This window comes from Schistocerca gregaria, chromosome 4 (assembly GCF_023897955.1).
Source record: "Schistocerca gregaria isolate iqSchGreg1 chromosome 4, iqSchGreg1.2, whole genome shotgun sequence".
Taxonomy (NCBI): domain Eukaryota; kingdom Metazoa; phylum Arthropoda; class Insecta; order Orthoptera; family Acrididae; genus Schistocerca; species Schistocerca gregaria.
The window spans coordinates 527,380,775-528,534,207 of NC_064923.1; the positions used below are offsets into that span (position 1 = coordinate 527,380,775).

At 41.5% G+C, this 1,153,433-nt stretch overlaps 2 protein-coding genes, 1 long non-coding RNA gene and 2 other non-coding genes across 5 annotated transcripts; 1 reads left to right on the plus strand and 4 right to left on the minus strand.

Moving 5' to 3' along the window:
- Positions 1-249,477: 249,477 nt before the first annotated feature.
- Positions 249,478-874,598, minus strand: LOC126267794 (dopamine receptor 2-like). Its single transcript, XM_049973098.1, has 4 exons — positions 874,446-874,598; positions 874,123-874,382; positions 282,699-282,783; positions 249,478-251,148 (listed from the first exon to the last, which is right to left on the minus strand). The coding sequence occupies exons 1-4, from the start codon at positions 874,596-874,598 to the stop codon at positions 251,059-251,061; spliced, it is 588 nt and encodes a 195-aa protein (XP_049829055.1). The 3' UTR covers positions 249,478-251,058.
- LOC126267974 (uncharacterized) lies at positions 543,403-543,963 on the minus strand. Its single transcript, XR_007549058.1, has 3 exons — positions 543,883-543,963; positions 543,629-543,725; positions 543,403-543,450 (listed from the first exon to the last, which is right to left on the minus strand). It is a non-coding gene; the product is annotated as an uncharacterized LOC126267974 (long non-coding RNA).
- On the plus strand, positions 810,517-810,591 carry Trnas-cga (transfer RNA serine (anticodon CGA)). The gene has a single exon. It is a non-coding gene; the product is annotated as a tRNA-Ser (tRNA).
- Positions 874,599-1,033,489: 158,891 nt separating the features above from the next.
- Positions 1,033,490-1,036,618, minus strand: LOC126267795 (dopamine receptor 2-like). Its single transcript, XM_049973099.1, has 2 exons — positions 1,036,169-1,036,618; positions 1,033,490-1,034,149 (listed from the first exon to the last, which is right to left on the minus strand). Exons 1-2 carry the CDS (start codon positions 1,036,616-1,036,618, stop codon positions 1,033,490-1,033,492), a joined length of 1,110 nt encoding a protein of 369 aa, XP_049829056.1.
- Positions 1,036,619-1,064,374: 27,756 nt separating this feature from the next.
- On the minus strand, positions 1,064,375-1,064,449 carry Trnas-cga (transfer RNA serine (anticodon CGA)). Its single transcript has one exon. It is a non-coding gene; the product is annotated as a tRNA-Ser (tRNA).
- Positions 1,064,450-1,153,433: the final 88,984 nt, after the last annotated feature.

The window sequence follows — 1,153,433 nt, forward strand, 5'->3', positions numbered from 1 at the left end:
AATCAAATAAGATTTAGGGATCATGCCCTCACCAGGACTTAAGGAAATATGTACAGTAATATGAATACTTCATGGGAAGACGGAATCAGGTCCATTTTATAGATTTTCAAGAAAGGAATTTTAAAGTTTGAAATGTTACTTTTGTAGTATTCATTGAAATATATTTTTTAAAATTATACAGTGCAGTGAATAACAGTTTCTTAGTGTTTCTTAAGAGTATTAAAATATGTTTTAAAACTGGGCCTGATATGTCTGTTTGTCTGAATGTGGGTCTTTCTGTTCCTTAGTCTAATCAGCAAATGAAATTATGGAATTCGGAATAGGATGTGATACTGAGGTCATATTTCATTTATAGCCTTCATGAAACTCCCATAAAAAATTTCTGTTTACCTGCGCATCTAGCCATCTATCATACAGTGTGCTCAGGAGTAACAGAGCTTTTTAGGAATGATAATGTTTACCAGTTTTCAATTTTTAGTTTCAGTTTACTTGATTAAACTATCATGACTAAGAAGTGAATGTGGTAGTTTACTGTCCCAACTTCTGTATCCTTATTATATCACCTTGTATATAATTTCTAATTATCATTAAATTTATGGTTTCAATAGGAACAGTAAAAATATAGTTAATGGATTATATGTTCAGATAATAAGAAAAAATCACAGGTTGAAGTAGTTGTAGAAGCAGTTACAGGTAGCTGATCTTGAACTGGACCTGTTGTAGATATCCCAAGTGAGCTTGTACAGGCAGAGGCTATACCTGACAACCGGAATACATTAATAGCTGGTGCCTATTACCCTTCTATAACCTTCTATCAAGTCCGACTTAGATGATACAGTTGCAGAAAGGTGAAAGAGAAATTCAGTCTCATTTCATACAGGTACCCCGTAAATACATTTATAGCTGGTGATGACTTCAATCTACCCTCGATATGTCGACGACACGTCATGTTCGAAGTCTGTGATGGGCATGAAACTCACCCGAAACCGTAATAAACGCTTTCTCTGAAGATTAATTTGAGCAGTTTGCTCAGGACACAACTGTCAGTATAAGTGGTTGCGTAAAGAAACTTCACTCATACCAATAAGTAATGTTGAGGAAATAGGGAGGATCATGACGGTGTCGAGGATAGTGACAACGAAGTTGCTATAGAGAGATTGAATACCGTAAAACCTGAATTGACCAAAAATAAAAGCGAAATGTATAAATGAAAAAGAAAAACAGATATAAAACCGCTTGATGCCTTCGTCACGGTTCCCACTCCTTCGGAACTAAATATGTAGGAATATACGTGTTGTGGCTTAAGTTAAAAAAATAGTAACGACGGCAACTGAGACACATATACCAAACAAATTAATAGGAGGTGGAAGTGAGCTTTTATGATGCACAAGGCAGGTTAGTATCCTGTTGCACAGGCAACCAAAAATCACGCCAAATTTAAAAGAACGGAAAAATCTCCAAGATTGGCGGTGTTTTATAGAGGCTCAAAACTTAATGCGGACTTCGGTGTGAGATGCTTCACATGACGAAATTCGATCTCCAATTCTGCCAGAAAATCGAAAGAGATTCTGGTCTTTCGAATGTACGCCAGCTACAAGACACAATCGGTATCTCCACTATGCGATAGTAATGGTATTGTTACTAATAGCAGTGTATAGCACTACTGCAGATTAATAATAATCAAAAATGGTTTAGGCCTGCACAGTATGGTGTTACCCTCTGGGAGGATTTTTTAATTTGACCGTGTGTTACCTAACAGAAAAAGTATTCTGAACGTGAAATTAATAAGGGTGGCAGTTGTTAGACAACAGAAAGGCTAAAATTTGGTAAGAAATTACAGTAGGAGATTTAATATAAATAAAATAATAAAACGGTTGCTATTCTAATTAGGCATAAGAATGTGAAAACATTATTTTCAATGGATTTGCATATACTTTTGCAAAAGTGACTTTCATATATTCTTTCTCAGAAAAATGCAATGAACACCTACAATAACCAGACGAAGCTACACAGTGGGTAGCAGTAGCACTCAATTGCAAATACAGGCCTCCACTGAAAAATAGAGACTTTATTCTTGCTGACTACAATAACTGGCCCAGTCTTTAAACAATTCAGCACAAAAGTTGTTCTCAAAGACTAAAACGAGACTAACTAGCATCTGACCAGCGCATACAAATCACAAATGAAATAAAATTCACAATACTCATATTTCATATGCATTTCACGTTGTCAATGTTTCAGGGTCATTCACAGGAACCTACTCTCAATCTGACTTAATCTGTTATTAAATATTATAGTGGAATCCTACAAAGTGACCACTCTTTTATCCACAAATAAACACACTTTATAGAAAATCCTCGCATCATAATAAATGCTGAACTATAACCCCACTTAAGATCATTTAGCCCTCAAAGCTTGAAAACAATATACACTAGCAATATTTTTATCTGGTTTGGTAAGTAATTTCAAATTAAAGCAAATATTCAAACAGTTTCAAACTTTTGTGTCTCCTTCATCACTTGTGAAGCAAGTGATTTTAACCAACCACATTTAGATTCATTAGTACTAACCATTTGGCACTTTAGTATTAAAATATTTCATATTAAATTAAAAACTTTTCATCTGATAAATATTAAATGCCCCTTATATTACTCGTGAAGCGAGTGGGTTTCACTGACGATCTTACTGTTCCTACACATTGAAGAATGACACTTGGAAAGTAGAAACTATTCAGTGTAACTTGAAGCTTTTCATAAATTTAACGGAAAATAAATGGATTAATAACAGTCTTTCACATGCAGGATACTCGGACTTAAGTACTTTGAGGAAAGAACCCTGCTTGGTTAATTGAAGAGGAAAATTTCATGGTTCAAATACAAGTTTTTGCGACACTTGTATTATTATTGCAAAATTGAAAACAGAAACATGCTGGTTCACACTGATATACAGTTGTAACCTTCTGAAGTTGTTGGAGCAGTGGCGCAATAGCAGTGGTGAGCACGTGGCAGCGAGCTGGTCTCTCATCTGGTGGATTTTTGCTCTATTTCATTTCTTCTTGATGACGTAAATATTAATTTTAGATCCATTCCCAGTCCGAGAGCACCCTTTTGTAGCAGTAACCCCATCCGAGGCCATTCTATCATAGACGAGGATACCGAACGCCACACTCAGCACCTGCGGTGTTGAGTCCGTAGCTGCTGGCCACTGACTCCTGTGCTCTCTTACTTCCCGCTCAGCTGAGCGCCAAATCCACCATTGCATTGTTGGCACACAAAGCGTCTATCGTCCTGTTAATCTTTTGTCACGTTCTGCACTGTCTGCACGGTATTGAGCAAATTGTTCATCAGGCTTTGCGTCACGTTCGCTGAGTAGTCAAAGAAAACAATGTAATTTATCTTCAACTAGAGCTGGGGATGTCACCTCGGGATTTGGGTGTTGCAACTCATATTGATGGGGAGGGTTGCTAAAAACAGTTTGAGAATTTTCAGATGAAACGATTTCTCTCTCTGTGAATGAATATTGCAAGAGAAATTTATTGTCAGAATTAACCAAATGGCTTTGTGAAGGCTGAATTAACATGAATGAGTCATGGGGAACTGTTTCTAATTGGCTTACTGCGTTCTGAGAATCCGAAGGCAGAAGAAGAATCCATGCAGAGTTTTGTGACTGTGGCGTCATTACTTACCGCAGCATTTTTGTCAAATTCCTGATCAGTTTGTGAAGTAGGAGGATTAGATGACAAAACTACAACATTGTCCGGTAGCTGCTGCTTACGCGATTTTGAGGAACTGCGTAATTGGACTTTTTCACCTTGTCGATTTGTTTTGGACATCTTGAGGGAGACAACATGGCGGACAAAAAATTCACAATTGTCGTAATTCACAAGACGATATTTTGTACACAAAAATAAAATTATTAGAATGGACACATAAAATCAGCATAGGCAGAAGCAGAGCTGAAATAAGTATTCACAACTGTAGGAGAAAACGCAATATTACGCAACTAGCAATGAAGTGCACAGCTGAAACAGTGGTGGCAAAAGGAATGCTCAAAAACAAAGTCCACAGTTACGGAAAATAAATCCAAGAACGTCACCACAGAGGATCTCACCAAGTGAAAGTATCATGACCAAACGTATCCTTAAAAGTGACAGCATCTAACCAATATTGTTTCCTTTTTAATTAGTAAAAGTATCAAATATAAAATTGTTCAAAAATAATCATTCAACAAACCTGCATCCGACAGTGTCTGTGAACTTATTTCATGCAGTCCTCCATTTTGCCATTAATGAATCATGTATTTGACTCAGCGATCAAGTTTAAGAGAATAATGCCGTTTTTGCAATGGCATTAAGATGGTACTGAAAAATTAACTTTTGGACCTGATGTTTACTTAGTGAAATTTTATCTTGACTTGAATAATGCCAGTTGTGCAATGGCATAAAATTAGTTATTTGAAATAACTTTGCTCTGATAACTTTAGTTATACCAACATCGATTTCAAACCATGATCTGCACATATATATTGCATAGAATCCTCATTTTCTTTACGTTCTTTCATTTGTTTGGTAACTTTACTTTATTACTCATTTTAATATTCAGTACAAGCAAAGGATGTGGGCTATGATTTAGGCTGTTAGATTTAAACACAATGTTGGTCTCATTATTTAAGTCATTTACAAAAACTACCATTTCGAACATTTTTGTAGCACGAATTACTTTTACAAAAAAATTTTACAAAACGCTTACTGCGTCAAAACTTGTACATACTTTGAACCTTATCTAACAAAAACCATTTTCAAATCATTTTATAGCGTCTCCCATTAACGTGCTGAAGTTTTCACAGTGTACAACCAGAAAATTGCGTAGCGTGATCCCTACCTTGAAGCTGTCACCACACGTTTGCTTCCTCCGGACACCTAGCTGCAACACCTGCGTGCGCCCGGCTCTCTTAACCATCGAAGATCCTCCTGCTCAAAGATATTTTACTCATTCCACCTTGCGATTGGCAACTATCCTTTTTTGGATCTACCCTGATCAGACCTTAGCACTTACCTTCCAGGAGTACATCGAAAAACTTCAAAGAAAGGCAGCACGTTTCGTATTAGCACAAAATATGGGAGAGAGTGTCACAGGAACGATACGCTATTTGGGCTGGACATCATTGAAAGATAGGCGTTTTTCGTTGCGACGGAATCTTCTCACGAAATTCCAATCACCAACTTTCTCCTCCGAATACTAAAATATTTCGTTGACACCCTCCTACATAGGGGGGAACGACCACAACGATAAAATAAGGGAAATCAGAGCTCGTACGGAAATATGTTGGTGTTTATTCTTTCCGCGCGCTAAACGAGACTGGAATAATAGTGAATTGTGAAGGTGGTTCGATGAACCCTGTGCCACGCAGTTAAATGTGATTGCAGAGTATCCATGTAGATGTAGATGTAGAAAATCATATTGGTTTCCGAAAGAAAAAAAAACCATTCTGACACAACGCTAATAATGGAAGGTAGATGAAATAAAGGAAAGGATCTCTGTCTAGCATTCGTCGATCTACCCTAACTTTCGACAGTGAAATACAGAGTAAAATGTATACAAGCCTTAAAAGATTGGAGCTTAAGTACACAGACTTCCAAATATTATACGTCTATAAATGTAGATGTTGAAGAAAGAAAAATTACCATTAGGAAGGGTGAAAAGTTGATAGTCAACAACCATGATTGTTCAGTTAGTACTTAGAAGAAGGAGCGAACGGTGTGGAACTAATTTCGGAAAATGAAGAAGAAAAGTACAAGAGGAGCAGTTACCGGTGTTAATGTTTATAGAACATACGATAATTTTGGCCACGTGCAATACTTGATGGATGATGAAATTGCTGTGAAACATAGCAAAGAATGTGGCTGAAGGATAGGCAAATGAAGGGCGAAGGCACTGAAGAGCGCAATCATAGTAATAAAACGGGGAACAACACAGGAATGGAAAAAAGGAAAGGAATATTAGGTTCTAGGAAGCAAGATTAAGCAGGAAAACCGAAGGAAGGAAAATGTCAGAAACGGATTGACAAAATGATGCAGACACATAATTCTCTCTTGTATAAAAGACTCTACTGCAATCAGATATTCAAATAGGAAGTGTACGAAGCAGGAATAATTTACTTAAAGAGTGGATCTCAAGTATAACATCTTTTGTTTGTGTATGTATGTATGTATGTACGTGTGTGTGTGTGTGTGTGTGTGAGCGCGAATTGTGAAGCGATAATGTATTTGAACGGTAGCGTCAACGAAAAATATAATCAATTAAGTAACCTTCTGGTAGGTTAAAACTGTGTGTCAGACGGAGACTCGAACTCGGAACTTTTCCCTTTTGCGAGCAAGTGCTCTACCAGATGAGCTACCCAAGCACGAGTCACGTCCCCTCCTCGCAGCTTCAAATCTGCCAGTACCTTGTCCCTTACTTCCCAAACTCCACAGAAGCTCTTCTGCGAATGTTGCAGAACTAGCACTCCCGGAAGAAAATATATTGCAGAGACATGGCTTAGCCACAGCCTGGGGAATGTTTCCAGAACGAGATTTTCACTCTGCAGCGTAGCTTGCGCTGATACGAAACTTACTGGTAGATTAAAACAGTGAACCGGACCGACATTCGAACCCGTGCGGTTTGCCTCGGTCTACCGGACATTCCGCTGCAGAGCGAAAATCTCCTTCTGGACTCAGTTAAAAAGATAGCTAAACTACGAAATGAGTAAGACCAGTAGCAGTCGAAGAGACATATTAAGGAGACAATTTTTACGTCACCAGCACTAGCTGAACTGACGCTGGACTTGAAAGCATAGAGGGGAAACCGAGGAGGCAGGCAAAGACTGAAGTATCTACAACAGGTTATAGCTGATGTTGAGTAGAGATGAAGAAATTGGATAAGGAAGTGAAAACACGTGACTTAAAAAGAAAGAAAGTCAATATTTATAGAGCGAACGACATTGCAATGGCATAACAGCCGTCATCATACGTACCCTACATCCCAAAGCTTCTGCCGTAGGTAGATGCGACGGAGTGGAGCTACTGGATGGTCTCCGCGTAGTACTGCATGCTAATTCTGACTTATAACCTTAAAAAACGTTTCATCTGTATTCATGAAATATTCTTGTGACGGTTACGCGAACTTTTCGGACTGTACGTACCTAAAAAAGGCGTACTTTTGTTATCGCTCACCGTCAACATTTCAGAACGAAGAAAGTGTTTCTGAAAGGCATTGATAAAGTGTTTACAAAATGGCTTTTGCAGTTCCGATCGTCTCATCGTAATACACAATCACATTCTTTTTAAGTAGGTATTGTTGATGGAACTAACAGCCTTGCCGTAGTTATAACACTTGTTCCCGTCAGATCACCGAACGGCTTTTCCAGCACTTGTATGGGTCATCTTCCGGCAATGCCAAAAACTGTACGAAGCGGATTGCCCTCAACCCTTATGACCTAATAGAGTACTTGATTTAGAGGTATCGGCTTCGGTCAGCAAAACTGACAACGGCCATGAAGTGGTGTGCTGGCCACATACCCCTCCATATCGCATCCAGAGACGCTCATTGGCCGAGAATGAAACGGAGGTTGGTCGGTTCCATTGGTCCTTTCGCAGCCTGTTCGGGCGGAGATTGACTGTTGAAGGATGCACAGCTTCTTCTAAGGGGCTTTATTTTACTGCCATGACTGGCTTCAGATTATAGTGGCCATCGTTGGATGGCTGTACTTGTATTATGGTGTTCTGTCTCGTTTTTGTTCTTATGCATTTATGGATAACTCTGCAGAGTGTTAAAGTGTAAATACGAGTAACACACACGTATCACGCAATCAGTTACGGCACACAAACATGTCTCAGTACCCTTCACGTCAGTTGCTGATTCAGAAAGATGTTTTACAAAACTGTAATCCTTAGCCCAACGACAAGCAGCATAGATGAAATTAAATCCTTAAAATTTTTCGTCTGTATTTGAGGAAAGTGGTATGGGGTATTGGCACACAAAATGTAACGACTCTCCTTTAATTTTGTCGATAGTCAAGATTTTAGCAGCGCAGGGTAGACGAGGTCTGAGGACCTTGTCACGGTCCGTGACCTCCCCGTCGGAGGTTCGAGTCCTCCCTCGGGCATGGGTGTGTGGTACTCAGCATTAAGTTAGTGTAAGTTAGATTAAGCAGTGTGTACGTTTAGGGACCAATGACCTCAGTAGTTTGGTCCCATAAGACCTTACCACAAATTTCCAATTTTTTCCAAGATCTTCCAGCTTATGATGGCAAATTTGCTACCAGTATATATAAGGTGCTATACAGATATCCTAGAATACATTTGAACGGTGCCGTTATGATGATTAGTTGCGAAGTCTGAAATTCGTTTCATTTAATCGAAGCTGTCAGTAATTTGTAAATGTGCTAAATGTGCTTTACTTTGAGAGACATAATGAAGAGATAAAATCAGAGAACAGATTTTAGATTTGAATGGCTTGTCACTGAGCTGCAGATCTTTTGAACGCGCTGTCGCTGCGAATGGGGCCCATCACGCCTCGGCAGCCAGTGTTTTTGGGGCTGAATTATGACGCGCCAGCCGCTCTCCGGCATGTAAATGGGTGCGTCATATGCGGGCGACATTTGCGCGGTTGTAGCCGGGATGCGGCGACTAATCCATCGCAGCGCGGCGTTAGCGGAATGAGCCATTAAGGTGCCCACTGGAGCGTCGCTAATGCGCCGGCTTTGTCGCGCCTCGGATCGCATCGCTGCCCTCTTAGCTGCATTTTCCCGTCGCATTTCCGCAGCCAAGTATTTGCTCTCATCTGTTAGGAGGCCGAGCTACTCAGTGGAAGTCATCGACGACTGTAGACTGCGTGCCGGTGCATGATCACGGAGAGCCTCCAACTTTCTGAAGAGTGGTTGATTAGTTACACTTTCTGGTTGTCGTTAGCGGTTATGTGGTCTAAACTAATGAATAGTCAATTTTTTTACGGTGCCTGAGAAAAAGTTATCACCGAGAAGACACGATCGGATGTCAATGTAAAGCAGACGTACACACCATCGGCAGGTTATATGAGTGATCAGAGCTATAATTTTCGTGACAGGTAGAGCAGCTACCAGTATCCACCAGTGTTGTTCGTGTTAGGTGTTGTAGCCTGGCCTGAAACGGAATAAAAAGGAGAAGAACTGCGTCCGATGTTGAGAGGCGACGCAGAAACACATGGAGATGGCACGTACCCATGTGGGATAGCATTATCAGCAACTGACTGCGTTGGAAAGACACCTACAATTGGCTGGCATGTCGAATCACACGATATCCATATTTGTGTGGGATTCGAATGTGACAGTGGCCCGACGATGGGCTGTTTGGGAATACGTAGACAGCCAAACTCATGAAGGTTCTGATCGACTGCCTCTGACCAACACAAGGGTGCTTGCATAAAGGTGTTGAAACTTCTTAAATGTAAAGCTGATTGAAAAGTACAATAGTCCACTGCATCTGTATCTGTTTGTATCAATTGAAGAAGTACATCCAATTTCACAACTTTTAAGCTACATTGTCTGGTGTGTATTACGCTATGTCAAATGGTATTGGAAGGTGCTACAGAATGACGCAGAATAATAGTTGGCGTGGCTAGACAAAGTTCTTGACCTTCTTCAGTCGGTAATAACGGTAATATACAGTAACGATGAATTCTCATCATCTAGCCGATTAAAATAGGTTACAGTGGATCTGTTTAATATAGGCTCACTAGAACGCATTTTAATCGGACAGGTGATGGCAGTTCATCGTGATTTTAACAGAGAGTAGACATTCACCATTGATGATCGTTTTCAGTGGTTGACCAAACTGAGAACCTTGCCTAGTCACACCAACTGTTACTCTGCGGCATTCTGTAATATTTTCCTATATTATATGACATAGCATTATGTACAGCAGAAGATACAGCTTAAAAACTGCGACACCGGTTGTGTGAGTCTGTAATAGAATTCAATAGATATAGCTATCGTGGACTATTAGACTTTTCATCCAGTATTATATTCTAGTAGTTTTAACAGCCGTATTTAAACATCTGTATCATACTGTATGAATGATCAATCACTTACATATGATTGATTTAGCTGTGGATGCCCTAGTTTTAAAATTATCTGTAACACAAAGGAGGATAGAATATTATGAATATAGTACATCAAGCACATCGTAGCCCCTTCACATTTGCGCTTGCTATCCGAGAGGAAATAAGAGCTCCCTGCACTACTCTGTATCACTGTACACTAGTGGTTGGAGAGTAGCAGCAGCCGATCCAGGCGACTGGTGTCCCACGCACGGTCTCCCGTTAACACAATACCTCAAACGGATGCATTTGAAATTGTGTCGTGGCCAGCCTGGACTACTGATGAATGTCGTCGGACTGTGTTGAGCGATGAACTGCCGTTCTGCACTAGTCCTGATGATCAACGTCGGCGAGTATTGCGGTGGCCAGGGCAGGCAAGATTCTTGCAGAGGCTTGGAGTAGCGTAGCGCGATTATTGCTAGGGCCAATGTGTGCGGAGCCGTAGGGTACGTCTTTAGGTCACGGCTTGTAGCGATTGCGGGGATTCTGATGACACATCGGTACGTCACGGACACTCTGAATCCTCATGAGGTGCCATTTTTCCATAGGACAATTCTTGTCCACAAGTTTAACAAGTCTCTGTAAATTGTCTGTATGATGATGAGTTACTCCGTGGCCAGTAAGATTGCCATACTTGCTCCCTGGGGAACACGTGTGGGTCCAATTCGGAAGTGTTTCCCTCCTGGTGCGGGTTACAAGACCAGTTACAAAAGTTGTTGACCATCTTTTCTCAGCAGAGGATACAGCAGTTTTACAACACCCTTCCTAACCGATCAGTACCTACATCAGACTAGAGGGTGTGCAACGTCACACTGATAAATGAACACACACTGCCAAGTTATTTGTAAACCTGACTCGATTTTATAATAACATCACAATCATCTCAAACCGTACAATTTTGTTTCGTCTGCTCCTCCATCTTTGAGTGCTTCAGCGTTTTCTGTCACGCAGTGTGGTTATCTATGCATTTATGCCTAGTAGGTTGGCAGCGTGCTTGAGATACAGACGCGTTTAGATGCGTGCGTTTGGAAATAATCGGTGTAAAATTTTATCCAGCTCGAGAATATATTCAGTCTATATCTTCACGCTCCGCTTCTGTTCTGTCTGACGATTTAGTGAGATTTAGTTACGAATTTTTGAAGAAGGGGCAATACGTACAATAAATAACACGCTTTGCCATCCACCATTAAACGTTATCAGTTAAATTATTTATAGTTCATTTCATTGTATGCTTTTTAAGGAATTATTGTGTTTGATGGAAATAGATATGGAGATGAGCAATGTGTCCTTATCACCAACATCTGCTTGGTGTGTTAAACTATCAACTGAAAAATCGCATTTCTTTGAGGTTTATTTTACGCTAATTTCACCGGTGTGTTTGTATGTACAAATATCTTGCAAACAGTAATAATCGAGTCAAGTAGGCGGTAGTTAGAAGGTACTAAAAAAATTATTAGCACACTTAGTGACTAATAAACCCAATATTTCAGTTGGTTGGTTGGTTGGTTTGGGGAAGGAGACCAGACAGCGTGGTCATCGGTCTCATCGGATTAGGGAAGGATGGAGAAGGAAGTCAGCCGTGCTCTTTCAAAGGAACCATCCCTGGAGCGATTTAGGGAAATCACGGAAAACCTAAATCAAGATGGCCTGACGTAGGATTGAACCGTCGTCCTCCCGAATGCGAGTCCAGTTTCTAACCATTGCGCCACCTCGCTCGGTGATATTTCAGTATTTTCTACATTTACATCTATATGTTTACTCTGCAATTCAGATTTAAGTGAGAAGTAGAAGGTTTACCGAACCACCTTAAAGCTGTTTCCCTACCTTTCTACTCTCGGACGACGCTCAAGAAAAACTTGCAAGTAAATCTTTCTGTCCGAGCTTTGATTTCTCTTACTTTGTGATGATGACCATTTCTGCCTATGCAGATGGGCGCCAACAGAAAATTTTCCACAATCCGAGAAGAAAGTTTGTGATCGAAATTTCGTGAGAAGATACTGCTGTGAAAAATAAAGTCTTTGGTTTAATGATTGCCATCCCAGTTCATGTAACATGCCCGTGGCACGATCTCCCCTATTTCTGGATAGTATGGAATGAGCTGCCCTTCTTTAAACTTTTTCCCGGTCCTCCATCAGTTCCATCTGATGCGGATTCCACACCATCCAGCAATAGTCCTGAAGAGGGCGGACAAGCGTAGTGCAAGCAGTCTCTTTAGTTGCGCTTTCTATCTGTTCTGCCAATAAATGGAAGTCTTTGGTTTGCTTGAACCCTATTATTTCTGTAATAGTTTCCAGTTGTTATTTTTAACTGTAATCCGTTAAATATTTAGTTGAATTTCCAGTCTTTAGATGCGTGTGATTTATCGTTTAATCGAAATTTAGCGGCTTTCTTTTAATACTCATGTGGAAGGTTTATCATTTTTCATTATTGAGAGTCAAATGGCACTTTGAATTACCTTCAATTTGTTTTGATCATCTGACGACTGTGTCATCTGCAAACAATCTAAGAGGGCTGGCCTATAACACTAAGTTGAGGAACGCCAGATGTTACTCCTGGTTTACTTGATGACCCTCCGCCGCTACAAACTTTGACCTGTATGACAAGAAATAACGAATCCAGCCACACAACTGAGGCAATACGCCATATTCACGTAATCTGATTAGGAAACGCTTATGAAGAACGGTGTTGAAAGCCTTCTGGAAGTCTAGAAATATGAAATCGATTTTACATCCCCCGTCGATAGAATTAATTACTTAGTGAAAATAAAGAACTAGATGTGTTTCACAAAAACGATATCAGTGCTGACTACTTGTCAATAAATCGTTTTATTTTTTTTTTCGAGGTGATTTGTAATTTTCGAACGCAGTATATGTTCCAAAATTCTGCTTCAAATCAACGTTATTGTTATGGGTCCATAATTCAGCGGATTAGTCCTATTCCCTTTCTTCGGTATTGGTATGACTTGTAAAATTTGACAGCATTTAGGAAAAAAACTTCCGAAGGGCAAGTGATGGTATATGATCGATAAGTATGGAGATATTGGATCAGCATACCCCGAAAGGAGCCTGACTCCTTATAGAATCTGGACCGGAGGCCTCGTCTTTATTGATTTAAGGTGTTTCGCAACACTGAGACTATGCACTTCTACATTACTCATGTTGGCAGTTCTTTTAGAATACAATTCTGGAGTACTTGCTTCGTCTTCTTTGATCAAGGAGTTCTGGTTAACCGTGTTTAGTACCTCAGTCATAGTTGCACTGTCTGTGACTTCACCATTGTTATCGTGCATGAAGGTGTTGACTGCGTCTTGCACATGGGGCACTTCTCATGCGACCACAATATTATCGGGTTTTCTGCCAGATTTGGAAAATGATTCTTTGTGAAAACTATTTTCTAATTGTAAGAATTTTTACTTTCATTTAAGCAAACACAAATCCTTACAAAAAATTAAGAAAATGGAAAAGAACATCTAGAAAGAGTGGATGACGAACGTATTCCGAAACAGCTGCTACACTGCATCCCTGAAGGGAGAAGAAACGTTGTTAGACTTACGCGAAGATGGGTGGATGAAGAAGTCGCTACGGAACTACTGACATAAAGCTTCAGGAAGACGAAGAGGAATAATATTAAGGAATTGTGCTCCGTTTCTCCACCATTTCCCTTTACATAAAACTGATGTAAGTTCCCGATCTCTTCTTTGTCGTCTTCTTCTTGCTGTTCTCGCGTCCTGTCTACGGAGAATAACACAGAATACCTTTTCGCAGATGAGCACTCGCCTTTAATTAAAGGCTTTCCTCTCCAATGAGGACTTTCATATATCGTAAAACGGAGGCCTGTCAGACTCATTCGCCTTTATGGCCTGCAAAACTTGGCCGCCCCTGACGCACAAGGTGACCTTTGCCGTGAGGGACAACTTCCGCCAAGTTGCCCGCGTGCCGCGGCTTCTGCCCGCCCACGCAGTTGATACCGCTAATGACGTTCGCCTCCGGCCGATCCCCAGGGCCTGGCCTGTAATAAGCGCGCGAGACACTGCGATCGCAAAGGGCCGACGCGCCGCACCACACTTTATTGCGGCAGCCAAGGAGCGCGGCCTAACTTTAATTCACCAGGGGGCTGGCCGACAGGCCCCTCCCACTAAGTCGCCCTGCCTCTGCCTGGCCGCGTCCAGTCCTCGCCGCCGTGTCGCGTCGGGTCCACCCACCACTCGTCCGACCGGCAAATCAACCGTTAACAGTGGGCGTAAACTTTCCTGCAGCGTCGACCGAAGAGACAGAGGCATGAATTACTTACATGTATATTCCCTCACCACCACTCGTCTAAGCCAACAAACACGTGGAAACATCCTACTTGCGCACTGTCATGTCAACTTACGAGTAAGTTCCGAAAATTAAAAGGCTTTTAACTTTCCAACACGAAGTCGCTTCTTCTACTGTCGGCTGATCAAATGCCGCTAGGTGGATCTGTTCTCATTCTACTCTCGTTTGTCGGACAGCACACGTCCTAGGTTTCTGCACGTGAAAGCGCCATGATAAAATAGTGCGCTTAATCTTCAGCTAAATACTTTCTCCTCTACACTGTAGCATTGTTTCTGAATAAGGTCCGTGATCAATCGAGCTATTCTACTTGGCAGTGAAGCATCATGCGAAAGTTACATCTTTACGTTCTGCACACCAGTTCCATAATCTGTCAATATACAGATTTCCAGCCTTCCTTTAACTCGCGAGAAACAGTTAAAAATTGTAAAAACTCCTTATCAATGCTGCCAGGTTCACCAACTGTCCAGTTTGAGACGTCAGGTCGTCTAAGCATCTGGGTATAGCGTTGCAAAGCCATATGAGGTGGAACGAGCATGTGAAAACTGTGGTAGGGAAGGCAAATGGTCGACTTCGAATTTTAGGAAAGAATGGTTCACTTATGAAGGAGGCTGCATATAGAAGGCTGGTGCGACCTATTCTTCAGTGCTGCTCGGGTGTTTGGGATCCGTAGAAGGTAACATTGGAGGAAGACGTCGAAGCAATTCAGTGGAGGGCTGCTAGATTTGTACCGGTAAGTTCGAATAAAACTTATGTGCCACAGAGATGCTTCGGGAACTAAAATGGGAAACACTACTGAGAAAATTTAGAGAACCGGCATTTGAAGATGACTGCCGAACGATTCTGATCCCACTAGCATACATGGGGCGCAAAAAACACGAAGATAAGATACGAGAAATTAGGGCTCATGTGGTGGCGTACAGAAAGTCGTTTTTCCCCTCGCTCAATTGGCGAGTGGAATAGGAGGGGAAATAACAAGTAGCGGTATATGGTATTCTCCGCCACGCACCTTATGGTGGCTTGGAGAGTATCTGTGTAGATGTAGACTGGGTTGGGAAAAGAACATTGCACCGTCACTGCACTGTCACCAACACATCTGCAGTCTCCACTATAAATTACATCGGGTTAATTCTAAACTCAAAAGGGGAAGGACGGACACAATAAGTACACACCTCTAACTTCCATTGGAGCAAAACCAATTAGCTCATTTATATAACTCTCAGCAAGTCCTTCTCATTCATTAAAACACGCCCCCAGCTAGCTAATGACTCCACACTCTGCTACGCTACCACTTCCTACAGAGTGACTGCGCGTCGCTAGATGGCAAAACTCACCTTAAAAACAAGCAGACTACTACGTCATTAACTATGCTAGCGCACAGAAATGTAACCACGAACAATAAGAGATTTTCCGCACCGGGAAGACACTTCGCTGATTCACCAATCACCAACTTCTAAAATACGTTCGGCAACACTAAATGCTCCACAGAGGACACGAAACCTAGCCTCGTGCACCCCCAAAAGGTTCAAGAATTTAGGCATTCTAGCCCGTCAGAATCAGGAATGGAGAGTAGACATTTTCATCGCTCACTTCTCGTCGCCGCTAATGGAGCTTGTGTAAGTTGTTGCTCTCTATCTTGACTTTTGCAATTTTCACTGCAACGAACCTTCGAAAATATTGGATATCGTGAGAAAGCGTTAACCTCAGAGTGAGGCGTTTAGCCTCAGGAGACAACTCATTTGGGAAGGTCAGAGAAAGACCAGCCCATTGCATACAGGCCTCGAATACCTCGTCGCCTCAGACACTGGCTCAAGTGGAGCCGTTTGGCGAGCGCCCAACCAGTTCAGTTAGGAAGAGATTCCACTAGTTCCTCCAATACCCCATATCCAGCTGAGTCCCCTCGCTGTTATATTCCTTTCACTGCTACGCTTCACCCACTGCTCTAAACAATTCTTACACTTTTCATGCATTTAAGATCGGATTATTTACGGAGCACTCTGTAGGGTGCCTGAATGTTCGTCGAACCAGGCACGTTTGTTTGAAACCTTGTGAACCCGGCTGTAGTCAAGACGGAAGCGTCCACAGCATACTTATCACTGAGGAACTCGTGGTGGACAGAAATATGGTAGCATGGAAATATAACATATTACCACAATTTGCATAATTCTATAGTGCCTAATACGGTGTAGAAAACCGTTCGGATTCAAAATAGCTTCCAGTCGTCTCGGAGTGGATAAATACTCCTGTACGGTTTTCAAGAGAATCTTATACCTTTCTCCCAGGAAAATAGTGACAAGTGCAGGTAGCGATCTCTCCAAAGTAGTCTCAATAGTATTAAGAAATTGTGACTATGGTTGCAGCCGAGATGGTGCTGATAAAACCAGTCCTGGGCGATGGGAGTTGTGTGGACAGGAGACCTTTCGTCTTGTAACAAAGCATCACCAGTCAAGAACAAATATTGTACCACGGTATGGAGCTGATCATCCACAATTCTTGGCATTAACGCGGCCTTGCAAAGTAACAATAGGTCCCAAGGAATACCACGACATCGCTGCTAAAATCATCATGGAATGCCCACCATGTGTCACTCATTTTGACGTGAACTTGATCAGAAGCTGGAAAGAGTGTGAACAAATAACTCTCTTCCATTGTTCTATAGTCTAGGTTTCACGCCTTTGGACCACGCCTTTCTGTTATGAGCATTTGTATCACGGATGAGTGGTTTTTGGAAATACAACTCGCAGTTCTCTGCTTATGGAGCTGCCTGCTGCCTTAGTGTTGGTTTGGTGCTAGCAGTGTTCGCGAGTGTGACATTCAGATCTGCAGTGATTTTTGCAGAAGACGTACTCTTATTTTTCGTCACACTCCTCTCCACTGACCATCTGCCAAGATAAGTCAACATACACTTCCAGTAGCTCAATGGCGGATGATGGGTTTTCGCTTTTGCCGTACGCCGTATAAATCTATGATACGGTGCCTTTGAGACAGCAAATACTTTGGCTCCATTCGTAATTGCCACTATACGAGCATTAACGAATTTCTCACCTTCTAATTCACTAGGTCCGACATTAATGTATTTTCAACTACACAGGACAATTTTTCAACTACGACTGACTCTTGAAACGTCTTGAGGGCATTCCACAGCTGTCGTTTGTGATCAAATACAACAGCGCAACATGCAGTTTTGGCTAGCACCTGCATTTATTATGTTTAGTCACGCATTTCTCGTGGTTCCCTACTTTTTTTGTCCAACCACTGTGCGTTAATGTTGAACAGAGATGTTGTGACGCAATGATGCCCGTCACGACATTCGCATATAACACAGCAAAGCGAGACATTATCGGCTTCAGACTGTTTTTGCTTTACCACTGTCATGAGCCCAGTATAGCAACGGAAACACTGGACAAAATTCAGGATGACTACGTGAAAAATTTTACCAGCAGAGCCAAAGAAGCGATTCAGCTGGCTTGCATATGACTTTTGTCGCCCATGAGAAGAACCAAGAGCGTTATAACACGCGGACACACAAAATGATGAAATAAACTTCCTGGTTCATCTTGACGTAACGTGAATGAATGGACCATTTCATACTATGAATAACAAAACATAATAGAATTACCCACTGTCCTCACACTTCAGGTTAAGTCACTGTTGCAGTCAGTGTTCACCACGTCTTACATGTATAATTCGAAAAGAGAGAAAATCGCGACTGATAGAGCCACACTACACCCCTCGAGTGAGTTACTAATTCCTGCATCGTTTAGACAGCTGAAAACGTGCAGCCTTACGTAATACTGTGATGTACCACATGCACCCAATGTCATCAGCCAGTTTTGTTCATATTTCAGCATTGGTCTTCCCATATAGTTTTTACCTTCTACAACTCCCTTTACCGCCATTGAAGTTGTTACCTGATATCTTAACTAACGTATGTCCAATAATCCTGGCCGATCTTCTTCTCAGAGTTTCTCTTGTGTTCCTTTATTAAGCGACTCTGCGGACAACTTCCTCATTGCTTATCATATAGTTTCACATAATTTTCTTCACCCTTCTGTAGCATCAAATCTCACACGCATCTGTTCTCCTTATTTCTAGTCTTTCCCCAGTCCATAATTCACCACCATACAATGCTATGCTCCAGATGTACATTCTTAGAAATTTCTTCCTAAGGTTAAGGCATATGTTTGATACTAGTAGATTGTTTTTGTCCATTAATGTCCTCTTTTCCTGTGATAGCCTTCTTTTTATGTCATCCTTGCTTCACATGTTGCGCATAATATTTTTTCCAAGTTAGAATTATTCCTTAGCTTAAGCGACTTCTTGATCACCAAATTTGATAAGTTTACCATCAATCTCATTTCTGCTACTCGTCATTACTCCTGTCTTTTCTCAGTTTACTCAAATCCATTACTAATGTTCATTCTGTTCAACAGGAAATTCGTCTTCGTTTTCACCGCGAATAGCAACTTCATAAGCGAATGTTATTGTTGGTATCCTGTCCACCCGAGTTTTAATCCAACTACTGATTCTTTGTTATATTGATGTCATTGTTTCATCGATGTATAGATAGAACAGTAGCGGTGAAATACCACATTCTTATCTTAGACCCCTGTATGACGTAGTATCCAACCAAAAGAATGTAGAAAGTAGTACTTTGGTTTACCGTTTCCCTGTTTTTGTATGTATGCTTCGACTGATTACAGTACTAGTTTCATCAGCAAAAAGAATTTAATCTGCTTCATTGTGTATTAAACGGAAGATCGTTTACATTTATGGGGAACAGTATTCGACCTAAGACTGAGCCTTGGGGAACACCATATGCTGTTACAGCCCAATCATAATTACATACCTAGACTATATTGTCTGAATTACTTTGACTGGCTTTCTGTTAATGGTTTCGCCCTCAATTTTAAAGACACAGCGTAATTAATCCTGCACATACAGTAGTACTATACCGATGGTAAATGTAACTCATTGTGAAGAAATAATAAACAGGATGGAAACTTCTACGTTCATAAATGTCCGCATTCATGGGAATTTAAACTGGAGATGTGTACGGTGTAGAACTCCTTAAACAACTTATTTCAGCCACATTTAGACTTAGAATGATTGAAAATCGTGGGGAGAGACAAATCAGTAAGTTTACGATTTGCATATTTTCACTCAATAACCACATACGAAATAATGTTCTGGGTAACTCATATTTATAGAAGAAAGTCTTCTTTGCTCAAAAGGTACTGTAAGAATATTCATCATCATCTTGCAGACAAATCAAAGGAGTTGGGCATTCTGACTCCTGCTTTACAATATTTTTATTCCCTCAAGAAGTTTATTGTAAATAATCCACTACAGTTAAAAAGGAAAAAGATGCACATAATTACAACGCAAAGAGAAAAAAATGGCATACATTACTCCACGTAAAGGTTGTATTTAGCACAAGAAGCGGTGTACAATGTTGCAACTAAACTTTTAGATAACTTAACGAGAGATATAAAAGGTCTGAGAATCAGCAAAATAAAATTTGAAAACAAACTGAAAAAGTTTCTCCCTGACAATTCCTGTAGCGTAGAAGAATTTCTATTATTCTAATTTGTAAGAGATGGTGGATAGGAATTTCTTAACTCATATCTGGGTATTAAAAAAAAACCTGTCATGTCTCCACGTAGACCGACATCACCGCGCTTATTTCGTACAGTCGACTGAGCCATGCACACTACTTCAATGTCATGGCTTACCTCAGCGGTCGAAGGCGGCACGGTCGTCTTGTGCCATTCTACACCATCTACAGCTACAGAGAGTGACCAGTGTGATCTTTAGAGTGCATGACTAATATTTTGTCTGGTGAGCTTTTATAAGTAACAGTACACAATTATGTTTCGGAGTGTTTGGTTCTATCGTATGGTGTTTTGGTTTTGCATTTGCACTTTCATGTGGTTTTCACACTGTAACTGTGTAGTAGGTACCTGGTCTTGCCACTAACATACTCAGCGCCAATATTCCACGTTTAGTTTACGATTTTTGGTGAGTCTTTATTGGAAACAACTCTCATTTGCTCAACGTTAGTTTAGAAACCACCATTAGAAATAAAATTCAAAAAGAAAATATCGGGTAATAAGTTAGGTTTCTTTGGAGTTGGGAGTTGTAAGTAATATTTTCAAACTGTTACCTGATGATAAAGTTAGTAGTTTACACAATGATGTAATGATCAACGTATTTAGGCTAAGTGGTCGGCCGCCCAGAATTGCTACGAGGTGATGTGTGTTTGACTTACGGTTGAACGCTAACCGACCCAGGGCACAGGGCGAGTCGCAGCCAACCTGGCTAGATGACCATTTCCGTCCCAGAAGAGTTCAGGCGTAGAGACAATAAGTGCGTCTCAGAAAACGTGTAAATCACGGATCTGGGAATTTGGATTGCTAATGTTCGCAAGAATATGTTCCAGGAAATGCCGGAGTGTCAGGCACAACTAAATATGGCAAAGTTATAGTTCTTTGAGATTCGACAATGAATCACATAAAATATTAATACAAATCTGAAGAATAAATTTGGGTTCTTAGAAAAATTAATTGCATCCAGTGACACAAGAACGTTTCAATATCTTTGGAACTGTATGGGTTAGTATTGCAGACTGAATAAACATTTTGACAAAGAACCTCTGAATTAACAACTGTTAATCGCTTCAAGCGAGTTCAACAAACGTCATCTCAGAACACAGCATTGCACAGTAGCTATCATTCCTGAAAGCTATGCATCTGCATCTATTTTAGTTCTTGATTAGTTATGTATTTTATATGGTTTTAATTACGGAAATGTTTGTCATAACATCGTATTCAAATGGCTCTGAGCAGTATGGGACTCAACTGCCTTGGTCATCAGTCCCCTAGGACTTAGAACTACTTAAACCTAACTTACCTAAGAACATCACGCACATCCATGCCCGAGGGAGGATTCGAACCTGCGACCGTAGCAGTCACACGGTTCCGGACTGCGCGCCTAGAACCGCGAGACCACCGCGGCCGGCCTAACATCGTATTCTCCACATTTACACAGCAAATGAACACAGCACAAATACCTCATATTTTTCATACTTGTGTATTTATTTAAAGAACTGTTTACCATTTTTCCAGTAACTTTACTTAATTTTTCAAAATGTTGCCACTTGCGTCGGCTGACGCGTCTGTTGTAAAGAGTGCCAAATGCTTCTGTCAAGCAGGCATAAATAATTGTTTACACAAGAGTTAACGATAATCTGCAGTTATGTAACGTGGGAGCACTTATGTAAGAACACTGGTTTATTGACTTATGAACCAATTATTACTTGTATTTATTGTATTTTTATCGTAAATGATCTGAGAGAAACCGAATGTTTGATGATTTAAATATTGTTATAATATATTGCTTTAGTCCGGGAAATGGTCAAGATGAGTCAAATCATGTCCGTAGCTCGTAAGAACTATGTATTTTTTGTGGCGACGGCCTTCAGGCCAGTGACAGTTGGACAGTGGTGAAACACTGCTGGACTGAAGTGGAGCGTAGGACTTCCAGATTTCCCGCATGAAGCGCTCAGGGGAGCAGTTCGGAACACTTTTACGTAAGTTCTGGAAGAAGGCAGGCCTGTGTAGAGTTACGTGCCCGATTCAGTAGTGATTGATTCTGCGTGGTGAACGGCCGCTACCGTACTTTAACTTCTGGACGGACTTTATATTTCGAGAGGTCTGAATGTGCTCCAAAGTAGAACTTTACCTTTTACAGCTTGATTTACGGAATTGAGATTAGAGTATCAGTTACTATTCTTTGTATCGCATGTGCTAAGTAGTGAGTCACCATGTTTAACCCTTAACTGTTTTGAACTGGAGAAGATTTCTTGTATTGAGATCACGAAATGGTCTTAGTTTTCGCGTCTATTTGATTACAGTTTAGATTTTGGATTTTACTACCATTCTCGCAACGCTCTCAATGTAACTTGTAACTTTACTGCAACTGGTGAGGGTATTGACTGTCTATATTTCAACTGAAAGTTGTAGGACCAGTTCCCGTTTATTTGATATGTCCTTTCTCTGTCGACTACATCGATTACGAATGCTAGAATAGAACCCCTGTTATAAAACTACTCATTTAACTTTAATTTTGTATCTCCGTATGTTTCATTAATTCGCATTTCTTGCCAGTACATATAATGCATAGACTATTTGACTAGAGATTCACAGCTATAGGTTATTTATTGCAGCGAATTAGCTGCAGGGCATGAAAGCAGACATGCGCGACTCGACCCTATGGCTACATCCAGCCATTCATTTTAAACAGAGCCACACCTAACCTAAGTATCTCAAGTACGAGTAACCGCATTTAAAGTGCAACTGGTTTGCTAGTATGGGATTCTGTTTAGGAAGAGCAACAGTCAGCATTAACCGTTAAGTACAGTCGCAATGACTAATTATTATTCATAATAATGACGAAACTATTTCTTATTTGGGTACATATGTACATGACAGGAAAGAGAAAAGTTCTGATCCTACAGTTATTCTTACTTTATGCTTTTGAAAACAGCCCCTGGTATTAGAAATGCTTGTTATTTGAATTAATTACGAATCACAGATTTAGGCTAGACCACATTCAGCTAGAATCTTTCGGTGTTGTGTGCAATCAAATCACTGGCCACTAATACAGCATTGCGGTCTGCTATATAAAGATGGCACAGCAGTGTAAACGTAGAGTGGTGTATGTTTTGTGCGGCCTTAGTAGAACGATAAACCACAACATCATGACCACGGCCCACCACGACACTGGATGTCCCTGGTGGCGCTGCGGGCACGCAACAAACGTACGTAACCGGAGCTGGCACGGTCGAGGGATCCCCACACCCCCTCCCCCTTCCCCACCCCTTCGTTTTTCCTCCCCTTCCCCCCTTTTTCTTTCCCATCTTCTGTCCAGGTTCCCCCTACCTGCCCTCGGCTGTGGTTTGTCATATTTGCCAACTTTTTTGTGCAGTGTTCAAGTGAATGTTCAGTGTTGTTCGTCTTTCCAAAGTGTCGCGAACAGAAATCATGCTGTCACTAGGTGTGGATTTTATGTCCCTTGCGAACAGAAACCAGACTGTAGCCATGTTTTTTTAATTCCCTATTATTTTACCTGTCTGCTTCATATGTATTTTATTAGCATCACCATCCCTTTGTTCTATGTTTTAAGCTCCACGATTTTTCCGCCATGTTACCATTTAAATCTACGATTTTATCACCTGTTTTCATTATTTATTATCTTCATCTTTAAAAAAAAATCTGTAGGCCAAAGAGCGGCGTACTAAGCTGCTGCCAGTTCTTCCACCTTTCGGGGGGAATCGAAACTCAATAAAGAAAAAAAAAAAGAAAGAAAAGGTCGGGGGATCATGCCAGCGAAGATACCAGCTACTAATGCGGAAATCTATTGTCATAAGCGCCGTCCACAAATGGCAGATTATTATTACTCGGAGCCTGTGAACGAGTATCTCGAAAACGGCAAAGTTGATCGAATATCCACGTGCTACTGTCGTGAGCATCTACGGAAAGAGGCACAAGAACAACAAACTAAAACCAGGCGCTAATTGGTTGAACGTACACTACTCTTCACAGAACACGGGTTTAGAAGGCTTCTCTGCTCCGTAAAGCAGGATAGACGATCATCTGTGGCAGTCGGAATTATAGTTGTAAATTGCTGTAGTTGCGCTGGAAAAGTCCCTGAGCTTCAAGCGCTAATAGAAAGCACCGAAGCTGATATCGATATAGGTACAGAAAGCTGACGAAAGCCTGAAATAAGTTCTGCAGAAATTTTTATGAAGTCTCAGACGGTGTTCAGGAAAGATAGATTAGGCAGAACTGGTGGTGGAGTGTTTGTGTCTGTCTGTAGTGGTTTATCTTGTAGTGAAGTCGAAGTAGATACTGCGTGCGAATTGGTATGGGTGGAGGTTATACTTAACAGCCGAATTAAGTTAATAATTGGCTCCTTCTACCGACCCCCAGACTCCGATGATACAGTTGCGGAACAGTTCAGAGAAAGTTTGAGTCTCGTAAAAAAATAAATACCCCACTCATACGGTTATAGTTGGTGGGGACTTCAACCTACCCTCGGTATGTTGGCAAAAATACTTGTTCAAATCCGGTGGTAGGCAGAAAACGTCTTCCGAGATTGTCCTAAATGCTTTCTCCGAAAATTATTTCGAGCAGTTAGTCCACGAACCCACGCGAATTGCAAATGGTTGCGAAAACACACTTGACCTCTTAGCCACAAACAATCCAGAGCTGATAGAAAGCATCATGACTGACACAGGGATTAGTGATCACAAGGTCGTTGTAGCTAGGCTCAATACCATTTCTTCCAAATCCATCAGAAACAAACGCAAAATAATTTTATTTAAAAAAGCGGATAAAGTGTCACCAGAAGCCTTCCTAAAAGACAATTTCCATTCCTTCCGAACTGACTATGCGAATGTAGACGAGATGTGGCTCAAATTCAAAGATATAGTAGCAACAGCAATTGAGATATTCATACCTCATAAATTGGTAAGAGATGGAACGGATCCCCAGTGGTACACAAAAAAGGTCCGAAGGCTGTTGCAGAGGCATTGGAAAAAGCATGCGAAGTTCAGAAGAACGCGAAATCCCGAAGATGGGCTAAAACTTACAGACGCGCGAAATTTGGCACGTACTTCGATGCGAGATGCCTTTAATAGGTTCCACAACGAAACATTGTCTCGAAATTTGGTAGAAAATCCGAAGAAATTCTGGTCGTATGTAAAGTACACAAGCGGCAAGACGCAGTCAATACCTTCGCTGCGCAGTGCCGATGGTACTGTTATCGACGACTGTGCCGCTAAAGCGGAGTTATTGAACGCAGATTTCCGAAATTCCTTCACCAGGGAAGACGAATGGAATATTCCAGAATTTGAAACACGAACATCTGCTAGCTTAAGTTTCTTAGAAGTAGATACCTTAGGGGTTGCGAAGCAACTCAAGTCGCTTGATACAGGCAAGTCTTCAGGTCCAGATTGTATACCGATTAGGTTCCTTTCAGATTACGCTGATACTATAGCTCCCTACTTAGCACTCATATACAACCGCTCGCTCACCGATAGATCTGTACCTACAGATTGGAAAATTGCGCAGGTCGCACCAGTGTTCAAGAAGGGTAGTAGGAGTAATCCATTTAACTACAGACCTATATCATTGACGTCGGTTTGCAGTAGGGTTTTGGAGCATATACTGTATTCAAACATTATGAATCACCTCGAAGGGAACGATCTATTGACACGTAATCAGCATGGCTTCATTAAACATCGCTCTTGTGCAACGCAGCTAGCTCTTTATTCGCACGAAGTAATGGCCGCTATCGACAGGGGATCTCAGGTTGATTCCGTATTTCTGGATTTCCGGAAAGCTTTTGACACCGTTCCTCACAAGCGACTTCTAATTAAGCTGCGGATCTATGGGGTATCGTCTCAGTTGTGCGACTGGATTCGTGATTTCCTATCAGGAAGGTCGCAGTTCGTAGTAATAGACGGCAAATCATCGAGTAAAACTGAAGTGATATCAGGTGTTCCCCAGGGAAGCGTCCTGGGACCTCTGCTGTTCCTGATCTATATAAATGACCTGGGTGACAATCTGAGCAGTTCTCTTAGGTTGTTCGCAGATGATGCTGTAATTTACCGTCTAGTAAAGTCATCCGAAGACCAGTATCAGCTGCAAAGCGATTTAGAAAAGATTGCTGTATGGTGTGTCAGGTGGCAGTTGACGCTATATAACGAAAAGTGTGAGATGATCCACATGAGTTCTAAAAGAAATCCGTTGGAATTCGATTACTCGATAAATAGTACAATTCTCAAGGCTGTCAATTTAACTAAGTACCTGGATGTTAAAATTACGAACAACTTCAGTTGGAAGGACCACATAGATAATATTGTCGGGAAGGCGAGCCAAAGGTTGCGTTTCACTGGCAGGACACTTAGAAGATGCGATAAGTCCACTAAAGAGACAGCTTACACTACACTCGTTCGTCCTCTGTTAGAATATTGCTGCGCGGTGTGGGATCCTTACCAGGTGGGATTGACGGAGAACATCGAAAGGGTGCAAAAAAGGGCAGCTCGTTTTGTATTATCACGTTATAGGGGAGAGAGTGTGGCAGATATGATACACGAGTTGGGATGGAAGTCATTACAGCATAGACGTTTTTCGTCGCGGCGAGACCTTTTTACGAAATTTCAGTCACCAACTTTCTCTTCCGAATGCGAAAATATTTTGTTGAGCCCAACCTACATAGGTAGGAAAGATCATCAAAGTAAAATAAGAGAAATCAGAGCTCGAACAGAAAGGTTTAGGTGTTCGTTTTTCCCGCTCGCTGTTCGGGAGTGGAATAGTAGAGAGATAGTATGATTGTGGTTCGATGAACCCTCTGCCAAGCGCTTAAATGTGAATTGAAGAGTAGTCATGTAGATGTAGATGTAGATGTAGATCTCTGCCAAAAGATCACAATTATGGAGCGCACACTGTAACACATACCCCACAAATCTACCAACAAACTGTTGGATCCCTGATACCCTGAATCAGCGATGTACTTCGTACCAAAGACAGACAAAAAAGCTATTACGCAGGTACTCGTTATGTTTTGGCTCATCAGTGTGTACGCATGGATTATAGGAGTATAGCAGCTCGTACACGGTGTTTCAAAAATGACCGGTATATTTGAAACGGCAATGAAAACTAAACGAGCAGCGATTGAAATACACCGTTTGTTGCAATATGCTTGGGACATCAGTCAGGCGGACAAACTTTCGAAATTACAGTAGTTACAATTTTCAACAACAGATGGCGCTGGAAGTGATGTGAAAGATATAGAAGACAACGCAGTCTGTGGGTGCGCCATTCTGTACGTCGTCTTTCTGCTGTCAGCGTGTGCTGTTCACAAAGTGCAAGTTTGCTGTGGACAACATGGTTTATTCCTCAGAACAGAGGATTTTTCTGGTGTTGGAATTCCACCACCTAGAACACAGTGTTGTTGCAACAAGACGAAGTTTTCAACGGAGGTTTAATGTAACCAAAGGACCGAAAAGCGATACAATAAAGGATCTGTTTGAAAAATTTCAACGGACTGGGAACGTGACGGATGAACGTGCTGGAAAGGTAGGGCGACCGTGTACGGCAACCACAGAGGGCAACGCGCAGCTAGTGCAGCAGGTGATCCAACAGCGGCCTCGTGTTTTCGTTCGCCGTGTTGCAGCTGCGGTCCAAATGACGCCGACGTCCACGTATCGTCTCATGCGCCAGAGTTTACACCTCTACCCATACAAAATTCAAATGCGGCAACTCCTCAGCGCCACTACCATTGCTGCACGAGAGACATTCGCTAACGATATAGTGCACAGGATTGATGACGGCGATATGCATGTGGGCAGCATTTGGTTTACTGACGAAGCTTATTTTTACCCGGACGGCTTCGTCAATAAACAGAACTGGCGCATATGGGGAACCGAAAGCCCCATGTTGCAGTCCCATCGTCCCTGCATCCTCAAAAAGTACTGGTCTGGGCCGCCATTTCTTCCAAAGGAATCATTGGCCCATTTTTCAGATCCGAAACGATTACTGCATCACGCTACCTGGACATTCTTCGTGAATTTGTGGCGGTACAAACTGCCTTAGACGACACTGCGAACACCTCGTGGTTTATGCAAGATGGTGCCCCGCCACATCGCACGGCCGACGTCTTTAATTTCCTTAATGAATATTTCGATGATCGTGTGATTGCTTTGGGCCATCCGAAACATACAGGAGGCGGTGTGGATTGGCCTCCCTATTCGCCAGACATGAACCCCTGTGACTTCTTTCTGTGGGGACACTTGAAAGACCAGGTGTACCACCAGAATCCAGAAACAATTGAACAGCTGAAGCAGTACATCTCATCTGCATGTGAAGCCATTCCGCCAGACACGTTGTCAAAGGTTTCGGATAATTTCATTCAGAGACTACGCCATATTATTGCTACGCATGGTGGATATGTGGAAAATATCGTACTATAGAGTTTCCCAGACCGCAGCGCCATCTATTGTTGACAATTGTAACGACTGTAATTTCGAAAGTTTGTCTGCCTGAAAATGTACTGTTGTCCCAAGCATATTGCAACAAACGGTGTATTTCTATCGCTGCTCGTTTAGTTTGTATTGCCGTTTCAAATATACCGGTCATTTTTGAAACACCCTGTATTAATTCCGGTATCATGAGTAGTTACAATGCAATGTCACCTTTTAGTTCTTTGATCGATTGAATTCTTTCGTGATTAATGAATCATGCCCATAATGGATTCATAAAAGAGGGTCTGCTTCCTTAAAAGACTTGCAGGAACGACAGTTACATTTTATGATATAAAATAGAGATGAAGAACGTATGTGTAGCGTTACGCACAATGAGCAGGTTTTGTGAGGCAGCGAAGTGATCAGCACTAGGATCGATCCGTACTCATGTTTAGTGACTGAAGTCCTTAAGATTGTCTCATAGGCGGTTTTCCACACTCATGAAAGCCCAGAGTGGGTGATTTCACAACAGTTATACAGAAATACAACATAAAACAATGAAGCATAAGTACAAACTGAAGAATATACAAGCAGGCGATTGGGATTTAATGTTCTACAGACAGGGAGGTCATTTGAGACCAAAATATAGCGCCGAGTACAGAAGGAGTTGGATGAAATGTGCTCATTTCATTTTGAAGCCAATCATTTCAACATCTTCCTTCAGCGATTTCTGAAAAATGGGGTAATACCAAATCTGTGTGTGCAGGCGTGTTTTTGAATACCGTTCCACTGAAACGCGTTTTTTCCGTACCTACTGCTCTATCTCATTAGATAAGAAGATGGAGAAACTTTATGTTCATATTGCTCCTGTTACGAAAGGAGAGAAGTTTTAACGACGCAAATTACTGGAGTTAAATATTCGCACGAGTATTTCAGTTGTGATAACTTGCCTCTCACAGCTCTCACATACGTGTGTACCTTCAAAAAATTCTTAGTTTTGTGTGTGGTTACTTTTTTATTTTATTAGATCACTATGTTGGCGATTCTGGCATTCAGATGAGAATTATGAGATGCCAAAATGGGTGTAGAAGATGGAGCTGTGTCAGCATGATGAGATGCTGGAGATGATTCCCAGTGACTGAGAGATATGTCGCAGAGCTAGAGCTGTACAGGTAATTTTTTACACTCTCACGCTGCTTGCAAACAACCAATATTAATAACAACATACTTGCAGCAGCAGAAAACAATGTCTAATGTGTTGTACTTAATATTTTTCATTATTCTTCTTCTTCTTCCTGGAGGTGTCTGATCACAATACATCATGGTGTAGTTAGATGGACTGACAAAGGAACCACCAACAAGAACTGGTCCTTGGTGGCATGCTCCACTGTGTCAGACACCTCCGTGTGGGAAGCTGCAGCAGCTGTAGCCATGGATGTAGCAACCTACACCACCGCTGTCCCTGCACCAGCTCTTTGGCAACTGGCTTGCGAATGTGGCAACAACAATCTCCACAGCTGCAGCCAGGCTGCTCACACTGTAGCACCATCTCCTCCCCATATTCTTGTTCAAACTGCAAAGTGTGTGCACCCCTCTGCTCCTCCTCACAGTCAGAAGCAGTAGCATCGTCGTCATCTACTTTTAGTTAAACTAAAAGTAGTAATCCTGCAGCTAGTGGTAGTTCCCTCCTCCATCCTTTTAATGAATGGCTTCAGATTAGAAACCCCGTACTGCATTTACAATACTCAGTGTTTGCTGATGCCTTTGATGAGCTAATTTCATCCATCAGGATCATGAATCCAGAGAGACCCTGCAAGTTTTCTGAAAGCGTGCCTTCCTGTTCTGGAAACGGAGATCGTCAAGATTGTTAATGATTCGCAGTGTCCCGCCATTAAATACACCGATTTGTTGGGCAGCACACATTCTGGTAGCACCCGTGACTTCAGATCAAGGTACTGTTACTTAATATCTCAGGGCACACAGACATTAATCTTAATCATAAAACCGCAGTGGGATCAACACTGCTAAAACCGGGAGCCTACGGATCTTCTTGCTCCCGTTCACTTGATACGTGACCGTGCACTACTACCGACCACACACGAATGTCTGTAGGGGCTACACACAACTTCAAAATTGTGGTGCAACACACGTAAGACCTCTATTACGCTTACCGTAACCATAAGTTACCTCTAACAGTACAGAATTCAACACTGAATAATCGCTCTACTAAAATACAACTGAGGACTGGATCATTCCTAACGGCTGATACACGCTGCAGGAAAAGACATCTAGAAGAACTCTCAACACGCTGCTTCACCGAGTTGAGCGTTTCAAGTAAACGGGCAAAAATGTTTTTACCACTTGCTATTACGCGGTGGCCCAACTTTGAAATGTAATACAGCATTGATCCAGCGTGGCTTGAATTCGACAAGCCTGTGGCAGTTTTTCTACGGTATGTTCCACCACATGTCTACGTTCAGGTCGGGTGGTACAATATTTTAAGGCTGGTAGTTTGTAGGCGCAAAGCCGACACCCGATAGTATCCGATGTTATCCATTCAGCTCAGGTGAGGGGAATTTGATGAGCAAGACATGAACATGGGATCAATATCGTGCTTCTAAAACCACTATAGCATGGGTGTGGCCTTCTGAATTGAACAGTTATCACCAAGCGATTTCAAGTAATCCACAGCTATCATCATGCCTTCCATTACTTTTTCACGTCTCACAGAATCCCAGTTGATGCCTAAATAGTATAACACTGTCTCAATAGATAAGTGTTTGTGCGCCAGTGCATGTTTGGAGCAGTATCTGGAATCTCCGGAAGTGATCAACGACCTGATGTATTAAAAAATGTGATTTCATTGTCCAGATGACACGTTTGCATTGATTCACGGTCCTTTCTCGATAACCGCGTGTCCATGGCAATCATTATTAACGGTATCAAAGGGTTACATGGGAACACACAGAGTCGCCTGCTTCTGGTCCTGCGGTTAAACAGTATACACTGGGCGGTGTGCTCAGAGGCACTTCTGCCTGACCGGCGTTGCACTCTGTCATTAGATCTGTCACAGATAGTCACCTATCTTGCATCACAGAGCGAGCGAGCCTCCAACTGCCCCATTCCGTGACAACGCTGGACGTCCATCATCTCTTAACTTGCTTGTAGTTTCCCTGTTTTTCAAGCTCACTATAGAATCACATAAACAACTGACCACCGTAGTCATTTCCCAGACGCAATGCCACAACAACGACTGATGTCAAATTCCCTTACGTTGTTAGATTTCTCTGCTTGTAACTCATACTGTCGCCAGGATGATTCCCATCCATACCCACTTGTATCAAAAAGTCAGTATAAATTTGAAAAATGAATAAATCAGGAAATAATGTATATAGAGAGGTACAAATTGAAACACATACTTAGAATGACATGGGGTTTTATTAGAACCAAAAAAATTCAAACGTTCAAAAAAAGTCCTACAGATAGTGCTTCATCTGATCAGAGTAGCAATAATTAGCATAACAAAGTACGACAAAGCAAATATGATGTTCTTTACAGGGAATGCTCAAAATGTCCACCACCATTCCTCAACAATAGCTGTAGTCGAGGAATAATGTTGTGAACAGCACTGTAATGCATGTCCGGAGTTACGATGAGGCATTGGCGTCGGATGTTGTCTTTCAGCATCCCTAGAGATGTTGGTCGATCACGATATACTTGCGACTTCAGGTAACCCCAAAGCCAATAATCGCACGGACTGAGGTCTGGGGGCTTGGGAGGCCAAGCATGACGAAAGTGGCGGCTGACCACACGATCATCCCCAAAGGAAGCGCGCAAGAGATATTTCACGCATCTAGCAATATGGGGGGTGGAGCGCCTGGTTCTAATAAAACCCCATGTCATTCCAAACATGTGTGTAAATTTTTACCTCTCTATATTATTCCGTGGTTTATTAAATTTTCAAATTTATACTGACTTTTTGATCACTCGGTAATTTCCGTTCAGGTTCATGCGCCTGCAACACCACCAGGCAGCCCTCAATTTCACGTTGGGTAGTGGCCCACCATTGTATATATAGCGTAATTATAATTAAACTTCCGCTACTTGAGAGGCCCTCTGTGAGACATGAGTTATCGTAGGACAATGAAATGTGGCGGCAAACGGTCCTACCGTCAGCAACGCAAAGTGTCTACATAGCAACATCTCATACGTCAGCACAGGCCAGGGTCAGCAGAGTGCGACCTTTTGGCCTCACCGAGCCGCGACGAAGCATTCTAAGAGATGGAATAGAGCCTTCTTCATTGGGAGCCATGTTTTCACGTCGCCATGAGCACTCAGCCCGCCGAGTGCAACTGCACTCTTCAGTACGAAGAATGACTGGTGATAAACTTCCGTAGCATCTCTGATTTCTTTGATTTTCTCATCGTGGCTATTTCATGAGTCACTAACAGAAGTTACAAGGAAAAACATAGGTACAAAGAAGGTAACTGTGAAGAAACCGTGGATAACAGAAGAAATTCTTCAGCTGCTCGATGAAAGAAGGAAGTACAAAAATCTTCACCGAAGATCAGAAATACGGAATAAATACAAAAAGAAACGATTGCTGGAAGGACTGACTCATTATAAAGAAAAATCAAAACAATCTTAGATGAAATAAAAAGCAAAGGTGGTAACATTAGGAGTGCGATGGGAATCCCACTATTAGACGCATAGGAGCGAGCGGACAGTTGGAAAGAGCACAGTGTAGGCCTTTATGAGGAGGAAGACTTGTCTCATGGCATGATAGAAAACGGAGTCGATTTAGAAAAGATGGGGGATCCAGTACAAGAATCACAACTTAGAAGATCTTCGGAAGACTGACGATCAAATAAGCCGGAAGGGAAAGTCCATCAGAATACCTAAAAAATTGCTGGAGCATGTGCAACTAAATGACTACTCACCTTAATGAGTCTGGAAATATATTATCTGACTTCCGGAATAATATCATGCACACAACTCCGAAGACTGCAATAGCTGATGAGTGAAATAATTATCGCAACAATCAGCTTAAAAACAAAGATGCTGACAAAAATAATATAAGGGTGAATGGAAAACTAAATTGGGGGTGTATTAGATGACGATCAGTTTGGCTTTAGGAAACCTAAAGACACCAGAGAGGCAGTTCTGACATTGCTTGTTGCTAAGGGAAGCAAAACTAAAGAATAATCGAGTCACGTTCATAGGATTTGACGACCTTGAAGAAGCGTTAAACGATGTTAGATTGTGTAACATGTTCGAAATTCTGAGAAAAATAGGGGTAAGCTCTAGGGAGAGACGGATAATTGTACGATATGTACAATATCCAAGAGCGAATAATAAGAGTGGTCGACCAAGAACGAAGCGCTCTGATTAAAAATAGTGGAAGACAGGAATGCAGTATTTCAGGACTACTTTTCAATCTCTACATCGAAGAAGCAATGATGAAAATAAAAGAAAGGTTCACGCATTGAATTATAATTGAAGGTGAAAGGATATCAATGATACGATTCGCTGATGACGTTGCTATCTTGGGTTAAAGTGAAGAAGAATTACTTGATCTGCCGAATGGAATGAAATGTCTAATGAGTACAGAATATGAATTGAGAATAAATCGAAGAAAGATGCAAATAATGAGAAGTAGCAGAAATGAGAACAACAGGAAACTCAACACTAGGATTGATGCTCACGAAGTAGATGAATTTAAGGAATTATGCAGCAAAATAACCTATGGCGGACGGAGCAAAGAGGACATCAAAAGCAGACTGGCAGCGGCAAAAACGTCATTCATGGCCAAGAGAACTCTACTAGTACCAAACACAACTCTTAACCTGAGAAAGTCGTTTGTGAGAACGTTCGCCTGGAGCACGGCATTGTGTGTTAGTGAAACATGTACTGTGGGAACACTGGAGCGAAAGAGAATCCAACCATTTGAGAAATGACGCTACAGACGAATGTTTAAAACTATATGGACTGATAAGTTAAGAAATGAGGAAGTTCTGCGTAGTACAGGAGAGGAAAGAAATGTTGAGATAACACCGACAAGAAGAAGGGATAGGATGATAGAACATCTATTAAGACGACAGGGAATGACCTCCAAGGTACTAGAGGGTAAAAACTGTAGAGAAAGACAGAGACTGAATACACCCAACAAATGATAGAGGATGTAGGTTGCAAGTCCTACTCTGAGCTCTGAAATGAAGAGAGTCACGCAGGAGATGAATGCATGACAGGCAGCATCAAATGCAAAGACTGATGACTCAAAAAGAGAATAGGCCAATTGGTCATTCAAATCTAAAATTTTTTTTCGTTAAATTTATTCTCCCAGAACGGCAGGTGATGAAAGTACATCTATACATATGATGGAATCCAAGGTATGAAAATCATTAAAAAATATCCTAACTACGACTGTCCTGCTATTTGGAGAAACGTCCACGCTCGGAACTCGCCTTCCAAGGTGAAAGCAACTTGGTATTATGCAGTCAATAGGAAAATACCAAGGAACTCAAAACTCCATGCAATACATCTCACGTGCGCGTCATGCAACCATCTAGACACCGAGGAACACGGACTTTTCTGTGAAGGAGAAAGAGACATTTGGAATATAGTCAAGCAGAAGTTAGTTCGGGAGTGGAATGGTAGAGATATAGTATGACTGTGGTTCGATGAACCCTCTGCCAAGCGCTTAAATGTAAATTGCAGAGTAATCATGTAGATGTAGATGTAAATGTAGTGGCCGTCAACAGCAGATCTACCAACATCTTCACCACTGCACATTTTCAGACACAGTGCCACATCCTAATACGATACGAAATGCTATTAAGTATCTAGAAGGGCACATGCTGCGTTATATCTTGACAGCAGAAAATAAAAGTCTAGCGGATTACTGGATGTAGCAAACGACTGAGCACCATCACCTCATACGCAAAAAAAAACCTCATTCTTCTCAAATAGTCATGGTATAAAATGTTTCGGGGCACTGTAATAGGAAAAAGATTGTTACGCACTTCATAGACGTTACCCTTCCACGATTACATATAAGGTTGACAAGAATTTCTTAGGTCCTTCCAAGAGACGCTGAAGAAAAGAAACCAAGTTCCTGGAAAGATGTACAGAAGTAAATCCTGATGAAGAATGTAGACAAAACTATTCCATTTGAATTTTTTTCTCACTTTATTTCACAAGAAGAGAAATTTTATGTTCTAAAACATTTTAACTTCAAGTGGAAGCAAACTTTTAGGTACTCCTAATGAAAATGAGTGTTCATGCAAAGTTTATTTTAACATATTTTCCATCTTTAAGAGAAAGATTAATTTTCTTTGAATATCATTAGGAAGAGGCATTTATTTCCTTGTGTTAGCAAGAATTAATCAAAATTTAACAAAATTCAAAAAAACCCAAAATCATAAAATACATCTGTGCAAAATTGAAATTCAAACACTACTGAAAAAAGTTGTCGAGCGCCCTGAATATAATCTTTGATTTCCTTAAATAAATAAGAAAGTGGTGATCGCGTCTGGCTGCCATGTGGCGGGCCTAGGTTCGTTGATTTTCTCCGCTCGCGGGTGCGGTGTTGTGTTGTCCTCCTCATCATTTCATCGTCATCGACACTCAAGTCCCCTGTTTTGCGTGAACTGAAAAGACTTGCATTCGGCGGCGGAGATTCCCCAGCTGGGGACTTCTGGCGATCAGTGCCATATGACCACTTCATTTCATTCCATGGCACTAAAGGACGAAAACTACAGGCGAGGGAAGAGACTGGAACATAGCCCAAAATTAATTGAAAACCGTGGGTTTAAGTGCTACTCTGAGATGGAGAGGCTGTCATTGCAAATATCATTTATAATTCGATGATTCCCTTTTTTAAAAATTTTGCTATACCTCAATTTTCACATTCTCATTTTACTGACATACTGTGCTAAAATGTGTTCTATTCAGTGCCTGATATAACTGTTATGTAATCCCAAGTGACAACTCTTTTGCCTGTGACTTCTGGTGAAAACGTACCTTTGTGGAAGTTAAAAAAGTCACAGACATTTAAGCTTAGCATCCCCCACTCACGAACCATACAAAGGGGCTATGTATAGGTTCAACATCAACAGAGCTGCATCTGCGGAGAAGCTAGAATAAACTACACAACCTGATGAGGGGCAGCAGTCTTTTCAGTAGTTGCAGAGGTCACAGTGTGAAAGATAGACCAGTATGGCTATAGTATTGGTGGCACTGAGAACTAATACTCGTGAAATCAAGGGAAAACTACAGCTCTTATTCCTCCCGGGAGCTTGCAGCTCTACTGTAAGGTTAGATGATGATCGTGGTGTGGAGCTACAGAGCCCTAATTGTGCATATTATATTATTTCACACGTCAGTTTTGCGCACACTTCCTGGCAATACATAATACACATCATTAAATTGGCGTTATAAGACCTAACACATAGATCGGTTACACTGGTTCCACAATGCATACAATTAATGGACGACAGCAGAGCAAACTCAGTGACAACCTTGTAGTATCAACGGTTAAAACAAACAAATGACGAGTGGAGGTAATGGCGTCCCGCAAGAGCAGGCTCAATTACAATTTTGCAAGATGAACAACTGAACCACACAAATGGGCAAGTAATCAAAGATAAGGTTACTCAGCTTCACGTGGATTTATCTAGTAGTCGTGTGTGAATGCAACCATGGAGTAGCGACAGGATAGTGACGGCTGTACACACCTCCAACCGTTGCTTTAACCTCCAATCTCATTAGGGCAACACCAGTATTGTGCATCCTAAGAGCTCGTGCATGCAGAAGCGGAGCTTATTTCCAAATTACAGCTTCCCAAGCGACTGCTCTCAACTACAACTAGGTCGCGCTATCTCTGCAGGTGCGGCCAAGACGTTTTCCAGCACTTGCATGGACTCCTCCCAGCACAGGGACCCCCTCGCCACCATCCTTGTGCCGCTGCCAGCTCAAGACTCCTGCCGGCCAGTGTGGCCGAGCGGTTCTAAGCCCTTCAGTCTGGAACCGCGCGAACACTACAGTCGCAGGTTCGAATCCTGCATCGGGCATGGATGTTTGTGATGTCCTTAGGTTAGTTAGGTTTAAGTAGTTCTAAGTTCTAGGGGCCTGATGACCTCAGATGTTAAGTCCATAGTGCTCAGAGCCATTTGAACCAAGACTCCTCCCTTGCCTGATACAGGCCACCTCGCAGATCACATTCATTACGCAAGCCTCTCTGGCAAAGAGATTCTGCAGAACCAGCGATTCCACCAGAGAGGCACAAAGTAGAAAAATATCTAAATCTGCGGAATGTTTCGATGTACGGCACAGATGGCATCCTCCAGGCGAAAACATTCCGAAGTAAAACAGTCTAGAATTTGGGTCTCCTGGCAGGAACAACTCGAGAGAATTTCGTCATCAGATAAAACAAAAATTAAAAAAAAAATGGTGTTCTATGGATCAGAGCATGGAATGTTAGATCCCTTAATGTGTTAGGCTAGAAGATTTAGAAATAGTAACACATAGGTAGAAATAGAGAGAATGAGTGAATTTCAGAGGCAGGAAGAAGACTTCACAGTTGAATACAGGGTTATGCATACGAAATCAATTACTGGAAATGTACAAATAAGTCTAATTAATGAATAAGAAAAAAGAAATCCGTGTAAGTTACTGTGAACAGCAAAATGAACGCATTATTGCAGCCAAGACAGATACAAATCTAACGCCACCACAATAGTACAATTTTGTATGCCAACTGGCTCTGCAGATAACGGAGTATTAGGAAGAATTTTCTGTGAGATAAAAGAATTGTTGAGATAGTTAGTGGAGACATAAATTTAACTGTGATCGGTGAACGATATTCGATAGTAAGAAAAGGAACAGAAGAAAGAATATAGAACGTGGACTGGGTAGAAAGGAATGAAAGAAGAAGACAACTTGTAGAATAGTACAATTTTGCACACAGCGTAATTTAATCATAGGTGGCATTCGGTTTAAAATTCATCTCAGAAGTCAGTATACATGGAAGAGACCTAAAGAAACTCATCAGTGTCAGGTTGGAAGAGTAACTGAACGAAATAAGGTGAACCCTTAAAAAAGTAATACAAGGATACTGGAATGTAGTTGAAGTAAATCAGGTGATTCTGGTAGGATTATATTAGGAAATGGGTACTAAAAGTAGTAGTTGAGTTCTGGTATTTGGGCAACAAAATAAGTAAGAATGGCTGAAGTAGGTACGATATAAAATCCACACTGGCAATAGCAAGAAAAGTATTTCCTAAAAAGAGACATATGTTAACAGCAAATATAAATTTCAATGGGTTTGGAGGTCTGTTCCGAAGGTATTTGCCCGAAGTAAACCTTGTACAGCAGTAAAACATGGACGATCGGGATTTCAGACAAGAAAAGTATTGAAGCTTTTGAAATGTTGTGCTACAGGAAAATGCTAAAGATTACATGGGTAGATCGTTTAGGTAATAAGGAGGTACAGAAGCAAATTAGGGAAAAGAGAAATTAGTGGCACAACTTGACGAAAACAATGAATCCGTCATAGAACATTTCCTGAGCCGTGAAGCAATCGTCAGTTTGGTGATGGAGGGAAGTGTGGCAAGTAATAATTGTAGATGGAGAGCATGGGATGTAAACATTGCTTAGGTTAAAATGGATGTAAATTAAGTAGTCTTCGCAGATGATGAGGCTTGGACAGGATGGACTTGGGCTGAGAGTTATATCAAACCTATCTTTGAACTGAGGAACACAACTACAACAAACTAGTTAGTGTGCTGTTCTTTAGGGCTTAGTGCAGAACTTTCCTGTAAAAAAGCTGCCTTGTGAGAAGCAACAGAATTTTCAGAGAACACCACGCTACAGCGCGCATGAGCAAGAGGCAACCCGTTCAACACCTGCCTGTCTTTGGTGGACATACGAATGGAGCCGGCCAGATAATAACCATACACGTGTTTTCACTATTAGGTGTAGAGAGAACGCTGTGCAAATGGTCAGAAAAAACTGGAAGGCATCTTTCTATAGCTCAACTGGTGTCTTTGAAACCAATGAGATTTCTTTCACTCCACGACAACGAATTACCTGGGCAGCAAACAGTAAATTTTTCAAATGATTGACTCGAACCTGTGTGTTACTACCGAGGAGGTCACGGGGAACACTAGTTTTGTAAACATACAGCCTCTACGTTACGGCATTTAGTCAATTTCACCAACCTTATATAGGAGTAAGCAGTAAAGAGAAGTGGAAAAATTGATAAACACGTATTCTAGGGGAACAGAAACTGTAAGAAATATGCTACGTGACAGAACTCAAATGATGAGAAAACGTAAGAGAATTGCGGGTATAAAAGCGCTTGTGAGTTAACGAGCACTTCGCTGTCATTTAAGTACATGGCTGAAAGAGACAGCCTTCCAGCAATTGTGAAACGAGTCCCGTCGTGCAGGACCGTGTGCCACAAAGAGAGCAGATTCGCCACGAGATGGGGAAATTTACAGGCATCTATCGTGCTGAATGAGGACAGGCTCAGCAGGCCTAAAGTGCTGTAGTGTGCGAGTGAGACAAACGAGAACCTACATCATAGGGAAACCCCGTGGGAGCCATTTGTGCCCAGGGAGGCGTAGCAGTGTTAAATATGGCGCACCTAAGATCGGCCATAAAGGGAAATATTTATGAAAACTATTTAATTCTGTAGTAATGCAGGGAATGAGGCCACAGTAATTTTGATCTACCATCTTTCTTAAATTTTCATGGTGATCCCAATAAAACTTGAATACTGATCATATCCATATTAGTTTAGGATTTACGATTAAAGTGACATTAACAAGATTTGTAACAATTGCCTGAATGCTAAAATCTGAACGTTTTCGTCGATCTTAACGATCGACATTTCATACAAAAGCGCATCATTAAAATGACAAAAGTTGTAAACATCAACTTTGTAACTATTAGTTTAAAAGATACAGTAAATTTAAATTATCAGTATTTTCAGTTAAGCATCAGATCATCATTTTCTCCACACAAAACACATTAGACGATGACAGCATGACACCTTATTGAATTATTAGGTAATAGAATACCTGTTGTTAAGTTTAGTGCACAATTGTTACATTTGTTCTTTGTTTATTTATCAGAAAGCACATTGGTGCAAGGTTACTGGCCGTCACACTCAAAATTAAATTTAACGTTTATTATGTAATGTATATTATTGTTACTTTTTTTAGAACGTGAAAGTGGCCAAGTTTTGATAATTTAAAAATGTTAAAATTTAAAATTATGTAGAATAAGCTGTAGCCAATCAGATGGACGGCTTCAGGGAAGCGAAGTGCATTAGTCAGTTCAGCGTTGATGTTCGGCACGCGGGAGACGCGACCAGAGACGGGCAGAGGGACAGTGCTGGTGGAGGCGAGAAAGCGGACGGTCGGTCTTTCAGGTAGCTAGGAAGTGAAACGATTTAGAAAATTTTGCGTTGTGTGGTATCGCGGGATTAGTCTCTCGGCGGTGAGCAGCTGGGCGCCTGGTGTGACGTCTAACTTTTCGCGTAGATAACGAGGTGGAGTATTGGACTTGTATTTCGGGATGAGATTGTGAATGATTGAAGTGTGTCAAATGGATATGCGCTCAAGTGTAACAGTAACTCTCAGTTCGATCACTTTCCCTATTAGTTTCCTTTGCGAATAAACATTATTCTAACCAAATCGCAACTGTGTGGACTACATCATTTTTTGGTCGTTAATTTAACTTCCGATATTATTAATACTGTTATTATATGTTATATTAACTTTGTATGTTTCATACAATTTCGCAAACTTGCCACCAGTCAGACAATTTAACCACAGGGTCACAAGGTCTAATGTAGGGCGTGTGATGCGACACGTGCCGTTCAACCCCTAGACGAGTTTCAGTGAAGACATTTCGACGAAGAGGAACGGCATCTGAGCCCGAACATCCTTGGGATGTTAGGTCGCACGCTGCCAAAAATTGCGGGAAGCCACGTGGTCACACAGTCTTCCTATCTGCTCTTTCCCTAAAAGTTTTGGCAAGGTCTGTGGACAAAATAGCGTACACGAAATGAAACAGTGAAATATGCTATAAACCCGAAATACACTCCTGGAAATTGAAATAAGAACACCGTGAATTCATTGTCCCAGGAAGGGGAAACTTTATTGACACATTCCTGGGGTCAGATACATCACAAGATCGCACTGACAGAACCACAGGCACATAGACACAGGCAACAGAGCATGCACAATTTCGGCACTACTACAGTGTATATCCACCTTTCGCAGCAATGCAGGATGCTATTCTCCCATGGAGACGATCGTAGAGATGCTGGATGTAGTCCTGTGGAACGGCTTGCCATGCCATTTCCACCTGGCGCCTCAGTTGGACCAGCGTTCGTGCTGGACGTAATGACCGCGTGAGACGACGCTTCATCCAGTCCCAAACATGCTCAATGGGGGGTAGTTGACTTACACCGGCTAGAGCACATTGGGTGGCACGGGATACATGCGGACGTGCATTGTCCTGTTGGAACAGCAAGTTCCCTTGCCGGTCTAGGAATGGTCGAACGATGGGTTCGATGACGGTTTGGATGTACCGTGCACTATTCAGTGTCCCCTCGACGATCACCAGAGGTGTACGGCCAGTGTAGGAGATCGCTCCCCACACCATGATGCCGGGTGTTGGCCCTGTGTGCCTCGGTCGCATGCAGTCCTGATTGTGGCGCTCACCTGCACGGCGCCAAATACGCATACGACCATCATTGGCACCAAGGCAGAAGCGGTTTTCGTCGCTGAAGACGACACGTCTCCATTCGTCCCTCCATTCACGCCTGTCGCGACACCACTGGAGGCGGGCTGCACGATGTTGGGGCGTGAGCGGAAGACGGCCTAACGGTGTGCGGGACCGTTGCCCAGCTTCATGGAGACGGTTGCGAATGGTCCTCGCCGATACCCCAGGAGCAACAGTGTTCCTAATTTGCTGGGAAGTGGCGGTGCGGTCCCCTACGGCACTGCGTAGGATCCTACGGTCTTGGCGTGCATCCGTGCGTCGCTGCGGTCCGGTCCCAGGTCGACGGGCACGTGTACCTTCCGCCGACCACTGGCGACAACATCGATGTACTGTGGAGACCTCACGCCCCACGTGTTGAGCAATTCGGCGGTATGTCCACCCGGCCTCCCGCATGCCCACTATACGCCCTCGCTCAAAGTCCGTCAACTGCACATACGGTTCACGTCCACGCTGTCGCGGCATGCTACCAGTGTTAAAGACTGCGATGGAGCTCCGTATGCCACGGCAAACTGGCTGACACTGACGGCGGCGGTGCACAAATGCTGCGCAGCTAGCGCCATTCGACGGCCAACACCGTGGTTTCTGGTGTGACCGCTGTGCCGTGCGTGTGATCATTGCTTGTAGAGCCCTCTCGCAGTGTCCGGAGCAAGTATGGTGGGTCTGACACACCGGTGTCAATGTGTTCTTTTTTCCATTTCCAGGAGTGTAGTACTCTCAATCAGGCACTCTGAGAAAGCGCTAGAAATAAAATAGCTGCAGATGCACACATAGAAGCAAATCTGTGTGAAGCTGTTGTCAGCCTAAGAACCATGTTAGGTACCTCAGCAGAGGTATCCCGTGGTCTGTGATAACTTTCAAAGTGCAAGTCTCATCATGTTCCTAGCAGAAAAGTCAGAATGATTCGTTTTCGTGCTAAGTTTTAGATCCGTTTCTCAGCTTGTAGGCAGTCTTACTTGTCAACCACTCTCCATGTCAAGTTGCAGCCCTTCTCTCCATGTTGCGCTGTACGTCTATGCCAATGAAGAGCACTCGTACTTAATATGCACCGAACCTCATTCTGAGGTAATCATCTGACAGAGGATGGAGCCTCGCATCATCCCACAGTGATTAATGCCAAAACATGTTTAGAGAGTTTCTGGAAGACACAGATAATACGAATGTTGAGTGCCTTAATCCAAGAATATATTGTGCGAAAGTGGTGTAGCTACCTACTCACAGGAACTTCGAGCAACCTTTAACCTGTGCAACATAACATGTACAGTTTTTTTGGTAAACTTGGCGTCAAACGTGCAGGTTGCCTGGTTGAATGGACAAGACAATGTTATCAAAATCCAAAATGGTTGTAACGGAAATTCGAAGAAGAAAAACTGTGGAGGTAGCCCAGTTGTGCTGGCAGAAATTTAAAAAAAGGAGAGATGCGAGATGGCGGAAACAGCCAGGTTATGCTTTCTAATCCCTCTGTCACCACAATCAAAGATGGCGCCAATTCAAAACTATCCGAACAACCTGAACTGTAAAAACGAAACAGCTAATCAGTTTTTAGCCATAATCAAAAGTTTCCCAACAGCCTAAATCGCATAAATTGGCATCATGTTCAAAAGCAATCGAATGATCTAAATTTTTTTATCAAAAATATATTTGTGAATTGAATACTATTTTAATAGGCAGCATTTGCACGTCTGCAATGTCTGTAATTATGCATCAGATATCTAAGCTAAGATAGCCATGCCCTGTCTCTCTCTCTCTCTCTCTCTCTCTCTCTCTCTCTCACGCACACACACACACACACACACACACACACAATATTTATGTCACTGTCACAATGTCAGTTTCGAGTCTAAAATATCTGTAAAAAGTTCGTAAAGGGAGTAACTTCCAGTATTTCTGTGTCTAAAATGTAAGACAAAATCTCTAAAAGGTGTAACTTACAATAATTCCATGTCCCAAATGCATGTCCAGAACACATAAGCTTCATCTGCAACCCAATGTTTAAGTCTGTGACATTTTCACAATTCTTTTTGTCACGTCTAAAATGTTTGTCAAATTATGTAAAGGGTATAACTTACAGTATTTCCATGTCTAAAATGTGCTTCAAGACTACATCGAAAACACACACAATGTTTACGTCATTTGTCAAAATGCGAATTACACGTCTAAAATGTCTCTCAGTAATATGTTAGACACTCCAGGTCATACATATACTTTTGAACATGGCAGAAATTTGTTATGTATCAGAGGGATTGCAAAGCATAACAGGACTGGTTTCCCCAGCTTGGATACTTTTTTAATGTTTCACTAGCACAACTCTGCTAGTTCCACCATCTACCAATTTTAAACTTCTGATAAGAGCCTTTTTAAATTTTGACATCTTGGAATTTGACGTAATTTCCCCGCTCGTGCATGTAGACCAACCGCACATATCATGTCGTGGGTAAAGTACTGATCCACACTTGTTATATCAAGAGGATTCAAATTTAGTAAAAGTGACCCAAAAATGTAGGTAGTTATTCCCCTTGTTTCTCTTGTGCCCTTGTCTCGCATCGACGCAAGGTCGTCATGGTTAGTAACGTATCTGGCATGGTTAATCTGAGGGACGACCAGATGCCCTTCCTTTCGTCACCCCGTTATTTCCCAGTACGGATTAACTGTTTGCGTGCAATGTAATTCATGTGAAAGTGAGTGAATGGCTTCTAAATGTTTTCTGATTGTGTAACTGAGTTGTCACTTGGGTAACAGCACGGGGTTCACCTAGCAGAATGTAGGAAACCACGTAAAACCAATATCCAGATTGACCAGCAAACCATCCCTCGTCATCCAGGCGTATTCAGTCCACGTCTGGCACTCCTCTCCATCCTGGAAACAGCGTTTTAGCACGCACGGCTATCTGGGAGTATCCGAGTAGTACATAGCCATACAATTTTCCAAAGAATACTTTAAAAATACTTAGTTTATTTTAATTTGCAGTCTCCATCCTGTTAAAGAGTGTAGTTTTTTTAATAAAATTATTATTATATTCAGTAAAATGTTTCTACATATATGTCAGATCCGTAACTCTCTGGTTTTCAGGAAGCAGCCTTCCTGGGTCAGGGAAGTTCTAATCTGGCTTTAATCTGTGCGACATAAATACTAATCAAAATAACATTAATAAATGTGTGAAAATATGAATATAAAAAATTAAAATATTACATAAACTAAATAAAATGAAAACAAAAACAGAATTTGGATTAGTGCCACTACTAATAGATAACCATTGCCCTCATCTTTCATTACAAACGAAAGAAAAATATCTATTCCAGCTCTTTTTACGAATTTGCCACTTACTCCGGAGATTGTGTCCGTCTCCGGTACAGGGAAAGTGGAATATGGGAGACAGGCATCCATATTCAGTTGGCCTAATGTCCTTTCCTACTACATATGCTGCAAGTGAACTCTTCTCTTGCTTCAGATTCTACATGTAGCAGTGCAAAATCGGTCCACGACCGTACCTACCTGGGCTGTTCAGGGCCTACGTGACTGTAGCTTTATGACGTTCAAATGAGGCCCACATTGCAGCCAGTCAGAAGTAGTATGTGTCCAGAACTCCCCGCGATGTGGTGTCTATGTGTTGGTGTTCCGCAGTAACTTCGGCGGTTGCTGTTTCATGTGCTGCTAAATATCTCCACTGTGAGCGGTTCCTGCTAAGAGTGTGTCTGAGTTTTAGCTGTGACTGATCCATCTTCTTTATTCATCTCGTACGTCTAATCCCTACAAGCGTTACTTCGTTAAATATGAGTCGCCGCCTTTTTTCTTTCAACATTGCTACTAGACAACAGAAATCAGTATCTTGGTATCAACTTAGTATATTGTCCGGTTTCGAATTATCACCCATCACTCGAGTAAAGCGGCGAAACATATTGAGTTAATGTCTACGTGTCGCTGCTCTACTCGAGGGATTTGAGGCTAACTTCAAAGCCGAGCGGTCTCCTCCGCAGATCCAAGTGGCCTGATTTCGATGAATTCCTATCATCATACTATCATCCTCGTGCACCACACGATGTGCCATTCCTTCGCAACTACCGGCCCACGCGCCGCTACACCTTTGGTTCATTTTTTTCCGATATTTCGAATATGTTCTGAGTCCTGCCAAGTAATAGATCATTAACCTTTAAAGCGCTGTGTATCTTAAACTGAGACGCACCACACAGTTAGGATGTTTATAACGTATCCAAATGAAAGACCGATTCGAAGAAGCCAAGACGACTGACATTGACTAGCAGTTATTTAATAAGGTATCACTACATCAGTAATGAAAAAAACAGCAGGAACTTGATTGCCTTCACACAATCTGAAGGGGGCCGGCCGCTGGTGGTCGAGCGGTTCTGGCGCTACAGTCTGCAACCGCGCGACCGCTACGGTTGCAGGTTCGAATCCTGCTTCGGGCATGGATGTGTGTGTTGTCCTTCGGTTAGTTAGGTTTAAGTAGTTCTAAGTTCTAGGGGACTTATGACCTCAGCAGTTGAGTCCCATAGTGCTCAGAGCCATTTGAACCATTTTTGAACCTGAAGGGGGAAGTAATTACGCTGTTATTGTTGGCGATGAATTTTGTCACGACGAAAAAATATTCCATAGATTGAGCGGTGGTATAATGGACCAACATAAGACAAAATCGTCCCGTGTACATTGTCCCTTTAAGGTATACCTTAAGAACTATGAGCACTTCTACATCTTCGCCACTGTGAAACGTATCTCTTCTACATCAAGCTCTTTGCTAATACGAATGACCTACAGAATGCAGTACACAGATGACTACACATTCCTCTATTCCTCTCCGTGGATACACCATGCACTGAACATCCGTTAGTGCTGTTACTGGAAACCTTGTTCGCCGTTCCGGGTAAATACGCGTGAATAAATTGATTCTAGTGGAAAAAGTTTGTATTTTGATAAATTTCAAGCTAGATGAGACTATCAGCTTACATACCCCACAAGTGATGCGAATATACACACAGCTAAGAAAGCAAGATTTCAACTCCGATTTTCATTCTTGTAGGGGGTGGAATCATGTGCTATAGACTTGTTTTACGTACCACCAAACGGTCTGACTGGTGCAAGACGTCGTCAGTTCCTATTGCCTGTCCTGCTAGAGGAGGTAACATCCGACAAGAAGTGGAGAAGTTGTTCATGCACGACGGAGTCCATTTACCACTACATGTCCGATAACACCTCTGGCAGACATCTAGCGGATTGGTTGGGGAGGTCCAGTACGTTCATCAGCTCCTTCGCCCAGTCTTAATCCCTTTATTGATTGCGGCCCACTTGAAATATTTGTGCCACGTTAATGATTTAAAAACCTACAGGAACCCGTCATCAGTGCCTGACAGCTCAGTCATGAGAAATGTGCAGTTTTTCAGAGAGACGTCGTTCAGAAGTATGTCTTACTGGCTTACTCTGAATGGACATCGTTTGGAGCACTACATTTAGCTATAGCTCACAAGTGAAGATCTTATGCAACAGAAAGCAGATTATTTGTCGCAGAACGGGAATAATGTTTTCTCATTTGTTTATTACAGTCTGTGGGTCGCTCGTAACAGCAAAGAGCATGCAGTAGAAGAGCTGCGATTCACGGTAGTGAAGAGGAACAAGTGCTCGTAGCCCTTAAGGTATGTATCTTACAGCCCTTTATTTCTCTATCTTTTTTTCTTGTTTTGGTCCATACCACCACCTTTCAAAATAGTGAGATTTTATCACATTATATTTAAAAATTATTAAATCTCGTACCTCATGTTTGAATGAAAGGTAAATGTCCTTGCGAAATCGGCGGGGGTATGATACGAATTAAGGCCCGCCTGTTATACAAACAGTTAGTTTTAACGTCCAAACATCATTTAGTTGTGGATGAAAAGATATTTATTAATATAAAGAAATTACCTTATAACCGAACATTATACAGAACGACGCGATGACTACAACAGAAGTAAAATGTTTAGACCTAATAATCGTTCCCAAATCACCTTGTATTTAAAAATTATTAAATCTCGTACCTAATGTTTGAATGAAAGCTAAATGTTGTTGCGAAATCGGTGGGGCTATGATACGAATTAAGGTCCACCAACTAAGCAAACAGTTAGTTTTAACGTCCAAACATGTTTCGAAATATTTGTGACACCCTAAACGAGTACTTTCATACAAGTCTGTAAAATGGACACCATGGTTTAAGTAATAATTATTGGAATTAAAAGTAGGCTTAAAAGTTTTCTATATATTGAAAATTATTACCTTATACAGTAGAATGCATGTTTGTGCAACAGAATTACGTCCGTATTTTAAAATATTTGTAGACTCGCCAATCACTCGCACAGAAACATCATTTCGTTGTGGATAACAAGATATTCGTTAATATAAAGAAATTACCATTCTACAGAATGAGGTGATGATGACGACAGAAGTAATATGTTTAGACCTAATAATCGTTCCGCCGGCCGGGATGGTTGAGCAGTTCTAGGCGGTACAGTCTGGAACCGCGCGACCGCTACGGTCGCAGGTTCGAATCCTGCCCCAGGCATGGATGTTTGTGATGTCCTTAGGTTAGTTAGGTTTAAGTAGTTCTGATGACCTCAGAATTTAAGTCCCTTAGTGCTCAGAGCCATTTGAACAATTTTTTTTAATAATCGTTCCCACAATCATTACTTACACCACGTTTCGCGTTTAATGAGCTGAGCAAAGGTGTCCACTGATGATGATAGCACGCATTTGCCTAAATGTGTTTTTTCATTGAAAAGCGTAGTTGTTTGCATAATAGGTCGACTTTTATTCACATAATTTATTTTATAAATACAGCTGCTGTTAAAGCTTCCAAATCAAACGAAAATTACGGGTATTTTCTTTATGCTAATAACAGTGGAAGCTTCGTTTATGAATCAGGATGAAAGAGAACACAGAAAGCCGTATCTGAGGGAGACACTACGGAGTCCGCGCGTGTTGGGTCGTAAACACTGCAGACGTCAGAGCACACAGCGCCACGGCATACCGCGCATCCCCGGCGGTGTCCGCGCTGGCGGCGGCCGTAAACAGGCCGGCAGGGGGCACAGGTGGAGAGGCAGGCTACACGCCGGCAACTGCCCGCCGCTATATCTGGCTGAGCGGCGGTCGATACCGCCGGATTAGGAGCCAACGGCCACCGGTCACCTGCTAATGCTGTTCCTTCCCGAGTCCGCAGCCCATCCGCATAAGCACTGTACGAGAAACGCCAGCCTTTCAGAAACACACTGCCGAAACTGACACGTGCTACAACGGAACCAACAACAAATACATTTCGTTAAGCAGCCACGTGTCGCAGACGCATACTGAATGTTCACTAAATATGCGTAAATAAGCCTGTGTTCAAGGACATAAACAGGAAGTACAGTCATACTCAAAAGTATCCGAACGACCTGAATTGCATTTCACCTGATTCGCCTGCAACCGACATAACGCTGCAGTCTAGCGGGTCCTCTAATCGCTCCTTAGTACAGTCGTTTGACTATTGAAAATGGTTGAAACATGTCGCCACTAGAAAACAATGCTCTGTATCGCAGTAACTCATGATGTAAAGTAATACCACGATGCTACAAATATCAGGGAATACCTTATCACAGATAAGTTTGCCCTTACGGCTTGTAAGCTCAGATTTATTACAATAAATGTCATACCTGAAATGTTACTACTCACATTATTACGTCAGATAGGTAATGCACGTGATAAGTTCGGCGTATTCATGATTTCCTCAGCAAAGTAACATACAGTACTTAATATTTAACACAAAATGATATTAAAAATTTAAGTAATCCACGAGCAGCTAGTTGAGAATATGTATGAACTTCAAATGACACTACGAACCGTCTCGTTCTGCTTATGGATTCAAACCCAGATCAGGTCGACTAAGCAAAGATTTCGTGACTGACGCAAACTAACAGTCATTCCTGATTAGGCATACAGAGAGTGATATACCTCGATTTTAGACAGTATCACTTAGCAAATATCAACTTTAAATTCCGTAACACAAACATTTTTAACAGACGCGAATTCCTCCCCAGCATCTCTTGTCCCTGTTAACGAACTACGAGAGATGTTAAATATTGCTTCCTCACAAGTAACTTATTTGAAATGCCGTGAGGTAAAGCTTTGTTTTGGACAGGGATTCGAGCCCAGAACCTAATCAGATTGATATCGAAACACAACCAACTGTGTCATGTCGGATTTCCTTGCGAGTAGCTAGAGGTTTTAACTGAAATGACGAGAAGAAACATTAATTTTATCCTTCCCAGGACTCCAACCCGGCACCTATCGCTGTTAGAGAAAACGAACGTTAAATATGGGTTTGTTGCACCAGCAGCGACATGTGAGCAGGTTTGAACTAGAAATAATATGACGAAGAGTTCAGAGCTCACTGGGAATGGAGCCCCACACATATCGTTGATGACTACACAAAAAGAGACGTCAGCTACCGAATGTTTCTCCACCAGCACAGTGATCTCGCAAATAGTTCTGTGTCCCACTGGGAGTCAAAAACGTCAGATAACGTTAGTGTTGACAACGAATAAAAATACATTAAAAATCAAAATTATTATCCACCAGCATATAGGTGTTCTCATGCTAGAGCTTGATAATACATAATGAAATCTTTAGTGCCGGGCCAGGATTCGAACCCATTCACACGTAACACGTGGAGATGTTGAGGGATCTGCAGTTTTGAACAAACAACAAATCGTAGCCGAGCTGTATTGCCGCGAAGGGATCAAATTCCGCGTTAAGGGCGGCCTGAGTTGCATTCTCAGTTCTGAACCAATTTTATCGACATACAGAAGCTCAGATTAAAGATGGAATAAGTGTCCAGTGACTCTACATAGCGTTTGTTTCGCCACGAGAAATAAATAACTAGCATAAGAAAGGTTACTGGTGATAGAGTTTCTACATGTCTCCACTCCAGACTTTATTGAGATTCAACCTAACGTCTACTTGGCAGAGAAGGAATATCATATTTAATGTGAATCTCAGACCACACTGCCATTATTTATTCTTCACTTGGTGTAATCAGAAGAGAGTGGAATCTTTCTCTCCCTATCTAAAATCATTGACATTGACAGAAGTGGGAATCTAACCCAGACCATAGTTATAAGAACGTACCATCAGTCCAACAGACCACCAAACCCTCTTTTCTGTGACTCATTTTTCTATCGCAACGCCGTTACGCCACACTGGATGAGAATTCCGACACACAGGCTCCCTGTAGTAAATTGCAGCATATTCAGTAAATTCATTTACTTGGTTGACCGAATCACCATGAACTAGCTGCCTCGGCTACCCAGTACATACATTCGACTCTATTTTGTAATCACTGAAATAAAATCACGTAACTGCCACCTACATAGAACTGCCAACAGTGTAGGATGCAGAAATTTAAATAGGAAGTGTTCCTTTCCATTTGAGCTATTCTATTGCGCTATCCGTTTGTAAAAAAACGTCGTGCAGCGCATAAGAAGAGCTGTAACTGTTTCTCTCATTGTCAGAAGTCTAGACCCGGCCATTTGCATTACCTCGCAGCACTGTGATATCTGAAGTTGTGGAGGAATTCTTGTTCAGCTCTGGAGCTGTTGTAGCTATGAGTCAGCTAGTAAGTCTCGCCGCGTCAGCCGTGCTGTGCGGACGTGTGCTCAGTTTCGTGGGCCGCGGTCTGCTGTGCTTCGGCGTGGTAAGTCGCAGTGCTTCTTGCATCGTTGCAGAAAGTCTACGCATATTGAAATTTGAAATATGAATTCGTGATGGCTCACTTGAACAGACAAGATACTTTGAAATTCTCGTTTGATCGTAATTACGCCCGACCTAAACTACACGAAATCGAAGACTGGTTGGTATACGAAGTGAAAATTGATTCAGAGGATGTCATTGGAATACATGTGTCGATAGTGAGCAGCGTTGTATTTGTGAAATTGAGGAATGCTAACTTATGTGACAAAATAGTTGAGTCTTGCTGAGGAATTATGAAGTTGAAACATTGCGATGGAAACGTTGGCGAAGTCACCGTAACTCACGCAGGGTTTGGAATACGAACTATCAGGATATTGGAACTACCATTCGAAGTACCGGCGGAACAAATAAACGCAGTGATAGAGCCGTACGGTAAAGTTCTCAGCAATGTTGCCGAACGGTGGTCCAACGCGCGCAAATTCCAAGTTCTCAACGGAGTGAGACGATTAGTGGTCGATTTGCACAAGCATGTACCGTCATACATCAGCGTCTGTGGATACCGAGGTATCGTTATATACGACGGCGAGCCGAGGACGTGCGCGGCGTGCAACTCTACCGGCCACGTCGGCGCGGAGTGTTAACAGCGGCGACTGGCGCAGCTGCCGGCTGGCGAGGCGCCGCGACCGCCGGCTATGACTGCGCTGCCAGCGACTTACGCTACGGCTGCCCGCGGCCAAGTCCTGACCCCAAGCCCTGATGTACACACGGAGAACCATCCACGCCGAGAAGAAGCCCAGATTGCCACCACTGACACAACAGAAGCTAGACCACCCGAACCTAGGGAAATCGTGACAGTTGTAACGGTTTCAACACAACAGACACCGAAAGATATTGGGAGCCACGGTAAATGCTCCGAATCCTCCGCCGTTGAAAATGACAAGCAAGGACCATCCCACAATGAGCAACCTCATAGTGAACCGATTTCTCTATTGACACCATCATCCACCAAAAGCACGGTCGACAATTTGGCTCGAGACACCACCCGCTTAGAAGATGTGAAGGTGCTGAGGAACACAACATCAGACAGCAGCCGGTGAAACCTAAACGGCAAACACGAAAACCGAGCCCTGAAGAGATTCAAGAACTGGAAAAAAATCTCTCCCGTACCAAAAAAATTCTTAAAACAGATCGAAGCGGAAAGCAAGGCGTGGCAGACATCGGAAAACCAGACATCCCCAACACGAATGAGGACGTACAGATGAACCTCGCCCCTCCAATTGAAGAACCAATGGACACTGTTGACCGCTGTGGACCTGATACGGGGCAGCATGGTCTGACGACACCGAATGCGCTTAGTTGGACTACCGAATGACGCAGGCGTATAAAATCGCTACGCTCAATGTAAACAGAATAGTTTCGGAAGTAAAGTTACAATCTGCGAAGGACTACTTATATGCTTCCGACATTGACATAGCGATGTTACAAGAGGTAGTTACGACAAAAATAGCGGATGTGTACCGATATGAGGCGATCTTAAACATAGGCAATGAACGTGGAACGGGAATGTTGTTCAAACACGGTATATCATGTACAGCAAAAGCAATACTTGAATCTGGACGAGGCATCACTGCACAAATATATGATCTGCTTCTTGTTAATATATATGCACCCTCTGGATCCAGCGGAGAACGAGCAAGGGGCAACCTGTTCCGGGACGAAATTGTCCCATTAATAACGGATCCTCGACTGCACATAATTTTGGGTGGAGATTTTAACAGCGTATTGCGTCCAGAAGATCGAGTCCCGAACTTCAACTTTTGTGAGGAGCTCTTGTTGTTAACTAACGGGCTAGACATGATAGATGCTTGGTGTCATCTTCGCCTCCACACCCGAGGATACACGTACGCATCCAGTTCTTCGGCAAGCAGACTAGACAGGCTGTATGTAAAGAAAAGTTATTTCCATGATGTAACTGATGCGAAATTTGCCCTCATAAGTTCTCGGATCACTGCGCATTTCATATAACCGCGCAGCACACTAAACAAAAAACATTCCTGGGAAGGGGCGTATGGCAGCTAAACGTGTCACTTTTGCAGGACGCAGTACTGAAACAGGAGCTCCATGATACATGGCATCCAACACGCATCATGTGGTGGCTACAGTCTGCGAAACCACAGATAAAAAAATGCGTCACACGATATGGTTGCATGAATGTGTACTGGCGAAAACGGACCTTGGAGTTTCACTTTCTTTCCCTCCGCGAACTATATGATGATCATATGGGATTAGTAGCAAACAGCTGTCGAATAAAACACACTAAAGCAAGAATAACGGCGTTGGTACGACAATCACTGGAGGGGAAAAGAGTTCGATCACGTCCTCCGATTGAACTGACGCAGGAGAATACGTCCGTTTATCATATGATACGGGAACCCAAGAGAGGTAAACAAAAGTTAATCCACACTCTCAGTGATGAACAGGGCAACGAATACGATCAAGAAGTCACAGTGAAAAACTACGTGGTGCAACATTATACAGACTTTTAGGCCGCGTCGGCGACTGATGCGACTGCAAGTGAGCCGCTTTTACCCAACATTCAGTCCACGGTCCATCCGACTGACAACGCCGACCTTGTAGACCACATAACAGAGGAAGAAGTATGTACCATAGTCAAAGATTCGCCTACAAAGAAATCTGGTGGTTTAGATGGCCTACCCATATAATTTTATGCTTGTTTTTGGAACATCATAGGACCGGAATTCCCCAAAACATGCAATCAATTATTGGGAGACCTGCAGATGCAATCTCAGTTTACCGAAGGACTGATTCCCAAAAAACCACATAGCACTACGCTGAAGGATTTTCGACCACTAACACTGCTCAATTCCGACTATAAAATCTTCACCCGGCTCACCAATTGTAGACTGAAGACGGTACTGCGGAAAGTACTTGGCCCTTATCAAATGAGTGCTGTCCCAGGGAGTTCAATGTCGAATGCATTATATAAGTATAGGGACGTAATATATTTGTCGTGGCTATGTAAATGCAATGTTGGTCTCATGTTTTTAGACTTCGATAAGGCTTTTGACCGCATCAGCTACCACTTTCTACTAACTGTACTGCAACGGATGGGATTCAGTGCTCATTTTATTCAGATCATACGCAAATGTATAGTCGGAACTTCCTCTCGAATCAAAATTAATGGTCAGTTAAGTTCACCAGTCCCGATCAAGCAATCAGTGAGACAAGGCTGCCCCTTTTCTATGGCACTATACGCAATCGCCGTAGAACCGTTCCTGTTAACCCTGCATCACAGGTTACAAGGTGTACAGGTGTTGGGTACAAAAACCGTGTGTGACGCTTATGCTGATGACATTTGTGTAGTAGTTAACACGCACACAGAAATGGAAGTCGTCCAACAAATAATCCACGCTTATGCCACTTCTTCCGGAGCCAAACTCAATGAACACAAATCGAACATTTTACCTGTCGGACCCCATACGGAGACAATTCAAAGAACATAGCTACAAAGGACAGAGAAGACGAACCACTTAGGTATGACTCTAATGGCAAACGCAAGAGAGATGAAAGTAGCCAACTGGGACCATAGACTAAATATATTCAGGGCTACTCTCCGTGAACACAAAACCAGAACGCTCAATCGGATACAGAGAGCTCTCTTGATTAACAGCTATGCACTAAGCAAAATATATCACATCGCAGCAGTGTTACCAATACCCCAGGATACAGCGCAAAAGCTTTTAGCTGCAGCGTATTGGTTCGTATGAAGCGGAAACATCTTTAAAGTCACCATGGCAACCACAGTGTTAACCCGCGCCGCTGGTGGTTTGGGCGTCAAAGACATCAAGAAACAATTCATTGCCATATATATGGACCGAACCCGCAAAATACTGCAGACACCCCATCCGACAATTAGGAAAACGTTATTCAACAGGTTAACCCCAACAAGCGTCACAGAACTTCACATCTTGCACTTTATCTTTAAATACATGCACTCTTTGTTACTACAGAATGGAGGTATATCAGACATCTTTCGTGGTTAGCTAACAGGGACGAAAGGGTCTTGATAGGGGTCCCGGTTTATTAGAAAAATGTCGTCTTTTATTTTCAAGATTAGATTTGGTTACTGGTATTATCAAACATTTCAGTAATTCATGATTCTTCATGGCTAGTCATCAATATGATGTGATTGGATTAGATTAGATTAATTCTTGTTCCATAGATCATGAATACGACATTTCGTAATGATGATATCATGATTCATTTTTTACGCGCACACACACACACACACACACACACACACACACACTCATTCTTTTTTATTTCTCTCTCTCTCTGAGAAAATCACACACGCACACACACACACACACACATTATTTTTTTTTATTTGTTTCTTGTGCTCGACTATCGGCGAAGCACGAAAACGCTGTGATTGAGTTTCTTAGTTTTGAGTACACTTGCGAAAGAAATATAAAACCAACTATGAGAGTTACTGATTTATGATGCTTAGTTTGCAGTCAATTCTGAGTATTTTTAGTAACTACGCTCTAGTCCCTAAACCTAGTTACAGAAATGCGAATCAGTCGCATTACGTATACCTGACCGTAGCAGCTGCGACTTGGAGACACCAGCTATGGTCACTTCCCAACCCGCTGTAGGATCACATCGGTTCCTCTTCTTCCTGCTGGTACTGTAACTGAGATTTGGCAACAAGGCAACGTATGTTTGGCAACTCTGTGATCGACGAGTTACTTCCTTGTGTGCACGGAATTAAGCCTCAAAGTTCACTTGATTATAACTCTCATTTCCATTGAATAATCTGAGTTATTATCGCTTGAGGTGTAACAAAAGATTGTAAACTTACAGTTTTCAGCCCAGAAAAATCGTTGCAGGTGGAAATCGCAACTACTCTCGTCCTTTAAATAGCGGTTTATGAGTTATAGCCACTATTGGCCTCGCCAGAGGAAGCTCACACACACACATACCTGTTCGCCAGCTGTGTGGTAACGTGCTGAGCAGAGAAAAAGCGTCTGTTACGGTTCGCAGTTGCAGTCTCACTGACTTCAACGTTTTTACCCCTGCTGAGAAAGAGCTACAAGCAGTCAGATCAATCATCTATAAGGAAATCGCAAGAAAATACTTTCGGTTCATAGTTCAATGGTGAAAAACTTACACTGCTGCATTACAGGTAACTCCTCTTTCCGCTGCTGACAAGCAAATTTTGGGTTTCTAGGAATACATAACTATATTTATGAAATGCCACATTTGCACAGCATACCAATTAAACACAGACCCAATCAAAATCTAAGTGAGTAGTATTTTACTACTTCGTGTCGATAGAGGCATACTTGTGTACAGATACACAGTTTTATTAAAACAGACTTTCGTCGTAAGGTTATCGTGGGTAGTTTTATTTCATTTCTTAGAATACATGCACAGTTTTCGAGTTTCCTTTAGTGCTGTTGAAACAATAGTAAACATGAGAGCGAAATTAATCATCAACGATATGTGCGAATTCTCTGATGTTATCTATAACGGTCTGACGCTGCACATGCAGTTTATTGATTACATGCATGTAGAAAACTTATTCCGAGTTAAAGCTGTCAAACAATGTTTGAAGAAGAATAAAATGCCACTACCACACGCCAGCTAATGTATAAAATACTTTCCTGAAGTATTTGGGCACGATGTGCTCTCCCCATATATAATACAAAAGCTTCGAGATGCATCTGCTGCCTGTCTGTCAATGAAACCTGAAAAGAACAAAATGTCACAGAAGTTAGCACTTTTCCCACGTGCGACTATTTTGTGTTGAGAAGTGAAGGCGATTATGTTCAAAGTTCCATTAGATTGGTAACTTCAGCAGTAAGCAGAATAGCGTTTTAAAAAAAAATTAGTGGTATATGAATTCGAACTCGCGACGTCTTATCAATGGTGCACGACACTTACCATTACGCTACAAGCTGACACATAGCTCCAACAGCTCCAGAGCTGAACAAGAATTCCTCCACAACTTTAGATACCACAGCGCTGCGAGATAGTGCAAATGGCCGGGTCTAGACTTCTGACAATGAGAGAAACAGTTACAGCTCTTCTTATGCGCTGCACGACGCCTTTTACAAACAGATAGCGCAATAGAATAGCTCAAGTGGAAAGGAACACTTCCTATTTAAATTTCTGCATCCTACACTGTTCGCAGTTCTATGTAGGTGGCAGTTGCGTGATTTTATTTCAGTGATTACAAAATAGAGTCGAATGTATGTACTGGGTAGCCGAGGCAGCTAGTTCATGGTGATTCGGTCAACCAAGTAAATGAATTTACTGAACATGCTGCGATTTACTACAGGGAGCCTGTGTGTCGGAATTCTCATCCAGTGTGGCGTAACGGCGCTGCGATAGAAAAATAAGTCACAGAAAAGAGGGTTTGGTGGTCTGTTGGGCTGATGGTACGTTCATATAACTATGATCTGTATTAGATTCCCACTTCTGTCAATGGTTTTACATAGGGAGAGAAAGATTCCACTCTCTTCTGATTACACTAAGTGAAGATGATATAATGGCAGTGTGGTCTGAGATTCACATTAAAGATGATATTCCTTCTCTGCCAAGTAGACGTTAGGTTGAATCTCAATAAAGTCTGGAGTGGCGACATGTAGAATCTCTATCACCAGTAATCTTTCTTATACTAGTAATTTATTTCTAGTGACGAAACTAACGCTATGTAGAGTCACCGGACACTTATTCCATCTTTAATCTGAGCTTCTGTATGTCGATAAAATTGGTTCAGAACTGAGAATGCAACTCAGACCGCCCTTAAAGCGGAATTTGATCCCTTCGTGGCAATACAGCTCGGCTACAATTTGTTGTTTGTTCAAAACTGCAGATTCCTCAACACCTCCACATATTAATTGAATGAATGGGTTCGAATCCTGGCCCGGCACTAAAGATTTCATTATGTATTATCAAGCTCTAGCATGAGAACACCTATCTGCTGGTGGATAATAATTTTGATTTTTAATGTATTTTTATTCGTTGTCAACACTAACGATATCTGACGTTTTTGACTCCCAGCGGGACACAGAACTGTTTGCGAGATCACTGTAAGTTCAAGTTGTTATTCCGAGCTGCTGGTGGAGAAAAATTCGGTAGCTGGCGTCTGTTTGTGTGTAGTCAACAATGATATGTGTGAGCACTGAACTGTTCGTCATATTATTTCTAGTTCAAACATGCTCACATGACGCTGCTGGTGCAACAAACCCATATTTAACAGCGATGGTGACGGGTTTTAGTCCTGGGAAGGAAAAAATTAATGTTTCGTCTCGTGATTTCAGTTAAAACGTCTAGACACTGTCGAAAAAAATCCTATATGTTACAGTTTGTTGTGTTTCGTTATCAATCCGATTAGGTTCTGGGTTCGAATCCCTGTCCAACACAAAGCTTTGCTTCACGGCATTTCAAGTAAAGTACTTGTGAAAAAGCAATATTTAACATCTCCCATAGTTCGTTAACAGGAACAAGAGATGCTGGGGAGTAATTCGCGTCCGTTAAGTATCTACATCTACATCTACATTTATACTCCGTAAGCCACGCAACGGTGTGTGGCGGAGGGCACTTTACGTGCCACCGTCATTACCTCCCTTTCCTGTTCCAGTCGCGTATGGTTCGCGGGAAGAACGACTGTCTGAAAGTCTCCTTGCGCTCTCTAATCTCTCTCATTTTTTAGCGTTATGTAATTTAAAGTTGATATTTTCTAAGTGATACTGTCTAAAATCGAGGTATATCACTCTCTGTATGCCTAATCAGGAATGACTGTTAGTTTGCGTTCGTCACGAAATCTTTGCTTAGTTTGCATGACCTACGTTTGAATCCATATGCAGAACAAGACGGTTCGTCGTGTCATTTGAAGTTCATACATATTCTCTACTAGCAGCTCGTGGATAACTTGGATTTTTAATGTGATTTTGTGTTAAATATTAAGTACTGTATGTTACTTTGCTGAGGAAATCATGAATACGCCGAACTTATCACGTGCATTACCTATCTGACGTAATAATGTGAGTAGTAACATTTCAGGTATGACATTTATTGTAATAAATCTGAGCTTACAAGCCTTAAGGACAGTCTTATCTATGATAAGGTGTTCCCTGATATTTGCAGTATCGTGGTATTACTTTACGTCATGAGTTATTGCGACACAGAGCAGTGATTTATACTGGTGACATGTTGCAACCATTTTCAATTGCCAAACGACTGTACCAAGGAGCGATTACAGGATCTGCTAGGCAGCCGCGTTATTCCGGTTGCATGCGAATGAGGTGAAATGCAATTCAGGTCGTTCGGATACTTTTGAGCATGACTGTACCTCTTCCATACATTTTTACATCAAATATGATTGGACGTTGAGACACCTTGACGTTCGCATTGAGCCAGCAAACAGCGTGTAGCGTGTACCTGCCTGGCGGTCGTAATACTACCCGACCATGATATTATTGCACTTGCCCTCCTGTGCGCTGATAATGAAAACATGCTCTGACGCTACAGGATGGATTTACAGTGGTAGCTAAGGAAACCGCATGGTACTGGGAATGATTTCAGGACTGTTGTGCATGAACTGTCAAGTGGTTCAGCGCGTCTGTGTGAAATGTCACGATAAAAACTCACGATAAACCGACCGAAGTGCCCTCATTCTCCAGTGCATTAATACTATGGTCAACTAATGCACAACATTGTGCGCTACACCTGCGTGTTACGATGTAACTGAAAGCAATAGTCGGAGAGCTGAGCGGACGTACTGAGAGTATTTCTCTACTCGAAGATGACCGCATTGTGGCACATTTGCTCCAATCCACTTTCCACTGTGCCATACACATTGATAGTCCCAATCCACGCACACCAGGGTGCGTAATCGTACCTTTCAGGAAGACTCCTTTTACGATTTGAGAACAGGCCCAAGTCACGGACAATACACTAGCACTTGCAACTGAAATCATTGTACACCATACTTTAATGTGATACACGTTGCCTGAAAATCTGCTTCTTCCTTTTAACCCTACCAGAATACAGGTTCTGTTACCAGTTGATTGTCGCCTTCTCTTGAGTTAGTACGCTGGTATCGGCAACAGGCTGACGGAAACCCACAATTTCTCGAAGATATTCTCTTTACACGGGAAGGCATGTACAGTTGTTACATAATCCGCATGTATGGAATGACGAGTACTTAGGTACGAGGGTTGTAGGAGTACCTCCTCCATTAGCATTACGAAAATACTCTTGCAAGACAGTTTACATCGAGGAGGCAACACTCAGGGCAGAAGAAAATAGTTTCCCATCATACAGTCCCCATGTATATTGTACATTTTCTCTAATTATCTCACATGACTGTTATGCGATATTTATTAAGAAATGGAATCCACAATGAAAATTGAATGAAGTTTTGTACTGATTTGTTGAGCAGAGTCTCTAGTACGCCCATCGATCTTGTCACGTCGCACTTTTCAGTACTGAGCGAAGAGTGAGAACGTAAAGACCCCTCGAATATAGTGTCTCCCACGAAATGGATGCCTAATGAGATATCACCTGATTTCATGAAACGTAACTGTCATGTATCTCCTTCTTCATGACAATTCTTGACCGCACACTGCAGGGGCAACATTTTGGCACAGACAGTGAGCTGCAGACCAGCTAGCGAATTGAAGGAAACTACAGGCCGCTGTCTTCTGTGTCGAGGGTAGTGGAAATTTGGTACAACACATGTCTAAGTCGATGCGGCGACTATGTGTAGCTACCTGATGTAAATAAAACATAGTTGATTTTCTCTGTAGTTACCATTTCGTGACAGATCGGACTTCACTTTCAGGATAACACTCGTAGAACAGTCATCTGAGGTCATGAGAGAAAATTTGCAGTAAACATGTAGACTGGTACGATGGGAGACTGCATTCTTCTTCACAGCACTTTGACTCCCGTTCTTCAAAGAACATCTCCTAGTGTTCATGGAGGAGGTACTCCTACATACCAGAGGGACGAATTTGTTCCAGCATGAGGCCTTGGCACACATTGCAGAATTTCTGCTAGATTACATGCAGATTGAAATGAAAACCCTTAGCTGCTTACAGGCGTTGACATACGTCAACGGGGACAGATGAAAATGTGTGCCCCGACCGGGATTCGAACCCGGGATCTCCTGCTTACATGGAAGACCCTCTATCCACCTGAGCCACCGAGGACACAGAGGACAGTGCGACTGCAAGGATTTATCTCTGGCACGCCCGCTGCCAAACCTACATTCGTAGTGCCCCCGCCCAATATACTCATTACTCTCGGCGCGTTGCCGATTCCCGTAAGAGTTCGGGCACTGTTTGTGCATTCGCACAGAAGAAGAAGATGGTCAAGTGGCCGGTGAGCCTTAACTATATATCTACTAAGATGGTATCTGTTCTTTCGGACATGTAAATATATACACTCCTGGAAATTGAAATAAGAACACCGTGAATTCATTGTCCCAGGAAGGGGAAACTTTATTGACACATTCCTGGGGTCAGATACATCACATGATCACACTGACAGAACCACAGGCACATAGACACAGGCAACAGAGCATGCACGCATGCACAATGTCGGCACTAGCACAGTGTATATCCACCTTTCACAGCAATGCAGGCTGCTATTCTCCCATGGAGACGATCGTAGAGATGCTGGATGTAGTCCTGTGGAACGGCTTGCCATGCCATTTCCACCTGGCGCCTCAGTTGGACCAGCGTTCGTGCTGGACGTGCAGACCGCGTGAGACGACGCTTCATCCAGTCCCAAACATGCTCAATGGGGGACAGATCCGGAGATGTTGCTGGCCAGGGTAGTTGACTTACACCTTCTAGTGCACGTTGGGTGGCACGGGATACATGCGGACGTGCATTGTCCTGTTGGAACAGCAAGTTCCCTTGCCGGTCTAGGAATGGTAGAACGATGGGTTCGATGGCGGTTTGGATGTACCGTGCACTATTCAGTGTCCCCTCGACGATCACCAGAGGTGTACGGCCAGAGTAGGAGATCGCTCCCCACACCATGATGCCGGGTGTTGGCCCTGTGTGCCTCGGTCGTATGCAGTGCTGATTGTGGCGCTCACCTGCACGGCGCCAAACACGCATACGACCATCATTGGCACCAAGGCAGAAGCGACTCTCATCGCTGAAGACGACACGTCTCCATTCGTCCCTCCATTCACGCCTGTCGCGACACCACAGGAGGCGGGCTGTACGATGTTGGGGCGTGAGCGGAAGACGGCCTAACGGTGTGCGGCACCGTAGCCCAGCTTCATGGAGACGGTTGCGAATGGTCCTCGCCAATACCCCAGGAGCAACAGTGTCCCTAATTTGCTGGGAAGTGGCGGTGCGGTCCCCTACGGCACTGCGTAGGATCCTACGGTCTTGGCGTGCATCCGTGCGTCGCTGCGGTCCGGTCCCTCGTCGACGGGCACGTGCACCTTCCGCCGACCACTGGCGACAACATCGATGTATTGTGGAGACCTCATGCCCCACGTGTTGAGCAATTCGGCGGTACGTCCACCCGGCCTCCCGCATGCCCACTATACGCCCTCGCTCAAAGTCCGTCAACTGCACATACGGTTCACGTCCACGCTGTCGCGGCATGCTACCAGTGTTAAAGACTGCGATGGAGCTCCGTATGCCACGGCAAACTGGCTGACACTGACGCCGGCGGTGCACAAATGCTGCGCAGCTAGCGCCATTCGACGGCCAACACCGCGGTTCCTGGTGTGTCCGCTGTGCCGTGCGTGTGATCATTGCTTGTACAGCCCTCTCGCATTGTCCGGAGCAAGTATGGTAGGTCTGACACACGGGTGTCAATGTGTTCTTTTTTCCATTTCCAGGAGTGTAGTTAAGGCTCATTCGCACAGAAGAAGAAGATGGTCATGTGGCCGGAGAGCCTTAACTGTATATATACTAAGATGGTATCTGTTCTTTCGGACAGGGCACACATATTTATCTGTCCCCGTTGACGTATGTCAACGTCTGTAAGCAGCTAAAGGTATTCATTTCATTGTAATTTAATTCTAACTGGCTGCTTGGTCACCGATGGTATCTGTTCTTTCAGACATGTCCGAAAGAGCAGATACCATCTTAGCACACATGCAGATATGTTTAAACATATTCGCCAGAGGCCTGGATGACATAATGCAAGTGATACTATTATCCGCCACCCTGATAAAAAGAAGGGATATGGAACTGAAGAAGTAACAGAAGTACTTGATGAGATTAGTATCCAGTTATTTCCCCATATGATGCTCCGATTGTAATTTTGATACGGCTCGTGGCAAAGGCAACGAGTAATTCTTTAATCAGTACTATTACACGGCTTTGTCATGGGGAGGCCCAGAAGGCATCAGAAAACATGACTGCCGTATCCGTAGCCCCTTCGTAAGTTGCTTGGAAGTCCTTTTATATCTCTTCAAAAAAGGCAGCTCTCTCAGTTTGCTGTTACAACGTCTGTGTGGGAGGACAGACACTATTAATGCGCCAGGTGGATTCCTGTGAGGTGCCATTGTGGCGTGCAGAACCCTGAGATACCGCTTTGTAATGTGCCATAGTTTGTTTTGCATTAATTCGGCATAACTGGTAGGTGCCACCTTATTATCAAAAACTGCTGTTATGAAAAAAGAAAACAGTGGTTTAATAGTTGCTTGGGAAATGTACATACATTTATTTTTGTAAAATGTTGTAGAGATTGTCGTCTGAAAATATCTGAGAAGCAGAATCCGGTCAAAGTTAGTTGGTTTACTGCTCGTGGACGACTGCAGAATTGCGGCAAAAATAACATCTACGGCTCAGCTGGCCACCGCAAGACTCAAACGACGCCGAAACGGAAAACCTACTATTGTTAAAAGGGAGAATTAACGGACAGTGTTTCATTGTAAATGGTTATTCGTTTGTACCATGAGAAATACAATCAGTCATTGTTGATCTGCAGCCGGACTCAGGTAAGTCCGAATCGGGGGTTAGACTAGGGCGTGTGTCAAAAGCTGCACTCGTTTTGGACAATTCCGTGTGGTTGTTATCGGCTTGTTTGAAAGGTATTTACTCCGACCTGTGATGATTTTGCTCTTACTTAGAGAGGAGAAAAACATGGAGTGAACGATTTGTGTTGTAACAGAATTTGGTGTGAAATAACATTAGTGGCTAATTTAAATGGTAGGTTAAGACTGTGAATTATTATTTTAAAGAAGAAAGCTTTCTCTGTTTCGTGTGGCGCTATTTAATGGTAACTGAAAAATACATTTGGATAAGAGGAACTTAATTGGAGAGCCGTTGGTTAAAAGAAGCAGCCAAATAAGAAAATAATAGGTTTATATTGTCACCCAGGAAAGATAAATTTATCACTAAGAAAGAGAAAATTAATAAGTGAAGATTTCGTCTAACCTGCTTTGATGCTGTGGAGGGGACTGGCCGCGCACGTCGTTTGTTGGCCATATGCCGATCATTAATATTATGCGTTGCGCACGGAAGTGATGCCCGAAAACTGCGTTTACACTTAGGCTTAACAAACTTGAGGGAAGCACGAGTGGTTGCTACAAATTCGAACATCAATGATGTTCGGCAGTGGCCAGCAAACGACATGTCGGCAGTCTCTCAATTCTCCTAGCTCAAACATAGAAAAGTTGACGCACGGTTAATATCGTTGAAATGAAACTTTGGTAAAAAAAAGACAATTATTCGTATATTGACGATACTTTTACATACATAAATACCGTACACACCTTGAAAATATCTTTCAAGTACAACTGCCTGTTACAAAATCACAGAGCAGTCATTAAAAAGAGAGCGAGCGAGACATCAATAGTGAGCGAGCCTTAGGAGAGAGAGAGAGAGAGAGAGAGAGAGAGAGAGAAATCGTGTTCATGTACAAGTAGACCACGGAAGGTAACTTTACTGTTATTTTTCCTCAGTCTGTTCCCTTTCTGGAAGCCCCTGATCGTATAAAATTTGATAGTTGACGCCGCTTGCGCTGCGTCAGATGCTTTATTTGCCGATTAAAAAATACAATTGCTCTCTTCCGCTAATCTGTATGCTCTCTCACTTTTCAGAATTAACTACAATTTTCCATTATAAGACAGTTTAAAGACAATTCTCGGCGTTAATACAAAAACACAGCGTTTCTTATGTAGGTTCAAATAAATTATTTTAGTTTTGCAGCTTAAATTTATTTATACATAAAAAGAAACGTTTATCTCGTGGTTGGTGATTCATGTACGTTATCTTCGTAATTAGGAGAAAGAACAGCCTATTTTTGAATGTGATAAAGGGAGAAACAGTGTAAGTTAGTAGGAGATTTGCATGTGCAATCTCCAATTTAGTAGCTTTTCATAAACGACAAAACAAGTACCATTGTCACTGAGGACACGGAAATTGTCTCTCCTATCGGCTGAGAGCTGTTTTTCTTCAATAGTACTGGGTCCACGGAAAATCAACACCTGAAGTGGAATTAATTTTGAGTTTATTTTAAAGTCCAACATTATAAAAGTGACGGTGACACCTAGACTTTTTGTTTGACTTTATCATTTTTCCTCTTGGAGGGGTTTGATTGATTGTCCTGCACTCGTAAAATCAAAGCTGACTTCTATCTTTATAGAAACAAACAGGCAATAAAGATAGAACAGTTTATGTTTTAAAGTCAGATTTGCTCAGTATTTAATATCAATAATATTCTGCAAGTAATTTTAGAGCAAACGGATAATTGGTTCAAGTGGCACTGAGCACTATGGGATTCATCTGCTGTGCTCATTAGTCCCCTAGAACTTAGAACTACTTAAACCTAACTAACCTAAGGACGTCACACACATCAATGCCCGAGGCAGGATTCGAACCTGCTACCGTAGCAGTCGCACGGTTCCGGAGTGCGCGCTTAGAACCGCGAGACCATAGCGGCCGGCAAAAACGAATAATTATCAAATCTCATAAAGTGATAAAAGGAAGTCAAACATTAGACAAAGAAAAGTCTGCAAGTTTATATAAAGCGAACATATTAATTCCCAAATTAATAGGAAGATTATTTAAGGTATGTTAATTTGCATATAGAGAAACTGTTTCATATTTCTAGAGTTCAAAAGAAGAGAAATTATCTCAAGGATTCTATTTAAAGCGAAGGAACGATAATTTATTTATTTCTGAGAGTGTGAGAATTATAAAACGAACAAATACTTTGGTATTCAAGTTATGCAACGATAGTGTTGTAACGTGGCTGCTACGCATAAAAGTAATGTCTGATTAATGACGTCAGTTAAACAAGAAAGTAAATTATATGTCTGAAAGTATGATGCTAATATATATTATTTAAAAGTGCAGAGAAGGAAACTGCAATTACCTGGTTCTATGTAATCTGGTTGCGGTTTTGAATTCGAAATATATTTAAACGATATTATCGAGTACGATATCTTCCATTTTTTAAATAAAATAGATGAACGTTTCCGTTGCGTCGTTGCTTAGCAAGGTGTGTTGTCGTGTAGTAGTGTTACAGACTGGAAGATTTTTTTTTTTTTTTTTTTTTGCTGTGAATGGTGAGTTCGAGAAGCAATTTTCATTGAAGCAGAGATCATCTTTGGTGGTAGTTATTAGTACGAACATTGTAGATCTTTTGATAGTCAGATGCGTTAGCGATATAATTATTAACGTATTCTTGGCTACCACTAATTCGTCAAATGGCAAGTAGTATCTTTTGCAATTCTGTAGTGCACAACATCTACGTAATGGTAAGTAGTGGGTTCGGTATTGAGAGAATCTCAACATCGAAGTAAAAGTGTCTACATTGTGATCTGGTCAGACGATATATCCAGTACAGAAGTTTACACGAGCTGGTTATCTTAGGCGTAATCTTACCTGTGAAGTTGACTGACGTACTTTCACGATAGTGGTAGCACATCAGATTCTTGTGTTGTGCTTCTTGAGTACAACTGAGCGAAAGGAAGGTGTCGATTTCTGCTGGGCTACGTTGCTCTTCTGTTTCGTGTCACTGTGCCTCTGTAGTGTGTAATCATTTTGTTATTTCTGAGAGGCTGTTTGTGTTTGTCGGGTGGCGTAGTACGCCTTCCTCTTGTGAGCAATCTCAGATACTAGTCGGTAAAAATATGTACATAGGCTCGTCCAATAAAGCAGTGTAGAAGTTGGTAGTTATTATTCCTCTCTTCTGTCTAGAGACACTGGCGCTGTTATAGATTGAGTAGTTTAGAGGGAGTGATAGAGCTCTTGTTTTTCCAAAGCCAATTTCTTATGGCAATAAGGAGACGTCCCCGTTGGCGCTACGAAGGCGGCCGCCATGCTCAGGGATGGAACACTCTCCTTTGTCAAAGTGAATAGACTATGTATTGTAAAAATGTTTAAATGCAGTCATGTCACCGAATGGACCTATGTTGTCCTATAAATTGGTCTCTCACTCTCTAATGGACCTATGTTGTCTTATAAATTGGTCTCTCTCTCTCTCTCTCTCTCTCTCTCTCTCTCTCTCTCTCTCTCTCTCTCTATATATATATATATATATATATATATATATATATATATATATATATATTGTTCGGAAACTCTCAGTGGAATATTTCCAACATTTTGTTAGGAGGTGGTTTCTAAGAGTTATCTAGTTAGCTATTTTGATTGGCTGAACATGTGGAGATGAGGCATTTTATCCTTTTTCCTTTTTCTTGCGAAACATTCATGAGAGTGGGAAGTGTAGTCTCTCGGCTTTCTGGACTCAGTCTCTGATTAGGACAGTCGGTGGTGTGAGATCTCAACGAGCATAAATGATCTAACGCAGGGTTGAGATTTCGACTAGGCCGAACGCTAACGGGATACTGGTATCAGACTACAAAGGACGGGGATGCTGTCTTCAGACCCTGATGTTGGTTAAGTGCTGCTTCTCTGGATAGGACGTAGGTATGTGTGGGTATTTGTAGTTCTGAAGCGATTTTGCGGAGACGCTTGATTCATTCTGTTAGTTTCTTTGTCCGATTTGTGTGTAGACGTCACCTTAGTGAATCCTGTCCATAATTTTTCTGCTAGAATGCTCATGATCACGAATGATTAAGACCCCAGTTGCTTTTATATCACTGGTTAATATAAATGCTACCGAGATCCACAGAGCTGTTAACTTTACCTATTCTCTTACCTGTTTACCTACAGTCTATCCGCAAGCATTTCATATATAACAATTTGTTCTCTCACATGTTCGTTAACGGTTATGTTTCCCCGTCATATGTGAATATCCTGTATATTTCTTGTGTGTGTGTGTGTGTGTGTGTGTGTGTGTGCCGTACTTATGAGAGAGCTTAAACTGAGTAAATCCGGAGGATTCATTTTATGTATTCCGTGTCTCGACAATCCCTATTCTCTTTCATTTAAATAATTAGTGCAAGACTGCTATCTATGCTTCATTTATGAGGGCTTGTCTGCGTTATCCAATGCGCGAGATTTCAATTTTATACATTGGTAAGGGGGCGGGGGCTACGCGCACTAATTCCAGATTGTCCAGATGGTATCACGCATTAAACTGACCAGTCAAGCAGCCTCCAACGTCAGCTTCTTGTAGTGAGTCCTGAAAAACGTCATAATGAAATGCCCTCTTCCATATTAGGTTTTAGACCCATAAAATGATTTCATAACGATGGCTGATTAGAACCTTGAAAGTTCTAATGTCCTTTTTTTAACCGAATGCGTATTCCAATAAATTTTGTCGTCTGAGTTATTGGCCGTTTTAGCTAACGATGCGCAGGGTGTCTTTTATCCACCATTGAAATATGGCGAAGGATATTTTATGTTTGGTGACGGACCTCTGCTGTCTCTACGGTGCATTTTATGGACCTTCCTTCAAGGGGGAGTCTTTATTTTTAGCTTTTTAACCTTCCGTCCATTAGGCTGAACGTATAGACACTTAATATCTTTTACTTATTGGCGTTTTAAGGTTACGACACTCGCTTTTGTGCCCTAAAGCAAAAAAAAAAAAAAAAAAAAAATAGGTGTTACATTTTTCCATGCTAATACTAGGGATATTGAATACTGAAAGGCAGGAGAAATTTGCCTTGGGCAACGAAAAAGTAGGGGGCGTGAATGAACACTGGAAGCAATCTGTAAACATATTAAATTGTATTATGTTCATACACTGATTTCAAGAACTTAAATGCATCCCACCTCGTAGGCACATTAGGTACAATAAGCACTCGTGCTTCAGTCAGTTAATCTAATATTCCCATTTTACAACTACGATTTCTAGAGACACACAGGAATCACGTCACACTCTCTGCATCTCCAAATGACGACGTACCTTCTGATATGAATAACATGCAAAAAAATAGGCAAAGCATGTTGCTGTTGCGATATTTTGGAAACGTATATACTGGTTATAACAGTAGCTCGCCAAGACTGGTTCCCCTGCTCAAGGCAAGAAGTCTGTAAAGTCTTGTGTCGTATCTCTATGTAGGCTATGTTGCAAAGTTCACATACTATCGTCATAACAACTGGATCTTTAAACAGCGGCTTAAAATTAAATTGAAAACCCCATAAACCTTTATTCGAATGATTATTGTTTCATCTAAAGCATAGTAACTCCTGTAATAAAGCATAAATTCGTCCATACGTCAATGTGGTGTAATAAATGACCAAAAAAAGGGAGACTGTACAGCTGAATTGAAGAAATCGGTATGAATTAGAAATTATTGGAAACCTTATACTAGACGAAGATGTGGTGAATTCAATATCCCTAATATTAGCATCGAATAATGTAAAACCTATTTCTCATCTGAGGTCATAAGCTCATGCGTTGTAACCTTAGAACACCGATAAGTAAAAGAAGTTAAAAGCGAGTAAACGTTAAGTCCAATGAAGATCTTATCCTTGAAGAAAAGTCTACAAAATGCGCCGTAGCGACAGCAGAGGTCCGTAACTAAAGATTAAATGTTCTTCATCATAGTGGATAAAAAACAGAACGTGATCGACAGCCCTCGTATCGTTCGCTAAAACAGCCGATAACTCAGACGGCAATATACACTGCAACACAAGTGGCTAAAAAAAGGGCTTGGGTCAGAAAATGGCGAACCGTTAAAGGTTGATGACAATGAGCAGAAGGGGTCAGCACTTAACAAATGGCGATGGCTAAAGAGACAGTGCCCAATACGTCTTGCGACGAGAGAGCCGAGAAGAGGTCGGCCAAGCCATTGAGAGAGGTTTAATTCCGTGGAGCTTGTTCCCGAGAAAAGAAGGCCAGTGGTGATGCCAAAGTGACACCATCTCCCGACAGATGGCTACACGGAGATCATTCGAAAGGAAAGACCGACGTGACCAGGAACCCACATGAACACCACGATGGGCCCCTCAACAGCGAGCAAGTGGAAGTTGGACCTGTTGCACTGTGGGGTGGACTGTATACAGCGCACAGAGGCTGTGAGAGGCACCGAGAGAATCGAGGCATATAACACAATTAAATAGCCTGTGTCGCCAGATGTAACAGATGGCCTGATAGAGGACGAAGAGCTCTGGTGTAAATACTGTTCTGAATGCCAATAGCGACAATGGTCTGTGCCAAAGACGAAGGCACACCCGACGTCGCCATCAGTCTTAGAGGCATCAGCGTACACGAAATGCTATCGATGAATTGAATGTGAAGGTCGAGAAAATTACATGGATAGATTGAATCCGGAGTAGTTTCCTTGGGAAGCGATTAAAGTCTTAGACGAACATAGACTGCCACCGAAGCCAAGGTGGTGAAGGGTCACACCCATCGGGAAAGTGGCAATTAGCGTGAAGTTAACTCGGGGAAGCAACAGGTAAGACGGGAAAACCAAGGAAGTTTTGTATCAAGCATGAGCCCCAGGAATTTCATAGTTTCAGCGCCCGGAAGAGTAAGAAGCCCAAAATGTAAGAGCGGTTGAAGAAACCTGTTGCACCGCCACACATTCATATCAACGGTTTTGTCAGTGGCAAAGCCAAAGCCATTTTCGATGCTCTACGAGACACGACTGACGACGCCGCTCAAGGAGACAAGTCCTTGGAGAACTGCAATAGATCGCAGAAATACCTGGCGGGAGACAGTCCATGATTGGATTAGTGGCTATAGCAAAGAGGACGACGCTCAGGGCACCCCGTTCTCCTGGATGAAGGTGTCCGACAAGGCCGAATCCACACGCACCTTGAAAACTAGGAAACGGGACAGCCGGCGTCGGAAGCCCCGATTTTATAGAGTGCGGAGGTTAGAAGTCCTCCAGCAAGTGTCTTAGGCTTTTTCAAAATCAAGACAATACAGCCGCAGTCTGGTATTTCCGCAGAAAATCGTTCATGACGTGGGTTGACAAAGTGACGAGATGGTCAACTGCACAACGGCGCGCACGAGATCCACATTGTGCAGTAGTTAGTAGATTGCGAGGCTGGAGCCATCGCACCAGCCGGCAATGAATCACACGTTCCCTCACCTTGCAAACACATCTGGTAAGAGAAACGGGGCGGTAGGCGGAAGGATGGTGTTTGTCCTTACGTGACTTAGGTATGGGTATGACAGTGGGTTCACGCCAGAGTCTGGGAAATTGGCCGTATGTCCAAATGCTATTGTACGTACAAAGGAGAAAGCACTTGCCCGCAAGAGAAAGGTGCCCGAACATCTAAATGTGAACGTCATCCGGCCCTGGCGCGGAAGATCAGTATGAGAACATGGTGAAGCTCCCTCATAGTAAAAGTGGCATTGCAGCACTCACACTTCTGAGATGAAAAGAATGCCAACCGATCCACCCCCACTGGTTTCCGAGGGATGCAGATGGGTTGATAGTGGATGGAGCTCGATAGTGGTAGAGATAGCAGTATGATCTATAATAATATCATCTGCTGCGGTCAGGCGGAGATCAGGGAACGAACCAGAGAACCAACGGAAGTTGCTTCACATGGCAAAAGAGGGTGCGAAACTGTTGGAGGAATCAGTAAAGCAAATCCCGCTAACTTCTTTGTTATCCTGAAGAATTAGACGACACTGCGCACGCAACGAATACAGTTCGCCATTGCAGAATTACGGTTAAAACCACTGAGAGCACGTCTCCTTGCCTAAATCGCTTTGTGGCACGTCTCAGTCCACCAGCGCAATAAAGAATAAGCTCGAGGTATGGAACAGTATGCGGAGGTAAGGATAACGTTCATAAGGCATTCTACATCGTCCTCACAACTGGGAAAACGTTGTTCTTCAAAAGTCACCAGGGAGGAGTGAAGCCTTCAGATGGGTTTACACACAAGTGAGGTAGGAGACAGCAAATAGACAGCACTCTAGTATTTGTCAGAGAGAACGGACCACTCGAAAGGATTGGCAAGCTGGGCAGTGTAGATCGAGAGGTCCAAACGGGAATAGGTGTGCATGGAGTCTGAGAGGAACCTGGGGTCAGCCAAGAGGGAACTTCTCGGACAGGAGATGGTGGCGTAACAGACGTCAAGCAACAATAAAGGGTGATGGATTCAAATGGTTCAAATGTCTCTGATCACTAAGCTACTTAACTTCTGAGGTCATCAGTCGCCTAGAACGTAGAACTAATTAAACCTAACTAACCTAAGGATATCACACACATTCATGCCCGAGGCAGGATTCGAACCTGCGACCGTAGCGGTCGCTTGGTTCCAGACTGTAGCGCCTAGAACAGCACGGCCACTCCGGCCGGCTGGGTGATGGAGCTGATCATTAAAAGCGGAGTAGGTCTGCCCTGGTGACAGCGAATGACTAAGGAATATAGACAATACAAAGAGAAAAGGTGAAATAAGTAAGGAAAATGCGGACGGCAACAGCTTGCAGCTGGGTGTTCAATGAGTTGTCTTGGCTATAGATATAATCTCGAACGAGCAGCATGACTCCCCCATGAGATGAAATGCCGTCCTCGACAAAGGGGAGAGGGGGGTCAAAGGCGAAACGGAAGGGTACGCTGGAGGTCAAAGTGGTTGTGAGGACGCAATGTCGTCTCCTGTAGGCAGAAAACAACCCGATGCTACACATCTAAGAGCAGCCACAATTCCTGCTTGATGTATCTAATTCCACGTAAGTTCCATTGCAGAAGACTCATAACGGGGAATGGAAGGAGATAATAATTGAAGGGCAGTCACCTCTGTGGCTGCCTAGTGCCAGTCTTCGAAGACTCAATGCTACAGGGCGCAGAGGCTGGGGAATTTTGTCTCATGAAACCTACGGAGGCATCAGCATTCTCTCCGGGTCGGTCTGAGAACTCCAGGGTAGAAAAACGGTAGGTGTTGACCACCTGCGAAATGGAGATCGGCCAAGTGAGGCGACATTTGGAAGACGATCTCCGAATAAGGGAAGGAGAATACGGTTTGCCTTTCTTCGATTTCTTAGAAGCTTTACAGTTGGCAGACTACAACTCAGAGGACTGTTGGCTAGAGGGACATAAAAGTCTTCAGGAGAGCTTTTTGCTCTTTCGAGCGTGCTGGTTGTGTAGCAGGTGATTTTGCCGCTGAGGCAAGGTTTGATGGCTTTTTGCGTAGCTGTTGGGGAAGGACACGGGATGCTACTGTGATACTGGGAGATTGCACAACTGTAATATTGAACTGGAGGTTGTAAGTCTGTGTGGCCATGTACGTCATAGAGAAAGGTGTAGCAAGAACGGTACTATAAGTGCCGAACGGTAAAACGCAGGGCTTTAGACTACTCAACAATTTGCGAGCGACGCGATAGTGTCCTTTTTCCTTCAATCGGATCACGTGGACGGTTCGTTTATCGAAATACACTGCAAACTCACAAGTTGAGGTGGTATGATTGCCTTTACAATGAATAAAGCGGGGAGAAGGAAACGTGCAGTTTCGCTGATGGACATATCTACCACAAGTAACGTATTTTGACCGAACTGTCGATCGTGGTTATGACGTTGACGCTGGTAGCAAAGCATACGGTCGGACCGTGATGACTCCATAGCCAACCCTAATCCTCGAGGGAAGCACTACTCGATCAAATATGAGAAAAAGAGTGTATGTAGGCACTGAGTTTGCATCAACCTTTTTTCATTAGCTAATGGACGCTAGTGACGCCCTCATGAGATAGATCATTTTGGGGTTCGCTGTCGATCAGTCCACCAAGCAACCGCGTGTAAGCAACACCAAGCGAAGAATTCAGCGTACAATGGTCCTTTCCACGAACAGGATAGCCACGGAGGAGCCAAGCTGTAAGGAGTCTAAGGCTTGAAAATCACAATTAGTCTCCTGAACCAAAGTCCCATTACTTAAGCGACAGCAGTATTTCACATGACCTGCAATTGCATAACATCTTTCTGAATAACAAACGGATTAACCGCTGCAAAAGGCTCAAGTTCTTCAGTATTTGACACCTCGAGGAAACGAGGTGTAGCTGGGAGATCAGTGAAACTGAAGCCTCAATCAATTTACGTTTATTAGATGTAAATTGACGTGAAGATCATTGTTGTCTGTCTCCGTGAGTGCAAGCGCATCCGATGGGCTCCTACCAACTATAGACCTACTCAGAGAGAGGCTGACCGGCCTTAAGTGACCGTCCACACTTCCCGAACCCCAAACAGAGGGGCCAACTGGCAGCTGGGAAGGTAACAGCTCAGGCAGTCACTCCTCCCTGAGTTTAGAGCTGGGAATTACGCGTTAACTACTCACCTGTTTTTCGTGAGACGCTCGTTACGATTTTCAGAAGCAGACAGGGAAGAAGAAGAAACAAATACCTCAAACGTGGAAGTGGAAGAAGGGGAGGAGACGGAGAACGATGTGAGAGGAAAAAAGGAGACAGGGACTGTTCTGATGCCAGGCTACCAAAACTTCAGACCGCATTCTTCGAAATACCCAAGAAACATCCTCAAAGGGAGGAGAAAAGGAATAACAGGAAAAAACATGCAGCACGGGAAGGAAAGATGTGTTGCAAAGTATGGCATTCGTGAACTCTCTAAAGATTGTTCAGCCCCTGGGAAGGAAACCCGTTCTGTATCATATCGAAAACTGACCACTTCAACAGACGACTAAAGTTAACCTTTAACAATGATAACTGCACATTAAAGACCTGTAAATAATGCGACGGCAAGCTGCGTGGGGCTACCCAGAATTCGACCAAACATTTTCAACACTTAGTCAGAGAATCAGCAACGCGAAACCATTTCAATATAATTAAATAAATTACTCAACCAAGGCAGCGCCTCTGCAGCTAGAATGCGCCAACGGAAAACGCAGACAAGAACAAAATAGGCTCAACTCGCACTGCGACAGTTCCCAGCAAAACATACAGACACGCTCGTCAATGCATTTCACTGGAGATATTCTTCCTAAGTTCGTCAAAGACTGCGATACCTGCAATGATCGACTGCCTGGTACAGAAGCGTCTTTGCAGTATCTCTGCAATTTTACACTACGCTGAAGAAGTAACAGTTCTGAACGTTGTCATTGTGACTGGCAACTTTCCACACCCAGCATTAAAGTCGTACTTCTTTCAATTAGTGCATCTGGTGTGATGGATCTCTATATTTCCCTGTGAGATGCCCAAACGACACCACATTACTTTTTCTGGGTTACTTGAAAACCAAAGTGTATTTTACCTCTATGGTCTCACAGGAGGAATTAATTTGCTAGAATTTTTGCAGCGACTACACGAGTACTGAATTCGCCACACATTATCTATTGAATACGGGACGCCCTGCTACGCTGGAAACGGCCCTACACTGAAGTTAATGTTGCTGAGAACAATACAGAGCTGAAACACATAGAATGTTTTATTCTCAGTCACATCCAGTAGCGTCCTGGAAACTCCGTACTCAATATGCATTACCGATATATGGTTACTTCCTCTCCATCATGGTACGCCTCATTTCGGGTATTAAATTTACGAATCTTGTATATAGAATCCTCAAAACACTTACTCCTCCCCGTCTTTCGCTGCGGGCGTGAAACAGAGCGAGATCGCGCAGTGGTACAGTTGTGAAACAAATTTTTTAGCTTGTTTTTAAAACAGTTCTCATAGCCTATCAGTACCATTAATTCCAAAGAGAGGTGATCAAATATTTTTATGGCTTTATCCGGCCAGGAATACGTTAAGTTGTGGGTAGTGAAGGCAACTTTTATTCCATTGGTATGTTTATGAATGTTACTGTTATTTTGAAACAGTGAGTAGTTCTGCACGTACGACAGTGAATATTCTGTAGGACTGCTGTTAGTATGCATAGTTTCTTCAACAAATAACTGCTTGAAGTTCGATAGTAAACACGGGATATTTAACTTACAATACATTTACTCACAAAAATACTTTGTAGCTATGTGCGGAATTAAACTTTAAGGTTAAACTTTAAGGTTATTCCATTTATCAATGAATGGAGATATGCAACTTTCTGATACATCAGTTATAAAAATCAGTCAATTACACCCGGAGCAAACATTAGTCAACTGAAGTGTTTGAGAAGATCTGTAGTATCCCATATCTAGTTCTGATTCTGATCAGTACGTATCTAGTAATTTTGAACAATCTCCTTATGCATTTCCTCTCTGTCATGCCCTATTGTTGTTGAAGATATCAGGCCAAGGTTTGTACCGAATTAAGAGTTTTGTTTGTTGCAGGTTTACAGATCATTACAGAGAATCACTCAATATCTTTTATTAATATTTTATTTATTGTTCCTTTGTTGTTGCAGATCAATGAGTTTGATTTCCTGGCACCATCAGCGTTTCTACTTTACCAGTGTAACAAGTAAGATTATTTGCCCATACCAGGAAAAAGAACGGTCTCAATATTTATTCAACCTGAACGTTGTGTGAGCCATCTAATATGACCTTTTGTTTATCACTTATATATATTAAGTGAACCACTAAGTCACTGTGCCTTCCAGGTCGCAGTCACGTTGATTATGAAAAATATATTGTGATTGGCACAGTCCATTACATTAGGTGTTTTACAAATGTTCTCGGTATGTGGAATAGTTTGATTGCAATTTTTTTTCCGCTTCGGTGAATGGAAGACACGGTGTTTGGAGAGGAAGCCGCTCTCTCGGCCTGACAGTCCTCGAGCGTAACAGCATTGCATCGCGTGTGGCCTACGCCACAACTTGCAGGAGTTGTATTGGCGAACATTGAAATTCAGAGCGGGGGCCTCGCCTGCCGGCTGCAGTGGTACCGCTACGAGAGGGCGCAGTTAGTACGGACTTACTTTCTCTCGCACGCAGCGTGAGTGGCTCGAAACTAGGACTCATCGTATACGGGAGCCTCAACAGTTTTTTGGGCCGGCGGCCGGACACAGCACGCCTGTTTTCCTCGGATGAGCGCTCTGAGCAGTTGCGCCGATTGCTGTCAGTCAGGACCTCTCGTGGAGTCATCCCGCGATCTGTCGTCCGAAGCCGGCCTACCTATCGGATACCTTCCCCTCCGTTGCGCCACAGCCGCTACGGGACACTTCCAAGTCCTTCTGAAAACGAAACTGTGACTGACTCAAATCTCATATTGACAGGTAAACTTAATAATTCTTAAATACCCTGCCTTTTCCAAAATTACTGAAAAAGTGTTAGTTATGAAATTCGATAATACGTATCAATATCTATTATTAATGAATTTCTGAAGAAATACTTAAAAAATAGTATGCTTTTGTCTGTCTGGAAAAATAGCCTGTGAATGTAATACATTACGTATAGCGACTAGATTTTTCTGTTCCACTTAAATATTATCAGTTCCATGAGAATGAAGCAAAGAAAGTTAATTATTTTCGTGTACGATTTTAGCACAGAATCAAAGTGATTGAATGATTTGGGTATTGATTCTCGTGTATGCAGCAATGGTTTTTGCTATCGATAACTTTGGCGAGACTGACTTAAGTGGCAGTCATATCTCTGACACTCTTTACTTACATTTAATACACGTATTCATACTTTTTATAACCATTAATAAAATGTAAACAAGAATTGTGTAACATTTGAGCGGATGAGAGTGATAGGAAATGGCTGGTTCTAATTTTCCCACATATCTTTGTTTAAGATAGATCTATTCTTGACTTGATATTGGAAGAATTTTTTAAAGATCGCCATTACTCTGCTTCTGTAGCCAAGGGGATGTGAAGTCATCTGTTTGAGAACAACCTGAAAATCTGGATCTATACGTTCATTTATTTTCCACCGCCGAAGTCAAGCTGGTTTTCACCGTTCGTGTTTCAGTCCCAGGTAATTTACAGTAGAACGAAAACTCACCCTTTGTACAGTTTCATTGTCTCGATATACGTGAGACGTATATCGGCGGGAGGAAGAGATTAGTTTCTTGGCATTCGATGGGGCGATGCCTCTCGGGATTTCTCGAGTATCTCTGCAGTGCACAGTGCCTTTCATGGAGAGGAATCCAGTGGAATTTCTGAACTAATTCTGTAGAGTTATCGTTCTGACTAAACCAGTACGTCAGAAGTGTGCGCATCTTTCTCCAGTATCCTGTCTCTTCTGTTGATAGAAGATGATAAATCCTAGCCCGATAAGATTACTTATAAATGATCTTGAAAGCGATCGCTGTCCTTACTGTCTATCGAAAAACTAAATAATAAAATCTGCATCTCAAGTGGATAAATGCATTGGATCACTCCACTTTGAATAGAAATATGCCTTGATTCTTGACATTTGAGACTGATTTTAGTGAATGATCACTGATCATGCAGTTAGGAAAAACAGCGCACTTTTGTCAGTTTGCTCTCATTTCCATATCAAGGGACTACCTGGGCTCTCTGTGTAATAGTATATGGTATTCTTGAATTTGCTGTCGGATTCTAAAATCAACTTACCATAACATTTCAACAGGCTACCTGGATGCCGTCTACATACAGAAAGCTGCTGCAAAAATTTCCCACCAGTGCTCACTTGACGATATAAACTAGATAGACCGCAGAAATGTTGATTGATATCTGGTTGCGCAGGACAGAGTGGATCAGGTTATGGAAAGGGGATAAGATTAGTTACTGTTAGTTTCACAAGGACACACAACTGTATTCCTAGAAAACTTTGCAAAGTTTTCTCTTTAAAACAACAAGGATCAATTCATAGCTGAGGGCCAGAGACTGCCTGACCGCCAGTTAAATACGTAACCTGAAAGAATTAACAAGCAAAACAATATTGTGCAACACTAACAGAAATAAAATTAGAACTAAAAGTAACTGAAATGGGAGTGTCATGAACGTAACCACGCTCTACTTCCAGTTGAAATCCTGTCGAGCAAGACAGAGCGTATCAGGTTGCGGAAAGGGGTTAAGATCAGTTACTGTTAGGTACACAAGAACACACAACTTTATTCCTCGAAAACCAATGCACAGTTTAAAACAACAAGTATGAAATCATAGCTGAGGCCCCAAGTAACTTCTCAATAATAAAGTTTAAATAATTCCTTTTAAAACACAAGGATTTAGAGAAACGGCCGAAGGCCTTACTTAAGTAAAATTAAAATATCTCCTCTGCTAAAGGGCCAAATAATATTTAAGATCAGCAAAGGAAATTCTTTAAAAGGCAAGCATTTACAAATTTCGGTTAAAAGCCACATTAAGGATAATCTAAATTAATTCATCGGCTGAAAGCCAAATAATATTTCAACATAATAAAAGGGAACCTTTAAAGAAAAGCATTTACACAGTACAACAGAAAACCATCATAAGAAAACTTCAAATATCTTGACACAGAAGGCCCAAACAATTAATGAAAATAATTAAAGACAATCCTTAAGATAAACATTTACACAGTATGGCCGAAGGCCATTTAAGGTATTCAGGATAATTAAAGAGAAAACGTACAGACACGATTTTACACATTACGGCTGATAGCCACAGATTTTAAAACAAACGCGACTGATGGTTTAAATACAGAGTAAACAAGAATAAAAAAATCCACCGCTGAAGGTCTAATCACAAAATACTTCACATAGGTTCGTCTGAAGGGCATATACTGAACACAGAACAGAAAAAATTAATACACGGCTGAAGGCCCGGCACAGTACTTGCGACAAAAGAAAATCAAAATCACAAACAGCAGGCCGGCGGCTGTGGCCGAGCGGTTCTAGGCGCTTCAATCCGGAACCACACGACTGCTACGGTCGCAGGTTCGAATCCTGCCTCAGGCATGGATGTGTGTGATGTCCTTAGGTCAGTTAGGTTTAAGTAGTTCTAGGTTCTACGGGACTGATGACCTCCGATGTTAAATCCCATAGTGCTCAGAGCCACTTGAACCAATTATTCGTTTGCTGAACTTTACTTGCAGAATATTATTGATATTAAATACTGATCAAATCTGACTTTAAAACATAAACTGTTCTATCTTTATTGCCTGTTTGTTTCTATGAAGATAGAAGTGAGCTTTGATTTTACGAGTGCTCGTGGTGCTCAGAAGTGTTCCAAGGGTCGGCCTGGGGAGGAAACAAACAACATTTTATGTGAGACAGGTAGCGGAGCGTAACACTAAATAATCGGGTGGCAGCACGACCTAGGGACGGCTGAAGAACTAACCAACAAACTAATCAATCCCTTCCACCCGACGACAACCAAAAATATCAGCGAGGACGAGGATCGCAGCATGAGTATGTCTTAATAACTGGCGTCTATACACAGTCAAGGCTCAATAACCACACAAAGAAAAAGGGATAACATCATCAAGCTGTCGAAGTACACGCCGTGCCGGACAGTATGAACACGGCGAGGAAAACACACTGCCGGGAAACTACACTAACGACCAGGGCAGGTAAAAATTCGTTTGAAGGGTTCAAAAGCAGTGAAAACATTAGTTAAATGCGAAACAGTAGTTGTAGGAGTCGCGTTACAGCTCGGAAGGAGCCAGGTAAATATAGGAAACGCATCGATAATAACCAAAACGTACCGATTACCTCTCTTAGTACGAGGTAAGGATCCTACATAATCGATATAGAGTTTGTGCATAAGACAGGATTCGCGCTCAGAACTCAACAGACCCTGTTGAAGAGCATTCTTAGGTTTGGCTACATTACACATGCGACACCGAGAAACCATCTCTCTCACGTCACGGTCCATGGAGGGCCAAGTCAGGTCCTCTAATTTTTTGCAATGTCCTATAAGTTCCTAAGTCGCCACCCACCAATGACTCATGAAAATAACGGAAAGCCGGGCGCAACACAGCTACTGGCAAACAGATCTTAAATTGCTTAGCATGCCCCACCCTTTTACAGAAAATGTCCTGCTTGATAGCATACTCATCCGACTGCTTACCAGTCAAGATACGTTGCTTAACGGGTGCTCAAGTAGGGTCCTGATCCTGATGCCGAGAAACCTCAAACAGAAGGGGAATTTCACCTAACACGCTACAATTAAGGCTGCCCGCCTTTGTCTTCCGGGTGACCTCACTAGGTGTAGCTTCAGGGAACTTGCGGCTGAGGAGATCCGCAAAGACACTTTCAGTGCCCTTCACTTGTTTAACTTCAAATTGAAATGCACGAAATGCGTACTGCCCATTTGGCAATACTATCAGTTTCACGTGGCCAGGCTAACACCCAGTTCAACGCCTGATTGTCGATTTCTACCTGAATAACCCGATGCTCAATATAGAAGCGGTACTTCTGCAATGCGAACAAAACGGCCAACGCCTCTCACTCATAGACGGAATTATTAAGTTCGGCACCAGTTAGCCGACTAGACGCACAGGCTAATGGCTTCTTCTGGCAATCGAAATCTTGGAGGAGCACATCCGAAACACCGGCATTAGATGCGTCATTTTGGACAATAAACTTTTTATTAAAGTTCCGTACTCCGAGAACGGGAGGGTTGGCTATAGCTGTCTCAATGTGCTCAAACGCGGCCTCTTGGGCATGTCCTCATTGAAAACGTAACCCTTTTCGGCATATTTCATTTAAAGGGGCCGTCAATGAGCAAAATTAGGGACAAAACACGGAAAGTAGTTGGCCATGCCTATGAACCTAGCAATTCCACGTTTATCATTGGACGGACGCAGAACTCGTAATGCTTTAGTTCACTCCTGGTCGATGCGAATACTCTGACCTGACAATAGGTGACCTATGAAGGATATCTGCTGTCTGGGTAACGTCAGTTTACTGGGTCTGACAGTTAACCCGCCTCCCTGTGATCTCAAAAAAAACTTGCTGGACATGCTACAAATGGTTCTGAAACGATCGGCTGTAAATATCTAAGTCGAAAATTGTTCAAATGGCTCTGAGCACAATAGGACTTAACCATCTGAGGTCATCAGTCCCCTAGACCTTAGAACTACTTAAACCTAACTAACCTAAGGACACCACACACATCCATGCCCGAGGCAGGTTTCGAACCTGCGACCGTAGCGGTCACGCGGTTCCAGACTGAAGCGCCTTTAACCGCTTGGCCACACCGGCCGGCAATAAATAAGTCGTCCAGATAAATACACACATATTAATTTCAAGTCCCCAAGGATATTAGCCAGCAATCGAGCAAGAACGGCTGCACCAGTTGTCAAACCTAAGGGAACCCTGTTAAATTCAAACAGATTCCAATCAGTACACAATGCTGTAACATGGCTAATGGAATCTGATAATAGGCTTGGTTCAAATGAAGAACAGTAAACCAATTAGCACCGGCAAGCCAAGTAAAGGAGTTATGAAGAGCAGGTAGAGGAACAGAGTCGAGAAGAACCTTAGCATTCGGTAGTCAACAACAGGCCTGAAATCCCACCATAAGGAATATGCTAGGATATGCAGATGTCCAAGACCCTTGCTCAAGCATTTTGGATATTTTAGCTCTCAGTATCTTCTTCTTAGGGGGTGAGAGGCGATATGGGGACTGCCTAACAGGAATATCGTCAGATAGTCGGATATGGTAATTAAAAACGTTAGTAGCCTCTAGCCTATCACGAAGAAGCTCCTGGGAACCTCTGTAGCAAATTCTGTAACTGAGAGGCTTGATGTGGGGAGAGACGGGAGGGATCGAACTCATTAGGCACAGCCTCAACCGCCAGGATGCCGGAATCTCGATGCACAGAATGTTTAGTACATTCACAAAACCAAACTGCTCCTCAGGAGCGAACGCAAAGAAGAAGGTGTGCCCAGAATAATGCAAGACTAACCCAATTTTATCGATGAAATCACACCCCAAAATTAAATCTACCGGAATATTCTTGACCAAGGCTGCTGATAAAGGCCAGGAAACATACCCAACCGATATATTGTCTCGGACCTAACCCTGCAGAGGCGGCATCTGGCCATTGGCCATCCGACATCTCTGCATCGGAGAACGGACCGACCGAAATTTCATAAGATGCCCAAATTCAAGAAACTATTCGAAGCTTAGTAGTGAAAGGGAGCTACCAGAATCCAAAAGCACACAAATGGGTTCCCCACCTACTCGAGAACAAATATAGGGCAAGAGTGGTAATGAGGGAGCGACAACACGGGTACACCAAGGTTTAAAGGCTCGATCACGAGGTCGCTGGCCAGCCCGGCGCCATTTATTGGCTCTAGGTGCGCGAGGTTGAAAGCAAGAGCGCACCAGATGAAACGTGCTACAGAATCTGAAGCAACGCCGGGGTTCCCTCTTAACGACCGCAGCCGATGTAGTCAGTTCAGAATCTCCCTTGACAGTGCCCATGGTCAGATCCTCAATTTCACGGCATACATTGTCCGAAAGCGGCAACACAGACATCGCCACAACAGCAGCACGAAGCTCTTCCCAGGTTGAAGGACGATTACGAAAAACAAAACACGACCTATCCGCCACCCGCAATCTGGCTCTGGCAAATTGATCAACAATGTCAAGCAGGAGGTCTAAACTCTGTCGATATACTGATGTAACTGCTCTTTATCCTGCTGCAGCTTCCACATATAAAGACAATCAAGCTGTTTTCAATCTCCGGTGGTCAATCTCTGCCTAATGACGAGCTCCTTCAATTGTTGTAAGGAGAACTCTTCCACCATTGCTCGGGACAGGAGGTTCCGCAACTCACCTCTAGCTAAAGCATACAACATTGACAAAACTAGTTGGTGCGGAACACGAAAGGCAGCAGCATGTTGATCAAGACGAACCAACAACCACAGTAAGTTTTCGACCTGCTCAAGTCGATCTACAACTAGTTCAGTAATATCTCGAAAGAAATACGCCAGAGGATTAGGTAATTTGGCAAACGCTGCATGTAACTCCACAGAGAATACAACACCACCATCCCCGGGCTGGCTCTCGGTTCCTCTTCGATACAACGAGTCCCGCTTTTCAGACCTCCTGCCATCCAATTCCAGACATGTAAGCTTAAATTGCAGTGCATTAACCAATGACCCTAACTCGACGGTATTTTTTATGATGATCTTTCAAACCCAACATGCCCAAATCCACTATTCGATTGTTGAAATGTACTACCGGCGCCAGCATCCTATCCAATTGATTGTCACTAGGTTGAGTGCCTTCCAAAACATCAAAGGTGTTCTCAAGACCCATAACCCCCTTAAACAAATACTCCAAGGCTACTTCTGTCTCACCCACCACCACCGACATAACGTCAACCGGCTGGAGGACAGTAGCATGCAAATAAGGTAGTCTTTCCTCAACAGGACGGTCCACGGAGATTGCCTGACCGCCATTTAAATACGTAACCTGAAGGAATTAACAAGCAAAACAATATTGTGCAACACTAACAGAAATAAAATTAGAACTAAAAGTAGCTGAAATGTGAGTGTCATGAACGTAACCACGCTCTGCTTCCAGTTGAAATCCGGTCGAGCAAGACAGAGCGGATCAGGTTGCGGAAAGGGGTCAAGTCAGTTACTGTTAGGTACACAAGAACACACAACTTTATTCCTCGAAAACCAATGCACAGTTTAAAACAACGAGTATCAAATCATAGCTGAGGCCCTAAGTAAGTTCGCAATAATAAAGTTTAAATAATTCCTGTTAAAACACAAGGATTTAGAGAAACGGCTCAAGGCCTTACTTAAGGAAAATTAAAATATTCTCAAATAATTCCTTTTAAGGCATAAGAATTCAGATAAACGGCTGAAGGCCTTACTTAAGTAAAATTAAAATATCTTCTTGACTAAAGGCCCAAATAATATTTCAGATCAGAAAACGAAATTCTTTAAAGGCAAGCATTTACAAATTTCTGATAAAAAGCCATATTAAGGAAAATTTAAATTAATTCCTCTGATAAAAGCCCACTACTATTTCAACATAATAAAAGGGAGCCTTTAAATGAATTATTTACACAGTACAACAGAAAAACATCTTAAGAAAACTTGGAATATCTTGATGCTTAAAGCCCAAACAATTGTTAAAAATAATGAAAGACAAACCTTAAGATAAGCATTTACACAGTATAGCTGAAGGCCTTTTTAAGAGTTCAAAATAATTAAAGAGGAACCTTAACATTATGGCTGAAAGCCACAGATTTTAAAACAAACGTTGCTGAAGGCCTAAATTCAGAGCAAACATCAATTAAAATAAAAATAATGGCTGAAGGCCTAATCTTGAAATACTTCACATAATGTTTGGCTGAATGCCATATACTGAACTTAGAACAGACAAAATTAATACACGGCTCAGGGCCTGGCACAGTACTTCCGACAAAAGAAAATTACAATCACGAACAACAGAACAGTGGTGCTCAGAAGTGTTCCAGTGGTCGGCCTGGGGAGGAAAATCTAACAACAGTTCAGGTGTAACAGGCAGCTGAACATAAGACTAAATAATAAGCGGCATTACGACCTAGGGACGGCTGAAGAACCAAACAACAACCTAATCTAAACTTCCTGGCAGATCAAAACTGTGTGCCGGACTGAGACTCGAACTCTGGACCTTTGCCTTTCGCGAGCAAGTGCTTTACCAACTGAGGTACCCAAGCACGACTCACGCCCCGTCCTCACAGATTTACTTCTGCCAGTACCTCGTCTCCTACCTTCCAAACTTTACAGAAGCTTTCCTGCGAACCTTGCAGAACTAGCACTCCTGAAAGAAAGGATATGCGGAGATATGGCTTAGCCACAGATTGGGGGATGTTTCCAGAATGAAGGTTGGAAGGTAGGAGACGAGGTACTGGCAGAAGTAAAGCTGTGAGGACGGGGCGTGAGTCGTGCTTGGGTAACTCAGCTGGTAGAGCACTTTCCCGCGAAAGGCAAAGGTCCAATGTTCGAATCTCGGTCCGACACACAGTTTTGATCTGCCAGGAAGTTTCACATCAGCGCACACTCCGCTGAAAGTGAAATTCTCAATCCAAGAACCTAATCAATTCCCTTCCACCCGACCAACGGGACGACAACCAGAAATATCAGTGAGGATGGGGATCACAGCAGGACTATGTCTTAATAATTGGCATCTAAACACAGTCAAGGTACAATAACCACTCAGAGACAAGGAATGAAATACACCAAAGCTGTCGAACTACATTCCGTGCCGGACAGCATACACAAGGCGAGGAAAACACACTGCTGGAAATCTATGCTAACGACCATGGCAGGTAACCGGAACGATAAAGGCCACAAGGCAGAAGATGCTGCTGGTCCACTTCGCTAATAAATTATAATCATTTCAAAAGTCAAACACCATACAAGAAGATGGCTGCAAAATTTTGCCGACTCGAGCACACTATCATATTGCTGTTTCCGGGGACAGTCCAGGAAGCAACAACCAGCCATTAACGAAGAAATGTCATAGCAGTTGAGGTTTCATAACAGGTTTACTGATTACTCAACTCCGGTATGCAGCTTCTATGGGCGACGAATTTCGCAACTCTCGCAACTAGTGCAACACAACTCCAACCGCGCGTGCTCGCCGCCAGCGGTCCCGGCCTGCTCTCAGGCCGTGTAGACTTCCGTCGCAACCGACCAACTCCTCACACACACCACGACACGGGAATATAGCGGCCACACCTAAGAAGCTACAGCGGTACTAGTATCAATAAACGCTGCTGCTACCATTGATGGAGGCAAGTGATCAACTCGTTCAGGTTGTAACAGAGGAAGCAATAAGACACCACTCTATCATGACAAAGGGCCAAAAACGGAAAACGGCATGAGCTCGAGCCGACTACTGGTCATTGGTTTTAGAAGTCACCAGTAACGTCCAAGGGAATGCCTCATCATATGTACGTTGGGAACCATCTGTTAGTCTTAGCTGATCCTGCAGTTTTGAACATAACTGTTACTCAGCAACCGTATATTAGTTTCGACATAGGATAAAACAGTCAACCACTTGCACATAATGAATAGGTATATTGATCTACGTTTTGACACCTGAAACGTTGCTAAATCGTAAAATTACATTGCTAAAAAGAATTAGTTAGAATATGAAGCAGTTATTCTCAGGGCAAATGCAGTAAGAAACCGTCTAGCCTCTTCCACACGTGCCCAGCAAAGACTACAACGTTTTATTTTACTTTTGACTTTAGCATAGCTACTCCAAATTCTAACTATTGATTTTTACTAATGTAATTTTATGATTTAACATTACATTCCAATGAACATCAGAATGATGTTGTTACCAATTAAGCACCCGTGACAGAGACTATAACGTTTAATTTTACCTTTGACTTTAGCACGGCTGCGTGAAATTCAGACTATTGCTTTTTAGCAACAAAACTTTACGATTTATCACCATTACACTCTAATGAACATCAGACTGATGTTGATGCCAGCCGGGCACACGTGGTAGAGGCTAGAATGTTGTATTGTACCTTTAACTTGAGCATAGCTGCTTCAGATTCTGACTATTGCTTTTTAGCAAACGTAATTATACAATTTAGCAATATTTCATTCTGATGAAGACACCCCTAGTATGTGTCAAAACATAGATCAATGTAGCTATCGTTTATGTGCAACCGGTTTGACAGTTTAATCCTACGTAGATCATAGCTGATCGTTTTATACACATTATAACGGCGAATGTATACTGGTCAAACGAGCTACAAGGATAATACTTAATTTTTAATTTGATATCTGATTCGTTAATTAGTATGTGTTTCGGGGTGTAGAATCAGAATATACAGGGTGTTACAAAAAGGTACACCTAAACTGTCAGGAAACATTCCTCACAAACAAATAAAGAAAACATGTGTCCGGAAACGCTTAATTTCCATGTTACAGCTCAGTTTAGTTTCGTCCACCTACGCTCAATGGAGCACGTTATCATGGTTTCTTACGGGATGCTCTACCTGTGCTGCTAGAACATGTGCCTTTACAAGTACGACACAACATGTGGTTCATGCACGATGGAGCTCCTGCACATTTCAGTCGAAGTGTTCGTGCGCTTCTCAACAACAGATTCGGTAAGCGATGGATTGGTAGAGGCGGACCAATTCCATGGCTAAAAAAAAATGGCTCTGAGCACTATGGGGCTCAACATCTTAGGTCATAAGTCACCTAGAACTTAGAACTACTTAAACCTAACTAACCTAAGGACATCACACACACCCATGCCCGGGGTAGGATTCGAACCTGCGACCGTAGCAGCCCCGCGGTTCCGGACTGCAGCGCCAGAACCGCACGGCCACCGCGGGCGGCAATTCCATGGCCTCCACGCTCTCCTGACCTCAACCGTATTGACTTGCATTTATGGGGCATCTCCCTTCTATTCAACCCCGGTACCAAATGTAGAGTCTCTTCGTGCTCGTATTGTGGACTGCTGTGATACAATACGCCATTCTCCAGGACTGCATCAGCGCATCAGGGATTCCATGCCACGGAGGGTGGATGCATGAATCCTCGCTAACGGAGGACATTTTGAACATTTCCTGTAACAAAGTGTTTGAAGTCACGCTGGTACGTTCTGTTGCTGTGTGTTTCCATTCCATGTTTAATGTGATTTGAAGAGAAGTAATAAAATGAGCTCTAACATGGAAAGTAAGCGTTTCCGGACACATGTCCACATAACATATTTTCCTTCTTTGTGTATGAGGAATGTTTCTTGAAAGTTTGGCCGTACATTTTTGTAACACCCTGTACATTTCAAAATGTTCTAGCCCATAATAATTGCATTTTTGAGGGTTTTTATTGTCTCTTGATTATTCTCCATATTTTACTGGTATTGATCTTTTGTTTTGATGTCTATCCACTGTTTTTATTTTTTGTTTGTGTTGCAGGAGTGCTTAGATGATATAAAAATCATCACTATAAGGCAATGTACCTGATGGCATGATAATCCAAAGTGTGAAAGAGACTTTATGATCTAGTACATGTTGAAAAATGTGTAGTACAGTTCTCATGACTCATACCTTGACCCAACAGTAAACAGCTACCTTTTGTTGCCTCAGTGAGCTTCAAATGGTTCAAATGGCTCTGAGCACTATGGGACTTAACATCTGTGGTCATCAGTCCCCTAGAACTTAGAACTACTTAAACCTAACTAACCTAAGGACATCACACACACCCATGCCGAGGCAGGATTCGAACCTGCGACCGTAGCGGTCGCGCGGTTCCGGACTGAGCGCCTGAACTGCTAGACCACTGTGGCCGGCGCCCTCAGTGAGCTTTTGTTGAGAGAGACACTGGAAAGATGTGGTGTTTAAAACTTATGCTTAGTGGCAACTGGTAAATGTTGTCGTTGCCTAATCGACCCCGATAAATATTGCTATGTGTATGAGAAATTCATCCCAAAATCGCAAAAAGAACCAATCACTCATTTAGTTACAAAGGCACTTAAACTGTACTTTTTGTCCTGTTGGTGATCAAGATAAAAATTTTGCGTATCACATTCCCTGCATAACCAGTTATACCATTTAATCTGTTAGATGAGCCATGGATTGTCATCCAATCAGAGTGAAATGAGACATCAGGACGTTAGTAGAGTTGTTTCACTAAGTTCTTTCTTTCAGCTCTTGGCCGTAGTACTTCAGGAAGAGCTTGATGGAGGTGTTCAGTTGCTTCTCAAGCAAAACAATAGATGACTGACATTGCTGACATCGCAAGAAGAGAGCTGAGCAAGGATCACTTGAATTTTTCATTGACGTCTCCATCTGCGACCCTGATGGCAGCCGCGACAGCGGTGTGCTCCCTCCAGCGAGGAAGCGGTTCTCTCTCCAGTGGCGGCTGCTTTTGTGACTCAGGGCAGGCCCTACCCCTTGGTGGAAGAGCAGACCACGTACTGCATTCCATGATGTTACTCTAGGTGTCAAAGACTCGTGGTATTTTGGTACACGAATGGCTGAGTACGTATACGCTTCATACTACGTTCATTTAGGTTTTAACGCATGGATTCTAAACATTGCCGCGATGCTACGTGATGAAAAGTTTTCATGTTTCTGCTAGTGTGTTGCAGCATTGGCTGTTGTTATACCATGGCCAGCTGTTTCTGCTTCGCAACGCCTGTGAGCTGTATTTTGCTTTGCAATACATAACAAATTTGTCTGCCTGCGCCTGAGTCTGCTGCAACCCACTTACTCTCTGCCGTACTTTTCGACCAAACTGGTCAATACACAATACGCCATGTTACCCTACTTTCTATCAAGAGCCTGTCCCTTTAGTCGACCAAATTAGATTACCCCTTTCACACTACGAATCCTGGCGACTGGCTCTTCTGCCCCTGTTTTGCCTTTTAAGAATTATTCATAACAGTTGCTTTCCTTATTCCTATCATTTAATCTTACACATTTGTACAAGGCCCCTTGCCCTGCTCCTTAACGCAAACACTACACAACATATTTCGATACTAGTTTTCTTGCACAACAATTTCTAACTCTCTATTCCAAGCTTACAAGCTAAAACGAATCACTTACCCTTAATACTGGCACGTTGCGCATTCATCTTCCGTTTATGCTCGTGGTATCGGATCCACTGGAATCTAAATATCTGGGTCTGAACTCAATCTTGTGCTTCGTCTTCTAAATACCAAAACAAGGACTGCGCTCAGCAGAACAAGTGTTGCTGCTGTACTTGGTATGACAGTAGTCAATCTTGTCTGTTTCCGGTACTGATTTTCCTATTATAAATTTACATGTTGCATTGAGGTTCCTCCCTCTGGTTAAGAAGCGTGGTTATGGACTGCATTAATTCTGGCCCTAGAGTTTGAATTAAGCCGTTTACATTTCTGGCAGGTAGCCCTCCAATGTGCTACTCTGGCCAGTAAAAACGAAGCTGTAAAGATTCAGGTCAGTTATCCCTGAAATCACAGTGGGCAGATACATGCTCTTCCATTTGAAAACAGCTCACTCCCGTTTAATTCTATCCCCACTGCTGACGTAAGCTTTCCATGCTTGAAACAAATAGCCACTAATACCATCTTGTCAAAGATAGAGTACAACTAACGCTCCTTGACATCCATGACCCGCTCATACACAGGTTGGTCCATTGAAAGTGACCAAGCCAAATACCTCACGACATAAGCATAAAAAAAAACCTACAAAGAACGCAACTCGTCTACCTTGAAGGGGGAAACCAGATGGCGCTATGGTTGGCTCGCTAGATGGTGCTGCCATAGGTCAAACGAATATCAAGTACGTTTTTCAAAATAGGAACCCCCATTTTTTATTACATATTCGTGTAGTAGTTAAAAAAGTTAATGTTTTAGTTGGACCACTTTTATCGCTTTGTGATAGATGGCGCTGTAATAGTCACAAACGTATAAGTACATGGTATCACGTAACACTCCGCCAGTGCGGACCGTTTTGCTTCTGATACATTACCCGTGTTAAAATGGACCGTTTACCAATTCCGGAAAAGGTCGATATCGTGTTGCTGTATGGATATTGTAATCAAAATGCCCAACGTGGGCGTGCTATGTATACTGCTGGGTATCCTGGACGACATGATCCAAGTGTCCGGACCGTTCGCCGGATAGTTACGTTATTTAAGGAAACAGAAAGTGTTCAGCCACGTGAGGAACGCCAACCACGACCTGTAACAAATGACGATGCCCAGGTAGGTGTTTTAGCTGCTGTCGAGGCTACTCCGCACATCGGTAGCAGACAAATTGCGCGAGAATCAGGAATCTAAAAAACGTCGGTGTTGAGAATGCTACATCAACATCGATGGCACCCCTACCATATTTCTATGCACCAGGAATTGCATGGTGACGACTCTGAACGTCGCGTACAGTTCTGCCACTGGGCACAAGTGAAATTACGGTACGCTGACAGATTTTTTGTACGCGTTCTATTTAGCGACGAAGCGTCATTCACCAACAGCGGTAACGTAAACCGGCATAATATGCACTATTGGGCAATGGAAAATCCACGATGGCTGCGACAAGTGAAACATCAGCGACCTTGGCGGGTTAATGTATGGTGCGGCATGATGGGAGGAAGGATAATTGGCCTCCATTTTATCGATGGCAATCTACATGGTGCAGTGTATGCTGATTTCCTACGTAATGTTCTACCGATGTTACTACAAGATGTTTCACAGCATGATAGAATGGCGATGTACTTCCAACATGATGGATGTCCGGCACATAGCTCGCATGCCGTTGAAGTGGTATTGAATAGCATATTTCATGGCAGGTGGATTGTCGTCGTTCACTGGATCTGACGTCCACGGATTTCTTTCTGTGCGGAATGTTGAAGGATATTTGCTATCGTGATCCACCGACAACGCCTGACAAAATGCGTCAGCGCATTTTCAATGTATGTGCGAACATTACGGATGGCGAACTACTTGCTGTTGAGAGGAATGTCGTTATACGTATTTCCAAATGCAATGAGGTTGACGGACATAATTTTGAGCGTTTGTTGCATTAACGTGGTATTTACAGGTAACCACGCTGTAACAGCTCTGAGCACTACAGCACTGAACTTCTGAGGTCATCAGTCCCCTAAAACTTAGAAATACTTAAACCTAACCAACCTAAGGACACCACACACATCCATGCCCGAGGCAGAATTCGAACCTGCGACCGTAACGGTCGCACGGTTCCAGACTGTAGCGTCTAGAACCTATCGGCCACTTCGGCCGCTGCATGCGTTCTCAGAAATCATAAGTTCACAAAAGTACATGTATCACATTGGAAGAAACGAAATAAAATGTTGAAACGTACCTACGTTCTGTACTTTAATTTAAAAAACCGACCTGATACCAACTGTTGGTCTACAATTGTGAACCATATGTTTGTGACTATTACAGCACCATCTATCACAAAACGAAAATAGTGGTCACACTAAAACATTCATATTTCTTTACATACTACACCACGAATATGTAATAAAAAACGCGGGTTCTTATTAAAAAAAAAACCGCAGTTGATATCCGTTTGACCTATGGCAGAGCCATCTGCCGGGCCAACCATAGCGCCATCTGGTTTCCCCCTTCAAGCTAGACAAGTTTAGTTATTTGTAGGTTTTCCGTTTGACGCTTATTTCGTGAGAGATTTGGCCCGGCCACGATCAAAGCACCACCCTTTATATTCATGATTTTTTGTAGCACAGTATTCCTTACCTTCACTGGTAATACTATCCACGGTCCCAGCTTGGTTTCTCTGTATAGCAAACTATACTGCGTACAAAACTGTGACTGCTGTGTGTGCTGTGCTATGATCCATTATTACCCTAAACATTTTACTGTACAGATATTATTTGAAATGTACTATTTCACAAACAAGATTTAACATCTCTACCTTCATTGTGAAATAATTTCTATATGCAGAATTTAGATACTTTGATGGATAACCTACCGGATGTTCTACGCCTTCTACCATTTGTGACAACACACAGCCAGGTGCATGGTTTGATGCAGCACGTGATAAATTCTCCACAAAAATTTGGAAATACCAATATCGGACACGATGCTAAAGCTTCTTTTAGCTCGTCAAAGCATGCAGCCCTCTTATGACCACACAAATTTAGTACCCTTTTGTAACAATTGCGTCAAAGATCTGGAAATATCCACAAATCCTTTTATGTATTGACGGTATAATTCGTGACTCACAAGAACAAAGGCAACTCCTTTACAGATTCTGGCACAGGAAATCCAAGTACTGCTCTAATAAATGTTGGCTCTGTCTTAACCCCATATTTCCTTACTATGTGACATAGGAAAGCTACCTATTCCACCACAAAATTGAACTTCCGGTACTCAGTGTTAACTTGGCTACTTTTAGCCTTAGGAATACTTCCATTAATCATTGTGTATGCTGTTCCCTATCACTCACATAGATGATTATGATATAGAGGTAAACTAAGGATTCCCATGATCGTTAAACCTCTCAGTACTCCGTCTACGAATTTCCGAAACGTTATAAGTGTACTTTTTATTCTGAGTAGCATTCTTCTGAAATGGTAACGTCCTCAGGGTGCCAAAAGCGCTGTTTCGTGTTGATCCTGAGGTGAAAACTTTATTTCATGGCAACCGTTCTTCAACTCCATTCTTTAAAAATATTTACTTTGTCCTGAGCGATCTAAAATTTCTGTGGTATTTGGCAAAGGGTAGAAGTCCCTGATGGTTTTCACATTTAGATTTCTCAACTTTCCGCTGTTGATCAATGAATTCGTCTAAAATTTCTTGCAAATCCGACCAATCACAGACAGTGGAATTATTGATAGTTGGGAGTTCCACGTTAGGCGCCTTATGGCCCCCCTTAGGGGCATGGCTGCCAAGAAGGGGAAGGAAGCCAATGTGCACTCCATGTGCGTAACGAGGGGAGTCAATCCATACGTGGAATGGGTCCTCCCGCATGCCAAGAGGAGCCCTGTGTGCAGCCAGCTGCAGGTGGTGGCTCACCAATTATGTCTGGCACTTTGGATCAGAGGAGAGTCTCTCTGTTTTCGAGCGGCTAACAGGAGTGGTAAAGGCTGCCTGTCTTGCTGGCGAGATGAAAGCAGAGCTGACTATCTGCAGCATAGTCGACAGGACAGATTCAGAGCCGAGTGGAGGGTCTAACATTTCTGCGACCGTGTAGGCTGCAGATGGTTGGGTTTCGGATTCCGCTGAATATGTCAGGAGACCACTATGAGCAGGAGGCGGCTATACGGGTAGCAGGGGCTGTGTGTCGTGGACTGGACGGCTATTTAGGTTAGAAGGTCTCGGGAAAACACAAAAAGGCCTTCAGCCACAAAGGGTGTTGGCTGAACACAGGAAGAACGTAGAAACAGGAATCATGGGTATACCTGTTGTAAATTGTCGTAGCTGTGTTGAGAAAGTACCAGAGCTCCAAGCGCTAATAGAAAGTACTGATGATCAAACTGTTATAGGCACTGAAAGCTGGCTAAAACCGGAGATAAGCTCTGACGAAATTTTTGCGAAGAACGTAACGATGTTTCGAAAAGATAGGCTAAACGCGGTTGGCTGTGGCGTGTTTCATGTTGTTATAAGTAGTTTATTTTGTCACAAAGTTGAAGTATATAGTTCCTGTGAGTTATTATGGGCAGAGGTCTTCTTTTAGAATACTGCTGCTCGGTGAGGGATCCTTAGAAGATAGGATTGGCGGAGTATATCCAAAATGTTCGAAGAAGAGCCGCACGTTTTGTATTATCGTGAAATAGGAGAGAGAAAGTGTCACTGAAATGGTTCAAATGGCTCTAAGCGCTATGGGACTTAACATCTGAGGTCATCAGTTCCCTAGACTTAGAACTAATTAAACCTAACGACATCACACACATCCATGCCCGAGGCAGGATTCGAACTTGCGGCCGTAATAGCAGCGCGGTTTCGAACTGAAGCGCTTACAACAGCTCGCCCACAACGGCCGGCGTCACTGAAATGATACAGGATTTGCGCTGGACATCTTTAAGACAAAGGCGTTTCTCGTTGCCGTGAAATCTTCTCGCGGAATTCCAATCACCAACTTTTCCCTTCGAATGCGAACATATTTGGTTGACAAAGACCTACGTAGGTAGAAACGATCAACATAATAAAATAAGGGAGAACAGAGCTCGTACGGAAAGATATAGGTGCTCGTTTCTTCCACGCGCTTTACGAGTTTGGAGTAATGGAGAATTGTGAAGGTGGTTCGATGAAGCTTCTGCAGGCACTTTAATGTGATTTGCAGAGTATGCATGTAGATATAGATGATAACTGGCTCCAAGTACCTAGGTATTCCGTATGGATTGCAGTAGACTGGTGATTCATTTGCCATCGGTTTCAGTGGTGTGTAATACGGGTAGCTGGTAATGGCCCTTATGGAAGAAAATAAATCCTTAAACTTCAAAAGTAATTTTTACATCCACTTCCTATTGATTTCCTCTAGCTGCTCCACTTTTCGCATGGATTATACCCCCCGTGTCCACAGGTCTTACCAAATTGGGCGAGTACGTTACTATGAGGATTATTCGCAATTATCTAACGTAATCGCTCGGTTTAGTATGACCTGTCCTTACCACTCACCACACACTGGCAGCTCTGACAACTTCAAAATGCCTGTGAACCCAGGCCCTACCATTTAAGCAGATCCCAGACATAGCGACGTTTAGACATCAGAATTATAGCTGTTATACATTACCTAAGGTATGTCAATCACGAAGGGGTGGTCTCTACTTTAGATCAAACAAACGAGTTATTACCTGTACTAAATATTTTTATTACAATAATCACAATACACAGTGGGTTCAGGTCGTGTAGTTGGTGATAGAGGAATATCCTATGCACTTAGGAGAATCACAAGAAAGTATTAATGAACCTAACTTCAAGTAAGATAAACACATAAAAATTTACCAAAACACTTCTTACACGAATGTAATCTCAGGAGAAAAGCAAATACTATCATAACTTCAAGCACAATGAACACAATAAAAATTACCGAAAGGATATGACACTGATGGTATGAAAATTGATTGTAAACTGACTGCCCTATTGTAGCCGGACAATAACGTCTATCTGCCGAACGCCTTCCTCGAATTTATACCCCAAGAATACAAGCTCAATACGTGGGCTGACATGGACATAAGGGAATGAGAAAATTACGCAGATCAACTCCAATTTAAAGTAGATCTGATGTGAACAAACTCCAGTGACTCCCACACTTGGCGCCTGAGCACCACGGTATTTACAGTGTGCAAACCGTGGCGAGAAGGGTGGCCGTGGTCGGCTGTGGCGTGTGTCGGCGGCGGGGGCGTCGCACCTCGCGAAACTGTTTACCTGACAGTTCAATTCTGGCCAGTCGTGAACTGCCCTAAGGTTTTGCGATGCAAAAAACTATGTTTTCCCCTGGCTTAATCAACTGGGTGTACCTATTCACCAAGACTGAACGATGGGGACACTGTTGCCTTCAGATATTCTGCAGAACTTAACAAGCACAACCAATCCGAAGATATTACGAGATTGGTAACCAAATTATGAGCAATATCTGTGCCTTGTTCACAACAAAATGTATCTTCTGGGCCATGACATAGTGGGATGCGCTCTGTCCAGCATTCAGTTCTTCTAGAAAGAGAGTGACCTTCCCGAATTACTCATTCATAATTGCCTATACTATTGCAGCCTTCCCAACTAATTTGTGCCTTCGCCACAACAAGAGTTAGCCAATGAGAGCTTTTGCTACAACTTCTTTCGTTTCTTTTCCCAATGAGGTTTAAGAAACGAACTGGGGAGAAAGCTACTTCACCATGTACAGTGAGCGTTCGCCATTCTTTCATTTAGTAATATGTTCCACCCGAAGAGAGGATGTCCACGTGAAGATCATGGATCATCCTCACGAGTATCACTTGATTTTCGAATGTTTACCGAATGCTGGTGACTCACACTGTTTTCCTCCTTTCTGTGCCATTCCTCAGTGCTTTCTTAAGTTAAAAGGCTTTTGCAGAGCAGGTGCGTGACACATGAATTTTGTTTATGTCAAGCTGATTACGCAGTTTCTGCGTTCTCACGTTTCCACCTAAATGGAAGGATTATTTTCTCCTTTAAGACCACCCAAATTAATCCCCTGCTGCGTTAAGATATTTACTTCAGCTTAGGTGTGAGTCGGAAAACTCGTCCAATGATGAATTATTGTTGTGCGGTTATCTCCACCAAAAAAGTCAGTCGCTGTCGGCAAATCCCGTGCCTAATCGATCTCCCGAAGGAAGGGTTCGCTGGTTTATGGCTTTCCTATGTTGATTTCGCTATTGGCGTGCGTAGGTCGGCTGGGAAGCCTAACTTACACTTCAGTTGTCAACACACAAATTGCGTAGATTTTGTTAGTATCTAGCTCTTGTGAGCCATGAATGACTTAATTACTTTCCGTACTATGCAAATAATTTGATTCCAACGAAATTATGGCTTGTGGGGATTGATGAATAGAATCGGTTTCCCGATATAGAAATCCTACCACCTTACAATCGCAATTTTGCAACACTCAGTAATTTCTCTGCCAGATTTCCAAGATCTCCAACGAAGGCATTCACATTCTCAGTTGCCTTACCAGTAAAAACAGCAATTAAGTCTGTGACTATCAAATCCACAACCCATTGTGACGACTGCTGTTCTACCAGGCCACGGAATTCTGTATTATCGCTGTTTATTGTGTTACATTTTCTAAAAATACGCGAACTGCTTCCGGCTCTGATGCACCTTCGTCTCTGTTTCTGTCAAAGCTTTGTCCTCAGCAACACTTATTTTGCCGGCCAGAGTGGCCGAGCGGTTCTAGGCGCTACAGTCTGGAACCGCGCGACCTCTACGTCGCTGGTTCGAATCCTGCCTCGGGCATGGATGTGTGTGATGTCCTTAGGTTAGTTAGGCTTAAGTACTAAGTTTTAGGGGACTGATGACCTCAGATGTTAAGTCCCATAGTGCTCAGAGCCATTTGAACCATTTTGAACACTTATTTTGAGAACTGATACTTACAAGACAAGAAAACAAAATACATAAACTTAAGTCTTCCTTCTAAACGTGAGCCATCTCGGCACCTGGAGCTGCCTAGCCCACTGCTCCCAACGATTACATATATAACATTGTATTGGAACTGATTCCATAAATGGCACTGAGTGGCTCTCGAGGTTACACTGTGCATATATAACAGACACGAACCAACCGTGACTTGTATTAACTCTAAAACTAGACAAATCCACCGGTTATCCACTTGCAATAAAATCTGCTTTACAAAATGCATGATCATTAAACATCAAACCTTTTCTCCATGACCAAAACAGGGTCAAAAATTTTGGACTCCCCATACCATAGACCTTATATTCAGACATTACTCTAAAAACGTGACATCAATGATCTGACACCAGTGTTAGGTGACCTGTGGGTTGTAACCCATGGATAGTGAAATGATACCTCACGACAGCGGTAGATTTGTTTAATTTGTTTAATGAACTTCTTTATCCTGGCCCTTCGTTGTAGTACATCAGGAACAGCTTGCTGTAGGCGTCCAGTTGCCTCTCATACTAAAGAATAGACATCGGAAATTGCTGACAGTGCGAAGATTGGCGCCGAGTGTGGATCACTCGCATGCTAATGTCAGTGATGTCGCTGGCTGCGACTGTGATGACAACGTGGCGATGCAGCTGGCAGTTCTGCAGGGGGCGGGCGTCACTTCCCTCCAGCGAACGGTCGACTCTCTACTTTGGCAGCAGCTGCTTTTCTGGCTTAGGGCAGGCTGCCCTCTCCTGCGATCGAAAAACATAACAGGATGTCGCTCCAGATGTCACAGACTCGTGATGTAGGCTGTGATATTGAGACGAGAATATTTTAGTACACAAATGCCTGAGTTTGTATCCTCGGCAGACTATGTTCATTTAGGGTACTCCCACGGTGGCAAGCGAGAAAAGGCTTCTGTTATTACCCTAGCGTACTGCAGCAAAAACTGTTTCTATATTGCACTCAGCTGAGTGCTTCGTAATGCCTGTCAGTCATATTTTGCTAGACAGTGCATAACACTCTTGTCTGCGTGTTGCTGTTTCTGTTGCAGTTCACTTCCACTCTGGTGTACTTTTTGACCAAGTATGGTCGACACTATACAAATCAAATGATTGAAAGGAAAATGCTTAGCCATGCCAGTCACTGTTACAGGGTTGCAGTATGAGCCTAAAGACCATTTTTCAGACATTTACCTCAGCCTCATAAATACTGCAGGGCATTGAAGGATAACTAGTATCTAAATGTGTCCTCAGTGCTTTTTCATGTGCTCCAAGACGAAGGGTCACCTGTTCCTGTCCCTGACTTCCAAGTCACTGCTCTGATATACCGCTGTTTTTTTTGTCTGTGGAACAGCCGTGAACCCAAGTGCACAACTGAGCCTAGGGATGGTCTACAATGAAATCATACGTATCTAGAAAGCGAAATGTGAAAAGTATTTGGTTGGTTGAGGCTGATAAGATCATTTTGCCTATTGTTTATCTCAGGCTGAGTCCTATGAAGGGCTTTGTAAAAGATGTCGATAAAGGAGAGCAGGCTTGCAGCCATTTCACAGAGACGATTCCTAAGTTCACTGAAGCAAAGATGAAAGAGTTTGTGTTTCTTGGACCACAGATAAGACATTTGATGAAAGATTGAACGTGTGATACAAACCCACATATATCGAATCGCCTGACTGGTCCTCTTTGAAAGCAGTAGTGAAGGAATTTCGGGCAGCAGAAGAGCTGATAACTACGTTTCCTGTTGAGTCCCATAGTGCTCAGAGCCAACTATGTTTCCATTGTGAAGATTCTGATAGACAAATAAAATACCATGGGGTACTGAATGTTGCTGAAAGTTAACTTTTACCTTCTCATCTTGTTTTATTTCGCAAGATTTTGAGAGCCGTAAGTGGCGAACAGGGTTCACCCTTTCACCAACACATCCGTGTGATGGAGCGCGCTATCAAGGTCACAGGAGCACTTAAAAACGGTGGGTAGTCCTGGCGTCTTGTTGGAGGTGTGACGAAATGGCAGACGAAGGATGAGCATCATTGTTATATATTTTTAGTATCGAAACAGGTTAAAATTGAACTGATGTTGCGAACTAATGTAGATCTTCTACTGGGTTCATGTCAATATACACATATTAATTTCATTGAGTTCAAAAATTTTGAATGTATTTCGTTTTTTTTCCTGTCAGTGTTCGCCAGTACTGTTTTGATCTGCTGGGTATCTAATAAATGTGACGTGATAAGTAAAAGAACTGATTTGAGCAGTGAATTCAGCTCTCCAAAATTAGATAAACCCACTCATTTTCAACCATTTGGTCACAAATGTAATCTGCTAGATTGCGTGTATTGTAGATAGTGATCTGTAAAACTCGAATCTCAATTCCTTCATGTGCGACGGACGTTTCTTTGTCTTCCGACGAACAAATTACGGAGTACTGATTGACAAAAAGTAAGTCTCGCATAAATTCCGAGATTTCGTAATCGCGTATTATGTCTACTAGGTGACTGTGCGGCAATGAAGGCTTTCCGTAAAACAACAAACAGAGTTTATCATCGGCTACACTATCTACGGCCTTGTCATTATAGTGAGTAAAGAGAAACATAATTAGTCCTCCTCCTACAGAGAAACACATCACATTCTTGTAGAATTTGGAGCGAAATTTCACTACATATCGAAACAAGAATGATCTTAAGTTTCAAAAGTCATGTCTTTACATTTAATTAATACAAAACGACTCTAAATTGGTCGTCGTGAAACATAAGAATAATTTTACTAGGTAAGGTTCGTATGTTTCTCACATCTTCTGACTTGACAGTAATACACGCAAACAGTACCTACTGTTCATATAGGATACACAATGATGGTATGTCTTAATTTCATTAAATTTATAAAATGAAATGTTTCATTTCTTCAGTTTCTAGCCACGCACACAGTAGAACAGTATGTATAGATGTTTTTCAGCACCGCGTGATAGCTAACTATGGAGATTACAAAACGTTTCTTCACAGATTTCTTCCTGTTTTGTGAAGACACTTTTGGAAAACTCTCTTTTAAAATTAACTGAGCGCCTTAATACGCAAAAAATAACATTGAAAACAGTTCATTGCCTGTGACACAGTATTCTGCTGAAAGTTCCGCTGTGGCCATGGTGGCTAACACACGTAATAGTAGGTGTCATTCTTTATAATTAGACGGTGTGGCATTTGCATCGGTGAACGGGGAAGCTATTGGCGATTGACGTTTCAGTATTATCTGAACACTGATCATGAAACGTGGGACTTAGAGAAAGCAGGAAAGGTGTGGAAGGACCCTAATCAGTAACCGTTGGTTGCACAGAAAACACATAAACTTTATTTTAAAAAAACTCTCAACAATAATTTTAAAATATTTTACTACACTAGCAACTGAAGGCCTTATTAAGAGGAAATTGAAAATAATTTGTCGGCTGAAGGCCACAAGCAGTGTTACAAAAAACGGCTGAAGGCCAGAATTACAAATGAGGAAGGCAATAACACGTTAAAGAATTAGGTTGAATTTTAAATAATTACGACAACTTGTCCAATGAAGACGGAGTGATCCACAGACAGTGTTCCCCTGATCGACCTGAGGAAAGTGACTGCAGCTGTGTAAAAGTTGAGACAGGCAGCCAAGAGTTGTACTCACGCAACATGTAGGTAACTCACACTAGGCGTAGCGTAAGTACCGACCGACCGACTAACCAATCCGCGTAACGTGCCGTCACCGGTACAATGTGGGAGACTTTTAGGCAAGAGCGAAGAGACGGATAGCACTACATCTTCATAAACACCCCCAAGGCGGAAGGAAACATTAGAATCAAGGTAGACTTCCAAAAAACATATGCACAAGAGGCTGTCGAACTACAAACCTTGTCTGACAGCATCAACAAATGTTCAAGTACGCTTAACCTCCAGGGCAGGTAACTGGGGCGTTAGCGGCCAGAAGGCATAAAATACCGCTGGTTGCGCTTCAATAAAAAGAATATTACTAAATCCAAGCTAACACCAAGGAGTAGAATGCAGCTAATAGCTTCCGCCAACCTGACAGACTCCACTTGTTGCGGTTGGTCTCACCGACCTTGGGAGTAGCAACACGTAAACAACAATGAGATCTCAAACAGTGGAGGTTTCAGTGCTGAATATGGTTCACTCAGCTTCAAACGTCCTGGGTTCGGTCGTCGGCTACAGCCCCTCGCTCCGACAGTGCCTGCACGCCGCCAGCAGACCCGGCCTGCCTGCGCGGTTCGGACCTCGTCGCTGCTCCATTCGCAACTCCCCACCAAATCAAGTACGCAGACAGCATTAAAATAACTGCTCATTCAAAACCACAAGACACAAGGATCTGGGAAAACAATTCTATCAACAACTCACAATACTAAAACCAGTCACTCAGAAGCAACACGGACGAATTATACTCGTATGTAGGCACAAAGACAGAGAAGCCAGAACCAGTCGAAAGACCAAATGGATGGCCCGCTGCGATGACAGACCGAACGACCAACCAACGGTCGTCCCTATTCAAGTCAGGCACGGGAAAGATCCCAGTATAAATCGTCGACTGATTTGTTGCCATGAGGTCACTTCGACGAGCGGCACACACTCACACACAGGTGAAAGTTGCAGTACTCGAGTATCACGGTCCATTCAACTAAAACTCTCTGAATCCGATCCTTGTAGGTGTGCACTCTCGCGACCACAGCGTCGGACAGTGCATGTGTGTCGCCAGCGGTCGGGCGAGTACTGGCTGTCCGGACCTCACTGCTGCTCCGTCACAACTGCTCTCCCTGGACACACAGTGACCCGGAAAAATTAGAGGCCGCTCCAAAGATGGTACCACAGTACGCGCCATCGATAAGCGCTGCTGCTGCCATTGACGGACAGATAAATCGAGCAAACATAGAGGCGCCAGTGAACACACTAAGAAAACGAGATGCAACAATCGCTGTTGCAAGATGCTAAGCAATGAACGGCATCAACGCGGGCGTACACTGTTCAGATCACTCTTAGTGTTATGCTGCCTGCAGAAAAAACTGACAGTGCCGATTGGTCCCTCACTACTACTCCCGAAAGTTGGTGAGCATTACAAACTGGATCCACCCATGGTCGACAAACACGTCTGCTTGTTTGTCCAAAGGAAGCAGATATTGGTACCCATCCTCTCTGGTCCTCGAAGTTCATCCCTTGGTAATCTTGTTGTACATGTAGAACATACTGTTAAAACGCGTTCTATTGTATACGACACCGGGTAAATGGAAAGAATTCGTCATGCACAGGTTACCCTAACTCAAGAAAGATTGGGTAATTTTCTTTGTGCCTTCACTTCAGCAGTCCTTGTTCAGGAGGGACCCTATCTCATGAAGTCTAAGGCGAAATCCATGCCCAGGTTTATAGGTGAAGAGCCCAGAAACATCTGCAGAGGAGGAGGTGGACCAACTACGATGGAGCGCATGGCAGAGGCAGACTTTTACTCAGGAATTAATGTGAGTCCAATTTGACTTACGGTGTAAGGACTTCCCATCACAAAGTGGAAAAGGCCTTCTAAGAGTGGGAAAGAGCGGGTATGGCATACAGTGTGTGATCTTTCCTCTTTCAAATACCATCAAACCTCAGTGACTGGAGCAAGAACAGACAGCACTTGTATCTAAACGCTGTCCTGAGAATAATCATTCCTGTGCCGTTTGATGCCCACAGCTCTACTACCTCTGTGCGTGCTTCTTTTTCTACAGTAGTGCGAAACAGTACTCCTAAGAGAGCCATTGTTTCAGAGGCAGAAGTATGTCTGCAGCCTCTGTCCCTCACGTAATTCACAGATGATCCCTTGTTATTTATATATCTACTGGTGTTCAAAACAACACAGTCAATTATCTTAGGGTCAAAATATTTGAGAAAACTTTCAATTTCAGTTTTAGTTCCTGTATGTTTTACACAGCAACACTAACAGATGATTTATCCATAAAATTTCCTGGTTCTTATCAATATAAAAATGGCACTCATTGCTTAGCAATTCATTCACCTCATTGCCGTCATCGTACGATTTTTCTTATTGACTGGAATAATTTGCAGCCTCGATTAATTCTGATTTATCATCACTGTCAAAGAAGTCAACGGAATCCTCTTCGTCAAATGATTCCCGAAGAAGGCGCTCAATTTCGTCTCGCGTCAATCTTTTTCTTTGTACAAACCTTCAAGACAATAGATAAAGTGTAGGTAAAGTGCAATACTAATCTTCAGTAACCAAGTAATCATTCATTCGAAGTGGTTGATTTTTTTGTAAAACATCACTTCTGATCTTTAAATATACAGCGGAGATTACCTCACTTTGTCGTATATCACAGAGCGCGTGTGGCACGCAGTGCCGCCTCAATGTAACTCTTCACTTCACAAATGAGTCACGACTATTAAGAAGGTTCTAGCAATGGGACAATAGTGAAACTTGTCGCCTGCCAATGTCATCGAAGCATGTTAGCGCCGTTGTTGTGTGCTTCACGTTAATTTAATTACGGAAAGAAAACTCAATTGGCGGTACTTATGGCACCACGCGCCCGCCTAGTGTCAATACTGTATATCAAATTTACCTTCTGTTTCAGGGAACATTGTCAATATTTTCTCCTTATATGTCGTCGCAAGTTTAATTCAATGAAAGATCGGTTCAAATTATATGCAGTTTATTATGATATTCTTTGATAGCACATAATTTTCTCAGTTAACAGATCAATCAGCATGAATTAATGACAAAATGTTACTGAGGTCGAATACGAAAATTGACAATCTCAAAAGTTGAACAAATACAAATTAGTAACTGAATGGCTTGGCAAAGGCCGAGAGGAATAGGTGAAATAATGACCGACATCTCTCAAGTTATCTATAAAAATAAAAAGTTGCGAAGGGTGTTCTCATCTAATCAGAGGAACGTATGACAACCACAAGCATCAGCATAGCTGTCCTCGGCATAAATGAGACCTAGATAACTTTAGCAAAATATAGACCACGCAGAGCCTATTTAACCCAGCAGCGCTGTAACAAATATGTTTGGAAAGACCGTGTGCGTAATCATGGTTTGGAGGGCTCGGTTCTTATTTAAGCTAGGAATACGGGGTTAAAAGTTTTTAGTTTATCCGGGATCAGCGGCCATTTGTACAGCCATTCGAACATCAGTCTTACTGTAGGTATGTAGCAGTATATTAAGCAATATTTGAACATTGCCGGTGTCCAGGCAAATTGCGCGAGTTTATTATTTCATTTTACAAAAGATTTTAATAAGGCTGAAACGAACGCATTGCTAATGGCGCCATCTGTATGTGCACAGTTCGTATCTTACGTAAAAAACAGCCATTCTCGTTCGGATTTAACGTGCAAAAATAGCCACCCTTAAGTAACTCTGCGCTGAGGCGAGACATATGGTTCAAATTTGCTCCACCGCTGTGTCAGATCTTGCTTTAAGGTGCGTTCTAATGTCCTGAAAACAAGATTTTGCTTCGTTTTTATTTTACGTGGTAAAAACATGTTTTTCTGGCAGGTTTTTTATACGCGCCACTGCTATAATTTAACTTTGAACGAATCGGTGCAAACTTTGCACGAAGGTAGATAAGTGGATAAAGTAAAAACGAAATTTTTATCGAATAATTTTTATCTGTTGCCGCGATACGATTGATTGAAGTCGAGCTAAATGTGGATGTAAAACTCGTTCTTACGTGAACTGAATGCACTAAAACAGTTTGAATTGAATCAAATAAGTACAAATATTCATTATTACGATTAGATTGAAAACCCCTTTCAAATATATGCTTTCATTGGGACTTTACGTGGAAACAAATTTACTTAGCTCTACACTTCCGTGTTATAAACTTGTGTGAAACGGTTAAAATTTTGTTAGAAAGTTGACTGTTTGATGCAATTAATGGTCGTTCTCTCGCTGTGTGAAAGTTTCGTCCGTTGCCAACATAGAGGGGTCTAAAGTCTTACATAAAAATATAAAACGCACGTAGAATTCGGTTTCACACGCATCGCACGTGCAAAGATAGTTTGAAGTGATACGTATGATAACATAAAAGGTATTCTTGCGGTAATTTCGAAAAGTGTTTTCAAAAATCGTTCATCGTTAGGGTTTTACATGCGAAAAAATAACGCGTTAACACCTGCGTTGCATTTTAAGCGCTGCTGTTCGATGTAATTAAGGAACACTTGTTATTAAAATTGATTATAGTTTCATTGTTTACACATTAAGGATTTTAACTCCAGAGGCTTAAAATCACCGAAAAATCCTTGAATGTGCAAATCAATGCGCGTATAAAACCAGAATTAGGCCCAGCCATGTACGAAATGGCATAGTGTTTGATCGAGCATTCGAAGCTTTATCGATGACCACGCAGAAAATGAAACTAACCGAAAAATTACTATCAAAATAACTGCCAGAAAAGTGGTCACCTTATTTGCAGTCAACTGAAAATTTTCTATGCTAACTTGTAGAAAATTTATTTTCTTAAAAAATATGTTTAAGATCATCAGTGTCAGCAGAGGACAATATTTTGTCATGCATGCATTATTTCGCAGGTCCTCTACTTAATTAAGCCAATCAAACTCATTCTTAATTCAGATTGATTGTTGGAACAATCCACACAAAAATTATTTACTTGAATTTTTCTAGCGTTGTCAATTTACTTTATTGCATGCTTTAATAAAAAATGGTAAGAATTTTAAGATAAGAGATAGTAAAAAAGATGTATGCTTTTCAATAAATCATTATTTGTAGCGCAATTGGCATAACTTACAATGTAGTAAGTTTACAGGCAAGTTTATATACATATCGTAAACTGTTTATATGCATTATTATAAGCTTTGCACAGTATTTAATATTTCATTCGATATAGTATTTATTCTAGTGGTATTTTATTTCCTCCTTAATTATTTTTGATTATTTTTCACATGTTCGCATATACGGTCTCGTGGATAAATAGATAAAATGCGTGTACACACAAGAAAATTAAAGAAAAAATAAAAAATTTCAGCTAAATTAAAAAATTTTTTAAACAAAATAATAGAATAATAAAAAATAAATAATATGAAAACTTAAAAAATAAAAAATAAAACAAAAACCTCCAGTGGGCCAGTTACTTTGACGTGGTGATGAGTCTTGTGTGCTCTGAGAACACAGTAAGCCGGCCAGAGTGGCCGAGCTTTTCTAGGCGCTTCAGACTGGAATCGCGCGACCGCTACGGTCGCAGGTTCGAATCTTGCCTCGGGCATGGACGTGTGTGATGTCCTTAGGTTAGTTAGGTTTGAGCGGTTCTAAGTTTTAGGGGACTGATGACCTCAGATTTTAAGTCCCACTGTGCTCAGAGCCATTTGAACCAGAACACAGTAAGCTATACCGGACCGGATAACTTGAAAAATACCAGGCAGGTAACGGGAGAGGAATTTATGGGTGAGGAATCAGACAAACTATGCCCAACTCATGCAACGTGGTTTGAAATACCATAAAGAACTTAGCAGATCATCGCCGCCCGAGTCATCAAAAATATACATCGGTTGTAAGGCTAAGGCTGTCTAATGTCCAAATTATGATAAAGTGAATTCGCTTCTTTACTTCTCTAACTCGACATAGGACGAACTCGTCTTTTTTGTCCTGGGACAGGAACATTTTTCTTCTGGTATAATATCCCGTGAGATCACCGAAGTTAAGCCCTGTTGGGCGTGGCCGGCACTTGGATGTGTGACTATCCAGCCGTCATGCGCTGTTGCCATTTTTCGGGGTGCACCAGCCTCGTGATGCCAATCTACTCGACCGAATAGTAGCGGCTTCGGTCAAGAATCCCATCATAACGACCGGGAGAGCGGTGTGTTGACACCACGCCCCTCCTATTCACATCCTCCCCAGAGCATGACACGGCAGTCGGATGGTCCCGGTAGGCCACTCGTGGCCTGACGACGGAGTGCTTTATAATATCTGTTTCAGTTGTTCGTCTATTTAACGGTATAACAGTCAGGTAAGTTACAGTGCAGAGAGCGCACGAAGTTCCAAATCCTCCATTGCGTGTCCACATGCGTTTTCATAGAGAGGCGCATTTTACTAATTTGGGGTCACGGCAGAAGAAAACTTTTGAAATTCTGATTACACCTTACTTTTTATTCCAGAGTGCCTGTGCACACCATCGTTTTCATAACAGAGTTTGATTTTCTGCCATACAAGACGCGAAATTCTTGTAAACATTTCTGGAGTGTTGGCAGTAACTGCACGTCGAATACCATCCTTAAGTTGGTGAACCGGTAAGTATGGCAGCAGCCGTCTATTTAATCGAACCCATAGCGCATTGTCGCAGGATAACACATCAGGGTGCCTGTTCTAGAGGTTCAGGCAAATGGTGAGAACGACATTCAATCCAAGTATCGGGAAGTACATAACTGATACATGCTCTAACATGAATAGCATCCTGTGTTGGTACTCCACCGTGCTGGAGCCATACACCAACTATCAGTCGTCAATCTTGCAGATGTGGAATCAACCAATCACAAAGCATGGCGCGACAGTCAGATTGAATGACAATAACTCAAATATGGACTTACCAAGTGGGTTGTAGATATAGCGACCCAGATCATGACATGTGATTCGTTATCTCGGAAGTAAATGTGTTTCGATTTTTCTCAGCGGTGTATTGCAAACTCATCCGAGAAAAACACTTTCGCCATTCAAAACAAGAGATGTAGAGGCATCGGACATTCGCCCACGTTTGAACCCAACGAATGAAATAATGTAGCAGACACCCTCGACTATGAGCAGGTAGGTCAGTCGGGTTTATGACACCTACTAAGTTTATTGTCATACAGATGAAATCTACCATGTAGTTTACAGTAATCTGTGGCCCAACGAGTAATGCAGTTTCTCATACCCACAATTTCTGTGCATTTAATGTAATTATCTTGCAGTCGTTTGTTGTCTGCAACTTTATACATAAGGAACAGAAGTCAGAAATATTGATTATTAGTCTTCTTTACCTACACAATTACATGAAATCAATGCAATAAAATATTCCGCCTAGTGCGGCCACCTTAACTCTAGACAAAAACAATCAGTCCTCGAAACATATATACATCTGTGGGTGTCAAAAGTGCGCTAGCGAGAGTCGTCTATATCGTGTGAAGATTGTGACAACTTCGCTGGTCATCAGGGCTCAATGAGTAACGGAACTCATCACAGAAGACAATTTTACTCCAGTTAATGAGTGTCCGGAGAAGCCTGGGACAGCAATTAGGTACCAACATCCAGGAGTGACAGTTTGGAGTGCCATTTCTCTTCACGGCAGGACTGCTTTGGCTGTCATCAGCGGCACTCTTACAGCTCAGCGGTATGTCGAAGATATTCTACGTCCACATCCTGACCCTTCGTAGCAAGCCATTCTGGACATATATTTCAGCAACAGAATGTCCGCCCGCACTCGGCGAGAGTTTGTACTCTTTGTTTTCGTGCTTACCAAACCCTATCATGGCCTGCAAGGTCGCTGGATCTCACCCCAACTGAGAACGTTTGAAGCAGCATCTAGGGGCCTTGACGACCTAGCGCGCCGACTGGATAGAATTTGGCACGATATCCCTCAGGAAGACATCCGTCAACTGTATCATTCAGTTCCAGGCCCATACTGCTAGTATAAGCGGCACAGGTGGACCAACGCGTTATTGACTTGCTCATTTTGTGAAACCATTTCTCTTTAATAACGTAGCCAACTTTTCCGAAATAGTAATCATTTGTTCGATTGTAGGCCTACATGTACATCGCATCCACCGATTTCCGTCCCATAGGGAAATTTCATCATGGTGCTTCATTTTCTGTTGCCTTAGTGTGTACCTTGATTGCACCAGGCTGAAAGGGAGTAGAAGGCCCAAAACGTTCGATTTTGGAAACTCCACTCTGTTAGTCTTCATTAGAGGGTACCAACCGTTCGGACTGAGCACCGCTTACTGCATATGTGGCGTCTATTTTATGCAGTAATTAGTTTGCATAGACAGCCTACGTTATATTTTGATATCGAGGTCGGATGACGGTATGCTTGTACAATATAACGAAATTTATTCAGTATATTGAAACATCAGACCTATCGAAAGACTATTCAACACGTAATCGAAATCCAGCAAACAGATTCAAAGTCTGACGATATGCCTCCCGAATGCAAAGTGAGAATAAACTTCTATAGAGAGTAAAAATGATCAAAGAATCCTCTCTTGCACAATGAACCCTTAACGAGCTTAGAATGAACTCAGAATGATTCTATGCGTCTATTTCACAGTTTTATTCTTCTTCCCTTACTCTTGTCCATCGGAGCGCTGAATCTCTCGACGTACCGTCTACACATGTCAGCCAATGAAGGTGTAAACACTAATTCTACCTACGTATATATGACATTGAAGAGCCAAAGAAACTGGTACACTTCCTAATATCGAGTAGAGCCCCAGAGAGCACGCAGAAGTGCCGCAAGAAGACGTGGCATTGACTCCACTAATGTCTGAAGTAGTGCTGGATGGAATTGACACCACGAATCCTGCAGGACTGTCAATAAATCTGTAAGAGTACTTGGGGGTGGATATCTCCTCTGAGCAGGGACGCAGCAAGGCATCACAGATATGCTCAGTATTGTTCATGTATGGAGAGTCATGTGGCCAGACAGGAAATGTTTGAACTCAGAAGAGTATTCCTGGAGCCAATCTGTAGCAAATTCTGGACGTTTGGGGTGTCGTATTGTCCTGCTGGAGTTGCCAAAGTCCATCGGAATGCACAATGAACATGAATGGATGCTTTTGATCAGACCAGACAGGATGCTGACGTACGTCTCATCTCTCAGAGTCGTATCTAGACATATTAGGGGTCCCATATCACTCCAATTGCACACGCCTCACACTAATACAGAGCCTCCACCAGCTTGAACATTTCCCTGCTGACATGCAGGTTTTCTCTGCCTCGTGATGACTGGGTGTTGTGTGCTGTCCTTAGGTTAGTTAGGTTTAAGTAGTTCTAAGATCTAGGCGACTGATGACCATAGATGTTAAGTCCCATAGTGCTCAGAGCCATTTGAACATGCAGGGTCCATGGATTCATGTGGGTTTCTCCATACCCGTACACGTCCATCCACTTGATACCATTTGAAACAGGGACAGGTCCAACAACGCAACATGTTTCCACTCAACAGTCCAATGTCGGTGTTGATGGTCCCAGGTGAGGCGCAAAGCTTTGCATCGTGCACTCATCAAGGATACAGGAATGGGCCTTCAGCCCCGAAAGTCCTTATCGATGAAGTTTCTTTGAATGGTGCGCCCTCTGACACTTGTTGATGGCCCAGCATTAAAATCTGCAGCAATTTGTGGAAGGGTTGCACTTCTGTCATGTTGAACTTTTCTCTTCAGTTATCGTTCTTGAAGGATCTTTTTCCAGCCGCAGCGATGTCGGAGATTTGATGTTTTATCGGATTCCTGATATTGACGGTATACTCGTGAAATGGTCGTACAGGAAATTCCCCACTTGATCACTACCTCGGAGATTCTATGTCCCATTGCTCGTGTGCCGACTCTAACACCACGTTGAAACTCATTTAAATCTTTATAGCATGCCACTGTATCAGCAGTAAGCGATCCAAAAACTGCTCCAGACACTTTTTATCTTATGCAGACGTTGCCGACGGCAGCGCCGTATTCTGTCTGTTTACGTATATCTGTATTTGAGTACGCATGCCTATAACAGTTTCTTTTCCGCTTCAGGGTATTTTTTCTCTTTTTTTTTCTCTTGCACTACAAAGACTGTACGTACACGCGCGTTTACATGTCCTTGGTGAATCTGTTGCCCGTTCACGTAACTGGTTACAAGACATAAAATAAATAAAGTAATGCTATCTTTTTATAAATTATCATATTCAGACTTTGCTTCATGTTCTGAAATGTTTTATAAATGAAGTTGGTTTGCTAGCAGACAGCATTACATAACATTGCATTACAAATAATACTTGTTCCGTAGATCGTGAATACATCACTTCGTAATGCTGCTTCATGTTCTGAAATGTTTTATAAATGAAGTTGGTTTGCTAGCAGCCAGCATTACACTACATTGCATTACAAATAATACTTGTTCCGTAGATCGTGAATACATCGCTTCGTAATGATGTGGAAACGCGTCACTTTAACTTAAGTTTCATTTACATGGTGTAAGTTTTTTTTAATGACCTCACATTTTTTGCCAGCATTGTTTCATAAGTGAATTTATGTTTCGCGAAGTGCCGTGAATATCTGGAGTTCCTTAAATAAATGCCAGTAAGGTAATCCTAGGTTAGCCCCAGCTATTAATCTGATCACACTCATTTGTCTAATGAATACGTTTTTGACGAATTGTCCGAAATTATGATGCCGATTGAAATCAGTGAATAAAATAGGTACAGTTGGCTACTTTACTGGTTTCTTTATCAAGAAAATTTTCAATAATCCTAACAGCATAAATAGCTGAACCTACGCGTTTCAGCAGATCATCAATGTGTTTCTTCTATTACAGTTTCTCTTCAATACTCACACCCAGAATTTTTGACTATACTGCCTTAGCAACATACTTCTGTTCAAAGTCTATATTTATCAACTGTGTTAAGCCATTTATTGCATATAACTGTATAAAATGTGTTTTCTCAAAAGTTAGTGATAGTACATTTGCAGGTAACAACTTAATAACTTTATGAAATACATTATTTATAATTCCATCACTTAATTACTGTTTGCTGGATGTGTAGCATTCTTAGAATCCTGGTGTGTTGCTCCATCGACGCAGCGCAGAAGTACTGTGGCTAACGAGGAGGACGAACGGACGTGTGCGACGCTTTGCAGATCCTCATGGTAAACGGTCAATACTAAGGGAATTATATTTGTCGATAGTACAACCATATCATCAGTCAACGAGATTCAGCGCGGTAAGTCAAATGTGGATTGTTTCATTGGCGAGCCAGGAGGCTCTAGCAACATCTGCAGCTACTGTAACGTGATGAAGAATTACTATTTCTCAGCTGCGCCGCACTTAAACTTATAAACTGACCACTTCATATGCGTTGTGATTGATACATCACTGGAATTGCTGGCTTAAAATTAAATACTGAAATATTCTGTATTGCAACTGACTACTTGTATATTGAAATTCAGATACGTTTTTGCGGCTACACTGCGCTTATGTAAACGGCATACTTCTAATTATTTACGCAGAATGTAGTGACTGTGACCATGGGTATGCAATGTACCTCTGCTGACACGAATGTAAAATTAAATGTGTTTTGCTCTCTTGGTTTTGCTGCTATGTTTAATGTGCTGTGATACGGCTGCTTTGTGAATAAATCGGCATTGTGGACCGGTGTTGTAAAACCTGTGCTCACTTAAATTACATTTTGTGAAAAGCGTTTTAAATATTTGTTATCTTTGTTGTTATATGTCTTTGTGTGATGTGTTTCGGAGGGGGTACTGGTTTTATGCTTCGTAGTACGATTATGGAGTAACGGAAGTCTGACCCACAGCAAGGCCAAATACTAACGCTACTGACTGCATTCAATAATCGATAGTTTGGATAAGAGTATCTACCAGTAAACCCCCGAGTCTGTAAGGAATCGACCTCCACGCACAAAACAGCTACAGACTCGTGATTATGTTGATACGTTAAATATTTGATGTTAAACACATAAACGAGGAAAAGTTTACGAAAAGTTTGACATTGTGTTTAAAGTTTGCTGGAAGTTTCTAATTTCTGTAACTATCAGTCACTGGCTGAGTATGACATGGATAATTTGCGCCTCGTTTTAAGCAAAAGCTAGTTTTCACTCAAAGTCAATGTATAAGACGTAACTTCTCCTATTGCTGTACAATGACATAATTTTGCAGGTCCGTTCAGTGGCTTACTTGGACAGTTTCTACAAAATGCGTTGCGAACGGAGTCGGTGGTCAAGAAGTAATATATTAAAATCTCGTGTCTAATGCTGCATTTTTACTGCCTGAACAGCGAAAATATAAACCGAGAAACTTCCTTTCATCATCCTGTTAGGAGTGTCAGCAAAAAAAGGTTTCGTAAACATTTGAAATGTGTTAAATTTGCTGTAAGTCACTAACTGCTCTCTCATTCCCAAATACCGAACGAATGAAACCTGAGTATTTGCGCACGATGAATTACTCTGGTTCAAGACATTTATTTAGTTTCTAACTGTAATAAATATTCAAAAAACAAAAAATTCAAAGACATATCTTCAAATTTGATTCTTACAATCCTTACATGCACCTAACTGCATAAATAAACAGGCTATATAAACCTTGACCATCTAATAAATCACCACACCACAATCAAGAGACTCATTGTGTTAAGACATTTAACTTAATACCTGTTAGTGAGAAGATTATGATAGCGTTAAAAAAATGGTTCAAATGGCTCTGAGCACTATGGGACTTAACATCTGAGGTCATCAGTCCCATAGAACTTAGAACTACTTAAACCTAACTAACCTAAGGACATCACACACATCCATGCCCGAGGCAGGATTCGAACCTTTGACCGTAGCGGTCGTGCGGTTCCAGACTGAAGCGCCTTTAACCACTTGGCCACATCGGTCGGCACAGCGTTTTTAAGTTTTAAATTTGCTCGATGATTATATGAAATATTGAAAAACAGATTTTTATTGCCCTTGAAAGCCGTCAGATAGGTAACATTCACCTTGGACTGTGCATCATGAAACATGGAGTGGGTTAGAGGTTTAGTGATACGTATACTCGAACGTGTGTCGTTGCACTGCAATAACAGTAATTTTCTACTCGCAAATAGTGGTATTACCTCACGATACTTAATTTTTAGGCCGATTAGCGCTACTTTAACGCTGTTAGTCTTTTATTACGCCAACTGTATGTTTCGGTAGAGATGTCAAAATTGTGTCGTGTAACATATTACGCATTATTTGGGAACAGTCCCGCTAAAAAAAGATATTGTAATATATTGAACAGTGGTGCCGAACGAAAAGCTAAGAAGGGTAGAGAGATGTTTCTGTTTGACAAGTGGTACGGAAAATAAAAGAAAAAGCACTACTGGTCGATTACGCCAATAATCACAAAATATCAGTGAGTAGTCGTCTGTGGTGTCTGAAACTGTAACGATAACATAAAATTAGTTAAGTGAAAAGCATGTGTGAGAATTTGTAAGAAAATTAAATTCTTCTGTGAGATACGTGGGGTATAAAACACTCTGTCTCATGCAGTACTCGTCAATCTAGAAAACTTAACAGGTTGGATTGACTCGAAGACTTAACTAAGATTCGACTATGATGTGCACGTTTCGTCACGGGATCACTTTCTAAGCAAAGGGGGCGTTACTGTGGTACACAACAAATTCCAGCTACAGGTGATACAACACTGGCTCTGCACATCACAACGAAGTTTGCTACAGAGATTTCGAGAGAGTGCGCAAGAAGAGTCGGTCTACAATTTCCTTTCACCCATAAAAGTTTCACGAAGTGACCACAACAAGAACTTCAAGGAAATTAGAGCATACATGTAGACATGACGACATAATTCTTGCGAAAGACCTTTTGCGAATAAAAGAGTCTACAAGAAGAAGTTCTTTTGAGTAACAAAATGTTTTGAAATATTTTTTAGGACCACATCAAGAACAATTGTAATTCAGAATTATACGAAGGGCTTCCACGATTTTCCCGCTTCGCACTCCCCACAATTCCTCTCCCCTCTGGGAGACGGGTTTCACACTTTGAGAACCTCTGTAATACTGTAAACATCCTAAATAACATGTTTTAGTTAATGAGTTTTTGTCTCTTCAGTTTTTCCTTTACACTTCCGCTTCCACTGTTATGTCACTTTTTCGTAGAAGACCTGAGAGGTGCTAAAGCATGCAGTATCGGCTGTTTTTTCTTCGAGGTACTCTTAGCCCATTATTTTTTCAGTTCTTACTTTATTGGTATACACAGGTACTCTTAGACCATTATTTTTTCAGTTCTTACTTTATTGGTATACACAGTTCTCAAAATTCTTCTGATTTACCACTTTTGAATTTATTGTATTTTATGTCATAAACAACAGAAAAAATTACAAGTAAGTGATTAAATAGGAAAACAGTTGATAATTTATGATTTTTCTTCATACAACACAGAAACTATATTCTGACAAATTTGTTGTTTTTAAGTATATTAACTTCAAATTAATTTGTCATGTTCCTGCTGAATGATCCTCACGAGATGTCAATGTTCGTGTGCATAATATTAACACGACGTTATCTCTATAGGAAGTAGATGAAAATACTTTCTGATTATACAGTTCATTATATCAAGCCTCGTTAGAAAAATTCTACGGGTTTCTTAATCTCACAGTAGGCTCATTGCTCTCTTAGCGGAGACACGCATTACAAGTTTTATTAATAAGGACCTTGAATTATAAAATACTCTGACTGTTAATTATGCCTAGAGATAGCCGCGAACGATCCGCCAAAGCTCCGTCGCTGCAGCCAAACACGCAACGACCGACGGCCTTTCAAAGTTTGGTCGCGTTCCCGCACGTCAACACGCCAGTGCCGAATAACTTTGCATGCATTAGCGCGCGGATCCAGTTGCTCTAATGAAAATGCAGGCTTTTGGGGACGTGACATTCAGCTTTAGGAACTAGTTCTCTTATCAGCCTCGAAACTTCAATAATACAGGTACATATCTAGACCATTTACAGCCCCAAGGTATCTTCTGCTTGAATACAATTCAGAAGCTACGATTTACATGTTATTTAATAAACTTGTATGCATCAGATTCAACACTTTTAAAGCTGATTTAAAGAAGGTAAATCGCTATATTTTTCTCGTACAAATGGTCGTCATTGCTTTTATGCAGGAAGAAGCCGCAGATTGGCCGAAAACCTCTGTGACGTGAGGTACTCACGGGACGAAGAAGCGCTCTCAAGCCAGGTTTGATTATTCTTGGAGTCATATTGCTTACAACGCCATGTTCTGATGGTGTAATTAACATTTTCTGAAGATAAACTGGCCTTTACGTCCCTATTTATATTCTTCTTTATATTTCCTTTGCCAACAACTTAAAATTGTAAAACAACTGACTAAATCACATTGATTTCCCAGTTCCATCTTTTATATACTTGTGATAAATTGTTTCAAAAATGTTACTACGTTGTTGGAGCTATGGTCATTCAGCGTACCGTCAAAATTAATCGTGTTGTCGGTGTACATTTACTTTCCGCATCATCTCCCACACTGTACCATCTTTTGAACACCTGTCCTTCTTTATGAGGATTTTCAGTATGCTCCTACATTTTGCTTCCCTTCTGTATTCAACGGAGGTCACCCATCGTACTTTGTTGGTTCCTGGTAAACTATATACACGTATCGTCAACCTCTTCTGTTAACCAGCTTGTCTAAGCAGTTATCAGCATACATATAATATAGGAAATTCCTAACATAAATGCAAAGTTTAACGCAATCTACTTAAATACCGATTTCACACCAGAACCATGTCCGCGATAAGCAAATATGTAATTATGAAACAAACATTACGTATCATACATTTTTCTAAATAGAAGGTACATGATTTTCATCAAGCATACTAGTTCTGAACACGATCCCTACGTGAAATGCTGGCAAATCAAGACATAAAACAGGCTCAAGAAGTCAACAACATTAACACCTATTGATCTTGAGCCAGTTTAATATTTTCATTTCTATTGATTAGGACCTGCATTTCAGATATTTACTACTTTCACAGTTGTTCTGCTTGACGTAAATTACGTATTCTGGATTTCGAAAAATATATTATTTGTGATGTTGGTTTTATAACAGCATATTTGACTATCGTGTACATGGCCCTGGACTCAAACCGGTCGGTTTAGGAGACCGATGCGCCTAGAAAAACAGAGAAGTTCTTAGCATCTCACTTAGACAGTGAATTGTTATCATTCAGTTCTAGTAAGATGTTCGTAGAGGAATTATGGGTATAGTTTAAGGCTCTGACAGTTACGAACCTAGTGAGCACATTAAGGACAGAAAACACCCACCACGGTTTAATAACGAAATTCGAAAAATGCAGAGACTGTTGCACTATAGGCTCAAAAGAGAACGAGCAAATGACGACAAGCAAAGTTCAGCAGAGATTCGTGAGTCTGTGAAAGGATATGTGCTCGAAGCATACAAATACTACCATCGTGATAACCGACATACCCTAGCAAAAGATCTGCCGGAGAACCTGAGAAACTTCTGTTCCCACGTAAAATCTCTAAGTACGTCTAACTCTTCCATCCAGTCCGGTGTGGCAGCTGAAGATAGCAAAAAGAAAGCCGAAATTTAAAATTTCATGTTCTAGAAATCGTTCGCACAGGAAAATCGTACAAACATACCGTCGTCTGACCATCGAACGGACACTCGTATGGACAACATAGTAAAAAGCATTCCTGGCGTAGAGAAACGGTTGGAAGATTTGAAAGGAAATAAATCACAAGGTACGGATGGAATCCCAGTTCGGTTTTTACAGAGTACTCTGCAGCCTTTACCCCTTGCCTAGCTTTCATTTATCGTGAATGTCTCTTCCAGAGGAAACACCCAAGCGACTGGAAAAATGCGTATAAGAAAAGCAAAAAAGGGACCTGCAGAGTTACAAACCGATATAACTAACATCGGTTTGCTGCAGAATCCTTGAACATATTCTCAGTCTTTATATCATAATTTTTGTGAGACCAAGAAGCTTATGTCCACTAATCAGCATGGTCTTAGAAAGCACAAATCGTGCGAAACTAAACTTGCCCTTTCCTAACATGTACTGCGAACGATGGATGAAGGACAACTGGCAGATACCATATTGCTAGATTTCCGGAAAGCACTTCACTCGGTGCCTCATTACAGGTTGTTAAAGAAGGTATGAGAACATGGAATAGGTTTACAGGCATGTGACTGGCTCGAACACATCTTTGTGGAACTCAGTATTCTGTCCTCGATAATATAACAGTTCTGCTACTAAATGTAACTGGGTTTTCTCTTTTGATGCTAGTCAGTTGTCAGGATTGGCATTACTGCAAAGGCCATTTCATTCTAAAGCATTATGTCAGGGTGAAAATACTAAATAAATTAATTCTTCTCTCTTTACAAGATGCGGGCAGGGTGGGTTCTTCCTTGGCTCGGTTATGAGGTAGAATGAAACAGCATTTTCACATAAGATAACTTTTATTGCAAGTTCCGTACAACTGTTTCCTTACTCGATGTTCTGCTGCGGCAGCGGCGTTGTGTATCTCGTGTCACCGTCTCGCCCAGTTGACTGGAGACGCGCCACTTGCGGTGGCCCCTTTAATTATTGCGAGCGAAGTCGTGCATCGGATGGTGATACCTCGGACGTGGCGTCCCAGTGTTTCTCTTCTCTTAGCGGCCGCGTGTGTCAGTGTAGTGCATCGGCCAGCGGAGCGGCGCGGCGGGGGAAGGCCAGTGTCCCAGACTCGAACAACGGACTCCCGCTCACCAGTCTTCCGCTGCCAGATCTTCATCCCCGCTCACAGGTGACTACTGATGTGAGGCCGTCTCCTTGTCTCCTTGTCGTCCTCACGAGTCATACGGGTACGTAAAAATCAGACTTCAAATACCTTTTAACTTCTGTCTTCTGGCGCCGAGGCTGCTGCTTGCTATTCCATTACAGCGGCGGACTTAGTGTGTCAGTGTATAATGTAGTCTCTTCTTGGATGACGGTCGTCAGCACCAAAACTGAACTGAAAACTCCTGCTACTCTGCTCTTCTTCCTTCGTCTGTCGGACCCACTGCGTCTCACGTATTTATTCACTTCAGTTTACTGGAGGTGAACGACTTCGCGGTCATTACCTCTTCCGTCACGTTGAAAAGCTTCTCGAAGAATCTTCTTAACGTCGGTCATTGGCTCTTGGAATGTAGGCGACGGCCTTTGCTCACATGTGACAACTGAGAAACACGTGAGCCTTTCGGGCGATGCCCTGACGGCTGAATCGACAGCGCCCGCTTATGTGGGGAGGGCGATGGCTTCTTCTGTCACGTGAAAAGCTTCTCGAGGAATCTTCTTGACGTGAGCCGGTCGGGCGATGCCCTGACGACTGAATCGACAGCTTCTCCTGAACGTGCTATGCTTACTTGCAAGCGCTAGCCGTTCCCACTGCTGCTTTGTCCGTTGTTTGCCAGTGTGTAATTCTTCTAAACTAAACTAAGTTTTTCATTTATTTTCTAATTTCTCTAATTTATTTATTTATCTTAAGTACCACTCAACATTCCTCCACACTTCGGAGAAATTCGCCCTCGAATTTACCAGTCAACATTCCTCCACTCTTCACACGGCAAAAGCACTAACACAAGCAATGAAAACTCTCGACTTAGAAGATTACACACGCTTCACATTAAGCACCCTGAAAAATACTTTATCAATTTACTAAAGCACTGTACGCTCATGAATCACATAGTTCACACATAAATCGTTTTAATAAGTGTAACATATCTTGATGACAATGAATAAACATAAATAGATTTTTCACTAGAATTTAATCTACCTTATACTATTGCAAGAATATCTATTCTACAGTATTGTTTATTTTAACATGAGACTGTTTAATAAAGACTGAAGTACAATAAACAAAATTAATACACTAATGCTCAAAAGTAACCACTGAAGTACACCAGTTAAGAGTATGGTATCCAGGTAACAGGGATTTGATGAAGTGGCTTAATATTATAAGCTTATATTTTCTTCTTAAATAAAAGAAAACTGTACAAAGCAGAAACACCAACTCAAAGGTTCCAGATATACCCATTCCCAGCGTTATAATTTTAGTTTTGTGTTTCCTTTTTAATTTTAAGACATGCTGCATCATAACATTGGCATCAATTTTGCCTTGCTTTGAGTTTATGCTTACGACTTATCTTAGAAGAAAGATTAAGAAAAGGCAAACCTACGTTTCTAGCATTTGTAGACTTAGAGAAAGCTTTTGACAATGTTGACTGGAATACTCTTTTTCAAATTCTAAAGGTGGCAGGGGTAAAATACAGGGAGCGAAAGGCTATTTACAATTTGTACAGAAACCAGATGGCAGTCATAAGAATCGAGGGGCATGAAAGGGAAGCAGTGGTTGGGAAAGGAGTGAGACAGGGTTGTAGCCTCTCCCCGATGTTATTCAATCTGTATATTGAGCAAGCAGTAAAGGAAACAAAAGAAAAATTTGGAGTAGGTATTAAAATTCATGGAGACGAAGTAAAAACTTTGAGGTTCGCCGATGACATTGTAATTCTGTCAGAGACGGCAAAGGACTTGGAAGAGCAGTTGAACGGAATGGACAGTGTCTTGAAAGGAGGATATAAGATGAACATCAACAAAAGCAAAACGAGGATAATGGAATGTAGTCCAATTAAATCGGGTGATGCTGAGGGAATTAGATTAGGAAATGAGACACTTAAAGTAGTAAAGGAGTTTTGCTATTTAGGAAGTAAAATAACTGATGATGGTCGAAGTAGAGAGGATATAAAATGTAGACTGGCAATGACAAGGAAAGCGTTTCTGAAGAAGAGAAATTTGTTAACATCGAATATAGATTTAAGTGTCAGGAAGTCATTTCTGAAAATATTTGTTTGGAGTGTAGCCATGTATGGAAGTGAAACATGGACGATAACTAGTTTGGACAAGAAGAGAATAGAAGCTTTCGAAATGTGGTGCTACAGAAGAATACTGAAGATAAGGTGGATAGATCACGTAACTAATGAGGAGGTATTGAATAGGATTGGGGAGAAGAGAAGTTTATGGCACAACTTGACTAGAAGAAGGGATCGGTTGGTAGGACATGTTTTGAGGCATGAAGGGATCACAAATTTAGCATTGGAGGGCAGTGTGGAGGGTAAAAATCGTAGAGGGAGACCGAGAGATGAGTACACTAAGCAGATTCAGAAGGATGTAGGTTGCAGTAGGTACTGGGAGATGAAGAAGCTTGCACAGGATAGAGTAGCATGGAGAGCTGCATCAAACCAGTCTCAGGACTGAAGACCACAACAACCACAACATTGAGTTTATGAACATATCTAATGATTTCAGAAGGGAATTGTCAAGGGAGCCATTGAGGTAGGATACGATAAGTTTTGTGTAGGAAATGTTTGCATGGCGTCTTCTGAAAAAAAAAAAAAAAAACAATGTGGTTATGGACCTATCAACCTAGTAAAAACAAAAACAATGAAAAGAACGAATACATTCTTAACTACAAGATCTGCAAGTTTCTACATTCAACTTAAAAAAACCATTATCATTTATTAATTATTTACATTTGTATATTATCCACAGTCTCTTAAGCTTCCACTAGGACATTCGCACCCTTGGTCGAAGATTGTATGGTGCCATGTCTGTATGTTGTGCTGGCGTGGCCACTCTTTTTCCTTTTCGGGAACTTCCTCCATCCTTCGGAAAAGCAGACACTATTGTTGAAGGAAGCCTTAAAAGGTTTTAAACGACTTGCATGGACAATAGTAGTTCGGGTGCGCAGTTGCAGTTTAACGTTGACTGGTGACGTGATCTCGATAATTTGATGAGGACCCCTGTAGTTTGTTACAAATTTCTTCGTTTTTCCTTTCGCAATGTATGGGGTTGACAGCATCACTCACTGACCGATTTTGTAATTTGGATATTTAGCTTGGGCATTACCTAATCTTTCCTGTCGTTCCAAAGCCTTTGTATTGGATTTTTGAACTTTTTTCCATACATCCTTCATCACTCGACAGAAATATTTTACTGTTTCCCTGACTTTTCCGTTTTTCTGCCTGATTACATAAAAAGGGGACGGCATTTTTCTCCCATAAACCACTTCATAAGGTGACATGCCAGTTGCTTCATTCGTTTTGGCGTTGTGTACCGACACGATTATTGGTAAATACGTATCCCAATTAGAATGTTGTTCGTTAATATAATAACTAAGCATCTTGACAATTGTCCGATGAACTCTTTCTGTGCGTCCGTTGCACTGAGGGTGTAACGTAGTTGTGCGTAATTTACGTATTTTTAGTAAGTGGCATAGCTGTTTCATTAATTCAGGCATAAAATTAGATCCCTGATCTGTGATAATAGCTTCAGGTACGCCAAATTTAAATATCCAGTTACTGTCTAAAGCTTGGGCAGCTGTATTTGCTTGCTGATCTGGGAGACTCACCATAGCTAGATAGCGTGCAAAGTGATCTATAATCGTAAGAACATACTTATTACCAGCAGGTGTTTTATGAAATGGCCTGTAGAGATCTAGTCCACAGATTTGAAATGGACATGAAGCCTCGGGGAGCGTCTGTAAGGATATTTTTAAACGAGAAAGTTCAGCTCGTGGTGCGCACACAATGCAATTACGAACGTACTGAACAACATCCTGCTTTCTGGTTTGCCACCAAAATCGCTGTGCTACGCGTCTTACGGTTGTCCCCTGTCCACCGTATCGTGCAAGGATATGATCGTGGGCCTCTGCCATTATTACTTGTCTAAGGTGTTGGGGAACAACAATTCGCTGTCCAAGTTTTGTTTTACGGCATAATAGACCATCTTCAATGCAAAATTGTTTTGGATTTTTTTGCATTCTGTATCCTCATCTTGTGCCTTTCTCCAGTCCTCAGTATCTCGGCCTGTTGTTTCCAAAAGTGCTATTTTCCTACTTAGGCAATCTGCATTCGTGTGTTTTTTGCCTGGTTGATGGATAACTTCGAAATCCATTTCGGAAAGCCATAGAGCCCAACGGGTAAGACGACTAGATGGATCCTTTAACTCAAGCAACCATTTTAAAGCTGCTTGGTCTGTAATAACCTTGAATTTCCTCCCATACAAGTAGCATTTAAAGTATTTGGTACCATAAATAATACTTAACAATTCTTTCTCCGTTGTGGAATAATTTCTTTCAGCTGTTGTTAGTTGTCTCGAGGCGTAGGCTATGGGGTGTACCGCGCCATTAATATTCTGACTCAAAACAACTCCTACTGAATGACCACTAGCGACACAGGATAAAATAAATTCTTTATTATATTCTGGGTAGGCTAATACTGGACTGTGTGTTAACTTATCTTTAAGGGTTTGAAATGATGATTCACAATCTTCAGCCCAATGAAATTTTGCAAACTTTTTTAATAATTGGGTTACGGTTCTGGCAATTTCAGCAAAATTTTGAACATATTTTCGGTAATACGATGCGAGACCAATGAAACTGTGTACTTCCTTAACGCGTTGTGGTGTTGGGAAGTCCTTAACTGCCGAAATTAATCGACGATCTGTTTTAATTACTTTTTCACTAATGACATGCCCTATGTATGTAACCTCTGTCAATGCAAAACTACATTTTTCCATATTTAATGTTAATTTAGCTTTTCTAAGTCTCTGAAAACATTACGCAGACTCACAGCATGTTCATTAATGTCTTTGGAGAATACAATAATATCGTCTAGATATACACAACATTGCTGAGTTTTGAGTCCTCGCAATACTCCATTGAGTAGTCTTTGAAAAGTTGCTGGTGCATTTTTCTAAAAATTCATCCAGTACAGGCTGTAAGTGATGCGGAACTCTATAAGGATTCCTATGTACTGGAGGGCTACTTCCTGTTGGAATCCTATGCTGTGTGATATCTGTTGCTGGCAGTGGACCTTCTGCATTAAATAAATCTTGGAACTCAACTAAAACTGCTTCTGTCGTGTCTCTATCATTTCCTTTCAAATGCTCAATCTTCTGGCGTAATGCGGTTTTATAGACATCTGGTTTCTGACCATAATCAATATCTGACCAAATGAAATCTTCTTCTGCAAAAGTACTGATTGTAACTACTAATATTCCCTTATGCAACTCTTTGTCCTCCACTCCGAAATTTTCAGTATGTACCGGTACTTCTCCCCCAACGTCTTGAACCCGTACAACACTTCTACGTACAAAACAATGTTATACATCTAATTCCTCGTTTTCCCCTAATGGCTCTATCAGACACACTGTATGTGTAGGTACCTCGGGGTCAACGGTCATCCAGAAAAGTTTTCCTGAGCCAAATGGTATCTTATCCCGCGAATCAACCTTCAAGGACATTGCACTCAGTGTAGTTGATTTCGCCTTCCGGTTAGGAAAATCTGGCGGCAGCTGGCCCTTTGCAGCGGTGTCACCTAGCTGAAACACTATTCCGCTAAGTTCTACAGTTTGCTGTCTGAGCTCGATTTTAGCGTGATGTTTATTCATGAAATCCAGTCCTAGGATAGCGTCGTACCCGTCAGTTACCTTTGTTACCACTTCTACATCTTCCTGAAATTGTACACCGTGAATACAGAAAATCAATGATGTACATCCTAATGACTTCACTGTACCTCCTCCTACCCCACTCAATCTATACCTTGGAGGGTCATATTTCTTTTCTCCAATGCATTCATTACTCACTATTGATACGTTTGCGCCTGTATCCGCCAGTATCCTTGCCTCTTTATGCTGTATGGTAGCAGATAACCAGCATTCCGCTTTCACATTCGCCTTAATGGCATGAAATTTTATTGGGCACCCCTGGCGGCGGCTCCGACTTTCCCGTTTGAGTTTAACTGATTTCTATTTCCAAAAACTTTCTTAGACCTGCATTCTTTGAATGTGTGACCTATTCTTTGACAATTAGTGCATTTAGGTTGTCTGTCGTACTCCTGCTGAAAATACATTTCGCTTCTCCTTGTATCTGGTGGCAATGTCTATTTCTTCGAAAGCCGTCGCCACAGATACAGCGTCCGCTAAATTTTTAGGGAACTCTGCCCTCACACGACGGGACGTTTCAGATGGTAACCCACTCCTGAACGTGCTATGCTGACTTGCAAGCGACGGCCGTTCCCACTGCTGCTTTGTCCGTTGTTTGCCAGTGTGTAATTGTTCTAAACGAAACTAAGTTTTTCATTTATTTTCTAATTTCTCTAATTTATTTACTTATCTTAAGTACCACTCAACAATAACAAACGTTTATCATAGGCACGCGTACCGTCACGAGCGTCCCAGGGAAGTTTGATACTCAGCTATTACGGTCTAGATACGTACATGATTTGGCAGATAGGATGGGCAGCTATCTGTTGTTTTGTGCTGACGATACTGTGGATACAGTAAGGTGACGAAGTTGAGTGATTGTAAGAGGATAAAAGGTAGACAAAATTTGTAGTTGGTCCGTTGAACGGCAGCGAACTCTAAATGTAGAAAAACCTAAGTTAATGCGTATGAGAAGGGAAAAAAAAGCAAACCATAACGCTGGTATAAGTCATTAATAATGTGTGCATCTCTGAATTAGGTCGTTTAAATATCTGGACGTGAAATGGAACGAGGATTTGAGGATCGTAGCAGGATAGGCGAATGATCAACTATAGCTTGTTGAGAGAATTATAGGAAAGTGTGGTTCATCTGTAAAAGAGAGAGCATATAGGATGGTTGTGCGAACTGTTTTGAGTACTGTTCGAGTGTTTGCCATCCGAACCTGGTCGGGGAGACATCGAAGCGATTCAGAGGCAGAGCGGTAGATTTGTTACTGGTAGGTTCGAACAACAAGGAATTGTTGCGGAGTTGCTTCGGTAACTCAAATTCGAATCCCTGGATGGAAGGCGACGTTATTTTCGAGGAACATTGGTGAGAAAATTTAGAGAACTGACTTCTGAAGCTCACTGCCGAGCTATTTCGTTGCCTCCAACATACACTGCGCGTAAGGACCACGAAGACAATGTAGGAGAATTTATGGCTCATACCGTGGCATGTAGACAGTCATTCTTTCCCTCGTTCTATTTGCCAGTGAAACAGGAAATGAACTGAGTGGTAGTCGTACGGGTTACCCTCCGCCAGGTGCGATAACGTGGATTGAGAAGTAGATGTAGATTTAAATAAATTATATTAAGGTCAGCATTTGTGTTATGTATTTCCTACATTTTTCTTGAAGTGAATTTTACCACAGTTTTTGTGTGATGTACGTCCTGTCATGAAACATTCTCATCACCTCTTATTAATAGTGAAATTCAGTTTGTTCACGATCGCCAATTCTCTTCCTTTACCACGATGATTTCCACTATTTATATTTATTTACGAAGGTCCTTTGTTACTACAGATTCATCACACCAGTTGTATTCTTGTTTTAGCTATCCGAAAATGAAATGCACTTTTGGAGGCTGAAATCTAGGAGGTGGCTAACACTTGCCACACTTGCTAGCTAGCACTTACGCCACGGCAGTGGCTCTGCACCTGCGAACCAGGCACTGGGTCAGTCATCGGTTTCTCGAGACGTTTAGGCGGCATATGTGAACTCAGGTGCAACAAGACCTGCCACGTCGTCTACAAAAGCTGAACGTCCAGCTAGCTATAGCTGGGATTTGAATCGGCGTCCGCTGCATGTTGGCTTCCATTGTGCGCCGGCAAATATTCTTTCACCATAACGATAGGACCTCCAGCCGGGGTCCAACCAAACCCTTGATTGTCTGAGGTTCGATCTAGGGATCTCTCCACTGCGAGCTGCTGGAGTGCGACAGTGCCAGCCACCGCTCCCACCGCCCCCATCCACCGACTCCGGACCTGATCCTGGGCTACTGCCGACTGCCGCCGTGCACCGTGCCCGCACACTGTTCGTTTCCGACCGCAGTTACGAGGGCAGGGGCGCCGCGGCCTGACGCAGCACTGAAGGCAGTGCGATGCACTGCTAGCAAGGTCGCTACCGAGCCGAACTGACGAAAGGCGCTGACTCCGCCGCAGTCTCGCCGGTTCAACTTGCAAGTCAATATTTTTTTGACGCCTCTCGCTACCTTCGTGTCTTGCACATAAGCTCCATCTCCACCAGACAACCACTCACCCACATCCCATCTACCCATTTGCGCTACATCTAATACTCTCCACTATATATGCCTATCTTTCCCTCAGTGCTGCAGCATGGCTCTCTGCCACTATTTAGATTATCATCTCTTTCTTGACAAACTAATATCTTTCTTTAAATTCGTCACGTATTACTTCGCGTTAGACAACGTCGTCTTGCGAAATTCAAGATTTGTGTAAGGCGACTACAGTTGACTTGATTCATATGCAAGCAGAACAATTGAAAAATTACGTTCCTTTTGGACGCGCTACACAAACACCCATTAATCTACTCATACCATACTCTCTACCAGGACTACAGTGGGTCTGCATTTTGATGACCTACCTACCAATATTATTCAAAACTTCGACTGACTCTGCGGTGGTTTGCTCTGTTGTGGCCCATTAACTGTCTGCATGTCGAGAGTCAGCACTGTCTTTCCGTTGGAAGGACAACACTACTTCTTCAAGACTGCATGGAAATCCACTACTTCCGTGTGCATTTTCTTTTACTACTCAGACTTTGAGAAAAAAAAAGCACCGCAATTTTACCGTGATGAATGATAAGGACTGTCTTTATGGACTGTGAGAAAATTTTAGCTTTTGACCAACATTGTATCAATAAGTATGTGCATTTGATATCTTTGTTATTGTGATTATGAAAAATTTTATCAAAGCATTATTGGCCACTGCCAAAAACAATTTGTAAAATTTTTTGTGGGGAGCATGGGGGCTATGTAAGTAGGCTGTTTGGGTTCTTTTATTGGTAAAGCCACGTAGCGTTTTGTATGAAAATCAGTGGCTGTGCTGTGTGTAGTCTGTGGCTAGTTTGCATTGTTGTCTGCCATTGCAGTGTTGGGCAGTTGGCTCTTAACAGCGCGTAGCGTTGCGCAGTTGGAGGTGAGCCACCAGCAGTGGTGGATGTGGGGAGAGTGATGGCAGAGTTTTGAAATTTGTAAGACTGGATGTCATGAACTGCTATATATATTATGACTTTTGAACATATTACGTTAAATACATTGTTTGTTCTCTATCAAAACCTTTTATTTGCTAACTATGCCTATCAGTAGTTAGTGCCTTCAGTAGTTTCAATCTTCTATTTAGCTGGCAGTAGTGGCGCTCGCTGTATTGCAGTAGTTCGAGGAACGAAGATTTTTGTAAGGTAAGTGATTTGTGAAAGGAATAGGTTAATGTTAGTCAGGGCCATTCTTTTGTAGGGATTTTTGAAAGTCAGATTGCGTTGCGCTAAAAAATATTGTGTGTCAGTTTAAGCACAGTCATGTATAATTTTTCTAAGGGACGTTTCAAAAAGCAAAAAATACTGCATAGCAATTCAAATTTTATTTTAATATTGCAATTCACATAGAATATCGCAGCTTATTCTACGATTTTTAGAACTTTAAAGTTACCCTCCCTGTGATTACGGAGGTATGTTCACCTACTCAGGTTTTCAAAACTAATAACTTTTTACGGTAGTACGTGTGCTATTAAGGCATTTTACCTTTTGCAAAGTACTGGTTTGAGTTCATTTTAAGCCTTCAACCCGTTAATCATTGATAATCTGTCACTTTTAGGGATAGTTTACTAGTGCCATTGGGAATCCTGTCCTAAGTTCCGTTGCTGACCAGGATAACAACCAAGGATTATAAACATATGTTTAAGAGGAGCTTATAAGTTTGGGTTAACCTTAAAAGTTTTACAGGTTCCAGAGAAGCAATTTTGATCCTTTACTAGTGAATCCTGGAACTGTCAGGGATTAGACGGAATTCTAACGTAATTTATTACAAAAATTACCTTTTCTGCCTAGACCTTGCATATTTTGTTCTTACTATTGGACCTACTGCTCAGTTGCCAATCACAGTACACGATGCAAGTTTTACTAATCCAACAGGTAGTTTTCCTTCTTTTTACTGTCATCTTGCGAGATTTTGACCTGAATATTCTTGAAGAATTGCCGTCTAGGCGAAAAAAGTTTTTTTTAAAATTATGTTTGATCCCCATTAAATATTAATCTTGATACTTTCATAGACACTGTGGATCTACAGAAATGCTGCGAGTATATTAGATGAAGGAAGACAAGAAAAGAAGTGGCAAAAAGTTGTTTTACATAAAGAAATATTTTTAGTTCGATCCCCCTTTAGACAGCAGTGGAGGTAAAAGTAAATACTAATCTTGACACATTTATAGACACTGTGGCTCTACAGAAGTGCAGCGAGTATATGAGATGAAGAAAGACAAGAAAATAAGTTGATTGGCATTTAAAATTACTTTGACGAGGGTATCGTTAGAGATGGAGCACACGTTCGTTGTGGACAAGCATAGGGTCGGAAACTGTTCTGGTCCTTTCAAATAAACCATCCCAGCAATTAATTTGGGGATTTAGTACACTACAGGAAACTGAAATACGGATTCCGAATACCAATCCACCACAACGCAAACCCAGTATCGATTACTATACGTCGTTGACAGGTAAAATGGGTTAAATGTTCGAAAACCTGAAAAGAGCGGAAGAAGAGGTTTGTCATATATTTGAGTAGTTTATCCAGCTGTCGTTTTACTTGTATCATGAGCAAGAAGTTGAAAGAAAAAGTACTAGTTCAACGAGAATCTAGGCGACGCTCTGATTTGACTTTGCCCGAGAGTGAGAAATAGTTACAAAGGAACAAGACTCAGATCAAAGAGTTAAAACCGAATAAAAATGTTTTCTGCGTATAGATGTATCTCTCCTGGCATCCATTAAGGTAATATATTGCTAAAACTCACAATTTTGTACAATCGACACTTTTAGGATAACCAACTTAGAGGCTACAGTCGCACATATCACTGCAGGAATAATGCCATGTGCCAAACAGTTATGATCGACAAATAGCCATATGTGAGATATTATTTGAAAGAGGAAGATGAACGTTTCCTCTAGACAGTATATATCAAAAGGTGCATTACTTCAGTATCATACTTTCCAATACATAAGTTGCTGTGTTGCCGTGTGTTCTTGCTTTAGTCGTCGTCTCACTGCGCGTGTAGAGCTTCAATCAAATGACTAGAACACAGCGGAATGGAACAGTATTTACAGTGGACAGGGGCAGCAGGTAGGCAGGCTGCATCGTTTTCTCCGTGACCACGCTGCAGTAGTCCAATATGGAAGTACTCATTGATAACGTTATCCAGGTCTTTGCCATAAGTTTGAAACCTTCCCGTCTAATATTGGATGAACGTTTGCTTGCTGACTGAACGCTGCGTCTCTTAAAATCTTTTAACTGCTGCTCTGTCAAGACTACCTGCTGATTATTACGACGAAACATAAAATGTGTTGTCGCCGTGGCCCTCAGTAGTTACCTGAAATTATTAAGACTGATTCTTACCTTTAATTATTTATACTGGATCGCCATCTGACTGCTACAGCAAACTGTGGAATGAATATACTTACTTCTCTTTAACATAATTATAAGCTGCTGGTGGAGTTTCATAATACTTTGTGACTGGAATTCTTTAAGTTGAAGTTAATTTAGATTTGATAAAAGCTGAAGCTCAGTTTAGACTTTTCCTTTAAGATAACAATAAATTCCATAAAGCATTTACGTGAATGATTTTGGGATAGAAAATTCTTAATGCATTTAATCTGGTAGAAGTTAACTATATTCTGAGAACGATCTTGACAAACAATTACAAGGGGTATAGTTCTTTACAAAAATTCTTAAAAAGTAGCGTTGCGCTTTTTTTTTATACCTAATTTTCCATCAAAATTACATAACTATATTCTGAGAACGATCTTGACAAACAATTACAAGGGGCATAGTTCTTTACAAAAATTCTTAAAACTAGCATTGCGCTATATATAGCGAGTGGCTGGCGAGCACACCGCTTCTTTCAAAGTGTTAATTCATACCTCGCTTACAGCGACCTCCTCTCATGTCTCGCTAGCTACGACTGCCTCGTCTCACATCTTACTCGCAACTGCTCGCTTCCAACGCTCAATGCTACAAAAGTGCGGTCTCGCCGCCAACAATGGTTTTTGGTGCAGTCAGTCCCTGCTACCATTACAGATGTATTACTGCGCGCTGTTTCCCGCTCTTTCTCAAAATGTATCTATGCGCGGTTTCCCGCTCTTTCTCAATAATACACAATGCAATTTAATGAATGTACCAGACACCAGATTTCATCCACCAGACACTGCTAATAATCAAAACGGCAGAACTGTACAGTTGATAGAACACATACCAAACTCCCAAGCTGAAAATCACATATCGGAAGAATTATGACTAGAGAAAACCTGCAATGAATCTCTTAATGTCGATACTATGAAATCACACAGAGAAAACATAACGACCGAAAATGCCATTACATTTGACGACGTGAGAGACACATTGTTACAGGAGAAACCAATCCTACAGAAAACAATATATCACCCAATAATAGAGATAAATTTACAGTCGCACAATATTTTAGCGATAATTGATTCAGGTTCACCTATGTGCGTAATTAACGAAGACACATTTAACAGATGCAATAGCAATAATGATTACCCAGTATTTCCTTTAAACAGAACGAAGGTCAAGGGAGCTTTTGCAGGAAAAGGCATTGAAGATAAAAGACAGACACAATTAACATTTGTTTTTGCAGGGGAAACGTTCCACAGTGATTGTTGGATAGTTCCGAATTTAACAACAGACATGATATTAGGAATAAATTTTCTTGTTCAGTACGATGCGAAGATTGACTTCAAATCGTCATACCTCACACTACAAAAGGAAAACAGGGAAGTGATCGTAAGATTTCAAAACACAGTATCCTCCGAAGAACAAAATATGCACAGGATCGAGATTATTACTGATTCTCAAGATAACGATTGTTATATCGCACTATACACGAACACACTTAATAATGACTTGGTAGAGGAACAGGAGTACAATATGTTCGAGACAATTACACGCAAGGTAGACAATAGTGTAGCAAAATGCGACGCAGAACGCACAGAACTTGAAAATATTCTGGTACAACACAAAGCAGTTTTAGCCAATGTTCCAGGAACAATGACAGGATTTATGTACGAATTTCAGGTGAAACCACACGAGTCTTTCAAAGCAAAGCATTATCCAATCCCACACATACACACAGAAGCAGTTAAGAAAGAATTACGAGCAATGATCGATCAAGGAATAATAGAACCAGCAGCCAGCCAATATATAAATCCACTACACATTGTTGAAAAGAAGGATGGATCACTACGTTTAGTTTTAGATTCACGTCAAGTTAATAAAATAATCATTACAGAAACCGACCGACCACAGACGTTAGAAGAGTTACTGCAAAAACTTCATGGCACCTCCATTTATACTACACTCGACCTCAAATCAGGGTTTTGGCAAATCCAACTACACCCAAATTGCCGAAAATATACGGCATTCCTTTGCTTTGGGGAATGCTATCAATTTTGTAAACTTCCGTTTGGACTAACGATTTCGTCTGCCGCCTTTATACGAGGCATGAATACTATTCTACCACAAGATCTGAAAAACAAAATTACTACATATGTCGATGACATTTTAATTGCAGCAGAAAACTGGGAACAACACAATCATACTCTTCAACAATTACTGAATACATTCGAGAAGAATGGTATAACTATAAACTTGCGTAAATCTGAATTTGGTAAAGCGTCAATAAAATTTCTAGGGCACATTATCTCACAAACAGGTATCGCACCAGACCCTGACAAATTGCAAGCACTGAAAGACATCGACGTGCCAACAAACAAAAAGGAACTTCGGAGCTTTTTAGGTCTTATCAATTATTTTAGAAAATTTATCCACTACAAAGCATTAGACACGCCCTTGCTATACCAGCTTACAAGTAAAAACACACTTTGGTCATGGAATGAAGACGTTGAAGCTGAATTCGAGAACTTGAAAGAAGCATTATTAAAAGCACCTTTGTTATCACACCCTGACCCAACACAAAACTTTTCCGTTGCAACAGATAGTTCAACCACAGCACTAGGAGTACATATTTTCCAAGAAATAAAGGAAGAAGATAAGACAGTCGTGAAACACATTGCTTTTGCAAGCAGGATACTTTCTCCAGCAGAGCGCAATTATTCTGTAACAGAATTAGAGACACTATGTGTAATTTACGCTTTTAAGCGATTCCGTCATTTTCTATATGGCCGACATACAACAATATATACCGATCACCGAGCAATCCAGTTTTTATTGTCAGCAAAACTTACGCACGATAGATTAAGCCGCTGGAAATTATACTTACAAGAGTTTGATTTTACCATTATACACATTCCAGGCACGCAGAATACTGTTGCCGACGCATTGTCGAGGTCCATTCACAATAAACGCATGGAGAAAGAAAATACCTTTTGCTACAACAACCATTGTATTATGTATATTAAACAAGTAGCTTTCGAAAACTTTATATCAGCAGCATTACAGGATATAGAGAGAGAACAGCAGAAAGATGAAACACTGAAAGAGATTGTAACGCTTTTGAAAGACAGAAGTAACGCTAAAGACAGACTTCATTACACTGTACATCAAAATATACTCTTTATTCGATCATACCGAGACGGTAATAATTGGCTTTTATGCATTCCGGAAGGGATAGTAAATAAACTGATATGGTATACACATCTAAGTTATGGACACTACGGAGCGAGGAAATGCTTTCTGATTCTGCGACAAAATTGCCACTTTAATAACATGGAAAAACACATAAGAAAAGTAATAGCATCATGCAAGATATGTCAAAAAGCTAAATCATCAACAGTGTCACACATTCCATCATTGTATCCCATCATACCGGTTAAGTTAAGACACATGGCAGCAGTGGATCTTTTCGGTCCAATCCCCAGAACAAATAATGGTTATAGTTATATTTTTGTAGCTGTAGAACTAACATCCAAATTTGTAACATTTTCTCCACTAAGGAAAGCAACAGCAAGAACAGTATCAAGAGCGTTTGTAAGAGATTTTCTATCAGTAGTAGGACGTGTACAGAAGGTTATTTCGGATAACGGTCCGCAGTTTAGGTCTGACGTATGGAAGAAAATGTTAGAAAGTAAGAACATAACACCTATTTACATATCAAGATATCACAGTTCTTCCAACCCATCAGAAAGAATAATGAAAGAGATCGGGAAGTTATGCAGAATTTATTGTCATAAAAGACATACAACATGGGATAAATATATTTTACAGTTTCAAGAAGTGATAAATGCAATACCCAATGAATCTACGATGCTATCACCAACCGTAATACTGACAAATAAAGACCCACCGAACAAAATTACCGAACTAATTACTTTTCCTAAGACGGGTAGGCTTCGACATTGTGAAATAATAGACACAGCATTAGCAAACACTAAAAGAGCTGCAGATCGGCGGAAGAAACAACAGAAGCAGGTAAGTCGACTACAGAAGTACGAGATTGGCGACAAAGTACTGATTCGCACTCATTTTCTTTCCAACAAAGGTAAGCACAGATGCCGTAAATTCGAACTTCTGTATGCAGGCCCTTACAGAGTTCGTAATATTCCACACGCTAATGTAGTGCATGTGGAAACGCTACGTAAGAAGAAATCATTAGGGAATCATCATGTATCCAACGTGAAACATTTCTTGACTTAAATTTTTGCATTTCAGCTGACGAAAGGACGGCGTGACACGTAAGTATGCAACAATGGTAGTTTCAGCGCGCTTCAGTAACAAACAAAGCCGCGACACGCAGCGGGCCGCTAATATTTCACCGTACCTTAAAGAACACAGCAGTACTTAATGATGCTACGCCAGCCAAGACAAATAAAAACACGAGAAACATTTCCTAACTTAAAGAGAACATGCAGACAACAACACGACGTATGAATTTGTGCACTGAGAGCTCATAAATGAAAGAAATTTTTTTTATAACGTGACATAATTACTTAAGAAAATGTCGATTTTTGCAATAGCTAAACTGATAATATAGATCGTTCATTAATCAATTATTTTAGTGGTAACATTAACATGTACTCTTTATTCCAGAATGCAGCATTGTTGTCACACGTAATCAAAATGAAACGTAGTTTTAGTTAGAATAAGGATGTGAATCTTTAGGTCACGCAGATAGCTGACGCTAATTGTCATTACAGAAATTTTATAGGTCATGCCGGGAGCTGACGTGATTTTGCAGCAGTTAATATTATGATAAAGTGTTTTATAGGTCATGCCAGGAGCGGACGAGAAGTACCAGAAGATGTTTATTGAAGTCATGCCGTGCACTGACGATAATTAATACTGAATGTTTTATAATAAGTCATGCCGTGCGCTGACGTTAATTAATGCTGAATGTTTATAACAGGTTATGCAGAGAGTTGACACAGATGCAGAAGAAGAATGTGTATGTTATGTTAGTATATAAGAAATGTATAATGTTAAGAAATAATTTTGCTTGCATGTGACACATTGCAACACTATGGATGGGGACCACACATTAGAATGTCTAACCAGAATAATGTTTACCTTAATTTTCAGCTGCAAAAGAATACTTTAAATAATTTTATGACAGTAATTTTATTGTATATTATGACCTGACATTTGACGACTCATAACTGACGACTACACCCCTGAATGGAAGATAAAATTTTAGGACAGTAAGTCAAGAAATGCATTGTCAACAAAATTTATAATTAATGATGTAAGAAACTAAGATATGTAAATACAGAATAAGTAATAATGTACTTGTCTATAACAAATCTGTATACTATCAAATACTGAATAAGTAGGAACTTTTATGTCTTTTATATATGGGAATAATTTTCTGGAAGAATTCTTAAATTAAAACTACATATTGTTACAAATTACGACACAACATATTTTGTCATAGGGAAAATTATTTGGTAGTCAAATTATGGTACCAACAATGTCCGTGAACCCATTGCCAAAACAATTTTACCCGTACCTTAATTCCTGTGCATCCCCATGGTTATTGAGCACAGAATCAGTGAATTGTGAAACACGTGACTTCAACCAATGATGTTCTCGACGAGGTGTTTGCATACCTAGATGCACACCACAGCCCGATGTATGTCAATTGGTGCCTGTATACCTAGATACACACCACAGTATGATGTACGACAATAGGTGTTTGCATACCAAGATGCACACCACCAACTTTAATGGACCATTGGAGATGGAACTTAATCCTGATGTGGCTGCGGCAACTCAGGCTATTCGAAGACGTACTTAGTGTTTGGGTACACTAAAACTATGGAGCAAGGCGATGATGGAACCACATGGCGAAACCTGGTGTTGTGCTATGTGAGGGAAAGGAACAGACTTTTGAGTGCATTCACAGACAGTTGCCAGGGCTTTGACCATGCTATCCAATTCCTTTTGTACCTTCCTTAATTGTGGTACTAAGAGATGCCAATTTGAATTAAATGTTTCATAATGTAAACTTTCAATTGCTTCATATGATCTGTATATTGATTTTCACATTTACTCTTATTCTTGTTGTTAAATTTAAGGGAACCAAATTTTACTTGATGTACAATTCCTACTAAAACCCTTTCTATTTACATATTCTCTTTATTAGAGATAGACAAATCATTTCGTATGACAGCATTTGTGTATACACTTTGTTCAAACTATTTTCTATAATCAAATTTTATACTTATGTTGAGTCCATATGACTCAACAACGTAGTAAAATTTTAAGAAAGCCGAGTAGCGGCATATGTAATTATGTAATAGGCGTATTTAAACTGTTTTAGCATGTAATTATCTGAACTGTTTCTTATTTAAATTGTTTTGTTAATTAAATTGCATTGTGTATTATTGAGAAAGAGCGGGAAACCGCGCATAGATACATTTTGAGAAAGAGCGGGAAACAGCGCGCAGTAATACATCTGTAATGATAGCAGGGATTGTCTGCACCAAAAACCATTGTTGGCGGCGAGACCGCACTTTTGTAGCATTGAGCGTTGGAAGCGAGCAGTTGCGAGTAAGATGTGAGACGAGGCAGTCGTAGCTAGCGAGACATGAGAGGAGGTCGCTGTAAGCGAGGTATGAATTAACACTTTGAAAGAAGCGGTGTGCTCGCCAGCCACTCGCTATATGTAGCGCAATGCTAGTTTTTAAGAATTTTTGTAAAGAACTATGCCCCTTGTAATTGTTTGTCAAGATCGTTCTCAGAATATAGTTATGTAATTTTGATGGAAAATTAGGTATAAAAAAAAAGCGCAACGCTACTTTTTAAGAATTTTTGTAAAGAACTATACCCCTTGTAATTGTTTGTCAAGATCGTTCTCAGAATATAGTTAACTTCTACCAGATTAAATGCATTAAGAATTTTCTATCCCAAAATCATTCACGTAAATGCTTTACGGAATTTATTGTTATCTTAAAAGAAAAGTCTAAACTGAGCTTCAGCTTTTATCAAATCTAAATTAACTTCAACTTAAAGAATTCCAGTCACAAAGTATTATGAAACTCCACCAGCAGCTTATAATTATGTTAAAGAGAAGTAAGTATATTCATTCCACAGTTTGCTGTAGCAGTCAGATGGCGATCCAGTATAAATAATTGAAGGTAAGAATCAGTCTTAATAATTTCAGGTAACGACTGAGGGCCACGGCGACAACACATTTTATGTTTCGTCGTAATAATCAGCAGGTAGTCTTGACAGAGCAGCAGTTAAAAGATTTTAAGAGACGCAGCGTTCAGTCAGCAAGCAAACGTTCATCCAATATTAGACGGGAAGGTTTCAAGTTGTACCAGTACACTGCGTTTTAAACTCTTTGTAAAACTCCGCATCTGTGGAAGAAAATTTAACTGAATCGGAGTTACTCATGTATGTGGCGAGACTTAGTGCTGAATTTAACGTATGGAACGGATTTACGAACGCTTTAGTTTATTTGGGGCCTAGCCATGAATCTGAAGGTGCCGAATTGACTTAATAATTGTCATCGAAGAAGATTGTAATAAACTCAAGATTTAAATGCATACAGTGATTTATTACAAAAGTCGTTTGGAACAGCAAAGCACTCAAAACAATTATGTGACTGAATGTTACAGTGCCATTTTCCGATGAGAACTGCAAAGCTAAAACTATGAGTTGTTTAAGAATATCGTAGCTGGCTCCGCGATGTATATTGTAACCTGTCTACATGACGAGCACAGTGATTGTCTGTCTGTACAACAATCTAACAATCTGAAAAATCTGAAGAAGCACTGACCAATACGTGACAGTGAAACCTGTGGTGTCACCGCCACACACCACACTTGCTAGGTGGTAACCTTTAAATCGGCCGCGGTCCGTTAGTATACGTCGGACCTGCGTGTCGCCACTATCAATGATTGCAGACCGAGCGCCGCCACACGGCAGGTCTAGTCTAGAGAGACTCCCTAGCACTCGCCCCAATTGTACAGCCGACTTTGCTAGCGATGGTTCACTGTCTACATACGCTCTCATTTGCAGAGACGACAGTTCACCACAGCCTTCAGCTTCGTCATTTTCTACGACCTAGCAAAGCGCCATGTTCAGTTACTATAATTACTATCTTCAAGAATGTATTCTGAACAAATAATATTGTGAATCATGTACAGTCAAGAGCGACATTCATCATTAATGGATTAAAGTTAAGATTCAAACTAATTACGTCCGCTTTCTGAATTCTCATTTCTTGCCATGTTACAGACCTCACGTCAGTATAGTTCTTCCGTCCTCACGCCAGCCTCCGTGAGCTAAAACGCCAGCATTTCGGCCTCCACTCGTAACACGGTATTGACTCTTCTGCTAACACAAAGAAACATATCTACAACCTCTAGTATGTCCTAATATTCTGGAGTCGTAAGTAGCCCTTACCAATGTCTTTTACATAATACATGCAAAGCGGAGACACCAAGCATCTCTGGTAGATCATGCAGCTGATGACTCAAGCACTGCACGCCAGCCGACATAGCCAGTCGAGAGTGCACCCTGCGGAACCCTAACCTGTTCACCTTTAAGCTCAATGAATTTCACACGTCAATGGCGTAACTGTTTCTTACACAAAATAAGCAACCTAGAAAAGGCGAAATATCAACAACCTAATAAATATGAATGTCCTTTCCTCTTCTCTAAAAGTTTCCCGAAGTGCTACATCCTGTTGGCATTAATTCTATCACACCATCAGTGCTCATTCAGCCACCAGACAGTTTCGCATCGCAGGATCTGTGAAATGTTAAAAAACTGTCCACTAGACTAGTTGATAACTCTATTGAAACTTAGAAACCTTAAGAATATCAGAGCTGTTTTGTCAGGTTTCTAGGAAAGATGGGAGAGTTTATCTCCTTAAGTATTTCTTTTAACGTGCTCTTAGGGCCTACCGTCTCTTGACATTTTCATCTTGTGGAACGGAAGCTTTTACCTCGGTTGTCCCACAGGCAATGCTATGAACCACACAAAGGCCTCGCCACCTACTCACTGTTAAGCAAAACGACCTTCACCCCCCAGCATGGTGAGGCAACTACACCTGCTCCTCTCCTTTCTACAGATCTGTGAATGCCTGTGGGCTCATGGCTCCCCACGGCTGTTTTCACTGTGCCTCACTACGAACTGCCTGTTTCGCATTCACAGCATTCCTCACTTCCAAAGCTCGCCCTTAAAGCATATTGATATTCCCAGTATCATGCCAGATTACAGAAGGTTAAGAGGTAGAAATGCAATCAGCTCATATAATCAATATGATATCATCACCCATTAAACTAATTCAACTCCACTACAATTCCATTAAGAAACATGAATAAATGAAAAGAGACGAGTTGAAGGGCGTGCCACCTGAGAACTTCACTGAAACTCCACACTTGCATTTCGTTAACGAATACATCTACATATACACTCCGCTAGCCACCACGCGGTGTGTGGCGGTGGGCACATTTCGCGCCGAAGTCATATTTCCCTCCCTCTGTTCCACTCGCGGATCGCGCGAGGGAGAAACGACTGTCTGAACGTCTCAGTACGAGCTCTAATTTCCCTTATCTTTGAATGCTGATCATTGTGTGATTTGAAAGTTGGTGGTAATAATATATGCTCTACATCCTCGGCGAAGATCGGATTTTGGAATTTAGTGAGTAGCCCCTTCCGTTTAGCGCGTCGTCTATCTGCAAGGTGTCCCACTTCAAACTTTCTATGAGATCTGTAACGCTCTAGCGATGGCTAAATGTACCAGCTACGAATCTTGTCGCTCTTCTTTGGTCCTTCTCAATCTCTTGAATCAGATCCAACTGGTAAGGGTCCCATACATACGAACAATACTCTAAGACTGGACGAATCAAAGTATTATAAGTAATTTCCTTTGTTGAAGGACTGCCTAACTTCAGGATTATACCAATAAACCGCAATCTAGAGATCACCTCAACTGTTACTTGTGTGTTCTGATCGTTTCATATGAGATCATATCGAATAGTCACACTCAGATACTTGACGGATGTTACCGCTTCAAAAGACTGAGCATTTATTTTGTACTCGTACGTTAAGGGTGATTTTCGCATTGTTATACGCAATGGCTTACACGTACTAAAATAGAGAGATAACTGCCAGTCAATAAACCACGCATTTATTTTCTGCAAATCCTCATTGATTTGTTCACAACTTTTGTATGATAATACTTTCCTCTAGACTACATCATCATCGGCAAACTGTCTAATGCCGCTGTCAATACCATCAACCAAATCATAAAAAGTAATGGACCTATTACACTGCCCATGATGTCAAGCTTGTTTTTGTTGAAGTCTCCCCATTCAGGACGACATACTGCTCTGTGTTAGAAAACTATCGGTCCAAACGATTATGTCATCGGATAGATCTTAAGCACCCACTTTTTGGAACAAGCAACAGTGCGGAACTGAGTCGAACGCCTTTCGAAAGTCGAGGAAAATGATGTCAACCTGGGAGCCAGTATCTAGAGCCTGTCGTATATCATGCACAAAGAGGGCCAGCTGTGTCTCATATGACCGCTGTTTCCTAAAACCTGGATGGTTTCTGCAGGTGAGCTTATCAGAGCCTAGAAAGGTCATTATGTCTAAACACAAAAAATGTTCCATGATTCTACAACAAATTTATGTCAGTGAAGTTGGCCGGTAATTATGTGCATCCGATTTTCTACCCTTTTTATAGATTGCTATGTCCTGGGCCTTTTTCCAGTCCCGTGGAATTTCCCGCTGCTCCAGTAATCTTTGATAGATGATGGATAAGAATGGTGCTATATTTGTAGCATAGTCAACATAAAATCTTACAGGGATACCGTCAGGGCCGGATGCCCTCCTGGCGTCTAAGGATCTTAGTTGTTTTACAATCCCAGATACACTAAACACTATGTCAGCCATCCTTGCGTTTGTTTGATAAATGAAAGGGAGAATGGTGCTGCAGTCCTCTAGCGTAAACTTAGGTTTAGAATTTCTGCCTTGTGTTTATCATCATCCGTTACATTACCCGTGGTGTCAGCAAGAGAAAGTATTGAATTATTTGTACCGTTCATAGATTTTACGTACGACCAAAACTTGTTTGCGGTTGTTTTAGAATCTGCAGATGAAATATTGCTTTCAAATTCTTCAAAAGAACCTCTCATTGACATTTTGACAGCTGCTGACATTTCGCATAATTTCTGTTTGTCAGCGTGGCAGTGACTACGTTTAAAACGAGAGTGCAAAATTCTCTGCTTTCTCAGCAACTTCCTAATATGTTTGTTGAAACAAGGTGGATCATTTCCCTCCCCTATATTTTTGTTAAGCACATAATTCTCTAGCACGTAGTGGACAATACCTTTAAATTCCAACCAAAGATGCTCAATATCTTTGTGTCCCGCGGTGAATGCTTGGATCTGACTATGAAGATATTCTTTAACGAAACTTTTATTTGATTTCCCAAACAAGAAAACTCTACGCAGTTGATTTTTTTTTTCAACTTACATTGACTTAGAAGCCACAACGACATTATGGTCACTAGTACCTTCTAGATTAACCTCCTCAAAAAGATCAGGTCTGTTTGTCGTCAAAATATTTAATATGTTCCCATCTCGAGTTGGTTTTCTAAGCATCTCCTCAAGTTTGTATGTTGAGAGCGCCTCTAGAATAATTCCACACGAGTCTTTTCTTCTGCCCCCTGTGATAAACGTGTAATTTTCACAGTCAATGGAAACCAGATTAAAGTCTCCACCTATAGGTAATGGATAATTTGGATAGTTATTTAGTATATACTCAAGACCTTCCCTGAAACGTTCTGGGACGTTTGTTGCGGATGCTGGTGATCTATAAAAAACATCCTAATACATTGGTCTCCTCTTGTCTGTGGACATCTTTATCCAGACTATTTCACAGTCCTACCCAGTAACGATTTTAACTGCGTTTAAACAGCTTTTAACTGAAATGAACACACCACCTCCCATAGCACCAGTCCTATCCTTCCTAAACATTGTCCCACCCGAGATCAAAATTTCACTGCTATTTTTGTCTAGTTTAAACCAGCTTTCGGAACCTAAAACAATATTAGTGTTACAACTGTTTATTTCGAAGAGTAGTTCGGGGATCTTGCTAAAGACACTTCGACACTTTACTAACATAGGGTTTAGCACATATAAAGCCTTTGGAATGACCTGTTTAGGTGAACTAACAATTTTTACGGTTGGCACACCCACATCAGTGTCATGAACTGGTAATTTTTGAGGCCAACGGTTTGTTTCCCGTGGAAAGGAACCAAATCTAAAAAAGAAACATGTGAACGCCACAAGTACCGTGTTACCCATGTAGCTGCTTCCTGTGTGTAGTGCACCCATGATCCACCGAGGGGCGTCCTACAACGTTCCACTCCATAGCACAGGTCGATGAATCTACAACCAATTTCGTCACAGAGTAGACGTAGCCACTGGTTTAGATTCTCTACTCGACTCCAAACAAGAGGACCCTGGTCCACCCTGGGTAAAGTGCTGCAAATCTTAAGCTTGTCTTCCACTTCTCGAGAGATGGACGCCGCCTTCGCCAATTTAGCCAACCATCGAAACGACCAAAGGATTCCCTCGGAACCCCGATGAGTGGCATCGTTGGTGCCGACATGTGCAACAATCTACAGCTGGCTGCACCTCGCACGCTCGATAGCCGCCGGAAGAGCCTCTTCCACATTCCGGACAAGGCCCACCGGCAAGCCCACCGATTAAATGCTGAACTTCTTCCCCGCCCTAGCTGCTAAGTTCCTGAGAGGCTCCATGACCCGTCTAAACATTGGAGCTAACAATAACTAACAAACCCCTATCCCCACCTGGCTGTCCTGACAGTTGCTGAAGAAGCGGCCACCATCCTGGCTCAGCTTCCCCCAGCATCAGATAGCACACTGAATCTATTAGCAAAGTGCATGGGATTTGGCAGGAGCCTGCGTCCCCCACGCAGCCCTCGCCTTGAGGCTCGAGACCTTGACACAGTCCGTCACCCACACTGAGGTGAGAGTGGACCGGCCGGTTCAGTTTCACCTGTGGTCGGCTCAGTGACAGAGAGCTGTGACATGCCTCCCTGCACATCTAGTACAGCAGAGGCTTCCCCACGCACTCCATCCCCACCGCACCTAAAGGTGCCACTCTGGAGCCTATTGACTGTGGCCAACAATGCTGCCATTAGATTGGGGCCAACTCCTCCATCATACACACGCAAGAGACACAGCCCCTATCCATCTAGCTAATATATTTACTACAAGAAACTTAAGGAAACCTAACGCCACACAAGGTTAACAGCTACTCTGGTTGTCATAAATGTAAAATGTATGATAACGCAGTGATAGTGATGCAGAATAATTAGGGCTGAAGAGCGGAAAGGCTGGTAGTGTTAGAGGTTAAACACCTCAACTCTGAGAGCCATGCCTCAGCGGCTGGGAGTAACAGCCTAACCATGCCTGAGACGGCTGCATTTGGATATATACAACAGCAGATTAACATCAAACAGCCCCATATCTCGTTGCAGAAGATAACACTCGGACGTGGATCCGTTTATGAACTGGTTCTGCAACTGTTGTGATAAGAGGAAAGTAGTAGTCTTGTCATAGTACTGTTGCTAACACACAAATTATTACACGTACTCATATAAACAGGTACTTGACGTTCATGACAGCTTATAATTGTGTAATCAGTACCAATGCATTTAAAATAAACTCTGAGGAAGATTAACACACTTTTACTGTGCACAAACGCAACTGCTCTTTTCAGCCATCTTCACCAGCCAAATCTTTTTGTAATGCAGTTTGATACAATTCCTTCCTAACAGCATCTTAACAAATCTTGACCTCACCACAGCTTAGCTACTAATTATCGTGATATGCGCCATTCCAAATATGAGACCGCTCCTGGCTACTGCCAGTACCATACTCCTCAAGTTTCTGCCTCGAACATCTCGACTAATTGTCGCTCAGGAAAATCGATGCTACCTTATAGGGTGAGCCAACGACAGGGGAAGACGTTGTCTCCTTGTGGACTGCGACGCCTTAGCTAATTCCAAGATGCCACAACCTCACAACATATCCGCACAGTAGTAGTTTCTAGCACGTTGCACAACACTACGATTTATTTGGTACCAAATTGCTAGAAATGTCACAAGGTGCAAATATCTGACACTAGGGAACAAGACTGTTACAAAAGCATAGCATAACTATAGCCACAATATCCTTATACTGAAGAAATGCTTCATATATTACAATACAACAGAAATAAAAAATAAAATAGAACAGTGCTCAAAACAAGAATTCATGCACACAAGTAATTTAAAAAAGTTTGCCACTTGCGGATAGTACTTACTCACTGAGGGTTCCGTACAATCTTAATTATGTATATACACTCCTGGAAATGGAAAAAAGAACACATTGACACCGGTATGTCAGACCCACCATACTTGCTCCGGACACTGCGAGAGGGTTGTACAAGCAATGATCACACGCACGGCACAGCGGACACACCAGGAACCGCGGTGTTGGCCGTCGAATGGCGCTAGCTGCACAGCATTTGTGCACCGCCGCCGTCAGTGTCAGCCAGTTTGCCGTGGCATACGGAGCTCCATTGCAGTCTTTATCACTGGTAGCATGCCGCGACAGCGTGGACGTGAACCGTATGTGCAGCTGACGGACTTTGAGCGAGGGCGTATAGTGGGCATGCGGGAGGCCGGGTGGACGTACCGCCGAATTGCTCAACACGTGGGGCGTGAGGTCTCCACAGTACATCGATGTTGTCGCCAGTGGTCGGCGGAAGGTGCACGTGCCCGTCGATCTGGGACCGGACCGCAGCGACGCACGAATGCACGCCAAGACCGTAGGATCCTACGCAGTGCCGTAGGGGACCGCACCGCCACTTCCCAGCAAATTAGGGACACTGTTGGTCCTGGGGTATCGGCTAGGACCATTCGCAACCGTCTCCATGAAGCTGGGCTACGGTCCCGCACACCGTTAGGCCGTCTTCCGCTCACGCCCCAACATCGTGCAGCCCGCCTCCAGTGGTGTCGCGACAGGCGTGAATGGAGGGACGAATGGAGACGTGTCGTCTTCAGCGATGAGAGTCGCTTCTGCCTTGGTGCCAATGATGGTCGTATGCGTGTTTGGCGCCGTGCAGGTGAGCGCCACAATCAGGACTGCATACGACCGAGGCACACAGCGCCAACACCAGGCATCATGGTGTGGGGAGAGATCTCCTACACTGGCCGTACACCTCTGTTGATCGTCGAGGGGACGCTGAATAGTGCACGGTACATCCAAACCGTCATCGAACCCATCGTTCTACCATTCCTAGACCGGCAAGGGAACTTGCTGTTCCAACAGGACAATGCACGTCCGCATGTATCCCGTGCCACCCAACGTGCTCTAGAAGGTGTAAGTCAACTACCCTGGCCAGCAAGATCTCCGGATCTGTCCCCCACTGAGCATGTTTGGGACTGGATGAAGCGTCGTCTCACGCGGTCTGCACGTCCAGCACGAACGCTGATCCAACTGAGGCGCCAGGTGGAAATGGCATGGCAAGCCGTTCCACAGGACTACATCCAGCATCTCTACGATCGTCTCCATGGGAGAATAGCACCCTGCATTGCTGCGAAAGGTGGATATACACTGTACTAGTGCCGACATTGTGCATGCTCTGTAGCCTGTGTCTATTTGCCTGTGGTTCTGTCAGGGTGATCATGTGATTTATATGACCCCAGGAATGTGTCAATAAAGTTTCCCCTTCCTGGGACAATGAATTCACGGTGTTCTTATTTCAATTTCCAGGAGTGTAGTTCATCCATTATGGAAATCGAGAACACGATCGTTTTTAGCTTTTCTTAAAATTTATACTGGCAACATATCGGTCATAGGGATTCCAAGATTTTTGAGAATGTTTTAACTTAAGTAATACAATTGTGACATCAAGCCATACAGGAGACAAGCGATCGTTATTCTAATAATCAGTAGGTCTCCATTCAAGCTGACTTGGTTAATCAGTAGGTCTCCAATCAAGCTGACTTGGTTGTAATGGTAAAAGACAAACATCAAGCACATGATGCACCACGGAATTTAACCATTAACAGACATCCAGGAGCGATTACTTCACGTACAAGAGGCGCTTGACATACGACTTAAAATGCTATAATTATATGCAGTAATTGCTCCTGGACCTGATGATGAATACATTGAAACACGTCACATGAGCAATAATATTATTCCTTGCCTGATTGTTTACTTTTGCCATGGCGACCAAGTCGCGCTGAATGCGCAACTCATGCGTGTTTTAATTTCAAGTTGACGTCGGATGACAAATGACAAAGGAGTTCTTTTTAGTGTGATGTAATTACATATTAGCAGTTTACGGAGTTTTTCCTTCACTTTTACTGTGAAACCTTGCCTGTTTCCAGATTTCATGATTGTAGTTCAGCGGGAAGTACGCTATAGATTTTGAGTGAATTTTTGAGTATCAAAATGTGTATCACTGATGGTGGCATCTTTTGACTTAGAAGTTTCATTGCTTTTACAGCGAAAGGGGACCCATAGACCACAGAATGTGATATAAATTTCAGCTTCATACGTCTACCCGTTCCTGTGAAGAAATGTTTTTAACAGTCAGAAGGCCAGACCGACAGGCAGACAGACGGACAACAAAGTGCTCCCGTAAGAGTTCCGTTATTACCGATTGAGGTACGGAACTCTAAAAACAGAGAGAATAGAAACAATATGAGACGCCAGTAACTTGAAAAAGATATGTTACCCACAATCATTACAAAATGAAGTAATAAACATACTGATTTAACATTTAACACTCTCCACCTCCATAGCTAACTAGCCAGCGCGACAGAAATGCCATTTGAGTGACCCGGGTTCGATTCCCGGCCGGTTCGGATATTTTCTCCGCTCGTGGTATCAGTGTTGTGTTTTCTCAGAGTCATTCCATGCTCGTCAACACGCAAGTAGGGGAAGTATCGTCGACTAAAAAGATTTGCAGTAGGCTCCCGTGTACCCCGCAGTTGCGACTTCCAGTAAGACATGCACATTATCATTATAACATATAACACGTTCGGACGCAAATTCAGCTAATTCAGTGCAACCAATAAGCAGAGAATTCTCAATAAAAAGGAAGAGTTTTTATTTGGGCTCCAGTCATAAGAATTCTGCAGGCATCATGAACAAAACCAATCAGACACTCCCACTACTTGCTCGTACTCAATACGTTTGTAAGTAGGCTCTTTACGTTTTTATGTTGGTAACGCCACGTAGCTCTCTAAATGAAAATCACTGATTTTGCTGTGTGCAATCTGCAGCTGGTTGGCGTTGTTGGAATATTTGATATTGTAGTGTTGGGCAGCTGGATGTGAACAGCGCATAACGTTGTGCAGTTGGAGGTGAGCCGCCAGCAGTGGTGAATGTGAGTAGAGAGATAGCAGAGTTTTGCGGGCGTACCATCTGGCCGTATTTAAGTCATAAAAAGGATATTTGTAAGACAGGATGTCATGAACTGACACTATTAAGGTAAATACATTGTTTGTTCTCCATCAAAATCTTTCATTTGCTAACTATGCCTATCAGTAGTTAGTGCCTTCAGTAGTTAGAATCTCTTATTTAGCTGGCAGTATTGGCGCACGCTGTATTTCAGTAGTTTGGGTAACGAAGGTTTTTGTGAGGTAAGTGAGTCATGTAAGGTATAGGGGTTATTTTTAATCTGGACCATTCTTTTGTAGGGATTATTGAAAGTCAGATTGCGTTGCGCAAGTAGGGGAAGTATCGTCGACTAAAAAGATATGTAAGAAAACTGCTGATCAGAATAAGTAAGGAGAGAAACGTCTGAATACGTTCAGTTTCGCTGAGCTGTTTGAAAATCAAATAACATAAGAGGTTTACCAGCACGGTCATTCTTAATTGTTCTAAGGGGATGTTTCACGCTGCCAGCCGCCAAGCGTCCTCCTCGTGCCATTATCCTCGTCTCACTGCTTAGGTGTCCAGCTGGTTTCGCTGCTCTCTGAAAGACGCCATTCGCACGCTCCGGCCGCCACCACGTTAAGACCGGTGGCGCTCATGAGCGCCTCCAGAGTCTTGGGTGCTCCCTAGTCCGGAGCGAGAAAGCTGCCCGCTGATTTTAAAGCCACTTGCTGAGTGAGCCGAGACTGTACATCACACAACAGCATTTACACACATAAAAAAATTATGCAGCACCTCGTTTCCGAGAGTTCCGTAACCTGTACAGAAAACTGGAATCGAGATCAACACAAACACCATTTCTGTCCTTTCTAGTGCTCATGAAAACCACACATTGCATGTTGTACGACAATACAGCGAGACCTTCAGTGGGGGTGGTCCAGATTGCTGTATACAACGGAGCTCCAATACCCAGTAGCGCGTCTTCTTGCGTTGATGCATGCCTGTATTGATCATGGCATACTATCCATAAGTTCATCAAGGCACTGTTGATCCAGACTGTCCCACTCCTCAGCGGCGATTCGGCGTAGATCCCTCAGAGTAGTTGGTGGGTGACGTCCATAAACAGCCCTTTTCAATCTATCCCAGGTATGTTCGATGGGATTCATGTCTGGAGAACATCGACTCTTGTAGAGCGACGTCTTTATCCTGAAGGAAGTCATTCACAAGATATGCACAATGAGGGCGCGAATTGTTGTCCATGAAGACGAATTCCTCGCCAATATGCTGCCGATATAGTTGCTTTATCAGTCGGAGAATGACAATCACGTGTAGTACAGCCGTTAAGGCGCTTTCCCTGACCATCAGCGGCGTACGTCAGCCCCACCATATATTGCCCCTCAAAACGGCAGGGATCCTTCACCTTGCTGCACTCGCTGGACAGCGTGTCTAAAGCTTTCAGCCCTACCGGACTGCCTCCAAACACGTGTCCGACGATTGTCTGGTTGAAGGCATATGCGACACTCATTGGTGAAGAGAACGTTATGTCAATCCTGAGCGGTCCATTCGGCATGTTGTTGGCCCATCGTACCGCGCTGCATGGTGTCGTGGTTGCAAAGATGGACCTCGCCATGGACGTCGAAAGTGAAGTTGCGCATCATGCAGCCTATTGCGCAGAATTCGATTTGTAACACGACGTGGAAAAGCATTATTGAACATGGTGGCGTTGCTGTCAGTGTTCCCTCCGAGCCATAATCCGTAGATAGCGGTCATCCACTGCAGTAGTAGCCCTTGAGCGGCCTATGCGATTCATGTAATCGACAGTTCCAGTCTCTCTGCATCTCCTCCATGTTCGAATAACATCGCGTAGGTTCACGCCAAGGCACCTGGAAACTTTACTTGTGGAGAGCCCTTCCTGCCACAGAGTAAGAATGTGGACGCGATCGAACCGGGGTATTGACCGTCTAGGCATGGTTGAACTACATACAACACGATCCGTGTACCTCCTCCGCGGTGGAATGACTGGAAATGATCGGCTGTCGTACCCCATCCGTCTAATAGGCGTTGCTCATGCATGGTTGTTTAAATTCTTAGGCGGCTTTAGTGACATCTCTGAACAGGCAAAGGGACCGTGTCAGTGACACAATATCCAGTCAACGTCTATCTTCAGAAATTCTGGGTACCGGGGTGATGCAAACCTTTTTTGTGATGTGTGTATTTTGGAAGTCTCTGAGTACTGCAACTGTTGATACAGAAAGGAGTGAAATACGCAGATATAAAAGTCTTTGGCCGTCTACCCATGGAAATAAAATGTCTGACAGTTAGCAGAAGGGGTTTCAAACGTAGATTAACGATGTTTCTGCTTGACAACTCCTTCTATACTTTAGAGGAATTCTAAAGGAGAGGTAGCAAATGGTTTGCATGTAGCCATATAAATATTATTTTTTTGTTATGTGTAAGTGGCCTAGTCTTTTGAGAATGTCCTGCTTGTAACTGTCCGCTCCACGTAGGATTCCTTCATCGACCTGTGCTTCTATGCGCTTTGTATTTGTTAGCTATTGGACATGGATTCTACATCCGAGTCAGAGCTCTGCAAATACATCTCCTTGATGAATGGTACAGTGGACATATCTCCTTGTTTTTATTTTTATTCAGTTTTATCTTTATGAGCTAGATTGTTTGCCTTCCCAGAAGAATTTTTGACTAGAATGGACGGTAACCACAAATAGCGTTACAGACTACAATATATAAAATATTCTGTTGAATAAACTGAGTAGATACGTAATTAAAAAGGTTATAGTCTTAGCAGTAGGAGAAACAATCTTTCAGTCGATAGTCAAGGATGCAAATAGATCACAGTAAGAAAACAGTGTGATTTTTGAAATGGAGTCTAAACATTGTTTTCTTAATGTGACGCTCTTACTGAGTAACGAACTGTATGCTCGCAATCATCCCAAATTGAACAAAAACCCTGTATAAAACGAGCAAATGCAAAGTGCTTTTCGAATCGACATATGGCAAAGCTACTTCATAATATTCAGTGCTTTATGATCCTCATCTGCAAATTAATCGATCTAAAACTCGAGTCAGAGTAATATTTTGCGGGAATAACCAACATAATCCTTAAACAGCGGAATATTAAAGAACCGAAACGTTTGTGAAGCTTGGAACACCACGAAAAATACTTGTAAATGATATGAGTTTCATATTACACAATAAGGGAAGGACAATATGCAAATAATTGTGGTTATACACCCGTTTCAGAGGACATGTTCCAGTGCGCTATGCATGTACGTGGTCCATTCTCGGGTTCATACCTCATCAACAGTGGCGGAAAGAGGACCATGACGTAAAGTTAGCTTCCCAAATGTATAGCATACATGCGCAATATGACACTAATGTGGGCAGGTTAGGTAATCAGTGCGTCCTGTACGTGTGGCCGATTATTAACTTTTAGTTATGGTTTTTGTTGTCCGAAGAAGTTACTGTTAAGGTTCTCTGCTGTTGTGTCTCCTGTTCAGTATGTACCAAAACGGGGAGAGTCCTCATCCAATAGCGCCCTAGACAAAATGCTTGCGCTGACGTACTATGGTTTCCATTGAGGCATTTACCATTTATGTACGACTGATAGATGTGAGATTCGTCCCAAATCTTTGTATTTTTCCACTCTACATCTACATCTACATTTATGCTCCGCAAGCCACCCAACGGTGTGTGGCGGAGGGCACTTTACGTGCCACTGTCATTACCTCCCTTTCCTCTTCGAGTCGCGTATGATTCGCGGGAAGAACGACTGTCTGAAAGCCTCCGTGCGCGCTCGAATGTCTCTAATTTTACATACGTGATCTCCACAGGAGGTATAGGTAGGGGGAAGCACGATATTCGATACCTCATCCAGAAACGCACCCTCTCGAAACCTGGACAGCAAGCTACACCGCGATGCAGAGCGCCTCTCTAGCAGAGTCCGCCACTTGAGTTTCCTAAATATCTCCGCAACGCTATCACGCTTACCAAATAACCTTGTGACGAAACACGCCTCTCTTCCTTGGATATTCTCTATCTCCTCTGTCTGCCCAACGTGGTACGGATGACACACTGATGAGGAATACTCAAATATAGGTCGGACGAGTGTTTTGTAAGCCACCTCCTTTGTTGATGGACTACATTTTCTAAGGACTCTCCCAATGAATCCCAACCTGGCACCTTCCTTAGGAACAATTAATTTTAAATGATCATTCCACTTCAAATCGTTCCGCACGCATACTCCCAGATATTTTACAGAAGTAACATCAGTCAAAATCCTTATGTTACAATTGCCATGTGAGGCGTTTATAATTTCGTACTCCAAAGGGATGCTGGAATAGCGTGCGTGGAACCAAGCCTGATCAAGTTGAACGTCGACGTACGAGAAGAAAGATCTATTACCACCTTCACACTCCACAGGTGAGTGTGTACGCTACGCTACGGCTATGCAGGTAAGACAACATCCATTCTGAGCTGTGGTCACATTACGTAGCTCAGAATTCATTCCACAGTGCGTTAGATCCTTCTAGCCACCACTCACTGTCGTAGCAACGTGCGAATGTACGATGTGAAATGGCTTAGTACGACAGACTAATTTACTGGTCTTTTTGCATCTCCGAACGCAGTCACTTGATGGTTATGCGCCTTTTTAAGTTGGTGAGATGTACTGGTACCTTCACATTTCATCTTGGCTTGACGGCTATTCACTGAATAACCGTCCTGGTTACGGAAGAAGGTGCTGTGCGGTGCTTCCGGGAATGATATCTCTTTGCCGCTTCTGTAGTCATTGCTGATGGACTGCTCTTTGCATCGCCCAAGTTTAGGTTCATTGGAGTCATTGTTCATGGTGTTACATATTTAAAACTGAATATATGACAGCATTAAAACAGTATTACGCAGTGGCAATGGAAGTTGAATACAATGCATGCTACTGGAAAAAGTAACTGGCGTTGCACCCACTCCATGGTACTGACTGAAGGTGAAAGTGATTAGTATCGTTGGGTCTACGACTATGCTACCGCCATTTTTTTTCTGTAAGTTCGACGTTTTATTGTGGAAAACTTACAAGAAATTTACGAGTCAGAGTAATGGACGTTGCTGGTTGCTACCTTCTCACATCTGTTGGGCAGTATACGAATCCCGCGGCGCAAGAACTGAGCGTCATTTGAGGAGATCCATGAATCAATCCAATTTTGCACTTATTCATAAGACCGGAAGTGCTGGTCAGCCAGGCCATGGGCAGTGGGAGCAATGTCTGTAGAATACGGCGGTAAGAGTGGAACTTACCGTTACAAATTATCCAAGTATGTGGAGTCGAGCATTCTTACGCTGCAAAATCACCTTTTCACGTCTGTTGTTGTGTTGTGGTCGTTTGTCTTTCAGTGATCGGCTCAGACGCATCAGCTGCTTTCAATAACGGTCTCCTGTGATTGTTTCCATCGGTTTCAGTACCTTCGAAATCTTCTCTCTTCCGCCGCTATATGGCCGTTGACGTCAAAATCACCGTTATTGGAGCATTGAACCATTCTCGCTATGTTCTTTCCCTAACAGATGTCTCGCCATTGAACTTAGCCAGCATCTTAGAAGCTTCAGCCGCAGACGTCTTCATGTTAAAGCAAAAAATTAAAACTTTCGGTAAATGAGGAGAATTGGCCTCGCAAGTTGACATATTCAATCGAAAATATTTCGATTCCGTTATGTTCATAAATTCCTAAGATTGTCTTACGAAACAACCGAGATCCTACATCCCCACTTGCCGCTACTGCCATCTATTGTAAAACGACGGAAGAAAAGTCGTAGATCTAATAACATCAGAGGATTATTAGAGTTGAGATAGAGCTTTAGACTGTTGTTGTTGCTCATAATTCTCTATTATTACACTGACGGGAAAAACACACCAGAAAGAAAGAGTTGTGCGACGTAAACTAAAGCTGACAAGGGTATTTCTGCATCTCGAAGATGATGTCTATTCTGACTTCACGCCAGTTGCGTGAGAGTGGCGCCAGTAGCGCCACTACGAGGTTGCAGATCATTTTTCCTTTAAACACACGCTATAACGGTCGTGAACAGTAGTTGACTTTGAGAGCGATTGTGGTCAGTGGATGGTAGTCAACAATGCCTTTAAAGTGACAAAGACGCCATTATCAGCACCTCACTGAATTTGAACGGGGTCGTGTCATTGGCAGGAATGTAGCCACTGAACATGTTTGCTGGCAGCAGTGGTCAAGAGAATACGCAGTCGCAAGAAGACCAGGCTCCGGACAGCTACGTTGCACTACGAAGAGCCCAGACCATCGTGTTCGGCACATGGCTCTGTGGCATCGTACTGCACCTGCAGCATCAATTTCAGCGGTAGTTAGCATCACAGAGATACAATGAATTGTTACAAATGGGCACGTCGAGGACAGCCACTTGATCCTGTAAGTAAGCTGTTTAGGTTTTTTTATTGGTAACGCCGCCGCCACGTAGCGCTCTGTATAAAAATCACTGGCTGTGCCGTGCGCAGTCTGTGTTTAGTCTGCATTGTTGTCTGCCATTGTAGTGTTGGGCAGCGGCAGCTGGATGCTAACAGCGCGTAGCGTTGCGCAGTTGGAGATGAGCCGCCAGCAGTGGTGGACGTGGGGAGAGAGATGGCGGAGTTTTGTAATTTGTAAGACTGGATGTCATGAACTACCATATATATTTTGACTATTAAGGTAAATACACTGTTTGTTCTCTATTAAAATCTTTCATTTGCTAACTACACCTATCAGTAGTTAGTGCCTTTCGTAGTTTGAATCTTTTATTTAGCTGGCAGTAGTGGCGCTCGCTGTGTTGCAGTAGTTCGAGTAACGAAGATTTTTGTGAGGTAAGTGATTTGTGAAAGGTATAGGTTAATGTTGGTCAGGGCCATTCTTTTGTAGGGATTTTTGAAAGTCAGATTGCGTTGCGCTAAAAAATTTTGTGTTTCAGTTTAAGCACAGTCTTGTATAATTGTTCAAAGGGGACGTTTCATATAGACCAGTCATGTAATAATTGTTTTAAGGGGACGTTTCATATGGCGACCCTGCCAGGATACCTCACTGGAATCTTATGATTTTTTCCTTGTAGCTTGTGTAATTAGTGTAGCTTTTGTTTATTGCTAGCGCGTAATCTTAGAGTGAATTTCCTTTGTAGTTGTAGTCTTTCAATGTTGTACAGTACAACAGTTGTGGCATGCATGTAGAGTTGCACCAAGTATTTCGCAGCTGCGCTTGCAATTAACTAGATATTATTTTCAGTGCTATGTGTTTCTGTGTTATCGTGTGAAATATTGTGACAATAATGGCGTGTGAAAAACGTAATACTAGGCTACAAAGTAAACTGAGAAATGACAGTGAAGATGGAAGCAATGTGTTAGCGCCACCATGTAATGAATTCACAAATGTTCAAAGTAGTAATTTGGTAATAGTGCATAGGGAAATGGAGCGGGCTGCAAATAATGGTGTAGGAAGTGAAACAGTTAGTGAACAGGGAAGCATTATCGATCGATTGGTCGGCAACAGCTCGCGTCAGGAATCCGATATGACAGGACACAATCTTGCAAATACTGTACATTCAGGTTTTGCGTCCTCACCGTTTTCTCAAATAAGCCGAGACACATTTTCTGCTTGTCAAACTGTGAATGTTGCCGGTGCAAATGCACTGCCGAAAAGCATAGATGATCAGATTCCAGACACTAATACATTATTATTGCAATTAATGCAACAAATGAAACAAAACCAGAGACAAACACAGCAACAGTTAGACACAATGGAACAAAATCTTCAAAAGTCAGACACAATGGAACAAAATCTTCAAAAGTTAGACACAACGCTTGAACAAAATCAGAAACAAATGGGACAGAATCTTCAAAAGTTAGACACAATGGAACATAATATTCAAAAGTTAGACGCAATGGAACAAAATCAGAGACAAACACAGCAAAAGCTTCAAAAGTTAGACACCACACTTGAACAAACACGTGAAGATTTAACTAATGAGTTACATAACATCGAATCGAAATGTCAAAAAGTCTGTAATGACGTAAAAACACTAATTTGTGAGCATTTCCAACCTATTTTTTCGCGGCATGAAAATGCATTACAGAATCACGAAGCAGCCATAAAAGAACTGCAAACTATTCTTCATGAAAATCATGAGACCTTGCAAGCTAAAATTGACTCAGTTGCATCTACCGATTCGGTTACGCAACTTGCAAAAACTCAAGCGAACTTAAAGGACACAGTAGATACTCTGAAAATTGGTTCAGAAAGACACACAGAGGAAATAATTTCACTGTCGGATAAAGTAGCCGAACTTTCAGATCAGTTCACTAACTTATCTACGAAGGTAGATGATGATCTGAATGACACAAAACCTGTAGCCTTCACTGACACTGAAGAGTATGAACAAATTAGGAAATTCAAACAGAATCAAAATCAAATCAACACACAGTACAAAAGAGAAATGCGGGAAGTACAAGATCAGTTGGCTCAAGTAATACAAGAATTACATATTTCAGAGGACACTCGCGCCCGAGTATGGGAAGAGGGACATAGCAATACAGAACAACCACAAAATAATAACACAGGGCATTTCGGAAATCATGAAAGTAATTGGCAAAGTACACCGAATTTTGAGATGGAACCGCCGAAACGACGTAACAATGCCCGATATGCGAAAAACATTTAAGAATTCTGGCAACGACATTCATCCAAAAGCGTGGCTCCATCAATTCTCTCATTGTTTTCCTCCCAACTGGTCACTAGAGCACAGATTAGAATTTATGTGTGGCTATTTAGAGAATGAACCAGCTGTAAGAATGCGATCGGTCATTCACGATTGCCACAGTGAAGGAGAATTTTACCATGCCTTCCTCTCAGCATATTGGTCCCAAGCCACACAAGACCGAGTAAAACATGGCATCATGATGATGAAACATTTCGAACAATCTGAATTTTCCAGTCTTGTGAAATATTTTGAAGACATGTTGCACAAGAATCAGTACCTGTCAAACCCATACAGCCCGTCAGAACTCATCCGCATTTGTTTAATCAAATTGCCTGAACATTTACGGCATATTATTTTGGCAGGCCGTTGCAAAGACGACATTGAAGCTTTTCAGGGACTATTACAAGAATTAGAAATTGACACTGACAATCGCGGAACGCGAAAACAGGAACACAACAATTACAGGTCACATCCGTCGAATTCCGCGATGAAAGAAATAATAACTGGACACGACAAGGCTATTCTCACAATACAAATCGTGACCAAAACAGACACCACCCGTATGACAACCGTTGGCAGAGTAGTAATAATTACAGGGAAAGGTCACCTCTCCGCGGTAATGACTATCACAGAGACAATCAGAGAAACAGACAATATGGGAACCAAAATAATTACTATCAAGGGAGGCAGAATAACTTTAGACGCAACGGTCCAGCGCGCAGTTACGATTCAGAGAGAAATTCTCCACCACGTGACCGACAAGAAAGAAACTATGGAATCTACCGACATGACGACGGACGATATGATCGTAACGACAGACCTGAATTGCAGCAGAACTGGCGGGAATCAAACAGAGCAGGGCCCTCTCGACAAGGTGAATTTGTAGAAGTTAGGTCTCCAAATCCCAATAACGACGCGCGCCAACAAAGACACAATAGGCAATGACTCATACCGCTGGCAGCTTCAAAACGTACTTATGAAACTGACGACGCAGCTGCCGTAGCTAGTAATTACGTTAAAATGGAAGACATTAGGGACATATTACTCCAGGAACACGACGTAAAACATAACAACATTGCATGTCCTGTGATTCACATTACTGTAAATGACGTAAAATTTACGGCAGTACTTGACTCAGGCAGTCCCATTTCAGTAATCAGTGAAACAGCTTTTAGCAAATGCAATAAATCGAACGATTGCCCCACACTTCCGTTACGCAAGATTAAATTGCAAGGTGCAGTCATTGGAAAAAGTGTAGATGTACGCCAACAAACCAACTTAGAATTCTTTTGTCAGAGCCACAGCTTCTCTATGAACTTTCTTATTGTTCCATTGTTGTCGACGGAAATTATACTGGGAGTAGACTTTTTGAATGAATACAAAGCAATCTTAAACTTTCACGATGCTGAAATAAGTTTAGAGAAAGAAGGTAAGTCAATAGCTTTGAAATTTGAAGATTGGCTCTCAAACCATGACGAGGAAATTAATCGGCTTTACCTTCTGTTAGACAACAGTTCGGAATTTTCTACGGAACTAGACACTAACAGTCGCTCTGCAAGTACTGACAGGGATGATATCGACGGCACATTTGAAACTAATGAGTTAGTTCAGAATAAAATTCAAACAATTGAGAATTGTAATGACACTGATAGGCAGGACCTTTTTCAGATTTTACAAGCACATTCCACAGTTTTTACTCACAAAACAGGAACAATCAAGGGATTTCAATACCAATTTCGTGTTCGTGAGCATACTAAATTTTGTGTTAGACCATACGTAATTCCAGCACATTATAGGGACCGTGTTAGAACAGAAATACAATCTATGCTTGACGACGGCATTATTGAGCCTGCAGTAAGCTCATACAACAATCCATTACATGTTGTTGAGAAGAAAAATGGATCGATCAGGCTTGTCTTAGATTCGAGACAAATCAATACTATCATTATTCCTGAAACAGACAGGCCGCAAACGTTGGAAGAACTTCTTCAAAATTTTAATGGTGTAAAAGTGTTGTCTTCCATTGATCTCAGATCCAGCTTTTATCAGATCGAACTTCATCCAGAATGTAGAAAATATACAGCTTTCCTTTGTTTCGGCGTTTGTTATCAGTTTCGGGAACTTCCTTTTGGTTTGAACATTTCCTCGGCAGCATTCATTCGCGGGCTAAATTCCATATTACCTGAGCTCTTAAAACGTCATATCACCCTATATGTGGACGATATTCTGATAGCAGAAGCCTCATGGGAACAACATAATCGCATCCTCAACAGCGTGTTACATATTTTTGCAGAATCTGGAATTACAGTTAACTTGGAAAAGTCTGAATTCGGTAGGACAAAAGTGAAGTTTTTGGGACATATTATTTCTTCTGAAGGCATCCAGCCGGATCCTGAAAAGTTAGAAGCAATCAGAGCCATTCCAGTTCCATCCACAAAAAAACAAGTCCGCAGTTTTCTAGGTCTCGTAAATTTTTACCGTCCTTTTCTGAATATGCAAATTCTAGTTACACCAAAACTTTGTTCTCTCACTGGAAAAAATACTATTTGGAACTGGGACGAACAAGCACAGTTGGAATTCAATTCTTTGAAAGAATCGCTACTTAACGCGCCAATACTAGCTCATCCAGATCTCTCACAAGATTTTTGCCTTAGCACGGATTCTTCTAAAGTCGGTCTTGGTGCCCATTTATTTCAAGAAGCCACAGGAAATGACATTACTGTTCAGAAAACCATTCCTTTTGCTAGCCGAGTGCTAACAAAATCTGAAAAAAATTATTCCGTTACTGAATTAGAAGCTTTAGCTATCGTTTGGGCATTTAACAAATTCCGTTTCTTTCTTTATGGTAAGCACGTAAAAGTATACAGTGACCATCGTGCATTACAATTTCTTATGTCTTCAAAATTAAATCATGACAGGTTAAAACGTTGGGCATTGTTTCTGCAAGAATTCCACTTCACAATAGTCTACATTCCCGGCAAGGAGAACATTGTTGCGGACGCACTGTCACGCGCACCGGCTGGGCTTGAGAAAAGTAACACAGAAAGCAACCTCGAGAGAAATTTCAGTATTCTTTACATCCAGAAAGTCGCCTTTGAAAACTTCATCACCACATCTTTAAAGGACATTGCTCATGAACAAGACAAAGATCCGATTTGGAAAGACATCAAAAGTAAATGGCATGAAAAGACACACACACACAGATTCGGCATTATTATCTGGTTAGAGACAACATACTGTTCAAACGATGCACTGTTGATGACAAGCTATGGGTACTTTGCATTCCAGACGATTTTGTTAATAAGCTCATTTGGTACATTCATTTCAGCTATGCACATTTTGGTCCACGAAAATGTTATCATATTCTTCGAACGACTTGTTATTTTAACAATATGGAAAAGAGAATTCGAAGAGTCTTGTCTATTTGTAAACTTTGTCAAAAGGCGAAACCATCTACTGTCACTCATCGTGCTCCATTATTTCCTATCATTCCTTCTAAATTAAAAGAATTTGCTGCTGTTGATCTCTTGGGACCGCTTGTCAGAACATCTAATGGATTTTCGTACGTTCTAGTCGCTGTTGAACTTACTTCAAAATTTGTTTCTTTCACTCCGTTACGTAAAGCCACTGGACGGTCTGTATCCAACGCCTTTGTTAGAAATTTCTTACGTGAAGTTGGACACGTTAGTAAAGTAATTTCAGATAACGGACCGCAATTCAGATCTGCTGTTTGGTCACGCATGCTTCGTAACCATAAAATCAAATCTGTTTTTATTTCATTGTACTCACCACATTGTAACCCGTCTGAACGGATTATGAAAGAAATCAATAAGCTTTGCAGACTTTATTGTCACAGAAAGCATCAGCATTGGGACAGATATTTACACTTATTTCAAAACGTGCTGAATGAAATGCCTCATGACTCCACTGCTTTACCACCTGTTCTTGTACTGAAGAATAAAGAACCACCAAACAGAATCAGAGAGCTTGTACCTTTTCCGAATACACGTAAACTTCGACACAAAGACATAATTGATTTGGCTATTAAAAATATAAATTCTGCTGCAGACAAAAGGAAAAAATTACACGGTAAAGCAAATGCAAAGAAATTATATATTGGTCAGAAAGTTCTCATTAAAGCTCATCCATTGTCACATAAGTAGAAACACTTGAGTCACAAATTCTTTCTAGTTTACAATGGACCTTACAGAATCCGACGTATACCACATGATAATTGCGTTGAAGTTGAAACTCTGCGTACTAGGAAGAATAAAGGTTTACACCACATTTCACATGTAAAACCGTTTATTGAAAGATAATCTGCTTTTTAACTTTGTCTTTGCCATAAAACATTTCACTTCACATTTCTAGTATGCTTTGTCACACTGAGAAACTGTTAACATGCAACAATGTTTGAAGTTTACTATCCAGTCTAGAACCTACGGAACATATTTAAACAGAAATTACGAATGCATTGTTATAGTGAACAGACGTCACAGTGTTATTGTGCGTGTACATTCTTGCTTGTTAGTTGCACGATTACGTAACGACCATAAGGTTCACATACTTAGAACATTTACCAGTATTGCTAATGGGATTTTAATGCAACAATTTGGTTTACTTGAAAATACATTCTGGATTTAAAGTACTTTCTGTGAGATACCAGATGATACAGTGGTTAGTTTATGTGACAGCTACACGATTTTATCACGACGCTACTAATGAGTGACAATTTACAACGTTGCTTTTGCAGTTTATCTGTTTTATATCTGCACAGTTTTTCTGAATTTTTCTGGAAAGTAAAACATGTTTTAGTAGTAACGTTTGTGGTATAGCTACAATGAGACAGCCTTTTCTGTAGCACAACAATACGTACAGTACAGTACTTACTTCATCACGGCAATAAGTGTAATAACTAAGATATCTATACGCAAAGCATTTCAATTTCGTTTATCATGAGGTAAGTACATTGACTTCTGCAGAACTTAGCTTTCGGAGGACAACAACTACGACACTTCCACAGAGATTGTCTTACAGCAAGACGCACATTTAGCGCTACAGGACACGCATTAAACTATTTATTTTTCAACATATTTGAATTACAAAGAAAGTTTTCCGTGATACAGTTGGATAACTTCACACTTATGAAATTGTATTTTGTTTGTACTTTGTGAACTGTTCAAACTTTTTCGGAACCATTGTGATACTATGAGAGCTTTGAATGATGTATTTGGTATGGGGTCATGATTTTTAAAGTACGTTTGAGCAGATGACACTTTTGACATGAGCAGAGAATTTTTTTTTAGGTTTTGAAATTATTGCTGAAAGCTATGACGTTTTTGAGATTTGACTGAGGTGTTATGATGTTATTATTACGACGACGATGTGAATTATGCTGCTGAGGTATGTTTAAGCTGATGCTATGTGAGGAATTTGATTGTGCTATGTATTTCTTATGATTAAATATTGAAGAAGTGTCGACAAATATGTATATGTGTGATAAAGCAAGTAATAATGAGTAGTGGTTAGGGACTCTGGTTTCTGAAAAAGGTTGTTGAAAACCAAGAATCGTACTTTAAGAGTTATGAAATGTATGTAAATGCTTGAATGTATTACAATGCCGACGAAAATGTTTTGCACACTGTTATATTTACAGGATTTTGTTTTTACAGATTTGAAACGCAAATTCTCGACCTGTGAAATTTTTATATGAGACTGCCACTGTAGCGGAAACTGGTGTCGTAAATATTTCGATAAGAAAGTTAAGTGACCACCTGCACGTAATGCGTCGTTGGCGCCCAGCTGGGCGACAGCCACCAGGAAACAAGCCATTAGTGTGTGCCTTTCAGAGGCACAAGAAAAATAAAGGGAGGCCATTGTCCTCGCTATTGACATTCCTTTGTAGAAAGCATCGCAAAAACGACACGCTCATTACTTGGAAAGATACTTTCTTACATCTGCACACCTGATAATGACAAGCTTCTTTCTACGAGAGTTTAGAGAATTTGTACTAACTTATGAAATGCCACATGACTATTGAATGATGTTTGAATGATGTTTTTATGCTTTGCCTTTCATAGTTGCTTGTTTCATTTGATATCTGTTTTGCAGCTGTGTTACAGCATTGGTTTTATAAAATAAAAGTAAATGCATTTGCTAATGTGAAAACTTTCTGTCAACAGATCTGTTAAATAATAATTTTATGATCCACATTCTTAAAAAAAAGGAGCACTTGGAAAGGAAAGAACAATAAGAAGGGACTAGTAACAGGAACTGCATACATAATTTTCTTTTCAAGTACTTGGTAATTTATTTAATAGAATAAGTTGTGGTGCACCACTTTAATTACATAGTCATTAAGATGTGATTATAACTTTCCCTTATCTGCATTGTTGTCTTTAGCATAATATTTTTTCTGCTTGAGCTTTGTCATGTTTAGGTATAATTTATAGCATTTGCTGCTGCTGCTATGTGCCAGGCATAGTGCTACTGAATGTCACTTTGTATTACTAGGTTAAGCCAATTTTATTACTGAATTATTTTTCTTGTTTGCTGCGCATTGCCTTATATTAGTTGTAATATTGCTGCCTTTTTTTGCCAATTTCCATTTTTTAACATTGCTGTTTGTGTAAATTGTTTTGTGCTGCTGAATTGCCTCATCCCTTAGTTAAGCATCTGAGCTCAGTAGATTTAAGTTAGCTTAAGAGGGGATAGCCTATATAAGAGAATGATTTGCGATGGATTGGAAGAAATGCATTGAGAAGTTATACGAAAAAAGTACAGAAATCAGGTATAGATAAGACTTCTTGGAAATAATGAAGAACGAAGGGAGATCTCCGAGAAGTAAAGAAAGTTTTGTTTGTAAAATACTGCAGTAAAACAAACCCTGTCCTTTCCTTGTGTTATCCCACTATTTGTTTGCGTACCCTTGTGTATTTGTTTTCTTCCTGTCTCTGTGTACTGTTTCACAGAATTTTTTCTCTTCTAATACTAAGCTACATTCACTATGATGAGAAATACTGTTATCCTCAAATATAATTTGCATTAATAACATGCTATTTACTTTGTAAAGATGTTTAAACATTATTTATTCTGTTTTGTTCTAATGCTCATGTGTGAAGTTGATGTTTCAAAAGTTATTCTAATCTTTTATGTATGTACTTATGTCATAATTTTTGTAACACTGACGTATTTGTTATTTCGATTCTTTTGTAAAGCCTGTATTACTGCAAATGTTATCTGTACTATTATGTTCTTTAATGATATATTTTGTACCTTTGTTATTGTATTCATATGTTATAAAATTGTAATTAACACCAGTTCATCAAACTAAGTAACTTGTAAATTAGATTTTACTGCACACGTTCCTGTTGGTCATAGTATATGGACAATATGTGAGAAGTAGGGACTGATAGTGTTTACATGTGTGTTAATAACTCAGTAAGGGACTGGATAACAGCATTGCTGGTTGTAAGGACATTTCAAAAACAATTTTTGTGAGTGCACAAGTGGTGGTTATGGACTTGCTATATTATCCGCAAGACTCTTCAATGGTGATTGTGCGCCGCACAGTCAAGCAGATGGCTGCTGGCCATCTCTACAAGGACTACAGTGGGTCTACACCTTTGACGACCCACTGGTACCATTATTTCTACAAGGACTGCAATGGGTCTGCACCTCTGGTGGCCCACCAATACCGTAATCTCTACCAGGACTACAAGGGGTCTACTCTGTGATGACCTACCTACCAATATTCTTCAAAACTTCGACTGACTCTGCTGTGGGTTTGCTCTGTTGTGGCCCATTACCTGTCTGCATGTCAAGAGTCAGCACTGTCTTTCGTTGCAAGGACAACACTACTTCTTCAAGACTGCATGGAAATCCACTACTCCCGTGTGCATTTTCTTTTATTGCTCAGTATTTGAGTAAAACACTGCTATTTTACTGTGATGAATGATCAGGACTGTCTTTATGGACTGTGAAAAAATTTTAGCTTTTGACCAACATTTTATCGATAAGTGTGTGCATTTCATTTATTTGTTATTGTAATTATGAAAAAATTTTTCAAATCTGTATTGGCCACTGCCCAAAACAATTTGTAAATTTTTTTGTGGGGAGCATGGGGGCTATGTAAGTAAGCTGTTTAGGTTTTTTTATTGGTAACGCCGCCGCCACGTAGCGCTCTGTATAAAAATCACTGGCTGTGCCGTGCGCAGTCTGTGTTTAGTCTGCATTGTTGTCTGCCATTGTAGTGTTGGGCAGCGGCAGCTGGATGCTAACAGCGCGTAGCGTTGCGCAGTTGGAGATGAGCCGCCAGCAGTGGTGGACGTGGGGAGAGAGATGGCGGAGTTTTGTAATTTGTAAGACTGGATGTCATGAACTACCATATATATTTTGACTATTAAGGTAAATACACTGTTTGTTCTCTATTAAAATCTTTCATTTGCTAACTATACCTATCAGTAGTTAGTGCCTTCCGTAGTTTGAATCTTTTATTTAGCTGGCAGTAGTGGCGCTCGCTGTGTTGCAGTAGTTCGAGTAACAAAGATTTTTGTGAGGTAAGTGATTTGTGAAAGGTATAGGTTAATGTTGGTCAGGGCCATTCTTTTGTAGGGATTTTTGAAAGTCAGATTGCGTTGCGCTAAAAAATTTTTTGTTTCAGTTTAAGCACAGTCTTGTATAATTGTTCAAAGGGAACGTTTCATATAGACCAGTCGTGTAATAATTGTTTTAAGGGGACGTTTCAATCCAGACGAACTGTTGTCAAGAGAGAGCTCATCGGAGGGCAGTGTGGACCTCTGTTGCGGTTTCTCATGAAAGCTGGTTCCGCGTCTGTGCAGTGCTGGCCATGTTTTCCTTAGAAGGAAGCCAGTTGAAGGCCTGTAACCGACCTATCTGTCTTCTAGACGCACTGGACCTACACCTGGAGCTATGATCTGGGGTGCGATTTCGTATTACTGCACGAGCACTCTCGTGTTACCCTCTGCACCATTACTGTACGTCAGTCTGGTGATTCCACCAGTTGTGCTGCCATTCCTGAACAGCATTCCAGGCGATGTTTCCCAACAGGATAACGCTCGCCCACATACCACTGTTGTAACCTAACATGCTCTACAGTTTGTCGACATGTTGCCGTGTAATGCTCGATCACCAGATCTTTCTCCAGTCGAGCACGTGTGGGACACCATCGGACAACAACTATAGCGCCAGCATTCACCGCTCCTGTGTAGACAAACCAAGTGCAGCAGCCACAGAGCTCCAACCCACAAATCGAGATTCTGCATCCCTTCAAGGCAACGCAAGCATCTTTGCTTGCTTACATTCAACATTTTGATGCGTACACAGGTTACGAATGTATCAGAACTTCACATTTGCAATGGCTTACCTCGCGCTTACATTAGCCTGTGACTTTGCAATGTTAGTCACTTACATATGTTATCTACACAAAAGTATTCCCGAACTTTTATTATTCCTCATCAATTCTTTTCGACAACTTTACTTCCGCCGTTTGTGTTGTAGTGAGTTTTCAGATTAGACCTTTTGAAAGGATGGGACATTATTTGGTAGGGACGCTGAGGAGAGGTTGTGGTATAAAGTTGGTCATTGCTAGACTCTGCACAAATGGCTTCTATTAAATTCCAGACGTTCGCAGTGTCGCGTAAAGTGAGGGAAGTGGCACAGTTGACGGTGAGCTGTTCTTCAGATAGGGACATTACACTCGGGAGTCACCACCGTGCTATTCGAGTTGGTTGTGGGCCGGAACCGAATGTCTGCTCTCCTCATAACCGTACGACAAAAACAAAACGCCACTCTACCCACGTTCACTGGAGTCACCGCCAGTAAGTACACTAGGTAGGTACACTAAAGACAAAACTCTTACACATTGCCACGAAAGTGTTCATTGTCCAGACGACCGGCGATTAGTGCAGGAACTGTCCGTTGACCAACAACTTTAATAGATAAAGTTGAGGCAAACGGATTTGGTTGGCGAATGGTACGGTGCTGAGTTAACAAAACTGTATATACACACCTGGAAATGGAAAAAAGAACACATTGACAATGGTGTGTCAGACCCACCACACTTGCTCCGGACACTGCGAGAGGGCTGTACAAGCAATGATCACACGCACGGCACAGCGGACACACCAGGAACCGCGGTGTTGGCCGTCGAATGGCGCTAGCTGCGCAGCATTTGTGCACCGCCGCCGTCAGTGTCAGCCAGTTTGCCGTGGCATACGGAGCTCCATCGCAGTCTTTAACACTGGTAGCATGACGCGACAGCGTGGACGTGAACCATATGTGCAGTTGACGGACTTTGAGCGAGGGCGTATAGTGGGCATGTGGGAGGCCGGGTGGACGTATCGCCGAATTGCTCAACACGTGGGGCGTGAGGTCTCCACAGTACATCGATGTTGTCGCCAGTGGTCGGTGGAAGGTGCACGTGCCCGTCGACCTGGGACCGGACCGCAGCGACGCACGGATGCACGCCAAGACCGTAGGATCCTACGCAGTGCCGTAGAGGACCGCACCGCCACTTCCCAGTAAATTAGGGACACTGTTGCTCCTAGGGTATCGGCGAGGACCATTCGCAACCGTCTCCATGAAGCTGGGCTACGGTCCCGCACACTGTTAGGCCGTCTTCCGCTCACGCCCCAACATCGTGCAGCCCGCCTCCAGTGGTGTCGCGACAGGTGTGAATGGAGGGACGAATGGAGACGTGTTGTCTTCAGCGATGAGAGTCGCTTCTGCCTTGGTGCCAATGATGATCGTATGTGTGTTTGGCGCCGTGCACGTGAGCGCCACAATCAGGACTGCATACGACCGAGGCACACAGGGCCAACACCCGGCATCATGGTGTGGAGAGTGATCGATGTACTGTGGAGACCTCACGACCTACGTGTTGAGCAATTCGGCGGTACGTCCACCCGGCCTCCCGCATGCCCACTATACGCCCTCGCTCAAAGTCCGTCAACTGCACATACAGTTCACGTCCACGCTGTCGCGGCATGCTACCAGTGTTAAAGACTGCGATGGAGCTCCGTATGCCACGGCAAACTGGCTGACACTGACGGCGGCGGTGCACAAATGCTGCGCAGCTAGCGCCATTCCACGGCCAACACCGCGGTTCCTGGTGTGTCTGCTGTGCTGTGCGTGTGATCATTGCTTGTACAGCCCTCTCGCAGTGTCCGGAGCAAGTATGGTGGGTCTGACACACCGGTGTCAATGTGTTCTTTTTTCCATTTCCAGGAGTGTATTTCTTTTCTTATCGAAGCTAATTTAAAGTAGTTAGCAATTGTAGCATGTATTATTAATAGTCTTACGGCGTTGCTCTTTAAGAGACAAGTCGAGAACTTTCACTGGTAAAATACGTAATTGCACTTAGCGAATGCACAAACAGCTTAGGCCTAATGATAGACACGTACCACGGCAGAGATCTTTCAATTAATTAAGTTTTACATACAAATTTCGTCAAAGAAGAAGATACCTCCCCCATATGGACCAACTTATGGCAACACTAATCAGTCTTAACAGAGAACAAATTTTCACTACTGAAAAAACTTTTAACAATTTAGAGTCAACGGCAGGTGTTCTGTCAGGATTATAAACACAGTGAGGCTTGCAGAGCAAACAGCCGATCAAAATAGCAGGTGCCAGGTATGAAGTTCGTGAGACCATCGCGGCTATTTGCCTAGAACAGATAAGGTTCCGCAGACGGCCGGACCACTCATATACCAAAAGCAGATTCTAGACGGTGTTGCTTAGATTTACTTAAGTGGAATTTGGAAGCTATCATTCGCTGTAGATCCTAAGGGAAAATTATAAATATAAAGATACCCAGGCCAATATCATATATATCAGAAGTATAGAACACAAAAGTAAGGCAAACACATAATCTCGGGGGGCAAACAGAAAGCAAACAACGTAAGTAGCCAATCAAATACACAGAAAGAAATAGCTGAGCCATCGGGCAGAAACGACTAACAAACAATTATAATATAATCTCTCCATTGGTGGCTACTTTCGCAAACAGCTAATGACAGGCAAGGTGGACTTACTAGAATCAGCTGACCAGCTGGCTTACAAAAATAGATACCATTTCCACAGGTGTATGAGAATTTTACATTATCAATAATAGTTCGGTGAAACTACAAGACCATCTAAAGTATACATTGTTCACTCTTTCTGGGTTCGCTCTTCAGTTCTATAAATAAGATAATAATCATATCCAATCTGCCCTGTAACACCCACACATTAGAAGAATTACACACAACTCTACTAAAAAACAAAACATCTAAAAATAAACGAGGCATGCAACCACTGAGTAGGTTATGTGGCAGACAGGTGGCTTACACAAAAGTTTTAACAGTAAGTGCAGGCTCGGCTAAACAATCAGTCAAGCCACGCTATCCATTAACGTGGTAAGCAGGAATCCAAATCCAAATTATAATCCATGTTAGCCACAAATCACGAATACGCTTAAGAAAATTGGCATAACCAAGCCTGATAGAAAAATACTAACAACTGCCTTAACTCACAACAAAATATTCATCTAATGACAAAAAATGCAAGCTAGTTTTGAAAGGAACCAGGATGCAATGGGGCTCATGGCAGTTAATAACATGATTACTGCCAGCTACAGAAAGGGTTCACCATAAAGTCCTCAATACAGGCACGTAAAGCTTACCTGAGCAGGTTCATTTCCTCCAGCAATCGATTAGCTGACAGTTAGTCCCCAACTATTGCGGTTGGGCCAGTAACGTTCCACAGGCTAAGCCGCCGCAATGTAGCTATGTTCACTCAATAGAGCACTAACGTGCTCTAAGTAAAAAGAGACCTTTCCACACCCGTCCCTACATCCCTATCCACCACAGTTCACACATGCTGTTGTGAGCCGGCGTCCCCTACTTTCCCACCAATGAGTCAGATACACACACGGTGCAGATAATATCGATAAATGAAAGTCAAGGTTATTGTGAATGCACGGCACAGTAGGATACTGAGTATAAACAGGCCAAGAAGTCCATTACTGCTCGATTAAGTTACGTGCGATAAATCACTGGAAACAGCCACAATTGTAGTATACCTAAAAGTATTCTACTGGAGAGACTTAAACATGAAACTAGTCATAACAATAGCAGATACCAAGCTATGAGTTACTACAAGAGCCTTAACATATATAATTCCTCTTGGCTAAAAGTCTCTTCCAGTACACACGTTTGAATAATTCTTCATTATTATTCATATGCGTGTGAACCATACCAAGTTTAATTAACAGAATAGGTAGAGAAGTTTCAATGAAAACTGACACAGTCCGTCACTGGAACGTTTAGTTAGTGTGAGAGTGTTTTAGAGACTCTCAATGGACTCCAGTGGCAGACGCTGAAAGAGAGGTGTTTTTGCATCATGAAGAGCTTTACTACTGACATGTCAAACATTCCAAAGGAGCCCAGGAACGTATTGCTTAATCCCACAAATGTTTCCGAAATAACCATGAAAATAAGAGAAAGTTTACTGAGAGTCGCTCATCCTACTCACTATTTACGATTGGCAGAAGGGAGGATGAAAAACATAGTGCTGCCAGAAGTACTCTCCTTCCCAGACCATCTCCTTCGGCATCTGCCAGCCAAGAACTCTACACGGCATGGTTCTTTCGGCAAATGTTAAGTAATAAATTGACAGATGAACTACGAAGTAAATATGACTGAAAGTGACATATAAGGGAAGAAGTCTATGGGAGATACATACCACAAAAAGTACAAGTAAGTACAAAACCCTATATGAATTCGAAGCTAGAAAATGTTATACATGTTCAATATATTTTCTTGTTCTGTTTTGAAGTGGGAGCATTTATTTTATTTGAACTACAGCTTTTTCAGAAACTAAAAATTAAACTGGAAATGTAACATTTTTACAAACGGGAAAAACTCTTCCAAGGTACAACTCGATCATGTAGCTCGGGTCAAATATTCTATTCAGATTTAGAAGTGTTGAAATCGACAATATCTTACCAGTACTATATGTAATAGACTATCTATTACATTACCCTATAGTGACTAAAGCCATGGGATAGCGATGTCACGTACACAAGGTATATAAGAGGAGTGAACTGACAGAACTGTCAGGTGATTCATGTGAAAAGGTTACTGAGGAGATTATTGTAACACAATGGTAATTAATAGACTTTGGACGTGGAAAGGCAATTAATGCGAGACGCAACATGTGACTTTCTGTTTCAGAAAACGTTAGGGAATTCAACATTCCGAGATCCACAGTGTCACGATTGTGTCCAGCAGCGACTTCATGGTGTTGTCAATGGTAACAAACAAGCAACACTGTTTGTAATAATCACAGAAATCACTATGGGAAGTACGACGAACGTATCCGTTAGTATACAATGGCGAAATCTGGCGTTATGGGGCTATGGCAGCTAACTACAGAAGCCAGTGCCTCTGCTAAGAGCACGATGTAGCCTGCAGCATCCCTCCAGGACTCGTGACAATATAGTTGGACTCTAGACGACTGGAAAACCTTGGCATCGTTAGATGAGTTCCAATTACAATTAGTAACAGCGGACCCTCCCAAGCCAAGGACACAAGTTGTGAACCACTGTCTAAACTAGTAGTTATTTCATAAAGGAGTGAGCTGTGTCTGCAAGGAATGGGCTGGGTCCGGATGAACCCATCATTGACTAGAAGTGGGTGCATTTGGCTACTTCGAGAACTCTTCAAGACATTCATGGATTCGTGTCCCAGACAACAGTGCCAAGTCATCAGGCCACACTTGTTCATAACTGGTTTGAAGAACATTCTGGACAATTCGACTGAATAGTTTGGCCACGCCGAAAGCCTGAGAAAATCACATCGGCTCTTCATGGAATATAACTGCACAAAAGCTTGCACCAGAAACACTTCCCCAATTAAGGAAAGCTATAGAGGCAGCATCACTCAGTGTTTCGCCAATCGACTTTAAGTGACTTGTTGAGTTCATAGCAAGCCGAGTTGCTCCATCACACAGAAATAAGAGGTCTGACATAATATTGGGTTGTATCCTATGACTTCTGTACCTCAGTTTCTTACACTACTACACATCAATAATCGGTAATTATATGAGTGAATTATGTCTGTTCCTTTGTGAGGGGGCGGATTGAAAGGTAAGGAACTAATGATATCAACTGCAGCAGGACCTTATGTCTGATCAGCGATGCCAGGATTGCAAACTGGACTCTCCTGCTTACTAGGCAGCTGATCTGAGTTAACCAGTGGGCCACCTGTTCACAGTTTTAATGCAGTTGTGCGGATTATCTTGGAAAACCTCCCTGACAATCTGCATTCCCACCCTGTGCCACCAATCTGCAGTCTCCATCCACATCCTCCTTGCTCGCTAAGTAGATGTAAAATGGAGGTTCGGGGCTCAGGAGCTTGGCCCTGCCTCACACCTGGATCGACCCCAGATACCCAGGACCTACATTTTATATCTACTGTAGTAGAAAATTCAAGGTCAAAACCATGTATTTTCATTTAAAGAAAGTTTTGTTTGTACTAGGCTTCTTATAAAAATCATAAAAGTCAATATTTTTTGTTATCACATTTAATTATTTTTTCTCACAACAGGTGAGTGTAAGAAAAGAAAATTAATATATTTTTATAAAAGCTGAAGGCAAGAAAATAAATTATGATGAATGTAAAAGAGTAAATAGTTGATTATCAAAAAATCTAAAATTTTCACACAGTGAATTCCAGACCATGAAATTCATTATTTTTATTTTTATGTTTCTTCACTCCTTTATATTTCAGTTTCGTCTGTTCATTTTCAGTTAATTGTAAATGACAATAAGTAATTAAATTATAACATCTTGTAAAATAAGCATAAATTCATTATTAACCTCCATACGAATTTTTTTCTCCATATCTAATATTTCATTATTCACAACCAGTAATATTGTACAGAACATTTATCTCCAATGCACTTAGTTTTTTAAACTCTTTTGTGGCATTTGCATTGAGGAGCTTCTACCTTAGAGTCTCCATTTAAAAAGGAAATTTTTTATTAGATAATTTTTATAATTTGTAAGGAAGATGTGGTAATGTATATATTTTATTTTGCAAAACACAGCTTTTGTCATCATGAGGACTCAACAGTTTCTTGTTTATTTCAATAGTGTGTATTTTGTGTTTTTCACTTTGAATCATACTAATTTTTATGTACTGCTCTCTCTTGTTGAGCAAACAATCTTTATAATCTTCTAAGCTTATTCTATTTTTAACAGCACATTTCTTAACTCCTTTAGATTTTTCTCCATTTTATCACCAACTATACAAGCATACATTTTTGCTCTCAAACCAAGAAATTCTTCCATTGTTTTTCCATTGCATTCTGCTTTAATTTTGTCTAAAGCTTTGTAGTTTACTTCTGAAATACCATAAATATTATTTTAAGGATGATCACTAGTATCAAATTTAGCAATTATCATTTTATATCAACATATAAATATTCAGTTTTTATGTTGTTGGTATAACTGTCTTTATCTTGATAACACAACTCAATACTTTCTCCATATTTCAGTTTCATTATTCCATAGAGAAAAATCATACATCAGTTCCTTAGATAAATCAAGTATACTCATATGAACATAGATGGTTTTATTAAACACAGTTTTCTGTATTCATATAGATAGCAATAAGATTTTGATTAAATATAGCTCTTCCCTTAAAGTTTGATTTAGCCATAAAAGTATCCTGTTAACCTTCATCTGATACTATTTTTATATCAACTCTACTTCTAACATTTTCCATTCTCTTAGCAAATACTAAATTATTCATCAATTTCTAAAAAATCTTTACCATATTATTTTTGACTTTAGTTCTCATTTGAATCTACATACTTCTTCAACCAATCCAAGTGTTAAAATTTAAAACTCTATGTATTTCTGTTAATTTCATTCCTAATGATAAATACTGGTAGAGATTTCTATATATGAACCACATATTTTTTCATCATTCATAGTAATTAACAACTTGCTTACATTAGTTCTGATACAATTTTAGTATCAGGAGCTATTGGCACATCTTTAGGTACATCTTGTAATTCTTTTAGATATTCTAAATCTATATATCCAATTTCAGCAATATCTAAAATTTCACTTATTTTTGTACAATCAAAACTATTTGGTTCATCCCACTCAGACACACCATACTCATAGCAAAACCATATGAACTATTCTCATCTAAATATCCTAGCAATTTTATAGCTTTAAAATATCAAAATCTTACATATATTTCTTGTTTGCTGTAACATATACTTCACAATACCATAATATTCCTCCCTTTTTCCCTTTCAACTATTAGAATCATGTCATAATCACATAATAAACCAAGTGGTTGTTCACCCATTATCAACATTGCATCCCAAGACAGATCAAATCATATGCTTATATAAAAGCTTTTCTAAAATATTCAAATATGTGAGACAATAACAACACATCAGTCTTAAAATTTTTAATATTAAATTTTTACAAACTGTTGTTGCATCTTTATATTCTTCATTTAATTATTTCGTAGCAATTTGGTTCATTATTGAATTCTTCTTTTGCTGGTAACTGTGACTCTTCCAGTTTTATCTGAAGATCAATGTAATTATATGGATACACACATTTTCTGAATGCAAAATTAAATATGTCTTCTGAAAAAATTTTGTAATTTTTTCATTTGATGAAAGTTAATTGAGTGAAGAAGCCATAAATTAACTGTGACACTAAATCACATTTTTAACTTTCTGTTTTCTTAAAACAACTAATAATCAATTTTTCTTTTTGTATTAAATCTATTTCTTTTTCATCATCAACAAGTATTTTCACAAACAGATACAAATCATATCATGATAAATTATGTACATTATGTAGAATTTTTGACTTCAAATTACAGTTACTACATAATGGATTTAAGTAGTTCCCATTAAAATGATCATGATTTCAGTTTTTTTATCTTTCTCTGTATAATAATATTTAAACTTTGTACAAACTTCACATTTTTTGTGTTGATTGTTCTTCTAGAGGCGATCTCTTTTCTTCAGTTCCAGAAGTGTTCCAGTTCTTTCAACCTCTTTTCTAAAACTTCCAATAAATTTCAAATGATCATTTGGTACTCTATAAACAACAGGATCTCTATAGTGTTCGTTTATATATCTAATATAATACAAGCAACTGTTTGTTTTATGTGTTTGATATTGCATTGTATACGAATTTTCTGTCTTCAGTTGACAGTTGTTCATCTTCAATTGCAAAAGGTTCAAAATTGCCTAAATAATAAATGGAAATTTTGTGTGTAGTGATAATATTTAAAACCAACATACGAAACTTGTACTGGTTCTACTTTTAATGGTTTGTTAATTGAACAACTTCTTTTGTGATTATCTTATTTTCCTTTACTATTGAAATGCAGTAATCATAACTCACAAATACACTTTACTTTTATATGTTTAGTAACTTCACACAAAACAAGTCTCAATAAATTTTTATGTAACAGTAGTGCAAATTACTGTCATCCTTGAAATAAGGAAGATTTTCGTCTCTTGCATTTCGTAATTGTAATGGACATGCTTGGTACGATCTAACAAATGAATAAACATTAACAGATACATTAATTTTTAATTTGGATGGTTATCAACCACTAAACAGAACCCCAAAATTTTCAAGTTTCTGATCAAGATCAAGACCAACCATTTTTGTATTGTAACTCCTTCTGAATTTTTATATACATGATATAATGCAGATTTCATAGCCTATAGAAACATTTTTGATCATTATTTTTTATATTACTAGATGGTTTTTTATTTTATCTGCTAATTCAATGTAAGATGATCCTCCCAGTGGAACATATCTATTAACTCTTAGTTGTAAGATAATAATTCTGTATTATATCCATCGTGATGCATGTCCTTGAAAATCACCCATTCTTGATCAAATATTTACTTTACCAACCTTAAATTTTTAGTTATCTTTCTTTCATTTGTTATAATATATGTCTGTATATGGAGCTGAAATACCATTACATATCTATTTGTCTTCATTTGGTACTGACTATAAGATCTTAAAGTTATTTTCAATCCATGAAGTGTCGGTAACAGTTTTCGAAATTTTAGGTTTTACTGCAGTCAAGGAATGGGAATGTTCAATTGAATTTCTATTTTACTCTGAATTTTTGGTTTGCAAACTGTTTGCAGATGCAGTATCATCTACATAATCTCTAAGTGTTTTTCTGACTCTTGGTTTCTCAAATAAATTAGAATAAAAAGAGAATAACATTTCATCATTAGTTCTAGGTTTTTGTTTCTCAAAAGTGTTGTTAGAACATGGGAGTATTTTTTCAACAGCTTATCTTCATTATTTTTTAAAACATCACCATGATTTTTAATTTTTCGAGAAGTTAACTGCTGGAAAGACTTCCTCTCTCCAGATTTAAATTTGTGACTTCAATCCTTTTAATAGAACTATTTATGGTATACTCTTAAATTATTTCTTTTACAACAATCATGTAGCTGAACAATCGTGATATTCTCCATTTAGCCCCACCTATTTATATAAAATGAAAATCTAGAGACTTTGTAAAAAGTAATTTTTTAAGATTACTGAGATTTATTATTTAATAGACAGTTAAATGTTAAGTAGAAAATGATTTTACTTTCTTATTTTTCAGATATACAAAAGAACTTTTCTGTATTTATTATTATGTTTAGCTTTATATGATGTAATAACATAAAACAATGTCAATTTTGAATTTCTTGACAACAGTAGATATCTTCGAAGATGTATTGTTTTCTCGTTTTTACCATTATTCATCTCCAATATTTTTGAATTTTCTATACTTGGAATTCGTTGTACATTTTTTTATAATAATATTTACAAATATCTTTTCCACATACACATGGAATTCCCTTACTGTTATCATTTTGTAGATGAGATTAATTTGCACATTGTCTACACATTGTGCTACATCCAAATTTTGTATAATTTTTTGAAGTGAAATTATCAGTTCACTTATCATTATTACAATATTTACGCTGCTTGTTTTTTTTTAATGTGCTCTATTTATGTAGAAGAAATTTTATTAGAGGTATAAAGAAAGGAATATTAGAATTCAAACCTGTTCAAATCTACAATATTTTATTAATGAAAATGCCTTTGTGTGTGGTATCTATATAAATTTAATTAACAAAACTATAAATTCAAATAAAAATTTTTCTCTTAAATAGAGTCAATTGTAGATGTTAGGGACCATATTGAACAAGTAGCTTAGATGTAATATTAAGCAAGTGTTCGAGATTATCGATGATGAGACTAATCCCTGCTTTCATGCAAGTCAAGTTGCTGATCCCTTAGGATTTAATAGTCCTCATGCTTTTCCAATACATCCTATGTTTCTAATTCACTTAAGGCATAAATATGTTGTGGCATTTCATAAGATTTAATTACTGCTATATCTCGAAGTTAGTCGGTATAATAATGATAGAAACGATATCTTTTACAACTTTTCTGTTTTCTCTGACAGCTATCAGAACAGTATCAACTGTCTCTTATTTGTTTAACTTGTTCAGTTGTGGCTGAACTTGTTTTTACATTTTTCATATTTTCTTCTTGGATAATTATTCCAAAGCTGAAACTGTTCTTTCAATTCTTGAGCTACATTTCTATTTGGTTTAGATTTTGTAACTACTCCTGGATCTAATTCTCTAGAGAATTAGCGATGAAAAAACTTTAAGTCATCATTTGGATAATAATGTTTACATTAAACAGTCTTGTCTAACATTTATATTTGATATTTGTGTTGTTATCAAATTTTGAGTTCTATTTCTGAACATACATTAATTTGGTTTTCTGGTCATATGTATGCAAGTAATCCAAATCGATTATTCAAACAATTATTAAACATTTCTTCTCAGATTTTAAATCACAGATTTTAAATCACTATCAAACAAACTCATGGTAAATATGAGTTAAATTTGTCTCACCTTTTCTAAAAATATTTAAAAAGCAAAGATTATCACTGCCTAATTGCATTGGTATTTTTGATCATGTTTGAGCTAAATAAAAATGCTCTATTTCTTTATTTCGTCTCCCAGTAAATAACTCTCTAAGTATATCTTGCTTTTTAAGAACAAAGTCATGAATTACTACAACTGAATTATGTAGACATTGAACTAAAGGAATAATCTGATCATTATTTTTTTGTCGATTTTTCGTTTTTCCTTATCATCTGTTTTTTAACAATTTTGTACATTCTTGATATTTTCGTGGATCTAAACTTTTTAATAAACATATGAATGATGAACTTATTCGAATTCAAGGAGGGAGGAAAATGGTGACGAACATGTTCGAACTGAAAGACTGAGCGAAATCTCGCGAGACACAAAGTCTCATATTGTAATCTGTCTAATATAAGTTAATTTTTATTCTTTCTTTTCATGTTTTAGCTTAAACATAGCTCCGTTATTTCTATAAGTACCATAAGTACTCTATTTAAAATCAGTCAATTATTTCACATAAATATTGTTTCTTTATTTGTCTATCATAAGTGCTCATGTATACTCATATTGTCAGTTAAATGGGAATTAACATTCTCCATTAACAGGAATCTCCTTACAACCGCCTTTCTATATCTGTTATTTTCATCTTCGCCACTACTACTACTACTACTACTATTATCTTTTTCGTAACCACTACTGCCACTTTCCATCTTTCTTTTCGCTCCCTTCTCCGATACTTCCAGCGTGTTTTTCACCTTTAGTTCACAGACGCTTGAGTCAGTCACGACCTTGGACACCTGTAAACATGTCTTCCCCCGCGAAATCCAGCTTTTGTCCCTCTTCCGGCCAGCAGGTAAACGGAGCGCGCTCGGTCCTACAGGCGGCCACAATGGGACGGACCGGTTCCGGCGGCGGGCTCTTTGTGGCCCACGCGAACGCGCAGTCGCTAACGGCTCACTTCGACGAGTTCTGTGACCTGTTCTGCCAATCGCTGTTCCACATTATCCTCGTCTCTGAAACTTGGTTGAAACCAAACATTTCTTCCGACGCTATCCGAATCGCTGGTTACTCTCTCCTAAGGGCAGATCGTGAAACACGACGCGGGGGTGGTGTGGGTGCCTATGTTCGCTCTGATCTGACACCTACTGTACTATGCACATCGGATGCAAAGGGCGAAGGAGAAGCAGAGTTCTTGTTTTTCGAAATAAATACATCAAATCAGAAACTGCTAATTGGAGTAATCTATAAACCTCCAAACGTCGGTGCCATGTCCTCCTTTCAGTCTGCCCTGTCCTCACTCGTGACACAGTATGAACACATAATCATTATGGGCGACACAAACATCGACTTACAGTTAAAATCTCCCTCTGCCGAAAAACTAAGGCGACTGTTCCACTCCAATGATATGAGTTTAACACCGCTGGACCCAACTCACCACACGTCACACAGCCACACACTCATAGATATAATAGCAACAAAGCGACCAGATAAAATAATCCGCGCCAATCAGACATCCGCTCCGGGACTCTCTGCTCATGACGTGATATTCTTAAATTACTCAGTGCATACTACCAAAGAAAAATCTCACCTGGTAACCTACAGAAACTTAAAAAATGTTAACCATGACGCTCTTCAAAAGGATTGCTCAGACATCCCTTGGCATGATATAAGCAATGAACCGACTTTAGACGGAAAAATTCGGCAATTATGTAGCAAAATTATTGCACTGTATGATAAACATGCTCCTCAACGCACTGTGAAGGTAAAGAGAGCTCCTGCTCCATGGCTCACCACTGCATTACGCCAGTTAATGAATAAACGTGATGCTGCACACAGGGCCTTCAAGCGTAACCCAACTCCCGAGGCGTACGAAGCTTATAGGAAACTCCGAAACAGAACGAAGCAAAGCGTGAGAAATGCCAAAATCAGACATGCCCGCTCTGTCATATGCGGCATATCAAAACCTGCTGCACTGTGGAAAAAGCTGCGCAGTTTCGGTATAGGGAAGCGAAGATATGACGCTGTTTATCAAGCGTCTGCAGAAGAATTAAACGATTTCTTCTCAACAGCTGTAATCTGCCACGCAGCGACAAATTACCAGCCCCAAGATATCAATCTCTTGAGAGACAAGTTTTTCCTAAAACATGTCACTACCGGCACAGTACACAAGGCAATTATGAGAATCTCTTCCGAGGCAGTAGGAAATGATGGAGTGAGCATTGGCATGATTAAAAACGTCGTAGCCACTATTATTCCAGTTATCACAGACATCTTCAACCTGTCTCTTGTCAGTAGTATATATCCTACTGAGTGGAAGCAAAGTTTAATCCAGCCTATACCCAAGACTGACAACCCTAAGTCGCCAGGTGACTACAGGCCGATCAGCATACTACCTGCAATATCTAAAGCCCTAGAATACATCGTCCATGAACAGCTGACGGATTACCTCAAAACTCATAACATCCATGACGAATATCAGTCAGGCTTTCGAAAGCACCATAGTACAGCAACTGCATTAATCAAAGTAACTGATGACATTAAACATGCTATGGACAGACGTGAAGCTACTATCCTAACACTGCTTGACTTTAGCAAGGCTTTTGACACAGTTGACTTCGATATATTACTAATTAAAATGAAACAGCTGAATTTCTCAATCAGCGCAATACACTGGTTCGACAGCTACCTCAAAAACAGAAGTCAACAAGTCGTTTGTGGGTCGGAAAAGTCATCATGGAAAAGCGTGCACTCTGGAGTTCCCCAAGGCTCCGTCCTTGGTCCACTACTCTTCTCACTGTATATTAATGATATTTCTTCAGTGATTCACTCCTGCAGCTACCATCTATATGCTGACGACATCCAACTGTACATAAGTGCAAGCCCCAAAAACATTGCTGGCGCAGTAGCGAGTATGAACGCAGATCTTTGCTCTGTTTCTCAGAACCTAGGTCTGAAACTAAACCCCAAGAAATCCCAGGTCACACTTATATCTCATCCAAAGTTAATCAGCCGGTACTTTCGCGAAACGGTCCCTAAAATACTCCTCAATGGTACTCAACTACCATACCAAAAAACAGTAAAAGACCTTGGAATAATCTTGGATGAACACATAAACTGGGAAGAACAAACAGTCACAGCTTGCCGGAAATCGCTCTCCTCCCTACATGCAATTCAAAAATTTAGAAAAATATTTCCAACCCATGTTAAACAAAAATTAATCCAAACACTAGTCTTGCCTAATCTTTACTACTGCGATGTAGTTCAACACGGCACGAATAGTGAAAATTCTAGATGCCTCGAGCTAGTGATGAATGCTTGCGTCAGATACGTGTGCAATATTCGGTTGTATGATCATATCAGTCCTTCATACTCCCAGCTAGGTTGGATACGCCCACATAAGGCACGCGATCTCCACACGATGTGCTTACTTCATCGATTTCTTAGCCAATGGTGCCCTCAATACTTATCTTCTCACATTAAACATCTATCATCATTCCACAATCGCAATACCAGATCGGATACGTCTATCATCTTGGCTGTACCTTTACATAACACAAAATCTTTCTCCGTGTCATTCTCCATCTCAGCCATACGACTATGGAACGCACTCCCCTGTGATCTGCGTCTTATCCAGAACTACTCAACATTCAAGAGGGAACTCAAAACTTACATATTAGGGACGGTATAGCCACCATTGTTGTGCCCCTAACATCTCTTTCTTTCTTCTCTCCATCACAGCTTCGAATTTTACCATTCTTTTTCTCTTCTTCAAACCTATCTACCTCTTATATATCTCTTTCACCCCATTCTATCGTCTTATGTCTCTGCTCGATGAGAATAACTCACAAGCTGCAAGAATATAACGAGAAAATTCCCAACTAACTGACATTCACAAAAGAAATGTTTGTTTACTTTCATATACTTAGTCACTATTATTATTATTATTATTATTATTACTATTATCATTATTATTATCATTATTATCGTTGATTGTTATAATTATTTTTATTGTTATAACTATCATTGTACTACTGTTATAATCTCAAATTTTTTTCGTTTGACATCAATACTGCATAATACGTTAAATGTTCTTAATGTTATTTAGTAACTGTAACTCGTTCAATCTGAGTATGCCTGGTTAGGTGTAAGAGAGGGCCTGAAGGCCCTAATCTTGCCAGGTAAAATAAATGCATAAATAAATAAATAAATTCATCCATGCTATAGCTATAATATAATTGTCTATCAAAATGTTTTTCCATAACCAATTGGTCCTATAATTGCACATAGAATGTCTTTGATAAAAGTTCATCATGTCTATTTTTGTATTTCTGTCCATTATTTATGTAAATTTTTATTAGTATAAATGGGTAAATTATTTCAACTAAATGATAAGTCATCTTTCCTTAAAAAAGATTAACTGTACCAGTAAGAGAAACTTATCAATGTTACATTACTTGGATTTATTACAACATTTTTAAGTCCAAACATTTCATCGAAAAATATTGAACTACATTGTGTTGGTGAAGCGTTAGAAATTCCTGTAGGTCAGTAAAGTTTAAGTAATTTAGAAAAAATTATTGTTTCGAAAAACCAAAATATTCACATTAATGCTGATGAAATTTTGAATAGCGTTGTTAGTGAGAGTGATTTTAAGCTGTATAAGTGTAAAAGATAGCACTGGAAGTGTAGTTGGATTTAGCAGACAAACTGCTGAAACCAGTAGAAAGATTCTTGGTAACGATGTTCCAATAATTATTCCATTTGAAGTAAGAAATATAAATTTTAAACTAGCTGATGTAATATTTGTTAAACATACTGATAATTTTCATAGATAAAATAATGTTATGGCTTCATATTAACCAAATGCTAATTATGGAAGACCAATAATTTATGAACCACATTATCCTGAAGCTATAATTATTTTTGATCCTATTCAAGATTTAGAAATTACTATAACCTATGGAAATGACAGTCTGACTGACTTTAATGCAACTTGTGAAACGTTTGTTTTAAAAATATCTTAATAAATTTTATCATGAGCAAATATGAACAAAATCAAGCGTTATCAGTTTTATGCATTCCCTGTGAATGAGCAAACAAAAAGTAATTTAAATGCATCCAACAAGTATACAGGGATTGAAATAAATATTGGTGAAGTATGGCTTCATCCGATTCACTCACAATTATACAAGAACTATAGAATTGTTATAGCTAATCATGATGGATCTGATCAGGTGAAAAATTGAATAAAAAACAAAATTACAACTATGAGTCAAAACTGCTTGATTTTTGTGACCATACAGAAAAAAAATGTTTTATCTAGACTCTAACATCGTTCTTTTCACCAACAGCTTTGTTACATTTGACTTTATCTCCACCATAGAGAGACATATTCTTACTAATGGAAAAAATAAGAAATAAGAAAAATGAGATAGTTTATCCACTTGGACTACTTGGTGGAATTTTTTAAAGATTATAGAGAAATTTTGTGGGAAGGTGATTTAACAGGAATTTTTGCTAGGTCTTCCAATTTTGGAGATATGATTCTTGGATGGCCTGATTACAATTACACTGGAGTTGAAATTAAAGATACACTTATTAAGGAGGAAAAAATTGAAATAGAATCGATGGAATACATGTACTAATTGTTAAATATGCACCAATTTACGAGTTAGAGCAACACGAAAGTATTCTGAAAAATCTCTTACCTTTTTGTGGACTATAAGCTATAGAAGTTGAAACATTTAGTAGTAAGTAAAATTTCGAACTATATATCACGAATTACTATTATCCTGCAGAATATTTTATGTCATGATTTGTATTAGTTACATGTCAGACAAATCGTAAAAATCACCAGTTACATGACTCTTTATTATTCAGCCACATTAATCTACTGAATGTATACTAGAGAAATAGGAGAAACGAAATTTTTCTTCAGGAGATGTAGAATATAAACCATTAAATAATTTTCTCAATGTATACCACACATATCTCCATTTTATTGGAGTTACACTACTCAAATCAGACACTGACACAACTCCATACAATTTCATTTAAAATAATCCGATCTGTGTGATTAACATGACCCATAGCAACAATGTTGTAACTTCACAGAAAACTACTATGAGATGTTGCAGTACTTCAAGTGAAATAAATCCATCAGATACTTTAGCATATGTAACAATGTAAGTTAAGAAAATTCAACTTATGATGCATAGCAGAGAACACTCATTAAACGTTTTTACTGTTTAAATGAATAAAAAATTAGAAAATGTTATAGAAGTCTTAAATTTATGGTTACACATAGTTTTGAAGTATTTTCAGAAAGATAGAGAAAACAGAAACTGAATAAATTTTGTATACCACTTAAAATGTAATAGTGTGTCTGAATTTTCAAAATCGGCTAATATTTGTGTGAGGTCGATGATTGTTCGCCTCACAGCCAAACAAAACAACACAATTTTCTAGATAAGATCATACTGGCCTTGTGCAACACTTTGTCAGTGGTCGCATCAGAGATGAGGGCACACACTGACTGACTGTTTCATCTCAGGTACACATTATCTTGCACAGTTAACTAAGCAGTTCATTACTTTATTAAGAGACTGCACTAAAGGAGTTAATTTACATCTGGTATAAAGTAATGAAAGAATTTTTAGAATGTACTTAGTCAAAGCAATATAGGAATATACTTCGATTTCAATATATAATATTCTTTTTAAATCTTATTTTCAGTGATGTAAAGGAACATTACATGACATTGACATTTCATCTCTTCAAATAAAATACGAGAATGTGTAGAAAATAATTTACTTACATCTGAAATAAACTTATAGAAATAGCATTTTTAGAATGTACTTTGTCACTCGAATGCCGTTTGTACACTACTGGAAATTGAAATAAGAACACCGTGAATTCATTGTCCCAGGAAGGGGAAACTTTATTGACACATTCCTGGGGTCAGATACATCACATGATCACACTGACAGAACCACAGGCACATAGACACAGGCAACAGAGCATGCACAATGTCGGCACTAGTACAGTGTATATCCACCTTTCGCAGCAATGCGGGCTGCTGTTCTCCAGTGGAGACGATCGTAGAGATGCTGGCTGTAGTCCTGTGGAACGGCTTGCCATGCCATTTCCACCTGGCGCCTCAGTTGGACCAGCGTTCGTGCTGGACGTGCAGACCGCGTGAGACGACGCTTCATCCAGTCATAAACATGCTCAATGGGGTACAGATCCGGAGATCGTGCTGGCCAGGGTAGTTGACTTACACCTTCTAGAGCACGTTGGGTGGCATGGGTTACATGCGGACGTGCATTGTCCTGTTGGAACAGCAAGTTCCCTTGCCGGTCTAGGAATGGTTGGAACGATAGGTTCGACGACGGTTTGGAAGTACCGTGCACTACTCAGTGTCCCTCGACGATCACCAGAGGTGTACGGCCAGTGTAGGAGATCGCTCCCCACACCATGATGCCGGGTGTTGGCCCTGTGTGCCTCGGTCGTATGCAGTCCTGATTGTGGCGCTCACCTGCACTGCGCCAAACACGCATACGACCATCATTGGCATCAAGGCAGAAGCGACTCTCATCGCTGAAGACGACACGTCTCCATTCGTCCCTCCATTCACGCCTGTCGCGACACCACTGGAGGCGGGCTGCACGATGTTGGGGTGTGAGCGGAAGACGGCTTAACGGTGTGCGGGACCGTAGCCCAGCTTCATGGTGACGGTTGCGAATGGTCCTCGCCGATACCCTAGGAGCAACAGTGTCCCTAATTTGCTGGGAAGTGGCGGTGCGGTCCCCTATGGCACTGCGTAGGATCCTACGGTCTTGGCGTGCATCCGTGCATCGCTGCGGTCCGGTCCCAGGTCGACGGGCACGTGCACCTTCCGCGGACCACTGGTGACAACATCGATGTACTGTGAAGACCTCACGCCCCACGTGCTGAGCAATTCGGCGGTACGTCCACCCGGCCTCCCGCATGCCCACTATACGTCTTCGCTCAAAGTCCGTCAACTGCACATACGTTTCACGTCCACGCTGTCGCGGCATGCTACCAGTGTTAAAGACTGCGATGGAGCTCCGTATGCTACGGCAAACTGGCTGACACTGACGGCGGCGGTGCACAAATGCTGCGCAGCTAGCGCCATTCGACGGCCAACATCGCGGTTCCTGGTGTGTCCGCTGTGTCGTGCTTGTGATCATTGCTTGTACAGCCCTCTCGCAGTTTCCGGAACAAGTATGGTGGGTCTGACACACCGGTGTCAATGTGTTCTTTTTTCCATTACGAGGAGGGTATATACAAGCTGTGATCGAAAACATTTGCTCCTGGAATGCCCCACACCAGGAGTTGGGTGGCTGGTGATGTTTGGGCATCGAGACGCACCTGAAGAATCTCTGCCTGCTCAATTACAGACGATGACTGACAGATGGTGAAGAAGTTCAGCTGTTAGGAGGTTGCTGAAAAAGACTTGAAAATAAACTGTGTAGAATGATAAGATTAAAAAATAAAGAAGTAGAAAAACGTACCTGCAGATAGCCTTCATATGGTGCTACAGGTTTTAGAGTTTTTCATAATGAATTTAATTATTTATTTACTTTTTTTTCATCCACCATAATTTATTTTATTTACTTTCTTATGTTCACCATTTATAAGCAGCACATTAAATTTCTTTTGTATGTCCACCTTTTGTTGGTAAAAATAATTAATTTATAAAAAGTGAATGTGATAATAAAATTTTTTACCGATTTTCTAAGAAATTTAGAATAAAATAGACGCTTTTTAAATGAAAATGGGTGATTTTGACCTAGCATAGTGGAATACAGCAGCTATGAAACGTAGGTTCTGGGTAACTTGGGTCGGTCGTGCTGTGAGCCAAGGCTGAGCCAAGTGTGCCAGAACCTTCATTTTATATTTGCTTCGCTTCTTTGAAGTTCCTGCATTTCTTCGAACGTAATTATGAATCCGCACTGAAGGTGGTTGATTCATCGTCTATCGTGGCAAATCAGTTACATGACAGTATGTTGTCTGTTCGTTCCGACATTCTCCTTCAGTTTACATAATAATCGGTAAGTGAAATCATATTAAGAAAAAGTATCATCGAAAGCACTTTACACCTTTAAAAAACTGATATAGACGTTATTGGTTCCTAACACAAGTTTCCATTCTGAAGACATGGAAAACTGTTGACGCAATAAAGAAACACAGTTCCTTGGCAAATATCACGTGTTCCATGACAAAAGACTTTTCGTTTAAAGATAAATTATGGTGCACAGTTGACGAAGTATGTCTTAACTGTGCACATGTTATAGAAATTGTTTTCAAAATACCCAGAATATACAGACTTTTATTCACCATGAACCTCTGTAACTGAATAATTGTGCAACCATTGAATGTGTAGAACTAGTAATATTTGCAAACCATGCACAAACGTAACAAATACCAGAAACGGTAGAAAAACATTGGAAACTGGTTATGGCGCTCTCTTGCGAACGCTCCTTCATGCAATTACAAAATCGGTCACTAGCCTGAGAAACAGGGCAGGAGACACCGTACCCTTATGTTCCAAAGTACATTTTCCTCCAGGTATAACACTCTCCCTTACCAGGAAACGTAATGGCAACAGACAAAGACGGACATCTGGAAAGCAGATTGCTGTTGGGAAAATGTGGAACACAACCCCAGATCAGTCCGAAGACTGCAGACTAACCAATATTTATATATAACCGGTGTCTCTCCTATGGGTCGTCGGTGGCATTTTCTCTGGTGCTTGGGCAGGCATTAATTTTTGCAACTTGCAGTTAGAGTCAGCCCAAACAATTTCTGATTATCACGCCTTTCAAACGAGGCGCTGCATCGACAGAAAGCATCTGTTTGTTTCCTATTCGGTCGACTCCTTTCGACAGAACGTTCGCACTTTATACGTTTTATCGATCTGTATTAAGAAGAACAGCGAAACATGACAAATAATTAGTACTCCAGCAGAGGCCGAGCAGCGCTTGTGCATGGCGACAGCAGTTAGTGCTGGCCAGGGCGGTTGTGTCACTCCTGGAATATTGACATTCTTCTTGTTTTACAGCTCTTATCACTACATATCGATAAAACTAATAACACACTGGACTAAATTTGGGCCTCGCTATCGGGTGGGCAAGTAAAATTCCGTTCTAAAAACCATAATATTTGTAACAGGAAGCAAACAACGCTTGCCATCCACTCTGCGTGTCGCATGAAATACATGATGACCAGTATTTGTCTTGGCTGACTCCAGCTACACACTGAAAATGCCTGCCGAAACAGAAGAGATAATGCGCCTGACGTTTATTAGGAGAGATATCGTGTATGTACATTCAAATTAAAAGAGATGCGCTACATATAAAGGGATGGAGGATAAGAGACTGATGACGTAAATAATATCGAAGGAACTTCATAGTGTCAAAAAGATGTAACAAACTTTAAAGATACGATGATGGCTAAGACAGAGAAATCAGTGAACACGTAAATCTTGGATTAAGAATGTGCAGCAAACAGACACACAACTCGCAGAAATTGCTCTCAAGTTCCGGCATGATAGCTAACATTAGAATATGTTTAACAAGAAGAAGGATGAAATAGATTTTCCAGCAGTGTTACAACACTAACCGGATGAAGTATGTAAATTTTCCTAAATCACTCACACTAACAAACTCAGCCGATCGAACTTCGCAGCGCAGAGCAGTATGAGTCGCAATAATTACAGCTTAGAAAGTGTAGCACTATGTTTCTACAGTAACAAACGTGAATGTGTGTGAAAATGAAATAAGAGAGTGGAATGTTATATCAGCATATAATGTGTTACCTCGAAGAGCACCAATGAAAGAGGCTGTTCGACGGACGTACCACGTTTGTCAGCATCATTTACGCTATCAGGAGTATCATAGAATTTAATGAAGATCAACGAAAGTAAAACTCATAAGGCAAATTCCAGTGACGTAAATTTCGGCTGTTGCCGGGACGAACTAGTGTCCGATAGAAGAAGAAACCTCCTGGATCACAGATCGTGTCCCCGCAATCGAATGAGAACTTATTATTATTTTTGGAGGCCTAGCCACAACTCTGTTAATATCCCTGCAGAGTATTTTCGAAAATCTTGAAGAATGCTTCCTTCGGGACTGGAATCCGAATCGAGTTCACTCGCAGTGTCTGGCGATTTCATTAACGCCACTTGTCTCTGGCGTTCTCTGGGAGGAACGGTTTGAGCTCAAGAATTCCGAAAGGCAAGGTCTGCTGGCTTTGCACTTCGGGGAACTTCTGTCGTATTTGGACAAAGAACGTGCTTAATTTCCCGAGTATGCTTTACGCTAAGTGAGCCGAGCAGCGAAGGCCGTTCGGAGCAGAGAGATTTCTTTTTTCAATTAGTGTAAAACCCCGTGCTTCCGAGCGGTGCCATTATTGCACATTTTCTCGATATCGGATGTACATAGTGTAAGAATAAGAAGAAAAAAGTTGTTTGAGGAAGCGAGAGGGAGAGAGGGAGGCGGAAGGAGGAAAAACAGAGGGGAAAAGGCGAAGGGAAGAGAGAAACGGTGTAAAGGGAGCGTTGATTGCGAACGCATCGACAGCCAATCGAGAGGCCTCCACAAAAATGTTCATGATCAGAGGATGCAGACAACATGCTTTTTTCCCGACGTCGTCCCTATCATCAGAGTCCGAAGAGAGCAGCTTAGGCCTCTAAGCAGCTTACGTTACCGGGCAGGTCATTACGGCTCTGCTCGCTTCATTTGCTGTATTTCCCATTAGTTAGATACCCTCCTGCCTTCTGGTACGCCCGCAGTGTTTTGTGTACAATAGAGGCTCGGCACTCGCGTTGGAGGCGCGTGCAGTGCGAGCAGTAGGTCCAACTACTGAGTGGACACAGGAAGGTACGTGCGCAGATGCTAAGTAGCAATGCGTGATACTAATAAACGGGTAGCACTTTAGAATTTGTCATTTGCGAGTAATATTTTTGGTGGTACCTTTAATGAGCCCTTAACAGTTAAGTAATTTAAAATAATTCAACACAAAAATGAGAAACACTTCGTGCAAGGCTTCTTTGCTATCCAGTTGGCACATTTTGGAGGGATGAGACACATACATGACAGCTAACTCGCATTTAAGTAGCACACCAGTGTGTCTCCTAATTTCTCTAGATGCAACACACAAAGTAAGGTATTTACCTTCTACGATAAGTTTGTAGTATCAGCTCTAGAACTCTACCTATGTGGGCAATCCATCTTGGTAATCGAATACAATCTGTCACTAATTGTTTCCGGAGTGCAGGGCCTGCCGATTAGTTGGCAAAATGTAATACAATAATTTTCTGGACTGTGTACACATCTTTCGAATTTGTGGTTCACAATTTTTGTGACCGACTTTCAACTGACCGAATGTTTTCAAACATAATTTCTCAAGGTGAAATTAAGCTTTCACTTCATTATCAGGATACGTCTTTATCATCACCAAATATAAGCATTAGAAAATGATACCAGCTTCCAAAACTTCCTTTGCAGTTTATATTGTTTCAACATCATTTCGATGGTTGGAAGTAAATTAATTACCCTACCAGGTTATTCGTTACTCTCTCTGGGCGTTTCCAAGAAATTGAATAGAAGAGGGATTCAGGACGGGAGGAGAAGGAGAGATTTGTGGTTTAGGAAGGATGCTTCTATTTGAGGAATCCACATGAACAGCGTACATCTAGGTCACAGGCAGAAGCAAACAGGTGGCAGTTCACTGTCTTGGTACCACACGGTGCTGACTCACCAATCGATGGACAACAGCCCTGTGCCACTGCCACGTAGGTGAGGAACGTAGATTCTGCCTATATAGCTTTGTCACAATGTAGCGACATAATGTGCCTGCAAGCTTTCATGTGCATTTATAATTAGAATTACCCCTTAGCTGCCGATTTTCCCTGTTTTCTGAGAGGAAGGTGTGTGCTGTGTACCTGAGATTCACTGTTACCACAGTATAACGAAAATTAAAGAGAGAACTGAATTCTGAATATTAGTGAAGGTGATTGTTTTAGTTGTGGAACTGTAGATTTCCTTGAAATAATAGCTGATGAATTAATGCTCGCTTTCAGTCAGCTGCTAAAATCGCACTGACATTTGGACATATTTTAACATAACAGATTAAAATGTTTACATTGAAGAATGTTACGATAGACTTTAATTGACAGCTTTGTTTATAATTAAGAGAAAACTACAATCAGACTACTCTGTAATCTTTTGTGCATATACTGAGAAAACTAAGTAGTTGGACTCGTTACCTTAGATAATATGAATAGAACCAGAAAGGTACTTTCAAGTGTAATGCTGAAAAGGGGTGGGTAATATTAAAATACATTTCTATCTGGATATTTATTCAAATAAGTGGATAATTCAGACAAATTTCTTCGCCTATAAATTACCTGTCAATTAAATAACGAGTGCCACAGTATTTTCTTTGGTTACTTCTTGTAAAGAATTAGTATTGGTTCCCTTGGCTCCGTGCATTTTCTGTTTAATTAGTAACTTACTAACGAGACATCTTCGAATATCTGAAAATTTAATGCGTCCTTTTGGAGGAAGGAGATTTACTAAATAGGCGGTTTGTAGAATGCACTTTTGGCATTTTGGCAGGTAATTGTAGAACGGCGAATTTTTCATCGCGTAGTGGATGTTCGAGAAAAATTATCAGTTAACGTAATAAGCGTGTTTTACAAAATAATGTGTCACAAAGAGATGGCTACAAAGCTGAAGACCTGCTGTACGTGCCTACAGACCTGAAAATTCCCCCGGATCCTGCAAAACTATCGAAAACTATCATGAAATGTGTTTCAGGAGTCAGGCGAGGTCTAGCTGTTTCGGCAAGTGCAGACAGACTAAAAGCAGTCACACGCGATTTTCACTAAGCAGGCTTTTTACAACTGGCGGTATGGAGCCACGAAGTCAGTGAGGTCGAATGCTCGGGTTGCAGTGCAGGTCATTGTTTTATTGGATGCTGCAGAAGGCCTTCCTAGTGCGTTATAGCTCTTACGTGACCAGCTAGGCCCCTTTCAATTGTCACTGATCCTGTGAATACGTCTCCCCTCCCACAGGTAACATGGCGCGTAATATGATGCAAGGACCCTACCTAATCAGCCAACGTAGCCGACAAAAACTCTCAATCTTCAACACTTTTCTTGGATTACTATCGGATACCACGTTTCCTTTATGTAATTACCCAATTTGTAGTTGTAGTGCTATGGAATGAGTGAACCAAGCAAGAATTTCCTGATTCCTAACGATTAACCTCACAAGACTTTTAATTTAATGCCTCCTAAAACATTTGTGCAATACTGATTGACGTAAAAGGTCACCCACAGTGTTTCACGATCAGTCCCGAGGAATCTTTCTGTTACAATAAGAAATAGTTTTTCAATCCGACATACATCTAGGCGGTTATGCAGACCTTTAAGATTCAAAAAGTTAGGAAGAAACACTGGGTTCGAATATGTAAAAGAGTTCGTAATACCGCAGCAAACTTGCAACTTGTGAATTGTAAAAGTGTCAAGAGGCGACTGGAAGACATTTTTCGCCTTTCTATACAAACTGCAATTATTGTAGCAAAGTCTCAGCAAAATTTAAAACCAAGTAGTTCACCTCTATTGCTGTTCGTGATCAAGGGAGACTGACAGTAAACTTGAAACACATAATATGTAAAGAAATGTCAAACAAATCGAGTCATGAGTTTCGAATGACATCTGTTTGGAATGTTATATGAGACGTGGAGTTAAAGTGGAATCACAACAAATTATTTTCCAAAAACTATGTCAGAGTTGACGATTTCTCAATTTTTACTGAAGAAGGTTGTGGGTTGAAAGTCATACATCGAAGTCATGATTAAAGACGAATTCAGGATTGCACTGCATGTGTAGAACGTATTTTCTTTAGTGTCACAATGGGCAAATGTCTGTAAATCAACTAAAGTTACTCATCAGTTGTTCGAAAAAAAAGAGCTGTTCAGGAAACTAACTTAAAGTTATTCAATAGAGCCCAACATAGTGTAGTTAACAAAATCAACAAAAGAACTACATATTTATGGAAACTCACCCGATATGTCCATACGATGATCAAATTTCTGTACTTTTAGTTACTCTGGAGCCCCAAAACAAATGATAATATCAGCGGGAAGGTTATTAGGGGAAAAATACAAACAGGAAACAGTTCTTACTTTTCAAATATGCAACTTTTCAGAAATGTCCTTATTACAAGAAAGTAAAAACTACCAGCATATAACTCCTTAGTCCATCCAGTTATCACATACAAATCAGATGTATGGACACTGACAGAACATGACAATCGTACGCTGAGAACCTTTGAGCGGAAAAGATTATACACAATCTTTGGCCCAATACGAGAGGAAGAAGGCTAGAGAATACGCTACAACGGCGAATAACGAGTATTAATGCGAATTAGGGATGTAGTAAAATTTGTGAAATCACGGGGAATACGATGAATAGGACACATAGAGACAATGGCAGACGATAGAACTTCAAAGGAAATGAAAAAAGCTGTGATCCACTCAGCTAGGCGAAAAGGGAGACCTAGAAGAAGATGAGCTGACTTTGTAATAGTGGATCTCGTAAGCATGAGAGTCAAGCGCTGGAAAAGAGCACCAAAGAACTGAGAAATGTGGAAGAAATCGTTTAAGAAGTCAAGGCTCGCCAAGAGCTGCATCGCTGCCAAAGAAGAAGAAGGGGAAGACGAAGCGGAAGAAGAATTTGAAAGGAACAAAAAGTACATTCATTTAAAAAATGACAAAGAATCGGAAGAATAAATGCAACTAGATTTAAAATTTATCTGTTATTCTTAACACATTTTATTCACAGACGACGTATAAGTGTTTTTATTGACGTGAGTGAATAACATTTCAAGTAATATTTTTTATTCGTGAATAGTAATTTACATCTTTCTCAATCAAAAGCCATTCGCATAAATTTCGCGCAAATCTGGTGCCAAGCGAAGCGCACTGTGCATGCACACACTGCAAATCAGCAACCTATGTCAAAGTGAGTGCAGGTACGAGAAATCCGCGTGGCTGCAGGCAAATCCTCTCTCGTCTATCCAGCCGTGTAGCCAGTGTATATGGACTCACGCGGTTGTCATTAGGAGCGGTAAGCTTTTGACAACTTCCGCCAGCGTTCGCGAGGAGTGTACGCGCTCTCACTCGCACACGTGCAGAGGTCACGTGGTTGCAGGGTTCCATTAGGAGGTGGGAGAGGGAAGGCAGGGGAAGGCTGTGATAAGTAATAGGAGGAGGGCAAGGGTTAAGCTCATCTGAATGCTTATTTGCTGTTCCGTTGTAGCCTGTTTGGGGAAACATTCAATTCAAGACAGGAAATATGAGGAGTTACGGAGATTAGAGACGAGTGGTGTCAGATTCCTCGATTCCTTTTTCTGGTGCTTCTTCCGGTAGCAGGAAAAAGTAGACTCTTTTCGGGTCTTAGAATGAAACATCTACTAGGAACCACGTAATTTAACTCTTCGTGGAACAACATATTCGTGATGAATTTTGTCTCATCAGAAAACTAAACACCTTAGAACTGTAATTCGTTGAAAAACTAGAGCCCTTTTTACGAATATACCACAGCTGATTATAACTTTAGTCATATTAATTACAAGTATTACCATGTTATATTCCATGCGGAAATTGACTTATAACTTGTCTTTGAAACACTCCGTTCTAAACTTGGATCACTGAATACATCTTCTGGAGAAAGGAGGGTATCACTTTGACGCTTTTCATCTGTTGGAGATAAACTGTTGTTATAAAAATCGCAAAATACATAATTTTTATATGATTCACAAGATGATTCAATGGATATGACACGAAGTTTCTGAGATGATGGGGATAGCCAAATGTAACGATCTGAGAAACGAAACTCTAGTTCAGAAACCACCAAGCTAAAAATTGTGACAGAAATAAGGAACTTTCAAATTCACCGGTGCCTTCAGTATCAATAAACCTCATAGACACAAAAAATGGTTCAAATGGCTCTGAGCACTATGGGACTTAACAGCTGAGATCATCAGTCCCCTAGAACGTAGAACTAATTAAAACTAATTCACCTAAGGACATCACACACATCCATGCCCGAGGCAGGATTCGAACTGGCGACCGTAGAGGTCGCGCGGCTCCAGACTGAAGCGCCTAGAACCGCTCGGCCATCATAGATACATTTTTGTGATAAATTTATTTACTCGCTCAGCTTGCACACGATACCGAACTTCAACTTGCTCGGTATATTCCGTGCTGCATATAGGTTTTCAAAGATGATACAAATAGGCGTATATCCATTTGAGGTATGTAACCTTCGTCGGCAAACGAATGCATTTAATGTTAAGAAGTATCCAGAAGAGGTGTTCAAAATTTCGTCCCCAACCTTCTCTGCAGGTGGAACACGACGTTCTCTCATATCCGTCTGAACAAGCCTATTGGTGGTTCAATACTGTAGAATAGCCTTCAGCCTCGGCACGTGTTTTGTGCGGAACAATCTTCATATTACGTCACAAAGAGAAATTAGGAATAGCAGACAAGGTGAAAGGGCAGGCCAGAAAATCGGACATCCTCTTCTAGTGCACATCTCAGGGCACGTCTGACGCAGATTTGCATGGGCAGGACGTGCCCAGTGAGCTGGGGTTGCAGCCATGTATGTGGATAAGTGACCGGAAATAACTCGAGTGGCATCTAAGTATATGAGTAGAAATGTACCAGAAACCCAGTACATACTGATGTAGTCAGCAGGAATGATCCATTTACGGACCTATTAATCAGTCGCTGACTAAGCATGACTTTTCGTTCACTGCAAATACGTGTTAATGGCTCTCCACAAACGTAGCACAGGAATTCTCACTGTCGCACACTTGACTACAGCGAATGTTGAACATTCTGTCGCTGCTCAACAGGTTTCAACTGGCAATGTACATAATGGGGATAGTGATGGCTGACACACTACGCCCATATTGGCACAATATGACGCAAGGTCAAAAGTCAGCAGGAGTAAAATTTGTACTGTCTATGAATGGTATGACTTTATCAGCTATTGCATACCTTAGAATATTAGCAATGTCTCTACTAAGAATCGTCATGTGTATTTTCTCTGGTTTTTAGGCAGATACTTCCAACTTCGTTTTTGTAACGTGTAGATAAAGTCAGCCCAAACAAAATGCGACGCCTAGTGTCAACGGAAGTTGTTATTTTATTTCCCGTTATAAACCAAATAATATTTATACGAGCCCAGTCAATAGAGCGGCCTCAAAATTAGTCTAGAATGATACTCGTTTTATCGATTAGTGTTAACAGGAACAGTAAAACAATATGCATAACCAATATTCCAGAAGCGGTTCGTGTGTCGCCCTGCATTGGGCTGTCTGCTACACCCACACAGCACTGCTACTCCTACTTCTTTCTGTTTTATTGTCCATCTGAAGAACCTTCGATAAAATGAATGTCGCAACTGGCTAACTTTTAGGCTAACTTCGCACTGCCGTTTTGAATGGACATGTCAAATTCTCTCTAAAAAGTCTTTTTTTCGTAACAGAAAGTAAACAACTTTTTTCCGTTGACACAGGACATAAAGTGAAACATGTCATAAGCAGTATTTGTTAGGGCCGACACCATCCACACATTGCAAAAACGAAAGTGCGAATATCTACACCAACACCGGAGAAAATGCGCCTCACGACTATCATGGGACACATCGTTTCGAAATTGTACCAGCAATGATTTGGGCTCGAGCATTCCAGTGGATGAGCTATTATATAACGCATTTGGCCTCTTAACATTAAATGCAGTCGTTTGTCGACAAAGGTTACATACCTCAAATGGGTATACGCCTATTTGTATCATACTTGAAAATCTGTATTCAGCCCGGAATATACCGACAAAGTTGAAGTTCATTTTACGTTCCGGATAACTGTAGAAACACGCAAGGCAGTACTGACCCTGCCATTTATGTTAGAAAAGGACTGAAAAGAGCCAGACTTATGTTGACAGCATTTGAAAATTTAGAAGGGGATTATAGATCTTGTCTTCAGGAACAAGTTCAGAATAGGAGCCTATGTCATCCAACGAGGCTACGGAAGGCCAAAGTTGGAGGGAAAAACACCTGACACTGGTACTGCGCCACCCATTCACCAGTAAATTTGAGCTAGCACTCTCTACAGCGCTGTTAAGACAAACGTGAACGCTTCAATGCCAGTTACCTTATAAACACCGTAACCCGTAGTATGTATATGCGAATGCGCTCTTACATCATACAAACACTCATTAGCAGCTGAAAGGGTGTTATAGCAACAGGTCATTTTCCCCATAGCTTCGACGCTTTGTAGCCTTGTTTTCTTGGACTTACTTGGATTCCGACCCTCAATTTTTTCCTAAAAACACCACCTACTGCCCTTCAAATATTGTTGGCGTATTCTTCTGTAGTTGATTCCTGATGCATCCCATAATAAAAGCTCATACGAATGAGAAGCACTTACACAAGTTCAAACTTGTGATTAAATAGACATTCTGTTATATCCCCCCCCCCCTCCGACCCACTCCCTCCCCCGGCCACCACTTCAATTCACTCCATTACAAAACTGAAAGAGGCTTAAGAACAACCCCTACATCAGCCAAATGCCTTTTTACATCCCCGACAATTTTATTGATGCTAGGTTTATAGATAGCAACTGTTAGCTATTTACAACTTGTACAGAAACCAGATGGCAGTTATAAGAGTCGAGGGTCATGAAAGGGACTTAGTGGTTAGGAAGGGAGTGAGACGGGGTTGTAGGCTCTCCTCGATGTTATTCAATCTGTATATTGAGCATGCAGTAAAGGAAACAAAAGAAAAATTCGGAGTAGATATTAAAATGCATGGAGAAGATATAAAAACTTTGAGGTTAGCCGATGACATTGTAATTTTACCAGAGATAGCAAAGGACTTGGAAGAGCAGTTGAACGGAATGGACAGTGTCTTGAAAGCAGGGTATAAGATGAACATCATCAAAAGCAAAACGAGGATAATGGAATGTAGTCGAATTAAGTCGGGTGATGCTTAGGGAATTATATTAGGAAATGGGACACTTAAAGTAGTAAAGGAGTTTTGCTATTTGGGGAGCAAAATAACTGATGATGGTGGAAGTAGAGAAGATATAAAATGTAGACTGGCAATGGCAAGGAAAGCGTTTCTGAAGAAGAGAAATTTGTTAACATCGAGTATAGATTTAAGTGTCAGGAAGACGTTTCTGAAAGTATTTGTATGGAGTGTAGCCATGTATGGATGTGAAACATGGACGATAAATAGTTTGGACAAGAAGAGGATAAAAGCTTTCGAAACGTGGTACTACAGAAGAACGCTGAAGATTAGATGGGTAGATCATATAACTGATAATGAAGTATTGAATAGAATTGAGGAGAAGAGGAGTATGTGGCACAACTTGACAAAAAGACGGGACCGGTTAGTAGAACATGTTCTGAGGCATCAAGGCATCACAAATTTAGCATTGGAGGGCAGCGTGGAGGGTAAAAATCGTAGAGGGAGACCAAGAGATGAATACACTAAGCAGATTTAGAAGGATGTGTTGCAGTAAGTACTGCGAGATGAAGAATCTTGCACAGGATAGGGCAGCATGGAGAGCTGCATCAAACCAGTCTCAAGACTGAAGACCACAACAACAACAATGTTGTCCTGACAACTAGAAATGTTGTGTGGTTTTCTACTGTTGATATCCCCCGTAACTTTGACTGTACCATCGAAATGCTCTAGCTCAAGGATGAAAGAATCTTTCGGCTTTAGCGATCTGTTATCATCAAGATATTACAAATTGACCGCTAAGTCAAATCGTATACGAAGTGTAAATGAAAATGGCTGTACCCTTAATGAACGAATCACTCAGAAGTTCGCCGCTAATGATTTACAGGGAGCGCGGAAAATTTAAATGTGCCACCTGACCTAACTGCAGAGTGACTTTGTTCAATTGTGGGTCACTATCTCATATTCGATAAATGCTTTATTCTTTGTCTTCGCTCTTTCTGGTAAATGAATCCATTCTGACTAATTTGTCACTTAATAGCCTTAAACGTAATACGTTTTCGTGTCATACGAGAAGGAACTTAATCCTACATTTTCTTTAATTTGTCCATATAACTTGTTATGGAGCACTTGAATATATGGTTTACAAGAAAAACTGACGTTCCAGAAAATATTGGAAGTCATGTATATGTTCTAGCCACAAAAAGACCAATAATAATTGCTGTCTTTAATTGTAATCGTGTTAATGTCAATGAATCTAAGGGAACACTGTACTCGTATAACGTTAAAATGAGATGGCTGTCGCTATTGTGGTCTTGAGAGTGAAGAATGCTTTCTTGCACCACCTCACGCTAATTTATTCTGTGTAAGCCTTGATCTTCCTGCAAAATTTCAACCCCCCCCCCCACCTTATTCTGCTCCTTTACAAAACTGACAATGACAATTCCTTGATGCCTCAGGATGTGTCTTACGTAGTAATCCGTTATTCTGAGCAGGTTGTGCCACAAATGCATTTTTTTCCCCTGTTCCATCACTACCTCTTCGTCAATAATTCGATCTACATAATGTTCATAGTTCTTGTGTAACGGCACATTTCTTCTTCTATTACCTCTTTTTTTCCCGTCAGTTCTCTGACTGCTTTGATGTGGCCCGCCATGAATTCCTTTCTCTCAGAGTACCAACTGCAATCTACCTACTCATTCATTTGCTAGATGCGCAGACCTCCTGTTCCTCTACAGTTTTTGCGCTCTACAGTTCCATCTAAAACCATGGAAGTTATTCCCTGATGTCAACAGATGTCCTATCATCCTGTCCCTTCTCCTTGTCAGTGTTCTCTACATTTTCCTTTCCTCTTCGATTCTGCATATACCTCCACATTCCTTACCTCATTTTCAAAATTCGTCTTTAGCACCACATCTCAAATGTTTTGATTCTTTTCTGTTCCGGTTTTCCCACAGCCCACGTCTCACTACCACATAATGTTGTGCTCCAAACGCATATTCTCAGAAATGGCCAGAAATGCCGTTTTTGCCATTATTAGTCTGCTTTTGATATCCTCCTTGCTCCGTCCGCCATTGGTTATTTTTCCGCGTAGTTAGCAGAATGCCTTAACTTCATCTACTTCGTGACCATCAATCCTTTTGTTAAGTTTCTGCTAATTCTCGTTATTTTGGTCTTTCTTCGACTTACTCTCAAGTCATATTCTGTTCTTATTAGACAGTTGGTTGCATTCAGCAGATCATGTAATTCTTCTTCACTTTCATTTAGGACAGCAATGTTATCAGCGAATCGTATCGTTGATATCATATCGCTTTAAAATTTAATTCCACTCTGAAACTTTTCTTTAATTTCCATCATTGCTTTTCGGTGTAGAAATTTAACTGTAGGGTGGAAGGACTACATCCCTGTCTTACACCCTTTTGAATTCCAGGGCTTCATTTTTGGCCGTCCACTCTGATTATTCCCTCTCGGCTCTTGTACATATTGTATATTACCCGTCTCTCCCCATAGCTTACGCCTGTTTTCCTCAGAATTTAGGACATCTTGTACAATTTTATATTGTCGAACGCTTTTTCCAGGTCGACAAATCCTAAGAATGGGTCTTGATTTTTCTTTAGTCTGCTTCCATTATCAACCTCAACGTCACAGTTGCCTGTCTGCTGCCTCTATCTTTCTGAAAACCAAACTGATCGTCATCTAACACATTCTCAATTCTGTTTTCCATTCTCCTGTGTATTATTCTTGTCATCAATATGGATGTATAAGCTGTTAAGCCGATTGTTCGACAATTCTCGCACTTGTCAGATCTTGCAGTCTTCGGAATTGTGTGGATGATATTTCTTCCTTAAGTCAGATGGTACGTCGGCATACTCATACATTTTACACACCAATGTGAATAGTCGTTTTGTTGCCACTTCACTCAATGAATTTAGAAACTCTGATAGAATGTTGTCTATACCTTCTGCCTTATTGGATCTTAAGTCCTCCAAAGCTCTCTTAAATTTTGATTCTAATATCGGCTCACCTATGTCTTCTAAATCGACTTCTGTTTCTTCTTCTATTAGGTCAAACAAATCTTCTCCTTCATAGAGGTCTTCAATGTACTCTTTCCACCTATCCACTCTCTCTGAATTTAACAGTGGAATTCCCGCTGCGCTCCTAATGTTAAGACTCTCGATTTTAGTGTCACCGAAGGTCATTTTGACTTTCCTGTACGCTGACTAAGTCCTCCTAGAATCAATTCTTTCCCGATGTCTCCACATTTTTTACGTAGTCATTTAGTCTTAGCATCCCTGCAACTTCCTATGTATTTCTGTGTTCCTAAATTTCCCTGAACATTTTTGTACTTCGTTCTTTTGTCTATCAACTGAAGTATTTCTCCTGTTACCCATGGTTTCCCTGCAGTTACCTCCTTTGTTCCTATGTGTTCTTTCCAACTTCTGTGATTGTCCTTTTTAGAAATGTCCATTCCTTTTCAATTGTACTGTTGTATCTATAGCCTCCGAGAACTTCAAACGTGTCTCGTCATTCTTAAGCACTGATTTGCGTATTGATTCTTCCTCGCTAATCTTTTGAACTTCAACCTACTCTTCATTACTATTACATCGTGATCAGAGTCTATATCTGCTCCTGGTTACGCCTTACAATCCAGTATCTGATTTCAGAAACTCTGTCTGACCATGATGTTACCTGACCAAAATCCTTCCGTATCACCAGGTCTTTTCCAAGTATACCTCCTCCTCTTATGATGCTTAAACAGCGCATTCGGTATGACTAGCTGAAATTTATTACAGAACTCAATTTGTCTTTCTCCTCTCTCATTCCTTTCCAAAGCCCATATTCTCCCGTAGGTGCTTCTTCTACTCTTCCCACTGCAACTGCATTCCAATCCCCTATGAGATTTAGATTTTCATGTCACTTTATGTACTGAATTACCCTTTCAGTATTCTCATATACTTTCTGTTTCTCTTCATGTTCAGCTTGCAACGTCGGCATATATACCTGAACTATTGCTGTCGGTGTTGGTTTGCTATCGATTCTGACAACCATATCACTGAACTGTTCGCAATAACACACTCATTGTCCTACTTTTCTATTCAGTATGAATCGTACTCCCGTTATAGTATTTTCTGCTGCTGTTGATATTACCCTGTAGGGCCTACTCATCTGACCAGTTATCACTGTCTTCTTTCCATTTCACTTCACTGACCCCTATTATATCTAGACTGAGTCTTTGCGTTCCTCTTCTCAGATTTTATAGCTTCCCTGCCACATTCACGCTTCTGACATTCCACGCGCCGACTCGTAGAACGTTATCCTTTCGTTGATCATTCAAACTTTTTCTCATAGTCACTTCCCCCTGAGCAGTTCCCTCCCGGAGATCCGATTGGGGGACTATTCCTGCATGTTTTGCCATGACACTTTTTCAATTACAAGCTACTTTCCTGCGGATACACGTTGTGTGTCTTTAATTCAGTGATTTCCATTGCCCTCTGCATTCTCATGCCGTTGGCCATTCCTGATTCTTCCTTCTTTGTAGGCAGATTACCACACCAGACATGGGAGTATGCTGAACCTCTGTCCGATCTACCACCCTCTTTGGATAGGCGTTGGCTTAATATGAGTGATTTCTTACGACGGAAGTATTCGGCCGCCAATGCTGATTGTTATTCAAAATTTATGTGGTGGCGGGTTTCGATCAGGACACAGAGAACTTTTTGATTACCAATCGAAGACGATCGCCGTAGAGCACGGATTTTACTCACCGTCTGTAAATCATCAGTATGTACATTCGTTCAGAGCACACTCCCGACAAATACCTAGATAAAGTCTTCCTAATATTAAAATTATATCCTACATTAGCAATTTTCCCTGTTTTAGAAATTCTTTCCTACTATTACCAAACCTCTCTATTTTGTCCTTCACCACATATTTTGCTACCCAAACAGCAAAACTTGTGTACTACTTTTAGTGCCTCTTCTCCTTTTGAAGACATTACTCACTCATTTCTACTGCTTTTTCGCGTCCTTGGGCGTCTCTGGTACAATTATTGTGATCAGCGAACCTCAGTTTATTAATAAGTTCTCCCTGAACTTTTATTCTCTTCCACAACTTCTCCTCGGTTTCCTTTACTGCTTGCTCATTGTTAATACTGAATAACATCTCGGATGTTCTACAAACCTGTTTCACGCCGTTCTAAATTACTGATTCCCTTTCATGTCCTTCACATGTTGTCTGGTTTCTGCATAAGCTGTTGGGACCATTCTCTGTTATCTTTATGATTTCAAAGAAAGTAATTCAGTCAAGAGCAGCTTGCGCTTTCTTTAAATTTACAAATGCTGTATATACGTAGACTTGCCCCTCTACAACCAAAGTTCTAAGATAAATCTTAACATGAGTATTGCCTTAGACGTGCCCCCTTCAACCAAAATTCTAAGATAAATCTTAACATGAATATTGCCTTGTGTATCCCTATATTTCTCTGCGACCAAAAATCAGTTTCGCCATATTAAACTAAAGGATTGAAATACAATAGAAATATTGATAAAATGCTCTTATTTAAGTCAAATGCAATATTGCATTTGAATATAAATGGAGGAAAGAAGCCAAATACAGCAACTGAATATCAAATTGGTTTCCAAACTGGTAGGCGCACTGGCTGAATAGACAAGTGGTGCGGTACTTACGAGGCAGGCTTGTAACATTCTTTCAGTTTGCTTGTGGTGCTCAGTACGTCGGTCTGTCAGATATGTTGCAAAATATGACAGTGAGAAGTGTCTGTTACCTGGTGGGTTACTCGCGTGGTTGCTATGAGACCTGGCATCGCTGTATTACAGCATGCTATTGACGTTTCAGTTCCCGGGGACATCCATCGAAATGCACGTGATAAAATGCTTTAAAAGTATAACAACAAATTGACACAGCCACAGTGTGTATTGTTCGGCAATACTGAAACTTAGTTTACATTCATTCCTGCTCTGTAATTAGTGTGTTCTGTGACACACAGCCTGATTAATAATCACCTGTGTTGACTGAAGCTGTAAATTACTATCGTAAAATAAGAATGGTTTACTATTTCAAATGGAAGTCGACAGTATATAGCCTCCATTCAGCAAATTCATGGATCTTATGAATGCTTTTTTTATACATTTGATTTAATCATGATAAGGGCAGGGTGTGATATTCTAAAAATGAGTTTTTTTCATGCAAATCACAAAATGAGAGAGTGAGGTGAAACAGTTCCAAAGTGAGAATATTTCAACAATATTTATGTTCCTGGTATTCACTTGAAATTTAGTGGAATTCTATATAAACCATTGTCCTTAACTGGAGAGAGAATCTATTTCTGTTTTGTTTCTAACTCGATTTCGCACACTGTCCTAGAGTAGATTTAAAATATTAAATATTACGGACGCTGTATTCCACGTCGAAAAATTTTCTGTTGTTTCCCATTTCATCCCAGTGAGCTGAGAGCAAGGCACCCAGTTCCCACTTGGAAATATTAGGTAGATTGTTGTTTCTTGCGTCTTTCAATTCCTCCTTACGAAAGTAGGGTGGACTGTTGCAGAACTTTTTTTAGCCAAATACTCCAGTGAGGTGGGAGAGAGGCAGAAAGGTCCTCAACCGCGAATATTTGGCAGGGGATATCCTGTTGCAGCAATTGCCTTATCTTCTTCTTCTTCCTTTATCAAATATGTCAACAAGGCCCAGCCATATCTTCCCTTATCTTTCGCCCTGTCTTCTCCGTGTAGGCTTGTAATAAAGAACTTGTTTTGCAAGTCTATTTTCAGGAATTTCGTCTACACGTTCCCATGATTTGTTTCTGCTTGGATTTATTCTAATATCTTCATTTCTGAAGCGATCTTCTTTGGTGTATACTTTAACAACACGGAGAAATCTCATTTCTGCAGTTTGGATCCTGCTATGGCAGTTTGCATAGGAAGCTATGTTTCATTTCCATGGGGCATAGTAGGTACTACGATGACTTAGTCAAACTTTATCTGTATCTCTTTCGGCGCTTCTTTTCCTAGCATATTTCTAACTGTTCCATAGATTGTTTTCAGTCTTAGGATCTTATCAGTATAACTGTCGAAATTTCATCTTATATCACCATAGATACTGGAAGTGGGTAATCTGTTTCAGTATTAGATAATTTATTACAATTTTAGATTTTGTACCTGATTTCCCCTTGAATGTCGTAAGTTTTATCTGTTGAGAAATCCCATGTTATACTTTGAAGGCATGAAATTAAGATTAAAAACAGCTGATTGAAGATTATCCTCACTTTCTTGAATTATTATTTGTTCGTCTGTGCGTAGTAACGTTTCTCTATGTAGATCTCATTGTCACTGAAATTATATAGCTTCCAAACATTGACTGGGTCATGTGTCCAGTGCTGGACGTAGAAGACATCCTTGTCTAACTCCCTATGTTGTTTTTAGTTGTTTAGGCAAGTTATCTTCATCTCCGATAATAGTTTACACCTCATAGTGTTAATTAGATGCTGTGGGAAGCCTCTTTTGATATAATGTACCACAGTAGGTGCTCACTATGTCAAAAGTTTTATCATAATTTACAAACGCTTGGTGCATCTCTAAGCTAAATTGTATTCATTTCTCTGCCAGATTTATAATAAAAGTTCTATCACTGCAGGATTGTCATTTTCTAAACCTTTTTTGTTTCTAATAAAATTGTGTCAGAGACAGAAAGCCGGCTATTATTTAAGTAAGTGCTGTAGGTTTGATGGCATTTGTTAACAAGGCTGTTTCCTTCAAAATTGTTTGGGTTGCTTGACAATTGCCTGATAACCAAGGAAGCCTCCAGGGAAACATCTGATGGAACTGAAAGGTTATTGAAATATTTCCCCCTTCTTTAGCTTTCTCCAGACAATTACAGAGATATTTCGTGTTTAGCGATGCATGGCGTAGTGCTGAGGACGGAATAAAACTGAATCTTTGGCATTACTCACCATACGATGTGGAGCTGACAGCTATAACTGAAATCATTCATTGATTTTATCTGTTGTGTCACATGTTACTATAGTATGTTTCTAGCTCTATAATTAACGTAATATCTGACAAATACGGCACAAATCTAGTACGAGACATTGCATTTATTATTTATTCTGCAAATGCTTTTTACAAGCACCAGAATTAGATTTTATTGAGCATTTCCCCTATTTTATTAAATCTGTGTAAAATATCTCATCACTTTCAATACAAATTCAGTGTAATAAAAGTACGTAGTTGTCAGACGATTCCTCCAAATTAAGTTATTTATACTGTTATAAGAAGTGAACTAATGATTAATGAATCATGTTCGGTTTTTTCACCAAATAATAATTTACGTTTTACGTTGTTTAGTTAATCGAGTACTGTGAAACACTATGAAGTTATGAAAAAGTTGACTATTAAGACAGCTGTTGTTGCGAGTCAGAAAACGTTAACAATAAGCTACCTACTCGGTATTAGTGAAGAAGAGTAACGGTATTACCTGGTAAAGTGTGACTGAGAATCGAATTTCTAGTGTCTGAAAAATTCTACTTCTAGCCCAGATGCTACAATGTTAGCAGATTCCACAGGTTAGCAGCAATGAACAAAAAAGAAAACTTAAAGAAAGGTAGAGAACTGTGATGGTGATAATAAAAGTAGTAACTTTATCAGTGTCTTTGACGGAAAGAAACGTGTGTTATGTAATTTTTTGTCAAATTTTCTACACCGATTCTAGACAAAAGTTAACAACGTGTACAACTAACATCTGAAGATAAACACACCACATTCTACTACGGACGATTTCCTGTCAGTATAGTGAGAATTATCTCATGCTGAGACCAATCCTTTTTCAACGACATTATTTATTATGTTTTGAACACATTTTTACATAAACTCAAAATAACATCAGCTAAGTGACGTACCAAATGGAATGAAACATGGTGTTGCCGTAATTGAAATTGTAAGCAAATAATGACTATAGAGTATTATCGCAAAAGAGAAAGTGAAATGCATTTATACTCAACATTTAGGTGCAGATGACATTTATTGTGTATTTTTTCGAATTGGTAGTTAGCTCTTTTTATCCTGATGTGTTAAATCCGTAGAATATTGAAAAGTAGTCACATGGCATTTGACTTCAGTTTCCTTTCTCTATCAAATGTGAAATTAGTCAAATGAAAAATGTTTTATGCATAGCTTTATGTGGTCGTACGTCTTAAATTTTTTTATTTTCAAGCGTAAGATGCAAACATTCCCTGGTGCGTCATCGGCAGGAAAACTGTTTACCGTTCTGAAACTATGTAGCAAGAACTTACGACATTTGTAACATGAACAGGAACCAGAAATACATTCGAAGTAATGCTCTATAAGTTTCTGAATATATTTTAATGAGACAGATATATAATGTTGTGTTGAAAGATTGCAAAGAAATTTGATTAAATAAACAGTGAACCTTAAACAAGTAAAAGTTAACATTCCTGTAAAATTAGAATCTTGGCAAATATAGTGGTAAGAAAGATAGTTCTTGTATTTGTTACAAAATAAGTAACTAAAAGAAGACCAGCGTCTCAAGAAAATGGAGCAGATAACATGTAGACGTGCGTTTTAAGAAAGGTTAAAGTAATACTGATCGCTGTGGAAATGGGTAAGTGCCAAGTACAAAACCGAGTGTGACGGTCATGTTACTCAATAGGACTTGAGATTTCATTGTTTCATTAAATACTACTTTCGCCTATGACAAATATTAAAGTGAAAAATTAGGAGTTTCTCGAGCTTCAGAGTCTACTTTAAACATTAATGAAGCTTGTTCAAAGATAAGAGAAAGGACAATCATAGAGTAAGTAGTTTTAAGTTTGAAATAATTGTTCGCATCGATAATATGAAATAAAAGAGAATAGGTTTGAGATCTCAGAGTGCGCAATAAATCGTAACAGGGGAAGTGAGCTGGTCATGTTTCTGGGATCAGACTGACCTCATAGGCATTGGTCATTCCTTGCCGAGTTTCCGGATCCTCTTAAATGCCCGTCGCATTAACAGTTTATTTATTACGTGACCGCAGCTTGTTTGTCAATGGACTACCATACAAACAAATAGAGCTGATCCTCCTTCGTGCATAAAACAAGTCAAGAAACTATTGCAGAAACAACGAAAACCGTATGCCAAATTTGAAAAGAGGCAAAATCTCCAAGATTGGCGACATTTTACAGAAGCTCGAAATTTAACACTGACTTGAATGCGAGATGCTTATAATAGTTTCCATAACGAAACTTTCTCTCGAAACTTGGCAGAAAATCCAAGGAGACTGTAGTATGTGAAGTATGCTAGCGGCAAGACGTAATCAATGGTTCTCTGTGTGATAGCAATGAAGATTCTATCAATGACAGAGCTGCCAAAGAAAAGTTACTAAACACAGCATTTCGAAATGCCTTCGCAAAAGAAGACGAAGTAAATATTCCAGAATTCGAATCAAGAACAGCTGCCAACATGAGTAACGAAGTAAATAGCTCGGAGTAGTGAAGCAACTTAAATCACTTAATAAAAGCAAGTGTTCTGGCCCAGACTGTACACCAGATAGCTTCCTTTCAGAGTATGCTGATGAATGATACTTAATAATCATATACAACTCTTCGCTCGACGGAAGATCAGTACCCAAAGTCAGGAAAGTTGGACAGGTCACACCAATATTTAAGAAACGTAGTAGGAGTAATCCACTAAGTTACAGTCCCATATCGTTAACATCGTTATGGAGCAGGATTTTGGAACATATATTATGTTCGAACATTATGAATTACCTCGAAGAAAACGGTCATTGACACACAGTCAACACGGATTTACAAAACTGCGTTCTTGTGAAACACAACCAGCTCTTTACTCGCACGAAGTTTGAAAGCTATCAACAAGCGATCGAGTAAAACAGAAGTGATTTCTGACGTTCCACAAGGTAGTATTTACGCCCTTTGCTGTTGATTACCTACATAAACGATTTGGGAGACAATCTGAACAGCCGCCTTATGTTGTTTGTGGATGACGCTGACGTTTATCGATTAGTAAAATCATCAGAAGCTCAAATAAATTGCAAAATGGTTCAAGAAAGATATACATATGGTGCGAAAATAGGCAGTTGCCCCTAAATAATGAAAAGTGTGAGGTCATCCACATGTGTGCTAAAATGAATCGTTAAACTTCGGTTACACGATAAATCAGTCAAATCTAAACGTCGTAAATTCAACTAAATACAGGGTGGCGTACGAAATGTGTTACCACTTTGTTTTTGAATATAAACTTTATTGTCAATACAATCTGAAAGGAATATATACGACAATGAAGAGCCGTCCATGGAGATCTGTTCTAACGCAGCACATGCTCAGTTTGTCCACCATTTCGTTTCCTAACTTCCTTCAAACGAACACTGAAGTTAGTAATTACCCTAAGGCACATGTCTTCCGTAACTTCACTGCAAGCTTGAAGAATGAGTCTTCTGAGCTCCATTAAATCACGTGGGAGTTTCGGGAAATATTTTTCCTTTAGGTACCCCCAAAGAAAAACGTCACATGGATTGAGGTCTGGACTATTGGGGGGCCAATTTTGTCCGCCATTGAAGCGACCTGGAAACCTGAATGAAATGCGCACGTCGAAATGCTCGTGTAAAAACTCCAACACAGTGTTAGCAGTATGTGGTCTTGCTCCATCTTGCACGAACCACTGCTTGTTGAAGGGCAAGGCAGTAGCATGAAGCTCTGGAATGAAGCTATTGTGGAGCATGCTCAAATAACGCTCGCTGTTCACAGTTCCTTCAAAGAAAAAGGGTCCAATAAGTCCGTGACTGTAAATTGCTGCCCACGCTGTAATCCTCGGAGCATAATGTTGTGGTTCATGAAGCACTTGTGGGTTTTCAGTGGCTCAAAAGCGTACATTTTGTTTGTTAACCACACCGTCCAAATGAAAATGCACCTCGTTTGAAAACCAAACTTTGTTGAGAGTTTCTTCCCTATCCTCCGCCCACTGAGCAAACAGTAGTCTCTGCTACTTCTGTTCTTCAGTGAGATTCTGTGCACAGGTCATCTTGTATGGGTGCATATGGAGGTCACTTTTAATATTGCGTTGAACGGAGCGCCTGGATATTCCCAGTTGCACTGCTGCCTTTCTACACGATTTAACGGGACTTCTCTGTATAGAAACTCGTACCGCTTCAATATTCTCCGACGAAGAAACAGGCTTAGGCCACGGTCACTTCGCTTCCAATACTGTTCCTTCCTGTACAAATTTATTGTACAACCTGTGGATGGTCTTCTTGCAAGGGACCCATCGTGTGTTAAATTGTTGTCGAAAACGCCTGTGAGTCACAACAAGGCTTTTCGTTTGATGAAAAAGTAACACAATTGTCGATCGTTGTTGTGTCGCCAGTCTTCCATTGTCAGCCATTGCTTCTAACTAGCCTCCTAGCGGCAGTATCGTCAATTACACGTCATTTCATAACTCATTTGTTTTTCCAAGCTCTGATGGTTCTGTAGGGATCCCACCGGGACTGTGAAAGAAACAATTAGTGACACATTTCGTGCACCACCCTGTACATAGGAATTACAATTCCGAACGTCTTAAATTGAAAGGAACGCACAGAAAATGTTGCGGAGGGCTAACCAAAGACACCATTTTATTGGCAGGACACTCAGGAAATAAAACAGATTTACTAAGGAGACCGACTACACTACGCTTGTCCGTTCTCTTTTAGAATACTACTGCTGCGGTGAACGATCCTTAGCAGGTAGGATTGACGGAGAACATTGAAAAAGTTCCCAGAAGCGTAACACGTTTCGTATAGTCACGAAATAGGAGATAGAGTGTGACTGAAATGGTACAGGATTTGGGGCGTACATCATTAAAATAAAGGCGTTTTTCGCTGCGGAGGGTTCTTCTCACGAAACTCCAATCACCAGATTTCTCCTCCGAATGCGAAAATATTTTGTCGACGCCGAACTACATTTCGAGAAACAAGCACTACGATGTTGTTGTTGTGGTTTTCAGTCCTGAGACTGGTTTGAAGCTACTCTATCCTGTGCAAGCCTCTTCATCTCCCAGTACCCACTGCAACCTACATCCTTCTGAATCTGCGTAGTGTAGTCATCTCTTGGTCTCCCTCTACGATTTTTACCCTCCACGCTGCCCTCCATTACTAAATTGGTGATCCCTTGATGCCTCAGAACATGTCCTATCAACCGATCCCTTCTTCTGGTCAAGTTGTGCCACAAACTTCTCTTCTCCCCAATTCTATTCAATACTTCCTCATTAGTTATGTGATCTACACATCTAATCTTCAGCGTTCTTCTGTAGCACCACATTTCGAATGCTTCTATTCTCTTCTTGTCCAAACTATTTATCGACCATGTTTCACTTCTATACATGGCTACACTCCATACAAATACTTTCAGAAGAGACTTCCTGACACTTAAATCTATACTCGATGTTAACAAATTTCTCTTCTTCAAAAACGCTTTCCTTGCCATTGCCAGTCTACATTTTATATCCTCTCTACTTCGACCATCATCAGTTATTTTGCTCCCCAAATAGCAAAACACCTTTACTACTTTAAGTGTCTCATTTCCTAATTTAATACCCTCAACATCACCCGACTTAATTCGACTACATTCCATTATCCTCGTTTTGCTTTTGTTGATGTTCATCTTTTAAGACACTATCCATTCCGTTCAACTGCTCTTCCAAGTCCTTTGCTGTCTCTGACAGAATTACAATGTCATCGGCGAACCTCAAAGTTTTTATTTCTTCTCCATGGATTTTAATACCTACTCCAAACTTTTCTTTTGTTTCCTTCAGTGCTTGCTCAGTATACAGATTGAATAACATCGGGGAGAGGCTACAAACCTGACTCACTCCCTTCCCAACCACTGCTTCCCTTTCATGTCCCTCGACTCTTATAACTGCCATCTGGTTTCTGTACAAATTGTAAATAGCCTTTCGCTTCCTGTATTTTACCCCTTCCATCTTCACAATTTGAAAGAGAGTATTCCAGTCAACATTGTCAAAGCTTTCTCTAAGGCATCAAATGCTAGAAACGTAGGTTTGCCCTTCCTAATCTAGCTTCTAAGACAAGTCGTAGGGTCAGTATTGCCTCAAGTGTTCCAACATTTCTACGGAATCCAAACTGATCTTCCCCGAGATCGGATTCTACTAGTTTTTCCATTCGTCTGTAAAGAACTCGCGTTAGTATTTTGCAGCTGTGACTTATTAAACTGATAGTTCGGTAATTTTCACATCTGTCAACACCTGCTTTCTTTGGGATTGGAATTATTATATTCTTCTTGAAGTCTGAGGGTATTTCACCTGTCTCATACATCTTGCTCACCAGATGGTAGAGTTTTGTCAGGACTGGCTCTCCCAAGGCCGTCAGTAGTTCCAATGGAATGTTGTCTACTCCGGGGGCCTTCTTTCGACTCTGTCAAACTCTTCCTGCAGTATCGTATCTCCCATTTCATCTTCATCTACATCCTCTTCCATTTCCATAATGTCGTCCTCAAGTACATCGCCCTTGTATAAACCCTCTATATACTCCTTCCACCTTTCTTCTTTTCCTTCTTTACTTAGAACTGGGTTTCCATCTGAGCTCTTGATATTCATAAATGTGGTTCTCTTTCGTCCAAAGGTCTCTTTAATTTTCCTGTAGGCAGTATTTATCTTACCCCTAGTGAGATAAGCCTCTACATCCTTACATTTGTCCTCTAGCCATCCCTGCTTAGCCATTTTGCATTTCCTGTCGATCTCATTTTTGAGACGTCTGTATTCCTTTTTGCCTGCTTCATTTATTGCATTTTTATGTTTTCTCCTTTCATCAATTAAATTCAGTATTTCTTCTGTAACCCAAGGAGTTCTACTAGCCCTCGTCTTTTTACCTACTTGATCCTCTGCTGCCTTCACTACTTCATCCCTCAGAGCTACCCATTCTTCTTCTGTTGTACTTTTATCCCCCATTCCTGTCAATTGTTCCCTTATGCTTTCCCTGAAACTCTGTACAACCTCTGGTTCTTTCAGTTTATCCAGGTCCCATTTCTTTAAATTTGCACCTTTTTTCAGTTTCTTCAGTTTTAATCTACAGGTCATAACCAATAGATTGTGGTCAGAGTCCACATCTGCCCCTGGAAATGTCTTACAATTTAAAACCTGGTTCCTAAATCTCTGTCTTACCATTATATAATCTATCTGAAACCTGTCAGGATCTCCAGGTTTCTTCCATGTATACAGCCTTCTTTTATGATTATTGAACCAAGTGTTACATATGATTAAGTTGTGCTCGGTACAAAATTCTACCAGGCAGCTTCCTCTTTCATTTCTTTGCCCCAGTCCATATTCACCTACTATGTTCCCTTCTCTCCATTTTCGTACTACCGAATTCCAGTCACCCATGACTATTAAATTTTCGTCTCCCTTCACTATCTGAATAATTTCTTTTATTTGATCATACATTTCATCAATTTCTTCGTCAGCTGCAGAGCTAGTTGGCATATAAACTTGTACTACTGTAGTAGATGTGGGCTTCGTATCTATCTTGGCCACAATAATGCGTTCACTATGATGTTTGTAGTAGCTATTTGATTTTGTGTTTATAACCCTGTAGTCACCTGACCAGAAGTCTTGTTCCTCCTGCCATCGAACTTTACTAATTCCCACTATATTTAACGTTAACCTATCCCTTTCCCATTTTAAATTTTCTAACCTACCTGCCCGATTAAGGGATCTGACTTTCCACGCTCCGATCCGTAGAATGCCGGTTTAGTTTTTTACGAAAATAAATAATGCTCGTTCTTTCCGCGCCCTATATTTGATTGGAATAATCGAGAATTGTTAAGGTGGTTCTATAAACCATCTGCCAGTCACTTAAATGTGATTTACCGAGTATCGATGCAGATGTAAGGTAAACATCCAATTCTGAAATATGACTCACTTTTGCAGTGTGTATCTGTCTTCAAAAAGCACTGGTGTCACCGAAATCATGGAATACGAAATAACTATGAAAGGCTCGACAAACCATTGAATTCGGGGTTGGTAGTTACTGAAAATAAAAATTCTCAACGCCAGAGTGCTTTTCTGCAGATGCAAGAACTTCTCAGTACAGGGAAATTTAGCGTTTGCTTACCCTGAATTTCTCGGATTTCTCCTGCTCTCTTGAGTTTTCTATTCGCGGACAACCGAATCCTTCTCCCAACCTCCTCGTTTTTCATCCTTATATGCACGAGGTGGCTGCAGTAGCAGCCTTACATGGACGTACTGTGTGGAGACTTGCTAGTCCAGAGTTTGGCTTTCTGTTCTCTCTCTCTCTCTCTCTCTCTCTCTCTCTCTCTCTCTCTCTCCCTCTGTGTCCTCCGCCCTCCTGCGCTCTGGCAGAATAGGGTTAAGCGAGTCTTTTTCGGTCCTTGGACTTGGATAGAAGTTTCGTGTGTCAGAGGGCTACGGTAACAGCCCCTGACTTCTCTGTGTAACTTTCTCCTCCCGCGGGACGCTTTTTTCCCTACTGCTCTGGAATCGGAGCCATTGACTTCTTGCTTCTGCACATCATAAAAAGACGCTGAAAATTTTGTGTAACGATTGTCCTACAACTCTACAACTCCTTCCATTGTCATAAAATTCTAAACTTCCGAAACAGCTTATCGGATTTCGGTCCGCTAATAGAACTTTAACATTTATAATATCTATAGATTGTCAATGCAAGCAATAAAGCACCACGTGCTAACCACTGTGGACGCAGCTCATTCCCTACGTACAAGTTCTCACCACCTGCATACTTACAGTAAGGTTGCAGACAACAGTAATACCACGGTGAAAGCTATTTATAAAGAATTGAGGAAGTAAGGGAAGATGTATAATGTTTTCTTCAAAAATCTGAATCGCCCAAGAACTATATATCAGCGAAGGAAAGGAAAGTTCGTAATGATCTCAAGAGGAACAAACACACCGTAGCCACGAGTTGTTGTGGATCAACTGCAATACCACAAGAAGATACAACAGCTGTCGGCTATTCATGTATCCTAGGAGGAAACAATATTCCTGTGGACATAATCGCAAGGAAATTGAATAATTAGTTATCAGACTCCAGAATGCTTCTACACCTACATCAAAATCTATACTCAACAAAACACTATAAATTGCTTGGCAGAGAGTGCTTCCCATTCTAACAGATAGAGTATAAGGATTTCTCAAAATTTCATTAGCATATGAAACGCCGAAAGAATGACTGTTTAAAGCCTTACGAATAGACGTGAGCGTTAGATACCGTGCTGCAATGTACTATATGAAGATGAGCTTCCAGCACATAAAAACGAACAATCGCCGAAGAAGACGTCACCTATAACATAATGAGTCGCCTGAATACGTGGTAAAAGAAATGAGACGCGTGCGGCAAGGGCTGGAAAGCCTGAGTTCTTCCAGAACGTAAGCGAAAGACTAAGAATAAAACATGGCAGCCAAAGCTGTGCAATAATTCATTTCGTAACTGTATGTGGCCCGCATCAAAACACCCTTACAGCGAATGAACATCCGTCTGAGCCATGATTGCGCATGTAGGGAAACTGGCAATCACAAACACGTAACACAACACTGCACCTCAGTACAGAGGCCAGACAACAAAGAATGACTGACGACAACATATACAACTCTCTTAGGAATCCAGACCAACTTGCAGACCTAGACAGAACACCCGACATTATTTACGGATATTAGGTGAACGGGTTAGGAAACGGCCTATACAGAGGGGTCCAAAAAAAATTTAGTGTAGTAGTTTGTAGTTCCGGCAATCGCCTCACAAACATTGTATTGCGTTGTTTTGTTTTGTCAGATGACAGTCGCCAGATAGTCAGTGTATTGTTGGACTTAGTTACTCGGGTAAATATGGCTGATGGAAGGCTTACATTTGATGAAAGGAAGTCAGTTTTGAAGTGGTATTTTGAATACGAAAAAATTAATGAGGTTCAGCGACAATGGCGATATGAGTATCAGACAGATCCAGCGACACGTTTAACGATTCGTCGCATTCGAGACAAATTTGAAGCCGAAGGCTGTGTTAAAGATGTACACAAACAACGATCTGGACGATCTGTAACAGAAAGAAGTCCGGCTAACTCCCGTCGTGTGTTACAACAATTCACTCGCTCACCAGGAAAGTCTGCGAGACACTGTGCCTGTGAAACTGGAGTGAGTCGCTCAAGTATTCGGCGAATTTTGAAGACAGCAAAGTGGAACTACATCCCACGGTTACTACACGCAGTGCACTAGGACGACCAAGATCGTAGAATGGAATACCACGATTGCTACGCACAATGAACGAGGACGACCAAGATAGTAGAATGGAGTATTGCGAGTGGTTTACTAACATGATGCGCAACGATGAAGAGTTAGCAGAGATGATTCTGTGGTCTGATGAGGCACAGTTCAAACTCAATGGCACAGTTAATCGCCACAATTGCATCTAATGGGCCGCCGAAACTCCGAACCTACATGTAGACAAACCGTGAATTTGCCAGTAGTAAATGTGTTGTGTGGGTTGTCTTACCGGGGCTTGATTAGGCCATTCTTCTTTGACGGCACAGTTACCGGTGAGGTGTACCTTCACAAGCTTCAGACATCCATTTTACATGCCATACGAGACTCATATGGAGACGGAAGAGTTTACTTTCAACAAGATGGTGCCCCATCCCACTACCACAATTGTGTTAGGGCGCATCTCCACGAAAATCTACCAGGGAGCTGGATAGGCCGTAGAGGTGCTGAGGAATATCCACCACTTCCCCAGACCTAACTCCTCTGGACTTTTATCTGTGGGGAACACTAAAGGACGTCGTTTATCGACAAAAGCCACGCACATTGGATGAACTTCGAGAATCCATCGTACATTCAGGTGCAAATATCCAACTGAACACGTTGCAGTGAGTAGTTCGTGCTGCAGTTCGGTGGCATCGTTTGTGTGTGGACGTTAATGGTGACCATTTCGAACGCCTACAGTGATATCTTTAAGTTGGACTTTAAGCTACACTAATGAGACAACTCCGTCAATTAGTTTGCAAGTTATGTATTTCTAAACAGTGGATACATTTCTAGGACCCCTCTGTAGATACGCACTCAGGCCAAACATAACCGTTACACTAAATGACAGCAGTCATATCAGAGAAAATGAAATATCATTAATTGATACAGGAACAGAAGATGAGGCAGATACACACTCAGACAAGGTAACATGTAACACGATCTTAGCCACAAAAGTAAGTAAATACATAGAATAGTAATACAAATAGGAATACCTTGTGAATACATCTACAAAAGAACTGCATTAATAAAGAAAATGTTAGTAAGGAATGCATAACGCATGATCTCATTCCGAGATCTGTCTACCTCACAAGCCCTGTAAAGAAATAGCAGTAAGAAACACTCTAGTAACTGTCTTTGAAGTGCGTTTAACAATAGTCTGTAAAGCAGGCCGGAGTGGCCGTGCGGTTCTAGGCACTATAGTCTGGAACCGAGCGACCGCTACGGTCGCAGGTTCGAATCCTGCCTCGGGCATGGATGTCCTAAGGTTAGTTAGATTTAATTAGTTCTAAGTTCTAGGCGACTCATGACCTCAGAAGTTAAGCCGAATAGTGCTCAAAGCCATTTTTTGAATAGTCTGTAAAGACTGACCGACTACTATTGCCTATGGGTGACTTACAAAGAGTAAGTTTAGAAATTAAGCCTTCATACAAAGTCATAAAATATATAAAACATCCAATCTCAAGAGGCTCGATGCCGTTCCGAAGCATTCCCTTTTGATCACCGACGGTGGCGGAGAACCGTACATGCCTTCTTATCACTCTTTTATCGTCTTCTAAATTACTAACAAATTTATTAACACCTTCCGTTACCTTTAAGTAATTTCCAGTTCCTATTATGTTTAATTTTCTTTATAGCTCGTTATTATTATTTTGATTTATTTGTTGAAGACAACATATCCTAGTATAACAGAGAAATTAATGTTACTACATAATGAAAACTGTAAAATATACGACCTGTCTTAAAATACTAGGTAACAGGTTTGAGCATAGATTTTCGGTAGAGTTTTACCTGGAGTAGGGGTTGTGCACGATTGGGCTTACTTTGACAAACAATTTTATTAAGCACAAAAGTATCATACCTGGCAATTAACAAAATACACTACTGATCATTACTATTGAAACACGCCCCCCACCCCCCGGAACACCTCATCCAGTCGAGTGCAACCTCAATGTTTGCGTGGTAGAGTAAGTATGGTGTGCCCGTACGTGGGGACAGTATTAGCGCAGAAATCGCCGACATAGTGTAAATGAGGCGGAATAAGGGGAACCAGCTCGCATTCGCCGAGGCAGATGGAGAACCGCTTAAAAACCATCCACAAGCTGGCCGGCACACTGGACCTCGAGACTAATCCTCCGGGCGGATTCGTGCGGGGAACCGGCACTCCATCCCGCTCGGGAAACAGTGCTTTAGACCGCACGGCTAGCTGGGTGGGCTCCCCTCCGACTTAGCCAGCGTTTCATATATTTACATTTAACTAAATCTAGTGTGAAATACACTCCTGGAAATGGAAAAAAGAACACATTGACACCGGTGTGTCAGACCCACCATACTTGCTCCGGACACTGCGATAGGGCTGTACAAGCAATGATTACACGCACAGCACAGCGGACACACCAGGAACCACTGTGTTGGCCGTCGAATGGCGCTAGCTGCGCAGCATTTGTGCACCGCCGCCGTCAGTGTCAGCCAGTTTGCTGTGGCATACGGAGCTCCATCGCAGTCTTTAACACTGGTAGCATGCCGCGACAGAGTGGACGTGAACCGTATGTGCAGTTGACGGACTCTGAGCGAGGGCGTGTAGTGGGCATGCTGGAGGCCGGGTGGACGTACCGCCGAATGCTCAACACGTGGGGTTTGAGGTCTCCACAGTACATCGATGTTGTCGCCAGTGGTCGGCGGAAGGTGCACGTGCCCGTCGACCTGGGACCGGACCGCGGCGACGCACGGATGCACGCCAAGACCGTAGGATCCTACGCAATGTCGTAGGGAACCGCATCTACATCTACATCTACATCCGTACTCCGCAAGCCACCTGACGGTGTGTGGCGGAGGGTACCCTGAGTACCTCTATCGGTTCTCCCTTCTATTCCAGTCTCGTATTGTACGTGGAAAGAAGGATTGTCGGTATGCTTCTGTGTGGGCTCTAATCTCTCTGATTTTATCCTCATGGTCTCTTCGCGAGATATACGTAGGAGGGAGCAATATACTGCTTGACTCTTCGGTGAAGGTATGTTCTCGAAACTTTAACAAAAGCCCGTACCGAGCTACTGAGCGTCTCTCCTGCAGAGTCTTCCACTGGAGTTTATCTATCATCTCCGTAACGCTTTCGCAATTACTAAATGATCCTGTAACGAAGCGCGCTGCTCTCCGTTGGATCTTCTCTATCTCTTCTATCAACCCTACCTGGTGCGGATCCCACACTGCTGAGCAGTATTCAAGCATTGGGCGAACAAGTGTACTGTAACCTACTTCCTTCGTTGTCGGATTGCATTTCCTTAGGATTCTTCCAATGAATCTCAGTCTGGCATCTGCTTTACCGACGATCAACTTTATATGATCATTCCATTTTAAATCACTCCTAATGCGTACTCCCAGATAATTTATGGAATTAACTGCTTCCAGTTGCTGACCTGCTATTTTGTAGCTAAATGATAAGGGACCTATCTTTCTATGTATTCGCATCACATTACACTTCGCTACATTGAGATTCAATTGCCATTCCGTGCACCATGCGTCAATTCGCTGCAGATCCTCCTGCATTTCAGTACAATTTTCCATTGCTGCAACCTCTCGATACACCACAGCATCATCTGCAAAAAGCCTCAGTGAACTTCCGATGTCATCCACCAGGTCATTTATGTATATTGTGAACAGCAACGGTCCTATGACACTCCCCTGCGGCACACCTGAAATCACTCTTACTTCGGAAGACTTCTCTCCATTGAGAATGACGTGCTGTGTTCTGTTATCTAGGAACTCCTCAATCCAATCACACAATTGATCTGATAGTCCGTATGCTCTTACTTTGTTCATTAAAGGACTGTGGGGAACTGTGTCAAACGCCTTGCGGAAGTCAAGAAACACGGCATCCACCTGTGAACCCGTGTCTAAGGCCCTCTGAGTCTCGTGGACGAATAGCGCGAGCTGGGTTTCACACGATCGTCTTTTTCGAAACCCATGCTGATTCCTACTTCCCAGCAAATTAGGGACACTGTTGCTCCTGGGGTATCGGCGAGGACCATTCGCAACCGTCTCCATGAATCTGGGCTAAGGTCCCGCACACCGTTAAGCCGTCTTCCGCTTACGCCCCAACATCGTGCAGCCCGCCTCCAGTGGTGTCGCGACAGGCGTGAATGGAGAGACGAATGGAGACGTGTCGTCTTCAGCGATGAGAGTCGCTTCTGCCTTGGTGCCAGTGATGGTCGTATGCGTCTTTGGCGCCGAGCAGGTGAGCGCCACAATCAGTACTGCATACGACCGAGGCACACAGAGCCAACACCCAGCATCATGATGTGGGGAGCGATCTCCTACACTGGCCGTACACCTCTGGTGATCGTCGAGGGGACACTGAATAGTGCACGGTACATCCAAACCGTCATCGAACCCATCGTTCTACCATTCCTAGACCGGCAAGGGAACTTGCTGTTCCAACAGGACAATGCACGTCCGCATGTATCCCGTGCCACCCAACGTGCACTAGAAGGTGTAAGTCAACTACCCTGGCCAGCAAGATCTCCGGATCTGTCCCCCATTGAGCATGTTTGGGACTGGATGAAGCGTCGTCTCACGCGGTCTGCATGTCCAGCTCGAACGCTGGTCCAACTGAGGCGCCAAGTGGAAATGGCATGGCAAGCCGTTCCACAGGACTACATCCAGCATCTCTACGATCGTCTCCACGGGAGAAAAGCAGCCTGCATTGCTGCGAAAGGTGGATATACACTGTAGTAGTGCCGACATTGTGCATGCTCTGTTGCCTGTGTCTATGTGCCTGTGGTTCTGTCAGTGTGATCATGTGATGTATCTGACCCCAGGAATGTGTCAATAAAGTTTCCCTTTCCTGGGACAATGAATTCACGGTGTTCTTATTTCAATTTCCAGGAGTGTATGACTGACATCTTCTTACACTTGCTGTGTACTTCACTGTACACTTCCTTGCATCACTCAGCCGACCTGTATAGTACGCGCGGTCGCTGAATCACACTGTTAGTGCTTCATTTGTAATCTGGAATCACTGTTTGCGTCTTCACTACAGTAGCTGTCTCCTTGTACGCCAAAGGACGCCAAATCCCCTCCTGGCTTGCTTGCCTCTACACTCAGAGTCCAAGCTACAACAAATAAAATTTTGTCCTGTCCAGGGTCTCGATATTTTAGAGTATTTGGAATTATTACCTTCGTCTTCTGTATAAAGCAAAGGAGACTCTTCTAGAATCCTTCTTCCTAACCAATTTTGCTTTTGCCTCTATAAACGTAAGTTCGCCAGTTTTGTAACTGTAAGTTAATTCTCAATAATAATGTTTGTATTGCCAATGACTTGTTTTTTAAAGGCGCACATCTGTACATTTGTGAACGTTTAAAAATTGCTGCTAATCTCTGTGCGACGTAGAAAGCTCTGACGGAATATTGGTGCAACCATTTTCAGACAGTGCGCCGTTACAGAAAACTACGTCATCTGCAAGTCTGGAGTTACTACTAATATTCTCTTCCATATCATTTACGTACAACATAAACAGCAAGGGTCGCAACGCATTTTCCTGTTATACCTAATGTCACTTCTGCACATGTTTCAGACTCGCAATCCAAGATAACATGTTTGTCGCCTCTCCGAAAAAATGTTCGATCCAGTCACCAAATTTTCGTTAGTAAGCTTTAGAGTGGTTATGAGTCGAAGGCATTTCTGAAGTCTCGAAATACTTCCATGATCATGGTTCTCAAAATACCATAGGAGACAACTGCCAGTATGGCCGATTTAAAGATATGTCAATTCAGACGCAGATGCTTACTGAAATCTAAAAACCATTTACTTCGGCTCTTGAGGCTTGTCCTGTGACAGTGACTTAACCTGTTTGTCAATGTCATTGAAACTAATATATGTGCCACTCAAATTTTCAGCTGTGTGAAAATTTCATTGCTTGTGGCAGCACTCCTGCCTTTTCTACTTTCAATTTCAGTTCCTGCGAGAGCCATTAGGGAACTTCTGGTGCTACTGACAGGCTCTACATATCACAAGATGATATTCAGCTATTCTACTGAATTTCAGGCACCGTTCCTATACATATTTTTGCTCAGCACTAAATGTGTGAAGTCCATTATTGAGATATGACATTGCTGCCGCTTTTATTTTGTTTGATGAACATGTAAGTCCTTCTACTTGTTTATCTGTCCATTATCATTTGATGATCATTTCTTGAAACACTGCTTCATGGCCAATGATACCAGTATGATCATAGTTACCCTCGAAGAATTCATGTCTATTTACTGTCCTTAAATCAAACTTATTTCCAACACTAGTAGGCTTCAGATCTATCTGTTATAGATGGTGTTCAGGAAAAGTATTGTTTTTGTGGTTTAACACTATCAACAGTTGCAAAACAGACATTTTCCCAGGCAACAGTTTGATGATTAAGGTCTGCTCCCACAATGGTTAATTTGAAGGTCACTCTGGTCCTCAACAAATTGTAATTCAATGTCCACTTTCGATACTGAGTCTTGCCCAAACTATTTCGCACTGCTGCTTCAATTTCTGTCTCCCTGTGTTTGAGTTGATTTTCCATTACGACGAATACATCACCTCCATTTCGTATCCGCCTCCTATTTCTATACACACTTAGATTCGCCCCAAAAATCTCACTGTTGTCGATTTCGGGTTTTAGGAATTTTTTTGTCGCATTATGTAAGTTCCACTGTATTTTAGGAACGTTTCCATATCTGGTGATATATTTCAGTTATTTCGGCAGCTGATTGTCTCATCTATGAGAACACATTTCTGAGGATCTTGCACTAATACTTCAGCATCTCGTACAACTTCCATTTTCTTGGTGGAAAAACCATTATGTGCACTTCACACGGAGTCAGCCACCTGGGTGACAGTCTCTTGCGTATAGTGTACGCCTGACCGTTTATGTGGACCTTACAATTCTCAACCCTAATATGTAAGTTAGAGCGTACCTTGTCATAGAATCTTCGAATTCTCTTTTGCAGGCCTTCCATTCGTCTCACAATCAGGAGACCACGAATGGTTCTGCCGCCAATGCTGCATATTGCAAGTTTCGTTGAAATTTTATGAGAGAGGCCGGTTTTTTCCGCCATCTCTCGTAGTCGCTGGAAGAATTCCAGTACGAGCTTCGTTCTAACATGCGAGACACCTTACAGGTGGTTGCATCCTGTTGCCCCAAACAGGCTCTTCAAGGATTGTAATTAGACCGCCAGGCACACGCTAGTGGGAGAAGGTGGTTCTTCCCATTACTTGCTGTCATTTTACAAAATTGTTCCCCTTTTCTTGCTGCAGATGAGTAATAGATCCCCAACTCTTCTATGAATACTTCCCCATGACACAGGATGAAACAGGCTTTCCAGCATGTGATGTGTTTCTCATTAGGACAGTTTCAATTTCACTGGGACGCAGTATCTAAAACGAGTTCTTAGGGGGAATGGGTTTAACGTCCTCAGTTCTCCCTGGTCCCCGGTTCACCCCTGTACAAAGCCCGGAGACCTAACGCTTACATGCCACTCAGCCATGCGTATGAATACATCCTGCATTTCCTGTAGAGGCAACTGTATCCAGACGGCCAGGGTGGCAAAGCAGTTCTAGGCGCTACAGTCTGGAAGCGCGCGAGCGCTACGGTCGCAGGTTCGAATCCTGCCTCGGGAATGGATGTGTGTGATGTCCTTAGGATAGTTAGGTTTAAGTAGTTCTGAAGTTCTAGGGGTCTGATGACCTCAGATGTTAAGTCCCATAGTGCTCAGACCCATTTGTTCCGTGAAATTTACGGCTATGGGGAAAGTACTGCGTATTCGTTTCATCAGGAGTGGAGGTGACTATTTAATTGAATTGTGTGCTCTGCATCTTATATCTACAGAGAACTACGCCTAAAATTAACTACAGTTTATCTGTTCATTTGTTCAAGGTTTTTGGCCCCTCATCAGTCTATCTCGATGCAAAGTCGGTCAGCAGGCTCATCCAAAAAAGTCGATTTCTTCAACTATTATTCAATTTCCATATTCAGCTTTTACACACGATCACCCAAGAATTTGTCATGCGCCTATTAATTCACAAGCTTCGAACTACTCAAACTCAGGATTCTACACACTTTTGTTTCACAAAATCACTTAACATAAATATTCGATCACAAACAATAATCGATGATCCTCCTGTCACTGTCAAACTTATTAGACACCAGATTATTCCGCACTTATTGGCCGCAGCCCTCCCGTAATCCTTGGCACCTAGCCACCGACTCACTCACTCCAATGTCTCGAATGTGCACAATGTTTTCCCTCAACCATTGGCACATAAACGCAACTTCCAGTCCCTTCTAGAATATCTATGATACTTCTGCCACTGGGAAAGACCAGCAAATACTGATCATAAGCCACTTACAAGTTCCTGGTAACCTCTTTCATAGGCTCACGAGCCACAATATTAGTCACCCGCTTAAGAAAGCGCGCTACACATACTTTTATACGTTCATGAGGAATATGGTACAAGCACTCTTGTTTTCCTATAACACAACCGCTGTGTTAACATAGCTCCAAGCAAATGTACCTGATTTGACGGACACACGAGGACATTCTCACACCACATTTAACCAGACAAATGATCTGATACTAATCCCATAGAAAATTATGTGACTATTTGAAACAGTGGGCGAAATGTAGCACTAAACATCCTACCAGTTTGGTGCTTACATAGATCATCAATGTATAACACTGCACTGTGAATTTGACCAAGTATTTTGATGCCCAATATTATCGTTTTACATCTGCCGATTCAGCAAGAGTAAAGAATAATGAACTACCTGTTAGTATTGCGTCTTCGAAGTCCAACCGCATTGCCTCCATCTGTGAATACTAACCTGCACGTACCTCTACTGCAGTGATCGTCGCACTGCACTTCAACAGATGAGTTGTGTCTGCCATGTCTTTACACACAACCACACCTGGAAAATTCATACGGTACTACCACTAACGAGAAACTATCTCTGGTATAAGCGAACTACACACAGAGGTGACGAAAGTCACAGGATGCCTCCTAATATCTTGTCGGACCTCCTTTTGCCTTCCGTACTGCAGCAGCGCTTCCTGGCATGGATTCCCCAAGCCACTGGAAGTCCCCTACGGAAATACTGATCCACGCTGCCTCTATAGCCATCCATACTCACGACATCATTACATGTGCAGGATTTTGTTCACGTAATGACATCTCGATTATGTCCGACGTCGGGAGACCTGAGTGGCCGAATCATTCGCTTGAAATGTCCAGAATGTTCATGATGCATTGTCATCCATAAAAATTCCATCGCTGTTTAGAAACATTAAATATATTTATGGCTGCAAATCGTCAGCAAGCAGCCTAATACAGCAACTTCCAGTCAATCACCGATTGAGTTTGACGAGAGGATCCAGTCAACACAGCCCACACCATTATGGAGCCACCACCAGCCTACACAGTGCCTTGTTTCTTAACAATCTGGGTCCATGTCTTCATGGGGTCTGCGCGACACTCGAACGCTACCATCAGCTCTTATCAGGCCACGATTCTCCAGGCGTCTAGGATCCAACTTAGAGCGTCACAAGCTCAGGAGAGGCACTGAAGGCGATATTTTGGTTTTGGAAAACGGATACGTTGGTCCTACATATCATATTGCTTACTGTGTTTATTTCATGCAGTGTTAACTGTCTGGTAGCACTTACTCTACTACTCAGTCATCAAGTGAAGGGCGTCGGAAGCTGCGTTCCCCTTGGTGGGGAATATCTGGTATCCTCATCACACTCTTGACACTGTGAATCTTGGAGTATTGAATTCCTAAACACATTCCTAAATGCAATGTCTCATGTCGAAAACCTGTTAATTTTCATTGTGCGGCCATATTCACGTCGGTCACGTTTTCACATGAATCATCTTAATACAAATGACAGTTCGACAATGCACTGCCTTTTTATGCTTTGTGTACATTATAATATCGTCATCTATATATTTGCATATCGCTATCACGTGATGTTTGCCACCACATTGATTTTGGAAGGCCCAGTGTCCTCAAAATAAGTGGTTGTACACTCCTCATCACACCGGAACAAATCCAAAGAACTGACAGAGCTTGTTCAAAAGCGATTATGCAGTTACCAGTGGTACAAAGGCCATGCACGAAAGTGTATCCACATAAGGGTTTATGAGCCATAAACCTCACAACACGGGTAATCTGTGCTGAGAAGACGCCACTTAAGTTTATTTTTTCCACGCAGGGTCCATCACACCTCGCCTGGATAGTCAGGGAGGCCATAAATACCCAATCTGCTAGTCTACAAGGTTACACATCTTACAAACTGCTAGTCACGACGAAAGGGTCATCGGTGACTATGACACAAAAACAACTGAGTAGCCACAGCTCTCTAGTAGGCCGCAGTTACCTGTCTTCACACAGGGGACTAATAATTTACACAAGCCATATGCTTTGCCCTTCAATTATTCACGTCTAAGTCTCAGCCAATTGTCACCAGCAGAATAAGCATTAAAACACGTAATTTAAGTGCACTACCTTCCCGACTTTACTCCTGTGACGTTGTTAGCACGATATGTGCTCAAACAAAGCTTATTATGACACTAAGGTTAAGTGGCACCTGGCGCACGTTCGTCCTGTCCAACCACGGAGCGGCGTCTCCCTAACAATGGCCTCTCCCCACCGCTCGCCATTCAGGGGGCAGTGACGTTAGGCTTCATCGTTTAACGAATATTCACTCTGCTTGTAATTAACTGTTTCTCCGTGATTACTCTGAACATTGCGTAATTCAGTTTTGTGACTCCGCTACATGACGTTTTCATAAGATGTACGGTGGACTTTTTTGCTTCCAGCTGCGTCCGCTTATGGACATTCCTCCTGAACCAAATGGAAAGGGTGTCATCCCCCGAGAACTGCACCTTAACTTATACATCGTATCCCTTCTCTGTATCTCAACACCTGCTTTTACCCCTTTCAGCCCCCACTGGTCCTCTCGGCCACGCTGACTGGCGATAATCGGAGGCCGCTATCTGTGTCTGCCCCTATTGTGCTAACTGGCATCTTCTCTTTCCAGCTACCTGTGTATCAGTTCAGATAGGCTTCTCTTAATTAATTGATATCTCCACTCTATGTACCCGGTCAGTATGGTGTTTTACCGTTATTCTTATAACGTAATCCTGCATCATTTATCAGGACTTATATACGTTTTTGATTTCTTGTGCTTCATTGCACAAGTTTTTAATCATCAGCTTGAATTTTCACAGCGTTATGACAGTACACTGCCACATTTCAAATGTGGCATACCTGTAGAAACTTGGGGATACTTTTGCATAAGGACTATATCTCCCACGGTAGACAAATTTTCTTGTCCAGTGTTGCTACTTCCAGAAATTTCATACAATGTCTCCAGATTACCTTTCTGACACTCCTTGGGGGACAGGTTTAGTTGCGGGATTTGAGCCTATGAGCCTTTGGCGTATAAACACTGTGTGCGACACAGGGACTGACGATTGGTAATTTCCGTTTAACGTATGAGGATTCAGAACACATAGTATTTTAGTAAGATAAATAGATGTCCCTCTGTGAAGCTTGGATGAACTGATGTATTGGCTGACTAAAGCCTTAGCTCGGTGCCTGCTCGAAGATCACTGAGTGATGAAGATTTTCATAACGCCAGTGATGGATTAGGAGCTATTCCTTTATATTGTGAGAAATGAAAACATAAATAGAGTATAAAAATAACAGGAATATCTAAGAACTCAGAACACTATCTGGTACGTCAATTTAAAACTAATTTCTGTTTGTAATTGCGTTTCCAGGCGTTACTACTGCTATGTATACGCTAAGATAAATTTTTCCTATTATATGGACGGAACATATCGCCAAACAGCTGCAAAGTGGGTAGCGAGGTGGTTTGTTAGTCGTCACATAGAGACCAATGCCCACGAGGACTCAAAGGATTTAGCAATATTTCGTCTAAGTGACGTGGTTTTCGAAGTCATAACAGGTAATAACTGTGTAAACATTTTAGTCTCCAGTATCAGTATCTTGTCTTCACGAATTTATTTATTATTTGATGCATTAAAGACAAATTTCACGGCTTTAGGTACTTTCCAACGGTAAAGCGTAATTTTCTTACTTTTCTATGGACTTGAAGAATCCAGCAAGCAATAGAAGTACGTATGAAACTCTGATATAATACTACTTACCATACTAAAACTGTGCTCTCTCCAGTGGCAGATGATAGACGCTATCAAGAGTGTTGAAACTGAAATTTACTGACACCGAACCATACGAAAATGGTAACCTATATGGAAATTTTCTCCAAGAACTCAACGTACTGCCATGAATTAGTTATATGCCACTAGCTCTCGGGACAAAGTGCATCAGAAAATTACTTACCACACCTTCTTTCATTGCTATATTCAATGATGCCTTCTAATTGATCTTTGGCAAACCTACTGAGATGGACTTGTTGACGTAAGTATATATATGAAATCTATTTATGAACCAAACATTCACAGAAGCCTCAAAACTGTCATTTGTAGTGTGAAATCGTGTACAGTTGAAGAGTTTGAAAAGTGCAGTGGGCGACTAAGAATCATCTTTTACCTCGGTGAGTGTCCATTTACATTTACTCTGATGAACTGAAACATGAATACATAGCAAAGCTCATAGGAATGTGTAAGGAGTTAAAAGAGACGTTGGTACGTATATTTAAAACGAATTTGTGGTCGTAATTGTGCCGACGGCCATTACCCCCGTTATGTATACAATAAACGGATCATATTGTCCAATAGTCTCGCAGTTTGTAGCGATCGGATCATGTAGTTATCCTACGAGGGCCAAACGAGTCTCACGAGGACCAGAGGATTCAGCATCACCTGCTCTCAGTACAGTGGAGTTTCGATTTCAGAACAGGTGTGCTTGTATAAAGATGTTTTTCACTGGGTTTAGTAATTGTACAGTACTAAACAACAAAGCAATTTCGCTTCAATATGGACTCTAAGAAAAAAAAAAACAGCAGGAGTAAACAGGCCTAAGGTTTCTTCTGTCTGCAGTAAGGCACTCTGCTGCTTACCTGACTGAAACTTTATTCTCTTCAGTGACGGATGATGAAGGTTGTCGTGACGACTGAGTGTTGAGACGGAAGTTAACTGAAACTGAACCATGTGAAAATCGTAAATCGATACGAGTATCCTCTCAAAGAAGAACATTGTAATGGTTTTACACGCATTCAGTTTATTTAATTTACCTCGATTGACCAATACTTGCCTTAGAGGCCATTGTAGAGTCCTGAAAGTGCCCAAATGTAATATATACTATTAATTAGCAGCGGACACGGAAGTTCTGAAGGCGTGCACATACATATTCAAGAGTGAAATTTAGATAGAATGCTTACTGAAAAAAGTAATAGGCATCATAGAAACTATTGCCACGTACTGAGACACTGCATGTGCTAACTTTTGTAGTCGGCTTTTAAGTGTGTATGCTACAGTGTGATCATAGACCGGTAGAGTCTTACAGGGTGGCGAGCCGTGGCGGCACCAGTTCACTTTATCTCTGTCTTTCCAGTACCTGCTTTGACTGACGCCCCGATAAGCAGCGTGAATTTAACTTGCAGCTTTCGTAGATGGTCACTGGCTCAGAGAGTTGGAATAAGGCCGGCAGTTTGTTGTGAGGTGAGAGCGGACAGAAAGGGCGCAGCTTAAGGGTATCACGTGTCTGTTATCTTGCGCAAAGTTTCCTGCGGCCGTTAGTCTCTTAGGGCCGAGATGGACTTGGCACTCTTTGGGTAGTGGCAATCACACTGTTGTATCGACGGTGTCCTCCTCCATCCTTCCGTGTATTTGCACTTGCTTGTTTATTGATACAGTGCAGAGGTGAACGCTTATAGTTTTCACCTCATCGTTTTCGAGTATCCAAGGACCATTTCTCGGAAATTTTGCGGTCGGTATTGCTCGCGTCTGATATCTGTGGCTCTGCTGTTTGTGCCTTATGGGTCACTGGAACATTTAAATTTGTTGTGATTAATCATGGCCTCAATCATGTTGAAGCTTCGCATTTATTTTATTAGTGGAAATTTTGGGTGTGAATTGATGACTGTCCCTGCGTTAGCAATAAAATGTACCGCAGACCTTTCCTTTCTTTAGATAACCAACGCCATAAGCCGTGCAACACTTTGAAATTCAGTGGTTTCCTATTGAAGTGAAATTTGTAACTTTACCTTTAGGGGAATACCCCCTATTAATACGTGTGTTTTGAAGCTAAGTTCTAGATGGTCGTCATGCCTGAGGACTCACTCAAGGAGACACTGTTTGTAACGCGTTGTCACTAAGTAATCCTTTGGAGGGGTAAGCTTAATCATTTATTTGTTGTATATGTTTGAATGTTCAAATGTGTGTGAATTCCTAAGGGATCAAACTGCTGAGGTCATCGGTCCCTAGACTTACACTCTACTTAAGCTAACTTATGCTAAGAACAACACACACACACACCCATGCCCCAAGGAGGACTCGAACATCTGGCGGGTGTGGTCGCGCAATCAGTGACATGACGCCTCTAACCGCACGGCCACTCCGCACGGCGTATATGTTTGATTCAAATAGGCACGTGGCTATGCAATTTTGGTATAAAGCTTACCTGCATTGATTAGGGAGACGTTAATTATTAAATTTTTATAATCCCTTACTAGTGATTTACCTAAGATCAGTTTCCTTTGGGCAGTATCTTGGGAGTAATATTTACTGCCTTTTTTATCACAGGCTTTTTATGCTTATAGCCGTGATCTCGTAAGATGGTGGCGATTGTGATTCATGTAATTTGTATTTCTATAGTTTATCTCTCAGTTGTGTGGTATTCATTAGGAGAACCTCTTAGCCTTGTGAAGCGCGAACCCGCCATCTCGGTGGATGCGGTAGCGAGGGCGTGTTGCTGTTGCGCCCCTGCACGTGTCATCCGGCTGTCTTTGGAGCGTGTCCAGTACTTCTAGAAGTTTCGCCCTCCCCTTCTCAAGGCCCTGATGTACTTGTTAAACTTGTAAATATTCTGCGTAAAGGCCTATACCGTGAGTGATTTTGTAATTAAATTTTGAGGTAGCTCCTTTGCTTCTCAGATATTTGCGAATATACTTGGTGTGCTGAGGAAACTTTTAATGTAATTTCCGTTCTGATTGCCACTTCTTAGATTCTGTTTTTAATTATAACTAACTATTCTCTGCTTCAGCTAATTTGTCATTTTATCCGTTTATGGATGAAAGAAAATTTGTGAGATCTGATATGTTTGGATGTTTATTCTAAATTGATAGTTCTTACATTTTGTTTAAAAGAAATTTTATTGTGATTGATTTTTTTACTTGTTGCTGGCACTGATTCCTTGAGGTAGCAACAATTGAGAGTTAAGTTATGTCAATCTGTGGTTAAAATTTGAAAAGAATTATTTTCATTTAACAATCTCTTATGATCAGAGGTATTTGGTTGTTTTATATTTTATGTTCCTGCTATCGTGTGCACAGTAAGTAAATGTGGTTATTTAAACGGCAAAAAATGTGATCCTTTTCCTATCTCAACCTTCATTTTGCGGTTACTGGTGAGTCAGATGCAATATGAAGCATTAATATCATTTTTATGAAGGTCAGCTTGCAATTTCACTAAGTTTTCATGGTGAATTCCAAATCCTTTTTGTGCAGGTGAAATAATATTAAGGTAGGATGGCTTAGTTGATTTATTAATGTTTTCGTAGTAACTAAGTTACTTGGATTGTCGGACTGAATAACTGTGGTTGCATGTGGCAATTTATTTCAATATCGGAAGATTGTATGATATATTGAACCAATATGGATCGTATATTAACCGAATTCTTGCTTGAGTTTCTGTTATATTCTTTTGTAATGGTATACAGATATTCATGTGAGACGATAAGCCATTATTTCATCATTCTCTCTAGTTTCACTCGTAATTATTACATTTCGTGTGAAATAATAAGGCAGGAGTGATTAATATTTCTTGGTATCTTATAGCAGGTTAATTTATATTGATTACGTAGTTTTATGATGTTTAATGCAGGATTTATTATAAGAGCATACCATTTATTTACAATAGGAATGCATATGGATACATGAGCATACATCACATCAGCAATGATAATTATTGATGTACTAAAAGGGATTAAGGTGTGTAGACGATTAGCAACTTCATAAGGAACAAAGTTCAAGTTTAACAGCACTGGATAACGATTCATGCATGTTACTGAGGTTGTTTATGACAACACAGGAAGTCAGCAAATCTGATATAAAATAGTAAATGGAAGCTGATACTAGTGAACTAATAGAGCTGATGAAAGCTCGTAAAAGCAACTAAAAGACCAAGTGAAGACTACTACTAAACAGATGAAGGCTAACTACGGAATGTAAGGATAAAAATGTAAATAGATGGGCACTCTTCGTAAGGAATAGATAGAAGGCATAGGCAAGCAAACAAAGAATGAAACTTGACTCAGAAGAACAGAAACGAGATAGAAGATAAGATCATAGTTGTCAAGGTCATGTGGTTGAACTTGCAGAGTTCACAGCACAAGTAAACCAAGAAAATTGAATGGACAGTAAATGAACAAATTAAAGTGACTGGAAAGGAACAGAATTTGTCAGAGAGAGAAACTGAATTAACGAGAAGTAAGAAAGAGGTGAATAAAATAGTAGATGGGTTTGGAGCTATTGTACTTAATTTGTCTGAAAGTAAGAAAGGTAATTCGAAATGTGCCGCAGATGCCAAGCTTGGAACGTAAAAAGATGTCAGGTCATTAATGACGGTTAAGGAAACCGTATCTCCGATCACAAATCAGTACAAAACAATAATTGATTCTTCTTAGTCTGATAATGTTGACAAATGTGGTAGTGTGATACTTGTGCGACTTTATGACTTGAAGACGACTGATTTTCCAAAAGTTCTACTCAATGACGTACGTAAAAAATGATTCTGAATGAGGGTGTACACCATTTGGATGTTTGAAGTCAAAGGTACACTAGTCTCCAAATTAAATCAACATACGGAAATTTTGCAAGGTTGCTTTTATTTTTCCACAAAACAGTATAAACAGGTAACAGTAAAGTAGAAAATGTGCAACAAGCATAAACATAGACAAAAATGTTCTTAGTTTTTTCCCACTTAATGGGTTTGCACCCAGTGTCTGACAACTTGTTAATGTGCTCAGTATGGGGTGTCATCATCTGTGGCGCAGATGCAAGTCTGACATCGACGTGACATGGTGAATGATGTCACTAATCTCATGTTGGGCAATAACGCCCATTCTCCCTGCAGAGCTGCTCAAACGTCTTGGACAGTGGTCGGTGGATGCTGACGTGATAAGTCGTCTCCCTAGTGCATCCCAGACATGCCATATGGGGTTCAAGTCGGGAGAGGGAGCCGAGCGCGGCACACGTACAATATATTCCATTTCCAAAAAAACATCAACCACCTATGCTCTAGGAAGTCGAGCGGTATCGTCGATCTGTATGAAGTCTTGGCCCACAGCACCTCGCAACAACCATTCCTAAGATCCCAAGATCTCCACACGGTTGCTGACAGCAATTAAATCTTGCTGATTCACCTGTACAGTTTCATGAAGAGGTGTTCGAGATGTCAACATAATTCCTGCCCACGCTATAAGGAATCCTCCTCGATATGCGTCTCTGTCCACAATGTCTGGGCCCTAAAAACGTGTTCCATGTGGTCTCCAGATGTGAAGCCGTTGAGAATAACTCTCTAGTCAAAATCGGGACTCGTCTGTGAAAAGAACATTGGCCCATCATCCGACTGTCCCGGTGGCATGTTGATGCCAGAGGTAAAAAGAAAGCAAGTCTCCAACAATAAAGGCCACTCACTCTGTTGAAGTCCTCTGTACTCCGTCTGACTCAATACAACACGTCCAAGACATGTTCCACATCCACGAGGATCTCCTCAGGACGGATCTATGGAACGGAAAACTAATCTAGTCTAATCTAATCTAATCTAAAGCTCCGAGGTCGGATGCCAGTTGCAGTGCAGTACAAAGGTGGTACAATCGTGCCCTTGACAGTGAAATAACGGTCCACTCTTACTGATACATACTTGGTCAGCCCTGTCTTGGTCTCCAGGATACAATTTCTGTCTCTATAAACTGTCGCCTTATCCGTAAAACAACTAAACGTTTCACATTAACCAGCGGGTCACGTCCATTCCTATGGCCCTCCACAGCAGAGAGTCTGTAGGCGTCTTCTCTGTGGCATACCACACCACCAGTGAATGTGTATATAGCGATTGTGGATGTGGGACTACCCTGTAAACACTAGCGCCCTTGATAGGTGGCCTGACATCATTGATGGCGTGGTTACCTGTTGATCGGAATGCCATCCCACGTGCAGACAACGATCGTACTGACATCTGTCAACAGATTGTATAATTATACCGTGAATCAGATGGAGGACGGAGAAATAGCAGTTTGTTGCTATATTTTGGACAACAGTGTAGATGATTTTCCACAGTTACTACTGCTTCATTTACTTAATATGATGTCATAATTGCAGGGTACAGAGCCCAACTGGAAAAATTTTAGGCACAAATTTCATGCCTTTTGCAGTAAGGTAAGTGAAAATTTCATTGTGAGAGTGCGGTATCACCTCATTTTCTGGTATGACTCTATCGTGTGTAGAGTATTCAGTGTTTATGTTAGTGTAATAGCTGACAGTTTTTTATGTGGGCCAGGCAGCGTTCATGTGTTCTCGTTTGTATATCTTCTTTTGGATTGTTGATAAGTCATGTGTTTGTGTTTTTGACCAGTTTTCCTCTTTGTGAACGGTACATGTTAGATGAGAATTGTTTACTTTTATATTAATAACTTTTTATGTTCGTGTATCAATTTTCATTTTTGTGTGTTACTTCTCCATGTGAATTTTGGATATATAAAGTGAAGAATATTTACAGTGTTTTTTCCTCTTCTGATATGATTGATTAGTATCTGTACAGAGCTCATCCATGTAATAGTTCATGAAAAATGTGTATAGCGGTTTTCCATATGATAACGATGTGTTAGCAAATTGAGTGGTTGGTTTCCTCTGTGCTCTTTTGTACTTTTTGTCTCTTATTTATATTTCTATATTAGTAACGCAATAAATCATGTTTTATGAAATTTTACCTGTCTAACTACGAAAAGCATGTAGTGATTTTTGATATAGTGGTTTGTGTAAGTACAAAAGTCATAGAGGCTTCTTCTTGGGCTCTTTTTATTTTTGTCTTTACCATAAAGATATTGGGTTTATTTGAAAATTGTGTAATCTAGTGGGCTGATGTAGCATGGTGTGAGTCACAAATTTTGACAAGAAATATTGAGTGGATAATTTTCTATGGGCTGATATACAGAACGAGAGTGAATTATAAGCAGGTTTTATGTCACATGTGTTTAGCCGCTTTCTTTGATACTGTGTTTCTCTATGTTGATGACATTAGCTGAGATTAAGTGAGCCTTCTCAGATGGGAACCAATATTTTTTAACACGTGTAGCTGGTATGATCTGATATAGTGGATTGACGGAAGTAATTCATACAGTGCATACTTAGTTTTTGTTAGATTTTCTGCTATGGTTGGATTTACGCTCAGTTATTGTATGAGATTTTTATTCTATTCTCTGGATCCTGTGAATTTCATTCTGAATCCCACAACCGACTGTCTATTTGTCTGTGTGACCTGACTACTTTATGTGCAAATAATTTTGCCTGATTCCACCATTAATGATCCACTAAGATTAAAATGTGAGAAATAACTTTTGCACTTGATATGAAGTAAGGATACCAGCTTTCTAACAAATAGTGCTTCATGTATCATGGGTGCACATGCTCAAGGACTTCAGCTCTGACATTAAATTTTCACGTTTTTCAGTTTTCGGTACTGTTAAAAAAGAAACACGTTTCTGAATTTGAGAGTAAGATCTTGTGGGTTGATTTCTTATGTATTATGATTGTTAATTGCTCTAGAGTGTAGTGATAATGAATATTGTTGTTGGTAGTGATGTTCAGAGGTGAATGATGTGTTCATCCACTGTGACTTCATTAAGAGCTATATTTTTGAGGTTATTTCACAGAGGAATTTGTGTGGTTACGGATTCCACATAATGTGATTTGTTCTTTAATTTTGTAAGCATATGAGGGAAAAATTAGGAAAATAGAGGGTGGGTACACGAAAGCTAGGCCTGAGGGACACTACAACCAACAAAGCAGAATAAGGAGTGTTATTGCTACGGTTACTGGAATGAATGATGGACAGACAGCTGTTTAAAGTGGAAACAGACAGAACAATCATTTTCAAATCAGGTAATCACGATGTTAATTCCATATTTGTTGATATGGCACTAATGTTGAGCAAGTTGTCTGTTGGTTATTCTTCTTTTGTAGATGTTCAAAGGCTTCAACTTCCCTTATTTTCTACTCTTTTTTGTACACTCCTGGAAATTGAAATAAAAACACCGTGAATTCATTGTCCCAGGAAGGCGAAACTTTATTGACACATTCCTGGGGTCAGATACATCACTTGATCACACTGACAGAACCACAGGCACATAGACACAGGCAACAGAGCATGCACAATGTCGGCACTAGTACAGAGTATATCCACCTTTCGCAGCAATGCTGGCTGCTATTCTCCCATGGAGACGATCGTAGCGATGCTGGATGTAGTCCTATTGAACGGCTTGCCAAGCCATTTCCACCTGGCGCCTCAGTTGGACCAGCGTTCGTGCTGGACGTGCAGACCGAGTGAGCCGACGCTTCATCCAGTCCCAAACATGCTCACTGCGGGACAGATCCGGAGATCTTGCTGGCCAGGGTAGTTGACTTAAACCTTCTAGAGCACGTTGGGTGGCACGGGATACATGCGGACGTGCATTGTAGTGTTGGAACAGCAAGTTCCCTTGCCGGTCTAGTAATGGTAGAACGATGGGTTCGATGACGGTTTGGATGTACCGTGCACTATTCAGTGTCCCCTCGACGATCACCAGAGGTGTACGGCCAGTGTAGGAGATCGCTCCCCACACCATGATGCCGGGTGTTGGCTCTGTGTGCCTCGGTCGTATGCAGTACTGATTGTGGCGCTCACCTGCACGGCGCCAAACACGCATACGACCATCATTGGCACCAAGGCAGAAGCGACTCTCATCGCTGAAGACGACACGTCTCCATTCGTCCCTCTATTCACGCCTGTCGCGACACCACTGGAGGCGGGCTGCACGATGTTGGGGCGTGAGCGAAAGACGGCCTAACGGTGTGCGGGACCGTAGCCCAGCTTCATGGAGACGGTTGCGAATGGTCCTCGCCGATACCCCAGGAGCAACAGTGTCCCTAATTTGCTGGGAAGTGGCGGTGCGGTCCTCTACGGCACTGCGTAGAATCCTACGGTCTTGGCGTGCATCCGTACGTCGCTGCGGTCCGGTCCCAGGTCGACGGGCACGTGCACCTTCCGCCGACCACTGGCGACAACATCGATGTGCTGTGGAGACCTCGCGCCCCACGTGTTGAGCAATTCGGCGATACGTCCACCCGGCCTCCCGCATGCCCACTATACGCCCTCGCTCAAAGTCCGTCAACTGCACATACGGTTCACATCCACGCTGTCACGGCTTGCTACCAGTGTTAAAGACTGCGATGGAGCTCCGTATGCCACTGCAAACTGGCTGACACTGACGGCGGCGGTGCACAAATGCTGCGCAACTAGCGCCATTCGACGGCCAACACCGCGGTTCCTGGTGTGTCCCCTGTGCCGTGCGTGTGATCATTGCTTGTACAGCCCTCTCGCAGTGTCCGGAGCAAGTATGGTGGGTCTGACACACCGGTGTCAATGTGTTCTTTTTTCCATTTCCAGGAGTGTATTATATGGTGTTTATCCTGATAAAAAAGAGAAACCCTTATTTGTTGGAAACTGTCCTCAATCCCTACATCTCTCACACTAATAGCCAGCTATCACCCATTACTCACATGTACAAAGAGTAAGAATGGTCCCATAATTGAAACCTATGGGATTCCATTCGTGATTTCTCGAAAGTCACTAAAATTTTCTCTCCTTCCGAAGTCGTTTCAATTATTTAGCCCAACTTTTTGCATTCCATTTATTAAGTATCATTCAAACCAATTGTTTGTAAAGCTATCAATTAAAAACAAAGTTTTCATAATAGAGCAACTTCATCTATACAGTGAAATTCCTCGAACCTCCAAAACATCAGAAATGAATCTGTTGGTGATATTATTTTATTAAATGCCTATAATGTTTGGAAAGTAAGTCAATAAAAATCATTTGCAGTCAAGAAATCCTTGTGGGAACTATACTTTGATGTGTTAATTTATGTGTAAGTTCTAACGTTTTTTGGTGTATGTTCTGGCAAAACGTTCTGTGTATTACTGCACATCATTATTTTATGGAAGTTATGTTAAAAGAAACTGCGTATATCCTTTATTACCGCTGTAAGCAGGTGTTTTATCGACGTTCTTTTGGCAACACTATATTGAGGGTAATCACATGATTCACGTTGTTGATATCTCGGTTAAATCTAGAGCTATCGTTATTTGAGTGCAAGGTGGTACAGTGATCTTGGATGTACCTGCAACTGATTAATGGAAGCAACAACGTGAAGTGATGTTTCCTCATGATTATAGGGGAAACATGTACGGATACTTCAGAGCTTTTGAAGCAAGCTTATGGATATGGTGCAGTAGGTCTTACAGTGTTAGGTATGGTTAAGTAGCTTGAAGGGTGATCATCAGTAGCAGCGTTCCTACTATTATCATCAGTTGCTAATAGTAATGATTAATGTAATCCACAATATCTGAATTACCATTCATTTATTGTGTCTTCTAAAACATCATAAGGCATCTGAGTTGTCTCAATACCATGATAGACAATATCTGGTTTTTCTACGTAATCTTAGAGACAAAATCTAGAAACTATGACACCCATCTTGTCTGTAACGTTATATATGACAAGCAGATATTCTTTACTACGATACTGACTCATCTCGGCAACCTGGTGATGTTCCTGTAGTGCGAAACCCGTAATGGCACAACAAATGTGTGTTAACAAACCAGTGGTGGCTTTTTAATCATTAATATTAGTGTGAATTAGCTGTGGTGCCCAACATGATTAAATTTACAGTCTGTTGGAGACAAATTTCGAACTCGTCGTCCGTTAGAGAAGTTGCAAGAGAATTCTTCATCTCAGTTGCATCTACTTGAAAAAGTTGAGTGGAAAATTTAAATAAAGAAGCCACAGTTGTCGTAAGACAATAGTTGCTCCACCATTACAAAGTGCCATCTAACACATGAAATTTGTACCTACATAACTATCCACTCTTCGCAGCGGACCTATCCCTGTGCACTACGCAGCTTGCCACTTCTGTTGAGTGGACCGTTCTTTCTGACACCTAATCGAGCGACCTTTCCCGTGTGCAATAAGTTTGCTGACTCATACCCAATCTGCGTGCAGGCCCAAATGGCAACTTCCTAAGGCTGACTGGCAGCTTTACTCCTCCTTGGCGAGCTCTGAAGACCAAGACATCCCAAGTTGTAGCGACCAGGTGGAATATTTCACAAAAGTTATCCTTACTGCTGCAGAACGATCCATTCCCCACACTTCCTCTTTACCACGTTGTGCCCCAGTCCCTTGGTGGACTGAGACATGTCGCGACGCAATTCGCTCACGGAGACGAGCTCTCCACGTTTTTAACCGCAATTCTACGATGGAAAACTGCATTCATTATAAACACATGCGGGCAAAATATCGTCGCGGTCTTCGGGATGGCAAAAGAGCTAGCTGGATTTCATTCAGTAGTTCTTTTAACAGTTCCACCCCTTCCTCTGTCGTGTAGGCGAACCTCCGACTGCTCTCTGGGACCAAGATCGATTCCCTATTTTCCGGCCTGATAGCAGCTGACGATGTCATCGTCGACCCTGTTGCTCTTTCCAACACCTTGGGCCGCTATTTTGCGGACGTTTCGAGCTCTTCCCGCTATCACCCTGCCTTCCTCCATCGGAAACGACCAGAGGAGGTTAGGGCGATACCCTTCTCTTCTTCGAATCGTGAGTAATACAATGGCGCCTTTACCATGAGGGAGCTAGATCATGCTCTCAGTTCGTCGTGAGCACATTCAGATGTTCCAGCACCTGTCTCTTGCGGGCAAGCACTTTCTGCTTAACGCGTACAGCAGCATCAAGGCTGAGAGCACTTTTCCCGGACGTTGGCGTAAAGCCACGGCCATACCCATACGTAAGCCCGGTAAGGACGGAAACCTTCCTTCTAGCTACCGCCTCATCACTCTTACCACCCGCGTTTGCAAGGTGATGGAACGTAAGGATCATGCCCGTCTGGTATGGTGGCTCGAGTCTCGCAGTTTACTGGCGAATGCACAGTGAATATAGATTTAAGTGTCAGGAAGTGATTTCTGAAAGTATTTGTATGGAGTGTAGCCATGTATGGAAGTGAAACATGGACGATAAATAGTTTCGACAAGAAGAGAATAGAAGCTTTCGAAATGTGGTGCTACAGAAGAATGTTGAAGATTAGGTTGGTAGATCACATAACTAATGAGGAGGTATTGAATAGGATTGCGGAGAAGAGAAGTTTGTGGCACAACTTGACTAGAAGAAGGTATCGGTTGGTAGGACTTGTTCTGAGGCATCAAGGGATCACAAATTTAGCATTGGAGGGCAGCGTGGAGGGTAAAAATCGTAGAGGGAGACCACGAGATGGATACACTAAGCAGATTCAGAAGAATGTAGGTTGAAGTAGGTACTGGGAGATGAAGGAGCTTGCACAGGATAGAGTAGCATGGAGAGCTGCATCAAACCAGTCTCAGGACTGAAGACCACAACAACAACAACAACAACAACAACTTCACAGTGAGGATTTCGAGCTCCGCGTTCTGCAGTTGACAATCTCGTTACTTTGTCCATTCATGTCATGAATGGTTTTCTGCGGAAATCGCCGACTAAGGCCGTGTTTTAGATTTGGAGAAGGCATCGACACTTGCTGGAGAACTGGTATCGTCCGTACACTTTACACGTGGGGCTTCCGTGGCCGCCTGACTTGTTTCCTTCACGCATTTTTAAAAGATGGAGTTTTCAAAGTTCGTTTGAGTTCTGCTTTGTCGGACACCTTTATCCAGGAAAACGAAGTGCCCCAGAGTTCCGTCCTGAGCGTCGTCATCTTTGCTATCCCCATTAACCATATAATGGCCTGTCTCCGGCCAGACATCTCCTGCCCCCTTTTTGTGGACGATTTTGTCATCTGTTGCAGTCCTCCACGGACCTGTCTCACTGAGCGGCGTCTTCAGCGATGTCTTGATAGTCATTACTTCTGGAGCATCGACAATGGCTTTCGTTTTTTCACTGACAAAACCGTCTCTATGAATTACTGGCAACGCAAATGATTTCTCCTGTCATCTTTACATCTTGGGCCTCTTGGCCTTCCGTACATTGAAACTACGAAATTTCTGGGACTCATACTCGATAGGGAACTCTCTTGGTCCTCCCATGTGTCTTTCCTGGCAGGCCCCTTTACTGCAGAGTGTCCTACGTCTCCTGAATGGTACTTCCTGGGGTGCTAATCGAATCACCCTCCTCCGTCTGAACCGGTTCCTTGTCTTTTCGAAACTCAATTATGGGTGATTTTTATGCGTCTGCGCGTCAATCCCTTTCACGTTGTCTCAATACAAACCAACATCGTGGCATCCGTCTGGCCATGGGCGCCTTTTACAGTAGCCCAGTTGAGAATCTGTATGCTGACGCTGCTGAACTACCACTGTCCTACTGCCGTGGCTTTCTCCTCAGCAGGCATGTTTGCCGTTTGTCCGTCATGCGTGGCCACCCATCCTATGCCTCCTTCTTCGATGATTCCCTTGATTGTCAGTACGGGGCTAGTCCCTCTTTTCTGTTACCTCCTGGAGTCCGCTTTCGGCTCTTACTACGACTGCTTAACTTAACACTACCTGCAACTTCCTCAGTGGGTGTGAACCCTTCACCACCTTGGCTTCGTGAAGTGGCTCGTGTTAACTTTGGCCTTCATTCGCTTCCTAAGGACACTACTCCATCCTCGGTTTATTGCATTCAGTTTCACGACCTACGCATGGAACTTCGCAATACTACCTTTGCGTACGCTGATGGCTATCGGACTGACCGTGGGGTCGGGTTTGCCTTCGTCATTGGCACCTGTATCTTCCTATATCGAATTCCGACAAACTGCTCAGTATTAATAGCCGAGATCTTCGCCCTTTATCAGGTCACGGAGTACATCCGGAGACACACGCTATTCAGGTCGTTTCTCTGCTCAGACTCACTCAGCGCCCTTCAAAGTCTAAGTACGCTGTATACCATCCATCCCTTAGTGTAGCGGGTCCAGGAAAATTATCACTTCCTCACTCTTGGTAGAGCCAATGTGATGCTTCTGTGGGTCACCTGTGATGTCGTTCTGCCACGAAACGAGGTTGCTGACTCTGCTGCCAAGGCTGCAGTCCTCGTATCTCAGCCCAGGAGTTCGTATGTTCCGTCCGATGATGTCTGTTGCCGTCTGTCAGGAAGTGGTGTCCTTCAGGCATCGCCAATGATCCTTTCTTGCCGGCCAGTGTGGCCGAGCGGTTGTAGGCGCTACAGTCTGGAACCACGCGACCGCTACGTTCGCAGGTTTGAATTCTGCCTCGGGCATGGATGTGTGTGATGTCCTTATGCTAGTTAGGTTTAAGTAGTTCTAAGTTCTAGGGAACTGATGACCTCAGAAGTTAGGTCCCATAGTGCTCGGAGCCATTTTGATCCCCCCTTCACGGGAATAAGCTCAGGAATACTAAGCCTCTCCCAGCGGCTTGGACGACCTCCTCTCGGCCATCCCGCTTTGAGGTCATTTTAACTAGGCTGCTAGGCTGCGTATTGGGCACTGCTTTTTTAGCAATCGTCATTTGATAAGTGGTTCTGCCCCACCAATTTGTACACATTGCGCCCAAGTTTTAACTGTCCGCCTCTTCCTTATGGAATGTCCATTTTTTAACGGTTTACGCTCTCGCTTGGGTTTGCCGTCTGAGTTACCGGCCGATCGGCCGTTTTAGTAAATGACGCACGGGCCTGATTTTAGCTGTATTCTATTATTTTTATAGGGACTGGCGTATAGTAGTTTTTTCACTCCTCTCTGTCTTCGTGTTCTGTAGTTCTGACTTGGCCCTGAAGCGAAACAAAACCAAACCAAAAAACCCTATTACGGATCATCTACTGCCTTTTGTAGCGTTCTTGGAAACATTATTGAACACTGAAATTTCAGCGTCATAATTGTCTTTGAATAAAAGTATCATTTCTGATTGTCTTATTGTGTCTTTCTTTCAATTACCTTCTGCACTGTACTGCACTACATTGTAGCAGTTCTTGCTATGTAGGATCCAAGTTCCGTCCAGCTATGTTACTTGACAGTGTCAGATCATGCGAAAGTTACTTCTGTCCTCAAGTTTTGCACTCCAGTGTACACTGAAGGGCCAAAATGTTTCTACCATCACCCATCGCGAGTCCGATTGCCGCTTGCTACGTTACAGCCCCGACACGCGTGGACGAAGGTAGACACGTGGAGCAGAAACTAATGGGAAAACTTTTGGTGTAACGATTGGCGCACCAAACGGAAAAATACACTGGCATAAGCGGCACTGAGAAATAATGGGTTATGGTGGCCCGTCGTCTGGGAACGAGTATCTCGGAAATGGCGAAACTGGAAGTCCAAGCCTCATCAAAGTGAACGATGGAGGCTTGCAGTCTCTATGAAGGAGGATAGGAGACGATATGTAGCAGATTTGAGCTCAGAGTACAACGCTCGTGCCGATATTAGTATTTTGGAGCACACCGTTCAACACGTATTTTTGAACTTGACTCCGTAGCAGACTACGCGTACTTTTTCCCACGTTGGCGCAACAACTTTGTCAATTACGGTTTCAGTGGGCACCGAATCACGAAGACAGGCTGTGGATCACTGGAAACGCGTCACGAAAAAGTAAAATTCACCTTTCTTCTTACAGAAGATTGTCCAAGAATTAAACTAATGCAACTAATCGCTCGCAGAGACACTGTTGTGTAAGTTCAAAATTTAAACTGGACCATGGAAATAATCTCTCCCAGAAACGCAGTATTGCATGTTTTGCTCTGAGAATTATTTGGGAAGTTTTCTCTCCAGATGTTGGTAGAGTGACTTATTTTGGTTATCTCTCGTACCTTATAGCTTCTGAAATAGTTTTCTGGAATAAAATTAGTAGTCCATACACGATATTTTTACAGTACAGAAAAGGGCTGCACGAACCTTGTTGTATAGCTCGACTGTGGGTCATTGCAAGTACCTATCTAAAAAATTATTTTTGCTTTCTATTCCCTATTTTGTACGTACAGAAATGTGTGTTGATGACAAGAGGTAGACTTGTGAGCTGGTAACCAACTCTGATCACCACAGCTACAGTACTCAGAACCATGGCTTACTCAACATAGAAAAAGTTATAACAACTCGCACTCAAAGACAAGTGAGCCATTTTGGTGCCATTCTTTATACCGTGCTCCTAACATACATAAAGAGATTGTAGATGGAAATAGCTTTTAGAATTAAAATCATTTCTTTTTGGGAAGTGTTTCTAGAGAGTAAGTGATTATGTTAGATCATGGGATTAATAGGCCTTGATTTATCGCCGCCCGGGATTAGCCTTGCGGTCTAGGGCACTGCAGTCATGGACAGAGCGGCTAATCCCGGCGGAGGTTGAAGTCCTCCCCCAGGCATGGGTGTGTGTGTTTGTCCTTAGGATAATTTAGCTTAAGTAGTGTGTAAGTTTAGGGACTGATGACCTTAGCAGTTAAGTCCCATAAGATTTCACAGACATTTGAACATTTTTTAAATTGTCGTTGGTTTCTTTTCATTCTGTTAACTGATGCACCACCAATGCGGTGTTTATCTCTGCAAAGAATTCTTCTGCTGTTGGTCTTCTGTTACCTGTGTTCCGGATACAATGTGTCACACCTTTTCTGAGGAGGATTCAAAAATGGTTCAAATGGCTCTGAGCACTATGGGACTTAACATCTGTGGTCATCAGTCCCCTAGAACTTAGAACTACTTAAACCCAACTAACCTAAGGAAATCACACACACCCATGCCCGAGGCAGGATTCGAACCTGCGACCTAGCAGGCCGGCGATGAGGAGGGATTTGATGCTAACCTAATTGCGATGATTCTAGTATCGGCAGGTTTTGGTGTACTTGTGAGAAAGTTTTAACATTACTATATATTGTGATCTTGTGTTCAATTTGTTAGGGATATTTTAAATCAGAGTTTCATGTTTATTATACGTCACTCATTGTCTTATTGTGCATTTTGTGCTTGAATGCACTATCATGTAATATGGTCTTTTGTTTTTGCTCTTTCAATAGTGTTTATTATTTTCAAAACTTCTTTTGGTTTGTTTACTTATATGAATGTTGCTCTCACAATGTAGACGATTATTTTGTTATTCCCCTTCCAGTCATGTACCTAGTGAGGTGGCTGCTCTAGCCTTGGTGTACTGGACTCGCACTCGATAGGACTGCGATTTGTTCCCCGTCCAACCATCCTGACTTGCATTCTTCATGATTTCCCCTTGCTGCTAAAGCTAATGCTGAGATCGTTCGTTTGTTTAGGCCAAGGCCAATGTCCTTCCCTATCCTCACCTTATCCTTTCTGTTTCGTAGTATTTTATATGCATATGTCCATTCTACTTGTTTCTGACATGTCCGACACTATTCTGCCCATTCGTTTATGGACGGTTAAATAAATAGATAAATAAAAAGTAGATTGGTTATGCCCGGATACTCCATCATCTGGATGAACGGATGCTAGCAGCGTTCACCGTGCCAGAAACACAGGCCGGAGGAGGTAGTGTTATGCTATAAGAGGCATTCGTCTGGCATCCATATAACCTGTGACCTGTGGTAGTAATTACAGCTGTGAACTACGGGAACATTATGCGAATATCATGCATCCCTTTATGCTTTATGTCTTCCCCGGCAGGATAATTGTCCGTGTCACAGTGTTACAACTGTGCTTTTAATGGTTTGAGGAGAACGATAGTGAAGCCTTGTTGATCCCTTGACTACATAGTTAGCCTGATATGAACCCGTTGCCACACATACAATGCGCTACCGGGCCCCAGCTCTGCTCCCATAAATCACTGGTGTGTGATTTAGTGGGATTGCCTGAACGTAGATATGTCGTAGCTTATACCTACGTGAACGTTTATAAGTACTTGTCGAAACCACAGCCCGCAGAATCGCTGCCATATTGCGATCCCAAGGCTGAGCGACACCCTGTTACGCAACTGGTCATAATGTTGCAGCTCATCAGCGTATCTGATATGCGTACTGTATCATTGAAATCTTATCCTTCCAATCAGTTTAGAAGCGCGACATGTCAAAGTGGTTGTTCCAGAGTTCGCACGTTTGTATGGTCGCGCAGTCTTCGGTAATTCGGCGCTAAAGATGAGCAAGTTGCCAGTTGAACATTTCCGTTTCATACGTGTTTAAAATTTGCTACTTGCCATACCATCCACAAATTTTTATGTTATACACTGTTCCACCAGACTCTGACATGGGAATGGAGCCCCTCTTTCTTTGAAATTGATATGTATCACATTGTCAGGCAGCTATCATCTATTCGAGTAACCATCTTTCTGCTGCCTTAAATAATGATATTCCACACACGTTGACACATTTACGTTCGATGTATATGATATTACTTTTACTTTTCAGTGTTCCTATGTTTGTGTTCGAAATTCTTGACTTCTCTATCTCATCCGCTGCAGTGTTGTGCTTTACTGTCCCAGTGGCCTCATTTGCTACTGAGAACTTGTTTAAAGACAATTTCATCTAGGGTAGTAAAAATACTTAATTTCATGGTACAGGAAAACATTATTGTCATAAAAGTGGTAATATGCAAAAGAAGAATTAAATTTTATCCAGCAACAGACTTTTATTCAACAAAATGTCGAACATCAATAACTCTGGTAACTCTTGAAACGTGATATAAAATATTTGAAAATACAAAAATTGCAGTATTTATGAACAAGTGATTATAGAGCCGTTTCAGTTGTAACATAAAATTAGTAGAACATTGCATGTTTTCAAAAAATGCTCCAGCGAATTCCATTATTTAACGTGTTAGAACTACTAAGACTTGTATGGCAAGGTAATGTCTATAAATTTACATGCATCTCCAGAGGCCGATAGATAAACTGTAGACTTTCCACAGTTACTCCAAATTCCATTATTTCCAATTTCTTTTTTGTGCGCATCGATAATATTGGTAATCTCTGTTACAATATCTTCTCACTCAATGTCTTTAAGATTCTCCAACCGCTTTTAACGTAAATGACATTTACATTGTTGTAGTATATACACAGAAATATTATGAATGCTTTTCCTCCCAGAAACTACATTTATTTCACGAATTACGTCAGAGATCCCCATAGTAAGCTGCTCTTTAGGTAATGAAATATTTTATGAAGTACAGACACAAAATGTTTCTTTGGCAGACGCCATGCCAATTTCGTTTTATCTGAGATACTCAGTTCTCTTTTGTTGATTTTGAGATCATACTTCTTTGACCATTTAATGTTTGGGTTTGCGGACGGGCAATAAATGCAATGCGAAAATGATGCGACAGTTTTGAACGGAGAACGAACTTACTGAAAAGTTAAAAAGGTAGACAGGAAACTAAGAAAATGAAGGTTAATGCAATATTCCTCTAGCGAAGAAGAATTGATGTACCCCACAATGGGATGCATTAGGTCTCGGCAGAATTTACCATGGTATTTGGCGACGGTAGATGGTGGGTTACCTTACGAACGAGGACGTCGTGTTTCAAACCTCCCCTTTCATTCCAAGACACAAATCATCAACACAGCGATGATCAGAGGGAGAGTAAATTCAAGAATATGAACTTTCTATTACTAATGGGAGCCACTCAAATTAAACTAAATTTTTTTGCTGATAGTAAAATCAAAGTTCTTTTACTTGTCTGAGACCGGTAATAGAACAGGCGATGAGAAGCACATTTTATAATATCTGGAAAATCATTTTCCGAACTCGATATATCCATATTTATAAATTTTATGATCGCGTTGATTTCGTAAAGTAAAAGAGCAGTTTCTATAGAAGCGCACATTTTAATTTGCTACCGCATCTCCCAGTACAAACGGATTTACGTTATAGGAAAGTCTGTAACGAATAAATCAGTGATTTCAACATGTAGGAAAAAAAGGTGTTAATGAGTTTTTTTTTTCTTCGAGTCCAAACCTGACGAATTTGTGAAAGCGAATTCTGTGCTCTCAGTCAGAGAGCGTAGTTAGGAAAAAGAACTACGTTTCTGAGCGTATACTTTCCCCTCAACAACAACAGAAAATATATAACATCACATGAAGAGCGTAGTTGAAACCAGGTGTGATTCCACGGCAGCCGCTCTCGGAGCGTCGAGGCGGGCACACAGGTGGAGACAGGAAGTGACGCAGCAAGGCGCGGTGTGGCCCGGCGGCGACCGCGCTACGAGAGGCTGGGCCTGCGCCGCAGCTCGCCGCCGGCCGCGTCGTGACGTCATATCCGGTAGAGCTGGTGCTGGTGGCGGCCCACGGAGGAGTAGCCGACGCTCGAGTGCGCCAGCATGACCGCCGTGTTGCCCAGGAACTGCAACAGAGGGGTCCACACGTGTCGGCCCTGCGAGGAAGCTCATTCAACGAGGCTCCATCACGGTGCATTTCAGCCATATCAGCAACCCCTCAAGATAATGTAAAGCACCTCAAGTAAATATATACAAAGACAACCCGGCCACACGGTGTTTCGATGACAAGATGATTAGAGACAGAGAACTGTACATATTGTCTGTGGTACAAAATGCTTTCTTTGGCATGTGATTGATGACAATGTATTACCCTCTTGAGCTGACAACGTTTCGACAGCTTACGTCTGAGGTATCTTAAGTAGAAGTATTCAGTGTCTGAGCTGAGCGTTTATGCTGTACTAGCTGTTATCTACAGCTGTGTTTGCATGCCAGTAGTTTTCGTTTTGTGAGTGATGGTGATTATGCCTGTACGGTGGGGAGGGGGGAGGAAGCTTGCTATGTGTATCCACTCCTCAGTCAACTGCCCAAACACATAACGTGGAATACGCAGGGTCGGTACCGAGCGGTACTTATGGAGGATAGTGAGAAGGATCGCTAATCTTTACATCATGTTACTATACATTATGAAACGTGCATATTAAGCAACAAATCTACACTAGTGAAAATAAACCATGTTAAAAAATGTTCCATTCCATGCTTCATCTTGTTACAGGTCTAATTAATTTTCTTACTTTCTGAAGTAGCCTATGTTCTTTCTTAGGGCTCAAACTATCTCCGTAACAAATTTCAGTAGTTTATTCATGAAAACGTTGCAGAGTTACTTTCGCACTTATAATATAATATAAAGTACGGATTACGTACTCTGAAGATTCCGAAAGACTGTATTCATTACGTTGACTCGTATTATGTACAACTTATCAGCTAATAAAATCATTTACACAATAGATGTAAGGAAAAGTCAGAGATTATACAGCTTTTGTCAAAGGGCAAAGATGTTCCCTCATTCGTTTGTTTTATTCAAATCAATAAAAGTCAGAAAGAACACACTTTGTAAAGTTGTCTAAGTCCTTGCTCAGTACCCATGCTATCTCCATACCAAAGTTCATCAAAGTCGGTTCAGCTGTTTACTTGTGAAAAGAGAACAGGTAAACACAATTTCGCTTTTATAATATTAGTACGGATGTATGAACTGTCGTCTTGTTAGTTTTGTTAACATGACGAAATGTTTCAACTGGTCTATTAACATTTCCTCTGTTGTGGTTTTCAGATTGAAGACTTTTCATCGCCACTCTCCACTCTATTCTACCTTGTGTAAACCGCTTCAGCTCTGAATAACTCTGCTACATATATACTTTCGAACATGCCTACTGCATTGATCTCTTGGTCTCCCTCTACAATTTTTACCTCCCTCACCTCCCTCCCCTATTAAACTGATGATCCCCTGGCGTCTCAGAATGTGTCGTATCTACGATCCCTTCCTCTAGTCATGTTGTGCCGTGAATGTTTCTCCCTAGCTCTGTTCAGTACCTCTCCTTTAGTTACGTTCAATCTCCAGCACTATTCAACATCCGCATTTTTCAAAAGCTTCTGATATCTTCTTGTGTCAGCTCTTAATCGTCCACCTTTCACTTCCATACACAGCTACTCTTCAGACAAGCACATTCAGAAAATATTTCGTAACACTTAAACCTATATTCGAGTTAATAAATTTCTCTCCTTTAGAAATGCTTTTCTTGCCATTCCCACTGTATATTTTATATCCTCTGTTTCGACCATCATTAGTTATTTTAATGGCCAAATAACGCAGCTCATCAACTAGTTTTAATGTCTCGGTTCCTCGTCTAATTCCCTCAGCATCTGCTGATTTAATTGGACCACATTCCATTATCCTGATTTTATTCTTGTTGATGTTCATCTTATATCCTGCTTTTACGAGACTGACCATTAAATTTAATTGCTCATTCATGTCCTTTGCTGTTTCTGAGAGAATTATGATATGATCGTCAAACATCAAAGTTTTGATTTCTTCTCCCTGAAGTTTTATTCCTTTTCCAATTTTTTATTTCATTTCGTTTAGGGCTTGCGCAATATGAAGACTGAATAAAATCAGGGATAGGCTACACAACCCTGTCTCACTCCGTTCTCAAGTATTACTTTCCTGTCATGCCCCTCAACTCTTCAAAATTCCATCTGGTTTCTAAAAAAGCTGTAAAAAACCTTTCGCGTCCTGCATTTTGCCCCTACTGCCTTCAGAGTTTGTGTTTGAGAGTGTATTCCAGTCAACTTAATGAAACACTTTTCCTAAATCTACAAATGTTACAATCCTGGGTATAGCTTTCCTTAACCCATTTTCTAAGCGACGTCGTAGGGTCACTACAGCCTCGTGTGTTCCTTCATTTCTCCAGAATCCAAATTGGCCTTACTCGAAGTCGGCTTTTACAAGTTTTTCCATTTAGCTGTAAATAATTCGTGCTATTATTTTGCAGTCACAACTTATTAAACTGACAACCGTGACTTATTAAATTGATATTTCGGTAATATTCTTACCTTTCAGGGCCTGATTTCTTTGAAATTGGAATTATTACATTCTTCTTGAATTCTGAAGACATTTAGCCTGTCTCTAACATCTTGCATACCACGTGGAATAGTTTTGTTATTGTTAGTTCTGCCACATGGGCCTTGTCTCCACTTAGCTCTTTCAGCACTCTTTCAAATTCTTCTCGCAGGATCATAGCCATCATCTTATCTTCATCTACGTCCTTTTCCATAATATTGTTTTTATTTATCTTGTATAGCTCCCATGTCTACTTCTTCCACCTTTCAACTTTCCCTTCTTTACTTAGAGCAAGGTTTCCACCTGAGCTCTTAACATTCATACAATTTCTTATTGTTTCTCCAAAGGCGTATTTAATTTTCCTTTAGGCGATATCTATCTTACCGCTTGTGATGTGTTCTTCTGTATCCTTACATTTGTCCTCTAGCTTTCCTGCTTAACCATTTTAGGGTTTCTGTCAGTCTCATCTTTTACACGTTTGTATCCTTTTTTGTCTGCTTCATTCGCTGCATTACTCGTATTTTCTCCTTTCATCACTTAAAATTTGAGTTTCTGCTGCCTTCAGTATTTCATCCCTCAAAACAACCTATTCGTCTCCCACTTCCTTAATATCATACTTTTTCGCAATTTCGTCGTTTCTGATCTACAGTTCATAATCAACAATAGTTACCAGAGTCCACATCTTCCCTTGGAAATATGCTACAATTTCAAATCTGGTATCATAAACCGTGTCATAACATCATACATTCACAATATTGCAGTGCCTGTGTTATTAGTGCCTGTGTTATTCTGATTCCGATGCAAAATTCCTTTGAACATGCATGCATGTCCAAATGAACAGTCACTGCGGCGACCACACCCGGTCCGCCACAAAATTTCATTGCTGTCATTCCATTCTACAGCTGATGGTAGTCCTTTCTCGCAACTGGGAATTCATTTGATGTGTTTCGTAATATTTGTGGTGCAGTGCCGCAGTGCCTGTTTCTTCGGACATGCATGCAAGTGCAAAGGAATTTCGCATCATAATCAGAATAACACAGGCACTGCAATATCGTATTTACCTGACAATACCGGGCAAGCGACTTACAAGCGCAACCTCTGACTTGTACGGGAATATACATAATGGATGTACGAGTACGGGTCGTGGATGGATGGTTGACGACGTATGGAAGTTTGGGTCTGCGCGGGAGTCCTGCACAGACAGCCAAACTGTATGCCGACTGCTCGCGATAAGCGGCAAATTCGGGTTTGAGGCTAGGTCCGGAATAAATTTTCACTGTAGTCATTCCATTCTACAGCTGCTGGTAATCCTTACTCGGGATTGCGCATTCATTTGATATGTTTCATTTGATCATACAATTGTCTGAAACCCTCTGGTGTCTCCAAATCACTTCTACGAGTACAACCGTCTTTCATTATTCTTAAACCCAGTATTAGCTATGATTAAATTATGGTATATGCAAAATTCTACCAGGTGTCTTCTTTTTTCACTCTTCACCCATGGTCCATAAATTCCAGCAAAACTGCCTCATGGTAGGCAACCAGGGACAGCGCTGCTCCTTCTACAGTAGGACGGCAACCAACCATCACGTCAAAGAATAAGATCCAGTCCACGTTTAGAGTTATGGATGTCAACCATATCATCAATCATCACGTTTTATCAAGAAGCTCCAAAACACAGGAATATCCGCTGTACCAACAGAGGCCCGCGTAATGCTTCAGCGAAATACAAACTAAGCATCATGGAAGAGTTGTCACGCCTGGCGACTCATCACTGCTAGCAACAGTACGACAACCACTAGCAGCACGAACAGGCACAGAACGCAGGACGTCATCATCAAAACTGTACCAGTTATTCACGGAAATGACAAACGTAGTGAGGTCCGTCACCATCCCTTGTACAAGCTGGTACAGTACTTGCACTGGTGGAAATGAGCAGTCCGCAGCAATCCCAGCAGTGATATCTGCAGCAGCACCTGCCTGAGGCCACGTAAATCACATGCAGGAGGGCGACGAGTGTACCGATCATGCCTGTCGTCTTTGGGAAAGAGAGAGCTTACAAATTGTTCGGTCAAATTAATGTGACCATACATCCAAAGCCTGTATCAAATGCCTGTATAATCACTTTTTGAAGCGGGGACATCTGCGCGAGTTCAAAAAGATTCAGTGAGGCTCTGGAAGGTGCAGAAAGGTATGTGGAACCATACCGATTGCAGGGCCGTGGCCAGATGGCTCTCGTTTGAGGATCCTTGGCACGAGAGGTTGTCGATTGAGTTTAAATCCTTGGAATCTGGTGGGCAAGGAAGAAGGGCAATCTCTTCTTCTAATCACGTACATACACTGTCACATACTGCGTTCTCTTGTTGGTAGATGCCATCGTGCCGAGGAAGAACTAACTGCATGTAGTGGTGGGCATAGTCCCCAAAAATAGGCGAGCACTTGTGCTGATCGACTGTATCTTCCAGAAAGACCGAGCAGGGAATACCTCTGAAACGTTCTCCACACCACAAGGCAACAAGGTATTTGATTTCAGACGTTTCACGCCGTACATGCCAACGGCCACATAACCGATGGTCCATGAAAGGTGATTCACCTGGAAAGGTCTCCTGTCGCCACTCAGTGGACGACAAGTGGTGGTACTGGTGTGCAAATTCCAGCTTACGTCGCCGATGGACAGCAGTCGGCTGTTGAGCTCTTAGAAACCAACGTTAGGAGAACGGTCGTTGAGAAGACGCTGTCGGTAACTCCTTGCTTCATCTGGGTGGTCAGTTGCTCATCAGTTGCGCGTCCATAAGCCCGTGTACTTTCCGCAACTGTCGTTTTTCCCCCTGTATCATTTCCGTGGTTCACCACAATTGCGTCGTTGCCTCGGTGCCGGTTTTAGATAGAGTCATTTTTCCACGCACGATCTACTTTAACCATGGCGTCAACGCGAACTGTTTACAAATTTAGTCCTTTCGGAAATGCCACCACCTATGGTCAGTCCCTTTAGAATGTCAGATAAATTGCTCCGTTTCCGCATTACGACAAAGACTGCACTTTTTTCCGCGTCCGCATGACACGCTGTATATACTCTCCACTATTACTGCTGTCACCTGCCTGCTGTGAGCGGTTATTACACGTTGACGTCGAAGTGAGGCAGTGGTCACATTGGTGTTACTGGGCCGAGTATACTTGTCATCGGTGGAAACGGCAGAGACCATTAGCATTATAGGTTTAGCGGCTCCGCCACTACGCCAACATAACCACTTCCATGCAAGGTCGGCGACTTAGGAAACTTCGAAAAAGGCAATGTAACCGGCTGCAGAGCAGGCCGAAATCATTTCAATTTTGATAACCACTCACTTTCATCATCACGAACTACGCTAAACCACTGCTGTGTCATCGCCTTCGCTCTTGATCGTTTCGCTCCGATAAACTCGTACCCTGCCGATTACGTGGTTTCGCCCTACTACACTGCCACGGGATTCTCTCTCTGTAAGCACCGCTCGACTGCAAGTGATTGATACGACAACATCTGCATTGAATATCTAGGCTACCGTGATCTATGTCTTGAGGAACGTTCTGAATTTGCTCACAGTCTGTTAAATGTCTTTGATTTCATCTTTTGACAGACTAATTGAATAGTTTCAAGTGTCATTTGGTTCTACGTCGTATGTTTCCTTGTGGACTTTTATTTTTCCCGGATACAAGAACACGGCGAATATAGTAATCGGCAACATAATTGAGTAGCAGAATATGCGTTTTTTAACCACTCGTGGGCCCTTGATAAATCTTTTTCCCGGATTTGTGCTCCTTTCACAATCCTGTTTCTCATTGTTCTGGTATGTGGGAGGGACCCAAGAGATGTGCCAGTGACACCACTTGCAGCGTACACATAACATAAAATCTACTTGGTCATATGGCCTCTGCACTGTGTCGCACTGTGGTATCTTGGGTGTGTGGAAGCAAACGGCATTTCCTTCAGTCAATGTAGGAATAGAACGTGGTTGCAAGGCCATGGGTAACAGGGAAGTTTGTCAGTGTATATCGTAGGCAGTTGTTGACATAGTTCATAGTAAATATAGAAATAATATTTTAGTGAATATGGTATCTCTGTACGAAGTGGAGTGCTGCGTTTATATGATTTTTGTCCGTGTTTTGTCTTTTAGTTGTAGGGCTCAGCTGTGCACGTGTAGGGTGTACCTAAATTGCCTCTACAGATGTTGAGGATTTGTAGTGGGGACCTACACGATTAAGTTTAGCAACTTTAGCATAGAAACTCATGGAACACGTACTGTTTTCCCGCTATAAGCAAAATAACAAAACACATGTTCAAGTTTCCCACGTTTTCGGAACCACTGACTAGTGTATTGTGTATATTTTCCCGGCTTGCCCGACAGACTGCAGTCTGTAGGGTCGCAATGAAAGCTTGATTTACGAGACCCCTGCGGCGTGCGTTGTGGCTGCAGGGGGTGCTAAAAGACTATGGCTGGTGATCGTGTGTACCGCGACATTTTGAGAGGTACTGTATCTGTGTTGATGCCGGTGGTCATCACATGGTGCCGTACTTGTAATTGAACCCAGACAACAAGCAGCAGGAATCATACACCAACGTGGGTTGTGGAACCTCACGTGTAGTGGGGAAATGGTACGTTTCTGGCCATGAGTTGCTACACTAAACTTAACCGTCTTGGTCCCCATTACAGCTCCTCAAAGCCCGTAAAACGAATTTAGTTACAGTTTGTATATTATAGGTATGTCTGTTATTGTGTAGCATATATGCTAGAACATTACAAACGAACGTAATAGAAACGTTTTGTTATGAGAATAAGGTAAAGAAACTTGAGCCGTTCGCGCCAATGTTTCATGTTGTACAAATCGAATATCGAAAGCTGCGGCCCTGCTGTCCGTATCTTTGACCGTTACCTAGGAACGAGACCAACTCGTCCCGCGAGGTGGCGGAACGGTGGACGGTTGCGCTCCGATTTATGTTTGTGTTCTGGGTGGTTTGGGGAGGCAGTTGAATTGACTGACTGGAGGCAATTGGTGCCTTTGGTGAGTAGCGTTGGCTGCGGCCTGTATTCCCTGTCTGCTTTTATTAGGTTTAGATAACCGGTTTCTTCAAGTCTTCCATCTTAGGATTTTATGCTTTATTGGACCAAACAGACGGAAGTCAGGAGGTGCGAGATCGGGGCTGCAGGGCCGATGGGGAAGAGCAGTCAAATGAAGTTTTGTGAGCTCCTCTCCGGTGTGGAGGCTTGTGTGAGGCGTTACATTGCCATGGAGAGGGAGAAGTTTGCATTTTTGTGGTAACGAATACACATTTCTTTAAGGTAGCGTAATTCATTTGAGAATTGATCGCCTGCACCATTACTGAGGACGTCAAACAGAATAACCGCTTCAGAGTCCCAGAAGACCGTCGCCATGACTGTAACGGCTGAGTGTGCGGCCTTGGCCTTTTTCTCAGAAGGAGAGTCTGTGTAGCGCCACTCCTTGGTTTGCCACTTTGTTTCCAGTTCGAACCGATGAATCCATATTTCATCACCTGTGACGATGTTCGACAAAAAATTGTCGCTATCAGCCCCGTAACGCGCAAACAATTACGAAAAAATGATCTTACATTTTGCTCTCTATGGTCTTCTCTTAGGCGGCGAATGTGTCAGCACTACCAACAGAGCAGTCCAGCTCCGCAGCGAGGCGTTTAATTGTGATCCGTCGATCACCTCAAATGAGAGCGTCCGCACGTTCCAAAATTTAAGGAGTCGCAGTTGGGTGCGGCCGGCGTGCACGCAGATGGAACAGATTTGCACAGCCTTGCTGCGATGATGGCATATGCCTCGCCCAATGACTGACCGTGGGTTCGTTCACTCTCAGGTCTCCGTATACATTCTGCAAGCGCCTTGAAACAAATGTGTTTTTGCCGAAAGAAACTCGATGATAGCTCCCTGCGTGTAACACACCTCCGTTACCGACACCATTTTGACTTACAGCGACGCCATCTGTCACAATTTCCTGAAAGTATAGGGGCTGAAATGGGAATTTTCTGCGATGCTCCACAACAAATTCTGCATTTTCTGAACCGAAACTATCCGAAAAAGAAATGGGTCGCATTGCCTGTTGAACGCCGCTCATAATAAAGAGTTTACATGCTCGTCGTCTGTCTTGCTTCAGCCAACTTGTAACCACGCCGGCCTCCTCACCCCCCCCCCCCCCTTTCCAACTGATCGGATGCACAACGACCTGGATGAGAGAGCCACCGCCACCTTAACAGCTAGAAGAACGTCTCTTCCACCTTCTTAACTGTCTCTGCACATCATACCTTTCAATGTAAGACGATGACCCACAGAACAATGTATTTTAATTCTATTTCATTTTATGAACGCTGCAGTTGTGTTTGTAGACTTATTAATATTTTAACCTCAAGAGCTAAGTTGCACAACATTGTGATGAGAACACTGTTTCTAGTTGAGCGTTGTTGAACCGTACGTAGGACAGAAAATGGTTGTATGCTGCCTATTATTATGGTTCAAATAAAACAACTGGGACCTCACGTCCTTAATATGGATGAATTAGGCACATGCTTTCGACGAGAAGTTTAAAATTTAAAAATATTTGCAGTGGAATGAAAGACATTAATCACAATGATAATGAAAACTGTGCTTAAGGTTATTATTATAAAGATTATTACATGAAAAATAATTAATTCGTTGTTTGTATGAAAATGGACAGAGATCACGCAAGAAAGAATACTGTGTATCTTTTAGTAAAGAGTTATGTTACTTGGATGACAGTAACATTATTCTTGAAAAATTTGACACTTCATTTTTCTTAGGAAGAGCGAGACTATAAGCGCATGTTACAGTGAGTGGCGTAATTTTAAATGCTGGTATGTGCAGTTCCTGCCGTTCCTCAAGTAATTTTCATTTCAAATTCTGTTAAACTTGACGTTTGTATTGTAGATAGGAATACATTATTTATTCCCTAGTTACATTTAATTAAAAACTATTATTTCTTGCATAAAACGGGGTTCAGTTCATAACTGAAATTTCATTGGTCTGCTTAATCTACTCAAAAATGTGAGATGACTTTAGTTATTTTCGTAATTAAAATTTGGGAAAGTTTTTTTTTATACTAGACAAATCAATAAATCACTCACAATGGAAATGAAACATAATAAAACTATTAATTTCGTAGGAAAAATGTATTTTATTTTTTCAGATATTTGAGAAAATTATGTGAGCTGTGCAAGTAAGTATTTATCCAACTGTGGGGCGCGTGGCGTTAAATAACGCCATGTTTTGAAGAAAGTGACGAATAATAAGTAGAAGAGATGCAACTGATAGAATTTCCAGGAAGTTATACGCAAAGGTACTGATTTGAGAACTTACTAAAATGACTGAAGTAGAGACAATTTTTCAAACAAATCCATCTGAGAAAGCACTGTATAGTACATCTACAGTCCCCTCAGCCACCATTTGTCAGACACGTGTATGTTCACCCGTGACAGTCTTCTAACAACAAGAGAGACAATATATTGAAATAATCAGAGAGGTTTCAGGCACTTAGTGCCCTTCTTGAGGTTAATGAAATAAAATTTCTTTTATGCATCTGGGAGCTGATTATTTCGATAAATACAGATTCAAGTGTTAAAGATGGATGAAATACTAACTTAATGCCAAGCCAGACACAAAGAATCATGTACCTACGCTAGGATAACAAACTGAACACTCTCAGGATATCCAACCACAGTCATTTAATAAGGAATGTGTCACCATACAGACCACAGCAAAATGTGAGTTATTTTCGACACTAGCAAATAATACGATAGTTACTATCTTCTGTAGAACGGCACTAAGTGCCTGCAATCGGTTAAGGAAATAAAACTTCCCTTCTGCAACTGGTTGGTGATTATTTCGATGTATAGAAGTACAGTTGCCGAAGCTGGATCAAATGCTAGACAATTAATAACAGATAATCTGTCTATCTAATTACAGAATCGGGATGCTTTCCCACTGATCAACCCATGGGTGCTTTCGTTTTGAAGCTATTATCTCTCTTTCCAGTTGCTTCTTATTTCAGTTGCAAACTGACCCTGAATCAAAATGCTTAGGAGACCAGATCAAACAGGTACCTGAGGTACTTGTGAAATGAAACCCGAAATGAGATTTCAGACACATTCAGACGTCGTTAGAGAAAAGTTCATAATCTGCTCCCAATGACGGCAGCTGTTAGAAAGTACGTATAATTTTAAAGAGTTTCTACTTCATCGTCGTGAAGGCTTAGGCAGGCAATGAGGACTGATTTGCGATGACTGTAACAGTGGAATGATATGAAACGCAGTCTACAAAAGACATTGTCAGCTGTCTGTGTCAAAATAGGTGGTATTTGCCTCGTGGCTGGCGACTGGCATATTTTTTGGGATCAGAATGTGAGTGAAGTGCACAGCGTATCCCAGGTCGTAGAAGCCTGAAGGGCATACGCCGCCGCCACTACCCTGACTACCGCATCAGCTCGCCTGCATCCAAATCATCCGACAAGAGAGGACGGCGACATGTTGGTGATTTCTGCAGACATGTTTAACCTTGCAGCTAGTCACAGCTTGCCTGTTCGTTACCATGAGATGAAATTAATTTACTCTTATAATGAACGAATTATATAACACGCTGATAATATTTTGAGAAAATTATATTCAGTGGCTTTAGTAGAAAACATGATTGAAACGTCTTTACTTTCTTGGTTGTAAACAGAGCCATGAGTTGTCGGCTGCTATGCCAACTTTGTAGAGCTCACGATGCGTGCGTTGTATATACAGATGATGAAGTCTATTGAAGGCTCTGGTAGTGCTTATTGGGTGTCACGAGGCAAACAAGGCCTACACAAGGTAAGTCCGCACTCCACTATTATGGAAGCCGAGTTGATTACCATTTTGGAAGCCCTGTTATTCGCTCAGATGTCTACAGTAGACACAATAGTCACCATCTCTGACATTACGGCAGCACTATAACTGTTTCAAAAAAATCATAATAGTTTCACCATCTCCATAGTTGTAAAAATTGTCAACGCTGTGTTCCGCGTGTGGAGGTACTGTCCCAACTACGTGACGTTATGGATGAAGGGTGACTCTGGGAATAAACAAGTAGATGATTTGACAAAGCAGGCATCTTTGCAGGAGCTATTAAATATGATGAGCTCTCTCTCGCAGACTTGACACACATTGTCGGAGAGCGGTTGTCCTCGGACTGGCGAGATGAATGGTAAAATTAAAGACAGTCACTGAGAACTGTTTCAGCCCTTGATTCCTAGAGTACCGTGGTATAATAAGGCACAAACGTCAAGGAGATATACGACGATCATAGCAAGCTTGAAATTTTATTATTGTTTGTTCAATAAATACATCTGTCGGCTCAACTAACCGCCACCCCTCTATGTGCGTACAGAGAGGACCCAAACCATATATTCTACAATGTCCTCTGTACATATATCACTAAACGTTCTTGCAGGTAATCTTCCGGCTCTTGGTCATCCGTTACCAAGCAGCCTCCAAACATTATTAGCATACAACGGTATAGAAACACGTAAGTTACCTTTATTAGAGTGCACTCAACGACGGTGATATGAATTTCAAGTAACAGAGCACAGCAAGCAATCGTCCTTTTCTGTCGGGTTTTATTAGGCAAATCTAGATTTCGGCTAGTGCCTAGCCATTATCAACGCACTATTTCATACTATAAATGCATGTCCTATTACGTTAGTCCCCTGTTGTCCGGGCTTCTGTCACAGTCCGTTCAAGACTGCTATGGCAGCCCTATAACTGTTTATAAACAATCATAATAGTTTCACCATCCCGATAGTTTCAAAAATTGTCAAAGCTGTGGACAGAAGCACGAACAAAGGGGGACTGATGCACTAGGAGATGCAGTGGTACTATGACATTCTGCATTGATATTGGCTAGCCACAAGCCGAAATTTAGATCTGCCAGAAAGAAAAGGATGACTGATTGCTGTGCTCTATCATTTGAAAGCATAAGATTCTGTACGTGTTCGTCAACAATGCCAAAACCAATATACAGGTCCTTGGCTGCTTATCTAACGCTCTTGGTACTCAGAATGCCAAAGGAAAATCAAAGATCAGTTAACTGATTAAAGTGCTACCCTGCAGGATATGCAACGCTCACCCTCAGACTGAATGTCAATACGTGCCTTTTTTGCGTGCCTGTCTGTGAATATTGTTGTATGTTCATGTGTGGCATACACAGCTCTGGTTCTTGTGAATTGTTCTCCTATTGCATCTATATGGTATTTGCAGAGAAGCACAAATATTGAATTCTCTATCAGCAGCTTTTGACACAATTCTCATAGGAAACATTAACAACATTTTATTGTTAATTTGCATACATAGTCATTAATGTGGACTAAACTGGTAATATCCCAAATGTGTGCCAACTGCGATATATCATTTCTTGTTATCACTGTGAATCCTGTGATTCATTTTCGTCTTGTTTACTCGCTTTCGTGTACACTGATTGTAAATCTTGTTACATGCCGAATGAGACTCTTGTTAATCCTATGTTACGACTGAAAATAATATCTACATTGAATTGTCAAGACAAATTGTAACATGATACTTCATGAGTGGGGATGACCGTATAAACAAATTTCAAAAGCCGACAAAATTAAAGTAAAATAGTAGAATAAAACTTTGTATGACTGTTCGTAGTTCAAAGGCAATCGCTTTCGCTGGAATGGAAAGGCATCTGAAGAAATGCCATGATGTGGTTAGGAAGCTCCTATTGGTTGGAACACACACGTATTCTGCAGACTAATTTCAAAATTTTAGACACAAGAGGCCGTACTGTCAGCGTATCCAAGTATCCAGCAGTCATTAGCCTTTGCACCAAGATGTCACAAAGGAACAGAAATATTATCAGATGAAACATTTCACCAAATGGTGTCTGTATCCAATGCAACATAGAATTAGAAACTCTAACAGGATATGAACGTGTATCAGTACAGGATAGGCCAGGGTCCAAGGAATGTGTTTTTTGTCACACAGTAGCAGAATTCTGGAACGTTGTCTGGGACTGTTGTCCCATGAAAAAGAAGTACATAGTAGAGGAGATCTAAGGAAATTTAGAATAATACAAAAATTCGGACTGTAGTTTAAGGTTATGTCCATAAAATGCGAAGACATCTTGCGCTACTCGGTACGGATCTGGAGTTAAACCCATTGGTTAAATAAGACGGGTGACTTCACAAAGCGTTAAGAAATGGGATAAACACATAAAATGAGGTTTATAAAGGGCAAACAAAGCTCTTCAGCTTATTATGAGAGAGTTGTAGCAGACTGTCGCACGTCTCCAAAGAAAACTTTCATGTGACACAATAATCAATGATAATTAAATAGCTAAAAATGTATGTCACCAACAAGTAGGATTGAAGGAAAACATGATAAAATTCATTACATTGTTGCTGCTGCTGGAAAACACCATTTAAGACACTAAGATAATCTACATGGGAGTAGCTGAAAGAAGGAACACCAAAATTAAGGATTACATATAATATGTTCCTACTGCTTCCATATTGCACATACATACAGTAGTTATCACCGCACTACATTCATGAGGAAAAGAGTAGAAGGAATCTGCAAAAAGATATAGGACTTGAATGAAGCGAAAGCTATAAGATATATTATATATTTCCTGGCTGAAAAAGAATTTGCTATGTAATTCTTTCATTACCCACGACTGGCTTTGCAGGCAATCGTGTAAGGTCTGTAGGTTCTTCACACATAACTTTTTCGGCAAGATGTTGCCATTGTGTACTGATATTTTCTTCTGAAACTTTGAAAAATGAAGATATGTGTTGCATAAAGAGACCTCTGCGAATGCCAAACTGTAGAATATAATACGGTAGTAAACACTGACTTACATCTTCAGCAAATCCCTATAGAATATACAGGGTGTTTCAAAAATGACCGGTATATTTGAAACGGCAATACAAACTAAACGAGCAGCCATAGAAATACACCGTTTGTTGCAATATGCTTGGGACAATAGTACATTTTCAGGCAGACGAACTTTCGAAATTACAGTAGTTACAATTGTCAACAACAGATGGCACTGCGGTCTGGGAAACTCTGTACTACAATATTTTCCACATATCCACAATAAGTAGCAATAATATGGCGTAGTCTCTGAATGAAATTACCCGAAACCTTTGACAACGTGTCGGGCGGAATGGCTTCACATGCAGATGAGATGTACTGCTTCAGCTGTTCAATTGTTTCTGGATTCTGGCGGTACACCTGGTCTTTCAAGTGTCCCCACAGAAAGAAGTCACAGGGGTTCATGTCTGGCGAATAGGGAGGCCAATCTACGCCGCCTCCTGTATGTTTCGGATAGCCCAAAGCAATCACACGATCACCGAAATATTCATTCAGGAAATTAAAGACGTCGGCCGTGTGATGTGGCCGGGCACCATCTTGCATAAACCACGAGGCGTTCGCAGTGTCGTCTAAGGCAGTTTGTACCGTCACAAATTCACGAAGAATGTCCAGACAGCGTGATGCAGTAATCGTTTCGGATCTGAAAAATGGGCCAATGATTCCTTTGGAAGAAATGGCGGCCCAGACCAGTACTTTTTGAGGATGCAGGGACGATGGGACTGCAACATGTGGCTTTTCGGTTCCCCATATGCGCCAGTTCTGTTTATTGACGAAGCCGTCCAGGTAAAAATAAGCTTCGTCAGTAAACCAAATGCTGCCCACATGCATATCGCCATCATCAATCCTGTGCACTATATCGTTAGCCAATGTCTCTCGTGCAGCAATGGTAGTGGCGCTGAGGGGTTGCGGTGTTTGAATTTTGTATGGATAGAGGTGTAAACTCTGGCGCATGAGACGATACGTGGACGTTGGCGTCATTTGGACCGCAGCTGTAACACGGCGAACAGATACCCGAGGCCGCTGTTGGATCACCTGCTGCACTAGCTGCGCGTTGCCCTCTGTGGTTGCCGTACGCGGTCGCCCTACCTTTCCAGCACGTTCATCTGTCACGTTCCCAGTCCGTTGAAATTTTTCAAACAGATCCTTTATTGCATCGCTTTTCGGTCCTTTGGTTACATTAAACCTCCGTTGAAAACTTCGTCTTGTTGCAACAACACTGTGTTCTAGGCGGTGGAATTCCAACACCAGAGAAATCCTCTGTTCTAAGGAATAAACCATATTGTCCAAAGCACACTAGCACGTTGTGAACAGCACACGCTTACAGCAGAAAGACGACGTACAGAATGGCGCACCCACAGACTGCGTTGTCTTCTATATCTTTCACATCACTTGCAGCGCCATCTGTTGTTGAAAATTGTAAGTACTGTAATTTCGAAAGTTTGTCCTCCTTAAAATATACTGTTGTCCCAAGCATATTGCAACAAACGGTGTTTTTCTATCGCTACTCGTTTAGTTTTTATTGCCGTTTCAAATATACCGGTCATTTTTGAAACACCCTGTATAAGCTGCAAAGAAAAATAGTTCATCGTTAACGTAGTTAGTAAACATTTAAATATCTCAGGATCAGAAAGCTAATGATATCAGTTTAGCAACGGCTCATTTTGAACATGATTATTAACAGAAATGAACGGTGAGCGAGTTACTTTAACAGAAATTATTTAAAAATTGAAATAAAAACATTTGCGGTTCTACCTATCTCTAAAATGTCTGGAACATTTGGAATCAAATGTGATACAAATGTGGTTATTAACAAGTGAAACTTCTTTCGTTGCTGTTAAGAGAGACGTATCCACACCACAGATGTAGTGTGATGACAGTTACAAATGGCCATAACGCCGGAGCGCTGGAAACAATCTTTGTACACTTACGTTTTGCAAACTGGTGAAAAGATACCGTAAAAGCATGAGGCAGTTAGGATGGCACGCGGTTGATATAAAAAATAACCGAAAAAGAACTACATCGGTATAAAATCCATTGTTTCTCGATCTCTGGATTACTTGGTGGGAAACCTGATAATATTTCACCCATGGCGGTGGGAATGCATATCCCATGGATACGACCCGTCACAAGGGGTCTCGCGTTTAACCTCAATATATTGATATTCCTAGGAGACTCACACTCCAAACAAGTCTCAGGAGCTGTGTGTCCTGAATGAATTTAAGATCTAATTTCTCTCGCAAGAAACAACTTTATATTGCTTGCTAAAGGGAGATTATACCCTAGATATTAGGACCATATTTAATTTACCTTTGGAGCGGAACGTCAAAATTTTGCTATAATCATTGTAATCAATTTTTCTGTTAAATTAGTATGACAATGAATAAATAGACGAACGCTACCGGGTACTCCATTAAGACGTAGTACCTTTTTCTTTGAGGTTAAGAAGTGGCAGTGGCTAGTTGCTGGACTTCCGTGTTTCAGATCAAGTGAAAGCAGAAAACCAGCATGAAGATGTCTGAACCCAAGTGTCAGGAAGAATAGCATATTACGAAATTGAACTTACGGCGGTTTACGGTTCAGTAGGAAGAACACATGGTGTTGCTTGAGAGTGTACTGGGTAAGACATGCAGTGCACACACAGGGCTGGTACCTTCGGCAGCAACAACTGTTCCAGCCAGAACGCGCACTGAGTCGTATTGAGCTGGAATAGCAGATAGAAAATGATACATAATTCCATGTTGCTCAACTTACAGTGTCATAAGAGGTGAAGTGTGAGACATACTTTCCCGATTATACCACACCTAATAAACAAACAAAATGATTTATTTGTTATTTTGTATTCATGTTCTTAGCATAGTAATTGATTGCTGAAATGTTGTTCACTGTTTCATGTTAACCGAGACTGCAGCGGAGTAACATATAACCACAGCGAACTACAGCCAAAACATAGTGGAATGGTACAGTATTATATAGCATACTATGGTCTTTCTGTGTAAACAATACCATCTCTGTCTTACACAACTTGCTCGAAATTTTATCATACATCACTGTGTAAACTCTGTCGTTTTTCCGAGACATATAACTGAATGAGCATTTTTGCATTAACTACGCTGGCATTACATTAATGAAAATTAAAAACCGTTTTCTGCCATTTCTCTGAAATATGTGAATGTTACATGAATAAAGCAATGTTGTAATACTGCATAGACAGAATGAGGGAATCAAAATCTTACCGAACCACTGCAGTGCGTCTGACGTTATAAACTCCGTGCCAGAATCCATCAGTCGCAGTGCCCGTCCTTCGCCAATGGCCTAATGTTTTCATTGGGTGAGAGACGTGGAGAGCGTGCTCGTTAGAACTACCCAAGAACACATTTTAGATTCAGATACAGAGTGTTTCACAATGTTTTGACGATTTCAAATTGGAGTAAAGGACGCTAAAAACAAAATACTGCAATGGTAGCGTCGTATACCAGTAGTATGGCGTGTCAAGTTTCGTCTGAATTAGAGGTCAGTAATCATGCCGTACTGGTCGAAGCAATATCGCTGGCGTTCGCAGCGGAGGGTTCTTTTCACCACGGCGAACGTGTAGTGCACGTGCAACGCGCCCTTTGTAAGCATTTCAAGATTCTGCCGCTATATCCAATATCTGCTCAAGGAAAAATATTGAACTTGGTAAGCTTCTTCCGTAAGACTGACACTGCATCGAATCGAAAGTCAACTGGCCCTCGGAAAACCGTCGAAGTTCCGAGAACATCGAGCGTGCTCGTGGTAGTTTACAGGCAGACCATTGTTCGTTACGAGAACTTGGTTCCAGCAAGACGTCGCAATATGCCACTCATCCAATAGTTTCCAAACGCGGTTGTGTCGAATGGCCGCCTCGCTCCTCTAATTTAACCATGCCAGAGCTTTACCCATGGGGATATTTGAAAGCGAAAGTGTACTCCGACCGGTCGAGAATCTTACAGCTGTTGAAAGGTTGAATTCACAATGAAATTTCAAGAATTCCCCCAGCAGCTACGACAGATGTGTTCAAAACTGGGTGGAACGCATCGAGTGTTGTGTAGCCGCGAATAGTCGTCGATTGTACAAGTAGCATTTCACAATTAAACTGGAATTAATGTTGTACCTTGCGTCGTAAAACTTTCAACTTTGTTTTACGATTCTTTTGTGTTTCATTCAAATTTGAAATCATCAGAACTTTGTGAAAGACCCTATAAATCAAGATTTACCGAAAACAATCGATCTTGCGTTATCTTGTTGAAACAGAACATTACCGAGTCTTGTAAGGTGAGGCATAGCTACAGGCCTTCACAGGTCAGAAATGTAAAGCCTGTTGTTCAAATTACTGACAGTGTGACCAGTACATGCTTCACATTGCGCCATGTTTTTGGCCCATATGCCGATGGCAACATTTTTTCTTGCATGGAACCTCTCATTTAGCTGCTGTATGCGGGTACGGGAGTCGTCTGTGTCACTGCGCGCCCCGCTGTAGGTGCATCCCTTTCTGCTGCCGCGTCGTCGTGCTCACAGTCTGTAGTTCTCCAGACGCCATCTTGCTGTGTACAAGTCCATTTCCTGACTCAAGGTGCGTGACGCAGTTGTACGATGCTGCGCGCCCGAGCAAACAATATGCTTTCTTCTCGGGCTCTAGTCACATGGGGCCATCAAAATCCTGAATGGCAATAAAATAGCCTTGCTGAACTCATTGCTTCCACATTTCCAGATATGGGATTCCTAACTACGCCAACAACAGTACGGAAAAACAATAAGCCGCAGTCTCATCAGGTCACCGTTCCGCAACTGTCGAATTTCTTCTTCTTACACGGTTCGAGTCCTCCCACGGACATGGGTGTGTGTTTGTGCTTAGGATAATTTAGGTTAAATAGTGTGTGAACTTAGGGACTGATGACCTTAGCAGTTAAGTCCCGTAAGATTTCACAAACATTTTCTTCTTACAAGAGCCATAGCACCATCCTCACACAAATATTTATAGGTGACGGACCCACTGAGTAATCATTCCTAACATACATAATGTTCAAGTCATAATTCTCCCTGCTTTACATGGTTGCACTGAAACATTAGTTAGCTGCTTAACACTGAGCGAGGTGGCGCAGTGGTTAGCACACTGGACTCGCATTCGGGAGGACGACGGTTCAATTACGCTTCCGGCCATCATAATTTAGGTTTTCCGTGATTTCCCTAAATCGCTCCAGGCAAATACCGGGATGGGTCCTTTGAAAGGGCACGACCGACTTCCTTCCCCGCCCTTCCCCAATCCGAAGAGACCGATGACCTCGCTATCTGGTCTCCTCCATGCAAACAACCCAACCCAACTTGCATAACCAAGAATACTAAGTTCACATCAGTTTAATATTTGTTGAAAGTCTCCTTCACGCGATACGAATAATCAGCACTATAGCTGAAAATTCGTCTCGTTCTAGATCACCGACCAGCCAAGAAACCACGTCGAACATCTCATTGGACAGCCTGATCCCGTCTTTTCTTTTAGGGTGACCTTAAAATCGTACAAGTCTTTTGCGTATTGCATCTGTCATTTACAATGTTTAACCAAAGACTTCATCGTTCGGTCTCTTTTGGTTGATGTCATTCATATGATATCTGCAAGCCAGTTTCTTCATCGGTTTCCTGTAAGAGCTGTATTGAAGTCCTAGCAGTTTCTCCGTCGTTGGAGAGAATGGTCATATCATTGGCAAAGGGTAGACAGACTGCCATGATTCCCTTGGTCTTGGTTCTAATTCTCATCCAGCTACGTCGGTTCCCATCATTTATTTAACTCACTCTTCACGGTCCATAATAGTTATTCCATAAAATGTTCTACGAGAAACCCTTTCATATTTCGTTTGAAGATGAATTCCTTGGAGACGTTAGAGTATCTAGTGGGGGACGGACGTGCCGCTCCCACGAGGGCGCCTGGAGGGTTTAATACTGGAGAGAGCAGCTGCACGTAGCGCGGCCAGCCACCATTTGTTACGGCGCGGCTGCAAGGTGCGCGTGCTTGGCCGAGATACCCGGCGAACTTGGTCCTTACGTGGGATTTGAGTTATCGACTGCCGTCGAGGGGGCCGTAGTCTGGCTTTGCTCGGAGCAGCTACGCGCCGGAGAGAGCCGCGGGGAAGGCTCCGTGACGAAACGGCGGTCGGGGAAAACGAAACCCACCGAGCGAGTGCCCGCCTGTGTGCCACATATCCCTAGCTGCAGAATGCGCCGTGTCCACACCAAACGCATATACTATTGTCACCACCAAATCAGGGGTATGCTAGGCGGCCACTGTTTGCCTAACTTTTCTATCCGACTTGCAACATTTTTTGTCTGTACAATTCATGCGAGGCAATACTGACGCTATGACTCATCTTCGAAACGTTGAAGAAATGCTATCCTATGTTTGTAGGATCTGTGGAGTTAGAGAGATGTTTTGACATTATTAACAGTATTATAGCTACTGAAATTCTAAAGGGAGTAAGGACAAATCACAGGGGGCAAAACAGGAATGACATTAAGCTGTATCCTACGCCCGATCTTGTTCTATCTACACGCAAGGAATCTGAGGCGCACATAAAATAAAATTTGGGAAACAAAAGAACGAAGTCCAGGGATAAAAAATGGAAACTTATAGACTTGTCGATAACTCTGACAATCTGTCAAATACAGCAAATATGAGCACATTAATGGAATGGTTAGTGATTTGGAAAGAAGATAATCAATAATGGAATGTAGTTGAACTAAATCAGAGGACTTTGTGTCATTAAATGCAGTAGATGACTTTTGTTGCTTCGACAGCAAAATAACTGACGATGATCGAAGTAAAGAGGATGTAATCGCAATAGCAAGAAAATCACATCTGAGAAAAGTAACTTTGTTAACACAGAATACAAAAGTAAGCCTCAGGAAGACTTTTCTGTAAGTATTCGTATGGAGTGGAGCCTTGTAAGGTAGTGAAAATAGAAAACAAGCGGTTCAAAAAAGATCAGAACAGGAGCTTAGGAAATGTCATGTTATGGAAGGTTGCAGAATATTACATGGGTAAATCGGATAACTAGTCTGGAGGTACTGAACGAATTGGAACTTGACTAAAATCAACAATCTGTTGACAGGACATACCTTGAGCCATCAAATAATCGTCGATCTGGGGGAGATAAAAATTTTAGAGGCAGACCGACACTTCAGTAAGCACGTTAAAGCAGTTCATCTGGTGATACTTTTAAGCGATTTTTGAGTAATCAAGAATCCACTAGTGGAACTTCCCTCAACAAACTAGAAAAGATGAAAGGAACTGTGGTTCTTCAGTTACTTTAAAATAAGAAATTACACAATGAGTTTATAGAAAATAGTAAAATATTTTGGTAAAAGGCGGTACCTGTATTAGCATCAAGTTAATTCACCAGGTTGATATCACAGTCCATTTTAGGACTGAAAGAAGAAACACAGGAGTACAGTCATAGTACCATGAATATCAAAGGTCTCCGATTTAGTAAAATATATGCATGCTGCAAGTTAGCAATGTTGCCATGAGCAACAGCCTAACTCTTGCGGCCTGGACGTTCAGGAACCTGAAAAGTGATAGGTAAATCCGCTTTACACGGAACTCAGGCAATAATAAAAACGCGGAGTATACTGAAAAATCAATCTGTTTCTATACAGAAATATATTTGGCGGTAAACTTGTATTTCCTAACAAAATTGCCCACATGCTCAAGCATTAATTTAAAAACCTTTCATTCAGAATTATTTGATTAACATCTAATTCATATTTAGCTAACAGTCCAGTACATCTTTTGCTCGTTTTTATTTTCCGATTCACTCCCCAATTCTCTTAATTGTCGGATGTCATTTAACTTGTGTATGTTACATTATTTCAATAAATGCATAGTCGTATGCAATGGATGATGTACCTGTTGCGTTGTATGCCATACTTGCGAAGGTTTATTTAACACAGAGAGACATCGCAGGTAAAGTGTGGCTGTTACATTTTTAAAGTCAGGGACGAGTAGAATTAGAAGTGATTTTGTTGTTGTTCTTCCAAAGGCATACAGGCGGTTTGTCCCAAGAATTAATATCTCACTGAATACTGTATGAGGAGAGAAAGGTGATTGGAAACAGAGTATAAGTTCGAATAGGGAAGGAAGACTATGGGAGGAATTCTGCTATCTTCTTTCCAAAGTATCCTACGCTTTGCCCTAAATGTTGTAGAAAAACCACAAAAAATTTAAATATGAAGTATCGTAGTTGACCTTAGATTGACACTCTACAGTTATAACCACTGGGTCACTTCGGTCACTGAGTATTTGGAATTATAATTTACTATGTTAACGAAACAAACATTGTCTGCATCACAACTTTTATTTTACAGTGAAGCGGTTTCAGTCTGTGATGGACATCATCTTCAGGTCTAGGTTGTAACTGGCAAAAGCAATAATGATTTAACAGAACTGTAATATTAGGAACACCTGTCTCGTGGACAGTATAAATAACAACAATATATTACAAACTGAACATGGCGCCGCAAAATGGAGTTTGTCAACGTTGTTGAAGATAACGCAAGAAACAAGGACGTGGTGGAGAGAAAAATTGTCGTATCGTCACATGACACCTGTGTAAGTCACAGATGAGTACATTAAAACAGTGTAAAACTACATCTCAGTACGTAATTAAATAAGAATTTAATAAAAAACGAGACTTAAAGGACACGTTAATGTAGATATTTCAGCGTGAATAATGCGTTACAGAATAGTAGGTAAAGACAGATGTAAACGTACTGACCAGACACGGCCCCATGCTTTTGTTGTTTGCCTACTATTGTGTAACGGACTATTCAAGCTGAAATGTGTCGTTTGAGTTTGATTCCTTATGAAATTTTTCTTTAATTATGTACGGAGAGATGGCCTTAGACTGTTTCAATGTAATCATCTATGACTTTCGCACATGTCACGTGATTACATGAAAATTTTTCTTTCCACAACCTGCTTGTTTTTTATGTTATTTTCACGAGACGTTGACATATTTTGACATATTGCGGCGCCATTTATGTATGTGCAAGTTCATAGTACTTACTATCCTTCAGACAAGTCTTTCTAACAGCAACTGTCTTTAAAATCGTCACTGTTGCTACCTTTTTGTTTCAACCTAGACCCGAAGTTGATCTGCACCGCAGGTTGAAACCGGTTGTAGGTAAGTAAAATGTTGTTGTGCAGACTGTGTTGGTTTACTTATTATAACACAAGGGCCATGGTTCCTAAGACAAGGAACCTTTATGAAGTGATGTATTAACGAGAGTGTGGTGTACTTTCACTCTGCCACGTGCTCTCTTCTTAATGAGTTTAATTATGCTCACCACTGAGATACGATCTAACTAGCACGCGACGTCAGGCGTTATTCTACTGTTATGTCGCTCGTGAGATACACATCTATTTCCTCCTTTAAGCTGTAATTATGTTTCACATGTCAGGGGCTACCTAAAACGATTCGTAGAGCAAACATCTTTGTTGACGCCATCATTCTTCAAATACACCTAATTCGTGATGCGCAGAAGTGAAACTAGAAAAACAATTCAAGAGGTTTAAGTGGGTGAACATAATTCAAACATTTGTCGTACTACCGGGCTTTGCCTGTGGTATGCAAAGAGTCTATTATCTGATATGTATTTGATAAATTTCCACTATCATTTCTTTCAGTACACACTAGATAATTAACACATTTGTTTTAGGCTACCGAGATTAGATTTCTCCTCAGCAGAAACCTGTAACAGACACAACAAATAGCATATGCATGTAGCAATTTCGTAGCAGAGAAGGTGAGAGGTTGGTAGTAGAGAATTAGGATAACATGTTACTAAATTTCTGGGAGTATGTGCATTCATTTATATACGTATAAAGAATAATGTACAACAATGAAAATCTCCCTGGACAGAAGCACTGCAACAATGACGTTCAGAAAAAAACAACCTGCATCTTAATACGTGAGGTTCTTTAGTTACTTCAGAAATCTGGTATTTCTGGAAACAGAAATATGATTGTTGAACTTTTACGCTTTTCTCTGGAGGATCTGCATCTGGAAAGCGTCAGTTATTCATGTAAAATTAAGTATTCCTAGAGAAGAGTGGAAATACTCATCGTGTGTGCCATGCAACATTCACATTTATACATCGATACAGTAGCAGTCCCTTTTGCAGTAACACCTTCGTGCGTTGCCAACACATATATTAAACAGGCGTGAGTTCCTTTCATTTTCCAGGTAGCGCTGTGAGAGATGTGCACAGCATTTCATTCATAAACCATATAACTGAAAACGAAAAAATAACTTCAGAGGGCTTCCGTTTGTGACAGAGGTCATGCAGTGAGTTCCGATGAGAGGAGGACCGTGAATAGAAGGATCATGCACAGGCAACGTTTCCCAAACATCATCGTACGTGAAAAATAAATATGATGCACTCACACGTGACAAATTCGTATTGTATCTTGCTTCTTACTGATCACTCTTGACTGATAATTTTACGATGGAGTCATTACAAAGCGCTTGTGAAGTAGTTGAAAAGTTTCTTTCTACATTTTTTTGTTTGCCTAATCGAAATCATTGTTTCTTGATTGTAATATTACGTTTAACAGCAAGTTCGACACTGCGACGAAAGAGAGATTAGGAAATGTTGCCCATTAGCATCTGGAGAGCGAATTGGACAAGAGGTTGGGTACACAGACATTCACATTCCTCCACCTGTACACAAAAACGTTTGCGTAACAAGTACATGCAGGATACGTGCGACACTTAAAAAAAATACCAATAATGGAACGAAAGTGAAGCAAGGGATTTGTAGCATTGTAGCATGAATCTGGAACACATCGTGTTTTTGCTAAAGAATTGGAGTACATATTTTCTATGTGCTCTTTAAGAGTGTTTATGGAATGTAATCTTGAATTTGCTTTCATGTTCTTCTGTGCTGCGCAACCGAAATATATATATTTTGATGATGCTCATTTCTCGTTACATTTTAGGCAATATTTTAAATTCCTGTGTTACAATTATATATTTACAGCATTTCATTTGTCTTGTAAACATGCGTGAAGGTCGTCAGTGGTAGACACAATTGTGCACATTAGTACTAATGCCAAAAAGCCTGTAGCTCTATTATGAGAATTTACGCACTATCAATAATCATGTGGCCTTTTATTTATTGTATTACAGATCATCAACAAGAGGTGAGGTAGACTCAGCGAAATGCACTTAGTATTCAATCCTGTAATAGACTACAATGCTTTACACCAAGTAATTAATTTCGGTATATGAGTACAACCAATTTTTCAGTCACATCCAGCCAACATATTGAATCTTGTAAGAAGTTGTTTGGAGTCGACAGTCAATATTCCTTTTTTTCCGGCTTGTGTGTGGTGCTTCTGTTTTTACATAGAGCTACGAAGCTTTTTTTTCCTTACTTTCTGAGTGTGCCACATATACAAATATTGGTTCGATGCTATTGAAATATCTTCACAGAAATTAATTCCCTGGTATAAAACATCTTGGTCTGTAACTCGAATAACGATACTGACCAATATTCCATTTCTTTCGTGTTTCTGGAAATATGCTTATGTTTGTTTCTCTTCTGCCGATTTGAATTTTTTTTTCCGTTTCAGAGGTCGGTGTGATTTTTGTGGTGCAAGCGATGTGCTCTGGTGTAAGCAGTTCTTGGCGATGGTGGTGGGTGTTCCCGAACGGAGGTTAGTTGAGAAGACAGACAACAGAAAAACATGGCGGATGAGAAGTGTGTGTGTGTATAGTTACAGTAAGTTTGGTGTTTCTTTCAGAACTATCAGTACTATTAATTTTGTGATATTTTATATGAATCGAGCATTTGCGTCATGATAATTATCATTTGACAATTCACTTGTTTATTGCAATGAAAATTGCATATTATTTTTGCTCCACCAGGATTATCAAAAAATTTCTTGTCTTTACTTCGGTATTTATTTGTATGCACTTATCGAATCATGTGATGGTGTCAGAATGTGACATTCGTGGAATAATCAGCAACTAAATATTGTACTCTGTTAGATGTATTGGACGGTTTTGTCGTCACGCTTTTTATCAGTAGTGCATGTATGTATGTATGTATGTATGTATGTGTGCGTGCGTGGGTGTGTGAGTGTGTGTGTGTGTGTGTGTGTGTGTGTGTGTGTGTGTATAAACATTTACAGCAACTGAACACTGTCTTTGACTTAGTATTTGATTACAGGGACGCAGTGTGTAGAGGGAAAAAAGAAGTAGAACACAGAATATCAGGCAAAACAGTGAACGCAGGGCTGCAGATGAATCCAGCTTGGCATCCACTTGTTGAGGAAACATGCACAACACGTGCAGGCCACGTGGGCACACCACAAAGTGGACACAGACAGACTCCGTGGCGTACCTTGGGGCGAGCTTACACTAGAGCCAAGCGGACTGGCGTTAGATATAAGTTTGCTCGCAGGAGTCCTCTCTGCTCGGCCGATGGTGATGGTGGTGGTGATGGTGGTGATTGTGCTGACGGAATGAATAATACTTTCCAGCTCCCATCTTCTGCAAACATAAAAAATGCACCAAAAGGAAACACATCAATACAACAATTACAGCCACTCCGTTGGTAACACTCGTGTGTAACTTAACCATATGGTAATCTAGATGATGTAAACTCATCACTACAAATTACTCTTAGATTAAAAGTATCGTATAACCATAAGATTCTCAATATGGCGTTCACGTCATTTTTCTAGCCTCCTTACTTGATTGTTTAGCTGTTGGCTGTAAATTACGAAGATGCTGAGTGATCTATGTTTAGATGTCGTGAATAATAACAATTTTTACCCAGTACATACCTAGAAATACACTGGAGTGCCAAACGTATGAAGTAAAGTAACTTTCACATTATGTGTCACTGCCAAGTAACACAGCTCCGATGAAACTTAGACCACACACAGAAGGCTCTGGTACACTGTAGGTAATTGAAGGAAATATGTAATGAGACGTAGAAAAATGACGCTTTATTGGAACCCAACAAGTAATGTGAAGTCACCGCGATTTATGATGGTCCCCTGGATGTTGGAAAAGGTAGGAAAATGCTTCTTAATGGGGTGTGTGATCATCACAAACAGCATTGAATGATCTGCAACGTGATCGTAAGCTGATCACAAGATTCGCAAGAGATACTTATGGGAGTGCTTTCCAACGCGGTTGACAATTCCTGGATATATTCTAGTGCATGTGGACGAGCTGAAATACGTCTCCCACACCGACCCCACACGTACTCGGTGGGATGTATGTCGACAGAACGGGCAGGCCACTCGATTCGCCGAATATCCTCTCGTTCCAAGAGCTCCTCCATTCGCGTTTCTCGAGTACATCACTCATTGCGACCCGTAAAAATTAAGTCAAGGGCGATCGCACACTTGCTAGACGCATATGGGGAAGGAGCACGGTGTCACAGTAACGTTGTTGGTGAGTGTAACGCGTTCAAACATCTGGAGATCAGTACGCCCATACAGAATTATGCCTCCTCACACGATAGGACTTGACCATTAAAATAATCATGTTCGACAATGTCACTGGACACATTACGTGTTTGCACCGCTATGGGTGCACTTCCGGCACGGTCTAACTCGAACGTTTCGGTGGTCCAAGTGCTGTGGGGAGGCATGATGTTCCTGACGTTATTGACCTCACAAATCATTGAATACTGTGTACTCACCTATCAGCGTTATTGTGACACTTCTTTCCCATTTACGACATTCCCGAGTTGCATTCGGCCATACCTTCAATTTTATGGATGACAACGCGCGACCGCATCGAATAGCGCTCGTAGAAGAGCTCTCGAAACGAGAGGAGTTTCAGTGAATGGACTGTCATGCCTGTTTCGCCAAATTAAATTACATCTGGTATATGTGGAGTGCTTTCGGGAGACGCCTGAAAGCACCAACGTCCAACCAGCAGTTGTGAACCACGCAGGTGGTGAAAGTAACGCCCTTCCACTAGAAGACCTTACAAACCTGTTGTCCAGCACTAGAGCACGATGCAGAGCAGGCATCGCTGTTAGCAGAGATCACAAATCTTGTTAAGCATCATTCGCCGTCTTTTGTAATGCCAAGGAGGCCATCATAAGACGTGATTTCAGCGTGATAATTGTCGTTCTGTTCGTTTCATTTTGTGTTTCTTTCAGTTGCCTTGTGTAGTACGGATAGTCTATCTGTTTTTACATCTACTTGGATACTCTGCAAATCACACTTAAATGCCTGGCAGAGTGTTCATCGAACCACCTCTACAATAAGTCTCTATTATTCCACTCTTGAACAGCGCGCAGGAAAAAAAAAAACATACATCTTTCAATGCGAGGTCTGATTTCCTTTATTATATTATGATGACCGTTTCTCCTTACGTGGGTTGCCGTCGATAAGATTGTTTCACATTCGGAGGAGAAAGCTGGTGATTCAAATTTCGTGAGAAGGATCCGCCGCCACGAAGAACGCCTTTGTTTTATTCGTGTCCATCCCAAATCCTGTATTATGTCCGTCTGTTGCGCGATAATACAAAACGCGCTGCTCTTCTTTAGACTTTCTCGATGTTCTCCTTTAATCCTACCTGGTAAGGATCCCAGATCGCGCAGCAGTGCCCCGAAAGGTGACGAACAAGTGTACGCACTCTCTTTAGTAGATATGCTACATATTCTAAGTGTTCTGCCAATAAAAATTGGTAAACAGTCTGGTCCAGAGGACTTGCTTTTATTAAGTGATTGTAGTTGATTCACTACTCCGTGGATATCTGCTTCTAACTTACTGTTGCTGGCAGCTGTTCTTGGTTCGAGCTACGGAATATTTACTTCGTCTTTCTTTGGTGAAGGTATTTCTAAAGGCTATGGTTAGTAACTTTGTTTTCGCAGTACTATCGCCGATAGTATTTCCATTGCTATCGCGCAGAGAAGGCGCTGTCGGTGTCCTACGGCTAACATACTTTCTTCTACGAGTGGTCCAAGTTTCATCGAGCTATGTTACTTAGCAGTGATATATCATGCGAAATTTATTTCCGTCTCTGACATTTGGGGGCTAGTGTACTTAACATTCATTTCGTATATGTCTAACCTTACTAACTTAATTGTAGAAATTAACTTATTTTTACTAGTGATGGGAAATACTATGCTTTAAAAAAATTAAGACAGTGTGTCTCTCTCCAAGACAAGAACATGATGCCCGCTACGCATGCATTGTACACCTGTTTTCCTACCCGAAGCTGTATGACGCTTCGACTCTCAGCTTCGTGTAGCTCTGTTTTGCCTAGCGTCTATCTCGTTGTACCATCCCGCTGTTTTTATGATCTCACAGATTAAAGTAATTTTTAGCCTTGCGACCGGATTGCTTTGCGATCGGATACCCTTCACGTCAGTGAACATGTGTTGTTGTTGTGTTGTTTCAGTTGCCTTGTGTAGTACGGATAGTCTATCTGTTTCTACATCTACTTGGATACTCTGCAAATCACACTTAAATGCCTGGCACAGTGTTCATCGAACCACCTCTACAATAAGTCTCCAGACAACAACAACAACAACAACAACCCTTCACGTCAGTGAACATAAGGAAGGGAAATACTTTGCTCTATTTGTCTACGAAATGTGAAATCTTGTTCTGTGGTTTATACTATGTCAGCTGTTTGTGTAGCATTTTTTCTAAGGCGGAGATTGTGAACCAGCCGTAGTGTACGTGAAGAACCACCGAAAAACAACCATCTGGTCGTCTAGCATTCCAGTCCAGCAAACGTTAATCCACCGCGTAGGCTCGAGAAACTCAGTTGATTTCTATGTTACTGCGTGTGATTTAAAATGGAAATAATTACTGGATAAAACAAGTTATTTTTACTTTTAAAAATTTTACTAATCTTCAAAATAAATAAGGTGTATCATTAAAGTACCAGCGTTCCCAAAGTCTTCCATCAGAGGAAAAGTTTGGGAACACCTGGATTAGACTACGAAAAGAAAACATTAGAACTTCTAAACGAAATATCTGAGGAGACAGGAGTAGAAATGTCAGTTGAAGCACAGAATACGTGACCAACGAATGTGGATCATCAAGAACTTAAAGAAATTAAATATAGCAACATCATGAAAATAGACAAGACTTAAATATCTGGGTGGAAATACAAACACAAAAATGAAAAACAAGGAATTAAAATCTGAAATGGAAAAATAACGAACATACATATGAGCAAGAAAGCTGTACAATATACACTATTCCTCTATAGTGTTAAATTTAGGAGGTGTAACACAGTTGTAAAAATGTGGGTTGCAAACATAACTTTTATCTGAATGCCAAATGATATTGTAACATTAGGAAAATACAAATGAGCGTTGCAAAAAACGTTTGGTCCAGTGAAGGACAGAAATGGCAATTTGATTTTGTAACCAAAGGAGTAAATTAGTTATTCCGTCCTAAAACAACGTACGAGATCAGGAAAAGGTGTATAAAACTCCACGGAGATCTAAGAGGGAATAAAGGAGAACAAGTTACCAAAGAACCGCGCATTCTTTCAAAACAGGAAAGCAGACAAATGAATTGGGTGGGACTGCAAGACAAAAGAGGAGATAGAAAAAAATGGAGATTGAACAGGGGACATTTCCTAACAAAGAGAAATCGGCACTAGAAGTCAAGCAATTCAAAGATTTAAAGGAAGATAAAAGTAACAGAGGAAGAAATGGTGTCAGATGGAAGGGGAAAGAACTCATCATGATGAAGTGATTGTTGGGTAAGGACGAAAGAAAAGAGACCTAAGTATTTTGATGCTGTTCTCAACTGGTCTGAAACGAATTTTTTTTTTAAAAAAAAAGAAGAATGGGAGCAGGTGATTATACTTTAATAGTCTGAAAACTATTCAAAGTGAAATGGATAACGACTGAGTTTCCATGTTATCGGTGTATTGATTACTGCCACATTCCATTTTTTTCCAAAGTCATTTAAGGAAAGTAGTCTTCGGAGAAGGTGCAACAGTAACAATTTCCTGCATAAGTCTTGGGACAGTCATCGTCGTATACACTACTATCTTAAAGCCCACGATAATTTTGTACCTCGTTTCTTGCGTCTAGTGATAGCAACACTGAGATACGAAGAGCTGTACCTGGCTGGGTTTGGACCGAAGCGCCGGCTGGTACTTCCGGCGCATCCGCCTGGGACAGCACACGCAGAGTATCCGCACGAATGCCCTGAAAAGAAGGAGAAACATGTGTGACAGACCTGGACTGCATGCAATAACTTAAATTTGTGCCATTGCTAATTTCACTAGTATCAAGACCATCACCTGGATTTGTCCACAAAGCAATAGATCTAATTATTATTATTACGTAAGAGGCTTGCAATAAATAAAAATTAAAAACGGAGACAATAAAGTACAATAGAAAAATGTGACAAGGATGTAGCATTTCTTTGAATTATATTTATATTATTTTATTACGAAGATGAAACTCATTAATACTCTACTCTTTGCAGACAACTAAATAATAACTCAAAAGACATATAACTACCTTCAGTCCCCGAAATGAAATACGATGGAGCTAAGAGCTATCCTCTCAAAGTTTCAGCAGATAGCTGAGGTAGTAGTCAGTGAGCTGAAACTTCCTGAACGTCGATAAAACAGGTATCATACATTAAGCTGAGATATATGTGCACATAAAAAAGTCAATACTAATAAAGTAAGCGTCAAGTAATGTGGCTCAAAAACCTGAACCAAGCATGGCAATCGACGGAAAACAAGAATAAAATTTTGCAAAACCACGGCTACTCCAAAAATGGAAATGCCTGCTGCACATTGACCAATAATGACAAGTAGACAATCAAATTATCTGCTAAAGTGAAATACACGTAATGAGATCCGAAATAAGAATTGTATATTCAGAGATCAAACGAGCTATGACAAAATTAATGTCCACTTTTCACTCAATGAGAGTGAAGACATGAAACTATTCGTTCAGAGATAAAATGCGCTTAAAGAACTTAATATTTACTTTATGAACCTAGCATAAAATTGAAACGACATACAAACAGGATGGGGAGAACAGAATAGTTAAAAATGTAATGAAATATTTTTATTTTTATAATTATATATTTTATGTTTTAGGTTTGGAGTGGCTTTAAATACTATGGGCTACCAAGAGACTTTTAATTAAATTATACCGTGATAACACTCGTACGGACATCGGCTGCCCCGAAATACGAACGATATAATATTTTTTAAACACAGCGCGTGACTCACCGCTCTGTAATAAATAGTTTGCGTGAGCGCTGCTATTTAGAAAAGAAAATATGCGTATTCTTACGCAAACTGTAATTATTAATATGGGTCTCAGGGGCTACTGGTTATTTATGTACCAAATTACATAAAGATTAAATGAGATATTGCGGAATGTAATGATTTTCAATATTTCTTGTTCATTATTTGCAAGGCAAAACAGGAGAGAATCTCGTATGCTGTCAGGCGACCAAAATGAAACATACTGAAATCATTCAGTGCTGTGAATTTTGGTAACTGAAATTAATTTTAACTTAGAAATTAATGAAAGATCAAAATTGAGAAGTCTCTCGCATTTACATTTAATAACATGAATCGTCAGCGTAAAGGTTGACTAAATGTTGCTAGTGGAGATGAGCTCCATGCACTACGAAGTCCTGTAAATGTTTGTTAACTATAATTAATGGTTTCAATCATGGGAGGTGACAACTAAGTCAATAAAACACAATTTCTAATAGCAATTTCCATCATATTTTTCAAAAATACAGACAAAACTTACGATAATTATCAGACAGCACTACAATGGCGGCTAACGCTATACGAAACAAAACAGGAGTGTGAGTTCAATCAAAGTATTGTCACTTTTCTTCATGACCTATGTTACACAGAGATTATACCAAAACACTGTGTTTTGTTAATTACATTGATATTTGTGTTCTGGTAATAATAAATTACGTTCTTTACTATTTGTTAAACATCGCGCACACGTACACAGTCTTGAAATAACTTATAATTCACACGTCTCATAACAAAAACTTCTTTTCCTTTCTCCAAATGTTCATTTATGTGACGTACCGTCACAAGTATCATCACATAAATTCTTAAAATAAGGTTTTAAGTTATTTTATAATCAAAATTAACACTGTGTAAGTAGGCTGTTTACATTTTCTTATGGTAACGCCACGTAGCGCTCTGTATGAAAAATCACTGGCTGTGCTGAGCGCAGTCTGTGGCTAGTTTTGCATTGTTGTCTGCCATTGTAGTGTCGGGCAGCGGCAGCTGGATGCTAACAGCGTGTAGCGTTGCGCAGTTGGAGGTGAGCCTCCAGCAGTGGTGGACGTGGGGAGAGAGATAGCGGAGTTTTGAAATTTGTAAGAATGGATGTCATGAACTGATATATATATTATGACTATTAAGGTAAATACATTGTTTGTTCTCTACTAAAATCTTTCATTTACTAACTGTGCCTATCAGTAGTGACTTCCGTAGTTTGAATCTTTTATTTAGCTGGCAGTAGTGGCGCTCGCTGTATTGCAGTAGTTCAAGTAACGATGATTTTTGGTGAGGTAAGTGATTTGTGAAACGTATAGGTTAATGTTAGTCAGGGCCATTCTTTCGTAGGGATTTTTGAAAGTCAGATTGCGTTGCGCTAAAAATATTGTGTGTCAGTTTAAGCACAGTCTTGTATAATTTTTCTAAGGGGACGTTTCAACTGTATTGCTCTAATATTTCATATTGTGGAATTGTTTTATTGTATTGCACTTAAATAAAATATATATATTTCATGTCTTTTCATCTCCCAGAGACGCCTGTCCTGGGATCTGCCGGAACGACTAATGGAATTTAATTTCACGGTAGACTCAAAGACGGTAATAGTAAAATACGTTATATCTTTGAATAAGACTACTAGTAAAATATAACACCGATGAAAAGCAGATGTATAAATTGTTTTTGAGTATCTAACTATATGGTAGCTTGATAACGATGGTCCTCGCTGATATTATCATCTGTGTTTGTTTCTAAATTATGATCCAGATAAATAGAAATAAACAGAAATACAAATACCATGTTTGCACTATATGTATCCTGGTGCGAATCTAGAATGGAAAGTTGACGACTTCTATGGCTCTAAAATATCCCATTAATCCTACCGCGGGCAGCTGACGTATTGTTTAACGTTGAAATCCGAACGACGTTTGATTTCTGGTGAATCTAAACATCACCGTGCGGTGATGGCAGTGTTAAAGGCAGACTGAAATATTCGACTGGGGGAGAAATGCCTATGGAAACGCTCAGAAGAATACTGCCTGTATCTGTCTGCCTCGACATCCCACGACAGTTCTCTCAAGGCGCAAAACGCTGCTGGCATTAGATTAAATATCAGCTAGTAGCTCTCCGTTAACGGGAAACGAAACGTGTTTGTTTAAGACATTGCCGGCTACTCGCTGTAATATCGACCCCCACATTCATTACGATAACAAAATCAATACGGTGAGTCTATCTGCTGGGTGTTCCAGTAGTCGAATGGAATGATAACTGATTTGCTTTACTGTGAAAAGCGCTGCACACCTATGACAAGTTATTCACCGTCCTATGAAAAACTTATCGGCTTGGCTGGCATGTTGCACAGGAGCTGGACCAAGAATGTAGATTCATCTACAATCATATGCCGTTGTGAAATACGTAAATTAGCAAATATCGAAGAATTCCAACTCTCACTAGTAGGATCAAACTACCTATGAGCGCACTGGCGGAAATTTTGAGGTATAGAACCATAGTGGGGGTTCGTGTCCACCAACTGGTGAAAGCATCACAAGTTCTGCTATATGCGTGAGAAGAATGGTTCTGCATGTTCATTGTAACGTACCGTCTTGAATCTGCCTAGTTTTCTGTATATTTCGACTCTGATGGTCATTGAATACTGACAATGAAAAACGTTTCCACTTCATAGATTGGGCTTACAGCCCTTTACATCTTTAGTAAAGCTACCTTTATTTCGGTCAGCCCGTATGTCTGATATGCTCTTCAGTGGAATAGAAGAAACCACCCAACATATCGTTCTTTAATTAAATCGTAAATTCCGTTCCATTACATAAAATATATTTAATATATTATTGAATGAAATGTAGCCATGTATCTCTCCCTTATGTACCAATGTTCACTCCTTGACTCCTACATACACGTTTCTACTTGCAAAAATTTTATATCCATTGTGTACACCACCTTTCAAGGAAATAAAAATATATCCGAGATCGTTCTCATAACATTCTTGTGTGTTTTTGAAATACTATCTCTTACTGTTCCATTCCCACAAAAACTGTTATGCAACTCATTATTCAATGTAAAATGTAGAATACGTTAATTTCTTCCCTTTTGAATACTGCTGTGTGTAAGTTTTTAGGTGAGAATTGTGATGTATATATATCAGCAAAAGGTAATAATATCAAGTCATTGTATTTAATTGTTTCAATGGACTATTTTTGTTGTTTTGGAGAATACTAATAGAAATACTGAATTTTATGCACTTAATCTTGGCAAAATGTAATGATAGTAAGATGTCTTGACGCCATTGCTGATGATTTCAGGCATCTTATTAGTCTTGTTTTCAAAAATAGGGTTCATATTACTTCTTGTTCCTATAATTTTTTAATTAAGTGCTGATAGGACAAAGCCTGCATCTTCTGCTAATGGATTTAAATATGTCAGGACCTGATGAATTTTCAGAACAGATCTTGTGGTACACAGTAAGAAATGGTGATATAAAGGTGATATAACAACTATGACTTCACTTATTCTAGTGTTCTACAATGCTTCACCTTTTGCTTGAAGCTATGATTGTCCACACACACGAAAAATATAGCCATTCTCCACAAGAACCATGCACCTTGCTGTTAGGCATGCGTGCCTCAGCGATACCGACAGCCGTACCGTAGGTGCAACCACAATGGAGGGGTATCTGTTGAGGCCAGACAAACGTGTGATTCGTGAAGAGGGGCAGCAGCCTTTCCAGTAGTTGCAGGGGTTATAGTGTGGATGATTGACTGATCTGGCCTTGTAACACTAACCAAAACGGCCTTGCTGTGCTGGTAGTGCGAACGGCTGAAAGCAAGGGGAAACTACAACCGTAATTTTTCCCGAGGGCATGAAGCTTTACTGTATGGTTAAATGATAATGGCGTCCTCTTGGATAAAATATTCCGGAGGTAAAATAGTCCTCCATTCGGATCTCCGTGAGGGGACTACTCAAGAGGACGCTGTTCTATGGATAGGAGCGTGGAATGTCTGAATCCTTAATAGGGCGGGTAGGTTAGGAAATTTAAAAAGGGAAATGGATAGGTTAAAGTTAGATATAGCGGAATTAGTGAAGTTGGGTGGTAGGAGGAAAAAGACTTTTGGTCAGGTGAATACTGGGTTATAAATACAAAATAAAATAGGGGTAATGCAGGAGTAGCTTTAATAATGAATAAAAAAGGTGGAGCTCTGGTAAGCTACTACGAACAGCATTACTGTTGCCAAGATAGACACCAAGCCCACACCTACAACAATAGTACAAGGTCATATGCCAATTAGCTCCGCAGATACGAAGAGATTGAAGAAATGTGTGATGACATAAACGAAATTATTCAGATAGTCAAGGGAGACAAAATTTTAATAGTCATAGGTGACTGGAATTCGTCAGTAGGAAAAGGAAGAGAAGGAAAAGTAGTAGGTGAATATGGACTAGGTTTAAGGAATGAAAGAGAAAGCCGCCTGCAGAATTTTGTGCAGAGCATAATTTAATCATAGTTAATACTTGGTTTAAGAATCACGAAAGAAGGTTTTATTCGTGGAAGAGGCTTTGAGACACTGAAAGGTTTCAGATAGATTATATACTGGTAAGACAGAGATTAAGGAACCACATTTTAAATCTGCGTCCGATGTATGTGTCTATCTCCACGATGCTGTGCTTTTAAGTTTGACAGTTATTTATGTAGCCCCGTTTAAAATTTCGACATCGTTGCACAACATTTATTTTACTTTGCGCTCATGATTTGAAGACATTTTTTCAGTTTTTATCCATTTTACTCCATTTTTACCTTTGCAAAGCCCCATGAGTGATTGAAAATTTACCCTTAATCAGAAAATTAAGAGCCGGACACACGTTTAAGACCGACGCTGAAATTACTGCTTGCAAGAATATGACTGATACAAAAGGTTTGAGACCTTAGCTGTGGATCATAAATCTGATATTTGCATGACGTTAAATATGACATTAACTGGAGCTTGAAGTCTTTAAATAAACAAGTTTTAATTGAACACATTACTTTATTCAATTAAAAACACAATCATAAAACGTATCTGAATATGAAAGAACTTCAAATTCAAATGGCTCTGAGCGCTATGGGACTTAACTTCTAAGGTCATTAGTCCCCGAGAACTTAGAACTACTTAAACCTAACTAACCTAAGGACATCACACACGTCCACGCCTGGGGCCAGATTCGAACCTGCGACCGTAGCGGTCGCGCGGTTCCACACTGTGGCGCCTAGAACCGCTAGGCCACTTCGGTGGCGAAAGAACTTCAGTTGTTATTATTACAGATCTGACCTCCATGAAGTACATCAAGTAATCCTGCTGATTCTCAGAGTTAGTCTAAGATAAATGCAAACGTACCCTTTAGACGCAACTAACGTTCAAAACTCGCAAGCTTCTAGTAAAACAAATGAATTGGCTGTTGGCTAACAGATCGAGAAATGCATGCATCTACTAAAGCTACGCTGGATCTGAGACAGATAACAGCAATTATTTGACTAAATACAGACCAATGACAGTCCTATGATGTTGGCGCTGTTAATAATACTCACCGTTAATAATCAGCAACAGATATGCAGAATTCTGCCGGAATATCTGTGTCTCTGATGCACAGGGCGCGGATCGTGCTTCTGGCAATACGAATACTGGACCTCAATCAGCTGCTAGCATGTGCACCAGACGTACACAACTGTCTGTCTCCGAAAAAACTTTTCCATCTGCCCTGGTCTCCATCACCAGGCGAATTCCTTGATCTACCCTCATATCCATCTCTAGATGAACTCTTCGACACGCCTGCGCCTCCGTCTCCCACCAAATGCTCAGGTCTACCCTTGTCTTCATCTCTGAACGTAGTCCTAGAAACGCTCTCATCTCTGTCTCCAGACGAACTCTAAATTCCTTTAGAATTATACAGCCTCCTCTTTCCTTTCCGCCAAACGATACATTAACACCAATTGCTGAATAGCGACATTCAGGCGGCCAATGGCAGCTTGAATTGTTATCTGCTGAAAGCACTCTGCAGAACATATAAGGACGCTGGACACCCACGCTGATAAAGTTCCTCCCCCTCGCCACTGGTTGGCCAATAGGATGGAGGCGAGTCCTAAATGCACAGTTGCTTCAGCTCCCGGGAAAGGCTACCTGCACGGAGAAAAACGTAATGCTACCTGCCTGGCTGACTGGGTCTTGGTTTTTTGGTTACGTTGGACACTGTCTTCGCTGTCTTGCCTGTTCTAGATCCAGTTAGCGCCCTGCTCCCGCGCACTCCCAGAAAGCAGAAAGGAAAAGAAAACTTGCACCTTGTTAAATTAGTTTAAGATATGAAGTTAGTCACAAGTCAATATGAACAGTCACTGCAGTCCATTTCGCTTTTATAAAGCGTTATCATCTTTTCCTCCCCCCCCCCCTTTCATTATCTAAGAAGAGTGTAGGTCTCATATTAAATGCAAAAGGGCGTGCCACATGGCTTGCCACTTTTTTCCCTTTGTTTTCCGTTTTTATGTGCCTCTAATCTTAGAAACAGTTCATAAAGGCCTTGGTCACCGAAAGCAGACTTGCTGTTAGAAATAAAATTTCAATTGGTGCTGCAATTTCTTTACAGTTAATCAGCATGGTTTCCAACATCTTGAGCCATCATGTTCAACATGTTGCCAAAAATCTCTGAGAAATACATCAAAACGGATATTGATGTTCAATTCTAATTCAGCCTTTAGTAATGAAATCGTATGACAGGACAGTGATAAATGGCATTCGGTTTTGTTGCGGTTCCTCAAAACAGTGATTTAATTAACAGGTCATTTCTATGTAAGATGCCCAAAGTGGTTTGTTGGAAGTGCCAACGACCTTTGAGTCGTGTATACTGGAAATGAGCAGAATTTTAATTTTCCGTCTACAGTTTGAGAATAGGGGAGAAAGTGAATGTCACGACGTCAGCAGAAAGCGCGCTTTCGAGCGGTGTAATCAGCTGGTAGCCGGCTTTGGCGCAGTGCAACTAGCTGCGCGCTGCCGTGGTTGGTGGATTAACAAGCAAATAGGGACGGGTACACGGCGGGGCTATTAGCTGGAAGCGCGCTCGCAACGAAGAGGCAGTCCTCGCCGGCGCGGCAGCCTTTGTCGGACGGATCCAGGGCTGCGCGGCGCGGCGCGGGCGGACCTCGGCGAACCAACCGGCGCAGCCTGCCGTCCCGTGCCGTCACGGCGACTACCCGGCTCTCCGGCTTCTGAATATTAATGAAGGCCGGCCGAGGCTTGTTTTGTGCACCCCGGCAATTTGTCGCCCCTCTTTGAACCGTGAAGAAATGGGGGGAAAAAAGGAAGCTAATTGAGTTCGACCTTTACGACTCCCTTTGTTCGCCTGTTTAATTTTTGTTGCTCGAGGAACTGTTAGTTCATTCCGGTACCAATCTTCTAGTTAAGGCTTTGCTGCAAGCTGCGTGAGCGAGGTTATTTAATATTCCCAAAGGAAGCTATCCCTCTTTCGCAGCAGTTGGAAAGCTGGCACCACACCTTAGACGCTGTAAACTTCGGACGTTCTGCAAGTGATTTCGAAACTTTCTTAAGATCCTAGAAGAGCGGTGTTTCTCTCAGCTTATATTACTGATCTTCAAGTAGCTTCAAATTTATGAACTCAATATTTCATGAAATCGGAGAAGCTCGCCATATAAAAAACTAGTCTCGTCTCAAAAGAGCAGACTGGCGGTGTCTTTGGGTGCCCTGTATATGGTGCAGAACTGGTAACAAGCGGTCATCTGATAGCCCACCGGAGACGTATGGCGAGACAGTTCAAATGGTTCAAATGGCTTTAAGCACTATGGGACTTAACATCTGACGTCGTCAGTCCCCTAGACTTAGAACTACTTAAACCTAACTAACCTAAGGGCATCACACACATACACGCCCGAGGCAGGATTCGAACCTGCGACCGTAGCAGTCGCGTGGTTGCGGACTGAAGCGCCTAGAATCGCTCGGCCACAGCGGCCAGCGGCGAGACAGTGCCAGTCGGTTCTATGGTATCAGCTTAGTACGAGTAAGAGGTGTCAACGTGAAAAACGTACTTGTACGTTCCAATGACCATACCCTGAAAGTAGTAGTGCGAGTTGTTGAGGTATCAGCGCGGACTGTTCAATTTGTCTACAAGTAGTAGTCTAGCACTCTAAGGCATTTAATCAGGCTCGTAAAAGTGGTCTAGGGGTAGCGGCTTTCATTAGCAATCAAAACGTTCGAAACCCACCACCGCTTAAATATTGAGTATAACCAGAATTGGCGCCCGAAAACTTCCGAAATAAGAAGTCATCCTCATTCTGCCAACGGTCGTGCAAAGGGGGTGGAGGTACGGATAAACGTTCAGGGCAGTCTCTGGTCTTAGGGGTGGTAATTTCCCGTAAAGGCGGAAAAATCATCAATGATCAAAGGCATGAAGATGCAGGAGGCAATAAAAATAACTGCATTAAAGACGCATGATGTGTATCAACAGGACATGAGGCTTGGCTGCCAAGGGGGAGGTGATCACAAGAAAAAGACTGAATAACCAAGGAAACGATAACGTTATACGAATCTGGACGTGGAATATCAGAAGCTTGAACGCGATAGGGAAGCTAGTAAGTCCGAAAGTGAAAGGGAAAGAAGACAAGGGTTCCTGTCAGACGAGTACACGGTATATCAACAGCAGCAGAGAATGATATAATGGGAGTATGATTCGTCATGAATAAGAAGATAGGTAAGAGAATGAGTTACCGTGAACAGTTGAGCAGTTCAGTGATGAGATAATGATGAGATGATGAGATAAATCAACTACAACGACGATAGTATATATATATATATATATATATATATATATATATATATATATATATATATATATATATGGGGGGGGGGGTGCTGACGTCAAAGCTGACGATGAAGAGATAGAGGAAGCATATGAGGATACGAGGATATTGAAAGCGTAAAATGGTACATGAACGGAGATGAAGGAGAAGAAGGAACAGCTACAGGAGAATATGGGCTTGGGACAAGGAAAGAGTGAAGAGAAAGACTAATAGAGTTCTGTGATAAATATCAGCTAGTAATAGCGAACACTCTGTTCAAAAATCACAAGAGCAGGAAGTATATTTGTAAAACGGCGGGTGGCACGGGAATACACTCCTAGAAATGGAAAAAAGAACACATTGACAGCGGTGTGTCAGACCCACCATACTTGCTCCGGACACTGCGAGAGGCCAGTACAAGCAATGATCACACGCACGGCACAGCGGACACACCAGGAACCGCGGTGTTGGCCGTCGAATGGCGCTAGCTGCGCAGCATTTGTGCACCGCCGCCGTCAGTGTCAGCCAGTTTGCCGTGGCATACGGAGCTCCATCGCAGTCTTTAACAATGGTAGCATGCCGCGACAGCGTGGACGTGAACGGTATGTGCAGTTGACGGACTTTGAGCGAGGGCGTATAGTGGGCATGCGGGAGGCCAGGTGGACGTACCGCCGAATTGCTCAACACGTGGGGCGTGAGGTCTCCACAGTACATCGATGTTGTCGCCAGTGGACGGCGGAAGGTGCACATGCCCGTCGACCTGGGACCGGACCGCAGCGACGCACGGATGCACGCCAAGACCGTAGGATCCTACGCAGTGCCGTAGGGGACCGCACCGCCACTTCCCCGCAAATTAGGGACACTGTTGCTCCTGGGGTATCGGCGAGGACCATTCGCAACCGTCTCCATGAAGCTGGGCTACGGTCCCACACACCGTTAGGCCGTCTTACGCTCACGCCCCAACATCGTGCAGCCCGCCTCCAGTGGTGTCGCGACAGGCGTGAATGGAGGGACGAATGGAGACGTGTCGTCTTCAGCGATGAGAGTCGCTTCTGCCTTGGTGCCAATGATGATCGTATGCGTGTTTGGCGCCGTGCAGGTGAGCGCCACAATCAGGACTGCATACGACGGAGGCACACAGGGCCAACACCCGGCATCATGGTGTGGGGAGCGATCTCCTACACTGGCCGTACACCTCTGGTGATCGTCGAGGGAACACTGAATAGTGCACGGTACATCCAAACCGTCGTCGAACCCATCGTTGTACCATTCCTAGACCGGCAAGGGAACTTGCTGTTCCAACAGGACAATGCACGTCCGCATGTATCCCGTGCCACCCAACGTGCTCTAGAAGGTGTAAGTCAACTACCCTGGCCCCATTGAGCATGTTTGGGACTGGATGAATCGTCGTCTCACGCGGTCTGCACGTCCAGCACGAACGCTGGTCCAACTGAGGCGCCAGGTGGAAATGGTATGGCAAGCCGTTCCACAGGACTACATCCAGCATCTCTACGATCGTTTCCATGGGAGAATAGCAGCCTGCATTGCTGCGAAAGGTGGATATACACTGTACTAGTGCCGACATTGTGCATGCTCTGTCGCTTGTGTCTATGTGCATGTGGTTCTGTCAGAGTGATCATGTGATGTATCTGACCCCAGGAATGTGTCAATAAAGTTTCCCCTTCCTGGGACAATGAATTCATGGTGTTCTTATTTCAATTTCCAGGAGTGTATTTTAGTTAGATTACATTATGGTCAGACAGAGATTCCGAAACCAGGTACTGGATTGTAAGGCGTATCTAGGAGCAGATGCAGACTCAGTTCATAATCTATTACTGATCAAGAGTAGGATGAAGTTTAAGAGATTACTCAGCAAAAAATAATAGGCAAAGAAGTGGAATAAGAAAGTACTAAGGAATGATGAAGTACATTTTAAATTCTCTAAGGCTATAGATACAATAATAAGGAATAGCTCAGTAGCCAGTACAGTAGAAGAGAAATGGACATCTCTAAAAAGAGCAATCACAGAGGTGGAAAGAAAAACATAGGTACAATGAAGGTAACTGCGAAGAAACAGTGGATAACGGAAGAAATACTGCAGTTGATCGATGAAAGAAGGGAATACAAAAATGTTCGAGGAAATACGGAAATACAAGTCGTGAAGGAATGAAGTATATAGGAAGTGTAGGGAAGCTAAGACGAAATGGCTGCATGTGAAATGTGAAGGAATCGAAAAAGAAATAATTGTCGGAAGGACTGACTCAGCATACAGGAAAGTCAAAACTGCCTTCGGTGAAATTAAAAGCAAGGTTTGTAATATTAAGAGTTAACAAGGAATTCTACTTTCAATGAAGAAGAGCGTGCGGATAGGAGGAAAGAGTACATTTAAGTCCTTTGTGAAGGGGAAGACTTGTCTAATGTGATGGAAGAAGAAACAGCAGTCGAATCAAAAGAGCTAGGGAATTCACTACTAGAATCTGTAGTTAAGAGAGCATTGGAGGGCTTACGATAAAATAAAGCAGAAGGGATGGATAGGATTCCATCAGAATTTCTAAAAATCTTTGTGGAAGTGGAATCGAAACGGCTATTCACCTTGGTGTGTAGAATGTATTGGTCTACCGACATACCATCTGACTTTCGGAAAAATATCATCCACTCAATTCCGAAGCCTGCAAGACCTGACAACTGCGATAATTACCGCAAAAACAGCTTAAAAGCTTATGCATTCAAGTTCCTGACGAGAATAATTCGCAGGAGAAAAGAAATAATATTTAGGATGTGTTAGATGACGATCAGTTAGGATTTAGAAAAGGAAAAGGCACCAGAGAGGCAGTTCTGACGTTACGGTTGATAATTGAAGCAAGACTAAAGAAAAATCAAGACTCGCCAATGTAAAATGGTGCAAGATGTTTGAAATTATGAAAACAATAGGGGTAGGCTACAGGGGGAGACGGGTTATATACACGAATAATACGTGCAAGTGCCAAGAGGGAATAATAAGAGAGGACGACCAAGAAGGAAATGCACGGATCAAAGTGGGTGTAAGATAGGGACGTAGCCTTTCGCCCCTACTGTTTAATTTGTACATCGAAAAAATAAAAGAGAAGTTCAGGTGTGGAACTGCAATTCATAATGATACGGTATCATGATACGTTTTGCTGATGACATTGCTGTCCCGAGTGAAAGTAAAGAAGTATTACATGATCTGCTGATTGGAATGAACAGTATAACGAGTACAGAAAATGGACTGCAAGTGAATCGAAGAAAGACGAAAGTAACCAGAAATAGCAGAAATGAGAACAGCGAGAAACTTAACTTCAGGAATGATGGTCGCGAAGGAGATGGAGTTAAGGAATTCTACCACCTAGGCACCAAAATAATCAATGACAGACGGAGCAAAGAGGACGTCAAAAGCAGACTGGCACTGGCAAAAATGCATTCCTGGCCCAGACAACTCTACTTCTATCCAACATAGACATTAATTTGAGGAACAATTTTTGGTTTTTGGAGCACAGCATTGTATGATAGTGAAAGATGGACTGTGTGACAACCGGAACAGAAGAGAGTAGAAGCAGCTGAGATGTGGTGCTAGAGACGAATGTTGAGAATTAAGTGGACTAATAAGCTAAGGAAAGAGGAGGTTCTGCGCAAAATCGGAGAGGAAAGGAGTTCTACGCACAATTGGGGCGGACAGGGATATGTGAACAACACTGACAAGGAGAAATTACAGGATGGTAGGATATCTGTTAAGACATCAGCAAACGTATTCCGTGGCACTCTAGGAAGTTGTAGAGAGCAAAAACTCTGGAGGAGGACAGAGATTGGAATATATCCAGCAAATTATTGAGGACATGTCCAGGATGAGATTTTCACTCGGCAGCGGAGTGTTCGCTGATATGAAACTTCCTGGCACGTTAAAACTGTGTGCCGGCCGCGCGGTCTCAGGCTGGAGTCATGCACTGTGCGGCTGTTCCCGGCGGAGTTTCGAGTCCTCTCTCAGGCATGGGTGTGTGTGTTTGTCCTTAGGATAATTTAGGCTAAGTAGTGTTTAAGCTTAGGGACTGATGACCTTAGCAGCTAAGTCCCATAAGATTTCACACACGTTTGAGCATTTAAAACTGTGTGCTGGATCTGGACTCTAGCTCGGGACCTTTGCCTTTCGTGGGAAAGTGCTCTACCAACTCTTTGTCTTTCTTTTTTTGTTGATCTCATTTTGTTCTATATTGTTCGTTGAATTTATTCAGGGCGGACGTCCGATGACACCCGTTTAGGTTCTTTGTTGGTCCGTTCACTCATTTCTTTACTATAGAGTGTAGCTAACACTCTGACAGAACTCGTTGAGCTATCGTGCCGGCAGCCAACTCAGCTACCAAAGCAGGACTCACGACCCGTCCTCACAGCTTCAATTCTGCCAGTACCTCGTCTCCTACCTTCCACATTTCACCTTCGTAGAAGAGCTTTTGTACACTTTGGAAGGTAGGTGACAAAGAACTGACCGAACTGAAGCTGTGAGGACAGGTCGTGAGCCATGCTTGCCTAGCTCAGTTGGTAGTGCACTTGCCCGCGAAAGGCAAAGAGGTCCCGCGTTCGAGTTCAGGTCTGGAAGTTTCATTGAGGACATAGGTTGCAAGTGCTGAGATAAAGAGCTCAGCAGAGGAGACTAATTGGTGGGGGGCCGCGTCAAACCAATCAGAAGACTGACTGCTGTATATAAAAAAAGGAAAGTTTCTTAAGTTTCCTAGTCGGAAGGGGCTGGAGACGAATGTCACACGGAGCTTATCTAGCTTAGCAAGACAACTATTGCGAAATAACGAGAGAATGTGTTGATTTCACTGATGAGGTCCCTGATGTTCTAAGTGGATATAAAACTCCTGGAAGGGTATCACTCAAGTGACGTAACTTTTTTTTTTTTTTAAAGTGTAGTTATGTAAATTTTTCCCTGTGGGCCTCCTGAACTCCAAGGCCATGTATCCAGCTACTGCACATGCCTGTGATAACATAAGGTTCGCAACTGATGACATACTTCGTATTTCGTGTTACAGGTTTTCTCTCAGTAACAGGCGTATCTGTTAAGTGAATACCTGAAGAAAGCCTCAGATATTTATTTAGGTGTAAGCCCTAAGGAAGTAAGAAAATTTGCTTTTCAGTATGCAACCAAAAATTAAGTTAACGCACCACTGTTTTGGGATGAAAAGAAATTGGCGGGACCTGATTGGTACACGTATTTTCTGAAGATATATCAGAGTTTATCCATCTAAACACTTGAGGCCCAGAGCCTAGCCGGGGTCACCAGTTTTAATGTAGTAAATGTGAACAATTTCTTCAGTTTGCTTGAAAACGTTTTGGATAGATTAAAGTTGCAAGTTAAAGATATACGGAATATGGATGAAACTGGGATCACAACAGTACAGAAACTAGACGGAGTGGTAGCACGGAAAGATTTGAAACAAGTTGGAAGGATAACCTCTGCTTTAAAGAGGCAGCCTCTTAACCCTAGCAACATGTGTATCAGCTGTAGGTACTGCTATCCCTCCATTCTTCATATTTCCTAGAGCAAAATACAAAACCACATTTTGTTCTAGACGCTCCGGCTGGCTCTGAAGGTGATGCCAAAATTTCAGACTGGATGGGAGAAACAAATTTTATTAAGTTCTCCAAGCTATTCTAGAAGAGTGAAGGATATCCCAACACTAATAATGCTTAGAAACCACGACTCTCATATTGAAGCACTTGATTTATTGAAAGGATGTGGGGTGAGTATCATATCATTTCCCCCACACTGCAGTCATAAATTACATCCCCTGGACCAGAGTGTGTTTCGGTCACTTAAAAAATATATCAATACTGCTTGTGATGATCCGATGAAAAATAAGTGCCTCGGTCACTAACTTGTGTTTATTCCTCACAACCTGTTAACCACACCAACTTACCACAACATGTGTGCCAATTTAACTCACATGTGGGGTAAAATGGCACAGATGTAACGTTTAAACAGAATTTTTTTACGAATTCAGTATGTAATTCAATGTGATATTTTCATCTTTAATTAAGAACAATGGGATACCTCTATCTGCAGCATCGATCATATAAGCAGAAAGTGCTACAGCAAAAAAATAGACAAATCGTAAAGTAAAAACTATGCCAACTAGTCCCGGTATCCCCTACTTTTAAAGTTGGTAATGATCTGAAACGAACGGACACTTTCGGAACTACTCACCATTTACTCGTTCTGTCAGTGTAGCTGAGAAACTAAAACAAAGAATTAACCAAATTTGATATAGTTACTGATCTATATGTCGACGTAATTTAGGACAACATGAATGTTATTCGATGGAGAAAGAGTGTGAAAACAAACGTTCCGATTGGTCATTTCAAGACATCACACCTTTAAACTAACGTACCATATCTCCTGAAGCCATATATGCTGTCTTACACTGATTGTATGAATTGGAAACCTGTAACAGTGATTTTTTTTTCAATAAAATAAGCTGAACCAAAACTCTGGACGATTGCTGCTGTATGCTGTGATCGTTCTGCACAAAAGTTCACCAGTCTTATTCCGTTACTCACATTTTTGTGTTTTCGCTCGGTTTCCTAATTTACTACAAGTCGTATGCTGTATTATTAATGTTTTCTTTAAATTTACATCTCAATAATTGAACGTGCCGACAACACAACATCCAGTACCAAGAGAGGAAAATATCCAACCCGACTATGAATTGAACCCTCGCAGCCTTGGTTAGCAACCTGCCACGGTGAACGTGCAGATACCGAGGCGTACCGATATAACTATTATACTCCTTGTAATTTAGTTTCTCCGCTCCCTGCGTTGTGTCGCTGGACTCACACATTTGAGTACTGTATTGTTTTCATGCATTAGTAAAAGTATCTTTATTTAGAAATTTTGCCATCTGCTGTCGTCGCAAATCGGCTCAAGTGCGGTGTACACTAGGGATAGCGATGTGTGACTTGAAACACGGCTTGTATATGTTCCTGAAAGTAAAGGTGGAGCTGAAAGAACTTGGTTACAGACTAAGGATGGTGGTTGTCGCCGAAAGAACCGGTTATCGGTTATATCGTTTTTTTTCATCCCAGTTTAACCTGAATGTTAGAACCGCTCAAAACAACTAGTAACGTACGTGAAATATTCGGTTTTCGGTTTTTTATTCCGCTGATTTCTGGTAACATACGTACAAATCGAAGAAAGACTGAAAAAGTTTGAGTATCCCAGTTTCGAGATATATAGACTCAAAATACTAAATTAAATATGCAGATGAAGGAGCAATTGTCCTCCCACCTTTTGTCGCTTTTCTCGAAAAGTATTAAGTCACCATTATTCCACCAATCACTGTAATTGTTTGAAACTCTGGTGCAAAATCATGTTATAATCGGCGGTCATACCACTATTTGGGCATTAATTATGGTCACTGCTGAAGGATGAAAACTGAGGTTGAAACTCATGTTACTTTGTATGTTTTCAAGGACTGCAGCCAGATAAAGGCATATTATTTAGAGAGAAAGCAGATCAGCAGCTACTTTCTATTTATATTGTACGCAATGAATGAATTATTGTTAAGTTTATTACTGTTACCTTGATTCCCTTTCTCCTTCTTTAATATTTCATAGAAATGGAAGACAAATCATTAACCTTTTAAAGCAACTGAAGCATTGTTCTTTATTCTCCCATCACTTCATAAACGTTCTTCCACACTAGGGTTGGTACCGTTACACAATAGAACAGATGTCGGCGACGATAGCGAAAAACTACCGTAAGGATCAGGTGTGGCTAAGTCTTCCACACTGTACGTACAGGCGTACCTCGCAACGGAACACGACAATAGGGAAATTGTCTCTGTAATACTGTACCAATTCTTATACATTGCGTTTGTTGCTCATTTCTGTTGGTATCGTTAGTGATACACATTTTCCCATTTTTACATGTAAAAACCAATGCGAATTTTACGAATAAAATAACTACCTTTGAAAAAAAAGTGTATTTAAATAAGAACAATTTCAGCTCTTCTGCTATGGCTAATCGATATTTCGGTTTTTTACTCGGTTGTTAGAGAAAAATTAAAAAAGTACCGAAAAATACAGGTTATTCAACACTAAAATACCAGTATCGGCTTTAACAGGTCACTTGTTGCCATCCCTATTTTATACTAGTCTACATAGAAAATCCCGCTTACACATCTGGAGGGTCTGAAACACAACTTGTACGACTACCACTAACTTGCCAAAGCCGAGGCCACACATCAGCCCGCACCAGAGCCTCCAGCATGTGGCTGCACGGCGATGAGGAAGCAATCCGCCGTCTCCCCCAGTGGATTACGCCGTTAACCTCTCACCCCCACACCAGACATGCCACCACCCGATGGCCAGTCGCTGCCCCGCCAGCGACGCGATAGCCCTCCAGTTACAGCGAGTCGTGTGGAGTGCCCCGCGGCGTGCTCTGTCGATCCATATCGTCGAAACTCGGCTCGCTAAGCCGCTCGTTATTTACAAATACACCAGGGTTGGGGGTGGGGGTCGGCGAGGAGGACTTAAAGCAGCGCATCCTCGAAGTAAGACTACAGTTTAACGTCTCCTCTGAGAATAAGTCTGGGGTACGAACCTCGCTCCGCCACTGCATCAGTTCACGTCCGTATCCCCGTTCCGTTAACGTCAAATCAGAACAGCTTCAGCCTTCTAAATTTTGAGTTTTATTTCGTTTGGACAACTACTTTCAGAGTTACATTGCGCCATCTTCGGCAAATGATGATGGAAGGATCGCTGTGTTAAAAAGAAATCTAGGAATATACGTTAATGAATGCTAGCCCTATTTTGACAGTTTATGAGGTGGGATTCTTCTAACACGTTGAAACTGGTTCACAAATAAAACAGTACTGGAAATTTAGACAGCGGAGGGGGTTTTAATTTGATATTTACAGTGAACAGCCGAGGTCTCGCAACCTTCTTGTGTAAAGATGGACTACAGACACTCGCAGTCTTAAGGTTAAAGATGTTTAAGGATTCTTTGAACAGTTAGCTGAAAGCGCGCACCAAATGGGACTACGTCCCTCACATGGCATTTCATAATCCATCGGTGCACTGGTAAAAGAATGAATGAAGTTTGGTTTTAATGACGCATCGAAAATGACATCAGGAACGGAGCACATGTTTGGACTGGGGAAGATGGGTAAGGAAATGAGATGTGCCCAGGGAAAGTATCCATCTCCATATTCACCTTAAGCGAATTATGGAAATAATGGAAAATAAAATCTGTGTGGCTGGTCGGGGATTTGAGCCGCCGTCCTCCCGAACACGAGTGAGGTGTGGCAGCAATAACGATCATTTTTCTCTTAAGTGCGAGTGATGTGGTAACAGAAACAGAAAATGTACTAGTATTCGGGATGTCAAATAAAACACTTTTCAGCTGTCTAGTTTCCAAATTTACTTTATTTGGTTACCAGTTTCAGCGATTTATTACTCCATCTTCAGGCCCCTGACAGACGTGTAGCAAGATTCCACCACGGTTCTGGTCAAAACAGAAGCTAGAATTACTGGTATTAGTATATTTCTGCTTGCTATAGACATCCCTTGAACCATTATCTGCCTAGCAGAACAGGACTTGCATTCTAAAGGTTGCCGGCACGGTAGCTCAGCGCGTTCGGTCAGAGGGTTAGCTGCCTTCTGTAATAAAAAAAAAAACTGAGTGAATGGATCAATAACGAAATTCAACCGGCGTAAGGGGATCTCTGCCACGAACAATTGCAACGAACTATAACGAACAAAATGAGATAACAAGAAAAAAGGGTAGAATCTTTGTTTCATAATAAAAACGTCTTAGGCCGCGGGATCGAATCCCGCTACTGCCTAAATTTTTATTAATAATCAGCACTGACGGTCGAAGACTTCCGTCATAAGACGTCACCCTCAGTCGTCCAACGGCCTTGTCGAAGAGAGCGGAGTAGCGGACTCTGGTTCAGGACACTATCGTGTCCTAGGTGTGGGAAACTGCCGCTAATGGCGGAAGAATTAGTAATGATAAATGGCATGAGGGTGCAGAAGGTAATGGAAACTACTTCATTAAAGATACGTAACGTGTACCCACAGGACATGTGGCACATAATTTAAGAAGTGTCATGATGATTTCTCCATTGACAAAAGATTCCGGAATATTCCCCCATTCAGATCTCCGGGATAAGACTGCCAAGGCCATGGGAAAAAGATTGAAAAACCAAGGGAAGAATAACGTTCTACTAGTCGGGGCCTGGAATGTCAGAAGCTTGAACGTGGTAGGCAAACTAGAAAATCTGAAAAGGGAAATGCAAATGCTCAGTCTAGATATAGTAGAGGTCAATGAAGTGAAGTGGAAAGAAGACAAGGATTTGTGGTCAGATATCAACAGCAGCAGAAAATGGTGTAACAGGAGTAGGTTTCGTTAAGAATCGGAAGGCAGGGCAGAGAGTGTGTTTGTGTGGACAGTTTAGTGACATGGTCGTTCTTATCAGAATCGACAGCAACCCAACACCGACAATGATAGTTCAAGTATACATGCCGACGTCACAAACTGTAGATGAAGAGATGGAGAAAGTGTATGAGGATAGTGAAAGGGTAATATGGTGTGTAAAGGGGGATGAAAATCTAATAGTCATGGGGGAATGCAGTCGTAGGGGAATCAGTAGAAGAAAATGTTACAGAGGAATATGGGCTTGACAAAAGGAATGAAAGAGGTGAAAGACTGTGTTCTGTAACAAGGTTCAGGTAGTAAAAGCGAATACCCTGTTCAAGAATCACAACAGGAGGAGGTATACTTGGAAAATGCCAGGTGATACGGGAAGATTTCAGTTAGATTACATCATGGTCAGACAGAAATTCCGAAATCAAATACTGGATTTAAAGCGTGCCCAGAAGCAGATATAGACTCATATCACAATATATGAGTAGGCTGAAGCTTATGACGTTTGTCAGGAAGAATCAATACGCGAAGAAGTGGGATACCGAAGTACTAAGGAATGACGATATATGGTTGAATTTGTCTAAGGCAATAGCCACAGCTATAAGGAATAACTCAGTAGGCAGTTTAGTTGAATAGGAATTGATATCTCTAAAAAGGTGCATCACAGAAGTTGGGAAGGAAAACATAGGTACCAAGAAGGTAACTCAAAAGAAACTATGGGTAACAAGAAATGCTTCAGTTGTTTGATGAAAGGAGGACGTACAAAAATGTTCTGGGAAACTGAGGAATACAGAAATACAAGTCGCTGAGGAATGAAATAAATAGGAAGTGCAGGAAGACGAAATGGCTGCAGGAAAAATGTGAAGACATCGTAAAAGAAATGACTGTCGGAAGAAGGGAAACGTAGACGAAATAGCTGCAGGAAAAATGTGAAGACATCGAAAAAGAAATAATTGTTGGAAGGAGAGAATCAGCACACAGGAAAGTCAAAACAACCTTTGGTGACATTAAAAGCAAGGGTGGTAACAAGAAGAGTGCCACACGAATTCCACTATTAAATGCAGAGGACAGAGCGGATAGGTTTGAAAGAATACATTGAAAGCCTCCATGAGGGGGAAGATTTGTCTGATGTGATATAAGAAGAAACAGGTGCCGATTAAAAGAGACAGGGGATCCAGTATTAGAATCAGAATTTAAAAAAGCTTTCGAGGACATAAGGTGAATTACGGCAGAAGGGATAGATAACATTCTATAAGAGTTTCTAAAATCATTGGGGGAATCGGCAACAAAACGACTATTCACGTTGGTATGTAGAATGTATGAGTCGGGAAACATACCATCTGATTTTCGGAAAAGCATCATCCACAAATTATCGAAGACGCCAAGAGTCGACAAGTGCGATAATTATCACACAGTCTGCTTAACAGCTCATGCATTGAAGATGCTTTCAAGAATAATATATAGAAGAATGGGAAAGAAAATTGAGAATGCTCCAGATGACGATCATTTTGGCTTTAGGAAAAATAAAGTCACAAGAATTGCAATTCTGACGTTGCGGTTAATAATGGAAGCAAGACTAAAGAAAAATCAAGACATGTCCATAGGATATGTCGGCCTGGAAAAAGTGTTTGACTATGTAAAATGGAGCAAGATGTTCGAAATTCTGAAAAGAATTTGGGGTGAGTTATAGGGAGAGACTGGTCATTTACAATATGTACCACACGCAAGAGGGCATAATAAGAGTGGACGACCAAGAACGAAGTTCTCGTATTAAAATGGTGTATGACAAGGATGTAGCCTTTCGACACTGTTGTTCAATCTGTACATCGAGGAAACAGTGATGGAAATAAAAGAAAGGTTCAGGTGTGGAATTAAAATTCAGTGTAAAAGAATAATAATATTACGATTCGCTGATAACATTGCTTTCCTTTGTGAAAGTTAACAAGAAGTACATCATGTGCTGAACGGAATGAACATCTAATGAGTTCACAGTATGAAATGAGAATAAATCGAAGAAAGATTACAGTAATAAGAAGTAGTAGAAATGAAAACAGCGAGAATCTTAACATCAGGATTGATGGTCACGAAGTAGATGAAGTTAAGAAATTTTGCTACCTATACAGTAAAATAACCAATGGCAAAGCAAGGACATCAAAAGTATACTATTTTGACAAGAAAGGCATTATTGTCCAAGAGAAGTCAACTAATATCAAATATCGTCCTTAATTTGAGGAAGAATATAAGAGAGGACGAGCAAGAAGGAAGTGCTCGGATCAATATTGGTGTAAGACAGGGACGTAGCCTTTCGCCCCTACTGTTCAACTTGTACATCGATGAAGTAATTTGTAGATCGAAGAAATAAAAGAAAGGTTCAGGTGTGGAACTGAAATTCATGGTGATAGGGTATTTTAACACATTACGCTGATGACATTGCTGTCCTGAGTGGAAGTAAAGAAGAGTTACATTCCAGATTGAGATTTTCACTCTGCAGCGGAGTGTGCGCTGATATGAAACTTCCTGGCAGATTAAAACTGTGTGCCCGACCGAGAAGTCGGCAGAAGTAAAGCTGTGAGTACCGGTCGTGAGTCGTGCTTCGGTAGCTCAGATGGTAGAGCAAAGGTCCCGAGTTCGAGTCTCGGTCAGGCACACAGTTTTAATCTGCCAGGAAGTTTCAAGAGTTACATTATCTGCTGAATGGAATAAACAGTATAATTAGTATCGAATATTGACTGCAAGTAAATCGAAGAAAGACGAAAGTAACGAGAAATAGCAGAAAAGAGAATAGCGACAAACTGAACTTCATGGCTGATGGTCGTGAAGTAGATGGAGTTAAGGAATTCTAGCACCTAAGCAGCAAAATAATCAATGACAGACGGAGCAAAGAGGACGTCAAAAGCAGACCGGCACTGGAAAAAAAGGCATTCCTGGCCAAGACAACTCTACTTTGCCGAAAGCAGGAATTAATTTTAGGAAGAATTTCTGGTGTTTGGACCACAACATTTTATGAAAGTGAAACGTGGACTGTGGAAAAACCGAAACAGAGGAGAATCGAAGTATTTGAGTTGTGGGGCTACAGACGAATGTTGAAAATTAGGTGGACTGATAAGGTAAGGAATGAGGAGGTTCTGTGTAGAATCGGAGAGGAAAGGAGTATGTGGAAAACATTGAAAAAGGAGAAGGGACAGGATGATAGGACATCTGTTTAGACATGAGGGAATGACTTCCATGGTAATAGAGGAAACTGTAGAGGGCAAAAACTGTTGAGGAAGACAGAGATTGGAATACATCCAGCAAATAATTGAGGATGTACGTTGCAAGTGCTACTATGAGAGGTTAGCACAGTAGCGCAATTCGTAGCGGACAGCTTCAAACAAGTCAGAAGACTGACGATGACCAAGAGAAAAAAAAATGAACAGCAAAGACCCTCAACCATCTTTGAATTGATGGACATACAGCAACTCGTATTCTTCCTATTCGCGAAATGTAATGCTCAAATTATTGTCTTGGCAAACTGATATATACCTTTTGTAGTTTTCCTAAAGCAAACGATGCGGCCGCTGCAAAGGCTCTTTGTGTCCCCATTCTTGCTGTAGTAGTATAAGAATTTAGCTTCTGCAGCAGTGCCTAACAACGACTCTTCATCGATTTTACAAGTAAAGTGATTTTTCAGTACAAAATTGGTAATTAAAAAAACAGTCTTATACCGATACCGATCGCATTCGTTTTTGTAATACTAATTAAAAATTACGAATTCGCTTACTACTTCATGAAAAATTCACTTGTAAAATCAAGACAAAAAATTGCAAACCATCTCCTATCGAAAGCTTCCAGTCAGTGACCACCAAATCCCTTACTAAGCTTCAGTCTTCTGTCCTGAAAGTCGTCGGATCACGGAGACCTACCTCTGAGTTAACGTAGTGTTCACTAGGACCTTGCCTAGTACGGCAGTGTGTGCCTCCCGCATCGTCCCATACATTCCTCGGAAGATGGAACCTCATCATCATCCTTTAATTCTGGTTGAAACTCGTCATTCCCTCTTCAGGACAGGTCTTATAATCCATCCAGATGTTGGCGATGAGTCGTTCAGAAGCGATGATAGGAAAAGTTTTGCCACATAGCTAGCTCTCTCCACGCATACTCATATAAGATTCCTTAAGGTAATGGCTAGCTCTCTCTACACATAACGGATATAAAACTCCAGTCAACTATTCGTACATAGTTTTCGGAGTACAGTGGCCTGCAGCATGTATACGCAGTTGGTATTCGAGAAACATAGATGATTCAAATCTAGCCATTTTCAACAGTTTATTTTGGGTACAAATACGTTATAGCCTTTGCCTTATTTCGTTTGCTTGAAGAGACGAAGTGTGAACAACTTGTCAGTATCAATGTGGACGCTCAAATTAAGAACAAACAAGAATATTACATTTGGAAAACGAAGTATATTCCTGTAAAATTGTGAATGACGACAACCTCAACGCCATATCTGAAGGAAATTAAAAACTGCTTCCTCCTGTGCGCGAATTGTACAGACAGACAGACAGTGAAACGAGATTTGGCAAAAACAGAATGTTGCGGTTCTGATTGCTACAGGCAGCGTGCAGAGGCACTATATCAGTGCACACTTACCCCTTCAGTCAACTGAGTTACAGGGCTTGTAGAAGCAAGAACTATGCTTTTTTTTATTCAGCTGAGCGCCATACAGAACGCAACATAGTTTTACAGATTCTTTTCACTCACTTCATTTTCTATTAATTTTGTACCTCTTAAAGCACTTCAGAAGCAAATATAAACATGCTGTTAATGTACCGATAACCGATTCTTATTTTTCGTTCATTTATTTACTGATAAACCTTGAATAAAATACTATACAATAAATCCTGCAGTTTCAATAAGCAGTTTCGATGGATCTACCTGGTCTACCTGGATATTGTCCAAATTGGATATAGTGGTATAGTAATGAAAAAAAGTTACAATTGTTATCCTTATAATCGACCTCCAAATAACGACAAAATATATAAATATTTTCGTAATCATATACTGAATTTGTGTAAAACTACTAGTGAATGAGTGCATACATTTATGTTCATACCTAATGAAATGGAGCATACTGAAGAGTTGTTTGAGATATTTAACAAATATTACAAAGGCAAAGCATTACCATACAAATATTTTATTGTAAACATAGCCGAGTTGTTAAATATTTATCATGAAATAAAGGTAAGTTATATAAAGTGTAATATTAATTAATGCCAACAATTTATAGGCATGAATCCCTTCAACATAATTAAAAAGCAAACCTAATATAATGCATACATGGAAACTCAGTTTAGACCTCACACAATACGTATAAAATATGATGACCTTGATGTACCTATTAAAAATTTTCAGTTTGTAGCAGATAATTTCATTATTCTTTTTCGTGGAGCTGCTATATTTTCTTGTCATATAAATCACATATATAGGATAATTCTCCTTTCAACTGTGTAACACCTCTATGTGAATTGCTCCATGAGCTTTTCAATAACCATACAGTGGACATAAATTCCACATTAAGTTGAGGAAATACTTCATTCCATCCATTTTTCAAATATAATGTACAGAGCATTACATGATCATTCAAAGATGAATCAATCAACTAATTACATTTCTGATTAGCCTCAAACACAACAAATATAAAAAGGCATACCAAACTCCACTAAATTATAATACTTCACGATATCTAGCTCAAAATTTTACCAGCTTCCTCTGTAGTTTGTAATTCATAAAATGCGTCAGAATTTTTAGAATTTTCAGTATATATTCTCTTTGTTATTTCAAAATAAGGACCCTAATAATAATAAACAGAAACAAATGAAAGTGAGAATTAAGGTACACTAACCAAAAGGCAGAAAATTTTTTGTGCAATCAGAACCCACAAGTCCTGATAAACTGGCTAAAGGATTTATAAAAAAATTACTAAAAATGTTTAATATATCTGCATGAATAATGTGTGTGACTTAATTGATAGATTAATGGTGATTCATGTTGAAGAGATGGCTGTAACAAAAACTACCACTAAAAAGCAGGAATAAAAGATACACTAACCAGTAAATTTAGTGACTTCATCAGAAACAATCGAAAAGGTATATCATATTTAATTAGATTTCTGAATGACCTACCACAATACGCCTGTCACTACTCTAGATGAACTGTGGTATTGTGTTGAAGTTGCATGGGCTGCTGTATCTGTAGACGCGATCCAAGCTCTGTTTGACTCATTGCCCAGGCATATCAAGGTCGTTATTATGGCCAGAGGTGGTTCTTCTGGGTACTGACACTCTGGATCTATGCACCCGAATTGCATGAAAATGTAGTCTGTTACAATATATTTGTCCAATGGGTACCCATTTATCATCTACATTTCTTTCTGGTGTAGCAATTGTAATGGCCAGTAGTGTATGTAAATGAATAACTTTATCATTGCATATAGAATGTTACCAAATGGCAGAACTAAACCATATCATTTAAAAATGAAGTAATGAGGGATCTGGTACATAGTACTGACAATTTTTTAATTCGTGTTCAACAAGAAAAAAGAACTGAAGTTTCAAGTTTCTGTCAGGGTGACTAGAAAAGTCGTCGTAATATTCCAATATCATTTGCATACCTGTTGTACAATATACTTTTGAATATGTTTTAAAAAAGAAAGAGGGTAATGGCTTCATAAACCATGAAAATGAATGGGGGTTATAATTTCAGGTATGAGGCGTGTTTTTTAAGTATGTACCGTATTGAAATTAAAAAAAGACGTGCTAAAATATCTCAATAATTTTATTTTAATATGAAAACCTGTACCTTAATCTATGCACTGACGCCATTATAGTCTGATTCTTCCTTGTTTACGTTGTGTAATGAGTGTTTAAGATGCTTTCGATAATCATGAGTCCCACCGACTGTGAATTATTGGCTTTTATAAAATTTCTTAGTGCTAAAGGCCTAAAAACGAACGATATTCATTTGAGATCCTGGCAATTCACGGATAAAACATTATGGGTGATGTAATGGTAAGAAAGTGGGTCAGAGCATTTAATGATGGCCGCAAAAATGTGCATGAGGAAGAATGGAGTGGGCGTCCTTTGGTCGTTATTGAACGTTTGGTGCAGTAAGTGGACAATAAGGTGAGAGAAAACAGACGCTTTACGATATACTCCTTGCGGGATGACTTCCCTAATGTTTCTCATAGTGTTTTGAATGCCATAGTGACCGAGCACTTGAATTACCGAAAATTGTGTGCATGCTGAGTTCCAAAAATTTTGACAGATGTGCACAAAACCAAACGTTTAGACAGTGCATTGACTTTCCTTGAGTGGTACCACAATGACGGTGATGATTTCTTAAACCAAATTGTTACAGGCGATGAAACATGGGTGGCCTACGTCACACTAGAATCAAAGTAACAGTTCATGGAAGTTGAGCAAGGGTATCGTTTTGCTGCAAGACAATGCCCGTCTGCATAGGTGAATGAGACCGAAGATATCATCACATCTTGTTGATGGGAGAATCTAGATAATCCTCTGTACAGCCCCAATCTTAAGTGCAGTGCCTACCATCTGTTCCTGCACTTGAAGAAACACCTAAAGGGTCAGCAGCTTCAAGATTATGATGAGGTCAAAACAGTGATGATGCAGTGGTCAACAAGTCAGGTGGCAGACTTCTGTGAGGAGGGTATTCAAAAACCGTTACAATGTTATGACAAGAGCCTCAATGTTGACGGAAATTATGCAGAAAACTAGATTACGGCTTTCATGTATTAAATTATTGAGACATCTTTGCACATCTATTCTTAATTTCAAAACAGTACTTACTTAAGAAACATGCTTCATATTTAGATGAGTAAAATTGCTACTGGTTATTCAAGGCTGTCAAGTGGTAAAACTAAATCAAATTCATTAAAAACTAAAGTCAATATGGAGCTGTTACACAGTGTTGACAGTTTTCAACTGATGTTCAAAAAAGGAAAAGAGAAAGCAAAAGTGGTGGTAATATTCGAATATCATTAAGTACATCTGTTGAGATAAAGCTTACTGAATATCTAACAGAAAAGGAAGAAGGTCGTGGATTAACAGAGCATGGAGGTGGTTTTCTACCATTACTGTTACCTGCACTGCCTCTTTTGACCACTGCTGCCACATTAGCTAGTGGAGCAGCTGCTGTTGCAAACGCAGTCATAAACAAAAAGAAAGGCAATAAAGAATTGGAGAAAAATATTGTGTTACGAAAATAATAGAGAAGTTGCCCAATTCATTGACTAACTTAGATATAGAGAAATCTGGAAAAGAAATAAAAATTAAACATTTTTGTGGTGTATTCAAGATTGATGAGTTACCTAACAAACCAAAAATGTCATGAATATGGAAAAGCTAATTTAGATACATGTGATCTTGTTGGCACTCTTTGGTGTTGTTACTATAAAAATTATAAAAGAAAATTTTAATCCATTCAGTTGGTGTAAATATTCCTCAAGAATTCATAATATCCTGGTGCAAGTGACTTGCATTGTAATAGACAACTGATTCTAAATATTAATGAAGTAATTTGTGATATATTATGTTTGTTTGTTAAAAAACTGTTGTCAGATATTTATAACTATAATGACATTTTAAATTTAATAAACTGACATTTTAATAAATAAACTACATCTGCCTAAACTTTGTATGAGTATTGGAAAAATAAACATGGAAAATATAAAAACTGAATTAGAAGTTAAAATTGATTCAGAAACAGAAAATTTATTTAAACAGTTTCAGAGGAATCTTTAAAGTAACTAAATGATATACTGATTCTAATGATAGACGTTTAGTAGATTGAAATCATCCTAAAGTGGTTATGATGCAGTTACAAAACAATATTCAGAGAATGAGTTAACCAATCTTGTTACAAAACCTGGATACAAAAGTATTCTAAAATTGCTCCCTAACTATCTCACTAGAACACTTTTTAATGAAACGATCAATTAACTTAGTAAAACTAACTACTTACAATACAAAAGGGTGAGTAGAGAAAGGTTTTTCAGATTACTTCTCAAAGGCAAATTTAATAATGTACCTAAGTCAGTAAAGTAATCTTCAGTAAGGAATCTGCTAAATCCGTACCAGTTTTGGTGACTTATTCATATTTGGCGAACTTATTTTAGAACCAAATGATGACAATAGAATGTTTTAATAATTATAATTAAAGCTTTATAGATGAATGATGACTTGGGTGAATGAAGTGTAAAAAAGTTACATAGAGACACATCATCCTCAATGAGTGACAAGTAAAAGTGGAGGACAATGAACTGAAGGGATTCGATCAGTATGCAAAAACTGAAAGATTAAATTTGTTAAAAGAAATGTAGGTGAACTGTTAACCATATTTCTGAAGAAAACAATAATGAATTACATAAACTACTGGGATAAAATTTAAAAGAGGTGTGTTGTCTCTCTTGGAATGGATAATTTATGGCAAGCTGATTTAATTGAAATGGATTCTGGAAAATTAAGAGGAATTAAAAAAACAATAAAGGATAAAAGTATTTGTTAACTATTATTGATATGTTTTCTAAATATGCTTGGGCTTTACAAATTAAATATGAACTATGTAAAAATGTAGCTGATGCTTCTGAAATAAAAAATTAGAGAGAGAACTCCCAGACATTTGCAAACTGTTAATGGTAACGAAAAGACCTTTCAAGAACATATGAAAAATTTAGTGTTACTCGTCTGTTGTTGAATGACTTAATAGAACATTAAAAGAAAAATCTAAAGAATTTAATATTCACAACAATTATAATGTAATGGATATTTCAAAATTAGTTGATGAATACAGTAACACATGGCGTTGATCCACAGAAATGAAATCAAATGAACTAAGGAAAATGAATTAAAACCATGGTTTAAAAAATAGTTGCGCTCAAAATATTACTCCTCCTAGCAACAAATATTATATTCGTGATAAAGTGGCAAAAGCAGATTGAAAGGGCTATTTGGAGAAGGGTATATTGCTAATTTCTTTACAGAATTATCTGAAACTGAAGGTATGATATTTTCAGGTGCTGTCACATACAAACAGAAAGATATTAAAGGAAATTTTTATAACATGAACTATAGAAAACAAAATATCTGGATGTACAGGTTACTGAAAAAGTATTAAGAAACAAAGCTGATGAAGTGTACATTAAATGATTAGCGTGTGGTAAGTCTTTTAATAGTTGGCTTAGAGAAACAGTGTAAATTAATAACATAAGAGTATAATCGTCTATCCCTTTTCCTGTATAACTGGAGTCTCTAAATGCTATAGCAAGACAATCAGGAAATAACGAATATTCTAAACTTACTAAAATTTATCGATCTTATTAGTAGTAATAGGTAATTTATGTTCCTTAGAATCCTTCTAAACTCAAAATTTAGAACAATTGTTTAAATTGAATTTAAAATTCGTTACTGTAGTTGTTGATTATGTAAAATAAGAAAGTCCATTTCATAAAGAACAATGAAGAAATATATCAATTTATCAAGAACTGTCTGACGATTTTTTAACAGTATTTAAGGACATATTTCATTGGGAACGTATGTAATGATATCAAGAATTATCTGAGGAGTTTATGAGATAATTTCAGGACAAAGTAGACTGGAATAACGTGCCACGTGAGCAACTACTTCTGAAATCTTTATTACTGAATTTAAGGATAAAGTTAACTGGGTAAATATTTAATTGAATGAAAAATTTCCTGAAGATTTTATTGGAGAATTTGAAGATAAAGTAGATTGGAGTGGTACACCATATTATCAAGAACTATTTGTGAATTTAATAACAGAATTTCAAGAAGAATTATATTAGTAAATTGTGAGAATTTTTAGATGATAACGCAGAATGCAATCATTTTTTGTGTTTATAACTTAACACTTCAGTTTTTCCTATGCATTTCATATCCTGATGATACTGTGTCTCTACATATAAATCAATTGAGGGAAGAGTCTGTGAATTATGTATTTGTAATGAATGGTGATCCAGTATCAGTTTTTTGTATAGATTGGTCTTCACGTATTCTTTAGTACAGTCAGCATATTTCTCTTTTCTCTAATTTCACTTACTTTAAATTCAAGAAGTTCTTCTAGAGCATGTCTAACCACTTTTAGCTTATCAGGATATTCTTCATATATATCAATCATAATGTCAGTTACTTCATGTCTAGGCAAATCACTTAAACAATTGGTTTTCGCTTTTGTTTTTGTTTCCAATATTCAGCTATGTCACAACTTTCTATTTGATAACAATTGGATCAAACTCTATTGGTACATTAAAATGTTTTGAACCTTATGAGAATTTATTAAATCAACATATTTGTCAGTATCTTCACAGAAATACCTGATAAGGTACGATGGATCATTAAAGTGTATTTGATACATTTTTCTCTTTATTATCTTTATGTAGAACAAAATATTTGTCATACATACTTTCAGCAAATTCTTGAAATAAAATATAATTTGCCACTCTCTAATCTGCCACAACTACATAAAGAAAACCTACCATAGATGTAAATTAGATTAAACACCACCTACATTAAAACAGTTTTTGTTGGGAATTTTCAGATGTAACAATGTAATTAATTTTTTCCTTCTTCATTTATAAGACATTATGTACTTTATACTTTAAATGTACATATTTGTAGTTGTATAGAAAATTGATGAAACTTATGTTGTTCTGTACATCTTCAATAGAGATAATAATCTGATTGTTTTGTACAACTAAATAATATATTCTTACCTGTTTGTATTTGCTTTGTGTTGATATCATCACTCGTTCTATGAAATCATCTACAGTAAGTAAAACCCTTTCTAATGAACAAGATTATTTGGTGTCAAGCTTTTCATTTCATTTTGAATGTATTCATGTTCTAGAGCAAGAGGATCATCATTTTTTTTCTGTGTAAAATATATCACTGGGTTTTAAGAAATTCAAAGTAATGTCTTTTATTTTTTCTTATAATTGCAGGTGCCAAAGCTTTGGCCACTGTAATACCATATAAAAAGTATATAATATCATTTGTCATTAGCACATTGGTCTTTAAACAATGGAGCCCAAATATCATTCAACTACTTCCGTAAATTTAGGCTATGGTTGTTACTCTGAATAAATTGAAATATATTCATCATAGATACCCCTGAACTGTGGCAATATCTTAGGTACTTGGCAATGGTTCCATTTATGTGTAAATTTTTTTTTGTGGATAGTCACCAAAATAAAGTGTGTTGAACACTAATGATATTTTATGCTTTTCATTGGCAACAACCCTGAAGAAATTTTGGATGCATTAATGGATAGTCTAAAAGTAAGAGAAAAACAACTCAGAGTAAAATGTTATTCTCATCTGAGAAAGCAACTAGTTATTGATCTTAAAAAATAGTTCAAATGGCTCTGAGCACTATGGGACTTAAAATCTATGGTCATCAGTCCCCTAGAACTTAGAACTACTTAAACCTAAGTTACCTAAGGACATCACACACATCCATGCCTGAAGCAGGATGCGAACCTGTGTCTGGAGCAGTCACGTGGTTCCAGACTGAAGCACTGAGACCGCACGGCCACACCGGCCAGCTATTGATCTTATCCAAAACGGTAGTAACAAAAAAATGTAATCTAAAGATATAAAAACAAAGCAAGAAAACGAGCATTTGGATGATATTCTAAGTTGGCAAAGGAAAAACTTTTGGCTTTGATACGTTTTTACTTGAGAATTTGCATTTTAAGGAAATATAAATTGTACTCAACAACAACTGAAACATATACAAAAAAAATTTTGATTATATTAAAGTAATTATCTGTATTGGGAGTTTGGTTGGAAATATAAATCAGGATATTATGCATTTTCTATAAATTTTATAAGAGAATTTAAAGATAAATTATAGTGGAATGTCATATCGTATAGAAACTTGACCAAAAATTTAATGAAAGATTTTCAAGATAAAGCAGAAAGACATATTTTATAATACAACAAAGTATAACTAGAGTTCATACGAGAGAATTTCGAATTATAATTAAATGTTATATCAGAACACGATCTGACAAAAAATTTCAGAATGAATTTCAAGATAAAATATGTTAGGATGATGTATGAACAAATCAAACATTATCTGAAGCTTTTACAAGGGAGTTTCAAGAAAAAAACTTGGATTAGAATATCAAGGAGTCAATCACATCAAGCTTTCATAGGAGAGTTTCATGATAAAGTTAGGTGGAGAAAATACTACATAGTCAAAAATGGTCTGAAGGTTTTATACAAGAATTCCAAGATAGATTAAATTGGCTTCATATATCAGTTGATCAAGGATTGTCTGAAGAGAGATTTCATCAAAAATTACACTGGGATACTATAGTATGGTTTCAACAATAGTCTGAAGACTTTATATGGGAATTTCGGGATTTAGTAGGGATATAATATCACAAAAGCACAAATTGTATGACAATTTAATTATAGAAAAAAAGATCAAGTTAAATGGGATAACATTTTAAAATATCAAGAAGTGTCTGAATCATTCATACAAGAAGCTATAAGAGCTTATAAAATAAGGAGTTCTTCAGAAATAGATTGTTCTATACCCTTAGTCAACCAGGACCTTCTATTTGTCAAAAAAATATGGTCATATATTTCATGAACAATATGCTGATGAATGGTTAGTAGAGTAGTCTTCTTATCCAGTACCAAATTTTGCATTATTCATCAGCTTGTAGAAATGTTTTTCGAAATCATTAATTGCTTTCATTCTCATTTCTGTGTTAAAATCTATGTATTTTGTCAACAAATAAGATTGCTCAAATTTTAATTCTATGTATTTTTGTTAAATTGATTCCTAGACAGAGATACTCTTTAATGTTTCTATAATTAACGAAATAATTTTTTGTTGTTGTTCAGACTAGTCATCTACTTACTCTCCTTAGTTTCAGCTACAATTTTTTTTCTAGGAGCTAATGTGAACCATGCAGTTCTTTTGAATACTCTAATGTACTTCAAAAATATATCTTGCTTTATCACTATATTTCATTTATCTTTTTATAATGAAAAGATTCTGAGTTATCCCATTCACACTCACTGTCTGGTAAATACTGACTCACAGTCCAACTATAAAATTTGTTTGCATCTATGAATACTAAATAGTTAGTTATGTCTTTTTATGATGTTTTTTCAAGTAAGTATTATTTTCTTTTACATTTCTTTTACAATGTTGTGTTGTACCACATCTTATTCCTTTATTTATAATTAAACTTATCCCATAATCACGCAATAATTCAATTCCCTTTGTAGTCATTTCAAGCATTGTATCAAACACTAATACAGGGGCAGTATAACACAAAGTGGGATCTAACCAAGTTTTTCTAAAAATTTCAAAGACACCATCTAATGACACATCAGATTTAATGGGCACACCCTTGAATTGGCTGCATTTTCAGCATTATCTTAACCCCCTCTAGAGCAAATGATCTATAAATGAGAGCTAGCTCAAAATTCTTACAAACAATTAGTGTCAATACTCAAAACAATTCCCAAAAAATAATTGAAATATTTATTATAGTCTGGTACTCAAAACAATATTTATAAGAGTATAAAAAACAGAACACTATGTCACTGTTGTACTATTTACTTTAGAACCATTGGTTGTATAGCCTGGAAAAAAGTGTTAGAATAGAGATAACATTCACATAAGTGTTTTATGTCTCCATTTCCTCCTCTGATGCTGGTCTGTGAAAAAGGCAAGTGATTTATATTACTGTAACAAAAGTATTTAAAAATGTAGCTCAAATATCACTAACATCATCACCATGTTATAAATTTTTCAGAAAATAGTAGGGAAAGGGAGGTAGAGCAGGTCACTCTAAATATTTATACCAATTTTTTCTCATTTAGGATAAAAGTTTACCTGAATGGTAAACATTCAAGTTTTTGTTAAATCGCAAAAGAAGTTTTACAGATATATTACGTTTGTCTCATTTAAGACATTTCAGGTGCATACTCCTGTTGTCCCAACTGTTTCCACATCCTCCATGCTCTTTCTCTTCATTCTTTTATTTATCCTTGACTCCTTGGCTACAGCTTCTCCAGCTGTCTCTGCTTCGGTTACCTGCCGCTTATTAATAGCAATATAGCAATTGCAGCTGAAGCGATATTCCTTCCCATCTGGATGTTTAATTTCTTCATAACAGTGATCCTTGAATTTGCACTATCATTGAATGTTATTATTGCATCCATTATACTAATATTCAGCACTGTCATCCAAACAAATACAGTTTTCGGTATCCTCGCCCATGTACAGGCATTAAAGTTTTCATTTGCATTCTAAGCAAGACCATGCATACATTTCCTAAGAAGATTTTTATTTGCCAAGTCCCTATGTGTAGGCCTAATTGCCTCCATTACAACAATTGGTAAGGAATGCTTGTAGGTATATTGTATGCCTGTAGCATTGCTCAACCAGGGCTTCCACCACGAGTCTCCCCTTTTGGATACAAACCATTCTGTGGGTTTTCATGTGTTGATACTCTGTGAAACAATGTTCCAAAAGACCTCTTCTCATGTTCTATAAATCTCCAATATTTCCCTTTATTGCTAGTCCATAATATTGATTCAAAGAATGAGTTTTATTTTTTGTAAGATGACCTGAACCATCTACGTGTTTTCCATCTGAAAGTTATTTTCCACTGAACTCTTTACATAATTTTCTGAGCTGACCTCCTATTCTGTTTTGTACAAGCCCAACACATTCAAGCTTGCCTATCAGAGTGTCCCTATAATGTCTGCCATTGACAACAGTAGTGTGTCGTTTACAGTCTCAGTCCCCAAGGTATCCTACATATCTTACACCATGACTGGCCTCTGATCTTCCAAAAATGTTTAGAACTCCTTTCGTTTCCATGTTTCCACTTGGGCTATCAAAGTTCTTTACAGAAATATGGGTGCCAATAAATATACTTGAACAACCCGGGCAGTGCTTTTCAATGAATGTGGCAATAACAACTCCATTCTGTGAAGTATGACCTCTCTTCTGCCAAGATCTATCAAATGCTGCCACGATGTCTGTATTCTCAGACAAGGCTTCATTGAATGTTCACTTACACCACATAAAGTATTATGTACTAATTTATTGCCTCTGTCAAACCTCAGTGGAGGTGGAGGCAAACCCGTCACTGCACAAAAAGTCTGGGCAGCTCTCCATCCCCTTCCAATACATAACATTGCATAAGCATGCTGAACATGCTATAATGTCGATTGAGTATCACTGTGCATCATACACGAGTTACAGGCAATCACTAACCCTTCCTTGCTGAAATGTCCTCAGAAACGTTAATACTATCTTCACAATTGCAGTGCTGACATTTCACAGCACTCTTCAAAAGTATTGACAGCATATTGAGGTTTAAAATAACATTTCTGTCGTTTATTGCTATACACAGTTTCTGTGGAATACTTTTGAAGCAACTGATGTGTATTATTCGGTGGTGTTTGAAACTAGTTGCCGCAACTTTCGTTTGGGGGTAAAACTTTCGGCGTTTGTAGCACAGGAAACACACACACATACAAAAAACACAATAACCACAAAACCACATGCACATGAAATTCTGAACTCATATATTCTCAGATCTTAGTTTACATTCAGACAATAGTCTTTTAGACATGGCTGTGCTTTGGTTCCATTAATCAGTGCCTTCTAAAATACACCTATACATTTTTGATTAATGATCCATGACTAACGAGGAAAAAAACAGGAGAGCAAAATATTGCATCATGTATTCTGATACACTTCAAACAGACAGATGGGCATGGATCCCGTGGAACCGAATGGGAAATGATAAGGCCTATAAACTATACATTTGGAATTCAGGATGAAATGCTCTTTTCTATAGAGGAAGAAATTTTTTTTTTAATTTTTTGCCATATTCACGAGGATGTCCCCTTAAGATATAAATCATAATATGATGATTCTTGATATTAAATTCCTTCCGGATCAAATTTCGCAAAAATTCTTCATTTGATAGAATCTATTGTTATCTGTTCTTTCTCAGTTTTTTTCCAATCATCATATTGGTGCACACCATCCTTGGTCACTAGACTAACTTGTTCTTCTGGGAAAAACTTTCAAATGTTCGTCATTTGACCTCTCTTCAAATTTCAAAAAAGCTTGTCAAGTGAATCATAAATCTGAATATGTCTGTGAGTCTTGGTATTAAATCTAATTCTTTATCATCATATCCAAGTTCTTTTATAAGTAGATATTGATCAAAACCACTCAAACCATGTAAGTATACTGATACAAATGTTGACATTTGCAGTTGAAGAATACATTTATTACAGAGAAGTGCAACAAATTTTCAGTAAGATGATCAACCTTTATGTTTTATTTTGTGCAATGATGTTTACATAGTGCGCCAATTTTTGATCTTGCATGGCTTCATTGTCCTTCAGGTGTTAATTTTTCATCTGTTCTATTTATGAGTATGTTACAATAATCTCTTAAACTTCTTGTTCAATTGCTTCAATAAAATGTTACCTGTAGCCAAACGTCTATATTCAACAGAATTTTTATAACAACCATTCACATATTTAATGTAATAATAGGAACCAGAAAGTTCATGTTTTTGATATTTCAGTACGTGATTCATTTGGATTAGTTTGACATATGTTCATTTTCAATGGCAAAGTGCAAAAATCACCATAGATCACAATTTAAACTTGCATTGTATGTTGACATTTCTCTTATATTTTCTCATTTCTGTGATAAAATTACTTTAACTGGCTCATTGTTGGAACAATCTTCATTGTGAATTTTCAATCCATTTTCTCAAGGATAATATTGTATGCACATTTCACACATGTAAATTTCCTTTTCATGTTTCGTTTTTGGGCTGACAATCAATGTACCTAAATTTTTAATCGAATAATAGTCTGACTTATTTTCATTTCTAATATTCAATAAATTTACATGTTTTTCCTTCATATCTCTAGGTATATGAAGAGGTAAACTACACATTTTTCATCATACACATAAACAGTTTTCGAGATTGTAAGCTTATTTTCAGTTTCATTCATAACATCGATTGTAATTGAGAACTCGATTTCATTTAGTTTTTTTTGTATTTTGTTACTTGTTGTTGATCCTCACTTACAGGATTCTATTCTGACTCTACAGCCCAAATAAAATATTTTTGATCATTGTTAACATTAATACAGGTTTTTTGTCAGGCAGATCTATATACAACAATGTGGCAAAAAACTGGAATAGGTATATGTAATTCAGAGATACGTAAACAGGCAGAATATGCCACTGTGTTTGCAACACTCGTATAAGACAACAAGTAGTTGGTGCTGTTATCAGATCAGCTACTCATGGTACAATCACAGGTTATCAAGACTTAAGCGAGTTTGAATATGGTGTTATAGTTGGCACCTGAGCAATTGGACACAGTATCTCTGAGAAAGCGAAGAGGTGGGGATTTTTCTCCATGACCATTTCACAATTTTACCATGAATATCAGGAATCTGGTAAAATATGAAATCTATGACATAGCTGCAGCTGGAAAAAGGTAATGCAAAAACGGGACAAATGACGACTGTAGGTAATCATTCAACTCGACAGAAGTGCAACCTTAACGCGAATTACTGCAGATTTCAGTGCTGGGCCGTCCACAAGGGTCAGCGTGTGAACCATTCAATGAAGTACTAACGATATGGCTTTTTGTAGTCAATGGCGTTCTCATGTACACTCGATGGCTGTGTGACATGAAGCTTTTTGCAACATCTGGGCCCATCAACACTGACATTGAACTGTAGAAGTCGGGAAACAGTTGCTTCCTTGGACAAGTCTCGTTCCAAATTGTATCAAGTAGAAGGATGTATATGGGTTATGTAGACAACATCATGAATCCATGGACCCTGCATGTCAGCAGGGGACTGTTCAAGCTGGTGGAGGCTCTGTAATGATTTGGGGCGTGTGCAGTTGGAGTGATATAGGACCCTGATATGTCCAGATACGACTTGGACCTATTCCAAGTGTGTATTCTACTTGTGAAAGCCTTTTCTAGCTGAAAAATACTACATATTTTTCATTTTTCCCACTTCTTATACACAGAGTCAGTCACCTAACGTTACCGCTGGATATATTTCGTAAACCACATCAAATACTGACGAACCGATTCCACAGACCGAACGTGAGGAGAGGGGCTAGTGTAATTGTTTAGTAGAAACCATAAAAAACGCACGGAAGTACGTTTTTTAACAAAAACCTATGTTTTTTTAATAGAACCACGTTAGTTTTGTTAGCACATCTAAACATATAAACAACTACGTAATCAGTGCCGTTTGTTGCATTGTAAAATGCTAATTACTTCCGGAGATATTGTGACCTAAAGTTGACGCTTGAAATCTCTGACGTTCAGTTGCGTGTTGTAACGAACACGGGCCACGGTCGGCGGGCAGCATCTACAGGGACATGTTTACGATGACGACCGTGTTTATGAGTGTGGCTGTAGTGCATTGTTGTGGTTTGGTCTAACTGTCGCAGTGCCCGCATGTAGCGCTTGCTGCTATTGTTATTCTGCATTCGTCTCCGCACGCAGACCAACTGTCGTACACCGTGTTACCAGACGTCTGTGATAGTGTAGTGAGTAGGAACTGTGACCACTGCGTATTTGAACTCTGAAAAGGCGGAGATGATACTCATCTATGGCGAGTGAGGACGAAATGCAGCTGAAGCCTGCAGGGTGTATGCAGAACGGTACCTGGCCCGAGAACATCGAATGTGCCACACATTGCAAAACATTTACCTTCCAACTGTATGCAAATGCTATGGTCGTAGTATGCAAACGGATCCGTAACAGGCCCGTCACTGGAGAAGCGGGTGCAGTTGGTGTGTTAGCCGCTGTTGCCATGAACCCACATATGAGTACATGGGACATTGCGAGAGCCAGTGGACTGAGTCAAAGTAGTGTCATGTGCATACTGCAACGTCACCACTTTCAACCGTTTCATGTGTCGCTACATCAGCGATGACATGGTGATGACTTTAATCATCGAGTGCAATTGTGTCAATGGGAATTAACAGAGAATGCGTTGCAGTTCTACCTGTTTACCGATGAAGCGGGTTTCACAAACCATGGGGCAGTGAATCTACGGAACGTGCATTACTGGTCTGTGGACAATCCTTGCTGGCTCAGATAGGTAGAGCAACAGCGAACACGGACTGTAAATGTATGGTGCGGAATCATTGTCGACCACCTCATTGGTCCTCACATCATTGCAGGGGCCCCAACAGCTGCAACATACATCGCGTTTCTACATAATGATCTGCCAACTTTGCTCGAAATTATCCCACTGGAAACGCGTCGACGTATGGGGTATCAGCATGATGATGCACCTGCACATTCCACAATTAACACTAGGCTGACCCTTGACAGGATGTTCGACAGGCGTTTCATAGGATGTGGAGGACGCATAGATTGGCCAGCCTGTTCTCCTGATCTGGCACCACTGGACTTCTTTCTGTGGGGTACCTTAAAGAAGAATGTGTACTGTGGTGTGTGTACAACCCCAGAGGGTATGAAACAATGTATTGTGGCAGCCTGCGACTACATTACACCAGATATACTGCAGCGTGTACGACATTCATTACGCCAGAGATTGCAATTGTGTGCAGCAAATGATGGCCACCACAATGAACATCTATTGGCCTCACATGTCGGGACACACTCTATTCCATTCCAATTGAAAACGGAAACCACGTGTGTACATGTACCTCACCACTCATTGTAATGTACATCTGCGTCAGTGTAAAAGGTGTTAGCATGTGGATGTAATGTACTGTTCCAGTCTCTTCTGTACCTAAGGTCCATCACCGTTCCCTTTGGATCCCTACGTAATTCGGTGCTCTCCAATACACACGATCAAACAGCGGAGGAGTGGTACTCAAGCGTCAACTTTAGGTTACAATATCTCCGGATGTAATTAACATTTTACAATGCAACAAACGGCAGTGATTACGTATTTGTTTATATGTTCAGATGTGCTAACAAAACTAAGAGGGTTCAATTAAAAAAAAAACGTAGGTTTGTGTTAAAAATCATACTTCCGTGCATTTTTTTATGGTTTGTATTGACCAATTACAGTAGCCCCTCTCCTCATGTTCGGTTTGTGGAATCTATTCGTCAGTATTTGATGTGGTTTACGAAATATATCCAGTAGTAATGTTTGCCGACTCACCCTGTATATTATCTTTAAATGGGAATATATGTTGAAGTGGCATCCGGATTTTGAAATAGTTGAATCAACTATGGTTTGTTAAGTTTTGATTAACAAAGTGGACTTAAGCTTTTAGCTGAGGCTATTTGTTCCACTACTATCTTTATCTGTAGCTTCATTAATATAAATAGAAAGGTAATAGAGAATGTTGTCTGTATTTTCTTCTCAGTATAGAACTGCTAATTTATATGTACAAATTTTATTAAAGAGAAATTTCTTTATTTTTGGATATATTTTACATATTCTCCAATATTTACCTCTTGTTCATATCGAATTCCAAAAACAAATAATCTCTTTTGTATCACTACAATTAGTACATGTTTCAGTTGAGAAATGCTCCAACTTTTTATTGTGAGTTGAAGAATAAATATTTTAAAAGTATACTGTATATAATTAACTTTAATCACATTTTCAAGGTATTTTTGCAAGTAATGTATTACTTAATAGCTCTATAATCCTTATTTTGACATACATTATAATACTGTTTGTAGCATTATTTACACTTGTGTATATGGTTACTGCCTGTGTATGATTCTAGATGATGATCTTCAGTGCTCCCTTTCAATATTGAATCTCTCACATATCTTTTTGTTACCCATTTACTACACATAAAGATACTGAATAGTTTCATTTATACATTAGAAAATAAATTCTATTCATGAGTTTCATGTGAACTGTATATTTTAATCATACGATTACACATCATTTTCATTCCAAAAATCAAGCTGTTATCTTTCCAAATGTGAATTTTTGCATACTTGTTAGTAGAATGATTCTGACCTGATTATCATTCCAAATAAAAACTTCATTATAATTGTTTGTTGGAATGATTGTTACCTGATCATCAAGCTCTAAAAATGTTTTATAAACGTTTTTTACATTCACATTTTCTACATCGGTAATATCATGTGTATGATGTGTATTAATCTCACTTAACTCTATCAACAGAATTCATTTACTGATGCTACTGAGCTTTGCTGGAAGATGATTTTTCTCCATTTATGTTTTAATAAAATTGTGTCTAGTTTACAAAAAAAATAGAACTTAATTAACCCTGAATCTGGTCTAAAGGTTTCATATTTAGAAAGTGTTCACATAAGTGAACATTTTTTATATTTTTAATCTTAATGCTACGATCGATAATCAAATAATCTGCTGTTTTTGCTATTACATAATTGTATGGTACAGCTTCTACTTTGTAATTCCTGCTAAACAACGAAAAGTAATTTATTTTATCTTTTTCTGGAGCAGTTAATATAGATACAACTGACCAGCTGCAATCATTAATTTATTTAGTTTATCAGTAAAATGTATTCTCGATATCTATGATAGTTGTATAGTTTAATTCTCTCTGGTGTTCACAGCATTGACTAGCATCACTATATGCCATTTTACAATTCAGACCAATTTCAAATTGATTATATTCCGGTAGATGAAGTAGATCAATGATTTCACCTGTTTTCAATTGTTGAATTAGTGTGTACTTTTTAAGTATGACAGTTCACATTTCATTGTTCATATTGTTCTATGTGTTACAGCTTTTGTTCAATTAATATTTATTTCCAAATTCCGTGTTCATACATTTCTTTCAAATTAATCATAAGTTACCCAACTTCTTCCCATACTCTGTTACGTTTTTCTCCAACTCACATGTACGCACTTCTGTAATAACTGACCCATGTTGACCATGTCATTCATAGTATCTCTTTTATTACAATAATATCTGTTTTTTCGATATTGATTTATACAAACCTTACAAGGTACTCTGGGTTTACATAATTTCATTCCAAATTCAGTTATATTCTATAAGATGCTGCATTTAGTACATTTCTTTATTATGTTGTCTGAGTTGCTATCCATTTATTATACAAACAAGTTATAAATTTTCTGTCGATTTTCGTTATCTATCACTTGCATGTCACTGTTTTTTTTAAATGGAAGAGTGTCTCCTTTGGTTAACCAAATCTGTATTGAAAAACGAGCTAACTTGTAAAATCGATGAAGAATGTCACAAAGATGTGTCATTTTACATCTAAAAAATGTGACAATAATGCAGTGCGCCAGAACCTACATTGTTATACTACTTGCCCTAATGCAGTTCGTAATCCAGAAAGTACCACAACACCAATATATATTAAAATTTTACACTGCTGAAATCTAGTTTGAACTATAGACAAATTACAACTCTTATACTTCGAAGGAAATATTTGAAGAATATACTTTGGTGACATGTTCTAAAGATGTGGGTGAACAGAATAATCTTGCCTTTAATAGGTACTAAATTACAAACACAAAGGTATGAATGTGATATGAAGTAGGTGAGTGAAGTAGCTCACATTATCCAAGGTAAAATATTTCACCACTACAAGAAAAATTATAGTAAGTGAAATAATGGAAAATGGGGCACATGAGTAGGAGGCTTAAATAACAACATGGCCTGGATGCAGTTGTGAACAATATTTGTGGTTATAAGTGGCGAATAAGGGAAGTAAGCTTGATCAGATGGACTTATGTTTATTAATTTCTGTTATCTGAAGACAGCTTGTCTTCCATTCTTTTTGGTTGTGATGTGAAACTTAATGTTGTGCTTTGTAATTGTGACCCACTTTAAGCAGGTGGTCTGCAAAAGTAGAGTCCCCTTTCCAAGTTTCCAGATTCTGTGGTGTTCATCAAAAAGGTACATACTTCTCTGCCAGACAGACCTATACAGAAATTGCCACAATAACAAGTAATTTTATATATTCAATTATTTTCCAAATCTGGAGCGTTCTCTGAACCATAGGGAAAAATTTGGCCAAAGTGTAGACTATATAAAATTATTTGTAATTCTAGCAAAGTCTACATAGACAATATGCACCTGTTTGAAGAAACACCACAAATTGGGAAACGTGTAAAAGGAGACACTACTTTTGCAGACGAGCTGTGTAAAGAAGGCATAATTACCAAGTACAAGATGAAGTAGCAAACCAAAAAAGGAAGGAAAGTAAACTATCTAGAAATAATGGATATTAATAAACAGATGTCGAGCAACCCAAACTTAGTAGAGAATGACCAGACGTGGCTCCCTTACTCGCCACTTCTAACTGCAGGTACTACTCATAATCCCATCCAGGCCATGTTGTAAACTATCTCTCTTACTCACATGCTTCATTTTTCTTTTTTCCGTTACATAATTTTTCTCATTGTGTTAAAAAATGTTACTTTGTGTAATCACAGCTGCTTCACTCACCTGCTTAATTTAACTATTATACATTACGTGTTTGTAACTTAGGACCTATTGAAGACAAGATTATTTTTTTCAGCCGCTTCTTTGGAATGTGTCACCAAAGTTTATTGTTTAAATATTTTCTTCTATGTAAGTGTTGTAATTTGTCAACAGGTCATCAGTTAATGTGTCACATATTTTACCTTAGTTAAACTAACTTACATCGCATTTACGTTGAAATAATTGCTCTTGTTTCATACCTAATTCTAACATTGACATTTTTCGTCTCTGGAATTGGAGATAGTCTGTATATCCAATGGTTTAAAATCTTTGATCTAACAAAATATCACTGCACCTCTTTCTTTGTACCTGATGATGGTGTCACTGCCAAAAACTGGTTCATGTGACAAATAATAAATATTTCACGATATTACACGAGTGTTGTGCGTGTTTCGTTCACAAAGTATAAAATATTCTACCAAAACGGATGGAACAGTCAGTGAATGCATCATTCTTCCTAAACGAAAGACCATCCTATGAATTTGCATGCTGTATCAATATTTGATTCATCAGATTTCTGGGAATTGGAAAAAACTACGCGCCTGTGATATGCGAAATAAAAGAAATTGAAGACGATCGGATCACGTAATTGCCAGTACGCCATTTGTCGGATTGTTTTAATTAAACTGATGGTTTTTCGAGTGCTGCAGTGTGAGCTGTATACATCGCAGGATGCCGATACAACGTAGATATGTTCATAAATCGGTGGGCTAACGAAATTTTTGATAAAATAATAGCTCCACTTTCTGGCTCCAGGTAGGAATATGGCCCTATCAGCGGTCAGAATGTGAAATGTTTCCTCTTTTGAAGCTAGTACGCTGTTTGTTGCTTTATAAGAAGTGTTGATTTCGTCTGGGAGGTGATTATTGGTGTAAAAGGCTAAGAAGGTTGACGTTTTCCACATGATCATCAGTGGGCATTAGGAAAAAAAGTCTGTGCGATGCTGGTAGAGATGTTTCATCAGACAATCAGCAGTAACACATATGTATTGCGTGGATATCGCCAACAGAAAGAGCTGCCACGAGGTCCATTACAGTAAATGGGCTTCGTAATATGACAAGAAAGTTGTAGAAGCACTTAAATTAGGTGCTAAAAGAAAGCCCATCTTATGGATAGTGTAGAGGGAGGCGCCCATTGCCATTGCTTCTCTTGATGAAGTTTCTGTATCTATAGCCAACCACGCAGCACATACTGTGTATTCTGCATCCAGTGCTCGAGTTGTGTCACTGGAACGGTCTCTTAACTGGTCTACAGTACAAACAATTTTGTGGCCCAATTTGCTCTGGTATTCCCACAAGATACATAATGTGCACGAGATAAAGCCTGAACTTAGGTACAACGCCGTGGCTTTGCCTTTCGTTTCTTGGCTCAGTTGGAAGTGGACAACGTGTGGCCAAGAAATAGTCTTTCGACGGGCGAGATGTATTTTACTGTGCAAGTGCAGGGAAAGCACCGGACGTACCCACACCACATTCCGAGTGCCTACAACTTCATATTTTCAACTGGTGGCAGACAGTGGAAGTATCAACTTACCTCGTAGGCGCACAGGTTAATGAACACACCTACGGTATTTCAGCGTCCTGCAATATATACAGCCCTTATTGTAAATCTCGGGACAGGTATTACTACCCAATACCACTAGAACAGCATTGTTGCGAAAATTCTAACATTATTATTTTAGCCAGGTAAGACAAATCGAGAAACTTCTGATATCTAGACCATTGGAATTAGAGTTCTTCCCGTGCTTCTTCGTCTTTTTCCCTGCCTTATTCCGTATCTTCAGGGCTCGGTATGTTAATCTGCATTTAGCATTATTAATGATAAGGGGTGGCTGGGTACCCTTTCTGTCACCCCACCACGTCCGTTTCGTCGAAGTGCTGTATGAAAGGGAGCTAATAACAAAGAATGTTTTTGTTGAGTAAGCATTCTTGACTCTGCGTTAGAGGCAATACTGAAGATTCCATCCTATAGCTTCCCCACATGACACTCTGAAATCGGGGACGGCCATTCCCGAACACTGGCGTCAGCCAGATGTAATAACGTCCACTTGCAAAGCGAATTACATTACAAACATTTGACAAAACGCAATATGTGACGCACCTTGTAATGACCTCATTCGACTTCGCAATTTTGTGTAAATGATCCAAAAAGAAACCTAGCTTAAGTAGGTATGACAGAATACTATCACTTAGGGCACATATTAAGAATATGGTAAACTGTGTTTCGTCAAAATGTGGTCCTGATTGGTCTCCACATTTTTAGTCGCTGAATATAAATTACCATGTCCGACTTTTGCAGACGAAAATAGAGGCAAAGTGCTGGGCTAATGTCAACGCACCAGTTTATCGAAAGAGTTACAGTCTTTTAGAAGACTGTGATATTCACAGATGTGTACTAGGATGAAAGATGCATTGGAGATGCAGAAACGTTTCTGTTATCTACGTCGATCTCTAACTGTAACTCATCTGCCGCCATATTCTTGTGCGATGTAGTGCCATAGCCCACAAAAATCACTGAGGAAGGTAGAGTATCAGATTCCCATTCGGTACAAGTGAATTTCCTGTCCCGTTACGACAGTCCTCACTTAGGGTTCCTCTGGTTTCTCTACACCAAAAAGAAAAACGCCGATCGTTCTTTCCGCAAGAAGACAGCCAATATTCTTCTCTGTACTTGTCCAGAAGAAGAATAGATTGCTAGCGAATGAAATTATTGTGTTAAAGATATGTTTAAAAGTAAGTGCACTAATTAGATATTCCACAGAAAGGTAAACGAAAGGAGAGTGTGGAAAATAATGTGAGGACAGCATTATAGAACATTTGCAAAGATACCATTAAATAGCTTCCATGGGTCGAAAGGGACCTGTAGCAGGTGGAAATATTAGCGGAGGGTAGAGGTAGGAATATATATGATACTGTGGGGCTGTCTGCTCTCGTGGAAAGAACATTAGACACTTATCTTTCACGCATTTAATTAGTGATATTCACCATGAAAACGAATTTACAGAGCATTTCCAGTTTACATTTACACATAATGTTACATCAAATAGAAACAATTGTGGACTTTTGAATGATATTTTGACCATTTGTTTGTGCAAACTTCTATATTTCATAGGCCTGTTAACGTTATGATTTTAGCCTTAAGACGTTGTCAAGTACAACACTGGTAAAATATTTATACCAATGCACCGAAAGTGAGAAATACCAAAATTAACATAATCATGCCATTGCAATGTGAGATAAAAAAATTATAGAATCAATACTAGTAACACGTTGGTACAATTGTACTTGTTTAAATGAAGTCATCGTGAAAACCTATTAAACTGTCGGTCCCAGTGTGAAGATAAGTACAAAATCACAAATATGTATGGCAGACAGGTAGCAAACATATTTTCTGTCATAGAACCATTGAGGCACAGAATAAACATCAGTACAGTACTGACATGTGCTGTGGACATTGTCTGAAAATGTACTATAGAAGTTCCCGATTGATTGGTGGTCAAAGATGAATAGCGTAGGTTGTAAGCACTGATGTCTATACCGCCTGGTTGTAAATCTCTGACCTTACTGCATGGAGCTTCAGTATACCTGCAAATTTCTGTAATCTGCATAATCTAACACTTTGCAGTTTGGCAAAAATACACTCCTGGAAATGGAAAAAAGAACACATTGACACCGGTGTGTCAGACCCACCATACTTGCTCCGGACACTGCGAGAGGGCTGTACAAGCAACGATCACACGCACGGCACAGCGTACAAACCAGGAACCGCGGTGTTGGCCGTCGAATGGCGCTACCTGCGCAGCATTTGTGCACCGCCGCCGTCAGTGACAGCCAGTGGCATACGGAGCTCCATCGCAGTCTTTAACACTGGTAGCATGCCGCGACAGCGTGGACGTGAACCGTATGTGCAGTTGACGGACTTTGAGCGAGGGCGTATAGTGGGCATGCGGGAGGCCAGGTGGACGTACCGCCGAATTGCTCAACACGTGGGGCGTGAGGTCTCCACAGTACATCGATGTTGTCGCCAGTGGACGGCGGAAGGTGCACATGCCCGTCGACCTGGGACCGGACCGCAGCGACGCACGGATGCACGCCAAGACCGTAGGATCCTACGCAGTGCCGTAGAGGACCGCACCGCCACTTCCCAGCAAATTAGGGACACTGTTGCTCCTGGGGTATCGGCGAGGACCATTCGCAACCGTCTCCATGAAGCTGGGCTACGGTCCCACACACCGTTAGGCCGTCTTACGCTCACGCCCCAACATCGTGCAGCCCGCCTCCAGTGGTGTCGCGACAGGCGTGAATGGAGGGACGAATGGAGACGTGTCGTCTTCAGCGATGAGAGTCGCTTCTGCCTTGGTGCCAATGATGGTCGTATGCGTGTTTGGTTCCGTGCAGGTGAGCGCCACAATCAGGACTGCATACGACCGAGGCACACAGGGCCAACACCCGGCATCATGGTTTGGGGAGCGATCTCCTACACTGGCCGTACACCTCTGGTGATCGTCGAGGGGACACTGAATAGTGCACGGTACATCCAAACCGTCATCGAACCCATCGTTCTACCATTCCTAGACAGGCAAGGGAACTTGCTGTTCCAACAGGACAATGCACGTCCGCATGTATCCCGTGCCACCCAACGTGCTCTAGAAGGTGTAAGTCAACTACCCTGGCCAGCAACATCTCCGGATCTGTCCCCCATTGAGCATGTTTGGGACTGGATGAAGCGTCGTCTCACGCGGTCTGCACGTCCAGCACGAACGCTGGTCCAACTGAGGAACCAGGTGGAAATGGCATGGCAAGCCGTTCCACAGGACTACATCCAGCATCTCTACGATCGTCTCCATGGGAGAATAGCAGCCTGCATTGCTGCGAAAGGTGGATATACACTGTACTAGTGCCGACATTGTGCATGCTCTGTTGCCTGTGTCTATGTGCCTGTGGTTCTGTCAGAGTGATCATGTGATGTATCTGACCCCAGGAATGTGTCAATAAAGTTTCCCCTTCCTGGGAAAATGAATTCACGGTGTTCTTATTTCAATTTCCAGGAGTTTATTTCTACCACATTGTTCGTGATAAAGAAGTGTTTACTTGTTTATGGCCTTAATATTTATATGAATATGCGGTTTAACAGGACGATACGGGAGCAGAAGCGAAAGGATTTTCATTTTGTTTTCTCGCAACATCTCGTCGAATCCATGTTGTAATTAGACAAGAAATGAAAAACACAGCTGGAGTTCGACATCCGGATAATATAGAGGTTATTGGCAGTGAGTTCATGTTGTACATTCCATATTACGCTAAGATCATAGGTACATAAAATCGAAGCACATTTAAACATCGTTGGAAAGACAGTGTTGTCTGTGAATACATTTGTGAAAGACCAGTGTTATATATGAATATTAAAAGCAAATTCTTACAGTGATCGGATGTTTATGATTGTGGAGGGGGTACAACGGGAGAGGGGAGCGGTGTGGAATAGAGGTGGAATGGAATCGGAAATAAAATGTGTGGGGTTGGTGGGCGGTAATAAGCCGCTCCTCCCTCTCGAAGGGCTGCCATCCTGTCAGCGTCATGTGCTTCACGAATCCAGAACTGACATAACGGTCATATGGATCCCTGATTGCTTTTGTTGTTATGAGAGTCGCTTCCGAATCCCTTTATGCACCAAGATTAGTCTTTTTACTCATTCCAACATAAAAAACAACAATCAAACACACGGCAAATTGGAATAAAAAAGCATTTGGTTATGATGACAGCGCACCTGTTTGCTGCGGTTGGCAGTGATAGCTCAGGCCCGACGTCTATCGGTATCTTACACTACCTCCTAAAACAGTCACGATACAGTGTTCGTTTAACACCTTCAGACTTTCACAGGGTGTATTCCATATTTGTCACATATTCACCTATATGAGAAACTGTGCTACGTCAAGTAGTAAAACACGTGTTTTTGCAACTTAATTAATCAACAAGATATAAGTATTAACTTTGTTTTCATTAAACAAAACTGTGGAATTTTTGACACTGGAGTACCCGAATTTTACGACACAAATTTACTGTTTTGTAGGAAGCTCTATAAATAGTTACAGAATAAATGCCATGAATCTCGGGATTTTTGGACTATTGTTGCGGCGTTTTTAGTGGCACGCCATCCAGAAGTTGACTTCACTCTCCATTCTTTGTCGAGAATGACGTAAACATCAATGTTGCTTGCCTATATTTTGTATGGAAGGAGTCGCAAAGTCTGGACAGACGGCATACCATTCACACGGTCGGCACAGCACAAAAATCAAAAAATTCCCTTTAGTTTTTGTGGGTAGCTTCTTTCAGATCTGTAACAATGTTCCATCACTTAATTTGTTTCATAAGGATCTCCTATGAAGGTGCCAATTAATCTTATTATTATGTTTATAAAAGCCTATTTTGATAACAGGTTCTCTATAAAAAAAAAATGAAAAGCGAGGTTATTGTTTCATATAACAATGCAAACTATTCGTCTGACTGAAAAGGTACTATAGTTTCATTTAACGAGAAGAAAGTTATTAGCGGCTGGTATATTTGATGCTTGTAGCTAAGTACCGGAACAGGTGATAAGGAGGCTGCAGAGCTAAGGTCTTTGGACTATTCATGAAAATTACCTTATGTTCAGTGTGTTGACACTATGTCTTGACTTAAATCATGTGTACATTGGAAAATTATTTATTGATTTTGATTTAGGAAGCATAGCTTGGGAAAGCCTTAAATATGTCCAGTAACAAGTATAGTACATACCAGATCTCGTAGATTGCGTGTCATATAACCTTGCGAAAGTTTCTCGCTTGGAGCCACACGTAATGACATCGACACGAATTTATCGGTGTTTCATATTTCATGTAGGTATACCTTCCCTGCGCAACGCAATTTCTGTTCACATGCATGATAGATGTCCAGCGTGACATCCCTCTTCCATACTCCACGGGGAATTGCTGCTGGCAATATTCACTCAGGCATGGTATAGAATTAACAACTAAATCGTGTTAAAGTCCATGTGGAATATGAAACCAGTTGTTACAGCGATATATCTCAGTTGTCTCTCCCCATGCATATTTAAAAACTTTATATTTTGCCACGCACGGTTGCAGGAGCATGAATATAAAACACATAACTGCCGCTCATTCATCTGTTTTATAGATTAATCGGGCCCCTTTATACCTACGAATAATGGAAGTATTATTTGAGTTCACTGAAAGACCGAAATGAGTGAGAAACAGCATATTATGACAGAGTTATTTCACTGAATTATAGAAGTTAAACCGCATCGTAAAACTCTGTATACTTCAACATTTTCTAGGTAGTTTTCCTTCAGTTCCTTTGTTTATTCATATGCTAAAATGACAGTGAAATCATAATATGGCATCAAGAATCACTGGCTATACAGATATGGTAAATTTTGTTGACTGTGGCCGACGAAGCTTAAGCGCGGCAACAGAATCAGAAAATAATCCACAGAATGCTTTAAGACTGAAAGAACTTAAACCATCTGTTTCATCAGGTGTTTAACGCAGAAGTATATCTGCAAACATTTCAACAACAACAAAAACTAACATGACTTTTGCATGACTTTCGCTACTGTACTTCGGTTGTCCATACACAAGATAATTTGGTTAAGTTGATTCATCAAAGTAGCTCGAGTATAATGTATCCAACTAGAAGGCTGTGAAGACCAAATTCGTATTAGCAACAGAGACCGATAGGATGCTGCAATCCATTTGTACGTTGCTGTTACAGGAGAAATACAGGAAAACGCCATTGTTTAGAGGCTAAAGAAACCCTATTTTTAACTACATATTTGCGAACTGCAAGTAGATATATTTATACCGAAGCACTTCCCAAATGTTTACATTTACTTCATAATAACTCCAAGGAATCACAGGATTAAGTATTAATGCTTGGTACATTTATTTCACGTAAATAATTCGTGACGACGCAATGGCATTTCTTGGTTGCCTAGTATGGAAGCATATGTAATACAGTTATTCGTATTAACACTTGTTTATAGCACTTCCTACAATATGAAATTCCTGAGAAAGAGATCCGAATTGTAAGACTTCGTGAGCTAGCATGGCTTTTCAAACTGAGGGATCGCTTTGTAATCTACTGAGCAGCCATTAGGCTGGAACCACGTAATTCTGCGTGCTGTGCTGCGCCTTTAACCAGTAGCAATATTTTCCCCTTCACAAAACGTTGCACACATTTATCCGCTCAAATTGCCCCGAAACAGTAGTTGTAAAACAGTTTGTTAGATGTTTCGTGACCAGGCACACTGGCATCCATCATGCAAGCTTTGCGGGTCTCCCGGGCACCAGTAGTGCATGGTGTTTCAATTAACGTCGTCATCACTCGTTAAGAATCAGTCATCTGATAACAACATACACTGTTTTTGTATTATTATAAGTCCATGAAGATTATGAAATTCATCACCACAAGGCTCGTGATAAAATGAAATAATGCCGAAATTTTTTACGCTGTAATATCCTGAGCCCAGCAGTCAACAATATTCCAGTATATTAGCAACGTCTCTTGGATTTAAATGAGGATTTATACCATAGGTACCTGGCTCTGCTATCTAATCACTGTTCACCATTACAGTTCTTCTACGTGTAGTTTTTTGGATTGTACATTTCCAAGAATTGTAAACTCTTTCAAAATGCTCTAAAACGATATGGTATTCTCAGCGGAAAACGCACTGCATACAGTGCGATCAACTTAAGTTTCCCTTCAATACATATACTTCAACATCCACATACATACTCTGTAAGTCACCGTAGGGTGCGTGACGGAGACTACCCTATACCACTGCCATTCATCTTCTTCCTTGTTCCACCGGCATATAGAGCGAGGAAAACTCACTGTCCATACACCACCGTACGAGGCCTGACGTCTCGTATCTCATCTTCATGGTCCTTACGCGAAACCTGTGTCGGCGAGAACAGAATCGTTCTGCAGTCAATGTCAAATGCCGCTGCTCTAAATTTTCTGAATCGGGTTGTTCGGAAAGAATAACGTCTTCCCTCCAGGGACGCTCATTGAGCTTGCTAAGGATCACTGTAATATTTGCGCGCTAATCGTACCTACCGGTAACAAAAATAGCAGCCCGCCTCCGAACTGTTACTACGTCTTTACTTCCCTAAAATTCTCCCAATAAACGTACCCTACCACAATTCTTACGTTCTCGTTCCGCTTTCTATCGCTTTGCATCATTTGGCTCCGATATTTAAACGACGTGACTGCATCAAACAGTACACAACTAATGCTTCACCAGAGTAATTACCTTATATTTATCCTACATTTAGAGGTACATGCCGCTCATCACACCAACTACAATTTTTGTTCGTCTTGCTTAGGCGATGATCAACAGCACGCACAAATTTTAAACAGACCATAAAACGTTGATATCTGTAATAATGTTACATTACTGGCCATTAAAACTGCTACACCAAGAAGAAATGCAGGTTATAAACGGGTATTCATTGGACAAATACTATACTAGATCTGACACGTGATTACATTTTCACGCAATTAGGGTGTATAGATCCTGAGGAATCAGTACCCAGAACAACCAACTCTGGCCACAATAATGGCCTTGATACGCCTTGGCATTGAGTCAAACAGAGCTTGGATGGCGTGTACAGGTACAGCTGTCCATGCAGCTTCAACACAATACCACAGTTCATCAAGAGTAGCGACTGGTGTATTGTGACGAGCCAGTTGCTCGGCCACCATTAAGTAGACGTTTTCAGTGGGTGAGAGATCTGGAGAATGTTCTGGCCAGGGCAGCAGTAGAACATTTTCTGTATCCAGAGTGGCTGTTCAGGACCTGCAAAACGCGGTCGTGCATTATCCTGCTGAAATGTAGGATTTCGCAAGGATCGAATGAAGGGTGGAGCCACGGTAGGGAACACATATGAAATGTAGCGTCCACTGTTCATAGCGCCGTCAATGCGAATAATAGGTGACCGAGACGTGTAATCAATGGCACCCCATACCATCAGGCTGGGCGATACGCCAGTATGGCGGTGACGAATACACGCTTCCAATGTGCGGTCACCGCGATGTCGCCAAACACGGATGCGACCATCATGATGCTGTAAACAGAACCTGGATTCATCCAAAAAAAAGACGTTTTGCCATTCGTGCACCCAGGTTGAGTACACCATCGCAAGCGCTCCTGTCTGTGATGCAGCGTCATGGGTAACCGCAACCATGGTCTACGGGCTGATAGCCACGATGCTGAAAACTTCGTCGAACTGTTCGTGCAGATGGTTGTTGTCTTGGAAATGTCGACATCTGTTGACTCAGGGATCGAGACGTGGCTGCACAATCCGTTACAGCAATGCGGATAAGATGCCTGTCATCTTGACTGCTAGTGATACGAGGCCATCGAAACCCCGCAAGGCGTTCCGTATTACCATCCTGAACCCACCGATTCCACATTCTTCTAACAGTCATTGGATCTCGACCAACGCGAGCAGCAATGTCGCGATACGATAAACCGCAATCGCCATAGGCTGCAATCCGACCTTTATCAAAGTCGTGATGGTACGCACTTCTCCTCCTTACACGAGGCATCACAACAACGTTTCACCATGCCATGCCGGTCAACTGCTGTTTGTGTATGAGAAATCGGTTGGAAACGTTCCTCATGTCAGCACGTTGTAGGTGTCACCACCGGCGCCAACCTTGTGTGAATTCTCTTAAAGCTAATAATTAGCATATCAAAGCATCTTCTTCCTGTCGGTTAAATTTCGCGTTTGTAGCACGTCGTCTTCTTGATGTAGCAATTTTAATGGCCAGTAGCGTATGTAAAGCAACACATAAGCGCGAACTAATGACATTATAAGTTTCCTATGTGCAAATGCAGAAGCTGTTGTCATGACACAGAGCATCTATGCAGACGAATGGGAGCGGGTTTCAGACCACTTTGGCATCGGTTGCCATTGCCACGAGAAGTAGTAATAACAGGAGAAGTATATGTAGCGTAGTCATAATCTAAGAGTAGAGAGGGCATAGAAAGAAAGTTGACAGGCATTGGGTAAAGTAAATAGGGTGGACTAAGAGTTGTGTGGTACAAGCACGTTGAGTGATGAATGGATGCCGTGCCATCCTATCATAGGGGTAGGCGTGATGGAAAATGGAACTATGGCAACTCTCTCACACAGACCGGAGACCCTTCACACCATATTTTTAAGACAATGGTAACTATTCAGGATGTCATGTTTTGTGAATACGATAACATTTCTTCCTTTCATTTTTATGACGATCACTCAAGAAAACATATAAGCATTCACACTGTAATTATTCAAAGAGCTTTTCCTTGGGTTGCTGTTCTATTCATAAGAAACTAGATATCGATGTAAAATCTTGGTAGATCTTGCGAGCTGTCAGACTCATTACTGGTGCTTCCTGTGGACGCCACGTATCAACAGCATGTGGCTGGCGAATGTTACCACGTGGCAGCTTGAAGAACGCCATCGGCGCGGGTGGCGCAGAAACCTGCCGAGTGGGTACTGGTGAGCAGCGCTGAATGAGTACCGGGACAGATAGGAGTTGACCACATGCCTTCACAGCCTAACGAGCTTGAAAGGGGAGGGGGAACTGCTCCACGCACCGTAGCAGCCATAAACAAGACTACCCTGAATGACTATGAATGGAGGTAACTTACTGGAAAGGGATGGCCCGCTACTGATGTCACATCACTCCCTCATCAGCCTGTCGAACGACCTCACGCCGAGTAGCAGCTGACAGCAAATGGGACCTGATGGACTGGAGGCTTGTCCCTGACATCACGCCAGCCCTCGAATGACCTGCAGGCAAGCCGGTACCGCCCGACAAGTCCTGGAAGAATCCTAAAAGTGGACACACTCCTCTACAGAGCCGGATGGTGAAGAACCATATGAGTTGCTCCTGCAGTCATGCACCATGATTCTGAGGGCAGTGGCGACTGTTGGGACATCACCTGTTACATAGAGGTACGATGAGAGGCAATAAATCTTCAGTAGGGGACGGGTTGTGCACCAGATGCAGCGCGGTCTCACCTCACAATTCAAGCAAAGACTGTCTCTTTCAGATTCCAGGTCGAGAGGCGAAGTCGAGGCAGAGTCGTCACTTCCTGAATTGGAGATGTTGGGCACTGTAAATCAACACTAGTGCCTCATTTCCTCCCACCAGATGTCTTGTCGGTCGCAGCTGACAGCAAGCCAGACTGGCAATTGCTGCAAGGTCGAGATGATGCCAACAGCCCAGTTGCCGCACTCACGCTGCCATGGAGACGATTGGGGACCAGACACATCTGCTGCTGGTCTTTATACCAAGTGCTGAGTGGACGGCAACCCTCACTCTGCCACAACCTCACTGCATCTTGATGCTTCCGCCTGTCCAGAGACTATTTTTGTGTGGTGAGTATGTTTAACGCGATGTTCCACCTGTGAGACTTTGTAAATGTAGATTCCCTCTTCCAGGTACCCTTGTGGAGGGAACGACAGGGTGTTTCGTGGCAATTGTTCTCATGTAACTCTGTATATTTTCTTACGAAACTGATTTAACTTTTGATACAGCTACTCTGGTAATCTCTAAACCATTTATGTAAACATTATTTGGAAAGTGTGATATGCAAATGTTTCGTAGTTCGTAGAAACAATATTACGCTGCCCAAGGACGTAAGCACAAAAGATAAATGTTAGTTGCTTATTTAGATTTTCAGAATGAATGTGATTTCTACACTCCTGGAAATTGAAATAAGAACACCGTGAATTCATTGTCCCAGGAAGGGGAAACTTTATTGACACATTCCTGGGGTCAGATACGTCACATGATCACACTGACAGAACCACAGGCACACAGACACAGGCAACAGAGCATGCACAATGTCGGCACTAGTACAGTGTGTACCCACCTTTCGCAGCAATGCAGGCTGTTATTCTCCCATGGAGACGATCGTAGAGATGCTGGCTGTAGTCCTGTGGAACGGCTTGCAATGCCATTTCCACCTGGCGCCTCAGTTGGACCAGCGTTCGTGCTGGACGTGCAGACCGCGTGAGACGACGCTTCATCCAGTCCCAAACATGCTCAATGGGGGACTATTCAGTGTCCCTCGACGATCACCAGAGGTGTACGGCCAGTGTTGGAGATCGCTCCCCACACCATGACGCCGGGTGTTGGCCCTGTGTGCCTCGGTCGTATGCAGTCCTGATTGTGGCGCTCACCTGCACGGCGCCAAACACGCATACGACCATCATTGGCACCAAGGCAGAAGCGACTCTCATCGCTGAAGACGACACGTCTCCATTCGTCCCTCCATTCACGCCTGTCGCGACACCACTGGAGGTGGGCTGCACGATGTTGGGGCGTGAGCGGAAGACGGCCTAAAGGTGTGTGTGACCGTAGCCCAGCTTCATGGAGACGGTTGCGAATGGTCCTCGCCGATACCCCAGGAGCAACAGTGTCCCTAATTTGCTGGGAAGTGGCGGTGTGGTCCCCTACGGCACTGTGTAGGATCCTACGGTCTTGGCGTGCATCCGTGCGTCACTGCGTCCGGTCCCAGGTCGACGGGCACGTGCACCTTCCGCCGACCACAGGCGACAACATCGATGTACTGTGGAGACCTCACGCCCTACGTGTTGAGCAATTCGCGGTACGTCCACCCGGCCTCCAGCATGCCCACTATACGCCCTCGCTCAAAGTCCGTCAACTGCACATACGGTTCACGTCCACGCTGTCGCGGCATGCTACCAGTGTTAAAGACTGCGATGGAGCTCCGTATGCCACTGGCTGTCACTGACGGCGGCGGTGCACAAATGCTGCGCAGGTAGCGCCATTCGACGGCCAACACCGCGTTTTCTGGTGTGTCCTCTGTGCCGTGCTTGTGATCATTGCTTGTACAGCCCTCTCGCAGTGTCCAGAGCAAGTATGGTGGGTCTGACACACCGGTGTCAATGTGTTCTTTTTCCCATTTCCAGGAGTGTATATTATAATTATTGTCTATTTAAGTAATAGGAATGACTCAAACCTGATGGATAATTGTGCAGGGGTAAATCGCTGAGGCACAGGAAATCCATGGAACTGTAATACAAATAGGGACATTAGTCGTCTCTGACCACATAAATTGTATGAGCGAGTAAAAATACTGCTGGAAGACCTTTTTAATATTTTTTTTATTTTACACATATAATTACATAGGGCCAAATTGAGGAGCGAATGTCCAAGGTCATGGGACATGTCAGTACATGAAATTACAATGTAAAAGTAATAACAGGTAAAATAAAATGTTTATGAACCCTAAACACGAGCCATATGTTTATGTAAACGCTGTCTACAATATGACACAGGAATCAGCTTAAATTTACAAGGAACTCCTCGACAGAATAGAAGGACTGACCAATGAGGAAATTTTTCATTTTCAATTTGAAAGTGCGTTGACTATTACTAAGGTTTTTATTTCTTGTGGGAGTTTATTGAAAACTGATGCAGCAGTATGCTGCACACCTTTCTGCACAAGAGTCCAAGAAGTGCGATCCAAATGCAGCTTGGATATATGCCCAGTATTAACTGAATGAAAGCAGCAAATTCTTGGGAATCAGCTTATATTAATAAGAAATGATAGTAAGGAACATATATATTGAGAGGCCAATGTCAGAATACCCAATTTAATGAACTGGTGTTGACAAGAGGTTTGCAAACTTACACCACTTATTGACTGAACCGACCGTTTCTAAGCCAAAATTATCCTTTGAGAATGGGAAGAGTTACCCCAAAGTATAATACCAAAGTGAAAATAAGCAATGTAGGCTACTTTTGCTGTCGAACTATCGCTTACTTAAGATACCGTTCGAATAGTAGAAGTGGCAGCATTAAGTCTTCGAGCAAGATTGTGAATGTGGGCCTCCCTCGACACTTTACTATCTATCTGACCACCTAGAGATTTGAATTCAGTTTCATTAATAGTATGCCCTTTCTGTGAAGTTTAAATGTCGGGTTTTTTGAATTGTGTGTTAGAAACTGTAAAAACTGAGTCTTACTATAATTTAGCATTAGTTTATTTTCTATAACTCATGAACTTATGTCATGAACTGTACAATTTGAAACAGTGCCACTGTTACACACAAGGTCCTTTACTTCCACGCTAGTGTCATCAGCGAACTGTAATAATTTAGAATCACTTGTAATACTAGGGGAAAAGTGTGGACTATAATTTATACAAATAATGAACAGGAGCAGCCCCAGCACTGATCCTTGTGGCACCACTCATCTGACAGTGCCCCACTCAGGCGCCACATTACAGCCATTCTAAACACTGTGGATAATGACTCCTTGCAGTCTGTTGTTAAGGTAAGAGGTGAACCAACTGTGAGCTAATGCCCGTATTACAAAATTGGTCCAAATCCTGGATCAATATTTTGTGATCAACACAATCAAACGCCTTAGTTAAATAAAAAATTGCTTATTGTTGTAAACCTTTTGTTTAATCTATGTAGTAACTCAGAGAAAAGAGAATACAGCATTTTCTGTTGTTAAACCACTTCTAAAACCGAACTGCACATTTGACAGCAAATTATGTGAAATAAAATGATTGATTATCCTAACATATAGATGACTTCATCAAACACTGATGGCACAGAAATACGTCTAAAATTGTCTGCAGTATCCCTTTCTCCCATTTTATAAAGCAGCTTTACTACTGAGTACTTCAGTTGTTCAGGCAACTGACCATTAATAATGGAAAAGTACAGGGATAATATGTGCTGCACAGTACTTTCATATTATGATAGGCACTCCATCATACCATGAGAGTCCTTAGCTTTCAGTGATGCAGTTATTGACTCAGTCTCCCCCTTGTCAGTATCACAGAGGAGTATTTCAGACATCAATCTCCGAAAGACATGTTCCAAGAAAGTTTTATGATACCCTGTGGAAACTAAGTTTTTATTTAATTCACCAGAAATGCTCAGTTGAATGTTTAATATTGTACATGTGTCTGACTTACCAGAAACAGTAATATTTTTGCTATGAACTGACTTTATATTGTAGACCTTTTGCTGTTGACCAGACAGTTCCTTCACTACTGGCCATACAATTTTAACTTTTTCTCAGAGTTAGCTATTCTATTTGCCTAACACATACTCTTTGCCTTCCTAATAGCACTATTAAGCACCTTACAATACTGTTTGTAACGGACTACGGTAGCCTGATTCTGACTACTTCTAACATTTTGATGTAATTATCACTTCGTTCTACATGATATTCACAGTAGTCATCCATCCAGGCTGTCTTTTACTGCCAGTATCCTGTTCAGAACGTTCTAATGAAAAGAAAATTTCAAATAACATGAGAAATGTGTTAAGGGAAGCAGAATATTTGTCATATATGTTATCGACACTATCAACATCCTGCCAATTTCTTTACGAGGTTTAAAAAATTCTCTGTTGCCATTAGATTAACTTCTCTACATAGTTTCTAATTGTACATAACATTTTATGGGTACAAAAACCATTTAGTGTTAAAATTTGTGCATCATGGTCTGATAGGCCCTTCACCCTCTTACTAACAGAATGCCCATCTAGTAACGAAGAATGGATAAAAATATTGTCTATGGCTATTTTACTGTACCCATGCAACCTTGTTGGGAAAAATATAAACTGCGTCAGATAATATGAAAGTAGGATATCTTACAACACGCTTTTTCTTGCACTATCATATGCAATATTAATATTGAAGTCAGCACATATAATTTTTTACACCTCTTATAAAGTGAACCAAGTGCCCTGTTTAGCTTCAGCAGAAATGCTCTGACGTCAGAGTTAGGGGACATATAAAAGACGACAATTAGAAGTTTAGTTTCACTAAATTCAACTGTCCCTACACAATATTAAAATATCTGTTCAGTGCCACGCGGGTTAGCCGCGGCCTAAGGCATCTCGCCACGCTTCGCGCGGCTCTCCCCGTAGGAGGTTCGAGTCCTCCCTTGGACTTGGGTGTATAGGTTGTCCTTAGCGTAAGTTAGCTTAACTTAGGTTAAGCAGTGTGTAAGCCTAGGAACCGTTGGCCTCAGCAGTTTAGTTTCATAGAACTTACCACAAATTTCCAAATATCTGTTCAGTGAAATGCTATGATAGATCTATGGGCTCAAATGGAATACTGTTCATCACGTACTCCACTCCGAAAAAACCTCGTTGCAAACCAGCCAGCAAATCTGTATCCTAGTAAGGGAAGCCTCTGAATCGTCAAATTAATTAATTGGGGCTCTGATATACCAATAATGTCAGAGTCGACATCTATAAGCAGTTCGATAACTTTATCTATAATACCTCTTACATTTTTATGAAATATGCTAGTTCCTTTTGTACTTGAATACCTGACCTACTCTGAAGGTGATTCCTTTGCCTGAGGGACCTTCTTTAAGAAAGTGTACCTATCAGCTGACTTCAATCTAAAAAAGATGTTGCTGTAAAGCCAACTACTACAGTAATTTTTTACTCAGTGATCCCACCACCACCCACTACACTGTCATCTATAAGCTTTACCAGCCTCCTTTACCAGCCTCCCCTTCTCGCACCTTTTGACATGCAGACCATTCCTAGTTAAACCCGATCTATCGATAGACTCAACTGGAACCACTGTAATGTGAGCCACGCCCTCCGTCATCAGTGCATTCTCCAGCCCCATGGTATCATGGCTAACAGCAGCATTAAGATGAGGCCGATCATGGTGTGCTGCAACGGTTGCAGGATGTTCATGTTAGTGCCACCAATCTGAGTAGCTATCTTTACCAAGTCACCACCTACATCAAACTCCCCGTCACTATCAAGACTGTTCCCAGCTCAATCCACTAACACCACCTGATCCTCTTTCGTAAAATCCCTACATAAATCCTCTACGTTAACAGTCGCCTAAGCCAACCCTGCACTAGGCTTCACAATGCTAGTGACCTGGTACTCACTCCGCACCACTTCCTGCAACCGCTGGCCCACACCTCTGCCTTGTGAACTACCGAGCAGCAGAATCTTCTTCCTCTTATTAGAATTTGCAACTTAGGCTCCCTACCTGCTGAGGATTGTTGCATGTTTCCTACACCTACAGTTACAACAGACTTCCCTACAATGAACCTTGAGAGTTGGTTAAATCTATGGTTATATGCAAAATATAACCGTCTCAATATCTCCTCCTCCTATCTGCCTTCTTATAATCTGCCAGTTCCCATTCCCCAGCGCCCTTCACACTCCTCAACCTGTCTAGCTCCTCCTTTGCATCTTGTAACTTCACAGGATGGTCACAGATCGTACGCACCTACTCCTCTGTCAACGTATTTCTGCTACAAATTCTACATTTCCAGGAGAGGATCTCTCTAGAGTGCCCACTGGCTTGCTCACTGCATTTCCCCCAATGAAAGTACTTCGAATAAATCTCACACCGTTACTCGCTACTCGCAAACCTGCGTCAAAACCAAATCTTCTCACTAACAACTCTCTACTAAGAAAGCAATTACTTTTGTCAATACTACTAAATCACAAATAACACAAATATCCAAAACATGTCACACAATTTGGCACCTGAAACAAAACTTTAAGCGGCAACTGGAACACTAACGAGGTGAAACACAGTAAACGAATGTTTTACTGAAATACTTCACTATAAACAGCAAGAAACGGCAGCTGAAAACTATGGCACTAAATTTAATACATGACTTCAATGCAAAAACAACTCAAAGAAACGCAGTATGCGAAAATTGTTATTTCGCCAGAAACAGCACGAGATGGAGTACAAAACTACTAAATTTAATAACTGTATAATAGCGCACAAGCGACTTTGTCAGAACTTAACTAAAGAACCACTACAGCTTCAAGTACACGCCGCGAAATGTAAACACACAGCTAATATTTGGCTGAACGACTGAAAACTACTAAATTTAATATTCGAATACAATGTACAAACAATTTTGTCAGTACTTAGCTTAGGCAGTGCTACAGCTGCAACCACACGTTGCGAAATGTAAACAACTGCTGAGACTTCGACAAGTGATGGAAGCACGCTCACGAATAAAGGACCACTCTAATCAGTAATACAAAACAAAGATCGAGGTGAATGAATATCCGCTAATAAGTTGCTTTCAAAGCAAATATTAACATCAATAAACTTTAAAGTAGGTATCTGATATCTAAAACCTTATAAAACATTGGCGAGCGATATGAACAGCCGTCCAGCATATGCGACGTCACATCAATTACTTATCTGAAGGCTGTGGTGTAGCAACGACATTAGGGATGACATGAATCGTAATACACTCAGCAGTGTTCGGCCTTGCGTCAGTGTGTGACCCTGTGCCGAATGAGGTCAAATTAGGATGATTCTTGCAGGTGCAGTCTTGGTCGGTAAAGTGTCTCTCAACATTTATATTCTTATTGCGAGATCCCAATATTATCTGATGGTTTCCTCTGTTTCATCTCATATTACAGGACTCTGATGTAAGACTACCTATGTGGAAATCAACTGTAGATCGGGGCAGAGAGAGGGACAAGTCACTTGTTCAGTTGTTTTTATATTCAAGGCTACTCTTTAATGTATGTATGTTTTTATTATGCACTAGACGTAATTTTTGTGAACCGACTGGAAGTTATCAAGATGGACTGGCACTGCTGGGAGCATGCAGGATCTTTATGGAGACTCATCTGAATAGTACTTTCTGGAGTTGACAACAAGGAGGCAGTTTAGTCATTTAGCAGTAAATTTTGCAGTGGAAGCTTTGGGCCTGGAAGCCAAGGAGAGGGAGGGAGAGGAACATCTCGAAGTATTAACCAGTGACAGAACACTGGTCCGAAGAATTCCTCCCACTGGTGTGTAGACGATGCTTTTGGATGAAGAGGCAAAAAAACTGCCCACCTGGATCTACCTGTTAGACGCCTCTGGCATGTCAGGGACAGGAACGCTGGAGAGAAGTTGGTCGTCCGGCCAAGGCGTTTGGACACTGTCGCAAATGCCCATTGTGTAAAGGGATGCGGACATAAAAATTCGTGATTTTATATGTTATCTAGGTTTCGACAGTATCGAGGGAGCAATCAGATGGTGTCATCCCTCTACTTGCCAATTTTTTTGGGAAGCCTCAGGCCTTCAGAAGAATTTTAGAATGGAAACAACATTTACGCGGCTCTCAAATGGTCTATATAGGGACACAAAACCACTTCGCTGTGATAAACAAACGAGTTGTTCACTATAGGCCTAAATGGGAACTCAAAACAGGCTGCCTTAAGTGGCCGTAGGAAAAAACGTTCGGGAGCGTAAGGTCTTCCCCTCCCGTGGAGGAATTTTCGAATCAAGGATTTGCTGCTTCTCCAGCAGCGAAAAATTATTATTAACTTTGGTTAGGATTGGTCATAGGGTTGAGCAGATGAATTACAGGAGAGACAGAGCTCGTGGAGTCTTGCGATTAGCACAAAACCCATGTTGGGGCAGTTGCATGAGATCTTGTTTGTTTTAGTGTTTACCGAGTTTTGATAGGCAGGGCGGAGAGGAGAAACGTTGTCGTCTGATGCATACTCTGGTCTGGAGAGAAGGTTCTGGTCTTGACTCTGGCAGTTAGAGGTTGCTCTTAGGGCTCTCGTCCTGAGCATGACTTTGCACTGGCATTGATCTTCATGGGGAGCCTGTGGTGAGGTCTCAGCTATACTGACAGTTCAGGTCTGTCATTTCGGACAACCCGTTGTACCAAAGGTAATCTTATTCATTTCAGTCTGCCACCTTGACGTTTGATCTATTTGTTTTCACAGCCATATTAGTGAGTCAAACTGGTCCTCGGTGTGATGGTGGAATCTACTGAGATTTGATGGCTCCTTCAGTAAGTAATTAAGAACCGTCTAACAGACAGCCAGACCGCGACTTTTCATATTTCTTGGCGGCGATAGCGAATACAGGCGCTGCACATCACTATTCTGCATATGCTTGCACCACGACCATACCCTGAGACGCAAAGCATCGTGAAAGAGGTATAGTATTTCTCTCCTGGTTGTGAGCGCAAAGAGAATCCCAGTATCGCCAGGTGTTTTTAGCTGCAACAACGTCGACTAAGTGATGTGGAGAATAAATTATCGAATTCTATTCAAGCATTACATAATTTCAGATCTTCATGGGGAGCCTGTGGTGAGGTCTCAGCTATACTGACAGTTCAGGTCTGTCATTTCGGACAACCCGTTGTACCAAAGGTAATCTTAATCATTTCAGTCTGCCACCTTGACGTTTGATCTATTTGTTTTCGCAGCCCTATGAGTGAGTCAAACTGGTCCTCGGTGTGATGGTGGAATCTACTGAGATTTGATGGCCCCTTCAGTAAGTAATTGAGAACCGTCTAACAGACAGCCAGACCGCGACTTTTCATATTTCGTGGCGGCGATAGCGAATACAGGCGCTGCACATCACTACTCTGCATATGCTTGCACCACGACCATACCCTGAGACGCAAAGCATCGTGAAAGAGGTATAGTATTTCTCTCCTGGTTGTGAGCGCAAAGAGAATCCCAGTACCGCCAGGTGTTTTCAGCTGCACCAACGTCTACTAAGTGATGTGGAGAGTAAATTATCGAATTCTATTCAAGCATTACATAATTTCAGATTGCGTTATCCATGTTTTAGGGCCGGAGTAAATAGATTAATCGGACAAACCTTAGTCTTTGCCAACCAATCGCCACCCCATGCAGAGCTAGCTTTCGCGTGTTTCTATTTTTGTCACCAACAGTACATTATTTATTTTTCATCTCGCTTAATTTGTGTTCTTTGCTTTATTTTACGATCGATAAACTTTTGCTATAATTTTATATAAAAGATTAATCCTGCGTTGACATACTAATCGTCTACCAATAGTTGACTACAATGATGACCGGGCCACAACTTCGTTAAATCGTTTCAGCATTTAAGTTTCATTTAAATTCTGATGAAAGTGATAGCCTCCAGCGCAGGCTAGCAAAAGCAACCACTGTCGGAGGGCAGAATCAGTTTTTCAGATGCATGACTAGCTGGGAAGTGGAAAAGTTACTAGTTAAAGTGGCTGCTGTCAGGGCATAAACTTACAGTCGCCTGTAGCCTTTCAAATCAATCCATCAATCCGCATGGCCAGTGTAGTCTTGCAGACGAGAATCCAACTTCTCTGTGATTGTTGATATTATGTACGATTTCGAAATACAAATCGTTCTCTCGTCATTTGTAATTCAGCTGTCCTCCTTTTATTGGCGTAAGTTCTTCATCCCGAGTTTCATTAAAAATAGATTACCATAAATAAATATGGTTCTCTCTTTCCTTTTGCAGCTGTTTTTGAGACTCATCTATTTAGCTACCACTATATAAAATTTCAACACTTTTGGGCTGGAGTACGCTGCACACATTGAAAATGTCAGCAAGTTTGACAACACTCCTATTAAAAGTATATGTTTGAAATCCCTCAAAAAGCATGCACATCCTCTAGATGTCATTTTAGTCAAGTTATCGAAATCTCACCATTCACAAAAATGCTCAAAACATTATCACTGCTTTTCTGTTATTGCGTACTGTATGGACAAGTCTCGAAATAAAAGTCGTCGGGTATGAGCTATTCATGGAAGCTTTCTGGACATGAAGATGGCGAAAGTTCATGCAGTCTTTTAGGAGAATGAGAGAAAAAAAGATGGTAGACATTTAAGACCACTGAAGAAGATTTTGTTGGATACCGGAAACTATTGCAGTACCAAAGTATTAACATGAGTGAAGAGGGCTTTAGGCTACTATTGTAAGACTTCCGTTTGAAGACCATTAATTTGGCGACTCGCCAGTGACGCACCATCGCATCTCTGGGCAATTAATTTATTGTCATATTTATATGTCTCCATGAATGTGTTTACGCGAATAAATAGGACTTCTGCAGCTCTATTGGTACTTACGTCAAAAAAACCACCGACTGTTTTAACGACTTTTTGTTTATACTGGGAAAAGTGTAGCAACACGATCAAGAGCTGAGACTTGTTGCTCACATCTGATGTCTCATCAAGTATGATGTCCCCAAAATCAGTTTTCTGAATTTCATCGCGTATCTGATCTCTCTGTACTAGAGCAACTCAAGTTAGTAACTCATTCCGAATACTTCCCGTGCTTACGTGAAGGACGCTAGAAGCTCATAAATATTCTTTCAGTGTAGAATCAAACTCAGCACTTGTAGTAAAAAATTCCATATTATTCTCCCTACTGAAGGACTCTCTATTTTCATTGCGACCTCTGAGTGGCATTTCCTGCTTCACTAAATAGCATACACCGCAATTAGCCCCCCTTAATGTTGTTCTATCTCACCTTTTTATTGTGCAGACCAATTTCAGTCCTTTGTTGGAAATATAACAAAATATCAGTTCTAGTAGGAGACGAAATGAGTCTGTTAAATACGAAAAAAACTACAGAAATAAATTTCGGACTCACTGCTTTCTTTTGATGCAGTATTCCGATTGATCCAACAGTAAAATTTGTTCTCCGCCTCACAATCGAAATTCCACACAACAGCATCATGCAATTCTTTACGGAAATGGTTTTCTAACTCTCCTCTAGCAACTTGCACTCGTGTTGACATCTTACCGAGCGAGGTGACACAGCTGTTTTAGCACAATGGACACGTATTCCGGAGGACGAATGTACAAACTCGCGTCAAGACATCGAGATTTATGTTTTCCTTGTTTTCACTAAATCCTTCCAGGCAAATGCCGGGATGGTTGCTTTGGAAGGGGGACGCCGATTTTGTTTCGCATCCTTGACACAAGCCCAGCTAATACTCCGTCTCTAGTGGCAGCGGTGTTGACGGGACATTAAAACCAATCTTCCTTTTTTCTGTTTTCTTGACATTTGAGAGCTGGGCATGGTCAGCCACTATCAGTCACTTGTTTCTTTTTAGTGTAAGAAAGTAACGAAAACTGGTGTGTAATTAGTGTCTCACTATGCTTTCACTGCCCATATTAAGTACAATGAGGTGACAGAAGGTGGCATTAGCCGTGGGATACCACCTCATATAGTATCGGACTTTGTCCGGCGTAGTGCAGCAACTCCAAGTCGCATGGCCTCAACAAGTCGTTGGAAGCCATGCTCTCATTCTGCCATGCAGCCTCTAAAGTCGTCCATAATTGTGGAGCGGTTGCTGGGGCAGGATTTTGTGCACGAACTGACCCCTAGATTACGTCTCGTAACTGTTCAATGCGATTCACATCAGGTGATCTGGATGATAATTCCTTCGCTCCACTTGTCCAGAATGTTCTTCAAATCAATGACGAACAGCTGCGGCTTGGTGAGATGGAGCTATCTCACCCAAAAAAATACCATAGGTGTTTGGGAACACGAAGTCTATGAAAGGTTGCAAATGGTCTCCAAGTAGCCGAACACAAACATTTGCAGTCAGTGATCGGTTCAGTTGGATCAGAGGACCCTTGCTACTTCATGCATACATGGCCCAGACCATTGTGGAGCCAGCAGAAGCTTGTACAGAGCCGTGTTGACAACTTGTGTCCATGGTTTCGTGGGGCCTGCCTTCTATCAGCTCATACCAACTGAAATCGGGATTCATCTGACCAGGCCACGGTTTTCCAGTTATCTAGGGTGCGACCGACATGGTCACGAGCCCAGAACAGGTGCTGCAGGTGATGTGCTGTTTAGCATGTGTCTAGCTGCAACTATCATTCCTCGTTCAACGTCTGTTAATTCCCGTCGTGCGCCCATAATCATGTAGGATAACTTTTCACATGAATCGCCTGAGTACAAATGATAGCTCCGCCAATGCACTGCGCTTTTATACTTTATGTGCGCTGTATTACCGCCGTCTGTATAAGTGCATATCACTCTCCCATCACTTTTCTCGCCACAACTCGAAAACGACATCAGAAAGCGTAGAAAACCGAACGAACGCCCCTCCGCGTGATGGCCGCCTAATAGCCTACTGGTAATTGCCGCAGTTGTCAGAGGGCCACACAGCAGATTTCAAGCAAAGCACGTATTCCAGATGTCCCACTCCATTTTTTCTCTCCCCTATCGCCTGCGACACTGATAAAGTATATTCGTTACCAAAGTAATAATCATAGTGATTGATTTCTCTCTGTTTGTTAAAAATTAGATTCGTATCTTACTTACGAGTCCTCGAAAACGCAAAGAAATCGTCCCTTTTTACCACTCTGTAAGATGTCTAAAGTCTGATCGGTATTCATGTTGGAGTTGCCACTGGGTTCCACATGTTATTTTGTTTTGAGAGCATGTGTGCTCTACTTGTGGATTCTGGAAACTTGTAGCCACAAGCTGCATGTAATCTTTACTGCATTCATTGCGCTTGATTCCATACACCCCTGAATCCTGAAAAGTGTTTCTAAAATTAAGTCTAAGGGTCTCTAATATTGTCCCCCCTCCTAATTTCGTCCGCCTAGGAATTTCCCGTTTCCACAGTTGGTAAGAAATTTTTAACTGTGTATTCACGCGTGAAATGGGTCCATACTTTCGTTGAGGGAGTCTGCTGTGTACTCGTTTAGCTTCCGTGTACGAGGGAATCTTCTTACACTCAGATGAGTTAGTGCTGCAGTTAAAATAACAGCCTGCTATTCCTCGTATGAGCATGGTTTCTGTTCAAATGTGGAACTTTATTGCTGTCCCTTGTTTTAGTTTATGGTGTGTAACAGCTATTGTCCACGGTTAGGCCTATGTTGCTTCAGCGGGATGTTCGTAATTTCGTCTCCTTTGCAGGTTCTTTTTTCATCCCGCAGCAAAATGTGGAATTATTAGTATAAATTTATTTTATTTCCTGTTCTATGACAAGATTTTACTTTTTCCTACTGAAAAAATGCAATCAGAGAGAAATGAATTTGTTGCACAGAATGCTTACTTTTTATCACGAAACGTGCTCTTCCTCTACTCACACATATAAATTCAGATGCTTAAAAGGCGGAAAACATTCAAAATTCGTGGCCTCAAGTGATGGAAAAATTATTTAAATTAATTGTATTTTTGAGAATTATTGTGGGGGATGAAATTGCGAATATCTTTTTTGTATTTCTGTTTTTACAGCGTTAACTTTTATTTCAGATACTAATTTCGTTATGTTATAACAATCTAAATGTAAATTGCCTAAAAGGGAAGAATACACTCAGGACTATATATACCAAACTGTAGCCATTTCCATAACCTTTCAGGCCCTATACAGGTAGGATTTCTCAATTACATCCAATGCTGGGGTCCAATCCAATACCGGAGAGCCTCAGCAATAATGACGATTTAAGAAGAATAAAATAAGCTGAAGAAGTGAATTGAAGTTTGTGTTGGCGAGGGCATTATGAGTGTAGTCCGCGCAGCTGTGCTACCTATGCTGCTATATGAGACATAGGTTCAAATCCTGGCAATGGACACATTTTTATTAAATTTCTTCAGATTCTGTCATTATTGTAGATTCGTTTTTTGTTAACACCTAATTTACGTGCGGTCGACAGCTCACTTCGCTTTGTTTCCTGTAAAGGAACCCTACGAGCGCGTCTAAGATGGATGGCTGTACGTTAATAACAGTGTTGTCACCTTGCCTGTTATACTGTGGCACAGCCACTGAAGCGTTGGACCTGTGCATCTGAATACATGATGTCTACCTCTGCTTGTTGGTGCAGTCTAAGAAATTTATACACTAGTCTTCCTAAAATTAATTTCTGAATTTAGTCCGTATTTGCAGAGAACTTATTTTTTGTGCTGAGTTTTCCGTCTCGCTTTTATTCCCCTTACACAATATAATCAAGTCAGCTAGATATATTTGTAATGTAAGATTTTCTCTTTTGTGTCAAGATTTTCGTTATATAATTTTTTCCGACTCCTTATATACAATATACAAGGGACAAACCAAGCTATTAACCCTTACCAAGCTATCCTCCTGTAGATAATTTTTTCAATAAAATTTGAAGTAACTGAAAGACAGCTCTAATGCCAACATTTCCACTACTTGTACCACTTCTGCTAAAGCTAGTTTATTATTATATGAGGGGAGTCTTTTTGATTATTTCAGCGTTTCTTTCGTGCGGATACATGTATATAAACTGGTAATATCCAATGACGCTAATGCTACAACCTCAAGTGTTACAATATCTTTAATTTCCTCAGAAAACATACAATTATTCTTAATATGAAAAGATAGACGATATGCAAATGCTCATCTTATTGCTCTAATTTTCATTTAAGATAGGTATTTTTCACAAGTGGAGACATAAATTTATCCTCCTTTGCAGCTTTATTTGAGAGCTTAATTAGGAAGATGCCATCCATCTGACTGATGCTACAGCAGTGCAAAGGTTGTTGGAATACCTACTTATTTGAGTGCGCCTTTGTTTTACGCCATGTGTTGTGAGCGAGACTAATGGTACAAATGTACAAGTGTCATTGTGAACCAATAGCCATGTAAGGGTTGGAGTTTAGAACGACAACTGTGTAATATGTAAATAACTTCGGTTTAATGTTGCAATCTTATCACAGAAATAAACGCATTTCCACAGTTTACAACGTGACAATGTTACGACGGTTGGCAAACGAACGCATCTCGTCCTCAGAAAGTGAAATAATTCTAAACCTCAAAATGGTAAATTTTAACAGAAAGTTTCTTTACAAAATTATTCTTACGACTACATCATGATATTGGCCAGTACTACGATAAATTATCCGATTCCGGTTCAAAGTTCGGTAGTATTTAGGATGACAATCAAGTCTACCGAGGTGGGTTTGTTTTATGTCAAGTTTAGCAAAAGGTAAACCAAGGTCGCTCGAGTTTACAGTGTACACAAGCTGGTGAACCAACAGGTTTACGCCTCTGCGCATGGTATGCACCTTAGTTGCGATGAACTGTCGTCTGCATGGCTGCTCTCATCCTGTGAAATTTCTATGAAAGCTAATGAAGCCTTTACTAATTTTTCCGGCAGAAACTCTCCAAATGTTTCTAGTTATGCGAGAAAACACGCCCTCGTCCCTGGACTTGGAATATGGCGATATGCACGCGCATGGATGGAGGTGCGTACTTATTAAAATGCTCTCTCAGTCCACGCAAGAACAATTAACTAATAGGCTGGTTCGTTTCTCCATAATTGGTGTTCAACGACGTTTCAGCTAATATCTAGCTGAATGTAAGCCGCAGTGAACGCAGTGTTCACACAAATTTCTCCTCTGCGTGGTACAGAGCGTTATGCACCCCACTGTGCATATGAAACCAGTTCATAGAAGAGTCTCCGAAAATTTCTCTCTCGTCTCTGTCGTAGGCGAACACTCTCACCACATGGGTTCTTTCGTTCTCCACGTCACGGCTTTTTTCGGCCAATAGGAGCTTTCCCCTTATTTTGTGGAAACTCTCCCAGCCAATTGCAAGGGCCCTGCCACTGAACTGCATCTAAATCTCTGCACTTTACTCTTTCCTAGTTCGTTTCCGCCAATCGCACGTTTCACGCCCTCTCACATTTGTACCATTCGCTGTTCACGTGATCAACTGCATCGCTGGTTTTCTTCATATCCATTTGGCATTCCGAATCGCAGATTTCTAAAGCTTCTTTCTGTCCTACTTCTGGTGGCTCATTACTTTCTCTGCTGTATGCGTCACCTGTCCGGAACTGATCCCCATCGCGGTAGCCCCTTAAGAGCTTTATGCGGTGCCTCCCATGGTGTGGCCTCTGCATCTGCCTGCGCTGGCTTCCACTCAAGACGATTCCTCTCGCTGCTTGTTTCACCTTCTGCTCATTGACATGCATTATATAGGAGCGCTGCATTAATTCCATCACCTGTCATCTCTTTTGCTTAACATTACCGCCAAAGTAAGTTAGGTGTCATATTTACCATCCCATTACGATTTATAAAACTCTTGTGGAAGGTGCATAATTGACCTTAATTTAGTCTACCACCTTACACGTAGTAGGATAAGCAACTGAGTGCCGCCCCTGGCTTAAGAAGTGGAAAAATGGAGTTTAACACAAACAGAAAACAAGAATTTATTCCATTATATGATTAGTTGTGAAGATATGGAGCACATAACATGGCGTAGATACACAAATCAACAAATATTTTTATCACTCCAATAAGTCGAACAAGTGTGTTTTGCATTGGGACTGTCCCTGTACTGATTACAAGATGATCTGTGACATTGTAAACATATACATAGTTCCTATGAGCGTTACCTATGGGCAGCGTTTTAGTTGATGTAAAGCATCGGTAACGATGCATTAGTGAGGGTGGTGGAACAGTAGAGTGAACATCCACCATGCCACGAAGGACAATCGCGATGAGCGATTGGATCTCAGTCATCGCACACGGAGGGCTTAGCAACAAGGAAATTTGCTCGAAATGTGCAGCAGAGTCGGAGTAATATATGCGGACGCGGGATCCGTTCCATTAGGCAGCTAATGTTGAGGACTTCACCACACAGTCTATCCACATTCGACAGGTGCACAGGGTAGTCAATATCTACGAATTTTGATTACCGACGAGCACTACGTGTTATGCCACAACACCACGTACTCATTTGCAGATGGGAAAGAAACCACGTGACTGGTCCCCTCAGGATTAGCGTCTGGTATCGTTGACAGACGAAACGTTTTTCCACTGCTAATTTTGGATACGTGTTTGGAGGTTACAGCGTAATATTGAATGTCTCCATCACTGTGTCCTAAATGTGCAACACGGTGTGGAGGAGAGATGTCGTGGAGTGTCCAGTCGGATCCACATCATACTTCCCATGCTTGTAGTGGACATACTCACTGCTTTATGGTACAGGGAAAAGATTCTACAACCAATAGTGGGACCATATCATCAACATTTTGGTGGCAAATGATGGATGGTAACACGCTTGTTCATCGTGAAATTCACGCAAAACGTGCCTGCAACATGCTTGGGTCACCATAATGGAGTGGTACGCATGTTCTCTGGACATAAACCGAATCTAACATTAATGAGATCCATTGAAACGAGCTATTTTTGAAAGTAGACAACGCCTCTGTGCGACTTAATCAGAATCTCTGTTGAATCTCTTTGGTTCAGACCGTCACATCGATGGTACGCCATGACGGATACATCGAGCAAGAGGATGTTCCATCACGTATTAACGTTGCTCAGGAGTGCTGTGAAAAACTCTCCTTGGGAAACAGACGATTCTTTAGTTTCACAGGTATTTGTTTTTATGATTTGGTGATCTGGGCACATTGTAAATAAGGATATATGCATGCCTCAGACTTAGTTTTAGCTTTCTCTGTGATGAATTTTGAGATAAAAGAGTGAGGCAAAACTTATGTTGATGTTTGTACTAAGAAGAGACAGGAAGAGGGACGAACACGTAAAACCATTATTAGGAAAGCGGTAATGGAAAATTTTGACTTGATGGACTGGTTCTCGGTAGGAGTAGACCATTTATAAAGGACGTACAACATTAGGCGCCACTGTTCACGAACACTTCATACAGTATGCAAGAGGACTAATATCGAAGTGGTAGGCTCAATGTAAGGGTCGTTATAACTCAGTGTAGTCCCAATAACTTAACAAAGATGCACTTGTAGTTTATGAGGGAATAAAGCGAACGTAGCTCACGCGAAAGTAAATTTACATTGTGCTAGGAAGGTTATACTATCGTTATCGTGCCAGCGTCCTTCAGTAAATAATGCAACACAATATTTTTCTCGGAATATATCTGTTCATAAGTGTTAGAACTTGGCGATCAGATAACTCAACGTTTCCTTTACACGTACTATTTTTATACACATTCCCCATCAAAACTTTAGGCCAGTGTTGTGTTGGAGAATTTATTTCCTGCTGGTGAAAGCTCTTGTAGTGTGTTCCTAGACACGTTTCTGCTGCACTCAACAGGATATTTTGCTGCTGTATTAACGGCTGCAAGAGATGCTTCATTATTGAACAACACTCGGATGTTTCACTTAAGGGCCATCAGAGTTACACGACAGATTAGGTAGCGTATAGAGACGCTCAGACAGTGATTTTCTGTTACTTAGAACGTGGATGGAATAGAACAAAGTACCCAGAATCATTCATCTTACACTGTTGTTAACAGGTTGGTGCATAAGTTCATAGCATTTTTAATAAACACAGTAATACACATAACAGAGGCTTTTGTCATTAGTAATCTTCACTATTTACAACAGTCCGCAGACGATGGGATAACCTTTACATTCAGAGAGAATCAGATGGTTTTGGGGAGAAGAACTAGTGGAGCACATTCTCTTCCGAAAAGGAAGTAACTGGAAGATTGTTCGATAGAGAGCGGGGAACGTGGAAATCTGGAGGGGCAAGATGATTTGAGTAACACGGACGCGATATAATATCCCAACCCAGTTCCTGCATAACGTGTTTTGTCAGTGTAGCAGAAAGCGGGACGGCGCTATCGAGGAGTGACCCCATTTCACACCCTGGTTGTTGTTCTTGGACTGCGTCTGCAAGATGTCTCAGTTGTCGTGTCAGCCGTGATGGTTACACCACGGCATAGGCTTTCGTTGTACAACACACCGTCGCTGTTCCATCGAATGCACAAAATTATTCGTTGTGGGTGGGTGCAGGGCCTTGCAAGGGGACTTGCTGCTTTGTTTGGGGTCAACAATTCCTTTCTTTTTCTTATGTTAGCAAAAAGGCACCATCTTTCGTCACCAGTAGCGATGCAGAATAGGAATGATCGGTGTCATTCACCACCAAATGGTAGGTGTTATTCACGAGACATTTGATGACGAGCAAGCAGGTTGGCTGGTTGGTTGGTTGGTTAATCGATTCCGGGGAGGTGACCAAACAGTGAGGTCATCGGTCGCATCGGATTAGGGAAGGATGGGGAAGGAAGTCGGCGGTGACCTTCTACAGGAACAATCCCAACATTTACACGAGGCGATTTAGGAAAGTCACGGAAAACCTAAATAAGGATGGTCGGACGCAGGCTTGAGCCCTCGACCTCCCGATTGCGAGTTCAATGTGCATTCCGGAGGTACGTATAGAACAATATCCGAAACTGTGCTAAACGCTTTCTCTGAAAATTATTTCGAGCAGTTATTTCGTCAGTCCACGCGAATAGTAAACCCCTGCGAAAACACGCTTGACTTCTTAGCAGCAAATAATCCTGAGCTAATAACGAACAGCATAACGTATACAAGGAATAGAGGACACAGGGTTGTCGTAGCGAAAAATATATCTACTCGAAAAAGCAGATAAAAATTCATTAGTTCTTCCTAAGAGACGACATCCACTCCTTCCAAATTAACAATGTAGATGTAGAACAGATGTGGCTTGAATTAAACGAAAGAGTATCGGCAGCGATGTATACCAAATAAACTAACAAACGACGGTGCTGATCATTCCTGGTGCACAAACGGGCCAGGACAGTATTGCAGAAACAACGAAAAGAGCATCCCAAATCTAAAAGGGCACAAAATCTCCAAGATCGCCGATGTCTTAAAGAAGCTCGAAATTAGCGCCGACTTCATTGCGAGATGCTTACAATAGTTTCCACAACGTAACTTCGCCTCGAAAATTGACAGAAAACCCAAAGAGATTCTGGTAGTGCGTGAAGTATGCTTGCGGAAAGACACAATCAATGTTTTCTCTACGTGATAGCAATGGAAACACTGTCGAAGACGGTGCTGCCAAAGCAGAGTTACTAAACACGGCCTTTCGAAATTCCTTCATCAAAGATGACGAAGTAAATACAGGGTGTTTCAAAAATGACCGGTATATTTGAAACGGCAATAAAAACTAAACGAACAGCGATAGAAATACACCGTTTGTTGCAATATGCTTGGGACAACAGTACATTTTCAGGCGGACAAACTTTCGAAATTACAGTAGTTACAATTTTCAACAACAGATGGCGCTTCAACAGATGTGAAAGATATAGAAGACAACGCAGTCTGTGCTTGCGCCATTCTGTACGTCGTCTTTCTGCTGTAAGCGTGTGCTGTTCACAACGTGCAAGTGTGCTGTGGACAACATGGTTTATTCCTTAGAACAGAGGATGTTTCTTGTGTTGTAATTCCACCGCCTAGAACACAGTGTTGTTGCAACAAGACGAAGTTTTCAACCGAGATTTAATGTAATCAAAGGACCGAAAAGCGATACAATGAAGGATCTGTTTGAAAAATTTCAACGGACTGTGAACTTGACGAATGAACGTGCTGCCAAGGTGGGCGACCGTGTATGGCAACCACAGAGGGCAACGCGCAGCTAGTGCAGCAGGTGATCCAACAGCGGCCTCGGGTTTCAGTTCGCCGTGTTGCAGCTGCGGTCCAAATGACGCCAACGTCCACGTATCGTCGCATGCGCCAGAGTTTACACCTCTACCCATACAAAATTCAAACACGGCAACCCCTCAGCGCCGCTACCATTGCTGCACGAGAGACATTAGCTAACGATACAGTGCACAGGATTGATGACGGCGATATGCATGTGGGCAGCATTTGGTTTACTGACGAAGCTTATTTTTACCTGGACGGCTTCGTCAATAAACAGAACTGGCGCATATGGGGAACCGAAAAGCCACATGTTGCAGTCCCATCGTCCCTGCATCCTCAAAAAGTACTGGTCTGGGCCGCCATTTCTTCCAAAGGAATCATTGGCCCATTTTTCAGATCCGAAACGATTACTGCATCACGCTATCTGGACATTCTTCATGAATTTGTGGCGGTATAGACTGCCTTAGACGACACTGCGAACACCTCGTAGTTTATGCAAGATGGTGCCCGGCCACATCGCACGGCCGACGTCTTTAATTTCCTGAATGAATATTTCGATGACCGTGTGATTGCTTTGGGCTATCCGAAACCTACAGGAGGCGGCGTGGATTGGCCTCCCTATTCGCCAGACATGAACCCCTGTGACTTCTTTCTGTGGGGACACTTGAAAGACCAGGTGTACCGCCAGAATCCAGAAACAATTGAACAGCTGAAGCAGTACATCTCATCTGCACGTGAAGCCATTCCGCCAGACACGTTGTCAAAGGTTTATTATTGCTACGCATGGTGGATATGTGGAAAATATCGTAGTATAGAGTTTCCCAGACCGCAGCGCCATCTGTTGTTGACAATTGTAACTACTGTAATTTCGAAAGTTTGTCTGTCTGAAAATGTACTGTTGCCCCAAGCATCTTGCAACAAACAGTGTATTTCTATCGCTGCTCGTTTAGTTTGTATTGCCGTTTCAAATATACCGGTCATTTTTGAAACACCCTGTATATCCATAATTAGAATCAAAAACAGCTACCAGCATGAGTAACGTAGAAGTAGGTATCCTCTTAGTACTGAAACAACTTAAATCACTTAACTAAAGCAAGTCTTCCTGTCGAGACTGTATACGACTTAGGTTCCTTTCAGTGTATGTTGATACAGTAGCTCCATACTTAACAACCATATACAATCGTTCGCTCGACGAAAGATCCGTACCCAAAAACTGGGAAGCTTCACAGGTCACACCAATATTCAAGGAGGTCATACGAGTAATCTCAGAAATTACAGGCCCGTAATCATTAATGTCGATGCGCAGCAGGAGTGTAGAACATGTATTGTGTTCGTACGTTATGAATTACCTCGAAGAAATCGGTGTAATGACACACAGTCAACACCGATTTAGAAAACATCTTTCTTGTGAAACACAGGTAGCTCTTTACTCATAAGAAGAGTTGAGTGCTATTGACAAGGGATTTAAAATTGCTTGCTTATTTCTGGATTTCCGGATGGCTTTTGACGCTGTACGACACAAGCAGCTTGTATCAAAATTGTGTACATATGGAATATCGTCTCACTTGTGCGACTGGAGTCGTGATTTCCTGTAAGAGTGGTCACAGTTCGTAGTAATTGAGGGAAAGTCGTGAAATAAAACGCAAGTGAATTCTGGTGTTCTCCAAGGTAGCGTTATTGGTCTTTTGCTGATTCGTATCTACAGAAACCACTTAAAGTACTTGGGAGACAACCTTAGCAGCCATCTTACGTTATTTGCAAATAAACTGTCGTTTATCGACTAATAAAGTCAGAATATCAAAACAAATTGCAAAACGATTTATAAAAGATAGCTGTATGGTGCGAAAAGGTGGCAATTCGCCCTAAATTACGAAAAATGTGAAGTCACCCACATGAGTGGTAAAAGAAATCCGTTAAATTTCGGTTACACGATAAGTCAGTCAAATATATAGGTCGTAAATTGAACTAAATACCTAGTATTACAATTACGAACAACTTAAATTGGAAGGAACACATAGAAAATGTTGCGGGGAAGGCTAACCAAAGACTGCGTTTTATTGGCAGGACACTTATGAAATTAACAGATCTGCTAACGAGACTGTCTACACTACGGTTGTCCGCGCTCTTTTAGACTACTGCTGCGCGGTGTGGGATTCTTACGAGACAGGACTGACGGAGTACATTGAGAAAGGTCAGAGAGGGGCAGCACGTTTTGTATTATCACGAAGTAGGGGAGAGAGTGTCACTGAAATGATACATTATTTGGGTTGGACGTCATTAAAACAAAAATGTTTAACTTTGCCGCAGAATCTTCTCAAGAAATTTCAATCACCAACTTTCGCAAACGAGTGTGAAAACATTTTGTTGACGCCGACGTAGACATGCAGAAATCATCACCATAATTAAATAAGGGAAATCAAAGGCCGCGCAGAAAGATATAGGTTTTCGTTTTCTTCCGCGCGCTGTACGAGATTGGAATAATAGAGAATTATTGTGAAGGTGGTTCGATGAGCCCTCTGCTGGGCATTTAAATGTGATTTGCAGCGTATCCAAGTAGATGTATTTGTAGAACCAGTGCACCACCTCGCGTGATCGAGCAAGAAGTGATGCACATATCGCCACCAGCAAATTTTTGTGATTTTACTTGTAGTATGCCGTACACATATTCTTGGTTTTTGAGACTTTACCGTTCCACGAAAATGTCTCAAGGTGGTGGAATGATCGCAGTTCATCATATTTGCCATTTCTGAAGTACTCTGACATGTATCGTTCTGAATTAAAGAGTTTAAACGATTTTCACCGAAGCCTGAGTCACTAATGCCAAAAGGATCCTTCTTAAAAGAAGGACACCATTTTCTTGCCGTCCTCCGGCCGATAGTACCATCCTCATACACAGCGCAGAAGTTTCTGGCTGCCTCTGGTGCTGTCACCCCTCTACCGACCTCATATCCCAGACTATGTCAAAAATGTTCCGATTTCTACATTTGGCACTCAATGTTCTAGCGTCCACAGCTCCGCTCACTGTGTCCAAATAACAATATGTAAGATCAGATAGCAACAGCGAACAACAAATAAAAAATGAGACTCGGTAAATAAACCCGTAGCAACCGGAATACCAACACGCAAAACGAAAACGTATACACCAACTTAATATTATCATATTCAGAGGACATGTAGGTTAACATGTTCTTCAGAAATGATTAGCATTTCAGTCACCTCAGTTCAGCAACTGTCGTGTTTAGCAGTAGGTAAAGGACCCGCCATGAACCCTGAGGACATGTTCTATTTGTGATGGCACCAACACATATAAGGCGCGAATGGCGTACTGTAGAATGGCCATACATGCTTCATTCACCTGCTTTCAGAGTTCATCTATAGCACTTGCAACTGGATAACAGCACTGCACCAGTCGTTTCACCATATCCCCACATTTTCGGTTGGTGGCAAGTCTGGTGATTTGTTGGTCCAGGGAAAAATGCTGACAGACTGTGAATCCAAGAAGGCACTTTTTCGTGCAGCAACATACGGTCGTGCATTTTATTGCTGGATAAAGGCGTCTGGAGTGTTGTGCAGAAAGGGTATCTTTATGGGTCACAAGATGTCATTCACGCAGGTCACACCGGCCACAGTGTCCTGAACACACATCAGCTGTGATTTATGGTGTAACCAATAGCACCCCATAACCTAAGGCCTTGATCTGGCGCTGTATGTATTGTGCGAATGCAGTCTCTGTGATGCCGCTCCACCTGCTTGCGGCGAAAATGCAGCCATCATTTTCAAACAAAGATAGCCTGGATTCATCCTAAAACACTATGTGATGCCATTCATGTCCACAGTGACGTCATTCCATACACACTGCTCTCTAGCATGTTTCTGTACATTCTTCAAGGGTAGGAGGGGAAGTGGACGATACACTCGTAACCCATGCCGCAATAGGCGCCGACGAACTGTCACACCTGATAGTACACGCGGTGTTACACTGTTCGGCTGTTGCGCCAGTAACGAGGAGGACGCTAATCTGCCCTGCAATGCCATTCGGATGAGGTGCCGATCTTGCCGGGTGGTGGTCTGGATGGTGCGGCTTGACCAATCTCTTCGTGTTCTACGGCCTTCCGTGAACTACTCGGCACACACGTTGCACTGCCGAAACACTTCGTTCCACACGAGTAGCAATTCCCCGGATGCATGTAACACATGCGTCCTGGTTTATACTCGCTAACTAGACGGTGTGGGTCGCACAGACTTCTGCAAGGCATCCCTCACACTGATCCATGACCTTCGGTTTGTAACGACAACGAGAGGCGTAGACACATTTTACTCGTAGGTGCTGCTGGCCTGCGATATCGATGTTGACCTCGCATCCGAGGGACGACATGGTTCAAATGATTATCATTTTTTTAGAACATATTAATGTACATGTCCTGGGAATATGAACGTCATGTCTCTAATCGCTCAACGTGTTCCGTTTTTTTCTGAATATCAGTGTGCTCTTAAATAATTAATTGTATCAGATACGTACTTGTTCTTAATGTTATTAGAGAAGGTGCTTGGACATTGATTTATAGCAACACCTTCATAAAAATCGAGAGCTTCAGTTTACTTAAGTTTCAGCAAATTAGCAGTAGACGAAGAAGGATACCAGAGGGGAGTGTTTTGGAAGAGATGTATGACGAATGATTTGGCAAGGAACCCAAACCAATCATTCGGAAAACGTGGAGGTGACTTGGGTGGAAGGGGTGGGATGGATGCCTGAAGTTTGGAGGAAGCTGTTAAGGGTAGAACCATAGGTAGATCTCTAGACTGATTTCGTAATCGGGCATGGACAGGCTGTTAATTTCGTTAGGATAGGAGGTGGAAAGTGTGTACGTATAGCGTTTGGAGGATGTGGTGGCAGGGATGGATGCCTTTTAAGGGTAGAAGCATACGTAGATCCCTAGGCGGATTTTGTAATCGGGTAGGGAGAGGTGCTTAGTTTCGCTAGGATAGAATGTGGAGAGTGTATAGGTATAGTGTTTGGAGGATGCTTTGGTAGATGCTTAGTGGGTACTAAGTTTCCGGTGTGTGTTGGGAATGCGAAGGTATAATTGTAGGAGAGCGTAAATTAATAGCTTTCTACAGGATCATCCTGTGGAATGGTAGGTGATGCGGTCTATATTGCAATCAAGGATTTGGAGGGAGAGGTACAATGTTTGTTGATCTTGAGTCCAGGCGACGTTGGCATATGGGAACATAGATCGGGATTTTACCTGTGTGGCTGGTCTATTGCCAGTTCATCACAGGCAGCTATCACCCACTTGAAGAATTTCAACTGGATAGGTATTGTATTTGGCCTCGTTCTTGACAGTTAACATAAAGGCTGTCATTCATAATGTGTGGATCATATTTTTGTGTCACATGACGACATTATAGAACCGTTACTGTTACGATATCCATCGGAAAAGAATACACTACCTCGAGGCATGCTCCCTTGCAGATCATATGTCTGCAGGTTAACCAGTGGTCTTATATACGTTGCGTACAGATATGCCACAGCACAGCTCAGCGGGGTAAACCTGAGTTACAACATACAGCTACTTCAGACTTTGAATTTCGCACCAACTGCAAGCAAAAGATTATAAAAAACTTATATTTCATGTAGATTGCTTATTGCAGTCAATGTGTAATATGGGTAGCGGTCCATTGCAAAGCTGACGGGTAAAGTAAACAAACAAAGAAACGTAATCGATCACAGAACAGTGTGGTGTCTAGGACGTGATAATGACCACAATGAAGTCTAAATGAAAATGAATGGCAAATCCACCAAGACGAATTTGTTGTAAGAAGTTCTACTCTTTATGAGAAAATACCGAAAAGACGGCTTACTGAAATTTGATTAAATGGCTTCAACATTCAGAAGCTACATGTAAGCCTGTAGCTGAAACGGTAATGAGCAAAAATTGTAGGGGTTATGAGCATATGAAATACACTGGGGTCCAAAATTAAAGCAACAAGCGGAAATTTTGAAAGGTTTTGTGTATTTTGCCACAAAACGGTGTAACGAGGTGATAGTAAAGTATAAAAAAGTAAAGGACGTAAACAATGGTAGACAAAAAGGGTGCTTCGTTGTTTCCAACTTATCGGATTTGCACACGTTCCGACAACTAGGCACTGTGTTCTGTATGGGGTGTGACCACCTCTGGCAGCAATATAGACGTGACAACGACGGTACATACTGTGAATGAAGTCATCAGTTCCAGGTCAGGGCAATAACGTCCGTTTTCCCTACAGAGTTCCTCGCAAGTCTTGGAGAGAGGTTGGTGGATGCTGGCGTGATGCAACGGATCTCCCTGGTGCACCCCAGACATGTTTCAAATAGGGAGGAAAAGCACGGCACTCACGTGTGCAGTTTCCCAGAAAGCTGTCTCTATAAACTGTTTCCATGTCCGAGAAACAACAGAACATTTCACATTAAGCCATCGGGCAACCTCAGTTTGAGACTGAGAGAGGCTGGCAGGTGTCTTCTCTGTGCCATTCTGCACCGTCTGTAACTCTGTGTACACCGATTATGGGTGCAGGACTATATGGCAGACAGCATCCCGTTTGATAGATGCCCTGAAATCATCGCTGGTGTGGTTGTCCGTCTACCGGAATAGCATCTTCCGTGTATAACACGGTCGTACGGACGTCTGTTGACAGTTTGTGTTATTGTATCTTGAAATAGAGATAAGAAAGGGAAATAACGGTTTGTTGCTTTAATTTTGGGAACAAGTATATTTTTAATATATTGGAAGACGAAAGGCGACTTGTAAGTAGCCATAATAAAGTTCCAGTTCCAACCCTGTTAAAAACACTCATAATACTGACTTTCAAATCATGTTTTTGAAAGAAATGCACCTGACTATATTCCTTCCTTTCTCTGAGAGCTAGAAGGGATACCGGGTACCCCTCTTGCCCACAGGTGAGGGAGTCCATGACTCACGCGTATAAATACAGGCTGTCCATCCGTCGCATACCACCATGAGGCTGTAAACGCCTACCCTCCATCTGCTGGGGTAGTTTCCACTCTTTTTCACCCTACAGGACGGCCTGCATGGGGGTCCACCTGCAGCACTGATTGGCCAAGAGTCGAAATGAGGCCTGGTCTGAGAAAAATGCTAATTTTTCACCTATCGCTTATCAGAGAATCATCGGTATATCTTTGTAAGATTTTCAGTCCTTTAGACTCGACCTTTTGGCTGTCATAAATGTAAGACATCTATACCGGTACTCTTTAGTTAAATGCTAATAATTATCGTAAACTTGGTAGATTATGAACTTACATTCATTTCATTTACCTGCCCTGTACCCACGATTGTTTGTTTGAAATTACCATCTATGTTAAACCTTTACTCTTCCGGTGTGAAGCATAACTTCGGTTGTGTGATGACCCCGCGGCATACGTACGCTATTACTACATGATTCACCTATTTTATTTTAGAGCCTGCACTTTGGTGTGCATAAACCTCGATATCTGAATCGAATTTCTGTGCTCCACGGCATACAGTGAGGTGACAAAAGTCATGGGGTAGCGATACCGACACATACAGGTGCCGATAGCATAACATGCACTAGGTAACAAAGGACAATGCATTGTCAGAGCTGTAATTAGTATTCAGGTGGTTCATGTGAAAAGATTTCCGACGTGATTACGGCACCACGACTGGAGCTAACGGACTTAGAGTGCGGAACAAATGGTTCAAATGGCCCGGAGCACTATGGGACTTAACATCTGAGGTCATCAGTCCCCTAGGACGTAGAACTACTTAAACCTAATTAACCTAGGGACATCACACACATCCGTGCCCGAGGCAGGATTCGAACGTGCGAACGTAGCGGTCGCGCGTTTCCAGACTGAAGCGCCTAGAACCGCTCGGGCACACTGGCTGGCAGTGCGGAACAGTAGTTAGAGCTTGGGACATTCCATTTCCGATATTGTTAGGAAATTCAATACCCCAAGATCCGCAGTGTCAAGAGGTTGCCGAGAGAACCACATTTCCTCTCACCACGGGCAACGTTGTGTCTGAGGGCCCTCACTTAGCGGGGAGTTGTCAGCGCTAATACACAAGCAACTGCGTGAAACAAGCGCAGAAATAAAATGGGGGCGTACAACGTTGTATCCTTTACGACAGTGAGGCGAAATGTGGCGTTAATGGGCTGTGGAGCTGACGACCGACTCGAGTGCCGTTGTTAACATCAAGTCGCCTCCTGCGGCCCCTCTCCCGGGATAGTGAAAATATCGGCTGGACCCTAGATGACTGAAAACCCGTGGCCTGATAAGATCCAGTTTCATTTGATAAGAGCCGATGGCAGGGTTCGAGTGTGATGCAGACCTCACGGACCATGGACTCAGGTTGTCAACCAGGTAATATGCGAGCTAGTCCTGGTTCCGTAATGGTGTACGCTAGGTTTACATGGAATGGATCCTCTAGTCTATATGAACCGATAATTGGCTGTAAATGGTAATGTTCGGCTACTTGGATATGATTTACAGTCATTCATGGACTTCATGTTGCCAAACAGCAATTCTTGTAGATAACAATGTGCCATTCACCGGGCCACAGTCGTTTTCTATTGGTTTGAAAAACATTCTGGACAATCCGAGCGAATGAGCTGGCAACCCAGTTCGGCCGACATGAATCCCATCGTTTATGGGCCGTAGCAGAGAGGTCAGTTCGTGCACGAAATCCTGCACCGGCAATACTTCCGCAATTATGGCTGGCTATAGACGCAACATGACACAGTAGTTCTACAGGGGGCTTCCAAAGACTTGTTGAGTCCCTGTACTCTCAATTGCTGCATTTCACCGGGCAAAAAGAGGTCCGACACTATATTGGAATGTGACCCACGACACTTGTCCCCTCACTGTACTCCATAAAATAATACTACAGTTCTCCATCCTGGATTATCACCCAATTTATTGCTAACCAGCAGCAAATTCTGCGCTTGCCTCTTCAACACGACAACGATAGAAACTGTAACACAAGCAGAATGGGCTACAGTGGGGAATTTTAAGTTACCAAATCCCATTTTATAAATATTCGATATCATATATTTCCCGCTGCACGTCTTGTAATATATCGAGTCAGTGGGGAGTTTAACAAACTATCGACACTAAATAATTTAACATGACTTACTGATTAAATTACATCTAACACAGACCCAGGCATCCGCCGACACCAGATGCCACCATCCGAGCATCAAAGGCCTGTTTCCACACACCGAATGTCGACGCTTTCGTCACTCAACACAGCTTGTCAGGCCTAATCTTGCTAGCAGCTGATTAGTCCCTGACAGCCGTGGCAGCGCCTGAACACAGCCGACAATCCGGCATGGAAAGCATACAATGCGAGATCGCTCAGCTCCAGAGTCGCATTGGGTACATGGTCTATGTGACTATGCATTAAGCAGGTAACAATATTTTTTTATGATTCATTTACCGGTTTCGATTCCCGGCGGGGCCAGGGATTTTCTCTGCCTCGTGATGGCTCGGTGTTGTGTGATGTCCTTAGGTTAGTTAGGTTTAAGTAGTTCTAAGTTCTAGGGGACTGATGACCATCGATGTTAAGTCCCATAGTGCTCAGAGCCATTTGAACCATTTTTTTACACGAATTTGTTAAATCAGTTAAGAGAAAGGTACAGTAAATTATTATATATGTGATTTAAGCAATTATTAAAAATAGATAAAGATAAGTACATGCAGTATAGAGAAGTAAAGCAGGAGAGAAAGAGTGATGACACTTCGGTAAACAGTGATCAGGAGCAGGACAGAGAGGAATCGATCTCATAGATGGAAAAGCAGGTAGAAAATTTGGGGAGTGAAACTTTTATGCTGTTAAGCCCATCTCACATTAAGAAAGTAGTAGATTCAGAGGAGGAAGACAAGGCGATGGACAATTTTCAACCACATGAATAACAACCGAATTGATTTGTATGCATTACTACACGGTGCGCATACACAGCCCATAGCACAAAACAAGATTGTGAGGTAACGGCCGAGTTGTGACGCCCTGGAAATATTATATGTTCGGAGTTGGGGCGGCCGCACAGGACGCTCGTCAGAGCCGGGGCCCGGCAGCAAACACGTGGTTCCCAACGTTATCGGAGCATGAGGAGAACACCAGCGCGTGGTCCACCGAGCACGTAGCTGGGAATTCCGTGGTGACGCTGTGCGCCGGAAGGGCCAAAGATGGCAGACTTTGTGAAACCTTAATGGCAGACATTCCACAGTTTGTATAGAAATTAATAGTAGCCAGATGAATCATGACACCTCAGAAATAAGGATGTACATTACCATTACTTGCACGACGATTCTGATGGTGTAATTGGATTTTCAATAACTTTATTAGTTGAAAGTTTAGTATCTGACTGTGAGTTATACAAGTAACACGCAGCAACGAATTTCCAAAATATAAACGCTTCATCCGATTTTGTCGATAGCCGTATCTTTATAAAGTTATTAGTGTAAACCTAAATTGGTATGAATTACAGGCATGTAACTTGAATAGTACATGAGTTATTGGAGGTCAAAGTGGCCGATTACTATCGACCGCGTTAGGCCATAAGTACTCCACAGTTACACGAATAAACGGTAGCAGCATGCTTGTAAATAGATTTATTTGTCTCTGTCCTTGTTTATATCCGATATATACTATTCATGAAGAAGTAGGTTAAATATTTACTGTGTGTTAGAAAGCACAAACGAATTACACTCATCACCTATCTTTTGTTCTATTCCATTGATATATGTTTATTTAATTTTTTATGTATTTAATAATGTGTATTAGAGGGTGTTTATGGTCCCGCAGTCGTAATATTTATTTAATTTCAGGTATTTAAATGTAAATCCAGTATTTAGAGTAGGTTTCAATATGTTTACGAGTGCTTGGAGAGATGGAGGGAGCAATCACAGCGCTCGTTATTAAGTGAGACATATGGAGGTTGGAGGAGGAGGATCGTTTCGAGAGAGCACACGAGAGGCAGTTCTGGGAACGCGGCAGTTCTAGACAGTATGGGACACGACACGGGAAATGTTATTAAACTTTTATTTTATTTAATTGTTGGACCATCGACACCAATAAGTGTTTTGCAGAAATATACCGCATACTCAAAAGTACTTCTACTAAGGTACTAATAATTTAAAGTCATTGAGATAGTACCTGAAGAATATATTTAATTGCAATCTTTCGTTTATAATTTTATACGTTACTTTCATAATTCGCAATTGCCGAGTGATAGAAACCTTCGACCATTCGATTCATGTGTGTATTCTTCTCGTATACTGTAGACTCAGCACTATTTGGCCTCTAGTGCGGCAACTACGTATCCGCACCCCTACACAACGAAACCAGCCAAACCTTTTAATATTTCAACGTTGAGTTGGAGGGTACGTAGCTGAAGGCCACAAACATCATTTCATTTCATATTTATTTTTGAAAGCCCGCAAAATACAGGATAAAAATGAAAAATTATGAAGTGTGAACCAAATTAGTCAGGAACAGGACAAGGTTACAAAAAGTCTATCTGAGAAAATGGAAACACAGGCTAAAAATACTGCCAGTATAAATGAAAAATTTAAGTAACAGAGTGAAGAAATGGAAAGGAATAACCATAAATTAGAAAAAGTCAGTAATAAAATAGGTTTTCTGACTAAGGAGCCCATTAACATGAAGAGAGATGTGAAAGATTTAGGAGAAATTGTTAGTAATATACAGGCAGAAATTGTGGAAATTAATGACAGGTTTGAAACCGAGATAGCGAGAATACAAGAACATGGCGAACCTCTGGTACAAGCAAAGGCTGAGGAAAGATTTTCAAGTAGAGAATGTAATAACGAAGCAAGCGAAAAACAGGTTTCTCAACTAAGAATGACTGTTTAAGAGACTGAAAAAAACTTAGAAAGGAAAATAGAGCAATTCGAAAAAAAGTGTTGCAATAACACATCTAGAATACAAGACAAAGTTAGTCACCTAGAAAGAAAGAATACGTATAATGGCCCTTATGTGGTAGGCAGAATACCAATTTACAAGATACTAGAGGGCGAAGAAAAATTCGTACCTTAACCGAAAAGACAGTGGATTATCCCCTGTGGATTTTATTAACAACTGCAAAAGGGTATTTCCTGAAAATATCACAGATCAGGAAAAGGAAATATCACAATTAGTGGTTTAGCAGGAGATGCTAAATGATGGTGACTTACGTACTGATGGAATGACCTTCAGTGAATTTAGACAGAAGTTCTTGAACGAGTATTGGTCCGAGCAGATACAAAACAGCCACAGGCGCGAGTTTATAAAGGTGAGAATGTTTGTAGGTAAAGGCCGAATGAACATGAAAGAATTTTGTGAGTCATTGTATTGGAGATTGGCTCACTTAATGAATCGAAGGAGTGATTCTGATACCATGTGGGAGATTCCAAAAGGTATTTTGGCATAACCACGGTACTTTTTAGAAAAATTTATTGGTGAAGACCACTGGCGAGAAAATAATTTCCGTCAGGATAATAACCGCCGGAATGAAAGTAACAATCGGAATAACAGCAATCATGAGCAAAATGATAATTTGTATCAGGTTAATACTGTTCAAAGAGGAAAAGGCAGAGAAAGATTTTCCTCTGACCATTGCGGAAGAGGACATAGGCCGCAAATTAATTCTCATAAGGAGGAGTTAAACTAAATAACGTGAACTGAGGGTCGGAGGGACACGGAAAGAAGATACTGGAGGCCCAAACGTAAGAAATATTGTCGACGTAGGCAGAAAAGCTTCGATACGCTGCATTACGGTGCAGATGAGACGACGGGCATTAGGCCTGCCGTGAAAGATGGAACTGCATATGAATCACAGTCGGCTACCAACGAACGTATTTCGTGCACTAATACGCCACTGCAGCGGACCGCTGTAGCGAGAATTAATCCTACGGCAATGCAGGCGGAGAGTGACGTCACAGGGCAATCAGCTGAACCTGTGAGTGAGCCAGTAGACGGGTCATTGCCCACTAGAACCAATTCAGATGCTGTGGTCAGACAACGTGCAGTAACTGAGATGAAAGATAGTTGGTACGGAATTGATAATTAGCGTATACAATTGAGTAAACTGTGTGACGGAATAAAGCAATGTACTGGAAAGGAAGATAGCGTTACTACAACCGGAAATGAAGTAAAGATGGAAGGTTTATTGTCTGCAGCCACGCAGAGTATGCAAGCTGCCAGTACATTAGAATAAAAAAGCAACGCGCAGAGAACGCATGTCGCTAATGTTAGGAAAAATGAAGAGGTTGCAAGTAGACACGAAGTAGAAGATGCAGATTTACACTTTGCTAAAGAATAATTCCGTGACAACGAATATGTGGATAACTTTCGTCATTTATACGCCTGATTTGAAGGAAAACAAATTTCTGCAATTGATAGAAATCCACAAAGATTATAATGTTTATGAAGTGGAGGCTGAGGACGTCATGGAAAATAAGGAAGGCAGTTCTGATGAAGGCGAAGTACCAGGAGAGGAAAACAATCTACCTGCTACAAAAGATAAACAAGAGGAACTCTTTACTATAGAAGGAATCCAGAAACGCATGAACTACGAGGCTAGTGACGATATAGAGTTTTCAAAGAAATTAATATAGGGCTTTCATGTCAGAAACTGACAGTGATAGCGAAGAAGCCGACTTTAATGAAAATGAAGAAATCAATCAGTCTAGTGATTCAGAATCTTAGGGAGCGAAACTTAATGGAAAACTCTGATAGAAATGAGAATAGCAGAGAATGAGTGAAAAATACCGAAACAGTAAACAGGAAAAAGAAGTTACTCAAGAGGAAATTAAATCTGTGAATGACGAGATCTATAAAGAAGCAGCAATGCTAATACTGGATCCGGAAGACATTATGAATCCTATGAAAAACAAACCACCGGACAATTTCGCAAACAGAAAGAAAAAAGAACCACTCGACTTAGAATATAAAGAGATGAATGCCATTTCATGGGAAGATGTAATGGTACACAAAGACCTATAGTGGGAGGAACAAAACAATGAGGATGGAAATTTTAAAACTTTGTACTTAAAAGAGGTAGCTGGTAGTAAAACAATAGCCAACGTACGTAAAAATATCAGGTGAGTCCTAAACAAAAATGAAATGTGGAAATCAGTTAAGGTCAAATTTCACAGTAATGATTGTCAGAAGGTACCAAAATTTTATAAAATATTTAAAGGGGTACTGTTTATTATAAAAGGGAACAATAGTGAAGAATGGCAAATCTGTTTGCCATCACAGTTTGAAATAGAATTAACTGATTACTTTCATGTGGCATATGGATATTGCCGGGCGAAAAAGTGCTATGAGAAATTTGCAAGTATTATTAAAATTGGGAGTAATGCTTTGAAAAAGATTACAGAATATTTGAAGTCATACGATGATTGTCAAAGGGCTAAAGAGGTCAACAGTACCAACAGAGGTGCTATGCAGAGTCTCAAACCATTAGATAACTTAAGAGCTACTCTCTGTGGACCTGTATGGGGCCCCTACCTATAACCGCTGGGTATTTCGCGTACATTCTAGTTATTTTAGATGTATTTTCAAAATTTTTTAAACTATATCCAATCAGGAAAGCCACAGCTAAAGCAGTTTTCCATAAAATGTTGGAATACCTTAATGAGATAGGGGTACCTCGGTGACTAATATCTGATGTTAGCCCGCAATTTATAGCAACATTATGGTTAGAAGGAATGAAGCAAAAGGGAATACTAGTAACACACATTTAACCCGCCCTGTTAGCCGAGTGGTCTAACGCACGGCTTTCCAGAGTGGGAAGGAGCGCCTGGACCCCGGCGAATCCGCCAGGCCGACTTGTGTCGAGGCCCGGTGAGCCGGCCAATCTGTGGATGGTTTTCCATCTGCCACGGCGAATGCGGGCTGGTTACCCTTATTCCGCCTCAGCTACGCTACGTCAGCGATTACTGCGCAAAAAAGCTCTCCACGTACTCGTACACCACCATTTCTCTACCACGTAAACATAGGGGTTACACTCGTCTAGTGTGAGACGTTCCCTGTGGGGGGCCCACAGGGGGGCCGAACAGCACAGTAACCCTGGGTTCGGTGTAGGGCGGTGGAGGGGTGAAGTGAACTGTGGTCGTCGTCGTAGGATTGTGAACCACTGCGGCTGCGGCGGGGACGGAGCCCCTCCGTCGTTTCTAGATCCCCAGTTAACATACAACATACATACATACAGCACACATTTCAGCCTACCGTCCTTGCAGCTATCCATTAGGACGCTGTATACGAGAATTTGGAAGACTTTGCAGGACATACTGTCACCAAAACCATAGAACTTGGGGAAAATTTATTCCAAAATTTGAAGTAATCAAGAATTCATTGCAACATGAAATCACTGGTTTCACGTCTGAAGAAATTACGTTAGGCCATAAAACTGAAAGCTTGATAGAAGTGTTAGAATACCCACCTAGTAAGGAAATGGGTTTGGAAAAGAAACAGGAAATGGCGAGAGAACTAAATAGAAGAAAAGCAAAAGCAAGAGCCTAAAGGCATGATGAAAAGGTGAAATTTTCAAAATTTAACATTGGTGAACTGTTTGTTAAAATCACGAAAAACGTAGCGAGCTAAATCACGAGACTTCAAAATTTGAATACGTTTACTATGAACCTTATGAAATTCAAGCAGTACCACCGCCTAATGCACACTTTCTGGTTTATCCTAAATCCCGAAACCACTGGGAAATAGAAACATTGTTGAGGTAAAGAAATATATAGCCAGAAATGTTTGAATTATTGTAACTATTATTATTATCCAATGTCTGTATAATGTATAAATTTTATTACAACTACATTACAATCTGTCAAGTTTCTGTTTCTGATGTATTTTTGTAGAAATGTGCAATGATGGAAAATTGACATAAATGTGTCACTTAAATGACAGTTAAGTGAAATACTGCAGCCTAATGGGCATAGCAAACCCATGTTTTCTGACGAAAAAAGGACTGTCAAAAATCATGTCAAAAAGGGGCAGCCTACAAAGAAGAATGCACGAAGTGTTCTTAAAGAAAATGTAAAATGGACTGCTTTTGATCTCATAAAGATGCAGCCAAAAGAAAAGTGTATGCTATTGGCTCACAGGAGGCAAGACGAACTGCCATAATACCCATAATGGGGGTAGCAAATTGTTGTATTAAAGTGTAGTAACTTTGTGTTATTAATGTTAATGTGTAAAGTGCGTTTTTATGATGTAACTTGTAACAGACTTAAGTGTACAGTGTTTGTTCAGGAGAACAATGTTTTAATATAAATGAACCAATGATAGCTACAGTATTATTTTTGGATATTTCATTCATGCTTACTTATAGGGAAACAATTAAAATAGGGGCGCTTATAACAATATTTGTTTATGGTTCATTTAAATTTTCATAACTTTTTGGTTTAAAATTTTCGCATATTGGGACGACATTTTCTGTATATGTTAAGTAAAGTGCACTATACTGGATATTGAAGTTCTTTGCATTGTATATGAGTAATGTATGTAAAGTACTTTCTGAGTACCTTCCGTATTTAAACGTATTTGTGTGTATAAATTGTTCATCTTAACGTAAGTTTGACAATTTAAGAAATGATCACGCTTAACAGAAATATAAGAAATAAGTGTTATCTAACAGACAGTGAGCTTTTGTTTAAAACGCAAGTGGCCCTGGGGAGTGGAAAAGGAGGCTATGGGGAATTTGCGTGCTATCTAGAGCAAACGCGGGAAGTTTGTCAAACAGTCTGTAGGCAACAAAGATTGAGGCAACACCTTTGTGGAGACTCCAAAAGGCTTAAGGCATAGTTGCGAGTTGTTGGGCTACTGTATGTAGAATTTAGATATTAAGTCCATGCAGCAAGAGACTTGGATACCGTACTGTGGGTAGTGCTGCCGATATAATTGTTGGCTGTACCCAAGCCTACAGCCACCAGATAAGACATTTTTATAGTACATTTATTTCTGTACACCGTGAACCATTCAATTAGAACTGTGAAAAAATTTGTGCACCCTGTTCTTTCATTCTAATCATACACCTATATAGGGTTCCTTCCTGGTGATTGATGAATCATGTTTTGTAGTCTTATGAAGTTAATATAGTCATTTAAAATGTTTTTGGTTTTCTTAAGTATTGCAAAGTGTTATGGTAAAGGTTATCTCACGTAAAATTCAGTCAGAGTGTAGCCAATTTACTAGAATCTGGTAAATCACTATACAGTGTTAGTTCAAAGAATAATAGCTTCTTTATTGTAGATTCAAGCAAGAAAGAGATTTCCTTGACGTGAAATGTTCAGTATAAAAGTGTGTGATTTAGTATCTAAGTATTTTAGTACCAAAATTTTTTTATTACAAAAATTGTTCTTGAGACACCCTTGGCCAAAATTTTTTAGCATCTTTTAAATTAAATACTGGGCTTTTTCCCTTTTTAGGCGTAATGTATGAAGGTGTAGTATTCAAAACAAAATTCCAGTGTCTGGACTAACTTTGTTTATCTGGAGTAATATCAATCTGAGGAATCAAATTAAATAGTAGGAAGAGAGTAGGCAAAAACTCATACTACTGCTTTTTCAATACTTCACTGTTCCATTGCCTGGATAATCTGGCGACTAATAGTACATGTTTTAAATCACTAAATGAACTTGGCCGGCCGGTGTGGCTGAGCGGTTATAGGCGCTTTAATCTGGAACCGCGCGACCGCTACGGTCGCACGTTCGAATCCTGCCTCGGGTATGGATGCGTGTGATGTCCTTAGGTTAGTTAGGTTTAAGTAGTTCTACGTTCTAGGTGACTGATGACCTCAGATGTTAAGTGCCATAGTGCTCAGAGCCATTTTTGAAATGAACTTGGAACTGAGTTGTTCTGGCTTCAGTATAAAATTATTCGTACTGCGTTTCTGTTTAACCACTGGGTAAAATCTTAGGAAAAGAATTGAATAGTCTGATTTACTTATCCATTACACACTACACTCTGCCAAATACTGCAAAAGGGGTAACTCCATTTATTAGCTTTCCTATTAACAGGGCTATGCTCTCACAGTGTATTTTATTTGGAAAATAAACAAAATTTTAGTAAGAGGGCTACAGGCCTAAGTGGCTCTTCCCGTGACAGGATTATTTGTTCTGTTGGGGTATAGTATACGTGGCACCATAGAGACGGCGTTTTCTGTAGTTTAGGTAAAAGCTTAGGCACCAAGGACTCCGTGGGTACGATGCCCACCGTACACCCGTTCCACGTGGGCACGACTTTTATGTTGTAAAGTGTTGTAAATAAATGAAAGAAACAACTGTATTTCACGGTGGACGTGATCGGAACTTCCTCGATTATTAGAGCACCTATCATCTCTCCTAGGAGTTAAGACTACGTAGAGCTTGTATCACAACTACGCTGTAGTTACCGATAAAGTGTGTTTGCTGCAGAAGAAACCAAAACTTACAGTAAAATGTTTTTGTTATTTCTTCTTAGCTTCTGAGTTAGTACCTCCTCGACGAAAAAATCTGCAGTTTCTGGCGCTGCCCTACATTTGGGATTAGAAATGCACGCTTCGAAATGCTCCGCACGCTTTCTGGAGGTACCTGCTAACTGCTGCTGACGCTGAAACATTTTGTCGCCGTATCCGAACAAAACGACGAGTGATTTCCGGCGTCGCAGATCGACGAGCCGCAGAATTTCGACGTAGCGACGCGGTGGCAGGCGGCGTTGCGCGGCCGGAACGCGCGGCACATAAACCAATAATATCGGCAGCGGGTCGTAGCGCCGCTCGTAAAAGATCTCGCCGTTCCGCGGCGGTGGTCGTGGCCTGCCGCTGCAGCGGGCTGACGCCGCCGGCACTGACGCTGCTGCATCCCTGCACGTCACGGTGCTTTGCGAGATGCAGCGCCCTGTCTCTGCTGCTGGGTTTACGTCGCCTTCCTCGTAAGGACCCCAGACTGGTTTAAGGCTCCCATTTCTCCTGAATTTTTAGTTTGCTGTGACACACTTGAGTGCCTTTTTCAAAGAACCGCTCTTTTTTGTGTGTTTCTTCAACCCGAAGAGTGGTTTGATCCAACAAGATACAACTGCGACGCACCACGAATCGATATATCTCGCTCTCAAATGCATTCATCTTTGGCCAGAGGGCGTGGCTGGCGGCCTGAAACGCGCAACGGATGGAGGATCGCTCTCTTGAGTTTTGTGATGGGACAGTGAAGTTGGCCGATGAGAAGAGCCAGGAGTGGGGTCCAGTTTCACTCGGCGTGGGCACGGGTGGCCTCATATTCTGTCAGTGCCTCGTAGCCGAAGTCACGGTGTACGCCTTGCGTGCTGGACCTATGAGAGCGGGTGCGGCTGCGCGGTGGAAGCCACCTAAGGCTTAGCGCCGTAGCAGCGTTCTTGTTGCAGTGGCCATCAGAGATGGAGTCCTGCCACTGGTGGAAGGCAGTTATCATACCGACGTCAACTTGCGTTTACTACCAGCTTGCGGGATTTTCCCGATGGTTAACTTGGTTGTATCGCACGTTGTGGTTTCGCGGCAAGGAAATTTGCTGTGAGGCCAATTCTTTCAATCACTTCAGTGGGTGTAACCGACGGTACTGCGTATTCCGCACCTAATGTTATTGGCTGGTGTAAATTTGGTTTTCCGGGAACGAACGAGCATGTTTTAGACTGTTTTATCTGGGTGCGGTGCAGCTCAGCCTCCCTTGAAGTATATTTCTTATTTTTGTAATTATACTGTTTCTTTGAGAACTGTTCCTTTTTAAATTTGTGGTTTATAAAAGAATTCTGTAATGCACACCCAGCTTGTGCTTCGTCTGTAAGGACTATCTAATCTGGGTAACTTTTGAGATAAGGCACTCTTGTCAGATATTCTGACAGAATGTAACTTTTGCAGTGTTACTTGAAAATGACCCTAAGGCCGAAATTGCAGTCGTAATAATAAATATTTTATACAGTCGACGGCGACTATGATGTCTTTTAAAAAACAATTCAGTCTGTTTTTAAAGGAAACACTCAATTATGGTGTGTAAAGTTTTAATCTGATCTGTTGTTGTGGTAAGCATTTCAGTGTTGTTCTACGTGTCTGTTTCATAATGAGACGGTGTCTGAATTCCTTGACCAGTCTAGCATGCGAAGCGTCCCTGTTATTCGGTAGCGTCGTAGGTGGAACTTATTCTTCTGAACTTCAGCTGATATTTTTTATTGCACTGTTCGTTTTTACACTGTAAAAGAGCGTGGTGATTTTAATAAATTGTTGTTGTTAATAAGTTTGTGTCACGACTGGTGTTTAAGCTCTGTTTGCCCAGTCCTTCCATCGCCAAGGCAACCAAGCGCCAGGTTGTGTTTCATATACAACTCAAGCCACCCTGATCACGCCACTAGACGCGTCCCTCAGCTATCACCTGACAAAAAAGTTAGGCTCCCAGAAGTGAAGGGACAAACGAAATGACACTTCCCAGGCTAAAAGATATATGATGCTACGCTAGTGCATCATAACCGAGTCAGATATTCGTAAAACTTGGCAGTATCAGCCCGCTTACAAGAAAGACATTCCACACTTACCGGCCTGAGGCTAGACGTCCCAGCAACTGGAACTGGTCCTTGATTGCCTGGATGCTGGTGCTGGAACGGAACTAACGTACAAGTGGATCCCAAACGTGTTTCAGCGGAGACATATCTGGGGATCAACATGCCATTTGTTTGCAAGCATTGTCCTATTGAAAAATTGCACCACGATACTGTCGCATGTGAGGTAACAGAACAGGCCACAGGATATCATTGTAACATCTCAAACACTGCCTGTCTTGACCTGAACTCATGCGCGATGGCCCTGCGCTACGACTGCAGGAACAGCACTAGTGTGCATCTCCAAAATATTGAAAGAATGGGACTTCTCCCTAGAATGTCTTCATACTTGCCGACGGTGATAATCCAGGGTAATGTAGAACAGCGATCCATCGCTGAACATAAAATTACGACAATGACATGCTTCCTGGACATAACAAAACTCCAAATGGAGCCGTATGTGTTGTGATGTTAACAGCAGCCAACGAGTGAGACGGTTAATCTGTAGCACAGTTGCCGCTCGTCTCCGACCGACAGAGTGCTATGATACAGGCTCCTGCAGCCAGTGCTTTACTTGCTGTCGGGTGGCAGGGGCAGATGTGAAAGGATTACGACTTTTTGGTGCACAATACAGTGATCCTCCTTTCGATGGTATTCTGCCGGAATCTCGACGACAAATGCCTATCCTCATCGTCTCAAGCACTCCAACGTCGATCCACTGTTACATCTGTATCCGCCACATACCTGAATATTGCACGATTTAACCATCTGCACAAACGGAGGCAAACAATGATCCCCACTTTCAAACGCTGGTAGTTGCTGTTAATACCATCTTACATAAGTGCGATGTACTTCACAGTGATCATTAAAATGTATTGACTGTGATCACTCAATGCAAAAAGGTGTTCATTCCCCTTATATAGCCTACCAGTCTTGGTAACAACATTATGAATAACACAGATGCCCAGGTGGCTGTTCTACATACCACTGTGAAAAGCAACTCTAATGATCATTCACACTCAAAAAAAGTTAATAAATAAATAAAATGTAAGGAAATAGGAAGTATAGGGATCAAAGTAATCGTCAGATCGCTCGATCTTTGAATAGGAGCGATGCCTCTATGCGACGATGTTAGCTGGAGTGCACGAATCACAGCCTCAAGCAGAAAGAGGTCGACCTACAGAGGTGATAGAACGTGAGTCCCGGCAATCGTCAGAGTGGCACATAGAGCCTCTCATTCTTATGTCGATTCGACAGAACACTGGTACTTCAATGACTGTCAGAACCTTTAACGGGCGATTTACGGAAAGGGTGCTGAGATCACGACGCTCCTTGCACCGACTACCACTGGCCTTTGTACACCGACAAGCCCGTGCGCAGTGTTGTCGGGCACGTTCGGCATGGAAAATCATTTGGTGCAGTTAAAAAATTCTTCAGTGATGACTCACGCTTTGAAGTGATCTCAGTGGTGGGATACCAAACTGTCGCCCACCATACGGCTCTATAACCGGGAGGGACGGTCTGCGATTCCATTTTATTTCAGAGTAGGACCCGTTTGGTTGTCATTCGCGGAACCCTCACATCACAGCGGTACGCTGACGATATTCAGTGCTCCGTTTTGATGTTCTTCATTTGAAACCATCCTGAACTCACATATCAGCAAGATAATGCCCGTCCAAAGTCAGTGCTTGCCTCCGTGATTGCCAAACCCCACCTTGGCAAGCAAGGACGCCGGATCTTTTCCTAACTGAGAACGTTTGGAGCATAATGGGCAGGATTTCAGAAGCAGTTAGGGATTTTGACTATCTAGTGCGTCAGTTGGGCAGAATTTGACATGATTTCCCAATAACTCTCCCGATAAATACCAAGCCGAAGAACTACTCCCAAAAGGGCAATTGACGTGCTCAATATCTGAATTTTTTCTCTTGAGTAAATCATCCAATTTTTCTGAAATTGTGATCGTTTGTTCCCCTGCAACTGTACATACGTACATCACACCGAATTCCGTCCCATTTGGATAATTCTTTCATGGGACGTCTTTCCTTTTTTTTCTCTCATTTTTGGTCTTAGGATGTTCATCATAGTCTTTTACTTGCACGATATAATGCTTAATTTGTTTAGTCAGACAGAACAACAAAGAAAGAGGCTCCAGTTAGTTAAAGTTAGATTTATAGTCCTACCGAACAGTAATGCTTTCATCAAAATCTATACTCTTTTGGATTTTACTTTGTTGAAGTTAATTTTATTTCGATGTGGGTATAAATTTACTTGTAAAATTCCCTGCAATAAATAAATAAATAAATAAACAAAATTAAGAAATAAATAAAAATTGAAAATGGCTATCAGAAATTCCTGCCGTACTACGACGTAGTATGCCGGAATGTCATCTATTATACGTTCCTCATTATCCAAAATGACGACTACAATTGGAATCCAACGATAATTTGAACAGTTGCTTTTACTTAAAACAATCGCCTTGGTAGAGAAAATTACCTCTTTCCGTCGGTTGGTTTCTATGCAGAACTGGGAAATATATGAGGAACGAGGGCATTATCTGCTTTCTGTGTCCGAGTAGGTAGATCTAGGCTGCTGCTTCCCAGCAGGTGGGAGAAGGCCAAGTTTATTTTTGCTTCAGATCCTTCTAGATCGTCGGGTTCTTCGAGCTAATATATGTTCAGGAACGCGGTAGTCTCGCCTTTTTCTGATATCAGCAGTTGCAGTTAGGTAGTATGTTCGGAAGAACCCAGCGGGGTTTGTATTCAGTTCTAGGTAGTTGACTTATCGTCATTCAGCTGTTTTCTGCTCCATACAAAGTCATTGTGGATCAATATGGCTCTAGATCTGAAGATGATCATGTGATCTGGGAAACCGGTCACCTTTTAATAAATGTGCCTTGGGATCTAAACTGTCATAATTATTTTGAAACGGCTCCAAGCATTTGTCACCTTGAGCCTCGTCACAGTTTCCTTTTTCAATATACGTACGCATGAGCGCGCGAGTACGCTTGCGTGTGTGTGTGTGTGTGTGTGTGTGTGTGTGTGTGTAGGATAGATGCGCTGAAAGACGAGTTTATCAGCGCCTCCATATGAAATTAATAGAAACCAGTTAGGTTAAAACAGAGAAAATGCTACCAAACGGAAGCGTAGTGACTTCTGCGGTAAAGCACAACCGATTTAACGTGACGTGAGCAACTCTGTAGAGCAGAAGCGTTGCTGCAGTAAGCTGGATGCTGCAAGTCACATTAGCCGCCGCCATTTGGCAAGAAGACAGTGAAGAATAGTTTAGCGTTAACCTTCTTCATTTTTCTTTATTAGTTTGATCCGGACTCTTTATTTTGGGGTATTATTTACACATATAGTCAATTACCTGCAGTATGTTTTCAACATGTGTTTCCCTGCTGTTTTTACTCCCTCCAGTACCATGGAGTCAACGGCCTTGCCGCATTGGTAACACTGGTCCCCGACAGATCACCGAAACTAAGCGCTGTCGGTCTTGCCTAGTGCTTGACTGCTGACCATAATCAACATCCAGTGACCGAAATCGGCTGGTATGAAGATGGTATCCGTTCTTTCGGACATACTCTTTCGGAAATGTTCTCTGCGGATGCACACGTATTGCCCGAACTATTTCGGAACTCGGTAAGATTGTCTGCCGCGAGTAATGAATGTAATTGGCTGCGGCACTACGAGAGTGGGGTGTGGACATTAAGCTGGGAATGTGGGTCTCACGGGGATCGTGCAAGACACAAGTCCCTGCAGTCGCACTATCCTCTGTGCCATCGGTGGCTCGGATAGATAGAGTGTCTGCCACGTAAGCAGGAGAGCCCAGGTTCGAGTCCTTGTCGGGGCACACATTTTCAGCTGTCCCCGTTGATGTATATCAACACCTGTCGGCAGCTTACGGTCTTGATTTAATTATCACATCCGGTCCGCTGCTCGTGGTCTCGCGGTAGCGTTCTCGCTTCCCGAGCACGGGGTCCCCGGTTCGATTCCCGCCGGGGTCAGGGATTTTTCCTGCCTCGAGATGACTGGGTGTTGTAGTGGCGTCTTCATCATCATCATTTATCCCCATTACGATCGGTGGAAGGCAATGGCAAACCACTTCCACTAGGACCTTGCCTTGCCTAGTACGCCGGTGCGGTCTCCCACATCGTTCCCCTACGCTCCGTCACGGAGTACGGGACTCCATCATCAACACATCCTATAATTCTGTCGCTCCTTCTCTGTTGTGTTTTCCGCATATTTCTTTTCGCACTGGATCTGTAGTGAAAACATTAATGACTTTTTTGTCAGCGTACTTAATTTTCAGCAGTCTTCCATAACATCACATTGCAGACACTTTGTCCCTCGTTCATAGTGTATAACTCAATTCAATCAATGTTGTGCTTCTCAGAAATTTCTGTCTCAATGTTTATGTTCGTTACTGGTAGCCCTCCTTTGAAGCATAATCTCTTTTATTGTGTCGGATTCTCGTAACGTACAGCCTGCTTCGTCTGTCAGGCATTATTTTTCTCTCAAGGTAGCAAGACTCCTTCTCTTTGCTAAGTACCTAATCCTCAATGTCGATGTTATGCTTATCACTGCTCCCATGGTTGCCGTTCAACAAATTTCTGTCATTTAATCTCAACGTACTCTCTCATACTAAATTCCGAGCTTAGTACACTGCTCATTTGGCTTAAGAGGTCCCGTAATCTTTCAGTCTCACAGACGATAATGTCCTTAGGAAATCTAATTATTGATATCCTGTTACCCTGAAATTCAATATCACTTCTACAAGATTCTTCTATCTTCTTAAATCCTTCTTCCATATGCATTATGAATAAGAGTATGTCTTCGGGTCTTCATTTGTACTTCTACCTTCTTTGAACATGCTTCCAAAGCGCCACTTCTCAAATGCACTGATTCTCTACTGTCTTTGTTTCTCCACTGTCGATGATTCACTACTATGCAATGCTGCGCTCCAAACATACATTCTCAGAAATTTCCTCCTCAAAGTAAGTCCTCTATTTGATACAAGTAGACCCTCTTGACCAAGAACGCCGTTTTGCTAGTGCTATTCTACTTTTTATGTCCCCCTTGACGGGTTCATCATCGGTTATTATGGTTCCAAGATTTTATGATTTTATGATCACCAATCTTCATATTAAGTTTCTCGCTATTCTCATTTCTGTTACTTCTTTTTCAGTTTACTCAGAATCCACATTCTGTACTCATTACACTCCGTTCTGCTCAACAGGTCTTATAATTCTTCTTCACTTTCCCTGAGAGCAGCAATGTCGTCAGCGAATACTATCACTGATATCCTTTCACCCTGAGTTTTAATCCTACTCTTGAGTCTTTCTTTTATTTCCGCCACAACTTCTTCATTGTATAGATTGAACAGGAGGGGCGACAAGCTACGTCTCTCTCTTATTTATCCGACCACATTTCATGGTCTTCCTATCTTATTGCGCCATTATACTTCTTGTATATATCCCATATTGGCCTTCCTTCCCTATAGCTTACCCCTATTTTCCTCGGAATCGCCCAGATCTAACGGCCTTTACAGGTAGACAAATACTGCGAACATTTGTTTCCCGTAAGTCTTGCTTCCACTATCAAGTGTAACGTCAGAGTCGTCTCTTTCATACCATATCTTTGCTAAAGTCATACTGATCGTCATTCGGTATTTAATAGATCTCTAACTTTCTTTTGTACTGTTTTGTACTTTAATCCGGTCAGCAACTTCGATGTGTGAGACGTTAAGCTATTTGTCGCAGAGGTACTTTTCTCATTGTATGGAGTGAAACATGCGTCTCTAGGAAGTAAAACGCGAACTCACGTAAATAAGGAAAAGCGTAAGACATACCATTTAAAAAAAGATACTGATGAAGTACAACTAAAATAATTGGGAAAATAAAGATACTAATTAACAAGGTATATGAAAAACAGCTACCACGTATATTAACGTAGCCTAGCCACTTTACCAACTGAAGAACGAGTAGATTTAACACGTTTTGAGAAAGACCACAACTGGACAAATTTTTAGTGTTAAGATAACACACTGCTGAAGACAAGTGGAGAAAAATGGAAGAAACTTCCGGAGAATGAAAAGAAGGTTGAGAAAAGGAAATATGATCTATCACGGTAACAGCACTGAGTTGTTGCGACAGTGTTACCACATTTCTATGTTCATACTGGCAAAGCGAGATGCTGCTAATTTGCTCTGCAGATAACTTGTAATGAGCCCATAATCGTGTAACATTTGACGCTAGACTGACAGATTCTACCACATACATTGCCGCGCCGGGTAAAATAAGGAGTCCGTTTCGATAAGCGAAAAGTGTACATGTATTTCAGTACAAACAGAATTTGATTTTATGGAAGACAAGAAGGTTGAAGAATTCATTAGGGAGACCAGAAACTTGAAACGAAAATGCTAGGTGTTTGGGCTATTCTTATATTTGTCTCTATTGATACAGGAAAATTACATAAAGTTGCGATACCGGACCAAGACATGAAGCCTGACCCCTGCCAATAAGCGTCCAGCGCCACTTTGAACTGTAAAGTAGATCTTGGCAACTGATTATAATGTAAGTTTCCCTACACTGAAAGAAACATTTCTGTTAAAGGAATTAAGAGATGACTGAAGAAAGTAAATACAGGATGAACCAGAACACCGCCGATAAACTTTCAGAATTTGTTCAGGGATACCTTCTGAGTATTTTGGTATAGGGGAACAACGGTCTCTATTGGCTCGTTAAAAAGTAGTAGTAAACTTAATATTTATTTGGTTTGTTACTCCAGTTACCCTTTTTCATGTGGACATACATTCACAACATGGACGAAGCCCGTAATACGCAATAACAAAATGCGCTACACAATACATAGCATTACCTCCCACCACAGTTAATTAATTTTGTTCCAGCTTTCATCTAGGGGTCTGCGGTCTTCTGTTATCGTGCTGCAGGATGACGTGTTCTCCGCTGAGAATCGCTAAGCTCTTTTGAAGTAAAGACCGATCCAGTTGTTCACAGTAAAGGTCTACATTCACACTCTGGCCAGGTTTCAGTTCTTCAAGATGAACGACCCCACGTGTACTCCGCCAAACAAACAAAAGCGTGTTTTAGAGGTATAAATATGGCTTAACTGTAAATCGTTTCTATCCATTCGGACAAATTCACTGAATTTTACGTTCTGAGTGAATCCCTAGTGATCAAGCTATCAAAAAATGCTTCTGTACTGTGCACTGAAGCAATATGTTGTTTGTAGTGGGTCGGATAGGTTTGTTAGTCTTTACCAATCTGCTGAAAATGTTCTTGGATGGAAGACCAAAGTTGATTATGAGAGGAGTTTGACAGTTGCTTCATTGTCTGAAATGGATTTGCTGCCATTTCCGCCCTTAATTCATTATCTACATTCGTTGGTCGTCCTGAACTATAGGGTACAGATTGATCAAAATTACCATATATGCAGAAAACCACCACTGGAGGTCGCATCTCGTGGTTGTGTGGTAGCGTTCTCGCTTCTCATGCCCGGGTTCCCGGGTTCGATTCCCGGTGGGGTCAGGATTTTCTCTGCCTCGTGATGGCTGGGTGTTGTGTGATGTCCTTAGGTTAGTTAGGTTTAAGTAGTTCTAAGTTCTAGGGGACTGATGACCACAGATGTTAAGTCCCATAGTGCTCAGAGCCATTTGAACCACCACTGGAATTTACTTACGTCTAAGGCACTTGGATAGGCGTCTCAAATATTTCTCGTGGCAACTGTTGTGTTACTACCCTTGTAAAACTCAAAAGGCACACATTGCCGGATTTTTACTTTTTCTGGTATTTGACTCGCCTCTTCACCGTTAATTTAAACCTAAAATAAAATAATTACGAGGGCTCCTAGAAACTAATACTTCAGAATTTTTAATGCAAAACTCTTAAAGCTTTTTCAATAAAAGGAAATTACTGTCCTACATCTTTATTCTTAATGTCTACATTTCTGCAGCATTATGCCGCTAGAGGGCTAGGTACTGCAACGAGTAACTTGGCGGTGCATGAGCAATAGCGAACTGTAATCGGATTCTGAAGTCAAATAGTTTGTCCATGCATGGAGCACGCTCTCCTTCAGAAACGCAGTGGCAGACGTGATTCGAGTGCTGTGTCATTTGCCACAGTTCCAATGCTCGGGTTCACTGTCACTGATCATTCTCCTTATGGTCCCCACTTGGCCTCAGGCGATTGTCATCCGTTTCCATAACTTAAACAAAACCTTAGAGGACTTGAGTTTGATAATGAGAAGCGGTGCATGCAGAGGTTAGGTTGTGGCTTCATCGACAGTAGCAAACGTTCTACACTAACGGTATCAACAAACAGGTCTCTCGAGGAAGACAAGTGTTCGTTGCCAAGATGACTATGTTGGGAAATAAATACAAAGCGCAAAGATGCTGAACATTTTAATATTTTTTAAGTAAAAAAGGTTCAAGAGCTTTCGCATAAAAAAATTGGAGGCGTCACATTTCAGCACGCCCTCGTGTTTACGAGTAAACAAGTCAATCTAACCTTAAAATAACTTTGGCACGACTTTGAAGTATACAGTGAGGTGATACATCGCAAAAAAATCCATATGTACAGACAAGCTAAGATTATCAGAGCACCGGATGTGTTAGGCAAGTCCCCCTAATACATCCGCTACTATGATAATATTAGCAACCAGGTCCGTGCGAGATTCGAGTGGAGTCTCGTAAATTAGGTTCTCCACATGCCCCCAGAATCGGTCTGCACCATCGTGTACTATTTTCTTTGCAATGCATGTATAAAGGTACCTGAGGAAAAACCAAAGGAACTAATATAACTCTGTAGGAAGCCACGGAGACTGTGTGTCCCCTACATCAAATTACTCGGGAGAAAAGAGTAAATTTTAAAACTGAATAAATCACGGAATAATGTAGATAGAGAGGTACAAATTGACACACATTCTTTGAATGACATGGGGTTTTATTAGGACAAAAAAAGTTCACAAAATGTCCGACAGATGGCGCTTCACCTGAACAGAATAGCAATAATAGCATAACAAAGTAAGACAAAGCAAAGATTATGTTCTTTACAGGAAATGCTCAATATGTCCACCACCATTCCGCAACAATAGCTGTAGTCGAGAAATAATATTGTGAACAGCACTAAAAAGCATGTCCGGAGTTATGGTGAGGCATTGGCGTAACCCCAAAGCCAATAATCGCACGATCTGAGGTCTGGGGACCTGGGAGGCCAAGCGTGAAGAAAGTGGCAGCTGAGCACACGATCATCACAAAACGACGCGCGCAAGAGATCTTTCACGCGTCTAGCAATTTTTTTTTGTTCTAATAAAACTCCATGTCATTCCAAGCATGTGTGTCAATTTTTACTTCTCTGTCTAAGTTATTGCGTGGTTTATTAAGGTTTCAAATTTATACCGATTTGTGGATCACCCGGTACTCTGAAAGTTTATCGGTGGAATTCTGGTTAATTCAGTATATGCAAATCAAGCTGTTCTTTGCAATTCCTCTGGGCCTTCTGGGTCTCCAAGGAAAATATTGGTTGACTCTGAAGGTGAACTTACTCGAATGTAATGATTCCGCTAACTATTCTAAGACAAACACACAGTGATGACATGAATATTGTGGTAAGTTTAATTCAGGGAAAGTTATTTAACGATAAACTTCCAGCCAAATTAAAAAAGAGGTACAAGAACAATGAGAGATAGAGTAGCTTGCTTTAAGCTGATTCTTTTTGTTGATAAGACTACGATTTCCTGGCGTAAATTTCCGTTTTCTGTTTTTATTTCAACCTCATGGAGGAAAATATTGCTGCGTTTTAAAATCAGCTTGGCTGAACTCCTATATCCGGTGCCCATCTCCTCAACGATAGTATATTACCAACTAAGTATAGTGCCTACTGAACCTTGAATGCTGAATCACCTCAAAGGGAAGGATCTATTGACACGTAATCAGCATGGCTTCAGAAAACATCGCTCTTGTGCAACGCAGCCAGCTCTTTATTCGCACGAAGTAATGGCCGCTATCGACAGGGGATCTCAAGTTGATTCCGTATTTCTAGATTTCCGGAAAGCTTTTGACACCGTTCCTCACAAGCGACTTCTAATCAAGCTGCGGAGTTATGGGGTATCGTCTCAGTTGTGCGACTGGATTCGTGATTTCCTGTCAGGAAGGTCGCAGTTCGTAGTAATAGACGGCAAATCATCGAGTAAAACTGAAGTGATATCAGGTGTTCCTCAGGGAAGCGTCCTGGGACCTCTACTGCTCCTGATCAATATAAATGACCTGGGTGACAATCTGAGCAGTTCTCTTAGACTGTTCGCAGATGATGTTGTAATTTACAGTCTAGTAAGGTCATCCGAAGACCAGTATCAGTTGCAAAGCGATTTAGAAAAGATTGCTGTATGGTGTGTCAGGTGGAAGTTGACGCTAAATAACGAAAAGTGTGAGATGATCCACATGAGTTCCAAAAGAAATCCGTTGGAATTCGATTACTCGATAAATAGTACAATTCTCAAGGCTGTCAATTCAACTAAATACCTGGGTGTTAAAATTACGAACAACTTCAGTTGGAAGGACCACATAGATAATATTGTCGGGAAGGCGAGCCAAAGGTTGCGTTTCATTGGCAGGACACTTAGAAGATGCAACAAGTCCACCTAAGAGACAGCTTACACTACACTCGTTCGTCCTCTGTTAGAATATTGCTGCGCGGTGTGGGATCCTTTCCAGGTGGGATTGACGGAGGACATCGAAAGGGTGCAAAAAAGGGCAGCTCGTTTTGTATTGTCACGTTATAGGGGAGAGAGTGTGGCAGATATGATACACGAGTTGGGATGGAAGTCATTACAGCATAGACGTTTTTCGTCGCGGCGAGACCTATTTACGAAATTTCAGTCACCAACTTTCTCTTCCGAATGCGAAAATATTTTGTTGAGCCCAACCTACATAGGTAGGAAAGATCACTAAAATAAAATAAGAGAAATCAGAGCTCGAACAGAAAGGTTTAGGTGTTCGTTTTTCCCGCTCGCTGTTCGGGAGTGGAATAGTAGAGAGATAGTATGATTGTGGTTCGATGAACCCTCTGCCAAGCACTTAAATGTGAATTGCAGAGTAGTCATGTAGATGTAGATGAATATGCACCTTGTGGAATGTGTGAAGTGATGGCCTACATCTACATCTGCATCTACATTCATACTCCGCAAGCCATTCAACGGTGTGTGGCAGAGGGCACTTTACGTGCTACTGTCATTACCTCCCTTTTCTGTTCCAGTCGTGTATGGTTCGCGGGAAAAACGACTGTCTGAAAGCCTCCGTGCACGCTCGAAACTCTCTAATTTTACATTCGTGATCTCTACGGGAGGTATAAGTAGGGGGAATCAGTATATTCGATACCTCATCCAGAAACGCACCCTCTCGAAACTTGACGAGCAAGCTACACCGCGATGCAGAGCGCCTCTCTTGCAGAGTCTGCCACTTGAGTTTGTTAAACATCTCCGTAACGCTATCACAGTTTCCAAATAACCCTGTGACGAAACGCGCCGCTCTTCTTTGGATCTAAACTATCTCCTCCGACAACCCGGTCTGGTACGGATCCCACACTGATGAGCAATACTTAAGTATAGGTCGAACGAGTGTTGTTGATGGACTACATTTTCTAAGGACTCTCCCAATGAATCTCAACCTAGTACCCGCCTTACCAACAATTACTTTTATATGATCATTCCATTTCAAATCGTACCGCACGCATACTCCCAGATATTTAACAGAAGTAACTGCTACCAGTATTTGTTCCGCTATCATATAATCATACAATAAAGGATCCTTCTTTCTATGTATTCGCAATACATTACTTTTGTCTATGTTAAGGGTCAGTTGCCACTCCCTGCACCAAATGCCTATCAGCTGTAGAGCTTCCTGCATTTCGCTACAATTCTCTAAAGCTGCAACTTCTCTGTATACTACAGCATCATCCGCCAAAAGCCGCATGGAACTTCCGACACTATCTACTACGTCATTTATATATATTGTGAAAAGCAATTGTCCCATAACACTCCCCTGTGGCACGCCAGACGTTACTTTAACGTCTGTAGACGTCTCTCCATTAATAACAACATGCTGTGTTCTGTTTGCTAAAAACTCTTCAATCCAGCCACACAGCTGGTCTGATATTCCGTAGGCTCTTACTTTGTTTATCAGACGACAGTGCGGAACTGTATCGAACGCCTTCCGGAAGTCTAGGAAAATAGCATCTACCTGGGAGCCTGTATCTAATAATTTCTGGGTCTCATGAACAAATAAAGCGAGTTGGGTCTCACACGATCGCTGTTTCCGGAATCCACGTTGATTCCTATAGAGTAGATTCTGGTTTTCCAAAAACGAAATGATACTCGAGCAAAAAACATGTTCTAAAATTCTACAACAGATCGACGTCAGAGATATAGGTCTATAGTTTTGCGCATCTGCTCGACGACCCTTTTTGAAGACTGGGTCTACCTGTGCTCTTTTCCAATCATTTGGAACCTTCCGTTCCTCTAGAGACTTGCGGTGCACGGCTGATAGAAGGGGGGCAAGTTCTTTCGCGTACTCTGTGTAGAATCGAATTGGTATTCCGTCAGGTACAGTGGTCTTTCCTCTGTTGAGTGATTTCAGTTGCTTTTCTATTCCTTGGACACTTATTTCGATGTCAGCAATTTTTTCGTTTGTGCGAGAATCTAGAGAAGAAACTGCAGTGCGGTCTTCCTCTGTGAAACAGCTTTGGAAAAAGGTGTTTAGTATTTCAGCTTTACGCGTGTCATCCTCTGTTTCAAAGCCATCATCATCCCGGAGTGTCTGGATAAGATGTTTCGAGCCACTTACCGATTTAACGTAAGACCAGAACTTCCTAGGATTTTCTGTCAAGTCGGTACATAGAATTTTACTTTCGAATTCACTGAACGCTTCACGCATAGCCCTCCTTACGCTAACTATGACATCGTGGTTCTGTTTGAGAGGTTTTGGCTGCGTTTAAACTTGGAGTGAAGCTCTTTTTGCTTCTGCAGTAGTTTCCTAACTTTGTTGTAGAACCACGGTGAGTTTTCCCCTCCCTCACAGTTTTACTTGGCACGTACCTGTCTAAAACGCATTTTACAATTGCCTTTAACTTTTTCCATAAACTCAATATTGTCAGTGTCGGAACAGAAACTTTCGTTTTGATCTGTAAGGTAGTCTGAAATCTGCCTTCTATTACTCTTACTAAACAGATAAACCTTCCTTTTTTTATATTCCTATTAATTTCCATATTCAGGGATGCTGCAACGGCCTTATGATCACTGATTCCCTGTTCTGCAATTACAGAGTCGAAAAGTTCGGGTCTGTTATCAGTAGGTCCAAGATGTTATCTCCACGAGTCGGTTCTCTGTTTAATTGCTCGAGGTAATTTTCGGATAGTACACTCAGTATAATGTCACTCGATGCTCTGTCCCTACCACCCGTCCTAAACATCTGAGTATCCCAGTCTATATCTGGTAAATTGAAATCTCCACCTAAGACTATAATATGGTGAGAAAATTTATGTGAAACGTATTCCAAATTTTGTCGCAGCTGTTCTGCCACTAATGCTGTTGAGTCGGGAGGTCGGTAAAAGGAGCCAATTATTAACCTAGCTCGGTTGTTGAGTGTAACCTCCACCCATAATGTTTCACAGAAACTATCCACTTCTACTTCACTACAGGATAATCTACTACTAACAGCGACAAACACGCCACCACCGGTTGCATGCAATCTATCCTTTCTAATCACCGTCTGTGCCTTTGTAAAAATTTCGCCTGTATTTATCTCTGGCTTCAGCCAGCTTTCTGTACCTATAACGATTTCAGCTTCGGTGCTTTCTATCAGCGCTTGAAGTTCCGGTACTTTACCAATGCAGCTTCGACAGTTTACAATTACAATACCAATTGCTGCTTCGTCCCCGCATGTCTTGACTTTGCCCCGCACCCTTTGAGGCTGTTGCCCTTTCTATACTTGCCCGAGGCCATCTAACCTAAAAAAACCGCCCAGTCAACGCCACACAGCCCCTGATACCCGTGTAGCCGCTTGCTGCGTGTAGTGGACTCCTGACCTATCCAGCGGAACCCGAAACCCCACCACCCTCTGGTGCAAGTCGAGGAATCTGCAGCCCACACGGTCGCAGAACCGTCTCAGCCTCTGATTCAGACCTTCCACTCGGCTCTGTACCAAAGGTCCGCAGTCAGTCCTGTCGACGATGCTGCAGATGGTGAGCTCTGCTTTCATCCCGCTAGCGAGACTGGCAGTCTTCACCAAATCAGATAGCCGCCGGAAGCCAGAGAGGATTTCCTCCGATCCATAGCGACACATATCATTGGTGCCGACATGAGCGACCACCTGGAGGTGGGTGCACCCTGTACGCTTCATGGCAACCGGAAATACCCTTTCCACATCTGGAATGACTCTCCCCGGTATGCACACGGAATGCGCATTGGTTTTCTTCCCCTCTCTTGCTGCCATATCCCTAAGAGGCCCCATTACGCGCCTTACATTGAAGCTCCCAACTACCAGTAAGCCCACCCTCTGCGACTGCCCGGATCATGCAGACTGAGGGCAACCTCTGGAACAGGACAAGCAGACATCTCCGGCCGAACATCAGTATCACCCGGAGACAGGGCCTGAAACCGGTTCGTCAGACCAACTGGAGAGGCCTTCCGTTCAGCCCTCCGGAATGTCTTTCGCCCCCTGCCACACCTCGAGACGACCTCCCACTTTACCAGAGGTGAGGGATCAGCCCCGACAAACCCCCATGCGGACCCCCACAGTGAGGCCCATTGGCAACAGCTTCAAGCTGTGTGACCGAAGCCAACACTGCCTGAACCTGGGAACGAAGGGATGCCAACTCAGCCTGCATCCGAACACAGCAGTTGCAGTTCCTATTCATGCTAAAAACTGTTGTGCAAAGAACGTCTGAATTAATCTACAGAGAGCACAAACAACTCTACACAAAATTTAAACGGTTATTAAAATACCAGAACGCCTACTAAATGCAGTAATGCTGCTACTTGCGCATTGCTAACACACTGCTTGGCAGCGGAAGGAGACTACGCGATTTTACACTATTCAGGTACCAAACCGCGATGCTACAGCTCTCAAGTACTATAATACGCCCGAAATTTATGAATTAAACAATGCAGGTACCGAAAACACGCAAATAAATTAAGTATTAAACTATGTAACAAATCAGTGAGCTGGGAGTATACGACTTGCTGCTGCAGCTGCTTATCCAACGGTGGCAGGGAGCACACTGACTGACCCACCGACACTGGCCGTTCAAAACAAAACAGGAGACAGACGACTACGCGAATTTACACTATTCAGGTACTAAACCGCGATGCTACAGCTCTCAAGTACTATAATACGCCCGAAATTTATGAATTAAACAATGCAGGTACCGAAAACACGCAAATAAATTAAGTATTAAACTATGTAACAAATCAGTGAGCTGGGAGTATACGACTTGCTGCTGCAGCTGCTTATCCAACGGCGGCAGGGAGCACACTGACTGACCCACCGACACTGGCCGTTCAAAACAAAACAGGAGACAGACGACTACGCGAATTTACACTATTCAGGTACTAAACCGCGATGCTACAGCTCTCAAGTACTCTAATACGCCCGAAATTTATGAATTAAACAATGCAGGTACCGAAAACACGCAAATAAATTAAGTATTAAACTATGTAACAAATGAGTGAGCTGGGAGTATACGACTTGCTGCTGCAGCTGCTTATCCAACGGCGGCAGGGAGCACATGTTACGATGTGAACTTTCACATTTTGTCCGCAGTTGACGACTTCAAAAATGAAACTCTTGAAACGGCAGTGAATAATCGTTCCGGTATCATGCAGTCATGATATGAGAACAGAATGAGCAAAACAGACTTCACCAGCTCCAAACAAAGGAGAACTAATGGTACATTGTGCAGTAAGCATGACGAAGCAACTTATTCGGTAGAAAGGGTACCCTGTTTGTAAACTTTGCCGCGGAATTCTATAAGCAACACTGTCGCTTAAAATTTTGTTGACCGTTTCAGCAATACGAAACATGCAGCCCAGTCTCCAATGCAAGGTGCAAAGGTTATCTTTCGATGGAATAATTTAAGATTTAAACTATTTGCAGGAAAATAAGGACATGGAGAACAGAAAAAAAATATTGTGAAATATGCGTTTTAACTTTTAGTTAATAATTCCAACTGTTGTTCTCTATTCCGTCCGACAGAAGGCTTATGATTGAGTTGCGTTCAATCCATTCCATCAGTTTTGAGTTTCGAGTTGCAAAATAGTTGGGACGGTACTGCAACAGAGTTACATTTCAGAGCTTGTTCAGAAGTATTTACGATGTAGTCTATGAAATTAATTAATTTAGAAAGTTTTAGCAGATAAAGAGTATCTGATAAAATTATAGTGCATTTATAAAAGTGAGTAATTCGACTATAAAAATCAACTTTGTAGTAATTAGCTTGTATCTAAAACTGGAATCTTTCGGGGGATCTTTTACACAGAAATAACGCTACAAGATTTCGTAGGGAAGTTCGCCAGTACGATTCTGCAGTTCGCGATTTAGACAAATCGTAGAATCACGCAAGTTCCAGCAGTGCGATTACAGGCGCGAGTGTTGCGTACGGGCTGCGAGGTGCCGCCACGAGCGCAACCGTATTTAAGTGCCGACGAGAGTTCGGCCAGCTATCATTTTGTTGGCATCTCATTTTTGCCTATTCTCTTATTTGCTTAGCTCTTATTCGTCTATGGCTCATGTTATTGTGCTCTCTTTCAGCCATTCTGATTGTTTTGATTTACTCCCAATTGAGAAATGCTCATTTTGGCATTTCACTTTTGCATATTTCTCTTCTTACTAATAATATGCTCCTTAGCTTTTTACAGTTGAATTGATTAACACAGTCTCATGTACTGTTTGTTCATTTTAGCCTGTTCATATTTTTATGTTATTTAAATACTGTAATAATTATCGGAAGCATTTCTTCCCTTAAACTTGTCTGAAATATTCTCTATGTAGGATTTGTTCTGTGACACAGGTGTAAGGTTTTGAATATAAATGATATACGAAACAATGTTTTAAAACGAATTAATTTTTTCAGTTTGTACTACATCAGACGAAAATTTTGTGATTTGGGGGAGAAATTTGAGGGGCGAAACCATGGAAATAGTCTTAAGTGATCCCCTTTAAAAATAAAAATTTCTGTGACGCTGAAAGAACTGACACCGTAGACACCGAAAATTTATATCTATAAAATTATACGTCGCAAGTTCTAAGCGCCAGAACGTTGAAGGCAAGCATGCAAACGTGCATGCACTGTGTTGTGCAGTTGCCGGATATAAATTTTTGCGATGAAGTTCCATGGTTCAATACAGAGACGGTTGATGCTGTTTCTGGATAAAGCTGGAGTTATCGTCCGATGATGTACCTGTAGGATTGGAGACACATCTAGTGATAGAGCACGCCAGAGCAACATGTCGACACTCTGTAGATCATGTTGGGTTATAACGGCCGTATGTAGGCGAGCGTTATGCTGCCGTATGACCCCACCTGGAATTCTGTTCATGAATGGCAGATGGCCCAGTCACCAGATCGAAATATAAATTTGCAAACTTCGTGGGATAACTACGAGAGTTCTCCTGCTGTCACACGAAATCGCTCCCCCGACCTTAACTACAGGTGTAGATCCAGTGTGGATGTCACGCAGACAGATTAGTTGCAGACCTTCAACTGGCGTCCTTCTCACCAACGTAAGGCTTTCACTCACACTGAGACAGATTCAGCTTTCATCGGAAAACACGATGATCTCTCACTTGATGTAACCGAAGCTGCAGTTGGCTGTGGTTTCGGATCACTGGAATGCACAATATAGGGCGTCTGGCTCGGAGTTATCCTCGAAGTAACCGGTCTGAAACGTTTTTTTAAGACTACACTGCCATTTGGCTGTATGTTAATGCATTTTTCTTCAGTACAATCTAGATTTTGGCCTTTACGCCCATATGGAGTACAGTGGTGCAGTAGCCGATATATAGAGTGCACAGAAGAAATTTATAGTAATATAAAATCAAGTGGTGGTACATTCTTTGAAAAAATACTGTATGGCTGCCGGTTAGCATCACTGAAAATTTTTTTCGTTGTGTCACTGCCGTGCCAACTGGTGCTGAAACTGCGGCTGCAGATGCAGTTAGAAGCGCCAGAGTAACACGGCGAACACGATGGTCTTCTCTCCCGACGGTGCCACTTGGCGGTGCGGAACCCGGTTTTCTTGCGACCGTACGTTCGCGTGACTACCACTGCCATCACTAATCTGCACTTCCTACATTCCTGCCAGATCTTTCTGCAATATCGCAGAATGAACATCCAGCTGCCCGTAGCCTTGTTACATAGCACCCTTCATACTAAGCGAGCTGCTGATAATGGCGTCCTTGTCCCTTACATGCATTCTTGACTAACAACAACTCATCACGTTCGATCTCACAGGTAATTAACACTCACAATGGCAGCGTTCATTTAAAGCAACCTGACTTGAATCCTGAGAGTAGCACTTCGAGCGCCACTCATATGTGATTTAGAATACATTTAAACTTTCGGATGTAGGAACACGCACACCAACTTTCGTTTAAATCGCGCAACTCCTTCTTGCTGTTGTGGTTTCTTTCCGTCGGTTTGTAAGATATCTCTAGTGTCCTGGTGCCACGTTTGCGTTGAAATGCAGCCTGTGACCTGGAAAAACAAGATGATGAGTCTACATTGCCTTCCTTTACATATAAGTCAAGACGATACTTCATCCTGTGGCAAAGTAGATGACTTTTATAACTGCTTATAATATACACAGAAGTGCCAAAGAGACTGGTATTGGTATGCGTATTCAAATACAGAGAGATGTAAACAGGCTGAATACGGTGCTGAGGTCGGCAACACCTATATAAGACATCAAGTGACTGGCGCAGGTGTTAGATCGGTTACTGATGCTAAAATGTTAGGTTATTAAAACTTAAATGAGGTTTAATGTGGTTTTATAATCGGTGCACGAGCGATGGGACACAGCATGTCCGAGTTAGCGATGAAGTGGGGATTTTCCCGTACGACTATTTCATGAGTGTACCGTGAAAATATCAAATCTCCGACATCGCTGCGGCTGAAAAAGAGCCTGCAAGAATGGGACCAACAACAACTGAAGAGAATCTTTCAACGTTAATCATCGTAGATTTCAATGCTGGGCCATCAACAAGTGTCAACGTGCGAACCATTCAACGAAACATCATCGAAATGGGCTTTCGGAGGCGTAGGCCCACTCCTGTACCTTGATGACTGCACGATACAAAGCTTTAAGCCTCTCCGCGTCAGCTAACACCGAGAATGGACTGTTGATGATTGGACACATGTTGCCCTCGGATGACTCTCGTCTCAAATTGTATCGAACGGATGGAGTTGTACGGGTATGGAGAAAACCTCATGAATCCATGGACCCTGCATGTCAGCAGGGGACTGTTAAAGCTGGAGGAGACTCTGTAATGGTGTGGAGCGAGTGTAATTGGAGTGATATGGGACAGCTGATCCGTCTAAATACGACTCTAACAGGTGACACGAACGTAAGCATTCTGTCTGGTCACCTGCATTCATTCATGCTCAAATGGTTCAAATGGCTCTGAGCACTATGCGACGTAACCTCTGAGGCCATCAGTGGCCTAGACCGTAGAACTAATTAAACGTAACTAACCTTAGAACATCACACACATCCATGCCCGAGGCAGGATTCGAATCTGTGACCGTAGCGGTCACGCGGTTTCAGACTGAAGCGCCTAGAACCGCACGGCCACACGGTCTGGCCATTCATGCTCATTGTGGATGCAGACTGACTTGAGCAATACCAACAGGACAATGCAACACGCCAAACATCCAAAATTGCTACAGAGTTTCTCTAGGAGCACTCTTCCGAGTTTAAACACTTCCACTGGCCACCAAACTCCCCTGACTTGAACATTGTTGAACATATCCAGTATGCCTTTCAACGTGCTGTTCAGAAGAGATCCCCACCCCCTCGTACTTTTACAGATTTATTGACAGACCTGCAGCATTCACAGTGTCAAATCCCTCCAGCACTACTTCAGACATTAGTCGAGTCATGCCACGTCGTGTTGAGGCACTTCAGCATGCTCGCGAGAGCCCTACACGATATTATGCAAGTGTACCACTTTCTTTTGGATCTTGAGTGTATATTGTTGTGCTTATGAAGTTTGTTTGACGTTATCTTTCTGTGGCAGCCCTCACAATCTTGGTTGATTGTTCATAATGAAGATTCGAAGCACAAATACAGTGCGTGAGAGTATATCCTTAAAGTGCCAACCATGTTTGCAATCAGTGTTGATTCCTGTTGCTTCTAATGTAAGTGGTCAGGGAATAATCATGAATGTCGGGTTAATTGAAACTGACCACACGAACGAATGTGTGCTAGCGATATAAATAATTTATTGTTGAACGAATGTATGTTAGCGATATAAATAATTCATTGTTGGAGAGTGAATATTTTGAGACAAATTACAAAACTACTTCTAAGCCGAAATCGTTTTTATGCACATGAATTGATTAACTGTAGAAAACGAATATTTCCTTAAAAAAGAATCTCTCATAAACTCTCATATACTTAAAGTTTTGTCATTCATACATTAACATAAGCCTATTACTTATTTTATATAGCAGTAGTCGCTATCAATAGGTTGTTTAGCTAACAAAACAACGTTACATACTGTCGTGTTTTAACAACTCAGTTTTAAAATTTTTTACAGTAATTGTATGTAAGCCAATTATAGCCATCTGTCTCAAATAAGTGTGAGAGAAGAAGGGGTTTTCATAGTTGTTACACGTCCATTTTACGGAAAAATTATTATTTGCAATTTAAATTTCAGTCGCAAATGAGACCCCGTACCCGAATGCCAGGAAATTCAAAGTAAGTCTGTTTGGCTTCGTTGCTTTATGGTTGTCAGCCCTGGAATTACCTGCAGCTGCTTGAAGTGAGACATTAAATACATAACAACATACTTTTTTAGTTGATAACGGGAGAAACACTGAGAAAAAACGAGACACGTTTATAGAATTTCTCAACCTGGGAAACGAGTTCATCAATATAAAATGATGTAACACGTTCGAAATTCTGCGAAAAATAGGGATAAACCTATGGGGAATATGGGTTTTATGCAATACGTACAATATAAAAGAAAGAACAATAAGAAAGGAAAAGAACGCAGCGCTCGGATTAAAAAGCGTGTGAGACAGGGATGGAGTCTTTCTCCACTGCTGTTCAATCTATACGTCGAAGAAGAAATGACGGAAATGAGAGATAGGTTCCGGAGTGGGGTTAAAATTCAAAGCGAAAAGTTGCCATTGTTAAGATTTGCTGATGAAATTGCTATCCTGAGTGAAAGTGAAGAAAAATTACTGGATTTAACGAACAGAATAAACAGTCTAATAAGTACAGAATATGGATTAACTGGAAATCCAAGACGAAAGTAATGAGAAGTAGCAGAAATGAGGATACCGATATACCAAACATCAGGACAGGTGGTCACTAAGCAGGTGAAGTTAAGGATTTCTGCCACATAGACAGCAAAGTAATTCATGACGCACGGAGGAGGGACATCAAAAGGAGGGTATCAGCGGTAAAAACATAGTTCCTGGCCAATAGAAGTCTACTAATATCAAACGTAGTCCTTATTTTGAGGAAGCAATTTCTGAGAACATACTTTTTGAGTAAAGCATTGTATGGTAGTGAAACATGGACTATGGGAAAACTGGAAAAAAGAAGAGAATCGAGGCCTCTGAGATGTGGCGCTACAGAAGAATGTTGAAAATTAGGTGGACTGATAAGGAACGCGTAGGGTTTCCGGAGAATCAGCGAGGAACGGAACATATGGAAACACTAACAAGAAGAAGAGACAGTATGATGGGACACCTGTTAAGATGATTTCAGGAAATCTCATCTTTAAACTAACTTACGCTTAGGACAAAAGAGGAGACTCGAATCTAAAACGGTGGGGGGTGGGGGGGGGGGGCGGGAGTCGGATAGCCGCGCGACCCTTGGCAAGGCGTCTAAGACCATGCGGCTACCCCGCGTGGCAGAAGACTGATGACACAAAAATAAAAATCACAAAATCTATTCTTTAAATATTTGATCCTGAGCCTATCACTACTTTTAGAGAAAACAGACTAAAATAAATCTGTTTGTCTAAAACTAGAATTGATGTCAGGATCTGTTTTCTCACATGTTCATATCATATAGAACAACTGGACTCGAACAGAAAAATGTGATACATACTTTATTATGTCCTACAGACTAGGATGTTCGTATGAGAAACATCGTCTAAAGTGCGTTGGCTGTCCTGATAAATTACTTTCCAATTGAAATGCACAGCCTTATGTGTTTATGGGACCCGTTTTGCAAGGAGTGTAATGTAAATGTCTTTCATAGCGCGATTTAATTTTCAGTCCTCAACGAACGATTTCGAAATAACGTTAAAATACGTGCTTCGAAAGCACTCGTCGATAGATTAGCCACACAGAGAAAAAAATTCTGCGCTTTAAGCATTACGACGAATTTATTGCAAATAAAATTCGTAATTGCGGTTATCGATATTTAATCTTCTATTCTTCCTACATCGTACAATTTTTAGCCGACGCTTAAATCAGTAGTCCCCAGAGAAAAAAGCGATGCCTCGTTATGTCACTGAAAATGAAAGTTTCCCGATGAGTGGGGTCCGTAGATATAGAACGCCAGTACTTTTATGGGATGTGTATACGAGATCCTTTCAGAAATAAATTCTTGTCTCCGCCCGTGCCTGTTGCGGATAAACTGAAAAACAGAAAATGCACGACGGTTAGAGATTTGCATAAAAGTAATCCTCGAATTCGCAGGACAATTCAGAAATGTATATTTTTAGCTTCCAACATCTCTGAATAAGTTTGGAAATTACACAATTTCCCTAACGCAGAGCAGTCTGTACCAAAATTCCGTAGCATACTAAGACAAAATTAGAAGTGCGTGCCATATCGTTTCCAAAGTGTTATTGTTTATACCATTTCATAAGTTTCATAATCCTCCCAATATACAATGTAATAAATGACCAGTTTTAACCTGCCTGTCTTTTAGAGGCCGTATTTAGAATAATAAATAACCACTTATTTGGTTAGTTTTTCTGTGATACGACACGTTTAATTGTCAAATTACAGTGAAATCCAGACATTTAGCTGGTTACAGGTGTTGATAAATATCAAGGGGGCAGTTCAAAATGTGGGCCACGAACGGGACTCGAACCAAAGATGCCCTGCTTACATGGCAGGCGCTCTATCCGACATTGTTAGAGGGATTCGATCCTAGGATCCTTGCCTTAATTACTGTTTATTTGGGAAAAAATCTGCGACTCAGCCTGAAATCGAAACCGGACCCCTTTGCATGGCATTCCGATGCGCTGACCACTTTTCTTTTCAGTACTTGGACTTTTTTACAAAATGGTGTAACAATAAAAAAACCTAAACCAGTAAAAAAAACCTAAACTGCTTCTATTAGTACAAAACAATAACAGACCACGTCCCTCGTCTTGGGCGGGTTCCTCGCTAACCGCTTTGTACCTCGCGCAGGTGCCGCGTACGTCTTCACTTATGGTAGCGGAACCTCTCCACTGTCCTGGTTCTTTCTTGTTCTAAATATTTATATGCAATAATTACATTCTCCTACCCAGGACACCCCAACTTGGTGGGGGATCAAGCAAGGCGCTCCATAAGAAATTAGTGTAATATAATCGATATCTCGGATGTCTCATAATCTCTGAGTGATGTTCTCGTAGTAAGGCCCAAAACTTGAGTATATTCTTACTTCCGTATCGGAAAAGGTAAAGCACAGTCAGTTCCCGAATCCTAGTCACTGCGTTTGTCTGCGTTCGGGGATAATAGGTCATATCTCGGAGAAGTAGTATTTGTGGTTCTATTGCTTGCGGGGCCACCCGAAGCAGGAAGGCAATCGTTTTTTGGACTGAACACCACGCGTCCACCGGAGGCCCGCATACCAGGCGATGTTCCTCTGTGTCTCTAACACTGCACTGTGGACACAGTGGCTCATCCACCATAAGAATTTTATGCAACCTGGAACGAGTCACGTATTTCCCGTTTACCACCCGATACCACAGTGCGCGCGTCCCCCTATCAATGTGTGGGTGGCGCACTGTACGCCATACCACTGACCATGTAACTGATGGTTGTGGCGCTCTACAGCATTATTTGGCCGTCTGCGAGTCAAGATGCGATATATAATACATGCCGTTGCCGTCCTGGTAGTGAGTAGTTAATAAATACATAGCTGTGATCCACAAAAAGGATCGCATGTGGGGAAGCGATGGTGAGATGTGAGCCACCGCTACCAGTGTCAAACGAGAAGGTAGAGCTAGTTCGCCTATCAAGGCGCCCGTCGGACTTGTGCGGTGTCGTGTCCACATTTTTATCTTCATGCTTACATAAATAGCCACTGCTCGGTCGCATACGTGGACTAGTCCAAGACCTCCACGACTACTAGGAAGGGTAAGGGTTTCATATCCGACCTTGAAAAGCAAACCTGAGCTCTCAAAATATCCTAATGCCACCAGGAGTCGGCGCGCCAACACCACCGGCATAGGAAGAACTTGTGAATGGTAGGGGATGTGAGAAGCTAGGTACGTATTTGCAAATATGACGCGCTGTATCATGTCACTAGCCCTTAACCTGTGACTTCGTACAGCCGCACGAATTGTTTGCAGAAAAAGTATGTAGCTCAGTGCCACCGGACGTCGAATGTATGTAGCGTAGATTCCTAGGCAGTTCATCTTTATTATCGGCTGTAATGGTGCCACACTTCCCGTCGGGAGTCCTCTTCCTATGTTCATCACTCTCGACGTTGTCATGTTCATACGACTTCCCATAGCCATACGATACAAATTAATCCAATGCAAGGCCGCTCTTGCCTCGTCGCTCGACTGTGCTAAAAACACTAGTTCATCGGCGTATTTTCTGCATATGAACTTGTTGTGCCTTATTGTCATTCTGGAACCCGCGGAGCCGCGGCTCGACAGCGATGGCATACAATATCAACAACAGCGGGCAACCTTCCCTGACCGATAGTGATATTGTGATGGGCCCCACCGCGCGTCCATTGATGAGCACTCTGGTTGAGGCACGGTGGAATAATCTCATAACGACTGTGACAAAAGTTTCTGGTAACTTCCAAGAGATAGGCGTGCCGGCCGAAGTGGCCGTGCGGTTCTCGGCGCTGCACTCTGGAACCGCGAGACCGCTACGGTCGCAGGTTCGAATCCTGCCTCGGGCATGAAGTGTGTGATGTCCTTAGGTTAGTTAGGTTTAACTAGTTCTAAGTTCTATGGGACTAATGACATCAGAAGTTGAGTCCCATAGTGCTCAGAGCCATTTGAACAGATAGGCGTGGCTCACCCTGTCAAAGGCGTGATCGAAGTCAATCGATACCAGTGCGCCCCGCAAACGACATGTTGTTGCCAGTGCGATAACATCGGGTTAGTCGCTGAGTGCCGTTTGTATACTGCTATCCCCTCCTAGTTGGGTTTGGTCGAGTGATATCACTTGGTGTAGTACGCATTTAAAGAGTGCTGCAAGTATCCTGGGGTTGATCTTGTTGTCGCAATTAAGAAGGGTCAGTGGCCGGTAGGCCTCTATCCCTGCGCCGCCGGATAGTTTGTGGATAGGGACGATCATTCCTTCTACAAAGGAAGGTGGAAGAGGCACAATGGGAGACATCAATTCGCGGTACATGGCAGTCCATCGCGGAGTCATGAGATCTTTAAATTTACGATAAAACTCTAACGGAAACCCATTCGGGCCCCGACGATTACGTAATGAACTGTGACTTCCCTGTTAACTCTCGGTCGGCTGCTTCGTCGAGGCGCGCGGATAGCGTTAATCGAACCTCACGAATGGCTGCCTCATCCTGTTCTGCTTCTTCATAGAGATGACCGTATTGTTCCACAAAGGCGTTGGCAATGTCTTTTGCATTGTCATACGGCGACCATACCGCAGTACGACTATCTGTATTAAGGTTTTGCGGCTACGTTGTTTTTCTCTGATAATGCAATGAATCGAGGTGATTTTCCACTGACTCGCTCAAAGGCCCTTGTGCGGGCTGCGACACCCTCCAGACGGCAGCGCGTTTTGTAGCAGCACTCCGATCCTGTGAAGGCGCTTCTACAGAAAGTTCGTGGAGCACCGTGAAATAATATTCAGTCGTGTGGCGCTTCCACATCATCTGCTCTCTTCCATATGCGATTAACGTTCGGCACAATGCAAGCTTAACGCATTCCACCCACCGCTGCAACTTCGTAGGTTATGTCGGGAGGCGTCGTTCACACACGTGCCAAGCGTCTTCGATTAAACGTCTGCACTCAGGTTCCCTGAGGTGTGCTGTAATCAGTTTTCAAACACTGCGACTCATCCACACTCATTGACGACTAGGGGAGACCGTGATCTGTAAGGGTGACGGGTCACAATTCCGCATGGAGGCGACTTGCAGTGTGACTTGTGACGAAGGTATATCTGCGTCTGTCGCTGTGTATCATCTCCTATGTATCGATGAGATTCATGTTCTGTATCAGCTGCCCCAGCTCCAGCCTTGAATTAATAAAAAAAAGTCTCTGAGCACTATGGGACTTAACATCTGAAGTCATCAGTCCCCTACACACATCCATGTCCCCCCCCCCCAGACTGAAGCGCCAAGAACCGCTCGGCCACATTGGCAGCAGATGTTGATCCTTTAGCGCGAGCACGCAGATGAAGTCGTCTCCAAATAATACGTGTTCATACCGGCCTAAGAATAGTAATGCAAACTTCTCTGCGTAAAATCTGGATCGATCGCGCCGTCTGTCGGACCCTGACAGAGTGTAGATGTTAATGATCCGTACTCCTAGCACTCCTAGCACCGCTGAAGGTAGGTACACCACGTCCTCGGCTACTATGCCGCCACGTAGAAGTATCGCTGTTCCGGAGTCACCGCCTGTAGTGGTTGTAGCGTATGTATCGCATTCTTAGAGGCTGGGGAGCTCTCGACAAGTACTCCCTGCAGAAGAACGATGTCAACGTCTGAAGCATGCAGCATGTCTCGTAATAATTGCAAATTGTACGGCGTCCTAATTGTATCAATATTAATAGAGGCTGTTCGATATGCCTGCTGCTGTTCCTTAGTGCATAAAGCGCACATGAGCTGTTGTTCGGCGACATGCTGTCTGTGCGGAAGTCTGCGTCTTCTGTGTGGTTAACATCCGGTGGACACCGCAATCGCCATTGCGGCTGCGTCGTTGGTCTGTGGATCAGTATCAGATTCGTCGGCCCAGTTCCTGTGCTGGAGGTCCATCTCTCGTGGGGTAGCCGCGCGATCTACAGCGCGTTGTCACGGTCCTTGCGGCTCCCCCCATAGGAGGTTCGCGTCCTTCCTCGGGAATGGTTGTATGTGCTGTCCATAGCGTAAGTTAGTTTAAGTTAGATTAAGTAGTGTGCAGGCTTAGGGACCAATGACCTCAGCAGTTTGGTCCAATAAGACATTACCACAAATTTCCAAATATTCCGGCAAAGCAGAACTAAGGTGGAGGTGTTGCTACGGTGTGTGGAGGGAATCCTTCCTGCGACGGTCCGTCCAGCGAGTCTGTATTCAACCCCTCTCTCGTGTGGTTCGCGTCGTACTGCTGTGTGGAAGATAGAGCTTGCCGTTGCGCATCCGGATTCACTGCATCCTAGCCGGCCGCGGTGGTCTCGCGGTTCTAGGCGCGCAGTCCGGAACCGTGCGACTGCTACGGTCGCAGGTTCGAATCCTGCCTCGGGCATGGATGTGTGTGATGTCCTTAGGTTAGTTAGGTTTAAGTAGTTCTAAGTTCTAGGGGACTGATGACCACAGCAGTTGAGTCCTATAGTGCTCAGAGACATTTTTTTTTACTGCATCGTCGTTACACGCAAGTCCCTCTGACGTGCATTAACCAGGTGTCTGCCGGCGCTAGCCGTCGTTTGCTGTGGCGCTTCGACGATCGTTGTTTGCGCGTGTGCGCCACCGTGTCCGAGTGCGGAAAACGACTCTCGGTGCTCAGGGACGAAAGCAGCTATCGGCACAACCGTAGGATCAGTTTCCATACCTGCTACAGATCCTTTCCGGTCGGTTAACGGCTTCGTCGGCGCCGGAGTGGCAGAAGGTACGTCGTTTTCTCACAGGTGGCGGTATCTGCTGCAGTCGGTTGCCGTAAACTGTCCGGGTGTTGAAGCTGGTCATTCTTCTGGATGGGATCTGTTCGAAAGGCGTCTGCATACTTTAGTGTCAGTGGCGTCAACGTGGACGTAGGTACGGGTTCACCAATTGGAACGTGCAGAATCCTCCGCGGCATACATTCGGAACGGACGTGGCCCTCTTTCCCGCATTCAGAGCATATTTTTTGGGTGTCCATCGTAGATGACTATTGCTCTGCATCCGCCGGTGAACAAGTATGAGCGTACATGTTGTTTCACTTCTATTCTGATTTGAGACACCACACTGAGAACGGGGTGGGTCGTGAAGTTGGACCATTTCTCCTCTATGTGGCTAAGCACTCTTCCATATGGGTGGAAGGCGTCAATCACCAAGTCAGACGGAACCTCGAAGAGGAAGTTCGAAAATACGAATGCTTCGTAAGCCCCGTCCTGTGTGATCAATACTTACATCTCCAACATGTCCAGCAGAGTAATGAAATTTGAATCCATGTTTAGTATCTCGAATGATTCTGTCACACACTGCATCGTTCATCAGTTTGACGTAAACGACACTGCTCGCTGTGGAGAGGTGTATTCCAATAGCAGTCAAGTTTAGCTTCGTCTCGTAGGAATCTTTCGATTTCATAGGTTTTCGGTCTCACACATTCATTCGAAGAAGTAATCTTGATAGTCGACTTTCGATATGCCTGTGCCATTCTATATCGAGTCCTCGAAGCGTGCGAGTACGCCGAGTGGGTAAACAACCGCGCGCGCCCGACTTCCCACGACAGGGACGTAAACAGACGTCCGTGCCACAGAACCCCCGAAGGCAGACTGTTGAGCCACCGAGGACAGTGCGACAGCAGGGACTGATCTCTGGCACTCTTCTCGTGAGACCAACACTTTCTACCTACTGTCCACACACTACATTTGTTGTGCCCCTGCCCACTATACTCATTAATCGCGGCAGTCAATGCACCGATTCGCGTAAGAGTTCGGGCAATGTGAGTGCTTCAGCACTGAAGATCATTTGCCGGTAAGCTTTAGCTATATAACATGGTAGGTATCTGTGAATTGTACTTTCATTCTTCGAGAGGTGCAAGATCATCTTCACATATAAGTTTAGTTATCACTTCAAAACAATGATTTCAAAAACGATATAGCGAGTAAATGCTCTTGCATGTTGTAAGAAACTGAAGCTCGAAAAAAATTTCCGTTCGCTATTTTTTGGATGTCATCCAAACTGAAGTTACTCGTATTAGACTCTATACATAACATGAAACGTCCTGAGTGATTCACTAACTCATCATCACTCAGCCCAAACCGTTACGGATAGAAATCTGAACTTTGGAAATGCTGTTGATCTGATACTATAGAAATCGTTTAAGAAGCGATTTTTCGAAATTCCATTCCTAGAAAGGTGAAAAAGAGGATCAAATTTTTTTTGAAAATATGTCGCTACTAAGGCAGTTTTGAAGCTAGAACTACGAAAACTGGTGTTTGGTTTCTCGGCCAGAAATAAAAAAATAAGTCTTCCAACACCTTAGGAAGTTCGTCCCGTAAGGCAGTTAAATACAGCGCGATTTTTTTAAAAGATAAATCAAAGCATTTTTAAACTACTTGTATGAGTATTGATATTTGACAACTCAGTTATAAGTAAAAAAAAATACATGTGCTTTCTGAATGTTAAACTGCTAAGGGGATGAATGTTTTTACGAAAATATTTCACTATGGAAGTATTTGTGAAATATGAAAATTTGTATTTTCTACCCAGTTATAAATATAAAATTAGGGTTTCAGTGTTTTTCGAAATTAAAGGTGAAAGTTGTTATGAAAGAATTTGTTGCTTTGGACATAAATAAAAAAAAATGTGTTCCTGGATACAAGTTTCCATGGAAATATCGACACAAGAACTCAACAGGCTGGATTAAAGAAAACCTCTGACTACAGGTACCAGAATCGCTTTTTGGTCAGGATTACATTCTGAAAAGACTATGATTCTGTTGCCTTAATCAGACCGGACAGAGTACTGAAGTAGCAGCCGCTAAGGTACTAGTTGATAAAAGAATTCAGTAGAATGCTGTTAACATGAACAGAAAGAGTGTGCATTTCGTAACTGTAGACGGGTGGAGGATAAAGTTTATATATAATCACCGGAACGTAAAATATATAGCACAACTGTCTGGAGACATTTGGAATAGTGAAGTGATAATCAGAACGATTAAACTTCATCTATCGACAAAAAACAGAAATAAAGTGCTAAGCACACACACACACACACACACACACACACACACACACACACACACACACACACACACACAAAATAACGAAAATCACTTACGTTGTTCGGCTGAAAACATTCAGCAAAATGAAAAAAGCAATGGAAACAAATAAAAGACTACAGCTTAAAGCTGTGGCTGACTGATCAGTGAACAAAAGAATGAACCAGACACTGCAACACACTAAAACGTTCAGCCTAAAAGGTATGTCTGGAGTCCAGATAAAATTCAGAGTATGTCCCCAAATAAATTTGCTTCTGCCTTATGAAATGAAGTGTCATGTGGCTAGGGCCTCCCGTCGGGTAGACTGGTCACCTGGTGCAAGTCTTTTAGTTGGGACCATTTCGGCGACTTGCTCGTCGATAGGGATGAGAATTTGATGACTATGACAATGGCGAACAGTAATTATCACATCAAAAGCATGACAGACTGTGAAATCCTCACAGTGGAGAAGAAAGCCACGTCTTAGGGGACCAGTTTCCTATTCGGAGAGGTCCAGATCACTTCATCCCGCCTGAGTGACCGACTTTAGGTACGCCACAGCAGGATAGTTTGCTTGACAAATATCAGCCATTCCACTCCCACCCCCACAGCGTCATGCATCTCTGATGCAACGGTGAAAAGACAGCCTGTTCATTACCCTAATTTCCCTTGTGCCCTATTGTCCACCAGAATGTTACCTACATTCTCTGCAACTGAAAGAAGTGCGGTTCGTCATGTATCAGTTGGGCCACCAAATCTTCTGGGTACGTGTGCTCGATTATTTTGTGCCACTATCGAAGGCCACGAGGAGATGGATACAGCGGTTCCCCTCAGATCACCAATATTTGGCTGGGATGCCATCCAGGTACACAGCACGCAGTTGCCTTTTGCCATCTTCGCCTTTGCCTTTACGGTGGTGGGGTCAGGGGTGTGGTGGCGTGAAGTCCTTGATCGCCAGGCTTTTCGCCAAATGTCCTGGATTCAGCTCCAAACCACTCCGCAGTGTGTCCTGAAGTGAGGGCAAGGTACAGCATTAACGGTGGTCTGTCTATCGGACGGGGACGTTTGGCGTTGTGGACGCCATGGTGCTCTTCAAGACGAGCAAGCTATGTGCTGGCGCATTGTTTCATACTCTCCTTCCTCTCATCATCTCCAATACTAACATCATACTGCACTACTCACACTCTTATCACAGTCATCTAAAAGTAACAGCTCTCATATTTCACGAGAAAAAAGGTGCGTAAAGGCCCAAAGGACAGGTAAAATCATTCCATTTAGGCGACTGAAACTATTCTTGCGAGTCTTCCAGCCATTCATGCCATACTAGTTTACACTGTAAGGCACCGAAGGAATCAGAGTAGATTAGAAGCTGTTTGCCCTGGAGACGCTTCATCTGCACGACTGCATGGAACTCTGTGGAATATACACGGCGGAGAAAAATTGTGTCACGAAATTTTTAACCCTGGATAGCTGATGCCAGTAGGAACAAAAAAAAAAAAAAAAAAAAAAAAAAAAAAAAAAAAAAAAAAAAAAAAAAAACGGTTCGAATGGCTCCGAGTACTATGGGACTTAACATCTGAGCTCATCAGTCCCCTACAACTTAGAACTACTTAAAACTCAGTAACCTAAGGACATGACACACATCCATGGCCGAGGCAGGATTCGAACCTGCGACCGTAGCAGTCGCGCGGTTCCAGACTGAAGCGCCTAGAACAACTCGGCCACAGCGGCCAACTCAGTAGGATCCAAAATTACTAATGTTGTGTATATCGACCATTTTTAAACTACGGGAACATGGCGCCACATTCTCCGATTGGCCGTAGGATTGCCCTGTTCACGGTCGTCAGCTGACGGGCAGCGCTATAGTTGTCGGTTCATACATACAAACGTCCCGCGCCCCGTCATTGACCCAACGTGATACACACACGTGTCGAATATGTCGCGGTGGCCCAGCCGTTCTAGGAGGCTTCAGACCGGAACCGCTTGACTAATACGGTTGCAAGTTCGAATCCTGCCTCGGGCATGGATGTGTGTGATGTCTTTAGGTTTGTTAGATTTAAGTAGTTCTAAATTCTAGGGGAGTGATGACCTCAGCTGTTAAGTTCCATAGTGTTCAGAGCCGTTTAAACGATTTTTTTTTGTCTCCGCCTCACGAAAAAAAAGTGTGAAATCGTATGGGACTTAAATGCTAAGGTCATCAGTCCCTAAGCTTACACACTACTTATCCTAAATCATCCTAAGGACAAACACGCACACCCATGCCCGAGAGAGGACTCGAACCTCCGCCGGGACCAGCCGCACAGTCCATCACGTCAGAGGCATTCACACGCTTCGGGACACACACGTCACCTGCGGTTTAGTCATACAGTAAGTATGGTGGCACAATATTCGTTTCAAGAACAACGAGATATGGTTTTTTTATGGACTAGGCGACGGTAATGCGCATGAAGCTCAACGGTTTTATATGGAACGGTACACAGCAAGACGCCACTCACACTCGCAGTTTACAGCAATTCATCGGCGACTTCGCGATACAGGCTCGTTAGCGGGATATCGTGGTGAAGATGGAAGACCTCGAACAAACGGGATGCTGCATTTGAAGAGCCTGTTCTCAAGCGCTTCGAGGAAGCACCTACGACAATTACTCGAGTGGTTGGAGACGACATGAGGGTCACTGATTGGTTAGTCTGGGAGGTTCTGAGGGATGAAGGCCAGCATCCATTTAGGTTCCGCCCTTTCCATGACCTAATCCTATGGCAGACTATGGACATTTCGACTTCCCCGCCATTGTGTTTTTTACCGAAGAGTGCACCTTCCATCGAGATGGACTTGTCAACACTCGAAACGTTCATTACTGGGCAAGGGGAAATCCACACGCCACGTACGCCAGGAACGATTTTCACTCAGCATTTGGGCCAGCATTGTGGGTGACCATCCGATTGGGCCGGTGTCCGTCTACCTCCTTGACATACGGGGGCAAATTATCTTCACTTTTTGCAGGAAACTATACCCGGCCTGCTGGAAGATGTTCTCCTGGACATACGGCTACGCATATGGTTCCAGCACGATGGGTCGCCCGCACATAACAGTAGTGCCGTTCGCAGATATTTAAATGAAATCTTCGACGGTCGGGCAATTGAGGTGCTCGTAGGACATGGCCCCTGCGATCACCAAACCTCATGCCACAGGATTTTTTCCTGTGGGGATTCTTCAAGGTTCTAGTTCATCCACCCGGACGCTATCCACCTAGAAATGAAGACGAATGAATGGATCGCAATCTACATGTCGCCAATCACATCAGGGCAATGCCAAGAATCTTCGAGAGAGTTCGGCAAAACATCCTTCGACGTTACCAACTTACGTCGCGTCAGAGGGTCGCAAGTTCGAGCACCTGCTTTAAGTAAACAGTGTCCTAGCTACAAAAAACGCAATTTGTAAAAGACTTTCTGTACGTGAAGTAACAGCTGTTGACGGGTTTATTCCCGGCACGTCTTATTATGAAACTAGAACGGATATGTCGGGACCTCTGCTGATTCACCCCCAGAGTGAAAGGCTGGCGCACTACCACCGAAGGGGCTGGCCGCCTAGATACATCGCGATCTCCGGCAGGCAAAGCATTTGCTGTCATACGTTGTCCAGAGTATCCGGCAACAGGGCAATCCCGCGGTCAATCGGAGCGCGTGGCGCCAAGTTTCCGTACGTAAAATATTGTGCGTTGTGGACCTACACAACATTAGTAATTTTGGTTCCTACTGGCATCAGCTATCCAGGTTTGAAATATCGTGACACAATTTTTCTCCATACTGTATAGTATATTTTCAGGTAAGGCGAATCCCGAATACACAGTCAGGGAAGACAACAGAACATCCAATGGAGTCCCTTTGTTTGGAGTCATCAGTGAACATAGCGTTAATACTGTGAGATCTATCTAAAATGTGAAAAACAGAGACTGAAACATAGAATGTGGAATGCATTCTTTCCGGAAGACATCAAGTGGAGATCTGATCCAGCCTTGGTAAAAAACCAGGCACAACTAATAAAATATAATGAGATCGTTATCAGGTAGGCGTAAACGTGGTTCGCCTTTCTGGCTGACAGACTGTACTACTTCAGCCGTTTCGTTTTCTAATCAGAGGATATAAACTTCAGCAGTTTCAAATTCAAACAATTGTGTATGTGTGTGTTTTTCCATGCTGCTGTGTCTGAGGAATTATCGCTTTAGGCCATTTATTGCTATTGGTTTACGGGTCAGTGAATCGAATTTCTGTGTTTAATTATCACTTCTGCAGTCCGTCTCCGTAGCTGAGTCGTCAATGCGTGTGGGTGCTGTGCAGCTGACCTGAGTTCGATTCCCTGCCATGTCGAAGATTTTCTCCGCTCAGGGACTGAGTATTGTCCTCATCATCATTTCATCAGCATCGACACGCAAGTCGCCCGATGTGGTGTCCACTGAAAAGATTTGCAACTCACCGGCCTTACTTTCCCATATGCGGACTTCCGGCAATCAGTGCCATTTGATCAGTGTCCTCTAGTTCTCTGGGTTGGTGAGGATTTCTTCTTAAATAAGCTCTACAAAGTAAGCTGCGTGTACGTAATCACACAACCTTCAGGAGATCATGACATCATCAGACTGCAGCCTACGTCACGTCGACGTCTGGTTTGGAGCTTTAACTGCAGATTAATTGACGCTGTTTACTTTATATAGCACTAAGGCCAACAGACTGTCTTACTTCTGCTAAAGTTTCGTGTTTATAATTTTTTGTGGCCACCGTCTACATCCTAGCATTGTGATAAACCACAGTATCGAAGAAACGAATTTGTTAGTTACCTGGTTCACTGCATGATCCGCCACTGTTTCGCATACGAAAATTGCCTTAAACCTCCTTATCCCGTGCTAATTTCTCTTTTTATATACTCCTTATGTGGCAATGGGCGAGCATGTGACATTTGCATTTTTCAGATAACTACACTTCTTTCTTGTTGTTTTAAACACAGTGTCTTATTAGTATTCTTGTGCTGTGATCTTTCTACTGGTGGAGAAAAACTTTCTCTGTAAGTGTTTCTTGTTCATCAAAAGCTCCAGGTACTTTTGGATGTCGCTATTCCTCTGAGTAACAGCTTCTTATGAACGTAGTTCTTAAACGGTCGAACTCCTCCTGCAGATACTATGGTTCACAGGTCTGTTAGCTCGGTCTACCAATGTATCAATCTCTCCTTTTCTGCTTTGGATGATGATCAGAATTTTGCGCGTGTATGGGATTACTGTTGACTTTACATCATACAAATCCTTCACGTTTTCTAAGTACTTTTATATCCACAAATGAAATCTGACACTCTTTATTCCAAAGTGAATATGTTAACATTAACATCACTTTGAACATTTAGAAATTGTGAGAGTGTTTTCCCTCCATGAGGTCACGTAACAAAACTGTCATCAAGGTATATTCCAGAATTTGAAACACGAACAGCAACTAGCATGAGTTTTTAGAAGTAGATACCTTAGGGGTTGCGAAGCAACTCAAATCGCTTGATACGGGCAAGTCTTCAGGTCCAGATTGTATACCGATTAGGTTCCTTTTAGGTTACGCTGATACACTAGCTCCCTACTTAGCACTCGTATACAACCCCTCGCTCACCGATAGATCTGTACATACAGATTGGAAAATTGCACAGGTCGCACCAGTGTTTAAGAAGGGTAGTCGGAGTAATCCATCGAACTACAGACCTATATCATTGACGTCGGTTTGCAGTACGGTTTTGGAGCATATACTGTATTCAAACATTATGAATCACCTCGAAGGAAACGATCTATTGATACATAATCAGCATGGTTTCAGAAAACATCGCTCTTGTGCAACGCAGCTAGCTCTTTTGCGCACGAAGTAATGGCCGCTATCGATAGGGGATCTCAAGTTGATTCCGTATTTCTAGATTTCCGGAAAGCTTTTGACACCGTTCCTCACAAGCGACTTCTAATCAAGCTGCGGGCCTATGGGGTGTCGTCTCAGTTGTGCGACTGGATTCGTGATTTCCTGTCGGGAAGGTCGCAGTTCGTAGTAATAGACGGCAAATCATCGAGTAAAACTGAAGTGATATCAGGTGTTCCCCAGGGAAGCGTCCTGAGACCTCTGCTGTTCCTGATCTGTATAAATGACCTGGGTGACAATCTGAGCAGTTCTCTTTGGTTGTTTGCAGATGATGCTGTAATCTACCGTCTAGTAAGGTCATCCGAAGACCAGTATCAGTTGCAAAGCGATTTAGAAAAGATTGCTGTATGGTGTGGCAGGTGGCAGTTGACGCTGAATAACGAAAAGTGTGAGGTGATCCACATGAGTTCCAAAAGAAATCCGTAGGAATTCGATTACTCGATAAATAGTACAACTCTCAAGGCTGTCAATTCAACTAAGTACCTGGGTGTTAAAATTACGAACAACTTCAGTTGGAAAGACCAAATAGAAAATATTATCGGGAAGGTGAGACAAAGGTTGCATTTCATTGGCAGGACACTTAGAAGATGTCACAAGTCCACTAAAGAGACAGCTTACACTACACTCGTTCGTCCTCTGTCAGAATATTGCTGCGCGGTGTGGGATCCTTACCAGGTGGGATTGAGGACATCGAAAGGCTGCAAAAAATGGCAGCTCGTCTTGTATTATCACGTAACAGGGGAGAGAGTGTGGCAGATATGATACGCGAATTGGGATGGAAGTCATTACAGCAAAGACGCTTTTCGTCGCGGCGAGATCTTTTTACGAAATTTCAGTCACCGTCACCAACTTTCTCTTCCGAATACGGAAATATTTTGTTGAGCCCAACCTACATAGGTAGGAATGATCATCAAAATAAAATACGAGAAATCAGAGCTCGAAAAGAAAGGTTTAGGTGTTCGTTTGCCCGCGCGCTGTTAGGGAGTGGAATGGTAGAGAAGATAGTATGATTGTGGTTCGATGAACCCTCTGCCAGGCACTTAACTGTGAATTGCAGAGTAGTCATGTAGATGTAGATGTAGATGTATTGAAACCAATACAATGGTTTCTTCCTGGCCGTCTGAAAAATTTCTTAGCTATAGAAATTCGAAAGCACAAAATCAACTGTAACATAAAAGAAGGGATGGAATTAGACCAGCTATCGAGGTCAGTTCCATATAACACAAACGGTGCCGTTTCATCCCCACTATAAGATGCGTACCGCATGTCTGCGCGAATTAAAGAGGTGGAACACCATAGACAGGCAACACCGCGTCCAGAGTGCAGAGTGAAACAAATTGAACAACCCTCCTCCATGTTTCCGGATGTCAAAGAAGAGGGGCACGACATGATACGTGACAGTGCGTAAGGAAATCATGAAACCTAGGATACAATAATAAATTTACTTATCCACGTAAAGATAAACACATGAAAGTGTTTTCTGTGCTGATGCCTAACATAAATGTACAAAACAACCAAAATATAATGTTTTTAAAATGTACGCACTTTAAAAAGAATGTTTTTTGCAGTTTTATTGCTTTTGTAAGTGCGGCTATGCGTTGCACAAATGCTATGCACGATTTTGAAGTGAAATTCGGCAAGTGTTTATCTTAGAAACACGCACAAGTACTAATCCTAAATAATGAAAAGTGTGAAGTCATCCACAGGAGTACTAAGAGTAATCCCTTAAACTTCGGTTACACTATAAAGCAGTGAAATGTAAAGGACGTAAATTCCAGTAAGTACCTATGAATTACAATTACGAACAACTTAAATGGGAAAGGAAACATACAAAATGTTGTGGAGAAGGTGAACCAAAGACTGCATTTTATTGGCAGGACACTTACGAGATGCAACAAATGTACTAACGACGCTGCCTACACTACGCTTGTCCATCTTTTTTTTTTTTTTTTTTTTTTTTTTTTTTTTTTTTTTTTTGAGTACTGCTGCACGGTGTGGGATCATGTTTTCCGTGGGTTGTTCGAAAGTGGAATAATAGAGAATCAATGTGTACGTGGCTCGGCTAAATACCTCAGGAGTCCTTTATACGCAAGAGGCGGCTACACAGGTAGTGGGGAGCTGTGTTGCGTGGAATTGGTGGCTTTTTAGGTTAGAAAGTCTCGAGGAAACACAAAAAGGGGTTCAATCTCAAGGGGTGCTTGTCGAACACAAGAAGAGAGTAGGTCTAGGAACTGTTGATAGAACAACTGTCGTAGCTGTGTTGGCGAAGTATCACAACTCCAAGAGCTAATAGAGAGCAGTGGTGTTCAAGAGGATATTAGGCTCAGTTTGACGTACGTCCTACTCAGACCAGCCTCCACTTGCATTTCGTTTGTTTCCCGAAGCAAGCAAGAGTATTCTGCATTCCTGTTGACCGTAGATGGTAGAAACGTTGCTTAATCTGCATACCTTACCTCTTACTTCTTCATATCTGTCTTCTGTTATTCTATTCTGAAAGTGACTGTAGCTGTTAACTGTTTTTAGCAAATGTCTCTTATCATGTCATCGAAATGTTTGAAATTATTTGAGAAATTGCACACATACGCGACTAAAAAGTAAAAAATAATTGTTTGAACAAAGATTGAATTTTAATAAAATCAGACTAAAAAGTACAAATAATCTCTCCTAGTGTCATACGGATTCCTAACCCCATTAAAATCATTCTGAAAGTTTCGGACGGTAAATTTGTAGTAGCTACGAACGTACATGAACCACATGAGACACATGCAGTACGTGATCGATGCGTGCGTAGTTGATCTCCTGTCTACTATCTATTACATGAGCCCTACGTTTTTCGTTCTAATTCTTATAAGTATTTTCGTAGCTATTAAAAACTCACAAGCACAAACTTTGAAAACCAGGAGGGCTGGAACTTTAATAGTGGCAACTATTTATATACAGTTCATACAAAATAGATACCTGTTTCAAAGTTTTACTGACCTTAAAAGTAGTCACCATTATTGTGTATCAGTAACAGCTCGTACTGTACGTGCTTGAGCATTGTCCTGCAAAATGATGGTCAGGTCCTGCAGAAAGTACATCACATCTAAGCTGGTCGTAGGTTGTCTTCCAAAAATGAACGGCATAGAGAGTAGAACGACCAGCAATCACATATGTAGGCTTACTAGTCACAAATACTTAGCTCCAATCGAATCCCCAGCAGTGCTTTCGTAAATCTGGTGGTCAAGACGAAGATCGCACCTCACCGCGAGCGATCGACGTCACGTGCCCGATTTCCCATTTCAGCAGAACGTCAATTGCACTCCGTATTCCTTCTACAGCTGCGCGGGATTAGCCGAGCGGTGTAGGGCGCTGCAGTCATGGACTGTGCGGCTGGTCTCGGCGGAGGTTCGAGTCCTCCCTCGGGCATGGGTGTGTGTGTTTGTCCTTAGCATAATTTAGGTTAAGTAGTGTGTAAGCTTAGGGACTGATGACCTAAGCAGTCAAGTCCCATAACATTTCACACACATTTGAACTTTTTTTCCTTCTACATTTTAGTCACAGATACACTATGGATTCCGAAAATATAGCGATTAACAGTACAGCGTGGCACTGCAGGCAGCACTAATAACGTGCCACAGCATCGTTGTGTACACTCTATGTTCTGTATGCTCTACGTCTTCGGCAGTGCTCTGATGACGTAACCACATGATAGTTGCTTGGATATGGCTAAAAAGATAGGCATGCTCAGCTTTTTTAAGCCTGAAACTCCTACCTGGGCTTTATACCCTCTGATGATATACCCGTGATTAGGAGATGTTACGTTAGGCCAAAAACGAGGCATTGGAAAACATCCTAAGGCCCGTAAAGCAAAATTCACTAATGACAGCAAATTTATGAAAAAGAACGAGAATAGAGCTGATGTTGGAAAACTATTTAATAGCTACAGACACTTTCTGAATAGACAAAGGATGGATGTGAAGAAGGATGAGGTACTGTACAGAATCAGTAACGTTCTCGCAACCGATAGTCAACAGGAATGCAGAATTCTATTGTTTACTTCAGAAGAGCAACGAAATGCAGGTGACGAGCGGTCTGAGTAAGAAGAATGTCAGAAGTGAGCGTTAATGTCCTCACTTGAGTAAAACAGCAGAAAGTCAGATAGTTTCCTCAGGATTCGGATGAAACTGCACGGAGAAATTTGCTAAAGGTACTGTTATATATATACATTCGCTCGAAGCCGTGAGCGAGAAGGTAGATTCATTATTGACATGTTAACTATTAAAAAGCCCTAGCCGCAGTGGTAACACCGGTTCCCGTCAGACCACCGAAGGTCCATATGCCCATCCAGTGAGGCCTGTGGACTGAAGATGAGGCGGCGGCCGGTCAGTAACATTGGGCCTTCGTGGCGTGTTCAGAAGGAGGTTGCTTTAGAGTTTTTTATGTTTACTGTTAAAGATGACTATACCGTACCTGACGATCATCTGAGGATCGAAATTCGCTGTGAGCAAAAAGAATTATTTATCAATATCTCTTGGCTGTTGGAATACGACTTCAAAAAAGAAGTAGGTAGGGGTCGTGAGTGATCTTAAAAATAGTCATCTTCATCATTAATGCTGAAGAATCGTTCAGTAAGCATGTTTGCAGAATTACAATAAACGACATTGTTATTTCCTTTCCCTGGCCTTATCGCGTGGCTTCGTGGGGTCAGCACGTTATTCTAGACCCCAATAGTCACGTAATTGGATGTGAGAAACCGCCTAAAAACCACATCCAGGTTGGCCGGCGCACCAGCTTCGTGATTAATCCGGAGGCGGAATCGATCCGGGACTAGAGCGCCTCCCCAAGTCCCGAAAGTGGCGTGCTGACGCGTGCTGCTACCCAAGTGTGTCACGGGATTGTTTGTGTATCAGGAGATTGTTTTTTTACGAGATTATGCCACTGACTTGATGCATGTATGCAGCAGTCAAATATCTACACCTATATTCCGCAAGCCACCGTATATATTACAGTCACAGCTAATGGGCGGGTGACAACGAGGTAACTGTACGTGTGTGTTCCATGAAAGCGTTGTGGGAAGCGGGGAATTTATTAGATGTTTGAAAGCAGCAGCAAACACTTACAACCACATCTGTAAGGCTAATGGGGGAGAGGCAATGAGTTAATTAGTACTTTTCAGGTGGGCACAAAAGTTCAATCAGCGCAAAGAACGCTCTCAAGGGAGCGAGGAGCCCAGAACGGTCATTATGTAACTGCCGATTAAGCCCTCAACATTTCATCAAAAACAGAGTGATACTTTATTCCTCGTGGAATTGCATATGGTTGTTTCTGGCTTGGCTTCCGTTACAGTACTTGATTTGAAAAGTAATATTTCAACACGTAAGAAATAATGATAAATGATTCTTTTTTCTCACAATGGATTTTGATCTTCAGATGATCATTAGGTACCTCAAATTAATTTTTTGGCAACTGCTTCGACCACGTGTATATATGTATATTTCATTTGCAATTATAGCGAATTTCTCCATGCAGTTTCATCCGAATCCTGACGAACCTATCAGAATTTCCACGATTTCACTCAAGAGGGAACATTAAATGTATATGTGAGTTTTAGCAATGTAGCATGGCTGGCATCGAAACACGATTAAAAAAAATCATTTGCTAGCTGCAGTCCCCATTCTCGAGACTTGTACAACAATACAGAGACAAATACCTTTAAGATATTCTAGGTCAACTAGAGGGAAAAAAGAAGTACCAATAAGTTGTTTTCGAATATTCTTACAAGGGACTTCTTCTCATCTTCGCCCCTACCAAAGCGGCAATGGTGTTACCTTATTCCCACATATTTTTAAACAAATAATAAGTCATATATATAAACAATGTTTGCTGATATTTCTCGAGGTGTTGTGTTTCTATGGCACCATACATCCACCCCCACCCCTACGGGTAAAATTTTTAATATGAGTCATTGCAAAGTCAGACTAAAAAGTATAAATTACTTTCTCGTACCCACATACACATTCCTCACTTACGCAGACAGTTTTCAAAATTTTTTGCCTCTAAGTGTCTAACACTTGTAATATTTATAACGAGAAACGTGGGAAACATGCAACAGATAATAGTCAGGAGATCAACTATTCGTGCAGCAATTACATGTCGCATGTGCCTCATGTTTTTTGTTATAAATCTTACAAGTATTTTCATAGTAATTAAAAATTCACAGTCCCAAGCTTTGAGAACAGTCTGCCTGGAGTTAGGAATTTGTATGGGGCTAGGAGAAATTATTTATAATTTTTAGTCTAAATGGAAAAAAGTTACATAAAAATATATTTTTATTTAAATAATTATTTAGTACAATTTAGTTTTGTAAGTGTGAATCTTCTGAATGGATTCGTAAACAATTTGATGACGTTTTAAGAGATACTTGATAAATTTGAAGCTTATTTCAACATCTTTTCACCTGATCTTTCGTGATATGGAATGCTGTAGAGTTCTATGGACATGTTAATGATGTGTCATTCTGTCTGATTGTTGTTTCCCCAACAGTATAATGGAGAAATAAGAAAAATTAATTTAACATAGTTTGTATAATATTTTTCATTAATACTAGTTGTAATCTTGTGGCTTCACCCTTTATGTGTATGACACATATGCTGCACATATCTTTTCCTCTGATCTCCCGCTCTGTCCAATACATTCTCCCCTCTCTGTCTGTCAATTTCCTCCTTGCCCCTCTCTGTATACACATCACCCCTTCCCACCCTCTTACTATCCATATCCCCCTCCCACCTACTTCTTTCCATCTCCTCCTCCCACCTCTCTCTACGCATCTCATCTTTCTTCCTCTCACTATTCATCTCCTCCTAGCTCCTTTTCTGTCCACATGTACATCTCCTAAAAGGCGTTCTGCTACCACCAACACAGCATGTCAGTCATTCAGTGCTATCTTAGGCATTTCCAAACTTTTTCACTCCCACCACACCTCTAACGAACAGACTGACTAGAAAGCGACTTAATATGGGATCTTCTTCTATGAAATGTTTAAAATTTCCAGTCACATGCTTGTTGGGAAGTTAGTTCAACATAAACTGCTAAAATCGTAGAAAATGATGAAACGGAAAAGAAAGCTACTTAATAAATATATACTTAAAAGGTTATTATCATTGCATCTCTATGTACCAAGGAAAGATTCTGCCTCTAAGATACAAGCTTCCAATATCAATTTAATAATTATCGGATCTTCTAGCTTCAGATACGTTTTCCAAATCGTGATTTTACAGGTAAAGTGATTTAACGAAATTGCAGAAATCCTACATCAGAGTAGCCAGACATACATATCAAGCTTGCTCTGTGCTAATGTGTATGAACTGTTTTGTGTGAGAGAGTGGGATAGACGTCATGTAACGAAGTTTTGGGCACAAATTTTAGAAATTTATGATATCTAGGTATGAATGGTCTAGGATACAGCAGGCTAAACACAATGCCAATTCGACCTACAGTTTCCCAGCATTGCTGTAATTCATGTATTAATGGCTATCGTTTCACTAGTTACATGAAACCATTTTTATGGTCACACACATTCCTTTAGACATTAATTCACGCATAAAATTCATGCAGCTGTCCTTTATACTTGCTTAAAGTTGGAAAAAGATAAAATGTCTGTGGCTCTATATTGTCAATCTTGCCACATTCTAAAGAAATTGTTTTTTCTTAGTTTCGATGTTCCGATGGATTCTTAACGCAATATTAGAAGAGATTTTCAGCTGTCTAACCGAAAGATGTAGCGTTACGTTTATGACACAGGCCTCACACCTGTGGTAATAGGTTTCAAATTTTCGTACGACGACTTGTATTTAAATGTTAGGTTATTTCTTCTATATAGATTGAATTCAATGATGGTACATATCCTACAGAAAGCAAAGGGCCGATTTCTTTCTCCAGCTCTGCTCCATCCGACATTATGCATCAAGGACCTCATAATCAATGGAAAGTTAAATTTTAATCTTTCTTCCGTCTCTCCGTTGACACTGATAAAATTTGCGAAACTGTGCTCCATCCTCCTGTGGATACTTAATAAATCAGCAAGCAGCAGTCCCGGACAGCAAATTGTCAGTAACGGAATTTGAGTACATTTGAAATGAAATGTGACTCGTAAATTGCGACAGTTTCAGTGATAATCACACTCGCGCAATTTAGTCGTCCAGGTGCTTCAAACAGCGCGAGAAAGTAGCAGCGATGGGTGGGGCAGCAAACAGGTGGCTAAACCACGTAATTAATTTTGTGGCGGAGTTCGGCGGCCTGGAACTATCGATTTTACTGGTCACAGAGATCCGGTGCTCCACCCCCTTTTCATCGGCACATCAATTTCGAATAAGGGAAGAACAAAAAATTCAGTGTCGAAAACAGCTCACAGAGAGCAATTCGTTCCCCAGGTGCCGTTTTGTGCGCATGACAGTTCGAACGGCAATTGATATAAATAGCGGTGTCACGTCGCATATATAAAGAGAGATACAGTATTCTTCCTATTCCCTGAAGGCAAGTGAAATTTTCGAATTGTATCCCTCGACCTAATGTCATATAAATGAACGAAGTCAATCAATTGACCTCAGTCTGAGACCAGACTACGGAAGCGAGTGGTTTAAGTGGTTTGTGTCCATGCAAACGCCGTCAGCTTCTGAACTCAGCTAAGGTAGGTTACATTTCATATTTTAGTAAAGTAGCATCAGTCAGTCAATACGTTTGTTTACATATTCAATCCTTTAACTATAGTCGACCACGGTGGCAGTGCGGTTCTAGGCGCTTCAGGCCGGAACCGCGAGACAGCTACGGTCGCAGGTTCCAATCCTGCGTCGGGGACGGATATGTGTTATGTCCTTAGATTAGTTAAGTTTAAGTAGTCTAAGTTCTAGGGGACTGATGACCTTAGATGTTAAGTCCCATAGTGCTCAGAGCTATTTGAACCATTTTGTACCTTAACTATAAACTCTAAGATTATATAACAAATTAAATTAATTTAACCTGACGAACAACATAATTAGTTAATTTAACGTAAGCAGTAGTTGAACTGTAACCACAAAAGAAGATGGACTAATTCTTAAAGTAATTTATAAAAATTTGCTTAAAGGGAAAGGTATTTCAGGTATCCTAAGAACAGATAGAAAGATCACTCACAGTGCGCTTGAAACTTCAGTTCTGCACTCCCTCCTATCCATTCGCCTTCGGTAAACTCACCAAAAGCACTCACGCAACCGCTCCTACATGGGTTTAGCGCCAATCATAAGACTCCATGAGCTCCGTGTCTCACCTCTGCTCTATCCTTTGGCGAATCGTAATAAAAGTTAAAAACATTCTTTTCTTTTCTGAAGATGAATGCAATTCTTGAGTTATAAATTCCCAAATAGAGAGGAGAAGACGATGTGCTCTCAACATGTTTTCTACCACGGGCAGTTTCGGCAGAATGTTTAGAATTCTGTTTAGGCCTAAAGTTAACAACACACATATCACAGAAATCATCATCTGGACGGGCTGAACTTTATAATTTGTCAGACCAGGGGCATGGGATAAATTAAGAGAAATGATCTTGTGTACCAATCTACACGGTTTCAGAGCAGCCATAAATGCTGTATTCCGTTCTAAAAAAAGCTTTCAAAGGCCTGAGGCTCCCCAGAAAACTCAGCAGGCAAAGGGATAACACCACCTGCGTGCTCCCTCGATAGCGCCCGGTCCCAGAGAACATCGAAACTTATGAATTTTTATGTGTGCTATCGTTGTACACAGAGGGCGATTACCACACTGTGCAAATGCCTTGACTCGGCGAGCTACATCTCTCTTGTATCCTCCCTGCCCCTGCCTGCAGTGGCTGGAGTCGCCTAGTAGTTCGATCTAGGTAGGCAGTCTTTTTCGCCTCTTTGGCAGAAAGCATTTACTGCACTTCCGTGCGAGAACTTCTTGGGACCGGCATTCAATCCCAAATGAAGGGATTCCTTTCCATAATATCTGCACGTGACTTCCAAACCTCAAACATCCACTGCAATATTTAGTGTAAAATAACCGAACTGCCTGTTTGTTCTCAACTCCAGTAAATAGGAGAGCCACCATAAAGATTCCACATGTATTAACGACATACATGCTCCCATCAGTACCTGGTTATGCTAATAACTTTCAGTCGTCTTGATTGTAAAATAAACGTTAGAGTAGCCTAGAATACGAAAAATAGTGAGAGAGTGACTCGTCTTCTCTCAGAGAAACAATAAGCTTCTGAGGATACCGTGATAGGGAGTTTTAGCAATGCACCTTCTCCCTTCCGAAAAAGCTAACAGGAATTTTTGGATCTGAGTTACTTTTTAATTTATCTCTGAGATAATCACAGATCAAAATATGAAGGTCTAGTTTTGTACGCACTTATATATTTTTAGTTATGAATGAAGTATAAAATAACCTGTTTGTTGTGTGTCTGTGAATTGCCAGCACTTCAGAATAGAGCATGTAACACCATATCAAAATTGCAGAATCTATGAACGCTGTAATGTTTTAGAGAACATTACCTAGAAACCTAAGCTCTGAAATCGGTTCTAACATTGGAAGTTGATAGGAATATAAAAAAAGTTTAGAAGGTTTATCTGTTTAGCAAGAGTAATAGAAGACAGATATCAGACTACCTAACAGATCAAAACGAAAATTTCTGTTCCGACACTGAAAATGTTGAGTGTTTGTGGAAAAAGTTGAAGGCAGTCGTAAAATGCGTTTTAGATAGGTACGTGCCGAGTAAAACTGTGTGGGACGGGGAAAACCCACCGTGGTTCAACAAAAAAGTTAGGAAACTACAGCGAAAGCAAAGAGAGCTTCACTCCAAGCTTAAACGCAGCCAAAACCTCTCAGACAAAAAGAAGCTAAACGAAATAAAAATTAGCGTAAGGAGGGCTATGCGTGAAGCGTTCAGTGAATTCGAAAGTAAAATTCCATGTACCGACTGGACAGAAAATACTAAGAAGTTCTGGTCTAACGTTAAATCAGTAAGTGTCTCGAAACAGCATATCCAGACACTCCGGGATGATGATGGCATTGAAACGGAAGATGACACGCGTATAGCTGACATACTAAACACATTTTATCATAGCTGTTTCACAGACGAAGACCGCAATGCAGTTCCTTCTCTAAATCCTCGCACAAACGAGAAAATGGCTGACATCGAAATAAGTGTCCAAGGAATAAAAAAGCAACTGGAGTCACTCAACAGAGGAAAGTCCATTGGACCTGACGGGATACCAATTCGATTCTACACAGAGTACGCGAAAGAACGTGCCCCCTTCTAACAGCCGTGTACCGCAGAGGAACGGAAGGTTCCAAATGATTGGAAAAGAGCACAGGTAGTCTCAGTCTTCAAGAATGGTAGTTGAGCAGATGCGCAAAACTGTTGTCGTTGTTGTTGTGGTCTTCAGTCCTGAGACTGGTTTGATGCAGATCTCCATGCTACTCTATCCTGTGCAAGCCTCTTCATCTCCCAGTACCCACTGCAACCTACATCCTTCTAAATCTGCGTAGTGTAGTCATCTCCCTCTACGATTTTTACCCTCCACGCTACCCTACAATACTAAATTGGTGATCGCTTGATGCCTCAGAACATGTCCTACCAACCGATCCCTTCTTATGGTCAAGTTGTGCCACAAACTTCTCTTCTCCCCAATCCTATTCAGTACTTCCTCATTAGTTATGTGATCTACCCATCTAATCTTCAACATTCTTCTGTAGCACCACATTTCGAAAGCTTCTATTCTCTTCTTGTCCAAACTATTTATCATCCATGTTTCACTTCCATACATGGCTACACTCCATACAAATACTTTCAGAAACGACTTCCTGATTCATAAATCTGTATTCGATGTTAACAAATTTCTCTTCTTCAGAAACGCTTTCCTTGCCATTGCCAGTCTACATTTTATATCCTCTCTACTTCGACCATCATCAGTTATTTTGATCCCCAAATACCAAAACTCCTTTACTACTTTAAGTGTCTCATTTCCTAATCTAATTCCCTCAGCATCACCCGACTTAATTCGACTACATTCCATTATCCTCGTTTAGCTTTTGTTGATGTTCATCTTATATCCTCCTTTCAAGACACTATCCATTCCGTTCAACTGCTCTTCCAAGTCCTTTGATATCTCTGACAGAATTACAATGTCATCGGCGAACCTCATAGTTTTTATTTCTTCTCCATGGATTTTAATACCTAATCCGAACTTTTCTTTTGTTTCCTTCACTGTTTGCTCAATGTACAGATTGAATAACATCGGGGAGAGGCTACAAACCTGTCTCACTCCCTTCCCAACCACTGCTTCCCTTTCATGTCCCTCGACTGTTATAACTGCCATCTGGTTTCTGTACAAATTGTGAATAGTCTTTCGCTCCCTATATTTTACCCCTGCCAACTTCAGAATTTGAAAGAGAGTATTCCAGTCAATATTGTCAAAATCTTTCTCTAAGTCTACAAATGCTAGAAACGTAGGTTTGCCCTTCTTTAATCTAGCTTCTAAGATAAGTCGTAGGGTCAGTATTGCCTCACGTGTTCCAACATTTCTACGGAATCCAAACTGATCTTCCTCGAGGTCTGATTCTTCTAGTTTTTCCATTCGTCTGTGAGAATTCGCGTTAGTATTTTGCAGCTGTGACTTATTAAAGTGACAGTTTGGTAATTTTCACATGTGTCAACACCTGCTTTCTTTGGGATTGGAATTATTATATTCTTCTTGAAGTCTGAGGGTATTTCACCTGTCTCATACATCTTGCTCACCAGATGGTAGAGTTTTGTCAGAACTGGCTCTCCCAAGGCCGTCAGTAGTTGCAATGGAATGTTGTCTACTCCGGGGCCTTGTTTCGACTCAGATCTTTCAGTGCTGTGTCAAACTCTTCACGCAGTATCGTATCTCCCATTTCATCTTCATCTTCATCCTCTTCCATTTCCATAATATTGTCCTCAAGTACATCGCCCTTGTATAGACCCTCTATATACTCCTTCCACTTTTCTGCTTTCCCTTCTTTGCTTAGAACTGGGTTTCCATCTGAGCTCTTGATGTTCGTACAAGTGGTTTTCTTATCTCCAAAGGTCTCTTTAATTTTCCTGTAGGCAGTATCTATCTTACCCCTAGTGAGATAAGCCTCTACATCCTTACATTTGCCCTCTAGCTATCCCTGCTTAGCCATTTTGCACTTCCTGTCGATCTCATTTTTGAGACGGCTGAATTCCTTTTTACCTGCAACATTTACTGCATTTTTATATTTTCTCCTTTCATCAATTAAATTCAATATATCTTCTGTTACCCAATGATTTCTACTAGCCCTCATCTTTTTACCTACTTGATCCTCTGCTGCCTTCACTACTTCATCCCTCCCGCAAAACTATAGACATATATCTCTGACGTCGATATGTTGTAGAATTTTAGAACATGATTTTTGCTCGAGTATCATGTCGTTTTTGGAAACCCAGAATCTACTCTGTAGGAATCAACATGGATTCCGGAAACAGCGATCGCGTGAGACCCAACTTGCTTTATTTGTTCATGAGATCCAGAAAATATTAGATACAGGCTCCCAGGTAGATGCTATTTTTCTTGACTTCCGGAAGTCGTTCGATACAGTTCTGCTCTGTCACCTGATAAACAAAGTAAGAACCTATGTAATATCAGACTAGCTGTGTGGCTGGATTGAAGAGGTTTTAGCTAACAGACCACAGCATGTTGTTATCAATGGAGAGACGTCTACAGACGTTAAAGTAACCTCTGGTGTGCCACAGGGGAGTGTTATGGGACCATTGCTTTTCACAATATATATAAATGACCTAATAGATAGTGTCATACGTTCCATGCGGCTTTTCGCGGATGATGCTGTAGTATACATAGACGTTGCAGCATTAGAAAATTGTAGCGAAATGCAGGAAGATCTGCAGCGGATAGACACTTGGTGCAGGGAGTGGCAACTGACCCTTAACATAGACAAATGTGTGTATTGCGAATACATAGGAAAAAGGATCCTTTATTTTATGATTATATGATAGCGGAACAAACACTGTTAGCCGTTACTTCTGTAAAATATCTGGGAGTATGCGTGCGGAACGATTTGAAGTGGAATGATCATATAAAAGTAATTGTTGGTAAGGCGGCTACCAGGTTGAGATTTATTGGGAGAGTCCTTAGAAAATGTAGTCCATCAACAAAGGAGATGGCTTACAAAACACTCGTTCGACCTATACTTGAGTATTGCTCATCAGTGTGGGATCCGTACCAGATCGGGTTGACGGAGGAGATGGAGAAGGTCCAAAGAAGATCGGTGCGTTTCGTTACAGGGTTATTTGTTAACCGTGATAGCGTTAAGGATATGTTTAGCAAACTCAAGAGCCAGACTCTGCAAGAGAGGCGCTCTGCATCGCGGTGTAGCTTGCTCGCCAGGTTTCGAGGTGTTGCATTTCTGGATGAGGTATCGAATATGTAGCTTCCCCCTACCTATACCACCCGAGGAGATCACGAATGTAAAGCTAGAGAGATTCGAGCGCGCACGGAGGCTTTCCGGCAGTCGTTCTTCCCGCGAACCATACGCGACTGGAACAGAAAAGGGAGGTAATGACAGTGACACGTAAAGTGCCCTCCGCCACACACCGTTGGGTGGCTGGTGGAGTATAAATATAGATGTAGATGTAGATTATAAGGGAAAAAAATTTCAAATAACCACACACAGTTTCCGCCATGATATGGCTCGTTAAAACATGAACAGTTGTTATAACAAATGAGAAACTCCTGGAGCAACTAAAATATCGAAAGGGCCTGTAGAGACCATGATACAGGGTCTCTCACATTGAGACGTACAGTGAACAAGAAGGTGTATTTGTAGTAAAAAGGATGTATTAAACTTTTATATCAGGACCGTTAAACTAATGAATTAGAAAAAATATCATAAATTCCGCGATGATGTTGAAGCTGAATGGTCGTATGTTCAACATACAACAAAGAAGGAGTCAGCATTAGGTAAGGAAGAGGAAAATTTTAAAAGTATAGTTACAAAATTTGGAAGCTGAAGCAACAAATAAGGAGGCACGAACGGCAGATATGAAGTATCGCATGAACATTACCACACGCAATAACAACATTTCAAGAAAAACAGGAATTATATACGAATGCTAGGAAGGATTAGCCACCAATAAACTTGGGAGTGATTGATCGTCAGTATACAGGATGAATAGCCTAAAACTTGCACTACAACGCACATGTTGCGGAAATGGGAAGGACTATTGATGTGTGGTCTTCACACAAAGATTTGCAGCCAGGGACTCGTGTTGTTGGGCACTAAACTGATTGTAATAATACTCTGAATGTATCTCTTTTGACAAACATACACATTTTTAAATGAAGCAATGTCTGTTCATGCAACAAATTAAAGTAGGGTGAATTAGAATTGTTACACGATCCTAATACGAGTCGTTTACGAGATGTTGCTTTTTGGAAAATTCCCCCACTGACACTTGTTTGTGCCATTCAACCTATCTCGTTGCTTGATATGACATTATTATGTCTGCTTACAATATGCTTGTGTGTTTCATTGATGCATTGCGAGTTGCTAGTCAGTTATCGTGTGACAGTCGAAGCAGTAGGTCGTTAGTGGATGTTTGGATTTACCGATGGAGAAAAAGGCGACATGCTCTTGAAGTGTGGAGACTGTAGAAAGAAAGCAGTTCGTTTTTGTATGGCGTATGCAGCAAGATATCCCAATAGACGTCAACCATCTCGGCAGTTTATAAGCAATCTCTTCAGCTAGTTACTTGAAAGTGGTAGTGTGACAGCTAGACAGCGTAGAAGGAAACAACTGACTACACAAGACATCGGCTCCATGCCTTTCACATTTCTTTCCAATGAGAGCTGCATGGAAACTACAATAAGAATCGTGTTTACTTCTGTACATGGGCACTGGGGCAGGATACTCCAGACCACGTATAGTGTTTAGCGATGAAGCTAATTTTACAAATCATGGCCAAATAATCTGCCGAAACATCCACTATTGGTCTTTTGACAGTTCCCGTTTGCTTCGTCGGGTGAAATGGCAGCGTCCATGGAGCGCAAACGTGTGGTGTGGAACAGTGAACCATCAGCTCATTGCCCCTTTTTTCATAGGCGGAGCACTGAACTTGCACAGGTGTTGTAGCCTCCTAACAGACCGTGTTCCATGGGTGATAGAAGACTAGGAGAAGCCGGTCGTACCAATATCATGGCTGCCCATAGTGCTTGAAGTGTTACAGCATGCTTTCACGAATAGTTTCCAGATCGTTGGACTGGAAGCAAAGAACCTGTACCTTGGTCGGCTTGTTCTCCGTATTTGACGCCTATATAGTTTTTTCCATGAGAAAGTTGAGAGATGCTGTCTACAAGGGCATACCAACTACTCCTTATGACATGCAACGACGTATTAATGCAGCCTGCTCGGACATACCGGCTGAAATGCTAGCACGAGTGCAGCAGTCGTTTTATATCAAACTGAAAGCGTACATTGTCACTGCCATTGGTCATTTTGATAACAACCTGTGATGGTCAATTGTCTCGATTCTGCTAAGAATCTTCATAACTAGTGTATGCATTTGTGTTGTTCTTTAGTGTGAGCTACGACAGCTATTGTACAAGTGTCGGTGTGGGAACTTTTCAGAATGCGAAATATCATGAACTACTCCCACTACAATCCAGCAACAAACACAAATCAGTTTCTAATTTACACTACTTTTGGTCTGTAGTGACAAGAGTTATTCTTTTATTTAAAAAGTGTATGCTTGCAGTAAAATACACTTTCTAAGTATGTTTACAACCTGTTCATTGGATAACAATATCAGTCCGTGAAGACTTTCCATTTTCGAAATATTTGTGGTGCAACTTTTAGGTGATTCACACTATATGTGGCGACATTCTTTGATGGTTAGTGATGGTGTATAGTGTGTGAAGAAGGGTGCACACTGATTCTTTGCTGACCTTCCTTGTAGATTCGCAGACTGGACACTGGGTAAGCAGACACAACTGTCATTTCATCCTAATTGTAATCACGCGAGATGTATGTTGAAAGAAGTACTGCATTTCCTGATTCATTCAGAAGTGAAGATTTTAAAATTGTGTTGATAAGGCTATCTGCAACGTTCCTTCCACTCACCCTATTGAGCATTTCCATGACCTTCTCAGACTAACTAGACTAGCTGGTGTCGAAGCAATCATATCATCCTTGAAACCTCTATATCTGCTCCATCAACCGAACTTAGTAAAAATCTAAGACTGCTGTGACCATCAAACTACAGTAAGCTATGTTAAGCTATCATTTACATTCATGCTTTTTGTTAATGTCTTCCAATCAATTTGCCATTTCAATCTAGGGTCATTCCAACCTGAATTGCTGATTACCTAAAGAATTCTTAATTTCTTGCCACAAGTTGAATATTCCTAATGGAAATCAGAGGAAAAAAGATTGTAACTCTTATAGACAGCAAACACGGGAAATGAAGGAAAAGATGAAAACGAAAGGAAGTCGAGAAAGATTTGTATCAGTTAATTTTGTTCAAGAAGACCATCAGGAGTTATTAGCTATATTTTTAATAATTGCTTGGAATTTCGAAAACTTAGGGTCCTGTATTTACAGAGATAATATTCCAACTTAAATCTGTATTGAGACATGACTATTTACACTTATAGGTTTTTTCTCTAATTTGAATATTAATTGACCATATGGAAGTTTATTATACCTTCAGATACCAGGAGTCCAATTTTAACTACAAACATGATATTTTATCTGGAATCGTGGTATCGGATTTTTCCATAGTATTGTTGAGACCTTTACTACCATGACTTTTTTGACGTAACTCTCCCTGCTGCTCTATCCTGTGCAAGCCTCTTCATCTCTGGATAACTGTAGCGAACTACATCCTTTTGAATCTGCTTACCATATTCATCTTTCAGTCTCCCCACAATTCCCTCCATTACTAGACTGGTGATCCGTTGATGTCTCAGATTGTGTCCTATCAAACTATCCCTTCGCTTCTGCAGCTTGTGTCACAAATGTTTTGTCGTTCCAGTTCCATTCAGTACCTCCTGATTAGTTACGTGGTCTACACATGCAATCTTGAGCGTTCTTCTATAACACCACATTTAAAAAGTATGTCCTCTTCTTGTCTAAACTGTTTATCGTTCATATTTCACTTCCATACATGGCTACCCTCCAAACACCTTCAGAAAAGAGTTCCTAAGTCTATATTCGATTTTACCAACTTTGTCTTCTCAAAAATGATTTTCTTGCCACTGTCAATCTACATTTTATATCCTCTCTACTTCGGCTATCATCAGTTATTTTGCTGCCCAAATATAATTCCTTTAGCATCATCTAATTTAACTCGACTAGATTCAATTATCCTTGTTTTGTGCTTGTTTATGTTCATTTCATATCCTCCTTTTTAAGAAACTCCTCATTACTTTCGACTGGTTTTCCAATTCTCTAATATAATTACAAGTACAAAGTCATTGGCAAACCTCTAAGTTATTATTTCTTCTCCATAAACTTTAATTCCAACTCCAAACTTTTATTTGGCTTCTTTTATTGATTTTTCCATCTACAGACTGAATAACATTCGGGATAGACGACATCCGTGTCCCATTCCGTTCTCAACTACTGCTTGCCTTTCACGCCCTCGACACTTGTGACTGCCGTAAGGTTTCTTTATAAGTTGTAAATACGCTCGCTCCCTGCATTTTACTCCTGCTACTTTCAGAATTTCAAAGCCAGTATTTCAGTCAACATTGCCAAATGCTTTTTATAAGTCTACAAATGCTGTAGACGTAGGTTTACCTTTCTTTAACCTACCTTATAGGGTAAGTTGTAGGGTCAGTATTGCCTCACGTGTTTCCACATTTCTCCGAAATCCAAATTGATCTTCACCGAGATCGGTTTCTACCAGTCTTTCCATTCTTCTGTAACGAAATTGTATTAGTATTTTGCTACCATAACATATGATAATTTGGCAATTTTCACACCATCAGCAACTGATTTCTTAGGAACCGGAATGATTGTATTATGGTTGAGGTCCGAGGGTAGATCGCCTGTTTCATGCATTTTGCGCACCCGATGTAAGAGTTTTCTCATGACTGGCTGTCCGTAGTCTGTCATTAATTCTGATGGAATGTCGTGTACTCCCGGCACCGACTTACGTCTTTCAGTGCTCTGTAAAATTACTCTCGCTGTATCATAGCTCTCAACTCATCTTCGTCCACTTCTCCTCACATTTTATAATGTTGCCTTCAAGATCATTTTATGTCTATAGACTCTCTATACACACCATGAATTTTTCAACTTTCCTTTCTTTGCTTAGGACCGGTGTTTCATCTGAGCTCTTGATATTCGTACAGCTGCTTCTGTTTTCCCCAAAGGCCTCATTACTTTTCCTGTAGGTGACATCTATCTATCCCCTACTGAAATATATTTCTGAAACTATATTTGTCCTCCAGCCACTCCTCCTTAGCCATTTTACCTTTCCTGTCTATCTCATTTTTTAGACATTTGTATTCCCTTTCGCCTGATTCATTTGCTACATATTTATATTTTCTCCTTTCGTTAATTAAGGGTAACATCTCCTGGGTAATCTAAGGATTGCTACTAGGCCTAGTCTTTTTATTTATTTATCCTGTGCTGCCTAACTATTTCAACTCTTAAATATACCCTTTCGTCTTCTGTTGCATTTCTTTTCCATAGTCTGCCAGTTGTTGCATAATACTTTCTCTGAAACTCTCATAAACCTTTGATTCTTTCAAGTTACCAGGTCCCATCTCCTTAAAATCTGCTTCTTCCGAATTCCTTCAATATTAATCTATGAAAAGTGGGGGAGGAAGCTGTCTTGTCTTTAAACCAGAATTTCATCATTCCCCCCATCCGGAAGGGCGTAGGTCATCAGGTCCTCAGTTCTAGTCAGGAACCTCTTGGCAGTTGGGCGCTTGTACCTGGAGAGACTGTGGTAAGTCACTTCTGTAAGTTTTATATGTAAAATTTGCATCGTTTCCATTGAGTGATAGGTGGACGTAGATCTATTTAAAAACTAGGTAAATTCGGTACCGTGACTGGTGGCTATAATCTTCCAATATCCTCCTTGATATCCATGACTTCAGTTGTTTGCAATATCTGTAGACAGACGAAAATGAAAATGGGGTCGAATGGCGTACATTTGCCCCATCGAAAAACTATTCTCGAATGTTTACAACATAACCCGTGCTCCTACTTATGTAGTCCCTTCTAGCGTATTCACACATTTTTACAGCTCTTTATTCCTGGTACCAACAGCAAAAATATTTTTTTTAGAAAACCTTTTATTACTTTTGTAATAATAATTGGACGACGACAATACTTTTACGTAATGTTAGCAGGGTGTTGCATTTGTTCTCCATGCATAACTGATATAATTTTATAAGTATTTAGTAAAACTAAAAGTGCACGTGAGGTCCACAACTGCACCTGGAAATACAGTTCAAAATCTGGTTCCGAAATATCTGTTTCACCATTATAAAACCAATCTGAACCCTCCCGGTGACTCTAGGTGACTTCCACAAATACAATCGTTTTCCACAATTCTTAAAACAAGTAGTAGCAGTGATTAAATTATGTTATGTGCAAAATTCTACCAGGCGGCTTCCTCTTTCACTTTTTCCTCTTAGCCCACATTCACCTGCTATTTTCGTTGTCTTACTTTTCTTATCATCGAATTCCAGTCCCCCATCACAATTAAATTTTTGTCTCATGATTTTTTTTTAAATCTCAACATACATATCGTCAGTCTATTCATCATCAATGGAGATAGTTGGCACATAAACTTGTTCTACTGTGTTAAATAATGCAATCACAATGCTGTTGACAGTATCTTATCCGTGTTCCTTTTTTTATTTATTATTAAACCTACTCCTGCATGATTTTGTATTTGTAACGCTGTATTCAGCTGATCGGTAGCCCGGTTCCACCTGCCATCAAAGTTCAATATTTCCACTATACATATCTTTAATACATTTATTTTTGTTTTTAAGTTTTCTAACCTACCTGCCCTTTTAAGGGATCTGACATTCCACGCTCCGATTCATATAACGTAAGTTTTGTTTCTCCTGACAGCGATATCTTCATGATTAGTCCTCGCCCGGACGTCCAAATGGGGACGGGTTATCCTAGAGGATGCCATTGTCCTTTAAGTATACAGTAGAGCTGCCTGCCCTCAGACAAAATTACGGCTGTAGTTTCCGCTTGCTTTCAGCCATTCACAGTACCAGCACAGCACAGCCGTTCTGGTTGATGTTGCTCGGCCAGATGAGTCAATCATCCAGATTGTTGCCCCTGCAACCAAAGAGAAGACTGCCGATTCTCTTCAGGAACCACACAATAGTCTGCTCTCAACAGATACCCCTCTGTTGTGATTGCACCTACGGTACACTTACTTGAATCGCTGAGGCTCACAAGCAACACCACCGGCGTCAAGGGCCGTGGTTCTTGGGAGATTTCCCATATTTTCCATTCTATGAATTCAATTTTCCAATAGAAAAATATATAGCTCGGACCGTCTCTAAAGAACATATAAAAATGCAAGCTAGTCATAATCTGTCCCTCTTCAGAAATATGCAAACTTATGCTTGAAAACTGCTCTAGTGTCTTAATCTACGTAAAAAATTATTACAACGATTTTTTAAATATTCAAAATGCAAGAGGGGAGGTTCAACGAGTCGTTAAATATTCTGAAGAATGGAGAAACGTGAACATCAAATGTGACAGTATGTGAATGTGTGTGTGTGTGTGTGTGTGTGTGTGTGTGTGTGTGTGTGTGTGTGTGTGTATGTATGTATGTGTGTGTGTGTGCGTGGAAAACGTCTTCCACTGCAGGAGAGTCGCGACGTCACGCAGCTGATAAAGCCGGCCGGAGCAGAATACTCGGAGGATTACTGCCAGCTTAGCGTCCAGGCAGACGAATGTTATCCCGTTTTCGGTGACAGCTCTCTGCCGGAGATACGTGCAGCACCAGGAAACGGAGGAAAGATTGAAACCACAGCGAGGGACTCTGCGGGAAAGACTTACAGTATGGGACTCGAAGTCAGACTACGCATTTGAAAACATCCTTAATATAAGGGTAATGGCTCACCATGGATCAGCGGGATCGTTTACGTCCTAACAACGTTTGAAAATCACTTATGGGAAGCACTACCATATGTGTATCCTGATCTTTGATAAAACAAGCTATGGAGTAGTAATTCGAAGTGATACATCCAAGTGGTCTGGAAATTCGTATTACTTTATCCATTAAGATTTACGCCCATACCAAAACTGTAACAAAAGGCACGAATGAAACAAAACATAAGAAAATACGTGACGGATGAGTTACGTCTCCCATGTTACTAAAATGTTGACCCTTAAGAATCCAATGACTCTTAGCTACATTTTAGTACATATTTTCTGATGTTATATAAAGTTTCTAGCCGAATTAACGTAAATTTTGGTGTTTCACAAGTCTCCAACTACAGTACTATGTTTCTTCTACGCATTTTCTGTCGAGAAGCAATAGGGAAGACGTCATGACTACAGGGTGAGGGAGTTGAATAATTGCCAAAATAGCATGAAATGCTCCTTTTTCCATTTTATTACTTCAATTTGATTAACTGATCAAAACTTGAAACAGTTTTTTCTGCATTACAAACTTTTATCTGCAACGACCAATACCTAGTTTTCATAAATGTATGTATTTCACTCGTTTTCATGATGTCTCTTTCTTATCTGTCTGTCTGTGCAGTGCCAAATTTTGCTGCTAATTTTAAACTAACATGGTGATGAGATGTTGTTGTGGTCTTCAGTCCTGAGACTGGTTTGATGCAGCTCTCCATGCTACTGTATCATGTGAAGGCCTCTTCATCTCCCAGTACTTACTGCAACCTACATCCTTCCGAATCTGCTTAGTGTATTCATCTCTTGGTCTCCCTCTACGATTTTTACCCTCCACCTTGCCCTCCAGTACTAAATTGGTGATCCCTTGATGCCTCAGAACATCTCCTACCAACCGATCCCTTCTTCTGGTCAAGTTGTGCCTCAGACTTCTCTTCTGCCCAATCCTATTCAATACTTCCTCATTAGTTATGTGATCTACCCATCTAATCTTCAGCATTCTTCTGTAGCACCACATTTCGAAAGCTTCTATTCTCTTCTTGTCCAAACTATTCAACGTCCATATATCACTTCCATACATGGCTACACTCCATACAAATACTTTCAGAACTGTCTTCCTGACACTTAAATGTATACTCGATGTTAACAAATTTCTCTTCTTCAGGAACGCTTTCCTTGCCATTGCCAGTCTACATTTTCTATCCTCTCTACTTCGACCATCATCAGTTATTTTGCTCCCCAAATAGAAAAACTCCTTTCCTACTTTAAGTGTCTCATTACCTAATCTAATTCCCTCAGCATCACACGATTTAAGTCGACTACATTCCATTATCCTCGTTTTGCTTTTGTTGATGGTCATCTTATATCCTCCTTTCAAGACACTGTCCATTGCGTTCAACTGCTCTTCCAAGTCCTTTGCTGTCTTTGACAGAACTACAATGTCATCGGCGAACCTCAAAGTTTTTATATCTTCTCCATGGATTTTAATACCTACTCCGAATTTTTCTTTTGTTTCCTTCACTGCTTGCTCAATATACAGATTGAATAACATCGGGGAGAGGCTACAACTGTCTCACTCCCTTCCCAACCACTGCTTCACTTTCATGTCAGTCGACTATTGTAACTGCCATCTGGTTTCTGTACAAATTTTAAATAGCCTTTCGCTCCCTATATTTTACCCCTGCCACCTTCAGAATTTGAAAGAGAGTATTCCAGTCAACATTGTCAAAAACTTTCTCTAAGTCTACAAATGCTAGAAACGTAGGTTTGACCTTCCTTAATCTAGCTTCTAAGATAACTCTTAGGGTCAGTATTGCCTCACGTGTTCCTACATTTCTACGGAATCCAAACTGATCTTCCCCTAGAACGGATTCTACTAGTTTTTCCATTCGTCTGTAAAGAATTCGAGTTAGTATTTTACTGCTGTGACTTATTACACTGATAGTTCGGTAATTGTCACATCTGTCAACACTTGCTTTCTTTGGGATTGGAATTATTATATTCTTCTTGAAGTCTGAGGGTATTTCGCCTGTCTCATACATCTTGCTCACCAGGTGGTAGAGTTTTGTCAGGACTGACTCTCCCAAGGCTGCCAGTAGTTCCAATGGAATGTTGTCTACTCCGGGGGCCTTGTTTCGACTCAGGTCTTTCAGTGCTCTGTCAAACTCTTCACGCAGTATCGTATCCCCATTTCATCTTCATCTACATCCTCTTCCATTTCCATAATATTGCACTAAAGTACATCGCCCTTGTATAGACCCTCTATATACTCCTTCCACCTTTCTGCTTCCCCTTCTTTGCTTAGAACTGGGTTTCCATCTGAGCTCTTGATGTTCATACAAGTGATTCTCTTATCTTTAAAGGTCTCTTTAATTTTCCTGTAGGCAGTATCTATCTTACCCCTAGTGAGATAAACCTCTACATCCTTCATTTGTCCTCTAGCTATCCCTGCTTAGCCATTTTGCACTTCCTGTCGATCTTAGTTTTGAGTCGTCTGTATTCCTTTTTGTCTGCTTCATTTACTGCATTTTTTATATTTTCTATTTTCATCAATTAAATTCAATATTTCTTCTGTTACCCAAGGATTTCTACTAGCCCTCGTCTTTTTACCTACTTGATCCTCTGCTGCCTTCACTACTCCATGCCTCATAGCTCCCCATTCTTCTTCTACTGTATTTCTTTCCCCCATTCCTGTCAGTTGCTCCCTTATGCTCTCCCTGAAATTCTGTACAACCTCTGATTCTTTTAGTTTATCTATGTCCCATATCCTTAAACTCCCACCTTCTCCCACCTTCTTGCAGTTTCTTCAGTTTCAATCTACAGGTCATAACCAATAGATTGTGGTCAGTGTCCACATCTGCCCCCGGAAATGTCTTACAATTTAAAACCTTGTTCCTAAATCTCTGTCTTACCATTATACACTCCTGGAAATTGAAATAAGAACACCCTGAATTCATTGTCCCAGGAAGGGAAAACTTTATTGACACATTTCTGGGGTCAGATACATCACATGATCACACTGACAGAACCACAGGCACATAGACACAGGCAACAGAGCATGCACAATGTCGGCACTAGTACAGTGTATATCCACCTTTCGCAGCAATGCAGGCTGCTATTCTCCCATGGAGACGATCGTAGAGATGCTGGATGTAGTCCTGTGGAACGGCTTGCCATGCCATTTCCACCTGGCGCGTCAGTTGGACCAGCGTTCATGCTGGACGTGCAGACCGCGTGAGACGACGCTTCATCCAGTCGCAAACTTGCTCAATGGGGGACAGATCCGGAGATCTTGCTGGCCAGGGTAGTTGACTTACACCTTCTAGAGCACGTTGGGTGGCACGGGATACATGCGGACGTGCATGGTCCTGTTGGAACAGCAAGTTCCCTTGCCGGTCTAGGAATGGTAGAACGATGGGTTCGATGACGGTTTGGATGTACCGTGCACAATTCAGTGTCCCCTTGACAATCACCAGAGGTGTACGGCCAGTGTAGGAGATCGCTCCCCACACCATGATGCCGGGTGTTGGCCCTGTGTGCTTCGGTCGTATGCAGTCCTGATTGTGGCACTCACCTGCACAGCGCCAAACACGCATACGACCATCATTGGCACCAAGTCAGAAGCGATTCTAATCGCTGAAGACGACACGTCTCCATTCGTCCCTCCATTCACGCCTGTCGCGACACCACTGGAGGCGGGCTGCACGATGTTGGGGCGTGTATCCGTGCGTCGCTGCGGTCCGGTCCCAGGTCGACGGGTACCTGCACCTTCCGCCGACCACTGGCGACAACATCGATGTACTGTGGAGACCTCACGCCCCACGTGTTGAGCAATTCGGCGGTACGTCCACCTGGCTTCCCGCATGCCCACTATACGCCCTCCATCAACTGCACATACGGTTCACGTCCACGCTGTCGCGGCATGCTACCAGTGTTAAAGACTGCGATGGAGCTCCGTATGCCACGGCAAACTGGCTGACACTGACAGCGGCAGTGCACAAATGCTGCGCAGCTAGCGCCATTCAACGGCCAACACCGCGGTTCCTGGTGTGTCCGCTGTGCCGTGCGTGTGATCATTGCTTGTACAGCCCTCTCACAGTGTCCGGAGCAAGTATGGTAGGTCTGACACACTGGTGTCAATGTGTTCTTTTTTCCATTTCCAGAAGTGTATAATCTATCTGAAACCTGTCAGTATATCCAGGCTTCTTCCATGTATACAGCCTTCTTTTGTGATTTTAGAACCAAGTGTTATCTATGATTAAGTTGTGCTCTGTGCAAAATTCGACAAGGCGGCTTCCTCTTTCATTTCTTTGCCCCAGTCCATATTCAACTACTATGTTTCCTTCTCTCCCTTTTCCTACTAGCGAATTCCAATCACTCATGGCTATTAAATTTTCGTCTCCCTTCAGTATCTGAATAATTTCTTTTATTTTATCATACATTTCATCAATTTCTTCGTCATCTGCAGAGCTAGTTGGCATATAAACTTGTACTACTGTAGTAGGTGTGGGCTTCGTATCTATTTTGGCCACAATAATGCGTTCTATATGCTGTTTGTAGTAGCTTACCCGCATCCCTATTTTCTTATTCATTATTAAACATACTCCTGCATTGCCCGTATTTGATTTTGTATTTATAACCCTGTACTCACCTGACCAGAAGTCTTGTACCTCCTGCCACCGAACTTCACTAATTCCCACTATATCTAACTTTAACCTATCCATTTCCCTTTTTAAATTTTCTAACCTACCTACCCGATTAAGGGATCTGACATTCCACGCTCCGATCAATAGAACGCCAGTTTTCTTTCTACTGATAACGACATCCTCTTCAGTAGTCCCGGAGATCTGAAAGGGGGACTATTTTACCTCCGGAATATTTTACCCACAAGGACGCCATCATCATTTAATCATACAGTAAAGCTGCATGCCCTCGGGAAAAATTATAGCCGTAGTTTCCCCTTGCTTTCAGCCGTTTGCAGTACCAGCACAGCAAGGCCGTGTTGGTTAATGTTGCAAGGCCAGATCAGTCAATCATCCAGACTGTTGTCCCTGCAGCTACTGAAAAGGCTGCTGCCCCTCTTCGGGAACCACACGTTTGTCTGGCCTCTCAACAAATCCCCCTCTGTTGTGGTTGAACCTACGGTATGGCTATCTGTATCACTGAGGCACACAAGCCTCCCCACCAACGTCAAGGTCCTTGGTTCATGGGGGGAGGGTGTGATGAGATAGGGACTTGAAAATTAATGATAGCTCAGAACTGTGAGACACTGCAATACTGACTTGCTTCCTTGGCTGGCAGTTCGGTGATGTGGGGGTAGGGGTGATGAACTATGGTGATTTTCAATGAGGTGGTTAAACAACGGGACTACCATTGTGCATGTTATACGTTTCACGTCGCACGTGAGCAGACTGGCAGGACTGAGTGAAGAGAGGTGGGAAGAGGAGACAGATAGTGAGAGGGTAAGAGGAGATTTGTGCAACATACGTGACATACACATACTGTGATGAATTTATGGGTAAAATGTTAGCATACATAAAATAATTATTTAAATAAAAATGTTTAATATCTACCAAGAATGACTTCACAACGGCAAAATTAAGAAGCAGACAATAATTTTTATACAAATATAAATTTTTTTACTAACACATTTTAAAATTGGATGAAAATATGTATAATTATTTCTCCTTGGCCCACAAAGTTGTCTAAAACCATGCAAATTGTCACGACAATTTGTGCTGGTAAATTTTTAATACCTATAATAATACGTCATGTAAGATTTGTAACGAAAAACGTGAAATGCATGAAATAGGTGAAGTGTTCACCCATCATTAATGTATTACATGGGCCCAACATATTTTGTTGTAAATCTTACATGCATTGTCACAGCTTCTAGAAATTCACAATAAAATATTTTCAGAACGAACTGCATGGGCTTAGGAATCTGCATGGCATAGGAGAAATAATTTTATATTTTTAGACCTAATTATAAACATGTTGCATTAGAAATTTACTTTTATTCAAATAATTATTTTAATTTTCCGCCCTTATTTCCATTTTTTGTGGCTGATTGTCTTGTATTTGTAGTTGTACTCAATATCATTCCAACAGTTAGTATGTATGACATATTTGATGTGTTAGTTATACAGCGAGTGGTGGTAATATTCTCAAAGCTGTTCCAGTTGTTGATGATGTTGCTGTTACTGACTGTGATGATGAGTATGATGAGCGAAGAGAGGGGTTTGTACCTGATATCGTTACAAAGCAATTAACCACAAACGAATGTTGGGTAACAGAAAAAATTTATTCCAATTATTCGGCGGAAAAAGGAAGTGAAGAATGACAAGAGTACATCAATGTAAGTCACCCTGGAAAAAAATGAAGTTGAAGAGTACGGAAGATAGTAAGAATGGTTGGAGGGAAATGAGAACTTGAGAAAGAAATGATTGATTTGTGGAGAAATTCAGTATTCATTGAAATTACAAGCAAAGGTGTCAACATTATGAGTGCAGGGGAAATCTCCTGTTAAAAATAATGCGCAGGAGAAATTATTACACTGAAAGCCTGTTTGAGACGGAGGACTTATGTATTAGCATGCCAGAAGAAGAAATGGAAGTCGATACAGGGCCTATAAAGGAATCAGTATTAAGAGAGTTAACAGAGATTTGAAAGATTTGCCAGAAGTAAATCAGACCACATAGATAACATCTCTTCACAGTTTCTGAAATCTCTAGAGAAAATGGCAACCCAACAACTATTCAAGATTGTGTGTGAACCAGTGAGACTGAGGATATGCAACTCGACTTCCAAAAAATATTAGCCACACAGTTCTGATGACAGCAAAGACAGGCAAGTGCGATATTTATCGCTCATTTAGCTTGTTAGCTGGTGCTTGTAAGTCACTTACAAAAATAATAGATAGAACACTGGAAAAAACTGAGGATATTTTAGGTGGCAGTTAGTTTGGCTTTAGGAAAACAAAAAAAATGGAGTTAGTTCTGATGTGGCGCTTGTAATGGAATTAATCGAATTAGTGACACACTCATAGCATAAGACCTTCTAGATCTAGGACAAACTTCAACAGTGTAAAATTTCTAATTTATTTATGTGAAACATATAATTACATGCATTGCAATTGGTAGTAAAATACAACAGTATACAATCAAATTTTACTTTATAATAGGAACTTAAGTCTGTAGCAGAGTCCAATTTATTTGACATAACAATACTTTAGATTTTAGTTTCTACAGTTGGCTATAGAAGCACTGGTCAATGAGTCACGAATTTAGTTTTTTTTCTGAATGTCACTAGAGTTACTACCTTCAGTTCATTTGGCAGTGCATTGATGTATTGTGCTGGTAGAATATGTTCGAAATTCACACAAAAATATGTGTAAGCTATAGGGAAAAACGTGTAATATAAAATTTGTACATGACCCAAGATGGGAGAATGAGAATGAACGAATAAGATTGTAAGACAGGGATGCAGCCTTTCTTCTTATTGTTCAATCTGTACTTCTAACAAGCAATGATGGAAATATAGAATAAGTTCAGGAACGGAATTAAGCCATAATAGAATGATATCACCGATAAGATTCACTGATTGGTAGATCCATTAGGTATGTTCTATCTCACTTTTAATTTTCTAGTGAAAATCACTCATTTCTCTCGTTCTTTCCACTAGAAAATGTAAACTCACATCAAACCTACTAAATGGATCTCCTATAATGCACTCTTCTGGTCTAACTCACTTAAAAAGTTTATGAGCATGAGTGTATATTATTTCTTTACATTAAATATTATAATTATTTATAGAGTATATTAAATTAGTTTTTATATCTTTTAATTTTCCAGAGAGTGGGAGGTTACTGGCAGAAATTCCATGATGAATAAAGTTTAAAACATCATATGTAATTAACACATGTTTTTTCTTCAAATAATATAAACCAAATACCCCTTAACAAATTATCTAAATTTTTCTGAGAATTATTGTAATTAATAAATTCAATACAAACTTTAACTTTAGCCCTAAGTTTTGTACAATTTCAAAGTCAGAACTACTTGGAAGACATTATATATTTTAAGAGGAAATTTCATTAGCAAAAAAAAAATTATTTTATAGTTAATGGCGTTGTTTCAGTTCTATAAATTGTAATTTTAAATATCATTACTAAATTTCTTTATCACTTTAGTTTCTTATTTAATATATATTTTAAAGACCACGACAGTCAAAAATGAAGTTATTTTTATTTATCATACATTGATGGTTCTAAGTAAAATAGGAACTTTCGCTCTGTTCCACTTCGAAATCATTTTTGTATTTTTCTATAATTCGAGTTTATTTAAATTTTGTTCTTCTCTGTGTTAATTAATTCATTAACTAAATTTTATCGTCTTTTATTTCTAATTATCTTGGAATTACTGGATTTTTGATTCCTCTCTAAGAATTTAACTATTTAATTAAATAATTGAGTTGTTCATAACTTTTGTTTAAATTATTAGTATAATTTATAACATCTATAAGATAATTAAAGTGTAAATGTACTATTTCTTTATATTGAGAGTCTTTAAATTCATATAAGATATCGTTTATTATTAATTCAACTGTAGTTACAAGAATAACTTTTTTAGAATAAGAATAGTAAAAGTATTGTCTGTGGACCTACTACTATTTTAATTTGTCAGCTCTTCACACTTCAAAAACATTTTTGTGCCTCTTGTCTAGAAGTAGCAATATATAATAATCCAATTTCTATTTTTGATTTTACATTGTTGACAAAATTGTAAAGAGTTCCTGTATGGATAGAAAGATGGTTAAATTTTTCTTCTGTTGATTTTAATTGTTCTTGTAGCGCTTTTTTCCTAATTGGGTTGTTTTGAATTGAGTATGTTTCTTAGACAAAAATATTTTATATTAGCAAGTAATTTTCTTACTTGTTTACTATATTTATTGTTAATCGTATTGATCCAGTATAACCTTCAACTGATAAATTTATCCACGTTTTCGATGTAAACAACATTTGTTAGAATTTAATAATTTTTTTAACAACTGGGTTTTTTATATAAAACATTTCAATAACATTTTATTATTTCGAATTCAATATTATTTTTAATTCAAATGTTTTATATTTCTGTTAATGATTGCAAAACATTCTTTTCATTTTACGTTTTTTGCAGGCCTGTATATTTTTACAGACCTGAATGGGTTTTGTCTCATTTCCATAATTTATTTGCATCTGTATATTTATTTCAGTGTCTGAATTTGGTTTTGATGTAGAACTTAAATCACTGGTTTTTTAGTACTTGAATTATCAAATGATTTTAAATTTCCATGAGAATATATCGTTAAATATTGTTCATAAGCAGAAATCAAAATGTTGATATAATATGCCTGATTGATGAATGACACACACACACACACACATAAAACAGCTACACAATGAAATAAACAACTTACACCCAAAAAGTATCTTTACATTAGAAATAGAAAAACAATACACTAGATTTTCTAAATCTCACTATACATAAGCAAACAACATGCACAACTTCACAATATTCAGGAAACTGACAATCACAAGAAGCACTATTCACAACCTATCAAACCACCCATTAACACAAAAGCAAACAAACTTCATATTCATTCTCCACAGATTGAACTGAACACCCATGAACAAAGAGAACTATACATAAGAACTAAACACAATAAAACAAATAGCAGTAGAAAATGGTTATACTATCCACATGGAAGATAAGTTAAAACAAACGATATGTAAACAGTACAAAAATGAGCATACCACACATACACAAATCCTCACCCAGCACAGAACAACACAAACACCACAAACCACAAACAATGATGGCACACAAGACACAACTGAGCAACAGTACACAGATAAGGATCCTGTAGAGGTTCATATGGATTAAGATGAGACTTGGTATATGGAAATTGATGAAAATGTGACAAAATATCACACAAATTTATTTGACATTTTGGTTCACAAAATTGGTCACTCATTAGGTTTATACCATTCACATATTCAAGGATTAATAATGTGTTCATTATGTAATGGTTCACATTTAGAATTATTTCAAGATGCTATTGGTGGTACGCAAAGTTTATAGGGTAAGAAATTATCAGCACAAATGACTATACAAAAATCTACATGAGTTATACTTATATTTAATTTAAGTAATTGAGAATTAATTAATTAATAAATAATTTGGATGAATGAGAAATTAATAAATTTTATCACTTATTCATTGTCATTGGAGTCCTATATATCTTTTATCAGATGGTGATATGAATTCACATTTAATAACTAATTGGTTAAAAATTACAATTAATTTTCAAAAATTATGCATATGTTACAAAGCAATTTCAGTTTCACAGAAAAGAAAATAATTTGGACAGAAATGTATGTAGTAAAAATTTATACCACAAGAAGTTGTGTTATGCTATGAACAAAGTCTGTAGAATGTTTCACTTTTCTATCTCCAATAGTTCAGGGGAAAATGATCCTTATACACCGAGAAATCGAAATTCTGGGAAGTGCACATAAGAGATTTTAATAGGATCTACATTATAAACTAGTTCCTAAATGTTGATTGTAACCATACATTTGGTCCTCTTGCTCTTCTTGTACATGTTTCCTTTTTATCTGATGTTTCTGGCATGCCCTTTGGCCTACATCCTTCACAGACCAGAACAAGCAGGACACTGAGCATCTATCTTCTTCAATAGCTCCTCAGTGAAGCAACCTGCAACAAACCCTAGTCCAGTAAGGGTACTTATTCGTCCAACGTTACCATCATTAAACACCAGATGTGCATCATATGGAGCAATTTTAACAACAGTAGATGAGCTAAACATTGTTTGCGGCCATTCTTCCAAATGAGACTGTTGAAGCCCTCATTAGGGTTTTGTGTTCCACTGTGGGTACATTTCTTTAACAAATCTGGAAGAGCTATAAACTGGAATGTTTGCTTTATGGTGTTTAAGACTGCTCCTGGAAGACTGTTTTTATGTGAATGGGTTTTGTTTTCTGATTTTGCCTGCTTATATTTGTACCAGGAGGATTTATCACACAGTTCATGTACTGGCTTTTCATCTGTTGACAACCTGTCAAAAATTGGTGCCCACACTGCCTTCTGCATTGCCTTATTACTTTGTCATAATATATTAGCAAATTCTGGATATCTTTGTCAGTCAGGCGTTATGGCCTGTCCAGTGGCTTTCCATGTTTGAGTATTATGCCTTTTTACATTAGTCTCAGTTTCAGAAGTCTCCCACCCATCCTCTTTGAGTGTGCCCCACACACTGTAGCTTGTCAGTATTGCATCCATTTCCATATGGCAAGAAATTTGAAAGCAACAGAATCTCCATTACCACGATATTTCACATATTTAACTCAATACCTCGTTTCGCTTCATGTCACCACTAGAATCGTCATAATCCTTGCTGCAAATTATTCTTTGTTTTATTTGCCATTATCTCCCTTCATCTTTGTTGTCTAGCGTCTTCATCTGCGCTCAAATGGAGCAATACTTTGACATCACCTGTAAATCCAAAACTTTTCCTGTGTCTGCACTTATAACTGATGACACACTGAGAAGGGAGATGTGGCTCCTTTTCATACATGTGCCATCACATGAAACACATAGATATCTGTAGAAGGAAAGGGTCATTTACTCCTACCTTAATGTCTCTGTTGAATAAATCTGCCTCTTTCACTGATGCTGACAAACTGCTATTGCATTCTGTTTCCAAGGCGATCATAAGATAATCGTTTAGTGTTGAGTATGGGGCAGACGGAGACAGCATATTCACTATTGCACAAAACAAATTGCTACCTTCGCCTCCAGCACCAACACATCTCATTCCATAGCAGACTCTTATGTTGGTTTCATTTACTCAATTCTCAGCAGTTGCTCTTTTGAATTGAATGTCAGTTTGACAGCTGTTACAAAACAAGTTCATATAGCACAAAATACCATGTCTGACATTTCTGTCATACAATCTTAAAGATTTATTGCCACAGTTACCACATCCACACGAATTTCTAATAACAGAAAACACAGCTTCTATATCAAATACCCTAAAACCACTATTCAATTAGATTTTATTGGACTGAAACTCTACACCAGTTCCAAGTTTCTTCTGTGAACTGCACATCGTCCTAGCTTCAGAATTATCTTCCGCTTAATTATGTTGACTCACTTGTAGAAACGGTTTATTCACACGCAAATGGCGAGCTTTAGCCAATTTATTAAACACTTAACCAATATATCTTTGCATTTTAAAAGATAAATCATACAAAAAATGCTTTTACAGATTCGTAATTTTTCACACTAACAGCAGAATTGAAATGTTTATATTTCTGCACCACAGACAATAATATCTGCCGAAGATAGCTAGCGGAAGGCAAAGAAAACACGACGTAAACGGGTCCACAGCGTTCTATACTCTTCCGATGGTTTTATGAGAGCAGGAAGTAACAAAACAAAGCAAACAAGAATAGTGTCGCCAAGAAAAGTAGGCGTGGCGCTGTGCAGTGATTGAAGCAATATAATTTTTTTTTATCATTTGTGGATCGAATTAATCTGAGACAGTATTTCTCACAAGCTACAGAACTATCTGGTATAAAAAAAAAATAATTAGTTATCATTTTTGACCAATTTTGCGTACGTACCCCATTAATTATCTTCAAAAAATGCTTTGTTGCATTATTTTTTGTGCCATTCGGCATTGTAATATCGTAGACTTTGTACTTCTACAAGCACCGACAATTAGGAGCTCAGCTTTCTCTGCTTAGTCACAGTATCCATAAGACAAAAGACAACGTAGCCAAGGTACGAGCAGCTTATCTAGACTTCCAGAAAATGCTCGATATAGGTCCGGACCAATAAAGAAAATCCGTCTTTCTCAAGTTGAAAATATATTTACCAAGATATTAGCTCAAAAATCCTAGGAACAGTCAGTTTCCAATTCCGCACACGAACTGAGCAAGAGTGTGCTTATAGTGTCCTAGGAATGTGATTTGATTGAGGACATTCTGGCACCCGTAATTATGAAGGTAATTTTTGATGGGAACAAAAGATATATGCTGTTGATCAATCACACAGTTTTTAGCACATCGATGTTGTTCGTATGCACAGTAATTGACGTAATTGGCATTTGGCAATGTTACATAAGAAAGATTTAGATTATCATGTCTCGGTGCAAAGATAGGAATATCATGAACCTTTATGGCAGAATAAAACTGTGTGCTGGACAGAAACTCGAACTCAGGACTTTTGGGTTTCGCGGGCATATGCAAAGGCTAAGCCATGTTTCTGCAAAATCCTTTCTTCCAGGAGTGATAGTAGGTACTGGCGGAATTAAAGCTGTGAGGACGGTTATTTAGTCTTGCTTGGGAAGCTCAGTCGGTTGAGCACTTTCCAGCACAAGGCAAAGGTCGTGAGTTCGAGTCTTCAGTTTTAATCTGCCAGGAAGTTTCACATCAGGGCACACTTCACTGCAGAGTGAAAATTTCATTCTGGCAGGAATATCACCACGAAAAAAATTAAATGTTTATTATTATAAAGTCTGTTCCTACAGACACAGACATGCATGCTTGTCTGAAGAAACACACGTTGGTGATGATCTGCGGATGTAGTAATATTACCAGTTTAAGTCACAATTGCAAATATTCTGACATCAGCTGCATTAGGCATGAAATTACACCTATCGGCGATACATGAAATTTGGCCAGACCGGGGCTCGAGCTCGATTTCTCCCCTTATTGGGAGCGGTCACCTTAAGCATCTCAACTACCTGTGCATTCTGGCAGGATTGATCCAGACGCCAATATACCAAAGTTTTTTTCTGCGTTCCCTCTACATGGTTAATGAAACAAACATGTTCAGCGTTACTGCTATCGTTGTTTTCACGTGTATGATGTAATACTTCTCATTTTGTCTGGCCCCTGAGGCTTGCTTGCGTGTCTGAAGGAACAGACATTGGTGAAGATCTGCATGTGTAGTAATATTAGGAAATTTTGTCGTAACTGCGAAAAGCAACTGGAATCACTCAACAGAGGAAAGTCGACTGGACCTGACGGGATACCAATTCGATTCTACACAGAGTACACGAAAGAACTTGCCCCCCCCCCCCCCCCCCCTCTAACAGCCGTGTACCACAAGTCTCTAGAGGAACGGAAGGGTCGTCGAGCAGATGCGCAAAACTATAGACCTATATCTCTGACGTCGATCTGTTGTAGAATTTTAGAACATGCTGTTTGCTCGAGTATCATGTCGTTTTTGGAAACCCAGAATCTACCCTGTAGGAATCAACATGGATTAGCGATCGTGCGAGACCCAACTCACTTTATTTGTTCACGAGACCCAGAAAATATTAGATACAGGCTCCCAGGTAGATGCTATTTTTCTTGACTTCCGGAAGGCGTTCGATACAGTTCCGCACTGTCGCCTCATAAACAAAATAAGAGCCTACGGAACATCAGACCAGCTGTGAGGCTGGATTGAAGAGTTTTTAGCAAACAGAACACAGCATGTTGTTATCAATGGAGAGACGTCTACAGACGTTAAAGTAACCTCTGGTGTGCCACAGGGGAGTGTTATGGGACCATTGCTTTTCACAATATATATAACTGACCTAATAGATAGTGTCATACGTTCCATGCGGCTTTTCGCTGATGATGCTGTAGTATACAGAGAAGTTGCAGCATTAGAAAATTGTAACGAAATGCAGGAAGATCTGCAGCGGATAGGCAATTGGTGCAGGGAGTGGCAACTGACCCTTAACATAGACAAATGTAATGTATTGCGAATACATAGACAGAAGGATCCTTTATTGTATGATTATATGATAGCGGAACAAACACTGGTAGCAGTTACTTCTGTAAAATATCTGGGAGTATGCGTGCGGAACGATTTGAAGTGGAATGATCATATAAAATTAAATGTTGGTAAGGCGGGTACCAGGTTGAGATTCATTGGGAGAGTCCTTAGAAAATGTAGCCCATCAACAAAGGAGGTGGCTTACAAAACACTCGTTCGACCTATACTTGAGTATTTCTCATCAGTGTGGGATCCGTACCAGATCGGGTTGACGGAGGAGATAGAGAAGATCCAAAGAAGAGCGGCGCGTTTCGTCACAGGGTTATTTGGTAACCGTGATAGCGTTACGGAGATGTTTAACAAACTCAAGTGGCAGACTCTGCAAGAGAGGCGCTCTGCATCGCGGTGTAGCTTGCTCGCCAGGTTTCGAGAGGGTGCGTTTCTGGATGAGGTATCGAATATATTGCTTCCCCCTACTTATACCTCCCGAGGAGATCACGAATGTAAAATTAGAGAGATTAGAGCGCGCACGGAAGCTTTCAGACAGTCGTTCCTCCCGCGAACCATACGAGACTGGAACATGAAAGAGAGGTAATGACAGTGTCACGTAAAGTGCCCTCTGCCACTCACCGTTGGGTGGCTTGCGGAGTATAAATGTAGATGTAGATGTATTTTTTGCTTTCAACTGCCCTTTGGCATATGGCAGTTTGGATTGGTCCCCGGAAGTGTGGACTGACAACCAACATGGTCAGGGCGGCCGCTCGGGAAGAGGGAAAGATCCGGGTTCGAGCCCTAGTCAGGTACATTTCTTATACATCTGATGTCAAAAATGTTTGCAGTAGCAACAAAATGTCATGAAAAGTAATGTAATGTAGGTAAAGAGAAGAAAAGTTCGATATCGTTTCATTATAGGATTGGGTGTTAGGCACAGGCAATGTATTTTACTATCTAGCACCCTTAGAGCAGTGAGGTTTACCAACAACAAGGTCGCTTACGACATAACAGTTCTAGTGCTTTTATAGTACTGATCGCCGTTCTAGGACACGATTAGACTTCTAAAAATCGTCGCTCTTCGAAGGCCTACTTTCCTATCACCTTGCTTTCGAAATTTCCGATCTAGTATACTACAAGAGCCGACTGCGCTACGTATAAGCATAGCACCTGTTCCATGAAAAGTCATTTGCCCTCAAACAAGACATACGACAAGGGGCGATGGAGATAGCTGAGCGTCGAGAATACATCGAAACGGTGCTCATGGGAAGCTTTCCAGCACTAGATTATATGTGGCCCAAAGCTGTAATGACGATATGCTTGAGCTCAGTATTTCAGAATCGCAATGCGTTTCCTGAATACCTAGTTGGAGAACGGATTCTTCCCCTTAAGGGTGCAGGGTGAACTGTCCTCAGAACACCAGTTTTTTCCGAACTGAGAAAGTTATGTTCTTGGTCATCTGCTGTAGCGAATTTGTTAATCTGTCCACAGAGTTCTCGGCATACGATGGTCATGCACTGCTATTTACCTGCAATATAAGTATCGAGCGTATGTATAGAATTTTACAGACTGCCTATGACAACGTGGTATCGTGGATAGCCCGATGGAATAAAATGGATGCAAGCATCACGACCGAACGTGGTAGCCACATCAAGTTACAACAGACGACATAGCAATCTGTTCCGTGAATAAGATAAATCCAGCTGTTTCTCAGCATAATCACTTAATATGTCCCAAATGGAAGACCGCTGCAGCAGAGGCGAAGTAACGTATGAAAGACGTAGCAAGGAGAAGATAAACAGTGGAATACCACAGCAGAGAAGCCACTCTTGACGCAAAAGTGTCTAGTACGAAACACTGGTGAAAGTGAAGTCAACATACAGACAGGACCTCGCTCGGTGTAAGATTTCCTTTCTTAGGTGTGTAGCAGTAGTCTTCGGCTCACAGGTAACACGATCGATACGTCAGCAGCCTGCAGCGGATGCTAAGTGGAGCTCTCGCGGATTTCCCGACACTGGAACTCCAACATGTATCCTACACTCCTTTCCATCGAGAATCACTCTGATTACTGACAGGTGACTCCAAAGAGAAATCTAAAAACGTCCGATTAGGACAAACGCAACATTGGCGCCAGGTAGTAACGCAACTAGTGCTCTTTAACTGCTGGTGGCCTGAACACATTAACTCCAGATCAGGTTGTTTTATGTGTTTCGGATCGACATAATTGAAGACTGACAAGAGTAACGGCACTAGTACCAGCCATTCTGCACGTCTCAACGCACAGTCTCTGGTGCTCAGCCTTCACAGAACGACCAGACCCAAGGAATCACGAGCAAAAATGTCGAAGAGTTTTACTTCAAGGAGAGAGTAACACTCAGAATCGTTGCTGTGACGTACACGTTTACGCATAATATCTACGAATAATGCACAAAATATCCACGGTTCCCACGGGCAGGAGCTGTTAGTGTCGATATAAGTATACTAGTGCTAAACCACATTAAGGAACATTAATTCAGTTGAATCTGGTAGTATGATATCATCTTTAGAAGAAGATAAGACTGAATATTTTATTGAATGTTGGTGTACTGAAACGTCAGTATCAAATTTTCGATTGGTTACGAATCGTTTTTCAGTTGCGATACTTCTACAGCACACAAGATCTTCACGTAGAGACAATGACAGTGGGTAATTGTTCGGGTCAAATCTTGACGTGAAACTATTCCTCTGCATTAAGCACTAGTTCCTGGTTAAATAAATATGTCAGTCAAATGAAACGAGACAGAGGCAGCAGAGACAGCAGTAAGTAAACTGTTTATTACTCGTACTTCAAAAGTAATCGCCAGAAATATAAATAAACTTTCCCTGGCTTGAGGAAGGATTTTGGGTGACTTCATGGAAAAATGTTTTAACCATGATCATACTCGGGTGTTCACCTCTTCGTCCGCAACAAATCAAAGGTCACGAATGTCTTTCTTCAGTGCTAAAAAAGTATGTGAAGAGATCGGGGCTGTATGGAGCAAGTGTAAGGGCTTCGCAGCGATACTTATGCAGCTTCCACGAAACAAGCGACATGTCGGAGCCCTGAAAAAATACATTCATGGCTGCCTGTTCGGTTGTCTCTACGGATGCAGATGTGCAAGCCTGTGTACAAGCACGACCGCTAGGCAAGCGCAAACATGTTTCCAAGAAGGCTTTGACCATCTTGTCTAACAGGGGAATATATGTCTTCACATTTATGGCGATTACTTCTAAAATAATAAACGGTTTATTTACTTTTTTCCATCTGTCTCGTTTTCGTTTAACTGCACTTGATAGTGAATAATGCACACTATCATTCCAGAGACGCGGTGCTAGTTCGCTGGAGACCTTTAAGACAATGCCAATGCTCTTCGTATGTGCTGAACACCATGTGAATCTGTAGTCTTCTGAAAAATGCTGGGTTATCAGATACTTGTTTCAGAGGAAATGAGATACTTGGGATAGGCAGGCTACTGCCAAAGAACTTTAATGTTCAAATCAAACTTTGGGTTGATTAATGCATTCGTAAACATAAACACAGTTCAAAGATTAGGTCTTAGGTATGTTCCGACCTCTGCATGGGAGGCATTATGAGGAGCGATCTATGAGCGCGGGACATGTGATTAGCATGTCACGAATCCACGCAGCTGTTCTTACCAGTAGGCGAATCTTAATGATATCGGTGCTTCTTCATTCAGCACGTACTCAACTTAGTTTACAAGTAAATCCAGTTACAGAGACCATTATGTCATAAAACATCAGAGCAGGTACCGCGAATCGGATCCTGCGTCCTCCATACTGACAGCAGCAACGCTAACAACTCACCTATGGAGGAGGTCATGATTTTATTTCCTACAGTACACTCTTCTAATTTTTTACTAACAAGACTTCTAAAGAATTATTGACATAAGTGTCAAAGATCGTGTTATGAAGTCGCCGAAATGATTTAAAGTTATACATGTTGAGAATACCCATTCTGGTAGTTACTCGTTATTCATGTGTAAACTATAGAGCTTATACTGTGTAACTGGCATCATAAAGATGTAATAATGGTAATGAATATCCATTTCTACGCAAGCATGCAAAATCTAGAAATGGCAACTTGTGGAAAGCAATGAGAACCATAGTAAAAAAAAAATAAACAAAACCTTGCGAGTCTGGGATTGAGATAATTCTGAGTTATTTTCAGACTTCAGTTTTATACCATCTGTCATACTTAAATATAAACTTTTTAACGGAACTTCTGGTGCAACACAGCAGTTACGCCAACAAGGCTGCAAAATTGCCCATAAAATCGCCTATAAACGTTATTTATACGATTCTCTGACCACGAATATGGTGTTTCTCAGCCGCAGTGGAAGCTGAATGAAAAGACTGCAATACCTGTCTCCCATCAGTAGCTCAGTTAGAAAAAAAATATTTATTTTATACAACAGACTGCCACTTTGCTATTAACTTAAAGGTCTGTCCTTTGTTGTTGACAGAACAACGTATTTTTAGTCTTTAACTTCAGACTTGACTAATCAAAACGTCGGTTATGTTTTATTACTTTGTTGGACATATTTTGTATCTGTTGAATGCCCGTCGTTGCCTGGGAATGTATTTATGACAATTTATTTAGCCTGTCATCAGCTCTATTCTCTATGATCTCTTCCTCCCTATCTCTCTTCGTCCAATTTCTTCCTCTTCCCGTCCCCTATTTCCAACTCTCTGTCACTTCCCTTTTCTTGTCCATCTCTCCCTTTCTTTGAGACGTACAATGATGTAATAGTGTAGGTGCATTCAACGAGACATGCGAATATTCTTTGCCAAATGTGTTGCGAATAGCGTTTGCATCAAAGAAGAAACAAATGTAAATGTCCAGCACGATACGGCAGTTTTTCACGTATCTCAGTGTTCATGACGTAATATTTCGTGAATTTTGTGTGGCACAATGATCTAATTTGCACGTATATTAAGTGCTACATGTGAACACTTTCTGCAAAACGTGTCGTGAATACAGTTAGTTGAAATGGAATTATAAATTTAAACGTTATGCATGATGGGAAATTGAAGACAGAAAATGTAGTAAGCGATAAGCGTTTTCATCACTTTGTGGAGGTTGTACGAGAGAAAAAGTTCTTTAAGATTTAAAATAATGTGTAAAATTTGTTGCAAGTCACTAAAGGCCCTCATTCTCAAATGCTGGATGAATAAGATCTAGACATTCGTGTGTCGTGGCATAAAAATCTTTTTCAACCCCACCCATACCGCTTTGATAAGTAGACGGTTCTTATCTCTGCAACGATTGTTTCAGAACAGTAAGTGATACGTGTCAAGTTTGGTTTTGGAGTAGATGTCGAACAAGCAAAGATATATATTCTAATATATACGAATATCTTCTTTCCGTGCTCAAATTATGGTGAAATGTAGTCTATATGGTGGCCCTAGCTACACTGAAGTTACCAGTGAAAATCCCACAAAATCCGCCAAACAATTTTGGAGATTAGTATTTTTAGACCGACGGACCAGAAAATGTAAGTAAACCTTACATCTCAATCCATATTTTTTTCGTGATGCGATTTTAATGAACTAAAAGCCTTTACGGTGCCCAAACAATGCTCAAGTTACCTGCGAAAAGCTCGAGAAAATTCGCGAGATAGTTTTCTGAAAATTGACCTGTTCAATGACAGAGAGAGAAGATGGTATTAGAGATTTTTTATTAGCAGAGTTTTGCGTATAGGTTAAATGGTTGAGCACATGTTATTAGCATTCAAATATTTCGCAAGATGGAACTTCTGCTTCTGAAATATGGAAGAGGTAAGGCAACTACCTAACTGAATGTGGTTAAATGACATATGGAGACATAGGAGTTACCCCGAAGCTTCTAGGTGAAAATCTAAATTCGTCGATATATATAAAAATGTTAATCAGTTACATGTTGTATAAATGATCTGAACCACTCTTTTAAGGAAATGATGTGAGATGAGTCAGTAATAGGAAATGTACACAAGCTTGCTGTTAACATTATTGAACAAATGGCCCTAAGCACTGTGGGACTTAACATCTGAGGTCATCAGTCCCCAAGACAGAACTACTTAAACCTAACCAACCTAAGGACATCAAACACATGCATGCCTGAGTCATGATTCGAGCCTGGGACCGTTGGAGCAGCGCGGTTCCAGACTGAAGCGCCTAGAAGCGCTCGGCCACATCGGACGGCCTATTATTCAACACTGTGTTATAGTTGTGGATATCACTATTTTTCTCAAATTATGAGGGATTAATTATGACTAATTCCACTAACGAGTATATGTAGTACAACAGTGCAGTTGAAGAGGCACCTGCTACTTAAAAACATATATTAGTTTTACTCCCCTCTTTTGTACGATCAAAATTTTCTTCTGAAACGTCCACTTAGAACAATTATATAAGACTGGTCTATGTGAAACGTCCTCTTTGAACAATTATACACGACTGTGCTTAAACTGACACACAATATCTTTAGCGCAACGCAGTCTGACATCCAAAAATCCCTACAAAAGAATGGCCCTGACTAGCATTAACCTATACGTTTCACAAATCACTTACCTCACAAAAATCTTCGTTACTCAAGCTACTGCAATACAGCGAGCGCCACTACTGCCAGCTAAATAAAAGATTCAAACTACTGAAGGCACTAACAACTGATAGGCATAGTTAGCAAATGAAAGATTTTAATAGAGAACAAACAATGTATTTACCTCACTAGTCATAATATATATAGCAGTTCATGACACCAATTTTTACAAATTTCAAAACTCCGCCATCTCTCTCCCCACGTCCACCACTGCTGGCGGCTCACCTCCAACTGCGCAACGCTACGCGCTGTTAGCATCCAGCTGCCGCTGCCCGACACTACAATGGCAGACAACAATGCAAACTAAACACAGACTGCGCACAGCACAGCCAGTGATTTTTCATACCGAGCGCTAAGCGGCGTTACCAATAAGAAAACCTAAACAGCCTACTTACATAGCCCCCATGCTCCCCACAAAAAAAATTACAAATTGTTTTGGGCAGTGGCCAATACAGATTTGAAAATTTTTTTCATAATTACAATAACAAAGAAATGAAATGCACACACTTATCGATACAATGTTGGTCAAAAGCTAAAATTTTCTCACAGTCCATAAAGACAGTCATGATCATTCATCAAAGTAAAATTGCAGTGTTTTTCTCAAAGTCTGAGTAGTAAAAGAAAATGCACATGGAAGTAGTGTATTTCCATGCAGTCTTGAAGAAGTAGTGTTGTCCTTCCAACGGAAAGACAGTGCTGACTCTTGATATGCAGACAGGTAATGGGCCACAACAGAGCAAACACACAGCAGAGTCAGTCGAAGTTTTAAAGAATATTGGTACGTAGGTCGTCACAGAGTAGACCCATTGTAGTCCTGGTACAGATTACGGTATTGGTGGGCCACCAGAGGTGCAGACCCACTGCAGTCCTTGTAGAAATAATGGTATTGGTGGGTCATCAAAGGTGTAGACCCACTGTAGTCCTTGTAGAGATGGCCAACTGCCATCTGTTTGACTGTGCAGGCGCACAATCACCATTGAAGAGTCTTGCGGATAATATAGCAAGTCCATAACTACCACTTGTGCACTCACAAAAATTGTTTTTGAAATGTCCTTAGAACCAGCAATGCTTTTATCCAGTCCCTTACTGAATTATTAACACACGTGCAAACACTATCAGTCCCTACTTCTCACATATTGTCCATATACAAAGACCAACAGAAACGTGTGCAGCGAAATGTAATTTACAAGTTACTTAATTTGATGAACTGGTGTCAATTACAATTTTATAACATAAGAATGCAATAACAAAGGTACAAAATACATCTTTAAAGAACATAACAATACAGATAACATTAGCAGTAGTACAGGCTTTTCAAAAGAATCGAAATAGCAAATACATCAGTGTTACGAAAATTACGACATAAGTACATACATAAAAGATCAGAATAACTTTTGAAACATCAACTTCACACATGAGCATTAGAACAAAACAGAATAAATAATGTGTCAACATCTTTACAAAGTAAATAACATGTTATTAATGCAAATTATATTTGAGGATAACAGTTGTCCTCATCATAGTGAATGTAGCTTAGTATTAGAAGAGAAAAAATTCTATGAAACAGTACACAGAGACAGGAAGAAAACAAATACACAAGGGTACACAAACACATAGTGGGATACACAAAAGGAAAGGACAGGGTTTGTTTTCAGGGTAACATTTGGTACTGCAGTTCAACCCAAAACTTCATTCTGTATGTCTTTCGTCGTATCTCAACATTTGTTTCCTCCAAAAAAATCCTATCCAAGCATGCTTTCTGTATTCTTCACATACTCTTTCAAAAATAGTTTTTCTCCACTGTACACTACTTTTTGGCGAAACAATTTTCTTATAGCTTCTCAATGCTTTTCTTCCAATTCATCATAGTTAGATTCTTATATAGTCTACACCCTCTTAAACTAACTTACATCTACTGAGCTCAGATGCTTAACTGAGGGATGAGGCAATGCAGCAGCACAAAACAATTTACACAAACAGCAATGTTAAAAAATGGAAATTGGCAAAAAAAGGCAGCAATATTACAACTAATATAAGGCAATGCGCAGCAAACAAGAAAAATAAATCAGTAATAAAATTGGCTTAACCTAGTAATACAAAGTGACATTCAGTAGCACTATGCCTGGCACATAGCAGCAGCAGCAAATGCTATAAATTATACCTAAACATGAAAAGCTCAAGCAGAAAAAATATTACGCTAAAGACAACAATGCAGATAAGGGAAATGTATATTCACATCTTAATGTCTATATAATTAAAATGGTGCACCACTACTTATTCAATGAAATAAATTACCAAGTACTTGAAAAGAAAATTATATATATACAGTTACTGTTATTAGTCGCTTCTTATTGCTCTTTCCATTCCAAGAGCTCCTTTTTCGCAGAATGTGGATCATAAAATAATTATTTAATAGATCTGTCGACAGAAAGTGTTCACATAAGCAAATGCATTTAATTTTATAAAACCAAAGCTGCAACACAGCTGGAAAACAGATATCAAATGAAATAAGCAACTATGGACAAAGCATAAAAATATCATTCAATAGTCATGTGACATTTTATAAGTTAGTAGAATTCTCTCAACTTTCGTAGAAAGACGTTTGTTATAATCAGGTGTCAGATGTAAGTATCTTTCTCAGTAATGAGCGTGTCGTATTTGCGGTGCTTTCTACAAAGGAATGTCAATAGAGAGGATAATGCCTTTTTTTTTTTTACCTGTGCCTCTGAAAGGCACACACTAATGGCTTTCTTTTGTCAGGTGGTTGTCGCGCAGCTGGGTGCCCACGACGCATTACGTGCAGGTGGTCACTTAACTGTCTTAACGAAATATTTACGACACCTGTTTCCGCTACAGTGGCAGTCTCATGTAAAAAATTTCACAGGTCAAGAATTTGCGTTACACATCTGTAGAAACAAAATTCGATTAATATAACAGTGTCCAAAAATTTTTGGCGGCCTTGTGATACATTCACGCGTATACACACATTTCATAACTCTTAAAGTACGATTCTTGGTTTCCAACATCCTTTTTCACAAACCAGAGTCCCTAACCACTACTCATTATTCCTTACCTTATTACACATATGTATATTCGTCGACACTTCTTCAATATGTCATCATAACAGATACGTAGCATAACCAAATAACTCATATAGCATCAGCTTAAGCATACTTCAGCAGCATAATTCACATCGTCGTCGTAATAATAACATCATAACACCACAGTCAAATTCTCAAAATCTCCGTAGCTTCCTCCAATAATTTCAAAACCTAAAAAAAAAAAATCTCTGCTCATGTCAAAAGTGTCATCTGCCTCAAACGTACTTTAAAAATCATGATCTCATACCAAATACATCATTCAAAGCTCTCATAATATCACAATGGTTCCGAAAAAATATGAACAGTTCACAAAATACAACTTCGTAAGTGTGAAGTTATCCAATGGTGTAATTACGTAAACATCTGTCACTGATGTAGTAAAGTAAATGTTTGTCTCTCTCAGTTAAATGATCAGATAGCTGTGTAATTTATGTGTTAGAGAAATATGGTACCGATGTGTAAAGTTGTATAAACAAATACCATATTAGCTAGGGCTCCTTGTGCTTGCCAAACACATGGTACACAAAGTAAGCGTGTACCCCCCTGAGGATAATGTAATTATATCCTCAGGTGTTACAGATTACAGCAATGGAATGAAATGTATCACGGAAAACTTTCTTTGTAATTCAAATATGTTGAAAAATAAATAGTTTAATGCGTGTCCTGTAGCGCTAAATGTGCGTCTTGCTGTAAGACAATCTCTGTGGAAGTGTCGTAGTTATTGTCCTCCGAAAGCTAAGTTCTGCAGGAGTCAATGTACTTACCTCTACTTACACTTCCTATGTAATGTTACCCCAGAAAATTATTCCATAAAACTTCATTGGGTATAATTATGTAGCAGGAGACTGATTCGTTTATTTCTAAGACAAGCAATTAGACGAGGAGCGAATCCACCGAAGTTTATTGTAACAGAATCTCAGTAACACACATCTTGCACCTCAAATATTCTGCATTATTTACTGGCTCCTGCTCGCATGCTACATCAATTGTTGATATGACTCCATTTGTTTTACAGAGCTGAATATAGTGTGTTTTTCAACATTTAGGAAATGTCAGTTTTACATAGTACCAATTATCAGTTCATTGAATAACAGCATTATCAATCTACTCTGTTGCTTTCTCTCTAGTAGGATTTATTGTAACACTAGAATTGTCTGCTTGGGAATGTTAAGCAGAAATTCACTCACTCGCATATAAGAAATAGGAATGCACTACAAACTTTACTGTATGGAACTTTCATTCTGTATTCTCCACAGTCACTAACATTTTCTATCCTTCCAACAGTGAACTACTCACCATGGCCTTTTGCATTTTGTTTACAAGTGTGATTCACACAGTTGTGTGTAAAGCCGTCAGTCCCATAAAAGTTAAGTTTCTGGGAGAGACTAAAATGATCTACACAATCAAATGCCTTGGAAAGATCACAAAAATATCAACTTGCGATATTTTATTATTTAAGGATTGTAATATTTAGTGAGTATATATACAAATATAATTCTCAGCCGAACAGCCATTCTGGGATCTAAGCTGTGATACGCTAACTAAACTGTTGCTACTTAATTTTGAGACTACTCTTGAGTCCATTACTTTCCCAAACATTTTGGAAAAAAATGCCAACTACAACATTTATTTAAGTCTTTCTTGTCATCTTTATTATAGAGAGGTTTAACAACTGCTGGTTTTAATCATGGAAAATTAGTTGTGCCAGTGTTTATTGTGTATATCACTAAGGGTATTAGTTCTAATTGCTTAAAGTTTTGTTAAATGACATTTTACTACACCTCCTTGCTTTTTCAACTGAACCATTTAAGCCTACTTTTGGTAATTAATTTTGAAAGCGATTGTTAAAAATACATGCAACTTCTGAATTATCAGACATGATCATTTAGATTATTTGTCTGGTTTCTCATACACTAGTAGTCCTGCCAGTTGTTTAACAATATGCAGTGTCGCCCTAACCGCCGTCTGCTTCACGTCTGCTGTGCAGCGAGCTACCTTAATTTAAGTATTATCTGTATTTTTCTTACTTGTCACTTCTTCTTCTGCGTGTTTTTGCTTTTAGGAAGCTTTAATTGTAGAGTGCTATTAAGTGTTCCATAGATCTCGTGTGTGTTTCGAATACAGTCAGAGAGTCCCTTTAGTCAGCCATAGTGCTCGTAGTGCTAGTGTTTGTTTTCAATACCGTCCAGAGACAGGTAGTGCTATTTTCCTTGTTTCTACAAGAAGTGGTTAGCAATCACAGTTTAGTCAATAATCAACCGCCTTTAGTGAATTAGCAGTCTAGTTAAAAGCTGATTAACACTCTATAGTAAATTGATTTCTTAGGATGGCTAGGATGTGTGGCTGCTGTGTACGGACGCAGGAGGAGCTGGCCACTCTTCGCGAACAGCTGAGCGTGTTGATGGCCGCGGTCAGCCGTCTTCAGGCTGCTGCCTCGGAGTGTAGCGGCAGTGGGGAGTCTGGTGCGTCGCATGGTGCATCCCAGGTGTTAGATGCTTCACCCACTGTCCCTGCTGTCGAGACATCTTCGCGGGTACCGGGCGCGGTTGGGCCACCCTCTCCCCAAGGGGAGTGGCGGGTTCAGCGGCGTTCGCGGCGCACGAGGCGGAGGGTCAATGTGGAGGCTGGCCGTGTGGCATCGCCCGCTCTGCCTGTGAGTGGACATGTGGCTGCTCCTTCAGCAAGGTCCGAGCAGGCACACGGGGGGAAGGGTTTATTAGTTATTGGGAGCTCCAACGTTAGGCGGGTGATGGAGCCCCTTAGGGAAATAGCGGAAAGGTCGGGGAAGAAGGCCAGTGTTCACTCTGTCTGCTTGCCGGGGGGTCTCATCCGAGATGTGGAGGAGGCCCTACCGGCGGCGATAGAGAGCACTGGGTGCACCCGACTGCAAATTGTTGCTCATGTCGGCACCAATGACTCTTGCCGTCTGGGTTCAGAGGTCATCCTCAGTTCGTACAGGCGGTTGGCGGAGTTGGTGAAGGTGGAAAGCCTCGCTCGCGGGGTGGAATCAGAGCTAACTATTTGTAGTATCGTTCCGAGAACCGATCGCGGTCCTCTGGTTTGGAGCCGAGTGGAAGGCTTAAACCAGAGGCTCAGACGATTCTGCGGAGAGCTGGGGTGCAAATTTCTCGACCTCCGCTATCGGGTGGAGAAATGTAGGGTCCCCCTGAATAGGTCAGGCGTGCACTACACGCCGGAAGCGGCTACGAGGGTAGCGGAGTACGTGTGGAGTGCACATGGGGTTTTTTTAGGTTAGAGAATTCCCTCCCTAGGCCCGACAAGACGCCTCCTGAGACGCGGCAAGGCAGGAGTAGGCAAAATGCAACAAGGAATAACAATATTAATGTGCTAATAGTAAACTGCAGAAGCGTCTATAGAAAGGTCCCAGAACTGCTCTCATTAATAAACGGTCACAACGCCCATATAGTACTAGGAACAGAAAGTTGGCTGAAACCAGACGTAAACAGTAATGAAATCCTAAACTCTGATTGGAATGTATACCGCAGAGATAGGCTGGACAGTGAAGGGGGAGGCGTGTTTATAGCGATAAGAAGTGCAATAGTATCGAAGGAAATTGACGGAGATTCGAATTGTGAAATGATTTGGGTGAAGGTCACGGTTAAAGCAGGCTCAGACATGGTAATTGGATGTCTCTATAGGCCCCCGGGCTCAGCAGCTGTTGTGGCTCAGCACCTGAAGAATAATTTGGAAAATATTTCGAGTAGATTTCCCCACCATGTTATAGTTCTGGGTGGAGATTTTAATTTGCCGGATATAGACTGGGAGACTCAAACGTTCATAACGGGTGGCAGGGACAAAGAATCCAGTGAAATATTTTTAAGTGCTTTATCTGAAAACTACCTTGAGCAGTTAAACAGAAAACCGACTCGTGGCGATAATATATTAGACCTTCTGGTGACAAACAGACCCGAACTATTTGAATCAGTTAATGCAGAACAGGGAATCAGCGATCATAAAGCAGTTACTGCGTCGATGATTTCAGCCGTAAATAGAAATATTAAAAAAGGTAGGAAGATTTTTCTGTTTAGCAAAAGTGACAAAAAGCAGATTACAGAGTACCTGACGGCTCAACACAAAAGTTTTGTCTCAAGTGCCGATAGTGTTGAGGATCAGTGGACAAAGTTCAAAACCATGGTACAATATGCGTTAGATGAGTATGTGCCAAGCAAGATCGTAAGAGATGGTAAAGAGCCACCGTGGTACAACAACCGAGTTAGAAAACTGCTGCGGAAGCAAAGGGAACTTCACAGCAAACATAAACATAGCCAAAGCCTTGCAGACAAACAAAAATTACGCGAAGCGAAATGTAGTGTGAGGAGGGCTATGCGAGAGGCTTTCAATGAATTCGAAAGTAACGTTCTATGTACTGACTTGGCAGAAAATCCTAAGAAATTTTGGTCCTATGTCAAAGCGGTAGGTGGATCAAAACAAAATGTCCAGACACTCTGTGACCAAAATGGTACTGAAACAGAGGATGACAGACTAAAGGCCGAATTACTAAATGTCTTCTTCCAAAGCTGTTTCACAGAGGAAGACTGCACTGTGCTTCCTTCTCTAGATTGTCGCACAGTTGACAAAATGGTAGATATCGAAGTAGATGACAGAGGGATAGAGAAACAATTAAAATCGCTCAAAAGAGGAAAGGCCGCTGGTCCTGATGGGATACCAGTTCGATTTTACACAGAGTACGCGAAGGAACTTGCCCCCTTCTTGCAGCGGTGTACCGTAGGTCTCTAGAAGAGCGAAGCGTTCCAAAGGATTGGAAAAGGGCACAGGTCATCCCCGTTCTCAAGAAGGGACGTCGAACAGATGTGCAGAACTATAGACCTATATCTCTAACGTCGATCAGTTGTAGAATTTTGGAACACGTATTATGTTCGAGTATAATGTCTTTTCTGGAGACTAGAAATCTACTCTGTAGGAATCAGCATGGGTTTCGAAAAAGACGATCGTGTGAAACCCAGCTCGCGCTATTCGTCCACGAGACTCAGAGGGCCTTAGACACGGGTTCACAGGTAGATGCCGTGTTTCTTGACTTCCGCAAGGCGTTTGACACAGTTCCCCATAGTCGTTTAATGAACAAAGTAAGAGCATACGGACTATCAGATCAATTGTGTGATTGGATTGAGGAGTTCCTAGATAACAGAACGCAGCACGTCATTCTCAATGGAGAGAAGTCTTCCGAAGTAAGAGTGATTTCAGGTGTGCCGCAGGGGAGTGTCATAGGACCGTTGCTATTCACAATATACATAAATGACCTGGTGGATGACATCGGAAGTTCACTGAGGCTTGTTGCAGATGATGCTGTGGTGTATCGAGAGGTTGCAACAATGGAAAATTGTACTGAAATGCAGGAGGATCTGCAGCGAATTGACGCATGGTGCACGGAATGGCAATTGAATCTCAATGTAGCGAAGTGTAATGTGATGCGAATACATAGAAAGATAGGTCCCTTATCATTTAGCTACAAAATAGCAGGTCAGCAACTGGAAGCAGTTAATTCCATAAATTATCTGGGAGTACGCATTAGGAGTGATTTAAAATGGAGTGATCATATAAAGTTGATCGTCGGTAAAGCAGATGCCAGACTGAGATTCATTGGAAGAATCCTAAGGAAATGCAATCCGACAACAAAGGAAGTAGGTTACAGTACGCTTGTTCGCCCAATGCTTGAATACTGCTCAGCAGTGTGGGATCCGCACCAGGTAGGGTTGATAGAAGAGATAGAGAAGATCCAACGGAGAGCAGCGCGCTTCGTTACAGGATCATTTAGTAATTGCGAAAGCGTTACGGAGATGATAGATAAACTCCAGTGGAAGACTCTGCAGGAGAGACGCTCAGTAGCTCGGTACGGGCTTTTGTTGAAGTTTCGAGAACATACCTTCACCGAAGAGTCAAGCAGTATATTGCTCCCTCCTACGTATATCTCGCGAAGAGACCATGAGGATAAAATCAGAGAGATTAGAGCCCACACAGAAGCATACCGACAATCCTTCTTTCCACGTACAATACGAGACTGGAATAGAAGGGAGAACCGATAGAGGTACTCAGGGTACCCTCCGCCACACACCGTCAGGTGGCTTGCGGAGTACGGATGTAGATGTAGATGTATAGTTTTAAGATTATTGCCCATAATATTAATTTCTGTAGGTTTTGATGATGCTCCTTAAAATATTACAGAACTTTTTGTGGAATGAAAGTAATTTCAGATCTTGATTTAGTCTGGCCTTTGCACAAAATTCCCTCCTTCTGTTACATGAGCTTTTAATTCATTTAGTTATCCATGGTCTATTTTTTTAATAGACTTTTGGGACTGCTTATTAGGAAAGCTGTTTTCATATACTGGCACATATATTCTATGGAATAAACAGACTTTCACTTTAGTATTTTTTTCTATATCTACTTCATCCCATACCAATTCACATAATCTCCAGTTAAAACATTGTAGCCTATTCTCATTAATAGGCCTCACTGTTCAGTATGAACCTGCATCTGATCTTAAAGTGCTATATTTTTTATTGTCATTAAGTGATAATCATGATCAGATAACCATTAATAAATGGGTATGTGTTAATTGTTACAGTCTAAGTACTGTCTATAAAAATGTTACTTGTCAGGGTAATGATAACTTGCTGCACATAAGTTCAAGAATTAACTACTGACTGCTAAATGAGATTTAAGTAGTCAAATAAGTTCATTCTCCCTGTCAGAATCCTTTGAGAAATCTATACCAAAGTCTCCACAAACTACCAATTGTTCCATGTTGTCTGTCAGGTAGCTCAGTAATGTATCTAGGTTTCTCATGAAATAAGTTTTATAGATTGCTACAATTACAAGAGAAGGATTGTATAGTAACAACCCACAACCATATAATTCTGGGATCTTACCTACACAACAACTGCTTGTATCAATACTTTTGACTTCATGTCCTACTTTCACACATAATACGACTCCTTCGTTTTCTGTATTAATTCCAGACGAAAAAGACGCTATTTTATCTATTACTTGAGAATTTTTCATACTTGCTAGACATACTTTTGGTTCCAGACTCATAGTGTTGGGATAAAACAAAATAATTTTACTTTTCTGGAAACTGCTGCATGTATTATGGTCATGTTCTGTTCTATTTCCTTTCGAGACTTTCTGTCTATAATGTCACTCCAAACCGAACAATGTGCTCCCGCAACTCCAGTTATCAGAGACATTACTCTGTGTGTGCTTGCCTCTCCTTACACTTTCTGCAAAATAGCTCATGTATCCCTCCCCCCCCCCCCCCTCTCGAACCCTTAATTCCCTCTATTCAGGTGAATGCCGAGATTTATATGTCCCCATTTGCAGCAACAGTCGTAGTATATAGCAGAGATGTAAGATTTTGTTTCAGTCAAAAGCAATGCTCCCAGATTCTCGTTTAAGTGGCTGACAGCTGCTTAATCCAGGGATTGGTCACTGCGCTAGAAAACCTCCACAGAGCGCATGCAGGTGTTTGCTGATGCTACTCCTGTTACCTTCAGGTCACCTTTAATATTGTAACTTGATAGCGAGGCTGTTTCGTGCTGCTCCTGCCATACATATCAGAACTTGCTCGCCAAAACCCCTGGTTTCTCTGTCACCTGACTATGCTTGGCACTAGGTGTCACGACACCATTCTAAACCAGCTTTTGATGTAGCATTTGCCCCAGGCCCCTTCCGTGACTGCTATCTGCCAGCAGAATACTTTTCTTTCTACTTGACTCTTCTACCGACCTAGCCTTAGAGTCGTTCCTACATATCCACAGTACTCTCCTTTTTCTCAAAAACTGGTTAAGCTCTTCTCCTGTATCAGGTAGCAAGTCGAACTGATTGTTAACAAGACTTTTAAATGTGATTCCTGAGGTTTTCTATATTTACTTATTACTTGTCACCTTTTCCCAGCTCCCATTGTCTCTTTCCCTCTTCACCTAACTCAACACATGCAATTTCTAATTGTGCCCAGAGGGCAAAAATCCCTTTCTCTTCCACGATTCTCTCGTCTCGACTGCATGATGTGCGAGTCCATGGGAGAGCCTCGTCCGATACTTTACTTTTCTCTCCAGTAGAGTCACTCTAATGAAAACCTGACCCTCAGTCCTGACAAGTTTTTCCCATAATTACAAACCTACAGCTACATCCATGTTTACCTCATATGACGCTACTTTAATGCAAAACTAGAATACATCGGGAAGACCATAGTCAATAAAGTGAAAAAATGTGGTTTTCGTTTCAAATGAAGGTAGTAGAAGATCAAAGTAATGTATTCCGCACTTTATATGAATTGTTGCAACAAATGAAAGAGACAAGACAAGCAATGCGTTTGGAGTGGCAATTAGAACCCAATTTTCAAATAATGCGTACTATAAAAATTGGATCACCTAAATAATCCAAAATAGAGATTGGTAAGAGTTTAATGTTAGACACAAATTTTCGGAGAAATAGTACATCGCTGGCATATCTCATTATACTTTCAGAATGTAACACATCTATTCTCTAGATCTGTGTTGGAAAATGCTTACATTCCTTCATTTCTAAAACTCAAGACTTAGCAAACGATATAAATAACATATAACCATAAAGAAAGAGAACATTCCTGGACAAAGGAAAGCTGAAAGTATCAAACATAGGCCTCTGAGAGTGTGAATTTGGAGCACAGTGTTGTATGGTTGTTAGTCATGAACTCTGGTATGATCCGAAAGAAGAGAATGAAAGCTTTTGCGACATGGTGCTCCAGGAAGATACAGAAAATTTGATGAACTAATAAGTTACGGTACGAAGACGTTCCACAAGAAACTGGGGGAAAAGGGTAACATGGAAACCACTAACAAGAACAAGGGAAGGATGACACGATACGCGTTAAGACGTCTGGGAATAATTTACATTGTGTTAGTGGAAGCTGTAAAAGGTAAAACTGTAGAGGATGACAGGAACTGGAATACATCCAACATTTAACAGAGGATGTAGGATGCAAGAGCTACTTTGATATGAAACTTTTGGTGCAGCAAAGGAATTCGTGGCGGTCTGCATGAATATAATGAGTAATTAGTGCAGCAACCCTTACCTATATCCTGTATCTGTGGAGATATGCTGACTCAGATTTTCAGATAGACATAAATCGTTACAGAGAAGCAGGGGCCGGCCGTTGTGGCCGAGCGGTTCTAGGCGCTTGAGTCTGTAACCGCGCGACCGCAACGATCGCAGGTTCGAATCCTGCCTCGGGCATGGATGTGTGTGATGTCTTTAGGTTGGTTAGGATTAAGTAGTTCTAAGTTCTATGGAACTGATGACCTCAGATGTTAAGTCTCATAGTGCTCAGAGCCATTCCATTCTAGAAGCAGGGCTCACAATAACGTCGGCTTAAATGATATCTCCGTGATGTTGGAGTTTACAGAAGTGCTTATAGTGGGTCTTGATAAGATATGAATAAATAAGGTGTTTATTACTTTATCTATCTTCAGCAAGTTTACGTGTGCTACTGAAAAAACGAATTCAGCAACCAGTTGCACAAATATTTCATTTCTTTGCCAATTTCAAGTACCTAGTGCCCTTCTCTGGAGGAGTATAACTAAGGCACTTTTGGCAAGCGTAAAAAAAAAGCAGGCATATGCAGCATATTACTGTAATGACATGGGACATACTTCATGTACAAATGTGGTGTTAGGAAACCAAACAACAAGTCGCAGACATCACGCAAGAACTGGACACAATTGGCGAGCAATTATTGTGTGGTTTTCTGGCACATGAACTACGATTCATATGACTATAGCATTATTCTGCTGACGTTCGCTGACAATGCGATAACCCTAACATTATGAAGAAGGGCACCAGGTGCCTGAAACAGGTAAAGGAATAAAACTTCTTTTGTACTACTCGTTGCTGTTCTGTCAGCAAAGTAAGTTACGTGACGTTAGCCTGCAATAAACGACAACCTTAAGAGATTGTATGTTTGCACGTTCATTATCTTTTAATTGTGTTACATTATAGTAAGGTGATGAGTGCATGATGTGTGACTGTATAAGTGCATGTGAAGCATTTCTAATGCCTCGATATAATTTGTCAGATACTGCTGACAGTTTTTATTTTCTGTTTTTGGCTCTGATGATGCATAGAGTGTTCCGTATATAAGTTAACACTATGGTTCTGTTGGTCAGAATCCTATGTCTGTCACATGGATACTGAATCTATGGGTTCCGGAGGGCCACACGGAACACACAATGGGACCACGACTGAGAGGACAGATATATTTTTCGTTTGGCTATACAGGTTGGCATAATTACGTCACGTTCCTTGAATCGGGAAATCAGCTTGACTGCAAAAAGCCAGCACATCCGTCTGTTGCACCTACTGTGTTCAGAATGGTCGTGGAGGATGAGTGGATATTTCGGCAGACGCAATAACAGAAGAATCAACTGTAAGACAGGTTTGTTTAGTAACATTACGATCCAGACGGCGTCTTCCGTTCCCTGATAGGGTTTGTCGACAGAGCCTGACGTCTGTCTACTGCTGAAGTACTCTGACTGGACCTCTAAGCGGATGAAGGAGCGTTCAGACCCTTCCATAGCTCTTTTCGTCAACCCACACCCCGTTGTGGAGTTGTCAGATGCCGTGATGCCTGACACTAATGCCCAACCAGACACCGCATGTAGCCGTGTTGTCGGCTGTTATGATGACCAACACTGTGACTGTGACTGTGTTGTCCTGATGTCTTGCTGGTTGCTAGTGCTGCCCTGCCCTTCAGCAAGCTGATGGTGGGTAGGAGACTGCGACATTAGAGCAACTTTTGCCCCAGCTCCGCCTTATGGTGACAGCCTCCCAAGTGTCTCATCAACACATGTTGGCATTCTACTCTCTAAGATGGCTCCTGCGGCTCACAACGATCACAAACTGTTACCTAACTGCAATCAAAGAACCGATTGTTATCGAGGTGAATGCCATCGATTCTTCTGATCGGGTCACTACTGGCCTGTCGGCTGGCATATTTACTATGGTTTGGGAAGACGTTTTGCTGTTAGACATCATCGGTAATGACCGAACCGTCCTCATCTATTCCCAGCCGTTAAAAATCACTTAGAATGCTACATATGCTTACTAATTTGTTTTGGTACGGTGGCCCTCTACACAAAACCATAATGAGTGAAGTTGCAAGGACAATTGTGCTTCTTGCGTAACGTTATGGAGATTCACAGAGGCTCACCTACATCTATGTCTGTCGCACACTTCCCACTGAATTGCTCGCAGTCACAGCTCGCAGTTTCTGCCGGTCGGCTCACCAAGCGTAATCGCTTACGACACACGCTGCGGCTGTTGACACACTGGCCCCATTGCAGACCCAAAGCTCGGCTGGTGAACGTAACAGTTTTCTTACCAAACTGTTGTGCAACACATAGGGCAGCCTGACGACATGTGAAGCAGCACAGACCATCAGAATGGCGATACTGTTGCTGCAGGAGGAGGCTTGCCATACCTAGTTTGCCAAATAGTAGACATAAGTGTTTGTTTTTTTGTTTCTTCTGAAAAGCCACAGTTTTTCGTGCAGCATCACGATATTGGTACCCTGTGTGGAGTATCTAATGAGAGTGAATGTTTCTAGGGGCGTCGGTGTCGTACAGGCCAGAGGCTGGTGTGATAGTATTGATGCCTCCACATATACGTTCGCTGGAAAGACAGAGACGTCTCAGCATCTCTCCCTAGTTCCTCAAGCAATTTCTCCCAACCGTTGCATGTGTTAGTGACAGCAGAAGCACCAATTGTAGTACAAATACAGGGCGACCCAAATGTCGGTGAACATTTGAAAATTCCGTATTTTACGGATTAATAGAGACAGAGAGGTAAAAAATGAGACTCATGCTTGAGATGACATGGGTTTTATGGAAACCCCAAAATGCCCAACAGATGGGGCTTTAAATGATATAAAAACTATAGCTAGCACAACAATTGATTTTTAGAAAAGACGATGTTCATTAGAACACATGCTAACCATGTTGGTCAATATTCATCAACAATACCTGTAGTAGAGGGTCATCCTTGTGAACAGCACTATAGAGCGTACGAGTAGGTATGGTAAGAAACTGCCGTTGGATGTTGTCTTTTAGCATTCCTTAAGAGGTCGGACGATAGCAGTAGGCCTGCGACTTCAGGAATCCCAAAACCAATAATCACATAGACTGAGGTCTAGGTACTTGGGGGACCAAACATGACGAAAGTAGTGATTCATCACGCGATTTTCACCAAATGATGTGCGCAAGGGATCTTTCACACATGTAGCAACATGGAGCGCCATAATGCATAAAAGACGTGCCTTACAGCATGTGTTTATGCCGGGCTAAGAACGATGCGATTGTGTAACACATCGACGTAGGACGAGGCGTCAGATATAGCGGCGTTACTGACGTGTAGCTGTCCAGCGCCATCTTCTGGTCAGATTTTACCCTCGATTTCAGTTTGAATAAAACCTCATGCCATTGCAGATATGTGTGTCATTTTTTACATCTCTACGTCTATTAATCCGTGCATTAGCACATTTTAAGGTGTTTATGGACATATGGATCATCTTATACTGCCAGAATTAACTTCATTAGTTCACAGTCAGTATTATTTACTCACATTGTCGCTAAAACAGTTACGTTTTCATACTGTAGATCACATAAAAACGGTTATTTCTTAGGTAACTGGTCCCCTTCTCACATTTTCTGCCCCACCTTTTTCCCTGTCTGTCTTTCTTTCCCCCCCACGTCCATTTTCCCAACACCTATTAGTGTCTCAAGTCCCCCTTCTACCACACTCCGTCTTACGTATCAACAGCCACTCCTACCCTACTGCTGCTATACACGTCACCACATTCCTACAATCTTTACCACCAACAGTTTCCGCTTGAACTCCGTATTCCATGGCAGGTCCATCCTGTTTCTAGTGACAGGAAAGTGCTTTTTCAACTATCAGTTTTTCAGCAACATGTTTTAAATGTGCGTTTATTTCGTGTCATTTTGCCTTTTATTACTACTAACCACCATTGCAAGATGTCGTGTATAGTATAACTAAGAACTTACGTTCTAGTTTTTAGCTTTAAAAATTTTTGCAATTCAATGTAAAACATCTCTGTTGTCTGTTTCTAGTTTTTTCGCCTCGTTCAGTTTTCTTTTATCTACTGGCTGAAGAGCAGGTTGCCTGTATGGCTGCCTGTGTCCCCCCCCCCCCTCCTCTCCCCACCCAAATTGGTGTAGGTAGATGACTTAACAGCAAAGAAAAGGTAACTAGTTCGATGAAAGAGAGGACCTGATGGCATTAATCATATTAGGTTAAATAAATAAACAGAAGAAGATCGGGAGAATTAGCACCGAAACGAGCTAGTAATGTCGGCGTGTTTCAGGCGTCAAAGGTCATACCACAAGGCTGAAGATGCATCCGGGGTTGAAGTCACGAGCAACATGCTAGTAAATAAACAAATAAATAATTGATTGGCGACTCCATGGAGTGCTGTGTGCACAACGGCGATATATGTTAAATTAAAAGGAAGGTCAGCGTTGGCCTCAATATTGATTGTGATCGCTTCTCAGTTTTGGTTATTGATAATTTGATACCAGTGTCTAAATTTAATTTGTACAGCACTAAAAATGATCACTATTGTGGTGTGCGTACTGTAAAACCTTCGATACACACACCATCAGATTATTTGACTTGTCGCTCTAACGAAGTAGGCGAGTGTCAGAAATATGTCTCGTGGTCTTACCGTGGTGTGTTTATCTTCTACCGTTAGGTCAGACGATAGAAATTCCACTTGCATGCTTAGAGTAGCAGACTGACGGTGACCAACTTTAAACAGAACTTGATTAATTTTCACACTCATTTATTAAAATAATAAAAATCATAGACATTATGTAACTTGATTCTGGATGCTGTTTACAATTGACATTCTGAAGTTCCTTTGGTCTTGGTACGTTAATCTTGTTCTCACATATCTCTGATACTTGACAAAGTGTCTATACAGTTCTCTTCATGGCTATGTACATGAATATGATAATCTTAGTAGACGAAGACTGAAACATAACTACAGACTAATGCAGACTGACTGATCGGAGGTCTGTACACTCGTTATAATACCTCGAGCATTCAAGTATCACTGCGCGAGTGTGATCCGCGAGGAGAAACGGTTCTACGTTAGCAGCAATCTCATTGGCTGCGTTACATATTAATAAGCGGATCGGCGTAAACAGAATTTGGTCCGTCTCTAAGACAGCGCCATCACGTAGTGTGGAGATGGACGAGCGCTGCACCTGCGCTGTTGTGCTTAGCGGGGCGCGCTCTAGTGGCGAAGTTGTGTACCCGCTGACTACGCGGAGCTATGTACACAACAACTAAGTGATCGAAAACCGACTCTGCTATCAATAAAACATCAATATTACGCCCAACACTGACGTTCTTTTAATTTAAATAAATAATTATTGCCGGAAAGACCAGTTTCCCCACGACGACCGTTGCCGACACTTCAACAGACAGACATTTTGAGCGGTGCGAGACAGTGAACGAGAGTGGTACTGCCACTGGCGGTTGGAGAATATGGCCCCGAGCTGACTGTGAGACGCATTACAGATATTACCGGGCGCGGCCGACAGCCGCTTTTCGATTCCCAAGGAGCGGCTGCGACTGGCCGCCGCGGCGAGGCGAGCTGTAGCGAGGCGAGGTGCAAGCAAGGCAAGGCGCGAGCAAGGCGGTGACAGGCCGCGCAACTTGGCCACCCGAGCACGCCGGTCGCAGCGCTCGTCCCTCGAGTACTGTCCACGCCACCGCCTCTGCCTCCGCCGCTGTCCTCGAGAACGTGCCGAGTAATTACTCCCCGCCGTACCGCAGACGCCACCAACAGAGTCAAATGGAGACCGCTCTCCGGCTTGTTGCGTCCCGCGGTTCCGTTACGTTTCTCCTGTTACTGCCTCTCCTGTCCTGTCGCTCAGAGGTCAGTAGAAGTAGTGCAGGCCTGTACGTGAAAGTCGTTAGTATGGACTACTCTCTGCACGTTTCTCTCCAAGACAAACATCTGGTCATGAAGTATGGCTTTGTGGAGCTTCATTTGTATGATAAAGGTAGAGAACGAAAGACGAATGGAAATCAAAAATTAAGAAATTATTGTTGACTTTTTTGTTTTAGGCATCAGTCTTCTGACTGGTTTGATGCCGATCGCCACGAATTTCTGTCCTGTGCCAACTTTTCCATCTCAGGGTAGCACTTACATCTTATGCCCTCAATTATTTGCTTGATGTATTCCAGCTTATATCTTCCTCTAAGATTTTTACCCTGTACAGTTATTTCTAGAATCATGGAAGTCATTCTCTGTTGTCGTAAGGGGACTTACAATTCCGCAAAACAGTAAAAAAATCACATTTTCAGTTATTAAGCTTTTAAAATAATTTGGGATAATCCGCTTTAAATGGTGCAAAATTTGTTAACAAATTCTAATTTGAAGTATTTTTATTTCATTTTTCAAAATTGTATGTGCGCTCAGGAAAGTTATTCAACTTGTGATGCGTTCATATTTAAATCTTCGCATTTCCGATTACATTAGGAATAGAAGGCTGTGGATTTCACTCCTCTATTGTAGAATCTCTGATCTTTCCGTTGGTACCATTGTCATGGAAACTAGCGAAGGTCAGTTTTTGGTCTGTGAGTTTGTCTTTTGAGACTGGAGTTTGTACCTCGTTCGTAGTTTGTTACCTGTCTTCTTTTTACTTTTAATGCTGACTGGCATAGTTTCTACGATGCTTAGAAGTGCAGCATTCTTTAAAAACAGTACGTTCCGCGGAAATTGATTTAAATACAACCTTGGTGTAAGTGATTCTGCTTCAGCACCTGTCGATGATACTGAAAGTTCTGACGTTTGTGCAGCTGGGATGTGAGAAGGAGACACATCCACTAGTGCATCAAAGAAGAAGGTATTAGCTACGTATATGAAGTTACAGATGAGCAATATGTTTTAGTCGGCTCTCCCACTTTTATTGAGTTTATGAAGAATTATTTGTGTTGTAGTCCTTGGGGAGGTCCACTTGACGTGAAAATAGCAAAATCTATACAACTTTTCTGCAAAACTGCTATAGTTTGTGCCGCCAGTTGTAAAAATGAGACCTGTTTTTGGACATCTAAAAATGCAGTAGCAGCTTCTTTGAAAGTAATATCAGGCCCCTGAGTACAATGGTAAAGGACACTCTGCTGCTCAACGTTTTGTGCCATAATGAATCTTCTATCGCCACTTGGTATAATAGGCAATTACACTTAAATGATAGGAGACTCTGTTCAGTCTGTAGCACATTCATCTACGAAAGTTGGTGCCAGTGAGGCTTGTGATGGAACCAGGGAGAAAAGGGGCCACACGTCAAAAAATGCTGTTGCTAGCGCGGACAAGGCAAATTTTTGTATTAGAACGTCCTCACTAAGCATTATTACCATTGTACATCTGTTAAGGAAGACGAAATTCAAATCTGTAGCAAGAATTATGAAGGTACAAGTGGAGAGATGGAGGCTGCTGCTGCTGCGAAAATTTTTAACACGTCAGAAAGAGAACGGGGAGTATTTTACACCAAATTACTTGGCCAAGGAACTCCAAGTCTTACAAAAGTGTGACAGAGTCCACGCCATAAGTCAATAAGACGATTACTAGAGTGCGTTAGTCACATTCAAAAATGAATGGGCATGTCTAGGGAAACTGAAGCAGACTCGAAAGAACAAGATTTTGTTAGATAGTAAAACCATTAGAGGTCGCTTGTCAGATAAAATTGTCAATTATCTCTGCCTCGTGGTGACTGGGTGTTTTGTGATGTCCTTGGATTAGTTAGTTTTAAGTACGTCTAAGTTCTAGGGGGCTGATGACCATAGATGTTAAGTTCCATTGTGCTCAGAGCCATTTGTCAATTATCTTCAAAAGTGCTACGGTATGGCACTACGAAGTAATGGAAATAATTTGCAGGAAATGAGACAAGCTGTATGGGCAAGATATTTACATCAATCATTGGCTGCTAATAACCCTCTACATTTTGCTTGTCTGTACAGTCCTGAGTCATGTTGTAAATACGAAAAAGCTCAAACTACTGGACATCCTCATCACCAAAAAAGTTCTATCCCAGTGGCAGTTGTGGAAGCAATTAAATCAACATATAGAGAGTTGGGTTATCCTGGGCTTCTCAGAAAATGTCTTCATGGTTGTATCCATGATCCTAACGAGTCAGTCAACAATCTCATATGGACTTGTGTACTTAAGAGTGTGTTTGCTGGGATACAAACTTTGAAATGGGGAGTCAGTGAATCTGTTATTTGATTCAATGATGGTCATGTGAGTAGGTTAAAGGTCATGGAAAGGCATGGCGATTTTCCTGGTGTTAACACCATCAGAGGTCTTCAAATTCTGGACAAAGTGCGAGTATGCAAGGCCAAGTATGTAAATGAATTTAATACAAAAAGAGGAAGCCAGCAAGAAGAAGATAGCTTCTAGATGGAGAGAAAACCAGAAGATGACCCTGATTACTCTGCTAGGCACATTTGACTACAGAGTAAAAAGTTATTTATTAGTTTTCCTAATAAATTACTTTCTGTCATTTGAAATTTTTAGTGTTACATGTACCTTTATCTCACAAACTACTAAACTGATGCCATTCAGATTTTTAGGAAATCTATAAAACAATTCAAAGAGACCACTAAACTAAAATAATGACAAGAACTAGATTATTTTCAGGATCGGGGAAATTTATGTTAAATTTTTCCCAGTAGAAATGGCCATCAAAAAAACATTGTTTCCGGTTCAGCGAGCTAACAACATATGGTGAAATAAGCTGGTAGAATTTCAAAGTTCTAAGTGTAGCAGTTCTAGAGGAAAAAAGTACATGTTGTCGTTGTCTTCAGTCCTGAGACTGGTTTGATGCAGCTCTCCATGCTACTCTATCCTGTGCAAGCTTCTTCATCTCACAGTACCTACTGCAACCTATATCCTTCTGAATCTGCTAAGTGTATTCATCTCTTGGTCGCCCTATACGATTTTTACCCTCCACGCTGCCCTCCGATGCTAAATTTGTGATCCCTTGATACCTCAGAACATGTCCTACCAACCGGTCCCTTTTTCTTGTCAAGTTGTGCCACAAACTTCTCTTCTCCCCAATCCTATTCAATACCTCCTCATTAGTTATGTTATCTACCCATCTAATCTTCATCATTCTTCTGTAGCACGACATTTCGAAAGCTTCTATTCTCTTCTTGTCCAAACTATTTATCGTCCATGTTTCACTTCCATACATGGCTACAATCCATACAAATACTTTGAGAAATGACTTCCTGACACTTAAATCTATACTCGATGTTAACAAATTTCTCTTCTTCAGAGACGCTTTCCTTGCCATTGCCAGTCTACATTTTATATCCTCTCTACTTCGACCATCATCAGTTATTTTGCTCCCCAAATAGCAAAACTCCTTTACTATTTTAAGTGTCTCATTTCCTAATCTAATTCCCTCAGCATCACCCGACTTAATTCGACTACATTCCATTATTCTCGTTTTGCTTTTGTTGATGTTCATCTTATATCGTCCTTTCAAGACACTCACCATTCCGTTCAATTGGTCTTCCAAGTCCTTTGCTGTCTCTGACAGAATTACAATGTCATCGGCGAATCTCAAAGTTTTTATTTCTTCTCCTTGGATTTCAATACCTACTCCGAAATTTTCTTTTGTTTCCTTCACTGCTTGCTCAATATACAGATTGAATAACTTCGGGGAGAGGCTACAACCCTGTATCACTCCCTTCACAATCACAGATTCCCTTTCATGCCTTTGACTCTTATAACTGCCATCTGGTTTCTGTACAAATTTCAAATATCCTTTATTCCCTGTATTTTACCCCTGCCACCTTTAGAATTTGAAAGAGAGTATTCCAGTCAACATTGTCAAAAGCTTTCTCTAAGTCTACAAATTCTAGAAACGTAGGTTTGCCTTTCCTTAATCTTTCTTCTAAGATAAGTCGTACGGTCAGTATTGCCTCACATGTTCCAAAATATCTACGGAATCCCAAGTTATCTTCCCTGAGGTCGACTTCTACCAGTTTTTCCATTCGTCTGCAAATAATTCGTGTTAGTATTTTGCAGCCGTCACTTGTTAAAGTGATAGTTGTGTAATTTTCACATCAGTCAAATCCAGCTTTCTTTGGGATTCGAATTATTATATTCTTCTTGAAGTCTGGGGGTATTTTGCCTGTCTCATACATCTTGCTCACCAGATGGTACAGTTTTGTCAGGACTGGCTCTCCCAAGGCCATCAGTAGATCTACTGGAATGTTTTCTACTCCAGGGGCCTTGTTTCGACTCAGGTCTTTCAGTGCTCTGTCAAACTCTTCACGCTGTATCGTATTTTCCATTTCATCTTCATCTACATTCTCTTCCATTTCGATATTATTGTCCTCAAGTACATCGACGTAGTATAGACACTCTATATACTCCTTCCACCTTTGTGCTTTCCCTTCTTTGCTTAGAACTGAGTTTCTTGATATGCATACAAGTGGTTCACTTTTCTCCAAACGTCTCTTTAATTTTCCTGTAGGTTATATCTACCTTACCCCTAGTAAGATAACCCTCTACATCCTTACATTCGTCCTCTAGCCGTCCCTGGGTAGCAAATTTGCACTTCATGTCGATCTAATTTTTGAGATTTTTCTATTCCTTTTTGCCTCCTTCATTTACTGTATTTTGATATTTTCCGCTTTCATCAATTGAATTTTTAGATTTCTTCTGTTACCCAAGGATTTCTACTAGCTCTCGTCTTTTTACCTACTTGATCCTCTGCGGCCTTCAATACTTCATCCCTCAAAGCTACCCATTCTTCTTCTACGGTATTTCTTTCCCCCATATCTGTCAATTCTTCCGTTATGTTCTCCCTGAAACTCTGTAAAACCTCTGGTTCTTTCAGTTTATCCAGGTCCCACCTCTGAAATTCCCACCTTTCTGCAGTTTCTTCAGTTTTAATCTACAGTTCGATAACCAATAGATTGTGGTCAGAGTCCACATCTGCCCCTGGAAATGTCTTACAATTTAAAACTTGGTTCCTAAATCTCTGTCTTACTATTATATAATCTATCTGATACCTTTTAGTATCTCCAGGCTTCTTCCATGTATACAACCTTCTTTCATGATTCTGAAACTAAGTGTTAGCTATGATTAAGTGCTCTGTGCAAAATTCAACCAGGCGGCTTCCTCTTTCATTTCTTAGCCCCAATCCATATTCAACTACTACGTTTCCTTCTCTCCCTTTTCCTACACTCGAATTCCAGTCACCCATGACTATTGAATTTACATCTACCTTCACTATCTGAATAATTTCTTTTATTTCATCATACATTTCTTCAATTTCTTCGCCATCTGCAGAGCTAGTTGGCATATAAACTTGTACTACTGTAGTAGGTGTGGGCTTCGTATCTATCTTGGCCACAATAATGCGTTCACTATGCTGTTTGTAGTAGCTACCCGCATTTCTATTTTCCTATTCATTATTAAACCTACTCCTGCATTACCCCTATCTGATTTTATGTTTATAACCCTGTAGTCACCTGACCAGAAGTCTTGTTCCTTCTGCCACCGAACGTCACTAATTCCCACTATATCTAACTTTAACCTATCCATTTCCATCTTTAAAATTTCTAACAATACCTGCCCGATTAAGGGATCTGACATTCCACGCTCCGATCTGTAGAACGCCAGTTTTCTTTCTCCTGATAACGGCATCCTCTTGAGTTGTCCCCGCCCGGAGATCCGAAAGGGGGACTATTTTACCACCGGAATCTTTTACCCAAGAGGACGCCATCATCATTTAATCATACAGTAAAGCTGCATGCCCTCGGGAAAAATTACGGCCGTAGTTTCCCCTTGCTTTCAGCCGTTCGCAGTACCAGCACAGCAAGGCCGTTTTGGTTATTGTTACAAGGCAGATCAGTCAATCATCCAGACTGTTGCCCTTGCAGCTACTGAAAAGGCTGCTGCCCCTCTTCGGGAACCACACGTTTGTCTGGCCTCTCAACAGATCCCCCGCCGTTGTGGTTGTACCTACGGTACGGCTATCTGTATCGCTGAGGCACGCAAGCCTCCCCACCAACGACAATGTCCATGGTTCATGAGGGGGGAGGGAAAGTACATAATGGTAGCAAATTTAACATTGGCAAGACAGTGCATTATAACTCCCCTTAAGAGATGTCCTCTCATACTATCCCTTCTTCTTGTCAGTCTTATCCACATATCCATTTCCTAGCCGGTTCTGCGGAGATCCTCCTTAATTCTTACCATACCATGGTTCCCCTAATTTACAAAGGTCATTATTGCATCGTGAGGCCGAAGGACCCTGCTGGACTAACTACGTCTGAATGAAATCTTCTTCCATAGTTTGGTTGTAAGTAGGCTGTTTAGGTTTTTATGTTGGTTACGACATGTAGCGCTCTATATGCAAATCACTGGTTGTGCTGTGTGAAGGCTGTGGCTGGTTTGCATTGTAGGAATTTGCTATTGTAGTGTTGGGCAGTTGGCTGTTAACAGCGTGTAGCGTTGCGCAGTAGGAGGTGAGCCGCCAGCATTTGTGGATGTGGGGAGATAGATGGGCCATTTGGAAGTGTGTGCGCCAGAAAGAGAAAATTTGTAGTACTGAATATATATATATATATATATATATATATATATATATATATATATATATATATATATATATACTCCTGGAAATGGAAAAAAGAACACATTGACACCGGTGTGTCAGACCCACCATACTTGCTCCGGACACTGCGAGAGGTCTGTACAAGCATTGATCACACGCACGGCACAGCGGACACACCAGGAACCGCGGTGTTGGCCGTCGAATGGCGCTAGCTGCGCAGCATTTGTGCACCGGCGCCGTCAGTGTCAGCCAGTTTGCCGTGGCATACGGAGCTCCATCGCAGTCTTTAACACTGGTAACATGCCGCGACAGCGTGGACGTGAACCGTATGTGCAGTTGACGGACTTTGAGCGAGGGCGTATAGTGGGCATGCGGGAGGCCGGGTGGACGTACCGCCGAATTGTTCAACACGTGGGGCGTGAGGTCTCCACAGTACATCGATGTTGTCGCCAGTGGTCGGCGGAAGGTGCACGTGCCCGTCGACCTGGGACCGGACCGCAGCGACGCACGGATGCACGCCAAGACCGTAGGATCCTACGCAGTGCCGTAGGGGACCGCACCGCCACTTCCCAGCAAATTAGGGACACTGTTGCTCCTGGGGTATCGGCGAGGACCATTCGCAACCGTCTCCATGAAGCTGGGCTACGGTCCCGCACACCGTTAGGCCGTCTTCTGCTCACGACCCAACATCGTGCAGCCCGCCTCCAGTGGTGTCGCGACAGGCGTGAATGGAGGGACGAATGGAGACGTGTCGTCTTCAGCGATGAGAGTCGCTTCTGCCTTGGTGCCAATGATGGTCGTATGCGTGTTTGGCGCTGTGCAGGTGAGCGCCACAATCAGGACTGCATACGACCGAGGCACACAGGCCAACACTCGGCATCATGGTGTGGGGAGCGATCTCCTACACTGGCCGTACACCTCTGGTGATCGTCGAGGGGACACTGAATAGTGCACGGTACATCCAAACCGTCATCGAACCATCGAACCATTCCTAGACCGGCAAGGGAACTTGCTGTTCCAACAGGACAATGCACGTCCTCATGTATCCCGTGCCACCGAACGTGCTCTAGAAGGTGTAAGTCAAGTACCCTGGCCAGCAAGATCTCCGGATCTGTCCCCCATTGAGCATGTATGGGACTGGATGAAGCGTCGTCTCACGCGGTCTGCACGTTCAGCACGAACGCTGGTCCAACTGAGGCGCCAGGTGGAAATGGCATGGCAAGCCGTTCCACAGGACTACATCCAGCATCTCTACGATCGTCTCCATGGGAGAATAGCAGCCTGCATTGCTGCGAAAGGTGGATATACACTGTACTAGTGCCGACATTGAGCATGCTCTATTTCCTGTGTCTATGTCCCTGTGGTTCTATCAGTGTGATCATGTGATGTATCTGACCCCAGGAACGTGTCAATAAAGTTTCCTCTTCCTGGGACAATGAATTCACGGTGTTCTTATTTCAATTTCCAGGAGTATATATACACACACACACACACACGCACACACACACACACACACACACACACACACACACACACACATATATATATATATATATATATATATATATATATATATATATATATATATGTGTGTGTGTGTGTGTACGTTTATACAGTGTTACTCACTAGCTATTGCCACCTAGAATAGCTCCGAAAGTATGATAGTAGTTGGAATGTTTGTGGGATAAAAGTCGCATGGAACAACGGGGGCCATAATATTGCGTTGGTTTTTTTGTTGCTGGGTGTGGTAGCGTTAGAGATATGTAGGTCAACTTTGTTTTCTTAAGTAATATACTATAGTTTGACACTTTTCTGATAACGGCTATCGAGACGAATCCAATGACGTGTAACCGTAATGTCTTTGATGGTCAACGAAAGTCAAAAACGTGGCATGAACGTCCGTTTACAGAAGCTGTTCGCAGTGATGACCATTGGTATCAATGCAGTGCTGCAATCTTCGTATCTTGGATTGAGTGGTATTTCGTATCACTCTATCAGTTATCGAAGCACATGCTCTGACAGTTCCCTCTCATATATCATGAAATAGTAAACATTCACCGAATACGGCGTATCTATCTAACGTACCATTGATATGTAAACAGCATTCGACGGTTTCGCAATACAACAATAATAGGAAAGGTAAGTTTAGTATCGTCGAATCAAGCGAATGTCAATGATGTATTCCTTCAAAGAACAAGTCGATATGTTTCTCATTTACGGAGAATGCTAACGAAATTCAGTGAGAACTAGAGACTTATATGCTGAAAGATATCCTTAACGACATCACTCTACATGTCGTACATTTAAATAAATGTATGATACATTGAGAAAACTGGATATTTAAAGCATCGGAAACATATCCGGAAAACGAAATGTTACTATCGAGTAAACGGATATTGGTACTCTTGCCACTGTGGTTCGAGATCCTTGTGTTAGTTCGCGTCAAACCGCAAGGGTCTCTGACAAGAGCCAGAGTAGTGTTTTTCGTGTTCTGCATTACCTTAAATATCATCCTTACCGTATCAGTGTCCACCAAGAATTAACTGGTACGGATTGTATGCGTATTGTATTGAATTCTGCTGATGTGCTCAATTTCAGATTCAGAGGGATGACACTTATATTAACTTGATTTTATTTACTGACGAGGCTACATTCACGAACCATGGTGATGTTCATTTGCGTAACATGCATTATTGGGCAACCGAAAATCCATGTTGGCTGCGGCAAGTTGGACACCAAACACTATGGTCGGCAAATGAATGTTGTGGATTTTTGGAGGCAAGAATTGTAGGCCACTATTTCATCATCGGAAATCTTTGTGGTAGGAAGTACACCACATTCCTGCAAGAGACATTAGGTCTGTTATTGAAAGAAATACCTTTAGAAACAAGGAACAGAACGTGGTGTCAACACGATGGGTGTCCGGCACATTTTTCACTGATGGCTAGAAATGAGTTGCAGCGACAATTCCCAAATCATTTGTCTGGACGCGGAGGAGATGTGTCGTGGCCGGCTCGTTCGCCTGACTTGACGCCTCTGGATTTTTTCTTTTCCAACTACACCTGAAGTTATACGAGAGAGAATTGTAAGAGCATGTGTTTCGATAAGTGCAGATGTGATAAGGAATACCACTGAATCAATGATCCGAAGATTGCAGCACTGCATTGATAAAAGTGTTCATCACTTCGAACACTTTATGTGAATGGGCGTTCATCCACCTTTGTGACCTTCGTTCACCTTCAAAGGCCTTACTGTAACTCATCATTGTGTTTGTATCGACAGCTGTTATCAAAAAATAAGTACCAAATTGTACACCCCACTCAAAATAACAAACTTGACCTTGAAATCTCTGAAGCGACCCTATCTAGCAACAAAAAACCAACGTCATATTATGGCCCCCGTTGTCACATGCTACTTTCGTCCTACAAACTTTTCAGCTCCTATCATACTTGCTTATTTATTCTTGGTGGCAATAGCTAGAGACTCACCCAGTACATTCAGTTTACTATAATAAAACCCATTAATATGATTTGCTTGAATTGCATTTTATGTTCAGGTTCACTGGTAAATCTGTGTTCGGCTATAGTGTACAGTTTTCTTCTACGTCACTAGTTGTGTAGTACGCTTTGTATAACATGAGCGTGTTAATTTACCCTCAAATGTGGCTTGCATAGCCATGTATTTATTTTATTGAATGTAGCACTCAAAGCTTTATGAAATCGCTTAACTTGCTGGCTAAGTTAACGAGAGATCCACTGTACTCGTTATTACTCTACCCATAGGTGAGCTAGTGCGTGCATTCGCATGTACGGTCACATAAAATAAAACGCGGTACATTTTATATTGTTGCTAATAACGTTGTGCCTTCATACCTCTCAGAGTATATCTTTATCAGTATTTCATGCTTGCTTCTGCGCTCTTTGAGAGTAATTTACCTGCTGCCCTGTGTTTGTGTAAATAACATTTATTTACTGCAATAAATCTTTAAATCTTAACTTACTTTGAGGCCTGTAATTGCCAGCCATGCAAATTTTTTGCCATGTCAATCACGTATATGCTCAATTTAATTTTCTTTCTTTTTTTAAATTCCTATATAGTACATTAGATTTTGTAATCACTTAAATGTAGAGGTAGTTTTTACTGCAGCAGTGTTAAATATTGCCCCTCCCCCCTCCCCAACTCTTGTACATTGTTTCTTGACAGTGTATCAGAATGCAGTTATGCTTCATCGTGGAGTAACATCACTTCATATAGTCATTGTTATTGCATTGCGTCTGCAAGACGACGGAGTTGTTGACAATAAATGTCAGCAGTGATGCTTACACATCGGGGAAGCAATTCGTAGCACAGTACACAATTTTTATCTTTTGTGGATGCTTACAGGTCGTTGTAATGTGAGTTGCTGCATTGTTTCGGCTCAACCACTCCTTCCTTTTTTTACGTTAACATAAAGACACAATTTCTCGTCACCAGTAACGAAAGAAGGTAGCGATGGCCGGCGTTGTTCACGAGCCAATCGATGACGAACAACCAGAAATGGATATATGGCTACCCGCTGATGTTTGTGATTTTGGTCTGGAGCTTGCTGTACCCATATACCCGATTTTTGAACCTTCTTCATTGCATGCAAAGGTCGCATGATGGTAGAATGATTACAGTTCATCACATTTGCCAATTCTCGAGTACAATAACGTGCTTCGTTGAACGTAAATATGCTTAAACGATCTTCATCAGACCCCCGAAGGTCTTTCTGAAAGTGGAGAGTCACTAATGACGTATCTTTGGCGTGATCTGTCTAGTAGCATTATCCCTGTACACGGCAAAAATGTTTCTGGCTGCCAACCTAATATTTTCATAATCGGTTACCAGTCCACTTTCGCTTCTAATTCTTTCTAAGGAAAATTTAGGCAGAGATATTCTCTTACTCCTGTGGCTGGTCAATGCATTTTTCAACGCCTGATTCAACAGCTCAATCTGCATAATTTTTCTTCCATCCTTAATTGATGTCTATTGTAGTGTAGGCATTTCTTACATTTCTTTTAAATTCCAAAATACCGAATAAATTCAGACATAGAAGCTGATATTTCTTGAACTTCCATAAACTAAAAGGATATAAAACAATTCCATTCCAAGCAGCAAGTGGTTAGGTGTAATGATATGAGTGTGGAAGTGTCGTTCTACCTGCAGCCTATTGTATCCGCAAGCAATGTTGGTTTTGCAGAAGCAATTAACTTAAAAGGCGCCAACAGCACGATCACCTGCTGACTCGGATGCGAAATCTATATTCGCCGCTTTGTCAACTTCCAAATTAATCTGATAACTCCCCTTCCGCTCTTATTAAAATTCGATCAAAAGCGAATCAAGCAGGTCCTTTGGTTCTCTCGATTGACGAAGCCACAAACGAGAAACTATATATCCACAGTTCCACCCAGTAGAAATAAAAATTTACTTTTCGTTTCGGCGTAGCATCAAACGCCGGCACGTCGGCATGGAACGTAACAGCAGAGAAGGCTGTGAGATGACGTCAGCCAATATTACGCTGACCAGGACCGCTCCACGGCAGTAGCGGCCACTATACGAAGAGAATACAAGCGCCGCTTCGCGCTAGCCTGGGCCTCACTGGAAGACAAGCATTGACGTGTGTGCATTATTATTAGCTTGCATGGAAATGGTGTAAAAGGAAGGACATTGATTATCTGCATGTCGGCATTTGCTTGCGACACCTCATTGTAAATTCGCTGACTTGTCAATTCAATTTACTGTAATAATATAGTTTGCTTCAATTGTTGTCTAGCTGTATGAGAAAACGGCTTCGTAGGCACCCTATATTAGAAACGTGGGCCGCACATGACACTTTTGATGATTACCACTAGTATCGAGTACGACGTATACAGACCAATTCGCTGATGCTGAACTATAGCTTTGAAGCAACGTAGAAATAAGAAGCGCCTGACTGCTAGCTTAATTTCTCTATATCTACATGTATTTACGTATTTGTCAAACCACAATGAAATACAGTAATTAGCATTGTACCAAATATTTGGGTTTTCTTAAAGATTCAATCACATAAGGTTCAAATGGTTCAAATGGCTCTGAGCGCTATGGGACTTAACTTCTCAGATCATCAATTCCATAGAACTTAGAACTATTTAAACCTAACTAACCTAAGGACATCACACACATCCATGCCCGAGGCAGGATTCGAACATGCGACCGTAGCGGTCGCGCGGTTCCAGAGTGTAGGGCCTAGAACCGCTTGGTCACATCGGCCGGCCAATCGCGTTAGGAGCCTGAGCTAAGGCCCTGCTTAAGTTCCTCTGTGCATGCTGCTTATCTCTGCCGGTCATACGAGAGCGCTAGGTAGCGGAATGCAATACCTGTATGAAATTATGCATTTAATACTGCTTTATCAAGCATCGTATGCAGGTCTAAAGACATGCGTCGAAACAAGGCCCCGGGAGTAGACAACATTCCATTGGAACTATTGACGGTCTTGGGAGAGCCAGTTTTGACAAAACTCTACCATCTGGTGAGCAAGATGTACGAGACAGGCGAAATACCCTCAGACTTCAGAATATGATAATTCCAGTCCCAAAGAAAGTAGGTGTTGACAGATGTGAAAATTACCGAACTATCAGTTTGATAAGTCACAGCTGCAAAATACTAACGCGAATCCTTTACAGACGAATGGAAAAACTAGTAGAAGCCGACCTCGGGGAAGATCAGTTTGGATTCCGTAGAAATACTGGAACACGTGAGGCAATACTGACCTTACGACTTATCTTAGAAGAAAGATTAAGGAAAGGAAAACCTACGTTTCTAGCACTAGTAGACTTAGACGAAGCTATTGACAATGTTGACTGGAATACTCTCTATCAAATTCTAAAGGTGGCAGGGGTAAAATGCAGGGAGCGAAAGGTTATTTAAAATTTGTACAGAAACCAGATGGCAATTATAAGAGTCGAGGGACATGAAAGGGAAGCAGTGATTGGGAAGGGAGTAAGACAGGGTTGCAGCCTCTCCCCGATGTTATTCAATCTGTATATTGAGCAAGCAGTGAAGGAAACAAAAGAAAATTTCGGAGAAGGTATTAAAATCCATGGCGAAGAAATAAAAACTTTGAGGTTCGCCGATGACATTGTAATTCTGTCAGAGACAGCAAATGACTTGGAAGACCAATTGAACGGAATGGAGAGTGTCTTGAAAAGAGGATATAAGATGAACATCAACAAAAGCAAAACGAGAATAATGGAATGTAGTCGAATTAAGTCGGGTGATGCTGAGGGAGTTAGATTAGGAAATGAGACACTTAAAGTAGTAAAGGAGTTTTGCTATTTGGGGAGGAAAATAACTGATGATGGTCGAAGTAGAGAGGATATAAAATGTAGACTGGCAATGGCAAGGAAAGCGTCTCTGAAGAAGAGAAATTTGTTAACATCGAGTATAGATTTAAGTGTCAGGAAGTCATTTCTGAAAGCATTTGTATGGAGTGTAGCCATGTATGGAAGTGAAACATGGACGATAAATACTTTGGACAAGAAGAGAATAGAAGCTTTCGAAATGTCGTGCTACAGAAGAATGATGAAGATTAGATGGGTAGATAACATAACTAATGAGGAGGTATTGAATAGGATTGGGGAGAAGAGAAGTTTGTGGCACAACTTGACAAGAAAAAGGGATCGGTTGGTAGGACATGTTCTGAGGTATCAAGGGATCACAAATTTAGCATCGGAGGGCAGCGTGGAGGGTAAAAATCGTATAGGGCGACCAAGAGATGAATACACTAAGCAGATTCAGAAGGATGTAGGTTGCAGTAAGTACTGGGAGATGAAGAGGCTTGCACGGAATAGAGTAGCGTGGAGAGGTGCATCAAACCAGTCTCAGGACTGAATTCCACAATAACAACATGCAGGCTTCCGTGGTATAATAGGCGCCTACCATCAAACGTCTGTCAGTTCAGGTTTTCTAGCGTCACCTCTGCGCTCTCCCGTGAGCGAAACATGCCTGCCACAATGCATGCGACCTTTGCTTGTAAACGTTTAGCATTATTTGTAAGTTCTGCCTGGAATGGAGTTACAGACTTGTGCAATATAAGAAGTGTTCTCCTAAGCAGCTCTGCGTACTGCCTGTATTTGCTCCGTATCCTGCTAATTAGCTGAAGTATGGCTTCTGTTTTAGCAACGATTACATTTCAAATCCTTACAGATATTTACAGATACGTATTTACATGATTTCACTGATTCTAACTGTGACTCATTGATGTTGTGCAGGTTGGAAGCGTGGGCTTTGGGGAGTTGAGTAGTTTCACTATACAAACCTCAATTCATCATTTGTTAATAAAAACAGAATCCGAGCATTACGCTTCACCATAAGAGCGATTTCACAATAGGTCGTCGTATCACAGTTTAATCACCAGATTTATTTCATCACACTGGGCAATAAGAGGAATCTATCACCTTACGACAGGTAACAAATATATATTTCACTACAATCTTTCAGGTTCATTATAAAAAATACAATACAGTCATATACAGGGTGGTCTGAAACAGTCTGAAACGCATGAAAGGGTGTTGCAGAGCAGGGCACGTTGCGCTGAGAAATAATGGTTAAGGAAGAAATCTAATTCGTTACGCCGTTTTCAAGTCATTTAGTATTGACGTTAGCGGATCAGGTCTTTGCAGGGGCAAATTCAAGCGGCCAGGAGATACCAATAATGTCAGTTGTTCTCATAGAATAGGTGATAGCGAACAAGCCCGCCCAGGCTCTGACTCAGGTTCCTTTCTCACTTTTGTTCAATGTACAGCTTTTGTGTCGCTGTCTTGTTCGGTTTTAGGAAAGAAAACGAAGAACACGTCTCCAGCAGGCCTCATGAATTTGCAGCGGCCTGACTAGCTAACTCCAGTGCTATCTAACTCGGAAACGGTGAAACGTATCGATTGTTTTCGTAGCAACTACTTATCAGCACAACCTACCATGAAATATCCTCACAAACTTTCCAAACTGTTTCCGACGAACCTGTATATACTATTAAGGCATAATGGTTAACCAAAAGTGATAACAAAGCTGAATGCTGACGACAAACTGCTAAACCAAATCTATTTAAAGCCACAGTAATACCAACTTGACTACCAATTGTACATTCTCCTTAACAATCCCGAAAGGCATTTACAAGTAGTTAGCAATTTCTTAAAAAATAAATCTGCCGTACAAAACTTTGTAAAATCATATATGAAAAATGAAGAGTAATTAATTTGTCACACGAACGCTTCACGTGTCATTAATGTAATTGATATATTAAACTTCACACAGTTAAATGGTGGCAACCTCAGATCAATAACTTTTTCATACATCTAACTATCTGTAAAAGAGTCTCGGCGCTACAACGACATTAATACCTAAAAGCAATCAAACGGTGGCAAACATCATATTTAAGCTTCTAATAAAACATCATAATCCTTTGCATTACTTGGAAGACAGACGGTCACTGGCATACGTAAGCAAAAGACACCACAAGCTTAAGACTAATTTGAAACAGGGGATGAACTAGAAGACCTCACTTATACTAGGGACCGACGCTCTAATATAGTCAGTTTAACATGTTCACAAGCTCACGGAGAGAACTAACATTAACTCAAGCCAACATTACACACAAACATGACACAAGACAGACACCTAATAGTGTGGTGTACTGAGAAACTACACAAGAAGAGCTTGCGACAGTCGGTTCCAGAAGTGCCGTGGACTTCCGTCCGCAGCAGGAAGATCGCTGCTCGCAAAGCAACCATGGTGCCATCGGGAATCACGCCCTCTGTAGCGACAGCACCACCACGAAGAGATACGCGCGCTTAAGCAACCTTGCGGGAGCAGAAGTTGTCAGATGTAAGTTTTAGGTCAATCCGAGACTTCCTGGGGTGATCCTGCAAAACGATCGGCCCATCTTCAAATCACAGAGCGAGATAAACAGTAGTAGAAACTGAACACTGATACAGCGTAGAATTATCGCGTGGACAGAGAACGCCTGCTTAAAGATTTAACTGAGTGCTATTAGTTTGGAACTGTTCTGTGTAGCGTCCCCATACTACGGCGCAGTTACCTCACATCGGACGGACGGACGGACAGATAATATCTGTCTGAAAATAAAAATTTAAACTCTTCACTCGAGGGAAGACATGAACGAAGGACCTCTCGTTCCGCAGGTGCTCACGCTAACCACGGGAGCATGGCACTCCGGAGCTCATACTCTTCTTGATGTTGCTTATCTTGCGCATGGACTACTCAGTTTGTTTATTTTGCTTATTTTTTTCATAGTTCCACACAACTTCTTCCTGTTTTATCGATTGATCTGTCTTCAGTTTTTAAAGGCCTATCCACTGTGCCAACTTATAAATAAATGTGAGAGGAGTTCCCTTGTCAGTCTCTGACGGTGCGGCCAGCTCACAGCGTAACGAGTCCGTAGCAGGGTCGGGTTCCACTGTCAGCAGTGGCTTAAGGCTGTGACTCTCTCTGATAAGGCACCTGCGACGGCCAGCGCTGATGCTGCAGAGGGTGTGTGCCCACACAGGGAGTGTGGATGGCCGCGAAAGCATCTGATACCGTTAATGTGTGTCCACACAGAGCGATTCAGCAGTAGTAGAGATTCTCCTAACCAGGCAAACGGGGAGCAGTAGTGCGTTCCCACAAAAGGCAGCTAGAAAAACTCATGCATCAACCAAGGACTGCGAGCTGGTGACCAGCGGTTGATGGAAGTCAACTGGCAAGAGACCTTTTGGTTGGAAGGCACCAGCTTGACTCCCAGCAGCATCTGGACTTAGGCACAGTAGGCGGCGTCGCAGCTCAGTGAAGAAATCATCTTGCAGTGGCTGCTAGCTGGACCATTTCAGAATGATGACTGGTGTAGGCTACATCTCGCAAGGGTCCGCAGGTAGTAATTCATGCTGGTTTGCTAAAATCAACAATATTTATGGTGGTTTGACCACGAGTGTTTTCACAGGCTAACACTCCTTGTCACAGGACAGGGAGAAGCCCGTTGCCAGGCTGGGATGTGTAGGAATCCCGACTGGCATTCAGTTTTTGTATGCCCAGCCATCTGACTGATGTTCTATGGCACTTCGGCCATTCAGTTACATAATAAAATTAAACAGTTGAGAATGTCGTTCTGACGATATTTCATCGTATTGAAACAAATTTCGGTGACTCATTACATCATCTTCAGGCGATCTTCACCCACTTCAGAGTCGGTTAAGACCTGACGGCAGTTTATAGAGTCACCGATACTGTTTCTTATGCTGTAGGTGTTTCCTTTTATTAAATGTGGTTAGCATTAGGCCAGCTGGACTTCCTAGTTCTGCTGCTTCATCATTGCTCCATACTACCGATAGAGCTGAGCCATAGATATGTGGTAACTTAGTATACGGCGAAGCCTGGGCAGCGGCTCTTGCCACGTGAGCTCCGGCCGTTCTTGTCAAAGATCGCCTCGCTGATCTGCCTCTGTCTTGCTCCCTTGACATATCTTGCATCAAGTCGTGATGATGTCCCTCCTTATTTCATCCACGTCAGCATAGAAAATGCGGCACAACAGTGCGCAGCTTTATGACTAGGTGCTAGCGACACGCCACTCTGGAATGTCATCTGGAGCAACTGTACTATAATACTTTTTTCCAAGTCTGCTCCTTAGTCGTCTACTTTATTTTCAACTGACAGGAGCACTCCATTTGCCACACTGTCCAAGCAACAGAGCGATGCGTCTTGTAGTGATTGGAGCCTACCTACAGGGGAATCGGCTTCTGGTCAATGCAGCAGATGGCACTTTCATCGTGAATGAAATACCTTGTATTTATTATTGGAGAGTGGCAACGGCCTAGCCGCAGTGGATACACCGGTTCCCGTGAGATCACCGACGTTAAGCGCTGTTGGGCGTGGTCGGCACTTGGATGGACGACCATCCAGCCGCCATGCGCTGTTGCCGTTTTTCGGGGAGCACTCAGCCTCTTGATGCGAATTGCGGAGCTACTCGACCGAATAGTAGCGGCTCAGGTCAAAGAAAACCATCATAACGACCAGGAGAGCGGTGTGCTGACCATACGCCCCTCCTATCCGCATCCACAACTGAGGATGGTACGGCGGTCAGATGGTCCCGATGGGCCACTTGTGGCCTGAAGACGGAGTGCTTTGAGTGCTTATTGGAGAGTCGTTAGATGGTAAGTCAACAGTCCCCTATTATTGGAAAGCAACAAAAGAATTTTAAGTTGATTGTTGCTTGTTAATTGCACAGCGTCTGTTCTAGTGACTCTTTTCAGCCGTATAGATGAATTTTGCGGCCTGTTAGCGACATCACAAGCGAGCAAGCAATAAAAGGAAGGAAGCGCACATGGAGAGATCTTTCTCCAACAATCATTTAATCACATTTAATTATTACACTTCTGAAACTGCTCTTTTGTATACACTCGAAGACAAAATGGCACATCGCACCACGAAGGAATTATTCGAATGGAGTAGATACCGGTAGACATGATGTACATGTACAGATAAACAAATGATTACAGTTTCAGAACAGAGGGATAATTTATTTGATATAGATTCACAGCTTGAGCAAGTTAAGAAAAAAGTTGGTAGATCTCTCGCCCATGTGCAGGCAGTTATTCGGTTTGACGTTGGTTGACAGAGGTGACGGATGTCCTCTTCAGGGATATCGTACCAAACTCTGTCCAACTGACGGGCTAGATCATCAAAATCCCCGGATGGTTGGAGGGCCCTACCCACTATGCTCCAGACGTTCCCAACAGGGAACAGATCCGGTGACCTAGCTGGCCTAGTTAGGGTTTGGCAAGCGAGAAGCCGTGTTCGGGAGGCATTATTTCCCTGAAACGTAATCCCAGGATGGATTGCCACGAAATGTGGCGAAATCTATCGTGACGTACCGCTGTGCTTTAATAGAGCCGCTGGTAACAAAACAAAGGGTTCTTCTAGGAAAGGAAATACGCACTCCCCACCATTACTCCATGTTGTCCAGCCATACGGGCAGGCGATCGTTAGGTTGACATCCCACGCCGTTCGAGGCATCTCCAGACACGTATTTTCTGATCATCGGGATTCTGATCGTAACGGGACTCGTCACTGAACACAATTATACCGTAGTCAATTAGATTACTGTATGCGCTATCGTTGGCACTATTCGCGGTGATGGTATGTATCCATACCGGTCTATGTTACGTCATTTAAATTGTTGCTGTTGTAGTCTTTAGTCCTGAGACTGATTTGATGCAGCTTTCCATGCTACTCTATCCTGTGCAAGTTTCTTCATGTCCCAGTACTTACTGCATACGACATCCTCCTGAATCTGCTTCGTGTATTCATCTCTTGGTGTCCATATACGATTTTTACCCTCCACGCTGTCCTCCAATGCTAAATTTGTGATCCCTTGATGCCTCAGAACGCTTCCCACCAACCGGTCCCATCTTCTTGTCGTGCCACAAACTCCTACCCAATTCTATTCATTACCTACTCATTAGTTATGTGGTCTACCCATCTAATCTTCATCATTCTTCTGTAGCACCACATTTCGAAAGATTCTATTCTTCCTGTCCAAAATATTATTCGTTCATGTTTTACTTCTATACATGGCTACACTCTATACAAATACTTTCAGAAACGACTTCCTGACACTTAAATCTATACTCGGTGTTAACAAATTTCTCTTCTTCAGAAATGCTTCACTTGCCATTGCCAGTCTACATTTTCTATCCTCTCTACTTCGACCATCATCAGTTATTTTGCTCCTCAAATACCAAAACTCCTTTACTACTTTAAGTGTCTCATTTCCTAATCTAATTCCCTCAGCATCACCCGACTTAGTTCGACTACATTCCATTATCCTCGTTTTGCTTTTGTTGATGTTCATCTTATATCCTCCTGTCAAGACACTGTCCATTCCGTTCAACTGCTCTTCCAAGTTCTTTGTTGTTTCTGACAGAATTACAATGTCATTGGCCAACCTCAAAGTTGTTATTTCTTCTCCATGGATTTTAATATCTACTCCGAAATTTTCTTTTGTTTATTTTACTGCTTGCTCAATAAACAGATTGAATAACTTCGGGGAGAGGCTACAACCCTGTCTCACTCCCTTCACAACCACAGCTTCCCTTTCATGCCTTTGACTTTTATAACTGCCATCTGGTTTCTGTACAAATTTCAAATATCCTTCATTCCCTGTATTTTACCCCTGCCACCTTTAGAATTCGAAAGAGAGTATTCCAGTGAACATTGTCAAAAGCTTTCTCTAAGTCTACAAATTCTAGAAACGTAGGTTTGCCTTTCCTTAATCTTTCTTCTAAGATAAGTCGTACGGTCAGTATTGACTCACATGTTCCAATATATCTACGGAATCCCAAGTTATCTTCCCTGAGGTCGACTTCTACCAGTTTTTCCATTCGTCTGTAAATAATTCCTGTTAGTATTTTGCAGCCGTCACTTGTTAAAGTGATAGTTGTGTAATTTTCACATCAGTCAACGCCAGCTTTCTTTGGGATTCGAATTATTATATTCTTCTTGAAGTCTGGGGGTATTTTGCCAGTCTCATACATCTTGCTCACCAGATGGTACAGTTTTGTCAGGACTGGCTCTCCCAAGGCCATCAGTAGATCTACTGGAATGTTTTCTACTCCAGGGGCCTTGTTTCGACTCAGGTCTTTCAGTGCTCTGTCAAACTCTTCACGCTGTATTGTATCTTCCATTTCATCTTCATCTACATTCTCTTCCATTTCGATATTATTGTCCTCAAGTACATCGACGCTGTATAGACACTCTATATACTCCTTCCACCTTTGTGCTTTCCCTTCTTTGCTTAGAACTGAGCTTCGATCTTAGCTCTTGATATGCATACAAGTGGTTCACTTTTCTCCAAAAGTCTCTTTAATTTTCCTGTAGTTTATACCTACCATACCCCTAGTGAGATAACGCTCTACATCCTTACATTCGTCCTCTAGCCGTCCCTGATTAGCAAATTTGCACTACATGTCGACCTAATTTTTGAAATTTTTCTATTCCTTTTTGCCTGCTTCATTTACTGTATTTTTATATTTTCCGCTTTCATCAATTGAATTTAATATTTCTTCTGTTACCCAAGGATTTATACTAGCCCTCAACTTTTTACCTACTTGATCCTCTGCGGCCATCAATACTTCATCCCTCAGAGCTACCCATTCTTCTTCTACTGCATTTCTTTCCCCCATTCCTGTCAATTGTTCCCTTATGCTCTCCCTGAAACTCTGTACAACATCTGGTTTAGTCAGTTTATCCAGGTCCCATCTCGTTATATTCCTACATTTCTGCAGTTTCTTCAGTTTTAATCTACAGTTCGATAACCAATAGATTGTAGTCAGAGACCACATCTGCCGCTGGAAATGTCTTACAATTTAAAACCTGGTTCCCAAATCTCTCTCTTACCATTATATAATCTATCTGATACCTTCTAGTATCTGCAGGATTCTGCAACCTTCTTTTATGATTATTGAACCAAGTGTTAACTATGATTAAGTTATGCTCTGTGCGAAATTCTCCTAGACGGCTTCCTCTTTCATTTCTTAACCCCAATCCATTTTCACCTACTATTTTTCCTTCTCTTCCTTTTCCTACTCTCGAATTCCAGTCACCCATGACTATAAAATTTTCGTCTCCCATCACTACCTCAATAATTTCTTTTATCTCATTATACATTTCATCAATTTCTTCATCCTCTGCAGAGCTAGTTGGCATATAAGTTTGTACTACTGTAGTAGGCGTGGGATTCGTATCTATCTTTGCCACGATAATGCGTTCACTATGCTGTTTGTAGTAGCTTACCCGCACTCCTATTTTCTTATTCATTATTAAACCTACTTTCTCCTGATAACGACGTCCTCCTGTGTAACTACAAAGGTCACAAAAATTAACACAGAAATTTCGTATTTCATATTTCAATAATGATGCACTTTGATTAAGGATGTTAGCACAAATACTGCTGACAGATCGCTGGAAGAATAGTACTAAATAACAGAATTCCTCAATATTTAGAGTACTTCAGTTAACATAATCCGAAACGATACTGGAAAACGAGCATATGAAATTTGCTTGACGTTGTTGTGAGACTTTTAGCAAGGACAAAATGTAAAGGTCTTGCTCGTGGAAGACAAACGACCTACGTACACAAGAGACGTTGTATGACATACTAACTCATCTGGACGTGAAACACGATTTCGAAGAATCACGGAGGCCGTAGTGTCAGAATGAAAAATGATCTAAGCGATATACACGACGTCGATTTACGCCAGGCGTCAACTGTCAGGGAGCTGAAGGAAATTCACAGGCGCATTTATCGTTATGAAAAAAAACTGATAACGTCGTAAATGCTAGTATTTTGTTCTGGTTTCTGCTAAATGTATCCACCACACAAAAAATCTGCCTTTCAGGAGATGATTCATCCGTCTGCAAGTTGATGATGGAACAACAGATATATTCGTATATCAGTTTGACAGGACAATAGATATCCGTGCCTGTCATTTTCTTCTTTCGTGGTGTATTTCGAGTTGGCGATGCCAAATAAAAAGAGCAACGAAATTACTGCAGGCAATAAAACTGAAACAAAATTTCCATTATCCTGCTAATTAAACTGCTAAGATTGTATCATTCCCTTATTATATCAGTCTGTCGTTTTTACCGTTCTTTATTTCTGTTGAAATAAAACAGTGCAACAGTTCCTTTTCAGTTTTGTAGGTATCTCTAGACTTCTCTGGGAAACTTTACTCGGGGAATTTCTTGATACACAGAACACTAACCTTCAGCATGTTGTTAGGAGGTGCTTCTACTTACGATCTGTAACATATTTATGCTTGATTGATCATCAATTATGATATATTTTACTACTCTTTCCCTCCCGTTTTTATTTTCTTCCTCTGCGCCTCTTTGCAGCCCTAAGTTGTTTCAGGTTGCTCAAACAAAATTCTCACTGCGTTATCCCTTTACTTGTCTTCTGCAGATCTCTCTCCCCGTCCATTCTTGCTAATGTCTGTTTATTTCCTATATCGTCTGTCTATTTAATCTTTGACATTATTCCAAAGCACGTGTCAAAAGCTTGCAGTTTATTCTTTCCAATATTATATGTTTAACTTTTTTACAGTTTTAATCGCACATACACTTTTTCAGAAATGTGTTCCCGTATTTTGTGATAATACTAGATTCGAACTAACTTATTATACTGAAGCAAAATTTTCGTCTTCCACTGCTCTGGTCTACCTCTGAAATTTCACTTTCTTTGGCCTCCTTAGGAAATCTTACTCGATAGGTAGGATTATACCTTCACTTCTATATGGCCCGATCTAAAATATTAAATTCAGTTTTCTATTTCCTACTAATCTTCGTCAGTTACCTAGGTTCGTGCTAAATTCTTGTTTTAAGTATGCTGCCCAATCCAGTCTACAATTCTTACAAATCTTCTGTACTTTCACAAAGTAATACGAACTTAATATTCTTTAGCACTTTTTTCAGTTTATCGCAATAGAATTGTAGTGTTTTTCGGTATGATTAGTAGCGTGTCCCTGCTTAGAGTCGTGAAGAGCTACTTCTCTGCTGTTTCGGCAGAAATTTCTTCTTTCGTTTTGGCATAGTGTAGCTACAATCAACCGAAACAAATAGTGGTCATTAAGTCTTTCACATGACGCCGAGCGTCAGTGGGAAAAGTGGGTTTGTTTTCCATTACAAGCAAAATGACCTTAATTCGGAATTTTACATGCCTCTTCGACAAAGCGGCTCGAAATTGGTATAGCACTTTATTCGTTTTACCGAAATGTATTTGCAGAGACAGTAAAACATAAAGAATAACCAGTACGCCTGCAGCGACAGCACCATCCTGTCCCACGCTGGCTGCTACCACCACGTAGAAGTTTTTGTCAGTTGCTCCTGGAGTACCGATAGTTCTTCGTGTTTACTGTCTCTGGTAATACATATGTATAAGAGGAATATCCCCCCATGAACCATAGACCTTGCCGTTACTGGGGAAGCTTGCGTGCCTCAGCAATACTGATAGCAGTACAGTAGGTGCAACCACAACGGAGGGGTATCTGTTGACAGGCCAGAGAAATGTGTGGTTCCTGAAGAGGGGCAGCAGACTTTTCAATAGTTGCAGGGGCAACAGTCTGGATGATAGACTGATCTGGCCTTGTAACACTAACCAAAACGGCCTTGCTGTGCTGGTACTACTAACGGCTGAAAGCAAGGGGAAACTACGGTTGTAATTTTTCCCGAGGGCATGCAGCTTTACTGTATGGTACCTTTCGAAATGTGGTGCTACAGAAGAATGTTGAAGATTAGATGGGTAGATCACATAACTAATAAGGAGGAATTGAATAGAATTGGGGAGAAGAGGAGTTTGTGGCACAACTTGGCAAGAAGAAGGGACCGGTTGGTAGGACATGTTCTGAGGCATCAAAGGATCACAAATTTAGCATTGGAGGGCACCGTGGAGGGTAAAAATCGTAGAGGGAGACCGAGAGATGAATACACTAAGCAGATTCATAAGGATGTAGGCTGCAGTAAGTACAGGGAGATGAAGAAGCTTGCGCAGGATAGAGTAGCATGGAGATCTGGATCAAAACAGTCTCAGGACTGAAGACCACAACAGCAAGGCGAATATCAAGCTATGCTAATTTCAGATCGCTTTGCAGAAAGGGCACGTATAATGCCGATTTAAAAATAGTTTTGTTTGTAACGGGAAACAAACCTATGGTCTTCATCAACACTGGGCCTCACATTGGAGACATGACGAGCAGTATCCGTTTGGGTAGACTCCATCTACACTACACTAAAACCATTTTGTAAATATCTGCTGGAACGACAGAGAAAATGCACCTGATGACCTATAGGGCAGACACCCGATACAAACACATACACGTACACAGGCACAAGAAATGTAGACTGATACTGTTATCAAACTATAATTCTTCAGAGTGCATCTGGTCTGAGAAAAGTGGTTGAGTATTTACTGAATGACCCTGTTGATCACAGTATACTACGCGAGTTTCTATACAGTTTACTCCTATTTTTCTCAGAATTTCTAACATTTGGCTTCATATTGCAGCCGATTTTTCTAGCTCTACAAATAACACGAACATGACATGGTTTTTGTAAAATCTTGCTTCTATTTTCATTCACAGCGTGTGAACTTCCTCCTTGGTGCTATTACCAATCCAAAAACCCAAGCTATCGTCATCTAATCGATTCTCAGTTTCATTTTTCTATTCTTCTAAACTTAGAGATTCACAATTTTTATTACAGCATTAAGGATTGTACAGGGGACTTAGTACTTGAGGGCTGATCAATAGAGACAGATTGATTATTTCCCGTATCTTCCGTGATTGTTCCCTACCTATACCATAAATATTTGAAAAATACTGGTTTTTATATGACATGTCCATAGTGAGAGCACTCAGCTGGTTACTTGTAATGCACTGTTTTGTAGACACTTTTTGCATTTTGCATACCAAACAACACAAAAAGCTGCAGCAACCATACTGTGAAGACACACTACCTTGAACAAAAGCGTTTACATCCTTTCGAGGATTTCATAGAAGGTCGACTTGTCTGTATCGAGGAAGGTGGGCGTTGTGTTTCGGCTTCTGCTGTGACTGAAGTCCATATCAACACAGTTGAAGTGATCGTACGTGAGGATCGGAGTCTCGGTCCGGCACACAGTTTTGCCGCGTGGAGTGTCCGCGCGGTTTGGTGGGCCTTGTCACGGATTGCGCTGCCTCTCTAGCCGGAGGCTCGAGGCCTCCCTCGAGCATGGGTGTCTGTGTTGCTCTTAGCGTAAGTTAGTTGAAGTAGTGTGAAAGTCTAGGGACCGATGACCTCAGCAGTCTGGTCCCTTGGATTTTCACACACATTTGAACATTTCGAGCATCGGCAGATAACATTACTTCAGTGAAGTGTTCAGAATTTCCTATGGCAATATGGCAGTGTTTTTACGATTATGCATTATCATCTCCGTATGTCACATATTTGTGTCCATTGGGTGCCACGTCTGTTGACTCCCAAACAAAAGGCTGTGAGAATGGAGACAAGCCGCGAGGTGCTGTGTCTCCTTGCTGATGGAGGGGATGCGTTTCTGGATTCGGTTGTCACCGGAGTCGTGGCTGCATCGTTATAATCCTAAAGGAAACCGAGCCAGCACATTGTGAAAATCGCCAGGATCTTCAACACAAAAAAGGGGAAAATAATGGTGTTCACATTTTTTGACTGTCATGCCATCATTTACCAGCATGCAGTTTTCCCTCTCACTACTGTTACAGCCGAATATTATAGGGCAGTGCTGGTTAAACTGTGGAAGCACATTACAAGGAAACGACCAGAATTTTCTCGGACTGGATGCGGACTTCATAATTACAAAGCCTATCCTCACATCGCAAGCAACTCATGTACAATGGTGTCCAAAATTGAGGCAATAAAAGGAAATTTTGCAATGCTGCGTTTATTTTTCCACAAAACAGTATAAAAATGTAACAATAAAGTAGAAAAAAGTAAAAAATACAGAACGCGAACAAATGCAACATGCCTAACGGTAGACAAAAACTCTTCGTTCCTTTCAACTTAACGGATTTGCACACACATTCCGACAACTGGTTAATGTGACCAGTATGGGGTGTTATCACCTCTGGCAGCAATGCAGACCAGACAAAGACGAGAAATGCTGTGAATGACGTCATCAATCTCATGCTGAGGCAGTAGCCCCATTCTTCGTGCAGAGCTGCTCGTAGTGTTGGAAGGTAATTGCTGGAAGCTGACGTGATGCAAGTCGTCTCCCTAGTGCATCCCAAACATGCTCTGTCGGACTGTAATTTGGAAAGCGAGCAGGCCACCCTATGCGTGCCGTATCTTCGTTTCCAAGAAAACATCAACCACCCGTGCTCTATGAGGTCGAGCATTATCGTCCGTCAGTAAGACGTTTGGGCCTATAGCACCTCACACCAACCGCAAATGAGGTCCATAGATCTCGTCACGATACCTGACAGTTCTTAAAACTTGCTGATTGATCCGTAAAATTTCACGAAGAGGTGTTCGTGTGGTAAACGTAATCCCTGCCCTCAGCATTAAGAATCCATTAGGGATCGATCTTGGTCTCTTTCCACAATGTTTACTCCCCCGAAATCATATTCCACGTGCCCTCCAGACGAAAATCCCCCGAGTCAGTCTCCATACTGAATCGGAACTCATCTGTGCAAGCAACATTGGCTCTCTGTTCTACCGTCTAGGTAGCATGTTGATGACTCCACGGTAGAAGTTCCCTTCTGTGAAGACACGTCAGAGTTAAATATATAGTATGTCTCCGACAATAAAGGCCACTCTGCGGAAGCCATCTGTACATAGTTTCCCTTGACAGACCAAATCGAGTGGATAGAGATTTAGGAACCAGGATTATAATTCTAAGACATTTTCAGGTGCAGATGTGAACTCTGACCACAATCTATTGGCTATGATCTGCAGATTAAAACTGAAGAAACTGCGAAAAGGTAGAAATTTAAAAAGATGAGACCTCGATAAACTGAAAGAACCAGAGGTTGTAGAGTATTTCAGAGAGAGCGTTAGGGAACAGGGGAAAAAATACAGAGTGGGTAGCTTTGAGAAACGAAATAGGGAAGGCAGCAGAGGGTCAAGTAGGCAGAAAGACAAGGCCTAGTAGAAATCCTACGGTAACAGGAGATATATTTAATTTAATTGACGAAAGGGGAAAATATAAAAATACAGTAAATGAAGCAGGCAAAATGAATACCAACATAACAAAAATGAGATCAACAGGAAGTGCAAAATGGCTAAGGAGGGATGGCTAGAGGACAAATGTAAGGATGTAGATTCATATACCATTAGGGGTAAAATAAATACTCTCTACAGGAAAATGAAAAAAGGGTCGTTTGGGCAAAAGAGAACCACTTGTATGAATATCAAGAGCTCAAATGGAAAACCAGTTCTAAACATAGATGGGAATGCAGAGAGGTGGAAGGAGTATACAGTATATTACAAAAAGGTACGCCCAAATTTTCAGGAAACATTCCTCACACACAAAGAAAGAAAATATGTTATGTGGACATGTGTCCGGAAACGCTTACTTTCCATGTTAGAGCTCATTTTATTACTTCTCTTCAAATCACGCTAATCATGGAATGGAAACACACAGCAACAGAACGTACCAGCGTGACTTCAAACACTTTGTTACAGGAAATGTTCAAAATGTCCACCGTTAGCGAGGATACATGCATCCAACCTCGGTCGCATGGAATCTCTGGTGCGCTGATGCAGCACTGGGGAGGGGCGTATTGTATCACAGCCGTCCACAATACGAGCACGAAGAGTCTCTACATTTGGTACCGGGGTAGCGTAGACAAGGGCTTTCAAATGCCCCCATAAATGAAAGTCAAGAGGGTTGAGGTCAGGAGAGCGTGGAGGCCATGGAATTGGTCCGCCTCTACCAACCCATCGGTCACCGAATCTGTTGTTAAGAAGCGTACGAACACTTCGACTGAAATGTGCAGGAGCTCCATCGTGCATGAACCACATGTTGTGTCGTACTTGTAAAGGCACATGTTCTAACAGCACAGTTAGAGTATCACGTATGCAATCATGATAACGTGCTCCATTGAGCGTAGGTGGAAGAACATGGGGCCCAATCAAGACATCACCAACAATGCCTGCCCAAACGTTCACAGAAAATGTGTGTTCATGACGTGATTGGACAATTGTGTGCGGATTCTCGTCAGCCCACACATGTTGACTGTGAAAATTTAGAATTTGATCACGTTGTAGTGAAGCCACATCCGTAAAGAGAACATTTGCACTAAAATGAGGATTGACACATTGTTGGATGAACCATTCGCAGAAGTGTACCCGTGGAAGCCAATCAGCTCCTAATAGTGCCTGCACACGATGTTCATGGTACGGAAACAACTGGTTCTCCCGTTCCACTCTCCATAAAGTGACGTGGTCAACGTTACCTTGTACAGCAGCAACTTCTCTGACGCTGACATTAGGGTTATCGTCAACTCCACGAAGAATTGCCTCGTCCATTGCAGGTATCCTCGTTGTTCTAGGTCTTCCCCAGTCGCGAGTCATAGCCTGGAATGTTCCGTGCTCCCTAACACGCCGATTAATTGTTTCGAACGTCTTCCTGTCGGGACACCTTTGTTCTGGAAATCTGTCTCGATACAAACGTACTTCGCCACGGCTATTGCCCAGTGCTAATCCATACATCAAATGGGCATCTGCCAACTCCGCATTTGTAAACATTGCACTGACTGCAAAACTACGTTCGTGATCAACACTAACCTGTTGATGCTACGTACTGATGTGCTTGATGCTAGTACTGTAGAGCAATGAGTCGCATGTCAACACAAGCACCTAAGTCAACATTACCTTCCTTCAATTGGGCCAACTAGCGGTGAATCGAGGAAGTACAGTACATACTGACGAAACTGAAATGAGCTCTAACGTGGAAAATAAGCGTTTCCGGACACATGTCCACATAACATCTCTTTTTTATTTGTGTGTGAGAAATGTTTCCTGAAACTCTGGCCGTACCTTTTTGTAACACCCAGTATAGAGTGTCCATACAAGGGCGATGTATTTGAGGGAAATATTATGGAAATGGAAGAGGACGTAGATGAAGATGAAATGGGACATATAATACCGCTTGAAGAATTTGACAAGGAACTGAAAGACCTGAGTCATCCTCACAATTCCGAAGATTGCAAGGGCTGACAAGTGCGAGTATTATCGCACAATCAGCTTAACAGCTCATGTATTCAAGTTGCTGAGAAGAATAATATACAGTAGAATGGTAAAGAAAATTGAGTTTGTGCTAGATGACGGTCACTTTGTCTGTTGTTTTTGTTGTTGTCTTCAGTCCTGAGACAGGTTTGATGCAACTCTCCATGCTACTCTATCCTGTGCAAGCTTCTTCATCTCCCAGTACCTACTGCAAACTACATCCTTCTGAATCTGCTTAGTGTATTCATCTCTTAGTCTCCCTCTAGGATTTTTACCCTCCACGCTGCCCTCCAATACTAAATTTGTGATCCCCTGATGCCTCAGAACATGTCCTACCAACCGATAACTTCTTCTGGTCAAGTTGTGCCACAAACTTCTCTTCTCCCCAATACTATTCAATTCTTCCTCATTAGTTATGTGATCTACCCATCTAATCTTCAGCATTCTTCTGTAGCACCACATTTCGAAAGCTTCTATTCTCTTCTTGTCCAAACTATTTATCGTCCATGTTTCGCTTCCATACATGGCTACACTCCATACAAATTTCTTTCTGTAATGACTTCCTGACAATTAAATCTATACTCGATGTTAACAAATTTCTCTTATTCAGGAACGCTTTCCTTGCCATTGCCAGTCTACATTTTATATCCTCTCTACTACGACCATCCTCAGCTATGTTGCTCCCCGAATAGCAAAACTCCTTTACTACTTTAAGAGTCTCATTTCCTAATCTAATTCCCTCAGCATCACCCGACTTAATTCGACTACATTCCATTATTCTCGTTTTGCTTTTGTTGATGTTCATCTTATATCCACCTTTCAAGACACTGTCCATTCCGTTCAACTGCTCTTCCAGATCCTTTGCTGTCTCTGACAGAATTACAATGTCATCGGCGAACCTCAAAGTTTTTATTTCTTCTCCATGGATTTTAATACCTACTCCGAATTTTCTTTTGTTTCCTTCACTGCTTGCTCAATATACAGATTGAATAACATCGGGGAGAGGCTGCAACCCTGTATTACTCCCTTCCCAACCACTGCTTCCCTTTCATGTCCCTCGACTTTTATAACTGCCATCTGGTTTCTGTACAAATTGCAAATAGCCTTTCGATCCCTGTATTTTACCCCTGCCACCTTTAGAGTTTGAAAGAGAGTATTCCAGTCAACATTGTCAAAAGCTTACTCTAAGTCTACAAATGCTAGAAACGTAGGTTTTCCTTTCCTTAATCTTTCTTCTAAGATAAGTCGTAAGGTCAGTATTGCCTCACGTGTTCCAGTATTTCTACGGAATTCAAACTGATCTTCCCCGCGGTCGGCTTCCACTACTTTTTCCATTCGTCTGTAAAGAATTCGAGTTAGTATTTTGCTGCTGTGGCTTATTAAACTGATTGTTCGGTAATTTTCACATCTGTCAATACCTGTTTTCTTTGGGATTGGAATTATTATATTCTTCTTGAAGTCTGAGGGTATTTCGCCTGTTTCATACATCGTGCTCACCAGATGGTACAGTTTTGTCAGGACTGTCTCTCCCAAGGCAGTCAGTAGTTCCAATGGAATGTTGTCTACTCCGGGGGCCTTGTTTCGACTCAGGTCTTTCAGTGCTCTGTCAAACTCTTTACGCAATATCGTATCTCCCATTTCATCTTCATCTACATCCTCTTCCATTTCCATAATATTGTCCACAAGTACATCGCCCTTGTATAGACCCTCTATATACTCCTTCCACCTTTCTGCTTTCCCTTCTTTGCTTAGAACTGGGTTTCCATCTGAACTCTTGATATTCATACAGGTGGTTCTCTTTTCTCCAAAGGTCTCTTTAATTTTCCTGTAGGCTGTATCTATCTTACCCCTAGTGAGATAAGCCTCTACATCCTTACATTTGTCCTCTATCCATCCCTGCTTAGCCATTTTGCACTTCCTGTTGATCTCATTTTTGAGACGTTTGTATTCCGTTTTGCCTGCTTCATTTACTACTTTTTTATATTTTCTGCTTTCATCAACTAAATTCAATATTTCTTCTGTTACCCAAGGATTTCTACTAGCCCTCGTCTTTTTACCTACTTGTTCCTCTGCTGCCTTCACTACCTCATCCCTCAAAGCTACCCATTCTTCTTCTACTGTATTTCTTTCCCCTGTTTCTGTCAATTGTTCCCTTATGCTCTCCCTGAAACTCTGTACAACTTCTGGTTCTTTCAGTTTATCCAGGTCCCATCTCCTTAAATCCCCACCTTCTTGCAGTTTCTTCAGTTTTAATCTACAGTTCATAACCAATAACTTTGTCTGTATAAAAGGTAAATGCACGAGAGGGGCAGTTCTGACGTTTCGGTTGATAATTGGCGCAAGACTAAAGAAAAATCAAGACGCGTTCATAGGATTTGTTGATCTGTAGAAAGCCTTCGATAATGTAGAATTGTGCAAGATGTTCTAGATCCTGAGAAAAATAGGGGTAAGATATTGTTTCAAATGGTTCAAAGGGCTCTGAGCACCTTGGAACTTAACATCTAAGGCCATCAGTCCCCTAGAACTTAGAACTACTTAATCCTAACTAACCTAAGGACAACACACACATCAATTCCCGAGGCAGGATTCGAACCTGCGACCGTAGCAGTCGCGCGGTTCCGGACTGAAGCGTCTAGAACCGCTCGGCCACCGCGGCCGGCTAAGCTATATGGAGAGACGGGTAATAATATACAATATTTACAAGAACCAAGAGGGAATAATAAGAGTGGGCGACCAAGAATGAAATGCTTGGATTAAAAAGGTTGTAAGACAGGGCTGAAATGTTCCCCCCGCCTACTGTTCCATCTGTACATCGAAGAAGCCGTGATGGAAATAAATTAAAGGTTCAGGAGTGGAACTAGTATTCAAAAATTGAAAAGATAGTGATGATCCGATTAGCTGACATCCTGAGCGAAAGTGAAGAAGAGTTACATGATCTGCAGAACGGTATGAACCATCTAATGAGTACCGATTATGGACTGAGAGTAAATCGAAGAAAGACGAAAGTAATGAGAAGTTGCAGAAATGAGAACAAAGGGGAAACATGAGGATTTATGGTCACGAAGTAGATGAAGTTAAGAAATTCAGATACCTAGGTAATAAAATAACCAATGACGGACCGAGCAAATAGGACTGAAGACGCAGACTAGCAATGGCAAGAAGGGCATTTCTGGCCAAGAGAAGTCTGCTAGCATCAAACAAAGGCCTTAATTTGAGGAAGAAACTTCTGAAAATGTCCGTCTGGAGTAGAGAATTTTATGGTGGTGAAACATGGACTGTGGGAAAACGGGAACAGAAGACAATCGAAGTATTTGAGATGTGGTGCTACAGACGAATGTTGAAAATTAGGTGGACTGATACGGTAAGGAGAATCGGAGAGGATAGGAATATGTGGAAAACACTTGTAAGGAGAGGGGACGGGATAATAGGACATCTGTTAAAACATGAGGGAATGGCTTCCATGGTATTTGAGGGAACTTTAGAGAGCAAAAACTGTAGAGAAAGACAGAGATAGGATTACATCCAGCAAATAATTGAGGACGAAGGTTTCTAGTGTTACTCTGAGATGAAGAGGTTGGGTCAGAAGAGGACTTCATGGTGGGGAGAATGTGGCAGGCATCGTCTGTGTGCCATACTGCTCCATATGTGACTGTGTACACAGCGATTTGGATGTGGGGTTACCAAGCAAACACTGCCTCGTTTCATGGGTGCCCTGACGCCATTTTTGGCGTAGTTATTACTTGACCAGAAAGCCATCTTCCGTGAAGAACACGACCGTACGTACATCTGGTTGACGGTTGGTACGATTATATCGTGAATTAGATTCAGGACGGGGAAACAGCAGTTCGTTGCTTTAATTTTGGACACCTGTGCAACTTCTGGTTCAATTCAACATTACCTAAATACCCCATCCGCCTTATAGCCCCAATCTTGCACCCTGTGATTTTTTTTATTCCTATCGCTAAAGGCAAAACTTCGGATCATTAGATTTGAGACCTCTGAAGCAGTGCTCAAGAAAAGTGAGGCAATTACCAAGAACCTGACAAAGAAACTTCTGTCTGCACCAAGAGTTCGAGGACTGGCAAAGACGCTATAAAAAGTGGATTCAGTTAGAGAGGAATATTTTGGAAAAGATTGTGTGAAAACTGAAACTGAGAAATAAGCACAAGTGAAAAAAATCGGCCGGCCGTTGTGGCCGTGTTGTTCTACGCCCTTCAGTCTGGAACCGCGTGACCGCTACGGCCGCAGGTTCGAATCCTGCCTCGGGCATGGATGTGTGTGATGTCCTTATGTTAATTAGGTTTACGTAGTTCTAAGTTCTAGGGGACTGATGACCAAAGATGTTAAGTCTCATAGTACTCTGAGCCATTTTTTGAAAAAAATCGATCTCAGTCTTTGCTGAACAACCTTCGTACATGCAGGTTGATAATATCGGGAAATGTACAGTTTTGTTCTAGAATAAGCTGGAAGATGGCACCAATTTAAAATCTCTTTTTTCACGTTACCCACATATCACAAGGAATGGGTTCTAAGCTTAGCTCGAAAGGGGCGCATAGCACTGACATTATAAATAGTTATCATCGGCAATCGAAAGAGAAACAGCCCTCTGTCACTATATTTTTAACAAATTAACGTGGTTTCAACACACTAGGAGGAATGATCTATATTCTATACCATTTTCACAGAATAATGACTAAAAACTATGGTAGGCTATAAGTACGGAATCATCGTATAAGACTGACAGTACTTACATGTCATTTATAAAATAATAAATATGCCAAAAGGGCATTAGTTACAAAGCTATTTAAGATAATGATAATTGTGATGGCGAGCCACCAAGGGCTTCTCGTTACTTGCGTGGTGCAGGTTGCAACTCCCTATATGTTTGATAGAGAGATTCTCACTGCATTTTCAGTGTTGACGCCCTTGCTTTTAATTTCGGTGAAGGTAAATTTGAGTATGCTGAATCAGTATCTGTTTTTGGAATCTCTGTTTCACAGTGAACAATCTCGTGGTATCTTCTCGTGTCTCCTGAAGTTCTACAAGTACACCTTATGCTGATGTTATTTTAATGCAGTGTTACTTACCGAAATTTGTTGCAGGACCTAAGCAGAGTATGTCATCTTTCAGTTCTAATGACGAGCACTTATTCTTCCATAACTCACTCTCCTACGTAAAGAACAGCGTCCAATCTCATATAACATTTACATTTTCTTCTAAATTCTAAATTACTCATCTGATTCCCTTATATACTTATCTTATTCCTTCACCTTCTGCTTTTGATGTCGGCATGTATACGTGAACCATTGCTGTAGTCGTTAGTTGGTTTCTTTTATTACAAGAGCAATTCCTTTAATTATCTCTTCAGAGTGACTCTTTTCCCTACCTCTTCATCCACACGTACTACTGGTCCCATTATACCTACATTTAGCCTACATTCTTTTGATCGTATTTTTCTTCTTCATTGAATTTCACTTCATTCCACCTCTCGTTAAATTAAATTCCAGCCTTTGCATTTCCCTTTGAATATTTTAGGGCATCCTTAACATAGCTGCACATTTCACGCTACGACTGTTAAAAATTACTATTTCGTTAGTTTTTCATTCATCTCATCATTATCCCTATCTACGCACTGTATTAAACCTCACTAAGGATCACGGAATCACGACTATGCCATGTGAAGTTACTGTAGAACGCAATGTTTCCCTCTACCTATCAAAGAATAAAGCCGTCTCTCCATGTGGGCTGTTCGTTCCATTCAACGTTTTATATTATTTTCCAGCTTTCTTAAGGAATCATGTTTCACAAATCAGCAGTTTCTTCGTTCTTGTCTTTTCTATTACGTGTTAGTCTGATCCATTGTGTAACTTCTTAAAGTCTAAGCTTGCTTCTGCTAACTTCGTGTGCGTACTTTTTTCGAATGGACATTATCTTGTTAGATGCACTGCTACATGTCGCCCTTGACTTTGCTCCAATTTAATTTATTCGTTTCTACACACAGTCTAGAATGACTAAAAATTTTAACCTTTCGTTTGGCGTTTTTTACTGTGACATTCGTTTATAGCACTTCGCTTTTCACTACCTTTCCTCATCCAGCTAAATGTCCCGTAAATAAATAAACTCTTCTCACCGGGAAAGGGTAACTCCGCTTTCAAGCACTCTAGTAAATGATTTCAATGGACTTTCTTCATCTCTAAAATATCTCCAATATTTAGTACTAGTTCGCATTTGCGTCTTGGATATTAGCTCCTTTACTGGTCTCTTATCTGAAATTACATTCGCTCTTCTCTTGCGCAGGACTCATTTTTTCAACAGATGCTGTCTGTTACCAATTAGGCTATATTTTTCTTTTACTGAAATTTCTGCTCAAACCTGATTTGCTCAGTCATAAATGAAAATTTCTTTTTGTTTTTGTCAATTTGGTCCCTCACACACTAGGGTTGCAACTTAAATAGGGGCAACTATTTATTCACAACCAATGCAAAAGAGTTACAAGTTTGCACCTGTTACTGTCCTTCAAAGTAGTCAGCAGCGTTTTGTAGAACCGTCTCCAGCGTTGTGGAATGCGTAGTATACCGTTAGCAGAGTCTGTTCTGTTGACGGTGCGAATGGAGCGGTCTACTGCCTGTCGAATCTCTGGAACAGTGCTGAAGCGAATGCCACGAAGTGGCTCCTTCATATCGAATCAAATTAACAAGGACTTCAGTCCGCGGAATATGCTGGATGGTACAGTACTTCCCAGTTCCATCGACCGAACAGAGAAGCAACTGCTTGCTCTGTATGCCCCCGAGCATTGTGGTGCAAAATGATGAGTGGTTTCCGCATAAAGTGTCGGCGCTTCTTTCGGAAAGCTGGTTGCAGGTGATGCTCCAAACACGAACAGTAGTACGGTGCACTGAGGGTCTGGAGGAACGTAATGCGTGAGGATAACACCATCACAGTCGTACGCGACAATCACCGTAACTTTATACTGCTCCATTCGTGCCATCGACAGAATAGGTTCAAATGGCTCTGAGCACATCTTAGGTCATCAGTCCCCTAGAACTTAGAACTACTTAAACCTAGCTAACCTAAGGACATCACACACATTCATGCCCGAGGCAGGATTCGAACCTGCGACCGTAGCAGTCAGGCGGCTCCGGACTGTGCGCTTAGAACCGCGAGACCAACAGAACAGGCTCTGCTAACGGTACACTACGCCTTCAACGTCGCTGGTAACGGGCTCTATACAACAATGGTGACTACTTTGAGGGGTATTAACAGGTACAAACCTGTAAATCCTTTGTATAGGTAGTGAATAAATATTTGGCACTATGTAAGTTCCGACCCTCGTATAAGATATGCCGACGACAAATCCTTCAGTCTTTACTTTTCTTAGGAGTAAAATAGTTTCACCAATACTCTTTTGTAATCGATTATGTAGCAACCCCGGTATGACCCATGAAACTTGCCTTAGATTGGACGTCTTGCGTGCCTCAACGAAACAGATAGCCGTGCCGTAGGTGCAACTGCAAGACAGTGGTATCTGTTGAGAGGCAAGACAAGCGTTTTTTCTTGAAGAGAGGCAGAAGACTTTCCATTAGTTGCAGCGGCATCGGTCTGGATGACTGACTGACTGACTGACTGACTGACTGACCGTAACATCAACCAAAATGGCCTTGCTGTACTGGTAATGCGAACAGCTGAAAGCAAAGGGAAACTACAGTCGTAATTTTTACCAAGGGAATGAAGCTCTACTGCTCGGTTATATGCTGATGGCGTTATCAGGAGAATACGAAACTAGCGTTCTACGAATCGGAGTGTGGAATGTCAAATCCCTTAATCGGGCAGGTAGGTTAGAAAATGTAAAAAGGGAAATGAATAGGTTAAAGTTAGACATAGTTAGAATTAGAGAAGTTCGCTGGCGAGAGGAAAAAGACTTCTGGTCAGAATAATACCTGGTTATAAATACGAAATCAAATTGGGGTAATGCAGGAGTATGTATAATACTGAATAAAAATATAAGAACGCGAATAAGCTATTATAAACAGCATAGTGAACGCTTTTATGTAGCTAAGATAGGCGCGAAGCCCACACCCACCACAGTAGTTCTAGTTGATATACCAACTAGTTCCGCAGATGAGGAGGAGATTGAGGGAACGTAAGATGAGATAGCTAAGGTAGACGAAATTTTAATAGTTATGGGGCATTGCTATTCGATAGTAGGAAAAGGAAAAGAAGAAAAAGTAGTAGATGAATACGGACTGGGGAAAGGAATGAAAAAGGAAGCCACCTTGTAGAATTTTGCATAGAGCTTAATTTAAACATAGGTAACACTTGTTTTAAGAATCGTGAAAGAAGGTTATATACGTGTAAGAGTCATGGAGACGCCAAAGGGTTTCAGATTGGTTATACAATGGTAAGACAGAGATTTCGGAACCAGGTTTTAAACTGTACGATATTTTCAGGGTCATATGCGTAATATGACCACAATTTGTTGGTAATGAACTATAGATTAAAACTGCAGAAACTGAAAAGGCAGGAATTTAAGGAGATAAGACGTAGGTAAAATGAAAGAACGAGAGATTGTTGAGAGTTTCACAGGGAGCATTAGGGGAAGATTGGCAAGAACAGGGGAAAGGAATGCAGTAGAAGAATAATCGATGGCTTTGAAAGATGAGATAGTGAAGGTCAGCAGAGGATCAAATACGTAAAAAGACGAGCGGTTGTAGCAGTCCTTAGGTAACACATGAGATATTTAACGAAGCAAGGAGAAAATACAAAAATGCAATAAATGAAGCAGGTGAAAGGCAATACAAACGTCTGAGCGATGACACTAACAGGAAGGTGAAAATGGCTTAGCACTACTAGCTAGATGACCAATGTAAGGATGTAGAAGCCAATATTTTTAGTGCTAATATCGATGCTGCCTACAGGAAAATTAAAGAGAGCTTTGGAAAAAAGAGAACCATCTGCACAAATATCAAGAGCACAGATGAAAAACCAATCCTAAGCAAAGCAGGGAAACCAGGAAGGTAGAAGGTATAAATGGAGGGTCTGTACAAGGGATATGTACTTGAGGGCAATATTATGGGAATGGAAGAGGACGTAGATGAAGATGAGAAGAGACATATCATGTTGCATGAAGAATTGGACAAAGCACTGAAAGACATAAGGAACAAGTCTCCAGGAGTATACAACATTCCATTAGAAGTACTGATAGCTTTGGGAGAGCCATCCATGACAAAGCTCTTCCATCTAGTGGGCAACATTTATGACACAGGCGAAATGCTCTCACGCTTCAACAAGAAGATAATAATGCCAAATCCAAAGAAAGTAGGTGCTCACAGGTGTGAAAATTACCGAACCATCAGTTTAATAAGTGACTCATGCAAAATTCGAGCACAAATCCTTTACAGAAGAATGGAAAAACTAGTAGAAGCCGACCTCAGGGAAGATCAGGTTGAATTTTGGACGAATGTAGGGACACGTGAGGTATACTGACCCCACGTTCATAGCACTTATAGACTTCGAGAAAACTTTTGTAATGTTGACGTGAAAACTCTGTTTCAGACTCTAAAGGTGGCAGGGGTAAAATGCAAGGAGCGGAAGACTATTTGTGATATGTTCATAAACTAGATAGCTGTTATCAGAGTCGAGGGGCGCGAAGGGGAACCAGCAGTTGAGAAGGGAGTTATTCAGGGTTGTGGCCTACCCAGATGTTATTAAGTGTGTATACTGAGCAAGCAGTAAAGGAAACTAAGGAAAATTTTTGAGTAGGAATTAAAGTTCAGGGAGAACAAACAAAATCTCTGAGGTTTGCCGATGACACTATAATTCGATCAGAGACAGCAAAGGGCTTTTAAGATCAGTTGAACGGAATGGACAGTGTCTTGAAAGGAGGATGTAAGACGAACATAAACAAAAGCAAAACGAGGATACTGGAATGTAATTGAATTAAATTAGGTGACGCTGAGGGAATTAATGTAGGAAATGAGACACTTAAAGTAGTAGATGAGTTTTGCTATTTTGGAAGCCCAATAACTGATCATGGTCGAAGAATGGAGGATATAAAATTTAGACTGGCAATGGCAAGAGAAGCATTTCTGAAGAAGAGAAGTTTGTTAACATCGAGTATAGGTTTAAGTGTCAGGAAGTCTTTTCTGAAAGTATTCTTATGGAGTTAGCCGTGCATGGAAGTGAAACATGGGTGATCAGCAGAATAGACAAGAAGAGAATAGAAGATTTTAAAATGTGGTGTTACAGAAGAATGCTAAAATTTAAGGTTAGATCTCGTAGCTAATAAAGAGGTACTAAACAGAATTGCGGAGAAGAGAAATTTGTGATACAACATGACTAGAAGAAGGGAACGGTTGGCAGGACACATTCTGAGGCATCAAGGGATCACCAGTTTAGTACCGGAGGGAAGCGTGGGGGTTATATATAGTAGATGGAGTCCAAGAGATGAATACATTAACAAGATTCAGAAGGATGTGGTGTGCAGTAGTTACTCGGAGGTGAAGAGGGTTGCACACTATAGAGTAACATTGAGAGATACATCAAACCAGTCTTTGGGCTGAAGTTCACATCAATAACTACGTAGCAGCTGACTTGCACTGAAATTTTAGCTATTTCTTTCCTTGTTTCGGAGGTCATCTCATTTGTGAACTTCGAATTCTACTCATTTTTAAATTTTTCATATACCTACTACTCAATGTGGCTTCTTTTATTATTATTTAATCAATTTTACGTTACTCAAGCTCTGTCCCTTAGACAAGAGGTAATGAAATACAGACCTTATATGTGGTAAATATTCAGAGTCACTATGGATTAAGATCAAGGATAAATGACGGCCAAAGCAAGCTATTCGCCATATTCCCTGCCACAAAATTTAATGAATACTGACATTACCTGGCAGTATGTCTAAAACTGCTAATGATAACGCAGGGTGGCCCACGATTTAAGCTCGGTATTTGGAAAGATTAAAAAAATTATGTCTTGAATAAAAGGATGTTATACATTAACACTCATTCTGTTCTGACAGGTTCTCCAAATAATATTTTCTGGATAGAAAATCGTTTATTTTCTTATACCTTTTTGTGTTTTGCTTCCTATTACATTTAATTCAGATAACAAATTTGAAACATTCTGTAACATAGTTCACCCCGCATAGTAGTCAAGGCAGAACCCCGCCCACCCAACTCATCATCAACATATCCACGAATTGCTTTGCCCGCTGCCCAAGTCTGCACTTACTCAAATCGACGCTCTCTTCATTTCAGTGGACCACCGCTCCTTCGGGAGAGCCGAAGTACTAATTTATTCTGTACGTGTCTCTCGCTGCAGCACGGTGGAGAAAAATTATATTTCACTGGGGAAATTCGTGCGCCGTTCTACAGATGCTCTTCTGTGATCAAAGTGAGGAACTGTGGCTAGCAGTGAAGCTCTCATACCATATTTCTGGAAGAATAATCTGTCACATTAATTAACAGCGGCTTAACGAGTGGCTTAGATTTTCACAACGGTAGGCACCGTTTTACAGCCGTAGTGCTCTGAAAACCTTAGGAAAAGCAACTTTTATATGGTTACCGTATTTGTTGCTATCACTTTCACATTCGTGTTAGCAACCATATGCATAAGACAAAGCCCGTATAGGGCTGATAGTATTGTGGTTACACAGTCTCTCAAACCCGTACCTCATAGGAATTGTTCGTTAGAAATGTTAAACATTACTAACAGGATGTCGAATAATTACCAGACTCACAATTATAAACTTATTTTGGATAGCTGCCGACTTGAGCGAACACAATTAGCCACAAGCACATTTCGTATCATTTCATCGTGTAAAGAACTCAGAATCCGAAATGACAATGTCATATGCAATGAGCCATCACCAATCTTATGCTCGATAATAAAATTGAAATGCATCTAATTTCCAGTTTTCCACCATTCAGGTTTATTAAAATCATAGCCATGATCTACGAAGGTGATCTCAGCACATTGACAACAATTCTTAAAATACGTTTTGCCGTCATTTTCTCCTGCAGCAGTAATTATCACAGAACTGTACAATCCTTAGTGCTACATAAAGCAAGTCGCAGTTTAACGTCGTTACCAAAAATCTCAATCTTCAATAAACGTTCGGATTTACATAAGGTACACTTTTTAATATATATACGTCATGTAAATGTATATATTTATACAAAAGGGAGAGCTTTTGTGCAAAAAATATCGGGGTGATCATGACCGATTTATGTACACGACAATTCAATAAACGTTCAATAGACATAGTCTACTTGTCACACACACACACACACACACACACACACACATACACACACACATACACACACAGTCTATATATATGATTTAACGTTATTACCAAAAAATCTCGAAATGTTCTTGACCGATTTACCTTAAATTTTTGCAAGATGCTGTAATACATACACGCATACGAGATACAGAGTGGTCCATTGATAGCGACCGGTCCAAATATCTCACGAAATAATCATCAAACGAAAAAACTACAACGAACGAATCTCGGCTATCTTGAAGGGGGAAACCATATGGCGCTATGGTTTGGCCCGCTAGGTAACGCTGCCATAGGTCAAACGGATAGCAACTGAGTTTTTTAAATAGGAACCTCCATTTTTTATATTTTCGTGTAGTACGTAAAGAAATATGAATGTTTTAGTTGGACCACTTTTGTCTCTTTGTGATGGATGGCACTGTAATAGTCACAAACGTATAAGTTCGTGGTATCACGTAACATTCCGCCAGTGCGGACAGTATTTGCTTCGTGATACATTACCCGTGTTAAAATAGACCGTTTACCAATTGCGGAAATGGTCGATATAGTGTTGATGTATGGCTACTGTGATCAAAATGCCCAACGGGCGTCTGCTATGTATGCTGCTCGGTACCCTGGACGACATCATCCAAGTGTCGGGACCGTTCGCCGGATAGCTACGTTATTTAAGGAAACAGGAAGTGTTCAGCCACATGAGAAACGTCAACAACGCCCTGCAATAAATAATGATGCCCAAGTAGGTGTTTTAGCTGCTGTCGCGGCTAATCCGCACATCAGTAGCAGATAAATTGCGCGAGAATCTGGAATCTGTAAAAACGTCGGTGTTCAGAAACCTACATCAGCATGGACTGCACCCGTACCATATGTATATGCACCAGGAATTTCATAGCGACGTCTTTGAACGTCGTATACAGTTCTGCCATGGGCACAAGAGAAATTAGGGGCGATAACAGATATTTTGCACGCGTTCTATTTAGTGACGAAGCATCATTCACCAACAGCGGTAACATAAACCGGCATAATTGGGCCACGCAAAATCCACGATGGAGGCGACAAGTGGAACATCAGCGGCGTTGGCGGGTTAATGTACGGTGCGACATTACAGGAGGAAGGATATTTGGCCCCTATTTTATCGATGCCAATCTAATTGGTGCAATGCTGATTTCCTACGTAATGTTCTACCGATGTTACTACAAGATGTTTCATTGCATGACAGAATGGCGATGTACTTCCAACATGATGGATGACCGGCACATAGCTCGCAGAAGACAGGCATCTTATCCGCATGGCTGTCATGGTTCGTGCAGCCTTCGCGGTTGAAGCGCTAATGAATATCATATTTCATGACGGGTGGATTGGTCGTCGAAACTACGTACCATGGCACGCACGTTCACTGGGCCTGATGTCCCTGGATTTCTTTCTGTGGGGAAATTTGATGGATATTTGCTATCGTGAGCCACCGACAACGCCTGACAACGTGCATCCGCGCATTGTCAATGCATGTGCGAACATTACGGAAGGCGAACTGCCCGCTGTTGAGAGGAATGTCGTTACACTTATTGCCAAATGCATTGAGGTTGACGGACATCATTTTGAGCATTTATTGCATTAATGTGGTTTTTACAGGTAGTCACGCTGTAACAGCATGCGTACACAGAAATGACAAATTTGCAAAGGTACATGTATCGCATTGGAACAACCGAAATAAAATGTTGAAACGTACCTACGTTCTGTATTTTAATTTAAAACACCTACATGTTACCAACTGTTCGTGTAACATTTTGAGCCATATGCTTGTGACTATTACAGTGTCATCTATCACAAAGTGAAAGAAGTTGTCCAACTAAAACATTCATATTTCTGTACGTACACGAATATGTATTGAAAATGGGGTTTCCTATTTTAAAAAACGCAGTTGCTATCCGTTTGACCTATGGCAGCGTCATCCAGCTGGCCAACCACAGAGCCATCTGGTTTCCCCCTTAAAGATAGACAAGTATCGTTCATTGTAGTTTTTTTTCGTTTGACGCTTATTTCGTGAGATATTTGGCCCGGTCACGATCAATCGACCACCCTATATATAGGTTGTTAGCAAAAATCTCGGAAAGTCGTTCACCGATTTACTGCAAATTATTAGGCGAGAGTCTAACAAACTTTCAGACGGACACGGGCTACATATTTTTAATATATATACACTACCGGCCATTAAAATTGCTGCACAACGAAGTTGACATGCTTCAGAAGCGAAATTTAACCGACAGGAAAAAGATGCTGTGATATGCAAATGATCAGAGCATTCACACAAGGTTGGCGCCGGTGACGACACCTACAACGTGCTGTCATGAGAAAGGTTTCCAACCGATTTCTCATACACAAACAGCAGTTGATCGGCGTTTCATGGTGAAACGTTGTTGTGATGCCTCGTGTAAGGAGAAGAAATGCGTACCATCATGTTTCCGACTTTGATAAAGGTCGGATTGTAGCATATCGCGATTGCGGTATATCGTATCGTGACATTGCTGCTCGTGTTGGTCGAGATCCAATGACTGTAAGCAGAAAATGCAATCGGTGGGTTCAGGAGGATAATACGGAGCGCTGTGCTGGATCCCAATGGCCTCGTATCACTAACAGTCGAGATGACAGGCATCTTATCCGCATGGCTTTAACGGATCGTGCAGCCTCGTCTCGATTCCTGAGTCAACAGATGGGGACGTTTGCAAGGCAACAACCATCTGCATAAACAGTTCGACGACGTTTGCAGGAGCATGGACTATCAGCTCAGAGACCATGGCTGCGGTTACCCTTGACGCTCTAGCACAGACAGGAGCTCCTGCAGTGGTTTATTCAACGACGGATATGGTTGCACGAATGGCAGAACGTCATTTTTTCGGATGAATCCAGGTTCTGTTTACAGCTTCATCATGGTGGCATTCGTGTTTGGCTCCATCGCGGTGAACGCACATTGGGAGCGTGTATTCGTCATCGCCACACTGGAGTATCACCCGGCTTGATGGTAAGGGGTGCCATTGGTTACACGTCTCGGTCACGTCTTGTTCGCATTGACAGAACTTTTAACAGTGGGCGTTACATTTCAGATGTGTTACGACCCGTGGCTCTACCCTTCATTCGATCCCTGCGAAACGCTACATTTCAGCAAGATAATGCACGGCCGCATGTTGCAGGTCCTGTACGGGCCTTTCTGGGTACAGGAAATGTTCGACTGCTGCCCTGGCCAGCACCTCCAGATCTCTCACCAATTGAAAACGTCTGGTCAATGGTGGCCGATCAACTGACTCGTCACAATACGCCAGTCACTACTCTTGACGAACTGTGGTATCGTGTTGAAGCTGCATTGGATGCTGTACCTGTATTCGCCATCCAAGCTCTGTTTGACTCAATACCTATGCGTATCAAGGCCGTTATTACGGCCAGAGGTGGTTGTTCTAGGTTACTGATTTCTCAGGAATTATGCACCCAAATTGCATGAATATGTAATCACATGTCAGTTGTAATAAATTTGTCCAATGAATACCCGTTTATCATTTGCATTTCTTCTTGTGTAACAACTGTAATGGCCACTATATACAAGGTGATTTTCTCCAACGCGTAAAAACTCTAGGGATTGATTGATGAGAGGATACGGAACAAAAAGTTCAATTTCCGTGTTAAAGATTCAATCATACATTGTATAGAGACTGTGGTCTAATATGCGCTGTACCGCGCAGTCCCAGTTGCAGTATTTGTCGATAATGGTTTCCATGTGCCTCAATGCATACTTCTATGCACCTTATTGTATTGTGTTTCACACTTTTACATGGGCCAGGCAGCATACATACGCTGCTCTGGGATGGGCTCTGCTTACACGACACCTTTGAGATGGCCCTATAATCATACATGGCAAAGGTTGAGGTACGGTGAACGAGCAGGCCATGCAAATGGACCCCCTCATCTGATCCATCGACTAGGGAAGACGCGATTGAGAAGCATCCCGACTTTAAAGGCGACGTGTGCTGGAGCACTATCATGTAGTAATCACATAACCCTTCGAATCATCAGTGGCACTTCTTCCAGCAGAGAAGAAAAGTCATCCGCAAGGAAGACCGATAGTTCCGGCGTGTAGGCAACGTGGGAGGAAGACTAGTCCCAAAAGACTGTCGCCAATTATCCCGGCCCACACTTTCTGGCTGCACCGATTCTGATGATTCCCTGTCACCATAACATGGGGGTTCTGCATACTATCCCAAAGATGACTGTTACGAAATTTATAGTTACCACTCCGTGAACAGGATGGATGGCAAAATGTCTTATGAAGAAAACAGTGACAAAACTGCTCCCGATGTGGGAAGGAGTAAGCATTCCACAAGCTGTAAGTGATAAGGGTACTTACAATTATCATGGAGGATGTTCCACACGGTCGTCTGACTTACCCTCTACTGGCGGACCAACTGTCTGGTACTGACATGGCGGTCACCTTCCACGGCGTTAATCACTTTCACCTCCAAATATGGTGCCCGAACATTTCTGGTACATCCTTCAAGATTTCCTGCTTCTTGAAACGACCTTGTATCACACAAACGTCGAAACACCATTGCAGACACTGAAAACTATGGTTGTTGTCGACGGGGTTAGCACTCCCGAAGCAACCATGCTGCCCGCAGCACGTTGCCATTTGCCCTTTCGTAAGCGCACACCATGTCTGCAAGCAGTCCATTCAAATATGGAACCATTGGGTGCAACGCTCAATCACATCCACTACAAGGTGAGTCAGCAAGAGAAGTGAATCGGACACAACATTACCTATTAGCACGGCAGGACAGGGCGGTAGCGCATGTATGAGAAACAGTATTACCCTCTAGAGTCTTTGTAATAAGGTATGACTTAGTAAATGGTCTCTAACATGGAAGTCACGCCTTTCCGGACATAAGTTCATTATACGTTTTTTGTTCCGTATCCTCCCATTGATCAATTCCTACAGTTTGTACATCATGTAAAAAATAACCCTATATGCATACATGTAAACATAGGTACCCTCCCTCCTCACCACCGCTGCACCTCATTTGGTGTTGCTTTAGCGTACAGCACACTACATTCCAGTGTAGTCGAGCGTCAGAGTAACTTAGTAACAGGATGGCGGTAGTATACATTGTGAATACAATTTTTGTCGTCTACACGCATAACGATAAGATAGAACTGCTGCTGATGTACGCAGGAAGTACGTTGACTGAAAATGATTCAACAACTTCCATTTTTATGTTCAGTGCTGTTAGGGAACATGATGATTATTTTGCTGTAGGCGGGTGAAATTCTGTTAATGAAAGACTGATGTACAGCAGGCGATTCCCGGACAAGGCATTGCCTTCTCTTTGGACGTTTGGTCGTATGACTTCTCGCCTACTTGAGAAGGGAAGTTTAATTGGTAGTCGTCGAAACCGTCATAGACCACGAACATATGAAACTGCTGGTGGCCCAGTGGTCACTACCGTACGCGTGGATCCTCGACTCAGCACACGACAAATTCAACATGAAGTTGGCGTCTCGAAAACAAGTGCACATCGCATTCGGAAACGTTAGAAATTCTGTCCTTACAATATTCATTTACACGAAGAACTTTATGGAAATGGCTTCAGCAACAGAGTACAATTATGTCGGTGAGCTCAACAACAACTTCTGACTAATCCAAATTTCTTCTCCTATGTTCTTTTTACCGACAAAGCGTTATTCTCCAACAAATGAATTGTCAACATGAGAAATATGCATTATTAGTCCATCAGCAGCTCATGATGTCTCCAACAGGTAGAGGATTAACGTTCATGGAAGGTACCTTTATTCGACCTTTCGTTGTGAGAGTCATCCAACATAGCAGACAATATGCCTGATTTTTCAGACACGCTCTTCCAGTTCTCTTAGATGCCGCACCTCTGAATCATAGGACGGTCATATGGTATTAGCATGATGGATGCCATGAGCGTAAAGCCTTACGGGTACTGATTCTGAAGGCACTGATTTGGTCAGGCAGTAGCAATATGGCGAGACAGAAGAAGCAACAGGAAAGTAACCGATTTTGCGACTTTTATGAGTTGCTAACAAGTAGTGAATTGTACAATTTTATGTGTGTGCTTTGATAATTTAGTTTATTGAGTTTCTGTATGTTAAATTAGTATCTAATAGACATAGTTCTCCCGATTTCTTTTACATCTCCCCTAATCAGGGGAGAATTATGTTTCGGTAGTTCGGTTAATGAATCTCTGCGTATTAATCTAATTTATCAGGCACAGTTCCTGAGTTTTCGTCAGGATCTACAGAAGAGTTCTGCAGCATTTGTTGATAGTCGGTTTGAGTATAGCAGTTTTCCACCGACTTTAGTACGGATGGCGACCTTGCTTGATGGTTTGTGCGGATGCGAGCCGAGGTGGTCACATTCGCTCTCACTTCCAGGCTCTGATGGTTTCGGTTCCACGGTTTGAAGCTGCAGTGGATGGGCATCGCTGTTATGGGCCGGCCGTGTGGATCCAACGGATGTCCAGCACGTCCAAATCCTCCACTCGGTCCTCACAGGTGCCCACTCAAGTTACTGCCCGCACTGAGGTTGACCCCTCACCTGTAGTCGAGTGGTTCGTCGCTCGGGGCGTTGGAGGCGGCGAAAGACTTCCCAGGGGCCTCTCCAGTTGGTATGATAAACAGGTTCCAGGTGCTGTCTGTAGCTGATAATCGCTCATCCCGTTAGTCGCCTGTCCTGTTTCAGAGGAGACCCCTCGGCCTGCAAGTTCCGGGAAATCACAGAAAGTGGAAATATTGGTAGTTGGGAGCTCCAGTTGTAGGCGCGTTCTGGGGCCCCTTAGGGGCATGACTGCCAAGATGAGGGAAGAAAGCCAATGTGCACAATGTACGCATACGGGTGGAGTCATTCTACAAATAGAATGAGTCCTTCTCAAAGCTACGACGAACACAGGGCACAGCCAACTGCCGGTAGTGGCAAACAATATGTGTGTCGCTTTGGACAGGAAGATATTATCTCTGGCTTCTAGCGGTAACAGAAATGGTAAATGCTGCCAGTCTTGCTTGAGAGATGAAAGCAGAGCAAACAACTTGCAATATAGTGACGGGACCAATTGCGAATCTCTGGTACAGAGCCGAGTGGAGGATCTGAATCAGAGGCTCAGACGGTTCTGCGACTGTATAGGCTGCAGATTCCTCGACCCGCGCCGTTCGGTGGATGGTTTCGGGTTTCGCTCAATAGGACTGGCTCCACGGATAGAAGGGCCTCTGTGGCGTCTCAAACAGTGCATGCCGAACACAGAAAGAACGTACACTATGTGATCAAAAGCATCCAGACACCCCCAGTATCAAATGTTTTTCGTAATAGGTGCATTGCGCTACTACCTACTGCCAGATACTCCAAATCAGCAACCTCAGTAGCCATTAGACATCGTGAGAGAGCAGAATGGAGAGCTCTGTGGAACTCATCGACTTCGAAAGTGGTCAAGTGAGTGTGTGTCACTTGAGCCATAGCCCGCATCTCGTGGTCGTGCGGTAGCGTTCAGGCTTCCCGCGCCCGGGTTCCCGGGTTCGATTCCTGGCGGGGTCAGGGATTCTTTCTGCCTCGTGATGGCTGGGTGCTGTGTGTTGTCCTTAGGTTAGTTAGGTTTAAGTAGTTCTAAGTTCTAGGGGACTGATGACCATAGATGTTAAGTCCCATAGCGCTCCGAGCCATTTGAACCATTTGAACTTGATCCATACGTCTGCAAGCGAGACATCCACACTCCTAAACATCCCTAGGTCTACTGCTTCCCATGTGATATTGAAGTGGAAACGTGAAGGGACACGTACAGCACAAAAGCGTACAGGCCGATCTATTCTGTTGACTGACAGAGACCGCCGACAGTTGAAGACGTTCGTCTACATTTACATCTACGTGAATACTCTGCAACTCACACTAAAGTGCCTGGCAGAGGGTTCATGGAACCATATTCATACTGCTTCTCTACCATTCCACTCTCGAATGGCGCGTGTGAAAAAGGAACGCCTAAATCTTTCTGTTCGAGCTCTGATTTCTCTTATTTTATTATGATGATCATTTCTCCCTACGTAGATGGGTGTCAACAAAATATTTTTGCATTCAGAAGAGAAAGTTGGTGATTGAAATTTCGTAAATAGATCTCGCCGCAAAGAAAACCGCCCTTGTTTCGGTGACTGCCACCCCAAACTCGCGTAACACACCAGTGACACTCTCGCCCCTATTGCGCGATAACACGAAACGAGATGCACTTCTTTGCACTTTTTCGATGTCCTATCCATTCCTTCCATTCCATCACATAGGAATTCCAAGGAACCTGGTAAGGATCCCATACTGCGCAGCAATATTCCAGCAGAGGACGGACAAGTGTAATGTAGGCTGCCACTTTTGTGTGTTTGTCGCATCTTCTAAGAGTTCTGCCAGGAAAGCGCAGTCTTTTCTTTGCCTTCCCCACAATATTATCTATGTGGTCCTTCCAAATTATGTTGCTCGTAATTGTAATTCCTAGGTATTTAGTCGAACTGACAGCCCTTGTATTTGTGCGATTTGTCGTATACCCAAAATTTATCGGATTTCTTCTAGTACCCATGCGGATGACCTCGTACTTTTCTTTGTTTAGTGCTAATTGCCACTTTTCGCAACATACAGAAATTCTCTCTAGATCAATTTGTAATTGGAATTGATCGTATGATGATTTTACTATACCGTAAATTACAGCGTCATCGGCAAACAATCTCAGATTATCACATAGCTCATTTACATAAATCAGGAACAGCAGAGGGCCCATGACACTACCTTGTGGAAAGCCAGATATTTGTAATAGTCAGGCACATATCCATTCCATCACATTGGAATTTCAAACTGCATCAGGATCCACTGCACGTACAATGATAGTTAGGCGGGAGGTGAGAAAATTAGGATTTCATGGCCAAGCGGCTGCTCATAAGCCAATAAATGCCAAACGATGTCTCACTTTGTGTAGGGAGCTTAAACACTGGATTATTGACAGTGGAAAAAACGTTGTGTGGAATGACGAATCACGGTACACAATGGCATATTGCGGGTACGTCGAATTCCGGTGAACGTCATCTGATGCGTGTGTAGTGCAACAATAAAATTTGAGGGCTGTTGTGTTACGGTGTGGTCATGTTTATCACGGAGGGGGATTGCTCCCATTGTTGTTTTGTGTAGTACTATCACAGCACAGGCCTACATTGATGTTCTAAGCAAATTCTTGCTTCCCACCGTTGAAGAGCAATTAGGGGACGGTGATTGCATCTTTCAACACGATCGAGTACCTGTACGGCCTGTGGCGTAGTGGTTGCACGACAGTAACATTCCTGTAAAGGATTTGCCTGCGCAGAGACCGAAGCCTATAGAACACATTTGGGACTTTAACGCCGTCTTCGTGCCATGCCTCACCGACCGACATCGATACCTCTCCTCATTGCAGCACTCCGTGAAGAATGGGCTGCCAGTCTCCAGGAAACCTTTCAGCACCTAACTTAATGTATGCCTGTGAGAGTGGAATCTATCATCAAGGCTTACGTTGGGCCAACACCATAGTGAATTCCAGCATTACCGATGGAGGTCACCAGTCAGGTGCTCGTATACTTTTGATCACGTAGTGTAGATGCAGGCACCATCGGTATAACAGTTCAAAATTGTATCTGCGTTGGGAAAGTACCAGAGCTCCAGGTGCTAATAGAAAACAAAGTTCAGCCGGCATTTTCATGAAAAACCTTACGGTGTTCCGAAAGGCCAAACACAGTCGGCGATGGCGTGTTTGTTGCTGTTAGAGGTAACTTATCTTGTCGCGAAATTGAAGAAGATGGCTCATGTGAGATAGTATGGGCAGAGGTCATTTTTGGTAACAGGAATAAAATAATAATTGGATCCTTTTACCGAATTTCCTATTCAGATGATACAATTGCTGAAAGGTTCAAAGAAAACTTCAGTTTAATTTCAAACACGCACTCGGCTCATAAAATTGTAGTTGGTGGTGACTTTAACTAACCGTCAACATTCTGGCGAAAATACATGTTTAAATCTGGAGATACGCATATAAATGCATTCTCTGAATATTATTTCGAGTAGTTAGTTCATGGTTCCACGCGAATAGTTAGCGGTTTTGAAACTACACATAACCTCTTAGTAACAAATAATCCTGAGATACTAACAAGCATGAAAACGGTTTCAGGGATTAGTGAACACAGGGTTGCCGTAGAGAGACTGAATATTGAATGGATTCACAGTAGCAAATAAGGACAACTGTCAACTGTAGAATGAAGTGAGGACAATGAAAACGTGCCTGAGCGGGACTCGAACCCGGATTTCCCTCTTATTCGGAGCGGTCGCCTTATCATTTGGCTAACCGCGCATGACTCACGGTCAGCCCCAGACTTCCATATTCGTGAATCCCTTGTCCGCCTAGCCTCCAAATCTTATTGTTTGCACTTTGTTCTTGTGCATATTGTACATTTCCCGTCTTTCCCTGTAGCTCATCCCTATTTTTCTCAGAACTGCAGCATTTGACACGTTCTAGCGTTTTTTCCACGTCGACAAATACATTGAAAGTGTCTTACTTTCCTTCAGTCTTGCTTCCCGTGAGAACTGCCTCGCTGGTGCATTTATCTTTCCTAAAGATAAAGTTATCGTCATCTATCTTATTCCAAGTTTTCCATTCGTCTGTACATTACTTTTGTCAGGAGCTTAGAGGCATCCGTTGTTAAGGTTAAATTGCGATAATTCTCACCGCTCTTACGGTCTCTCGAATAATTTTATGGATGATGTTTCTCCGAAAGTCTGATGACATATCGCGAGTCTGATACATTCTACACACGCGTGTGAATAGTCGTTTTGCTGCCACTTCCCACATTGATTTTAGAAATTATGATGTTTTGCGTTATTTGATCTTAAGTTCACCAAAACTCTAAAGCTATGATTCTAATACTGGATCCCCTGTCTCTTTTCCGTTCAATCTTATTTCTTCTTATATCTCTTTACATGCCAAGTTCACGCCCTCATACGGGTCTTCAGTGTACTCTTTCCACGTTGCTGCTCTCTCCGTTATATTTAACTGTTGAATTCACGTTGCACTCTTTATTCTACCTCCCTAACTTCTGATTTCACTAAAGAATTTTTCGACTTCTATGTACGCTGATGTCTGCAAACTGAGACAGTACTTCCGACAACAATTATTGATTTTTTGATTTCTTCACATTTTTCGGACAGCCATTTCTCCTTAGTTTCCCTGCACTTCTTGTTTAATTCATTCCTAAGTGAATTGTATTTCTGTATTCCTGAATCTCCGTGAACATTTCTGTACTTCCTTCTTTCATCGACTAACTGAAGCATATCTTCCGTTACCCATGGTTTCTGCGCAGTTACCGTCCCTGTAACCATTTTTTCTTTGGAACTTCCGTGACAGATGTCTTAAGAGATGTCCATTCCTCTTCAACTTCAATGCCTACTGAGCTGTTAACTATCGTAATATCTACAGCATCAGAGAACTTCACATATTGCGTCTTCATTCCTTGGAAATACTATATCCCATTTCTTTTTGTATTGACTCTTCCTGAGTAGTGTCTTAAGTTCAGCCTACTGTTCATCATTAATAAATTTTGGTCTGAGCCTTTGTTTGGCTCTGGGTACATCTTACAAGCCAATGTCTGATTTTGCTATCGCTGCATGGTCATGGTTAGCATGACTGCAGATTAGCTCAAACAAGAATGCCATCTTCCCGTGTCTCTCAGCCTTTTCCGAAAATACCTCTTCCTCTCGTGTTCCTTCAACAGAGTATTCGAAATACTCCTTTATTGATTTAGCTCATGCATCTCATACATGAACTTTAATGGGGAAATACGTAAATTAAATGATTCCGTATAATCCATAACATGTAGGACTCTGAAAAGTGTCTGCCCGTCTCGACTGATTCGTCTCAAGAAAAGAAAAAACAACAAATAAAAAACGGCTATGAGAACTATGGGACTTAACGTCTGAGGTCATCAGTCCCCTAGAACTTAGAACCACTTAAACCTAACTAACCGAAGGACATCACTCGCATCGTTGCCCCAGGAAGGATTCGAAACTGCGAACGTAGCAATCGCGCAGTTCCAGACTGAAGCGCCCAGAGCCACTCGGCCACCACGGCCGGCTATTCGTCTCATTTCAATTTCATTGCTTTAATTCATTTTTCGCGTCTGAAACATTCTTGTATCGTTCAAATACTCCATATCAAACCTTCAGTGGTTGGAACGATTAAGCCGTCAATTACTGTTTTAAAATTCTCTATAAACACCGGATAGCTGTTGAATGTTGAAAGTTCTTGTAACTGCATTTCAGGGTTGCGTAATGAGCTAAGAAAGGGGCAGGCGAGTTTCGACGACTCCAAGTAGAATACTGCCGTTTTTTACATGTCAGCGCTTCTGTGGCCGGAAGCCTTCCTAGAACGTAGGAAGGTGGTACACCACTCGCAGATCTCTGTCTTTTTCGTGGGAAGAGGAAGACTTGTGTTCTTTTTCTTTTCTCCTTTTTTGGAATCAAGGTGACGTCAGCTATGTGCTCCACGCAGTGTGAATGGCCTCTCATGCCATAGGAAACGTGAGAAAGAGCTCCACTGGCTTACCAGGGAGTCGGAAATATCAGGCTCCTTTCTAAAAATTACAGACGCATAAGAACTGCAGATTATCTCACACTAAAAGGTTTTTGAGGAGAGGGAATTTTCGGCTTAACTTTCAGTAAATTTTCTCACAGATTCACAAGCCAATTGGCATTTTTGTAACGAATATTTCCGTTGGCCAAAATTTAATGCAGCCTTGTCGTTGGTGAAAGGAGGCTCTGCGAGGGCGCTCTGATTCGACAGCTCTGGGAGAGCACTTGTGAAAACTCTGCAAGAACACGTTGATCCTACACCTTTGGAGACAGGGCTACTTGTGAGGGCAGAATCAGTATTTGGTGGCCAATCTGTCAGCAGCTGTAGCTAGTACTCCACCCTGCAGCTAAATAATAGTGAGAATCCGCAGCACAGGCCACCAGGGATCTTTCGGAAGGAGCATAGTTTGAATAATGTTAGTTTCCGGACTATAGATCCTTGAGATCAGGTGTTCCAGGTATCATTAGTGACCCAGCTATATGTGGTATTTGCATGTGACATCCTATGCCTTCTGGAAAAGTCTGCACAGTCATCGTGCCGACACTGCGTTTGTTTCTTTTTATCAACGATCTGAAATATGGCAACCTTCTCCTTTTCCTAATTCTCTACAGCTACATCAACATGTACATGGCTACTTTGCAATCCATTCTTACAAGTCTGAGAGATGGTTCATCTACCCCCATTCATAATAATTCTCTATTATTCCTCTCTCGAGCGGCGTGCGATCTGCCAGTTGGGATGTCCAATGGATGCAGATCATTGTGACTACAAGAAGACATATTCAGCTTGGTTGACGTCCTTTTTAATTGGCGACCTTGCCAGAACAGAAATCGTTTGTCAGATTCACACTTTTCATCTTATTTTTCCATTGCACAACTGTTACAGCATCTGAGTCCATGGGGAACGATCTATCTCTATGGAAGTCCAATTGATATGGATAAATGCGACTTCAAGAAGACATGTCCAGCTCTGTTGCCATTATTCAAGTCATGGAGTAAATTGTAAACATCGAAAGAAGAGCAGAGAGTTTGATCACGTATTCATGAAGTTAGCGACAAAGCTTTATAGGGGTTCTTATACAAATTCAGTGTAAATGCTACTGCAGAAGTGTCGTGCATAGCGGTGTGATTAACTGTTAAAATTTACTTATACCCCGGGAAAGACGTAGATGATGAAATCATAAATATTATAGGTCACAAGAGTTCTTACCATCAACCGTTCTTTCAAAAATGGTTCAAATGGCTCTGAGCGCGACGGGACTTAACTTCTGAGGTCATCAGTCCCCTAGAACTTAGAACTACTTAAACCTAACTAACTTAAGAACATCACACACATCCATGCCAAAGGCAGGATTCGAACCTGCGACCGTTGTGGTCGCGCGGTTCCAGACTGTAGCGCCTAGAACCGCTCGTCCACTGCGGCCGGCCAACCATTCTTTCCCCAAACTATTCGTGACTGGAGAATGAGAGTGGTAAATGATTCTGGTGCATAAATTATCTTCTACTACCCATGATAAGTTGGCTTGCTGAGTATGGCTGTAGATGTAGATACACGTTATGCAGAGGAAAGAACTGCGTCAGCAGCAAAGTGTGAAGACACTTTTCCAGACTACTGAGCTAAATGTTCCAAGAGTGTTATACGTGTGTAGTTACACCGATGACGTATAATATTTTAGTCTGGTTCAGTATTCATGGTTATTGCGACATCGTCTTACTCAGGAGATGCAGTGCCGAATTACGTTTCGTTCGGTGTTGAGACATTACCTCTTGACATATTTTTGATACCTGCGTCTCTGATGATGTGTACTCTTTCCTACCTCCGTAACGGGGTCTCTGGATGCTACATATATCAATGCGTCTGCAACTTTTAGGTGCGCACGTCTCTACAATTTTCACACCCGAGATATTGATAAGTTGAGTTTAGGTGTCGGCTCATTTTGCAAACTGAATACTCTCAGTGACAGCCTGCCGGCAGGAGCTCATCAGTTGATAGTAATAATGCGCAACACAATATCAATATTGGGACTACAATTTATTGTTTTGCATGTCTCAATATGTGAAAAAAAGACAAAATGACTCATCCAGAGTAACATATCATTAGGGTCCGGCATTACGTTTGCGAGAAAATTCTGTGGAATACATTGTACGTAGGCTAATGCGTGAATAAGACGACATCCTTTTTTCCACATCGCGTCTTCCTTCAGCTTATATCTACGGGTTATGAGATTCTGGGAGGAACCTGCGCTTCTGAAAATGGAAGTCATTTTCACCGCGGAAATCGAATATTATTCCCCCTTATATAAGCTGTTGGAGGAAGGGATCGGTTTATAGGAAATGCTCCTTCATAAAGGACTATCGTTTCTGTTGGAGGTACAGTTTTTCCCTGTAATATCTATGCTCTTTTACATTCTGAGGAATTAATTCGCCGATATGGAAAAGTCAACGAAGAAACACACAACGAAGGTAAGGGATAGGAATAATATTTTATATATATATAACCAGATGACATATACATAATCCGATCCGGTCATAGAAGTATATATTTAGTGTGCAAGCGAAACTGAAATAAAGGAGATCTTACTTTAACCATCATGCGATCATCATCAGCCACGGATGATATGAACGATTTCCCACACAATAAACATATATAGATAGAAAACATTGACTACGTGATGCTGAGACGATAGCGGTCTTAATGTTAATGCAAACAAGAAATTAGGAAAAACGTACATTACTTTCTCACTGAATGATAAATGATAGGTAACAAATGACGTGGTAGATCTTTCGCTAACAATTAATCACTGTAAGTAAATTTTGCTGTAGACTGGGAAAGAATAGTGCATTACGAGACAGGCATTACGACATGCACACACTCAGAGATAAACAGATACTCATATTTTCCTCCGCAGTGACGTTCTCACTCGATGAGTTGTGTAGCTACTTGAGAAAAAGGAAATTATTTTAATATTAAGAACCACAGAAAAACTTCGTTCTTGCTGTTAGCTATTGGCACAATATTCTTGACAGTTGCTTAGTTCTCAAGTAAGGTACTTTGATTATTGTTCCGGCGTAACATCAAGCGCGGGCACGTCGGCCTGAAACTATACAGCAGAGAAGGCTGTGAGACGACGACAGCCAATAGAACGCTGACTGAGATCGCAACACGACACGACCGGCGAAGAGATTGTAGGCACTGCTCCAGTTAGCCTCGGCGCACTAGTAGGTCCTCACTGGAAGACGAGCCGTGACTTGCGATCAATATTAACTGCTTGCATGGAAATTTTATACATCGAAGGACATAATAGATTATTTGCATGTCGCCAGTTGCTTGCGACGCCTCATTGTAATAAGGCAAAGTTAAGTATTGTCAATTGAATTTACTGTAATAAATTCAATCAATATGATCTGCTTGAATGTTGACTAGATATCCTAGAAAACAGCTTCCTAGGCACCCTATATTAGACGAGTTGTCAGGATTCCACAATTATTGAGAACAGTGTAATTGTATTATGTAAAATGTGATATGTACTTAAATTAAGGATGAAAAATTTGTACGTATGGTAATACAGGGTGTCTTAGGAGGAACGATTAATATTCAGGTGTCTACATGTACATGTACATCTACATGGGTGCTTTGCAAAATCACATTTAAGTGCCTGGCAGAGGGTTCATCGATCCACCTTCACAACAATTATTATTCCAGTCTTTTACAGTGCGGAGAAAAGAAACACCTATAACTTTCCTATATTTTCTCTTATTATGATGATCGTTTCTCCCTCTGTAGGTCTGCGTCAACATAATATTTTCGCTTTCGAAGGAGAGAGTTGTTGATTGAAATTTCGTAAGAAGATCCGGCCGCAATCAGATTACTACAAGTAATTTGATCTAGAAATTTTGTAATTCTGAAAGTGAATGAAATTTAATGAAAAAAATATAATTCCTTTCCACAAACTAAATTACTAATAAATTTAACTCTCAATGCCATTTCTGGCTGCCCTTTAGAAAATGAAGCTCACTCCGACATAGCGTTACAAATTTTCCCATTACACAACAATTTTCTCATGGTTACAGTTACATAGTTTGATAAAATACCACATTCTCACTTTACCTATGGCTTCCATTCCTCTCTCAGTCTTCCCAAAACACTGAAGCAACCAAAATACAATGAAACAATTATTTCCAATGTACCTAAATAACGTCACAAATTTGTGGAAAATAAACTAAAGAAAATTCAAAAAAATTAGATTATGTGAACCTATCCTCTTGGTTGTAGTTCCAGTTGATACTATAGACGAAGATACTACAGTACCTAATTTGGTTTCACAACGACAGCACAGTTATTATGTGTTTTAGGTAAAAATTTATATCTCCGCTCATATTGAAGTTACTGATTTGAAATTTTACCAGTATTGTTGTCTTATCCCTAGAATTTAGTATACTAAGTATGAGAAAGATCGACTGATATTTAACTGTAGTTATTCAAATTCACAGAGAGTATGTGTAACGTACTGCACGCAGCATTAGGCTAGGCGCAAATTGAGACGCGTATAGCACGTGTGTCGTGACACGACACTACAGTGCGACACGCACGTTCCGCACGGGTCGCACGGGTGCAGCGCATATCGCGACGCGTTCACCATACTTCGCACGCACCGACTGGCGACGCTCTGCGCTGATAGAACCGAAGCGCGCGCAACCTGTTATCTTTCTCAAACGATTTCACAGAAACTATTGACTCAAAATATATTATTTTTGCCTTACGTGTTGCGTTATAAGTCAGCATCATGGCGAACTGCCCATCAACTCGCTAATGACCATTCTTATTGTGATGTACACATTTTACTAAGACGCTACGCAAAACTCAAAAATTTCCAACGAAGATTAGGGGTAGCTATGATTTTGCGTTTGGTGCGTACTACACCATATGTTGCTGCGTATGAAATTTAGCTAACACGCCGAAGTTTTGTTTAGATTTGGGAGGAGCTCTCCATCTGGCGCCGATCTCGAGAAAATGTATCGTATGTAGCGTGCTTACTTCCGATCTCACGCCCGCGAGAATGAAATACCCACATCTCTCATATCTCCTAAACCGCTACAGACATCGAAACGAAAGTCTGGCGAATGATAGCACACAAGGAGGACAGTGTTTTGTCAATTCTTAAACACACGGAACTTTCTTATCTATGGCGGTATATCAGTACTTCCCTTTTTATTTATTTCACTCCAGTGACTATATTTTTTTACGAGTTATCGACAGCTAGCGAAACATGAGCTTCCTAGCATGAGAATAAATATGAAATTTCTTCTTTTATGTTACTGCAAACCGACACTATGAGGTTTTTCGTAAGCTACTGAGCTCTGTGATCGCCAATTACTTGTTTAATGAGGCACTCCGTGTCGGAATTTGGTCTCAATAGCTGCTGTGAGATGAGTTTGGCAAATTACACTGTGAGAAATGAAGTACAATTAAACCATTCAGCAAGAGAAATGTGGCCGTTACTCACAAACGGTGATTCTTCTTCGAATGAGAAAAGATTAACTACTCACACAAAAATAGATTGCTAATTCCGTTGAAATTTTGGTGGAATCCTCGTAACCTATCGTATTTTTAACACCGAGAGGCTGGAATGGAAACTTAACAAAGGATTTTATTCCTTCTCTTGATCTGAGCAGTATTAAAATCATGACGAGTGTTCCTTCAGGCGGAATGATTGGAACACCCCAGATACTGGTTACTCACCTACGGCTTGCCAAACTCGCAATGTGTGATCGCGAATAAAATAGTTGTTACTGAGAAAAATAAACAACTGATCTGTCGCACAACACAATGGTCAGTGTATTGTCAGCAGCGGGGAATGCACAAGCTAGCCATTTGTGCCTTGTGAGTTGGAGTTAGAAAAACATTGTCAAGAAAGTAAATCTGCCTTTGTCAGCACTACATTTCAACAAATTAAATATATCTAATCATAACACTCTTTTAGGATATTCATACTTTCGTAATAATACCGGCCATTTACTTCATTTGTGTAGCCTGTTGTACAATTAGTTTATTAATGATGATAATGTGCATGCAACGATTGACATGCTTCTCTCATCACGGCGAACCAATTAAAACATTGTTATTTGTGACTGCTTTTCGACGGTTTCCAGCTTGCAGTGGAAATGTGATGTTCACATCCATGTAGCACAGTTTGTCGTATTACATTATTACATCCATATCAGAGTAATCACATTGAGACTTCTATACTTCAGATCTTGGACGCTTTTTCCCAGGAACACAAAGAGCTCACACCTGTGGAGATTATCTCTTTCTAAATATTTGTAACAGACCGTACAGATACACCAGCATACTAGGCAGCGAGAAGATAACCTTGTTTTACTTTCCTACCTTGATTCTTAATCACATTATTTTATAATATTCGTTGCTTCCGTATTCACTATCCTCTGTCCCTTCTTGAGACAGCATACTAGGCAGCGAGAAGATAACCTTGTTTTACTTTCCTACCTTGATTCTTAATCACATTATTTTATAATATTCGTTGCTTCCGTATTCACTATCCTCTGTCCCTTCTTGAGATCTGAAATGTCGCGGAGGCATAATGATACAATTCCAACGGCCAATGTCTCATCAATTACTGAGGTATGCATTTTTCTTGACAGAAGAAAAATAAAACAAAACTATACAGATATAAATAACAGAAAAGTATAATGTATTAACGAAGAAAGATGGAGCGTTTAAATGGGAAAAAACGAAACACTACCCAAAGGCAATGAAATTTAGTACACAGTAAGGAAAAAAAAATTATCGTATGGGCAATACTACCACTGCTCATATGCACTAGTGGTGGGCAGGAAATCGCGTATCTGTTAGAAATCACAGTGACTGAGAAGTCACACATATCACAATAACAACTTTACAAAATCTAACTGCGATTTCAGTCACAGTTAGCAGTCGCAAGTAGCATTTCACATTAAACGCCGTGAGCCATCTGTTGGCCGAAACCCATACTGCTTTCTGAGATTTCAGTGCCAAATCGCAACTAAGAGTCGCAAGTAGCAACTAAAAAGCGCAGTTAACAGTGCCATCTGTTGGCCAAAGTTCGTACTACGCTCATCTCTGCGACACGCTATCGAGTCTAACTGTTATTTCCGTGACAAGTCGCAACTAAGAGTCGCAAGTAGCAACTAAAAAGCGTAGTTAGCAGTGCCATCTGTTGAGCAAAGATCATACTATGCTATTCGCTGCCGAGTCAAACTGCGATTTCCGTGACAAATCGCAACTAAGAGTCACAAGTAGCAACTAAAAAGCGCAGTTAACATTCTTTTCCTAGTGCCATCTGTTGAACGACGTACGTACTTCGTTATGAGAGCCTTGTGCCTCAAGAGATCGGTGTGTGCATATGAAGGACTTATTTCATTAGTGGTACAAGTCCATTTTTGTTCATTTTGAGATACGGAGTCGTAAAGTTAAATGAGCGCTGAAAAATCTACAGTTGAGATACCAGAAATATTCAAGCATATGGCTTCTTGCTAGAAATAAACCTTTATTAATGTTTGTTTGGATCATTAATTTTAGAAGCATTATAGACAGAAAAATGGAGGTAATGGACTTGTACCACTATTGAAATAAGCCATTCACATTATATGACGACATGCACATTCAGCATCAGTTATGGTTGGTCAAACACAGCTGTGACTCTGAATGTATTATATTAATAAGAAGCAACATTGCCTTTTTCTCCTGAAAATATCAAGTAACGTAACAAATGTGATTCTGCTTCCAATATGACAATTTTGGTTAATACTCCACATACCTACAGGACTTTACAATGTTAACACAGCAGAACTCAGATACCTGTGTAAGTGTAGTGAAATGAAAACAGCATTATTGAGTCATATGAATGCCTCCCTTTTATTCCGGCACAGTTCAAGACTCGGGATAAAAGTTTTGCACCTGGTGTTCTACGTAGCAACTTCACACACCCGCACTTTTTGCCGACACCACTACCACCTACATGAGTAAGCTTTTCCTGTGTTACTTTCAAGTACTGCACTTAAGCTATTCCTGATTTAACTGGAAGATCTGTACTTCCCATTTTCATATCAACAGCCTCAAAATGCATATTGTAGACTTTGTGATATGAGATTTTCATTATTCACTCACTGTATTTAACATTTATTATTCCTTTAAATCGCATAACAACTTCAATAAAACACAGTTTAATCAATCATCTGCACACTTATTTCACAATTATGTCACTTTTAAGCTGCAAATCCTCTAAGAGCTGTCTTGAATCTTCACGGGTCTCTCTCAACAGCCTTCATGTGGATAGATACGTACAGCAACCAGTAATCAAGAGTCAGAACTGTGTCTGCAAAATCACAAGGATTATTAAACAATATTTGCTGTCACTAATTACAAGCAATATAATTGACAGAGTAGATTGCTAATATTTGCTGTAATGAAAGCCTCTCAATGGGGTATATTTCACGTTTGCAAGAACGACCTCACTGAAGTAATTAAGTCCATCGAAACACTTAGAAACTAACCTCTCGGCTGACGAAAACGGTCTAAAGACGAAGTGGTAATTTCTCCAGATCTGTTGAGTTATCAATTTACTGAGTGACTGAAATGTAGTTCGGGTACCTGTGAAAATAACAATATGTTGAATTCATTTTCTAAACACGAACTATTACGCTACTGTATGGCTACTTACACATTAATTACACTATTAATATTTTCACAGTTGTTTCTTTAATACATAATTAAAGCCAACGGAAGAACAAACGTAAAACTTACTTACGAATGACAGGTTTGTTGAGATGCAATTTTCTGTGTGGGCAGATCTAACTTTTTCATACGGTGGTAAGTCGCAGAAATCGCAGGAGTCACAGAAGTCGCAGAAATCGCAGAAGTAGCAGAAGTCGCAGAAATCGCAGAAGTAGCAGAAATCGCAGAAATAGCAGTGGCGGAGGGATACGCGACCTACGTTTCTTAACTGCGACAAATCACAGTTAAGAATAGCAGATACTGAGCATTCACAGAAATCACTGATATCGGAAAATCGCAGTTTAGCCAATCCCTAATATGCACTGTTCGGATGTGAGCATATGGCCGTGCTAATTATTCGCTCCCAGGCTCAAATTTCCCACGGTGCTTGAGGGGCACACGTGACGCGCGGCGCGAGAAACTGTGCCTCGACCACAACGCCGTGCGACCTGGCGCAGGCGCGTGTCGCGTCCTAGTCGCGTCGCGTCGCAATTTGCGCGGTCCCACTTGAACCTGTGATGTTACAAAAACGCGCGCTGCGCTGCGTCGCGCCACACGCGCTATACGCTTTTTAATTTGCGCCTAGCCTATTATAGTCAAGCACATCGGTCGCCCGGCCCAGTGGCCAGCGCCAGCTGTGCGAGCGTGAGAACCACCATCTCCTCTCCTCCCGGCTCCATGCCTAGCTACGTTTTGAGTGCAAGGTGACAATTGGTAATAATTTGCTACGTTACCTGTCGTTTTCCCGTAATGGAATTTACTACAAACTAGTACCACCTGCAAAAAGTAGATTTGCTATTTGATGAATTTCACAGGACGATTACTTCCATGTATAAGGAATTGCAGAAGACATAAAATTTAACACTATAGGAACATGTTACTAATTTCACACCAATCGCTAAAATTTTCTTTCCGCCCAATATTGCTGAGTTATTCAGCATAACGTTTGCATTCACTTTGTGAAGTATCATCAAATCATTTGGTTGTAAAGCCATTAATTGCACAAAACTTAAGTTTTTCAAAGAGATAACACAATTTCAACAAACAAACAGTTTGAATAACTTACAAAGAAATATCTGTTAGTGATATATTACAATACTGGCCATTCAAATAGCTACATCAAGAAGAAATGCAGATGATAAACGGGTATTCATTGGACAAATATTATACTAGAATTGAAATGTGACTACATTTTCATGCAATTTGGGTGCATAGATCCTGAGAAATCAGTACCCAGAACAACCACCTCAGGCTGTAATAACGGCCTTGATAGCCTGGGCATTGAGTTAAACAGAGCTTGGATGATGTGTACAGGTACAGCTGCCCATGCAGCTTCACCACGATACCACAGTTCATCAAGATTAGTGACTGGCGTATTGTGACGAGTCAGTTGCTTGGCCATCATTGACCACACGTTTTCAATTGGTGAGAGATCTGGAGAACGTGCGGGCCAGGGCAGTAGTCGAACATTTTCTGTATCCAGAAAGTCCCTTACGTGACCTGCAACGTGCGGTCGTGCATTATGCTGCTGAAATGTAGGGTCTCGCAGGAATCGTATGAAGCGTAGAGCCACGGGTCGTAACACATCTGAAATGTAACGTCCACTGTTCAAAGTACCGTCAGTGCCAACAAGATGTGACCGAGACCTGTAGCCAGTGGCACCCCATACCATAACGCCGGGTGATACGCCAGTATGGCGATGACAAACACACGCTCCCAATGTGCGTTCACCGCGATGTCGCCAAACACGGATGCGACCATCATGATGCTGTAAACAGAACCTGGATTCATCCGAAAAAATGACGTTTTGCCATTCGTGCACCCAGGTTCGTCGTTGACTACACCATCGCAGTCGCTCCTGTCTGTTATGCATCGTCAAGGGTAACCACAGCCACGATCTCCGCGCTGATAGTCCATGCTGCTGCAAACGTCGTCGAACTGTTCGTGAAAATTGTTGTTGTCTTGCAAACGTCCCCATCTCTTGACTCAGGGACCGAGACGTAGTTGCAAGATCCGTTACAGCCTTGCCGATAAGATGCCTGTCATCTCGACTGCTAGTGATACGAGACCGTTGGGATCCAGCCCGTATTACCCACAGACTGTAGATGTTCTATCTCCATTGCCAAATTACCAGGGTCTGGCAGAGTTCGTGACCGGTGAAACATAGTTCTGAGCAACCATTTTCTGTGCCACGTGCTGGCAACTACTGGCTTCCAGGTCCAAGTCTGTGTGAGATGGTTGCAGCATACACTGTGACTGAAGTTACCATCTGCTTTCCTCTTAACTTGTAAATCTAGGAAAGGTTCAAATGGTTCAAATGTCTCTGAGCACTATGGGACTTAACGTTTGAGGTCATCAGTCCCCTAAAACTTACAACTACTTAAACCTAACTAGAAGCCGTCGCACGGTTCCAGGTCTAGCAAAGGAAGTAGTACAACCTTCTCTAGTTACATGGTGAATTTAATCTCAGCTTGTCGTGAATTTAGATGGACGAAGAAAACATCGAATTTTTCCCTCACCAGGGGCCATATGACCAAGGTATCATTCACGCATTTCCATTGATCTAAAGCCGATTTAAGTGCCTCCTGCACTTTAGGCATGCCATAGAGCCTGGGTGGTACTGACGCCATATTTCTTAGCTATATAATTATCTTTTCTGGAAGGCCAGTTTCCTTTAGAAAAGCCATGGTCTTCCTATCCACATTGTCTGTAAGGACCCTTTCTACTGGTGTGATGCCACGTCGCCCAGAAGTTGTCACACCTTTCTGTCATAATCGACCCTCTGTAGCACAAACGTAGCTTTCCCCTAATGTGCTGGGAGCGCCACAATCCTGTCATCTTCTCGGGGTTGTTTGAGGGCCAATTTCTCGTCAAGGGAGATGCTTCATTTGGGCAGCTTGGTGGTAGTAAGTGCCCTACATGTCTCTCGTCGTACGTCTTCAGTCACACTAACAGGAAGTTTCAGGGACACATACTCCACTGCACTGACGAAGGTCCTAACAATAACATTTCTGGGGGTAACTGCAAAATTAAGACCCCAGCTCAATACATATGGTAATTGACGGGATACTGATTTTTTTCCTCGTGACTACGCCAGAGACCAGGAGGCGTCATCAGCTCGGTCCCAGTCCTGTATGGTTAGAGAATTTGCTATAAAAATGTCGAGACAGCAACTCTAGATGTCACTTCAAGTCGGTTGCGCATGTCACGTATTCTCACCCTGGCCAATGCTAAGTTCGCTTATGTTTAATTCTGTTGGCCGCTCTAGTATTGACGTGATGTTTAATTCTAGCAGATACCGAAAGCACGTCCTCTTCTCGGCATCGCAACACGAAACAGAGAGAACCGAGCAGCCTTCTCTTCTTTTGTCGAAGATTATCCAGCTTTCTAATAATCAGATACGTTTCGTCCCCGTAGAGTCTTCTAGTATAATTTTTCAGGTTTTGAAGGCAAGGCGTGGTCATATTGAATAACCGAATCTCTGCCGGTTATTCGCATTATTCCTGCACTGTATTTCAACTGCGTGACTCGCAGTCTGCTTCTGGTGCTGTCTGGTACTGATTCCAGTGTTGAACGAGTCCAGTATTTATGCCTGTCATGTGGTAGGCGCTCCCTCAATCAGCGATTGCCGAGGTTCTGGGATATCGCCATCAAAGACTCTATTGAGATTAAGGTAGCACAGAATCTTATTAATCGTTACACGGGTTTCCAGATAAGCTCGGCTTCGACCCCGGCACTCTATCTTCTGAGAAGGCGCAGCGGAGACAACATGAAGACCACAAGGGAAAGAAGTCAGAAAATGGGGTCAGAGATAACAGCCCAGCATATGTAACAAAGAACGCACGTGAAATACAAATCTCTCTCTTTTGTCTGAAAAACATTTTACAAACTGCAATAAACCGAATATGCTTCGCATGTGCAGAGAATTACACGAATATCGGTCTCTGAAATACCTGACGTAGACCTGTCATTATGTACCATCCAATTTTAACACAATGTTAAGGATCAGAATGAGTCTGTAAGAGAGATAAATGTCGTGTTGTCTTTCCTGATTTGAATGTCTGTTAAAGTAGAATGATGGTATTGGATCGGATTATGTGTTACTATAGCTACAATGAAGTACCAGGACTGTGAATTAGTGTGTGGAATGCGGGTGAGACAACTGCCTTTTGAAATGTAACACACAGATATAATTGCGGTGGTAGCAAGTCAACCGTGGTGCTACGTTTGTGGTAATGTGGGTTAGGCATCAGAAATTCGCCTCTTCATCTTAGGAAGAGTTCTGTAGCCAGACTTCTGGAGTAAAAGATAATGTGTTTTCAAACAAAACAACTATTTAATACATTCGCTTCAACCTACGTAACTGGGATACCAATAAAAGAGGAGTACATCTTTTTCCTAGAATAATTTTTCTAATTCCTGTACCATTATACGTCGGAAAAAGGTTTCAGCGTCGACGTCCATGGAACAGAGCCAGAAGAAAAGATATCGGGGCTGGTCGATACGTCGCGACTCCAATTACAGGGACGACCCTGCGCTCCAAACAGCCGTTGCAAGAGCTCCAGGCAGATCTCTGTCCCGTTCTGTTCCGTGCAGTGTGGCCTGCAAGCATTTTCAAAGCCTGTAGATTTCGGAGCTCAGCCAACTTCGGCAGGGACTATTTCAGTCAGAATATAACTTTATGTAACATTAAAATGTAAAGTAAAAGTCCACATCTAAACTAACCTTAGTCACTTAATAAAGGTAAGCCTCCGGTTCAAAATGTATACCAGCTAGTTTCTTCCGAAGTATGCTGATGAAGTAACTTCATTTTCAGCAGTCACATATACTCGTTGGCTTGACAAAAGATCCGTACCTGCAGAGTTGGAAGCTGCACAGGTGACAATAAAGAAGATTCCAGTTTCCTGTATTTCCAGAAGGCTTTTGACACGATTACTCACAAGCGACATGTTATCAAATTAAATGCCTATGAAGTACCGTCACATCATTGACACTTGCTTCATGATTCCCTGTCAGGGAGTTCACAGTTGATGGTAACAGACCTAAATCATGTAGTTAAACAGAAGTGATATCTAGGGTTCCCCAAGAAAGTGTCATAGACCCTTTGCTGTTCTTAGTCTAGGAGACTATATGAGCAGACGTCTTAAAAATGTTTGCAGGTGAAGCTCTCGTTTAACGCTCAGTATTCTCTAAAATATCAAAACGAACTGCTAAATGATTTAGACAAGATACGCACCACTATTCAAAATTAGAGCGTAGGACCTCACCATTTCTTTTCACATGTATTCCAGTTTCCTGAAATTAAACTAACATTATTAACATTTATTGCATGTCGGGATCACCTCTTGTTCAAAGCGACAGAGGGTTTGTGCGGAATAGCTTCCATCATCAATCCTACCAAAGATTTTAAGAGACCACTCTTCAACTTAGTTTTTAGACCCTGTCAGTAAAGACTTTTGAAGTTACTGAGCTATTTTAGTCGAAACAAGAGGCTATAGTACATATACTCAAAATACTCAAAATACTTGTTTTCGGTACGGACGATGCTGGGAACGGAAGCTTGCGATCCGCTCGTTGCCCATTTGCTGTTGGGAAATGCCCTGTCTCCTTTTTCCTGGCGAGCCAACTTACAGCTCATAAAAAAACGAGTTTGTATTGATAATTCATTACGAAAGCGACACGGAAGTTGGCATCACTTTAATATTTGAGTAATCGAGTGGCTAGAAAGAACAAGTACACCCTCTTCGTTTATTATTGCAGGTAGCATTAACAGTCACTGCGCACACGAATTAATACCACATTTACTACGGCGCAAAATACTGTTACGTAGTTGATGTTGCTAATGAACGTGAGCATTCAGGAGTGCTGCATAGCCCGTCGACTTTCGCTGATCAGAGAAGGATCAAGTCATAGTGTGTGCACGGTAGTATAGTCAGGAAAGTAAATCACCAGCCCGTAATAAGTTAATTACTCATTAATATTTGATCACGGGATGGAGAAAAATGGGTCACCTGACAATCTCCAATTTTAGATGTGGGCCTTACAGCCATAAATTTCAGTCCTTCATGAACTACATCGCAGCTCATTAACTGATTGGAAGCATAAATAAGGAAGGTGCTATTAAGTCCACAAAATGTTTTAGAAACTTAGCTGAAATACTGTCATAAGCTAAGGACTTTTTAATCTGTTTTACTGTCAATTTGGTCCGCTTTTAACCCTTTGTTTTCGGGAAGGACTCACAACAATTCAGCGGCCAAACATTTTAACTTGATTGCTATCAGTCTCATTGCTGCTGCCATCAGCCTGCCTTAACGATTTCATTTTTCTCCGGCCTTATTAATCCACATCAGTACTCACATTGTTGCAATGTTAATACGTTTGAGGCATTGTGGCAGCCTGCTGTTGAGGTATTGGCGTAAATACCATTGTGCTAGCCGATGCCTAGCAGAAATGCATCTAGACTGTGGTTTGGAAGTAAAACGAGATTTTGACAGTACGATACAATCAGACTTTTTCATTTATTTCTACAATCTTTGCGGTATTCCATAAAAACTTCACATAGTTTTACATTTGACACCGAAATTACCAGACCAAGGAAAAAGTGCTATTCAAAGAGGTTCCGCTTGTGTTTCACTCAAAACAATTATTTCACGAATTGCAACGAAACAGAAGGCAGCGGGCCACCTAGTAATCGATAAATCGACTCGACCCACTATTGTACTTCTCATTTCACGCTTGTCAAACAATTTTGTGATATAACGACCTCCAGAAAACAATGCAGCTGTTTTTGTTAGACTACGAATGTTTCTGAGGATTTCGTATTATGAATAAAAAAAGCCAGCAGTAATGTCTTGCGGGACTCGTGGCACTGACGAACTGCGGGCCCCCTATTAAGCAAAGTGTTCCCAGTTTTTTAAACATATCATTTTACTTCTATGTAATACATGAAACTAACATAATAAAATTTTATTTCATTCACTGAAACACTAGCAGGTGCTATGTGTTGCACGTCTGCCTGTCTGGACAGCGATTAAGTACAAGTAAGTCACAGAAAATAAAAGGTCCTGACATTTGGTTAATCAGCATAAACAAAGACTTCTAGAGGCTGATAACTCTTGGCAATTAAATTACTCCGACGATTTACTGAGCAACTCAAATGACAGGGATCGCCGAGAACACTGTCAGGGTGGGAAGCACTCGAATACCACACGCCCTCGACACATTCACGGTAGGTACAGCAAGCTGACGAACGGAAAACAGAGATGGGAGGGCTGGACCACATCCGTTTGCAAGCCGAACGTCTACGACCGGGAAGGATGAGTCGGCTTGAGCTTCACTACAGGAAACTCTTAACTTCCAGTCTAAGTTGTTTTAACCTTGTGTTTTACCATGTCCTTTTCTGTTGTTTTATATCTTTTTCTTACCTTTGGCTGCCATTACTTGCAGAAAATTTAGTGGGAACTAGTACTGTTGCCTAAGTATTGGTTGCCTGTCGAAACTAGTTTTGTCCAGCCACAGTTATTGGTTCTTTAACTACAACAGATGAAACATTTGCTCACAATATTACGTTAGAAAATGAAAGTCACCTTGACACACTTCCTTGCCACAGGACTACAGAATAATTTACAACTGACATGGACTACCAGAACATCATTTGATGCGCTAACTAACAAACTGTTCTCTAAGGTAAAATGTTCTGCATTACAACACTAAGAGTTAATCTTAACTTTTAACTATCAAGTAAGTCAATATTCGTAATTTTATATCAGTGTGCATTTAATACTTAAAAAATTCAAAATTTTTACGATGTGTTTTGTTATTTGCGTGCTCCAGCCTTTATCACTGTATGAAACTTCCTGACAGATTAAAACTGTGCGGCGGACCGAGACGCGAACTCGGGACCTTTGCCTTTCGCGAGCAAGAGCTCTGCCAACTGAGCTACCCAAGCACGACTCACGCTCCGTCCTGACAGCTTTACTTCTGCCAGTACCTCGTCTCCTACCTTCCGAATTTTACAGAAGCTCTTCTGCGAACCTTGCAGACCTAACACTCCTGAAAGAAAGGATATTGCAGAGACATGGTTTACCCACAGCCTGGGGGATGTTTCTAGAATGAAATTTTCGCTCTACAGTACAGTACTTGATAATGACATAAAAGTAGAAATCTGTATAGTAGAAAAGAGAAATATAATAAACAGTCACATGGCGGTTCAAATGGCGGATTATTCTTTGAAAAATATTGCATGACTATAGCTCAATGCCATCGAAAACTTTTTCAAAAAATGGTTCAAATGGCTCTGAGCTCTATGGGACTTAACTACGGTGGTCATCAGTCCCCTAGAACTTAGAACTACTTAAACCTAACTAACCTAAGGACATCACACACATCCATGCCCGAGGCAGGATTCGAACCTGCGACCGTAGCAGTCGCGCGGTTCCCGAGTGCGCGCCTAGAACCGCTAGACCACCGCGGCCGGCGAAAACTTTTTAACTATCACGTTGGTCCTGTACTACAACGTTCACTCTTTCAGGTGACGTCACGAACTGGGAGAGCTGTAGCATACTCCACACTATAATGACAACGTCTGGGCGCTGAAGAGCTGACAAGGGAGGCGCGTTCTGAGTAACCATATAACGTCAACTATTAAAGAGAGTCCCAGATAATGTATGAATTCGCGTTGTCAACTTCCATGTGACAAAGCTATCTCTTTATGATACCAGAGTATCAGTTTTGTTTATTTTAGCCGCGCTGCTGCTATGGTCGCAGGTTCGAATCCTGCCTCGAGCATGGATGAGTGTGATAACGATGGAGATACTATCGAAGACAGTGCTGCCAAAGCAGATTTACTAAACACAGCCTTCCGAAATGCCTTAACAAAAGAAGAGGAAGTAAATATTCCAGAATTCGAATTGAGTACAGCTGCCAACATGAGTAACGCAGAAGTAAATATCCTCGAGTGAAGCAACTCACATCACTTAATAAAACCAAGTCTTTTTGTCCAATTAGGTTCCTTTCGCAGTATGCTGATGCATTTGCTCCAAACTTAACAATTATATACAATCGTTCGCTCGACGAAAGATCCGTACCCAAAGACTGGAAAGTTGCACAGGTGACACCAATATTCCAGAAAGGTAGAAGGAGTAATCCACTAAATTACAGGCCCATATCATTAACGTCGATTTGCAGCAGGATTTTAGAACATATATTGTGTTCGAACATTATGAATTACCTCGAAGGAAAAGGTCTATTGACACACAGTCTACATGGGTTTAGAAAACATCGTTCCTGTCAATCACAACTAGCTCTTTATTGACATGACGTGCTAAGTGCTATTGACAAGGGATTTCAGATCGATTCCGTATTCCTGGATTTCCGGAAGGCTTTTGACACTGTACCACACAAGCGGCTCGTAGTAAAATTGCGTGCTTATGGAACATCGTCTCAGTTATGTGTCTGGATTTGCGATTTCCTGTCAGTGAGGTCTCAGTTCGTAATAATTGACGGAAAGTCGTCGAGTAAAACAGAAGTGATTTCAGGCGTTCCCCAAGCTAGTGTTATAGGCCGTTTGCTGTTCCTTATCTATATAAACGATTTGGGACACAATCTGAGCCGCCGTCTTCGGTTGTTGGCAGATGACGCTGTCGTCAGAAGATCAAAACAAACTGAAAAACGATTTAGAAAACATATCTAAATGGTGCGAAAAGTGGCAGTTGACCCGTAATAATGAAAAGTGTGAGGTCATCCACATGAATGCTAAAAGGAACTCGTTAAACTTCGGTTACATGATAAATCAGTCTAATCTAAAAGCCGTAAATTGAACTAAATACCTAGGTATTACAATGACGAACAAATTTAATGTGAAAAAACACATATAACATGTTGTGTGGAAGGCTAACCAAAGGCTGCGTTTTGTTGGCAGGACACTCAGAAAATGTAACAGACCTACTAAGGAGACTGCCTACACTACGCTTGTCCGTCCTCTTTTAGAGTACTGCTGCGCTGTGTGGGATCCTTACCAGGTAGGACTGACGGAGTGCATCGAAAAAGTTCAAAGAAAGGAAGCACGATATGTATTATCACGAAATATGGGAGAGAGTGTCACAGAAATGATACAGGATTTGGACTGGAAATCATTAAAAAAGGCGTTTCTAGTTGCGACGGAAACTTGTCATGAATTTCCAGTCACCAACTTTCTCCTCCGAATGCGAAATTTTTTTGTTGAAACCCACCCACATAGGGAGGAACGATCACCACGATAAAATAAGGGAAATCAGAGCTCGTACGGAAAGGTATAGGTGTTCAGTCTTTCCGCGTGCTATACCAGATTCGAATAATAGTGAATTGTGAAGGTGGTTCGATGAACCCTGTGCCAGGCACTTAAATGTGATTTGCAGAGTTTCCATGTATATGTAGATGTAGATGTCCTTGGGTTAGTTAGGTTTAAGTAGTTCTAAGTCTAGGGGACTGATGACCTCAGATCGTTAAGTCCCATAGTGCTCAGAGCCATTTGAACTATATTTTATTTTATTTACTAATTATTTTATTATCGCTGAAAATTCCTCCCAAAGGAGGTGTGGCCTGTTTCATACAGGTGTACGCTGAGGTGACAAGTCATGGGGTAGCGACATGCCCATATACAGCCAGTGAAGGTGTCGCGTACGCAAGATACAAAAGGGCAGTGCGTTGGCAGAGCTGTCATTTATACTCAGGTGAATCATGTGCAACGGTTTCCGATGTGATGGTGGGCGCACGACCAGAGTTAACAGACATTGAACGGGGAATGGTATTGGAGCTAGACGCTTGGGACATTGCTTTCCGGAAATCGTTATGGAATTCAGTATTCCGAGATCCACAGTGTCAAGAGTGTGCCAAGAATACCAGGATGCAGGCATTACCTCTCACAAAGGACAACGCAGTGGTCGACAGTCTTCACTTAAAGTCCGAGAGCCGCAGCATTTGCGTAGAGGTGGCAGTGCTAACAGGCAGCGCTAAACGCAGAAATCAGTCAGGATAATGCGGCGTAATTTGGCGTTAATAGGCTATGGCAGGAGACGACCGACGCGACGGCCTTTACTAACAGCATGACACCCCCTTCAGCACCTTTCCTAGGCTCGTAACCTATTCACTTGGACCTTAGGTAGCTGGAAACCGTGGCCTCGTCAGATGAGTCTCGATTTTAGTTGGTAAGAGCTGATGGTGAGGTTCGAGTACCGCGCAGACCCCAAAAAGTTATGGGCGCCAGTTGTCAATAAGGCACTGTCCAAACTGATGGTGACTCCATAATGTTTTAGGCTGTGTTTACATGTAATAGGCAGGGCCCCAAGCTCCAATCGAACTGGTCATTGACTGGAAAGGGTTATGTTCGGCTACCTGGAGACCTATTCCAGCCTTTCATGGACTTCGGGTTCCCAAAAACGATGGAATTTTGATGGATAACAACACACCATCTTATTGGACCGCAATTGTGCACGATTGGTTTGAGGAATATTCTGAATTATTCGCGGTAGTGAAATGGCTATATATATATATATATATATATATATATATATATATATATATATATATATATATATATCCCCCCCATGAACCATGGACCTTGCCGTTGGTGGGGAGGCTTGCGTGCCTCAGCGATACAGATGGCCGTACCGTAGGTGCAACCACAACGGAGGGGTATCTGTTGAGAGGCCAGACAAACGTGTGGTTCCTGAAGAGGGGCAGCAGCCTTTTCAGTAGTTGCAGGGGCAACAGTCTGGATGATTGACTGATCTGGCCTTGCAACATTAACCAAAACGGCGTTGCTGTGCTGGTACTGCGAACGGCTGAAAGCAAGGGGAAACTACAGCCGTAATTTTTCCCGAGGACATGCAGCTTTACTGTATGATTAAATGATGATGGCATCCTCTTGGGTAAAATATTCCGGAGGTAAAATAGTCACCCATTCGGATCTCCGGGCGGGGACTACTCAGGAGGATGTCGTTATCAGGAGAAAGAAAACTGGCGTTCTACGGATCGGAGCGTGGAATGTCAGATCCCTTAATCGAGCTGGTAGGTTAGAAAATTTAAAAAGGGAAATGGATAGGTTAAAGTTAGATATAGTGGGAATTAGTGAAGTTCGGTGGCAGGAGGAACAAGACTTCTGGTCAGGTGATTACAGGGTTATAAACACAAAATCAAATAGGGGTAATGCAGGAGTAGGTTTAATAATGAATAGGAAAATAGGAATGCGGGTAAGCTACTACAAACAGCATAGTGAACGCATTATTGTGGCCAAGATAGATACGAAGCCCACACCTACTACAGTAGTACAAGTTTATATGCCAACTAGCTCTGCAGATGACGAAGAAATTGAAGAAATGTACGATGAAATAAAAGAAATTATTCAGATAGTGAAGGGAGACGAAAATTTAATAGTAATGGGTGACTGGAATTCGAGTGTAGGAAAAGGGAGAGAAGGAAACATAGTAGGTGAATATGGATTGGGGCTAAGAAATGAAAGAGGAAGCCGCCTAGTAGAATTTTGTACAGAGCACAACTTAGTCATAGGTAACACTTGGTTCAAGAATCATGAAAGAAGGTTGTATACGTGGAAGAACCCTGGAGATACTAAAAGGTATCAGATAGATTATATAATGGTAAGACAGAGATTTAGGAACCAGGTTTTAAGTTGTAAGACATTTCCAGGGGCAGATGTGGACTCTGACCACAATCTATTGGTTATGACCTGTAGATTAAAACTGAAGAAACTGCAAAAATGTGGGAAATTAAGGAGATGGGACCTGGATAAACTGAAAGAACCAGAGGTTGTACAGAGTTTCAGGGAGAGCATAAGGGAACAATTGACAGGAATAGGGGAAAGAAATACAGTAGAAGAAGAATGGGTAGCTCTGAGGGATGAAGTAGTGAAGGCAGCAGAGGATAAAGTAGGTAAAAAGACGAGGGCTGCTAGAAATCCTTGGGTAACAGAAGAAATATTGAATTTAATTGATGAAAGGAGAAAATATAAAAATGCAGTAAATGAAGCAGGCAAAAAGGAATACAAACGTCTCAAAAATGAGATCGAGAGGAAGTGCAAAATGGCTAAGCAGGGATGGCTAGAGGATAAATGTAAGGATGTAGAGGCTTATCTCACTAGGGGTAAGATAGATACTGCCTACAGGAAAATTAAAGAGACCTTTGGAGAGAAGAGAACCACGTGTATGAATATCAAGAGCTCAGATGGCAACCCAGTTCTAAGCAAAGAAGGGAAGGCAGAAAGGTGGAAGGAGTATATAGAAGGTTTATACAAGGGTGATGTACTTGAGGACAATATTATGGAAATGGAAGAGGATGTAGATGAAGACGAAATGGGTGATACGATATTGCGTGAAGAGTTTGACAGAGCACTGAAAGACCTGAGTCGGAACAAGGCCCCCGGAGTAGACAACATTCCATTAGAACTACTGACGGCCTTGGGAGAGCCAGTCATGACAAAACTCTACCAGCTGGTGAGCAAGATGTATGAGACAGGCCAAATACCCTCAGACTTCAAGAAGAATATAATAATTCCAATCCCAAAGAAAGCAGGTGCTGACAGATGTGAAAATTACCGAACTATCAGTTTAATAAGTCACAGCTGCAAAATACTAACGCGAATTCTTTACAGACGAATGGAAAAACTGGTAGATGCGGACCTCGGGGAGGATCAGTTTGGATTCCGTCGAAATGTTGGAACACGTGAGGCAATACTGACCTTACGACTTATCTTAGAAGAAAGATTAAGAAAAGGCAAACCTACGTTTCTAGCATTTGTAGACTTAGAGAAAGCTTTTGACAATGTTGACTGGAATACTCTTTTTCAAATTCTAAAGGTGGCAGGGGTAAAATACAGGGAGCGAAAGGCTATTTACAATTTGTACAGAAACCAGATGGCAGTCATAAGAGTCGAGGGGCATGAAAGGGAAGCAGTGGTTGGGAAAGGAGTGAGACAGGGTTGTAGCCTCTCCCCGATGTTATTCAATCTGTATATTGAGCAAGCAGTAAAGGAAACAAAAGAAAAATTTGGAGTAGGTATTAAAATTCATGGAGACGAAGTAAAAACTTTGAGGTTCGCCGATGACATTGTAATTCTGTCAGAGACGGCAAAGGACTTGGAAGAGCAGTTGAACGGAATGGACAGTGTCTTGAAAGGAGGATATAAGATGAACATCAACAAAAGCAAAACGAGGATAATGGAATGTAGTCAAATTAAATCGGGTGATGCTGAGGGAATTAGATTAGGAAATGAGACACTTAAAGTAGTAAAGGAGTTTTGCTATTTAGGAAGTAAAATAACTGATGATGGTCGAAGTAGAGAGGATATAAAATGTAGACTGGCAATGGCAAGGAAAGCGTTTCTGAAGAAGAGAAATTTGTTAACATCGAATATAGATTTAAGTGTCAGGAAGTCATTTCTGAAAATGTTTGTTTGGAGTGTAGCCATGTATGGAAGTGAAACATGGACGATAACTAGTTTGGACAAGAAGAGAATAGAAGCTTTCGAAATGTGGTGCTACAGAAGAATACTGAAGATAAGGTGGATAGATCACGTAACTAATGAGGAGGTATTGAACAGGATTGGGGAGAAGAGAAGTTTGTGGCACAACTTGACTAGAAGAAGGGATCGGTTGGTAGGACATGTTTTGAGGCATCAAGGGATCACCAATTTAGCATTGGAGGGCGGTGTGGAGGGTAAAAATCGTAGAGGGAGACCGAGAGATGAGTACACTAAGCAGATTCAGAAGGATGTAGGTTGCAGTAGGTACTGGGAGATGAAGAAGCTTGCACAGGATAGAGTAGCATGGAGAGCTGCATCAAACCAGTCTCAGGACAGAAGACCACAACAACAACAACATATATATATATATATATATATATATATATATATATATATATATATATATATATATATGTGTGTGTGTGTGTGTGTGTGTGTGTGTGTGTGTGTGTGTGTGTGACGTAATCGTGAAGTACGTTCATGCTCAAAATTCTTCAATGGCGACACTTTCACAATCACTGACGGCTAGAGAGACAGCATGGCTCAATATTTCTTCAGGGAACATCCAAAAGGAGGTCCAACACGATGTTAGGAAGTATCCCATAGCTTTTGTCACCTCGGTGTATCTGCAGAGCTTGCATTTTCCCAATACCGTTTTTTCAGTCGCCATAAATCAGCCAATACATGCATTTCTCTCCGTGGACGCACAATCAAGGAGAGGTCGTGTGATATGCTTGTAGACAGACGACCGGCGTGTGTGGGCAGCGTAGAGTGTGGGTTTAACGTCAGATATAAGTTTCTGAGTACTCCAAGGAGCTTGACACACACTTCTACGTTTTGCCGCTAGTTAAGGCATCTGTGAAGCGTGACAATGGATAATAGCTATGTGGCGACAAGTGCAAGACTTCCTGGCGTCACCCACTTCGTAATGTTGATGGTCTGCAACTTGTCTGGGTTGAAACGACGTATATTGGGTCCCGTGATGACACTCCGTCGAAAGTTACTTCCTTTCAGGTAGTTGTATAGTAGTCCCTTGTGCGGTATTGGGACTCCATGTGTTAGTAATTTGTACAGTAGTCGCTCGTGCCACGTAAAGTTGAAAGCTCTAGTAACATACGGCAGCAGGCTTCCAAAAAGTCGCGGTGGTTGAAGGTGAGAGCGAGACTGTCCATGGCAGTCTCTATATGTGCCACTATTGTTCACGCAAGTGCCTAAGGGGCCGGCGAATGTGTCGTTCCACGCTGCGTCTAGCGACCTCGCCGCATACTTTTGTAAGTAGATAGATCGATCGATACGTCTGGCAAAATTACAGGACTATGCACTTCGATTTTTGAACCGTTGTTCAGTATATTAAAACTTAGGAGCTCCACTGATATTTAAAAGAAAAATTATCGTTCCTGAAAAAAGAATCAACTTTAAAATTGACAACTTTTACGACAACTTGGGCACTGAAATTGAAAAGGCGGTCAGGGCACTCCTGTTTTTACTTAGACTAAGGTAACCGCGTCTATCCTCTCGCCATTGACTGAATTACCGAAAATCAAAGCTGACTTCTGCCCGCTGTTGCAGGTGCTGACTTGAGCAGACTATCTCGAAAATGATTATAAATTATTGCAGCTCACGTTAAAAAGAAAAACCTCCTCATTCTTAGATCCAAGGGTAAACGAAAAGTGCGTGAGTCATTGCATCGATGTTTGCCACCGTGCGAAGTGAAGCGAGGCAAATGTTACGAAAGCCTAATCTATGACGTGCTTATTGGTGGAAGTTGGGAATCTAACGCTGCAGGAGAGAAAGCAAACACTGGCGTATCTGAATGCATTAAAAACTGAAGCACACATGATCCACAGTTGGCTGTAATGGATAAAAATACCATCCCTTGTGTACTGATTTCCTTTTGCTATGAAGGATCCAATCGACGACAATATCATTAGAATCGAAGCACAAGCGCGAACTGGACATAAATGGCGAGGGTGACTGGCAATATAGTATTCAAAAACATCTACTTAGGACACACCATGACTAATTTATTTAAGTAATGTAATCACTACGTAATTCTCGGATAGATATTCAATCCCGCTCTTCCTCCTATGCGAGACCATAGAACCGCCTCACTCGATTCCCGTTCATATTGCTCTCAGTAAGCAGGAGTCGAAATTACATGTACCATACGGCGACAGGAAGTACCACACTTGACGTTTGTCCACGAAGCAGTGCAGCAAAGTTCAGTTGCCATATTGTGGACACCACACTAACATCTAATACGAAACCAGACAAAAACTGTAGGATAAACTGAAGCCCGAAAATTCTACTTCTTGTCCCTCACCACAGCTGAAGCGAGAAGCTGACACTGAGGACAGAGCTGTTCGATTCTCTGAAGTAATTGGCGACATAATCATTCTGTGCAGTGGACCCACTGACAAATCAGAACAGATGCAGTAGCCCCTTTAAGAGGCGAAGCGTCACTGTACGACTAGCCCGTCTGATAGAGGCCAGTCATTCTAGCCCGTGAATCATTTGAAGACAGAGTGTCATTCCGGTACTTGATATCACGCTTTACTTCTTCTGACGACAATTTGCTAAATATGGATGGCATAAAACTGACATTTGTGATCACTCAAGAGAGGGCAGTGCTGAGGGTACGCGTACAACATCTGTAGGTAATTTAAAACACTTGTGACTGATGGATTGTTCTCTGCATTCGAGGTGGGATTCATTTGACACACTCTCTCTGCTCAATCGACACACTCTTTGAAATTTTCACTAGCGCTAGTATTTTCTGTGGTCACGTTTATCTACGTAGTATATGTAGGACATTCAAAGGGTCCCGTTATGTCTGGTTAGTTAGTTGGTTGCGTGTTGCATTGTCCAATCGCACAATATGGTAGTCGTTATGGTGTGGAACTGTGGAACTTGGAACGTGTCAAGTACCCAAGAAATGCACATATGAAACGAGACTTTTTGATTTATATATTACAATACAGAGTTAAAGATTAATATTTCTGTTATTTACCCCACTCCCTTAAATGGCACAAAATGCATAGTGTAAGTCTTTCTTTTTTCTGGTATTATAATGACGAATGTCACTGTTGCTTTCAAACTGGTCCATGTTGTTGAGAACAAATTTCACTAGTGAGTAAATGTACTGCAGGCTGTTGTAACAATTCTCAATCTATTAAAACGATGCCTACAAGATGTGCGACTATGAACCCTATACTTTATTCTAACCACTTTCTTTCGAGCAGTGAATACTTTTTGTCTAAGCCTTTAGTTACCCCAAAATATTATTCCGTATGACATCAGAGAGCGAAAGTATGCAAAGTATGTTAGCTTAATAATTTATATATCTTAAAAATTGGCAATTATTCTGATTGCTAAATTTGCTGATACTAGTCGCTTTAGAGATCCAAAATATGAATTTTCCAAATAAGATTCACGCCTATACATACACCAAAAAACGTGGTATGCTCTACCCTGTCTACTGACTTCTGTTGATGTGTTATTTTTATTGAAGGAACTGTACTTTCTGCAGCAGAAAATTGAATGTACTGTGTTTTTTCAAAGTTTAGAGGAAGTCCATTTGCAGAAAACCAATTAATGACTTTTCCAAAGACCTTATTTGTATCATTTTCAATTGTAGTTTCCTTTACTGGATTATTAATGATGTCTGTATCATCAGCAAACAGTGTCAGTTCAGCTTCCTGTGGAAGGGAGGTCGTTCACATATTTCAAGAACAGAATGGGACAGACCCATGATTGAACCCTGTGGAAAACCTAATGTAATTTCACCCCACTTAGATGAAGTGGCAACCTTGTTTAAATCACTTAATTCATATAAGGAAACATTCTGCTTCCTGGTTTGTAGGTATGACTTAAACCACTGATATGCTATTCCATTTATACCAAAGAATTGTAATTTCTGTAACATAATGTCATGGTTCAAACAATCAAATGCTTTGGACAAGTCACAGAAAATTCCTATTGGTGACTGTATACTGTTTAAAGACTCTATCATGTGTACAGAGAAATAGTATATCGCTGTCTCAGTGGAACAGCATTTTTGAAATCCGAACTGTGATTTGGTAAGTATCCCATTACAGTTGAGTTGGCTAACCACTCATGAGCACATTACTTTCTCAAAGATTTTCCAAAATGCTGTAAGCAGGGATATCCTCAGATAATTATTGACATCTGTAGTATCCTCCTTTTTGTAGAGAGGCCTGGCAACGGCATTTTTGTAACCTGTCTGGGAAAATACCTTGAGTTAGTGATGCCTCACATACATGACCCAGCTATAATGGTTCCACATTGTTTTAACATCTTATTAGAGATGTCATCTACTCCAACAGAACATTTACTTTTCAAAGATTTAATAATTTTACTTATTTTACAAGAGGTTGCTACGTGAAACTTAATCTGACTATTTTTTTTTTCAAAATAGGCTCTCCCATGTACTTTCGAGCTGTTCTCGCCAATTTTTCTTCTACACTTGAGAAATGATTGTTAAATACATTAGCTACTTGTGTACCCATTAGTTAGAATGGTCTCGTTCTCTTTAATAGTAATACTATCTACCCCAGTGGTTACTTTTCCTGTCTCCCTTATAACAAATTCCACATTGATTTGATTTTATTGCTAGAGTTGTTAATTACTTCTCTAACATACATATTTCTTGATTTCCTTACGTCTTTTCTCAGTATGTTAAAATAATTTTTATAGTATAAAAATGCTTCTAGATCTTTACTAGTTCTTGCTGTCTCATAGAGTTGTCTTTTTCTTTCTGAAGACACTTTAATACCTGTAGTAGTCCAAGGTTTCTTGAAAAGTGTGTGGTGTTACATTTAGTAATGTTCTTTGGGAAACAAGGTTCAAAAAGGGATATAAATTTATGAAGAAACATGTTGCATTTATGATTAGCATTTGGCTCATTATATACACCACCACAATTAACATTTCTTAAGCTTTTTCTGGAGTTCTCTATAGATACCAGGTTCAGCGACCTCACATTTTTACTTAATGGTTTCCTAACTGTGCACCCTGTTAGGTTTTGTAAGTTAATCAGTTGTGCATCATGGTCTGACAATCCATTTACCACAGGGAAAGCATGTGTTTGTTTTACATCCTCTTTCTGTACAAATACATTATCTATTAGCGTGCTACTGTCTTGAGCTGTACGAGTAGGGAAATTAATCACTGGTTATAAGTTATATGTTGTTAAGAACACTTTACTTTTCCTATCAAAATTACTTAGAAAGTTTACATTCAAATCACCACAGATTAATAACACCTTCTTTTTGTCTGACAGACAGCATAATAGAGAGTCAAGCTTATTTATGAACAGCTCCCAGTCTCTTAATGTGGACCTGTACACTGTTGCTAATATCAATACTACATTATCTAGCTGAAGTTCACATGCACAAACCTCAAAGTGTTGATCAACACAATATTTGCTTACTTTTACAGTTTTGCATTTATACCGTTGTATTATGAAAATGGCAACTCCTGCTTTATCCAACCTAGATCTACAAGTGTAAGATGCTAAATGATACCCTCTTATACTGACACTATCCGCTCCCACAGTTACATAGTGTTCAGACAGAGTATATCAATCTCATTCGTTTCCTCATGTTCTGATTGTTTCAACCATCTTTCATTCTCGTTCAACTGTGGCCTGTTGCACAAATGAGTGAAAGAAACGTGATAATATCTTTTAAACTACATTATCTTCTGACAAGATGGTGTATACGCACCCATGACACGTAAGGAATTGATTTGAGATCTCTTTCAGATCGTATTACAATTGTCCCTTGGACATTATTCCAGGCAGTGTGAGGGTTGTTCAGATCTGCGAACAAAAACTGAGGAAAGTGTTATGTGGCTCACCGAACGAATCTCTGTGTGTCTAGTGAGTGACTTTAGGTAACTTCTTACAGATTACAGCACTGTCGGAATGTGTCATTGCGTTTCTGTCTGTATTGTTTTCCACGTTTTTTATATCTTGTCTTAACTTAAGGAATATACCGTGAAGCCCATATCATCCTTTGCCTGGAGGTGCGCATTCTAATTTTGTTGAATGATTTAGTTGCTTAGTACTCTGAGAATGTCGCCGAATATTACTAGGGTGGTCAGCGTCTGAGAAACACTTAAAGTGCCAGAAACAATCAGGATCTCGGTCATTTCTACAGGCCAGAGCAAATAACGAGCTTGCAAGTGTATGATATAAACAATGAAGCTTTCTGAGACAGAAAGTAATACTGTTTTGTTTTAGGATTAAGGGAAAAGAGCGTGCTACGCATATGGTTCATCAGCAATTTACAGCCGCACGTGATTAGCCGAGCGGTCTGAGGCGCTGCAGTCGCGAACTGTGCGGCTGGTCCCGGCGGAGGTTCGAGTCCTCCCTCGGGCATGGGTGTGTGTGTTCGTCCTTAGGATAATTTAGGTTAAGTCGTGTGTAAGCTTAGGGACTGATGACCTTAGCGTTTAAGTCCCATAAGATTTCACACACATTTGAACTTTTTTTTAGGAATTTACAACTCGCTAGCAAATTTTTTAACCGCTCATAGCAACTAAGTAGTAATTTCGAAGTGCTGGTTCATCCGGTGAATGGGGCAGAAAGAAAGCGTGCCTGTTAAACAACGATTAACATCTAGCAGCGCGCTTTTATTTTCGGTAGAGGCAATAATTAGTTCGAAGTATCTCCTGTAGATTACAAACATCTCGACACGCTATACAACGATAGACAACGCACTGGCTACAGCATTAGAAACAACGCAACTGAAATAATTTTTACTGACCTCTGATTGCTCTCACTTTTTAATTATGTTTACGACAGTAGACCTCTACAAATAAGCTCATCACCTTGTATTTTTCCCCTTAAGTAATCACTTTGAAACGACTCAACAGTCACGTCCGTGTGAACTGCTTGATAATCTCTGGGTCTGTGCAAGGTTTGCGCATTCAGATTCTTATGTCCGCCAACGCTTTTATACATAATTGTTACTGAAGTCATAATTCTCAACAACAGAGATCTTGTAAATAATTTATCAAAAAACCATGTGTCTAGATCGCAACATGTTTATTTTCTGGTAACCGTTTTCTGTCAGAGCTAGACCATCCAGACCATTATGTGTCTCCATCGGCGACGCGCGGGGTCGATGGGCAGCGCTGATAGGCACCAGTAGTCAAATACTCCCATTCCCAGCTGACGGCAGGTGCCTCTTAGCGCTACCCATCGACCCCGCGCGGCACCGATGGAGAGACACACTGGGCTGAAGATGGTATGTCTGTGATCGAAACTGGTTACCACGCAACTAGACACATGTTGCTATCTAGATTGACTTATTTTGTTAAACTTTTGCACCTAATCATGTGCTCTAAGTACTGACATTTGCACCCTATTTCTCTGATTTCCCATACTTTACTATATCACTTCGTAAGTTACTATTGTGGTTCATTTTCTTAAATGAAATAAAATCGAGGACAATTTCTTTCGTGAGTCGTTCTGTTTCAAAGCACAATAGCCTTGTTATTATACGAGTTTGTGTGCTTTACCGCATAAAAAGGTTAGTTTTGGACTAAAGGCGGAAATACAATCTGCATATAAAACGGAAGAAAACAAACTTCCGAACACTGAGACAGAAAGGTTCCCTTTGTTACCGTATTAAGATTAGCTCCAGCTTATCTTACTTCTGCAACAAAGCAAAACAGTATAGGACCGTAGAAAACATAAGCGGCAGATTCACACAGAATATTGCGCTGATCATATAGTCTTTGTACATCAAAAGCACTTTTTGATGATTTACCAAAATTAAATATTTCTATTTCAGCATCGTCTACAATCACAAGCCTCGAGGCAACACCGCACGAAGCGAAACGTGACCAACAGCAGACTCATCTACTTCCCATTTTCCTCAGCTATGATTTTAGATGATTATATTGTACTTTCTAGCCATGTGTCATCAAACGTGAAACAAATAACTGTGTTTCCACAATTACTCTCAGCACTGATATTTCTCGGTTCTTCTCAGAACATCACAGACTCACATTTAAAAAGGATTATCTTCGACTTTCGTAGGGTATATTCCCTTCTCCTGTTAAATCTCTACAGCTTTCCTGGTAAAACTCAGCCAGTGTACACTCATCATAATCAAAAAATGATATAAATGGTGCTGAACAGTCACTGGCAGAATGAAAACTATCCACTCCCGTTGATGATCCCAGAATTAGTTAATAATAGCAATTATCTAATGATAAGACTATTATTAAACTGTTATGGCAACAAATCAGTTGACCTCCAAAGGCTCAATTCAACACCTCAAAGGGGCTCAATATTGCTAGACCTATACACTGTAACAGTGCATTTATTTGGGTACTCTGGTGCAGAGTTGTTGGCATTGCGCATATTCTCCAATACAGAGAGTATTAGTTACCCGAGTGTTGTCGCCTAGTGGAATGAGATCATCAGCGCAATAATCTATCCTGAATGTTCCTGAAATAGGGCTACAGACTTTCGAGGATGAGGAAGAAAGGGAAAGTTACGAATTGTAAATGAGGGGGCCCTAGTACTAAATGGGCTGAGTGTCAGAAATTACGAAGCCATACATGTTGTGGGCTAAATCTCACAGTATAATACAAGAATCTAAAAGTTTTTGTATCGGTTGTTATTTTTGAGGCATAATAAAACTGATTCATTATACGTACTCACGCTAGGGCGATGGCGCTCGACGCCCAGGTACGCGCTGGAAGATTTTCACTGTCAGCATTTGGCCTGCGAGGGAAGGAGTGATGGAGACGTGAAGTTCTTGATCACCATCTTTTATGCGCCAGTGTCCTGGTTTCAGTTCCAAACCCCTCCGCAGTGTCTCACGAGGTGCGGTTATGTGATATAAGGGTATGTGATACTGTTGATGGTGATCCATCCCTCAAATGTGGCTATGAAATACAGCGGACCCTTTGGTGCTATTCGAGTGGGGTGTTGAAACTAACCTTCATTAGTAACTGTTTGAGCTCTCAAAGGTTTCTGCGAAAGCTACGGAGTCGTCACAACAATTAACAGATTTCCATGTTATCAAACTTTCCATTAATAATTTGACCACACTGCACAACGGAAACATCATCACAATGACATAATATCTTCGTGCGTTCCTGATTACATTTGTTAAATAGGGTTGCCTAATCATGGGAGAAATTGCAGGAAGTATGGTTCCTAAATGAAATTCTATTTCAAGAAGTACTTTACTTTCATTCAAATTTAAAAACCACATGGAAGCTAATTGCAATGTGACACTTGGTAAATAAAAACACGAAAACTTACATAAAACACTGAAGCAAATAAAACATGGGACTATGTAATACATCTGTAGGAAGATTGGAAGACGAAAAAATTCACATTAGCTCGTCTTTGAGATTGGTATTTTCAAATAAGGGAGATATACATGAACTTCACATTTACGATGCTCAATAAAGGAATTAATTGTGAGCTGCACAGAATGCGGACTCTGAGATATGGAACTAATACTTCATGTTACAACAAAAAGCGTGCAAACGTTAAGGGTATTAAAAGTTGGTCATCAGAAAACTGGAGGGCTTCTTGCAAGACAAATTTCTAGTGGCACTGAAGAAGAGCGTTCTGCGCCAGCCGCTTAAAAAAAATTACGCTGGCCTTTTTGCTTTAGTGGTAACGTATAAGATTTCCGTCTACAATTGAGTAAAGGAAAGGTAGGGGTATAGTCATTCTCCACTTGGGAATGACTCACGAAGAAGTAGAATTTTGTATTAATATTGGAGTGGCAAGAACAGCGCAAGAAACGTAAAGCGGGGAGTGACCCATGCACAGTCGCGGGGCCAAAGGGCGTTCCTGTTGACAGGGCAGCGCGGTTCTCTGCAGAGCAGCGGGCGTTCATCCAATTAAGGGGGCTCACGCTTGTGAAGCGAGACGTGGAGCGAGACCGACGGGACACGCCTTGCCACTTAGCTCGCCGCTACCTCACGCTGTCCCCTCCATCGTGTTGCTATGTGCGCTCGTCACCACACCCAGCCCGTACTTAATGCTCTAGCGTCAGGATGGCATTGTACGTCCACTGGCTTCAACCGCTGCGTGTTATCCTAAGGCTTTATTAGCTCTCGACAAGCAACTTAGTAATGAATACTACTAAGTACGAGGGTTACGTAATACCGAAGAAAGATAAGAGTTTAAAATCTTGTTCAATATTTGGATCACTAGGAGTGAAACAGTGGCACAGTACCAAAAGAGGTCTTCAGCATATCTTATTCATGAACAAAGTACCACACAAAGTACCACAGGTATCCCCCTTACCCTCTTTTGTGTCCCCCCTCCTTCCCACCATCGCATCACCAAAAGCTGAAATTTTATTGACTGAGTAATCATAAATATATATTATAAAAGCAAAAATAGAGTCTGCTTACCGCTAAAACTCAGAAACGAGTCCCGATACGATCAAGGCGGGTTATGTGGTGCGGTAGCCCTCTATCCCTAATCCATGAAGAAGGTTCTTATTTTCACCTGAAGGGCGTGCTTTTCAAGATATAAGGGCTAGGAAGTTTTGCCCTCTAGAAATTTTTAGAATATTCGAGGGTATTCCAGAACATTCGAGAATATCTGAGAGCATTCTACAACACTCCAGAATATTCCAAGATGTTCAACAATGAACCAGGATGTTTTGGAATGTTCGGGAATAGACTGTAACATTCGGGAAGGTTCTAGAATATTCAGGAACATCCTGGAATATCGCAGATCATTGTGGACATTCCAGTACACTCTCGAATGTTGTAGAATGTTCTGGAACATTTTGGATTATTCGGAGCCTTTTCGATATGTTCTGGAATTCGTCACTGTTTGGGCTATCCATCAATATGGGTATATGCAGCAAGAACCGTCCGGGTTCTGACGTCTTTCGTAAGTTACGAAGGGAGAAACCGAAAAAGTAGAACAGTGAGTGAGTAGTCAAAGTGATACAGTAACTGAGCATAAATCGAAAATGATGCTAGGTAAGTGTGTAGTGTGTACTTGGTGTAGTTGCTAATAAAAAAACTTGATGTTATTTGTATTTTACACACTGCATAAACGTAAAAGAGGAGGCAGATTTTAGCCCACAGCGCTTTCACTGATTCTAAGTAAAAATTAGTTCTTCATTAAGCAGTGTCGCCCACAGCAATTTCACTAAGGCTTAACAAATATTAGCCTTCATAAAACAGTGTTATGAAATTTTCCTACACAAACAGCGTCTCTTACTACTATGTTAACTATAATATTATACATTTAGTCTGAAATGAATAATTTTTATCGCTTACAATTTTTCCGCTGTCGATGCAATAAAGGTACCACGTGGGGTTTGCAGTTGAAATTTTCTCCTCCTTTACTACTAACTGTATTCGCACACATTTTACTTACATATGCCACTGAATTTAACTGCAAAATTGTATCATTGTGCGACATACAGTTCAAGAGATATAACGGCATAAGGAATGAGATGCGTGAAAAACTGCTGCATCATGTATGCGTTTAAATTTATTAGAGCTTTGCTGCAAAATGTATTCCCAATAACTGCTAAATGTACCTACAATTTTACATCATTGTTTGATATATAGTTCAGGAGACATGACGTCATAAAGAGTGAGATATGTGAAAAGCTACAGTTTTGTATATAATGTTCAAATTTATTACTAGTTTATTACTAGGGCACTAGTGACACCAATCGCAACACATTTAGCTGGCAGTATCCAAATACGCATCTGAACATATCTACAAAATTATATCATTGTACGACTCATAGTTCAGAAGATATTACGGCATAAACATTAACCGCACGGCCAGACATTGCTTGGTACTGGCGTTTCCGCACACCTATAAATAAATACCTGAGCAACGCCGGGTTTCCCCATTAGTAACACGTAACCTTTACGAAATCTACTTGGAACATTTGCTGAAACGTGGATCAGTTTTACAGGAAGATAATTTCACATATCCGGAAAAATGATACTGAAATGTTCGTCTTTAGTATATTTTTAACCCGTGGTTTGTTGATATTTTAAGCGCCAAAACTTGATTTAAATTACTGGAATATTTCAGAGGTATTCGCAGCAAGTTTCATGGAAGATGTATTTGGTAACAAGTAACTAGACTGAGGAGTATATTTTCTTGTAAAAACGGAAACACTTATTTTATGCCATGTCATATCGCTGCAGCCATAAAAAAATCAAGACAAAGTTAAATTTTTCCAAAGCCAAACACTAAGTGTAGTGGCACTGACGAGTTAAGAAAAGAATAAGTGATTAATAATTTCATTAATTGCCATCCTAATAGCCACTGATAATGAAAGTCTTCCGGATGGTGCCGACAAATTCGGCCGACACGGATGGCTCCATGTGAAATTTATATAGAAAAATGCAAACAGTGATGTAATGGAAATCATAAGTTTGTCGAATATAAAAATATCTGTCATTGAGCCAATAGACACAAGGTAATCTGAAGAGAACATGATGGCAAAAATCAAAAAGCAATTGTTACAAGCTGAAAATCTTAACATGTTAGCCAAATCAACGTTGCCGTATCGTAGATTCAACAACATTCATTTTCAAGATGACTTAGCATGTTCTAAAGCTATCGAAAAAATTAAGTATGTACTTGTTGTCGTCGAAACGTCTGTCAGTGAGTATGAGCGACTAGATTGATACAACACAGAAAAACTGATAAACCAAATTTGATTTGTAGAGGGAACCTATAAAATAGCAAAGGAAACTAATAATTTTAAATCTGGAACGGGAATGGACATGCAATCACATTTCAGATATTGCCTGGATTAGCACCTTCTAGATCATAAACAACATTCGTTATGGGTTGGGATTCAAATCATCAATAATACCTATCCAGAGAAACAAATAGCTGTATTTAAATATTTGATTTCTATTGCGTCATCGTCAGCTTCTCAAAGAATTTTCTCAAAACAGGGATATCCTCTTAAAAAGGCCACGTACTGAAGGGAAACTTGCTCAAAAACGTTTTTTTAAATGTCTACAGACCCATTTAGTGCTATATATAACATTAATTAACGTCGCACTCATTAATTTATAAATATGAGGTTAGATGTGTCTCTAAGTTGCTTTTCACGCTGTTCTACGGACTCATCATTTAATACCTATGTTTGGAGTTAATTATCACCACACATCAATGATCAAACATCGCCCTTCCTATAATTCTTTGACCCAAGCAGTACTGTAGAAAAACACATTGGAGGATGAACTGATACGTTACGAAAAACGAAAACCGTAGCAAACAACGTTATTTACAAAGATCTAAAATAGATATTTGAACATAATTCTCACTGACATCAATCTAAGGAGAGAAGTTTGCTTTGGACTCTGGACAATAGTTGTATAGCTTACACCCCTTGGTATTAGTCGGTAGGATGGCAAACTACAGTGCGTCCCAAATTTTAAGCGTCGAAATCGCAGAAATGAAAGGCACCCTCAACTGAATATTTGTAATAAGAAACCAGTGGTGACAAATGTGTCATGTGGCAAGAGGTCGTGGATGAACAAGCAAGGATTTAGTTTCTACATCGATGTTGATAGCGATCCCTTGTGACCCCGGTGGTTTATGTTCATGGCGTGATTGATGTAGGAAATCCCAGAAGAATTTTCAGGGCGTCATCCGAATAAGACGTTCCAGAAGAAACTGAAGAGGAACAGAGTGGCTGGGTCGTGACTGCCTGCCTTGTCAGCACAACAGGGGCATTTGGGAGAATGCACCAGAGTGTTATGTTCCATTGCACTGTAAAACACGTACATAAGCTATGAATACTTGCCGTGAGGTTAACTTCTTGTTGTAAGGTTTCTATTTTTCTTTCTTTTTTACATGTTCTGTGCTTTTCATATGACGGTTGCTTAGGGAATGACGTTTTTAATGAGATAAACACTGGTAAGATATAGTACACCTAATGGAATTAAAAATGGTTTAAAAATGTATCTGAACGTATCCAACGCCATTTGCAGTAACAGTAATGACGACAAATAACAGTAATACTATAAATAATAGTAATGTTAATAATAACAATAAAATAATATACGAAATTAGGATGCTAATAAAAAGCCCCACTAACGGCTAGGGTCTTCATCTTGCTCCGGCTGGCCGGCAGCTGCCCACAACGCACTTCGAGGTGCGATCTATGATCGTGGGACATGTAATCAGCATGCCGCCAGTCCCCCAGCCGTTATTGCCAGTATAGGTGAATCCTGGTGATGCTGCTCCTGCTTACTCAACCACCAAAGGCAGCGATGCTAATCTTTCGGTTACAGACCGTTTAGTAATAATAATAACAATAGTGAGACCATAATACATCAAATTTTATTTATAATTGTACGAAACCGATATTTTATTATACACGTTTCTCTGAGAGAAGGAAATTCAGACTTCACCAGCTAGGGGCTTTCCTGAATGTGGGAAGCGTTGCGGGGAAGAAGAGTTGTGATGGAATAAGAGAGACGTATATTACAGAAGTATTATCATAGTTTTAGCAAATATGTAATTAGCTGTCGTTTGAAGCTCGTAATATTATTTAGTTATAGAGCGAGGAAAGTTACTCCAAAGTCGTGTTCCTGCTACTGAAAAGTACTTAGAGAACGCGTTTGCATAATGCAGTGATACAAAATAGATTTTGCTCTGATGGGAGAGAGTGTTTAAGCTGTGTCGTTCCAAGGCGTGGCAGGCAGCGAAAGGCGTCCCCGGAAGCTGACCAGAAAGCCTCCCCGGTGCGTCTGACAAACCGGTTTCAGGCACTGTCTCTGGCTGAGCCAGATGCAGCTGCCTGCCCTGTTTCAGAGGATCATTCTCAGCCTTCAAGGTCCGGGCAATCGCAGAGGTTGGGCTTACTGGTAGTTGGGAGCTCCAATGTTAGGCGCGTAATGGGGCCCCTTAGGGATATGGCGGCTAAGGAGGGGAAGAAATCCAGTGTGCACTCCGTGTGCATTCCGGGAGGAGTCATTCCTGATGTCGAAAGGGTCCTTCCGGATGCCATGAAGAGCACAGGGTGCAGCCAGCTGCAGGTGGTGGCACATGTCGGCACTAATGACGTGTGTCGCTTTGGATCTGAGGAAATTCTCTCTGGATTCCAGCGGCTATCTGATTTGGTGAAGGCTGCCGGTCTTGCTTACGAGATGAAGGCAGAGCTCACCATCTGCAGCATCGTTGACAGAACCGACTGCGGACCTTTGGTGCAGAGCCGGGTGGAGGGTCTGAATCAGAGGCTCAGACGGTTTTGCGACCGTATTGGCTGCAGATTCCTTGACTTGCGCCATAGGGTGGTGGGGTTTCGGGTTCCGCTGAATAGGTCAGGAGTTCACTACACTCAGCTGGCGGCTACACGGGTAGCGGAGGCTGTGTGGTGTGGACTGGGCGGTTTTTTAGGTTAGAAGGCCTCGGGAAAGTGCGGGATGGGCTGCAATGTCAAAGGGTGCTTGGCAATTACAGGACGTGCTTGGATCAAGGAACAGTCGGAATTATAGTTGTAAATTGTTGTAGTTGTGCTGGAAAAGTCCCTGAGCTTCAAGCGCTAATAGAAAGCACAGAAGCTGATATCGTTATAGGTACAGAAAGCTGGCTAAAGCCTGAAATAAGTTCTGCAGAAATTTTTACGAAGTCTCAGACGGTGTTCAGGAAAGATAGATTAGGCAGAATCGGTGGTGGAGTGTTGGTGTCTGTCAGTAGTGGTTTATCTTGTAGTGAAGTCGAAGTAGATACTCTGTGCGAATTGGTGTGGGTGGAGGTTATACTTAACAGCCGAATTAAGTTAATAATTGGCTCCTTCTACCGACCCCCAGACTCCGATGATACAGTTGCGGAACAGTTCAGAGAAAGTTTGAGTCTCGTAACAAATAAATACCCCACTCATACGGTTATAGTTGGTGGGGACTTCAACCTACCCTCGGTATGTTGGCAAAAATACTTGTTCAAAACCGGTGGTAGGCACAAAACGTCTTCCGAGATTGTCCTAAATGCATTCTCCGAAAATTATTTAGAGCAGTTAGTCCACGAACCCACGAGAATTGTAAATGGTTGCGAAAACACACTTGACCTCTTGGCCACAAACAATCCAGAGCTGATAGAGAGCATCATGACTGATACAGGGATTAGTGATCACAAGGTCATTGTAGCTAGGCTCAATACCATTTCTTCCAAATCCATCAGAAACAAACGCAAAATAATTTTATTTAAAAAAGCGGATAAAGTACCACTAGAAGCCTTCCTAAAAGACAATTTCCATTCCTTCCGAACTGACTATGCGAATGTAGACGAGATGTGGCTCAAATTCAAAGATATAGTAGCAACAGCAATTGAGATATTCATACCTCATAAATTGGTAAGAGATGGAACGGATCCCCCGTGGTACACAAAAAAGGTCCGAACGCTGTTGCAGAGGCAACGGAAAAAGCATGCGAAGTTCAGAAGAACGCGAAATCCTGAAGATGGGCTAAAATTTACAGACGCGCGAAATTTGGCACGTACTTCGATGCGAGATGCCTTTAATAGGTTCCACAACGAAACATTGTCTCGAAATTTGGTAGAAAATCCGAAGAAATTCTGGTCGTATGTAAAGTACACAAGCGGCAAGACGCAGTCAATACCTTCGCTGCGCAGTGCCGATGGTACTGTTATCGACGACTGCGCCGCTAAAGCGGAGTTATTGAACGCAGTTTTCCGAAATTCCTTCACCAGGGAAGACGAATGGAATATTCCAGAATTTGAAACACGAACATCGGCTAGCATGAGTTTCTTGGAAGTAGATACCTTAGGGGTTGCGAAGCAACTCAAATCGCTTGATACGGGCAAGTCTTCAGGTCCAGATTGTATACCGATTAGGTTCCTTTCAGATTACGCTGATACTATAGCTCCCTACTTAGCACTCATATACAACCGCTCGCTCACCGATAGATCTGTACCTACAGATTGGAAAATTGCGCAGGTCGCACCAGTGTTCAAGAAGGGTAGTAGGAGTAATCCATTTAACTACAGACCTATATCATTGACGTCGGTTTGCAGTAGGGTTTTGGAGCATATACTGTATTCAAACATTATGAATCACCTCGAAGGGAACGATCTGTTGACACGTAATCAGCATGGCTTCAGAAAACATCGCTCTTGTGCAACGCAGCTAGCTCTTTATTCGCACGAAGTAATGGCCGCTATCGACAGGGGATCTCAAGTTGATTCCGTATTTCTAGATTTCCGGAAAGCTTTTGACACCGTTCCTCACAAGCGACTTCTAATCAAGCTGCGGAGCTATGGGGTATCGTCTCAGTTGTGCGACTGGATTCGTGATTTCCTGTCAGGAAGGTCGCAGTTCGTAGTAATAGACGGCAAATCATCGAGTAAAACTGAAGTGATATCAGGTGTTCCCCAGGGAAGCGTCCTGGGACCTCTACTGTTCCTGATCTATATAAATGACCTGGGTGACAATCTGAGCAGTTCTCTTAGGTTGTTCGCAGATGATGCTGTAATTTACCGTCTAGTAAGGTCATCCGAAGACCAGTATCAGCTGCAAAGCGATTTAGAAAAGATTGCTGTATGGTGTGTCAGGTGGCAGTTGACGCTAAATAACGAAAAGTGTGAGATGATCCACATGAGTTCCAAAAGAAATCCGTTGGAATTCGATTACTCGATAAATAGTACAATTCTCAAGGCTGTCAATTCAACTAAGTACCTGGGTGTTAAAATTACAAACAACTTCAGTTGGAAGGACCACATAGATAATATTGTCGGGAAGGCGAGCCAAAGGTTGCGTTTCATTGGCAGGACACTTAGAAGATGCAACAAGTCCACTAAAGAGACAGCTTACACTACACTCGTTCGTCCTCTATTAGAATATTGCTGCGCGGTGTGGGATCCTTACCAGGTGGGATTGACGGAGGACATCGAAAGGGTGCAAAGAAGGGCAGCTCGTTTTGTATTTTCGCGTTGTAGGGGAGAGAGTGTGGCAGATATGATACACGAGTTGGGATGGAAGTCATTACAGCATAGACGTTTTTCGTCGCGGCGAGACCTTTTTACGAAATTTCAGTCACCAACTTTCTCTTCCGAATGCGAAAATATTTTGTTGAGCCCAACCTACATAGGTAGGAATGATCATCAAAATAAAATAAGAGAAATCAGAGCTCGAACAGAAAGGTTTAGGTGTTCGTTTTTCCCGCTCGCTGTTCGGGAGTGGAATAGTAGAGAGATAGTATGATTGTGGTTCGATGAACCCTCTGCCAAGCACTTAAATGTGAATTGCAGAGTAGTCATGTAGATGTAGATGTAGATGTAGACAAGAGTGTAAAAGTCGAGTAGAGGTATGGGAGGCAGTGTATATTGTTGAGACGGTAGAGAAGAATGATGTGGAAACGTCTGTGCCAGGATAGCTGGGCTCAAGATGGTGAATTATGATCAGCACGCAGGTGTCCAGCGTTAGGTGCAGCTACCGTGAGTTGTCCTCAGACAGATATTGCATGAGAACATCGTCGTATTCAATATCAGGAATGACAAGATTTGGTTTAAGTTCTATTTTCAGGTCAAATGAGAAGAGCTGTTTACATTTTTCTAGCGTATGGAGGGAGATATGTTAATACTTTCTCGATAGCTAATCGTGGTATAGACTTTCATGTCTTCCCACTCCTAGACTCTTTGCTCAGGAAGAGAAATTTTCATTGGTGTTATTGAGAATTAAACGTAGTAAGGATTCCTGTAGTTTCTACCAATTAAAAAAAATGTAATTTCCATTTCTTTCCTAACCATTATTTCCAATAATTGATTCCTTACCTAACGTACGCATTTTATCATCCTCTGTTTGTATAACTGGGGCAACAATGTTTCAGAATACTTCGTACGATTCACTAGACTCGCATTCGGCAGGAAGATGCTACAATACCGCGTCCGGCCATCCTGATTTAAGTTCTCTGTGATTTCCCTAAAATCGCTCCAGTCAAATGCCGGGGTGGTTCGTTTGAAAGGACACGGCCGACTTCCTTCCCCGTACTTCCCTAATCCTATGAGACCGATGACCTCGCAGTTTGGTCTCTTTCCCCAAACAACCCAACCCAACTTCGTACGATTATGTTTCTCATGTTAGTAGGTCACACTGATCGTCTCTCCTTTTGCACGTAAGTGGCTAATTAGCAAGGAATCGAGCTTACACGGACAATGTGCATTTTCAGTAATCGTTATGTATGGCGTTTGTCTATTTATTTTGAGCTCTGAGTCTTAAGTGACGTTCGTGCCCGTCACTTATGTATTCCAAAAATTACAATGTGGAAATATCCAAAACATCTTAAATAGCATCAAGAAAGTGTGGTATACAGCTCACTTCAGTTTGTTGCAGCAGCCGTAAAGTTTTGGGTGAGAGTCGAAAACTCTTCCTTAGACATCTCCAACGAAGGTATTCTTGGCCGAAAGTTCATTTTGTGACAGTTTCTTTGCTGTGCACATCTGCCACTCAGTTAATTTCGTGATAGTCTCTTTTCTGTGCCCATCTGCCACTCAGCACCTCAGCAGCTGTTCTGTTCACAACGTTTAAAGAGGTATGTAAATGTGAACAGTGCGTTTACGTGTAAAATACGGGCTTGAGGATTAACGGAAACGCCTTGTGAGTCCATAAATCGAAACAGATAGAAATCCATACTTTGTTCATCTTGGGGGCGATGTAGTCATGTGTAAAAGAAACCTGTGGCAATCGCCAAAAGGGTGTTAGAGAGCCATTACTAATGACGATATGTATTAAAGGTTCTGTACATCATCACAGCTTCTTGAGGATGAACTGAAAGAATCTGAGGAAACGAAATAGATCGCTTGGAATAACAACGACCGATTACTGAATATATTGACATCCATGCGAGAAATTTACCAAGAGGGATGACAGAACACCATGGAGGGCGGCACGTTTCGTCAAGAGAGCGGTTGTTGAGCGCTCGATCGTTCAAAGATACTAATGATATTCCAGTGCTAAACGCTGTAAGAGAGGCGTTTTGCATTAAGAGCAGGTTTGCTGTTAAAATTTCAAAAGCACACAATCCAAGAATAGTCTAGCAATTATTAGTTTTTCTCGTGTGTACGTCGGAAAATAGCAGTGACTCGAATGAGAGTTTCGAACTGAGGTGGAGGCATACCGATAGGCTTCCCTGCAACACAACCACAGCATTCGTTCATTGACCTAGTGCAGAAGCACGTGCGGGAGAAACTAATAGGCCTTGAAAAAAATTTCTGTCATATACATTGCTTCACAGCCACCTTCATCGCATCTGTCATCAAATCGTCGCTCATGAAGACTCTTTTTCCTCTGACCAAGCCGGTTTAGGTAGCAGGACACTAGAACTGGGTTGTTCTGTGAATGGGTGACCACGGACAATACAGTTTGTCGGATAAGTTTTAGACCGCTATGCAGTTTCGTATCATTAGTAGCTTTTCTATGCTCCTGGCATGTCTCCATGTACCACTTGCTGTTAACGGATTTTTCTGAAACGGCAGAAAATCGAGAGAATGGCGTCTTTGCCAAGCTTCGTAGGCGTTCATGGATAACACACACATGCCAGTGTTTCAAACCTGTCAACGTACTGAAACAGTATGTAATTATTGGCACTGTAGCCTTCATACAGGTGAGAGAAGACTAGTTATTTCCTCTACCTCATGCAGAGCCGACGCACTTCACACACGTATCGATACCAGAAAACATTCCAGCATATTCTCTGTGTCAGTGTAGGTAAAATTCAATCGTGGAATAAGGTCATAGGCTGTGCCTCGTCTGTCTAAGAGAATTAACTCGTCAGTGGAAATTCACGTTGGCGACGTCTTCTGATCTGATTGTCTCCCATTATGTCGTTTGCTCGCTATGCATTGTGCACACTTCCTCGTAGATCTGTGTACATTACAGATGGCAATGGTGTTTGTTGACTGTATATCCTTATCTAGATGTCCATCTTACAAATGTCCGTCCAGCCTGAACGGTGAAATGTTGGTTCTTCTTAGAACGCATCAACTGTGCCACTCACAATCGTGATAAAAACCTCTGGCCAAGTCTAAAGCCGAAACCCAGACAGACAAGTGTGTTTTTTTACCGCCTGCCAGGCGCGGGCCGCGGGTTTCATCGTCGTCCTGCAATATGGCGACTGACAGTATGGTTATTATGTCCCCAGAGGATGTGATCCTTCCTCACGACATTCTGAGAAAACTTTCCAGTTACAAACAATACTTTCTCATTTTATAGTTTCACTGTCCTGGTTAAAATGTACACTTTATCTTTTCGTGGTTGAAATGCTGCTTTAAAATTAAATATCTCATCCGTTTTAATTCGTAGGTGACTCAATGAAAAATGGAGCCGCTAGAGGCGTTATGTTTGGTATATTTTAAGTCGCACGTCAGTGCGCGTTATTGGAGAGGATGGTCGTTCTCGCTTGTGTGAGTGCGAGTTTGAAAGGAGAACCAGATGCGTATCGGTATTTTTTTAAAATTAAAAGAGGATCAATACCAGTATCAAACAAAGTAAATAGTTTTCTGTACATCGCGCTACACTCGAGGTTGTAGACAGACTCTCGCATATCCTGAGACATATTTAACTTAAGGACACTTATTCTATGGAGTGTGATAGTTTTATTCGCGGGACATTTTGTAACTGTTATTCGCCATAATATGTTAACATCAGTAAATAACGACGAGTATAATAAATTTAAGTACATGAATTGTGTAATTTGAAAGGAATAAATAACATTGTCTTTGTTCTACTCAATTGTACCTGAATTTGGTAGTGTCTCAGGGATCATGTGTTATAAATTGAACTACCTGTAATGCAGTTTTATTACGGAATTAGTCACTATTGACAATGTATCTGTAAACTGACAGGAATACAATGAACTGTTACATGAGTGAGACATTCGTTGGGAGCTTGGGGCGTGGTAATCCTCTCGTGAACCTGATAAGCGCTTACAATCTATTGACACAATACGCGACACGTGACTTTAATTTGCATTCAAAGTCCACAATTGGTACAGTGTATGTAATCTAGAGGAATGGGGATGCGAACACTGGTTCACATCAGACACATTCAACATTCAGTGGAGAGGAGATTTGTACACGTCGACTACGCAGTGCGGCCTACAACCAAACTACGGTAAATAAACACTGTCTTCAAAACTCAGCAGCATTTTCATTAATACAACGGCTCAGAGGAAAAGCTATATCCTGACATGGCTTGTGCCCTCGGATATCAGTCGACTTGGCGAAACAAAAAAACAAAAATGGCTTAAAAAGACAATAATTCTGGAAATCGGACAATTACATCAAATTGACGGAAATGATACACGAATTCAACAAGCGGAGAAAAGTGTTATGAATAGCGGTGGACTGATATTCACTTCATATTCACCGAGTAACGAACAAGCGCTTGAAATCTACCACACGCTGAAGTCTAGATTCGAGTCTGTCTTCCATAGAAAACCGTATCCTGCAAATATCACTGCACAGACTTTTGCACGTGTAGAAAGGTGCATACATTTCTATGATGTGTGAGAATAACATCAAAGTCGCCTTAGAACAGGTAAAGTCTGCCACCTGGATGTCGTTTTCAATCATTGCAGAGGAGCTACCTTATTTGAAGTAGGAATCTACAAAACAAAAAGAATAAAAGTGAGTGACTATATTTCACTCTGTAACTGAATGAAACGAAAGGACGATACTTGAAGGAACCTGCTCTGTACGAAGATTACTGACATGTGGAAGCTCGTTTCGTCCAATTTGTCGAAACAATGAAGCAGCGAAACTTAATCCAGGACTGAAAATTTAAAACCTTCCTGGCCAGACTAAGTATATTACGGTCACATTGTTAAGACTCCTTGAGTTCTTACCTGAGACGTGCTGCAACTGTCGCGAACGCCCACGTGATTCAACTTTATGAGTCGCGACAGAAGTGACTTTGTGGTGACAGGGCAGGTATATTGCCTCGCAGTGTGGAGTAACTTGTTTTCGGAACTTTGTACAACAGTTACCATTCTTGGTAAAACTCTCGTCTACGTCGAAGTGATAGTACATTTTTACACAATCACTGCCTTTCAAGCTACGGGAAGGAGGCTAGTGCAGAACACTGTGTAACATTATTTGAAAATTATCCGATACTAATCAAAAGCCAGAACACCATGTTTAGAGACTATGAGAAAGCAAGGATGTACATGAAACTTTGCTGAAATGGAGTACCAAACCTTTTGCAAAGTATATACGAGCCTGCCTTCTGAATTAGGCCTTAAATGGTTCCACAGTCGTCAGATATTTGCCATATTATATTTGCAGATGAGAAGCTACTGTGGGGCGGCCCCGCGTCGTTAAGCCGCTCTTCCACTACATTCAGTCGATTGACACACGAGCTGCGTACCGACCAGCTTCGTCAGTGGGTAGACCTTTGCACAACTCTGTTGCAAGCTGACAGCGTATAACTAATGCTACCAGATTGGCTGAAGGTTAGCGCCTTTCATTCTGCTTAAATATCAATAATACGCTGTGATCCAACCACTAACTAGAATCTCCCCCTGGTTTTGAAAATTTCGGTCATCATTAAGCTGATACGACCTCGTTACGAATGCATACCAATCATGAATCAGCCCTTTCCCACTTTCATCGGATATTCATAGAGGATAATTCTTACTGTGACTCTCAGAATAAAGAAGGAGATGTAAACCACTTTCTGGTTTCAGCAGTTCATTCGAAAAATAACAAAACCATTTCCCATGAAACTCTGTGGAATAATATCTGTCGCTTCCCATAAGTGTTCCTTTCTTATTGTGTTAAGAGGATTATCCAATATATAAAGGTGTTTTCATTTTATACGAGATATTAATGTGTGTGTATAATATTTGGTGGTTGCATAAACAGTCTTATATTCCGGTGTATGAGAGTTATTTTTCACGTTCTAGTTCTATAATCAATATGTCAGAATTACTTAATTAAGAATTGTACCTATATGGACAATGTAAAATAGCCATGAGTCATTATGCAAACGTCGTTATGTGGAATAAAAGTAGATCAGCACGCAAAAGGGGAGGGGGAAACGAAATCCAACATCACTGGTTAAGAGGGTGTGTGATGTTATTTAAGCTGTGACAACATCGAGCGAAATTCACAAAGATGTTGGTAGTATGAGTCCACTTATCGTTATGACGCTGCACCCTAGATGTAATCACTAATTCGGTTAGGAATGTTGTCACAAAGCTGTTTTATCCCAACCTGAGGCAAGATGGCTCACGAGTATTGCAGGTAGTCTTTGAGACAATGATACTGATATGAGGACCAAGATGCTCCCACTAATGTTCCCGTGGAAACGCCTCTGGAGAGCCTGCTACCCAGAGGAGTATCTCAACATTACACAGATAGCTCATACAGGCATGAGCCGTGTTTGTACAAGCCTTGTTCATTTGGAAATGGCACAACGTTTACTGTCACCTGAGAGATAACACGCGAGCACTCAGGTTGTCAATGGCTTACCATTGTGTCGTCAGCATTCTCTCACCCAGAATCAGCCATGACCTGTAATCATAGCTGATAGTCTCGCCCCCTAAACGATATTACGATTAACACCGCTGTGCATCTCCAAAATATTGACTGAATGGGACCTCTCCCAGGTCTTCGCCATACTCGCTGACAACGGTCACACGCTGTTGTGCAGAACCGCGATGCAACACTCAACACAATTTACCACAGCCCATGCTTCCTGGTCACGACAGCACTCCAGATGCAGTCGTTTGTGTTGCGGTGTTAACGGCACCCTAAATGTGGGAACCTGGAACACCTTCTGCTGCTAGTCCCAACCGATGGTGCGAGATGACACAGAATGTATCAGCAAGTCCATTACTTGTTTTCTGATGGCAGACGAGGATGTGAAAGGTTTACTATATTATTTCCTTGCTGTGCAATAAGGCGTCGACCCGTAATGTAATGGTGGTCAGGGGTGGTCGACCAGACCCTTGATGACGAGTAATCTAGCCTTCACGTTCTCATGAAGACCAACATCTGCATCAAGCCAATTTCAAACTCTGTCACGTTGTGATAATGCAGACTCATGCGAGTACGTGGCATCGCCATCTCTACAACATTGAGTAACATCTGATACTGTTCGGGCCGATAAACATAAATCACTTTCAGGTCACCGTATACTGCAATGACGCATCATAGGCTAGACAATATTCTTGGCGGGGCGGGAGGGAGGTGGGACTAGCAAGTTTGTGAACCCCAGACACTCATGTTCGTTGAATCGATACAGCGCTACTGCCAATTGAATCCATTGTTTCCAGATAGAGATAGGTTTCCCGCGACATTGAGCATAGGGCAATTTTTAAAACTGGACAGAATTTTAAATCAAAGCTGAACACTTTTATATTAATTTCGAGTATAGGAGGCTCCTCTGAGTTTTCGATGAAAAACGTGTGTCTTGTAGTCCGTAATATAAGGTATATAACATATCAAGCGTGCTAACCACACTAGACGCCAACAGCACTAATGCACTCTGGTGGCCGCTGTCTCTGTCACAGAGAGGTGCAATTCTTATCATTTGCATACTTGTATATGTCGTGTAGATGACGAACTAACACTAACATCTGCCCATGTCATCTGGGTCTTTTTTTTTTAACAGAATTAAAGGACCACACTTTTGAAAGCTTAAGTTTGAAATTTGGCTCAAAGCGGTCCACATGCTTTCTCTGCGATGATGCAAAACCTTTGCTCAAAGTAGCTTCAACATCGAAGTATCAACACATGGGAAAGCAGGAAATTTGTGGTAAAACTTAATCTAACTTGAACTAACATACGCTAAAGACAACACACGCACACATGTTCGAGGGATGACTCGAATCTGAACCTCGGCCGGGGGGGGAGGGGGGGGGCGAACCGTGACAAGACGCATCAGACGGCACGGCTACCCCGCGTGGCCAACACCTGCGAAAAAAAAGGCCAGAGCACGAAAGTTCCCGTGACGTGTTAGGGGCGTTAATGATGTCACATTGGCACCAAATTTCACCATACCTCTGCCCAGAGCCCCAATGGACGTGTACTTGCTGGGGTGGTCGACGTAGTCCCTCTTACGTGTATTACGATTCTTCTTTTGATGTCATTTCAGACACATAGCCGCTCAGAATCGATACGAAAAGGCCTCAGGGGATGGCACAAAGGGCGTCAATGAAACCACATCTTTCCTTGTGTCCTTTACTCCGACACATATCGTGGGTGAAAAGACAGTTCGCTTTGCGATGAGCAACAGGACAATGTTCTTGACAACCTTTGAACCGTTGAAACTACTGACACAGCCGGATTTTTCCACCCTGCTCAAAGTACTGTGCGTGGCTGCATCCCCACTGAACATGAGCGCACCCCTTTGTAATGCACAGTGACCGTAGTTTGTTTCGCGTTTTCCTGTGGTGTTATCACTGAAGAGTGGAGTTGTGGGGGGCGAAACTGACACATGCTTCATTAAAACAGCCTTGACCCTCCAGTTCGCAAAAGCCTTAGCGCCACCCTTCCACATCATAAATATGAACCTGTACAGAGGCGACCAATCGGCAAGATTCTAGAATCCGAGGAGTTTTAAGGGGTTGCTTGTGTGCAGCCGCCTAGGACTGCTTCACTGTACATCCTCATTTTTAAGATTCTCAATAAGGATGGGCGGTGCCACCGAAACTTTTGACGAGCTTGCTGAAGGGGGTGGGGGGGATAGGATGGAGAAGGGGGGTTGTCTTAGATGGCTGTTTTATTCAGCCTTGGGACAGTTTCACTCTCTCTTACCATACTGCTGCAATCACGCCACAGGACGACACGAAACAGGAAGGAATGAAAAAGAGTAAGCACTCCTAGCTGCTCTGTATCACGTTCCAGTTTCGTTGAATAGTTTTGAACGGGCCATAGTGGTACGAAGGTGTACACAAGAGTAAACATTGTCGTCGTGCTGTATTCTAAAGGGATGCGATCGCGTTCCGTGTGTATGGTAGTAACTCAATTCCTTTGAGAAGGATTGAAATGTTCGGTGGTGTTAGCACAGTCGAAGTTCGTCATAAAAGTGGTCCTGTTTCTCATTGCAGTGCGAACTGTCATTTGCGACCGCGAAATGTGTGCGAATCAACGCCCCAGAGAAAGGCGCGGTTTCATTTATGCCCCTTATACCACCCCCTGAAGCCTCTTCCTGTCGATTCTCAGCAGCAGTGCCCTCGGCCATCGATAAGAAAACCACGTGATTTCAACGGCGGGCATCGCGGTCATGTGGGTAAGAGGGGCTGTGACAACCTTCCTATCGTGTGACACGTCTGCCTTTCCAGTGGGCAAAACTGTCGTGAAATTCGGTGCCAATGTGGCATCATTAACCCACATTATATGTCACATGAATTTCTGAGCTCTCGTCTTATCGCCGCAGGTGTCGACACCTTGCTCTTCAAAGCATCTTGGAGCGCGAGCATGATGCCTCAAGCACCACGCTTTCTCATCATTATAGAGGAAGCATGTGGGCCCCTTCTAGTCATATTTAAAACTTCACTGTCGAAATGTGAGAGAGTTAAAGGGTTTAGAAAATGTGATCCTTTAATTCTGTTGCGAATGCTTATTGCGATTTCCCAAAGTATATGATTTTATATTTGCACGAAGCTGTTACCTGTTAGCACCTTGGCCAAATAAGAAAAATAATAAACTAAAGAAACAACCGATTAACAGTGAATGCAAGCTTTAGGGTAAAGAGTAAACATTTCTGTTGTCAATAGGAAGTAGCGTGCCTGAACAGAATAGATTATTTCTAGACAAGATACACTGTGCATACTGTGGGCATTCGAAATGCTGTGCAGCTATTTGCGTGTAATCCAGACAGAAATATGAATGAGATAATAAATCAAACGAAATCTAAACACTCCACGAAGTGTAAGTGCACGCGTACCTTATGCAAAAATTCTCAGACCATAAACCTAAAAAATATTATAGAATTGTGTCGGTGGAGTTGGCTTCACCTTGTGTATGACGTAATAAATGAGTTATAATATCCTTTGCATTGCTTTCGGCGCATCACCCGTGCCTCATGTCGCACGACAGCAGCGCGCTGCTCGGCGCTCTACGGTCTGCGCATGCGCAGCAGGCCCGGCGGGTCTTCGCTGTCACAGGTCAGCGCCGCCGATGCGGGCTAGCCGCGATGTTTTGCGATTGGCAATTAGCAGCGCGATTGATTGCCGCGGGCCCACAATCATCAGGTCGCGCTGCGTGTGCTCGCACCGCCATTGTTGTTGCGGGCTCCGGCCGCGCGGTTGTCGCTTTCCGCGTCTCTGCCGCTTGTTTGTCTGCCATCACAAAGCGCACTCTCAATTTCAGTCCGCTCTTAATTACCTTAGCCCATTTTAGTTGCAAAGTGCGCACAGGTTTAGTTAGGCTGGAGTCTTTGATACATGTATTAGCCATCGTCAGCTGATTACCTTCCAATAACTCTATTTCCGGCAGCGGAATTCGCTTTGAAATGCATCCGGCTATAGTGCCTATAACTCTATAAAGTTTTCGTTCGGTATCAGCCTTTTAAGAGAGTTTGCGTAGGGAGAGACAGTCAGGAGACAACGTAAACGTTTAATTAAGCTCATTCCATGTCACAGAAACGTGCAAAATGTGTTATTAGTGTTTATTTATTTATTTACACGTCAAGTTCCGTAGGACGAAATTGAGGAGTAAATATCCAAGGTCATAAAAGTAGTAATAGATAAAAATAAAATGTTTATGAACGCGAAAAATGCCAAGCCATAAATTGTTGACTAACAATACAACAAGAATCAGCTTAATTTTTCAAGAAATTCCTTGACGGAATAGAAGGAGTGAGCCATGAGGAAACTCTTCAGTTTAGATTTGAAAGCGCTTGGATTACTCCTAAGACTTTTGAATTATTGTGGTAACTTATTGAAGATAGATGTAACAGTATACTTCACACTTTCTGCACAAGAGTTAAGGAAGCCCGATCCAAATGCCGGTTTGTTTTCTGACGAGTATTAACTGAGTGAAAGCTGCTTATTCTTGGGAATAAGCTAATGTTGTTAACAGGAAATGACAGTAAGGAATATATATATATTGAGAAAACCATGTCAAAATACGCAGACTCGTGAACAGGGGTCGACAAGAGGTTCGTGAACTCACACCACTTATTGCCAAAACCGTCCGTTTCTGAGCTACAAATATCCCTTTCGAATGGGAAGAGTTACCCCAAAATGTAACAAGACGTAAGTGAATGAAAGTCTACTATCTATCTGAATACCTAGAAATTTGAACTGTTGAGTTTCATTCCGTGAAATTAAAAAACGTCTGGTTTGTCGAATTGTGTGTTAGAAACTGTAAAAACTGAGTGTTTCTGTGATTTAGCGTTAGTTTATTTCCTATAAGCCATGAACTTATGTCATGAACTGCACTGTTTGAAACACTACCAAGCTAGTGTCATTATCAAACAGAAATATTTTAGAGTTACCCACAATACTAGAGGGCATATCATTTATATAAATAAGGGAGTGGTTGCAATATAGATCTATGGTGGTTTGAGTGCTCCAACCAACTCAACCACCCCCTCCCCCTCCCATTTGACCTTACCCCACTCAGACCCCACATCACAGCCATTCTCAACACTGTGAATAATGACCTTTTGCTGTCCGTTGCTAAAGTAAGACGTGAACCAATTGTGAGCTACTACCAGCATTCCGTAATGGTCCAACTTCTGGAGTAATATTTTGTGATCAACACAATCAAACGCCTAACTTAAATCATAAAATATATGTAGCGCTCTAAACCTTTTGTTTAACAAATCCAGTACCTCGCAGAGAAAACAGAATATATCATTTTCAGTTGTTAAACGATTTCTAAAGCCGAACTGTACATTTGATAGCAACTCGTGTGATATAAATGGTCAAACATCCTTACATATACAGCGTTTTCAATAACTTTAGCAAACACTGATAGGTATAACATTGTCTACATTATTCCTTCCTCCCTTTTTATAAAGCGGCTTTACTACTAAGTACTTTAGTCATTCAGGAAACTTACCATTCCTAAAGAAAAAAATTACAACTATGGCTAAAAAGAGGACTAACATGTGTGGTACAGCACCTTAATGGTCTGCTATGCACTCCATCATATCCAAAGCAGTCCTTAGTCTTCAGTAATTTAATTATTGAGTCACTGCCCCCTTGTCTGTATCACAGAGGACTATTTCATAAATCAGTCTTGGAAAGGCATTTTCCAGGAGAGTTATATAATTTAATTCACCAGCAACGCTCAGAAAATGGGCTGACTTTATTTCGTTGACCTTGTGCTGCTGATCAGTCACTTCCTTCACAACTGACCACTTGGTTTATATTTTATTCTCTGAATTACCTATTCTATTTATGATACTACAGTATTGATTTTCATATTTAGATACTGTGTTTGTGCTATTCAGCCTTCATTTAATTAAGGGAACTGAAGACGAAAATCAGTTCACAGTGGGTTATGATTTAAGTACCAACATGCATACTGCAAATACTAATTGAAAAAGATACATGCGTTATCTCTTGAAGTACCTCACAATCTCGCTACACAGTTATCTTCACCAGCAAAATAATTCAGAGGAAACAACTGAGGCAAATCTGATTGATTAAGTCAGAAAGCATTTTATACATACTACAAATAAGACGTCTTCTCGAGGGTATTAACATCCGTGTGCAGGACAAAAAATGCGTAAAACTTTATTTAGGAACCATACCTAGAACACAGATACAGAGATTTCAACACAGAGTGCTGAACTTGTTTAGACCTGCATGGTATGGTTGGATTACAAAGTTCATAAGACAGGGATGTAATTTTTCATCCTTGTTGTTTAATCTATATACTAGGGAAGGAATGGTGAAAGTAAATCTTCAAAAGCATGTTTAATTTCGGGATGTATAGATGTTAATAATAATATTCGCTGTTGACACTGTTATCCTCAGCGAAAGCGAAGAAGAATTCCAACAGATTTTAAATCGAATGAACAGTCCAGAGTATAAAGAATATGGATTGAGAGTAAACTGAAGAAACACGCAAGTAATGAGAAGTAGCAGAAATGAGAAGAGCGAGAAAAGTAACATCTGTAGAATATATAGAGACTAAATACTGTAGGGGAAGAGAGAGTTTGGAATACAACCAACAAATAACTGAGGACTTACGGTGCAACCGGTACTCTGAGCTGCAGAAATTGTCATATGAGACGAATTCGTGAAGGATCACACCGAATCGGTCAGAAGAGTGATGAATAAAAAAAAAAAAAGAAAAGATTACGTGGACGTCCTCCAAAATTTGTACACGACAAGCTTTGCGTCTCACACCCAGTACGTTTAATACTTATGTTGTCGTCACATAATATAAACACCTGATAAACATCAGAAGTTTAACAGTACCATTTGTAAGTCTTCCTGGCACATTAAAACTGTCTCCGAAAGGCATAGGTCCCTTTTTCGAGTCTCGGTCCGGCCGCAGTTTTAATCTGCCAGAAAGTTTCATATCAGCGTACTCTTCGATGCAGAGTGAAGATTTTATTCTGGTAGCATCCCCCAGGCTGTGGCTAAGCTGTGTCCCCACGGTATGCTAGTAGTGCTGGTTACCCAGGAAGCCTTCTGTGAAGTTTAGGGGGTAGAAGATGAGCTACTGGCGGAAATACAGCTGTGAGGATAGTTCGTGGCACTTGCTTGGGTGGCTCAGTTTGTAGAGCACTTGCTCGCGAAAGGAAAAGGTCCCGAGATCGAGTTCCCGTCCAGAAAACAGTTAATTCTGGATCTCACTTCTACTATGAGAAATCGCGTGTTAAACTACGAAATTAACATGCGATTTTGGATATGTGTTGCCCCTGATTGTCCTTTCGCTGAGGACACAACTAATTATGAATACTATCTTGAATGACAGAAGTTGCAGTTGATTTCCCAACTATCGGATAATCAACTGTATTTTCCTGACCACATTACTTTCATAAATTGAGATATTTCCTGAACAACGACCTTCTTGGAAGTTTTGTTAATAGAGTTTGTCTAATTTTTACAGCTTTTCAGGTCTAATGAACCTACTCTCTTTGGCGTGAGTGAAGTCTTTACCTCGAAGAAGAAAGCGGTATGATGTAGACGGTTTTATTTCCCCTTTTGCATTGTTGCCAACGAGTCATTTAGCCAATCTTACTGGGAATACGGACGACTATTGGGCACGGTACAAACAGTGAACTCTGTAGAAAATTCAGGCCAGTCTATTTTTAATGACTTTTCTTTTCCATCCGCTTCACTCTTTTGTGACTTTAGCAACCTTCAGTGGGTTTTGGCCTACTACAGAATAGGAATTTAATGCACTGTTATATCTGTTATCAGGATTACTTTGAACTGCATCAGGTAAATTGTTCATTAATATAACTCTGGGAAGGTTGTTGTCCTCTGTGATTGCAGTGTTACAACTGTAACGCTCCTTTGATGTCTACTGAATTTATGCTTAAAGGGGACCGTAAACTAAGCTCTCTTGAGCGTACTACACACTTGTATCTCATTTTACTCCGACATAAATTTGTATCGTTAAATGTGAGACAGGAATTTTGATTTTCTATTTTCAGCTTTGGTAGCACCCACACCACAGAAAATATGACATCAAGGCAACAGGTTGAAATTTAGTAACACCACACGAATGTATCAGCCTTCTCTGACCACTAGCAAACACTTCTACAAACTACATAAAACAGGGAAACAAAATTGAAGAATCGATGGCAGGAAAACTCCCCTAAACTTTCGGTCTACACGATTCTTTTGTTTCGATGTCTCAGTGCTTACATGCAGCGTTGAGTGATTATTCTGACTAACGGCCTTTCACGTGTACTACATTATGTAGCTGTAATTCAAAGTGTCAGTAGCGTGAGTCCTCACTACAGATAAAAGAAAAAAAACATTTATTACACGGAGTGAAGTGGCGTAGTGGTTAGCACACCCGACACGCATTCGGGAGGATGACGGTTCAAATCCTGATTAAGGTTTTTCGTGATTTCCCCTAAGTTGCTTTAGGCAAATCTCTGCAAGGTTCCTTTGGAAGGTCACGGCCGACTTCCTTGCATGTCCGCCCTACTCAGCTGGGAGCGATGACTTCGCTGTTTGTTCCACTCCTCCAAATCAACCAACCAACCTAACTTTTATTACTGTTAGTGACTGTCGCTGTCAACCCATACAAATAAGAAACCTTCTCGAAATTCCCATAGCCTACGTCCAATGCAAGTCAAAAACATCTTACTTTAACTTAAACCACTGGTAAACAACAAAAGGGGAAAAAGAGAAATCTGGGCGCATACAGTTGGGTTCGCTAGTTATTAAATACCTCTTACGTCACAGAGTCGATGTCAGAACATTTTGAGTAGCAGTGTTCAGCTTTAAGTCCGAACTCTTCCTCTATGAGGGATGAAGTTCGTTCTGAAACGGCATTGTCAAAAGAGGTCGGATGAAACGTCAATGGTTCCGAGCCGCGTTTTGCCTTTTGAGGTGAGAAACAGCCCATAAATGCGCAGGGATCTGGATGGCCAACGGCTGAATTGTGGTGGAACGAAAATCATTGCACGAATGTGTATCTACATGTTATGTAGCCTGTAATAGAAAGGGTCTCATGATGATCTCTACAAGGGCAACATATTCCTGATTAGCCCTCCTTTCGGATGTTCCGGAGTGGAACGCCAGTTCACAGCGACCACTAGAATAATACTACAAGCCAACAAAAAAATTACAAAATCATGCAATGTCAGTGCCTGTATATTACTCGGCAACGTCTTTCAGATGAGCATGTATGTCTCAAGGAGCAGCCACTATTGACAACCAGGGGCCATACTGAAGAGAAAAGATATATTTGCACATTGCAGTACAATTTATTAGCAACACAAGAAAATTTTTGCCGGACAGGGACTCGAAGCCAGATTTCCCAACTGATGCGAGCGGTCGCCTTAACCACTTCGGGGATCAACGCATGCCTCCTGGACCGACGAAAACCACTATGTGTCAACGTGAATATAATGCCAAGGAGAGTTAGGATGAAGATAACGATCGTACCACATCGGTGTTACGTTGCACATCCAGTGTCAGGATACCCACTTGGGTTCCTTGTTTCGTCCACTCCCTCTCCTCCAGGGAGCTACTAAGAACTGATCCAGGTCACCGCAGGGAATCATCCAGGCAGTTGTGGTAGTTACATTCGAGGTTGTGCCTTAGGCAGTGATGCACCATAAAAATAGGAGGAATCCCTCATCCCCATCCCCGCCCTACCCCTCTGGGCCAATGAGGATCATGTAACCCTACTGCATCTCATCATTTGTAACTGGGACACTTGTTTGGGAAAAATTCCGCAGGAGCTGGACAGCATAGGGAGAGCGTGTGTCTATTTGTCTATAACAAAATACGTCACTCTACGTCAATGTGCTGCTAACAATTTAGTATTACGTGACACAAGCAGAGACCTCACCTACGCAGGACTGTAAGTACCGCTCAGTTTTACATATTTTTCTTTAAGTGTTTTTTTTTTCATATTTCTCGTAGTTTCCCCAGTTTTACGTGTTTTTGTGCCGCTTTGCACAATTTTTCTATTGTACAACAGGAGGAATTGAATCTTTGAGTAGCAACGAACGTAAACGTGTAAACTATAGATTGCAGCGGTCAGTCGTCCTTTTTAAATTTTATTGTGCAGATCTAGATTTCGGCTTGAAGCTAGCCCTTCTCAATACACTATTATTTTCACTCAACGGATGTAATGCCTGTTGGTCGGGCTTCATCCACAGTTCGTTCAATGAACTGAATCGACGAAAGAACGGAGTATAAAATGTCTAGGAAAAGACTCGAATGCAGCAGTACAGATCACTTACAACTGAAGTCAGTGGGAAGTGCTCGGAGGCGAAATGCCTGCAGGAAAGCAAGCAAAATAACTGAAGTGAAAATGTTCGTCGGAAGAGGAAATTCAGCATATGGATATTTAAGAACAACTTTCGGAGAACTTCCAAGAAGAATGAAGACTGCAACATGAGTTCTACCATTAAACGCAGAGGAGAGTGTTGACATGACCACTGCACTGTGGGAAAGGGAGGAACTGCCTGACATCGTGATAGAAACTGACTGCATGACGGTGAGGAGGACACAGGTTGGGGAGCAAGAGACTTAAACTTTGTATATGTTTTGGAAATTCTAAGGTTATTGGAGAAATGGCCAACCATACGATTATTCTAATTATTGTGTAGAATCAGCTGGATTGGAGACTTCCCGTAAAACTTTCTCACAAACATCACCCATATAAGAATGGAGAGAGAGCAAGGGCCAAGTAACAGAAGAATATTATAATGATCAACTTGACAGGTCACCTATCCTCTCTTTTGACCAGAATTACATAGAATATAGAGGAAAAGAAAATTTAGGATCTATTAGAGCATATCCAGTTTGGATTAACGAAATCAAAGAGCACGATGGAGCTGGCTGGTATCGTCACGTTAACTACAGAGTGGGCAATGTAAAGTGTGCGGATCTCCACAACCAATATGAACATGTTATTGTAAAATCATGTCCAATTCGGCTTGTGGAGATGTACAGTGTAACAATTTATAAACTACATGTAAAAAATGTAAATTAGTTACGAGCTATGGCGTGCACACACTTCATTCAACATGTGAGCGTCACTACAGATGTTCGGATTTACGTTATGAGATGTTCGATATCCCTGCCATAATTTTCGATTATGTGCGCTCATGAATAGCGAAATTCTACAAGACCCGCTGATGTGTCGAATGACTTGCCTCGTGAATGGCTGGTTTCACCTCAGCAATGGTTTTGGGCTTATTTCTGTACATCTAGTTATTAATATAGCCCCAGAAAAACGAGGTGCATGTGTTCAGATTCGGAGAACATGGCGGCCAATCTGCGTGTACGCCAGAGCCCTCGAGGTAGCCCATAATCTAGAAAGCAGTCCTCCAGGACGTCAAACACTCTCCTGCGTCGATTAGGTCGAGCTCCGTCTTTCCTGTACCACATCTTGTCGAAATCACTTTGAATAATGGGGATGAAATCATCTTCCAAAACCTTCGCGTACCGTTCGGTAGTTACCGTGTCACCGAGGAATATCGCGCCCATTATTCCGTTACTGGACATTGCACGCCACACAGTAGTCCATTGAGGGTGAACGGACTTCGCGATCGCGAAATGCGGATTCTCAGTCCCCCATGTCCACCAATTTTGCTTATGGATAAGTCCATACTAATGAAAGTGGACTTCATCTACACATGCGCATACTAATTCCCATCATCCCCCGCGGCCTTCCGTGCACTTTGAACGTCCTAACGCCAACAGCTTAGAAGATTTTATATAGTTCAATGACTGTCACCCTGAAAAAGGAACCATGGAGGCCGTAAATTACAGTCCTCGTCAGATTAACTAAAGAGAGACGCCTATGGCATGTCTCCAGACCTACATCTCCGGCATGTGCATGTTTTGATAATGATATATTTTGTTTTAAATGTTATCGTGAAATGCTTCTTATGTCAGCATTCTGAAATTAGAATATTGTTTATTTCTTATCTCTTGCATGACAACTTTCGAGTTCCTGAAAAGGAATGGTCGAACTAACGGTGATGAACAAATGAACTACGTAATCTAAATTGTAGCAGTAGTATTCGACTTGGCCACCAGAGAACAAGCAGTGCCATCAGTGTGAGTGAATGTGTATGTTAAATTCCGAAATTATTCTCCTGCTGAAAAGATTTTTTTTGTATTCCAATCACCTGTGTGACTAATTCAGTAAAATATATAAAATAGAAAGTACCGAAAGCGTATTTTTGAGATCTGACCAATGTAATGTAGGCCGGTATTGAGTATGATAAAAGCAAAATAATTGCTAGGATGCCGACAGATGTAAAACTGAATTATTTAAACATGTGCCCATTAATCTGTATTAGGTAGCATAACTACACGAAGTATATTGGGTGTAGAATACGCAAAATTATCTTCCTTCTACAGGTTAATTAGAATCACGCTGTAGAAAATTATAATTCTGAAATAAGCGTTGTACTGCATTATGTGAAATTTTTTACTCTGTGAATATTAAATGTACTCTAGCAGCAGACATGTTGTCAGCTTTGGGAGAAACTGTATTGGAAAACAGAAAGAAAAACAGGATAAAATAAACACCACTTTGATGGAAACGCCGAACAACTGCGAGAACCCCAAATTGTGAAGTCAGCGAGAAACGGCAAGAGTCAAGAACTCTGTTATGTTGTATCAGCAACGTATTGCGCTCAAACACTCTTTGTGTCATGCGATTATTCAGACTGTTGTTTAAGCACGTAGAAGTCACAATATGAGTTACTACTGTGAGTTTAACGCAACATAATTATGCAGTTTAACATTCATTACGATGCTGAAGTGTTCCCCGCCAGCAGCTAATGGAAAAAACACAGCATTAAACAAAACTCATGTATTCAAGTTTCCTGAAGACGATGTAAAGAGACAGAAATGGCTACACTCAATTCCAAGGAAGGGTCCTGCAGCTCTTAATTATTCAGTAGCAAGCTTAGTTTTGAGTATAATTTAGTAATGCATTTTGTAGATAATGATTTACTATTATTTACCGGATGACATGGCTTGAACAAAATGCTTCACTGACCATTTTTCAGGTGTGTCACAAGTAGCTACATTATCAGGGACGAATTATCCGCAAACAGAAAAAGCATAACCGCTCCACTTTCTAAACCACGGTTTAATTGAAATGCCGTACCAGGCATTTCTCCGATCTGTCCCGCCTTCAGCTACAGGAACATCCAGAGAGAAATCGGAAGAGGGAAAAAAACAGGTTGGATTCAGCAGTAGCGCAGGAAAGCGCCAAGATTACTACAGCCAAACCAGTGAGTATTTAAACGAATTCCATTTAACAGCACTGAGGAACTTAATGTAATATCCTTGTCGGGGAATTGTGTGAAAGTACCGAAAGAAGAGCTTCTTATTTTTCTGTGTATCTTTCTCTCAGTGGAGTCCTGTTACTTGCAGTTTGTGTATATTGTATGCGCCTAATTAGGTGAGTGGTTGCGTGCTTGCCTACCGTGTAGCGGGCCCGGGTTCGATTCCGAGCCGGGTTGGAGATTTTCTCCGCTCGTCGGCTGGGTGTTGTGCTGTCCTCTTCCTCCTCCTCCTCTTCATCATCATCAGAGACACACAAGTCGCCCAGTATGACGTCACCTGCAATAAGACTTGCAATTCGGCGGCCGAACTATCCCAGACGGCGCCTCCCGGCCATCCGTGCCATACGGTCATTTCATTTCATTTTTCAGTGTATATTGTGATTACTAATCACTTTAAAGTGGAGCTCTGTTCAAAAGAAGTTTCATTAAAAAATTCTAGTGAATGAATTTATTCTTGATCTTGAACTATTAACAGGAACATGCATGGATACAACAGACTATAAGGTGATTACCCCAGTGTTATCTAGTGAATGAAAATATTATTTGGAAATATGAAAACTTTTGCTACGCAACTACTAAAATCCATTTAAAAATGCCCAATATGTTCCTAAGAGTACAATGACACGAAAATAACCTATTTTTTCAAAGCCATCAACAACTTTGTTAACAGGTTTGTAGTCATGTTGTATATGCTACGTACAAAATTAACGGCAGTTTTGCGTTCTCAATTTTTTTCCTTCACTTCAGCATGTGCAGCTGTATGTGTTTTTCTTCGTTAGTTAATTTCATTCAAGTATAAACTCAAAAACCGCTAAATTTACTAGCCACACAATTCCTTTAGTGTCGGCTGCTTTATATTACAGTCGCTACTTGACTAAGACGTCACGATACGGTTGTGTCAGCTTGTATCTAGGTGGTGTTGTTAAACTGCTTTTCATTGTAACTGTATTTATAGTTGTCATGCGTCTTGACTAACTTCGATCGATAAACTTTTTTTAAATCTAGGGTATAAACAAACACAAGCTGTTAGTTGATTGCGTTCTTTTGTCGTAATTGTACAGCTTTTAATTAATCGATTATTATGAATTTACAAGAGCTTGATACATATATTTATTTTTCTCTCTAAAAGTTGGTGTCACTCAGCTAAATTGGAGACGGATCCGATATGATCAAATTGTTCTTCTCAACAACAATATCTTAAGAGTGACGTCCTGTTGTATATACGAATGTGAACGAGAGGCTGTTCTTCTACACCTCCCACATCCAACACAGTTATTTGTGTGTACCTTGATGGACTAACTCCAATAGAACCAAAGGGCCCACACGAAGACCTCGATTAATGTATAAGGCTCGATCCGGTACACCAAATGCATTACGTTTTCTTTATACATCTATACATTTAACTTCGTATTACACTTTGCAGTGAAACCGTACCAGTTTTACAAGGCACCTTTCGCCCGTTGTGTTTCAGAGCTTTAATTTCTGAACCACTTGATTTAGCAATGATCCGTACCATGAATGTACCGATCTGTAACCACGGATGGAACTTAGTGACGTCATTTTTTTCTCAGAACACATAACCACGACTGGTGACATCCTACAGTAAATTATAAAGTTACACACACAAGCTCAAGAAACTTGTAGTTCACATAATTGCACGACAGGCTCGTCAGATAATAAAAGAGCACGTTAGAAGTAAAGTGTGTAAAAGAAAAAAATATTTCCCATTGTAGGGTAACTATTGGAATTTGAAATTATCTGCCCTGTAGTATAACCTTTCCCCATACTTTGGTTCTACATTCAGTCTCTGCTGAAGGGTAAGATATTGAGGGCAGATGATTGAATAGACTGGCCGTGTTTTACTTGGAAGGAATAGTTTTAAAAAGATCATGATGAAAGGAGATATCCATCGTTTCGTTTGCAGCTATTAGACAGATTCCGTACAGCCGATAAATGTTGCAGTTAAACGTGAACACGTGACATGTGGAGGTGCATAATCCCATGTTTATCCAACTGTATATTTATAGACGTGAAATCTCGTTAAACGTCCTGTGCAATGACGAAATAGCTGTGACAGCAAACAGAAATAAATGGTGGCACGGACAAACAAATTACGCGCTATGTTCAAACTTTGCTGGCTTACCGGGGAACGCGCTCCGAGTAGTAAGTTAAGCGAGGTGAGTGACTGTAACGAACTCAATCGAAAATGTATCAGATAAGCGCTAGGAGAATGACGGTGCCCTAATTATCCGCTGGAATTATGCAGAACACTTTGACACTCACAGATCGTAAATTGAGTGAGATAAGCCGATAAAATTATACATGCTGCTGTGTTTGAATATTTTAGCGAGTGCGAAACAACGCTAATTCAATAATTTATTCCTATTGTCATTTAACTGTTCCGTAGTTTTTGGGCTTATGTCTATATGGCTCATAATGACACATAAGTATAAAAGCTGAGTTTGAATTCAAAACGCAGTTTCATACAAGTAACATATAAAAACCACGGCGTTTGAACATAACTTTATTCAGTCCGTAGATTTTACATTAATTTCATTTTTGTAATTTCTTTGTGTGATGTCACGATAACATAATCTGTGATTTTCTACTGCCTTTCATACGCCTCTCTCCGTACTCTGACTATATTCACAAATAATGGCTAGGTAACACCGAAGACAAGACCATCTGTGCAGCATCCCCTACAGCCCCTCCCCCCCCCCCCCCCCCACCCGCAAGCGCTTGTTCTTAGTGTCAGCAGCGCTTCCAGACATGGAGAGGTGAGGATGAGCATGCTAACAGGATTCTATCACTTTGTGAAGTCATGTCGTAGTTCACCAGCAAGCCAGCAGGATTTTAATTTCTTTTGCAAAGACAAGTCGTAGTTCTATGTTGTTGCCTAAATTCTCTAAAGGCTCTCGAGCGATTTACTTCCAATTTTTAAATGATACTCTAATGAACATTTTGACGCACGTAGGTTATATAAGTTTTAATATATATGTATAATGTATAAATATGTAAACAACATATGAAGCGGAACTGCTGTTATCAGAAAAATCGAAAAGTTCCTGACCAATTGACTTCAGATTTTTACTCAATACTCTAATGAACATTCAGGCAGACGTAGACACATATTTAATATGAGGAAGCGTTGTTACCAAAAGTCTCGAAACGTTAAGGACCGATTTATTTCAAATTCTTACAAGATACTGTACTGAACAGTAGTGTGACTACTGCTGGCGATAAACATTCAATATTTATGTATATGTAAGCATATATCACAAAGTGGAAAATTTTCGGGAAATGCTAGAACACGAAACATCCAAATTACCAAAAGAACAAACCAAAATTTTAGTGGCCGGCTTTAATGCACAAGTTGACAAAGAAATAAGATTTAAATCAGTAGTTGGATATTACCGGCACATGAAAGAACCAACAGAAATGGGGAAAGACTCACACAGTTCTGTAAACAATTTAACCTAAAACTAATGTCTATATTTTTCTGGAAACTTGCAAGAAAGAAAAAAACTGGGTATCACCTAATTAAAATTGGACCATGTGGCAATAACGACTCGCAACTACAAGGAAATCTTGGATGTCTGAGTGAGGAGAGGCCTAAGCATAGACTCCGACCAGTACCAGACTCAAATGAAGACCATGTTGCAACCGAACAAACATAAACCAAAACCAAGAAGATTTTCAAGAGAAAACACTAAATTTCTCAAGCAAAATCAGGACAAATTCTGTGATATACTAAACACAAGAAAAATGGATGCTTGGAAATAAATTAAAGAGACAATGACAGAGTCAGTTAAAAAATGGGGCGACTACGAATACCAAGACACAGATGGTGGAACGAGCTGTGTAATGAAGCAATTGACAGTCGACTAAACGCATGGAGAAAATGGAAGAGTAATAAGAAGCATTAATACTTTGAGGAGTTTAGAGAAGAAAGGAAAAAGCCAGAAAAAATCATCAGATCAGTGAGACAAAAATATGACAAAGACACATTAGATGAAATGGATTCAGACTTTAAAAGAAACAACACTAGAGACTTCTATAAGACTTTCAAAGAAGTTTTAACAGGATTCCAGTCACCAAGTTAACATTTTAAATATAAAAATGGAAAAATGGTTTTAAGTAGTAAAGAGTAAGTACCAAATTTTATCTTCATATTTTGAAAATTTATTAAACTGTGTTGAGCTTAAGGACAGATTACAAATTTAAAAACCACAACATGAAAATCCATTGGAACCACCTACAGTAGAAGAAATAGAAAAGATAATCAAAGCATTGAAGAATAACTAAGCACCAGGAGAGGATGGGATAGTAGCAGAAATGTGGAAACTAGGGGGCTTATCCGCAAGGCAGAAAATTCACCAAGTAATTAAAGACATTTGGAGGAAAGGAATCATACCCATTGACTGGAAACAAGCATTGATTAATCCTCTCCATAAAAAAGGAGGTAAAACAGACACCAACAACTACAGGGGTGTATTCTTGTTTCCAGTAACATACAAAATACTGTGTGAAGCACATTTAAATAGAACAGAGGAACAACAGTATTTAGAAAAGGTAGATCATGTACCGAACAGATTCTTAATTTAAAATCAATTTTGAGAGTGATACATGTGCAAAATAAAAATAGAGTCGTTACTTGAAGAAGGCCTACGACTCAGTTGACAGACAAATCCTATTCCAGATACTTTATGAATCAAGGATAGACGAAAACATCGGAAGACTTGTTGAACCTACGCTCACATATACAACATCAAGAATTAATTAATTTCTGAACCATTCAAAATCAAAACAGGAGTTCGACAAAGAGGTGAACGGTACACAATTCTCTTTAACTTGGTTTTAGATAAAATAGTAAAAACATGGGAAAGCACGTGAAAAAACTTAGGCACAAAGGATATAAGCATGGGCCAATGAAAGAACAAATTTCTAGTGAAATGTTTAGCCTTTGCGGATGATATGGCATTGATAACTGAAAACCGAACAGACGCCAAAGTTATGTTTGATCTGGTACACGAGATTATTGAAAAGACTGGGCTAAAAATACCCTATGAGAAAACCGAATATATAGAACACAAACATAATACAGAAATCCAGAATGAGATTTTCACTGTGCAGCGGAGTGTGCGCTGATATGAAACTTCCTGGCAGATTAAAACTGTGTGCCGGACCGAGACTCGAACTCGGACCTTTGCCTTTCGCGGGCAAGTGCTCTACCATCTTTTTTATTTTGTAATCTCATTTTATTCGTTATTGTTTGTTTCAATTGTTCGTGGCGGACGTCACCTGACGCCCATTGAAGTTCGTTACTGATCCAGTCACTCAGTTTTTTATTACAGAGGACAGCTAACCCTCTGACCGAACACGCTGAGCTACCGTGCCGGCTACCATCTGAGCAACCGAAGCACGACTCACGGCAGGTACTCACAGCTTTACTTCTGCCAGTACATCGTCTCCTACCTTCCAAACTTTACAGAAGTACCAGCCGTGAGTCGTGCTTCGGTAGCTCAGATGGTAGTTCGAGTCTTCTCGCCGCGTCAGCCGTGCTGTGCGGACGTGTGCTGAGTTTCGTGCGCCGCGGTCTGCTGTGCTTCGGCATGGTAAGTCGCAGTGCTTCTTGCAGCGTTGCAGAATGTCTACCAATATTGAAATTTGAAATATGAATTCGTGATGGCCCACTTGAACAGACAAGATACTTTGAAATTCTCGTTTGATCGTAATTACGCCCGACCTGAACTACACGAAATCGAAGATTGGTTGGAATACGAAGTGAGAGTTGATTAAGAGGATGTCATTGTAATGCATCTTTCGTTTAGTGAGCAGCGTTGTATTTGTGAAATTGTGGAATGCTAACTTATGTGACAAAATAGTTGAGTCTTGCGGAGGAATTATGAAGTTTAAACATTGAGATGGAAACGTAGGCGAGGTTACCGTAACACATGCAGGGTTTGGAATACGAACTATCAGGATATTCGAACTACCATTCGAAGTACCAGCGGAACAAATAAAACGCAGTGATAGCGCCGTACGGTAAAGTTCTCAGCAATGTTGCCGAACGGTGGTCCAACGCGCACAAATTCCAAGTTCTCAACGGAGTGAGATAATTAAAGGTCATACATCAGCGTCTGTGGATACCGAGGTATCGTTATATACGACGGCCAGCCGAGGACGTGCGCGGCGTGCAACTCTCCCGGCCACGTCCGCGCGGAGTGTTTACAGCGGCGACTGGCGCAGCTGCCGGCTGGCGAGGCGCCGCGACCGCCGGCTATGACTGCGCTGCCAGCGACTTAGGCTACGGCTGCCCGCGGCCAAGTCCTGACCCCAAGCCCTGATGTGAACACGGAGAACCATCCACCCCGAGAAGAAGCCCAGACTGCCACTACTGACACAACAGAAGCTAGACCACCCGAACCTAGGGAAATCGTAACAGCGGTAACGGTTTCAACACAACAGACACCGAAAGATATTGGGAACCACAGCAAATTCTCCGCATCCTTTGCCGTTGAGAATGACATGCAAGAACCATCCCAGAATGGTCAACCTCATAGTGAACCGATTTCTCTATTGACACCATCATCCACCAGGAGCACGGTCGACAATTTGGCTCGAAACACCACCCGCTTAGAAGATGTGAAGCATGCTGAGGAAGACAACATCAGACAGCAGCCGGTGAAACCTAAACGGCAAACACGAAAACAGAGCCCGGAAGAGATTTAAGAACTGGAAAAAAAAAACTCTCCCGTACCAAAAAAATCCTTAAAACGGATCGAAACGGCAAGCAAGGCGTGGCAGACATCGGAAAACCAGTCATCCCCAACAAGAATGACGACGTACAGATGAACCTCGCCCCTCCAATTGAATAACCAATGGACACTGTTGACCGCTGTGGACCTGATACGGGGACAGCATGGTCTGACGACACTGAATGCGCTTAGTTGGACTACCGAATGACGCAGGCGTATAAAATCGCTACGCTCAATGTAAACAGAATAGTTTCGGAAGTAAAGTTACAATCTATGAAGGACTACTTATATGCCGCCGACATTGACATAGCGCTGTTACAAGAGGTAATTAAGACCAAACTAGCGGATGTGTACGGATATGAGGCGATCTTAAACATAGGCAATGAATGTGGAACGGGAATATTGTTCAAACACGGCATACCATGTACAGCAAAAGCAATACTTGAATCTGGACGAGGCATCACTGCACAAATATATGATCTGCTTCTTGTTAATATAAATGCTCCCTCTGGGTCTCAGCGGCAAACGAGCAAGGGCAACCTGTTTTGGGACGAAATTGTCCCATTAATAACGGATCCTCGACTGCATATAATTTTGGGTTGAGATTTTAACTGCGTATTGCGTCCAGAAGATCAAGTCCCGAACTTCAACTTTTGTGAGAAGGTGTTGTTGTTAACTAACGGATGATAGATGCTTGGTGTCATGTTCGCCTGCACACCCGAGGATACACGTACGTATCCAGTACTTCGGCAAGCAGACTAGACAGGCTGTATGTAACGAAAGGTTTTATCCATAACGTAACTGACTGCGAAATTTGGCCTCTTAACTTCTCGGATCACTGCGCATTTCATACAACCACGCAGCAGACCAAACAAAAAACATTCCTGGGAAGGGGCGTATGGCAGCTGAACTTGTCACTTTTGGAGGACGCCGTACTGAAACAGGAGATGCATGATATATGGCAGCGTTGTCTTCAGACGCAATCCAGATATCCAACATGCATCATGTGGTAGCTACAGTCTGCGAAACCACAGATAAAAAAAGGCATCGCACGATATGGTCTCTTGAAAGCGTAATGGCGAAAACGCACCCTGCAGTATCACTTTCTTTGCCTCCGCGAACTATATGATGATCCCATGGGATTAGTAGCAAACAGCTCTCGAATAAAACGTACTAAAGCAAGAATAATGGCGTTGGTACGACGATCACTGGAGGGAAAAAAGTTCGATCACGTCCTCCGATTGAACTGACGTAGGAGAATACGTCCGTATATCATATGATACGGCAAGCCAAAAGAGGTAAACAAAAGTTAATCCACAGTCTCAGTGATGAACAGGGGAACGAATACGATCAACAAGTCACAGTGAAAAACTACGTGGTGCAACATTATACAGAGTTTTACGCCGCGTCGGCGACTGATGCGACTGCAAGTGAGCCGATTTTATGCAACATTCAATCCACGGTCCATCTGACTGACAACGCCGACCTTGTAGCCCACATAACAGAGGACGAAGTATGTACCATACTCAAAGATTCGCCTACAAAGGAATCTGCTGGTTTACATGGTCTACCCATAGAATTTTATGCTTGTTTTTGGCACGTCATAGGACCGGAATTCACCAAAATATGCATTGAATTATTGGTAGACGTGCAGATGCCATCTCAGTTTACCGAAGGACTCATTGTCATGATTCCCAAAAAACCACGTAGCACTACGCTGAAGGATTTTCGACCACAATCACTGCTCAATTCCGACTATAAAATCTTCACCCGACTCATCAATTCTAGACTGAAGACGGTACTGCCGAAAGTACTTGGACATTATCAAATGAGTGCTGTCCCAGGGAGATCAATGTAGAATGCATTATGTGAGTATAGGGACATAATATATTTGTCGTGGCTATGTAAATGCAATGTTGGTCTCATGTTTTTAGACTTCGATAAGGCTTTTGACCGCATCAGCCACCACTTTCTACTAACTGTAATGCAACAGATGGGATTCAGTGTTCATTTTATTCAGATCATACGAAAATGTATAGTCGGAACTTCCTCTCGCATCAAAATTAATGGTCAGCTAAGTTCACCAGTCCCGATCAAGCAATCAGTGAGACAAGGCTGCCCCTTTTCTATGGCACTATACGCAATCGCCGTAGAACCGTTACTGTTAACCCTGCATCACAGTTTACAAGGTGTACAGGTGTTGGGTACAAAAACCGTGTGTCACGCTTATGCTGATGACATCAGTGTAGTCGTTAACACGCACTCAGAAATGTAAGTCGTTCAACAAATAATCCACGCTTACGTCACTTCTTCCGGAGCCAAACTCGATGAACAAAAATTGAAAATTTTACATGTCGGACCCCATATGGAGACAATTCAAAGAACATGGCTACAAAGGACAGAGAAGACGAACCACTTAGGTATGATTCTAATGGCAAACCCAAGAGAGATCACAATAGCCAACTGGGACCATAAACTAAATATATTCAGGGCTACTCTCCGTGAACACAAAACCAGAACGCTCAATCGGATACAGAGAGCTCTCTTGATTAACAGCTATGCGCTAAGCAAAGTATATCACATCGCAGCAGTGTTACCAGTACCCCAGGATACAGCGCAAAAGCTTTTAGCTGCAGCGTATTGGTTCATATGGAGCGGAAACATCTTTAAAGTTACCATGGCAACCATAGTGTTAACCCGCGTCGCCGGTGGTTTGGGCGGCAAAGACATCAAGAAACAATGCGTTGCCATATATATGGACCGAACCCGCAAAATACTGCAGACACCCCACCAGACCATTACGAAAACGTTATTCAACAGGTTAGCCCCAACGAGCACAAAGGCCCCAGTCGATGTTGGTCGCATCAGCGATCAACTCGATCACGTCCGGACTTACTACCTGGAAATGAGCTTTATTCAAGATACTTCACAGCTGCTTAACACCAGAAGGACCTGTTACCACCTCACGAGACACCATAGGCAAAACCCAATGGAAGCGAAAGATCCAGCGGTCAACTGGAGTAACGTCTGGAAAAATATTAACAATCCCATCCTCCACTCCAAAGTTGTGTCCACATGGTATGACATTGTAAACGAGAAGGTCCCAACAGGTGAAAAGCTGCACAATATCAAAATGAAGCAGAGTCCATACTGCGACCATTGCCTTACATTGGCACACATTCTCATTTGCTGAGACAAATACCACATATGGAACTGGACTAGGAAAAAACTCGAAATAATTACTAGAACTACAGATTCTGCTATAACACTTAAAGATGCACTTCAACCAGAATGGCATTTCTTTCCTGCAACAAAGCACAATAGCTACACTTGGATCATCGGCCAGTTTGCATATTTTGAAGTTACGAATACGCATACGAGTATAGACGACTACATACAGTATATAATGGAAGAGCACCACAACATTAAAACAAGTCGAAAATACAAAGTTTTGTTTCAAAATTTCTTACTTCACACTTTGCCATAATGAAGCGGCAATTTTGGTTGATGCACAACACTACAGCGAGTCGATACTAATTTTGCTTCATTATAATTAAGTTGGCATTTATTTATTTTTTAATTTTTGTAGTACGGCAGTGAAAGTGTCTCAGGAAAAATCAGAAGTGCTTTCTTGATTTCATGTTCTTCTGTTTTACGGGTATTGGGCAGTTTGCCACGGAAAGAAGATTTGTTCAGTTTCTTTATATATTATTTTTAAAAAAATTACAAAAAAGAGAGTAGGTTAAGTTAGGGTGAAAGTGGCGGTAGCAACAGATTTTTTTTAATGGTAATAGGATTTGGGAGGTGATAAGGGTGATAAGAACCAACGCCTGAAGTGGAAGAGGTCAGGTAAAAAAAAAAGTCTAGGGAAAAAAAAGTGGTCAGCGTGATGGATGCCGTCCTAGGGACCCAGGTTCGATTCCCAGCTGGGTCTTATTGTCTTCATCTTCATTTCATCCCCATCCGGCGCGCAGGTCGTCCAAAGTTGCGTCGAATGTAATTATACCTGCACCAAGGCGGCCGGACCTGCCCCGTACGGGGCATTCAGGCCAATGACGCCAAACGCTAAAAAAAAAAAATAAAGATGGTAGAGCACTTGCCCGCAAAAGGCAAAGGTCCCGAGTTCGAGTCTCGGTCGGGCACACAGTTTTAATCTGCCAGGAGTTTCATATCAGCGCACACTCCGCTGCAGAGTGAGAATCTCATTCTGGAAACATCCCCCAGGCTGTGGCTAAGCCATGTCTCCGCAATATCCTTTCTTTCAGGAATGCTAGTTCTGCAAGGTTCGCAGGAGAGCTTCTGTAAAGTTTGGAAGGTAGGAGACGAGGTACTGTCAGAAGTAAAGCTGTGAGTACCGGCCGTGAGTCGTGCTTCGGTAGCTCAGATGGTAGAGCACTTGCCTGCGAAAGGCAAAGGTCCCGAGTTCGGGTCTTGGTCGGGCATACAGTTTTAATCTGCCATGAAGTTTCATAATACAGAAATGTTTATGAAAAAAAAGGTATGGAAAAGTGAAGAGTTGTTATATTCAGATACCTGGGGCAGTGGATCCAAGTCAATGGACTGGATAACACAACAAATAAAGAAAGAATAAAAAGCCAAAATTTGCATACAAATTAACACAAAACTACTGTAACAAAAATCAGTATTCATACAAGCGAAAATTAGACATTATAATTCAGTTATTAGGACATAAGCAACATATGGATGAGAGTGCCCAACATTGAGTAAGAAAGGCAAATTAATAGCACTAGAAAAACAATTAAAGTACGTGGATTAAAAGGAGAACTGAAGATTTATACAAATATACAGAAAAGATCACAGATACAATGAGGAAGAGACGGTTAAAATCTTATGGACATTGAAAAGAATGGAAGGAACACGGATTACAAAGAAAATTTTTAATTACGTTAGTAAGCTGATAAAACTGTAGAATGGATAGAAGCAGTAAAGAAAGATGCCAACAAAATAGGTGTTGCACAAGAAATAATACATGACAGGAATCACTGCAGGCTACTGATTGAAAACGCAAGCTATGAAGAACATGAGCCAAAAGCTCTACCAAGGGAGTGTGGACAGATGAGCAGAGACGAGCAGTTGGAGAGAAAATTAAGAACTAATGGGAATAATGGAAGAAATAGAAACACCATGTCTTAAGTTGTATGGGGTCCATTAATGGCCAAATTCATAAATAAAAAATAAAAAACTATGTATGTAACGTATAAAAAAGCCTTGTTACCAAAAATCTGAGAAAGATTTCGGAAGGTTCTTGACCGATATTCTTGAAATTTTTCACAGTACTCCAATAAACTTTTGCAGGGACATGGGATATGTACACTTTTAAGCACGTATACTACTTGAAAATATATGCGGACATGGGCTATACAGCCTTTTAAACATGTAAGCAACTTGAAAATATACACAGTAGGTGAAGGTGAATTGTTGTCACCAAATACCTCTAGAAATTCTTTAGCAATATTCATCACATTTACCATCGTACTTAATAGATCAGCATTGTCATAGTGCTTTAAGCGATAATGTACAGATTTTCTGTTAAAACTGTCGGTGAAAAAGAAAATGATGTGCAGTGCAGTAGAAATTATAAGTTTTGTTTTCTTTGTCGCAGTCACTTTCAACTACGGCGGGAAAGCATGTGAAATATATAGTAAAATTGCTCCCCGCATATATTCTCTCTCATTATATGAAGGGCTTATTTCTATAGTGGTACAGGTCCATTTTTGTTCATCTTGAGATTCAGAGTCCTGAAGTTTAATGAGCGCTGAAAAATCTGCAGTTGAGATACCATAAATATTCAAGCATATGGCTTCTTGCTAGAGATGAACCTTTCTTTCTGTTTGTTTGGATCATTAATTTCAGAAGCATTGTAGGCAGAAAAGTGGAGGTAATGGACTTGTACCACTATTGAAATAAGCCCTTCATTTATATTTTGATACAGTAATGGTATTCGTAAAAATTGCTGTTTGGTTTTCTTCATCACTGTAGGTCATACGAAAGTGAATTCATACCTCAGCGGCTGCTGATTGGAACAGCATTACAGAATCTGAATCGTCCGATACGTTGTAATTCTATCTATTCACATATAAAAGGTATGTACAATAGATGCAGCAGCCGGAAAGGTTTCTCTCGTACCCAGTATACCAATGATCAAAATCGATTTACCCGTTCATTTTAATCAACTTCAATTTCCTATCAAGGTTTCGTTTGCAATAACAATAAACAAGGCTGAACGTCAGAGATCAGGGCAATAGGTGTACAGAGAGAGGACAAGAAAATGGTTATGGAGAAGGGGAGGAGAAATGGACGGAGGGAGGAGGTGGAGGAGATGAGCAGAGAGAAGAGGAGGAAGGAGTTAACGATGTATGTTCAATTCCCATACATATTTATCAATTTCGAAGAATTACGAGTTCATTAATAAGCTATATTACACAGTGTATATCCCGGTAGGGATTCCAATAACACCTACGTGTTACCTATCTAACGTCGTCGTGGGGCAAAAAAAATTTGATTTGCCTATATTTCGCGTAATTATTGACCGAATTGGTAAATATGAGATCCTTTCATATTCTGCTGATTGGGAGGTATGATCTTATCCACATCATTGAATGTATCTGTAAAACTATTTTATTTTACGACACAAAGTATAGGATATATGACGTCATAAAAATTTACATGCGTGAAAACTTAGCTTCTCCCTAAAATGGTGCACATTAAAATGTCAAGATCAGACATGACATTTTATTTTATTACTTCATTGCAGCTATTAGCCACACATGTAGCTGACAGAACGTACATCATGTATCACTGTATGTACCTGCAAAATTATACCAATGTACGACCCGCAGTTCAGGAGATATGAAGATTGTTACGCGTGAACAGTTAGGTTTTGTTTAAAAAGAGCACAAATTACCCAGAATACATTCGTCCACGGCTTCATTATGAGAACCATTAGTGACTTGTAACGAACTGGAAGCTTTTTCAAGCTTATGTGCTTAACGTCAAATGTTTAACACATAACTTAATCTTTAAAGTAATCAGACGTTGAAAGTTGTTTTATGCATGGGAATTCAATTTTTTAAGGAACCAGCATTTAATTGGTGATTATTTATTCGGTGTACAACCCCGTAAGACATCAAAGACGTTTCTGCTTGCAGGGGGTCCCCTGTTAGTAAAAGACGGAGGAATATTGAGGGCCAACGTCGCAACTAAGAAGAGAAAAGGATGTATTAATAGACTATAGACTAACAATATTTAGTCTCGAGCAGCCTCGACTAGTGTCAAGCATTAGTAAAGAAGACTACGTAAGGTTCAAATGGCTCTGAGCACTATGGGACTTAACATCTTAGGTCATCAGTCTCCTAGAACTTAGAACTACTTAAACCTAACTAACCTAAGGGCATCACACACATCCATGCCCGAGGCAGGATTCGAACCTGCGACCTATCAGTCCCGCGGTTCCGGACTGCAACGCCTAGAACCGCACGGCCACCGCGGGCGGGCGGCCGACTACATAAGAATGGAGGATTTGCAAAAGACTTAAGTCCGTTTTTTTCTCGGTTTTGAGTTCGTAGTACAGCAGTGTTCATATGCCCAAGTCTTACCATTTAGTACCAAAATGACTCAGTCCGCATCTTCTGTATATCATTTCCAGGAACCGGAAATTCGTGTTTACCAGCAGAACTGCCCAAGACTTTTGCTTGGCAATAATGCAGATTTTTTCCTCCGTTATTTCAATAACTTGGTTTCATCTGGCGTTAGCGAACTGTGATTGTTTCGTAGAGGATGTTCAGGCCAGAATAAGAACAAAATTCTGTTCAGGTATTTAATGACTTCTTTCCCCTGTCGGAGAACGCTGCTTTCCGCTATCATATAGGCCCTTTGCACCACTGAAAAGAATGCTGAGGCTTTCGGACAGACTCTACACAATGAAGGACGTATGAGACATAGTTAGATCAACAGGGTGGCCACAAAATCCCGTTACCCACTACAGTAACCAACATAAACCCCTAAACAGTTCTTTAGAGCAGTTTTCTTGACATACGAACCATTACTTGTCAAAAAGATCAGTCTTACGGTAAAGGACACTACGCCGCCTAGTGGTGTGTAACATCCTTTCGAAGCATTCCTAGTATAATTTGAATGAAAGCTTGTCTCACATGTTTCAGTTCTTTAGCGGTATTGTGACGGTTCTGAGAGTCAATATTCTTCGTGAATCCCCTCCCCAGGCCGCCATGAAGCCCAAACCTCACAACATGTGATATTCGCTGTGGGATTTAAATAAAGGGTATTACTTCATGCTTCAAAAAACTGTTTCGGTAACACTGGCGACCTGACACCTGCTCTGAGACGATCCTTCCTTCAAACTGCACCAGTAGTGCCCCGAGAAATAGCACACAGAAACTAGCGGCGTATCATCCTTTGCTACGAGAATGACAGTAAGCACAACGGGAAAGTAATGATTCATACCTCAAGAAAATACCCACAAAGAACCGTTGTTCATATTATTTATTTGACTTGAGAGGCTAATGTTGTACATTTCCTTTAATGAGTTACCTTTCTCTGTATTCTGAAACGTTTGTCAGTAAACAAAACACGTATTATATACACTGCCGGAAAAGAAATTAGAAAACCTGGAAAGACAACGTCAATTTTGATCCGATGATGGCATATGCCAGCTGGGGGTATTGTATGCACCAATAATCCTTTCAACGTCGTGCGCCAACACACAGCGTTGTGGCGTAACTGAAGCAGTCCGTCTTGAGGCCACAAGAGGTCGATCGGGACCATATGAACGCCGTGTGATCCACAGGTGAGGATGTAGATAGGAGGGGCGTGTGGTCAGCACAGCGCTCTCCCGGCTGTTATGATGGTTTTCTATGACATGAGCCGCTACTATTCGGTCGAGTATCTTCTCAATTGGCATCATGAGTCTGAGTGCACCGCCAAAAATGGCAACAGCGCATGGCGGCACGATAGCGCTTAGCTTCGGTGATCTGACGGGAACTGGTGTATCCAATGTGGCAAGGCCGTTGCCTGTGGCGTAACTACCAGAGCACTACCTGTGTCCACCTTTTAGTAGGGAATGCTCACAGCCAGAAGGCTAGGGTGTGGTGGAGGCGTGTGCAGGAAACAGGCAACCACCCAACGGAGATGCACTCGTGCTTTCTGCAGCAAACTGAGTGAGTTTGATGGCGGTCAACCATCTCTATATCGAAAGCAGTATCGGCTATCGTCCATCTCAGTCAAAACCAACTGCTGTATTTTGTTAGCCTTACTTGAGCTGAGTTGTTGCCTTTTTAATCAGTTTACTTCTCACTTGAGCTGAATTTAATGAAATGCCACTGTTTATTGTTTTTGTCTGTCTCCTGTTGTGGTTGTTCCTAATTTGGATGAGATTGTAGCAAGAAAGAAGAGGAAACCGGTTTTGATTCTCCTACTAACGTTATGATGAGTAAAACATACGTGCGTCAGATTGTAACAGCCTACCTACTTGTCTATAGCAGTTTAATATTTGCACCAGAGTCGTTAGTTTGAGGCTGGTAGAACTTTGTACTTGAAATATTTCAGTATTTCACAAGACAACAGAGCGATAAACATCATTGCGAATAACGTCATATTAAAATCAGTGTCCAAAAATCACAATCATCATCAAAATCATCGCTAAAACGGCGATAATTGCACTTCTGTAAAAAAAATTTGATCAGTATTCTATCATTAGCAGCCTAAATGGCAAAATATCACTGAATATGATCAACCGGGCAGTACTTAATTAAGAACACCAGTCACGACACAAAAAGATGCCGAGGACTTTACGAGTGGATAACAGCACATTCTCTCCTTCGATCGTTGCCGAAAGATCTTTGGATGACGTGCTTTTGAATTCGTCCGAGGCGACTGCGCCCTGCATCCTACCCTCCCTCCCCCCCCCCCCCTCCTCATCCCCCTACCACTCCACTACAACTCCCTCTTCTAAATTCTGTTTACGCTCTTGTAATACTATAACACAGGAAAGCAAAGCACTATTAACCCTTAACCTATGCAAGCATTCATGCGCTATCAAATGAACCAACACCTACAATTAAAGGAAAAACATTGCAGTATCAGAATTCTGTCTGTTGTTGTGGTTCACGTTAATTAAGTTTAGAATACTGTAAGCAACTAGTTTTCCCTTATTCTCCTCCGACCGGAGTAGCTCTTCTCATTGAGCTATTAAACTAGTAATTCCTGGATCCTGGAGGCGACGTGGGTTGAATCCATCCGCCGACAACCTTGAAAACGGCTTACCGTGGTTTCCCATTTTCAGAGTAGGCAAATACCGAGGTTGATTCCTTACTATAGGCATCACCAAGATTTCCAGAATTCCTTTATTTCCTGACAGACCCCAATCCCCTTAAAGATTCACAATTTCTGCTGATATGGACAGTACTGCATCGTCAGATATCGCCGGCTCTAAAAGCCATGAGATAAACAAATAATAATCTAAATTTTCCTCTTTTATTCCCTTGCGTCTGTCGGTCGCGATATTTTTTCCTACAGAAAATGATCTTTCGACATTGCAAGAAGGACTGGATAATTCCAGGTATTTTGCATTTTCGCCAGCAAAAATTATTCTATTTTGCATGTTGAACAGAGATCTCTCCATCTCAACAGAGCTGTCGGTAATAATCATGGCCGGCCGCGGTGGTCTCGCGGTTCTAGGCGCGCAGTCCGGAACCGTGCGACAGTTCTAGGGGACTGATGACCACAGCTGTTAAGTCGCATAGTGCTCAGAGCCATTTGAATAATCATGGTGTTCAAAATAATTCGCGCTCGCTCATTCCTGATCACTTCTTTAGCTCAAATCCAGATTTTAAGAATCGTGAGATTGGAGCATGACTGCTTCAGAATGGTCTGGAAAAAATCCAAAGTGATGAAATAATATTTCTGTTTGATGAAAATTCTGAGATCATTGCCGAATAAAATGGTTTATTGTTCTTTACGGAAGTTTTCAGAATGAACGATGGCGAACCTTTACTAGCAGAGGGGCCATGAGCACTAACAACTCTAGCCCGCCTTCTACTCAAGCCATAACACTGTAATGAACAGCTCAAATGTTGCCGTCAGAGTGTCACGTGCAAGATGGGGCGAGAAGCGACTCGTGCAACTCTTGCACAACTGCATGAACATCGGGCAGGAATGGAGCAACGCATCGCAGAACGGTATTCGCCATCCATAATGATCTACAAGATGCCAGAATCAGCACAGGAGTTGTTGCCCGTTGAGGCTACACAACTAATAAAATGAGTGTTTGCGTATGGGTCGGTACCTGGTAACACGGAACCGCTTGTGCTAGTGATCTGTAAATGTAATCATTTCAGATGCTCCATATGCTGTGCTGGAACAATAAATCTTGACTGGATTGGAGGCCTCTAAAAGAGTGTAATAATTTTTCCCGACATTGTACACTCCTGGAAATTGAAATAAGAACACCGTGAATTCATTGTCCCAGGAAGGGGAAACTTTATTGACACATTCCTGGGGTCAGATACATCACATGATCACACTGACAGAACCACAGGCACATAGATACAGGCAACAGAGCATGCACAATGTCGGCACTAGTACAGTGTACATCCACCTTTCGCAGCAATGCAGGCTGCTATTCTCCCATAGAGACGATCGTAGAGATGCTGGATGTAGTCCTGTGGAACGGCTTGCCATGCCATTTCCACCTGCCGCCTCAGTTGGACCAGCGTTAGTGCTGGACGTGCAGACGGCGTGAGACGACGCTTCATCCAGTCCCAAACATGCTCAATGGGGGACAGATCCGGAGATCTTGCTGGCCAGGGTAGTTGACTTACAACTTCTAGAGCACGTTGGGTGGCACGGGATACATGCGGACGTGCATTGTCCTGTTGGAACAGCAAGTTCCCTTGCCGGTCTAGGAATGGTAGAACGATGGGTTCGATGACGGTTTGGATGTACCGTGCACTATTCAGTGTCCCCTCGAGGTTCACCAGAGATGTACGGCCAGTGTAGGAGATCGCTCCCCACACCATGATGCCGGGTGTTGGCCAAACACGCATACGACCATCATTGGCACCAAGGCAGAAGCGACTGTCATCGCTGAAGACGACACGTCTCCATTCGTCCCTCCATTCACGCCTGTCGCGACACCACTGGTGGCGGGCTGCACGATGTTGGGGCGTGAGCGGAAGACGGCCTAACGGTGTGCGGGACCGTAGCCCAGCTTCATGGAGACTGTTGCGAATGGTCCTCGCCGATACCCCAGGAGCAACAGTGTCCCTAACTTGCTGGGAAGTGGCGGTGCGGTCCCCTACGGCACTGCGTAGGATCCTACTGTCTTGGCGTGCATCCGTGCGTCGCTGCGGTCCGGTCCCAGGTCGACGGGCACGTGCACCTTCCGCCGAAGACTGGCGACAACATCGATGTACTGTGGAGACCTCACGCCCCACGTGTTGAGCAATTCGGCGGTACTTCCACCCGGCCTCCCGCATGCCCACTATACGCCCTCGCTCAAAGTCCCACAACTGCACATACGGTTCACGTCCACGCTGTCGCGGCATGCTACCAGTGTTAAAGACTGCGATGGAGCTCCATATGCCACGGCAAACTGGCTGACACTGACGGCGGCGGTGCACAAATGCTGCGCAGCTAGCGCCATTCGACGGCCAACACCGCGGTTCCTGGTGTGTCCGCTGTGCCGTGCGTGTGATCATTGCTTGTACAGCCCTCTCGCAGTGTCCGGAGCAAGGATGGTGGGTCTGACACACCGGTGTCAATATGTTCTTTTTTCCATATCCAGGAGTGTATATCAGAATGTTATTGCACACGAAACACAAATGGAATTAATTTGAAAAGCGACGTAGGACCTGCTTTTTTAAAACAACATTTGAACATGAAGAAGTTATAAGGTCGTATTTTTAAATGACAGTTTCATGTAATTTATTTGTACGTATCATATCACACAATAATGTAGTGCTATATCCCCTTCATTTTTTTTTTAGCCTCTGAAAATTTTCCACTAAGGAAAGTCTTTTTGTAAATTCATGATTTTAAATGAAAGATGGAAGACTTAGCTAAAGGGCACAGTAATTACCGCGATGCAAGTTTATTTCAGCTACACAAAGGGCAGTGCTGTTCTAAATGGAGAATGCTGGAGGCAGACCAGAGGGACAACACTGAGCCGTAACATAACGACCGATTCAGGTGGTAAATGAGAGGTGACGGTGGAATGTTACCGCATGGCTGACGCCATCAGTCCGCGCCCGTAGCGCGGGGGTCGCACTCGCCGTGCAGATCAGGGGACGTGCGTACGCACAGCGTCATTGCTGAGTTCTGTTGAAGGCAAGCTAACGCTAAGTGCCAGGAGGCACGTTCGTATAGCAAAACGCTTCCGCGAGGCAGTATCTGTTGTTAGCATCTAAGCTGAAAACTGAATAGCCTGGCGAGGCAGCGGTCCGAACTCCACCCTATAGTCAGGTCCGATCCTGGAAAAGAGGTCCACTGCAAACTTACCGCCATTTTGAGTAAATTAACATATTCGGAGAGAAATCAGTTTGCAGATTTCGGTTTCACAGTACTTCAAGAATAATGGAGGTATTTTCCGGAAGAAAGGCTTATAGTAGTATCTCATATTTGAGATAGAACAGTAGAAACATCTTAACCGCCAGACATAATATTAACATTATTCTTAACAATATCTACGACCAGGCAAAAATAGAATAACAGAAAGTAAACTGGTAACAAAATACGAGATGTTATTGGAAAGTTTTAAGAATCGGTCTGCTACTGCTTGCTGGTTTGGTGGGCGGGTACACGAAGGGTAAGGAGTGAGTCATTACCATATCCTTGAACGCCTTCAGACAGGAAACTACGTTTCCTTTATTCAGTTTGTTGTGGCAGCTAGTGGAGCGCGGGTCTGTTAGGGCTTGCTGTTGGTTTCTCTCTGAGTGAAAATGGACGTAAACACGGAGCAACGATTTTGTGTGAAATTTTAACCGGGAAATCAGCTTCTGAGACTTACGAACTACTAAGAGCCTTTGTAGATAATTGTGAGAGCCAGTCAAATGTTTTGGTCTGGTTCAGCAGGTTTAAAAATGGCCGCGAATCATTTGAAGACGAAGGTAAAGACAATGTTGGTGATTTTTTCGATTCTACCGATATTGAGCATCATGCATTTACCCCTGGAGGACAGAAACTTATCCAAGAATACTATAAATGTGTACTTGAGCGTTTGTGTGAAAAGGTGCGGAAGAAAAGGCCTTCATTGGGGAAGGACAGCAGCTGGGTCCTACTCCATGACAATGCTCCGGCTCATTGTGCCTTCTGCATCGTTGATTTATTGGCCAAATTCAAAATTCCTGTGCTGCTACAACCGCCATATTCCACTGATTTGGCCCCTACGGACTACTCCTGTTTTCTAAACTGAAATTTTCACTGAAACGGAATCGGTTTGACTCGATTGAAGACATCCAGGCAAATACGGAGAGCGTGCGTAACACACTTGAGGGGAAAAAAATTCCAGGAATATTTCCAAAAGTGGAAACACCGTTGTAGTATGTGTGTTCAGACAGAAGGGTACTATTTTGAAGGAGATGCATCGCAGTAGCATGCAAGTACCACCATTGTACAACTACAAGCCGATTCTTAAGACTTTCCTATCACACCTCGTACAATTATGAAAATAAAATGTCACTCTTTTGTCCCATAGTTCATATATGATTACGGAAAGTTTCTCTGGTATAGTTTTTAGATATTGTAGGACCTTATTCTTCTTTTTCCTGTCGTGCATTGATGTCTATTATCTGAATAACTTCTGGTTGATGTTGACTGTCTTGAAATATATTGCGTAAACACGAACTACATGACAGTCTTGAAGTATATTGTGTAAACACAAACTACTTTCATCATGCAATTTACTTAAATAAATACCCATGACCCTTTTTTCTGGCTTCAACGGATTAATCTCCACTGAAAAAAGTCTCAGGTATTGCAATGCTCCATTACTGTATTTCTGTTTCGAAAGTCGAAGTGCTATATATGAACCTTTTGAGTGTTAGTGACCCTCGTAGTGAACCATCTGCATTGTATTGCACAATATAACACTTTTGAAATTAAACTGAATGAGAAGTGCTGCGTGCAGAATCATCAAGAAAATGCTGCCCTCACCTCCAGTACCGAGATAATGAAACAAAACCATTGCAGGATATTGTACATGACCCTCTGACTAATTTTAAACGAGTACCCGACAAAGGGCCATGGACTTCGGACATTTCCTCTGGAAAATGCCTCCTAGTGTCAATTTTTCCCCACAATATTTATTAGCGAGTAGAACAGCAATTGTAAAATGAAAGAACTCGAAATCAAATTTACAACAACAAAAATAATACATCGTTTTATTGATCAAAAAGGGTTCTTAATGTGAAAGCAAACAGCGTTTTTATTATTAATATTTTCTTTCTCTCTCCCTCTCAGGGCTAGAGAGGGCGCACTCGAACGCCTCGACACGCGATGTTACATCTCAGCCACGACTTCTAAATCTATTTTGTAGATGCTTCAATTTCATCATGATACTTATCTGAGACTTCAATGTGCAGAAAAATAATTCGAAGAATCACAAATTCTTCAACAATAAGCTAGTCCTCTCACCAAGATTCCGAATGTATCTAAAACTGTTCGACAGCAATAATTTCTCCTTTATATTTGACGCTTGATTCTTTCTAAGCGTCTAAAAGGAAATGGATTGGACATTACACGTGCAAAATTCATGGCAAGAAATTTCAGTATGCGGCTAAAAGGGGTAAAAAAGGTTTTTTAGAATGTACTCGTACATTTGAAGCTTTCGCTTCTTACCCAGAGCATGAGACCGAACTTCACATTACGATGATACGAGCAACATCGTAAATGCTTAGCCTGCCATTACAAGCGTTTACATAATATGCGTCTCACTTTCAGAGCCGATGGGTTGCGAGAGACGGCCTTTATCCTTCCTCTGATGGCCCCGGCAAGTTGAGCGCGTTATTTCCTTTCTGAGATAAATCGCCTAAGCCTGCCCGTGGTGGTTGTGCTTGCTGGCTTATCGAGGCTATGTAGAGGCGAAAAAGCGGGACCAATTTACACATGCATAAAAAAATACGCGGCTCGGCCAGAAAGTTCTGAATATCCGTCCGTGCCCTAATCTGATGGGGGCTTCACATACACTGAAGCCTGAGATGAATATTTAACGCCACTCGTGACACAGAAGAAACTCTTCCATATGCGATTTGTCAACAAGAAGCAACGGGCTGCTTCTGTGATTTCCTTATCCACGTATGGGAGTAAGGGTAATTTTCCTGCCATGTCGCTAGAAATTCGTGATAGTAGTTGGGAGACCTTTCTCTAAATCTAGTTTTAACATCATCAGTGACCTGCTATAGGAATAGCTTTCCACTATTCAGTGTTACAGTATTTGTGCTGAAGGCACTTCACACTCAAGGAACATGGCACTGTAGATCTACAAGATAATACTTTACGTTCGTTTGTATGTCATTGGACGCAATATCCTTTAGACTGAGTAAAGAGAGGTCCAAATCTAAGAATGCGAGCTTTGGAACTTTGACAGCAGCAACAGTATTACTGAGCTCCAATGCAACGAAATCAAATAAATTACTTGTTAAGGTTGCTTCTTCCCTACTTCATGCTGATACATATTTACGGGAATACACGATTCCCGCGTAGCGGACAGTCTATTGTTGGCAACACTATCGCTGAGACACAAACGCACCGGAATCACATAACGCTGCTTAAATCACATGTTAGTTACATACATCTACTCTACCTCAGTGATAATGGATCATTCTTCCCCATTTCATGTCTACGGGAATATCAAATCCTCGTATAGCTGGCGTTCTAATGTAGTGCTCTCAGAATTCGGTAAAAATTGAATGTGCTAGAGGATACATAGGACAACAATGTCATCAAGGTATTCAAGAGGCTTGTAGCGAACCTGCATTACTTTGTATAACAATGACAAGATGGATAAAAGCTTTCTACAATACAAGCCAAAATGTGATCCACATCGGCCAGATCTTCCCGCGCCAATGAAATAGTGTCTGCTCTTACAACGATACTGGACAGTGATTCCGCAAAACGATTGGTGAACTGACTCGAGAAACAGGATTAGCGTTTACGATTGTGTTTCAAATTCTGAAGGAATATCGCGGCGTGAGATATATTGCGTCACAGTGGGCTGCACGTGATTTGACGGAATTACAGAAATGGCTACGTTACGACGCTGCCCGCACCAGTTGGAAAACCACGAACACGAAGGAGCCGCTTTATTATGCTATAACCTGACACTGGTTGAGAAACAGGTCTCTTCGTGCAAGGTACGCTAGTAACTCCCATCAAACGAATCACATTATTTCGCGTCACTTTCATTCACAAATTTATGCTGTGCCGAAGCACTGTCCGAGCTTCGCATAAGCATTCTCCCGCTAGGGCAAGTGCTTGCAGTCGCAATCCCCTATTACTTGTTCTACTAATCCTTCCAGTCTGGATTCAGTCTTGTCGTTCTGTCTTAGTGTTACATTCTTCAGAAACTTTAATGTAGTTTAGCTCTATGTGTGAAAGAGAGTCCTACCAATCGTCTCATCACGAAACTTTCATTGCATTGCATCGACTTTAAATTCACCAAAAATGAAGGAAGAAGTTGGTGGTAACAGGTGTCTCGGAGGGAATTACTCCATAATCACTGGGTTCACTGACAATCATCGTAACACAGTTTCACCAATGTGACTACTAAAAAAATAACTTTAGCTTCAGTAAGTGATCATATCAACATAAAATAAATACGATCTAATTTAACGTAGTGAAGGTAAGTCTGGGTTGTGTTATGTAATAAAAATGAGACCAAAGACTTTTTGAGAAATCTAAAAGGCATACTACACTTGTGTGCTGTGTTTACTAACGAAACTGATACTCATAACACCACAACAAGTTGTAGGCTCTCCGATTTCGTTTCACACAATAGTCGGTCATAAAATATGAAACTTTGGTGATTTCTCAGTGTAATATAGTTGCATCCGTACACATTTTTCGCAACGACGACTTCATTACTCCACGGCCGCTGCGAACTGTTCTTTACGAGTTATTTTAACCTTTGAAAAATCGCTGACGCAGTAGCAGAATGACTGGTCTTTGTTCACACGAGGAGTGTGTGTTTCATCTCTGAGATTAGCCAAATACGATTCGAAACACTTCTTGAAGGGAAAGTGACATTAATGCCGTCATCTTGTGTCAAAATCATCGGGCAAATTTCCACGCGCGCAGCCTTTACGTCATCCGTCACCCTCGTGGCTCCTCGCTAGAGGACACTTTCCACGTTCTCAGGTCGTCATGCAGGATTGTTGGCACAAGTGCCAAGGAACCACCAACTTTCACACTCAGTCGCCCAACTTCTTAATCGCCGCCAGTCACATGACCATTTTGTCATATCAACTGGTGGGCGGCCGAGTGTATGTTGTTTCGTTGTCATATGACTTTCTGACTTTTTTGAACTGTTCCATCCAGAACACACATTCTTCACATTCGTGACACTGTTACCACACGTGTGACTCGTCGATGAATGTCGGTGCGTGTCGCCTCACGATAGGATAGGTACTTGCAGTTCATACAATAAAAGCACCATTCCTCGTAACAAAAACACGTCTCTCTCAAGCCGCAGCCTCAGTTATGTGTGCTGTACAGTGCTACCGCCTGTGTTACCCATACACAAATAGTTCTCACATATTCTAAGCCAATTGGCACGTTTATATTTGCTCTCACTTCAATGGAAAAATTCCAATTACTGTAGAACATGAGCGCACCTTTTATGCATTAAATTCTGAAGCAGAGTATTAAATAGGAAAGCAGAGTACTACAGCGATTGAAGATTAAAAAATTATCTGTTGAATAATACAGAACAATGCTGAACAATGCCTGCAATAAGAAATATCTAACCTACACCGTTGAAAATAATACATGTAGCTTACAAAATAGATATAGCACAATGTTTAGCTTCCGTGTTAAAGAGTAAAGTACGTAAGTGTCATGCTACGCTGTAAGAAGTGAACTCCTGCATATTGTTTTTGTGGAGCTTTTTTCTTGAACCATCACAACATATTTTTCGTAGAACGCTGCATCTAGTGTTCCGAAATTTTCTCGCAGTAAGCTTAGAACAAGTGACGCATCATTCTGAATTAGCTATCCGTTAACAAAAATACGCACTAACTGACTCAAGCGAAGATAAGAGTCTAAGATCTGAGCTGCGAAGGTTTTTTCAAAATTCCTGCACACTGCACTTGAGTGACCATTACGGTGGCACGATCAAGTTGAAATTCATATCAATTGTGAACGAGACTTTAAGCGTGGCGTTCGTATATGTGTTTGCTATTTTACGTGGCTGCGTCTTGAGTAATTCAGATCTAAAATGGAAGCCGGAACCAAGTCAGGTTGGATTACTCAGTGATTACTGTTCCTCTATAAAAATCGAATCCCTACCTAGAAAGGACCCAACGGAAACGTTTGGGATAGTGTATTGGATCGTAACACATTATCACGGTAATCTATTCGTCTTCGTGAAGGTCGGTTAAGCATTGAAGACAACCCAAAGGTGAAAGGCCGTAGACTGCAACAGACATAAACTATCACGCTATTGTTAATAGTATTTTGACAGAGATCAACAAGAAACATCAAAGGAAATTGCTTGTGAGGCCAGAATGTCTGTCACTTCAGTTTACAGAATCATAATTCATAAGTAAAAAATGAGAAAAGTTGCTGCTGCCAGATGGGTTCCACACGATCTGAGTGAGGAGCAGAAAGCAGGTCGCAAAATAGTTGAAGAAGAATTGCTGTAGTGTTATCGAACAGAAGGAGAAAAGTCTCTGAAAAGAATTATAGTACTTCACGAAACGCGGAGATTTTGAGCCAGAATTTATGTCTCAGTCCTCACAATGGCAGGCGCGTACTACAAGCTGTTTCTGAAAAATGTTTTGCGCCCGAAAATCCGACAAGAAAGGCCCGACATGCTTTCAGATGGAACATTCATTTTGCACAACAGCGCAAGAGCACATATTAACCAAACAGGGAGAGAAACGCTAGAGAAATATGGATGGGAAATACAGTGGGTCCGAAAAGACTTTCCTTGATTACATAAATTGATAATTCTGGCTAGAAGTAAGATACAAATATGAAACTCGTGTCGAATTGTTTACAGCTACCAAAGATTGTTTTCTGTTTTAGGTTCGCAGTACGTAAGTAGTGGATGAGGTGTAGTGCCAAAGAAGCCATATTAACCAATCAGGAGAAGGCACGGTGTTTCCTGTGGTACAATGAGACACGATCACCAACCACGGTGCAGAGACACTTTCAGACAACATTTGGAAGAAATCCACCTGATGTCAAGAGCATTAAAGCCTGGTATGAGAAGTTCAAGAACACACGATCAGTTGCTGACCTTCCGAGGTCTGGTCGATCAAGAACCTCAGCAGACAGGGTGGAAGCTGTATTGCAGTCTTTTCTGCGAAGTCCGAAGAAATCGGTGCGCAGGGCCTCACGTGAATTACAGATGCCAGAAAGCTCTCTCCATGACATTTTACATAAACGTTTAATGTTTCGTGCACAAAAAGTGCAAATCGTTCATGCCTTGTTGCCCAATGACAGTACACGTCGCTATCACTTTGCGGTCGAAATGCTATCACGTATTGAGTACGACGATGGTTATCTCAGATAGAATTGCCTTTTCCGACGAAGCAACCTCCTCTTTCTGTGGAGTAGTGAATCGCGATAATGTGCGCATTTGGGCGAGGTCATGGAGTGCACCAGAGGCAGTCCAAAGGTGAATGTTTGGTGTGCGCTATTGCACGATCGAATTGTAGGGCCATTCTTCTTCGCTGAGGCTACCATCACGTCTGCAGTGTATATGGACATGTTGCCACTGTGTGCTGTTTCTCAGCTGCTTCAGTATCACCCCGATGTCTTGTTTCAGCAAGACGGTGCACCGCCCATTGGGGTTTAGACGTCCGTGGCTATCTAGATATGACTTTTCCTGGGCGACGGATCGGTCGTGATGGGCCAACGGTTTGGCCTCCACTCTCTCCTGACATAAACCCATTAGACTTCTTTTTATAGGGTTACGTCAAGGACGAGGTCTACCGAACACGTGTACCAGATCTTGAAACCCTGCGGTAACGGATAACCACAGTCGTTGAATCGATCCCTCCAGTCATGTTGGCTAATGTTGGACGGAAATTGAATGCGCCTAGATGCGCTAGGTGCTACCAAGAGTGCTAATGCTGAATGTAACTGATGTGTGAAGAAAACTTTGATAGTCTGTAAACAATTAGACACCAGTTTCATATTTGTATCTTACTTATAGCCTGAGTTATCAATTTATGTAATCAGGGAAAGACTTTTCGGACACCCTGTACTTCCCCTGATATGAGACCACCAGACGTTATCTTCCAAACTGAAGGAACCGTAACGTGGAAAACGTTCTCATAAAACTAATAAATCTTTCAGTGAGGTACTCGAGTAATCCGGCAGCTAAACAATGAAGGTGCCCTATCCCCAATACAGAAGTTGCCAAATCGCTGGGAAGTGGTAGTTAGCAAGAATGGAGGTTATATTGAGCACGTGTAAAGATGTGTAAATTAATTTGTGTTCTTTAATTCCTTCTTACAGTGCGCAGAACTTTTGATATGATCCTCGTATAATGTGCTGATGAAACTAACACAGGAGGAAACAGTTCCCTGCCAGCAAACGTGAGAGTTGTAACAAATGCGTCGTTTCCCTCGCATACCCGACATGAGCCCGCGCATCCGCCGCCTGCCGCTCCTGGGACAGTCGCTGAAACGAAGCCGTACGTACGTGCCCCGCCGGCGCAGAGCGGGGGCAACTCTGTGTGCGCGTCTCGTCCTCAGGACTAATGGCGGCTGCTGATTGCCACGGTTACCGCCAACCGGAGGAAACTCTCACAAGGAACCGAGACTACTACAAACGAGAATACAGTCCACGTACCGCAGCCGCAAATCCCACAGGCGAACAACACCCAGCTTAAAGGAAATGAAACACAGCTTCGCCTTCCCTTTCAGTTGTAGCTTTGAAGGGGAGCAGAAACAGTTTCATAAAGAGATACAAAACTGTGGCTTTCAAAATGTTTCCACCAAAACAAATCACAAAATGTTCTCATGTTTGACAGTTCCACGAGTACAAATACGATGTACTGTATGTAAACTGCCTGACAAAAAATTAAAGCACCCGGAAGGATAGGAGGAGATATAATGAAACATTACACGTTGAGAGAGTATGTGATGTTACTGCAGTGATTTCAAAATCAAGTGAAATTTACAAAACTCTTCGCGGTATGAGCTTCTCCATCAATATCCTCTCAGAATTCCGTCAATCTCATCCAACCGTGAAGTGCAATCAGACCCATAGTTCCTCACATTATCTTGCCAGGAGTAAAACTGCTGTGCCCTCTAAAATTTTAGATGTTTGAAAGGGAGTACTGCCCACGTTGCCGTAATAATCGCTCACGGTGGTCATCTTTGGTAGGGCAGAACTGTATTTCATCGCTGAACACATTGCAACGCATTTCGTCGGCAGACCACGCTTCCCTATCACGGTCGCACCCAAACGCAGTCGTTTGTGTCATGATGTTAAGCCAGCCTAGGCATGGTATAGCAATTAATCTTCGGCTGCGGATAGTCGCCTACCAATGGTGCAGGGTTAACACATGATGTTACAGGAAGTGCATTACCTGCCCGGGTGGCAGGCAAAGATGTGGAATGATTACAATATGGCGATCCTCCTTGTGATATGCAGATGAAGTCGACCGGATCCTTGACGGCGAGCGTGTCTGCCCTGACATTTCCATGTTGTCCAACACTGGGCCACTGTCACTTTGGAATACCCCACAAATATGGATCAGCAACTATTTGACCAACCAGTCAATTCGAGACTCACAATGCGGTCCATTTGAAACTCTGTCAGGCATTCATACACTGCCTCACACAAGTACAAGGAATCTCCATGTCCTTCAGCCTGATGACTCATTATCTGACCCTCTTCATGCCTCTTACACAGTGTAATTAAAATTATTCCAAACAGCTTGTTAGGGTGAGTTGACAAAAAATTGATAAGAGAAAATCAAACAACATCCACCCACCACCACTTACTACAGTCTGGTTTCTAGTATCACCTATTGCATCAAATTCAAGGCTACCTGTGAAACCAGTAATGTGATCTACAAGCTAAGCTGCAACCCCTGTGCTGCATTCTATGTAGCCATGACGATCAACAAGCTATCTCTATGCATGAATGGCCAACGACAAACTGTATCGAAAGAACAAGTAGACCACCATGTTGCTGAACACTCTGACTAACATGATATCCTTCATTTCAATGACTGCCTCAGAGCATGTGCCAAATGGACTGCCACCAACAACAGCTTTTCTGAGTTGTGCAGGTGGAGACTTTCCCTGCAATATATCCTATAGTCTCATAACCCCCTTGTCCTAAACCTTTGTTAAATATTGTCCTCACCTGTCCAGCCCAAGTCGGCCGGAGTGGCCGAGCGTTTCTAGGTGCTACAGTCTGGAACCGCGCGACCGCTACAGTCGCAGGTTCGAATCCTGCCTCGTGCATGGACGTGTGTGATGTCCTTAGGTTAGTTAAGTTTAAGTAGTTCTAAGTTCTAGGGGACTGATGACCTTAGAAGTTAAGTCCCATGGTGCTCAGAGCCATTTGTCCAGCCCCTTCCCTGTTCCCATTCCAGCACTACACAGCCACCATTCCACCATCACACCCAGTCTTTTTAATTCTCTGCTTTTCTGTTAGTCCCCCCCCCCTCCCCACGTCTCCCCTGCACACCGTGTAATCTGCAGCACTTCAATGTCCACCACTCTCACACATGCTATCCCACTCCCTCGCCGCCCCAGCGCCTCCTCCTTACCCCCACCCAGTCATCACCCCTATCAAGCACTGGTGCTGCTGCTAGCAATGTTGTTTCAGTTGCCTGAGACTGCAGTTATGTGTGTGAGTTGCGTTTGTGTGTGTGTGTGTGTGTGTGTGTGTGTGTGTGTGTGTGTGTGTGCGTCTGTTGTCTATTACTGACGAATGCCTTAATGGATTCCGGAAACAGCGATCGTGTGAGACTCAACTCGCTTTATTTGTTCATGAGACCCAGAAAATATTAGATACAGGCTCCCAGGTAGATGCTATTTTCCTTGACTTTTGGAAGGCGTTCGATACAGTTCCGCACTGTCGCGTGATAAACAAAGTAGGAGCCTACGCAATATCAGACCGGCTGTGTGGCTGGATTGAAGAGTTTTTAGCAAACAGAACACATCATGTTGTTATCAATGGAGAGACGTCTAGAGACGTTAAAGTAACCTCTGGCGTGTCACAGGGGAGTGTTAAGGGACCATTGCTTTTCACAATATATATAAATGACCTAGTAGATAGTGTCGGAAGTCCCATGCGGCTTTTCGCGGACGATGCTGTAGTTTACAGAGAAGTTGCAGCATTGGAAAATTGTAGCGAAATGCTGGAAGATCTGCAGCGGATAGGCACTTGGTGCAGGGAGTGGCAACTGACCCTTAACACAGACAAAGTAATGTATTGCGAATACATAGATAGAAGGATCCTTTATTGTATGACTAAATGATAGCGGAACAAACACTGGTAGCAGTTACTTCTGTAAAATATCTGGGAGTATGCGTGCGGAACGATTTGAAGTGGAATGATCATATAAAATTAATTGTTGGTAAGGCGGGTACCAAATTGAGATTCATTGGGAGAGTCCTCAGAAAATGTAGTCCATCAACAAAGGAGGTGGCTTACAAAACACTCGTTCGACCTATACTTCAGTATTGCTCATTAGTGTGGGATCCGTACCAGATCGGGTTGACGGAGGAGATAGAGAAGATCCAAAGAAGAGCGGCGCGTTTCGTCACAGGGTTATTTGGTAACCGTGATAGCGTTACGGAGATGTTTAGCAAACTCAAGTGGCAGACTTTGCAAGAGAGGCGCTCTGCATCGCGGTGTAGCTTGCTCGCCAGGTTTCGAGAGGGTGCGTTTCTGGATGAGGTATCGAATATACTGCTTCCCCCTACTTATACCTCCCGTGGAGATCACGAATGTAAAATTAGAGAGATTCGAGCGCGCACGGAGGCTTTCAGACAGTCGTTCTTCCCGCGAACCATACGCGACTGGAACAGGAAAGGGAGGTAATGACAGTGGCACGTAAAGTGGCCTCCGCCACACACCGTTGGGTGGCTTGCGGAGTATAAATGTAGATGTAGATGTAGATGAATGGCCGAAAGCTTTAATTGCGAGAATCGTTTTGTTGTGCCTATCTGCGACTCAGCATCTCCACTATATGGTGAGTGGAAACATTCCTTTTCATAATATTGTTAAGAAAGAAATAGATACTCTGCTCCATTTCCGAATTCATTAGCATTGAAGTTAGTCAGTACTGGCAACGGCATTGCACAGTGAGTTCACTGCTTCTTGTCAGATCATCGAAGTGATCGCTGTCGGGCGTGGCCAGCGCTTGGATGGGTGACCATCTGGGCTGCCATGCACTGTTGCCATTTTTAGTGGTGCACTCAGCCTCGTGATGTCCATTGAGGAACTACTCGACCAAATAGTAGCGGCTTCAGTCACAGAAAACCGTCATAACCCCAGTAGAGCGGTGTACTGACCACACGCCCCCTCCTATCCGCATCCTCATATGAGGATGACACGCGGTCGGATGGTTCCGATGGGCTCCTTGTGGTCTGCAGACGGAGCGCGTTTCGTCAGTAATGACGCTGCACGAGCAAATTCAAACGACCCGCCAAAGTCGGTGTTAGCAAAATTGGTCTTCATTTGGTTATCTAAAACCGAAAAGGAGAGCGATACAAAAAAAAAGAGGCTCTTATGGAATCTATCTTGCTTTGTTAGTTCAGGAGATCCAGAAGGCAGTAATACAACTGAGGATCTCGCTGTGTTTCTTCACTTAGAGAAAACTTTTGATTCAGTTTCGCATTGTCATCTAGGAAACAAGGTAAATCTATTAGTAATATACAAATAAATATGAAAATATCCTGTGGAACGGGTGCTTTCCTAACAGACATATGTCAGAAAGACGTTCATAAAGTTGAATCATTCCCAGAAGCAAATGATGCATCTGGCCTATCTGAAAGAAATATAATGGATGCTGTTACTCATAATATACAGGATGTTTCAAAAGAATTCATTCAGTTTCGCAAGAGTACCTTCTGTATGAATCTTACGCACAAAACTATCGTGTATTAGTTTTCATCGCTCCCGCCCGGTTTTAAGAGGATTAATTAGTATGCACGGATTCACACAAAATCTTTGGGTACTTTTTATAATTACGGTTACTGCTGAATGTACCTCACACCTCACGCTCGACTTACATTCAGACGACTGTAAAACGGATCCCACACTACTGAATTCACTGAAGCCGTTTTCCGGCGTCGCAGATCACTCTATGTTGTTGGTAGGGAAGGTAAATAGAGTGACCAACGTGTCTTGGATAACAATAGTGTAATGCTGTACTACTGATCCATTGGTGAGGCACTTCATGATAATAAGTGTTCCTATATGTTTGTGACAACGTGGTATCGATATCCTCTGAAGAAAGGGAATATGTTCGACCTGTTCTTCCAATTGCTCAAAAAAAACAGTTCTCTACATAAATTCTATAACAGTCCTTTTCGCAAAAAAGTTGTTGGTCCGAAATCATTCTCGGGTAACGGTGCAAGACACATAAAGGTTTGGAGTGTCTCTTTTATGTTCCACTATAATCTTGAGAAGACTATGGAAACAGGTTAGAGACTATGGGTCAAGCTGCTGGAAAACCATTCTGGAGTGTAATTAGCAGTCTTAGAAAGGGAGGTAAGAAGGAAATGACAAGTATTTTGGACAGGTCAGGAAAACTGCTAGTGAATCCTGTGGATGCTTTGGGCAGATGGAGGGAATATTTTGAAGAGTTGCTCAATGTAGGTGAAAATACCATCAGTAAAGTTTCAGATTTCGAGGTAGAATGGGATAGGAAGGATGATGGAAATAGCATCACATTTGAGGAAGTGGAGAAAATGGTCAATAGATTGCAGTGCAATAAAGCAGCTGGGGTGGATGAAATTAAGTCGGAACTCATTAAATACAGTGGAATGTAAGGTCTTAAATGGCTACACAGGATAATTGAAATGGCCTGACTGGGAGTCGGGACAGGTTCCATCAGACTGGACAAAAGCAGTAATCACACCAATCTTTAAACATGGAAACAGAAAAGATTGTAACAACTACAGAGGTATCTCTTTAATCAGTGTTGTGGGTAAAATCTTCTCAGGTATTGTTGAAGGTGCGAGTATTAATTGAGGACCAATTGGATGAAAATCAGTGTGGGTGTAGGCCTCTTAGAGTTTGTCAGGAAAAGACCTTTAGCTTACGGCAAATAATGGAGAAGTGTTATGAGTGGAACAGGGAATTGTATCTATGCTTTATAGATCTAGGAAAGGCATATGACCGGGTTCCTAGGAGGAAGTTATTGTCTATTCTACGAGATTATGGAATAGGAGGCAAACTTTTGCAAGCAATTAAAGGTATTTACAAGGATAGTCAGGCAGCAGTTAGAGTTGACGGTAAATTGAGTTCCTGGTTCAGAGTAGTTTCAGGCGTAAGACAAGGCTGCAACCTGTCTCCACTGTTGTTTATATTATTTATAGATCATATGTTGAAAACAATAGACTGGCGGGGTGAGATCAAGATATGTGAACACAAAATAAGCAGTCTTGCATATGCAGATGACTTAGTTGTGATGGCAGATTCGATTGAAAGTTTGCAAAGTAATATTTCAGAGCTACATCAGAAATGTAAGGACTATGGTATGAAGATCAGCATCTCCAAAACGAAAGTAGTGTCAGTGGGAAAGAAATATAAACGGATTGATTGCCAAATAGGGGGAACAAAGTTAGAACAGGTGGTCGGTTTCAAGTACTTAGGATGTATATTCTCACAGGGTGGCAACATAGTGAAAGAACTGGAAGCGAGGTGTAGCGAAGCTAATGCAGTGACGCTCAGCTACGATCTACTCTCTTCTGCAAGAAGGAAGTCAGTACCAAGACTAAGTTATCTGTGCAGCGTTCCATCTTTCGACCAACTTTGTTGTAAGGGAGGGAAACCTGGGTGGATTCAGGTTACCTTATCAACAAGGTTGAGGTTACGGATGTGAAAGTAGCTAGGATGATAGCAGGTACTAGTAGATGGGATCAATGGCAAGAGGGTGTCCACAATGAGGAAATCAAATAAAAACTGGGAATGAACTATATAGATGTAGCAGTCAGGGCGAACAGGCTTAGATGGTGGGGTCATGTTACACGCATGGGAGAAGCAAGGCTACCCAAGAGACTCATGGGTTCAGCAGTAGAGGGTAGGAGGAGTCGGGGCAGACCAAGGAGAAGGTACCTGGATTCGGTTAAGAATGATTTTGAAGTAATAGGTTTAACGTCAGGAGAGGCACCAATGTCAGCACTGAATAGGGGATCATGGAGGAATTTTATAAGGGGGCTATGCTCCAGACTCAACGCTGAAAGGCATTATCAATCTTAAATGATGATGATGATGATGATATGGTATGTGGTTACTGCGATCTCCAAATACTTACCTTGTGGCGGTTAACTTTTGGACTTAAATGGTACGTAGCCTCATGACTGAAAACTAATGTGAAAGTAAATCTTCATATTCAGTTCTACGCCCATTAGCCTCTACGCATTGTTAGATGCTGCGATCGGCATGAAGGATTTGCAGCATTTGAGTATGGTATAATTTGAAACACAAGCGTTGCCGCAAAACACGTTAGACCGACATATGATGAATTGAGAATAACTGGTTAACGAGTCGAGTAGACTTATGTGCACTACGTGCAAATTTTATCGCAGTGCGCTCTCTACGTCTTGAGCTAGCACTTGAAAACGACCTGTGAATTTTCATTTAAACAATTCAACTGTAGGAGGCGCAATACTGTACTCGCGACGGAAATAGTCGTGACTGAAATGACACTGCATAATTTCGAGTTGCGCCTATTGGAAAGGAAAGAGCTAAACACCTTTAGTGGCTGTGTCGTCGTCTCGATATGTAGTACTATGGGTAATGAATTTCCGAGCAAATGAGCACGCTGAGGCACGTAAACCGCTGCTAGCAACCAAATGGACCGACAGTTTGCGACAGGCACTCAGGTAAAAATTAAGTTTCGATGCGTGAGTTAAAATTTATCCCAAACTTCTATCACTATTTATTGTGTGAACTCGAATAATAGTTTCTGGAACACACTACGTACGAATCACCTGACGCTCTTCATCTGTAGCTCTATTAATCCAAGACACAGTTGTGCTTCCAGGGTGGTAACGCCAGACGAAACTTATAAAACGCAGAAAGGCCTCCAGATCCAAGCCTGACATTTCGGCCAGGTTGGGAGGACTCATTCACAAAATTACGAAAGAAATGAATCGAGGAGCATACGGCATCTTTGATAATAACTCATGTAACAACTAGCACTGTAAAATTAGAGAAATTGGGGCATATAAGGAGGGGTACCGAACGGAAGTGGAATGAGCAAATAAGAGATTTTGACGACCTACTCCTCACACACACTGCGTTGCGATCTGCAGAGTGCAGATGTAAATGTCGATCTTAAGTTATTAGCTTTACTTTCTGTACTCAATCTGGAGCATAAGAACTGTTTTAGGAGTAAAGGAAAAGAAATAATTCTCTCTGTTGAATAAACTGACATAGCAGTTCCCTAACGTCGCCTAAACAGTAAGGAAACTCCCATCTTGGGTGGATCGACAATTTCACCATTAATTGACAATTGTAAAACCGGAATTTTCGGGATTGTATTACCCCTTTTCTGTTATATTTCTTTCGAGACAAATGCAGACTTTGATGTTACGACATGAACGGGTTATTAGAATGGAAACGTGGTTATGACGTTAATTCTGTTCCCAGATAGAGACTACATTGATGGCTCCAGCGTATAGGAATATTCATAATTACGTCAGAGTTTTCAGAACAAGACTGCGCGAAGTCTATGTGAAATTCTGGAAAACGACACAGATCACTGAACAGAGCATCTCTCCGAGCTTCTACAAAGGGTTATTCGAAAAGTAAGGAACGATCGGTCGCGAAATGGAAAGTACAGTCAAAATCTGATGAAACATTGCAGAGATGCATTGGGCAATGTGTCTAGTACGCCAGTCGATCGCATCATGTCGCTCTTTTCAGTTCGGAGCTCACAGTGAGAACGTAAAGATGGCCAGAAATTAGGTTCTCCTGCCAAGTATGAGGGCTTGGCCAAAGATTTCGGCTGAAGCTATGCAATCCACATAACATAACTGTCATGGAGTTCGTTCTGCACGACAATTCTCGGGCCGGTCGCTGTGGCCGAGCTGTTTTTGTGCTTCTACCAGGAACCGCGCTGCTGTTACGGTCGCAGTTTCGAATCCTGCCATTGGCATGGATGTGTGTGATGTCCTTAAGTTAGTTAGGTTTAAGTAGTTCTAAGTCTATGGGACTGATGACCACAGATGTTAAGTCCCATAGTGCTTAGAGCCATTTGAACCCTTTTTGAACAATTCTCGGCCGTACTTTGCAGGGGCAATGAATATGCTTCTGCAGCGTTTTCGATGGGAAGTGATCACATACAATGCAGCCCTTAATTGGCTACCCGTTACGTTCATCTCTGCTCAAATGAACCGCTCACTATATTTTGTTACAGACAACTAGGTGCAGTCCAGAGTAGAAAATTGTCGAAAAGCACTGGTGACTGCCTTCTATAACGAAGGAATTGAAAAGTTGGTACAAAGCTGTGACAGATGTCTACGTCTAAGTGGCGGCTGTGTAGAGACGTAGCTAGAAGGTGTAGCTAACCGTTGCAAAATAAAACAATTTTGATTTTCGCTGTGGTTTCCTTACTTTCCTAATAGCCCTTGTATTTGCTAAATGTGCTGTAGCGTTGCTTCAGAGCGCAGGAACAAGGCACTGGCGTGTCCGAACATGGCTTATAAATGGCTTAAAATGCTGGAAAAGTTCATTTTCGAGGTCACTGCCTATTTGTTCTTTATCCCCCCTCAGTCAGAGATTCTACTCTCTTCCTAACGATCACAACATCGATGCTACGTTTAAACTCAAACCTCCTTGAATGTGAATCTTACGGGCGTTCATCGACGAGGTTATCAGGGTAAAACTTCCTGACTTTCATCCGTTTAATGACCGAATATCGTCTCTGAAGATCAGAATATTTCCAAGCGCTGGCCAATTTATAGAACATTTGTATGTTATTCACACAGTCATCGGTTGCTGAATGCGTAACGTTTAAGAATAGTTACAATATAGTCACTGGTTCGAAACTCTCTAGTAGCAACTGCGTGACAAGTGCGAACCGTCTAATAGACAATAAATACACGTTTATTTATAGATCCTGAAAAGTATTATCCTGAACAGTATTAAAATATGTCACTCGTTTTCACACATAACGAAATGTCTGTTTGGACGTCTTTATCAAATGTCAATTTACGAGTACATTCATATTATAAGTAACTAGAAATAGAGGTTATTTTTATCAAGAAATTATGATTCGTGTTAGCTGATTATTCCTTCCCATCTTGGTATAGTAACTTACTCATTATAAATGAAAAGTACAAAATTGTGTATGTTCTCCAACAACAATTGATTTTCGTTAATCGAGTTTCGCCTTACAAATCCATTATCAGACCTTGACTATCTTCATCAAAACATGTATTGTCTATGAGTGTCGATGAATATGTTACTGATTGTTATTTGTTAATTAATATCGGTATTCGTTAAAAAATATGGATTTAAATAGAAGTAAGAATTTGCTGTGAACCGAGATCACGCAATTATCACGCTTTAACACTATGTACTCAACTACCAACGAAATGTTGATAACATACAAATGTTTTGTGCTTAACAGAGTTTGAAAGTTTCCCAATCATCAAGGACGATTGACTGGTGTTTTTTCCTTTTTTTGGAGTAGTGACATATTGCTTTAGGAAACTGACGTCCTGGTATTGACCTTCAAATCCAACGTATATGACGAAAAACGGAGACTCCGAAATGTCCCCTTGTAATTTTCCTGGTTCTTTCTCTACAGGTGCTTGCTGATATCATTGAATTGTTTCGAAATATGTCTTCCTCCAATACGAAAGCTTTTAAATTTCTTCCACCAGTTAAAAATTTACATAATAACAAGGCATGGAGGGTATCAGAGATGGCGAAACGTCGTTTAGACTTTCGAAGGTGTACAAAAATTGAATCTCTGGTTACGTTACATTTTAATCTTAGTTTCACGTCATGGCCACGAATTATATCTTTCTTGTTTATCCTTCTATTATATTCGTCGTGCAATATGATGACAATCTTCCTTGAGTGCCAATGAGGTTGTTACTGATTGTTTTTCGCTGTACCATTATGTCATATACTGAGCAATGTGAAGATACACTGAAGCTCCAACGACTCTGGTATAGGCAGAGATATGTAAACAGGTAGAATATGGCGTTGCGGTCGGCCACTCTTCTATAACAAAAGTGTCTGGCGCAGTTGTTAGATCGGCTACTGGTGGTTATCATGTTTTAGGTGAGGTTCAACGTAGTATTATAGTCGGCCCACGAGCGATGGAGCACTCCATCTCCGTGGTAGCGATGAAGTGAGGATCTTCCCGGTCAACCATTTCACAAGTGACCGTGAATATCAGGAATCCGGTGAACCATGAAAATTTCGACATCGCTGCGTCCGATAAAAATCCCACAAGAACGGGACCAATGACGACTAAAGGCAATTGTTCAACGTGACAGAAGTGCAAACCTTCCTCAAATTATTGCATATTTGAATGGCCAGTGTGCAGACTATTCAACGAAACATTATCGATATGGGCTTTCAGTGTGAAGGCCCACTCCTGTAACCTTTATGATAGCACGACATAGAGCTTTATGCCTCACCTGGGCATGCCGTGCTGATGACTGGAAAGATGTTGCCTGGTCGGACGAGTCTCGTATCAAATTGTATCTAGCGAATTGACGTGTACGGGGATGGAGGCAACCTCATGAAACAATGGACCATACTTGTCAGCAGGGGAATTTTCAAGCTGGTGGAGGCTCTGTAATCTATGGGGCGTGTGCATCTGAAGTGACATGGGAGGCCTGACACGTCCAGATACGACTCTGACAGTGTCTCGTACATGAGCATACTGTCTGATCACCTATATTCATTCAAGTCCATTGTGCATTCTGACGGACTTGAGCAATTCCAGTAAGACAATGCGATACTTCACACGTCCAGAAAAGCTACAAAGAAGCTCCAGGAACACTTCCGCTGGCCAACAAACTACCAAGAAATAAATTTTGGTTCAAATGGCTATGAGCACTATGGGACTTAACTGCTGAGGTCACAGCAGTCCCCTAGTACTTAGAACTACTTAAACCTAACTAACCTAAGGACATCACACACATCCATGCCCGAGACAGGAGAGGAACCTGCGACCGTAGCGGTTTCGTGGTTCCAGACTGTAACGCCTAGAACCGCTCGGCCACCCCGGCCGACGATAAATTTTATTGGGCATATCTGGGACGCCTTTCAACGTGCTGTTCAGAACAAATATGCACCCCGTCGTACTGATACGGATTTATGGACAGCCCTACAGAAGTCGTGTTGCCAATTCGCTCCAGCACCACTTCAAACATCAGTCGGGTATATGCCGTGTCGTGTTGCGGAACTTCTGCGTGCTCGTGGGGCAGTGCACGATATTAGGCAGGTACAGCAGATTCTTTGGCTCTTCAGTGTATATGGAATGGCTGGATGCATAGGTTTGAGTGTTGTAAACGAGCAAACGAATACACTTGATCCGCATGCGAGCTGCTGTTTCATTCATCTCCAAGGGATGGAGTTTCAAACATTCTTTAACATTTCAAGCTTCTACACTGACCAGAACTGTATAAATTTGGCAAGAGATATCTACGGCCGCAGTGCTGTTCTATTCAGCCGAGCCTTGTCTTCCATGTGGACTATCTACAGCAACCGTCCTTCTTGAAATATTTACCTTTCGTATTACGTAAGAAGTAGACTTATGATGAACAAATATTGCTAGCGTCAGATTCTCATTTCCATGAATCAAGCTGGCCCATCGTTAACTTGCTGTCTTATTTCATAAGAACTGACCAGTAGATCCATGTAGCAGGAATGGTGAGAAAAGTCACGTGCCATATTTTATAACACATCCCATGTCACCGTTCACCCATGGATTAGCAACATTCCAAACGTTTAGCAGCCACTGATGACAGTAATCGGCTTGACATTGTGACCGTCATTTCCTTGCAACACTGACTGCACGAATAGATTGTTACTGACAGAAAGTCCCGATTTGAGTCAGGTTTCTGTATTCTACTCACAGGAAATGAGCTTCGTTGGGCAACATAAATGAAAAACTTAAATTTGCTAATCGTTAATCCATTACTAAAATAGTTAAGTACGTTAAACTTTAAAGGATCAGTAGGAGGTTTATCGTAAGTTAAAGTTAATCGTTCATATTAACTAGTAACGGTAAACTTAATGTTGTGGTTGTAGTGAAATGAGTGAATGAATCAAAAGCATTACCGTTGCCTAAATCATTTTTTTTTTGATTGGGCAATCTTAGTTAGGACATCGAAGATAAAAAAGATGTTTCAATCAATTTATTATTTTTTATAATTATACGGTTATCAATATTAAATGACGGGAGGATCAAAATACAGAATAAAAATGTAGTATCTGATTCTTGATTCTTATTACCGTTATTAAGATCTTGTTTTAATCGAATATACTCATCAGTGATGTGTCCACCCAATATTCTACTCGAAATTGAACTTTTTCTGGGGTTTAATGTTTTTATCAGTTTCTCAAATGACTTCCATTCGATAACATGTAAAGGAATCACGTCCATAAGGAAGACGTTTACTATGAATATATCCACGCTAGGTTGAGGCACACCGCAGTGAATTGCTGCAATGCCAGAAGATTCTCAGATACTTGCTTCACTGTCGTATTCTTTAAACTGGATAACTGCTACTGTCTCCATTGTCGACATCTGAATGCGCAATATTAATTTTTCCTTTTGGCTTTCCTCGAACTGTCTTTAGTGTTTATTCAGACCATACATTCCGCGATTCACGTGCTGTTTCAAACTGTTAAGACTTTAAGTTCGAGCTCAAATTGTAGATTGTTTAGGTAAGCATAGTTTATAATGAAAAAGTGTTCGTCCTTCCGATCTCGACACATCATTAGTGTAATTATTTAAACGACAATCACTTAACGCGCCCACGGACTGTCGTTGGTTATTCAAATTCCATGATTTATTTTCCACAGTCAATCCACTAAGAAAAAGTAGTACATAACGCAATTCATTAAACAAACAACACGAAACAGCCAACATCTATAATTCTTGTTCACGCTCTACTATTTACATCAATGGCGAATACCCCTGCGTATCGACACATCTCCATGACCAGAACTTAAAACATGAGAGCAGCGCGGCGTAATTTTTGTCAGGAATAGTTGGTACCTAATTAATGATTAACAGATTCAAAGAAAGTTAACGGAAATTAAGAAATCCGTTAACATTTTTCAGAATTCACTTAAAAGTTAATCAGCTACTCGAAACGTTAACTTCGCTAATTAACGATTAAGGGTCCTGTGCCCACTTATCGTAATGAGATAGCTAGAAGTTGAATTCTAGGGCTTTTTCAGTGGAAGGAGTTAACCGGATTTAAAATAAAGTGACAAGACAAAACGTCCGTCCTTCTCATGGATAAGAGGCTGATTCAAGTAAGAGATTTCATGGAAGTGTTTTACCGACTGTCTCTTCTCCTTTGATACTATTTTGTTCTAATAAGGAAAAATATACGAATTTAATCAAATCTTTTTCACATCTTCCTCTGCTCCTATCAGTTCGAGATTCTTAAAAGACAGGTATCATTTGCCAAGAAAGCGCTAAGAGTATCTCTACATCTCTAGAGGCATCCTACTTCATTTCAAAATTCAAATCACCACACATTATTGGTGAGAAACTACTCCTCCCACAGCCTCCAAAATGTGCAAAATCGTGCAAGCAGAAAAAATTTGGCTCTAGTCGATGCCAATTTCGCATGGTATCGTGGCTCGTCGTGTTGACGTTATAGTCTCTGACAAGAAAAATAAATTGTTCCCACGTCTTCAGGCGCCAATAATTCTCTCTGTACTACCGATATCGACAGTCCTCCACAGTTTTTTGTGTTTGCACTTCATTGTTTTTACTGCACTTGGAGGTACGTTGATTGTCCCGTGGTAAAGTTCTTCGTCGTGTTGTGGAACTGAAGGATGAACTTCGTTTGTTCCAAATGAACAGCAGTCCCACACTTCTGGCTGAGTTTCCGGATGAAAAATAGTTTTTAATATTGTGCTACTTGACCGATGTTTTTGGGAAACTGAATGATCCCAACGTATCAATTCAAGGCCGGAGTTGTAATATCATCTTTCTATGGAAGAAAGTACCTCTATGTAAAAGGAGACTTGGATATATGGAGAAGGATTACTGTGAAATTTTTTCTTGCCTGTATTATTTCGTGGAGTAAAATGAGTTAGATGTAGGTAAAAGTAATAGTATTGGCGTAGTACATCTCGAAAACTATCGTCAGTAGTCTCCAGAACCTTCATCTGATTATGACTGCTTTTACAGTACATTTGACCGAGCGAGGTGGCGCAGTGGTTAGCACACTGGACTCGCATTCGGGAGGACGGCGGTTCAATCACGTCTCCAGCCATCCTGATTTAGGTTTCCCGTGATTTCCCTAAATCGCTTCAGGCAAATGCCAGGATGGTTCCTTTGAAAGGGCACGGCCGATTGCCTTCTCCATCCTTCCCTAACCCGAGCTTGCGCTCCGTCTCTAATGACCTCGTTGTCGACGGGACGTTAAAAGACCACTAACCTAACCTAACAGTACATTTGACACATCATAAAGGATTACTTGCCAGCAGCAGACCAGGAGGAACTAACAGATCTCTCAAGAGAGGGAACACTTCGAAATTAATTCAAATCGAAGTCTCCTCAAAATTTTTGGGTTCAGATTGGGAACGAATATCCCAGTTTAGCAAGAAGTGCAGTGGACATATATCTTGAACGCCACCATCATTAACATCAGCTTATGGTGTATGTCGACATATTCTGTAGTGGCGTTAATCAAGACGAAACACCGGTTTCGACTGCAGCTGGAAAGGGATCTGCAAGTTTCTGTTTGAAAGATCCAACCAAGGCTGCATCTACTTTCTTCTTACGAAGAAACAACCACAGCACACTAAATGTACCAATTCCAGAAGATACCTGAATTTTTAACGTGAACGTTTTTACTATTGTTTATTTCTGTTTTAGGATGATCACTTTAAATAACAGTTTTTAAATTGGAATTTAAATGTTGAATAGTGTTCTGTCGTTCTATGTACATCATGGTCTTTCAGCTATAAAAGCTTTATAAGCGAATTAGAAGGATTACTGGTGGAAACAGTTGAATTTCAACTAACCAACTGATTTTTTGACCAATTCGTAAAAAAAGGAACTAAATACGCGTATTTGCTCAATTCCAATATTTGCACTCATAGCCATCGTTATTTATGAAATAGTTTTTTGTCACATTCCACAACCTCTGAGTAATACTAATATATGGTAGTTAAGAAGAAGTCTACTTCTGGTGCATTAGAATGACATCCTCTGTTATTAACAATATTAGGGGCACGACAGATTGCTACTTCCCTAAAGACGACCCTTTCAGTTGCAGACAAGCACAACGAAACGTATGTTACATATCTTTCTTTTCAGGAAAGAACACACACACACACACACACACACATACACATATTCACACAAGCAAGTACACCTCACGCACACGTGGCCGCTATCGGCGTTAGCACCGATTCTCTGCTGTTATTATTACTATTACTATTGTTATTGTTATTTAACTGATAATAACAGTAATTAGACAGACGTAAATGAATATAGCGTGCCGTTTTTGAGCCACATATAAGAAATGTTGAGGAGGGAAAGTAAAATAGGGGGAGGGGCTCAAATAAATTATGTTTCAGAAGGGTGACTGGGGGGGGGGGGCGGAAGAAAACTTTGATAACCCATGATCAGCGATTCATCAGGTCAAGCCTATATGCAAAACAGTACACTTTTTAGCAAATATCTGGTTTTCTTTCTAGATCTCTATGTTTGTTACTATATTTGATATAGATGGAATGATTTTCTTCGTCGAAGTTAATGACTCAGCCACTGATGAATTTCTTCCCTTTCTTCTCTATTACGTGGTTCAGGGAAATTTTTGCTCCAGTCTACAAAGATTCCGATAAGATTAACAGTGTAAAATGTTGTTTTGTATGAATACATGCGCAATAATGGATGGAGCTGGTTGATAATACAGCAGCCACATCTCATCACACAGCTCGCACTGCATACACATTTATCGCACAACGGAGCCATAGCGACATCTGTTTCAACATTAATCCGTTTGATCTTTCCCATTTGTTTGTCTTCTACATTGGGTTGCTGTAAGTAGGCTGTTTAGGTTTTCTTATTGGTAACGCCGCTTAGCGCTCGGTATGAAAAATCACTGGCTGTGCTGTGCGCAGTGTGTGTTTAGTTTGCATTGTTGTCTGCCATTGTAGTGTTGAGAAGCGGCAGCTGGATGCTAACAGCGCGTAGCGTTGCGCAGTTGGAGGTGAGCCGCCAGCAGTGGTGGACGTGGGGAGAGAGATGGCGGAGTTTTGAAATTTGTAAGAATTGGTGTCACGAACTGATATATATATTATGACTATTAATGTAAATACATTGTTTGTTCTCTATTAAAATCTTTCATTTGCTAACTGTGCCTATCAGTAGTTAGTGACTTTCGTAGCTTGAATCTTTTAGTTAGCTGGCAGTAGTGGCGCTCGCTGTATTGCAGTAGTTCGAGTAACGAAGATTTTTGTGAGGTAAGTGATATGTGAAACATATAGGTTAATGTTAGTCAGGGACATTCTTTCGTAGGGATATTTGAAAGTCAGATTACGTTGCGCTAAAAACTATTGTGTGTCAGTTTAAGCACAGTCTTGCATAATTTTTCTAAGGGGACGTTTCATAGCATCAATCCATAATGAATGAGATTTTCTAGTCAGGAGTATGAAAAGAAACCGGTGTTATCTATCAGAGACCATCGTCTGATGGTACATATTTATTGATTGCATGCAGCAGTGTGGGAGTTGTGTAGCTGTGGCAAGATGTGTACACGAAACATTTAAGTACTGAATGTGGCGAGAATTATCCACATCGCTTTTGTTGTGCTAGCTACAGTATCAATATCCGTTTTTGGTCATTGTGCGCACGGTATTCCGGAAAACAAAGCGAAAGTTTTCCAGTGACGTTAATTATATTTCATTTCACACACTTAGCCACAGGTGACACATTCACTTGCTTTAAAAAGACGTAAATAAACCAAGGAATATAGCTAAAGTCATGTGAAAGAGTTTGTGTTAGGGCTGAGAATCTCTTTATTCTGCTCTTGTAATAAATACTGGTGACATTAAGTATGTATGTATTTCTCTACTGCAAAACTAACATTTAGCTGTATGGCAAAGCTGACATGTGCTATTTATAACATCCATTAAACAATGAGTTAGAAAGGTATTACATCAACAGTTTTAGCACTGAAATTCCGTTTGACATTTCATTTATCTCCTGTTCAACTTACAGTGCACAACACTGATCGCGTGCGCGTCCTAGATGGGCAGAGAGAAAGAGAGAGAGAGAGGGTGGCGGAGAAGAGATTTTTTGAGTTGTTTAATTTTTCATGTACGGTATAATGATTCTTAGAAATTTTGAAAAAAATGGGTTCTTTGGAGAGTCTATTTGTTCATTTAAGATGGTGCGGTTTGAGTTATTGTTATGGGTGAAAATGTCTAATTGTTCCATATGGTCCATTTTTATTCCCCTGCGTGCAATGCGCATGGTGTGGAGATTTTCTTGTTTGTAACTCAATGATTGTTTTGTATTAGGCGTGTTGCAAAACTAGATTTACTTAAATTTTTAATCTTATTGCATCTATGTGTTTTTTGTATCCAGTTTCAAAGTTTCATCCTGTTTGCACTGTGTAGTAGCAGGAGCAGTGTCACAGTTTAATTTATATACATCAGATGTTTGAAAAGGTGACTTGGCTGTTTTATACTTAAGAACTATTTTGATTTGTATTTTGTTAGTTGAGTGATAAATTATTTTGGCTTTGTGCAGTTTAAATATTCTTGTAAGTTGGTACAAGATGCTACCAAGGAATGGCTTAGAGATATATTTAGTTTCTTCTACTAGTGAGGACTGTGTTGCTGATGCTGTTTGCTTGGTTTTTATCTTTTAATTGAATTTGTCATTTATGGAAGGGTGATAAACATTAGTGTGTGTTGTTGTTTTAGAATGTTTAATTATTTGATTTCTGCATCAGGTACAGCATGAATTTTGTTTTCAAATTTGAGTACTGATCTAAGAAATGCTGATTTGTATGATTTGGCTGGTATGAAGTGTTATTTATAATAACATCAGATGTGGGAGGTTTTCCACATATTTGGAATTTGTCTGTTGTTATGACAGACTATGCTTAGGTCAAAAAAATTAATTCCTTATTACGTTTAGTATTCAACTGTAAACTGTGTTTTCGGATGTATATTATTAAGTTTCTTAGCTGAGCTTTCTATTTCAGTGGCTGTCACATTGTATAGTATCAAGGTATTCATCAAAATAACGTTTATAATAAATGATGCTGTCATTTTCAGTTTTGTTTGCTTTGAAAACATTTATTTCTACATAATTAATATGTATGTCAACTAACAGACCAACTTAGCTAGTTCCTATTGCTAGACCATTCTTTTCACTATAGATATTGTTGTTAAAGGGAAACAAATTATGGGATATCACCAACTCAGGGAGATCCATTAGTTCAAAGATTTCTACACTGCTTAACTTTTTATATTACATAAAGTTATCTTTGATAATACAGTTTGCTCATCCTATGGGTATATTGGTGTAGAGGTTACCTGTGTCAAGTGATGCAAGTTCTGCTTTAGTTGGTATGGAGATACCTTGTATGCTGCTAATCAATTCATAACTGTTGTTTACAGCGTAGTTAGGTGTCAATGTATATGATTTGCTAAGAATTTCATAATTTTTTATTGTTTTGTGTGCAGGGCTGCTTTGTTGAGTTGCTAATGAGCGTATTGGATGAATCTTGAGCTATGATCTGAGCTTTGGAGCTGAAGGACTCATTGTTATGCATTGTTTAGCTCCACTGGACGTTAGGGTGAAATTCCAGTTATTTTGCATGTTTTTTTAAAATTTTGGCTTGGTATTTGGTTGTGGGATCAGATTATGATTCAGTTATTTTGTTATTTTAGAAAAATTGTAAAGATTTGTTAATGTGCTCTGATTCATACTTTATTACAGCTCTTATACTTAACAACAAGGGCATTACTGTTAGCTAGCTTCTTACTGATTTTATTCAATGTTGTAGCTTCATTATGTGTGTTCCTTTGCAGGTTTTGTGTTTTTAGTTTTTGCATTACTATATTATTTGCTTCATGTGCTATACAATGTTGGTAATTTTGACTTAATTTAGCTAACAGACAAGCCGCTGTAGATTATTAATTAGATATTTAACTGTGTTTTTATCATATTTGGTGGCAATATGGTGCTTGAGTCCTTTATTAAAAAATTGAGTTCTATGTTGTTGGAGTTCATTTTAGTATTGTTCACTACCATATCAGAAATGTTATGTTTCTCAGCAGTTGATTTGGATTTTTTAGCTATGAACACAGTCACCTTTTTCTTTTGTTAGGAAGAGATTTTTTGCATTTCTTTATCCACAGGTTGTTGCAATGCATGTAAAAATTTTCAGGTTGAGATGGCATATCGCAGTTACGTAACTATAAGTGCAACCAGTACATGTAGTTGTTGAGTAAGTTTTTATGTTAATAATGAGACCTAATTGTATTTTATATCCATGGGATTTCACACTTGTCGTTGGTCGTTTGTTTTGAGTTGCTTTGGTCTTTTCCAGCATACTGTGTGCACTAACAGCCAACCAACGGATACTAATAACTATAAGTAACGCAACAAAATCAGTTTCATAATGTGCATAATTCTCGCCACACTCAGTTTCGTTGATACATCTTGGCAGAGCTTCACAATTCCCAATTACTGCAGACAATCGCTGACAATGAATCGCTAGGTGATCCGAAAATAGTAATAAATTAATAATAAAAATTGAAGAACGAAACAAAAAGTGACTGCTTGCAGTAATTTCGAGAATCCTTTATACAGGGTGATTTCTTCCACAGTATACAAACTCATAAGATTGATCGATGAGAGAATAGAACAAAAAATGTCAAATAAACTTATGTCCGGAAATGCATGGCTTTCATGATAGGCCGTTAAATCATACATCGTTACAGGGACTGCGATGTAACACGCTCCATATCCTGCAAGCTTTGTTACAGTATGTGCTGAAAATGGTTTCCATGTGCCTCGACGCATACTTGCATGTGCAGTAGCAAGTTCTGTCTCAGATATGCGCATCGTTCAGGCTGCATCTGAACGGTGTCAAAGGCAGCGTGAATATGCTGCTCCAGAGTCCACTTAGCTGGAAGGGACTCTGCATTCGCGATACTTTTGATATGGTCCCACATCGAGAAATAGCACGGCTTACGATTCGATGAATGAGGCGGCCATGCAACTGGACCCCCCCCCCCCCCCCGTCCTATTCATCGATCAGGGATGGCACGATTAAGATGCGTCCGGACGTTAACGGCTAAGAGGGAGGAACACAATGATTTAGAAACCACGTAACCTTTCGACTCATCAGTGGCACTTCTTGCCGGAGGGGAGGCCAAGTCACACACAAGAAACGCCGATAATTGCGGTCCGTTGGGTGTCGTGGAAGGAAGACTGGTTCCAAAATACGGTCACCAATTATCCTTGACCACACATTCCGGCTGGACCTGTGCTATGATTCATTGTCACCACACCATGAGGGGATCTGCATACCACCCCGTAGATGACAGCTACGAAAATTGAAGACACCACTGTGCGTAAAGTTGGGCTCATCTGTGAATAGGATGGATGACGTAAATCCTGGAATCGCGGTTGCCTGGTGAAGAAAAAACTTCTCCAAATGTGGAAAGTTTGTCGCCAGTCAGCCCTGCACACGCTGTAAGTGATTAGCGTAGTAACAATTGTCATGGAGAATGTTTCACGCGGTCGTCTGGCTTACGCTGTATCGGTGGGCCACTGCCTGGTACCGACACGGCAGTCGCTTTCAACGGTGTTGATCACAGTTTTCTCCAAGTCTGGCGTCCGAATATTTCATGTACCTTTATCATTCTTCCTGAAACGGCACTCTCTCAGAAAAACGGGGAAACACTGTTGCAGACATTAAATACTGTGTTTGTATTCGGTGGGGATAGGTGATCTGACATAACCTAGCTACCTGTCACCCGTTGCCATTTCCGGTTCCGTAAGTATACACCGTGTCTGTAAGTTCTCGATTCTCATTCGGAACCATTTTGTACAACGCTATATGACATCCACTACAAGGTGAGTCATCACTAGAAGTGAATCGGACACAACACTGCCAATTAGTGTGGCAGGAGAGGGCTCTACTGCATAAACTGTACCACCCTATAGGAGAAAACCATTCATACTGTAAATCTGGCTGCATGGTACAGCACGTATTAGACCGCAGTCTTTGTAGCAAAGTATGATCGATTAAATTATCTCTAGCATGGAAATTGTGCATTTTCAGAAGTAAGTACATTAGAAATCTTCTGCTTCGCACCATCTTATCTATCAATCTCTAGAGTTTGCACATGGTGGAGAAAATCACCCTGTATTTAGAAACGACGCATAGTTATTGGTAAAACCTTAATAATCAGTTTCTTACAAAAATATATTTTCAGGAGTTACGAGAAATTGTTTGATGGTAACAATTAGTAAAGTTTTTCACCATCCTTTTAACGGTTCAGGGAGAAAATTGAAAATCTAAATCAGGATGATGAATGAGCATATGATACTCTCGGTTACGTCGTGACATCACTATCATTATCTGTTCCACCTATCAGGGCTGTGGGCACTTTCCCATAGGTTGTTTTTTCCCATATATTTTTTGTCTTTGATTGGCATTCAAAAGTTTCTTTTGAGAGTCACTTGTAGTGCATTTGGAGGACTGCCCTAAACAAATTTCTGTTTTTATATAACATGAAGTATGATTACACCAAATTTATCGATGTAACTCTGCATTCGAAAATAACCACAGGCCGAATCTGGCTAGTAAAGCAAAGCAAACATTCAAATAACAGTTCAGCTTGTGGATATAAATATACAGCCTACGGTCGACCAAATGCTTTTAACCTTCATGGGAACTAATAGCTTTTAAGCTGCTTCATCTTTTAGCTGCTTCTGATGTACTATTCCTCTAGAATATTTACGCTGTCTTCCATTACTATCAAACGCAGTTGTTCAATTCATAATGTTTTGCTTTCTTATTCTTTCCCATTTTCTCATCGTATGATCTTCGGAAGCATTTTTCCCCTTTTCTTCTCCTCGTCACTCCTCTCATTTTTCCCTTCCGCAATTCATTAAAAGCTGTTTGCAACAGAGGTCACGACAAAACTATACTTAAAAAATCGTAGTTTCGCTATATAGCAGTATATTTATGATATTCAGGAAAAAATTGATTTTCATCTATATTGATGTAATTTAAATTATTTTCTTATTTATATTAGTGTTTGTACATTTATCAGTTCAGTTTGAAAAAAAAATTAAATCGAATTGTTCTAAAGTGACTCATTCAGAGAGAGGTCCTGTCAGTTTGAAGAACATTCTTCCGACAGAAAACAGGTATGTATACTGCAGTGTCTACTGGTATTGGTTGTCAGGCAACCTTATATGCCGTAACATACAGCATCATCTGCATATAATGTGACAAGAAAATCAGTCAGGCAAAACATGGATTAAAAAAGTGGTGAAAGGGTGACAAATATGTCTTAGTTATAAGAACACAATAGATACAGTCTTTTTTACACTGCAGTTATGTCCTCGAGTATAACATTTTGAGTTGTTCTAGCTGCCTTGAGATTAACCTGCACACCTAAATCATGATATTTAATATAAATATATTTGTTGGTAGGACCGTCTGGTCTGTCCCCTTGCATCTATGTACGCTAGGTTTACTTTCCACACATGCCCTGCACATATTTTAGCACGGATAGCAAAGATTTGTCCCGTGAAAGAAAACTGAATGATAATTAATAAATTATTTAACCAAGCAACGGATAACGCGGTTGTAGATCTGCATGAATAATCATGTGCATGTAAGAATTGGTGAAAATGGCGTCATTAACGTAGCAGGTTTTCTACCCCTTGTTAATAAAGGTAATCAGCTGCTTCTGTCATTAATTTGCTTAGTTGGAGCGGGAAAGGAAACATTCAAGTTAATTAGTATCTACAATGGTTTCATTTCATTTGATATGTTCTATTTTTTTAACGAAAAACAGAAGTTCACGTGGGTGTGCACAAAAAGAATATTTATAATAAAAGTGATCCCTTGAGCTGGATTCAGACAGATTTAGATTCATTTAACTATGCACAGAACTGGTCGGTGACGAGTTATTCTTGGGATTCAGAAGGAAACAATCGTTTGCTCGTTCACAGATAGGAAGTCATTCCCTGATGTCGTAACAGACGTCGTATCATCCTGACCCTTCTCCTTGTCAGTAATTTCCACACATTCCTTTCCTCTCCGATTCTCTGCAGAGCCTCCTCAATCCTTACCTTGTCAATCCATCTAATTTTCAACATTCGGCTGTAGCACCGCATCTCGAATGCTTCGATTCTCTTCTGTTTCCCCACAGACCATGTTTCAGTACCATACAATGATGTGCTCCAAACGTACATTCTCAGAAATTTCTTCCTCAAATTAAGGCCTATGTTTAATACTAGTAGACAAAGAATGTCTTTTTTGCCATTGCTTGGCTGCTTTTGATGTCCTCCCTACTCAATCTGTCATTGCTTATTTTATTGTTTTGGTAGCAGAATTCCTTCATCTATTTCGTGAGCATCAATCCTGATGTTAAGTTTCTCACTGTTCTCATTACTGCTACTTATTACGTTAGTCTTACTTCGATTTTCTCTCAGTCCATATTCTGTATTAATTGGATTGTTCATTCGATTCAGCATATAATGTAAGTCTTCTTCACTTTTACTCAGGATAGCAATTTCATCAGCGAATCTTATCGTTGACATCCTTTCACCTTGAAAATTAATTCCACTACTAAACCTTTCTTTTATTTCCGTAATTGCTTCTTCGATGTACTGATTGAACAGTAGAGGAGAAAGACTACATTCTTGTCTTACATCCTTTTTAATCCGAGCACTACGTTCTTGGTCGTCCACTCTTATTATTCCCCTCCCTGCTCTTATACATATTGTATATTACCCGTATCTTCCTACAGCTTGCCCCGATATTCTTCAAAATTTCGAGCATCTACCAATTTTCAACATTGTTGAACGCTTTTACCTGGCTGACAAATCCTATAATAGTGTTCTGATTTTTCTTTAGTCTTTCTTACGTTATCTACTTCATCGTCAGAATTGCCTCACTAGTGCTTTTAGTTTTTCTAAAGCCAAACTGATTGTGTTCTAGCACATCCTCAATTTTCTTTCCCATTCTTCTGTATATTATTCTTGTCTGCAACTTGAAGACATGATCTGTTAAGCTAATTGTGTGATAACTCTCACACACGTCAGATCTCACAGTCTTCGGAATTCTGTGAATACTATTGTTTCGAAAGTCAGATGATACGTCACCAGACTCATACATTCTACACAACAATGTGAATAGCCATTTTGATTTTACATCCTCCCATTATTTTAAAAATTCTGATGGAATTGTATCTATTCCTTCTGCCTTATTTGAACGTAAGTCCTCCAAAGCTCTCTTTAATTATGATTCTAATACTGCATCCCTTATGTCTTCTAAGTCGACTTCTGTTTCATCTTCTATGACATCAAACAAATCTTCCCCTTCATAGATGCCTTCATTGTAATCTTTCCACGTTTTCACTCTCTCCTCTGTATTTAGCAGTGGAATTCCCGTTGCACGTATAATGCTACCACACTTGCTTTTAATTCCAACGACGGCTGTTTTCACTTTACTGTACGTTGCACCTGTCTTTTCGACACTCATCACATTTTTTATGCAGCCATTCCTTCTTTATTTAATTCGTCAGCGACTTGTATTCCTGAGTTTCCAGGAACATTTTTGTACTTCCTTCTTTCATTGATCAGCTGAAGTATTTCATCTGTTACCCATGGTTTGGTTACAGTTACCGTATTTGTTCCTATGTTTTTCTTTCCAACTTCTAAGCTGACCCTTTTCAGAGATGTCCATTTCTCTTCAACTGTACTGACTACTCAGCTTTTACTTATTGCTGTATCTTTAGCCTTAGAGAACGTCAATCGTATCTCATCAGTCCTTACTACTTTCGTATCCCACTTCTTTTCGTATTGACTCTTCCTGACTAATGTGTATTCCCTGATGATGTCATTGTTCAGAAGCAAGAGAAGGGATAGGTGACTGATACTTTGATGTTTGACTGGCTTCGAAACGTGTGGGAACTCCGTCCTGGTGGGCTTTCCAAGCAACCATCAACGATTTCTCTTGAGCATTTCCTGGTCATCTGACGACGTGAAAAAGAAGATCCACAGCCTCCCCAATGTTCTTGTTATTATTCCTGGAGGAATGGATTCTGTATTACAACCCGTGGACGTTAGTATTAACAAACCTTTCAAAGGCGACGTTCAGGAACAATGCGAAAAAGGGTTTTGCCAACCACATCGTGAACTGACTCTAACAGAAAAAAATTAAACACGCTGCACTCTACATAACGGCGCACTGGGCTGTGGCTGCCTGGAAACGCATCGAAGCATCAATGACAGTACGATCATTCAAGAAATACTGTATTTCAAATACTCTGGATGACAGTGAGAGGTGATGTGCTCCGGAATGACTCCGAGGATGGAGGGGAAAGAGAAAATGAATCTATTTCAGACGTAGATTCTCCGAGGAGTCCAGTAATGATGCCATTAGAGAATAATGATGAATAACGCCTGTAATGTACAGTATGTTTCTTTGTACGTCATACAGGTAATCAAGTTAGGCGTTCTTCTTTAATAACGGAAATGTCACTTATTACCGTAATGAGTAATTTGAAATTAAATTATTGTTTGTATTTATAGCTCACAAATACATTCCTTGTTGTATGAAATAAAGTTAGCATTGTAAAATGAATTTCAACAACACAAAAATATCCTACCATCGATGTGCCGAAATTTTCTTTTTTATTAATTTATTTTACAAAATTGGGGTGCTTATTACATTCTATGGCGCATTAAACTCGCGTAAATACGGTATTTGTTATTTTGGGTAGCCATAAACTCTGTAGCAGTTTTTAACTATTTGAATTGCGCTATCAGTAAACTTTGTACCGCAAGAAGTTAACTTCCGAGGTAGTGGATGTGACAATGTTGGTGCCTGTGTAGGTCTCGGGGTCCTGTATTACATTCCAAAGTTCATATTTTATTAAAATATCATTAAAGGGGTGTCATTTTTCTGTATTCTTTTGACATATGTCCTCTCAGTTTCCTAAGATTACACATTTTGTGTAGATTTCAGTCAACTATCAATGGAACATTGTTGGTACTTATTGCCGATATTTTATATTTAACTATCGGAGTAACCCGGCGTTGCCTAAGTGCTGTGTGTCCACGTCCGTACCACATGGCATCTGGCCTTCTGCTTAACGTTTATGACGTCATAGCTCTTTAACTATGTGTCACACAATTATATAATTTTGTAGATACATTCAGCGTCATATGTGGATACTGTTTGCAAAATGTGTCGCCAATGTGTTGCTACTACTGGACTTAGTACCAACGAAGTAATAATTCACGATGCGACATTTTTTCACACATCTCACTACTGATGACGTGATACTTCCTGAAATACGTGTCGAACAGTTATATACCACTGTTGGCACATTCAGCGGCGTATGTAGATAATGTCTGCGAAATTTATTGCAAATACAGTTAGTAGCAAAGAAATAATACATTTACATGTCGAACATGATGTAGCAGTTTTTCATGCATCTCGTTTTTTATGACGCCATAACTCATGAATTGTGTGTCATAAAATGACATAATTTTGCAGTTACATTCAGTGGTATATGTGCATACTGTTCTGCAAACTGTGTCACTAATACAGTTAGTACTACATTCAGTGCACGAACAGTGGAAAAGTAGTAAGTGATAAACGTTTTCCCTTTTATCAAATGCAGGGGTTTGCAAGAAAATTTTTTGTCGAGGTTTGAAATTATGTGTAACGTTTGTTGTAAGTCAGTAAATACTTTCATTGTCAAATAATGGATGAATAAAGTGCGGGAGTTCAAGCGTTGCGGGCAACACGCCTTTCTCAGCCCCACTAATTCGATAGGAGATTCTTAGCCCTCCCCCCCCCCCCACACACACACACACTCACACACACACACACACACACACATATATATATATATATATATATATATATATATATATATATATATATATGTGTGTGTGTGTGTGTGTGTGTGTGTGTGTGTGTGTGTGTGTGTGGTGGTCACAACGAATGGAGGTAAATTTATTCTTATTTTAAAGCGCTGCTCACGGTGTCACAGACTTAGATACTTTTATTGTCACAATGTTGTTACTTAGTTATGTATTATTTACATTGTGACACTGTTTCCTCTCAGTTACGGTAATATGTTTTCCATCACCAAACCAGAGATTGCAGCTTTATTTTCATGGAACATTAGCTTATGAGAGAAAAAAATGGTTCAAATGGCTCTGAGCACCATGGGACTTAACATCTATGGTCATCAGACCCCTAGAACTTAGAACTACTTAAACCTAACTAACCTAAGGAGAGCAAACAACACCCAGCCATCACGAGGCAGAGAAAATCCCTGACCCCGCCGGGAATCGAACCCGGGAACCTGGGCATGGGAAGCGAGAACGCTACCGCACGACCACGAGATGCGAGCAATCTGTGAGAGAGATTTGGAATAACTGTAATAACTATTTACTTTCTTTTCAGCAGGACCTGCAGTATCATACGCCAGAATATTATATTTTATAAGTAATGGTTTCAAACAAGCTGCAGATAGTTTAATTAGCAGTGCTTCTTCCTTACTACAATCATGGTTCTGCTGCTGCGCCATTTTCAAGTAAACCTTTAGATGTTCCAGTTGGTCTATTCACTTTCGTTTGTAAAAGTTATACATAAAGTACAATTTAGATATATAATTACCTCTAGGAGGAGTTGAAGACCAATTGCATCAGTGAGTAAACTGTCGACTGTTGTTTTGTTGCTGGACTGTTATAAGTCACGAAATTTCTGTATATTTAAATTTTTTTATGCGTGAAAAGCTTTTAACTGCTGAATTCTTACTGATGCTTTACGTATAGTTTTAATATAAATGAAACACAACTAACATCAGTGATGAGCAAAGATTATGTAAACATAAAGCACCAACGAAAATAAACGTTCACTCTGTCTGTTAAAAGAATTTCAAGGTAAAAAATTGTATACAAATAGAAATGACGTGTCTTATAACAGTCTAGCAACGAGTAGACAGTTTACTCACTGATGCAATGTGGACGTCTATTCCAACTAGATGGAAGTATGCACGTCAAATGACCTTTTTTGTGAGTGTTTCTGAACGTCAGTAGACTCTCTAACTGTTAACATCAACAAGTTTACTTAAGAAAGGCGGTCTAGGCGAAACAAGCTTGTAGCAAGAAGAAAGCACTACTAATTAGCCTAATTGCAGCTTGTCTGGATTGATTCAGAATAAAACTATTTACTCATTGTTTGCTACAATACTAAAAATAATGATTGCAAATAATAGCTATGTGTTTGATGGGTAACTATTTACATACTATCCTAAACACGATCACGCTCGATGAAGTATGTTAACCTGAACAGCAATGTAATGGAAGCCGTACTATAGACTTCTAAAAAGAGGCTATCAAGTTATAAACTTGTTTACTTTTCAACCAAGACTTTTAAATTGAATTTTACGAAGTCGGAAGCCATTCCGAATCCCAACCTCGCGAAGAACGCAGGGCTTTTCCTTAGAAAAAACTTTGGCGGAGTTTTATGAGTTGATGGCTTGTTTCTGGTGTTACATGGCGATGTCTTGTGCAAAGAGTTTACTTTTAATTCATGGAATGCCTGAAAATTTTTTTGGACGAGAACAGAGGAACTCGTGTACGTTGATTACTTAAGACGTATCAAAGGAAGCAGATTCTGTAACCAGTGGAAATCTTAACTTATTTTTTTAAAATTCTTGGTGAAACTAAAAAAAAGTATTACTAATAGCTTTCTGGATAAAATGACAGCTGAACACTTCGACCGAGGTTTTGTACTTTTTGCTTTCAAAAAGAGAATAAACAACACTTCATAAAGTACAATTGTATAATGATATTAGGCGTATGGAAGTTCACAAGTTAATTGTAAGTTAACCTTAGGACCATTTACATTCAGACCGACCGACTGGTCGACCATAAGTCGAATGCGAGTAAATTTGAAAATGAGCTACGTGTTACATAACAAAAATAAATAAACTTAATTATTAACTAAACTTAAATGTACACATTATAAAACAAAATAGCCAAACAAATTATTATTTTGCGCTGGGTAGCTATAGCGTTCAAAATGAAAAGGGCGAAACGTTCTATTTGTGAACATATAAACTTACTACGCCGACTGGAGGTGAGCGGAAGACAGTAATCTGCCTTGGTATAAGTAAAACTGTATAAGAACGGCTGATTGAGTTACTTCTTCAAGTAACGTATCATTATTAACTAGAGACATCCTTATTTTCATTTATGGGCTGTGTACGTTACTTTCACGATCATGCTACTTTAAACTGTGATTTTATCTGCTGGATAAACAAGAACTGACAGAAAATGATAATAAAGTCAATAACTGAATTGCGAGTAACAGCATGCCATATATACATGAATTCGCAGGAAGGGGTGAGTTTTCTTTAGGGAAATGTATCCAAACACAACCCAAATGCATTTTAAGTAGATTTGAAATAGACTTTCTATAGACATTAGTCACTACAGTGTGTTGGAGCGCAATAGTATTCCCAACACTACTATAATTACAAATATTCAGCTTCATAGCCATTAGTAACGTGGTCAGTCATAAGAAGGAACAAGGAATTCTGTACAAAAATGAAGAGGGTCTGAAGTGTTATTATTGTCGTATAAACGGAGTAGCATATTTCAGTGTAGCGGACGAAGTCTGTTGTGTTTTGTGCGCTGTTGTAAACACGTAGTGAACAAATCTCCGTAACTTGTACTTCCTTACGCAACAGTTCGGACTGGAAAGACTAAATGATAAGTGGAATATAAACAGCCACTCTTGTCTACGTGAAAATAATACAATGAAGAGCTGCCCTCTGTTGAAAGTGGCGTTAACAATACCCTTCTACAGCATTATGCAGGGATCAACTCTCACTGAAAGAGCGTAGTGCATAATGCATGCATTGTATGCACTCTAATCACTAAGTCCAGACTGCGGCACGTTGTCGCGATGCGAATGGATTACTTATCTTGGAGGAGCTGCAAATGGACCACCGACTATGCCGGCGACAGCGATAGCACGACAACAGTTTACATGGGGAAGTCGAGATTAACTTGATCAACGTTCACGGTTTACCTATACTTTATGTCTGCTGTCGAAAACTATTTGGGCTAATAGGATGAAATCCCATTGCATACCATGGGCGAGAAATCGAAGACACACACAATAACTTACGACCCTGGAAACTGTACGTCAGGTTTTGAATTAAGTGACCAAATTTAAATTGCAGAGATCTTGCAGTGCTTTATTGTCAAGGTCCTAATAGGATATCTTGGGACTGGTCATTGAGGTATCTGCGGCGTATCTGTACTATGTGCACCAGTGCACGTGTTGCATGATGTTGTTTGTGTTTTATTTGAGTAATTATGACACACAGCACAGTCCTCTCTCGAATACCGTCTCCATACGACTGATAACCTCTGTTGCTTGTGATAGATGCCGTAAATTATGGCAAATAGAAAACAGGTTTGGAGATCAGGAATTACGAAAACCTCTTCATCCGCTCACGCTTAAATTGAGACAGTGAAAAGTATCCGCTACTCACAGCAGTTCGAACCAGCTACCGCTTGTAGAGGCACTAGCGGACGTTAGTTCGGCCTATATTTTACAGGCAGGTAAAGATTTCGAAAAGAAAGGAAGAAGTGTAACTAGGGATAATAACAGGCGCATTTCATTTCTAAAAGGCAATCTAGAGGACTATACTGTTTTGTTTATAAGAAAGGAAGATTAATTTGAATATATTCACTCGATGCCATTCCAGACCCAAAATAGAAAAACAATGTACACTATAAAGCTCGGAAAAACACGAAACTCTCCGGACATAACCTATAGTATTTAAGACCCAAAGAATTAGATTCCTGTACTTTTTGTTGCCAATTTGAAACGTAACAACGTAATACATGAATATACAAATCAGAATAGTTGGTCTTTACTTGAGTGTGTAAGGTACTATTTCTGAACATTGTCTTTTACCACTTAAGTAGGGGAAATATACGGTCTCTTAATTTGGCACCTATTCTTGTCCTACGAACGACCGTCAGCCTATTGGACTCACATTCGGGAGGACGTCGGTTCAAATCTGCGTCTTGGTATCCCGAGTTAGGTTTAGAGTGAGTTCATAAATAGCTCCAGCCAAATGGCGGATTGCTTCCTTCCAAAGCGAAGAGTCGACTTGCTTCCCTTCCCGATCCTTCCGTGGTGCGAACTTGCAATCCGTCTCTAATGACCCCGATGTCGGTGGGACGTTTAAACTTCGAGTACTGTGTCCAACTGCGGTTCGTGACACACACACACACACACACACACACACACACACACACACACACACACACACACAACAGGCGCGCGGACGTGCACACATACATGCGGCACCGACACGTGTCAGCCAACAAGCGGTCATCGTAATAGTACCAAACTATATTAACGCGGTGTTTCTGCAGTATATATTAGGGTCAGTTTCACATATACTCTAATAGGGAAGAAATTACAGGTAACCCGAAAGATCGTTACTGAGCTTGGAACATTATACAGCCATCGATATAGTATCCTTATTGGCATCTGCAGTTACACAGCCAACGTTCAACTACAGTTAAATGAAGTACTAACTTGTTATGAAATGGCCTGTATTACTATTGAGTTGTGCTGTACGCTGTGTGGAAAGAGTATGAATGTTTGTCATTGGTTAGGCGGTGGTCGGAGCATATTTGTGAAAGGTAAATAGAAATTCTGATCTTAAACACATTTGGAGAAATTTAGTAAAACGGCCCTGAGCACTATGGGACTAACTTCTGAGGTCATCAGTCCCCTAGAACTACTTATACGTTACTAACCTATGGACATCACACACATCCATGCCCGAAGCAGGACTCGAACCTGCGACCGTAGCGGTCGTACGGTTCCAGAGTGCAGCGCCTAGAACCGCTCGGCCACACCGACAGGCAAGTATTAAAAACATTGTGCAAAATACACCCTTCTACATCCGGATGCCCTTTTGAAGATAAATTAAAATTTATCCAAAGTATCTAACTTCGTTCATATGAAGATTTAGTTTATAGAATGTGGAGGAATTTTTCTAAAAGCTCCATGTACTGTGGAAATAACGTAACGAATAGTACAGCAGTACTTTAACGAACAAAAAGACAACGGACTGCATGCGACAGAGCCCCTGAAGAATACCTTTAAGAAAGAGGAATAGAATTCGAACCATTATAGTGTGTAAATCTGTAATGAAATTGCAGCTAGCACTCTGATCCCCAATGTTCGTTGCACTTGCATGTGACTGCAAAATATGTTACCGCACAGAACAATGGAGTGCCAGCTTGGAGCAATCCCCTTAAGACAGCGGAGAGGCTGAAGCACGGCCTAGCGCTGCCGCCGACAGCGCTCGGAGCGTAGGATTCACGACCGGGGAGGACGTGCCCGCCGACGTGTGTGACGTAGGCACATCTCTCGGGAGGGCTCCCTCCGCTGCTTTATGTGTCGCCAGCAGAAAGGCGCCCGCAAGCCTCCTTCCGCAATAAGAGAGAGAGACATGGAGGGAGGGAGGGAGGGAGGGAGAGAGAGTGAGGCATGGAGTGGCACCGGGACGGAAAGACAGACACAGGCGCTCTGGCTATTGTTGTGGGCGAGTATTGTGCCGCAGCTCTAATTAAGTCCCGGGCCGTAAGTCTGACCTCTAGTTGAGCACACCCGCCGCCGCACACCTCGCCTGGAAGGGAAACGTACACTGCAGTCCACTCTCGCAAATCGCAGTGAGATCCACACCCCATTTCCTCGTGTGCGAGCCTAAGCTCACTGCGAGGCGTGAGGTGGTGGCTAACTGCTCTTCACCTTACGGGCCGAGGCCCTCTTTAATTTTATTAGTACTTGGAGAATTTGATGGTCAGTTTCCCTGATACCTGTTCCTATAGCAATAAGAAGCAACTTCAGTGAAAACTCGAAAAAAAATCGCCTTTGAAGATTAGAAGATTCTTGAATGTTCTTACGTATAAAAATTCTTTTGTTATGTTCATGTACTCGCCAGTAGACGAATGCACAGCGTAATCCATTCACACTGTAAAAATGGAGGAACATATATATGTACTCGTGTATATGTATGTATGTACGAATGTTCTACATCTCCTCTTGAACCATTGTAGTAATTTTCGCCAAACGCAGTGTACTTATCACTTACGGTGTGGAAATGATTGCCGTGGGGGTTAGAACCACGTACATATCAGAGGGGTGGGGGTTAAAAGGCAGTGCACCCCACAAAGTAAATATTCACACTTTAGACACTCACTATATGGGAATGAGAGCACTTTTGTAATAATTTGCATAATTTTAAGCCTTTATGAATTTTTTCTCGCTGACGACCCAAACAAAACGATTGAAAGAAAAAAAATTGTCTTTATTTATGTAGTAAATCCGCTGCATGAATCATGAATTCTTGATGTATTACTTTATTACTTAATGTATAAGCGACAAGTTTTGTGGACAGTATTCACGTACACCACTCAATGTGACACAAATATTATGTCGTTGTACGTCATAACGTTCAGGATATATGACGTCACAAACAGTGAACTGCGTGAAAAACTTCTGCATCATGCAACAAGCTTAAATTTGTTACTTCATGGCCACAAACTCTAAACGCAGCACTTTTCGCAGACAGTATCCACACCTTTCGCTGAATGTACCCATAAAAATATATCATCGTACGAGTATGATACAAAGTTCAGGACGTGTGATGTAAAATACAGAGATCTGTCAAAAACGGCCGCATCGTGAACGATATTTTAGTTTGTTACTTATTGCTATTAACTCTATTCGCAACACATTTTTCAGACAGCACCCACATGTACCACTGGATGTATCTGTGAAATTGTATCACTGTACTGTTCGTAGTTCATATACGATGTGATAAACATTAAGCTGGTTGAAAGTGAAACTGCAGTGCGAAATTCGCTAGAGATACATGTCAAATATGTGTACAAATACGCGAGAAATAAGATAAAAATATGTGCGTACACGGAGAACACCATGGGTAAAAAGCTCATCCTAAACCCTTACAGTAATCTGAACAAAATTTGGCATGAGGAAATGGGCAGAGAGGGGGTGAAGGAGGAGATTGACGAAATAAATACATACCTGACACTCATAATAGCTAGTTCGACTTTCGCTGGCATCAAATTATTTTTACTTTTACTTTAATTCCATATTATTTAGGTGTTACAAACAAATATTGAAAACAAATTATTAATAAGTTTAATATCTTTTCCTTTTTAAGTAGTATTTACAAACAATTTAAATATAATATTATGAAATAAATTAAAAAATAGCTCAGAAAATGAAAAGCCACGTGGATTGGTCGAGTGGTTTGAGGCGCCATGTCACGGATTGGGCGAACCCTCCCGGCAGAGGTTCCAGTCCTCCCTCGGTCATGAGTGTGTGTGTTGTTCTTAGCATAAGTTAGGTTAAATACTGTTTAAGTCTATGGAGCGATTGCCTCAGCAGTTTGTTCCCTTAGGAATACACACATCTGAACATTTTTGAAAAGCATCAGAAAAAAGGTAAATAATTTTTTAATTATTGAAATGTAGTATCGAACAAGTGTGATTGTTCCTCTTGGCTGTTACGTATGTTTCGTTTTTCAAAAATTTGCACCTTAAAGTGTCTGCGCCACGCTCCTCATCAGAATGTGTCATACACACACAACAAATGAGGAGTAGTATTTCCACCAGAAATACAATAACAGATTGTACAGAACAAAATGCAGACGTAACACCTCTAAAAACTTGATACGCTGTATCTTGTCAGTTCATCTGTACTCTTGCAGCATGACTAATGCTGCTTTGTCAGACAGCCTAAATTAAACAACGATCTGTGGCCCTTAGTTGGCGTTAAATGCAATAGAATCTGTCAATTAACATCCAATTTAACATCTACAAATTAAGCGTGCAGTCGTTTGAAAAAATAATGAACTGCTACTGCCATGCTGAAATTCAAAGTAATTTGTACAATTTGAACACATGGTCGTTTCATAAGAAATCGCTGACACTCATTTCATGAAAAACAATCTATAAAAATAAAATGGACAATTACGTTTTTAAAAATAATTTAACTGATAGCTTTAAAATTATGTGAGGCCGACCTTAATGTAGACGTATTACCCTCCTTTCCTTTGCGACTGGTGAGGACATAAAACATAGTGACTTTAATCCTAAAATATTTAATGAAATCACTCTATGTTCAATTTATAGACGTTACGTTGGGTTGAACGGAGCAATTCCACTTCACTCTTTTTATCATATTTTTGGAATGATACTATTCTCAGTTTGTATATGTTAACTTCAATTTCAGCGTAACAAGTTCAATACATTTAACGCCATCGAATGGCCGCAGATTTTTTTGAAAGTTATGCTCCCTCTCTAAACAGCATTAGTCGTTGCACAAATGTAGAAGTAAACTGACGAGACACAGTGTATTGAGTTCTTGAATGTGGTAGCGATATGTCTTCCTGTGGTATAAATGTAAATTCTCATTTTTTCTGTTTATCGGACACTTTGTGATTACGGCTGTGGCAGAAATGATTAACTTTAAGGTGTATAGTTTAAAATAAGTAAAATATAAATATCGATCAAGACAGAGAATTATTTTGCCTAGTGGTGATGATTGTGTACTCGTTCAGTAGTTGCATGTTTTACAGACGTCTCGACTTAAAGAGATATTTCTCATGGCTCTGTCAAATTTTAATTCATTTCTGGAAGTGCGAATAATTAAGAGCAAAAAAATATGATTCAGTATTAGTTAACTATCACGTCTGTGTGATAAAGCGCTTGAGACTGTCAGAAACGGAAGAAAAATCGAAGCTGAAAAGCAGATACTATAAACAGGGTTCGCTTCAACATTTGTTTTATACATATATCAATGTAGCACGTGATCATACACGTTTTCCTAGCCATACATGGCAGTGCAATGTCACGCCATTTTCTTCAGAATTTGATACAATGGGAGGACTTGATACTGCTATAAAGCTACTACTACAGATATGTGTGCTGACCCAGTGCGTTTATTTATGATTTGAATGTCAGATTCATCGATCCCTAAAAAGCAATTACCAGTAAATTGGGTGCACTGTGTATGTTCATTATATTTCCAGGGAACATCTGCCAGCTTCCGTAATCAAAGGTCAAGTAACGGGCATTCATATTGCAGTGCGTTATCTTCTCGAAAAGTCGTCAAATATGAGGGACAATGGCTGTGTAAAAGCTTCATTATGGATATTTTGTCGACATATAGAAAATTACCTGTACAATCAACGCTCCATTTTCTTTCTCATGGCTCCTGTTTCACACTCGCAGCTGACGATGTGTTTCGTTCATTTTCACTTTCAAAAACAAATCTAGATTATTTTCTTAACAAGAAGTCGGAACTGCGATTTTCAGCGAGTACAAAACAGGTGTAGTATGGTAGGGAAATACTAACAACTACATTAGATAGTTCTGGTTAGTAGGGAATATAAAGCTGTAGAACAGGTATAACTGTATGTGTGAGCAGTAGGATTCCAATCTCTGTTCGGCTATCAAGATTTAGGTTTTCCGTGATTTCCCTGAAACATTTAAAAGTATCGGGATGATTCAGTTGAAAAGGGCAGGGCTGAGTTCTTTCCCCATTCTTCCCCGATCAGAGCTGATGCTCTGTTTCTAATGATCTTCTTGTATGACTATGACTTAAACAGAGCTACCAACAGAAAACTTAAAGAAACGTTTGAAGAGAATCTTTAGCACCAACATCAAGAGCTAAAATGGCAATCAATCAAGAGAAGTCATCTAGGGTATGAACAGCCGCTTCAGCTGTATCTAGCCTTTATTACAAGATCACTACCGGTTTCGTAGCACTAAAATCCCATATCTTCATGTGAACATCTGTATAACAATAAATTCAGAAGTAATAAGAGCCCTGAGATGTTCACTGGCATGGATCATTATTTTAATATTTTTACATTAAAAAAACTATTAAAAGCTTTTACATGTGAATATCAAAATTTTAGTACACACGTAGCTAAGAAATTAGAGCGGAAAAGCTCGGAACCTTTTTACCCAACATTCGTTGTCCGTCAGAACAATACATCGCTAAAAGGCGTTATATCACAGAATAAGACAGCCGGATTCGAGTGCAGTGAACGAGTTCCACTTTACACTGTCCCCCGTTGTCCTTCCTTGGCCTTTCCATTTTCTTCCGTCCTTATCTCCCCACCTGCAATGCACCCATCTCGTTGTCTCAGGTTTACCACGTCATCCTTTGAAGTAATTTTTAAAATTTTTACAAATTTTCTTAAGTTTTGTACTCTTAATGAGCACCAAAATTTAAAACTCTCTTGAATTCTTTTAACGGTCAAAGTGAAGATTACTTAAAACATTTGTGCGAAAGAATAATTTTTTGAATCTTAGTATACTTACGGTTTTTTAAAGTTATAAGATCTATTTTGTGGATCTGTTTCGTTGCCGTAATACACTTATCTCCAAAATTAAAGCAACAAACTTATATTTCCACTTTCTGTCTCTAATTCACGATATGATCATACAAACTGTCAACACATGTCCGTACGATCGTGTTCTGCACTGAAGATGGCATTCCGATCAGCGGACTACCACGTCGACGATGATGACAGCGCACCTAACAAACGGGGTGATGTTGGCGGGGTAGCCCCACATTCTCAATCGCTGTGTACACAGTTACACACAGTGCAGAATGGCACAATGAAGACGCCTACCAGACACTGCAACGCAGGGCCCTAGGGGGCACGGAAGCAGGACAGTCGCTAAGTGTTGCGACCCGATGGGTTAAAGTGAATAGTTCTGTTATTTCTCAGACGTCGTAACAATTTATAGAGATCGAGACTGTATCCCAAGGACCAAGACAGAGCCGACCACGTTTGAAATCGCAAAGAGGAGACCGTAAGGTTGTAAGTGCAGGACAGTATCGGCTTGTTACTGCACGACAGCTGGCACACAACCTTGTAGCATCCGCTGAACGTGTTGCACAGGAACAAACTGTATACAGAAGGCTTCGACAGAGTGGTCATTATTGTTGGAGACTTGCTGTATGTGCATTTCTGACGCGCCTTCACAGAAGAAGGCGTCTAGAGCAGTGTCGTCAACATGCCACTTGGACGGTCGAACACTGAGCCAATGTTCTTTCACAGGTGAGTCCTAATTTCGTAAGGAGGGCAATTCTTGAGAGATCCACATGTAGAGGGAACGTGGAACACTGTTTTGGGACCCAGATGATGTGGGAAGAGAGCAATATCGAGCAGGATCCCTAATCGTGTGGGCAGGGCTTATGTTGACAACTCGCTCTTCATTAAATTGTTCGAGTGAATCGGCAAGGTTTAATTGCTATCAAGTATTGAGAGGGGATCTTGGGATCTCATGTACCTTTCTTGTAAGGTGCTACGGGCGCAGATTTCGTATCGATGGACGATAACGCCCGACTTCATAGAGCACAGATGGTTGATGTTGTCAATGGACTCGAAGACATTGCATGCATGGCGCGGCCTTTCCACTCTAGCGATTTTAATCCCATCGAGCATGTCTAGGGAGAAGGGTTGTATCAGTCAGCATCCACCAACCACTCTCCAGGACTTGTAAGCAGCTTTTGCCCCAATACGATACTGACGACATCATTCACAGCATGCCCTGCCGTTGTCAGCCTTTTCGGTTGCCAGAGGTGGTCACAACACCCTGAGCACATTTATCAGTGTTCCGAATGTGTGCGAAAAGGTTAGGTTGAGAGAAATCGAAGAACATTTTCGTCTATCGTTACGTATGTTGCACTCATTTACATTCTGTATTCTTCACAGTATTTCTACTCTACTCTCATATGTTTATACTGTATTTTGGACACCAGTGTATATGCACATGATATTCCTCTGTTATGATTTAGCATAATTTACGGGCGATATTAACGAAAAAATTGTCAGCTGTCATATTGCTATTCTACACATTCTTCAAAAATTTCTTTTTTATCCCAATATAACTTGTTCTCATTCATCTTTAGTGTATCCCGGAAAAAACCAACAATGATTCTGTCAAGCCAGCGTATCATCAGCGCATGCGCGAGCCGTCCACAGCAAAGCGGTTTACTGTCTTGCGCGACCCCTGTTCGCAGTTCCGTACACATCGGAGATGCGGTTAAGTGCGATTATCTGGTTCCACTTTACCGCCAAAACCCATTTACTTGACTATATTGTCCAGCTACTACACCCCTCGAATTTGTGTCAACCATTTTCTGATTTTTCGATCTGGCACAAAATTAGGTCTCATTGTTTTCATTTATTTTCTACTTACCAACTGATCACTATGCTACGATTTGTTTACAATCCATCCATTATACTGGAATCCGACTGTTTTCTTGCATGACATACCGCCTTTTAGCGGTGTTTTGTTCTGACAGACATTGAATGCTGAGTAAAAAGGTTCCGATCTTTTCTGCTCTAATGTTTTAGTCGTGGGAGTACTAACATTTTAATATTCTCATTTATAGGTTTTTAATATTCTTCAAAATTTCTCATAACTTAAAATAATTTAGCATACCTGTGTACATCTCGGGGTTTTTGTTCCTTTTGGATTTATTATTATTCAAATTTTCACCTGAAGATAAGGCATTTAGTGCCGCGAAACAGACAGTGATCCAATAATAAAGAACTAAATCAGTTGAAGCTTTTATTAATACCAAAGATGACTATTAATAGCCATGGTTGCGCTACCTAAAAGGTTGTCTGCAATCAAGAGAAGAACGAAAAGTGGACGGCTACGCAAAGTTTAAGACATTAGTCACGAAGAATCAATACGCAAAGAAGTGAGATACAGAAATACTAAGGAATGACAAGATACAATAGTAGTTCTCTGAGGCTATAGATACAGCAAGAAGGAATAGTCCAGTAGGCGGTACACTTGAAGAGGAATGGGTAACTCTTAAAAGGGCAATCACAGCAGCTGGAAAGAAAAACATAGGTACAAAGAAGGTAACTCCAAAGAAACCATAGGTAACCGAAGAAGAAATACTTCAGCTGATCGATGAAAGAAGGAAGTACAAAAATGTTGAGGAAAATACAGGAATACATAAACACAAGTCGTTGAGGAATAAAATAAATAGGAAGTGCAGGGAAGCTAAGACGAAATGGCTGCATGAAAACTGTGAAGAAGTGAAAAAGAACTGATTGTTGGGTAGACTGACTGAGCATATAGGAAGCCAAAAGAACCATCGGCACAATTAAAAGCAATGGTGGTAACATTAACAGTGCAACGGGAGTTCCACTGTCAAATTCAGAGGAGAGAGCGGATAGGTGGAAAGAATACATTGAAAGCATCTATGAAGGCGAAGATTTGTCTGGTGTGATGGAAGAAGAAATCGGAGACAATTTAGAAAAGGTAGGGTATCGAGTATTAAAATTAAAGTTAAAAAGAGCTTTGGAGGGATTTAGATGAAATAATGCAGAAGGGATAGATAATATTTCAGCAGTGTTTCTAATATGATTGGGGTAAGAGTCAATAAACAAACTTTCAGGTTGGTGTGCAGAATGTTTGACTGTGTCGACATACCATCGGACTTTTGGAAAAATATCATCCATACAGTTCCCACGACTGCAAGGGATGACAAGTGCTAGAATTACCGCACAATCAGCTTAACAGCTCAGGTATCGAAGCTTCTGACAAGAATAATTTACAGAGGAATGGAAAAGAATATTGAGGCCGTGTTAGACGACGATCAGTTTGGCTTTAGGAAAGGTAAATGCATCAGAGAGGCAATTCTGACGTTGCTATTGATAATGGAAGGAAGACCGAAGAAAAATTAAGACATGTTCGACAATGTAAAATGATAAAAGATTTTTGAAATTCTGAGAAAAATAGGGATGAGGTATAGGGAGCAAGAGGGAATAATAAGAGTGGAGGGATGCTCGGATTAGAAAGGGTGAAAGACAGGGATGTACAATTCAATCCATATATCGAAGAAGCAATTGCGGAAATAAAAGAAAGGTTCAGGAGTGGAATTATTGCGATTCGCTGATGACATTGCTATCCTGAGTGAAAGTGAAGATGAATTACATTATCTGCTGAATGTAACGGAATGAATAATGAATATGGATTGAGAGTAAATCGAGGAAAGTAATGAACAGTAGCAGAAATAAAAACAGCGAGAAACCTAACATCATGATTGATGATCACGAAGGAGATGAAGTTAAGATATTCTGCTACCTGAGCTGTAAAATAACCAATGACACTCTAATCAAGGAGGACAACGAAAGGAGATTAGCAATGGCAAAAAGTGGCTGGCCAAGAGAAGTGAAGTAGTATCTAACATAGGCGCTATTTTGAGGAAGGAATTTCTGAGAACATCAGGGACTGACTTCCATGGTACTAGGAGGAGCTGTAGAGGACAAAAACCGAGGAGGGAGACAGATACACCCAGTAGATAGGTGAGGATGTAGGCTGCAAATGCTACTATAAGATGAAGAGGTTGGCACAGGAGACAAATTTGTGGCGGGACACATCAAACTGGTCAGAAGCCTAATGACTGAAAAGAAGAATACAAAGGAAACGAACTTGAAACCAATGTAATATTAGTTTTGCCAACAGTTAAAGTGACATCCCCACCAGTTTCAAGTGCAAAAACTACCAGAAACTCTCTAACAAAAATGTTCCTACTCTCGCAATCGCTGTAATTTCCACTAACAGTTTTTCAATTATTATGAAAGAAAACAATAAGTATATCGGTAATTAGTTTCTTTTATTATTAAGTACCGTAATAAAATATTCACAGTCATTATATAAACACACACAATAAATAAATCAGGAAGTCCAGATTAGGGACGTTTATTGGAATTTCATATTCGTTGCAGCATTTTCCTACCAACCTCAAACCACAGCGTATTCTTAGCATAGAAGTTAAAAGACTTAACTTCATTCTATTCCTCTCCTTGCTGTTTATTACATTCATAATGAAAATAGTCTCTCAACATCGGCATTGGAATGAGGCAGTTTTAGGAGGATGATCGCAAAAGTCACTAAGTCCTTAAATCTGCATTCTCCTTGAGCGTCTTTGAACTGCAATACTTCACTATCGTTCCAGTTCAACAAATGAATTTGTCGCCACTGATCATTCACTCTTGCTATAAATTCTACACTTTCATTGAACTGAGCCACTATATCAATTAGATTTTCTTTGTTGTGATTAAGTGCTTTTTCAACATTTATTCCGGAATTTCTTTTTATCAACATAAAATTTTCTGGTAACCAGTTTTTTATTTCTTCAATCAGGCTTACTATAAGTGTTGTGCACTAAACTACGCAACATTTCTTCATTTTCCCACGGTGATCCTTTTTCTCTCATTTCAAGCAACTGCTTTTCAGAGCGGAATCCCAGATAACATCTTCGATCGAAGAAATCACGAATATTTTGAGTAAAAATGTTAACTTTATTTGCAGGTTACGTAACTTTTCTCACAATCGTATCTATCAGGTTGGTGAACTCAGATAGCTTGGTGTACCTCTATCTTTCGAGTCGAACATTTGACTGACTATGTTTATTTCAATTAATAATGGATACAAAAATGAAATAAATGCGTAATTAACCTCGTTCGCATACATAGCGTCCATTAACTCTGCCATGTCACACCATTCGCGCACTTTAGCTACGGAAAAGTGTGTTTTTAGTTCTGACCATTGCGTGAATATTCTTGATATAGCGGATTCTATTGATAACCATCTTTCCTGGCACCCTTGAACTATTTTTAACGGTTACTGTTCGTCATTGATGGTTTTGTTCAAACGCTCAATTGTGTGTGCATACCTAAGTGACCAAACTGCTGAGGTCATCGGTCCCTAGACTTACACACTACTTAAACTAACTTATGCTAAGAACAACAAACACACCCATGCCTGAGGGAGGACCCAAACGTTCGGCGGGCGGGCCGCGCAATCCATGACATGGCACCTCAAACAGCGCGGGCACGCCTCGCGGCCGATGGTTTTTTATAGCTCCTTATAAAGAGATTGCCTGGAGCGCCTAAACCAATAATATGTATCTTTAGTTAAAAAACTCCAAATTTCTCTGTAAATATTCTTTTGCAGCAGCTGAAGCAGACAGTTTCAAGGAACGGCAAAAGCAACATACTAAAACAGGTGTTGTACCTCTTCTTTCAATTTTGTAAATACTCAGTTATTAACTCCAACCATGACACAGACATAATCTGTACCATAGCCCTTTAAATTTTCAAGCTACAAATCGAATCATTGAAGTGTATTCTCTACAGCAGAGACAGTAGCTTCAGCATAACACTGCTGCTGTTCAGCAAGATCAAGGTATGTAGATACAGTTTTTTGATGTAATTCACTGTACTAAACGATAATAACCCAAATTATTTATGTACAGAAATATCAGTAGATTCATCAGTTAATAAGCCAAATGGTTGATCTTTGCAATCTTGTTTTAGGACGTCAGTGAAATTCGGTGTTTCTCATAGCTGAGGTTCACTTATTTCAGTGCAGCTGAACTTTTTCGATATCTTTTTCATGACTGTGAGTAATTACCTATCGCAAACGGTCGACTACATGTATGCTTGTATGCATGGCTGTGATTAATGCAAGTCTTGCTTCTTCCTTTTTTTATTACCAGTGGACTCTGACTTAAAGGCTGTATAGTTACAACGAGCAACAATTTACTTAGTCAAAGATGTAAAACCGATCAACGAATGACTAGTCAGTTAAAAAAAGTTGCTTATCTTTTTATTTTGGCACCCCATGAGACTTCAGATCTCCACAGTGACTCCTTAAAACTGTACCACAATATTTACACTTCACTACCTGACCCGCAGTACATTTAATAACCTGAAGTCAATCTTTTTAAATGTGGCTCTTGAAGCGAAGAATCCCGGATGTTTACGTGTATTGTGGTTTTGGCATAGTTATACACATATGAAGTCGTGAAATAATACCATATACTGAGAATAACAATTGTATAGTGCACACCACGAACGACGACAGTAGAGTTACTTTTTCTGCGTATCTGACGTGACGCACCCTGCGTGAGCCAACAAGCACGCACTGTTTATTCGAATCGATAATGAAGTAAGTCAGCACCCATTGTTTGAAACAGGTGGCTGCACTCCCTGCACGTCTGGAAGCCGACTTGGTTCGTGAAATGAAATCTATCTAAGAACTACTAAATACTGTTCATTCTACAGGGAATCCCCGGATGTTGGCTATCGATTGTGAAGTTTCGTTTGATGACCCATTGTAATGCATCAGTATTGTCTTCGCAGCAGAAGTTAAATACTCCTGAAATTAAATAAAGTAGAAATAACATATTTCGAAACGTATAAATAGCTTAGTGGTTGAAAGATAGCATTTTCAGTAACTGAGACAGAGTTCTACTAAACCACTATAAAATCCGCCACCCACTAGAAGCAATATTTCACCACTAAACAAAGGGTGTAAACCCAGTTTTCGTGGAAGATCCACTAGGCTGGCAACACTATGTAAGATCTGGGAAGAGGGACTAGATGACGATGAGACGGGTGATACAATGCTACGAGAAGAATTTAACAGACCACTTAAAGAAGTTACGACACCTGGAGTAGTTAACATCCTTCAAAACTATTCAGAGACCTGGAAGAACAGTTCATTACAAAGCTATTTGAACTGGTACACAAAGTGTAGGAAATAGACGAAATACCTCGGGAAATAATTAAGAACGTAATAACTCCAACTCTGAAGAAGGCTTGTGTAGGCAGATGTACATCTACATCTACATCTACATGACTACTCTGCAATTCACATTTAAGTGCTTGGCAGAGGGTTCATCGAACCACAATCATACTATCTCTCTACTATTCCACTCCCGAACAGCGAGCGGGATAAACGAACACCTAAACCTTTCTGTTCGAGCTCTGATTTCTCTTATTTTATTTTGATGATCATTCCTACCTATGTAGGTTGGGCTCAACAAGATATTTTCGCATTCGGAAGAGAAAGTTGGTGACTGAAATTTCGTAAAAAGGTCTCGTCGCGACGAAAAACGTCTATGCTGTAATGACTTCCATCCCAACTCGTGTATCATATCTGCCACACTCTCTCCCCTATAACGCGATAATACAAAACGAGCTGCCCTTTTTTGCACCCTTTCGATGTCCTCCGTCAATCCCACCTGGTAAGGATCCCACACCGCGCAGCAATATTCTAACAGAGGACGAACGAGTGTAGTGTAAGCTGTCTCTTTAGTGGACTTGTTGCATCTTCTAAGTGTCCTGCCAATGAAACGCAACCTTTGGCTCGCCTTCCCGACAATATTATCTATGTGGTCCTTCCAACTGAAGTTGTTCGTAATTTTAACACCCAGGTACATAGTTGACTTGACAGCCTTGAGAATTGTACTGTTTATCGAGTAATCGAATTCCAACGGATTTCTTTTGGAACTCATGTGGATCATCTCACACTTTTCGTTATTTAGCGTCAACGCCACCTGACACACCATACAGCAATCTTTTCTAAATCACTTTGCAGCTGATACTGGTCTTCGGATGACCTTACTAGACGGTAAATTACAGCATCATCTGCGAACAGTCTAAGAGAACTGCTCAGATTGTCACCCAGGTAATTTACATAGATCAGGAACAGTAGAGGTCCCAGGACGCTTCCCTGGGGAACACCTGATATCACTTCAGTTTTACTCGATGATTTGTCGTCTATTACTACGAACTGCGACCTTCCTGACAGGAAATCACGAATCCAGTCGCACAACTGAGACGATACTCCATAGCTCCGAAGCTTGATTAAAAGTCGCTTGTGAGGAACGGTGTCAAAAGCTTTCCGGAAATCTAGAAATACGGAATCAACTTGAGATCCCCTGTCGATAGCGGCCATTACTTCGTGCGAATAAAGAGCTAGCTGCGTTGCACAAGAGCGATGTTTTCTGAAGCCATGCTGATTACGTGTCAATAGATCGTTCCCTTCGAGGTGATTCATAATGTTTGAATACAGTATATGCTCCAAAACCCTACTGCAAACCGACGTCAATGATATAGGTCTGTAGTTAAATGGATTACTCCTACTACCCTTCTTGAACACTGGTGCGACCTGCGCAATTTTCCAATCTGTAGGTACAGATCTGTCGGTGAGCGAGCGGTTGTATATGAGTGCTAAGTAGGGAGCTATAGTATCAGCGTAATCTGAAAGGAACCTAATCGGTATACAATCTGGACCTGAAGACTTGCCCGTGTCAAGCGATTTGAGTTGCTTCGCAACCCCTAAGGTATCTACTTCTAAGAAACTCATGGTAGCAGATGTTCGTGTTTCAAATTCTGGAATATTCCATTCGTCTTCCCTGGTGAAGGAATTTCGGAAAACTGCGTTCAATAACTCCGCTTTAGCGGCACAGTCGTCGATAACAGTACCATCGGCACTGCGCAGCGAGGTATTGACTGCGTCTTGGTGCTTGTGTACTTTAGATACGACCAGAATTTCTTCGGATTTTCTACCAAATTTCGAGACAATGTTTCGTTGTGGAACCTATTAAAGGCATCTCGCATCGAAGTACGTGCCAGATTTCGCGCGTCTGTAAATTTTAGCCCATCTTCGGGATTTCGCGTTCTTCTGAACTTCGCATGCTTTTTCCGTTGCCTCTGCAACAGCGTTCGGACCTTTTTTGTGTACCACGGGGGATCCGTTCCATCTCTTACCAATTTATGAGGTATGAATCTCTCAATTGCTGTTGCTACTATATCTTTGAATTTGAGCCACATCTACATTCGCATAGTCAGTTCGGAAGGAATGGAAATTGTCTTTTAGGAAGGCTTCTAGTGGCACTTTATCCGCTTTTTTAAATAAAATTATTTTGCGTTTGTTTCTGATGGATTTGGAAGAAATGGTATTGAGCCTAGCTACAATGACCTTGTGATCACTAATCCCTGTATCAGTCATGATGCTCTCTATCAGCTCTGGATTGTTTGTGGCCAAGAGGTCAAGTGTGTTTTTCGCAACCATTTACAATTCGCGTGGGTTCGTGGACTAACTGCTCGAAATAATTTTCGGAGAATGCATTTAGGACAATCTCGGAAGACGTTTTCTGCCTACCACCGGTATAGCACCGTAACACAAGTGTAACAAGGCAGTGAAGAAAAACACCCACACATATCACGTTAATACAGAAGAGTGGAAAGACTGGTTGAAGGCGTCAGGGAATACCAGTCTGGTTGCCAGAAAAATGTATGAACACGTGAGCAAACTCAACCTATGACTTATCGCTTCAAGACAGAGTGAAAAACCGCAAACTTGCGTTTGTAATATTTGTAGATAAAGCGAAATCTTGTGATACTGTTGACTGGGATTCTCTCTTTGAAATTCTGATAGCAGCAGGGTGAGCCGTGCATCGACTCGTGCTACACCTTGTGTTTAGATTGCATTGGTTTTCCTTTTCTTCCCCTGAGATGTTTGTTTGATATGTTGTCTATCGTTAAGTGGTTGGTTGGTTGTCTTTTCCCTCTGCTATTGATATCTGCGTTCCTTGCTTCCGGGAAACTGATACGGAGGAAGTGAGATCTTTGACCGGTTGCAACCTCTTGTGGTGGCGCGGAAGTAGTGGGTTGCGCGCAGAGAAAGAGTGTGCTGGACAGGGGAGGGCAGTGTGGCTCTCCAGCGCGAAGCAGGCGTGGTCGGTTGTACCGAGTCGCCACGTGATGTATGTCGGTTGTGTGTAACGAGCGGGTCGAGTTGACGGAAGAGCTCCTCGCGTGTTGGTTGTATACAGAATCGCCCCTGCAGTAGTTGCTGTTAATTTCGCCTTGGTGGGACGTTAACAAGCTTCTTTAAATCTTCCGTTTCAACACTAGAGTTTAAAAGGAGACACCTATCATGAAGGAAGGGACACTACCCGTCAACGTTGCAGAAAAGACGTGAACTCCGGCGACAGAGCGTGTTGTCGCGTGATCGTGGCGTGTTGGGTACGCTGGCGACGCGTGCGCGGCCGGATGTGTGGATCCTTGCCATCGGAGGTCGTCTACAGCCTTTTCGAGCATAATTTCAAGTGAAGTTCGTGGAAGGTTTAATCATTAAGTAATAACTTTGTGTAACCAGCGTCTCTTCTGCCTTGTGGCCTCCAGCGACCGAGTTTCTTGTCCCTGGCACCGGTGTAATTGAAGACAGTGATCTTTCCTCCTCCTCTCGTTACTGTCCAGTGGGGGTGTAGTTTTGGCAGTTTAATTGTTTCCCTATTCTGTCGTGGGTTATGAGTAAATTCATGCTTCTTGTTGGTTGATCATGTGGTCGCTCAATCAGGACTGTGTGGTGTAATGTTTCCTCGCACGAGGTTAGCTCTAATTCTGTCAGCAAGTTAAGCCATCTTATAACAAGTTTTAGCTAGCTAAAAGTCGGTGCAGTGACCAGCCTGAGAGTGGCAATTGTGTTTACGGGCCTATTTAAATTGGTCAGTATTCTGTCTAGCCTGAGCATCCCTTAATGGGTGTTTTGTTGGCGCCTTACATGGGTCCGTCATATTTGTTATCTTCTATTGATATTCCAGGACATTTTTGTTTAATTTTTTTAAAATTCCTCCAAGTTTGTAAATTCCTTTTATTGGCATTAATCGTGTGTTGCTGAGACCTGTTTAATTTTTTTAGAGGTGATGTTGGTAGCTTCACTACCTTACTGTACTTTATTAACAAAGTTCTGTATTTTACCTTAGTAGCCTGTTTACTAATGTTCTTCAAATTTCTTTCAATTGTTCTATTGCCATAAATTACTTTTATTGGCGTTGCGGCTTGTTTAAAAGGCTGTTCATTGTCGTACTGCTAGTTTCTGTCAGATACGAATAAATCTCAACTCGACAGTGTACTGCTAGAAATTTGGCCCCGTTTCCCAACTTGTGGTGTGGCTTGTGGTAACCGTAACCACTGTGTCTGCCACAGGTATACAATATAGGGAGCAAAGGATATTTACAAGCAGTGGAGAAAGCAGATTGTATTTATAAGAATCGTAGAGAAGCAATGGTTGAGAAGAAAATGAGATAGTCACGCCATTATTATCTTTGGTAGTTACCCAGGAACCTGATCGGATGTGTCCCATGAGAAGATGCGACCAGTAGCCCGCGAAGTTCTTGCTGAGGTCACCGCACAGGCTGGGATTTTTTTTTTCTTTTCTTTTTTTTCCGTTCGGAGTGGCGTGGATGACGAGGCAGCGTCTGCTGTGGGCCGAGCGTCGGGGCTGTGCAGACTGGCAAGAGGAGGCGGATGTGCTGGCAGGTCTTCATTCTGCGGATGTTGGTGGAGCTCTGAGTGCACCGGCTAGTGGCACGCAGAAACTGAATGGACTGAAGAATTTGTTACTGTTGGCTCATGCTTCGGCAGCCATTACCAAGGGAATTAAAACTAGTGAGCACTTTACTGGCTTCTGCAAAGCATGCCTGTTGACACTCATTCTGACCATTTGGTTTGGGCTGCCAAGCTTCCTCAATTACTGCGAGTGTTTCTGGTATTGTATTGCATTCCCGACACTGCATTGCTTCTGGTTAGTCTATGAACCTGTGAACTTGGAGTCGTTGAGCCTTTTTCTGTGTTTTGGAACTTGACAAACAGTTTGGCTTTACCTTAGAAGTACCTAAAGTCTGAGTCGTTATTTCAGTAATTTTGATAGCTGTTTTGGAGCTTAGCACACTGATTGACATTATTTCGTGCTTTTTGCTTATGTTAAAATTGTAATCTCATTAATTTGGCTGCCTGTATGCTAGTGGGCGTAATGATTGCAGCAGTTCACAAAGGGCCGCTTTACAAGGGGCAGACAAATGCAAACTGAATGCCCACCACAACGAGATCATGGAACTGTTCCATTCAGAAGTAATCACCACACGGATTAGGACAATAATTCCACAGGGAGACGAGACGATCTAATCGTACAACGCAGTCAGCCACAAAGGCAGTCAGTCTTGCACCTCACCGTCCGACTAAAACTGATGTCCACTGATGTCTTTCTACGGTGACAAATCACACAGTCAAAGATCCGGTCTGTACGGAGAATGTTACAGTCTTTCCCAACACAATCGCTGCAGCGAATCGTCCGAATGTCGTGTGGGAGCGGGCGTTATCGTGCAACTTACAAGAACTTGCGTCAACGCCTTTAGATTTCTTAGGAGGCGGAGATGTGGGATGTTTCCACTGCTGGCTTTACTGTTTGCCCTAGTGCTCAAAGTTGTGTCAGCACGTAAGTTACGATAAGCTCCTTCTTCGATTTCAGGCGCCCTCTGCTCATCTATCTCCTTGAGCGTGGAACCACGATCAATGCGGAGCGCTATGTGGACACTTTGCAGAAACTGCGAAGCGATATAAAACCAAAATCCTAGGAATGCTGTCGGATGGAATCATTATGTTGCACTATAACTTTCGTCCCCCGCACTACCAATCGGACGAAGGCTACGTTTCAACATCTATATACAACCCAGATATTTCACCACGTAATTTTCACATTTTTGGTGACATAAAGAAAAATATCCGTGGACGTCGGCTTCAGTCGGACGAGGAAGTGCAATAGTGGGTGTGGCTGTGGCCGACCGCATTCTACGGAACAAAGCTTGATTGTGTCGTCTCCCTGTGGGATAATTGTCTTGACGAGAGTGGTGATTACTATTGAATGGCAGAATGGTACAGCTGTGGCGGGTGTTCGTTTTTTATTTGTCTGCCCTAACATTAATGTTTATTGACTTTTTGATTAATTTTCTGGGTATTATGAGTTTTCTATGCCTGGGTTGTAATTAACTGTTTCTGTAAGTTGCAGGAACTTAGTCAGGGAATCACATACACGTCCAGTATGGTGACAGGTGCCAGGTCTTGGTGGTACAGATTATCAAACATGCTCTAAAAGTATTTGGTGTGTCTCTGACAGGGTTTGTTTCGGCAACTGTTAATGATTCTTATTTGATTAATGCAGTGCTGGACCGAATAAATAAAATTTTACTTTCTTTTGTGGAAAGAATCTTTCTCCCGTGTAAATTCGGTACCCAGTTTCTCGGTCGCTTCCTTTCTGAGCTTTAGATTATCCCATATGTTCTTCTGTCATTTAGCAAGTGGTAAAGAACAAAAGGAAACAATTTACAAAGGGGCTAAAATACAGGGAGGACGGATATAAAGCTTAAAGCACTATCGGACTTACCATCTGAGGTCATCAGTCTCCTACACTTAGAACTACTCAAACCTAAATAACGTAAGAACATCACACACATCCGTGCCCGAGGCAGGATTCAAATCTGCGACCGCAGCAGCAGCGCGGTTCCGGAATGAAGCGCCTAGAACCGCTCGGCCACGACGACCGGCGCTGTAATTCTGTCAGAGGCGGCATAAGACTCTGTAAAGTTACATAACTTCAATTAATGCACTCATGGTTCAAATTCTTTATATTTAAATGATTATCTGGCATAGCCCCTGAACGTAATGCCTCTTCGATGTAGCTGATTAATTGTAGAAGTGCCACAACTAAATACAGGGTGATTTCTTCCATCGTCTACAGACTCTAGGGATCGATCGATGAGAGGATACGGACCAAAAAAAAGGTCTAATGAACTTGTTTCCATGCTAGAGACTATTTGTTCAAACACACTTTTATTACAGTGACTGCTGTATAATAAGCACTGTACCATGCAGTCGCAGTTACAGTACACGTAGTTTCCACGTAGAGGGTGGTACTGTGCCTCATGCCCTAGAGCCATGTCATAGTAATTGTTAATGTTGTGTCCGATTCACTTCTCTTGCTGACTCACCTTGTACTGGATGTGACACAGCGTTGTACACGATGGTTCCGTATTCGAATCGAGAGCTTGCCCACATGGTGTTTACTTACGGAACCAGAAATGGCAACGAAAGGGGTTGCAGCAAGATTGTTTCAAGAGACCTATCCCCGTCGACAACAACCACAACATTAAATGTTTGCAACGGTGTTGCCCCGTTTGTCTCAGACAGGATTGTTTCAGGAACCAGGAAATCATGAAAGACGTACCCGGAATGTTCGGACACCAGACTTGAAGGAAAGTTTGATTATCACTGTGGAAGGCGACCGACGTGTCTGTAACAGGCGGTTGGCCCTCCCATGCAGGGTAAGCCAGACGACCGTGTGGAACTTTCTCCATGACAGTTGTTACTACGCTATCACTTACGACGTGTGCATGGCTTACTACCGACAGATTGTCTCCATTGGGATCACTTTTGTCACTGTTTCTTCATCAGGCAACGATCCAGGGATTTGCCATCCATCGTATTGACAGAGTCGTACCTACCACTTTCATAACAGTTATCTGTGGGGTAGTATGCAGAATCCCCATGGTATGACGACAGTGAGTCGTCAGTATCGGTGCCGCCGAAATGTGTGGGCCGGGATAACTGGCGATCGTATTCTGAGACAAGTCTTCCTTCCACGTCACCTAACAGACGGGAACTATCGGCGTTTCTTGCGGGTGACGTTGCCTCCCCTGCTGGAAGAAGTGTCATTGATGATACGAAGGGTTATGTGGCTGATACAGAATTAGTGCTCCATCCCACTTCGCTGTTAACTTTCGGACGCATCTCAATCCTGCGTCTCTGGTCTATGGATCGGACAAAGGGCCCCAGTTGCATGGCCTGATGGTTCACCGGATGTGAACCTATGCGATTTCTGCTTGTGGAACCATCTCAACAGTTTCGTGTATGCAGAGCCCATTCCAGATGCAGAGACACTGAAGCAGCGTATTCATGCTGCCTTTGACACTGCTCGGATGCAACCTGGCCGATGTGAACGTGTGAAACAGAACATGATACTGCGCGTACACGCATGTACTGAGACAAGTGGAAAACATTTTCAAAACGTACTCTAAGTGCGGCTACATGGTACAGCACGTATTAGACAATGTGTGGTTGAATAAGTGGTCTCTACCATGGGCACTATACATCTCCGGACATAAGTTCATTAGATCTTTCTTGTTCCGTATCATTTGACTGATCAATCCCTAGAGTATGTACACAGTGGATAAAATCACCCTGCAAAATTGTTCGAAAGGATAATTGCACTCCTGTGACGATAGTGAGAAAGGTACATTTGTCGCTATCAACCTTTGCGTGTTGTTCATGTCATCACTGTATATAACTTCAATAGAAACAGCCGGTGAAGGGATGCCATGTCAATGTGAGTAGGATTGTAGCTGTGAGAGTACAGAATTTGACGAGGATGTTGTGGTGGTGCAACGTTTGCGACAGGATTTCGAAAGGCGCAGTATATGCGAGAGTGGTACAAGTAAAATAATCAAATAAGTACAGGAGCTACTTCAGGGTTCTACAATGTGTGTAGCATTAATGACAAAGGTTGTGCAACAGGTACTATATGGTTTTGTGTATTAACAGTTGGTACCAAGGAGCAGACCGACCAACAATAGTTTACAGCACAAACCACGATTAACTATGTGTTTCTTCATTAAGCTTATCATTTTACAACGAAACTTACTGCAATAAAAATTTACAGCGGCGTCACCACTGAAGGAAGGATGCACTCACCCAGGCTTCGCCACCATGATGCAGGTAAAATAGTACACATTACTAGGATGGTTCTGAAACCATCACTGCAATGCAGAAAACAGATCAAGACACACTTTAACATAAAGGGAATGGAATCCAATGTCCAAGAATAGATACTGCATATAGCAGATTCTTTCATTAACATTTCCTTTCCCAGTCAGATTAGATCACACAAAAAATAAAACAGTTGTAGCAACAAAAGTAAAAATAATATTTGGAGGTTATAAGCATTAGCTGACAGTTCTTATACTACGGAATAAACATTCGAAAGCTGTGTAATTAATCAGTTACACATGAATTACAGTAACAGCTTCACAACTCAGAAACACAGTAGTAGCATAGGGTGCCTCCTAAGTCCTGCTATCACCTCAGATTTCGTAACTTGGAGAGAATTAGAGATGGAGACTTCTGGTTTGTTGTAAAACGTGTAGGAAAATACGAACAGACCAGCAGATGACGCAATGTGTCATCTGCGGTATTATCGACGCTAATATTGGAGAATATTTGGTAAAGAAAAGCATAATGATGTGATTCACACGCTTTAAACAGACAGGCAGTGTCAAAAACCATCCGCTAAGTGTACGTTCCCCTGTGTCTCACGTACGTGTAGAAACAGTGCAACCTGCGTTGGAACGCAGTGTCAAGAAGTCAGTAAGTAATGTATCACGCGAATTACAGACAGCAAAACGAACTTCCATAAACCTCTACATGAGCGGTGACGCCTTTCTGCGTACAAAGCTCAAATGGTTGAAGCACTGCAACGAAACGTTCAATCTCTGCAATATGCATTCACGTGCTCCATGTTGGCTTCCATACATGCTGACAATGACTTCCAGGAGAAGTGCCTGTTTTCCGATGGAGCAACATTTGATATTCATGGACACTTGACTTGTAGCAACATTAGAATATGAATCTCCGAAAACCACAAACCCCCGTGAACACATCCGTGATAGCCCGAAGCTAAAATTTTGCATGGCGGAAGACACGATTGGGTGGTAAATCCATTTTTCTTCGCAGGAAACCATGAATTGAAATATTTCCCTGGAAATGCTCGAACAGCTTCCTGATATCACAGATCAAAGGTCTGCAGTCATCCACATCCTTCCTGAGTGATGATGCACATAGGAGATAGGACGTTCGGGATGTGCTGAATGATACATTTCCTGAGATGTGAATGTGTCTTGATGCCCCATAACATGGTCCCTGTGCTCCCCGACGTTATGCCATCACACTCCTTTTTGTGGGATCATGGCAAGGGTAACACGTATACTAGTCAATGACATTCCTGCGGTTCGTGCACGAAACATAGAGCTGATGACGCAGCAGTGCTGACGCGCACATAGGTTGAACTCGAATATCGCCTTCATTTTCTACGAACGACGTCGGGACACACTCCTGAGTGCTTAACAACGAACCACGATGTTCTATCTTAAATAATTTCCACGTTATGAATATTTGAAATAGTAGTAGGACTTTACGGATATCAGTTGAAGGAAATGGACAGTGTTTTTTTTTCTTCTTTTTTAGATAAAAAGATGTAATCAGATGAAAATCAGCAAACGCAGGCAAGCGTAATGGAATCTCCCTGAATTAAATCAGATGATATTGAGAGAAATAGAATAGGAATTGAGATATGAATATAAGTTGATCAATAACAGACGATGGCTGAAATGGAGAGGATATAAAATGCAGAATAGACATTTGTTATTATCACATAAAAATGTAAGAGTTAGGAAGTCTTCTTCAAGATATTTGTGTGGAGGATGTAAGTGTGAAAGTGAAACATGGGCGCCAAATATAATAGAGTAGAAATTTACCGTGAAACAGAAGGTAGCTGAAAATTATGTGGGATATCGGATATGCAATGAATAGTTACTGAAACGGAATGAGGAGAAAGGAAATCTGTGACACAACTTAATTAAAAGAAAAGTCCGTTAGAAATACGAGTACTGAGTAACGAAGGAAAGTGGAGAGTTTCAAGTGGATTTACAGTGCAGTAGTTATCAGAGATGAAGTATTTTGCAAGGGATATACTCGTATTAGAGTAGAAAACTGCATCAAATCATTTTTTTGACTGAATAACACCTCACGAAATGTGCGTTCTGAATCCATCAAGGTAGCGCATTCGTCTTTCCAAGTGCAAATCTTTCCACCTTTCCTGCTGTGGAGCATTACAAGATACTACTAACTGCTATACATAGTTCCCAAGCTATAGCAGCGGAAACTAAAGAATACGATGTCCTTTAGACATAATAATGTCGACATAATAACGTCATAGAAGCGCATGGTACTGTAGTCTGGGAGATCTCCATGGGTTATTGAGCTGCCTAGTTGGTAAGCAGTTCTCTTCTTCATGCACATTGGTGGATATCCATCACTAAGCTTGTCTGGTGTCATGTGTACGTGTTCGTCTTAGGTAAAAGTGTTGGAACTTTAATAGTGGCAACTATTTATTTCCAGTTCGTAAAAAATAGGCACGTGTTTCAAAGTTTTACTGATCTTCAATATTGTCGCCAGCTTTGTGTATAACCGGCTGCCAGCGATGTGGAAGTCGTAGGATACTCTTAGCCGTGCCAGTACTGTTGACAGTTCAAGCGACGCTGTCTACTGCCCGACGAATTTGTAGCAGTTCAGAAGCGAATGCCGTGACGTGTTTCCTTCTGTTTAGAAATCAAGTTGAACTTACGAGGGCTTAAATCAGGAGAGTGTAGTAGGTGGTATAGCACTTAGCAGCCCCTGCCTCTATGCTGTTCATTTTTTAAACTCAAAGAAGTGATGACACTTTCTGCAGGGCCTGACCATCATTTCTCAGGACTATGCTCAAGCACATACAGTGTCACCTGTTACTGATTTATTTGACTGATGGGGCTGCTAAGTGCTATACCACCTACTGCACTCTCCTGTCTTAAGTCCTCCTAAGTTCAACTCGATTTCTAAACTGAGGAAAACACTTCACGGCATTCGCTTCAGAACTGCTCCAAATTCGTCGGGCAATAGACCGCTTGAACTGTCAACACAAATGCCACGGCTAAGATTATCCTACGACTTACACATAGCTGGCAGCGGGTTATACACAATAATGGTCAGTAAAAGTTCTAAACTCGTATCTATTTTGGACGAGCAGGAAATAAATAATTGCCACAACTAAAGTTCGAACTGGTTTGAGGGTTTGGGGTTTGGGGTACAAAGCACATCATTTTCGGTTGTGAGACTGTAGCATTTACTCAAGCTTCTGAAATCTGTTGAACTTATGGTGAGTCAGGTTTATCTGTGCTGTAGGCCGATATTGTACATTTCAAAAATCACGAACAGCTGTATCACTTATTTCTCTGATATTCTCTTAAATGTTAGTAATGCGGTGTGCTTTAGGCCCTTATGGATCTCAGCGCCTCATCTGAATTCTAGTCAAATGACCATATTTGGCCGGCCACTGTGGCCGAGCGATTCTAGGCGCTTCAGTCCGGAGCCACGCGGCTGCTACGGTCGCAGGTTCGAATCCTGCATCGGGCAGGGATGTGTGTGATGTCCTTAGGTTAGTTAGGTTCTTGTAGTTCTAAGACTAATGACCTCTGATGTTAAGTCCCATAGTGCTTAGAGGCAAACCACTATTGACCATATTGGTAGGCATTACTACTTGACTTTAATCATTTCCACAAACGACAATTCGTGTTTGGAGTTGGTTGTTTACTGTGTGGGAATCGGCTTTCGTCTGTCGTGTAAACATGAACTATGTTGAATCTGTTTTAAATAGGTAGCGTCGTAAGACGTGGTTGGGTGGCTCAATCAGTGGAGCGCTTTCGCGCGAAAGGCAGAGTTCCAAATTCGAGTCTCGGCCCGGCACACAGCTTTAATCTGCCAGGAAGTTTCATATCAGCGTACACCCCTCTGTAGAGTGGAAATCTCATTCTGGAAGCATATAAGTATATTATTAGGAACAGGTAGCCGCAAAACAACTAGGGCCTACGAGAACACATTCTTTGATTGGCAGAGTGACGAAATCATAAAAGCGTGACTACAAGCGAACATTTATCAAGGGAAGTGTACAGTTAGCACAAATTATTGTATGAGTGCAGGAGAAGAATATCTAATTTTCAACCAGAAAGTAAAGTCGTGAATTAGTACATATGTTAGAGATCTTGTAGATTTGTCCCACAAAAAGGAAAAGCACTTACACAAAAATACGAAACGGGGAAATGCGAAAGCTTAGGCATTGTTTCGTTATGGGTCTAAGCTGTTATGTACGAAAAAACTAAGTTCCACAAAATTAATTCTTTCTTTTGTCACATAAGTTATGCATCTGATTATTATTATTACCATAATAATTATTACTGTTGTTACCATAATAATTATTACTGTTGTTATTATAATTGGTGTGGCTCTAGTTGTATAAACTTGTCAATAAGCGTAACTTTTATACAGCAGATGCCATTAATTTACCTGACTCTAAAATTTTGTGTACACTCAGAATGTATACTCATGAGCACCCACTGTGTAGATATATCAATATCTCTACAATGTATCGAATCTTTCCGTGACTTATCGCTGCTAGACCAAACATGTATCGGCTCATGAATGCACCCAGTGGCAAAGGATTGGGATGAGCTTTCAGTACTACCACGAAAGCTGCGTATTCATGGAGTCTTGTGGATTGATTCACTGAGTGAAGAAGACGCGGGGCGTAAATGTTGGAAGGGAATAGCGGCACGGAGTAATAATTCTATGATTATTATTGTGCATTATGAAGCGGCGGCGTCCTAATTAAATCAAAAAGGAGATTGGCTAACTCAAGTGAAAATTTGAATAATGTGTGTGTAAAAATCCTCTGAGTGCACTTTAGGTGCACGTAATGAACTTTTCCTGAAGTGAACGTAATAAATCCAGTGTTAATCATAATGTGTTGAATTTCAAGATACCCTTTCATCATATGTTCTGGCGAGTCGCAGTAGCAGTCTAAGATGTCACGTGCCACATAGGCACATCTTTATGAAACTTATTACAGTGATTAGTCTACCTTTAGTGTAAATTGTTCAGTAATGCTGTCTGCAAGTACTCTGTTGTCGAATCAGTGTGACAGCAAGAAAATGGTCAAAGGTCTTTGTGAATCAGTGAACAGCTTATAAGATTTTCGAGCACCCTAGCAACTTACAGCTGGTAATAAATGGACTCTCGTTTCTAACTGCACCAAGAGGGAAGGAACCGTCGAGCTTATCCCATCAATGCACAGTGGCAACTAAAGTTGGCAATGAATTTAAAAATTAATGTTGGCAACAATGATAACGTTATACACAGTTTAGATTTTGGAAGCAGTTATGGAAACTTTCCTTTGTTGTTCAAATTTGAAGTATCAGTATTCAGTTCGTAGATATTGCTTATCAGTGTTAAATCTGTTAGTGTGCGTGAATGTCAAAAACCGATTCAACGAAAAATGTAAGTATAGGACAATATATCAGCATTTGGAGAAAATTTTCTTTTCAGTCATGTAATACATAGTCCAAATTATAAGCCGTGACTTCTTTGAAATTTGTAAATTTGTTTTTATATACCGGGTGATCAAAAAGTCAGTATAAATTTTAATAAACCAAGGAATAATGTAGATAGAGAGGTAAAAATTGAGACACATGCTTGGAATGACATGGGATTTTATTAGAACAAAAAACAAAGTTCACAAAATGTCCGACAGATGGCGCTGGACAGCAAAACGTCAGTAACTGCTACCGTGACAGGTGAGAGGTACGTCGATATGTTACAGAATCGCATCATCCCCAGCCTGGCTGATAAACACCCGCTGGAACGTACGATGTTTATGCAGGATGACGCACAACCCCATATCGTTTGACGCATGAAAGATCTCTTGCGCTCGTCGTTTTATGATGATCGTGGACTCAGCCGCCACTTTCGGCATGCTTGGCCTCCCAGGTCCCCAAGACCTCAGTCCGTACGACTATTGGCTGTGGGGTTACCTGAAGTCGCAAGTGTATCGTGATCGACCGACATCTCTAGGGATGCTGAAAGACAACATCCGATGCCAACGCCTCACCATAACTGCGGACATGCCTTACAGTGCTGTTCACAACATTATTCCTCGACTGCAGCTATTTTTGAGGAGTGATGATGGGCATATTGAGCATATCCTGTAAAGAACATCATCTTTGCTTTGTATTACTTTGTTATGCTAATTATTGCTATTCTGATCAGATGAAGTTGCCATCTGTCGAACATTTTTGAACTTTTGTATTTTTTGTTTCTAATAAAACCCCATGTCATTCCAAGCATGTGTGTCAATTTGTACCTCTCTATGTACATTATTCCGTGATTTATTCAGTTTTAAAATTTATACTCCCTTTTTGATCACCAGGTATGTTGGGGAACACAAGTCTGGCGTCTTTAGGTCCCACTAGGCACCTGTGCTGTCTTTCAGATGTGACGATAATTTATGGACTGTGGACGCATTATCACATTTTCTTGAAGCAGATCAAAATAGAACAATACAGTCAGTTGGTATTATCCCTCCTTATGAAGCACAAGTTGGAGATACTGATGTAAGGTCTGAATTTAAAGGAAAACCATGTCATCTTCCTGCACGTATACTAACGGCACAATTCGGGAAGACGACAGTTCAAACCCGCGTATGGTTCAGTGATATCTCCAAATCGTTTTAGGCAAATGCCAGGATGATTCCTGTAAAAAGGCACGGCCGATTTCCTTCCCCTTCCTTCCCTAATACGAGCTTGTTCTCCGTCTCGCATCACCTCGATGTCGACGGGACATTATACACTAATTAATCTCCTCCTCTTCTTCATCCTCTAACATCACAGGCACAAGTTCAGTTCGAGGAAAATTAGCATATCGTAAATACAAAGAGAAAGAAGAAAGGCACGGCAAGGCATTGAGACAAAAGAGAACGAGAAGATGAAACTGGGAACTCCGCAGACATTCAAACTACACTTCCTGCTTCAGATACTGACACTCTTTATATACCCACTCTGCTTGTGCTCTGAACTGCCGTCAGTGAGTGTCATTGCACGGTGACGTGGAATGACATTAATGTTACTGTGCCGTCTCGCTTGGTAACTACATATCAGAATTGATGTTTATTTAATTCTCTTTATCCTCCGTGTTGTAAGCTTCAGTAAGATACGTGGCAAATATGTGACTGTTGTTTTGTTTACGCCGGCCGAAGTGGCCGTGCGGTTCTAGGAACTGCAGTCTGGAACCGCGAGACCGCTACGGTCGCAGATTCGAATCCTGCCTCGGGCATGAATGTGTGTGATGTCCTTAGGTTAGTTAGGTTTAACTAGTTCTAAGTTCTAGGGGACTAATGACCTCAGCAGTTGAGTCCCATAGTGCTCAGAGCCATTTGAACCATTTTGTTTTGCTTACCTTAAATTGGACAATAAATTTAATTTTATTCTTTTTCACCTTAGGAAAATGAACATGTAATTAATCACTCTTGTGTAACACACATTAAGTTCATTCACTGCAACATAAAGAGCATACACTGCTATTTGCATGATTTGAATTTATGTCCACTATACCGTTGTGTTAGTAGGCGGCGACTTTGTTTTAACCACATTATCTGTTGAAATTTTCCGAAATCTTTTTCTAACTTCCTAATTTAATGAAATATCAGGTATTTGTATCTTATTTGGGGCTGTCACATAACAAATGGATTAGCTGAAAACATGTCACTGAAGTTGGCAAATTTGGGAATGAGGCCAGTGTGGTATCAAAGTGCTTCAGTTACGTGCAGCGGCTGTGGCCGTGTTTGCAACACGCTGTGGAGAGAGACTGCGCGCACGTGACATGTGTGTCGTATCAACGTGCTTTGTGTGCGCCTCTCGTTCGTGGTGAGCGGCGAGAATGGCTCCCGTGGGGGGCGTCTGCTGTCAGAGGCTGTCGGCCCAGGGCTGTCGATCGGCGCAGCCTGGACTAGAGTGCCCGGCGCACCTCCTTGTCAAGATTTTCATCGTTATCTTGCTCGTAAGAGCTCCAGGGAGCTGTCTCCTCCCCTGTACTGAGTGCACAGAAAGAGTGACATGTCATGGGGCCCTTGTACTGCTTCGTTACAACGGCTTACAATATTAACATTCCGAATGAAAAGTACACTACCGGCTATTAAAATTGCTACATCAATAATAAATGCAGATGATAAACGGGTATTCTTCGGACAAATATATTATATTAGAACTGACATGTGACGACATTTTCACACAATTTGGGTGCATAGATCCTGAGAAATCAGTACCCAGAACAACCACCTCTGGCCGTAATAACGGCCTTGTTACGCCTGGACATTGAGTAAAACAGAGCGTGGATAGCGTGTACACGTACAGCTCCCCATGCAACTTCAACACGATGCCACAGCTGATCAAGAGTAGTGACTGGCGTATTGTGACGAGCGATTTGCTCGGCCACCATTGACCAGACGTTTTCAATTGGTGAGAGATCTGGGGAACTAGCTGGCCAGGACAGCAGTCGAACATTTTCTGTATCCAGAAAGGCCCTTACAGGACCTGCAACTTGCGGTCTTGCATTATCTTGCTGAAATGTAGGGTTTCGTAGGGATCCAATGAAGGGTAGAGCCACGTGGCGTAACACATCTGGAATATAACGTTCAAAGTGCCGTCAATGCGAACAAGAGGTGACCGAGACGTGTAACCAATGGCACCCCATATCATCACGCCGGGTGATACGTCAGTATGGCGATGACGAATGCATGTTTCCAATGTGCGTGCACTCCGATGTCGTCAAACACGACTGCGACCAACATGATGATGTAAACAGAACCTGGATTCATCCGAATAAATGACGTTTTCCCATTCGTGCAGCCCGGTTCGTCGTTGAGTACACAATCGCAGGCGATCATGTCTGCGTCAAGTGTAACAGCAGCTATGGTCCCCCAGCTGGTAGTCCATGCTGCTGCAAACGTCGTCAAACTGTTCGTGCAGATGGTTGTTGTCTTCCAAACGTCCCTCTCTGTTGACTCAGGGATAGGGACGTGGCTGCACGATCCGTTACAGCCATGCGGATAAGATTCCTGTCATCTCGACCGCTAGTGATACGAGGCCGTTGGAATCCAGCACGACGTTCCGTATTACCCTCCTGATCCCACCGATTCCATATTCTGCTAACATTCATTGGATCTCAACCAATGTGCGCAGAAATGTCACGACACGATAAACCGCAGTCACGATAGGCTACAATCCGACCTTTAACAAAGTCGGAAACTTGATGGTACGCATTTCTCCTCCTTACACGAGGCATCACAACCTTTCACCAGGCAACGCCGGTCAACTGCTGTTTGTGTATGAAAAATCTGTAGGAAACTTTCCTCATGTCAGTACGTTGTAGGTGTCGCCACCGGCGCCAACCTTGTGTGAATACTCAGAAAAGCTAATCATTTGCATATCGCAACATCTTCTTAGCGTCGGTTAAATTTCGCGTCTGTAGCATGTCATCTTCTTGGTGTAGAAATTTCAATGGCCAGTATTGTAGATGATTTAAGTATCCTTGGTCATAGAATAGCTGTGTGGAGCAAAAGGTAAGTACGTGTTATACACAAATAACTGTGTTGTAAAGAACTGGTTAACACAGAAATTTGATACTTAAATAGTTCATAATGTTTCAGACCCCCCGAAAGAATGGGTATAAATGATAATCACTCTTAGGATATCCAAAAGAAAGTGGCTGAAGTCTTCATCAACTGCAATCTGTTCTTCGTACTTCAGCCTTCGTGTCAACATAAAATATTTACCACAAACATCTCTTTCTTATAAGGGGCGATCCAAAAGTTTCCGCTCAAAGTCCGCAGAGTCCAGAATCGCTATAACAAAAAGCAATAAGAAAAATTGCCGTAAGCACTGAGGCAATCATCCTAACGACGTACCAGGTTGACGACACCCATTTAGTAACCCACCGCGTCCTGCTGTGTGAAGGACACCATAACTCCCTTCTGTTCATCCTCGTCTGACAGGCATTATTGACCCTACAAGACCATTTTTAAGGAACCTAAGGCGTGATAATCGCATTGGGAGAAATCAGAACCGTAGGGCGGATGCTCGAGTGTCACCTACTTTAGTTGGCGTAGCTTCTGCCTTACAACATTTGCGATTTGGAGAAGTGAATTGTCATGGAACAGGAGCACCTGTACGATATTTTCCTACAGACATTCTGCGCCATACAAATTCTACCGATATTAATCCTTCGACGGCCAAGAAAAGAATAAAGGCACCCACTAACGCTTTAGTGAATAGTGGTGCAAGAGTCGATAAGCATGTTAAAAATGTCAAGAACTTAGTCAGCTGTAATTTCGTCTCGATTTTATTGGCTACCGGTTACAGCGCTATAATGTCCCATCACCAGGATTTCTATACCATTTAGCAGCTGAATTTCCTCAATGACAACAGTAAGTATGTTCAAATGATGTGACTTCGCACCAGCTCTTTCTCACACTGCATATGCAACGTCGTGTGCGAATCCAGTGTAAGCTAGGACTGGTACGAAGTTATTTCCACAAATGACATTCATACCGTTGTCAGTGAGGAAATTTAGGAGAAATCTAGTATAGTGATGGCGTATTGTAACTATGAAACCGGCAGCCAAATAATTGGAGATGAAATTACAGCTCAGAGTGTTCTTGTCAGTTCTGACAGCATGTCGGTCTTGTTTGGACGCACTTAGTAGTAACTATGCCCTTTTTCACCTTGCCCCATTTACCAGAAGCACTTAGCAAAGGCGCGAACGCCACGCCAATCCCTTGCCTACATGTCGATGCTTGTGCAATCACATCGGAGTCATACTACGTTGCATATCGCACGTAAGCGGAAACTTTTTGATCGTTCCTCATATTAAATTAAATATACCTTGTGTCCTATCAATTTTTCCCTTGTTTAAATTACATTTAACTTTTACAAATTACTTGCTGTTTTTAGTCTGCAATGTATATCCTATCTATTTTAGCCAGCCGGCCGCGGTGGTCTCGCGGTTCTAGGCGCGCAGTCCGGAACCGTGCGACTGCTACGGTCGCAGGTTCGAATCCTGCCTCGGGCATGGATGTGTGTGATGTCCTTAGGTTAGTTAGGTTTAAGTAGTTCTAAGTTCTAGGGGACTAATTACCACAGTAGTTGAGTCCCATAGTGCTCAGAGCCATTTTTATTTTAGCCATAATCACTTCCTCCTCTGCCCCAAGAAAAGAATCATCTACTACTATTAGTGTGCTCATTTCCTAATGTAATTCACTTAGTTCCGACTGATATCATTCGACTACATTTGTATTACTTCTGTTGTTCACCTTATAATCTCCTTTGAAGATACTATCCAGTCCGATCAACTATTCTTCCAAGTGCTTTCCATCTCTGACTGAATTACAGTTTCATCGACAAACCTCAAAAATTTAACTTATTTACCCTGAATTTTAATTCCACTTCCATATATTTCGTCCGTTTCCTTTCCTACTTACTTAATGTACAGATTTAATAACATTGCAGACAGGTTACAGCCCTTTCCCACCTCCCTTCTCAGCTTCTGCTCCCGTGCCTTTCGATTTTTATAACTACAGTCTGATTTCCATACAAATTGTAGATAACATTTCGCCCTGTGTTACCCCTAGTTCCTTCACAACTTCACCCTATGCTAACCAACATTTCTCCTCCTCGAGTCTGGTTTCTACCAGTCATTGGATTCTTCAATAAATAAATCGTGTCAGTGATTTCCTACCATGAATTATCAAACTATTGACTTAGTAATATCCACACCTGCCAGCAGCTATCTCCTTGAAATAGGAACTATCACATCCTTCATTGTTTTTCGCCTGTCTCATGTAATTCAAACCAGGTGCAACAGTTTAGCCACGGACACTCTCCCAAGGATCGTATATTCATGTTTCTCTGATATGGAGAGGATATAATTGTGACTGTATGTAGTCCTCCAGTCCCTTCTATCAGACTGACACAGGGTGTGTCTTATGAGAAGCTGCCTGCTCTTTTCAACTCCCTGCGGGCATTGTGCTAGCTGAATGGCTGATTGCACTTCGGAATTCACGAGTGCTTTCTTCCGCTGATTTAAACCCATTTTTACAACCACTTTGTATCTTTAATCCTGTTTCAGCTACTTAAAACATAAATCATATGGTAATATTTCTTTAAAATAAGTGGGAAAATTAATTGTGGGCCTTCATCTTTGGAAACTTACTACCAAAATTACCTTTCAAGCTTAAACATTGCGGCCTTCTACCTTTGAAAGGTTGTGGTAATTTATTTTCAAATCTTTGAAATTTTACTGTGGGCTTTCAGCCGTTCGTATAGCATCTTGTTCATGTTTGTCTATCCATCCTTGCCTTGAGGCTTTCAGTCTATCTGTGATATATATTTATTTCAATTATTTTATTTGTAATTGTAACTGCGTGTTCTTAGTCACATGAATTTTACGTTCTTATTTTTTAAGATTTCTTGTTTGGAGGCATTCAGCCGTGAAAGATTCAAGTTTGAAAATCGTAAAAGTTCGGCTACGTGCCGCCTTGGTTGTAAATGTGTTATTAAATTACAATAAATTACAAGTTTAAGGTGAAACTGACCTCAGCCATATTTGGCCCTTTCAACAATCCTAATCACCTGTTCTGCCCAGTGGGTATAGCGGGCGTATTACCACACACTCTGGATTGTATTCCTCGTCCATCCGATGACTGACATAGGTCACTCCCGTTGTACCATAAATTTTAAATGTGAATAAATATTATAGACTACTTTCATTGGGGTTTAAAATTAATTCATTATGTTTCGTACCCACATTGGTATGTGTTTTGGAGCATCAGGTTGACTAACATACTTGAATGTCTGCTACACGATATTTGATCAATCTTTCTCGGTGAGCGTTTGGTGTTTTAGAGCCCACTCATAACGTGTCTTTCCATTTTAGTAAGACAGGCATGGTCCCTATGTTCTCAGTACCAGAAGTCTGACAGTGGTTGTTCCTTCCCGTTTCCACTTCACAATCAGTTCACCAGCAATCGACTTGGGAAGCTGTACAAGTGCTGAAATGTCACTAATGAGTTATGCAGGTGACAGCAATGAAAAGTCCACTTCTGAAATCAGTGCGTTCTCCTGTGCGACCCGCCTGCTGTTAGTGCTTCTCTATTAACAACACAATACTTGAGATTTCCTTTTGTATTGGACAGTCTGCGTCTCGTGAGATCCAATGATCAATTCCGCTTTACATTTGGATGTCCAGATAATTTATATCAGATATTTTATTTAGATTTCTGTAGATAAGAGATGGGAAATATTGAATGATTCAGGAAAACAAAAAATTTTACAGGAAGTATTCGTTTGTTGTCACCGCAGCACTGCTACATTAAACGATAAGTTGGGAATTAGAGACGCTGAACTCGACATGTGTACAAAGCACGAGAATGAGCTAGATGAAGAGTAATGATGGTCGATTCGTATTGTGAAAGTAGGTCAAATTTAGGGAGAGACGGGTGTCTTGGCGTCTGTACTGATATAATTCATATATTGAGCATTCAAGCCATTCGGCTAAAGACAAGTAGGAGCTTTCAGGAATGACGACAGCCAATATTCGCTGTTATGACGCGAAGCAATAGGACCTTGTTGCTGGAACTGTTTCAAGGGTGACGTCAACGATTACTTGAGAAAAATATTCGTAAGTGTCATGTACTGGTGGAGTATTGCGTTCTGCCTAGGGCTTGTCACTGGAGGGAGTATTAGTTGCAATGACTATGCGAAGTTGTATGATGAATTCCGTTTGAAAGGAAGATTGGCCTTTGGCACATTTTTCTGACTTGGTATGAAAACTGCCAGCAGATGTGTTTTAGCTGGCAAAAGGCCAGACATAATGCTATCAGCCTGATGTCCATAATAGGGGTGTTTTCGATCCAGAAACTTTATATGTGTGGATTGATCGATAGGAGTGCTTTCGATCTAGAAATTTGCTATGAGTAGATACATATAGTCTTCTTGTGTGGGGTTTCAAAACTGCGTAATGAGGACAATCTTGTTCTTTTGTACCTCCTTTTGAGATGTAGTGGACACTGTACACGTGGTACAATGCAGGTCTCGACCACCTAATGTTTATCCAAAAGTCTTGTGTGGTGGAAGAATCTGAAATTTGGGTGTCGTACAGTGAGCTGTGCTGCGGCTCTCGTTGGTGCTGTTTGTAGGTTTCCGTCCTCTCTAGGGGGCCGGACGGTATCATTCAGTTGGCATGGTTCCGGTTGTTTGTCTTCTTCTGGTATTGACTGGCGTCATTCGGTTTTGCAAGCGTTGCCTGCCCGCTAGTGGCAGCAGCGGCAGTTATCGATTATGTAGTAACTGTTGCCCTATCTTTGGGGTGACATCGTTGTTTTTCCAGGTCGTGTGAGTGTGGCAGTTCAGTTGAGGACTCAGGTGGAGCTCGGTCCACACAGTGCCAGAACACGCTGGGACTGCTAGTGACACACATGGACTGCCAGATGGAAGGGCTGTGGTCACGAGGGTTCACGACTTTGTCCTAAACCGAATCCAGCAAGCTTTAAGATGAGTGCATTTCAATCCAAGTAGAGAAACCTCCACCATTGTGATGTCTCGCGATTCTCCAGTGACTTGGGTTCGGGTTGTTGCTCGTAGTAGTCACCGGGGTGAAGAGCAGCGAGTGGAGTGCTTGGGGAAGGCGGATCTGGTTAGATTTCCTCGACTTCCTATTACTATTTACTGCGTTCAACTTGTTACAATTTGTTACGTTCAACCAGCAGTAATTTTCTTACCTGGTTGCCGCTTAAACTCTAGTTACCTGCCCTGGGGGTTAGTGTATCTAACGGCAGTGTACATTTCCTCGCCTTGCCGCTGCTGTCCGGTAAGGACTGTAGGTTTGACAGCATTCTTGATATTAGGCCGGTTGATGAGTCTTCTACTCTGGTGGTAGTGGTTCCCTTCTCGTTCCGGTTGCTCTAAACACAGTATTCTGGGGACATAGTGCAGACCGCCGGTTCCGGCTTTGGCGTATTGTTCCATCGTTGCATTTCGTTTATCGGACGTCAGGCAGCTTCAGCAAGATTATCATTAGTCATTAGTTAGACTGCCACTAGTCTGAGTTACCATATTGTGAAGTAAATACAACTCTTGGCTGCCTATCTCATCACTCGCGGAAACGTTTGATGCCTGACCATCTCAGAGGTCGATTCCTGGAGCACCGTCCGTGGCCTCTCGGTTCTTGCAAGACATGTATGCTCTAAACGGAGGTCTGATGGTGAGTAGTTCAGTGTAACGCTACTTCAGCCCACGCCTTCTGCGGGTATAATCTGCCTCCGTACCCTTTAAGGAACTTATGTACCGGTCCTTGCGTTTTATTACTGTATTATTTATTACAGTACCTTGCAATGCTTATACCTAGTGACTAGTTCTGGTCGCCTTCTGGAATAAATCAGCAGTGTAGTGTTCAGTGGATGTTAAGGTTGTATTACAAAGTTTACCATCATCTTATTTCACCTCTTTGGTGATCAGTTGCTTGATTTTTAATTAACCTATGATATCATATTTGCTGTTTTACAGCAGGTTTTTAAATTGTTAATGTGTTTTTGCCGTTCTTGGCGTGTAAGGCCTTCAGCCGTGAATGTGGTTATTTGCCTTAATATTCTAATTTGGTATTTTTATTGTAGCAGTAAGCCTTAAAACCTTATTTACTGCAATTCCTGGCATCTGATGCTTTCTGCTGTGTTTTTGGCCACTTGCCTTTACTATTTCAATACCTGTAATTTGTAAGGTACAGGAATGGCGTGTAAGGCCTTCTGCCCAGATCACAGTGGCTTGCTTTTAAAACATGATTTGCTGTATCTGCATTTAATAGTGTTTTGATAAATAATAACTCACTGAAAATACTATTATTTTTCATTAATAACGTGTGGTATTTTTACTTATTGTTGAGTCTGGAATTACTGCAAAAGGCAACCAATAGTAACTGATTACGCCCCGTCCGCAGTCGTAACCGAATCGTGCCTTTCCTTGACCATCAGCTTTCATACAACATCTTCAGAAATTTTTCGGCAGACGTGTGACCACTCGAAGTCTGAATCGAACAGTGCACGTAACATAGTTGACAGAGATCGGTCTTTCGGATGGCTATATAAAGTTTACCGACCACCTAGGTACTGTTTCATGAGTTTCTTCTTTCTCCCAGTCTATCATAGTCAACAACATAAACCAGATATACTGAAAAAGCGGTCATCACTGTAATTCACACAGTACATACCAGACACTTCTAACAACGATGGGTATGCAGTAAACTAGGCCAATCAGGATGATGTCCAGAACAACGATGTGGAAATCGTGCATTGTTCTCTACGATCGTTGCTCGAGAATGAAACTAACATTCACTTTATATCATCATCATCACTGTTCTGCCTTAGGGCAGGTCTTCACATGTAGTTCTCCATGCAGTTTTTTATATAAAAGACAGAAATTCAGTAATAGTCTGCGTTTCTGTTAGATCTATGAACATATGGAAATAAGTACCTTGATCCACGAATCTCACTCTCCGTAGGCCTTCATTAAAGTGTTACATACAGCTCCATAACAAAAATCTCATGGCTTTCCAGAACACGCAGCTCTTCTTTGTTCGTTTCTGTGTATTGTCTGCCCTATACATTTTCCATCTATTCACCTCCCCCACGAAGAGATTTGTCACTTTATGACAGATATAATTCACTGTTCGATAACAACACGATATCTCTCAAACCGGTCGTAAATTTGTCGCTGGGTAGAAGATTTACTTCACTGTCAAAGCAATATCCATCATCCTATATTTACATCTCACATAGCAATAAATTTCGTACCTAAATTTGAAAGATGTGATTTGAAACACTTCTTCACGTATACAGTGTAGTATCATGTCGTGGACCTATTATGAACCGGTATTGTTGTATTCAGACATATGTTAAATAAAAAAATGAAAGAACAAAAGTTTGCCCTATTAGCGCTAAACTCATTCCATAACTTTTCCTGGAAATTAAAAACATGCAAGCAGCCCTGACCACAGTGTTCGGAAGTATATCCAACAAGCTTCGGTTTCGTTTTATTTCTCCTGTATTATGTAAAGATCGTTCAGCATAATAACATATATAACATATCAACTGAAGAAACAAAATGAAAGGATTTTGTGTCTATTGACCAGAAATGGTTGCTCAAGGCAGTAGCATAGGCCAGGCACTTGTAATGGGAATAAACAATTTAAGCTATATCTCCGCAATATCCTTCCCTCCAGAGAGGTAGTCACACACACACACACACACACACACACACACACACACACACATATATATATATATATATATATATATATATATATATATATATATATATATAGGGGGTTCAAATTCCGATCCAGTACTCAATTTTAATCTGCCAGCAAGTATAAACATATATTAGACTTTTAAAGTTGGCATCTCTTCTTTCTGCCGGTAGCTGATCGTGTGTAATTCATGCAAAAGATGTGTACTGAACTAAAATTCTGCACTCACAGTATGCATCAACTCCACGAAATGTAAAGTCCTTCTTTTGTCATCAATCAGTCATTTATTTCTTCTGAACTGTAGTATTTACACCGTTAGCCTAGAAAAAACATTGGATTTAGACGTATCATGTTAAGGCGGGATTCATGACACTCTTAATACATCTAGCAGCACGAACTCATGACTACCTGACATGCACTTAACATTAACCAGAACTTGTTTGGAAATAACTGTTATAGAATTACACATCAACAGGTATCCACGAAAGCACTAAGATAGTTACAGAAGTCCAGAGTTCAATAGTGTGAGTTTAGTTTAGAAATGTTACATGTTCCATTTCTGTAAATTTAATATTAAGTTTAGTTGGCTGCTCTTTATCATTGGTTAATTTGAGAGGTACCATATTCCGAATAAATATTTACAGTGCCACACACAATACATTTGACTTGTAAATAATTTAACAAGAAAAAAATCTTGCTGTTTCTAAACTTCTCCTTGTAAACGTAATATACAGGCACAACTAAATCACTGTGGTGATCAATACTGTTGACAATGTAAAGAATTGAAATATGTGAGACTAAAATGTTTATGAGTAAGATCTTGAAGTTAGTTCAATTTCGTTTGTGTATACAATTTTGTTTAATGTTTATAGTTTGGTAAAGTTTGGTCTACTGTCTGTTTGCTATCGATGTCCTCCAAGCTGTTAAAAATTATGGTTCTCCTATCTCTCTGCTAAAGGTGTCAAGTGACCTATATACATCCTTGGCCAAAATACTGAGCACCCTATAAATTTTGTATGTGTGCGATACATAACAGAAAATAAACCCTTCGGTATAAAAAGTAGTTTGTGGGCATCGAAAAAGGCCAAAACAATTATCCACCTGACCCACAAATAAAACATCCGGTGTAACACATTTGTGATTTGAAAATCTTTTATGTACTATCAGTTCGTTACACTCGCTCGTTGAGGCCACATAATAGTTATCCAGTGCTCTTTGATGTCGAGATCTTAGACGCGATGGTACTGCTGCACTATGCCTAAAAGAAACGAACTTAGTTTACCAAAACGAGTGCAGATGAAGCTTTTCCATGAGGAAAATCGCAGGTAGAGATTTCGAAAACTGTGAAATGTGTACAATATGCTGCAAAGCTATTTTCCATGATCGGGTCACATGTTAATAGCCCCAGAAGCTGGCGAAAGCGAATCACAACAGACCATTAGGACTGAATGATTGTAAGAGATTCGTTAAAAAAATTGGAAGAAAACCTCTTTAGACCTCAGTGCTGAGTTGTCTGAAAGTTTTAACAAAACAAAATCTGTTCGCACCACTCGTAGACGACTTCAAGAAGCTGGTATGAATGTAAAGCCATGAATAAGCCAAGCCTGTGTTACAAATATGGAAAGGCAGGTTATAAGTGGGCTCTAAAGCACCAAACGTTCACCGAGAAGATCGGTCAAATATCGTGTAGCACATATTCAGTTAAGTTTGTCAACCTGTTGCTCTAAAAACACATACCAATGTGGGTAAGAAACAAAATGTATTAATTTAAAAACCCATGAAAGAAGTCTCTATAATATTTATTCCCGTTTCAGATTCTTGGTACACCGGGAGTGGCCTATGTCAGTCATCGGATGGGCGAGGAATACAATCCAGAGTGTGTGGTATTTATCGTAAAACACGGCAGAGGGAGTGTCATGATCTGGTGCTGCATAAGCGCTGCAGGAGTGGGACGCATGGTCGTAAAGAACGCTCCATGGATTCCACAACGTACATAGAAGTCCTAGAGTCAGCTTTACTGCCCTCTTTTAAAACCCTTTTTGGAGATAAAAATAAGGACGGCTTTAAATTCCAGCACGATAATGCACCCTGCCATCAATGTGCAGCACAATGACTTGGCTTCGGAAAAATAACTTCGAGCTTCTGAGCTGGCCCGCCCTGGAGCATTTATGAGGTTTATTTTAAAGCAAAGTCAGGCGGCACACAACTAAATCAAAAGAAGAGTTAAAAGACCGCCAGCTCCTTGAATGGAATGCTATAAGTGCCGAAGATGGTTAAAGCTACTGTACTCTCTACCAAAACTAATTTCTGCTGTAATAAGGGCCAAAGGAAGGCCCACGAAATATTGATTTTATGTTATTAACAAGCATTATGAACTCGAGCAAATTCTTTCTATTTATCTTATTTAGCCGGCCGCGGTGGTCTCGCGGTTCTAGGCGCGCAGTCCGGAACCGTGCGACTGCTACGGTCGCAGGTTCGAATCCTGCCTCGGGCATGGATGTGTGTGAGGTCCTTAGGTTAGTTAGGTTTAAGTAGTTCTACGTTCTAGGGGACTAATGACCACAGCAGTTGAGTCCCATAGAGCTCAGAGCCATTTGAACCATTTATCTTATTTATGGATTCTTCAGTCGATTCTTGATAGAACAATTCCATATTTCTTATTTTACACTACACTCGGCGTTACATATGGTGCTCAATACTTCTGGCCAAGGATGTACTTCCTGAATGGAGCATCCAGGTCTCCGAACATACAGTTCATGACTGGTTCCAAATTACTGTCGTCTCCATGTCCGTCACGTAGTATTTAGACAAAAAGTTTGGGTAAGTCTGTATGTGACTAAGTGTCACTCATTCATTTCTGGTTACCCACTTTCTATCATTGACAGACGCAGTATGAATCACGAAAGCATCAAATGAGAACAAGATTGTAACACTACATAATAGACGCCCATACAACCAGTATAATTCACATAACATACGTATTGTTGTGGCCCAGAGATAATGCACACTAAAAGTTCTTCATGTTCTTCCTTGGAAACACACGGACCGGACCGCCTGCGCCAACGACAGGTAGTAGACTGCCCGCTAGGAGGAAATGCTGAGCGAGTTGTAGCAAACATACAAGTTGTCGCAGCAAGCGGTAACGGCTTTGCGTCAGAGTCTGCGAGCAAAGCATAATGACACCATGGAAGCCGAGAAACACTGTCATACAGTGACAAAGCAGGGTACCGTAAGGATCGCTATGGATAACGCAACACCAAGTTTTCAGGTATCATGCCACCGCAAAAGAGGCTCCGATAGGTGAAGCTGCGAAAGTCTGAAGTCACTAGGAGAGCTGACAGCCAGAGAAAATCAGGACACATGATGTCATAGCCATTATCACCGCCACAGGGCGCACAGGAAACGCCAACATAAATACCCCACACTTCTTAACAAATGAAGTACTTCTTATTGCTGAGTGCCAACTGTAGACTGCCCCGTGCATAGTCTCAGCGCTTCTGTAAGCTACAGCTACCCTGTGTGAGGGGAGGTCAACTTTCGGCATGCCTAGCTCTACGGAACGACGGGTCCATATGGAAGCAAGCTCCTGCTGCCAGCTGCACTGCCAACTTCCGACGTCATCCTGTAGCCCTCCTGGAGGCTTGATCGGCATCACCCGCACGCTGTCGGTCATCTGCCTTCGAGTGGATAAGCGCTGCTACTGCTCATCCCGTACATATGGCAGACACCGGTGCTGCTCGCTCGTTGTCCTAAACTGTGGCTCAGAGCCGACATCTGTGAGTCAGCGAGTAATTCCGTTGGAGCTGGGGCGAGATTCCTGCAATTCCTGCGCCGTATTCCGCGGGTCGACAGCCGTCCCGTGACGAAACAGCCACCACCTGAAGCTTCGCTGTGCTGGCGATACTCCGAAACGAGCGCACGCCGCCTTCCCGCCGCTAACAAGGCGTTACTCTGTCGGCTGGGTGTGGTGAGGCGCTTTGAAAAACAATCCTGTATTACTGCCCAATAAACGTGTTATTGTCAACATCGTTCTTGAGGTCCCTGAGTCAAACTTGGACCTGCCTCCACATCGTGCACCGCTGTCTCCTGACGACTATGAAAATGAGCGTTTGGCGTCATTGGCCGGGAGGATCTTTGCAGGGCAGGTGCGGCCGCCTTCGTGCAGTTCTTATTACATTTGCCGCGCACTGGGCGAACTGCGCGGTGTGTGGCGATGAAATGATGATGAAGACAGCACAACACTCATTTCCCAAGCGCAGAAAATTCCCGACCCAGCCGAGGATCGAACCCGGGCACGTAGGACGGAAATCTGTCACGCTGACCACTCAGCTATCGGGGCGGACTCCTGACGACTACAGGAGGCTGGGACCGGACCCCTGCAGTACTGCTTTAATCTCTCTTTTGGTGTTCTAGATACGATTAGTGCGCTCTGTAATATTTACTATGCATATCGTACTGGGGGCAAAGGCCTTGCCACAGTGGATACACCGGTTACCGTGAGATCACCGAAGTTAAGCGCTGTTTGGCGTGGCCGGCACTTGGATGGCTGACCATCCCGCCACCATGCGCTGTTGCCATTTTTCGGGGTGCACTCGGCCTCGTGATGCCAATTGAGGAGCTACTCGACCGAATAGTAGAGGCTGCAGTCAAAGAAAACCATCATAACGACCGGGAGAGCGGTGTGCTGACCACACGCCCCTCCTATCCGCATCTTCAGCTGAGGATGATACGGCGGTCGGATGGTCCCGATGGGACACTTGTGGCCTGAAGACGGAGTGCCTTTTTTGCTTTTATATCGTACTGGAAACTGGAAGCTTTTGCAACATGATTCCCAAATTCCAATGTTAATTACATTGCATAAGATATATTCAAAAGAAGCGAGCGGGAGACTGTAAAATAAAAAACACTGAATGGTTCATAATTCTATTTTACTACAGTGGAAGGCGTTCCTAAAAGAGCGCTGATGCCTCAGACACGCTGCCAGAGGAACAAGGGCGTACACCCACATGACGCCAGAGTGAGTACGAGTGGCATCGACCGTCCATCGGACTGAGTTGCGCTTTAAACGGAGAAGAGCAAAGGGAATAGTGTGATTCCCTGGAACGGAACGAGTGCGGGTAACGGAAATGCATCTACTAATGGCACAAGTGTAAGGAGAGCGCAGTGTGTGCGTTGTAATTCCGATGCTCATTCCGATATGTGCCGTATCTCGCCGGTCTTGAACAATGAGGTCAACCACCTATTGGACGATTGTATTAGACATGCGGTGTGGCGTTCGAGATTTCATTTCATGGGCCAACGTCTTCTCTCCTTCCTTGGATCGCTTGCACTACGCGTTGACTCTTTATCATTTACTAGTGCCATTCTTCAATGAATTTTCGTATCCTGCATTCCTTCTGCTGTCAGGAAATGCTCTACACTCTCGTTCCTCTTTTGAAGCTTCCTTTTTATTGTTTTTACCATAGCTGTATGCAGTGGACGGCGACGTTTGAACGTGTTCGCTCTGTCGTTACGTGTCTGTGAGCCTATCTCCCTTTAGCGGATAGTTCGAGACCTCAGTATTCTTACAGGGATATCTTCTTCTGTAGATAATGCCGTTACGACCTCTTTAGCGGTTTTCTTCTCACATCCTCCGGCTCGTTACCTTCAGACTACACATTGTATATGGATTTCTCTTGTCAAAATAGACAACACATACACTCTAAGACTAAAAAAGAACACGACACGAAGGATATTTGCAATTCATATTCTTACAGGTATCGACGGAAAATACAAAACTTTGAACTTCGACGGCGAATGAACGGATGAATGTGTGACGCTGCAGCACTGTTTCATCGCGAGCTGGCATGGACAATAAACAGGAGACATGTCGATATCAGGGTATAAAGTCATTCCGTGTACTCAGGTGGTTAATAACTATACCTCACAGAGAAGAGCGGGGACAATACACGCAGATGTCACAGAAGACGCTATTTGGGCTCATAGAAGTTGGTTGGAATAGTCGGCGAGTTGCTCTATATTTGAATAGCAACGATGCCATTGTTCGTCAATGTTGGCAGGAGTGGGTGAACCACGGCCGAACACAGCCTCAAGAAGGACGCGGTCGACTTGAAGAGAAGACAGAAGGTGAGGACCGACCAGTCGAGAGAGATTCCAAGAAGTTATAGGTGCATCAGTCTGAAGTAACTGCTTAACACTAATAAAAAGACAAAAAGTTTCTCTAATAATAGTCCTAGAGCCCTGATTCGTCATTATCATAGAACTGACGCCCACTGGTGCATTATTGACCACCAGAACCATTAAGAGGCAGCATACAAATGGCTCAAATGGCTCTGAGCACTATGGGACTCAACTGCGGTGGTCATCAGTCCCCTAGAACTTAGAACTACTTAAACCTATCTAACCTAACGACATCACACACACCCATGCCCGAGGCAGGATTCGAACCTGCGACCGTAGCAGCAGCGCGGCACCGGACTGGAGCGCCTAGAACCGCACGGCCACCGCGGCCGGCGGCAGCATACAAAAAGGCGCTTGAGCTCACGGTGACACGAGTGTAAGGCTGTTAACTTTATACCATCATATACTACTCTGTAAGGTTATATTTGTAATATATTATAACTTCGACATTCCTACAAAGGGTTTCCATGTGCAGACGGAAGCTGGAGTCACACAGTAAGAGGAAAGTTTAGGTGTTTCAAGTGGGGTAAAACTGTGGAGCGCTTTATCCATAGTTTGTGCCGAATCTCTGCAAACCTTCACTACCTTGCAAAAGTGAACCACAACAAAAACAAAGCACCTTCTTTCGCAAATGAAATAACTGTCCTGCCAAGAAGAAAAAGGAGTCAAGAATAGCATCTAGGGGACAAAAATTAAAATTCTAATCGATTAAGAGACCATGAAACAAAGAAACCAATCACAAAAAACGATCCTGATCGAATAACAGAAAATGAATCAAGTGTACAAGCTTTTCCCTCTCTATCTGTAATTAAAGGTACTTTAATTCTCCTATAGAATACTAGATTCTACGTCGAAAGTACTAGGAGTGGTGGTATGCATACTTCTTTATTTATTTAGTTTCTGGATATTTTATTTGCGATCGGTATTAAAATTCATTTCATCTGACTGAAATATTTTTGTAGGTTTTTGTAGTTTTAAACTTACTCACAAGCATCATTATTATCCATTAAATCAATTTTTTTGTAAATAGTTATATTGTCGTTTGCTGAGAAACAAGGGACAGTACACAAATGTTTACTCAAAATGAAATTCAGGAAGAAATGAAAAACTCTTATCCATCATCATTACAATAACAATGACGAAATGGGCTTATACCCTGTCATTGAGTAAGGCTGCACATTTGTGTCGCTTTTCTATGTGTGCGTTGTAGTTCACAATTTCTCTCTCTCTCTGTCTACATGTATATAACAATTTTATATCTGAGGTACAATCCATACATATCGTAAAAATGTATGTATGTATGTATGTATGTGTGTGTGTGAGTGTGTGTGTGTGTGTGTGTGTGTGTGTGTGTGTGTGTGTGTGTGCGCGTTTTGTGTTTGTTTGTTTGTGTGTGTGTGTGTGTGTGTATGTATGGTCCACATCTCCTCCTAAACCACTGGAATGGTTTCAACCGAACATGGTACACAATCCATTATTGTCAGGCAACAATCGCTGTGGTGGTAAGAACAGCCTAAATATCATAGTTCAGAAGATATGACATCGCCAACAATTACATGCGTGAAAAATTGTGGCATCATTCGGTGTTTTTCCTCTGCGCTACAAATTGTGTTTGCAATAAATTTTGCAGGAAATATACGCCGCTAAATGTAACGACAAAAATATCTCATGGTAGAGTACTAAGTTCAGGAGATATGAGATCATTAACACTGAGATGCGTACGAAACTGCCGCCACTGTTCATTATGTTTAAATTTATTTCTTATTTTCTGCTAACTCTATTCGCAACACGGATTACAGACAATATCCACATATGCTGTTGAATGTACCATTGTATGAGATACAGACCAGAGACGAAGGCGTGAACAATAACATGCGTGAAAGAAAGGCGCCAACACGACGACATTTTAATACATCTATTCTTTGCTACTAAGACACTCCTACAGAGGACTCAGCTAGGGGAAATCATTCACATCTGGCAACTTTTTTGACAGCTTTTTACTGTAAAGCGCAAACGGCTGTAGGCGAAAGAGATAGCTGTCTATAGAGCTAAGAAGAGGCGCTAACATAGAGACGTTTCTAAAATGGCGTTGTAAAGACGTGAAGGACCTGCGTCTGTTGTCCAAAAACTGTTGTAGTGTCATGTTTCTTAGCTTGAATACCGTAGAAATGCATTCGTACGTTATGCACTTTTCTTCGTAAGATTGTTTGATAATTTCATAGGTGCTTTCGCGGAAACGAAAATGCTTCTATACTTCGATGTACAGTTCATTTTTTGTTTCCGTTTCTAACAGAAAATTGGAAAATGTATACCCGGCAATGCCGGGCTAGGTAGCTAATAGCAATAATTACGTCTTTTGTTTCAACTGTCTGAAAGCCACTTTCGAAATTTGCCTCCTCCGGCGTCATTGTAACCATGCGTCCCCTAGCGACCCCCAACTGGGCCGAAGTTGCGTAACGCCTGTTATCGGCCGAGAACCAATGTATCCAACGTGGCAAGGCAAGGCCGTTGGCGCCATATTAGGTAATTAGTCAAGAATGTGTAATGTTCTTTCGCATACTTGTTGCTAATCACGAAGCAGGCCAATTATTAACTGACTGGGAGAAGAAAGGATATGTAGTCTAACAGTCGACGGTTCAAATGGCCCTGAGAACTATGGGACATAACGTATGAGGTTATCAGTCCCCTTCACTTAGAACTACTTAAACCTAACCTAAGGACATCACACATGTCCATGCACGAGGCGGGATTCGAGCATGCGACCGTAGCAGCAGCGCGGTTCCGGACTGAAGCACCTAGAACCACTCGGCCACAGCTGCTTGCTAATATACATATTATTGTAAGTAACTATTGCCACCTTGAATAGCTCCAAAAGGGATAGTAGCTGAAATGTTTGTGGGACAAACGATGCATGGACCAACAGCAGCCATAATATGATGTTGGTTTTTTGTTGCTAGGTGGGTTCGCGTCAGAGATATGGTCAACATTTTTTTAATGGTGTGCAATAGTATTTTACTTATTTTCTGATAGCGGCTATCGAGACGATCTCATTGGTGTGTAACAGTAAGGTCTTTGAAGGTCAACGAAGGACAGAAAGGTGACATGAACGTCCATTTATAGAAGTAGTTCGAAGTGTTGACCATTGGTATCAGTGCACTGCTGAAATCTTCTTATTATGGACTGAGTGGTATTCCTATCACTTCGGTACTTATCGAAGCACTTGCTCTGACGATTCTCTCTCGGATATCGTGCAAATAGTAAATAAGGTGTATCCGTCTAACGTGCTATTCACACGTAAGAACCATTCGACGGTTTCACTATACAGCAGCAATAGGAACGGTAAGACTAGCATAGTCGAATCAAGCGAATGTGAATGATGTATTCCTTAGAAGAACAAGTCGGTATACTTTCTCACTTACGGAGAACGCCAACGAAATTTAGTGAGAGCTAGAGTCTCATACACTGAAAGGTATCCTCAACGTATCCATCCTACACGCCGTATATTTAAATATGTGTATGATAAGTTAAGAGCAACTGGATCCTTAACGCATCGGACACATATCCGGCGAAGGAAAGTTACTAACGAGGAAACGGAAATTGATACTTTTGCCACTGTGGTTCGAAGTTCTTATATTAGTTCGCGTCAAATCGCAAGTAAATCTGGCATGTGCCACAGTAGTGTTGTTCGTGTTCAGCTTTGCCATAAATATCATCCTAACCATATCGGTCTACACCAAGAATTGACTGGTTCGAACTGTATGCGTCCCACTGAATTCTGCCGATGGGCTCAACTTCTGATTCAGAGGGATGACACATTTATTGTTTTGATTTTATTTACTAACGGGGCTACATTCACAAACCACGGAAATGTTGCTTTACGTTATTGGGCAACTGAAAATACCTATTGGCTGTAGCAAGTTGCACACCAAAAGCAGTGGTCGATGAATGTACGGTGTCGGATTCTGGAGGACAGAATTATGAGCCCCTATTTCATAGAAGGAAATCTTATTAGTAGGCTGTACACCACATTCCTGCAAGAAATATTAGGCCTGGTATTGGAAGAAATAACTTGAGGAACAAGGAACAGAATGTGGTATCAACTCGATGCGTATCTGGCACATGTTTCGCTGATTGCTAGAAATGCGTTGGTTTGGATGCAGAGGAGATTTGTCGTGGCCGGCTCGTTCGCCAGACCTGACGCCTCTGGATTTTTCCTTGTGGGGATTGGGATTCGTAAAAGACACTGTTTATAAAGACGTTCCAACTACACCTGAAGACATGCGAGAGCGAACTGTCAGAGCATGTGCTTCGATAAATGCCGATGTGATAACGAATACCATTGAATCCACGATAAGAAGATTGCAGTACTACATTGATAGCAATAGTCATTACTTCGAACAGCTTCTGTAAATGGACGTTTATGCCACTTTTGTGACATTCGTTGACCTTCAAATACCTTACTATTACGCATCATTAGAGTCTTCTCGATAGCCGCTATCAGAAAATTAGTACCAAACTATAGCATCCCATTTAAAAGAAAAACAAAGTTGACGTTCACGTCCCTGAAGTGACCCCACCTAGCAACAAAAAAACGATGTCATATGTTGTTCCCCGTTGTCCCATGCAACTTTTCTTCCACAAACCTTTCAGCTGCAACATACACTCCTGGAAATGGAAAAAAGACCACATTGACACCGGTGTGTCAGACCCACCATACTTGCTCCGGACACTGCGAGAGGGCTGTACAAGCAATGATCACACGCACGGCAGAGCGGACCAACCAGGAACCGCGGTGTTGGCCGTCGAATGGCGCTAGCTGCGCCGCCGCCGTCAGTGTCAGCCAGTTTGCCGTGGCATACGGAGCTCCATCGCAGTCTTTAACACTGGTAGCATGCCGCGACAGCGTGGACGTGAACCGTATGTGCAGCTGACGGACTTTGAGCGAGGGCGTATAGTGGGCATGCGGGAGGCCGGGTGGACGTACCGCCGAATTGCTCAACACGTGGGGCGTGAGGTCTCCACAGTACATCGATGTTGTCGCCAGTGGTCGGCGGAAGGTGCACGTGCCCGTCGACCTGGGACCGGACCGCACGGACGCACGGATACACGCCAAGACCGTAGGATCCTACGCAGTGCCGTAGGGGACCGCACCGCCACTTCCCAGCAAATTAGGGACACTGTTGCTCCTGGGGTATCGGCGAGGACCATTCGCAACCATCTCCATGAAGCTGGGCTACGGTCCCGCACACCGTTAGGCCGTCTTCCGCTCTAGCCCCAACGTCGTGCAGCCCGACTCCAGTGGTGGCGCGACAGGCGTGAATGGGGGGACGAATGGAGACGTGTCGTCTTCAGCGATGAGAGTCGCTTCTGCCTTGGTGCCAATGATGGTCGTATGCGTGTTTGGCGCTGTGCAGGTGAGCGCCACAATCAGGACTGCATACGATCGAGGCACACAGGGCTAATACCCGGCATCATGGTGTGGGGAGCGATCTCCTACACTGGCTGTACACCTCTGGTGATCGTCGAGGGGACACTGAATAGTGCACGGTACATCCAAACCGTCATCGAACCCATCGTTCTACCATTCCTAGACCGGCAAGGGAACTTGCTGTTCCAACAGGACAATGCACGTCCGCATGTATCCCGTGCCACCCAACGTGCTCTATAAGGTGTAAGTCAACTACCCTGGCCAGCAAGATCTCCGGATCTGTCCCCCATTGAGCATGTTTGGGACTGGATGAAGCGTCGTCTCACGCGGTCTGCACGTCCAGCACGAACGCTGGTCCAACTGAGGCGCCAGGTGGAAATGGCATGGCAAGCCGTTCCACAGGACTACACCCAGCATCTCTACGATCGTCTCCATGGGAGAATAGCAGCCTGCATTGCTGCGAAAGGTGGATATACACTGACTAGTGCCGACATTGTGCATGCTCTGTTGCCTGTGTCTATGTGCCTGTGGTTCTGTCAGTGTGATCATGTGATGTATCTGACCCGAGGAATGTGTCAGTAAAGTTTCCCCTTCCTGGGACAATGAATTCACGGTGTTCTTTTTTCAATTTCCAGGAGTGTACGTTCGGAGTTATTCTAAGTCTCATTAGATAGTGATTCACCCGTGTGTGTGTGTGTGTGTGTGTGTGTGTGTGTGTGTGTGTGTGTGTGTGTGCGTGTGTGTGTGTGTCTGTGTATGTGTGTGGAGGGGGGATGGGATGGATGTTACACATCTTCTAAACCACTGGACTTTTGGTGAGGGGCATACGACGTCAAACGGGCCGACTTGGAGTAGGAGAGGTACCACAGGACATTTTAATTTCCTCTGCCTATACTTTTACAAATAAATTCATAAATTTTTGTCATTATGCCCAGGAAGGGTTCAGGATTCACACTCAAAGTAGTGGAAGTTAAAAACATAGTAAAATAATATTTTTTTACGTTTGAAACTTCATAATTTTTTCACTTACTTTGGCTGCATTTGTTGCTACTGGTACACTTTTCTTCATAAGAGAGATTCTTCTATGAATTTTGCACTGCTTATTAAACACAAACACCTTAATGCAAAAGTTTAGAATTTTCAAAAATGCTAAAAGCTGTGGTAAAAATTGAGATAGTTAAAATGTAAGTTTTTTTCTAAACATATGTAGAGCTATGAAGACGTGAAGTGGCTTTGCCATTCACTAGTTTACAAAATCACGTTATAGATACGCGCAGCAGTTGTACGACTGTTTTATAATTTGATAGGTGTTTTCACTAATGTAAGAACACGAATTTTTTTCGATACTGGCTACAAACATAGATCATTTACTGTTGTCGTTCCTAATAGAGAATTGGCATAATGAATACACAGACAATCCCCATTTGTCAGCAAGTGGCAAATAAAATGGGGTTTGCATGTCCATCTAACGTGCATCTGAGCTCCGATGACCTAACAAGCGGTCAACCATTGTTGTCACGACGGCCTCGCACTATATAAACTGAGTACTCGGTACAAGGGAGAAACAATGATATATCTGCAGTCATTCCGTTTTCTCATTCAGTGTCAATACTGACAATTAAAGAAACGCTCATACTATAAGGCACGTGTCGTTTGGAATAGATGAAGACCGCAGCTGTAAACAGCGTAAGGGTCGGTAGTTTATACTTGCACAATACCCCATGATATGGCAGCTCTCACTCATGTTTCAAATTCTCACTAATGGCAGCTGTATCAGGATGTGCGCATGTAAACTGTAGGAAGAGCCAAAACATTGTTGCCAGCAGTAGTAACGCATGCCATGTTCGTATCACTTTCAGAGACGGTTTTTAATGATCTCGAAATGATGTGGTTAACAATTACTCGACTTATAAATATCCTGAATATGTTTCTGGACCCAAATACGCTTCATAATATTTTGTTAATCAAGTAAATTTACATATGTATTTAAGCATTAAAAAATGTTATGTTGTACCTCTTACATCTACCTACATCTACATCTACATGACTACTCTGCAATTCACATTTAAGTGCTTGGCAGAGGGTTCATCGAACCACAATCATACTATCTCTCTACTATTCCACTCCCGAACAGCGAGCGGGAAAAACGAACACCTAAACCTTTCTGTTCGAGCTCTGATTTCTCTTATTTTATTTTGATGTTCATTCCTACCTATGTAGGTTGGGCTCAACAAAATATTTTCGCATTCGGAAGAGAAAGTTGGTGACTGAAATTTCGTAAAAAGGTCTCGCCGCGACGAAAAACGTCTATGCTGTAATGACTTCCATCCCAACTCGTGTATCATATCTGCCACACTCTCTCCCCTATAACGTGATAATACAAAACGAGCTGCCCTTTTTTGCACCCTTTCGATGTCCTCCGTCAATCCCACCTGGTAAGGATCCCACACCGCGCAGCAATATTCTAACAGAGGACGAACGAGTGTAGTGTAAGCTGTCTCTTTAGTGGACTTGGTGCATCTTCTAAGTGTCCTGCCAATGAAACGCAACCTTTGGCTCGCCTTCCCGACAATATTATCTATGTGGTCCTTCCAACTGAAGTTGTTCGTAATTTTAACACCCAGGTACTTAGTTGAATTGACAGCCTTGAGAATTGTACTATTTATCGAGTAATCGAATTCCAACGGATTTCTTTTGGAACTCATGTGGATCATCTCACACTTTTCGTTATTTAGCGTCAACTGCTACCTGACACACCATACAGCAATCTTTTCTAAATCGCTTTGCAACTGATACTGGTCTTCGGATGACCTTACTAGACGGTAAATTACAGCATCATCTGCGAACAATCTAAGAAAACTGCTCAGATTGTCACCCAGGTCATTTATATAGACCAGGAACAGCAGAGGTCCCAGGACGCTTCCCTGGGGAACACCTGATATCACTACAGTTTTACTCTATGATTTTCCGTCTATTACTACGAACTGCGACCTTCCTGACAGGAAATCACGAATCCAGTCGCACAACTGAGACGATACCCCATAGCTCCGAAGCTTGATTAGAAGTCGCTTGTGAGGAACGGTGTCAAAAGCTTTCCGGAAATCTAGAAATATGGAATCAACTTGAGATCCCCTGTCGATAGCGGCCATTACTTCGTGCGAATAAAGAGCTAGCTGCGTTGCACAAGAGCGATGTTTTCTGAAGCCATGCTGATTACGTGTCAATAGATCGTTCCCTTCGAGGTGATTCATAATGTTTGAATACAGTATATGCTCCAAAACCCTACTGCAAACCGACGTCAATGATATAGGTCTGTAGTTAAATGGATTACTCCTACTACCCTTCTTGAACACTGGTGCGACCTGCGCAATTTTCCAATCTGTAGGTACAGATCTATCGGTGAGCGAGCGGTTGTATATGAGTGCTAAGTAGGGAGCTATAGTATCAGCGTAATCTGAAAGGAACCTAATCGGTATACAATCTGGACCTGAAGACTTGCCCGTATCAAGCGATTTGAGTTGCTTCGCAACCCCTAAGGTATCTACTTCTAAGAAACTCATGGTAGCAGATGTTCGTGTTTCAAATTCCGGAATATTCCATTCGTCTTCCCTGGTGAAGGAATTTCGGAAAACTGCGTTCAATAACTTCGCTTTAGCGGCACAGTCGTCGATAACAGTACCATCGGCACTGCGCAGCGAAGGTATTGACTGCGTCTTGCCGCTTGTGTACTTTTCATACGACCACAATTTCTTCGGATTTTCTACCAAATTTCGAGACAATGTTTCGTTGTGGAACCTATTAAAGGCATCTCGCATCGAAGTACGTGCCAAATTTCGCGCGAACCTTTGTTTCTGCGAATTTACGAGAAAGGATGATGGTAGAAAAGTTAACGACCATCCTTTACACCATGTATGTGTTGTAGTAAGGTCCTTGCTCTAATTACTTTTATATGGTACTGAACCATAGATTAATATTTGAGGGTGTCATACTTTATTTTTGTCAAAATTGATAATGGAGAAATTTTTACGGTATCAGACTGTGAAACAATTAGAGCTTTTTAAATGTGTATTGTCGAGAGATTTATTAGTAAGGATTTTTTAATTGGCCCAGCACATAAATGCTAGAAAATCCTAATGTCATTTATTTTGCACAAAAATCGTTTGACATAGATCGACGAATTTTTAATAACAAAATATTCGGCAGAACTATTCATTTTATAAATATGTCGTTTCTGCAGATATATTTGAATACAGCTACTTACGTGGATAAAATAATCATATTGCAAGTGTTTGTAGTCGGAGTATCTAATTTATGAAATTTTTTTGAAACTCTCCTGGGCAGTTTCTCAAAAGAAACAACTTGTCTCTTACCATTGTTTACAGCCAATGTTTTTATATATGGACCTGAAATACATTATAAAATTAAGTATGTCTCTAAAAATGCATTTTTATGTTAACAGAATATAAATTATCGTGAGAGAAACGGCAGGACTGCAGCCCAGTCAATCACATAATGAGGATAATCATAAAACAGATAGTCGTCGGAAGAACGAAGTAAAAGGATCGACAGGAGCAAAGAGCCTGTGACTCTATCCGAGATGAAAGGAAAAAACAACATCAGACTACGAAAGCTAAGCCAGATAATGCATTTGACGTATGGAGATTCTGTTTAATCAGCGAGATATATAACGGGAAATGTATGAACAATATTAAAAGTGAACGTGAATTTACCAAACTCATCAGAACGTATACTCAAGAAGAATATTCAACAACTTTTATAAAACACTAGAACGTTGAATATTGCTGAGAAAACGGAAATTGATTGTATCAAGTTTATGCGTAAGCTCGTCGCCTTTTTATATAAGTTCAATAAACACAACAGACACATATAATAGAGATTTTAGTAATCATAAACACAACAGACACAAATAACAGAAATTTAAGTAATCAATAGCATATTCTCCTTCATTATATACAACAGTCTGCCGACGCTGGGGTAACTTTCCGATTCCGCTGCTGTAGAAATAATGTGGTTTTGAGGAGAAGAACTTGTCGAGTCTTTTTCGAATCACACTTTCATCCGAAAAGGACTTTCGTTGAAGGTTGTTCGACAGAGAGCGGAAAAGTGGAAAATCGGAGGGCTAAAGGTCAGGTAAATAAGGTGGTTGCGGAATGACTCCTTAAACCAACTCTAGTACTACAGTGTTTTTTGCCAGTATAGTTTTACGAGAGTGTGGGCGTTCTCGTGAAGTAGCATCAGTGCACGCAGTCATCTTGGTCGTCGTTCTTGGACTACGCCCGTAACACTTCTTAGTTTTGGCAATGAATGTCAGTAGCGATCGCTACACTTGGGGAGAGCAATTCTTAGTAGACAGCACACAGTAGCCGTTCCAGCAGACCAGTGACGAAACATGATAGGAATCGTCGATGTTGTCCAGGAACCAATTGATGACGAGCAAGCACAGATGCACATATGGTCATCCACTGATCTGTGTGTTTCTGTCTTAGAGCGTACGGTGTCCATTCATCAGATTTTTTAACATTTCCCCTTAGAATGAAAATTTTATACGATAGCGGATGGCGGAATCATCATAGCTCAACAAATCTCCCAGTTCTCGAATGCACTGAGGTGGATCATTGTGGATTAATGCGTTTAAACGATCTTCATCAGCCTCTAATGTCTTCCAGTGCGTGGAGAGTCATTAACGTCGGAACGATCCGGCTTAAAACGAGAAACCATTTCCTTGACATGCTCTGGCCAATGGCATCATCACCATAAACGGCGAAAATATTTCTGGCTGCCTCCACTGCTGTCATCCCTCTACTGAAGTAAGGCAGAAGAGTATGTCGGATGTGTTCCGATTTCTTCACTTGGCACTAAATTTTCCAGTGACCACAGCTCCACTTAATAAGTAAATTCAAACAGCAACAGTGAACTACAAATAAAATATGACAATCGATGAACAAACTCGTAGCAGCCGGAATACTAGCAAGCAAAACGAAAACCCTACGAGTTTAAGCACCAACCTAATATCACTACGTAATAAATGAACATTTACATCTATTTTTTTAAGATAATCTTAACATCTAACGATCATGAAACAATGTACGGATTTGCAGCTGTCCATAGTTGAAATGAAAAGAAGTCGAAACAGTTTGAGACGAAAGAATGATCAATGAGACACCCACGAAGCACGTCACTGCAGTAATACAATATTTAAATTTCCTTATGTACATACAAAGTCTGCTTTTAGCTATATTTACCATTAATTGCAGTAAACTCATTTGAATTTGTCAGACAGCTACTGAAAGAGTCCTCTGTCTCGCAGAATTTTCTGTTAAAGTATATCTGAAGTGAACTTCCGCTTCTCACCAGGCCATTACAAATGCAAATCTTGTAGCGGTAAAACTAATTAGTATGGAAATACTAGCTGTATCGTCCTTCAGAATAAATACAGTGGTCTCCAGTAATTTCAGGCATAAAATAAAAGCTAGAAATTAGTGTTCATTGAGTACATGCGATTACCAGCATTTCAAAACGTGAATGTGAACTTGATAGTATAAAAAATTTAGATGAGTGCTCTAGCTACGAATTTCTATGATATACTGCCAGAACTCAACTTCAGAATTATTGTTACATTTTTGCATTAAAAACCATAACTGAAAATAATAATCTTGAACAATTACGTATTTATCGCCTAGGAAAGTTACCAAACCAGGAATCACAAATCATAAAAAAACACAGTACTGCAGAAGTTAAGAGCATGTACTTACTATTTAACAGTCAGAATCAGACTGCTGGACGCAGAGAATAAAGTGTATTAAATTGCATGAACGGGACGTCAGAGAGGCTGTTTTTTCAGAGGTTGAAGATTTGTGACGTTCTCTGCAGCTCCAATACGTATTAAAAAAGTAAAATTAATCTAGAACTTCGTTTGCCTACAGATATTTTGTGATGGGATTCATACAGAAAGGAAACGGTTTTCGTTCTGAATTTATCGTACAGTAGTATAAGATTTTACTACTGGTGCGTTACATTGTATTTTATTGTGTGAATAGTTTTCTTTTAGTACTTACGATTCATTGAATCGTTTTTGGTTCCCTGTATTGTCTGAATTGCTAACAAAGGTGTAACATGGTTTCTCTGAATCAGGTTTGGGTATAGGGAGAAGAGCAGAATATGAAACTTCCTGGAAGATTAAAACTGTGTGCCCGTCCGAGACTCGAACTCGGGACCTTTGCCCTTCGCGGGGAAGTGCTATACCATCTGAGCTACCGAAGCACGACTCACGCCCGGTACTCACAGCTTTACTTCTGCATCTCGTCTCCTACCTTCCAAACATTATAGAAGCTATCCTGCGATCCTTGCAGAACTATCACTCCTGAAAGAAAGGATACTGTGGAGACATGGCTGAGCCACAGCCTGGGGATGTTTCCAGAATGAGATTTTCACTCTGCACCGGAGTGTGCGCTGATATGAAACTTCTTAAAACTGTGTGCCCGACCGAGACTCGAACTCGGGACCTTTGCCTTTCGTGGGCAAGTGCTCTACCATCTGAGCAACCGAAGAACGACTCACGCTCGGTACTCGCAGCTTTACTTCTGCCCGCGAAAGACAAAGGTCCCGAGTTCGAGTCTCGGTCGGGCACACAGTTTTAATCTGCCAGGAAGTTTCATATCAGCGCACACTCCGCTGCAGAGTTAAAATCTCATTCTAAGAGCAGAATCATAGTATGCCTAGTAACGTTAGTACTGGATCAGACGTCACTGTTATCCTTACACACTTCTGACATGAACGATTTCATTGCTTTCAGTTTTAATGGTTTATATCCTTATCTCCAAGAGAAATGTTACATTTCCAGAATACATTTTCAAGCTGCAATGCAGTGTGCGCCTATTTGAACCTTCCTGGCAGATTAAAACTGTGTGCTGGATGAGCTTCGAAACCCAGTTTTTCTCTTAAAGGAATAATGTATATGTATAGAGAATCAGGGAACAGCTCGTCAAATATGAATTAATTTCTTATGAATAAGTATTCACTGTTATTATACGTATAAATCGTATAAAATAGTCAAGCTGTGAAATAAATTATCGAAGGAGGTTAAAGATGTAACCTAAACCAATACATTACCTGGATGACCAAACCATAAATTAAACGTCTAACAAAATAAAATGTTTAACCATTCCAAACAGTCAAACGCGAAGGGCACCATATCTGCAGTATGTGCACTAACTAGTGTCAGTGAATGGTACAAGATTAGGTTTGGCGTTAACTAACTTCTTGGCAATCTTAATAAGTGTGGAATCAGTCTATGGAGACAACCGAATGGAAACAGTAGATTTAGTCGCTTGTAGCTCTATGTATCTACATCTGCATATATACTCTGCTAGCCATCGTATGGTGCGTGGCGGAGGTTGCTCTGTACCACTACTACTAATAATAACTTTTCCTGTTCCACTCGCATATAGAAGGAGGGACAAACGACTGTTTGTATGCCTCCATACGAAAGCTAATGTCTGTAGTCCCACCATCATGGAACACATACGAAATGTGCGTTGTCGACAGTAAAATCGTTCATCAGTCAGCCTCAAATGCTGGTTCTCGAAAGCTTCTCAAGAGCGCTCCTTCGAGCCATTCATATACCCGTGATTCCGTATGCTTGTACCTTCGTTAACAGTCGGAATGTGGCGCAGTGTCAAACAACTAACGGAAATCTTGGAATATGGAATCTGCCTGCTGCCTTTCATCCACGTTTCATAGGATATCATGTGAGAAAAAATAACGGTTGGATTATTCACTCGTTCTGTTCAGTTGAGCCTGTCTGTCAGAAGATCCAAATGAAATTAGCCGATTCAGTCGGTTGTAGTTTTACGCGTCGGTTCGACTATTCATTCAATCCTTACAATCAAACCAGTGTGTAGGAGCATCGTAATGAAAACAGTCGATTCAGTTCTTCGCAGTTCTGCACCCCGACTGAATCACTCCGTCCTTCCCTTCAAGTGAAACCAGTATGTAGTTTTTCTTTCAACTGAAACTACGCTTTAGTAACTTAGTTGTCTGAGATATCCACTTCATCTTCTGAGAGAAATGAGACTTTTGATTAGTTAAAATTAATTGATGAATTGCTGTAGATTAAGTTTTCCCAGAAGCAACTGAAAAATAACTAACTTAGGTGATGACTAGTATTCCGTTTTATTGAAAAGATTTGATTAATTAACAATTCATTTCAATCTAACACTTAAATATTCAACAATTTATTTGTGTGTAATATAAACGAATTGTGCAGAAAATTACGTTGCTAACTACATGTACACAAATCTTACACAAGCACACAGATCAGTTCACGTTTTACAGCCTTCGAAAACTAGCAGTTACAGTATTTAGAAGAAGCGCTATTCCCATTCTTACAGATACTCCAGCTTCTTTGTTACGCCATTCTCTAACCACGGCTGTAAATGAACGGTCTCCAACGAGGTTCGCTTCCCGCTTGTAGATACATCCCCATTCCCCCTGTCGCAGTCGTCATATTGTCGCTGATATAAACAATTGGAATCGCCTGATCCTCGGCTCGGTGCATTCGGTCCTGAGTGGAAACATTCGATCATTTGGCATTGTTACGTTGACTGCACTCTGTTATCACTTGTCGTCACGGTTATAGCCATTTTATTAATTGCTTTTGATTCAGGACCAAGAAGCAGCTTGTAGTTCAGTTTTTCGTCCATCGTTATGACTATCGGTTACCTAACAGTGAATGTAGTGTCTGGATTAAAATGCCTAAACGCTCAGTGGCGTAGGAACATACGAAATTATATGACAAATTACGAAGTAATACTAAAGATAAATTGAATTCGATGTACAGTATCTGCAAAAATGATTTATATTCTGAAACTATATTGTTGTTGTTGTGGTCTTGAGTCCTGAGACTGGATTGATGCAGCTCTTCATGCTACTCTATCGTGTGCAAGCTTCTTCATCTTCAAGTATTTATTACAACCTACATCCTTCTGAATCTTGGTCTCCCTGTACGATTTTTACCCTCCACGCTACCCTCCAATGCCTCAGAACATGTCCTAACAACCGGTCCTTTCTTCTTGTCAAGTTGTGCTACAAACTCCTCTTCTCCCCAGTTCTATTCAATACCTCCTCATTAGTTATGTGATCTACCCATCTAACCTTCAGCATTCTTCTGTAGCACCACATTTCGAAGCTTCTATTCTTGTCCAAACTTTTTATCAGTCATATGTATCATCATAACGCCGTCCTCTTGAGAAGTTCCCGACCGGAGATCCGGATGGGGGACTATTTTACCTCCGGAATGTTTAACCCAAGAGGACGCCATCATCGTTTAACCATACGGTAAATCTGCATGCCCTCGGGAAAAATTACGGCTGTAGTTTCCCCTTGCTTTCAGCCGTTAGTAGTACCAGTACAGCAAGGCCGTTTTGGTTAGTGTTACAAGGCCAGTTCAGTCAATATCCAGACTGTTGCCCCAGCAACAACTGAAAAGGCTGCTGCCCCTCTTCAGGAACCACACGTTTGTCTGGCCTCTCAACAGATACCCCTCCGTTGTGATTGCACCTACGGTACGGCCATCTGTATCGTTGAGGCACGCAATCCTCCCCACCAACGGCAAGGTCCATGGTTCATGGGGGGAGGGAAGCTATATTAACTACAGAAATTCAAAGAAGATTAATGAATGATGACAAATATTTCACACACACAGACACACAGAGGAATTATTTCCTTATTTCCGACAGGTGACAGTATTTGCTTAACAACAAGCGATTAAGTCACCAACAATCAACTATCTGTTTCCGTTCACATCACCTCAGCATTTATCGAAAGAGAATTATCTGTGATACGTGCAAACGGGGAGGATTAGAGAGGCAAATCCTCAATAGATGTAAATGAAATGTAGTTCGTCATTTGTTTAAACATAAACTTAAAGAGAAACTTGAGTTATTTGCTTTTTAAACCCAGACAACAGTACATACTCAGTGCCAGAAGTACGCAAAAATAATAAATAAATACAAAATTTTCAAAATATTCCATTTCTAGAAATGTTATTTATCATCGACCTTTCCTTAAAATAGTGGACGTTATTTGTCTCGAAAAACGTTGACAACCTTAATCATTGTTGATGTTTACTCGAAAAGACTGAAAAAGTGCGTAAGTAGAATGACTCAATCCAGGACAATGAGTAAAAGTATTCACTTGCCTATAACTGACGCAACTGTCGGATAGTTGTGTCAGTCGGTTGTCTCACATTGAGTGAAACCACTGAAACTCGCAGAGTGACGGGGCCGCACTGAGTAGTTTCATTCGGTTGTTTCATCACAAAAAGAAAAAAAAATAAAGTAGGATAAAACAATCGATTTGTCAATTAGTTATTGAAAGCAATCACTTGTAGTTCCGTCGTGCTGTGTCGACATAGTAACGATATAATCGTTTCAGCATGTATCTATCGATAAAGTTCAAAGAATCTGCGCATCTGGGCATTATTCATTGGGCCGTTTCTTTGGCCGTTTCAAATTATACGTGAAAACTGCAAATTCGTCCAGTATATTAAGATGACGGCTCCCCATGTGCTATTCTGTATTTTTTGTCTTGCGCATTACAATCCCAAACGCTGTTTTATTACTTGTGCAGACGTATTTCTTAACTCGGATGTGGGAGCTGTGACCTTTTTGTCACAAGTTGCAAATTTTGTTTGATATATATGATATATTTGATATGCACTTTTATAGGTGGCGGTTGTATAGCGTACACAACATATAAAAGGGCAATACATTGGGGAAGCTTTTATTTGCACTTGACGGTGGTTCACGTGAAAAGGTTTCCGACGTGATTATAACCATACACGGGAATTAACAGACTTGGAAACGCGGAGTGGTAGCTGGAGTTAGATGCATGGGACATTTCATTTCGGAAATCGTTAAGGAAGTCAGTGTTCCGAGATCCATAGTGTCAAGAGTATGCCGAGAATACCAAATTTCTGGCATTGCATCTCACAGTGGACAGATCATTGGCCGAAGGTGTTTACTTAACGACCAACAGCAACCTCATTTGCATAGCCTCGGTGCTAACAGACAAGGAAAAATACATGAAATAACCGCAGAAATCAATGTGGTACATACGACCAACGTATCCATTAGGACAATGTGGCGAAATTTGGCGGTAATCGGCTATGGTGGCAGACGACCGACGCGATTGCCTTTGCTAACAGCACGATGTCGCCTTCAGTGCTTCTTCTGAGCTCGTGAGCACATCCTTTGGATTCAAGACAACTGGAAAACTGTGTTCTGATTAAATGAACCCAGATTTCAGGATATGTGCAATATAGCTCTCGAATAATACTAGTCAAACTTGAAACTAAACCAAAGGACACTTTGATAATACAAATATACATGCCAACATCCAAAGAAGAAGATGCAGTCATTAACGAAATATACGAAGAAATAAGTGATGCGATGAGAAATGTTAAGGGAGATGAAAACCTGATTGCCATGGGGGACTGGAACGCGATTGTGGGTGAAGACCCGGAGGAAGGAATTGTTGGCAAATATGGACTTGGAAGAAGAAATGAAAGAGGTGATCGACTGATCGAGTTCTGCTCAAAGCACCAATTAGTTGTTGCAAACACACTTTTCCAACACCACAAACGAAGAAGATATACATGGAATGCCCCTGGAGACCTGAGGAGACAACAGATTGACTACATTCTAGTGAAAGCACGTTTTAGGAACCAGATAAAAGATTGCAGGAGCTATCCATCTGCAGACATAGGCAGTGATCATAACCTGGTCATGATGAAAAGTTCACTGAGATTCAAACGTTTGAAGAAGAAGCCAGTAAAATAAATGGGAACTAGAAAAACTGAAAACTGAGGGACTGGCAAAGCACTATGCTCATGAAACAGACAACCTAATTAAAAATTTTCAACATGGTGGAGTAAATGAAGACTGGAATCAGATTAAATCTGGTATATACAAAGCAGCAGAAAAGATAGTTGGAAGAACTGAACCCAAAAACAAGAGGAAATGGATTACAGCAGATATTATTGAGCTTATAGAAAACAGAAGATTATACAAAAATGCAACTGAGGAACAAGGAAAAGCTGAATACAGAAGACTAAGGAATTTAGTTAATAGAGAAGCTAGGAAAGCAAAAGAAAATTTTCTTGGAGAAATGTGCAGGAAAGTAGAAGAAAATATGCAAAACGGAAGAACTGATTTAGCCTACAGAACAGCAAATCAATTTTTTTTAACAAACGTAAAACAGTACTCTCAGGCACAATAGAAAATAAAGAGGGGAAAATGCTGTTTGGTGAAGACATGCTGAAGAGATGGAAAGAATACATAGAGGAGTTGTATGCTGGAACACCTCTTTCGGAGGAAGTAATAGGAAGAGAAGAGGAAGTAGACGAAGATGACAAGGGAGATGACATTCTGCAAGAAGAATTTGACAGAGCTCTAAAAGAACTACAGGACAACAAAGCAACGGGTATTGATGACATCCCTCCAGAACTAATAAAGAATTCTGGTGACGGCATGAAAATGATGCTGCTTAAACTTATTAGGTCCATCTATAACACAGGAGAGATACCGACAGACTTCCAGAAATGTATCATTGTTCCTATACCAAAGAAGGCAGCAGCTACAAAATGTGAACAGCACCGAACTCTTAGCCTAATATCACATGCATCAAAAATTCTCATAAAAATAGTTCTGAAGAGAATTGAAGAGAAGGTGGAGGATATGCTGAGTGAAGATCAGTTTGGTTTCAGAAGGGGATTGGGAACAAGAGAGGCGATTCTGGCACTAAGACTCATTATCGAAAAGCAATTACAGAAAAATAAATCAAGTTATATTGCCTTTATAGACATGGAAAAGGCATTTGATAACGTTATCTGGCAAGAGATGTTCAGAGTGCTGAGGAAAATTTGAATAAAGTACAAAGACATCCGCGTGATACTCAGTTTCAATAAGAATGAGGTGGCAGTGATTAGGAACTGTCACCAGGAACAACAAGCAAATATTAGAAAAGGGGTAAGACAAGGATGTGCTCTCTCTCCTCTTATATTCAATGCTTACATCCAGGAAGCTATAGACCAAGTTCGAGAAACTACTGAGGTGGGGATCAAAATTAATGGGCAGAAGATAGACATGGTACGTTATGCAGATGATATTGCTATAGTCACGGAGACAGAAGAAGATCTAGAGGAAGTCCTCAGAACAACGGAAAAAATTCTATACAATCAGTATGGAATGAGAATAAACAAGAAAAAGACTAAAGTGATGGTATGCAGTACAGGAGCAGAATATGAACCTCCGAGAATTAGAATTGGAAGAGAGGAGCTGGAAGTGATACAGGAATTTACTTACCTGGGAAGCAAAATCACAAGGGATGGTAGAAGCCGGAAAGAAATTGCGACCAGAATACAAAAGGCCAAAATTGCATTTAATCGGAGAAGGAACTTACTCACCAGCAACAACATCAGTCTGAAAATAAGGGAACGCATCATGAAAGGTTTCGTTTGGAGTGTGGCCCTATATGGATGTGAAACTTGGACAGTTGGAAGAGCAGAGAGAAGACGGCTAGAGGCCCTGGAGATGTGGTGCTATAGAAGGATGATGAAGATCAGCTGGATAGACAAAGTAACAAATGAAGAGGTGCTTAGAAGAGTACAGGAAACCAGATCTCTGTGGAGGCACATCCAAACAAGAAGAGACAAACTTGTAGGGCACATCCTACGACACAACAATATCATTGGAACAATAGCAGAAGGAGTTATTGAGGGAAGGAATCGGCGGGGGCGACCAAGGATATCATACATGCAACAGATCATGAATGACGTTGGATGTAACACATATGTGGAAATGAAGAGGAAAACAGACAGAAGAGAGGAATGGCGCTCTGCTGCAAACCAACCTCAGGGTTGAACACTAAAGAAGAAGATTTCAGGTGGTAAGACATGATTGTATGGTTAGAATGAAGTACAGATCCCACGAAGCCATGGACAAAATTTGTCAACTAGGCAATGTGGTGGCTTCATAAAGGAGTGGCCCGTGTTTACATGGAACCAATAATTGATTAGAAATGAGATTGCTCGGCTGCTTGGAGACCATTTGCAGCATGCAAACCTTTTGCAGCAGAGGACAATAATTGTTCACCAATGGTTTTAAAGAACATTCTGGACAGTGCGGGCGAATGGTTGTAAAAGCTTAATGATAAATTGGTTTGTTCTTTCCAACATCGTGTCGGACCTCCTTTTACCTGGGGTAGTGCAGAAACCCCATGTGGCATTGACTCAGTACGTCGTAAGAAGTCTCTCGCAGAAGTATGGACCCATGCTGCCGCTATAGCCATCCTTAATGTTGAAAGTGCTACCGGGAGGACCATTCAAAACAGTTGTTTTCGACGAACAAGGAGATTGACATAAACACTGGCTAAGTGACATCCCGCAAAATCGATCTTTTATTTGTAAATAATGATGAGAGGTTTGATATGTTGGTTTGATATGCTGCGCCGACTGTTTCAGAAAAACAGCTTGCAGTTTTTTTGTGAAGTACACTGAAGAGCCAAAGAAACTAATATGCCTGTCTAATATCTCGTAGAGTTAACGCGAGCACGCAATGTGCCGAACCAAGACGTGGCATGGACTCGACTAATGTCTGAACTAGTGCTGCAGGGAAGTGACACCATGAATTCTGCAGGGCTGCTCATAAGTCCGCAAAAGTACGAGGGGATGGAGGTCTCCTCTGAACAGCACTCGGCAAGGCATCCCAGATATGCTCACGTCCGCGGACTTAAGTGGCCGACAGATGTGTTTAAAGTCAGAAGCGTGTTTCTGGAGCCACTCTGTAGCAAATCTGGGTGGGTGGCCTTTCCCATTGTCCTGATGGAATTCCCTAAGTCCGTCGGAATGAACAATGTTTCCGAATGGATGTAGGTGATCAGAACGGTGGTTTACGTACCTGTCACCTGCCAGAGTCGTAACAAGACGTATCAGTCGTCCAATATCACTGAAGTGCACACGCCCACATCATTACAGAGCCTCTACCAGCTCGAACTGTCTCCTGCTAACATGCAGGGTCTATGGATTCATGGAGGCCCATACGTCGATACAATCTGAAACGAGACAGGCATAAAGGTTTATGTCGTGCAGTCATCAAGGGTACACGAATGGGCCTTCGGCTCCGAAAGCCCATGTTGTTGATATTTCGTTGAATTGTTCGTACGCTGACACTTGTTCATCGCCCAACATTGAAATCTTCCCTCACGTTGAACGATTATCTTCAGTAGTCGTTGGTCCCGTTCTTGCAGGATGTTTTTCCTGCCTCAGCTACGTCGCAAATTTGATGTTTACCGGATTCCTGATATTCACGGACACTCAATGGTCGAAAGGGAAAATCCCCACTTCACCGTTGCCTCGGAGATGCTGTGTCCCATACACTATAATACCACATTCAATCTCAGTTAAATCTTAATAACCTGCCATTGTAGACTTTTGTCTCACGTAGACGTTGCCGACCGCAGCACCGTATTCTGCCTGTTTACATGTCTCTGTATTTGAATACGCATGCCTATACCAGCTGCTTTGGCGCTTCAGTGTACTTCCCTTCTACGTAAACGTAGTATGCTTCGTAGTGTTGTTGCGTATGGCTTTGTTTCTTGGAAGCTGGGCATTTTACTTTTAATTATTGAATGCATATTGGTTTTGTCACCCATATCTGAGTCATTTGCCTCTCCCACTTATTTGAGGATGTCTGTCTCGTGCTGCTTTTCGTGATTCGTTAAGAGTAGTTTTAAAAATAAGGTAATCGTGTTACTGCAGGAAGCTTTTTCATAAAACCTTGAAGGACAAAATACAACAGCATTGGAAATTTATTTTTAGAGCACTTTACGTATGAAAGCAACGGTCAGCTGTTTGTTTGAACTCGATAGCCAAATCTAGGTGACAATATAAACATACCAGGTAGGTTCAAAATGCAGAGGGAAATTGCTGTATCACAGAATCATAAGTAATACGCTGATTGTAGTATTTAGAGATAAATCACGAACCAAATTCTGGGAAAAGATTTACAAGGCGGAAAGTGTAGTTAAACTCATTTCTGCAGAACTCTGAGTATTGTTTCCCCCCTAAAATAAACACATGAAGAAAGTAAGGGGAGATACGACAATGGATCAACAGCTACTGGGATTAAAATATCTTTCGCTACAAAAAGTGAACTCTACCTGCATAAGAGGACGAAATGTTGCCAAGAAGTGGAACACCAACACCACCACTATTGGAAAGACCTTGAGGGCATCATTAAAAATGTGATAATCATGCATTTTACTAAAAAAAACATGGCATTTCAAACGACATCAAAAATATGTTGGAACATAATGAAATAATAATCAAACATAATATTAGTGACGTTAGTCCACAGAGTAAAGCTGTCGAAGAAACGATGATATATTAAAATCAAAAGTTGACTTAAATGAACTATCCTGATCTCTCAGGTAATGTTCTCTGAGAAACAGAGTTTCACAAAGCCTCATATAATACTATTTCAATTACATAAAGAAAGAACTGATACCATCAAATTAATGATCATATACGTGTATAAAATTACTTGGTGTCCAACTGGGTAATAAGCGAAATGGAGGAAACTTTTGAATAACCAAATGGAACAGCTCATTTTGTCATGTTTTGCTATTAGTAGTTTCTGTCATTGTGTTGATTTAAAGGCAATAGTGTTTGTTTTTCATGGATATTTTAAGTATGTGTTGTGTAACGGGGCTCTCATACGATGCAATGTAGCTTTATTAAATAATTCATTCAGAAGAATGCGCAGCAAAAATATTTCTAAAGCAGAAAATTGCACATCTTCCAGAAGAATCTTTCAGGCCTTGGAATTCTATATTTCATCATGAGTATATATAATCTTTAATCCTTTTTTTCCTGATAATAAAAATGAGTTACACACAACTGTGATAAGTTACACTATGTCAATATACACACAAAAATAATTTTCATGCAGTATTTGCCTAATTGTCTAGGATTCAAAGTGGACTTAGACATCCTGGGGCAAGGGTTTTCGACAAACTCGAATCTGAAATTGATCAAAAAATTGGGAATTGTGACAAATTCAGATGAAAATATAAAGCATATGTTACTCATCGTCCTTTTCCAGATTAATTGCTTATCTATATTCAATGTTGAAAATTTGGTTACAATGTGGTAAGCTGAGATGTTCACTGCACAACTGCATAATGAAAGTGTATTTGAACAGATCTAGAAAATAATATTCTCTGCAAAATACCGTATTTTCAAGTCAATAAAAATTAGCAAATGAGCAGGAGATAAATGTGAGCCGTAGTAAAATTTGCTGTTTTGAATAGCGCGCCGCATCGCGTAGTGTAAAGCAGTTGCCCTCCGTTTCTGGCAGTGGCGCCGCTGTGGCAATCGCAGCTTTGGTATCTCCCTCTGGTGGGAAAGGGGAAAAGTTGCCTGTTCAAGTTAATTTAAGGGGCGCTATGAGCTCCGCGTGGGCTCAGTCTGTCAGTCGGAGTCGCCGAGTCTGTTTAGTTGGTCAGCCAAGTTAGTCTGGGTGAGGCGGTAGGTGTCTGTCTGTCGTCCGGAATACTAGTATGTGTTAGGCCGCCAGTCTGCTCGAGTTTGCTCAGGCAATGGGCATTGGCGGTTGGATCGATAGGTTGGTCGGTCGCGCACTGAGAGACCAGATGTGTTTTCCGCCTGGAGCGTCGGCGCATGTGAGGTGGCCACGTGAGTCCAGTGGCCGCGCCGTATAGCGAGGCGTAGTGGATTCGCGGCCGGCACGAGAGCGATAGCACCCAACCTACGACACCGGTCTGGCCGGTGCGAACTGCGACGTCGTGAGACGGGAGATCGGCGCGCCTTCCTGCATCCGTTGAAGCGGCTGGCAGAGGACGGTTCGGGAGAGCGTTTTGAGGGTGCTGCGCCAGGTCTTCACCAGAAATCGCAGTTTATTAGAAGTGACTCGAGATACGTTGTTTCATTTGCTTGTTAAATTCTACATGTTTTCTTGGTCAGTCTCTCGTCCTCAGCTTGCTTGTCGGTCTCTTGTCCGCATTTGTTAAGCAGTTTGTGTCTGTCGTTCTGTCTGTCGGGCTGCCGTACGTTAATAGCTGCCTCTGCCATGTTTGTCGAATTCGATGTTGACGAATTTATTGCTTAAATGCCAATTTCTTGAAATATGTTTCTATCTTGCTTATCAACTTGCGAGGTGGTATATGTGTAATATAGAGCTTGTTGTACATTTTATGTAAGTCTGCATTTTATGGGTTTTATTTAAATAGTTATTTTAGGTTATAAGCTTGCCACCCTTCCACCGTAAGAGTCCTTTAAAAAAATGCATTATCCGTGGCAAAAAATTTGAGGGTTGTACCATTTCCATTCCTCTTACGGGGTGCATAGTTTACATGTTTGTGTGAGTTGCAAAATTTTTTTTTGTATAAAGTAATCTGGTGCGTTGCAGGTTTGAACCAGTGTACTCTTCTAGAGGTTGTTGTTAGCGATCATGACTACAGCCGTGTTGAAAGGGACCAGGCAAGCTTCTCAGCCCGAAGGCTCCTACTAATATTGTTCTTTGCCTCTAAATAAATTGTGACTTGATATTTCGAGTGTGGTTTTCTGCTTATAATTTTAAATCTGTGTGGAAAGGGTTTTAGGAATAAATTCACATTTGATAAAAGTAATTTTCCATCAGTTACTTCCAGGAAACTGCTTCCACACTCAGCTAATGTGATTAAATCACACACACACACACACACACACACACACACACACACACACACACCATACATGACAAGGCGAGATTCCACCCACATAACAAACGTCACATACCTACAATTGTAAAATAATTCACAGAATAGACGATATTTCAAAGAAACAGTGACTGTAAATAGGGTACAGGACAAACAACACAACACGTAAAACTATCAGAACACAGGAAACGTCCACAGAAGCTTTCAACAGATCTGGTATATACGAACGTACATGAAACTTCTGTCACTCACTACACGGGGAGAAAATATGCATGCAAGTGTACAGCAACATATTCAGAACACTCAAGAGCTCTAAAATGTAATGATTCCCACAGCACATTGGTTACCACCTCGTAGCCCACAACCAATATCCAACTAAATGCACAGATGTAAATAACAATAAAATCCAGCCACAGACTACAACAAAAATTTGGAAAACCTTCACATTCAGAGGAAATCAGCAAGAGAAAACAGGTTATAAAACGACTGCAGTATACTTTTGCTGTGGTCTTCAGTCCTGAGACTGGTTTGATGCAGCTCTCCATGCTACCCTACCCTGTGTAAGTTTCTTCATCCCCAGTACCTACTGCAACCTACATCCGTCTGAATCTGCTTAATGTATTCATCTCTTGGCCTCCCTTTACGATTTTTAGCCTCCACGCTGCCCTCCAATACTAAATTGGTGATCCCTTGATGCCTCAGAACATGTCCTACCAAGCGATCACTTCTTCTCGTCAAGTTGTGCCACAAATTCCTCTTCTTCCCAATTCTATTCACTATCTCCTCATTAGTTATGTGATCTACCCATCTAATCTTCAGCATTCTTCTATAGAACTACATTTCGAAAGCTTCTAGTCTCTTCCTGTCCAAACTATTTATCGTCCATGTTTCACTTCCATACATGGCTACACTCCAGACAAATACTTTCAGTAACGACTTCCTGATACAAAAAACTATACTCGATGTTAACAAATTTCTCTTCTTCAGAACAGCTTTCCTTGCCATTGCCAGTTTACATTTTATGTCCTCTCTACTTCGACCATCATCAGTTATTTTGCTCCCGAAATAGCAAAACTCCTTTACTACTTTAAGTGTCTCATTTCCTAATCTAATTCCCTCAGCATCACCCGACTTAATTCGACTTCATTCTATTATCCTCGTTTTGCTTTTGTTGATGTTCATCTTATATCCTCCTTTCAAGACAATGACCATTCCGTTCAACTGCTCTTCAAGTCCTTTGATGTCTCTGACAGAATTACAATGTCATCGGCAAACCTCAATGTTTTTATTTCTTCTCCATGGATTTTAATACCTACTCCAAATTTTTCTTTTGTTTCCTTTACTGCTTCCTCAATATACAGATTGAATAACATTGGGGAGAGGGTACAACCCTGTCTCACTCCCTTCCCAACCAATGCTCCCCTTTGATGTCCCTCGACATCTGGTTTCTGTTCAAATAGTAAATAGCCTTTCGCACCCTATATTTTACCCCTGCCACCTTCAGAATTTAAAAGAGAGTATTCCAGTCAACATTGTCAAAAGCTTTCTCTATGTCTACAAATGCTAGAAACATAGGTTTGCCTTTCCTTAATCTTTCTTCTAAGATAAGTCGTAAGATCAGTATTGCCTCAAGTGTTCCAGTATTTCTACGGAATCCAAACTGATCTTCCCCGAGGTCAGCTTCTACCAGTTTTTCCATTCGTCTGTACAGAATTGGCGTTAGTATTTTACAGCTGTGACTTATTAAACTGATAGTTCGGTAATTTTCACATCTGTCAACACCTGCTTTCTTTGGGGTTGGAATTATTATATTCTTCTTGAAGTTTGAGGGTACTTCACCTGTCTCAAACATCTTCCTCACCAGATGGAAGAGTTTTGTCAGGACTGGCTCTCCAAAGGCCGTCAGTAGTTCTAATGGAATGTTGTCTACTCCTGGGGCCTTGTTTAGGCTCAGGTCTTTCAATGCTCTGTCAAACTCTTCACGCAGTATCGCATCTCCCATTTCATCTTCATCTACATTCTCTTCCACTTCCATAATATTGTCCTCAAGTACATCGCCCTTGTATAGACCCTCTACATACTCCTTCCATCTTTCTGCTTTCCCTTCTTTGGTGAAAACTGGGTTTCCATCTGAGCTCTTGATATTCATACATGTCGTTCTCTTTCCTCCAAAGGTCTGTTTAATTTTCCTGTAGGCAGTATCTATCTTACCCCTAGTGAGATAAGCCTCTACATCCTTACATTTGTCCTCTAGCCTTTCCCATCATATATATAATAAATCAAATTAGGCGTCAGACTGATATGAAGACAAGTGAAATATGACAGGGGCTAAACACGTAGCATCAGCATAAACTTCGTGTTTTGTGAAGTCAATACTGCATATACCGTAAGGGTAGAATTACATCCGTCTAGGGCTATGGATTTTTATCTCGTACTGGTGTACTACCTTTGACTCGACGGAGCAGAAACCATTGATTTTTTAAAATTATTATTATAACTCTCAGTACGCCGTTTCAATGCAACGGTGAACTGGAAAATATATCACAACCACGTCACTCTTATCATGAAATGTCAGTTAATGGCGCATGAAGGATATAAAACTTGGAAAAAGAACTCTGATAACCGAAACCATAGCCGAAAGTGTCCAAACTAGATGCATTCTCTAATTCGTAGACTCGTGGAGTGTTGCGCTGAAGGATGTAGGTTCGCATTCCACTCGGTGTTAGTACATTTATTTTTATATTAGCGTTATTGTGGTACCTTCTTATGAATGTAATGAAAGTATTTTCTGCAACATTCGATGTTATTCACATTTCCGCCTGATTACTTGACGAAGCACGGCATAAATATTTCGCTGTCTGTTTCCTAATAGGTCACATGGCAATTTCCTGGTGTCTGGTCAGGTAAGAAACTAAGAATTCAGCTAAAATTATTCCGAGAGGAACGACGGGCCATGACGGTCATATTGTTTCTTCCCTGTCATAAACATCCCGTTAGGCAGAAACTAAGAGGACAGCTTACATTGCTGTGGGTGAAACAAGAAGCAATAAATTTCATATTCTTTCACGTCACAAATGTATTGCTGTTTACTACCGAATAAGCTATGTGTCGATTTTCGGGAGTATGATTAAGTAGGAAACTAAGAGGACAGCTTAAAGTGCTGCGAGTGAAACGAGAAGCAATAACATTCATACTGTTTCTCCCTTGACATAAATATTTCTCAGTTTATAAATAGGTATATAAAAATATAGGTCGTTAACTGTTTATTTTCCAGTATACACAAATATAGCGTAGAGCCAGATACTTCACATGTTAGCCAATATCAGTTCCGGATGGTATATTTCTACAGCTAACGTCACGTGCAATAGTGTAACTGACCAACTGTATTCCTCAAAACATGCATCATATTTCTGTGTGAATTTCCACGAAACATGAGCATGCAGTTGAGGACGGATACCTACGTCGGGAATAACTAGAAGTAATAGCTAAATATAGTCATGAAATATTTTCCCAAAAGAAAATCACATTTATCGATAATGTAATCTGTTATCTTACAAACCAAAAGCTTAATATATGGTTTGCCTTCAGAGGACGAGCCATCGAGATACAAAACTGTAAAGATGGTCTACTGAATCAGCAATTGTAGAAAATTATTAACAAAAACAGAGATAAACTTTCTTAGGCCTAAATTGCTTATAATGATTAATTAAGAGCTAAAACATATTTGCATTTTGGATAACTGAACTGATGGTAGCAGAGCTGTTCGCATAATAGGCGCATCTTAATTCCCCTAACTAGTAGCTGTTATGTATAAATGAGGAGTCAGCAATTTTTTTCACACTAGGAACTTTACTTTTAATTTGCATGACGAGTTCACATTCTTAAAGGTTCTCTTTCTTGAAGGAATGTAAGAAGTACGATGAGAGAATGTAACCTAGAAGTTGAGGCAGTTCTTTTGTTGTTTCCCGATGTTAATACCTAGTGCTAATCACGACAAGTTTGACATGTTATTCAACACTGTTTCTCAAGTACGGTATGAGTCTTTCACTTTATACTGTGCTGTGGAGAATAAGCAGCAAAGAATTTTTCATTTAATCGTCAATAAATGTTTTTTCGTTCACAATTGTAGCTGTCACAAACTGTCATTTGGTTCATGATCTCCGATGCCAACATGTGGATACCACGCGACCCCAAAAGAACCAGAATAGACCAAGAAATCCAATCCACCTTTAGGAGTACTTATTGAACATTCGAACATCTGTAGAAATTAAGACATTGTTTACGATATAAATAATTGCATCGTCGACCACTGTGCACGACGTGTATGTATTACATAGGCTCACTTTCTACAGTGCAGTATTCCGTTGCCCATGTGCCTGTTGCATGCACGTAATTCAGTCCATCACAGAACATCTCTGAGTGCAGTTTACGTTTTGCCTTCCAGAACTAACGGTTAATCACGTTTATCTCGCTAGGGTCACGTGTAACGCATCTTTCAGAATAAGATTGCGACGTATGAGCGACAACAAATTATAGAATTAGCGATTGAACCTCTTCTCTTTCGTCCTGAACACGAATTTATTCGTTGCATTCAAAAATAGCTTACAGCTCATCTACTTTTCTTTGTAGATCTCCTTCGGTAAAGCTACTGTAGGAGTTGCAACACAAAAACACAATAAGAGGAATGAAGGTGTGGCGATGTACCAAGAAAGCCGGCAATTTATAAGACTGACAGAGATTTAGTATTGGTTTCAGTTGCCAGTCTTCTTCTGTTGTTTTCTGTGTTGCGCAGTTATACATGGTGTTACAAAAAGGTACGGCCAAACTTTCAGGAAACATTCTTCACACACAAAGAAAGAAAATATGTTATTTGGACATGTGTCCGGAAACGCTTACTTTCCATGTTAGCTCATTTTGTTACTTCTCTTCAAGTCACATTAACCATGGAATGGAAACACACAGCAACAGAACGTACCAGCGTGACTTCAAACACTTTGTTACAGAAAATGTTCAAAATGTCCACCGTTAGTGAGGATACATGCATCCACCTTCCGTCGCATGGAATTCCTGATGCGCTGATGCAGTCCTGCAGAATGGCGTATTGTATCACAGCCGTCCACAATACGAGCACGAAGAGTCTCTACATTTGGTACCGGGGTTGCGTAGACAAGAGCTTTCAAATGCCCCATAAATTAAAGTCAAGAGGGTTGAGGTCAGGAGAGCGTGAAGGACATGGAACAGGTCCGCCTCTACCAATCCATCGGTCACCGCATGTGTGCTGAGAAGCGTACGAACACTTCGACTGAAATGTGCAGGAGCTCCATCGTGGATGAACCACATGTTGTGTCGTACTTGTAAAGGCACATGTTCTAACAGCACAGTTAGAGTATCCCGTATGCAATCATGATAACGTGCTCCATTGAGCGTAAGTGGAAGAACATGGGGCCCAATCAAGACATCACCAACCATGCCTGCCCAAACGTTCACAGAAAATCTGTGTTGATGACGTGATTGCACAATTATGTGCGGATTCTCATCAGCCTACAAATGCTGATTGTGAAAATTTACAATTTGATCACGTTGGAATGAAGCCTCATCCGTAAAGAGAACATTTGCACTGAAATGAGGATTGACACATTGTTGGATGAACCATTCGCAGAAGTGTACTTGTGGAAGCTAATCAGCTCCTAATAGTGCCTGCACACGCTGTTCATGGTACGGAAACAACTGGTTCTCCCGTAGCACTCTCCATAAAGTGACGTGGTCAACGATACCTTGTACAGCAGCAACTTCTCTGACGCTGACATTAGGGTTATCGTCAACTGCACGAAGAATTGCCTCGTCCATTGTAGGTGTCCTCGTCGTTCTAGGTCTTCCCCAGTCGCGAGTCGTAGCATGGAATTTTCCGTGCTCCTTCAGACGCCGATCAATTGCTTCGAACGTCTTCCTGTCGGGACACCTATGTTCTGAAGATGTGTCTCGATACAACCTTACCGCGCCACGGCTATTGCCCCGTGCTGATCCAAACATCAAATGGACATCTGCCAACTCCGCATTTGTAAACATTGCACTGACTGCAAAACCACGTTCTTGATGAACACCAACCTGTTGATGCCATGTACTGATGTGCTTGATGCTAGTACTGTAGAGCAATGAGTTGCATATCAACACAAGCACCGAAGTCAACATTACCTTCCTTCAATTGGGCCAAATGGCGGTGAATCGAGGAAGTACAGCACATACTGACGAAACTAAAATGAGCTCTAACTTGGAAATTAAGCGTTTCCGGACACATGTCCGGATAACATCTTTTCTTTATTTGTGTGTGAGGAATATTTCCTGAAAGTTTGGCCGTACCTTTTTGTAACACCCTGTATAGCTTACCGGTTTGATGGGCTCATATGTGTTACGCAATAACATAGCTTAACAATTTGATGGGCGCCGTTATATTTCTACAATTTATTGCCAACGGTAATGGATATTATGTTATTTAGGAGATCTCTGTTCGTTCATTTTTAATAGTTAATAAACAAACGCATCGCTGTCTTTCAAAATAGTTTTACGTGTAATTCTGTAAGCCTAGAAACAAAGGTCGAGGAAGGTGTAGAAACCTTAATGAACGATCAATACTGAGCTAGAGGTGTTTCAAAGTGAGTATGGCATACATAAATATAAGAGTTTGAGTCACTGCCAAATAACTGACTTACTTGTTAAAAGTCTATTTAAAGGAAATACGGTTGAGAATTTAAAACTATTTTTTGGACTACTTAAAACAAAAATTACAACTGAATTTGTTTAGTAATTTGTTATTGTTTGTAATGCGTGGGTCTACAACTACATGCCAAGAGCGAACTGCAGACAGATAAGCGTCAGGAAACTGGTAGCCATATTCCGAAAAGGTAAAGTCGATTTCAGGTACCAGATACGTTATATTCAGTTTTATTTGTGAGATGAAAAGGAGATTCATCTCAGTAATGAAAGTGTAAGGAAACAGCTAATGAATGTAACCCAAATCTTCTTGACCATCTGGATGAGAAAATTCACAAAAGAGGCACAGACTGCAAACGAAAAAGAAACATATGGAAAACACGTACACAAACTAATGTTTCATCAATAGTAACTGACCGATTTGAAGTAGAAATGTTCACGTCGTTCACGAGATTTTGAACCCTCTATGTTTCAACTATTCTAACAGTTGCAAGAACTGATGGTACATTTTTCGACCAATGAAGAAGCTGCGACAGGCAATCATAGACTGGTATTTGACGGAATTTCTAGATTCACACTTCAGGAATGGAATCTAGGGTATCGAAAGTCAGATACATTGAGAAAAGGCGAATCCTTCCATTTTCGGAAGATTGCAATAATCCAACTAAAAGCAATCGACTGAATGGTAAAGACCAAATATTTTTGTTTCCTTCAGTATACCCTAAAAGGCCAGGGGAATTGGAACACTTCAGCGTTTCAAAAAATTGGAAAAATAAAAAGGACCAAGGACGTGAAGCGGGTCGGAAGCAGGTCGTCTGTTTTTCCTCCCTGTACCAGTGGGGCTTGTTGCTATACGGCAGAAGGGAGGTGGGTAGCGGTTTTATAATCATTCCTTTGGTCCGCCACTAGGGGCGGCGACTGGAGAGCCATAAATAAGGGAGCGATGGTACGGGGGTGGGCCCTATATCAGGCGGCGACACGGCGCCGACGCGCGGCTCACCGTGGAGGGCAGAGAGTAGCAGGGCTCTGCTCGCGTGCCGCACCACGCCGCGGCCACATACACACAGACACGCGCTGCTGCTCCAGTCGCCCACCTCTGCTCTCGCTGCGTCTCGATATTACCGTGTCGCCCTCCTCGACGCTTGATTTGTGGCCCTGTTCGCTTTGATATCAAAGGAGGAACACGGCTCTTAAAGGGGCTCAGCCAGTGGCGCAGGTATACCGCAGGCCGGGTGCAGCACCATACTGAGACCACCGAGCTTAAGCACATGCTCGGAGCCAGACACGATGCGAGCCATCAAAATAATTCTTTCAGCAAACTTCTTTATCAAAACTGATTGTTGCCATGGCGACGAAGTTTTGGTACTGTGAATTTTATGAATATATTATTTGTTTTGTTTCCATACCGCTCGCATTTATTTATTTTCTAATTTAGTAGACTACCTATGTTTCGAGCATGTTATATTCATCATCAGGCGATTTTGGTTGGCATAAGAAAACAAAAGTTACTTAAATTATGTGTTCCTGTAGTGGCCTTCAAACCAAAGACTAGTTTGAAAAAGTTCTCCATGCAACTGTATTCTGAGCAAGCCTCTTCATCTCCAAATAACTACTGCAACCTACATATTTTTGAATCTGTTTACTGTATCCATCTTTTGGTCCCCCTTTAAAGGGGACAAACAAATCTACGTTCGATGTTAACAAAATTATTTTCTCCAGAAATGCTTTTCCTGCACCGCCATTCTACATTTTATATCCTGTACACTTAGGCAATGTCAGTTACTTTCGCTGCCCAAAACTCATCTACTAGCAAAACTCATCTACTACTTTATGTTTCTCGTTTTCTAATCTAATTCACTCAATATCGCCTGATATAAATCGACTACATTCCGTTATTCTTGTTTTGCATTTGTTGATGTTCCCGTTTTTGCGTTTGTTGGTGTTCACCTTGTACACTCCTTTGAAGACAGCGTCTTCATCTACAGCTACATCTACATGGATACTCTGAAAGCCACATGTAAGTGCCTGCAGAGGTTCCATGAACCACCTTAAAAATTTTCTATTATCCCAATCTCATATAGAGCGCGGAAACAACGAACGCCTGTGTCCTTCCGTACGAGGTCTGATTTCCCTTATTTTAACATGACGATCGTTTCTCCCAACATAGGTTTGCGTCAACAACATATATTTGCACTCGGAGCAGAGCTGGTGACGGAAATTTCGTGAGAAGATTCCTCCGCAACAAAAAAATGTCTTTATTTTAACGATGTACATCCCAAATCATGTACCATTCCGGGGACGCTCTCTCCTCTATTTCGCAATAATACAAAACTTGCTGCCTTTCTTTGACGTTTTCCGATGTGCTCCGTCAATCCTATTTGGTAAGGGTCCCATACCGCGCACAAGTATTCTAAAAGAGTGCGCATAAGCGTAATGTAAGAGTCTCCTTAGTAAATATATCACGTTTTCTGATTGCCCTGCCAATAAAACGCAGTTTTTGGTTAGCCTTCCCTACAATATTTTCTATGCGTTCCTTTGTTATCGTAATTCCTAAGTATTCATTTGAGTTTATGGCCTTTAGATTTGACTTATTTTTCGTGTAACCAAAGTCTAACGGAATCATTTTAGCATTCATGTGGACGATCTCACACTTTTCGTTGTTTGGGGCCAGTCGCCAATTTTCCCAACATACAGATATCTTTTCTACATTGTTCTGCAATTTCTTTTGATGTTCTAATGACTTTATTAGTCGGTAAACAGCGTCTTCTGCAAACACTCTACGACGGCTACTCAGATTGTCTCCCAGATCGTTTACATAGATATGGAACAGCAAAGGAGCTACAACATTACCTTTGGAAAACACTTCCGTTTTACTCGATGAATCTCTGTCTATTACTACGCACTGTGACCTATCTGACAGGAAATCATGAATCCAGTCACATAATTGGGACGATATTCCATTAGTTCGCAATTTCACTATAAGCTGCTTTTGTGATACATTGTCAAAAGCCTTCCGGAAATCCAGAAATACGGAATCAATTTGAAATCCATTGTCAATAGCACTCAATACTTTTTGTGAGTAAAGAGCTAGTTGTGTTTCGGAAAAACGATGTTTTCTTAATCCGTGTTGACTGTGTATCAACAGACCGTTTTGTTCGAGGTAATTCATAATGTTCGACTACAATATATGTTCAAATATCCTGCTGCATATCGAGGTTAATGATATGGACCTGTAATATACTGAAGTACTCCTATTACCAATCTTGTATACTGGTGTGACCTGTGCAACATTCCAGTCTTTGGGTACGGATCATACGACTGTTAAGTATGGAGCTATTGCATCAATATACTCTGAAAACAACCTAACTGGTATACAGTCTGGACCAGAAGGCTTACTTTTCTTAAGTGATTGAAGTTGCTTCGTCACTCGAAGATATCTACTTCTAAGTTATTCATGGTGGCAGCTGCTCTTAATTACAATTCTGGAATATTTACTTAGTCTTCTTTGGTGAAGGAATTTCGGAAGATTGTGTTTAACAACTCTGTTTTGGGAGCACTGTCTTCGATAGTATCTCCGTTGCTATCGCGCAGAGAAGGCATTGATTGTGTCTTGCCGCTAACATACTTTACATACGACCAGAATCTCTTTGGATTTTCTACCAGGTATCGAGATAAAGTTTCGTTGTGGAAACTGCTGTAAGCATCTTGCATTGAAGTCAGCAGTTAATTTCGAGCTTTTGTAAAAGATCGCCAATCTTGGATTTTTTGCCTGTGTTTATGATTAGCATTTCTTTTTTATTGTTCTTGGAACAATTTCCTGACCCGTTTTGTTTACCAAGGAGGATCAGCTCCGTCGTTTATTAGCTTATTCGGTATAAATCTCTCAAGAGACGTCGATACGATTTCTTTGAATTCATCTCACATATGGTCTGCAAAGAGTAGAGATTGTCTCTCAAGACGGTGTAAGGTGAATTTTTATCTGCTTTTTTAAATAAGTATATTATTCGTTTTTTTGGAGGATTTGGGATTACAATATTCAATCTCGCTACGACAACCCTGTGTTCACTAATCCCTGTATCCACTTTGATGCTCGTTATTAACTCAAGATTAGTTGTTGCTAAGAGGTCTAGTGTGTTTCCATTACCATTTATTATTCGCGTGGACTCGTGTACTAACTGCTGGAAATAATTCTCAGAGAATGCGTTTAGCATAATTTTGATGATGTTTTATGTGTACATCCGGAATTAAACATGTATTTCCTCCAAGATATCGAGGGTAAATTGAAGGCATCACCAACCATAATTGTTTGATTTGAGGACGTATTTGTAACCAAACTCAAGTTTTCAGTATCATTTGAATTTTGAGGTTTTTCATAGGATTCATTTATTATTTTACTCCTATTGCCATCACCTCTGCCCATACTGACAGGAACTACCTACTTCAATTTTGTGATAAGATAACCTACTTCTAACAGCAATAAACACGGCACCGCCAACTGTGTAATCTACCCTTTGGGAACACAGTTATGTTCTCCGCAAAAATTTCGCCTGAACTGATCTCCAGGTTTAGCCAGCTGTCAGTGCCTATAACGAATTGAGCATAAGTGCTTCCTATTAGCGCTTGGAGCTCCGGTAGTTTCCCAACACAGTTACGACGAATTACAACTGCTATACTGATGGTTCCTGTATCTATATTCTTCTTGTGTTCGGCTTGCACCCTTTGAGACAAGCCCTTTTTGTGTTTTCCTGAGACTCACTAACCTTAAAACGGCCCAGCGGGCCGGTCCACTCCACAGGGTCCCTGCTATCCGTGTAGCCACCTCTTGCAGTGGACTCTTGACCCAGTCAGAGGAACGTGTAACCCAACCATCCTATGACGCAAGTAGAGGAATCTGCACCCTACAGTGTCGGAGAATGGTCTGAGCCTCTGATTCAGACCCTCCACTCGGCTCTTTGCCAGAAGTCCGCAATCGGGCCTGTTGACTATGCTGCAAATGGTCAGCTCTGCTTTCATCTCGCAAGCAAGACTAAGAGCCTTTACCACTTTTGTTGGCAGCTCGAAACCGGAGAGAATCTCTTCAGATCCAAAGTGGCACACGTCATTGGTACCGACGTGAGCCACCACCTGCAGTTGGCTGCACCGTGTGCTCTTCATGCCATCCGGCAGTACCCGTTCCAAGTCTGGATTGACTCTACCCGGTACGCACACAGAGTGCACGTTGGCTTTCTTCCCCTTCTTGGCAGCCATGTCCCAAAGGGGCCCCATAACGAGCCTAACGTAGGATCTCCAGGCTAGCAATATTCCGTTCTACTACCGTTCCAAATCCTATGTTGGATCTGACAGAATTACAATGTCATCGGCGTGCTTCAAGGTTTTTATTTCCTCTCCTAGAATTTCAGTTCCCAATTTTTCTTTGGTATTGTTTACTGCTTATCAGTGTTCAGACTTAATAACATTGGGTATGGGCTAGAACCCTGTCTCACTCCATTCTCAACACTCCCCTTTCATGACCCTGGACTATTATAACAGCAGTATGTTTTCTATACATGTTGTAAATACCATTTCCCTCCCTGTATTTTACCCCTGTTACCTTCAGAGTTTCAAATACAGTATTTCATTCAACACTGTCAACAACTTTCTCAAAGTGAACTAATGCTGTGTCCTTAACGTATCTACTAAGATGAGTCCTAGAGTTAGCACTGCCTCGCGTTTCCCTACATTTCACCGGAATCGAAACTGATTTTCACAGGTCGGCTTATGCTACATTTTCCTGTAAAGAATTCGTGTTAAAATTTTTCGGTGGCTCACTCCTCTGGTTCTATCGGCGACAGAATGGTAGGGTCAAGTGCCTGGATGGTCTTTGGGTTTAGGATCATTTGTATACCGAACGGTATGATCGTCTTACTGTGTCTATCACACAATACAGACTCAAAATTTGAATATTACTCGCTTCCTCCGTCTTAGGTAAATGGAACCAATAGATTCGTTTTCTTCATTCCGTTGGGCCTACCGTGCTTCTCAGGGGGCTTATAGAGATACCATTCAGATCATGGGCGGTTCCTGAGAAATTTTGAAAAAAAGGGGTTTTTCACTATTTAATGCACGACAAGTGACCGAAATTTATATAATAAGTTCCTAAGAGCCCCATCTCGAACAACATTAAAAATTTTATTGAGATATTCAGCTGTTTCCGAGATACACAAGTAGAGTTTTACACTACTTACATACGTAAAATACCAACTTAACACCCGGTGTGAGGCAAAATCTAAATTATAAATAATTTTAACAAATTGCTGAAATTTTAACGTTACATTCTGTAGGTATTTATCTAGAAATGCCATTTTCCCCGTTTTAAAAAAAATTATTATCCGTTATCGAGAAACACAAAAATGCACGGTTTTTGCGTACCACAACTGAGCCGCTGACTCCAACGCGGCTATGCAAAGCAAATGACTGAAATTTTTACGACACAGATATACTCCTAAGATCTCTTCTCGAAAATCCTTGAAAATTTTCTTAATATCCATTTTCGAGATACTTACAAAATACGAACGCGAATTCATTTTAGCCTGGAGATCTTTGAGATGATCTGTCTGTACTTCTTGGCACTGGATAGTTCCCTTGAACACTAATGAACAGTCTGTGTTCTAGAACTTCCTCTGTGTCCGAAGTTTCTGCTGCTCTTAAAACTCTAAATCCCGGAATGGGACAGGAAAATGATGGAATTCTCCCAACATCTCTTCTGCATAATGGGAACTAAGCAAAAATATGGCTGGTGGATTTCTTTTCTGACATTAAGATATCTGGTTCAGTGCCACAAAAATGAAGCAATCAAAAATCGTCGCAATACTTAAACCCTGCAGAGCAACAGACCAGCCTAAAACTGTGGCCCAGTCGCACTACTCAGCACTGTTTATAAGTTACCTGAAGGGATTCTGTACTGGAGGATAAGTGATCTTTCGTAAGCTTCGTATTGAGCAAGCTGGATTCCGACCGGGATGGAGCTGCACTGATCAGGTCTTATCGCTAACAGAAGCAGAATACAAAATGAAGTAAGAAACATCAGTCACTTTCTTTGATCTAAGTGCAGCATATGAAGCCATTTGGGGGAATGGACTACTTTACGACCTCGTTCCACGTACGTGGACAGCGAAACTAATAGACAAAATGTTAGCTGGAAGGAAATTCACAGTAATTACATAATTACAGAGAAGACACTATGTGTTCGAAAGTGTTGAATATGGCTTGCCACAGTGACACGTCCATGCTCCTCTCTTGTATAATATACTCGTATAAAGGGTGATTCACGATAATATGCAAATATTTTAATATGTTATTCTACATGTAAAGCTAAAGAAAGAAGTTCAGATAAACATAGGTCCGCAAATGTTTAGTTACCGAGTTAAGGATAATGAAAGATTTTGCCTGAAATTTAGCAACTTCGCGAATATGAAGCCATCGTAAAACTTTACAAGGTTAAAGCAAAGCACGGTTTTCATTTATTTTGTTGTTATTGATCCGGTGAATTTAATAAAACATGTCCCAGAATCGTATCTGTAGTAGTTTTCTAGAACATCCATAGAAATTAAGATTATTATAGAAGTAAATTTGTTTACTTTTTATTAAGAATGTAGAAAGATTACGTCACTGTCGGCAACCGTTAGTGAGCTGTTTCCGTCGTTTGCTAACCGAGAAACTAGTTAGTTTTCAGTGTTGTTCAGAACAGAATAACAACATGTATTTAGGTGAAACCGCATAGTAACTGCAGTAATTTGTAGATTATTTATGAAATAAGGATGCCTTTCCAATTTACGACAGAGGAATACGCCGATATGGTGTTTATTTGTGGCAAATCTGATGGCAGTGCTACGGCTGCAGTTAGTGAATATTGTGTACGTTATCCAATTGGGAGGATTTAGAATGCACGAACCATTAGTGGAGTATCTCGAATGTTAACGGGAGACAGATTCTCTGCCTAGCGCTCATAATAAGTACGAGCACTGGATACATGTTTTATCAGATTCAACAGATCAATAATACAAAATAAATGGAAATCGTGCTTTACTTTAACCTTGTACAGTTTTGCGATTCCTAGCGATGGCTTCATATTAACGAAGTTGCTAAGCTGTAGGTAAAATCTTTTATTAGCCGTAATACCAGAACTAAAATTTTGCAAACCTATGTTTTATAAACATTTTTCTTTAATTCTGCTTGCAGAATAACATATTAAAATATTTGAAGATCTTCGTGAATAACTACATAGTCAATCCTCTAAATGGCTATGTGGACGACTGGGCAGTGGATACAAACACAGAACCTCTGAATTAGCTGAAGAAATCGTAACTTCTAATCTAGACGTCTAAAGCCAGTATTTTCGTAAATGGAGGTTACAACCAAATGTACTTAAAACAGTAGTCTGATGTTTTCATATGTCCGACAGACTGGCACACAGAGCAATCGATTCTATTTAAGGAAAAAAAAAACTTCATCATAACGTGCATGCTAAATATCGTGATATCACGTTAGATAAGACACTTTCTTGTATGGAGCACCTGACACAAACATCTGCTAAGCTCAACAGCAGAAACAACATTATCCATAAACTCTGCTGTATTCGTTAAGGACACTCCTCGGGTATAGCGCTCAGATTGTTTTATTGAGCAACAGAGTACTGTACACTTGCCAGGTTTAGTCGGATAGATGTACAACTTAGTGAGGCCTTTTGGAATGTTAGTGGGTCAATACGCTCTAGTCCCACATACAGGTTACCTACACTGTGCCTCATTCCCTCCCCCCCCCCCCCCCCCCCCGACATCAGATGGAACAGCAGACTACTGTATCGATACCAAAAATTGCTCATAACACCGACATTCCAATATTAAACGATGTATCTCGTGCAGAGCTAAAAAGACTGAGATCAAGAAATCCCACTCTCATCACAACCTGTACTATCATAGAATCAATTAATGGAAAAGCTGCTGGCGACAGATCTGTCGTCCACAATGCCTGAAACCGCAACCGAACGGGCATGGAAGATGTGCAGATACTCTCTACAAGTGGGGCAAATCTTCGTCACCATTGTATAGGTATTGCTTTATAATAAATAAATAATAACACACATAAAATCCGATGTGAGACGAAAAAGAAATTTATAAAGTTAAGTAGCACGGAGAAATATGCTGTTAAGTGACTCCGTTATCATCAGAAGGGTTCTGGGAACCCCATGTTATAGTACTCAAGCACATACAAAATGTTTCTGCAAGTAAAATCCGGCCTCGGGTATAAAATATGTTTTGCGTTATTTTATTTTCATGTAAGTAAAGTGTGAGAATTTTACTGACCCATTAGGTCTTTTCATGTCTTGCTGTAGCATGGAAATGAAGGGAAACAGCTGAACAACGCTTTTATCAGAGAACAGAAAAGGCGAATATGCTTCTCGTTAGAAGGGTCTCAGACTGATAACAGTGGTATCAATTGCATCATTCTACTGTCTCCAGCCCCTTTAAAAATTTTCCCAATATCTTTGACACGTAACATATTTTCGCCCTTTCTTGTTGTGAAAGAAGGACAGTGGCAAAGGGAAAGAGACGGAAAATTAATAAGTTCTGGACGACAGTAGCCTGTGTTTGCGGTACAAAGTGAGCGCAGGAGAGACCGACAGTGGGAGTGAAAGAGATGGACACACACGCAGTGAAAAATGATTCGCTGTAACAGTGAGTGAGGGAGACACTGCCAGTGAGAGAGGAAAAAGAGAAGGAGAAATTGCAAGTGGGCCAGAGTTAGTGATAATGAGGGACGGAGTCTACAATAATAAGAGTGAAGAAGAGAGGGATAGTGACAGCGGGAGGAAACAGCAGAAATGGGAAAGAGCGACTGAGATAGCAGCAGTAACAAAATGGAGGAGGGTGACAGTGACGGAGAGAGGAGAGAATAGTAGAACAGAATCAAAGAGATTGTGGCTGTGAGGCACATTTAGACAGACACATAGAGATAATGACAATTAGTTGGGCTGAATGAGTGAGTGACAATGAGAATGTGGTACAGGATGGATATGAGCGACTTACAGCGATATACTAGAAAGTGTGAGAGTGTTACTCTAAGGGAACTTGTGGGAGGAAGAGGTGAACTGCATTTTAAAAAGAGAGCGAGTATGTTCACCGGCCAAACTTTTAGGGAATATTTCTTAAGGTATTCAGGAGGAGTTAGGGGGGGGGGGGGGGAAATTGTAGAGCGAGGCTGCTGGTAAACCAGTTTTCACTCCATCTTTTTTTAAATAGGAACATATTCGCCTTATTTGCGCACAGATAGGAGCATTTGTCCTCTGACAGTATATATTTTAGTGTATATAATGAATAGCGTACAATTAGCAACGACATTTGTATGGTAGCATGTTCCTGGCCCAGGATTCGCAAGTGAGTGTCCATAGAGTGCGCAGCGGCGGAAGAAAATACTATTTTTTATGTTATTAGTGATCTACAGCAAATCCTGTGTAAATCAGAGAACGTGTTACAACAAGAAACAACCAAATTAGCCAGCGCATTTTTTGAGACATTGATCTCGTATTGGTGAGGATAGAATTAGCTCAGGCCTACCATTCTGACGTTTGCTGTCCGTAGTTTTCCTAAGTAATTTCAGGCAAAGACAGGAACGATTCTTTTATCAGGCCCACATCTGATCACCTCTCCTATCCGCATAAAAACGAATTTGCATATTCTACGTGTAACAGTCTGCAACCGCGCGACCGCTACGGTCGCAGGTTCGAATCCTGCCTCGGGCATGGATGTGTGTGATGTCCTTAGGTTAGTTAGGTTTAAGTAGTTGTAAGTTCTAGGAGACTGATGATCTCAGAAGTTAAGTCCCATAGTGCTCAGAGTCATTTGAACCATTTTGAACCATTCTACGTATCTGTGTAGTTTGGCCTGTTTATTGTCACTGTATTGCGATTTCAAATCCTTTACCATTGCGAGACGACTCCCAGACGTGTAAATACATAAAGAAATATAGTGTGTGTTCTACATTCTTCAGTATATGTTTGATTTTCCTGTGCAACCTGTTTGCAGGATCTGACTTTTAGGCTAGAAATTGTATCCTACGTAATAAATTTTTGTTAGATTTTGTAGTATTCACGTTTATTTATAGAAACCATTGTACTCCCAGTGTCAGTTTGGATTTGATTATCTTTTCATTGTGTATTTTTTTTCGGTAATGGTTTTCAGAGTTTTATGTTCTGTAGTTATCGCTCTTGTTTATTGTGCTTATGCCTTATATCTACCACGCTATTTCTGGGTCTATTTATTTCATTGCTAGACCATTGTTCACGGTGCTTGTGTCCTTCCTATGTTCTTGAGACAGTGCGTTATCGGATACTAAAGTAAGATTGTACATCTAACGTTTCTTTACTTCAGTGTTTACACACACACACACACATAAAATAAGATTGTACATCTAGCGTTTCTTCACTTCTGTGTTCACACACACACACACACACACACACACACACAAACCAATCGAAACATACAAAACCACAAAGGGGCAGCAGAAGTAGACATAACCAGGAAAACAAAACTAAAGAGATCGCACCCTGCACGATCAAAACAAGGTAGGCCCTGCACGTGGTGGATCTGTGTATAGAGCATGAAGATGATAGAATATTCTGTGTCAGTGAAGTGCAGTGTGATATAAATGGAACACATGTTGAAGACGAACGTTAGGAAACCAAGCAGGTGGAGGATACCTAGAGTAATTATAGTTATTTAAACACTAGAACTATTTAATAACAGTAATTTAAAACATGCGAAATGTTTGTGATTTCACGTAACGAACTCGCGAGAGGATCCATAGTTGTTACGGTGAGCACAGAAGATACCTTAAAACAAGGCGAAACGCGCTCTATATGAAGAATATGGTTATTCCAGTCGTAAAGAATTGTAAAACGGAGATTGCGAAAGAGAGGCCTAAAAGATTACTTTAAGTATACGATTCCTTCTCCCAGAACTTTACCTTCCGGATTTCTTCCTTGTCTCACGTTCTGCTGTTTCAGTGTAAGTACTGACTAACATGCTGTACTAGCTAAACCATCTGAGTCCTTTCTATTTTTAACTCCCTTCAACACCCATTGACATTTAGACTTGCAGACTTCTTTACACGCAGGTTGTAGATATTCATTTCATCCCTGTATTGTATCTCAAATCAGTTCGGTATTTCAGTATGGATATTCCTACGATAAATGTCAGACGAATGCTCAATTTTAATAAACCCTATGCATGTGAGTTGCTTTTTCATTTTACGTAATAAGATAAGTCGTAGCATCATAATTGCTTCGTATATTCCTATAATTCTTTTACTGATTCATGTGCCGTGTTTTTAGAGGCGTTATTTTTCTAACTAAAGATGTTACGTATTCAATAGATAGTTTATGAAAGCACTACACTTACTAACACGGATATTAAATGTTGCAATTTGTATGAATTGCGACATTCCATCCATTCGCCACCTCTCGCTACCGGTATTACACAAAATGTTACTTTTGTGCACCGCTAAAGCTGTCCAGAAGTGTTATTATAGGACTTCCGTGCGGTTATCTCCTCCACAACTCTCACTCTCTCTCTCTCTCTCTCTCTCTCTCTCTCTCTCTCTCTCTCTCCCTCCTTTACTTCTCTCGCCATGGATATTTTGCTATTTTTCGGAGAACGTCACACGAACAACGGCGTTTGAACTCTGAAAAAAAATTAAGAAAAAAGCATTTTGTATTTTATCGTCGTAACGCTACATGGTAAATCTAGAACGACAGCTATACAGTGTGGCCGCATAGCACGTTACTAGGCCATGCTTCATAGAGCGCGCTTATACATTGGCTACCGGGCACAAACGACTGGAATGTGCATCGGAATTTGTGAGCCGTGGAATTTACAATCTTGTATCATGATCTATGATATATGCATATTTAGACAATTGAATGCCTCTACCGTCGTTGACTATTCCTCCATTATATGGGAAGCAATACTGTTGCGCGCTAATCTTAACATTAGATCAGCTTCCTGAATATAGATGTTTGAAGAACTAATAAATAAATTGTTTGGGCTCTCACAAAACAGTGAGTTACCTTCTTACAATAGTAGACCCTTTTTCGGAGGCCAATGTTTCTTAAGGGCAGAACGCAGTGCATGTCGCATGAATTATGAATATTGTGATGGTCGGTTTCAGTTGAATAAGGCCCTCTTCAGTGACTCTTTGCAATTTTTGTCCGATTTACAAAAAGATTAAATGGAGTATAAACGGTTCTTTTAAAATCTAGAGCTGTGAAATTCAGTCGAAAGAGTAACAGATGTATTACAGTCATACCCTTTTAATGTTTTTAAAGGAGACTTTCATTTCTATACAAAGTTTTAAGCAGGGATGTGCGATGTTGATAAATCATTGCAGTTGATTTAGATTTATTCAAATACATCTAAAAATCGATGGCCCGCAATAATGGATCTGAGAACATCGATGTTAAATGATTAATGATAAATGATGACTGGTTTTGAATTATTAAAATCCTTTAACAGTAGGTTAAGCACTGAGGAGAACTGTAATTACCACAGAATGTAATGCATCTTCCGGAAGCGTTTAATACCACATTTGATTTCATTTTCGACTTTAAACGGAAACTTTAGAAAAACGTACGCAGCGTTGGTTAAATCTACTGTGGCAACATCGTGATTAGGAACATTTGACGTAGAAGCTCTTCTTTGTTTCCTCCAAAGGGTATTTCTTCATCCACCTGTAGAAAGCTCTCAAATGCGTAAACAAACACCGAATTTATTCTGTAACCAAAAGCATTATTCCAGTTTAGAATTATATCAGAATAAAAACAGTTTGGTTGCGAAATTACTTTATTAATAACGCATTTGACTCTTTGTGGCATCATCAGAATGCTGGATATGTAACCCATCTGTCATAAAGTCATATAATAACCCGTCCGTCATAAGACCGTATGATATGGAAAACAGATATAACATCTCCAGCCACGCTTGCGTCCATTTTCAATTTTATGTGGCTTTATGACGGATGGGTTACATATCCACTAATTTTTACAGTTTGATGATGCCCCAAGAGGATGAAGTGCGTTGTCAATATTAAATAATTTCCGAATAACCAGGTTTTATTATTAAATATTCTGTAGACTTTAGTGCATAACGTTCCGCTCTCACCCTCCCTTCATCAAGAACTCAGTCGTATCTCGTTCTTGCCCGGAATTACATCATTTACTTACAAGAGGAAACAGGAACAGCAGTCGTAAAGAAAGAGCCTCTCGAATTACAGGTTTTATTTGAACTGTCAATATTGACCAATAAAGATGTTACGGTCACTTTTATGCTACCTTTGGTACAGCTGAAGAAGTTTTATTTTGCCTTTCCTTTAGAAGATGTCTTTCATTACGAGGCTGCTATAAGTCTACGTAAAGCATGTCTATGGCCAACGTTCGGCGTACGCTGCATTACATTCGCTGTCTGCAGGCTGGCCTTCTGCTCGTGCTGTTGCGTATGCAGTGCTTCGCTCAACTGGCTAGCAGAAACGTCCGCGCCAAGCACCGGCCTCAAGAGGGTAGCTACTTCAAAAGGCTCGCACCCGTGTTTACGGCCCTTTCCTCTGAAAAAGAGAACCCGCCCTCGTTATTCAGAAAAAGGTGCCTTCTCGCACAGGCGAATGCCGTGTTTAGATAACTCGAAGGTAGAATTTCACTAAAGGTTTGCCACTGCACGCTAATTTCGCTGGTGCTCTGACTGATTTCATCTTTAGTAATGGAAATATTGCTGTTGTTTGTCGGACGTTTGAAGAAATCAATTTGTCCTATAAAGGATGCATACGCCGATAGCCTCCAGCTTATTAACTAAATTTCTAAATAACTGAGCTGAAACGGGAAGCTACGGCAATCAGCTATCACCGGACGAAGGTGGTGACGAAATACGCATCTTCGCGACTGACGTCGTTAAATGGTCAAAACCCGATGGCAGTCAACACAGATAATCTGATCAGTCCCCATAGTGAGCAAGATTAGGGAAGAAGTTTGCCGGTAAAGACACTAGATGGGCCAGTCGGTCCCGACCGACCGCCGTGTCATCCTCTACCAAGGGCGTCAGCATCAGAGTTTCTTGGAGCTATGACATATGATGTTGCTTAGGTCCTGCATATGTCATGGTCGGTAGGAACGGTGATCGAGTGAGCTGACTTTGGTGGGAAACAGGGAGATGTTGATGACCGAGATGAAATTTCGGCTCTGAGTGATCTGTATCAACTAATTCACACCTCCACCTGTGCCCAAAAAATGCGTTGGCCAGTATAAGCGCAAAAACACGATATGATACGGGACACAGGTTGTGGTGTGGGCTATGGACTGAACGACCACCACGCTGTAGGTGAGCTGCATTTAGACTGTTGGAACTTATTCATAAAATCATATTTGGTGTAACTTATGAGCTACAGCTACCCAAACTGCAAACTATCATATTAACAAGTTACATCATTACAACCAACAATTCGACGGATACAGACACTGAAAGTCATTAGAGCACCGAAAAAGGAATACTGGTATTAACGAAGGATGTGCAAAATCAAGTCTTACCACGCGGTGTAAGACAGAAATCACATAAGAAAAAGAATGTGTGGAATACTGCGTAGGAGACAGTGTCGCTTACTACAATGTTAACAATGTAAAGAAAGACCAGTGGTCAAGTGGAAATCACTTATCAGTCCCCTTCAACCTGTTCAGCGATGTGGTATTCGACACCTCCATAAGACCACAGTCTTGACTCAATTGTCACGTCAAGATTGCGCAAACGTAGAACATGCTATGGGCTCACTTGCCATCTTCGTACTAATGAAATTTTTATAATGTTTCACGGTCATCTATATTAGTTGTTAAATTAATACGTTTACCTTTTGAAGAACTCTTCATTCGCTTTGAAATCATGCGTACACTGGTGTGCAAAGCTGAAGGACGAAACTAACTTTCGCATGATGTGTCGAGCACACAATGAAATTAGAATTATACACAGAAATAACTGCTACAGTAAAGCAAAGAAGATAACTGAAAAAATACGTGATGAGACGGACAGAAGTGACACTTTTATTCAAAGACAACACTTAAACTGATATCTCCGCGATTCATTATGGTCCTCTGGATATCCGATTTGCGAAGCACTAGACCGACGTCATAGAACGGACATATTAGCAAAAACTCAGACTGTCTGAAGTCGAGATTTTGGGTGCTCTTTAATGCTTTGTAACAGTGCACAACTGTTTAAGCTATCCCTGCCTTCAGCATAACTCAGCTTTACCACAACAACTTTCATCGTTAATAATTTTTATGATACAATTGTATTCCTCCAACAAGGAATTGTGCACAGAAACATTCCAAACTAAAATAAAAAACCTTTAGGGCATTTTGTATTATATTTTTGTAGTTTTAATTCAGTATTACACATTTCCAGAAAACGTTATCAGCTAGATTTGCTGTATAACTCAGTGATGTAGTCTGTAGATGTGTTTAAGCCTGCCCTCACCATTTGGTAGTCCAGACGAATCGATGGCTAATGTGTGCAGGCAAGTGACAGAAGACAGACGGCAACAGGTTCTGAGGCCATTCCAGAAAAATTTCACTGTTGCTCAATTAGCTGAAACTTGCAACACGGCACAATATGTTTTGCAACTCGGCGATCATCGACTTACTTCCCTGACTGTCACAGAATTCTCCTGCCAAATACACTTGTTATTTTCTTGTCAGTGGTTTCTAGACCATATCTGAAATATTTCTGCGTTGACTGACGGCGTCGATTGATATGCATGGTGGACCACAACCTCAACAATGTACAGAAAAGTTCGAATGCTTACAGACCGACACTCTAAAGCAGAGTTACTGAATAAATCACTTTTATGGCAATGCTAGTCATTCTGCAACTCTCCATACAATTATTATGTTAAGTTAAGCTCGGGTTAGTAGTATCCTCCGTATATGGGTTTTGAGAATTACATAGTATGCGAGTCATGCGGCACGTAGCAGAGAGCAAGACTGTAAGGAAGAGTAGTTACGACACTTGAAAGTAGCTGTTAAAATGCTACTCCATCATTATTCGGAATGAAAGCAATGTAGCAGATTACTGACAGGTTGCATTCTCGGAATAGTGTGTCACAATATTTGTCGAAATGCAGGAGCGTGCAACAGTCACTTATTTTCGCTGTAGAGTGCCACTGTGACTGGTCTAAAGGAATTGTGACTTTCAGTCACGTCTCTCGGAGAGGAAAATGTTTCTTACATACGCTTTAAGATATCCTTTAAAATGGTTGTTTGTCGGCCGGAGTGGCCGAGCGGTTCTAGGCGCTACAGTCTGGAACCGCGCGACCGCTACGGTCGCAGGTTCGAATCCTGCGTCAGACAAGGATGTGTGTGATGTCCTTAGGTTAGGTAGGTTTAAGTGGTTCTAAGTTGTAGGGGACTGATGACCTCAGCAGTTGAGCCCCAAAGTGCTTAGAGCCATTTGAACATTTTTTTTTCTTTTGAAATGGTTCATTCTCAGTCCAATCCCTAGAAGGGGCGGTGTTTCAGCTTTCAGCTCATGTGTCTGTTTAGTGGTAGAAAGTGGGGTGGAGGGGTTGGGGCCGTGGGTTGGGTGGTGGTGGAGGGGCGGGGGGATCTGATGTTAGTTTCGTGGTGAATGGCGAAATAGTTTTGAGACTATACGAAAAACGGCTTTGGTATCTTGCTACTAGTCAGTATTTATTACGCATCCTGGCTTCCTTCAGAGCTGATACCTCTCTCTTTATGGCTGGCCACGATGTAAGCTCGGTTTTAGAAAACTATTTTCCTTCCGTGCACCCCTCGCTGGGTGCATCCTTGTGCTGTCAGATCGTAGCGTTAGGCTCACCAGTAAATTCTTCGTTTTGAAATCGTAAAATGCTAAGCCTCCTTCCCTCCGTGCTTTATTGCCTCACCCGTAGACACATAATCGAGATGACAGGATTATTTTTGGTTTAGCAAGTGTTTTTCGAAAATTTCATCCCACAGCAGGAGCTCGCCTAACCTTGACAGAAGAGTTGATTGACTTCTATGAGCCTGTATTCCCGAATGCAGTCGTTTAGCTGTGTTGGTCCGCATTCTGGTACTGTTATTCACTGGTATTACAACAGAAGGTAATGGCACATCAGGTGTGTGGCTGGTTATCAGCGACTAACAAGGATTAGACATTACATCGATCAATACCAGAAAGAAATACAAACACATGGCAGGGTCAGGTTTACATGCGGATTTTAGTTTCAGACAGTCGAATATAGCAGCAGACTCACATCGTGTTGTACGACAATTTCAAGGAAGCACAATGACACGGCAAAAACAGCAATGGCACAATTCAAAGATAAGTCAAGGTATAGGGCCTTGGAATTTCACAATCGAACGAACGCTAATGAAAATTAAAGCCTGATCCTGTCAAATACCTGACAGTAACTGATGACGGGACGAGACCTCTGTACATGCGGAGCAGCTGCATCAAGTACGCCGGCAGCGTAGCACAATTGAGCTGTGTTGTCACGCAACGACGATGTCTGCGGCAGTCGCACGCGCGCGTGCCACACAAATGAGGGCCAGCCTTGACATTACGGCAGCAAAACAGCCAGGGCTCCAGCTTCACGCCACACCACACGGCGCGGTGTCGCCGCGTTACGAGCAGCACGTTGTTATCGTGTTAACGACGTGCTAGTACGAGGGGCGTTCAATTAGTAAAGAAAACAATTTTTCCTGAAAGCATACTGGTTTTATTCAAAATTACAATACACCATATTATTCTGCACTCGTTTGGCTGAAAAACACTCTTTTTCAACATAACCTCGTTTAAATGCGACGGCCTTACGCCGCCGTACTGGAGGGTCTGTGTGCTTGCATAGTACCACTCTACTGGTCGACATCGGAGCCACCGCCTTGCTGCACCAGTAATGTCACCATCCACGTACTGCTTACCCGAGGAGTGCACCCTTCATTGACGCAAACAGTTCTTTGCTTCTGTTGGGTGGCGAGAAACACAGCGGGCACGAACCTTCGAGTACCCTAACTGGGGAACGAGAGTGTCAGCAGTACCAATAGGTACGTCCAGCCGGATTTTTGTTGCGATCCATCGATCACATCGAATGGCATCCAACATAGCAGTAGTCAAACAATGTGCGGCCGGCAGGCACGCGGTATATGGGACAGGTTCAAATGTTCAGATGTTTGTGAATTCCTAAGGGACCAAATTGCTGAGGTTATCGCTCCCTAGACTTACACACAACTTAATCGAATTTACACTAACTTATGCTAAGAACGACCCCCCCCCCCCCCCCGCCCCACTCACACACACACATGCTCGAGGGAGGACTCGAACCTCCGGCGGCAGGGGTCGCAGATAGGACAGGTGTGCATGACCTTGTTGCGATGATGACAGATGCCTCGCCCAACGGTACATCGTGCTTTTGATCACTGTCATGTCTCCGTAGACATTCTGCTAGAGCCTTTGAGTATGCTCTGGTTTTCCACCAAAGGAAACTTAATGACATGTCTCTGGATGGAACGTATCTTCGTTACAGACGCCGTTTTGAAGAGCAAGTATAGCGCCGGCACCTATCGCAACTTCATGAAACTACAGGGGCTGAAGCGAGAATATTCAACACTGCCCCACAGAAAATTCCGCATTTTTTTTCAACAGAAATCGGCGGAGAAGAAAAATTTATTACACTACTTGTTGAAGGCCTGTCGTAATATTGCCGTGCAAATTTCCCAGAACACTGCTCTTTTTCCACTCTAACATGAGGGAGTACATCAGAGAAACAATACTTCAAAAAAACAAGGAAGGAAGATAAAGGTCAAACGTACAGCAACGCCGATGACGAGGTCGTTAGATACTAAGGCGACCAACATTTTATTACGGCTCTGAAGGATGACCAACATCTGACCACGAGTTTAAGATAGGTTTAATGGAGATTTAGTCGCAATAAATTTCATCTGCACGACTACGTCATCTTTTCTTGGAATGGGCGACAATGGAGATTTAAATAGAAAATATACGGGATATCTTGCAAACTCTGATATGTTGTACGGTACTACAATTTGAGTTAATTCCACAAACTTGATGTAGACAGCTCATCCAAGGTGGAAATCGAAAATGTTGAATTTTTTTGCCTGTTATCGATACCGACGTTGGCTGATTTCATATCTTCGACGATTGTTCTTATATCGATTATTAAGTTTAAATTTTTGTGTAACTTCGAATTTCCAATTGTAACTTATTATTCACTTTATTAATTCTGGAGTCACTTTAACGTACTATGCTAATTAGCAACACCAATTATTTCACATTTATAAAATTCGTAATTAAATAATGTTTGAGTTATTTAAACACAAGTTAAACAACAGGAATCAAATGACAAAGAAAATATTTTTTTCGTGTGATGTGGTTGTAAATTAACAACTTTTGGATTTTTTCCATGACTTGTTTCGTGAAATCTTATTTATTATCAAATTTCATCGTTCTGTAGCAACGGGAAACAACCCTATAGATCTTGATGAGTGAGTTCGCTAGTCTCAAAACAAGTGATATAAATGGACGTACCCTCTCAGAGCCCTGACTTACAAGCTTAAATATTTCACAGTCCCATGTTGCTGTTGACATTAATATCTAACCCCACCTCATCTAAACGTGTCTTAACTGTCGTACAGAGAGTCAGTCATACAGACAACGAAGTGACACTATATGGGTCCTGCTTTTACCGACTGAACAATGTTGCTGTGATCTTCAGTCCTGAGCCTGGTTTGATGCAGCTCTCCATGCTACTCTATCCTGTGCAAGCTTCTTCATCTCCCAGTACCTACTACAACCTACATCCTTCTGAATCTGCTTGGTGTATTCATCTCTTGGTCTCCCTCTACGATTTTTACCCTCTACGCTACCGTCCAGTACTAAATTGGTGATCCCTTGTTGCCTCAGAACATTTCCTGTCAACCGATCCCTTCTTCTGGTCACGTTGTGCCACAAACTTCTCTTTTCCCCAATCCTATTCAATACTTCCTCATTAGTTATGTGATCTACCCATCTGATCTTCAGCATTCTTCTGTAGCACCACATTTCGAAAGCTTCTATTCTCTTCTTGTCCAAACTATTTATCGTCCATGTTTCAATTCCATACATGGCTACACTCCATACAAATACTTTCAGAAAAGACTTCCTGACACTTAAATCTATACTCGATGTTAACAAATTTCTCTTCTTCAGAAACACTTTTCCTTGCCATTGCCAGTCTACATTTTATATCCTCTCTACTTCGACCATCATCAGTTATTTTGCTCTCCAACTAGCAAAATTCCTTTACTGCTTTAAGTGTCTTATTTCCTAATATAACTCCCTCAGCATTACCCGACTTAATTCTACTACATTCCATTATCCTCGTTTTGCTTTTGTTGATGTTCATCTTATATACACCTCTTAAGACACTGTCCATTCCATTCAACTGCTCTTCCAAGTCATTTGCTGTCTCTGACAGAATTACAGTGTCATCAGTGAACCTGAAGGTTTTTATTTCTTCTCCATGGATTTTAATATCTACTCCGAACTTTTCTTTTGTTACCTCTATTTCTTGCTCAGTATACAGATTGAATAACATTGGGGACAGGCTACAACACTGTCTCACTCCCTTGTCAACCACTGCTTCCCTTTCATAACCCCCGGACTCTTATAACTGCCATCTGGTTTCTGTACAAATTGTAAATAGATTTTCGCTCACTGTATTTTACCCCTGCCACCATCAGAATTTGAAAGAGAGTATTCCAATCAACATTGTCAAAATCTTTCTCTAAGTCTACAAATGCTAGAAACGTAGGTTTGCCTTTCCTTAATCTTTCTTCTAAGGTAAGTCGTAGGGCCAGTATTGCCTCACTTGTTCCAACATTTTCACGGAATCCAAACTGATCTTCCCCGAGGTCGACTTCTATCAGTTTTTCCATTCGTCTGTAAAGATTTCGCGTTAGTATTTTGCAGCTGTGACTCATAAACTGATAGTTCGGTAATTTTCACATCTGTCAACACCTGCTTTCTTTGGAGTTGGAATTATTATATTCTTCTTGAAGTCTGAGGGTATTTCGCCTCTCTCATACATCTTGCTCACCAGATGATAGAGTTTTGTCAGGACTGGCTCTCCCAAAGCTGTAAGTAGTTCTAATGGAATGTTGTCTACTCTGGGGGCCTTGTTTCGACTCAGTTCTTTCAGTGCACTGTCAAACTCTTTACGCAGTATCGTATCTCCCATTTCATCTTCATCTACATCTACATCCTCTTTCATTTCCATAATATTGTCCTCAAGTATGTCACCCTTGTATAGACCCTCTATATACTCCTTCCACTTTTCTGCTTTCCCTCCTTTGCTTAGAACTGGGTTTCCATCAAAGCTCTTAATATTCATGCAAGTGGTTCTCCTTTCTTCAAAGGTCTCTTTAATTTTCCTGGAGGCGGTATTTATCTTACCCCTAGTGAGATGAGCCTCTACATCCTTAAATTTGTCCTCTAGCCATCCCTGCATAGCCATTTTGCACTTCACATAGGTGGTACAACTTACAAAAAATTAGCAACACAGTAACCTATAACACTGGATAAGCAGTGGAAGGCACACGCACAAGAAAATGAGTATTTTTTTTTTTTTAAGAGCTTCAGTATCTATTCCAGTGCGACCGAGTTTTTTCTTTGGAGATTGACTCAAATGAAATATATAATGGTCGGGCATGTATTCAGACACTAACATCTTGCCCTTACATGCAAAGTATGCGCAGCCACAAGACTCACCACCTCAAATAAGAGTATATCCATGCGGCAACTGGAAGCATCTCTGAAACAAAGTATATTTAATTTGTAGACCTTTTACTAAATTTTACATATCTGATGGTCGTGGGAACACCCTTGCTATTAGCATACAGTCCACCACAACTGAATGCATCGTTCAGTCTCCAATTACTATTCTTGTAGTTGAATATCTGTCCTGCACAGTGATCCTTCAAAGTGATCCAGAATCCGTGTCTGCTCTGTTTACATGCTTCCATGATCTAAAACTAAACGATCGTACAGTTTCATTTACCATCAAATTGCGAAGTTTCCCTTGCAGTGCCTGGATATGCGAGACAGTAACACTCACCATACTTCCCAGATTGTTATTTCTCTATCTTTGGGATACTCTGCGCATTCCCATATTCTGCTTTTTCCTGTGTATTTTGGGGCATGTATAAAATTTTATTCCAGAAATCTACAGATAGACTTTCCAAGTGTTCGTAACCATGTTAAATGATCCAATGTCGATGCCTTCAAAAACGTGTTTCTTTTATTATTTTGTTTTACACTGTTTAGTCTAATATCTTACAGATTGCTGGAAGGTAATACCTTTCTTCAAACGCATCCTTGCAAAAACCCGTGTGTTAAAATATGCTACTACTTTCCATGACATTTCTTTTTGAGCCATGGTAAAAAAAAAAAATTGTGTTTGAAGAGTGCGCCACAGCTCGTTGTGTGAAGTAGTTGCCCTCCGTTTCTGGCGGTGGCGCCACTGTGGCAATCGCAGCTTTAGTGTCTCCCTCTGGTGGGAAAGGAGAAAGGTTGCCTGTTCACGTGTATTTAAGGGGCGCTATCAGCTCGGCAGGGGTCCCCCCTACCCTCCATCTCTACACCCTACATCTCCTTTCCCAAGGTGGCTTCCATCAACTCCCAGATGATGCCCTTTCTCCCTCCATTTATCCCTCCTATTAACTCTGATCCTTACCCCCCTACTTTCCTCTGTCCTTGCCCTGGGCTCTCTCTTCCTCCCCCCTTCCATCCAGTGTTTCCTCCCCGCCTAACCTCTCCCTATCTCCCTTCTCCCCCTCCCCCCCCCCCCCCCGAGTCCTTTTGTAGTCCACTCCTCTGCCTTCCCACCTCCCTAGCATGTCTGCTCAGCACTCCCCCCACCCCTCTTATGGGTCCTCATCTTCCATTGGCTCCTTTTCACCCTCCCCCTTCACTTTAGCTCTCCTTCCCCCTCCCTTTTTTATTTTCCATTCGTCCATTTTTCTCTCGGCTGTGGTATGTCATATTTGTGCCAAATTTTTCGTGCAATGTTTAAGTGATTGTTCAGTGTTGTGCGTTTTTCCAGTGTTGCGAACAGAAATCATGCTGTCGCTGGGTGTACATTTTATATGTCTTGCGAACAGAAACCAGACTGTAGCCATGTTTTTTAATTGTCTGTCTATTACTTTTCTGCCTCCTGTGTATTTTATTAGCATCCTCAACCCTGTGTTTTATGTTTTAAGTACCAGAATTTTCTGCCATTTTACCTTTAAGTCACCGATTTTATCGCCAACTGTTATTTTTTGTTATCTTCATGTTTTTAAAACAAATTTTGTAGGCTGAAGAGCGGCGTAATAAGCTGCTGCCAGCCCGACCCATTTAGGGGGAATCGAAACTCAATAAAGGAAATAAAAGAAATTAAAAAAAACTCGGCAGGGGGTCAATCGGAGTGAGGCTAGGGCAGTCTCGCGTCACCAGTTGCTGATCTGTCCCCCCTTCGCATTTGTGCGGCAGTTAGTGTCTGTCTGTCGTCGGAGAGCGAGTATGTATGTCATTTGGATCAAAATTTAAGCTAGAAAATCAAAGTCTTGCCACTCCGCCAGTAACAGAACTCTGCTAGTAATCACCCGGTCGGGGCTGAGTTCCTGCAACTGAGTCTGCGCGTTAGGCCGCCAGTCTGCTCGAGTTGCTCGGGCAATGGTCGTTGGCGATTGGATCGGTCGGTTGGTCGGTCGCGCACCGAGACACGAGATGACTTGTCCGCCTTGAGCGTCGGCGCATGTAAGTCCAATGGGCCGCACCTTATAGAAAGGGGTAGTGGCTTCGCGGTTGACATGAGAGCAACAGGAATGAAACCACGACATCGGCTGGCCGGGGCGAGCTGCGACGCCGTGGGATGGGAGATCGGCGCGCCTTCCTGCGTCCGTTGAAGCAGCTGGCAGCGAACGGTTCGGTAGAGCTTTGGGGGTGCTGCGCCAGGTCTTCGCCAGAAATCGCAGTTTATTAGAAGTGGTTGGAGATATGTTGTTTCATTTACTTGTTAAATTCTACTTGTTTTCTTGGAGCGGTAAGCAGCGGCTTTGTTTTGGGGTCGTCTCACCATTCTTCACGGTTTGCCCACCCACGAGAAGGTCGTTATTTGTGACTTAAGTGGTCCGTTTTTCCTTTTTGGAGTTGGGGAAGGTTAGAGAAATCTGCGGTTCGGGTTTTTCAGTAATCCCCCTCTCAATATGCCGTACGTTAATAGCTGCCTCTGTCATGTTTGTCGGATTCAGTGTTAACGAATTTATAGAATTAAGGTGTACAGGCCGAATTCCTTAAATAAGTTTTTATTTTGCCTATCATCTTGCGAAGCGATATATGTATAATGTAAGGCATGTTGTACATTTTGAGTAATTCTGAATTTTATGAGTTTTATTTAAATAGTCATTTTTATAAAGTTGCCACCATTCCACAGTAAGAGTCCTTTTAAAAACAAATTGCACTTTCGGTGGGAAATAATTTCTTAGTGTGAGTGTTTGTACCTTTTCCATCCCTCTTACGGGGTGTGTTTTTGTGAGTTGTAAAAATTTTTATTTTAAAGTAATCTGGTGTCTTACAGATTTTCACCAGTGTAGTCTTTTAGAGGTTGTGAGCTGTCGTGACTACGGCCGTGTTTAATGGAAGCGGCAAGCTTCTCAGCCCGAAGGCTCATACTGTTAATATTGTTCCTTCTTCCTCTACAAAAATTGTAACTTGATATTTCGAGGGTGTTTTTCTGCTTATAAATTTTAAATCTGTTTTTGAAAAGACTTTTATGAATAAAATTCCCATTTGTTAAAGGTAATTTTATTTTCATCAGTTACTTCCTGGCAACTACTACCACTCTCACCTAGTGTGATTAAACCTGTTAATTTTCTTGATGAATCGCTAGTAAATAAATTCTTTAAGGAAAGATTTTGAAAGTAAATTCAACGTTCATTTTTAAATTATGTTATTGTCACATTACACAACCACTTAAAAATTTTTATTATCGTTTCACTGTGTTCGATAACATCCATGTTTTAAGTAGTAAGTTAACACCCCAACTTAACAGGCTCAGTGCATTACGCGAGTGGTGAGCAGCGCTCGATTTGATATTTCTCAGCTAATGTAAGACCAAAGATTCTGTGTGAGTTGAAAATATCTTTGTTTCTAATGTTTGGCATCCTATACACTAGTGTCTCTTATGGGCGCTTGTTCGTTTTTCCCTCATGGTGCCCAATAAGGCGAAAATAGGATCGAATTAGAGAAATATTAGTGGAACTAAAACATATATTCTTTGTATTAAAAGGAATGTCTTTCGCTAAGACAATGCATCATCCCACACTTTAGCAGTCACAATTACAAAAGAGCATGAACTTTGGTTAAAACCGTTATCCGGCACGTCTTTCAGTTCAATTCCAAGAGACTTCTTCATATACCTCAAATTGAGTATCTAGTTAGTAGATAAGAAATTTTCAAAGTGAGTAAGTGATCGCTGGCATCATCAAGTAGTTTGCTGACTTCCACAAAACCTATTCTTCAGATGGAATGAAAATTTTGCCTATTCGTTGAACGAAATGAATAATCGTGGGTTAACGTATCTTTGGGAAAAAATATTAGCCATTTGACCTAAAAAAAGTTTTCTTGCTAGGGAAAACTTACTGGTATACGTTTTCCCGAGATAAATATCTGTGCGTCAATTTCGTTGGATCCTCAGTGTTTTTAGCATACGTCAGCAATGTCCTTTAAATGAACCATCCTTAGTTTAAGACTTCTCTCTGTTTTGGCATGCATTTTATTTCCGATACTTAACGCTTGCTAGAAGTGGGCAGATGGCGGAGGCAATTCGCTGCCTGAAGCACCGCTGCAGAAGATGGCGGCAGGGACTAGGCACGGTAGTGCATCTTGAGAGTTCTGGAAAGTGCAAGAGCACTGGGAGCGAATCTTACCTGGCATGCAATGTGTAGGGGAACCACAAATGATCTGGCACGAAACGCATTATTTCCTTTACAATATATTAATTATTAAAGTCCACTCCTGCCATAGCAAATGCAAGGACGAGCCTATGGTCATTATGACTTCAATACATACTATCGCTATGTAGTTAGGCATCTAATTCAATAGACAAATAAATACTGTTAAACCACCGAAGATGTACAAAAAGCTAAGAAGTTTACGATGTAAGCAAGAGATTTTAGCTACAGTCAGTCTCTCCAGTTGGTGGTACAATGTACTCGGAGCCTTTTCTCATTTGGTAGTTGAATTTACCACGTTCTCCATATTTATTAAGTTTTCTATATTAATCGTTTCGGATTATTAACCTGTTACTTTTCTAAGATCTTTGCCAAGTAACACATCGTAATGGCGTCCGAGAACGTAGTATTTATCCGCATATCCAATGTTATCATAGGTTGCCTGCTTGTCTTCAAAAAAATGGCTCTGAGCCCTATGGGACTTAACATCTATGGTCATCAGTCCCCTAGAACTTAGAACTACTTAAACTTAACTAACCTAAGGACAGCACACAACACCCAGTCATCACGAGGCAGAGAAAATTCCTGACCCCGCCGGGAATCGAGCCCTGTAACCCGGGCGTGGGAAGCGAGAACGCTGCCGCACGACCACGAGCTGCGGGCACTTCCACGAGAGATCCGCAGAAAGAGAGGTAGGCTGGTATCCTACCCGTTGATTCGTGAAGATGATCCACGAAAGGGTTTGCATAACTAGTTCTGTCTCGGGTGGGAAAGCATGACCAGTTTTACTATACGTTACTTAAACCACTTTCTACGAATTTAAGGGTAAACTTTTCAATAGGCTTAGGACAGCGAGGGAATCTTGCAAGGTTCCTGGGCAAAAACTTCAACGAGAGACTTTCTTGTCAACACAATTTGAGAGAGCTTATTGCTAGGCACATGAGTAGACATTATACGAGGGCTGGGAATTTAATAGTGGCAACTGTTTATTTACAGCTCGCGCAAAAGAGGTACGCGTTTCAAAGTTTTACTGACCTTCAGAGTAGTCACCAGCATTGTGTTTAACTCATTGCCAGCGATGTGGAAGTCGTAGGATACTCTTAGCAGTGCCAGTTGTGTTGACAGTTAGAGCAGCGCGGTCTATTGCCCGACGAATTTCTAGCACTGCTGAGGCGAATGCCGTGAAGTGTTTCCTTCAGTTTAGGAAGCGAGTTGAACTCACGAGGGCTTAAGTTAGGGAGAGGTGGAGGTGGTATAGTCCTTAGCAGCCCCATCAGTCAAACAAATCCGTAACAGCTTGCACTGTACGTGCTTGAGCATTGTCCTGCAAAATAATGGTCAGGTCCAGCAGAAAGTGTCATCACTTCTGTCGCTAAGCTGGTCGTAGGTTGTGTTCCAAAAACAGTCGCCCCGCCGCTCTGTCAACACAACTGGCACTGCTAAGATAATCCTCCGACTTCCACATCGCTGGAAACGGGTGATACACATTGCTAGTGAATACTTTGAAGGCCAGTAAAACTTTGAAACACGTATCTATTTTGTATGAGCTGTAAATAAATATTTGCCACTATGAAAGTTCCAGCCCTCGTATATTAAAACTCTGGAACAACAGATCTTGTAGAATATTTGATAGAATATTTGATAGTTTTCTGCCGATATGTAGATAGGAGTGACACCACCAGCAGTCGACCAATGGTGTATACGCCCAGAGCATGACCCCTATGTCGGGTTGAAACCGGTTGGCGATCTTATAACAATAATAAATGCGATTAAGACTGTTCTTGGATTACTGATTAATCGTAATAATCGCTGCTTCTCTCCACAACCATGTTCCCCCCCCCCCCCCCCCCAAAAAAAAAGTCATTTCCAGAGATTTTTGATAGATGACAATTGATCAGTTTTGCCTATCCAAACAAGAAACGACGATTCTTCCAGCTGGCCCAGAAAGAGACGCATTCCATTTTGGAAAACGAATGGCGTACCCGCTTCAGACAATCCCTCGCGTTGTGGACATTGTTTGATAGATATTGTTTGGACATTGTTTATAGGATATAATTTCTCCCCCGAACGTACAAAAATTCCAAACAATCGATTACATCGAATCCTCATGCACACTTGTTTAATGCTCGAACCTAAAAATCGTCATTACTGAGGATCCTGCAAAGGTGGACCTCTCTATGGTGTTCTGTCTTATTATATAATTTTTCCTGCATGGAAATATGTAAACCGAATATGCAGCTTTTTCTTGTATGGATTTTGCTTTTCTGACTCTTTCTGCTTTTTCCTTCCTCTATAGGATATGGACTTTTGTAGCTTACATTGTTTTTTGTGACGATGTCTCTCTAGAATTTCCTATGTTTTCTGGATGCAGTCTTAACTACCTCCTTCGTTCTTGAAAGACGAGCTGCTGTATTTCAGTATTTCTTAAGAGTTTTTCATTGTTTATTGAAGGACAGTGATACTTTTAAATTAGCTGTTAAGTGTAATTTTATAATACCACCTTAACTCACAATTCTTCGGCTACTCTCTGATATTTTAGTACGCTGATCCCACAAATTTAATCACTCACAAAAAATTGTGAATGTCATTATGAAATTCATAACCCAATCACCTCCATGAACAGCGTTCATATTGAAATGGAATACTCAATAGTCACTACAATCGCAATGTTATTTATAACGCAACGCTATATTCATTGAGACATGCTGGTGTATTCCCCCAGTAACAAGAACGGAGTAATATAGTTACTCAAATATCAAACATATTCTGGTGCAATAAAAACGTTGCTTGAATGGAGGAATAAAGAAATATGACAAACGGAAAATAGTCGCTTCAAATGAGGTACGATATTGAGTGAGAACCCAAACGGAATATTGCGTGAAACTGAATGAGCATAATAACGACCAAGCGTAAGTAATTAAGCTAAAATTACTACTGCATAAAGAAAATAAAAATGTTATTGACCTAGTACATTGCAGATTTGAAAGATTAGTCAAATATATCAACCGAGAATAAAAACGTTCGAACAGCATTTTAATTATTTGAAGCTCCATTTCCATTAAACTGTTGTTCGTGGACAGATGAATTACAAAATGTAAGTATTAAATAAACTACTCTAAAAATATTTCCATGAGTTGCATATGCCGAGCGAGGTGGCGCAGTTGTTAGCACACTGGACTCGCATACTGGTGGACGACGGTTCAAACCCGCGTCCGCCTATCCTGGTTTACGTTTTCCCTGAATTCCCTATATCGGCTCAGGAAATTTCCTTTCACAGGCCACATCTGACATCCTTTCCCATCCTTCCTAGTGCGATAGTACCGAGGACTTCGCTGTTTGGTCCCCTCCCTTCAAATCATCCAACCAACCTACTTACATAGCTGCGAACAAGATTAGACATACATGCAAGGAGAGTACGAAATGATAAAACAAGCTATATGAGACGAAAAAAGTACTGTGAAATATTCAAAAAACAGATACCAAAATGAAGCGAATATTTTTCGAGAGATCACATCGGTGACATGTAAATTTGTTCATGGCTAAATTTCAGTACCTTGTTCCGCCACCAAGTATCCTGTGAGATAATTCGATCCTATTGGCACTCCGTTTACAAGGTGGTCAAGACGTCGCTTCCGAAGGCTGTCCCACTCTTCCATGTCTGCCCTCCTGAGGCTCCTCAGTGTGTAAGCGGGGCTCGTGCGATTGGAAGAGGTTTCATCAGGTCCAAAGTATGTTAGTCGGGTTCATGTCAGCAAATATGTGAGGCTATTCCTTTCGATGTATTTCTGCACAACGGGAGGTGATCTCGACGAAGATGCTCGGATTCTATCACAAATGTAGTTGAGACTATGAATATGCAGAAACTGTTGACAGGCATCGGAAATACTCAGAAGGAGCTAATGCGCGCTCAGTGTCGAGGTTATCAGCCCTGCAATTACTCAAGGTATTAAATTAGCCCTCCTCATAAAAATTATAAACGGAAAAGAACTGAGCCTCTGCAAATGACAAACGTACTAAACGTCTTGGCATCACCAAGTCACGACACGTACCAGCGCTTTTGTTATTATAAAAGCATACCTATTTCCTTTAATTCCGTCCCAAAATCACTGCGCAATCCTATTCTGGATTAATGCTACTAGTTTCTTCTGCGTCTATAAATAAGCAGCAGTATTGGGTACCAGAACAAAGACAATTTATCGTTGTCATTAGGATACGTTCAGCAACATAATTTTAAATGAACAACGCTGCCATTGTAGGCCCTGCCTCTCACAATAACACTATCTTAACTACAAATTATCTGTTGCACTGTTACAAATTATCTGCGATACTAAACAAGTTCTCGTTGCATGGAGGAGAAAGACTACCACAGCCTTTGTAATTTAGGACTAGAATACAGCTACGCTAACAAGTTTATTTAAACTAGCTAAATAAAACACTGTACAATCAGAAAAGCTTTAAGAATAGACTGGATTCGGAGTTTACATACAAGAGTCCTTACCACACAAGAAATATACAACCACAGAATAACTTTGTTGTCTGATTAGGGGCACAGAAACTTGCGGGTGGGTGCGTGAACACCCTCACACGCTAACGTAAACACATTCCTTTTTTCTGGAGGATGACTGTTAAATCCAGCGTCCGGCCATCCTGATTTGGGTTTTCCATGATTTCCTTCAATAGCTTCAGGCAAATGTCGGGATGGTTCCTTTGAAAGGGCACTGCCGGCTTACTTCCCCGTCCTTCCCTAATCCGATGAGACCGATGACCTCGCTGTTTGATCTCTTCCCCCAAACAACCCAACGCATTCCTTTTTTAATTTCACCTTTAAATCCACAATTAGGCTTCAGAACTGCAAAAGAGTGCTTCAATCAATAACTTCCACTTGTATCAATAGCTTAACCGTGTCTCGTAACATGAATTATGCTGATATTCAGTCGATGAATTCTCAATCATTTGATACTGAAATCAAATTTCTGCATACAAAAGCATACATTTTACGAAAATTTGCATATGAAACAAAGAAAACAACAAAGTAAAGAAGCAATGATAAAATTTTTGAGCAATTAGACAATGTCAAAAAAGTAAAGAAAACTTGCTTAATCTCTAATATTTGAAGCCACCGTAAAGGCGACACTTTTTGTAACACTGATTTATGCGACCTGGACTGCTACGGTTGTTGTTGTTGTTGTTGTTGTTGTTGTTGTTGTTGTGGTCTTCAGTCCTGAGACTGGTTTGATGCAGCTCTCCATGCTACTCTAAACTGTGCAAGCTCCTTCATCTCCCAGTACCTACTGCAGCCTACATCCTTCTGAATATGCTTAGTGTATCCATCTCTTGGTCTCCCTCTACGATTTTTACCTTCCACGCTGCCCTCCAATGCTAAATTTGTGATCCCTTGATGCCTCGGGACATGTCCTACCAACCGATCCCTTCTTGTAGTCAAGTTGTGCCACAAACGTCTCTTCTCCCCAATCCTATTCAATACATCCTCATTAGTTACGTGAACTACCCACCTACTCTTCAACATTCTTTTGTAGCACCACATTTCGAAAGCCTCTATTCTCTTCTTGTTCAAAATATTTATTGTCCATGTTTCACTTCAATACATGTCTACACTCCACGACTTCCTGACACTTAAATCCATATTCGATGTTAACAAATTTCTCTACTTCAGAAACGCTTTCCTTGCCATTGCCAGTCTACATTTTATATCCTCTCTACTTCCACCACCATCAGTGATTTTGCTCCCCAAATAGCAAAACTCCTTTACCACTTTAGGTTTCTCATTTCCTTATCTAATTCTCTCAGCATCACCTGACTTAATTCGACTACATTCCATTATTCTCGTTTTGGTTTGGCTGTTGTTCAACTTGCTTCCTCCGTTCAAGACACTGTCCATTCCGTTCAACTGTTCTTCCAAGTCCTTTGCCGTCTCTGACCGAATTACAATGTTATTTGGCGAACCTGAAAGTTTTTATTTCTTCTCCATTGATTTTAATACCTACTCCGAATTTTTCTTTTGTTTCCTTTACTGTTTGCTCAATATACAGATTAAATAACATCGGGGAGAGGCTACAACCCTGTCTCACTCCCTTCCCAACCGCTACTTCCCTGTAATGTCCCTCGACTCTTATAACTGCCATCTGGTTTCTGTACAAATTGTAAATAGCCTTTCGCTCCCTATATTTTACCCCTCCCACTTTTAAAATTTGAAAGAGAGTATTCCAGTCAAAATTGTCAAAAGCTTTCTCTAAGTCTACAAATGCTAGAAAAGTAGGTTTGCCTTTACTTAATCTTTCTTCTAAGATAAGTCGTAGGGTCAGTATTGCCTCAGGTGTTCCAACATTTCTACGGAATCAAAACTGTTCTTCCCCGAGGTCGGCTTCTACCAGTTTTTCCATTCGCCTGTAAAGATTTCGCGTTAGTATTTTGCAGCCGTGACTTATTAAACTGATAGTTCGGTAATTTTCACATCTGTCAACACCTGCTTTCTTTGGGATTGGAATTATCATGTTCTTCTTGGAGACTGCTACGGTTAATTTCCACATTTTCCGATTTGTACAACCCTTATCTTTTCATGCAGATGGTATTAAATCTTTCTCAAGTAATAGGGTATTCAGAATATTGAATATTAACTGTCACAAAGTAACGCACCAACTCAGGACAATATTGTGACGCGAGATATAAATCCGGGAAGGCAGAGTTTGAAACATATGTCAAAATGCGCGCTGACCTAGCTTTTCTCTATGACATACAGCTGTATCTGGGTTAGAAATTTGTTCTGTTTTACTGAATTTTGTTTCGTCAGCACATAGAAAAACATTTGTCACAAAGTTTGACTTTTATTTTTCTAATTTTATTAGAATGCAAATGATGATACACCTACCCTCAAAAGAAAAAATGAAAAATGAAAAAAATAATGTCCAGTAAGAAGAGTAATTAAAAGACCCTTTTGCAGAATCATTAACGCATCTCTTCAGTGGACGAATATGAGAAACACAGCAATGGCACAGTTAATACTCTGAGCATCTGTAAATTACATTTTGAAACACATTATTAATGCGAAAAGAAACATTGTTTTTTTTACTAAGCCAGTATTAGGTGTCCTTAATTTCACTATTGAAACTTGTTTCTACAGTTTCAGCTGCAGGTAAGTGTTGTGTCACGGAAGTAACTTTATCCTCTTTCCAATAGCTGAATAAAGTTTTGTAAAATTTAACTCTTGTACAGAATGGTCTGAACATATAATTTCTTATAACAGTTCCCCTTTCAGTTAGGTAGCTTTTCAAATTTATCGGCAGTAGCAGAATGTGTCTAAAAAATATACAGACACGTGTTTCCACCTAGGAATAAAATGATTTTGTAGCGAACTCAGGAGCAATGTGTGTACTTTTCACTTCCATGACTAATGGAAGCACTTTGCAAGAACACACTGCAAGAGAGCAATAAAATTCATGTTGACCTGAATTATATTTAAGGATAAAATGCTGTAGCGTGCTGTCACAAAGTAAAACATGCGTCACAAATTCGCCCACTTCCCGGTGGTTAAGACAAATATAAGAAAATATTACGCAAGAGGATGAAGAGAATTAGATTCCCAATTGACAACAAAAGTTGTCACAGATATGGATCTAACTCAATTAGCAACAGCAACATTTATCTGTCCAAATGTTCCTTGGCCTGTGATACCGCAGTAGTATGGCAGTGGTGTTGTCTATTCAACACGTGTCTCTCACGTGTGACTCTCTGACATAAGCGCTGTTGACAACTGCTATCAGTGCCTTGTTTCTCTTACGTAAAACATTGCCATGAAACGGCTATTCAAGATGACTTTCCGAGAGTAACTGAATCAGCTGTATAGAGGGGAAGCAACAAATGTCGACCATTTCAGCCATGACTACATGTCACAGTTAATGAGACAGTGGTGTCAGGTACTAATACCTACATAACACTGCCATCGTGCTGGTACAGCTAACGGCTAAAAGCAAGGGGAACTGAAGTCGTAATTTTTCCCGAGGATATGTAGCTCAAAATGTATGGGTAAATGATGACGGCATCCTCTTGTGTAAAGTATTCCGGAGGTAAAAGTGACATCTCCCCCCCAATTGGGATCTCGGTAGGGGGGGGGGGGGGCACTCTGTAAGCTTTCGTTATCGAGCGAAACAAGCCGGGCATTGTTCTACGAATCGGAGAGTGGAATGTCAGATCCCTTAATCTGGCAAGTATGTTAGAAGATTAAAAAGGGAAATAGATAAGATAAAACTCGATATAGTGGCATATGACTTCTGGTCTGGTATTTATAAATACAAAATCAAAATGGGGTAATGCAGGAGTAGGTTTAATGATGATAACAAAATTGGGACATGGGTTACCTACTATGTGCAACGTTGCGAACGAATTATTGTAGGCAAGGTAGACCTGAAGCCTATACCCACCACAGTAGTACACGTTTATATGCCAACTATGTAGGCAGATGATGAGCATATTGAGGAAATGTATGATGAAATAAAAGAAATTTTTCAGATAGTTCAGGGAGACGAACATTTAATAGTGATGGCCGACTGCAGTTCGATAGCAGGAAAAGGAAGAGAACGAAAAGTAGCAGGTGAATATGGATTGTGGGAAAGAAACGAAAGAGGAAGCGGGCTGTTAGAATTTTTCATACAGCATAATTAAATCACAGCTAACAAATGGTTTAAGAATCTGGAGACACCGGAAGATCTGATATTGATTATTTAATGACAAGACAGTGATTTCGGTTTTAAAGAGTAAGACAGATGATGACTCTGACCACAATTTATTGCATATGAACGGCAGATTAAAACTGAAGAAACTGCAAAAAGATAGTAACGTAAGTAGCTGGGACCTGCATAAACTGAAAAAACAAGACGTTGTAGAGAGTTTGAGAGGGAACATTAGGGAACGACTGAAAGGGACAGACAAAAAGGAATAAAGTAGAGGAAGAATGTGTAGCTTTGAGAGACGAAATAGTTAAAGCAGCTGAGGACCAAGTAGTTGAAAAGATGAGGCCCTGTAGAAACCTTGAGTAACACAACAAGTATTGAATTTAATCGATGAAAAGAGAAAATATAAACATGATAAGAAATGGGATCGACGGAAAGTGCGAAATAGCTATGCAGGAATGGCTAGAGAACAAATGTGAGGATGTAGAAGCATATGTCACTACAGGTAAGATAGATACTCCCTGCAGGAAAATTAAAGATGCTTTTGAAGAAAAGAGAACCCCCTATATGAATATCAAGAGCTTAGATGGAAAACCAGTCCTAAGCAAAGAAGAGAAAGCAGAGAGGTGGAAGGAATATATATAGGATCTATACAAGGGGGATGTACCTGGGGGCAATATTATAAAAATGGAAGATAATGTAGATGAAGATGAGAAGGGAGATATGATAGTGAGTGGAGAATGTGCAAAGCACTGAAACACTTAAGTCGAAACAAGTCCCCGGGAGTTGAGAACATTCCGTTAGAGCTTCTGATAGCCTCGGCAAAGCCAGCCATGACGAAACTTTTCCACAGCCTTCAAGAACAATATAGCAATTCCAAATCAAAAGAAAGGAGTTGCTGACAAGTGTGAAAATTACCGAACCTGTTAGTAAGGCATGCTTGCAAAATAACAATTCGAATCTTTTACAGGAGAATGGAAAAACGTGCAGAATCGGACCTAGAGGAAGATGAGTTTCGATTCCGGAGAAATGTAGGAACACGTTAGACAATATTGACCCTACCACTTCTCATAGACGATAGGTTAAGGAAAGATAAAACTCCGTTTACAGCATTTGTTGACTTAGAGAACGCTTTTCGTAATGTTGACTGCTATATTTTTTCCACATTCTGAAGGTGGCAAGGGTAAAATACAAGAAGCGAAAGGCTATTTACAATTTGTACAGAAACCAGATGGGAGTTACAGGAGTTGAAAGCAACAAATCGAAAAAGTGGGTGAGAAGCGAATGAGACAGTGTTGTAGCCTATCCTTGATGTTATTCAATCTGTGTATTGAGCAAGCAGTAAAGCAAGCAAAAGAAAAATTTGGAGCAGGAATTAAAGTCCAGGTAGAAGAAATAAAAACTTTGAAGTTTGCCGATGAGTTTGTCATTATGTCAGAGACAGCGAAGTCCTCGGAAGAGCAGCTGAATGTAATGGACAGTGTCTTCAAAGGAGGGTAGAAGCTGAACATCAACAAAAGCAAAACGAAGATAATGGAACGTAGTCGAATTAAATCAGGTGATACTGAGGGAATTAGGAAGTCCTAGTTACAAAGAATAAAATATGCTAGGACATAAGTTGCGACAGTATATGTGTAGATGAGACCTATACCTTTTAGAGAGAGATCTGTGCTCATACTGTAGTGGCTCTACATATGCATCTACAATGGATCAATTCAGTCAACCTTTTGGGGTGTTCTTACCAGAGAATAAGTAAAGCTAAGACAAGGTACGTGTCGAATAAGATTACTGTCACACAGTTACGAAATAGATGTCGTTGGATGAAGAAGTACTAAACATGACGAAGATTGAAACACAGTTACCACAACGATGTATTGTTCAAATCTGTTTGGATCAAGGTGTACCTTTTGCAACATTTGAACCTTGATTTGACTGCCATATAAATGCAGACCTGTGCTTTACCCTTCATCAGCACCACACTCTTTAAAAGTTTGCTAAAATCATACGGAAGCTTCCAGTAGTTTTCAGAATATACAAAATGCATTAGACACACATTTATTTTTAAACAGAGCAGTTCATTATGTTACCAGCTTTTGTGCTAAGATTCTATGATAAACAAGGAAAATGGCATGGTTGACAGCGCTCACAGCTCTATAACTTGGAATCCAGTACGTACAGAGTCGTCCAGGCAGCTTACTTGCACGGATATTAATCGTGTGTTGTATCTCACATTCACATCAACTTCCAGTTAACCAAGAAAGTGAATGCCACCTCAATCTTTAAACGATGTGAGGCAGCATAACTTTCATTTTGCCTCTCTGCCAAACGGAAACTCCATTGGAATCGAATTTGAAGGAGAACTCATGAGCGCTGGGTGTGAAAACACTAGGATGGATATTTTGCAGAAGCTGGTTCAAATGGCTCTGAAAACTTTGGGACTAAACATTTCAGGTCATCAGTCCCCGAGAACTTAGAACTACTTAAACGTATCTAACCTAAGGACATCACACACATCCATGCCCAAGGCAGGATTCGAACCTGCGACCGTAGCGGTAGCGCGGTTCCAGACTGAAGCGCCAAGAACCGCTCGGCCACACTGGCAGGCGCAGAAGCTGGAATTGCAGCTTGATAACCAACGCTGGGAATAAATTTTTTCATTGCGAACTGTTAATACCAAATTCCTGCTGTCGGTATATTTAGCAGCTTGCCGTTTTCTGCTGTTTGTATGTTTAGCAGCTTGCCGTTTCAGATCCTGAATTCCCACATTTCAGTGAAAAACTCTGACGAACATACTGATTTTGGAATAAATCAATTTTCTTAATTTGTATTAAATTGCAAATAGGATAATTAATAAGACTACGTTGCTGCTACTTTTAGGGGATATTGGAAACATTTGCATAATATTTGTTGCAAAAATAAAGAGAATGCACAGTAACTGTGTTGAGATTTCTAAAAAACAGGTGTCAAATTTTTACCATTTTTTAAAAAAAATTATATACGACAGAAAGAAAACGTGATTCGAGTATATGCTTTACGTGCTGGAGATGTGTATTGATTATAATCTCAGTTCTTTAAGTGTTTTATTCAGGTTAGCAGTATATTACGTACCAGTCGTTTCTGAGACTGCGAGTTAGGTCGATAAACGTACGTAAATTAATAAAAACGTCAGTAACTGAAATTCTTATAAATATACAGACATACACGTTTGGTTTGTGATCGTATGTGTTTACATCAATAAAACTGACAAACTACAGAGACGGGGTCCTGACTAAAAGCGGAGGAAAAAGGTCTTATGAACATATTTCCTAAAATGCATCGTTCAACGATAGATGACGCTGGCGAATGAGGTTCCTATGACCATGTGCTGTGTGCTCCTAATCTGTTGCAGGCTGTGTCATTGACGCAGCGTACCGTAAGCAGCAGAGTAGTGCGATATTCATGTCGGGAACAAGCCGAGATGGTGTTTGTGTATGGCCAAGCAGATGGAAATGATCGAGAACTAGTACGGCTATATCTGAAATAGTACCCTGCATCACATACTTCAAGTCGTTATAGGTTACTGTGTGATCAGGGATCTATCCAGACTGACGATCTCGACAGGAGGCGGTAGACTGTGTGCGCAAAGTCCGCGTGCACCAGACTCTTCAGACGAACCTTAGTACAAGTTCCAGGCCAGCGCCCAGCCAAAATGCTGTAAGACAAAGCACGATCATGTGCATCCTGCAGGACAGCCGCAACTAAACTATCACCTGCGTCGAGTGCAGGAATTATCAGCAACGGTCAAAGGAACTTACGTTTCTCAGTGTTATCTAACGTGGCAGCGAAGCATTTCCGGATATACGTTCATAGGACCTTTTTCCTACGTCTCCAGTCAGGCATCTGGCCTTGCAGTTTGTCAGTTTTATTAACGTTCACCCTGGATACAAAGAGAGAGCGAAGGTTCAGAGGACAACTTCTGTAAAGTTTGGAAGGTAGGAGACGAGATACTGGCAGAAATAAAGCTGTGAGGACCGGCCGTGAGTCGTGCTTCGGCAGGTCAGATGGTAGAGCACTTGCCCGCGAAAGGCAAAGGTCCCGAGTTCGAGTCTCGGTCGGGCACACAGTTTTAATCTGCCATGAAGTTTCAATGGAAGATATTGCATGATTTGCAAATGCCAAACTGCTACTTATCCTAACTGACATAAATTCTAGGTCAATCTTCTGGTACTCTGACAGAACGGACACCACAGGACAAATAATAGTCAACGTTATACACGAATGTAATCTTTCATTTCAAACAAACCAGGCCAACCACCAATAGGAAATAGTAGAGTATGTAGAAACACAGACATTCTCTCGATTCATTAACACAGGTATCGAAGTGGCATGTCCTCTATAAGAGAATACTCAGTGATCATAACGCAATAATTATTTACACTTGTGAGATAACGGGCGAATTGCCGGCCGCCGATGGCGGAGCGGTTCTAGGCGCTTCAGTCTGGAACCGCGCGACCGATACGGTCGCAGGTTCGAATCGTGCCCTGGGTTTGGATGTGTGTGATGTCCTTAGGTTAGTTACGTTTAAGTAGTTCTAAGTTCTAGGGGACTGATGACCTGAAATGTTAAGTCAGAGCCATTCTTTAACGGGTGAATTGTGGCGCCCTGAAAATGTTGTAAGTTGTCGTGGCCGCACGGGCCGCTCGGCTAGTCGGGGCCCGGCAGCAAACACGTGGAGGCGAACGATAGCCGGACGAGAGGGGTAGACCCAGCGCATGGTCCAGCCGTGTGGCTGGGAATTCCATTGTGGCGTTGTGTTGAAAGGAGACGCGGCGGGAGTGCCAAAGATGGCGGACTTTGTGAAACCTTAATGGCACACATTTCACAGTTCGTATAGAAATTAATAGTAGTCAGTTGAATTATGATACCTCAAAAAGTTGGTAAACTAGTATATTACCATTTTTTGCACTACGATTCTGATGGTGTTATCAGATTTTCAATGTCTTTATTAGTTTAAAGTTTAGTACTTGAATGTAAATTATACAAGTAACACGCAGCAACGAATTTCCAAAATATAAACGCTTCATCCGATTTTGTTGATCGCCATGGCTTTAGAAAGCTATTAGTGAAAATCTAAATTGGTATGAATTACAGGCATGTAACTTGAATAGTACGTGAGTTATTGGAGGTCAAAGTGGCCGACTGCTTTCGATCGCGTCAGGCCATAAGTACTCCATAGTTAGACGAAAAAACGATAGCATCATCCTTATAAATATATTTATTCATCTATGTCTTTGTTTACATCCGATATATATATATAATTCATGAAGAAACTGGTTAAATATTTAATGAGTTTTAGAAAGCGCAGAGACATTGGACTACTGGCCGACCTTTTGTTCTATTCTTTTGATATAAGTTTATTTAATTTTTTATGTATCTAATAATGTGTGTTAGAGCGTGTTTATGGTCCAGTCGTAGGTATATTTATTTAATTTCAAGTAATTTAAATGCATCTCCAGTACTTCGTATGTGTTTAAATATGTTTGTGGTTGTATGTGAGATTGAAGGTATAGCGCGAGCGCTCTAGCCAATCACAGCGCTCTTGAGTGGGGAGACTGGATAGAAGCGAATTCGGGAGAGGTGGACACGGGTAGTCCTGAGCAGTGAGCAGTAGGAACCTATTGTTTCCCTGTTAATCATCTTATATTTTATCTAATTGCTGGACCATCAAGACCAATAAGTGTTTTGCAGAAATATACCGCATTCTCAAAAGTACTTCTACTATCGTACTCGTCATTTAAAGTCGTCCTGGAGCGTACGGCAATAGACACGGGAATTGCTGGATGCGACTGCGCGACGGACACACAGTCGCGGGAGAGGTACTTGGAGTGTGGCGCGCTTTGCGCGTGGTCGCGACAGATAGAGAAACATCGGAGTGCCGACTTGTGCACTTGTGACATTTCCGTGGCTTCTACAGTGAAGACGTAGTGTGCGTTTAGAAGTGAATATCTCTCGAGCTATGTTGTTGTTCATGACTAATGACGTGCAGTAGGAATCTATTGTTTCCCTGTTATTCAGCTTATATTTTATTTAATTGCTGGTCCATCGACACCAATAAGTGGTTTGCAGAAATATACCGCATTCTCAAAAGTACTTCTACTATCGTACTCATCATTTAAAGTCGTTAAGATAGTACCTGCAGATTTTATTTAACTGCAATTTTTCATTTATAAAGTTATATGTTACATTCATAATTCGCGATTGCCGAGGGTAGAAACCTTCGACCATTCGATTCATGTGTGTATTTCTATCGTATACTGTAGACTCAGCGGTGTTTAGCCTGTAATGCAACAACTACGTATCGCAGCCCCTAGACAACGAAACCAGCCAAAACCTTTAATATTGCAACGTTGAGTCAGAGGGTGCGTAGTTAATAGACAGCCCGCACACTAAAACAAATACAGACACAAACACAGAGACAAAGCTGCACACCAGGTTGCTGTTAGGCAGAGCAAACTGGCAAAAACTAAGGCATATGATTGAATAGTTTCCTCTGTGTGGCACCCAAGTAAGCGTAGATTACAGACCTCACGTACTTAAAGACGTTTCACACAGAGCGATAGCTGCAGCAAAACCTGCAGCTCGAGACGCACCCAAACAAAGGACACCATAATCAGCACTATAAACAAGACTAAGAAAAGACACTCGTGATAAACGACGATGTTACCAAAAATCAAAGACAGCACAGGAAATAGAAATTAGACTTCAACATTATCGTCCTGCTAAAACACGATACAAAGACGAACTACATAAGACCAGGAAATACCACTGGGAGACATATGTTAAGACAAACGTACAGAACAAAATCTGGGGGGAGGCGTTTAAACTGCATACTGAACGCATAAAGACTCCTACAGTATTATAAACACTGAAGAAGCCAGATGGTACAGCCACAAGAGGCGTAGATGCACAGCACGGTATCTCCTCAACAACCAACTTCCTGACGATGACCACACTCAGGACAACAAACTTCACGCCGGCCTTCGCAGACTACGTTATGACAGATACAGAAACAAAGCTATCACCATCCCCTTTGCTCACGAGGAAGCTGCACTGGCAATACACAAAATAAAGAACAAAAAGACTCCGGGCCCTGATGGTATCCACCCCGAAACCAGCAAACATGCCGCTCCAGTTATTGTACCATAGCTGACAGACTTGCTGAATGATGCTCTGCTAGAAGGACGAATATTGAATATATGGAAGGCGGGAAATGCACTTATAATCAACAAAGCAGAGGACAAAGACATGATTGACCCTAAGACATACAACATACGCCGGCCGCGGTGGTCTAGCGGTTCTAGGCGCTCAGTCCGGAACCGCGCGATTGCTACGGTCGCAGGTTCGAATCCTGCCTCGGGCATGGATGTGTGTGATGTCCTTAGGTTAGTTAGGTTTAAGTAGTTCTCTGTTCTCGGGGACTGATGACCACAGGTGTTAGGTCCCATAGTACTCAGAGCCATTTGAACCATACAACATACATATGTGTCATTAACATTCTGGCAAAGGTACAGGAAAATCTTCGGTGCGACAGACTTAAGTCGCTCAGGCAGCTCTTTGGCCTTAGCCCACATCAATCTCGTTTCCGACCACATAAATCCATCGACGACGCAGTAAACAGGGCCATAGAACTGACACAGACAATACACAACAATTACGTCGTAAGCAATCCTAATTAACATAGCTGGTACTTTCGACAACCTTTGGTGGCCGGTGCTGTTTGCAAGACTTAGACAGATGAATACTCCAATGGCTCTATGCTGCAGCCTTAGAGATTGTTGTAAAACCGAGATAGTGGAATGGAAGACTGGTCTACAAAAGATTATAAAGAGAGTAACAAATGGTTGTCCGCATGGATCAATATGCGGATCGCTTTTCTGGGAAAAAGCCGTAGTTCCACTACTGAATGCACTAGAAAACAACGACCGGGTTAACGGGGTTGTTACGTACGCTGATGACCTGCGGTATGGTATCTACATACTCCAGGGCCCAGTTGTAGAATAATGCCACGCGGCTCCTCGCGTTCATCGGTGAACGGTGCACGAACAGCAAACTCACAATAGCAACAAAAAAACTGTTTACCTACTTCTATAAAAAGGAAAGCTGTGACAAAATACCTTGGCATTTATAACGACAAACATTTACACTTTAACGAATATGCCAGACTGACAATTAACAAAGCGACGAAACCGATGCATAAACTTGCAAGACTGAACGTTGTAAGATACAGACTATTCCTTCAGTGAGGACATATTACGCAGTACTCTTTCAGTCAATAACTTATTTTGCGGCTAGTGCGTAGGCACATCGATTACGCTTAGGTATGCATAAAACGATTGTGAGGCGTGGCCAGAGGTGTGCCCTACTCAGAATCTCGTGACGTTCAACACGACCTCGGTTGAGGCACTGTGCGTGGTGCAGAGAGATTTCCGTATAGACATTACAATTCGCCACAGAGCAGCAGCATACTGATTTAAGAGGGAAAGATGTGACAAAATAAGAGAAATAACTCACAGACATAATCGACAAACGGAAATTAAACAAGTGGAGAATTGATATATGGCAGACAGAATGGGACACAACTGATTAGGAAAGACGAGTCTACTCTTTCTGGCCTGCCGGAGTGGCCGAGCGGTTCTAGGCGCTACTGTCTGGAACCGCGCGACCGCTACGGTCGCAGGTTCGAATCCTGCCTCGGTCATGGATGTGTGTGATGTCCTTAGGTTAGTTAGGTTTAAGTAGTTCTTATTTCTAGGCGACTGATAACCTCAGCAATTAAGTCCCATTGTGCTCAGAGCCACTTGAACCATCTGAATCTACTCTTTCTTCCCCAGTATAAGAGAGGGTATGAATTTGAACTACATAAACCCACCATGCGGGATGGTGCACTTTCTTACGAGCCATAGCCCGTAACCCGTGCGTCTTCACAGGTTTGGTCTGAAACAGACTTTAATTCTTTTCCTTTTTTTAATAAAACTTTCAGAGGCGTATGTAATTTTTGTTCGTGGGCAGAGCCTAAAGTGGTAGCAAATAAGCGTTCTAGTTAGCTTTTTGGGCAAAAGTAGTGGAAGTACTAGCTTTGTTTTTGTGTTTTGGTTAGATAGGTATTTAGGGGTAGTATAGGGGACAGCGGCCGACGCCTGAAGTGGAAGACGTCTAAGGAAAAAAGGAAAACAAAAAAAGGGAGTAGCGTCTTTGATTAGTAATCATAAGTACTCAATTCCGGGTTCAAAACCCACTACCTCTTAAATTTTGACTAATAATCAGCATTAGCAACCGAAGAGTTCCGGCATAAGAAGTGATCCTTATTCTGTCAACGGTCTTGTGAGAGAGGGCGGAGGAGCAGACCGATATTCAGGGCACTCTTTTGCCCTTGGGGTTAGTAATTGCCCCTAAAGGCTCAAGAATCAGCAATGATCAACGGCATGAGGAGGCAGAAGGCAATGGAAACCCCTGCATTAAGGACTCGTAACGGCTATCGAAACGATACGTGGCCCATAATTGAAATAGTGTCATAATAATCTCTCCACTGGCAAACGAATCAGGAATAGTCACCCCTTAGGATCTGAGGGAGGGGCCTTCCAAAGTGGAGGTCACATGAGAAAACGACTGAATAACCAACAAAAGGGTAACGTTCTTCCAGTCGGTGCGTAGCTTATCAGAAGTTTGAACGAGGTAGAAAATCGGAAAAGCGAAATGCAAAGGCTCAGTGTAGAGATATTAGGAGTAGAAAAAAAAAGTTCATATGTGTGTGAATCTAATGGGTCTCAACTACTAAGGTCATCAGTCCCTAAGCTTACAAGCTTCTTAACCTTAATTATCCTAAGGACAAACACACACACCCATGCCCGAGGGAGGACTCGAACGTCCGCCGGGAGCAGCCGCACAGTCCTTGACGGCAGCGCCCTAGACCGCTCGGCTAATCCAGCGCGTCTTAGGAGTCAGTGAAGTGAAATGGAAAGAAGACAAGGATTTCTAGTTAGATTAGTTTAGGGTAATACCAGCAGCAGTAGGAAATGGTATAACAGGAGTAGGATCCGTTACGAATAGGAAGGTAGGGTAGAGTGTGTGTTACTGCGAACACTTCAGTGATAGGTCTGTTCTTATCAGAATCGACATGTTAGGCATTATCTCCTTTCACACGGGAGACAGCTGTAAACCTACACTGTTGTATGTAGCCGCTGCAGTACTGGGAAGTTCCCTGTATTTTCCAGTGAAAACCGATCCCCAAGAGAGCTGTTTACGAGACGATTGTGATTGTATGGCTACGATCCACCACCGATCTTAGTACGAAATATTGTTCTAAGTAGTACAAATGTATTTGAAATGTAAGATTTTCGGTAAAGTTTCCTTGTAACTGGCCTTAAATGTAACTCAAGTGGCTCCGAGCACTATGGGACTTACATCATTGGTCATCAGTCCCCTAGAACTTAGAACTACTTAAACCTACCTAACCTAAGGACATCACACACATCCATGCCCGAGGCAGGATTCGAACCTGCGACCGTAGCAGTCGCGCAGTTCCGGACTGCGCGCCTAGAGCCGCGAGACCACCGCGGCCGGCCTTTAAATGTAACTCTTGGGCAGTCTTTCGGCACATTACATAATACAATGTCTTGTAGTCTCTTACCTGTTAAAGGGCGTATTTACGTGTCGTCCTCGCATTTCAATACAGTATTGCACCTCTCTTAGCACTGACTTACAAATTCTTTCAAATATCACAAATTGCGTAAGTCTTGACAGGACTGTATAATTCGCTGCCGCAGTTCCTCAGTAGTGTCCAAGGGTGCTATACAATTTTAAGAAGGCTTCATTCGGAAAAATCCAGATGATTGACGTCAAGTTGTCTTGGAGTCCAAAGGTATTTTCCCGGTGCAACTCATTTATCTTAAACATTATTAGTGCGTTAGATGTCGCCTTAGATGAGCATCAAAATGTGTTGTCGATTCCCCGTCATATGGTTACCATATTCCTGAACCAATGGCCATGGGTTACATTTGGGCCCAATTACGTGGGGATTACTCGAAAAGTTTACGCTTCAAGTACTGCAGACTCTTAACTAAAGTACAAGCATATGTGATTGGTTCCCTGATATGTGAGTGTCCCGATATGTGAGTGGCCTGTAATAGAACCCAGAACGTTGTCCTCGATGATGAGTGTTCATCGGAGGTGAGGGTATCATCTGGAGTGCCCCAGGGAAGTGTGGTAGGCCCAATGTTGCTTTCTATCTATATAATATATGATCTTTTGGATAGGGAAGATAGCAATGTGCGGCTGTTTGCTGATGATGCTGTGGTGTACGGGAGTTGAGTGACTGTAGAAGGATACAAGATGACTTGGACAGGATTTGTGATTGGTGTAAAAAATGGCAGCTAACTCTAAATATAGATAAATGTACATAAATGCAGATGAATAGGGAAAATAATACCGTAAGTTTGAATACTCCATTAGTAGTGTAGCGTTTGACACAGTCACGTCTATTAAATATTTGGGTGTGACATTGCAGAGTGATATGAATTGGGACAAGCATGTAAGGACAGTTGTGGGGAAGGCGGATAGTCGTCTTCGGTTCATTGGTAGAATTTTGGGAAGATGTGGTTCATCTGTAAAGGAAACCGCTTATAAAACACTAATACGACCTATTCTTGAGTACTGCTTGAGCGTTTGGGATCCCTATCAGGTCGGATTGAGGGAGGACATAGAAGCAATTCAGAGGCGGGCTGCTAGATTTGTTACTGGTAGGTTTGATCATCACGCGAATGTTACGGAAATTCTTCAGGAACTCTGGTGGGAGTCTCTGGAGGAAAGGAGGCGTTCTTTTCGTGAATCGTTACTGAGAAAATTTAGAGAACCAGCATTTGAGGCTGACTGCAATAATATTTTCCTGCAGCCAACTTAGTTTTCGCGGAAAGACCCCAAAGATAAGATAAGAGAGATTAGGGCTCGGACAGAGGCATATAGGGAGTCATTTTTCCCTTGTTCTGTTTGGGAGTGGAACAGGGAGCGAAGATGCTAGTTGTGGTACGAGGTACCCTCCGCCAAGCGCCGTATGGCGGATTCTGGAGTATATATGTAGATGTAGATGTAGGCATAGAGAGTAGGACAGTCTTTCATAGTAAATTCAGTGGCGGGTGGTAACCACACGTTCGCAAACGGCTCTTTTTCTAGTTTCTTTTTTTCCTTCTGTTACCGTATAGTTTCATCCGTTCAGTTTTCTCTGTCAACCTGAACATGCTCTTTACGATAAAGAGCAACACTTCATGAGTCTAGAAACATTAGCTGTGGGACATAATAAATGTCAGTTTAGAGCTTCTGTATGTAGTACCTAGAGAGGGTTTTTGAATTTTTCCATTGATCTACGACTATTTTTGCAATGTGGCGTGTGCCTAACATGTTTCATTATGCCCGTACTGTTACCCTACCACTGTTCGGTAAGTGCTGAGTATGTCGGCCGACAGCGCAGAACTTGAGCTTTTGAGATGTACAAACTCGCTACTGTGGCACAGAGCTCGGCGGTAATAACAGCGTGGCGGTGCCGGCACAGTGGCGGAGCCCGCGCTGATTGCGCAGCCGCCAAGTTGGCGCCAGCCGCGGAATTCTGCGCGCCTTCTGCTCCGGGGAGCGCCAGCATCGCGTTCTGTGTCGCGCGAATGCCGCCACCTGCCGGAGAGCCAACGTCTCAAGCACACCGTGGAAGCGCGCTCACCTGCTACGCACTTCGGCGACTGGGTTCAAAGAGAAACTTGCGTTCCTGGCTGAAAATCAAGAGGAGGTGTTTCAGCCGGAAGCAAATATCCTCAAAGAGGTGTCATTGTTTAAGTTTTACAAGGAAGCTAAACCTACTTATATTTGGTACACTTGTTTCTTGAATGTACACATATAGACACATGAAAGTTCTAGTCCAACCATGGTTATAAGTGTTCAGTTCCATTTTGTTTTTTTGTCATGAATTTTCTGAATGGTTTGATGTTTGATGAGGGCCGCCACAAATTCCCCTTTCAGAGTAGCAATTGCAGATTACGTCCTCAATTATCTGCTAGATGCGTTAAGGGGGGTAGGACGTCAACACAACAAAATATTTTTTTTAGTGTGAAATTTCATGATTTTTTTCACTTACTGTTGGCTGCATTTGTTGCTATAGGTACTCTTTTGGTTCAAATGGCTCTGAGCACTATGGGACTTAACATCTTATGGTCATCAGTCCCCTAGAACTTAGAGCTCCTTAAACCTAACTAACCTAAGGACATCACACAACACCCAGCCATCACGAAGCAGAGAAAATCTCTGACCCCGCCGGGAATCGAACCCGGGCGTGGGAAGCGAGAACGCTACCGCACGACCACGAAATGCGGACAGGTACTCTTTTCTTCACAAGTTAGATTCTTCGATGCATTTTGCACAGCATACATACCATACTTACAGGTGTATGAAACTCTAGAATTTATTTAATTTATGAAAAAATTAATGACCTGTTGTATTTTAAACTTCCTGTTTAGGAGAAAAAAACAAATTTTGTAGTTAATTACCTCAATTTTTACCACAGTTTTTAATAGATTTGGAAAATTCTGGAGTTTCATACACTTTTAAATACGGTTTGTATGCTGTGCAAAATTCATCGAACCATCGATCTTACTTATGAAGAGAAGTGTACCTATAGCAACAAATTCTGCGATTAGTAAGTGAAAAAATGATGAAATTTCACATGTAAAAAAATTACGTCGTTATGTTTTCGAACTTACACTGCTATGAGTGTCAATTCTGAATACTTCCTGGTCACGCTGACAAAGTTTTATGAATTTATTTGTAAAAGTGTAAACAATGGGAATTAAAATGTCCTGTGGTGTCTCTCCTGCTCCAAGTCGGCCCGTTTGATGTCCTACCCCCCTTAAAAACTCTGTCTTCCTCTACAGTTTTTGCCCTCTACAGCTCCCACTAGTGCCATAGACAGTATTCCTTGATATAATACAGGTTCTACCAACCTGTCCCTTCTTCTTATCAGTGTTTTCCATATATTCTTTCCTCGCTGATTCTGCGGAGAACCTCCTCATTTCTTACCTTTTCAGTCCAACTGATTTTCAACGTTCATCCGAAGTGCCACATCTCAAATGCTTCGAGTCTCTTCTGTTCCGGTTTCTCACAGCCCATTTTTACTATCGCACATTGCTGTGCTTCAAACGTATATTCTCAGAAATTTCTTCCTCAAATTAACGCTTATGTTTCTTACTAATAGACTTTTAATGGCCAGTAATGCCCTTTCAGGCAGTGGTAGTCTGCTTTTTATGACCTTGCGCGGTTTGTCTTGGGTTATTTTGCTGCCTAGATAGCATAAATGGAAATGCCGTGTGGCTAGGGCCTCCCGTCGGGTAGACCGTTCGTCGGGTGCAAGTCTTTCGAGTTGACGCCACTTCGGCGACTTGCGTGTCGATGGGGATGAAATGATGATGAAAGACACACAACACCCAGTCAATACGAGGCAGAGAAAAATCCCTGGCCCCGCCGGGAATCAAATTCGGGACCCCTTGCGTGGGAAGGGAGAACGCTACTGGATGACCACGAGCTGCGGACCTAGGTAGCATAATTCTATAACTTCGTCCACTTCGTGATCCGCAATTCCCAGGTCAAATTTCTCGCTGTTCTCATTCCTGCTGCTTCTCATTACTTTTGTATTTCTTCGATTTACTCTCTCTCCATATTCAGTTTTCATTAGAATGTTCATTGCATCCAGCAGATCCTGTAATTCGTCTTCACCTCACACAAGAGAAAAATGTTATCAGCGAAACTTATCACTGATATAATTTCTTCTTGAATTTTAATTCCCCTCTTGAACCTCTCTTTTATTTACGTCGTAGTTTCTTCAATCTATTGATTGAACAGTAGGGGCGTAAGACTACATCCTTGTGTTACAACCTCTTTAATCTGAGCAATTTGTTACTGGTTTTCCACTTTTATTGTTCCGTCTTGGCTCTTATTGGCCGTCTTTCCCTATAGTTTACCGCTATTTTTCCCAGTATTTCGAACATCTTGTAGAATTTTACAATGCGGAATGCCTTTTCCAGATTCTTGAGTCTTGTTTTCATTATCAACGGTAACGTTGAAACTACCTCTCTGGTGCTGTCACCTTTCCTAAAGCCAGACTGATGGTCCCCTAACACGTCCTCAATTTCCTTTTCCATTCCTCTGTAGATTATTCTTATTAGTGACTTGGATGGATCAGCTGTTAAGCTGATTGGCCTATAAATATCGATCATTTTGTCTTTTACAGTCTTCGGAATAGTGTGGATGAGGTTTTTCCATAAGTCAGATGGTATATCGATAGACGCATTTATTCAAACGCCTACGTGTATAGTCGTTTTGTTGTAACTTCCTCTAATTATATTATAAATTATGATGGTAATTTATTTACCTCTTCTGCCTTACTCGATATTAAATCGTCCGAAGCCCTTTCAAATTCTGATTCTAACACTGCATTCACTACCTCTTCTATATCGACTCCTATATATTCTTCAATCACGTCATCAGACACGTCTTCCCCCTCACAGAGGCCATCAATGTACTTTTACCAGCCTCTCCTCTGCGTTTCATAGTGGAATCGATCTTTCATCCTGGGAACGCCTAACAATCCACTATCTGATTTCGGAATCTAGCCTGACCATGGCGTAAATTAAGTGACATCTACCCATTATCCAAGTATACCTTTTCCTCTTGTGATTCTTGAACAGAGTATTGACTATTACCAGCTGTAATTTATTGAAGAATTCTATTAGAACTTATCCTCTCTCATTTCTAGTACCAAGCTCATATTCTCCCGTAACGCGCTCTTCTAATCCTTCCGCTATAATGGCATTTACGTACTGATTTACCCGTTCAATATCCTCATTCACTTTCTCTGTCTCTTCATATTCGGCTCACGGCGTCGATATGTATACCAGAACGATCGTTGTCGGTGATGGTCTGTGTCGATTGTGATGAGAATAACCCTATCACTGAAGTGTTCACAGTACGCGCTCTCGGTCCTACCTTCCTATTCATAACGACTCCTACTTCCGTCATAAAATCATCTGCTGTTATTGATATTATCTTCTTCTCATCTGACCAGAAATCCTTGTCCTAGATTATGAGTCTACAAACGCACAGGGTGGGGTATCGTTGGATGTCCTTCCACGAGACAAACAAATCGGAATTATATCTTGTTTGATCCGATGTATAGTTTTTGAAATATTTCAGTGTCTTCAGTTAAAATGGACACCCTAAATACACTCCTGGAAATTGAAATAAGAACACCGTGAATTCAATGTCCCAGGAAGGGGAAACTTTATTGACACATTCCTGGGGTCAGATACATCACATGATCACACTGACAGAACCCCAGGCACATAGACACAGGCAACAGAGCATGCACAATGTCGGCACTAGTACAGTGTATATCCACCTTTCGCAGCAATGCAGGCTGCTATTCTCCCATGGAGACGATCGTAGAGATGCTGGATGTAGTCCTGTGGAACGGCTTGCCATGCCATTTCCACCTGGCGCCTCAGTTGGACCAGCGTTCGTGCTGGACGTGCAGACCGCGTGAGACGACGCTTCATCCAGTCCCAAACATACTCAGTGGGGGACAGATCCGAAGATCTTGCTGGCCAAGGTAGTTGACTTAGACCTTCTAGAGCACGTTGGGTGGCACGGGATACATGCGGACGTGCATTGTCCTGTTGGAACAGCAAGTTCCCTTGCCGGTCTAGGAATGGTAGAACGATGGGTTCGATGACGGTTTGGATGTACCGTGCACTATACAGTGTCCCCTCGACGATCACCAGAGGTGTACTGCCAGTGTAGGAGATCGCTCCCCACACCATGATGCCGGGTGTTGGCCCTGTGTGCCTCGGTCGTATGCAGTCCTGACTGTGGCGCTCACCTGCACGGCGCCAAACAAGCATACGACCATCATTGGCACCAAGGCAGAAGCGACTCTCATCGCTGAAGACAACACGTCTCCATTGGACCCTCCATTCACGCCTGTCGCGACACCACTGGAGGCGGGCTGCACGATGTTGGGGCGTGAGCGGAAGACGGCCTAACGGTGTGCGGGACCGTAGCCCAGCTTCATGGAGACGGTTGCGAATGGTGCTCGCCGATACCCCAGGAGCAACAGTGTCCCTAATTTGCTGGGAAGTGGCGGTGCGGTCCCCTACGGCACTGCGTAGGATCCTACGGTCTTGGCGTGCATCCGTGCGTCGCTGCGGTCCGGTACCAGGTCGACGGGCACGTGCATCTTCCGCCGACCACTGGCGACAACATCGATGTACTGTGGAGACCTCACGCCCCACGTGTTGAGCAATTCGGCGGTACGTCCACCCGGCCTCCCGCATGCCCACTATACGCCCTCGCTCAAAGTCCGTCAACAGCACATACGGTTCACGTCCACACTGTCGCGGCATGCTACCAGTGTTAAAGACCGCGATGTAGCTCCGTATGCCACGGCAAACTGGCTGACACTGACGGCGGCAGTGCACAAATGCTGCGCAGCTAGCGCCATTCGACGGCCAACACCGCGGTTCCTGGTGTGTCCGCTGTGCCGTGCGTGTGATCATTGCCTGTACAGCCCTCTCGCAGTGTCCGGAGCAAGTATGGTGGGTCTGACACACCGGTGTCAATGTGTTCTTTTTTCCAATTCCTGGAGTGTATGTATTAAATACGAGTATGAAACTTATATCACCGGGAGCTACTGAAATGGTTCAAATGGCTCTGAGCACTATGGGACTTAACATCTGTGGTCAGCAGTCCCCTAGAACTTAGAGCTACTTAAAACTAACTAACCTACGGACATCACACACATCCATGCCCATGGCAGGATTCTAACCTGCGACCGTAGCAGTCGCGCGGTTCCGGACTGAGCGCCTAGAACCGCTAGACCACCGTGGCCGGCCCGGGAGCTACTCTTCCATTTCTATACAGCGCAGTAAATTAGGAATCGCTAATAGGATGAGTCCAGAAATGCAGCATATAGAGCAGTCATAATAGTGGCAAATCGTAGGGGAGTGTAAGAAGACTTACAGAGAACCGACGTATCGCAAGCAGGGGTGGTAGTTTACCATAAACATAAGTAAATGTATCGTATTACGGAAATCTGCGTTATTTTATAATCACACGATTTGTCGTCCATCTGAGATCAGCACCAGGCATTAATGATAGAGGAAACAGAGAATATATAAAGTACAGCAGCGCGTTTCGTCGTAGATTCTTTCATAAGCGTGAAAGCGTCACGAAGGTGCTCCGGTGACAAATTAAATGATAAGAGGAGATGGACACTGGTGTGCTTTACTGATAAAATTCCGTGACTGTAGAAGAGTCAGTCAGTACGCTGCTTCCTTCTGAGTAATCTCGCGAAACGATCAAAAAGGTAAAATTAGAGAGACTGTAGGACAGAAACGGAGGCATTTCAACACCATTTACTCCCGCGCACAGTGCCCGACTGAAATAGAGAATTTGATAGTTCGCAAAATTAGCGTAAGCCAAACGCCAAAACGGAGTGTAGATATAAATGTAACATATATTCGGTATCTGTCCTATGAGTCGTTAGGAACATTTTCTCTGATGATTCAACAGGTATTTGCAGGTTTATTTTTGAATAGTGTAAATGGATTCAACAAAAGCAAGTATTGTATCAAATGGGCACGTAAGATTCGGCTTTTAATTATTTTTTATTTTTTATGTTTTATTTTTACGGGAATAAACCGACGCTTTCCGTGGGCATCACAAGTAATAGGTGAGGAGCATTGTTTGTTTGTTGTTGATAATTCTTCCGGGTTATATGGCCGTGGTCCATGGAATACTTCTGTTCCTAAAGTTTCGCCCAATACTACGTTGGACACCTTTAGAGGTATGGCTAGTCCGGCTGAGTCCTGCTGACTGAGAGCGGCCTAAATACCGAGGAAAGTGGACGTGGTCTAGCTTGCACGTAGTGTTGTTGTCTTCAGTCCTGAGACTGGTTTGATGCAGCTCTCCATGCTACTCTATCCTGTGCAAGCTGCTTCATCTCCCAGTACCTACTGCAACCTACATCCTTCTGAATCTGCTTAGTGTACTCATCTCTCGGTCTCCCTCTACGATTTTTACCCTCCACGCTGCCCTCCAATGCTAAATTAGTGATCCCTTGATGCCTCAAAACATGTCCTACCAACCGATCCCTTCTTCTAGTCAAGTTGTGCCACAAACTTCTCTTCTCCCCAATCCTATTCAATACCTCCTCATTAGTTACGTGATCTATCCACCTTATCTTCAGTATTCTTCTGTAGCACCACATTTCGAAAGCTTCTATTCTCTTCTTGTCCAAACTAGTAATCGTCCATGTTTCACTTCCATACATGGCTACACTCCAAACAAATACTTTCAGAAACGACTTCCTGATACATAAATCTATATTCGATGTTAACAAATTTCTCTTCTTCAGAAACGCTTTCCTTGCCATTGCCAGTCTACATTTTATATCCTCTCTACTTCGACCATCATCAGTTATTTTACTTCCTAAATAGCAAAACTCCTTTACTACTTTAAGTGTCTCATTTCCTAATCTAATTCCCTCAGCATCACCCGATTTAATTTGATTACATTCCATTATCCTCGGTTTGCTTTTGTTAATGTTCATCTTATATCCTCCTTTCAAGACACTGTCCATTCCGTTCAACTGCTCTTCCAAGTCCTTTGCCGTCTCTGACAGAATTACAATGTCATCGGCAAACCTCAAAGTTTTTACTTCGTCTCCATGAATTTTAATACCTACTCCAAATTTTTCTTTTGTTTCCTTTACTGCTTGCTCAATATACAGATTGAATAACATCGGGGAGAGGCTACAACCCTGTCTCACTCCTTTCCCAACCACTGCTTCCCTTTCATGCCCCTCGACTCTTATTACTGCCATCTGGTTTCTGTACAAATTATAAATAGCCTTTCGCTCCCTGTATTTTACCCCTGCCACCTTTAGAATTTGAAAAAGAGTATTCCAGTCAACATTGTCAAAAGCTTTCTCTAAGTCTACAAATGCTAGAAACGTAGGTTTGCCTTTTCTTAATCTTTCTTCTAAGATAAGTCGTAAGGTCAGTATTGCCTCACGTGTTCCAACATTTCGACGGAATCCAAACTGATCCTCCCCGAGGTCTGCATCTACCAGTTTTTCCATTCGTCTGTAAAGAATTCGCGTTAGTATTTTGCAGCCGTGGCTCATTAAACTGATAGTTCGGTAATTTTCACATCTGTCAGCACCTGCTTTCTTTGGGATTGGAATTATTATATTCTTCTTGAAGTCTGAGGGTATTTCGCCTGTCTCATACATCTTGCTCACCAGCTGGTAGAGTTTTGTCATGACTGGCTCTCCCAAGGCCGTCAGTAGTTCTAATGGAATGTTGTCTACTCCGGGGGCCTTGTTTCGACTCAGGTCTTTCAGTGCTCTGTCAAACTCTTCACGCAGTATCGTATCTCCCATTTCGTCTTCATCTACATCCTCTTCTATTTCCATAATATTGTCCTCAAGTACATCGCCCTTGTATAAGCCTTCTATATACTCCTTCCACCTTTCTGTCTTCCCTTCTTTGCTTAGAACTGGGCTGCCATCTGAGCTCTTGATATTCATACACGTGGTTCTCTTCTCTCCAAAGGTCTCTTTAATTTTCCTGTAGGCAGTATCTATCTTACCCCTAGTGAGATAAGCTTCTACATCCTTACATTTGTCCTCTAGCCATCCCTGTTTAGCCATTTTGCACTTCCTGTCGATCTCATTTTTGAGACGTTTGTATTCCTTTTTGCCTGCTTCATTTACTGCATTTTTATATTTTCTCCTTTCATCAATTAAATTCAATATTTCTTCTGTTACCCAAGGATTTCTAGCAGCCCTCGTCTTTGTACCTACTTTATCCTCTGCTGCCTTCACTACTACATCCCTCAGGGCTACCCATTCTTCTTCTACTGTATTTCTTTCCCCTATTCCTGTCAATTGTTCCCTTATGCTCTCTCTGAAACTCTGTACAACCTCTGGTTCTTTCAGTTTATCCAGGTCCCATCTCCTTAATTTCTCACATTTTTGCAGTTTCTTCAGTTTTAATCTACAGGTCATAACCAATAGATTGTGGTCAGAGTCCACATCTGCCCCTGGAAATGTCTTACAACTTAAAACCTGGTTCCTAAATCTCTGTCTTACCATTATATAATCTATCTGATACCTTTTAGTATCTCCAGGGTTCTTCCACGTATACAACCTTCTTTCATGATTCTTAAACCAAGTGTTAGCTATGATTAAGTTGTGCTCTGTGCCAAATTCTACTAGGCGGTTTCCTCTTACATTTCTTAGCCCCAATCCATATTCACCTACTATGTTTCCTTCTCTCCCTTTTCCTACACTCGAATTCCAGTCACCCATTACTATTAAATTTTCGTCTCCCTTCACTATGTGAATAATTTCTTTTATTTCATCGTACATTTCTTCCATTTCTTCATCATCTGCATAGTTAGTTGGCATATAAACTTGTACTACTGTAGTAGGTGTGGGCTTCGTATCTATCTTGGCCACAATAATGCGTTCACTATGCTGTTTGTAGTAGCTTACCCGCATTCCTATTTTACTATTCATTATTAAACCTACTCCTGCATTACCCCTATTTGATTTTGTGTTTATAACCCTGTAGTCACCTGACCAGAAGTCTTGTTCCTCCTGCCACCGAACCTCACTAATTCCCACTATATCTAACTTTAACCTATCCATTTCCCTATTTAAATTTTCTAACCTACCTGCCCGATTAAGGGATCTGACATTCCACGCTCCGATCCGTAGAATGCCAGTTTTCTTTCTCCTGATAACGACATCCTCCTGAGTAGTCCCCGCCCGGAGATCCGAATGGGGGACTATTTTACCTCCGGAATATTTTACCCAAGAGGATGCCATCATCATTTAATCATACAGTAAAGCTGCATGTCCTCGGGAAAAATTACGGCTGTAGTTTCTCCTTGCTTTCAGCCGTTCGCAGTACCAGCACAGCAAGGCCGTTTTGGTTAATGTTGCAAGGCCAGATCAGTCAATCATCCAGACTGTTGCCCCTGCAACTACTGAAAAGGCTGCTGCCCCTCTTCAGGAACCACACGTTTGTCTGGCCTCTCAACAGATACCCCTCCGTTGTGGTTGCACCTACGGTACGGCCATCTGTATCGCTGAGGCACGCAAGCCTCCCCACCAACGGCAAGGTCCATGGTTCATGGGGGGCTTGCACGTAGTAGCAGAAATAAAACTAGTCAAATATAAAACGTAACTATCGATAATAGTCCGTCATAAATAAAAATCACGTATCGATTCTCTAACGCCACTGTCCATATTACACTTAATTTCGAGGCCTCTTCTTTTCTATTAAAATTATCTTCATGTTTATAAATTTCAATAGCCTCCCTATACAGTCGTGCGTAATAGTTCGTGGTAGCACTTAAAACTGTAGTTTCAGAAAACTGAACTACATGGTCACCTGACTGAAGTGCATGTTCCGCAACGGCCGATTTATCTATTTTTCCCAGTCGGCAAAGACTTTTATGCTCCTTTACCCTCGCATTGACACTTCTTTTCGTTGTACCAATGTAGACCTTGCCACAAGTACACGGAATCTTATACACACAACTAGATGATAATGGTGGCCTTCTATCTTCTATCTGGTAAGTTTGAATACTGGTTTCACTTTGTATCAGCAAGATTTTGCCGATTCGATCTGTAACCTTATTAACGAAAGGTAAACACACCATGTTTATTCCATTGATGTGCACCGTCCTTGTCCTTTGGCCTGCTGTGATTACGTCTTAAAACTCTATTAATTTCTTTATTTGAGTACCCATTCTTTTCGAAGGCTTGTTTCTGATGATTCAGTTCTGTATCCAGATGTTCCGGCGTACAAATCCGTTTTGCCCTGTCCACTAAACTTTTGATTACACCTCTTTTTTGTTGTGGGTGGTGACTCCAGCTGCACAATACAAAAACTAAATTGCAAATATCTGTTAGATACCAAAGAATATGCGACTCATCATTCTTAGTAGAGACACTCTTGAAATGTAAATGTAGTATTTCTCTTGTAGGTAATGACGGTGCAGTGAGCGTGTTTTTGCCTCTTGGTCGCCAGTTACCCTTTCAGCGACGTGACAGAGAGGCGCCTGTGTGGTGGAACTGCGTGCGCTGCCGCCAGCTTCCCGGAAGCGGCGCCGCGCCGTGCTGGCCGCCTGCCGCCGTGCTCGCAGTCTGGCACCGGCAGGGCCGAAGCGCCGCGCCTCGCCGCCTCCACGTCGCGTGACGCAGTCGCGTGACCTGCGACCACCGAATAATCACCCGCCTTCCTATTACTTTGCTGCAAGGTGGGCGGAGGTCTCGATCTGTCAGCTGTCTGGGACGCCTGCGTCCGCGTTCTCAGAAGACAAATACCGCGGACCTCAATTATTCAGCTTATTTCCTCGTAGTCACGATATGGTAACTAACTCCTCCCGGCACTAACTGTACTAAACGTAAGCACTCTTTCTCCTCACCAGTTTCGAGTGAGACTTTGTAGCACTGAAATACCTTCCGTACCTCGAACATTTTCATAATTAGCTGACAACGTTCTGAGAGCTAATGGTGCCAATGTTACTCATCATTGACACGCTTTGATTTACGAGAAAATTAACTACGGTTGTCACATGTGACACGCTGTGATTTACGTTTCATGTTAAGCCAAGCAATAGGCGCAAAATGAAAACATCAGTGCCTGGAGACGCAGTTGGCATTTATGAATTTCTTTTGCAACGTTGGTGTATTTGGTCAATTCGACTTGAGCGAAATATTTCTATATGCAGCATCTTTGTGTAGTCGTTTTGTGGAGATTTCACGGAAATGAGTAAAACTGATATATCGGGACTGCATTGAATTCTTGGTTCAAAATGACTCTGAGCACTATGCGACCTAACTTCTGATGTTATCAGTCACCTAGAACTTAGAACTACTTAAATCTATCTAACCTAAGGACATTACAAACATCCATGCCCGAGGCAGGATTCGAACCGGCGACCGTAGCGGTCTCTCGGCTCCAGACCGCAGCGCCTAGAACCCGCACGGCCACTCCGGCTGGCAGAATTCTTGGTTCTGACTCATTTATCTCCGAAGGAAATTGGTATAATATATGAAAGTAGTATCTGTTCCCGAAAGAACAGTTACTATTTATAACCATGCAGCTTCGCTAGAATGAAATGATAATTAAATGGGCACCCTAGCTGCTAACAGGCGTTGCTATAATTCATTTCGGACATGTTGAAAATGTGTATATAAAGTTAAAATATGGCTTCCCGGTCATTGACCTTCTTGTGCGAACTCACACGCTATGCCCGAACTCGTACGGGACTTGGTAGATTAATCTGCCACGAGTATGCGTATGATGGGCAAACATTTATTAGACTCACTACGAATCTAGTGGTGTGGACATGTTGGGAGTGTGGGTCTCACGGGGAGCGTGCAAGGGATAAGTCCCTGCAGCTGCACTATCCTCTGTGCCCTCGGTGGCTCAGATGGATAGAGGGTCTTCCATGTAAGCAGTAGATCCCGGATTCAAGTCTAAGTCTGGCCACACATTTTCGACGTGTCCCCAATGAAGTATATCAACGCCTCTTACCAGCTAGGGTCTCCATTTAATTACCATTTCAGATTGGTGTAAGCTTAATGAATGCTTATTCTTCACTTTCAGCATCTGTTAAACGATTCCAAACGTGATTTACTTTTCTTGATTAAAGTCCTCGTGAATGACAGAAAGAAATCAAGAAAATGCAAAATATGAAGTTCGAGTAAAACAATTAAAACTATGTGAAAAAACTGATGGAAGAAACACAAATTACTAAGAACACGCTGTTTTTCCCTTGAATGATTAGCAATGAGAAAAATACCCTAGAGTCTGAAAAAGAATTCAACTGATTTTATGCACAGTTTGCTATTGTGGACGAGGTATGTAACAACTTCAAACTACAAACGGAACAGGAAGCCAAATCCTTATATAAACCGATGACCTATATCTAAAATGAGCTTCAAAAAGGAGTCTTGACAATCATGAACTTGCAAATAATAGAATACCGAATGAAAAATACTAGCCAAATCATGTGTACCACGTACACTAAATAACCCGCGAACCTCCTCACAGATATGCTTCAGCAGCGGGAAAACATTGGAATTTGAAGTTAACATTGTCACAACATTCACCATGTTCACCAAATTTGACACTCTCTGCCTTCTGCGCGTTCTAGCATCTACAGAAATTTGAGGCCTAATACCTTTTTGAATGACTGAAATGATTATGGTTACTGCTATTCGGTATTTTAGACCTTGTAAAACTTGTCTGAGTTTTTCAGTTATTTATTCTCTTTGGGTACAATTTCTTCTCTTTGGGTACAATGTCTTAGCAAAAAAATTAAAAATAACTTCTAATGTAACGAACTGCGAGCCACTCCTGCTGCTTTTGTTTAGTAGCAGTCCATATGGTCCGTCATTTTAGGTGCCATCCTGAAACGTACGAGCGAGTTAACGCTGTGATTTGAACACTCGATTAGTTTGCTGTATTAAGAGGTTTGATATCACTGTTCTATAATCTATTGTTATATTTTGCTTGGTTTGCTAAATCCTTGAAGGTGAATGCCAGAATGCGTATTTAAAGGAGAGCCGCAGAGGATTTCGTGCCCTGTTCTTGTCGTACAATAGTTGGTGATATTCGTCATCGAAGTGTCTTTAAATTTCTTATACTCATTTTCCTCAAACAATTTGATTTCAAAATCCCTTGTATTAACGTCGGTGAAATTGTCTCATCTACTCTGTATATCCATTTTGACCAAAGAATAATATGTTATGGGTGCAATAAAATGCGAAAAATATTTTTGCTGTACAGTTAATACCCCGAGATACAGAAACAGCTTTCATCCTAAAACGCAACAGACCCCCACCACGCCGTCCAGTGACCTCTCGTTTGATATGATACCACTGAAGTCGCTAATGGCGGTGGTTTGGGGTCAGTAAATGCATGCTACAGCGCTTCTGGCTCGGAACTGTCGTTGAAGTAACAGATATGAACACGTCATTGTGACAACTGCTACTGAGAGTGCTGCTGAAGATGCACCAGTGCCATACACCGATAGCGATGGCGTTCCTTATTGGTAACGCGACGTGGCCATCCGGAGCCCATCATCTTGCGAGCGTATATTCTAGTGACCACCTCATGCGAGCCATCATATACAGTGGCTACATTCCTTTCAAGACTTCGAAAATTACTGTAGAAGGAACATTCAGGTTTCGCAGCCCTATTACACAACATTGGTTCAAACTCAGTGAGGTGTTGATAATGGCGTCTTCGTCGCCCTGAAGGTATTCTTCACTAACATCAACTCACAGTTTTCAATCTCAAAGGTAGCTGACGCTCACGTTGCAGTGTGTATTTAAAACAAACGTGATTTGCAACCTCATAGCGGAGCTAATAGCGCCACTTTTTTTTTCTTTTTTTGCTGTCGGTATATTTGTCGGTTCTCTTGTTTCTCCTCAAGTGAGATGTACGAGGGCTATCCACACATTACGTTTTCGTTTGTGCCCGTTAGGGGCGGGGCTAGCGCGGCCATCTTGGTGTTATAGCATTCCGCCGCTCAGTCGGCATCCTGCCGTGCTAGTGAGAGGTTCGTGCTGTACTTCGTTGAGTTACTGTGACAGTTTGAAATGTCAGCGTTAATTGAAAATGCCACGAAGTGTGAAGTGCGTGCTGTAATAAGGTTTCTGACTGCAAAAAACTGTACACCGATAGAAATCTATCGGCAGCTTTGTGAAGTGTATGGACAACATAATCACTGGAGTGTGTCAATGGGTCATAAAATTTAAAAATGGCGGAACTAACGTTCACGACGAGGAGCGAAGTGGAAGACGCAGCATAGTTACTGCCAAACTTGTCGAAAAAGTCGATGCCGCGGTCCGTGAAAACCGTAATTTCACAATAACGGAACTCTCTATGAGTTTTCCACAAATTTCACGAAGTTTGTTGCACGAAATGATTACCGAAAAGCTTGGTTACCACAAGTAACCAAGATGGATACCAAAAATCTTGATAGAGATTCACAACAATCAGCGAATGGCTGCAGCTTTAACGTTTTTGGATGCTAACGAGAAAGATGGCGACTCATTACTCGATCTAATCGTTACTGGTGTCAAAACATGGGTTAAGCATGTGAACTGCGAGACAAAATTGCAGTCAATGCAGTGGGGCACACGAATTCCCCCCAAAAACTCAAGAAATGCATGCAGACAATGTCGGCAAGGAAGGTGATGGCGGCTGTCTTTTGGGATAGAAAAGGTGTGATTTTTTGGATTTCCTGGAAAGAGGCACTACTATAAACTCTCAAAGGTATTGCCAAACTCTGCACAACCTCAGAAGAGCAATACAAAACAAGCACAGGGGAACGTTTGGCTCAAAGATCTTGCTGATTCACGACAACGCCCGGGCCCACACGGCAAATGCCACTCCTGAAGTTCTCGAATCTCTTAAGTGAGAGTTGTTTCCTCATCCGCCCTACAGTTCCGACCTGGCACCGAGCGACTTCCACTTATTCCCAGCAATGGAGAAGTGTTTTGATGACGACGCACAGTTTCAAGAAGATGTAACCACGTGGTTGAAGGCGCAAGCGGCCGACTTTTACGACGAGGGAATTTCCAAGCTCGTCCATCGCTACGATAAGTGCCTTAATTTAAATGGCAACTATGTAGAAAAGTAGTATTTAAGTGTGGCTTTCATCTGTATATAATAAAAAATTCCAATACTTTATTTATTTTTAATTCCAAAACGTAATGCACTTTGTGGATAGACGTCGTATTTTTCTCCAGGCTCTTTGGCGGATTACGAATTAAGGCGGTACTTGAATGTGAATTACCTTAATAAAATCATGATTTGTAGCACCGCTGGTTTAAACTATTTATTTTTTTCATTCCTAATTAAGATGGCTATTTGAAAACGATGGCTATTTCTTTATTGTATATTACTAACATTTAAAATGTGACCTAGAGCAAGTCAAGTTCGCATGAAGGTTGCTAAGTTGAGTTTGCGGCTTATGTAGTCACTAGGCAGAGAAAAAAAAAGAGTAATGATGCCAACGTTGTTGAGCTTTTCGTGGCCACTCGTTGACGTATAGCTTATTGGCTGCTCTTCCGTATACATCAGTCGAGGTTTGTTTGACAATATACCTGATGTCCTGGCAGTGTAGGGTGAACCTCTGATAATGCTAGCCAGTCATGCAGACGAAACGTTAGAAAAATAGCTAAACAAGCACCGGTCGAGTTACGCCGTGTCATGGAAAGTAATACGGTGACATGTAGCTTAATGCGGAATAAAACAGATGTATTCTAGAGATGTATTCTAAGGAGGTCCTGTACAATGTTAACTTAATACTTTAATGTAAGAGAAAGAAAATCTTTGGGCGTGATAGTAATAGGACGATGGAAAATGTTAATTACCATGGGGAAACCGTTATGTCTGCATCGCTAGACGTAAGACTGCAACAAAACCTACTACAATACAGGAGTAAGTCATCCAACAGTAAGATAGCTAAATGGGAACTCAGATAATGTATGCTGAAGAACAAAATTAAACGTGTAGCTTTGTATGCATTAACTACCAGTTCTTGTTGTTGTGGTCTTCAGTCCAGAGACTGGTTTGTTGCAGCTCTCCATGCTACTCTATTCTTATTATGAGTATGAAATTCACATTAGTTGGAATTGTTCTTTCAATTGTACCTTCTATAGTAAACTAGGAATGATTAATAATATAGCCGGATGGTGTGGCCGAACGGTTCTAGGCGCTTCAGTCTGGAACCGTTCGGCCGCAATGGTCGCACGTTCGAATCCTGCCTTGGGCATGGATGTGTGTGATGTCCTTAGGATAGTTAGGTTTAAGTAGTTCTAGGTTCTAGGGGACTGATGACCTTAGATGTTAAGTCCCTTAGTGCTCAGAGCTATTTGAACCATATGATTAATACTATAATTAACAGAACTATAGTAGGAACGAACCGTCAAGTATAAGCGGAAATGTAGGTTTCGAATATCAGATAATCTGAGACGGAATCTGACGAATTCTAATCCTAAACTTCGTGACAAAGCGTATGACAGTCTGCAACAACAGATGGTCGTATGACAATGGCATTATGTGAGATAAGCGTTCTTCTTGTGTGCTGATATATGCAGAATTTTTTCTAATGTCATTAATCATAGATCTAATAGAAATGATAACAGTTTACATTTAAAGAAAGTTAACTACAGGCCAACAAACAGTGAACGTAATTTTTTCTTGATTTTTCAGTGTTGTATATGGTACCTAGGGTGCTGCACTGAAGTGATAATCCATTTCGCAAAAATTAGTGAGTTATGTGCTCAGTAGAACATGAATAGCTTTACCTACACACCGTCTTAAATTCTATTCATATACACTCTTTCAACAGATCTTGTTAAATAGGTATCTCAGTATTATTCTCACACTCCTTATTGTTAAATTCACAAAAATATATTGCTTGTTGGCAGAGGAGAGGTAAGTTAAATATTTCCCACAGTAGAGCACATTATGTCTCTTCCTCTACACCACTTGCACTGAGAGGAAAACGGTACCAGGGCAATGCGATGTTGTTGTTTCTCGAAGCAGGAATGATTGAATACCCACTGCTGTCCATCTGAAGTTCCTTCAAAATATTTAGTTGTGATACCAGTCACGCACTGGTAGTGCCTGGTGTATCGATGCAAACTATAAACGTGTTTGTGTATGCGTATGTATGTATGTACGTACGTTCACATCTCCTCCTAAACCACTGCATCGATTTCAACCAGACTTGGCACACATAAGCCTTATTGTCTGGAAACAATGAATGTGGAGATAATAACCACCTTCCTCTCAATGGGGTGAGGGTGGGGATGAAAATTATCGTAGCTCGCGACACGCAAATAGCCAGATTATCTTCATCCAGTATCTGAGAATGATAACGATAAGTGATTTGCAGCAAATAATTTCAAACCCTTATGAAACTTCTTCTCGCTGACAACCCTCTGAAAACGATGAAAAGAAATAAGTTCAGCTAATACATTTCGCTGTTCATGCAGCAAAACTATCAGAGAAGAAGTTTTACTTTATTGCTTCCTTACTACTATCTCCAACACTTTTGCAGACAGTATTCATATACACCACCGAATGTACATAAAAAATAAATGACTGTAGGCCACATTATTCAGGAAATATGTCGTTTTAAAAATTGAGCTGTGAGGAAGCTAAACTGCAGGACAAAATTCACTAGAGATACAGATGAAATATGTATACAGATACGAGTGAAATATATGTGGAATGGGACAACTGCGTACGCAAACAAAGAAAGTAGTGAAAAGCTCCTCCTAAACTCAGACTTGTTAATTAAATTACTTACTATCTAGAAAAAATGGGGTGCGGGTAAGAACTAGCAGTCTCCTGTTGGGGTGAAGGTGATAATTTGGAGAAAGGAGGAGGAGAAGGAGATGGACAAGTAGTGAGGGGGAAGGAGGAGAGACAGAGGGAAGAGGAGACAGAGAGAGAAGGAGGGACAAGAGGAGATGGACAGAGAAAGGGGCGAAAATTTCTGGACAGGGAAAAGGAGGAGGAGGAGGAAAAAATTGGAAATTTGTGGTAAGTTCCTAAGGAACCAAACTGCTGAGGTCATCCGTCCTTAGGCTTACACACTACGTAATCTAACAACTCACGCTAAGGACAATACACACACCCATGCCCGAGGGAGGGACCGAACCTACAACGGGGGGAGTCGCTCGAACAGTGGCAAGGCTTCTCAGGCTATGGAGCTACCCTGTGTGGCAAAGAGGAGGAGATGGGCAGAGGGAGTCGGAAGAGGGTATGGAGAGAGAGAGAGGGGGGGAGATGGAGAGATAAATGGCAAGAGGAGATGGACTGCAGTTACGGGTTGAAGGAGTTGAACAGTGAGAGGGGGAGGAAGAGAGGAGCAGAGACAGGGGGAGGAAAGTATGTACAACATGATGGCGGAGAAGGAGATGGACAGAGAACGTGGGTTGGAGGAGGAAGACAGGAGATTGGAAGGAAATGGATATTGATGGTCTGAGGAGGGAATGGTTGGAGTGCGTTTGGGAGAAGACGCACTTAGAAGGGAGGATGCGGTGGACAGAAGAGGAGATAGGAGTAGATGGACAGAGGAAGGAAGAGAAAATGGACAGGGGAAGGAGCAGATGGAGAGAGATATAAGGCAGGAGCAAATTGACAGGCAGAGTGGCAGGTAAAGATGGAAAGAGAGTGGGAGGATGAAGGATGTGGCCAGATGAAGGGGAAAGAGGATATGGGAGACAGAAGAGATGAAATAATAGAAAATTAGAATAAATTCATATCCAAGCAACGCTCAGCTAGTTAGAGAAAAAATAATTTCCTAATTCTCGAAGAATTCTCAAATTCTTTGTTCCACACAGACAGAAGCTCTACATGGGGAACAGGTGGTTCAGATCAAAATATAACTTGTTTCTACAGACTGAGTGGTTTTATTAGCGAAAAGATTTATGGTTTAGACCCACAATATCCTATTATTCTGCGGAAGCTGACGTCCTATTGAAGGTCATATATTTTATGTTTGGGGAGTGACGTCTTCCTCTGCACAATCGTCGCAGGAGAGCAAGCACAGTTCTTAAATTCTTTCTTGCGATTATGTGTTTCCCACTTTTTCTCCTTGCGTAAATTATTGCTTGTTGATAAACTGCCTGAGTCTGTAATTGTCTTGGTAGGAACCTGCGTTTGTTGCTTCTGTTACGAAGTAAAATCTTATGTAGATCAGTTGTCTCCATTCTGAATTCTCTTGTCCCGAATGAGGGAAATTTGGAAACCTTTACCGATATCGTGTGAATCCCATAAGTTTCACTATAGATGCCGCAGTCTCTTTCTATAGACGGTTATCTCAGGTTTTATTTAGTTATTTATGTATTTTTTACTTTTTGGCAACATGTAAAAACGTTCTATAATAGATCACTTGGAAAAATGAGTCACTCTAATAACACTGCTCTTCTAACTGTCTTTGCTCTCAAGGCGCTTAGTCTATGGTCTCTGGCTCTTTCCTATCCCGATGTTCACAAGTTCCGTCGTTTGTAGTTCGTCACTTAATCCATCTTGACGGAATTGGTCCTCGAATTGACCTCATTTGTAACTTGGCCATCTTAAGTTATCAATGATACAAGATATTTGATTTTAGTAACTTGGGGAAATATACCTTTAAGTTCTTCTACTGCAGTAGATATCTTTCCTGTCATAAACAGCTTAGAAATTCCTCAGATATGAGACAAAAGACTTAAGATATACAGTGTCTGAAGTCCATTGACACATAAACCTCTTTTAACAGATATCAATCCCTTTCCCTCATACTTGCTGTTTATGAAGACTATTGCTCATTGCACAACTTGACATATGAAGTCCCGACATACTTCACTTTTTGCCTCAAGGATGACTCTCGAACACTCATAAAATATTCACCGTAGCATTTCAAAGACGACGTTACTTCATTATTCTTTTAGAGAACAGCGGTACAACAGTTAACTGTATAAAAAATTACTTTCCTGTTTTGTAATGTTGGTAGCCGAAAATGATTATTTTGAATATGCCCACTAATACACGGCACACAGATTGATGAACGGTAAGTCACGGTATTACAGTGGGTGACTGGTGTCTTTAAGAGACCTTCTGGTTGTAAAAACTTGGGAATATTTCCATGGGCAGCACATAATAGCAAGGTCATGTTGTTTCTTATTTATTATTATTATCAAAATTTTAACTATTTTGTTACAATGAGGTTACAAGTTCTTTCTTACTTCTTTGCTGCAGTCAATAAATCAGATTCACCTTTCATTTTAAAAACTCTCCTACCCACATTACGAAGCTAGATACATGTTAACCGTCGGGTATAACGGGATTTCATTTCATTGTTGCTTCTAGTAATAAATTTATATTTACATCAGATATATCTTACAGAATCTTCCCTTACCAGAAAATCAGCGCTTGACTGGGGTTGCTGTAATGAAACCTGGAAAATTTGCCGCTACAAAAACGTATCAGATTCATCGTATTCTGTTTAGCGAAATGTACACAATTTATAGATAAAATTTCGTAGGTAGGTAACGTTCTTCCGCGTAATTCGGGTAAAATTTATCCAAAGGAACGCAAAGATTTTATACTTCCTTAATCAATTTGCTGATGTTTCTTTCGAGTACTGTAATTACATTGATTTGCGTGTAACTACTTCCACAACTGCAGCCATATGACTACAATCATTTTACAAAGTACACGGATAATTCGTCTATTAATCTTTCTACTTAATGTTTTGTGAAAAGTTCGTCTTTTTTCCCTTCAAGAACTGTCACACAAGCATTCAAAGCCTTTTCTGACTGACTGGGCCCACCAGTTTCAAATCCAGCAGCACGTCTCTGCCGCCTTCTACCTGCTATAATCCAATCTACAGGATGTCCAACACCCACGCAATACTTAAGGATGTATCGCACTTATGTTTGGCTCCTTCAGACGTATTCCTCTCAAATGTTCTTCACGACTCCAACATTTTTCCTGCATACAAACCTTCCATTTTCCTTTCCTAAACTCTTTTTATAAGTTCGTCCCAATTCATTTCTCTTCGTAACGTTTAACTATATTCTGTGCATGAATCCAGCGACACATAATCTCTCGCATTATCCTGCAGTTACCCCTAATGAAAATATGATGGCCTTAATTGGAAAAGGCAAATTTCTTTTTAAAATCCTTCTGCAATTATTTAAATCTTCTCAGCGATGAGATTTCTGTACGAGCAACTCCAACAGAAACAATATTTAAAACCTGGTCCTACTGTCTGATAAAACGTTTGCACTTTGAGAGAACAACAGTAGTAGAATTACTACTTTTAGGGAAATCCGCCTATACCTTCACATTTCGTTGACCATATGCCATTTAATGTCTTCAAATAACGAAAACCTCTTCGAGTGAGTTACTTTTTTACTCCTTATGCTATCTTTGACATCATCCACCATTGAGGTACGTTGTCACGGAATCTGCCTGTTACTGTGCGCCCATTATTTACAAATTATTATGTACCAAACATGTAAGCTCCTCTTCAAGTGAGTGAAATTTCCTGTGTCGGTGAGCCTTCTACATCTACATCTACATGACTATTCTGCAATTCACATTTAAGTGCTTGGCAGAGGGTTCATCGAACCACAATCATACTATCTCTCTACTATTCCACTCCCTAACAGCGCGCGGGAAAAACGAACACCTAAACCTTTCTGTTCTAGCTCTGATTTCCTTTATTTTATTTTGATGATCATTCCTACCTATGTAGGTTGGGCGCAACAAAATATTTTCGCATTCGGAAGAGAAAGTTGGTGACTGAAATTTCGTAAAAAGGTCTCGCCGCGACGAAAAACGTCTTTGCTGTAATGACTTCCATCCCAACTCGTGTATCATATCTGCCACACTCTCTCCCCTATTACGTGATAATACAAAACGAGCTGCCCTTTTTTGCACCCTTTCGATGTCCTCCGTCAATCCCACCTGGTAAGGATCCCACACCGCGCAGCAATATTCTAACAGAGGACGAAAGAGAGTAGTGTTAGCTGTCTCTTTAGTGGACTTGTTGCATCTTCTAAGTGTCCTGCCAATGAAACGCAACCTTTGGCTAGCCTTCCCCACAATATTATCTATGTGGTCCTTCCAACTGAAGTTGTTCGTAATTTTAACACCCTGGTACTTAGTTGAATTGACAGCCTTGAAAATTGTACTATTTATCGAGTAATCTAATTCCAACGGATTTCTTTTGGAACTCATGTGGATCATCTCACACTTTTCGTTATTTAGCGTCAACTGCCACCTGACACACCATACAGCAATCTTTTGTAAATCGCTTTGCAACTGATACTGGTCTTCGGATGACCTTACTAAACGGTAAATTACAGCATCATCTGCGAACAATCTAAGAAAACTGCTCAGATTGTCACTCAGGTCATTTATATAGATCAGGAACAGCAGAGGTCCCAGGACGCTTCCCTGGGGAACACCTGATATCGCTTCAGTTTTACTTGATGATTTGCCGTCTATAACTACGAACTGCGACCTTCCTGACAGGAAATCACGAATCCACTCGCACAACTGAGATGATACCCCATAGCTCCGCAAGTTGATTAGAAGTCGCTTGTGAGGAACGGTGTCAAAAGCTTTCCGGAAATCTAGAAATATGGAATCAACTTGAGATCCCCTGTCGATAGCGGCCATTACTTCGTGCGAATAAAGAGCTAGTTGCGTTGCACAAGAGCGATGTTTTTTGAAGCCATGCTGATTACGTGTCAATAGATCGTTCCCTTCGAGGTGATTCATAATGTTTGAATACAGTACATGCTCCAAAACCCTACTGCAAACCGACGTCAATGATATAGGTCTGTAGTTAGATGGATTACTCCTACTACACTTCTTAAACACTGGTGCGACCTGCACAATTTTCCAATCTGTAGGTACAGATCTATCGGTGAGCGAGCGGTTGTATATGAGTGCTAAGTAGGGAGCTATAGTATCAGCGTAATCTGAAAGGAACCTAATCGGTATACAATCTGGACCTGAAGACTTGCCCGTATCAAGCGTTTTGAGTTGCTTCGCAACCATTAAGGTATCTACTTCTAAGAAACTCATGGTAGCAGATGTTCGTGTTTCAAATTCTGGAATATTCCATTCGTCTTCCCTGGTGAAGGAATTTCGGAAAACTGCGTTCAATAACTCCGCTTTAGCGGCACAGTCGTCGGTAACAGTACCATCGGCACTGCGCAGCGAAGGTATTGACTGCGTCTTGCCGCTTGTGTACTTTACATACGACCAGAATTTCTTCAGATTTTCTACCAAATTTCGAGACAATGTTTCGTTGTGGAACCTATTAAAGGCATCTCGCATCGAAGTACGTGCCAAATTTCGTGCGTGTGTAAATTTTAGCCCATCTTCGGGCTTCCGCTTTTCTAAATAAAATTATTTTGCGTTTGCTTCTGATGGATTTGGAAGAAACTGTATTGAGCCTAGCTACTACGACCTTGTGATCACTAATCCCTGTATCAGTCATGATGCTCTCTATCAGCTCTGGATTGTTTGTGGCTAAGAGTTCAAGTGTGTTTTCGCAACCATTTACAATTCGCGTGGGTTCGTGGACTAACTGCTCGAAATAATTTTCGGAGAAAGCATTTAGGACAATCTCGGAAGATGTTTTCTGCCTACCACCGGTTTTGAACAAGTATTTTTGCCAACATACCGAGGGTAGGTTGAAGTCCCCACCAACTATAACCGTATGAGTGGGGTATTTATTTGTTACGAGACTCAAACTCTCTCTGAACTGTTCTGCAACTGTATCATCGGAGTCTGGGGGTCGGTAGAAGGAGCCAATTATTAACTTAATTCGGCTGTTAAGTATAACCTCCACCCATACCAATTAGCACGGAGTATCTACTTCGACTTCACTACAAGATAAACCACTACTGACAGACATAAACACTCCACCACCAATTCTGCCTAATCTATCTTTCCTGAACATCGTCTGAGACTTCGTAAAAATTTCTGCAGAACTTATTTCAGGCTTTAGCCAGCTTTCTGTACCTATAACGATTTCAGCTTCTGTATTTTCTATTAGCGCTTGAAGCTCAGGGACTTTTACAGCGCAACTACAACAATTTACAGCTATAATTCCGACTGTTCCTTGATCCAAGCACGTCCTGTATTTGCCATGCACCCTATGACATTGCAGCCCACCCCGTACTTTCCCGAGGCCTTCTAACCTCAAAAACCGCCCAGACCACGCTACACAGCCTCCGCTACCCGTGTAGCCGCCAGCTGAGTGTAGTGAACTCCTTACCTATTCAGCGGAACCCGAAACCCAACCACCCTATGGCGCAAATCAAGGAATCTGCAGCCAACACGGTCGCAAAACCGTCTGAGCCACTGATTCAGACCCTCCACCCGGCTCTGCACCAAAGGTCCACAGTCGGTTCTGTCGACGATGCTGCAGATGGTGAGCTCTGCCTTCATCTCGTAAGCAAGTCCGGCAGCCTTCACCAAATCAGATAGCCGCTGGAATCCAGAGAGAATTTCCTCAGATCCAAAGCGACACACGTCATTAGTGCCGACATGTGCCACCACCTGCAGCTGGCTGCACCCTGTGCTCTTCATGGCATCCGGAAGGACCCTTCCCACATCAGGAATGACTCCTCCCTGAATGCACACCGAGTGCACATTGGATTTCTTCCCCTCCTTAGTCGCCGTATCCCTATAGGGGCCCTATTACGCGGCTAACATTGGAGCTCCCAACTACCAGTAAGCCCAACCTCGGCGATTGCCCGGACCTTGAAGGCTGAGAATGATCCTCTGAAACATGGCAGGCAGCTGCATCTGGCCAGAGACAGTGCCTGAAACCGGTTTGTCAGACACACAGGGAAGGCTTTCTGATCAGCCTCCGGAGACGCCTTTCGCTGCCTGCCACGCCTTGGAACGACCTCCCAATCAACCGCAGGCGAGGGCTCATCTCCACTGCGGGCAGCAACCGCGGCAACCACGGCGGCAGACCGATCTGGGGACAGACGGGACGAGGTTGACATCCCCGTGATACCCAAGTCCGGCTCCCCACAGTGATGCCTATTGGCAACAGCCTCAAGCTGCGCGACTGAAGTCAGTGCCGCTTGCAGCTGTGAGCGAAGGGATGCCAAGTCAGCCCTCATCCGAACACAGCAATCGCAGTCTCTGTCCATTCTAATTGATGTTGAACAACAGTTACTGAAACACGAGTCCGTGCCTAGATAACGCAAGCGAAACACGCAAAGAATGTATCAACTAATTGTACAAATGCCTAAAGACTGCGCTACAATCTGCTGAATTTACGATTACAGTAACTCGAAATTGCACCTCCTATACGAAACTCACACGCAATTTAAGTAAGAATCTACCAAGTAAACACTAAAGCGCGATGCAACAACTGTCAGATACTATAATACGCCCGATATATGAATTAAACAATGCAAGTACCCAAAAACACACAAAGAAATAAGTAAGCATGAAATGTGTTCTCCATGCTCGTACTTCAGTGTATTCGAGTTTACGATACAGGATGTTTAAGGAAGAATAGTAAATGTTACAGAAAGTGGGAGTATGAAGCAATTTCCGTCAAACATCCCATATAACATGTGTACAATTTGTGTTGGATGTAGGTGTAAAGCTGTTAAAATATAATGCAAATACGCAGATAATACGTTAAGAAAAGCAAATGATTCCACCCCCCGCTGCAGTACATTTCCGAATTACTTTGTTAACATATCGCGTAGCTCTTCTCAAGCCATCTAGTCGTAATTTTACTGGGGCAAAACTACTCATAATCCTAATGGAAAATTTACCTTTTTTTCTGTTTCTAGGCAGAAATTTCCTTTCAAAGTCAAACTTCTAAAATGGTAAGATCTGGGACGTTGTGGCCAAAAAAGTGACCATTTCTACCGATCCATCGTCCGGGGAGTGTTAGGTTTGGATGATGGGTCACCTTAAGACTAGAATGTGAATGTGATCCGTCATACAGGAGCACCGTGTACGTCTTAGTAGCCTTAAGGAGCCTCTTCTAACTACGCTACAGGAGGGACGAATGGAGACGTGTCGTCTTCAGCGATGAGAGTCGCTTCTGCCATGGTGCCAATGATGGTAGTATGCGTGTTTGGCGCCGTGCAGGTGAGCGCCACAATCAGGACTGCATACGACCGAGGCACACAGGGCCAACACCCGGCATCATGGTGTGGGGAGCGATCTCCTACACTGGCCGTACACCTCTGGTGATCGTCGAGGGGACACTGAATAGTGCACGGTACATCCAAACCGTCATCGAACCCATCGTTCTACCATTCCTAGACCGGCAAGGGAACTTTCTGTTCCGACAGGACAATGCACGTCCGCATGTATCCCGTGCCACCCAACGTGCTCTAGAAGGTGTAAGTCAACTACCCTGGCCAGCAAGATCTCCGGATCTGTCCCCCATTGAGCATGTTTGGGACTGGATGAAGCGTCGTCTCACGCGGTCTGCACGTCCAGCACGAACGCTGGTCCAACTGAGGCGCAAGGTGGAAATGGCATGGCAAGCCGTTCCACAGGACTACATCCAGCATCTCTACGATCGTCTCCATGGGAGAATAGCAGCCTGCATTGCTGCGAAAGGTGGATATACACTGTACTAGTGCCGACATTGTGCATGCTCTGTTGCCTGTGTCTACGTGCCTGTGGTTCTGTCAGTGTGATCATGTGATGTATCTGACCCCAGGAATGTGTCAATAAAGCTTCCCTTCCTGGGACAATGAATTCAATATGTTCTTATTTCAATTTCCAGGAGTGTACAACAGCCCAAATCAACTGACTATAATGTATCCTAGTCTTTAAATTGCGCGAGATTCTCCTGCATAACACTAGTGCCCTCTCTCTTTAGATGTGTTCTTTAGCGCACGCTTCGCCTGCTTTACATTAGGACATTTTTCATATTTTCTATTATAGTTTTAAATGGTTCTGATATGTTTTATTTATTAAGAAAGAGGGTTTGAATTACCACAACCTTTAAAATTTTGACGCGCATGAGTATATATCCCTTGAAACTTCATGGCAGATTAAAACTATGTGCCCGACCGAGACTCGAACTCGGGACCTTTGCCTTTCGCGGGCAAGTGCTCACCAACTGAGGTACCGAAGCACGACTCACGTCCGGTACTCACAGCTTTACTTCTGCCAGTAAAGCTGTGAGTACCGGACGTGAGTCGTGCTTCGGTAGCTCAGTTGGTAGAGCACTTGCCCGCGAAAGGCAAAGGTCCCGAGTTCGAGTCTCGGCCGGGCACACAGTTTTAATCTTCCAGGAAGTTTCATATCGGCGCACACTCCGCTGCAGAGTGAAAATCTCATTCTGGATATATATCCCTTGGTTTTAATGTGCGCGAGTGTCAGAGCGGTTCTAGGCGCTTCAGTCTGGAACCGCGCGACCGCTACGGTCGCAGGTTCGAATCCTGCCTCGGGCATGGATGTGTGTGATGTTCTTAGATTAGTTACGTTTAAGTAGTTCTAAGTTCTAGGGGACTAATGACCTCATATGTTAAGCCCCATAGTGCTCAGAGCCACTTCAACCACTTGTGTCGCGCATGCTACAAGTGCCCTCCCTCGGTGAAACTCTCTGCCCTAGTGATTCAACACCCTCTTCACGCTAGTTCACAGACTAGGTACTGATAATGTAGCGTGTTCGTATCGACTTTCTCTTCATAATTATGCTGTACAGATGGAGATGATATTTTAATTTTAACTACAGACAACGCCTTTGGCACAACTGTTTTATCCATCTCCACTGCCAGATGAAATTTTAGTAAGTGACTAAAAGTTTTTGTGTTTGTAATACTTTAGTAATTTTCATGGTTACATAAAGCTATAAGTGTTGGTTTTTTCTTCTATTTCAGTTACGTTCCTAAGTTCTTTGCTAATGGAGGTGTCTTCCTGTTCAGGTGTATTTTTACTTCTGATGAGCGTATGTTTAGATATACCGAAACCGTGGTCAAAGATTTCAATAAATCTTTATCCTGAAACTGTTTGGCTGTTATCATTTACTGTTAATATCACATCACACATTTACATGGCACCGTTCTTAAAAATGTGTGTCTACAATGATATGGCTTTTCATCGGAATACCGTTATGGAGTTTGGATGTAACTGTAACTGGTTTGATGCGGCACGGCAATAAACTTCACTCTTCCGACATCTTCATCTCAGATTTCGCTTGTACTACACACCTTTAGTTTTTTAATGGTTGTATTCCAGTATTTTTCCCTACATTTTTACCCTCTAAACCTGGCTCTTGTACCAAGGAAGCTTTTCTCTGAAATTGGCCTGTCATACCGTCATGTTGCTTCTTCTTGACAGTGTTCTACAATTAGTTGTTTGTTGGCCGATTCAGCGGGTATCCCAATCACTCCTTATCACTCCACATAATTTTCAAAATCATTCTCGAGTGTCACATTTTCCCAGTACCCATGATTCACCAACATACAATGCTGTACTCCAAAGGCACATTCTCAGAAATATCCTCCTTAGTTTAAGGTCTGTCTGTGATACTACTGGGTTCCTTTGGCCAGGAACGTGCATTTTGCTGTGGCACTCTGGTATTTATGCCTTTTTTTCGTCCGTCATGTGTTATTTTGCTTCTTAGGCAAGATATTTCTTTTACTATGACTACTTTTTCATCAATTTTGAGCTTAATTTTATCGCTTATCTAATTTCCGATACTGCTGCAACTCATTACCTTCGATTCTCTGGTTTTTCCTCAGTCCATAGTGTGTCCTCATTAGGCTTCTCATTCAATTCAACACGTCAGATGGTTCTTCTTCACTTTCGCTGTGGATAGTAAATTCCATCTCCTAACATTATCTTTTTCATCATTTCCCTACACTTGAATGTCATTTATTTTCCTTATTGTTTCTTCGCTATTCTGATTGACCGGTAGGGCTGAATCAGTGCGTCACTGTGCTACAATTTTTATAAATCTGAGAACTTCGTTCTTGGTCCTCCATTCTTAACATTAACTCTTGGTTCTTGGATATATTGTATATTATCCGGCTTTCCCTGTAGTAGTCTTCTGCTTCTCTGAGAATTTTACATCGCCGAAAAATTTTCTAGATCGACAAAGCGTATGAATGTCTCCTGTGTCCATTATCAACTAAAACTTCCGAATTGCTTCCCTCTTTTTATCTTACATGTCGAAAGTCTGATTTATCGTCATCCAACAGATCCTAAGTTTTCTTTTCCATTCACATGTGTACTATTCTTGTCAGGAACTTGGATGCTGAGCTATTAAGCTGATTTTGGGATAGCTCTCACACTTGAGTCCCTTGTTTTTAACTTCACCGAAAACTGATTTTACAATGTGCTGAAACATGAAGGCTATTTCAGTTTCGATTTCTTAGCGATTTTCATGGAGACATTTCGCTTTAGCTACCCAGGACTTCTTATTTTTGTTTCAATCTTAAGTGACTTGTATTTAAGTATTTCTGTCGTTTTATGAAAAAAATTTACTTGCTACTTTCGTTGATTAATTGAAATATTTCTTAAATTACCCAAGGTACTTCGTTTTTAATACCCATATATTTTTGCCCAACTGGTGTGATCGTCCTGTTTAGAAAGTCTATTTCCCTTAAACTTTACTGCCAACTTTAGTATTTGTTATCTATCTACAGCCTTGGAAAACTCCAAATGTAGGTAATCATCCCTCGTTTCAGTAACTTCCATGTTTGCACACTGATTTATCCACACGATTATCTTAAAGGTCAGTCTATTCTTTATCAGCACTAAATTGTAATACGAGTTTTTATTTGTACTTGGGTACGCTTTACAACCCAACATCAGATTTTGGAATCTCTGATCCGTGTCTCCGGGTATTTCCCAAGTGTATCTCCGGGTATTTCCCAAGTGTACCTCTTTCTTTAATTATTTTGTACAGTCTTTTTCACTGTTAGAGGCTAAAAGTTATTGTAGAACGCATTCTCCTCTCTGATCCCTAATACAAAGCCCAGGTTCTGCCATAACTTTCTTTTCTGTTCCTTACAATACTAATGTGGCCCAGTCCCCCATGATTTAGATTATCATTCCCCTTTATATACCGTCTCCAGTTGCAATGAGCTTAAATTACATTATTCCTTCGTGGATTCAATGAAAATTTATTATCTAAGTTGTGTTTTCTGCAACTTAATGCGTGAAAAATTCAACTCTGCAACTGTACGATATGTGTGTCTAATCTATTAGTCATACTTTGAGAGCTGTACGTAAACTGTACTTCACACCATCCAAAAACGTATTCCAGTGAGTTACTCGAGTCAACTACAGTGCCAGCAGATCCAAAAATGCACTAGACGCTCCGGCACGACAATACGCTAGCTCCCACCAACTGCAGCGAATCATTATAAAATAATAATATACATATCGTGTCAGTAATCTGTCAGACAGAGGGACGGCTTGTTCTGCAGTCATCCATGTGTCAAACTTTACTACCAAACACGTTTTGAGAAATTACCCATTCGTATTGCAGTGGAAAACTATTGTTCACTAACGTGATTGATAGCTGCTGCATGGTTGTGCTAAGATTTTTGATCACATCACTGAAGTAAGTGATGGCACGTAACAGTACGTAATAATATATCGAACGTTTGGAATATAATGTCTGGAGTGCAGTGAATGGTGTCACAGTTTACAGAACTATGTTCTTTATCAACAGTGACGTTAAACGTTTCGTGCCTCGTAGTGTTGTTGTTGTTGTTATGGTCTTGATGCAGCTCTCCGTGCTACTCTATCCTGTGCAAGCTTCTTCATCTCCCAGTACCTACTGCAACCTACATCCTTCTGAATCTGCTTGGTGTATTCATCTTTTGATCTCCCTCTACGATTCTTACCCACCACGCTGTCCTCCAATACTAAATTGGTGATCCCTTGATGCCTCAGAACATGTCCTACCAACCGATCCCTTCTTCTAGTCAAGTTGTGCCACAAACTTCTCTTCTCCCCAATCCTATTCAACACCTCCTCATTAGTTACGTGATCTACCCACTTAATCTCCAACATTATTCTGTAGCACCACATTTCGAAAGCCTCTATTCTCTTCTTGTCTAAACTATTTATCGTCCATGTTACACTATCATACATGGCTACACTCCATACAAATACTTTCAGAAACAACTTCCTGACACTTAAATCTATACTCGATGTTAACAAATTTCTCTGCTTCAGAAACGCTTTCTTTGCCATTGCCAGTCTATAGTTTATATCCTCTCTACTTCGACCATCATCAGTTATTTTGCTCCCCAAATAGCAAAACTCCTTTACTAGTTTAAGTGTCTAATTTCCTAATCTAAGGCCCTCAGCATCACCCGACGTAATTCGACTACATTCCATTATCCTCATTTTGCTTTTGTTGATGTTCATCTTATAACCTCCCTTCAAGACCCCATCCCTTCCCTTCAACTTCTCTTCCAAGTCTTTTGCTGTCTCTGACAGAATTACAATGTCATCGGCGAACCTCGAAGTTTTTATTTCTTCTCCATGGATTTTAATACCTACTCCGAATTTTTCTTTTGTTTCCTTCACTGCATGCTCGATATACAGATTGAATAACATCGGGGAGAGGCTACAACCCTGTCTCACTCCCTTCGCAACCATTGCTTCCCTCTCATGCCCCTCAACTCTTATAACTGCAATTTGGTTTCTATATAAAATTGTAAATAGCCTTTCGCTCCCTGTATTTTACCCCTGCCGCCTTCAGAATTTGAAAGAGAGTATTCCAGTCAACATTGTCAAAAGCTTTCTCTAAGTCTACAAATGCTAGAAACGTAGGTTTGTCTTTCCTTATTCTAGCTTCTAAGATAAGCCGTAGGGTCAGTATTGCCTCCCTTGTTCCAATATTTCTACGGAATCCAAACTGATCTTCCCCATGGTCTGCTTCTACTAGTTTTCCATTTGTCTGTAAAGAATTCGCGTTAGTATTTTGCAGCTGTGTGTTATTAAACTGATAGTTCGGCAATTTTCACATCTGTCAACACCTGCTTTCTTTGGGATTGGGATTATTATATTCTTCTTGAAGTCTGATGTTACTTTGCCTGTCTCATACATCTTGCCCACCAGATGGTAGAGTTTTGTCAGGACTGGCTCTCCCAAGGCCGTCAGTAGTTCTAATGGAATGTTGTCCACTCACAGGGCCTTGTTTCGACTCAGGTCTTTCAGTGCTCTGTCGAACCCTTCACTGGTATCATACCTCCCATTCCAGCTTCATCTACATCCTCTTCCATTTCTATAACGTTGTCCTCAATTACATCGCCCTTGTATAGACCCTCTATATACTCCTTCCACCTTTCTGCTTTACCTTCTTTGCTTAGAACTGGGTTTCCATCTGAGCTCTTGATATTCATGCAAGTGGTTCGATTTTCTCCAAAGGTCTTTTTAATTTTCCTGTAGGCAGTATGTATCTTACCCCTAGTGAGATAAGCCTCTACATCCTTACATTTATCCTCTAGCCAACCCTGCTTAGCCATTTTGCACTTCCTGTCGATCTCATTTTTGAGACGTTTGTATTACTTTTTGCCTGCTTCATTTACTACGTTTTTATATTTTCTCCTTTCATCAATTAAATTCAATATTTTTTCTGTTACCCAAGGATTTCTACTAGCTCTCGTCTTTTTACCTACTTGATCCTCTGCTCCCTTCACTACTTCATCCCCCAATGCTACCCATTCTTCTTCTACTGTATTTCTTTCCCCCATTCCTGCCATTTGTTCCCTTACGCTCTTCCTGAAACTCTTTACTACCTCTGGTTTAGTCAGTCTATCCAGGTCCCACCTCCTTAAATTCCCAGATTTTTGCAGTTTCTTCAGTTTTAATCTATTCGTAGTATGCCAACGATATAATGATGTAATAGTTACCATTTAAAGTTCACAGACTGCATACGAAATTTTCATCCTACAATTATACTCAGTCACACGATCATAGAACGTTTCAGATGAACATAACATTATGCAAAACAAATAAAGCCGCTATAGACAAGAAAAACTATGGCACCACATGTGACTGAAATAATTCTGTAATTTGTGCCTGAAAGTATCCTCAGAATTCAAAAACCATCAAACAGCATACAGGACGTAGGAGTGTAATCAATAGGGAGCGCAAAAAAATTCAAAAGTAGTGCAATCACAGGAAACAAATGTGTCGCAACGTTACATTTTTATGTGAAAATACACTTACACTGCGTACGATAACGTTATAGTGAGATCATTAGTCCGAAAAATACTTCTAAATGAGAGAGCACGTGTAATAAATGTTTTATCAGTTAACTGGACAACAGATATTATGGAATCCCTGCAAGAAGAATGGGGTTTCCAAAAAGATCATAAAAAGAAGATAGTAGTTACAGTCTTCAGCGCAAGGATTGGTTTGATGGAGGTCACCGCGTTCTATCCTGTGCAAGCCTCTTCATCTCCGAATAACACAAATTCAACACCAACCGATTTAAACGTAATTACTGTACTGATCACTTGGTCTCTTTCTGCAACTGTTAGCAACCAAACTTCCCTCCATTAATAAACACCGGCTGTCTAAAAAAGTATACTTTAAACTCGACCCTTCTTTTCGTGAAGCTATGACACAAATGTTTTCACTCCACATTTCCGTTAAGTACCTGGACGACCAAGCTCGAAGTGTACGGATTAAAAAGTGTATAAGACAGGGATGTAATCTTTCGCCCCGCAGTTCAATCTGTACATGGAAGAATCAATGATGGAAATACAAGAAAGTTTCAGTAATGGGATTTAATTTCAAGGTGAAAGGGTTTCAGTGATACGATGCGTAATGGCATTGCTATCCTGAGAGAAAGTAAAGAAATTTTACATGATCTGTTGAATAGAATGAACAGTGTAGTGAGTATAGGATATGGATTGAGAGTAAGTCGAAGAAAGACAAAAGCAATGAGAAGCAGCAGAAAAGAGAACAGAGAGAAACTTAACATCAGTAGAGGAAGTTAAATAATTCTGCTACATAGGCAGCGAAGTAAACTATGACGGACAGAGGAAGAAGGATAAAATAAGCAGATTAGCACTGGCACAAAGGGCATTCCAGGCCAAGAGAAGTCTACTAGTATCAAACATAGGTCTTAATTTGAGGAGCAAATTTCTGAGAATGTACGTCTGGTGCACAGCATTGTTTGGTAGTGAAACATGGACAGTGAGAAAACCGGAACGGACGAGAATCTAAGCATTTGAGATGTGGTGCTACATAAAATGATGAAAATTAGGTGGACTGTTAAGATAACGAACTTGGAGGTTCTGCACAGAGTCGGAGAGGAAAGGGATGTGTAGAAAACACTGACAGGTTGAAGGGACAGGATGACAAGACATCTGTCTAGGCATTAGGCATTGACTTCAATGCCACTAGATGGAACTGTAGAGGGAAAAATTGTAGAGGAAGACAGAGATTGGGGTATATCCAGCAAATAATTGAAGACGTGGGTTGCAAGTGCTACTCCGAGACGAAGAGTTTGACACTGGAGAGGAATTTGTGGTGGTCCGCATCAAACCAGTCAGAAGACGGACAACTCAAGAAAAAGAACAAAGAAATGCTAATTAGTTCGCTAACCACCTATCTAATTTTAAGAATTTTTCTGTAACACCACATTTCAAAAGTTTTTATTCTCTCCTTGTCTGAATTGCTTGCCGTCCATGTTTCACTTCTGTACAAGGCTACACTCCAAATACCTTCAGAAAAGAGATCCTGACACTTATATTTATATTCGACGTTAACAAATTTCTCTTCTTCTAAAACATTTTTCTTTGCCAGGATACAGTTTATATTCTCTGTACAGTCTCTATAAGAAGACAGATATGAAGGTAAAACGTGAACCATTGTAGAAATCATAGTCTTATAGGCCAATAAATGTTTTAAGTAATAAAGTACTATACCGCTTAGGTTTATTCGTCTGCATTACGAGTTGTTTCAAACATTTATTGCTGTTTTCAAACATGTACCAAATTTAGATCAGTACTGGACGTGACGTTTGTTTTTTTGTAGTTCAGTTTTTCTTTTTATAGACCCAGTGCCGTAACGCCACTTAAAGACGACACGCACAGAAAGACGTTTCTGCATTACTCATTGATAGTGAATTTTCTCAGCATGTATCCTCTGCTTCTTCATTCATTGCTCCAGACTGGTGTTTTTGTACGTGTCTCCTGCGAATGTTCCTGTAAGGAACGAAGATAGTAATGCTGTCGCATGTCAGTTTTATTCTCCTATTTGCTATCTATACATGTGTAAATACAGTTTCTTTTCTGTTTTATATGTTTATTTTTGCGAGCAGTACTTTTCGATTTTCTGAATGGAGATATTATAAAAAGGAATTGAATTTTCTTTGCGAGGACATGTATGAATTTCCTGCTGTTGGTACTGTATCAGATTTTTATTCGTTTCAATCGTTGAGCAAGAACAAGTTATTCACATGAGTACCAAATGAAATCAGCTAAATTTTGATTACGCGATAAGTCACACAGATCTGAAGGCTGTAAATTCAACTAAATAATTAGGGATTACAATTACAAATAACCTAAATGGGAACGATCACATTGATAATATTGTGAATAGAGCAAACCAAAGACTTCGATTCATTAGCAGGACACTCAGAAGGTGCAACATGTCTACTAAAGGGAGTGCTTACACCACACTTGTCCGCCCTATTATGGAGTATTGCTGTGCTATGTGTAATCCGCATCAGGTGGGACTGACGGATGACATCGACAAAGTACAACGAAGGGCAGCTCATTTTGTATTACCGCGATGTAGGAGAGATAGTGTCACAGACATGATACGTGAATTAGAGCGGCAATCATTAACATGAAGGCTTACTTCGTTGCGATGGGATCTTCTCATGAAATTTCAATCAGCAGTTTCCTCCTCCGATTGCGAAAACATTCTGTTGGCACCCACCTACTTAGGGAGGAATGATCATCACGATCAAATAAGAGAAATTAGGGCTCTCACGCAAGAATTTAGGTGCTCATTTTTCCCAAGTGCCGTTGGAGAGTGGAACGGTAGAGAGACAGCTTTAAGGTGGTTCATTGAACCCTCTGCCAGGAACTTTATTGTAAATAGCAACCTAATCACGTAGATGTAGTAGAGACACCATTCAAATTATTTTATATTTTGATCACTTTCTGCTTACAGCATGTATTATGTTATTGCATCGCTGTGTTTTGTCGGTGGTTATCTTACCAGGAATTTTGTGATTGTGTTTGTTATAATTCGCATAATTTGCTATTTTATTGTGGTAACGTTAGTTCTGTAAATGGTGAACATTAATGTATTTCCCTATTAACGTAAGCGAAGCCAGCGAGTTGTAGCACACTCCTGGGTACAATTCGAGGGCCACTGCATGTGTTGGTCGGATACGGCTGTGTGTATAGTAATAAAATTTGCATAGGCTGCGATACTGCACACGCTTTTTGGCAACTCTAGTCATACTACACTAGGCTGGCATTTGAGGCCTTCCATACAACGTAGTTCTCACGTGACCTGCCGGTAGCTTCATGAGGATTCGAACACCAAACAAAACGCGCAATGCACGATCTGGCGTCTCTGCTCGTCTGTGTTGACTGGCTTCAGCGCTGCCTACTGACTACTGTGGTTGCATCTGTGGCGGATTTGTCTAACTGAGAATAGGTAGTGCCGGTACTATCCTGAGTTGTCAGTAAAACAGGTATATCTCCTTACATATAGTTATTAAGGAAAATATTACTTTGTAATAATGGATTTACTATTCCTGTAGTTTCTAATTCCATCTTATTCTGTTGCAACACGTGCAAGCAACGCTCACATTTACGTAATCCTTATATGGCGTCATTAAATGTATAGCTGTTTGCTTGAAAAGTGTTTGTTGGTAGTTCCCCTCACATACTTCAAATATGTATACAGTACATACTATGAGCTGTTGGAATCTCCAGTGTCTTTTTGTCCTGCTAAAGATACTATAGTTCTTATATTTCTATCGATGAGTGAAACTTCCTGTTGTGTTAATATTGGCCGACGTTTTGGTACAGTTGGCTTTGATTTCAACGGCTCTGTTCAAAACTACTGATGTACTCTCCAGCTGATGGTAGTTATTCAGTAACGTAACTGTAGTTTGCACGATATGTAGCAGCAATTCACAGTTACAAAAATGGTTCAAATGGCTCTGAGCACTATGGGACTCAACATCTTAGGTCACAAGTCCCCTAGAACTTAGAACTACTTAAACCTAACTAACCTAAGGACATCACACACACCCATGCCCGAGGCAGCCCCGCGGTTCCGGACTGCAGCGCCAGAACCGCACGGCCACCGCGGCCGGCCACAGTTACCAATCTGTTAATATTTATTAAAGTGTTATCTATGAATTTAATTTTTCGATAGTGACATCTAGACATTAGTAGGGAAGTGAATCACGTCGTGTTGGCTATTATAACGCACTGTGATGCGTGGAATGAATACTTCTGCAGTAGAATTTTCCTACAATTCAAGTGCACTTCATTATACATTTTCACTGCGCAAAATGTAACAAAACTGCGAAAAAGAAGTCGAGAAATGATGGAAATTAAATGAAAGAGCTTGGTGGGTATATATTTATATTTTGATTATTAATTTCACTGGACGTTTAGTATCAAAGTCGAATTTACTAACAGCAGTATTAATTGTATTATACAATTATGTGTCCATACAAATGAAATTACTGGCTTATTTTCCTTTTTTCTGTGGCTAAACCGAAACAAAAGGCTATTGCATTAAAAAATTTGTTTCCTTTACGAGAGGTCGAGTGTTTTATCGATAATACAAGTTTGTTTCTCTAATTAAGCTCTGTATTTACGTTTTGACATGGCAAAAAGACAATAGCTCCACCTGTAGCTAACATTTGTTGTTTTTTGATTACAAAATTCAGCAGAGGTTTTCAGTTAATTGGGAAGTCTCTCGATGAACTGTGTGTCATAATTATTTGGAGCAGCTAATTCGAATCGCTCTTAATGTCCATTCAAACAATTGACCATCCTTTCAGATGTACCAATTTATCAGTCCCAACTAAAATTAATAAGAATAGAGGAATATGCGTAGCATCATTGCTCCTCATTACACATTCGTAATTTAGACGTGTGGCAAAAACACCAATGACTCTGTACGCATGACTTCAAATTTTTTATATGTACTGAGATTCACCGCAGGTTTAGACCCTCGGTTTCTTACAATGGCCTGCTTTCTCTTGCACACGTCATATAATAACATTACTAACAATGATACGAAAGTAGACGCTAGTGCTAAACATATTTTACGTTTATTGAGGAATCGCTACCAGAATATATTGTTCTCTGATACCAATTATTTCAGTACCAACTTAATGTGTACTTGAAAATGAGGTGTTTGCTTAGTAGCCAGAAACAGTAGTAGATTACATATTACATCTGGAACTACTTAACTGTACATTAATCGGAAACGCTGTCCTACCAATCCATGGATGTAGAGTGAGGTGTTATTTAGAAAAAGATTTGCAATTTTCTACTGCGATACTTCTCACGTTTTCTAATCAGTTGTATTAGACAAGAAAGCAAACATCTTCCTTTTCCGGAATATATTACGAAATTTATAAGACTACATGGACATGAAGCGAAGGTTATACATTTAGCTTGATGCTCCCAATCTTGTGTCGTATTTCATTAGCACAATATAGAATGGACAGAATTGTAAAAGACTTAAATTGATTCAAATAAGACGTCATTATTAACAGCACAAGCTTACCTAAATTGTAGTTTATGCTATTTATAACAAAAGCTTATGTAACAATGTTTCAATTATCATGAAAAATATATAATTGTAAGTCAGTATGGCTGTTGGGATTTAAGGATGCTCCACAACGATATGCGATGATTGAGTCGTGATCTGTCACTCCGAAAATACGTAGAAAAATTCAAACAATGATCAACAAATAATAGTTTTTGTACAGAAAATAAACAATATTTTCAGCCTTCAGTTGCAAGGTAATTTTTACTCGTTTACCTAGGTTTCGATTCCAGTAATGGAATATTCTTCAGAACAAAAAAAAATAAATTATTTTGAGAGCCAAACACTGACCATGTCACAGATTAAAAGTTAAAACAATAAAAAAGCGTAATCATAAGATTTTGTCTGTCAAAATTAAAACCATTAAGGCGAACGTAGAAGGAGCTACGCCGGCCAGAAATAAGGACCACACGTGAGCGGCCATAGGATGGTAGCCAAAGAAATCGTCAGTTATTGTGGAGTAACTTTATTCTCATTAACATTCACGTATAACTAGGCCGCCAGTGGCCAGGTTCAGTACCTCCAACGTTTTAAGGCAGCCATATTAAACTTCGAATACCACCAGAAGCTACAGTGCCAGTTTGTGGACTGCGTTGCATGACGCCGTCCCTTGAGTGATTAAGGAATGTAAGAGGAAAATACGGATAGTATAAGAATCTGAAGTTGATTAAGGTAACGAAATCCGCTGCAGCCAGATCAAATGACACTCGACCGTGACTGTGAGTAAAGCTGTTGTACAGTAAGAAATTTAAAGATTGACTGCCTAAATTATTTCTTTAAAAAAGTGTTTTTAATATATTCCTTGATGACTGTCTGCGACACAAAGAACAACGTAATGCACGTAACGGGGTATTTAGAATTTCATATGTCATGGATTAACTCTGGTCATAGTGCTGAAGGAGACATAATTAAATTGTTATGAATTATAAATGTCCTTGAAGACTACCTTCTGATATATATTAATTTAATCCAAATGAGTAGTTTTAAACTATGGAGATTGGATTTTATTTACAACTTCCTCCTCTTTTTCTATCCAACTACAGAATAGTTCACTCGAGTACAACAGGTTTTTGCTACTTTCAGGTAGGTATTTCATGCACTTCATTTCTCATTTACTTTTCGGAAGATAGTAAATTTCCTTATATCCACTTATGAAAACAAAAAAAGTCAGTCGCTTGCATGCAGTTTTCTTATTTTAGTGACAATGTCGATTGGAAAGTTGATGTGATCCAGTTTTATTGTACACTGGTAATTTTTCTAACCTGTCACCCATTGCTCTTAATTCCTAAGTTAGTGTTAAAATCTGGGTAGGAATTAGATATCTGGGATTAAAAAATAATAAAAAGAGACTGAGAGGAACGAGTATTGACAGTAGAGCCAAAGTACAGAGTCAATGTCATAGAAGAAGGGGTCGAACACAGAGAGAGAAAAAAGGAGAGAACGACAGAGACAGAGAAACAGATGGTGGCGGGAGGAAGAGAAGCGAGGGTGGGTCGAGAGAGACAAAGAGAGGGACGGCTTCCTCTCTGCTGCGCCGACGCGGAACTGTGAGCAAACGCGACGCTTCCACATTTGCGTGGGTACAGCGTGGGCGCCAGCTTTCCGGGAGACACGAGGACTTAAGCCGGTTTTGTGCCACCGAAATAACACGTGTACGTGTGTGTGTGTGTGTGTGTGTGTGTGTGTGTGTGTGCGCACGCGCGCGCGCTCGCTCGCTGCACCTATGTGCGGTTCTACTGTGTAAATGAGCCACCGAGCATTGGGGACGAATCTACTACGCCGCTCGTGAACTGTGTTACATTGCTGCGACTATATTCTGCTCAGTGCACATTGCTTACTTAGCTCTTCTCTGCAGAGTGTGGTGGGCTTGAATCATTGTTCTGCTAATTAGGACTTTTGTTTGAGAAATAAGTGTTGGATCTTGCCAGAGTGGTCGACTTCAAAACGTACGCCGTCCTCTGATCTATGGAAATAAAAAGTGATGCTGTCAGGAGTACAGTCACACGTCTAATTCAACAGGTCTTACTGATTGTTTCCTGTCTGTAATATTGAAACTCAAATAGTGACAACACTGCTGTGGAGACATTATGCACTGGAATCTACTATTGTCGCTGATTGCACACGTTGTTGACATACCTACCTTACCTCCGAGCGAATGGACGCGCCCGTCCTACGTCAGCAGCGTGCACAACGGAGTAGGATCAAGATTGAATATGCCAGAGGTCGTACAGGACGACAGTGTCATCAAAGTCTTCAAGAGGTCTGCGGGGAATCGTCATTGCCGCACAGAGCAGTGGCGCGTTGAGTAAAAGCCTTCAACGATGGTCGGCAATCTGTGGCAGACATTCATGCATCTGGCAGGTCGTCCTAGCGTCTTTGAAGAAGTGCATGCTGTTGCCGCGTTAGTGGACAGTGATCGACGCCATTCTATTCGTGTCTTCTCCCTTCTCCCACGAAACGGGATTAGCACATACAACTAGGCTTCGCATCCTGAAGGAACGCCTGGGCATGCGAAAAATTGCATCACTATGGGTTCCGAATGACTTAACGGAAATGCAGAAATGAAGAAGTTACGACGCTGCTCAGGCGCACTTGGAGCCCTATGAGTGCGAAGGAGAGACTTTCTTACGCCGTATCGTAACACTGCATGAGACATGGGCTACACCGTACGAGGCAAAACTGAAACGGCTATGCAATGCATGGCGTCATTATGGGTCGCCGCGAAAGTTTAAAGTGCTTAAAAGCCCCAATATGTTCAAAGTTATAGTGATTCTCGTGTACGATTGTGATGGTCGTAGCAAATAACGTAGCTGAAGGCTGTGCTAACTATCATATCGGCAAATAAGAGCGTAGTTTGTCAGTGAACCATCGCTACAAAGACGGCTGTACAAGTGGGGCGAGTGCTAGGAAGCCTCTCTAGACCTGCCGTGTGGCGGCGCTCGGTCTGCAATCATTGATAGTGGCGACACGCGAGTCCGGTGTGTACTACCGGACTGCAGCCGATTTAAAGGCTACCACCTAGCAAGTGTGATGTCTGGCGGTGACACTACAGTGTTATCCTAACGCATTACGTTCCTCCACCGTAGACCGTCAGTGCACAGTATTACTGTTCGGTTTTGGAGCATCACCTGCGACCAGCTTTGCGAAAGAAGCGGCGACACTTCCTGCGCTACCCACCCATCATTATGCACGACAATGCGCGGACGCATACGGCGCAAGCTGTGGCTGCTCTGTTCGGTCTATGGGACTGGAAAGTACTGTACCATCCTCATACTCCCCGGACTTGAGTCCTTGTGACTTTGATTTGATTCCGGGTTGGGTTGGTTGCGGGAGGAGACCAAACAGCGAAGTCATCGGTCTCATCTGAGTAGGTAAGGATGGGAAAGGAAGTCGGCCGTGCCCTTTCAAAGGAACCATCCCGGCATTTGCCTGGAGGGAGTTAGGAAAATCACAGAAAACCTAAATCAGGATGGCCGGACGCGGAATTGAACCGTCCTCCTCCCGAATTCGAGTCCAGTGTGCTAACCACTGCGCCACCTCGCTCGGTGTTTGATTCCGGAGATGAAGGAAGCACTTCATGGCATTCGCTTCAGAACTGTTCCAGACATTCAACAGGCAGCAGACCGCTCCATTCGCACCACCAACAGAACAGGTTCTGCTAACGATATACTATGCTAAAATAAAAATTGAAACAAATGAGACCTCGGTCACTATTATTTTAGTCTTATTGACCAGGTTTTCAACACTTCTCAGAGGGCCTTCATCAGAATTAAAACAATTAAAATGGCCTATAACACAGTTACATATTTATAGGAGAAAAAGTTTTTTATATAAAAAGTGTAAATACTGACTAACAATGAAAGACAGAGGCAGTAATAAAATGTCAAATATAAAATAGTTAACAGGTCAGAAGGGCTTTAGTCAAAAAATATATAAAAAGGAATGCGTGACGGCGAGCCACTATGGTCTGCTCGTACCTGTACAGCCACAGGTTGCAACCTGGTCGATAAGGCTAAATTTAATAGTGACTGAGGGCTCATTTGTTTCGATCTTAATTTAGAAACGGTTACTGAAGCAAGCATCCATGTTTAAAACTTTGGTATACTACGCTTTCCACATCGCTGGCCATGGGTTCAACACAAAGCTGGCGACTACTTTGAAGGACAGTAACAGGTGCTGCAAACGTGTAACTCATTTGTATCGGTTGCGAACAAATAGTCGGCGCTATTAAAGTTCCAACCCACATACAAGCGCTTCATCATAGTCCGTGAAGTTTACTTTGTGGAATGTACAATAAATTGTGACGTTAATGAACATTTTATATTCACAGTTTGGTAACTTGAGTTTAAAGTACCGTTGTTGGCCTGTTACATTGCCGGCCCCACTGCAATGTGCATTCACAGTTAATATCACACACAAATTATAAAGGCTGTCAATATTTTAAACAGCGATAGTATAAGTAGTTCTGAAAAAAAAATGTTATATGAACGTAGGTCCGAAAAAGCTTAGTGAGGTACGCGTATTCAAAGGAACTTTACTTCTGTAAAAATTATATACACAGCGTGAACGTATACGCATTACAACTGGACTGTAATGTGATTTACTTGCAAACAATGCACGGGGGTACATACCTTTTTTACGTTATGCAACCTACCACGTATTATGGTCATGTGACGTACGTATTACAATCAACCGTTGTTTGCGCAGTTGTGCCGCGTAAGCCGCATTGTGTAGTGTATCAGCGACGGATTGGTTAGCTGTGTTGTGTATGGTGTTAACTGTGTTCGTACAAGCGCTGCTAACAATACCACACGTCTACAGTACTGAGGAATACCCAGATATGGTGTATGTTTATGGCTTCTGGGACGGTAGTGCTACCGCTGCAACAGAAAAATACTACAGAGGCTTTCCGACTCGACGATTACCTGGCTCTGAGCACTATGGGACTTAACATCTGAGGTCATCAGTCCCCTAGAACTTAGAATTACTTAAACCTAACTAACCTAAGGACATCACACACGTCTATGCCCGAGGCAGGATTCAAACATGCGACTGTAGCGGTCGCGCGGTTCCAGACTGAATCGCCTAGAACCGCTCAGCCACTCCGGCCGGCGACGATTACCTGATCGCAGAGTGTTTACCAGAGTGTTTATCACACTGCGTGCAAAGGGGTCCAGACATTTTTCGTCCGAGCGTGCACATCAACAAACTTTGCAAAAACAGGGAGAAATTATCGAAGTGTGAGCGAAGTCCCGGTACGAGCATACGAAGAATGTCCCTGCATATGAATGTCACACAGACACGTGTATGGGAAAAACTACATGCGGAAATCCTGTATTCATTTCACATACAGCGTGTCCAAAACCTCCACGTTGGCGACAATGCCCAATGACTCCAGTTCTGTCACTGGGTAATTGAGAATAGTCATTTGCTTCCACACGTACTTTTCACTGACGAAACCCAGTTTTCACGACATGGAATAAACAACACACACAATAACAATCTATGATCACGGGATAATACACTCGCTTCAGGGGATAGCAGTTTCAAAGTTCGTTTTGACATAGGCGTTTGTTGCAACATGGTCGGTAGCCGTTTGATAGGTCCATATATTATCAATCAGCGATTAACGGGAGAGAGATACCTGCATTTTTCGGAAAATTATTTGTGGAACTATTGGAAGACGTTCCGTTAGACAAGCGAACTGGAATGTACTTCAACATGACGGTGCCCTTCCACATGTTACTTTATAAATGAGGGACCATCTCAAACGCACCTACCCTAATCACTGGACTGGCCGTAGCGGTGCTATAAACTGGCCTCCAAGATCACCTGAACCTACACATTTAGATTTCTGTTTATGGGGTTGGATGAGATCAGAGGCGCACAAAGTGAAGGTAAATACACGAGATGAACTGCTTCGTCGCGCCATGGACGCTGCTGAATGGATTAGTTGTCAACAACAGGCAAATGAACAAGCAACACGACATGTTATCGCTTGAGCGCCAAAGTGCATTGACGTTCATGGTGGGATATCCGAACCTGTTCTGTGAACTCTACAACGTCTGTACGATAAGTGTTAAAGTCATTTGTAAAACACATGGTACGTCTTTTTCAACTGAATGCATGTAACGTGCATGTTGTATTGCATTATGTACCAAATTCAAAGCATTATGTAAAAATGTGTAGCATAACTGTACTTCCCTGTAACATTGTTTTCAAGAAAATCACGCTACGGTCCAGTTGTACTGCGTATACGTTCATGTTGTGCACATCAGTTTTGCAGAATGAAAGTTCCTTTCAGTACCCATACCTCTCTAACGAATCATTTGGGGACCTAAGTTCATATAACCTTTTTTTCAGAATTACTTATGCTATCACTGTGTAAAATATTGACCTTTCCTTCCCTAACACTCTTTATACACATGCGTAATATCGTGTAGGGCCCCACGTAAGCACACAGAAGAAACGCAACACGACGTGGCACGGACACGACTAATGTCTGAAGTAGAGCTGGAGGCAACTGACACCATGAATCCTGCAGGGCTAGTACAAGAGGGTTGAACTCTCTTCTGAACAGCACTTTGCAAGGCATCACAGACAAGCTAAATAATGTTCATTTATGGGGAGTTTCGTGGCCAGTGGAAGCGTTTAAATTCTGAAGGGTGTTCCTGGAGCCACAATGTAGCAATTCTGGACGTATGGGGTGTCGCCTTATCCTGCTGCAATTGCACTGATCCGTCGTAATGCACAATGGACGTCAAAGGATGCAGGTGATCAGAAAGGATGCTTAAGTACGTGTCACATGTTAGAGTCGTATCTAGACGTATCAGGGATGTCGTATAACTCCAACTGCACACGCCCCACAGCATCACAGCGGCTCCATCAGCTTGAACAGTTCCATGTTCACATGCAGGGTCCATTGATTCATGAGGTTGTCTCCATACCCGTACACCTGCAACCGCTCGATGCAACTTGAAACGAGACTCGTCCGACGAGGAAACGTATTTCCAGTCATCAACAGTCCAGTGTTGACGGGCCAAGGTGAAGCGTAAAGCTTTGTGTCGTGCATTCATCGATGTTTCGTTGAATGGTTCGCACGCTGACACTTGTTGAAGTCCCAGCATTGAAATCACCAGCAATTTGCGGAATGGTTTCACTTCTGTCACGTTGAAACATTCTCTTCGGTTGTCGTTGATTCAGTTCTTGCAGGATCTTTTTCTGGCCAGAGAGATGTCGGAGATTTGATGTTTTACTGGATTCCTGATATTCAAGGTGCACTGGTGAAATGGTCGCACGGGAAAGTCCCCACTTCATCGGTACCTCGGAGATGCTGTGTCCCATCGTACGTTCACCGACTGTAACACCATGTTCAAACTCACTTAAATCTTCTTAACTTGCTATTGTAGCAGCAGTAACCGATCTACCAACTGCACCAGACACTTCTTGTCTTACATAGGCGTTGTCGACCGCAGCGCCGTATTCTTCCTGTTTACATACCACTGTATTTGAATACGCATACCTATACCAGTTTCTTGCTCGCTTCAGTATATTATGATTTCATTGTGCTGCAATATCTATCAAAACATATCTTACAAAATACATCTCTAGAAAAATATTAACAAATATGTCCAGAAAGAAAAGTAATATAGTCTTTCAGTGAATCTGGAAACCTAGAAATATTTAAAAAAGATACGTTTTCATAAAAGTATTAAAATATAAAATAGTAGTAAAATTTACCATGCTTGTATTAGAATTGTTAACTAGATATAATATTGACCACGACAATATTGCTACTGGGTGCAACTTGACAATATTAAAATGTTGGCCAAAGCATAAATTAAGGATTGTATAAGTTTAGACGTTAATTACAGACACTAAATATTTTGCATACATGAATACTGACAAGAAGAGTACTTTTACATAACATTAAAATGTTGTAATTAATAGCCATTGGTGCTCCACCGTGGTTAAAGTGTCACCTTCCTACAGGCGTGATTAGCAGAGCTGATGTCTATGCACGAGCTCAGTGGGCCGTAGGGAGGACGGCGAGTCTGTGATGGCAGTCTCCCATGTGCTACACATTCATTATTTCGATCTTCCTAGTGGTACGTTAAGCAAGTTAAACTCTAGATTTTCACTATTTAAAGTAGGCTATCGAAAATATAAAAATAATTCGTCCGATAGAACTCATGAACGTTGCTCATTTGCTATTGTTTGGGAGAAGTTTTCTTTTTAGTGTGTATTTCTACAGCCGTGGGATATAACGCACTTCTTCCCGAGCGGGCAGGCATGCAGGTCCCCGGCACGAATTCGTTCGGCCGGTTGGTGTCGAGGTACGGTGCTCCGATCAGCTTGTGGATGGTTTTTCAGGTGGTTTTCTATCTGCCTCGGCGAATGTGGGCTGGTTCCCCTTATTCCGCCTCAAGTACACTATGTCGACGATTGCTGCGCAAACACTGTCTCCACGTACACGTACACCATAATTACTCTACCACACAAACATTGGGCTTACACTCGTCTGGAATGAGACGTTCCCGGGGGTCCACTGGGGGCCGAACTGCACAGTAACCCTGGGTTAGGTGTGGGCAGGCGGTGGGGTGTATGGACTGCTGTAGCCTGTTGTACGGTTGTGTACTACTGAGGGCTACTGAGGGGACGAAGCCTCACCGTCGTTTCTAGCTACCCATTATGGCTCGCAACATACACATAGTGCCTTTCTATAACAATGTGTACCCCCAAAAAAGACTTATTCTAGTAGTTTGTATGGTCTTCAAAACTCGTTTCAAGCAAACGGCCTGTCTGGTCAATGTAATATTGATCACGGACATTTAATTTAACAGTATGTGCCCATGAAGTAAGAAACCTACCGTGTTTGGGACCAGTTTGTGCCGAAGACTTTGTTTTAAATATTCGTCGTTTCGAAGTTTACCATTACGTTTTACGAAATCACTGCTCAACATCCCCTGGTACTTCTACTTTACATATCATAGCATCGTACTTTGTTTCTCCAAATTTTAACTGTGCGCCTCCTGATATAACTGGCAGACCACGGTGTGCGTTACCAAACAAGCGGAGTCGTTAGTCTCCTGTTGATGCTACTCGCTAGAGACAGAGCAATGCTTGATGGCTTTTTAATACTAACAGATTACTCTTATTAGAGATCCTGGTGTGGTCAACACTGTATGTAGGTACCATTTCTAATGTATTCTCTATGGTTTAATACTTTTATAAAAAATTATGATGTTTAAATATTGTTAGTCTTTCCTATTAACTGAAAGATCCACAAATCTGAAGACTGTTGCCTGTCAAACAAAAGAACTAATCATCAAGCTGAAATCATATTTCATTTGCACTAAGACCATTAAAATTTATAATAAACTTCTGTTCGTGTTCATTTGGCCTTAACTTAAGGCACTTATGTTATCATTTGATCAGTTATTCAAAATTGTCTTATGCTACGACTACTACAATTGTTTTAACGACTCCATGAGAATGCGTTTATTAATTTTTGAGCTCACACCTGCAAGTTTCATATTTGTTTGATCTAGAAATATAGATTTTGAAGGTCTCAAACAGAAAAACAATCAACATTAGCCGTTGTGAACATTTCTCATGATATTTGGGAGAGGAAGCAGCATGTTGCTCAATTCCGTTAGGAAAGTACGCTACCTCACTAAATGCCTCCGTGTTGACTCTTTTGTAGCATCTGACATTGGAATTGGTTGAAGAAATTCATGACTCTCACGCACTTACCCGTGACGAGAATTGCATTTTTCATAAAGAGACCGGCATCAGAAAAAATGAGAAGAGTTTAGATAAAGCAGAGAATTATACAGGGTGCTCGGAATTTCCGTTACAAACTTCAAGGACTTGTGGACGACAGTGAGTAGCTAATATTTTGAACAGGAACCCATGTTCGGAAACGTACCTGTTCCGTTTTGTAACCACCGTAAACATGTTGGTGACGCGACCACCTTTACTTGTGATTGATTAGACGTGACCCAATACATCACTTGTTCTAGAATTCCACTAATTAATAGCCATAGAAATTGCTCGTGCACTCCATGACGGGTTCCATCCAGCGTGATGCAGTACGGCCTCTCCCATTTCCAATGTGCGACGTCTCCTTGGAGCACCGCTGTCACGCCTACTGACGATGGAGGCACCCTTTCTCGAAGCCGTTCAGTGATTATGGCGAAAAGGGTATGTGAATGGAGAACGATCTTGATAAACATGACGTGCAGCTCTTCTATCATCGTGAGCTTCGCCATTCAGAAGGATCAAGTCGGTGTATTCTGCAAACGTGTACTCAACCATGTTGCTCGAACACTCACAGACACGTGGATAAGTCTCGAACCCGGTCAGAAAGGAAGGACAGACGTCAAATGACATAAGCCGATGCGACGTAACCGTCCCCTACCATGACTAGCCTGTTGCATATCTACATCGCCAACATGTTTTCAGACGGCTGTAGCACGGAAACGGTACGTTTTTGGACTTGGGCTACTATTCAAAATATTATCCACGCACTGCCTTCTACATGTCCTGAAGTTTGTAACAGGAATTTTCAAACTCCCTGTATTGAGAAATATTTCGACACTTTTCCTTGTGACATCTTCTCTTTCACAAACATTTTTAGTGATACAATACGCTTCGCGATATTTGCAATTTATAATATTTGTCTAAAATGTGCGATTTACTTTGATATGTTTTATGTAGCCTATCGAAATGTGCGATCTGAAAGTATATCCCTTTGACCATCTTGCCATCTCATATCTGACAGATAGACAGATATCTTCAGTAGCAGAGTCACTAGACGAAAATGCAGTCCTATGACAGTTCTGTGAATTTAACGGTGTTTGCTAAGGGACGAATACAGAGTTTCGTAAGTGTAATACCAGTATATACGGAAAACAAGACCTTTGAGTGAAGATTTTGAAACTGCGGACAGTGAGACAGAACTTGGTTCACTATTTAACGTTATTTAACGGAAATTCTAATTATCACACAAAACATTAACCGAAAATGTGTCAACAGAGTACTAAAAAAAATTTGCGCTATCGGCTGACATAATCGTCTTGAGAGATTCAGCAAGTATGCAGACATTTGAGATAAATCTCATTTATTGGTCCACCTGAGTTGCACACTTCCAATTACATTATATGATTCGATCACTGTGAATTAACTTCAGATCTAAAACCAAGTAAAACTTAATATCTACTATCTAATATTTTACAATAAGTAGAAAAGAAAATAATTGAACGTAAATATAGAGGTTACCTAAGAAGTTGCGTCAGCAACCCGTCTTGTCTATTCAGCACCATAGACACTATGTGATGAAAAGTATCCGGACACCCCCAAAAACATTCGTTTTTCATATTAGATGCATTGTGCTGACAACTACTTCCACGTACTCCATATCAGCGACGTCAGTAGTCATTAGACACCGTCAGAGAGTACAATGGGCTCTCCGCGGAACTCACTGACTTCGAACGTGATCAGGTGATTGGGTGTCACTTATGTCTTACGTCTGTACTCGAGATTTCCACACTCCTAAACATCCCTAGGTCAACTTTTCCGATATGATAGTTAAGTGGAAATGTGAAGGGACACGAACAGTACAAAAGCGTACAGGCCGACCTCACCTGTTGACTCACAGAGACCAATCGACACTTGAAGAGGGTCGTAATGTGTAATAGGCAGACATCTATCCAGACCATTACAAATGAATTCCAAACAGTACCAGGATCACTGCAAGTACTATGACAGTTAGGCGGTGGACGAAAAAACTTGGATTTCATGGTCGAGCGGCTACTCATAAGCCACACATCACGCCGCTAAATGCCACACGATGCCTCGCTAGGTGTAAGGAGCGTAAACATTGGACGACTGAAAAGTGGAAAAACCTTGTGTGGAATGACGAATCACGGTGCACAATGTGGCGATCCGGCGTCGGGATGTGGGTATGGCGAATGTCCGGTCAACGTCATCTTCCAGCGTGTGTAGTGCCAACAGTAAAATTCGGAGGTGGAGATGTTACGGTGCGGTCGTGCTTTTCATGGAGTGTGCTTGCACCCCTTGTTGTTTTGCGTGGCACTATCACAGCGCAGGCCTACGTTGATGTTTTAAGCACCTTCTTACTGACCACTGTTTAACAGCAGTTCGGGGATGGAGATTGCACCTTTCAACAGGACCGAGCATCTGTTCATAATGGACTGCCTGAATCGGGGTGGTTAAAAGACAATAAGATCCGTGTAATTGACTGGCCTTCACAGACCCCGGACCTGAACCTTACAGAACGCCTCTGGAATTTTTTGGAACGCCGACTTCGTGCCAGGCCTCAGCGACCGACATCGATACCTCTCCTCAGTGCAGCACTCCGGCTACCATTCCTCAAGAAACCCTCCAGCATCTGATTGAACGTATGTCTCGAGATGGAAGCTGCCATAAAGGCTAAGGCTGGGCCAACATCATACTGAATTCCATCATTACTGATGAAGGGCACCACGAACTTGTAAGTCATTTTCACCCAGGAGTCCGAATACTTTTGGTCGGGTAGTGTATCCGAGTACTGTCTCTTGTAACTACTGTCAGCGTTTGAAACAGGTATATTTTTATGGTAGGGAGAAAAGGGAAGAAAGGGAAGGGGAAACTGCGTGATGCTAATTGAGGAAGGAGTAAGAAATCAGGTAGAGGGTGGTGGGGATATCATGAGTTTAAGGAAAGAGGTCGGAGTAACATTCTAGAAAGTACTATTATGTAAAAACCCTCGTTGCAAAACTAACAGTGTAGGACAATGTGTATGTTAAATGTAAGCAGCATTGAGTGGTGATACTATAGAACCGTGGCATGGGGGATGGGGGGGGGGGGAAATTGAGAGCAGGCAAAGAAGGGATTGGAATTGGGGGGACCGTTGAGGGGAGAAGTGATACTGGCAATGATGCTATGCGCTTAACAAGAGGGGGTCTTGCACTAAAATTACAGAGAGGCAATAATGTAAAAGAACAAGAATGGATGCGTTAGTCTGCAAAAGGGAGATAAAATGGTGAATTATGAAAATGTAAATAGTGTGGCGAAGGCTGAGCTAGTTTTGGAAGATATTCAAAGTGTGAAACTTTGAAAGTGTAAAGTCGTATGTTCTTACTCTGAAAGTATGATAATAAAATTGAATAATTTTTTTCGTTAAAATATTGGTAATATATGGCTAGAACAATGGGTGTATAGAAAGTGAAAATAATCTAAGGTTATATACAATTTCTTTTGTACTTGTGAAGCAGTACTTTTGTACTCGTAAAGTATTGGATGATGCATATTTAATTTACTTTGTTTTAGGTATGAAGACGACCCGGAGTAACAAAAACTTGTAATCTAATTAAAAACGTGCAAGTAAGACGGAACAATAAGTGAGAATTATGTTAAAAACATTTTTCTTAGATAGCCGTGTTTTATTTGCCCCCAGCCGCGCTGAGCGGCCACGTGGTAATAGGTGCCATGCCACTGACTGCGCGTCCTCTCTCGGGCATGAATGTGTGTGTTGTTCTCAGCATAAATTTGATTAAGTTAATTTAAGTAGTGTGCAAGTCTAGGTACAGATGACCTCAGCAGTTTGATCCCTTAGAAATTCACACATACATTATTTGCCCTGTCGAATGTCTAGTTCAACATGGAGAGAAGCCGTTCACGTTGTAGTAAACTTCGGACTTCACGTGATGTGTACCCTGAGGAAAAATAGTCGCCTCCGTTGGATCCTTACAAGTAAGTGATGTTTAAGAACTGGTCACGGATTTATTTTCCGTTTGCTCTCACTTAAACGTCTCGTAACAAATTTAGAACATACCAATAATTTTCGCTACATGTACACCGGCACAAAGTTAAAATTTTCTTCATAAAATGCCTCCTTCCAAATTACTCTCCAATCAGGACACTTTCGTCAGTACAGTTCATGATACTAAAAAACGTCAAATGAGGTGTGCCATTTGCTACCGAGTGAGCTGATTAGCGCACAGACACGCATTCGGGAAGTCGACATTCTACATCTACATCTACATCTACATCCGTACTCCGCAAGCGTGTGGCGGAGGATAGACTGAATACCTCTATCGGTTTTTCCTTCTATTCCAGTCTCGTATTGTTCGTGGAAAGAAGGATTGTCTGTATGCTTCTGTGTGGGCTCTAATCTCTCTGATTTTATCCTCATGGTCTCTTCGCGAGATATACGTAGGAGGGAGTAATATACTGCTTGACTCTTCGGTGAAGGTATGTTCTCGAAACTTTAACAAAAGCCCGTACCGAGCTACTGATCGTCTCTCCTGCAGAGTCTTTCACTGGAGTTTATCATCTCCGCAACGCTTTCGCGATTACTAAATGATCCTGTAACGAAGCGCGCTGCTCTCCGTTGGATCTTCCCTATCTCTTCTATCAACCCTGTCTGGTACGGATCCCACACTGCCTAGCACTATTCAAGCTGTGGGCGAACAAGTGTACCGTAACCTACTTCCTTTGTTTTCGGATTGCATTTCCTTAGGATTCTTCCAATGAATCTCAGTCTGGCATCTGCTTTACCGACGATCAACTTTATATGGTCATTCCTTTTTTAAATCACTCCTAATGAGTACTCCCAGATAATTTATGGAATTAACTGCTTCCAGTTGCTGACCAGCTATTTTGTAGCTAAATGATAATGCATCTATCTTTCTATGTGTTCGCAGCACATTACACTTGTCTATATTGAGATTCAATTGCCATTCCCTGCAACATGCGTCAATTCGCTGCAGATCCTCCTGTATTTCAGTACAGTGTTCCATTGTTACAACCTCTCGATACACCGCAGCATAATCTGCAAAAAGCCTCAGTGAACTTCCGATGTCATCCACAAGGTCATTTATGTATATTGTGAATAGCAACGGTCCTATGACACTCCCCTGCGGCACGCCTGAAATCACTCTTACTTCGGAAGACTTCTCTCCATTGAGAATGACATGCTGCGTTCTGTTATCTAGGAACTCTTCAATCCAATCACACAGTTTGTCTGATAGTCCATATGCTCTTACTTTGTTCATTAAACGTCTGTGCGGAAGTCAAGAAACACGGAATCTACCTGTGAAACCGTGCCTATGGCCCTCTGAGTCTCTTGGACGAATAGTGCGAGCTGGATTTCACACGACCGTCTTTTTCGAAACCCTTGCTGATTCCTACAGAGTAGATTTCTAGTCTCCAGAAAAGTCATTATACTCGAACATAATACGTGTTCCAAAATTCTACAACTGGTCGACTTTAGAGATATAGGTTTATAGTTCTGCACATCTGTCCGCTGTCCCTTCTTGAAAACGGGGATGACCTGTTACCTTTTCCAATCCTTTGGAACGCTACGCTCTTCTAGGACTTACGGTACACCGCTGCAAGAAGGGGGGCAAGTTCCTTCGCGTACTCTGCGTAAAATCGAACTGGTATCCCATCAGGTTCAGCGGCCTTTCCTCTTTTGTGCGATTTTAATTGTTTCTTTATCCCTATGTCGTCTATTTCGATATCTACCATTTTGTCATCTGTGCGACAATCTAGAGAAGGAAGTACAGTGCAGTCTTCCTCTGTGAAACAGCTTTGGAAAAAGGCGTTTAGTATTTCGGCCTTCAGTCTGTCATCCTCTGTTTCAGCACCTTTTACGCACAGAGCGTCTGGACATTTTGTTTTGATCCACCTACCGCTTTGACATAAGACCAAAATTTCTTAGGATTTTCGTTTCAAACCCGTGCCCAGCCACCCAGATTTATGTTTCCTGTAATTTCTTTATATCTCTCCGGAAAAACACTAGGATGGTTCCTTTCAAGTGGGCATGACCGATTTCCTTCCTACTCCTTAACCAGTGCGATGTTGAGCTCCAAAGATCTCATTGTCAACGGGTCTTCAAAACCTAATTCCACTTCCTTCCTTCTTAAAAGTGCTATGCCGTAAATTCTTATTCAGATGGCTGGGTTCCGTTTGACGTCACGTAATACTGCACACTGTAAGAGAATATAAACAATTCCCCACGACGGTACGAAATACATTCGCAGAATACTCGAGAAATTTCTTTCTTCTAATAGGAATGTTTTCTTTCAAACCGTGTGACGTTGTTTTTACACCTTCCGCTCTCGTTTATTTTGGTGGGAAGCTGCTGCGTGTAAAACGGCGGATTCCTCTTTGAGATAGTACTCATAACTTCTAAAAATAAGCAAAGCGACCGGTGTGTTGTAAGGCGGTCCCAAAACGGTGCTTGAAAAAATGCAAAGAGAGTCATGTATCAGGGCGGCTTAACGACTGCGAGGCGTCAGCAATTAAAATTAGATCTTCTTGTAATTAAGATAAGCAGCGGCAGAGCTCCCGCAGCGCCTGCAAGAGGCAGTTAGGAACAAATTTCATCTTCCGAGCACCTGAAAACGGTAGCCAGCCGCAATTCTTGTTACTTGCGGCAAAATTTTCCACAGCGATAGAGTAAACGAATGGAAGAGCTGCAGAAAGTTGTGGCATTATGCAAAAAGCGCATGAAATTTTAAATCCTTCATATCTGATGTTGTGCGACTGGAGTGAGAAGCAAGATACCAAGATTTTAGCGCGTTGTAAAACAAAATAAGACAAATATGCCATTATCTTCCTCCAGCTGAACATCGGAAAGTTATTCACTGCTCTCGTAATAAGCACGCTGCGAAATAACGGAAACCGGAAAATTCTCTGATTATTGCATTGAGATCATCATTATGAAAATACCGGGTGAAACGATTATTTAAACTATGCAGAACTGGCCTATGGAAGTCATTGTGTGCCTAGCCCTCGCTGACAAGAAAGGCGTAGGACGCTGCGTGAAGAGGCTGCGAAATACACTGTGCAATACAATTGAAGGATCGTTCTTTCGAAACCGCGTAACTGTCTTCCATTCCAGTATGTAAGTTTCAAATATGACCCAGAGTCCTTCCTCTTACACTGGTCCAAATGTGTGGGGACCTATGACGTGAAGCCCGGCCCCGACGACGGTCCAAATACTAAGGTGTCGACACAGTTCAGAATTTCATGTGACGTGTGAAATGGGTTAATAATGTCACATTGGCACCACATTTCACCACAATTTTTCCCACCGCCACCGTGGACGTGTCACTAGGTGGAAAGGTCGCCACAGTCTCTCTTATGCACTTGTCACACCTCCGTCATGTCCGCCCCCGGTAGCTGAGTGATGCCGGCACGGTAGCTCAGCGTGTTCGGTCGGAGGGTTAGCTGCCCTCTGTAATAAAAAAACTGAGTTAATAGATCAACAACGAACTTAAAAAAGGGTGTCTTACGACGTCCGCCTCGATCAGATTCAACGAACAAAAACGAACAAAATGAGAATACACAAAAAAAAATGTGGTCAGCGCGACAGACTGTCAATCCAAAGGGCTTGGGTTCGATTCCCGGCTGGGTCGGAGATTTTCTCCGCTCAGGGACTGGGTGTTGTCCTAATCATAATCATTTCATCCCCATCAACGCGCAAGTCGCCGAAGTGGCGTCAAATCGAAAGACTTGCACCAGGCGAACGGTCTACCCGACGGGAGGCCCTCGTCACACGACATTTCATCTCCGTGATGGTCAGAACATCCAACATTGAAATCATGTGGTTTTCTTACGAGTGGCAGAGGAAAACATTTCAGACACCACCGCTCAGAACTGATATAAAAGGCGTCAGGGGGTGCTACAAAGAGCGTTAATGAAACCTTGGAACATTGATTTCCATACATTTTCGCGATCAAAAACAACAGTTTGGAGTGCGACCAATAACAGGAAATCGTTCGTAACAATGTTTGATATAGGTGACATCCCCTCATGCTTCAACTCTTCTCGAAGGACATCTTAGGCTAGGAACTCTATCGAACGTGATCTTATCTCTCTGGACTGCAGTGCAACCACAATTTTAGCTCTGGCGTACTGGGTGGAATCACCAGCGACCGTTCAAAATTATTCGATGAAATTTGAATGTTTATGCTTTTTCAGTCCTCTTGTTTCAAGCTCTCCTGTGGCGTGAACACGGACGGTTGCGATTTTGACACATTCATAAATAAAACGGCAAACAGCTGTTCTGAGATTCCCCAGTTCGCCAAAACCGTTGGTAGTACCGGTCCAAATTTGTTGAGAATTTTAAAAATTTGCCTTTATAGATAAAACATGCGAAGTAACCCTATGTATCTGCAGGCAAGGAACTGGCAACTGGGATGTGACAAATGGTTTGCATCTTTCAGGCAATTTAAAACATATGGGTCGCAATGGAGACAGTTAACGAGTTTCGAAAAAGTGATCCTTTAATTTTGTTGCACAGTGTAGAATGCAATCGAAGGTAAGTCAGAAACTGGGTAGGAGGCTCTGGGGACACAATCTCGCTCTTGTCAGCTAATCCGTTAACAATTTCATTTGATCTCGTGGAAAAGAAAAAAATCCTGTGTTTCCCCTTTATAAGTAGGTAAAATCAATCGATAGTGAAGCAAACACGTAGCAACGCCACGAAGGTTGATATAGGATCATCAGCTCACAAATTATATTAGTGATCCAATTTTCCATTTGCCATTACAGACATTGCAAGATCTTTACTCATTCTTAATAGAAAATTGCCTACGGAATTGCTCCTAACGATATAGAGTAATAAAGGAAAAGAGCCAATATCAATAGTATCAGGGTGCGGAAAATTTCGGGAGTATATTGTTAAATGACTGGAGCACAATTTCTTACTGTCAGGGGCAGCAAATGATATCAAAAACGCAAGGACGGTATATGATAATAATGTAGCATTAACGACGAACATCGTCCGACGCTGTTTCCTTAACCAGTTTTCTTCGATATCTTTGCTCCGAATAACGCACAAATCCCTCTGTTGACATATAAACTACACGCACTTAGAATGTAAGAGACCGGCAATGCACGTAACTACTCGCAACTTCATGGCGAATCGTCATGCAATGAGCAATGAAATTTTGGGGATAAATGGGTGGCTCTCATCTAAATATGAGTAGTTTATATACAGGTGAAACTAAATTCTCTATCACGAACTAAAAATCATGAAAATGTGTAGTTTGTATATATATTAGTAAAAAATAGAGAGAGCTTAGTGATTTGGAAATCTTAGTGATTTACATATCGTAAATAGTCTCCCCCCATTTTAATAAAATGCACAGGAAGTTCAAACAACCATGTGAAATAGCCAAAACTGCCTTTCTCTGAATTGTTGTTTAACTCGTAAACCTCATTCACACATTCTTTGATCTTGGTGAGTCATCTCCACTTTGTCATTGTAGTAGTCTCGTACCCGTGAGGATTTTTTCCAGGAAAGACCTGACCTCGTTTGTCATCTCACGGCAACCAAGGCGTGCATAACAGACTTTGAACACACTTTTCTGTTCATCAAAACATTCCGGAGCATATGTTCAAGGCCTGACTTACTGCTCCATGGCCATTAGCGACGCATCACTGAGACACAACAGCCGCCGTCCGATATTTAACATTTCATGATCTCAAGTGACTCATCGAATCCCCATAGAGGATGATTCCCTGATGGTATTTAGAATAATATCGGAAATGATGGAGAATCGTAAATGTATCAATTTGAGGTAAGTGGCCTGGATAAGAAATGAAAGGGTTACACAGCGAAAATCGTTCTGATACCTCTGTCAGTGTCAAACGTTCACCGGTATTGTTGTTGCTAAAATTGGAGGCTACGCAACTTTCAGAGGTGGTAGTATGGACCAAACACGAAAAAAAAAGTAAATTTGGGATTTACAATTCATACCATAAGAGCTATGTACAGTTGCTCATCTTCGATATTGTGAAACACAACTCTTCTACCTCAAATTCTTTGGTTACCATACGTTTGGCGGATGTATTTTGAATCAAAACAAGAAAAATTGTCGGTACATATGGGCTCCAAAACACATACCTGGAGATCTATGGGCACTTGTCGGAATGATGTGTTTAGAGTATCAAAGATGAACAAGCGCAAATCGCTACTAAATTATGCATTTTAAAGCCCATGATTACAGCAAATATCTTTTTCTTGTTTCGAAAGTTCCCTACGCTACAATCTTAGCAACAATAGGATTCGTATATGCATACCACTGGCAGACGTGTCAGAAGATTTTTCTGTTAATATTTTAAGCTCGGTCTTTCCTGGACCTGGGTTCTTCATTACAAACTGATAAATTTGCTCTTCTCCATCATACTTGAAACTCTGTAACGGAATAATTATTTACTAGCCCATTCAATGAAGAAAAATTAAAGGAAAATATGAATATAAGTTGTCTCAAATATTTGTTAAATTCTAGGGGTGCATCTAATGAATAAAATTATAAAAGTCATGATTGCTGAATGTGAGCCTGAGGATTGGAGGGGGTGAGGGGGACGCTGTGTGTTTAAAGGGCAATTTTTTCTACGTCTACATGTACGTCTACGTAGACACTCCCCATGCCACCGGACGGTGCTTGGTAGTGGGTACTCTGTACCACTACTAGTCATTTCCTTTCCTGTTCCTTTCGCAAACAAAGTGAGAGAAAAATGACTATGTGCCTCCGTCTGTGCCCTAATTTCTAAAATCATATGTTCGTGGTAATTACTTCCAAAGTATGTGGGTGGCAGTAGAATCGTTCGGCAGAGAACTTCAAAAGCAGGTTCTCTAAATTTTCTCAACAGTATTTCTCCCTCTAGGGAGTCCTATTTGATTGGAACCTATTGGTAACAAATATAGCAGCCCGCCTCTGAATTGCTTCGATGTCTTCTTTAAATCCTACCTGGCACGTTCAAGTTTTCATTGAATAACTCGAAAGCTGCGGCTTCCAACAAAATGTTTCCCGGAACAAAGTTAACAACATTAAATTTCCTGCAATGAGGTCGAATACATGTTTTTTTTCAGCATTATAGGAGATGGGAAAGTCCCAGATTATTAAGAATTTTGTTTTAAAGTTATAATATTCATGTACATTGTTAAATAACGTGGGTTAAGGACAAATGTCAAATGTTTGTAGCACAACTAAGTGCAGCAGAACAGTTAAGGGAGAAATAAAACAGTGTAGGAAGGTGTGTTTTGAGTGCATAATTACGAGCGAAGCTATGTCACCTGACTGCGGTCATGTATTTTTCTGGTTTGTAGGTGTGCAAAATAAAGAGCGAACAGGCGATTCCCCATTCTGTCTACCGCATTATGTGTTTCGTATAGTTCCACTGAACCTTCCGGCGCTCGCTTTGTGAATCACTGGCAGAGCAGTGTGCAGACAGGTGCAGGGGTGTTTATTTTGCACAAAGTGAGTTAACATTATTTGAAATACAGATATGAATTACTAGTAATATTAACGCAAAAAACCGATATGGAGAGAGCCTATGTAAATCTCTGCTCACTGTTCTGCAATCCTATAGGGGAAATTGATTCTTAGTCATCATTTACGGCTGATGGAGATCTTCTGTTAAAGGTAACTTCCCCCACAATGAGTGTAGCTTTCTTTTCAGTTTAGGGCGGACTATACCTCCCCTATAATTCCTGCCCAGCTCATTCAAGGAAACAGACAAAAAGTAGAGGAGTTATTTTCAGTATAGCAAATGAGTAATTATTTGCAGTTGTTAAATGAGCTATTATGTAGAAAAGATCAACGGTTGGAGGTGGCAATATTTATTTTACAATGACGATTTCATTGTCTCCACTACCAATGGCTGAGATAATCAAATGTATCACCGCTGCCTGAGCTCTCCCAGCGTCTGAAGAAGCACAGAAGCTTAAATTCGTCCCTCTGCAACAGAGGTAGGCAACCGGGTGTTATAGAACGTAATGCATTACAGCAGATAACTATTCTACATTTAAACACGATCAGCCCCACTCCATGAGACATATTGAAACCCACCTTGGAAAAAAACTGCAGATGTGAGGCGTGGTGCCATTGAGTTAGTAGGCTGTTGTGTCGGGTGCCATTGGCTCAGGTGTAGTATAAACTATCACCTTTTTGGCCCCATTGCCAATATCAATGAGGAAGAGTGGGTATCTGTTATGTCCTTTGAAGGTCTTTCCTTGCCATTTTTATAGTCGGGGTTCTCTGGCCCGATAACGAGGCACGCAGTTTAGCGATTGGCGGTAGCGTCGCGACAAGAGGTGTCACGAGTTTTTTAGTCGGCCGTCTCTTTGGACTTAAATATAGGCCGTAGTATTGTACTAAGACACTAGTTGTCGTTTGAAAAATTGTCCCGGTATTAAATTGCCTTTCCTTTCTGCTTTGTACCCGGTAATTAATGTTCTAATGAATCAGCTCTTGGTAGTAAATACAGCAGGAACAGTTGTACTAAGTCACAGGTTGCCGTTAAACTAAAGAGGGGCCGTCAGGTTAAATTTATATGTTAAACGGTTCAGTTCCTTGATTATAATTGCTTTTCTCAGCCATTAGTTATAATCTGAATAACTTGTTGTACTAAGCTGTTAGTTGCTGTGTTTGAAAAACTTGGTCATTATTGGTGTATTTTAGCTGGATCTTTTGGTTTCGCCAAGTGAGTTCTCTTGTAATTAAGGTTCACAAGTACTGTTTTAAGACGTTCCTTCAGAGCGGTCCTAAAAACTAATAATCAGTTTAACTTTGAAGATATTAACAGTCAACTGTCACCAGCACTTTTGTCAAAATAAAGTCGTCAGAAGGGACGGGTTGGGATCCACTCGTAGCCGATCGGAGTTAAGAGATTGTTTGCTTTGAAGTAAGCCTTGTCATTGTCATATTGTTTCCTAATCTATTTAACCTGTAAGCACTGTTGCGCATCTTAACTGCGAACCTTTCTACATACAGCTTTCTATTTAAAATTTACGTCATGTGTTTTGAATAACTAAATCACTCTTGTCATCAATGGTGCTTGTATAGTTTTCATGTGCTGCAGAAGGGCATTTAACAAGACAGACACTGTCCAGCGCGGTAGTAAACACCGCTGTTTCACGCGATAAAGGGCGGGCTGCAGATCCGGCCCCCTTGTAATCATTGTCATATTGTTTTCTGTTTTGCAGTACAGCACTTCAGATTTCTTTGGCAAAAGCTTATTTAATTTGAGCTTTAAGCTCAAAATAATTCTGAAATTTGTTCATTTTGTTTAGGAAAATTTTATGGGTATATAAATAAAGAGGTTGTGTAAAAAGAAAGTTGTATTGATTGGTCCTCCCTTGCACGTTTTCCTTAATTCCACTAAGTACCACATATCAAGATGTGTGGTAAGTGGTTCACTCAGTACAGCGGTAGACATTCATCAATGGAAGGCATTTCTGCAGTATACGAGTGAGACATGTGCAGTAACTTTATCATCACTTATTAACTCATGACCAAGTGACTACAACACTGTAGCATGGCTTTACAGTATGATTTCTACGACAGCCAGCTGCAAGATGCCACACTTACCAATTAACTACCTTTCCTACCAACATTACATAGCTCACTGACATCACGTTTACAAATTAAGCACTTTCCAGCCATTGGGAAGAGCTTAATTTGTATTCACCTAAGAGATTGATAATAAATCCTTTTTTACAAACCCGAGTACAGTGAAGTTATTTTTTCTGGTCACATAAAGTAAATGGCCCGTACATCCTGGGGAGGTATACTCTATCTCTAAACTGGAAAGTGACCAGCGTTCATGGTGGGCAAAATTACCATTTCCCGAAGAATGCTACAACTGCCATCCATGGTGAATAAGAATCAATATTCCCTCTAGCAACGTAAAACAGTGTGCAGAGATTTACGCAGAACGTAATACGTTGTAGTGGCTTTTCGTGATATAGTGTGATAGAAGGGAATTTGCATATTTGCTCTACATTTTGCAGACCTAAGAAGGAGGGAGGTGCATGACCATAATCCGGCGACCAACCTTCCCCCACACTTCTAATATTTACCTCCCAGCTTTCCACTGTATTACAGCCCCAGAGCCGACCGCGGTGGCCGAGCGGCTGTAGGCGCTTCAGTTCGGAACCGCGCGACTGCTACGGTCGCAGGTTCGAATCCTGCCTAGGGCATGGACGTGTGTGATGTCCTTAGGTTAGTTAGGTTTAAGTAGTTCCAATTTCTAGAGGACAGATGACCTAAGATGTTAACTCCCATAATACTCAGAGCCATTTCAACCATTTTAACAGCCCCAGAACATTGTTTATCCCTTAATACGGCTCTGCTTCACCTGGATGTGCTACACACGTATAATATTCGTTCTTAACAAACTAACAATAAGAACAATTCTACACCATTAAAGCACTGTTTCTTACTGTGCACGTCCTGTAACACAGAACACAATCCTAGACAAAATATTAATATGTAGAAAATTTACTGTACAGTACTTTAATTTTTTACTGGAGTAAATTTTCTCTAAATATCACGGTTTTGAGGTAGTCAAGAGAAACTCAATGAAGTGATCTTCCCTCCGGCCGCCTCCACACGTTCACATCTCACAAGCATGATTGGTTATGGTATGTGGTTCATGACAGTCCGCCCGACCACTGTACAAAACTCTCGACTACAAGATTTGTCCCCCGGGTTACAATTTTGGTCTTCGCTGACAGGGATTTGTTGTTTATAGTTCTTCATTAAAGCTACCATCGTAGATACAGTGCTGATGTCACTGCTACGCCAGGAATAAAACCAGTCTCGAAACTTTCTGTACGGATGGCGTATAATCATGGGCCACTACACTCCAGCATATCTAACGTAGACCAAAGCAGATTACCTGACTGGCTGATAGCTAATGAACTAGCACTACTATGGCATTTCAATTTTCGAAAGATTTCGATGGAATATGGATTAGGTTGTGAGAAATGGGTCTCCCAAGTGAGGTAGACCCTAAGAAAATATTTAAAAATTAACAACAACTTTATTCGAGCCGGAATATAGATTGTCAGGAGTCTAAATTTGGTGGAGAAGCTATATTATTTGAAACTGTAATGAAGTTAAAGGGAAAGAAGTCATGGTATCAGAGGAATATAAGACAATATCTGAGAAAATATCGGTTGAAGGACTCATTAAGAGTTGTAAGAAAGGGCACAGCGGACGTTCAGGGATGGAAGTATTCTGATTAGAGTAGAATCCGAAAGAACTACTGCTGTAGTTCAGATGTATGCCGACGTCACAAGCTGAATATGAGGAAGAGTGTATGAGGGTACTAAATGATAATTCATTATGTAGTTCATGTTGAACACAACTAGCTCTTTGTACTCCTGAAGTAATGAGTACTATCGACAGGGGATGTCAAAGTAATTTCATATTTTTAGGTTTCCAGAATAGTTACGATACCGATCCTCACAAGCGTCTTCCAATCAAACTGGATGCCTATGGTACATCACCTCAGTTGTGGGACTGGATTCATGATTTCCCGACAGAAAGGTCACAGTTCGTAGTAATAGACGGAAAGTCATCGAGTGAAACAGAAGTAATATCCGGCGTTACCCAAGGAAGTGTTATAGGCCCTCTGTTGTTCCTGATCTATATTAACGACACAGGAGACAATCTGACTAGACCTCTGAGATAGTTTGCAGATGATGCTGTCATGTATCGTCTTGTAAAGTCATCAGATGACCAAAACGAATTGAGAAATGATTTAAATAAGATAACTATATGGCGCGAAAAGTAGCAAGTGACCCTGATTAAAGAAAAGTGTGAAGGTATTCGCGCAAGCACTAAAAGAACGCTAAATTTTGATTACTCGATAACTCAACCAATCTAAAGACAGTAAATTCACCTAAATACTTAGGGATTATAACTAAATTGGAACTATCACATAGATAAAGTTGTGGGTAGAGCAAACCAAATACTGCCATTCATCGGCATAGCACTTAGAGGCGCAACAGGTCTACTAAAGAGACTGCCTGCACCACGCTTGTCCACCCTATTCTGGAGTGTTGATGAGCATTATGGGATCCTAATCATGGGTATTAACGGGTCACATCGTAAAAGTTCGAAGAAGGGCAGCTCGTTTTGTATTATCGTGAAATAGAGGAGATAGTGTCACAGACGTGATAGGTGAATTGGAGTGGCAATCATTAAAACAAGGGAGTTTTTAGTTGTGACTGGATCTTCTCATGAAATTTCAATCACCAATTGTCTCTCTCAGTTGCGAAAACATTCTGTTGTCACCCACATACATAGGGAGAAGTGATCGTCACCATAAAATCCGAAAAATCCTGGCTCGCACAGAACAAATTAAGTTCTCGTTTTTACCGCTCGTCGTTCGAGAGTGGAATGGTAGACATATTGAAGGTGGTTCATTGAACCCTCTGTCAGACACTTTATTGTGAATAGCAGAGTAATCACGTAGTTGTAGATGTAGATGTAGGAAATTGAAACGCTATGATAAGGGTAGTAATAGAGGGTTATGATAGAATACATCTTCGGAGGTAGAGCAAAAGTGTTTTGCAATAATTTTGAGGTAGTAAGAGCAAATAAACTTCGAAAATCACCAGAAAAGGAGGCATACTTGGAAACGACCAAAAGATGTAGGAAAATACAATCTGGATTAGATTATTATGGGACACAGGTTGCCAAATTAGTTACTCGATTTTAAGGCGTATCCAGGTGTGCTATGCATCTGATCATAACTTTGTGGTGATCAAGAGGAGAACAAAGTACAAGAGAATCCTCAGGAGGAATGGACGTAAAATAAAGTGGGAAGCTGACGACTGATCATCTGAACGTTGTCTCCCCAACATCTGCGTTAAACTGATTGAGTTCGAAAATACATTCGAAAATACAGTGTCTGCAGCTAAATCAAGTTCAGAAAATATGCGGGTACCCCGTAAATTGACCAGAGGAGAATAAAATGCACCTGTTGACGAAATGTGATTTATTTAACACAATATATTTAGGGACGACTTGATTTCATTAACAAATTCTTAAAATTAATATGCAGTTGGCACAGTCAAATGGCATATTAATAATAAGACGTTACTAATGGAATTACTTGGTCCAGAAACACGTTGTGATAAAAAAACACAAATTGGGACAACAGGTGTGTCTTATTCCGTACAGATATCGTGATGTAGCTGTTACAAGGACTTAACATTAGATAACCTAATTAACTTGTGTACATTGTATATATTTCTCTGTTATTTGTAAATACGATTCTTCAAAGGCCAAAATCAGCTACTTATGTGAAAGTCTAGACTTTCGTCGATAGTCACAACCAAGGAAACGTAAAAAGAGTTTGCGTAATAAACTTACATTGACTGTTTATACCTAAACTTTCGTGTTCGTAAATGGTGTCTTTCGTATTTGGAAGTTATTTTTGTTCAGGAAAAAGTTAGTTTTGTATCAGAAATGTACTGCATAGAAATGAGCGTCATGCTGTTGACACCTTACGAATTTGTTACTCAAATACAAATCTTACTAGATAATAGAATGACTTGTAAGTGTTACTTACCTTTCTGAATGATTTGGAAGATATGTGAATAATCTCATATATAAAGTGATCTGTGTACGATCGAAAACTTTGTTGAAAGACCGAATTACCATTAAAATTATTAAGCTTCTCAAGGTTAAATGAAACTAGCAGATTTTTTATGGTCCAGGAGTCCACTGGAGAAAGTCCAAAATACGCATTGTACTGACTCCTAGAAAACATTTTTCCTATTTTGATATTCAGTGAGAACTGCAAAGAGCTGGTTTTATTTTAGCTTTCATGTATTTACTTATTGAATTAGATGTATAGTATAGTGTGTTTATGGACTCTGTATTGTCTTTTATTCTGCACCAGACGATTAACCTAATGAACTGTAGACTCTCAAGGTTTTACGTAAGGGATAAAGGCAAGTAGAGTGCGTGTGTGTGCGCGCGCGCGCGTATGTGTGTGTGTGTGTGTGTGTGTGTGTGTGTGTGTGTGTGTGTGTGTGTGTGTGCAGCTTATTTGTAAGTATTATACTCGTAATGCAAAGTCATAACTGAAGACTTTGCACAGAAAGAGCTACCGTTATTGATTAGATAATCTAATGATTTACTTCTCAAACTACGGAACCGACGAAGGTACAACTTATTCTGTCATTGAATCTTTGCAGTACAGAAGGACATAGAATAAGCGTTTTCCCCGCCAGTACGTACTTAAACTATTAGCACTGGGCATGTTGTGAGATTTTTGATGCAAGAATGCTGTATTTGAGCATAACTATTTGGTGTTCCGATTACTGACGAATCAATACCTTAAATGAAACATGTGCTAAATTACAGCATGTCACTTCAAACTGTACATAACGAGAAAATGGGTTTAAGTAAATACTGAATCTTATAAGTTAGTGGTTTTTTAAAGGGAAATACGTGAACTGGAAAGAATCGTTATAAATGCTATCCTGTAGAAATACGAATGACCGATTGAGCTTCCGTTGTTTGCTTTGTTTTCGTTACTCGAAAGCATGGTGGAGAGGAAAGGCCATTACGAGGAACTATAATCAAAATTCACCCGTCTGCAGGTCGGGGAGCTGAGGCAGAACTTCCCGTGAGGGAGGGAGCGCTCACGTTGATGACCATCGACCACTCGACGCAAAAGGGGGGGCTCCGCTTCGCTTTGCTTTGCTTTGGAGGGTACCTTCCTCCTACACCTCCGCGAAAAGCCTTTGACAAGCGCGAAGCAATATTGATCTGTTTTCGCAGTAAGACCCACAACAAGGACGAAAGGACAATGTTTTCTTTACAATCAGCTCAAGTAGATGTCCGAAGCAGATGTGAACGACAGAGAACCGGGGAATCAACCTATTACGGTCGTAACTGCTTCTAATTTCCTTTCACTCGTTCCTATGCTGTTATTATTCGGCTAAGACTGTTATATGAAAAGTTAATGTAGCCCAGCTATGCTTCCTATTCTAAGGAGGCCTAAAAGCAAATAATCACCTGTCATTTCCGTACACTTCGTAAACTCGTATGATCGAGATTGTGGACAAAAAACACAATTTACACAGAATGGACCCTGACAAGTTATCCACACAATAACAACATTTAAGTATACGTGCTGATGTGATAATACATGCCCATGCGAATGGGGGTAGGCAGAGTTACAATGTGTCAATAATTCTAGGAAGCAGTCTACCTCTCTTCCATGTAAATCAATATACCAAAACAATTCGTTACGTGAAAAATTCTCTAATGTCCTTCCACAGAACTGGTCATTTGTAACACATATGTAATTTTATTATGATGAGTTACTACGAGAGAAGTATAGATGAGATAGATCGAAAGCCGATATGAACTCATGTGATACAATTTAAATGTTTATGATTGGTACTTTTATGTCGACAAATGCTAGCTAACATCTGACTGTGTGATTGCGTTGATCCGTTTATCTGCTCCCTACCTGGGATGGCTGCTGCAATATGTTTGGTTCCCACGCTTCGTTGATCGCTGGTCTGGGGCAAATACAGCTATGCTAAATTCCAAAAATGGTATTGAGTGTCTCCAGAACTTAATAATACTGCGACAGCTGCTCCGAAGAGTCACATTTCAAAACACGCTAAAAAAAGGAAACAGTTTTCACAAGCCCGCCGTAAAAAGTGACAAGACACAACCGATCTCTGATCATAGAGAACACTCAATATTTACAATGGATAGCTGAATACACATCCATTTCTTATACAGCGCGCCAATTTATTCGTACTTCACAGGGCCTAACACCATTTGACGTAGGTCCAGCATCAATTACGACTGCATCAAACCTTGCAATACTGTTTACTAAACCAACGACAGCACTTCACTGTACGTGACTCAGCAGCATAACACGGCTCAGAGTCTCCTTTCGAATGTAAATTACACTCATATATCTGGTTCTATATACATCGGGATGATTACTGTCATAGATGAATATAATTCCAGTTTACCAGCGGCTCCCTCGGATGCGCTCTGAGACATCAAAGTAAAATGTGTCGTCTTTTACGTTGTATCTTTCCCAATCTCTTCTCTCTTCTAAATCTTGTATCTTATGCTTCTTCCTCCTCCTGTGTTTCTCTCCTCTAGCGAATTCACCTCCCTCTCTACTGGTTATTAAAAGCCTCATAATAAATACATCGCGAATATAAACGTTGCTTTGCAGTGCCACTGCCATCGTTGTATATTTTCAACAAATCGCATTGATAAAAACTGTTCCTTCCTATCTTAACGATAAAAATTACTCTTCTCAATAAAACTGCCGAACTTTTACCTCAGTATAAATTCGTCTCAGTTCTTCTCTTGACTCGCTGCAGCGTTCTCCATCTCTCTCTCTCTCTCTCTGTTTCTCTCTCTCTCTCTCTCTCTCTCTCTCTCTCTCTCTCTTTCTCTCCCTCTCTGTCTCTCTCTCTCTCTCTCTCTCTCTCTCTCTCTCTCTCTCTCTCTTTCTCTCTCTCTCTCTCTCCCTCTCTCTGTCTCTCTCTCTCCCTCTCTCTCTCTCTCGCTCTCTCTGCGTTATTAACATAAAGCACCGATATTAATTCACCATTCTGGCCGAGGTCTACAATTACAATGAAATTATATATACATGTAAAATATACAGATAAACATTACACAAAATCGCAACAAAAAAATACATAAATGATTTAAGAAAAGTATAGAGGCATACTCAAAGCGTGGTTCATATTGGTCTGTCACAAACCACGTTTCATCACATTTTTTTTCAAATATGATGTATACTTTTTTCGTTATTTACAGCTTCTCTGTCTGTAATACTAACAGAAATTTTGTATTATGTAACGTGTCAACATTTTTCTGCAGATTTATTTCCTTTATCTTCTAAAATTCTCTTTCAGTGTCATCACTGCTCTTCTACACAAAATTTTAGCTGCGTAATTGATTGTTACGTTTGTTCTTGGTAGAGTAATTTGTGCATTATGAATGACAAAATATAATGCCTCAATATTCTAAAAGATTGATTATTTTACAAACCTATTTTCGGCTGTTATGCCAACATCAAGATATAAAATACGTGTGGCTGTGAAAAATGTTGTAGGATCAATGATTTTAAACTAGTGCCGCAACAGAATTTCTCAGTTCGTTTTCAAAACGACAGTTGTTAATCTTTTATTCAGAACTAAAACTAGAGAGACTATTCAGCGAAAATTAAGGTTAAATTAATGATGTGGCATAGCACATAAAGAGATATGAGGAGCTTTCAGATATAAACTGAATACAAACCAAAAAGGGACCATGGAATGGTTCGAAATCACCACACGCGTTGACATTCATTCCATTGCGAGACGAGACGATCAATTAATGTTTCGAAGAGCGCTGTCGGTTGCTGACAGGTCTACAGCCGCATTCCACAATCGACTCTTGCACTTCCTCGTCGGACTGAAACCAACGTCCTCACACGTCTTTCTTCAGGTCACTAAAGACGTGAAAATCACGAGGTGGAGATGCCAATTGTACCGAGGATATTTATGTTCCAAACCAAAACGCTGAAGCATAGACTTCGCCCGTCCGAGAGTGTATTTGGGCTGGAGTTATCGTGCAACAGGATGCTGCCGTCCCACAACAGTCGTGGGCCTTTCGACTATATGGCGCTTAGCGGCTTCTGTAAAGGGTCTTGATAGCGCTGCGCACTGATTATAGTTCCAGGATTGAGCAACTCGGTGAACGGAGGAAGCATCCTGCTGTAAGATGACGCCCGCCACCGCTCCGCCACTTAAGCGAAGGCTATGCATCAGCGATGTGGTTAGGAAACAAAAAAACATCCTCCGTACCCCCACCATCTTTCGCTTTGTGTTTCTCACTTCATTGGCCATCTGAAGGAAGCTATGTGTGAATGTCAGTTTCAATCTGACGAAGAAGTTAAAGAGTGTCAGCATCCGACCGCGTTCTACGACACAGGAATTAATAGTCTCGTGACCCAGTGCCCAGTGAGGTAAATGTGTTAAGGCACATAGTGATAACATTTGAAAGGCACCATTCCATGGTACAGTTTTTGGCTGGTGTTCAGTTTTCGTTTGACTGATCATTATGCATGACAAATTTACCCTGTGTAGCAACAGCATTAGCTTCCAAATCTACGTTACATGTTTTTTCACAGATACCTTTCTTTTCTTACTTTTGCTTGATTTTTAAGGTCTTTTGCAGATTACAGATCCCTATACCTACTTTAACATATTATTATCACAACCTGACACATTTTTAACCCTCTTCCATTGTGAGCGCCGTTCGCTGCGCTATGACTATGGTGTATTCTAGTTTTTAATTTCTCGTTATAAATCAATAATAAAATTTTTATGAAATATTCTTAAACAGTACTCGATCAGCCAGACAAGCTTCAGAAAAAAGTGTCTTCACTTTCTCTGGAACACATTTTCATTCTTAGAACGACAGGCAGAATTCTCTGTATTAACGGAAAGTAAAACACGACTTTTAATACAGCTGTTGAAAATTATGTGGACTGATAAGGTATGGAATGAGGAGGTTCTGCTCAGAATGGGAGAGGAAAAGGAATCTGTGTAAAACAGAAGGAGAAGAGACAGGATGATAGGAGATCTGTTAGCACATCAGGGAATTACTACCGTGGTACTAGAGGGAGCTGAAGAGGGCAAAAATTGCGGAGGAAGACAGATATTGAAACAGATCTAGCAGATAACTGAGGACAGAGGTCGCAAGTGCTACTCTGAGGTGAAGAGGTTGGCACAGAAGAGGAATTCGTGGCGGGTCAAATAAAACCAGTCACAAAATGATGACTAAAGAAAAAGATAAATAAATAAATAAAAAATAAAAATAAAAAGTAATAATAAAAAAGTATACAGATGCAGCGAGAGGGATATTTATATGAATTTTGGTGAGAATGAAACCAAAATAAAAGAAAAAATTTCAGCTTTTGACAATGGAATTTTTTTTCCAATATTTACATTCTACCTATTTTTCGTTGTTACATTCGACTGTATTCTTCATTACGCAACCATGAATTGAGGAAATTCCTAGCAGAATTTGCGAACACTACATGTTGAAAAAGACTTTCAGGCTCTTAATGGCGTTGCGGTGAAGATTTGTATCCGTGGTATTGCCTGAATGAATTGAATTTCTCGTAACATGTGATATTTTATGAAAGTATTATTACTTTTCCATTTTGTCTTATTTCTAGATAAACGTACCGCTAATATGGATTCATTTTAAGATTGGTTTTCACCCATTTCTTTGACGTACTATGGGAGCTCTGTTTATAGCTACCTTTATGGGTGCAATGCTAGGCTTTCAAACTACTTTTATATAGAAGATGTAACATTACCAAAGATCGGCTCTAACTGGGATAATGGCACCAAATATCACCCTTGGGTTCCTGCACATTTCGTAATGCTTTCTCAATACTCTGAATATTATCCTAAACGCCTTTCTTTTCTCGCGCTATGCTTCTTGGAACTTTAATGGAATAAAAGTAATGTCTGATTTATGCACGCTATACGTCAAAGTCAATGTAACAGAAGGAAATGCAGTAGCAAAATGATATTATTGAAACTCCTTGTGATAAGTGTCATGAATGTTCTAGGTGGTATACTGGGAGAATTACAGTTGTGCCGGCCGGAGTGGCCGAGCGGTTCTAGGCGCTACAGTCTGGAACCGCGAGACCGCTACGGCGCCTCGGGCATGGATGTGTGTGATGTCCTTAGGTTAGTTAGTTTTAGTAGTTCTAAGTTCTAGGGGATTGATGACCTCAGAAGTTAAGTCCCATAGTGCTCAGAGCCATTTGAACCAATTACAGTTGCAAATTAAGATATTTGCTTTAAAATTTCTCATCTGATATTAATTTAGATGGTGGAAAGTAGTCGACTGCAAACTGAGCTAATTATGACAAGGTGTAACAACAACATGTGGCTGTTGCCTCAGTCGAGTAACCATCTACAGTACATAAACATTTTTAATACGTCTATCTGCATACACTGCATGACCCATTTAAATAAATATTGAAAATTAAGATAAATGAAAAGCCACGTTTTCTAAGTCGACCTAGTTCTGACATGTTGACGATTCGTAATTTCTCCTTTCAATTTTGTGCTCGATGTTCTTCGGCTTCTAACGTAGTGTTTCACTATTATAAAGTCATTAGCTGCGACTGATATGTTTCAGCGAATATAATTCTTACAGCAAGACTACGATCTCGTACCAAAGATGGTTGATACAAATTGTAGGTGTGATTTTGCTTCACAGTGGCTTCATATAGCAGAGTTCGAACTATATGCTGTACATAATTATCCCACACGCGCAAGGATGAGTGTCACTAGCAAACAGAAAAACGTTAGTGGAACAATACGAAATATGACACTGCACTGAGGTCCTGAAAACATCGACACCGGGAAGCATAAAACATGACGAAATTTAACTTCTTGTGCGTACACGGTATGATAGGAATCTCACTTAATGGACCCGATTTGTCTTCAGTGATGAGTTCCGCCTCGAAATCATCCGCAGTGACCTTTGAAGACGTGTCTGGAGATGTTCTGGACAGCGGTGCAGTGCCTACCTAAGCTACGCCGCTAGTCCCTCTAACCAAGAGTATTTGTCTTTTCACAGCAGGACCGTTTGGTTGGCATCCGCAGCACCCTCCAGCACAGCGGTAGGTATTCTACATCCCGTTTTGAAGCCCTTCATGACCGGACATCAGGGACTTACATATTAGCAACATAAAACTCACCCACATAGTTTCTATTGCTTGTCTTCGTGCTTGCAAACCCTATCTTGGCCGTCAGGGTCTCCAAATGTCTCCTCATTTGAGAAGATTTTGAGCATTATGAGCAGGGCCCACAAAACAGCTCGGGGTTTGATGGCTTACCGCATGAACTGGGCAGAATTTGGCACGATATCCCTCAGGAAGATATCCCACGAATTTGTCAAGTTGAGTAACTGCTTGCATAATGAGTAGAGGTAGACCAACGTGTCATTGACTTGCTCATTTTGTCAAACTCTTTCTCTTGAACAAATCAAACAGTATTTTGTGAAACTGTGGCTATTTGTTTGTGCGCACATGTCCATCACATCGACCTATTCTGATCCAATTCGGAAAATTGCGTCGCAGTGCGTCGTTTTCCTTTCTCCCTTTTTTCCTCTCACAATATTCTTCATTAAAATTGTAATTAATATTGAGGTGTCCTAACCCGGCTATGCAGCAAGACAAACTTAGCCTGGATGACGGTTACTTGTGCATGATGGCATAGTACAACTTCTGCTTTATGCCGGAGAGCGTCGAGTGATGATGGTATGGCAGTCTCTCGGTAACCCGTAACGGGGAGTTTTCAATGGATGAGTGATCCCGAGAACGTGCAAACCAAAGCCGAGAGAGCACACCGTCTGTACAGAAGTAGGTGAAGACAGAATGGGTAACGGAATTCTTGAAGATAATGCACTGCCACCATCCTAACACGTAACGCCTCCAGTCCAGACTGGCATGCCAGATAATCATGCAAGATGCTAAGATCATATCACGATGACTAATATAATCTGACTTTTCTTGCTACAAACAAGTCCATTTCGTGACTCAAATTACGTTCCGAGGTTTGTACGATCCTGGCAAATTAAGCAAAACCTTTATTCTCCTTTCAGGCGATAGTCACGCAGGTACGTTGAGATACGCCATGGCGTAAACGATGGCTCTTCTGAAAGTATGGATTCTATACTCGCATGACAGCCGTTCGATCCCGACCATTGCAATACAGCAGAATGAGAAACCGAAGTCGCAATAGGTTACGACCATGTTGCTGTCGAATGCCGACACGTGCTGCCTTCTTACTCGAGGTGCAGCGATATTATTTCGATAGCAACCAGTATTCGATTTCTTAACGAGAAACTATCTGCGCAGACTTAAATACGAAAATGTGTCGACAGACTTTGAGGTGTTGCAGAGAGTGTCTTCAGAAGTGAATCGAGGGCAGGATGCCGTACCCGGAAACATCATCCAACTACACCTCGAAGTTACAGGCGCCACAACCTGCCGCTAGCCCACGCCTTTTGCAGCAAATATGTTTCCTTAAGCTGATGGACTGTTGGCGGAAGGTCTCGCAATGCTGTTTGCTATTCGGTGATCATAACTGATTGCCACGATCGCCGGAGGAGAATATGAAGCTAGATCCTGGATAGATAGGCTTTGTCTCCTGTGAATGCGAAGATCTCTTGGCTCTCCATGGATGTTAACTTGCAGTATATCTTTTTCCTGTATGTCGAAAAACATTCGACGTTCTAGAGGATTCAAGGAGAAAAATAAACTATAGATTGATACCTTTGCCCGAAACATTCACCGAGGTAACGCAGGATGGCATTCGTAGGAGGCGAGACCTTTCTACAAAGGAGCTACCACCATTTCCTGCATTTGCAATTGTGGCAGTCAGTCGGTATCACTGAATAACAAACAACATTGAGAGAGGAGCCACATATGGTCTTAAGCGCACAGAGCAACTTTTGCTGCAGGAGGGGTGGACCAGTGGCAGGCGCCGGTGCCCATAAACTCGTCGCTCTGTAGTGTTGTTTCATGACGTTTCCAGTCACGGGTTCCCATCCTCGATTTGTTCCTCAAGACGTACTCTACAATCGGACGATGTTTCTAACAATATTTCTGAAACACGTTGTCGATTATGTTACTCTTACGTACTTTCTATAGTTGTGTTGAAATGAATGCCAGTCAACTGCATAACTAAGCGAATACATAGCCGCACAAGAAAGTGAAGCAGGAAGAAGAGGAGAAGGGTACTAAAGTAAATGGGTTGGAAGGCATACGATGTTATTTTATGAAAACAAACGTATAAGAAATTGACATTAGACCACTTATATCATGTTGCATCGTCTGTGGCATGTATGCAACCACTGATCCAGATGGGAAGAGTGTTATAAAACTGCATCTCCTCCAGGCTCAAAACTGTCGCAACTGCTCCTTGATATCCTGTCTAGAGGCACTTGGACAGAGTTTAAATCCGAGCTGGTCCTACAGATATTCTCTTGGAGACATATCTAGGGACCTCGCTGCGCTCGGTAGCACCTGTCACACAGACAATTCATAGAGTAAGGCGCCGTATGTGGCCGAGAAGTGCATGTTAAATGCCGACACAAAATAGAGCTAATACACGAGGACACAAGATGTCCTTGACGTACCGTTGTCCCGTCAGGGTGACTTGGTTTCACTACCAGCAGTGACCTGAAGTCATACGGTATGGTCCCCACACATTGACGCCAGCAGTGACCCCACTGTACCTTTTAAAAATAATGGAAGTATAGGACCTCTCTCTAGGTCACTGCCATTATTGCCGACGACGGTCGTCCGAGGTACATGAGAACCACGATTCATGGCTGAACGCAATGTGACGCCACTCGTCAGCATCGCCATTGCTTCTCGATCTCGGAACCATTTTAAACGCAGACGTTTTTGTTGTGCGGTTAACGGCAGCCGACACGTGAGGCAGTCATTCCCTAGTCAGCCTGCTCCTAGTCTCCCACCAATGGTGCGGGATGACACAAAATGTGTCAGGGAATCCGGTACTTGTTCTTCGATGGCACGTGCTTGGTGCACAATCCACACTTGTTCTGGTCAGAGGTGCTCAACCGGAAAGTTGACGGTGAGTGGCCACTCTCATTTCCACGCAGTTCCTGCCACTGTCACATCCGTATGCCACACAAGTCTGGAACTTATGCCTTTCGACCATGAGGCCCTATGGACTCCCTTTCAAAGTCAGTTGCTGATAACGCTATCTCACACTATATAATAGCGTCTACGTCTCTTTCGCAGTGATCCCTCAACACACACTCACAGAAGTTTCTAACTCTAATCATTTACAAACCCGCCGATGGTGTGCAATTGTATGAAGTTGCATTAACATCCGGCAATGTGTTATTAGAGTTTCACTTTGTGAGGCAGTGCAGCGAACGTCTTACCACGATGATGATTATTACATAACAGCTACCTAGTGCTGCAAATTTATAGGTCAGCAGCGTACATGAAATATCAAGATTTAAATGCTGAACGTATTTCCTTAAATAAATAAACAAACGCTTGTAGTATATATATATATATATATACCTAGTGCTGCAAATTTATAGGTCAGCAGCGTACATGAAATATCAAGATTTAAATGCTGAACGTATTTCCTTAAATAAATAAACAAACGCTTGTAGTATATATATATATATATATATATATATATATATATATATATATATATATATATATATATATATATAATCATTTATGAATATAGCTGATATATTTTTCCCACATTAATGCGTTCCAGCACTCTTGAAAATTAACGCTTATTCCCTTCTGTTTGCGCACAATTCTCGTACTCCTATTACAGTTGGGAAAAAATCCCCCCGATGAAGAGATGACATTGATTTGCAGAAACAGTGTATTTTTCAGTTTATGTTACTAGCTTTCTTGGCGGTTTTACGTAACACCTACTTTATTCAAATAGTCAGCTGGCGTCAATTCTGTGATGCATACTCCATTACCGATTAAACTGTTACGGTACAGTTTCCCGAAATAAGTGGATCAAGGCCACATTGTGCTCATCTGTGATTCCTAAGTAAAATCCGCCTTACATTTATATTATTATAAACATGTTTACAACAGCAATTTTCCTAAACATAGTTGGAGCATTATGAGTTAAATGAAGATTTTCTGCACATTTTCGTCTGACATGTGATAAATCAGCGTTCTCTGATTGCTAACCAGTTTTCAAAATTAGAAGCAGCGGTTGCTACTGACTGCACAGAGTTTCTGTCAGCAAGGAAGGCAGACAATGAACGTGTAAGCAAATGTTGCGGAAGCGCTGATAGGCAGCATCCAAAAGCCTGTGTAACAGGTTGCGTGCTAATTACGCACACAGCCGAGCCTGTGTTATGCAGGTCTACAGGGACGGGAGAGGAAAACTTCTAACATCGCTCTTGAAAGCAGAAACTAAATATAAAGCATAAGTACTAAAGAAACTTTACAATTTTTGACATTAATCGCACACTGATTTAAAAATATTACGCTTCACACACACTCGTCTTTCTTTGTTCTCCATACCTCTCTTTCATGTCGTTTTCTGAGCAGCTTGTGTTTGACAAAGAATGCAAGTAACAAAGTGAATTTACCGTCAAATTAGCCCACAACACTGATATCATTTATTTAAAAACATGATAATTATGTGCATTTCGAATGCGTACAAATGTGACAAACAGCTTTGAAGAAATAACTTTTTTTCTATGGATTAGGTCCGCAATATTACGCTCTGCTATCAAACAACTGATCGGGTACAATAAATGTCGATGGTGTTTCGCAGTACCTATTAGCAACTTCCATCGGCTGTGAAGCGGACTTGGTAGTTGAAGTTTTGAGAAGGAGCCTTGTCGAAAATATATGGTTTTGATATAAGTCTGAAGATCGGATCTCTTTCAAATGTTTCAATTCAAGCAACGATACGTAATGGTAGAGCTACACAACGCATGTATCGATAATGTTTTGTGAATCGTCTCAGTCCACCAGATACCATTTTAGTCCGGCTACAGCAACAACTTCCAGAAACTGGTACGTTTGAAACTAGGAGGGTTAACAGTGCTGCTCCATGCACGTAAGAAATGAATTGTGGATTGTTTGTGTGTGAAAGGATGCGTTGCAGAAACACTTTGTGCAAAAAACAGCAGAATCGGCACGTGTAGTAGTTCTTACATAGTTGACAAGATGTCTCTGCTGTATGCGTACCGTGAGGAGGTAGATCTGTAAGTAATTCGATATTCAGATTTATTTTACATCCAAATGGTACATTTCCATACATTTTACTTTAAAAGTCCTATTTACTACATCAAAATTATAGGGGTGACAACGTCATGGGAACAATTTTGTTAGCGACAGATTAACTAACAGTTCCCTTAAACGCTAGGTATCCTTTACGATTCACCGGCCCTACGACTACGAAATTTCGCCGAACTAGCAGGGTCTACTGCCCAGCTGTATTGCATATTACATATTCAAATAAATGATACAGTGATGTTCAATAAGAAATCCTCAAGATAGAGTACAGTAAATGTATTCCCACATGTGAATATTGACAACTATCAGCTGCATATTGGAATGACGAGAAGGAAAATTTGTGCTGGAAGGTGACCTGAACTTGGGTTTCCTGCTCATCGCGAGCGGTTCTCTTACAATTTGGCAGTCCGATCACGACCCACGGCCAGACCCAAACTTCACTACGTCTTCCACAATGCGTCTAAAACCTGTATTCGTACATTCATTATGTATATTCACGTAAGAAGAGACACCGTACCTGAAATCCGATTTCCCAGTGTCGGTGGGTAAATACGATACTTCAGTGCCTATGTTATTCTGATTTACGATGCAAGGTTCCTTCAGGCAAGGTAGAAGGAACAATCACTGCGGCAACTACAGCCGTAACGAAATACATTAAATGTATTCGCAGTTGCGACTACGGACAGCCATCAGCAGTATAATAGACGACAGTCGTCCTCGGATAGCCATATGGTAAGATGACTGCTCGCGATAAGCGGGAAATCCGGATTAGTCCTCACCTGGCACAAATTTTCATTGTCGCCACCGCTTTATACAACTAATGGCAGTTCATATTCGCAACTACGAATACATTTAATGTATTTCCTAACCTCTATAATAACCGCAAGGCTTGTTCCTTGAAGGAAACTTGCATCGTAAATCGGAATAACATAGACATTGCAATATCATATTAAGAGTGAGTTTCTCTGAATTGAGAAAGATATTTTGAAAGAAAATCAGAAACTTTAGATTTTGTAGGGAGTAGGTCACTGAATTACAGGTCACTGAATTACAGGTAACACACAAGGCATATGCACTCTGCAGAGTGTCTGCACCTTGCCACTTCTCAGGGAGTTGTAAGTAGGCTGTTTAGGTTTTTCTACTGGTAACGCCACGTAGCGCTCTGAAAATCAATGGTTGTGCTGTGTGAAGTCTGTGGCTGGTATGCATTGTTGTCTGCCATTGTAGTGTTGAGCTGTTGGCTGTTAACAGAGCGTAGCGTTGCGCAGTTGGAGGTGAGCCGCCAGCAGTGGTGGATGTGGGGAGAGAGATAGCGGAGTTTTGAAATTTGTAAGACTGGATGTCATGAACTGCTATATACATTATGACTTTTGAACACTATTGAGGTAAATACATTTTTTGTTCTCTATCAAAATCTTTCATTTGCTAACTATGCCTATCAGTAGTTAATGCCTTCAGTAGTTTGAATATTTTATTTAGCTATCAGTAGTGGCGCTCGCTGTATTGCAGTAGTTCGAGTAACGAAGATTTTTGTGAGGTAAGTGATTTGTGAAACGTATAGGTTAATGTTAGTCAGGGCCATTCTTTTGTAGGGATTTTTGAAAGTCAAATTGCGTTGCGCTAAAATTATTGTGTGTCAGTTTAAGCACATTGTTGTATAATTTTTCTAAGGGGACGTTTCATACGTCGACCCTTAGCCGAGGATACCTCACTGGAATCTTCTGATTTTTTTTTCTTGTAGTTTGTGTAATAAGTGTAGACTTTGTTTATTGCTAGCGCGTAATTGTAGAGAGAATCTCCTTTGTAATTGTAGTCTTTCATTGTTGTACAGTAAAACAGTGGTGGCATGCATGTAGAGCTGCGCTTGCAATTAACTAGATATTATTTTCAGTGCTATGTTAATGTGTTCTCTTATTTTTGCTTTTCAAATTGTGTTTTTCTGTGTTGTCGTGTGAAACATTGTGACAATAATGGCGTGTGAAAAACGTAATACTAGGCTCCAAAGTAAACTGCGAAATGACAGTGAAGACGAAAGCAATATGTTAGCGCCACCATGTAATGAATTAACTAATGTTCAAAGTAGTAATTTGGTAATAGTGCATAGGGAAATGGAGCGGGCTGCAAATAATGGTGCAGACAGTGAAACAATTAGTGAACAGGGAAGCATTATCGATCGATCAGTCGGCAACATCCGAAATGATAGGACACAAACTTGCAAATACTGTACATTCAGGTTTTGCGTCCTCACCGTATCCTCAGGGGGGTACACGCTTACTTTGTGTACCATGTGTTTGGCAAGCACAAGGTGCCCTAGCTAATATGGTATTTGCTTATACAATTTTACACATCGGTACCATATTTCTCTATCACAGAATTACATAGCTATCTGATTATTTAACTAAGAAACAATTTTTTTTTCTACATCAGTGACACATTGTTTACGCAATTACACAGTAGGATTACTCCACACTTACGAAATTGTATTTTGTCTGTACTTTGTGAACTGTTCATATTTTTTCAGAACCATTGTGATACTATGAGAGCTTTGAATGATGTATTTGGTATGGGATCACGATTTTTAAAATATGTTTGAGACAGATGACACTTTTGACATGAGCAGAGAATTTTTTTAGGTTTTGAAATTATTGGAGGAAGGTACGACGATTTTGAGAGTTGACTGAGGTGTTATGATGTTATTATTACGATGACTATATGTATTATGCTGTTGCGGTATGTTTATGATCAATAAGCTGATGCTATATGAGGAATTTGATTATGCTAGGTATTTATTATGGTGAAATATTGAAGAAGTCTCGACGAATATGTATATGTGTAATAATGTACAGAATAATGAGTAGTGGTTAGGGACTCTGGTTTGTGAAAAAGGTGGTTGTAAACCAAGAATCGTAATTTAAGAGATGAAATGTATGTAAATGCGTGAATGTATTACAATGGCGACGGAACTTTTTTGGACATTGTTATATCAATAGGATTTTGTTTCTACAGATCTGTACCGCAAATTCTTGACCTGTGAAACTTTTTATATGAGACTGTCACTGTAGCGGAAACTGCTGTAGTAAATATTTCAGTAAGAAAGGTAAGTGACCTTGACATACTGCGTTTTGGGCGCCTAGCTAAGAGGTAGTCGTCTGACAAAAGAAAGCCATTAGGTGAAAAAAAAAGAGGCCATATTGTGTGTCAGTTTAAGCACAGTCTTGTATAATTTTTCTAAGGAGACGTTTCAGAGTAACCAATACAAAGGGACGCGTATCGTCGGCGGGAAGCGTCAACGAATATTATGTCCTTATCACCTCTAGTCGTCTGATGCAAACACTTTGAGACACCTTGTATATGCTTGGTGAAAATAAATAATTTATATGACTCGTTTTTATATTTAAGTTTTTTCATGACACTTTACTCTGTTGAAATTTTTTGGTCAAGTACTCAAACATACTCAATGACAAACCTATCTTTTCGGAACATGTTATTTCAAAAAGAGTAAGCTTACAATCAAAGTTACAAGTTAACGTGGAGTCAGATACGTATTCAATATCCGTAGAACTGTTATTTAATTAGTCAAATAAAAGTCAGTTTCCCTGTAGCTGCATTTACTATTGCATTGTGACGCTCATCTCTTGTAAGTACTGTTTCTTTCAATACAATATTGTCTCATCTTCAGATAGACCTTCATTAATCAAAACCTGTAAGTAACTATAGAACCATCTAGAAAGGCCCCTAAAATGTGCCTGCCACAAAGTTTGATAATTCGTGTCGAACGCCCTGAGCTCTCGAGGCCGGAACGATAAACCGAAAAAAAGGAAAAATTGATTTTCGCTTGATCAGAGAGAGTAGAGGATTTTCGATACGAATTAGCAAACTGTCCAGCAGGCAAAATTTAGCGCAGAACACCAATGCCATATTAAAAATAGAGAACTAGAGAAACCGGCCATTGCGGAGCACAGCCTAACTAACAAACGTAAAATACTGTTTGATGAAACATTTTGTCCCATGTCTCCACGTGCTGGGATTCTGTTGGGATTCTGTTATTAATGAGGCTATTGAAATAAGAATGAGCGACAGGAACTTTTAAGCGTGATAGAGGATATTATCTGAGCGGTGCATGGAAACGAGTGATCTATGTAGAGAATCAGCAGAGACTTTCCATGTTGCGTTTACGTTTCCACGGAAGCAGTGGCGCCAACAGCGCAGGCACTGACACCGTCCGAGACAGCAGCGCGTAATCGCTGACCGATCATAAGTCGGCCAATCGTAAGCCGTCCACAGGTTATATAAGGCCACCACAGCAGCAGTGAAAACAGTCACTCGTTTCTGACGATGACAATGGAGGCTAGCATCGAAAGCTCGAGATTTTATCACGAACTAACGCGGCAATAAAACCGAGAATGTTTTACATATCAGTGCCGTCCCGTGAGACTTAGTTCTCACAGTACTATGACCACAAACTAAATAAAGTTTTCTGAACTACAGTGGAAGGAACACAAATCTTCTGTCTTTTTGTACTATTCGTAAAACCGTTACATATTAACAGTACTCAGTTAAATCTCTGTCCGTACACTGATTCTATTGACTGTTCTGTTTCTTCTGAAGACTAATCACTGTCTGCCAGTCGGCTACTATTCCTATCTCACTCGACGACTTGAAGAGTTGAAGACACAACGAACGTTCTGCAGGAACTCCCTAGCACGGCTGGGACTGACTTTCTACTTGCAACTGACAAATTCTGTTCGTGCAAGATTACTTACGCGCAAATTTCTATTCCTGGTGCTACTGCCGCTCCAAGGGGCAGTATGATTGATTTGCACACAGTGATGTTCCTGCTGCGGATGGACATTCTAAGTGCTTCTGGGAACAGCCGTCGAAACACTTTTAGATTTGTATCTTAGACACCACAAGAACCAACTGTGTGGCCCTTTGGTACAGATCCGAGTGGAGGGCCTCAACCAGAGGCTCTGACTGCCGAAGGGTGGTGGGTTTCCGTTTTCCGCTAAATAAGTCAGGAGTCTACTACACATAGGAAGCAGCTACGCAGGTAACAGGGGCTGTATGGACTGGGTGGTTTCTCAGGTTAGAGGGTCTCGGGAAAGTGCAGAGAGGGCTTTAGTTTCAAAGGATGCGGGACGAACACAGGCAGAGCGTAGACATAGTCACAATCAATATTGTAGTTGTAAACTGTCGTAGCTCTGTCGGAAAAGTGCCATTGCACCTAGTGCTAACAGATAGCACCCAGTCTCAAATCCTTATGGGGACAGAGAGCTGGCTGAAGACGGAAATAAGTTCATCCAAATTTTTTACAAAGACCTAACTGCGGACAGAAAGGATAGAGTGAATAAATTAAACGTCGAAATCTTTATTGCTGCCAGAGGTAGTTTACCTTGTAGTGAAGCTGAAGTAGATAACTCCTGTGAGTTGTTATGGGCATAGGTTATTTGTTCCTGACAACCGGAATAAGCTAATAATAGGTTTATTTTGCCGACCGCTTGACTCAGATGACACATTTGTTAAACAGTTCAAAGAAAACCTGAGTCATTTACAGTAGGTAACAGACTCATACAATTATAGTTGCTAGTGACTTCGATTTGCCCTAGACATGTTGGCGAAAATATGGTGGTAGGTATAAAGCGTCCGAAATATTACTAAATTCGTTCTGGCAAAATTATTTTGAACAACTAGTTCAGGAGCCCATTTTAAGTGTAAGTAGTCGAGAAAACATACTTGACTTCCAAGCGACAAATAATGCTTACCACATAAGGAGACGGTGACAGCTATAGGTATTAGTGGCTACAAGGGTGTTGTAGCTTGACTGAATACCGGAACATTCAAATTCACTAAAAATAAACGAACCATACACCTATTCAAAAAAGTAGATAAAAATTCGCTTGACACCTTCCTAAAAGGTAGACTCCACTCATTCCAGTCTGTGTAAGCATAGACCAGATGTGGTTAAAAGTTCAGAGAAATGGTATCGACGGCAGATCATAGATATACAGGGTGATCCAATTTAAAGGCGTCAGCATGATCCCAAGTGTTTTATGTTGTCGGAATAATTTTGCCCACTCGACGTTGATTTATCATCTTACGGTTTTTCGTTTGCATTGGCTCCAGATGCTCTACCGCACGAATCAATCACTGTTGCTAGCGTGGTTAACCCGTTATTATTCTTTATAATGACCCTGTATTGTCAGCATAGGCTCTTATAACTGTTTTATTTCCTGATAATGTTAATGATTTTAATCTAGCATGGAAATGTCGGAGTGAAATGGGGAAGAGCTACGTGGACAGAGGACTTCCTTGAGGAACACCTCGCTGTATTTGTGTCGGCCTGGATTGCTGACAATTCACCGCTATTTTAGCATTTATTCCAGTTGCTATATTCTTTATCAACTGTATAACCCCATCATTGAAACCTATTTCTTTCAACGTCTGTAGAAGATATTCATGACTTAGTACATCGAACGCATTATAAAAATAAGAAAAAGCACACTTCACCTTGGTACAGGAGTTATTGCAATGCCATCCGTGAATTCTGCTAGATTTTGAAAAATGGTTCTGCCTTAGGCGCGATTCTAATGTTGGCTAATAATTTTATCTGTAAGACATGAAATTCTCTTGTTTACTATTCTAGCTAATAATTTACAATCAAAATTCAGCAGTGAAATTGGACTAAAAGTATTTAAATCTTTGTTTCCATTATTTTTGGCACCAGAACAATTTCACTCTCCTTAAACTCAGCCGAAATCATTTTATCCTGAATAATCTCATTTACAATGTCCGTGATTTTCGAAACTGTTATTGGTCAGTAACCGATGTAAAACTCAGCTGACAGACCATCCGGTCTTTTTTTTTTTTTGGTGAGGCGCATGGAGTCTCAAACACGTACTCTTCACTGACAACCTCGAGAAAATTTTAGTTGTCAGCTTCTGTCAGCTGTGGGGCTAGGATGTCAAGGAATTCGTCCAAGGAAGTACCACTATTTTGATTTCCAGAACATAGCTCCCAATAACAGCGATAAATCTCGTCCATGATGTCCTGCTGGGTTCTGAGAATCGTACCTTGTTTTGTTCGAATTTCATCAATAAAAGTCCTTGTCACGTTTTTCGTATGCTTCACTAAATGATACAGGGAAGTAGTTTAATCTTCTGACACCGAATTTGCCTTCGATTTAATTTTCAACCCATCCATTTGACTTTTCTTGAGTAACTTCTCTTGAGTAACTTGGCGTTGACTTTTTTTATGTCTGCTATCCGAAGTGAGGAATCTGCTGAGACCCGATCATATAGATCTCTCAAAACGGAATAGTAATATTCGATAGTGCATTTCATTTCTCTTGCGCTCTGTTCACAGTATTGAAGAAGAACCTTCCTCAACTTTGGCTTCGCCATTTTAACCAACCAATCGATAGCAGTGGCGTATCTACTACGAGCACGCAGGCATAGTGCCATGCCTCTTTAATCAGGTTTCCTAAATCATGATTTATTAACAAGAAAGTCTTCAAATTCCACTGACTCTTGAATCGGCGAACTGGCTGTGTTGTTAGATTTATGCAAGCTAAGACACTTTAATGGTCGGAAAAGTAGGTAGGAAAGGTTTCTAGTTTTGTCATGGAAATTTCAAGATTTTTAGAAATATATAATCTATCAAACATGCTACATGATCTTGTAGTGACATATGTGAACTCAACAATGGAGCGGTATTTTATCCTTTAATTCTAAACCAGTAACTAGTAGTTTTATTTCACTTGAGAAATTAAAATATTGTAACTGATCTTTTGGATTTAAAACAATTAAAATCAACTCTAAGTAGTAACTGTCTTGGAGTTTCCCTTAACAAGTCATCTTTGAAGAAACGGGAACCGTCAGCTAAGTGAGAACTTCCTGAATGGCCGTTCAAGTTGTGATAGTCACATCATAGATATGTATTCCTATCCCCCTCCGGATTCCAGTCGTTACACCTCACTTACTGTAATCCCTCTCCTCACCAAAACAGCTGTTCCAACACTTGTTTCGGGAGACAATTATTTAACCGACATAAGGGGGAACTACTAAATCCGGCATTATGACTTCTTGTAACAGAGCAATATCAGTCGCGAAATCGTACAAAAATTCGTTGAGTGCCGATAATTTCATATTAATGTTTATATTGGTGACAGAATAAGATTGTGTCATTGCGCTGTCACTATGTAATTGTTTTGATGAACTAATTTAGTTTCCTGTGGTTCGGGGTTCATTTAAGCTATAACAGTTTTCTCGGTAGGCTGAACACGGAATAATGCTTCAATCAGTTTATTAGTTACTGTCCCGTTTTTTCCTACTTTTGATGTTTTCTCTTGTACAGCAAGCAGACTGATTTACTTGTACACTTTCTGATTTTTCCTCCAATGATTCATGTAGGACAGTTTCGTACTGAACATCTTTGGGCTTGGGTCGCCATTTCCGTATATTCCTTTCCCTTGGTTACGAGCTGCATTCACATTTGGTTGCGTCGGTATTTTACTTCGCGGCTCATCTGGAGCAGCAGCAGACGCTTTCGCAATTTCTGATACCGGCGCCTGCCGTCAGGTGTTGACCGTGATTTCATTTTGGCTACCACTTCCTGGTTCTTTATTAATGTCACTTACTGCCTGATCGAGGAAACAACTGGAGACGGGAGTTGTGCAACCGCTCCCTGAATTTTGTTTACTAACCGATAGCTACTGATATTTGCCAATCAGCTATAGCATCTGTTGTTTCTTGCAACTTAATACTGACTACATCCCCCTTCATTTTCTGGTACCGTAAGTGCATTATCTTTCTGTTCATCAGTTCCCATTCGCATTTTGCCTTCCGGTTCTCTATCTCCTCATCGCACTGTTTTGCTTGCGAACTGAGAGAGTTGAATAGGACAGCTCGTCCTCTAAACAACTGTCAATTGTTTCCAGAGGTCGTTTTCTCTGTTGCATTTCAGTTTCACGAGTAGTGGTAACAGGGTTTCCCTTTGTTGCTAACGGGGGAAATTGGCTGTTGTCTTGAAGGGAGACATCAGCTTGGCCCTGTGCGTTAACATCCTCTACCAGTTGATCCGGGCTATTCTTTGGTAACAGATCATTCAAGGTAAGCTTCTGATGGTGTATCAAAATACTTTTAAGAACAACCGTTCGCCGCGGGCATTCCTGTCTGAAGTGGTCGGTTTCTTTACATATATGACATGTAGCTTCCTGACCTGTATAAACAATTTGTGCCTTATACCCACAAACAGTTATGGGAGACGGAATATTCGTCATAAAGTCCATATGTACAAAGCACACCCAGTCGAAAGACTGCAGTTTAAAGAGAGAGTACGATCATCCACTTGCAGTTGATTTAACGTCCCCGTAGTTTGAAAGAGCTTCCTTAATCTGATGATTTTCAGTTTCAATGGGAAGGTTCAAGACACGAACAGTTTTATAATGAATGTCGGCTCTATAGATGGAAACCTTACTTTTATAATCATTTCTATGAACAAAATCTACTTCATAGCCACACTTTCGTAAAACTTTATCAACAATCGCAGCACTGAATAACTTGACAAAACACAGCATTTTTCCTGATCAGTTGCCAGGTTCGGACGATTTCAGAGTTGAGACCAATTACCTGTGTAATCCAATCATATATTTCCAGGGATGTCGGTTGAACAGGACGGGATTCCTTGGCAAAAGCAAATACCAGCGTATTCTTCCTGAGGTTGGTAGCCATGGTTAACCCAGCGACGAAATTGTGGTTAAACAACCGAAATTCCAATTAGCAACAGCACTACCACAACGAGTGATCAGATCACAAGGAATATGAGCGAACACGGAGATTAACGGTCGGACATCACTTGGCGAAGCACAAGTGCAGCGATGTAAACACGGAAGAGTAGCGCAGCATTTAACAGCGTCCACTCGCTAGCGCGGCTGAAACGGAACTGATCCGACTGAGCCACCTTAGACACAGACTATAGAGCGACTGCTGGAACTGATCTCTGGCACGCTCCCCATCAGACCTACACTTTCCCAGTTACTGTCCATACACTGCATTTGTAGCGCTCCTGCCCACCATACTCACCGTTCGCGGCAGTCAACCTTACGATTCCCGTAAGAGTTGGCGCAATGTGTGTGCATCTGAACTGAAGAAGAAGATACCGTCTATATAAGGCTTACCGGCCAATGGTCTTCTTAACTGCAACTGCTATTTTTGTACTACTGGATGAAATTTTCTGCCTTGTTTAGTGGTTTAACTATCTGTTATGTTTATACGTGCACCTTGTCATTTACGTGTACTGGCTTATCATCTTACCTAGATAGAGGAGTATGTATTTGTGTAAGACAGAATCCCTTCTAATTATCTCTGTCTATCTTGGCAAGTTTCTACCGAGCTGATTACAAAGCTTGTGAAGGCTTTTAATTATTTAAGTTTGGCTTTAACTATTTGTTTTGTCTAAGGTTAGGAGCTGTATTTATCTTGATAATGCGAGTCTCATCATTTGTGAGCGCATATTCCATTATTGTTTGAGAGTGCTCCCTCGCGTGTGATTTATGTTCATAGTTGACTGCAAAACACGCGAGTCCGTCTTGGTGTTTGCAGCCGTGACAGCTGGGCCGCTACCTTAGCGGCATCCTGCCCAATGCCCGAGGTCTAAGTTATTGCCGCAGAAGCGCTTTGCCGCGTCTTCTGTCATACCTGGAGAAAGTTGAGTAGTTGTGCTGTTCAGTGGGTTGAGCGACTGGCGCTAGGGTTGTAGGCTGTGGAGTTTGGCGGGATTAACTTACGAACTTTTGTTAATTAAGATTTAAATTTCATTCTAACTATTATAAACTCAGATGCCTTATGTTTATTGAATAATGTTTGCTTTTGCTTATATTGGTAAATTTCAGTAGTTTGTCACTTTATGTGTCTCTATAATTCCGATTGTTTTCATGATTGTTATTAATGTGAAATTTAAATGATCAGTATGTTTTTCTTAAATAAATATTAATTGGGTGAAAATGGTGAACTATCTGGTAGGTCTCCCTTCCACGTTTGATCCTTTCCTATGCTGAACCTGTTACCTGGGTTTTAAGCACAAAATATCAAAACAATGTAAACACTAATGTACAAATATAAAAAATATAATATTAGACGAAAATAAACAACTAAGAATGAATCCAAAAGAATTTCTTGTCGATTACACTACGGCGTTAGGGACTATTGAAATTTTTTATGCTTCTCACCGTTGCCCCATCTTGGAAACCCCGCAGTAATGATATAGGAATCTGTCAGATTATTCTACCATCTGCTTCTTAAAGACTGTCTCAAATCGCAGTAGCTCATTTCTTTTGAGTACCACAATTCAGGTCTCTCTATAGAGGTTATGCTTACTCATATTTAAGCCGGTGCTACTATCAGAATTACAGGGTGTTACTAACGTTTAGACGTTTTTAGATTTGAATAACGCGCGCTAAAAAGAAAGTACAAGAACGGTGGCCCCTTCTGTTAGTGGTTCTGAGTGTCAAGTTTAATCCCGCGTACAGGTCAGTAATGATGTCGTACTGGTAAATGTTACGCCCTGCGCTTGCAGTGGAGAAGTATTATCGCTATAGCAAATCTGTTTTGTGCGTGCGACGTGCATTTCGTATGCATTTCAAGATTCAGATGAAATATTCTATTCGCGCTTGTGCAACAGTATCGATTTGGGTAGGATACTTCCGTGTAACTGCCAGTGCATTGAATCGAAAGTCAACCGGCCCTCGGAAAACCGTTTGAACTCCCAAGAACATCGAACTTCTCCGCAACAGTTTACAGGGAGACTCTCTTCGTTCGTTACGGAAAATAGTTTCAACAAGATTCCGCGACATGACATACACCCAACAAGACTAGAAGTTCCCGTCAAGAGTTTGGTGTGTGCCATTCGAATCTGAAACCGTCAAAGCATTGCTAAAAGCCCTGTTTTTGCAGCCTGTTTGTTATCTATAAAAAGGTTCTTATCTTCCATAATTTAATAGTCTGGACTTCAAACGTATCCATGTACGTAAATTTGCAGGGCACAGTTACGGAAGAAAAATAGCCTCGCAATAGCGTTAAACAGTGATATCTTCATGTTAAGATTGCTGCCTGGTGATCACATTCCATTCTAGTTTTATTTTAAATCTGGAAAACAGAGGGAGTCAAGGCTTAATAGCCTCATTTCTATCACATGATTTTACAACGTCTATTATCGTAACAGCAGCAACTGTGATCTGATCTTCATTGTATATTTGTTTGAACGCCGGAAGTGCTACAAGTACATGAAAAGAAAAGCAACGTAGCAGCACAGATGATGTGAAGTGTGGAGCTGAAGCGCGACCTGACCTGCGGAAGTCTCGGCTCCAGCAGGCGTAGATGACGGGGTTCATTCCCGAGTTGAGCCAGCCCAGCCAGCAGACGACGGCGGAGAAGAGCTCCTGCTGCGGCAGCACCACCGACAGCGGGTTCACGATGAAGAAGGGCAGCCAGCACACGATGAACACGCCCATCACGATGCCCAGAGTCTTGGCCGCCTTCTTCTCCTTGGCGAACTTGGCCAGCTTTCGGCTCAGCGAGAAGTTCTTGGAGTTGAGCGCCTTGGAGGGCTGCCGGCTGAGAGGCTGCGATTGTGGCGGCGGCGGCAGGGGCGGCGGGGGCGGCGAGCTGGCGATAGGCGCGGGGGCGGAGGCGGGCGCCTGGCCGTGCTGGTGCGCGTGTTGCTGGTCGGCGTCGTCCGACGTGAGCTCGCTGCCGCTGCCGCCGCTGTGGTTGTGGCCGCCGCGGTGGATGCGCAGCGTCAGCTCCAGCTCGCCCGACGCCATCAGCACCTGCGCGCAACAGTACGGCTCAGGTTCAAAAAATGGTTCAAATGGCTCTGAGCACTAAAGGACTTAATATCTGAGGTCATCAGTCCCCTAGACGTAAAACTATTTAAACTAACTAACCTGAGGACATCACACATCCATGCGCGAGGCAGGATCCAAACCTGCGACCGCGGTTCCCGACTGAAGTGCCTAGAACCACTCGGCCACAGCTGCCGGCAATGCGGCTCAGGCCTCGAGGGCTTTCCTGGCGCGGTGTGAGGGCGAGTCACATACTTCTATCGGATGCACGTGTATAGGGAGATTCTGCTGCCCCCACTGCTTGACTTTATGCAACCTTCAACACCCTAAAATACCATGCACAAGATTTTCATATTCCCATGTTCTCTAGATTCAAACTGTTAGTCCAGCAGAAAAAAGGGTCGTTTTCTAGGTAATTTGATACAATTAAATTTTATAATAGGATGCATTTTCGCTAGAGATCATAGTTTCCGAGTTATTCGAGAAAACTGTACAAAAGTGATCTTCAAACTATTTTTCTTCAATAATTCGAAAATCAGGACTTCCAGCAAAGTATCTCAGTACAAAATTTAACTACATTAAGTTTCCTACAAAAAATTCCTTTTCATCTTTTCTGTCGTGCTAATGGTTTGTAAGTAGCGTGCGAGAGAATATGAAAATTTCGCATACTGTTTTTGAAGGCGATGCGCGTTGCATAAAATCCAGCAAAAGATGAACCCAGATCTCAATGCATATCTACAGTTCCCGGTACACAGTGCAAACCAAGTGCCACTGTAGCATAGTACACCGCTGAAGGAGCCAAAAATGATGCATCCCGTAGACGAAGTTGAATATCAAATAAATGGTTCTAATGGCTGTGAGCACTATGCGACTTAACATCTGAGGTCATCAGTCCCCTAGAAAGAACTACTTAAACCTAAGGAACCTAAGGACATCACACATATCCCAGCTCGAGGCAGGAGTCGAACCTGCGAGCGTAGCGGTCGCGCGGTTCCAGACTGAAGCGCCTAGAAGCGCTCGGCTACGAAGTTGAATATCGATTGGTAATTCACTTTATGAATTTGAAGGGAAGTAATTCTGCAGCAACCCATGATGAGCTGCTAGAACTGTACGCTAAATGTACACCACCATGTATCTCAGTGCTTAGATGGCGCTGATACATCCTGTGAGATGAAATAATTTCGAACGATGAGGACAACATCTGTGTCAGGACCAGGATACACAAGAGAAGTGGGAGGCCTGCTGCTCGATCAATGGCCTGTCACGGTCGACATGACTAAAAATCAGTCATGGATCAGTTTTCTACATCATTCATTATATTTTCAATATTAAAGTTCCCGCTGGGTCCCACAATTGCTTGTACCCATACAAAAAGCCCATCGATCCATGGTAGCAACACAGATGTTGCGTAAACAATTCAACGGTAAGTTACCTTCCCCAACCCTAGACTAGCTTGGATGTGAATACTAAATTTCCTATGCGCACACTGAAGTACACTCTACAGTCGGACACGGCAGAATACTGCTATAGGCCTTAGCGTGACATATTACATTGCCCACTGCCATTAGGCACTGCCCTGCTTTCCGCCTTCTTACGTACAAAACACCAAAACTTTTCCTGGAGCCGGAGAAAACCGGCTCGATTCGTGTTGGAAACAGGCGATAGTCGGAAGACAGACGATGGCTTACAGTTCGTGGTCACCTGATTATGGGTGAATGTCCATTTTTAAATAACAAGCAAATCTGCGTCGTGTTGTGCAGTGCGGGTGTAATGTGGCACTGACAGATATCCCGTAGTCCTAACAGTACTTTAAGCTCGCCTCATCATTTGCTATATTCCGGAAGCACTCATTACAACACCATGCTGCAAACAGATTCTACTCACTGAAACATGAACACATACATTCTTGGCGCCTTATGAGGGAAAATAAGAGAATATTTCGGTATTTTAGAATATTTCACTAAGACCGGTAAAAATAAACTGCAACTTTTTTTCGAACTAATGATTAGATGTGTTCCCTGAAGTAGCGAAAGTGAAGGAGAAATATTATCAGCAACGTAATCGTGACCTACTGTGCACTGTCTCGGACAGTCTACTTCACTCCTAGTAAGTCAGTTTTTGAAAGTCTGTGAACGATATAGAGAATGAATGTATGACGCACCGCACCTCAAGATTCCTAAGGCATTTCAATTGTAATGAAATAGTTTATATCTGAAGTTTGTATGTATGTGTGGTTTAAATTAATTTGGCCCTTTATTCAGCACTGAAAATTAGGAATAATGAAAACAGTGTCAGCAAAACGTAAACATTGCCCTAGAGACTTGCTCACTTTCTAACTCAAAAGTCTGTAATAGCGTCAATCAACAATGTAATATCTAAGTGATTCAAGTGACATAGACCGCGCGGGATTAGCCGAGCGGTCTAGGGCGCCGCAGTCGTGGACTGGGGCGGCTGGTCCCGGAGGAGGTTCGAGTTCTCCCTCGGGCATGGGTGTGTGTGTTTGTCCTTAGGATGATTTAGGTCAAGTAGTGTGTAAGCTTAGGTTCAGAAAATGGCTCTGTGCACTATGGGACTCAACTGCTGTGATCATCAGTCCCCTAGAACTTAGAACTACTTAAACCTAACTAACCTAAGGACATCACACACATCCATGCCCGAGGCAGGATTCGAACGTGCGTCCGTAGCATTCGCACGGTTCCGGATTGCGCGCCGAGAACCGCGAGACCACCGCGGCCGGCTGTAAGCTTAGGGACTGATGACCTTGACAGTTTCCAAATATACCATCCTTATTTTTACTTCGTGTTTTAACTTGTAGCCGTTTATAAGTCCGGGTGGTTGTAATTAAACTACGCCTACAAAGGGACGTCCAGTGTGGGCTGTAATTATTGTATGGCAGCCAAACTTGGTATATTTGCTAATGTGTTATTGCGTAACTGTTCTTATTACAGCGTCCAGGTGCAAATCTGGCGCTGTACATTGCATAAAGGTATGACATCCACGCTCTTTTCAGACAATCATAAAGTGAGTGAAAAGATCTATATCGACAAGGGAGGCCGTATGTTGTTAGTGAAACTGTTTTATGTCAACAGCAACAATTACAGTGCTGCATTGGGAGGATATTGGCAACTCGAAGGTCTGAGGAGATGCCCGAGATCATTAAATTGTTTAAAGAAGATGATAATGAATTTCTAAGGCACGCGTGGGCTTGGTGTGGCTAATGGAAGAGGAAGGCAACCTATCCCGGTAGAAGTTAGTGACGAGGTTGCTGTTGCTGTAACTGACCACACAGAGCGTGCCCCAGCTAGTGCTAATGGTCGTGCAGTGTCACGAGAATTGTTCATGGTCCATGGTCACCATTATACACTCCTGGAAATTGAAATAAGAACACCGTGAATTCATTCTCCCAGGAAGGAGAAACTTTATTGACACATTCCTGGGGTCAGATGCATCACATGATCACACTGACAGAACCACAGGCACATAGACACAGGCAACAGAGCATGCACAATGTCGGCACCAGTACAGTGTATATCCACCTTTCGCAGCAATGCAGGCTGCTATTCTCCCATGGAGACGATCGTAGAGATGCTGGATGTAGTCCTGTGGAACGGCTTGCCATGCCATTTCCACCTGGCGCCTCAGTTGGACTAGCGTTCGTGCTGGACGTGCAGACCGCGTGAGACGACGCTTCATCCAGTCCCAAACATGCTCAATGGGGGACAGATCCGGAGATCTTGCTGGACAGGGTAGTTGACTTACACCTTCTAGAGCACGTTGGGTGGCACGGGATACATGCGGACGTGCATTGTCCTGTTGGAACAGCAAGTTCCCTTGCAGGTCTAGGAATGGTAGAACGATGGGTTCGATGACGGTTTGGATGTACCGTGCACTATTCAGTGTCCCCTCGACGATCACCAGAGGTGTACGGCCAGTGTAGGAGATCGCTCCCCACACCATGATGCCGGGTGTTGACCCTGTGTGCCTCGGTCGTATGCTGTCCTGATTGTGGCGCTCACCTGCACTGCGCCAAACACGCATACGACCATCACTGGCACCAAGGCAGAAGCGACTCTCATCGCTGAAGACGACACGTCTCCATTCGTCCCTCCATTCACGCCTGTCGCGACACCACTGGAGGCGGGCTGCACGATGTTGGGGCGTGAGCGGAAGACGGCCTAACGGTGTGCGGGGCCGTAGCCCAGCTTCATGGAGACGGTTGCGAATGGTCCTCGCCGATACCCCAGGAGCAACAGTGTCCCTAATTTGCTGGGAAGTGGCGGTGCGGTCCCCTACGGCACTGCGTAGGATCCTACGGTCTTTGCGTGCATCCGTGCGTCGCTGCGGTCCGGTCCCAGGTTGACGGGCACTTGCACCTTCCGCCGACCACTGGCGACAACATCGATGTACTGTGGAGACCTCACGCCCCACTTGTTGAGCAATTCGGTGGTACGTCCACCCGGCCTCCCGCATGCCCACTATACGCCCTCGCTCAAAGTCCGTCAACTGCACATACGGTTCACGTCCACGCAGTCGCGGCATGCTACCAGTGTTAAAGACTGCGATGGAGCTCCGTATGCCACGGCAAACTGGCTGACACTGACGGCGGTGGTGCACAAATGCTGTGCAGCTAGCGCCATTCGACGGCCAACACCGCGGTTCCTGGTGTGTCCGCTGTGCCGTGCGTGTGATCATTGCTTGTACAGCCCTCTCGCTGTGTCCGGAGCTAGTATGGTGGGTCTGACACACCGGTGTCAATGTGTTCTTTTTTCCATTTCCAGGAGTGTAGAAAGTTTTCTGCTCTATTTTAAATTGGTACCAACACAAGATCCAGGTTGTGCAGCAACCGGAATCTCATGTTCCACATCAACATTCAGAATTAGGTCTTCGGTTTCTGTCATGGATCGTTGCTGATGACATGTTATGGGGCAATATTCTGTGACATGTTGAGGCACATTTTACACTACGGGGTACAGTGAATATACAGATCTGACGAATTAGGAGTACTGTTAAACTGCGTGTTCTGCACGAAGAGCCTTGCACTCACCCTATTTGCCTGAGTGGTGTGGATTCACAGGCACTTTTATTCTCGGTTCGTACTTCTAAGATAATACACCCAGAGGTTCTGTCTGGTGTACATTGACGTATGCACATTATCGAGGCACCGAGCGAGGTAGCGCATTGTTTAGCACACTGGACTCGCATTCGAGACGACGACTGTTGAAACGTCCCCTTGGAAAAATTATACATAACTGTGCTTAAACTGATACACAATATTTTTTTTTTTTAGTTCAACGCAATCTGACTTTCAATAATTCCTACAAAAGAAGGGCCTTTACGAACCTATACCTTTCACAAATCACATACCTCACCAAAAATCTTCGTTACTCGAACTACTTCAATACAGCGAGCACCACTACTGGAATCTAAATAAAAGATTCAAACTACAGAAGGCACTAACTACTGATAAGGATAGTTAGCAAATGAAAGATTTTAATGGAGAACAAACGATGTATTTACCTTAATAGTCATAATATATATATAGCAGTTCATGACATCCATTCTTACAAATTTCAAAACTCCGCCATCTCTCTCCCGACATCCACAACTGCTGACGGCTCTGCAACATGTGCTTCAGGACATACCTTGCTCGACACATGGCCGCGGCCCCACAGAATCTCACAACATACCCAAACTCAGTCAGAGTTCCAAGTTCTCTCCCTTGATTTCTTTATTATTGTAATTATAATTATGAAATTTTTTTTCAAACATGTATTGGCCAGTGCCCAAAACAATTTCTAAAATTTTTTGTGGGGAGCGTGGGGGCTATGTAAGTAGGCTGTTTAGTTTTTTTTATTTGTAACACCACCTCTATATGAAAATCACCGGTTGTGCTGTGTGCAGTCTGTGGCTGGTTGGCATTGTTGTAATACTCGCCATTGTAGCGTTGGGCAGTTGGCTGTTAGCGGCGCGTAGCGTTGCACAGTTGGTGGTGAGCCGCCAGCAGTGGTGGATGTGGGAAGAGAGATGGCGGAGTTTTGAAATTTGTAAGAATGGATGTCATGAACTAGTATGTATATATTATGACTATTAATGTAAATACAATTCTTTACTCTGTATTAAAATCTTTCATTTGCTAACCATCCCTATCAGTAGTTAGTGCCCTCTGCAGTTTGAATCTTTTATTTAGTTGGCAGTAGTGGCGCTCGCTGTATTGCAGTAGTGGCGCTCGCTGTATTGCAATAGTTCGAGTAACGAAGATTTTTGGTGAGGTAAGTGATTTGTGAAAGGTATAGGTTAATGTTAGTCAGGGCCATTCTTTTGTAGAGATTATTGAAAGTCAGATTGCGTTGCGCTAAAAAAAAATATTGTGTGTCAGTTTAAGCACAGTTGTGTATAATTTTTCCAAGGGGACGTTTCACGGTTCAATCCCGTCTCCGGCCATCCTGATTTATTTTTTCCGTGATTTCCCTAAATCGTTTCAGGCAAATGCCGGGAAGGTTCCTTTGAAAGGGCACAGACGATTTCCTTCCCCATCCTTCCCTCACCCGAGCTTGCGCTCCGTCTCTAATGACCTCGTTGTCGACGGGACGTTAAACACTAATTCCTCCTCCATTATCGAGGCATCTTGGTACTGCATGTGATTCCTGCTTTCGAAGAACGCAGATGTATGGAAACCACTGTTTTCAAGCAAGATGGGGCAAGATGTCACTGTCTGCGCAGAGTTGCCGCGAGGTTCGCGGCGCCATGTCACAGATTGCGCGGCCCCTCCCGTATGAGCTTCGAGTCCCCCCTCGGTTATGGGTGTGTCTGTTCTTCTTAGCATAAGTTAGTTTACGTAGTGTCTAAGTCTAGGGACCGGGTGATATCAGCAGTTTGGTCCCTTAAGAAAAATTCACATACATTTTAACATTTTACGTCGGTCGCTCAGTGAAAGATCTGCTAAAAACAACCTTTCACGAACGCGTTATCTACAGAGATTTTGCAGCTGCGTGGCCTGATCTAAATCCGTGTTACTTTCGGCTCTGGGGCATCTAAAAGAACACGCTTACCATTGACAGGTTCGGTCTCTTCCAGATCCGACGGCCAGTATACAGGAACGCGTTCTCAGATTCCATGGGAGCTGCTGCGATAAACTGTTGTTTTACAGATGCAGTATCTCTTCGACGTCTCCGGCGTTCATATTTAACAAATTGTGTGAGCAGCGGTTATTAATAAAATCAAGATTATGCCCTTATCACTTGATTGACGTTTTCTGTCAATGTCCTTTTCCTAATCCAATACATATGGTAACATTTCTACATATCTTTCTTGCACTTAGAACGCCAGATTTGTACCTAGTGGCCAAAACTGGAAACACATGTTTTCAGCGTAAATCGCTTCCGAATTAACGGATTAAAATATTCAACAAATTTCGCGCCAAACAATAATTACAGTCCACAATGGACCTCTGTGGAAAGCTGCACTTTAATTACAACCACCTACTACGTTCTTTAGAATAAATTTTCTGTAACTTATAAACATTTGCGACTAATAGGAGAACTGCCTGAGAAAGGAAGGAAATCATTAACATAAAGTGCCCTATTAGAAATTGTCTGTAATTTATACTTTCCTATGTACCAACGGAATTCCAGGAACGAGCGCTGCTGATAAAACACACCCCTAAAATCTCTGCCAATTGCGTTTTAACAGCGACACGATATTGAATTTAACAGTGGATTCAATTCGCTGCCATTTTCTGCATTATCTGTGCAGCGAGCGTCAGCAGCGCGTTCTGTTAACAAGCAGGCTCTCAGCTGGGGCCTCCCCCTGTAAATCGGCACATTAACACGACCATGCTCACACGCCGTCCTGAAAGTACACAACACAGCACAACAGCCGATACACATACATACACACACAAGTACACACAGAGAGAGAGAAACAAATGAACTGCGACAGCTGACAGGTGGTGAATGGACTGCGCAGCGGTTGACATTAACGTCGATATTGTCATTCTCGACATCTGCAGGCAAACCACATCAATGAACAAATAAAGAACAATACTGCTCTACTGTTGTTGAGAAAGGTTAATAGCTTTGTTTCAGTATATTCGTACATTTGGATTGAGATTGTGGTCTTGTATGTTTTCGTAATGGGAACGAAGGTTTCAGATTTTTTATGTTTCGAGTTTTGAAGTAAACGAACAAAAAATATCAGAAGTAAAACCGATTGTACAGCCGTAGATCTTAGATACATGAAACACGTATGTGAAATTTTGTTAAAACTTTTAATGTTTCAACTTTCTTTTGGCCGTGGTTTCCACGTAGAGCGTTCTGCAAATGTGGTAATGTATGGCAGTGAAGCAGGAGTTCCATCTATAAAACTCTTTTGTTATTACTCCTTCTGTAAATTATATATAATCATGTGTCAAAAGTTTATATAATATTCCATAACGAAATCCGGAGATGACTATACGACTCTATCAGAATAAGTCTACGAGCTGTTTCTCAAATGGTTCAAATGGCTCTGACCACTATGGGACTTAACTTCTTAGGTAATCAGTCCCCTAGAACTTAGAACTACTTAAACGTAACTAACCTAAGGACATCACATACGTACATGCCCGAGGCAGGATTCGAACCTGCGACCGTAGCGGTCGCACGAGCTGTTTCTCGATCTTGAGCTCAGATTCTACTCCGCGACAGATTTCCTGAAAGCTGATCAACAAAGTGGCAGTGGACGAGCAGATTACTGCATACATGATCTACGACCGTTCCTAGAAATGTTACACACCCGATCTGATACGAAGAAAGCAAGACTGATGCTGTAAAAACACACATATAAAAAGAAGCTTTGCATCACCCCGGTTCCCGCAACTCCTGAAGATAAACTCCATCTGACAGATCAGAGATGTTACTAAACCCACCTGCCGGCCGCAGTGGCCGAGCGGCCCAAGGCGATTCAGTCCGGACCCACGGGACTACTACGGTCGCAGATTAGACTCCTGCCTCGGTCATAGATTTGTGTGATGTCCTTAGGGTGCTTCGGTTTAAGTAGTTCTAAGTTCCAGGGGACTGATCACCTCAGATGTTAAATCCCATAGTGCTCACAGCCATTTGAACCATTTGAACTAAACACACCCAAGGAAGTTGACAACCATGCATGAGCAGCACCTATTACACGGAAGGTGTCCCAAAGCCGATAAGATCCAGTCATTCCATCAAGAAGGTGGTACACGGCTCTGGTTGTCTATAGTTCACCCATGCCAAGACAGTGAATACCGCTGTTCAATCGCGCCCGCATTGTAACTTTGTGCCAGGAGGAGCTCTCAACGAAGGTAGTGTCCAGTCATCCCGGAGTGAACCAATGCGATGATGTTCGGACATGGAGAAGATAGGGAGAGAGAGACAGGAACTGTCGATGGCATGCCTCGCTCAGGCCGCCCAACGGCTGCTACTGCCGTGGATGACCGCTACCTACGGATTATGGCTCGGAGGAACCCTCACAGCATCTCCACCATGTTGAATAATGCTTTTCGTGCAGCCACTGGACGTCGTGTTACGACTCAAACTGTGCGCAATACATCTACATCTACATCTACATGACTACTCTGCAATTCACATTTAAGTGCTTGGCAGAGGGTTCATCGAACCACAATCATACTATCTCTCTACTATTCCACTCCCGAACAGCGAGCGGGAAAAACGAACACCTAAACCTTTCTGTTCGAGCTCTGATTTCTCTTATTTTATTTTGATGATCATTCCTACCTATGTAGGTTGGGCTCAACAAAATATTTTCGCATTCGGAAGAGAAAGTTGGTGACTGAAATTTCGTAAAAAGGTCTCGCCGCGACGAAAAACGTCTATGCTGTAATGACTTCCATCCCAACTCGTGTATCATATCTGCCACACTCTCTCCCCTATAACGCGATAATACAAAACGAGCTGCCCTTCTTTGCACCCTCTCGATGTCCTCCGTCAATCCCACCTGGTAAGGATCCCACACCGCGCAGCAATATTCTAACAGAGGACGAACGAGTGTAGTATAAGCTGTCTCTTTAGTGGACTTGTTGCATCTTCTAAGTGTCCTGCCAATGAAACGCAACCTTTGGCTCGCCTTCCCGACAATATTATCTATGTGGTCCTTCCAACTGAAGTTGTTTGTAATTTTAACACCCAGGTACTTAGTTGAATTGACAGCCTTGAGAATTGTACTATTTATCGAGTAATCGAATTCCAACGGATTTCTTTTGGAACTCATGTGGATCATCTCACACTTTTCGTTATTTAGCGTCAACTGCCACCTGACACACCATACAGCAATCTTTTCTAAATCGCTTTGCAGCTGATACTGGTCTTCGGATGACCTTACTAGACGGTAAATTACAGCATCATCTGCGAACAACCTAAGAGAACTGCTCAGATTGTCACCCAGGTCATTTATATAGATCAGGAACAGTAGAGGTCCCAGGACGCTTCCCTGGGGAACACCTGATATCACTTCAGTTTTACTCGATGATTTGCCGTCTATTACTACGAACTGCGACCTTCCTGACAGGAAATCACGAATCCAGTCGCACAACTGAGACGATACCCCATAGCTCCGCAGCCTGATTAGAAGTCGCTTGTGAGGAACGGTGTCAAAAGCTTTCCGGAAATCTAGAAATACGGAATCAACTTGAGATCCCCTGTCGATAGCGGCCATTACTTCGTGCGAATAAAGAGCTAGCTGCATGATGCGTAACTTCACTCCCGACGTCCATAGCGAGGTCCGTCATTGAAACTACGACACCATGCATCGCGGTACAGATGGGCCCAACAACATGCCGAATGGACCGCTCAGGATTGGCATCATATTCTCTTCACCGATGAGTATCGGACATGACTTCGGCCAGACAATCGTTGTGTTTGGAGGTCACCCGGTCAGGATGATTGTCGTAGACTCATTGTCCAGCGAGAGCAGCAAGGTGGTGTATCCCTGCTGATTTGTGATGGCATTATGTGGGGCCGGCGTACGCCGCTGGTGGTCATGGAAGGCGCTTAATGGCTGTACGATAATTTAATGCCATCCTCCGACCGATAGTGCAAACCATATCGGCAGGATATTGAAGAAGCATTCGTCTTCATGGTCGACAATTCACGCTCTTATCGTGCACATCTTGTGGATGACTTCCTTCAGGGTAACGACATCGCTTGATTAGTGTGTCTAGCATGTTCTCCAGGTATGGACCCTGTCGAATATGTCTGGGATAGATTGAAAAGGGCTGTTTGTGGAAGACGTGACCCATCGTTGAGGACTAGACCGACAGTGCCTTGATGAAGTTGTGGATAGTATGGCATGACGGATATAGGCATTCATGAATGCAAGAGGATGTTCTATTGGGTATTAGAGCCACTGGTCTAAGCAACAATCTGGATCACCTCCCCTGAAGGTGTCTCTGTATGGCGGTACATTCTGCATTGCGTGGTTTCCATGGGCAATAAAAAGTGCGGAAATGATGTTTATGTTGATCTCTATTCCAATTTTCTGTACAGGTTCCGAAACTCTCGGAACCGAGGTAATGCAAAACTTATTTTGTTGTGTGTATTTGTCCTCCAGTTAATGGTAGTCCGCACCAAAGCAGAAACCATTTCGGTTTACACAAGTAATAATTTATTTATTCTACTTTCCAGAACACTTCCTCATGTCGCTCTCCATTATATTGCGAAGGAATACCATTACTTTTACATTCCGTCAGACCGCAAAAACGCTTACGACGTAAATTTCCCTACGCAGCACTCTCGTGGATATATTGTGAAATTTATTAGAATGTAAAAGTCCAGTTCGAGATAGATATACAATCTAACATTAACACTCAAGTTGGAATACAAGGTGCTGCTGGAAAATTCTTTGAATGTTTTGAAAAAATAGAGGAAACGAAAGTTACCAACAAAATATCTTTACTTTTCTTCAAAGATATCATCATTAGCTTCGATACAACTCTGATATGTGTTGTGAACCCGCAACTGTCATAAAACGCTACTTGTGGAATCTCTCGGTGCACAGTGGGCACGAGTTATTGGACATCCGCGTTGCACGTATTACGAGACGTGAGAGCTGGTGCTCCCCATACAACCCAGAGGCAAAGCGACATTCAATGGTATGGTGTTCAGCGTCTTGCCCGCCTCCCAGAAACGATGAATTGCGAAATTCAGGATTAAAGACAATATTGATAGCTTATTTCGGCAGCTAGGACGTAATCCATCATGAATCTCTAACCAAGGGGGTCGGGGAAGACTACGAACAATACGCCATTGACTATCGCTTGGTCTCCAGACCGTTTTGGTAGCGCCAGGTCTCATCTCCTCTTTATGATGGGGTGTCTAGACACGCTTGATTGGGTTCCTTCGATCGGTTCAACAGGAGGCATTTGCTGTCCGTTTCCAACAGTGTTAAAAGGGTGCTGTACCTAATAATGATAATTGGAGGACTAGTATAGGCAGTTTGTAACTCTTACTTTATTTATTTTCTTAGAATATTCTTCGAACTTTTCCGACGCACTATGTTCTTCTTCAGTGGTCTTAGTTTTCACCTTTTTGATCTAAATTGTCGAAATAGATCGATTCTTCAGCTGAAGAAAACGATTTTTACAGTCGTACACGTACAGAGGAGTACAAAGGAGCTTTGTAAAGGATGCAACCCACTTGTCACTATACTTGTTGTTCCACTGATGTAAAGCAAATGTTTCACCTTTCGCACTATTTACACGTTTACTTTTCTGTAGACATGCGCATTGATGGTAAGCTGTCCTACGGTTTAGACTATTAATTCATCTATGCTTTCCCGTGAAGCATTTATTGAGGAAATGTTCCCTCGACATGAGCTTCATGTGTTCGGGATTTCTTTCCTGCTATATTCGTCTTTCCTTCTAGTTTCGGCTCAGTCTCATTTTATTTCTGTAAACGGTTTGTTTTAAGAAATAGAAGAAAGTACCGGAGAAGAAAGCGATACTCTCTGCTCAGTAAAAGAAGAAGAAGGGTCAAGATATCGTCATACTGTTTTCGCAACTACAGAACGACCTCGAAAGTGTAAAGTGGAATAACACCCTCGAGCTACCAAGACAGATTAGTGCAAAATACTGGGAAATATTTATTTACAAGCACCAAGAGAGTTCTACATCAGAGATAGATGAAAAACAACTAGTTCATCTCGAGGATGCGAAAAGCGATGGATGGAACTTAACACGTCTGTTCCCAGACTTTCCAACATGTATCGCATAGAGTAAGAACTACGTCTAAGAAAGCAGCCACGAAGGTGGAGTTGCGTTGGCAAGAGACGAACATCAACTTGCCTATCATTTGAATTGTAAATTACTTAGTAGTAGTAACAGTAGTGGTAGTAGTGACTGAAATATCACAGTAAACTAGAAACATTGGTATGTTTAATTTTCGCTTTACATCGTCAAAATGCCGAGATGCTTCCGGCACTGCAGATAATGCTCCGAACATGCTTAAATCTGGGAGAGATCCGGTGACCTTGCCGACGAAAGACAAGCAGTAGAAACACTCGCCATGTGCAGATGGCCAGTATCTTGCTGAAATGACAACAAAACAGGTCGTAGAATATCGCTGATGCACTGCTGTGTTGTAAGGGTGTTGTGGATAACAACAAAAGTGACGTTGCAATGAAATGAAAGGGCGTGCAAGGCCATCACTCCTGGTTGTCGGGTCATATGGTGGGTGACAGTCAGGTTGGTATCCCACCGCTGTGCGGGGCGTCTCCAAATACGTCTTCGATGGTTATTGACTCTCATTGCGAAGCAAGACTTATAACTGAAGGCAATTATGCTCCAGTCAGTGAGATTGCAGGCCGAATGTTCCCGTCACCACTGCGAACAGGCTTGTTGTTGTACAAACGTCAATGGAACCCGCTGCAAGGAGCAAGCACCAGCTACGCACTGTGTCGATGATAATGATAAATCAGGCGCTCCAAGTGCCTCTCTAACAATTGCACGTCTCCCTCGTTCTGTCACCTCGAGAGATTGCCCGATTCCTTCTTAACTCTATGTGGGGCCATGGTTCACCCTTTCCTGCCAACATCGTCAAACGGTGGCATGGCTCCAATTCAAATCTCGAGCGATTCGCCGGCTACTGCAACCGTCTTCTTTGAGACCAACTACATTTTCTCCCTCAAATGCTGACATCTGAGTATATTATTTATGTGCCCTTCTGCGAGGTATAGTTATTGTCCAGCTGAATACGCGGAATGAAGTGCGCATTGGCTTCATACCCTGGTCTGACATATCCTCTGTTTAATGGCCTTCGCATGCCACATTTTATAATTTAGCGTTTTGCGACGATACCTGTGTGTGCGTCACTCTGACCAATTTACGCTACTCTCTCATAGAACGTTTTTTCTGTCTGAGAGTGTAGTCCCCGTTGTATTTGCGCGCAGAATTGCTTATTAAATAAGAGCCATTATGTCGGTGAATGAAGACAAGAAAATGCTTATCGCTAACGATAAATTTAGTGAAACTTCCTGGCAGATTAAAACTGTGTGCCCGACCGAGACTCGAAGTCGGGATCTTTGGCTTTCGCCGGCAAGTTCTCTTCTATCTGAGCTACCGAAGCACGACTCACGGCCGGTACTCACAGCTTTACTTCTGCCAGTATCTCGTCTCCTATCTTCCAAACTTTACAGAAGCTCTTCTGCCAGGAAGTTTCATATCAGGGCACAGTCCGCTGCAGAGTGAAAATCTCGTTCTGGAAACATCCCAAGGCTGTGGCTAAGCCATGTCTCCGCAGCATCTTTGCTTTCAGGAGTGCTAGTTCTGCAAGGTTCGCATAACGGCTTCTGTAAAGATGGGAAGGTAAGAGACGAGATACTGGCAGAAGTAAAGCTGTGAGTACGGGACGTGAGTCGTGCTTCGGTAGCTCAGATGGTAGAGCACTTGCCAGCGAACGGCAAAGGTCACGAGTTCGAGTCTCGGTCGGGCACACAGTTTTAATCTACCATGATGTTTCATGTCAGCGCACACTCCGCTGGAGAGTGAAAATCTCATTCTGATTAATTTAGTTCTTGCACAAGCGGCTGGTTAGTGCTTTTTGCAGCATTAATCAACAGGTACGAGATACGGATTCTGGAAACGCCTTCTGGCTGACTGCAGGATGCTGACTGCTGAGGTTGCAGGTGTTCCAGCGCCGGCTGACAGCTAGGGCAGCGGCGGCGCATTTCGCACTGTGCGGGGGCGTCAGCCGTTATGGGATTATCCGCCTGCGAGTGATGGCGGAGGTGGGGGTGGGGATGGGGGAGCGGGTTATGGCGTAGCGCGGTGGACACAGCCAGGTGGCAGCTTGCAGCTGGGTGCACCGCGCCTCAGGGCGACCAAACAGCCTAAGCTTCGTGTAAGGGCCAAACGTTTCCTGAAGAAAACTTACGGCATTTGCGGCTCTGTTACATAAGCAACATATTATCCTGGGTGGAGAGCCATGGACAGCACAGCTGTAGAGTAACTAAGGCCCTCGCTGATCACTTTGTATATTACTGTCCTTGCTATCTCAGATTTACAAACATGAAGTGGTTATCTATAACGAAGTAGTGCCAGAAAAATGCTGCACAGATGGTCAGTCGCATCTTCATAGAACTTCCAAGTAGTGCAAAGGTTGGCAACTTGTTTTAAACGTTCAGAATCGCACATCTGTGCACTCACAAAACGAATACTACGATGAGTACAGTTAGAATAAGTCACAATTAAAATTGCTCGATTCACACAAATATCTGGGTGTAATAATTTGTAAAGATATGAAATGCAACGAAGACAGAAGCGCAACTGTAGTTCAGCCAAGGTCAATCTGCAAACGAGATCGTCTACAAACAGTTGTATGATCAATTCTACAATAGTGCCGTGATGTATAACTTTAATATGGGAAAGAGAATTTAGTGGAAGATATGTACCATGAATCTTGACACATGGGAAAGTGCCAAGGAGAGGCTGATCAGACTGAACTGACAGACGCTTGAAAATGAACGCAAACTTTCCCGGGCAAGCCGGCTTACAAAGTTGAAGAACCGGCTTTAAGTTGTGCATTCGGAATTAGACTAATTAGAGTGTGCGCAGAAGTGTTTAAAAGCATTCCATAGGTAATTGAAGAGGGAAGAGGACCTGATAACGGGTACAATGTGACATAGCCTCTGCCACGCTATTAATAGTGGTTTGCAGAGTTAGAAGTGGATGTAGATATCTCACATTCATAGGATTAAAACAGAGCATTTGTTAGACGATCCTAAACGAAATAGTTTATAAATTTACCTGTTTACCAATTTATCACTAGGAACAATAGAACTTTATTTACATAAAACTAAAAAATACAATATCTGAAAATTAAACCTTTTCAGACTTTCCGTGGAATAAAATTTACATGGTAAACATATAACATCTCTGGAGCCAAGGCTTTTAAAATGCTATGAAAAATAATTTAACCGAGATCATGTGTATATAAGCATATAGAAATAATGTGATGATAACATGTAGGAGAGCCAACCAATACTTACAATCCAGGATGCAATAGAGACCACGTTTGCGAACAAGGACATAAGCATTATGTATCATACGTAGACACAGTAACAAGCATAGACGTAAGTTACAACATAATGCCTATTATACTATCTGCACGGGTACTCTTCACAATAGCAAAATGCCGAAACGAGCTCTTTGTGCAAGTCTGTATTCAATACGAGTAAAGAAATCAACTGTGCAAAAGAAACCTATGTCAAAAAACGAAATATTTTATTTTATCAATAAAACACTGTAGTTCGCGTATTACTGTTAGGACCGCATGCGGAACCACAACTGAGTCATCAAGAGCCGAGCCTCTTCGGAAATAAGCAGCTTCTGCACTTCATGCGCGCCATTTATGGAGACAGCACATTGCATCGATATAAATGATAAATTGCAATTACGCATATCTGCAAGCTTTTGTGGCCATTGTAATTGAGTACAAATTCTTCTTGGTTATTGGTCTTAAATTTCTTCTACACGATGGAAGTATCGATCTCTCTGCTGGGATATTCTTCACCGGTAGCAATGGACTGTATTCCGCCAACCGTGAACACCACAAATGCTGAAGAAGCTTCCATCAGAGGGGTCGTAACATCAGTCGTGTACACGAAATGGAAGAATAACACAATGCAGCCTAACAACGGAGAAGGTTTTGCCTTCAACGATAATTATGTCAGATAATTTTTATAAAGCTTCATGTTCTTGTCTTACGTGATTTTACCATCGTGTTATTTTAACGTAACTAAAGAATTAATTTGACATTTTATGCTTTCTTCATATACAAACTACGTTACTAAAAACGGTAACAGCAGTTTTTAAATTGCTATAAGGGCTGAGCCATACAGTTAAGAATCGGCATGCAGATGAGGTAAACTCGCCGCACTGGGCTCAAAACGCCAGTTTGATGAAAAAAAATCGTCTCCTGTTGGGTGACGCCCTTGGCATCCTGACGCCCTTGCCATCGTGTCGCTGGGCAGCATTGTGGTTATATTTGGTGTCAGCGTGACAGCGTTATGTCAGGCCACTTGAACTGAGCTGCGGTCGTTTGTCTCATGCGTCGACACTTTGCATTGTCGAGCGCAAGAGTGACGTCACAGGGCGCCACACATTTGCACAAATACAGAGGTAGGTTGTACGCACCTTTGAGGCAAATTTCAAACTTATATGTCGCAATAGGAGGCAATCACGGTGTTTCGAAAAGACGACCCTTTAATTATGTTATGCCGTCGAATGCTTTAAGTACTTACAGTTGAAAGGAATATACTGTTTAATATACCTTAAGCGATGCACTACAACTTGGCAAAAATTCAGTGATTGTTATCTGAGACAAGCATGATATTCTGTTTTTCACATTCCAGCCATGATTACTGCGGCTGCTGGAAAACTAACACGGTTGACAGAGGCCCCATGAGAGGACAATACAAAGTCTGGCACTGCAATACTTCGCTGTATGAGCCATATGCAGTAGTGAATCAGGTAACAACATCGGCCGGCTGCGGTGGTCTCGCGGTTCCAGGCGCGCAGTCCGGAACAGTGAGACTGCTACCGTCGCAGGTTCGAATCCTGCCTCCGGCATGGATGTGTGTGATGTCCTTAGGTTAGTTAGGTTTAAGTAGTTCTAAGTTCTAGGGGACTAATGACCACAGCAGTTGAGTCCCGTAGTGCTCAGAGCCATTTGAACCATTTTTTGACTCCATCGCTTGCAACAGTAGTCTAAAGCATGTTTATAGATGCTGAGACATCATTACTCTGCACATGACGTTCTTCGATGGGAGAATTTTGTGCAAATTGACGCCTGCTTACTGCTCCCATACAATCTGATATTATCTCTTCACATTACATAATACTTCAGTTTTGCGGCCATTGTGGCCGTAGTTGCTTTTACAGTTGTTAAAGGTATTTAACAGTGTCAGTCAATCTGTGAGAAATGCTAAACTCAGGCATGCCCATTATTAACCGACAACAGAAACGAACCAGCTGTCCTTTGGAAAAACCTGCGTCTTCTTAGTAGAGGCAAGTGAAAGCCACAGTTGATGACAATGACCCAGTCGAAGAACTGAAACGGTATTTCGTATCACTTACGAATATAACTGAACCGCATAGGAAACAGACGTTCATTTACAATTTCACGGGGGTAAAAGACGGTAACTACGAAAAATTCTGTCTAAATCATATGACACAATACCGTCAAAAATGCCGTCATGCATATCAGCTCAGCATCTACTGGATACGTTGACATAACAATCCAAAAGATGAAGCTTATTATTGACCCACCCCTACCCACTATAACAGATACCTTCAACCCCTCCTTAACCCCAAGTACTTTCCCTGATGCTTGGGTACAGTCACTAGTTAGGTCATTACCTGTAAAGAACTTTGCCACAGCACCCTCTGATTATCGACGTACTTGAATTCTTTCTGCGCTGTTCAAGCCTTAGAGTAGATAGTCGACGTACAGCTAACAAACTAGATAACTACAAACAATCTACTAGACGAATACAATCTGATTTCAATAAACGTCTGCTTTAGCGAATGTAACGCATGGCCAGAAGCTTATCATGGACCAATAAGGGGCGACTATTATACTCCAGCAAAGTCTTTGACGCTGTCGACTTCGACTTTTTCTTGCCAAAACTCCCATTCTAAATTTTTCACCAAGAGCAGCGGGGTTTCGTTCATCATGGAAATCTCGCCACCAATGCGTCATGTCTGGCACTACTAAGTCACAATGCAGGTAGATGACATCAGGTGTGCCCAAGGTCCGGTATTAGGTTCTATACTCTCTTCATTGTATGCGAATAATGTGTCATTATGTTTGTCCTGCTGCAAATATCACATGTATGCTGATGACCTATAGCTGCATCTAAGTGTAAAACCAATAAATCTGGAGACCGGTATCGAGAATATTAGTACCGACTTTTCTCCACTATCAAAAGTATCGCAGAGAAGAGGGTTAAAGCTCTAACTATTCATTACTAGCTGTTCATTCTAGGCTTTTAGCCCTAAATATTGGGAATCCGTATAATTTTTTATACGAAATTGGGGTGGAGTGAGCACGTAACTGCAGTGTGCAAGAAGGCATCATCATGGCTCTACAAAAATATGAAGAACTCTTACCTCTTGACGAGCGCCAAGACTTCCATATCCCTGTCTTCTCTACTGTCTTATCAACGTGCACTGTCCATCGTATCTCTTTTCGACCTTAACGTTCATGTCTGAACAACATGGCAGGAACACCGTACAATCAGAGGAAAATCCTCTCTGGTCCACTCAACCTTTCAGCCACTTTCTCGAAGTCTTTCTCCTACATTGGAACAGCCTCCCGCACTGTATTAGAGAAGTAAATGGCATCTCCAGCTTCAGTAGATAGTTAATGACATATATATTAAAGCAACAATGATCACTACCATTGTCCCTATAAGCACTCGTTATCCCTGTGCATTCTTGTTCCCAGCCATTACTTTATCATTTCCAGTATTTTTAGGTTGAGCAGTCTCCTTAATTTCCTTTCTCCAGAACTCGTGTTAAATAACATCTATTTTGTACACCTATAAAATACTTTTATATCTGACAATATCATTAATGTTAAACATATCATTAACATTATTGTTGTCTTTATAAATGGTAGCAGCAGCAGCAGCAGTAGTAGAAGTACTGTCAGTATCATACTAACTTCATTATTTCATGACCAGTATTATTTAGTCTCCTTGCCTCTTCAGACACTCACATCATTCAAATAATGTTTTTCACATGAAAATTGTTATTTCTGAGGTAACATTGATGGGAGAAAGGTACTATTTGTGTGTAACCCTTGTCATACATAAGAGAAGGTCTGATGGCCTTAACCAGAACAGGTTAATTAAATAGATATATAAATAAAATAAAATAAACTCCATCTGAGTAACTATCAGAAAATGCATATTTATATTACTACAAGCGTTTACTTCTGTTGATGTGTAAAATTATCATTGGCGATATTGTATGTTCAATTTTCGCTTACAGCGGTAAGTGTCCACTGCTTACAAGTTTTTGAGGCAGTCTTTCGTTTGCCAGAATACATCAGCACCAAACGAAGCGCTACTTCGAAAACGGGCAATCAGACGACACTTCGCGATGTAAGCGAAAATCGGACACATAATACCACCACTGATGTTTTGTATTAATAAAAGAAGACGTGTATCATGATATAAATGCGCCCTTTCTTGCAAGTACACAAACGGAATTTAAATGATTTAATAATCCTCTCATTCTATTTTGGGAAAATTCTTTCTATTGGATTTATGCCAGTTACAAAAATCTTCCGATTACCTTGATGCATTTTGATAATTTTTTCTTACATTTTTTCTTTTTTTTTACATTCCTTCAGCTTCTCAGGTACTTACATTAAACGCATGTATGCGAGTTCCTATAACGGGTAATACCCCAGTTACCTTAACCGGTCACGAACAGTAAAAAATGGGGAAAAACACGATGGACGCATTGCCGACATTTTTTATTGTTCTTTTTTGTATAGTCCTCAAAGTAGATGCAGCAAGCACACCGTCATTTAAAACTTATGAACGAAAGTAACTTTCGCATGTGTTACTTCCAGGAAAATTCTCGATGAAACTTGTAACATATACAGAAAGTAGAGTTACGGTATAGTACAGAAGGTAACTGAAAGAAAAACGCAATGGCACGAAAACGATACAAACTGCCTGGAATCACTGCGATTTATGATGGTCCTAAGGACGTTACAAAAGACGAGACATGGTTTTCAGTAGGGTGAGCGAGCACTAGGAAAGGCAACCCATGTTCTGCAACTTTTTTCCATACTGGCCGCAATGTTGGTAAGAAGATCTTACGGTAGGGCGTTCCATTCCTCTACCACCGCATCTGATAGGTGCTGGATGCTCGTTGCTGCATGCCGACGTGCAACAGTACGTCTCCACAAAGCATTCCATATGTGGTCGATGGGAGTTAAGTCAAGGAAATGGCAGGCTAGTCCATTCGTTGAATATCCTCTGGTTCTCAGAGCTCCTCGGACAGTTCAGTTCGTTGCGATCTCCCATTGTCATTCATAGTACTGAAATCAATGCGGAATGCAGCCCTGAAAAGGAGCACATGGTGAAGGAGTACAATATCACAGTAATGTTTACAGGTGACTGTACTGTGAAATAGAAAAAGAAGATTATCATGGGAAAATAGGGCATACCTGACCTAAAGAAGTACACTAATGCAAACATAAGCCTTAATTTGAGATGGTAATCTCTAAGAATTTTAGCACAGAATTGTATGGTACTGAACCACTGACTGTGGGAAAATCGGAAAATAAGAGAATCGAAGTGTTCGAGTGATGAAGCTATAGAAGGATGCCGAAAATCAAGTGGCGTGATAACATATGGAATGAGGAGTTTTTCTACAGAATTAGTGAAACGAGAGGTTGTTAGGACTTTTGGTAAGACATCAGGAAATAACTTCCATCCCAATAGAGGGAGCTCCAGATTCAGACAGAGATTGGAACTAATAAAACAAATAATTGAGCACGTAGGGTGCCAGTGACGTTGGCACAAGAGAGTAATTCGTGGCGGGCAGCAACGAACCAGTCAGAAGATTAATGGCAAAAAGAACTATCTGATATCATGTCCGCACATTATATACTTCATCTATGTGGGCATGTGTTCGTAGCCGCTTTTAAAGTTATTAAAAGAATTTAGAAGGGTGTGGGTATTGTAACAGCATGACGTCGCTTAATTTCTAGAGTCTACGGATGAGGAATTTTCCAAATAGTGAGTGAAGCATAGTTAAACTATTTTGTGAGACTCAATATGACTTACAGTTACCATTATTTAACAAATTCCATCTGATGCTGCACTGAGATTATAAGTCGAATTCCCGTCTGTCTCATTCAGTGTGCTACCAGTATTTGCCATCCAGGAATGCGTCAGGGACAGATTAGAGTCTTTAACGTATAACCTCTGCAGGACTCTCACCTCCGTTAAAACTTGAAGGTAAGAAGAACTGGTGCTTGCTCGGATAACCTAACTGATAATAGTCCTCAAAAGCAAGGGAGACAGTTTTAAACCACCACATGTAGGAAAAAAATAGTTTTCATGTCGAGAGTGTTCATTATCTTCATGTTCATTATATGCAGAACACTTTCACCAGATGTACAATTTTACCCACGATTTTTAGACGGAAGAAAGGTACTGCTTTGGAATTTTAAGGGTAGTAGCTACAGTAGAGAGCAGTGTAGACTAATTGACTAATAGGACGGCTAATTTCCTTTCTCATCCTTCCTTAATTCGAACAAAAGCTGCGTCTCTAATTACCTCGTCACCGACGGGACGTCGAGTGCAAACCTTCCTTCCTCCGTTACTTTCTGCGCCAGTTCGCCTTTGGCATCCTCGCCGTCTGTGTAAAATGTGCGAGTAGTCAGTCAGTGGTGAATTCACGGAGAATGATGGACGGAATGAGAAGCAGACTTGCGGGTGCGAGTAATGCGTGGTGTCGCGGCAGCTAGATATATTTACGTGAACTGTAGCCCTGAGAAAAGTCTTGAAAATGTATCGACTAGCAGGGTTTAATTCAAGTCGTGTAATAATCCCAGTAGGCGAAACCAGGGCTTAAAGCGCAAAATGATCAAAACCTGAGAATTACTTGTAAAGAGGCTTCTGAAACTTTTCATTTCATTTGTTTTGCTAGCTTATTTCAAGAGGGAGTTTGATGTTATGAATCAGATCAATAGAAACTGTGCACATACTACGAACTGTGCTGTGCAAAACTAAGTTATTAAAATATAGTCTACCACAAAAAAGACTCGCCATGAAGGAATAATCCAAATGGGACTGAAATCGGTAAATGTGATGTACATGTACAGACACATAAGTGATTTCAACTTCAGAAAAAATTGATGATTTATTCGAGAGAATGAATATCACAAATATCGGGTAGGGTAGGGTAGGTCCACCTCTGACCCTTACGGAAACATTTATTATCTTGGCATTGATTGATAGTCCCTTTGGCGTAATAGTTCCGTACCAGAGCATTGCTGTTTCCTTCATCATACGATAATGATTTATTTGTCGACTGAACTTCCAACACCCTATGTCTCTAGTTCATTTTAGCTACTCACAGTACCTGGCTTTTCAAACACTTGATAACCTTCCTTTCATTTAAATCAAGCCACCAGCATTCCATGTATCCAGTAGGAAGTTCGTTTATTTTAGGGGCACTTAGCCGCCGATGTTACTAGGCTTTACAGTAGTGCTTGTCGCTATATTGCATTTTCCAAGGGTATAGCAATAAATAATGATCTTCCAAATAAGTTGTTCCTAGATTAAGTTATGTGGCCATTTCCATTAGCAATCTCTGTTAATTAAGTGACTAGTGTTAATTGATTCAGTCTTAGATTATTAATTTTGATAATTATTTATTGATCTTCAGTAGTATTCGACTATATTTATGATTAAATTCTTGTAGTTCCTACTATCGTGATACTAACAAATGTGAAGTAAACTAAAGTTACGTAATTTATTGATTTGTTGATACGACTGAGTGAGTAACGCATCCCGTAATTACGTGAAGCGTTCAATAAGTACGGAAAACGATTTTTTCTCCTCCTATTTCGATTGCTTGTGGAGCATCGTGGAACATTCCGGCTTCAGTCCGTGTAGTTCCACATGCAGTTCAGACTGGCGGCAGCGTCATACGTAGCATTCAGCGCTATACGTAGCCTTCAACAGAGATGTGTTCAAGCAGAGAGCTGCCATTGAATTTCTGTTGGCGGATAACCAGAGCATCGCAGATTCTCATACGGGTTTGCATGATGTCTACGGAGACCTGCTAATGGACAAAAGGAGGGTGAGTAGTTGGGCGAGGCGTCTGCCATCATCGCAACAAGGTCGCGCAAACTTGTCCAGTCTGCCGCGTGCTGGCTGACCGCACAGACTTGCGATTCTTACAATGTTCGAACCTGCGGATACTCTGATTCAAGGTAATAGACGGATCACAAACACCTCGCCGCTCAACTGGGTGTCTCTGTTGGTAGTGCTGACAAACTCGTACACCAGCTGGGGAACTCAAAGGTGTATGCCCGCTGGTTCCTCTACGCCTAACAGAGGACCATAAAGAGCAACGGAGGACGATCTGTGTGGAACTGCTTGCGTATTAGGAGGCTGATCGTGATAACATTTGGTGGAATATCGTCGCAGGCCATGAAACATGGGTTCCTGGCTTCGAACAGGAAAGAAAACAGCAATTCATCGAATGGTGCCACACCATCTCTCGTTTACAGAAAAAGTTCAAAGCCGCACGCTCAATCAGTAAGATCATAAGGACGGTCTTCCGGGACTCTGAAAGTGTCATTCTGTTTGATGACCTCCCTGATGGGGCAATGATCAATTCGGAAGTGTACTAAGTTATACTCAGGAAACTTAAGAAACTACTTCAGTGTGTGCGTCGACACAAAAATGCGATCGAACGTCTCTTTCTCTATGACAACTTAAAGCTTCACACAAGTTTGTGCGTCGGAGAGTAGTTTACAAAACTTCATTGGATTGGTCTTCTTCGTCCATTCCAGCTTCCATCTGTTTGGCCCAAAGAAGGATACACTCCGCGGGAAGCAGTAAGTTGATGACGAGGAGGTTACTGACGCAGCGTGACGTCGACAAGTAGAGTGGTACCATGGGAGTATAGGGCAGGTCCTGCCACTAAGGTGGCGTAAGGCCGTCGCACTGAACGGCGATTATGTTTAAAAGTAGGGTTTGTAGCCGGAAGGGTGAAGAATACTGTAGTGTATAGGAATCCTGAATAAACTCGACTTGCTTTCAGAAAAAAAACGTCCCACATATTAACTACTCGCTCAGAGTATCGTTTAAAGGTAGCAGAAATCATTGTAGCATATCGTAACCTCTAGTTAGTTATGGAAAAGGAATCATTCACAAATGCGAACCATATTTGGTTGTCGAAATCATTAGGTTTTATAAAATGCAACTAGTTGTTGATTCTTTCCATCCTGCAATCGACACGTTGTGCCCAATGAAACGCAGCTAAAGCATCTATAATGGCACTTTGCCATTTGCCGGTAAATATAGACACTTCTTTCAGCTTCCACTTCAATTCCATAGTACCCTCTTAACCCTAGCCAATAGCTCCCAAAAAGCCAACCGTATAGCAGCTTAAATTCCTCAAACTTTCTCTGTCATCGTTTCTGCCGTTCTCTCTGCTTGGACTAAGACTGGTAGGATTCTCTCCATGGCAGTTCAGTTCGCATTGTTCCTGTGAACAGAAACAAACGTGTAAGCTTCCATTTTAGCCCGTATAATAATTCACTCGGAAGCTCTTCCTCAGGTACCATGCCGACAGTTGTGTTTGAGTTAGATCCTGCAAATATTTGTTACGCTCTCCCTTTCCCGCTAGGCTCTGTGGCAACTAATTAAGCCCGGATATATTTCAGAATGAGCTGATTCTGCGTCGTGGGCCACAAAGGACATTCGTACCTAATTCTCTGCCGCACTGAATGAAGCCAGTTAGAGTTACGCAGCTTATACCGCGTAGAACACTTCGTGCTGATATTTCCACATATGTTACCCATATTACCTCATGCATCCCTACATCTCACATGCTCTTGATGTTGTTGGGAGCATTATGGCTAACCTTTCTCTAACATCCGAACTATGAATCACATGACACGTATAATTTGAGAACATGTGCAACTGATGACGTACACATGTCACGGTTTGTACTTGTCCGTTATCACTGAAGAAACGCTGATTTGCCACTTGTACGGTTTGAAATACATGCACCCAAGACAATCAGTGTGCGTGAAACAACATAATATCTTAGTGTCGAGTACACCTCACCCTAGTTATAGAACGTGAATGTTACAATGGAAGCCTCGTCTACCGATTTAATACACTTACCAGATGACATTTTCTCAGAATGCAGATGGGCTCGTGGCAGAATGTCAAAGCGTTACGTTGTCAGGGTAAGAGGTTTCTCAAGCAGACTTTGTGAACATCACTTCATGACCAATAATATGATTATTTTCTCCATAGTTACGACCTGCTGCAGAATGCGATGGAAAGACAAAGTTATCTTAAACGTTCAATATTTTATTCAGATGCATCAATCTTCTGACTGATTCGATGAGGACCTTTCACATATTTCTCTTTTGAGTCAAACTCTTCATTTCAGTAATACTTACACTCTACATCTTCAATTATCTGCTGTATGTTTTCCAATCTCTGTCTACCACTACATTTTTACCCTCTGCAGTTCACTCTAGTACCATGGCTTTTATCCCCATAGTATTTTTTTACACATAGTAAATAGTATGTGTACTAAATTGGGATGATATCGATCCAGGGGCATATGAGGAGATGTTGAACGTACGTTTAAGTGATATATATTGCACACAAATATATCTGAATCTCTGCTGGTTTACACATACGACTCAAGAGAGGGTGTTAAATTTATTTGTGTTATTTAGCCGTGTGGAGATGAGACAAATTGCGCTGCAATATTTTAAAAGTGTTTCAGTTCAAGTAACAACACTAAATAAATACCAACAGATCGCTTCCGAACGTTTTTGCACCCCTTTTTACCCACACTCCCACCTGTAGTAGTGGTGGGTAATAGTAATCCCATAACATTTTTATACAAATAATACACTCCTGTAAAATGAAAAATGAACACATTGACGAATGTGAATAAGGCCCACCATAGTTTCTCTGGACACTACGAGAGGACGATGCATGCGCAGGGCTGAGGACATACCAGGAAACACGTAATTGGCCTTAGGATGTAGGTAGCTGCGAAGCGATTGGTCACCACCAGAGCCAATGGGAGCCAGTTTGCCCTGGCATAGGGAGCTCCATCTGTGTCTGCAATATTGTTAGCGTGTTCCGACAGTGTGTATGTGAACCAACTGTGCAATTGATAGAGTTTGAGCGAGGGCATATAGTGGACCTGTGGGAGTCTGCGTGGATGTTCCATAGACTTGGGCAACACATGGGGCGTGAGGTCTCTAGAAGGGATCGATGTTGCCAGTGGTCAGCAGAAGGTGCACATGCCCATCGACCTCCGTCTGGACAGTGGCGAAACACAGCTACACGCCAAGACCGTCACATCCTACGAAGTGCCGTATTGGGCCACACAGTCACTTCAAACAACTTAGGGGTACAGTTGCTCCAGAGGTATCAGTAAGAACCATTCGCAACCGTCTCCATGAAGCAGGGTTACGGTTCCACATAACATCAGGGCGTCTTCCGCTCATGCCACAACATCGTTCAGCCCGTCTCCAGTGGTGTCGCATCAGGCGTTTATGGAAGAACGAATGGAGACTTGTCATCTTCAGTGATGAGGGTCACTTCTGCCTTGGTGCCAATGATGGTAGTACACGTGTGTGGCGTCGTGCAGATGAGCGCGAAAATAAGGAATGTATACTACAGAGGCATAAAGAGCAAATGCGAAAGTATTATTTTAAACGTCCTGGATACATGCAGGCCAAACCTTTGCGTGTAATTGGTCAAAGAGAGAGGAATGAGCTAAATTGATGTTACGCAGGAACGGTAGTCAAAGGCAGAAACATAATAGAGAAAGCTAGGAATGTAATTTTCTCTGAAATCACTGACAATTAAATGACACCTGCATAAAACATAAAATAAAACATTCATTTCGGATACAGATATGGACAGATGAAGCTCACTTTTCTGTGACAGGTGAGTGGAACACACAGAATTGCGACTGTGGTTCTCTTCACCTCCAGTCACTGTGCATGAATTGGCTCTGTATGGAAAATTGTCACCGTATGGAGCGGCTTCACTGCTACCTTCGTTATTGGACCATTCTTTTTTGAACATGTCGGCCTTCTAGGACCAAAGGTGTGCAGTGAGACTGGCCAGAGTTACTGCGATATGCTTCACCATCATTTCATGCCCTCCCTATAGGAAAGAGACGCATTGAATTCAACTGCTTTCATGCCCCACGGCACCATGACTCGTGAAGTTCACCAGCTTCTCCGCAACATATTCGGAAACTATCGAATTATCAGTCGATCGTTTACAAATTCTAGTCCGGCACAATAACCTGATCTCATTCTCTGTGATATCTGGTTATGGGACTACCTGAAGGACAGGGTTCACCAGGGGAACATTTACACACGTGCTGATCTGAAGACCAGCGTATAAAGAGAGGTAGCCAGCATACCTACAGAGTTGATTCGTTCTTCTGCACCGATTGCAAATGTTTCAAATGGCTCTAAGCTCTATGGGACTCAACATCTGAGATCATCAGTCCCCTCGACCTAAAACTACTTAAACCCAATTAACCTAAGGACATCACACACACCCATACCCGAGGCACGATTCGAACCTGCGGCCGTAGATTCAGCGCGGTTCTGGACTGAAGCTCGTAGTATGCAATACTGCACTTTCCAACTCTTCTGGACAATGATGGGTGCAATATAGAGCTCCTTTTGTTGCGGGTATGGTACCGGTGTGCAATGGTATGATATACCGTAGCGGCACATTGAAAGTGTTGCAAATTAAGCTGACTCTGCATTATTTCTCTTCTCGTGTCCTTGACGTTAATGCCACCAAGTTTGGTATTCGTACGGTTATTAGTTACCGTGTTATAACGTGTTAAATAGGGAAAGTTTAATTATAAGCAAACGGTACGTGACACATATATATCATTTAAGGTCAATAACGTTGTCCAATTACTAAATATCAGATCCAGTTTTTACAGGAAATATCGACTTTAGACGATTGTAAGGACAGTCTTTCTATATCTGAAATCGTTGTTAGCTCTGTTTACACGTAGATAACTGCAAGACAGTATTCATAATAATTAGAAAGAAACCTATGGTGAATGATCATAAGATAAGTTGCATACTTCTCGAATCCACTATATCATTTAAATATTTACTGTCGATGCAGTACTTTCGACACTGAGATAAAGATAGGGTTGGGATATGATGGGTTACGAAATTCAGCGTGCCCCTTATTGGAACCACCTACTCATTTACTCGTATATTGGTCTACCAGCTTCCGTGGCCGTTGTCTTGAAGATTCCTCTTAATACCTCTTCCTGCTCGACGTTTCGATCACCCTGCTGGGATTATTTTCATTATTCAACTCTTGTCCATGTATGGCTGTTCAGTCCTGAAGAAGATCCCAGTAGTGTGATCGCATCGTCGAGCAGTGAAAAAGTATTACGTGACGTAACCGTTCAGAAGATATTTTCACAACGTTCGTATCTGCCTTAAGTGACTCAGGCAGCCCACGGGAGACCCAAATCTGGATGGCTGCACAGGGAACTGAGCCCCAGTACTCCAGAATGCGAGTCTAGAATCTTAACCAGTGCGCTACCTTCCTGCGTATGTGGGTGTAAATTTTTGTTTCTCTCGTACCATATGCGAAGAAACGTAATTTGCCTTAATTTGATAGAGTTCATCATATGTTGTTGTTGTTGTCTTCAGTCCTGAGACTGGTTTGATGCAGCTCTCCATGCTACTCTATCCTGTGCAAGCCTCTTCATCTCCCAGTACCTACTGCAACCTACATCCTTCTGAATCTGCTTAGTGTAGTTATCTCTTGGTCTCCCTCTACGATTTTTACCCTCCACGCTGCCCTCCAATACTAAATTGGTGATCCCTTGATGCCTCAGAACATGTCCTACCAACCGATCCCTTCTTCTGGTCAAGTTGTGCCACAAACGTCTCTTCTCTCCAATCCCATTCAATACCTCCACGTTAGTTATGTGATCTACCCACCTAATCTTCAGCATTCTTCTGTAGCACCACATTTCGAAAGCTTCTATTCTCTTCTGGTCCAAACTATTTATTGTCCATGTTTCACTTCCATACGTGGCTACACTCCATACAAATACTTTCAGAAACGACTTCCTGACACTTAAATCTATACTCGATGTTAACAAATTTCTCTTCTTCAGAAACGCTTTCCTTGCCATTGCCAGTCTACATTTTATATCGTCTCTACTTCGACCATCATCAGTTATTTGCTCCCAAAATAGCAAAACTCCTTTACTACTTTAAGTGTCTCATTTCCTAATCTAATTCCCTCAGCATCACCCGACTTAATTTGACTGCATTCCATTATCCTCCTTTCAAGACACTGTCCATTCCATTCCACTGCTCTTCCAAGTGCTTTGCTGTCTCTGACAGAATTACGATGTCATCGGCGAACCTCAAAAGTTTTTATTTCTTCTCCATGAATTTTAATACCTACTCCAAATTTTTCTTTTGTTTCCTTTACTGCTTGCTCAATATATAGATTGAATAACATCGCGGAGAGACTACAATCCTGTCTCACTCCCTTCCCAATCACTGCTTCCCTTTCATGTCCCTCGACTCTTACAATTGCCGTCTGGTTTCTGTACAAATTGTAAATAGCCTTTCGCTCCCTGTATTTTACCCCTGCCACATTTAGAACTTGAAAGAGAGTATTCCAGTCAACATTGTCAAAAGCTTTCTCTAAGTCTACAAATGCTAGAAACTTAGGTTTGCTTTTCCTTAATCTTTCTTCTAAGATAAGTCGTAAGGTCAGTATTGCCTCACGTGTTCCAGTATTTCTACGGAATCCCAACTGATCTTCCCCGAGGTCGGCTTCTACTACTTTTTCCATTCGTCTGTAAAGAATTCGTGTTAGTATTTTGCAGCTGTGGCTTATTAGACTGATTGTTCGGTAATTTTCACATCTGTCAACACCTGATTTCTTTGGGATTGGAATTATTATGTTCTTCTTGACGTCTGAGGGTATTTCGCCTGTTTCATACACCTTGCTCACCAGACGGTAGAGTTTTGTCAGGACAGGCTCTCCCAAGGCCGTCAGTAGTTCCAATGGAATGTTGTCTACACCGGGGGCCTTGTTTCGACTAAGGTCTTTCAATGCTCTGTCAAACTTTTCACGCAGTATCGCATCTCCCATCTCATCCTCATCCACATCCTCCTTCATTTCCATAATATCGTCCTCAAGTACATCGCCCTTGTACAGGCCCTTTATATACTCCTTCCACCTTCCTGCATTCCCTTCTTTGCTTAGAACTGTGTTTGCATCTGAGCTCTTGATATTCATACAAGTGGTTCTCTTATCTCCAAAGATCTCTTTAATTTTCCTGTAGGCAGTATCTATCTTACACCTAGTGAGATAAGCCTCTACATCCTTACATTTGTCCTCTAGCCATCACTGCTTAGCCATTTTGCACTTCCTGTCGATCTCATTTATGAGACGTTTGTATTCCTTTTTGCCTGCTTCATTTGCTGCATTTATATATTTTGTCCTTTCATCAATTAAATTCAATATTTCTTCTGTTACCCAAGGCTTTCTACTAGCCCTCGTCATTCTACCTACTTGATCCTCTGCTGCCTTCACTACTTCATCCCTCAAAGCTACCCATTTTTCTTCTGCTGTATTTCTTTGCCCCATTCCTGCCATTTGTCCCCTTATGCTCTCCCTGAAACTCTGTACAACCTCTTGTTCTTTCAATTTATCCAGGTCCCATCTCCTTAAATTCCCACCTTTTTGCAGTTTCTTCAGTTTTAATCTACAGGTCATAACCAATAAATTGTGGTCAGAGTCCACATCTGCCCCTTGAAATGTCTTACAATTTAAAAATTGGTTCCTATATCTCTGTCTTACCACTATATAACCTATCTGATACCTTTTAGTATCTTCAGGTTTCTTCCATGTATACAACCTTCTTTCATGATTCTTAAACCAAGTGTTAGCTATGATTAAGTTGTGCACTGTGCAAAATTCTACCAGACGGCTTCCTCTTTCATTTCTCTCCCCCAATCCATATTCACCGACTGCGTTTCCTTCTCTCCCTTTTCCTACTACCGAATTCCAGTCACCCATGACTATTAAATTTTCGTCACCCTTCACTATCTGAATAATTTCTTTTATTTCATCATACATTTCTTCAATTTCTTCCTCATCTGCAGAGCTTGTTGGCATATAAACTTGTACTACTGTAGTAGGTGTGGGCTTCGTATCTGTCTTGGCCACAAGAATGCGTTCACTATGCTGTTTGTAGTAGCTTACCCGCATTCCTATTTTTCTATTCATTATTAAACCTACTCCTGCATTACCCCTATTTGATTTTGTGTTTATAACCCTGTAGTCACCAGACCAGAAGTCTTGTTCCTCCTGCCACCGAACTTTACTGATTCCCACGATATCTAACTTTAACCTATCCATTTCCCTTTTTAGATTTTCTAACCTGCCTGCCCGATTAAGGGATTTGACATTCCACGCTCCGATCCGTAGAACACCAGTTTTCTTTCTCCTGATAACGACATCCTCTTGAGTAGTCCCCGCCCGGAGATCCGAATGGGGGATTATTTTACCTCCGGAATATTTTACCCAAGAGGACGCCATCATCATTTAATCATACAGTAAAGCTGCATGTCCTCGGGAAAAATTACGGCTATAGTTTCCCCTTGCTTTCAGCCGTTCGCAGTACGAGCACAGCAAGGCCGTTTTGGTTATTGTTACAAGGTCAGGTCAGTCAATCATCCAGACTGTTGCCCTTTGCAGCTACTGAAAAGGCTGCTTCTCCTCTTCAGGAACCACACATTTGTCTGGCCTCTCAACAGATACCCCTCCGTTGTGGTTGCACCTACAGTACGACTATCTGTATCGCTGAGGCACGCAAGCCTCCCCACCAACGGCAAGGTCCATTGTTCATGGGGGGAGTGTTCATCATATATGTTGTAGCAAATGTGAGCTATCATAGCTTAATCCGTCCAGACAATGTGTTCAGATATACGTCGCATTGTAACATATACAAGCAGCAGTAAAGGTGAAATGTCACAAGATTACAAATTTTTATCCATTCTCGCCGTATGGAGAATTAGCGACACACAACGTGTCATATACAAAATAGTAAGGCCATTAAGCGAAATGAACTGTGACACGCTTAATGCTAATGGATCAACTCACTGACGGTGTACGCAAGGTTTAGTACTGATCTTTCACTCTGCCCTAAAACAAAATGCTGTTGGTGCCAGTCAAAAAAGAAATTCACGCTGCAGATTTGTTTAGCCAATTTTAATCAGCTTCGCAGTAATCCCAACTTAAATTTTAAAATGTTTGCATTTGCTTCTTACACATAATAGTACACCCCCTTGTACCATATCACGTGAGGTATCGAAGGAGCCTAATGCAAGAACATGTCACTGCTCCCACTCTGACATTGTGACGATGGAATTTTATTTAAATTGCTACACAGCAAGAAGATAGTTTAAAGTTGAAAGAAACTTTCATGCTGTAATAGGTCAGGAGAAAGGCAAACAGTCTAATTTTTCCCCCGTCATGTAATTTATGAAGAGTCTCACGAAACACATTTAATTTTAAAAAGAGGGACTGACGGTTGTACGTAAGGTTTAAGTTCCGTCAATCACTGTACCACTACTTCATCGACAGTGTACAAGCTGGTTAACTCTTGAACTATAGTAGCTAACGGGTACTTTAAAGGTGCAGTAAGATTAGACATTTACATTTCAGCACTGAGTGTACAGAAGTAAGGTAATATTTACCAGATTATCAATTGAAGTCATTTACAGCTACGAAACTTTATTTCCTCGTTTATTGTGTACAATATACGCTCAGAAGCCAAAACACAATCTTTCGACCGATTCCAGCCTCCCAAGGGCCAAAGAAAATCAGCTTTTAATTTTGTATGTACTCTGCCTGAAAAAAGGGGGAGGAGGAAACGAAATGGAACTTCACGGGTTGAGGGTGTACATACTTTTGTTTCAGCTATTACAATATCGAGTCAAATTTACAGAGAACTTGGCATTACAGTGTTAGAGTATATACCACCTGATGTGGATGGATGCACCGATTCGGTTGGGAAACTGACATATCTCTCCCGAGACGAGCTAGCCCACGAATCTTCTAGATGGTCACTGCCTTCATCGGTAGTAGTTCTGGGACGGAGCTGATGTCATGGCTGGTATCAAACATGTTCTGTCTGGGTAGACACGATAATCTTGCTGACGATGGGAGAACCTGAACCTCACACAGATAATTCATGGTCATATGTGCCATGTGGAACGAACATTGTGCTGTTGTAAAAGGGCACCGCGACACAACTGCATGAGGGGTAACACATGAGGATGCAGGATGTCTGTGACGTAACTTTGTAATTCCCTCGACCACTACTAGCTGTGACCTCAAGCTATACTGAAAGTTATTCTGCACCAGACGCCGGGAATATCGACTAAGTGTTTCTCCGAAACATATTAAGAATGAGACGTATCCCCAGGTCATTGGCATACTCAGTGACGATTGTTATCCTGGGTAGTGCATAAACAAGTTTCATTACTGAACACAGTGTGACATCATTCATTAGCAGCCCATGGTTCCGAGTCACGGCATCACACCAAAAGCAATCAGTTGGGTGCATTCATGGCAGTATATACATGGGACAGTAATTGTCTAGTCTGCCTGCAGCTAGCCAATGACCTAGGGTGTGGGATGACACTTATGTTGAGGGAGTCTATTTGTTGTGCTCTGATAGCAGACACAGGTTATGAAAAAGGAAATTAGAGTTTGAGCATAAGCTGGGATTACGAAAGGATGGGGGAGGAATTCGGTCGTTTTCCTGGAGGCGATTAATGCAGGCTACAATGTACTTGGTACATAATACGGCGATTCACCCCCCCTCCCGAAGTGGTTGGACGTAAACCAGCAGAATCTTGACAACGAATATACCTGCCCTCACAGTCCTTTGCAATCCAGTACCAGGGCACTGTTACCTCAGAATGCTCCACAAATCTATATATTCTACAATTCGACCACTGGACCAGTTCGAGTCCAACAATGCGACCAACTCAGTCTCTGTCTCACATGATTGCATTACATCCATGTGTCCTCCCCAGTGAATACAAGACTTTTGACGCTGTTTATGTTGTTTATATTCACTTTTAGGCTTGGTAACAACACCAAATGCGAAAAACACTTATACACTTTCGTAGCCATTGTAAGGTGGCAGGATAAGTGAAGGTCAATTTCGCATCTTACATAAGAGTTTTAGTTTTATGCATCATAACGGAAAGCAGTGGAGAACAAACAAGCCAGCTAGTTAAGTGTTCTTGCAAGGACTGAGAGGGCATTTCAATTTTCACGGTGCTCCAGCCATGCGTGTACATATCGTCATATTCAAATACCAGGGATAAGTATATGTTTTCTTGCATAACGAGAAGCACATGGACAGTCTCTGTTTGAAAAATCAGCAAAGGCTAAATTAGGTTTTGTACGAATTTCAGACGATTACAGCAGCCATGCAGATGATAGCTCATAGGAGCTAAATACCGTAAGCCGAGGTGTAAACTTCGTCACCAGCTTACGTCCACTGTAAACTCTAGCGACCTTGGGTAAACTTCTGTTCAACTTGTCACAAGACCAATCATCTTCTGTAGACTTGATTGTTACCCTAAATAGTACTGAACTTTGAACAGGAATCGCATGATTTATTGTAGTGCTGGCCAACATAATGACATAGTCATAAGAATAATTTTGTAAAGAAATTTGTAGTTAAAATTTACCATTGTTGTGTTTACAATTGGTTCACTTTGTGAGGACGAGATGCGTTAGTTTGACAACTGTCGTATCATTGTCACATCATAAACTGCGTAAATGCGTGTATTCTTGTGGTAAGATTGTAACATTAAACAAAAATTTTTACAGCCTACACAGTTGTTGATATGTCCTCAAAACCTTAACCGTTACTTGACACAGAAAATTGCAAGTCTCTTCATTTACATAGTCACTGAGGATGCGTAAGCCTGCCCTGACAGCTGCTTTTCGTGCAGGCATAGGACGTCGTGTTACGACCCAGACTGTGCGCAATAGGCTGCTTGATGCGCATCTTCAATCCCGACGTCCATGGCGAGGACCATCTTTGCAACCACGACACTTTGCAGCGTGGTATAGATGGGCCTCTCAGGCTTCGCGTCATGTTCTCTTCACCGATAACAATCGTCGGAGACGTGTTTCGAGGCAACACGGTCAGGTTGAACGCCTTAGACACACTGACCAGCGAATGCAGTAAGGTGGAGGTTACCTGATGTTTTGTGGTGGCAATATGTGGGGCCGACGCACAGCGCTGGTGGTCATGGAAGGCGCTGTAACGGCTGTACGATACATGATCGCCATCCTCCAACCGATAGTGCAACAGTATCGGCAGCATAGTGGCGAAGCATTCGTCTTCATGGATAATAATTCGCGTCCTCATTGTGCACATCTTGTGAATGACTTCCTTCAAGATAACGACATCACTCGACTAGAGTGGCCAGCATGTTCTCCAGACATGAACGTTATCGAACATGCCTTGAATAGACTGAAAAGGGCTGGAGGACATGGCCCAACAAAAAGTCTGAGGGATCTACGCTGAATCGCCTTTGAGGGGTGGGACAATCTGGACCAACAGTGACGTGATGAACTTGTGGATAGTATGCCACAACGAATACAAGCATGCATCGATGGAAGGGGACGTGCTACTGGGTGTTAGATGTACGGGTGTGTACAGCAATCTGGACCACGCACGCATACACACTGGCTCACTGTACCTGCCAGTAGCACCACACGAACCAAAGACGATCGATGTCAGAGGTTATCGACGTTGAGGTAGCTTTAACTCTGCTCCTCTCTTTGTTGACAAGGGAGGAAGGAGCACTCGACGCATAATGTAAGAAAGAATCTCCATCTCTGTTCACATGATAACTTACTAATTTCCATTGCTTCCTGCAAAATACCATCCCAATAGCTGGACGTGCATGCCAGAATGTCCTTATTGTTATGTTCCATATGATCGGTGCCAAGACATTGTTCTACAAGAGACGATTTTCTCTGCTGTTGTAAGCATGTGTGGAGTCTACGCTCAGTACACTGGTCCTACGCGGTCTTGATAATAAGGGGCCACAAGTGCAAGTAATACAATAGACACCCGCCGTACGCAAACCAACGTTATCCTTAACGGAACCTAGAAGGACCCTAATATTAGGTGAAAGTTGGAAAACACATTTCGCATTAAATATCCACAAAGTACGACCAATCTTATTGGACATGATTCCTGTGAAAGATAGATAGGTCGTAGCCCTTAGTGCCAATTCGGAATTACAATCACACATCCGCTGCACGGTTTGTGGATAGCGCAACGCATTTCTAATCCGTCTTTCACTGTATCCATTCTGACGAGATAGCTTGGTGTAAGCTAATAACCTGTTACGGTCTGAAATTACTTGGGCCATGTGAACCAAGGTACCATGGTACAGATGGTGACAACTATCAGCCTACAGACACAGTGTGAGTAGGCTTCCTTAACTAGCATGTCCCAACGTACCATCAGTCTTCCAGTCTTCCTCCTGACCAAAACGACAAGGAACGATAGGTAGCCATCCTTTTCCACCTCCATCGTGAAAGCAGCTCGGGTACATTGACTCCAGGTGCTTGAAAAAGTCGTTCAAATTCTTACTATCGGGGGGTCAACTAACAGAAGTATCGTTTCAGTTCTGAAAACTAGGTGTTTTGTTTCAGATCGATAGACGATATTTTTTTCGTTTGATTTCATAGGCACGAGAATATGAACGACAGTTTAGAATACCTGACGGTATGGATGGGAAAAGAAATCGGTCGTGCCATTTTCAAACGAAGCATACAGAGATTTGCCTGGAGCGACTTACGAAAACCACGGAAAACCTAAATCTGAAAGATCAGACGGGAACCTGAACCGTCGTATACCCGAATAGGAGTCCAGTATGATTACAACTTCGCCACCTCGCTCGGTCAAGACACACACAGTTTCTATCTCTTATACTTGCGTTACTGTGTTAAAGGATTAACATAAGATTAGCAGATTACGACAGCATGGTCGAGTGGCTGCTCATAAGCCACACATCACGCCGGTAAATACCAAACGACGCTTCGCTTGGTGTAAGGAGCGCAAACATTGGTCGATTGAACAGGGGAAAAACTTTGTGTGGCATGACGAATCACGGTACACAATGTGGCGATCCGTTGGCAGGGTGTGGTTATGGCGAATGCCCGGTGAAAGTCATATGTTTTTTCACTGCTCTATAGTTCAGTGTTTACGCTCCTTACACCAAGCGAGGCGTCGTTTGGCATTTAACGGCATGATGTGAGCCTTATGAGCAGCCACTCGATCATGAAATCGAAGTTTTCTCATCTCCAGCCCAACTGTCATAGTACTACCAGTGGATCCATATGTGGATTGGACTTCCTGTATGATGGTCTGGATAGATGTCTGCCTATTACACATGACGACCCTCTTCAACTGTCAGCAGTCAACAGACGAGGTCGGCCTGTACGCTTCTGTGCTGTAATTGTACTTTCACGTTTTCACTTCACTGGCACATCGGAAACTGTGGACCTAAGGATGTGTGGAAATCTCGCGTACAGACGTATGACACGTGATACCCAATCACCTGACAACGTTCAAAGTCTGTGAGTTCCACGGAGCGACCCATTCTGCTCTCCTACAATGTCTAATGACTACGGAGGTCGCTGAAATGGGGTACCTGGCAGTAGGTGGCTGCACAATGCATCTAATATGAAAAACGTATATTTTTGGTGTGTCCGGATACTTTTGATCACACAGTGCATGTTGATATTAGATGTAGGTGTACATGGACATTTTGTCCTCTTGAGGGCATCCCTGCAGGAACAGCTGTGCTTAGTAGTACGATTCCAGACTGTACTTGTACACATTAGACATCGCTACATCTAAATTTCTTATTCGTAAACAATTGGAGTTAATGACTTCTTTCCCGGTGGAGGTTTGAGTCTTCCCTCGGGCATGGGTGTGTGTGATTGTCCTTAGGATAATTTAGGTTAAGTAGTGTGTAAGCTTAGGGACTGATGACCTTAGCAGTTATATCCCATAAGATTTCGCACATATTTGAACAGTTTTTAATGAATTCTTGAAAATAATGAAGATAGTGAGATGTGATTTAGAGAGATTTTGACACGGCAGGGTGAATGTTATGTAAACACCCAGTTAAAGAAAATATAATTTGGCTTCCAGTGCCCAGTATCTGGAGTGTTTTAAGGAACCTTTTAACTACAGATGAGTACAGGAGTAAAAACCTCTTACGAACGCATTGATAAGTATAGCGTTGTTGAAATCCCTGGGCTAACAGGACAGAGGCGATGTTGTTATATTGGTGGAAAGGGGCCAAAATAAGTTACTGTCAGTTGCACTCAGCATATAAACTTTATTTCTTAAAACACACAATCGCACAAGTAAGAATCAAAAGACCTTTGACTTATTGTAGATCAGGTGAAGACCACCTCGAAAATCCAAGGCACAAGGCCTAAGCAAGGAATTGAAATATAGGAGCTCTTCTGGAGGTTTCACTTCTATAGATTATTTTTATTTTCAATATAAATAGGCTGAAAGCCTTAGGCTAAGTTTTTCCGGTAGAACTCGGCTGACGGCCTCACATTAATCAAGAACAGTGTTACAGCTTAAGACCGAGACAAAGATTTTCAAAGTTTAATGTAAATATCCTGAAAACTCGGTTGAATGCCGCATATCAACCAAACAATATAATGGCTTAAGGCCTACGAAGAAGATCATTGAATTTTAAAAGGCTGAAGGCCTTATATTGAAATATTTCTTGTAAAACTCGGCCTCATACTAAAGAATAACAATCTTATAGGGCAAGACTAGGATTCAGAATTTTTAATTTAAGAGAGATTAAAACTTTGCTGCAGGCCGCACACCATGCAGAAAACAATGTTACGGCTTAAGGCCTCAAGGGTGAGCTTCTACATTTCAACTAAAATAGGCTAAGGGCTGGTTCATATAACTCTCGGCTGAAGGCCACATACGAAACCCAAACAATCTCATGGCGTAAAGCCCAGACAAAGAAATTTCCAATTTTTAATTTAAGCTGGAAAACTCGGCTGAGGACCACATAAAAACTAGGCAATATTTCTTACAGCTTAAGGCCTAGACAAACATTTTCAACTTTTGATTTCAAAAGGCTGAAAACTCGGCTGAAGGCCACACACCGACTTGAAACCAATTTACGGCTTAAGGTCTAGGCACAAGCAATTTTCGGTTTTAATTTTTGAAAGGCTGAAACTCGGCTGAAGGCTACATACCAAAGAAGATAGAATTTTTTTTATTGCTTAAGGCCTCAGAAGAAAAGCCTTGAAAGTTAAGTAAGCTAAACTCGGCTGACGGCTACACAGAGTACTTAAGACTACAAAGGAAATCACTACGTAAAACACAAGGAGTGGCACTCAGAAGCTTGCAAGAATCGGCCTGGGAAGGTAGCACTAACGCACGCTTAGGTGAGACAGGCAGCCAGATTGAAAACCTCTTAATTGGAAGGCAACCCAACCGAAAGCCAGCCGAAGAAACAACCAACAAGATCTGTTCTGCTCCACCCAACCAGCAAAACGACAACAAGATGCCTACAGCACAACGTTCTGGATATTGGTACGCAATCCAGCCAAGTCAGAATAAAGGTCCAGAACTACCAACAACACCTCAGTTGTCGAACTACACGCCAAGCTAGGCAGAATCAACACCACAAGGAAAAGGCACTGCCGAAAATTACATCAGGTCAGGTAACCGGAACGTTAACAGCCACAAGGCAGAAGGTACCGTTGGTACATGTCATTAATGGAGGAATGAATTAAATTAAATTAAACACCAAACAGGAAGTCGGCTGCAATTTTAACCGACTTGAATGCGCACACGTTGTTGCTCGCAGAAATCTCCCAGAAAGCGACAACCCGGATCAAACGAAGAGAAGTGACAGCGGTTGAGGCTTGATAGTAGGTTAAGTGAGCACTCAACTTTAGTGTCCAGGATCTGTGGGCGACGAACTTCGTAACCCTCGCAAGAACCGCCCCACAACTGCAATCGTGCGTCCACGCCACCAGCGGCTGCGGCCTGACGATGCGCCATGGAAACTTCCTCTCTGCTCTGCCCCAATCGACTGACTGCCTCACACACGGAAACGGTCAAAAGACCAAATACACGTCGGCCAATGAGACGACCGAGCGTACGACCAACCAACGGTCGTTTCTGCTCCAGTGTCCTTCCATTGGACTGTGCATGTGTGCCCCAGCGGTTTACAGGTACTGTCTGCCAGCACCTCACTGGCGCTCCGTCCACGACGCTGCTCCGTGCCCAACTGCACTGCTGGACCATCTCCAACTGACTTGCAGACACACGACGACCCGGAAATACTATCAGTCGCTGCAGATGTGGTACGACAGTGCAGTTATCGGTAAATATTTCAGAAGTTAGTGACGCCAGTAAATGGAATAAGAAAACGAGGCGGCAGTACCGTAAAAGAAGATGACAAACAATGAATGGAATGAACACGAGCCGCGCACAGCTGAGTTGTTAAGACCTTAGAGCTAATGCTTTGTGCTAAGCGACAAACTCACGGTAGGAGACAATGGGAAGACTTACAGCTGGTAGTCTGGTTACTTTCTCCCATTCAATCCTACAAGCTTAGAGCTAGAGACAGGTACCTGATGTACATGCAAAGGTACTCGTATTTGTAATATATGTGCCCGTCAGGTGCTGACGCCGTGTTATGAAGTGTACACGATACAGACGGAATATTTCTCGTGACATGATGGAAAAATCTTATCAAACTGGTCGAAAAGGAAGGCGAAGTAAATAGACTCAGTTCAAAAATTTCTTGAATAGGCAACAGTCAACTCATCTACACTCTTTAGACGTATCAGAAAATACAAAAAAGTCAGGTATATGACTGTAGAAAACCTAACTTTCTAGATAATTTTCTTATAATTACTGCTTACATGAAGCATAAATTGTGACTTTGCAGATATTCTGTTACACTTCCACTGTAATGTCGCAATACGTAGTTACTGCTGATTTTTCGTATCTCTGAATTGTCTGATCAGAAACTGTTTACGTATGGGCTCAGAATCTACAATAGTTGTTTATGTTTCACATTATCTTCATAGAAAATGAGTGTTTGATGAAGTTATGAGGGTTTTTCGTCAGGAAAGTCCCGCTACCCCTGTTTCGTTTATATAAATGAATCACTACAATCTTTCACGAATTTGTGTAAAGAAAAGCTTCATTTGAACTTCAAACACTAAAGGAAACATATTATAGTCTTTAGAATTACTTAGCGCAAATAAAGATCTTTATAAATTACCGATGCTAGCTGTGCACGAAGAAACTAATAATGAAGAGAATTAATGGAATTTCTTATCTTATTTTCGAGATTTGCACAATGGCGGTTTTTGTTCAAGAGGTGGTGTGCTTCGCCAGATTTGCAAAATTCATCTTACATTAATCTGCAATTGATTTAATGTTCCATTGGCTATGAGTTCTACGCGTTGGGACAACAGATATCATTATGTTTACATCCGATCTAAATGCTGTTTATTTTAAATAATTTTTCCAGGTATGTACAATTTTCGCAACTCGTTGCTTTGCATTTCTTTCTTTTGAGGAAAGTTAGATAAGTGTATTTTGAATTTTGACAACCTTTTTTTAAATTTTTGGGATGTTTTTCTGTATTTACTTCTTTTTATAGAATGTTTACAGATGTTCTATACGTTCGTTAGAATGACTTGATTTACACAGTAACGCGCTTTATGCAATCAATATAATTTCGTAAAGTCCAACACGTGAAGAAATTTTGTTGTCTACTTCTGATCCGCATTCCATTATGACCTCTAACATGTGCATGCACCGTTTCTCAATTTTTCCGGGTTTCAGATTTTCTCAGGAGTTATAAGTAGAATATACGTTTTGTTTATTTTGGTTCTATATATGAATACTTTCTTGTGGTGTTGCCAGAAGAATGATGTTCGTTCTTTTGTTTCTCAGTGTTTTCGCCTGGAACTCTCAAGCCAAATTTTTGTGTGAGTGCTTTTTGTGGGCATCTTGTACTTGCATTTTCGGTGTACGCTTCTGAACGAATAAAATTTTCGGTAACAGAGAGCATTGGCATGCAACTGCGAAAAGCTGTTAATTATGTCTTGCACAATTTCACGGGAAAGAAGAGAAATATTACGCTAATGACACCTGCGGCAGAACTAGATGGAATTTGATTATAGAGAAATGTAATGACAAACGATTTTGATATCTTGAATAACATCCTAGCCTTACGTTGAGACATAACTAAAATCACCTGCACAAAAGCCAGAGTCAAACAGGCACTTGTTTGTGCTGAACAGGGAGCATTCATATCGAATACATACCGCTATAAGCCAATGAAGATCATTTATCTTCCAGCGATGCTAAGCAAATCGCATTGGCGCCAAATTACGCTGCATGTTATCAACATGGAAATGTCACAGACATGAGCAATTAACTTATACGCCGATACTAACGTGTAACACGCAACCTCATAGCTTCTAGTCGATGCAATTCAGGGTGTTTACAACACCAGTAACTGTCGACAATTGGCAAATTAATTTAACCTACGCGACGGACCCTGAGCCTAGCGTTAACAGTAGTTTTACGGCTTCTCTTGTTATACGATGGATTGGATTATCGCTGCGTACTGGCTACAACGGGTCTGAGTGCAGATATTTTTATATGCCGTACTGTAATATGTACAAACGTCAGTGCGTTGGTTGTTTCTCCTCTGCATCGAACAGTCTTCCCACAAACGATACGGCCTGATGTTTTTTGCACATTCGTAACTGCACTACCAAGTGACAGCACCTATCGGTGTAGACTAAACGTTTCGTGACCACGTATCCACACTTCAAAACCTGATCTGCTGTCCAGGGGAAGATAAATATTAATGTCTTGCCCTTGCCACATGTACCTGAAGGTACTAACCAACATATAAACATATTACTTCTAATAGCTACAATTATTAGTTGCAAATGAAGTATTACTGATATAATGATGTTCAGTACACTGTCCTGAGTCGCCATCAGAGATATCTACGCGTATACCCGTTGCACCCTATACATCTGTACACGTAAATCAAAACATAAAATGGTTTTCAGTAAGAAATCGGTAATGATGGCCAGTGCCGGACGAGGTTGATATTTTAATCTGATGTAATGTAATAAAATTTTATGAGCAGTTGAACTGGGACGTATGTATAAAGATCCTTTCCTGAACATCAATAACGGCTAAGTTGTAGTTACTACCAGAATCTTTTAGATCCAAAATTTTCAGATGTATTGTGCTCAAAATTTAAATAATCTGGGTTCCATGTTGTATTCTTTTCTGGCCTGACCAGAAACATAAATCGAGCCTGAGCAGCTACTTTACACTATAATAACGAAAACCACTGACATCGTGCAAGAAAGACATAAAGTTGTGGGTTGAAACTTTCATCACCGCACAAGTAAAGCAGTTTAGTGTGCTGTTTATTCCACTGAATAATGAAATGGTTATAAATATTTGCCGTGCCTGTCGGACTTAACAGCTAGTTGGGATTCATAAGGGAGGTTTCGAATGATGGCCCTCCTTCAACATATACTGTATCTCCAAGGTAATAAAACAAGTTATTTATTTACTATAATTACTAATAATTACATACCAATGTGTGTTGGCATCGTCTTTTAAAATTTTCACATGAGATCAATGGGTATTGCTCGATTAGTTCCAAGGGTGAATTCTAGGATTACACTTTATTTCAGTAGGAAAGCGTAGTAGAATTTTGCACTAATACAGTGTTGTCATTGACGTATAGCATCTCTGAACGACACTTTCCCGTCCCATGAGTGAGTCTGTACCCGTTTACGCCCACGTGGCCCTCATTTCCATTCATTACTTCAATCATTCTATTTTTCCAGGTCGCCTAATTGTTGTGACACGTTAAGGTATTAAGGTTTTTTTATAGAGCTGTGGTTATAGTTCGAGATGACATCCTACTGTTCCTGTTGGCTAGTAGACGTAACAATATACAATATTTTATTGTTTTTGTCAGTAAGCGTAGAAGTAAGACGTATTCCTGTCTATATGTACCAGAGATGTATTATGATGCAAAATGAAGTTGGAACCTTAAGATACGTGCTAGAAAATAACCTAAGGTTGAAATTGGCCTACCGCACATATAATAAAAAGAATACAGCCTATTTCGACCATGCTTTCATTCTTGTTAACCTTATTTACATCCGCCATTTTACTACAAAGTCAGAGAGTAGTGGTAATTGGTAATTACGGCAGTAGGGTCTTAATATTTTAAAAGATAAAGAGAGCATCAAATGAAACCGGGCAGCTACTATGCAGCACATCCATTAATACGTACCCAGTGTAACACCCCAAGAAACCCGAAAACCCAAATAAGAATGTCATGATAATTTCAGGTAGGGAACAGTGTTACCCTGAAAGGTACGACAACTTTGACAATAATATAACACCTTAAAGTTTTGATGAACACCAATTTCAATAATTACTGAGTATGTCATGATATAATGGCAGAAAGAAATAAAGGTTATTTTAAATTAGCTATCAAACATCTCAGTACTACTGCAAATCAGTGTGACGAATGTTAAGTCCAACGTAATATGTCGGTCAGAGATAACATTTATTGTGATAGAGAGTTGTAAATGCGGAGAAAAGGAAATTCAATGCGTCTACAATGCTCGATCGTTAGTCGCTTGCTAGCTTGCTTGCTTTCAAGTCGTGAGAGCACCGTTCGTTACAGTACTACAAACGGAACGCTACAAGATTGTTTCTATTTAAAAAAAAATGTACTATTCCGTGATAGAGATGCGCGGACTTTGTTCTCAGTTATTCTGACTTGAGAACTTGAACTGAAGTGATATTCTGATAGTGTATGACGAGTTAATGAACTTCAATTATTATTGTAGGACTCAACCTTCATCAAAGTGAACAGTTACAACGAAGAATGTACATACTATCGAAGACTGCAATACCTGATTAGCGTTGAGTAGGAAACATTAATACGACCACACGAAGATAATGTAAATACGCCGATTGTAAAAGTTGTCGTAATTGTCACGATCACCGAACTAAAAAGAATCGTAATTGATCTGATCCATCGGTGTGCGTGTGGTGTGATGATTATAAACTAACTGCTAAGAAGGAACAATAAAAAGTGTTCGTTAGTAATGAAAATCTCACGTGTTGGTTCCATCATTAATTGAACTGTGTGATAGTTGTTGATCAAAATTAATTAACTGTGAATATTTTAATTGAAAGAGTTACTTGATGAACATGGAGTATTGAAATGAGTGTTTTACCGGAATAATATTACGACGCACGAAAGCAAGATAGCAATATAGATTATCTCAGGATTTGCGTCGTGCCGTAGTGAACAATTCTGAATAGCAACGTAACAACTACTGATATTGAACCCCATTTGAATTTTTCCTCGATTCAGTAGTGTGAAACCACCCCGGTGATGAATGATTCACTCAGTACTGCAACAATTAACTAACCGGCCCTAGCAAATCATCATAAAACCGTAAAAGACTATTAAAATCAGCAGTTCGCATCGCTGAGAAGACTGTACGGACTCGCAAACGGACTTCCATACATTACGTGAGTAATAATTTTCTTTAGAGATTTTCAGGTGCTGTTCCACGTTATCCGACGGGGCCAACCATCACTGCGCATCGCATCTCCATTCCACCGACAGAGCTGTAGCAGCAGCGGCTCAACATCAACAGCGACAACAAAAGGGGAGAGGGGACGTCACATCATTCTGCAGCCTAGAACGCGGGGCTCGACGCCAGCTGCCATCTCATCTGGCAGACGACGCACAGCCGACAAATTATCCAGCAGACGTCGTAGTATTCGACGACGACACTTATACAGCGTTTGTCCACAGAACAGGACTCAACGACGTCGGATGGCACATTGTCCAACGCTTCACACTAATTACGAGAGCAGAGACAACGTGTGGAGCTGATGCCTCTACAGCTGCAACGCGAGGGTTAACTCTTTACGACTTCGAGGGGTCGACTGGGGGAGAAACGCAGTACATCGGAGAGCTGTTTGAGACAACAGCTGCCACCAGAGACGAGAACAAAGGCACGACAATCTCAAATAAACGAGAAACCGTAAGCACTCATCAGAATAAGTGATCATTCAAGTATCGTAGAGTTCAGTATTTTACCATACTGGTAATATTGCACGTTCATTGTGCTTGCGTTACGTAGAAGTAAAGTAGTGGTTGAAATATTATAATAACAGTAGACCGTAGCAAACAAGAGTTACCATCATGTCTAAACGAAAGATAAGATTACGTATTGACACTGATAAAATCATTCCAGAATCGGGGGAGGAATTAAGTGACTTGTTTGAACAAGAGGAAAGAAATAGGACAATAGTCAATGTAGGAGAAGGAACCTTTACAGAATCAGATAAAACAATTACTCTTAGTTTATCAGGCGTTGGAATGAGAAGTACAGTTGTGGAGTTAGCTGATAATAATAATTCTGATACTAAGGAGGAAGTAGGTCACCAATGTATGATGAGAGTCACACAAACCAGTTCCGGAATTGTCGATGTACTCAGTGTTATATTAGCAAAATTAAATATAATGGGTGATATGAATGCTAAAATCAATAAACAGTAAGCAATATTAAATAGTAACTTTTCTGACGTAGATAAAAGTTTAACTGAACAACAAGCAAATTTAGAAACTAGATATCTAACATAGATGCTACGACAGTGCAGCAGCAAACTACTGTTGAAGCCAATTTTAGGGAACAACTACCAATCTTTGAAAATAAATTTGCCAAACAGCATGGTAATGTAGTTCATAAAATTGAGGATGTGGAATGTAGACCGCGTGTAATGATTCAAAAACTTCAGCAGCAACGTGGAAATATGATGCTGAGGAACAGTACGGGAACACACAATTTTTCTCTAAACGCAATGCTAGGAAACAAACAGGAAATGTACCTAGAGAAAAGAGGCAGCTTACTGAGAAAGAGCTGTCATGCCTTTTCGCGGATGGCCAGAGATGTTTTACCATAAAAAGCAATGAGGATGGAGAAATCATCCCAGTAAGTACTCGAGCGCTGTACATTCTTCTTTAACAAACTAGCCGTTAGGCAGCCAAGAATATCTGTATGAACTAACATTGTATTGGCAGGCAGTCGTATTAAAGTTAATAATTTCTTGTAAAGGTAGGACATTTTATAATGTGATAGAATGTCAGTATTAGCGGTGATAGTGGCGCAATTTTGAACACGGTGTAGTGACCGGCCGTTCTGAAACAACCTGCCGACAAGTTCTGTTGTACGAGTCTCATTGTACCTCAGATAGACACTGTAATTGGAAGACGTTTACATTTTCGTCTAAGTTTCAGAGGTAACCAGTAAAATTAATTCATTACGAAAGTAGGTGATAATTCATACTGTGTCACTGGCTGTGATAGCTTCTATGTGAGCTGAAAAAAAATAACTATGAGGGATAATCAGAACCTCTCGTTTATTCATGTGTCAAACGTTGCTTCCTAATATATCTTAGAACGTTATTCCTACAAGACTCAGTGTTGCAGCTGTCGCGACATTGTTTCAGAGATTACTCGAGGCAGCTGACTAAATTAGGAATCAAACTTTCGCCTTACCGTTAGCGCCCGTGTTATAATTATAAAGCCTTTCGAATTTAAATTGTCTCTTATCAAGTCTTCATTAAAACTTTGCTGACAGTTCATGGAGACAATTATTGGAGCACTAAGCAGCAATCTAACAAAACGAAAGGCAGCAAGTGCTGTCAGAAAAACGATACTTGAAATTCTCTACCAAAGTCCAGTCGTCTTAGTGTCATAATGATGTAATTATAATAGGCACCCATGATTTTTACGCAACTATTACCTTCACGATTTAACGGAACGAAAGAAGGAAAAATCTCTCCTCGAACACCTAGTAATAATCGTATATTCAACAACAAAAGGTAATTAGAATTGAACTTCGAGGCCTGTGTCAATGATAATCGAAATAAAAATAATAATCTTGAAGCGGTGATTTAACTAGCTTCCTCAGAAAAACTGCTGAACTTTCTTGTTTCTTGATGTCCGAAATATATCTAACGAACTGCGACACTCAATAATCTATCGTAACTTATTTCTGAAACAAACTGATGTAAATCGCCGAATTTGTGACAGATCGACACAGCATCGACGTTTGAAATTATTAAGAGGAACGCCAGGGTCTTAGCAATGTAACCTCTTCCCCGCACGGAACGTAGTTCGGTAAGGACATTATTCAAAGACAATTGTTTATTTCATTTACAATCAGCATTACCGTAACGGTATTACATAATTTCAGTTTATCCTGTTTTAGACTACTTCAGCTACGATTTTTTGTTGCAGTTGTTCCTCACAAATGGAATGCTGCTGAATAATCTGTGAAGCGTGTAATACAAACTCCTAATTCATTCAGTAACTCTTGCTTACATCCAGCTTTTGCTTGCTTTGTTGAACTTCTGCGTGCACATACTAAACACAGCAGCCAGTATCTTTGCCGTAATCTCATTGTAATGTTGGTCTGTTGTTCGTCTAATGCAAATCTTGCAGTTGTCTTTTCGATTATAACGGAGCTCCATTGACAGTGTCAGTTTTTATACTTCATAACTTTCCACCTTGATCGTTTTCCTTCAGTATAAATAACGACACTATAACCTATAATTACTATCCCTTGCCTTATTTTGTTGCCTCATAACAAGCCCGAGAGTTTGTGCTACATCGTTTACTACGAACTGGTTTTTTTTTTCTAAAGATGAAATCCTCGTAGACGGGAGCTAGTTTTCTGTCTCATATAATACCAAAATATCGAATAATCTGGGTTCCATCACTGTTATGATACGAACAACTAATCACGACGTTAGTAAACAATAACTTATTGCTATCGTCGTACAAAACGTTCCTGTGAAAAGGAAAGGGGGGGGGGGGGGAGGTAATGTCGACAGTCTATGAAATTACTTCTTCATAGATTAAGACTGTGTGGTGGATCAGGTCTCAACCTAGGTCTCAGATTCGAGTACCGGTCCGGTACAGTATATAGTTTGCCAGGAAGTTTCAAATCAGTGCACGCTCTACTACCGAGGGAAAATTCACTATTGACATCTATGAAATACTCTCAGAAATATCGTAGGCTGAGTGCTATGTAAGTTTGTGGGCAGGATGATGGAGATAATGAGAGATTATAGCAGGAAGGTGAGCGGCAAGATTGGCAGCTAACCCTCAGCATAACTGAATGAAATATCATGCCTGTAAATAAAAGAAACTGACAGACGCTGCCTGACTGCCCAGTCAGCGACCAGGTACTGTAATCACTTCCAACCACCAAGTATTTAGGAGTGACTTTCCCGAGCATTTCACCATGTGACAGCTACATAAATGTAGCCACAGGGAAGGAAAATCTCGAACTGACATTTATCACAAGATTATTAACAATGTGCAATTTACCCACATTTATAACACTTTCATTCATTAACTATAGAGTACTGAACTAGCTTCACCAAACTAGATTAAACGGAAGAAATTGAGGGGATTCTGTGGAGAGCTTCATGCTTTCTTGTTCTTTGTTGGTTTGTTTCACGGACGTATGTGACAGGAACGTTCCACACTGTCTAAATGATGCCACTGCAAAAAAAACCACGTCCCAGTACTAGTAAAGAAACATGTTACAACTCGCACAAAATAACGTAGCACCAGTGCAGAACGCATTCACGTTGTGAGCGCCTCGCGATTCCATCCTGTTGCCCGAAGGGTCGGCTTTCTCATGCATACCTACACACTTCGTGCATCCTCGTTGCTGTCTCTTAATTGTACAGTGAGGCACCGTAGTCTTTGCACGCCATGTGTGTGAGAACAGCGATCTTCGTGATCATGCACGTCTGATTGGACGCCTTGCCACTAATTTTTTTGTTACATGAGACAAATGAAAACAAAAGAATTCTTGTCACAACGGGCTTGATAGAGTTCCAGGAACCGCTAGCTCTTCCAGTTGCCCTAAAAAGAATAAAGAAGGTGGAGGAAAATGTAGCTACTAGATTTCGCTACGCTTCAAAAACTTCCATATGATGTAGACGATGGTGAAGAAAAGTTTATTTTTAGGTAACCAGTTCAGTGTCTCTCAAGTTCCACGTGCAACATGTTCTTGAGTTTACATTGTCAGTATCATAGTAAGTGATGTTGTTACTCGACATTCTCTAACCTTGTTTGTTATATGCTGCGGTGACTACAGCCTTTATGAAATACATTAAATGTCGTTATAGTTGCGAACATGGACAACCATTAGTTATATAATGGTGTACACTGTATATCTCTGAATAACACACACAAAACAACTACTTTTTTTTCCTCAGGCACTGGGCATGCGACATTCAATTAAAAATGTGTCACCTGTAAGGGAATATGCTTATGAATGTACTACTGTAAGTTGTAGACAGAGGGTTCTCCTTCGCTCCGTGAGTCGTAATTGGATAGCCTAATGGTAAGGTGACTGCTAGCAATAAGCGGGAAATCCCTCTTCGAGTCCCGGTCGGGCACTAATTTTCATTGTTGTCATTCCACTCTACAGCTGATCCTTGTCCATATTAGCAACTGAGAATACATTTATTGTGTAGAAGTTTTAGTCTGGCAGTGAGTCGTGCTCGCTCCTACTGAGATAACCTGCTAATATGATCACTTGAGAACTCACTAGCTGTAGCTTAAAAGTTATGGATAGTATACGTTTGTGAGTATGCTTGAGCAGGCGAACTGCATGTTGCCCACCGCGTGGTGGTCATTCGCACCGGAGCCCTCACCGTTATCGTTGTCCCCTCTATTGCGCTCTCTGCGCAGATATAGGTCAAGTTATTTTGTGTAGACTCTATCTCATACTTTAATTTTCAAATACAGACAACTAGGCAGAAATGTTGATAGATTTTTTCCATTGATAATGTCAGTATGAAATGCAATTTTTATACCTGGAAGCTTTATTAGCAGATTCATTAATGTCAAGCACGAACTGAAGATATGATATAACTGCCAGTAATCATTTCCTAATAAGCTGGTGATAGTTGTGTACTCCAGTTTCTTAGCTGTTCCATAACTTTAATGGTGCTATTGATCGCCGCATTTGTATTAAAATTCGTTTCACAGTAAAATTTTTAGTGGAGTGCTAGTAAAACTTCGGTACCTCAGTGGAAGAGGAAACATCTGAGTGATTATTTGCAGTCATCAAAGAAAAGGTTTCTGTCTTCTTCTAGGTAGTCCATAAGCCCTAGAACAGAGAGGTCAAGTAAGTGCTTACGCATTCAAGAAGGCATCACAGCAGAGCCACGTAACTTCAGCGGAGACACGTAACTACATTATATTCAAAGTTCGTTAACCATGACCTTGGCTCTCTGTTATATGATAACCAGTATGAAATCAAGAAACAACACTAACCCGGAAATCAACAGACGTTAATCACCCATGGAATCTTAAAAGACAGCTACCAAGTACATGTACTGATAATGCAGTTCAAAGTATTCGCAAAGCCTCAAAGTCAGTAACTGCATTGACATCGACTGAAGCAAATGTAGGTTCCATTTATTGCCACGTACTTAAACGGGAATATTTCAATGTGTAGAAGGCAGCATTACTTTCGAAATATAATCGGATAAAATCCATAACAGTCGTAATTTCAACAGGACCATCATAATTTTTGCAGTCTCTTCTGTTATCGAAAGATTCATGAAACCGCATCGGTCACTCACATCTTAGTAAGATTTCAGCTTTTGAGCGAAACTCCCCTAAAATGCGGAAAAGCGGAAAATTGAACATATCATTGAAAGATTTGTAGCCTTTTATTGTAAAACTGTAATAATAGTAACTAATGAAAGGGAGTTACAACTATCTCGTATTAATGATAATAATAATAATAATGATAATAATAATAATAATGAATGGAGAACCTTCGAAGCCCTTGTGAAAGACAAAAGAAATGGAAGAACTAAGTTTATCTGCGGAATATTCTTTTATTACTCTATACGAAGGTAAATATGTTCAAGATTTATAATCGACCGTTAATTGCATGTATACAACCCATTTCAATTAATTATATGGAAAACACCGATTTAAGTTTGATTTGTCTTCTAAAATAACTGCAGCAATTCACTAAAACCTCGCATCCTAACTGTATGAGAGTGGTTCCACGAAGAGTCCGCTAATGGTAAAGTAGTTGTTCGTCCAGCGATATCACACGGCCTTAATTAAATCGGTTTTAACACATCAAATACATCATCGGCGTGGATGAGCGTGCTTTGAACCAGCTCAGACCAGTCTCCGTGAGTTTAGACCGCTGTTGAGTGCTCATGACTGCCTAGAGCGTTCGACATCCTCCGGAATCCATGGCAAGAGGAATCAACAACTTGTCTCAGTATACTGCGTGCTGATAGACAGAACTGTCTAATTCAGTGGTTCGTCTGTTAGTTCCTTTGTGTAATGTCAGGTAATGTCAGACACTGACTACAATATATGAGTGACACTCTTTACCGATAATTTAAACCGAAATTTGACATCATATTGAACAATATGTGCAGATTCTATGTACATCACTCTATTTGTATACTCTCACAATAGCCTTAGTGTTGCATAAATGAAAATGTCGTTTACTATTTGCAATGACACAAAACAGTTCAGAAATAAAATGGGAAACACGAAGATTGAAGAAGTCTCGAGAAAATAAACGACAGGAGAAAGACGGAGACAGGAAACGAAAATAACGTTGCTAATTAATGAAGAGATTCTGGGAAGAGATGTAAAGAGAAGAAAACTATGACACGCTCAAGTTCATGCGCTCTTAAAGGAAATAATCTGAAATAATAATGATAATAATAATAATAATAATAATAATAAGTAGATCCTAAATTGATACAGTTCCTAAACATAGTAATGAAAAATTGGAAAACCACACTTAATATTCAAACAGATTCAAATAATATCACATCACAGCCAACACAGATCAAGCGTGGAATATACCAAGAAGACTTATTAAGTTCTTTCTGGTTCTGTGTTGCTCTGAACCCACTATCCAACATGTTAAATAATACAAATTATGGATACAATATTACTAGAACATACCAACACAAAATCACATATTTGCTATACATGGATGATCTAAAACTACTGGCAGCAACAAATCAACAACTCAATCAATTACTAAAGATAACAGAACTATTCAGCAATGATATAAATATGGCTTTTGGAACAGAAAAATGTAAGAAAAGTACCATAGTCAAGGGAAAACACACGAAACAAGAAGATTATATATTGGATAACCACAGCGACTGCATAGAAGCGAGGGAAAAACAGATGCCTATAAATATCTAGGATACAGACCAAAACTAGGAATAGATAATACAAATATTAAATAAGAACTGCTCTCTAAAGTACTGGAGGGGACTAGGAAATGCCATTAAGGTCCTAGACCCGATGAAGGGAAACTCCTGATCTACACCTCCAAGCGGTAGAGAGTGGGCAACATCCCTTCATATGATGGCTAACGTAGACAGGGACCGAAGGATGACCGGGATAAGTCATCACCCCAGCACCTGCTGGACAGGGCACCCTCTTGCCCTGGAAATGAGAAATCATTTCCAAAGGCGGAAGAACCAGCTGATGGTCAACGGCATAGGATGTGGAAGGCAACGGGAAACCACCACATTAAAGAACTACGGTTATCCCAAGCATCAGCAGTAAACCATGTCAGTATCTTCTGTAAAATTTTCCGGAGATAAAATAGTCCCCCAATCGGATCTCCGGGTGGGGACTGCAAAAGATATAGACAACGTGAAGGAAATGAATCCCAATTTTAACATAGCCACTTGGAATGTGAGAACACTGCTTCAGTGTAGCAAGCTAGAAAATGTAAAACTTGAAATGAAGCGACTGGAAATCGATATCCTGGGCATATCGGAGATGAGATGGCCCCAACCAGGTGATTTCTGGTCTGGAGAATACAGAGTCATTCACACCGGAACTGACCAAGATAGACCGGGAATGGGAGGAGTTGGAATAATTTTGAGGAAAAACTATGGCTCACGTGTCAAGGGATATGTGCAATATAGCTCTCGAATAATACTAGTCAAACTTGAAACTAAACCAAAGGACACTGTGATAATACAAATATACATGCCAACATCCAAAGAAGAAGATGCAGTCATTGACGAAATATACGAAGAAATAAGTGATGCAATGAGAAATGTTAAGGGAGATGAAAACCTGATTGCCATGGGGGACTGGAACGCGATTGTGGGTGAAGACCTGGAGGAAGGAATTGTTGGCAAATATGGACTTGGAAGAAGAAATGAAAGAGGTGATCGACTGATCGAGTTCTGCTCAAAGCACCAATTAGTTGTTGCAAACACACTTTTCCAACACCACAAACGAAGAAGATATACATGGAAGGCCCCTGGAGACCTGAGGAGACAACAGATTGACTACATTCTAGTGAAAGCACGTTTTAGGAACCAGATAAAAGATTGCAGGAGCTATCCATCTGCAGACATAGGCAGTGATCATAACCTGGTCATGATGAAAAGTTCACTGAGATTCAAACGTTTGAAGAAGAAGCCAGTAAAACTTAAATGGGAACTAGAAAAACTGAAAACTGAGGGACTGGCAAAGCACTATGCTCATGAAACAGACAACCTAATAAAAAATTTTCAACATGGTGGAGTAAATGAAGACTGGAATCAGATTAAATCTGGTATATACAAAGCAGCAGAAAAGATAGTTGGAAGAACTGAACCCAAAAACAAGAGGAAATGGATTACAGCAGATATTATTGAGCTTATAGAAAACAGAAGATTATACAAAAATGCAACTGAGGAACAAGGAAAAGCTGAATACAGAAGACTAAGGAATTTAGTTAATAGAGAAGCTAGCAAAAGAAAATTTTCTTGGAGAAATGTGCAGGAAAGTAGAAGAAAATATGCAAAACGGAAGAACTGATTTAGCCTACAGAACAGCAAATCAATTTTTTTTAACAAACGTAAAACAGTACTCTCAGGCACAATAGAAAATAAAGAGGGGAGAATGCTGTTTGGTGAAGACATGCTGAAGAGATGGAAAGAATACATAGAGGAGTTGTATGCTGGAACACCTCTTTCGGAGGAAGTAATAGGAAGAGAAGAGGAAGTAGACGAAGATGACAAGGGAGATGACATTCTGCAAGAATTTGACAGAGCTCTAAAAGAACTACAGGACAACAAAGCAACGGGTATTGATGACATCCCTGCAGAACTAATAAAGAATGCTGGTGACGGCATGAAAATGATGCTGCTTAAACGTATTAGGTCCATCTATAACACAGGAGAGATACCGACAGACTTCCAGAAATGTATCATTGTTCCTATACCAAAGAAGGCAGCAGCTACAAAATGTGAACAGCACCGAACTCTTAGCCTAATATCACATGCATCAAAAATTCTCATAAAAATAGTTCTGAAGAGAATTGAAGAGAAGGTGGAGGATATGCTGAGTGAAGATCAGTTTGGTTTCAGAAGGGGATTGGGAACAAGAGAGGCGATTCTGGCACTAAGACTCATTATCGAAAAGCAATTACAGAAAAATAAACCAACTTATATTGCCTTTATAGACATGGAAAAGGCATTTGATAACGTTATCTGGCAAGAGATGTTCAGAGTGCTGAGGAAAATTGGAATAAAGTACAAAGACATCCGCGTGATACTCAGTTTCTATAAGAATGAGGTGGCAGTGATTAGGAACTGTCACCAGGAACAACAAGCAAATATTAGAAAAGGGGTAAGACAAGGATGTGCTCTCTCTCCTCTTATATTCAATGCTTACATCCAGGAAGCTATAGACCAAGTTCGAGAAACTACTGAGGTGGGGATCAAAATTAATGGGCAGAAGATAGACATGGTACGTTATGCAGATGATATTGCTATAGTCACGGAGACAGAAGAAGATCTAGAGGAAGTCCTCAGAACAACGGAAAAAATTCTATACAATCAGTATGGAATGAGAATAAACAAGAAAAAGACTAAAGTGATGGTATGCAGTACAGGAGCAGAATATGAACCTCCAAGAATTAGAATTGGAAGAGAGGAGCTGGAAGTGATACAGGAATTTACTTACCTGGGAAGCAAAATCACAAGGGATGGTAGAAGCCGGAAAGAAATTGCGACCAGAATACAAAAGGCCAAAATTGCATTTAATCGGAGAAGGAACTTACTCACCAGCAACAACATCAGTCTGAAAATAAGGAAACGCATCATGAAAGGTTTCGTTTGGAGTGTGGCCCTATATGGATGTGAAACTTGGACAGTTGGAAGAGCAGAGAGAAGACGGCTAGAGGCCCTGGAGATGTGGTGCTATAGAAGGATGATGATCAGCTGGACAGACAAAGTAACAAATGAAGAGGTGCTTAGAAGAGTACAGGCACATCCAAACAAGAAGAGACAAACTTGTAGGGCACATCCTACGACACAACAATATCATTGGAACAATAGCAGAAGGAGTTATTGAGGGAAGGAATCGGCGGGGGCGACCAAGGATATCATACATGCAACAGATCATGAATGACGTTGGATGTAACACATATGTGGAAATGAAGAGGAAAGCAGACAGAAGAGAGGAATGGCGCTCTGCTGCAAACCAACCTCAGGGTTGAACACTAAAGAAGAAGAAATAAGAACTAAAAGAAAAATATAGACAAAGACCAACAAAAATACTGAAAACAGAATTGACAGCAAGAAATAAGACAAAAGCTATAAATAATTATACTATACCAATATTGACCTACTCATTTGGATAATGAAATGGAGTAACACAGAAGCACTCAATACCCTTACACGATCACAATGCCACAAATATAGAATACATCACATACATTCGGCAACAGAAAGATTCACATTAAGCAGAAAGGAAGGAGGAAGGGGATTTATCGACATAAAAAAACGTACATTGTGGACAGGTGGACAATTAAAGAAAATTCTTTATAGAACGAGCAGAAACTAGCAAAATACACAAAGCAATCGCCCATATAAATACATCGGCTACACCATAGCAATTTCATAACCACTTCAACAATACTTTAGATCACATAACATCAACAGATACGAAGAAAGTAAATTGGAAAAAGAAAACACTACATGGCAAGCACCCATATCATCTAACACAGCCACACATCGATCAAGACGCATCCAACACATGACTAAGAAAAGGCAATATATACAGTGAGACGGAAGGATTCATGATTGCAATGCAGTATCAAACACTAAACACCAGATATTACAGCAAGCTATTATTAAAGATCCCAGTACCACAACAGATAAATGCAGACTTTGCAAACAACAAATGGAAACAGTAGGCCACATCACAAACGGATGTACAATACTAGCAAACACAGAATACCCCAGAAGACATGACAATGTAGAAAAAATAATACATCAACGACTTGCCGTACAACATAAACTAATAAAACAACACGTTCCCACATACAAGTATGCACCACTAAATGTACTGGAGAATGATGAATACAAATTATACTGGAACAGAACCATTATAATAGATTAAACAACACCACATAACAAACCTGACATCATACTCACCAAAAGAAAGAAGAAATTAACACAACTAATCGAAATATCTATACCCAATACAACAAATATACAGAAGAAAACAGGAGAAAAAATTGAAAAATAGATCCAATTGGCTGAGAAAGTCAAGGACATGTGACATCAGGATAAAGTTGACATTATACCAGTCATACTGTCAACTACAGGAGTCATACCACACAATATCCACCAGAACATCAACGCAATACCGCTACATCTAAACTTATATATACAACTACAGAAATCTGTAATTATTGATACATGTTCAATTACTCGAAAGTTCCTAAACGCAATGTAACCATACAGTTCAAAGGAAGTCACGCTTAATCAAGGTCCGCGTCACTTTCCATTTTTAACCAGACATAACGTCTGAGAAAGGAAAGTCTAATAATAATAATAATAATAATAATAATAATAATAATAATTAACTTGAAAAGTCTCACCAACATCGGCTCCAAAAATTAAAACACCTCTGCAACAGAAAATCTGTGCCAAGAGGGGCAAAAATTCTACACTACAATACTGGCATAAAACCAGAAATCCTCTAAGCAAGTGAAACACTAACCATTAAAAGAAAAAAACAAATTGAACAAATCAAAAAAGAAAAGAGAGATATCATCAGGAAAATTCTAGCAGGAAGACATATCTTCTTAGTGTTAAAGGCTATAAGCAATTAAAACAACAGAAAAGTTTTCAAACATCAAAAGTGATATTAGGAAAAGGAGAATGAAATTCTTTGGTCACCTCAGCCAATTACCTGAAAATCAATTGACGACGAGAAAAATAGATTATGTAACCTCACCTAAGAATTGTACACCTTGACTAGATTCACTTCGAAAGAACGTAAATAATGAAAACAGAAGACCTGCTGACATTCTAGTAAGGGGCATATTCAGACACAAAGTAGACAAATGGGAAATTATGTCAGAGCAACCAAAAGAAAACAAGTTTGGACCAAAGTGGTCGGATGAACGTAAACAAGCCTATCCGGAAAGAGTGAAAGCCCATAGGATGAACAAGAAGAACTCAAAGAAAAAAAGGTTCAAGTTATTTGCTTAATGCCTTCCATTTCTGGGAAGAATTCGTCAGTAATAACAATAATAATAATAATAATAATAATAATAATAATAACAATAATAATAATGTAATTCAATCCTAGTATTAGTTTTACGCCGTATTCAGTTAATCGTTTTGAACTGATACTGTGTTCTACACCGCAGCATGCATAATGTTTAATGTGTGTCTGAATATGCCTTATTGAAGTTAAAGCTTGCATAACTACCCTGCTGGGCATTGAAACTGTAACACCATGAAGGATGGTAAATAGCAAAATTTTACTTACTTCACATATACAATATAGGAACACGAATACCTGATGACAAATAGCTAGTCAGAAATCTTGGCAGATTTTTTGTTGATGATGGCATTATGTACTTCAGTTTTAATACTTGGAAGCGTTGTTGTCAACTTCTTATATGTTATGCGTAAATTGATGGAAGATATGATATAATTGCTCAGCAGTCATTTCTAAAGATTCTAGAGATAATCGCTTAGCCGAGGCGGCGTACTGTTTTCAAATTTCCCGCCGTGCGCACCAGAGATCTAGCTATTCCTCGCCACAGAGAGCGCCTTCCAAGTAGGGATCGCGTTCGTGCCGCCAAGATCGGCCCAGCAGTAACTGTCAGCGGCAGTGTGATGTGCGGCATCAAGCGGGAGTCGGCTATGCATGATGTGATTGGCTATGGGGCACTGGTTTCTTCACGTAGGCCGTCAATATTGGGAACGAGGCCTGTTGACATGGCGGTTTTTCGATGTTATTCCCAATTGCCGATTATTGTAGCGGTTTTGGCCCTATGTGCTCCTTGATCTACTTTTATAACTAATGTGTGGAGAGTCTAGTGTATTGGAGAGCCTTATTCATTACGTGCTTTGGCACGCTGGACGGTGTAAGCCAGCAGAGGGGGTTTCATGTCTAAGATGCGGTACTAGTAAGCGTATTCTCAACAATAAATCTGAGAGGGTAAATGTATTAAAATTGTGTACATGATTTTGTGTGCGGAGAACTGCTGACTTTGGTGGAGGTCGGGGCCTACAACGGAAACCGTTTCCTGACTGAACACCCCATGCTGGGAGACAGTTGAAGGGAGTAGTGGTGCCGCACCTTAGAGGCTCACTTAGTTTGTTCCAGTATTACGGCTAGTATGACACACGCAGAGGGTCATGTCTTCGCCGAGCGTACCATTTACGTAGTAGTCTCACGCTGCAAGGAATTACGTTCTGTAATCTTGTTACGAGCTTTTGCCGCAGTAATTGTAATATTTTATTATATTCTCGTTTTTTAAATCATCCAATCTCGTGTTATTTTAACTAATGTGAGCTTATGAGTTTCACTCTGTTGGATTAATGTTTTGAAGGGTCGTCAACGGCTGTTGCCCAGGTTGTTTAGATTCATGAAACTTGATCATAGGGCACTGGCCAGATTGAAAATTTTGAAGAGCTCTGGTTGGCAGTCTCTTAAACTATTAAATCGTTTTTTAAAGTTTTATTAGCTGGCATAGCCAGGCTTTTAATTAAAGGGGATTTTAGATGTAGAGAGTGTATGTTAATGGGGATGCATTTGTGAGTAATTGCGTTTATTACCCATCATGTTCTTGGTCTCGAATTTGTCAGGAACCCGTTTGTAGCTTTTAATTCAAGATTTTAGAACGCAGCTGGTCGTCATTATCAGAATAATTTCGCCGCATGCTGACATTGGTAGTTTCTACCCATTTCCCAAACGTGTAAAATTCATAATTACACTAAATTATCTAATTTCTTGTTCAAGTTTTATGTGAAAGCTCTGTGGGATTGTTTTTAAAGAAGAATTTTTCGGTTTAACTCTGTTTTAAATTTATCAAGCGCCAATTGCGGCTAGGTATAACTGAAACTTGCTTAATGTGAAACTGTAAATTTACGTAACGTGCTATGAGTGCACTAACTCTTATACTGCAACTAACGGATAACTTTCTAAGAGGGGGGAAGAGGAACGTCAGACGCGCGAATGCGGCAGGGAAGCTAGAAAATCTGTAAACGGAAATGCAAAGTGTCAATCTAGATATACTAAGGGTCAGTGAAGTGAAATGGAAATAAGGCAACGATTTCTGGTCAGATGATTTAAAGTAATATCAACAGCAGCAGAAAATAGTATAACGGGAGTTGTGTATAAGAAGCTAGGGCCGAGAGTGTGTTACTGTGAACAGTTCAGTGGTAGGTATATTCTTATCAGGATCGACAGAAAACCAACACCGACAACAACAGGTATAAATGCTGACATCGCAAGCTGAAGATAAAGTGACTGAGAAAGTATATGAGGATATTGAAAGGGTAATTTAGTACGTAAAGGGAGAGGAATATCATAGTCATGGGAGACTGGAATGTAGTTGTAGGGGAAGGAAGACAAGGGCGTAAGACAAGGAATGAGAGAGGGGAAAGACTAATTTATTTCTGTAATAAATTTCAGCTGGTAGTCGCGAATATTCTGTTCAACTTGGAGTTGTCTGAGGCTATAGAAACAGCACTAAGGAATAGTTCAGCGGGTAGTACAGTTGAAGAGGAATGGACATCTCTAAAAAGGGCAATCACAGAAGATGGGAAGGAAAACATTGCTACAAAGAAGGTGACTGGGAAGAAACCATGGGTGACAGAAGAAATACTACAGTTCATCGAAGAAAGAGGAAAGTACAAAAATGTTCGGGGAAATGCAGGAGTACAGAAATAAAAATCACTGTGGAATGAAATAAGCAGGAAGTGGAAGGGAGCTAAACGAAATGACTGCGTGAAAAATGTATAGAAATCGAAAAGGAAATGATTGTTGGAAGGACCGACTCGGCATGTAGGAAAGTTAAAACAACAACGGTGACAGCATAAAGAGTGCAACGGGAATTCCACAGTTACATGCAGAGGAGAGAGCAGTTAAGTGGAAAGAGTGCACTGAAGGCCTCTATGAGGGGCAGATTTGTCTGATTTGATAGAAGAAGAAACAGGAGTCGATTAAGAAGAGATAGGGGATCCAGTATTACAATCAGAATTTAAGAGAGCTTCGGAGGACTTAAGATAAAATAAGGAAAAAGGGGTAGATAACATTTCATTATATTTCTAAAACCATTGGGGGAAGTGGCAACAAAATGACTCTTCACGTTGGTGTGTAGAATGTGTGAGTCTGGCGACAATCCATCTGACTCTCAGAAAAATATCATCCACACAATCTCGAAGATTGCAATAGCTTACAAGTGCGAGATTTATCGCACAATCAGCTTAACAGCTAATGCATCCACATTGCTTAGAAAGGTAACATACAGAAGAACAGAAAAGGAAATTGAGGATGTGTTAGGTAACGATCAGTTTGGCTTTAGTAAAGGTAAAGGCACCAGAGTGAAAATTCTGAAGTTATGACTGATAATTGAAGCAAGACTATGGAACAACTAATACACGTTCATAGGATTTGTCGTCATGGAAATGTAAAATGTGCAAAAATTTTGAAATTGCGAGAAATGGGTGCAAGCTGTAGGGAGAGACAGCTAATATATAATATGTGCAAGACCCAAAGGGAATAAGAGTTGACGAACGAGAACGAAGTGCACGTATTAAAAAGGGTATAAGGCAAGGATGTTGCCTTTTGCCCCTACTGTTCAATCTGAACATGGAAAAAGATATGCCAGAAATAAAAGTTAGGTTCAGGAGTGGTATAAAAATTCAAGATGAATAGATATAAATGATACGAATGCTATCATGAGTGATAGTGAAGAAGACTTACATGATCTTCCGAATGAAATGATCTCATGAGTACAGAATATGTAATGAGAGTAAATCAAAGAAAGACGAAAGTAAAGAGAAGTATTAGGAAAGAGAATAGAGAGAGTCTTATCATCAGGACTGATGGCCATGAAGTGGGCGAAGTTAAGGTATTCAACTATTTAGGCAGCAAAATAACCACTGACGGACGGAGCAAGGGGGACATCAAAAGTAGACTAGCACTGGCAAAAAGGGCATTCCTGGCCGAGAGAAGTCTACTAGTATCAAACAGAAGCCTTGATTTGTGGAAGAAGTTAAGTGTGGAGCATAACATTGTACGGTAATGAAACATGAATTGTGGAAAGAGAATCGAAGCATTTGAGATGTGGTGCTATCGGTGAATGTTGAAAATTAGGTGGACTGATAAGGTGAGGAATGAGGAGGCTCAGCAGAGAATCGGCGAGTAAAGGAATGCGTGGAAAACACTGAGAAGGAAAAGGGACAGGATGATAGGACATCTGTTAAGACATCGGCGAATGATTGCCATGGTACTAGAAGGAGTTGTAGAGGGCAGAAAGGTAGAGGAAGAAAGAGATTGGTATACATCCAGTAGATAATACAGGATGTAGCTCGCAAGTCCTACTCTGAGATGAAGAGGTTGGCACAGGAGAGGAATTCGTGGTGGGCGGCATCAAACCGGTGAGAAGTCTGATGACCTAAAAAACGAAAGTGCTATTGATCACCAAAGGTGTACTTTTAAAAACTCAATAACAGTCAAATTTACAATAGACTGGTAGTAAAATTCCGGTATATCAGTGAATGATAAAATCGCTCAGTGATTATATGCGGTCATAGCAAAGAAAACTTCTGTGTTTCTCGAATTAGTTCACAATCCCTAGAAGATAGAGGTAAAGTAACGTCATACATATTCAAGAACGCATCACAGCGGTAAACATGGAGCAAATTTAGTACACAGAGATGCCACCTCTGGCAGTAACACTGGCTCTGTCGCAGCTGGACAGTGACGCAAACTGACTTTGGATGACAAATGCAGGTAGGTCACTCCATGTTGCTTTAACTCCGTGATAGAATTAATCTGGTTTGCTGTTGGTGGCGAGCCAAGATCACCGAAAGTCACCACCATATGTTTCCAGTGGGTGAAACATATGGAGAACGTGTGGGCCAAAGCAATAGTCGAACAACCTTCGTACTGAGGTAGGTCAGGACAGCTCGAATAAAATGCAGTCTTGCTGAAAATAATGTTAAAGAGGCATCGAAGAAAGAGGCTGATACTGCTGAATCTTCACGGAGTCTCTTGGACCTACGAAGGTGGAGGAGTTCACAACTCAGCGTGTTTAGGCTCCATTACAATGATGATAAACGTGGTCCTTTGGTCTGCTTGGTTCGTGTTTGTCGAGTTCGAGAATTTCCACTACGGGGGATACTTAAGCTGCGACGAGATATGGCCATCCCGTTGTGACTCTGCGCTGAATCTTGTGGCTCAGCGTCTGAGTCTTCGTGCTCTGCAACTGCATTGTCTTCGCATAGAAGGTATGAACAATTGTCCACAAACAGTCTTGACGGAGATGGACTCCCGCCATGTCGTGATGACGCCCAGATGCGTAATTTCTTGGTGGATGCACAGCCAAGCGGAGAGCACGGTTCTGCGGAGACTGAAGCTACTTCAGTTAGTCTTTGGCTGCTTCCCCACGACTACAGTATTGTACTTGATGATAGTGCGAAATAGCGGCTTTTTCAGTGCGACACACAGATGCGGAGAGAGCGTGGAAGTCGGGTTCGGCGAGGGTCACCTTCAGTAAATGGTTTCGGAGTTTGAATGTGCTGGTGCCAACTAAGATAGGCAGCAGCAGCCGCCGAGGCACACGCAGCAACCGAGAAAAAATTGGTTCAAATGGCTCTGAACACTACAGGACTTAACTGCTGACGTCATCAGTCCCCTATAACTACTTAAACCTAACTAACCTAAGGATATCACACACATCCATGCCTGAGGCAGGATTCGAACCTGCGACCGTAGCCGCCGCCCGGTTCAAGACTGAAGCGCCTAGAACCGCTTGGCCACTACGACCGGCCGCAACCGGGAAGTCATCGAGTAAAACAGAAGTGATTTCTTGCGTTCCCCAAGGTAGGGTTATAGGCCCTTTGCTGCTCCTTATCTATATAAACGATTTGGAAATCAATCTAAGCAGCCATCGTAGGTTGTTTGCAGGTGACATTGTCGTTTATCGTCTAATAAAGTCACCAGAAGATAAAAACAAATTGTAAAACGAATTAGAAAAGACAACTGTATGGAGCGAAAACCGGCAGTTGACCCTTCATAACGAAAAGAGTGAGGTCATCCACATGCGCGCTAAAAGGAATCCGTTAAACTACGGTTACACGGCAAATCAGTCAAATCTAAAAGCCGTAAATTAACTAAATACCTAGGAATTGCATTTACGAACAACTTAAATTGGAAGGAACACATGTAAAATGTTGTGGAGAAGGTTTACCAAAGACTACATCTTGTTGGAAGAACACTTAGAAAATATAACAGATGTACTATGGAGACTCCCTATACTACGATTATCCGTCCTCTTTTAGAATACTGCTACGCGGTGTGGGATCCTTACAAACAGACAGGATTGACGGATACATTGAAAAATTTCAAATAAGGGCAGCGCGTTTTGTATTATCGCGAAATAGAAGAGAGTTCAAATGTAATGATACAGGATTTGTGGTGTAGATCATTAAAACAAAGACGGCTTTCGTAGCGACGGAATCTTCTTACGTAGTTCCAATAACCAACTATCTCCTCTGTAAAAATATTTTTTTGGCACAGACCTGTATAGGGAAAAACGACCCCCATGATAAAATAAGGGAAATAAGAGCTCGTCCGGAAAGATAACTTTGTGGTCAAAGGCGTGGCGCCTTCCATCGGTAATGGTGAAATTCAAAGCCTTAGCCTTGATGACAGCATCCACTCTCGCAGGCATACGTTCAATCAGGTGCTGGAAGGTTTCTTTGGGAATGACATTCTTCACGGATTGCTGCACTGAGGAGAGGTATCGATGTCGGCCGGTAAGGTGTGGCACGAAGCCGGCGCTCCTAAACATCAAAAAAGTGTTATATAGGATTCAAATCAGTACTTCGTCCAGGCCAGTCCGTTTCAGGTAGGTTTTTGTCGTGTAACCAAACCGCCACAGGCCGTAAATTATGAACAGGTGCTCGATGGTGTTGACAGACACAATCGCCATCCCCGAATTGCTCTTTAACAGTGGAGAGTAAGAAGTTACTTAGAACATGAATATAGTCCTGTGTTGTGATAGTGCCATGCAAAACAATAAGGGGTGCTAACCCTCTCCATGAAAAACATGACCATACAATAACACCACAGACTGCGAATTTTATTGTTGGCACTATGTGGCAGATAGCTTTGATCGGAAATTAGCTATACCCATACCCTGCCATCGTGTCGCCACATTGTGTACCGTGATTCGTCACTCCACACAACGTTTCCCACTGTTTAATAGTCCAATGTTTACGCTCATTACACAAAGCGGAGCGCAATTTGGTATTTACCGGCGTGATGTGTGGCTTATGAGCAGCCGCTTCATTATGAAATCGAAGTTTTCTCATCTCCCGCCTAACTGTCATATTACTTGCAGTGGATCCTGATGTAGTTTGGAATTCCTGTGTGACGGTCTGGATAGATGTCTGCCTATTACACTTTACAACCCACTTCCACTGTCGGTGGCCTGTACGCTTTTGCGCTGTACGTGTCCCTTCACGTTTTTGCTTCACTATTACCTCGGAAACCGGGGACCTCGGTATGTCTAGAAGTGTGGAAATCTCGCGTACAGGCGTATGACACAAGTGACACCCAATCACCTGACCACGTTAGAAGTCCGCGAGTTCCGCTGGGCGCCCCATTCTGCTATCTCACGATGTATAATGACTACTGAGGTCGCTGATATGGAGTACCTGGCAGTTGGTGGTAGCACAATGCACCTAATATGAAAAACGTATGTTTTTGGGGTGCCCGGATACTTTTGATTATATAGTGTAAGTGTTCGTTCTTTTGGCGTACTTTATGAGATTGGTGGTTCGATGAACCTTCTGCCTGCACTTAAGTTTGATTTGCAGAGTATTCATGTAGTTGAAGATGTAGATGTAGAAGTGTACGATCCAGCGTGGTGCACACATAGCGCACCGTCGACTTCCAGCGGACAGGACTGCCACCGACGAAGATGCGTGACACGTCTGCTGGGATAGCACACGTGTTATCATCAGAAATTGTGTCCTCAGGCCTTCGAGCCTGAGTTGGCACTTGACGGCTCGGTCGGCGAGTTTGATGGTGGCATTCTGCTTTGGCGGCGGAGTTTGTTGGCTTTCATGCTCCTACTCTACAAAGCCGTAACATTAGTATAGAGTGACAGTCTCGACTGCAGCATTAGGGGAACCTACTGCTATGGCCATTATGCTGGTAGCATGTGGTGACCCAGATATCGTAGCACTGACAGTGTGGATAAATGTGTTATTGCAAACGATTCCATTATATTACTTATGGTATATGATGAGGGTGTGCAATTCTGCACAGCTGGCCGAACAGTATGACTCGTCTAGTGACGTGCGCCGGCCGGTGTGGCGAGCGTTTCTAGGCAATTCAGTCTGAAACCGCTTTACCGCCACGGTAGCGGGTTCGAATTCTGTCTCGGGCATGGATGTGTGTGATTGCCTTAGGTTAGTTAGGTTTAAGTACTTCTAAGTTCTAGGGGATTGAAGACCTCAGATGTTAAGACCCATAGCGCCGAGAGCCATTTGAACCACTTGAGCAAGTCACGTGCTACCCTTGTGGCGCTGTGCCACGTAGATTATGGTTCTCCTCTGTCCATAAAAATATTCGTATCAATAATGAAATCGGTAAGAAATAAAATTAACTTGCTGTAGCTCCTCCAGTGATATTATTCGTCTAGTTTATCAATTTAGAATTTACAACACTTCGCTGACTTCTCTCCAACGTTCCCCGCTCACAGACCTCTGGTAGAAGCCTGCGGAAAAAAAATTGTAGAAAGCATGTGTTGCAACTCCGATCTGTGTTGCATAGAACGTGAAATAAACGACCCAGGATTGAATCTCAGTCATACAACTATATCACGCTAGATTAATAATAAGAAAAGTGTTTCAAATGGCTCTGAGCACTATGAGACTTAACTTCTGAGGTCATCAGTCCCCTAGAACTTAGACCTACCTAAACCTAACTAACCTAATTACATTTCACACATACATGCCCGTAGCAGGATTAGAAGCTGCGACCGTAGCGGTCGCGCTGTTCCACACTGTAGTGCCTAGAACCGCTCGGCAACAAAGCCGGCCATAATAAGAAATTGATGATAATACAACTAATGTACTGTTGTTGTTCCGTGCGTCAGAATGTTTCAACGTATGATTCCACTTTTCTTTATAAAGCTATGTGATTTCTTTCTTCTCTGACAGTCCTTTCACATAAGCATATCGCCTTTAATAAGCATCATCATTTATTTGTTCATTCAGTAACACGTTGTGTTCCGTAAACTCCAGGAAGGAACCAGAGATTAAAATACAAAAGCAGCCTCTGTCGGCTAACTCTATAAAGCATATTATTAAAGTACCCACTTTGGTAGTAACTGGAATTTCTTTTATATTATTTTACATAAACATATGTATGTTAGTCTATTTTAGCTAATCATTCAAACCGAGAATCTATGTATTTATGTACTAAACACTGCCAAATCTATAGTTACTAAGAAAGTAAAGTTTAATGCAAACATAAGATTTAAGTGGAATTTCCACCAGTGAGTCCAAATATTATGATAAACTGAAATGGAACGACTAGCAAACGAATATTATACTTTGTTTTGAATTTCTGTGGATTTTCAAATTTTTGCCTCATATCTATCAGCAGTCTGTTACAGTTTTCAACAGAATATATACTAAACTGCATTCTCAACCCTAGATAAGGTTCACTAAGTTGTTTGATTTTCCTTGTAGTATTCACCTCTGAATCGCACATTTCATGCAAATGCATTGTTGTTTCAAACTTGGTGTATTTTTGGCATGTAAGTATAAGAATTCGTAGGTCGATAAAGAATGGTATGCAATACGTTTGTTATCAACGTTCCATAGTATTCTCCTTGCACACTGCTTTGTAAATAACACCTATTTCACCTCATATCCCACATTGTCTAAGGATATTATGTCACAGGACAGTGTTGCGGTGAAGTATACAAAGTATGCTGGAATCCTGTCTGCACGCCAAGACAGCGAAAGAGAGAAATCTAAGCAGAAATCAGCAGAGGTGAACTTTTAGACAACTGCATCCATCTGCTAGAGATACCATAGCATATTATCCATCTCCGCTCTTAGTCATTATGTGTGTAGCGTTATTGATATGTTCTTTCGATGCCTGTAGTCACCTTTATTTGTCTGGCAATAGGTGCACTTACATCTACAGTTCACATTTAAGATCCTGGCAGAGGATTTATAGAACCATTTGCAGACCATTTCTCTCGTTTCACTCTCGAATCACACGTGGGATAAACGAACACTTAAAATTTCACGAGTGAACGGCGGTTACCCTTATTTTATTATGATGATCATCTCTCCATGTGAAGATGGGCACAAAAAAAAATTCTCATTCCGAGCAACAAGTTTGTTACTGAAATTTCGTGAATATATCTCGCCACAACCAAAGAAACCTTTTTTTCTTCTTTTTCCCAATGATTATGCCCCCTCCCACCCCCGTTCACCGAGCGAGGTGGCGCAGTGGTTAGCACACTGGACTCGCATTCGGGAGGACGATGGTTCAATCCCGTCTCCAGCCGTCCTGATTTAGGTTTTTCGTGATTCCCCTAAATCGTTTCAGGCAAGTACCGGGATGGTTCCTTTAAAAGGGCAAGGCTGATTTCCTTCCCCATCCTTCCCTAACCCGAGCTTGTGCTCCGTCTCTAATGACCTCGTTATCGACGGGACGTTAAAAAAAACACTAACACACACACACCACCCCCTCCACACCGCTCGTGTAGCGTATTCGTGACATAGTCTTCCCCATCTTGCGTTAATACCGAACGAGCTGCCATTCTTTGAAATTTTTCTACGATCGCCGTTAATTATCTCTGATAAGGATTCGATACAGCACCGAAACACTGTAGATGGGGACAGACAGGTGTAGCGCAGGCAATGGTACATGTGTTGCATCTTCTAATCGTTCTGCCAACGCAGTTTTTGGTTCGTCTTTCCCACAATGTTTCCTATATTACCGCTGTAGTTTAAGTTCATATTTTAGTATCAATGTAGTTAGTTGAATTGACAGAGTTTAGATTTGTGTGATTTATCGCGCTACCGAAATTTGACGGACTCCTTTTACTAATCATATGGATCACCTCACACTTTGATGTTGCAGACCATCGGTGCTCTGAGTCCTGTCCATAATGTTTATTATTTTCTCTATTAGTAACTAAATTTTTTAATGAAATTGTATGATGTTTCCTAATTTGTAACCATTTAGTGTTGACGTATGAGCCTCGCAGGCCCATGATCGTAGAAACAATTTTTCAAACATGATGTATCGTGTAGATATGGCTTCCATAATGAATTTTTACTCTTCAGGAGATTTTGCGCTGATATGGTACTTTCTGGCAGATTAAAACTGTGGGCCCAACTGAGACTCGACCTCGGGACCTTCGTGTTTCTCGGTAAGTGCACTAACAACATTTTTTAACATGTCATGATGGTTTATTTGTCGCCACAGACTAAAAAATAATGCCACGTATTACAAGGCTTTTAATAGTTCAAAACGTACATATAAGCTGTATCGTGGCCAGGATATAACTAATTACAGTATTAATATTAAATCATTCATATATTACTCATTTGGTCTCTATGAATACTCATAATAGTCTCACTGCACGCGAAGGCTTCGGGCTCCTCCTTGCGAAAATGACTGTCGCCCATGTTAAGATTCAATCCGGTGAACGAGAACTCAAGTGTCGCACGAAGAACAACCGTTAGCTTGTGTGTCAATTGTTCTTCCTAACTACAGCTACGAAAACGTTTTCTCTGGGGTGGATTCGAAATGGCGACCAACGTATTTCTGCTTACAGAACCTGTAGAGTCCACCTAAATTGTTCAAGTCTTTAGTTCGACTTTTAACCTCTTTCTGAGTACTTTGACACTGTCATTCGTAATTACTTACAGTTTCACATAACAATGTGTGGAATGAAATATCAGGGTTCAGCTGAGGCATTCACGGCTTCCGTAGCGGTCTCGGGGACCACGGTCCCCACCGTACTTCGCCCTCAGCAGCTATCCCCTACTTGTTGCCATAACCCCCACAAGCTCCACAACAACAAACTGAGCACTACATGTTTCTTATCCTACACCAGACTTTTGGAAATGGATGTTTATTATATCTCCAATTTGTACTTCGCGATCGTTTAATGAGAGTGTGCGAAAATACTCTTTTTCGATATACGTTTGCAACTCCAGTAGCCTGTCAGCTCCTTTCTTGTTGTTAATGTAATTGACACAATGCCCGAAAATATACAATATGGAGGTGGTTTTCTTGTAGGGATAAGGTACCTGATCAAGAACCAATAAGTCGGAGATATTTACATATTTTCTATGAGTTCGTTTTAGCAAAGCTGTTTTTCTTTTGATATACTTCCATATATCTAAATAGCGATCACACATAAATCCGAGTGGTAGCGTGTCAACAAGAAGGCATTTTTGACATGGATTTGTGTCGCATAAACCATCATTTCTGTAGCAGGAATGACGACCTTCCTCACAGCTTTACTTCTGCCAGTACCGCGCCTCCTATCTCCCAAACTCCACAGAAGCTCTGCTGTACAGAACTTCTGCGAAGCCTCAAGGTAGGAAAAGAGTTACTGGTGGAAATAAAGCTCTGAGGAGGAATCCTGATTCCTGAGTCGTGGTTGGGTAACTGAGATGATAGAGAAATTTCTCGCGAAAAGAAAAGGTCCAGAATTCAAGTCTCGTTTGGGCACACAATTTCAATCCGCCAGTAACTTTCGTATCAGCACACACTCCGTCGCAGATTCAAAATTCATTCTGGAAACAGCCCCTCAAGCTGTGGCTAAGCTAATATATCCGTAATATCCTTTCCTACAGGAGTGCCAGTCTAACCACATATCGTCTACGGAGCGTCTGTTGCGTCATTTGCTATTGTTAACTCACGCTGTTATTCTTTCAGTGTTCAATAGTCCTCCGTGTGATAAGCGTGATAAGAACATGTTTACTTTGGTGCATTATTTCGTAACGGTTGTCTGTTCTACAAACTGAAAATAATAGGAAGAAGAGGACTATCAGATGAGGAGATATGGGAATTGCTGCAGCAGTCTTCTGAGTCTAAAACCAACCTAGTGAATGTGAGTCTTTGAGTAATGATGATAATGAGGTAGATGCCACTGAAAGCTCAGAACTACACGAAAATGATGATCATGAAGAATCCCTTTACGAAGATGAAGAATAATAATTTAGTGCCAAATCTGTTCAGTGTGGCTTATTGTTTTCTCACTATGGGGGTGAAATATGCGCTGCAGCTCCTGAAGCTCTAATTTGTGGTACGCAGAGCAAAGAGGACGTATTGGAAGAAGACCTGGAAGCTACAGATTACCCGATTAGGAACTGTGATAATAATTAATCTTGTTTTATATTGTTCTTTCATATACTCTCGTTCACAAAATGTGTATGAGAATCAACAAGGAAGGTAGAATCGTTTGCGAGGACTGGATGGATATAGATATGCAAAAAATGAAAAGGTTTCTTGCTGCTCTGATCCTGAATCAGAGTTTGCTGGTCCAGAAATGAAGGTATCAGTCAGCTTTGGAGTGAAACTTCCTGGCAGATTAAAACTGTGTGCCCGACCGAGACTCGAACTCGGGACCTTTGCGTTTCGCGGGCAAGTGCTCTACCATATTTTTTTCACTTTTTTTATTTACCAAAAACTAACAAAAATGGCTACAATGAAATGGCATAAATAAGGTGACAGATAACTGCAGTCATAAATTGCAGCATTCAAAAAGTAGTCCTAAGCAGTAGCACAATTTAGGACCTTCACTGTCACCTTCAACTGGTGGCAGTCCAGCAGCACATTTTCTTCTTCTGCAGCCGGTTCCTCATCATCATTTCCCAGACCAAAATTAATCATTCAGTAAATCCTTGTTGTGTGTTCGTTTCAGGGTAAATTACATGGCCAGAAGAGCAGTCCCGAACAGCGACATCGCAAAATATTTCACTGCCTTGTTATTTTGCTCAGTTCCAGCCTTCTAAATGCATCTATAGGGAGTTCAAGATCTTCCTTTATATCAGCCACCAGATGTTTCTCGCCATATTCTTGTATCCGCTCTACTGCTGATTTATTTTTCATGTGTGACTTGCAGGTGAGGTTAGAGTCGGGAACGTGACCCAATCCATTCCCTCTCTACTAGGAACCCAGTTCCTAACCTATACCCATTCGTTTGAAGACAGTTCGGAGCATGTTACCATATTTCGTATTGTGATTCTGATATTTGAGTATTTTCTCGAATTCCTTTTCCATATAAATCTTGTATTCAATATGTTCATCGTTCCCAATATTGTTAAAAACTTAACTTGTATATTTGCCCATTATCCAAATCACTCATTAGTGCTGATGATGTTATTGACTACCTTGTTCCACGCTGTTCTCACGTCAGACGAAAGAACATGTTTATCCAGACCACATTCCATGCTATTCCAGCATATTTGGTTTCTATGTCATTTTTCCTTTCATGTTTCCGTCTTTCAGCTAAAATCGCCTTTGCTGTAACGTTTTCGGAGTTTAAAATGTTTTTACTGAGATAACTTAGTTGAAGATAATACTCCCTAATGTGTTTCAGCTCACAACTTTTTTTTTTTTATTTATCGGCGGCTCTACACTTTCTGGCCTGACAATATCGTATAGTTTTGCTGTAATGCATCCTGGATCATTACACATTATGATTCATGTTCGTTTGACATACAATGCCATCGCCTTAGACTTGATGTCGGTTAGACCCATTCCCCCATTGCTTGGATCCAAAACTGCTGTCTTCACCGGCACTGGAAACAATTCCCCTTTCCACAAGAACTTTGCTAAGGTGGACATGATCGTCTTCGCCACCATTGATGGAATGGGAAGAACCTGTGCTCTGTAGTAGGCCTTGGATAAAATATACGTGTTGATAAACAGTATTCTCTGGAACTGGTCTATGCTACGTTGAAAGTTTTCAATCAAAGCTCCCTTGATTTTTCTTGCCACCTCCCGCCAATTTATTGCTATCATTTTTAAAAGGAACGTTGTCAATGCCATTCCAAGAGCTTTGTGCTCATTAACAAGGTTCGCGTAAGTTAGCAAGCCGCTTTATATTTAGAAATTTACTTCTATTTTCAATTACCCTCGCACCTGATGCAGAACAGTATTTTGCAAGTATCATCTCTAGTTGTGTCACATCTGTTTGGTCTCTGATGATTACGCCTACACCGTCCGCCTAAGCACCTACCACGGTCTTTGTTCCTTTGAGCTACCGGAGCACGACTCACGCCCAGGACTCACAGCTTTACTTCTGCCAGTATCTCGTCTCCCACCTTCCAAACTTTACAGAGGCTCTCCTGCGAACCTTTCAGAACTAGCACTCCTGAAAGAAAAGATACTGCGGACACAAGGCTTAGCCACGGCCTGGGGGATATTTCCAGAATGAGATTTTCACTGTGCAGCGGAGTGTGCGCTGATATGAAACTTCCTGGCAGATTAAAACTGTGTGCCCGGCCGACTCGAACTCGGGACATTTGCCTTTCTCGGGCAAGTACTCTACCATCTTTTTTTGTTTTTGACCTTTGCCTTTGGCATGTAAGTGCTCTACCAACTCTTTTCTTTTTTTGTTTTTTTTTCTTTTTTAATTTTTTTATTTCTTTTTTGTTTTTTCCTTTGATGTTTTTTACGCTCTATTTTTTTGCAGCTTATAAGCAAACAAATAAAAACCTCTTGTGTATGAAAATAAAAGACGGCGTTCTTCATAAAATAACACAATATCCTTTGAAAACGGAAAACATAAAAGTTAGCTATATTTCTACAACGGCCTTATATTTTTATTTTTATGTTTTTTTTATTTTTATTCTTTTTATTTATTTTTTGTTAACATAAATGAGTGTGCTATGTGTGAAAAGGATAAACATCTATAAGGTGAAAAAAACTTAAAAGACGAGGAAAAAAGAGAATTGAAATAAAATAGGAATACTTTCCGCGCCATGCTCCACTTTGGCGCGCCATCAGAACAAAATATATTCTATCATTGACTATTGAAGGGGAACGTGGGATCGTCCCGTCTTGGCTGGCACTGTTTGTAGAGATTCCAGCTTTGAGGCGGGTTTGTGAAAATACTGTGTAAATAGTTCGCGAAAGTGGCCCGATAGTGTCGATGTCGGCGAAGGGTGTGGTGATATACTTGGAGGCGTGTCCAAAAGTTCGTCGGATCGACGATGTCGTCCAGGAAGAGGTAGTTGTTAGCCATGCCACTGATCCATGTGACGGCGTGCCACTTAGCCGGCGGAAAGTAGGTCGTTTCGGGATATATCATCATAGTAGGAGAAACGTGTTGTGGTGGTACTCGGAGGCAGAAAGCCACAATCTTCTGTACGAGGGTGCAGACAGCTGCTGCTGGCCCACAATCAAAACTATGTAAATCTGTATCTTCGACATTGCATTTGAGGCACAGGGGTGAGCCCACCAGTGCGATACGATGCAGTTTCTGTCTTGTAGTATACTTGCCGTTGACGAGAAGGTACCACATAAAGGTGGTGTCAGTGGTGTGATACGGTTGGTTGATCGTTTTCCAAACTGTAGGCCATGAAACCTAGGGGTGATGTGTTTCGACGGGGTTGCTGGGTGGAGACTTTCGGAGAAGGCCGTAGATGTCGCGGGGGGGTCGTCTTCGTGGTCCTGGGGAGCTCGGTGCCTATGTAGCTGTACTCCAAAAGAAACGCCAGAGACGTCGGTGGGCGTCTCGAAACAGGTGCGGGCTCGGTGGTCAATATTCCAGTAAAACCGGAGCATAGTATTGGTGTAAAGTGCCGTAGTCGTGGCTCTCACATTAACCAGATCGAGGCCACCATCCCGCTTCGAGATACTGGACTTTGAAGATGTGTCCAGAACAATTGAAATAGCCGAAAGCCGCCTGTAATCTAGCCGCCATTGTCGCAGTGATGGGCAGAATCTGCGCTATATGAGGTATCCGGGCTGCCAGATGGGTATTGACGAAGGTGACTCTCTGGCACATATTCAGCGGGCGTAGTATGTGATTTTGTATGTTGGCCCGGATGCGTTGCAGCAGAGCCCGAAAATTGATCGCCGACGTGCGGCCAATGTCTCGCGTGTACACCAACCCGAGACAGCGAAGGGTGTCCAACAGTTGAAATGGGACTACGCTCTTTGCAGGAAGGCCGCGGCCGATCTTCATGGCGCATGATTTTGCCACGTTCATAGCGCTCCCTGCCCCTGCACTGTAACGGGTAATCCACTGCATCGCAGCTTGTACGTCGGCCGCTGAACGTACGACGAGGGCCAAGTCGTCCGCGTAAACTCGGCAGCGGAACATACGCTCCTGGAAATGGAAAAAAGAACACATTGATACCGGTGTGTCAGACCCACCATACTTGCTCCGGACACTGCGAGAGGGCTGTACAAGCAATGATCACACGCACGGCACAGCGGACACACCAGGAACCGCGGTGTTGGCCGTCGAATGGCGCTAGCCGTCAGTGTCAGCCAGTTTGCCGTGGCATACGGAGCTCCATCGCAGTCTTTAACACTGGTAGCATGCCGCGACAGCGTGGACGTGAACCGTATGTGCAGTTGACGGACTTTGAGCGAGGGGTCTATAGTGGGCATGCGGGAGGCCGGGTGGACGTACCGCCTAATTGCTCAACACGTGGGGCGTGAGGTCTCCACAGTACATCGATGTTGTCGCCAGTGGTCGGCGGAAGGTGCACGTGCCCGTCGACCTGGGACAGGACCGCAGCGACGCAGGGATGCACGCCAAGACCGTAGGATCCTACGCAGTGCCGTACGGGACCGCACCGCCACTTCCCAGCAAATTAGGGACACTGTTGCTCCTGGGGTATCGGCGGGGACCATTCGCAACCGTCTAGATTAAGCTGGGCTACGGTCCCGCTCACCGTGAAGCCGTCTTCCGCTCACGCCCCAACATCGTGCAGCCCGCCTCCAGTGGTGTCGCGACAGGCGTGAATGGAGGGACGAATGGAGACGTGTCGTCTTCAGCGATGACAGTCGCTTCTGCCTTGGTGCCAATGATGGTCGTATGCGTGTTTGGCGCAGTGCAGGTGAGCGCCACAATCAAGACTGCATACGACCGAGGCACACAGGGCCAACACCCGGCATCATGGTGTGGGAAGCGATCTCCTACACTGGCCGTACACCTCTGGTGATCGTCGAGGGGACACTGAATAGTGCACGGTACATCCAAACCGTCATCGAACCCATCGTTCTACCATTCCTAGACCGGCAAGGGAACTTGCTGTTCCAACATGACAATGCAAGTCCGCATATATCCCGTGCCACCCAACGTGCTCTAGAAGGTGTAAGTCAACTACCCTGGCCAGCAAGATCTCCGGATCTGTCCCCCATTGAGCATGTTTGGGACTGGATGAAGCGTCGTCTCACGCGGTCTGCACGTCCAGCACGAACGCTGGTCCAACTGAGGCGCCAGGTGGAAATGGCATGGCAAGCCGTTCCACATGACTACATCCAGCATCTCTACGATCGTCTCCATGGGAGAATAGCAGCGTGCATTGCTGCGAAAGGTGGATATACACTGTACTAGTGCCGACATTGTGCATGCTCTGTTGCCTGTGTCTATGTGCCTGTGGTTCTTTCAGTGTGATCATGTGATGTATCCGACCCCAGGAATGTGTCAATAAAGTTTCCCCTTCCTGGGACAATGAATTCACGGTGTTCTTATTTCAATTTCCAGTTGTGTATGATCCCGGAGTGGAATACCTCTCAAACGTCGTCGTAACCCGCAAATAAATGCTTCCATCGCAATGGCATAAAGCACCATCGACAAGGGGCAACCCATCCGTACTGAGCGTTCAATCCGTATAGGTTCCGTAAGTCTGCCGTTGACGAGAAGTCTGGACGTTTCTCCACGAAGGTGCCGCATAATCACTTGCGTGAACTTCGGGGGAATTGGCATTCGGTTCATCACTGCGTTGAGAAATGCATGATTGACGCGGTCAAACGCTTGTTTGAAGTCGATGAAGATTAAAGCGCCTGGCAGTCGCGAGTGTGTTGCCACAGCGATCACATCTCGACATGCACTGAGGGCTGTCTGTATATTACGATCGCCACCTAAAGATGTTTGTTCGTGGGAAACAATGTCTCGTAAGACTGCTAGATGGCGTGTGAAAATCTTGAAGTCGGAATTGAGTAACGTGATCGGCCGATAATTGTCGAGTCGTGTTCCTCCTGCGTTTTTCGGGATTGGTACAAGTAAGCCTTCCATGAACATTGGTGGCTCGTTCGCCGCGCCGGACAAAAGTTCCCAATACATGTCCCTCAATCGTGGCATCATCAAATCTTGAAATGTTCTGTAAAATTCGAGAGGTAAACCATCCGGGCCAGGAGATCGATTCTGAGACCCTTTGGCCACAGCGCCTTGGACGTCGTCGGTGGTCACTTCAGAAGTCAGGAGGGTAGCAGCTGCTGCGTTTAGAGTACCAAGTGTCTCCTGGGCAACCTCAGCAATGGCCTCTGTACCGGCAGGTACCTCTTGATAGAAAAGTCTATAGTGCGTTGTGAATGCATCTGCAATGGTAGCTTGCGGTCAGCTGTCGTCCATCAGGTAAGTCTAAAGTTGTCATTAAAGCCTGTCGGCGTCGACGAACATTTTGAATAATATGATGCATAGAAGGTTCTTCATCGTTAATACTATCTTGGCTGCGTGCTCAAACAATAGCTCCCTCCAGACGGCATCTGGTCAAGGTCAAAATATTTGCCTTAATACGATGAGCTTCTTTTAGACGATCCGGAGATGGAGGTTGATCCATGAGTTAACGTAGAGCGCTATAGTAGAAATCAGTTGTAAGGTGATTCCACCTGGCTTTGGCTCTGCCATAGTGTGTCAATGTGCGTCGGATGGGCGGTTTGGCGCACAGCAACCACCACTGCAGTGTGGTCTGGTAACGCATAATGCGTTGAACACAGGTGTGCCACGTGTCGGTGACCTGTCGTCGGCATTCAGGATCCCGTAGTAGCGCGACTTTGAGTTTCCAAGGTCCTGCACTGCACCATATAGATTGTCGACGTAGGTTCATGGTACAGATATAGATGTCATGATCCGAGAAGACAGACAGCCAACGTTCCGCGTCGAGGAGAACTCATTTTAGAGCGTTAGAGATATATATATTCTATCAAGTCGGCTGGCGGAGTAGCTCGTGATGTGTGTATACCCCGGGCGGTCGCCGTGTACCACTCGCCAAGTGTCGAGGAGACGAATGTGGCGGACGAGGAAGCGAAGTTCCGGACATGTAGTGAATTGGTGGTATTGGTCTGTGCGCTCGAGAACACAGTTGAAATCTCCACCTACGATTCGATGATTGTATCGGCTGAGGAATAAAGGTGTGATATCTTCTGCGTAGAACTGGGAGCGATCCCTCCGTTTATCAGTGCCCGATGGGGCGTAGAAATTTATGATTTTGAGTCCTTCAACTGTTATGGCCACCCCTCGCGCTGTTGGGAGGTATGCGACATCAGAAACTGCAATCCCTTCTCGGAGGAGGACGGCTGCGCCTGTGTTTTCCATAGCTGCAGGAGCAGCGTAAGTCTCATATCCATAACACCCAGTCCAAGTTGCTGTCCTCAGTTCTTGTAACAGGGCGAGGTCGATGTCCGCTGCTCTTAGCGTGCCACGGAGCAGTTGAAGTTTAGCGTGGGAGCCGATATTATTAATATTGATAGTTTCTATTCGGTACCCCTGATGGGAGATCCGTGCTACCGATAGGTTCGTAGCTGGTGAAGATTGTTGTGGTGGATGCTGGAAGTCCATAGAAGTCGCAGGAGTTGCCGTAGAAACTTCCCCCATTTTAGTGTTGGTCTAATGGAGGAACAGATCTCATTTCCGCATCAGATGGAGGTGGGAAATCCGTGTCATCCGCCCATGAAAAATGTCCGACAGGTTTGACATCGGCGAGAGGTAGCAGCGCCGGCCGAGTCGGCTCAGTTGCGTCGGTGACAACAGGCGTGCTATGTTCTATGGATCTCTAGTGGACGGTTCACCGACTTGTGGATGACGCGCCTCCGTGGCAGAGGAGAAAGTGTTATCGTGTTCTCCGTCAGAGTATTGTGCCATCTCTTGGTCCTGCGGAGGGGGCTCAATGGTCGATTCTGATGTCTTGCGGCGTTTTCTTCGTCGTTTGGGCGACTTCTGCTTTCGGCAATGAGTTTCTGTGGCTGAGGAAGGAAGAGATTCACGTCGTTCCGGTACAAAAGCCGCGGGTGCTATGATGCGGTCGTCATTCTCCAGAACACTCTCATTGGTATCCTTGTGATCTTCTAGCGTGGGTGTGTCCGGCTGTTGGACATGTTCACGGGCGGCATCGCCGGTGTCAAGGTGGTGGGACGCCTCCGGGTGTATTGGACCAGAGGGATTCTCATGAACGGCGTCTTGTGTGGGCTGGATGTGCAGTGTCGCCGCATAGGTGACTTGGGATCTATTCTGACTTGTCTCACACCATTAAGCACCGGATACGTCGTAAACTGTGCCCATGTCTCGGCTACGTGGCTCTGGACTTTCCCGAACGGGTTTAGCGCCGCGATGACTTAATCTTCATTCACCTCGAAAGGCAGTTCGAACACATGGATCGTCTGAAGGCCAAGTCCTGCATGGTCGACATCCACAGGCCCGACGTATCCGTCGGAGTGCCGAAATTTTAGTGCATGTCGCGTCCTTTGAATAATCTCATTGCAGGCAGCGTCTGAAGTCATCTTAACATAAACGACGCTGGTAATGATCGATAGGTGTATGCCGATGGGATCTTCAAGTCTTCGCGTGGGAAGCGTTCGACGGCCAGTGCTTTGGGTCGTGCGTATTCATTTGAGAAGGTGAACTTAAGAGTGTTCTTCCTGTAAGAGTTGGGCATTAGAGCGTGTTCGACTGAGAAGCGCTGTGACGAGGAAGTAAACAAAACACTCCGCGCGCGCAGCGGCGTGGACGGCCGAGCGCGGGGCGCACTGCTGCCCTGCCGAACGCAGACTACCATCTGAGCTACCGGAGCACGACTCACGATCGGTACTCAGAGCTTTACTTCTGCCAGTATCTGCAAGGTTCGCCGGAGAGCTTCTGTAAAGTTTGGAAGGTAGGAGACGAGATACTGGCAGAAGTAAAGCTGTGAGTACCGGGCGTGAGTCGTGGTCCGGTAGCTGAGATGGTAGAGCACTTGCCCGTTAAAGGCAAAGGTCCCGAGTTCGAGTATCGGTCGGGAACACAGTTTTAATCTACCAGGAAGTTTCATATCAGCGCACACTCCGCTGCAGAGTGAAAATCTCATTCTGGCAGCTTTGGAGTGTTGAGCATGGCCGACCACTGTTCAGTGAAACGTCTCCTAAACGCTTCCATGCTATTCTGAGGGTATTGGGCTTTGACGGTGCAGAAGACCGATGCGAACATAGGTCAAGTGACAAACTGGAACAAATCAGAGATGTTTCTGAGACGAACGAGATTACTCTCATGGAATGACTTCATTCCAGGATGGTTCACGACCGTGGATGAACAGCTGGTTACATTTCGAGGTCGCTATCCATTTACACAACGCATGACATAGAAACCTAGTAGACATCGAAACCTGGTTGTGATAGAGCAACAAGCTACTGCTGGAAGAAGAAAGTGTATTTGTGGAAGGAGGAAGGAACCAGAGAGAATGTTGTGAAAACTCTGCTGATTCAGCTTGAGGAGTCTGGACCTATTATCCTCTGTGGTAATATTTTGTACGCCTCTGGATGTTTAGCTGCCAAAAGATATGACACAAGTTATATTATCCGAAAAAGAAAGGTGAACTGTGAGCCGAGTTTATTACACGTAGAGGACGTGAAGTATGCGTTATTTAGTTTTCAACCAGAGTGACAACAGCCTCTTATAGTCCTATGAAAAACAGAGATGTTACCATCCTCATATCTCTTCATGACCAACCAAAAGTGTTATCATGATAAGTAAAGAAGACTGAGTTTATAATCAGGTAGAATGGCACAAATGGCGGCCTTTACACCATAGACCAGAAGGCGCCATGTTACAGTGTGAAGAGAAAAACAGGTCGCCAGCCACTGGGGGTTTTCTTCAACATGATCAATATAAGTAATTCATACGTTATTTGGATGATGTTGGCTACCAATTAAAATAAGACGACGAACATTAAGCCTGAATTTGTGAAAATCAGTAGCAGTGGTAAGGAAGCCAATTAATTAATTAGTAGCACGGTATTCAGGTAGGCAGCGAAACTAACAGCTATGAAAAGGAGCAGATGTGCAAATAGAAAAAGATAGAAGGAGTCGAATAACAAGTCATAAGTGCACCAAAAGTGTAAGGATTAGAAGAAAAGCGAGCAATAAAAGTATAAAAACTGTGTTTTAAAAACGTAAACTTTAAATAAATAAAGTAATTTTAAAACTATTAACATCTCAAAAGTCATTCACATCTTAAGTAGTCAAAACGGTGTCACTTCATGCCAGTTCCAACGACACGGGCCTGAGAGGCCCTACTGTCAGGGAACGGTACACAAATTTTCTAGTAAGCAGAGGGCTAGGGCAATTGCTACTTTTTTCTCCAGATACTATATCTACATAATTTTGCTATTCGTTTTGTGCTTCTAATGCTTTCACTAGCTAGTAAAAGACAGTATCACGAGCCAAAAATCAAATATGGCTGTTCAGATTGTCTTGCAAATCGTTTATATACGAGTTAACGAACAACAGACGCCGTATATCATTTCTTTGATGAATACTAAATATTTACGCAATGATTTTCTGTCAGTTAATAAGGATAGGACTGTTGTAGCGGAAATCACGAATCCAGTCACACAACTGGGACAATAGTCAATAGGCACGTAATTTTATTAGAGCTTGCTTTTAAGGTGTGGTATCATACGCCTTTTGGAAATCTATAAGTATGGAATCTATTTGAGATCCCCTGTCGATAGCAGTTTGTATTTCGTACGAATAATGAGCCAGTTGTGTTTCACAAACACGGTACTTTCTGGAGACGTGATAACTATGTGTGAATAGATCGCATTCTGCGAGGTAATTCATAATGTCCGAACGCAACACATGTACAAGAATCCTAATACAAATCGAAGTTCATGATAAGAGAATGTAATTCCCTTCTTGTGTATTTTATAATGTGAATATCTGTCAGACTGAGATTTAAGGTTTTCGCTGTAAACTAGTTGCAGGGATGTTCCATTATTCACTTTGCTGTATCTGCTACGGCTGTGTTTGGTCCCACTTCCAATATAATTATGACGTCAACGAAGTCACGGTTTCATAATGAATTAAAGAGGATCCACCGTATTGCAAGAGTTCAATTTTTGAATTTAACAAAACAAAAAAGAATTTCTTGCAAGACGGCAGTCCTCTTTAATTCATTATTATTTCCTGTCCGAATATAAATGGAGCCTTGATTAGTTGGTTATTTGGGGGAGGGTGCGAATCAGTGAGGTCATCGGACCTATCGGATTAGGAATGAATGTGAAAGGAAATCAGGCTTGCTGTTTAAAATGAACCATCCGGGAATTTGCATTAATCGACTTAATAAAATCACGGAATACCTAAATCAGGATGGTCCGACTGGGTACGAACCGTCGTCCTCGCGAATGCAAGTTCAATATGATAACCACTCCACCACCTCACTCGGTAAATGGAGCTTTAAATTCTATTGTGGGGCACTATACTTATACTTACTTTATATCTGAAATTTGTTAATGTGATTTCATGCCGTAAAGAGAGTTTATGGCTACGAATTTGTGACAGGGGATGCGGTCGGGGGCTTTTGAACCGGAGATAGCTCCGCTCAGAAGTGAGCTGGGGCGGCGCGAGTCGGAGTTCGGCCGTCACCTGATCCGCTCTGAACGAGAAACAACTGGAGGCCAGCTCTGTGCCGCCTTGTGAAGCAACCGGGAAGCCTGCGGCGGGTCACCGATGGTCACCTACTGCCCTGTAGTTCCTTCACTAGATTGTCGCACAAATGGTTCAAATGGCTCTGAGCACTATGCGACTTAATTTCTGAGGTCATCAGTCGCCCAGAACTTAGAACTAATTAAACCTAACTAACCTAAGGACATCACACACATCCATGCCCGAAGGAAGATTCGAACCTGCGACCGTATCGCTCGCGCGGTTCCAGACTGCAGCGCCTAAAACTGCTCGGCCACACCGGCCGGTGACGATCGTGCTATTCGTCCTCGAGACTCAGAGGGCCATAGACACGGGTTCCCAGGCAGATGCCGTATTTCTTGACTTCTGCAAGGCGTTTGATACAGTTCACCACAGTCGTTTAATGAACACAGTAAGAGAAAATGGACTATCAGACCAATTGTGTGATTGAATTGAAGAGTTCCTAAACAATAGAACGTAACAGGTCATTCTCAATGGAGAGAAGTCTTCCGAAGTAAGAGTGATTTCATGTGTACCGGTGGGGAGTGTCGTAGGACCGTTGCTATTAACAAAGTATATAAATGACCTTGTGGATAACATCTGAAGTTCACTGAGGGTTTTTGCGGATGATGCTGTAGTATATCGAGAGGTTGTAACAAAGGAAAACTGTACTGAAATGCAGGAGGAGCTGGAACGAATTGACGCATGGTGCAGGGAATGGCAATTGAATCTCTATGTAGACAAGTGTAATGCGCTGCAAATACAATAATTACAGAAAATAGCCCAGAGCATCGTTATTAAAATATATTTTGAATAAGAAAGCAGAGAAAATGCTAATAGAACCGACACTGGCAAACATAATTGGAGAACGCGACATAAAAATTGTCGAAAAGTTTAAATACTTGGGAGAAATAATAACATATAACCTGAATGAGAAAACATCATAGTACAGTAGAATTAAAAACATTGATGAATGTAGAACATGTTTCCAAGAACATATATAACAAAAAATGCATGTCAATGGCCACAAAACAAAAAGTACCAAACAGTCACCACCGAAATAACATATGCTGGCAAAACTTCACCACCGAAATAACATATGCTGGCAAAACTATATTCAGCAGAACTATCAATCTAGCAATGGACAGATTACTCAAAATAGAAAGAAAGATAGAATATGAACAAATAAAAAATACGAAAAAGACAAAATATGGAGAATAGCCTCAAATATTTATGAAGAAACGGAACCAGTTGTAACACCAAGATCGATTATAAATAATTTATACTGTGTAATTTTATGAATGTAAGTATGACATGTTGGATATTTACTGATTAATGTCTTTGAATTGCCAGAGGGAAGTGGATGTTTGTGATAGATATTTTTTAAAAAAACTTAACAATGAGTTTAAATAATGAAACTTTATTAAATATGCCTGTTTATAAAGGAGAAATTGTATGTATAAAAATGGTTCATACTTAGGGAACTTGTATTATCAGGAAGGACAAGGTGTAGGGAGCCCCCTCCACCACGTAGGAGGTTTGGTGGGAGGCAGAAGATGGAATTGGCGGTCAATCTAGGCGGCAAGAGAGAGAGGACGTTACGCAGTCAGTGCCAGCAGTTGTACAGTCAACATTGCGGGTACCAAGAGAGGCCTTCAGAGAACGATTTAGGATGGAATGGCCTCGGGTGATGTGGTTTCGGCTGTAAAATGGTGCTCTAGCCTTTTGGAATGGCTCTAAAATGATTAATACTCTGCGAAGATGATTTGAATAGAGCATTAAAGCACCAGAGATGAAACCAGATTACCGCCACGTGCTTGCTACCACTATTGCGCCACAGCTTCACTAACTTTGGAAATCAGATGTGTATATAAGAATGAACCAGTATGCTTGTGTGTGAGTGGTTTTCTATAATAATTTCAATGGTAAAAATTCGTATTTGAAACTGTCCTGTTCATGAAACCTAGCAGGGTCCTATCCTAAACGTGCTAAAGACCGAGTATCCTGTTTACGAAAAACCACTAGCTTGTTTGTATTTGAATGTGCCTAAGTTTCAGTGTTAAAGCAAATAAATGTTGCTAGTTAAATTACTTATCTCACAGGAAAAGAGAGAGGCACATAATTAGCAACATATAAAAAAACTTAGTTTTCCTTTGAATTGTATCTACTTTGAAAGTACGAAAGCTTTAGTGCTAAAGGGCATAAATGTTGTTAGTTAAAGTCACCTGCTTCACAAATAATGAAAGAGGCACACAATTTTGAAAATACTTGAAAGATAACTTTACCGTGAACATATTTCTGAACTTAATTAAGAACATTGTTAGTGTAAATTGATATAAAGCATTGAAAGATAAATAATCTCAAGTGGGGTTCAAAATCAATATTATTCTAGTGCAACTTGTTTATGAAATATGTACATAGTTTGCTTATAAAGGAAGTGACTGTTTATAGTTTCCCACTTTAATGTTGTCTAGTATGAGAAAGTTAATCCAAATAGTAGTTTTGCTAATGAAACATGAAAAATTTACGCAGTAGAGTGAATATTAAAAGTGTATATGTAGTGTCATTCAATTGCATTTATGTTTGGGTGTTAGTTAAATCAGGACTCTGTTCATGCTCAAATTTGGTCTTTTAATGGCTTTGATAACATTTGGTACTGAATCGGTTAGTGGTTGAGATGATAATCATTATTAATAGATGTATAGGGACATTTGTCTTTCTGTGATTGCCAATTAGGCGAATGGTACCTATTGGTATATACTGTTCAGTTTGTCTGGTAGCTGTGTGTGTTCATTTTACTTTACAAAATAAAGAAGTAACGGAAGTTTCCTTTCGTAAAATTATAGTTAAGTTCTTTGAAGTTAATATTCTAAATTATTATGCCTAATTAGGCTGGCGACCGTATATTCATTGTTTTGCGTGAATTTAATTATTTTCTTAACTTGGAAAAGTAAAGTGTTTCAGTTTTCCTACTAATTGCAATTTGTACGAAATCACAGTTCGATACCCTATGTCCACTTGGTCAACACGGTCAAACTATACAAACCTCCTCCCAGATGGTAACGTTAGTGCAATAAAGTGTTATACTTAACGCAGCATTGAAGCGCATGCGTTATACTTGGTTTCCCTGTGACAGGATTACAAGTTCGGTAAACAGGGAGCTTAAAGGTTATACACGATATGCATTTGCGTTATACAATGACAAGTAAAATGAGAGAGAAGCGCATCTCTTTCCTCGGACATTTGATGAAGACAAAAGAAAATAGAATTAGCAGAAGAATAATTGAAAAATTACGGAATAGTGAGAGCGGTCTTAGGTGGGTCGCAGAGATCAAAGAGGATATGATGAAATTACAGAATACGACGTTGAATTTGAAAGGCAAGACGGGAGCTCTGAAGATACTTCAGGACAAACATATCACACTAGCAAAAAAATTAAAAAATAAGGGCACGTTGTGAAAGAATGAAAAAGTATTGGGTCAACAATAACCAGAAGAACCTAATGTTGGCAGTAAAATAATAGTACTAATAATAAAAATTTCTTTTTTGGTGAACCTTCTGTGGAATATGTGTCCCACTGGATATTTAGCAAATAACTCTGAATTATTTAATTGACAGATACTCGCAACTATTTCATCTAAATTTTTTTATTTACTTGCACGTACATAACCAAACAACCGCAAAGCATAACGACCATTTACACAACTTAAATTTACTTAAAACTAGTTGACTATAATAACCGTAAAACGATGATAATTATTTGCGTGACTCAGTATAACAGGCACAGTTTTCTGCGAACCAAGAACTAGTAATTAAATAACTTTGTACAATTTATGTCCAAGCTTCGCACGTCAGGCAATAAAAACATTTGACGTACTGTCAGACTTAGCTAGCGTTAGCAACCCTTTAGGTTACATTAAATTACCGACATTTGACAAGAATTAGTAACTTTCTTTTAATTGCAGCTGGACTGACAACCCAGAAAGGTTCAGACCCGCTCCGTAGACAACCGACACGCAGCGTACAGCAGGAAAGTGCGGCGGGCTAGCGCTACTGACAGCGTACACTGGAGGAACAAGAACGATATTCTGTATCATGCATTTCATCAGATAATCTGAAAACAACCATAACTAGATACTGGCAGACAATATCACTAACGATTTTACAGAAAACTTTTCTTAACGATAGCACAATAATACAACTTAAGCCTTTCACGCAGGTGTCTTCTTCAGTTAGAACTTAGGCCGTGGTCGATGTATAAAACTGCTTCCTAAAGTTCCGTCTCCATTTCTCCTGGGAAAATGCTTCCCGGACTTGGAGAAGAAACATTAGGAAGCCGTTTCAGATATCGACCACGGGCCCTCAGCTCGGAAGTTGTAACTGAAGAATAACACTGTGGTCACACGTTATCATTTAGTCAAATCTTTAGCACTAGAACTTTAATGAACTGTCATATACACCTACACACAAATTTAGCTCAAACATCGAGTGAGTAACACTACCAACGCCCTTTCTTCTCTTAAGTAGGATCAATTCTTTCATACATCTATATCTGAATTTTTGTCACTGTAAAGCGAATCTTTAAAATCACTCTGCTTATATCACACAGAAATATCTCAACCCACGTTCGTCTACCCAGTCGTGGCAGGCCACAGATGTACCAGAAATGTAGCCACGCTTATGCAGCGAAAATATGGTAGTATACGATTAGGCAAGCCGCCTTAATCCTTTGCTGTTCATAGGTCACCCAGTATAATACTGTCGTATAAAATCCAACAGTCTCCACCTCAGGCCACAGTTGCATACCGACCGTGAAATCAGAATAAGCTATGTCTCCCACGGTCCACTGGGTGGCTTTAGCCAGACAAAGTCGCACTCAAGTCCGTACCGAGCGTGCCCAGGAGGAACCAGCCGTCTCCCCGTGCCAACTCACAATGACTGCCACTCCTGCGCCTCTAGCTGTGGTTTCAGGCCCTGGTCGACGTCGCCGCCTAGCATAAATGACGTCGGTCATCACAAATGTGCCACTGCACAGCACACCGCAACCAACGTAAACAGTCTGACACAGCCCTCGCAATCCCGCGAGACGGAAATGAAAACGAATCTGTCTCAGTATGAGGAATAGATCAATTTTCACAGACTGGGATACATGTGGTGACGGCCACATCTTATAAAGACCGACACACTAGCACACCTATTGATCCTTTATGAAATGGTAGAAGACATCGGCAAAGTCCCTACTTGCAGATTGCCTTTGATTTGTTAAGATACGGGGGAAGTTGGTGGGGAGCGTTAGAGTAATAATAGAAGGATTAAGAAAATGTAAAATAAAAATATATTCTTAAATCGGGATTGAACAGAGTACTGCCTTGTCGAGGCAGCCTGCACTGACATTTGAACCACCGCAGAAAAGCTTACGTACAGAATAAACATTGTGCTGGAGCTACACACGCTTAATAACGAACGCATTTGAGAGATAGTGCTGAATCATGAGAAATAGATTTAGGTAACAAAAGGGGGCTGGAACTTCAGTGAGTCCTATTGCGTGGCTGGAGCTGCTGATCTGCCTTTGTCACAAAAAGTAATCGTGATCGCCAAAAGTTCGAAACGAGCGACATTAGTAAAATCTTCCCACAGAAATGAAAGGTTAATCTATATTGCAGCATGGAGGTGAATGACTTTGGGAAGTCCCGATCGCGGGGGTGACGAGAATGCCGCTACAGGAAGTTTTCACAGATTGGGGCACAAGTGGTGGCGGCCATATCTTACAAAGACCGTCTGGTGCCACACACCAGTACACCGATGCCTTCTAAATATTGGGATGGTCCCAACGTGCTTGTTTCTGCAAACGACTACCTCCAATCTGATGTGCCATTTAACTATACATTTCATTTTTGCTCCAGAGATTAGCTGCACTGGCGCTGGCTCAGCCTTTAGACCCCCAGTCTTTTCTGTATTCTTGTGGGTTTCGCGAAGAAGAAGAGCGCCTTCCAGACATGAATCTTTTTAACGGTAGCCTCCATCTTCAATCAATTATCAACTATTCGCAAAATTGCGGCACCCATAATCTATTTACAGATCGCAGTTCTACTGTTCGTTGGGAATTATTGTTATAATAAGGTTTCTTTCTTTTATGAACAGGAGTTTTAGGTATCTTGAAATAAAATTGATATTGTAAGTATGAACATAACTTCGACCCGTCCTTCGTTGTTGGCGGACGCACTTGTTACAGCATATAGCGTTCTTTGGAGATTTCGTAACATAAGGTATCACAAACTGTTTTACAATCTTGCTTTTGTGAAGACGGAATAGGCTGTAAGGCTGCTGCTTAACGCGAAGAAAAATAATAATAAGAAGAAGACGCAGAAGAAGAATCGTTATCTGCTGATTAAGATGTAAAATATTATGTTAAAAGTTGAAGGCAGTACGACAAGTATTAGTGTTAGACAGTGTGTATAACTCGATAAGCAGCATAACTAAGCGCGCATAGATTATCAGTGTCTCATTCACCCAGTATTTGAGATTACTACATTTTCGCTGCTCATCCAGTAAAACATCAATATTAGTTCTTTACTGCTAAATATATTCACAACATGTTTTGTGTACGATATTCATATATACCACTAAATAGACCTGCGAAATTATATCATTTTGTGACACATAATTCAGAAGATGAAACATCATAAAAACTGAGATGTCTGAAGAACTAGATTTTACTTAGAACGAAGCACAAAGTATCCTAACTGGACACATACTGTTTTATAAAAAGAACCTTTAGCAACTTCCAACAAATTTTAAATATAACTTCAGACCTATTTCAAACTTACTACCGGCTACATGGTCAACGTGAAAAATTTAACACGTTACTCAATTGTAAAAAGACGTTTGAAACTGCTTTACACGGTATACTTCGGTTCATTAAAGAATCAGAGTTGAGAGTTTACTGGTTGTTGACTATTACGGTCTTACAGTTTCTTCATATGACCCCCTGTCCTCCATTTTTCAGTTATGCGTTTAAGGAGACTTTGTTTAATGCCACACTGTTACCACTTCCTTGTAGAATTGTGGAAATTACACATTCAAAGGTTTTGCAGCACTACATAGAATTAAATTACGGTGGTGTTTCTTATTTAATTCGCCCGGAATTGAGTTCGTGAAATCACGTGTTACTGTCACGGCAGTACCCTCAAGGAAACGAAGGCCACAGAATGTGACAAAAATTTCAACTTGATATGTCTACCACTTTCTGAGGATAATGAATGTTAACAGATGGAAAAACGGTCGGTCAAAAAATTATAAGAAAATGTATCTTCGGTGTGAAATAAATAAATGAATTTTGAATTTTTTGATATATTTGTACGGTGAAATCTTGCTTATTGTCATATTTCATGAGTATAGATAAACTGGAAATACCCTAAAGGCTTTGATGCATGTATCATAACAAGCGACGCCAATGGCCGTAACTTTTGAGTGCATTGAATCACAACCTAACGTTTATTATACCACCAAGTGACTATAGATCTTAGTCCGTCTGTGGGAACGTATGTGACGCAAATTTCAGCTTGACTTCCTGAGAAAAAGGGCTCTCAACTGTTGGATAGACAGATAGATGGACACAAAATTGATCCTATAAGTGTTCCACTTTTAGCAGCTGAAGCACGGAATGCTAACACTTACTGCATTCTGAAAAATCATGGTCAATAAAAGTTTTATTTAGACAGGACTGGAATGGAATAAAAAATGGTCGTGGTCGTCGTTTTGCATATTGTGCTGCTAGCACTCTTACTCGACCAAGTTCGTAAAATGTAGTTATGCATTCTGGCAAATCACAATCACTGTTCTGCTTATAAACCTGAAATGACAAAGAACTGTAGGAAATTGTATTGTCCGGGAGATTCCTGAGAAACGTTTTACACTATTAAAAATTATTTGTATCACTATTCTGTAAAACACCATTAGTTCCAGATAGAATCCGAATTATATTAAATGCCTTTGCGTCGTTCTCTTAAAGAGAAGGGATAGTTATGTCCAGATAAAGAGTCCAACAAAATAATAGAATTATTTTCTGTAAATGGTAAAAAGACGTTCTCGATATAACATTAAAAATTATTGTCTCCCATTTTCACACATTTTTCTAGTGCGATTACAAGGTTTGTGCAATTAAAGAGGCCATTTTTTTTGAATATTTCGTCCTAATTTGCGTAGATGATCCCTCTGATAATTATCACTCGTATTGTTGTATACAAATCTTGCATACCTTTCATCGACTGCTCAAGCGATTTCTTTCGCTCTAACCAGTAAAGCGTAGTGTGCATATGGTTCTTGCATGAACTGTAACTGACGGTGTTTATTCCCATCATTCTAGGGGATGAAATGAAGCTTCGTCTTCGTCTCAGCTACGAATTTTTCTGTAATATTACCTATTAAGAGCATGTCCTATGTATATTTATTCTTTTCCCGCTTCCTTTTCCGTGTAATTTCTTGAACCGGGGGGGCTGAAAATCAGTAACGTTCATCTCACTTCCAATTCAGAGCGCCCAGTCTCGTAGATTTCCGTTGGTAATGGTGCACTGTCCTCTTTTGGTGCTTATCACCTACTATGAGAGAATCTTTCTTCCATTCATACAATTCAAGTTCAGAGTATAGGAAACACACTAGATAGATCGGACTTCAAACTATTAACCAGTCAACCCGAGTTCCTGGTGTCTGACAGCACCAGTCCGATGTTCGAGCACTGGCAACACTGCTGACTATCCTTGGTATGAAAATGATTCATTCCTGACTCATATCGCACTGTGAGGCAGCTGGAATACTGTGCTAGAAGGATCGCTACCGTAGACGAGATGTGGTAACACCGCCGCATTATCACCAGTCCGTCCCAACCTGAGGATTATTGGCTTTCGCCGCCATCACCCGTCCTCTATGGGCTCGCAGTTTCTACACTTGTCTAACTACGAAGCCAATAAATTATTTTTCACCACTAGCTGCCTTCATCAGTACATGACAGATACCTGAGGAGTCTGCTACAGGAAATTTCTGAATGGGCGTCGCACGTGCAACTTGTCACCCTATATCTGACTTTGAGAAAGGTAGAACTATTGGCAATTATGGATATGGAAGTATCATACAGATAAAGAGTACACACACACACACACACACACACACACACACACACACACACACACACACACAGTTGACTGCACTTTAAATACTGCAGAATAGTCACGAACTGAGCTCTGGTGAATGGAGTGGCAAGAATAGTGGGTATAGCTATGTCCAGAAGCACTACAACATGAGTCAATTGTGCAGTTGGCCGATTGGTTCTCACGGGTAGCTCAGACAAGTAAAAGTTACATGCAGAGTGTCGTTATGAATCTGCAGTCACAGATCACAGGAAGTAGTACTGAACTTATGTGTTGCCATGTGTCGTTTGCCGCTGATGCCACACTACTGACGAGACGAACTCATGGTAATGAGGCAAAATGAACTATGACACTCAGAGATAACTCGCGCTTCTGTTTGTGATGATCAGATCCACGTAAACGTGTCTGTAGGTGGCCTAATGAAATGTCACAAGAAGTAGAGATTTTCAAGACCAAGACAATATCATTGTGCGGGTAACTACTGCATATGACAACAGGACAGTTTTGATAATTCTTGATACTAGGATTAATCCTCGCCAGTAATTGGCAAAAATGGCAAACCCTAATAGGCAAGAATGGAAAACCCTATTGTCATACCATACATACGCCGGGTAACAAATTGCACATTCCAGCAGCAGTACCCAATATTGCAGTTCACACCACACATACTTTAAGCATTATGTGGACCCTCGTAAGACCTATTTTTCCATGATTTGACGCCGATAGAGTATGTGTTGGATTCTATAGGAAGAAGTGTACTTCCATACCAACCTCCACCCAACAATGTGCATAAACCGATACAGTGTGCGTTACAGACATGTCGTTGTTGGTGGTGGTGTTGTGGTCTTCAGGCAAGAGACTGGTTTGATGCACCTCTCCATGCTACTCTATCCTGCGCAAGCGACTTCATCTCCTAGTACCTACTGCAACCTACATGCCTCTGAATCTGCTTAGTGTATTTATCTCTTGGTCGCCCTCTACGATTTTTACCCTCCACGCTGCCCTCCAATACTAAATTTGTGATCCCTCAATGTCTCAGAACATGTCCTACCAACCGATCCCTTCGTCTAGTCAAGTTGTGCCACAAGATTCTCTTCTCCCCAATTCCATTCAATACCTCCTCATTAGTTATGTGATCTACCCATCTAATCTTCAGCGTTCTTATGTAGCACCACATTTCTTCTTGTCTACACTATTTATCGTCCACGTTTCATTTCCATACATGGCTACACTCCATACAAATACTTCCAGAAACGACTTCCTGACATTTAAATCTATACTTGATGTTAACAAATTTCTCTTCTTCGGAAACGGTTTCCTTGGCATTGCCAGTCTACATTTTATATCCTCTCTACTTCAACCATCATCAGTTATTTTGTTCCCCAAATAGCAAAACTCCTTTACTACTTTAAATGTCTCACTTCCTAATCTAATTCCCTCAGCATAACCCGAGTTAATTTGCATACATTCCATTAACCTCGTTTTGCTTTTGTTGATGTTCCTCTTATACCCTCCTTTCAAGACACTGTCCATATCGTTCAACTGCTCTTCCAAGTCCTTTGCTGTCTCTGATATAATAACAATGTCATCGGCGAACCTCAAAGCTTTTATTTCTTCTCCATGGATTTTAATACCTACTCCGAACTTTTCTATTGTTTCCTTTATTGCTTGCTCAATATACAGATTGAATAACATCGGGGATAGGCTGCAACCCTGTCTCACTCTCTTCTCAACCACTGCTTCCCTTTCATACCCCTCGACTATTATAACTGCCGTCTGCTTTCTGTACAAATTGTAAATTGCCTTTCTCTCTCTGTATTTTATCCCTGCCACCTTCAGAATTTGAAAGAGAGTATTCCAGTCAATACTGTCAAAAGCTTTCTCTAAGTCTACAAATGCTAGAAACGTAGGTTTTCCTTTCCTTAATCTTTCTCCTAAGATAAGTCGCAGGGTCAGTATTGCCTCACGTGTTCCAACATTTCTACAGAATCCAAACTGATCTTCCCCGAGGTAGGCTTCTACCAGTTTTTCCATTCGTCTGTAACGAATTCGCGTCAGTATTTTGCAAACTGTTACTTATTAAACTGATAGTTCGGTAATTTTCACAACTGTCAACACCTGCTTTCCTTGGGATTGGAATTATTATATTCTTCTTGAAGTCTGAGGATATTTCGCCTGTCTCATACATCTTGCTCACTAGATGGTAGAGTTTTGTCAGGACTGGCTCTCCCAAGGCTGTCAGTAGTTCTAATGGAATGTTGTCTACTCCGGGGGTCTTGTTTCGACTCAGGTCCTTCAGTGCTTTGTCAAATCCTTCACGCAGTATCGCATCTCCTATTTCATCTTCATCTTCATTTACATCCTCTAACATTTCCATAATATTGTCCTCAAGTACATCGCCCTTGTATAGACTCTCGATACAGTCCTTCCACCATTCTGCTTTCCCTTATTTCCTTAGAATCGGGTTTCCATCAAAGCTCTTGATATTCACACAAGTGGTTCTCTTCTTTTAAAGGTCTCTTTAATTTTCCTGTATTCGGTATCTATCTCAACCCTAGTGAGATAAGCCTCCACAGCCTTACATTTTTACATTCTCCTTTCTTTAAAGGTGTTCAAAATGGTTCAAATGGCCCTGAGCACTATGGGACTTAACATCTTAGGTCATCAGTCCCCTAGAACTTAGAAGTAATTAAACCTAACTAACCTAAGAACATCACACACATCCATGCCCGAGGCAGGATTCGAACCTGCGACCGTAGCAGTCCCGCGGTTCCAGACTGCAGCGCCTAGAACCGCAAGACCACCGCGGTCGGCTTTAAAGGTGTCTTTTATTTTTCCTGTAGGCAGTATCAATCTTACCCCTACTGAGATAAGCCTCTACATCGTTACATTTACCCTCTAGCCATGCTTGCTTAGCCATTTTGCGATTCCTGTCGATATCATTTTTGAAACGTTTTTATCCCTTTTTGCCTGCTTCATTTACTGCATTTTTATATTTTCTCCTTTCGTCAATTAAATTCAACGTTTCTTCTGTTATCCAAGGGTTTCTGCTAGCCCTCCTCTTTTTACCAATTTGATCCTCTGCTGCCTTCACTATTTCATCCTTCAAAGCTACCCATTCTTCTTCTACTGTATTTCTTTCTCCAATTCCTGTCAATTGTTCGCTTATGCTCTTCCTGAAATTCTGTACAGCCTCTGGTTCTTTCAGTTTATTCAGGCCCCAACTCCTTAAATTCCCACCTTTTTTCAGTTCATACCCAATAGATTGTGGTCAGAGACCACATCTGCCTCTGGAAATGTTTTACAATTGTCTCACAATTTAAAAACTTTTTCCTAAATCTATGTCTTACCATTATATGATCACTCTGATACCTTTTAGTATTTCCAGGTTCCATGTTTACAACCTTCTTTCATTATTCTTAAACCGTATGTTAGCTATTATTAAGTTATGCTCTGCGAAAAAATTCTATCAGGCGGCTTCCTCTTTCATTTCTTAGCCCCAATCCATATTCACCTACTATGTTTCCTTCTCTCCCTTTTCCTACTCTTGAATTCCAGTCACCCATGACTATTAGATTTTCGTCTCCCTTCACTATCTGAATAATTTCTATTATCTCAGCACACATTTCATCAATTTCTTCGCCATGTGCAGAGCTGGTTGGCATATAAACTTGTACTACCGTTGTAGGCATGGGCTTCGTGTCTATCTTGGCCACAATAATACGTTCACTGTGCTGTTTGTAGTAGCTTACCCGTACTCTTATTTTATTTATTAATTATTAAACATACTCCTGCATTACCCCTATCTGATTTTGTATTTATAACCCTGTACCCACTTGACCGAAAGTCTTGTTCTTCCTGCCACCGAACTTCACTAATTCTCACTATATCTAACTTTAATCTTTCCATCTCCCTTTTTAAATTTTCTAACCTACCTGCCCGATTAAGTGATCTGACATTCCACGCTTCGATCCGTAGAACGCCAGTTTTCTTTCTCCTGATAACAACGTCCTCTTTAGTAGTCCCAGCCCAGAGGTCCGTATGGGGGACTATTTTACCTCCGGAATATTTTACCCAAGAGGACGCCATCATCATTTAATCATACAGTATAGCTGCATGCCCTCGGGAAGAATTACGGCCGTAGTTTCCTCTTGCTTTCAGCCGTTCGCCGTAACAGAACAGCAAGGCCATTTTGGTTAGTGTTACAAGGCCAGATCAGTCAATCATCCAGACTGTTGCCCCTGCAACTACTGAAAAGGCTGCTTCCCCTTTTCAGGAACCACACGTTCGTCTGGCCTCTCAACAGATACCCCTCCATTGTAGTTGCACCTACGGTACGGCTATCTGTATCGTTAAGATAGGCAAGCCTCCCCACCAACGGCAAGCTCCATGGTTCATACGGAGATGATATTCGGAAGCTGCCTGCTTCCATGGCGCAATGGCTATAAGTGTGTATTCGTGACCTAGGGGTCATAACGCTGTTGAGGATGGACAAAGATCCCTGATGGGAAAGGAAGTATAATCTTTGAGTACCCTTTATAATTAATATCGGATAGGTGATTCATGCTGAAAACCTTTCCATTTCTGTCAGTATAGGTTCTACAACAACTTGACGATTTGACCACACACATACATGGAACTGCTTTGCAGCTCTTTCTGGTGACAGTCATGTGGAAAAGAAGTAACCTTTTCATAATTATGCAGTTTGTAGGCTACACCAGGAAGCATCAGAGTTGTTATTCGGGGTTTCTCACGGTCATTGATGACAAATTTGATTTTCTTTCCCACCTTCATATCAAACACGCACACACACACACACACACACACACACACACACACACACACATACACAATTTACAAGACAAGGAAGACAGTACAAAACACATCTTCCTTTAAAGTAATACGATGTTGAGGGTCCCGCGAGAACGTACGGATACGTGGAGAAAAACTGGTTTCATTACCAGTAAACTTCGTCAAATGAAAATAAGATGGAAAGCTAGAGAAAAAGTACATAGTCATGGATATTTGATTTTTGTTCTATTCGTATCAGATGAAGCGGTCATGGCATCTATTTATTTATGTATTTCTCTATGTTTGCAACTTTGTAAACTTTGTGGAGATTTCAAGGGAAAGGGGTAATAGCTCAGGCATTACTGTAAATTTTTATAGGCCCTGTTAAGTTCCCTCTTTTCTGTTGACAATTTTTTTGGACCGCTACAACGTTGCCCCTACGCAATCAATATTCGCTCAAGACAAAATGCAACACGATAAAGTTTTCCAGTTTAGATAACGTGAATACATCATTACGGAACTCGCCTTTAGTATGCCAAAACTTTAATTCTATCGTGCATCATAAGTAAACACCTTTCTACTTCGTTTATTATTTATAACCTTCAAATTTCTGTATTATCACTAAGTATATAAGACTATCGAAAAATACATCAGTGTACTTTATTTGTTACGTCACGTCACGTCGACATATTAGCGGGTGCGGTTTTAAATTAGTTGTTTGTAGAAGAATGATTCGATGGTCGTTGCGAAACATTAATTTATCGGCTGACGTAGCATACCATGTCAACATATAATTGTTTTATTCGGTGTCCAATTTTACATCTGCTGCTATTGACAGCACTCCGGTATTGCCGTTCATCTGGCTGCGTCCCATTTTGCAGCAGTCGCAATATTCACGAACATAAAAGGGGAAAAATACATCCTGTAACTCCCTATTGGGTGGCACTGCCGTAGAGAATAATAAAATTATAACCAACAATCTGCGCCGCCTTCGAAAAGTTAGCACTAAGCATCTGCGTCCAGACGTCTTGTGTAGCATGACAAATGTACAGTAAACTGACTCAGGAATCAGTCTATCTAGTAGTGGAAATCGTACCAAAATCTCTACGGTACTTCCCGAGATTAGGCTATACTTACAGACAGAGAAATACAACTAGGGGACTTAAATGTACAAGCAAGCTGTAACTCTTAACATTTTATACTCGTCTGTTTCAGCTCAGTCGCTCGAACCGGTTACCAGTGACTGCTCTGCATAACGACAGTTGTGAAATGAAAGCACTGAGTGTGGAAGACGAAAACATTTTGTGACCAAGCAAGACTGAAGATTTTACGTAGACTATACAGTTTTTCACTGAGAAGACGTTTGGTGCGTAAAGGAAAATGTCAAGAAGTTAATCGCCTTACTATCTAAATGAGCATTTACGTGCAGTGCACTTTGCACCTATAAAGTTGATGTGAATTTTTTTCTCTTCTGCATAGTCTACTAGTGACTAATTTGTATTTATAACTTAGGATAATGAAGACATGTGTGTGTAAATCTTTGTCATATAGGAGTAAACGAATGATATGCAGAAATATAGCATTTAAATCAGCTCAAACTAGCGAATCATTTCTTATTATTCAACGCACTTATACCGTAGGGACAAAGTGATATTACTTAGAGGTAAAGATATTTCTAAAGCAAAATTCTTCCTCTTTCTGAACTCTAACGAGGTGTCTCTCCCATACCTTTTATAGCCGAGCACATTTTGTTTACAAGGTAAACTGAATAAACGTTTAATTAAAAACACTCTTTCTGTTACGAATAAAACAACACAAGAAAGGTCCGCACTGTTACCCAGAAAAGTAGAACCTAATGAGGCCGTAAATTAAAGAATAGCAAAGCACTCTATAGTTTGTGTCGAAGTGAATCTACAACAGTATTTGCAGCCCTGTTAATATCCATTTTGCAGCAGACCTTTACGTGCAAAGTAACAGCGGCTAGTGGGATCGCAACAGCAAGGGTGTTTTAGTAAACAACAAATGGTCAAAAATCTTACTAATCTAATGATACTGTCTCTTAAGTCCTCCCTGAGATAATGTAATCTACTGCGGGCAGAGCGCAGATCACTATTCACTTACTCATATTTCAGTTCACTACCAGCGAGATACAATGAAGACCGTCTGTACCTTCGGAGTTTTCGTCTTGTTACTTAATAACGCAACTTGGTAAGCCTGATACCTTGTTGAATACTAATTTTGTAATCTGAATTGACAGCAAAAAGTACAATATAAGTCATTCACTCGCTTTCAGAGGTCTATATTTTCTAAAGAATTACGTGTATAAATATGACTAATGTATTAATAGAACAGTAAACTGACCAAGTCTGTTCCTTGTATGCCTCCTTATTTTTTTTTTTTTTTTTTTTTTTTTTTTTTTTTTTTTTTTTGTCATCAGTCTACTGACTGGTTTGATGCGGCCCGCTACGAATTCCTTTCCTGTGCTAACGTCTTCATCTCAGAGTAGCACTTGCAACCTACGTCCTCAATTATTTGCTTGACGTATTCCAATCTCTGTATTCCTCAACAGTTTTTGCCCTCTACAGCTCCCTCTAGTACCATGGAAGTCATTCCCTCATGTCTTAGCAGATGTCCTATCATCCTGTCCCTTCTCATTATCAGTGTTTTCCACATATTCCTTTCCTCTCCGATTCTGCGTGGAACCTCCTCATTCCTTATCTTATCAGTCCACCTAATTTTCAACATTCGTCTATAGCACCACATCTCAAATTCTTCTATTCTCTTCTGTTCCGGTTTTCCCACAGTCCATGTTTCACTACCATACAATGCTGTACTCCAGACATACATCCTCAGAAATTTCGTCCTCAAATTAAGGCCGGTATTTGATATTAGTAGACTTCTCTTGGCCAGAAATGCCTTTTTTGCCATAGCTAGTCTGCTTTTGATGTCCTCCTTCCTCTGTGCGTCATTGGTTATTCTACTGCCTAGGTAGAAGAATTCCTTAACTTCATTGACTTCGTGACCATCAATCCTGATGTTAAGTTTCTCGCTGTTCTCATTTCTACTACTTCTCATTACCTTCGTCTTTCTCCGATTTACTCTCAAACCATACTGTGTACTCATTAGACTGTTCATTCCGTTCAGCAGATTATTTAATTCTTCTACACTTTCACTCAGGAAAGCAATGTCATCAGCGAATCGTATCATTGATATCCTTTCACCTTGTATTTTAATTCCACTACCGAACCTTTCTTTTATTTGCATCATTGCTTCCTCGATGTACAGATTGAAGAGTAGGGACGAAAGGCTACAGCCTTGTCTTACACCCTTCTTAATACGAGCACTTCGTTCTTGATCGTCCACTGTTATTATTCCCTCTTGGTTGTTGTACATGTTGTATATGACCCGTCTTTCCCTATAGCTTACCCCTACTTTTTTCAGAATCTCGAACAGCTTGCACCAATTTATATTGTCGAACGCTTTTTCCAGGTCGACAAACCCTATGAACGTGTCTTGGTTTTTTTTAAGCCTTGCTTCCATTATTAGCCGTAACGTCAGAATTGCCTCTCTCGTCCCTTTACTTTTCCTAAAGCATAACTGATCGTCACCTAGCGCATTCCCAATTTTCTTTTCCATTCTTGTATGCCTCTAGGGTCACACAAAACACACCCAAGAGGCATCCATTTTCGTTCCACAGTTTACGTAGCAAAATCCTGTCAACGGACATAGCGGCCGCACTGGTGCGTTCTGTGAGCTGTTAAAGTGTTCTGGGAGTTGGGGGTTCGGAGGCATGGTCCTCAATGCACTCCCCTCCCCAAGGGAAAGAGTCACAAGTCGCTACTCCAGGAATTCTGGGGGGAGGGTGGTGGTGGGGGGGGGGGGGGGGGGGTGGTCGTGGAAAGGGAATGGAGCAACATCACCGCTACGGCAAATCCAGCTATGCGGAAATTCATCGTTTAGAAAGTGATAAACATCGAGACCACAATCAGGGCAGTGCCCCAACTTGTTGGAAGTTCTCGCAAACAGCCCCAACAGAAACATTAAGGTAAGGGGCACTTGTCGTATTCTTGCTGCAGAAGAGAAACGGCATGTACAGGTTCGCCTGTGACATTTCACAGAAAACATTACATTTCGGCGAATCTCACAGAGCAGAATTGACCTTTCCAGAAAAACTGAAGGGCTGTCACAGCCCAATGAAAAACTCTTTTCTGGCATCGTTCGTCCCAATTTTGTCGAGGAACTACATACGTAACGCCAACTGGCAGGCCCAATGCTATGTCATTCTCATCACGCATCAGCCATATTTGTGTGTGTAATACTTTGGAAAGTATCGCCTTCTTAAAACGAATTAATCATTCATAATAGCCCTGGATAATTACAAGCTGTTACTTATATTTGTCCGCGAGGATTTAACTTTTTCTACAGTTGTAAAAGCATAGAATCCGTCAACCACAATATCGCCACTGCTCTTCCACTGCAGAGCTCTTTTGTGGTCTCACTAATTGTAAGTTGACTTCAGAATTCTCTAGCAGGCCCATGGGAACCTTATTTTATACTGCAATATTTCTGTTGAATTTCCAGTGAAACGTTTTGGGCCGTTTTTATGAACTGAACTTTTACGGAGGCTTAAAATAACGAGTATTTAAATTGTGGCTCTATCAAGTAGTTTGATGAGGTTGTGCTGTTACAAAGAGCTATTTCTAAACTGTCATTGCTTTCATATCGGAAGAAAACATATGCATTGGTGCTTTCATAAGCGAATTTCTTAGTGTTTCAAACATTCATCATATAACGTATCCGTTTTCCGTTGAAACCCAATATACAGTATTTTCTTCCGTGACTCCGTCTACGGATTTCAGAAACTAGTAATACCTGCCTAGTAGGCTATACATGAGAGTCGGAAGTATAAGTGAAGGTAAGCTGCACAATTAAGTATAGGGTTGACATCCTGATGCTTCAGGTGCTTTGCTTGATATGTGTCACCCTGTACAATAATTCTGCAACGTGACACTCTGTCTTCCTCTGTGAAGTTTGGAAGGTAGGAGACGAGGTACTGGCAGAATTGAAACTGTGAGGACGGATGATGAGTCGTGCTTGGGTTGCTCAGCTGGTAGAGCACTTGCCTGAGAAAGGCAAAGGTCCCGAGTTCGAGTTTCGGTCTGGCACACAGTTTTAATCTGTCAGGAAGTTTCATATCAGCGCACATTCCACTGCAGAGTGAAACTCTCATTCAGGATCTATCATGTTTGTAGTCGTAAGTCCTGATGACCTGACCCGAAATGAAGTTACGCTCTTTATTGTTGAACAGATGTAGAGATACGAAATGCAAGTAAAATGTAAGTTCGGTAGTAGGGAACTTTAAGCAGATATAGTTCATCTATAAAGAAGACCACATATAGGACACATGTCTCCCCATTCTTAGATTCTGCTGTAGTGATTGGGATCCCCACCAGGTTGGGAAACATCGAAACAGTTCGGAGACGTGGAACCTAATTTGTTACCGATAGATCTAGTCAATTACAGAAATGCTCTGAGAACTCAAATGGACGTAAATTTTTCAACATTTCGCGGCCTTGTCAGCAACTGCATAAATATTAATTTTAATTTTAAACACCAACAGCCTCAGTTGAAAAGATTACCCAGGTTTCATTTGGGATAGCCCAGCCATCTTCAGAATAAAAGTAACTACCGTTTGTCCATAGTGGACATCACCAAGCTAAAACTACAAATCCATAAATTATCGTCAGACTGTGAAAACTTATCTGAGACTGCCTCGGCCCCATTGCGCGACCACGATGCTGCTGCCACGAGGGTTGAACAGGCACAGTACATTTTTACACAATCCAATCCAGCCACTGTGATGAATAATGATGATGTTGATGAAATGAAGAGGACCACACAAACACGCACTCCCCGGGCAGAGAAAATACCCAACCCGAGCGGGAATCGAACCCGGGACCCCGTGATCCAGAGGCAGCAATATTATTCATTGACTATGAACTGCGGACCTCAGGGACGATGAGATACGTTTGAAGCTCCCTGAGGCTGTCGATACCGCGACAGTGAATACCACAGAAGGTAGTTCACTCCAAGACGAATGGACATCTCTAAAAAGGACAATGATTGAAGGTGAAACATAGGTACAAGAAACTTTGCGAAGCAGAGGAAATATTTCAGCTGATAGACGAAAGAGGGAAGTACAAAAATATGCGGAGAATAAGTCTGATCGGGAGGAACTAAGCAGAACGTTCAGAGATGCAAAGACGAAATGGCTACAAGAAAGTTATGAAAAAATCGAAAAGTAAACATTTATCGGAAAGACAGATTTAGTATAGAGAAAAATGAAAACGCCCCCGGTGGTTCTAAAAGTAAGTCCGTCAATATTAAGAGTGCTACGGGGATCACATCATCAAGCGGAAAGGAGAAAGCGCTTAAGTTGAAAGCATAAGTTGAAAGAGTCATTTGACGTCTTGGCCCTCACGTAAGGGGGGGGGGGAGGAGAAGGTCTGGTAAGTCACAAAGGATGCATAAAATTCCTTCGGAATATCAAGATGTATTAGGAATAATGGCAACCAAGTGACTCTCTGGACACATAACGTTAGACCATCAGACTTTCGGGAAAATACTATATAAAAACTGTTCCAAAGATAACAAGGGCAGATACGTGCTACAGCTATCGCACTATGAGCTTAACAGATCATGCATCAAAGTTGCTGGCAAAATAACGTACAGAATAATGGAAAAGAATTTTGTGGATCTGTTAGGTGACATTCGCTTTGATTTTCTGAAAGGTAAAGACACATTTTCGTAGGATTTCCCGAACTGAAAAAAAAGCTTTCCACTATGTAAAATCGTGCAAGATGTTCGGATTTTCGAGGAAAATGGGAGTAAGCTATAAGGAAATTTGTGTAATATGCACTATGTACAACAGTTACGATAGAGCAATAAGCATTGGAGACCAAGAGCTAGTGCTGGTATAGAAAAGGATATAAGACAGGGATCGAGCCTATCCGATCAACTTTTCAATGTCTACATCGAAGAAGCAATGCGTGAAGTAAAAGAAAGTTTCAAGACTGGAATTGAAATTCGACGTGAAAGGCTATCAGTGACGACATTGTTAACCTCAGTGAAAGCGAATAAGAGCTTGTGAAGGCAAAGTAATGGCAAGGCAGTAACATACACAAAAAGTAACATAAAAGCATAGCATAAATTTTATTTGTGATCTTATTAATTTCAGTTGCTAATGCGATCTGAAACATTTCGAAGTACGCACTACTGTTGTGAGACTGTAACCAGTAACGTCATCTGTTGGGAGTGTAAGTAAACGTTTGCATAATTACTGTCATTTCCACCTCAGCACTTTCATATTTCCGCATAATACATTTCTGTCATTGTTTCAAAAATTAAAGTATAATCAAAAGTTGTGTTTGTTAAAAAAGAAATAAAATAGGTTAAAAATTTATTGTCCTTGTAAGAGAACTGCACCAGTCAGGTAGAGATTTTCTTTAGTGTAGCAATTTTGAGAATTGGTTCTTCGTGGTGCTGATCGAACGAAGGATATGGAGGAATATGTATGACGTGGCTGTATAAGGACATAGAAGAATAAGAAGTGTGATAATTAACGTACCATGGCAGCAAAAGAAACGAGGAAGGCTATGAAAATTATTTATCCACCACTGAACCTCGGTAACACAGCAACAATCAAGCTAAAAGATATTTACTTGGAAAGTGCAGTTACTCACTACCGGTTTGCGTTCACATTCTGAAACTCAAGAATTAAAGACAATGTAGACAACTGATCTCTTGCATTAATTATTTTCACAGCCCTTCATTAAAATATTTTGGCACTCAAACAGAAAGTGCTCCAAACGTGCCTTCAAACAACGGGGAAGAGAAATTCCGGATGAGTTGAGATGTAATTGGGATAAGGAGGTGCTGAGAAGAGCAGGTGAAGAGACAGAAATTTTCAAGCTAATAAAGAAGAAGAAACACAAATTGGCTTGGGAAGTGGACGGGAAGAGATTGGTTTATGATGGATGCTATCAATAGAAACGGTGAATGGAGGACGAACAGTAAACGCAGAGAATACTAGATGGCGTATAGTACAAGGCTAGAGAACAATAATGAGAAAACGAAGAGGGTACAAAATTACATGACTGTGTGGAGAGCTTCACGTAACGACCTGCCTAGAGCAGAACGCTGATGATAATACAGTAAAAAGTTTCATTTGGAGTTTGATACCCAGGACGTTGCAATAGATTATTCACTTTATTAAATACACTGCATTACCTGTTTAAATAGCTATGTTGATTACTCCCTGAGTAGTGTTCTAATGTGCATGTATGATGGTGTGAATTATTATTGCACACTGAAGAGCGAATGAAACTTGTATAGGTATGCGTATTTAAATACAGAGATTTGTAAACAGGCTGAATACGGCGCTGCGGTCAGCAAAGCCTATATAAGAGAACAAGTGTCTGGCGCAGTTGATAGATCGGTTACTGCTGCTACAATGGCAGATTATCAAGATTTAAGTGACTTTAAACGTGTCGTTCTAGTCGGTGCACGAGCGTTGAAACACAGCATCTCCGAGGTAGCGATGAAGTGGGGATTTTCCCTTATGGCCTTTTCACGAGTGTACTATGAATAACAAATCTCCGACATCGCTGCGTCCGGAAGAAGATCGTACAAGAGCGGGATCAACGAGGATTGAAGATAATCGTTCAACGTGACAGAAGTGCAACACTTTCGCAAATCTGCAGATTTCAGTGCTGAAACCGAAGGCCCACTCGTGTGCACTTGATGATTGCACGACACGATATTTTACGCCTTAACTTGCACCCGTAAATACCGCGATTAGACTTTTGATGACTAGAAACACGTTGCCTGGTCGGACGAGTCCCGTTTCAAATTGTATCGAGTGATGGACGTGTATGGGTATGGACAAAACCTCATGAACCCATGGACCCTGCCTGTTAGCAGGGGACTGTTTAAGTTGGTGGAGGTTCTTTAACGTGGTAGGACGTGTGCGGTTGGAGTAATATGGGACCTCTGGTACGTCTAGATACGACTCTGACAGGTGACACGCGTGACGTGCGTAGAAACCCTGTCCGATTACCTGTATCCATTCATGTCCATTGTGCATCCCGAAGGACTTGGCCAACTTCAGCACGACAATGTGACACCTCACACGCCCAGAATTGCTGTAAAGTGGCTCCAGGAACACTTTTAAGAGTTTAAACACTTCAGCTGGCCACCAAGAACCCCATATATGAGCTTTACTGATCATATCTGGAATGCCTTGCAATGTGCTTTTCAGAAGAAATCTCCACCTCTCAAACTCTTACGGATTTATGCGCAGCCTTGCAGGATTCACGATGTAAATTCCCTCCTTCACAACTTCGGACATCAATCGAGTCCATGCCACGTCGTGTTGCGACACTTCTGCATGTTCGCGTGTCCCTATACGGTATTAGGCAGGTGTACCAGTTTCTTTGGCTCCTCAGTGTAGTTGTTACGTAACTAAATTATTATGTGATTCAATGATGCAACATAACTCGTCGTTATCTGTTTTGTGTCGTCCGATTTGTAGTAGCTGTTTTGTTTCATTTAAATTAAAAATTCTCTAGTTACTATTTAATTACAAATTACAGATTTTAATTAATAAGAATCATGGGAAGAAACTGGGAGATAGTTCCCATCGTTATTCTTGTCTGATGATGTAAGAGGGTTAATTCTGCAAAAAAAATTGTGTGGTCTTTACTAATACTGGAAGACAGTGAATGAAATGCGTCTAGTACTAATTTAATTACATATTACATATTTTAATTAATAAGTATCCCAGGAAGAAAGTGGGTGATAGTTCCCGTCATTATTCTTGTCTGATGATGGAAGAGGGCGAATTCTGGAAAAACTCGTATGGTCTTTACTAATACTGGAAGACAGTGAACGAAATGCAGCATCGTCTATCTAGTTACGCTGTGCAAAATTTATGAATAAAACTGCAGTGCATGTAATCGTAAGAGGGATTCACAGGAGAACAACGTTACGATTCTGCTATAACAAGAACGTCACATTTACCCTTCGTATATAGAGAGAGACCAGTATATAGTAGAGAGGACCAGTAATTTTGTAAGAGGCGCCGGTAGACGGATTAAATGCTGAGAAAAATCGAGTCATTAGTGTATATTAGTAATACTGTTGATTAAAAAACTATTAGGGAATCGCTAGTAGGACCTAGTTACATACCAATCCTCGCTATTTTAAATTAAAAAGTAACGATTATTGTGTAAAGAAGTCTCTTTCTAAATAAAGGTGTGAGAAGCGCAAACGTGGAAAAGGTTGGGACCACGTAACAGTGAAATTACGGAGTTATCCAGTGTAAGCCCAGAAAGGATTTCAACGAAGTTGTACTCCGTAACGAAGTCCAGTTAGCGGTGCTGATGATGTAATCTCTGTGAACATGCTGGCGACCGACCAGCGCTGCATGTTTCTGTAGAACATCCTGCGGGGTTATGAATGTGTAATCAGAACTCCAGAGTACTTTCATTAACATTAAGGACTTGAAAATCTGGAAGCAAACATGTGCAGGGTTGTATGAGAAAGCCCTGTTAAGTTTTTCCTACCTTCACTTTTCCTCCTATTCAGGAGTCGATTAAAATATAGTATAGCAGGCAAAAGAGTGACGAGAATGGCCGTGATTTTTAGCAAGTCAGTGGACCCTGAACAGCTAGCAGTTTGTTACTATTTTAAAAATATGCCACAAATAAGCTTCTTATATTAACGAATTTTATTTTTAAATATATATGCAAAGTATCGGAAGCATTAATTGATTGTACAGGACACTAGTGGCATTCTACCATATTTTAACATTGGCTGATAGGTTATTTTTTTGATCATCATTCTTTACGCTAGTTTAATACTAAATATCTCTTTCGAAGTTCAAAATTGTGCCATCTCTGAAAGTCTACTAGATTCTCAGCATTACACTTTAATTACTCTGTTATTCATTATTTTCCCTTATATATTTTCCTTCTTGTGTCCTTCACGGTACTTAGGTCATTTTAGCAAATGTAACACTTACTGTCTCCTCATTGATTACTGATTTTCAGTCACTCGTTTGTAATATCTTCACTTCGCTTCACTCTTCTCCCATGCTGGTCTAGGGGTAAGAATAGGCCCGCGGTGTTCCTGCTTGTCGTAAGTGGCTACTAAAAGGAGTCACACGTTTCGACCTCTTTATATTGGTCACCTGTAGGGTTTGACCTCCATTCTTCAAATTTTTTCCAAAGAGTGAGCCAATTGGGGAAGGGCGCCTTACATGGTGCATCATGTCCATAGTCCCCTATCTCTTCGTCGTATTGCAATCCGGCTCATTCTCCATCTCTTGGGCCAGGATGCATTGCTAGGTGCAGTTTCCACCATGCACTATGCAGTGTCGTTTTATACGCCGACGACAAGCATGGACTTCTTTGCACCTGATATCCACCACGGCAACCTGTCTGTTGTGGTGGGGCCACCATGTACTCCGTTGGTTGTAGACCCCTGACAACGCAGGAATCGCTCTGCTGATGCCTACACCGTTAACTCCCCACGTATGTTAAGGAGTAGATGCCCATCACGCTGGGGCATCAGGACTCCCGGCAATGGCCATTCTGCCAGGTGGCCCTTGCTGCAGCTGGGTGGCGCCCATGGTGAGAGCCTTTGGTCGGAGTGGGTAGCATCAGAGTGGAGGACACTGGATGAAGCGTGGCACATCTTATGTTGATGGTGGCCAACCACCAGCAGTCTCTAAGAGTTCGCGGGCTCAATTCAATGTGCAGAAGTATGACCCCAAATCATTCCCCTCCCTGGCCACACAATGGGAGAAACCAAAGGCTAAGGATGGCAGCGATGCTTATTTACCCTGGTACCTAGTATGTAAGAGAGCTGAATGGGAGTCTTTCATGATTATGAAGCCTCAGTTTTTTGTAGAGCATTTAGAGTACAAGTTTGGGGAGATGGATGGCTTGTCCAAAATGCGCTCTGGGTCAGTTTTGATAAAAACAGCATCCTCTTCCCAGTCACAGACATTACTCTCGTGTGACAAGCTGGGGTGTTTCTGTTACCGTCACGACCCATGAAAGCTTAAAGATCGTCAAGGGCATTGTATTCCACAGGGACCTTCTTTTGGCGTCTGATGACGAGCTGCACGCCAATTTAGAGTGGCGAGGTGTTCATTTCGTCTGGCGCTTTCATAGGGGTCCAAGAAATAATATGGTTGCCACTGGTGCGTTCATCTTGGCCTGCAAGTGTGATACAGTCCCTGAGGAGGTCAAGCCCTACATCCGATAAAGTGCTTTAAGCACTGGAAGTTCAGCCATATGTCTTCCTGCCCCACCTCCAATCTAGCTCAACTGCAGAGATCATCATTTACCTTGCTCGCCAGACTGGAGGATTTTCCAGAAAGAGAGGAAAATCATGGAATATAATACCCTGGACTGACTGACCGACACTGAGACTAAGCAGAAGTTTCAATGCCTCCATCATGTTCGTATGCCCTCCTTTTACGCCGCCACTTCAACTGTTCTATCCCCATCAGCTCCATGTGCCCCAGTCACCTCTCAGAGCCGGAAACTACACCTGCATCCTTGATGATTTGGGGCAATTCCCGTCCTGTTGCTCCTGCACCACCTACTTTGGGAACAACACCCCCACAACCATTGGGAATGTCTGTCCCCACTTCTAAACGGGAGATGCATCCCACTTATTTGGCTCCTCTCGCTTTGAAGGGGTCCCTTGTGTCCCTCCCTACACGAGTTAGCATCAATAGGAAAGATGACTCCTGCCATTGGCTGAAGTACCCAAAAGCAGCTAGTTGCAGGGCTTCACGATCATCCTCAGTCCTGGTGACTGAATCAGTGAAGCCCTCACAGCCAGAGAAACCAAAGAGGCAGTGAGAAAAGTTCAAGAACAAGACCGATAAGACCAAGGAACTTGCATTGTCACTCACCCCTTCGCTACCTATAAGATCTGTGTCTGAGAATGAGGTAGACGCTTTGGCGTCTGCTGAGGACATGGATATCGACAGACACTCAGACATGATGGATATCAAATCCTCAGGAAATCAGTCGGTGGCAGCAGATGACCCTGAGGCGTAAACCACCTCACTGAATGTTCAATGCCTTACCAGCCTCATGATCATGTTATCCACAAGCGGAATTGCGGTGGTTTTCTCAATCACCTTGCTGAGCTCCAACAATTTATCAGTTTTCAACCTTTCTCCAGAAGACTTGGTTTCCAGTGATGTGAACCTCCACCCTCTGTGGCTGTCAGCGTTATTTTAAGAACTGGGCAGCTTATGTGAGGATATCTGATGGAGTCTGCATCTGTGTCCTTAACACTCTTTACAGTGAGTGTGTACCTCTTCAAACACCTTTAGATGCTGTCGCTGTTAGGGTGTGAACGTCTCAGGCTCTTAGTGTCTGCAATATCTATCTTCCACTGGATGGTGATGTACCACAACATGTACTAGCTGCGCTGATATCCCAACTGCCGCCACCTTTTCTGTTACCGGGTGACTTTAACGCCCATAACCCTTTGTGGGACGGATTGGTGGCAACAGGCCGAGGCAATGTTGTTGGCACAGCTCGACCTTTCTGTCTAAAATAATGGTGCCTCCACACATGTCAGTGTGGAGCATGGCACGTACTCAGCTGTCGACCTTTCGGTCTGCAGCCCTGGCCTTCTACCATATGCGCCACCCTGAATCGTATGATGTTCCATTAAGTGAGTGGGGATTCCAAAGTGCCCTAGCCTCTCTCCCTGATACAACTCCCGAGCCGGATCGCATCCACTATCAGAGGCTAACACCTCTCTGTGAGTCCAGTGACACCTCCTAGACCTTTGCAACTGTATCTGGGTTGAGGGTGAGTTGCCATCACAATGGCGGGAAAGCATTGTTATACCAGTGTTGAACCCTGGCCAGAACCCACTGTAGTTGTACAGCTGCCGCCACATTAGCCTCACTAACAGTCTGTGCAAGTTGCTCGAACGCCTGGAGAGCCAAAGGTTGAGTTGGCTACTTGAGCCTCGGGGCCTTCTGGCTCTGTCTCAGGGTGGGTTCTGTAAGGGCCGCTCTGCCATCGATAATCTGGTCTGCGTGGAGTCTGCCATCAGTAAGATGTGTTCCCGCCATCAGCATCTCGTTGCCGTCTTTTTTGTCATGTGGAAGGCACATGACACAACATGGCGTCTTCACATCCTCACCGCACTTCAGGGGTGGCGCCTTAGGGGCCCGCTCCGAATTTTTATTCAAAATTTTCTGTCTCTTCGTTCCTTCCGCGTGCAAGTTGATTCCTCCCATAGTTCCTCGCGAGTCCAGAAGAATGTGGTCCTGCAAGGCTCTGCCTTGAGGGTCTGCCTCTTTTTTAGTTTCTAGCAATGGGCTAACTGCAGCTGTTGGGGCGTCTATACCAGATTCTTTGTATGATGATGACTTTAACCTGAACTGCAGATACACCAGAATAGTAGTTGCTGAACGGCAGCTGCAGGGCGCTATCCACAAGGCGCAGTCTTCAGCCATAACTCTCGGCTTCCAGTTTTCGGCTGCCAAGATTAGCGTCATGCATTTCTGCCAACGTCGCACTGTTCACATTAAGCCATGGCTTTATCTTTACGGCGAACCTCTAGCTGTGGTGGAGACGCATCGGTTTTTGGGATTGCTTTAGATACCTGGTTGACTTGGCTCCCCCATATTCGGCAGCTTAAGTAAACGTGCTGGCGGCATCATAACGCTCACCATTGCTCGGGTCACACCAGCTGGGATGCCGATCAGTCTACCCTTCTACGACTGTATCAGACTTTGATTCAGTCCAGTCTCGATTGTGCGAGTCTAGCTTACGATTCGAAATCATCTTCCGCATTGCCGTTGCTTGACCCCATACTTCACTGTGGGATCCGACTCGCAACTGTAGATTTCCTCATAAGCCCTGTATACAGTCTACTTGTGGAGGCTGGTGTCCGTGTCCCTCCATTGAGGATCCGGGGCCATAACTACTGACAGCTTATGCTGCACATGTTTGTAGTTTGCCCAGGCATCCAAATTACCGTCTTCTGTTCCCCAACTCGGTCGTCCATCTTCCAGACGGGTGGGACAGGTTAGGGTGTTCCATTTCAGTTCGTGACCGGTCTCTTCTCTCTGGTCTTGATTTTTTCCCCCTCCCATCTCTTTTCTGGGCCCATTTACGTGTACCCCCGTGGTGTGTCCCCACCAATGCCTTCAGCTAGATTTGGCACAAGGCCTGAAATACTCAGTCTCTCCTCAGACCCTCCGCCAACGATTTCTCACCATCCTTGCTGCGTTTCACGGCTCTGACGCAGTCTATACCGACGGTTCGATGGTTTCTGGTCGAGTTGGTTATGCTTTTACTTTTGGGGATATATCTGAACAACGCTCATTGCTGGACGGCTGCAGTGTTTTCACTGCAGAACTGGTAGCCATCTCTCGCGCCCTAGAGTATATCCGCTACTGCTCAGCTAAGTCCTTCGTTATCTGTAGTGACTCCCTGAGCAGTTTTTAGAGCTATCGACCAGTGTTTTCCTCACTCTCGTCTGGTAGTGGCTATCCAGGAGTTCATCCATGCTCTCGCCTTTTGTGGCTGCTCCGTGGATTTTGTGTGGACCTGGGTCATGTCGGCATCCCAGTCAATGAACAGTTTGACAGACTGGCCAAACAGGCTATCAATGAACCGGCCCTGGAGATTGACCTTTCTGAATGTAATCTCCAGTCCGTATTGTGGCAGAAAATCCTTGGTACCTTAGGTGGTGAATGGCGCACCCTGCCTTCACCCAACAAACTTCAGGTCATCAAGGAGAATACTGGTGTGTGGCGCTCCCCCATGCGAGCTTCTCCCATGGACTCCGTTGTTCTCTGACGACTACACATTGGCCACACCCGGCTGACGCACGGTCATTCATTGCTCCACGAGAACCCACCTCTATGTCGTTGCCGATCAGCGTTGACAGTGGTCCACATTTTGTTGGACTGTCTGCTTTTAATTGCGGTCAGACAGACGTTTGCTCTGCCTGATACGCTCCCTGCTCTGTTAATGGATGACGCTGAAATGGCAGGCTTAGTTTTTAGTTTTATTCAAGCAGGGGGCTTTTATCGCTCAATCTAAGGGTTTGTCTCTTTTTTGTGTTGCGTCTGGCCTTCGGCCTATGGTTTTAGATTGGGGTTTTTAGTGTATTTCTTGGTGGTCAGCCTTTCATTTCTTGTTTCCTTGGTTGGCCAACTACTGTACAACTCTGTGTGCTCTTAATTCCTTTTTTTCTGGTTTTTATCTGTATCGTCCCTGTTCTGTGTAGTCCCTTGTTACCTCCGTTGCTTTTTTTTATTCCTTGTGAATTTTCATGGTAATGGACACAGGGACAGATGACCTTTGCAGTTTGGGCCCTTCAACCCACAACCTCAACCAACATTCACTATTCAGAAGTATTTAATGTCTATATTAATCATGTGCTAAACATGTTTGCCAACCAACAGGTCCTCTAAGAAGATATTGATTTGGATTCTCAGATACTCAACACTGGCGTCAAGCCACCTGGCCAAAGGTAGGACATTGCATAAGTTTTCCTTTGTAAAAACAACACCGATTTCCTTCCCCACCTTTCTCCAATTCAAATATGTGGTCCACTTCTCACGTTAAACCTCAGTATTGCTTTATTTCCTTTATAATCTGTAGATCTTAATACCTAAATTACACTCAAGCTGCCAAACGTGCTTAATTCAAGCTGTTAACAAAGCCTGAACACCGCAACAAAAACAACAATAACAACAACAAGAAAGTTACATGAAGTAGGGAGAAGTTACTACCGCTATCTGCACTGTAAATTGTTGCAAATAATCCGGTTGCAAGGAATAACAAATTTTGGCCTAGACATGTGCTAGGACGATGATAACGGATGACCATAACTTGTTACTTTCAAAGAAGGTTGGAAATTTATATAGTGAAAACATTTAAATCTGTGATTGGTAATGCTGATGTATAGGTTATGACTTGTTGTATGCTCTTCCTTACTGCAGATCGCTGCCTACTATTGTCATTCGCGACGTAAATGTTGGTGCCAAAACGCCGGTAGATTTCCACGACCACTGCTGTGACATCACGAATTTTAGACCCGCTTCACTCTTCTGACAACTACCCTCTGAACAGACAGTTTAAGCGAATTCTCACGCCACACATTTTGTAGGGCCAGTTGTAAGCTCAGCTGATTCCACCATTGTGCTCTATACTGCTATGGTAGCTGTTAGGTTAGCGCTTTATAGGACTGTCAGATCCTATGCAACGCCCGTAGCTTGATCGTAAGTGGGGATACCATTTGTTAGTTGTTTATCAAACAACGCACTGCCTTGGCCCACTCAGAAAACTGCAATCTGCATATGACAACCATCAGTTACAGTTCCTCAAAAAAAAGTAAGACCGAGAGAAACAGCTAACATTACACGCATTTCGAACGAAGTATACAACTTTAATAACGCAAGTGTCATTGAACATTACAGATATTCTAAGGAACGAGTACAGAAATTATTGTGTACACTAACATACATTAATAATAAAACACTTCACCGCTCTGCTGTCGCGGCGCTATTTTACGCACGTTATGGCGTAGGGATGGGAAAATGAAAAATTCTTTGGCTTACACTACCATTGATGATAAAGAAACTGCTATGGCCACCATTTCGTTGTTTCAGAAGTTATCGTCACACCGCCCACTATAAAACTTGAGGCCTTTTCTGGCGATGTAACGACCTGGGTTCGTTTTTTGGAATGGTTCCAGCAATCGATCAGGCTCCCACGGTGTCCAACATCCATAAACACATATTTCTGCGTGGTTGCTTAGAACGAGAGGTAAAGTATTTATTTGAGGGTATCACTGTGATCTCTGACACATATGGATAAACCAGAGGGACCCACACAGCACGCTATGGCAATAAAAATAGAATTATACGAGGTAACCTGGATTATTTGGTATGTATAAAACCCACGCACTTTCTGAACCCAGAAGTACTTAAATGTAGATTTAGCGATTTCAACAGTTTTGCGCACGGTCATTGAAAGCACAAATGCTTATTTTCGTGTGCTAGCACTAGAAATTCTTAGATCATTTATGATGATAACTTTTGATGCTGGCTTATTCATGTTAAATAAATCGTTTTTCGGAACATCAGTTAATGGAATTTATAGAAGCCGAAATAGACGCGGAACTTATTCGCAGAGAATCGGATGTGACTATACAACATCGAGTTACACTTCCACGCCAGCAGCCACTCATATTTACTCTAAGAGAACGTGACCATTGGGCTGAACAAAGTAACGTAAAGTGAGAAATACTAACCGTGTCTAAACATAGGACCCAAAACAGAGGACGTAAAATGTAAAATTGCGGGAAGAAGGTTGGGCATTCTGTGCTAACTGTCAAAAACGGTATCAGAGCTCGTCATACGTTCATGGTACGACGAATAAGATCTCATAAGATCTCAGCAGGACAGAGCAACGTCACTTCTGTAAGAAAAACAGAAGTGATTATGCCAACCATGAGATTCTAGCAAACATATCAGGCGCGGATTGTATAACTGACAGGACTAAGTAAACTTATTCGATGTGTGCAAGACAACGAAAACTTACTTAATACTTGGACATTCGAATCTCACACTAACTCCTCAAGACTGCGTGGCCTTGCCAATTTCGAAATTAGTGGAGTGTGGACTATGAAAGTGACCAATGTTTCACGCCTCATACTAGAGTTCCACAAGTCATTAAGAATATTGCCCATGTTTGCACACTGCAGTGAGCTGATCAAAAGACTGATTCTCAAGGAGATATAGTCATCGAGCTCTCAGTTGGTAGGAACTATCACTGGACGCCTGTCTCCGACATTTCTGAATCCATTGTCCTTTTTCCCACAGTATTTGGCTGGGTCCTAAATGAATGCGAAACTACTCTCTGTGCGAATTCAGCTGTTGTTAACTTTATACTTCGGACTACAGGCCACAGATGACCAATCGAGACCATTCTGGGACCTAGAGAAAATCGACGTAGTTGAATATCTTTATACAGTAGAGACCAATACAAGTTCTGCTCTCCTTCAAGAGTTTCAGGCACCTTATTGTGTCCGTGATCATATAAGTGTCATTCGTCTTGCAAAGAAACAAAATACAAGTATTATTCTATATTCAACCAACAGACTGAACGAAAGAAGTAGACTTTGTAGTTTACAGTTTACTTAAACGGCGAGGCGGCCGGTGTGGCCGTGCGGTTCTAGGCGCTTCAGTCTGGAACCTTGTGACCGCTACGGTCGCAGGTTCGAATCCTGCCTCGGGCATGGATGTGTGTAATGTCTTCAGCTAACTTAGGTTTAAGTAGTTCTAAGTTCTAGGGGACTGATGACCACAGATGTTAAGTCCCATAATGCTCAGTGCCATTTTGAACATAAACGGCGTGTTAGCGACGATTCCATAAATGACACGACGGTCTTACGTTGGACTAACTGTTTCACCTCTCGATTCAGCATTACCTATCGATTCAGCATGAAAGAGAAACTTCGTAAAACTGTTTCCGAAGTGTCTTGTCACTATGTCTACGAACCCCCTCACAATAGCAAGTTAGTTGCAGGACCACATCTACTACGAGAAGTATTTGCTGTTGTGCTACGTTTCCAACTGCATCCCTTGGCTGTTACTAACGACACTACGCAAGCGTTTCTGCAACTTGTTCTGTAAGAAAACGACAGGAATTAGACAGGATTGCTGCGGCACAAAGTGTTTGAAAAACTACTACACCACGAACGAAGTAACGATTTAACGTTTCCCTGGACTTCCATTCGGTCTGACATGCAGTCCGTTGTTGCTTTCGGCAGCGCTGAGAGACCACATATCAAGACATGATGTAAACGATGGTATACAATTCCTGCAATTTATGCCTGATAAGCTTAAAAATTGTCTACAACTGACACTAGTAGCACTGTGCAAAGTAAAAGGCAGCCGAAGTTTTCCCCATGAATTTTATTTAGCAGTTGTATTTCCCACATATATGCATACATACCACAGAGGTCCATCGCTTCCTCGTCAAAAATGGAATCACTTGAAATTCATTGTACTATGGGCGTCTTGATCGGAAGGATGGTGGGTGCCGTCAAGCGACATGTGTAGAAGGTGTTGGGGCGACCACGATGAACTGCACAAGAGCTCCGCCACACACCGTCAGGTGGCTTGCGGAGTATGGATGTAGATGTAGATGTAGATATACACTACTTGGTAAGTATCGAGGCTGCAGTGAACTGGAGTCCTGTCTCTGCCAGACATTACGCAGTTGACTTTCAGGTCGGTCAAGCACTATTAAATTCGCCCCCAGGACGACCCTACACACAGGCCGATCAAAGAATCTGAACTACGGCAGAAACAAGCAGACGACTTCTGGAAAACATAAGCTAAGGAAAATCTGATGGAGCTTACGACCTTTCACGAAGTAAAAGGCGCATCTGCTGGATTATGGACTTTTGTACTGGCTTTAATTCCAGTGGAAGGACAGCCACGACTTGCTTGTAGGAAAGGGAAACGGGAAAGACGAGATAATAAAATAAGGACGATATATTGAGCATGTCAGAAATACAGCAAGTATCATGTCCGGCTCAGCTGTTGACTCCACTTGAGATTGATCAGGATGGGGATGATGCTGGAATTTGATTTTCAAGATATGACTTGTTGTAAACTCTGGTGTTATATGCACTGTCGGAAAAAATAGCAACACTAAAAACAATAAATGTAGTGCAGCGAAATTTCGGGAATACATTTGTGTAGGTAACGTATGTAAGCGATTAACACACATAAATGTAAGAGCGAGATAAGCCATTGCAATTGCTAAATTTTGGTGCATTACTAACCGTTCTAACCAACAGAATGTTGAATGAAAGCGCGAATACGTGAATACATTATGTTGTACAGGTGTTGGAAGTCAGTTTGTGGGATGGACTTCCAAGCATGTTGCACTTGGTCGGGAAATATACGGACGGTTAGTGTTAGTTGTGGATGACACTGGATCGTCCGATGATGTCCCATACATACTCCAATGGAGAAAGATCTGATGATTGAGCAGGCCAAGGCAACATATCGACACTCCGTAGAGCATGTTGGGTTGCAATAAGTTACGTAGACCAGCTTTATCATGTTGGAAAACATTACCTGGAATGCTGTTCATGAATGGCAGGACAACAGATCGAATCATCAGTTGATATACAAATTTGCAGCCATGGTGCGTGAGATTACTACTAATGTGCTCCTGCTGTCATACGAAATTGGAAGCCAGACCATAACTCCAGATGTAGGTCCAGTGTGTGTAGCATGGAGACAGGCTGGTTGCAGGCCTTCAACTGGCCGCTTTCTAACCAACAGACGGCCACCATTGACCACGTGTCAGATCCAGCTCTCATCAGAAAACACATCAGACCTTCACCTTGCCCTCCAACGACCTTTCACTCCACTCCACAAAGTCACAAATGGTGGTGGTTTGGGGTTAGTGGAACGCGCGATACTGTGAGTCTGTCCTTGATTTAACTGATTTGTAAAAGTTCGCTTTGTCATTGTGGTCCCAGCTTCTGTCTTTTTATGCACAAACTGCAGCATGATTAGTACAACCCCAAAATCCTTGCATAAGTAACTACCACTGCTCAGTTATAATTTGCTTAATGGAACTGTGTCACCTCTAACTAACCACTTCCCTGACGCCAGGGAGGAGGTTCCATATACGGTTGCCCTGGTTAGCACTCGCAGGCAAGCACATGACTGAGGTATTGATTGTTATATAAAGTAGCGTTGATGTATTATGGCGTCAGGCGATTCCGATCAGAGAAAACTGCACGTAGAATTTCATGTGGTCTTACCGGGGCACATTAATTTTTCGGGAGTCGTCGGTATTTCCTCGTAGTCCTCTTTTTTATATTTCCTCACAGATAAAATACGAGAAGTATGATCTCTGGTGCGCGTGTCGTTTTAATCTCCAAGGACCTAAGCGAACATTCAGTTCCAAGGGAGAGAATTGATAGGAACTTCGGCTGAAATGCAGACGAATTATAGGCCGTATACTGAGTATTTGGGTGTCATATAAGATATACTGAGATGTAAACGATGAACTATGGTTTGAATAATAATGTTCAGAAACTAACACTAAAGTAGGGATTATTGAATATCAGATTACAACAAGGTCGAATCCTTGTTTGCAAACAGAAGCTGAGTGAGCTAAAGAGAAATACGTTCAGAAACGTATGAATAAAAAGTAAGCGATTATCTGCGGGGTAGTCAAGATATCGCTGACAATTTTCTACCTAAGTCAAAGGAATCAGTGGAACAACGTCGGCTATCTCAATAGTTGTTGAACATGATAATAGAAAGTTATGATTTTAAGCCAAGTATTAAACAGGTTGTATGGAACCGATGTAATCTGCCTGGTCACACAAGCCTGAAATGTATACTATACTGGCTATGTTAATTGAAAGTTTCTTTTCCATTACAAAATAACTTTATACACTATTCGCAATCTTCTCTTTCGATTGTTTATTTATAGACATATGCCATTGTGAACTCAGTGTCGCGTACATGGAGAATCGAAACCTTTATATTACCTCATTGTCTACATCCCTCCTGTTATTAATAAGACTAGCGCATTGGTTCTACAAACCTTAGCAACACCTAGACCCTATGCACATGTTAGTCAGGATAAGACTGTCTGAGAAATGATCACAACCTACGGTAAGAGACCGAGCGAGGTGACGCAGTGGTTAGCACACTGGACTCGCATTCGGGAGGACGATGGTTCAATCCCGTCTCCGGCCATCCTGATTTAGCTTTTCCCTGATTTCCCTAAATCGTTTCAGGCCAATGCCGGGATGGTTCCTTTGAAAGGGCACGGCCGATTTCCTTCCCAATCCTTCCCTAACCCGAGCTTCTGCTCCGTCTCTAATGACCTCGTTGTCGACGGGACGTTAAAACACTAACCACCACCACCACCTACGGTAAGACCAGTTGTGCCAGTTTTTACAGAGTGGTAGACTAGTTCTTGCTGAGTTGTGTATATCTCATTGAGACTAGTACCGACACAGTGTAGTCGCTGCTTTGTATACAGAACTAAAACTTCAGGATTGGCCTCAAGACATATGTATATATCTTCATTGTGAATAGTTGAAGTGTTTGACTTACGCAGATTTTATGAAGGACTTGTATCTGGAATTCATCAAGGGGCAATCACAGTTAATATAATACTTTCTCAGAGCTTGCGCTCTCTTAATCCTTTTATTTTACTTCAGTACACATGCACCGCCCAGATGGGCACGAGTGCTTTTGGAAACATCACCTGGTCATTTCACTTGCAATAACTTCATTTCGCACACGTGACCTTAGCTGCTGTGGTGTAAATAAATACTGGCCAGCCGAACAGGCTGGTCATCGATAAAATTATTGAATATGGATTAATCAATTGCCATCGTTATGGTCCCAACCATGAGGTCGCTGCTGCTCTGTCGTCATCCTGACAGTACCAAGAGGGACCGGCCACCACCTGATGGGCGAGAGGTCGAACTGAGGGATCTTCCACCCGCCGAGGGCCTGGGTGTCCGCAAGCACCAACTACCGCCAGCCAGCCGCCGGATGTCTGAGCCTCTGTGACCGCCCGTTTTCATGGCCCGGCGGGATTTGGAGTGGCACACTCAGCAACTGATGTAGGTCAGCCGGGACTGTGACAGTTGACTGCTAGCCACAGCATCATACCTGGGGTGCGTGGAGCTTAAACGGTCGCTCGCGTCCTGTGACAAAGTTTATGCTGGAACGGTGCTTGAGGTCCATTTTCGAGCAGGCACCAGATGTCGGGGTGAACTTGTAAAAAATCAGTAAATGGATGAAGGGATTGTGCATACACTCACCCGCTGCATAACTCGCTTTATAACAAACAGACAAAAGGCAGTGGCACTTGGTCTCACAAAGAAGGGTACCAACAGTCATTTTTTATCTGCAGATAAGGTACGGAGGGGAAAGTTCAAAAATTAGTGTTACTTTAAGTGTGTGTGCGCGCGAGCGCGCGCGCGCGCGCGCGCGCGCTTGTGTGTGTGTGTGTGTGTGTGTGTGTGTGTGTGTGTGTTAGAGCCTACGCTAGACACTAAGATAGCAAGCCAAATGCAGATGTACACGTAGAAGGATTAGAGTTTAAGGTCATGTGGGAGTGAGGTCATTAGTGTCGGAGCACAATTTAGGATTATGAAAAGATGTAGAAGGAAATCGGCTGTGCACTTTCGAAGGGCATATGCCCAGAGCAGAGATCATGGGTAATCTGAGTCTGCACAGCTGGATCGAGATTTTAATCGTAGTCTAGTGGAATGCAAGTCCATTGTGGTAGCTGCTGTGCGACCGTGGTTGGGCTCTGAGCACTATGGGACTTAACATCTATGGTCATCAGTCCCCTAGAACTTAGAACTACTTAAACCTAACTAACCTAAGGACAGCACACAACACCTAGTCATCACGAGGCAGAGAAACTCCCTGACCCCGCCGGGAATCGAACCCGGGAACCCGGGCGCACGACCACGAGCTGCGGACTGCGCGACCTTCGGTATAGACGAAGATGTAGAATCAGAAACAGTGGAATGAGCGAACACAGTATTTAATTATCACAATTTTGAACACGGTTGACAGCAGCAAGGGTAAACAAATTTTCAATAAACATCAGCTGGCTGTATATTTTATTTATTGAAAAAAGGATATTTAATTGTATTATACACCTGTCACAGATAAATTTTATCCTAGCAACGATACTTCGCTATGCCAGCGGAATGAGTCTGCACAGGTATGCTTGGGTATGATCAACATACAACTGATTATCGATTTTGCTTTCTGCCAATTGCTGTTTCATACTTCCTGCTCATTAATCAATAATCCAGAAAGAAAGTTACAATAATGTCAGACAGTGCGACCTACATTTTTGTGATTCTTTCCCCAGTATTCAGTTACAAGATCTGTGCTCTGTAGTTTGCAAAGTACTGGTCATTAGATCTTATCTTTAATTATTATTTACCATCAAATGGAAATGGCTACTGTATCCATATTCATTTATGAGCTCTTAATTTATTTCCAGTCATTAAAACGTCGCCTCGAAATTATGCTACGTGTCCCACAGTTTAATAGTGTTTCTTGTAGAGGTTTTACACTCGAAACTGATCATTTGTGCTCCTTTCGTAATAGTTAGTACACGGTAAATTCTGGACCTGAATATATTTTTGTTAAATATTGCCAGTGACGGGTGGCTCACGTTGTTATCAGACACTACTTAACTAAGACTGGTCACGACGCTGTGCTGATCTGCAGTTGACACAAATTCTTTGTTTCATCTGCTGGTAGCTCTGAAGCTATAAATTGTTATTCACCAACTTCACATCTTATCAGATACTGCACATTATAGCTCTTAGTTCTTCTTCTTTCGTAATAATTTAATATTTTAATGGGCAGTTAACCTTGCTGACATCCCTTCTTGTAGGAAAGTGACAATTCTCTCTCGATTTCATCTTGACATTAGACTTAGACCCAAGTTGACAACCTGAATAGTGTGCGCAACCAGCACTGTCTTGATGACTACTTGAGACACAGCGCGTTCTAGAGATTTCCAGTAAAAACAGATAGTTGAACGTAACGATTCTCTGTTGTCAGAATAGCGCTGAGAAAGTGCATTCCGATAAAAGAACAACACGGAAGTAATATCTCTCTGTAGTTTACACACCATAACACACACGCACTATCTACTTTCAAGACATCTGTTTGATGAATCGTAAAGGGTTACAACAACACGTCTGATCTGACCTTGTAAACTACGTAGGACCCGCAGATGACACAAGCAGTTGTACAATTCGTCATATCTGAAACATATGACTTGCAAGAAATCTTCCGTATACAGCCGGTAACTTATCCATTATTCGATAAGTGCTACGTGGCAGAGGTATACTTAACCCTCTAACGTTAAGGTTGGGGCTGGATCCGACCCCAGCCAGTCTGTTATGTTTATAACTCCCCACTCCATTTTCTGAGAGCGCTGTGGTTCCAGCTACCCTTCCAGCCAGTCGTCCCCATAACGCCGAGGAGGCCACGTCAGTCTGGTGAGTGGCCTGCAGCTTACCCTCTCTATCCGAAACGTACATTACCCGAGCTCGGATTGGATCCGACCCCACCTTACTATTTACGTCACACTTATTGGTTTCTTTTGTGGTGAGGATTCAACCTGACATTCATGTTTATATGAGATCTAAGTTTTGTTTTCTCTTGTAGTATCTTACTAAAATGGCGCATCAACACCTTAGAACTCCTGAGGAGATATACGAGTTTTTCCGACAGGAGGCTGAGTCAGAGGATGGCGACAATATCGATGCAGAAAACTGTTCAGAAACCGAGGATGTTGTATTATCTAATACTGATGACGAGGATGATGTATTTCATTGTGCGGCAGGAGCAATCGAGTTTGATAATTCTCAGTCAGATGTATATGGTCAGAGAAATTTTGAGCTAGGTAAAGACTTAAAGACAATATGGACCAACAACTGACGCGAGAATATCTTTTCTCAAAATTTTTGCGCTCTCTTTGACGAAACCTCTTATGGAAAAGAGATTGAATAACACACATATTCCCCGTGAGCTCCGTTCGTCTATCGGAAAACTTTTAGAAAAAGAACCAATCGAATTAGGTAAGCCTATCCAAGCACAGCAACTAAAGAAAAGATGTGATTTTTGTGACAGATCAAAAGATAGGAAGGGGAAAGCTTTATGTAGTAAGTCCAATCGTTCTATATGTGGGGACCATAAAGTTATTATATGCCAGGGCTGTAAAGAAACTGAAATGTGCCAAATATATATTTTCCGGACTGTATGTAGTAGTTTCCAGGATAACATTACACATTTATTATTTGTTCCTATAACATTATGTGTACAAAGAGATTTATTATTGACAATATTATATTTCGAAACTGCTGACACTATAATTAGTTTCTACAATTAGTAAGAGATGTTTCTCATTTAGTTCCTATCTTTAGAATTTCTAAAGCAATCAGGTTCCTAGTTGATGACTGAATCTATTGATCATTACTATGTTTTCAACAATTTTATAGAGAATATCTCTATTAAGGTATTTTTCTGTAATCAAGTTCCTATTTTTTTCCAAAGTACTTTATATTCTTACTTATTGACTATAAAATTAAAAACTTGTTGTTATAACAAATATTATATGTGTTTAATTGATAATAAAACTTTTTCCCATTATTCATTTTTTATTTTACCCGGAAAAATCTGTATTTGGAGGGTGGGGTCTGATCCAACCCCACCTTACCGTTTATGTCAGGAAACACCTTACCGTTAGAGGGTTAATAAGGACGGAGTTCTGTGTAAATTTGACCGAGATACGTCTGTCGTTCCGGTGGCAAAAATGAGAGCTGGTGTACATAAATAACCGCAAAGAGCACATTTTCCTCTTACATTCAGAGAAAGGCGGTAGTCAAAAAGCGGTGCTGCTTGAGACGAGAGGAACTTTGATCATGGCGTCCGAAACACGAGTACGCAGACCGACTCATCAGTGGCTTGCGAAAAACCGAGGCGGTGGCAGCAACGTGACATAGACACGCATTGCATACGGACTCCGTTTGCTAGGGGCAGAGGCGCTGCACTGCAGTTCGATTGCGCCGACAAACGTGGCCGTAGTAATTTGTCCAACAACCCGAGAACAACACTCGTTGTTGAATCTGGTCAAAACCGTTTTCAGGCATTCATTCGGTCCATCAGCTACTCAAAGGCGGAAGTTTAGGCTACACTTTACACTAATTAAATTTTGAGCTAGGTAGCATTTCGCAAAAGCGAATATTTCTGAAGCTGCTCATGCATTTCAGAATAATGCACGGATTCCTATTTCTGTAAAGCGCTAAATATAATAGTGATAAAAATCACCGAGCAAACGCTTAATTTTACGGGGACGAGACGGTGACTAGATAAAAAATTTAAAGATCCGCCTGAATTTCCATTTGAGTGTGAGAGAACTTTCCTTTTGAAGAGTAAAATACCACCCATAACATATGGGCAGGAAGTAAATGTGAAGGTCTGATGTAGCAATTTAGGTGACCGGACCTTTCATGATGGCTGATCTCGTAGTTTTGTGACTAAGGTGAGGAAGAAACAGCCATTGTTGACACTGTACGAAGTTAGATATGTCGTAGGAAGTCGAATATATTCTAGATAACACTGTTTCGTATATACATCTTATTTGCGGGCGCTGACTCCCTTTTTATTTAACTGGAGTAGTACTTCCCCTAATTTATTTCGGGTAGATGATAGTTTTTACATTGCGTCCAAGCCAAAAGTTAAATCTTAAGCCAGGTAACGCTATGCAACACAAATTTAACATTTCGACCAAGAATAAATGGTTTTAGCACTGAGCTATAAACAGCGATTTTTTGAGTTTCGATTCCGACATGTAATATAACAGGGACGTCATTCGCTTTTCCTTTGTACTACTCGTCGGAAACAATCTAAGCTGACTGTGCGTTAGCGATGGTTCTGCCGTTGTGTTGATGTGTATGTGTTGCCAGACTTCAGATATGCCCAATGTAGTCGATTACCAATGACTGGTTAGCTGGGTGTAACATTATAACTAAGGACACGGTTGAATATTTCTTTTTACTTAATAAAATTCATTTTGTAATTAAATATTTCACCAAATTTTGCAGTGAATTACAAATGTCATATTGATCTAATAAATGTTTGGTTGGTGAAGACTAGTCAATGTTCTATGTAAAGAAATAACCCGCAAAAAAGTCAGTGTAAAATTAAGAAAGAAAGGAGAAGAGCCATCGACAAAAGGCGGAACCTACGACTTGTGTGGGCCAAATAATTAGTTATACTCAGTCTGACTTAGGACACTGAACACCACAGTGCAATTAGCTAGATGAAATGGCGTCGGATAACAGTAATTCTCGTGTCAAAAGACTAGAGGAGTGTCGCCTCCATAAAAGACACCACCTTTTGAACGCGAATATAGAGCGTAAATCGTTCGGAAGCTGCCGTTCGTATTTCCCATACGTAGAAAAGGAGAGCTTGGGCGACTGGACAGACTTTCGGGTAGACAAAGCGTCATAGCGCCTTAATGCACACCATAGTGGAATTCTAAATGCATAGATTGATATGGATTGTTGTGAAATAAGCTAATTATGCCTGAAACTTAAATTACGTGTATGTATCTTGTTACCCGAGATATTCCCCTTTCAAAAATATTGTTTATGATCGTCTGTGCTTGGAAATAATTATTGCTTCGTAAATCAAGAAATATTTCAATCTAAATTTTCATGTAAGGCCAAATGTTTCAGATTTAAGTCATCTAAGTTAATATTTCAATTCCTTTTTTGTATAGAATCATAAGAGCTACTGAGTTTTTATCAATAACATTACGATATATTCTGCAACGGTGGCCGGCCGTTGTGGCAGAGCGGTTCTAGGCGCTTCAATTCGCAACCGCACTGCTGCTACTGTAGCAGGTTCGGATCCTGCCTCGGACATGAATGTGAGTGATGTCCTTAGGTTAGTTAGGTTTAAGTAATTCAAAGTGTAGGGGACTGATGACCTCATATGTTAAGTCCCATAGTGCTTAGAGCGATTTGAACCATTTCTTTGCAACGATGTTTAATGAAGTGTTTTTATGTGATTTTACTGACTTTCCGTCAGCAAGAGTGGCTGGCATTGTCAAAGCTTCACACTCCATTGCTGGTGGTAACTGGAGCCGAGCTCGCTGCCGCATACTATGTACCTGGTGGGCCAACGTACGAGGGCTTCTTGTCTCTCATTTACGGTGCAGTTCTCCTGTCGCTACCTGCGACGGTGTTCGCTGCAGTACGGGAAGCCAGGATCTATTTGCCTTTTCTTCTTTCTTGTTGAAGCTATTCCCGTGTTTTTGTATTTCTATCGCCTCTCTGAACAGGGCGCTAGTTCAGAGAGGCGATAGAAACACAAAAGCACGGGAATAGCTTCAACAAGAAAGAGGAAAGTATTAAGGTAAACACATTCTGGCTTCCCGTGCTGCAGCAAACGACCGGAAATGATCGAGGAGAAACCCTCGGACGTTGGCACGCCAGGTACATAGTCTTCGGCGGCGAGCTCGGCTCCAGTTCACCACCAGCAGTGGAGGTAGAAGCTTTGACAATGCCAGCCACTCGTGATGACGAAACGTCAGTAAAATCATCAGACGAACGCCAGCCAAAGAACCCGTGACAGAAGCCAATAAGCAATTTGTCAACAAGCGACCATGAAAGCCTTGTTAATTTTGTATTTTTTACTTGTTTGTGTTTACTATTACTGATCTTGTATGTACCTTTGGTTTCAGTATTTACTTGCAGATGTCTGTCGGAAACCTGTCAGCTAAACAAGGCACGTTTTCCTTCCATCTAGTTCAATGACAATAAAAAAGGCCCCTAAGTTCACGTAGCTATGTTTATACTACTTACGTAACGTTAGAGAAACAAGTATATAAGGTATGTATTAACTGCCCTAGCAACCGGCCATTTTACTTCCATAACTTACACGAATATGTTTCAGTAGATCGATTTCATCCAATATGATTCGAGCACTTCATTGTATCTGTAACTGTATTACACTATTTCTTCTCAACAGAGTTTGTCATTTAAGGAGAAAAAGTTGTTGATTATTTATTCCAATCATAACGACAAAGAAGCTCGATGGCTTCTCCAGTCCGTCTGTAACACTTTCACAGTCAGGTGTATAAAGCAGTAGCGATATCAGAAAAGTATTAGTGAAGTTACTCAAATAGCCTGAAAATGTTCCGTAGTGTGTCCGAGTATTGTTCATTCCCACACTGGGTTCTATTTTTAATAATCTTTTTGCGATGGGATAGTAATATTCCTTCTTTTTCAACTTAACAACGTATTAATGTCACAGAAAAATTTCAGTTACAGTAGTGGTACGAAAAAAAATTTTGACACATTAAAGTCGACGTTTAGTTTAATATGCGTACAGAGGGCAACCATCTGAGATGGAGGAGAAGATTAGTATTTAACTTCCCACCGACAACGAGTTCAATAGACACGTAGCACAATCTCGAATTGGGAATGGATGGAGAAGGGAAGCGTCCGTACTTTTCAAAGAAAGCATTCCGGCTTTGCCTGAAGCGATTTAGGGAAATCACGGAAAACCTAAAAAAGCATATTCAGACGGGAGTTTGAGCCATCGTCCTCCAAAATGCAAGTCCAGTGTGCTAAACACTCCGCTGCCCCGCACGCTAATCATTCCACAGTAACTACGTAAGCAAAGGTACATGGCAAAGCGAATATAATGAGCAGCGGCTGAATGTAGTAAGAAGTATGAGAGGATAAAACAAAGCAACACGTGACTCAAGTAAATGAAACATGAATTTATTTTCACATTGTTCACAAATGTTAAATGGAGAAAACCGAGAAAAACATAAGACATATACTGATGAAAAAAAAGTAATTGTAGAAGGTATATGAAACGATATTGTTTGACTGTTTTACTCAACCTTGGTAATTTATTTGCAGCAGAACAGAGACTGTCTTGAGATAAATTTCAAGAAGGTAAATCTCGTCTTTTGAGACTTCACCACGGACTGAATGTGAATATCATTAAGGATCTATGATCTGCGTTGAAAACGACTAAGAAGGCTTGAAGTTTATTCCGTTGCAGGTGTGGTATAGAAGCCCACTTGTCACAATTACTGATTTGCAGGGATGAGTGTGCATTGATCCCCTAAAGGAAACTGTTTGAGAGAGCAACTTCATACTATTTTTGTGACGGTACTTTTTGCTACAACACAAGAACTTGACCGAGTGAGGTGGCGCAGTAGCTAGCACACTAGACTCGCATTCGGGATCACGACGGTTCAATCCCGCGTCTGGCCATCCTGCTTTAGGTTTTCCGTGATTTCCCTAAATCGCTCCAGGCAAATGCCGGGATGGTTCCCTTGAAAGGGCCCGGCTGACTTCCTTCCCTAATCCGATGAGACCGATGACCTCACTGTTTGGTCTCTTCCCCCAAACAACCCAACCCAAATCAACAAGAACTTGCTACATGTACAGTATTTCCAGTGTGACCAAATGTTACTGGATTACTAATCTCATCAGTTACGAAGATACCCATCAAGTTCATGGAAGCATATTTTCCGACATAGCTGTTGTCGCTTTCGGAATGTTTTCAGGACAAATTGTATGCCGTAGTACTGTCCCATTACTAACCAACCATCACTGTGCAGGAGACAATAATTTATATGTTTTCTCTTATCTCACGTATACAACTCAGTCTGGATGCACAATGAACCGGAAATCCTTTACTAATGTTCAGGAATGAATAAGAATAATTATTTAAAACATATTTGTAACTGTAATTTTATGTGTCTATAATTTGATGTGTACTCTTGATAGGCAGTGCCCTATAAAATTGGAACGCTATGAACACGGCATGCAACAAACGTAGATTTGGTAACAACTAACTGCTTGAACATGGACGCGATTAGCATTTTAGGGCAGCCGCACGAAGTGGGTAAAGAGTACCGCTATCTATGTTCTGTGTGCAAGGAATAGCATATGAGTATTTGTGAATGATCTTGTAATATTTCGTGTAAGAGTCGTAATACTACATAGTTTCTATATATCGCGTCTCACTTTGGTTGGGGTCCTACGACAACCATGCGAATATGAGATCGATAACGTCAGAACTGAACTCAATGTTATGCAGGATTGCATCAGGCTCCCACTAATTGCGCCCGAGTGAACAGACACACAATCCAATCACAAGCATCCGGGCACCCCTATGTAATGCGGACATGACCACTAGATGTCACGAGAGACGGATCCGTCAGTATTAACATTTTGGGGTTAAAATTTATTTTCCATATATCTCAAACATAGGTCCAAAACTATCTTTCATTGTGATAAATAATACACTTTCACGACTCATTTGGCTCATTTTGAAATACGATGAAGTGAGACACATGTGTTCCAGTAACCTAACTACATCCATGCTTTCACGTGAACCTACGATTTTCTGAGTTACATTTTTAATGTTTGAACGATTCTATCAGGTTTGAAAATTATGGAGGAGGTATAACAAATCAGTACAAAACGTATGTACATTCCTGATAATAAAACGTGAAATGTTACTCACTCGTTTTAAACATAGGATTTGAAGGTGGATTTGACATATTACACACTAATGTTTCATACATTATATGAACTTTTATGAGGCATACACGTCCTATTACATACAAATTATGTACTACCAGTGAAACTACTGACGTGTGTACTAATGTTTAAAAACGTTCACTAAGGTATATAAGAAAACACTGTTAATTACTTCATACATTCTTGTAATGGAAAAGAAGGTGATTTGATGTGATTTTCGTGAAACAAATGCACTGTGCTACCTATAAACACATGCCGTATCATTTGGTGGCTCACAGTCTTCTGTACATACACCCCACAGGCAGTGGTATTTTTCTCCAAGTCCTGAAAGCACCTCGCTACATGTCAGCATTAGACAGATGCTCAAAGCTGCATATTACTTCAGTGAGACATGTGTATCCCATCAACCACGAAAGTGTTAACGCAGGTTGTGTGGGCAGGTGTTGTCAGTAACACCACAGCTGGTAGGTCAGGAGAGGTTATTGAGTCGGAACTTGGACTGTTCATTGGTTTTCATCTGAGTAACGGTGCTATCAATAGCATTTCAAACGTTCTATAGCTTCCCAAGACAACTGTTGGCCTTCTGATTATTAAGAAATAACCAAATTATTGGAAAAGAGAATTTTAGAACATGTTTTTTGCTCGCGTGTCATGTCATTTCTGGAAACCCAGAATCTACTCTTTAGGAATCAGCATGGATTCGGGAAACAGCGATCTTGCGAAACCCAACTCGCTTTATTTGTTCATGAGACCCAGAAAATATTAGATACAGGCTCCTAGGTAGATGACATTTTCCTCGACTTCCGGAAGGCGTTCGATACAGTTCCGCACTGTCGCCTGATAAACAAAGTAAGAGCCTACGGAATATCAGACCAGCTGTGTGGCTTGATTGAAGAGTTTTTAGCAAACAGAATTCAGCATGTTGTTCTCAATGGAGAGACTTCTACAGACGTTAAAGTAACCTCTGGCGTACCACAGAGGAGTTTTATGGGACCATTGCTTTTCACAATATATATATAAATGACCTAGTAGATAGTGTCGGAAGTTCCATGCGGCTTTTCGCGGATGATGCTGTAGTATACAGAGAAGTTGCAGCATTAGAAAATTGCAGCGAAATGCAGGAAGTTCTGCAGCGGATAGGCACTTCGTGCAGAGAGTGCCAACTGATCCTTAACATAGACAAATGTAACGTATTACGAATACACACAAGTAGGATCTTTGATTTATGATTATATGATAGCGGAAAAAACACTGTAGCAGTTACTTCTGTAAAATATCTGGGAGTATGCGTACAGAATGATTTGAAGTGGAATGATCATATAAAATAAATTGTTGGTAAGGCGGGTGCCAGGTTCAGATTCATTGGATGAGTCCTTAGAAAAGGTAGTTCATCAACAAAAAGGTGGTTTACAAAACAGTCGTTCGACCTATACTTGAGTATTGCTCATCAGTGTGGGATCCTTACCAGGTCTGTTGACAGAGGAGATAGAGAAGATCCAACGAAGAGAGGCACGTTTCATCACAGGGTTATTTGGTACGGCGATGTTTAGCAAACTCAAGAGACAGACTCTGCAAGAGAGGCGCTCTGCATCGCAGTGTAGTTTGCTGTCGAGGTTCCGAGAGGGTACGTTTCTGAATGAGGTATCGCCCTACTTATACCTCCCGAGGAGATCACGAATGCAAAATTAGAGACACTCGAGCGCGCACGGAGGCTTTCCGGCAGCGAACCATACGCGACTGGAACAGGGAAGGGAGGTAATCACTGTGGCACGTAAAGTGCCCTCCGCCACACACCGTTGGGTGGCTCGCGGATTATAAATGTAGATTTAGATGTAGATAAACCAAGATCAGGGCCTTTGAGCATTGCACAGAATGTTTAAATCGCATGAAATCGGCGGAAGATAGGTTAAAAACTGGAACAATGGCTGGCCATAGTGACTTAAAAAGAATGGTATTCAATGTCTAAGCAGCCATTTCTGTAGTCAGAGTTAAACGCCGGTTGAGGAGGTGCAACGAGTGACACCACCGGAACGTAAATGAATGGAAACGTGTCATTTGGAGTGATGAATCACGCTTCGCCCTGTCGATTTGGCGAATGCCAGCAGGATATTACCCGCCATCGTGTGTAGCGTTAACAGTGAAGTATGGAGGAGGTGGGTCTTGTTTCGTTTCCTTCACACACATTCAGACATCTCATTGAAAGTATCCCCAGTACGATCGGAGCCGTCGCAAAGGTAAAGGATTAACGCACACCCACATTAATGTCCACTAATGATGTTTGGGTACTCTTGATCAGATAGTGAATACCGTTCACTCGGCTGTGTAAAATCGTACAACTACAAAACCAACATTAATTCTGTAAATTGTCATGGGTACAATGCAATAGCTGTCCACACAGCACACAGCCCGTGACACGACGCCAGGAGCACAAGGGATGTCGAAATAGCGACAACTGATGACGCTTTCTTTGAAGCATCAGCAGAGAGAGGAGTGTCAATACAGGCGTGGCTGTCGAAAACTGTGGATATATGGTTGTATCTTGGTGTGGAGTTTCTGAAGAGAAAGAACCTTTCCAGACTGCTCCCGTCTTCTTAGTGCTAGACCAGCACCTGAGGAAAAGGTACGGGGTGTCTTACAATACGTAGCTCCCCTGGTTACCACAGCTAGATAGCTGGTAATTTTGACAACAGCGTAATATTTCTTCCGTTTTAAGGCCGGTGGTTGTGCCCTGTAATCGAGATGTCCATGACGTTACCGTTACATTTCAACAAGATAACGCTTTACTTAATGTTGCTCCTGCTGTCCTAACCTAGCTGGTTGCAGAGATGATTTGTTTGTGGCCCTGGCCATCACATTCTCCATATCTTTCACTCATTGCAGGAAGATATGATCGTGGGTTTCTGGGAGGCTCACACGCCACAACTCGCCAGCCACATCGACTGCTGAACTCTAGCCAAGTATTGAAACAGCACGGTGAAGGTGCTCGTGTTTGTCTTCCGATCTCAGTCGGGTTCGAACTACAATTACTTCTAGAGCTGGCAGCTCAGTGTACCAAATTTCTCCTATCCTCCTCTCCCCTCTCCCACCTCCCCTCTCCCCTCTTCCCTCTTCCCTCCCCAGCCATCGCCTTCAGATTTATCCATGTTTCGTTCCTGCTAAGTTTTGATTTTTTTCTGTACTTCATGGTACAGAAATTTTGATAGTCAGCAATGTATAGTGTTTTGGAAAAGAAACTAGTGTAAATTTCAATATTAAATGTGAAAAATGAGTTACTGAATGCCAACGAAAGTTATTGTGAATGACAACTTGCATTTGTGCATCACGGGAATTTTAAAATCGTACTTTTGACTAAAAAGGATAAATAACAAATTACATCGATGAGCAAAATAAACGATTCCTACATTACCGTAAGCTTTCTTTTTCTGCCGCGGACTAGGAATCAGATCTGCTTTCATTATTTTGGAGAAGTATACGGGAAAACGACTACTACTTCTTTGTGAAGTTTAGTGGTGTTTAGAGGTATTGAAAGAGGTAAAGGTAATTTATGAAGTAAATGAGAAAAAGTGCGCAATGAAGGATTTAGATAAAGGGATGCTTCCTAGCAATGACAAATACAATACAAGAGGTACTTATTGGTCACCAACACGAGGCGTAAAAAGATTAAAGTACTGTGCAATCTGATAGCTATGACTTAAGAATTTCCTTTTTTGTATAATCACTAATGAGTTGGTTCGAGGAACCTCTTCCGACTTCATCCTCTTAGCTGATAGCATCAAGACCGTAAATGGGTAGTAATTTACTAGGTAATCTGATTTGTTTATGTGAATTCATAATTATTTTACTTTTGTTCTAATGATGCATCAAACCTTGATAGTAGCCACTGTCTCCCAGGCTCTATTATTACATGCAGATGCGCTCCATAAATACAATCACAATTTTATGCAAAGGCCTGGTGAAAATAAGTAGAGGGCGTTGCAGTCGCGAGACATTTTGTATCTTCAGCTGGACATCATTATGGTGGTAAGAGTCTGTGAAGTAGAAGTGTACTGCGGTCTTTAAGGACACATATCAAACATTGTGTGTTTATAGGGGGATATATACTAAAAGGTATCAGATAGATTATATAATGGTAAGACAGAGATTTAGTAATAAGGTTTTAAATTGTAGGACATTTCCAGGGGCAGATGTGGACTCTGACCACAATCTATTGGTTATGACCTGTAGGTTAAAACTGAAGAAACTGCAAAAAGTTGGGAACTTAAGGACATGGGATCTGGATAATCTGAAAGAACCAGAGGTTGTACAGAGTTTCAAGGAGAGCATAAGGGAACAATTGACAGCAATGGGGGAAAGAAACACTGTAGAAGAAGAATGGGTAGCACTGAGGGATGAAGTAGTGAAGGCAGCAGAGGATAAAGTAGGTAAAAAGACGAGGGCTTCTAGAAATCCTTGGGTAACAGAAGAAATATTGAATTTAATTGATGAAAGGAGAAAATATAAAAATGCAGTAAATAAAGCAGGCAAAAAGGAATACAAACGTCTCAAAAATAAGATCGACAGGAAGAGCAAAATGGCTAAGCAGGGATGGCTAGAGGACAAATGTAAGGATGTAGAAGCTTATCTCACTAGGGGTAAGATAGATACTGCCTACAGGAAAATTAAAGAGCCCTTTGGAGAGAAGAGAACGACGTGTATGATCAAGAGCTCAGATGGAAACCCAGTTCTAAGCAAAGAAGGGAAGGCAGAAAGGTGGAAGGAGTATATAGAAGGTCTATACAAGGGCGATGTGCTTGAGGACAATATTGTGGAAATGGAAGAGGATGTAGATGAAGACGAAATGGGAGGTAAGATACTGCGTGAAGAGTTTGACAGAGCACTGAAAGACCTGAATCAAAACAAGGCCCCCGGAGTAGACAACATTCCATTAGAACTACTGACGGCCTTGGGAGAGCCAGTCATGACAAAACTCTACCAGCTGGTGAGCAAGATGTATGAGACAGGTGAAGTACCCTCAGACTTCAAGAAGAATATAATAATTCCAATCCCAAAGAAAGCAGGTGGTGACAGATGTGAAAATTACCGAACTATCAGTTTAATGAGTCACAGCTGCAAAATACTAACGCGAATTCTTTACAGACGAATGGAAAAACTGGTAGATGCGGACCTCGGGGAGGATCATTTTGGATTGCGTAGAAATGTTGGAAGACGTGAGGCAATACTGACCTTACGGCTTATCTTATAAGAAAGATTAAGAAAAGGCAAACCTACGTTTCTAGCATTTGTAGACTTAGAGAAAGCTTTTGACAATGTTGACTGGAATACTCGTTATTAAATTCTGAAGGTGGCAGGGGTAAAATACAGGGAGATAAAGGCTATTTACAATTTGTACAGAAACCAGATGGCAGTTATTAGAGACGAGGGGCATGAAAGGGAAGCAGTGGTTGGGAAAGGAGTGAGACAGGGTTGTAGCCTCTCCCCGATGTTATTCAATCTGTATATTGAGCCAGCAGTAAAGGAAACAGAAGAAAAATTTGGAGTAGGTATTAAAATTCATGGAGAAGAAGTAAAAACTTTGAGGTACGCAGATGACATTGTAATTCTGTCAGAGACGGCAAAGGACTTGGTAGAGCAGTTGAACGGAATGGACACTGTCTTAAAAAGAGGATATAAGATGAACATCAACAAAAGCAAAACGAGGATAATGGAATGTAGTCAAATTAAATCGGGTGATGCTGAGGGAATTAGATTAGGAAATGAGACACTTAAAGTAGTAAAGGAGTTTTGCTATTTAGGAAGTAAACAACTGATGATGGTCAAAGTAGAGAGGATATAAAATGTAGACTGGCAATGGCAAGGAAAGCGTTTCTAAAGAAGAGAAATTTGTTAACATCGAATATAGATTTATGTATCAGGAAGTCGTTTCCGAAAATATTTGTTTGGAGTGTAGCCATGTATGGAAGTGAAACATTGACGATAACTAGTTTGGACAAGAAGAGAATAGAAGCTTTCGAAATGTGGTGCTACAGAAGAATGCTGAAGATTAGATGGGTAGATCACGTAACTAATGAGGAAGTATTGAATAGGATTGGGGAGAAGAGAAGTTTGTGGCACAATTTGACTAGAAGAAGGGATCGGTTGGTAGGACATGTTTTGAGGCATCAAGGGATCACAAATTTAGCATTGGAGGGCACCGTGGAGGGTAAAAATCGTAGAGGGAGACCAAGAGATGAATACACTAAGCAGGTTCAGAAGGATGTAGGTTGCAGTAGGTACTGGGCAAGCCGCACAGGATAGAGTAGCATGGAGAGCTGCATCAAATCAATCTCAGGACTGAAGGCCACAACAACAACATATATATAGTATGTAGCAGTCGTAATTGTCCTTTCCATTCATTTCAGTTCACTTGAAAAAACTGGAAAATCTTTGCGCAGCTTTTAATTTCACAAATAAATTCGATAGAGGTACCAATATTACCTTCCATAGGTCCGTGGTACTTCTTAGATGTTCTGTATGTTAATACACTTGCACAATAAATGTGTCTACGATGTGAAAATATGTCAAACGTGCATTTAATTGCTGGTGTCCTGTTTCAGAACGATATTAAAAAAACGATTAATTTTTTGTAGGAGACAAGGTATCCAACCGACAGAAAACCACGTGTTACGTTCGGAACTATTCGGGGTACCTTCTCCCCTTGAGAACTGTGTAATTTGCAGAAGGCTGAAAGATGGTGCTGTTCTCTCTGTCTTCGTTTTCCGAACCACCCGTCAGAATGTAAATAATGTTTGTGAACTATAGGGCCTATTATATTTTATTTTAACAATAGAAATTTAAAGACACTATAGAGCGAGGAACAGGAGAGTTCGTGTAACTTTGCCACCATCATGGCTGATATTCAATTTGTCCGCTTACTGGGTTTGAGACATTGATTCATGCCACAGTCTTACGGATGTAATAACTTTATAGTTCCTATAGCCTAATGAACTTTAAGTACTTATTTTTGTACTTGAGCAATAAGTCCAAGGGTTTTCGGTTTCTCCACCTTTTTGAATAATTTAGAAGGCAGCGGCGCTAAATGCAAATTTATATTGGTTATCTTTTGTAGTATCAGTAGCAGCTTGTTTATGGCAGAAAGAAAGCGAAATCGTAGCATTCAATTAGCACTGAGTGTAAATATAGTGGATTGGAGGTGTAGCTTTTCTACAGTCACTTTACAACATCGATTACTGAGTGGAGTTTATTAGTATTTGACACACGAGTGCTGTGCTAGCTGTATTGGAAGAAGAAATACATAATTTATCTTGACTCGTTGTTCCAGATTATCCATATGAATGCAACACACATGTCATTAGTAACGGACTATATAAACAAAAATATTACAACAATAAGTTGACACTTGACTTACCATACGCACAATGCCACTCCGTACATTTGTGGGAGCGATGGAATCGGTGCAAGTCGGGTAACGCCTGCGCAGTACGGAATGTTTACGACCGTCGCCAATCTTAGCTGCTGTATAATATAATACGTCGGAACATTGTACTTGGCACTGTGAATTCAGTGTCCATTGCAGTGCCTTTCCTGTTTTCCAAGAAAGAGATGGGGCTTTTTTCGCTACACCTCTCCACCCATTGCAGCAGCACGTAAGCCGGCTTCTGTGACCGAGCGGTTCTAGGTGCTTCAGTCCCGAACCTCGCTGCCGCTACTGTCGCAGGTTCGAATCCTGCCTCGGGCTTGGATGTGTGTGATGTCCTTAAGTTAGTTAGGCTTAAGTAGGTCCAAGTCGAGGTGACTGATGACCTTAGATGTTAAGTCCCATAGTGCTTAGAGCCATTTCAACCATTTTTTAAGCAGCACGTAAGTTGGGCGAAGATCGTATGTTTACGCTCTCAGCATCCCCTGAAAAGGCCCAAGCTATATTCTGCGTAGAATGCGTAATTTCTGTAACTGTACCATCATAATTAGCAGAACGTTTGATGCAAAAATGTGTTTGCGTTAATGAAAAAAAAAATACCAAAATATTTGAATAAATATCCGGTTGTCCACGAAATATTTCATCTGACACACATATGTATTTCAATTTAATAATTTTCTGACATGTTATTCCTCTTACGCATTCAACAGTCATACGTTATTAACGACAACGATATCTTATTTATACAAAATGATACGAATGAAATACCAACAGAAAACATGTGAAAGGACGCGAATGGGTAATGCTGATTTTTCTAAACCTCTCACTGAAGTCACTACTTACAACATTATGAACCTACTTCTGGAGGGCAAAACTGTTACGTTTCGTACTCTCTTTACAGACGTCACCAATATTAATTCCACAATGAAATTACATATCTAATTTGAGTACACCATATTAACAAGCTCGTAGGAAATGATTAGCCGTCTGGATTAGATCTTAGTAGTCTGTAGGTAACTTAGAAAACAAAAATTGTACGGTGTGGTCACACAATGTGAACGCGAACGACGGAGGCGTGTTGAAATATCATACTCGTCGCTCTACGACCGTAATTTTCGCTATTCAGCGGAGTGTGCGCAGATATGAAACTTCCTGGGCGATTTACACTGTGAGCCGAACCGTGACTCCAACTCGGGACCTTTGCCTTTCTCGGGCAAGTACTCTACCACTGAGCTACCCAAGCACGACTCACGACCCGTCCTCACAAGTCTAAGTTCTACCAGTACCTTCTCTCCTAATTTCCGTACTGCATAGAAGCATTTGACAAAGTAAAGAGGCCATTCACTTTTGTGAAGACACAGTATGGTTTCTCTGGTTGTACTGTATTGCGAACGATAGCTTTATTGACTGTATCTCAACTGGAGTCGCAATGTTTTAATTCTTTTACGTGGTGATGACTACATCGATGATGTTACATAGTGAATGTTATTTTTAGCGTTTTGTGCTGATAATTGTCTTATATCGTTGAGATAACTATAATTTTACTTATAAAAATGGCAATAAATTACTGAATATTCGCTGTAATATTCCTGGAAGAATTTCTCACTGATCTATTAATCTTCGTAGTAGCAATATGAAAAGCTGAAATCGAAATTTTAGAAAGGTTTTCTTACCTTTACACGTGTGTAAAGTTGTTTTGCAGTTACACTATAGTTTTAAACAGTACAAGGAAATGTGGGAGGTACTTGAATAATTTCGTCATCATTCCATACTTATTGTTAATGGTACTACTATCTTCAAAACTATGCGGTCGTTCTGAACTGGTTTGCGCCTGATATGCACCCGGCCCACATAACGTAACTGTCCTGCAGGTTCTTTAATCGCTTTTCGTTACAGCCTCTTGACAACGGTTTGAAAAAGTGTTTACCACATTCAACCACAAAACAACTTGGCCGCGCATGGAAATAGCTCCAGATTTAAATGTGTACCACAATAATTCTAATCTCAGGTTGCACCTTCTTAGAGATGAGCCAGTGCGTAACGGTTGTAAACGCAAATTTATTACAAAAAGTGACATTTCTAAAATGTTATCACTCTCGTAATTACCTGAGACAAGAAATTTCCACAAATCAACCACATAACTCATTCCGTAATCCTTTACCAAAACAATTCTTTTTGCAAATAAGAGATTTTTCAGTAATACCTGAACTGCCTCAGTTCGATGATTACGCCAAGTATTCTTGCTCTTCAAAATGTTTCCAAAATACCTATTAGGGTTGTTTGCGTAAACTAGTTAATGAATTAACCAGTTAGAAAACCGAAATTAAAAGCGTCAAGTGCTGTACGGACATCTGAGAGAAATATACTGTGAATTATTTAATTGGGCTATCATGTTGTAAGTCGGTAATTTTTTGACGAAGATATAAATTTGTCGTGATAATCGTCAATGATAGAAGTTCCGTCACAAAACTTTTTGAACTAGCCATATCTGTGGGAAGGATAGTTTACCTACATTCCTAGGATTGTGAAACATCGATGGCGACCAGCATCTCGGCTTTCGTCTTTTTTAAAATATAAGGAACAGATTGTGGGAGCTAAGGGCCAGTGCTTCGTAAGTGAAACGTATACGATGTATTGTGAAGAATCGCATTATACTGTTTGAAAATTCATAGACTATGAGCTAACAGTAAAAACTAAACACAAATATATCAGTTGCTGTAGCCACGTTGTTACCCAAGAACGGTTGGGGAGACATGTCCGCAGCCAATTTACTGTAGCAGATGTAAGTTCCTCATTTTAGCAAAAGCGCATATAATTGTAATCTGCCAAGTGAAATGTTTTTTGCTTTTATGGAGAGTACAATTATCAATTGTAAATTGACTCATTTTACAAATTCAGATAGAACACTAATTCACCAAATTTTCACAAAATTTGTTTGTCATCTGAGAAAATATAAATGATTTCTAAGCCGCTTTGACATCTGTGTAGGAGGACCTTCTTGTTATCCTACCCTCAGTCATTGTTTGCGACAGCGCTATCCCAAGTGAACCGGACAGTAATCTGCGTGCAACATCTGTTAATTTAAAAACTAGTAGTCAATAAAATGCAGAACAGATTAAGAAATATTTCAATGAGTTGATTATTAAACAGATCGAAACACACACAATACGAACAGCGATTGTTATTTAAATTGATGGCAGACGATAACACTTGTTTTGAAAAATTGATTTAACGAACGTACCAAAACTCAGTTAGCTTTGTTGTCATCTTAATTGCATTTACAGTACAACAACTGAGATTTACATTTGTTGTCTCGTATTTCTCAATTAAACTGTACCCGTGGTCTAGGTGTAGCGTCTTTGATTCATAATCAAAACGTCTTCGGTCCCGGGTTCGATTAGCGCCACTGCCTAAATTTTGATAAATAATCAGCTTTGGCGGCCGAAGACTTCCGGCATAAGAAGTCAGCCTCATTCTGCCAACGGCCTTGTCAAAGAGGGCGGAGGAGCGGATAGAGGTTTGGGGGAACTCTCTTGTCCTAGGGGTGGGAAATTACCCCTAAAGGCGGAAGAATCAGCAATGATCAACGACATGAGGATGCAGAAGGCAATGGAAACCACTGCATTAAAGACACGTAACGTGTATCCACAGGACATGTGGCCTGTAGTTGAAGAAGTGTCATGATGATCTCTCCATTGGCAAAAGATTGCAGAATAGTCCCCCATTCGGATCTCCGGGAGGGGACTGCCAAGGGGGAGGTTACCATGAGAAAAAGATTGAATAATCAACGAAAGGATAATGTTCTACGAGTCGGGGCGTGGAATGTCAGAAGCTTGAACGTGGTAGGGAAACTAGAAAATCTGAAAAGGGAAATGCAAAGGCTCTATCTAGATATAGTAGGGGTCAGTGAAGTTAAGTGGAAGGAAGACAAGGATTTCTGGTCAGATGAGTATCGGGTAATATCAACAGCAGTGAAAATGGTATAACAGGTGTAGGATTCGTTATGAATAGGAAGGTAGGGCAGAGGGTGTGTTACTGTGAAAATTCAGTGACCGGGTTGTTCTAATCAGAATCAACAGCAGACCAACACCGACAACAATAGTTCAGGTATACATGCCGACGTCGCAAGCTGAAGATGAACAGATAGAGTAAGTGTATGAGGATATTGAAGGGGTAATGCAGTATGTAAGTGGGGGCGAAAATCTAATAGTCATGGGCGACTGGAATGCAGTTGTAGGGGAAGGAATAGAAGAAAAGGTTACAGGAGAATATGGGCTTGGAACAAGGAATGAAAGAGGAGAAAGACTAATTGAGTTCTGTAACAAGTTTCAGCTAGTAATAGCGAATACCCTGTTCAAGAATCACAAGAGGAGGAGGTACACTTGGAAAAGGCCGGGAGATACGGGAAGATTTCAATTAGATTATATCATGGTGAGACAGAGATTCCGAAATCAGATACTGGATTGTAAGGCGTACCCAGGACCAGATATAGACTCAGATCACAATATAGTAGTGATGAAGAGTAGGCTGAAGTTCAAGACATTAGTAAGGAAGAATGAATACGCTAAGAAGTGGGATACGGAAGTTCTAAGTAATTACGAGATATGTTTGAAGTTCTCTAACGCTGTAGTTAAAGCAATAAGGAATAGAGCAGTAGGCAACACAGTTGAAGAGGAATGGACGTCTCTAAAAAGGACCATCACAGATATTGGGAAGGAAAACATAGGTACAAAGAAGGCAGCTGCGAAGAAACCATGGTTAACAGAGGAAATACTTCAGTTGATTTATAAAAGGAGGAAGTACAAACATGTTCCGGGAAAATCAGGAATACAGAAATACAAGTCGCTGAGGAATGAAATAAATAGGAAGTGCAGGGAAGCTAAGACGAAATGGCTGCAGGGAAAATGTGAAGACATCGAAAAAGCTATGATTGTCGGAAGGACAGACTCAGCATACAGGAAAGTCAAAACAACCTCTGGTGACATTAAAAGCAACGGTGGTAACATTAAGAGTGCAACGGGAATTCCACTGTTAAATGCAGAGGAGAGAGCAGATAGGTGGAAAGAATACATTGAAAGCCTCTATGAGGGTGAAGATTTGTCTGATGTGATAGAAGAAGAAATAGGAGTTGATTTAGAAGAGATAGGGGATCCAGTATTAGAATCGGAATTTAAAAGTGCTTTGGAGGACCTACGGTCAAATAAGGCAGAAGGGATAGATAACATTCCATCAGAATTTCTAAAATCATTAGGGGAAGTGGCAACAAAACGACTATTCATGTTGGTGTGTAGAATATATGAGTCTGGCGACATACCATCTGACTTTCGGAAAAGCATCATCCACCCAATTCCGAAGCCGGCAAGAGGTGACAAGTGCGAGAATTGTCGCACAATCAGCTTAGCAGCTCATGCATCGAAGCTGCTTACAAGAATAATATACAGATGAGTGGAAAAGAAAATTGAGAATGTGCTAGGTGACGATCAGTTTGGCTTTAGGAAAAGTAAAGGGACGAGAGAGGCAATTCTGACGTTACGGCTAATAATGGAAGCAAGGCTAAAGAAAAATCAAGACATGTTCATAGGATTTGTCGACCTGGAAAAAGCGTTCGACAATATAAAATGGTGCAAGCTGTTCGAGATTCTGAAAAAAGTAGGGTAAGCTATAGGGAGAGACGGGTCATATACAATATGTACAACAACCAAGAGGGAATAATAAGAGTGGACGATGAAGAACGAAGTGCTCGTATTAAGAAGGGAGTAAGACAAGGCTGTAGCCTTTCGCCCCTACTCTTCAATCTGTACATCGAGGAAGCAATGATGGAAATAAAAGATAGGTTCAGGAGTGGAATTAAAATACAAGGTGAAAGGATATCAATGATACGATTCGCTGATGGCATTGCTATCCTGAGTGAAAGTGAAGAAGAATTAAATGACCTGCTGAACGGAATGAACAGTCTAATGAGTACACAGTATGGTTTGAGAGTAAATCTGAGAAAGACGAAGGTAAAATGAGAAGTAGTAGAAATGAGAACAGCGAGAAACTTAACATCAGGATTGATGGTCACAAAGTCAATGAAGTTAAGGAATTCTGCTACCTAGGCAGTAAAATAACCAATGACGGACGGAGAAAGGAAGACATCAAAAGCAGACTCGCTATGGCAAAAAAGGCATTTCTGGCCAAGAGAAGTCTACTAATATCAAATACCGGCCTTAATTTGAGGAAGAAATTTCTGAGGATGTACGTCTGGAGTACAGCATTGTATGGTAGTGAAACATGGACTGTGGGAAAACCGGAACAGAAGAGAATCGAAGCATTTGAGATGTGGTGCTATAGACGAATGTTGAAAATTGGTAAGGAATGAGGAGGTTCTACGCAGAATCGGAGAGGAAAGTAATATGTGGGAAACACTGATAAGGAGAAGGGACAGGATGATAGGACATCTGCTAAGACATGATGGAATGACTTCCAGGGAGCTGTAGAGGGCAAAAACTGTAGAGGAAGACAGATATTGGAATACGTCAAGCAAATAATTGAGGACGTAGGTTGCAAGTGCTACTCTGAGATGAAGAGGTTAGCACAGGAAAGGAATTCCTGGCGGGCCGCATCAAACCAGTCAGTAGATTGATGACCAAAAAATAAATAAATAGATAAATAAAATAAAAATAAAAATAAAAAAAATAAAAATAATAATCTCGATTTGATATGGAATTGAAGAGATATCCTTTGATATTCATAATAGTCCATCATTTGAACGTCATATTAAAAGACTTAACACTCGTAAGTAGTATCGTGTAACATGATTTCATTATTAACACTGGTGCTAAAGTAAGACTGAAATTACGTGACACAACATGAGTTTCGGAATAAAACCGTCTTTATCGCTTAATAGGTTTCTATGATTCTATATTTATTGCGTCGTTTCGGCTACTGCCATCATCAGCTCAAAAAATACTTTCTAAATTGTTTTGTATGATGTTGTGGTGATGACCGTAAATAGATTTTTAAGAAACGTAGACTGTCAATGTTAGTTACAGAGAAAAATAATGCTAATGAGACACTGTGAATATTACCTGCAGTACGATGAGACTCTGATATTTGTGGGAACCAAGAGTGTTCATATCGTTCACACGTTGTGGAGCAGGTTTACGTTCTAATTTGGTCGATAATGAAAGCTGTTAATGAATTTCGGTAGTTTGCAAGCATCTGGATAGTTCCCACACAGTGCAGCAGCGTCTGCCCATCTATAACGACATTCGCGTTCACAGACATTGCTGTGGGACGCTATTGTGCAAACGCCACACCAGCCTGCTTTTCAATTTTTTTTTCTTTGTTTGAGGGCCTCCTGCCATTGAGCCCTTCATCAGAATGAGTAAAAAGCTATTTTCTTACTTCCACTTTACCCCACAGTATATTCTAACGATCACTATTCAGTAATTCATGTATGGATTGTCTATTGACCTAGAGACTAAAACAAAAATAAAATAAGACAGCTGGGTAGAGGAGGGCTACCCATTTAACTTCTCCTGCACTTAATTTATCGTGTTTTGGTTGCCTTATACACATTCAGTTGTACTTGCCGTATTTCAAGCATATGTCAATTTGGTGAAAGTTCCCGATTCATCTTTGAAGTGCAAGCTTTACTCCTGCATTGATCAAGAAACGGAATCCATATAGCTACGAGGATGATTGGGACTAGTCAACACTATAGAATATATCTGGAAACTCTCTGATAGTCGCGTCACTTCCTGGAATGACAATGAATCATCCTGCCAATTCCCACTGTACTTTCTTGATCTTTCAAATGTCAGAGAAAATTTCACTTGCGGTTTGTCATCTAACTATCAAACGTACGGTTTTAGTCCAGGAAGGGCAGATGCTAAGACTAATTTGGCATTTTTAATTGCGATTTATCTGTATGAGTAACCACTGGGGGGATCAAGAAGCACCGAACACTGCAGTTAGTCATTTGACCTGTGGAAAATTACCGACCTGTGAAGTCCAGGTTCCAGCCGCGTTAGAAACCAGCGATTTACCTCTTTCGTGACTGAACTACAGTTGTTGGGTCTCCTTAAATTGGCGAATAATTTGTTTCTAAATGTTCCTACATCTAGCGAGAAAACTATTGTCTAGAGTGATTTCTTCAATAGAATTCACCCCACACCAACTTGATCTTCCTCCAATGCCTTCAACGCTATATTAAATTGAAAGAAAACAAAACACTGCTAAAATTAAACTTTTTTCACTTTAACACTTCGTTTTCTAACCCATAAATAAGGGCAATCATAACTCTTAAATAAGCAATGTCCAGGAAATTGTAACAACAATGCTAGAACCTCCAATAACAAATGACGATTTATTTACTGAATGTCCATAATTACAGTTCCAGTTACAAAACGCTGTATTAAGAGAACCAATGCTTAGAATGACGTCAAATTTGAACAGTATATTATTAACGCAGAGTGGAACGTCACGGAACAAAAAGAAACAAAATTAATGAAAATTTTACCAATACAGGTAGCCTTAGCTCTTCACGTAATAGGTTGAAAAAGAAACTAAGAAACTGCTTGCGCTACGTTTGTCCGTCCTCTTCGGGAATACTAGATAGAATGGTCAGGTGACACGGAAAAACTTAAAAGAAGGGCAACTCGGTTTGTGTTATAGCAAAATAAGGGAGAGAATACCGCAGTTATGATACACGAACTGGGTGGCAGTCATAAAAGCAAAGATGTTTCTCGTTGCGGCAGGACCTTCACATAAAAAATTTCAAACACCAACCGTCTCCTCAGAGTGAGAAAATATTCTGTTGCCGCCCACCTACATACAGAGAAATGATCATCACAATGAAATAAGAGAAATCAGAGCTAGCGCGCTATTCGGGAGTGGAATGGTAGAAAATTAGCTTAAAGCTGGCACGATGAAGCCTCTGCCAGGCCCTTAATTGTGAACTGAAGAGTAAGCATGTAGATGTAAATGCGATCGGTTACAAATAACAAACGAATCGCAATGGGACGGCTATGGTTTGAGTAGCACATTACACCATCCGTACTGTCAACGTGCATGACTGCACATGTTTCGCAGCCACCAGTTGTCGCATTGTTGGTTAGGTAAGGCCAGCAAGGTTGTGCACATCGAGTGAGAAAAATCTCTTTTTAACAGCCCTGAGGCCAGAAACCATTAAAAAATCCAAATGACATCGGTGTCTAATTGTTGTGAGACAGGCGCGAGATATGTTCTATATGCTGTCCACTGATTTCTGCCCCTAGCTGATATCGTGAAACAGCATGTTGCACAACAGATCGGAGTGTCTCAGAGGTCACGTTCAGACTGAATTTCACAACGCCTGCCTTCAATCCAGTTATGTTCGTAGTTTGAACATGAACACTAGATCTTTCAGATAATCCCACAGCCAGAGTCACAAGGATTAAGATCAGCTGATGACCTGAATATATTGAAATGATGGCTGATAATTGTAGCAATTTCGAAATGTTTTCGCAACAGCTGCTATACTGGCTGTGCAATGTCTGTTGCAAGGCCATCTTGCGCAGAAATCATCCTCATACCCACACATACACGGCGTTGAGGGTTTCAAATGATATTGTTGCGCAGAAGATTCTTATAGTGGTTACCAGTCACGGTACAGGTAATAGGAACCGCAGAACGCATCTCCCCGAAAAGATACTACCCTACGATAAACGATGAACCCTCACCACACAGTCACCAAAGCAAAATAAACTGTTATCGGTTGATGTGTACGCAGATTTTTCATGTCCATATTCTGAAATTCTGCGTATCGAAATGTCTTTGGAGATTGAATTGGGCTTCGTCAGTCCACAGAATGTTCCATGGCAATTCATTTTCCACCTTCATATTATAAAGAAATTCCTCAGGGAACACGTTTGTCTTGCTGGCAGGTCAGCAGAAACAACTCATGAACGTGGATGATGTTGTATGGATAGCAAAGCAAGATTTTCCGTAGAATTTTATGCAATGTGTTTTCTTGCGTGTCTAACGTTCGGGCAGTTCTCTGTGCACTGTACATATGCGTACCACCACTCGATCTCTCCAACAGCGTTGTGGCCATGCCGTCGACACACGTCGGATCAGCTGCCTTCCTCCCTCTGCCAGGTTAAACTAAAAATGAACCTGTCTTTCCAAATTATGTAATCATTTTCTTCAGACCCTTAGAAGACATCGAAACTATGCCTTTCTCATACCCCTGGGTCTCCAGAACTTCTGCAGGGCTACTGGCTCACCGTCGCCATTCTTGTGAAAGAGGTTTGCTAGCACTGCGCGAACCTTCGTGCAGACACGATGGGTGCCTCTAACGCAAACTGAGGAGCAGACACGGGCCGCGCTTATGCTGGTATGCATATTGTGACACTTACAGCTATATCTACTGGTAAAATTTTGGTTAAAATAATTTTGTATCATGACGTTTCCCTCTGCGTCAATTATACACCGTTCAAATTTAACGTTATTCACTGCGGCGGTTTTCTTTCTATAGCGTTTCGAAAGTGTAACTTTCATTATGAACAACCTGTGTACACTTATAGCTACCTGCTTACCAACCCTCGATGAATTGATGCACCAATCTCTTTTTTTATTTATTTGTTGGTTAAATTCTGCCCGCACTGGTACATTACCTACTTAATATTCCTCACGTCATATGCTGCGTAACCACTAAATCCATTGTTATTGTTACTGCATGATGTACAGCCTATTTGTCGAAGATCGTCCACATGGAATCCAAACTACAATAATAAATAATTTTATGTTTACCAGTGTGGGTACAGGAACGTCCACTGAAGATCACAAGCTCAAGGCGAGGTTCGTCGCGATTTTGTAGGCTGACACCGGCTGCTAACGCCAGGCAACCGTAATTGATGGAGCACAAATTGTTCCGATCAGGACAGACACACACGAGCTCTTCCACGGAAATGTTTTTCCAAGGATGTACTATTAGTGGTGGACTAGAAAATTAAATAAATTAAGTTCCCAATAGGTTGACACTACCAGCAGACATGTGTTGTGCAGTATAAAAATTGCGGAAGAAATGGACTGAGTAACTCAGTTTTTCTTTTGCAATGCACAACGTTTACCACAAACAGACAGTGCAGCAGAGTAGAGCAGGTGGAAGGCAACAGTTTCTGCGGAACCTTCCGCATCCTACGGTGTTGGCAGATTCTGCATATGGCCCTTAGGTGATTTAATTTGAGTGATTACAAGATCAAGTGAAATGTACGCATTGGTTAATCGAAGCAACTGGTTAATGGAGATCCGATCCAACAAGAAAATTAATTTATTGAATAAGTTTTAATCCTCTCCAGAGAAAAGATTCATCCAATGTAGCGCACCTACGTTACGACAAAGTCATGACCAAGTCACATGTGAAGTTAGATGATATGATGGATTAATGCGAGATTGGTATATATGGAGTCAGGGTTCTCTGTTCACTTCAGGCGAAGGATTTCAACTGGAACACGCAGGTCCTATTCACCTCATGTTATGCCAGGAGAGAAGAGCACTGGACCGCGATAACAAACTCACATTAAACGTGACATCCCTTCGCTACCGGTTCGGTCTAGGGAGGGCGGCGACCGAGGTGCCAGTGGCGGCATGTAGAAACTCATTCACAAGAACAGAATAGGCAGGTCGGCAACGCCGCAAAAACTGTCATATGATGCAAACACAACGTATGGAAGGAAAAATCTATCCACGAACGCCAACTGAGACAGTCTACATCAACAATTAGAAATGTCGCATTCTACACAGCTGAGACGACCACATTCGATAAGAGAGCCGGAATCTATATGGAGAAGCATGAAAGAAAGATCTAGAGAGACGCCTGGGCCCCGAGAAAACAAGGGAGGGTCTGAACACGCAGATAAAGGCAGGAAGTGTATGAGACTGTTAAGCTAATTTCAAGTATTATATGAAACAGAAGTCTAAGATTTCCATGACACATCATGATGTTGGAGTAAAAAATATCGGCCAAGAAGAAGTGGAACGCAACATACTGGATAGTGAAAGGTTGGTTGAAAGAGAAGTGGGAGGGCATTGGAGAACAACTGAAATAAGCGAAAAAATTCTATATGCATTGCAGAAGCATAGGCCCCGCAAAAGGAATACAGTCCAAAGTCATAGGTGGACTGATACTAGAATTAGAATCAAGATTGCAGCAGCAACGAGAATAATGAGGAGCAAGACAATGAAGAAATATTGAGGCGAACGAAGTACTTAACAAGTCACTAGCTACACTAAAGAATCGAAAAGAGTCAAAAAGTAAGAACAGTATTAAAAGATGTATGTTACATTCGAATGTGCATAACATTCAAAGCCCAGCATAGCGTTCTGAATTCTTTTAGTCAAATGTTCCTTGGTCGTATCACGTACCTGCAAATATACCTCGCGTGACTGTATCTTGGTCTTTAGTCGACTATGTGGAAGAGTGTTAAACGTGTAAGAAGTACTGCTATCTTCTATGTCACAGCGTATCGACACTGTACTCCATACTTATCTCTGGCTTGTGGAACTTTCGGGGCCGAGAGCGCCTTTTCTCTGAGGGAACATTGCCTTAATGTGTAATGTCAACAATGCACCCCGCGCCTACCTGTGGTGTGCTGAAAAGTCGTTGATGGATCCAGCAAGAAGCGATCGCAGACAGCCGTGTCGACACTAAATAGTGGAAAGAATTTGATGGAATGTGGAAATAGCAGTTCAAAGTGTTACGTCCTTTATTAGAAGAAAAGTATTTCACTAATTCAGTTCATTTGCAGATAGGCACTGGAGACTGTTCAGTGGATTTGTGATTGATTCTTTATTGTGTTTCAGAATCAGTAACAGTCGGGGAAAAACAATATTGAGAACAGGATGTAAATGAAAAGGCTTCGTGATCGTGATTACCTAATTAAGTAGTTTGTAAATGCAACGTAGCAATGGTTACTTCAATGTGCATGTGAAACAAACTTAAGTGTTAAACGAGACTGGATGATCATAGGCATAGTTAGAGAAGCGAAGTTAAGAGCATAAAAAAGAAATAATTTTCCTTGCACTGTTTTCATTTGAAATTGACAACTTCCATCAAGTAATTGAGTAACTGAAGTATTTGAACAGTAAGAAAGACACTTATTCGTTTTAGGTACATGGCCAGATTTATTTCATTGTAAAGCGAGTTCTGTCGATGTAAATCTTCCATGCTGATATATCGATAGCCACAAAAAATAAACTACAGAAGACATTTAATAACGTGAGTGATGGAGTTCTACAAACGCCAAAAGGAAACGTAGGAAGTAGGAATCTACGTGGTCATCAGCACCTGTTTGTCAGATGTCCAGTACGAGTAAATAAAAATGCATTTCTCACCCATTAGTTTTCCTGAACCCACGTTGATGATTTTTGAAAACTTGCTCTCTCAAGAAGAAGAGAATGTGCACTAGGATCCTGCAACAGACGGATGGTAGTGGTACTGGTCTATAACGCAACGCATTCGAGCTATTATCTTTTTCGTGTAAATAAGTGGTCGCGCTATTTCTCCAGTCACACGAGAATATTCGCTACGCAAGCGAATATGAGCTATGGTAGAAGCTAGTTCCATGACGTCTCCAGTACAAAATAAAACTGTAATTGTATCATGGTCTTCCGTCTAGTTTACTTTAGGTAATTTTGTTTTCTAGCAACGGGACTGAGTCGGTGAGGTGGTCACAAGTGGGTACAGCCGTATCCTTTTTGTCCGATAAATTTTTTAATGTGAAATTTAAAATTTTTACTTTCTGCTTCCTGTGTTCAGTTTCAACACTCATTTTCGCCATCGGATGGATCTGCGGGAGGCTGAATAGGCGATGGATCCGTGCACTGATTTTATTTATGACCAAAACTTCCTACAATTCTCTGATAAATGTTACGTCAGGAGCTGACTGAAAATTATTGTAGCATTCACGCTTGGTGTTTCTGCCACGTGCACTAGTCACTATTTACTTTCCTCTATCCCTGCAATTCTTTTTCGCCACATTGCTTGAGTGGTACAGTTACAACCAGTGTGTGTCTTTCCCATCTGTTTTTAACGGCTAGGAACGTTTTTTCCGCTTTCATCACATCTAATTGAATGTTTTGAGTATATCTTTTAAGTAAGTTCATAGTAATTCCCTATCAATACTGACTACTGACCCAGCTTCACTGAAAATTTTTGTGTTTGTGTAAGTAAATGAGTAGGAGGATATTAGACGCGAGAAGAATATAGAGACAACCAAATGAATGGTCGATGGACCGTAGCTGTAGTTGGTGTATTCCGAGAGACGAGTTTTGACAGAGTAGGCGACTGATTAAATGCCTGTAGCCGATAATGATAACTGTATAAATTTTATGGTCTCATATGAAGATTATTTAACAAGGCTATAATAATGGTGGACAATTTACGAGTCACCGCAAACAAATTTCAAGTACATGGAAGAAGATTGCGATATCGTTTCCAGTACAACAGAAAGCTGAACATGAAAAAGTAGCGGCGGAATCAATGGCGAACTAAGGCACATCGACTTTAAATGAAGTGCTGCTATTAGTGTTTCTGAAGAACAGGAATTCGCTAACTTCGAATATAGATTTAAGTTTTAGAAAATTGTTTCTGAAGGTATTTGTATGGAGTGTAGCCATGCATGGAAGTGAAACATCGACGATGAACATTTTATACAAGAAAGAAACAGTAAGTTTAGAAACGTGGTGCTACAGAAGAATGCTGAAAATTATATGGGTAGACCACACAACTAATGAGGAGGTACTGAATAAAATTAGGGAGAAAAGAAATTTGTGCCAAACATGTCTATTAGAAGAGACCAGTGGACAGGAACAGTCTTAAGCATCAAGTGATCATCAGTTTAGCACAGCTCAAGAAGGGTGTGTGTGTGCATGGGGGGGGGGGGGGGGGGGGAATAAATCGTAGAGGGAAAAGGAGATGAATGCAGTAAGCAGATTCAAAAGGATGTGGGTTGAAGAAGTTTTCCAGAGAGGTAGAGGCTTGCACAGGATAGAGCAGCAAAGAGAGCTGCATCAAACCAGTCTTCGGATTGAAGACCTCAACAATAACAACTGTTAGCGTGAAACCTGCGCACCTCAGTAACACTCAGCATAACCGTGCGCTGCCCCACATTCGCTCGCCACAACAACGTCATGGATTTTTCGTATCACTGTTTTAGATTATGTATTTCATTAAAAATTTTTAATGAAAATTGTGTTTATATTTTGGAAGTAATAACGCACAGTCCATAGATAATAACTAATATACTGATTGCATTCTTTTAATTTCTTACAATCGCAATATCTTCAATGCCATTAAAAGCTCAAGTGGTTCTGTAGCAAAAGAGAAATTTATGTCTATATCTCAGAATTTAGGTCAGTGCAACATATGTGTATAGTACGAAACGACAACAGTATATCGTCTGATGATCAGCATTTTTTTCTCTTCGCAGATAGACACTCGCGCGACCGAAACTGTGTAGACAACAAGGAGAGAGAGAGGGAGAGGGAGAGAGAGAGACAGAGAGAGAGAGAGAGAGAAGAAGAGAGAGGGGGGACAGGTTAGGTATTTAGAATATGTCGTACCGTATGAAGTACAGCACAGACCGGACAGTCGCGTTAGTAAAAAAATGTATTACATCTACCTCTAAAAATCTTATACCTAACAGATTACCTGGGAACATAAAGAATTATGACCAACATAAGATTTATGGAAGATCCAACGAAGAGCGGAACATTTCGTCACTGAATCATTTAGTTTGCTCGCAAATATTACGGAAAATCTCAACAAACTCTAGTGGCAGATGTTACGGGAACAGCCTTAAGGAACACGGAAAGGTTTATTGCTGAACAGCCACGTTCAAAGAGGTGTCTGGTGACGTATTATTTCCAAATTCATCCAGCAAAATGACCGTGACAAGGGCACCAAAGGATTTAGAGCTTCACTGGTAATAGCGCTGATGACGTGATATTCATGGTTGAAATAGGGAGAGAGGGAAAAGACAGTGGTACCAGACCTACCCACCGTCACACACCTTAAGGTGGCTGGCTAAATTTTTATGTACAAAAGCAGTAAACTCTGATACTTTTGGAAAATATTAGAAGAAACGGAACTATATTCACTGGTCATCAAGGTGTATGGAAGACCACCGGTACTGATTAGTATGATATGAGGGACTGCAAGGTAGTAAATTCGTAAGAGGAAACCCCTGTCGAAATATGCGTAGTTTGAGTGCCGTGGATCATTGAAGTTGGATAACAGTGACGTCAATGTATGTTCGAAATGTATTTGATACCGGAATTATTAATACATAGACCATTTGAAGTGCTCAAGACGAGGGTACTGTGTAGCACCTATTCTTTAAGATTTTCTTAACGAAATTCTTAAGAAATTGGACAACAAAGTGTGGAGCAAACGGATTACAAATAGAGGGGAAGTACCTATCCAGTTTACTCTTTGCCGATGACCAAATTGTATTGGCTGCAGATGACTGTGATAAAGCGTTTGTATAAAAAAATTGTAGAAACATATTATAACGTAGGATTAACAATAAATATTTATGAAAGAAAGCATTTTTCCCTAGGATTTAAATATCGTGACATCATCATAGATGGAAATATTTCTAAAGCTTATCAAAACTATAAGTATCTGGGAGTTATTATCCCAGATCAGTGATCAAGTAAACAATTCATGAGGCAGAGGACAACACAAACCAAACAATCGACGAAGAGAAGTCTATGCTTTGGCTAGATAAAATTAAAAAATGACAAAAAGGTAACGTTGTATGAATTACTAATGCAAAGCATTTGTTTATATGCTGCAGAGTCCTGGAAACTGACGAAACAAAACGGAAGAAGACTTGAAGCCGGGCAAATGAATGTCTTGAAAAGAAGTTGTAGTCTCAGAGCGAGAGAAGAACCCAAATAAGCAAATCAAAAAGTGAAAAAATATCTCACCTGTAGCGCCGAGTATGAATACGAATATGAAGATGGTATCTGTTCTTTCGGACATGTTCGAAAGAACAGATACCATCTTCATGTAGATAAGGCTCACCGGCCAGTGGCCGCGCGGCTAGAAGCACCATGTCACTAATCGTCCTCACTCGAGTGTGAGTATTGTCCTTAGCGTTAAGTTAGTTTAAGAAGTGTTTATGTCTAGGGACCGATGACTTCAGCAGTTTGGTCCCTTAGGAATTCACATATATTTGAACATTTTTTTTCTTCAGTGCGGATGCGCTCACATTGCCCGAATTCTTACGGGCATCGATAGACTGACTGCCGCGAATAATGAGTATGGTGGGCAGGGCCACTACAAATGTAGCGTGTGAGCAGTAAGTTGGAGGTGTGTGTCTCGGGGGGGGGGGGGGGGGGGGGGACTAGAGATAAGTCCCTGCAGTCGCCTTCTCCTCTGTGTCCTCGATGGCTCACATGGATAGAGCGTGTGCCATGTAAGCCGTTCACATTTTCAAATGTCCGCGCTAATATTTATCAACGTCCAACCAAATGAAGAATGTGAAAATCGACTAAGGGAGGACAAGCAAAGAAGAAATTTAAAAGAACAGTTATAAAACAATCGAAAGGCTTATGTACGAAGTTGTGACAAACGCCCTCAAGAGATGGAAACAACTCACAAATATGCATTTCGTAATGAGACGTGCATTCCATTAGTCGGCAGTGGAAGGAGGACGAAGGCGCAGTCCGGGTGTCCACTTCACACGGTTGGAAAAACGGTTGCATCACCTGTTAGGAGCCCAAAGTTTGTCTTAAGAAGCTTTGAAGTCTCCTATTTCAAATATCGACGTCCCATCGTCCCATATAGGCGAAATCATGTATCGTAGAGGTGAAATCATGTATGTAAATAGATGATTTTCTGTACGCATTACATACTAAGCAATGACAACGTTTTTTGCTCTAATTTGTGTTTTTAGGCTTCCTCAACAATCTAAACCATGTAATGCATTTGTTAAGATGCTAAATTCCCAGGGTGTCATAATTAATAGCCACAGTTCACGCAGGTGAAATCCTACAGTAATGGAAGCAACAACTTTCTTATGAATATCCGGGCGCAGAGAAGTTTTTGCGAAGTACTTGCGAATGTGTGATAACAAGCTGCGTATGAATTCGATACGCAAAATTGTCCTAAACTATTCGATTAAGTCTACATGTAGTTGGGCACAAATTCGTAATTGCCTAGCAAACGGTTCGTTTACTTCTACTAAATGTAGCCCAAACCCTAAGGATAGAGTCTTGAAATATGGAGGAGTTGCTGATCTTCGTTCATCTTTTACTCCAGGCGTCATTTCAATTGCGATTTTTAGAAATTCCATCCCAAAGGCGGTGAAATAGGGGATGAAATTTTTTTTACGTATGTCGCTATAAAAACAGTTTTAAAGCTAAACCTACGAAAATTCGTATTTCGTTTCTCCATCAGAAATAAAGAAATTCATGGTTCAACATTTTTGGAAATTTAACCCCAATAGGAGTGAAATAAGTGACGAACATTTTTAAGGAAGTATTTTGTTATATTAAAAAAATTTTAAATCTTCGAACTTATATTCCATCTCTTGGTTAGATATAATGAAATACGTGTTAGTGCATGGGAGTGTCTATGGAAATATCACCAAAACAACGCAAAAACTTGATTAACATGCCTTGAACTAGGGCTACCAAAATTACATTTTGACCAGAAGTGTTTTCGGAAAAGGCCATACCTCTATGGCCTTCAGTAGCGTGAAAAGGTTAAAATGTGTTGCAAATTGTGCAGACAATAATACAGTTTACCCGAGCGATGCAGCAGACGCTAGGTTAGTTATGGTATAAACTGTAAACGTTTCACCAAGAAGAGACACATATTTCACCGTTACAATAATGAAGAGAGAAAATGTAGAGACTAGGTGGTGGCATAGGTTAATTGGTAGAATTCACAAAGAAAAATAAGAAAAATAATTCAGCAATAATCTCACAGCGGAAAATCGATGCAATAGTGAGAGAATAATGAAAAGGATAGATTTCTACTAGCCGTACAGCGGAGATGTCGAGTCGCGGAGTGACATGACGTAAGCTTTCGGCCAGAAGCCGACCTGAAATAAATAACGTATAGACAGACATTCACGTAAACGCAGCTGACACACAAATTTGACCACTGTCTATGGCTGCCGGCACCAAGCTGCGACTCAGCAACTTTGCTATACAGTGAGTAGCAATGTATCCTTTTCATAACACTCTCATAACTTAGGAACAGTAACAGGATCCACTCGCCTGCTTGGTGCCCAGCTTGAGTGACCGCGTCTGGACGACGGCAGCGCGGTAGATGCGGTAGTAGGTGAAGACCATGACGAAGAGCGGCAGGTAGAAGGAGATAGTGGATGAGAAGATGAGGTAGCTGAGGTTCTCGGTGAAGGGGCACTTGTAGGGCGGCACGTGCTCGGGCCGCACGGCGCGCCACCACGCTATGGCGGGGAACGAGATGGCGCCGGAGCACACCCACACGGCCGTGATGAGTGCCGCCGCGCGCCGGCCCGTCATCCGCGCGGGGTACGAGAAAGGGTCCGTGATGGCCCAGTAGCGGTCAAGCGAGATGACGCACAGGTTCAGGATGGACGCCGTGCTCGCCAGCACGTCCAGCGAGCGCCACGCGTCGCACCAGTCTATTCCGAAGAACCACGCGTGGTTGGCGACCTCGTAGGCGGCGCTGAACGGCATCACGACGAGCCCGACGAGGCAGTCGGCGACGGCGAGCGACGTGACGAAGTAGTTGGTGGCGGTGTGGAGGTAGCGCTCGCGCGCCACCGCCACGATGACGAGCCCGTTGCCGAAGACGGTGGCCGCCGAGAAGAGCAGCAGCAGCGCGGCCAACGGCGCCCGCTCGCGCACCAACGTCTGCCACAGCTCCTCCGGGCCGGAGGCGGCGCCGGCGCCGGGGGCGGCCGTCGCGTTCACCGCCGTCAGGTTGCCGGCGGCGGCGTCCATCGCGGCCCCGTCCGCCGCCACCGCCGCCGCCCCCGCCGCTGCTGCTGACGCCGCCTCCAGGCAGCCGAGCCTCCGTCGGCGGTGCGCTAGCATTCGCCCGCGCCCGGCATCTCTTCCTGCCGCCCTGCCGTAAATCACTTGTTGCTCTGCAGTGCCGCGAGAATCCTCTATATGCACTGCACACCACTACAACCTCAGCAGCAAGAGGCGACCGTCGAAGTACCGATCGTCAGGCACTGTCGGAAACCAGACTTCCGAACTCTATCAACGTGCACTATTACAGATTTACAAACAGCGAGATATTTCAGTTTCACTGGTGCCTACGTCAACGACCGAATGTCCTGTCTTTGTCATATTTCTCTTTCTTCCCTTCAACGGCACTTCATATCCTAGCAGTCGAACTGAAGATGCGTCACAGCACCTTAATAGATATTTCCAAGTTTCCTTCCACTGTAGTTAACAAATTATGTTTTTTATCAGAGATATAGTTTGTACGATGAAAGGAGCTGAAAACAAATCCTTCAACAGCTCTTTGTAAGAAAGAAGTAACGATATTCCTCTAGTAAAGTTCAGAGTTCCGTTTTCTTTCTCCCTTTACGACCTTATGACAAAACATTTCTACTACAGAAGATGTATTTACACTCTCCTTATTCATTAATAAAGGTACACAAACAGAATTGCGAAGACATATTTATTCAACACCGTGTATTCCCGTTTCAATTGTAGGTTGCCAACGCACCTGCAGATTAATTTCGCATTTTATGATGAACAAACTACTTATGACGGAAATTTATGTTCGTTTAGAGAATTCTGCAATTTTTAACAACTTGGACAGCGGTTTATTACGTATCATAATTATGCAGCTGAGCAAACTGAGACAGGCCAAAACGGCCCAGTTCTTATGAGGGTTTTATTGAATAGTTATTTCGTACAAACATATGTACTGATTCTAGACCTTTGCACCGATAGTAAAAAGTTCATTCCAGGCTTTAAAAAAGAAAGTTTCTGTGTGCAGTGTGAAAAAGAGTTTTTAACAGTGATTCAGATGAAGATGAGATCGCACTTCCTGACAACAACAACTACATAATATTTAAAAATTTTCATCAGCTAACGTTAACCATTTGTAACTTACAAAGTCCTTAAACGTAGACAATGTTAATCGTAAACAGGAGGATCCAGTATGTCGACTTGTCTTGTAGAATCTGACTCAGAGATGTAAATACTGACAGCTGCTTCCGAAAAATATCGAGTTCGATGTTGAACAGACGCCTTTTCAGGAAAACAGAGGAGTATTGCTTCTCTCTTCGTCCCATTATTAATAAAAGAATATTTACTGTGTGAATGCCGACATAAACATTAAATGTGGTAGTTCTGCCGCCGGTGCAATAATAAGAAAAGAAGTGAAAGCTAGTTCATCTCCGATACAAAGTTTATTTGCAGAAAGCCGTATCAGGCTGGCGACATCTGTATATGGACATTCAGCTGAGATTTTTTTTTTATATCACCACTCACCAATAACTTTTATCAGAGGAAGGACATGTGGCGATAATATTGCTTCGGCGAATGTAAAACGTATTTCAATAAGTGGTTCGAATAACAAGATTTACGTGAATATAAAACGTGCTGGGTCAAACTGATTTATATTTAGGAAGCTTGCTATGTGTTTATTTTTTTTTGCTCGAAAATGATTTTTAATAGGAATACAGCTGTTGTCTCTCAACGCTCCTGCTGTAGAACGACAGTTGACACATTTAAACCTTATCGGACACACAGGTCCGTTGATTATGCTACAGTTTCGCGATTGTATAGTATGCAACGTATGATACACGGAAATTGCCTGAAGAACACACAAAATTTTAGCTTAAACGACTTTCCTATCCCAGAATTCACCACGACATGCAGTTATAGGAACACTTCGTCAGCATTTCCGGGCTGTGTCACCTCGCTTCCGCTGTTCGTCTTTATCGCATCACTGTAAGCGCAGCGGTACGGATCGCCGCGATAACGAGTCGGTGAGGTGGCAGCGATTAGCGCCCGAGACCGCGGCCCGCGAAACGAGCGACTGGCGCGCCGGTGCGTGCTGAGGCGGCAGTCACGTGAGGCGGCGTCACATTGGGAGGTGGCGCTGGCGGGGGCGGCCGCATTGTGCGGGCGGCACGCAGGCGCAGCTGCTGTGCGGGCAGCGTCCGCGCGGGCGGCCAGGGGCGCAGCGACTACCGTGAGCGGCGCGCGGGTGGCCACAGCCGCCGCGGCGGCAGCCCGCCAGCCGACGGCGCACGCGCGTGCGAGCTCGCGGAAGCCGCCACTGCGTGACGCCGAATTGCAGGCTGTGACCGGGAGGGTTGTTTCACTGAGATTGCTACTTACATATTCACTCAAAATTTTGTACATGGCTGCACGTTCAGAGACCGTGAACAGTTACAACTGAAAGAAAACTGCCCTCTTTCACTATTTTTACCGAATGAACCGGGTTTCAACACTGCCAGGAGTCTCTTATTCAGAATTTAAAACAAACAATGGTCTATAACGTTGTCACAGAAATATGACTAAAAACATATGATACAGAGTATAAGTACAGAATCATCGTGAAAGACAGGTTGCAACATTCCGTAACCGCTTAAGTAACGAGCAGCCCTTAGTGGCTCGCTATCACAATTTTTTATCTTAAATATCTTTGTGACTAATGCCCTTTTGGCATATTTAATATTTTATAAATGACATATAAGTACTGCCTGTTTTTGACGATGACTCTGCACTTATACTCTGTATAAGACGATTTTAGTCACAATTCTGTGACGATGATATAGACCACACTTTGTTTTAAATTCTGAAGAAGACATTCCTAGCAGTGTAGAAAACCGGTTAATTCGTTAAAAATAGTGACGAGGTCTGTTTTTCTTTTTCTTTTTTTTTTTTCATTTGTAACATTCACTCGAGGCTGAAATGGTACACTGCAGTGTCCAAAGTCATGGTACACCAAATATCGTGTCGCATCTCCTTTTGCCCGGCGTAGTGCAGTAACTCGACGTGGCATGGACTCAAGCCGTTGAAAGACCGCTGCAGAAATTTTTATCCAGACTGCTTCTATAGCAATCGATAATTGCGAAAGGTGGTTGGTGCAGGATTTTGTGTATGAACTGATCTCTCGGTTGTGCCGATGGGTTTAATATCGAGTTATGTGGGTGGTCAAATCAATCGTCGGACCCCTCAAACCAACCGCGAACAATTGTGCCCCAGTGAAATGGCCTTGAGCACTATGGGACATAACTTGTGAGGTCATCGGTCCCCTAGAACATAGAACTACTTAAACCTAACCAACCTAAGTTAATCTAAGGACATCACACACATCTATGCCCGAGGCAGGATTCGAACCTGCGACCGTAGCAGTCGCGCGGCTCCAGACTGTAGCGCCTAGGACCGCTCGGCCACACCGGCCGGTAAGCCCAGTGACATGAAGCCTTTTCATCTATAAATCTTCCATCGTTGTTTTGGATCTTGAACTCCATGAATAGTTGCAAATGCTCTCCAAGCAGCTGAAGTCAAGGTGTGCCGCAGGGGAGTGTCGTAGGACCGTTGCTATTCACAATATACGTAAATGAGCTTGTGGATGACATCGGAAGTTCACTGAGGCTTTTTGCGCAATATGCTGTGGTATATCGAGAGGTTGTAACAATGAGAAATTGTACTGAAATGCAGGAGGATCTGCAGCGAATTGACGCATGGTGCAGGGAATGACCATTGAATCTCAATGTAGACATGTGTAATGTACTGCGAATACATAGAAAGATCCCTTATCATTTAGCTACAGTATAGCAGGTCAGCAACTGGAAGCAGTTAATTCCATAAATTATCTGGGAGTAGACATTAGGAGTGATTTAAAATGGAATGATCATTAAAGTTGATCGTCGGTAAAGCAGATGCCAGACTGAAATTCATTGGAAGAATCCTGGGGAAACGCAATCCGTAAACAAAGGAAGTAGGACACAGTACGTTTGTTCGACCACTGCTTGATTACTGCTCAGCAGTGTGGGGTCCGTACCAGATAGGGTTGATAGAAGACTTAGAAAAGATCCAGCGGAGTGCAGCGCGCTTCGTTAGAGGATCATTTAGTAATTGTGAAAGCGTTATGGAGATGATAGATAACCTCCAGTGGAAGACTCTGCAGGGGAGAAACTCATTAGCTCGGTACGGGCTTTTGTTTTCGAGAACATACCTTCACCGAGGAGTCAAGAGTATATTGCTCCTTCCTACGTATATCTCGCGAAGAGACCACGTGGATAAAATCAGAAAGATTAGAGACCACACAGAGGCATACCGACAATCCTTCTTTCCACGAACAATACGAGACTGTAATAGAAGGGAGAACCGATAGAGGTACTCAAGGTACCCTCCGCCACACACCCTCAGGTAGCTTGCGGAGTATGGCTGTAGACGTAGATGTAATTGATTCAGTTGGACCAGAGCACCCAGTCCACTAGTCCACTCCATTTAAACACAGCCCGTACCTTTATGGAGCCTCTACCAGCTTGCACTATGACATTTTGCCAACTGGGATCTGTCGCTTGCCGAGGTCTGCACCACACTCGAATCCACCCATCAGCGCTTACCAACAGAAATCGTGGCTCATGTGACCAGAACACAGTTTTTCAGCCGTATAGGTCCAACTGATACGGTCCGAGACAAGGAGAGGCGCTGTAGGCAATGTCGCTCTGTTAGAAAAGGCACTCTCGCGTCGATCTTCTGCTTCCATAACCAATTAGCGGCACAGTTCGCCACAGTGTCCTAATGGATACGTTCCTCATACTTCCCACATTCACACTCAGCGTTGATTGTCTGTTAGCACTGACAAGTCTACGCAAATGCAGCATCTCTCAGTCGTTAAGTGAAGGCCGTTGGCCACAGCGTCGTGCGTGGTGTGGTGTAATGCCAGAAATTTGGTGCCTGGGTACAAATGATGGCTCCAACAATGCGCTGGCTTTTTATGCCTTGTCTATGCAATACTAGCATTATCTTGATGTGTGTATATCATATCCTACGACATTTTCACCTCATTGTAGAATATAGCCACTTGTGTGTGCGACTTTCTTTCGTTATCTTTCCAATGCATTTAACTGTGTAGAACATGTTACTCTCTTACAAAACTTAGGTTTTATGGCTTAACACACAACTGGTATAAATCATATTTAACAAACAGGATGCAAAAACATATAGTGACTAATTCAAACAATGCTGAGATCGTAAAATTCTTAGTGACAGGGGAAAATAACGAAGGAAGTATGACAACGTGCCATTTTGGACCCACTCCTATTCCTTGGAAATGGTCCCTTCTGTGGGTTGTCTGGTACATTTTCTCTGGTTAGCTGATTTGAGGTATGCTAGAATGGGATGGTAGGTTCAAATAGTTCAAATGGCTCTGAGCACTATGGGACTTCTGAGTTCAAAAAAAAAAAAGTTCAAATGTGTGTGAAATCTTATGGGACTTAAATGCTAAGGTCATCAGTCCCTAAGCTTACCAACTATCTAACCTAAATTATCCTAAGGAAAAACACACACACCCATGCCCGAGGGAGGACTCGAATCTGCGACCGTAACGGTCGTGCGGTTCCAGACTTTAGCGCCTAGAACCACTCGGCCACCCCGGCCGGCCCGGACGGTAGGTCCACAACATTTCGGTACTGAGGAAATCTGATAACTTCTCTCTGTGCTTTTAACAGGCTCTTTCGTAATGTAAACCTGTGTGATGCTGCGCTACCAGCATTTTAATGTAATACTTTTACATACAACATTAAGCATGTATGATCAAAGTACTCCTACAAATGACCTTTGTGACATGTTTGACGAATGCATCGGATTATGCTCAACATGGAGCTGTGTAATCTTTATTCATTGCATAACTGTAGGTTTGTTACTAAAGGTTACGGAAGTAATTTGATTGAAAGAAGATGTAACTGTTTATGGGTCCCAGTTTATTTTATTTCTCTAGACAGTATGTACATAACATAGAATAAAAAATTTTAGAAATCATTTTTGATCTCAGCGGTGACTCCCTGTATGGAATGTAGTAATATGTGGTACTGTACTTGCAATAAAAATACAGGGCTACAGACAGGGGTGCCCACCGTGTCGTTTGCCTCCTGGGCTTTGTGGGTTTCATTTGGATGATACAATATTTTGTAACAAAATTGTAAAATTGCTTGCAATGAAAATAGATACTTTGATTTGATGTTACGATATTGTGTGAAACAAAATTGTTAATATTTTTGGCAATGTTAAATTCATATTTGCTGTGTTTTAAACAATGTTATCAAAACAGACAATTGGTGTGGCAGCACCATAGACAACTATTAGGCAGCCATATGTGCATGTTCATATGTGTGAGGGCGACACCTAGACAAGTGTTCTTACTGAAAGTAATACTTGTCACTTTGGGTGTGTCAGATGTAACAGTAGACATTACTTGTTGCGCACAGTTTGACTTATTTGTGTCACCATATTGTATGACTAGTTACAGTTAATAACAAGGAATAACCATAAGCATACAAGTAGACCATTTGTATATGCTCAGGCACACTGTATGTAAACGTTGTACTCCATGTACTTTGTAATTTTTAGGTGTGTGTTCTGAGAAAGGGCGTGCTGCCCGAAACCAGTAACCACTGCAGCAAATTGAGACGGATAAAATAAAGAAAGTATAATTTTCGCCTGATGTTTTCAATTTCGTTTTCACAGCGAGTAGCTGGTGTCAGTCCGTACAAATCCTGCTCAGCACGTCCTTCATACGACCCCCAGAATGGACGAAATGCGTTGGTTTGTTTCACTATTAAAAGAAAATGATTTTTACGTCCCCATTCGAGAAAACGCTAACAAATTAGTCTATTGTGAAATTCGTTTTACCGACGTGTATTAAGAAGAAATGTATGAGTTCCAAAGGAATAAACTCTGAGATCATTGGTCCATTGACTTACACACTACGTAACCTAACTTACGCTAAGGACAACACACACGCCCATGACCGAGGGAGAACTCGCACCTCCGGCAGGAGAGGCCACATAATCCGTGGTATGGCACCGTAAACGGCACGACCACTCCACGCGGCGTGTATTAATGGAACAGCGAAACACGATGAGAACCCGGTACTAGAGCAGCGACTGAGCAGCGCTTCTGTAAAGCATTAGCAGTAAGCGAGGGCCAGTGGCAGTGCTGTCACTACTGGGGTACTTGTTGTTCGTGTTTTACGAATTTGCGCCCTCTCTGCCTAATGGACATGCAAAATTCCACTTTAAAAATAATTTTGTTTGTATTGGAAAACAAACCGACGCTTCCCATCGACGCTGGGCGTTACATTAAAGATGTAGCATATGTTTGGGCTTGCTCCAGCTAGACGTTGCGAAAACGAAATCACATATATCTGCCGAAAGACCAGAAAATAGCGCCTGATGACTCTTTGGAGATACATCCTGTATATGTGAATGACCTTCCACTTAACATTCATCAAGCGCCATTGAGACTTTTTGCAGGTGCTAGAAGTGTTATCATAAATCTCACTAGAGGGAAGCAACAGAAAAGATTGATAACGAAGGTTGTCGAGGAATAATTAAGTGATTGTCTGAAAATGGACTCCCCTTAAATTTTGAGAAGACACGATATATTCCGTTTGGTACAGTAAATAGTGTTACTGCTAGCTATAGCACACGAATAGAAGTCAGTGAACAAAAAATTGTCCAAATGTTTTGATGTACATACTGATGGAGAGTTGAACTGGAAGAAAATAGTAACTGAACAGCTCGAACAGTTAAGGTACTTTTGTTCCTCAAACCTTTACTTCCGACAGTACCTCGTCTCCCACACTCCAAACTACACAGGACATCTCCTCCGAACTTAGCACTCATGACCTTACCAGGTCATTAACATATCTTGAAATATTTAACACTGTCTAACACACTTCTTAGATCAATTAATCCAACGAAACTCTCTTTAGTTTCCCTAAGACTCCATTATCAAGCGCAACGTCAGAACTACCTCTCCGGTGCATTTGCCAACAGAGATTAAATTTCTGCACCGTGTTATTTTTTAGATCAACTTGGATATATGTTCTGCTGAGTTTTGTGGGATTGCTCTACCATTTATCTGCCCATTAATATCTTCGAAGTGGTGTAGCTGATATTTTTCGGAAAGTCTGTTGGTATATCTTCCAGTCTCAGAACATCTACACACCATTTTTGGTTTCGGTTTGGTTGCAAACTCCACCAATGGCAAAAATTCTGAAGCAATGTTTGCCTTATTTCATCGCAAGTCTTCCTAAGCTCTGTTAAACTGAATGTCCTGTGTTGTCATATGGGCTCCCATGTTTACATCTATTACGTCATCAGACATATCCTCTTCCTCCGTCCTGTCCTATGCGTTTAGCAGTTGAATTCAAATTCTTAATGTTGACGTCTTCACTTTACTGTTTTAACTTTTTTTGTGCTAAATCAGACCTCCAGATGAAGGTCTCTTTCGATTTCTCCTCATATTTCCTGCCGGAGTGTCGCCTCGATTTCCTGAACTTCCTATTTATTTCGTTCTTAAATGACTCAGATTGCTATAATACTGCGTATCACTGAATGTTCTTATGTTTCCTTTTTCGTCGATCATTTCAAGTCTTTCCTTTGTTACCAAAGATAAAGGCGCCTTACTCCGAAACATACAAAACAACATCCGGCCGGAGTGGCTGAGCAGTTCTAGGCGCTTCAGCCTGGAACCTTGCGACCGCTACTGTCGTAGGTTCGAATCCTGCCTCGGGCATGGATGTGTGTGATGGCCTTAGGTTGGTTAGGTTGAAGTAGTTTGAAGTTCTAGGGGACTGATGACCTCAGCTGTTAAGTCGCATAGTGCTCAGAGCCATCTGAACCATACAAAATATTAAGTGGAATGAACATTTATTTAGATACATAAACATAAGCAACAGCCAGGCTGGGGTTTACGAACATCGTTTACGTAATTATTTTCAAGAGAATTACCACAACGATGTATAATTTTTTGAATAGGACATTATTTATTTATATTTCTCTGCCTCGTGACGACTGGGTGTTGTGTGATGTCCTTAGGTTAGTTAGGTTTAAGTAGTTCTAAGTTCGAGGGGACTGCTGACCATAGATAGTCCCATAGTGCTCAGAGCCATTTGAACCATTTATTTATATGATATAGTTGAAGTATTTTAACGAAGTGTGTACAATTCAATTTCAGTCAAATCTCTCTCCATTTTAGATAGTGAGCAAGAAATTTTCAAATTTTTAAGGACAGACGTAACATACTCTACACAACTGGATGTGTTCCGATGGATTTTCTGTTGGTGGTATGTTCATTTAAGTAAACTTTTTAAATGAGTGCCCGTTTTCCTGAATGTAAGTGTGCGTTTTAAACGACCTGCAGATATAATGTCGCGAGAAGCTTCCTAAATGACCCTATTTGAAGTTATCTAGGGTTGCGAGTTCTGTCAATACACATTATTATTTAGATACACCCACAGAAATAAATCTATTGTTTATAAATCCTGTGACGTGCGCGTCATTACTGAGAACCGTGGAGTCCTATCCATCTTCTAGAAAACCTGTTACTCATTTCTTGCACAACAACACACGCAGAATGGGAAGGGAAACACAGCTACGCATTTTCATTCAAGAAGAGCACCTAAACCGTTGATGATAAAATCTCGAAATATCTCACTTGTCAGAGTACCTGGAAAATAGGTAGATCAATACTTTCGTGTCCAGTGATTCTACAACACACGTTAATGGACCACCTCCTTTTACTATCGACTGTGGCCCAAAAATGCACATTGTGATCCCTCACTGAACCATTATTTGTGTACGTACATTCATCAGAGTACATAACATGGCCCATTCTCAAAAAGTAATTCTCCGACTGAAGTCATTCCCGTTCATCTCCTACCGAGCGAGGTGGTGCAGTCTTTAGCACACTGGACTCGCATTTGGAGGACGTCTGTTCAAACCCGCATCCGGCTATCTTTATTTAGGTTTTCCATGATTTCCCTAAATCATTTCAGAAAATGTCGGGGTGGTTTCTTTGAAAGGGTATGGCTGATTTCCTTACCCATCCTTCCTAATCATAGCGTGTTCTCTAATAACCTCGTTACCAACGGGACATTAAACACTGATTTCCTCCTTCTCCTCCTCTTACTCATCTCCTATGTCAGTGACAGTAGTGACATGACCCTTTCGCAGAAAATAGCTCACCGATTGAAATCGTTCCCATGCATCTCCTATGTCAGTGAGAGGTAGCACGGTGAAACTTGTGATGCTATACTATTGGCCACAAAAATTTATGGTTCGAATGCCTCTGAACACTATGGGACTTAACATCAGAGGTCATCAGTCCCCTAGACTTAGAACTACTTAAACCTAACTAACCTAAGGACATCACACGCATCCATGCCCGAGGCAGGATTCGAAATTGCGACCGGAGCGGTCGCGCGGTCCCAGACTGAAGCACCTTGAACCGCTCGGCCACACTAAAATTTAACTTTGATATAAGTGGCTGCAGTAACTTCTCGTACATTTCTTTGCTTTCTGGTCTCTGTCATTGCATAGCACCAACTACTCCATAAGTAAGCAGTGCTCATCACTTTCTTAGCGCGCCTTGTCTACCAGTGAGAGTAACAGCTTGGAATCAGAGCTAAATCCTTTAAAGGGGATACTAAAGGCCAAGAGCTTTGATTATCTAAAGATGGGAATTTCGAGTTAAATATTACTAATCGCGCTAATAACAAAAATCAATTAATTCCCTTCTGGTTCTGTGAGGTCATCTTGATCTTTCATTTATAGATTTGGTAATCACGTGAACAGAGTCCTTTGGAGAACGATATAAAAATCGTATTTTTCATTCAGAAGAAAATAAGTGTTTTTCCACCCGAAAACAGACGTATCTGATCATCTTTACACTGCAGGAGTCTACGAAGTGACGTGTGGCTGTAGAAAATTGGTTATGGGCGAAGCTGAACGGATAGTAAAGGGAAATATTAAAAAGCGGGAGCGCCACACGCTGTTGTAACGAAATGTGAACTCTGTGGTAACGGAACATCAAACTATCATGTGTGAGTTGTCTGTTTTTTGGACATATCCCAAAGACAAGACGCAACACACATAATAGTAACCTGTATATGCCTTCACCGCTTTCATGATACATCTTAAGTGGATACAGCGTAGATCTAGCCTCTTGTGGAAATCATGGTAACTGCTGCGAGTACTGTAAATGGGTGACAGTGGGAGAGGTAGTGCGCATTAAGAATTTAGACGGAACGTGAAGCAAGCTCGGATAGCCGAAGTGGCAGTCTGCCTGTGGCAATGAGGCAGTGCAGACAGAGTTGCTTACGTCCTCACTGCAGCACGCGCTTTCGAGGTGTTGAATTGCTTCAGTAGCCTTCGTGGGAGTGAGTGTTTTCCGAAGTTAATGGCCAATTTCTATCCAAGACGGGCTGAATACGCTGCTGGGGCATAGTTATCAAGCGACTTGTAGGAGCGTCCACAGTGGACACTGTTGGTGCAGGAAGACATGAACGAACAAGTGGTGAAAAGACGATATCCGACACAGTGAAATGATAATGAAATAAAGACGCTAAACTGTCGACAGGCGTTGATATACATCAAGAGGGACAGTTGAAAATATGAGCTCCGACCGGGACTCGAACTTGGTATCTCCTGCTTACACGGCAGACGCTCTATCGATTGGAGCCACCGAGGACACAGAGGATAGAGAGACTGCAGGGATTTATCCTCCATATGCTCCCCGTAAGACCCAGAGTCCCAACGTAATGTCCACACACTATATTCGTAGTGCCCCAGCCCATTAGACTCGTGTCCGAAAGAGCAGATACCATCTTCATATACCTAAGGATAACCGGACATTGACCTTCTTCTCCTGTGCTGGATGCACATGCTTTGCCCCAACTCTTACGGGACTCGGTAAGATTGTGTGCCGCGAGTAATGAGAGTAATGGGCAGGGGCACTACGGATGTAGAGTGTGGACATTAGGCATGGAATGTGGGTGTCACGGGGAGTGTGCAGGGGATAAATCCCTGCATTCGCACTATCCTTGGGTGTCACGGGGAGTGTGTAGCGGGTAAATCCCTGCAGTCGGAATATCCTCTTTGCCCTCGGTGTCTCAGATGGATAGAGCGTCTGTCATATAAGCAGGAGTTCCCGAGTTCGAGTCCTGGTCGGGGCATACATTTTCAGCTGTCCCCGTTGATGTATATCAACGCCTGTCGACAGCTTAGGGTATTGATTGAATTATCATTTCATTGTGAGAGAGTTGCACGGGCACCAATGGTATCTGTTCTTTTGGCCATGTTCGAAAGAGCAGATACCCATCTTCATATACTCTTGTCGTTGGATATTGCAGACCATTGATTCCGAGTATTTCACTTTTTCCAAACAGTTGTGTATTTCAGTGTCCTCATGTGGCTTATGTCGGTATTTCTCTTTCAGCAGTGACGATATTCTGAGAAGCTTGCGAAACGCCTTTACTTACTGTCATGTAAGTTATCTCTACATTTTTTTAAAAATTTGTGGTAAGTACCTGTGGGACCAAACTGCTGAGGTCATCGGCCCCTAGCCTTATACACTACTTAACCTAACTTAAATGAACTTACGCTAAGGACAACACACACACCCATACCGGAGGGAGGACTCGAATCTCCGACGGAGGGGGGGGGGGGGGGGGGGGGAAGACTCGCGAACCATGGCAAGGAGCCTGAGACAGCGCTGCTACCCCGCGCGGCTATTCATATTTGCTGCAGCCATGAGCAACAACACGGCAGCTTTACACAGGGAAAGAAAAAAAGGAAACCTCAGAACTTAAGCATTGAGACGCTTATTGTCAAAAGCCAGTTCCCCAAGCCTCGTTCAGGTACCGCCAAAAGTAGCGGAGCCCGGGTGGGCGGCTAAACTGCGGCGCTCGAGGGCAGCGCGGAATTATTTATGCTGCAGCGAGTCACAGCGCTCTGCTGCCTTGCCTCAAAGTGGGCGGTCTGCGCGGCCGGCCCCGCTCTCCAGGCGCGGGCCTTCTGCGAGGACCGCACGGCCCCAAGCGCGTAGGAGGATGCTGTCCCCGCACAACCTGCACTCATTGCGATGATAAATCACTCCACCTGTGTGAAGTATTAAAGAAGCACAAAAATGTTCACGGAAATTCAGGAATACAGAAGTACGAGTCACTTATCAATAAAATAACATGATGTGCAGGGAAGCTAAGGCGAAATGGTTACATCGAAAAATGTTGAGAAATCGAAACAGAAATGATTGTCGGAAGAACTGACTCAGAATGTACAGAAGTTAAAACAGTCTTCGGTGAATCAAAAGCAATGGTGGTAACATTAAAAGTGCCCTGGAAATCACCACTGTTCTCTTACCGAAGTTTCTGTAACTCCCCCAAACGTCTTTTGTCCTTGGTCTACGAGGGTGGTTTAAAGACTTTTCACATTCCATGATAGTAGGTGTTTCCATGCATGGAGTCAACGGATGGCCACCACTAGAATTAGCCTCAACTAGTTACAGGCCGACCACCTGTGCTAAGTCTGATCTACATCTACGTGACTACTCTGCAATTCACACTTACGTCCTAGCAGGGTGGTCTTCGAACCGTGCAGATAACCTCTCATTTTTCCGTATTCTGAGCAAACTGGCACTGACGCTGCTGACTTAGTCTCCTCCAAATGGCGTGCCACCAGTCAGCCTGCTTCCACAAACTGCCAGCCTCCTCTGGCCGGCTACAGTTCAACTGTAAGGTTGTGCAGGTTCTCAGCTGCCTTCACGTTTGTGGATAAATTCCCTGGCTGTTGACCACCTCTTGTTTGGGCCGGCACTGTTGCTAAGAGCTGACTCCTCCACCATGTGCCCACTTCATGATCCGCCATGTTTTGGCACCCTGCTGGTATAATAGGTGTGGACAACATGATCTCACACAAAGAAGACACGATATTTAATAACTTTTTAGCGAGGCAGAACTGAGTAACAGCAATTTTGAATCTATAATCTACATTGTCTTTGAGTTAAACCGGCAAATAACATAAGTGATGTGGTATTCATAATTCACAGAAACATAAATCGAAATTCTGTCATTCACAGAAAAATAAATTCTTGCAATATACTAGTAGAATGTGATACCTTCCAGAGAAGTCCCATTGGCGGACTTTCTGTAATCCGGTTAAACAGACTGGAGGTTGGCGAGATGAGCACACTGCTTCTCCAAACATTTTCGTGACTGGAGCCATTGTTGATCAGTTACGTAACTCCTCAAATGACCTCACAAGGCCTGAGTTCGGTCCGCTTGCCAACATCGCTCATCAGACTCAGCTGGTCATCCATCCAAGGTCTAGCCAAGTTCGACATCGTGTGTCTTCGGTGATCTGGCGGGAACCATTGTTAAAAGCGCGGCAAGGCCGTTGGCGAGTGGTTGTCAGTGGCACCCCTGCGAATTACACACTCCTTAACTACCACTGTTGGCGCCATCAGAGACGCAAGGGAGAGTAGTGCAAAGACAGAGTGGAGTCGAGTGGTGGAGGTTGGTGCTGCAAGACGGTGGCGGCCGCAGTATATAATGAGTGCGGCGCATTGAAAGTCGTTGTCTAGCGAATGGCACTGCTTTTGTTTTTCTGATGTCCAATCTCTTACCCAGACTGATGGCCTTCCCTACATGATATGGTGTCTTACAATGTAACGGGGGATGGGGAAGACAGTAAAAGTAGCAGAACGCACTAATGGAATCAGTTGCATTACGACATCGTGCGGATTCAACGGCGAAGAGTGAAAACATATACCAGACTGGAACTCGAACCTGTTACCTTCTGCTTCCTAGGCAACTGAGTTAACCACTTCGCCACCTGGACACAGTGTGTATGGCAAATGAATGGACTGCCTCGGCACGCTCCCAGGCTGACACACATTCTCAGCAGCGTCAGCGCCTCCAGGCTCACCAGTTTTTAGGTTCCTGCTGGAGATGAACCGTAAATGTGCATCCACACTGAAGGTTGTGGATTCATTACCCATCGAGCAGAAACAGTTATATGAATGCGTAGTGTCAGACACTATCCATTCATGTAATTGTAATTGAGGTGGAGATCACTGAAGATTATTGGGTTTCCTTACAGGAATAATACTGTCATATTTCTGGCCAGCGAAGGATTGATTTGTTACGTCAACTTGTACATCCCTGTCTTCAGTATTTATTCTCTTTGTGGAATAAGCTTCAGATTGCCACGACGGTATCAATGAACTGACAATATAAGTCTGAGATATTATTTTGTGTTGTTCTCATCTCGCCATAGCCGTTCTCAGTTTTGTACCAGAATGTGTTGTGAGTCTGAAAACTTGTATTATTTCGTCAGTATACTAATACAGAAAATTGTTGAGTACGTTAAAGATGTTTTCATTAGTTATATTCAGTGGAAGATATTGAAGCATTACTCCTAATCTGGGCTTGATTTAACTCTGTACTCTCGTGTTTGTATCGGCCTATCTGAAGATGTCTAAAAATGTGTGATTATTGTAATGATTGAATTTGAAAATAAGTGTATCCTTGTTAATGCTGTCACTGTATTACCATCTGACTTCATACTTGCTGTGGATATCAACTAAAAGTTTGTTGCTTTACTAGAATTAATAATGGTCGTTTCATATTATGAAATGAAACGTGTCTGACTTATAATGTGTTTGGAAGGACATTGGTGGTCAAGTAAAAGTTAGCGTTTGTTATGATCTAATATCAGTTGCCACCGAATAGGGAGTGATGGTTGTTATCAATATTCAACCTGCACTGATCTTGGAAGCTTCAGTGCGTTGGCCGAGCTTTGGTCCGGAGGAACTGCGTCCGACTGCACTAAACTTAGTTTTTTCTATGTTTTCACTCATATCAAAGCTAAATGCATGACTTAGTGGATTATTTTAATTTCATGGTCTTAATTAGTCCATTTTTTGAGGAATGCATTTAATGTTTACTTTCAATAAATGTTTGGAAGTGTTGGTCTCTCTCTTGCCACCCACTCCTCGCTCCACATGCTGCACTGTACGGAAGGCCTCTTCGAGCGCCTCTTCGAAAGCAGGAATCGGCATTTTCCAGAGAAGATGTATTGGCAAAATTAGGCATTTGACAGTGTCAATTTTTACATTCTTCCCCAAATGCTGATACACTAAGAGATATGGCTGTTAGTTTCCTCGATCGGTTGTGGTGCTCATGAAATCAGGAGTCGGTGGTGGGCTGCACCTTGGGAACAGGAAGGCAGTCAAGGATGCATTGCGGCGGAGGTGATGTTTCAGCATTGTTGACTGAAATAAACAGAAATTAGTGACAGGCAAGGTTCAAAAACTCAAACTTACCAGCAGTACTGTTGCAGCATTGTTGAGTGTTTTAAATTAGGAGTCAGTGGTCGTAAAAATTCAGAAACTGCCAACAGTACTTACCGACCACAAAGTCATTCTTAGTCCGAAGAAGCCAGTGGAAGTGGATAACAAGGGGCAGGTGGCAAGCACCCCGCTCGCCCAGCCGGTGTTAGTTTCCGTGTCTGGAGCCGCTACGTTCAATGAAGCAGCTCGTGAATTATCCCCTCAAAGACTCAGTGCAGTCCACTTGCTGAGAACACTCAGCAGACATGGCCGATCACCGATCTCAGTGTTAGATAAGTCCGACAACGCTTAACTTCGGTGATATGCCGGTAACTGGTGTTACCACAGGCGCTAGGCCACTGGTGGGTGATTATCGCTGATCAATAAACTTCCCTGCAAAACTGAAAGTCTGGTTAGTGTATTCATCTCTTGGTCTCCCTCTACGATTTTTACCCTCCACGCTGCCCTCCAATACTAAACTGGTGATCCCTTGATGCCTCAGAACATGTTCTACCAACCGATCCCTTCTTCTGGTCAAGTTGTACCACAAACTTCTCTTCTCCGCAATCCTATTCAATACTTCCTCATTAGTTATGTGATCTACCCATCCAATCTTCAGCATTCTTCTGTATCACCACATTTCTAAAGCTTCTCTTCTTGCCCAAACTAAATGTTATCCTGTTTTAATTATGGAAAAAATTAAAGGCAAGAAAGAGTTACTAGAAACCAGATAGATAAGACGTTGTGGCTGTTTGCCATGTTCGTGTCGGTATATGGTATGAGAGCATTTCGAAAGTATTTGCATAGATGAAGGATCTATGTTAGTGAGAGTAGTGACAGTTTTAACCCTCTCACGCCCGTCAAAGCAAGCTTTACACCCCTATCTACATTGTTTTAACAGTTTGAGTATTAATCGGGATCCGCAGTAAGCGTTTCTGTGTAAAACTACGGAGGAATATGCCATGTGGTTTGTATCGCATACTGCTCGTTGGTGAAAGTGCCTGGACTGTTGCCGCGTGGTGTGGGACTTGGTGCCATGCCGCAGAAGTTACGGTGACGAATCAGAGGGAAGGTTTCCGATGATTGCTTCACAATATCCGAAAAGAGACCATTTAAAATACGTTGTGTGCCAGTCTAATATTAATGTTGCAGAAATCTCCTTTACTGCAGAAAGAAACCACACTAAATAACAACTGGTAACTAATCATCTACTACAGTAATATGAATAATGTTATTGACATAATTTTGAGCAATAAATGAGAATGCTTACCTTTTACATTACACTTGATGTAGATTGTTTAGTTCAACTAATGCAGTACTGAATGTCGGCTAGCGTGGTGATAGGGTTAAGTGGAGAGAGCCTGTTTAACGACTTTAGATACGCCCACAAAGCAGATCAGGTTCGCAAGTTTCAGAGGCTGCAACTGTCTAAATAAAGATTATAATCAATCTGCAGGTGTGAATCGTGGTTGAAGAATGAAAGGATATAACTATTATGCGAATTATTACTTCAGTATTGTGGTCGTGCGGTAGCGTTCTCGCTTCCCGCGCCCGAGTTCCCGGGTTCGGTTCCCGGCGGAGTCAGGGATTTTCTCTGCCTCTTGATTGCTGGGTGTTGTGTGATGTCCTTATGTTAGTTAAATTTAAGTAGTTCTAAGTTCTAGGGGACTGATGACCATAGATGTTAAGTCCCATAGTGCTCAGAACCATTTGAACTTCCGTATCTATTAAATTTTACGAGCAAAGCCTCAAGAGTAATGGGACTGAAGGCCTCATGTTGAAGCAGTATATATAGACCTTGAATTACTTTGTTAATGTCAATGAAATTCACCGACAGCCGTGTAACTTAAGATATTAATTTATTTTACTTGTAAGGCTTCCAGTTTCAGCATTTCATTATGCCATCTTGAGGCCACTACATAATAAAAGAGAATACACGTAGTGTGTATCAGGGTGTACAAAGCAAGCTTACAGAAAGTTACTGGTAATCATAATCACGCTTAACACTTGAAAGTCGCGAGGGGTAGCCGAGCGGTCTAAGGCCTTAGGAAATGAAATAATATGCAACATTTTAAATCGTAAACAAATACTATTTTCAACACACACCGGTATATTTTTAAATGGACACCCCCTGTGCAATCAATAGCATGAAAAATCATAAAAATAACGGCGTTGGTTGAATCGCAATACGTTGATTTCATCCCGAGAAATTGCAAAGCGAAGCTGACGCTTGAAATAAGTGCAACGCACAGCTAGCGCACGTCCTTAGACTCAAACGTGCACCTCACAGTGCCTGTGTCAGGGGCTCACAATATGGGAAGGTATGCACAATCCACAAAAACAAACGAGTAAACACGTCCAACGCAAAGTTACGTCTCTCAAATTGTAAATGTATGTTTATTCCAGAGAAATTTCAACTAGAGCTACAGTTAGAGATAACACACTTGAAATAACTTTGCTAAAAACATTTACTAGTGCCGTGTCGCCCTTAGAAATTGTATTGTTGTGCATTGCATCCAGCATAGAATATACACCGACATCTTGACCAATGAAACTGTGTCACATTAACATATGTTCGAAGTGCTCTCTATTTGCATGAGTCCAGCGGGACTATTTTGTAGAAGTGCTTGTAATATGGGAGATCGATTCGACCTATTATAGTGTACGGTGGTTTTAAGGTTTTGGATAAGAATGCCTGGCTTGCTGTCACTGTTTAGACTGCCGGCATTTCTTTGACGATGCACTTTTGGCGATACTAGGCTTTAGAGGAGTTTCACTGTGATATAGTCTGTCCTGTGAGCGACACATGTAATTTGTTAGCAACTCATTGTGTCCCAACATTACCGTTTTAATTTAGCTAGAATAACCCGTGAGAAATTTTGTACGTCAGTGTCTTGTCATACCTCATTACGGTACTTATTTTAGTGTATTTCATATTGCTGCGTTGAGCGTTTCTCTTTGAATGGTATATGTTACTTTTGTTCAGCCTCTGTATTAATTTAAGCCTTTGGTCGTATGTTTGTCCATTTTTTCCGACAGAATAAAAATTTTTCTTCACCTATAATATCGTTGTCCAAGGATCTTACTATGATGTAGCTTTTCAACTTTACTATAACGCACTTATTTGTTTGGCTGCGGCATGCAATATTTCGCCTTTATATGAGCTCGTAGATCTCTGTTTATTCTGGAACTCTTGGTATCCCGCTTTGTAGCACTCTACTCTCTTGGTAAGCAGCATGTTTTCATTAGTGGCCGTGTTTCCAGTTTCTTGTTATCCTATATGCTACTTTTATACTTAGGACAATAAAGAGTTTTAATGCTACCTTATGGTGGGAACTGATGTTATCTGTTGTCAGTTACCACCTTTTAGCCACTTGCATTTCGAGACCCTAATTGACACATTTTCCACTTCATTATGTCTTGGCTGAATCTCTTGAGTATGATTAGGATATGGACAGTTTATCAACGTGTCAGTGTTGTCCTTACTCCTCCATATGGTGTTCTTACTAGAGACGTGTTTTGTTCTCCGTGGAGTTTGATGACGGTGCTCAGTTTGTGGGCTTCAACTTTGATTATATCGTGGCCTTTCCTTAAGCATTTACCTTTTATCTTTTTCCGTATCCACGTTACCTGTTGCGACACAGCTTGCTAAGTCTTATTATTTAGATGGGTTAATCATCTATAAATAGATCGTTAGGGTATTGCCTCACACTCCCACGGAAATAGTATAACATTTTCAGCTCAGAATTTGGAATACTCTCCTTGATTAAGTAGGGCTTGAGATCCTTGTCGGTTTTTCACTGTGGTAATTCCGACCTGTTACGTGATGTAAAGGAAGCCAAATCATATTATTTTATTTCGATTTTCAGTGCAAGCTAGGCCCACAAGCTATTTGTAAATATCTTCAGCGTGCTATTTGCATGCTGTTTTTCTCTTAGCTCTGACCTTTCTAATGTTTTTGCGCATTCTTTTGTAAACCTGTGACGTTAAATAGTTTTATGACTGACAGATATGTGCATGTGATTTTGCTTATTATGCTGGATGTACACAGAGATTTAATTTAACGCCACTAACAAATATGTAACATGTTTTTGTCTATTGTGCTGGATACACACTGAGATTTGGTTTCACGCCACTACTTCAATTTTAAGGTTTAAGCGCTATTATGATTACCGTTACTCATTGTTTCAACATTTATAGAAAAACTACAACTATAAACATAGTTATAACTTCTTGCTCACAACACTCTGTAACATAGACAGATAAAGCTTTCCACTAAGTGGTACACCTTCTCGTATCTGTTCCCAAGCCCAAACAAAATTTCAAAGCAGAGTCAGATACGATAAACTTTATTACTCAACCAATGACTACAGTCCTGTACTGACTGACCACGTACTGCAAAGGAAACAAAAATAGAAAGTTATACTCCTACTTTATGCTCGAAGTGCTGCCTCTTCCACTGTCTGTAGGAAATGGTGTACAATACGATACCTATGGCAGGTATCACAAATTCTAGCGAAATACTAAGATCCTACAACTAAAGGATTTCCAACTAGGTGAAGACTACCACAGTTCAGTTTAATTTCAACAGCAAAGATAACACCCAGAGTCTAGCCAACGGTAACATATACAGAATTACTTAACGTATTGGTGATCATTTCTATATTGGTCAGTCAGGCAGAGACATAGCAACTAGGCTACGTGAACATGAATGCAGCTGGAGGTTGGAGTATTATGACTTCACATTTGCAGAACATGGACTGGGTGAGTGCCAGAGCCACCAGCCACAGTCACACGAACTTCACTCAGGAAATAAAGGCTAAAAACTCAGCTTGTTGGAAGCTCTGGAAACCAAGAGACACTACGCCTAAACTTCTGATTTAATTTTAATAGACCAAGCACAGCTTAATACGTACCCTTTTCTGAATTTCCTATAATGCTTTCAGCTTTAAATTACCTCCCTTGCCGTTTGCTCCTTCATTTCCTTCCATTTTCCTATATTTACCCAATACGTTTTTACTTGATTGTGATTTTCTATGTACTCCACATCGTCTGTTGTTATAGTTGTTAATTTTCTAATTTCTTTCTACACCACTTTCCATGCTTAAAACCACTTGTCGTTGTCCTATACTAATTGTGTTTTATTTTAGTGGGTTTGTTTATTAATCTAAATTGACGCCTAGACACTGTTTTCGAGTTTAGTGTTAATGGTTTTCCTGTTTGCTTCTTTTTTATTGTTCATGTTTCCTAATTGTATTATCACCACAATGTCAAAGATGAGATTTTCTGTGTGTTTTTTCCGTAGTCTAAATGCGTAACATATTTTCAATGTTACTTGTAAATGTTGTAACTTCTTTGGCAACTATACTCATTTCAGGTCTGACGGTTGTCTTGTGACCGAAAACGGATCAACTCAATAAATTAATCGTGTAGAACATAATAAAGCACATTTCATTTATCATGATGTTCTTATACCAGGAACCGACAGAAGAATGAGTTAACACGTACTTCACCTCGTTGAAACACTTTATTAAAAGTAGTTCCCAGTCCTGCTACTGCTTTAGAACCTTTGTACTTCAGTAATTCCATTGCTATACCTCCATGAGTTTGCCTTTCCATTTTTGTAATATTTGAAGGGGCTGATAATCTTTATTGGAATTCTTCCCTATCCTCCATAAGCAGATCTTTAAAAATGTGTTTTCTAATCAGAAATAGCAATCATTCTAGCTCCTAATTTTAGTAAGAGCTCTCACTTGACGTAAAATCGCTAAACCTCTGATGCCCTGTAGTATCCAACTACAAGTTCCACATCAGCAGATTTCTTTTCCTACGACTCCTATTTAATTCGGATAACTATCCCTTAACTGTGTTGTAATGATCACGGGTGAGAATTTGAGCCTTAATTCTGACAGTAGGCAGTTATGGCTTACTATATGTACAGCTTTATCGAGCATCGATTGTTTGTCACTCAATCCGCCCCACAGCAGCTGCGTAATGACCGAGCGTGAAGTACTCTGCAGCTAAGTGCCAACAGTCCTCTTATTTCCGGAATGTTGGAGGCGAGGGAAGAGGAGGAGAGGGCCGGACATCTCTGCCAACGGCTTTTGAAATGTTCTTGGGAACGGTCATGTTAGCCTACACCAAAAATTGTAGTATGAGTACGTAATATGTAAAGCTCACGTCCATATATGTTCTATACTGTTGTAACAGTAGTCTCGTATTGATATTCTGCAGCTACATATACGTCCTAAAATCAAAATTAAGAAACCGAAGTGACTGAGGAATAATTATGAAATGAAATAAATCACTTTAGATTTAGAATTTAATTGTGTCCTGCCACTGTTCTTCAATTTAATCGTATCCACTTTAAAACCCAAAGAAAATAAATCACAACAGGAATGTTAATTACTAAAAAGTGCTACAATTCTTCTTTAATGACGCACTAATTCATTTCATTGATTTACACTGCGTTTGTGAATCGAAACATAAAAATGTTCAAAGCAAAGAGATCTCTGGCACCAACTGCAGTCAGGAACAGGGCACTTTGGCATAATGAACAAAGCACATTACCAACGTCAAAACAATATTTCACAAGCCTCTTACCCACCTCACTACACAATACTTCACACTCGGACATTAGGTGTGTGCTGTGGGGCAGAGTTGGTGATAAACGAACGGTGCGCCCGAAATTTTGAAAGCTATACTTTCAAAAGATCATGATCGCAAACTATAAGAATTACAGCCCGTGCTTTCGCACGAGATGCATTTCTGGGGCTAATATCTTGCAAGTGCGTTTTTCCTCCTTTCAAATATGACGGCAATGATGATGATGTTTAGTTTCTAGTGCTCAACTGAGCGGACATGAGCGCCCGTACACATTCCCAACCTACACAGTCCAGCAACTGCCACGAATGATGATGAAATGATGCGAACAACACAAACACCCGGTCCCCGCGCAGAGAAAAATCCCCAGCGTTATCGAGAATCGAACCCGGAACCCCGTGATCCAGAGATAGCAACTCTAGCCAACTCTAGCCACTAGACCACAAGCTACGGACATACAATCCCGAGTTCGTGATGTTCGCTTTTGAGGTGAATATATTGTTGGGTTCTAAAATTGCAGCATCCGAAAGTTTCTCTTACTCTGCGTAAACAATACAGTAGGGAAAATATATGATTAAATCTGAAGGTGATTTGTGCGTACTTTTTCGTCTACCCTTCCTTTCTTTTCTGTCTCTCCCGCTCACTCTCTCGCTCTCTCTCTCTCTCTCTCTCTCTCTCTCTCTCTCTCTCTCTCTCTCTCTCTCACACACACACACACACACACACACACACACACACACACACACAAAGAGAGAGAGAGAGAGAGAGAGAGAGAGAGAGAGAGAGACATATTCACAGGCGTCGTGTAGATATGCGTGCTCGTCTGTGTGCCTATCATAGATTTCAAGTACTAGAGCATCATGAGTATCTAAGCTACATCCTACATTATTCATCCATTACCACAATGCATTCCACAACGATGAGTGCTGACGCAGTACGTGAAGGATTAGCACCAAGACAGACGACTGTAAGACGAGAGAAGCGGACGTTCCCTAATAACAGCTGGCAGTGCAGCGGTACGTGTAATAGAATGAAACATCGTGTACTTAGAGTATTATTTACGTATCTACGATCCCACCGTTGTCTGTAATGGAGGAAAACGCCGTTTGGTTGAATGCCAGACTGGAGTATGTGGGCGTCGGCATTATGCTACGCACGGCGCCCGGCAGCTGCCGTCAAGGAAGCTTTCAGGGCGGCGCGGCGTGTGACGGCACGTGCCGTTCTCAGGTGTAGGATGACCCGCGACAGCACACACTGCACCTCTATTCGCCGTCTCAACAGCTAGCAGTAGCCGACAAGGCGCCCGCCGCCTTACATAACGCGCCACTGGAATACCAAATGAAGCGGAATTGAGTGTGTCAAGTCTCCAAATGTGTGTGATCGCGCTAGCGAAACTGACAATATTTTACCTCCATTTGCATGAGTCCCTACTCGTTCAAGTCTAGCGCCCGTCTACTTGCAGTTGTGCCATTGCTACTTCAATATTTACTCCTGCTGGGTCGTTTTTTCTTCATTCGGTTATCATATTCTTTCCGTAACACCACAGAGACAGCGTCTCTCTGCAAACTGTGTAAAATCTCCTCCATTACTTTTGTTCGAACGGTAGACCGAAACATCTACATATCCATAATAATTATTGTATGCACGTATTGACCCTCTGCACGCTTGAAACCACTGAGTCGATACCAACCAAACTTAGTAAACGTATCACTTACTATTTGTAATGAAGCACTCTGACGGTAAGAACCACCTAACTAGGACCACCTCTCTCTCATAAGAAAGAGGGAGAAAAGTCCAGAAGCTTATTTCAGGAACTTCTCGAGCATATTTAACCTAATTTTGTATTTGTATGCACTATTTGTGTAAAATTACTCTGTGGGCAATACAACCTTATGAATGGTAGAGGCGGTGAGAAACCGTGGCATGTAAAAATATTTAATAATGACCGAGATTAGTATTAAATTCATAGTTTCTGAAGTCTCCAGGGTCTCTGTTGACAGCCCCGATGACGCTCCACCCCTAATACGAGTTGAGGAATTGGTAAAAGACAGTGGCATTAGGATATCTGAGGTGGCAGGGAGCTGGTGGGGGAATACTAAGGTTATCGGTTAACAAAACTGTATATAATTAAACAGTTGTTAATTATCAAAACACAATGTAACACTTCAAAATTATTTAAATAAACAACTTAATAGTTGGAACACTGATGACAAGTAAATTAGGAAGCTAAACCAAAGGCTCACCACGTAGTAGAGACAATTCTTGGAATGCATAGATGCAAAGTTATAATTTAAAAACATCGCCTCACTTTGGCAGGCCTAAAATAAAATTTCCTGCCTTTTCACATCAACAGAATTTAAATTACTAAGCAGTTGCAACAAAAATTATTCACTGAGTCGGTTTTAAAAGACAACTACAAGTCGAGGCATTCAACTGACCAAACAACAAAGTGCACTTAGCAATAGCAGAAACAGCTTAACCCCTGATGATAAATCTCTACCAATGTCTAGCCTTTTCAAGTAATGACATTTCCTACACAAGTTTCATCAAGGAACAAGTTGCCTCGCCCTTACAGAGCGCCTTTTGGAAAACCAACCAATCTGAAATAAAGAACTTTTTTTAGCTAAAAGTTGTAATAAGATGTAAGACAGATCCGGGATAACAGAATCAACGGCCAGTGGCCATGCAAAAATATTTCACAATGGGCAAAGGTGCTTCAGGATTTACAGGAAATTAGGTAAAGTGTACAAGATGCCTATTAATATTTGTTTTCAAGTATTTTAAGCTTACGCCCAAACACGGCTCAACGAGTACACAGGCTATCAGGTTTATTAACACAAATCCCAGGTACAAGGCGTGAGGTTCGTGAGATCTCCATGATTAATCGCCGTGAACATACAGGGTTCCGCAAGCGGACGAACCTAAATGACAATAAACGCTGTTGCTTACATGTACATAACTGGGGTTTAGAAGGAACTAGCTGTAGCAAATCATAAAGAAAGCTAACTATAAAGGTCCTCTAGATTGATCATAATTAGCTGAAGTGTACAACGCCAAAGTAAGGCAAATACAATCTGAGAGGGTTATATGCAAGCAAACAACGTAAGTAGCCGGTCAAATAAACAGAAATCACTAGATGAGCCCAGGTGGTAGAAACGGCAAACAAAGAAATCACAATATAATTATAACAACAGATGCTAGTTCGGCAAACAGCTAATATCAAGTAATGCGGTGTTACTAGAATCAGCTTGCCAGCTGTCTTACACAAATAAGATTAGTTTTCCACAGACGTCCGAGGATTTTACATCACCAAAAATGATCTGATGGAAGCCATAGAGACCAACTGAAATGTAAAGTAAGGTCCCTTTCCTGGTTCGCTCTTCAGTTCAGTAAAAACCGCATAGGACAGTGGCTAATCCGTCCTACAACTCATATACATAAACACGGTTGTCGCTCGCGCGGCGCACAGTATCTCTGTCATGCCGGAAGCAGTCTGTAAGAAAGTTTGACTGTGTCCCTTGCCAACAAGAACACGATACGGCGATTGTACACACCTCTAGAATTTCTCTGAATGGGGGAGAGGGAATGGAAAGGACGACGGAAATGCGTAACTTAGGTATTTCTGGAGAAATTTCTACTAAATTTGGTATATATATATGACAAAGTATAAGTAGAAATGTATTGGGAATCAGTTACAGCTACAACCACTAGTTTGAAGAGAAACCAGGACATGTTAATCGGATTTGTCGACCTGGAAACTGCGTCCAACAATTTAAACTGGTGAAAGATGTTCGAAATATGGAGATAAATAGGGGGAAGCTGTGGGAAAAGACAAAAACAAGAATGAAGTGCTCGGATTAAAAAGGATGTAAGACAGAGATTTGGTCTTTCACCCGTATTGTTCTATCTACAGGTCGAAGGAGCAATGGCGGAAAAAAAGAGAGGTTCAAGAGACAGAGATTAAAATTCAAGGTGAAGGGATATCAGTGTTAAGATTCGCTGATGACGTTGCCATATTCAGAGAAAGTGAAAAGGTATTACAGGATCTGTTGAATGGAACGAATATTATAATGAGTAAATAATATGGATTGAGATTACATTGACGAAAGATGAAAGTGAACAGAGGTAGCAGAAATAATAACAGCGAGAATATTAACATCATAATTGATGATCACGAAGCAGATGAAGTTAAGGAATTATTCTACCTAGGCAACAAAATAACCAATAAAGGCTGGAAAAAGAAGACTATCGCTGACAAGAAGGGAATTCCTAGAGAAATGATGTCTAAAAGTATGAAACATAGGTCTTCATTTGTAGAAGAAATTTCTGAGTTGTAGTTTTGGAGTCCTTTTTTGGCAACGGGCGAATTGTGGCGCCCTGAAAAAATTCGTAGTTGGCGTGGTCGCACGGGCCGCTCGGCGGGCGCGGGACGCTCGGCAGGCCGACCACGTGGTGCCGGACGCTGGCCGAAGCAGAGGGGTCCAGCCGCGTGGCCGGGAATCCCATGGTCACGCTGTGCTTTGTGTCGATGAAGGAGATGTCTATGTCTGGAGTGCCAAAGAAGGCAGACTTTGTGAAACCATAATAGCAGACATTTCATTTCACAGTTTGTATAGAAATTAATAGTAGCCAGATGAATGATGATACTTCAAAAGGAAACATGTACATTACCATTATTTACTCGACGATTCTGATGGTGTAATCAGATTTTCAATACCTTTATTAGTTTAAAGTTTAGTATCGGACTGTAAATTATACAAGTAACACCCAGCAACGAATTTCCTAAATCTAAGCAGTTCATCTGATTTTGTCGATCGACATGTCTTTAGAAAGCTATCAGTGCAAACCTAAATTGGGATGAATTACAGGCATTTAACTTCAATAGTACATGAGTTATTGGAGGTCAAAATGGCCAATTACTATCGATCGTGTCACGCCATAAGTACTCCACACTTACACGAAGAAACGGTAGCAGCATGCTTATAAATATATTTATTCGTCTATGTCTTTGTTTATGTTGTTGTGGTCTTCAGTCCTGAGACCGGTTTGATGCAGCTCTCCATGTTAGTCTATCCTGTGCAAGCTCCTTCATCTCCAAGTACCTACTGCAACCTACATCCTTCTGAATCTGCTTAGTGTATTCATCTCTTGCTCTCCCTCTACGATTTTGACCCTCCACGCTGCCCTCCAATGCTAAATTTGTGATCCCTTGATGCCTCAGAACATGTCCTACCAACCGATCCCTTCTTCTAGTCAAATATACTCTATTCATGAAGAAATTGGTCAAATATTTACTGTGTTTCAGAAAGAACAGAGACATTAGGCTACTGGCTTACTTTTGCTTGCTATTCCTTCGATATATGTTTATTTAATTTGTTAACATATTTAATCATGTTTGTTAGAGCGTGTTCATGGTCCAGCAAGAGGAATATTTATTTAATTTTAAGTTATTTAAATGTGAATCCAGTAGTCCGAATGTGTTTCAGTATGTTTGTACATGTGCATTGGCTTGAAGTCAGGGCAGGAACGCTGTAGCCAATGACAGCGCTCGTGAATGGGGAGACTGTATGGAAGTGGGAGAAGAGGTCAGGGAGAGTACGACACAGGGCACGAGGGTGCTGGACGTATTGGCGCGACGGACGCACGGTCGTGAGGAAGGACTTGGAGTGTGGAGCAGTTTGCGAGTGGTCGTGAGAGATAGAAATACTTTTGAGCGCGGACTTATGAACTTGTGAGATTTCCGAGGTTTCTACAGTGAAGACGTAGTATGTGTATGAATATCTCTCGAGCTATATTGTTGTTCATAACTGATTATGTTAAGTAGGCATCTATTGTTTCTCTGCAATTCAACTCGTATTTTATTTAATTGGTGGACCATCGACACCAATGTTTTGCAGAAATATACCGCATTCTCAAAACTACTTCTGCTGTCGTACTCATAATTTAAAGTCATTAAGAAAGTACCTGCAGATGTTATTTAATTGCAATCTTTCATTTATAAACGTCTTTGTTACGTTCTAAATTCGCAGTTTCCGAGTGATAGGAACCTTCGACCATTCGATTCATATGTATGTTAATGTTGTATAATGTAGACTCAGCAGTTATTTGGCCTGTAATGCGGCAACTACGTATCCCAGACCCTAGACAACGTAACCAGCCAAAACGTATACTATTTCAACTCTGAGTGTGTGGGTGCGTAGTTGAGAGCCACCACCATCATTTCATTAATATTTTGAAAGCCCCCATACTGCACTGCACGGTAGTGACAAATGGACTGCGGCAAAACTGGAACATAGGGAAATAGAATCATTTGTTATGTGGTGCTGCAGAAGAATGTTGTAAATTAGGTGGACTGGTGAGATAAGTAATGACGAGGTTGTCTGTATAATCAGTGAGTGGAGAAATACATGGAAAACATTGGCAATAAAAAGGCAAAGGATGGTAAGACATCGATAAGACATCAGGGAGTAATAACTTTCATGCAACTAGAAAGAACTGCTGAGTGCAAAATCTGTAGAGGAAGGTAGAGATCGGTATAACTCCAATAAAAAAAAACTGAAGGCATATGAGGACATAAAAGTTTGCAAGTGGAATTCGTGGTAGGCCGCTTCAAATAAGTCGCAAGAATGATGAATGAAAAAATAAAAAATTAAAAAATACCGCTAGGGGTGAGGCTGAAGGCAAGAAGAGTCAAATGTCAATATGTCCGAAATTTCACTACACACATTGATGAAGTATGTATGAGATATGCCTGTTATGTAAAATGTAAATAATTCTGTGAAATATACATGACAAATGTGCACAACGATGAACCCTAATGCAGAAAGAGAGTCAAAAATTAGTAAAGGTAGGGTATGAGAGGAAGGGGAATGAAACTATAAATGATACGAAGTTCTCCCTGTCGGGTATGTACCAGCATAAGTGAAAGCTATGTGAGTTCTGGTAGGAGTGCAGCGCAAATAGTGGAGAACGAAATAATTGAATCTTTTGATTGCACAAAACGCACCGCGAAAATAGTTGGAAAAATGCTGTAGTGGGAACACACCTATCACCGAATAAATTTAAGATTTAAGAAGATAGAATGACAGCAGTATAAATAACATGGAGATGAAACAAGCAGAAAACAGAAAGAGACAAGACATAAACTTCCTGGCAGATTAAAACTGTGTGCCCGACCGAGACTCGAACTCGGGACCTTTGCCTTTCGCGGGCAAGTGCTCTACCAACTGAGCTACCGAAGCACGACTCACGTCCGGTACTCACAGCTTCACTTCTGCCAGTATCCGTCTCCTACCTTCCAAACTTTACAGAAGCTCTTCTGCGAAACTTGCAGAACTAGCACTTCTGGAGACAAGACATAGTTGCATGTGTGAACAGCTTTAGGTTCATATGGTTCAAATGGCTCTGAGCACTATGGGACTTAACATCTGAGGTCATCAGTCCCTTAGAACTTAGAACTACTTATACCTAACTAACCTAAGGACATCACACACACCCTTGCCCGAGGCAGGATTCGAACCTGCGACCGTAGCAGTCGCGCGGTTCCGGACTACAGCGCCTAGAACCGCATGGCCACCGCGGCCGGCCCAGCTTTAGGAGAATCAGAATCATATTCTGTGAGAGCAGAGTGTAATAAAATGCAAACAAGGTACTGTGGAAGAAATATGTAAGGAAAACCTCACGCAACATGTCGAAACGAAAAGCGCCCTATTAACAACCTAAAGAATCGAAAATAAAAACCTAGAATGAGGAGAAATATTAAAAACTGACTGGCTTCAGCTCAGGATTGAAATATGGAAGAATTAATGTGAATTACGTTACATCTCTTTAGGTTGAGCAGACACTAGCTGTCTGATATCACATATCTCCCCCCCCCCCCTACACACAGACACACACACACACACACACACACACACACACACACACACATACACACACACACTTCCTCCCCACCACAGCTTTGCCTCCACTGGTTACCTCATTTCCTATCTTCCACACTTCACAGAACTTCTCCTGCATATCTTGCGGGTCTGGCACTCATGGAAGAGAGAATATTGCGGAAACACGGCTTTGATTCAGCCTGAGGGATTATTTCCTGAACAAATTTCCACTTTGCAGCGGAATGTGCTATGATTTGAATCTCCTAGGCAGATTAAAACTATGATTCGAACCGCTATTCGAACCTGGAACCTTTGCCTTTGGTGAGAAAGTTCTTTTCCGAGTGACCTGTCCGAGTTTGGCAGGTAGGAGACGAGGTACTGGTGCAATTTAACATCTGAGGGTGGCGCTTGTGTCGTGCTTGGATAACTCAGTGGGTGAGTCTGGCTTGAAGCGTCGTCGGGAGCGAATTTATTTCTGCTGAGCTGTCTTCTTCAGAAATCAAGACAAGTTTGCTGTATTAATCGTTGAGTATTTAGCTATTGCAGTTGTTTTTGTTACTTATTTGAAGTCGGTGATTTCAAAACGAGATTCTCTGAAGTTCACTTCTGATCGTGAATGTACCTGAAGCCCATTGAATTTGAATGTCACAGTGTTGTTGTTGCGAAGTTAAGAGTTACTTCAGGTAACATTACTGGTGTACACCTTCCGCAGTTCGCTACTGTTGTTTGTGTCAAGCTTAAAAGTTCGCGAAATTGCAACAGTGTATTTCAAGAAACAGATGCACTATGAAATTTACATATGGAGTCCTTTGTGAGATAACATAGGGTGATTTAGGGTAGAGTGGAACAAATTTTAAATGAAAATTGGAGAGCAGTTTCTGTGTATCGGATTTAACTTGCCTGATCTATTCAAACACATCCTGTTGTTCATGAGTTTATCTTGCTACCGGGGGTCAGTTTCTACGACGGACAGCCTATAACGTGAGGAATGGACAGTTACACTGAGCATTGTCCGCATTCTTAGATGAGTGCTGAGCGCATCTGACTCCCATTCAACGGGTCCGGATTCCATTCCCGACGGGGTCGGAGTTTTTCTTCGCCCGGGTAAAGGGTGCAGTGGTGTCTCCTTCATCATCATCGATGCACAAGCCGCTCAGTCTAGGATCAACTGAAAAGACTTGCAACCCAGGTGCCGCACTTCCCAAGTGGGGACTCCTGCCCACCAGTGTCATACGATCGTTCGTTCATTCAGTGAACGTTTGCGTGCTGAGTGCGCGAGGCACAGCTACCGTGCTGAGATGTGGGCGAGAGCACGATGGGCACAATAAACGTGCTGCTGACATATGTGGACGCTATCCCTTGGGTGACACCAAGCAGTATTCTGGAAACGTAGAGTGACAATGACTCAACAACTGAAAACATGCATGAGGAACCTAAAACACAATGAAGTTAGTCGACCGAAAACAGGACCTACAGTAAGTTCTCCTACAGAAAACATCGTGCAAGTTGGCGGCAGTGTATCTGGAGATCGTGTTCCAACACCCTGTAATAGCCAAGGGAAAAAATGGTAGCAAATTCAGCAGCTGGAGCTGAGGCTCCCGGAACGAGAGGCAAATGACTTAAAACCAATTTAAAAAAGAAAGAACAATCTTAAGCAAAGATAAATAAACAAATATAACCGGTATTAGCAAACCATTCAGAAAAAGGAAGGCAACGTAAGCAACAGAAACATCGCAGAATACCCTAAATCTCACTTCAGGATGAAGAACATTTGAAGACATATATAAGTGTAAATCCTCAAGTACACTTTATTGAAGCATTGAAATACAAACCGAGGAAGAAAATCATACGCCGTATATCAAAAGGTTACTTCAAATGCAGATTACAGTTTTCTACAAACTGATATTACATAATTACATCAGTTAATCTTTATGTGACCAATATTTATCTACCTCACAGGCATCATGGGTAGCTCCTACAAGTTTTTTTCTTTTTTTTTATAGCATGTGATTTTACACAGCTTGAAGATTGGAGATTAGGAGATAATCCGTGATTTGCTCTTCTCCCGCATTCGAACAGTGTGGAGTCACAAGTAATTTTCCACTTCTCATGGTTGGTCTTGCACTCTCCGATACCGGATTCTAGCCTACTGAGTGTTTTCCGTGTCGTTCAGTCTTATTTATGTTCAGAAGGTAGATTCTCACGTGGTGCCATCCATTCTGTGATGTCGCTGTCTCTGTTGCCCCAGGAACATATTCTGAACGTTTTCACTGAGAATTTTTGTAAGGTAGAGAAAGTTCGTCTTGATTTGAGTTGGGTAGTTGCTGGTGAGTAGCCACACAGAGAATAGGTCTTTATATTAAATACTTCATTTCTTTCGAGTCGAGCGGTAGATTTACGGCAGACGTCCTGGATTGGAATACCTGCTAGACAGCTGACATGTTGGAGCGGAGTTAATCCCAGTGATCCTGTGATGATGCAGCAGGGTTTCGATTAGGATAACTTCAACCTATCTGGCATGATTGGGATCTGTAAGGTGGTGTACGAACAAGGCTGACTCCTAAATATACTGTAAGAATGAAGCATAGTACACTCTTTTAGAGGTTACTAGTTCACTCACGATTTATTGTTGCCACAGTGCATATGGAGTGAATGATATTGCGTTTACAGATCAATAGCGCAAATGGTTCTGAGGTTCCAGGTATCGACCCATGCTGGAACACTTATACTAATAATACGTGGTGCAGCCTCCACAGAGGGCAATACAGGAGCTGACTGGTATCCTTTTCAGCGTACAAATGGCGATATTGTCCTGCGACACATTGTGCCACGCCTGATCGACCTGTTTATGTAGTTCGGTACGAGTTATTCGCTGACAGGTCCCATGAGACACTTCTTGTCATACCACACACGTGCTCGATTGTAAACGAGTGTGGAAATCGTCCTGGGCAGAGATATTGCAGCATGCCTTTCAGATCACGTTGATTTTCACAGATACTGTGTGCGTAAGAAATATCCTGTTGGTACAACACATCCCCTTCCTGCGCAAGAACGGCAAACGACAGGTCTAACAACATTCTGCGCGTACCAAGCGATGGTTAGCGCCCCATCCAGGGGCACCGAAGGTAAACGAGGGTTGTAGATTATCGCACACAAGACTAAGCCGTGGGATGGGCCCAGTGTATCTTCGACAAATGCACACTACGAGAAAGCGCTCACCAGATCTATATCGTAGCCTCAAACGACCATCACTTGTAAGCAGGCAGAATCTGCTTTCATCTCTGTAGAACACGGTATACCATTCAGTCTTGCACATGATCCTCTGACGGCACGGTGGCATGATTGGAAACTGGGCCAGACGTGTGTATGTCAGTAGTCACACCGCTAATTACTGGCTCGCAACATTTCGTGTTGACACGCCTGGGCTCACAAGCCGTCTTAACTGTGGTGTAGTATGTATACGATCTGCCGCTGCTGTTCTTACAATACGACGATCATGGCAGGTGTCGGTGCTGCATGGATGTCCAGAACCTCGTCTACGGGTGTGAGAATGTTCACATGACCATTGATAACAGCATCGTTGCACAACTGACGCACCACGTCCAACTTGCGTGGTACATCTCCGAAAGGATCATCCCGCCACTCGGAAGGCAACATTTGATCCCTTTCAAATTCCCTCAGTTGGCTGTAGTAAGTACGTGAGCGACTCTGTGGAGAGATTGCCTACTTGCTCCACACGTTATCACCGTACTCAGCCTTCTATGTACGAGCATTCCCTATTAAAGGATAGAAACATATGGCGGATGGCACTGAAATCAGTACATTTACTATCTCACAGGTTTACTATCTCACAGGTGGCATATGCTCTCATCGGATCAAAATCGACTTTGTCTTCGCAATGTACTATTTTCGTCAGTGTATTTTGGTGTAGTGCTCTGTTGTAATTGGGTGTCTTCCTAGGTCACTTGCCATTTTCTTCCTCTTTGTCTGCTTTATGTGGAAGACTCACACTTGTGTTTTTGATGAATTAGGTTTTAACTGGTTGTCTTGGTTGTAATCACCGAGGTTTTTTACAGATTGGTATAAATTCCTCTCAACATCCTTGTGTTTTTGATGGACTGGCTTTCAAATACTTGTCCTAGTAGTAATTACTGAGGTACCTGGACACTGGAACAACTTCCATTAACCAAGCTCTAAACTTGTCTCATGTGTTGCTGTTGCACGGTCGTCTGCATAGATGAAACTATTTCGATCTACTGGGCTGAGAAGATTAGTGATGTAGATGTTAAAGAGGATGGTAACTAAGACGCTTGCTTGTGGGAGGACTTTTTCCGGTTCTTCGCCGCGCGGGATTAGCCGAGCGGTCTAGGTTCTGCAGTCATAGACTGTGCGTCTGGTCCGGGCGGAGGATCAAGTCCTCCCTCGGGCATGGGTGTCTGTTTTTGTCCTTAGATTAATTTAGGTTAAGTAGTGTGTAAGCTTAGGGACTGATGTCCTTAGCAGTTACGTCCCATGAGATTTCACACACTTCTCAACATTTTTTTCCGGTTCTTCCATCTACTTCTATGGCTTTGGAAGACAATTAAAAATCTTCATTTCTGTAGCAAGCATTCTAATATCTGAGTTCCTTTATAACCCTTTGTTATTTCATAGAGCTTCTTTATCAGTAGTTGCTGGTTCTCTGTGTCATATGATGCCATTAGATCGATAGAAACTATACCCGTGATTTAATTGTTTTCAAAACCGTCTTCAGGGTACTACGTTAGGTGTAATACTTGAGAGATGCAGCTTTTCCGTGATCGGTTACTGATTCTATTATTTTGGGTGTTAGGAGAATCATTACTGAGGAGTTTCAGTAGCCCCATAACTCTGTGGCTATTTCTTCCCATGCCTGCTTCCCATGCCTACCTCCTCCATCAACTTAATCCTCTGTGAGTAGTTTGCCTCAGAAATACAAAGAATGACACGTCGATTGGTTGTGATCGTTTCAGCACTAAATGGATTCATCTAGAAATGGTATTTATATTCATTCAAGAGAGTGGTGGATGTTCCTGGAGAAAGTCCCTATAAGTAAACGCTTCAGCACTATCTAGGGATACCTTTGAGGGGGCAGAACCTGTCAGTGTTCAAATATTCTTCATATGTTTAGACAGGTTAAATATATTCGACTTTCTCGGATTACAGAGTAGTGAAGTTTTTAAATTGTATTGTCACTTGAAATTCACAGTTTTTGGCCGAATGCTTATACTAAGTGGCACATTGTTGGACGGTGTTGCGTATATGAAACCGGTAGGCATACTGATTTGATGCACCGCTAGGACAGGTTTTCACTAACAAAAATAAACTCAGGATTTTAACTACGTTGCAGTTTTCCACTACTGATAGATGTTGGCAGTTTTCGGTCATGTATGGCTGACAGCTGATGATGATCTGCCTATTCCGGCTTCTCCATTTAGGTCGTCTTCAATGGTCTTCAGGTTATCCCCGGGAAACGCTGTGGCTGTTGAAATCGCAAATGACAACAAAAGTTTTCTGACTGTTGAAATTAGGAGGAGGTTTGAAAAAAGTCTTTTTTTGGAGGTTAGTAGAAGTTACTAATTCAGACCGTAATGGTATCATTGTTTTTGTGCTCTAAAGTTGGAGTTGAGAGAATCTGACGATCTGGATTGGCAAAACTGCCACTATCATTGTATGAGGTATTTCTACGAATAAATCCATTTTTAAACCTTAGGGTGGTGATGGTTAGAGTCCCTACGGGTTTCTAGGGTGCACAATAGACTATAGTTTTTAATGTGGCAGAGATTATGTAACATCTCCTCCTTACAGTATGAAATGTTTATAGAAATTTTTTAATGCCTGGCTCTGCCAGCGTTTCCAAACTGTGGAAGATCTTCATCATCCGATATATGTTTCTGAATGCTGAATTCTTCCATGTACTTAAGCAGGATCACCATAGGCAGAAGTATGCTTCACTCCATCACAAAATGTAATCTTTAGATACTATAGTCTAATGAAATGGGGCTGTAAGCAATTTTGTCAACTACGTCATCAACGAAATAAGAACCAAATTATTGAGGGACACAGATATTATACTGCATTAACACAATGTGAAAATCATAAGAAAACTTTTGACACTGTCTTAAAAATAAAATTTCATAGGAAAGGAACAGAGTAACTTTATAATATAGTAGAAGCAGACTACTTCTTCGTAAGGAGTGATAAAAAAATCAATGAACTCTTTTCGCTACGTATTCCACATTTGATTTCAGCTCTGTTAGAATTTGTTTGCGTAGGTGATTGGATAATTATTTAATTCATGCCAGTTTCGCAGCCTGTATTCAGGAGTTCAAAAGAAGAAGCAATTTACTTATAAATATTTTACTTACTTATTTACTTCTCTCTGGAACATGATAATACAATAAAGTGTTTAGAAAGGGTCGATAGAGCACTTCGCCGTCGAAGGGGAAAGTCCCACGTTCGAGTATTTGTCCGGCACAGTTTTAACCTACCAGGAACTTCCAAATCAGCACACATTTGACTACAGAGTGAAAATTCACCTTGGGGCTATAGTCATCGGTTTCAGTGTGATTCCAACACGCAGTACACGTTGCTTTATGGAATATGCTAGTACTTATCTAATCTTTTGCTTTGAATATTGTCTTAAATACGAATTTAAAAGTTTGTAGCACCTCATAAGCCACTCCAGCAGTACATAGAGCGAGCACATTCAGCCACACACAGCGTCCAATTGGGAGGGCACGACTGAATGACGACTACTTGTTTCTGCGTACTCGCAACGTCAGCTGCACGCAAGAACCTCATCCCATTACATAACAGCGCTCTCGCTAGGTATGTCCGTGGTCCTGCCCCATCTGCAGCTGAGAGCTCCTCACCTCGAGCGTCGATCTCGACACAATGAAAACTTTTTTGCTAGCTTATATTCTAATTATGCATACAGCAATATTCATCTCCTCATAACACCTTTTACAGTAGACCTAATTTATTTTACGTAATAATTACTGATGATCTGTATACATTTTTTGTACAGTATAAGCAACGGTTTTATTGACAGAAATACAGAAAATTTACACCCATATATCTATAGGCCTTACATTTATTAACCGGTACAGCGCATGCAGCTAATTTGGTCACCAATTTTTGCCTTTGCTTACAATGTAAAATCGTAGTAGTGCACATATATTGAAAAATTATGTTCATTAATCTACACTTTAAATCAAAATAAAAAAGGGAATTATGCAATGATAATTAAGTATAAAGCATGAAAACACCAGGTTGAATCAATATCCCCATCTACTTGTCTTCATGTCTATAACTGGATTTTGCGTAACTAAAGATACTTACCGATCCTTCCCCAGCCAAATCACGGCGTAACACCTGTGATAGTAAAAATATTTTAATAGACAGATACTGGAAACAATAACCATCCTTGTCAATGACAGTCGGGTTGAAATACGAGAGAAATTCCTGCTGTCAACAAATCCACGTCCCGCTTTACAGTTTCCGAACGAACGGTGTGAAGGCGACTGGGAGTAAGAGTTGTGGAGTTGCGTATCTCCCAAAAAGGCCAATGTTCACAGCTGCACATGAATATGTGCGTCTTCAATAGGCAAAACAATACTGGAAATAACCAGTTGCACAACACAGGTGAGTAACGAATTTTTCTCTCTGAAATTGTGGAAAATGTGGGGAGCACCGATGGCCGATTGATGAGTTTGACCAGCAGTGACGAGCACAGTTCTGGCCGGAGGTGATTGTATGACTTTTTGGGGGTGTTTTTCGTACCTTGACTTAGGCCCATTCATTCAAAAAACCGTGACCAAGAACCAAGGTGTTTATTTCAACATTCACCCTCTATCCTCTTCGTCTTCATGTGGGTACTACTTCCTCCAAAATTACAAAAACTGTGTTCACAGGGCTTCACACTTCCGCTCTGGTTTGTCTAACACCCAGTCTCAATAACACGCCTCAGCTGGCCTTCAAAAGCACCCCATGGATAATGTCTAGGACTGTCTGTGAAGGCAGTTCAAACTTAGTAACTGTACGTCGTCTAATCGTCACTGATGGTCTTCACCTGCATTTTGGATCACTGTAGAAACTGGTAGATTTTCTTCGTCGCCGAAATGGATTCCGAGCTCGACAGATGTCGCTGTCAACCTCGACGTCAAGGAAATTTTAAGCGCTTATATTTACCATGAAGTAAACAAAAGAAGTCTTAAAATGCGGGTGTAATGTGACTCTTACTAATTAAGCGAGCCTCCGACAAAGAAGTGATTTTGACAATACAGGTCAAGGACACATCTGTAAAAAGATGTGAGGCAACGAAATTGCAATAAATTTACGTTAAAGATAAACTGCATGAACTATCGATGAAAAATGGAAAGGAACACTGACTTGTTACATATCAAACTCTGAGAACTCACAAAACAGAGCGGTAAACATTGAATAATATGTTTGGAAATCATGGAGCGCATAAAAGCTTTTTTTCATTGGAAAAACTATACAGAAAAGAAGTGAAATTCTAACAGTGAAACAATTGGTGATGCAGGCAAAGAAATATTGTAAATGTTGTAATATGTGTTAGATAATAAGTTTTGCTTTAGCGAACGTAAAGACACTAGACAATTCTGACTTTGCAGTTGATAATGGACGCAAGACTAACAACATACTTTCATGCAATTTATCGACCTTGGAAAGAGCGTTCGATAATGTAAAAGGGTGCAAGATGTTCTAAATTCTGAGAAAAATAAGGATAGCGGGTAATACACAATATGTACAAGAAGTAAACGAGAACTGTACTCTTTGGACACCATAATTATATGGATACCTGATACCTCACGTAGTTTGTTTGTCATTGGAGGACTGGGCAGAGCAGCAGACTATCTGTCTCGGCAGACAGTAGAATACTTAAAACACATTATTAGTTATATAATTTTTTTTTAAACGAGCATGTTAATGGAACGGTGTTCTACCACACACCGCACAGTACTGCCAGCTGTGGCGGGTTTCTTCACAGCAGAGCAGGAAAGAAATGCTGGTATTAAAAAGGGTGTAAAACAGAGATGTAGACTTTCGCCACTAATTTTCAATCGAAACGTTGAAGAAACAGTGACTGAAATAAAAGAAGGTTCAAGACAAATTCAAATTCAAGGTGAAGGTGAAAGGATAGCAATGATGAGATTCGTTCATGACATTGCTATCCTGAGTTAAAGTGAAGATGAAGTACAGTATGTGCTGATTGGAATAAACAGTCTAATGAGTACAGAATATGCATTGAGGGTAAATTCAAAACAGACGAAAGTAATGAGGAGTTGCAGAAATGAGAACAGCGGAAAACTTCACATCGGAATTGATGGTTACAAAGTACATAAAGTTAATTAAATCTGCTACCTAGGCAGAAAAATAATAAATGACGGACGGAGGAAGATGGCATCAAGCTGATTAGCACTGGTAAAAACGGCCGGCATTCCTGGCCAAGAGAAATCTACTAGTATCAAACATAGGCTACAATTTGAGGAAGAAATTTCTGAGAAAGTACGTTTGGGGCACAGCATTGTGTGGTAGTGTAACATGGACTGTGCAAAACCGGAAAAGAAGAGGGATGTGGTGCTACAGGAGAATGTTGATAACTAGGTCGACTGATACGGTAAGGAATGAGGAGGTTCCTCGGAGAGTCGGCTAGGAAAGGAAAGTATAGAAGGCGCTGACAAGAAGGATGGACAGGTTGGTAGGACATCTGGTAAGACACCACGAAATAACTTCCATAGTACTAGAGGTATCTGCAGAGGGTAAAAACAATAGAGAAAGACAATGATTGGAATACACCCAGTAAATAATTGAGGGCGAGGCGTAGGTTTCAAGATGAAGAGGTTTGTACGGGGATGGTCGCATCAAGCCACTCAGAAGACTGAGAAAATGGAGCAGTCCCAGAAAATAAGCTAGGAAAGGAGGTTATGTACATATCCTTGCTAAAAGGAAATAATTAGATGGATATCTCTTACCTCACGCAGTAGTAGTTTGTTTGTCATTGGAGGACTGCAGGTAGAAGCAGACTATGTGTCTTGGCAGACAGTGGAGTACATAAAACACATTATTATTTATATAATTGTTTTTAAAATGAGCATGTTAATAGAATGGCAGTTACGGTGGAACGGTGTTCTACCGCATATCGCACAGTACTGCCGGCTGTGGCCGGTTCCCTCACAGCAGCTTTACGTTCACGTAATGAGAGTGTGCCTGCGCGTCAGTATTTCTGGCGCCCCCCCCCCCCCCCTCTGTCAACTCTGTTCTCGCCTTGCTTACGTCTTTGGCAGTGGTGAGGTGACAGAAGGGGCAGGCTAGACCGCGACGAACGGCTACATAGAGGCGCGAGCAACATGCAGTCGAGTGAGGTGTTTACTCCGTCAATGCGAGCGAGTAAAGGCACGTTGAGTGGGGCTTGGTGCAGAGCTGCCTTCAGAAGCTAAACAGATTGATGAAGTGGAGGCTGCTTTGAGAAGAAACTGTTGGACACCGTAGCCGCAACGCTGTGAGCAGTCGTTGTAATTGTGGAATAATTGAGCAGTCCGGTGGAAGGCGATAATTTCTTCTTTCTTAGGACAGTTCATCCGTTATTCGTAGCCAAGAACTTGCGTGTGCTGAAACTTGGTCGCACCTCCATTTGAGTTGTCTTTTGTGTTTTTCCGACGTGGTACCAATTTTGATAGTTATCTACGGCTTTCCGATTTACCTTGTCGTCTATATTTTTTGATGTTTCAGGTAGAACCGTTTTTTTGTCTCCTCATGAGGCTTGATCAGCTGATAAAGCACGCCCACGTCGGTTTGTAATCATATTGCTCTCTCGAATGGTTAGATTAGTTTGGTGTAAGAATTTTTAACTTGTTAAGTCGCTACGGTCGCAGGTTCGAATCCTGATTCGGGCATGGATGTGTGTGATGTCCTTAGGTTAGTTAGGTTTAAGTAGTTCTAAGTTCTAGGGGACTGATGACCACATATGTTAAGTTCCATAGTGCTCAGAGCCATTTGAACCATTTAACTTGTTAAGTAGTGTTCCGTTGTGTGAACATTTCAGTAGTAACCAGTGGATATAACTAATAAGTTATTGTTCTTACTTAATGGCTTTTCTATTACTGCTTACTCTACGTGGGTGTTGTGCACTATCAGCCTTTTCTACAATCGTAGCCTTGTGCACGGGCAAGTTTGCAAGCAGTATAAGAGGTATTTCTGTGTCTGTTTAGTTAACAACTGAGAGCCTTCTGTGAATGAGCAAGCTCACGCCCGAATTAGGGCTTTTGTGTTATAATTTTCTAATTAATTCGTGGAGTAATTTCCCATTACGTTTGTTACAGTAGCAATAGGTTTACGTGACTGAGAGAGTCTTGATGTCCTTTCTGGCCATGGCGCTTACTGACAAGGACGGTGGCAGACTGGATGCCATCGTATTGTAAATACTGAATGCTTGTATCTGGAAGAGAACACGCATGGAGCAATAAAGTACTTGTGGTTACCGAAAAACGGGTTATCAATCAGCTGACAAGGGCTCCGTAATTGTTACAGTTAATGTTTTGATTCATCAATTCTGTAGCAAACTAAACTGAAACAGGCAAAACATCTTTAGTTCTGTTTAATCTCCTAAGTTATTTTGCGTCGTCCTGTGAAGAGATCACGGACGTGCTCATCGACTGTTTTTCCTCAAAGATAGCACTAAAAGTAATTTTACATTGCGGTATGTCTTAGCCCAACTAAATTTAAAGAACCGATACTGGTTCTGCAGTACACATGCTTTAATTTTATATATCTTCTTTCACTCAGAATTCTGATTTAGATGAGTAAGTGAATGCTTAAATTTTGTTGGTTCACTTTTGGTCGCATAAATTAAAATATCTGCAGAGGTATAAGACTAGTTATTTGTGGAAGCTCGGAATGATTGCCTCGCGTTGGGCTAGTGTGTCCTCGAATATTTAACTTCTTGTCATCCTAACGCTTAACTCTTTAAGTTCTTAGACAGAATACGAGGTGTGGAACAGCTGGAATAATATTATCATTAATTGATTGCCCGCAGTTTAAGGAAAATCTGTATGGACTTGGACAGCAGTATATCAGATTCAACTCACTCTGTACTGTATGTTAGTAATGCCGCCATTCCCACGTTCCGTATGATAATTCCACTTTGGCATAACTTAACGGTACTTACGCTTCATGTTTTATGTACTTGTAAGCTTTTTTAAAGATCGTGAAAACATTTGTGAACTAAGAGTCACTATCCCACGTACCCGTGGGTATTGAGGTCCTCAAGTGTATAATATTAGTTGCAGGTTGTTAACTTAGGAATACTATTGACTTTGTTACTTTCAGTTGTTTTATAAAGAAGAGTAAATTTTAGATTAGTGTCTCCAGATCACTAGCCTTATAATTGTAAATTTAAGCAATGAAATTGTTTGTCTGCAGTATTACAGCATCATAAAGATTTCTTCGTGCCTCTTGACAGATCTCTGGTAAATTTGTATAAATTGTATAAATAAAACTCATTGTTAACTGAGGACTTCGTTTACTTGGGAATCAGTACCTTACCGCTCCAAAACCTAGATCCAACCTAGATCCCTACCGTATCAGGGATTACATTCCATAATTCTTAAGTGTTGACCTAGACACCCCGACCAGGCATCTGGGCTACGTTGCACTGCGAGACATTTTAGCCATTTCTCTCATTAAGATAGTCTGAAGAAACTGTGAAGTGCCGCCACTACCACGCTGAAACATCTCTACGTTCAAGGTGAAAACTTCTAGGCTGTTAGACGGCGTCATGTCCCGCGTCAGTGTCTCACTCACGATCGACGGCTCGATTCCTCTTCTGGGATATCCTTCTGGATTGTCATGGGTAGCTGACCAATGTCTAAGCTAAGTGTGAACTTCACTCATGAAAGGGAATTTTCCTGATCTTCTACTGAAGAAGTGGGGCTGTTGAAGCAATATTCTTCCGGCTACTACTGGTGGGCCGTCATCATTGGATACGAAGCGAAAAGAGCAGAGTGAGGGAGGGAGAATGATTTTCAAATTATTATTGTCGTACTGCAGATGTGATTTCGTCGTCTTTTTATAGCATGTTACATAATTCCTTGATGGCGGGAAACCACGAAATTACAAGACTATTGCTGATCGCTCTGACTTCAATTATATAAAACTGGCTTCCTTGACCAGCACACGTACGTTGTAGATTGCACTGTCTTGGCCGCAGTCCTCCATGTGTTGGACTGTTGCACATTTCACACGTTACGTTAACTTCATGTTTCGATCACACTCTTTAATACATACTTCTACTATCCTTCCAGTTTCTATGCAATTTTATTGAATCACATGTGCACCTCCAAGTCCACGAATTAGCATGATTTTAGAAAGCATCGCTCATGCAGCGAGTGTTCATCAGAGACAATGGTACCGTCAGGGGTGGCCTAGGAAACTGATAGAACCGTTGTCACTCTCTATACACTTAACTGATTAAGTACACGCGGTGGGCAGCAATCTGCAGCTGTTTGCTGATAATGCTGTGGTATATGGTAGGGTGTCGAAGTTCAGCGACTGCAGGATACAGGTTGACTCACAGAAAATTTCTTGTTCGTGTAATGAATGGAAGCTACCTCTAAATGTAGAAAAATGTAAATTAATGCGGATGAGTAGAAAGAACAAACCCGTAATGTATGGATACAGCATTAGTAGTGTCCTTCTTGACACGGTCAAGTCCTTTATTTATCGGGGCGTTACGTTACAAAGCGATATAAAATGGGATGCGCATGTGAGGATTGCGGTATGGAAGGCGACTGGTCGACTTAAGTTTATTGGAAGAATTGTAGGAAAAGTGTGGTTCATCTGTAAAGGAGACAGCATATACCACGCTAGTGCGACCTATTCTTCAGTACTGCTCGAGAGTTTGGAATCTGCACCAGGTCGGATTAAAGAAAACATGGAAGCAGTTTAGAGGCGGAATGCTAGATTTGTTTCTAGTAGGTTCGACCACCACGTAAGTGTTATAGATGCTTCGGAAGCTCAAGGAAGGCGACATTCTTTTCGAGGAACATAACTGAGAAAATTTAGAGAACAGATATTTGGAGCTGGCTGTGAAACCATTCTACTGCCTCCAACATTCACTGCGTGTAAGGACCACGAAAGTAAGATACGAGTAACAAGGCAATGGAAAATCCAAGATGGAATGTGACAATATTATGAGAAGGATAGTTGCTACTTATGACATGCAGAGAGGTTGAATACTATATAGGCCCAACAGGACTGTCAGGAAGTAAACTTTTAGCCAACAAAGGCTTTATCGGAAGTAACATATGCACACACACACACACACACACACACACACACACACACACACACACACACACACACACAACACACATACAGTCTGGAACCGCGCTACCACTACTGTCGCAGGTTCGAATCCTGCCTCGTGCATGGATGTGTATGTGATGTCCTTAAGTTAGTTAGGCTTAAGTAGCTCTAAGTTCTAGGGGACTGATGACCTCAGAAGTTAAGTCCCATAGTGCTCAGAGCCATTTCAACCAACCTAGGCCCGTCCAGTCTCGCTTCAGTAGCCAGAGATGGTGGTCATGAGTGTTTGTGTGTGTGTCTGTCTGTGTGTGTGTGTGTGTGTGTGTATGTATGTGTGTGTGAGGGGGTGTATGCATGTTCTCTATTTCCGATGAAGATTTTGTTGATTCAATGTCTACTTTCAGGTTATCCACAGTTGAAATACATGAAGACGAACATCGTCTCACTACTGGTGATAATCAGTGATAATCCGTAAGTGATAACCAAATACGAAAAAGTGCGACCAGCGAAAAATATCGCACCATAGGCGATTATCCATAGGCGTAATCGCACTCGAAAACCACCAACGAGAACATATCACTCCACTGGCGATACCCTAATTGAACCAAATACTCGAATGTCAACACGCCTCTGATACCTCACGTGTAGCGGTGGCACCATGCAAACCACACCAAGATTCACTATCGCATCACAAATCAACTCCTGTGCACCACTATCGCCTCCTCAATCCGAATGCTGGAAGAGACCGTGCATATGCCCCACCGGCAATGCACACGATATAAACGTAGAAGCTAAACCTTTATACCTGTGCAATTATTTCTGGGTCAATTTTCATATTATTCCAACACACACCTTTGCTGTTACAATAAAAACTATTATTACAGCAACGTTCAAGTGTTGAACCAATCAGTTCTGTCATAACATCGAGATGTTTCCTCTGAGAAATCAGCACATTCTTATCCACGAAATAATTTTCTATCAGTGAAAAATAAGATCATACCAGAACGTAACAAATGACCAATGTGAAATTGCTGGACAGTAAAACTACGAACACCAGACTCATTGATCAGATGTCACAGGAAAGATCTTATCCGCTAATTATAATTATAAGTAGCCCAATAAGTGTAAGTGAAAGCAAATAAATATCAATAGACTAAGAAACTACATAAATTGATTGGATTGAGATGTTTTTTAACCCTAACCTAATGATATAACTGTACAAGTTATAATGTTTGTTTAGGGCTGTGGCCACAGTGGCCGACTGTCAGTTTCTATGGCGACTTTTGCTGCGGTTTCTGATTCGGGGGATAGCTAGACTGATTTCCACTACGTTATTCTGGCGATCACATTCCGGACTTCACCTTACAGTCTCACCATGGACTAATGTTTCTGTACTTCTGACATTCCTGGTGACCAAAGAACCCACTACGACATGCGGTAGCTTCCATCTGAATTTCTTCACAAGGACACTTTCACATATTTGTCTCATCTGATCCGCCTGTTCATTCTGCTGTGTTGCGAGATGTGTCGTTCGTCTTCGATTTGTAACATTTCTTCTGGTGCCTTTTTAGCTGCTTCCTGTTTCTGTTTTTTAAGAGCAGTATTAGCCTTCTTGGTTTCACTCAATTCACCTTTGCCAGCGCTTCTTGATCTCGCGCAATTTGAGCATTTTTCCGTGCATCTCGTGCTACTAATCCGGCTGTCCTAGGATGACGTCTGGAATCTATCGCTACTTCTCGTGTGTCATCTGATGTTTTCCTCACGTCTTCAACCTCTGCATTTACACAGTTAACGCAGCGCGGGATTAGCCGAGCGGTGTAAGGCGCTGCAGTCGTAGACTGTGCGGCTGGTCCCGGTGGAGATTCGAGCCCTCCTTTGGGCATGGGAGTGTATGTTTGTCCTTAGGATAATTTAGGTTAAGTAGTGTATAAGCTTAGGGACTAATGACCTTAGCAGTTAAGTCCCGGGCCGCCCGCGGCGGTCTAGCGGTTCAGGCGCTCAGTCCGAACCGCTCGACTGTACGGTCGCAGGTTCGAATCCTGCCTCGGGCATGGATGTGTGTGATGTGCTTAGGTTAATTAGGTTTAAGTAGTTCTAAGTTCTAGGGGACTGATGACCACAGATGTTAAGTCCCATAGTGCTCAGAGCCAGTTAAGTCCCATATGATTTCACACACTTTTGAACACCCTTTAATCAATTGCTAACCTGATTTAGTTTTTCAACGAACTCATCAGGCCTCCTTTGAATTTCCTTAATTTCTTTCATGTTTTCGTCCTGTCTCTTTTCCTCCTTGTCTAATTGCTTCTGAACTTCCGTAATTTCATCAGTGAAGTTCTCCTGTTTTTGGTCTTCTTTCTGCCGTCTCTCTTTTCCCTCCTCCTGTCGTCTCTTTTCTTCCGTTTCGTTTCTATGTTTGTACTCCTCCTCTCTTCTCTTCTGTGCCTTTTGCATAAATTGAATAATCGATTCTAACAGCGTACTTCCAGTAACGTACCTAAGACTAGACGCATACGACTCAGCTGCACTATGGTGAATTGCCCGATAAATCGGAGTGTTTCTTTCCCTGACTTTACCTCTTCCAGTTCCATTTTGGACGACATTAGTGCGCACTCTTTCTTCTGGTAAGCATTAAAATCAATTGCTACTTCCTCAAGTTTCTGACTCTAATGCATCACTCGCCACAGTTCTACTCTGACCTTCCGTCAAATAATGCACAAATCTACGCCTAAGCCCAAAGAAGAAAACTTACTTTAAAGTGTCCTTTACATCCCCGTAAGAAATAAGTTGCATAAAAGTTAGCGCAACGCTGTTAGCAACGTCGCAACATCGCACAAGCAGTGACGCAGAAGTCACTGACAAGACACAATGAGAAACAAAATTAGCCTAGTGACCAAAATTAAAGCAACAAACAACCATTTCCCCGTAGTCTGTCTAATTGACGATGTAATCATACAAACTGTCAACCAGATGTCAGTACGATCCTATTCTGCAGAGAAGATAGCATTCCGATTAACAAACAACCACGCCAACGACGACGTCAGGGATCTATGAAACGAAGTAGTGTCTGCTGGGTAGGCCCACATCCACAATCACTGTGTACACAATTGCAGACGTTGCAGTATGGCACAGAGAAGATGCCCATCAGACTCTCTGCGGTGGATGGCCAGAGAAAGACAGGAAGCAGGACAGTCGGAAACTAATGTGGCCTATGGCTTGGTGTGAATCGTTTATGTTGGTTGTCGGATTTGGCGACAAGGTACACAGAATAAAACTGTAAGCCGGCCGGAGTGGCCGTGCGGTTCTAGGCGTTACAGTCTGGAACCGCATGACTGCTACGGTCGCAGGTTCGAATCCTGCCTCGGGCATGGATGTGTGTGATGTCCTTAGGTTAGTTAGGTTTAATTAGTTCTAACTTCTAGGCGACTGATAACGCCAGAAGTTAAGTCGCGTAGTGCTCAGAGCCATTTGAACCATTTGAACAAAACTGTACCCGAAGACCAGTGCGGAGCCCATCACGTGTGACTTCAGAAGTGAGAACCGTTATTTGGCTGTAAGGGCACAACAGTACCGCCTTAGTACTGCACGGCAACTGGTGTGTGAGCTCCAGCATCCACTGGACCTTTTTGTGTGGAGGCAAACGGTTTGCAGATGGCTTCGGCACAGTGGCCTTTACTACCGGAGACCTGCTGTATGTCTACCTCTGATGCGTATTCAGAGAAAGGAACGTCTAGAGTGGAGTCATCAACATGCCACTGGCAGGCGAATATTGTTTCCACAGGTGCATCCCGATTTAGTCGGTAGAGTGATTCTCAGTAGGTTCATGTCTGGAGGGAACGAGGATCACGATTTCGGGACCCAGACATTGTGGAAAAGACCGATATCCGAGAGGATCCCTAAACATATGGTCAGGGATTAAGTTGGCCATTCAAACCCTTCTTCGTGGAATTGTGCAGGGAAACGGGAAGGTTTATCTGCAGCCAAGTATTGTGACGACATCCTACGACCTCATTTGCAGTTGTTGCGAAGTGATGTAGTCCTAGACTTCATCTTGATGGGCGCCAGTGCTGGATCTTACAGAGCACAGGTGGCTGATTTAATAAAACAGAAGAATTGTACACATGGTGTGGCCTGCTCGCTCTCCCGATCCGAATCCCATTGAGCTGGTTTAGGATGCATTAGGGAAAGTACTTGCCTCACATCAACATCTACCACCAACTTTCCAGGAATGCCAGCAGCTGTGCAGGAAGAATGGGCCTTATTGCCTCAACATGAGACTGATGACATGATTCACACCATGCTCCATCGTTCTCAGGCCTGTACTGTTGCCAGAGGCTATTACACCCCATATTGAGCATATTACCCAGTTGACGGAATGTGTGTGCAAATCCGTTAAGTTGTGAAAAATTAAGAACAGTTTTGCGTACCGCTATGCATGTTGCACTTGTTTACATTCTGCATTCTTAACATTGCTTCAACTTTACTATCACCTGTTTATACTGTTTTGTGGTAAAATAAAAGCAACCCTGCAAAATTTCCGTTTGTTGTTTTAATTTTGGACACCAGTGTAGATGACACAGACAATACATACACTGAAATACAATGGATATAACATATTAAAAATTACTGAGATACAATGCATAGCGCCGAAACCGAGTCTAAATGCTCTCAGCACACTACAGTCACACTTAGAAAGAAAACTCGCACCTGTTTCGAAAGATACTGCGCTAACTACCTCACAAATTCGCTACTGACGCATAATACGTACGCACAGAACATTTCGCTTCTAAGAGAGAAAGTGATACAATGGTCTTTCTATTGGAAAATGATTCCTAAATAGCCTCTTATTCGGATATCTCGGAGGGCACTGCTAAAAGGGAGGTGATCATGGGAAATGAAATAACCACCGGAAGGGTAATATTCCACGAGGAGCAGCGAGGATTGGCAGAAATCTAAGTGTGTCAGTCAAACTAGAAAATCTGATAGAGTGGGTTCAGTGAAACGAAAAGAAAAGAAGATAAGACGAATGTATGGTAATATCAACAGAAACAGAAAGTATTATAATGAATGTAGTATTCGTTATGAATAGGAAAGTAGGGTATAGAGTGAGTCACTGTGAACAATTAAGTCGCATGTTTCTTCTATGGGATTATACAGCAAGCTATCGAAGGTCGCAGTAGTTCCGGTATGCTGATTCGCAAGCAGAATGTGAAGAGATAAGGGAAGTGTCCCCTACCCCCACCCCCCTCCCAAGAACCGTGGACCTTGCCGTTGGTGCGGAGTCTTGCGTGCCTCAGAGATACGGATAGCCGTACCGTAGGTGGAACCACAACGGAGGGGTATCTGTTGAGAGGCCAGACAAACGTGTGGTTCCTGAAGAGGGGCAGCAGCCTTTTCAGTAGTTGCAGGGGCAACAGTCTGGATGATTGACTGATCTGGCCTTGTAACAATAACCAAGCGGCCTTGCTGTGCTGGTACTGCGAACGGCTGAAAGCAAGGGGAAACTACGGCCGTTATTATTACCGAGGGCGTGCAGCTATAATGTATGGTTAAATGATGATGGCGTCCTCTTGGGTAAAATATTCCGGAGGCAAAATAGTTCACCATTCGGATCGCCGGCCGGGGAATACTCAGGACGACGTTGTTATCAGGAGAAAGAAAACTGGCGTTCTACGGATCGAAGCGTGGAATACCAGATCCCTTATCGGGCAGGCAAGTTAGAAAATTTAAAAAGGGAAATGGACAGGTTAAAGTTGGATATAGTGGGAGTTAGTGAAGTTCGGTGGCAGGAAGAACAAGTTCCTGGTCAGGTGATTATAGGGTTATCAATACAAAATCAAATAGGGGTAGCGCAGGAGTAGATTTAATAATGAATAGAAAAGTGGGAATGCGGTAAGGTACTACAACAGCATAGTGAACGCATTATAGTGACCAAGATAGATACGAAGCCCACGCCTACCAGTTCTAAGCAAAGAAGGGAAAGCAGAAAGGTGGAAGGAATATATAAAGGATCTATCCAAGGGCGATGTTCTTGAGGACAATATTATAGAAATGGAAGAGGATGTAGATGAAGATGAAATAGGAGATATGATACTGCGTGAAGAGTTTGACAGAGCACTGAAAGACCTAAGTCGAAACAAGGCCACAGGGGTAGACAATATTCCATTAGAGCTACTGATAGCCTTGGGAGACCCCAGCTTAACTAAACTCTACCATCTAGCGAGGAAAATGTTTGAGACAGAAGAAATAACCTCAGACTTCAAGGAGAATGTAATAAATGCAATCAAAAAGAAAGCAGTGGTTAGCAGATGTGAAAATTACCGAACTATCAGTTTAATAAACCACGGCTGAAAAATACTAACACAAATTCTTTACAGACGAAAAACTGGTGGAAGCCGACCACGGGGAAGATCAGTTTGAATTCCGTAGAAATGTTGGAACACGTGAGGCAACACTGACTCTACGACGTATCTTAGAAAACAGATTAAGGAAAGGCAAACCTACGTTTCTAGCATTTGTAGACATACACGAAGCTTTTGACAATGTTGACTTGAGTTCTCTCTTTCAAATTCTGAAGGTGGCAGGGGTAAAATACAGGGAGCGAAAGGCTATTTATAATTTGTACAGATGGCTCTGAGCGCTATGAGACTTAACGTCTGAGGTCATCATTCCCCTACAACTTAGAACTACTTCAACCTAACTAACCTAAGGACATCACACACATCCATGCCCGAAGTAGGATTCGAACCTGCAACCGTAGCGGTCGCGCGGTTCCAGACTGTAGCGCCTAGAACCGTCTGCCACCCCGACCTGTGTACAGAAACCAGATGGCAGTTATAAGAGTCGAGGGGCATGAAAGGGAAGCAGTTGTTGGGAAGGAAGTGAGACAGGGTTGTAGCCTATCCCCCATGTTATTCAATCTGTATATTGAACAAGCAGTAAAGGAAACAACAGAAAAAGTCGGAGTAGGAATTATAATCCATGGATAAGAAATAAAAACTTTGAGGTACGTCGATGACATTGCAATTGTGTCGGAGACAACAAAGGACCTGGAAGAGCAGTTGAATTGAGTGGACAGTGTCTTCAAAGGAGGATATGAGATGAACATCAACAAAAGCAAAACGAGGATAATTGAATGTAGTCGAATTAATTCGTGTGATGCTGCGGGAATTAGATTAGAAAATGAGAAGCTTCAAGTAGTATATGAATATTGCTATTTGGGGAGCAAAATAACTGAGGATAGAAAATGTAGACTGGCGACGGCAAGGAAAGGGTTCCTGAAGAAGGGAAATTTGTTAACATCCAGTATACATTTAAGTGTCAGGAAGTCGTTATTTAAAGTATTTGTATGGAGTGTAGCCATGTATGGACGTGAAACGTGGACGATAAATAGTTTAGACAAGAAGAGAATAGAAGCTTTCAAAAAGTATTGCTATAGAAGAACGATAAAGATTAGATGGGTAGATCAGATAACTAATGAGGAGGTACTGGACAGATTTGGAGAGAAGACAAATTTGTGGCAGAGCTTGACTAGAAGAAGGGATCGGTTGTTAGGGCATATTCTGAGGCCTCAATGGATCACCAATTTAGTACTGGAGAACAGCGTAGAGGGTAAACATCGTAGAGGGAGACCAAGAGATTAATACATTAAACAGATTCAGAAGTATGTAGGGTGCAGTAGTTACTGGGAGATGAATAAACTTGCACGTGATAAGGTAACATGGAGAGCTGCATCAAACCAGTCTCTGGACTGAAGGCCACAACAACAAAAAAGGAAGTGTATGAGGATATTGAATAGATGATGAAATAAATACGAACTGCTAGAAGCGATGGCGAATTATCTGCATGAAAATACTGAAGAAATAGAAAGTGGAATGATCGTTGGAAGCACTGTCTCAGCGTACACATAAGTCAAAATAACCTTATATGAAATTTAAAGTAAGGGTGACAACATTAAGAGAGCTTTATGAATTCCACAACTAAATGCAGAGGTCTGGTACGGGAAAGAGTACACTGAAGGTCTCAGTGAGATGAGATGGCTTGTCTGATGACATGATACAAGACGAAATTATTTTGGAAGAGGTAGGGGACCTACTGTAGGATCCCAAATTTAAAAGAGCTTTGTAGAAATTGAAATTAGAGGAAGTAGAAAAAAACAGATAGAATTCTCCCGGAATTTCTAAAACCATTGGAGTAATTGCAAACAAAACGACTAGTCAAGTCGTTCTGTAAAATCTATGAGACTGGTGACATATCATCAGACTTGCGGAAAAATAGCCTCCATTCAGATCCAAATACAGCATGAGCGTATAAGAGGGACCACTATCCCACAATAAACTTAACAGCTCATTTGTCCAAGTTAGTGACAAGCATAGAATACAGAAGATTGAAAGAGAAAACTGAGGAGCTGTTAGGTGACGTTCAGTTTGGCTTTGGAAATATGAAGGCATCAGAGGGGCAGTCCTGACGTTGTGTTGTATAATGGAAGACTGAAGAAAAATCGAGACGCACGATAGGCTTTATCGACCTGCAAAAATCGTTCGCTACAGTAAAACAGTGCTATCTCTTCAAAATTCCGAGGGGAACTGAAACAAGGTACATTTGAAATATTTTACGTAGAAGAACTAAGAGGTAACAATAGTAATGGAAGACCAACAACGAAGAGATCAGATTCAAAAGGAGGTAAGACATGGGTGCAATCTTTCGCCCCTACTGTTCAATCTACTCAATGACATCTACATCTACATCCATACTCCGCAAGCCACCTGACGGTGTGTGGCGAAGGGTACCTTCAGTACCTTTATCGGTCTCCCTAATACTTCACCGACTCCTCGTCGCGCAAGCACCCCAGTACCTAGCTTCAGAGATTAAAAACCTGTCATGCCATCATAATCGAAACACGAGGTCACTCTTATCTGGTATCCTAACTGTGCCCACTCACAAAACAAAAACTTTTGCAAACTCCTTCTCAGTTGCCGCTGTCCGCCTCTGGAACAAACTGCCCCTTACCTTGAGGAAAATTCAATCTACTATTGCTTTTAAGAAGAAGTTGAAGCATTTCCTACTATCATCCGCATAAAATTCTCCACAAAATTAATGTGTAAGGCCAATCCTCTCATCTGTCAAATAGCAAAGCTAGCGACTCCTATCTTGCTCCTGAGATGCCTTCCACTTCATCTATCTCCATTAGCCACACAGTCTTCTTTTCCTTTATATTTTCCTTAATCATGTTTCATCATGTCTCTCTATTCTTCTCCTCCCTTCACCATGAGTCTCCCTCATACTCCCTGCTGCCAGCACTCCTACCTAAAATCTTTCTCTTCAATAATGTAATTTTCGAGGTGTACCTTTCTAATTGTTTATCTCACTTTTTGTATTAGATGTAGTTTAACATGCCTACTAAAACATATGACTGTAAAATAAGTAGAATGCCTGGTTAGATGTAAGAGAGGGCCTGATGGCCCTAATCTTGCCAGGTTAAATAAATAAATAAATATTCCAGTCTCGTATTGTTCGAGGAAAGAAGGATTGTCGGTATGCCTCTGTGTAGGCTCTAATCTCTCTGATTTTATCCTCATGGTCTCTTCGCGAGATATACTGAGCGTCTCTCCTGCAGAGTCTTCCACTGGAGTTTACCTATCATCTCCGTAACGCTTTCGCGATTACTAAATGATCCTGTAATGAAGCGCGCTGCTCTCCGTTGGATCTTCTCTATCTCTTATATCAACCCTATCTGGTACGGATCCCACACTACTGTGCAATATTCAAGCAGTGGGCGAACACAAGCGTACTATAACCTACTTCCTTTGTTTTCGGATTGCATTTGCTTAGGATTCTTTCAATGAATCTGAGTCTGGCATCTGCTTTACCGACGATTAACTTCATATGATCATTCCATTTTAATTCACTCCTAATGCTTACTCCCAGATAATTTATGAAATTAACTGACTCCAGTTGCTGACCTGCTATATTGTAGCTAAATGACAAGGGATCTTCCTTTCTATGTTTTCGCAGCACATTACACTTGTCTACATTGAGATTCAATTTCCATTCCCTGCACCATGCGTCAATTCGCTGCAGATCCTCTTGCATTTCAGTACAACTTTCCATTGTTACAACCTCTCGATAAACCACAGCATCATCAAAGAAGAATGACGGAAATAAAATATAGATACAAGTGTGGGATTAAAATTCAGGGTGAAAGGATATCACTGATAAGATTGGCTGATGACATTGCTAACCTCAGTGAAGAAGAAGAAGGAGAAGAAGAACTGCAGGATCTCTTGACTGGAATGAACAATTTAACGAGTGTAGAATGCGGATTGAGAGTAAACAGAAGAAATACGAAAGTAATGAGAAGTAGCAGAGATTAGACTAGCGTAACATTATAACTGGCGATGGAAAAGTAGATGATGTTCAGGTATTCTCCTTCACTGTAATCATAATAGCCCATGACGGACAAAGCTAGGACAAAAAATAAACCAACACAGTCAAAGCTGGCATTTCTGACCAGAGGAATTCTAGTAGGACCAAATATGGGCCATACTTCGGGGAATAAATTTTTGAGAGAGTTCGTATGGAACACAGTACAGTATGGTAGGGCATCTGGGACTGTGGGAAATCTGGAACAGAAGAGTATCAAAGCGTTTGAGATATGGTGCTACAGAAGAATGTTGAAAATGGACTGGTTAGGTAAAGACTGACGACGTTCTCCTCCAAACTGTCGTAGAAAGATGTATATGAAAAACACTGTCAAAGAGACGGGATGATAACAGCAAGCTTCATCGACTAGGCTGCAGAAGTTTTGCTGGGAAGCCCCTACACGTCCTTCAAACAGTCCCGATCTCTCCATGCGGTTTCCATACATTTGGAGCCATGAAGAACTACATTTGTAGCCGTCGGTTTGCTCTGAACGAAGAGTTGTACGCCTAAGTAAAATAATGTTTCTGTAAGCAACCACAAACGTTATTCCATGTGGGCACTGTCCGACTCGTTTCATATTGCGCTAAATGTGTTAACAGTAATGGCGATTAGTTTTGAAATAATTACCCTTGATACGAGTGATTGCTACAACAGCACAGGGGCGTCGAACAAAGCTGAAGTATAGTTGTGGAGAAGCAAGCGCTGTGTCGTTGGAGAAATAAAGAAGCCAACGAGTGTGCCGGGACTTAACCTACTTCACTGCTACTAGCGCCACCTCATTATAACGTGCCTGTGCGTAGCGTACAAGGTATTGCGCCACAATCTAAGAATGAAATTGAAAACTAAAGTAGCTTTTCGAAACTTTCTCAATATATGCTTCAGTATATAAATCGTTAAATCTCAGATGAATATGTTTCCCGAAATTCATTGTTTTAAATAAAAATCAAGTGCCGCTAAATAATAAAACTAGAAAACCAATAATTTTTCAGGATGTGCTAATGTGTGTCACAATCGACTGTTACAAGTTTCAATTTGATCATAACAGTATTTTGGTTAAAATCACCTTTTTCACGAAAAATAAGGCGCTAAATATTAGACTTGAAACATGGAAATAGGTATGAAGCTTCAGTTAGATATAAAAACCTTAGCTATGTGACGCCATTGAGCTGCCTATAATAGTTTTCGAGTAATTTTCTGAAAACTTAATTTGAAATGAAATCTTCCTTAGTTGTAATAGATTAAATATAATTTCTACTAGTGGTAGAGAGTTCTGGTTACGGCACTTGTTACGACCCATCAAATAATAATGCTATAACAAGTTTCAAGAATTTGATGTAAATAACGCGGAGTACAAAGATGTAGTTTAGAGTCCATGTTCTACTGTCGGTTCAGTTCTAAAATACAGTCGAGCTATAACTTTTTTTGTGGTTCAAGCTAACGTAACTCCATACATAGAAAAATTTATATGTGTCATAGAAAGCGGTCATTTAGAGGCTGCTACCGGGACATAGAGAGGATGACCGAAGGTGTTCACTTCGGCAGTTCGCTGCACCCATGGTAGTAGTATGGTATTCTGCCTTACGGCAGGTCATGTCATGGCTTAAGCCCCTTTCCACTTTTGTCTGTCCATAGCAAGTCTTTTCATCGCTTAATATTTGTCTCCTTTTATAATGTCCAGCATTTGATATCTTCTTTTTCCTCTTCCCCTTCTTCCCTCCGCAATTCCTTCTGTTCCTTACTTCAATAAACAGTCCCTCCTCAATGTCCAATCCAGTTTCGTTTTTTCTTTCGGAAAGCTTCCACCATGTTTTTTTCTTCTTAATACTTCTTCATTCCTTACTCCGTCTTCCCATTTCACTTTTTCCATTCTTCTCCATATCCACATCTCTAGTGCCTCCAATCTTCTTTCATCTTCATCAATGTCCAGGTCTCCGCAACATAAGGTGCAACGCTCCAGATGTAATATTTGGCAAGTATTTTCTTCAGATCTTCGTTTAGTGGTCCACAAAGTAATTTCTGTTTCCTCTTGAATTCTTCTTTTGCCATTGCAATTCTTTTCCGAATTTCTGTTGAGCAATACATATCATCTATTACTACACTTCCCAAGTAATTGAAGTTATTCACTTGCTTTTATTTCCTCTCTCCCGATTTTCATACGGAATTTTCTCCCGTTTCCTCCAATTACCATACTTTTCGTTTTCTTCTTGTTAACCTTCATTCCATATTGTTCTAATTTTGTGTTTACATCGTCTAACATTTGTTTCATCTCTCTTGCACTCTCTGCCATCACAACCATGTCGTCTGCAAGTCCTATACACTCCACTCTCCGACCTCCTAGACCAACTACTCTCCTTCTATCAAAACTTTCACTAATAATTCCCTCCAGATATATATTGAACAGTGTTGATGATAAACAACCACTTCCCAGTTCTACTTCTTCACTCATCACTTCTCCTATATTACTCTTGCTCTCTGGGTCAAATATAAATTTTTAATTAGCTGTCTCTCCCTTCAGTCTACTCCATGTTTCCTTAGGATTTCCATCAGTTTGTCCCATCTGACACAGTCAAAAGCCTTTTCAAGATCAATAAAAACAACATTCACCTTCCTTTTCTTCTCCATGTACCTCTCCCGTATCATCCTTAGTAGTCCAATGGCATCTCTACTTCCCACTCCTCGCCTGAAACCAAATTGTTCATCTCCTATTACGCAATGCAGTTTTCCATATAGCCTTCTGTTGAGCGTCCTCAGCAAGACTTCGGCTGCATGTGATATCAGACTCACTGTTCTATGTTTATCACAATTTTTGCTTTTCTTTTTCTTTTGTATAGGTACTAAGATACTTTCTGTAAAGTCCTTTGGCCATTTTCCTGTCATGTATTTTTGATTACACAATTCAGTCAACTCGCTTTTCCCTCCTTTCTCCAATGCCTTTAACAGTTCCGCAGGAATTCTCATTGCCTTTCCATTTTTCATCCGTAGGAGTATACAGGGTGGTCCATTGATAGTGAGTGGTCGAAATATCTCACTAAATAAGCATCAAACGGAAAAACTACAAAGAACGAAACTGTCTAGCTTCATGGTTGGCCAACTAGATGACGCTGCCATAGGTCAAACGAATATCAAAAGCGTTTTTTAAATAGGAACCCCCACTTTTATTACATATTCGTGTAGTACGTGAAAAAATAGGAATGTTTTAGTTGGACCACTTTTTTCGCTTTGTGACAGATGGTGCTGTAATAGCCACAAACGTTTAAGTACATGGTATCACGTAACATTCCGCCAGTGCGGACGCTATTTGCCTCGTGATACATTACCTGTGTTAAAATGGACCATTTACCAATTGCGGAAAAGGTCGATATCGTGCTGATGTGTTGCTATTGTGATCAAAATGCCCAACGGGCGTGTGCTACGTATGCTGTTCGATATCCTGGACGACATTATCCAAATGTCCAGACCGTTCGTTGGATAGTTACGTTATTTAAGGAAACAGGAAGTGATCAGCCACATGTGAAACGTCAACCACGATGTGCAACAAATGGTGATGCCCAAGTAGGTGTTTCAGCTGCTGTAACGGCACACATCATTAGCAGACAAATTGAGCGAGAATCGGGAATCTCAAAAACGTCGTTGTTGAGAATGCTACATCAACCTCGATTGCACCAGTACCGTATTTCTATGCAACAGGAATAGCATAGCGACGAATTTGAACTTCGTGTGCAGTTCTGCCACTGGGCACAAGAGAATTTACGGGACGATGACAGATTTCTTGCACACGTTCTATTTAGCGACGAAGTGTCATTCACCAACAGCGGTAACATAAACCAGCATAATATGCACTACTGGGCAACGGAAAATCCACGATGGCTGCGACAAGTGGAACATTAGCGACCTTGACGGGTTAATGTATGGTGTGGTATTATGGGAGGAAGGATAATTGGTCCCCATTTTAACGATGGTACTCTAAATGGTGCAATGTATGCTGACTTCCTTCGTAATATTCTACCGATGTTACTACAAGATGTTTCACTGCATGACAGAATGGCGATGTACTTCCAACATGATGGATGCCCGACACATAGCTCGCGTGCAGTTGAAGCGGTATTGAATAGCATATTTCATGACAGGTGGATTGGTCGTCGAAGCACCATATCATGGCTCGCACGTTCACCGCATCTGACGTCCCCGGATTTATTTCTGAGGGAAAGTTGAAAGATATTTGCTATCGTGATCCACCGATAACGCCTGACAACATGCGTCAGCGCATTGTCAATGCATGTGAGATCATTACGGAAGGCGAACCACATGCTGTTGAGAGGAATGTCGTTAAACGTATTTCCCAATGCATTGAGGTTGACGGAGATCATTTTGAGCATTTATAGCATTAATGTGGTATTTACAGCTAATCACGCTGTAACAGCATGCGGTCTCAGAAATGATAAGTTCACAAAGGTACATGTATCACATTGGAACAATCGAAATAAAATGTTCAAACGTACCTACGTTCTGTATTTTAATTTAAAAAACAAACCTGTTACCAACAGTGCGTCTAAAATTTTGAGTCATATGTTTGTGACTATTACAGCTCCATCTATCAGATAGCGAATAAAGTGGTCCAACGGAAACATTCAAATTTCTTTACATACTACACGAATATGTAATAAAAAATGGGGGTTCCTATTATTAAAAAAAAAAGTTGATATCCGTTTGACGTATGGCATCTAGCGGGTCAACCATAGCGCCATCTGGTTTCTCCCATGAAGCTAGACAGTTTCGTTCTTTGTAGGTTTTTCGTTTGACGCTTATTTCGTGAGATATTTGGCCCGGTCACGATCAGTGGACCACCCTGTAGAAATACGACCTGAGATGCAGTGACACTTCACTTAGCACCAAGCTATCACTCTGCCTGCATCAGTAAAACGCTGGCTTACACGAAGCCTCGGATGACGCCTCAGCCAGGATGCCACTAAACGCAGAAATAGGAACTGAACTCGCGAGGACTGTAGACCGTCCAGGATCGCTTAGATTTCGCGAAAGTATCTGTTTGTTTGCCACCCCATAATGTTAACAAAACCACGTGGCAAGTGGTGATATTATTTGCCATTTTTGTGGCGAGCAATTAACTTTGGTGCTTGGAAGTCTTGACGAACGACAACTTTAATTGGAACTTACCGCAGAAGCCGCCTCTGAAATGTTCATAGCGATGTTTATGATAATGACATCATCATTATTATTATTATTTTATTATTATCAGGAATATTACTAAGTTGTACGCGTGAAATTTTATCAAGTGTACGAATCAGTTAGAACTCAAAACTTGTATTATAACCGTAGATTCCGATCCTGTAGAGTATCTAGAGAGTAGAAATATTTCGTGGTTATGCATTGTGTCTCCATTCTAACGATTATCGTTTCGACTGAAGGGCTTCAAGGATGACCCAAGACTTATCCTTGGTCACTGTTTTGCTTCAAACATCACCATAACCGCTGTTGTAACGTGTCAAAAAAGTCAAGTGCTCCGCACACACGTAGTATGCAATCAATTTCCCAAACTGTCCAATAACCAAAGTAAAACCCGAAATAAAAGTCGAATGTAATCGTAATAAACTGATCCCCACCAGTAAATGAAATATGTATCGGTGTCAGTGACTGTCAGTGATCAACTACATTGATTACTGCTTCCTATATTGAGGGGCATGTACACTTAATATAAGGCTTCTACGAATACCTCTTGCATTTGCGTGTAGGACAGGGGCTTCCTCATGGATCATAAACCGGCAGGGGAAGCAGCTCCAACGGAATTTGCGGGGTGTGTGCAAGGTCACTCCCAAGCGTGTGGGGGACCTCCTCGAGTGATCGGATTGGAGAGTGCTTCGAGGAAAGCTTACTTGCCGCCGGATCCACTGAAAGCCACTATGCAGAGTGCATGTCTAGGCTGTGTAGGGAAAGCGGAGACATGTTTCAGCAAGCTATGTGTGGTCTGGGGATGCGTGCTGTTTTGGTTGAGTTCTGGAAAAATTCCTGTTGTGGATGGTAAGGCAGGGACTCTGAATTCGCGGAAATGTGCAGGCCATTAAGGTTGCATCTGAATGAATGGAAAAATGGTTCAAATTGCTCTGAGCTCTATGCGGCTTCTGAGGTCATCAGTCGCCTAGAACTTAGAACTAATTAAACCTAACTAACCTAAGGACATCACACACATCCATGGCCAAGGCAGGATTCGAACCTGCGACCGTAGCGGTCGCTCGGCTCCGGACTGTAGCGCCTAGAACCGCACGGCCACTCCGTCCGGCTGAAAGAATGGAACGGGAACAAAAGAGTTTAGGATGTCATTGAAGGTGGTGAGACATCGTTGCCACGTTCAGGAACTGGCAAAAACCTAAATTTTTAACGAACTGTAATAACAGCTACCATTGGTTAACGAAACAGCATTGGGAGAAAGCAACATGGCTGAGGGTAAAGGGCTCCACCATTACTGGCTGACACGCAAATATAGACAGCGAGATGGAGAAAGTGGCACACAGTTTTGTACAACCAAATAGACAAATTTTGTAGTTGGTTAGCCAACTGAGACGACAGTAAGGAAAGGACATTTGTCTCTCATAAGACAACTTGTAACTGATCATCACTCGCAATGTTTATCTTTCAGCCAATCAAAATTAGGTGATACTAGAAAAACGGAGAGGACAAAGTGCTCCTTGTCGGAAGTGCACTGTAGTAAGAGATTTTCTGGGAGACTTCGTAGACAAACTTTATACGGCAGTATGAGTTCAGCCAGGTGCCACCCCAGGCAAACTTCCCCTCGGCAGTGATACGCTCTCATCCAGCAAAGCTGAACAAAGAAGCAAGTTTTGGTACAGAGCCAATGATTTATTTTCAGAAACTTCATTTATCACTTGTGGATTATTAATATGGTGAGACCGAACCGCAGCCGTGAGGCTAAATGAAGGGAAATTTGAGTCATTTTTAATGATGTTCTGTAATTTAATCTCCAGTCTGAAGACTCGCTTGTTGTTAGGAGTTCCATACACTTTCTGTTCCTACCATGATGAAAACTCATACCATTTGGTAGAATTCTCTGTTCTTTTGCAGTGACCTTCAGCAGTTATGGTATAGCTTACACGAATGTTAATGTTTTTATGCAGATACGTATTCATTTGAATCACATCTCTGACTCTATATCCACGTTTGCCATGGAACCACCTTATTGTTGCCAATGATTGTTAAGGCACTTCTTTGGTATATTCATGTAATAAATTGAGTTAGCAGAGATATTTGTTTAATTTCATACATAATACATTCCTTTGCCATTGTTTTGTGGGATGGGCGATTTAATTATGTCAGATATACCCGTACAGGGTCTTTTAAGTATGCCCATTTAAAGTTTCTGGTTTTCAAACCTAAAAATGTCAGATTACACTTTGTAAGAGCTTTTCACGCCCAACGAGCACTCTTTTTTCTACACTTCAGTTTATGGGAAACATTTTCATCAAAAAGCGATGGCGAAATTCTGGTAAATCCTCTTAAAGATCAGACACTGTAAATACAACATTTTTCTGTAGAAGTTATTCAACAACAAGAAACAATTTCTCATTAACCACACATGGGGGCGCCATTTGTTCGTCATCGTATATTTTATCTCGTCTTTCGTGAAACAATCGCCTTACCATGGAATCACTTATTGCATTTTCTTTGTAAACTTTGAAAATCTTCGACTGGCTGGTGGTTTTTTCAATCAACTAAATCACTGTAAACAATCACGATACAACATAAACAACACATAGATACCTGAAATTGGTTACATACCCTTATCCTTGGCCAAAAGAAACTACAACATATGCTCCGAACTGATTGTGTAGCACTGCTACGAAAATACACCACTGGCCACTAAAATTGCTACACCACGAAGATGACGCGCTACAGACGCGAAATTTAACCGGCAGTAAGAAGATGCTGTGATATGCAATTGAGTAGCTTCTCAGAGCATTCACACCAAGTTACAAGGTTGGCACCGGTGGCGACACCTACAGCGTACTGACATGAGGTAAGTTTCCAACTGATTTCTCATACACAAAAAGCAGCTGCCCGGCGTTGCCTGGTGAAACGTTGTTGTGATGCCTCGTGTAAGGAGGAGAAATGGGTACCATCACGTTTACAACTTTGATAAAGGTAGCAATTGAGTTTTATCGTATCTCGACATTGCTGCTCGCGTTGGTCGAGATCCAATTACTGATAGCATAATATGGAATCTGTGGGTTCAGGAGGGTAATACGGAACGCCGTGCTGGATACCAACGGCCTCGTATCTCTAGCAATCGAGATAACAGGCATCTTATCCACATGGCTGTAACGGATCGTGCAGCCACGTCTTGATCCCTGAGTCAACAGATGGGGACGTTTGCAAGACAACAACCATCTGCACGAACAGTTTGACGACGTTGGCAGCAGCATGGACTATCAGCTCGGAGAGCATAGCTGCGGTTACCCTTGACGCTCCATCACAGACAAGAGCGCCTGCGATGGTGTACTCGACGACGAACCTGGGTGCATGAATGGCAAAACGTAAATTTTTCGGATGAATCCAGGTCCTATTTACAGCATCATGATGGTCCCATCCGTGTTTGGCGACATCGCAGTGAACGTACATTGGAAGCGTGTATTAGTCATCGCCATACTGCCTATCACCCGGCGTGATGGTATGGGGTGGGTGCCACTGATTACCGCCTCGGTCACCTCTTGTTCGCATTGACAGTACTTTGAACAGTGGACGTTACATTTCAGATGTGTTACGACTCATGGCTGTGCCCTTCATTCGATCCCTACGAAACCGTACACTTCAGCAGGACAATGCACGGCCGTATTGCAGGTCCTGTGCGGGCATTTCTGGATACAGAAAATGTAGGACTGCTGCACTGGCCAGCACATTTTCCAGATCTCTCACCAACTGAAAACGTCTGGTCAATGGTGGCCGATCACCTGGCTCGTCACAATACGCCAGTCACTACTTTTGATGAACGCTCCATCAAAGCTCTGTTTGACTCAATTTCCAGGAATATCAAGGCCATTATTACGGCAAGAGGTGGTTGTTCTGAGTACTGATTTCTCAGGGTCTGTGTGCCCAAATTCCGTGGAAATGTAATCACATGTAAGTTCTAGTATAATATACACTCCTGGAACTTGAAATAAGAACACCTTGAATTCATTGTCCCAGGAAGGGGAAACTTTATTGACACATTCATGGGGTCAGATACATCACATGATCACACTGACAGAACCACAGGCACATAGACACAGGCAACAGAGCATGCACAATGTCGGCACTAGTACAGTGTATATCCACCTTTCGCAGCAATGCAGGCTGCTATTCTCCCATGGAGACGATCGTAGAGATGCTGGATGTAGTCCTGTGGAACGGCTTGCCATGCCATTTCCACCTGGCGCCTCAGTTGGACCAGCGTTCGTGCTGGACGTGCAGACCGCGTGAGACGACGCTTCATCCAGTCCTAAACATGCTCACTGCGGGAAATATCCGGAGATCTTGCTGGCCGGGGTAGTTGACTTACACCTTCTAGAGCACGTTGGGTGACACGGGATACATGCGGACGTGCATTGTCCTGTTGGAGCACCAAGTTCCCTTGCCGGTCTAGGAATGGTAGAACGATGAGTTCGATGACGGTTTGGATGTACCGTGCACTATTCAGTGTCCCCTCGACGATCACCAGAGGTGTACGGGCAGTGTAGGAGATCGCTCCCCACACCATGATGCCGGGTGTTGGCCCTGTGTGCCTCGGTCGTATGCAGTCCTGATTGTGGCGCTCACCTGCACGGCGCCAAACACGCATACGACCATCATTGGCACCAAGGCAGAAGCGACTCTCATCGCTGAAGACGACACGTCTCCATCCGTCCCTCCATTCACGCCTGTCGCGACACCACTGGAGACGGGCTGCACGATGTTGGGACGTGAACGGAAGACGGCCTAACGGTGTGCGGGACCGTAGCCCAGCTTCATGGAGACGGTTGCGAATGGTCCTCGCCGATACCCCAGGAGCAACAGTGTCCCTAATTTGCTGGTAAGTGGCGGTGCGGTCCCGTACGGCACTGCGTAGGGTCCTACGGTCTTGGTGTGCATCCGTGCGTCGCTGCGTTCCGGTCCCAGGTCGACGGGCACGTGCACCTTCCGCCGACCACTGGCGACGACATCGATGTACTGTGGAAACCTCACGCCCCACCTGTTGAGCAGTACGGCGGTACGTCCACCCGGCCTCCCGCATGTCCACTATACGCCCTCGCTCAAAGTCCGTCAACTGCACATACGGTTCACGTCCACGCTGTCGCGGCATGCTACCAGTGTTAAACACTGCGATGGAGCTCCGTATGCCACAGCAAACTGGCTGACACTGACGGCGGCGGTGCACAAATGCTGCGCAGCTAGCGCCATTCGACGGCCAACACCACGGTTCCTGGTGTGTCCGCTGTGCCGTGCGTGTGATCATTGCTTGTACAGCCCTCTCGCAGTGTACGGAGCAAGTATGGTGGGTCTGTCACACCGGTGTCAATGTGTTCTTTTTTCCATTTCCAGGAGTGTAGTTGTCCAATCAATACCCGTTTATCATTTACATTTCTTCTAGGTGTAGCAATTTTAGTGGTCAGTAGTGTAAATACAATCAGCATTTATATTCTGGTCGTATCTCCTATACTTGGATAGGTAAAAAGGATTTTTGGTTAAAAGAAAGACTACATTTGCAATTTGACAACTGCACCCATTTCTTCCTGTGGAAAATATTCTTATTAGTGACGTTAAAAATTGTGCAATATAATTTATAGCAGTACTAGTTTGTTATTGTTGTTGTTGTGGTCTTCAATTATGAGACTGGTTTGATGCAGCTCTCCATGCTACTCTATCCTGTGCAAGCTTCTTCATCTCCCAGTATTAACTGCAACCTACATCCTTCTGAATCTGCTTAGTGTATTCATCTCTTGGTCTCCCTCTACGATTTTTACCCTCCACGCTGCCCTCCAATACTAAATTGGTGATCCCTTGATGCCTCAGAACATGTCCTATCAACCGATCCCTTCTTCTGCTCAAGTTGTGCCACAAACTACTCTTCTCCCCAATCCTATTCAATACTCCCTCATTAGTTATGTGATCTACTCATCTAATCTTCAGCATTATTCTGTAGCACCACATTTCAAAAGTTTCTATTCTCTGCTTGTCCAAACTATTTATCGTCCATGTTTCACTTCCATACATGGCTACACTCCATACACATACTTTCAGAAATGACTTCCTGACACTTAAATCTATACTCAAAGTTAACAAATTTCTCTTCTTCAGAAACGCTTTTCTTGCCATTGCCGGTCTACATTTTATATCCTCTCTACTTCGACCATCATCAGTTATTTTGCTCCCCAAATAGCAAAACACCTTTACACCTTTAAGTGTTTCATTTCCTAATCTAATTCCCTCAGCATCACCCAACTTAATACGACTGCATTCCATTATCCTCGTTTTGCTTTTGTTGATGTTCATCTTATATCCTCCTTTCAAGACACTATCCATTCCATTCAAATGCTCTTCCAAGTACTTTGCTCTCTCTGACAGAATTATGATATCATCGGCGAACATCAAAGTTTTTAATTATTCTCCAACGATTTTAATGCCTACTGCAAATTTTTCTTTTGTTTCCTTCACTGCTTGCTCAATATACAGATTGAATAACTTCGGGGAGAGGCTACAAACCTGTCTCACTCCCTTCCCAACCACTGCTTCCCTTTCATGTCCCTCGACTCTTATGACTGCAATCTGGTTTCCGTACAAATTGTAAATAGCCTTTCGCTCCCTGTATTTTACCCCTGACACTTTCAGAATTTGAAAGAGTGTATTCCATTCAACATTGTCAAAAGCTTTCTCTAAGTCTACAAATGCTAGAAACTTAGGTTTGCCCTTCCTTAATATAGCTTCTAAGATAAGTCGTAGGGTCAGTATTGGCTCACGTGTTCCAACATTTCTACGAAATCCAAACTGGTCTTCCCCGAGGTCGGCTTCTACTAGTTTTTCCATTCGTCTGTAAAGAATTCGCGTTAGTATTTTGCAGCTGTGACTTATTAAACTGATAGTTCGGTAATTTTCACATCTGTCAACACCTGCTTTCTTTGGGATTGGGATTATTATATTCTTCTTGAAGTCTGAGGGTATTTCGCCTGTCTCATACATCTTGCTCACCAGATGGTAGAGTTTCGTCAGGACTGTCTCTTCCAAGGCTGTCAGTAGTTCCAATGGAATGTCGTCTACTCCGGGTGCCTTGTTTCGACTCAGGTCTTTCAGCGCTCTGTCAAACTCTTCACGCAGTATTGTATCTCCCATTTCATCTTCATCTACATCCTCTTCCATTTCCATAATATTATCTTCAAGTACATCGCCCTTGTATAGACCCTTTATATACTCCTTCCACATTTAGGCTTTCCCTTCTTTGCTTAAAACTGGGTTTCAATCTGAGATCTTGATGTTCATACAAGTGATTCTCTTATCTCCAAAGGTCTCTTTAATTTTCCTGTAGGCAGTATCTATCTGTCAGTATCTCCAGGCGTCTTCCATGTATACAGCCTTCTTTTATGAATCTTGAACCAAGTGTTAGCTACGATTAAGTTGTGCTCTTTGCAAAATTCTACCAGGCGGCTTCCTCATTCATTTCTTTGCCCCAGTCCATATTCACCTACTACGTTTCCTTCTCTCCCTTTTCCTACTACCGAATTCTAGTCACCCATGACTATTAAATTTTCGTCACCCTTCACTATCTGAATAATTTCTTGTATTTGATCATACATTTCTTTAATTTCTTCATCATCTGCAGAGCTAGTTGGCGTATAAGCTTGTACTACTGTAGTCGGTGTTGGCTTCATATCTATTTTGGCCACAATAATGCATTCACTATGCTGTTTGTAGTAGCTTACCCACTTTCCTATTTTCCTATATTCCTATTCATTATTAAACCTACTCCTGCATTACCCCTATTTGATTTTGTGTTTATAACCCTGTAGTCTCCTGACCAGAAGTCTTGTTCCTCCTTCCACCGAACTTCACTAATTCCCACTATATCTAACTTTAACCAATCCATCTCCCTTTTTAAATTTTCTAACCTACCTGCCCGATTAAGGGATCTGACATTCCACGCTCCGATCCGTAGAACGCCAGTTTTCTTTCTCCTGATAACGACATCCTCTTCAGTTGACCCTTCCCGGAGATCCGAATTGGGGACTATTTAACCTCCGGAATATTTTACCCAAGAGGACGCCATCATTATTTAATCATACAGTATAGGTGCATGCCCTCGGTAAAAATTACGGCCGTGGTTTCCACTTGCTTTCAGCCGTTCGCAGACCGCTTGGTTATTGTTACAAGGCCAGAAACTAAAATCACCAGAGTTTGTACAGAGATTCAGGGAGAACATAAGGGAGCAATTGACAGGAATGGGGGAAAGAAATACAGTAGATGGAGAATGGGTAGCTTTGAGGGATGAAGTAGTGAAGGCAGCAGAGTATCAAGTAGGTACAAAGACGAGGGCTAGTAGAAATCCTTGGGTAACAGAAGAAATATTGAATTTAATTGATGAAAGGAGAAAATATAAAAACGCAGTAAATGAAGCAGGCAAAAAGGAATACAAACGTCTCAAAAATGAGATCGACAGGAAGTGCGAAATGGCTAAGCAGCGATGGCTAGAGGCCAAATGTAAGGATGTAGAGGCTTATCTCACTAGGGGTAAGTTAGATACTGCCTACAGAAAAATTAAAGACACCTTTGGAGAGAGAGAACCACTTGTATGAACATCAAGAGCTCAGATGGAAACCCAGTTCTAAGCAAAGAAGAAAGGTGGAAGGAGTATATAAAGGGTCTATACAAAGGCGATGTACTTGAGGACAATATTATGGAAATGGAAGAGGATGTAGATGAAGTTGAAATGGGAGATACGATACTGCGTGAAGAGTTTCACAGAGCACTGAAAGACCTGAGTCGAAACAAGCCCCCCGGAGTAGACAACATTCCATTGGAACTACTGACAGCCTTGGGAGAGACACTCCTGACGAAACTCTACCATCTGGTGAGCAAGATGTATGAGTCAGGCGAAATACCCTCAGACTTCAAGAAGAATATAATAATTCCAATCCCAAAGAAAGCAGGTGTTGATAGATGCGAACATTACCGAACTATCAGTTTAATAAGTCACAGCTGAAAAATACTAACATGGACGATAAATAGTTTGGTCAAGAAGAGAATAGAAACTTTCGAAATGTGGTGCTACAGAAAAATGCTGAAGATTAGATGGGTAGACCACACAACTAATGAGGAAGTATTGTATAGGATTGGGGAGAAGAGAAGTTTGTGGCACAACTTGACCAGAAGAAGGGATAGGTTCGTAGGACATGTTCTGAGACATCAAGGGATCACCAATTTAGTATTGGAGGGCAGCGTAGAGGGTAAAAATCGTAGAGGGAGACCAAGGGATGACTACACTAAGCAGATTCAGAAGGATGTGGGTTTCAGTGGGTACTGGGAGATGAAGAAGTTAGCACAGGATAGAGTAGCTTGGAGAGCTGCATCAAACCAGTCCTAGGACTGAAGAACACAACAACAAACAATATACGAGGATCGTTTTATTAGTAGAGCAACAAATTTCTGACTGAAAGCAGGTTGGTTTTATGTATGATTTCAATACACCAAAATGTGTCTTCCTTCCGAGAGCAGTGGACCAGACAGATGGAAGTCAGAGGGTGCGAGATCCGGCTTGTTGGGTAGATGAGGATAAACGGTGCAACGAAGTTTTCTAAGGTCCTCTCTGCTGCACAGACATGCGTTGTCATCCTGAGGTACAAATTTGTTTGCATTTTTGTGGAAATGATCACGCTTAAGCCGTTTCTCCAATTTCTTGAGGGTAGATCAATACACTACGGAGGTGATCGTTGTACCGAGGAGGAGTACATCAATCAGAATAACCCCTTCAGTGTCCGAGAAGATCGTCGTTACGACATTACCAGTTGAGGGTGCACATTTAGCGCATGCCGTGTGGCGCAATACTATGGGTTACCGTTTTATTTCCTATTTGAAGTTATGAACTCGTGTTTCACGGCCTGTGACGATGTTCGACAAAAAATTGTCACGATCAGTCTCGTAACGAGCAAACAATTCCGCGCAGATGGCCATCCATTGCTCTTTGTCACGTGGGGTAGCCTCGCGGTCTAGCGCATCTTCGGACTGTCCGCGCTGCTTCCCCCGTCTGAAGTTCGAGTCCTCCACCGAGCATGGGATTGTGTGTTGTCCTTAGCGTAAGTTAGTTTAACCTAGATTCAGTAGTTCTTAAGCTTAGGGTCCGATGACCTATCAGTTTGGTCCCATACTACCTTACCACAAATTTCCAAATCTCATTGCTCTTTATGGTCTTTTGTTAGTAGGCGAGGGACACAGCGGGCACCTTTGAGTACCTCATCTGCTGGACGAGTGTGTCAGCACTAGCAAGAGAGACAAACAGTCAAGCTGTGAGGTGTTCGGTTGCGATTCGTTGGTCCCTTCGAATGAAAGTGCCCTCACGTTCCAACATTGAAGAGTCACAGCTTCGTGCGGAAGGCCGGCAGGCGGGAGACCGGACAGGTTGTGATGACGACAGTACCGTTGCCCAACGACTCACCGTGCTTGTGTTCACTGTCATGTCTGCATAGACGTTCCACCAGCGCCTAGGAATATCTGCGATGCTCTGCATTTCCTCCAAACTCAATGAGAGCTCTCTGGTTGGAAAGCACCTCCACTGTAAACGCCAGTTTCAAGGCTACGTACGGCGTCGTCAATTATCGGAACTTTATAGGGCCTGAAGCGGGAGCAGTCATGTCCCATACAAAATCTGCATTTTTCAACCGAAACTGATTTAGGAAAAAAATGTATTGCATTACTTATCGAGAGCTCCACGTATGTATCTGTATTGAAAATAGAACTTTATGAGAGTTTCTTTCAGCACGCGATCTTTCTGAGACCCAAAGAAACGACAATGACCGAAATCGATCGTGTTTAATAAAAATAACGTAATATGGCTGCATACTACTCAATGGAATTTTAAAAAATCCATAAAAGCTGTTCCACGCCACATTCACAAAATACAGTATTTCTATTCTTTTATTATTCATATGCTATAGATTATCATTACAAGCTGAAATCCCGTAATAAATAATTAATTAACTTGGGAGGATATTCCAATGTGTAGCTCTAGCCTAAGCTGCAACGCATTTCCGAACTGGACAGCGGTAAGACAGTGGAGCGAAAACTGTAGCACATGGGATGCTCACTAAATAAGTGCAAAATTTGTAACAGTAGCCGAACTAGTTGTTGATATCCAGTTACGCGTAAAAGTACTGCTTTAGTGGCCAAGGTTCTACAGCAGGCGTATAGTCATGAACGATCGTTACGTAGTGCTCATTGTACAAAATGAATTTACTGTAGCTCAAAATTAAATTAAATTTAAACTGTAAACCAGATCTTCCGAGTACCTGTAAAGATTGATGAAAGTGTTTCTTCACTAGTATCACCATTATAACACGCTCAAGAAAAGGATGGTGGCCCTAGGTTTCGGTGTTGTTTCCACGAAACTGGGGTGAACTTCAGACTCTCGCAGAAAAGGTCTTTAATTAAGAGAGGATCCAGGTCCATTTTAACAAAGAGAGACTAGTTTGGGAAGTAAAAAAGCACAGAAACACTCACAGCAAGAAAGTGATATTAATTTTCGATGTAAGCCAAAGGGAGCACTGGAAACAGGCATAATTATAGCTTTGAAACTGAAATTTGCCGCCGAGGCGGAAGTCGGATGGAAGAAGCCCGGCATCTTTGTGATGACTAATAATACACTATGAGGAGTGGTGGAGGTCTTAGCAACTGTTTACCTGTACCATGTACTTAAAGTAATTAATTGACACGTTCACAGCTAATAAGCAAGACGCTACAATTCCTGCGATAGTAGAGTAGCGGAAATGAGTACAGAATCAAGTTCCTATGAAATTAATAGTATAATGATTCAAGCATATATGTATCGACTTCCTTATTAAGCTAGTAGATACATGTAAAACAAAAACAATCGTGACTCACTTACTTAGTTTCTTTCATTACACAAGTAACAAAACAAGGCGTTCGCATTTCCTGGATGGAAATTGATGTAAAGAGACTCACTGTCCTGTTGTGTTTCTCTACTGTTAGTACTCTATCAAATCTCCGTTCTTCCTAAAAAATTCTCTTCGGCGTTAAATTTGTTAGGGTTTGTAGCTCTTGGAGTGAAACTAAAGCCCACTCTTCTCCTATCGCTCTTTGCAGCTTACATACGTCTTCAAATTGCCTTCTATTGAGACAGACACGCTTTGCAATTCCCCAAATGTGTTCCTCGGTATTCAAATCTGGGCTACGTGCGGGGCAGAGAAAGACATCGACATCTTTACATTCAAACCACATTATGATTGTAGCAGAAGCATGCACAGATACATTATATTGTTGAACACTAGACTTCCGCACCTCGCGTCCTCATACAATCTATCCATTTTTGTCTCCGGCATCTCAGAGTACATTTCAGAGTTCATTGTAGTTTTCAGACAAGCAATGCGTGATTTGCCTTTGGTGTAGACGTCTGCCCACATGATTACACCTCGATCACCAAAATTTCTCCTGGTTCTTATGTGCTGCTCTCTTCACATATAATGCCTATCCTATTGAAAGCCATCCTGAGTATCTAAACTAAACTTCCTGTGATCACTGAAAAACATTATCCCATTCGTAAGACCATGGCATATATTTTTCAGCAAATTCAAATCCAGCTTCTTCTTACTTGGGTGTTAATGCAAGTTTCTGCAGTCGTTTACTGAATGCAAGATGTTGTCACGTCGTAAAATTTGTCGTACACCTCGGACAATTACTGGCAACCATAAATCAGCAACAAATTGATAGTAATAACTGTTTATGGACCTTGCTCTGCGTGTTTCGATGCTTCAGATTATTTTGTACTTTGTCCATGTTTTCCGTTCTGTCCAGATCGAACGCCATGTCTAACAAATTATCTACCTCTGTACTTCAGTGGTTCACCTTCTTGACGGTTTGAAGATTCCTATCAACATTAAAGGTATGCACGGAGACACCGCACATAGTCGACTGCCTTTATACCGAGATCCACCCTCTGCCAGTTGCACGCTCTGTAACATGAACTTCTCATATCTTGTTGCACAGCGTGATAATTATTTAAACCGACAAGCTCAGGAAAGTTCAAGGAACTTCGAAACAAATATTTTTCTCTAATGTCGATTTTCTCTGAGGAGTTTCTAACCCGGTACAGGGAAATTTTCTAGATGAAAATTAATTGAACGAGTCATCTCTGAGAGGTTGCTTGAGACAGCGAAAAAATTTTTTCTAACGTGTTTTCCTTGGAGAACAAAAAGTAAGACAAACAAATTTTAAATTCATGTTAGCAAGAAACAACAAAGTTAACACAACACAATTACTTCAATTGCAGTAGAGCCTTACAGATGGCTCAGTCGACTTGCAAACAGAGGTTACACCGGTGGATCACGTTCTGTGTAACACAGTCGAGGACTGCAGGAGTATCTTCAACCAAATCCTCTTCTGGAACAATAAGAGTTTTGTAAACACGCTTGCACATCTCTGGTCATACAGAAGAGTCCAGAAGGGTCAAATGAGGGAACAGAGCAGGCCACAGTGCCAATCCACTTTCTGGGAACTGATCCCGAATCGATGCACAGGGCGACTAAAACGTGTCGGCGCCCGGTCAGGCTAAACCACGTGCGCTGTGTTGCAGCGAGTGGCACGTCATCCCATACAGAAACTGTGACCATGCTCTGGCAAGGAGATGGTAACAATGCCTGTCATTTAATGGTTGGCTGGTTGATTTTTGGGAGGGAACCAAACAGCGAGGCTATCGGTCCCAACGGTTTAGGGAAGGATGGCGAAGGATGTCGGCCGTGACGATTCAAAGGAACCATTCCCGTCTATGCCTGACGCGATTTAGGGGAATTATGAAAAACCTAAATCAGGATGGCCGGCCGCGGGTTTGAACTGTCATGTAATGGACTAGATGGGATAGGCATCACGTACAGCCCAACTAAACAGTCATCAAAGCATGTGCCCATACACCCACGTAGAAAAGCAATTGGTGAGCACGGGTAAATGTGGTATGTGGATTAATCTCATTCAAAACATGTGAACTGAAGATGTTGAAGAGCCCATCACGCCCGAACGTTACTTAATCTGCAAACAGCACAGAGGACTGAAATGTAGGAAGCATTTGACACAGTTCCAGGTACCACTACGAAAACTGCTCTCAATTGATAATCATCTGATTCCGTGTTATGCATACGCTATAAGTGAAATGGATTAACAGCTCTCATGTAGAACTTTTTCTTTCGTCTGGTTCGTCAGCATGTTATGCGCAACTGCACAAGTGCTGAGAGCGATTACACACTCTGCGGGATTGAAAAATTCTCACAGGCAATTATGAAAGTAGAAAGCTGTGTGTGTGTGTGTGTGTGTGTGTGTGTGTGTGTGTGTGTGTGTGTGTGTGCGGGCGTTATACATCCTCCCAGGGCTTGTCGATTTAAGTGGTTTACACTAGGTTTACTGTACTACTAACATCAATTGCGATAGTATTTGACTGCATTTGTAGGTAAACTGGATCTCACACTGAATTTTCTCATGTTGAGAAATCAGAAAGAGCGATCTATTTTACTTGGTAAAAATTTTCTGAAGATACGATCGCATATATATTTCTTTATTTACAATAAGCGTTTTCGTCAGACTATACAGTCATTTTAAGGTTTTCGAACATTTTTGTTATACAACTTGTTCACTTCATGTTGGAACCTAATGCCATGGCCGGCCGTGATGACCGAGCGGTTCTAGGCTCTACAGTCTGGTACCGTGCGACCGCTACGGTCACAGGTTCGAATCCTGCCTCGGGCATGGATGTGTGTGATGTCCTTAAGTTAGTTAGTTTTAAGTAGTTCTAAGTTCTAGGGGACTGATGACCTCAGAAGTTAAGTCCCATAGTGCTCAGTGACATTTGAACTAATGCCATGTTATCACATTCCTGGATAAAATATAACACAGTATACGGATATTTATGATAAATAAAAGTTTAAAATCAAAATGCGCCTTGTGAACATGCCATTGTCCGTATATGTAATACTCTCAGATGATTGTTACGTCATAAAATCATAACATAACAGAATCTACAGTAGCACATAAGTTTACGTTAGTTGGATGTCATATTATCGCATACACCCAGTGCACAACTGCTCCAACGTAAAATGTATTAATTTCCTACCAGTATCCATGACTTCATACTGATTTCCACAACCGTTGCATGAGCTAATGGTAGACCAAGTTTACCATTAATTAGTAAAAGACTGAAACAGTTCCATCTTTTCGTTAGACAGTCGTAAAATATTGAGCAACTACAATACTCCGCCTAGACAACGTAAAGCCACAGTAAGCTTACTTTTTTACTGTTATCCAGAAGAAGAATTAAAAGAATATGTTTGTACAGGGTGCTGAAATTCCAATTACGAACTTCTACGCTTCTAAAGAGGACTGCGTAGATAACAGTTTGAACTGCAACCGAAAACGTACCATTTCCGTTCTACAACCATTGGAAAACATGTTAGTAACGCGACCACTTTAAGAAGTAACTAATTACACATGGCCGAGAACATCACTTGTTTTACAACTACACAGATTAATAACAGAAGAAACAAAATTCAACCTTAATGAGTTTTCAGAAAGACAATTGTTTACAGTACGGCCGCCTCCCATTCGGGTGTACCGCGTCTCCTTGGAGCACCACAGTCGCCCCTGCTGATGGCGAAGTTACCCCTTTCTCGAAACTGTTGCGCCAATGATGCCGAAAAGGGAATGTCATGGAATCCGACATTATGAATAATGACCTTCATGAAGGCGACGAACAGCTCTTCCATTACCATGAGTTATGCCATGCTAAAGAATCACGTCTGCAAACTTCCATTCAACTACGTTCCTCTAGCACTCACAGACATGCGAATGAGCTCGAACCGAATCAGACGGGTAGTACGTTAACTGAACCAACGTAAGCAACCCTCACCATGATCATCCAATTGCATACCCAACTATCTAACATGTTTTCAAACGGCTGTAACATGGAAACGGAACGTTTCCGGACGTGCGTCTCAGTTCAAAATATTGTATACTGAGTCCTCACTATAATTCCTAGAATGTTATAAGGGAAATTTTAGAACACGCTGTGTAACTCTCGCCATTTTACATATTTTCCTTTACAGTTGAGGATGCTTTGGAAAGTTGTACCTCCCAGCACCCAAGTGTTTGTGAATGAGGTTCAGTTTCCTTTTGCTACAGAGTTCCTCATTACGGTATGTTTCGGCGGCCTCAGCAGCAGCATCAGTTTCCGTGCCCCGGAAACTTTGTGCGCCCATCGCATTGTTCCCTTTTTAATACAGCAGACGGTGTGGAGCCGCCAGCGCGACTCGCGACCTCCAACTGCGTCACGCGCGGAATTCTGGGAGTCATTAGGAGGGCGCTCCGGCCAGCACCGGCCATAAATGTTTGAGCACCGCCCCCGGAGTCGCTGCCGGAAGCACGCGCCGCCCTCTCTTGCCCGCTTCACTAGTTCCGCACTCGCCTGCTACCAGCTGTAACATTCTCTTTTCTAGGCTTTAACGATACTCCGGCGCAGTTTCTGTAAATGGCAACGCTAAGGGCAAAACAATTTTGTTTAATCAGCCCACGAACGTAACATAAATGTCCAACTAACATCCATGGGAGAATGTTCGAAAAAGAAATGGAACCTCATGGAGAGCTTTACTTCCAGAATCTAGTGAACACCCTTTCAAAGAAAGGCCACGCTTCTCTGGTAATGAGTCAAAAATAGAGTTGCAAAACTACCGTGTGCTACTGTAGACTATCAACTCAGCATAGATTACGGTAGTTTTCCTAGTAGCATTGATCAGATACGGTCATATCTGAATTACCTGTACAACAGATGTGTTGAATACCTTTGATGTGTCACCTCAAAAGGATAGCTTTCTTTACATTTGCGATCTGTCTTACTATTTCCCCTAAAAACCGTAACAGGTAACCCGTACAGAAAATGAGTTAACATGTATAAAAAGTGACGTAACCTACAGAACGTATTTGTTCTAGACAATTATTTTCGCGTCTGATATTTAAAAACATAGTTATAGCAAAAATGAGACTGTTAATGTTTAATTCACGTGCTATTCGAAAATAGTTGATTTTTGACGTGGAACAGAGGTCTGCTGGAGTGAAAATAAAGAGAACTATAGTCATCAATCATACTCGAATACTACTACAAAATGAATTTTCCTTACCAAGACTGAGCGATGTGGAGCAGTGGTTAGCACACTGGACTCAAATTGGGAAGACGACGGTTCAATCCCGCGTCCGACCCTACTGATTTAGTTTTTCCTTGATTTCCCCAAATCCCAGGATAGCTTCTTTGACAGGGAACGGCCGACTTCCTTCCTCATCCCTCCTTAATCCGATGAGACCGATGACCTCTCTGTTTGATCTCTTGCCCCAAGTCAACCCAAACCAACCTCTCAACAAAAATATAAGACAAAAAGAAAACGAAAAAGAAAACATGTCAAACATTGCTTCGGTACTTTACCGAGCTTGTAACAGGAAACTCTTGTTTTTTAATGATGATGAAGAATACTCTTTGAGAACAAAGTAGTAACAATAATTATGTTGTTGTTGTTCCGGTCTTCAGTCCAGAGACTGCCTTGATGCGGAGCTCCATGCTACACCAGCCTCTGCAAGCTTCTTCATCTAACAGTACTTACTGCGCCAACATCCTTGTGAATCTGCTTAGTGTATTCATCTCTTGGCCTCCCTCTACGATTTTTACCCTCCCCGCTTCCCTCTAATGCTAAATTTGAGATCCCTTAATGCCTCAGAACATATCCTACCAACCGGTCCCTTCTTCTAGTGAAGTTGTGCCACAAATTTCTCTTCTCCCCAATTCTCTTCAATACCTCCTCATTAGTTATGTAATTTTCCCATCTAAACTTCAGCATTCTTCTGTAGCAGCACATTTCGAAAGCTTTTATTCTCATCTTGTCTCAACCATTTGTCGTCCACGTTTCATGTCCATACATGGCTACAATTCATACAAATACTTTCAGAAACGACTTCCTGACACTTAACTCTATACTTAAAGTTAACAAATTTCTCTTCTTCAGAAACGCTTTCCTTGCAATTGCCAGGCTACATTTTATATCGTCTCTACTTCGACCATCATCCGTTATTTTGCCCCGAAACAGCAAAACTCCTTTACTATTTTAAGTGTCTCATTCCCTAATCTAATTCCGGCAGCATCAACCGATTTAATTCGACTACATTCCATTATCCTCGTTCTGCTATTATTGATGTTCATGTTATATCCTTGTTTCAAGGCACTGTCCATTCCGTTCAGATACTCTTCCAGATCATTTGCAATGCCATCGGCGAACCTAAAAGTTTTTATTTCTTATCCATGGATTTTAATTCCTACTCCGAATTTTTCTTTTGTTTCCTTTGCTGCTGGCTCAATATACAGATTGAATGACAATGGGGATAGGCTACAACCCTGTCTCACTCCCTTTCCAACCACTGCTTCCCTTTCATACCCAACGACTTTTATAATTGCTGTCTTCTTACTGTACAAATTGTAAATAGCCTTTCATCAATTAAATTGAGTATCTCCTCTGTAATCCAAGAATTTATATTAGCCCTCGTCTTTTTACCTACTTAATCCTCTGCTGCCTTCACTATTTCGTCTCTCGAAGCTGCCCTTTCTTCTTCTACCGTATTTATTTCCCCCATTACTTTCAATCGTTCCCTAATGCTCTCCCTGAAGCTCTCTACAACCTATGCTACTGTCAGTTTATCCAGGTGCCATCCCCTCAAATTGCCACCTTTTTGTAGTTTCTTCAGTTTTAATCTACCGTTCATAACCAACACATTGTGAGTCCACACCTGCCGTGGAAATGTCTTAGAAATTAAAACGTGGTTCCTGAACCACTCTGTTGTTGTTGTTGTTTGTTATTGTGGTCTTCAGTCCAGAGACTAGTTTGATGCAGCTCTCCATGCTACTCTATCCTGTACAAGCTTCTTTGTCTCTCAATACCTACTGCAACCTACACCCTTCTGTATCTGTTTAGTGTCTTCATGTCTTGGTCTCACTCTACGATTTTTAACCTCCACGCTGCCCTCCAATGCAAAATTTGAGATCCCTTGATGCCTCAGAACATGTCCTACCAACCAGTCCTTTAATCTTTGCAAGTTGTGCTACAAACTCTTCTTCCCCCAGTTCTGTTCATTACCTCCATCTTAGTTATGTGATATACCCGTCTAACCTTCAGCATTCATCCATAGTACCACATATCAAAAGCATCTATTCTCTTCTTGTCCAAACTATTTATCATCCATGTTTCACTTCCATACATTCCTACACTCCACATTTCAGAAACGACTTCCTGACACTTAAATCTATACTCGATGTAAAACAAATTTCTCTTCTTCAGAAACGCTTTCCTTGCCATTCCCAGTCTACGTTCTATAACTTCTCTACTTCGACCATCATCACTTATTTTGTTCCCCAAGTAGCAAAACTCCTTTACTATTTTAACTGTTTCATTTCCTTATCTAATTCCCTCAGCATCACCGGACATAATTCGACTACATTCCATTATCCTCGTTTTGTTTTTGTTGATGTTCATGTTATATCCTCATATCAAGACACTGTCCATTCCGTTCAACTGTTCATGCATGCCCTTTGCTGTTTCTGACAGAATTACAATGTCATCGGCGAACCTCGAGATTTTTATTTCTTCTCCATGGATTTTAATACCCACTCCGAATTTTTCTTTTGTTTCCTCTACTGCTTGCTCAGTATACAGGTTGAATAACATCGGGTATAGGCTACAACCCTGTCTCACTCCCTTCCCAACCACTGCTTACCTTTTATGCCCCTAGACTCTAACAACTGCCATCTGGCTTCAGTACAAATTGTAAATAGCTTTTCGCTCCCTGTATTTTATCCCTGCCACCTTTAGAATTTGAAAACGAGTATTCCAGTAAACATTGACAAAAGCTTTCTCTGAGTCTACAAATGCTAGAAATGTAGGTTTGCCTTCCTTAATCTTTCTTCTAATATAAGAGTAGTGAGCTCAGTATTGCCTCACGTGTTAGAATATTTCTATGGAATCCAAACTGATCTTCCGCGATGTCGACTTCTACCATTTTTCCATTCTTCTGTAAAGAATTCGTGTTAGTATTTTGCAGGTGTGACTTATTAAACTGATAGTTAGGTAATTTTCACATCCGTCAACACCTGCTTTCTTTGGGATTGGGATTATTATATTCTTCTTGAAGTCTGAGGTTATTTCTCTGTCTCGTACATCTTGCTCACCAGATGGTAAAGTTTTGTCAGGAATGTCTCTCCCAAGGCTGTCAGTAGTACTAATAGAATGTTGTCTACTCCCGATGCCTTGTTTCGTCTCAGGTCTTTCATTGCTCTGTCAAACACTTCACGCACTATCGTATCTCCCATTTCATCTTCATCTACATCCTCTTCCATTTCCATAATATTGTCCTCAAGTATATCTTCCTTGTATAGACACTCTACATTCTCCTTCCTCTTTTCTGCTTTCCCTTGTTTGCTTATAACTGGGTTTCCATCTGAGATCTTGGTATTCATACAAGTGGTTCTCTTCGCTGCAAAGGTCTCTTTAATTTTCCCGTATTCAGTATCTATCTTACCCCTAGTGAGAAAAGCCTCCACAGCCTTACATTTTCCCATCTGCCAACATCTGCTTTCTTTGGGATTGGCATTATTATATTCTTCTTGAAGTCTGAAGTTATTTCTCCTGTCTCCTACTATCCCTGCCTAGCCTTTTTGCTCTTCCTGTCGATCTCATTTTTGAGATTGTATTCCTTTTTGCTTGTTTCATTTACTGCATTTTTATATTTTCTCCTTTTATCAGTTAAATTCAATATTTCTTCTGTTACCCAAGGAGTTCTACTAGCCCTCATCTTTTTACCTACTTGATCCTTTGCTGCCTTCACTACTTCATCCCTCAAAGCTACCCATTCTTCTTCTACTGTACTTCTTTCAACCATTTCTGTCAATTGTTCCCTTATTCTCTCTCTGAAACTCTGTACAACCTCTGATTTAGTCAGTTTACGAGGTCCCATCTCCTTAAATTCCCACCATCTTGCAGTTTCTTCAGTTTTAGTCTACTGTTCATAACCAATAGATTATGGTCAGAACCCACATCTGCCCCTGGAAATGCCTTACAATTTAAAACTTGGTTCCTAAATCTCTGTCTTACCATTATGTAATATATCTGATACCTTCCAGTATCTCCACGATTTTCCATGTATACAATCTTCTTCTATAATTCTTTTTTAATTCATTTTTTATTCATTATTAAACATACTCCTGTATTACCCCTAGTTGATTTTGTATTTATAACCCTGTATTCACCTGACCATAAGACTTGTTCCTCCTGTCACCAACCTTCACTAATTCCCACTATATCTAACATTAAAGTATCCATTTCCGTTTTTAAATTTTCTAACCTATCTTCCCGATTAAGGGATATGACATTCCATGCTCCGAACCGTAGAACGTCAGTTTTCTTTCTCCTGATAATGACATCCTCTTGAGTAGTCCCCACCCGGAGACCGAATGGGGGACTATTTTACCTCCGGAATATTTTACCTAAGAGGACACCATCATCTCTAACCGTATGGTAAAGCTGCAAGCCCTCGGGAAAAATTACGGCTGAAATTTTCCCCTTGCTTTCAGCCGTTCGCAGTACCAGCACAGCAAGGCCGTTTTTGTTGGTGCTACAAGGCTAGATCAGTCACTCATCCAGAATGTTGCCCCTGCAACTACTGACAAGGCTTCTGCACCTCTTCAGGAACCACACGTTTGTCTGGCCTCTCAACAGATATCCCTCCATTGTGGTTGCACCTACTGTACGGCTATCCGTATCGCTGAGGCACGCAAGCCTCCCAAACAACGGCGAGGTCCACGGCTATAATCATATATTTGTTTAATTTTTAGTCCTGAAAACTGTACTTCCATCAACTGTAATTACGTTGGTTCCATAAAAGCACAGGAGTTATGTTATCAACTAATTTTTATTAATTTTTAAAAGCATTTTATTTTCTTCAAGGACATAAAATACACCATGGACTATCTCTAAATGTGGAAAGCAAACACCAAAAAAATGAAAACTAAGTGAAACTGTTGACTCCCAGTTCCTCTCCTACACATTTATTTATGTTTCTTTCCCTACTAGTGCTTTCGAAACCAATGGTAATCCTACCATTTCTTACACACGTATGTATTGCACTAAACTATCATACCGTAGTTTTCGTAGAGGGCAACTCTAGTCAAAATTTTGTGAGTATCTCCTTACTACCATAATGGTCCACCCTCAGAACGCAGTAAAACAGCGATTTTGCATGAAGTGGATTCGACAGGTTTTGGTGGTTTCCAGCGTTACGTGGTGCCAGGTGTACACACATAAGTCATTCACTTCCCTTAATTTACGGGGTGGTGGCTTGTGGACACGGAACTGGTGTGCAGTAGTGTCCCAGATTTGTTTTGTCTGGCTCAGCTCTGGTGGATCTGTTGTCCACGATGCCTATAATATTTCACAATCACGTTCCTCAAAAACCATTGCATTGCAACGCTTTGCTTCTGAAATTGAAATGGACAGTTATCCTGCTGGAAGATGCTTTAGCCATCAGGAAAGACATCGTGCATGAAGGGAAGCAAGTAGTGCGAAATAAGTCATTTAGTCCACAGCCATCATGGTACCTTCGATTGACTACTGCAGATCACAAGGCCCACACGAGTATTCCAAGTAGCATCTTACTACTGGAGACCCTTACGTTTGTGGCGCAGTGCATGTTTTAAGAACCTGTTCCCCTCTCTGATGACATATCTGGACGAGCCCTTCCATCTGGTATAACAAGAAACGTGACTCATACTACCACTGATAAATTTCTGTTGATGCACGAACAAATCTAGATAACACCAGCCAACTGCAATTGTAGGTGATGACCATTGGCCAAGACACGGCGGATCGTCTGTTCAGGGATGTCTGCAGTGGGCTTTGAAACACTTGTGACGGGACCGGAATTGTAATCTGTTGTCAGATCCGTCATAGATAATCGCTTATCTTATGTTATTGAGTGCAACACTCTGACCTCTACATTCTATGCCGATTTGTGGGCGAACAGTACCTTTACACTATTCATCTATCCAATTTCACCATCCTTTAACCACTTTTCATTGATGCTAATCTAGCCGAGCGGTCTAAGGCGCTGCAGTCATGGACAGTGCGGCTGATCCCGGTGGAGGTTCGAGTCCTGCCTCGGTCATGGGTGTCTGTGTTTGTCCTTAGGATAATTTAGGTTATGTAGTGAGTAAGCTTAGGGACTGATGCCATTAGCAGCTAAGTACCATAAGATTTCTCACACATTTGAACATTTTTTGATGCTAATTACAGTAGCACTCGAATACACAGGTGTAAATCACGGTTCTTCTTCACCCCACTTCTGTACTTTCCTTATGGCATCACGTGGATGCAATACCATCAGGCAGCAATAATTCTCACACTGTGGGCAATGGTCATAATATTTTTGTTTATCAGTGAAAATGCGCATGGTCTAGCGAGGGCTGTAATTTTTATTTGTGATCTTCAATCTGATGACTGGTTTGATACAGCTTGACACACTTGCAGTATGCGAATGGCGCTACTGCTACATTTTTTTTAGCGTGGGTTGCGTAAATCCAATGGCAAACTCATATTCAGGAGCAAACCTATTGTTATGCTAACTGATTTGTGACCACTTGAGGGTTGATTTATAGTCGTTTGGCATAATGCATATTTCTAAGAACCCACCCTACCAGTCAACCTCCTTCAGCATAGCCTCACCCCTATGAAATGCCCAACCCCTCCCCCAGGGTTGGTTTATAGTCCTTTGGCATAATGCATACTTCTAAGAACCCACCCTACCAGTCAACGTCCTTCAGCATAACCCCCACCCGTATGAAATGCCCAACCACTCCCCCTTCCACATCGCTGATACAAGTACACTTATGATAACAAACAAAATGATTAATTAATTAAATTGATCATTTAATTACCCCTTACCCATCTTAGGAGACCCTTCAGTCCTCCCCTCCCCTTACACATAACACCTTCCCTCCCCAACTGGAAATTGGCCAGAGAAAGACTCAATCTGTGCTAGAAAGGGAAGGTCCAAAACTGAAATCAATGTCTATTATATAGCAGAGTATACGTTATTTATATATAAAATATTCGCAGGGGCTGGATCATTCAATTTGGTGGGAAAAGCTCATCATCCACTGCTATTCCTTTAATTTTGGAAGATGCAGATCTCGTAAAATGCATCTAAAATAAGTAGTTCAATAAATAAATAGATCACATTCTACCCAAATGGGCAAGGAACACCATGCAGACCTAGATATTAACATAACTCACAACAAATAATAATGCAGTACAAAAATCTTCCGATCGCGTCTTCGCACCAACCACAGGGCAGACATGCTGGCCTCTTTGTGTATTCCTGCTTGCACAGGTCAGAAGAGAGACTCACACACATGATTGTCTCTTGTAGTGCTAGGACCAGAAGTCACATTAATCCCTGGACAAAGGATCAGGTGACAGCAACAGTTCATGTGGATCTGCTGACAGGTAAGAGGTAGTAGCAAACACTAACTTTCCACTGCCCCAAACATAATACACTGCTTTGATAGCAGTGCTACAGACTGGTGGTGGAAATAACACATATAGAAAAATCGGCAATAAAGACCTAAACATTGCACAAATATCGAAAAAAACCACCTAACACATATACTGCAAATAGACTCTGTAGAACACACACCCAGCAACACCTCTAGCGAATTCATAGTGCTAGCAAAATAACTCCATTACTGCACTTTGCTGGGTTAATTGTGACAAAACTTCCTATTTCCACTGTGTCCCGAAGAAAGCGACATTGATGAGAACTGCTTATTGTTGATCACATCACTAACAGTGACATGGTCCCTCCCCATATGTATAGATTGTGACAAAAATTCCGATTCCCACTGTGTCCCGAAGAAAGTGACATTGATAAGAACTGCTGATTGTTGATTACATCACTAAGAGTGACATGGTCCCTCCCCATATGAACAGATAGACGAAACCAATTCAAGTAATTGGATTTCAACAACACTCGCCATATACTGGTGGAGGGGAGGGGGTCTTGTATGCAGAGATATTTGCACACTCTGCCGTTGGTTGCCTGTAATACACACAGTCATGAAGGTTACCAAACACATACTGAGAAGTAGTTCACTATTCATTCACATAGGGGACGCCTCGAGCACCTCTAACTGAACAGTCAGCGACCCCAGAGCATAAGTCAGCGTCCTTTTGATATCTGATACCTTGGGAAATCACCTCCACTCCTTCTCAAGTGGCTACGTGCCTAACAAGGAGACAGAGATTTTCATCCGTCCTCAGAATACTGCATTGCTGTTGGCTAAAGCTGTATCATTGGAGGTATACAAACCACCCCCTCCAGCCCCAACCTATGTCCCCTTTCATCCGCTGTTGTGTTAGGTCGATTTTCTTTGTCTCACTCATGTGTGAGTTAATCACAGCCTTGCTTGTAAGATGAAGCGTTTTCAAAGCAGCATTTAAAGCAGAGCCAGTAGCAGCAAACTCCCAAAATTGTTGCAGGAATGGGATTTACCAGCAGATTTCTCAGTCGACAGTGAGAGCTACAAGGGACCAGTTTTCTGAGATTGAAGTCAGTGGATGAACTAAAGTGCTCAACCGAACACTGCAACTTCACATGTCTATGATCTAGTAAATGGAGTGTCAAGCTATATCATGGTTCCTTAGGATAAGAAGGCATGCATAATTGTAGAAAATAAAACAAGCCAGGCTTGCTTTGCATAGTCAATCCTGGCTCGCGAAAGAAATTTTAAACAGAATCCAGAACACACATTTCAGTTCAATAGATACCTTGATGTCATAAGTGTAGTAATTTTGGCAGTACTAAGTTCCCTGTTACAGACCAGGACACACGTAAATTTATGGCCCAGAATACCGGAATTTCGGTTCATGTTTATGGCCACGAGAAACAAAAGTCGGATGAATAGAATAAGGATATACTCATCGGCCTCCTCCATTCCTGAAAACATTCTGGTGAGCATCAGCTGCATGTAAACATACTGATGTTGTCCGAAGAGAAAAATAATGAGAAAGGCAGTTATCATTATATTTCAATCAAAGAGAGGCCCTGATTCTTATTCTCTCAATAGAGAAAACATTAACTTAAAAAGCATATTTGCGTCCAGTGCCTCACTGGATTTTCGACAAGCGAGTTATATAGCTTATCATCTAGAAGATCGTGCTTCATAGGACCTGGTATGTTTTATTATGCCTACTGAGGAAAGCTATTTGATAAGGTTTCAAAATGCTCATCATCAGAATTTTGCCTTTTTGTGGCGAATGCTGACCTTGAATGCTTTCTGGCACTCGTTACCCACTGTGAAGGTGGCCCCACAGCCTCATATACTACTTTCACAGTAAAACGTGTGCCACATGCAGCTGTATTCTTTTTTATAACGTCCTATGTTTCAAGTCCTAACCGCTACAAATCTTATACGAGGGATACTCCTGCAATTTGACTTCTCACTCAGCTTGAAAAACTTTCACAGGAGTATTACGAGCTTTAGAGTGACAAAAATCCTATGATCAGATCGAATGAGAATGAAGATCTGTACAATGATGCGGTCGACTGCCATATTTGTGGGTTTCCGTTACATAAAAAAGCAGAAACTCCTCCTAGGGACCACTGTCATTGTACGTCAAGTCACATGGTGAAACTCACAACAAATGCAATTTGAAATACGTTACTACGGCATGTACCCGTTTCTTCAGTAGTTTAAGCGAGTATGGTGCTCTCTTTCTTGTTGATCGCTTAGCTAAATTGGGCTTGGAGAAAAGTGAGTTAGTGCCCCTTCTGCGAGAATCGAGAAATATGTTTCGTTCCCCAAACGAAGGAGGCCAATAATTACGCTCCGCTTCCTTGTCTCACTACATGTGATGCAGCCACCAATTCAGAAACTTTTTGAAACTCTACTTAGGGTGGATTCGATTATCAAGGTGTTTTTCCAAAATCAGTAACTGAATGAAACTAGACTACCCATCATACCTACATTCTCCAGCAACATTACATGCAATGCCCTAACGGATTCTGAGTATGAGCATGCTATGAATGTCTGGCATGAAGTCAGCATATCCACTTTAGGAGAGTATGCACTGCTTTGCAAGGACACGGGCATGTGCTTACTTGCGGATGTTTTCGAGAAATTCCGGAGATTATGCATGACCACATATACTCTGGATCCTGTGTCCTACGGGGGACTTTGTAAATGTGTCAACAGTAATGCCAGGGAAAGAATCAAGTGTGAAATTCAGTGTATACTTTGATTCGTATTATATCAGTTACTTAGATGTCAATAACTTATACAGGCAAGCCATGCTACAATCACTGGCGTTTGGGGAGTTCTGATGGGTTCCCGAAAATGAATGCAAGGCATTAGATAGAAAAATCGAGGATGTGACTTGTGTTTCTGATGTGGGGTGTTTCATGGAGGCACAATTTACATACCCTATCAATTTGCACAATGAGTATTCCAATTTGCCACTGTATCCAGAACAACTAGTTTCATGACGTGGCACGACCCCAAAACTGATACAACACTGTGGAATAAGCGGAGATACATTATTCGCCTATTGACATATCCAGCAGTGACACAGATTGAGGGTGCAGCTGATTAGAATCACCCTGGCCATCTCCATCAAGCAAATCTCTCTGACTGAAGCAGTATATTCATTTGAATATGAAACTGAATGTTTCTGTAACGTGCGACTTTGAAGAAATTGTTTTTTACATTAACGAATAATTCAATTTTCGGTGACGTTGTTGCTGTGGTCTTCAGTCCAGAGACTACGTTGATGCAGCTCTCCATGCTACTTTCTCCGTTGCCAGTTTGTTCATCTCTTAGTACCTTTTGCAACCTACATCATCCTGATTCTGTTTAGTGTATTCATCTCTTGGTCTCCATCTACGATTCTTACCCTCCACGCTGCCTTCCAATACTAAATTGGTGATCCCTTGATGACTCACAACGTGCCCTACCAACCGATCCCTTCTTCTAGTCAAGCTCTACCACAAATTTCTGCTCACTCCAGTTCCATTCAATACCTCCCCATTAGTTATGTGATCTACTCATCTAATCTTCAGCATTCTTCTGTAGCACCACATTTTGAAATCTTCCATTCTCTTCTTGTCTGAGCTATTTATCGTCCACGTTTCGCTTCCATACATGGCTACACTCCAAACAAATACTTTCAGAAACTACTTCCTGACACTTAAATCTATACTCGATGTTAACTAATTTTTCTTCTTCAGAAACGCTTTCTTTTCCATTGCCGCTCTACATTTTATATCCTCTCTACTTCGACAATCATCGGATATTTTGCTTCCCAAACTGCTAAACTCATTTACTACTTTAAGTGTCTCATTTCCTAATCTAGTTCCCTCAGCAACACCTGACTTAATTCGACTACATTCCATTATCCTCGTTTTGCTTTTGTTGATGTTCATCTTTTATGCTCCTTTCAAGACACTTTCCATTCCGTTCAGATGCTCCTCCAGGTCCTTTGCTGTCTCTTAACACAATTACAATTTCATCGGCTAACCTCAAAGTTTTTATTTCTTCTCCATGGATTTTAATTCTTACTCCGAATTTTTCTTTTGTTTCCTTTACTGCTTGCTCGAAATACAAATTGAATAATATTGTGGATAGGCTACAACCCTGTCTCACTCCCTTCCAAACCACTGCTTCCTTTCGTGTCCCTCGACTCTTATAACTGCCGTCTGGTTTCTATAGAAATTGTAAATAAACTTTGGCTCCCTTATTTTACCCCTGCACCTTCAGTATTTGAAAAAGGGTATTCCAGTCAACTTTTTCAAAAGCTTTCTCTAACTCTTCAAGTGCTAGAAACGGAAGTTTGCCTTTCCTGAATGTATTTTCTATGATAAGTCGTAGGGTCAGTATTGCGTCACATGTTTCAGTATTTCTATGGAATCCAAACTGTTCTTCCCTGAGGGGGGTTTATACCAGTTTTTCCATTCGTCTGTGAAGAATTCTTGTTAGTATTTTACAGCCGTGACTTATTTAACTGACAGTTCCGTAATTTTCACATCTGTCAACACATGCTTTCTTTGGGACTGTAATTATTTCATTCTTCTGGAAGTATGAGGGTATTTCACCTATCTCTTAAATCGTGCTCACTAGATAGAGCTTTGTTAGGCCTGGCTCTCCCAAGGCTGTCAAGAGTTGTAATTTAATGTCGTCTACTCCCAGGGACTTATTTAGACATAGGTCTTTCAGTGCTCTCTTAAAGTCTTCACTCAGTATCATAGCTCCTATTTCATCTTCATCTACATTCTCTTCCATTTCTATAATATTGTCCTCAAGAACATCGCCCTTGTATAAACACTCTATATATTCCTTCCTTACTTCTACTTTCCCTTCTTGGCATAGAAATGTGTTTCCATCTGAGCTCTTGATATTCATGCATGGGGTTCTCTTTCCTCCAAGGGTCTCTTTAATTTTCCTGTTGGCAGTATCTATCTTATTCCTAGTGATATGCGCCCCTACATCCTTACATTGGTTTTCTATCCATCCCTGCTTAGCCATTTTGCACTTCCTGTCAATCTCTTTTTTGAGACGTTTGTATACTTTTTTGGCTGCTTCGTTTACTGCATTTTTGTATTTTCTCCTTTCATCAATTGAATTCAATATTTCTTCTGTTACCCAAGGATTTCTATTAGCCTGCGTCTTTTTACGTACTTTATCCTCTGCTACCTTCACTATTTCATCTCTCAAAGCTACCCATTCTTCTTCCATTGTATTTCTTTCCTCATTATTGTCAATCATTCCCTAATGCTTTCCCTGAAGCTCTCTGGTTCTTTCAGTATATCCATGTCCCATTACCTTAAATTCCCACCTTTTTGCAGTGTCTTCAGTTTTAATCTAAATTTCAATAAATTGAGGTCAGAGTCCACATCTGCACCTGGAAGTGTCTTACAATTTAAAACCTGGTTCCTGAATCTGTGTCTTACCATTATATAATCTATCTAAGATCTTCCAGTATCTCCAGGCTTCTTCCATGTATACAAACGTCTTTTATGATTCTTGAACAAAATGTTAGCTATGATTAAGTTATGCTCTGCTCATAATTCTACCAGGTGGTTTCCTCTTTCATTTCTTAGCCCCAATCCATATTCACCTACTACGTTTCCTTCTCTCCCTTTTCCTACTACCGAATTCCAGTCACCCATGACAATTAAATATTCGTCTCCCTTCACTATCTGAATAATTACTTTTATTTGATCATACATTTCTTCAATTACTTCGTCATCTGCAGAGCTAGCTGGCATATAAGCTCGTACTAGTGCAGTAGGCGTGAGCTTCATGTCTATCTTGGCTACAATAATGCGTGCGGTATGCTGTTTGTAGCTGCGTACTCGCACTCCTATTTCTTTATTCATCATTAAACCTATTCCTGCATTACCCCTATTTGATTTTGTATTTATAACTCTATATTCACCTGACCACAAGTCTTGTTCCTCGTGACATCGAACTTCACTAATTCCACTATATCTAACTGTAATCTATCCATTTACAATTTTAAAATTTCCAACCTATCTACCCAATTAAGTATCTGACATTTCATGTTCCGATCCGTAGAACGCCAGTTTTCTTACTCCGAATAACAATGTTGTCCTCTCTTCAGGCACCACACGTTTGTCAGACCTCTCAACAGATACCCCTCTGTTGTGTTTGCACCTATGGTATGGCTATCTGTATCACTGAGGCATGCCCGCCTCCCCAGCAATGCCTAGGTCCATAGTTCATGGGGCTGAGGGGATTTGACGTAATATTGTGAAATTTTTTACAGCCGAATGGGATGGGCGTTGGGGCTTAAGAAATTGCATAGCCAGACCAAATTTGAAGTTGGTCATAACATTGAATGAGATGGTGAAAATTGTAGTAAAATTCATGAAACCTATGTACGTAGGGATGTGGATGCTTGACTTATCCAAACTCCAAATTCAACACTTTCATTATGGGTTTGTGAAACGTTTTTGTACTTATTCCAAATTACTTTATATGCATATAGACAGCTTCATGTCTTGGATGAAGAACTCCGATCCATGTGAAGTAATGAGGTACCATGGCAATAAATCCCACACACCCTCATACACAGCTGATAATGCTTGTGGTATTATTCCACAGAACAGGAAGATTGTCAGGTTATTTATAGGTGAAACGAATGGACAGCAGACTGTGCAGTTTGCAGGTATGCATATGGCACATCGACAGTAGAAACATTTTAAATTACCAGATATATATACATACACTAATGTGTCGATGCTTTTATTCTTATTCTTCTACAACAGTCCCAATTGTGGAATGAACAAAAATAATTTTGATTGACTGTGAACAATGTACACTTAAAAACTTATCTGATATTGATGGCTACACCATGTGAGAGCTAAAACCTATTCTATTTGCAATTGTACATATATTATGAACAATGTACACTTAAGAACCACACACACACAGACACACACACACAAATACACACACACACACACACACACACACACACACACACACACACACACACACACACACACATACACACAGACACAGCCACAAAGTTACTTACACTATAATATAAGTTTCATACTATTCTTTATTCTATTTACAACCTCTCAATCTCTCCCCCTCTCACAAAGTCTCCCACTCCCTGACTCACAACAAGTGAATACTGTGAGAACGAGAGTTTCAATCCCATCATCACAAATGAACATTTTTATCGTCACAGGGCGATAGATCGACCTTAGATTGCATCTAAGTATACATCTAATGTCCTCTCAATTGAATGTTAGTATGCCACTCCATGTGCTGTGGTTGCAGCACTGCACCACGAACACAGACATAGCATACGATCTCCGATAGAGAGGGCTGTCGATGCAACACGACACACAGCCTTAGCCTGACTATAGGTGGCACCCTCCATGGGTGATTCACATACATTTTTGCTTACAGATCTACAAACTCCACAATCGGCAATCCATTTGCCTCATCTTTCATTAGGCCAATAGTGTTGTTGTGTGGAACAATGCTGTAAGTTTTATCAGCTGCGTATGTACACATGTCAAATTAGTTGCATGGTAGCTCACTACTTAACTCATTTCGGACATCCTCAGTGTCATATTCAAATTAATATACTTCTACAACCGGACTACTGCTCGAAGGAGATAGCCTGGTTTATTCTAACCAGTTTCATCTCAAGTTCGAGACATTGCTGGAGAGTATGATAATAAATAATATATCCTCACATATTTCCCAGTGTCATCATCTGTTTTGCGGTGGAGCCACCTCATGAAACTAGTTGCTGTAAAAGTGGCAAATCGGTGTGCGCATCATGCACACTAGTAGCGTATGTGAGTTCTTGCACCAACACATACCCCACATCAGTATCAGCCGATATAGCCTCGATTTTTCCACCTAATCCCTTGAAATCGTCTTTGGGCACCCATCTAAACTCCACAGTTGGATGTCATTGTCGCATGCATGCCTGCGTACGTTATTGACATCCAAGTAGATTATGTAACATGGATCAAGGGATGTACTGAACCTCTCAGTTGGTACTTTCCTTGGAAAACCAATGGACACATTGGTGAAGTCCCCCAAAAATCTCTTGCTCAAAGGAAAGGAACATAATAACATCAGCCAATAGTTCTACCCTATGCTTCATTTTCTTGACCATAACATTGCAGGACAACCCAGGTGCTGTATAATAAGAAGGCAGGGTCCAGAGATTATGTGGTTACGCACAGACTTTAGAATACTTCGAAAACACCCACAAAAATGCACACATATGTGTAAACGTGTAAGCTGTTCATTCTCTCCTAAAGTGGAGATATTGAATTCCCACCAGACATTTACATCATGTTCATGTTAATACTCCGCATCCATTATGGCATCACACGTAAAATTGCTGGAGAATGCAGTTATGTCAGGTAGTCTGGTTTTGTTGAGTCTTGCCATACTATACAGATACTCATATGGGAAAACCCCCATTCCAGTCACTAGTTGTCAGGAAATGTAGCTCGAGAGATAAGCATATCCTCTCTATGTAGAGTTTCATCGCGATTCTGGAGTGGTGCCCGCTTAAAAAACAGCAAGTAAAGGAAGTGGAGGGTAACTCTTGGCGTCATTTATTTGGAGATTGAAATAAATTTATCGACACTCTTAGATAGGACACCAACCTAATTTTCCTCCAAACCAAAATTATGCAAATGCTTAATAAGAAAGTGAGCGTCATACCCGCTAAAATTATGCATGAGAAGAGGCATGAACCTTGGTAACTGATCCTTCAAATTGCATGTACTGTGAGCTGTGCCACGGAACTTCCTGTAAGACAACACTGGTTCCAAAAAGGAATTTTCACTTTTCTATCGAATGGCAACTATCAGACATGACGGTTGTTGTTGTAGTCTTCAGTCCAGAGACTGATTTGTTGCAGATCTCCATGTTACCCAATCCTGTGAAAGCTTCATCATCTATAAGTGCCTACTGCAACCTACATCCTTCTGAACCTGCATAGCGCATTCAATTCTTGGTCTCACTCTACGATTTTTTTCCTCCACGCTGCCCTTCAGCTCTAAATTTGTGATCCCTTTACGACTCAGACAGTGTTCTACCAACCGATCCCTTCTTCTAGTCAAGTTGTACCAAAAATTCCGCTTCAATCCAATTTTTTTCTGTACCTCCTCATTAGTTCCATGATCTATCCAGCTAATCTTCAACATTCTTCTGTACCACCACATTTCGAAAGCCCCTATTCTCTTCTTGTCTAAATTATTTGTCATCCATGTTTCACTTCTATAGATAGCTAGACTCCATACAAACATTTTCGGAAAAGACTTCCTGACACATGAATCTATAATCAATGTTAACAAATTTCTCTTCTTCAGAAACGCTTTCCTTGCTATTGCTAGTCTACATTCTATATCTTCTCTATTTCCACCATCATGAGTTATTTTTCACCCCAAACAGCAAAACTCATCTTCTACTTTGTCTCATTTCCTTATCTAATTCCCTCAGCATCACCTGACTTAATTAGACTACATTCCATTATCATCGTTTTGCTACTGCTCTTGTTCTCCTTATATCCTTCTTGGAAGACACTGTCCATTCTGTTCAACTGCTCTTTCAGGCATATTGCTATCTCTGACAGAATTATAATGGCATTGGGAAACCTCAAAGTTTTGATTTCTTCTCCATCGAATTTAACTCCTGCTCCAAATTTAACTTCTGTTTCCTTTACTGCTTGCTCAATATACAGATTAAATAACATTGGGGATAGGCTACAACCCTGTCTCACTCCCTTCTCAACCATTGCTTCCCTTTTATACCCTTCGACTGCCATCTGGTTCCTGTACAAATTGTGAATAGCCTTTCGTCCGCTATATTTGACCCCTGCCACCTTCAGATTTTGAATCAGAATATTCGAGTGAACATTGTCAAAAGCTTTCTAGAAGTCTACAAATGTTACTAACGTAGGGTTGCCTTTCCTTAATTTATCTTCAAAGATAAGTCGTAGTATCACTATTGCGTCACATGTTACAACATTTTTGTGGAATCCAAAGCTATCTTCCCCAAGGTCGGCTTCTACCAATTTCTCCATTCGTCTGTAAAGGATTCGTGTTGCTATTTTGCAGCTGTGACTTCTTAAACTGATAGTTGATTAATTTTCGTACCTGTCAACGCCTGCTTTCTTTGGGATTGGAATTATTATATTCTACTTGAAGTCTAAGGGTATTTCGCCAGTCTGATACATCTTACACACCGTTTGGTAGAGTTTAGTCAGGGCTGGCTCTCACAAGGCTGTTGGTAGTTTTAATGTTATGTTGTCTACTCCCGGGGCCTTGTTTTGTCTTAGGTGTCTCAATGCTCTGCCACACTCGTTATGAAGTATCATATCACCCATTTCATCTTCATCTACGTCCTCTTCCAAGTGCCGGCCGCAGTGGCCGAGTGGTTCTAGGCGCTTCAGTCCGAAACCGCGCGACTGCTACGGTCGCAGTTTCGAATCCTGCCTCGGGCATGAATGTGTGTGATGCCCTTAGGTTAGTTTGGTTTAAGTAGTTCTAAGTTCTAGGGGACTGACCTCAGAAGTTAAGTCCCATAGTGCTCAGAGCCATTTTCCTCTTCCAAGTCATAATTTTGCGCTCCACTACATCGCCCTTGTATAGATCCTCTACATTCTCCTTCCATCTTTCTGCTTTCCCTTCTTTGCTTAGAACTGGGTTTCCATCTGAGCTCTTGATATTCGTTCAAGTGGTTTTCTTTTCTTTAAAGGTCTCTTTAATTTTCCTATAGGCAGTATCTATCTTACCCCTAGTGAGATAAGCCTCAACATCTTTACATTTGTTTTTTAGCCATCCCTGGTTAGCCATTTTGCACTTCCTGTCGATCTCATTCTAAAGACATTTGTATTCCTTTTACCCTGTTTATTTATGGAATTTTTATATTTTCTCCTTTTATCAATTAAATTCTGTATGTCTTCTGTTACCCAAGGATTTCGACTGGCCCTTTTCTTTTTATCTACTTGATTCTCTTCTACCTTCACCATTTCATCTCCCACATCTAACCATTCTTCTTCTACTGTATTTATTTCCCCCATTATTGTCAATCGTCCCATAATGCTCTGTCTGAAGCTCTCTAGAATCTCTGGTTCTGTTAGTTTATTCATGTCCCATCTCCTTCAGTTCCCAACCTTTCGTATTTTCTTCAGTTTTAGTCTACAGTTCATTACCAATAAATTGTGGTCAGCGTCCACATCTACCTTGGAAATGTCTTACAATTTAAAGTTTATTTCAGAAATCTCTGTCTTACCATTGTATTGTCAATCTGAAACCTTCCAGCGTCTCCAGTCTTCTTCCACTTATACAGTCTTCTTTCATGATTCTTAAACCAAGTGTTATCTATGATTAATTTACGTCCTGTGTGGAAAATTCCACCAGGTGGCTTCCTCTTTCATTCCATATCCCATTCCATAGTCACGTACAACTTTTCCTTATCTTCCTTTTCCTACTATCGAATTCCGTCCCCCATAACTATTACATTTTCGTCTCCCCTCACTATCTGAATGATGTCTTTAATCTCATCATACATTTCTTTCATCTCTTCATCACTTGCGACTCTAGTTTGCAGATAAACTGATACTAATGTGGTAGACATGGACTTCGTGTCTGTCTAGGCTACAATAATGCATTCACAATGCTGTTCCTAGTAGCTTACCTGTGCTCCTACTTTTTTTCATTATTAAACCTACTCTTGCATTGCCCCCATTTGATTTTGTATCCATAACACTGTATTCACCTGAGCAGACGTCTTGTTCGTTCACTAATTCCCACTATATCTAACTTTAACTTATCCTTTCCATTTTAAATTTTCTAAAATACCTGCCCGATTAAGGGATCTGACATTCCACTCTCCGATCCGTAAAACGTGAGTTCTGTTTCTCCTGAAAACGGCCCCCTCCTGAGTAGTCCCTACCCGGAGATAAGATTTATCTTGCCCAAGAGAACACTATCAACATTGAACCATACAGTAAAGTGGCATGACTCTGGGATAAATTATGGCTGTAGTTTCCCTTTGCTTTCAGCCGTTCGCAGGAGCAGCACAGAAGGCCGTTTTGTTACATGTTACAAGGCCAGATCAGTCAACCACACAGACTGTTGCCCCTGCTACTACTGAAATGGCTGCTGCCTTCTTCAGAAGCCACACGCTGTCTGGCCGTCTGGCATCTCAACAGATACCCCTCCATTGTGGTTGCACCTACGTTACCGGTATCTGTATCACTGAGGTACTTAAGCCTCCCCACCAACAGCGAGGTCAGTTTTTCATCTGGAAAACATGGATATGAACTGCATTATTGTACAAATCTTCATTGTTTTATGATTTGAGTTTGGTAACGTTGTCGCTGTAAGGCCTATCAGCCATCCAGGATAGTTTTGAAAGCTAAGTGAGAAACCAAACCAAAGGCCTATCCCCCACATAAGATTTGTAGCGCTTAAGACTTGCCTCAGAGGACGATATAATTTGAAGCGGATCCGCTTATGTTGTTGGTTTCGCTGTGAGGCCTGGGGATCATCTTTATTGAAGTTCGCAGGAGCGAGGAGTAATATAAAGTAGGCCTAGGCCACTAATGGATATCACTCCTGAAGGTGAGTATGTTTAAACTTTGTGAATTTGTTTTCGCCAGTTTACACAATAACATGTACCAGGTCCTCAGAACCACAATCTTCTAGATGCTTTGCTAAAACTCGCTTGTCGAAAAGGTGTTTAGATACCTTACGCTAATAGGAGTTTTTAGCTCCATGTGTACACAGTTGAGGGAATATGAGTAGGGACATGCCCTTGATGGCGATATAATGATACTTGACTTCCTCATTATTTTTCTCATCTTGGAACAGCAGAATGTTTACAGGCAATTAGCGATTACCGACAAATTTTGGGTACTGGAGGGGGCCGGCGACTATATGGTAGCTCTGCTCGTCTAACATCCAATTCTGCAGACCATAAACATGACCAGATAATCCGGATATCTACACCTCGAATATAAGTATGTCCTCGAGCTTAGCTGAGAACCATCAAACTTATAACAGTTGTGAATGTCAAGGTATTTTCGTGTTGAAATATGTCCTCTTGATTCTGTTTACTTTATCTTTCGCAAGCCTGGATTGACCATGCTAAACAAGTCCGACCAGTTTTATTTTGCAAATCAATGCATGCCTTCTTATCACCTATATACTTAGGAAACGTGATACAGCCATTTACTGGAACATAGGCAGGCATATGGATGTCGAGGTGTAGCATTCAGCTGAGTTCTTTAGCTGACACTTAAACTTCCATCTCAGAATACCGGTCGAGTATAACACTCAACATTGACCTGTAACATCACTGTGCCACTGACGTGCTCCACGTTATTACGCCGCTTCTGCCCCCACGCCCCCTGCTACAGTGTAGTGAAGACTTGTCTTTTCATTGCCACAGGCCTGTTTGGGGGGTTGGGGTGCGATATTGCAATACACAGCACAGTGCTTCATTCCATGGCGGGATACCGTGGCTCATTAAGAACCTTGAGGAGCTCTGGTCAAAACGCACGCTTTCATAAACCCTACAGGGTTACATGGTAACCTCTTGCCTGATTCCCGATCGTAGTGAACGATATTCGCTCCTCAGAGGCGTCCACGATCGCCAAGTATTGTAATTGTGGTATGGGCTTACTATTCTGATGTCCTTCCCTAAAAGAACAGGATGGCGAACTGTTGCTGGCCATAGGATTACTACTACTATTACATTAAATACAACTAATTGACGACAATAGTGCTGCTGATGACTCTGGCATGGAGGAGCAGGAAGGTGTACATCCCTTGTGGTTCAGGCAAGAACATGGGCAGGAGGAGATTGTGCGTTTCCCAAATGTGAGCAGCCTGACTGTTGTTTTACCTGTGGATATCTTTGTTGTCACATCAATGAACCAGTTTCCAGAGGGAGGGTGGCCTATGGACTCCAGATTTGTGCCGGGGCCACACGAGGAGTGGGGATGGCAGCTACAGCTATGACGGTTTGCGGTGAGGAGATTTCCTGTGCAGTGACAAGGAGCATCTTACACAGATGAGCATGTCACACGTCACCCCATCTACACAGTGGTTTCTTCACCATCCCTAGTAGCCATGCCACTGCATACTGCATGGACGTTGATGCTGTAGAGAAAGAATAACGTGAAATAACTGCGTCTTTCCAGACAGCATCTGCTACTGCAAGGAAAGGAAGAACACTTGTTAAATGTAAGCTGAATGAGTACGTGAACCAGTTACTTATATCATTCTGGCCCCATGAGGTATTCCTCAGTCACCCGGCATCTCCTCAAGCCAGCGTAGCTCCTTCTCCACCACACATGCAGGCATCTCCTCATATGAGCCACTGTGGATCAATTGATTGAGGTCTCAATGTATTCATTTAATATCAAAACCATACACACACAAGTAAGAAGTAAGACAACTGTGGTACAAATGTGTACTTATATGGTAGCTGTATTGTGAATGGCATTACTATATCTGTTCCTCCCTGCTCATTCTCCTCGAAATCATCCACAAGAACAACAAAGGATATGCAACATATTTTAAATATATGATGAAAGTTTCGTCTAACAGCAGCATATTATATAAATGCAAAGTACTATAAGGAACATAATATGTATTGCTTACAATGTTCCTGCTGATGGTGTTATTGTCTTTCAGCAGCTAGATCATGAATTGTCTGCCGGACATATACTGAAACAGTAACACAACCTGTTGTCAGTACTTCGAAATTCTTACTGAAAAAGCTACAGTAATCGATTTTGATCCTTGAAACCATGTACTACAGCAAGGACTCACTGACGACTAAATAACAGCAGCATATTATTTATATGAAGAAGAATATGTATGCTGCTTATGACACTATTACTGCTGCTGCTGCAACCTCTCTGCCTCCAGCTGAATTAACGTCTGGATCTGAACACATGCTACGACACATTTTTATTTTTGAAATCTGGACACACAAAGATTCGATACTATCAAACTTTTTCCAAAAATATACTTCTACATCTGAATACACAGTGACTTGAACTAGGGTATACTAGGCTACACTACACAGTCTGACTTCACACTATCAAATTAAATGTGTGCTTATCTGGTGATTCCCGTTCCTGTAAGAGTCTTGGGCGTTTGCTGTCACTGGCACTGCCACATCTGCTGCTTTGAAGACACTTCTTCATGTAAGCAGATTAACTATTAATGCACACATGAGTGAGAACGAGACAATCGATATCACACAGTGGTGGATGAGGATTGGGTTGATAAAATATCAAATTATCGAAAAAATTTTCATATACATCTTTTAATAAAAGTGATATTTTCTTCCCTATATATTGACATAAAAAGAATAAAATCGAGTGCTGAAACTTTTATTTTATGTTACATATTTTTCTCAATAGTGGGCGTATAGTTGAAGTTGTTCATTTCAAACAGTAGTAGAACATTATTTTACTTTTACTGTGTGAAGGGGTCTTATTAGTTTCACGCTTACATCATGTCAGTTTTTATCTTTGACTATGTGAAACAAGTATATGTTGTTCAAAAGAAGAAGTATGATTGCTCTGGTGGGAACTGGTGTGAATGAAATAACAAAATTTACGATGTGAAGAAATAGCATACCAGTTGTGTTAAAAACAATGTTCAACAAAAATAGTGTGCTATTTCTTACCATCTGAATTCCTTAAAAACAGTTGCTAAAAATGCTGAACAAAAATCTAAATGATGAGATTGATCTTTGCAGTGGTCGGAGATGTGTGTGTGTGTGTGTGTGTGTGTGTGTGTGTAAATCCTGACATAATCGCCCAGTGCAATCAACAGAAAATGCAATGTTCAGCTTCACCACATAAATTTGACACTGCAACTGATATGACGCTGGCATTGACAGAAATGACAAAAAAAGAACAGGAAAGTCGATGTGAAGTGTTCTGGACACATGCGATATGTGACAAAACTGAACGATGAACCCACCGAACACCTTTGATTGTGCCACTTACATAGAGTTATAATTGCTAGTAAATAGGTTATTGCCAAGTTTCCATTTCAATTCTGGCTCTGAATTAGATAGTCAGGCTGCTAGTTTGTTGACGTACATAATAAACCCAATAATAAATCAACACTTCGGCATAAGCTCTAAGACCAGCAATAAATTTACGATGTGAACCCGATATTTTTATAGGTTGTTAGGACGACATGTTGTCCACCAATATTTCGGTATATGATATACTGATACTTCCTTTCGATATATCGAGAATCAACAATTGTATTTTCATCAGTCAATCGGTTTGATGCAGCCCACCATGAATTTCTCTCCTGTACCAACCTCTTCATTGGAAAGCAGAACTTGCAACATACATCCTCAATTATTTACTGGATGTGTTCCAATCTCTGTCTTCCTCTACAGATTTTACCCACTACAGCTCCCACTACTATCAAGGAAGTCATTCCCTGATGCCTTAACAGAAGTCCTATAACCCTATAACTTCCCCTTTTCTGTGTTTTCCACATGTTCTATTCCTCCCCAATACTTCATATAACCTCCACGTTCCTTACCTTATCAGCCTGGCTAAATTTCAACGTTTGTCTGGTAGCACCACACCTCAAATGCTTCGAATCTCTATTCCACTTTTCCCACAGACCATGTTTCACTAAAATACAATGCTGTGCTGTTAACGTGCGTTCTCAGAAATTTCTTTCTCAAATTAAGGCCTATGTTTGATACTATTACATTTCTCTATACCAGGAATGCCCTTTTTGCCAGTGTTGGTCTGCTATCGATGTCCTCCATGTTTTGTCCATCACTGGTTACTTTACTGCCTAGATAGCAGAATTCCTTAACTTCATCTACTTTGTGACCATCAGTCCTGATTTTAAGTGGTGTTCTGATTCCTGCTACATCTCATTACTTTTGTCTTTCTCCTGTTTACTCTGAACCTGTATTCCGTATTCATTAGACTGTTCATTCCATTCAGCAGATCATGTAATTCTTCTTCACTTTCACTGAGTGTAGCAACGTCATCAACGAATCATACAACTGAAGTCCTTTCACCTTGAAATTAAATCTCTTTCCTGAAACTTTCTTTTTTTCCATCAATGCTTCTTCGATGCACAGACTGAACAGTAGTGGCAAAAGACTTCATCCCTGCCTTACACCCTGTCTAATCCAAGCCCTTCACTCTTAGTCTTCCACTCTTATTTTTCCCACTGGGCTCTCGTACATATTGTATGTTACACATCTCTCCCTATAGCTTACTCCTATTTTTCTCAGGAATTCTTACAAGTTGCTTCATTCTAAGTTGTCAAACGCTTTTTCCATGTGGATAAATCCTATGAATCTATGTTGATTTTTGTTTATTCTTGCTTCCATTATCAAAGTAAATCTCATAATTGCCTCTCTACTGCCTTTACCTGTCCTCAAGCCAAACTGGCCGTCAATTAACACATCCTTGTTCTTCTGAATGTTATTCTTCTCAGAAACTTGAATGCATGATATTTTAAGCTGCTTTTGTGTAATTTGATACTTCTTACACTTGCCAGCTCCTGCAGGTCTTTGGAATTGTGCAGATAATATTTTTACTAAAGTAGGATGGTATATTGCCAGCCCCATACACTCTACAAACTAGTGAGCATAATTAGTTGCCACTTCCCCCACTGATTTTAGTAAATGATTTTAGAAATGTTATGTATCCTTCTGCCTTATTTGGTCTATTCACTTATTTAATTTCTTTTCTATGTGTTTTGCAAGAGCTGCATCTTTTAAAATTAATTGAACAGCAGAAAGTGATGAGCTTTCCCCACGAAATAAAGAGATCTGACCCATACAAATAAAATTTTGTAAATAAACAACATATCCTGTGCTATGTAATTGACATATATCTCAATTTAATATTGTGAGATCCTTACTCTCCAGCACAGATTCAGTCTTTCTCTCACCAATTTCCGGGTGGTGGAAAGGAAGTGGGCTGTGGGAGGGTACATGACGATTGAATGATTTCCTAGGAAAGGGAGGGGTAATTAACTATCAATTTAATTAATTACTCCTTTTATTCCATATCATAAATGTGCTTGTATCGAAATATGGTGGTTGGAATGATTGGTGGTTTCCCAAAGGGGCAGATAGGTGGTGGGGGTGGAAAAAGAAGTTTGGGGTTTCTCACAGAGATGGATTAAGTCCAAGGGCCATACATTAACCTCTGGGGAAATAAATCTATTAACGTTACAATAGGTTTGCTCCTTAATGTATGTTTGTCCTTGAATTTATACACTCTGCACTACCAGGCTTAATAAAGTCATTGTGTTACTTTTAGTACCTTTTCCTGACTTGCATTCGGCTTTTTGACAGTTTCAGGGATTTCGCGTATTCACCACACTCAACCTTAACCAGGCCTATAATTAGATACCGTTGGATGAAGCTTCCAAGCCGTCAACAGCTTGTGTTACTTACTGGAACTTACTCGAGTTTAGCAGAGCCTTATTCGGCCTACCGTCAGCCGTGGCTGTCATTTCCCAGTTAAGGGATTTCTTATTTTCGGATATCAAGTTTGAATACGTGTACTACTATTCGGACGACCTTGTCTTTTATATTGGTTATTGGCAGGAGCATATACAGCAACTACGTTAAATATTTAAACGTTTGAAAAAGTCTGGGTTAATGATCAGTTCTACAAAGATAGTATTTGCTGCATGGTATGTGAAGCTCTTGTGACATTTGTGACTAAAGAAAGTTAATGTACTGGCCCCAAAAGGATACGAGCAACTGAGGAATAACCAACACCATGGAAAGTAAGGGAAGTAATTCAATGCGTTTGGATAACTTTTTTTGTAAATTCATTGGTGCATTTACTCGAAAGGCCACCTCGATCGAGTCAGCTTCTCAAAAGTGTAAATTTTATTTGGTGCCACCTGATCAGGCAGCATTTACCAGTTTGCAGGAAGTCTACGCTTCAAGTGTTACACGTTACAGAAAGGTGTCATAACCCGACTATAATACAAAGTCTATTTTACAAACGGCTGCGCCATATTTAGGGCTCGGATTTGGATTGAAAAGTTAATATACTGCTTTAAACATCTGAAATGTTTAGAGGAAACCAACAACGAAGCCCTCCTTTGGATTGTAGAGAGGCAGTAGATACCTGGATGCATTACAAGGTGATCCTCTTGGAGTCTGAGCTTTAAATTTGATATTTGTTAAGATTAAGGGGTAGACAAACGTGTTAGTGGTAAACTGAGCCGAATTTTTCCGGAAGAGGTAACAACAAGCCGATAAAGATGGTAGGGCAGATGGAAATGAGAAGCCCTTTTTGAGAGATATTCTGATTCAGATTCCGCCTCTTTTTAGTAATAATACACTGTTTTAGGTTCAGGAGCAGTATTTCTGCCTGATCAACAAAAGGTAAAATAAAAGAGTGAGGGACGGCATCGTATGTTGCAGAGAACGCTGTACATAACAATGTAGGGTTGTCGCTCCTAAGGAACTGCATCCGTTGCTCTTACGTTATTTTCATGACTCACCTGTGGGCAGGCATTTGGGAATTTACATGTATTTTTGGAACATTTGGACCGCCCCAACGTTTGGCGACGGATAATGCCACCAGTGCCAGTGTGTTCCAACAATTTTGCCTTGGCATGGGAATCCGTCACCTTATAACAAACTTTTATCTTAACCCTTCGTATGCAGAGAGAATTAATCCCAATCTGATATCTACATTAATAGCATAGGATGGTAGCAGTCAGGATGCATGGGACCGTTTGTTTCCATCACTCATGCTGTCCTTCATTATTGCTCGACACGAGAGTCATAAGGCTGTTGCGTTTGATCTCATGTTGGGCTATAGGTTAGCAACCCCTCTTTGCAATTTGCGACCTATTAAGGACTTGTTATCGAAGAACAAGGGTTCTCGTCACGTGGCTGCAAATTGACGGTCAGCCAAAGAGGAGTATTCTGCGAGCCTACGAAAGAGAACATAAGCATTACAATCAACGGAGTCAGCCGAGCACTTACCGAATTTGAGACCGGGTTTTGATTAAGAACTACCAAGGAGTCAGCAAAGACATCAGAGAGGTTCACTAAAACGTTTGAAGGAGCCTTGGAGGTCACTGGATCTTTTGCGCTTGTTACAGTGAAACTAAGGCTTTGGGGGGCCCTCGGGCGTGGCGCTTGATGGCGAGAGGGAGGTGATTGGAGTGGGGCAAGCCGGAAGTGTCGCAGTCACGACGTAGCTGGTGGGCTGAGGGAATTGGGTGGGTACAAGTGGTGTGCTGGGTGACCTGCTCAAACAGTGCTATTGCAGAAGTACACTCCTGGAAATTGAAATAAGAACAACGTGAATTCATTGTCCCAGGAAGGGGAAACTTTATTGACACATTCCTGGGGTCAGATACATCACATGATCACACTGACAGAACCACAGGCACATAGACACAGGCAACAGAGCATGCACAATGTCGGCACTAGTACAGTGTATATCATCCTTTCGCAGCAATGCAGGCTGCTATTCTCCCATGGAGACGATCGTAGAGATGCTGGATGTACTCCTGTGGAACGGCTTGCCATGCCATTTCCACCTGCCGCCTCAGTTGGACCAGCGTCCGTGATGGACGTGCAGACTGCGTGAGACGACGCTTCATCCAGTCCCAAACATGCTCAATGGGGGACAGATCCGGACATCTTGCTGGCCAGGGTAGTTGACTTACACCTTCTAGAGCACGTTGGGTGGCACGGGATATATGCGGACGTGCATTGTCCTGTTGGAACAGCAAGTTCCCTTGCCGGTCTAGGAATGGTAGAACGATGGGTTCGATGACGGTTTGGATGTACCGTGCACTATTCAGTGTCCCCTCGACGATCACCAGAGGTGTACGGCCAGTGTAGGAGATCGCTCCCCACACCATGATGCCGTGTGTTGGCCCTGTGTGCCTCGGTCGTATGCAGTCCTGATTGTGGCGCTCACCTGCACGGCGCCAAACACGCATACGACCATCATTGGCACCAAGGCAGAAGCGCCTCTCATCGCTGAAGACGACACGTCTCCATTCGTCCCTCCATTCACGCCTGTCGCGACACTACTGGAGGCGGGCTGCACGATGTTGGGGCGTGAGCGGAAGACGGCCTAACGGTGTGCGGGACCGTAGCCCAGCTTCATGGAGACGGTTGCGAATGATCCTCGCCGATACCCCAGGAGCAACAGTGTCCCTAATTTGCTGGGAAGTGGCGGTGCGGTCCCCTACGGCACTGCGTAGGATCCTACGGTCTAGGCGTGCATCCGTGCGTCGCTGCGGTCCGGTCCCAGGTCGACGGGCACGTGCACCTTCCGCCGACCACTGGCGACAACATCGATGTAGTGTGGAGACCTCACGCCCCACGTGTTGAGCAATTCGGCGGTACGTCCACCCGGCCTCCCGCATGCCCACTATACGCCCTCGCTCAAAGTCCGTCAACTGCACATACGGTTCACGTCCACGCTGTCGCGGCATGCTACCAGTGTTAAAGACTGCGATGGAGCTCCGTATGCCACGGCAAACTGGCTGACACTGACGGCGGCGGTGCACAAATGCTGCGCAGCTAGCGCCATTCGACGGCCAACACCGCGGTTCCTGGTGTGTCCGCTGTGCCGTGCGTGTGATCATTGCTTGTACAGCCCTCTCGCAGTGTCCGGAGCAAGTATGGTGGGTCTGACACACCGGTGTCAATGTGTTCTTTTTTCCATTTCCAGGAGTGTATTAATGTTTTATCGAAAAACGTGACAGCTGAATTGTGTGTCGCTGTAAGCACATACGAATCCGATATTTTAATTAAGGTGTGATTGTACTCTGTCTGTGCCAGAAAGTCTCCTGGAGCTATTCACTACTGTTGTCACAGTCAGTCTCTTATGGAATATCGAATATTATTTATGGTTCAGAGAAAAGGTGCTGAATTTACTAGTGGCCAGTCCTTTACAATGTGGCAATGGTGTTTTAAAAGAACACAAATGAAGTCCTTACGAGGCACCAAAGTGATAGACTGATCTCATTACGGGTACTTGCATATTATTTGCTAAGCTAATGAAATGTCGTTCTTTCCAGATTGTAAGATGTAGCTGCTGCAGGTTAATGAAATGACAGTCTGAGTCATATGTACAGTATATGAGACCACGGTCTGTGGTGATGAAGTCCATATAATATTGCTTCTCTAAAAGGAAAGCACACTATATACTGGTGAGCCAAAACATTATGACCATCTACTTAAAAGAGTGTTGGTGCTCTTCTGGAACGCAGTTCAGTGAGCCATCGACTCGACAACTACTTGATCGGTTTCCGGAGGTTTTTGGCCTAAGCACAGGTCACAGACTTTCCGTAATTTCCGAGCGGTCGTTTTGTGAGCGCGGAGCTGACACCCATTAGCGACCCAGTTGGATTTTATCGGATTCCGATAAGACGAACTTGATGGCCGAGACATCAACGTGAGGTCACTATCATGCTTCTCACATCATTGCAGCAGGCTTTTGGCCTTATAGCATGCACAGTTATCCAGCTGGAAGATGCCATCTCTGATGGGGAAGACATCAGGCACAAGATCTTACGGGTGGTCCCTATTAATGTTCACGTCGTCGACAGCTGCCATGGTGCCGTTGATTACTACCACAGATCCCATCGAAGCCTCGTGACTGTTCCTCAAAAATTGCCCCTACGTGCCTGCGTCAGTGGTGCTCTGCATGTTTCAAGGAGCCGTTCGTCTCGATCACAGTGTATCTGGACACGACCCTTGACCTGATTTAATAATAAACAGGATTCATGCAATCGGGAGACAAGATCCCATTGATTCGCCTTCCAATCTTGATGATGCAGTGCCAAATGCAATGATAACTGAAGATGTTCTTGGGTCAACATGGGAAAACGTAGAGGCCCTTTGCTGCGGAGCACCATGTTCAACACTATCAGCTGAACGGTGCGCTCCATAACACTTGTGTCTGCCCAGCCCTGTACGTTGTCGTCAGATCTGCCACAGATCGCCGCCTTTCTCGCTTTAGAGAGCGGTAAGTCTCCGATCTCTATGTTCTGTGGTGAGGTATGGACCTCTAATGTTTTGGCGCATAGTCATGGGTTCAGCATTCTGTAACCACTTTCCACAGATGCTCACGACAGTAGCACGCGAACAGACGACTAATTTCACCGTTTCCGAGATACTCGCTCCCGGGCCACAACAGTCTGGTTTCTGTCAAAGCCGCGTAAATCGGCGGATTTCCACATTTGAGCAACTTATCGTCGCTAGAATGATTCCCCATTCGTCTCTCCTCAACTCATATACTTCTGTTCCCGGGTCACGTACCATCAGGAACTATATAATGGAAACTGCTTTTCGATAAAATTTTTCTGCAGCAGTTCGAATTTTAGTAGTGTAATCCATTCCTTCATTCTCAGATTAACTTCCAGTCATTATGTTACACTAAATATGCTAACTATACAGGAGGTCACTATTGTGCAGTTTCATAAATAACTTTGACCTTGTACTGCATACACAATCAAAGACTCCACGAGTAATTATTTTGGGCCCCAACTCCGTGCTCACATCATAGTGCAAGGGTTAGTCTTTCCGATGTTTTAACGACTTGGTTTATTAGGCACAATTGGAAGACCGTTAATTGTAATAGTTGTGAATGGAGTTAAAATATTTTTGGCCGGGTCCGTAGCGGCAGTTTTAAGGAAAAAAATAATCATCTTGTTTCTCGAGGATCTCCTTATATCCGTTGCTTAAATTTCATCTTTCTGGAAACCATGTTCCCTAGTACGTATGGAAGCCATATAGGTTGTGTTTGTACAATAATGTAGACGAGAAAATTGATCCGTACGGAATTTTCATATTTAATAGTCCTAGATGACTTGCTGCCATAAATTTACAACTTTCACTCATTGATACACATTCCGTTTGTACGCAACTCCAGAAAACATTACATTTCTACTTCCTTCCTTCGCGCCACCCACACAACATGCAAGCCAAAAGCACCTAGTTAACATCGTCCCAAAGTACATCAGCAAAGACACAGTCACACTAAGAGTGAAACATAGAACATTAAATGGAAAATAATTTACAAAACATGACATTTAATCAACAGCACAATAGAACAAATTATGATAACGTATATGTACATGAAAATTATATCTTTTTGTAGTAAAGTAATTTTCTGATTCTTTTTTAATCACAGGGGATAATTGGGCTAGCAAGACATATAGTACTATACAGTGGGAGTTAAAAAATTTCAAGTCAGATCGTGAATTGGAGAATATACATTGTCCAAACGGCTTATTGCACGTTGCAATGTGGATGACGTAAAGGCGGAAATGTGAACTGTGGTGACGTTACTACCAAATACATCCAAACAAGACCACAATGCTGTAATTTGTTTTCTGTCGGGAATCACCGAGCTGCTTCACGATAATGCACGTTTCCCATCACAAACGCCGTATATCGTAAGCTACGCCGAATCACGTCAGAGATACAGGAACAGCCGCCTTATAGTCATCCGCTCTGCTCATGCGATTATGACGGATTCGGTAGCTTGAAAAAGGTCTTGAAGTATCGACGGTTCCAGCCGGACGAGGATGTTCTGCAGGCAGTTACGGGCTTCGTCTTGCAGCAGGAACACGGTATTTTACCAAACGGGTATCATCAACTTCGTGCGTCGGTGGGATGATTGCCACAATGCTCACGGCGATTCTGCCTTCACGGCACACCGGTTCTGGAATGTACGGCTCCGAACGGAAACTTTTCGATCGCCCCTTGTACTGAGGCGTCATTGATTTTGATGCCACCGAGCGTGTAGTTCATTATCAGATTCTATAAGAATTGTGTGCATAATACTAAAGTGAACAGATCAAAACCATTAAAATGTATTTAAAATCGGCGTCAATGAATAATACTTTACAGTACGGGACACAGGGAGTCGTTGTTTATAACATATAATTTCCTTTAAAATATTTAATTGACATAGTTAAATTTACTATTGACGTAACGACGTATAATATTATCTGTCGGTTTTGATAAGAATAACAACCTCGTAGACACTGGGGGGTACAACTTCACAAATCTTCGCAGGAGGACGTTAGTGATATTTCGAAGGTAGGAGGTTAGTTATTAGGTGGAAGTAAAATTGTGAGAATGGGTCGTGAGTCCAGCTTCAGAAGCACGGTCGGTCCAGCATTTGTTCACGAAAGACAAAGAACTGGGAATACATTGATTTGACGGTAGAAACTACGTAAATTTCATTGAGTTCTTCATTTAACGTTATTTTCATTGTTTGGGAAACAGTAGGGGAATAGAAATGCTCAGAAATATAAAAGATGTAAGAAGAGACAAAGTTAAATGTGAAAGTTACCGAATGTAAAGAATAAAGGTATTGAATGACATCGCAGACCGGTAACTGTGTCTCCTCAATTTCATGACAAACGAAACAGAGATGAACAGATAATTTCGTAGTAGAAGAAGATGAGGGACGGGTCCAAACTGTAAAAAGGAAAGGAAATATTGAGGACAGAAAGATTTATCTGAGTACTCCTCATATTGATTTGATTAGAAGATTTCGAGATGAATGTTTTAACGCAGTAACTGATAGTTCCAATGATGCACAGTGCGTGGCCTCGTTTCTTGTTTTCAGCGGCGTCTCGTTCCAGGGGACAACAGCGCGTCCATCGATAGGGTTTCTGGCGGATCGCCAGCTCACTGCTTGCTGGCGCACACCACTCGCTCAGCCTTATTAAGGGCTTCCGGAGAAATAATGCAGAACTTAAACGTCCCGGACTGCTGCCGAGTAAATGAACTAGCTTAGCTGATCTCTACCGTCGTCCTAGAATGGGGTGATTATCGCGCTTTGTTTCAGTTGAATCACGTAGAAGGACTATTAAATTACACAAGCTCCGTGTAATGAGAGAAGTTACCGAGATCAGCATAGAGAATTAAGAAGTCATGATATCTTTCGCAAAAACTGTTACCGGCGGTGTTGTAGACTTTTCATCAAAGCATCGAGCTCAGCATAAGAAGGCATTTTTAAATTATGCTATCCATCCTGTGTTCAAAATTCCTTTGTCAGAACGCGAACATGATGATGAAATGAGAAGAGCAAGACACATTACGAAAATGATTAACTATCCACACAACTTGGCAGGTAAGGTAAATAAGAAGTGATAGGGTATGATCGTTCCTAACAACGATATTGTTTCAAAAGAAAATACTAAGTTCCTCAGTTTATTTACTAGTGGAAGATGAGAATAAGGATTGTATATGTCTTTAGAAAGTATATTGAGAGTATCTTTTGGAACCACAAATAACCTAGGATATGTGTTGCAATATACTGTAGATAGAAGGATTTTTTTTTTCATGCTTCTGGAATTTATGGTATAAAATTGGTTGCCCAGACTGTGGGGCATGTTACATCAGCCAAACGAGAAGAAGGCTGGAAATTACTTTTCGGGAGCTCATTGGATTGGAAGGAGAGAATGCCATGGAGAGATCAAGAATGGCTGCTCATTTATTTGCGACAAAACTTAGGTTGCATCTTTGAAGCGTGATGTGAGGCTGCTGTATATGTGTTCCTCGACCTCCTACACGAGTTGCCACCAGAAAAATGTAGCTGCAATCTCATTAATGATCAGATCATTAGGAAAAATGCTTATTTACTGGAATTATTTGAAAACTATGTGCTTGGAAGCAGTAAAATATACGACCCAGAGGGTACGAAACAGGTGCTGACTTCTTTGCCACTGATGTACTACTGTACGAGTTCTCTGGTTGAAATATTGAACTGACTTAACTTTTTCACGTATTTTGATTTAGACGCAGTTACTCTGTTAATAATAACAATTCAATACCTTATTTTTATTGCAATTAGAAGTAATAATCTGAATGAAGTGGAACATGAGTTGGCTGATCACACTAACGATCTATCTTGGTGATATCTGACGCCGTCTATGGACTATTCAATAAGTAGTATGATCCACATACCTCTTCATGAAGACTAAAATGAATAAAGAGAGAAAATTTTCAATAGTCAAAGCATACAGTATGTGTTTCCTAGCTGTTTGTAAATTTTATGGATCTCATTTTGTCTATGCTTTTAAAGGTTAACAAAGTAATTGGAGCACAAGGAGTGAACCTGAACATTTATATATGTTCTAATGTTAACTGTTAAATGTGGCAGTGAGTAACTTTAAATGTTATTAGAGAACATAATTGGTTTATTATGAAGGTTATGTATTACGTAAATCATACAGAGGGCGTCACATAGCCAATCGATGTGTTCTCTGCAAAGCCTACACTCACGACGCAGTATTCTCCAATGAACTGTGACAAGAGTCTGTACAACACCAAAATACTGGTATGTGACTAAGTGTAGAAATGATATAAACTATTTTACAAGTTATAATTTTTGTGTACTATTCTCTATATACTTCTTGTATTCGAAACATCTGGTAATGGCAGGTTACTTACCGAAATGTGGTTCTGCTATAACAAATCCAGAATTGAAACGACGACTCATTGCTGCTCTTTACCATTTCCAAAGTTATATCAGTCTTCGAATGTATTCCACTTTCCTAGTCGAAGGTAACTTTATGAGTCATGATGGTAATTTTCCCATCATGTCAGTGAATCATTAAATATGTTTTGTGAGATTCCTCTCAGCTCCTGCCGCAACGTATTTTGAGTACTGAGCAGAAACATGCGGTCTGCAACTTAATAGATGCTTCACACCCATCTATCAATAATTCTGTGATGAGTATGTGATTCCTCAAGCGATAGAGGTATTTACGAAAATGTAAATGGCTTATCCCTCCGTTTCTCGGACAAGTGAGTGTAAGAACGGTAAGTAAGTAAGGTGAGGAGATATGTTTGCTCAGCAACGGTGACAGAATATAAATTTCAGAATATCTCAGCAGTCAATATCAAATATTCGGTGACGATGACGAAGATGTGGAGAACAAATGGAAGAAATTGAAAGCCATCGTTCACTATGCCCTGGACAAGTATGTTTTGAGTGAGGTTTTAGGGTGGGAAAGATCCAAATTGGTTTAATATCCGTGCTAGAAGATCGCTACGTAAACAAAGAACACTTCAACTCACATTCAAGAGAAGTAAAAACCTAGCTGATAAACAAAAGCTGAGCGAAGGGGAAATGAGCATAAGGAGAGCAATGAGAGAAGCGTTCAATGATTCTGAAAATAAGACGCTGTTATGTGACCTGAGCAAACACCGAAAGAGATTTTGGTGGTATATAAAACCAGTAAGTGGATAAAAATCATTTATTCATTCTCTCAGCGACCAAACCGGCATCGAAACAGAAGATAACAAGGAGAAGGAAATACTAAATTCGGTCTTCCGAATTTGTTTCACCGCGGAAGATCGTAACACTGTGCCTCCTTTCACTCGTCGTACGAACGTCGAAATGGCAGATACTGAGCTAACCGATCGCGGAACTGAAAAGTAGCTACAATCGCTTAGTGGTGTGAAGGCGTAAAGGCCACATCAGATACTTTATATGATCAGAAGTATCCGGACACCAACACATTTTTCGTATCAGGTGGATTTCGCTGCCACCTACCGCCATTAGACATCGTGAGAGAGCAGAATGGGGCGCTCCGCGGAACTCATGGTCTTCGAACGTGGTCAAGTGAATGGGTGTCACTTGTGTCATACGTCTGTACCTAGATTTCCGCACTTCTAAACATCAGTAGTTCCACTGTTTCTGATGTGATAGTGAAGTGGAAACGTGAAGGGACATGCATAGCACAGAACATACAGGCCGTCCTCTCTGTTGACTAACAGAGACCGCCGACAGTTGAAGAGGGTGGTAATGTGTAATATAGGCAGACCATTACACACGAATTCCAAACTACATCAGGATCTACTGAAAGCACTAGGAGAGTTGTGCGGGAGGTGAGAAAACTAGGATTTCATAGACGAGCGGCTCCTGATAAGCCACACATCACGCCGGTAAATGCCAAACGACGCCTCACTTGGTGTAACGAGCGTAAACATTGGATGACTGAACAATGGGTAAACGTTGTATGGCGTGACGAATCATGGTACACAATGTGGCGATCCAATGGCAGAGTGTGGTTATGGAGAATGCCCGATGAACGTCATCTGCCAGAGCGTGTAGTGTCAACAGCAAAATACGGAGGCGGTGGTGTTGTGGAATGGTCTTGTTTTTCATGGAGCGGGCTTGAACCCCTGTTCTGTGTGGGACTATCACAGTACAGGGCTACATTGATGTTTTAAACACCTTCTTCCTTTCCATTGTTGAACAGCATTTCGGGAATGGCAATTGTATCTTTCAAAACGATTGAGCACCTGTTCATAATGCACAGCCTGTGGCGGATTGGTTGTACTAGGATAACATCCCTGTAACGGACTGACCTGCACAGAGTCCTGACCTGAATCCTATGGAACACCTTTGGGATGTTTTGAAACGCAGACTTTGTGCCAGGCCTTACCGACCGGCATCGATACCTCTCGTCAGTGCAGCACTCCGTGAAGAATGGGCTGCCATTCCCGAAGAAACATTCCAGCACATGTTTGAACGTTTGCCTGCGACAGTGGAAGCCGTCATCAAGGTCAAGGGTGGGCCAACACCACACAATTCTAGACCTATATCGTTGACGACAATCTGTTGTAAAATTATGGAACATTCTTTGTGCTCAACAATTATGACGTGGAAAATGAACATCTCCTCTATAAAAATCAGCATGGTATTCCGCAAACAGAGATCCTGCGACACTCATCTCTCTCTGTTCCTCCATGAGATCCACAGTGCAGTGGACAACGATGCTCAGGTTGATGCCATGTTCCTTGATTTCAGTAAGGCATTTGACACCGTCCCACACTGCCATTTCATGAAAAAATGCCAGCTTACGGAGAACCAGAGAAGGCTTGCGACTGGATTCAAGACCTCCTTGCAGATTGAACTCAATACGTCGCTCGTCACGGATCAAAATCGACAGATGTAAAGGTAATATCCGGAGTACCATAGGATAGTGAGATGGGACCGTCGCTGTTTACAATGTATGTGTATAAAAGATCTACTAGAAGGTGTCGATTGCTCTTTAAGGGTATTCCTAGATTATGCAGTTGTCTATGCCAAAGTAGCAACGCCAGAAGGTAGTAAGAATTTGCAGAACGACCTTCAGAGAACTGTTGATTGGTTCAGGCTCTGTCAGTTGACCCTCAACGTAAGTAAATGTAATATATTACGGATACATAGGAAAAGAAATTCACTACTCTGCAGTTACACTATTGATGACAAACAGCTGGATGACAGCGTCTGCCGTAAAATATATAGGCGTAACTATCCAGAGTGACCTTAAGTGGAATGACCACATGAAAGAGATGGTGGGAAAAGCAGACATTACACTCAGATTTATCGGAAGAATCTTAAGGAAATGTAACTCATCCATGACAGAAGTGGCTCATAGGGAGCTTGTTCACCCGATTCTTGAATACTGTTCATCTGTCTGAGATCCCTATCAGGTGGGATTGATGAAGAAGACAGAGAATATATAACGAAGAGGGGCGCGTTTCGCCAGGGGATCTTTTAGCAGGCGAGAGAGCGTTACGTTGATGCTAAACGAACTCCACTGGCAGACATTACAAGAGAGGCGTTTTGCATCATGGAGAGATTTGCTATTGAAATTTCGGGTCAGCAGTTTTCAGGAGGAGTCGGGAAACAAGTTACTTCCCCCTACATACATCTCGCATATTGGTCACCAGGAGAAAATTCGAGAAATTAGAGCCAGTATTGAGGCTTACCTATAATCATTCTTCCCACGCACTAATCGCGAGTGGAACAGGGTTGGAGGGATCAGATAGCGGCTCCTTAGGTGGCTTGCGGAGTATGATGTAGATGTAGATGATCCCAAAGCTGTATATCTCTAATCCTAAAACCCATGTCACGCCATACGTACTCCGCAGCCCTAGTATCTGCTTCCTGCGTGTAGTGCTCGCCTGACATGTTAAAGGGAGCCCTACAATTCTGTACCCGATAGCTGTGGTAGAGAAATTCACATGCGATACCGTCGCAGAATCGTCTGAGCCTCTTATTTAGACTTTCCAAACCAGAGGACGACGCTACAAATTGACAGTTTAGCCGGCACTCCACGTGCGGTTCTAGTTGCCTTTACCAAGTCAGCCATCCGCCGAAAGGAGCCGAGGATTCCCTCGGAAAGCAAGCGGCAGGTGTTATTCGTACCGGCAGGCCTCCTCCACATCATGGGCGAGACCACAGACACACTGGCATTCTTTCGCGCCTTGCTTGCTATTTCCCAGCCTAGCATTAGAGCTCCTAATGACCAGCATACGTACCTTCTACACTTGTCCGGTCTGGGCAGGAAAATCGCCGCTGACGCAAAAAGAGAGGCATCCCGTGCTGGCTCACAGTTATCATCAACACTAATTTGCCCTCATCCTTGTTACTAAAACATAGGGAGCCAGCCGTGCGGCCTGCTTCCTCTTTCGCCTTCTGCCCAGTGACACTTGAACCGACCACTGTCTGCCACCCACTCTCGAGAGAGGACGGACCGGTAATTGTTGGAAATCAGAAGATGTAGCGACATGCGGGTCACCAGGGGACTCCTAAGTCACCTGAGGTGCCGCAGGTATTGCGCCAGCGCCCCGATGCCGCCACAACTTTAAACATTTGCCAAAAGCCTGTCGACGGTAGCCGACGCTGCTTCCAGCCGTTTACGGACAGCAGCCAATTCTCCTTGGTCCGCTCACAACAAGCACAGTTCCTGACCATACCGTAGTGTGTAAAAATAGACATAAAATCTCAGATGGCGGTACTGAGTTTGAACTGTGCGCAAAATATAACGGGGAAAACACTAAAAGCTGCTCTGCAGATTTCTCGCTACATCTTGAGATGGCAAACTCTGGAACAGAAATAAATTTTTCAACTCTGATTTCCCGAAAGCTACTACATAAGTATGGAAACTAGACTTAAACTATGTACTGTGTAACAGCTAGATATTTAAACTTGGCGTGATGTGGGGGTCTGACGGCGGGAAAATTACACTAGGAAGCCACCTTGCACAAGGGCATGCACCAAGATTTCCGCAAAAACGAAAACGTATTGTCATTTGCTAACCACTAGTCTACATTGTAAAATACACATGTATTGTTCACTTCTTTCCTGAAACACATGACGAAAAAAAACGGAAAGTAAACTAAATTACTTAGTATCAGACAACTGCTGCTACCGTTGGTGGTGGGTCTTCTCGGCTGAGCGTTTTCATCAGCTCACTCACGATTATCTGTTACCACAGGGATATGCAAACACTGAAAACTTAGTTGTTTCGTATATACTGGCTACCATTTTGCAATTCGTAAATTATTACCTTGGAGATACTTTTTTTTTACTCCATGACACCATATGCTTTAAACCATGACACTTAACACGTAATTATTAATCTAAACAATGACCATTAATATACAAATCTTCAGACAGATTTAACTTCTTGCACGCAATAGCATCACAGAGAGTAGATGCCTGAAACGTGCTGAGTGGACCCGCAACATTGCTATTATTTCGCGCAACCAGCAAAGCAATCCAGTTATGATCACAAAGTACTCCCACAGGCGTGAACGTAAAATAAAATTTGATATAATGCAGTAATTCCTTGCTCGTAACATGTGTTCCATATACAGGGTGTCCCAGCTATCTTGTCCACCCAAAATATCTCTGGAACAATAACAGCTTTTGGAAAACGACTTTCACCATTACATCCCGAGATATTGAGACGCGAAGTTGACGCTTGTAATACCCGACATGCGCTGCTAGCGCACGTCCTGAGGCTCAGGCGTGAACCCCATGCTGCCCGTAATCGCAGCAGGATGGCAGCAGACCATATTATTCGTTTAGGACCTCTTGATAAGTATGGAAGTGTGATTACTCATGTCAATCACATCGCAATTACGGGCAGCATGGGGTTCATGCCTGAACCTCAGGACGTGCGCAAGCAACGCATGTCGGGTGTTTCAAGCGTCAACTTCGCGTCTTAATATCTCGGGATGTAATGGAAATATTGCGATGCAATCAACGCCATTGTGTATGTGCTTTGTCATGCTATTTATTACTGAAGAAAAAATATAGGAGGTCCATTTAAAAAAAACATAGGTTTGTGTTAACAAACACATATGCTTTCGTTTTAGAATGTTTCCAAATATGTACATTCATGGGCCCCAGCCCTATATTGATACCGGTGAAAGTCGTTTTCCAAAAGCTGTTATTGTTCCAGAGATATTTTGGGTGGACAAGATAGCTGGGACACCCTGTATATAATGAGCTCAGTTTCGTAGACGTGACATTTATGGCCGGACCCGGAAAGTTACGTACTACAAGGTACGTGGTCATATGTACCGTTTCTCTTTTGCCGTCCCAGTGGCCATCTGCAGTAAATAGCTAAACATATCTAAATACTTTACGCCAGTTGCATTTCATTCTGCAAAATGTTGTCGTAACATTTTTCCTGTGTTATTTCCTACTTTGTAAGTCAAGAGTGAGAAAATATCAGTGACATAATTGTAACCCATCACCACAATAACCACACTAGCAATACTGTGCGTTTGAGTGTTTGTGTGTATGTGTGTGTGTGTGTGTGTGTGTGTGTGTGTGTGTGTGTGTGTGTGTGTGTGTGTGTGT

Excerpts from the sequence above, each read along its gene's own strand:
- LOC126267795 (XM_049973099.1), bottom strand. The coding sequence starts at position 1,036,618 with ATGTACAAAATTTTGAGTGAATATGTAAGTAGCAATCTCAGTGAAACA. Across the intron at positions 1,034,150-1,036,168 it reads AGACGAACAGCGGAAGCGAG|GAGCTGTGGCAGACGTTGGT; the intron begins GTGACACAGCCC and ends TCCGGCCCGGAG.
- LOC126267794 (XM_049973098.1), bottom strand. The coding sequence starts at position 874,598 with ATGGCGTCGGGCGAGCTGGAGCTGACGCTGCGCATCCACCGCGGCGGC. Across the intron at positions 282,784-874,122 it reads TGGAGCCGAGACTTCCGCAG|GGCATTCGTGCGGATACTCT; the intron begins GTCAGGTCGCGC and ends CCTTCTTTTCAG. Across the intron at positions 251,149-282,698 it reads TTCGGTCCAAACCCAGCCAG|TTCCTGGGCAACACGGCGGT; the intron begins GTACAGCTCTTC and ends CCTCTGTTGCAG.